General features: G+C 30.7%; 69 protein-coding genes and 17 long non-coding RNA genes across 251 annotated transcripts in view; 46 read left to right on the plus strand and 40 right to left on the minus strand.

Annotated features, from left to right (window-relative positions):
- Positions 1 to 3,453: 3,453 nt before the first annotated feature.
- On the minus strand, positions 3,454 to 42,678 carry LOC143144312 (uncharacterized). 9 transcript variants are annotated; one of them, XM_076306609.1, is made up of 12 exons: positions 42,656 to 42,678; positions 36,467 to 36,569; positions 21,066 to 21,157; positions 12,827 to 12,936; positions 12,630 to 12,752; positions 12,387 to 12,545; positions 12,119 to 12,300; positions 10,424 to 10,720; positions 10,166 to 10,356; positions 9,161 to 9,349; positions 6,906 to 6,962; positions 3,454 to 3,816 (listed from the first exon to the last, which is right to left on the minus strand). In XM_076306609.1, exons 2-12 carry the CDS (start codon positions 36,558 to 36,560, stop codon positions 3,583 to 3,585), a joined length of 1,728 nt encoding a protein of 575 aa, XP_076162724.1. In that variant the 5' UTR covers positions 36,561 to 36,569; positions 42,656 to 42,678; the 3' UTR covers positions 3,454 to 3,582. The 9 variants fall into 9 exon arrangements, with proteins under 9 accessions (XP_076162724.1, XP_076162723.1, XP_076162722.1 ...); XM_076306608.1 differs by lacking the exon at positions 42,656 to 42,678 and adding an exon at positions 42,447 to 42,630; XM_076306607.1 differs by lacking the exon at positions 42,656 to 42,678 and adding an exon at positions 38,128 to 38,371.
- Positions 36,743 to 39,139, plus strand: LOC143144316 (uncharacterized). 2 transcript variants are annotated; one of them, XR_012991393.1, is made up of 2 exons: positions 36,743 to 38,650; positions 38,834 to 39,139. It is a non-coding gene; the product is annotated as an uncharacterized LOC143144316 (long non-coding RNA). The 2 variants fall into 2 exon arrangements; XR_012991392.1 differs by having other exon boundaries at positions 36,743 to 38,447.
- On the plus strand, positions 41,959 to 53,978 carry Npl4 (nuclear protein localization 4). Of its 2 annotated transcripts, XM_076306596.1 has the most exons (13): positions 41,959 to 42,835; positions 43,579 to 43,659; positions 43,748 to 43,952; positions 44,023 to 44,170; positions 44,247 to 44,384; positions 44,444 to 44,747; positions 44,832 to 44,969; positions 45,060 to 45,207; positions 45,307 to 45,467; positions 52,722 to 52,873; positions 52,951 to 53,089; positions 53,165 to 53,481; positions 53,566 to 53,978. In XM_076306596.1, the coding sequence occupies exons 1-13, from the start codon at positions 42,815 to 42,817 to the stop codon at positions 53,570 to 53,572; spliced, it is 1,959 nt and encodes a 652-aa protein (XP_076162711.1). In that variant the 5' UTR covers positions 41,959 to 42,814; the 3' UTR covers positions 53,573 to 53,978. The 2 variants fall into 2 exon arrangements, with proteins under 2 accessions (XP_076162711.1, XP_076162712.1); XM_076306597.1 differs by having other exon boundaries at positions 41,961 to 42,835; positions 53,165 to 53,971.
- LOC143144311 (uncharacterized) lies at positions 45,951 to 52,215 on the minus strand. 3 transcript variants are annotated; one of them, XM_076306600.1, is made up of 5 exons: positions 50,684 to 50,699; positions 50,389 to 50,492; positions 49,844 to 50,161; positions 49,396 to 49,545; positions 45,951 to 49,287 (listed from the first exon to the last, which is right to left on the minus strand). In XM_076306600.1, the coding sequence occupies exons 3-5, from the start codon at positions 50,159 to 50,161 to the stop codon at positions 47,953 to 47,955; spliced, it is 1,803 nt and encodes a 600-aa protein (XP_076162715.1). In that variant the 5' UTR covers positions 50,389 to 50,492; positions 50,684 to 50,699; the 3' UTR covers positions 45,951 to 47,952. The 3 variants fall into 3 exon arrangements, with proteins under 3 accessions (XP_076162715.1, XP_076162714.1, XP_076162713.1); XM_076306599.1 differs by lacking the exons at positions 50,389 to 50,492; positions 50,684 to 50,699 and adding an exon at positions 51,783 to 52,215; XM_076306598.1 differs by lacking the exons at positions 50,389 to 50,492; positions 50,684 to 50,699 and adding an exon at positions 51,403 to 51,775.
- Positions 53,979 to 54,153: 175 nt separating the features above from the next.
- On the minus strand, positions 54,154 to 54,962 carry LOC143144297 (EKC/KEOPS complex subunit TPRKB). The gene has a single exon (XM_076306576.1). It carries the CDS (start codon positions 54,757 to 54,759, stop codon positions 54,217 to 54,219), a length of 543 nt encoding a protein of 180 aa, XP_076162691.1. The 5' UTR covers positions 54,760 to 54,962; the 3' UTR covers positions 54,154 to 54,216.
- A 3,854-nt stretch (positions 54,963 to 58,816) lies between these two features.
- On the plus strand, positions 58,817 to 61,317 carry LOC143144823 (uncharacterized). The gene is made up of 4 exons (XM_076307624.1): positions 58,817 to 58,867; positions 59,707 to 59,891; positions 60,529 to 60,830; positions 61,120 to 61,317. The coding sequence occupies exons 2-4, from the start codon at positions 59,852 to 59,854 to the stop codon at positions 61,315 to 61,317; spliced, it is 540 nt and encodes a 179-aa protein (XP_076163739.1). The 5' UTR covers positions 58,817 to 58,867; positions 59,707 to 59,851.
- Positions 61,318 to 61,810: 493 nt separating this feature from the next.
- Positions 61,811 to 93,611, plus strand: LOC143144863 (antichymotrypsin-2). Of its 7 annotated transcripts, XR_012991546.1 has the most exons (10): positions 63,330 to 63,346; positions 64,194 to 64,333; positions 75,101 to 75,222; positions 75,325 to 75,507; positions 75,618 to 75,828; positions 76,014 to 76,228; positions 76,336 to 76,521; positions 76,619 to 76,754; positions 92,931 to 93,159; positions 93,310 to 93,447. XR_012991546.1 is itself a non-coding variant. In XM_076307717.1 (9 exons), coding segments are annotated over exons 1-9 (1,353 nt in total). In that variant the 5' UTR covers positions 63,330 to 63,344; the 3' UTR covers positions 93,468 to 93,611. The 7 variants fall into 7 exon arrangements, 6 of the variants coding, with proteins under 6 accessions (XP_076163837.1, XP_076163832.1, XP_076163833.1 ...); XM_076307717.1 differs by lacking the exon at positions 92,931 to 93,159 and having other exon boundaries at positions 93,310 to 93,611; XM_076307718.1 differs by lacking the exons at positions 92,931 to 93,159; positions 93,310 to 93,447 and adding an exon at positions 90,248 to 92,231.
- Positions 88,663 to 99,597, minus strand: LOC143144862 (uncharacterized). The gene is made up of 4 exons (XM_076307716.1): positions 99,014 to 99,597; positions 98,732 to 98,866; positions 96,843 to 97,852; positions 88,663 to 96,769 (listed from the first exon to the last, which is right to left on the minus strand). The coding sequence occupies exons 1-4, from the start codon at positions 99,348 to 99,350 to the stop codon at positions 95,051 to 95,053; spliced, it is 3,201 nt and encodes a 1,066-aa protein (XP_076163831.1). The 5' UTR covers positions 99,351 to 99,597; the 3' UTR covers positions 88,663 to 95,050.
- Positions 99,598 to 99,609: 12 nt separating this feature from the next.
- Positions 99,610 to 109,509, plus strand: Smc6 (Structural maintenance of chromosomes 6). Of its 6 annotated transcripts, none has more exons than XM_076307710.1 (21): positions 99,611 to 99,845; positions 99,935 to 100,106; positions 101,131 to 101,243; positions 103,047 to 103,239; positions 103,320 to 103,472; positions 103,563 to 103,807; positions 103,882 to 104,001; positions 104,088 to 104,218; positions 104,512 to 104,712; positions 104,782 to 104,978; positions 105,083 to 105,229; positions 105,299 to 105,483; positions 105,555 to 105,865; positions 105,937 to 106,156; positions 106,230 to 106,400; positions 106,465 to 106,652; positions 106,891 to 107,056; positions 108,410 to 108,523; positions 108,606 to 108,803; positions 108,882 to 109,015; positions 109,125 to 109,509. In XM_076307710.1, the coding sequence occupies exons 3-21, from the start codon at positions 101,136 to 101,138 to the stop codon at positions 109,162 to 109,164; spliced, it is 3,222 nt and encodes a 1,073-aa protein (XP_076163825.1). In that variant the 5' UTR covers positions 99,611 to 99,845; positions 99,935 to 100,106; positions 101,131 to 101,135; the 3' UTR covers positions 109,165 to 109,509. The 6 variants fall into 6 exon arrangements, with proteins under 6 accessions (XP_076163827.1, XP_076163825.1, XP_076163826.1 ...); XM_076307711.1 differs by having other exon boundaries at positions 99,958 to 100,106; XM_076307712.1 differs by lacking the exon at positions 99,935 to 100,106 and having other exon boundaries at positions 99,610 to 99,845.
- Positions 109,510 to 112,369: 2,860 nt separating this feature from the next.
- Cpr1 (cuticular protein 1) lies at positions 112,370 to 113,483 on the minus strand. The gene is made up of 2 exons (XM_076307201.1): positions 113,461 to 113,483; positions 112,370 to 113,026 (listed from the first exon to the last, which is right to left on the minus strand). Exons 1-2 carry the CDS (start codon positions 113,470 to 113,472, stop codon positions 112,370 to 112,372), a joined length of 669 nt encoding a protein of 222 aa, XP_076163316.1. The 5' UTR covers positions 113,473 to 113,483.
- A 5,326-nt stretch (positions 113,484 to 118,809) lies between these two features.
- On the plus strand, positions 118,810 to 119,699 carry Cpr2 (cuticular protein 2). The gene is made up of 2 exons (XM_076307202.1): positions 118,810 to 118,920; positions 118,987 to 119,699. The coding sequence occupies exons 1-2, from the start codon at positions 118,909 to 118,911 to the stop codon at positions 119,635 to 119,637; spliced, it is 663 nt and encodes a 220-aa protein (XP_076163317.1). The 5' UTR covers positions 118,810 to 118,908; the 3' UTR covers positions 119,638 to 119,699.
- Positions 119,700 to 131,384: 11,685 nt separating this feature from the next.
- Positions 131,385 to 133,137, minus strand: Cpr3 (cuticular protein 3). Its single transcript, XM_076307200.1, has 2 exons — positions 133,000 to 133,137; positions 131,385 to 132,325 (listed from the first exon to the last, which is right to left on the minus strand). The coding sequence occupies exons 1-2, from the start codon at positions 133,009 to 133,011 to the stop codon at positions 131,435 to 131,437; spliced, it is 903 nt and encodes a 300-aa protein (XP_076163315.1). The 5' UTR covers positions 133,012 to 133,137; the 3' UTR covers positions 131,385 to 131,434.
- Positions 133,138 to 142,966: 9,829 nt separating this feature from the next.
- On the minus strand, positions 142,967 to 148,182 carry Cpr4 (cuticular protein 4). Of its 2 annotated transcripts, XM_076307204.1 has the most exons (3): positions 147,051 to 148,182; positions 146,202 to 146,512; positions 142,967 to 144,001 (listed from the first exon to the last, which is right to left on the minus strand). In XM_076307204.1, exons 2-3 carry the CDS (start codon positions 146,211 to 146,213, stop codon positions 143,633 to 143,635), a joined length of 381 nt encoding a protein of 126 aa, XP_076163319.1. In that variant the 5' UTR covers positions 146,214 to 146,512; positions 147,051 to 148,182; the 3' UTR covers positions 142,967 to 143,632. The 2 variants fall into 2 exon arrangements, with proteins under 2 accessions (XP_076163319.1, XP_076163320.1); XM_076307205.1 differs by lacking the exon at positions 147,051 to 148,182 and having other exon boundaries at positions 146,202 to 146,931.
- LOC143144613 (uncharacterized) lies at positions 147,440 to 172,550 on the plus strand. Its single transcript, XR_012991468.1, has 4 exons — positions 147,440 to 148,206; positions 163,208 to 163,333; positions 163,416 to 163,740; positions 172,435 to 172,550. It is a non-coding gene; the product is annotated as an uncharacterized LOC143144613 (long non-coding RNA).
- Positions 153,398 to 156,600, minus strand: LOC143144611 (uncharacterized). The gene is made up of 4 exons (XM_076307203.1): positions 156,107 to 156,600; positions 155,622 to 155,800; positions 154,595 to 154,757; positions 153,398 to 153,707 (listed from the first exon to the last, which is right to left on the minus strand). Exons 1-4 carry the CDS (start codon positions 156,182 to 156,184, stop codon positions 153,666 to 153,668), a joined length of 462 nt encoding a protein of 153 aa, XP_076163318.1. The 5' UTR covers positions 156,185 to 156,600; the 3' UTR covers positions 153,398 to 153,665.
- On the minus strand, positions 156,610 to 189,680 carry LOC143144606 (popeye domain-containing protein 3). Of its 14 annotated transcripts, none has more exons than XR_012991463.1 (13): positions 189,050 to 189,334; positions 188,471 to 188,645; positions 188,107 to 188,368; positions 187,555 to 187,922; positions 186,401 to 186,558; positions 183,894 to 183,996; positions 183,431 to 183,571; positions 183,083 to 183,248; positions 174,992 to 175,101; positions 174,327 to 174,863; positions 173,852 to 174,226; positions 173,512 to 173,751; positions 162,516 to 162,650 (listed from the first exon to the last, which is right to left on the minus strand). XR_012991463.1 is itself a non-coding variant. In XM_076307199.1 (9 exons), the coding sequence occupies exons 3-9, from the start codon at positions 188,327 to 188,329 to the stop codon at positions 156,631 to 156,633; spliced, it is 1,203 nt and encodes a 400-aa protein (XP_076163314.1). In that variant the 5' UTR covers positions 188,330 to 188,368; positions 188,471 to 188,645; positions 189,050 to 189,334; the 3' UTR covers positions 156,610 to 156,630. The 14 variants fall into 14 exon arrangements, 7 of the variants coding, with proteins under 7 accessions (XP_076163314.1, XP_076163312.1, XP_076163311.1 ...); XR_012991464.1 differs by having other exon boundaries at positions 173,852 to 174,241; XR_012991465.1 differs by lacking the exon at positions 162,516 to 162,650 and adding an exon at positions 171,168 to 171,956.
- Positions 189,681 to 189,875: 195 nt separating this feature from the next.
- LOC143144353 (centrosomal protein 20) lies at positions 189,876 to 192,165 on the plus strand. 2 transcript variants are annotated; one of them, XM_076306679.1, is made up of 5 exons: positions 189,876 to 190,079; positions 190,164 to 190,299; positions 190,393 to 190,451; positions 191,558 to 191,767; positions 191,852 to 192,165. In XM_076306679.1, the coding sequence occupies exons 3-5, from the start codon at positions 190,424 to 190,426 to the stop codon at positions 191,989 to 191,991; spliced, it is 378 nt and encodes a 125-aa protein (XP_076162794.1). In that variant the 5' UTR covers positions 189,876 to 190,079; positions 190,164 to 190,299; positions 190,393 to 190,423; the 3' UTR covers positions 191,992 to 192,165. The 2 variants fall into 2 exon arrangements, with proteins under 2 accessions (XP_076162794.1, XP_076162795.1); XM_076306680.1 differs by having other exon boundaries at positions 189,897 to 189,915.
- Positions 192,161 to 210,884, minus strand: LOC143144352 (uncharacterized). Of its 6 annotated transcripts, none has more exons than XM_076306677.1 (17): positions 210,831 to 210,884; positions 208,582 to 208,755; positions 207,850 to 208,033; positions 207,508 to 207,742; positions 207,118 to 207,357; positions 206,810 to 206,976; positions 206,352 to 206,720; positions 205,118 to 205,379; positions 204,640 to 204,880; positions 204,119 to 204,428; positions 202,993 to 203,062; positions 202,614 to 202,901; positions 202,223 to 202,537; positions 201,820 to 202,113; positions 197,416 to 197,667; positions 196,687 to 196,923; positions 192,161 to 195,159 (listed from the first exon to the last, which is right to left on the minus strand). In XM_076306677.1, exons 3-17 carry the CDS (start codon positions 208,013 to 208,015, stop codon positions 192,720 to 192,722), a joined length of 5,886 nt encoding a protein of 1,961 aa, XP_076162792.1. In that variant the 5' UTR covers positions 208,016 to 208,033; positions 208,582 to 208,755; positions 210,831 to 210,884; the 3' UTR covers positions 192,161 to 192,719. The 6 variants fall into 6 exon arrangements, with proteins under 6 accessions (XP_076162792.1, XP_076162789.1, XP_076162790.1 ...); XM_076306674.1 differs by lacking the exon at positions 210,831 to 210,884 and adding an exon at positions 210,494 to 210,688; XM_076306675.1 differs by lacking the exons at positions 208,582 to 208,755; positions 210,831 to 210,884 and adding an exon at positions 210,494 to 210,689.
- On the plus strand, positions 205,299 to 207,726 carry LOC143144354 (uncharacterized). The gene is made up of 6 exons (XR_012991404.1): positions 205,299 to 205,563; positions 206,675 to 206,839; positions 206,918 to 206,984; positions 207,128 to 207,245; positions 207,317 to 207,443; positions 207,569 to 207,726. It is a non-coding gene; the product is annotated as an uncharacterized LOC143144354 (long non-coding RNA).
- Positions 210,311 to 211,652, plus strand: LOC143144355 (uncharacterized). The gene is made up of 3 exons (XR_012991405.1): positions 210,311 to 210,526; positions 211,378 to 211,428; positions 211,501 to 211,652. It is a non-coding gene; the product is annotated as an uncharacterized LOC143144355 (long non-coding RNA).
- A 569-nt stretch (positions 211,653 to 212,221) lies between these two features.
- Positions 212,222 to 214,918, plus strand: Sccro3 (defective in cullin neddylation 1 domain containing SCCRO3). Of its 2 annotated transcripts, XM_076306760.1 has the most exons (4): positions 212,222 to 212,629; positions 212,839 to 213,002; positions 213,587 to 213,894; positions 214,111 to 214,916. In XM_076306760.1, exons 2-4 carry the CDS (start codon positions 212,921 to 212,923, stop codon positions 214,708 to 214,710), a joined length of 990 nt encoding a protein of 329 aa, XP_076162875.1. In that variant the 5' UTR covers positions 212,222 to 212,629; positions 212,839 to 212,920; the 3' UTR covers positions 214,711 to 214,916. The 2 variants fall into 2 exon arrangements, with proteins under 2 accessions (XP_076162875.1, XP_076162876.1); XM_076306761.1 differs by lacking the exon at positions 212,222 to 212,629 and having other exon boundaries at positions 212,839 to 212,947; positions 214,111 to 214,918.
- A 5,566-nt stretch (positions 214,919 to 220,484) lies between these two features.
- Positions 220,485 to 230,655, plus strand: Obe (activating signal cointegrator 1 complex subunit obelus). Of its 2 annotated transcripts, none has more exons than XM_076306314.1 (12): positions 220,485 to 220,614; positions 222,335 to 222,497; positions 222,605 to 222,696; positions 222,758 to 222,906; positions 223,152 to 223,403; positions 223,476 to 227,672; positions 227,862 to 228,353; positions 228,521 to 228,711; positions 228,795 to 228,963; positions 229,052 to 229,309; positions 229,532 to 229,880; positions 230,004 to 230,655. In XM_076306314.1, exons 2-12 carry the CDS (start codon positions 222,367 to 222,369, stop codon positions 230,090 to 230,092), a joined length of 6,369 nt encoding a protein of 2,122 aa, XP_076162429.1. In that variant the 5' UTR covers positions 220,485 to 220,614; positions 222,335 to 222,366; the 3' UTR covers positions 230,093 to 230,655. The 2 variants fall into 2 exon arrangements, with proteins under 2 accessions (XP_076162429.1, XP_076162430.1); XM_076306315.1 differs by lacking the exon at positions 220,485 to 220,614 and adding an exon at positions 220,657 to 220,677.
- On the minus strand, positions 230,324 to 245,286 carry LOC143144186 (protein MEMO1-like). 3 transcript variants are annotated; one of them, XM_076306317.1, is made up of 9 exons: positions 244,958 to 245,168; positions 244,497 to 244,789; positions 243,831 to 243,912; positions 243,685 to 243,753; positions 239,194 to 239,306; positions 234,677 to 234,788; positions 234,350 to 234,569; positions 232,834 to 232,938; positions 230,324 to 232,697 (listed from the first exon to the last, which is right to left on the minus strand). In XM_076306317.1, the coding sequence occupies exons 2-9, from the start codon at positions 244,546 to 244,548 to the stop codon at positions 232,560 to 232,562; spliced, it is 891 nt and encodes a 296-aa protein (XP_076162432.1). In that variant the 5' UTR covers positions 244,549 to 244,789; positions 244,958 to 245,168; the 3' UTR covers positions 230,324 to 232,559. The 3 variants fall into 3 exon arrangements, with proteins under 3 accessions (XP_076162432.1, XP_076162433.1, XP_076162431.1); XM_076306318.1 differs by having other exon boundaries at positions 244,493 to 245,286; XM_076306316.1 differs by lacking the exon at positions 244,958 to 245,168 and having other exon boundaries at positions 244,497 to 244,922.
- Positions 245,287 to 249,096: 3,810 nt separating this feature from the next.
- Rga (CCR4-NOT transcription complex subunit regena) lies at positions 249,097 to 253,710 on the plus strand. 6 transcript variants are annotated; one of them, XM_076305951.1, is made up of 10 exons: positions 249,173 to 249,208; positions 249,309 to 249,383; positions 250,212 to 250,274; positions 250,388 to 250,863; positions 251,006 to 251,232; positions 252,327 to 252,569; positions 252,709 to 252,970; positions 253,069 to 253,176; positions 253,254 to 253,479; positions 253,598 to 253,710. In XM_076305951.1, the coding sequence occupies exons 4-9, from the start codon at positions 250,538 to 250,540 to the stop codon at positions 253,471 to 253,473; spliced, it is 1,386 nt and encodes a 461-aa protein (XP_076162066.1). In that variant the 5' UTR covers positions 249,173 to 249,208; positions 249,309 to 249,383; positions 250,212 to 250,274; positions 250,388 to 250,537; the 3' UTR covers positions 253,474 to 253,479; positions 253,598 to 253,710. The 6 variants fall into 6 exon arrangements, with proteins under 6 accessions (XP_076162067.1, XP_076162066.1, XP_076162069.1 ...); XM_076305949.1 differs by lacking the exon at positions 249,173 to 249,208 and adding an exon at positions 249,718 to 249,748 and having other exon boundaries at positions 249,219 to 249,383; XM_076305952.1 differs by lacking the exons at positions 249,173 to 249,208; positions 249,309 to 249,383 and adding an exon at positions 249,097 to 249,149.
- A 210-nt stretch (positions 253,711 to 253,920) lies between these two features.
- On the minus strand, positions 253,921 to 277,303 carry LOC143144015 (malonyl-CoA decarboxylase, mitochondrial). Of its 4 annotated transcripts, none has more exons than XM_076305945.1 (10): positions 257,391 to 257,643; positions 257,093 to 257,233; positions 256,817 to 256,957; positions 256,388 to 256,540; positions 256,148 to 256,301; positions 255,937 to 256,076; positions 255,045 to 255,180; positions 254,767 to 254,979; positions 254,584 to 254,689; positions 253,922 to 254,496 (listed from the first exon to the last, which is right to left on the minus strand). In XM_076305945.1, the coding sequence occupies exons 1-10, from the start codon at positions 257,568 to 257,570 to the stop codon at positions 254,376 to 254,378; spliced, it is 1,485 nt and encodes a 494-aa protein (XP_076162060.1). In that variant the 5' UTR covers positions 257,571 to 257,643; the 3' UTR covers positions 253,922 to 254,375. The 4 variants fall into 4 exon arrangements, with proteins under 4 accessions (XP_076162062.1, XP_076162060.1, XP_076162061.1 ...); XM_076305946.1 differs by lacking the exon at positions 257,391 to 257,643 and adding an exon at positions 276,920 to 277,303 and having other exon boundaries at positions 253,923 to 254,496; XM_076305944.1 differs by having other exon boundaries at positions 253,923 to 254,496; positions 257,370 to 257,643.
- LOC143144014 (uncharacterized) lies at positions 260,073 to 263,214 on the plus strand. 2 transcript variants are annotated; one of them, XM_076305943.1, is made up of 7 exons: positions 260,073 to 260,357; positions 260,462 to 260,625; positions 261,184 to 261,340; positions 261,420 to 261,980; positions 262,056 to 262,346; positions 262,450 to 262,725; positions 263,070 to 263,214. In XM_076305943.1, the coding sequence occupies exons 1-6, from the start codon at positions 260,300 to 260,302 to the stop codon at positions 262,719 to 262,721; spliced, it is 1,503 nt and encodes a 500-aa protein (XP_076162058.1). In that variant the 5' UTR covers positions 260,073 to 260,299; the 3' UTR covers positions 262,722 to 262,725; positions 263,070 to 263,214. The 2 variants fall into 2 exon arrangements, with proteins under 2 accessions (XP_076162058.1, XP_076162057.1); XM_076305942.1 differs by having other exon boundaries at positions 260,074 to 260,357; positions 262,450 to 262,685.
- Raptor (regulatory associated protein of MTOR complex 1) lies at positions 264,112 to 272,239 on the plus strand. Of its 4 annotated transcripts, none has more exons than XM_076305939.1 (23): positions 264,112 to 264,458; positions 264,551 to 264,653; positions 265,041 to 265,282; positions 265,356 to 265,502; positions 265,577 to 265,749; positions 265,828 to 265,887; positions 265,983 to 266,083; positions 266,157 to 266,290; positions 266,418 to 266,801; positions 266,897 to 266,971; positions 267,050 to 267,307; positions 267,388 to 267,531; positions 267,623 to 267,878; positions 267,974 to 268,015; positions 268,198 to 268,343; positions 268,411 to 268,508; positions 268,579 to 268,687; positions 268,772 to 268,935; positions 269,023 to 269,193; positions 269,269 to 269,510; positions 269,587 to 269,745; positions 270,144 to 270,417; positions 271,241 to 272,239. In XM_076305939.1, exons 1-23 carry the CDS (start codon positions 264,300 to 264,302, stop codon positions 271,434 to 271,436), a joined length of 3,837 nt encoding a protein of 1,278 aa, XP_076162054.1. In that variant the 5' UTR covers positions 264,112 to 264,299; the 3' UTR covers positions 271,437 to 272,239. The 4 variants fall into 4 exon arrangements, with proteins under 4 accessions (XP_076162054.1, XP_076162053.1, XP_076162055.1 ...); XM_076305938.1 differs by having other exon boundaries at positions 269,581 to 269,745; positions 271,241 to 272,238; XM_076305940.1 differs by having other exon boundaries at positions 265,041 to 265,270; positions 269,581 to 269,745; positions 271,241 to 272,238.
- Positions 277,304 to 278,584: 1,281 nt separating the features above from the next.
- Positions 278,585 to 280,913, plus strand: LOC143144575 (uncharacterized). Of its 2 annotated transcripts, XR_012991452.1 has the most exons (3): positions 278,585 to 279,398; positions 279,500 to 279,662; positions 279,744 to 280,913. It is a non-coding gene; the product is annotated as an uncharacterized LOC143144575 (long non-coding RNA). The 2 variants fall into 2 exon arrangements; XR_012991451.1 differs by having other exon boundaries at positions 278,588 to 279,662.
- A 1,641-nt stretch (positions 280,914 to 282,554) lies between these two features.
- Positions 282,555 to 378,907, plus strand: LOC143144892 (putative phosphatidate phosphatase). Of its 4 annotated transcripts, XM_076307772.1 has the most exons (9): positions 282,555 to 282,848; positions 313,778 to 313,929; positions 330,156 to 330,257; positions 332,511 to 332,710; positions 352,156 to 352,213; positions 353,542 to 353,718; positions 357,808 to 357,903; positions 368,631 to 368,721; positions 370,381 to 371,963. In XM_076307772.1, the coding sequence occupies exons 1-8, from the start codon at positions 282,785 to 282,787 to the stop codon at positions 368,718 to 368,720; spliced, it is 939 nt and encodes a 312-aa protein (XP_076163887.1). In that variant the 5' UTR covers positions 282,555 to 282,784; the 3' UTR covers position 368,721; positions 370,381 to 371,963. The 4 variants fall into 4 exon arrangements, with proteins under 4 accessions (XP_076163887.1, XP_076163889.1, XP_076163886.1 ...); XM_076307774.1 differs by lacking the exons at positions 368,631 to 368,721; positions 370,381 to 371,963 and adding an exon at positions 378,869 to 378,907; XM_076307771.1 differs by lacking the exons at positions 368,631 to 368,721; positions 370,381 to 371,963 and adding an exon at positions 375,021 to 375,322.
- Positions 350,521 to 352,139, plus strand: LOC143144894 (uncharacterized). The gene is made up of 2 exons (XR_012991553.1): positions 350,521 to 350,598; positions 351,550 to 352,139. It is a non-coding gene; the product is annotated as an uncharacterized LOC143144894 (long non-coding RNA).
- A 455-nt stretch (positions 378,908 to 379,362) lies between the features above and the next one.
- On the plus strand, positions 379,363 to 387,720 carry Magr (Iron-sulfur cluster assembly 1 homolog MagR). The gene is made up of 4 exons (XM_076307776.1): positions 379,363 to 379,502; positions 379,589 to 379,785; positions 381,107 to 381,160; positions 387,324 to 387,720. Exons 2-4 carry the CDS (start codon positions 379,702 to 379,704, stop codon positions 387,576 to 387,578), a joined length of 393 nt encoding a protein of 130 aa, XP_076163891.1. The 5' UTR covers positions 379,363 to 379,502; positions 379,589 to 379,701; the 3' UTR covers positions 387,579 to 387,720.
- Positions 383,003 to 386,772, minus strand: LOC143144895 (uncharacterized). The gene is made up of 2 exons (XR_012991554.1): positions 386,016 to 386,772; positions 383,003 to 384,145 (listed from the first exon to the last, which is right to left on the minus strand). It is a non-coding gene; the product is annotated as an uncharacterized LOC143144895 (long non-coding RNA).
- A 1,244-nt stretch (positions 387,721 to 388,964) lies between the features above and the next one.
- Positions 388,965 to 397,208, plus strand: LOC143144563 (BRCA1-associated RING domain protein 1). 9 transcript variants are annotated; one of them, XM_076307101.1, is made up of 11 exons: positions 388,965 to 391,485; positions 391,842 to 391,945; positions 394,399 to 394,502; positions 394,735 to 394,923; positions 395,211 to 395,379; positions 395,479 to 395,559; positions 395,642 to 395,838; positions 396,059 to 396,316; positions 396,429 to 396,538; positions 396,628 to 396,746; positions 396,819 to 397,208. In XM_076307101.1, the coding sequence occupies exons 3-11, from the start codon at positions 394,432 to 394,434 to the stop codon at positions 397,188 to 397,190; spliced, it is 1,566 nt and encodes a 521-aa protein (XP_076163216.1). In that variant the 5' UTR covers positions 388,965 to 391,485; positions 391,842 to 391,945; positions 394,399 to 394,431; the 3' UTR covers positions 397,191 to 397,208. The 9 variants fall into 9 exon arrangements, with proteins under 9 accessions (XP_076163216.1, XP_076163221.1, XP_076163220.1 ...); XM_076307106.1 differs by lacking the exon at positions 391,842 to 391,945 and having other exon boundaries at positions 388,965 to 391,304; positions 391,447 to 391,485; XM_076307105.1 differs by lacking the exon at positions 391,842 to 391,945 and having other exon boundaries at positions 388,966 to 391,300; positions 391,360 to 391,485.
- Positions 397,209 to 398,246: 1,038 nt separating this feature from the next.
- Mas (trypsin-like serine protease domain-containing protein masquerade) lies at positions 398,247 to 424,628 on the plus strand. Of its 2 annotated transcripts, none has more exons than XM_076307098.1 (11): positions 398,247 to 398,374; positions 415,628 to 415,944; positions 416,887 to 416,917; positions 418,332 to 418,792; positions 419,529 to 419,711; positions 419,832 to 419,991; positions 420,410 to 420,589; positions 422,441 to 422,696; positions 422,903 to 423,180; positions 423,621 to 423,775; positions 424,043 to 424,628. In XM_076307098.1, exons 1-11 carry the CDS (start codon positions 398,272 to 398,274, stop codon positions 424,208 to 424,210), a joined length of 2,292 nt encoding a protein of 763 aa, XP_076163213.1. In that variant the 5' UTR covers positions 398,247 to 398,271; the 3' UTR covers positions 424,211 to 424,628. The 2 variants fall into 2 exon arrangements, with proteins under 2 accessions (XP_076163213.1, XP_076163214.1); XM_076307099.1 differs by having other exon boundaries at positions 419,868 to 419,991.
- Positions 424,629 to 429,846: 5,218 nt separating this feature from the next.
- Positions 429,847 to 434,073, plus strand: LOC143144152 (uncharacterized). Of its 2 annotated transcripts, none has more exons than XM_076306255.1 (5): positions 429,847 to 430,264; positions 430,456 to 431,301; positions 431,382 to 431,528; positions 431,608 to 431,841; positions 433,849 to 434,073. In XM_076306255.1, the coding sequence occupies exons 1-5, from the start codon at positions 430,202 to 430,204 to the stop codon at positions 433,951 to 433,953; spliced, it is 1,395 nt and encodes a 464-aa protein (XP_076162370.1). In that variant the 5' UTR covers positions 429,847 to 430,201; the 3' UTR covers positions 433,954 to 434,073. The 2 variants fall into 2 exon arrangements, with proteins under 2 accessions (XP_076162370.1, XP_076162371.1); XM_076306256.1 differs by lacking the exon at positions 433,849 to 434,073 and adding an exon at positions 431,910 to 432,261 and having other exon boundaries at positions 429,850 to 430,264.
- LOC143144153 (iron-sulfur cluster assembly 2 homolog, mitochondrial) lies at positions 432,209 to 433,535 on the minus strand. Its single transcript, XM_076306257.1, has 3 exons — positions 433,221 to 433,535; positions 432,783 to 433,004; positions 432,209 to 432,697 (listed from the first exon to the last, which is right to left on the minus strand). Exons 1-3 carry the CDS (start codon positions 433,295 to 433,297, stop codon positions 432,523 to 432,525), a joined length of 474 nt encoding a protein of 157 aa, XP_076162372.1. The 5' UTR covers positions 433,298 to 433,535; the 3' UTR covers positions 432,209 to 432,522.
- A 980-nt stretch (positions 434,074 to 435,053) lies between the features above and the next one.
- LOC143144578 (eukaryotic translation initiation factor 3 subunit D) lies at positions 435,054 to 437,766 on the minus strand. Of its 2 annotated transcripts, XM_076307145.1 has the most exons (4): positions 437,455 to 437,766; positions 437,169 to 437,343; positions 437,038 to 437,083; positions 435,054 to 436,799 (listed from the first exon to the last, which is right to left on the minus strand). In XM_076307145.1, the coding sequence occupies exons 1-4, from the start codon at positions 437,490 to 437,492 to the stop codon at positions 435,331 to 435,333; spliced, it is 1,728 nt and encodes a 575-aa protein (XP_076163260.1). In that variant the 5' UTR covers positions 437,493 to 437,766; the 3' UTR covers positions 435,054 to 435,330. The 2 variants fall into 2 exon arrangements, with proteins under 2 accessions (XP_076163260.1, XP_076163261.1); XM_076307146.1 differs by lacking the exon at positions 437,455 to 437,766 and having other exon boundaries at positions 437,174 to 437,287.
- A 3,568-nt stretch (positions 437,767 to 441,334) lies between these two features.
- Positions 441,335 to 446,347, minus strand: LOC143144604 (eukaryotic translation initiation factor 3 subunit D-like). Its single transcript, XM_076307191.1, has 3 exons — positions 446,116 to 446,347; positions 445,984 to 446,029; positions 441,335 to 443,367 (listed from the first exon to the last, which is right to left on the minus strand). The coding sequence occupies exons 1-3, from the start codon at positions 446,287 to 446,289 to the stop codon at positions 441,899 to 441,901; spliced, it is 1,689 nt and encodes a 562-aa protein (XP_076163306.1). The 5' UTR covers positions 446,290 to 446,347; the 3' UTR covers positions 441,335 to 441,898.
- Positions 446,348 to 450,708: 4,361 nt separating this feature from the next.
- Tfiifalpha (transcription factor IIFalpha) lies at positions 450,709 to 470,949 on the plus strand. Of its 2 annotated transcripts, none has more exons than XM_076307271.1 (7): positions 450,709 to 450,858; positions 457,763 to 457,809; positions 457,908 to 458,279; positions 458,347 to 458,663; positions 459,437 to 459,723; positions 459,810 to 460,153; positions 470,608 to 470,949. In XM_076307271.1, exons 1-7 carry the CDS (start codon positions 450,835 to 450,837, stop codon positions 470,819 to 470,821), a joined length of 1,605 nt encoding a protein of 534 aa, XP_076163386.1. In that variant the 5' UTR covers positions 450,709 to 450,834; the 3' UTR covers positions 470,822 to 470,949. The 2 variants fall into 2 exon arrangements, with proteins under 2 accessions (XP_076163386.1, XP_076163387.1); XM_076307272.1 differs by lacking the exon at positions 470,608 to 470,949 and adding an exon at positions 460,357 to 460,619.
- Positions 470,950 to 471,214: 265 nt separating this feature from the next.
- Positions 471,215 to 501,222, plus strand: Lkrsdh (lysine ketoglutarate reductase/saccharopine dehydrogenase). The gene is made up of 10 exons (XM_076307614.1): positions 471,215 to 471,451; positions 474,030 to 474,512; positions 479,716 to 479,941; positions 488,514 to 488,841; positions 491,267 to 491,630; positions 492,405 to 492,727; positions 494,794 to 495,043; positions 497,776 to 498,039; positions 498,790 to 499,171; positions 501,036 to 501,222. Exons 1-10 carry the CDS (start codon positions 471,362 to 471,364, stop codon positions 501,149 to 501,151), a joined length of 2,826 nt encoding a protein of 941 aa, XP_076163729.1. The 5' UTR covers positions 471,215 to 471,361; the 3' UTR covers positions 501,152 to 501,222.
- LOC143144819 (uncharacterized) lies at positions 487,860 to 490,806 on the minus strand. The gene is made up of 2 exons (XR_012991526.1): positions 490,194 to 490,806; positions 487,860 to 490,115 (listed from the first exon to the last, which is right to left on the minus strand). It is a non-coding gene; the product is annotated as an uncharacterized LOC143144819 (long non-coding RNA).
- Positions 501,223 to 502,814: 1,592 nt separating the features above from the next.
- Positions 502,815 to 533,914, minus strand: LOC143144812 (superkiller complex protein 3). Of its 2 annotated transcripts, none has more exons than XM_076307612.1 (13): positions 533,455 to 533,914; positions 533,009 to 533,379; positions 523,409 to 523,824; positions 520,618 to 521,085; positions 520,393 to 520,547; positions 517,568 to 517,703; positions 517,080 to 517,447; positions 512,209 to 512,528; positions 510,749 to 511,045; positions 509,108 to 509,365; positions 507,274 to 507,657; positions 504,678 to 504,933; positions 502,815 to 503,833 (listed from the first exon to the last, which is right to left on the minus strand). In XM_076307612.1, exons 1-13 carry the CDS (start codon positions 533,781 to 533,783, stop codon positions 503,806 to 503,808), a joined length of 3,786 nt encoding a protein of 1,261 aa, XP_076163727.1. In that variant the 5' UTR covers positions 533,784 to 533,914; the 3' UTR covers positions 502,815 to 503,805. The 2 variants fall into 2 exon arrangements, with proteins under 2 accessions (XP_076163727.1, XP_076163728.1); XM_076307613.1 differs by lacking the exon at positions 533,455 to 533,914 and having other exon boundaries at positions 502,828 to 503,833; positions 533,009 to 533,054; positions 533,135 to 533,166.
- On the minus strand, positions 513,107 to 513,689 carry LOC143144818 (uncharacterized). Its single transcript, XR_012991525.1, has 2 exons — positions 513,484 to 513,689; positions 513,107 to 513,374 (listed from the first exon to the last, which is right to left on the minus strand). It is a non-coding gene; the product is annotated as an uncharacterized LOC143144818 (long non-coding RNA).
- Positions 533,915 to 535,730: 1,816 nt separating the features above from the next.
- Positions 535,731 to 537,668, plus strand: Kdelr (ER lumen protein-retaining receptor). Its single transcript, XM_076307617.1, has 3 exons — positions 535,731 to 535,939; positions 536,055 to 536,244; positions 536,375 to 537,668. Exons 1-3 carry the CDS (start codon positions 535,849 to 535,851, stop codon positions 536,730 to 536,732), a joined length of 639 nt encoding a protein of 212 aa, XP_076163732.1. The 5' UTR covers positions 535,731 to 535,848; the 3' UTR covers positions 536,733 to 537,668.
- Positions 536,834 to 538,264, minus strand: Dnapol-gamma35 (DNA polymerase subunit gamma-2, mitochondrial). The gene is made up of 2 exons (XM_076307616.1): positions 537,722 to 538,264; positions 536,834 to 537,639 (listed from the first exon to the last, which is right to left on the minus strand). Exons 1-2 carry the CDS (start codon positions 538,262 to 538,264, stop codon positions 537,211 to 537,213), a joined length of 972 nt encoding a protein of 323 aa, XP_076163731.1. The 3' UTR covers positions 536,834 to 537,210.
- A 16-nt stretch (positions 538,265 to 538,280) lies between these two features.
- On the minus strand, positions 538,281 to 539,981 carry Gatc (glutamyl-tRNA(Gln) amidotransferase subunit C, mitochondrial). The gene has a single exon (XM_076307618.1). It carries the CDS (start codon positions 538,689 to 538,691, stop codon positions 538,281 to 538,283), a length of 411 nt encoding a protein of 136 aa, XP_076163733.1. The 5' UTR covers positions 538,692 to 539,981.
- A 4,287-nt stretch (positions 539,982 to 544,268) lies between these two features.
- Positions 544,269 to 545,877, plus strand: LOC143144695 (MKI67 FHA domain-interacting nucleolar phosphoprotein-like). Its single transcript, XM_076307343.1, has 4 exons — positions 544,269 to 544,582; positions 544,669 to 544,890; positions 544,966 to 545,074; positions 545,558 to 545,877. The coding sequence occupies exons 1-4, from the start codon at positions 544,445 to 544,447 to the stop codon at positions 545,809 to 545,811; spliced, it is 723 nt and encodes a 240-aa protein (XP_076163458.1). The 5' UTR covers positions 544,269 to 544,444; the 3' UTR covers positions 545,812 to 545,877.
- On the minus strand, positions 545,869 to 554,371 carry Btn (buttonless). 2 transcript variants are annotated; one of them, XM_076307342.1, is made up of 4 exons: positions 554,085 to 554,371; positions 551,273 to 551,574; positions 547,725 to 547,885; positions 545,869 to 546,047 (listed from the first exon to the last, which is right to left on the minus strand). In XM_076307342.1, the coding sequence occupies exons 1-4, from the start codon at positions 554,369 to 554,371 to the stop codon at positions 545,958 to 545,960; spliced, it is 840 nt and encodes a 279-aa protein (XP_076163457.1). In that variant the 3' UTR covers positions 545,869 to 545,957. The 2 variants fall into 2 exon arrangements, 1 of the variants encoding a protein (XP_076163457.1); XR_012991492.1 differs by lacking the exons at positions 545,869 to 546,047; positions 551,273 to 551,574; positions 554,085 to 554,371 and adding exons at positions 548,458 to 548,566; positions 548,666 to 549,248 and having other exon boundaries at positions 547,622 to 547,885.
- Positions 554,372 to 565,934: 11,563 nt separating this feature from the next.
- LOC143144091 (uncharacterized) lies at positions 565,935 to 570,660 on the plus strand. Its single transcript, XM_076306127.1, has 5 exons — positions 565,935 to 566,725; positions 567,387 to 567,471; positions 567,571 to 567,690; positions 568,109 to 568,264; positions 568,372 to 570,660. Exons 1-5 carry the CDS (start codon positions 565,935 to 565,937, stop codon positions 568,426 to 568,428), a joined length of 1,209 nt encoding a protein of 402 aa, XP_076162242.1. The 3' UTR covers positions 568,429 to 570,660.
- On the minus strand, positions 569,814 to 581,821 carry LOC143144092 (putative carbonic anhydrase 3). Its single transcript, XM_076306128.1, has 6 exons — positions 581,708 to 581,821; positions 577,082 to 577,132; positions 575,542 to 575,697; positions 572,228 to 572,451; positions 571,227 to 571,460; positions 569,814 to 570,925 (listed from the first exon to the last, which is right to left on the minus strand). Exons 1-6 carry the CDS (start codon positions 581,742 to 581,744, stop codon positions 570,737 to 570,739), a joined length of 891 nt encoding a protein of 296 aa, XP_076162243.1. The 5' UTR covers positions 581,745 to 581,821; the 3' UTR covers positions 569,814 to 570,736.
- A 2,474-nt stretch (positions 581,822 to 584,295) lies between these two features.
- On the plus strand, positions 584,296 to 585,384 carry LOC143144549 (TWiK family of potassium channels protein 18). The gene has a single exon (XM_076307071.1). It carries the CDS (start codon positions 584,339 to 584,341, stop codon positions 585,353 to 585,355), a length of 1,017 nt encoding a protein of 338 aa, XP_076163186.1. The 5' UTR covers positions 584,296 to 584,338; the 3' UTR covers positions 585,356 to 585,384.
- A 3,990-nt stretch (positions 585,385 to 589,374) lies between these two features.
- Smd1 (small ribonucleoprotein particle protein SmD1) lies at positions 589,375 to 590,906 on the minus strand. Its single transcript, XM_076306820.1, has 4 exons — positions 590,698 to 590,906; positions 590,433 to 590,509; positions 590,122 to 590,319; positions 589,375 to 589,688 (listed from the first exon to the last, which is right to left on the minus strand). Exons 1-4 carry the CDS (start codon positions 590,709 to 590,711, stop codon positions 589,606 to 589,608), a joined length of 372 nt encoding a protein of 123 aa, XP_076162935.1. The 5' UTR covers positions 590,712 to 590,906; the 3' UTR covers positions 589,375 to 589,605.
- Positions 590,907 to 590,978: 72 nt separating this feature from the next.
- Fln (flightin) lies at positions 590,979 to 617,520 on the plus strand. 9 transcript variants are annotated; one of them, XM_076306812.1, is made up of 5 exons: positions 601,447 to 601,487; positions 601,582 to 601,723; positions 611,612 to 611,668; positions 614,736 to 614,977; positions 616,762 to 617,520. In XM_076306812.1, exons 4-5 carry the CDS (start codon positions 614,766 to 614,768, stop codon positions 617,003 to 617,005), a joined length of 456 nt encoding a protein of 151 aa, XP_076162927.1. In that variant the 5' UTR covers positions 601,447 to 601,487; positions 601,582 to 601,723; positions 611,612 to 611,668; positions 614,736 to 614,765; the 3' UTR covers positions 617,006 to 617,520. The 9 variants fall into 9 exon arrangements, with proteins under 9 accessions (XP_076162928.1, XP_076162927.1, XP_076162934.1 ...); XM_076306813.1 differs by lacking the exons at positions 601,447 to 601,487; positions 601,582 to 601,723 and adding an exon at positions 590,979 to 591,049; XM_076306815.1 differs by lacking the exon at positions 601,582 to 601,723 and having other exon boundaries at positions 601,471 to 601,487.
- On the minus strand, positions 598,572 to 600,605 carry Fzr (fizzy and cell division cycle 20 related). The gene has a single exon (XM_076306564.1). The coding sequence runs from the start codon at positions 600,370 to 600,372 to the stop codon at positions 598,912 to 598,914; it is 1,461 nt and encodes a 486-aa protein (XP_076162679.1). The 5' UTR covers positions 600,373 to 600,605; the 3' UTR covers positions 598,572 to 598,911.
- On the minus strand, positions 602,364 to 606,009 carry Nop5 (nop5 ribonucleoprotein). Of its 2 annotated transcripts, none has more exons than XM_076306809.1 (4): positions 605,812 to 606,009; positions 605,564 to 605,640; positions 603,965 to 605,454; positions 602,364 to 603,806 (listed from the first exon to the last, which is right to left on the minus strand). In XM_076306809.1, the coding sequence occupies exons 1-4, from the start codon at positions 605,854 to 605,856 to the stop codon at positions 603,673 to 603,675; spliced, it is 1,746 nt and encodes a 581-aa protein (XP_076162924.1). In that variant the 5' UTR covers positions 605,857 to 606,009; the 3' UTR covers positions 602,364 to 603,672. The 2 variants fall into 2 exon arrangements, with proteins under 2 accessions (XP_076162924.1, XP_076162923.1); XM_076306808.1 differs by having other exon boundaries at positions 603,386 to 603,806; positions 603,959 to 605,454.
- A 3,397-nt stretch (positions 617,521 to 620,917) lies between the features above and the next one.
- On the plus strand, positions 620,918 to 622,761 carry Beg (malonyl-CoA-acyl carrier protein transacylase beg). Its single transcript, XM_076306660.1, has 2 exons — positions 620,918 to 621,862; positions 621,952 to 622,761. Exons 1-2 carry the CDS (start codon positions 621,060 to 621,062, stop codon positions 622,391 to 622,393), a joined length of 1,245 nt encoding a protein of 414 aa, XP_076162775.1. The 5' UTR covers positions 620,918 to 621,059; the 3' UTR covers positions 622,394 to 622,761.
- Positions 622,762 to 625,103: 2,342 nt separating this feature from the next.
- On the minus strand, positions 625,104 to 629,659 carry LOC143144414 (uncharacterized). Of its 2 annotated transcripts, none has more exons than XM_076306781.1 (3): positions 628,352 to 629,659; positions 625,830 to 626,014; positions 625,104 to 625,540 (listed from the first exon to the last, which is right to left on the minus strand). In XM_076306781.1, exons 1-3 carry the CDS (start codon positions 628,353 to 628,355, stop codon positions 625,172 to 625,174), a joined length of 558 nt encoding a protein of 185 aa, XP_076162896.1. In that variant the 5' UTR covers positions 628,356 to 629,659; the 3' UTR covers positions 625,104 to 625,171. The 2 variants fall into 2 exon arrangements, with proteins under 2 accessions (XP_076162896.1, XP_076162897.1); XM_076306782.1 differs by lacking the exon at positions 628,352 to 629,659 and adding an exon at positions 626,364 to 626,389.
- A 146-nt stretch (positions 629,660 to 629,805) lies between these two features.
- LOC143144413 (uncharacterized) lies at positions 629,806 to 638,560 on the minus strand. 3 transcript variants are annotated; one of them, XM_076306779.1, is made up of 3 exons: positions 638,429 to 638,560; positions 633,172 to 633,377; positions 629,806 to 631,576 (listed from the first exon to the last, which is right to left on the minus strand). In XM_076306779.1, exons 2-3 carry the CDS (start codon positions 633,350 to 633,352, stop codon positions 630,852 to 630,854), a joined length of 906 nt encoding a protein of 301 aa, XP_076162894.1. In that variant the 5' UTR covers positions 633,353 to 633,377; positions 638,429 to 638,560; the 3' UTR covers positions 629,806 to 630,851. The 3 variants fall into 3 exon arrangements, with proteins under 3 accessions (XP_076162894.1, XP_076162893.1, XP_076162895.1); XM_076306778.1 differs by having other exon boundaries at positions 638,419 to 638,560; XM_076306780.1 differs by lacking the exon at positions 638,429 to 638,560 and adding an exon at positions 635,424 to 635,624.
- An 85,431-nt stretch (positions 638,561 to 723,991) lies between these two features.
- Positions 723,992 to 727,213, plus strand: Betaggt-ii (geranylgeranyl transferase type-2 subunit beta). 3 transcript variants are annotated; one of them, XM_076306283.1, is made up of 8 exons: positions 723,992 to 724,132; positions 724,645 to 724,749; positions 724,980 to 725,013; positions 725,095 to 725,336; positions 725,420 to 725,564; positions 725,627 to 725,802; positions 726,184 to 726,394; positions 726,943 to 727,213. In XM_076306283.1, the coding sequence occupies exons 1-8, from the start codon at positions 724,130 to 724,132 to the stop codon at positions 726,957 to 726,959; spliced, it is 933 nt and encodes a 310-aa protein (XP_076162398.1). In that variant the 5' UTR covers positions 723,992 to 724,129; the 3' UTR covers positions 726,960 to 727,213. The 3 variants fall into 3 exon arrangements, with proteins under 3 accessions (XP_076162398.1, XP_076162396.1, XP_076162397.1); XM_076306281.1 differs by having other exon boundaries at positions 724,980 to 725,336; XM_076306282.1 differs by lacking the exon at positions 726,943 to 727,213 and adding an exon at positions 726,767 to 726,798 and having other exon boundaries at positions 724,980 to 725,336.
- On the minus strand, positions 726,586 to 728,011 carry LOC143144167 (uncharacterized). 2 transcript variants are annotated; one of them, XR_012991352.1, is made up of 3 exons: positions 727,692 to 728,011; positions 727,450 to 727,575; positions 726,586 to 727,380 (listed from the first exon to the last, which is right to left on the minus strand). It is a non-coding gene; the product is annotated as an uncharacterized LOC143144167 (long non-coding RNA). The 2 variants fall into 2 exon arrangements; XR_012991351.1 differs by having other exon boundaries at positions 726,586 to 727,575.
- Positions 728,012 to 729,494: 1,483 nt separating this feature from the next.
- Positions 729,495 to 734,843, plus strand: LOC143144898 (meckelin). Its single transcript, XM_076307780.1, has 13 exons — positions 729,495 to 730,997; positions 731,063 to 731,224; positions 731,339 to 731,643; positions 731,700 to 731,891; positions 731,960 to 732,211; positions 732,354 to 732,508; positions 732,574 to 732,739; positions 732,830 to 733,114; positions 733,199 to 733,666; positions 733,743 to 734,005; positions 734,076 to 734,256; positions 734,336 to 734,546; positions 734,617 to 734,843. Exons 1-13 carry the CDS (start codon positions 730,799 to 730,801, stop codon positions 734,841 to 734,843), a joined length of 3,066 nt encoding a protein of 1,021 aa, XP_076163895.1. The 5' UTR covers positions 729,495 to 730,798.
- Positions 734,844 to 734,964: 121 nt separating this feature from the next.
- Positions 734,965 to 735,616, minus strand: Nd-b12 (NADH dehydrogenase [ubiquinone] 1 beta subcomplex subunit 3). The gene has a single exon (XM_076307581.1). The coding sequence runs from the start codon at positions 735,372 to 735,374 to the stop codon at positions 735,072 to 735,074; it is 303 nt and encodes a 100-aa protein (XP_076163696.1). The 5' UTR covers positions 735,375 to 735,616; the 3' UTR covers positions 734,965 to 735,071.
- On the plus strand, positions 735,325 to 742,090 carry Secp43 (tRNA Selenocysteine associated protein). Of its 5 annotated transcripts, none has more exons than XM_076307571.1 (6): positions 735,327 to 735,595; positions 738,670 to 738,798; positions 738,939 to 739,136; positions 739,279 to 739,601; positions 739,681 to 739,880; positions 740,831 to 742,090. In XM_076307571.1, the coding sequence occupies exons 2-6, from the start codon at positions 738,757 to 738,759 to the stop codon at positions 740,953 to 740,955; spliced, it is 888 nt and encodes a 295-aa protein (XP_076163686.1). In that variant the 5' UTR covers positions 735,327 to 735,595; positions 738,670 to 738,756; the 3' UTR covers positions 740,956 to 742,090. The 5 variants fall into 5 exon arrangements, with proteins under 5 accessions (XP_076163688.1, XP_076163686.1, XP_076163687.1 ...); XM_076307570.1 differs by lacking the exon at positions 735,327 to 735,595 and adding an exon at positions 737,857 to 738,372; XM_076307573.1 differs by lacking the exon at positions 738,670 to 738,798 and having other exon boundaries at positions 735,325 to 735,595.
- LOC143144788 (uncharacterized) lies at positions 737,352 to 738,740 on the minus strand. 3 transcript variants are annotated; one of them, XR_012991519.1, is made up of 4 exons: positions 738,604 to 738,740; positions 738,140 to 738,360; positions 737,911 to 737,996; positions 737,352 to 737,833 (listed from the first exon to the last, which is right to left on the minus strand). It is a non-coding gene; the product is annotated as an uncharacterized LOC143144788 (long non-coding RNA). The 3 variants fall into 3 exon arrangements; XR_012991520.1 differs by having other exon boundaries at positions 738,140 to 738,382; positions 738,604 to 738,696; XR_012991518.1 differs by having other exon boundaries at positions 738,140 to 738,630.
- On the minus strand, positions 740,949 to 753,608 carry Bdp1 (transcription factor TFIIIB component B'' homolog Bdp1). Of its 6 annotated transcripts, none has more exons than XM_076307557.1 (9): positions 753,562 to 753,607; positions 752,889 to 753,023; positions 752,682 to 752,754; positions 751,211 to 751,468; positions 750,656 to 751,019; positions 745,505 to 745,958; positions 744,962 to 745,395; positions 743,509 to 743,616; positions 740,949 to 742,970 (listed from the first exon to the last, which is right to left on the minus strand). In XM_076307557.1, exons 5-9 carry the CDS (start codon positions 750,990 to 750,992, stop codon positions 742,291 to 742,293), a joined length of 2,013 nt encoding a protein of 670 aa, XP_076163672.1. In that variant the 5' UTR covers positions 750,993 to 751,019; positions 751,211 to 751,468; positions 752,682 to 752,754; positions 752,889 to 753,023; positions 753,562 to 753,607; the 3' UTR covers positions 740,949 to 742,290. The 6 variants fall into 6 exon arrangements, with proteins under 6 accessions (XP_076163672.1, XP_076163675.1, XP_076163677.1 ...); XM_076307560.1 differs by having other exon boundaries at positions 752,682 to 752,757; XM_076307562.1 differs by lacking the exon at positions 751,211 to 751,468 and having other exon boundaries at positions 753,562 to 753,608.
- Positions 746,806 to 749,464, plus strand: LOC143144787 (uncharacterized). 3 transcript variants are annotated; one of them, XR_012991517.1, is made up of 3 exons: positions 746,806 to 747,891; positions 747,983 to 748,173; positions 749,338 to 749,464. It is a non-coding gene; the product is annotated as an uncharacterized LOC143144787 (long non-coding RNA). The 3 variants fall into 3 exon arrangements; XR_012991516.1 differs by lacking the exon at positions 749,338 to 749,464 and having other exon boundaries at positions 746,806 to 747,313; positions 747,390 to 747,891; positions 747,983 to 748,212; XR_012991515.1 differs by lacking the exon at positions 749,338 to 749,464 and having other exon boundaries at positions 747,983 to 748,212.
- Positions 752,962 to 758,616, plus strand: Bbs5 (Bardet-Biedl syndrome 5 protein). 4 transcript variants are annotated; one of them, XM_076307566.1, is made up of 8 exons: positions 752,962 to 753,025; positions 754,367 to 754,515; positions 754,770 to 754,819; positions 754,889 to 755,016; positions 757,201 to 757,336; positions 757,413 to 757,514; positions 757,590 to 757,781; positions 757,872 to 758,616. In XM_076307566.1, the coding sequence occupies exons 1-8, from the start codon at positions 753,021 to 753,023 to the stop codon at positions 758,076 to 758,078; spliced, it is 969 nt and encodes a 322-aa protein (XP_076163681.1). In that variant the 5' UTR covers positions 752,962 to 753,020; the 3' UTR covers positions 758,079 to 758,616. The 4 variants fall into 4 exon arrangements, with proteins under 4 accessions (XP_076163681.1, XP_076163682.1, XP_076163680.1 ...); XM_076307567.1 differs by lacking the exon at positions 752,962 to 753,025 and adding an exon at positions 753,269 to 753,563 and having other exon boundaries at positions 757,872 to 758,594; XM_076307565.1 differs by lacking the exon at positions 752,962 to 753,025 and adding an exon at positions 753,903 to 754,038 and having other exon boundaries at positions 757,872 to 758,594.
- On the minus strand, positions 758,258 to 765,179 carry Adp (WD and tetratricopeptide repeats 1). The gene is made up of 14 exons (XM_076307563.1): positions 764,974 to 765,179; positions 764,488 to 764,603; positions 763,757 to 763,887; positions 763,542 to 763,653; positions 762,999 to 763,385; positions 762,767 to 762,887; positions 762,476 to 762,652; positions 762,084 to 762,181; positions 761,732 to 761,859; positions 761,504 to 761,584; positions 761,289 to 761,431; positions 760,820 to 760,958; positions 760,536 to 760,728; positions 758,258 to 760,384 (listed from the first exon to the last, which is right to left on the minus strand). Exons 2-14 carry the CDS (start codon positions 764,548 to 764,550, stop codon positions 760,178 to 760,180), a joined length of 1,980 nt encoding a protein of 659 aa, XP_076163678.1. The 5' UTR covers positions 764,551 to 764,603; positions 764,974 to 765,179; the 3' UTR covers positions 758,258 to 760,177.
- Rab35 (RAS oncogene family member Rab35) lies at positions 765,141 to 788,668 on the plus strand. Of its 7 annotated transcripts, none has more exons than XR_012991514.1 (6): positions 765,141 to 765,663; positions 770,456 to 770,648; positions 770,949 to 771,226; positions 773,999 to 774,423; positions 785,994 to 786,091; positions 786,865 to 787,083. XR_012991514.1 is itself a non-coding variant. In XM_076307579.1 (6 exons), exons 3-6 carry the CDS (start codon positions 771,175 to 771,177, stop codon positions 786,991 to 786,993), a joined length of 510 nt encoding a protein of 169 aa, XP_076163694.1. In that variant the 5' UTR covers positions 765,143 to 765,663; positions 770,456 to 770,648; positions 770,949 to 771,174; the 3' UTR covers positions 786,994 to 788,668. The 7 variants fall into 7 exon arrangements, 6 of the variants coding, with proteins under 6 accessions (XP_076163692.1, XP_076163695.1, XP_076163694.1 ...); XM_076307579.1 differs by lacking the exon at positions 785,994 to 786,091 and having other exon boundaries at positions 765,143 to 765,663; positions 773,999 to 774,106; positions 774,203 to 774,423; positions 786,865 to 788,668; XM_076307577.1 differs by lacking the exons at positions 785,994 to 786,091; positions 786,865 to 787,083 and adding an exon at positions 780,325 to 780,805.
- A 1,891-nt stretch (positions 788,669 to 790,559) lies between these two features.
- On the plus strand, positions 790,560 to 858,724 carry Ppa (F-box and leucine rich repeat protein partner of paired). Of its 9 annotated transcripts, none has more exons than XR_012991302.1 (4): positions 790,560 to 792,887; positions 792,957 to 793,517; positions 848,555 to 848,732; positions 848,879 to 850,362. XR_012991302.1 is itself a non-coding variant. In XM_076305842.1 (2 exons), the coding sequence occupies exons 1-2, from the start codon at positions 792,059 to 792,061 to the stop codon at positions 848,653 to 848,655; spliced, it is 1,560 nt and encodes a 519-aa protein (XP_076161957.1). In that variant the 5' UTR covers positions 790,560 to 792,058; the 3' UTR covers positions 848,656 to 850,362. The 9 variants fall into 9 exon arrangements, 5 of the variants coding, with proteins under 5 accessions (XP_076161957.1, XP_076161958.1, XP_076161960.1 ...); XR_012991301.1 differs by adding exons at positions 846,388 to 846,578; positions 846,647 to 846,807 and having other exon boundaries at positions 790,561 to 793,517; positions 848,555 to 850,363; XR_012991303.1 differs by lacking the exons at positions 848,555 to 848,732; positions 848,879 to 850,362 and adding exons at positions 857,595 to 857,911; positions 857,981 to 858,724 and having other exon boundaries at positions 790,561 to 793,517.
- Positions 794,713 to 798,645, plus strand: LOC143143974 (uncharacterized). The gene is made up of 2 exons (XM_076305875.1): positions 794,713 to 797,029; positions 797,675 to 798,645. The coding sequence occupies exons 1-2, from the start codon at positions 796,861 to 796,863 to the stop codon at positions 797,827 to 797,829; spliced, it is 324 nt and encodes a 107-aa protein (XP_076161990.1). The 5' UTR covers positions 794,713 to 796,860; the 3' UTR covers positions 797,830 to 798,645.
- Positions 851,125 to 853,739, minus strand: LOC143143976 (uncharacterized). The gene is made up of 5 exons (XR_012991309.1): positions 853,597 to 853,739; positions 853,188 to 853,499; positions 852,458 to 852,620; positions 851,802 to 852,341; positions 851,125 to 851,712 (listed from the first exon to the last, which is right to left on the minus strand). It is a non-coding gene; the product is annotated as an uncharacterized LOC143143976 (long non-coding RNA).
- Positions 858,543 to 870,705, minus strand: Lrr47 (Leucine-rich repeat 47). Of its 3 annotated transcripts, XM_076305848.1 has the most exons (6): positions 869,994 to 870,705; positions 869,339 to 869,869; positions 868,966 to 869,255; positions 868,607 to 868,746; positions 861,447 to 861,596; positions 858,543 to 861,137 (listed from the first exon to the last, which is right to left on the minus strand). In XM_076305848.1, the coding sequence occupies exons 1-5, from the start codon at positions 870,159 to 870,161 to the stop codon at positions 861,493 to 861,495; spliced, it is 1,233 nt and encodes a 410-aa protein (XP_076161963.1). In that variant the 5' UTR covers positions 870,162 to 870,705; the 3' UTR covers positions 858,543 to 861,137; positions 861,447 to 861,492. The 3 variants fall into 3 exon arrangements, with proteins under 3 accessions (XP_076161963.1, XP_076161962.1, XP_076161964.1); XM_076305847.1 differs by having other exon boundaries at positions 858,543 to 861,596; XM_076305849.1 differs by lacking the exons at positions 858,543 to 861,137; positions 861,447 to 861,596 and having other exon boundaries at positions 868,475 to 868,746.
- On the plus strand, positions 864,682 to 866,951 carry LOC143143972 (uncharacterized). Its single transcript, XM_076305872.1, has 5 exons — positions 864,682 to 864,970; positions 865,059 to 865,220; positions 865,869 to 865,967; positions 866,038 to 866,382; positions 866,472 to 866,951. Exons 2-5 carry the CDS (start codon positions 865,080 to 865,082, stop codon positions 866,727 to 866,729), a joined length of 843 nt encoding a protein of 280 aa, XP_076161987.1. The 5' UTR covers positions 864,682 to 864,970; positions 865,059 to 865,079; the 3' UTR covers positions 866,730 to 866,951.
- A 1,006-nt stretch (positions 870,706 to 871,711) lies between the features above and the next one.
- Dnmt1a (DNA methyltransferase 1a) lies at positions 871,712 to 882,328 on the plus strand. The gene is made up of 15 exons (XM_076305834.1): positions 871,712 to 872,190; positions 872,292 to 872,655; positions 872,731 to 873,054; positions 873,234 to 873,386; positions 873,479 to 873,941; positions 874,019 to 874,218; positions 877,652 to 878,069; positions 878,149 to 878,469; positions 878,551 to 878,702; positions 878,778 to 879,112; positions 879,185 to 879,296; positions 879,932 to 880,081; positions 880,192 to 880,358; positions 880,436 to 880,676; positions 881,147 to 882,328. Exons 1-15 carry the CDS (start codon positions 871,712 to 871,714, stop codon positions 881,426 to 881,428), a joined length of 4,161 nt encoding a protein of 1,386 aa, XP_076161949.1. The 3' UTR covers positions 881,429 to 882,328.
- Positions 882,329 to 885,440: 3,112 nt separating this feature from the next.
- On the minus strand, positions 885,441 to 886,327 carry LOC143143977 (uncharacterized). The gene is made up of 2 exons (XR_012991310.1): positions 886,245 to 886,327; positions 885,441 to 885,814 (listed from the first exon to the last, which is right to left on the minus strand). It is a non-coding gene; the product is annotated as an uncharacterized LOC143143977 (long non-coding RNA).
- Positions 886,328 to 888,165: 1,838 nt separating this feature from the next.
- LOC143143969 (phospholipid phosphatase 1) lies at positions 888,166 to 944,835 on the plus strand. 7 transcript variants are annotated; one of them, XM_076305857.1, is made up of 7 exons: positions 888,166 to 888,356; positions 914,610 to 914,772; positions 933,743 to 933,897; positions 934,772 to 934,995; positions 937,116 to 937,236; positions 939,414 to 939,806; positions 944,576 to 944,835. In XM_076305857.1, exons 1-6 carry the CDS (start codon positions 888,351 to 888,353, stop codon positions 939,777 to 939,779), a joined length of 1,035 nt encoding a protein of 344 aa, XP_076161972.1. In that variant the 5' UTR covers positions 888,166 to 888,350; the 3' UTR covers positions 939,780 to 939,806; positions 944,576 to 944,835. The 7 variants fall into 7 exon arrangements, with proteins under 7 accessions (XP_076161972.1, XP_076161973.1, XP_076161971.1 ...); XM_076305858.1 differs by lacking the exon at positions 944,576 to 944,835 and adding an exon at positions 939,856 to 940,193 and having other exon boundaries at positions 939,414 to 939,779; XM_076305859.1 differs by lacking the exons at positions 888,166 to 888,356; positions 914,610 to 914,772; positions 944,576 to 944,835 and adding exons at positions 926,668 to 926,964; positions 928,543 to 928,655; positions 929,755 to 930,164 and having other exon boundaries at positions 939,414 to 940,194.
- On the plus strand, positions 939,866 to 946,461 carry LOC143143973 (uncharacterized). Its single transcript, XM_076305873.1, has 4 exons — positions 939,866 to 939,937; positions 945,151 to 945,272; positions 945,431 to 945,526; positions 945,960 to 946,461. The coding sequence occupies exons 1-4, from the start codon at positions 939,902 to 939,904 to the stop codon at positions 946,030 to 946,032; spliced, it is 327 nt and encodes a 108-aa protein (XP_076161988.1). The 5' UTR covers positions 939,866 to 939,901; the 3' UTR covers positions 946,033 to 946,461.
- Positions 946,257 to 948,203, minus strand: LOC143143975 (uncharacterized). 3 transcript variants are annotated; one of them, XR_012991308.1, is made up of 5 exons: positions 948,061 to 948,203; positions 947,877 to 947,985; positions 947,506 to 947,792; positions 947,185 to 947,269; positions 946,257 to 946,861 (listed from the first exon to the last, which is right to left on the minus strand). It is a non-coding gene; the product is annotated as an uncharacterized LOC143143975 (long non-coding RNA). The 3 variants fall into 3 exon arrangements; XR_012991307.1 differs by having other exon boundaries at positions 947,181 to 947,269; XR_012991306.1 differs by having other exon boundaries at positions 946,257 to 947,269.
- Positions 948,204 to 950,311: 2,108 nt separating this feature from the next.
- On the plus strand, positions 950,312 to 992,517 carry LOC143143968 (uncharacterized). 7 transcript variants are annotated; one of them, XR_012991304.1, is made up of 9 exons: positions 950,312 to 950,443; positions 952,103 to 952,126; positions 952,619 to 952,961; positions 953,303 to 953,620; positions 960,177 to 960,396; positions 961,998 to 962,132; positions 972,913 to 972,969; positions 989,147 to 989,345; positions 990,756 to 992,517. XR_012991304.1 is itself a non-coding variant. In XM_076305851.1 (8 exons), the coding sequence occupies exons 2-8, from the start codon at positions 952,106 to 952,108 to the stop codon at positions 984,194 to 984,196; spliced, it is 1,134 nt and encodes a 377-aa protein (XP_076161966.1). In that variant the 5' UTR covers positions 950,312 to 950,443; positions 952,103 to 952,105; the 3' UTR covers positions 984,197 to 984,850. The 7 variants fall into 7 exon arrangements, 5 of the variants coding, with proteins under 5 accessions (XP_076161966.1, XP_076161968.1, XP_076161970.1 ...); XR_012991305.1 differs by lacking the exon at positions 972,913 to 972,969; XM_076305851.1 differs by lacking the exons at positions 989,147 to 989,345; positions 990,756 to 992,517 and adding an exon at positions 984,157 to 984,850.
- Positions 992,518 to 993,681: 1,164 nt separating this feature from the next.
- Positions 993,682 to 1,000,099, minus strand: Nst (phosphoglucomutase 3-like protein nst). Its single transcript, XM_076305841.1, has 8 exons — positions 999,719 to 1,000,099; positions 999,226 to 999,354; positions 997,658 to 997,728; positions 996,968 to 997,545; positions 996,608 to 996,889; positions 996,361 to 996,518; positions 995,907 to 996,215; positions 993,682 to 994,109 (listed from the first exon to the last, which is right to left on the minus strand). The coding sequence occupies exons 2-8, from the start codon at positions 999,318 to 999,320 to the stop codon at positions 993,971 to 993,973; spliced, it is 1,632 nt and encodes a 543-aa protein (XP_076161956.1). The 5' UTR covers positions 999,321 to 999,354; positions 999,719 to 1,000,099; the 3' UTR covers positions 993,682 to 993,970.
- Positions 994,579 to 1,008,330, plus strand: LOC143143971 (phosphatidylglycerophosphatase and protein-tyrosine phosphatase 1-like). 8 transcript variants are annotated; one of them, XM_076305870.1, is made up of 7 exons: positions 994,595 to 994,762; positions 999,862 to 999,977; positions 1,000,121 to 1,000,366; positions 1,006,622 to 1,006,764; positions 1,007,254 to 1,007,334; positions 1,007,490 to 1,007,672; positions 1,007,751 to 1,008,330. In XM_076305870.1, the coding sequence occupies exons 3-7, from the start codon at positions 1,000,141 to 1,000,143 to the stop codon at positions 1,007,880 to 1,007,882; spliced, it is 765 nt and encodes a 254-aa protein (XP_076161985.1). In that variant the 5' UTR covers positions 994,595 to 994,762; positions 999,862 to 999,977; positions 1,000,121 to 1,000,140; the 3' UTR covers positions 1,007,883 to 1,008,330. The 8 variants fall into 8 exon arrangements, with proteins under 8 accessions (XP_076161983.1, XP_076161978.1, XP_076161985.1 ...); XM_076305869.1 differs by having other exon boundaries at positions 994,615 to 994,762; positions 1,007,433 to 1,007,672; positions 1,007,751 to 1,008,321; XM_076305871.1 differs by having other exon boundaries at positions 994,615 to 994,762; positions 1,000,121 to 1,000,186; positions 1,007,433 to 1,007,672; positions 1,007,751 to 1,008,318.
- Alars-m (alanine--tRNA ligase, mitochondrial) lies at positions 1,007,360 to 1,013,736 on the minus strand. 5 transcript variants are annotated; one of them, XM_076305836.1, is made up of 12 exons: positions 1,013,532 to 1,013,736; positions 1,012,804 to 1,013,460; positions 1,012,426 to 1,012,599; positions 1,011,995 to 1,012,335; positions 1,011,617 to 1,011,895; positions 1,011,407 to 1,011,551; positions 1,011,173 to 1,011,345; positions 1,010,699 to 1,011,027; positions 1,010,388 to 1,010,619; positions 1,009,912 to 1,010,310; positions 1,009,459 to 1,009,812; positions 1,008,322 to 1,008,582 (listed from the first exon to the last, which is right to left on the minus strand). In XM_076305836.1, exons 2-12 carry the CDS (start codon positions 1,013,011 to 1,013,013, stop codon positions 1,008,552 to 1,008,554), a joined length of 2,667 nt encoding a protein of 888 aa, XP_076161951.1. In that variant the 5' UTR covers positions 1,013,014 to 1,013,460; positions 1,013,532 to 1,013,736; the 3' UTR covers positions 1,008,322 to 1,008,551. The 5 variants fall into 5 exon arrangements, with proteins under 5 accessions (XP_076161952.1, XP_076161951.1, XP_076161955.1 ...); XM_076305837.1 differs by lacking the exons at positions 1,008,322 to 1,008,582; positions 1,013,532 to 1,013,736 and adding an exon at positions 1,007,360 to 1,008,191 and having other exon boundaries at positions 1,012,804 to 1,013,509; XM_076305840.1 differs by lacking the exon at positions 1,012,804 to 1,013,460.
- Positions 1,013,737 to 1,015,861: 2,125 nt separating this feature from the next.
- The window catches only part of Tomosyn (syntaxin-binding protein tomosyn), a 170,650-nt gene continuing 33,078 nt past the window's right edge, over positions 1,015,862 to 1,153,433 (plus strand). For 3 of the 17 annotated variants that reach the window (XM_076305980.1, XM_076305984.1, XM_076305982.1), the window contains exons 1-15: positions 1,015,862 to 1,016,008; positions 1,016,368 to 1,016,465; positions 1,090,578 to 1,090,675; positions 1,096,274 to 1,096,456; positions 1,096,901 to 1,097,035; positions 1,112,980 to 1,113,043; positions 1,116,508 to 1,116,712; positions 1,119,813 to 1,119,888; positions 1,121,938 to 1,122,092; positions 1,122,639 to 1,122,930; positions 1,123,730 to 1,123,973; positions 1,125,608 to 1,125,861; positions 1,127,864 to 1,128,053; positions 1,135,397 to 1,135,690; positions 1,137,154 to 1,137,622. In XM_076305980.1, the coding sequence (XP_076162095.1) occupies positions 1,015,885 to 1,016,008; positions 1,016,368 to 1,016,465; positions 1,090,578 to 1,090,675; positions 1,096,274 to 1,096,456; positions 1,096,901 to 1,097,035; positions 1,112,980 to 1,113,043; positions 1,116,508 to 1,116,712; positions 1,119,813 to 1,119,888; positions 1,121,938 to 1,122,092; positions 1,122,639 to 1,122,930; positions 1,123,730 to 1,123,973; positions 1,125,608 to 1,125,861; positions 1,127,864 to 1,128,053; positions 1,135,397 to 1,135,690; positions 1,137,154 to 1,137,622 (2,881 nt within the window). In that variant the 5' untranslated portion in view covers positions 1,015,862 to 1,015,884. Of the gene's footprint in view, positions 1,016,466 to 1,090,577; positions 1,090,676 to 1,096,273; positions 1,096,457 to 1,096,900; positions 1,097,036 to 1,112,979; positions 1,113,044 to 1,116,507; positions 1,116,713 to 1,119,812; positions 1,119,889 to 1,121,937; positions 1,122,093 to 1,122,638; positions 1,122,931 to 1,123,729; positions 1,123,974 to 1,125,607; positions 1,125,862 to 1,127,863; positions 1,128,054 to 1,131,900; positions 1,131,931 to 1,135,396; positions 1,135,691 to 1,137,153; positions 1,137,623 to 1,140,907; positions 1,141,041 to 1,153,433 lie in introns of all 17 variants that reach the window. The other 14 variants (XM_076305992.1, XM_076305995.1, XM_076305990.1 and 11 more) reach the window with 14 other exon arrangements.
- LOC143144757 (uncharacterized) lies at positions 1,043,735 to 1,047,634 on the minus strand. The gene is made up of 3 exons (XR_012991508.1): positions 1,047,217 to 1,047,634; positions 1,044,311 to 1,045,012; positions 1,043,735 to 1,044,129 (listed from the first exon to the last, which is right to left on the minus strand). It is a non-coding gene; the product is annotated as an uncharacterized LOC143144757 (long non-coding RNA).
- Positions 1,109,710 to 1,110,314, plus strand: LOC143144866 (uncharacterized). Its single transcript, XR_012991548.1, has 2 exons — positions 1,109,710 to 1,109,907; positions 1,109,979 to 1,110,314. It is a non-coding gene; the product is annotated as an uncharacterized LOC143144866 (long non-coding RNA).

Consider the following 1,153,433-nt stretch of genomic DNA (forward strand, 5'->3'; position numbering starts at 1 on the left):
GAGAATTCGTTGATACAATCCGCTACTGTTCTATATTACAGTGAGCTATATCCTAATCACAGGATTCTCGATCGAAGAACAAAAAAAGAATAGAAAAAAGTTTCTTGGAAAATGATTCTTTTCAACCGCAGCGACGAGATTGTGGAATCTTTTATACTTTCGATTTTTCTTCCTTTTTCACAAAGAATTACCTCCAGTTATTCGGGAACACCCTGTATATTTCATAGCAATGTAAAATTTTTATCGACGACATCGACGTCGAAAGAAGTTTGTTGTCCTCTTTTTCCCAAAAACAGTTCTATGTACGATATCTCGTTTACGCGTTGTTCTCGACACTAGAACCAACGACATGTTTTTCAAAACACATGCTATGGAATTTAAACAAATTTCATTATGAAAGCAGTTGAAATCAGTCATTTTGATTGGTTGGTAAATCTAGTGTTAAATCGAGAACATACACGACAATTATTGAAAATTAAATTTAGAAATCATTTTGTTCCGATGCAATTTTTGGTAAAATCGATAGTGACCAAGATACGAATAAATAAACCGTGCTTGCTTGCATTACCACGTCACAGGAAAATGGACGATTTGCGCTGAAACTTGGAGCTTACCAATAGCCCAAATAAAATTATATAATTCATAAACTTGCGTAACGTTGCAAAATTCGTGCAACTTCTACGTTCTGCAAATATTTTCAATAGAATTGTAACCAAGGTATCATTACAACTTTTTCTGTTTTCAACCTATGCCCTAAATAGGGTTTCGTCGCTCGAATTTAAAAACTTGCACTACCTACTAAATTATACCATATTTGATCTATTCGGAGCTACGTACATAAATAATAAAAGAAAATTAAAAATACATTATACATTGGGAATTCTGAAATAATATAAACATTTCCAAAGAATTTTTTTCTATTTAGAGCAACGTTTGGTAATTCGACTGGTACTCAAATCGAATACATTCAGCTTTGTAACGTGCAACTTGCTACTAGGTTGTTCGATAAGTTTTGTCGTTTCATCCATTGTAAAAGAAAATACTATGACACTTCAACTTTGAGTCGACAGATCTACATAAAACTTCACACGTGTTCATCAAACAGTAGTACCATTTTTAGAAAAATAAAACGACGAACCTCATACCGCCATTTCTTATCGAACGACAAAACTTATGGATCCACCTATTACAATGTTGTAAAAGATAAAACAGGAAACCGACAGAAATCTCTTCACGATATCTCGATTCACGAGAAATACTAATAAAGCTGTAGACATACGACTCGAGATTTATAAACAAACAGTAGCAGTCAAGCAACGACGCAATAAAACATTGGCACTGGATCACTTCGTTACACGATTCTTGGGATTCCTCTCGTTAATCTCCAGCATATTTACGCAAGCAGACGTAAATCATGCTACATACCCGATACGTGTCGACCTAGTAACGTCTGCAGTTAAAGATAGAGAATGAGCTTTATATACGCGAAAGATTGGTCATGACCCAAGCACCTGTCTTGTTTCGTGATCTTTATCAAAGTATCAACAAAGATCGCACGTGGAACGAATGTATCATTCTTGGCAATTTATCGTCGGAAACATCGTATATGAATATCCGAAACGTAAATTCATCATTGAGAAGCACCCATCTTGGAACGATACTATAAGAAATTTATAGATTATCGATCAGAACACAAATACACAATCTTACTAAACATATTCGAGCATTCCACTTTTAGAAATATTGATCGTTAAGGGGATAATTGAATCTTGGAATTGTAAACATTTTTAATCTTACATTTCTAGGAACTTAATAAATGTAATCGTTCGAAATTGATAGAGTCTACATGCTCGTTATGCGGTAAATGATTTGTTAACATTTCATTACAAAATATTAATAATCACGGGAGTTGTATTCGATTACGTATATAAATGTATATTTCTTTTTCTCGGTGAACAAAATTCGACACTTGCGGGAAATCTAAATAAAAATTTTCGCAAGGAATGTATGATTTAAAAAGGTATATCTTTTGTGTGAAGGGAGTAGAATGTGAACAAAAAATCTGCTGTCTTCGTTTTATCAACAAACATCGAAATTGGTTTCCATTTTTTTCTCAACTTCGATATTTTTTTCTTTTCAGGAATTTTTTTCGAAATTTCATTTCTGATACATCTTAAATAATCTTTCTAAATGGACGTACAGAAATTTCTTACACAGTTTCTGAAAATTTAGTTTGCCTTTAAGATAAACATTTTAATTCAATTTCAATTCTGAAGACTGAATAGAGTAAAGTCACAGATAATTTCGATATATTTACCTATGAAATTCTGATAGTAGAAGTCGACCTTCGATGGAGATATATCGAAAAAAAGTACCTACGTGTATTACGTTTAGAGTTGGAGAACCATTTCGTCAATTTTGTTTTTTTTTTCAACAAATCAGAGCTTAGAAACGAACTTACGACTACATGTGATTAAAAGTAGTCCGAATATAGTCAAAAACATTTTTACTTATCAGAGTATTTTTCCCCCTTTGAAACGAACAATCTTTTTTTTTATTTTCTTCTTGTTTTGAAAAGAGACGGAAATATTCTAGATGCTTGTGTTAAAAGAAATGCTTTGAATAATAAAAAATGTACAAATGTTTACTTTGCATGCGTGTTTAACATACTAGTACACATGTGAAATCGCTTTGAAATTATAGTCATCGAGTGTATGTAATGTGAGTCTCGAGTGCTGTTGGTCTATCTTCCTCATTCTCAGTGTAGTTATATCCTGTTTGCTTTGCTTGTTGGATAATATGTAACTAAAACGCTACGAGCCTAATTTTTTTTAATTATCCGCAAAATACTGTACTTTCTACATAAATGGGGATCACTCTTGTTTGATTCATGACCTCGAACATTGCACAAATCTTGATAATAGCAAGAATTTTCAATCATCACCACGAACATTGCACAAATTTTGATAATTGCAAGAATTTTCAATCATGTCTTCTTGCAATTATTAAGGTTTAATTAATTACTTACCATAGTTATGGTGGTTGAACGTTATAGCTCTCTTTTTCGATACGAAAGTAGAATAATTGAGACACCTAATATGAAGAAAATGGGTATCTTAAACAAGAACTACTTTTACAATTTTTAATAGTTGTAATATAATTGCAATAATAATAATAATAATAATAATAATAATAATAATAATAATAATAATAACAATAATAATGATAATAATAATAATAATAATGACACTACTACTAATAATAATAATAGTAATAATAATAATAATAGTAATAGTAATAGTAATAATAATAATAATAATAATAATAATAATAATAATAATAAAAATGATGATGATGATACTAATAATAATAATAATAATGATGATGATACTAATAATAATAATAATAATAATATTAAATGACAACCATAATTAATAATAATTGTAATAATAATACATTATATGCATTTTATTTCAATAAAATCTCTATGTAAAAATTCAGTTATAGCACAATAACAGCGCTTCGGGTCGCACCACACTTGGAATTCAGGATTTTCAATACGTTTCTTTCATAATACATACGTTAACGTAATTTCTTATTGACTTGGTCAATTTGCTCATCGACCCTCTCGGAGATTCCACGGAACTTGTTTGGTTCTGGCCCAATCATTTGTATAAGTTGTGGCACATCCTGGCCGCTGATTTGCGTGAACCGTGCCAATGACTTCATGCAAGCAAACAGCTGTTCCTCGGCCGGATTACCATTGAAATATTGCAAGAGCGCCATTGTCAACTCTACGGCAACATCGTCGAACACCTGCGTGTTTGATAAAACACAAAGTAATTAAAAGAAACTTACAAATATTTAATTACACGGATCACTTAACACCTGTAAAATAATAAATACTAACAAGGGTCATTAATTAAGTATCCAAAATCGAAATTGTTCTCCTCGAAGCATATTGTTAAACAGGTATACTTGGACACTTTGTAATCGAAATAGTTAGTGAATAAGATACAGTACTTATTACAGTAACTATTTGAACGATAATCTATTCTCACTTCACTTCAGCCGTGGAAGTGCTCCTTAAATTAGGAACATTGTTCTTGAAAGATAATTATATTTTCTAGTACTGTCGGGAGAATATAAAATGAAGAAGAAACTTAATGAAAGTTGATACATGCTACACACATACAAACGCGCGCGTGCACACATGCACTTATGCAAAATGAAGTATTAATATCATTACATAAATATAAAAATATATGTTTCTACTAGGTGGGCCGTTTAAACGGGGATATTTAAATATCTCCGTTATTTACAATTTTATGAAAAAATTTTTCAGGAAGAAGTTGCATTATTTGAAAAGACACGTGTAACGATAGCATTATTAGTTTTCCAAAATCATTCTTTTGTAAGAATTTAAGGTTATTTCTTGAATGACATCTTATTTTTCTTCGAATTTAATCTCAAGAAATTTACATTAATATGTCAATGTTATCAAACAGTTCGATGGATTTGTGCCGAAAAGTTTATGTTATATTTCTCCTTATTGAGAGATTTCGTCATGGAAAATATTGTTTCAAATGAATGTGACTTTAAGTATTATGCATTGTCTTACGATCGGCATATAAGTGTACGACTATTGTCAAGAGAAATTCCACCTGTATCATTTAAGTTTACATCGAGATCTATATAGGCAGGTACTACACAGGTACATAGGCATATTTGAAAAAATTGTTTGTTTAATAGTTAAAACGTGAAGAAGAGTGCTTAAAATGTATTATGTTCTCTGTAAAATCGTGCTTTATAGATTGAAAAGTAAAAATTAATAAATGCATTAGTATTAAAAATATTAGTAATCTTTGCGTCTCTCTATATGTAGAGTTATTTGATAATTATAAACGGTAGTATATGTAAATTATGACAACAATTTTAAAATATAACTATACTTATAACGAAAGGTGAAAAGAATCTAACTGTTTATTAGATACAATAGTTTGTAAACTTAAACTGTACGAAAATTACAAAAGTATTCAAGTGATTAAAAATTACTATTTCGAATAGAATATAACCATAACCAGTTGTTCAAATCTCAAAATAATAAAATTAGTTGCAATTAAATGTATTTGATGACATGTAACAACTGTGAATCCAAAAAGATTGGAAACATACAAAATTAAGCAAAAAAAATTAATATTAAAATGCCATAACAAAACAAAATTTTACATTGAGAACGAAAACTATTATATAAAAGCAACGTATTATATTATTATATTAAAAAATCAAGTTTGACGGAACTATCGACGACAAAATAAATAAAATGGGAAATGTAAAAAGTAACTATTCTTTTCTTATTGGTATCTTAGAGAATAAATAAATCTGTTAATGTTTTAGGTAATTTAAGCCCTTTTCTTATTGTTATTGGCTATTAACTCTTTTAACTATTTAATGTGTAATTATTTAAAATTTTTACGAACTACGCAATAGTGGAATAACCCCCCCCCCCCCCTCTCTTTTTCTTATATATACCAGTGCTCTTATTTTTATACATGTATTTCTGTCTGCATTTATATTCTTTCAATTCACTTCCATATTTATTTTACTGGAAGAGAGCCCAAAGAATATGTCTAGCTACAACGTTGTACTTCACAAACTTTCTATAAGTACTGTTAAACTTATGACTGTTTTAAAGTACCAATAATGTTTAGTTTTAGCTTGTAACACAATAAGTGATATTCAAAAAAACGAGCATCCCCATTTAGAGTAATTTCACTTTTCCAATGACAATTATCACATCGACTATAAATAATAGAATTATTTTAAATCGTAGATTTAATCGTAGATTTCGGTGTCCGTTTGTTCAATACGAACAATCCATCGACTTATGTGACCGCAAACGAGAACAATCCTTATCGCTTTATCACACATTGGATCAAACCTCATCCACCAATGAAGACAAAATTCAAAATTTGTACTCTTTTTATTCAATTAGTGGGATTTTCCCGATGAAAATGAAATCTACAACTACAACCTCATACACTCGGATTATGTTTAATTATACGCAATTAAGAGTTTTTCAAAAGTGATTCAAACAGGGTATAATTGATTGTTTGTAAAAAACAATCCGAATGATATCGTGTTTGATTTATTTTCATCGGAGAAACGCCGCCAATCAATTAATAATATCTACCCTCGTAAAATTAGAATGAAAAATATAAAAAATTTCGTTATGCATTAATGATTAACACGTTAATACACATGCGATATCGCTTTGAAGTTTTGGCCATCGATAATACGAGACCTGGACTTTAGATTGCGATAAAAACTAAAAATTAAACACTACATATCATGCTTTCGAGTGAACTTCTATCCTCATTTTATCATTTAAAACCGGAAATTACTATATAGATAAAGGACATTCAAGACGAAGATTGAGGTATCTAAACCTTAGAGATTTATAGTTTAAACATCTTTTTCATAGACCGTCTGTAAGATGCTTGATATTTATTCAGATAAATCTTATCATTCATAGAATAATCATTTTCAATCGCCTTATGTCTTAAATTTTAAGTTTGATACGAATGAAAGACTTCGTAGATATCCTTTAGATTTGTATGGTTAATAACATTATTCAAGGAGAACAAAAGCGTTTGTGAACACTTACCCAATACCCCTTGAAAGAATCTATTATACTCTCGTGGCTCTTTAATCAGCCGATGAATAAGTCCGTCAAATTACCTCCTTTCTCAATTATTTTCTGATGTAAAATTAAATCGTATATTATTCAAATTGTCTTATATTATACTTGTGAAATGCGTACTCGCTTGACTCGTGTTAATCGATTGCAACGATGAACGACTTACCGTAACGCATAGTTATATTATACGTGTTCAGACAAGTACCTTAGAAATACTGCCTTTTGGTAAAAGTCGCCGCAGATTTTTGCTTTTGTGCATTTTCTGAAAAAAACAGTCTCTCGAAAGATATCCATCATTTTGAACTGCAACGCAGTATCGTACACATGTAACATATAGGTACAAACGAGCAACAAGACTGTTTATATATTCCTTGAATTATCGTTGTTGATACAATGAATTTAATGTTTCCAACAAGATTTCGTTGCTCATCCGCGAATCGGTTACAGGACTTGATACAAGGTTAAATACCTCATTTACATTTTGCAAGTACAGCTGATTTAATAATAAAGGCAGCACTTCTGTTCGCGAAATAAATAAAAGCTTGACCTTCGCTGTCGTTTTGCTTAAGTAATAGTATATTAAAAAAAAAAGGGCGAAAAGCGTTTTAAGCGATATTATGGATAATAATTTGCATGTCAAAAATAGGGAGTTTCGTTTATCTGAACTACCCTAATACTTCTGTTGCTTTTTAAAGCACGAAAAAAGACCCTTTTCATGATCAACGATATTTTTTAATTCAAATAACAATAAAGATATCTAATTGCAACTAAAAAATGGTAATGTCCTTGAGAAAAAAAATCAATAGCTATACTACAGTAATGTCCCGCATGATCATCAGATTTGATTCGTTGAATAGTTGTTGGTATCCTTACAATCTGAGGGATCTCCGTTGGAATCAATACAGTGTGAAATACAATACAAACTGACCATTACTTTGTAAGAAACCATCAGCTGGCATTTAAAGATCACAAACTTAGTAAAAGATGAAATTTAAACATTTTTGGTTTTATTTTTATGAAAATAAGATTATTTTAAAATTATAGTAATGTTTCGTTGAATGATTATTACACGGAATCTAAGACTGTCTTACAACATATAAATACACTCCTTGCAATTCGGTCGCCTTTGTGTTTTACTGGCACCAGCATTGGACAATCAGAAAATAGACAGCAAGTGAAAGCAAATAAGAAAGAGTGACCGATGGTCAAAGAAAAAGACAGTGTGTAAGGAAAAGTAAGTGTAAATGAAAAAAAAAGAATACCTCCATGAAAATGAGAATGAATGAGATACAGATAAATAATTTAAAATCAGGGATCGAATGAAATTATTAACATTTTAAACATTCTACGGCAAATTATAGTATTTCTGATTTCATTGAAGCTTCATGAATTAAACGTGCTGTACGAGAGTTACGTATATAATCTCCAAACCGTTTTTGTAATCTGCATCTCATTCACTCTCATTTTCTTAGATATATTCTTTTTTCTTTGTTCTTTCTTTTTTACTCCTACTCTATCCAACACGGTGAAACCTTTCCTTCCATTACCGTTCATTCTTTCTAATTTGTTTTCACTAGCCATTGTTTTTTTCGACTGCCGACTACTATTAACGGCAAAATACAAAAGTGACTGAATCACGCACACTTCACGCGTTGTATGGTTTTCCCGAGTCTCGTATGGCGATTATACAATGGGACATTACTGAATTTATCTTTTTGAAACAAAGATCTTCTTTCCTAATGAATATTTTCGTAATCATAAAAATAACCGGATGTTGAATAGTTAAGATGGATGGAATAGCTTGTACACTAGATGATTTTAGAAACAAGTCGTATCTCTTTCTTGATTAGAGACAATGGAAACAAATGAGAAGAAAAAGTTGACTGGCTTAAAATAGTTTAACTTTCTTTTATGACAATTTTTTCGTAAATGCAACGATGCACCTATAAGATGGAATTACATTCTTTTTTTAAATGAGAATATTAACTTCTTTTATATAAGTTAATTCCTTTTATCATTCTGCGTATAAAAATAAAAAGGTATGGGCATCGAAAATTGAATATTTTAAAAAATATTTGAAAGTAAAATGCATGTTTGAAGTTGCATTTAAAAGACAAAGACATACATCTTATATCCAAATATCCAATAAGGTATTCGATTTTTGATGACTGTACTCTAATAGTTTTATAATTATTTCAGAAAAATAATTTCTGATAAAAAGAAATGTAATTGCATTTTGCAGATAGAGCCCATACAATTATTTCATTTTTCTCTCCATCATTTGTTTTTATCTGTAACCGGACAAGACAAGCGACTTCTCTCAGTTTTACAATTATCCTTCATTTATTCCTATTGAAGTAAAATGCGTACGAGAGTGACTGCAAGTGTGAGTTTAAACGAAAGCGAAAGAAGTGGCTCGTTTGTTAATTGGATAGGAAGGATACAGACCACAGTTTTTACCTCCTTGCAGGCAAGATTGTGAATAATAGCGGCGCCACGAATTTGCATGTCGACCGAGTTCGAAAGTAACGAGTGTACTGCAACTTTGGTTGTCACCCTAATGTTACTGGTATTTTGATTCTGATGTTGCCATTCTGATATGTATAAGAGCCATTCCGAACTACTGAGGTTTTCAAACATATTTGCAATCTGTAATGTACAATAAAAATTAAACAATACTAAATTTTATTAACGCATTAGAACGTAGATAAGAGGAGACTGTCTCGATTTGAAGGAACTCTTTTTGAATCACAATGTTAGCAGCTAGTGGTTTGTAATTTCTGTAAAAAGTAGTTTGAAACAAATGTTTATGTATTCTAGATATGCAATTATCTCCTTAACTTTTCCATTGCTTTGTGGATTGAGACGCGGCAGAATGTAGTCATTTCTTGAGCCTTGGTTACCGTACAAAAATGTACTGCCTAATTTACTCAAAGAATCCAACTAATAGAAAATTTTAATTTAGTATATTTGATCGTATTTCAGGCAGGACGATACGAGCGACTGCTACTCGGTTCTGTGCACCCCGCAACTCAAAATTTACGTTGAAATCCAAACGAAACAGGCTTTAAAACTCAGTCGATCCTTAAACTGCTTCTAAGATTGATCAATTAACTGGCCCGATTATAACTGATAATAACTAACCAGTGAATTCTGATTGTTCATGCAAAGCTTGAATGTTTCTAAACCTAATACTTTTTTTTAACATTTGTCTGATCTAGGACCCCTACAAAAATGAGATTCAAAGCCTTATCACGCATTGTCAATAGTGCCTTGATAAGTAATCAATCGTAAAAATTGAATATATCTTGCTCAATTCGAATCTAACGATTGAAAATCGCTTAAACTCTAACCAAATTAAGAGCATACAAAATAATAAAACTATTTTTTATAATAATAATGGCTCGTCACCAGTCAAAAAACGTTCGTTCAAGTGGTGACCTTCCCTTGTATTATTTTACTTACGAATTGTGTGAGAGGGAATTGTTCTTCCTGTGGATGACGGTCGATGTCAAATGCGTAATTCATAATAATATGTTCTCTCCTATCCTGATGCAGTAGAAGAATTACATCGTCTTTTAATGCGGCAACGGAAAGTATGTTCAACAATTTCACTCTTGTATCGCTCGATAAAGATTTGTCGTACAGAATTCGACCTAAATACGTGAATATTGTTTAGCGAGTATCGTTTAAACAGAAAAAAACAGCAATTTGCCAACTCACCTACGAAATTTAAGAAATTATCCCCAAGTGCCCAAGAGCCTTCATTTTCTATAATATATTGCTCGAGTTCTTGCATGCAGACTGCTTCTTCTTCGTTCAACTTTCCTTCCAATAAGTTGGATAATGCCTGATACTCCGACTTCACGTCCACTAAGTCTTTAAACACTATAGGGGGATCACGATGACGTTTCCTTTCCTCCTGTTCCATCTGCTCCTCTTCTTCCATTTGCATGAATCTATCAGATGGTAACATATCTGTGCTATCTCCAATGGTGGCTTGCATGTCGCTCAGTACAGCTGCGTATCAAACAGAAGATAAGCAGAAGTATAATATTTACTCCTATCGTACGAATAAAGATATATTAAACAACAGACACCAGAAGCGTAAAACAAATTGTAATCCTTGTCTGTGTACGGGTCACACGATCTGTTTAGAATTAATAAATAAACAAAAGAATAAAACATAAACAAGTTTTTTTTAGAACACGCATATTGAAACATAAAAGTTAAAAGTATTATGCGAGAGTACGAATGTTGATAACAATATATTCTTACACTCGAACAATATTTCCAACTTATACATAATATATTGTTATCAATATTCCTATTCTTGTATAAAAAAAAAAAAAACATATTGCTACTAATACTCCTATTTTCGTATAACAAAAAGGTGTTGTATGCAAATATTTCTATTTTCTAATTGTATACACTATACAATAATTATTCTATTTCTTGAAAAGAACCCACAACCAAAATGAAAACGTTGAATCACTACTATGACGTATAGAGGATGTCTTTATATTTTCAAGTGAAACTATGAGAATACGAATTACGTAACAATGAATTTTTATTATAGGATATACAAGACGATCGTGTTTATCTTATTTGTGTATTCGCATGATGTTTGCTGTGTTGAAACGATTTACTGTAACTGACAGTTGATATCAGTAATAGTGATGTCATAATAAACGATTACTTACTCTGCTTAATTTCTCATTTCAAAATATCGTCCTTGCACGTCGACAACAAACTTGACGTCGATACGGTATGGACATTATTGCACTACGAATTTCAATATAGTCACTTCTGTATCGTAAACCTCTTGCTTTGGAGTTCCCCAGATGTAGAATTCAAAATTTATCAAATATTGTAATCTCGGGGATCAAAGGACCGATCCCTGCGACCAGTCCACGTTTGATCGTAATTTTCGACATCGTGCGAATACACAGATAAAATAAACACATTCGATCTCTCATATTCTGCAATGGAAAATCCGTCGTTACTTGTTTCACGATGCGTTCAATATTCGCCCATAACTTTGTAACGAAGAATTGACAGCCTACTGTCGTATAAAATTTTTTTATTTCCACTTGCAGAACACGCGTTTGGAAATTAACAAAAAAAAAAAAAAAAAAAAAACGTAGAACACCCTATTATTTTGTTTAAAACGAAACGGTATACCGCTGTAATTTAATTTAACTTTTAAGTAGGTACTCGAGGGTACAACAGACCCTTGGAAATCGAGAAGAATTAAATATTCGTTCGTGATTTAAGAAATAAAAAAAAAAGTGTTTGAAAAACCTCAATGCGTCTACTTGCATTAAAAATACGACAGCACCTATTTAAGAAGGATCAACATAATACGTATGTACATATGTATGTACAAATGTTTCCTATTAAATAATTTCGTTATACTTTCGCTTTCCGCCATGTATGCACAATTGCTGGGCCCGGTGCTAGTAGTGTCGTTTGCGGTACTGTCTCTACTTCCTTTTTGTTTCTTCTCCTTCTTCTTCTTCTTTTTTTTCTTCCGGTCCTTCTTCGCAAGTTTCTCGTTAAGCTCGTTTCTCCTTTCCTCTAACGCGATCGAATTTAGCCTATCGTGAAGTAAGTATATATTAATAACAATACCGATGATAAAAACGTTGCTGCGCAAAAAATAAAACTAAGATGGTGTTCTTACCTTGCTTCCTCGATAGCCTTATTTAAAAGCTCGTACTCCGGTGAAACTTCTCTAGGTTTTGACGTGTCAAGTAATACTTGACCAACAGTATACAGTACCGCCTCCTTCACGTTGCTACTTAAAGACTCTATCAGGGTCGTCACAAATTTTCCAATTGGACTATATGAAAACGCAAACAGTGATCAAGTATACAAGTACGAAGAAATGCGCAGCATCGCCCTACACACGCTTTGGCGCTCTTACGTTTGAACTATCTCTTCCGGTAAGTCGAGAATGTACTTCGGGATACCCTTGCCAGCCAAGAAATGGCTAACTTCCTCCGTGAAGCAGTTGCAGTTGTGGCTCAAAAGATTGTAGGTGCCCCGGCTGCAACCGAACGTCAGGCATTACGAATTCGGGTAATAATAATTCGACGAAAATAATTATTAAATATAACTCACGCGAATTTGGACGTTCGCAGGCCTTCTATGTATTCCCAGAAAATAGTGTACGGCAGGTAGGTGTCACCGATCTTTTCCACCTTGTTCGGCTTTCCTAACACGGTGCTACCCTGAAATGAAAAATGAATTCCTCGGGAAGAGACTGAGCATTCGGAAGCGCGTCAATGTCAATTTTACGAGAGAATCGTGACTCAGGTTCCTCCACCCCCTCTGTTACCGGCTCTAGAGCGGGTAATTTTAGACCCACGACAAACTTGCGCTTCCCTATAAGAAACGCTCGAAATAACTGCATCGTGGATCAGAGTTGCGCTCTTTCGTCAAAAGTAGAAGAGAAAGGAATAAGAACGATGTAAAAATAATAATAATAATAATAATAAAAAAAAAAATTAAAAAAATGAAAGGAGAGAAACAAAAAGAAGAAGAAGAAAAAAGAAGAAGAAGAGTTCGAATGTATACCCGAAGCGTGGCTCTCGGAACTAAATTTAAACGATCGGCCAGAAGTTCGGTTAAAAATATAAACTGGGTAGGAAACCATGAATAAGAATGTTTCGCGAAATAAACTCTGACAAGGTTTTAAACTAACGAAAAGTTTATTTCGAGAGGAATAACCGTGATTGACGAACCCGGTCGACCGACACTTGACTTTCTTCCACGGCACTTGAAGTATCGTTGCACTTACGTTGGAACGAGCGAACGACTCGCAATTAATCGCTTAACGAACCAAAGACGATGTAAACTCGAATCGATTTATCCGACGAACCGTTTTTCTTACTTGGTTTGCGTTCCGTCAACGAACAACTCGCATACGAACTGACGTCGCGGCGCCTCGAGATTCGACACCACGCACCCGGCAAGCGTAACTCAAGATAAACGATATTCGAGTTCGCATGGCAGCGCGCACGCTCTTCATCGATGCAGCTTTCGCTTTGCTTTTTTCATCGCGTCGCGCTTGTGCACCAAAAACAGCACCTGCCAGCTGATTGTCCATCGTGGTCCTCGATCGCATCGAGGATGTTACTAATCACAACTATAGTCGTGTTACGAACACGCTGAAACTGAAATCATTCAAATCCCGTACAACTATTCCCGGACTTATCTTTTTTGTTCAAAATCATTAATTATCGTATTGATTGTGAGCAGTTTTCAACCAGTGTAAATTTGTACGCTTCCTCAAAATCTTTCAGGTTTCTCGCACTTCTATCCCCAGGAGCACTTTCCGTTTCCTTGATTCTGATTCTAACAGGTTGTTCAATAAGTTTTGTCGTTTATCGTTTGATAAAATTTATCGAACAGTACTGTTCGATGTAGTACTGTTCAATAAGTTTTATCGAACGATAAAATTTATCGAACAATCTAGTATTACTCGCATTTGCACTTCGGCTAATAGATACTCTGTATCTCTCGACTTGTTCAATGTGTCATTCGCGAAATTTCGTTGTCAGTTGAACAATCTTTTGTAATCTTTTCTCTTTAATTTACGCACTATACTTATTTCTCTTTGAAAATCAATGAGTTTATTGCCCGTAAATAAATAAATAAATAAATAAATAAATAAATAAATAACGGCTAGGAAAGCGTTAACCCTTTACCCTACGATTGAAGTTTTAATGGCGCGTGTCATAAGCAAGGTCACAACTCTCACTGAAAAACGCCCTCGTGAAAACCAAGTTTTCTTTTCAAAGACATTACATAAGGGTTTCTTTCTAATATTTTTAAGAAAATATATTTCAACGTACGAAAGTGGACAAGACACATCCGTGGTTCTCACGTTTGACTCGATTCCTTCATCACAAGTTTCGCACGATATTGTAGACGTTAACGATAACAGAAGCCATGCCGAGCAACGCAACGAAACCACCTTCAATGATGGTGGATCGATACGCAATTTACGATCAACGTACTTCAACACGCGCAAATAATACGCGTTTCAATTTCACCGAATCTAAACGTCAACAGAAAGAAATCGACAGGAAGTTACGTTCGAGAATATGGTTGAAAATAATTTTGTCTTCGCGCTTTGCAGTTAGATCGGACAGAGGCAATAGACTCGTGCATTGTTATCTTCACCGAACCTTTAATTAATATCGATACTGAGTTTCGATCTATCTGTTCTTCTTACAGTACACGAAAAGTTTGATTCGATAGTACACTTTGTGATAATGATAATTTCGCACCGATAACGAGCACTCTTTCCCTAATATAATTTTTTCCGATACAATGCATCGAAACTAAACAGAATAAAAGCAACAAAGCTCTACCGTAACTTGATTTCTGTCTTATATTCAACCAAACGACGAGGAAATCATGCTGATACTTAATTCGAATGTGACAGTTGTCCTTTTTACCACGACAAGGAGTTTGGTTTGTAAATATAGTTTGCAGTAGTTTTAATTTTACAATGACAACGGAAATCATCCTCTTAGAATAACTTTGTAAATAGTGGGCATGTAATTAAATTGAAACTTGTACGCAATTTTAACATGACAGTTGGGTTTTTTTTTAAAGTAATAGAGAACTTGATTCAAAGTGTGAAAGTACTTTAATCCCAGGTTGACTTTTGCTGATTTTCACTATGGACCTTGGATAAAGAACCTCCCATTACTTAAATGATTTTGAATTAAAAATAATGCTATTTGTAAAAACTATTGATTATTCTCCGTTCTTACGATAAATGGAAATAAAGAAGCGGTCGTTAAAACTAATGCAAAGAATACAAAACTTGAATTACAATTGATCGAAACATTATAGATGATACTATATGAACAATATAATATCTTTATCCTATTGTTGAGTAAAAGGAACAAGTTGTTTCACCGATGAGAAAGTTTACGAATTTTAAACGCAACGAAACAATTTACAACCTGGCATTAATTAAAAAAAGTAAAATATCGTTTGACTCAAAAATCTTCCCAGAATTAATCAAATATCGCGTAAAGGGAAGAGCAATTAGTTGGTCGGCTATTGTATCGAGAAGTTTCGTTCGAAAGTATACGTTAAAATAATTTTAATTTCATAATAATAACGAAAGCCCTTTTTCTAGTAACATATCTAACATAACGTTCGATAGGAAAATTCGTCTCTCCGTATAGGGTGTTTCAGAAGTATAGGAGATAGATTTATTCGTTTAAATAGAACTCGCAAAAGGAAGGAAAAACGTTCGATTGACCGTAAATTTGTTATTTTACAAACCTATATAGTTCTTTGTATAATACAATCGTACACCTTGTAGAACGAATTATATCTAGTTGTACCGCTTCTTGTATAAGCGCAAAGAGCTATTTTAAATTATTTCGAAACGTAAAAACATCCGAGGAATAGGCCTACTGGCCACGGAAACGGTATTCGGTATTCTAATCGTCTTAATAATACTGGAAATATTTAAAAATCTAATCCGTAACGGGACACGTTCAAGACGGTATGTACGCTCGCTGAGAAGCAATCTACCTTCGACTTACGAATTAAGAAACGATTTGTTCCCGGAGCTGTGTTTATTTTTCTTTTTGCGAGTTTTATTATCGAGTTACGTTTGTACCTATCGTAAGTACCGAGACAGTGTGTACAGTCGTTAGCGAGTATTTTTAATACAAGATGCCCCCCCAAATAATTCCGTGTACCTCGAAACGAACGAATGATCTATGCAGCTTCGTCGGTGATCAACGTTGGGGTGCACGAAGAAACTCACCGGCAGCTTTCGCCTTCGTAGAATCTAGACGACGCGACGAACCATAGGATGAAAAGAGCCATGAGAAAGAGAGAGAGGAGAGAAAGGGATTGAAGTAAGGCGGTGATTATTTTTAGATTCAACCAGACCAAATTTAGTACCCACTCGTGTCTAGCGTATCGTATGGCCGGAATGACTCGCCACTAGCTGAGTGTACGCGTATAGAGCGTCCAATCGGTCACAATTCGGATAGCAGAGATGCACCCTGAGCAGCCTAACATTGCACCGGGTGCAATTTTTTTTCTACTAGTAAATCACGGTTGCCAGAATTTTATTTTCGTCCGAAGTTGGCTCAACGTTACAAGGCTGAACAATAGGAATTCCCGTCCTTCTCTAATGCGATGTTTTAACGCGAATTCGTTTGTATTTGATTACTGGAAGCGTAAAAGTTTATCTATGCCAAAGATCGAACGTCTCAGAGAACTTTTCGATGATAAAATCGAACGCGAACAACTAAATCATTGTAATATCACAATTATTCTTACTCTTCAATTAGAACAACTAAATCATTGTAATACCGCAGTTATTAAAATTAGAAGACAAAGTTATTTAGACGTAGTTGGAAACGAATAGAAATTACTAAATAGAATTATGTACAAAGAAAGTTTCCGAATAATGTACACGAACGTTGCACAATGTTTATTTATGCTCTACACGTAGTCATCTAATATGGTACGAAGAACAAAAGTAAACTGAGAATGTACATTTTTATACATATGATAGTTTTTTTTTTACAACAAAGGGAGAACAAAATATTATAATCATACAACCGTAGGAACAATGTTCATAAACTTCAATATGGCGACCATACTTCTGTGTACATTTTTGTGACATTGAAATTATTATCATGTTCTTTAAGTATTAACATTTCTCCAAAAAATGTTTATCATTACGTAGCAAATAATTTTTAAATGTAGTAGAAAACGACCTGAAGACGAGAATCTCGTTCATTGGAGTTTAATGGAAAGAATAACCACTTAATGAGAATACGTAGCAGTGATTAAATGCAGTGAAACCAGTGTATTATAAGTGAAAATCTTTTTTACTTGGATTAATTACCTCGATAAGTATACGATGTTTCAGCTTCGTTTTCTCACAATTATTATTAAGGTTATACCAATATTCCAAGCAATTATAAATCCACAATTATTTACCACAAATATGATATAAAGGTTAGTTAAAAAGCACTATAAAAAAATTGTGTTTCATTTTCACAAAAAAAAAAACGAAATGATTTTCCGAAAAACCTAATATTTACAAATTACTTGTAAAACAACATATTAAATGAGAGTTCTATACTGAAATAATTCTTAAGCGATAAATGTATTTATAACATCTGATGTACGATTAGTTTATCAGTGTTTACATCACAAGTGCTAATAGATTTTTCTCGACGTGATACCTAGCGTTTATTTCGATCAAATAATTTGTACTTCGTTTTTTGATACTTTCTTTCGTCTTTGGTCGTGGTCAAAGCAATAAGAAGTATAGAGCAAATGATTAATATACTTATTTTCAAAGGTTTAGATAATTAACATAGTGTTGTTAGTAAAAAGCACCGGATACTATATTTTATAATTCTCCTTTTTTAAGTTTTTAAATTTTATTATGTTAAGTTTTACTGACTAAATATCTATGAACAATCCACTTTTTTACGAACGTGATAAATGAATAAAGACAATGTTATAAAAGTTATAAAAAAGTATATTTTCTTTATGTGAAAGTGATAAATGTGAAAGTAAACTTCCATCAACTATTGAAGACATTTTTGACTGCAAAATTGGACTAAACGTTTTAGATTATTTTATATTACAAGAAAGATTACTTTTCGTTTCAAAAGTAAATTGTAATGCAATTACAAACATATTTTCCAGAATAAATGCACAACTACCTGCTATTTTAATTTATCACTTTCTATAGATGTTAATTTATATTTCTGACAGTTTTTTTTTCTATACAATATAAATATCAACTTTTATCTATAGTATAAAGTATGAATTTTTGCAATTCATGAATTTGCTTCGGAGTTACAATCATTTGAAATCAACAGGTTTTTTACGCACTTATCTATAAGTAGATATTTTATCTACTTCTTTAATTTACTCGATGAGTTAACTTATCTAGGTTAAAATTCTGCTTTCTTCGAAAAAATAATATTTGTATACCTCATTAAAGTACATTAAATAAGATATGTGGCTAATGATTATCATTCCGTCTCAATTATTTCTTCATAAAAAAAAAAATTGATAACGTACCCTCAATTCCTTGAGTCAAAATACTAATCTGCCTCCTAATCGAAGATATTTTTATCCAAACTATAAGAAATTACCTCAGAATGTCTTAGAAGCTATTGCAATAACATAGGAAAATCTTAGAATATTCACTTATTGATGAAAGATAAGAAACGAAATAATCGTTTGTGAATTTTTATATACTCTCCATCTTCTGAAATAGATAAATTAGAATTAAAACTAATATGAAGGAATAATATCTCATACATCGATTAAAAATAAGTTCTTTTTTTTTTAATATACTTGTATAACAATTTTAATTATTATTCGGTCGAAGAAATGAAAGAAACCTTTGCGACAAAAATTAAAAACCACATACTTTGCTACAATTATATTATCACTTTTAACGAAAACAACGATCCATACATGTCTATTATTTTTATGAGAATCTGATAAGATGTCTGATGACCCTTTGATGTAACTACTGCATGACATTTGTGAGATATTGAATATGGTATTAAATCCATTAATTGATCGCAAAACTCAATTGGTATTTTTTAGCATATTTTCCTGGGTTTTTGCATTAACTTCGCTTCATTTGTAAAAATATAACTTCCTATTTGACGTTTAACGCAATTCCATAAATTTCGATTAAATATTATCTTCTTGTTGCACTTCATATTACGAACCACACTCGTCGATGTTCGACAGAAGGCTCAATTTACTAGAAAATATTTATTTACATTAAATAGTACATTAATAGTTTCTTAACTTTTGTCACGCAATTTTTACTTTGTTTCTTCAACACAGTATCAATTATAGTCTTTGTATCAATATATTTGACTGTTTATCAATGTGTGAAACGATACTCTACTACTTTTAATTTTAATCGATGATAAAAAATATACAGATAAACATACGATGAAAACTATAAATAGTGGTGTTTTTACCTTATTCTATAACTTTACTAATTTTTCGAAATTGAATCAAATGATTTTAAAACATGTTTCCAACTCATCAAAATTCAAAAACTTGCAAATAAAAAGTAACTATTTTTTTTAAACGTCTACAGTAAAAAAGTTTTTTAATCGAGCCGTGTTTGAATTCAGACAAATTATTTGGATGGTATATTGGTAACTCCATAAATTATAGAATATCATTTAGAAATTCTCAAGCGGATTTTCATTGCCTTAGTTAATAACAAAATTGAACCGTGTATAGACAAGTATAAATTTGTATACGAAAATAGAATATCTAGTCTATCTGGTGATTGGAATAGGTGTAAAATCCGACAAAAAGAAATAATGGTAAAATGCCTGATTCCGTAAACTGCTTGTGATGTCTACAATGTTGGCTTGTATTTATATTTCAGGAAATTCGTTCAAAATTTTATTTGTATTGCTGGACCTTTATATAAATTATTAAACAGACGAACACGCCATAATACTTTCCGACACAGCGCTTTAATATTATTTCAATTAAAAGAAAATAGTTTTTTCAATAATGACGTGAATAAAATTTCATTTAAGTTTTCCTCTATTATAAAAGATAGCATTTTTTTAAATCTTTACGAATAATTCACGTATATTAAAAAAATCAAAAAACTATTAAAAATAATCATAGTTATACAGAGATCAATTTTACGAAAAATAATCTAATCAAATTTTAAAATAACAATACAATGGTTTTATATAAAACTTCATTGAAATCCACTCAATTCCTTAATTGCAATCGTACTAAAAGAGTCTTTTTTTTAATAATCAAAACGAGAATAGGTCTTAAAATATGTTTTTTCATGAACAAAATTTGTTCGAAATTTGACTTTATTACAGTACTCTCTTTTCTTGGAGATTATAAAGTAGTAATGATAAAACAAAAGATTAATTTCCTATGCGTTTTAATTTCCTAACCCTCATCTTTTGGAATATTTCAGCACCCACGGAGCGGACAATGTTGGGTCAATTCAGACCCCTGGCATCTTTACTCGTATTTTCTCAAACTAAGATTATATTATTGGATTGACTAATTTTTAAAAATTGGTATTCTGCATAAAATAACACAACCACGTAGGTATATACATACATATATTGATAAACCAAAATAATATTCTAACATCTAATAAACGTAACAGAATGTTTACTTTTTGCCTAATTTTAATCATGTACTTCGTATTATCTCAAAAGTAAGATTGTTCTAATTTGTGATTAATTTGTTGACATCTAATAATAGTTTCTGAGAAATCTTGTTAGACTAGTTTTGTAGTATTATAGTAGAAGATTATACTTACGGGCTTAGAACTTTGAATACCAATTGGACCAAAGTAGTATTCTCTTCCGTAGACAACAATTGCTGTATGCCATATTCCCTCTATTTGCCGACCTACGCATAAACCAAAATTACTTTGTTTTCAATTACTTTATTTTTTTTTTTGGCAACAAAAAAAAATTTTTGATCAAACTATTGGCAACGATGTAGATTATTTTGATTTTTTATGATAACATCACTGAATTCCTGTGTAAAAATTTTCATTAACTGATAATTCTTTTTAAAGATAATTCTTGTTAATTTTTTAACAAACTGTGAATGTATGATGTAAGACATATTAGTAAAGATCATTGCATAGTTTGCGCAGTTTTACATACGTATATTATCCGTAACAAAACTATTGACATTAAATATATACTTGTAACTTAAAAACAGACCTTAAACACTTATAGAATAACACATAGATTACCGTCAGGTTTTAAAAGATTAAGATCATTCTTACACCTATTCTGGATAAAAGCACAAAATGTTACCTTATAAATCACAATGTCAGAAATTTTCGATCGGTCTGATATTAATTTTTTAGAAATAATGCAGGTACGATTGATCGTTGTGAATTAACCACACCTGTACGCGCACGAGATCTTAATTGCAGCGTATTATTGACCGTAATGGTTCTCATCTATTACCAATCGTGTCACCTGGCAAAGAGGGGGAATGGAACACGTCGAAACAAAGCAATATAGTGCGAAACAAACGCATTATAAAGTTATAAGCCTACACACAAGTTAATGGAGTCAGCGAAATATCCCTCTTGTCTCTGTGCCTCTTTTAATTGTTCCTTCCATATACAGCATACCTACTATGCAGAGATCATATGGTGTCAAAAAATCAAATTAGTCGGCCCACCTCCAATTATACGCATTTTCTCGTTATTTGTCATGCAGTAATGCATAGTTAACTTTCATAAGATTTGGTATCCAACAGTGAAAGTTTCGCGCACAGGATAGTATATTTTTTGTAGAACTGAACTCAAACATTCCATGACAGAAAGAGAATGGTTATAACAGGAAGAAACAAGATGAATACAATTCATCTAGCAGTGACGCCCACGAGACTCCACACTTCAAAAAGATACAGCAATAATTACAAAAATAATCATTAAATATATAAAACTTTATTTCTCATAGTTATCGTGCTCGAATTGTCTTTCTAAAAATGATACCGATGTATTCTTCAGATTATTCTAAGTAAAATGATTCCAAACACGACATAAATCAGACTATTTTTAATTGACTCAATATATGCATTATTACATGATGTTTAACGTGTCTCCCCTTTTCTACTGAGTCAGGTTTCATTGAACCCAAAATGGAATAGGAAGAGGGGAGTGTGAATCGTGGAAAATTAACCGTGCATTAATGTACTTTGATTACAAAGTAATGATTGCAAATGTGTGATCTTACGTAGTGCGTATGTAGTGTTTACTACATACTACTCTTGCATGTATACTGTGTATGTTGAAAAACTACATTTTTGCATGTGTGATGTGTGTTGTATTTGTGTTATTAAATCCCTTTAGTACGATAATAAATGTGTTATATTTGCGTGGTGTGTAACATGTGTGCATACTATTTATGCGATATGTTATGAAATATTTGTATAATATTTATGTGTGTGGTATATGTGGTGTTCATGTGGTATGTATTATATATTCGCGTATTCTGTGAGTCTGTATATAAAATAATTTAAATTATAAATAGTAACATAATGCTTTTCAGATACATATATTGTAATTATATAAATATGATTTACGCAGACCCTTCTAACTATAGTAAACCCTCGATAAAACGCCGCGTTTGTCCCTCTATAAAACGTACCGAATTATCTCCACCACAAACGTACGTTTTTCAGCGCGAGCAATGAACAACTGAGGATTTAAAACTATTGCACTAATGCAAATTAAAAACTTTTATATTTCTCATTGTACCTTCATGAGAGTATTATCAAAAGATTAACGAGATTCACTCGATAAAAATGAAATCAAACACAAACTGTATCCTTTGACTATTTTCAATTATAATATTATTATACCTCCTAAATGATTTATATAACGTATACGTGAAAATAGTCCGAATACGATCAAGATTGGTCTCCTTTTTATCAAGAGAACCTCACCAATGCGTTGATAATATATTAATGAAGATACAATGAGAGATACAAAAAATTTTAGTTTGCATTAATCTCGTCACAGTGATACGCGTGCGGCATCGGTTTGTTCTTATAGTACGAACCACGCTTGCGGTTGAGCTCACTCTTGATGTATCTCGTTCATTCTATTCGTAGGACGGTATGAAAGTGACTGGGTCGCAGCCTGAGATGAGAAAAGTCGACTCCAGGAACAACTTCGCTACCATACCTCCTTAAAACGTTCCGCGCGCAACCGAAACTACATATTTTATTAACGAATTAATGTATTAAATGTTTACTTATACGATTATCTAATTTACTGAATTAGTAAAGAAATTTAATCTTCACTCTTTGTAATTTTGATTACAAATGATTTTTATACATAACTAAGAATTTAAAGATAATTTACCTTACTTCATTTTTTCTTTTCGATACGAATTTTTGTGGCAAATAATTAATAATGTTTTTTTGAAAGTGCATCTCATGTTTTTCACTCGGTCATCATTTTTATATACATTAACGAAAAAAAAAGGAAATAAAAGAAAAAGAATAAATATACATATATAAACATATTACATTGATCGCTACACGTTGAATAATCATTTTCTTTTTGCGAACTAGTTTCTATAATTTCTCTCAGATATCGATTCATAAACATTTTGTCGTTTTCTTTTTTAAAAAAATTCCTTACGCTGCTTATCTTATTGCAATTATATTATATTTGTCGTCAGTTAACCTTAATCTCAGATATTGATTCATTTTAGAAAAGTAAAATGTACTTTATATGTAAATGTATTTGAAAAGTAAATATATTTTATAGAAACCAAAATTAGCCTACCTCCGTACTACCCTTTTTTTCGTTCTTATTAGTATTGACATTATTAGTATTTACATACATTTTAGAAAAATATGTTTCAAGACTTCTTGATCACGATAAATTTATGTTGAATAATAGGTTCCTCGATAAGTTTTGTCGTTCGATAAGAAATGGAGCTATTAGGTTCGTCGTTTTATTTTTCTATACTACTGTTTGTTGAACATGTGTGAAGTTTCATGTAGATCCGTCGACTCGTTCGTATATTTACAGTTGTTCAAAGTTGAAGTGTCATTGCATTTTTTTACAATGAAAAAAAAACGACAAAACTTATTGAACAACCTAGTATATATGTACTTCGCGTTGCTGGAAAGATGATTAGCGAAACAACACAGGGGCAAGAGGATACCTTGTGGATACCTCGCTAATTCTACCTACCCCCTACCCTTAACACTCTCACCCCGTCTCCCCACTATCGCATCGTTTGTTTTGCACTATTTCGTTTTATCTCGATACATCCTATTCCCCCTCTTTGCCAGGCAACGCGATTGGTAATAGATGAGAACCATCACAGCCAATAATACACTGCGATTAAAACCTCGTGTACACTCAAACATGGCTAATCCACTACAATTAATTGTAGGTACTTGCACTTCTTCCGCTCATCATCTCTCCAATAATGCATAGTACATACGATTACGTCTAAACGGCTGAATAGATTTCAATTTTAGATTCTCATATCAAGATCTGATTAGATTTTTCGTACGTATTATAAAATCGATTCATACAGTGGCATATTGTCTCGAATCTAAGATACAAACAAAGCTTGAAGATGTAATCTGACATTTTAAAATATTGAAATTTAAATAAATAGATACAATTTATGAATTTTAATTTAAACTTCTTGGTTTGATAATAAGAATAAAAGTTATAAGTATTTGTTGACTATCAAATAAAAATATATAAAAAGTAATTACTTTCACAATGGTATTTTCCTGCTTCTTGAAGCAGTAATTTTATCAATGGTATTATTATTTCTAATTTTTGAGTAATGTTTGTTTTTATTTCTTAAATAGTCAGCATTTTTAAAAATTTTTAATTGCATTTTCAGTAACTCTTAAAGTAAATTAAATTAGAGATAAAAAGATTCAAATGAACTTTTTCTTTATCTTCTGTAATAAAGAAAAACATAAATGATATCTCATTCGTTGCATACTACGATGTGTTAAACAACTTGGTCATTATTTCTTTTCTGTTTTATTTGCTATGCCATACGTTGTTGTATGGCATAATATTTGTCAAGAATATTATATTTTCTTCGATTTTCTGTAAAAGTTTAGCAATAAAATTAATGAAACATTCCGATGTCATTCTATATATATATATATATTATCTAATTTCTAAATTACATTTTGTAAGTGTTTTGAACAAAAACTTGAACATACCGTCTTCTGCAGTTAATAGATAGGTGTTCAGTCGAATTAATACCTCTGTGTGCTTTTAAACAATATTACAACCCTTATTTCATCTTCCGTAAACCATTGAATATTTAAAGTCATATCACTCAATGAATTTAGTATACAATTTTTAATGCGCGAAAATATCTTTCATAATTATTTTCGACACCTTCAAATGTTCTCAAAAGTTTCTTTGGAAATCGGGAATCAGAAGTTTCTAAATATTTAAAATTTAAAAAGAAATCTCGACAATTCTCACAATGAGAACCTTGAGCACAATCTCTGAAAAAAACTTGAAGATTACAACAGATTCTCTAGTCTAATCACTTTTTCAAATTTTTCAGGCATCTACAATAACATCCATGCATGTACAAGTCCTTGTCGTGTAAATTCGTCCGATTTTTAATCGTTAATGTACATATAATTTCTAGCTTAGTCGCCCGGTCGAGTCTCAAATTTGTAGACGTCGGTTCGAGCCTCTTCCGACCTAGTTTCTCATCGCGGGAATAGCCAAGCATATCCGCGATTTTCTTATTGCAACGCGTTTCTGGGAGGGCCGTCGTGGCGAAATAACCGCGAGAAATAGCTACTACGGCCATCCAACTCGACGATTCACCACTTTCAACACTTGCGCAACATTTCACAAATATTGAGCCGACTCGCGAGCGTTTTAGACTTATGAAAAATTTCCGTAAAATGTCTCCGACAAATAAAGAATAAGCTAATCGATACGAACAATTAAATTGCACATTTCGATTAGACTACTTGGATTCCTTTCAGAAACGTAAGTGTTTTATTATGACAACACCTGCGAATTGGATTAATGGTTGAGAGGAACGCGAGTAATATTTTTTCTCTAAGTTTTGACATTAAGTTGTTTGTTAGCTTACTTTGAAATATGACTTGGACCTTGTGGACACTTTTAACAATCTATTACTTAATAACTACCTTTATTCTAGATCTTTATAAATTGTCAAAATCTTTTTGCCTACATTTTCATTCGAAACCTAGATATTAGAATGATGAACTTTTAAAAAAGATCACGTATGTTGTGATTACTGTACACATAAATGAGACTGGAGAATATTTATATTTCCATAGTGAAAAAAAATATTGATATACCATCCCAACAAGTAGATTTCCAATTGTAAAAAGATCTCAAGTGGTATTCTAAACATATCCTGACTACAATATAATCTTACAATAATAATGTTTTTATAATCCAACAAAAACAAACAATTTTTGTAAGTGGGTAAAAAAAGAGGTACGGCCATAACATAGCCATTAAACCTAACCTCAATTTATATAGTATTTCCACTCTGCAGTTTTCGCATTCTAAGAAAGACATAAACAAACAATATTGGACATTTGTTATTTCAAAGTTCAATCGTTTTATTGGCGTATCAGATTTAAGTGAATAAAAATGGAAAGTATAATAGAGAGGAGCAAACATCATAACAATAGTATTACGGTCTACAAGAATATTTAATATATTTATATTTCAGATAAACGAAACGAAAAGAAAATAAACACTAGTACGATCACGAAAAATGTTTATTTTAATATGTATTTTTCCATTTGATTCGAACACATTTGTAATATTCTGTATTTCCTTCTTAACTATAATATTTTTACTGCTGCCTACTACATATGTACAGTAGTAGACTTTTAAGATTTAAATTTATTTTGCTTTCTTTCATTATTAACTGTATATGTTCTGTCAGTGTGAAAATCATTATATTATGTTAATAATGAGAAAAACGCGAAATATAAATCCTATCGTATACTAAATAAGTTCATTTTTTCAGGTAACAATGTATTGTGGTAACCGTTATTATTGAATGAAACAAATTTTCAAATTAATTTGTATCAGTTTTATCATTTTTTTCAGAAGAACTTTTTATTCTCTGTATGTAGTATTAATTGGGTAAATGTTGATAGTAATCTATAAAATTTTATAACAAAGGGAACAAAATAAGTTATAAATAATCTACAAACGAGTAGGATTAGTGGATTGTATAGACAATTGGCTAAATCAAGTACAAAGAGATTACTGACGTAGCATTAGTCTTCTATAGTAATGCAGTCCAGCGTAGGAGCCCCTTATGCACCTGTTTCCCCTTCCAATCGTTCTTTCCCAACATAACATAACTATACGTTATCAACAAAATCGTGCGACGCTAAACTAACAGCCAAAGAAAACTAGTGTCCACTCTAAGAAACGTCACAGAAAATGCGCACAACGTACATATATGGTTAACGTTATTTAAAGTGCACTTTTTTATAGATGCTACAAATTCATCTATTTCGACCTCATAATATTTACAATCGAGAAAAACATTTCGAACGACCTCAAAAATCTTGACGGAAGTTATTAAAACCATTTAATCTTATGACACCTTTTCCATTTTTTTCTTATGATTTTGGTGATGCACTTTACATCAGCATAAGTACAATACCATCCGTCTAGTTGTAAATTTTGCCCTTCTGACTGTCTTTTAGTCAGCTCCACCATCTAACATATCGTTAGCATACAACTGTGGTTTATTTTCTGTTAAGATATATGTACTAACAATGAAATACGAACGAGTCGAAGATATTGCTCAATTCCTGAAACAGCTGCCTGTCTTTTAAGGGGGAAATTTGGTGATTTTGGACAATACTTATTTCTTTTTTTACATTTCCTTAAAATAAACAAACTTTAGATTATATCTTGTAAATTTCATTATAAAATTCGAAAAATGAACGATTCAAACATGGTTGATTAATGTGCATATACATACGTGGTTGCTTAATAAGGGTACACGAATATTGCACTGCTAATGATGTCAAAACTTTTCGAAATTTCGAACATAATCTTTCTTAATTAACAACGAATAGTATATTCAAAATACATCTCAAAGGATTCTCTCAAAACAACAATAAGAATTTAAATGATCTGACAATTTAGTTCGAAACACATACATACATTGTGGCACTAAATATGGTTGAAATTTCAAATTTTTTTAGCTTCTAATCATCTACAATAAAAATTTTAAGTCAATTTTACAAATAATAATGATCGTGAACTTAACAATTGGTAAAACGTTTAATCAATTACATTCAATATATGCTTGGCATTGCTCGTAAATTAAATCGTAAGTTAATTTTAATAAAATCCAATAAACTCCTTTCTCTTTCTAAATCTATAAAAGCTTTTTTCTCAAACAAAATATTGTGAAATATTTATCGAAAAAGTGTTACCACCGTTCCAAAATATTTAATATTTCCATTTTTTAACTGACTTAAAGAAAAAAGAAGAAACCGAAAAAATAAATATTTCTGAACAAAGTAGTTTCATTTTTCTTAAGAGTTCTCTTAGTTTTTGTTTGTCACATTTCACAGTTTACCTAAATTTATGCACACTATTGAAGTAAATTTTTCTTAACACGTTTTCAACTAAGAAAAATAACCATACACATGATATATATATATATATATATATATCTTATTAAACTACATTGCCCAAGGTATAGCTACTAATTTTCATTTTGATCTAATTATTCTTTCACTGAAAAGAAATGATAAAGAACTCTCAAAATTCGGCTTAAGTAACCTACTTTAGGCAGGTTTAATTCTGTGACACTTAATGAAGCAACACTTAAACAAAGCTGAGACATTTTCTCGAGAAACAAACGATTAAAACTGATAGAAAACGAGTTTTAGAATTGGAATCAACTGATTTCTATAACACGACCAATTATTATAGAGATAAGAAAAAATCACACAAGATTTAAAAATCACACATTTTAAATTTAAATGAACGCTGTCCACTGTAGGAATCCCTCATGCGCTAGCTTGCCTTTCCAACGTTCCTTCCTGACATAGCATACCAAACAAGCTATATAACTCCTCAGCATAAGTCGTAAAGAAACCTCACAGACGCTGCACACAACTATATCATGTTTAAACGGAAGTGAAAGAACCCCAAACGTCTCACGGATCTCGCTTAGACAAGATTGCTTTAGATGATTAATGTTTATAATAGAAAGATTTAAATCATTTTTTGTTGAATAAGAATAATTTATAGATGGTATAATCGATACTAGTATGTTTAATATAACATGTTTACAAACTGTTTCAGATCTTTGTCAGTATATAGCATATCAAATTATAATAAAATTGGTTTACAAAATTTGACTGAGATTTTTTTTACACAAGGTTTAATATATAATACTAATAGTGTTTTTTACACTGAATTCAAATACGCAGTCTGTTTTTCTTTTATCATGTAAGATGTAAAATTTTATTCAAAATGTGTTACATTTGTTCAAAGAACATTTTTTCATACACGAATTGTCGAAAAAATTTCCAAAGCGAAATTATATAAAAATTATACACGATAGGGAAAAACAAGTTCCAAATTCGGATTCAGCGGGAAAAAATACGTAAGAATCAGTGTAAATATTCTCTGGAACAAAAGTTGTATTTATCAATGTAATTAACTTAAAATAAATATTATCTTAAGTTAAATTTAGATTATTATTAGATTATCGAATACACCTTTTATAAACTATTAATATCCTTTTTGTACGCTTAGAAATTTTCCTCGAATATAATGTAGATTAGATTAAAAAATAGCAATTTGTTAAAACCCCCTCGCCCATTCGCCTTATTTTCTCTATCGCTATGCATTATATTCTCATGTAGGTACTTGGTTGTATACTCGTATTTCTTTCTTTCTCGTTGTAGCGAATAATGACGTCGAATAAAAAAATAAATAAAAAACTTATGAGATGGCTCGATATAACTCACGTATTTATTTGTTTGCAAGTAGAATCGCGTGCAGTGTGAAACACCAAGCGCGTGAACAATTACGAGTAGGTAGCGCTTTCGAAAATAGACCTGCAAGCTCGACGACGACTGAGTGGCGAACGAACCTTGGATGAACATGACGTAAACGCCTTGTGAAGACACGAGTGCACACGTGTGTATTGTATCTTACATCGTTTCTGTGGAATTTCGTTCGAATTGGATCCTTTCTTACCGTATTACTTCCGCATTCTACCGCGTACAAACGCGTTCAACTTTTCGTCGAACATTCGCCTCTTTCAGTTTAATTTTATTTTACTTTCAATGCGGCCATTTTATTACTCGTCCAGCTTCACTCTTCTCTTCTCGGGGTTTAATAAATACCAAAATGTTATTGCATCAACGATATTGGTAACAATATATATATTTTCCTTTTCAAAGTTACCTTTTTGTTAAAAAAAAAAAAAGAATCTCACGTAAACCGTCTGCGAAATTACGAGAAATTGGAAACCGAAATTTAAAAAATAATAAAATATTATGCGAATAGTTTTGTATTCCAAATCTGCCGCAAATTCTATTTGTGTATATATTAACGTCTTTATTACATATCTATAGGAAATAATACAAATATAAAATAAATATATGAAAAGCGAAGGACATGTACAGTATTGTAGGCAATGTCCAGCAAATGTTTTGAAACCTAACCTCACTTCTAAGTGCAACTAATCTCTTAATTTCAAGGAGCAATCCTTTTGGAAATATCACATTGTCTTAAAAAAACAATTAGGAGACAATGTTTCTGGATTTTCCGAGAATCAAATATTGAAGATAAACGAAGATCGTATTTAATATAGTAATATATTTCTGATAGATATATGATTCACGTAGTACGTTCAAACTTCTAACGTAGAGAATATACTGCTAAACGACAAAACCACTTGAGCAAGTGAACCTCTAATTAATTTCGAGCAGTATATTTAAATTACTTCGATCTAAAGTCAACATGCAATTTGGCAAATATCACCGAGTATCCTAAACAGGCGTTTTTCTCTCGGGAGAAGCAGACCAATTGCAAATCTCATATGTAACACAAAGGACAAAAGTATCTACTCTTACGCCAAGAGGATCAAAGTAATACGAGTAGAAAAATATTAGAATTCAAATGAGAATATTTAAATTACGATTATTACTGGCAGCTTATTATACATATAAACAAAAGCGTATCTTTATCTGTAAGGTAGATGTCTCAATAACTGTTAATGTTCCTATAACTGCCATTTAAATTATTTTATTTAATAAAAAAATAATGTACGATGAAGCATAAATAAAATAATTTTAATATTAAATTTGGACTTCGTTTTTACAATGCATTACCAATGCATAGACATTGCACAATTGTTTACACTCAATAGTTAAAAACGAATATTAGGGGTGAATACGCCGTTTGAACGGTTTGAGAAAGTATGAAAATTGTCATAATGTAGCAAAGGCAATAATTTAACTATTTATCTTATATTTGTTACTAATATATAAGAATCATTTCCATTCAAGTGACAATGTTTCAAATAACAGTAGTAGAGACATTGTACTTCGTTGTATATTTTTGATTAATTAGTAATTAATTCGTTGTATTCGATGTATAAAAAAATGTTCACAAATAAAAGAGATGCTAAGCAATGTTATGTTCCAATCTGGAACGATTTTTAGGTTAAATAACTTTTAAAATAATCAAATGAGGTTACACAATAAGCTTAAAATGGCAGTAATTGGGACATCTAGCCTAACTGTCAAATTTTTACAATCTAGATCAAATTAAACTTTCTTAAAATTTTTCTTTGTCTGAAAACAGTTGAAAAAATCGAGATGTGATTTTATAACCATATAATAATCTATCCTAAAATAAAAAACATATTTTATAAAAGCCTTCATTATTTTAAGTTTAAAATTGTTACATAACATGGTTAATTTTGTTTCAAAATGGGGGCCTGTAGGAGGGCTTAAAAAATAGCTATGTACGCTAAATCGCTTATCCTTGCTTTTACAACGGAAATGAACCAGTGAAAATTTAATATTCTTCGTCCAGTTGGTAATAAAAAAGCGTATTAAAAAAAACATGAAAATGCATGCACAGCCTGATTCAGCACAAGAAGGAAATGTCACGATATGGAAATGTGAAATGCTAAGTTAATAATGCAAGGTTACAGTTGATAACAGAATATGCAAATCCGGATAAAATAAATATAAACAAAATAAAGATACATGTGTATCTTTAATTACTATCTTTAATTTCTTAAATACAACTTAGAATTTCTGTTATTAAACAAGATAGTTGTCATTAATATTCACAATATAATGAGAAAACTGATAAATACCGAAGACAAAATGTATCGCATATTTATCAAATTCATACAGCCAGTTTCAGAAATATGTGTCCACATTTCTCGGAGTATGGACCAAATCTATCGGAGTATGAATGTACACACTAAGATGAGTAAAAAGATGTTCTATGAACGTCATTTATATCTTAATTTTCGAGTTGTGGATAATTGAAGAAAATGTTGAAAGTGTCAAAAATAAAATCGATTTTTTAAGGCCGAATGACCAAAATATTTTCTTAAAGGAAATGCAATATACCACGTTATAGAAGAATATGGACAACGTCGAATAATTTTTACTTATTGGTAGCAGCAGGCCTTCAAAAACCGATTAAAACATTTAAGCTAATATGATTTTTAATTTCATCCAGAGATCAACTTCTCAGCTCCGCACAGTACATTGTTGGTTTCCGTTGAATACACGATAGATTTTAAACGACCTCGAAATAAAACTATTAAAAGACGAAAGGGACATTTTGAACATTTTCTTCGATCATCCATAACTCGAAAACTAAGGTAGGTATAAAGGACATATGTTTATAGGCATTTTTTAATCGTTCCAGTGTGTAAATTTGCCTCCTGAAGTATGGATATGTATTTTTGAATCACCTAGTATATTTATTCAAAAAAAAAATTTACATCGAAATTATAATAGTAACGAGTATACTAATACTCTATACTAGTATTAGTATTAATCGAATAATTTCTTCGATTGTCTATAACTTCAGCCATTCGGTTTGGATGATTTTTAAAGTTCTTATATTGTGTTTGAGATAAATTGTTCCATTCTACTAGAATGAGTTCTTTCACTTGTTGAATATTGTTGTATTGCCTTCCTTTCTTCTAGACAACACGTGCAAGTTCTTCTCAACAATTTTCGATTACTGTATTCAAGTAATAAAATATGTTTGAACTCGAAAGAAGATCCTCGATTGCCATCTAACTAAATGTACTTTTTCCAATCCGGAAAAACATCGTAGCTTGGAATTCAATTTAGAATTTAAATACATTTTTGTAAGATGTAAACATATGTATGTGAAATATTGAAATAAAAATGTTTCATTTCAGATTACTTTTACGATTTAAAAAATTTTAAAAGGGTTGCAAAGGGTTAAACGTTTTTTCGACGATAAATATAACTCGTTTCCATTTCTTCTTCCAGTGAATTTGATCTTTCGTGAATGTCGATCGTTGTTTTATATGTTATGTTGTTAGTGGAGAATTTTTACTTCAACTTCAACTTCTGCTTCAAATTCTGTTAATGGCCAATTTTTCCTACTGTGATAGAGTTTGTAGACATCCTCAACTTTTTTGTTTCCATAATTTATAGGGTCTTTTAACAAAATATATACTACTTTACGGCTTCGTTTATCAATCTCTGAAATTTTAGAAATACTTAGGTTTTGATTGTTCGGTTAAATAATCCTTGCAATCTCAGTTTCGCTTAATTTATTCTCACAGGCCATATCGATTCTTGCTCGTATAAGAAACGATATTTATTGTTAATAGCCACAACAATCGAATAATATCAATACAAAGCTCAAGTGTGCTATCTTTTCACTCTCAATTTTTACGTGTTACTTCTGCGTACTGTGAATATCAATTAGAACGACCTTGTTTAAAAACAGATTCTTTCTTTCTGAGTCGTGATATTTATCCACTACTTTCTGCATTCAGAAATTCTAAGTTGTTATCGACAAATTAAAGATAGCACATCGTTTCAGCTACCGGAACTGTAGCTGTACTATACCATTTCACCGTAAATGCACATCTATTTCTAGGTACATATCATATTTTATTGAATTCTATTTTTCATATTATACACAATTCTGGTGTTTATATTATATACAAAAGTGTTGCTGTTATTGTTGTTGCTATAATTCTCCATAAAAACATTATATCGCATCAAATTAATGTTAAAACAAATTATAAAGAAAATATGAAACAATATATGTATCAATCGAATTCAGAAACAATTACATGCAATCAAATGCTTCGCAGATTATAAAAATCTCATTAATTAATTCGCCATTAATTGATCAAACAAATTTTTCATCGTGCACAAATTGCGAATATTTATGACAAATATTTTAATATGAGCTATCATAGTCGATAAGCAGATTACGGGTCAAATTTTATTACATCAGAATTCGTTTTTGTTAAGCTTTTTGAATAATGCCATAATACTTACTTAAGTAAAACTACTCGTTTAAGAATTATAATCATCCTTCGATTGTAATTTTTTTACGAATACTTTCAAGTTTATTTTTGTTTGCACTAAAATCGATATACTTTCTGTTCCGCTGTGAAGATTAGAATCAGAAAGTAGAAACATCTATTACTATACTGGATGATTAATGACATGAACGCATAGCATTAACTATACTTCTCTACGTCGTTGCAAAGAGAAAAAAGGCAGGATAAATCAATCGTAGCAATTTAATTGCATCAATACGTGCATTTTTATCACAAAATTTCGTACATTTCTAAGAAGGAAGTGATTCTGCGTAAGAAACTGAACCGAAAAGATAAGATACAATTGATTTCGAAACTGTTCGGGACACGTATGCGTTTTATTAAAATTTCATTTAACGCGACATTGCTTTACGCGTCCATCACGTACGCAGACATGTGTAGAAGTATCAATTTATAATGAAAAATACTATCTTCGTATAATTAACTGCATTTACGAATTTAAAACAAAATCGCCTAATAGTCGAAAAAATCGAAGAATTATTCATCGTTCTAATAAGTAAGAAAATAAAATTTAAACGTTGGATAATAAATTATGATAAAAGCTAAAAAGTTATTAATTACATTTAATCTACTGTTCATACTGTTTACAAGACGATTTATTTCTCTCGATCCACGTGAAAAGCCAAATATATTGACGAAATCATTTATTAGTATTGAAAATTGATGTAATTCGATATAAAAATATCTCAACTTGAAACTTATATAAAAAATTCAATGAATATATTATGTCGATGTAATTAACATATCGCATGAATGTATATGTACATGTTTGATTAGTAATTGGTAAAGTAAAATCTGTTCGAGTTACGTGTCTATCGATGACTCACTTATTGGTAACATTGTGAAACGCAATGAATAGTAACTTTTCATCATTGAACATATTTTTAAGGAATAGAGATAGATACTTTGAATGTGCCGTCTCTGTTATTCATAACTTAAAAATACCTTGTTGTTGCTGTTTACTTCGTACGTGTGTGGCAAAGGAACACGCAGCAACGTGTCTTTAAATAACATACTACGAATTTCAGACAGAAGATCCGAAGCCAATCTATTATGCACACTTTTTAAGTACAAGCACTTTTCACTTTTAGTGACAATTATTAACACACTATTAATTGATAATTACGTTTTAAACGTTAATATAAATCTGTAATTTTATTAAATTAATTAATTGTCACTGTATCTCGTACATAAGACAAAAGTCTTACTCGGGTACTCCTACAGAAATTGGCAACTTATATTTATCCAAAAAAAAAATAAAAATGTGATCTACATGTCATCTAGATGCAAAAAAAAGAACCAAACAGAAAAACATTTCTCTCGGTAAAACTGATACGTTCCGGAACAGAATATTAATCACAAAAACAATTTTTATCCTACTAAATCTTAACAGAATGTAGAGTATACATAATAAATATAGACAAATATAAATAAACCTTTTTATTTCTAATAAGAATTCAAAACTAAAGTATCCATTATTAGTTTACTTTCACACGCGAGCACAAATAGTTCATAGACATACAAAGGTATATTGACTTACCTATAACAAGTTCAGACATCGTAGCAGCCATGCCCTTCGAAAGGTCGTATATGTACAATTCAACGGCAGCCCTGACATCTTCCGCGTTTTCCATTTTGTTTAACTGTAACACGAGGAAACGCACTGTACGTTAAAAACTTATCTTAAATAAAGAAGATAGTTGCAACCATTACAACAATTCTAATAAAGAGTTTCAAATAAAACCGATAAATCGATTATTAAATCGCAAAATGATCGATTCGCGTATACTTCCCGCGTAAACTTTTATGTCGCGCCAAACGAGTGAACGCCGTGAATGTATCGTGCTGATTGGCCAATTCAAACCTACCGACCAATCAACAAAGAATTGATCTTCCGTTTTCCTCACTGCCAAAACAAAACTCGCGACAGCAAGGACATCGAACAACTCGTAAGTATTCCTCCGAATATTACTTGCTTCTATTTTGTGTAACAGCGAAGAGACGTCCAGCTTTATATCGACTCTGATGGATGGAACGAGTCGAAGACGTAAGTACACCGCTTGCCCTGCACAACTATACCCGTTCGCTTTGACTCAAGTCTTCTAAAACCTCGTGCGAACGTAACATCGAAAACAACACGTAAACAACTAATCAGATGCTTACGAAAAAAACACGAGTAAAAATAGAAAATATAGACATGCGGCTGATTATTTCACTGGAATGAACTTAACGAACGTCATGACCGATCACTATCGCGAGCCACCACTTCGAACGTATAGATCCAGATTCGACTGCGTATCTCACGGACGTTGAGGCTGCTGTTGTGGTTGACGTTTTTCTCACCGCACATCAGATGGAGCGCAGTGTGCACGCGAAGTAAATTTGCGTATATGTTACTATTGCGTTCGATACTTTCACGCAAATCAGCAGTGCATACCCGTATTGAATGTAGTATTCACGTAAGAGTTTCAACTTGTCGTTTCGTGATTTTTATAAATGCGTTGTATTCCTCCGATTTTTATATACATACAATAAATAAAGCTGTCCGAGATTTAAATCACGTCGAAGATTCAATGTTATGGAAATCAAAATTCAATTTTATTCGCTTTATTTGCAACTAATTGAACATTCATAATATGCAGATGATTTTAGGACGAATGCAGTTACAATAGTTCAAAATTTTCTTACTGTCACAATGAAATCAAAGATTCATTGTGAGAAATATGAAATTCTAAGCTTGTAAATTGTAATAAATGATAAATTAACCTCGTACTTTCAGTATGATAGTAATAGACTGAATATAAGTTTCTAATACACTTTTTACTCGAAATAACCACCCCAACAATTTATCTTAGTTTTTCACACACGTTCTAAAATATCCTGTACATAACATATCGCATGTACATTCGATAAAAAAACCTTGGCCGTACTACACAAATGCACAATTGCCGCTAGTGGAGAAGGGGTATCTTCCTAAGCGTACGCGATGCGCGAGAAGAGTTGCGCATAATGTGCGGTAACTGTGCCTCTGTAGTAGTACGGCCAGATTTTTTTTACCGAGTGTATACATTTCTTTCGAATACAAAACAAACTTGAACTTACAACTAGAAATTAACGGCGAGGAATGATAACATAAAATAGATCGATTAACTAAAACATATTGAACGAAACACACGAACCACAGAAAATTTCGACACCTACCTTATTGTTATCATTGGCGATAATCCGCTAACAGGTGGATCGATTATTAAAATACAAAGACGCGACTAGTGGAGAAACGAATAAACGAACGGAGAAAGGAACGTTACTGTAGGATAGTTTGACGTTAGTATTTACGTTAAAGCGATTGAACGTTAACCGACACCGAACAAAGGTACCGCGAATATGAGATCTACGCTTCTTGTTTGACGAGCCCTGGCTTAGCAAATGCAACTGATCGCGGCGAAATCTTCGCCGGAGTCGAGGACCAATGTGGAGATACGGCGCGGTAGTCATTCTTGCCAGGAAGAAACGGTAAAGAGGTAAGAGGGTCATCGCGCGCAGCGCATGCCTACCGGCATCACGGTCAATAACACAATACACGAAATGTCACATTTTCAACGATTCATCGTAACGTGCAAAGTGTGATTAAACTATTACGTACGATTGTTAAGGATTTGTAGAACTCATTTAACCCTTCCTGTTAACTGCGATATTCAAATTTATACGAACGAACGAACACCGCGTAAGTTATTCCCGAACGAAGTGCTGATACTTTATAATCAAGACACTGTACATAAAATAAAACAGATTTCTCTGAGAAAATTTTACGAATGAAAATAAATAATTTGATTTCAATTTCCCTCAAAAAAAGAAAATAAAAAAGATTAGAAGATAAAAAATTGCTACCAAACTGTCTTGTTTGCAGTATATTGACGGCTTCGTGTACTAAAAGAATAAAAGAAATTACAAACGAGAATAAAAGTGTTTTTATCGTTGAAGCTGCATCGGATAATCACCATTACGCGTACTACCCTGTTTTGAAGAATATCACACAAAAATGAAATATAAAGGACATTATCTGTAACAGAACCCATCTCTATCTACATCTCAAAATTCTATAAACAATATGGATAACCAATAATGTATAACCATATTTCAAATAAAGTACTTCTTTACTCGCAATAAAATGCATAAACCCAATTTTTGTCAGATCCAAATAATCGAAACTCCACATGATTTTCACCCCTGGAGTTTTTCTTGAGTTATAACTAAATATTATTTTGTATAATTATGCATAAAAATATATTGATTTATATACTTATTTGTGTATTCTTTCATTCTCCATTTTCCTGGCAATTTCATGAATGAAAACATCACAATACCTATTCACCGACGAAAAATTAAAGATTATGTATGGAACAAAAAAAATTTCATTCAATTCTTTCTTTACTATAGAAGATAGAGTAAAATTTAATTTAATTTCTTTAGATATACTATAATATATATATAATATATAAATTATATATATATATATATATATATATATATATATATATATATATATATATATATATAAAACAAAGTGTAATCAGCTTTTGAAATAAGAGTACAAAATTAAAATCTTAGGTTTCATTAAAATCCAAAAAGTTTTTTTTCTACCAGCGAAAACTTGACTAAGAATCTTAAAACATATTATGTTTTTCAATATTTTTCTTGATAACAATATTTTCTTTCCTTATAAGTCAAAAGGTAATAATCATTGAGAAAGATGCTATTTTATTTCGTTTCTTTAAACAATCACTTAAAAAATGACTTAACTTTTAACGAAATAATTATTACTTATGAAAAACAATTGTACTATTTGTAGATGAGAGAATAATGATTAAAAACAGTCAATTTTGAACCTCGCTACCAACGAAAATTTTCTTATAACATGTATTTACAGGTTCGAAGAAATCCGGAATGCATCATTATTTAGTTATCATCTGATGAAAAAGTTATAAAAAATACGCGTTATCTTCAGAATATCATAATCAATACAACCTACCTAATTAACTTATTTCATTCTTATCTTTTTGGAGTAATGATATATGTATATATATGAAATAGTCATTCATTGGAAGAAATATTCCTATTGTTTGGCATTGATCAAAATAGAAAACTATAAAATTGTCACTATGTGTTCACTGACCTTATATTTGCTTACAATAACAGACAATACTTGAGTCAAGTAGTAATTTAAAGGTAAAATTGTATGCGCTACTAGATATTTTCAAATTCTAAAAATAAAATCTCGATTTACGATAGGGACAACAATATTTTGAAAATTTAGTATAGTCAATTTTCTACAGAATATAAATAAACTATATATATAAAAGTTAAGAATTAAAATAAAAATAATATTTTAGACACCATAATTCAATATATGTAAATTCAAAAATTATAAAATGCTAACAGTTGCTAAAACATTTATGGTGATAAAAATATCATCTTAATTATAAAAGACACGAAAGAATAATTTAAATAAATTTTACTTAATTTGAAAGGAAGAAATATAATTCTGACCCTAAACTTTTGTTGTGTGTAATTATCATTTACTGAGATTTCAAAGCCATCTTAATTCTTTTAAACAAACGATATATTCTTATGCCAACCACCTTACTTTGCATTTGATGAAGTAAATTAAATACAGAATATTTTTCATCATTCATTTTTTAGATATTTCCATAAGTATTAAGAACAAATATCCACTTTCATCATTGTTTTAAACTTATGACATAGAACTACACAGTTATACTTATCTGTTTGTTTTCAATAGCTTATTAAATTGATTACAAACAGTAAGTAAAGAAGTTACTTAAAATATACTAAGAAACATAAACTAAACTTTGTGTTCAACAATAATCAACATTTTGTAGATAAATAGTAAGCTTCTTTATATTTTTAATAAAATATTTTCAATTTTTAACAAATTTGTACATATTCCACTTTATAAGAGGACAAAGAACTCAAAAAGAATCATGCTTTACAAACAAATTATTTTATTACAAAAGGTTGATAAAATTCTAATGAATTAAAAGCAATGGGCTTCCTCCACTTTATCTTCTATCACTGTATACACATTATCAGTGGGTGACAGCCAAAACATTAATAATCTTTTGCCACAAAATAATTGGTATATAATATATAGTCTCTCAAACTTTTATTCTATCTAAAATAGAATATATAAAGGAAACAAATATATATGTATAGATTTCAACTTTTTTAGAAGATCAATATGCATTCAATGATAGATTTGTTAATAAGTCTTCAATAATCCAATTGCACAGATTTATCTATGAAAATCGTGATAAATATTTATTTTACACTTCTATCCAAAGTTTATTTGTACCACGTATAGTATTTTGCCTAACTCTCAGGTTATTCCATATTAAATCAAACAGATTCTGCAGTAATATTTTGAATTTTGCTGGAATTTGGCTATCTTGTAGTGTAATTGGAACGTTTTGAACGATTTTGAAACGTATATATTTTCACTGTAAACCCAGAAGCTCACTTCTATTAGATTACCAGTTTAACAGCTAATAGTGAAAAAATTAGAATTATTTTTCAAACAATTACGATATCATCAACTTTGAAAGTTTTAAAAATGTAGTCGAGTCATTGACAATGAATTATGTTTGAAATTAACTTATTATATAGATGCAGCGTAAACATATCATTATTACTAGCACAATAACATGTACTGTAATTTTTCGAAGGTACAAAATTAAGTGAATAATGGAGGAAAAGGATGTCTAAGAACTAAAAATAATATTGCACAGGTATCCTGTACAATGAAAATATTACTTCACTGCCTTGTCTAAAATCAGCTTTGCTAGCGGTAGCATGATCTATTAATTATATTATTTTAATATACATAATCGTTTCAAAATAGCAATACTGTTCGTTTTATTTATAACTGAAGGCGATTATCTGGTAATTGGTAAGCATCGCCACCGTGGCCATGACCGGATACAAATGTACGGACGGTTCAGCAACCCGCATTTCTGTTCTATAATTCCCGACTTATAGTTTAATCATCTAAAATAAAGTGGAACGAACGAAAATTATATCACTTAACGTCAATTACACTGCGTGTCGTTCTCTGACATTCGAAAGGAATCCGCGTGAGCGAGAGTGCTAAAAAATAAACGCAAGAGGGCCAATAGCACAACACGAAACAGTTCGTGTAACAAAAAGAGATTACTCAGCAAATACGGGGTGATTCAAAAGAGTGAAAAGTGCACGCTGGTTTTTACTTCATTGTAAAGCTAGAAACGTACAAAAACAGGACGAAAATAAAGTAGGATTATGGCAAGAGACTGCCGAAATCATTTTTATATGGATTAAAAATAATAACTGACGATCGCACTGTCGCGTTCATTCGTGTGGGGGAAAAAGGGTGCATACGTATTAACATTGAAAACCGAGTGACAACTTCCTTCATACAAACACGTACTTATCTAATTTGTATTCATAATCGTACAAGTACTTACTAATTTGTTGTTTGCTAACAGCGAAATGATGATATACAATCAACCGAGTTCTGTTAAAGTTTGTTGACGAGGGACGACGAAGCACAAAACTGGTTTATTAATATCGAGAGAATAATTTTGCACGTTGTCTTCGATTCAATATCGCAGAATTTTAAAGAAATAAATCACTAATTTAAAAGCGAAAGTGAAAAGGAAACGTCGTACTCAACCTTATCTTTTGGTAGTTGCGAAGTCAGCGAAGAGGTTAGGATACTAGACGTTGACTCAACAATTTTCTTACACTTTCTAGGGACTTTGGTATCAGTGTGTTACGAGCAAGCAAACAGAACAGCAAGTTGAACAGCTGATGCTTCGTCGACACCGGCGAAATGTCAAAGTCCAAGCAAATTGTAAGTTACTTGCTGCTAAATGCTTAATGTTCACTGATTATTTCATATATTCTGTTCGATCAAAAGCGATCTATACTTCATTCAGAAAAAAGTTCGTTCTCTTTATAAATTAACGAAAATTTTGCATTTCACGCGGTGACATTGATGTAACTTACTAAAAGTTCCCAGATATGAGTTCAATTGGGTACTACTCGTTTGTTTTCCTTTTAAAATTTTTCAAAAGCTAATAAAATAATACTTTAAGCAATAGAAAAATTAAACTGAAAGTTTAATCACATAAATGCCTTTATATTAAATATATTTTAAGATATTGTTTTTATATAGTACCTGATTTGTTGTTTGATTTCATATATATAACTTCTTAAACATATAAATACATTCTAAATATATTAAAATAGAATGCATTTATAATTGAAAAAAAGAAAATTTATATTTTTCCACATATATTATTATACACATACATTATAAATTAAACATTTGCATAATTTCATTTTCACAGAGAGAAAAGAAAATACACTACATTGATATAAATTAAGATATATAAATTTTTGTAAATGAAATAGCAATTATTGTGTTTATATATGTAAACTATTAAAGTTCATAATAATTTGAGTATTTCATTGATATAAAATACATTAGTTCCTCTATGATATTATAAAGAGAATTGTCTAATGTTTAAATTTACATTTATAGCCAATTTTAAATAATTTTATTATATATTATTCATGATTTTTCTTTTATAGACTCTAAGCGTGCAATCTTCAGAGGGAACAAAACGCATAAGTGTGAATCTGTCTGATACAATTTCCCAATTATTTGAAAAGGTATATATCATAATTGTTACTACACAGTATTTATACAACTAATATTGAACTTGTCAAACTTATTATTATTATTTTCTTATGATTGTAGGTTTTCGATACTTTCGAATTAAACAGTTTTGGATTTGGATTGTATAGGCAAAGAAATCATAAAGATGAACTTATATCTACTCGAAGTAAAACTGTTGCCGAAATAGGTCTTTCTCATGGAGATATGTTATATTTGGTACCCTTTAATGGTACACAGCTATGGAGTATTCCATCGACTAGTGATGCCTCCGTCAATGTATCTCAAGGTTCTAATCGTGTTTTCTTATTCAATTACATCACTTTTTTATCATAGTGATCTAATATCTTCTTGTTCAGTGATAGAACCTGGACCAACAGACGTAGCAGGAACTGCTAATCGTAACACAAATACTTCCCGATCTGTTCCAAATGTAGTTGAAGACGAAGTCGATGAACAATTATGGAAGCTCGATGGTAAAATACAAAGAAAACGTGATGAAAAATTGTAAGTAAATATAATTGTATGTAAACCCTTAGCATAAAACCGAATTACATTAAATAAATAACAATTTCTCAAATAGATGTAGGCACGGTGGAAAAGGATGTTGTGTTCATTGTTCCCCTTTAGAATCGTTTGATGAAATGTATCTTAAGGAACAAAATATAAAGCACTTGTCTTTCCATTCGTATCTCAGGAAACTCACTGGCGGCGTTGACAGGTATGTTAAGCTTTGTATTGTATTATACTGTTTAAATACAATTTTCGTATCTTTTATAGAGGGAAGTTTATACAGTTAGATGACATAAGCTGTCGTATAAAGACAGGTTGCAAAGATCATCCCTCTTGGCCACGAGGTATCTGTAGTAAATGTCAGCCGTATTCACTCACACTAAATCGTCAAACTTATAGACACGTGGACAATGTAATGTTCGAAAATCCAAGTTTAGTCGAACGCTTTCTCAATTATTGGCGTAACACTGGCCACCAACGTATTGGGTATTTATATGGAAAATATGAAATTCACTCCGATGTACCATTAGGTATTAGAGCCGTTGTTGCGGCTATTTACGAGCCACCCCAAGTAAGCCAACAAAACGAAGAATAGATAATAGGAACACGCGTAGAAATCATTTTATAAACTGCAATGTAATTACGATTATTTTAGGAAAGTGAGAAAGATACTATACGACTTTTGCCAGATGAAAAAGAAACATTAGTCGATGAATTGGCTCATTTACTTAATTTAAGAAAAGTTGGATGGATTTTTACCGATCTTATAGCTGACGATGTCAAGAAAGGAACGGTAATTTCCTTACGATCAATTTATATTGATTTTCTTTCTCAACGATCAAATAGTTTTCTTTTATTAATAGCATTAGTTTATTTTATTTAGGTGAAACATGTTCGCAACGTAGAAAGTCACTTTTTGTCTGCTCAAGAGTGCATTATGGCTGGGTATTTTCAAAATCAGTATCCAAACCCCTGTCGGTTTTCTCCTAATAATTATTTTGGCTCAAAATTTGTTACTGTTTGTGTTACTGGTAAGTTACTTGTATCGCATCGTAGAATGATTGTTTTGGTCTACTCTGTAAGGAAGTAAAAGTAATATTAAAAACGTAAATGTGTGTTGACGGTTACAGGTGACGGTAAAAATCAAGTTCACATGGAAGGTTATCAGGTATCCAATCAATGCATGGCATTGGTACGAGACGGCTGCTTGGTTCCTACGAAAGATGCTCCAGAATTGGGCTATGTAATTGAATCAACTGATAAACAATACGTTCCCGATGTCTTCTACAAGGTGAGTACATTGATTTTTTAATTTCAACATTTTCAATTAACTTCTTGCTTCAAATTAAAATGGCAATGCAGTTTCGAGATTCATTGTAAATACGTATTATGATAAGTGTATACATACGACACTATAGCGTTACACTGTATCGCATCTTGCGTCAATAGTGTAGAGGAAGGTAAAGGTATGCATATAAAATGTACACGAATGAAAGAGAAACAATTTATAACCCAAAATCGATTGATTAAAAGTACATTTAAATTGGGTAACGAACTTCATTTCGTACATGTATAATGAAACAAATCTGTTCAAGCGAATGCACTACGGATGTGCGCTTCCGTAGGCTGCAAACAAAATGATTTAAATTTCTCGTATGTAACGATGATTACGCCTTAACTTACAAGGAGTGTGGGGTGAATGAGGACAAAAAAAAAGAAAAGGAGACGGAGGAGAAAAAAAAAAATAATAAAAGATGGAAAGAAAAAACTTATCGAAACTTGTAGCCGCTCAACCGTTTAATTCGAACGCGAGGGGCAAGGTAAACCGTCGGTTGTTAGAATCGATATTACAAGCTATGCGTTGTTACCTCATCACGTTCATAAAAATATATGTAGTATATACGCGCGCGCGTGGGTATTGTTTGTATACAGGTGGGCCTCTAGCTTCGCTCGCTTCGCTCGGTAAACATGAATTTTATACGTGTTTATATTCGAAAGTTTCCGATTAATGGTTCTCAGTTGTTTTCACACGACCGAAACGAGAGAAATTCGTTCGAGCTCGACCACCCTTCGATCGTCGTACCTATTACGTAATTTTACACTCTAACGGCGATTGTTATGTTTATCCGTGATGCAACTTGGTCGCAAAACGCATTATTAGCTAATTAACAAGTGTTAAAACTTTCAAGTTCAACATCGAATGAGGCTTTCTTCGAAAAAGGCATATCAGCGACGTCGAGGGCGTGCAATTTCCTACGAATACGTGTGAGTGCGCTTCGCATTGTCTCTACGCGCCGGCCGATTTACGGAACGCTCTTCGACTGTTCGCTTCTGTCGCACACGTTTGAGTACATCATGATAATATGATACATAACGATGGGATTTACGAGGATTCAGACGAGTAGTATAACGCATTACATTATATCGTAGTACTTCGATATACAGCATCGAGGAATGATTCGTTTAATATATATTCACTCATTTCGTTCGTTTTCTGATCAGACGACGAGGCTTACAATCTACATAGTAGTAGTTAGGCCTTGCATACATTTTCATGTTGAGATCTAATCTTAAATACAGTTAATTCGCGACGGTCTTCTAGACCAACAAAGAGCAAAAAGGGAAAGAGCGTCCTCGAGTCATTTGACAGGAACAATTCTCGCTATTTTCCGCCGACTCGCGTTCCCTTTTGGCTCCTTTTTCTCTCTGGAACGGAACGATACGCGATCGTTGATCGGACGAAACGGAATTGGCCCTTTACGCACCTACGTATCGTTCGGTGAAACTTCTAAACGACCTGCGTATATGGAATCACGATTTTTGACTTTACGAAGTAGTCGCGCGTTTCGGTTTATAAAACGAAAAAGTTCCCGCCTGTACGTGTTTCTTCTTTTTTTTTCTTTTTTACAAATATATGAATGTATGTGTACACACATACAAGTTTGCCCCAATTTTCCGTACTTATTCCTCATCTACACGTTTCTTTTTTTTTTCTTTTTTTTTTTTTTTCTTTTTCTTTACTACCTACAACCTAAACATTATCAACGCCCGCAGGGCGATGCCGTTCACACGGCACTTCATAAATCTCGTGCGATATCCTCTATCAACTATACGCAGCAATACGCCAATAGCCAAAATAAACGTCGAACTTCTTCTAAAACAAACGTCGTACAGCTAGAAGTCGTATCGATATCACGATCAATCTGAGGTACGTATTTATCGATCATCGTCGTTATTGTAGATACAGAATCTTATTGATTCCCAATCAATAGCAAAATATGGATCTTTATTTCTTCTTTTTTCTCTTATGCGTCCACGTTTAAAAATAGATTCAACATCTTTAGAATTCTATTGTTAATAGTTAATTAAATTGTGTGACTCGTACCGGAGCGTCTCGCGATTCATGGAGTTTTACGTCGCGACGGTCTCTCTCTCTCTCTCTCTCTCTCTCTCTCTCTCTCTCTCTCTCTCTCTCTCTCTCTCTCTCTCTCTCTCTCTCTCTCAAAATTTCTCTCTCGAATTGCATCAATATCATTTCGGATATTATGCAGACACGATTTCTTCCGTCTAAACGCCCCCTTTCACCCATTGAACGCAGTGATCATTGGATGTGTGTGTGTGTGCGTGTGTAGTATAGTGTTTGTTTGTGTATGTTTGTGGGGGAAGGGGGCGATACCGTCGCGACTGGTAAAATTTTAGTTATCTAGAGCGGGCGAACGTAAAGTATACGGGTATTCGACATACCCTTCGGTATACTAACCGCAGTAGCGTCGTCGTTACAATTTACCGCATTTCGTTATTAGAATATTCTTCGTGGGCTTGCCGGTCTGATCGCCGAACGTGGATATTTTCTCGACCAGCTCCAAACCTTCGACCACGTGCCCGAAGATTCCCGTAAAGCCGCGCATGTCTTGCAGTATTATACGAAACTGCGAGCCCACCATGCCAAAATTATCGTGCCGCCTTTGCGTTCGTCGCATTCCAACTGCGCCTCTCGCCGGAGGGAACTTTGTGTCGTCCGGCATAAAGTATCCATCCTCGAATATGCTTCTACCTCCGCGACCGTTGTTCAACTCGAAATCACCCGTGATCACCGACTCGCCCTCCCAGCACTGAAAGATCGTGCAACCTTCATAACCGACACCGACCTCACCGGTCGCGAGGACGCTAAAATTCTTGACCATCTTCGGGGCCGCGTCCGGCCTCACTTCTATCACGATACGACCGTGCGGCGATCCGTTCACTTCGATGTTGAAATAATAGAGAGGGTAAGGGTTCGAGGGTCCTCGAAGCGACGCCGCTATACCGCTGGACGGTGGTTGAGAGGATGAATGGACGGTTACCAAACCGCCGCCACCAGTACCGACTCCTTCCGGTATGAATGTCGATTGTTGCTGCGGATGTAACATCGCGTTCGGAGGCGCGGGCGGAACGGGTTTAACGGACGGCGAACCAGGTGGGATGAGAAGTTGCTGCGGGGTTGTCGGCGGCGGTGGACCTTGATGCACGTGAACAGACCCCGGCGGAGCTGACTGGGTTGGCTGCATCATGCTCGAATGATACTCTATGGAACCGTTTTGCATGTGTTGCTTACTAACTACATGCCTCGAATATAGCTGCGACATGCAATAATTTGCGAGGAACAATATCGGATTTTGCGAAGCCGCCAAGTGATTTGGTAATCTACCGCCATTACTCGTTCCTTGGGAGACTATCGGTTCACCCGTGTGTATTCCAGCCAACGCTTGTTTCAACAACGCAAAATCAAAGACCACTCCCGAGTTCCCTATCAAGTCGTCGAGCTGGCACTGCAACATCATCTCTTGATACTTGGATTGTAATCTCTGTTTCTCTATTATCAGCTGCGAGTGCAAACTGTACACGTCGCCGGGACTGTCGATCATCTGCAGACTAGCTTTCGCTTTCCCGAGCGTTTCCCGCGCGTCGGTTATTTCGGGGAAGTGACTCCAGCCGTTTTGAAGGTCCGTTTCAACGTGCGTTTTCAACGTTACGCAAGCTTCCAACACTTTTATTAAGAACTCTCGTTGCTGCATAGCCAGTCTTTGAATCTCGGTCGATAGCTTTCCCATAGCAACCAACTCCAATTGAACCTGTGAAACAGGCGCGCACCTTCCCAGTCTTGTTCGATAACGAACGACGATCTTACGCGTCAAGTTAGAACGTTACGTTGGAACTAGTGTATCAGCGGTAATACTTACGTCGGATATGAGTTGTTCTTTGGCATCAGTTTGCGATTTGATCTGGTGACCCGGGTGTTCCTGTGGAGTCGCGCATGCTCTACACAGTGCCGTGCAGCATGTCGCGCACCATAATGCCAGAGGCATTCCGTGTGTATGACAATTTTCACTCTGTAAACATAGTTTAACGATTAATGTCCATTTCATTCGATACATTTACGACAGACACGTGTTTCGCAACGCGTCATCAAAAATCGCTTTAGGTATAAAAAAAATTACTCTATAGATCTTGAAAAGAAACTACTGCAGACCTTATGACATAATCCTATTACTATCAGAACCTATCTCGATATGGCTTCATAGCTTGCATGCTTTCTTTACCATTTTCATACAAGCTCGCAATACGAATAACCGGATGTAGTATTCGAAATTTTATTCAAAGACAAATGTTTCGCATTACATCGTATACCTTTCTCTCCTTATCGTTGGTTTTCCCGGATGTGTTGTTCGTCGTAATTTTCAAGTGAGACAAATTGTTGGCTAACGCAAGGAGAGAAGAATGCGTCGGTAAAGCGTCGGGCCCTTGATCACCCAGATCCGTCCTTTTCCAACAGTGCGCACAAAACAACTCGCGTCCCTTTAATAAATTGTTTTCTATGCAACGCAGGCAGAAGTAATGTTTGCAGCTAAGGTATTTCGGGCATTGTTCGGCGTCGTTATACTTCTGCTTGCAATAACTGCAAAGCGTCAGTTCTTCTAAATCCGTTAGTACGCTCGGATCCAGCATCTGAAAACCAACGAAAATATCGTTTCAACAACTGTTTTTCTTTCTAGTTGTATTTCAATTGTTTCAAAATTGCAGAGACTGAACAAAAGACAGCGAACGAAAACTATTTCCATTAAGTTTGTAGTTCGAGATATAGATAAAAAATACTAGACGTTCGAAGAACGCTCGTATCGTTAAATATTATCGCATTATTTAGGCAAATAATGTAAAGGTCGTATTTAATATACCTATTCGCAATAACAAGCGGTTCAACGTATGGACGTTACACTGTTTTCTTTTCGTCTTTTTTCTGCCTTCTTGACTCTCTCCTTTCGCGCGAGTAACACACGTCCTTATAAAATAGAGAAATTTAACTTGAAGGAGTATGTTGATTTTAAGAATATCGATGTATTATACGAATTACGTGTACGAATTAACCGATATAGTTATTTCATTATCGGTAGATACATATTTTCTCACAAGAATTTTAATTACTTATATTTTGAACCAAAATTTCCGATCGTTTATTGCGACACGATTTACCTTATAAAACTACTACAAAACAATTCCTTCGAACGGATCTATTAACGACAAAAAGAACATCGCTTTCTACTGAACAAAATCCTTGTGAACACAAGGGACAAACACAAGGCGGGAAATGAACAAATGACCGAAATCTGTACGACCCTGTTGATATCCATGTTCGTCTATTTGGTATTTTTTTTTCTTGCTGTAAAACTACTTGCATGCAACGCAACACATCCAGGTTAAGTCGCGATATTGTCGTTCGTGCACGAACTCGTTCACAGAGGTTAGCTTCTTTTATCCGGTACATATCTGATACATATAACTGTGACGGCACAGTTAATTATGCAACAATTCGACTAGCACTGATGAAACACAAAAAATGACATTTCATGCGAGAGCGCGCATGCGTGCGAAATCCCGCCAAAACCCAAGGGGGTCGGACAGTCGAAGTTTTGGGATTTACCATTTTATCAGGGAGAAAGTAATCGAAGGAAGAGGCAATGGATAGGGATGGAAGTGTGAAGTGGACACGTTTCTTTAAAAAGCGTTTCAGACACCAATACGTGCAACCGATAAAACTGCTCGGTCGTATGATATATGGATTCTTGCAGCTTATCGCCAAGTCCCTGTGCGATATTACACTGTCACTGCTCGTGACAAGACCGCGTTCGGGTCAAAAACGACTCATGAACTACAAAATTCCGCGGGAATATCGTGGCTCTACTTGCTCCTACCATCTCGATGTTTGTGGACGTACACACTCGCTTTTTCTTTCTCTCCCGTTCTCGCTCTCGTTTGTCAGGTCTCTATTCTTCTTTCATTCTCCCTCTTTCAGTCTTTTCTACGTACGTATACTCATACTGTATATACACTACGTGTATACGCATACTCGTTTCTTCCCGTCTCGCGCGCGCGCGCGCGAACATACATGTACACGATGTACATACAATTTTCCTTATCACGCATACAAGCACGCATCTCGCGCGCGCGCACATTTACACCAACCATACACGTACACAGCCCGACACACATCTGTTTCTCTCTCTCTTTCTTTCTTTCTTCCTCTTTTACTCTTTCTTTCATTTGGATCGTAGAACCGTAAATGCTTCCGTACCGTGTATACGATTCGTGATAGTCTCCTTGCCGCGCGATGGAGGCTGATCGTTGGCACTCGTCACTCCCAACGTGTATCGTGACGACAATTACTCCGTAACGTTTACTCGGATCTACGATTCGACTTTAATTTACATCGGGATTGACGTAGTGATGTGCGGTTTCGTACGCAGGAATCGAGCACTCCAACGTTTTCGTTGCCGCTGTCGCCGTGAAGCTTTTACCAAGCCTTTTTGTACTTTTCACGTTACGTGTTTACGCTTATCGAACGTTGTGAGTTATTATGGATAACATAACGACGGCGCGCCGGTAACGCGGCGTTACTTCAGTCTTAGCTCGTGCGAACGTTTTGCCACATCATGATGTTTGGTTCACTAAACTAACCACTAGCATGGCGGCGACGACCGACCGACCGACCGACACACACCACAGCGCGCGCTAGTCGCTTACGCTGTTGCTCTCCTCTCCTCGTCCCGTATCTTCCCCTTCCAGGGGATCTCCTTCTTTCTCTTTCTCTCTCGTTTGCCCTCCCTCTTTTCTTATACACTTTCAGTTCAACTCGTGGCAAACGGTACCGGTGTCGTCTGCGGCTTCTATCACTGCGCGCGCATTTCTACAACGATTGTGAACACCAGCATTATGGACCTGCCTTCATAATTCTACTTGCAAACTTCGTTATGCCTTCTTGAACCGACCAATGGAATTGTCCAACCGATACTCAAACTTCGGCACTTGTCAGGGCTGCCTAACGTAATTGCTAGAGCGCGTTCTTCGAATTTTTCGAATACAGTTCATATAAACTCTTGAAATTTATTCACGATTAACAAAAAGAAATTTGAGGGAATAAATTTAAAAAATACACTAATACTATGAATAAAATTAAATAAAAGTTTGAGAATATAAATTTACTACCTGGATTTTATGTTTTTGTTGTCATTAGGAAAAAGACTCCTATGGAAACGAAGTGCCAAGGCTAGCAAGACCTTTGCCCGTAGAATATTTATTGGTTGACATACCTGCATCTACACCGCTCACTCCACAATTTACTTTCTATGTTAGCGATAATATTGTTTCATTTCCGATCGAGAATAGGTATGTAAAACAATCTTGATTAAAAATTTTTATTGCTTTTCTAATATGGATTAAGTTGATACAAATTTTTGTTTTAGACTCGTCGATGGACAAGTTCAAGAATTCAGTTCACTTTGTTCCTATATGCAACAATTTAACGAAGATCAATTTTTAGAAGCAACTTCAGATTTTCATTTATTACTTTTTATTGCAACAATGGATACGTTACCAATGAAGGTACAGCATCTTTTTTATTCGAATAACTATTTAATTATAAAAGAATATAAGTTATTAAGTATATTTTTATTTTAGGATCATATGATGCCACTGTTAGAAGCAGTTCGTAATAAAGACAGGCAAAAAGCGATAGAATGGGCACGTTCCAAAAATTGGGCAACAGTAGAACAACTTATATCTGTAACTACGTCATCTACAGTGCGCTCACCTCAAACATCATTCAATAGTAGTACAAGAATGTCATCTTCTTCGATTGTAGGAGGAAGCGGAATAGGAGTTGGTACAGAACCAACTTCGAATCCACCTTCCGATCAAACGCTTTGGACTTGTTCTTATTGTACTTTTCTCAATGCAGCAGATCTTGCAATGTGCGAAATGTGTGGTTTGCCAAGGTAGACATAACAAACTGTCAATATTACATTGCTTCTGTATGCATTTAAGGGCGTTATCCATAAGTTGCTACTTTGCTTCCGCAGGATTTGACATGTACTGTGTCCTTGCGGATGTAACGATTGATTTCTACGCATCTTTGGCCTTATTTATGAGTGGAGAAAGAAAACAAAAAATATTTTTCACTGAAGTATATAATATATTCTCCAATTTTCCTTTGTATTGCAATCTTTTACTATGCATTTATTCGTAACTCGTGTGGAAATGCAAAATGTAACAGCTGGTTCTTTTCATATTACCATTATAATTTAAGTATATACGAATTACTTATAAATATATTGTAAATTATTATGTTTACAGAAATGGTAACATTAATTTCTTATAGTAGACACTCGAAATTCTAAACTAAATATTTTGAACAAAATTAACAATTGTCATAGTTTTTAAGTTACCACAAAGTTTACATTAGTTTGTGAAAACAAATCAAAGTAAAGAAGTATGAATGAATAATGAATATCAAGTTTGATGCAAAAAAATATAATGTAATTATAATGCTACATAATTATAGAAAATGTTTGGCAGAAATTTAAAACATAACATACAGTAGTATCTATTTAAAATAAACTGTACCGAATTTCCAATATGTTTTTATCGTCATTACCGACAAACTTAATTTGATATACACAGTTTGTAAATTATCTTGGAAAACATCAATAATTTCGTTGATAACTTTAATTTTACTTTACCAATATAAAATCTTTACAACTAATTCTAGATACAATAGAATTAGTCAAATTAGAAACAGTTTGTTCTTCTTTGTCAATTTTATAAGTTTTTTTTATCAATTCAAGATCTGAAAATTGAGGTAGTTCTGAAATTGATACTTTTTCTCCTTTTATATTCTTCCTAAGTATTTCTGACATTGGTTCTTTATTATTTATTTTATGTATTTGTACTATCAATATATTCTTATCAGTATCATTAATACCAAACTCCATTAACGAGCGTGATATGTTCTTTGATATTGACAAATTAAATAAAACTTCAGTATGTAAGTTCTTTGTAATAAGCTGATTCATTTTTGCGTTAACTGCTGCTTTGTTTGCAGCTACTAATACATGAAAGGAATCTACTATAAGTGCTGCTTTTATAATAGAACAACAAATTTCACCATTAACAATTTTTTTGTATATTTCATCAGAATTTTGCACATTTGCAAACAAATATAATGTGCAAAACATTTCCGTTTCAGGATCTAGTGGTACTGTGTAGTCGTCCATCTTTTACCACTTAATTTATAATCAAAAGTTATGAATTGGTTTCTTTTACCATATTTATTATTTATAATATTATTAATTTCACGTTCGTTTTTGTGCTAGAAGAGGTTTTCCTTTATTGCTTGAGGAAATTGTAGGAAATCTTCTGATTTTAAACCAACAACATAACCACTCAAAGAACCGAACTTTAATATACGTTACATCACAAACAAAATATAGGATAGATGGAGCATTCATAGGACATTCTGTCCCATTATTATCTAGATTAGAAACAACTTTTTATCTGAATAAATTTTTTTCAAATAAAGCTTTATTCAGATAAAAGTTTATTTGCGACTCGTGGGTAAAGTTAATCTAGATAAAACATTAATTGTTATTTGTAATTAGAATAACATTTAATTGCAATTACGGAATATATTTTGTCATCGTTAATTAGTTCTGATAATTGTAGGATAATAAAAACTATATAATTCTAATTGTGACTAAACAATTACAAATTATTTACATATTTTTACAATTTTCTTATACGTATATTATAAACTTCTAAAATTTATGAATTTACAAATTTGTACAACTTTTTCATACCTTTGTTATAAATTTGTTGTAAATTTATAAATGTTAGAAGTTTATAAAAAACGTATGAAAAAGTTATTAAAATTTATAAATGATTATTTGATATTGCCTAATAACAAATACAATTGAAAAGTATAATCTGTAATTCCAATTAAATTGATCAATTAAGTGATCGATTGCAATTGTATTTGATTACTCAATTTTAACACGCATGCACATGCACACGCACATGCCCGCGCGTGCACACAGAACTAACATTCAGGTATGTACATAGAGATTGTTTTCTCATTTATATAACGAATAAATATTGTTTCGTTCGTCTTTGTTATTCGAAGAAAATGTCATTTGAATAACGAATAATGAATAACGCTTTATTTGGACAAGTTTTTATTTACGAGTAACAAATAAGGATTATCCAGATAAATTATTCAAATAAAAATGTTTTATCTAGATAATTATTTACGATTTATTTGAATAATGTCCTATGACACTGTTGAGGTGTTCTAGAGCCCTACACGAGATATAGTATAAATCATCCATGATCAACTTGTTACTGTATTGCATTTAGCAATACGAAAGACTTTGGTAATCAAATTATTTATGTGACTCACGCCAGAACCAATTCACCAAGCACTGTGCCCTGAGTTAACAAATTATACAAGGTACTATTTATGTATAATAATTGCAGTTCTGTGGTGAAAGAGCCAATACAAAAAGTATATAAAAATATCAAATAAAGTAATACGAATAAAAATATATTTAAAAAACAAAATAATAGTACAAAACAATTTTAAATAATTACACATAACTACACATAATTTATTAATTGTTACAATATAAATATCAGGGAACATGACAGAAAGATAGCAAAATTCTATTAAGGAGGTAACAACGTTGATTTTTCAACCGCTCGGGAAATTTTTTCGTGTTTCAATACGTGTTAAATCTACAATCCATTGCTAGGTAGAGACACAACGGACCAATAAGGTTCTATTGCAAGCCACGCTATTGCAAAACGCTGGTTTGGTTACCAGAGTTTTCGCCTCGCTGATTCAAGTATAGTGATGGTGCTTCAAGAGTATTGTTGAGAATAATATAAATTTGAAAACTGGAGAAATTCAATAATTCTCAGAGTATTTTGAAAGTTTGGAAGTCTTGAACGTCTCAAATGTTTCGAACTTCATCAGGACTCTGAACTGTTCAGAATGATTTGCAAAGTTATACAAATGCAGAAAATCATAAAATATAATGGCCCCGCCATATGAATGTTTCAAGTACGTAAAAATACTTCGATAAATAATTGTCTCAATTGTCCATATAAAATTTTTTCAGTGAAAAAAGTAAATCGATAAGTCAATTCTAAAATTTGGAATTTTTAATAAATTAATAAGATTATAAATTGTAAAATATTTGAAAATTTTAATAAATAGGTAATGTAATAACTTTATGAATTGTAATAAATTGTAATAAATGTTAATAAACTTTACTAAATACTGTCGAATAATTATACATTTTAATAAAGTATGTATTTATTTGGTTATTTATTAAAATTCGTAGATTTGTATGTTGGAGAACTTTTTCTTTAACAATTCAGGAACAAGTGCCGTGTGGTTTCTCATATTCCTCTTACGAGAGGCCATATTACCTTTCCCACTCCTTAGCGAGATCCTTCAGAAACAAAGTCCCTACTTTCTAACAATATGACATTGGGTCGCTTGCCATAATCCAAATCAAATCTGCGTAAACTAAGCTCCGAAGCTTAAAAAGCTTATCCGACTCAACCTCTATCACCTTGATGCATTTAATACGGTTAATATATTAAATTATCTTCTATTTACTCTTCTTCATTTGTTTCTTAGGAGAAGTATAGAAAACGCGAAACGCGACAATATGTTGTGGTGGGGAGTAGCTGAGTGCCATGACGTTAGTCTCTTTCTAAACTATCCCTGTCTCTTACAATTGATGACAGAGTGGTGAGAAACCAAACTGTGCAAGACCTTTTTCGTTAACAGGACTGCTGAAACACACTTTCCTGGTATATATAATTAATCCCACGACACAAAATAGCTGAAAAACCCAATGTGGTCATCAGTCGTCACTAGTCGCTAAGACTGTTTAGTCTCACTCATCCTCTTTCAAGACTAAATACAACCTGAAATTTTATTATAAATTCATCAATGGCAAGCCATCACTTGATCATCCAATTTAAATTCTGCTCAAAAACACGTTGCCACTAACAAGATCAACCTGACCTGCTTTACGCTCTCGGGAAGCATCTATTTACAACACTGCAACTCAAATTAATCAAGTCATCGTACTTTTTATTTTATACACTTTATTCATCCGGTTGCTCATTCTCACAGGATACTCACTGTATCTTCTATACATTGTACTCACTCTAAATTTCCACATATGATATTTACTGTACCTCTCACGAAAGAATTACATATAACGTAATAAGAGTTCCATATCCTAAATTACATTCTGTAAGATATTATAATACAATTTACATAATTTTTTATTATTAACACGGCTCATCTTCATTTTTACTATCGTTGGTATTTAAATCGTTTTCGTCTGACCATTTACTTTTCTAAGATCGTAGACAATCTTTGAGTATAAATTTCACCGTACCACTTACACCTATTATTTCATACTGATATTTTTGATATAGTGAATGGTCGAGTATACTTCGCATCTATTTTCGTATGATCCGTCTACGAAAAGAAGACACAGCGTGATTATATCCTCGTTCCTCTTGTAGTCCATTGCCGCTCCTATGATCACAAGAATTGTTATTGCTCGAAGACAATGACGAAGACCGACGGTGGTGATCCCAAATCCAAGTGAAAATGAATCCGTAGGTAAGGTACATCGGTGTAGGCCTCCCAATAAAGCGTCAAGTATTCATAAACAAAATAATTTGCTTACGATTTAGATATAGCGAAAAGAACTAATTTGTATTTATTGAAAATAATATAAATCCGCTTATACTTATTTATATCGAGATAAACTTTGTATAATTACAATTTACACGAAAGCAAATCATGTTAGTATTAAAACAAATATAACTTTTATAATTTGTAATGTAAAAAAATGTAAAAATTATGAAAAGTGTTGTAATAAAAACAAATGTCAACTAATTTTTGGTTTAAAAATGCATTTTTTAAGACCTTTTATTCACATTTCAACTAACAAAACAAAATTTTGTTTATATTAACACGATTGCATCTAAACAATTGTTTACATTTCCAAAGAATAGGACGAAAGGAAAGGAACTCGTTACATGATATATGAAAAAATATGTTGAGATAATTATTACAACTTTATTTCTATTACGCAACCTCTTAGTACAACTGTTTTCTACTGTGCAATATCTTAAAGAGATTACAAATTCTTATGTACAATTATCTTTAAGTGCTCTCTGTAAATAATATGTCTATAAATAAGTAATACAATAAGCAAGATACATTGAAGAAAGTTTGTGAAACAAATTGAACGGCTATCTATCTACCTACCTTCACACATACATACATACGTAGGTATTACAACATACTAACAATCTCAAAAAAATAAATCGATTGTGACGAATATATTGACATATTTTCAAGATCTAAGAGATTATTCATAAAATATTCCTATACTTGTATCTGTGGTCCATTTAACGATAGCTTTCGCTAAATAAGTATCGGCGGTACCCGGTTATTGATATAAGGGTTAAACGTTAAAATTTTTGAATTTAAACATTTTTAAATATTTTATTTTTTAGAGACTGCTAATATGTAGGTAAGTGTTTTTCAATGTACTTTACTTGCTGTATTGCTCGCTTATATATTATTTATAAGAAGGACCGCGAGATAGTTATATATACATATATATAAATTTGTAATTTCTCTACGATGATGCGCAGTAAAAAAAAGATGTATTATATGCAATTAAGTAAAAGCATTGTAAACAATTATACCATTATTTCACTCCTAAGCTCGTTAGTAGATTAATGTAAATCGATGTAAGTATTTATGAGCTCCTTTCTCTTTAACGAGTTCCTTTATGTATAATATAAACAATTCAATGTACCCTGTATTGCACTGTTACAATAATACGTGCAACAATTTTTTTTCTATTTCATTTAATTTTTTTCGTCCCTAGAGGAGATAGAGAAAAAGTTTATTTAGTGTTTTTATGCAAAATTTAATTCTCTTTAAAACTTCTTTGGAACTCTTTAAATTATTTTTACAAACAACGTGTATACATCGGTGTTACCAAAAACTTACAAGAGGTAATCATAATTATTTATGAATTGACTATGCTCAAAATCTAATCCGATTTTAAGATGAGAATATAAAACTCAAATGTAAAATTTCATTGAATCAATAGGTCAATCAAAGCGTTTGCCATCAAATAGATTCTCAGCAGTTTTGAGAATGAGAGAGGAGTCTCATATTTGCCTTCTTCCTCGATTCCCCGAAGCTATCCGAAGTACCAACCGCATGGACACGTGGCTCTTTAATTAGTGTATAGTATGTGTAGTGGTGGGGGAAACATAATGTGGCTCCGATTAGGTGAGGATGCTATTTTCGTTATCAATACTTCATCGAAACCATTTTTAACGTCACTATTTTTAAGAGGATAAAGAGAAAAAAAGAAAAATACGAATGATGAAACGTAATAATATTAGTGTAAGAAGTATCGCACAAATTAATACTGTTCTGAAATGCATTTTATAATTTTTAACTCTACTATTGTCTTCATATATTAATTATATTATATTAACTACATGTGAACACTATTTATGCTTACATTAAAATGCTTCACACTTCGAAAAAGAATTTGATTTATAGAATTAGATAACTATACAATGTAAAAATGAAAACACGCGTTAATGTAATAACGATTGAAGATCGAATAGATATATATTATAAGTTAACCCTAAATTTGTTTATAATTTCGATTATTAATACTCAAAATAATAAAGTCAACGATATCCATAAAATTCTTGCAATTGTAGATACCAATTTTGTACTATTTTTGAAATATACTAAAAAATTTGAACACTGCATGTAATTATGACTGATAATACTTCATGCAGATCTATGTTGGGTAAACTTTTTGACCGTGGTAAACAACTTTCTTCATCTTATAACGAAGCAAAAATTAATTATTTTTCGAAATTTCTCGGATAATTTATTACTTGCTTAGTGAATTCTGGAATCAATTGGAATACCAGTTTAACTAAACCATCAGCATGCCCTCCAAAGAAGAAAAAAATAGACAAAAGAAAAACCGAAGATGAAAACAAGACCGAAGATGAAAAAAAGACCAAAGATGAAAAAAAGACCAAAGATGAAAACAAGACCGAAGATGAAAAAAAGACCAAAGATGAAAAAAAGACCGAAGATGGAAGTGATGTAGCTGAAAAATCGTTGGATGGAAGTTTAGATGGCACGACTCCTTTTGATAAAAAAAAATCTTTTAAATCCAGTTGCTACATTAAAATGCAGGTAAAATAGTAACTGTAATTGTAAATGTAAAAATATTGCTCTAAAGTCATTGAGACGCTATTCCTATCATATCTTTGACTAATTATAAGTCCTTCCGTCCGTTTACTTGTTTGTTCTCGCAAACATGCAAACGCACGCTCAATACCTCTGGAATAGATAGGCAAACGAGAAGCATAATGTAAAAGTAAAAATTTTTAATTGTGCTAATCACAAATTTTTATTTCTTTATAATATTTATTATTTTTAAATACGTAAACATTAGAGTATCTTTAATCAAAAATATTTGTAGGATCCTTGTGCACCTTGCCACTGCAAGGTAAAACCAGAGCTACCACCTTGTCCACCCAAAGATAGACTTCAAGAACCACGTCAGCCAACATGTGGGTGTGATCTTTGTCAGAAAAATCCTGACAACGAGAAATGTTGTGATAGGAATACAGTTTTTCACGGTATAAACCTTGATCCCAAATATTTCAAGAATGCATAAATATGTCCCAAAGAAATTGCATTGATACAATGTAATTATAATTACAATAAATACAAAATTAACTTCTTAAATGAATAATGTATTACACACTACGTTATTTTCCTTTTTTAATAACATAAATGAAATTTACGAACAAGTAATAGGTAGTAAACATTTTTTGTCAAACTAAACATTTTAACATTTTCGATGTTTAATGGTCCTTTTATTACGGCTATTTCAACATCAACGGCTGTTTTTGGTGAGATAATATATTATTTATACTTTCTAATAAATTATAATAATATCATAAAAGATATGATATTATTAAAAACATCACGAATATGAGATGTGTCATATAAAAATATATACGAATCATGAGATGTGTCTATTAATTAATTACGTGTAGTTTTCTCCACTTGAATCCAACTTCACGCAACTCAACTTCAAGCAATAATCTCAAAGTTATCGATTTGTTGAACATTGCGATATATCGAATCGTGGGCAGTTCCTATTCTTACGCGTACTTACTGAGTAGTCTTCAGCAGGTGTACGAGGGAAAAACGAATACAACTTAAAAAGAGTGTTTAAAATTAAATACAACTAATAGATATTTACAGCGTGAAAATTCGTGATTTGCGCGACGTCCTTAATTCGGTAGGTACTTCCTTATGAATTATATATACTCTGTTTAATATTTTTCGAGTCTATAATTGGACTTTTCTGTAATACGGTATTGTATGAGTCATCTATAAATATTCATGTCACGTATTGACTAAGAGAATATAAACATCATATAATACTGTAGTAAATTAAACCAAAATGAATATTTATTTTATTGTTATTTTCTTTATTTGTTTTTTAATTTGTTTGGTATATTTTGTTTTGATACGTCTTTATCGCAAAATAATATTGCGAAGAACAAAACACTTTTATTATGAAATTACATGCTTTATTCATAATTAAGTATATAATTTATAAAAAAATGCCTAACGAGTCCTTGGTAACGATTGGTAACATTCTGTTATAATGTAACTTTATAGCTAAACAATGTTCTACGTATTAATTATATCAAGTGTTTGAATACTAATGAAAAATTTACATCTAAAATGGTAAATAAATAATGCAAAATGTTTCTTAAGTGTGCATACGAGAGAAAATAATACAAGTACTTAAACTAATTAAAAAATGTTAATAATTATAATAGTTTATTATTTTCGTCATTTTGTTTAGTATGTGCATCTACATAGTATGTATTATAATTTGATCTTTCTCTTCGTTTTTATAATACTGTATAATAAATAATAACAACAAAGTCATTATTCTTGTATAGCTCGATACGTTAACTTCTGCAGTAAATATTATTGAATACTTGCATAATCAAAATTAGACGTGTAAATGTAGAAGTTTTCATCTAAACATTTGTACTTGAAAGTATTAACATTTAAACGTAATAAAATATAAAAATCAGCTTTTTATATCGAACGTGCAGACTTTTTCCAAATGTACAATACAATTCATAAAATATTAACTTACTGAATAAGTTTTTCCTTGGGGCCCTACTCTTTCGAGGATTTCTATGTTGATAAATATAGATCACTCACATTATAGTCATACTCACACACATTCATCACATGCGGAATATGAAAAAAAATGGAATATTCTAAGAATGTAGAATACAGTATATTTCGCATTGAATCACTCAATAAGTTTTTAAATCGTAAGACGATTTATTTATTTTACATTTTCCACGATATCAATTTATCTTGTTTTCCTAGAGTACATTTTGAATTTCGTAAGAAGGCACTTACCTCACTATTTGTCTTAGCTCTCACGGCGCATGTTCTAATCGATAACACTAATCGTTCCGAGTAGATCGCGAACCTGCGTTTGGTCAGTTGTCGTTGATCATATGACGTGGAAACTCAAAGCTTCTGAAACGTTTGATCTAAGACCCGATTAACCTATATGTGATAAGTCATAAAAATTGTTATGAAATAACAGTGCTGTGTCAATAGTTCTTAAATATTTAAAGTTAAAATAAATTGTGAATGTAAGGATTACAGTATTATTTATTGAATGTGTACCATTGCGCCATCTAGTGTTATAGTTAACAGTTAGAAGTTTGCTGTGACAGTGCAACAGCTGCATTTGGTGTGCCATATTTCCATCAGATGATAAAAATCAGTTTAATCAGATGTATACACAGTTTAAGTAGCGAATAAACAAAATAGTAGCTAAAATAACTGACAACGTTTATGACGAAGAAAGTGTATATTCAAAATATTTTGATACACCTCTTGTGCCTTTATTTTTCAAGTCATTTCGAAGTTTTGGACATACATATTTTTATTAATTTGCCATTATATCAACATCTCTGTTTTTTTTTTTTTTTTTACTTCAGTAATAATGTAATATTAAATTTGGGAATAAATTTAAAAGAAAAATGTTATATCAGAGTGACGTATAGAAAGTCAAATTTGAAATTTATTAGTCATGTGATAACGGCATAAGATATGAATGTAAAATTCCAGAAAAAAGATTAATTACAAAGAACATATAATCTTTCGACATTTTTCCAAAGATAATATTTTAAAATTAAAAAGATAACATGTATCACAAATTTTTACTTATGTTCTGTATAATCAACATCAACGCCTCTGGCGATTAATAAATATATTTCTTCCCCGAAGAAAAGGAAAAAATAAAATGTTCGTCGGTAATACCGGTATCATTGATATTCTTTTGTTTGTATTGAATTTCGGTCCAATGATCAGCAATTTTCATTAATCGAAGACCAATCGGATTTGAAATTCGCGTTATTTCGTTTTGTACGACCATACAGTCAATAGAATGTGCGCTTCGTGATTGGTTGCTCTCTCATCACCGATTCTTGGTAGGTCTGTTCTTTCTACTATTGGGATTTCCCTGGTGCTCTTTGTCATGCTTTTATATCGGTTCGGTAGCTTCTTCTTGCAGTCTACGTTTAACTTTCGAAGAGGATTAACCGGTAGAAGGACAGGACCTAACATGTGCATACGTGAGTAACTCGTGTGTATATACCACAATGACAGGTTATCATGATAGGCTTTGCTTTAAATTAAACTTAACGGGTTACTCGTTTTAACGGGTTATAAAACTTGTCAGACTTCTTCTTCTGAAATTTCTTGTAACAATTGTTAATTGAAATTTGAAGTCTTTCGCAAATAGTATATGCATGTTGAACACTTTGCTCATATCGCGATGACTAAATTAATTTAATGTATAAATTAAGAATTCAATTAATATATTATTTTCCTATTATCTCTGATGTTTTGGTATGACTCAAATTCTCCTTTTCTGATGTGTCCTTAAGTGATAGTGGCTTTCTCTGATGTTGAAGTTTCAACGACACGACACTATATGTAAATAATGAAATTCTATGTATTTGTGACTTTGTAAATAAATTATATTACTTCCTAATGAAATGAAATTACAACGAAAATATTTAGTTGCAAATATGGATCTATATAATTTGTAGTATTAAATTCTTCTTGATCAGAAGGAAATGTTTCAAAAATATTCATTTTGTCAATAGTCAGTTTGAACGTATCTTGTACACTGGTTTATTTTTATAATCGATCAAGAATTTCGTCCCCGTTCAATTATATTCGTTTTCTCTTATTTACTCTGAATAAATATTTGTAACTATATTCAGGACCGTGACAATACGTGTTCTTGGGCGTCATGTTATGGGTAAAAAAAGTTAAATTAATTATTCTATCAAATTTCCGAACACATAGTTCACAAAAACAATTTTTATTTATTTCGTTTTTTTCTTCAAAAATTCGAGATTAAAATTGATTTACAATGCAATGTGAAGTATATGTATGTATATCTCTACTACAAAACAAAAGTACTTAACATGGACTTAATTACATCATTGACCTACTGGTAATATCGAAATTATAAATATCGAAGATTGGAAGACACATCTTAATACTTTTTTGGTACAGTAAATTCACTACTGTTAACGTAGTTACACATTATTTTTTATAACTTTATGAAAGATCTTGTATTGTTAAAAATTGAATTTTGATTATAAAAATAAATCGCGAAACATATTGCGTCTTCATACATGTATAATACAAATGATATTGAAATAAGTATATAAGAAATTTGTCTCGTAGATATAGTCAATGTACTACAATATACATAGAACCTTTTTGGGACTTAAGTGACAGTCAGTACAAACATTGATAAATATAATTAATAAAATGTCAATAATGGCATTCATATAGTGTAATAAAATTTGTACTTTAACATTTCAATTCTACAATTTCGACTTTTTACTTTTTTCTTTTTTGATCACCACCGATTTAATTTTACCAAAAAGGGCTCTAAAGAGATGAAACATTTAAAATAGAAATTTTTAGACGTTTCTTTTTGACTATTTTTGGCACCTCTCTCGTTTCTTATAATACAAATCGGAATACATAATAAACTCTTAATGTTATTGTACTAAAGTGAATGTATTCAGAGATAGTTTAAAAATGTAACTACATTGAAAAAGTAACTAAACAATTCATTACGTAGAGTATACATATAAAATAAAAATATTCCTATTTGATCACGTCATAACACGCAACAAAACTAACAAGAGACAAATTACGTTTCACTATTTCCACAATAAATCTTTTTACAGTAAATGCTGCTATATTACTGTCCATTATTCCAGTATTTAAGAATACATATTTGTCCAAGATAACATTGTTTCAGATGTTAAAAAATGTTACATCTCTACAAGTACTAGGCCATTTATTTAACGAATATTCCTGATTACATGTATCATCAAACGCATTGAAAACAACAAGACTATTATACCACTTGTTCGCGCTTTAATGGGTTTTCCCCAATGAGACAGAGAACGTGTGAATTATATACATATATGTTGTATGTATGTACTTTCTGAGAAGTCCTCGGCTTCTCTCATCGCGTTACTTACATATTTCGAAGTTCTTATACATACAGTACCGAACAAAAGTATTGGTACAGCATTGGTAAATCAGAAAGGAAGGACAATATTCTGTTAAATTTCGTTTTAAAATACTTTCTTGAGCCTCTAAATTGCTTCAAAATATTTAAACATACGCGTTTATCCATTGTATTGTCATTAAATGCCTATCCAAGTTCAAAGGAACTCATGCATCCCCATACTAATATATCATCACTCCCTTGTTTAACAGTTGGCATTGTTAACTCGATTTTGAATTCAAAAATTAAGGATTCAAAAATATTATATTTAGTTTCATTCAAGAAAAGTATTTTATCCCAAATAAGTACGTTTCCGCAAACTTTAATGTTTTTTGTTTTATTAATTTTATTAATCAATGATTTCTTTCTACCTTGTCTTAAATTGTATCCAGCATTTTTAAGAATCCTCCGGATAACTGTAGGGTATGTCTCTACATTATTTTCATTTTTTGTTTGTGCCGCTATTTCTGTAGAGATAACTGTAAGATTTCTTTTTACTATCTTGTTAATCTTCCTTTCATCACTTTTCATTTGTTAACTTTTATCTGTTAACTGTTTCACGGAAAATTTGTTACATTTTCTTTGTCAGTAAAGTGTTTAATTATACTTTATACCGTAAATCGATTTCTGTTTACTATTTTGGTTATTGTAGAATACGAATTTCCTTCTTTTGATAATGTCAGTACAAGTTTCCTTTCTGAAATTATCGTTTTTCGTATTTTTCGACTCATTATTATTATTTACATTTTATTAAAAGCGAATTTTGTAACAATCTATGACAAATGGATATTCAATTAAATCTCGGGACCTGCCTGATTATAACAGTCATGCCAACATTGTAAGTATTTACACGAATGATTTATAGAAATATTAAATTTGTAAGTGTGCAAATACTTTTGTTTCGATAAAAATGGCTTACTGTGTACATTTTCTATTATTATTAATTACGTAATTGTTTGATTTTTCTGACTTTTTGTACACATAATTTAAAGACTTAAGGCAGAACTTTGATTTTATTATAAAATACAACCAGTGCCAATACTTTTATTCGACACTGTACATCTTTTCCTTACTGGAAATTCTGACAGGAAATCATTTTTTCTTGTGTTATTTTTTTATGAAAAAAAAAAACAATTAATACATAGTACAATGAAATCATAATTGTAATATTTAGCTATAATACGTGTAGAAATTGTTAGCGACAGAAAAACATTAGCACGATTATTATTGATTTACCATTTGTTATTGTTGATGAGACAATCACAAAAAATGTTGTACATACAGAGACCTTTTTGGACCAAATGAAGATTAAAACGTGGACTAAATGCCATAGTTACGCTTCACTTTTGTTATTGAGAACCACTTATCCCAGCTTTTAAAACCAACATAAATAATGATTATTTCGGTAACGAAGCAAAATAAACTTACAGTGTACGAATGTATATGAGTTTAATACAACGCAGGATAAACCGAGATAAACAGTATTTGTGTTGGTTTCAAGAACAAGGACAAGTGGTTCCCAATGACAAAGGTAAACCTTGTGCATGACATTCAGTCCACGTTTCGGTGGACTCATTTGGTACGAAATAAATCTATAGAGTATATGACATTTTGTGTTTAGAATGATTTGCCGAACTTGTGGGCGAAGTTTGTCGAAACTCATCGGAAAATTGATGTGTAAATTATTTTATATCTAATTACTAGTCTTCATACTCTTTTAATATATATTGTATGATAAATAATAGATAATCTATTTATATTTCATACTTGAAATTGAATAAATGTATCGTTTACAAAATTATAAATAAGAATTTCATTTGTAAATGACCAAATATTTTAATGTATATATATAAATAATTTATGTAATTTAATTTATAAATACGTTATCTATAATTTTTTATTTACTATATAATCAAAGGATACGAAAACTAGTAGTTAAGTATAGTTTAATATTTTATTAATACAATAATAGATTGTTTAATTATTAATCATTACAACAGAAACTTATTTTATTTACATTGTTTCATTTAAGGTGGTATTATATTACAAATATTCTTGCCCATCTTTGAAGAAGTTCAATGAAAAATTATTTTCCATTTGATATTATTTCAATTGTAAATTAATATATTTATTTGCTATTTTATCAGGGTGCGCTTATCGGTTAATTTAGTTTCTATTATCACTCTTCGTCACAAATCGAACTATCTTTTACGCAATACATATTATGAAAGCGATTTATTCAAAATCGTAACATCTGCCATATTTATCAAGTAGTTATACTAAATATAATTAAATTTTTATATTTAATATTATTATTCAGAATAATACAAACAGGATGTTGTAAATATTAATACCTGTTAGTTAAATTGTTTACATCGCTATTTGAATACTTTCACTTATCTACAGTAATTATGTTATTTTAAGTAGTATATATATATATATATATATATATATATATATATATATACTTTAAGTGAAGCATTGTTTCTTCAAATATCTTAAAGAACAGAGTTTCAAATAAAAGTTATACATATTTTTACGTAAAATTAAGCAAATGGATAATATATGCATTTAAATGAAAATAAATTTATCAAGATTTACAATTTATCCTTATTTTTACCTGATTTTTCCATATTGGTTTTTATTAATAATTTCCCGCATTCATTCGTCTGTATCTTAACCTTTTACTAACAACAATCCTCAGATCTACAATTTTAAAACTATGGAGTTTTACACAATAAATTTATAACATGTCAATACATTGTTTTTACATAATTTTGATGCACGTTTATTATGTTATATGCATTTATTATGCGTTTATCGTAATTAATGATTCGAATAGTATTCTATTTGTGCAAAAGTATTGTGTGAGTGAAGATATATTGACATTGTAACAAAAGTGAGACGTGAAAACAGTAGCGTACCTACTTAAGTACCCGCTGTCAAGAATCAAAAAATAAATTCGGTATGTTGTTTGGATACTAGACACCAATTTCCGTGACACATCGTAAATAAATGAAAAATTTAAAAATATATTACACATGTTTGACTGTTTGTGTAGATAACTAACTGTTGTTTATGAAATATTTGATAACGAAGGTAGAGTTCACCGGCTGATGTGATATGCACGTATACAAGATGTCACGTTTAAGTTGTCATAACAAAATATCTCATAGATAACTAATTAGAAAAAGAGAGTTGGAACAGATCTTTTATGATTTTGAGAGGAGATTTAAATGGCATTATTAGTTTCTTATTGCATAGACGTTTTCAAAATAATTTTGAGGTCAACTTTTTTGTATCATAAACCATTATTTTTTATTTTAGAATCCTATTTTACGTAAAAATATGCATAACTTTTGTTTGAAATATTTTTGCGTAAAACCTTTAGTTTTTAAGATATTCAGAGAAACGTTTACAAATTTGTTACAGTAGTATATTAATTTTTCACATTTATTACATTAATATATTATTACATTATTAAGAATGCAGTGTGCTTGTTTGACACAAGAACGTCGTATTAAATGTTCAAATGATTACTGCACAAATAATGAAATTTCTTTCTTGATACTTTAACAGGCAAGTGTGATTCTTTCATTTATATTTTCTGAAATGGTAAATGGATCTTAATGTCCCTTTTCTATAAGGTAATTTCATGAGAAATAATTTGGCACAGTTAGATCAGGTAACTTCGACGGTCAGGGAACTGGAGAAAAAAGTTCTTATTGATTTATATTTAATCTCTAACTTACTTGGATTTTTTTCTTTTTGGTGAAAACACTTTGTATGGGTGAAAGTCATGACGCTTTAAAAATCGCTGAACACTCGTTCGAGAAATTTTATAACTGTGAGAAATTGAACGGATACTGACATTTGGGTTGTGAGCAAAAGCAGGTAAACACACGAACTTCATTATTTCCACCCGAAGCTGTTTTTTGTCGTGCGACACCTTTCAGGATAACGTAAAGCGTACAAATAATAGCCTCATCGATATTTCGTTTCGATTCATCATAAATAAAAATCATTTCAATTTTGTCTACAACCGATAAACATGTTTAACTCACAATAAAGTAATAACTGCGTAAATGTAGCTATCGATGCAACATTTCCTAAACTTCATTTTTGATCCATAGCTCTTCGATCAGATACGCGCTATCAATATCTATGTTTACATACAAGTGAATAGGTTTCTGCAAAATCAAAACAAACACTAGATACAGACATTGCATTATTTAGGAAAATAGTTATAATAAAAAAAAGAAAAGTTGATGTCGAAATGATCTTGAAAACCATCACTCATTGAAAAATTAATAGCATCTTTTGAATTCTGTCTCAAAATTATAAAAGGCATATTTCACTTTTTTTCTTTTAATTAGCATGTATGAAATATTTTGTTGTGCCAACTTAAGTGGACCCTTTCCCCCAGCCCCACACATACACATTTTCGAAACATGTTAAACGATACCATTGCTGGTTACAAGCTATCAAATATGTTATTCCCTACTAACAACCTGTCGTGTTTTTAGTTTTGCCTTTCATGCTTTCAAAGAAAGATTCTTCTTTAAAAAATTATATGCCAAATAGCTTGCTTCTCGCAATGCTTGTTCACCTTGAATCGCCCAGGCCTCAAGGCTTTGCCACACGATCATCAATTTTGTTACCGACACAAAATGGTTCAAAACAAAAAATCTTAATCAAAATTCCTGCGAATACAATATGTCACTGAAATCAATCTGACAGTACTAAAAGATATTAAAAACAAAATTTCCAAAAATTCAATTTATTTTGTTGTTTCAAGAATTTATTCCCCGCGTATATCGATAAATAATTCAATAAAGTGGAGAAAAAACTCGATTTTTACTTTTATATTCATTTTAATAATATCCAGAATAAAATATATTGAACACATCAAGAGTTACGTTAGAATTATCTTTTCCATTTTCATCATCGATAACATCGATTTTTCGTTTCTTTAAAAGTTATTGTATTGTCAATAAATGTAAATAAGGACTCGAATTTCTAATACATCTAACGAAAAAAACATGATTTTGATCGAGATAGTCATCTTACATATTTTTTCAACCATCTACTAGAAATATATTATTAATGAATTTAAGTATATGTAATACAGTATCATTATACATATTAATTACAGAGCCATTGTACAGTGTGAACAGCGCGAGATGTGTGTATCCGAATACACGTAATTTTACTCAAATCCCTATCATGAGCGAATCTTTGGAGCAAAATTGATATAAATTCATAAAAAATAATAGCAACTAATTTTTTTATAGCATGTAAAAACATCCGGAGCTAACAATTTCCACTAAAATGAAAACCGGACTTGATCGGATGCACAAGTAATTTCTGTGCAAACGTTTACATTACGTAATACCGTAGATAAAATAATAAACGTATGCGGAATTTTGAAGGAACAATGTTGTATAGGATGTATGGATATAATTACGTTTATACTAGTGCTCATTATTTCCCAACTATTGGAGTTCAGTATAGAATGAGCGAGCATTCTTTAAAAGAAAGAAGTGGCTAATGTTAATTATATGTATTTCCCAGCTTTCAAACAAAATGATCGGGGTCTTCGTCTATAGTTGCTTTGTAACGTCGCATCAATAATAACATTGACATTGAAATTCGTGTAAAAAGGCCTTTAAAATTTTAGAACTCAAAAATCATCACTCCAGTCGATCATATCCTATTGACATCCTACACTCAAGGACATTATCATCTTGGCTTCCTACAATTTGCACGATATAATTATATTTGTTTCATCCACTATACTCAGTGAAAAAATATAATGTAATAGTGTGCACGGAACAAATATAGCGATATACTTGAAGGACATTCTAATACTTTTCTCACAAAAAAGTTGTTTCCTACCATAAAAGTTTGCTTAATGGATATATATATATACATACTTCTAATTTCTTTTTGTTATGGAATTTTGTATTTTGAATGATACGACGGCAATACTATATACGCTCAGACTATTAAAGATTTAGCTTTCGAAAAGGATTTCTCCAAATCGACCCTGAACTGTTGACAACCTACATATGTACATTCAAGGGCAGTATCGTCGACGCTCCTTATAATTTGTACGAGATTGCTATACATATTTGTTCCATACACTATACTTGAAGCACGCTTCAGTGATATGTAAAACGCTAACCCTGAAAGGGTGCAGAAGACGGATTGTATTTTGCGTCATACAGAGCTGCGCATATATTTCTAGGTTCTTATTTCCAGAAAATATGCAAAACATGTCTAGAATCTTGACTCTCGACCCTCGTTCTTTATCGTCTTCAACCCCTACAGTAAAAGATCTAATGTATAATTATGAAAGAATAGTTTCTAGAAAAATGTCGTTAAAGTATAAATTTGAAAACTTTTACAATGGTGCTCAGGGAAAGTTTTACGAAATTGGCAACGTGTTGGCATACTTACTAATCGTAAACTCTAAATTTGAATTCGGTTTGGAATAGTTTTGTTTTCATTATACCCTACTTAAATTTATAATAAAATTATTGTAAAAGATAAGGATCACCAGTTATCGTAAACCCAGGTTTGGTAGAAAATTTGTTTTCTGAACTGGTTGATTAAAATTTTATTAACAAAACTGATGTAAATAAAAAAGTTTTATCGATGTATTAATATTATGTATTTAATTCGAGTTCGGATCGTGTTATATTGTTTGGCTGCCGATCTCTTTTGACGCATTAAGGGGAATCCCTCTCATTGGTTGGACAATAGGCAGTCACACCACAGATTATGTCTTGCAATTATTCAATTTTTACTGCATGTGTTTTAGTGCGGACTATAGAAGCATGAAACGTACTCTAGCATGCTACTGAAATGCCCGTGAAGGCCTGACCTTAGGAAAAATGAACCGGCGTAACCGAAGTGTGACGTTCGGTTAATTCCTAAGCGAATGATAAATATTTCGATTAAAAGAAAAATTATATTTCATGAAAGTCACGGTAGCACTATTAGTGTTAGCATTAGTTAGTAATACTTTAAATTAAGTGTTAAATTAGTAGTGTACAATAGTTATTAGTAATAACCAAACAATTAATAATAACTGGCCGCAAAAAGTGCAACATTGTTAGTAAATATTTTGTAATATTCAGGAATAGTCCTAATATACATTCTGCAATTGGAAGCTGTTCTACCACAATAACGTTATATATGTATATACATACATAAATACTAAATTCTGACATTATTGATATGATATTAATTATACGTTTAAATTGTAAGAAAATTATAGACAATAGATAAGGTTTAAAATTGATAAATGAATTAATAAATAATCAGGTATCACTGATTTATTATTAATACGTAATCGATATATTATATACAATAACCGTTATGGAATCGTATTATATAGATTCCAGATTATATATATATTATATAGACCTATTATATTATATAGATCTATTATATAGACCTATATAATAACACTTTTAATCGCAATTGTTTCAAAATTATTTCTGATCTTATAACTTTTAAGATCCGGTTCTGATATCATAAATGTTTTCAATCCCTAGTTTTAAGACGACCTAACCTCTAAGAATTTTATTAATTGTAATCTATTTGAATCATTCCTAAAGAACTTTCTATCATGTATAACCGATTATCAATAGAAAAATAGAGAAGCTTTAGTTTGTTTAGTATCTGCCACATCAATACGTGTACAGTACCACTTTGAATTTAAATCAATCGGTTTTTAAATCAATCTACTAGTTGTTCAAGTCGATGGTCATTCGGGTTAAAGAAACATAGACAGTAATTGGGGTGATTCCACATTTTAAGTCCTAACGTAGATTTAATCTGAAAGCAAGATTTGACTCGTATGATTACCAGATTAGATTTGTTGTATTATCGTCGTTATTTTCATTACTTGGGGAGTGCCCCAATGGAACTAGTAAACCGTGAAATACGTCACGAGTCAGTTGTTATTTTGTAAAAGTATTTAAAGTGGTTTAATAAAAACTGAAATTCTTTAATTTTTAGTTGTATACTTATGAAAATATTTGTAACAAATTAATGAAAATTTTTTGATGATCATAAGACGAAACATGATGTGATTTAGATAATTTTAATATGATCAGTTGACTGTATGTACCACTCACACCTGAAATCTTATTCGTTTACCTAAAATTTTTACTTTGCATGTGCACATACTGATTGATTTGTTATGAAACGATTAAAAAATTGACAGTTTTAATTAATTTCTGATTAAAAATGGGCACAACAGACAAAAAATGTATGCGTATATCATTTATTCGTATTTTCTCGGATTTATTCTTACATGCTATTCTTTTTGCCAACTACTAGCAAGAATCAAAGATGACCGACTCATGCATACTGTATATATTTATACGTTGTAAGATTGTCATGTATTTCTAGTGACAATCATACAACATTATTGTATTACTGTATTATTTGAGTTTATTATATCTCTTCTACCTACAATTCTTTACGTTAAATAACTATCACAAAATGTTAAAAATAGTATTATTTAATGTCGTTAAATTGTTTTAACGACACAATATAATCTTGTGCATAAGAAATCCAAGATTATTTAGTATATCAATATATACATTTATAGAAATGATATAATATTGAAATTTATAATTTTTATTAAATTTTGTTATCTTGATTTTTATAAAATACATAAATACCTTTTCAATTTGAATATATTTAATGCTAATATTTTTTTTTACAGAAAATTAAACATTTTATACAATCATATTTCATAAATAAACATTTTCAGTTACAGGATATTTTCTGGTAGCGTGCCTTATACCGATAACAATGGCAACACAGATAGACAAGGATCAAGCACTCCAGGCCGTTTCACAAGGCACAAATCAATTTTCATCGTCATTACTTCAGGTAAGGGAAAGTAATAACAATATAGGAAGGTTTTAAGTAAGATAATTATGAATTTGAATCACTGAAAATGAACAAGTTATGCAAAAGAAATTTTTTTTTTAGGCTGTGGTAGAAGACTATCCAAGGTATCTTGTAATGTCTCCTATTAGTGCAGCTATTGTGCTTGCTATGGCTGCCTATGGTTCACGTGGAGAAACAGAAAACCAATTTAAACAAGTTCTTCATCTGCCATCTTCAGAAAGTCTTGGTACATCAGGTTATCAAGCACTTATCGATACTCTCAATGTAAATATTAATTTTTACTCTGTTTGCTTCAAACTTCTACTACATTTCCTTTTTCTGCAAATAAATTTAATTTCTCGTTACATTATATTGGTTTACATGTTTTATTATAGAATATCAAGGAAAATAAACTTAAACTTGCAAACAAAGTCTTTATGGCTGAACAATTTTCTATAAAACCAACTTATCAGCAACTGACAGAAAATTACTTTCATTCTGTTACTCAATCAGTAAACTTTGCCAAATCTGTTGAAGCTGCAAACACCATCAACACATGGGTTAAACAAAATACAAATAATCTCATTGATAACATTGTTACTTCTGGTTAGTAAATTTACATACTAATTTTTCGAGATTTAAAAATAATTATATTACATTTTCTATCTACAATTATATTGTAGAGAGTAGAAAATACTTCGAAATAATGAATTATAATATGCAATAAATAAATATATTACAGAAATAGCTTAAGCAACTATAAATTCATTAATTATATTTTTCTTAAACAGGTGATTTAAATGGCGACACAGCATTAGTACTTGTTAATGCAATTTATTTTAAGGGTCAGTGGAAAAATAAATTCAACCCTGAATTGACTAAGAATATGCCGTTCCATATTAATGAAAATACAGTAAATAATGTTCCTACTATGTACAGACAAGGTTCCTACAAGTATGGTGAACTTCCACACTTGAATGCAAAATTTATTGAAATACCATATCAGGTAATTTTTTAAATAAATCAATATTGTTTAAAAAGAACTTTTTAATTAAAGGTATAATATACAGAAGAAATTTACAAGTTGTAAAGATAAGTAAACCAATTTTACAGGGAAATGAATTGAGTATGATCATAATTCTTCCAAATGAAATTAATGGTTTGTCAGAAGTTGAAAAAAAATTACAAGATACAAGTATGACCGACATCCTAAATCAGGGATTTGAACGCGAAGTGGAATTATATTTACCAAAATTCAAGATTGAAAATAAAATAGATCTCAACAGTTATCTACAAAAGGTATAGATTTTAATAATAAGTATAGATTAAGATTTTAAAATATAATTAAATAAAAATAGATATTTCTTGTCATATTTCTAATTTTTATCTTATTTAGTTGGGTTTAACTGACATGTTTACCAGCCGTGCTAATTTTTCTGGTATTGCTGATGCCAACTTGGTTATTAGCAAAGTTGTGCAAAAGGCATTTATTGAAGTGAATGAAGAAGGTAGTGAGGCTGCTGCTGCCACTGGTAAGTCATTGAACTTTTCTTTTGCAAAATTTATGTTGGAAATTAAGCAAAGTATTAATAACACAGAAGTATAAAATTCAGATTTTATAGATTTTGTTAGAGAATAAACATGTATAACAATCTAGAATCTGCAACATTTAAAAGTGGTCATATATTTATCACTAGTGCTATTACTGACAAAATTTTTCTAGTGATTATTCCATTTGATTTACTTTAAATTTATTTTTTTTAATCATATAAGAAGATTATGAAATTTCAAGTACATGTACAATGAAGCTTCTGTCAAATTTGTTTCACTGTGAAGTTCTTTACATCTGTGTTGATCATTTATTTCTGCCTACTGTTCACTTTCAATTAAAGTGCTTCACTGGTAATAATTTAGTAGACATGTCAATTAATAACTGAATTAATATTTTGCTTGATTTCATTTTTTCCTTTATTTATATCTTCTTTTGCTTTTAAGAAGTGCAGAGAAATTGATCAAACATTTAATATTTGACTGCATAACCTTCATAATTCTTATAATTTTCATTTTCTCTGAACATCTATATGTGTGTGCAAATTCAATAAATTATGAAATGTCTTCACATTTAGTTAATAATGTGCAAATGCTTCCTTGTGTCTAGTTTGCTGCATTATGTAATATTCTGTATCTTTGCATGTCTTTTTTATATTAGTCCATGTTGCATAGTGTACTAATTGTTCACTTTAGTGAAATGTAACACATGCATGTTACGAATAAAGTAACTAAATGGGTATAATTTATTATATATAATGAATAAAAAATCATTAGAACAAATTATCATGTAGATTTGTTTTTGTATGCAATAGGCCAAATTTATTACATAGTAGTAGTATATAGAAGAAGGCAATATGGTCTGTATAGTTTAATTATTATTAGGTATTTATAGTAATTTAACTACCTTATACATTTAATGTGTACAATTAACCAGAAATCTTAGAAATTGTCATAATTTTTAACAAAACTGATAAAAGAAGGAAATGGAAAAAGAGAGAGGAAACCGAAATAGAATAGAAAAAGAATCAGTTCATTTTTTAAGTACATTTTACACTTTTACAAGATATGACAACATAATTCTCTTCAATGGCCGAATCATTAATCCAGAGATAATCGCATAATTTTTTCAATTGTATTACGCATTTTGTTTCTAATAATTGATTATTATATTATTATTTTAGGAATCATACATAAAATTAACTTTTTCACTCTTTTTCCTTCTCTTACTTTTATATTGTAATTTTTTATATGGTTATATTTCCTGCATTAAGTATTATTTGTTCTGCAATATAATTAGTTAGGTCTGTTAATTAGTATATTTATAGGTCTAATTGTTTTCTTATGATTTTTGCCCTCGTAACTCAGGCGAGTAATTCACTGTTAATTGCTTGTGGCAGGTCTCAGTGTAAGGCCTCTTTCCGGCTTTTGGTCACCGGCGAAGCCCATTGAGTTCCGCATCAATCGACCATTCCTGTTGGTCGTAAAACACGGTCATATAATCGTGTTCTTAGCAAATGTTATATAGTAGCGTCCCGTTTCTCCATTTTATATGAAAAGAATATAATCAATTTCGATTTTGTACAATACGATTTTTTACCGTACTACGATTAAATTGAGAGAGATTTGGAATTTTAAAAACCATTTCCCTCGCTCTCTACTTCTAGAATTGTAGAAATGATATTAGAGGTGATAATATACATACCTCACGTGCACTAACTTGCCAATTACTGTCAATTTTAATATAAGTTGTTTGACTGATTCGACTGATTTGAATAAATATATTTTTCCATATTGAAAAGTTGTCATCACTCATGTTGCATTTCATTAAGCGTTTAAAACATTCCATCACTATTAAATTGATCAATTACATTTATGTATGAGTATTTCATAAGAAGATAGATGAAGGGAGGAAAATGAAAGATATAGATACTGTGAACAAAAAAATGTTAGTTTGGATAATTTTATTGACTTTCCCTGCGATTTAATTTTTATTGATATTAAGCATCATAATTTTTATCTTTGTCTCTTTCCTTTAAAGATTTTCACCTTTTATTTTAACAAACGCATTTGACACGACGAAGTCTTGAACTTCTGCATTTAAATTCAATCTACATGCTTGAATAATTAATTTTTTTTTTATATTAGGGTAATTTCAATAGTTGCAAATTCGAAATTATAAAAATAGAAATCAAACTCTGTATATTTGGCGCAGTATTCATATTATGAATAAATATTTCAACAGGGTTCGACCTATTTTTATAGCATAAAATTATAGTGTGCCATGTTACTTTCTTGTAGAATTGAGGGGATCGTTTCATCATATGTAATTAGTTGTGAGATTTTGTAGTTTCATGATAAGTAGGCGTTTTTTTTTTTGTACATTTTATAATCAAACAACAAGATAAAATTCTTTTGAGTTCATATACAGGTAGGTCTCGATTAATGCGAGTAATAGATTCCAAAAGTTGATTGTATTATTCGAAATCGCACTATTTAAATTCTTGAAATACAGCAAAAGTTTTTAATTTAAAGAAAATACATACACGATACAAAATTTTAAACGTACCTTTCTGTATGTATTTTATTAAATTATTATGACACGAACATGTTTATTGTTTTTTAAAGTATTTTAACTGTGTCGATTGTACTTTCTTTTCTTTTTTCATATCTTCGCATACTCTGTTCTATTCTCTATTAACTTGCACACTGCGATGCACAATGTGAATTTCTTTTCTTGTTCTTCGAATTATCGCCGTTACACTCTTCGCATTCATATTGTTTATCAAGATGTAAGAAATCATCATTGGACAATCCTTTCTCGTGTGAATTGAGTTCCCCGATATCGTTATTTTCTAAGTTCTCGAATTCTAGTTCTCTTCCCATACCTGTTTCTTTTACTAAAATATTTTCTTCAAGTTTACTATTGTTAGTACAAGTCAAAATATTATTTTATACACCACGTATATCATTTGCACTTCATCGTCCCGCAACAAAATGGAAGAACTGTTTCTACAGTTAAATCGAAAAAAAGAAGTCTTACGAATTTCTTATTAACTGAATTTTTGTTCGCATTAAACGTGACCTAGTATCGTTTCATAATTCGCACTAAATTGAATATCGCACTCATTGAAGTATTATTAATCAAGTACTGTACTTCTATTAAATTTATAATTTTAATGAGATAACTAAAATATGTATAGAATATGTGATATTTGATAAATAATATAGTATTTTACGACACTTTCTTTGTCTTCTTTTTTGTTGGCAAATGATTTTCATATAATTTTTAATAAATATCCAATATATATTATTCATGTAAGATTCAGTAAGTAAAATATTATGACAAACTTCTTACAACTGATAAATTTATAAATCATAATAATAAATATATTTACAAATCGTGTTTGCAAATTCTATGCAAATGTAAAACGTACTGAATGGAAAATTAAATATAAATAGAATAATCTGTAAGTATTTATACCGTACAGACAGTCTAATATTTTTTTTTTTTTCGTATCAAAGCTTCAGAATATATTCTATGATTAAAAATAAAGAAAAAATGTTATGTAAAAATGATTAAAAAATTACCAAGTTTAAGTTTATCTACAATCATTACTATTTATATTTCAGTATACTTCTGAGAGAATTCTAATTTAACACTCATTAACAATTTAAATGGTTTCCTTACTCTGAATAGTTCATTAATTTTGGGATTTTATATATATCTAATAAGAATGTTAAGTGTATACCTTCCGACTCACACCTCTTGTCGTTGTTACCACTCTTTGCTTTTGTTAATTTCTATTAATATGCTCCGACATATTTTCTCACAATTTGTTTAAGACAAATCGTTTGAATTTGTTTTCTATTTCGTTTAAAATGCCATAATTATATCAAGTACAACTGATCGCTGAAGGCCATTGAAAAATAGGCTATCCTTGCTACACCATTTGGTTCTTCCTCCTGGTTTCGTTTCTTCGAACAAACATGCAATTATTGTGAGAAGAAAGAAAAATTAGACTCGAATTAAAAGAAACATGGCACCATAAGTAAGGCAAATTTTGAGTGTTGAGTAATTTTCACTTGTTAGTCGTAGGCTTTACGAAGGTTGGTTAAAACGTTTCATTCAATACAACTCGTAATTCCTTCTAAAACTAATTTTTGTTTTCCTCACGTACATTGACTTTCGATTAGTAGAATGTGCATCATGAATCTTGTTCTGCCATTTAAGAGTTGGTAGGTGGTCGTAAATTCTATTCTAATGTTTGGACCATTTCTACGATTATTAATATTTTCCAAAAATCTTACGCTACATTTTAGATAATAGTTTCTAGTTTATGAATCAACAACATTTTTTATTTCAAACGTCCCAGTTCTTGTCAACTGTGGCGGGCAACGAACAATGTTTCAATAGGAGGGTTCTGGGAATAGCGAATAATTTCGCCATTTTGTACGATTTTTACTTTCGCAAAATTGTAAAATGAAGCTGACAGTTATATTTATATTCTCTGAAAAAGACTATATTTTTCATGTAATAACTATTTAGAGAAAAAATTCGCAAAATTTACCCATTTCTTGGGTAAGTCATTGGTAAGTTTTGGTCACGTCTCAAAATGGTATCCTCCCTTAAGGTGGCAGGTTTTAGAATGTTATATTTTATCCAAAAAATTTGTCCAAAAAATATGAAAAATTAAAGTTTCGCGTCAGAAAAGTAGAAATGAACCTAACTCGGATCCAAGAAGCACAGCCTTGTAGCTAGAAGACGCTACACTGCTGGAAAAAATCCTATTTAGCGACTCGTGCTCAATAAGGATATATTGAACAATTTGAACCAGATGAGCAATACGCTCTCTGTCTCTCAAATATGGAGATGGAGATATAGAGCGATAGGTACTGTGGAAAAGAAAACATACTTACAAATTGAGCGACAGCTCACATAAGATTCTTACAGTGGAAGAACATTGGTCTAGTCTTCTCTTCTATCAGATGTCCTTATAATAGGTTGCAGAATAAATTTTGTCGTTCGATAAAAAATGGAACTATTAGATTCGTCGTTTTGTTTTTCTAAAGATGATACTACTGTCTGATGAACATGTGTGAAGTTTTATGTAGATCTGTCGACTCGTTCGTATATTTACAGTTGTTCAAAGTTGAAGTGTCATAGTATTTTTTTTTTAACGGAAAAAACGACAAAACTTATTGAACAATCAAGTAAATTCGGTATTCCCTTTCGTCATGTACATAAATTAATTCGTTATATTATATAACTCTATAGAAACGACGGTTCCTAGATCACCTTATATCCCGTTTATTAAGAAAGAAAATTAAAAAAGAATTACTTAATCGTAACATTGCGATATAATATACATTGAAATGTTTAAATATATAAATTTCGATTAATGTAATGACGAGCTATAGGAATTAAATGATGGTACAATTGTTTACATTTTCAAACGGTTCTTTTTTTCCTAACTCCAAGTTATTTTACAATTGTCCAATAAGGACATTCGGTAAATTATTTTGACGTTTTTTGATTAATAACACGTAGATGCTTCCTTAATAGTGGACATTTATATAACGATCCATTTTAAATGATTGTAATAAATTACAACTTAATCTTTTAATATTTAACTACGTTTAATACATTCTAAATTTACTTGCTTACTGTAAATATTATTTCTAAAGGGAAGTTTGAGACAATTATGCAAATAAATTTATAATTCATCCGTGATATTGCACAGTAAAAAATAACTGCATCAAATGCGGTTAAGTAATAAAAGATTGTATTTATTTTAAAAATAACCATTACTATGTAATAATTATGTAGTTTCGTTGCTTGTGTTGTAATCTTTGAAAATGTAAAAAATTTGTTACTGTTTCTTTTTTATAGCTCGTTGCTATATCAGTCAAAATTGGTGTACATATGTAATTACGATGCAAGTATTTAAATGAAAAATAAGTAATTACGTTATGTTCACGTAAATATCGAAATGAGATGCCTGTCGAAATTTAATACACGATAATAATTTTTTGTGTTTTATTACCTTTAGTTTTGACTGCATATAGTGTAAACTTCAAGATAAAAAATCAAGGTTATCGATCTTCAAAACAATATGTTGCGTGTATCGAAGTGACAACCACTAATTTGATATAAAATGTGGTATATTTTTCGTGACATCTTTACGAATATATGTCAGTATATCGGCGAAATTTTTCCGATGAAAATTTGTGCAAACATGATTTTATTCAATAGCGAGTGTAAATATGAAAGTTATTTGAAATTTGTACGGCCTCCCTCATAATTCGATTATGATAATCGAGTTTTGATGGGCGCAGAACGTGGTGTTACATTGGTGTTTGGTGAATAGATTAATCTTCCATGTAGTTTGTCGAAAAAGTTCATTTAAAAAAGATATCCCACTGTCCGCTGCAAAGTCGATAACGTAAAGCATCGTGCAATTGCTTTCTCTGTATATCATTAATTAATTTCATAGTTGTTAAAATACTATTTAATTAATTTAGATACTTTCTAAAAGAATTTATTTATTCTGTAGACATATATATTTAATATGTGTTTATTTGTAGACCAATTTGCAGTTATGGCTATACCAGGTCTTCCGCCAGATCTACCTTTAGTCTTCAAAGTTGACAAACCTTTTCACTTTGTAATTCAGTATAATACGCTTCAGCTCTTTACTGGAGTAATATCAAATCTTTAATTCAAATTAAACGCCATTAATAAAATTCTAGTTACGCTCAACTTGAATGAAATGTTTGAAACAAGAAGTTGTTCTCAAGTTTTATATTTGTACGTATATTTTAAGATTATCAAATAAATATATCTTTCGACATGAAATTGTTACTCGTGTACGTGTACCCTTTTATTTTTATGTGACCACTGAATTTTACGATTTACGACTGACTTTTCCATTCTTCGATATGAAAATGCGAGATGGCGCACGCAATTGTTTCAGGTTGTAATTCGGTTATCGGAACAATTAGAGAAGATTGTCGAAACAAGAAAATGAGTGATTCAAAGTATTTGATCTATGGGGAAAAAGGAATTCACTGTTCCACTTATAATAAAAAGACAGTTCTAAAACGGTAGTACTCTTTGAATCACTCACTTGAAAATTGTTTACACCCAATATACACGGTGATTCATACTGTATATTGAATGCAAACAATTTTCACGTCAAAATTGATTTAAAAAACCTATTACAAAATTCATCCTAACAAAATTGTGGGATTGTCCTGAACACAGTTAATACATTGTGCGTCCCACATTATGAATCATATATGTACCGCAAGGAGGGCAATGCTTTTAATGTATTCCTCATTGCCATTAATTCGTATTTAAAGGGTGGTCGGGCCTCGAAATCTTAAAAAAGAAAACATTATTGAAACTTTGACATATTCCAATATCTACAAGCTTTTCGCGTATTCTGAATTCCAATTGATTGAAATCAATTATCCCCTACATATTTCTGTTACCCTGCCACCTACATGCCTCCGAGATTCGTTATTATTTTTGATATAGGTCCATCGTGACAAGAAGGCGAACGAGTGTTTTCATCCTTACTCTAATTTTCAGCCTACTACGTCCCCTACTATCGCGCGCATTGTCGCTATTGGCCGAGACCAGTGAAGAAGATGGACAGTGGCCAACAGCGACAATACACACGATGGTAGGGGAAGTAGTAGACCGTAAACTAGAGTGGGAATAGAAACACTTGTTTGCCTTCTTATCGTGAACGGACAGTGTATATATATAGTGGCCCGAAATAGTATTCGAATAATATATTATATATTATAAGGAAATTCTGCTAACCTACAAGTCTGATTTTAATGAGAGTTTGTGTGCGTGTAAAGTACACTGGGCTGCACATGACAATTTTTTGTCGACACAAAATGTTCTCGAGAGTATGAAATCAAGACCTGAAAATTGAACAGTTCTTTATCTTTTTAATACAATTTTTTGGGGGATTTTTTTCACAGTTGAACGATAGAGCACTAAAAATTGAACATTTTTTATTGAAAATTCTTGACTCTGAACATCTTTCAAAGAAAATTTTTATTGTATCTCGCACGATTATGAAGTTATAACGAAAATGAAAGTCGTTGCAAGCTCTCCAATCATCTGAAATCGGCTGAAATCAGTTTTTATAGTGATATTTTCTCTTCAATTTTTCAAATACAATTTTGTAGTAGTACGAAATAGAACAAAATTTTTCATATGAAAAATGTTCACCTCTTAGTGCTTTATCATTCTTTTGCAAAAAAAAAGGTCCAAAAAAAGTTGCATTAAAATAATTAAACCAAAAATTAAAACCGAATCAGTTCGAATCAATTTTTTCGGGCCACTATTTGTTTTTGAAAATTGCTGGAACGTTTGATCAGTCTTGAAATTCGTTTACCGTCGTTTTAAGGTCCAAAAAATATTATCAATCGTTCCATGATGATGAATATGATTCGTGATTTAAAAACAAACCATTTCGGGTATACCATCTTTTGGGTAGAAATTTTGCAATGTGACATTCCTTCCTTTTGTAAAGAGTCCCTCAGCAGCCACTGTTAGTCGTGATATACTTACATATGTATTGGTCTTTGCTTATTGTAATGCATCTAACACTTGTCTATACAGTCATATTGCTTGATCAAAACTGACGAAAATTATATGTGTTACGAAATTCTTGAAACAAGTTGTTAATAGCACGTTGTTTGTAAGTATTTGAAATCAAAGCTTTTTTGCTCTTTTGTAGAATATAAAAGAATTTTTTCCAAAATATATTTCTTATAACATTACTAATAGTTTACTGCAATACAGAATATTTGTAAATTGAAGTTTGGTTTGTCCATAAGTACACGATCATACAAGATCTTTGGTTTCGGAGAAACTGATTATTTTGTTTATTTAATAACTTATAAAGCTGGAATATAATTTTACTGAATTTTAAATTTGTTTCTATTGGATTTGTTTTTTTTTCCTTCAAAATGTTTATACCAATGTAGTGTAATTCGTGAGTGTCAACATGCAAACTTTACAATCAAATTTTTAATTTATTACAATTTTTTTTTAAATTTCTTATACTTCCTTTTCATTGATGTTAGATCTTCTCCCCTTCCCTCCCAATTTCTTTACCGATCATTGCAACTTTTCGAATTCAGTATATCCATAACACTCGTGTCGAATATGTATTTTTCTTTACATCCTATTCAACATTCTTGTCTTTTTTCAATGTATACAAATATATTTTAAAGTTTATTTATATATTCCTAGTTTTACGTAGATTATGTTTGAGTATCGATATATATTAACATTACTCTCGTGTGTTGTTTCGCGTAATATATAAATGACGAATTAACTAGAGACAGTGTTGTCAGAAGTCCAATTAGAATTAGAACGGTCATCCTGCAATTTGTTCCAGGATTACTAATCGAAGCACGCTGTATGGTGTTCAGGATGGCGGTGATGATTGATCGTCCCTTTTTATATAGTATCAATCTAGTTGTGAATCGAAACACTGAAGATGTTGTACCATTATTTATTGGACATGTTACAGAACCGAAGTCTACATAAATTTATAATCATTATTTTTGTTCTCCTAATACCTAGAATAGTATTGATATCACATCTAGTCCACATTGGCCAAAGATTCAAATAATAACATTAAAAGAAAACATTCTTGTGGAAGGAGTCAAATATTTTAGTGCCATATATCTGAGCATATATATGTATATTATAGAACATATCACTATATAATGTGTAATGCATATAAAATGTAAAAATAAATAATTGCAACATATTGAAACCTATATTTATGAAAACTAATTTATTTTAAACGACTTGTTTTTCATTTTATATCTTATACACGTGTATACTATTTTGGAATTTATACTATTATTTATTCAAATTAATCATGTTTACATTACATACATAAATTATGCCTCAAAATATTACATTTGTAATAATTTTATAGTATAATAAGTAATATTTAAAACAGTGTACCAAAGTATAAATCATTGATGTCCAGCACAGAGGCTCTCAAGTGCCTGCTTGCCTTCCTAATCTTTCTTTCAAGTGTGTTTTTATTATCAAGAATACCGTGTAACGATAAGAAGAGACCATGATAAATTCTAACGTACACATAAGTGATACCTACGTATACGAGGGACGAATGTGACCAACAGTAATCCAATAACTATCATTTCCCAGGAATATTTTCTTATTCGCATTTTATTTATTTGTGAATCGGCTAACAGAAGTAACAATTTACTATCATTCATTTCATACACACTCAACTACGTCTCTGTACTATTTTTTTTTTTTTTTTTGACATGGGGAATATCTGAATATCTGATAGTTACTGTCAGTCATGTACATATTGGAAAAACAAAAAAAGACGAACCAGGATACTTACAATAGTTTGAAACTCAAGTATCCTGTGGTACAAACCACTCTGGATCAACTGGTAAAATGGAAATAAATTCCATGATAGAAATGTTTTCCAGATCTGAGAAAGAGTTTAGTGTAAAATACACGAATTATATCGATGATAACGATTCCAAAACATTCGAAGCCATTGATTTACAACCATACAGCGAAAATCAAACAGTAAGAAAGATTGAATGTGTGGCTCATGTAGAAAAAAGGATGGGTACACGACTTAAGAATATTAAGGAAAAGGAAAAACTTGAAGGACACGGTCAATTAACAGATAGACTGATTCAAAAATTGACGAAATTCTACGGATTTGCAATTAGAAGACATCCGGATTCTGTGAATGAGATAAAAAAAACTGTTAAGTACTTACTATCACATATGTTCAATAAAAATCTACAACACCAGTATTGTTCATCAAGAGCTGTAAAGCCGGTGCAAGTGACAAGTTGCAGAAGCGACAAGAAAACTTCATGAATTTGAGTACCAACATGCCTTTTCAAAATATATTCGAGATCATTCCTTGCCAATTTCTGAAGATTTATCTAGGGATAATCTATTAGAAAGATATTTCGGTGAATTTACACAAAATTGAAACGAAAGCTTTAATGCAACTATCTCGTGGCTGACGCCTAAACATCTCCACTGTAGTTCAAAAACGGTTGAAATTGCATTCCATTTGAAATTGCAGTATTTAATGAGGAATTTTATGCAGACCTTAAAGTAATTGGACATTGTGATTGGGAAAAATTGCAAAACATTTGCCTATTCTCACAACGAGATACAACTTAAGAAAGCAGAGATATAATTTAAAGAGGACGAAAGAAGCTCGCACGGCACGAAGAGAAGAAAAAACAAAGCAGCAGGACTATTACGAAGGAAAGAAAGATTTGCTGTATGATACAGGTATAGCAGACTAAAATTTAAACCGCCTTTATTTACTTACGGCACTTAAAAACAATTGTAAGTATTTTGAAACAACATTAATACCTTCGAACGTGTTTCTCTCAAAACCATGTTAACTTAACCACGATAACTTAAGAACTAATCGACTAATCAATTTCGGACAAAGCTCATTCAATTCAGTACACATTTCTCTAAAAATTATACCTCAAATCTGTTTTTTGTTTGTATTTATAATACTTTTTTATCAATCTAAACTTCATTTATTTACCGAAAAATGTTAATTTATTCTTCATTATCACACAACTTGTCCAATTCTCAATACTTTTTTTTTAAATAGGTATAATCCCAGCGTAAACTATTTAACTTTAAGAAAATTTTACATTTTTTAGATTCCGATCATTTTTACACATACTGCACGACACTTCAGCAATGATTACATCATCTGAAAGGATTACAAAAATTGCATTAAATTCAGTCTCATAATAAAAAGAACTAAAAACAGAAACTTTTTTTGTGCTTTATGAATATCTTTTTACACCATAAAAAGTCTAAGTCAATATTATTAATAGTTTTCTACAAAAAAATTACATAAAAATCATCTGTATACACTGCTGTTACACGAAAATTTTCTATACTTGGCCTGCTACATTTTTCTATACTTGGTAACGATGCACACACATCCGTGCACACCTTTATATTATACTTGGTAACAATGCACACACATCCGTGCATATCTCTATACTTGATAATAATGCACACACATTCGTGCACATCTTTATACTTAGTAACAATATACACACATTCGTACACATCTTTATACTTGGTAACGGTGCACACACATTCGTGCACATCTTTATACTTAGTAACAATGTACACACATTCGTATACATCATTATACTTGGTAACGATGGACGATGGTGGAGCGACATTTGACTGTGCTGCGTTACATAAACTGCCTCGATACCTAAAACAGCTTGCTTTCAACATATAAACAATACCTATGTTTCTGTTTGTCTATTTACACTTATCACGTTTATTGTGCATTGTTGGAAAGTTGATGAGAAGCAGAAAGGACACGGGTACGAGGGATTGAGAATCGACGTTCTTGTTTACGTTTACATTTATCGTTAGCTAGAAACAAATTCCACAGTCTGAAATAATCTCACTACATAACATGCACACGAGAGCGGTTCAGATTGCGTATTATACCGTTTCTTTTTCCGTAGTATTTTAATGATCGTGCAAAAAACAAACATATCGCACCCTTACCATAAAAGTGACACGACTCAAAAGAGAGTATCTTGTGAATCGCAATTATAAAGTAATCTACGTTATGTAAACGAAGATTATCCAAATTATGACGTGGTTGTTGTAGATTCGTAAAATTTATTTTAAATTGATCAATATGGTAAGTTTATAACAAATTTGCGAGTAGTTATTTTTAATTCCTTGAACACATTTACAATTACAATTACAATTATAATTGTAGTCAGGAAGAATTAATGATTACAAAATGCAACCTGTGGATAATTACAATTGAAACATTGATTATTCCCAATTCTAACACTAGATTGTTATTTATATAACAAGTACACATTTATTTATGCATCTTTGTTACTTGACGCATTATTAACTTATAAAAACAGTACTAGATTGAAAAAAAAATCTATGTACACAATCTTGTATATATTTGGTAAAAAAATTCTGTGTTTCCATCCGATCGAATAAAGGTTAACTATGTATCTATAAAAAAAAGAAAAAAACGAATATCATTATTGTAGCATTATTGTATAATATTCAAAAGCAATTGAAAACAACTCTATAGTACAATCAATGGATCTTAATCTGATAAAACATCTTTTAAAACATATGAAAATATCTGTATAAAATATAATGTTACAAGAAATCCAATAAGAATGAAACAATATGAGCGGAGAAATAGTTACCGAACTTATAAAAACAGGGTTTCATAGATTGTAAACAATGCAATAGTAAACACTTGATTGTAATGATGCACTCGCACATGTACAATTTATATTTCTCACGGAATACTTAAACAATTTCATTTTCTAATTATATTGTAAAAAGCGAAAAGCAGGTGACCTCTGTAAATGTAATTTGTTCCAGGTATCATCTTTATGACAACCTCATTAGTGTTTCCTGAGGTGTTTGCTGTTACACGTCCATTCTTGTATTATATAGTAACCACAGGAAACGAAGAAGACAAAAATCATTCCACCTTATTATTTACCGGTTCTGTTATTCAGCCTAAAGTCTGAAAATAGTAATGTTATTTTTATAAGTGACAATATTCCAACATATGTATTATTTGTAAATGTTTTAATTATGTACGAAATCATTTATTATAAGATTATATGCTTCTACTAATTAAAAAAATTCTTAACATTTACTTAAACAGACCTATAGTCAAACTGAAGGAAAAATAAATTACATTGACCAAATTTGCGAGTAAACCTCGACTATGTTCAATCAAAAACTTTAAAAATATATTTTCGTTCCACGTTTACTCTTGGATCGAGCTGCCCATTTATTTTCTTAAGGTGGTATTCCCATTTCGAAAATTTGATTTTAAGCGACTTTTAACTTAAATAATTATTATATAACTACAGGCTGAGAGCTTTGGTACTTTCCAAAACTTTTTTGGTACTTTGGTATTTTATCACTTTAGGCATATTTCATGATAACACAGTATAAATTTCAAAGGATTTTCTTTATTATAACCAAAGTTACATAATATAATTCCTATAACAAGTAATTTGTAATGACTGCCACGATCTAAGCCATTGTATTAGTCTGAAATTGGTAAATAAAAAAAATGTTAACAACTGCATCTGTAGTTATTCTCCTAAATCGATTTTGTTTTTTATAGTAGGAATATTCCCTTAAGGAAAAAGAATACAAATTAGCAGGCACCCCCTTTTTTTTAGAAAATGGTGGGTAGTTTGACATCAACACCATTATGTCACAGAACAAGATATCGAGTATGCATGAATTCGTCTTTCTCTTTCTACTGTCTTCCATTCTATCCAACTAACTCTTCCAAATAAGTATCGAAGAGAGTGCTCCCATTCTCTTGGTTCTGCATAGTAAGTACAGACAGTTCTAGTTTTTACTATCTACCTAGATACCTACTTATAAGCGAAATAAGAAAGTAGGAGAAGTCACAGTTCTCGTTGGCGGAAAAATATGCTTAACCAGACAATTTACTTAATCATGATTCTACTTGAATATTAAAATTTAAATAATTAAAACTATTTAAGAGTCATAATTCGTTTTTCATCATGTTGCTGGAACATTTAACAGACGATACTTTGACCTGGTACTCTGTTCTTCCGTATTTTGCACCGTACTTCGCCCGCTTTCAGTTTCTCTGACACACTCTCGTTTTCATCTCGCTCTTGCATTCGGCAAGGAAGAAGTAAGAAACGATTACCCGGAAAACATGTCTTCTCTACGTTAAAGAATCTCCAAACCAACGCAAAATACTCGCAGAAATAGCGGCAAAAGGAAAAAAGTAACATTAGCAATTACATTATTGGAATGCGAGATGCAGAAAAGAACGAATTGGAAGAAATGAAAAAAGAAACAAAAAATGGGAGAGACGGTAGAAAAGAAAACCAAAGAAAAGGGAAAAAGAAGCAAAAAAGCCGTAAGGTTGAAAAAAGAAGATCTTGCACGGAAAAGATATCACGAATTAAAAAGAAGAAAATAGAGTTTACAAAAAAAGAATGGGAGAAAAAATAAAATTATCCAAGAAATATCTGAAAAGCACAATGGACCTTTGAATCGTAATGGAGATCCTTCACAAGACATGACAAAAACGAATCGTTATAAGTAATGAAACTTGCCAAAAAAAAGTGAAATTAGTCTTCTAGCTGCGATACTAAAATTATTTAAGAGTACATTATTGTTAATCACAAATTTTGTTACTGTTTGATATCCAGGTTCTATTCAGTACATATAGTACTTCTATTTTCACATATTATGTATACTTTTGATAAAGGTAACAAAAATTAAAAAACGTTTGTTGTATTTTTTTGTATAATTTTTTGTTCAGGCATAAATAAACAATGTTGTATGTTTAAAATGATTATTGAGTTTTTTTATATTTGTTTTATATCCGTCCCAAAAAAAGGGTCGATCACTGGACATAATCTGCTAATTACTGCAAATCCGATTAATCACTTACAGGTGATTAATGAATTTTTTTAACACTTTTTTTATGTTCAATGCTTAATGTGAGTCGTTTTATCATTTATTAAGTTCTTTTAATGTTATAATAACATTTTTTGACTCTAACAATAAATATTTCTTTTTATAAACTTGGTAACACTCATGCTAAAACTGTCAATCGCTGTATACGTTACCCTAGCACTATTACAGGATCACGGTACAATCCAATCAAAGCAATTGAACTCCAAAGACTACTAAGAATTTATTTTCGCAATAATATTTGACTACTTTAACCGCAATATTGCTTGTCCTTTCATATAAATTTAAGTATTATCAAATAATATTTGTTTAACCATTACTTCATGAATACAAAAGGCAACTTAATTTTAGGAGCATAAATACAAGTACATAATAAATTATAATCTAAGTATGGATATGCTTAATATGCCTGTAATTTGACGTATATATTATACTTATAATGTCGTTCACATATTTTCTTCATACCTTAGTTATACAAACATTCGAGTCATTTTCAGAACATTAAATTGATCGAAGTGTAACACATTACAAAATGGTTCATATTGCTTAATCCAAAAATATATTGAATATGTTTCAGGCATAAAAGTGATGCTTATGGGTGCCTTGATCAAATTGCAAAACATCATAAGGATTGATCGACCGTTTTTCTATAGTTGTGTCTATAAAATTCAAAATAAGGAAACGCTAGACGTCACTGTGTTGTTTAACGGACACGTTATTGCTCCTTAAATTTAATCTATTCTTATATGTATTCATATACACTTTTGATAGATAATACTAAACAAATAAGCTTTTAAATACACATTGTACGTATATATGTAATGTATTACACAATTTTTTGTGCTAATCCTTTCTAGTTTTGTGTTTAGTAGTATGTGCATTATATTTATAAATGTATTAAATCGCTATCTTCTTTACAAAATAAGTTTTTATATTACCCAATAATTTTGTTACAGGATTGATAATACAGGCATTCGCCCTAATAGTTCCAGTGAAAATTGAAGTAAATAAGCCGTTTTTCTACAGTATTGTTAAACCGCTTTACAATAATGCAACCGGCACTCCTGATATAATATCAATATTTACTGGAGTCGTTAATGAACTACAGTCTTAAAATGTTCGATATAATGTTTTTAATGAAACAATTTATTACTATTAATTCTAATATTGAACGAACGTGAGATATTTTACATTGTAATACCAAAAATATTAATTACAATGGAATGTATTAAAATTCAAAATAAATACATGTAAGTGATTTCAATTGTAAATTTATTTATATATTTTATAACATAGTTCGTGCTGGTGTTATCTTAATGACCTTATTAATACTGTTTTTTCGTGGGTCTATAATGTATTATGTAGTTGTACATTTTATAATTTGTTGCAGGACTAGTAGCAGTATTCATTTTTCCAATCAAAATTCAGAATTGACAGTCCATTTATTTATGCCATTATTCAAATACTTTGTAATGATAAACCAAATATTTCTAATAATGTATTAATATTTATGGAACACATTAATGAACTATAGATTTAAAGTAAAAACAAAGTCAAAAGATTTAATAATGTTATGCACATCAACTGTATAAACTTTCATAATTCGTACATAAACTATATATATAATGCATATGCAATGTAATAAAAGTTAATATAACCTAACAATTTACTTAATAATATGCAATAGCAATGATTATTATAAAAGGTATAATTTTTATCAAATAGTACATGTGAAACAAAGAAATACCATTAAACTTTCACATATATGTTGTATATAATGCAATAACACGTATATCGTTGCTGTCAATTAAAGAAAATTAATTCACTGTAATAAAAAAAAGTTAATCAATAACGTAATTGTCATCTTATAGATTTTTAAAATAATTTTTATTACACACAAATTATTGCACAAATATACGTGTAATGTAAAGCTTTCAAATGTATTGATAATTTATATATCAAAAAATATGATGTATAAATTAGTGCAATAATTACACGTTATAGAGAAAATTAAAATTTAAGTAACTTGAATGTTTGAAAGTACAGTATTGTCTCGTTATAGGTCGTCCACTTGGGAGACAGGCACAACTTATAACGAAACAGTCATCTATTTTGCAATCTTCTGTTCTTTGTCCCAATAAATGCGATAAACTGAAAGTGAGAGAGACAGTGCATGACGGCGGCAAACCATAAATGGTCGTTCGAGTCTTCAACGGTTTCGATTGTATAACTATACAGGAAAATAAACACTGTATTTTTTTTTTAAGGAAAGGTTATTTAAATATAAAAAAAATTTTAATAAATTATACTTAACCGACTTATACGAATTAATAAAAAAAAAACATGCACAATAAATTTATGCTACCTGTGGTTCAAGCTGTTATACAGAGAGTGAGAAAGAACACACCAAATTCTCAAAAATAGGTAAAGTATAATTAAATTGGAACGAGTTCCATCCTTTTAAACCATTAGAAAGGGTTAGAAAAAATATTGTCTTCTTTTCTAAAATAAAATATTAAAACTGCCAAAGACCCGAGCAAACTTTATGGTTTGCCGCCGGCTTGTATCCTCTCGCTCATTCACAGTCTGTCGCACTCGCCGCGACAACTACAAAAGCAGTGGAAGGAACAGAAAGACTACTTGTAACGAGACAATACTATACTTGTTTTACGTATTATATCTATTATGCCTTTATAATTAACTGATTGTGCAATTATCTGGTTTTGAAAATTTCATAGAATGTGCTGTTCCTGTTGATGCAGTACCAGTCGATGTAAGGGATCCTCGACGTGGTACAATTGTCGGCATAGTAGCAGTAGTATCCAAAAATTCATCATTTTCAGAATCAGTATCTTTGTCTTTATTGTCTCTGAAGTGTTTTTGTGGCATTAGTTCGTGGATATATTTTTCAATCATTTGTCGGTTTTGGATCGAAATATTGTTACCATTACCTGTTACGTATGGTAAACTATCATTCTTTTCTTGTTGTTCTTTAGAAATTCTTTCCATATACATACGATGTAATTCAGCCAGTGCTTCATCCATGAAACGAACATTTTGTTGTTTACGATCAGGTAAAACATTGCTATTGTAACTAATGGTTTTACAAACTTCTCCATTGGAATCTTTCCCTTTTGAATGTTCAGTGTCTAATACTGTACTTGCGAAACCTATAGGGAATTTAGATTTTTTATTTACTGTATTATATGATGATCCATACACTGTTTTCTGTTCATTTGCTGCTACTCCATATTTATCAAACATCCAATCTTGAACATAACTCTTGTCATTCTTTATTTGATTTTCTCTTGACATAGTACCGGGCTTTGTTGTAGCAAATTCTTCATTATAACCAACTGGACAGACATTTTGATGCTTTTGTACATTTGCACGGATGGACTGTACAGGGTATTTTTGTTCACTTTGTGCTGCAAGATCTTTCCACCTTCCTGTATTCATTACAAGCTGAGCTAATTGTTGAATTGTTTGTTTTGGTACTGTTACAGAAGTTTTTTCTCTGTTGTTAGAAATGGTTTCTAATTTTGCTGGCGTAGAAGTATTACAAGGTTCACAAGATGTATAAGTAGATTGAATATTTAATTGTCGTAAATGTTCATAACTTTCTCCTTGACCAGATAATAAATCATCTTCAATATTTCTTAGATTTTCTTTGTTTACATTAACATCATAATGATTCATAACTTGTTCAGAAGTACGACATTCATTTTCTAAAAATGCTGCAGTTAATATCATAGCCACATTAGGTTCTCTTTGTGTAAATAATTTTCTGCGTGCATGTAAAGTCTGACTTATTGTCATTTCAAGACGAGCATTCTCTATTTTCTCTTCTAGCTGTTTCTCCATTTCTAAGAATTTCGTAGTTTCAAATTTCAAAGCTTGTACACTTACAGTGATGTTTTCCATTTCTCTAACTATACGCCTTTCAGCAGAGGATTGAGTACGAGTTTCTGTAGTCGAAGTAGCTTGCAAACCCAATCGTTGCTGAGCTTTCACAAAAGGCGATTGTGATACTGGTCCTAATTTTGACCATATAGTGCCAGGTTTTTTTATTGGACTAGTTATAGGTGAAACAACACCTGGTCTTGTTGCTATAGGATGTTGATTGATTAATTCAATATTAGAATTTGGTACAGTACAAGGAACTCGACAAGGTTTTGGAGGAACTAGGTCCAGCTTTGGAGGAGGAGCTCCAGGCCTTGGAGGGGGTACTAAAGATGTTATTATAGGTTCTACCGGTGATAGAGGTATTTCAACATCTGTTTCCAAATTTTGTTTTGCAAGTGCTGAAGTATGCACAACTTTTAATAAATCATCCAATCGACTTTCAAGCCTATTTTGACGATCTCTGTCTATATCTATGAATTTTGTTAATATATCATTTTGTGCAGCAAGAATCTAAAATATGGTATTAATATGTAAATTATTTACCTAAAGGAAATTAACAGTAAACAATTATTTATTATCTTACCTTATTAACAACTTCATTTTGAGAATTAATTGCACTTAGAAAGAGCTGCTCTAGTTTTTGTGCTTTCTTTTTTCTTACTGGCACATGTGGAATATTATTTGTATTTATTGCAATGTCTTTTGATTTGTTATCACTTTCTGATGGAGTTAATGAATCCATTATATATTCCAATAAAAGGCTGTCATCATTACATGTTGCATTATTTGTTATTACAGAATGATCAGGGTTAGTTCCTACTAATGGATTCATTACTTGTGTAGATTGGTTACAACTTTCATTTAAATTATGTGTTTTTTCATCATCATCTTTTGACTGGCAAAACGCATCATTTAAATTTTGAGATATATCTGGAGAATAATCTGGAGATAAACATCCAGTTACTTTTGTATCCATTACAGGAGGCATATGAGCTAATACATTGCTATATTGTTGTTTATATACAGTTGCTACATCCTGTCCAAGAACAAGTTTTCGAGGTTCTTGAGGCATTGCATGACTATTTGCATGCATCATGTGTTGTAAATGGTTTTGTTGCTGAATAACATGTTCCAGATTACAATTTTGTACTGCCGTTGAACTAATTTTCATTGGAACATTTACAGATTGAGTTGTTAAATTTTGATTTAAATTGTGCATATTCTGTTGAAAACCTAGATTATTTACTAACATATTTTGTTGACTGTATATACGATTTGGTTGACTGCATAAACGATTTTGTTGTAAATTTTGATGTTGCTGCATATTTTCTTGAATTATTTGATTTTGTACATTTTGCACTGTATTTTGAAAGGGTATTTCTTCATAGGGATAACTAGGTAATAAATTTTGTTTGTAACTCGCACATAGTGGTTCTTCCATAGGAAGAGAATTGCACTGTCTTGCCTTGCCAGGTAGTTGACCTAACTGTTCACCAGTATTAATGGCTACATCTCTTGTTGGAGAAAGGACTGTGTAAGGCCGAGCTATTACAGTTTCATTTGACTCTGGAGAATCAGGATATTCATTTTCACCTACAAAATAATATTTGTATGTGTATATATGTATATGACGTATAATACAAACATCTTGTTTCTTATAAACTTTATCTTTTTCTGTTTATTATATGTCAATAAAGACATATCATAAGATGAAGTAAACATGTATATCTATATGCATTATAAGTCACATTATAAACTTAAAATGTTTGACCAAATTTTACTATTGTATTCTAATAATCTTACTGCTAAAAACATCCTATACAAATATGGTTCACAAATGTTTTATTTTCAAGTTATGTATCACAAAGTGTTCATACTAAATTATTTAAACAATAGACTTGCAAATTCGTATTGTAGAATACATTGATAAAATTTGACCCAGGGTAAAAGCATGAATTTAGACAATATGTACACTTCCTTGTAAACTTGTACAAATATTAATATCATTAACAAAGCATAAATACACAATCAATTAATAATAATAATTTAATTTGAAGTATAAATTAAAAATTAAAAGTTTTATATATAAATAATAATTCGATAATTGATTTAAAAGTAAAAGAGTTTTGGTCACTAATTAAATTTATTATGTGTACTTGAAACAAATTTAAAGGAAAAAATACTTTTATGAAAGTTACACATAATTCTTTTGAAATTGCATATTCATTAGTATTATGGTTTACTAAAGTATGCTAATAAATGTTGATATCTATTAGTGAGTATACAGATCTGTTAGGAATAATTGATATTAATGCATCGTTTTAGTGGATACTACACAAACCTTAAATATTTGGGTAAATTTACTGATAATAAATGTAACTGGTGTTCAAATTTTTACAATAAATTATATACCTTATACTATAATAATACAGTTACTGGCAAATTATTAAATAATTGAAATATAATTCTTACGTCCTAATGTCCACGTAGGAGATAATGCTTCTGTACGATGAAGCGACTGTACAGGCTCTTGAAATCTGTGTCTCATTTGTAAGTTTTTATTCGTTTTAACAACTTTTGGTGGAGATTTAATATTTAGCACTGCATCTGTTAAAACAACACAAAGCATATATTGATTGTTTTGATTTTAGAAAAGTGTATTTATAAAATTTCACTTAAATTTGAAACATTGAATTATTGAATTTAATAGTTGAAATACAAATGCAAATATTTACTAATTTTCAATAGTCTTACCGACAGTATCTATGCCGTAAATGTTATTTTCTTCCAAACGCTTGTTCTTAAGAACTCGATCTATCGATTCATAATATTGCTCTACACCTGCTCGAGTACCAGCTCTTTTAGCTTCACGGTAACACACTAAAACCTGTTTCATTCGAGAACGACATTGTTTAGCAGAAGCATTGTATCCTTTTTTCTTCAAATATCGTGCGACGCTTTCCCAAATAAGTTGCGGTTTTGAAGTATATTCAAGTTGCTTTTGTACTTGTCTATCTGACCATACCGATACCAATAACGCAGTGCTTTCGGGTGTCCACTTATATTTAACATTGTCTCCAGAATCACTCATCTTTCAACATTAATTTTGATGTCTCCTTAAGTAATTAAACATTAATATAGTAACTGCAATATAGTACACACACAAAATGATGTTGATAATTCTGTTAACACGTATTAACAAGTTGTTATAAAAATAGACTCGAGATCATCACGTAATAGGCTGACGCCTGCTGTGGGTAAGCAGCGTATGCACTTGGATTAACCGACACTATTCAAATTTCATAGTGCAACAGGTGGTGGGGAAAAATGTTTGCGTAGGAGGCGCTGAATGACTCTTGTCTTACTTATGGTAGGGATAACTTAAGTTCAACTTTACATTGTGGATATAGTCCGTTCCATAAAGTACGTGTTCACTTGAGAGTAAAGCTGTCGACAATATTTCTCGTCAGTAGAAACTGTGTTTGAGAGTGATAGATTCTTAAATGTAAATTTCATTGATGAAGACACTCTTAAGAGCAACTGCGACCGTTTTATTCTCAAGTGGTCACGTTCCTAGGTTATGACGGTAGGTGGCTATTCCCCAAAACATACAGATACAATAGAATTTATATAAGTGCTATTTATATATGTAAATAATGTTAATTGTTTACGAAGGTTTCAACTTTTGTCGCCTTTAGTACACCTGCGAAAATTAATTCGTTCCCTTGTAAGGGGAAACGCATTAGGAATGTTCGATTCTGGTATAAATCAATTTTGTTACATACGAAATGATCTTTGATTCATCGAATATCTCAGAAGTGCAAATCGGTTTCAACTATAATTTCAGGTGTGTCTCATTTATTTTCATTTTTTAATAAAAGCACAAAAGTTTTTTTTATTGAATACTCAGAATTAATATTGTGATAAGTTACTCTTTTCCTACCTAATACTTTCTTGTTATAATACTATAAATGTCAAAGTTATTCAATTGCTTAGTTATCAGTTTTCCATTGATATACTATCTTAAATGTGATATTTATCTATCATATTTTTAAAAAATATAATAAAAATGTGTTTAATACACAATAGTTTAACCTTTGTGGTAATAATCTATTTTATATTTTACATATCATGACGTATTCCTATATCATTGTTATTTTATAGTGATTTTTGTAACATACCACAAGTTAAGTAAATATTTTGAAAGGTTAAAGTTTCGTTATAATTTAATCGGCAGTATAATGTTTCTGCGCACTACGTCACGCAGTGTGCGCGAGAACGAGTTGCAAAAAAGAAAGGGTAGTCGAAGTATAGTGACTTTTCCCTTAAATTGCTAAAACCCTATATTTTAAATATTTCAGTTAAATGGCATACTTAAATATGTTACATATATTTAATATTTAATACATTGCAAGCAATGTGCAAATTACACTAGAATAAGTAGCGTATAATACAATATTTTGAAATATGTATAAAGAAACACAGTCACATTTACACTGGGTAATACAATATTATCAGAACTAGTAGTAAGATAGGCGCGAAGGTTTCCGATTGGTAGATGTGTCACCAATGTCATGTGTACAGGGGTACAGAATGTGAGAAAAACGTTTTCTCTGGCGGGAAGGATTTGCACGCATTTCTAATTGCTACATTGTATAACGTTCTTAGAAACTGTTATTTTATTGATGAAGAAAAATATTTCTGAAATTTTAATCTGTAAATAAATATAATACTTGTCAAATGATTGAAGGTAATTCGTAATAAAATCGATAAAATATCTACGGGAAAAAATGGTGTTTGCAGCAGTTAATATTGCGCGGTTATTTGAATGAGTATACAATTTGTATGTAAGTAAATTATAAACGTTTTAGAAATTATGGAAAGTGATACAAAAGGTAGAAGGAAAAGGTTATCTAGAGATCCAGATGAACATCGATCAAAACGGTCAAAAGGAAAAGAAAATTCTTTTGATTTTTCACAGGAGGTAAGCGGTTAGATTTAGCTATTTAAACCTAGAACGATACCCTTCTATTTTTCGGCATAAGTATTTTTAAAAATGTCTTTTTTATGCCTCCTTGGATATACTAAGAAAATATAATCAAACAGTCTAATTTACGTTTACAGAAAAAAAGCCAAATTTTTGAGGTACTTCAAAGTATATGCTAAATAAATCTTTGTTCTACATGCTTTCTTTATGATACTTTTATTGCTATTTAGAGAACTATCTATAAGTAATGGTCAGAAAGTATAATTTATATTTTATTTTAGTAGCTCAGAAACAATTTTCGTAATTGGTAATGATTTTTTATTCTAATTCTTTACAGTTAAAACAGATTGCAGGTCGGTGCTGTACACAAACACTGTCCAAATATAATAGGCATAATGTTTGTTCTTTTCTTTCTTTTGTCATAGAACAAAATACATATCTGCTTGGTCTTTTTATTCTTTGAATTTATCTGGTTTAAATTCAAGTATTTCAGTTGTTAGTGTTTCAGATGTTCTGTAATAAAGAATATGATAAGCTTTTTATGCAATTCTGATATTTTATTGATGAGTCTATATTTAATTTATAAATTACAAATGAATTCATAGCAGCAACATCTAAAATTTCATAAAATATTCTTAGTAGTCATTGTTTTATTTTTTTCGTTACTATGTTTGAATGTCAGAGTTGATCTAAAGTATTTAGACCTTCTATAGTTTCATTATAAAATTAGATAATTTTTGGTTTTCTTGAAATTGAATCAATGGTTAGTTGGAAATGCATTAATAAAAGAAAAAAGACAGTTTTATTTTATTTTTGATACAAATGAAACAAATGTCAATAATTTATTGAACTGCTAGTATTTGTTTCTTAAAATTTTGTTGGAATGTCTAATTCATTCATTTATGGGATTTCTACAAGTGTTAAATCTTTTTTATATAATATTAACCAATTCCTATGATGTAAACCAGTTATTTATTATAATGTGCTTGTTAATGTTATAAATAGTTTTCAATAATTGAAGTGTATGTTTGCGTTTAAATTGATAAGTTTGTAAGATATGAAATCATATCACATATAGAATGTTTTGGAGTTGCATATTACAATCATTTTCAACCCACATTTATCTGGCCTATTGGGTAGATACATTTGAAAGAACATCTGTCGCTAAATTCAAGCATTATCAATTATTAAATATTGAAATGCAGTATAATTGGTTTTACATGAAGAAATCAAAATATTCCATATTCGTTATTTGATTAAAAATGGAAATCTATTTTTAAACATACCTCATAATGGTGCAGGACCTAGTTTCTCTGATTACATTTCTTCTGTAGTCAAGTATGAATCTTTTAGAATAATATTCAAATTGTAAAATGCCAAGAAGTACTTTCAGTCCATGTTTTGTTATTGGATTTGTATAAATTTGTATTTGATAAAGTTTAATTTTCTAAATATCAATTTTTGCATTAATATATAAACAAATTATATGTAATATATTCTCAGTAAAAAACAAATTGAAAAGGTTTTTTTCTTTATTCACATTGCATGCTTCTTTTATGAAGCAAGGAGAAACTAAATTTTTCTTTCCAGTTTTAGTATATTTTATCATCTTAATTTACTAAAAAAAATTTAAAAAAAAAGAACATTTATATATTTTAAAATTGTAATATTTTATTTTTTTAAAAATAATTCATAATTTCTGTTGAGCTCCATAAGTAGACAAGTTTACAAACTTATTTAGTATATATTTACATCTGATACATGTTTTCATTTAATATGTTTACATATTTTATCTTTCAGTCTAAGGCTGGTAAAATAAAAAAAATTTTAATGCGGAATTTTATGTGTCACGATGCTATGGAAGTAATATTAAATCCAAATGTAAATTTTATTGTTGGTCGTAATGGAAGTGGTAAAAGTGCAATATTGGCAGCTTTAACAGTTGGTCTTGGTGCTAGGGCAAATATCACTAGTCGTGGAGCATCTATAAAAAGTATAAATATATTTTACAATATAAACTTACCAACAATTTTTTATTCTTCTTCTAATATAATTCTTATTTATAAAAATAAGGTTTTATAAAAAAAGGAAAACATTCAGCAATGATTGAAGTAACATTACTTAATAAAGGACCCATGGCATACAAACCAGATGTTTATGGTGACTCAATAATAGTCCTTCGCAATATTGGAAGTTCATCGACTTATAAAATAAAAAATTGCAAAGGTTTTTATATTTTATTACTGTTTATTAATTTAAGTAGTGCTCATATTTTAATGTATTTGAGATAAATATACATTAGATCATATTTAATAGGAGAAGTGATTTCAACAAAACGAAATGAGCTCGATAATATACTAAGAGCAATGAATATTCAAATAGACAATCCAATTTCTATTCTAAATCAGGACATATCAAGAACATTTCTAGTATCATCTAGCCAAGAAGAAAAATATGAGTTGTTTATGAAAGCAACACTTTTGGATGTAATCGGTCATAATTATAAAGAAGCTGAATTAATATGTCAACAAGAATATGAAAAATTAAAACAATACAATGAAGTATGTTTGTATTATAGTTTTTTTTTTTTTCTAATGATTGCTTTGTTTCATACATACAACAAAAATTTGTACAGATTTTATGTGAGACAAGAAAAGAAGTTGAGCAGTTTAAAACAAATATAAAGAGAGTAGAAGAAATCGATAAATGGAGACATGAAGTAACTGTTCTTGAAATGGAATTAATTTGGGCAGTTGTGAGTGATAAATTTAATACATGTCAATTTTATAAAACAATTCATCATTTTAGTTAATAATTAAAAATTTACATTCTGTCATGCAGGCTATAACAGAAGAAACAAAATTTCACAAAATCGAGAGTGTTTTTAAAAAATGTGAAGACAATGTTAAACAACTTGAGCACACAGGATTGTCTACAGAATCGAAAAATGAAGAAATAAATACACAAATTTTGTATGAATTACTGATTATTATTTTTATTAACTATTATATACATAGTATGAATTACCTATATCTTTTGGCATTGTAAAAATGATCAAGGAAGGAAATATTTTATTTAAAAAATTATGTAGTATTCAAATAATCAATATTGTTGTATGGTTTTTGTTAAATATTTAAAAGTAAATGATAGTTAAATTTGTGTTAGAAAAAGTGTTGAAAATGTTAAATGATTCACCTTTGTATTTTTTTGTCACTTTCCTGTATGAATATGTAATATACATTCAATTTGTTATTTTTCTTTTTAGAAAATTAGAAGAAGAAATTAAACATGTAGAACAGGAAGTTACTGATAGTTCTGAAATATATAATAAAATAAAGCAAGAATATAGTGAAAATAAAGATACACATTCCACTAAAGCACGAGAATGGCGTTCTGCTCAAAGTAAGATTAAGAGAATGGAGGATGATATAAGTATGATAAAAAAAGAACTACATCGATTAGAAAGGTTCACTATACATCTTTTGTATAATTTGTACATAAGTAAACAAGTAATATGACTATAAATTTGTTTTAGTGGTGATAATGCAGAACAAAGTGAAAGAAATGAAATAAAGCAGCAGTTGACAGTTGTCGAGCAAAAGTTGAATGAAATTGAAGCATTATTACAGACTAAAAAGACTCATCAAACACACTTAGAAGCTGATAAAATGCGGCTTTTAAAAGAAATTGAAGTTTCAAAAATTGAAATAAACAATTGTGAAAATCGTATACGTGAGTATTAAATTATATGTATGTTATTGAAAAATTTTATAATATATTTACATTTAATGAAATTTAATTGTGCAAAGTTAAACAATTTAATATAACTGTTTAAGGGAAAATCAAACAAGAAGTAAATGTACGGAAACAAAACTCTGATAATGCATTAACTATATTTGGACGAAATATACCACGACTTCTGAGAAGAATCGAAGAAGAATATAATAATAGACATTTTAAGAAAAAGCCATGTGGTCCACTTGGTATGAACAAAGTCAATTATTTATTTTATTTCATATTGATAATTTCATAAAATCCTTATTCGTATTTAGGAGCATATATAAAAATGAAGGATTCAGCATGGTCTGCTGCTGTTGAAAATTTTTTAGGGTTTAATACTTTTAGTACATTTTGTGTAGATAACAGTAACGATGCCAAAGTATTAAATGCAATCATGAAAGAAATTTTCTTGAATGAAAGAACTCCACAGATAATATGTAGTAAATTTTATGACCAAGTAAGAAAATTGTTTCATAAAATTTTTATTATATTATACTACATTATATAAAGATATATTCGTATTTCTAGGTACACGATGTTAGAGCTCATTGCACTTGTTCACCAAATTATTCAAATCTCTTAGATGCTATGGATATATCAGATCCTGTTGTTGCCAATTGTCTGATCGATCAGCGTGAAGTTGAATGTGTTTTGTTAATTCCAACTAGTAAAGAAGCATCTGAAATTATGTCTGACTCTTCAAAAGTTCCACAGAATTGTAAAACAGCTTTCACTCAACAAGGTGATACATTTTACCCAGATCCGCATTATAGGAGTTATGGTGGACCACGTGGCTTAAAAGCTAGATTCCTTCAAGTCTCTGTTACAGATGCAATTAAGTATGATCTTTTTGTTTTTATAAAATGTTTCCAATATCATTATAAAATTCTTATTGTATTTGCTTGATTAGCTCATTAGAAGATGAGCTTCGTACTATAGATAATGAAAAAAGTGCTGTCATGCAATCATATAAAACTGCCTTTGAAAAACAGAAACGTATAAACTCAGAATCAGAATCTGTCAATAAAACAGTTATAAAACTTCATGCTGCTCAAAGTCAATATAAAGTGCAAATTGATGATCTGAAGGATAAAATCGAAGCTAGTGAGGCTATATCTGTTACTGTATTTGTAAGTGCTCTATTAAAAAATAAATTATTCATATTATGTTCAAAAAATAATATATAAATATTATTTTAAACAGAAAAATGAATTAAACGAGTTAGAAGAGAAGTTGCGCCAAGAAAAATGCGAGGAAACTGGTTTGAGTGAAAGGGTACTTGAACTTCAAAAAAAGATTGAATGTTTAGAGGCGCAAATTAAACATCATAGAGAATTAAGGCAGAGTTTAAATTCAAAAATGAACTCACTTAAGGTATTTTTCACGTTATAATATATTTAGATATTTTGTGCTTATATATTTGTGTTATTTTATGTAGGGAAGTATAAAACAATTACAAAATGAAAAGGGAACGATACGTGCAGAGAGTCGGCACGCTGTAAAAGCATTACAAACAGTTCGTCAGACTTTGCAAACTGCAACAGCAGAATTTGAAATGCAGCAACGAGTTACTGAAAAGGCAATGTCTGATGCTACAAATCGATGCTGTAGAATAGAAACAAAAAGGTTATTAACTTACAGTGTAACTTACAAACGAAAAAATTAATTATATAAAAAACAATTAATCGTGGATTTACATTTATTAGAAATGTTGTATTCCTTTTTACAAATTCTATTAATCAATTAAATTTGTAACTATTGTTACGAAACATATTTTATAACAAAATCAATTTCTTTAAAGTGCATTGTATTATTTATTTGAATATGTATTACATAAAAAGAAAAACTCGAACTATTTTTTCAGATCGGTCAAAGAACTTGAAAGATTATCCAGAGACTTGAAAGCGAAAATTAACGAAATAGAGCGATTATTTGGTACTGTAGACAAATTACGGCGAAACTTAAAAGAGAAAGAAGCAAAATATGGCAAAGATGTGCTGTTATCTTCTAAAATTGAAAAGAGCTATCAAGTAAGTCGTAAAATTTTATATTCTATATGTAGGATAGTACATTTGTCTTGATTGCTTCAAATTTTTCCCTTGTTTCTGACAAACATGTATTTACATGTAGTCTTGAAATATTTATACAGTAGTATCTGTTTTCAAAACCGATTTTTTTCCCCGGATTCAAGATGCAGAGTTATCTTCACCATTGTCAATGTTTATTCAGTGCAAGAAATTCATCGCCTTGAGCAACTGGTTGTTCTGTTGGCAAAAGTCGACTGGCTGTTGAGATTAATTTTTTTTCGCTCCGTATAGAATTTTATTCACTAATTCAGGTTGGAGCCCTTTAAGCGTTTTGTTCTCCTTCCACGCGTCACTGTCGAATTATTGAAATTAACGAAGTTGCACGTTCTCGTTTCTCCTGGACATGTTGCTCATAGAAGAAAAGACAATACACAAATTTGCACAAGAGACGTTTGTATTAAATAGGCAAATAGGCATGCATCGGTTATTGTTGTAGTACCATGATAGCAGGACAAGGGGAGGGGGGAGATGCTTAATCTCCAGACCTTAACTTAGACATGCCTGCTTTAATGAAACCTAACATTTTTCTATTTTTCATTATACATTCATAACAGTGATACCAATGGATTGGTGAGGTTTTCTCAATGAATACAGTCCAAACATTATCCTATTTGGATTATTTTTAATTACGTGTAAAACGAAACACTTTTAGATTCCATAAATACGCATGCCTGCGAACAAGATGATGTTTAGACTCTTTGCGTCAGGAAAACGTTGCCAATCCATTGATAATATTTTTATAAAGATATATTGACAACTGCGAAATAATGTTATGTTACGTTAGGGTTTACATATCGATACCGTATGTTGTAAGTAAAGAAAAGAAGAAAGAATAAGTAGAATTGAAAATCAACGATTAAACACAATGGAATAATGGAATGAAGAAGAATAAGTAATGAATAATCGATTCGATTAAGCTAAATGCAACTGTTTTAGAATATTTAATACATGAACGTTTGATTGTTGCAATATTTCGATACTTCTAAATAGTTTCTTTCCGTTTTACCACGTGTGATATCGCTTTCGACCACTCGCTTACTTTTACTGTCTCACTAACACTAGGTGTGTTACACGAACTTTTCTCATTAGATAGTGTAGTTGGGTTTTGGTTCGAAGTAGAATTCGTCACCAACTTCGAATTTAAGGCAGCTGGTAAACTCAATTTTTTGTTTCGAAAACGGAAGTTGTTGTATTTAGATATTTGGAGCAATTACAATAAGCAAATTGTCCAGTACCTCGCTATTTTAAATAATTGTTTAATTGTTTTTTTTTTTTATTCATATACGTATGTTGCAGTTGCATCTCAAGCGATTATCAGATCGACAAAAATTATTTTCTGAAATGAAACAAATATACGAAGTAAACATAAAAAATTCGTTTTCAAACGTACTTGCTTTACGAAATAAAACAGTATGTATCCGTAATTAATTTTTTACGTAAACGTGATAAATATTTGTTTTCGTCACCACTTTACATTGAATATTTTGATCAGGGTAGTATACGTATCGATCATGCGCGAAAAATACTTGAACTTGAAGTGAACGCGCAGGATGACAATAAAAAGCGAACCAATGATGCAAGATCATTATCAGGCGGTGAAAGGTCTTATTCGACCGTTGCTTTCATTTTATCACTTTGGGATTGTACCGGTTTGCCTTTTTATTTCCTCGATGAATTTGACGTTTTTATGGTATGTATTATTTACGAAAAGTAAGATTTTTTTACGCGTATAAAAAGTGTTGTATTTACTAATAACTATTTTAATTAGGATAAGGTGAATCGGCGAGTTATAATGGATATTCTTTTGGATCATACCAAAACACATCCGCAAAGTCAGTTTACATTTTTGACTCCTTTAGATACATCAAATGTTCTTGCAGATGACTATGTAACAATTCATCAGTAAGTACAGATATAATACAAGTGAAATTATAATTTTAGAATTTAAGCGATAAAACAGTAATTCGTAATGAATACTTTTTATATAACATTATACGTAATAAATTTTCAGACTTGTACCACCAGAAAGAGCGAGTTATGAACGAGTATAATTTAGGTCAATAATTTTGGAAGTGTCTTCATTATATTTCTCAGGATACATTTAAAGTATAATAATGTAGCTCTCTTTATTAAAAGTAAAAGAGCTTACTAGTACTGTTTGATAAGAATAATATATTTATTATTATGTATATTAGTAAGTGTTATTTATGAGTCTAACTTCATAAATAATAAATATCAGTAATACTTTGATAGACAAAAATTCTAATATATGTTACTGTTAGTCGAGCCGTAGAAAATTTTTACGTATAGCTCTAGATACGTGTATAAGTATATGAAAAACATATTTTCCTAAGTACAAATAATATATTTATAATGGTATAGTACCGTTAAGCAAAGTTTATTTCTGATCTATTTTTTCTAATAAAAAATACTGAATACAAGTTATTTTTCTGTAATTTCCAATAACAAAAATTTATGCAAAACATATAAAACAAAACGTAAGCGAATAAAAAATTGTTATTCTCTAAATGCACGTGATTATTATTTTGTTTGGTAACTTATCAAAAGTTACAAAAGTTTTTAAGTTTTGAAATGTTGAGCGTCGATTACATTCTTTTTGGGCGTGTATCAACCACGGCTTTACGATCAATTATGAATTTTACGAACAGTAAAGATATAACAGCGCTTACGAAGAAGGGTATACTGGATCGTAAGTGGATCAAGGTTTGTACCATTGCACGAATCTGGTTTGCCTGGAGTTTCCGATTAACGCAACGACTCGCATTACGTGCATTACGCGTGATGCTTGATGCGTACGAGGCGTGGTTGCTATTGTGTAATCAGCAACATCGAAGCTAGCGGAGAAAGTGTTGGAGAACGTGACGCCTGTCGGTGAATTGTTAATAAAAAGTAGTCTCTTTAACGAGCCATGCGAGAACCATCGAAATACGAATAAAAAAAAGTTATGTCGATGATTACGTACTTTTTCAACGTTACTTACTTTTAAGCCAGTTTTTGGACAATGTGGATTTCTTAGATATTTTGCAGCCCATTCATGTTTTTTGAGCATCGAAAGGTAATCAAATCATGGAGCATAGTCTGGACACCATGGTTACACTTTATGGTCGTTTTGAAAGCAACTCGAAATATTGGGAGTAAAATAGTTTTATATTACAAATAAGTCTATTTTCGATTTAAACAAGAAAGTCAGTTCTATAAGTAGAGCTGAGAAAAAAAATGTAACATAAACACATTCATTAAAAAGTTATAAACAGAAAGAATAATTTCACGTACAATCGATAGGACGAAAAGTTGCACTTGGGAGACTATCGATCATTCACATCGAAAGCGACAATTTCAAATCTTCTAATTATTCTTCCACTCAATTAATTAATATTTATAGAAAAACTCATTAACTATTCTCAAAGCTTGTTTTCCGACGGTGATTTCTACTTTTACGGTAGCTTGTTTCTGTAAGATTATGCGGAGAGGTAGGTTGGGGTTGACTCTTAAATGACCTTGAGCGATCTTGAGCCTTGTGGTGAGCTTACAAAGGATTACAAAATGTATGCACGCATTATACACTTTAAAGTTAAGACAAAAGTGTAAATGGATAGAGTATTTCTTTGTTAAGAGCTTACGACTTCGGACCGATACGAGCTTTTTAACGTAGAGACACAATTATTTTTTGTTTCTTTTTTGCCCAATGGGAGATGATACAAGAGGGAATCAGATGAAGCATCGATCGAGATAAAATGTTGATGTTCATCTATTTCGAATCCTTTCTTTGCTTGCTTTCAGTCTCTCTGATTCGATCTCGTTTTTGCAGAGTAAAAGTGAATCAGAAATGATGGGAAGAACACCGAGCTCTCAACGTGCAGGTCAAATAGATCTCTTAACGAATAAAAACATTATATACGAACAGCTAAAGGGAATGTCAAGTAATGGAGTAACAACGTAAGCCTTAAAGTTACGTTTGCGAAAGTAGGGGGGCATTTTACAATTCGATTTGGGTACAAAAGAAAATTTTTAAGGTAGGAAAATATTAGTAATCTGTGAACACCTCTTTCTTTTCAGACATCGATTATCGAAGTTTAATAATTGTAGGAATATATTTAGTTTTCTCCCTGATTCGTAGTTTTTAGATCAAGTACATTATACAAATATATTATATAATACTTGGATTTACTCACTATATTATTTGCATATAATAATATCATTTTTCTTTAGTACCAAAGTTGCAAGTATTTAATTTGGTCAGAGGTTTCTTTTGAATCATTTTTCCTCTTTATTCCAACGAATAAAAAGTACAATCAAGCGTAATGAACGTAATTTAATTTTTAATTAATTAAAATAAGTATACTAACATTTTTTTTTTCCAAAAATCGCGACCTTTTTACTCATGGCTCTCTTTTCTTAGAAGGTAGATGGGGGTGTTTTGATTTACAAAAAGTTTCGAAACCATTGTCTTAAAGTGACTGTATTTCAGAAACAAAAGTCTCCTCATTAGACATTCGGTGTAAATAAAAGTACTCGATTGCAACAGGACTGGATTTGTACAAGTTACTCTTCGTATAGTAATAAGAGACTTTGTTTCAAAGATTCCAACATTTCTAACAATTTTTTTATAGAAGTTTAACTGCCGATTGTTTAACCATTTGTCGAGTACACTTCCAACAAGATTAAGCGATGTATTGAAACGATCTGATCGGTACTACCAATGTACACCCAAACGAAATATTAATCTTTTTACTGTCTCAAAGTGAATCAAAACTACCTTCAAATGAACTTTTCTCAGCCTTATTTTTCAATATTCTGACACTAAGTAGATCAATCGGCTGCCATTAAACAGGTTAACCATCTCACTGCTGATCTATCTTAGAAGTTTTTTTGTCGAGTAAATTTCACAATTTATTTTTTAAATTGTCACGATTTTTTGGTAGATAGACGAAAAATCAGAAAAATTTGAATACACTTGCAAAACTTTCCAGTTTATATTCCGCGGAAATATTCCCTGGACTCAATATCTTCGTAATTATACCGTGAAAAGTTGAATAAAGAAGTAAAGAATCTTGGACAATTATCCCTCAGAAGTCAAAAAGTGCGCGAATCTGGTGTTCTCTTTAACTCGAGCATCTAGAACAATATTGTTCGAACACGAAATTTAAAGGTGAAGGGTAATGAGAAGTCGTTTCGTGTACTTGCTAAAAAATGACTTTATTCGACGAGCATTATTCCTAAGGGCGGCGGATCGGTTCAGTGGATGAGAGTTGGGGCACCAGCTGGGGCGGCGTAGGCAAAGGGCGCAGCGGCTATTTTAGCGATGGGGGCAGCGTAGGAGAGAGCGGGGGCGGCGGCGTACTTGGCGATCGGAGTTGCGTAGGCAACGGGAGCGGCAACTGGAGCGGCGGCGATTTTGGCAACCGGTGCAGCGTAGGCGATTGGAGCAGCGGCGTACTTGGCAATTGGAGCTGCGTAAGCAACCGGGGCGGCGAGTTTCGCTACCGGCGCAGCGGCGACCAGAGGAGCGGCGGCTGCTTCTTTACGAACGACGGCGTTGAAACCGTTGATCGGGTCGGCGACGTAATCGACGATACGTCTGGTTCCGTCGGCCTCGATGAGAGAGTAACTGCCCTGGACGATGTCACCGTCGCGGCTCTCCTGTTGGCTCTTGGCGTCACCGGTCAGACTGTCGTGCACATCGTAGGCGTAGCTGTACTGAGGGTGGGGGTCGTAGTCGGCGTCCACCGTCTTAGCAACCGGGGCAACAGCGAGCGTCTTGGCTACTGGCGCCACCGCCAATGGGGCTGCTGCGGCGTAAGCGAGTTGAGCGGCTGGTGCGTAAGCCAGTGGAGCTGCCGCGGGCAAAACTCCAGCGTTGGCGACTGCTACCAGAGCGGCGAGGGCGAATAACTGTGGAAAGAAATGTGTATTATATACTTCGTTACCACTGTCGAAATTGTACAACGAAACGTCGAGAATGATCTACCGGTGTGCTGTTTATCCTCGATCGAAGTATTTTCGATCGCAAATTTCCTCGTGTATATTCAGGGGATCGAAACTTACGCGTTCACAAAGCGTCGACGAAAGTCACGTTACCGAAATCGTATGCGTGGGATTATCGAAATTAGAACGTGCGTTCCACTTTCGATCGCGTGTCTAGAGCGAAGAAGAAGAAGAAGAAAAAAAAAAAGAAAAGAACTCCGATCGTAACGCAGGACAGTGTTCGTTATATTTTCGAAGACGAATGTTCGAACAGCGAATAATTGCGATCGAGTCGAGTTTCTCGATGGTTATACGTGTCCTCGAAGTAAGTTACGGAAACGAGTTTACTCGTTGATTTATACCTTGAAGGCCATTGTAGCTTGCTCGATTGGTAGATCTCTCGATCTGTCTGTCTGTGATGCGAATGATACCATGGTCGGGTGGTTTTCGGCTTTTATACCGCGCGAGCAGGACCCACGGGCACGCTGACGTAACTGGGTGACGGTACCTTCGACGGTCACCCGATTCGCGGCCCCAGAGTGGCACAAAATTGAGCAAGAAATCGGACCACGCCCAACACGAACAATTCGAACAGCGACGATGGTCGTTGGACCATCGTGGACACTGCCACGGTGGACTAGGCCACGTCCTTGCTACGAGTTACTTAATCCATCCTCGGACTTCACTTTTAGAGGAAAACGCGCTATCGCTTCACTCCCCTGTAGATAAACCGATCAGATTTTCTCAAAAAAAAATCACCACATTTTTTTACCGTTTCGTACATCGATGAAATAAAATCACAAATTGCTCGACATTCCACTTTCGAGTAAAATGAAAATTCTTTAAATTTCAGTTTTGCTCGTTTTCTTCGCGTTTTTATTCTTTTCTCGTCCATCTGGCAGAAGGTTGCATTTTTACCATGGCTAGGTAAAGTAATACAAATTGTAAATACTGCTTAATTAATATTTCGAGAAACTTGTTCCAAGTAATATTTCGTTGTTTCAATTTTTTTTTTTTAATTTCAAGTCTACTTCGACGTCCACGAAAATCAGATGCGTTTTCCTTTTTCTATCCTGTGAATATCCAATTAGAGTTTGTACATAAATATCTATTTAAATATGCGATTTGTATATTTTCTATGGTGTACAAATATTTATTTCCTTTTCATTTTGTTTTTCAGTTATTCTTATTTAATAGTGTTCTAGATGTATTTTTATAATAAATAATTTTTAACCATTAGATATTTCATGATACTTACACCGACGGAATTTTGTTTTGCATTAATTATATTTACATCTTATTTAATTTCAATAAAAATACAGATAACTTATTTTAGTTATCCGCATAAAAGCAAAACTAATATAATAATATTATATTAGTTATAATATAGTAGTTTCTATTGGAGCGATATTAATATCATAGTAAATCGTTACAATTGATTAACAAATTTATTATAATAGAAGTCTGAATTCCTTTTTAATTGACTTTTGTTTCGAATTCATCTAAATTGCCAAATATGCAATTTTTAATGAGGATTTCATGAACATTACCAACGTACGCAATTGTGAATCTACTGCGTTATCGTGAAATAAGTAGTAAAATCCGAGCAACGTCGATTCTTCGTAAAAACGGAAATCGAGAATATAGAATTAACGTTTTTGTCGTGAATTTTTGTTTTCGATTTAAATAACGAATGGTGAACACGCGCACTTAACACAGTTTAATGGCTCTCATTAAACACGGTCGAACTTGGTTATAACAAGCATGAATATTGCGAGATCACAGTTGCAACGAGCAAAAAGTTATAATGGTTTTAATTTACACGTATTCTCATATAATTTTTCATTCCTATAACGAGCCAAATTAATAAGGTACAAATTTTGGGAAATTTGAAAAGTACCACGATTTTTAAAGGAAACGTTAATATTAAGATTCGTAAAGAAAAAAGAAAAGATCAATTGAAATTATATTTATCAACGATTAATATTGTTTTTAATTACAAGTAAATAAATCGCGCTTAGTATTAAGTGTACGGTTTCTAAATTTACGAACCGATAAATTGTGTTTAAAGTTAAGCGTATCGCAGTTAACCCAAATAAACAATATAGAAATATATTATTATTTACTCTTTAAGATGGATTAAAAATTCATCACCGATGTAGCAAGTACCGATTGTAACGAGGACAATTAATCGATTTGCTAGTTCTCGTTACAAACGAGGCAACTTCAAAGTAAACGAACTTCGTATGTTGAAATTATATATAATGTACATATATGTGTATAAAAAGAGCGTGAAACAGGACTATAGTTTTTTCCTTATTTTTTTATTCGAACATAATAAACTATTTTTAAAATTCGGATCGAACGATACTTTTCGATCGAATTTAAATCGTTACCGGAGTATAAAATACATTCGACGCGTTCTAGATGCAGCGTATTTAATTTTACGTAAAAACTATACTTGTCTTTAATTTTGATTTCTCTTTGATCCAACTTCACAGAGATTCGTGGTTTCGACTTTCCCATTAAAAAATTCTATAAGAAATTCCGCATGTCGGTTTACCGTTTAAAACGGTCGTTTCGAATTAATCCATCAAAGAGACTACTTTCGCTAGAATAGAACGCAAGGTGGACAAATTATTCACGGTGCGATGTATTACGTTTCGGTGGTGTAAAAAATTCATGCAGCGACCTTGAGTTCTTCCATAATTGGGTGGAATCGACTGGTTTTTTCGCGGTACGAAGAAATAAGAAGAGGATGAGATTACGTACTCGTGATGTAAGAAGTGGGTGGCGTAAGAACGATCGGATTTTCGTACCACTAATGTACAATAGAAAAAAAAATATCGTAAGTTCGTAACCAAGTAGTGGCTTTACGCGGCTATGAGACATTTTCTTCTAATCGAAAAACGGAAGTACGCGAAAGATTTCAACGATAATTTATTCTACAATGAATGATATAAAATCTCTTTTAATAGCATACGATGTATATGGTATAACTCTTACAACTCACATTCTTTAATTTTACACATCGACACAAACGTTCATTTATTATATATCATATTTGAGCAATGTATATAATAAATACATAAATATATATTCATATAAACATAAATATAATAATTTATATAAAGTTGTATATAATTTTTTTCTATGCATACATATAAAGGCTCCTTTTGCCTGTACGTTGATAAACATAAGTATATATATATATATATATATATATATATATATATATAAACGCTTATTTTCAATTTTATCTATACATACATCCCTTATATTATAAAGGCTTCCTTTGCCTGTACGTTGATGAGCATTAAATATAACGATTCGATCGCAGTAACTAGAAATAAGAAATCGAGCAACGTGACTTTTTCTTCGATGGGAAGAATACGTAGAAATAGGACACGTTGATCGATTCACTGTGGCGATTGGTCGATATCGGTACCGGGTACGCGACAAGTGCGGAAGACCTAAATACACATTGTGACATTGATTTCACGCAGGCTGGCGCGCAGAAGGATAGAACTTGACACGAGCACATTTGGAGGTCTTGATTCTGGATCAGGATCAAGTAGGGTATAGTTCCCTGATAGCCCGGGGGCTATTGATCGATCGATCGAGGCAGGCCTCGGCTCGAGCCGGCTATTTTTTCTTTATGAAAGTGCTCCACTTCTGTTTGCCGAGTAACGTTAGATGTGTCGCAACGAGCGAGGTAGATCCGAATACGTACGGCTCGAAAGTTTCGCGACGAATTGCCGTCGTACGAATTCTCTTTTTACCAGACGCCCGTCCCGGAATTTGGAGAAATTTCGAAAATCGATCGACACCGACGAAACCCGCGCGGATTGGCTCGTTTCTTTTATCGCTTACACGTACAATTTTACGTTTCGATCGAGTCGTAGGTCCTTTTGTACTCTACTTTTATCTTTGTTCTAATTCGTCAGATGTACAATAAAACGAACTCCTTAGAATACGTATGTATTTAAGTACGTTTCCTATCGAGAACAATCGAGCTGGAAAATTCACGGCAGTTTTTAAAATCAACGAAAAAAGAATCGACGTTGTTGAAAAGAAAACAAGTGGCGATAGACACCAGTGCCATTTATTTATCGAATCGTTCAATTTCATTGGTAGATCGTACATGTTTTAATTACATTATAATTCAATTCTCCGGGTAACGGTGTTTTTACAAAAGACCCGTTTATTCGAGGCTAACGGATACTGAAACAGTTAATCGTTTCTGCTGTGTTTTTCTAATCTCGAGGGCAATGTATGTACAGCAAATCGAACACTTTCAAAATTTTTATTACTCGGTCGATAAGTTTATTACCGAATGTAATTTTACGCGATATTTCATTGTCGAAAAATCAATCGTAACGAGCGTTTGATCTATTTTGAGTTTTATCTTATTACTGTTTGGATTATGTTCAAGTAGTAACAACTTATAAGTTATATACAACTTATCCGAATTCTTGTCAAATTTATATATGTTATTAATTATTAACTTATATGTAACTTATCAAGTTAATAACTTATATACAACTTATTGACTTGTACATAACTTAGTGAGTTATTAACTAATTTAGTTATTAAGTTATTAAGTTATATATAGGTATGCAGAATGTTGTATCTCGTAAAATCGTTTAAAGACGAACGCAATCGATCCGGTAATCAAGCCTGTCATGTAATATACGAAATTAATTCAAGCGAAAGATGCCAAAAATCGTATATCGAAAATTTTGAGTATAAATACACGAAAGGAATAATTTTAAACCCTATAACCAACAAACACGCACCTTCGACCGACCGTTCAATTAACAAACGAATCTATAAATGAATCGTTTTTTCGATATTAGTAACGCCCCAGTAACATTACACTTGATCGATATCGGTTAAAGAGGCTTTCAATGCAGAAAATTGTACAGCATTTTGGTAGGAAAAAAATAATATCGTTAACGACGAAAGAGATCGTAACATCGTCGATACGATTTATAATTCAAAATCGTCTGTATGATCTCTGTGAAATTGAAATATCGCACATCTTTAACGCGTCCTAAACAATAGAAGGAACGATATGACTAAAAAGTCGACGAGTATTATTAATTATCGATCCATCGAAAACCGTTTCCCAAAGACTAAACTATCCTACATACTCGTACAGAGTAACTATTCAAGAGCATCCCGTAGTTTCAAGACGAGGACCGATTTGTACTCGTCGATCTAGAAAAGAAATTCTGCACCGATAAATTTGAACGAATTTAAATTAAAATTCGAGCTACGGTATCGTTAAAAGTAACGAACAAAACTGATTGTTTGGATCTCGTATATTTATTCATCTGTAAAATTTTTAAGTACACGAGATCGTTTCTAGAAAACGAGATAAAACATTGACGATCGAACGTTTTAACGATCCGTGGCAACATTCGCAAATATCTGAAATAGCGTTCACAGTGCTTTGAACTCGACTAGTCGCGATTAAAAGATCCATGCGATGAAAAACCGAGGCAAGAAACACGTTCGTTCGTTCGATCACTCGAGAAGACTATGGTTCGCCTATTCCAGTCTGCCTATCCCGAGATCGAAGAAATTCGAACGAAGGTGAACGTATGACTGCAGTACCGGCCAAGTTCAAGTGCGGCCGGTCGATACGATCTACTGCCAAACTTTCAAAGTCCGGCAAAACCTGGACAATTTGGTGGAGGGGATGATGGTAGTGGCCCGATCGCACGGTATATAAAGCAGACCGAATAAACGTTTAGCATCATCAGTCGCACCGGTCGATCCAAAGCAACCAAATCCTCTCAACAATGGTGTTCAAGGTTGGTAAAGGGTCCTCTCGAGGACGACGGGTAAAAGACCTAACGCGATCACTGTTCATTTTCCAGTTCGTCGCTTTCTTGGCCTTCGTGGCTGCCGCCAACGCCGGGATTCTGCCCGCCGCTGCTCCACTGTCCTACGCTCCGGCCGCGCACTTCACCTACGCCGCTGCAGCGCCCCTGGCTGTGGCCCCCGTAGCCAAGGCCGTGGCTGTAGCTCCCGTAGCCAAGGCGGTGGTAGCCAAGACTGTGGACGCCGACTACGACCCTCATCCTCAGTACAGCTACGCCTATGACGTTCACGACACCCTGACCGGTGACGCCAAGAGCCAACAGGAGAGCCGCGACGGTGACATCGTTCAGGGTAGTTACTCCCTCATCGAAGCCGACGGAACCAAACGCACCGTCGACTACACCGCCGACCCTATCAACGGATTCAACGCAGTCGTTCGCAAGGAACCAGCCGCCGTTGCTGTCAAAGCTGTGGCCGCTGCTCCTCTCGCGTACGCCGCCTCCGCTCCGATTATCGCCGCCCCGGTTGCCAAGTACGCCACCCCTCTGGCTCACGCTCCCGCTTACTACGCCGCCCCCGCAGCTAAACTCGCCGTTGCACCAGCCGCATCTATCGCCTACTCTGCGCATCCTGCACCCCTCGCACCATTCGCCAAGATAGCAGCTGCTCCAGCTCTGACCTACGCCGCTCCAGCGCACTACCTCTGAACGCGTTAGCGTCCTGCTACCGATCCGGTATCGACTCAGGCTGAACTTTATTTATTTTTTTAGCAGACTTGTTTGTGACTAATTAAACTCGTTACAAATGTATCACAATGTTCTCCTTCTTGCACGACTACCCCGATTCTCAGCAACCGGTAAAGCTTTCGAGGAACGGTGTTTCCATTTCGTCGTTCTCGATCCTTGACAATCGTCCTCGATGCACTTTCCACTCACTGCTTTCGTATCGTTTTTTACATTCGTTTGCAATCCGGACCAAGTTGTTCCATTTTCACGCAGTTCGGAAAATACAGAGATTATTCGTTCGTTGGTAACGATACGCGATAGGTACTCGTTCGGAATATTTCTAGCTGTTCGTGAAACTATCGCGCTGATCGCGAATCAAAAATTGACGCCGGTCTCGGCATCGGGTTGCAAAATATGTTGCGAAGAGGTTCAACAAAAAGAGAAAAACAGACGACCCCGGTTACCAGGGGAGAAAGGCGTCCGAATTCCAGGCCCCGATTTAAACGATTGCATAATAAAAGTGAACCAGAACGATTAAGTTTTTTTTTTTTTTCTTCTTCTCGAGCGACGCGAAGAAAATTACGACATCGTGAGATGGCAAAGAACCATCGAAACGGTTGGAGGGGGACGATAAGTACGGTACGCGATCTTTGATACAATTTCTTGCGATACGATGATCGATGTTAAACGGAATGACGAATGATAAGAAACGAACAAACGGTGACATACGTGTACAGGTATTATTTACTCGATTGAATATTGCACGGGGCAAGAGATACTAAACGAGATGACAATGTGTAAAAAGTGGATACCTAAATAATTGGTGGATGGTAATGAAACGAAAAGAACTTTCATCTCGAGAAATATTTTCATTGTTAAGAAAGTGTATACGCCCGCTGCATTGTTTTCGAATCGTATTAACATTTTGGAGATCGAACGTTTGCGCAAGGTGATCGTTTATTCGCGCAGTTGCCCGAATAACAATTGCTCGCAATGTCCAAATCTTTCTACGGATAAATGTATTATTATTCGTCGTACTCGAAATACGTGTTTTTGTAATAGGTGTATCCGTTTTACATTGTCGCGCGCGTAGAAATGCCGCGTAACCTTTTAATCCTTAGAAGAAAGGCATACCTCGGTCACTATAGCACCTGCAGTCGTCTCTACCAATTACGTGACTCGATTAGCGAGCAGCGATCGATTGCTGGCAACAAGGTATCGGGACCGCGTGATTTCACATTCGTTTTACAATACGAATTGGCGTTCGAATAAATCTGTTCGAATTTTACGAGTACATCGAATAACGATGATTCGTTAAGGAACAGTCTGGCTCAAGAGGATTCGAAAAATTCCTTTTCTCGAATACTGTTGTATTGTTCGAAAATTTAAGCAGTACGTCGAAATGTGTAAAATCTACAGATAGCTATAAATAATGTCAACGTTCTTAACTTTTATCCGTTCTCTCGTAACGGAGAAATGCGTCTTTTTTCGAAACAATATTTTTCAAATTGGCGACACAGACGCGACGCGCGCTTTTGCATACATACGAAGTAACTGTGTTTCGTTATCGACCGAACCAGGATTACGTCAATATCCGTAACCCTTTCTTTTTATGGGCGGAGAAAGTTGCAAAATTGACGTTAACAAATGAATTTTCGATTTAAAGAATGGACTCGTATCGATCGATTTGAATAATGTTGCAATAACCTAATGAATGTTACCGGTTAGGTAGAAATTGTTTAATACTGATGTACATTGAATTTTTAAGGTAACTACTTGAAATTTTACCTGCAAAACCTCGAGATTTTTCATTCGGTAGTTCTTAATTCGTAAATTAATCTTTTTTTTATTTGTTAGATAATTGGCAATTTATTAGAAAAGTAATAATAAACAAATTTTATTGTAAACGATTAGTTGTATATATTGGTAGATAATATATCCAATGATACACATTTTTCGCTATTAATAGATTATATTTACTATCTGGTAAGAGAAATTAATAATAACGAAAAAATGAGGAGGAATAGTTTTTTATTCTAGTTCGTTTTTTTTTTTTACATACTGCCTGTTTTCATATATTTTTGTAGCATTAGTAAACTGATCAGATTTACCAAAGACAAAATCGGTACTTGAGGATAAAATCATTATTTTCTAACGAGGAAAGTAAATATTGTAATCAAGACAAATATTGAACAAATTTTACTTACGGAAATACGTTTAAAGGCCCCCTAATCACGCCTTCGCTACTAAAAACAAACAATTTTTGTTGAATACACGTATCTACATACGCGGGTATATCCGTTAACACGATCGCGAATAAACGATTAAACTAATTTTAACGAAACTTTATATTTATGTTTTGGATTCTTGTCCCAAGACCCGATTCAATTTTAAGTAAAATTTAAAATAAAAAGATATACCTAAGTATATTCGTAAATATAAACCTTTTCTCTGTCCTCTTTGGTAAAGAAAAATTTAAACGAAATCTTATCGATCGCATTATGGAATAAAATTTTATAAAATTTGTCACTTTTAATTCGATAGAATAACATTATTTCATGTAATGTAACTATGTTTCGATAAAATGATTTCACATATTACAGTGTTACAAATAATATTGATATTCTTAAATTATTATAAAAGCAAATATAATCTACACCGATAGTAGGTATCGATCTATTCGAAAAAGTGAGTATCGATTGAACGGAAACGTTTAAAAGCACACCAACATCCGTCTTTAGCATCCGCGTAAGCTGTCGAATTTGTTAATTGCTTTAAAAAATTCGCCGGTCGACCAATATTGTAAAAACAATTCCTTATCTTCTTAGTCGGACTCTCTTTTTACCGGACGTTCGCTTCGGAATTTGGAGAGATTTCGAAAATCGTTCGATGGTACGGTTCGCAATTGGTAAAACTTACGCGGATTGATTCGTTTATTCTACAGCGCTTTATATCGTCGTACGCGTACAATTTACGTATAACCTAATTTTAAAGACACCTACGTTCGTAGCTCGAGTCGATTGTAATTTACGTTTATCTTCTTTTATTCACGATGTATACGAGAAAGAAAGAAATATAAATTTATCTCTTCGAGGAAAACTCGACCGTTGTTTCGAATTGAAAATTCACATCGATGGTAATCTATCGAGAAAAAAAAAGTAGAGAGATAGGGAATACGGAACCAGGTCCGTTTATATAACGTCGAATTTGTAATTTTTACGTGTTTAAATTTTGTATTCGAGAGACACTCTCGAACGTTAAGACACGCGATTCGCAAGAAGCTAGTAGCTTGCGCGGACGTTGTATCGTTGCAGTTCAAAAGCTTTGAAACGCAACATCCTTGATTGATGAAAACGAGGGAAGAGAGAGCTTCGATCGAAGCAAGGTGTTGGTCGTTTTCTAATCGAAATTGATAAAGAAACGATCGACGGTTTCTGCTAAAGCGATTCATCGTCCGCGCGGTAAGATTCTTCCGTAACCGGTCTACTAAAAGTGAACCGGTTTCTTGTGTAGCGAGCCACGTAATACGGGGCGCGATTACGAGGGGACTGGGTCCCGGCTCCGGCCCCGACTCCGGCCCCGACTCTGGCCGCGTCGTGACATTGGGCGCGGTACTTTGACGGCCGCGGCTGCAGCCCTGGCTCGTTCGGTGAAAGTTAGCCTTTATGGACGGCTACCTAGGTATGCGTAACCGAATACGCAAAGCTAATTGTAAGACTTTAAGGGCCCTTATACGGAAAACACTTTTACACTTTCCGACCTACAACGAACGAATTGCAAGTCCTTTTTTCACGGGAAAATTCTGTAATTGATTGTTTAATAAGTTTCGTCGTTCGATAAAACTTATTGAACAACCTAGTATAAACGGTATTTTCCCGCGAAAAAAGTTAACGATTTAGTACACTTTACCGAAGCTTTACCGAGTACATAAATAAATGGAGATGGATAGCTGTTAGCTGCCGGGAGTCGGGAGTTGGTTTTTGAGAGATGTTGTGTTTCTTTTTGCTAATTTATATATTCGATAATCTCTCGAGGAAAAAAAGTAATTACTTGATTGCATTTAAACGACTTAATGGATTTCGATGAAATTTTATATTCGTTTAGGAGCAAGAAAAAAGAGAAATTAAACGAAATATTATTTAATCCTATATTTGAATCGTATTTTCTAATATGTTAAAAAATCATTCGTTCGGATTAATTTTTTAATAAGTTTGTAGAAAGAAACGACGCGCAAAAATAAACACGTCGAGTATCGTGATATTCGTACGAGTGATGATCTTGTATTTCATCAGATTTTATGATATGATACGTTATTGGCTATAGGAAAATGTTTCAAAGTTTTTGTTTCAAGAACTTGAAACGTTTTCTGCTCTAAAATGTGCTTCACACGAGACAAATGCAGCACGAAGAATGTAACGTTGATTTATGTATAGAATACTATTGTTTTCATTAAAATTTTCCAAGTGGAACATTTTTTTAAATGTTTAGTATTGGAAACAATATTAAGTACACAGTTCGTTGATAATACTCATCAATTCCCTTAAAGTTACAAGTACAATATATCCGTTTCTTTGTCAGTTTTATAATTTATATTTTTGCATTTTCTCAACTTTACGAACCGATAATTGTAAACAATAATTTTCAGTTAAGGTCAATAGCAAAATTTGGAAAAATACGGTTTAAAAATTTGATTCTCGATGACTCGAGTAAGTAGTTTTTTAAACACATTTCTTTGGTGTGTAAATATTCAGAATGGATCGTTTAAACGAGAACATTTGAATGTCTTTATTGTTTATATACATTTACGCAAAAACTGATATAGTTGATACTAAAACGTTCGATGTACCAAACGTAATAATAATTGAAAAACGATTTTCTCTTGGAACATTTCATTTTCGACAATTCAAGATTATCGAAATTTTTTTCAGTGGATTCCTCACGTCATTACGCGTATAAAAAATAGTATAAAAGTGTTGGGAGTCAGGGGAGGGTAAGAAACGTATTTAACGAATGCATACATTACGAGGTGGTGCAAACCTCTTAATAAGGTTCATACTATATTCAAACAGAAGGTCGAACGTTCCACCTTCGCATAACCGGTATATTTTCCGTACCATCTCTTTACGTCGTTCGTATGAAATATCTTACGAGCTATCCATTTTTCAAACACCCTCCCGTCGTTTCATTTAAAAAAATTTACGATTACATTTAAAAATACACCGATGCCCTTGAAATCTCGATATGGTTATGCTCTGTACCTCGAATTGTTTTACATTTTTCGGAATAGTTGTTTTTTATGCAGATAAGTAACGGAGATACTTAGGTGTTTGAATTTAAATAGTTCATTTTCTATAAAGAATTACTTCAAATTTATAACAATAGCGGATACTATTTGAGATGGAAAAAAATAGTCGAGTAACAAGTACTAACTTTTCAGGACTTTTTTTATTTGAATTGAACCAGATATTTTTTTAAACATATACCTATCGATTCCTCTTCGGATTACGTGTAAAAGTTTACATATTCAAAGATACAATACATGTATAAGTATATAAAGGATGTCCCGTGTTTGTTTAAAAGAACTACCAGAACTTGATTCACAGCAACTAAATTTTTTCTCTTTTAAATATCATATATTTGCAAAATTTTGATAATAGATTAAAGCTATTATAACTCGTATAATTTTATAAAAGGTTTTATTATTTTATTTTTTAATATCTTATTTTATTTCATAATATATTCTTACATCATTTTGTTTATCCTGCTTTGTATTTTGTTATATTAGTTGTATACAAAGCGGAATAAAACCCATTAATAAACTAACTATAGACAAAAGTAAAAAAAAATGTTGTATAATATAAAGTTTGGCAATAAACACTTTGTTACAGAGTTATAAATAAATATTGTACACTTGAAATATTTCGATTTTTATTTATATGCTTATAAAAAAAGGTATATCGCGCAGAAGTAATTTCATACGAAGTTAACGTAATATAACTACCATTGTTCATTATGTCAAGCTTGTATCCGAGCGTAAGGGTAACATTTCCAAACGAGGAATTAAAAATAGTAAGTAATCATTTTTTATTATACTAATTACTAACAAGAGGAAATTGTTACCAAATTATAAAAAACATGTAATTACATATTTCGTGGCTACTATATATGTGTATAACTCTGTAACAAAGCGTTTAGCGACTAATTTTATATAATATTATTTTCTTAATTTTATCTACAAATACTCCTTGCACTCTGTACATATGTATATATGCATTTACATACACTGTCGTTCAAAAGTCTGGTATCACTTGCTGATTTCTACCAAAATTATTCGTTCTGGTAAATTTTGTGCTCGTCCATTGTTTATGTGCCGTATGTTAACAAGTAGAATTATATTTTTAGAAATTTTAGCGTTTATTTATATCCATAATACTCCAATATAAGTCGTATATTCAATCGAAAGTAACGCTCTGTCTACATTTTTCAACTGTTTGGAAGACATTTTATTTTAGTCAATGAATATTCAGTGCTATGATATTGGATTCTAATTGGTTGTCATTCAGACTGAAAAGAAATATATAAATCGAAAAATGGTCATACATTGTTTTCATTCTCGTGAACGGATACATCGAAATCAGATTGATAGCTTTTTAATATTTTCAAACAGCAAAGAAATACTTTGTAAATGAAAATAACATAAACTATAAAATATGTTTCTTATTAATTTTCTAATAAATAAACTATTTCAGTCACCTTGAAGGTATTTTATTTTTTTAAGGACCCTGTTTCTCCTAATTCGCATAGTGATTCTAAATTTTTGGACGGTAGTGTATATGTCGTTTGTGTTTTACACTTTCGATCGCGTTTTTATATATGTACGTGTTAATCCCCTTTTGCGATGTATCGTTTCGTGAATAAATAAATAAATTTATTTCCAGGATGTACACGTCGATTCGGTTTACGTTACATTTGATAAAATTCCGTAAAATCTTTCGTTTCGTCGACGTGTACGAAAAAGAAAAAATATAAAACCTTCTCGCGCGAAAGAATTGAAAGTGCGACGACGGGTCTCACGATAAATGTGATTACGTACTTGCTTATAAAAACGCCTTCTCTCTTTCTCGATCATCACGTGTTCGTGCTTCCTTCTCGTTTCATACGTCTTTTTACATTTTTATTCAGACCGGTCGAATTTATCGCTGTTTTACGTCAGAAGACAATTGCGACTTGTCCTAGGAAAGTCGAATAATTTCGAAGTGAAAACGAGTTATACGGATATTGCGTAATATTATGTAACTTTTGTCTTTTTCGATATAATATTTTTTTGCAGAGGTCCACATGGATACGGTACATCCTCCATTGATACAGGAGAAGCTCGATAATTATAAAATAAGATAGTAAATTTCTTTGACTATCGAGATGTAATTAATTAATTAAAAAAAAAAAACTTCACACAATACATCCATCACCGATATCTATGGTTACCGCCACCTGTTCCGCCCACTTGCAATTTCACTCGAACGATATTCTTGTGCATCGTAATTCCTTTTTTTCGATATTCTGTACTGTATTTATTCGAATTCTCAGTTTTCGAAAAATACACAGGAACTTTAATTCTTGCAGTTTGAAGGAAATCCGGTACGTCAAACACACTTCTTTCTTTTCGACGATCTTCTAACGATTAGAGGATAGTGCAATTTGAACTCTAAACAAACAGACTATTAAACCGATAAATGTATCATTATTTATTAAATACGTGCAATTGTATTATAATATATACTCGTGTGCACGTAGTTTAAGTAAAATATATAAAATATCGATACGAGAGATTGTTGTCACTTGAGAAAAATTACACGGAAAAAAGGCTGAGTTGTTAAATTTATCTCAATTTTAGAAACACAAAGCGTGTTTCTTTCTTCGTGGCAGAATAGAAAATATATAAAGCTAACTTTTTTCGAGTAATACTTGGATTCTTTCACCGGGTTTCTTCTATTTTTTAATTAAATGGCAGAAATAAAATTTTCGTTTCTATATATATAAACCACGAAACAATGAATTTTCGCGCGCGCACGTGTCTGTAAGTCTGTGTGTGTGTGTGTTATATTGTATATATGTATGCGTATATATATATATATATATGTGTGTGTGTATATATATATCCTAATAAAAAATGTTGTAGTCTTGCAAAAGTGTATTTAATATAGGCCTTAACAAATAGATTATCGATACTTAATACCAATATTTCACCAATAGCAGTATGATTAACGCAACTGGACGACTATTAACTAAACCATTTCTTAAAGTTATTAATAATAAGCATTCTTGCGTATAAAGAGGAATTTTTACAAACACCTATTTTAGAGCAAACTTTCCGAATATCTCACTTGTAAATCCACCAATAATTTAGATTGAAATGCTAATTTTTGAAAAACAAATGATTCTAACACAGGAAACTTAAATTATTAATTTCATTTTACGAGTTGATTATCGATCGTTTCAATTAAAGCGATTAAATATACCTATTTTAAAATTGAAAAGTTTCAAGTACGGGACACAATGTTTCGCAAGACAGTAAACAATGCTGTTGCGTGACTCGAAATAGAAAAGCGCGGTTGTTGTTGTACCATTGAAAACCTTATTCTTTAAGATCTCCGATCGTTTTTAAAATTGCTCGAGCGAGTTCGGAGTATTCGAATTACAGTAGTGATGAGGCTAATACTGTATCGATCAATACCGTATCGAAATCATTTTTATACCGATACAAAATTATTGATAAATATCAATTATAACAGCACGTACATGTGTATGTACTTGGTGTATCAATTTTTACCGATCGATGTCAGTACCGTGTTATTCGTGTAAACTTCGATACTGTTATAAATACTTAGAAAATTAAAAATAAAATTTAATGGCTAGAAAATAAACATCTGTAAACGGATACAATTTTGAACAATTATTTCTATCGATAGTTTTTACAATTACTCAAAGTTTTACTTGTGTTTGCTTGACTGCTTCTTTGTTTATTTTACTTACATATACCGTCATTTTGTTCCTTATTTTTTAGTATAAATATCTACTAGATATTGATCGAGTATTCATTACCAGAGTATCGTTATTCAAAATTGATGCCAAGAATCGTGAATTAAATGCTCAATTTTGAATATTATTATTCGTATTAATATTAACTAACATTGGTTGCACGCGCGAAAGTTGCACATTCCCTCAATTTGAAAATGACTATAAATAAAAGTTATCACATAGAAGTAAATATCGAGTGCAAAATGGTTGGTCCATCTCATTGATTTCTCTCGATTTTATTCTTATTTAACATTTAATACCTTAAAAATCGTTTCAACTAGAAAGACAACATTTTATAGGAATTAATTCCTTCGTATTAAATCAATGCACAAATATAATATTTACCGGTTGGAAAAGATCTTTGACCGTAACATCTACAATTTGACGTGGAATGACCCAGCTACCGTCTGGCAAGATGATTCATATCATACAGTAGTAACGCTCGCTAATATGTCAGACTCCCAGCGTCGATAAGAATCACACGTTACAATATAAATTACAACCCATTCGCTTACAAAATGAGATAAATATGTTTTTGAACTCGACCATTTATGATTAGCTTTACCGTTAACGATATATAATCGATAATACATTTTTCTTTACAAAACTTGAGCGCAATATTTAATATTGCAAATAATATACGATTTAAATCTAGATAATTTCGATTCGTGAAAATAAACTACATTGCCGTAAAACATTGATATTGTTGTTCTACCGTGTGAAAATGATTAAATTTGAACCTAACTTTCTTATAAAAATAGATTGTCACTCGTTTAATTCAAAACCATTTTCGTTTAAAACGATTGTATAAAAATAATTAAGGAACTTTCATCTTTTTTAAAAAGTGTAATTACCCAGAAGTTCGATTTTCAGTTTCAGTTCAACAATAATAATTTATTAAGATTAGTTGATACAATTTTGCAAACTGTAAAACCAACAATTTTCAAAATTTTGTAAAAATCTTTCGAGATGCATTAAAATGTATATTTAGACTTCAACCTATCATATATTATGTAAGTACAAGTTTCAGCAAAATTCAAAATGTTACTGCAAAACGAGTTTAATGTTAAAAAGGGAATAAAATAAATAGAAAGACGAATAAACGAATGAAAAAGAAAATTCATTAGAAAGTTCAATGTTCTACGGTACATAAACGATCTACAAGAAAGGTTTTTCGTTTGTCATTGTCGGTGGTGAGGTTTAACGTTTAGTGTACGCCGTGTACGGAAATATTGTAGTTACATTTGTTGATGGTAATGAATTTTTATTTTCTCGAAAAGGAATCTTCGTAAAAAGAATCGTTGTTCCACGCTTTCGATTTATTTGTTTGTAAGGAATCGCGTCCTTGGTGGTTGCACCGCGAACTATGTACATTGCGCCCTGCGTAATAGTCGGCACGTAGTGCGTAGTTGAAGGCGGTCGGGTCGAGTCGTGTCACACGCGTGCGCACAATCGTACATGCGCACTGTGTTTCTTGCGCAAACTCGAACTGGAGGACGGTGGCGTCGTAACGGCAGCTTGCGTAACTGTGAACGACGATGAATTGAAGCTCACGGATGAACGTGATGTGTGATCGATCTGTTCGTCTGTGACATTGATCGACGTTATTCGCGACGCTTTTACTTATTACGCCTACGCACGGTCAGGTAGGTCATACGACGTAATCGATTGTGTCGCCGGTATAGAGATTACGAGGACACTGGCCCCGCCGTGAACTTCTACGTAATCTAGAAAGAAACGACAGCCGCACGAATCCTCTTGAATAATAAATCTTTGTCTTCTTTTTTTACCATGTAATGTTCGTAGCGTTCCGCAATAAGACGAACGAAATAAAAATACTTTGACAGCGCTAAGCAGGATACAGTAATAACGATGCAATATTGCGAATGTAGATCCGATTTAGTATTGACGAAACAACACGCGTCGATATCGCAAATGTGTACATACGTATTTTGCAATGTTTGTCGAATATTGTGCATCGATCGTTCCAATTTTTCGCGTCCTACGGATGAAAAATTGTAGATAAACATTCCGCTATTAAAGATTTATTTTGGCGTTGTTCACGTTGTAACTTTGTGACTCGCAAAGGCGAAAATGAAATTGCGGGTTTTTGAAATCATAAATCTACCAAATGGAGCTCGTTTTCGCGTAATCTTGAATAATTTATGAAAGTTCCCCCAGATGTAACGCAAAGTTAGATACTTGATCATTTATCGCAAAAAATAATTATTACGAAATATTATGTCCGATGACTTTTTCTTTGACATTAGCATCGAATATTGAATTATTTATTTGATAATTTGAACCGTTCTCGATGCTAGAAATTCATATTCGTTTTGTAATTTTCAATTTCTCCTTTTCGTAATCGCAATAGATCGAACAGGTCGATCGAAAAGTGAACATTTTTACTTGATTTTCATATTCGATTATTTCCGACGAGAAGAGCGCATAAACTTGTAACCTTTGCTCGCAGCTGTAATATTTGCTTTAATATTGTCTTTGGATCACGAACGCGAGACTACCGTTCCACAAAATCTTAGGTTATGCATTCACAGTCGATGTACACGAAACTCGGGAACTCGAGTACACGTAATAAATCAATTTTTCCATGATTCTTTGTAAACATAAATTTATTGGAATTTTATTGGGAAACATCGATATGGATTAGGCGGGTATTCGAAAATGCGAGCTGAAAGATATTTCAAAGGATCGGTGCAGTCGGTGCGTAAGAAACGGGGGCTGCGTAAGCTAAAGGCGAGGAATAGGCGGCCGTGTAGGCATACGCGACTGGGTAGTTGGTGTAACTCGTGATAGCATTGGATCCGGGCAGTTGAATCAATTGCTGAGCTTTCGGCACGATTCGCAGCGGTGCAGCGACAGCTTTCACCGGTACGTCTTGCGGTTGTTGCTGCACTCGTTGGAGTCGTTGCAACCGCTGAGGTTGTTCCTGCTCCTGTCTCTTCTCCTGTCCCCGTTCTAACCTCTCCTGTTGGCGCGACTGAATCTGTTGCTGCAATTGTAGCCTTGATTGTTGCTGTATCTGTTGCTGCTGTTGTTCCCGTTGTTGCCTCTCGATATCCTGCAGCTGTTGGAGTTGTTGCTCCTGTTGTTGTCGTAGTTGCTGTTCGCGAGTCGTCGGCGCAGCCGCGACCAAGGGACCGGATCTTGCTTCGACGACCTCGACGTCGGAGTCCGGGCCGCTGGCGGGAATCGGGGGCGCGGGTGCACCTGCTGCGGGTAGAACGGGTGTACCTGCGGCAGAGGCGACGATGCCAGGCGCGTAAGGCACCAATGGCGCTGCGATCGCGGCTACCGCGGTAGCTGGTTCGCGACTGACCACCGCGTTGAAACCATTTATCGGATCCGCCGTGTACTCGACAATGCGACGAGTACCGTCTGCCTCGATCAAGCTGTAGCTACCCTGCACGACGTCACCGTTTCTCGTCTCGTATTGAGCTTTCGAGTCACCCGTCACCGCATCCTGTACGTCGTACGCGAAACTGTACCGAGGGACCGAATCCAATTCTTCGAGCTTCGCCGCCGGTATCAACGCCGCCTTCGAAATAGCCGCCAAGCTTAGAAGTACGATGAGCTGAAATTCAAAATAACTAGTTGCACGTTCACGTTTCTACGCAAATTTGGAAAGTTCGCTCGCACGAAGCATTCCGATTTCGCGCATAGTTGCTTGCTTCGCTACCGAATCTAAAATTTAAAGGTTGACGAATGCGAACGAATCGTAGATTATCAGTCGCCAATTGCCGATTATTTTTGCAAGAAACACTTTCAAATGTTTCTGCCTCTCATTACTCTTCGTTTACGTTAGCTTCGTTAGAACACGAGCGGTTTTTGAATCGCTACGTACATTGTATACTGCTCGAAGAATGGAACAAATAAATGTACATTTAACCCTACATAGTGCTATGTCATCAAATGTGAAAAATAACTTTGTTCAAATACTTTTCTTGTTTTTCCGGCATCATTCTCCCAAAATTGGAGTAAAATATGAAACATTTCGCGTTATATGATTACTACAATAATATTTTCACTAAATGTCTGAAAGTATCGTCTTATTTCGCGTATAGATACAGTTTCTGATCGTTTCGTTATGTTGAAAGTCGAAAGAACAAAACCATTGAGCTTCCATCCAAGGAGCGCGCATCCAGGTCGTCACTTCCTTTTGTCTCGCAGAGATTCGCGTCGATCGAAGTTAAGTTCAACGAGTGCAACCCTCGATCGGTGTTGCACTTCGAGGAGCGTTTGCCTTACCTTTCCAGCCATGTTGGTTTGCGAGAGGATCGCCAGAGGACTGATGCCTCGGGGTATGATTCCTCGTACTTTTATACACGTGATGACCGGTGGCGTTTTCGTGTCATCCGTCAGCAATAACCGAGCTATTCCTTGCACCCAAACTTACGTCCGGACACCCGTGCTACACACGCATACACCCCGCCCCCACTTAATCCCTACCCCTTCTTCCATTCGGTCCGCCGATTCCTCTTTCTTTAGCCATCGGATGACCTCCTCATAAATGTTGCGACGTTACACACGACAAAGGCCGATGAGTATGCACGCTTATGTTTCTTCATATCGTCGCGCGTATACACGCGACTTGTATGCCAATACGTCGAAGATACATAGGAGTTGCTCGAGGTCGTACGACGAAACCGCGAACACTGCTACACACCTACCAACTTGAGCTAATCCTCCACCTTGGTTCACAGTCCCCGTTGCCAAAAGTTCACGTTGTTGCGCGATCGTTATCGATTAACATTTACGTCAGGCTACGACACTTTTTAATCTACATCGAGTGTTTCTTAATCCGTGCTATGCACGTTTTGGGAATATTTCCTCATGCCACTTGTACAGGGTGTCGTGCAATAAGTGACACACGTACGCGAACGGTGGGCGATTCTACGTGGAAAGATAAATTAAGAACAGACAGGGGAAGAAAATTATCTTGTATTTCGTATAAGAAAAGTGACTTTATTGAAATTCGGTCCCATGGATGTTTTTATGAATCGATACTATTATCTCAAAGTTATTGCACGAAAGGAAAATATACACACCTATTTATACGAAGCACAACCGAGGGGAACTAAGTCCGATTTGAAACAGTTGAAGACAGAAAAAATGTAAAAGAAGAATCAAATGTTTATAAATATTGCAAATTTCTGTGTTATTTCGACGAGCACTTCTAATGAAATATGACTTAACCGAGTTAAGATTTAGGAAAATAAAGACGAATAAAGTTATTTATTCATTTATTGATTTTATGTTACATCGATAAAACTATCGAAGTTTTTTAATTTTATCGAGTAATTTTTTCACTTGGCAATAAACAACGACTAAGATGCTATTATTTTAAATGATCATATTCGTTGAAAAACAGAATATAATTGAGCATAGTAAAATTATTTTTGCAATTATCGGCTATTTTCGTTGAGAAATAAGAAAGTTTAAAACCATTATGTTTAGTTTCTTTTATGAAAAATTTGTATTAGGTTGTCCAGAAAGTTCGTGCCGATTTTCGGTAAGTGGCATTAGCATAGATCTGAATATATATCAAAATGATTGAAAACAATTGACATGCGTATATATTTTAAAAGGTGATGTTTCAGACATTTTTAGGGAAAAAGTTTGGTTAGGATACATTCATTTTTGCAAGTTTTACACGCTTTTGAATATAGAAGGAAATAAAGTACATTATAGACATTTGATGCTTTTCTTTTATCGAAAAAGCAAAAATGCCACACAAGTAGCAAAAAAAATATATGCTATTTGTGGTGAAGATGCTACAGTTAAAATAACTGTGTTGAAGTAGTTTGCTAGGTTTCAAGCTGGTGATTTCAACCTTGATGAAGAAGAACGCTCGGTTAGACCCTCCAACATTGATGAAGATCAGATCGAATCACTGATCGAGAATAATCCACGCTATACGATATGTGAATTAGCATAAACGTTAAAAATATCAAAAACCACCATCCACGAGCATTTTGTGTAGTTTGGATACGTAAACCGTTTTGATGTATAGGTTCTCTACAATTTAACAACAAAAATTTGATGAACCGTATTTCCATTTGTTACTCGTTCTATAAACGCAACAAGGAGACATAATTTTTGAAACAAGTAGTGACGGTAGATGAAACATGAAGTATTTATAATAATGTTGAACGGAGAAGATCCTGGAGAAAGCGAAATGAACCACCTCTAGCAACCCTAAAAGCCGGTTTCCATCCGAAGAAAGTCATGCTTTGTGTCTGGTAGGATTAGATAGGAATCCTATATTATAAGCTTCTATCGAACAACTAGACGATATATTCAGAATAATATTGCTCGCAAGACAGCAATTGAAGAAAAATTCATGTGTCTTTGACTAATCAACAAAAGTTGTTAGAGCTTGATTAGGATACCTTACTCCACCCATCGGATTCATTAGACGTTGTACCCTCAGATTTTTACTTATTTGGTTCTTTGTAAAATTGCCTTAATGGAAAAAATATTAACTCTTTGGTCGATATAAAAAATCACATAAAAATTTTTTCGCCGAAAAACCTGAGAACTTCTGGAAGAATAGAATCTTGAAGTTACGTGAAAAATGAAGAAAGGTTGTGGAACAAAATGGCAACTATATAATTCAATAAATCTATATCGAAATTGAAATGAGTTGCCTTTGAATTTTCCTTAAAAATCGGCACGAACTTTCCGGATAACCCAATATTTCCTAAGATTGAAAAATGTTATTGTACTTAACAAATATATGCGTACATTTGAAGAAAAGTGGTAATGTAGAATTCTTTATGCAGAGTTTTAGAAAGTAAAGAAGACTGCTATTGTATCGAATTACCCATTACAAGCTAAAACTATATTCTTTTGTAAACACTTCAATTTCACAAATTTTTAAATCGTAAATTTAATGTTTTTGAGCTTTAAAATTTTATGAAATAAATCTTTTAGCGTAGTATTCTAACCTTTCGATAAGTAACTGCATAATTCTACATGAAATGGTTTAGGATTTTTTCATGCATTTTTCATATATAATATTTATATTTAAATTACACCTTTTACTTAAAAGGGGTTTGGATAATTCTACATTTTACAATTAAATTGTAATTTTAGCGGTAGCGCGAGGCAAGCGTTAAAAATTGACGACGATGTTCTTCTAGAACTCCATATATTTACATATAAGAGATCGAAAAATACAATTATAAGGAAATCTACACAGACAACTTAACTAAAGTTGAGTTGTTTTTGTACTCAATGTCTCAATTATACGTTTCTTTTTAATAAACTTATACACTTTTGAAATGATACTATAACATTAATGTTTGAAAATGGTTAATGAAGAAATTATTTCAATTATAGGTCTGCTTGATTACTTCTTATACATACATATTATTATATCGATATTAACGTACATATTGTTGGATATAGCTACTACCTCGCATTTAATACTCTAGCTTTATCGTATTAGTAAATAGGAATCAGTTTCTAATGCATCGTTGTCTACCTTCAACCATTTTAAAGATACAATTCGTCCCAATGTGGAACAAGTATAGAATAAATTTTGTAATTGAAATTAATTATACAAATCAAAGCACTTGATATTGGTATCACTAATATAGATGGTGTTTCGGAATTATAGATGCAAACTTAAGTGATTAATAGGTCTCCTTTAAGCAAAAATGGTGTCATAAGAAATACAGGTTCCAAATTAATCTTTTTTAAGGTACCCAGTCTTCTTAACCTGTTCAAAAATACTTCATACATGTACGTCTAGCTTTTAAGGTATTTAATATACGTATCGCAACACAATGTGACAAGATTTTTAAACGTCATAGATCGATGTTTGTTCAAATCTTTGTTTATTTTGAAGAAAACAATTCGACTACGAATAATTTTCTTACTTTTCCATTTTCTTTACGTTTCCAGATGGATAAGTACGTTGCGAATTCGTACTTTCCTAACTTGGAATAATTAGCCTTTTTTTATTCGTTCTGCATTGAATTAAAATACTTCCTTATGCTCAAATGTAGAAACGATGGATATTTCTTTGATGTTTAGATATGCAAACGATAACGTAAGAGTGTGTAAAAGTACAAAGAACTGCTGTTAGCAAGAGAGGTAAGTGTTCCAAGAGTTCTGTAATATTACGTATAAGATGCGATTGAAGTGCGAGAAACAGCAACAACTAACGAGGCAGAAATCGTGATAGTAATCGAGGCAATGCTGTATTTAGTTGCAGGCACATTCTTTTTCATAAACACTCTTAATACTACGGTACAATAGATCGATACGATTCAACAAAAGTCATTTACATATACAGTGTGGTTCGAAGGAAACACTCGAATAACTTTCACTGTTCCGAAAATACTCAATTTGGATTAAAATTGCTCAAGTTTAAAGGGCGAAGAACTTTTTTTCTCAAGGTTGATACAGTCAAAATTTTGTACAACTTGTTTTTATTGCACTAAACGAAATTTTCATGATGATCTTCTTGTAGTAAACATTAAAACGAATTCATCGGCTGACGTAATTTGGCGTTGACCAAATTTGATTTTTGCAAGTTGAATGAAGATTTTTGATTGTTACATCTAAGTGGCAATTTAAAAATAAATAAAAGATCGATAAGGAACGATAGTTATTGGCTTGCATCTTTAGAATCATGCGGTTTTGATAAAGTTACATTGCACAAGTAAAATTGGAAGCAGTGTTGGTGTAGGGCAGTGTAACCTTGAAACAACCTTGGATTTAAAAAATTAAACAAAACGGAATATTAAATGACATTATTTAATCTTGTAAATATTCACAATGAGGGCCATTGATATCGAAACATTCTTACAAACATAATAAATTCTAATAATTAGTCGATCACTCCCAATGTAAACGCAATCCAAAAATTTTTTTTAATGGAAAAACCTCTGAAAAGACGTTTACCTCGAAAAGGCTGGAATCTACCCCGGAAAACTAGAAATAACGAATAAATAGAACTTATGCATTTACACTGAAAATTATCGAGAGAACATTATAAGCTGTTGTACGATTGAGAGAATATATCGCTGTTAAAGGATACTATTTTGAACATTTAGAAACCTAAACGGAGGAAAGTTTTTGATCCAATAAATTCGTTTTAGTGTCACCTACAAAATGTAAAATACGAAAATATGACGCTCAAGCTTAAGAAAAATTTTATTTGCATTTTACTTGCCCCTCACAATCGTACAAATTATATCATTAATACTTTTTTATAACTTTGAAGCTAAGAAAGTTACTTAGGCGTTCTGTTTTAGATTAGCCCGTGCATTAGGCATTATTTTATTTATTTATAATAAATAAATCATTATAAAACAGAGTACAAGTAAGAAGCACGTACTAAGTATGTAAAAGATGAGAGGCACCCAAAATACTATTATTAAAATTTAACCTTTAAGTATTAATATTTCATACAAAAGACATACCTATGAATGAAAGTGATTCTTTCCCGAAACACTCTTTTACTTCGTTATTTTGTATTTTATAAATAAAAGGAAATATTTATTATCAAGTTAAAATCTTATTCGAATAAAATTAACTTTTCCATTCTGTTATTTCTTGTACTGACAACGAAAATGTTATTCACATATTTGTTCGATTGAAAGTATTTTGCCAGGGATGGTATACGGTTAGTTGAAACGTTCCAAATAAGTGTTAAGTAATACTTACTTAAATACATATGGAAGCAGTAATATAAATACATAACATTGCGATAGTATCGATTCTACAAAATGCTTTTTGCAATTTACACGTATCGATATTTTCGTATAAATGTCGCGTAATTAAATGATTTAAAATAAAAATGTACGTACTTTATCTTTTGGTATCAACATTATCGAGTCGACTGTTTACAGCGTCAGTCTTGAAATTCATGATGTGTCCGATGGTGTGAAAACATCCATGGTTGGGAAAGGAAAGAAAGGACACAATGAGTGTATACATAGAATTCACTCCCTTTCGTAATTTCGGCGAACAACCTCGGATGACGCTGTTTGACGTATCGGCATACAAATTATGCGACCACTTACGATTCTATTCCATTTAAATTTCACGCGTAACGTTCAAAGTAAACCAAATTTACACAAATGTTACGTAATTGTATATATTATGACTAACAATTAATGAAATATTTTAGAAAAAAATTTTAAATTGTCCGGTTCTCATAACCGTTATCAATGGCTGAATGTGACCACAACAAATATTAGTAATAATACATACCCTACTGCTCAACAAAAATGTAAGTTTATTTCATTTTGATCTTTTTATTGTTCGTAGTTAAAAGCTACTGATCTTTTTCTTTTTCAATATTATGTAAGAGTACACGAAAAATAATGCTACAAAATTCAACTTTGCACTATTAACGCAAGTAATCAATTATTGTGCATTTTAGAGAAATCTTTAGTTGTTAGTTGAACAGAAGTAGATATAAGAAGTTCATTTATGAAAAAGAATGTATTTAGTAACCAATTGTGGTAGAGACAACTTTTAGTATCGAATTACTCTTCCTCTTGTACTATTAATAAGTTGTTTCTTCTGTTTTATCAAACAAATCGAACATTTCTTCAATCTCCGAGAGGGCTGTTTGAGATCTGAACTAATGAACTTATTTTATTAAATAAAAAAGAGAAACGGAACATACAATTGTCTTATGTTCCGAAATTGTCAGGTTATGAGAAAGAAAGTTATAATTCTATTATAACTGTTGTTAACTGTTAGTTATTAGTGGCTGAATTAAGATTTCTTGAGTTTTAGATAAATTCTATGCTTGTGCTATTGAATTCATATGTTTCGAAGGTAATTTGCATAGTACACTAATTTTAAAACTTCTAATTGTCACAATATAACCAAGTTCGAAAAAGGCTAAGAAGTTTCTTGGGTATCTGCAATGAACGAAAAATCACGAGAGACCTGAATCGGTTTCCATGCGTTAATTAACACTTACATTAATAATATAAAATAATACTGTACCGAAAAAATTAATGGTCATCCATCAAAATTGAGTCCACAAACAGTACATCAAAGTGTGAACACAGCAGCGACGATGCTAATAGCATAGGATATTTTCGGTGCACAGGAAAAGGTAATTTTTTTTTCAATTAGATTCGCTTTGTCGAAAATGGATTGTTATTAGTATTATAGATAACATTACCATAGAAACTTGCTTCCTTCTATACAAGATCATGACACAATGACATTCAAATTTCAAAATAATGACTTCAACCACCATAGTGGAAGTACACAAACATGTCTTAAGGACTACAATATCCAGACTTTATGATGATCTAGTGCAAATATATTAATAGAACAGATTCGTTCGTTTAATAATTAAAAACGACAATTTTAAATGCATGAGATGAAATTGATCGAGTAAAATCACTTATTAGGAATATAAGAACCAGAATTTTCTAACCAATACATAAAAAATAAAATAAATTGATTTGCATAAATTGACAAACAACGTTTTCCCTTAAATGTACAATAATTAATAATTTACGAAAACAATGCAAAGTTGAATTTTATAGCATTATTTTTTATATTTTCTTAACATGTTGTAAATACAAAACAATATTAATACAAATATACAAAAAATCTATTTCAAACTTTGTAGTATTTTAATCGCCAATTTTCTTTTTCGATCTTTTTACTACTAATGAGTGGAAAACTTTTTAACAAGTATTTTGAATAAAAAAAAAATACAACGAAAAACCAATTTTTTTATTCTAATAATATATAATATGCATCTCTTTGCAAAACATGCATTTACAATTCGAAAACAGATATTTGATAGAAGAATTGTATTAAGATTTATGGGTAAAAGTTAAGGAAAGCATTTTTAATAATAGCTTACGATAACAAATTTCTAATGTTTGCAGGTAACATATTGTAAATAATATGTCGTTAGAAAATATGGGAACCTTGACATTTTTACGAGTGATGAGGAGATATAGTTATGCCTTATCGAATCCTCAGTAAATACTACAGTAAATACACAGAATGTTCCCGATTGTGAGAATTTAAGTATATAAGTTCATACAGATACAGTGGTGTACTTACAAAGCTAATACTTTGTAAATTAAACAATAAGAGTGGATTATTGTGTTGCTTCATAGTTAACCATCCTGAGAGATGAAAGAATAGAAATACATTACGATTGTATTCGTGGACTACGTACGAAAAACGTAGGCAACTAATACGAGATATCGCGAGCATATTCAAACAGGGATTATAAATGATGTGTCAGGGTAGTTATAAAGTGATATATTACTAATAATTGCAAGAGTGTTATTTTTTGATAGATCTATACAAAATTCCAAGATGAAAAAAAGGTTCCTTAACCTGAAATGAGTCGCACAGTATTTTATAAGTATACATGTTTTAATGATTGAGATTTTATTAGAGCAAGAATCGAATCGAATATTAAAGAAAGGTATTTCACAAAGAAGTGACTTAGTGTCAATTATATGTACATTAGAACCTCGATTATCCGTATTAGTAAGTAAACAAGATTGTTCGGATAGGGGAATTTTTGGATAACTATTCTGAAATTGATAATATCATATTTTTTATAGAATACCATAAACCCATGTAGTATATAAACAAAATTCAATGGTTTCATTTATATCGTCGATTTATTAGAAATTCGTTGCGGTGGTATTGGGTAAACGTTATAGTTAGTCTTCATAAAACAAAATGAACTCTGCTCACATTCTACTTATGTACCTATAGTGCTATACGCTATTTAAAAGTGTAATCCAACCTTAGAGTGTTTAAAATCGATCTTTTCTTAACGTTACGTTTCTAGATAATTAATAACTATGATTATTTGAAATTGACACACTCTATTATACAAAATATTAAACTAACTATTGCACACGTATGTGATGTTTAGAAAAATGTGACCAATTTTGTATTTATAATCGTAACGATCTATCAACTTTGCTAATATTTCTATAATATTCTAAGTATTATCTGGTGTAATGTTATAAACATAATAATAACAAAATAAAATAATATTTATACATTTGAAATGAAAAGTATAACAACAATAAATTACTCGAACGTTTACGACATGCGTGGCATGTTGTTTCCAAATTTAGTACGTAGAAGTTATCACACCTATATCACGTATCAGTATAAAAAAACGCGCCAACCATAAAACAAATGGGTTTGACTTATTTTACATACTCGTACTTACCTCAGCAACTATAGAGCAACGGATAAATCAATAAGAGCCGCAAACTTGTTAACATTGTACAATAAAAGTGATGATTAATTCTCTTCGATTAAAATAAGCGTTTGCTATACCGACACCTAAAGGCCGCAGGTGCCCCATCTCTGGTTTAGATCCGTAACTAATAAAACTATCGAACGAAATAGCAAGTACACGTTTTAAAATATTACGAAAAAACAAAATATAATCGACACACACAGTGAATTTTATGAAAAATATTTCAAGTACTGTATTTATGTCTTCTTGGGTCTTTGTCATTTGTTTCATCCAATTTCATGATTAGTATCAAAACGAAGGTTAAATTTCAATAACGTGTCGAAGATGATGATGGTCACTTCGAGCAACCATTATTGCAACACAAAATAAACTGTATAAACTTTGTTTGTATAAACTTTTTTCTTATTTTTATATTCAGAATTCATACCTACGGTACTTTTCACGTACCAACAGATACCCTGAACAGTAATCGTAATCAGTATTTCTAAGGTTGCAGTAATAAAAAAATATTTTTTAAACGCGCATGCCAAATTTTAAATCGTAGTGATTACGCCCCTATTTATTTTCTGAAACTTGCAAATTAACAGATGTAGTTTTTTAAGGAAGTAAAAATACAATATCCACACGACATTATTATCTAAGCGCCTAATTTCTATTGTGCAATACTTTTGTAAGTTATTCAGCAATCATAAGATCCGGATTCAAATCCCGGTTGAGTAATCCGATTGATCGATTCTTTTTCTCTTATATGCCCTATATAATAAATAAGTTCCTAATCAAATTTTACAATACAAATGTCATTCGTCGATTAGTAGCGAATGTTATAAAATCTTATGAACTAACACTTTCGATGTTTAAACTTAAATATACAGTATAGAAAGGAGGATGAAGATAAGAAATAGAAACATCTATTATACAAAAGATTTTAATTACAAAATCATTACAATATATACATTACGAGATGACTAGTCGAGCTACAAAAAAGCAAACCCATCTTCTTTCCAATTATAGTTGAATAATATCAACATTCCATTAAATTTATATTGTAAAACTATTCAATTTACTAGTAATTTAAAAGTCGTACAAATCAATAACCGTGGTAATTATAAGAATTGCACCTGTCGTTATCTTTCACGAAACGTTAAATGTAACGTGCACCAAATTCAGGCGCAATTCAGATTCGCGTTAAGATTAATTCAGTACCCATTTGATTGTCGTTAGCGATAAAATGTCGTACATGATGTAATGAATGAAAATCAACGATACAACTTTGTCGAAGAAAATGAAAAAATTAAACGAAACACCGAGAGTGTAACGTTCTTATTTTGCTAATAGTAAGCAACGTAATGTCGCATACATAAATAAACGACCAGTACAAACACGAGCGACAATCACTATAAGTCAGATCGAACTTGATTGGACACTCAGGACCGCTTCTCTAATTTGAAATATGCTCTAATTAGGAACGACTCCCACTTTTACGCAATGCAATCTTACCTCCCTGTTCAGGATAAAGCTTGCGTTTGCGCGGTTGAGAGACGAAAAATAGAATGGTGAGGGAAGCCACCAAATAGCATGGAGGGGATAACTATGAGCGGTAGCTATGAGCGGCCAATTGATTATGATCTGATCTAAACCTCTTTAAGGATGAAAAAGTACAGGAGCAACCTTAACGGCAGGTTTGATAATCGCTACTGGTTCCCTGTGAACAACTGCATTGAATCCATTCACAGGATCTGCTGTGTACTCGACAATCCTTCTCGTACCGTCAGCTTCGATAAAACTATAGCTACCGCTAACAACGTCGCCGTTTCTGCTTTCGTGTTGGCTTTTCGAATCCCCGGTCAGACTATCCTGTACATCGTAGGCGTAAGTGTATTGCGGATGAGGATCGTAATTATTTAGCCCTTGGTCCACGTGCGCGAGTTTAGCCACTGGCAAAGCTGGCACGGCTATCGCAGCACCTCTACATGTCGCGAATACTCCAATCGCCATTACGATGAGTACTTTCTGTAACATTATAAAGTTATACGTTTTATTATTTTATTAATTGCTATTTTACATAAGTAAAAGAGTATCTTGGTCTAAAAGATCTTTCGATCGGTATATTTTCTCAGTCACTCGTATCAACGCGAAATTCGTAAGACTGAAAATTCGAAAAGGTTTATCGATTATAAAGTTCAGAGAAGCTTACTCTTAATTCTTTTTTCTGTTTCCTCCCTTCGGGAGGCAAAACTGATTCAACGGCTAGAAACAATGAAGAAAGTTCATACAAAGATATATTCTATTTCACCTTGTCGACGAGATACAGTGAGTTTTACGTTGTTAGTAATAATAATCCGTTCAACTGTTTATAAACAATGTCTAATTTCTCACAATTCATATCCTCTCGTAATAAATCGGTTTAATTCGTCCGTTTGATCGAAGTAAAACTTATCTGTGAAAATACTCTGTTGAGACTTATTCAAACGTTCTTATTTTGCTAACAGTAAGCAACGTAATGTCGCATACATAAATTGCATTGAATGCAAAAATAGAGTTATTCTAATTTCAAAAAACAAATAACGCTGTATTTTGTACACAAGACGAAATGGAATATTACTCATGTGGAACTCATATGTTTATATGAACTTTTTTCATGTTTTCAGGTGCTGAATAAGCTCCTGAAGTATTGCCCACTGATTAGATTTACCCTGTATGGTAACCAGTTGTGACAGTTTCCGCTAGAAGGCGCAACCAATCAATGCTATTATCGCAAGTTGTCACTCCACCCCCAATTCCCGTATATGAAAGAAAAAAATTAATTTTTTTTATTTCATTTTCTGAAACTATATGTATTCGAAAATATTTCTACCTGTAAACGTTTAAAGAGAACGTTGTTTTTTTCGAAAACAGAGCCACGGGTGAGAAAGAGACCAATTGTATTTCTCATTTTCTCCTGTAAAGTCACGTCCTATCCGAGTGTACAGTAAAGTCTCTCCATATGTGAAAAAGATTCTACTCCTCGAGTAAAATTTGTATCCCCACTACTAGAAGGATGTGCTCATGGAGCTCAGTCGTATAGTTTAATTTCATTTGCTATTAAATATCCGTGTGAGGGAACTAAGTATGTTTAATGTTACTTAAACAGAAAAGAAGTTATGTTTAGTGTTACTTGAACAGGAGAGAAATAAGGAGTTTTGTCCTCTAAGCTAGAGCAGAAATCAGAAACGGTTTCGACTCTACTTTTTATGGAAATGTAAACAAACCTCAATCAGATACTGGAGAAGAATGAAGTCGGTATAGGTACATATTGATGAAATAATGCATATGTAGGTACTAATACGATAGTAAAATTTTCTTACTAATAATAAATTATTTTTCAATGAAAATTTCACCCTCATATTTGTGACACTTTTCTAATTAAAATAAAACTAAACACAATAATATTATTAAGATTATATTTAATAATCTAATAGTTATTTTTACCAATTCAACATGTATAATAAATATAGTTAAAACTATATGATATTTTAAAAAATAATTAATAATAATAAAATTGTATAATTGAATTAGTATGAGCCTCGCCGATACGTCTTTGATATCTGTCGACTAGTCCTTTCTATTTTTTTTCGCTCATTGTCCTTTTCTATGTTCGATGCTATCAGGGATGAAAAAAAGTGATCTTTTGGAGAGACTTTACTGTACTACGATTTTCGCCCCACTTACGAACATACAGTAATTACATTTTCATCATCCCTATTATCGTTGTATCGACAATATTTAAAATTTAGTTCCTTTCATTTCTTACATGCTTGAGGTATATACTACTACTCTCTTTTGTATCACTCGTATAATATTGATATAATAAACGGTAGAAAACATTTTATCTTAACTGTATGATATTATTACAGACACGTATTTAAGAACACTATTAAAGTTCACGCGTATGGGATTTCTTTTGAATTTGTAAACCTTGCAGTCAGTTACTGTTGATTTGTTCATATGTCTAGATCGTGTATATGCCAAAATTAAAAACGAATAATTAAAGATGAATGTCGAATAAATTTCTATGCTTATTAATTGTTCTTTCGAACGTTGGAAACTTTCTCACCATGTAAAACTTGAAATATTAAAAAATTCGTTACTTTTACTAACGAATATCTAACGGGTAGTTGTTAGAAATGGTGTAAAAGTCAATGCAAGGAGCTCTACCGAATGTCATTCTCACCTGGATAACCATGCTGATTGAGTTTAAGGTAACCTTATGGTCGAACGAAAGTGAAGAAAGGAACTGACTGTTTGGGTTCCAGTGACAAAGGTATTTATAGGAACCACGGGGTGGTCGTTAGTCGTGCGTGAATCAATGCTCATCGCAACCCTCGATGCATCGCAAACAGCTTCGAAGTCGTCTAAGTACGTGACTCGCTTCCATCGCCGAAGCAAAAGTTTCGCTCTCGTTCTGGACTTTCCACACGCGTGCATTGAAGAGAACAGCTTTCAAAATCTCGAAAGCACTGTATTTCGTCAACATCGGCTGCACTTTAATTCGAAATTTTTAAACATCAAACCCGATCAGACCGTGTACGTTTAAAACCATTCGAAAGAGATATTTATCGTCTTCTAATCTCTCAAAATCAGTATACTTCAAGCATCGTAAAAAAATAGTAGCGTAGCAAGACATGGAAAAGTCCATTAATAAATAACGTCATGGTGTGTGTGTGTGTGTGTGTGTGTGTATATATGCAGCTAAGATCGCAAAAATCCTCGTATTGTTCTTTCGAGGGATAATAAACCTATTTGTGTATAAAAATAAAATACATCTCGAAGTGGATAAAACGGAAAACAATGAGAATCGTAAAACCACGACTTCGAGGATATAGTGGAGTGTTAACCGTTTAATCGTACGTGTTTGTAATTCGGAAATGTATATTTTCGACATAAATCTCAAACGTCTCGATTTATCGAGGCGTGCCGAGAATATGTCCAAAAGCTACAACGAAACGGTATATAAAGTACCCGTTACACGGTTGAATAATAAAACAATCGGACAATCGTCTACACAAAGTTAATAAATTACCCAAATGCTTCAATCTTCTCCAAAGCAAGATTCGAACGTTCAACACGTGTCGTGTGCGGAACCCTTATTGCTGCGTTTATTAAATGTATTCGTCGAACGTTTTTCGCACTTGGTGTTCTACGTGACCACGTGCTCATAAGCGCCTGCAATGTTAAAAGGATCAACAGTTTCAGCCATCTATTATGTAAATGAGATATTCGGTGAATATTCGACTGCGTTAAACTGAAGAAATTCTCGTGTCCCCGACATTTGAATTGCCACCCTCAATTTCCACGAATGCGATCCCCTAATTGTTTCGAGAAGTATACTTGCCACTTAGGAATATCGCAGAAAAAAAGAATGGACATCGTGAAATACGAAACATTAAGGAAAACAAGATAAAATCGGTCGATAATTCTTCCAGCTCACTACTGCTGTGCTTTCACTGTTGCGTAATTCGGTGTGGTTACAGGCCCAGTTGTAAGTGTAACATTTCCGTCATGCGAGCACGAAACGCAGAGAATACTAATCGCAAGCAACAGAGACCACCTGCTCAGGAATGCTCGCATTTCGCTTTCAAATTTGAAATTATATTCTTTGATTTTCCGCTTGTTCGTCGATTGATTTTTTTTTTTTTTTTTTTTTGTCACGTGACATAAGACACTGTTGGTTTTGTTTAATTACCAATAACTTTTAATCGATATCCGGTATTAGCCACCTATTCTTGGCTGAAAGAAGGGATGCCGAGTTTGCGGGAGTATAATTTGAAGTAACTACTTTCTGTGCATACGCGTCGTTAAACATAAAGGTAAACAGTGAATAGTATCTTGAAAAATAAAGTAAAGAATGTAACTAAAGATAAGATAATACAGGGTCTCTCAACAGAAACAAAATACTTAATCAAACCTTCAGTTGCGACATTATGAAATGTCTCAAACGTAATTCAAGTAGTATCGAAGGACGAGTACGATATAGGGAAACAGTTCTTTTTTCTAAATTAGATTTTTTTAAATTATCAAAGTTATCGGTGTTTAATTGAATGGAAGTACCTCCGCATATAATTTTTTTTCTCCTACCTGTTTCAACTGACGTTGTCCTGCATTTATACATGGAGAATAATACGATCTTTGGATAACCTTAAACGGCTACTTAAACAATTATTACACTCTTGCTACAGGTATTATTATTATTATTATTATTATTAAGTCTTTATTTAATTATAAAATACTACACATATTTCAACAAAGGAGAATGACATTTGTGCAAAAATAAAGTATCGGTAATTTTTAGAATAAAGATTAAAAAAATTATATTTCCATATAACTTTTTTACATTAAATGTAATATAACATAATAAAACAAAAGTTTTAGGAAAAATAATTGAATAAAAATATTCATATTATTTCTTAATTAGTATATAAATAAAATTTCGAACTAAAAATTTTATTTTCGTTGAAGTTATTTAAAAAAAAGCAAATTCTTGTTTTACCAAGATAATAAAATTTATGTTTAACATAAAGTATTCACAATTTATGACCAAAACTAGTTTTAGAGTAGAAACGAAAAGACTTACTTTAATTATTTTAATTATAAAGGAATTTAATTAATTTTTTTAAAAACTTCCTGCGCTGGACCTTCTTGATGCAAAGCCTGTTTATTGTATAAATATAAAGCTCATATTATTTTTGTAACATACTCTGGTATTACTGATTCTTTTTCTCCAGATCTGAACAATTAATTTTTATTCTGCTTTATTATATTCATCAACAGCTTTTGCAATCACAGCTTCAATAATACCTGTTGGACACTTGCACCAAATCATAAGACAGTAGTATCATATCAAAGAATTCTTCTTCTTGGTTTTATATTGCATTACCTGACGGTCATTAACAATAAACATTGAGATTGTGCCAACTAAATTTTGCAGAATAGATCAATGTCCTTGATGAATTTTATGATGTGCTTCATACGATGTTAGTGTAGTATCTAAATGAATGCCATTTTTTTACCTTTCTCGTTCAAAATTGCTGCATTTGTACAGTATGTGATTTGTAGTCAATGATTGGTTTGCACAATGGGTGCCCTAAAGTGGTTTTCTTTTGCTAAAAACATAATCGTGTATCAGTCTAAAGTGTCCACTCCTTAATCTGGGCATTATGTATTTTTCTTTTCCATTCATGTTACAGTTCTGTAGAAAATGGCTGGATAAAATGGAGTAGTTTGATAAAAGAGGTTACTCAATGATATGCACAATGTTATATTTCCATTGCTGGCTGTCTCGATGTGTTTATAGAAACTGTAGACAATCGGCGATCCAATGTTTACGCAAAGGCTGTCGTAGACGTGTGACTATAGGTGACAATCATTCAACAGTAGCAATAATTTCTTGCAAAAATCTTGGAAACTACGGCCGAGCGGCAATTATATGTACAAGAAAAAATTATTCAAAATGTTGATTTCTACAACATATTTAAAAATCAATGAAATCAGTGAGACCCCCCCCCCCCCCCCCTTCTAAATAATTACCATATTTTCTACAAGCATGAGCTTTTATTACTTCTTCAAAGACATTTTGAGACATACATACTAAGAAAAACTGACTGCTGTAGCATTCCCCTCTCTCTATAGTATGTTTCTCTCGCAGCACCGCTCTGCTAGCCTCACAGTTCTGCTCTCCACTTACCTCTCTACTCACCTATCTCTTCACTGTTCCACTACATTGTGTACTAAGTCAGGCATATGTAAATGTTACCGCGCAACAAGAAATACGATGAAACAAAATGAGATAAAATAAAACACACCAATAGAGTGTCATTGGCGTAAATGTTAACTCAAAATATTAACTAGCAATAGAAGAAATATATTCCTCACAGATTCCACAGTATGTTTCTAATAAATTCTTCGTAATAACAATTGTTAAGGACAAGTATTAAAATTACATATAATGTTTCATATTTTCTTACCCTACAAATCTTCTGAAGAGCTACTGTCATTTTGATCTTCTTCTGTATCTGTATCATGTATGTTTAAACTTAAATCATCTATGGCAGTTTCTAATAAATTATCCTTGTCCCTGTATTTTTTTTCTATTTCCTCTGTATGTGTGCAAAAGTTTTCCCATTCAGTTGGTGTTATACTATCTATTGCTTCTTGTGTAGTCGATTCCAATTCAGCAAATGTTAACATTAATGTATTTTTTTCACTGATATTTCTTTTTAATTGGGCCCAAACTAATTCAAATGGGTTCAGCTCATGCATATATGGAGGTAATCGTAAAGCAATACATCCATGCATTTTTAATACTTCGTCTATTACATATGTTTTCTCAAACATTTTATATCGAGCTATTAATTCTACGAGTTCATATTTATTCATAGTTGCTGCATGTGGTATGTTGTTTTCCATAAGCCAGTTTATCATGTCTGCCTTGCTGGCATACTTACCCGGTGGTTTATTTAACACCACGCAATGGTAAGGTGCATTATCCATTACCACTACAGTATTTGAAGAAATATTTGGCAACAGTTTTTCAAGAATCCACTTTCGAAACTTAGTTGCATTCATTTGTCCATAGTAATCACCACTTGTGCTATTGGCTTTAAAAATGAGTCCTGCATTAGGTACAAATCCATTTTTACCACCCGCATGTACAATTATTAGGCGATCAGATAAACTGGTATTTTTTAATGTCCCTAATTCTTCTTCGTTTTGCCAACATTTACCAAATGACAGATTGATGTCCACCCATGTCTCATTGATGAAAATTATATCTTTGTTTTCCATCCTGTAATAGTGTAATCTTTTCAAATATTTTCCTCTCCAAGTCACTAAGTCCTGTCTTTCAAGTAATATTCTTCTGATGCTGTTGCATTTTTTCCATTTATATCCCATAGCCTTTAATAATTTATAAAGTGTACTTATTTCCCATGGGAAATTGATTTCTTCGCGGATGGCAGCTAATAATTTTGAACCACTTGGCATTATTTTCTTCTCTACATAAAAACTGTATATAATATTTCTGATTATTGTTTTGTCTTCTTCTGAACAATGAAATTTGTATTCTAAACACTTTGGTCGTCTTCTTCCCGGTGTTGGCAGAACTTCTTCTCCAGAATTTGAACATTCATGTTTGATTCTACTTACTGAAGTTATTGATAAACCAGTATATTCTGCAGTGCGGAGATTTGGTTTGTGCAATGGAAAAAGCAGTTTACATTGCAATGCTTCCTCCTCACATTTCTTTGCAATTCTTTTTACCATTGTCCGTGCTTCACTACGGACAGTTTGTCCCTTCTTATGTGTAGACATTATATACATACGTAATTTAATGTAATAAAATTATTATATTTTAGCAGTACATTAATGCTACACTAACGTTACACTTTAGATTTAACACTTAATATTATAACTTATATTAATCAATCCTTAGTTATAATATTATAATAAAAAACGCATACACAAGAACTATATTACAAAAATCTAACACTAGGAATATGGAATTAAATTAACTATACTTGACAATGTTTGTAGAATGATAACTCTACATAACAAAAAATTTTTGAAATGTCGTTTATCTAACGGCAAAACGTCCACTCTAGCAAAACATTGTGTACCGCTGATGCGCGAGAAGTTGACCGATGTCCTCAAAGCTCACATCAGTTATGATGCGACTGCTGCACCCTTATGCAAATATATTATCACTATTGACCAAAGTAGGCAAGTATAAAATTCCACCACGTGACGAGAATGTGAACTAAATAAAACACTACAAAGATGCATGATGAGTTTGCGAACACATTTCGGATACGTTTTGTATCTCACTTTGTCGCGTTTTGTTTCGTTTGAGGTCCTCGTCATGCGGTAGATTTTACACGTGCCTGTGCAGGAGCGTAGGTATCAGGCCACAAATAGTGCAAGTGGACGATTTCCCTTTTCCCTGTACTGCCTGAGCTTGTTGGTGCAGTACCCATATCTTCTTCTCGTGCGACTACAGTACGAAAGATACTAGACTCCAGCCACCAGAAGTTGTAAGAATGTTTAATCTTGGGTCATTTTTACTGCTGGAGTTTATCACAATTCCACCAAGAATACGATCCGGAAACTTTGGATCAGTCCCGTTTTCCCTTACTAAAACCGATTGAAGAGAAAAATGATCGACATCGCCGAAATAGATGCTCCATTTCTTCCGACATTCTGCTGCGAGCCTGCAAACGTGAATTCAACTTAGGATACCTAATAACAGAGAGGGCTCTCCTGAGTCAACAATTTCAATCAATCAAATACTAAAGGACAACAACCAACATTCGAATATGTTTTATTAAGGAGACAGAACTGTTTAAAATTTTGAAAAATCGATTTTTTTAATCTCAATTTTTAAAAGAATTTATTTTTGGAGATATGAAGAGAGTAACAGATTCGTATATATGCGTGCCACAACGTCTTGAGTCACGCATAACAGACCATTTATAACCAACTAAATAGAACTAGGAATCACAGAAAAAACTATTTAATGCAAAACAAATTCCATTGGATCATAAAAATATATATAATGTACAAAATAATTTAATTTTTCGAAGAGTATCTTACGTTAAACTTTCATTCATTATGTATGCATGTACATTAATAATAGTGTACATGATATGTATAATAGAAACATATAACAGGATCATTTTGAATTCATATATGTTGCTAAAAGCGTTGTATTGTTGGAGTATATACAAAGTATACTTAAAATTATAAAATGGTTAATTGGTTTTTGATCTTATTTGACACAATAAATTTGCATAAATTGATTTGTCCCATTATTTTGAGACACCTTGTGTATAATAATTTCATTAATTTAATCAACCAAAATTTATTGCAAAAGTGATATATAGGAACTATAAAACAAAGTAGTACCAATGTTTCAATAAAATTCCGATTCTCGACAAAAATTTCATTCGGTAAAAAATTTGCGACACAAAAATATCTTTTTCTTGAAAAATAATATATAATTTTGTTTGTGATATTTTATTTTCATATGGTTTTAAAAAATTTCAGTTGCAACAACTGAATAACACAATTTTTTATTTACAACTTATAAAAAATGAAAATAATTAATTTTATGTACAGTAATACTACAGATTTAAATTAATATATTTTTAGTTTCATTTTTTATTCAGTTCAGAAGTCATTATAAACAAAATACAAAATTCACTCAAACATTTATTTCTTTTTTACATGCTACAATAATAATAAAACTAAACCTAGAAAAATACATAATATATTTCTTCCAAATAATATATCTTTGAATAATCAACAGTAAGTAACTTAAATGTTGTCCAAGCATATAAAGTTATTTCTACAAATATGAATGTAACAATACACTTGTTGATACTGATAAATCAGCCTTTTAATGTCGATTGTTAGCTGATAAAATGAATTTCACTTAACAAAAATTGTTACTCAGTAACAATTTTAATATTTATATCATTTATTTCATATATAATTATGAACATATTTTAATATTATGTAGAAAAAGTTTGTGAAGATTTATATCCTGCATTATTACAATTGATAAGATAAACAAGCATAACAGATTAAAGAAAATAATTTTTAAATACCATAAACATTCAGTAAATTAATTATAATAATACTATTATGGCCATGTGATCTTCTGTCTTTTCCTTAATGGAGTTTCCTGAAAAGCATAATATTTTTTACATTAATTTTATTTAAATTAATTCATAAAATAAATTTTGTTGAAGAACAATCACAAATATTATTAATATTTTAATAAATGGATTAGCTTGCAATATAATCTGTATTAACCCTTTTTTCAGTTTAATGCATACAACGTACTAAGCAAGGCAAAAAGTACAGAATTGTTTAATCTCTTGCTTTGCTAAACAAATATAAATTATTTATATACATAGATGATATAAGAAAAATGTTTTTCCATTTTATAAGTCAAACTGTTTGGTATTTATGTATCTTGTAAAAGAAAAATATAAAGGATCAAAAATTTATTTAAATTAACTTATTTAATTCAATTATAATTTATAATGATTCATCAGGCATAAGTAAAAAAGGAAAACTATCTGAAACTCCAGCATCATTACATTTGACAGAAAAACATTTCATAAATATTATACCATTAACAGTGGAGAAAAGAAATTCATAGAGACAGTATATTCTACGTCCATCACGTGTTGATGGAAAATGAATAAGAAAGGCACAATGTATTATTGTGAAGAATGTAAAGTTATGCTGTGTATTCCAAACTTTAGAATCTAACATACAAGAAACTTATTAATTAAACAAGGATAATTATAACAAGTATAACCAACAAAATATACATAAAAAATGTTTTTTTGGATTATTTATAATAAATACATCTAATTTTAATTTTAAAAAGTTAAACTATAAAATAAAAACTCTCTAACCATATACATAACTAACAGAAGGGTTAATACTTCATCATTCTCGATAATGATATTGTTCATTTATTTATAATTGTTGAAAGAAGTTGTTGTAATCCATTCATAATTATGTAAGTTTGAATACTATATACTTAAAAATACATACGTCATGCTTCTCTTCGTTGTTACGTTTCTCAAGACTATGTTTTATGTTATTTGAATTATATAAATGTACTTTCTTAGATGTATATTTGAGTTCATTCTCAGAAGACTTTGACTTTGTTGCACAAGGAGGCTCAGATGTATCTTTACTTGTGTTATTGGTACTCCTGTAAAAAATTTTTGTATTTTCTTATTATATGTATATATTTTCATAAATTCTTAGTTATGATTGAATAAATTATGATCAATTATGTGAGCAATATAAATGGATTCATTGTTTTGTTGAAATGTAAAGTCCTCAGTTTCAGATATTTCAGAAAATTGTAATTTCACTTCATTAAGCACTTTTTTCTATACTATAGCGTTTATTGTATCGTTTAGAAAGATAATTAAAATTTTTTCTCATAGTAGATCGCCATCCACACCATGATGAACCTACTAACAATTTATCTTTCTAATAAAATTATTTTTTCCTTTCTTAAATCATAGTAGTAGTATGAAAAGCTACATGAGCTGTTATGGTGTGGATGGCGATCTACTATGAGAAAAAAATAAGGAAATTAAACAGACCAACTTGGTCAACATGAATAGAATTGAAAATTTGTATGGACTTCTCACAAGAAGCATTTATAAAAATAACAGGCAACTTTCATTGATAAATGAATTAAAAATAAGAAATTAAAGAATGTTGGAAAAACATTAAGCAAAATATTATTAAAAAATTGTGTATTAGCATATCAAATTGAATTATTTAGTTAATTAGAGTGCACTTTAAATGTACTTTAATATCAATATTTTATTTATTATTTCAAATGAATTAATTTTTTTGTCACATTTAATAAAACTCATATTTATAAACACTCTTTATAATTCATAAACTCTAAGGATACATTATTTGTGTTAAATAATATCCTGACTATAATCATAAGTACTAACTACAAAAATTAAAAAACTTTATATTGGTTAAATAGTATGGAATAAATAATAATTAGTGGACTTATCTTCTTGTGGCTGATCAAATTTATACTTACAAAGAAACTGAATTTGTTTGACACTTGTTAACTGAACACCTTTCTTCACTATTCCTATTTGTATCTGAATTTTCTGTATTCCCATATTGTCTTCGAGGTAATGGCATTGCTACTCGTTTATATAGTTCTATTAATTCAGATTGTGATAAATGTTTATAATTACTGAAGTCAATGCAACTCTATGAACAGATTAATAAAATTAGATATAAATGGTTAGAACAAATGTCTTGATAAAAAATTGATATGTTTAATGGATAAATCAAAAAAAGATAAGTTAAAATAGATATAGAATAACGTATAGCAAACAAATTTTTTGAAAATACCGATTTATCTAAAGGAGATGCAATATTTACATCTAAAAAAAAACTTTATACTTCATCAAGCATATTTGGCATTAAATAAATAATAATTTAGATCATAAAAAAATAGATGCTTCAAGAGTTCATAGAAAAAAGTTATCACTAAACATAACCTTGCTCACTCACATTTTCTAATATTTCTCGAAGCTCAGCTTCTGACAGTACTTCAGGATGAGTTAATTGAAACATTCCTAGTGTCAACATTTTGATACTTATTACACTAATTAATGAAAAATACTATATAACACCAAACGATCATCTGACAGATCGCACGTAAACACTCGTTATCGCATGTATTATTCGTTATATTATCTTTTATACGCCCAAGTAAAATCTAATATATCTTATCTATTTGCAAATATTTATGCTTGTAGATTCAATTGTAAAATTCACTTAAGTTAAATCTTATAACTTCCAAGTAAAACATAAGTTACATTCAGGTATTAAACATTTTAAACACTGAATTACAGATACCAAAATAGTGTATCTGAATCTGCGCATAAACTGTTCAAATATGTTAAAGTAAAATACGCTAAACACTTAATGTATACATTTACTGTTTACATTCAATAGGAACGCGATGGGTAACACGATTTTTGCCATCTAAGGGGAATATGATACACGCTTACTTCACACTTCCCTTTCTCCTTCTAAACACGTTTTTCGTTCTCATGCTGGTCGTGGTTGATAGCATCTGGAATTGTGTAAATAAATGTACAGTATTACTGTTTAATATTAATAAGTAATGTAATTAGTTTCTTTGCCAGAGTTCTATCCTTTGGAAAAATAAACAATTGTATACTTTATTTCAAAATTATTAGAGAAGATAGAAAAAAGTTTGTTTTTATGCAAAATTTAATTCTTTTTAAGATTTATTTGAAACTTTTTATATAATTTTTACAAATAAAAATATATCGGTATGACTAAAAAACTACAAGAAGTAATCATCATTATTCATAGACCAATTATGCTCTAAATCTAATCAGATCTTGAGAAGAGAATATCAAACTCGAGTGTAAAATTTCACCGAAATCCATTCGCCGTTTAAACGCGATCGTGTTAACAATATTTACACATTTTTTTATTGATAATCAAACATGATCAGAGAAACTTGATAAGTACTTGTAGAATGTATGTATATTATTTCAAAACGTAAATGACGGTTAATTGATCAAGTTGTTACTCAGCAATTTGGACTTTAGAAGTTTTGAGATCAAAAGAAAATGCCTCACATTCAGCTTTCTTCTTCAATCCATGAAATTGACGAAGTTACAGACACATGATTCGTACATTAAATATGTATTAGTAAGGGAAATTCAATATGACGCTGAGTAAGTCCGGATGTTTGTTCCAATAACATTGAATCGTGATACTTTCGCTGGCATTTATACTTCGGATAGCTCTGGGGAGTTGAAAAAGAAGACGAATATGAGCCTTCTCGTTCTTGAAACATCTGAAGTCCGAATTACCAGTAAGCAAAATACGATCGTAACGTTGACGTCACTCGTATACGTTTGTAAATTGTAGATTCAAATACTATTGAGAGAATATTATTTCAAATAACTAGTTAGTTTAATTTACGGTTATTTCATTTTTTAAATAAATACTATTTCGCTAGCTTATTCGATAAAATAATTTTGCAAATATTGATTGCAAATAAATTTTAATAAATGAACAAATTAATTACTTTATGAATTTACAAATGTTAATAAACAGAGGAGTGTATGAATGTTTAAATTCATTATCTACTAAAGAATAATTATTTAAGTAAATATTTATTTTAAATTCTGTTAATGATAGTAATAAAAGTATAACAGAAGAATAATGCGCAAAAAGATTTCTGACTCTTGTTGAAAAGAAATACATTTATATAAAATAATTTCATTATTTGAAAAAAGTTGTTGAAATAAAAAATTGAAATGTTATTTTAAATAACGATTTCTTATTTTCATGTAAAATAAAATTGCTGTGCATTCATCTGTGTTTGTAGAAGTGATTGTGTTTTTCTAGGATATCCCTGTTGTAGATCATTATTTTAGATGGAATTTCCCATATACGATTGGTTATTATTTTTCTGGAGTACAAATCTATATCAAATAAAATACAAGAGATTATTAGTTTTGAATAGGATTTTTAAAGAAATATTACATATAAAAGTTATGTAACTTGCTTGGATAAGTACAAATTAAGAAATAAATCAATTTAAAAATGTTCGTTATTATGACATTTTAATGGTAAGCAGAAAATATTATTTATATTTGAAAAATTTTTTGCCGTAATTTATGATTAATAATAATTAAAATATTTTAGTACCACTTATACACTCCGAAACAGAATTAAAGGAATACCTTAAATCGCTCGTAATTTTCTATAAAATTATTTTTTTATTTTTATTGAGCGAGTTTCCTGGCGATGCTTTTCCAAGTTGGACTTTACATATGTATAGAAAAATGGTGGTACCTATTGGACGGTACTATCGATTTTAATTATGCGTAAATATTTAGATACTTATCCATGGCATTAACGCGAGTAACGTCTATAGAATCCAATGCTATTTAACAAATTCATTCTAGACAAAAAATTTTTTATAAAAGGGGAGAAATAAAGCGTAAAAAATTCGCGTATTGCCTCTTCCTTACAATTTAACGACAATTTATATTCATTCAAAGTTAACTATAATATTTAAAGTGTTCCTGGAATTCAATGACATTTTTGCCAAGTGATCAAATATTTTTATTGTACTTTATTTTAATGTCAGACTTCAAATTTCATTTCCCTAACATATTTTTATTAATTTTGATAAATTGTATACACGAATTAGAGGCTATTTATTGATATTTTAAAAGTTTTCCATTTCCTTGAAGGGGCCAGATAAGAATCTTCAAAAAATTTCAAAATTCATAATTATATTGTTAAGTAATAATCATTCACGTATCTTTTGTGAACTAAATTTTTAAAAAATTTTAGGTCCCTAGTTATTTTACGTATGATAGGTAACAGAATAAATATAAAAACAAATAAATATTATAACTGATTATTGCATTTACATTCTTATATTTTTATATATGCTTTACAAAAAAATGTTTAACAGTTTCTCGACGTGTATACATGAATTATAATAAACCATTTATATCTATAAATATAAACATACAAAATTAAATTAAAAAAATTAATTTAAAATTAATTGCATGCTTTACTTGTAAAAAGCAGCTATAATTCTATTTGTTCCATATTTTTTCAATTTTTCGCACAAGGAATTTATTTTCATCTAAATAACTTGTACATAAAAGTTTGTATAAATTAACAATTGTTATACTTATATATTACGTAGCAATACACATTCATCAATATCAGATTAAAAAACAAAGTTTTCATACTGTAAAGATATCCATAGTATGGTAAAATAAAATAAAATCAAGTAATTAGGCTAAACTTGTATAGGTAACAAGGAAAAGGATATATAGATATAAGGAATAATTTGTATATATTTTTTCTAAAACTAACTTTCTTTATTCCTTTCATCATTAAATTTTTCGTTATTGTATTCAATGTGATTTAAATTTTTTTCCACTTCATTCATATCTCTTTGTATTACCTAACTATATACTAAAAAGACACCACATATAATCATAACAATGACAAACAATAAACAACAAAGATGAGTAACGAATAATTTACATTCATTAAACAAACCATTTACACTTCTCATACATGCGTGAATAGTAAAATAAATAACAGTAAAATAAAATCACATGGTTATTATCTTTCTCGATTTAGCACTGTACAGAAAAATAGTCCGATTGTAGAAAATAAATCAACATGTTTTGTAATTAAACAAAATAGTTTGTCAGAATGTACTTTACAAACATGGTAGAATAATTATTATCCAACTTTTAAATTATATATAATATTTGGAATAGAATATGCTCAGAACTATAATTTTACATATAAAAAGTTTTCTTAATAGTATGTATTACAACCTTAACTGGGCATGAATTTGATAATTAGCAACATTTAAAGTTTTTTAATGCATTTTAATAAAGACTAGACAAAAAACTGTTTTCAAAGAGTTTCTTTATTCCTTTATTTTATTTTCCTAAAACTGTATCCAATCATCAAAACCTGAGATTTTTGTTTTAAATTTCAGCACGTAATACTTTCACTATTTTGATTCAAAATAATTTTAAAATTGTTTTTTTTTTCTCTAAAGTAAATGAAAAATTGTCTTACAAATATTGCACACAAGTAATGAAACATTCATCTCTCTGTGCGCATTGATTTCTTTTTGCTTGTATCACTTAATATTATAATAATTAATTCTAATCATAATTACCATTGGTAAGTAAATTATAATCAATACTAATATTGTTTTCCAAATAAAGGAATGACGAACGTGATTATATTATTGTAACGAGTTCCAATAATTTTATCGTTAAAAGTTATATGCATTTTTATTTCTCTATCGGCAATGTATATCAATATAAATATTCCATCAATGTAGCTTACGTTACAATTTTATTATCATCCAGCGCTTTTTGGCGTAACTTCCTGTTTCATTCTCTATTCTGAACGCCATTGTGTAACGGTATTATGAAATATCATTGTGATCCGCGCGATAATCCTTAAAAATAGTTTTGATGGCGGAAACAACAAGTTGCCGGCGGAAACTACAAGTGAGATGGAGATATTGTGCGTCAACCCAGAGTTTTTCACTAATAAAAAACGGGAGTAAAATGATTCGAATACGATGAAATTCAATGACCATAATGAGAATTATACAAAAATCAAAATACAAATCAATGAACAAGGATAACAGAAGTAATGCATAAAGTGAGAAAGACAAGATAAATTAAATCTTTCGTAGGGAAAGCTACTCTTTAAGGACCATAACGTTAAATAGGCAGAAACAATCTGATGCACATACATGATTGAAATGGTGCACATAAAACTGTGATCACATTTATTATTATAGTTTCGATTTTTTAATAAAAATTTTTTAAACGAAACTACGTATCACCGAAACTTTCATCCGAGAATAAAGCACGCCATGCCGTTTTATACATCTCAGTATACAATTGTAATTTGCCTAAATATATAAGCTATTAAATTTTAATAAAAAACGAAGATTCAATGATAAACATAATACGATGAAAAATACAAGGAAAGGATTGTGCTATCTAAGCTAAAGAAGGTAAAAGAAGTCATCATTTGGCTGATTAAAACATACGAGTTTCCGGCGGCAATTTTCTTAAAAGATATTGAATGAATATGTAAATTAGTGTACAATAATATTGTATATACCTTTTCTTAAAAAATGAATAAATGAAATGCAAGTAAAAAGGCACTATATCTGGGTTTAGGAAACAATCAGGTATTTAGGCCTCTAATTTTTTTTCTTTACCATACACTTCCAGTAAATCACAGATCTTTTTCGGTAAAGAAGTTACGCCGCTGCGATTGAACAACTTCCATTCTATTACACATGTAAAGTCTTGTTCGTTTGGTACTAAACATATGCACGTTAAGAGGGAAATCATTGTAAATTAGAAACAGCCACTCTCTTAAATCAGTTTCGGTGGTATTCAACAGTACATTGGAAGCATAAAGTAATATTTTAGTCATATGTCATTTTAAAACTAGGATGAAACCATTATGCTATAAACGATGAAATGTTTTTTTTCCATTATTAATAATACTTGACTAGTTGTGGGGAAAATTATTAATTGGCAAGAGAATGTTTAATTGTTCCACGCATAGCACATACCATGCCATGTTTTCAATGATGTTGAATACATTTCATCGTTATTTCACTTTATGTAAAAAGACCGATGTTACTTTATATTGACTGCCGAGGATGACATTCATCTAACAATCATTTCATTAAACAGGTGTTTCGTGATCAGTCTCTTCAATTCTTCCCAATCTCCATGCATTTGGATCTCCTGCTGCTGTAACGTAACAATGTAAAAAATTTTTCATTTATTTTATTTAATGTATACAAAAATACTTGAAATAATGATAGATCTGTAATGTGTAAACTGTGTTTATATACAACTGTAACAATGTACTTTTTCGCAATATAAATGTATAAAATATGTAAGTTAAAGAAAACTCAAAATTTTGATCAAAATCAACAATAACAAATGGAAGAAAATAATATAAATATGCATAAAAACAATGAATTACTATCAGAAATTGTACTTAATAAATATTTCAGCTTACATTGTTTATGATACTATAATTTTTGTGAATCCAGCATGAATTAATATATTTCAAGCATAATATTAAACGAACTGTTCCACTTTATAGAGTCTGATAGTAACAGTTTAATAGAATCACTGATATTGCTAACACAAATAAATTATAAAACAAAAGTACATAGGCACAAAGGCAACTCACCTGAATACAATAACCAGAAGAAAATAACAAATGAAGTTACCGATGATATTTGTATAACATATGGATATCCATTGTAGAAATATAATACATACATATCACGTACAAATTTGTGCTAAGGTAATTGCACAGCCTGTGACACAGGGATATTATAAGGAAGACTGAACATTGTTGTGTTGCACAGGATCTAAGGGAAGTGTACGTAGGTGATTGATATGATGCAAAGTGTTGTTCAGCACTTCTTGACTCGTGTACAGCAGCGGCATTCTTTCTTCTATTTAAAGCAAAATCAAAATTGATGCACAATTAAAAAGAGTATATGTTGTAACAAATTTATAAACTTATATAATTAGTATCATTACTAACTTGCAGGCACATGCAATAATCGTCGTGCAAATAGCAATTCTAAAATACAATTTTTATATACTTTCCAAATAATTGCATTCTGTTACTTAATTATTTATATTTTATATAAATGTCAATTGATCTTATAATTATTATTTTTCTGTATTTTAGTTATAGTAGTTTAAAATATAATAATTGTTTACACATTAATCATGTAATATAACAATCTCAACTGTTAACACTGAATCCAAAACTAACTGTACACTAATTGTAAGCTCTGTGTGAAATCAATAGTTATGTGAAACTAATATTATATTTCTTTCATACAGTTCTACTTTTAATTAATCGATTTTAGCATAAATAAAATTTAATTATGATTAATGAAGTTTATGCATAACAGAGAATTTGATTTAAAATTACGTAGACTATAGTATGTTGTTACAAGTATAATATTGTTAATTAATAAGTATTGTTTTTTGTTAACAGTATGTATGTTTTTTCAAATGTAATTGCTACATTATCACCAGACAATTGTTTAATATCTTTTGCAATGAATTTGAATTAAATAAAAACTCAAAAACAGCTTACTTTTCATGCAAAACAAGTAATTACGTAAGTAACACAGTTATATGGATATAATACAACGTATTAAAATAATCTATCAAACATACAGAATATCCCTTTGTAATTACAGGAATAACGTTGAAATTATTAACAATGCTAGAAAATATTTCGGATAAAAACTGAAGGATATTGAGGAAGACATTATATGTAATGTCAAATGGTTGTAACTTCTTTATAAATGAAGATGTTTGGAGCATTTATAGGTGAAGGACACCAAAGATTATGCTGTTGGTAGTTGCCGATTTCTACCCCCCCCCCTCTAAAAAAAATTGTGCAAATATGACCACCGTGGGGGTTTTAATAGGTCAGTTCCGCACTCCACATCTCCGAGTGCGGGAAATTCACTTCAAGGAATCAAGGTAGTCTTTGGAAGATTTCCCCCACTTAAAAGAAAGGTGGGCATTTATAGGTTGTTGTCATTTTTTTAAACGAATTTATGTATTTTTTTTATGTATTATTATAACTTTAGGAAAAACAAAAATAATGTCTTACATTAGTTAAGCTCATTTTGTAAAATAATACAGCACATTCCAAATAAGTAAAAAAATAGTAACAAAGTGGCTATTCGTAACACTTCGGGTTTTACATTATGATAAGGTGGTAACTCTGAGTGTAATACAGGGTTTGGTAAGATAACCATGTCGAGTATACTCATTGCGAACGAAAACGTTCGTATAAACTGGTTCTGATTCTCATAACAGTTACAAAGAACAAAAATAATACTTTAACTGTTACGAGTGAAAGAAAAAGTCAGTTGTATGTCGGCTTTTTTTGCTTCTAAAATGGTTTTACATTGGTTCTGAAGCAGTTCTATATATTGGTTTAATACTGTTTCGTTGCACATTGAACCGATTTGAGAACAGCAATAAATTTTTACAGGATAAATATGCTAGTAGTTGGCCATTTGAGCCATCATGAAAATTCAACCTATATGTGATTATTGTTAATAAATCACCTTCTAAACATTTTATATACGGCTGTATTCTTTAAAGTACGCATTTCAAAAATATCTTGTAGTTTATATTTAATAATATATTAATTTATAGTCGCAATGTACAAAAATATGCAGAAATATCATTTTCGCCAGTAGTCAGCCTATCAAATTCTAAATTCAGTCTTACCCGTGTCAGTAGCCATCTGTTATAAGTAGCATAAGTATTTAGGTAATTAAAACAACTAAATTAGTAAATAAATGAACAGAACTGTTTATTTATATTTATTGCATAATGCACTAATGCATTAATTTATAAAAACAAAACAATTTTCTTTCTATGCATGTAATAGAAAATAAGACTAAAAAACTTACTTTAATAACACTTATAGTACTTTAACAAATGAACACAATAAACAAATTAATGGTTTATTTTGGAAGAGGCTGATTACTGGCTAAGGGCTGACTCAGGGTGGTATATTTATCTTAGTTTGGTTCTATTTCTCACTATTCTCACTCTTATACTTCGTGTAATAGCTGCTCCCATATAATCGAAAACATTTTTCCACTTGTAACAGTTAAACATTTTGGTTTAACTATTTCAGTCAGAACCTCTATACAATAGTTATTAACAATTATATATGGAAACTTTTCATCCCCTGGAAATAACTTCTGTTGACTTTCGACTGCCATTGAAGTCTATTTGTCTGTCTCTTTCACTTCTTAATTTGCTTTTTTATTTTCAAATGGTCTAGATGACCTTTCCACGCTTTTCAACGAAGTAAGTTCAAATTTCGTAAAATTCAATCTCAATTATTTGCAATTAAAAATAAAAAATAAATTTTCCGATACTTTACACCGACTTTAGTATGGGTCAATATTTTTGTATTATTTTTAAGTCTAAATAGTAAATTGAAATTCTTATTTTTTATTTATTTTGTTTATTTCCGCTTTCGCTATTTTTCCAAGAATTTAATAATTTCAATATTAATTATTCATTTAGATGCATTGAACTTCGATATAGAAGTGATTCTTTCGTGTTTGAAACCATAATCACATCAACTTTCCTTCATATTTAAGACAGAGACGAGTCTACCGACTTGTATTCTTTGTCTAAACCAAACATCCGGGTAGAGCAAATGTGGATGCAAATAAGACAGTAGAAAATTTACTTCTCAACGGTCCTGGTAGATTAGTTTACGTGACAATTAATACAGTATTGTCTCATTATAGGTCGTCATTCGTGTTTCGATGTAAATAAATAGTTTTATTTACAATAGATAATATTATACATTTATCGCTTCCACTACTTTTATAGTTGCCATGACAAGTGCAACAAACTGCGAGTGAGCGAGGGTACATGATGGTGGCAAACTATAAACTTCGTTCGAGTTTTTGGTGGCTTTGATAACTAATTTTATATTGGGACGATTTTTAAATTTCGTTAATCAGCTCCTACTGGTATCGAATGAAAACGATATTCCAATTTCATTTTCTATTTCCAATGCTTTTTCTTGTAATAATAAATCTGTGAGTGGATTTCTCATTGTTCGCTGTTCTAAAAACCACGACTGAAGACGGGTTTCCAAATTCTTAAAACTGCATATCCTTCTGTTTTTTAATTTTAATTCACGAATTTCTTTAGCTGTATAATTTCTTAATTTATATTCCTCACGTTCAATGTGCCAAACATAATATTTTTACAATTTAAATAACCTTTCCTTAAAAAAAAAAAAAACCGATATTTATTTATCGAACTGAACAGAACTGCAAAATAGAGGTTTGATTCGCTGTAAGTTGTACCTGTTACCCAAATAGACGACTTATAAAGAGACAGTACTACATATTGCTTCACGAACATGAGTGTTTGTGACGAGCTTTATGTAGGCCCATTTCGCTGTGTTTTGCCGTCTCATCAAAGGATTTTGCATGTCAAAATTACGTGAAATCCAAAATCGAACTTCACATTTGTGTACAATGTTGTCGGTTATAGTTTAGGCATTGCAATCGTAATCCAGAACAAATTCAGTTCCTAAGGGGCTATTCTCGTTTGATAAAATGTTTATATTATTATATTAATTAATATATTGACTAGAATAAATTGAAGATGCCGTTCTAATGGCTTATAATACACCAAATTTTTAGTTATTTTCTGACTGCAGTATTTATTCGTTGAGAGCTCGGTTTGACTTAACACCTAGTCTAAAAAAGCAAGAGTGTGTTAGAGGGGCTGACAGTGAATGAAGAAGAATACGAACTATGAGAAGCATTGATATTATCTCAAGCTTCGTTTTACCAGAAATCCGATACAGCATTTACGCGATAAATGTGAAAGCTTGGGATTAAAATTCAATTCATAAAGGATCGTTTATGAAACTCTACACCTCTGTCAGCATTTCGTCGACAGCGACGACCATAGAAAAGGACAGGAAGTAAAAGAAAAAGAGGAACGAGCATCGAGACAGTCATCGAAGTTTAAACGCTACGTGGTCGCTTACAACATTAAAACAATCACATTTTTTAAATTATTGTTGTTTTCTTCACGAAACCTTTATCAACATATTTTTAAGATCTTCCTAATTAAAATGAGACTAAACGACATTTACTCACTTAGCAAGTGATATTAACTCAATATTTTTTCACTTACTAAATAAGTCTCTCTTCTATTTATACTCATTGAAGTCATGTAACGCGATCAAATATGGCTGGAAATCTGTAAAACCTGGTTTCTTTCGCATTTGCTGTTTAATAAATAAATATTCATGATCTAAACTATATTGTACTTGGTCTCATTTTAATCAAGAAAATTCAACAATTATGTCAATAACATGCAATTTTCATTAACAAGAAAATCACTAAGTTATTCACAACAAAAAATCAATAATAAAAAAAGTTCATCATTGCATTAGTATTATTTCACCAACACAATCATTTATCTTATTGGCCAGTATTATATTATAGTCAACTGACAACGTCCTGAAGTGTCACATTAATGATTTAACTGATTCTAAAGGAGACCCGCCCTAGTAGAGGGAGTAAACCTTCCACACTTATCGTGGATCTCAGTTTCACACTTATCGCGACAACACTGTACTCTGTTTTCAGTATGCAAGTTTATCTTGTATCGTTCTTCGCTCACTTTCAATCCTCCTGACCTTATCATTTTATCTCACTTTTACCTTCTTCAAGAAAAAAGCGAGAAACGATTGCTCTATAAGGGTAAAGAACGAATGTGGCAATCGCTTTTGAAACGATACTACGTAAAAATTGTAGTAGTCATGTAGAGTTATAAAAGCCTCATAAGTTTCTTCAGAATGAACCTTTGTTTTTGAGATACTCTGTAGTGGAAATGGATATGAATAAAATTTAGACAAAGTTGTTCTATTATTTATTTATATTTTATACATTATATATCTTTATGGTACATAGATTATTTAGCGAATAATTAAAATTAATATTTACATTTTCAATGAAATAAGATATACTTAAAGAAAAAGTTAGCTAATTTTCAAGGGACAAAAATAGACGGACAGGTAATAAAATATATTGTAATAATTATCAAATTAATATTTAGTACGTCCACCCTTTGCTTTGTTTTAATAATGAACGATAATAATTTGTAAACGTGTGGGATACTATTTATCCGATTTTCAATGTAATTTTTATCGATATTTTTAAATGCTAATTGCAAATTTTTTAAACAGTCGTTCTTGCTTTTTCTGTTTTTCCAATAGCACTTTCGAGTTTAATGTGCTCCATAAGTTTTTTATTGGATTCAAGACCGGATTTTGTGCGAGCCACTCCAACAATTTAATATTTGAATCCTCAAAAAGTTTCTTTGTCTTTTTAGTAGTGTGATTTGGGTCGTTCTTCTGCTTCAAAATAAATTATTCTTCGAGAACCATTTTTAAAACTGCCGCTTCTAAATTTTTGTTTATTTTTTCAATATACTTGTCAGCATTCATTATTCATTATCCAAATTTGGCAATTGATGTAATAAACGGTTTTTAAACGTTTCATTTTCTTTTTTTCATACATAATGCTTTTTTTCAATTGTTGCAATTTAACATTTTGCTTTCGCCACTCCATATTATTTTTCTTCAGAATGATATTGGCATATGTACATATTTTTTAGCAAAAGCTAAATGTTTCTTTATATTAGTTTGATTAATGTGTAGCTTACATTTGGCTTTACGATATCTTAATCCTGTTTTCTGCAATTTACGTTGTACTATTTGACACATTTAATTCTAACAGTTTTGCAATATATCGCAATGCGATTCTTGGATTTTGTCGACATTTACGAATAATTCGACCATCTTTCCTCGCAATAGTACAATGTTTACGCTCACGGTCTCTTAAATTTTCAACGACTTCGTGTTCTAATTATTTTTTATATAGTTTTTCTACCGTACTTTTGCAAACACCGAACTTTTTAGCTATTGCACGGTAACTTAATTAATTGCGGCAGTCCGATATAATCAAGTAACTCAAGAATTTGAGTTGAAATTTCTGTTTTTAGTGACATTCTGATATTTCCTAACAAATAATGCGTCCTATACAAAGTCTAAACAACTAAATACTTAATTTGACACCACAGCGTAAACGTGGGAACAACGTTTCGCATTTGTTTACATTGTTCGTCTTGGAGTAACGACTTAAACGAGTGTCCACTTATTTTTGTCCCATGAAAATCAGCTAGCTTTTTCTTTAAGTATATTTTATTTCAACACATGTAAATATTAAGTTCAATCATTTGCTAAATAATCTATGTACCATAAAGATATATAATATATAAAATTTAAATACATAATAATAGAACTACTTTAAGTAAATTTAATTTATATCCATTTTCACTATCCGACCACTCAATATTGTCCGTAATTGTACCTATTAATTCAGTTACATAAGACATGCAATCAAAAAGATGCCATGGTTATAATGTTCGAATACCTGCTTATAACACTGTCAGTCCTGGATTTCGAATCCTGTAGGCGTATGAAATTTGTTCTTTTTCTTTCTTTCGTAGTGTTACTCTTTTTCTAATCTTCTCTCTCTTTTTTTTTTATCAATCTTTATCGTGGAAATATGCTAAATGTATATTATGTTTTGTATATTATCTTACACAAATTTTAAGGTTGAAAATACATTTATAACATAACATATTATTCTAATAGTCTCTTTCACGTGTGGTTTTATATTTATGTACTGGAAAAATATTTTTCTGTGCGAATACTTCATACCGAATGTGTCAACGCCGGCGATTATCAAGCGGAGTTAAAGCAATAATTATAGTAATAATCACATTTTACCGTAAGTATAGTCTTATACACGTTTGTCGTAAGTTTTTATAGCCATTTTGGTGCCTGTTTTATATTTTTGTATGTTCTATGTATTCTATACAATACTTGAAATGATATACATTAAGTAACTGTCGCTTAAAATCGTACACCTAGCGATTCAGCCGACTTTTGTTTGTAAATCTTGAAATTTGCGGTAAATGACTAAAACACACACACACACACACACACACAGAGTTTAATTCTTCTTTATTTATGTATTACAAAAGTAGAATCAAATTTTCAGTAATTGCTAATATAACAAATGAAAATTATCGTTACGTATGGAACTGAACAGTCAGTAAATATCGTACACTGTTGTTAACACTGTAAAATTGATGAATCCCCGATCTTCTTTTGTTTAACAATGCATGAAAACTATGAGAATATAACTTTGTTTGTTGTTCTCAGTGTGTTTTAAGCCTTGTGTGATCTATTTTACGATAATTAAACAAAAATGCAACAAACAACATTAGTCGAACGTAAATTGATAATTCATCATTATAATAATGGAAAAAGTTATAATGAAATTAGTGAAATAAATAATAGGAGTAGAAGTACAGTTCAATCCATTATAAAACGTTATAAGAAACAGAACCGTATAGTGAATAAAGTCAGACATAGATCGGATAAAAAGCTTAATGCTACAAGTGAGCGATGGATTATCTGTAAAATTAAAAAATATTCGACGATCAGTGCTCCCAAATTGACATCAAAAGCTAAACAATATTTGAATATTACAGTGAGCGAACCCACAATCCGAAGAGTTCTAAGACAAAACAATTATTACAACAGAGTTGCCTGAAAAAAACTATTAATAATGTTGGTGAATAAAAAGAAGAGATGCGAGTTTGCAAGGAAGTACTTAAAAGAGGATTTTAATTTTTGGAAGGTCGTAATTTTTATGGATAAGTCAAAATTTAATATTTTTGGATCGGAGAAAAATTGTGTGGCAAAAATCGAATACATAGATAAATATTAAACATCTTTAGCCAACGGTCGAATTTGGCGGTGGATCACAAATGGTATGGAGCTGTATGTTCGGATCCAGTGTTAAAAATTTAGTATTTATAGACAGTATAATAGACAAATGGATCTATTTAAACATATTAAAAAATAATATAAAACAAAATGCTGAAGATATGGAAATTTTAAATAATTTAAAATTGTATGTCAACAATGATCCAAAGCACAACTCTTACGTAGCTAGGAGTTGGTTATTGTACAATTGCCCAAAAGTTCTAGGAACTCCTCCTTAATCACTCGATATTACTGTTATTGAACATTTTTGGGACGAATTTAAAAGAAAAATAAGGTTGCATAATATTACAAGTAAAGAAACACTTAGCACAGAATTACAAAAATGGTAAAAAGTAACGCTAGAATTTTGCGAAAATTTGGTTAAATCTATGCCTCGACGTGTTGAATGAGTTAAAAATGCACGAAGATACCTTACAAAATATTAACGTAAGCTATAATATATTAATTATAACAAAAATATGTACTGTACGATTTTTACTGACAGGGTAGTTTCACACGTAACGACAAATTTCGTTTGTTAGATTAACAATTACTGAAGATTTTGTTTAATTTTTCTTATGTACTAAATAAAGAAGCATTAAATTATTTGTTTATGCGTATGTTTTAATCATTTACTGCAAATTTTATGATTTACAAATAAAACTCGCCTGAATTGCTACGTGTACGATTTTAAGTCACAGTATCTCGTAAAAGCATATGAAACATAAAGTGTTCGTGCATCACGTGTATTTTAAGAATGCCATAGTTTTGTATTTGCAATTTGATAGATTCTATGGAAGACATATTTGATTTACATAGTTAAATATGAGTATATCGTTATTTGTCGTTAATCCCACATCATAACACGCACACAATAGCTAAAACGAAATATTGGTGCTCATATGTATTTGATTATGAAGCAAAGAATGGATGCGTAATGCAACTTGTCTCTGCCTAAGTTTCTGGTTATTTTCTAATAAGTATGTATATAATATTGTAATTTCTTAATAAATATTTTGATGTACCGATTGAAATACATATCGCAAAGTTGTACTAACGGTGTATACTTCAATGTTATTTCATTAAGGGAGTATAATACTTGTTTAGAATGCAATTTTTTCGTCCTTTTTCGGAATTTAAAAACAAAAAATGTATAAACCTTTCTGTGGATGGATTTTGGCACACGTATTTACTAACATTTAAATTATACAAAATTATTTTTTTAAACCAAAAATAATAAAAATTACATGAACTATGTTTGGCTAAAAAAGTGTATTGTAAAGAAAAATATCTTACTGGTGTGCAAGACCATTCCTTCAATCTGAAACAAACAAACAAAATGGCATCTTGTTCTGTATAAATATAACTATGGTATGAATCATCAGAAATGAAATGTCTTGATAATTAAAGAAATGGCGACACTTTAAAGTTTAAATATCGATTTTTTTTTGTTTTTTGAGACTATAACGTGTTAAAAAAATATAAAAGAATAAACATTTGTTAAAAACCATAGTTCATCCGATAACGGCACGTTTGTTCAAGTTTCTGTGCAAATTTGAAGTTAATCGATGAAGTATACCTGTTCAAGAAATGAGATTTGAGGAAAACGCGTTTTTACTTATCAGTCTGTTACAACTGTCAGTTGTGCTCTTTAAACGTCTGCGACTTTGTAAATATTACGAATTGAATTTGAAAATATTGCCATTTTTTAATTATCAATTTTCTTCTGCTCTTCTAGTATCTGCTGTGGACAAATCTATCTTAATTAAGAATCTTTTTTGTTTTTTTTTTTGTTTTAGACAAACAGGACGTCTGACTTCATGGAAACCATAAGAACATTTTTTCGGTATGTGATTGCGTACGAAGCTCTGTACTACCATTAATTTTGGCTATTCCTCGATGCAGAAATTTGTAAATATTATCGAAAGAATAACAAATATATATGAAAAATGCCGATGCAGAAAGTTGCATAGTTCATTTATAGAAAAATATCAAAAAAAAATCAGGAAAACGCGTTTTATAGTAGAAGACCCCCTTAAGGAACTTATGCCTTAAAACTACTAGATTAGAAATTATTGAAATTTAAAGTTTCCTTAGTCAATTTATTCATCGAAATTAATTTATATGTAATAGCTGTGATTGAAGACTAGCGCTATAATAAATGTTCAAATAATCCACCATTGTATTCTAAATACTTTCTCTATATCTGTTTTAGATAATTCAAGACACAAATTAAATGTCCTTCGATCATTTTTAACATTTCTTCTAAACTATGTTATTTAATGTAGGAAATTTTAAATTGCAATAACTTATATACTAGTAGTTTTAAAGAGTAAGAGCCCTAATACTTTCTTGTAGAAAAGAAAAAAGTGTACCGATTAGTGCATTTAAAAGTATGAGGTACAATACAAAAAAAAAAAGGTTGAATATTTTAGACGCATTAATGCATAAAAATGCATAAAAATTAATATCAGAACCTACAAGCGCTTTAAAGATATAGCTTGTCTCTGCTGCGTAGAATACCCTGTGTGGTTGTGACAAATATTTAATTTGTTTTTATATTTTTTAACCAAATTTATCTTCTGTTTCTTGCAAGCATATATAAACATGCGGTAAAACATTGCCGAAATCTATAACTGTGTATTACGATATGTACGAATATGTTAATTTATACAAACTATGTGGTTTTTACCATCACTGACTTACTACCTTTAATGTTCTATTTATTGAGGATTGGTGTTGATAATCCGTTTAGTCTGTACTTATAATAATTTGTTCAGTGTAACTTCACTATCTTGTGTTCTAATTTTTATTTGAAAATTGTTTGCTGCTTCAAGAATATCTTGAGCAGATGCTGTTCCTCTTTGCTAACGTACCTAGTGATTTTCTTCGGCTGACGTATTCCATATTTCTGTTTAAATTTATTTATCCAGTGTGCACTCGTTACAAACTATTCACAATTTAATTCAGGGGCATAAGTCAGAATCCAGTGTTGAAGTGCGGTAGTAGTGACCTGCTCCGAATAGTCCTTTGCTTCTTCAAATCAGTTGAACGTCATGTCGATGGCTTCATATTTATTAAACATTGCTGCCTCTACACTAATTTCTGCTTCTCAACTGAAAAATAAAACAAAAAATAAACAACATGTGTATTTTCATTACATTTTCGTAATACGTAATATACATGTGTGTCTAATATAAACAATGTTAATCTTACATTTTTAAATGTGCTTTCTTCTTCAATAGCAATGCCTCTCATTTTTGCAATGTCTCGAGTGACCACTTCGAATGAGTTCTGACCATCTCAACAACTTTTTTTTTATATTCAAGAAATAAGAAGTTCTGTTGTCCACTGATAGTAAATTCATCTTCCCATTCACTTTTATGTTCTTCGTCAAGATTACACGTTTGCATATTAAAATCATTCGCAATTTGCATAATTTTCGGTATAATTTTGGAGATGGTAATTACATCGTGTAATTATTCCTCTTACGTGTCTTCGCAGACTGTCCATACGCGCCATATATTTATTTTGGACTCTTCATTATGGATGGCTTCTACTTCGCGTGAACAACTTGCACTCACAGAATCACTATCCATTTTTAAACTTTAAAATATCTTTTCTGATGTTATTTTCACGATGAACCCAATCAATCTAACAACGAAACCCAAAAATGGCTATAAAAACTTACCCACAGGAAGCAGGTATTCGATCATTCTCTCGTATAGAAATGATTATCCTTATGATCACATGTGACCATTACCTCAACTATTGCTTCAATTCCGCTCAACTTGACAATCGCAGGCGTTGTCACATTCGGTATGAAGAATTCATACAGAAAAATATTTTCCCAATAATAAATATAAAACCACTCGTGGAAGAGGCGATTAGAATAATATGTTATGTTATAAATGTATTTTCAACCTTAAAATTTGTGAAAGGTAACATACAATACGTAGTATACATTAAGTATATTTCCACGGTAAAAATTCTGAAGAAATCCATGAGGCTGTTATAACTCTACATGTATAGAGAGATCGTAAGTTGCCAACGAATCAGAATGGTCAATCCACCTCAAATTTCAGACATTTTTGTTATTGGCTAAGGCGATCATATATACAAGTCTATTGCGTGACAAATATCGCGAAGAAGATGCATCGAAACAGAGTGAGATGAAGCGATAACGAGCGATGACTGGATCAGCGTAAACATAGACCCAGAATATTAACTATCAACAGAACGAAAAAAGATTCCCATATCTTTTGTTATATAATATAATCCTGATAATTTCTACGTAATAACAATTATTATCAAAAACAACTATTACAATTAAGTAAAATTTTCTTGTTTGCTCACCCTACACATCTGATGAGCTGTTTTCGTGTGCTTATCGTTTCATCTGCTTTTTTAATAACTTTCCCATCATATTTGCGGTAAATAATTGTGGGTTTACAATTCCTTGGAACCTGCGGAACGATGCCTTATTAATATTTCAGGTGCCGGAGCTACCCAAATTTTAATTACTTTTTAATATCCTTTAAAGTGTGCTATATTTTTGTTCAGATCTATACTAAAGATACCCTTAATTTGATAAATGTACACGAGGAATTTTTTTATGCAAATAAGGTCTCCGTATCCGCGGTTTATATACTTTCCGAGGATACGGAAATTCTACTACTATGCAATATGATCGCTTAGCTTTTAAATGTGGCGACATTGTGAGGATTGGATAGAGCAAGGGCCTACTTCTCTTGCCCCTCTATTGTTCAGTTTTTTGGGACTTGGCAACTTACGATCTCTACATAGTACTACAATTTCCACGTAGTGTCATTCCAAAAGCAATTACCACACTTGTTCTTTCTCCTCTGTCAGAAAACGTGCCTCGTCTGTATCAAGGAGCCTCCAACTAAACAACGTGAAGTATTCGCAGAGGTAACGAAATTCGAGTGCATATTTACACCGAAATGCGACTTTTTCGCTATCACTGCGAATATTGCATGTCGATTCGTGGGATCTAGTTTCTTGTACAAGTGTAGTAAACGATGTACTCATCATCGAATGAAGAAAAGACACTTTTATTACTTATTTTAGAAGATACTAGTTCACGTTTGTTCGAGAGCTCCTTAACGCGAAACACGATAAATGTTCGGTTCAGTTCGACAGAAATTATTTGTAATTTAGTCATTTTATTCCCGATACTATTCGCGATGCGGTAACCATATGCTCGTGTAGACCCAGCATAGGATGTCAATATTTTAGAGTCAGCTCTAGAGTGATTCCTTTTGTGCATTTGGACTTTAAGGGTCTACGTGCCTTAAAGCGGGCATGCATTGCAGACAGTAAGCGATATTGCCATACAGTATTATCATAAAATATTTGAAGGAAATATTTTTTCATAGAAGTATGAAATAAACAAAGTTTCAGGAGAAAAAAAAATAAAAAAGAATCCAACCCAAATTCAATAAGCACGGACCTGTAGAGAACAGACAGCTTTTCTTCGGTAGCAAAAAAGCCGCATTTGTCAACAAAAATATTACTAACAGACCACTCGAGTGTGTCTCGTATATCGCTATGCAGAACATTTTTATTTAAAGATCGAAAATCGAGACCAACAGTTATCCTTAGTCAACGGTTGGTTGATTATGAGGAATTTTATGCCGTTCCTAAAGAGGAATTTTATACCGTAATTGATAAAATTCAATCATACTGCTCAGAGAGGACAGCGAATAAGTTATAACATCGAAAATGAGCAAGATAGAACAATAGCGAGCGAATGGTCAAAACTTCAAAACTTCAACAATTCTGAACGCATGTTGGTATGTCAACGCTAAAAAGCCAAGCGAATTGACCAATCAAGAGCATTTCCTCACTGGCGAAAACCTCAAATTTTTCGCCAGTTTATAAAAACGTGGTACAATCTCCGACGACTTCCGTCTAACAATGAAATTTATTTGCCTGTCTCTTTCACTTTTACATTTATTTTCTCATTCTCACTTGACTCAAGAGGCCCTCTATTCATGTATGTCCGACAATCGAGAATATAAGTAGACAATAATCGTACTGCCGAAAAAAAAAACAAACGAATATTGATTTTTTACTAAAGCGAAAAATACAAAAGCAATGATTTATAATTCTTGTAGCTTGTACAAGTACGCGGCGAGTATGAGACGAACAAAATAATGAAGTTAAAATTATTAATTGTTCTATGTAAATATATTATATTATACGCTCAATTTTGTGACAATAAAGTGTATTGCGTTTCTCCATTTCTGCTAATAAAATAAGATAAATGGCTTGCTTGTGTGTGTTTTTTTAATGGTTAATTATTAATTAAAACCGTATATTGTGTATACAAAAAACTTGATCGATGAAAAAATTGTTTACATTATGTTTCTAATTATGTTTACATAATTTCTATACCGCACGTACGTTCAATATTGTGAATAAATTTATAAAGGATGGACCATTTAAATGGGAACATTTAATTATCTCCGTTATTTATGATTCTATGAGAAAACTCTTTGGAATAAAGTCAGCACGTGTAACGGTAGCATTATTATTTTTGCAAGATCACTTTTTTACGATAATTTTATGTCAACAGTATTTTTTTAAACGGCACCCTACACTACTTTCAATATCTTTGAACAGTATAGAAAAGCAAATTCAACGACTTTATAAATAATATAAATCATACTGTTGTGATGTACATGTGCATATGTGTATCAACCTTTGAAACTGTAAATAGAATTAACTTTCCTCTATATCTGAGACAAAAATGGTATATCCTATGTCTATCGGTTTGCGTTCTTTGATGAAAATAAGAAATTGCAGAATGTGAAAACGAAAGAGTCAGTGATGTAAGTGGAGGTTTATCCTTTGTTGACCATGACGAACTAATTTGATTGGCACTTATTATAATGCAAATTAAATTTTTTTTATAGTTGCTATTATACGTTTATAAGAGTAATATTAATTATATCGATTCGCGATCCAATGAAAATAAATCCAAAACGAATCTAATTTGGACAATTTTTTAACTTAAATCATTTCTAAAAAAAACTTTGAATTAAATATAATTAAAAGTAGTCCGAATAAGATCGGATTCGGACTTATTTTCTGAGAACCTCACTAACCCATTGATAATATTCTGATGAAGTTACAATAAGAAATAGCAGTGTTTTTAATTTACATTAGTAGCTGTTACATCGAAACACGCGCGGTACTGCTTTGAAGTTCGACCACCCGATTTTTAAAGCCACAGTTGCCAGCCGCTCGAGTTGAAATAATATAAAATGGTTGGAATGATTCCTGATCTTGAGTCCCTAACACAGATTTGATCTAAAAGTGGTATTGCTGTACTTCTTCTATACGTAATATATATATTGAGGTGTTATTTTGTTATTTTGTGAAATGTCAATGATCAGCTACAAAAACTATCCATACATGTATATAAATATATAAATAAAAATAATACTATATTAATATATAACTTTCAATATAGAGTGAATTCTTTCACAGTGTTACGATTTTTTCCTCTCGAAGTGTCACAAAATTATCCACACAGTTGCTTACAACTGTTGTCATGGTGCGAATTTTACATTACCATACACAATGAATTATAGCAGCAGAAACATTTTCATATTTTTTACTTTATCATTATAGATCGAAATACTTTAATTGGATCGATCAGTTTCTTACAATAGAAATGATACTAAACACAATTTCATGTAAACAATTTTGAGTTAGATGAACAGTATAGATAAAACACACCTGACCCTCAAGTATGAACTGACTTGCTTTCACTATATCTCATGGCAGTGATACAATATATATGGAGCAACCTTTAAAATAACTCTCAATAAATTTTTACAGTGTATCAAAATCAGAAAGCAAATAATCCATACAGGCTATTATTAAATACTTAAATATAGTATAATTGACAAAATTTAATTTATAGAGTGAAATTTGTTATTTTTGACAACAAATTTTTTAAAATTCCTTTCCTTCTTTTTACTCACACGCACATTTACTCCTAAAATAATTTGCTTAGGTATTGAAGAAACTTATACCAGTAAGTTTATTTGAAAATAATGCATTATATTACTTCTTTTGATTTTCTGCCGCTTGTTTTTGCTGCATCACCATGAACGAGTAATTTTTAAGTAACCACTTATTCTATACTTCATACTGGCAAGAAGAGTGCAAGGCCTTGGGGTCAAGGATTTAGTTTAAATCTTGCAGGATGGTAGATTTTGCTCTTCTGTTGCTGAAAGTATATGATTATATGGGTCACTACCCAATAATTTTTAAGATATTTGCAATCAAAGGTTCATCATTGCGTAAATTTAATTCTGTTCAGAATGATTAACATGTAATGGTTTAGCGTAGTGACAATGAAATATTGTTGATACACATTGGAACTCGGTTTCAACTCCGGAGAGGCCTTGCACTCTCTTTGTGAATCAATATTATTGACAATAAATTGTGTCTTTGATGTAGATAAGTAATTGGGAGGGCCACAAGTTGCTCGTGATCACTATCTCGGGCGCTTTTATTGTTCTTACTCTGATTCTCAAAGTATACAAAAGCGAGCAGGTCTCTTATTAAGGAAAGATAAGAATAATTAAATTTTGCATACCTTCTTTTCATTGTGTTATAGTATCACAATTAACTAGAACCAACGACACTTTGAAAGAATTCACTATACACATTCCACTCCAAATAGGTGATCTGATTATCCTCTTTAACTGGGACAATACAAAAAAAAAGTTTCATACGCAATTTGAATAGTTATAATGAATGAATATATTACAAGAAAAAGGAGCTTTTTAAAAAAGTATGAAAACCTCCCACCTATGAATTTAACTTACACTTTGCACATTTATGAATTTATATGGTCGTCATTAATTTCCATTGTAAATTTTCCTTTAAATATATAGGAAGTGAGAATTATTAACTTTTAAATGATGGAAAATATCTTAATGATAAGTGAAAGCATCCCCCTAAAACAAATAAAAGAAAAAATACTGCTTTCAAATGCATACTAGTATGCATACTAGTATTATCCATTATAGAAAAATATACACTCTCGAAAATTTGACGAAAAAACTGTCTACAAAAGATTCAGATGCAGAGCATAGCAAATATTTTATGAATTATCATTACTTTACACAAATTATATCCATTTCTTTGATCTATTTGACTAGAAAAAATATATATTATTGATTTTAAAAATATACTGTACTACTTTCCAAATTTTAATGAAAAACTATTTCTATTACAATTTGCTTAATGTTTGTTTAGATACCGTCGAATAGAAATAACGTTAGAATTAATCTTAATATGTTTTGTATAGTACTTGCGAGGTTTGTTAACCAAAAAATAGTATAAATCATGCATTGAAAAGATCTGAAAAAATTATCTTCAGAGTTTTGCTTCACTAGATAACATTATTTACATGTACCTACCTCTCCTCGTTATGCTCATAGCATTGTTATGACTGGCATTTGAATCTTTTGTAGACGGTTTTTTCGTCAAATTTTTGAAAATATATATTTTTCTACAACGAATAATATGCATTTTTATTCTGGTCGGATAAATTGAAGAAATTTGTAAGAACTTTTAATATGCAGGTAGTCATTTCTTTTCTATTTTTTAATAAAAGTTTCATTAAAATATCTGCAATCACTCAAAAGTGATTAATTTATTTCCATTTTAGCCGAGAAACAATTTTACTCTCATTTTCTCTCCGACCTATAGACTTAAGGAAAAATATACAATGAAGATTGGTGACGGTCACATGTATCTACTAATGTGCAAATCGGAATTTTGTAATTTTTTAATAAGTCCCTCTGTCGCATGTTATTTTTTCAGTATTTTCAATATTATAAATTTTCTTTTATATGTAAGTACATACGTTTTTCGTGTATGTTATATTTGAAATTACATGTGTTCAGTCATCATAATATGTTCTTAAAACAGGGATGATTCGCGGATATAAGTGTTCATTAGGAGCTCGGCAAGCAAAAGTACAGCAAAGTGTCAGGTAGAGACAGCAACTGTAGGAATGGAATGTACCATCTTGTGGTGAATTCAAAACTTAGCAAATCATATCAAATCGCTTTGAAGATTAATAGTTACCAAAAGGTACTGAAAGTATTGATTGGTCTTGAAGTCTTAAATGGTCCTGAAATTTCTATGAATCTTGAACTTTTTATAAGGCTTGAACGCTTCAAAGCTTAAATGCTGTTGTATAAGCGGTATACATTTTATGAACAAATAATTAAGTTTGTCAATTACAGCAAAATTTGTTTAAATGTTGTATTACCAGATTTGCTGAAGAGCTTTTTAAAAAGGCATGGTAGAAAATTTGTTTCTGAAATCAATTTTTCATCTTTGACTAATAAGAAGAGTGCAGGGCCTTTGGATCATCAATTTCAGTTTATCAACACTAATGCAAATTAAACTTTTCATTATGAGTATATAAGAGTAATATTAATTGATTTGTGAATTCTTTCCTATGAAAATGAGTCTAAACAGGATCTCTTTTGGACTATTTCTACATACAATTTATTTGAATTACTTCTGAAAAACTGTCAACTACATATAATTAAAAATAGTTTGAATAAAATCATGAAGATACAATAAGAAATAGAAAGTTTTTAATTTTAATGAGTAACCACCACTTGTGCCTAAATATTATTGCATCTGAGGTAACAATGGAATACAGTGCTCTTCACCCATTCGTTTTACATTGTTGTTGCAAAAAAGTTTACATTGTTATTTTATTTTAAAGCATAACAAAGTATTTTGGGACATACGTCCCTTTTGCTCTGCTTTGTCACAATACTGACTGCTACATTGATATGTGTGCAGAACCACTTTGAAATTTGGTTAGCCAGTTTTTAAATTCACAGTTGCCAGCTAGTTGAATCGACAGTCATTCAAGCTGAAGAAACATAATCAGTGATTGGGTTGAGTCTCTAATGCAGTCCTGATCTACAAATGAGGCATTAACGTATAAAGGAATGCTCAAGATAACTATGAGAAATGGTTTTAAGTGCATTGCCATCTAGTGGTGTTAGTTAGAAACAAACTTTAACAATTTAAAAATAATTTATCCATTACTTACAAATCTGTAAAGTAGTTACAAATGTTTAAAGGATTGACAAGTTAATTATTCGTTTATAAAAATGATACTGATTTATGCTAAAACATGAAAGGTTTAAAACATTCAAGACTCTTTAAAATATTCAAGTTTGATCAAAACTCTAAGATCAAACGAAACCCAAACTTTTAAGGCCTTCTAGAATTGGATAATGTTTGAAATGATTGGAATCTTCACTGTTTAGAAAGTTTCAAATCTCTTGAAAGATAAATTCGAACGTCTATCACTAAATAATGAAGCGGTGCAACATACTTGTGTAGAAATTACTGTACAGCAAGAATTTTAAGATTTAATCTGACACTAGCTTCATCATATTGCGTCAATTAATCATTGAACCAAAGGCAGTTAAGTGAGTGTGATTAGTGCCTTTGGGATTTTTGTGCAAAATTAAAAATTTTAAAGAACAATATATTTGTGTGAAATTTTGTTTCAAATTGGGAACAAATTTGCAAAGCTATTGTTGTTGTGACTGATTTACGAGGAAAATTTATATTTAAGTCATATACAATGTCACAAATCATACTAATATTTTAAATTGGGCAGATTGTCCATAGAAAATTATCCCAAACCTTGATGATTTTCCATATCAGCGGCGATGATCGAATTGAGAAAGTATGTGTTTCCAAGATAAAGTTTCTGAAGAAGTAAACATTTGTAAATATTCATGGTACATGATTTTGACGCATTACTATAAAATTTGGACTGCATTTGCTGACAGATGGATAAAGAAAAAGTTATGAAATATTTGACAAATCTCTGTGAACTTTTTTTCAATCTGAAATAAAATTTCACTCAAAAACATTGCTCTTCAAGATCCTTTACTTTTCAACTTGCACAATATTGCAAAGGACTCCGAACACATGCTCGCCCAAACAAGTGTAACTCGATGATTAATGGATGTGACGTAACATGATATATCTACATAGTATTAGATTAATCCTTAAAGTTTTCGCTTCGCAGCACCGTCTATATCGGCGCGCTAAGTGTTTACTGGTACGCTATTTAAAAACTTTGGTTTCTTTTTGGACAAAATATATATATATGAAACATTTTCTTGTATTGTCATAACTCAAAATGTTCATTATATTGCCTATTTCAACTGGTATTACCTGTACAACAATGTGTTTAAAAGATGTAGTATTATAAAGAGGAATATTTAACTAGATATTTACATATATTTTAACAAAAATTTCTTTAAGATAAAAATATTAATAACAATTATATAACCCTAAACTTTTCATTCGTTATTACAAAAAAATTATTAACTAAAATGTACCTACCTTGAAGTTGACGACTGATTAGAGCAGTAATACCTTGACTGTCGCCAGTCTTTTTCACAACGAAAAGTTTGGTGTCAGGATCATTTTCTAAGGCTCCAATACCGCCCAAACCAACTACTTGTCCATTTTGTTGTTGATGACTACTAGCAGCCATTGTTTCACTGACCTAAGATAACATCATTTCCATATAAATTTATATGAATTAGTATTTTAATTTACCTTTTACAAATATCATGCAAAGTGAACAGTGAACTTTCACTCAAATTAAACTGATACCAAATTATTTGACAAAAAAAGAAAAAATTCATTGTGATAATAAATAATGCTATAATTTAAATTTAAACATACCTGCATTAATTTTTTGACTACATCTCTTCCCAAAATATGATCAAACACTGCCTGCAGAAATTGATCACTAATTATGCTTAACTTTAACTTGTCTCTATGCCATAATAATATTCTTGATTCCTCCATAGCTGTTATTGACACCTACACAAATATATTGCTTTTTCAATTCACAAAAATGATATTTTACACAGTTATGTTTGTAAAAACACTAATACACAATATTATTATTATTATTCAAATAATTATCATAATTTGTGCTTTGTAGTAAATAACATAATTATTAAAATTTGTAATCCATCTTTCTTACTACTTTTTTGAATAAAATTCTATTGAAACTAATATGTTATATTAAATTATGAATTTATTAACAAAACATAATATTGATAATTTTTATTATCGTTATTATTACAATAATAAATAGGCATTTAACAAATATATAAAATTATGAAAAATTTATACAAACCTGAAAGTATTCGTCCGTGGAGACACCAAACCATTCTGGAGAATCCAGGAACTGATGTGGGAAGACAATGTGCAATGCTCTTCCATTTTGTGATACTACTAATCTGAAAAATTTGTACAAAATATTTAAATAACTTGAAGCAACAAATAAAATGTTTATTATACAGTATTTGCATAAAATATCTGACTGAGTTTGACTATATAGTGTACTCTATACAATCTACTGATGGTAAAATGACATACAAATATACAGTGATGAATAAAAATATTGGTATAGCCAAGAGTTTGTCATAAAATTACATGCAGATTGAAAAAAAATAGAATTATTTTTTTATTTATTTTAGAAAATATATTTTATAGTCTAGAATTTAAATATATTATAAGCTATATATGTTAAATGACTATATAATTGAAAAAAATAGTCAAATATTCATAAATAATTATTTTTGTCTGAACAAAAGTATTGTCACACTTACAATTTTAGAACATAAATCTTAACAATTAATTTGTGTAATATTTTATGCATGGTCCTTTTCTTCTTGTAACATTTTCCAATTGTTCGAGTATTGAATCAACAAATTTTCTTATTGATTTCAAATTGCTTTGTGCCATTCTTTCAAAAGTATGCTTTTCAATTGTTGTCTCCTTATTATATGGTGGTTTATAATTTTTCTTTCTAATTCAAATTAAGCATGTTCTATAGAGGTTTAAATTAAAAGACTCTGATGAAGTTGGTAATGTACATGGCTGGTAAAAGAAAGACATTGACAAACAATATAAGTGTGCTTTGAATCCTTATCCTGTTAAAAGTTAAAATTTGGTCTAAGGTTTAACTTTTCTACACTTCCACTTTTTTCTATCAAACATAACAAATGAATAATAATAATTATAAAAAATGAATATCACAATAAATACTAGACAGTCTTTGAATATAAGATATATAGGAACATTCTAAAAATTTAGTGTAGAATTTTCTAAGAATGGAAATTTCTTGTTTGTACTATTCCTTTTGTTCCCACAAAACCAGCTCCAAATATACATTTTACTAATCCTGTTTTTTATACAGTCGCTTAACGTTTATTACTTATAGTATATTTAAATTGTAGATTCTAACTATATTACTAACTAGATTTTTTAAAAGGAACTAAACAAATCATTTTTTTTTCTATCTACATGTCATTTTAAGATAAAGTCTTGGCTATGTCAATACTTTTGTTCATCATTATAAATTTACAAATGCTTCCATGCAGAGTTGTAAAGCTGCACATCAGAGGAAATATCTCCTGATGTCATGCCAAGTGCTTATTTGGTTATTTTGATTGTTTAGATAACATAACTTGACACCTGATAATAGTAGAATATAGGTATATTCTTCAATATATCTATGGAATGTAGCATATGTAATTTTGAATGTTTGTCATGTGGAAATATTTGCTGATAAAGACATTAAATTGATTCCTAGTAACTTTTCTATAGATAAAATCCATATCTGCCAGTTAGTGCTTGATTAACATTTTAATGCTTCATGATATGAAGACTTAATGATAACTAAGAGACAAAAATACTGCTACTATTATTTTTACTTGTTAACTACAAGTACTATGTTATGTTATCATCACACACAGTGGTGAATTTATTTGTAGGGTCCAAAGCATAAACAAAGTTTGGGAGCTCCACCCAACATTTTAAATTATTGAAATTGAAATGGCTAAATACAAAACACAAATCTTTATTAAAATTTCTTTTCCTGTAACAAAAAAAGATAGAACCAAGTATTGAGCAATAATACAAAATATACAAAAACTATGCGCAATTCTAATACAGTAATCAAAGTGTTATTTTCAATTTTTATATAAATAGAACTTTTTTGAAAATTAATACTTTAAAATGAAATAATAACTTTTTTTTTGGGAGCTTTGGACATGTAAGGCCTGAGATGTACACCTCCACTACCTGTGCAATAATCTACCACTGACTACTATGATTTTTCTTATTATTTGATATATAATTTCGTCTTCAGTTTAATATTATATTTAAGAAATGTCTAGCAATATTTACAAGTTTATTTAAATACACAATTTATTCAAATGTATAACTTCTAATGTCTGCAAATTGAAAGAAATGCATTTGTGAACCTATGTTTTGTATGGCAGTTTTTTTTATCGGTACAATTAGTAGAATATATTGGTAATATTTAAATAACAATTTGGAAACACACTGACAATAATAATTAGCAGACTTGTTTCTCAACCTACAACATACATTTAACTCTTCTGTGCATATTTTTACTTTTCCATACTTTTCACTGAATTAGGATTCATCATAGAAATATATTCTATAGAAATATAAATTATATTTCTTCATATTAAAAAAAATACCTTTTTTTAATTAAAAGTATAAAAACATAAATTAAATTTTATTATTTTTTAAATGATCGAAATTTGATCATATCATTGCATATGTAAGTACAAAATGTTATACTAGTTATTATTTATATGGCAAACTTACTTTCCAGAAAGTACTAAAGACAAAGAATCAACTTTGGTCACTTTCTCTTGGGCATAAACTTCTTGATACTTCAACTGTCGTATAACCTTCATACAATTTAATACTTTTTTGAACTGATGACGCGATACTCTTAATGGCTGGAACACTGCTATATATACCTATAGAAAAAAAATAAAAATAAGACATATTTATATAAATTTATTAACCATAAAGTGTATAATGTACAAGAAAAGAAACATTACAAACAAAAATTTTGTCTTGGAATTTTTGCAAAAATTGTCATTTTTAATTTGGATTAGAATAACTTAAGTTGAAATAAAATCATCGTTAACTCTTCAATAATTGAATACAAAATTAAATGTAATTCTCTTACTAATTACAAAACTGATAAAATTTTAAACTTTTGCTAATAAAAAAGCGTCATATAAATTTTATATTCTAAAGAAATTGCTCAAATGGCATACATAAAGATGCAAATGAAAGGATACTATATAAAGAGTTCCAGCATAATGCAGATGCAATAGCCAAACGTACAAGCAATTTACAGTAGTTACTAAATTTCTAATATATCTATCTATAAAATCTAAGACAGCAATATTATACTACTTGAAGTACACTATACCATACTACAAATAATATTTAGAAAAGTGAAAATATAGTACAATTTTTAAAAAATAAACAAACATCTCAATACCTAAAGTTACATATTTCTATCTTTCAACATCATTCATTATATTAACTAGCACCTTGCCTATTTAGTACATTTCTAGTCTTTGTGATATTTTTATGACATTTATTTGTAAACATAATATAAGAACTTGTTTTGATTATATATTTTGTAAAAAAAAAATGGATATATATACAACTGAAAATGTCTTATAATTGTGTTATGCAAAGTATTAAATTGGATATAAAGATAATTTAAAAATTGTTTAAAGTATAAAAAGTGTATATTAAGATTAATTTAAAACATAGTAGTCCTTGTTTATAAATTGTTACAAAAGTACCTTTATTTTCAGATCAATATTGCTTAACCACATATATATACATATATGAACAAGGTTCTGTGACATGTTGTTCATATATATGTATAGGAACAAATTCTGTGACATCAAGTCAGAGAATCATTCTTCTTCATTCTTCTCTTAGCTTACCTCTTCAACTTCCCTTGTAAACTTGATAGGCCTGAGCTTGTAAAGAAGCGTGCATACATGGACGAAGTTGATGGCAACAAACAGAGCATTCCAGAGAGCAGCGTCCAGCCAGCAAGCTATTGTCCAGCCCCACAAAGCAAGAAAGGCACAGCCCACGAGTAGAGTGCACCTTAAATAGAGTACACCGTGTATGCCACTTGGTGCAAGGTGTGACAATAGAAAGAAGGCATTTGCTAGTTGAAAGTAGATGTGATTCACAGAAATTCCTTGATAGGGTTGGCAGGTAAGAAGTCCATACAGAAAAGTTGGAGGCACTATCGGCGAATGAGGAGAACCAGATCCATGACCGACCACTGATAAACCAGTAGCTGCAAAATATGTTTATAAATATTAAGGAGTACATAGCTTAATATTGTAATAATAATCAAATTTTAAATAATAAAACTAAAATGTGATTCTTTAACAGAAAGTATGTAGTCATAATATATTTTGGATGTATTCGAAATATAATAAATAATAAATATTTTGTAGTTATTATACAATTAAACATACCCGCTCTATTATCAGTAGTCACATTCCTACATTCGTCGTCTTCATGATGTGTTGAAATTGGTAGTGTCACTTCTGATGTAACAGTATTATGAGGAACATTAGATGCAGCTGCATTCGTTAAGCTGGCATCAATACCAAAAGATGTCCAATAAAAGAATACAAAGAATAAAATAAAAGCACGCCAGCCTTCTCGGCTTCCTATAGGATCAAAACAGATCCACATCCCCGCATCACCACCAAGCTAAATCAATTTCGTCTTACTCTGTAATATTAAAATAAATGTTTTCCAACAACAAAAACTATGAAATTAGATTGACACAGAATATTAACAAAATCAAAATTAGTAACTGTTTTTGCTTCGTACTTATTCATAGAAGATATTAAATTGAATGCTATATGCCGCTTACAAATATCCTGTCATTGTTCACATTTCTACTCTCAGCTAAAATTAGAGCTCGAAGACAAATACCATCTTGTAAACTTCAAATTAAAGAAGGGTATTTGCATTACCAACAGCTGCAGGAAGACTATAGAAACATCTGTAATATAAATATACATATATGAACCATGGTCCTTTATATATTTTGTTCTATAAATTTTTCATACTCCTTTATTTATCAAAAATATTTGAGTATATCTCCAACAATACAGATTTTAATATAAAATTAATGGTTATTTAATATTTTACATTGAAATGACATGATAGAATTAGCGACTAAGTATGTAAAAATCCAATAAAACAAAAAAATAAAAATTTCACTGTTGTTTGTAATAATTTAAATTTAAAGAATTTGTCATATCCACTAATTAACATTATTTAATAAATCTGTAAAAGAGAATTAAATTTTGAATAAATTTATTTTATGCTGATTTTTGCATATTAGCGATCGAGGCTATTAACACACGTTATAAAGTATCGTATCGAAATCAATAAATAACTTACTCATGGAAAATTTGAAAAGATGAGAGCGTACGCAAGGCATACAGATGAAAAAATAAACGGTGACGTCGAGTAATTTGATAGGCGAAATAAACTGAACCGTACACGAAACAAACTTGCTTATCTAATGAACGTCAACTAGCAGAAAGACGTTACTCTAGCAAGGACAAGTACAGGCAACGGTAGAGAACTGGGAAGCAGAAAGGGGATAAAATAGGCCACGCGGCCCCTAATTTTAAGTTCGTTCAAAAATTTACTAGCAAAAATTAACATCGTACGCAAACAAATGCAAACTACATTGCTATACAACGCAAAAATTATCTACAGAATGAAATGTATAGGGTGACAAATAAAATATAATAGAAAACCCCTTATGTCAAAATCGAAATTTTAAGTTTTTATGAATACGAACAACCTGTGTTTTCATTAACGAGTAACTTTTCATTATTTGTCAGTGATATTAAACTTATAATCTACAAATTTAAAATAAAAAATTTGATTTAATTTGCATTAATTGTTCGTGTTTCATTACTTCTTTCCTTAGTAATATACATATATTTTAATTACACTTACTTATTTACCAGTTTACAAAGCATTAAATTGTTTTTAATCATGTGATTTCGATTTCATTTTGTAAAATTCAAAAAAGTGATACTTCAAACATTTTAATCCGTAATTTTACTAAAAATAAAAATTGTATTTTAGGATCCTTTGCATGGCTATATATGATATCGTATATTTGCAAATAGGTTTGAGTTTGAGCTGATTTGAATGCATGTACGTATGTATGCGATAGTGTATCACAAAGCTGTATTAATTCTACGTTTGAGGGGAATACGACGCATCAAACACATTCCCTTGTTTTCCTCGTAAGATTCTAGTGTTGTTCGCTAGATGGTGTTATTTAAAAGTTTATTTAAAGTTTATAATATATTATCAACTGAATAAACAAATTATTATTTAATAGTATTGCATTTAAATAAAAATGTAAAATATTGGTTAGATGTATCAGAATTTATTCTTAAAGGACATGGTATCTATTTCATACAAATTTGTTCATTGGATTGTTTATTGAATTGTTATAAAGTTCTTATTTTGAAGCATTCATTGTGTTCAGATCAGACGTACCGAAATTAATTCTCAAAGGATACGACATTTACCGTTTCGGAATTCGCCTATAAGCTGTCCCGATAAATAGGGGGGATATCGCTTGACGTTTCTTTTCCCCTCAAAAATTAATGCTACCAGTGCATGTATGTACGGCATACACAATGTCATTATAAACAAAACTTAAAACACTATTTACTAATATTTATTTGATTCCTGTATAACTTCTTTTTTTTTAGTTTGTTTTGATCTGTAAGATTGGAGATAAAAATGACAACGGAAAAGGATTTAATCAATGGTACATTTTATCAATTTATTCCTAAAAATTTCTATTACTTATTGATGCCTAAAAGACATTTCTGTCTTTGTTGTTTAAATATGAAAATTTTATTCAATATTACATATCTATATGATTACATAGTTTATAATGAATTATCAATATTTATTTTTGTCATAAGCAATTTAAAAATCAATGAATTCTAGTTACTATAGTTTACTTCAAAACATATTTAAGTAACATTTAGTTTGTAGTATTGACGTTCCAAAGTTATGATTCTCTAAAGCTCTTACAAGACATGAACTCTAATAATGAACCCAAAACTTGTAAATTTTTAAATAGCAGTGCTATCGTTAGTAATAATATAAAAAGACAAGTACATTGACAAATTATCAAATATTCCAACTTTTTACACTATAAACAAATTTCGGGGACATCCTTAAGTATAGAAAACTGATATAGTATTTAATGTGTTAACAGAAGTCAGGTTGCATGAAATATATTAATTTACATTATTTAAAATAAATTTTGATCACTTACATTTCTGTATATTTATGACAATTTAATTATAATGATAAATAGGAGATAACTATTAAACATACAAAGTTATAAATTTTATGTACTAATGATACTTACACTTTCAGTATAATTTTATAAAAGAAAAAGGATTAGAGATTATGGAAAATTTGTACCTATTTTTTTTCTGTCCTTTTGCTTGTTATAACGAAATTATTTGTGGAGCAAAAAAAAATTATTGCATGGATATCTTCTGTTAAGAATGCTTCTTATGCAATTGCAATGTTTGCAAGAGAATTATTAGCAATTGAGCCAATTTTGACAAATTTGTAAATATGATTAATGATGAATCTGTAAAGTGGAATGCAGTTAATATGTTTTGCATGTTTCTTACAAATCATTGTGAGCGATTGGAAGATCTCCATTCATATAGTGACTTCTCTTCTTTGTTCCAAAGATAATCTTGTTACTATATCAATCATTGGCAACCCTATATAATGTAGTATGTGTAAATATATGTAAAAACCATTTTACTCTAAAATAAGTTTTAAAAAACTCATTATTTGTCTCAATTTCTTTTAAAAATTAAAATTAATACATTTTTTATGCAGCTGTAAGGGATTCACTTAAAGTTGATGGAGAATTAGGCCGTATAAAAGCCGCAATGTGTTCGAAAGTCATAAAATTATTGGACAGCTCAAACAAAGATAGTAAAGTCAAATTTCCAAAGCCATCACAAGATATAATACTTATAAATGAACTTATTCGAGAATATTTAGATTGGATGGGATACAAATACAGCTCCACTGTATTTGCGGCAGGTATTAAAAATATGTACTTAATATATAATATTGTAATGTATAGATCGCAAGAAAATATGTTTGGAAAAATTGTTTGCATTTTAGAGTGCAACTTATCAAAACCACCTCCAAGCAAATTTTTGCTTGCCCAGAGTCTAAGAGTGAAAGAAAACGATGGTACCAAAAATTTAGCTCTACTCTGTAGTATTGTGGAAACGGTGAAGAACTTAAAAAATGAAAATTAAAGTTTAAGAAGCTTTAGGCTCTAAAAATTGAATATCAAGAGTAAACAGGATTAAAGTTTCTATTTCCAAATAGTTATTTTATAGTCAATTATGATATTTAAAACACATATAAATTTTCATTCTTTACACTTATACAATATTTTATACAACAAAAATAAAGATAAGTTAAAAGAATTTCATCTTTTTATTTCATGACATCTTTTACATATTGACATTACATTACGAAAGTACAATATAATGCTGAGATATTGGAGATCTTAAATATAACTGCTGTTGCTTCCTAAAAGTATTGTACCAGATTTCTTAATGATATCATTATCTACTGAATGCTATAATATACATCACTTACTGTAATAAATTTACTTACAGCATTTAATTGTTGAAATTGAAATGTGGACAATTATATATAAAGGCCTTAATAACAGTTCAAAATTAAATATAACAAATTCAACGTCGTACTTTGTTTTTTAATTCAGTTTTTCGTTAAATGTTTTGATTCCAAAAGTATTGATTATTAATAAGTAATAAATCAATAAAATGTCTGTTTCAAATTAACTTCGAACACTGTTACAATATTATAAATACAGAATAAGATCTACTTTGTTTCATATTGTTTTGGTGCATATAATTTTAAATAATTCTGGTAGGGAATCTTACATTAAAAAGCGTTCACAAAGAAAACTTCTTTTCAGAATTCAATTTTAAAATAATACGGACATTTAGTGATATCATTTGTGCTTTGACTTCTTTTTCTTCTTCGCCTGTTTATTTCTACTCTTTGATTTTTTTGATTTCTTTTTATGTTTTTCCTCGTCACTACTTGTATCTGACGAATCTGAATAAGAATCTGAGTCCGAGCTACTATCTCTTTTAACAGATTTCTTTTTCTTATGCTTCTTGTGTTTCTTCTTCTTTTTTTTGTGTGACTCATCTGAACTATCGGATTCAGTACTTGAGGTATCCGAACTGCTAGATGAGTCTTCGCTGCTCGTAGATTTTGAGCGTTTCTTGAGAGATTTCATTTCCACTTCCTTTTCTATTTCTGGTTCGTCAAGTTTGAGTTTCTTAGCGGGTAATGGTACTATTTTACCATCTTCACCGTCCGATTCTGAATCTGAAGCACTATAATCAGGCTCAAAACTTGCTTCATCGAGCATACTACGCTTACGATCAGAAACAAGTCTTGGATTCTTCCTTTGCTTTTTTACAGATTCTGTAACTGGAGGTTCAGGATTTTCATAATTTATTTTAGTTTCATTAGTTTCAGGTTTTTCTTTCAAAGCAAGGTTTTCTTTATGTTTCTGCTTCTTTTCTAAGTTTTTCTCCTTATCTTTTTTATGCTTCTTGTCTTTGCGTTTCTTATGTTCTTTAGATTTACTTCTACTTCGGTGCTCCTTTTTTCTCTTTTTATCTTCTTTTGTCTTTTTGTCTCTTCTTCTGTCATCTTCATCATCCTTACCTTTTAAAAGACCTACCTTTGGAATTTCGCTTCTTTTAAATGTGCAGGTTGGCGTTCTTCCTCTTCTTTCTCTATCTCTTTCTTTTTCCCTATCTTTGTCCATTCTGTCTCCTTTAGAATCATTTCGACTTGACCTAAAGTCGCCTCTAGAATCAATTCTTGGATCGCGTTCTGATCTCATGTCATGTCGTTCACTTCTAAAATCATTTCTATCTTTCGAACGATCGCTGCGGTCTTTATTATCTCGTTTTCTATCATCGAGAAATACCTTACGTTCATTTCCTGACAACGGTAATGATGAATCTACACGTCTATCTAAAAGTGGAGATATTCTTTTATCTCTACTACTTCTAGGAGAACGACTTCTAGATTGAGTTTCACTCTTTGTCTCGCGTCTATCTAAGAAACTTTTAATAGGGCTGATTTTCCTTTCTTTGTTTTCTTCCACTTTTTCACCCAGTCTTTCTTTAGCAGAAAGCCTTGTAGGTGAGTAAGTTTCCGGAACTGGCTTAAACTTCGTTCTGTCTAGTTTAGCTTTCTTCACTGGTTCTGTAATTTCAACATTTCTTTCATTCCGTCCAACATTTATGGTAACGTTCACGCTTTTTCTTGGTTCTCTGTTAGGTTCAGTTTCAAGTACTTTGGGTTCTGGATTTTGATACAATACTTTTCTACTTTCACTAATTTTTTTAATCTCAATAGGTCTAATGGCATTAATAGCTTTCTGAAAAATTGCATTTTCAGCTCGTTTTAATACCTCTGAAGTAACTACTTTCGTCGATTTGGGTTCATCCATTTGTATTTTTTCTACTGGTGATTCGCATACTTCTGATTTTTCTATAGTATCATCTCTTTCCCATTTAGACAATTCTGGCATAGGAGCTAAAAATTCATCTTTTTTCGGCGATTTTTCTTCTATTACAGTACCTTTATCTTCTGTTTCATTTTCTGAAAGTAAAGAATACTTTTCCGTAATCACAGTATTTATTTCTGCATCATCGAGTCCACTATAAAGACTATCAATAGGTTTGATTTCTGATTTTAACTCTGGAATTGGTTTAAAATTAGGATTCGGAGGATTCGTTCCAAATTCTGTATGATCAATTCTTTCTGGACTGGCTTCATTAAATTCTGGAGGCTCTGGATTCATGGCTAGAGATTTATCTTCAAATTCTTCTTTAATTGATTCTTCTATGATAGTATCTGTAGGAAGACAGTCTATCCTGTTATCAATATTTTCATCCTCGCTGCTGGGTTTTATGACATCAGTTTTTATAGGTGACATAGCTTCCTGTTTATTTTCTACTATTAAGTCTTCGTGTTCAACAGATTTAATAGGCTCGTCTTTTGCGATTTCTTTTTGACCTGATTTTTTGTCTTTCTTTTTCTTTTTCTTTTTTTCTTTTTCGTCATCCTTCTTCTTTTTCTTGTCTTTAAGTTTCTTCTCTTTTTTCTTTTCCTCATTCTTTTCTTCATGATCCTTTTCCTTTTTCTTTATACGTTCTGGCGATGTATCTTTTGTATCTGCCCTACATTTTTGCGAATAAGGTGTTGGACTCTTCCTATTCTTTTTTCTTTCTACAGAACGTCTTTCATAACGTTCGTGTCGGTCTCTATCTTTTTCAGCTTCATAATCTCGTTCACGTCTGTCTTTCTCACGAGTACGATTTTTATCATCTTGTCTGTGACGATCTCTTTCATCCCTGTAACTGAAATAACAGTAATTTTTTACATTTTTAACAACAAACTTCAATCAGAGAGAAGGTATTTGAAAATCGTGTAGTTAAAATCAATAATTCTTTTAAATATAATCAGTTAAAATTTTGTTTTTTCACATGTGGGTGACCATAGTGAGCTATTTTGTTTAAGTTGTTAACGATTCTTATTATTAAGAGAAACATTATTATGAAAGACTTTATAAAATGATTAATTGATATATTATTAATTTGTTCAGACTAATTATCATATCGTAGGTTGAATATATTCTATACAGTGTTGCAATTTCTTTCTACTCACTATGGTAACATCTATTTCATTGTCTGTGTTCCATATTTTGTATGAAAATAATATCTATCATAATTACACATTCAAAAATGTTAAGGAAAAAAGAAAACAAAAAAAATCTTAAAAAAATTTGAAACCTAAAGCGTCTATACTGAAGAAACATCGAGAAATATTTTGACGAGGTTCTATGTTTCTTAAAAAAATCGTCGCTTGTTACCGAATATTGCTCCAGGTTCCATCGTGTTTTGTCATGGTATAGTTAGACAGTTTATTGTCCGGTTCAGAAATGCATCGTTATCGACGATATCAACGTGTGTTTATTTGTACCTAAATAAAATTATATACAAAAATATCGGAAATAGAGAGGGATAGAAGACTAGTGGATTACAAAATTTTGAAAACGTCGTCCATCCATCAATAAATTATCGTGCTTTAATGCATTCATAATTTATATGCTTTTGAAATTTTCACAGTCTAGACTTAGTCGAACCAATACATTTTGTTTCTTCTTTTTGCTACTGATTCCAATAAATACTGCAGTTGCAAGGGGCAAATTTTTTTTGTTCCTTTTCGTTTAGAACAAACTGACTCGAGTGCAGACGACTTGTTACTAATAACAAATGTAACCGTTTTAGTGTGAATAGAATGTTTCTATAAATCGCATATATATTAAAAATATTTTGGAATATGCAACAACAAGAGGCGATAAAAAGTTGCTCGATATTGCTTCAGTGTAGACGCAGTTTAAGAAGTAAGAGACTGTACTAGTAACACTTTGTGACGATTGTTTGTGGTCGAATTTTATACATCATATCAATTATAAATTGTTCGAATAGAAGTATTCACTTTCTTTTACAGTGAATTTTATTTTATTACTTTCAAAGTCATTTTATCTTAATAATAATATTTGCAAGACTTTAATATAAGATTATAAGAGATAAATTATAAACGTTTCCGATGTGAATGAAAAGACATACACAATTGACGTGGCACGGAACAAATTAATTTCTTATGTATTGAAAATGATTATTTAGATTGCAAATGGTAAAATGATTGACGTGGCACGGAACAAATTAATTTCTTATGTATTGAAAATGATTATTTAGATTGCAAATGGTGAAATGATTGATCTTTTCATTTTGTTGTAACGACTTCCATATTTCGGTTTATTACAGGATCAAATAGTATGGATAAAATCTATATATAAAACATTGTTCAAGTAAGGTACACACCGATCTTTCTCATAATCTTTTTTCTCAAGGTGCCTATCGTCATCTCGTCGATCACGAGTATTATGTCTGTCATCTCGCTCTTTCTCCTTCTCTCTTCTGTCACGATCATCTTTTTCTCGTGGTCTGTCGTCATGATCTCTGGATAATGCTTGTCTTTCACGATCTTCGCGATCTCTATTTAAAACTCTCCTATCTCGTTCGTCTCTTTCGCGTAAACGATCGTCTCGTTCGCGTCCTCTGCAAAAAAATAATTACGTTCTTATTACATTTTTGTCGAATTTACAAAATTTGTTTTCAACGGCGACATAAATATTTTATATTTAATTGTTAATACAGTTTACAGGGTATTCGCATTATTGTAGATTAATGTTTTTTCTGGTAATTGAATGATCTCACTCGCTGCCAACATAATATTTTTATAGAATATCTATTTGTAATCTCTAAGAAATTGAAAAATTATAATTATTTTTTAATATAATTAATTATTATCGTTGTACAGATATTTATCACAAAATTATAGGACTTCAGAATTTGTTATTTTTTAAACGATTTAAAATGCTCCTTTAATTTTATAATGATTTATACTTTTATTGATTATTATATTATTCATGATTTCCTTATCTTAATTTGCCGGGTATTATTCAAAACTAGCAGTGTTTTGTTAATTTATTAATATTTTTGTAGAAGTTAGATTTGAAAATTATTTTAGTGGATAAATGTTTAAATTACCTGTCTTCCCTTGAAGATAGTCTATCTCGTTCTTCAACATCATGATCCTTCAGAGAATGTTCACGATCTTCCTGATCTCTCAATAAACGCCGATCACGATCATCGCGTAAAGATCTATCAGAATGCTCAACGCCTGGTGGTGAGAGATCGTAGTAACCCTCTGTTCCAGGAGGAGCAACGTCGTCAAATCTTTTTTTGTGAGGCACATCTCGTAAAGGACTGCCAAAACGTTGTGTAGATGGTCCAGGATACCTGTTGACAAAAAATTCATAAAAAGACGTTTATATTTTTGTTAAGTCACTGTAAAAAGCATTATTTAAGTTTTACGCTATTAAAATGAATGTCATGTAAGTTTGTCAATTTACAGATTATTTAAACTTTAAATAAAACTAAAAGCTGTTACACATTTAATTTGTACCCTATAAATCTACATTCAATTCATTAGTATCTGTAGATTTATGTACTTTTAAATAAAAATACTCATTAAAATATATTATTCATATTTAATTACATGTAACTGTGTTTGATTCCAGATTAAAGTATTACAATTATTTTTAAATTAAACATCGTTGTCAAACAAAATTTAATTTAACTATTCTTTTTTTCTTACTACAGAACTGCCATGGAAAATTGAGACCTTTGTGTGAAAATTACATTAAAGCTGAAAAGATGAATAAATAAAATTACCTAGTACCAACAGATTAAAGTTACTGTCTATTATATCATAAAAACGAAAAATAAATAAATCAACATTTATAACTTCAATTACATTCTGAATACAATGAAAATATAATTGTACCAATTGTATTCACCAAACATTAATATTACATAAATTTACTCACCAAAAATGCTACCAAACCATATAAATACTAGCAAATTAGTAAATATAGTATACAATATATTTCTAAATTTTAATCTGTATCGATTTGTTCATTTTTTTGGGCAGGAAACGTACTCTGTAACACTTTTTACTTCAAGCACTGAAAATAGACAAAAGGAAATGTATTTTTTTATGTTACAAATGTTGATTTGGCCCTGAATTCACCTGATTCAGAAACCATGCAGATCTGTCAATCAGCTGGGTAGCTTCCACAATCTCCAAGTAGGTCCTTGCTGTATACACTTTTCCTTGCTTCTCTCTTCTTCTTTCACTTTTTGGTTATTTGTATATTTCATAACGTAATATCATCATGTACATACAAATAATATCTTATATGCATGCAAATGGTAAAATTATTCATTCAACAACATAGAAATGAAACGAATTAAAAAAAAAAAGAATGTGAACAAAGGTATTCGTGTTATTTTCATAAAAGTATTTCCTTATGTCGCGTATACAAAATTACATTCTTTGCAAGTAATACAATATACCACTATAATGATATTAAAAGAAAACGTAACATTTAGAAATACAGTATTAAAAATACTTATCCTGTTACAAACAAGTATAAAACTCAGTGTTTACATAGGTATCAAAGTATAAACATAATTTAATTTTTGATATTATGAGCCTATTTTGGTAAAATCAACATTTACCATGAAACACAATAGTTCGAGTTTATAGTTTTAAACAATCTGTTTAACACATATGATGACTAGTTTTATGTAAAATATATATAATTCTTTTGATGAAAATCTAAATGTTAATATAACAGAAAATTTTTTATACGTATTCACACAAATTGTTAAATATACTAATAAATTTTTCTAATTTGATAAAATTTTGTAAATATATCACAGCTTCCTAGGCAATGCGAAACATAAATGTCTATTCGCGTTTATCCCATTGCTGTTAACACAATGTAACTTCATCATTTTTTTAACTATTCTTTAAAGAATTGTATTAAAGTTTTTAAATTCAATATTATACTTACATAAGCTGATTATATTTACTATAACATCATTTGCACATAATTTTTAATATCAATGCCTTCAGTGATACTACTACATGAATTAATATCAATGAATTATAAACAATTAATGAGGTTTCTAATTATTTGAATTAACTGTTCAGTTATGTAAGTAAGGATTGATAAATTATCACAGACAATACAATGTTTAATTTAATTCTAAGTTGTATCAGTTTTCTAAATTATGATGATGCAAACTAATACATTTAACATAGGATAATTTAACAACAATTGCAAAATTTACATTGAAAAACATGAAATTAGAAAGAATCGTTCAAAATAAGTAAATTTCAATCCAATTTGTTCCTATTATATTATAATGTACCGAGTTACTTAAAAATATGTATACATTATGTACTTATATAACAAAAGAAAGGTAAGTATCTTACTTAGATTACATAAATGTTAGATCCTTTCAATTATATGTTTTTCAATTTACATGTAAAACCTGGATTTTTATGTTATTAAAAAAAGCATATATTATTTTTAATATATATCACTAGCCTTTTTATTGTTAATTATAGTTGTTCTGATATGCTAACTCCTTAATTCTTTTTTGTAATTGTTTATATAGCTGTAATTAATAAATATCATATGTATGAAATAAAGTTTCTTTTAGAAATGCTTATAGTATTGACACAATAGTATCTAATGAAAATATTTTAAACAATTCCATTGACGCGGAATAACGGGCGATATAGACATCTAAAATATCAAGTACATTAATGTAAATGTGTAAAAAAATCCAACAATTCATAAAAAAACTGGACCTAATAATAAAAAATAAATGCACTTCTATTTATAATTTACATCTATTAAAATCCAAGTCATTTGAATCTTAATTATTCAAGATTTTATCTGATTAGTAATACTATTCTCTACATTTTATAAAAAGACATTGTTATACAGTTTCTCAAATAAACGTATTTCATAGATAGAATAACTTCATAATATATACAATTTTCACTGAATTTGTTGTGCTGAATTTTGTGTAAATTATGAATAGAGTCGTAAATTTCCGAGAATCATCCAGACAAATTAAATATCATCTTCAAAAATGATCTAAGTACTTTTATGAAATTTGTTCGTAATATACACAGTATTTTTTAATAAAAATACAGTAAAAGAATACAACAGAAAATACACATACTATATGTATAAAAAGACACACGCACCCGTTCACACAGTCTTGTATTAACTTGCATTGAGTATGTATGTCAAATCCATAAACAATTAAAAAAGTATTAACGTGCGCTTTTTATTGTCATATTTTAGTGAGATCTTCGTTTAAGTTTAATAAGTATGTATTTATGCACGTTTAATAGGTACACTTACAAAGAAATAATTCAGGAATGATATCATAACTTCATAAACTATATTGTGAACAAAATAATGACTGTTTCCAAATTAATAAAGTATCCACAAAACAGTCGTTACATTATTTACAATTCAATAACTGATTTCGATATTAATGATTTATATCCTAATTATTTTATCACAGTTATAATTAGTTTGTTATAACAACTCCTTGTACCAAGAATACATAGCAATAAAACATAATAATTTTATGTTTATTTTAATTATCATTATTATTAAACAATCAAATAATTTATCGAAATGCAGATTCATGAAATTAAATCGTTCCTAGTCATGTACGAAAAGTTAAAATACCTTTATATTCTAATATTATCTTTATATCAATCCATAATAGAAAATCTCACAGCACACTTTTATTAACATATCATTTTACGACGACAAAAGATTTGGCTTTCTTTGAATAGTTGCATAAATCTGTTATTCTTCTTTTATAATTTCTGGAAAATATCTTTAATAAATCAATTTAATACATCTTCTTTTAACGGCGACCTAACATTTTTTTCGTAATTAACACATTGACTGTCACGTCTGTTTTCCATGTCTAGGGATGTCCATGACATTTGTTCAAATTATAATGTGAAAAATCAACAGCAACGTTATTTAAAAGTTTACAAATATTAAAATTCATTCACTGTAAACATTTTAAAGATACGTTAGAAGTTTAAACCGCTAATCACCAGTGATCATCACCAGTAACCATTGTGGCAGTCAACATGTTAATAATTTGTTCCATATTATACATTACATTTTATTGTAATTATATAATCTATTAAAATTGAAAAAACAGATGACTCATATTTTTATTTAAAACTGCATGTACTAACTTACCAATTTATACAACTATCTCTGTACGTGCATGTGTATGTGTTGAGTAGTTTATAACCATATATGTATACGTATGTTTATACATATATATACATATATACATATATGTATATGTTATCTAAGAAACGTATTTGCATACACATTTTCTTTAAACACCATAAAATGTATCATTTTCGCTTTTATTACATTCATCATGACTCCGGAGCGGTCTTAACCGGAACAGCGGCATAAGGTACGGTAGACTGTCTGCTTAGCGTGTACATGAATTAAAGTACTATTGAGGCGGAAATACCTGTTGTAGGATTCATAATAGTCTTTCCTGTCCGTAGGCGGAGGTCCCAATGACATAAGCGGCGGTGGGTGACCTCCAGTGACTAGATGTGGCAGCAAAGGTGGTATATTATGTTGAGTTGGTTGGTTCCTTATTGGATACCTCGGTATTGGCCTCTCTCTAGGAGGTAAATCACGCTCTCGATCTCTGAATTGATAATCATGTACTGGTGAATCATTGTAATAACTATTAAATCCTTCCCTAGGTTCGCGTGATCTTGGACGTTCTCTATCGCGATCCCTCTCTCTTTGAAATCTAAAAGCATTGTATATAATTATAATTTATAATTGCATGAAAAATGATTCAGAATTTTGTTAACTATGATTTAAGTAAATATTCTGACAAAAATTATTCTGATACATACCTTAGAGGTGATCTAGCTGGCGATCGATATCTAGAAAGTATTTCTCGATCACGATCTCGATCACGATCGCGATCGCGGTCGCGGTCGCGATCGCGGTCACGGTCACGGTCACGATCGCGATCACGATCACGGTCTCGATCTCGATCTCGATCACGGTCTCGATCCCGTTCTCGTTCCCGTTCACGCTCCCGCTCCCGCTCCCGTTCCCGATCTCTGTCTCTGTCTCTATCTCTGTCTCTATCTCTATCTCTATCTCTGTCTCTATCTCGTGACAACGATAATCTAGGAGATTGACTACGCGAATACGATCTAGATCTGTAACAAATATTACATATTTTATACAACTAACATGAAACATAAAATTAATGTTAAATACTGTGCTTTAATTTACCTGCTAATTGAGAAACTTCCACTTCTCGATCTACGTTTTGGTGTGCGACTTCGCACTCTAAGAGGTAGAGGTGATCTTGAGGATCTTCTTTTTGAAGGAGGACTTCTAGATCGACTTAAACGTGTCGGAAATGGTGATCTACGGCCAAATGAACGTGATCTAGACCTACTGTAACTACGAGATCTTGATCGTGTTCTACTTCTTCTTCTATGTTTTCCAAGTCTCCTGTCGCGTTCATCTTTTTCTCTAAGCATTCGTTCAAAAGCTTCTAGTGGATCATCAATTATACTAAAAAATAATATTATTAATGATGCAAGGCATTATTTACACCGTCGATTTAATACCATATAATTATTTTTACTACAACATATTAACTTACCCAGGTGGATTGCCATTATGAATATTTCTACTTAATCCAGGTGGTGGCGGTTGTAATCCTCGATAACCAACTGAAAAAATACATTATATAAAGTAACTAATACATTTTAGTTTATTATATTATAATGTGTAATAAAATGATAACTGGCACATTTACTAATCAGTTCTTTGGCACATTTTTATATTGAATAATTTAAAATCAAACATGTTATGTATTGTAAGAATCTTCTTAAACATTTTGAAATAAGACATATTGAAAATTATATTCCACAAATAGAGACCATAAATTTACAGGCCATATGCTCTCTTTGAGATGAATCTAGAGATTGAATCATGACATTCTATGCAATATTTTTTTCCAGTAAGTATTTTTTACAAACAATTTAGATTTAAAGTATAAGAATCATTAACTTTAACAAGGAAGTGTATTGGATGAGTAACATATGGCATCTGCTTCCTAAGTAAATCATAGTTCAATTCCCTATGTCCCTGTATTCATTTTTCAACTTTTATTTTGTATAATTAAATTTGATATGACCTTACTAATCAAATATTGTAATCCATTTATATAAATCTTTGTTAAAAAATAATAGACATTTAAATTGGTGATCTTAACTATACATACTTATTTTATTATCTAAGTAAAATAAATATAATTCCAGCGTAAATACACATACACACGCGCGTGTATAGATCACAAAACCTGACAAATAGAATTATATGAAATTTAATAATTCAAAATAACAGATAAAAATACTATCTGCAATCACAAACATTCAAACTTGAAACCTGATGAATTATTCTGTACAAGGCACATCATTTGGTTTGTAAAATCATGCTTCCAAATATTATCAAAATATCCGGGATCACAGCTATAACGTATTTTACAATTCATATTGTCATATTTTTCAGTTTAACATACTTTCAAAGATGGTGTCAAAGATGGCTTCATAAATCCATTTATAGATTAAAATGAATCACCTTTTACCATTAACAAATTAATATTGACATAACTCTGATAATTAAGGAAAACTTTTTTTATTAAAAATTATGTGACTAATGTTTCAAACATTTGAAAGGTTTTAGGAAGTTTATGCTCCAAGCATGTTTCTTAAAATATTACTTACGATGATGCAATCCCCTAATTGGCCGTGGTGGTCCATTATAATTTCGAGGTGGTTGTGATGGTCTATATCCTTGCTGTTGATAAGGAGGTCTTTCATATCGTGGAGGTCCATAGTGAGATCCTTGTTGATGAGGATATATAGGTATTCGATGACTCATATATGGATCTGGCAATAAAGGTGGATTATGTGGTGGTACATTAGGTGGAGGCTGATTGTAACTTGGTTGTGGGATACGATCTTCTCCTGGTGGAAAAGGTAAAAGAGGTGGCTGGTTGCCAGAAGAAGGCACATGTAAATGTGGTTCATCAACCTAAAAATGATTATATTTGGTAGTTATGAAATAAATCTTACATTTCATAAAATTCAAATCATTTTAAATCATTAAAACTAACTTTATAAACATTTCCTATAGAAACTCTACCATTTTCGTATTTAGAGTAACATATTTTTATTTAATATATAGAAATAAATACAGTGGAAATTTTTAATCTATATATTATTATAACATATTTTGCACTCACTGTTGGAGTGCCTGGGCGATCTTCAGTTGACCTACGTATGGCACTATCATAATGCATACTAGGTGGATAATGTCCATCATCAGGCGGTCCTTGATAATTTTTTGTTGGAGGTGGGTTCATTAAATGTGGTAATGGTGTTCCTTGAGAACTGTAATCACTGTGTTGAGAATGTCGAGGGGACAAGGATCGTCTTCGACTTACTGGTCGTAAATTTTCCATTCTACGGCCACGCTCTCCACTTCTAAAGAATGATACAAAAATTATACAATAAAAATAAAATAATCTAATATAGATTGGTATTATAATCACAATCACAATCAAAAATTTTAATTGTTTTCATTTCTTAATTTACCAAATATTTATAGGTTTTAATTAATATGAATGTTATAAGCTATAGAATATTATAGTATGCTATAAAATTAATAATTTACTAAAACAAATAGATTTCACTTTAATGTTTTTAGTAAAAAATGATTACCTGTCACGATGACCATCTCTGCTAAAACTTCGCCTACGTTCTCTTGGTTGCCTCTCTCCCAAATATTCATTCTCACGATCTTTCTTTTCACGACTTGGAGGATCACTTCTTTCTCTGTCCCTTTCTGGTGAGCTGCCAATAGCAGGTATTGGAAGTAATGGCTCTGTCCCTGGAGGTGGTGGTACCTCTGTTTCCTCGTCTGTAGTCAATTTTGTTACAGAATCACTTTGCAAATCAGACTCTGATGTTGATTCAGGAAGAGCTATTAAAAATAAATAATACTTTTTATAATGATTTGAATATTTTGTTTTATAATATTAAATGTTGAAACATTTTTAATATTTTACATCCATCGTTGCAGTGCACTATCTTTAATTTGAGGTTAAGTGTAGACAATATCAGTTAGTTTGATAAACTTGAACGTAGCTTATACACTATATTATATCGTAAGTTTATGCAATAATTGAACTCATCCAAATTTTGCAAAATAATCGTGGTGTATGTTGTTAAGACAGGGAAAACATTGAAACCGAATTTGTCGTATATGTTCTTTAATGGCGTCACTACCCGGCGACTTGGAAAAAAAAATAATTTTCTGAGAAAAATTCACATTACGAAAATAATTCTTTCTTTCTTTTCGTATTTTTTTACGAGAAAATTATTAATATTAGACCACCTTACATATATTACATAATTAAGTATAATAATTGCTTTTTTTAATATTTTTACATTTGTTAAATATATTTTAAACATAATTTTATTGTTTCCATATCTTAAATATAAATTTGTATTTTTAATTACATTCAGTTTAAATAAAATTTGTATATTATCTCAAAATTGCATAAATAGTAATCTTTCTTAAGTTATTCCTATTGACACAATTGAATTCACGTTCAAACATCCTTGCATTATTGCACTATATTTCTCATTTTTTCATTTCCTAATATGCAAAGTTTTAGTAAATATTTTAGTTTAAAATACTGTATTAATAACAAGCAAGAAAAATTTAAAAAATTATTAGTTACGAAGTACCAATAAATTAAAAAAATTTATTTTATGATAAATAACATATAATAGTTTAATGATACAAATATTATACAAAAATTTTGTACGATTTAAATTCTATACTACAAATCATCCCAATTGTATTTAAAATAAAATTTGTATAGAAAGATATGGAAACACAAGAAAGGTACAAATGAAAAATACTATAAAAATGAAAGTATATACTTACTTGTTGTTTGTGGTTGCACATTACTAGCTGGAAATTGTTGTGGAGCCGATTCAATGTTTGTTGATTGTGATTCTGTATATTCTTGAGAAGGTGTATTTGTAGCACTTGGAATTTGGGCAGATTTAATTTGACCTGATGTTTGATTTGGGACTTGTTCAGCTTTCTGTTGTTCCATTTGCATCACAGGTTGCCTATTTGTTTGTGTAGGTTGTCTATATGTCTGTCTTTTAGCATATCCAGTCTCATTCTTAAAATTCATTACAGCATTTCGTAAGAAACGATTTGGTATGAGAGTTTCTGGTGAAACATCTTTTTCATTACAGTCTGGACATTCATGTTCTTCGGATTCTAATAAGAATGTACGGATACCTATTGCACAATATGTAAAAATAATAAAAATGTATTGAAAAAGTACATTAAATTATAATAATTGAAAATGTACAAATCAAAAAAATTACATTCATCACAAAATGAATTCCCACAACAAGGTATCATTACTGCATCAGTTAAAAGATCTTTGCAAATGTTACATAATAAGTCCTCCGGAATTTCTGGTTTTTCCACAGCAGGTTCTGGATCTTGTGAAAATGGTGGTCGTTCTTTTTTCCCCTCTTTGTAAGCTTGACTAAAAATGTAAGAAATATTTACAATATTAATATTAAACTCAAATAAATTTTGTTAGAACTGGGAATATCATATGGAATATTAACAATTTAAAATTGATTTGACTTGTGGATCTTACATTATTTTTGATACTGAAACTTACTGATCAATAGCTGGAACTGCATACTGGCCTGTAGGTGTCATCATAGCACCAGGAACTCGTGGCCCTTCTACTGGAACCATAAAACTCCTAGGAATACCTGTGCTTTTCTTAATTTCTATGGGCTCTTGGTTTGTTCCAAGTGGACAATTCTTTATCCAATGACCAGGTTGATGACATTTGTAACAACGGTAATTTGCAGGTACATCACCAGTTTGATTGGCTCCACGTATTTTCATATAACTATTGAAGATATTTATTATGTATTAAACTTCAGTATAAAGATAACATTCTTTCAAAGAAAGAATTGTTAATAAGGAAATAAATATGTAAGTAAATTTACATATTCATTATATAGAGTATGAAACAAGTTCTGCTTCTAAATTTGCATACTTTGATGGATCATAGTCTTGTGTAGACTGAGTCATCATTGCTCGAATTTTATCTTCTTCAGAGCCATCGAGCCTTGTAAGATCTACAGCTCGACCAAGATTGGCTTCATCTTTTAAATTACTAAATGAAGGAGTTTCATTTCTATCCCAGGATCGCTTTTGTTGTACTGTTAATGGAACTCTAGCAACAATAAGGCTAGTATTCTTTGCAATTAATGCATTATCATCTGTATAATCTGAAAAATTAATTTTAATATTACACATTAATTTATAGACACATACCATAAAAATTATATTTCAATTATTATAATAGGAGAGAATGATAAGAATGATTTATATTTGCCTTCTTTAGTTTGGGCATTTGTTATTTGCAAATCAAAATCTGTATTCTTTCCTATACGCTTTTGATGAAAAATAGCTTTTTTTAAATCTGCTACAGAAATATGCAGTCCATCAAAAGACACAGTGTCATAATCCAAAGTGGATTTGAATTTATAATGTACCGACATCTTTGTTATTTATATATCCTGTAAACAGACAATAAAAAACAAAATTATATATACATGTATAATTATTTAGAAAGATTAAAAGATTAAACAAACCACTATAAATTGTTAATAATTAAAGGTATTTCAAAATTGTTTTTTAGTAATAATAATAAGTCACATAAAGGAATTCAATATCAATACATCTAAAGATCATAATATGAACAAATATCAGTCTCACTGAACCACCAATTTTAACAGAATATTTTTCACTTCTACCTTTCTTATGTTTTAAATAGTACTTTTAGATCCTAAAGAAACACTATTGATTTATAATTAGAATGTATATTATGTTTCTGAAAAGAATGTCTCTATATCCATTAATTTTTTCTATGCGAGCAAAAGAGCCTTCTCCTTCATACAAGTATCTTGATTGTTACTAAAATTAGTAACTTTCTGCTCACATAGAAAAAATTAATGGACAATGGCTGCATGCTTTTCAAATGGTACATTTGTGCAATACTTTGAACTTGCAACAAAGAATGTAATACAAAGAGAAAAAATTTCTACAAAATTACCTGAATACTTACCTCATTATATTCTATGGGTGCATCTATAAGTTAAGTTAACACATTCACTGTCCACTGACCCACATGTGGATCAAGATGGTTTTAACTCAAAGGTATGCTGACCCACATATGGGTTAAACTAAACTTCATGTGACAGGTTTATCGCTTCTCTGGACCTGTGAGTGATGCCCATTCCTGCTGATCAGGACAGTGAATGTGTTAATTCTTTTCAAACACCCAGTACATGTACATGAATAGTCAATAAATGCAATTAAAATGTTGTAGTTATTAGAGTAGTTCCAAAAAGGCTAACCAATTTATATTATTGTATAAGCTTTGATGATTTTAAATTCCTTTAAACTGATTTGTTAAATTTACTTTTATTCTATTTTCATGATGTTACAACAAAATTGTACAGAATCTTAAATAATGTAAATAAATGATCTAAATTATACAATTTAAGAAAATAATGAAGAATACATTATTCAATAATAATAATTAAACTAGATTTCCTTACATTTTCAATACTTTAACAACTTTTTTTAAAAGATCCATTATGTGTAAGTCAATAAAATGTTATGAAATATTCTTTCTTATTGAAAAACATCAGAAATATTAAATGGCACATTTAAAAGTTATTTTAACATAATTCAAGGTATATTAAATATAAGTGCACATATATATCAGATTCAAAAATAAAACATTTCTGTATTACCTTACTTGTACTATTTGAAATTACATAAAGCACAGTACATAAAAGTGAATAATTGTTTACCAAAATCCATTCATACAATTTGTTTTATATAACAATTATTATAAATACTTTTATGCTGAAAAAGTTGAAAAATATATTTATATAACACATAATTTTAGATTTGACATATTGATATTCATTTAATAATATCAACTATTTATTAATTTCTAATAATAAACACTTTCATTTTCTTCTTCATAACAAAAAGTTTAAATAAAAAAACTAAGTTTACATTTTGATGACTTACATGTACATCTACATGTTTAGATGTGCAAGCTTCTATATATTCTTAAATTTATTCGTACCTTGTACGAATGTATACTATATGTATTAATACAAAAATACAATATATATAATTAATAACAAAAATTAATATTTTTCAATTATTAATGTTTTAAAACATTAAAACAGATTTTATTAAATAATACTATACATATAAAATTTAAACATCTATATTATTAATATAATTTTACTACTGCATTAATAAACAACAATTTTATAAATATAAAATATTATATAGTAAAACAATTAAAAATTTGATACAAATGAAAGTAGTTGCGATTAATGCAAATAATATGAAAGTCCAAAGATATAATGAGAAGGGAAACTAAAAACTTCTAATATATTTACAATATATAATATTTCAATAAATCTTTTGTACTTTCAATTAAAAGAAAGTAAATTATATCCTGTCTTAAAGTAAAAAATATTATATTATATTTAATATATATGTATGTACACATATGCACACATATATACATATATATGTATGCATATAGGAATATATATAGATATATATATTTCTTCATTTTTCATTTAGAATAATTTTTAAAAGACTTTAAATTTATGCAGGCAAATAGGCTAATATTTTATAGAAGATACGGTATATAAATTATGCTTAGTATACATACAAAGGTACACAAATTAAGAATATAGAAACGTAGAAAAGTAGACCTCTTTTGTCATCATAGGTTAGTAAAAGTTCACGTACAAGAAGACGCTCAACATCAGCTAATTAAGAATACGTTAGAAATATTCACGAGTTTAAGAATTTATGTTGAAGAATAAATGCAAATCATAATAAAAATGGAGTTATTACCTATTAACTACAAGTACTCACTGTAAAATGAGTAAATTCAAATAATGCAAGCAATAAACGTATTTTCATGGAGAACATACAAACATGATTCCCGACTTCTGACATGTTGCAAGGTATGATAAATCTTATGTGATATCTTTCATAAATCTCGAAATCATCAGATATCTAACCTGTACACATATGCATGTACTGACTCTGATAAAAGTGAGACATTATGAACAAAACACTGCAATCGTAAAACTGAAAAACACCAAGTGACTATATAATTCAGTTGGGTATAGTAGAGATGAAACAGATTGAGTTTATAGATGGCACAATCAATAGCACAACATGTCATTTCTTACGTTCAAAATAATTCAGAATTATCCAAATTACTGTACATTCTTCATTACAAAAAGGTCTAATTTTGTTACATACTTAATTTTAATGTATCATTCATGATAAATAAAACGGATAAATTGCTACTTCGAATATATTTCACTATTACTTTTTACACTATAGAGTCATTCTCTAACGCATAAATAGAAACGTAATGGTACACTAGTTCAAATGGATTCTGGTCAATTCAGGGGAAAGTCACTATGCTTCAGTTTACCCCTTCCCCTTTGCACGTAGCTCTTGCGCGCGCTGCGTGAGATAGATGCGCAAAAACATTATACTGCCGGTCGCATTACGAAGTTACTTTATTTTGAAATGTCTAACTTAATAGTGTGTTATTTAAATCACTATGAAATAACAATGTTTTGGCAATAGGTTATAGTATGTAAACTATTCTTTATTAAGTACATATCTATTATGTTTTTAGAAATAACTCTAATACATGTAACGTATACAACGTTGCATGGCAGTTGCATGAGTCACTATAAAATAATGATTCTATCAACATTTTTCTAATAGATAAAAATATATAATTAATTTAAGGATTCGATTATTATATAATAAATATATTTTGTTATATTTTTAGGTTTAACTTTGGTTCATGTCATTAAGTGTCATTTTATTGAATCATTGTGAGGTAAGAATAAATAATTTTATTATGAAATATATAAATAGTTACATATGGATAAAAACGAGTAATTTTATATAGGTAATCTACTACCATCTTTTTATTTCATATGCACTTCTGAAAATTCATAAGTACCACAAGATGACTTCATAGATGATTAAAAATAAGAGTTTTGCACATACATACATCATGTATTTTAATTTATGCCATATGTTCTTTGTATTATAATGTATTGTGATGTATGTTGTACTTCATCTATATATTATAAACAATTTTTTATACTTCAAAGTGTTCTATTGCATGTAGCATATTCTAATGTATTTTCCACATTCAGATGTATTAGATATTAAGTCTATATAATATATTTATGTATATTATTTAACTAAAAATTTTAAATATTAGTTACATATGTTAAAATTAATTCTGAAAATATAATTGAGATGTATTTAATAAATAATAGTTTAGTCTGTGAAGTAATAACCTATTTTATATTTTATATAACATGACTTGTTACTAGAGCATTTCTATTTTGTAGCAATTTAAATAATATATTGCTCATAGGTTAAATATTTTAAAATGTGAAGTAACTCCATGATGCTATCAACGGTATAATGATTTTACGCATCTCTCTCACGCAGCGCGCCTGAAAACTATGTGTAAAGAAGAAGGGGTAACTTGAAGTATAGTAACTTTCCCCTGAATTGGTCAGAATTTATTTCAACCGGTGTACATATTGGCCACTAGTAATTATTGTTTTTTTAGTGTATCAATACTGAATTTACGAATAAGGTATCGTTATTGCTTCTCCGCAAAGGGATTTTTTTTGTTATGTATTAAAATACGAAGAATATATATCTTTATTAGTATTTTTAAATGCCGAAGTTTCGTTGATAGATCTCCAAATAAATTGAAAGGAATGAATGCTTTGTTCATGGAATGATAGTATCGTTTTATCATTTGGTGAGGTTACGTAGCTACAAATGACAGTAGCATTTAGTCAAATACAAATGGAACCTGGAAGTCATGTAAAAGAAATATTCAAAAGGTTTGGGATCGAAGCGTCTTCTTAATTTTAACCACGACAAATTAAAGTCTAAATTTTTCTAATATTAGAGAATTTATGAATGTGGGCACAGCGAGATATCTTGCGGGGGGTCTCTACTGGGGTTATCGTGACCCAGGTAGACCGAAAATCCGCCTTAACAATAAGGTAAAAAATTCTTTTATAAATATTTTCCTGTATCACATATCCGGATATTGAAATCAAACAACTTAAAAAATATATCATAATACGTTTAATCACTAAAGCTTCTAAATATTGAATGTTATAACTATTTGATACATGTGTATACCAAAATTCTATTCTATATATTTTCATAAAATTATAACTAATTATATTATTGAATTATTATTGTTTAGATTTTGATCAAGACTGCGAATGTAAGACTGAACTACTGATGCATGGGATAATTCTCTTTACTGTTAAGTACGGACAGCATCAATGGGAAACTGTTTCTCGTGCTTTAAGGTGCCTCTTCCACCAGCCACCAATAATCAATCCTTATCATTGGAACATAAAGACGGTAACCATTGTAGTTATCGTTTACATAATTTATTAATAAGTCATATTTATTTTTTGTTTTTTTTATCTTTTCTTTGTTATATTTATTTCATGAAACGAGAAAAGCATTGTATGGTATATTTGTTCAATTGTCTAAAAGTGGATTAAATAGGCTTAACAATCATAGCTGGACACAAGTCCAAATCATTGTTTTACTATTACTGTAATAATAACGCTACAAAATTTTGATTTCATATTATACAAGAAAGTTACTGATAGAGGAAAGCAAATATCTTTTTTTGTTTAATAAATACCATATTTTATTTATAATTTCTTAATGTTATACTATTCCTTATAGTTTTCCTTTTGTAATATTTTGGATTAATTAAAAATTCTATTTAGGAAAATTTATTTTTCACAGTGATTTTGGATAATTGGGGCTATACTATATTTTACAATAATGAGAAAACAAATTTTTTTTTTATTTTTCACTGTTCAATAACATTTTTATTTGTATTACATAATATTTCATCAAAATTAGTATATAATTATATATTTTATATAATATTGATAACATTGTATATAATTATATTATAATGGCTATAGAAAGAATGGAACTTAGGGGTTTGTTCCCAAATTCTTGCCAACAAACTGGGCCTTTAGCACCTGAACCACATATAAATGGAAACAGAAAATCAATCGCCACATTATCAACATTCAACAATGTAGGATCTGATAATTGTGGATCTGTGCCTAGTGTACAAAATAATTTACGTTTATCAAGAGGATTTTATGCACGTTTACCACCATTGAGTAGATCTGGACCATCGTCTGGTCTTAATGTAACTATTGAATCAAAACAACAAAGAGAACCATCAGAGAGCAAGCTAAATGCTTTATTTGACCAATATAAGGTAAATATGAACTTTAATTTTTCATTATGTTTTATTCAAAAGTTTGCTTTGATTTCTATTTTTTAAATAACTTTTACATTATTTATTAGTTCAATAATAAATATGTGAAATTAAAATATAATTAAAATTAAATATCTAGTACTAAATTTATAACTTTAGTTTAATTTAAAATACATATTTGGAACATAATCTATATTTCACATATTTTATTTATAGGATCCACATGAAGATGTAATTTTAGCTGATGGTATAGAAAGACTTTGCAATAATTTACAACTATCGCCAGACGAATTTCAAGTACTTGTTCTTGCTTGGAAATTAAATGCTGAACAGATGTGCCAATTTACACGTCAAGAATTTGTGACAGGTTTGAAAGCAATGAAAGTAGACAGTATACGTGCTATACAAGCAAGATTACCAGAAATTGTTCAAGAGTTAACCATAAATAGTGATTTATTCAAGGATCTCTACCGATTTACGTTTCGATTTGGCTTGGATGTTAATTCTGGTCAAAGAATATTACCAGCTGACATGGCAATTGTTCTATGGAAGCTTGTTTTTACATTGCGTGAACCACCTCTTTTATCTAGATGGCTTAAATTTCTTGAGTACCATCACGTTCGAGGTATACCCAGAGATACATGGAATATGTTTTTGAATTTTGCTGAAAGTATTGGTGATGATCTTGGTACCTATGATGATGCAGAAGCATGGCCAAGTTTATTTGATGATTTTGTTGAATATGAAAATGATCAAATGAACCAAAACATCAGTAAAGATGATATCATAAAGGATGTTTCTATTGATAAACCTTAATATTGGTATTTTAAACAAATTTTCATCGTAATAAGGTATTATTACCGTACATTTTATTCCAGAAATCATTAAAAGATTTTTAACAATGAAATCAGAAAAATAATTTTTTTGCAAACTTTCTATATTATTTATTTCTCAATTATTAGATTATGCAATATCAAATGAAATAGGATAATTAAAGATTTCAGAAAAATTCTTTTCAAAGCATTTTATTCAAAGGGATATATATTTCAAATTTTGCACACTTAATGAACATAGCAGAATTTCTGTAATCTAAATTTGTGATACAGCATATATGAATGTGTACAATTTCCAATACATTAATATTTCTTACACTTTTTAAAGATACTGTTAGACAAAAGGAACAAATAAAAAAGAACAAAATAAAATATCTCATATTATACAAAGAACCTTCAAGAATTTATCTGATAATCTGCATCTTATTAGATTAGAATATCTGGTGCAACTTTCTTTAAAACAGATGTAAACACATTATTGTAAAACAAATTTGATCATTAATGATCACAGTCCATGATATTATTTTAAATCGATGTATGATTTATTTAAATTATGTTTGTATTTATTTTTTTTTTTTTTAATGTCAGTAATTGAAGCATTAATATTGTTTAGACACTCAAATGAGTATTATTAAAAATTTCTGACAAACATATTTCAAATGTAATAACATTATTTAGACACGTGTATATAGTGCCATGTCTTTCGAAAATATTAAAAAATTATTCGCTAAAATTAATGATAACAATATGTCATTGAAAAATACGTGACCTGCTAATTTTTCTTACAAAAGAATACTAAATATTTACATTACAATTTTGATTATTGCAAACAATTATTGACTTTACATAGGCTTGCTTTAGGAATTAATCACTGATATTTTAAAAATATTATGAATTTTCTTAAATATATTCAGTGTCCTTTTGCCTGCAATACTTGTCAGAAATAAAATATTAAAAAAAGAGAGTTGATCATTTAAAAATGTGTTAATTGTTACTTACACAGAGGGACTTACAAATTTGAGTTTGGATATAATTCCAAATATTTTCTTATGTTTATCTCATAGTCACTACATTTGCTACTTTATATTCAAAACTTGAATTAAAGTAAATAAAATTACTGTAATATTGGTGTTTCGATTAAATAAAACGAAACCAGAACACAGTAACTTTTTTTTTTTAGCAATAAGTAAAGGAATTGTAATGTATCCTATAGAATATGTTATAAATACATTAAAACACAAAATATAACAGAAATTACAAATTACTATTTCACCAACAAGAAATATAAAAATATTTATTATTTTTACAAAATTTTATTGTATTTAAAAAGTAAATAATGTTCAGAATTCAATTTATTGTCTGATTGCTACATCAAAATTTATTGTCTGATTTGCTATTATCAAAAAAAATATTTTAACAAATTTATAAAGCAAATATAATTAAGGGAACTTAGTTTCTTTTCTAAACTTGTGTACAAGACTGTTATGTGTTCGGTATTTTGTACTTTATTTATCTATTAGTCTTATTTATGTTGTAATTGAAAAAGTTCCTCTGTGTTAGGTAAAATACTATACAATCTGTATAAAATTACCAAAATTATACAAGTATATATAACATAAAGTCAGCAGACGCACATATAATAATTTATTTGAGTAACTTAATGAGGGCTTGAATCTGTGTTAAAAACCCAGGCTTACCTAAATGTTAGCTTTATGTATAATATTGTATACCGGAAACATGTTTCGTTACAAACTTTCACTTAACTAGCATTTGAAAAACAGTCTTAAGAAGTATATAGGATTGTTTTTATTGTGATAACTTCTAATCAGATCAAATATTGTAAGAGCATTGTTATCAAGGTGTAGACATGGTGACAATGCAAAGAATCAAGTGATAAATATAAGTAGAATTTGAGTGCTAACATAATAGATATTTATAATAAAGATTGTACATTTCTCATGACTCATAATAAATTGGTTTTCATTCTGTAACAAGAATATAAACCGTAGAGAAAGGATAATGCATTTAAGGAGTTTGATAATGTTAATAAGTATAATTTTTTCATACTTTTTACAGCAGTTAAATGTCCATGGTCTGATATGTATTAAGAATAAGTTTTCATCATTAAGTATAATTGACCCGTTCATAAGATGTTAACAATGTTATTGTAAACTATGTGTACAGATTATGTTAATAATACACAAGAATTGAGCATAGTTTTAATAACACATACACATCACAATGTGAAATGTCATTACATGTTATTACGACAAAATTAAAAATTGAAAACTACAGTAATAGTTTTATAAATATTTTAATAATGAAAAATATAAGAAACCACTTTCTTGCATTAAAAGTTTTTCTAATCAATTAAAAGACAGTAAACTTGATTTTTTTATAATACAGTCTGTCTAAGTAATTATTCACATTAATGATCTCAAAATAACCCAATTACACAATTTATATTTAATTACAAGAAACAATTGAAATATAATTAAAGAAAAACATGAATAGAAAAAAACTTTTAAATCAACTGTTTCATATCATTTATAATTACTAATATAAATAACCATTGATATTAAGTTAGTATGTTTATAATACAATTTGCAGTATTAAAAATATTTTTTCGGAAATGTACATTAATTTCATTACTGACGAAATATAAAGTTTATAAATTTAATACATTGCATTTCAAGCTATCTTTCATAAATCAGTATTGATAATTTTAAAAAAGAAAAATAGGCATATTTGAATGATCACCAAATTTTTAAATAATTATTATTTTATAACCAAATATATAAAAATTAACAGTGAATTTTATTCCAAATAATTTCATGTATTAAATTATCAATTTTGTAAATTTATAAACTTATTTGCAATTGTATTCATTTTGTATTAATTACTTGAATAGTTTTAATACTTATAGAAATTCTTGTATTTCATTAATTCATTTCTAAAATTTCGATAAATCATAGTGTTTACAGAATTAATTTGAAAATAAAATTTGTTATAGTCTTAAGAAGTTTAATTTATATAATATTATATAAAAGCGATTTATATATTATATACGCAATTGTGCTATACAAAATAAATGCACGCATGCACATATGTATGTATACAGATTATTGTATATAGATACGTTGTATATTTTTATTGCTTATAGCAAATGTTTATAAATATCATATAAAACACAATTTTAAATATTACATAAAATTAATCCTATTTACAATAATGTATGAAATATCCATTCCATTTTTCAAAATACACATTTTAGATACTTTATTGCCCGTTCTAGGTAAGGAGGAGTAACGTAAACAGATTATTATGTAACCAAACTCTTATCGGTTTGTTGTAACTATGTGTCCCGGTTAGAGTTGCTGTAAAAAATTCTACAAAGTAAATAATGGAAGAAATTTGGTGTTGGGGGGAGAAATAACAGATGTCCTATATGAAATTGTATTGTTTGAGCAGGACCTAGGGTTAAGTTAGTTAAGACAGCGAGTGACGCTTATCTTGCCTTTTTTAACATTCAAATTTCGAAATCGCTCACAACGAAACGATAAGCTTTAACTATTTCTGCAGGAGTTTAAATTTTAAGAAAAGTAACTAGATCTCAAGAGCTACAAAACTGGACAAATAAAAAAAATTGTGTGAAGACTACTTATTAAGTCTTTGGAACATTGAATGAATATACATTTATTTCATTTGCGTATATAAAATAAAAATAAATTATTAAAAGAAAGATAAATACACGATAATAGATATACATACATAAAATTTAAATACATCTATTGACAATACGAATTTTTTTAAATGTATTCTTGATTAATATATTTTTTAAAAATTCTTCATAATTACTAGAAAAATTAATTTTAATAGCTCAAATTATTATATCATTTCAATACTCAGTTGGATTTTCTTCATAATTTACTTATTCATAATAGAAAATATCCTTTTAGTAACAACATTGTTGTAGGAAAGAATAGATCAAATTTAACTATTTTTTTAATGTGTTCTAAAAGATCTTTTTGTAAGGACAAGGGATTCAAATGTTGAATGTATGGTTACTTTATTTTAAGAAAACAGCTTAACTGCATCCGTAGCGTCGATAGCGTGAAGTTTTTGTTTATTTTTTCTGCCTCGTCTCGTACAGACTACCATGAGTATTCAAACTCTCACGACGGGGGTTCCTCTTAAAGAAGGCTAACCCAGACTCATTTTGATCTGTTTTTCTTGCCCGTACATACGTATTCAATCCTCAAAGAAAGTTTTAGATACGCTGACAGATCAGTGTGAGCCGAAGTTAGATCCCTTTAAGAGGACTCCCCCTGATGGGGAGTCCAACAACTTATTCATGTTCACTCATTGAACACGTGGTTACCATCCGGCATACCATGGTTATAGAAACAGATAGCAGTGGCTGTGTTTGATGCAACTCTATCATAGATATGTACCTACGTATAGGCAGAATTCAATGGATTTGTATCAAATTTTGTTAATATCTCGGAAACAGACCGAGCGGTAAATATAAACATATTTGAAGAGTTGTTTAGAATGTTGAGTTTTAAAGCATATTTCAATTTCATTAAAATCGATTATGAGATTCTTAATGTAAATAATTACTAAATTTTTAAAAGGAATCGAAGTATCTTCGATATTTACTGATTGAAATAAAATAAATAGAAACAATTTGTACAAATGATTTATGTACAGACAATCATAATAATATTGGGACACTTTATTCTTAAGGAATTTCCTATAATAATATTTGTATTTATATGATTGGAATGGTGTATTTCTAAACATAACACTAAATTATGTATGTAATACATATAGAATATAATATAATATGAATCGCAAAGCTAGAAATACATTATATAATATACGGCAATTAGTAGTTTATCATTTCGAAAAGCAAAAATCAGTGCAGAAAATAGCAAATTTCTTAAAGATAATAAAAAGTACCGTCTGGAACATCATTAGAAGGTATTGAGAGGAAGATAGAATTAATCGAGTGGCCATCTAAAAGTTCTTGGCGTACGTGATAAACGTTTTGTTATAAAAGAAATTAAAAAAGATCACAAATAAAAAGCTTTAAAGTTAACTACCAAGCTCAGTAAAGAACTTGGCATTACAATATTTACGGAGAAATATTACATAAGTACTTATTGTTAAATCTGAAGGTTATCATGGTTGAATAGTCAGAAAAAAATCTTATATCATTACAATAAATAGAAAGAAGAAATTACAGTTCACAAGAGACTATGAATCAACAGAAAATGAGTAGTGGGATAAAGGAGTTTTCGTAGATGAAAGTAAATTTGACATTTGTAGTAATAATGGAAAAGTGAGAGTGTGGCGAAAAAAAGAACTTTATTCAAAAAATTTGCAATAATCAAGCATATCTGCGATTGGTAATACACAGAGATGTACAATTGGTCAGAAAAATATTGAAACACCGATATAGTTTTGACTGTTATGTTTCGTACTTCAAGTACAATAAAAAGAACAAAAAGAATGTATTATGTTATGCCAAAGAATAGTTTCTAGATAACAAAAGTACAAAAATCTTTTATTATATCAGATACAGATGAAATACTATCTGGGCATCAAACATACTCCTAATCAGAATCACTGCGAACCAATAAAAAGCTCTCGCAATCAGATTTTTTGTTTTACACCTTCTATACTGCGTTTGATGAAGTTAGATTGCCATTACGGAGATTAAGTGGTCTTTAATTGGTAGAATGCGAGTCACCAATGAGTTAATGTATTTTGGTTATTTAAAGGGAAAATCACCATACTACACTTTTTCATTCATATTCGCACGAGCTGCGCGGCATAGATGCGCAAAAATATTACACTGCTATGAACCTTCCCTAGCTTGGTAAGTAAATAAAATTTTGTAAAACTAAATAAGTGATAACCTTAAATATAAATATCTTTTCAAGTTTAGTGTTAATTACTATCGTTATTTAATTTTTTAATGTTAGAGAGAAATATAATACAATTTTTTTCAAATTGTTAACATTCTTTTTTAATTAGCAAAATGAAGTTTAAGAATCAAATGTTACATAAATATTTTGAAATTAACATATTTGTTCATGCGTACAATTTTTTAGAAATACATTTTGCCATTTCTGTGACTACGTTAATATTTTTATGTATTTGTTTTTCTAATAAAATATATGTGTATATATAGATAAATAACTGAAAAATGCATATTTTGTCCATTGTGATTGCACTGTAGAATAAGTTAATGCTTTTAAATTATTATCTAACTAATACTGTGTGTGACATCTTTTTGCTTCTATAATAGTTTTAAGGGGACTTGATATATTGTGGATTAATTTTCTAACATTATCTATGCTTATATTATTCTATTTAGATTTTAATGTCTCAATAAAAATATGTTTGTGTTTTCTTTCACTTCTTGGGACATTTCTTTAAACATAATCCTATATATGCGCTATTGAATTTAGGTCTAAACTCTATAGAAGTTTCTTCAATATATTTCATTCCAATTTTAGCTTTATGCTTTGGTTTATTTTTGGTTAAAATAGGAAATTATTTTTGAATTTCATTGTTACAGTGGAATTGAATAAATTTTCTTTTAATATCTTAATGTATTTAATTATAGTTAATTTGTTATAAGTTATTGTTAAATTGTCTAACTCATAAGCACTAAAGCATTCCTAGGTCACAATTAAGCCAATGCCATGTTTTAGTCATTTTAACATTGCTTTATTTAAATGATTTTTCTGGTTTTCACCAAACATAATGTCATCTGTTATTATTAAGAATTTCAAACTTTAACTCATCATTCCAAATAATATTTTACCTAAAATCCATCAATTTATTTCCATGCTCACATATGAATTGTATACATTTTATGGTGTTAACTTTTGATATTAATGGGTTTTTGCTACATATACGACTATGATATCTTATTTCTGAAAATTCTTTGTCTTGTGTCAATTGTATAGATAAATCTAAAGATTCTTTTATTTCTTTTGCTATCACTAACAGATTTCTTTTATTTCCATAATTATTAAATTATTCTGTTGTCTTGTTTGCTATTTTTGTTCAATTCTGGGTTTGGTTTTAGCCTATCTTGTTTCTTCAATTTTGTTATAAATTTTTTCAACACTTTTAATAATTTATATTGCTTTGTAATCTGATAAATAATAACTAGTTTTCTTCAGTTCAAATATTCTTAGTCTCTCCACTATAGATCTCTTATTTCTTTTTGTCATTTTCTATGGAAATATCATTTGCATATGACTACCAAAGAATAAATTTTATAGTTGGAGAAAAGTTCTCACAATTAAGAAGATAATTCACTTGAATATAATTATAGATAGAAAAATATAATTTGTAGTACTGTTAACTTACTATTCATTTTTGATAGATGCCTTGAAAAGATTAAAATAAATAATATTTTGCCAAAGATGCTGCTGAAATAAATGTTAACTACGCATATAGCAAATAATAAATTTTTATTATTGTATGATGAAAAATTGGAAAAGAAATTATCATTAAACAAATATTGAATAATAATTATGAAAGAATGTTTAAATAAGTACATATAATTGTATATATTACAGGTAACATGTGGTGATATATTTATTAATAAAAGATGTCAGAATTGCCACGCATTACAAGATCATTGCGGATGTTCACAAATCTTGGGCGTATTAAAAGTATAACTGAATTAGAACCAAATGATTTATATAAAAAATACAAAGAACAAACTAGCAGGTTAAAAAGGTATTTCTTCATTTAAAGTTTTGTAAATAATATAATTGATTTTGGTAGTAAGTTATGTGGCTTATTATAAATGTTATACAAGATTTATGTTTTTATGTGAAATATAGTAAACTCAGTTGGAACGATTTAGATAAATTTCTATCTAAAGAAGTTATGATGTCTCTTAATAAATTACGTCAAATTGCTGCACAAGCACTTGGTATGTAATGATTTATGAAATTAAGTACTAAAAAAATATAACATACTTTTTATTATTTTAGATGAATGTTCTCCGGAACTTGTAAATGATTTCACAATATTTATTTTAAATGTACTAATGGATGAAAAATTAATGTCTGAGAAAATTTTTAAGATTTTGAAAGAAAGAGCTGGAAATTTAACATATAAGTGTGCTGAACAAATGATGAATGTAAGTATATACATATAATCTTGTGATGATTTTTCTAAGTAATATTGATCATTGTAATTCAGTTTATAGCATAGTCAAAAACTATATATATTTACAAAAATTATGCTATTTCTGATGATAATATTACAAAAAATTAATCACTTACCAATTTTTGTAATATGTACTCTGTGTGCAATTTTTATATTCCTAAGTAATTAAAATTGATAATTATTTCATACTGTAAAGTTTTTTTTTATTTCCTACAGATAATCTTATTAATTCGGGAAATAATAAATGAAGATATGTTATCACTCTTAAGGAAAGGAAAAGAAAATATTAATAATACTGAAATATTAGAAACTGACTTATTCGGCAAAAAATTTGTATATAAACCTGCAAAAGTGTTAGAACCAAGTACTGTAATGCTTCGTAGTATGTCTTTGGAAAATAGTAATCAAACCACTAACAATTTTACAATGAAATATAAAAACGAAATTACAAAACCATGTAAAACTGAAGTTTGTATTGATTTTATTATTTTAATATTTGCTTTTAAAAATATTTTATGTAATACTATATTTTTATTTCAGTTTGATAAAACAATATACGAACAAGGTTTAAAGTTATGCCACAGAAAGTACTTTGCAGATATGACTTTAAAGGATTTTGCAAATATCATAAACACTAAATTAAGAAATGTTGAAAGCCAAAATGAATTATTAGATTTTTTAGGTTACGAACATATAGAATTTATAGAGTATATTATACAACATCAAAAAAGTATTATAACTTGGGGTTTTGGTTCAAAAATGCAGAAACAGTCTAATGTACAAAGACATGTTATTAGTAGTCAAGTAACTGTACAATCTGAGAAAGAAAAACATTTAATGAAACAAATACAGAAAAAGGAAAAGAAATTAAATAAAATATCAAGTAAACGAGAAGGAAAAGATTCAGAAAGAAATAACTTTGAACAATATGATTTGTATTGTAAGAAGAAGGAAGCATTAATAGAAATGTGTACACCTATATTCAAAAAAGACATTGTTTCAGATAGAAATGGACGAGAAAAGTTTCCATTTGTATTTGACTCCAATGTAACCAGTAGATGTACAAATGGTTTTATATCAGGACAAAAAATTATGCTACCACAAAATGTTGTAAGAAATGATTCATCAATGTATGAAGAAGTTCACATACCAATTCCAGAATCACAACCAATTGATGTTAGTTATAAGTCTGTTATTATATCCTCATTAGATGATATTGGACAAATGGCTTTTAATGGCATTACATGTTTAAATCAAATACAAAGTATAGTATTTGATGTAGCATACCATACTAATGAAAATTTATTAATTTGTGCACCAACAGGAGCTGGAAAAACAAATGTTGCTATGTTAACTGTTGTACATCAAATAAAACAACATATTGAACATGGTCAGTTAATGAAAAATAAATTTAAAATAATATATGTGACACCTATGAAAGCTTTAGCAGCAGAAATGACAACAAATTTTAGTAAGAGACTTGAAAGACTTGGTATATCAGTTCGAGAATTAACAGGAGATATGCAATTAACCAAATCAGAAATTCAACAAACACAAATGATTGTTACAACACCAGAAAAATGGGATATTCTTACTAGAAAAGGTACTGGGGATATTACTCTTACTAGTATTGTGAAATTACTGATTATCGATGAAGTACATTTGTTACATGGTGACAGAGGACCTGTGATTGAAGCATTAGTTGCTCGAACTTTAAGACAAGTCGAATCTTCACAAAATATGATTAGGATTATTGGGCTTTCAGCAACTCTACCAAATTATGTAGATGTTGCAAGATTTTTAAGAGTGAATCCGTATGTAGGACTCTTTTATTTCGACTATCGATTTCGTCCAGTACCACTTAGTCAGACATTTATTGGTGTAAAAGCAACAGCACCTTTACAACAATTATATAACATGGATCTTGTATGCTACAATAAGGTTGTAGATATGGTACGTAAAGGACATCAAGTTATGGTATTTGTGCATGGACGTAATGCTACTGTAAGAGTGGCAAATGCACTAAAAGAGTTTGCAATGCAAAATGATACGTTAAACTTATTTATGCCTGATAGCCATGCAAAATTTACACACAAAGGTTTTGTTAAATCACGTAATAAACATCTAATCGAATTATTTAACAGTGGATTATCAGTGCATCATGCTGGTTTATTACGTTCAGAGAGAAATTTAGTTGAAAAATATTTTGCTGAAGGATTAATTAAAGTATTAGTTTGCACATCAACACTAGCTTGGGGTGTGAATTTACCTGCACATGGAGTAATTATAAGGGGAACAGAAATATATGATTCAAAACGTGGTTCATTTATTGATTTGGATATACTAGATGTTTTACAAATTTTTGGACGAGCTGGTAGACCACAGTTTGATGTATCAGGTGATGCTATTATTATTACTTCTCATAACAAGTTATACCACTATTTATCATTATTAACAAATCAAATACCTATTGAGAGTAATTTCATTAAATATTTAGCTGATAATTTGAATGCTGAAATTGCATTAGGCACAATATCAAATGTAGAAGAAGCTATAAAATGGTTAAGTTATACTTACTTGTTTATTCGAATGAGATTAAATTATCATGTATATGGAATTCCTTATCAAGAAATTTTTGAAGATCAAAATTTAGAACGAAAAAGGAAGGAACTAATTGATATAGCAGCTAAAGAATTAGATAAAGCTAAAATGATTCGATATAATATAAATACTGGGGATCTTATTACAACAGATCTAGGTCGTATTGCAAGTTACTTTTATCTTAAGTACGATACTGTTCAAACTTTCAATGAAATGATGAAACCAACTATGGATGATGCAGAAATACTTGCAATGATATCTCATTCTCAAGAATTTGAACAGTTAAAAGTTCGAGATGATGAAGTTACGGAATTACATGATTTAACAAAAGAATATTGTCAACTTACACCACAAGGCGGTGCTGAAAATATATATGGTAAAGTGAACATTTTACTGCAAACATATTTATCACGTGGTCGAGTTAATTCATTTTCATTAATATCGGATCAAGCATATATTACACAAAATGCAATACGTATATGTCGAGCATTATTTAAAATTGTGTTAAGAAGAAATAATGCAATAATGTCTGGACGCTTATTAGAAATGTCAAAAATGCTGGAGTTGCAACAATGGAATGATATAAATCCCCTGTGTCAATTTTCTTGTTTACCTCCAGAAATTATTGATAAAATAACACAATTTGATCCAACATTAGATAAATTGTATGACATGAATGTTAAAGAAATTGGAGATCTCTTACGTAATCAGAAAATAGCAGCATTAATAAAAAAATGTTGCAAAGAATTACCCATGTTAGAAATGGAGTCCAATTTACAACCTATTACTAGAAGAGTTTTAAGAATACGTTTGAAAATATATCCTCAATTTCAATGGAATGATAGAGTTCATGGTAAAACTTCAGAACCTTTTTGGATATGGATAGAAGATCCAGATAGTAATTTTCTTTATCACCATGAATATTTTGTTGTAACAAAAAAAATGGTTTGCAATAAGCTTGAACAAGAACTTGTAATGACAATACCTTTGAATGAACCATTACCTGCACAATATATAGTAAAAGTAACAAGTGATCGTTGGTTGGGTTGTGAAAATATGTTACCCCTAAAAATTCATGACTTAATTTTACCTGAAATTCATCCTCCATACACTGATTTATTAAAATTACAACCATTATCAATAAAAGTATTAAAAGAACCAGCATTTGAAAAGCTTTATAAATTTTCTCATTTCAATCCAATACAAACACAAATCTTTCATTGTTTGTACCATACAGATAACAATGTCCTTTTAGGAGCGCCAACTGGTTCAGGAAAAACTATTGTAGCAGAAATAGCTATGTTTAGAGTATTCAAAAAGTATCCCACACAGAAAGTTGTGTACATTGCGCCTTTAAAAGCTTTAGTTAGAGAACGAATAAAGGATTGGAAAATTAGATTTGAAGAACAATTGGGGAAAAAAGTCATAGAATTAACTGGAGATGTATCACCAGATATCAAAGTTATAGCTAAAGCAAACATTATTGTAACTACACCAGAAAAGTGGGATGGTATAAGTAGAAGTTGGCAAACAAGAACTTATGTGAAAAATGTTGCACTTATAATTATAGATGAGATCCATCTCTTAGGAGAAGATCGTGGTCCTGTATTGGAAGTTATTGTTTCAAGAACTAATTTTATTTCATCCCACACTCTGAGGAAACTAAGAGTTATTGGACTTTCTACAGCATTGGCTAATGCAGTGGATCTAGCTAATTGGCTTGGTATTCGAGAAATGGGTCTATACAACTTTCGTCCATCTGTACGAACTGTACCGTTAGAAATTCACATAAATGGATTTCCTGGAAAGCATTATTGTCCGCGAATGGCAACAATGAATAGACCAACTTTTCAAGCAATTAGACAACATTCACCATCTAGTCCATCTCTCGTGTTTGTTTCATCACGTAGGCAAACACGTTTAACTGCATTAGATTTAATTGCTTATCTTGCAGCAGAAGATAATCCAAAACAGTGGTTACACATGCTTGATGAAGAGATGAATAATATTTTAGATCATGTACGAGACTCAAATTTGAAACTTACACTTGCTTTTGGAATTGGTATTCACCATGCTGGTCTTCATGATAAAGATAGAAAAGTTGTTGAAGAATTATTTGTCAATAATAAAATTCAGGTGTGTATTTAAAGTACTTAATACATCTATTACTAATTCTGTTCATTATTTCATTTTATAGTTAGTCAATTATTTCTTTATTATCTTTTTTTTTTATTTACATCTTTTATTAAAGATTGGTTTCATCTCTATTTTTTATTATAATTGAAAATATTTACATATTAAATGTTTTATAAAAATGTTATTTAGGTGTTGATTACTACAGCTACTTTAGCTTGGGGTGTAAATTTTCCTGCTCATTTGGTAGTAATAAAAGGAACAGAATATTATGATGGTAAAACAAAACGTTACGTGGATATGCCAATTACAGATGTGCTTCAGATGATGGGTCGTGCAGGTAGACCTCAGTTTGATGATTCTGGAGTGGCAGTCGTTTTAGTACACGATTTAAAAAAAAACTTTTATAAAAACTTTCTACATGAGCCATTCCCAGTGGAATCAAGTTTACTGGGAGTGTTACCAGATCACATAAATGCAGAAATAGTTGCTGGTACAATTAAAAATAAACAAGAACTTTTAGATTATTTAACATGGACCTATTTCTACAGAAGATTAATTAAAAACCCTATATATTATAATTTAAATGCATTGGAACCTCATACAGTTAATCAGTATTTATCATCTTTGTTGGATAACACAATAAAAGTGTTAATGGATTCACACTGTATTGACTTTGACGAGGTATACAAAATTAAATTTATATTATTGATTTGATATTATAAAATATAGTTACATCAAAGCTATAATATTAATAATTATAATTGTTAACTTTCTTCTATTTTTTATACTATTTTAATAATATTTGTGTATATTATTAATATTTATATCATCAATACTGTTAATTTTAGAGTGAACAAATTTTGTTTCCACTTTCAATGGGTAAAATAGCATCATTTTATTATTTATCACATCATACCATGTTGATGTTCGAACAATCATTACAAGAATCTCTTACACTAGATAAATGTCTACATATCTTATGCGATTCTTATGAATATACTGAATTACCAGTAAGACATAACGAGGAATTATTAAACGAGTAAGTTAATAATTTTATTAATTAGAAAAGAACAGAAGTTTTTGAAATCTGAATTTGTTGTAATATGTCTGCTTATTTAACAGAGAATTAAGCAAAATGTGCCGTTTCTCCGTGGATAACTATACGTATGATTCTCCACATACCAAAGCATTTCTATTACTCCAAGCACATTTTTCTAGACTTCCGCTACCATGTGTAGATTACATCACTGATTTAAAATCAGTTCTTGATCAAGCAATTAGAATTATTCAAGTATGTGTAATTATATTATATATATTATATATTTGTAATTGTTGCGACACAATAATAAGTCAATATTATAATCCACAACTACTTTCAGGCAATGATAGATAGTACTGCAGAGCATGGATGGTTAGCAAGTACACTTCTGATAATTCAGTTACTTCAAATGATTATTCAAGCTCGATGGATTGATGAATATGCAATTACTACATTACCTCATGTACATTCAAAACATTTACAGTTATTTTCAGTAATATCACTTGTACTTCCAGTGTTATGCACAAATGTGTATAATAAATATCATTTACTTGTAGAAATACTTGATAAAGAGTTCTCAGAAAATCAAATAGAACAGGTAAATATAGTAAATTTTCATACTATATATTACTTATTTTGTTATAGACATTGTGTAATAAATTTATTAAACACGTATTAATATAAGTATAGTATAAATATAGCAATAAGATATTAAATTTTATTCAATAATTATTAATGATATAAAAATTCAGAATTGGTATTCTGAATAAGAATACCAGAACCTGGTGGTCTTATAATAACTTTATTAAAAATTTAACAGATACTTCAAGTAATATTAGAAATGCCAGTAATTTGCATTGATTTAAGTTTGGAAGGTTATGGGTCCGATGAAATTAAACTAAAGTCTATATCATTGCAATTCAACAGTTCTACTTATGTAGATGTACATACAGATCAAGATTACATATTAAATATTGGCATGAGAAGAAAAAATAAATCTAATAATTTGAAAGCACATTGTCCCTTGTTCCAAAAAGGAAAGGACGAAGGATGGTTTTTAATTTTAGGTAGTAGTTTTGAAAAAGAATTATGGGCTTTAAAGCGAGTGAATGGAATAAATGACCAACGGAAATGCCATCAATTACAATTTACAGCACCATCGACATTAGGTAACTTTATTTTTATTTATATTTCTGTATAGAACATTTTTCATTCTTCTATTGTAAAAAGAAATTATAAAATACAAATTCTTTTTCGATAATAATAACTACATATTTTTTCTCTCTTTAAAGGGCAAACAACACTAACATTTTATTTAATGTCTGATTGTTACATGGGGCTGGATCAGCAGTATGATGTTCACATAAATGTAATACCTTAACTAACTACAAGTAAATGAATGTTCAAAAGACTGAACATTAGAAAGTGATTGTATGTATGTATGTATGTATGTATGTATGTATATTTGAGTTTGTTGTATTAATTTACTTTTAGTCAACTAAATAGTTATAAACAAAATATTTTAATACAAACTATAGTTATGTCAATTAATATTTATGAAAGTATTTTAGTGTCAGGAGATACTGTTATTAAAACTGTAAAACTTTAAATATATTTTCCAAGCGTTTATTTTCCCGAAGATGCATACAAATTTACATATATCTTTCTTACATAGTACACGACTATGAGACAATATCATTATATGGATTATTCTATATTTTCCATATGAATGTAAACCTTACCAGCTTAGTATACAAAGATAGAAAAAGCAACATTTGAAGGATCAGTTTTATAATTCCATATAATTTATGAATAAAGCGGCATATTAAAAATGTTAGTTCACTTTATTACAAAACAAATCTCAAAGAGAACACAAAATTTATTATAAAAATGCTTTATTGTAACATAAACATTATTAACTAGTGAAGAATAAAAGCATATTAGTAATAACTTAAAATATTTATACACGCATTTTTCTTTACTGATCCTCCTTTACATTTACATCATTGGGATAATACAATATTAATTTGTACAATACAATATCAATTTGTATCGTTCGGTTTAATTTCTTACGCTAACGAGAAATAACAAGAGATTAGAGGATGGGAAGGATTTGAGATCATTTCATTGCTTTGTTTTAAAGGAAAAAAGAATAATTAAGTTGTATCCTATTGTTTCTGTAATGATGTTCCGTTTAGTATTCATTAATGCAGACCATTCACACTAACGATATAGAAGAGACATGTTTCAAATTTAGTGTTTTTGCCTTAAGGAGCAAACACCACCTTGACAGTTTAAAAAAGACGACTTTTTTACATTTTCTTAAAACTTAACATTTTAAAAGCATATGCCTACAATATTGAGACAAAATTCGAAATAATAATGAAAATATAACATTTTTCGTGAATCGTATTCCGGTGGGTTTCGGCACCTTTACATTCTTTGATCTCAAATTTTCTGTGTTTATTAGTTTTGTTTATTATATATTCTAATTTACCATGATTTTGGCAAAGGAAGATCACTGGAACGTTCTTTAGAGGGTTTTAAGCAAAATAACAAAGAAAGTTTCAACATTGTTGTACGAATTTAAAAAACAACGTTGAGCAGTGCGCTCCTCACAGAAATTAATTAGATTATAAGATTTTCCTCGCTACTTAGATATTTAATGATAAATGAAGATCTGTACTACTCATATGCAAACTTTGATTATTCAAATTAAATAAATTGCTGCAAAATACTGTGAGAAACTGCACCTGCTACACAAAATTTGGTAATGATTCTGAAGCACGTTTTCTGTATATGTTAATATTTTTTCATGAAAATTGTCACAAATATTGCTTAAAAAAAAAAAAATATATATATATATATATTATGAAACTTTTTTATTAGGCATCCCCTATTGTTGAAACAAGTTTTCAGATATTAGCTTTTTTTGGTCTTTAAGGTAGTACTTTCTCTTAAGTGTACGGAAGTCTTACAGATAAATTATGCAAAAATAAATTCTATTTTCTATTCATTAATCTTTTAAATATTTGTTCCATTAATTGAAAGTAAATTTTAAATGATATTAAAATAATAATTTTTAAACAGTTTTATGCAATAAATAATTTTATACTAGCTGTATGTATTTAAATCACAATTAACAAATCTGTACAATGGACACTATCATATCTATATTAAACTAGAATTCATAATATAATCATCACATAAAAATATCTTTGTGACCTAAAATTTTATGAAAAAATATTTTTCTTGTTATTTTCTCAATTCACTGCATTGAAAAGTTTAAAACTGTTAACATTAATAATATCGATACTTTTTTCATTTTCAGTAACTGTTTATAACGATGTAATCAAGTTGTAAAAGTATCAATTTATTGATAATCTCTTCTTCATCGGTAGACTGAACTTTCTGTTTTCTTGGTATGTATGAATAGCATAAACTCACTTTATGCTATTATTATTTGTGTAAGTGTAATACTAATCAAAGCAAAGAAATACTTAAGCTCCTTCCACAATTAAAATCTGGAAGTACTGATTATTTCTTGTAAGTAATAAACCAAAATCTTTAAACAAAACAATTTGATGATGATATATATTTCTATCTATAATGTTTATTGCAAGAATTAATGTATTTTTTTTCAAATAACTAAAGAGATTTCACATAAAATAATAAATTGTTATTCGATTTCTGTATTATTATTTTTTGCAGACATAAAAAAGACACTTGGGAGAATCTTGATTCATGTGTTTGATGATTAATAGATCATTACTGTCGTTCTTTTAGCACTTTTTCTTCTTGTGTAAATTTTTTAACTGACAATAATGATATTGAAAATGTATACTTTATCACTCGAGAACCAAGGAAGCACTAGCATAACTAACAGAACTATCATTCATGTTATTGCATTGATTACTTTGAGCATACTTAAGAAACTTCAGGTTCATTCTTTGGCCATTAGTATTCCCTTTTAAACTATGAATTGCCTGTTAACATACCGATCATAATTTTAAGATTATATTAAATTGAGTCATAAAACTTTTTATTTTGATTAAAAAATTTAATTTATCACAATCAAATAATTAATTCGGAAAATTGATCCAAATGAATGTAAATTATTACCTGTAATAGAACACTGATAGGATGTCGACCACATATAGTATTACCATATTTTTTAAGGTAATCAGTAAACACTGTGGGATTTAAAGTTTCTATGATGTCCATGCCCTACACAAATTTAGAAAAATATAATGCAGAACTATAAAACTTAATGATAATAAACAATATATGTAAAGGTATAAACCCAAATTCTTAAATAGTAATTTGAATCATATAAAAAGTACATTGTTTATTTAAAATTCTAATGGAATATTTATTACATATGATATTAACATAAATAATTTTCATTTAAACAACTTAGATATACAAAGACTTATAAATAAATTTAATTTTATATTTATATGTTATAGAAAGTGTCCCATTTTAATCTATATATGCAATTATTTTTCCAAGTATTTATTGTTTGAAAAAATGTTTTAAATGGAACTAACTTTTTATTGAGGGAGACCTTTGCTTTTTTTTAATGGAACTAGATATACGTGTATATTTTCGTTTAGTTAGTTGTGTAACAAGTTCTGAGACGAATTCATTCATCTATTATATGTTTATTTTTCAAGATCATTTACAATTATTGAAAGTGTTCTTGTACTGAAAGTCTACAAACTATTTTTATCTTTTGTATTCAGAACGATTTTGGACATGGGTTTTACTTCCTTAAAAGTTATCTAGGTAATTTGTTGGCAATGTTTTGTATAATCATGACAGGGGTGGTTTTAAACTTTATCTTTCACAATGTCTTGTAAGAAAAGTTTAACAACGACTAGGAAACATGTTTAGCGTTTTTCGGATTCTGCGGTGATAATGAACAGTAACACCTTTATTTACAAGATATTAAAGTTTATCTCGTAAAAAGCCCATTGTAAAAATATTGTACATTGTAAGTAATCAGCCTCAATGCAATAACAAACATTTAACGATTACCGACATCAATGTTCAACTGCTCTGTATCATTGTGAATTCTCATCCGATAATAGTAGCTATTATGTCGATTCACTGTTTGTCGAAAAATATGTAGCACACGAAGAGTCGTGCAACATATTTTGCCGAGATCATTGACAAAACATCAATTAATGCTCGACGCAAAGAAGTGCAATACACATAAAAGCTACATACGTCGTCTTATTATTCTAAATACAATGGTTTTTTATCAGTTGATTGTTGATGCGAGGATTTGTAGTATCCTTGAATCTTCTAAATATAAGCGGTAACAATCGTACAAGTAAATATTTTATATTTGTAAACACGAAGTACAGATATATGATTTTGAACGACATTGAAACACCAATATATCAGAGATGAATGAATTTATCTTGAAATGAACTATACGCCTAATTAAACAAAAATATAGTTCGATTATTAAAAAAAATAAGAAAAAAAAACTTTATGCTAATCATAAAATTAGCTCTATTTGAAACATGTTTTCGAAAAACAAATATTTTAAGACATAATTAAGTATTTAAATTAAATTGAGACACCCTGTATAATGTAAATATAAACTATATGTTTATATTTCACATACCATTTTGTCAAGGTTCTGAATAGACCTATGAATAGGACCACATGATCTATCGTAATAAGTATAACGGAAACGTTGTCCCCAGTGACAAAAATCCGAGGAAATGACAAATAATGTTTGTGGATCAGCCATGTATGGTGCTAATAATCTTCCATAAACTGCCTCTCTTTCTGGACTTAATGATCCAACCAGTATAGGAATAATAGTAAAAGAATCTTTGAACCTGTATTGGTATAGGATAGAAATTTATGATAGATAAACTATTTCAGAAAACCTTGCGAGGACAATGCATATTACATAATTCCAACATAACGAACACAATTAGCATACCCTTCCATAACTTTTGCTATAAATGGCAATTGCATTTCAATGCTGTGTTCTTCTTCATCTGTGTTTAAATCCATCCATTCAAAATGCCTAGTCTCTTCAAGTTCTCTGCATACTATCACATGAACAGAAACCTATATTTGAACTAATCTTTGATAGTAATTCATATTTATATTTTGATTAACATGTTGACTGCCAAGTACGAATTAACTCGTAGCTGACGTTCTGTCACTGGATACCACCTATGAGTAAATAATTGATAATGGGCATTTTAAAGAAGAATAACAATTAATATGTGTTAGAGAATTAAATATTTATTGATAAGAATATAAAACAAGTAACAAGTTATCTCTTAGCTGGTGCCTATGCGCAGAATGGCATCGGAAATCATTTTGTCCAACGGGCACTGGCAGTCAACGTGTTAATAAGGGAAGGATCCAAGATGTCTAACTCCAATGTTGAAATGCTTCTGCAGAATGGTAACATACAGGTCCCTGTTGCTACGTGTAAAATGTTAGGTGTAGACATTCAATAATTTTAAAAGAATAAATAATTTAAAAAACGTACCTTGGGATGTATGTTATGAATATAGATCCCTGTCATTGAAGTCACCATGATGCAGTCAATACAAGCAGATGGTTGATATACAAGAAGTTCAGAACTTGAATTCCATTTACCAAATACATATTTTTTTTTAAATTGGTTTAGTTTATGAATACACAATGAATATTTGCTTTTAGGAAAACAATTTGATTCATGTTACAAAATATTTCCTGGGACAGAATCTATTTCGAAGTATACCATCTATATTTTGATGCATAAAAATTTGGATTAATTAAAAAAAATTATATATATTTCGTAAACGGAATTCGAACTGTCAACCACGAGTTTGTATATCAATCACTCGCTTATATCAATTGCACTACCCAATGTATAATATTACCTGTTAAGTTGCAGCACGATTGGAACCCGAAGCCTGCAACTTAAAAGGTAAGAACACGGAACGAGAGTAGTAAAAAATAGTTAAATTGTACCTGGTTCAGGTACCTAAAACTTTAGTAAGGCATCATTTTACAGGTCTCAAGAAATTTTTTTTCCATACTTCCTCATTATATGTTTTGTAAATAATTATATATATATTTTTATAATTCCTCTAACTAAAGTATATACAATTATTTACAGAACATATGATGGGAAAGTGTAGAAACAATACAAAGAAAGACGTGGAAGATGTGACAAATGAAGAATTGGAAATCATTGACTGAACAATCATAATTTTGAAACTATTTTTTAGGTACAAGCCGATATTTGTATTGCGTGTAAAAATATTAATTAGTAACCATAGAAAGCAATAAATTAAGATAGTAGATAACAATGCATACATTCAAGAAAATATGTTTGTAATTATACATTTTTTTACATATAAAATGAAAAGTAGTGAACAAAAAAAATAATTATTATACTTCATTGCTGTTTTCTTTAGATGATAATTTATTGGTAAAATAATTATTGAGAAAGGCCTTAGGTAGATTTAAGGAAGTTTAATATTAAGCAAACCCAAAAAATTACAATATTGTTGCACCATTTGAACAACAGCCTACATTAACTAATTCTGTAACTGCAAATATGTCCAACAATATTAAAGTTCATTTTACCTTTATCCAAAGATCATGAACAAAATACAATTATTGTGTTTTAAGTAAATCACTATTGTCAAGATCCAAATCGGTATGATACTTACAATAATTAATGTGCTTGTTTTATCCAATAAGATCCAGATGAATATAAACACACATCGCTAATGAAAATCATTAATTAAGGAAAAAATCTAATGACGCAATTTCCGTACATTGAAATTGTGTTCAGCATGCATTCAAGTTTTCATTTCGAATTGATATTGTCAAATAGTTATCTTCTATTGAATATTCCAGTATTTTGTGCATAATAATATTATCAAGTTATGATGTATGTAAATATCTAATGGTTGAAATGTAACATTTTATAAAGTACAAGCGAATTGAAAATTTATAATGTAGTGTGTTTCATGATGTTCTGAATAATTTTATCAAAGTATTTATATCACAGTTTTATTCTTATCTCACTCATTAACTTTTTAAATATACCAAGTATATTGACATTAACAATTATTTTACCAAGGAACTATCACTTGAAGAAGAAGTGAACAAAATATAAAAATTCTTCTTTGTATTCAATACATTACTTTTTATTTTATAAAAAAGTTATAATATAATTCTTTTTCTCTCATTGCTGTTAGAGACTACAGTAAAACTGATTCGATTGCTACCTTTAATTATTTAGCTGTGATTGACTGAGATAGTATACTATCCAGTCCACCAGTTAAAGTGTCGGCTAACTTCTTTTATTTCTACCTAAACCATTGAACAAATTTGTTTATTCCTACCAAGATCATACAGAAGTCCTTTTACCCTCATTGGTATACTAAACAAATAATTTCTTTAATCAAGGTTAAAAAAGTGACTCATCAGCGTTTCAAGATTTTTAATAGATTTTTAGATTACTTGAACTTTTGTGAACTAAGATCCGATTGTTAAACTCTATCACATGCTTGCTGGACTAATTTTGTTAACAATATTGAATGGAATATTCTTCTCAACATTAAATCTTTCTAGTCTTTTATACTCTCCCTACATAAATCCAGCAGGCATGCCCTTTTCTAATGCCTTTGGAGTGAGTTCTGGCATTCTCCAGGGATAGCACCTGAGTCCTCTGCTATTTTTTTTTTATTAATGACATTTCCAAATGTTTCACATATTATCATCTTTTCTATTGTTCATAGTGACCTCAAGATCTTTCATACTGTATTCCTCTTGTAGTACATCTCTTATACAATCTGATCTTAATAATTTGGAGAATTGATGTTCATGCAATAGATTGTGTTTTAACATTTCTAAATGTTCAGATACAGCGTTAATAACTGCTTGAACATTATTCTAAAATATGTTAATAAGTACTGTAAATGTATTGATTTTTTCCCACTCCTGCTAAATTTAGGTTTCAATTGTTTCGTGTCATACATTCTTGCAACTAATCCTTCTTTCTTTTTTCTTTGTATTCTAAAGGGTTTACACTGTAAATAAATGAATAAAAATAAAATATAAAACCGTATTTCTTTGAATATGTGTTTCATTAACTATTATTTTGATTGTCACTTTGTGTACTTGACAATTAATATTTTCAGCAATGGTTTTTACATACAATACAAATATAAATTTTTATCTACAAAATAGTGAATTTGAATTTTTACATTTTATGCGTTTGTTTCAAAGTTATGGTCATTTGAAATCAACAATTTCCAATTTTGTACTTTACGTTCCTTCCACTTTATCTGTTTTTTCTATATTCACTTATCACATTTTCTACAAATAATTGTATTTTTATAATTTCCATAATTTCTAACAAACAATGTCTTATTCAAAGTTTAGATGTTGGAACTACTCAGAATTTGACCATTTTTTACTACTCTTCTTTGATTGCTCTTATCTTGTTTCAAAGTGAGATTGATTCGGCTATGTTTACATTGAAGAAGAGAGTGTGAAATGCTAAAAAGTTTATTCTCATCTGATTGCTGATTCAACAGTTATAATATATTTAGAACACAAACTAATACTGTTCTTCAAATATCAACATGTTTCATCTTCAATTTTCAACATGTTTGAAAATCTTTTGAAACATGTTTATATATCACTAAAAATTACATCATATTTAAATTTTAGTCAAATCAAATATGTTACTAAAAAGAATATCCGATTTGATATGAATCGAGTTGATTAATAGATAATTATTTTAAATATTATAACGCATTTTCTCTGTTTTGTTCTTAAATTTTTATACGCGAGAAAAATGTTTTTGTAGTGGTACATTAACTTAAACAAATTGGTTAATTCTACAAGAACCAGCACAGAACAGAAACTTAAAGAAACATGCATGTATTAATATATATCATACACTTTCCTTGCTCTTTATAAGTTGTATATTCTTCATTTAGCTTAAAATTATTCAACTATGATCGTGTTTGGTATCATTTTCATATTCAAACTCATAAATTTAATTAAAGCAGTGTTATAATAATAGAGTAAAAAATATAGAAAGTTTACTTTTCTGCTTCGGTAACTCATTAGTAACCTGAGGTTGTATATCGAAGACAACACTGAGGCTGACTCTGAGCCAGCAGTTTCAGGAACTGATGAGGATAATCTTTCTGCAACTCTACAGGAAAAAATCGCTGCAACTTAACAAGCAGCACAGTATTTTGAAAATTATATCATATGTAACTTTAATTGGTTGTATCTCTAAAGTTATTGAATACTTAAACCTAATATTATACGCATAATAACCAGGATCTATATGTTAAAATTCTGCATAAGCATGTTAATATCGGAGTTGGACATCTTTGATTCTTCCCTTGTAAATTATATTTAAAATTTAAACAAGTTTTTATTAAGATTCTGGTTTAATAATCTGTATTGTACAATTTGTACCTTGCTGATCAATATGTAGATCATATAGTGGCGTTTGATAAATTGCAGCGGAAGAAAGAGCACAGCCTGCTAATCTCACATGATGCGAAGGACCCAGAATAAATATCCTGCGACTATATAATAATATATTACTACTTTAATATTTTTCTTTGAACAAATATAATGTATATAAAAATTAAAATTGAAATTGAAATAAATACATTGATATATTACTATTTTATTTTGTACTCATTAACACCCTGAATCATAAAGTTTATAAAAATTAATCAATAATTACATAATAGGTATACGATATTCACATGAAAACTACAAGATTACTGTGGCACACTAATTTTGCAGATCTGGAATGTAAACAAATTAAAAATCTCTATTTAAAAATTTGTTAATTATAATAAATATTGACCTATGTTCCTAAATAAAGTAAGATATAATACCTACTAGTACAAAATTATAATTTGTCTCTTAAATTTAAAGTAATAAATTTAATACACCTAATATTTTTGGTCCATTCTAATAGTATAAAAATGTCCAATTCCAAACCTGCAAGGAAATTAATCTATAAATTGTTAATTACTATGAATTTTATATCAATTAAGTATCTTACTATTCAGTCAAAAGTATTATTTTACTACAAAATTCAGATTCAAAGTGTTAGACAGAAATAGAAATTGAATAAATGAATGCAATACTAACAATATATTTAATATATATAGTACTGAACAAAGCAATGAAAATTTTTTAATTGGCTTATAATTTTTTTTAATCATAATATATTTTAATTTCATTTAATGTATATTATCATATAGTAAGTTATATGAACAAAAGTAATACTTGCATGATACAAATAATGAAATTTATAATTTATTTTATTTAATGAAAAAAATAAAAAAAAAAAACAAATGTATGGCATAATAACAATAAGAAATCTTAATATTGTATTATAAAATCCTTTTCTTTGATGATCTTTGCACAAAAATTACATATTGAATTAAGTACGCGACCAGTAGTGAATTCAATAATATTGTAATATCGCTGTAATATCGTAAGGTTTTTATCTGCTTTTTCTGCCTTTTATCCTAATACTCTCCTTCTAAGTTCATTCTACAAATGCTACATAAACTTTTAAGTATCACAACATAACACACACTTTATTTTTCTTAATCAAATTGCTAATATAAGTAGATTTATACTTTAGATCCTTGTTTTAATGGAATAAAATAGTGGCATACATTGTTTCGTTTAACTATTTATACAAGCCATTAGATCAATCTAATTAATGCTAAAATAATCTTATATTATCACTGAATTACTGTTGTAATTGACTACTTTAGATCAATGAACCAACATTTTTAGAGCAATGAACCAAGTGATCAATCAACTGGGTGTTATCCGAAAAAAAGAAGACTTGATTTCATTGTTTCATAATACTTTCTTATTAATTCACATCTGACAACTGGCTCATGTTTTAGAGCTAGATTTAACTTTTGCTCAGTCAACAAAACAGTACCAATATTGGGTTCATTTTGGTCCATACCAGGTTTTCTACTATACATATTTTCTAAATACTGTATATTTCTACTTCAATTTGTAGATATTAATTATCATTTCCAAAATGCTTACAATTTAGAAAAGAAGAGAATGAGTTAAAAAAATGTAAATACTTGTTAAATATATTACTTATTGTATTTATGTACATTGTGTTAATATAATAACACTTTTTTTCATATGGTGTTTGCATATATGTCTTAGGCAGTTTATACATTTCATATTGTATTTATTTTCATTTTCTATGCAGATATAGTATCTTGCATGTTTTCAAAGTTTACTTGATGAGGAATAGTTCTGGCAACTAAATTTTCTCATAGCTTTAATAACAATAATGATGTACACATACAAAAATATACTTCCACATTCTTTATGTTACTGTGATGAGACTAAGAGAATATATTTATTGACAAAAGTTAAGAAACAACATAATTGTTTGGCAATTTCTGTGTATTTTCTATCTTCTTAAATACATAGGTCGAAACTAAAAATCAATAAACAATGAGTTTTTTTCGAACATACTTGTACAAAGATCACAATTAAATTGAATTGAAGAAATAAGATAAAAACTACATGACATAAGTTAAGAAACATACATTGCTTAAGTTATATAACCACTTTTAATAAAAACAGCAATGTGTAGATGTCTGTAATTTTCATAACAGCCTAATAAGATATTGAAGAATCCTTGATTTTGAGGATTGTATGGCATCTGTATGGCATTGATTCAATTAATCAAACACAAAACTCAGCTGGTATTTCTGACCATATTTTCATGACTTTTTCCATTAATTTCGTTTTATTGGTAAAAGAATGACTTCCCAATTGACATCCAACATAATCCTGTAGATATTCAATTAGGTTTAAGTCTGGAAATTGATTTGGTCACTTGATTACATTAACATTTTGTTCTGCAAGAAACATCTTAACTAACTTAGAAGAATGTTTGGAGTTGTTATCATGTTGAAATGATCATCCTGATAACATTTTTTCATTGGCAAATGACAGCATATGATTTTGTAAGATGTCACAATACATAAATTTATCCATTGTTTCTTTTATTTGTATTAATAGACCAAGGCCATGAAATGAGAAACAAGCCCACACCATTACATTACTGCTACCAAATTTTACTGTTGTGTTTAGGTATTTACCATTAAATTGTTGTCCAGTAGGGCATTGTAGATAATTTTTAGAGTTATTTCCAAACAGGTTGAACTTACTTTCATCACTCCATAGAATTTTTTACCATTCAGTAGCAATCCAATTAATGCATTCTTTAACAAACTCCAACCAAGCTGCTCTATTTTTCTTTGACACAAGTGGTTTCTTGCATGCTTTGCGTGAAAAAAAGATTATTTTTATCTAAACGGCAGCTAAGTGTCCTGCTACTAATATTTCCTAGACCCAGTTGATTTCTAATTTTAGAAGCAATGTAAAATGGATTCGACTTAGAGACTCTTGTAATTCGACGATCTAGCTTTTCAGTTGGTTTTAACAGTTTGCCAGTTCGAGGTTCCATTTTAACAGTTCCATATTTATCAAATCATTTTATAATTTTGGTGATAATGCAATGATTCATACTAAACCCTTTTGCTATGTCAATTTTTTTCTTGCCTTCCAAACATTTCAACTACTTTAAGCTTTTTAGCTTCTGTTATCTATTGTCTTCTTATCATATTTAATGATAAAATATTATAGATCAAACTATAATATGGACTAGACTCAATAATGTCAGAAAGGAAACTAAATGTCTTAAAATATGTTTGTTTACATTGTGGACTCAACTTATTACGAGAAGTTTATATGTTTCTTGACTTTTGTCACACAGCTTTTATCTTGTTTCTTCAATTCAATCTAATTATGATCATTGTATAAGTATATTTGAAAAACTCATTGTTTATTGATGTATAGAATGTTATCTTATTATGCTATTTTTAGTTTTAATCTATGTATCTTAGGAGATAGAGAATATACAGAAATTATGAAACAGTTACATTGTTTCTTAACTTTTGTCAATAAGTGTATGTTGTTAGTTCTCCAATACATTTAAGATGCCAATAAAGTTGGTGCCATCAAAGTGACTCAGCTTTGGCTGAATAAGAATTAAATCATCTACTGCACACTTTCTTGAAATTAGTGGTTTTCTCACAATCTGTTTTTAATTATACAATAATGAAATGTTTATACATTGTATTTTGTTTCCATATTTTGTAAATTTTAGCAAGAATGAAAAAGATTGTTGAATTAGTTGGTTCATACATGAAACCCTAACTCCATGGTCTATCTAATTTCTGTGGCAAATTAACATGTTTTAATCTCTAGTGGTTGACAATAATTCTCAATACATTGTTTTTTGCTAATCCAAATGAAGCAGTTATTTTAATTTCTTTCCTACCAGAATTAAACCACAGTTACAACTATTTCTTTTAATTTGTTACTGTAGTAGTAGAACTTGGCTGGAAGATTGCTAATTGTAACAATTTTGGAATAAAAACAATCTGCTTCATACCAAAAATAATCACTATTATAACCTTTTCTTTTTATTCATTACTGTGGTACTAAAATCTGGCTTAAGATTTATAAGTTGTGGTTATTTTAGGACAAGATAGTAGAAAAAGATAATAGAGATTGTCTTCTAAGATGATTCAGCAAAATGTATCATTATTTATGTCAAATAAAAATTACATAACTAAAATGCTTTAAACAAGATACATTAAATGGATTTAAATATTATGTTTAAATAAAGTTAAAAGCAGAAAAGTTCTATTATATTTGTCCAATATGATATGATATAATATGATATAATGCGTGTGCGCATGTAATTATTTACATATATATATATATAATTACATAAACTTCAAAAAACGAACATTGTTTTATGTCATGAAATACATTTCAGTAAAATAATAAAATAACTGATAAATGTTTCAGTTGCAAACTTACACAACAACTGGGCTAATTTGACGGTATGCAAAACCAGCACATGCTCCACAATAGCTGTAACCTGCATGTCTGTGAAATTTTGTTTGTATTTCAGTAAATATTTGCTAACCAAATCAAAAATTATTTAATTTACTATAATTACTGACGGGGCAATAATTGCCCTGGCAGGTCCATGCGATAAGTCTGCCGCACCCAACCAACCTTCTAATTGCTTATTCAGCTCCGAACCTATGCAAAATATTAAACGTATTTATTTTCAGACACACAATTATGTCAATAATTGAGGCTGTTAATAAATCATTAACAAATAGATCAATAAAGTTATTTACAAAACCCTAAATTATCTAAATAATTAAAAAAATAATATATAGTAATTAAAATTACATCTGCATAAATATATACACATGTATTTTATAACAGACATTTTTTTTTTTAATTATTTATATATTATTTAATCATATAAATTTTCATGTATAAATTTGAAACGTTTGACACAAACAAATTAAATGATTGTATAAAAAAACAAACTATAAAATAAAGTAGATAATATGGCTTTTTACGATATAATTGAACTATATAAAACCTTATAAAACAACTCAAATATAATATTAAAAGCCAGTAAAATAGACTTAGGATTTATTCGTCTCTTATATTAAATTGTTATTATACGATAATATACGTGAACTCTAGTAAGCGTAAGTTAGTAACTTTATAAGAAGCAAAGGAAAAGTCAAAAATAACTATGATTATATTATAAATAAATAACATCAAAATATTAAATAAAATAAAAATATGTTTTAAATATTACTTGCCAGAGCCTGCGTACCAACTACCAGCATGGGTTGCTCTTCTAATTAATGCCATTTTTCACTTTGTTACACTAATTTTTATTTCTTCCACTCACTTCTTGTAGTAAACCAGTTCTTGGCTTATCGATAATTTTATAAATGACTTACATGGAGCGTTGTTATTAAATGTTGTTAAATACAAAATGTTTATAAAATTCTATCACAAAACTTTATATTTAACCACGAACCATGTACTTCTAATAACGTCAAATGATATGTCTACGCGTATATTAAATCTCCAAGTATAATATTTATGTCTGAATAAAATAAAAATAAGAATACAATATTTAATAAAACTGTCTTTTAATTTCTAACCCTACGAAAGAATGTGGATAATAACTTATCAATTAATTCAGTCTATCAACGTCTTTACACATAGGAAATTACACCGATCATTTTACACTTTTAGTGAAAAATTGAGATACCTTTTAGCATAATTTTAGATTCTATATAAATGAATCATAATACAAGCTGTGATAACACTTTTTCCTATAATTGTGTTAATATAATAAAGAAATATTTAAAAGCGTATTTATAATTACTGCTAACAAAAACAATATATATAACAGGTTAAATGCATTCTGACCATTTAAGGGGAAAGTCACTATGCTTCATCATTCTTTTTCCTTCACAACTTGCTCTCACGCGCGCTGCGTGAGATAAATGCGCAGAAACATTATACCGTTGATCGTATACCTAGAGACTTTAATTTTTCGAAATAACTAACTACTGATTGATATAGGACATGATCACTATGAAGTGACTACATTCTGACAGTAGGTCATGATATGTGAAGCATAAAATAGTTTGTTACTTCAAGGATTGAACTATTATTTTATATCTTATTATGATTTCAAAATTAATACTAAGTATATGAATAATATTTTGAATATTTTAATTAAATAATATATGTAATACATTAGAATATGATAAATACACTAAAATATCTAAAATTCAGGAGAATATTTCGAAATATAAACAACATACAGCCTACAATATATTAAAATATAAAAGATATACAACAAGCATTGTATCACATACATTGAAACATAAAAGCCATAAATATATAAGGCATTAATTGCAAAAACAACTTGACTCAAGTCAAGATTTGTTATCATAAAAATGAATGAAGTAATTCATCGAATTTTTTATATTTATAAAATGAATGGAGTTCTCTCATCCAATCAAGTAATACTATCACTTAACAATAAACAATGACAAATATAATTATTTTAAATAATCACATTTGTTAAATAACAGAACATAATTAAGCATAGTAAAGTTGTCATAGAAATTTTGTTTAGTATCTTTTATAAACAATCTTTATTTCTCAAGATTGGAAAAGGTTATTTTTTCTATTTCCTGTAGTAACCAATTGCAGTATATTTTCAAACCATTTGCTATTTTCACTGCTTATAAACTACAAAAGAGATTTTATGTCTTTTTTCTAATATTCCTGGTTATATAACTGGGACAAATATTAATGTAGAATCTTTTATGCTGAGATCCAGAAAATGGAAATGACTACTACTGCATCTACTACAAGAGTTTGAATTATAAATTTAGTACTTTTAAGCTTTGGAGTTTTATGAAATCAACTTGAAGGTAGTATTCCAATACTGTAATAAGTAACTGCACAATTCTGTATCGAATGGTTTGGGTTATTTTTTTTTTATTATATACATATATCTAAAATATCTAATATATCTTTTTCGTCTTTCCATGACTTAGTGACAATTATATAAGAGCCACTACCTCGTTATGTAGGCTTTGTATTTAGGATCATTATCCTGATAAAAGATAAAATTATTTCCAAGTTCAAGAAGGTCTGTGGAGGTATGTAAATTTTCTTTCAAAATGTTGATATATTTGTTTTTATCCATATTTCCATCAATTATTACTAAATTTCCCATTCCATTTATGGTAAAACAGCCTCTTACCATAACTTGCCCGCTGCCGTATTTAACTGTGGGCTACAGATTAATTTTATTTAGGCTTTTATTTGGCTTATGCCAAATAATTTGTCTGCGATCCGATTGGAAAACATTATACTTACTTTCATTGATAAATATCATCCGTTTCCAGTTGTCATATATCCACTTGGCATACTTATTTGCAATTATTTTTAGCGGTTAATTCGCTTATATAGAACTTTTTTCTAGCAACCCTTCGGTTGTAACCATACGTCCTTAGGACGCAACACACAGTTTTGTTACTAACTTTTTTTCCCATTGCAATTTCAACCTTAGAAACAATTTTAGGGGCACTAATCTTTGAATTTGTCCTTACCTCTTTTAAAATTCGTCTTTCTTCATAGTCAGTTAGTAACTTTCTGTTAAGGTTTCGTACTATATTTTCAATTCTGCTTTCTGTGTTGAAACGCTTTATAATATATTGTATATAGACCTGCTTCTATTCACAATTTCACTTATTTCACGTAGATTTTTTCCATTTTTATGGTGATTAATAATCAATTTTCGTAATTCAATAGACGTTTTCGTAATTCAATAACCTCTCTTTTGTTTCTGTTTAATATCCCGGGGAATTCCCGATATAGAAAAAAGTCCCCAGGATGGGTATTATACTGGAAAAAATTACTGTACAAATACGAGTAAGAGGTCGCTTTTACGACTAGTAACATTCTTTAATTTTGTTGTTTACTTTTTGTAAATAAAGAACAAAACTGCTTTGTAAACAAAAGTAACATAATGTATAAACAACATTTGGTAAAAATAAATAAAAAGAATTCATGAGGAACAGTGAATCACCACATAGTGTACGAATACGAGTGGGAATAATAGTATATCAAAATTAATTTTAAAAATATAATGAAATATATTTCAAAATAATAATTCAATTCTTAAATTAATTACGTATTTTATACTTTACCAATCTTAAAATTATTATTAGACTGCATTGTTATTTCGTAGCGACTCATGCAATCTGGTACCCATAGGTTACATTAATTTTGAAAACATTGCGAAAGTGTATTTAATAAATAATTTTTTAATCCTTGAAGTAATAACTTATTTTATATCTTATATATGATTGCCCATTGTCAAAATGTTTTATTTCATGATTCAAGTGACACATTACTTATAGGTTAAATATTTCGGAACGTAAAATGATTTTGTAACATAAGAATAATATAATACAATATAATGCTTCTATTTCTCTACTGCACACAACGTGCGCAAGATTAGACCGTGAACAAGAGAATAGTCAGAACATGGTGACTTTCTCTTTCAGCTTGATACACCCAAGCAGTAAGCGTCATTTTGATTGAAAAAAAGAAGAATTATGTGATTGATTTATTCATGTTTGTGTGATTGCAATAATTGTCGAACTACAAAGATATTGTTAAATTCTTGTTTTTGGCTTATCTATGGTTTAGTGTTGAATAAAAACTGACCGCTTGGAAATTGTATTCCTTATATGTTATATAGCATGCGCTGATTTTGAGCTCTGTTTTCAATAAAAGAAATTTTGTATACGAATCAGTTAAAAAAGGAAAACATTAGTTGCATCTTTTTAATTGTTCTAAGCCACTAAATAGAATATTTGTTTCATTATCCTTTAATTTAAGTGAAGACGACACAAAGTTTTTCAATTATTTTCAAATAAATGCAACTTCCTTTGTTAAATTAAGTTCTGTCACGTTAAATTGCATGTATACATTGCTGGATAAGATACCAAATGACGCTAAAAATTGTATCATGTGTGAACTATTGCATATAAATATCTACATATCTACATATCTACATATCTACATATCTACATATCTACATATCTACAAACCTATTTTACATATCTATTACCTAAATGCGACATCAAAGTGATGTCTTTTGTATGTAATGAGACTTAAAGGGACAAAATCAGTTTGATCTGTCGCACTTGCGAATATTAATTCATTCCTGTTTCAAGGAGAAAGTAACCGGCTCTGCACCAACCAATACCTGCTTTTCTTCTCAGCAGGCATTTTAATTAGTGTAGATCCTGATGATTTTCCTTTCTAACAATACGAATGATTGTTCCCAGGTGTACGTAAATATCTTATATAGCTATTTATTCGATTATAAACTTATTTAAACATACCGTATAGTATATGATATTGTATAGAATATGATAGACCAATAATCCCTATGGTTTTATACATAGGATTGGATCGTATAACATTTCAAGACTTTCATAAACTGATCTATTTATTTAATTCTAACCAATACTTATAAAGTAAAAACATTTTAGATTTAAACATGAATTATCAAGTTCAAATATATCGATATCATTATGTTAAACATGGCAGTTATTCTTGATTTATAATATTCGATGTAGAGAAAACGATTAACAAATTCAATAGTCATATTCAAGGTTAAAATTTGTTTATTTATTAAAACACGTTACAAAATATCAGAGAAATTCGTGCAGCATAATTATGTAATTAATATTTTTAGCCACTACTGTTATTAATTTTAATTTGTTCTCTCTATGACAATAAACGCAAATGCAAGTTTATTGCATTATAGTATCTAATTTGAATACATCGTAGAAATGGTTAAAATGGAAGAATTCGTGTCTCTAGTGTTGTTTAAGTTTGTCAAACTGAATGACAAAACAGAAGTATATTTGTTAAAAGTATTGTAATGTGCATGAAAGTTTAATATTTCGGGACGTTTTATGTAAAAATCTTTTCTATACGAAATACTAATTACCTAAAACAACTTTTTCTTATCATATTCCATTCCGAGTCAACATCGACGTTTTTGTGTTTTTTTTTAGGCTCATTTACTTTGTTTATTATGAATTTAATGGATTCTTTTGTGCAGTAACTTAACGACGGATTCAATAACATAGGTAATCAAAGTTGGTCCATTTTTCCTTCAATATTTTGATTACGTACATATTATAACCTTTGATTTCTTTGTGCTTGTTACTGATTTCTATCTTACAATGTCAAAATCACCAATTCTTGGTTTGAAGCTTTTCAAAAAATTATGTGCTCTTTTTTTATAATATAAGAATAATCGCAATGTTAAAACATTAATAAAAATAACAAAGAACAGTTTTTGATTAACCATTTTCGTTATATTAATATATTATCACTTTAATAAGTGATTATAGTAACAATCTGTTGCTGTTAAAACTAGTCTGATATCATATTGATTTTCATGATTATGGGTTTATGTAGAAATATGAAAACTTTCCAGAATAATACTCAGGTTAGTTTCTAAGTATATATAAAATATGTATATGTTAGCAACTATAAGTTCGAAAACATAAGACTTTAACAAACATTATTGTGATATAAATATTGTGTTATTTAAAGTCATTATAAGTATGTATGTTTTCTCAGTGTTTAATAAATAGATAGAATTTTACAAACAATTTTTTATAAAATTGTATTTTACGAATTAAACAGTTCATTCACAAAGCTTAGACAGTTATTTAACTTGAAAGCAAGTATTGAAGTTGTTTCAGTTTGTTGTACATTATCATATAATATAATATAATTTATACACTTATTTATATAAGTAAATTGAGAAATAAATAAATAGATGTCTTTTATATTACAATACATTATATATAAATACATATATTTATATATACACACATTATATATATTGTTTTAAACTATTACTGAAATAAAATCTTCATGAAAATGAATTCTTCGCTTGTCGATAGGTTCATTCTCATTTCCTGTCTTCAATTTTGATATGACTATTGCTGTAGTGCTACTATAAAAAGGTAAATATTAAACCACCATAATTGAAATTTAAAATAATAAAGCAAATTTTAAGTAAAACTTAATAACATATAATTCATGTTACAAAGTTTTTGTTTTTACTTCATTATTACAGGTTGCTACTAGGAGTTGTCATGGATTTTCTTCGCTTCCATAAAATTGAACAACGTACAAGTGACACAATAGAAAACAAGTGATTGTGGTAATTGACATAAAAGTGTATTGGTGTGCCCCAGCAGGTACTTTGTAGTGGAGCCACCAGGCTATGGCCAACCTGAACTTTGAGCAGCCGCCACGCAGTATTGCGAACGCAAGCCTTACATCGCGCGCGGGTGGTGGGGGGGGCTTAAATTCATCGACCCTGACGGGTCATGTCACACCTACCTCGGGCATGTTCTCAGGCTCATCTACAAGCACATCAAGTTCAGTCAATTCTGCGGTAGTAGTTACTAACGTTTATCCTGGAGTGACAGGAGCAGGAGGTGGGCAGACTAATCATCAACCTCAGCAGCAACAGCTCTCTCCTATGGGCAGCAGAGGACTGTTTGGGCAGAGAGCTTTTCCAGATAGACGTACAATGCCTGCTCTTGGGTTAGTGTCTTTATTCTGGGTAGTTACAATTTTCTCTATATTTGTTATAATATTACTTGTGATAATACAATATATTTTGTTACATGCCTGTTGTATGGTGATATTTCATATGAAAAAATGAAAAGTTCATACAAATTTATAGAACCTCGAATCCAATGGGTAGCATGGGCACTTTTGGAATACCACAAAGTCGTAATTACGGATCTCAAGGGCAAATTAATAATTTTCACTCTGTTTTTGGCAGTGGAGGAGGTGGAGATACAAGTACTCCTCCATTGTTGGATCTGTCTGAATTTCCTTCATTAACAAACAGAGGACAGGGTGATTCTATGCCACAACCTAGTCCTATGCCAGGAAAGCAGCCTTATGGTTTGTATTAACAATAATTTTGATATTAAAGAAAATATATGGTTATAGTCTTCGTATTTGTGTCATAAACAGTGATGCGAACCTAAAATGGAAATGAAAACGCATAACCAATTGAGTTTTTGTCATTCTGACATGTTCAAAATTCTTATTGAAATATTCTAAAGAAATGTTTGTCAACTGAAATGTGTAATCATTTGTATGTTGCTCTCAGATTTGTAACCATAATTTAGAAATAACCTAAATGCTGACCTTAATTCTGAGATAACCAAAATATTGACCATAATATAAGAAGATTTTGGTGTTTAGTCATGATTTTAAGATAATCAAAATTCTAATTATAATGTTCTAAACAGTTTTTAATTTAGCCAAAAATTGTAGATCAATTTTGAATGTAACTATAGCTGTAACTGAAAATCTTGCATGATTTCTTTTGTCATTTGATAGATTGTAATCGTAATTATTCCAGTTTCGACTCTTTGGTCATAAGTAAAAATTGTTAAATATAAGGAGAACAGAGAGAAATGAAACAATTCTTCTATGAGAGCTAAATTTGGTCTACATGATAAATGCTGGATGTTCTCTTCATTATTCATGACTTACTTCTGCTTTATGAAGACAAAAGCGAGTCAGAGGGACTGAAAGTGAACAAGAAATGATATAAGAGAGATAAAATATTGATACTTTACCTCGTTCCATCTTTTGCATGTCTAATACCCTGTTTTATGTGTCCACTTACAATACAAGGCATGAATTACTTATTCAAGAAAGATAGAATTAAACAAATATCAATGCTTCGTTTCTCTCATATTTCTCAGTCTCTCTAATTCGCTCTTATTCTATTTCACTTTTTCCTTCAGAAAGGAAAAGACGGAAAACGACCATTTTATGTTATTTATGTTATATGCTAATCTTAAGTTGTCTGATCTCATTAAGGAAATATTGTATATATTTTGTTTCTTTACATTTAGTTTTTAATTTTTAAAAGTACATATTTGTAATTACGTATTTTTTAAGAAATAAAGTACATACAATTTTAACAACGTTTAAAAATCTAATGAATATAATCATTACATATATTATATTATGAATTATAGTTGGAATGGTAAAACAACCAACGTCTGAATCAAGTGAGTTTACTATGAGTTCTGAAGATTTCCCAGCATTACCAGGAACACAAAATAGAGAAGGACCATCACCAGGTGGAAGTGTGTCTGGAGATAAAAGTATACCTGTTGGACTAGGTCCTGAAATTGGACAAGATGTACTACAGGCAAATAGAGCACCTGGATCTGAGAAGTCTCAATCGTCTAAAAGAGGCATACAAACATCTCCTGATGGTAATAAAACTCTTTCAGTATCCAGTTAAATAAATATAGAATGTATATTTTGTAGTATCATAAATAATATATTATAAATTTAAAAAATTTTATGTAATTACTCTCTATTTAACATAAATAATATTATTACATTTTATAGGTAAAGTAACCAATATACCAGCAAGTATGGTTAAAGATCAGTTTGGAATGGTTGGACTGTTAACATTTATTAGGGCAGCTGAAACAGATCCAAATCTAGTATCTTTGGCATTAGGCCAAGATTTAACTGCATTAGGATTAAATCTTAATTCACCAGAAAATCTTTACCAAAATTTTGGGGGACCTTGGGCAGAAACACCATGTCGACCTCAGGATATTGATTTCCACGTGCCGCCGGAATATCTTATTAATGTCAATATCAGGTACTCTTTTTTATACTATAAATAGCTTTAATGATAATACAATAAGTATCACTATAACAATTAAACTTTATTTGTGTTATATATTATTTTTGTTTTAGAGATAAACTAGCACCAGTTAAGCTAAATCGGTACAAGGATGATCTACTATTTTATATATTTTATACAAATGTTGGGGATGTGTTGCAATTAGCAGCGGCAGCGGAGTTGTAAGTATCGGTTAAACTTACACATTTTAATATTTGTTAATAGAATTAATCTTGTACGTATTTGTCTAATTATAAAGGTACAGTAGAGAGTGGCGATATCATATGGAAGAGAAGGTTTGGATAACGCAAGCACCAGGATTGGGACTTGTAGAAAAAACCTCAACATATGAACGTGGTACTTATTATTATTTTGATGCGCAAAGTTGGAGAAAAGTAGCAAAGGAATTTCATTTGGATTATACAAAACTAGAAAGTAGACCTCATCTTCCCACAAACTTTCACCAAATCCAGCCTTGACTACAGGTATTTATAAAAATATAATTATCACACTATTGTTATTATAATAGGGGTTAACGGGAAAAGAATATTATTACATAAGTAATACTTGGTAATAATAATGCAAAATCTATATTTATTCCAGATCTGCTTGCAGACTATTGTGCTGTCTTTAAGCTGGACAGGAAACAGCTATTGTATAAATGAACAAATTTAATAATCTTTAATAAAAATATAAAATTTGAAGAGTAACAGAAATGAAGTTCTTTAATTAACTGCTCATAGCTAGAATTGGGAATGAGCCTGATGTATGTACATGATGTTAATGTACAACAGAATTTGTGTAAATGATTTTGATATACAATAACAAAGATTTGAAATGTCTAGATACTTATATATAAAAAGAAATACTTTCTGATGATATTATCATTTATGAAAGTGTTTAGAATCGTTGTAATGTACATAATAAATATAGTAGAAGTTGTAAAGGTAAACAAAATTTTAACAATTAAGTAACTCAAAATTTAGTAGTTCTGTAAATTCTGTATCTATATGATAGTTTCTTGCTTAGCAATTTATAGTAAACTTTTTTTTAAACAACTAACTTTATCTTTTTGTAAAATGGCATTAACTTAATTTCATTTTATTGATAGAAACAGTATAGACAATACATCAACATAGATAACGTGTCTGTTCTTTTTAACCTGTCAGTTTTTGATATTTTAATCGTGCTCCATTTTATATCCCTTATTTTACAAATTGCAAATATTTATTATACTGAATTTCTTAAAATTTACAAATAGTGTGTGGTTTTATTCCATTTCAAATTTGTAATAATAGAGTTGCTTAAAATTACTTTCCCTATGTTACATAATCTTATAGTACACATTATATTCTTCACAAAAAATGATTTTCTTTTCATTTTAAATTTTATTCCACAATTTTTCGTGATGCATAGCAAGATTAATTATATCTTCAGATGCATTTATGAAATAATTCTCAATATAATTTTGACTGTTTTTCTCGCTTTCATTTAAGTAGTATCTAGTAACAAAAGAATAAATTATTAGATACGCAATCATGGAGTGCACTAAATTACTTCATATTTAATTAAAGTAATAATTACATTACCTATAGTTTATCATAATACCACAACTATTTGTGACACCACGTGGTGAAGGATCAGCCAACCAATTTATTCTCCACATAACGGCTCCATTACGAAGATGAAAATTCGCTATTGGAAAAAAGATATTATTTTGACATATGTGTTTAAATAAGACAATTCAAATCAACTTTATATATTCAACACACCAACGTTATTTAAGGTATAATTTCGTCTTTTTTCTCTATATAAATACCATGCACATGCTCGAATTAATGGCTCTTTTAAGATTTTACATAATTCTTTATCATTAGTCCACAATGAATTATTAAATATCTTTTTTAAACTCAGTAAAATATTTTCTTCTTTCAAAATATTTTTTATAAGTCTGCATTCTTCGATTGTAAAGATACAATGTATATCTAGAAAAAAGCATTTAAAATAAAAGTATATTTTTGCTTAGATTATAAAAATAAATTAGAATTACCTTGATTTAATTTTTCAAGGAGCCAGGTTCTAAAATTAGGTATTGGTGACAAAGTAGATAATTCCTGAATCATAGGAAATTCAGATATTACTTCATTTGCTACTTCTTTTATTAGATAATTACCAAGTTCAATACCCTGTAAAAGGAAAAGAGGTATTTTCTTTCTCATCATAGACAACTTACACAAGTTTTCTTATTCTAATTCTTAGACACAGTAATGCTAGGTTTTAAAGCGGAATTTTGTCGAATTCATGGCGGGAAGTCATCTCTTATTGTTTACGTATCTTCAGCACCACTGGCAAATGTATGAATAAAAGCTGATTGGCTACCAAAAGCGTTCTTTCTTGTTCGTCGTATTGAATTTCATTTTCTAATAAAACTTAAAATTTATATATTTTTTATTATATATTCATGACAAGAGTATCACTAGATTGATGAGATTTTTCAATGAAATGAATCCAGACATGACCCTATTTGGATTATTTTTAGTTATATATAAAATAAAACACTTTTAATTCTACAAAATAAAAGAGCACATCTATCTTAGATTAAAGTCATGTTTGGATGAATTTCATTGGAAAAATTTTATCAATTCATTGATATTATCTCATAAAGATATAATAAAAAACTATACAATATTTTATATTGTATCAATGGTTGTCACATTGATATGTATGTGATATTGTTTTAATATTTCAGCTACTTGCTCGTTATTGCCTTATTTCAATCACTTTTGATGTTGTTTCCCATTCATTATTCTCTTTGAACAACCCATTTGAGTTCGACCAATTCTGAGAATAAATTCTCAATTAATTTTAAATTTAAGACAGCTAGTGGACTCAATCTTTTGCCTCGAAGCTCAGAATTATTTGTAATCATACGGTTTATTTACTTTTAATCCTTTTTGTGTAGAAGTTATTGAATAAAATATTGCTGCTTTTATTTTAGATTTGTCTTCTTCCAAGAATGTTACTTCTTTTTTTATACCACCAAGGATTCTGGTCTTCGCTTCTCCAATACCTTTTACACTGTCTTTAAATTGTTTATATGTCGATATAATTTATATTATACATAAAATGTTAATTTTCTATATGATTTTATACCTGGTATTATATCGCATAATGCTGTATGTAACACAACAAGCGGCTCTCTTGGCATAGATGGATGAGTAAAAACATAACATCTCCTATATGGTCCAACTCTTTGTTTTAAATCTAACCAATTTTTGATAGGATGTATTGCTTCATATTCTGAAATCTTAACATTCTTAAGTAGCTATCTAACATGATATATTAATATAAATTAACATTGTTATCTGTCAATTAATTCCAAAAAATGTATACCTTTTCCAATATATCGCACGCACTTTGCCAAGTTATTCTCTCTAAATGCAAAAACCCTACTGAAAACCATAGTAATAATAAATTTTGCAATGTAATATTTAACTGTTGTATTATAACATTGTCATCTGTTTCTTTGGTTTCCAACATTAACTCCTAACAGAAACATTTATATAAAAATAAATAATATAAATCAATTCTTGTTATCAAAAATATGAAAGAAACTCAATTTATACATTTTTATATTAGTTAAAAAATCGCGTATAGAAAATATTATTAACAGACATATTTTAAATGTTTCCATATAAAATATATATATAATTAAATGCAAGGAATGTAATAAATTTTGTTAAACTTAATCAAGTAAAATGTATTTTTAAATTGAATTAGTTATATTAGTAAACAAGATTTTTATTCTTTTAAATTACTTACTAAAATATCTGTTCTTAAATCAACAAGAAATTTTACACCACTTTCAATTCTTCCAATGATGAGAAATAGCCATTGATAATCTGGTATGAGAATATTCTTTAAATTTTGCTCATAAGAAAGCATTCGTCTTTCATTGCTAGGCTAAAATAAAAATTAGTATAATTAAAAAATATTTTTCATTCTTAAAATTAATAAAAACTTAATTGAAAAATAAAGACAGAAATTTTATTCTCATATTCTATAAAAATAAGGTATAGTAATAAATAACATACAAACCTCGGTACAGACTAACTTCTTTGCTATGTTACATATGATATCATGTTGAACGGCATACTTAGTTGCTAATAAATGCAAAATTTGTTGTCTATCCTCTTTTTTACTTTTGCTATATACAATGCATAAAGTACGAGCTTTATTCTGAAAAAATGTAATGTTATTGTATTATGCAAGTCAGACTTTCATATCTGAAAAACTTCAAGAAATAAAAATTAAAACATAATAAGTTGTTCAAATCGGATTATTTTTAAAACTAAATTTGAAATATAATGCTAACCTCAATAATCCAATTACTAACTTTTGTATTTTTATATTTGAAAACTTCTTTCAATTGCCTCTCGAGGAATGTCACGTTTTCACCAACAGTTAATACCTTTTGATCACACCAAAATTTTGTATCTTTTATATTGTACTTTAAAATAAATTTGTTATTATAAGCTGCACCTAAAACCCTCAAATTAATTTTCAAAGATATCATGTTTATTGTAATAAATACGTTAAATAATTAATTTTTTAAAATGATTTTGATAGTCAATTTATAACTTTTTAATTAGTCTTATTCTTTGCCACATCTAAACATGTACTTTTTTTTATAATATAAAAACTAATAAAAAATTATGATAAATAATAACAATTATTGTTCATTTATGTATTGGAGTTTCAAATTAATTGAGCAACTAATAATAAATAGTAATTTGAATTAACTAATTAAGAGTTTAAATCTTTGAACGGATGAATTGTATGCTTATTTTCCTAGTGACTCTTTAATTTTTTGTCATGAATGATGGTGCGAAAATCAAAAGTCAAAAAACTATATTTAGAACAAAAAATAGTTTTAATTCTTGTTTTATATTTTCAGGTATCTTTTGTAATTCATATAATAAATTATTAAAAATGTATGTAATGCGGTGCAAAAAAACTTGTCCATATTACTATACTACACTGGAGTTATTGTAAATTACTTTACATATCTAAACGCATTCTATCAAACGGAAGTTAAAACGCATCTATGTATTAGTGTTGCATGAATAATTTTTTTTATTAACAATAAGTGTAAGAATTATCAAATTTGTAAATAGCAAACTAGATAGAACAAAAGAATTCTATTCATGAAAAGGGCCTCACGATTTAGTATGCCGTTTAGCCCCTATTATCAGTTGTAAGAGACAAGGAGAAGTTTAGTTTATAAAGAGAGAAACAAATGAAAAAGAGGGGGCGTTAACCGTATTGGATGCGTGTCAGCAGTTGACGGCTTTATATTAAAGGGATAAAGGTGGAATGGAAAAAGCTCCCTAAGCTTTGAACCTTATGGTAAATTTTCACGTGGCAGTAACTGTCGTGATAGTGTAGTGGTTGTTTGACTATTTCTATGTAATTGCATATTATACGACATTCGTTACTTTTAGAATGCTTTATAATAAATGAATTTTAATATCTGTTCTTACCAGTTTTGAAATAATAAAGTTTGTTGCTAGAAAATTGAAATTTTTAGATTATTGCTATGACAGTGGTAAAAGTTACAACAGTCCTGATATGTAAATAAGACTGTCACATTGTCACGACATGGGATTTGTTATCGCAACACCGACTGCTATATTTTTATACTTAAAAACTTTTTAGTGCTTAAAAACATTACACCCTTAGGCCTATCGCGGAGTAACTTTCACATTCAGAAGTTTTTAACTTATGAATACGACAGTAGATTATGATACGTAAAATGTGAAATAGTTAATTTCTTCAAAGATTAAGCCGTTATGTTTTCAGAATTAATATTGATATATGTAACTAATATTTCCAATATTTTAATTAATTAACAAACAAATATATTAGATATATTTAATATTCAATGCATGTAAATGTAAAAAGTACATTAGAGTGTACGACATGGCGTAAAATACTTCGAAATGTAAAAAAAATAACACACATTACATTATACTAAGTATGCTGCATACGTGTGCACACACACATGTATGTTTTTAGAAGAACCCATGTAATAGGCTACATAGTGATTGTAGATTATTAATATAAAATTACTTGTCACTGTCCATACATAACAGTTCATACATTTCATAATAAAAATAATTATTCTTATCTCAGTGATGTTTAGTAAAATGACTCGTAATGATATCTATCAACATTAATTCTGAAAAAATAATGCGGTATAGTTCAAAATAATAATTTAACCTTTAAATTAATTACGTATTTTATATATCTTAAAACTACTAATAGTATCGTCATTTCATAGCGATTAAGATAATTTGTTACGTATAAAATTTCTCCGTGAGACAATTAGTGATATGTATATATAACGTTGCGCATCTCATATATTTACATACATAAGTAGATAGTAGATATTGCGCATTATTCGTATAACAAAGGGAAGTTTTATAATAAAGAAAAATTTCAAAATTTTTGGACAGAATAATACTTTAGAACCCTCTGGTCACATTCTAGCTATTCAAAAACATTTATTGTTAATGCTGTTAACACTATTGCATCTAAATGACTAAAAAGATTTCAATGAAACTTTATGTTTAAGTTTTATATTCTCATCTTCATATTTGATTAGATTTTAGGCACCATCAGTCCGCAGATAGTAATGATTATTTGTAATGTATTTGAAGTACACAATGAATAAGATGTCATTTAATTTCTTGCAAAATTTAATTCTTCCTAAGATTTATTTAGAACAACTAAAAAACTACAAAAAACAATTATTACTATTTATGGATTGAATATGCCTAAAATCTAATAAGATGTGGAGATGAGAATATGAAACTTAAGTATAAAGTTTCATTGCAATCCATTCAACCATCCACATACATATGTACATGTTTTTAAACATAAATGACGATTAAATTTCGCTTTAGTAATTTCGAGAATGAGAGAGAAAGCCTTATTTATATTCGTCTTCTTTCTCGCCTTCTCGGAGCTGTCCGAAGTGCCGAGCTCACGAACATGCGTTCAGATAGTGCATAGTGGTAGGGAAATTCAATATGGCGCCGGATAGGTCGGGATGCTTTTCAGCATCAGTGATTGGCCCCCCATGTAGCATGAATCAGTGTGAATTCATGTGAACAGTGTCGAGCCGAGTTCCGCGGGTATATATGTATACGACATACGTATTTAATTGTAGATCGATTGAAAACAAATTCGCAGGGTGTAGATATCTTTAAAAATAAATGTGATTCCTTATCAGTGCACAAAATGCAAATAGTGCATTTTTTTTTGGGTCTTATTTGGTATCTTGTATCTATTTTTCAAGGTATTTTGATTAACTTTTATTCTAATGTTCCTTCAATTTTGTAATTGATATGAACTTAATTTATACTTATTTTCAAAGATTTTATCAATTTCAATGTGTTACAGTTAATGCTGCTGATTATAATATTACATTGTCTCATGATGGCCCTGTAGTATTAGGTGGAACTATTACATTTAAAGTTGATATTTACAAAGAGAATGGTGAAAGACCATCTGGAACTTTTAAGTATACATGGAGAGATAATGCATTACCTCCACATGAATATAATGTTAGTTTCATTATTCTACGTATTATCAAAAGTAGCTAATGTTACTAAATTAAAATGTCGTAAATATAAAAATATAAAAAGTCAATTTTCTCCTGATGGAATAGTTTAATAGTTTAAGAATATTTTTATATATTTTTAATAACAAAAAGCTATATTTGTTAAAATTTGTGATATTTTGTTCAAATCATTATGTAAAATTAGAAACATTTAGTACATTACCATTATTATGGTTTACTTTTAATAAGCACTTTAAGAATGCATTTTAAGTTCAAAGTTTCAATCATCAATAATTAATATTGTCTAGATAGAAATTTTAATGTAAATCACCAATGACACTTGTAGTACTCAATGTATTAATATAAAAAGCATTTGATTAATATTAGATAATTATATTACTGATATATGTTATATGATTCATCATTTATTTTCTATTAAACATAATGTTTCTTGAATAATAATTTTTTATATTTATACATTTGTATATAAATCGTTTTTAAAGTTTCATACATTTTAAAGTCTTTTCATTTTTTATGGTATACATGTCTTGCTCTTTTACAGTCAGAAGAAACATCAAATACGACAACATATTGGAGTGTAAATTATCCACGTAAAAATTATAGTGTTGGTATGTACGAAGTTGAAGTATTTGTTAGTAAATGGTTTTCATTGTGGTGGGTAGTAGTTACAAGTGATCGCTCTAGATTTTATGTTACTGGTAAGTTAAAAGATTAATAAACTGTTTTATATTCATTTTTATATATATTATATATTATTTTAATGGTATATTTCTGCAGAATTTCTTCATGGTGATATTGAAATTATACAATCTAATAAAACATTAGAAAGTACATATGTTTCTTCTGCATCTGAAGCAAATGTGACAATACATATACGTGAAGGAGACATGGATTTTTTGACAAAAGCTACTACAACATCCACTTATTGGTTTATAGATTGCAAATATTATGGTCAAATGGATAATTTGAACTTTCTTTACAATTTCACAAACTCTGACACATCACATATTGTGGAAGCTTTAGTAATTGCATCGTGGGATCCCCCAACAACTATTTCTCCTCTTATAACAACTGTTCCACTTGTTACAACTGTACCAAATACTACAATATCAAATAATATTACAGAAGGGGTGATAACTACTATAATGCCTAATAGTAATGTGTCTCTAAAACCAATATTAACGAGTGTACCGACACCTATAACCCTTAATACTGCACCAAATACTACTATGGCCAACATAAATATTCCTTTACCCTATGTCTGTTCAAATACCTCAATAATTCCTCTAGATCCTAATAAAACTTATGGACACTTTACCAAAAAAATTGATGTTCGTGGTGAGTAATGCATTATATGACTTCACAATGTATATTTGACAGAAATTATAATATTTTATATTTTACAAATTGTAGCACCTATAATGAATATAACGGTCGAGGGTACGAATTGGATTCAACCTTGGGATATGTTATCACTTAATGTAACTTGTAAAGGTTCAGGACCTTTTCATAAGTGCCTTTATTACCATCGAGGAAAATATAACATTACTGGAAATGAAACATGTGAAAGTGGAATTCACCTTCAATCTTGTAATTTTTCTATCATTCATTATTTCCTGGAGCCCAGTGTATACACAATATTAGTTATATTGAAAAATGATGTCAGCAAACAAGTCTATCCTTTAACAATAAATATTTATAAAGGTATATGTTAATACAAATATCAATAATAGTATTAATTTTTATTTTATTATGAAATTTAAATGATTGTTTTTTGTAACAACTTTATGTTTATTACATTTTACAGTGCTGATAAAACCACAATTGTCGGTAATAGTTGTACCCGTTTCTTGTTCACTTGCTGCTATAGTACTTATTGTTTTTGGGATTGCATATTATGTACAAAGCAAAGCAAGATTTACGGTAGAAGTTGCAGACTTTGACTTTGGTCAGAATAATCCAGAGATGGAGTATAAAACATTTACAGAACGCTTGCGAGGTTCATTCAATAATGCTATAAGACCAGGAAACAATCGGATAAGTGTACGCCTGCCCTATTATGGCAGCATGAATCACTAACAAAGTACAGATTGTGCAAACTACATAGTGTTTGATTGCTATTTGCAATTTTCATTGCATGTTGCAAGGCATTATATTATTCATTCTTACTTCTTTAACATATTTATTAATGTATACTGACTCTCTTCATTTTATTTTCATGCATTGATTTCTTAATTGCTTTTTCAATTTCATACTAGGTTGAACAATTTCGTTCATTTTATTTCATTTATATGTTGTTTATTTGCATTTTATCTATAGAAATATTTGTAAATAGTATGCTTCTTGTTTTTTGCATTAAGGTACATTATTGTTATAATAGTAATTTTATGAAAGTAATTAACTTAGATTTTATCAATTTCTTTTCAGGGTTATAAACATCTTAGTAATCCTGAAACTCTTCAGTAATTTTCAAAGAAAAAGAGGAAATTAAATTATTGAATAAACATTTTAAGAATTATAGCAAATGCAGAAAAATTAAAACAAGAAATAAATAAAATAAGTTACAAGATGGTTTAATGAATTATATTCTACAGTATTTTTAGGTACCAAATAATTTAATTTGAAAATTAATTTAATTATATAACTCATTGTATGATTATTTCAAATAATTTAGGAACGAAATCATGATTGTACATAGAACACGTAAAAATAATATATATACATATTTCATTCATTTATATATAGGCTGTGAATATTGCACGCAGCGGAACATTAATGTTGCCCTTGAAATTTTGAGAATGTGAAATCTAGATGTTTTTTTTTCAGGATTCTATCTTTGTAAAATTTTAAAAAGTGCGCACTTTGTATTCATAATGCGTTAAATTTTTTATAATTGTGTTTACAAATTATTTAATTCTTATATTGCTAAATAAGTATCTGTATATAATCATATAAATATATAAATTATTCATTTCAAAAATTTGATAAATTAGAAAAGTACGTAAATGCTTATGAGTGGTAGGATTGTGTAATTTTACTGTATGTATGCACACAACGTGTGCACGCCTACATAAATACGTATATAGTATTAAATGTGAATAGAAGATTCTTTAGAAATCTTTGATATAAGTTATTTAGATAAAACATATTACAAAGATCAAAGAATATATGATTTTTATATTTATGATTTCAAAGATTTAGTTATAAAGTAGTTTGTTAAACAGCATTTAACGAATAAAATCATTTAACAAATAAATATGTTCTTGTAAAAGGTGATCTTGTTATTTTTTATTATTTATTTATACTGTTTACTTATTTATAATTGTAACAAAATCCAGAAGAAAATTTAAAAATTGAAATATAATACAGACAGTATGTGGCCCCATCTGGATACTATTGTTACGACCAAATGATCTTTATCCACGCGTTGTTGAGAGTTTATTGGTAACGTCGTCAGAGATGTAAGATGGCGGCCGATGAAGTAAACTTACAAAACTGTACTCTGTTAAAATACGTTTGTGCATTTCTTGGGTATTGAATATTGTCAGTTGATAGTTCGAATTAATGTTTATATAATATTGGTGTGGGATTTTTCGGAGCTGAAGCGTGTCTTTCATAAGATCACAGCAGAAACTTTTCCCGAGTCACGGGCGTACAATGTCAGTAACTGCTTCAAAGCCATGCCACGAGGAAGAGAATTCGAGATTGACAGAGGAGGACGATTGGGAAATGCAACTTGCATTTTGTAAGCCACGGCACACGGCAACAATTGAGGGTGTGAACTGTATTACACAAACGTGGAGAATGAAAGAACGGGTTTGTTTTTTCTTTTTCTCCTTGGTGGTTGCAATTTGAAAAATTACGTATTTGAGTCTATACGATGGGTTTCTAAATTAATATTTTTTTAGATGAAAACTGTGAGTGTGGCGTTAGTTTTGTGTTTAAACGTTGGCGTTGATCCACCGGACATTGTCAAGACACAACCTTGCGCTCGTCTCGAATGTTGGATCGGTATTTATTCTGCTTTATTTACATCCTCACAATTCCCGCTGCCATTATCATTATGTAATGCAATTTTGAGGTTATACATGTGTATGACAACAGTTTCCAAATGAATGCCATCTCAGCAGATAACTGCTAGATGGCGCTCGATTTATGATTTGTTTAAATAGTATGCATTTTACTTTTATTTTTTTTTTTATTTCATATTACTAATAGTACATACTGTTTTCTGTAACTGTACAATCTTGCAATTTTACAAAACATAAATAAAATTAGTTACATTCAAAATTTTGTTACATCAGTAAATATTTTTGCCATTATTTTAAAAAATCTGTTTTATAGTTTTTACATAAGTGAGATAGAATTGAGAAAACTGTATCTTTTTTAATCTTACAGATCCTTTATCAGTGAGCCCACAAAAAGCTTTGGAAACTATAGGTTCTAATTTACAGAAACAATATGAACGATGGCAACCTAGAGCTCGTTATAAACAGAGTTTAGATCCTACAGTTGAAGAAGTTAAGAAGTTATGTACTTCTTTAAGGCGAAATGCAAAAGAAGAAAGAGTTTTGTTTCATTATAATGGGCATGGTGTTCCTAAACCCACTAGTAATGGTGAAATATGGGTATTTAATAGTGTTAGTTAAACTATCGACTTTCTTTAATCAATAGTTTGATGGGGATATTCTTAACATTAAGTTACTATTACAGACATATACGCAATACATTCCTTTGTCCGTATACGATTTACAGACATGGATGGGTGCCCCTAGCATCTATGTATATGATTGTTCCAATGCAGGTATTATTGTAGAGTCTTTTCAACAATTTGCAGATCAACATGAGAAAGAATATGAGGTACAAAAATTCTACTAGTACTTTGACTAAAAGTAAAGTTTATGAGTAAATATATTGTAAATGTTATTTTACAGATAGGAAAGCAAGATCGTGCAAGTGGAGTTGCAGGTACCACAGTGCCATCTTACAAAAATTGTATTCAGCTGGCAGCATGTGCAGCTAATCAGATTTTACCTATGAATCCAGACTTACCTGCAGACATATTCACATCATGCCTTACAACTCCAATAAAAATTGCATTGCGATGGTGAGATAAAAGAGTAAGACATATTGAGAGAAATTTATTCTTTCAAATGAAATTAATTTTATTTTTATTTATGTACAGGTTTGTAATGCAAAATACATCGAAATTAGTACCAAAAATATCATTAGACTTAATTGACAAGTAAGAGTGTTTTATGTATTTGTAGTAACTGTACATTTAATAATTTTTTTTCACAAAATGAATCAATTACATAAGTTATGGTACATAAATTTCAGAATTCCAGGACAATTGGCTGACAGAAGAACAATGCTAGGAGAACTTAATTGGATATTTACAGCAATTACTGACACAATAGCATGGAATACCTTGCCAAGAGGTAAGCTGATATTATATAATTATTTGTAGCATATAATAAAAAATGATGTATAATAAATATAATTATTTTGTAGATTTATTCCAGAGATTATTTAGACAAGATTTATTAGTTGCTAGTTTGTTCAGAAATTTTTTACTTGCTGAGAGAATACTTCGATCATATGATTGTACTCCAGTTTCTTGTCCAAAACTACCACCTACTTATCAGGTAAATATTGCTGAGTGATATTTTTTAACACTGAAATTTACAATTAGGAATTTATGGATATATGTTTTATCTTATATGTACCATTATTATTCATCATTAATGTATTTATATTTTTCTGTGAATTTAGCATCCTATGTGGCAAGCATGGGACTTGGCACTTGATCTTTGTTTAGCACAATTACCATCTATTCTTGAAAATAAAGATCAATTTGTTCACTCCCCTTTTTTTGAGGAGCAACTGACAGCCTTCCAAGTATGGCTTATACTAGGTTCTAAAGATCGTAACCCTCCAGAACAACTGCCAATAGTACTTCAAGTCTTATTAAGTCAAGTTCACAGACTAAGAGCATTGGAATTATTAGGACGCTTTCTTGACCTTGGTCCATGGGCTGTGAACTTGGCTCTTAGTGTAGGCATTTTTCCATATGTTTTGAAGTTACTTCAAAGTAATGCTAGGGAACTACGTCCATTACTCGTTTTTATTTGGGCAAAAATTCTTGCAGTTGACAGTGTAAGTTTCAATATTAGACATTTGGACATTTTTAAGATCTTGTTTTGTAACATTTTCAATTATCTATGCTAATCGTTTACACATTTCAATTACAGACTTGTCAAGCAGATCTGGTACGAGATGGAGGGCATAAGTATTTTTTATCTGTCCTTCAGGATACTTCTGTGCCGGTATTGTCATATTTTATTCTACTAGTCCAGTTTTTGAAAATCTAAATTTTTGTGTCATTTTTTTTTATTCTGTATTAGAGTGAACACAGAACATTAGCAGCATTTGTTTTGGCCAGTATTGTAAATGACTATCGACAAGGTCAAGTAGCTGCTAATCATGGTAGCCTCGTTTCAATTTGTCTGGAGCAACTTGGGGATTCAAATGCTTTATTACGTCAGTGGCTTTGTTTATGTCTTGCAAGGCTTTGGCATAATTATGACAAAGCAAGGTGGTGCGGAGTTCGAGATATTGCTCATGAGAAGCTGTTTACCTTATTACAGGATTCAGTTCCCGAGGTAGAAAATATGTGTAATTTATTTATTTAATTTACTGGTATTTATATCAAATGGTAATAATATATTATATAATTGGATAGGTTCGAGCAGCTAGCGTTTATGCTTTAGGCACATTTATAAATAGTGTAACAACACGAAGCGAACATGCAAATAATATTGATCAAATTATTGCTATAACACTCATTAATACCGTTTCTCATGATATGTGCCCTTTAGTTAGAAAAGTATGTAAGTCTATTATATAATATAATGCTATATCACCTTTATTATAGATTCAATTATTTTAATACACAGTAAATATGAATTATTTTACAGGAATTAGTAGTAGCACTTCAATGGATGGTTTTACACTTTGAAAATTCCTTTGTAACTTTAGCTTTGGCTGAAGAAAACAGTCGAAAAGACCTTGTTGTGGAAACATTATCACCATTTAGTGGAATGAGGCGCATTAGTTCTAGGGATAGATTAAAAATGCTTTCTCCTAACAATACATTCAGTGTAGACAGTACAGATGGATTTGGCCAGGATCGTATTAAAAGAGTGTCGTCGTCGTCATCTATTAGTAGTTTAGGTAAGTAATAAAATATGTTACGCCTAGCTAGAGTTACAAGCTTTACTGTCAGATTTTGGATAACAATTCCTTATATTGTTTCATTCATGTGCCAGGAAATAATTGGGAGTTCGTGAGGAAACCTTGCGAGTCACTTGGTAATAATGATTGGAAATTCCATTGCATGTTCGTACATAGTTCATCCTTCATTTTTAGATTTTGTAATCTTTTATTTTTAGCTAATTTCACTCTTTTATTATCTAGAAGCACATTATCGTAAAGTTCAAACATTTTAAATATTTGATAAAAAATGTAATGAATTATGATTTATTGATTATAGGACACAGTTCTCTTGGAAATTTGCCAAGTCTTTCCTATGGTAGTGTATATATGAAATTGTGGCATGGATTATGTAGTCTTGATAATGATCCTCATCCTGCAGTTGCTTCAATGTCCCAGAAAGTCACCAATCATATTCGAAATCAGGTAAATGTGTTGTGTTGTTTTATGTTAAAAGTTTTTTTTATAAAAATATTACATGTTTTCATTATAGGTTAAAGAATCTTCTACACCTAAAGAAGGGATTGAAACAAAAATATCTTCATCATTATCTCTTCCACCATCTCCCTCGAATCGTACAACTTATTTAAGGTCAGTTAATCTTTTAATAATTTTATACAATTCACAAGATTTGTACTTGATTTATTTGTTTGTACTAAAGCAATAACAAAGGAGAATCACCACCTACAATAAGTTCTGGAACAGATTTACTACGTTCTTCAAGAGTACCATCACATAGTAATCGTTCAAGGAAACCAATTCCTAATACAGTAAGAATGATCATTTAAAAGTAATAAAACCTTTTTTTTATGATACTTATTAGAATTTTGATATTATTTTATTATCAAAATAAGATATCAGAGGAAGCAGATGAAGTTGCAGGAATTAAAACACCATTAACAACTTCACAATTTGTTGAATGGAGTTGTGCGCAATTTGCTCAGCCTGTTAGTCTAGAAAGTGAAGCCGAATCAACAAATGATATGGAAAGCAGAGCTCATTACGAAAGAGAGTGGCGGTAAGCACTAACAGTGTAACAAAATCTTGCATAGAAATTTTATATTATTGCTTAAAGAAAAAAAATGTTACAATTTTAAATGTTTAGTTACTTAAGAAATAGAAGACAAAGACGTGAGGCAAAGGAAGAACAACTACGAGCAGTACAAAGTAAAGTAGAATCGCAAGTATTTCATGCAAGATGTCCACATTCCCCCGAAGTTTTAACATTTCATCCTTTTGAACCTCATTTGGCTGTAGCATTAAAAGATTTCTTTGGGTATATGTTTTGATATTTTAAAGTACTAATTCTGTTGTATATGAGGCTGTATTTAACATTATTGTTTGTCTGCAGAGTATGGGATTGTCAAACTGGTGCAAAGTTAACTTACTGTGCAAGTCGAGGAAGTAAAATGTCACGTATTACAGCTCTTGAGTTTATCAATGCTCATGATGTAACTTTATTAATGACTGGATCTGATGATGGTTCAGTTAGAGTATGGAAAAATTACAGTAGTACATTGAGCCGTGATCCAATTTTACTTACTGCTTGGCAGGCATTAGCTGATATACAACCAGTGACAAAAACTACAACTGGTGTGTATATATTTTCTCAACCAAAAAACTGTAATTCATAATTATTTACGTTAATTAAAATTGTTTGTAGCAACAGCTGGATTAGTTACAAAATGGGAGCAAAAATCCCTTACTTTAGCTGTCACAGGTGATGTGCGTATAGTCAGACTTTGGGATGCAGAGACAGAGTTAAAAAAACAAGATATACCGACAGGTGCTGATTGTTGTGCTACATGCATTGACGTTGATGGCGTAGGTTAGTTATTTATATTTCACAATTGTAAGTTAAATATAAAATTATTATATTTGTTTTATTAATACTGAAGTACTTATACCTGAGTACATTTTGCAAAGAAATATATCTTGAAGGAAAGTGTGTAATTATATGTTGACTAAGTACAAAGTTTTTTGTATTCGATTATTTATATTGTACTGAAATTAAACATGTTAATGTTAATGTTATATAATAGTGAGAGATATTAATGATTAATACCCACATATGACTGTACAATTTTCTATAATTGTTTACATACTGATTATAATTTATGAAGTGTTGATACAAAAAAATGTGTAACTTTATAAAATCTGGAGAAATAAGGTATAATAGGAATAAATATTTTTTTTTTTTCTTTTTTTTTTTGAAAATATGTACAGGTGCAATGATGACAGTGGGTTGTGGTGACGGTTCCGTTCGCTTATTTGATAGAAGATTACCTCCATTAGAATCAAAAGTTATGATTTGGAGGGAACATACAGCATGGGTATTAGGCACATCTTTTCGAAAATCTACACCACAGTTATTTACTGGATCATCATCAGGAGATATTAGAATATTTGACCTTAGAAAAAATTCTTCTGTAAACACAGTACAAATAACACAAGGTATTACAGCATTGGCAGCACATGAAGTGGCTGATATCTTTGCTTGGTAAGTTTTGTATGTATTGTTATAATTCATTTGATTATCATGTTCTACTTCTCTAAATTCTATAAATAACTTGGAAACTTTAAAAAATTTTGTTATGTTATTAATATTTTTTTGCAATATCGATTGTCTATTAGATAAAATGAAACAATATGATAAAAAGGAAATGTCACATTTTGGGTACATAAGAACATGATTGTTTAAAAACAAGTACTGTTTATGAATTTATGACATATTCATATAAAATATGAGTTGTTGTGAACATTGACCTCTTTAGTTTTCAAATTATACAAATTTTTAATTATGACATAAGTTTTTATATGTATATTGGAAAATAAATTTAGTACTTTATCTTTTTTTTTTAACTAAAATACTAACGTTCTTATTTCTTTTTATATCTTTGATACATTTATGATACATTTTTCTCACATATTTTATAACTTAATAATCTTCTGACATAAAATGCGATGACATAAAAAATGTATATGCATTAGCCTATCTTATTGGAATATGTTTGATGTTGTGTTGTTAAGTAATCTTAATTTTATATTCATTAAAATTATTAAAGGATTTGATAATAAATCAAGTAATGAATATATTCATGGATAAAATACTTTTAATTCCAATTTTTGTTTGAAGCAGTACATTTATTTATGTTATATATAATTAAAAATAAAAAGAAGTCGTCAATGAAGGGGGTAGTATTGCTAATGGTGACATTTACTTTATATAATTTTATGGCATATTTTTTTGCATGTCAAAAGAACATTTTTTATGTAGTAATGTGTCTGTTTAATATTATTTATTGTTTATATTCATATTTCAGTGGATCGACGAATCATTGTATAAGTCTTTATAACACAGAGGGTAAACATTTAAATACAATAAAATTTCACGAAGGATTTATGGCTACTCGTATTAGTCCTGTAAGTTGTTTAAGTTTTCATCCTTATCGTGTAATTTTAGCAGCTGGATGCGTAGACAACACTATTACAGCATATGCATCTGAATCACGTAGATGACTAATAGAGATGGAATTATTGTAAAATTATTTTCCTAAATACTTATACATCCATCGTACTTGATATCTTGGGCATATTAGTCAGTAAGAAAAATGTCAAGAACAAGACGTTGGAGTTATTTCAAAATCAGAATGTGAATTCTTATTTTTCAATAATGTATGTTTTCTACTGCGTTTTACTTCTTTATATAAAGATTATTTTCCAACGATTAGTTTGGGTAAAGGAATTAATTATAGCTTTTGTGATCAAGAAATCTGTGAATAGAGTAACCAAAGTCTCTCGAGACGACCAAAGAAAAGCTTGATACCCCTGTATATGCAGGGATAATATAATTTTTTTAAACACAGTTGAGATTTGGTATTCTTAAAAATAATGATGCATAATGTATGCAGATGTGATGCAACGAAAAAAATATGAATGTTCGTACGAATGTGTTTAATATTTAATAAAGTTTGTAATATATGCAAGGAAGTAACCTTGATGACTGTGCCATGCAAAATTGGCATCAACTGGACTAGAGGACGGTTTTTTTCTTTGTTCTAGTGGTAAAGAATTCTATTATTTTTATCTATTAATCAATGTTTTCTTTAACTGGTATTTTTATTTTTTAATGCCCTTAAATTCTAATAAAGAGTTACAAAATTTCTATATATCATGACAAGTACAATATAATAAAACTGAGAAAACAAGATATAAGAACAATATATTTAAATAATTTAACTATATTATTTTAGTTATCACTTAGTGCAATAAATCATGACAAATAAATGGCAGTAAAAAATTTAAATTAATAACTCAATAAGGCAACTACAATAAATACATTATTTCTGTATTAACTTCTATATTATTTTTAATTTCGTCATCATTAAATTTTTCATTGCAATTTTAGAATGTTTTTTGTAAATGTTAAATATCATTTATTTTTACCCGTGGCGGTATTTTTTGTTAAATGGTATTAATGTTATTTTTAAGTGATATTTTGTACATTGTTTTCCACGAATTGTGAAAATTTGTATCATATTAAAACCCGAGAGTTGATAGAAAATGCCTTCTCAATGACAAATGATTGAAATGAATGATTAAATACAGTATGTAATTCATATTCAACCATTGATTCAGTATCTTATTCAGAAGGTATTTTACGAAATAATATTTGTACGTTGTATGTGTGTATATTGTTACTGCGAATTATTTATCGCTATTACACTTGTTTTACAACATTATCGCTACTACACTTCTTATATAAACTGATAATACGGACATAAACTAAATTGCATAAATAATTAATTAATAAGAAAATTAGGTAACTGATCGAAAAACAAATATGTAAATATATATGCGTATAGAATATCGAATGGAACGTTAGAGAAACCACTATGTGCAGATAAATTTATCTCCTCATATTATACAATAGTTTTGTTATTGACGCTAACGTTGGGAGATACGATGAAAGATGTAGATTACTATAACACTCAGAATGGATGAAACAACGTTTTCTTGATGCGGATGTGTGCATAAGATGTTCCAAAAGTTAAATTTAATAATATTGAGCTATAAATACAGAATTCTGTAAAACAAAATTAGAATTGCATTATAAATACAATGTTTATTTGAATGTTGATAGAAAAAATTTTTACTCATGTATGTAGAAGCTTACATGTAAGTTTAGCAATTCCCTTTTAAAATGAAATTTACGAAGTCCCGTATTTTTGTTTTTCGAATATAAGGCTTTTGGGACATCTTATATTTACGATTTGATGCTAATTTCAGTAGATGCGTCGATTGTACTTAAATGTTCAAATCAACATTAATTGTAAAAAATATGAATGCTTATAACTATTTCTGTATATACTATTTACAGCAACATCGTCGTTGCTGTTGTTAATAATAATTATTGGAAATGCCGAGTGTTAAGAAAGCAATTTGAAAGGGGCAAATTTGATGTATTATTTTGCACTGTACCCTTCATTGTATATGATCGTCTAATAATAAATATGACAACCATGTTATGCAAGTGTAGATTCATAAGTGGTGGCCTTTATTATTTTAAATTGATCAAACAAAAATTAACTTTTATAATTCTTTTTATAAATGCCTTTATATTCTGTTGACTGTTTCTCTGTCAGATGAGCATTAAATAAATAATAGAAGTAATTAATTCTATAAATGTTAAGAATGATAATTATCTTGTATCAAATAGAAAATTAGTCAATACATTCACTATCTCTATAAGCAGAAATGAGCAATACTTGAACCTTCAGAGAATTTATGAGCCTCTTGAGTTAAAGCCGTCCGATTTCACATGTGGATCAGGGATTCCCCAATGAAAATTATTCTGACTCACATGTGGGTTAGTAAGTTGGTAAATGTGTAAAATATAATACAAATTGCCTTTTCGTTGTTTTGGAAAATGTATTAAGATTTGTATGAAATCAAGTTTAATATAAAGAGCAAAATCATGTTGCATAACGTAATAGTATCATAAAATTTACTTCTATTTTATCATTCGGGATATTTTATTTTTATATCAGTCATTTATAATGATATATAAAGGTAAATATATTTATTAAATTTTAATGCTCTTTTTAAGTAAGCATTTTCTTGTTTCTTTCTGATGCAAAAAGTAATTATTGTTTACATTTAGTTTTTAAAATATAATTTTATTATAAGAAACATTGAATTGTGTGCTTTAATGAGCACGAAGTTATGACTTACGTGAACATTAGGTTGCTCTTATTACGGACATTTTAATAAGAACTAAAGCACAAAGAGAATATCTACCCATTGAGAGCTCGCGAGTTCAGATTGGCGCAAGCTTTGTAACGTAGAGGAGACACGATTATCGAGCGGTAGTTTTTTGCCTTTTTCTTGCCAAAGACAAGAACAAAATGGAATGATAGCAAGTTTAAAAGATTGAAAGCGAGCGAGGCACGGTATAAAGTATTAATGTTTGGTCCGTCTTGTACCGTTTCTTGCTCGCTTTCAGTTTAGTCCTGATTAGTTTTCATTCTACCTCGCTCTCAACTTTGTATAGACCAAATCGAGCCCTTAACCACTTAAATTGGAATAATGTGTCTCGCATGTGACTGCTACTTCGGATTTAAAATGAATTGCACGTGTCCTACACATGGTCAGACCTAGTTAAATAGATGCTTATGGTTCACGTAGTCCTCGATTAAATTAAACTCCAATTTAAGTGCTTATAACAAATAGATACTCTAATAGGTATATGATTATCACTTATTCTGAATTAAAAATTATAATTATAGTATTTATTTATTAAAAGCTGATTTGCTCAATACGCTGAGAGTTCGATGCTCTCGCATTGCATACGAAAGATGGAGTATTGGAGTGAGACAAAATACTTTAATCTTCGGTTTCAAGGCGGAATTTTATCTTCGGATTCATTTTATTCGCGAAGTCATTCCCACTATTGTTTATGTGCTTAACGGAAAAGATCCGTCGATTCAAGGGTTCGTGATAAATATATACATATAATATCTACATATATGCCGATAAAAGCCAGTTGACCATCGAAAGTGTCCTTTCGTACAGTTTTTAATGAAACTTAAAAATTTATATTTTTTATTATATAGCGTGTTTGGTGGTACAACTGGAAAGGGAATCTGAGTTAGGTTAAGTTGCTATTATCATTACTACATGAAAAAAATAAGTCGAAAATATAGACTAGTATGAACTTAACTGTATCTCGATATAACGGATTGCGCTGTAAATTACTGTCTCGGCTCAAATTTGTGTTTATAAACAATCTAAATGACATAAATTGCTAGTACCATTTTACTTTTCTTGACACAAATAAGTCGAAAATATATCTATCAGTTTTTTAATACGTCTATGAATAGCAATCTATCAGAACTAATTATTACAGGGATCGAAATTTCAATCATCGACATTCAGACAGGCGAGTCATTCAAAGAGTAGAACAAAAATGCTCGCCGAATATAGTTCGTTTGAACTATTATGTCAACATGTTGGTCGTCGACGACAAGTTAACATAAATGTTGAGAAATAAATATTACAGTACGCACCGGAAGATCTTGGAATAAACAGAAGAAATCATTTTTTACAGTACAATTAAGATTGCATTGGTACCACATTACTAGGGTACAAAGATTTTTAACTCGTGATTACACTTTGCGAAAGATATTTTGTCATTTGTTGCTTCAACAATATGCCAACGGTGCAGAATTTTTAATGAAAAATTTATGAACATAATTAAAAGGGATATGTTCAATGACCATAATATGTATGCAATGTTCGTAACATTGTTGGCAATTTGAAAACCCAATTTTTTTTCTTCAAATGCATTTTCAAGTAAGATGGAATATGAAAATTTTGACTGGCATAACTAGACGTTGAATTACTAGTTTCTACTTTTTTACTGGAAATTTAACATGAGCAATATATTTGAATTTGTTACAAAACAAATTGCCTAAATTATTAGGTGTATTTCTGAAAATAAAAAAAAGTTTAATTAATCTAAGACAAAAACATATAAGCTTTTAGGTGCTTAACTTATATCTTATTATGTGATTTACATTACATTATGTAATGTTGCAAAATAATTTCAATGGAGATTAAAACTGTATTAATGAAAAAAGAAAAAAAATCCTGTTTCATAGTATATTTTTGATTATTCCATACAATAAACATACACCTGAGCTGAGGCAATAATTTGCAGCAAGATTCGTCAAATTGAGATATGCACGCTTACCAAGTGAATATTTAAGATTAATTTTCTCAAAATCAAGTATATGAAAAAATGTTATTCTATATTTTCGACTTATTTTTCATGTAGAATAATTTCCTTATTGATTGTACCACCAGTTACCGAACATTCTATATATTTATGACACAGGTATCAATGAACTGGTGAAATTTTCCCAATGAAAATAAATTCGAATGTGATACATTTTGGATTATTTTTAATCCTTAACTATGGATGCTAAGTCTAACAGACTCCACATGAAAATTTCTTAATATTTAAAGAAAAACATAGTTTTCTTTTCATAATTTTTTATTTCTCACGTACGTAACTGTGAAATATTTTCTAATAAAGGTTTGTAATACATGTAATGTCTCATTCCTATATAATAATTATTATCATATTAATTTTATAAATATTTAATAACAATGTTTTTATCAGAGTCTGACAGATTCCATGTCCGTGTTTATAGTTAAGGATTAATTATGTATAAAATAATATACTTGAATTCTGAAAGTATGCATGCCTTCGATTAAGTTCATGTTTCAATTTATGTAATTCCACAAAAAAACCCACTGATGATATTCTTTTATATAAAGATATAAAATTTTATGTAGTATTGATGGTTGTGTGTGCAACATTGTTTTAAAGTTTCAACCACTTGTTCATTGTTACTCTATCTTGCTCGCTCTCGGCATTGTGTTTCATTTACTGTCCTCCTCGAGTAGACAATTCTGAAAACAAATTGTTGACTAACCTTGAATTCGAAGTAATCGATGGATTTAATTTCTTGTTCTGAAAATTTCGTTCCTTTGAATCGGAAATAATGAAGAAGGTGGCGAAGTTTTAGCATCTAGGTTAAATTGTACTCTTTACAATTCTAAGTTCAAAATAAATTGTAAATACTTATTATTTTTCTCTTCCTGTTTTGTTTATAATCGAGGTGCCCGTATCAATAGGCAACCCGATGTTTGCACAAGTGACAACCTCACGTTTGTAAGGTGTAATAAAACTCAACGTTTGTAATAAATATATCTTAAAAATTAAGAGAGAGCGATAATTGTTTTTTACACAAAGAACATACTCTGTTCAACATATTTTAAGGCTGATGAAATCGGTGAAATAGGCTATTGTAAATAATTGCAAGAATAGTAAAGGATACCCATCGAAGATTAGTCTGGTTTTAGTTGAATTTTATAAATATGTATCACGCAATGGATTTTGAACAAAAAAAGACTAATTTGCGTAAATTGTTTCATAATTTATCAGTTATATTCTTGTTCGATGTTTCTTGTATAAAATTCGAGTTACGATTAAAGTTACTGAACGAAACTGTTTCAATCAATGATTACCTGTACTCACCAATAGATCGCAGCACAATCCATTTTGACCTAATATTTTTTCGAACCACAACCAATTTTCGTGTAAAGGGTGAACTGTTTAAATAGGTATATCTATTGTTCATTCGTTGATCACGGATATATGAGAACGTTGTTCAGAACAAAGTGACATCTGTTCGAGGATATTTATAGCGATAGAAAAACATTTACCTCGATATCATTTTTTGTAAATATTTCAAGATAATCGATGTTTCTTATTTTATATATGTTTTAATAATTTGTTGATGCCAGGATGGAAGAATATTGCTGGTGACCGTGGTATCCATTCTTACTTGAATCTTTTCTCATGTTTTAATTTCATCTAATTTTGATTTTTATTACGACTCACCAATGATGGTCGTTTATTCGTCTAATAACCATACCGTAGTAGTCTGGTTTTATTTAAAAAATTCAAAATCAATCGCATCTCTTATTTTCCACAAAACGTACGATCTGGTTTTGTCTAATCTACGGGTTGTTCGTCTTGTACGTTTTGGACAATCGTTTCGTTCGCAAACAAGTAAGCGTAAACGTTAATTCCCTAAGGCGTTTGTCCAATTTAGAGTTTCAAGAGTTAAGTGACATTCGAGTTTTTTTTTTTTAATTTTTGGACCTATTAATTTCAAACAATTGATTTTTTTATAGAAAATATGTTATAACTGTTGTCGTATGCACGAATTGTTGAAAATACCGATTTGTTTAAGAACGGTAGTCTTGTTTGTTTAGAGCAATAAAAACTCTATAAACGCAACGATAGAGGAGGTTATTATGAATATAGAATTTAAATTTCAAATAAATCGGAGAAATAGTTTCTGAGAAAAGTTGCTCTAGAACAATGGTTGCAACTAGAAAAATGGTTCACTAGTTTGAAAATATTGGTTTCGGGAGAGAAACGCGTTCAATGTTACAATATTGGTTATTCGACGACTAATGATCAAATTCGCCAACTTTCCACATTTCATCTGCTTCGAAGCAAAGAAATAGTGAGGTCTGCTAGACCTCAAAAGAGCACCGATGTAACTTTCTTTGATCAAGGTAATTATAATTGTTGATACTTATACATGTATAAATATCGGTAAAGAAGGTTGTTTCACTTTGCTACCCTAGTATGATTATAATTTCGCAATGAGGAAAAAATTCAAGCAAATATGCACAGGTGCAAAGTGAAGATAAAAAAGAAGTATAATAATAAATACTTGTAGTGCAATTTCTCTGTTTGTGATGTACTTATGAGGTCTGATATGACAGTTAGAAAATTTCAACATATACGAAGAAAAAAAACACAAATACATCGTTTGTATGTACAAAAATTATTTTTGGAATCAGACGGAGTTTCGATAGTTGCCAACGGTTTGTAAATATCGATGCACAGTTCTGTTGAAAAGTTAGAAGTTAGTCTCTCGTTTGTTTCTTCTATTGTTAAGTTCGGTTCTTCATCGAGTAAATAAATCTTCCGAGCTTCGTTATCGAAACTTCTCGGATGAGATCGGGTTTACATTCATTGGAAAGATCGAAATCGCTATTTCGAATGATTGAAAAACACCTTTGATACATTCTCTATGTCGAAAATAGGAATTAGTTGTGTTATAACTTTCTTAATGGTGAAAGTATAGAGTTATAGGAATACCATAACCATTTTTGCTTTAAGCTTGTTTTATATTGAATTAATAAGGAAACCCGAGGACCGCACCTAAATACTTCGTTATTAGTATCGAATCATCGATGTTCTTAGATTCCCGGGTTCGCCTTGCGTGTGAATCACAGCGTAAGATTGAATTGGTGAATCAGAAGCATCCGATTTCAAGTAAACATAAAACACAGACGACTTATTATGTTGATAATTAATTCGTCGCGATGGTAGGGAATTGTAATTTAAATACCGATATTTAAATGCGAAACAAGCGGTACAATATTTTGCATTCGAATGAAAAATACATGGATCTTTTGTAAAAAAAAAGAGGCATACAGATACGAATCGGAATGAATGTGGTCTACGTCTAAATGTATGCTGTTAATTCACGTTGTACACTATTCTGTTGGAGATTGGTGGTACACCATGCAAACGTCTAAGAGATCCATTCAGGTATCTACGGTTTGCTTCACAGCGGGACGAAAAGGAAGGTAATGGCGTGTGCGTCCTTCGAACAATATTTACCCTTACTTCCATATTTTTCCGTAATCTTATCTTTTTTCACTTTACAGAATAGCTCGACTATTTCCACGACCTGTTATGCGTATTAGCAACCAGTGTTGCCAGATAAGAATAGCTTGGGGTAATGACCTTATTTCGAGACATTCGTCATTCAGTGCCATCCTACAATTTTTATGCTAACTCAGCTATTTCGAGTGTATACGAAGCTTTCACTGTCGAATTCCTAAATCTACAACGTGTCACAAACATTGAATTTCTTATATAAATTTTATTTTCTGCTATGATCAATTCTATAGTTTTATGGACACGCGTTACACTTGTCACGTTAAATAAAATAATAAACATTTGTTGTAGAAAAAATGTATTTGTTAATTAAATTAGGAACATTGGATAATATAATATCACGTTCAAACGTTTCTGGCGTTTAGACAATGATCAATTATCGTAATTGTTGATTTATATTAGTTAGAATTAGATAACATATGGAAATGTAAATATACTGTGTGTACACTCTAAAATACTTGATTTGAAAACTGACCACAAAAGAAAACTAAACGATGATGATTTCATCTACATTTTGACGATATTGTTGCTCAGAAAGGAAAAGTATTAGGTTTTAAAGTGTGCAGGAAATATTTATGCACAACCCGGTTGGTGGGGCTGTATAAATTTAAAATAATTTATTTAAAAAACTTATATAACTGCGGAAAAAACACAAAGGCCGTTCACAATAATTAAATAACTGTGAGAAACGATGAATTTTAAGAAATGTAATAAGCAATGAAGAAACGTAAATTAAATGCAAACGATTAGAAATGGAAAAAGCAAAGAGAAAATCAACATCGATCAAAGAACACGAGGAATTTCGTTTTCAGGATCCACGCGAGTATATTCATTGGTAGAAGAAATGGAGAAATGTTATTTTCACCGATGAGAAATAGTTTCATTTGGACTAATTTAGGTAAGGTAGATCAAGTTTTTAAGTGGAAAATTAAACAGTTAAAAGTATATGAACATTTAGAGGAGGAAATTCGTGAACATTTTTTATTTTCTAACAAGATAATGTATCGGTGCATATTGCAAAGTACGTTAAAGAGTATTTCTGACAAAAGAGGTGCATATACAAGGGAAAACAAATAAACATTGTTCACAATTTAAAGATCAGTATTTAGTAAATGTGAAATAATCTTTTAGAAAAAAAGGTTAAACGACTATACAAACCTTTTTTAAACAAAACGATTAAAATTATGAATAAAAGACAACAGACAAATGATTAAAAAGATAAGAATAAGTGCATAAAAATTTGTTTTTTGTAAATGCATTAATTCGTAAAAGTTATCAACATTTTCTACTTTTATTAACAATAAAATTACACATTTTAATTAAGATTAAAACATTAAATATATTATACTCTGTAATCGATTATTTAACGTTTCAAATAATCACCGTTCAAAACTACACACATACATATATATGTATGTATTAGGCAATCACGTTATTGGAAAATTCAGGGAATGGACCACATACGAGAGATAAAAGAAATGTATGTTCGGTATAGCATAGCTTTTTATCGAATGCATGAATTATTTTAAGTATTGGATACCTTGTCAAAGGAAAAACTTATTTGAGTAGATAACTCTTTGATTATTTATTTTAAACTATCACTAAAATGTAAGATTATGTTCAATATGATTAAATTATCAATAAAGCTAAGGGTAAGATAAACTGCATAATTGTTTCAAGGTTATCGAATAAATTGTTACATTTAAATATTATGCTTTTGTTTCTCTATAAATATTGAAGTTAAATCGAAACTTCTGAAATTATTGATTTTTCTTCAAAGTAAATAATCTTTGACTTCTATACTTGTAGTTTTTAATTTCTGTAATTTTATTAAAATACTCCCGGTGATCTTCCATCCTCATCGTTTGTATCCTAATGATTTAATTTGAAACAGTTCTTAACAGGTTCCAATTGACAGCAATGTATTCGCGACGTTTATTTGATTGAATAGTTATTCGGAAGAGTTTTTATTCGTTCAACATGAGATATAATTTCGTTCATTATTCAAATTTTAATTGCTATTTAATAAGCAAAGGATAAAAAATTGGTCACTTTATATCGTCAGTCGACCTTTTTATCTCAACCAGTATTTTTACCACATATATGGACAAAAATTATCCGAAATACTGAATAGAAAATAATGTATTAAATAATTCAGTGTTATTCTAATTACATTATAATTTTATGTTAAAAATAATGTAGAAAAATATAGTTTCATATTACATTAAAGCCACAAGAATTTCTTCCATTCTATGAATTGTATTAAGTTCTTAAACTCATACTTACAGTTCTGAAACACGCTGCACAATCTCATTTACGGTGGAAAAGTAAAGTTTGCAGGTGTACGAGTATATCTTCTGAAAAATGTGTAACCGTAAGATTTCGCTAAATCCCCATAATTCTTCCCCCGTTTCAAATTTTGTCTGCATTCTTTCAAAGAAGGGATATATTCATATGTATGTGCATACAAATTAGCCCAGTTTCTGGAATCAGCTTGCGCTTGTTTGATAAATATTAGTGCAAAACAATGTCCATTAGTATCGGTAACGTTTACAAACATAACAACATTTCGTTTCAGCGAATAGAAATTGTCTGTTAGAATGAGTACTGTATATAGCAATTGAAAACATGAAATTCATTTATGCCTTATGGAGAATAGACATTTCATCTTTATTTCATATTAGAATGAGCACCCATTATTAAAGTACGAAGCAGGCCGAGTGGGCACGTGCGTAGTATACGCAGCGAAAGAACCAGACGAGGCGCAGCCGCAGTCGCAGTCTTCGTTCGGATCTCGATCGGGTCGGTCGTTTGTTCCGTTTGTAGGTAGATTCGCGAGGAGTGGGCAAGCGTCTTTCAGTCCATTCCGAACCGTAGGTCGAGATGGTATTTTTCTTAGTTTTTTTACTAAACAACAACGCGTAAGCATTCTCGGTGTGCGTGGTCCCTGACTTAGAATCGTGCGTGAACCGTTCGTCGATCATTCCCTTTTTAAGAAAGCTTCAGACTTGCTGCGATCAAAATCATCATGGATCGATCGTCGAAGCTAATTGTACGAAAGATCATCATAGACTTCGCGTGTCTGTTCATCGGTAAGTGATCGTTCTCAGACCTACGTACGTGTTACACATAGATGCGCAACTGGCTAATATTTCCGCGATTCGCAACGGGCGACGAACGACTGCTCGAGAGATTCCTTTGTATCCGCGGTAGAAGGGTACGATGAACGATGATTACGTTATATCGGGCGGCTGTCAGATTGACAGTCGAGGCGCCGCACGCGGCTCGTTTGATGTTTAAGTGAACTAACCTTTAAATTGGCAGGTGCTTCGTACATTCGGCACGAGATTAGGTTTCGTCTCTGTAGTGTCATTACGCGCGTAAAGTTTTATCTTCTGTAATTAGTTCGATCAGACAATTTGTTCAACAGTACGAGAAAGTGTTATTATTTTAGTAAAAAGTCTCAGTGCACCAAGCCAATATTTGTAAACGTGTTTCGAAAGATACCTCTCCGAATCATGAATTATGAATCGAGTTATTAATCGTATTTTTTAGTACGAATTATGTTGTCTATTAACGTATATTTTTTGTTGTTGTCAGATAGAGACGAATCGTAATTACGCAAAGTACGTCGAATAAAGTTTTTATTTTTTAACGTCTGTCAAGAAGATTATATCTTAAATTTTATAATTATATCCTATTACATTGTTTTCGCGTATACATTTGTAACTCAAATTCTTCGAGCGATTTACTTCTTTTTAGTAAATAAATGTACCAATTTTTAGATATTCGATGGTGTCTCGATTGAACAAATTTGTTTTAAAATTTGTTGATAAACAAGTAAAGATAGTAACACCCTTTAGCTCGATCGATTTAATCTGAGAAGTGGTGACACGGTTTCGTTAACAGACTATCTAGTTCGCTGCAGTCGTTTAATGGTTTCTACTTCATCGAACTCTAATGTTAAAGGCGAAACAAGCAAATGTTTTTTCATAACATTAAACGATGATTTACAATAAAAATCAATTTATTCGCGTATTTCGTATGTATTTGATTTGTCTTATATGTATAAATGTAAACCACTGATATACATAGATAAATACATGTCAATACAATTTCAACATTTCTATACATACAATTTCCTATTAATTATGTTACTAAATTGTTAATGTTTGATACTTATTAAAGTAACGAAAGATTGATACTTGAACAAAAAAAAAATATTAAAAAATGCAAATCTATATCTAAAGAAACAAATCTTACCGTATTTAATATTTACTTTAATGCAGATTGTCAATATTTTCTTGCATTACCACTTTACATGTTACATTGAAAATAATCAAAAGATTATAACAATTATGTTATTGACATATGATCATTTATCGCAGTTACCAAATAATTACATGATTGTTTAATACATAATAATATATAATTAAATAAAGTAACGTTTTGTAAAATAATTATACGCCTATCAATGTTTATCTAAATACTTGGACGAATATGATAAAATTCTTTCTATAATATCAAGGTGTTTAATCCTATGGGTCTTAGGATTCGAATGTTTACGAAACATGTGCGGAAAACCCATAAGCACTCTCGTTGAGCATGTTAGTTGAACGTTCATAGGCGTTCACCGCACAAGATACAATGATCGACCGAATACATACAGTCTGCGAAAAAATGCTAGCACATTTTAAAATTCTTACATATTCTTTATTTTATTATTCAATAAATTTAATATATTTATAACTATTGATCACCCTAGATATAATAAATAAAATTACAAATATTCTTTGTATATACAACATAACATGTTTTATAACAAAATTAGATGAAATTGGTGGACCAAAATGGTAGCCTATTTCTATGAATTAGTACATTCAAACTAAAAATGAATATATATATATTAATATATTCGAACAAAAAACGAATATCTGTACACTTATTGTTATTTTTGTTATAATTTGTTTGGTTACCTTTATTTTCTATAATTTTGAAGATTGTTCCATGTTTGTTGAACATTAATCGTCAAATATGAACATTTTTTAGGTTTTTTCGCTTGGTATATATAGTTCTTGTAAGTTCATTTTAACAGTTTTCTACGACGTTCAAATTCGGGGACAACGATATCCACTGTTAGAATGTTATATGTTCTTGTTATAGATAATGTTTAATGTACTTTGTTGTATGTATTGATGCACTATCTTTCTGGTAATTGTGAATGAATTGAATTTTATTTTATAAGTAAAACTTAAATCTAAAAATGTATATATTCATATTACTTTACGAAATTAATCGAGTGAGAACTGATTATAATTTTTTCATAATCTGTAGCTTAAATCCTTGTTCGATGATATATATGTATATGAACATTAGTTGGGGGATTTTGCCACTTAAAAATATAAATTATTCCATTGCAGTAATTACAGAAAAGATAGATTCAGCGATATTAGTATTGAATAATTTATATGTGTACTTTCTTACATATTATCTCTGTAATTTATCCATTTTAATGAAATATTTTTTTGTATTTTGTTTATTGCCTACCTATTTCTAGCCCGCATAGAAAATAGAAAGTTTCTGAATTTTTTAATTTTTTTATTTATCCACCGTAAATCTCCCTTCCCTTTTCTACCACTCATAACAATGTAATTCTTTTAAATAATTTTTTACACTTGTTCACATATTACCAGTACATTTATAAAGTTTCAAAATTTTAGTCTTTTTTTTAATAGTTTCCTCACTGTAACAGATAAAAGATTTCGATTCATACCATGATGAAAATACTATTGTCGATAACTTAATGTCTTTTCTTTTATGCGTAAATTATGAAAGAGTAACTTAGATCCTCTGGTTAATTTAAATTAGACTGTTACTCATCGATGAAGATAAAGTTTTTCCACTTTTTCTACTAATGAATATGCTCGTGTGCATTCTGGAAACAAAATTCTTTGTGTTCTTTAATTAATATTGGTTTTCTCTTTACTTTTTTCTTTCTAATTGTTTGTAATATTTTAACAAACATACATTTTTAATGTTAGTTTTCACATCACTTTCTTCCATAATTTGTGTTGCTAAATTGCTTATTGTCTTTTTTAAAATTTTCTTTCCTTATAAATAATAATAACATCGCCTAACTGTAGATGAAATCATCGTCGTTTAAACTATTTTAGAAATACAGTGTATAGACAATATATTTACTTTTTTATATATTATTTAACTGTAACTAATATAAATCTAACACCTGCAGTAACGATAGTCGATTATATATAAGAAACGTTTCAATGTGCTATAATTTAATCCTACCAATTTTATCTATCTTTTTCTAAATTAGTTAATACATAATTACATTTTATTTTACAAAGAATGTTTACCATTCTATTTCATATAACGTGTGTGATGTATGTTTATGAAACCATTGAACTTATCGTATTAGAAACTAAAGATTGTGTAAGAATTTCAAGATATGCACCCTTTTTTGCGGGATTGTATAAACGTTTGCAACACTTGAATGATTAAACGAACGTAACAACTTTTTTGTCTCACACATGATTTATAGAAAGTGAAAATTGCCATAAGATTCTTAAAATGTGTAATTATTCGAAAGCGTGTCACGTTTCTACTTCGTTGGAAACCTAATGTACCGTTCAGAGTTGAGAAACTGTACGAAAAAGTATGTAAATTGTTTCGATTGGTTGCTGTTCATATATATATATATATATATATTTTTTTTTAAATTTATTATTAGAAAGCGACCACTTGTTGTTGCATTTGAATTAACGATAAGTACTTCTTTACCTCGGCGTCCTTACTCTGTTCACGGTGCCTGTACATTTGTACATTTTCATTTCGCAAGAATAATTTTATGGCGCAGCGAAATACGTGGCTGTTTATTATCCAGATTAACACGTTAATTACCATGGTGGTCATGCATGATCGGTGTTAGACTTTTCAATAGCGTCCTGTGGTGGTCATTGGTGATCGGCGCTATCAAAGTTATTTAAAACGTTTGTAACAAATAAACGAGTTTTCAAAATCACGCGAATAGTTAGATGAAAATGTAACGTAAAAAGTGACAAAATACTATACAATAATTAATCATTTTTATTTGTAACAATATATATTTTATATAATTTAAATGTTACGATGTATTTTATTAAAACACTGAACAAAAACGTGTCTAATTATTGCAGTCCTTACAGAATGTTGTCACTTTCTTAGTGCAATTTTTAGTACTTTCCCTGCTGAACATTTTCATATATCTTTGATAGCAACTGTTACAAAATTGTTGCACATTGCACGCCTGCAATATCAACTGGATGCAGTAGTACACGATGGGTGGTCATGGGGACCTCTTGTAAGATAAACACACTACTCGTTACGATATAGACAAATTTGGTTATTTCATACATATTTTATCATCATAAACTTTTGATAATGTAAATATTAACGTAGCATGTACCGTGAGACATATAAAATTCATCGAGCAGCCAATAAGTTAACCTTTTCATAGCTGAATTAATCAGTGATAAAAAGAAGTTTGTGCAAAATTATTTTTACAATTTATTTTTTAATAATTGTACTTAGAATGTAAAAATTATACGAAGAAGTGAACAGAGAAACTCATGGAATTGTTCACAAAAGCTAACAAGTGCCTTTTTTATTTTTAGTATTTGGAATAGTTTTATTGTAATACTTTAGAAAATGCAAAAGATCGATAGTTGTGCAACATTAAATTGTATATTAATTGTAATGAGAAATATTTTAGAAAACTTAAATTGGGTAGATTTGTTTACAAATAAAAAAATAAAAATGAAAAGCATCACAGATATGCGATACATATAATTTTCTATAAAAATTATCCCTGCTGTAATATCTGCATGACAAATCTTGTGCTGTAACGTACATCTCCAACTTATTTTTGTTTTGCAGTTACTTGATTTTAAGAAATACGTTATCGTAAAGAAAGTAACCATGTGTATTAAAACAAAGTCATGAGCAAGTAAAAAACTACGCTTGAAATTCAAAATTGGTTTAAGTTTAGAGTATACAAAACTATTTGTTAAAACTCACGTAACAAGTTGCAAAATAAAAAAGTTTTGTACAGTTCCAACGATATTTATTAAACGAACAGCATTTACATATATACATATTTAAAATAATATGCTTGCCATAGTTTGCTCGAACTGTAAAACCATATTTTCATCTCAGATGATTTTTTCCGAATTCTCTGTTGATTCTACCTATATATGTATATTTATCTCCATTTTGGTATTATTTGAACAAAAATTAAAATAATCTATACAACATGGAATAGATTTTATCCAATAAAAAAAAAGGTATTAAAGAACAAGTCGAACGAAATACATTAAAAAGTAGGTAAAATTTGTAATTGAAAATAATAATCGTACTGTCCTTCGGTCGATAAAGAAATCACGAGTAAAAGTGAAAAGATAAAGAGAACCGTTCGCAAAAGAGAAACGCGTTCACGGGGACTCAGAGTCTGTGAACATAGATGGAAACCGATAACGTAAAATTGAGCATTATTCGTGCAGAAAAGTAGGTCGAGGACATTTCTGCGTTGAAAGTCACTCACAGGTAGGTATCTATTTATCGTCCATGCTTTGTTTATGTTCAAGTTCAACATATACGGATGTGGAATCACGTAACGTCGTTGATAACATTAATATTATCAACAAATTCTTTTTATGCACTTTTATGCATATTGAATTGTATACTTTAACGGTGGTTCAATGATAAAAAGGGATGCCTAATTTGTGACAATAATTTTTAATTTTCAATCTATAAGGAAAAATACGTTTTAGGACCTTCTGATCATATTTTAACGGTTAAAAGAGAAATTTTGTTAAACGTCCATGTGCACATATCTACGTGTGTACCATTGCTTAAAAAAACATTCGCATTTATTATAAATTTGATACTAATACTAGTGTTAATTTGATGCGCAAATCACGATTTTGCTGTTTTTACTGTTTAGCAGGAAAAAGTGGGGCTTGAGGTTAGGCTAAAGCTGTCTCTCGCCATTTCATATCGTATTTCAATCATTAGCAAGTCAGACATCGTTGCCACTTTTTAAAATCTCCGATACACGATTGTGTCAGGTTACAGATGAGTTATTGAAACAAAAAATATGATGTTTTTGTATTGATTATTTTCTAATTATAAGATTGTTTAAATTGGAATATTGAGAAGACAGGATTATATTTCAATGATTTTGAATTAGACAAGCGGTACACATCTCATTGGCGTAGAACTGAAGGGGTCAACCACGCAAAATCGGACATTATATAATCTTACGCATGTTACTGAAACTTAGATATGTTGTACTCCTTAACGATATTTAAAGTTATAATTTTATAAATTTATTTAATTGGACCTAAAAATGATGTTTTTCTTTTGTTTTAAATTAAGTTATTTTTTCAGTATTGAATTAAACAAAATTTTATATAGAAAGTCCTATCTGGAAGAATTTATCAAAATTCTGAAAACTTTTATTACGTTGTTTTAAAACATCAGAATAGCATCAAATTTTTGTATATTTTTTTTATGCACACTATATTTTGTTCAATATGTGTGGAGGGGCTGCTCAACATTGATCCGACTTTAATTGCAATTTTCTACTAAGCGGTACAAGTAATAAAATTGCTATTTGTGCTACAAATTAATAAAGTTATTGCACAAAATTTGCAATAAGTGCAAATATTTTTTGTAACGGTGGTGTTGACGGCGAAGAGAGAGAGGTGTGTGTATTTGTCCGTATCTGTTAATAGGATCATATCTAGTTAGTTAATTGAATTTCAATGAAACTTTTCATTTAAATTGTATATTCTAAACTTAAGACTTGGTTCAATTTTTAGTAAAATCGATTTGTGTAAAATAATTATAAAATATTTTTAAAATTAAAATGAAATGTCACAAATAAATTTTAAAGGGAATTCAATTTTACATAAAAAGGTTACATAAACTACATTTTTTTCTGAAAGAAGTAAAAGCGGCAGCCAATAAAACGATTAAAAGCAAAAAACTTTTTAAAATACATAATTTGTTATTTCAATCCTAACTTTCTGCACTTTTATATTTGGACTAATTTAATTTTTTAAATTGTCAAACCGTAAATATTTAAATTAATATATTTATGAAAATATTGTTTCGTTCAAATTATTGTTGCTTCGATTCAAATTGTATCAAATTGACGTGTTGGGAAATATTGCGACGTATTCATCCTTTGTTAATTTTTTATTGTTCTTTAATGACTTTCTTGAAATAAACACATTGATGTCTATTATTTTTATGAAAAAATTCATGTATTTCAAAAGATTCTGCTTAGTGGCCTTTCAATCATTTGTTCACAATGTGCTAAATTTAGCAGAACTCAGCTGCCAAGCGGGACAACGCAGTAATTTGAATCCGACTTTAACAAATTTGAAATAATTCAACGTGCTTGTGTACCAAAAATCAAATTTTTTTCTAAAAAAAAAAAAAAAAAAAAATGTGAATTATTATGAGCGAAAGGCTTAAAGAATGCGTAATGAAAACATCCGAAGCTGAGAAGAAAAGCGAATTCTCCGCGCTGAAATTACACCATAAATCTTAACTGCGGTTTCGCAGAAGGACGTGACAAGGGATGGGCAAATATTTAGAAGCACAAGGCACACATTTGAACGTTTTTTCCAATAAAAACAAGTACATATACATATAAACCTGTCATCACAGTTAAAACACCGTTTGATGCGTTAAAAATGTAATTATTAAGGTTAAGTATATCCCAAGGTCTCGCGCAAAGTACATATTTTCATACATTTTGACATTTAGTATAGAATTTCGCAAAAATAAACATAAATTATTTAATTATAAAAGCTCATGTTACTTGAGACAAAATTATTTATACGATATAAATAATGCATCTTCTTTTGCCATTGAACTAAATATCATTTACGTGGCTCATTTTGTCTATTTTCAATAATTGTTTATTTACTTTGTTTATTATTACAACTAATTAATCTTCGTTCTACCGCTTTCAATATTTCTTATTTCAATCGAAAACATGTATAGAATCGATCAAACTCGAGTTCTGCGTACTTCGTTACGAATATTTTATCTTTTGATTAACTCAAAGGAAATTCAGCTGAGACAATCACGATTAAATGTTATCAAACTTGCGTAAAGTTCGATAGTTAAACAGTGTAGTAGATAATAACGAGGAGCGCTGATTAAGTAGAATTATTACATACAATATTATTATATTGTACATACATAGACATCAGCAATCGAGACGTGAAAACGTGTGTAGCATTGTTCTAAATTTTCAGCTATCGAGCATGCGAAACTAGATCGCTTGTTCTATCTCACTTACTCTTAACGTGTTTCATTCACTTTCTTCGCTCAATCGAGTGGTAGACGCGAGACTGGGTCTCAACTAGAGATCAAAATCTCCCAACTTTCCCGCTTTCAACTAAACGAGTGATCTTGAATTTGTTATTTGAAAGCAGGACTCTGTCGTTTGATAAAACTTATTGAACAACCTTTACTATAAATGAAAATTATATTTACAAATATGAATAGTTTGTATTATATTTTACCCTGATAATTATTATATATAATATACATTTATTTTAATGTATATATTTTTATACTACAATTCGGTTCTCCAGGGTGAAAAAAACCCTTAAAGGTAGACAGCGTTTCGTTGTGTATTTTTAAAATTACCATTTCTCTTTCTTGGGGTGTTCAAAGTTCACTTTGAAGAATATTCTTCTCTTCGTCATTTGTTAATGTTTATATGGATCTTTAAATTGTAACGTAGAGTTAGCTTCAATAAGAACATCTTCGTACTTCTAGTAATTATATATATCTTGTAACGAATATATTAATAATATTAGTTAGGTTTACTTGCACCATTTTTCTAGTAGGTTTTTACTCTCTACGATGAACTATGCAACGACACTCCCGCAACGGAATAATTATCAACCGTGGGTAAGAACAGTTATATACGGTACAAAATTCCGTAACATTAGTGTATTTGTGTATAGGTATATATTGTCCGCTATATAAAAGCAAGGAATGGCATGAACAAAAATGCCACTGATAAGATGATTTGTGTACACTCGATTGTCATGTGACATTTTTCTTTGTTCGATAAAAATTGCACCTACAACTTGGTAAGAAATAATGACTCTGATAACGATGCAAATACCGCATTATCCGATAAATTTAACAGGTTCTTATAACAAGGTTACGTACATATTTTCTATTCGACGCAATAGAAAGTTCAAAAATGTTTTAAAATAACGATGGTGAGGTTTTTTTCTTCTTTAATTTAAACGAAAATTTTGTTATCAATTTGATTGTATAGTTTTAGAAAGCATCAAAATCCGTTACAAAATTTGTATTCTAACCATTTTTATTATACCCACTACAGTTTCAAAGTTACATAGAAGTAGATACGGAAACACTTGTCTACCTTTGAGAGCTATTTTCATACTGAAAACCCGCATTGTAACCGATAAAATGAATTGCTCGATACTTCTTTTTAGGTTCCAAGTAATCTTGCAAAGTATAAAAAAAATCGGAATTTTCGGGTTATCGAAGTTCCCTCGAAAGATTTGTACGCTTAGCACGCGCCCGCGCCCGCGTGGTGTGCGGAAATGCCGTAGTTGCATTCATTAGGCATGTAGAATATCTATTCTTCGAACTGTCGTTGGCGTGCACCGCATCCAGTGCTCCGATCGACTGAGCATTAATCAGACCTACGTATTTTTAATGTAACATTATCTGAAGTTCATGGCTGTTTCGTTTTTTAAATACAATTACGTTACCTTAGTTCGTGAAATAACTTTAAAAATAATATTTCTGTACTTCAAATAATAAACTATTCTTAGAAATAATCAACGTGCTCCGAAACCATTCAATAGATGAAAATACAAATCTCTCTGCATCGTTAAAACGATAATATAATAATTCAATGAAAAGAAAGAAATTAGTGTAATAAATACACTTTGTTGATATTTTGTATATTCATCACTTATCGTACGTATAAATACGTACGATGGACGATGGGCAAGATGAACAATACCATTTATAAGTTCAAATACACGATGCAATAATGATGTATATGTATATACATATTTTCATACTGCACTTTTGCATATTATATGATTAAAAATAAGACGAAATTGTTACGTGCTTCGTTAAAACATTATTAATTTTTTATTTACAAATGACGAATAAATATTTGAATAGATAAATAAACATTCGATATTTCAAATAACTATGTTGTATTTTCATTTCGAATAAAATTTGTCCAGGTGTTTATGGGCGTTATTCCATTAACACGGAATCAATATTTTCAAACTCTATGATCAAAACATAGCATAAAACGTGATTAGCAGTTTAATTTTAATAAATATAAAATAATAGGCATAGAAACGAATTTTCGAAAAAGATTTTCTTAAATAATTTCGTATAATCCAAGATTTGCACAAATGACGATGCTTGATCTTAGTATGTTAGATTCCATCCTCCAAAGTTTATGCAATACTTAAAACTATTATATTATATACATAAATATATTGCGATAAGGACTGAAATGTAGCCGAAATATAAATGAAATGAAAGAATTGGAATAATATTCGATGAATTTGAACTGTTGAAATATAATTTTGTGAGTTACTTTCATTGTAAAAACAGGCCAACAATCGACTTCATTGATTTATAATAATTGATGATAAATATAGAAAATGGATGTAAAAGTTCAAACCGTTAAACGTATGACAAATTTTCCCGTAAAAGGCATGGAGGGGGGGGGGGGTATATTTTGTTGTATTAATAGATTGTGCCCCTTAGCATATTCTTCTTACCATTGGTTGAACATTATTCGAACATTTTTAAGGTAACTGATGTCACTGCTGAGCGGGTCCTTTAACGATTCTGTCTAATAACTAGTCCCTTTCAAACTTCGTTAAGCGGCACAAACAGGTCCGACTCTTCGAAGGGTATTAGAGGCAATTTCGTCGGAACCTGTGACACTATACATCTCACTCCGTAACAAACGGTATATCGAACCCATTCCGGAGGTGACGAGTGCAGATTAGCTGTTCAAAGCGGCTTCGGTTCAACGAGTGAATGGAAGTCCGTTACGAGTGTTAGCGATCTTAATACATATAATTCTGTCACTTCGTGCTTGTTTGCGCTATGAATTTCTCACGAATTTTCATACAGATGCTGTGGCGTTCCGTTGCTAAATTCCACTAATTTCCTTTCGATGTACAGGATGTCTCTAAAAGCATTTATTTTTATTACTTTAATTTGTTCAATTCGTAGTTTAACAAAATTGTACTAATTGCTTTTCCAAGCAATACTGTAAGCAACGCGGCTTACAGTATTAATACAATAAATTAAGTTTCTCTAATTTCCTTTAGATGCACAGGATGCCCCTAAAAGCATTTATTTTTATAACTTTAATTTTTTCAATTCGTAGTTTAATAAAATTGTACTAGTTGCTTTTCCAAGCAATACTATAAGCAACACAGCATCGCCTCGTGAATAGTAAAACAAGATCGCAAAGCCTTTCAATATTTTTCATTTCTCGATGACAATCTATTGAGTACGTGTACTCAGATTTGCTCAAAACCGATGAGTGGTCATCTGATTTTGTTGCAATTGATACTATACGAAGGCAATTCCTTTCGAAAAAACTAAGGGTAATTTTTATTATTTAACACACGTGGAAAACAGTGAGGCTCAATTATATTGGTAATCTTATCATTATCTATTAGACTACTTAAGTACGATCGTCTACGTCATGCTATCATGTTGAAGTGGGTTCATATTATGTTCACACGAAATGTATTCACGTGATATGTAACTATAACAAATTTTAATTCGAAAAAGAAAAATTTACGGATCTGACGTTTTTCATCAGTAGGTACATTAGGTATAATAAATCTCTAAATTATGATTCTTTGTTTTTGGAGTAAAGTACGTATCTCGAATCACAGTAAAGTATGATTTTAATAGTGCATTGAAGTTATTCGCAAGAAAAAGGTATTTCTTTCGACATTAATTTGGCAACTATAACATTTAGTGAACGATCAATGTGACCTATTTCCAACTGAAAATCATTGGAAATCACTACTCTCGATTACGCATTGGTCGGTATAAAACACATATGTTTATAATAAACATACAAAGATTCTGTATTTATTAATCCTAAATTAGTTTACCAAAAAAAAATTGTAACGTGTTTGGTCTGATGAAGTTTCGGGATTCAAAAAGTGTATGATAAAATATGGTATCTTCCTATTGACAATTACATCTGTGTATATTTATCTGGGTTATCAATTCTTTTTTATAAGGATGAAGTAGATGAAACGAACTTTTGGTTGTCAAAGCAAAAATACAGCAATTTACTGGATATAGGGCAGAGTTGCATAAAGTAAAGTAGGGATGTAGTGGTCCAACAAACGTGACATATATGCTTTATTTTTATATTCAAGCATATTTTGTAGAATATTTGTAAATGTCATGACAATATCGTATTATTTATTATAACTGTAAACATGAAACAATATTTTATAATAAACTTTCAATTTAACAATTGAACTCACACACACACTGAAATTCATTTTAATGATATATTATATAATACATATAATTACATATTATATAATATATATATATATATATGTAATGTATTGTGTTATATATATTATAAAAAAATACGATAAAAATATGAAATCAGTGTATTGGAGATTTAGTAACTTTAAATATATTTTTACTTTCCGATATAAACAATACATGTACAAGTTGTGTCAGAATATTGGCAATACATTAACATTGGCATAATGTTATTGTTAATAGATGTCATCATATCCCACCAGACTACTTTAGGCTTAATGGACTATGTAATCCAAAAATGAAACATTTTATGGAATAATAACCAGAACATTGTATTAAAAATCAAAAAGTTTTTAATTGGGCACTATATGACCCCGTAGATGTTATTGCCATGCATAAATGTCGAATCGAGATCGAAAGCTGAGTATATTCGCGTGCAAGTGAATAGAAAATATTGGGAATAGCATGTCTGTGAACCATGAAATATTGCAGCGAGAAGGACATGAACGCGATGGGAAGCAACGCGACACCATGTACTATAAGTACACCCATGTAAACCCCATAGCCTCGGAACCGTTACAACGCGCATAAGAATGCTTCGTTTGAAAGGTCGCTCGTTTAGACCTCGACCAATGGAAACAACATTCTTCTTCTTCCGAGCAAGTTTCACATAACAAATCAATTGTTACAAAGATTTTTCCTAAATATCGGACCATTTTATTAAAGTGGTATTTAGTTTTCTTTAATACTAGAACTACCAACAGATTTCAGAATATTAAGGTATATTTCATACGTGTCTAAAAAAAAAACCAATCGATGAGGAGAAAAAGAAATTTATAAAATTGTTCACATGTGTAGAATAGAAAAAGCCATAACGTCTTCAGAAAACATGCTATGGAATTTAAAGTAAATTTCATTATAAAAGCAGTTGGAACCAGCCATTTTGACTGGTTGGTAAATTTACTGTTTAATCAATGTTACATTAATTCAATGGTCATCATCTTACACATCAACTTTAATAAAGAGCGTGCAAAACAGTTTATGAAAATAGTAAGAATCTGTCTCATTATTCTGCAGGATAGTGGTTTCAAATGTTACGCGGTAAATACTAAACAATGGTCCATAGATCATGGATTTGTCATTCTCGATTGATCTCCGTAATCCCGTCTTAAATTTGATCGATCGTCTATGGGAGTTGCTTAATCCATTCATTTTCATTGTGCTCATGTGGCTACGTATTTAGAATTATGAAATGAAATATTACTGTCACTTGTACTTTCAGGTGTACAGGATGTTCTAAAAGATGTAGACATAACTTCAGACACAAATTTAGCATATCAAAATAAAAAAAAATTCATACGATCATACGTAAGTTCTTGATTTTATCGTGTGCGCACGCGCGTTTATGTGTGTGTGTATACATGCTGTCCAACTTAGACAAAGACGATCGTTTTTGTCAATGCGATAAACTAAATTTTGTCTTACATTACATAACGTAGAGATTACGTGTGATTTGGCGAAAATTCATGCTTCTTCTACAAAAACTGATATGTACTGCCAACTAACAAACAACCACTAAACTATGTTTATAACATACCTGACATTGCCACACTTGCAATCTCCCATATACTAGTCTGAAAAAAGTAACAAATAACTATTGTATGAGATGCGTTTTTTACAAGATTAACAAATTAAATTGTGTTATTTACATATATGTATTTACATACGTACGCACATATGTCATAATGTTCCTGCACTCCCTGAGTGCTGCCAAAATGGCTAGCAATCAATTTGTGGCGAGCACGTAAGTTCATTTATAATGTGTACGAATTGTTCTTTATTGTAAATAAATGAACAGTTTTAATTGACAACTTTATGTTCTATATAAATTACTTGTAAATTATTCCCATATATACTTCTGTTTATAATTTACTTAATTACAGCTGCTTATAATTTACCTAATTACAGCTTTCTTTATATGGATACCAGAATGTCTGTACCAGTTTTCGAACAAGCGTTTAAATATACATATTTGAAGCCCTCATATTTAAAAGTTTCTTTATAAATTTATATTCTGAAAAAATACATCACGTAGAATCGTCCAAGGAATGGTTACATAATGGTTAAATAACACGTAAATTATATATACATACATACATACATAGTATAATAAAAAATCTAGGGCTGAAAATTATGGTTATGATAATCACTATGTTTTTTATTTTGTGTGTGTGTGTGTGTGTGTGTGTGCGCGCGCGCGCGCGTGTGTGTGTGTCTAATTAATTATTTGAATACAAAGTATATACACAAGTTTTAAATTTGAATAAAATGAAGTAAACGTATTTTTCTTTTACTATATACCAGTTTTTTAATATTATATAATTTTAATCTATCAAGATGTCACAATTATGTTATTATTAAAATTGGAATAAAAGAAAAATATGTTTATGTCGTTTTATATATATTTCTTATCCAAATATAAAAACCATTTTACACTAACATAATGTTAGTAAATCATACAGTGAGATTGTAGAGATAACAATTAAAAGTTATCTTTTTGTTATAAAATGGTTTATAAATTATTTGTTAAGAATCTCCAAAATGGTTGTATTTACAAATTATCATTTAGAGAACACAAGAAAGTCATAAACATGCCAAAAACAAGCTCAAAGTTAAATTCATAGGAAATTGCAGTTATGGTAAAAAAATGTATGTTATAAAATAATCAGTTGAAGAATTACATAAAGAATGTTTGTATGACTGCTCTTGTGTTTGAAGAACTGATTGATCAACAAATATATTTGAGTCTATTAAACATTAATTTAAAAATGTCTAGAGAAACTAAATATTTCAATAGATTTTTCTTTTAAACAGGGTAATGACCTTAAACATACAGCATATATTATTTGTTAATGGATTTCATAATATAATATTGTCCACACATTGGAAACCCCACTACAAAAGCTTGGATACAAATTTGATAAAGTATATATGGAATAATTTGGAAAAACGAATTAGAAAGTATAGAGTATCGAGCAAATCTGAAACGAAGTATATATTCTTACAAAAATGGACAAGTATCACACTTCAATTAACTTAATGTTTATTACAAGAAGTTTCTATAATCTTTGGATTTCTCGAATCCTAACTCATTAATTGCAGACCCTATAAATACATCAATGTTACATCTTAGGATGAAGTTTATGAATTTATTAACTTTAATTTGTAGTAGGTAACTTACGTGTATATCACCCAGCTAGGGAAGTAGCTCTTAATAACAAAATATTACAAATTTATATTTAATTATATAATGACATTGTATATTAGTTGAGCGTAGCATTACTTTTGTACAACTAAATAATCCTTACAAAATTTATTTTCATTATTTTTATATATTGTTTTATTCATATTACTGATTTTTCTTATACATATTACAGTCGGGTATATAAAATAATAGTTTATGGAAAAATGAATTCCATAGTTCAATTCTTTTTATAATTATAGGTTATATTGCATAACGTCACACTCTACAAATTATATATTGTATAAATGAGGTTAGGTTTAAAAAAACTAGTTGCAGATTGTCTACATTTTACAATTTATCTTTTTGTATTTTATTTTCCGTGGCAAACGAGTGGTTATCTTATATTTAAACCCCCAGAAACTTTATGCAACACATATATATGCACTACCTTAATCATTCTGAATAAAATACACATGCCATCTACTATCTAAACACTACATACGTATATACATATGTATATACACAAAAAATAGTTTCATCATTTATGTGTAACGAGAGCATTACGGTACTAAAAACAAAAATATACGATGGGCTCATATATTTTCGACATAAAATGTTGCTGTTCATATATGTACATATATATGTATGTATTGTACATATGAATGTACTACTCTGAATACCACTGCTTGTATCCTTCGAAATAAGATTTTTTTTTTACAGAAAGTGGATTTTTATAGTTTCTTATGGTTAAAGTAATAGCAAAGACGTGAATGATTAGCTATTACTACTAGTGTCAAAAAGACTATTCAGTGGTTTCATCATTTTAGAAATATCATAGTTGTGTGATCAGATTATTCAAATCAGATTGTTTTCTTAACTCTTTAACTTCAATGCGCTTGAGACTAAGAATATACATGATGCTCAGAACGAGTCAGTTAGTATTTTATGTTGGGTTATAGTACGTTCGTACCATTTGTGGTACACAATGTATTTACTACACAAATCACCTTGTTTTATGTCATTTTATCATAAATTTGATTGCAATAATTTATTACGAAAGTAAATGCAATAAATAGGATATAACTGATTAGTGTATTTAAATAAATTTAATTATACGCATACTTACCGAGTTAATTATTTACCGAGTACATGACTGTCCACTTTCAAAGTGTGGGATTTATATAAAATGACTGAGTTATTTCTGAATCTTGCAAAGAACAAAAGAATTACTTAGAAGATAGCGTTTCGTTCAAAAGACACCTTGTGGTGGAGAATGTAGACACTGTTGGTTCGTAGATGGAGGTGCTAAGGACACCTGAAGGTTAACTTCATTTTTTTAAACCTTGCGATTCTCCTCGTGTCTATACGATTAAAAATGAAATTTACACTTTGGTAGGTGTTGTGTTTCTTGATGTTAATCTTTCATAATTCAAGACTTTATACACATAGTGATGTTACCTTTTACATACTTTGCATTCTCTAAAACATATTAATATTCGTGGACAAAAATAATTTGATATTTTTAAAATTAATTACTATGATATATTTTTAATAAAAAAAATAAGTATGTATTTTGATATTTCAGCTAAATATGCTTCTTATGTTATAAAATGTTATGTAGTTTTTGTTACAAAATGTTATATATAATGCTTATATTAAAACGCCATTACTATTTGTATATTACCAAATAAAAACGAATAAAAAAAGTTCTTAAACTTTTTCAAAATGTTAAAATATTTTTAGGAAACGATAATTTGTCCTCTAGTATTTATGTATAAAAGAACATAATCTTTTAAATAATTGATCAAGACATTTTTGAAGTCCTTGTATCGTTTCGTGTTTAAGTAAATATTATTAATATTATTTAGATATACGTTTGTTACCAAGGCGAGAGTATTCGAACCTTTATTTTAGGTTTGCATCTAAATGATTTATTTCGAATATTGTAAATGTCGACTTTGTTTCAACCTCAATTTTTTAATTTCTCAGCTATAAGAATTAATCTCTAATTGTTCGCAAACGAAAAGTTTCCCCAAGAACGGACTCTAGCTGTTTGGTAAAGCACGAAACGAAATACAATAGTGCTTGTTTGAGTTTAAATAATTGAAGATTGGCGTTAAAATTATTGCGGAGCAGGTAGCGATTTTATTCTAGGAATTGTTTCGAGATTCTTGATAAAAAAATAGAATAAAAACAGTGATAGTAAGCGAGTATGAAATTGTGTGCGAAGTAGGGATGATTGAGCATTTTAAAGAAACGTTGCATGCATCATGATGAATCATTCAATTGTTAAAATGAAAATTTTTCATTTTTGCACTTTAACTTTACAATAAGAGTAACAATGAATCAATGAGGTAAATTTATCTGTAATGAATTTAAATATCCCATATATCGAAGATAATAGAGAGTAGTAAAATTTTTTAATTTATATTGTGTTTGGACTCATCTTATTTGGGAGAACCTTACCAATTCGTTGACACGGTTTAAATTTTTGTAATTGGATGATTCATCGTAATGTGTGCGGCGTATCTTTGAAGTGCTCGAGCTTAATCATCGTTATTTGGCACGCTATTTTTTTTTCGTTTACTCTTGTTATATCTATTCACTGTCTTTGTTCGTAAGATCAAATTATGCTCAGTTCAAGATACTGAGTAGTAGGAGAATGGTGGGGATGGTTTATGAAAATTTAGGCGAAACGACTTTATTGAAATTTAATACTTATGTATAAATGAGGTAATTTTTTTTCAAAATCCGTTCATATTGTTGTATTTCTCGAAACAGCGATCATTGATAATTGGAATAATTTGGTTGAACATTAAAAGGTATTTGGTTTGATGGGGTCAACCCGATCCCAAATGTAATTTTTTGAATCTAAAGGCTAAATTATATTTATATATATTATTAAACCTTTCCACATATTGCATGGCATTTTATTTTCGAATATAACAACAAAAAGAAAAATCTTAAACATAGATTGAGAAAAAAAGGGATAAAAAATATGTATATACATATTCCGAACGAATAAAATCATTATTTTTCAACAGATTAGAAAGTTACACGATTTGATTTTACAAATCAAATTCTCTCATTATTGCATATTGTACTACCACAGTTTAAGTAATACTTTAGTTTTTCATGTATTTAGATTTGTTTCTCTTAATATCAATAATTATTCAATATCGATACATCTGGTTACTCGCGTATGGCATACAAGGCTCCATTGACCCATAATACGCCAAAGAAAATATACTTCAGTTATCTTTGATAGTTTCTGCGAAAATGGATGCTGACGCTTTATGTATCTCACTTTGTATAAATAGGAAGCTCTAATGTTCTAGTATCTACCTTTTGGTTTTGACATTTCGATAAGATCCGCGGAGATCGATGTATTTTAACATCTGCAAAAGTAGAAGAAAATTGTTGCTTGGGTAACCCCTTTTGGAAAGATTAAATAGAGTATTTGGTATATAGAAGCTAAAATAATAAATTGATGTACAATGTGCGTGCTCGGGAACTATGAAAGGCAATCGGAAAACCGAGCAGCGTGATAACGTAAGAGTGTGTAGATTTCCTACACGTCTATTCAATACTGATAATGAATAATAATCACGTCGTAAATTAATCCGCTTCCATTTTCGCTATTGCTATTTGCGCTATTAGTCCCGTATAATACATTTAAAAGTATTCTGTGTACAGAATGTAATGAGCCTTTTTTTCTTTAATTAATATGCTTATTGACAGAGTGAAATATATATTTTCGCGGCCGTATATGCAGGTACAATGAGACAACGAACGTTTATAGATGCACTTATCAGATATGTCGAATAAATTTTTATTGGAATTAAGTACTCTCAAACGGTATACAATGCAATCAAAAAGCGATGTACTTACATAGAAGTAGTACATACAAATTTTCTTTTAAGAGCGATAAAAAAAGTCGATAGTTTCTATTCTTATTCTATTTTGATTACACTGTTTGCAATCAATGCAATGTTATATGTAGTTTTTGTTTTTTTTTTGTAAAAATAATATGCGTTGAAAATTTCTGACAACAGACACGGTTGAACACGAAGAACGTTTATACTTTTTTATTTAACGCTTTCAATATACAAAATTTGTAAAGGAACGCATCAAGGAATATACATACATATGTATAAATGCACAAAGAGCGTGATGCGTTTAAGATGTTGTTATTAAAATTAATTTCAAAGTTATGGTCCACGTTTAACGAACCATGCGGATGTATGACTTTATTTGATGGATAATCGAATTTTAAATAAGAAAAAAAACAGACTGAAAGGAATAAATCTAGTCGCAGCGATTAATATTATTAAAAAATTGGGTTAAGACCTAAGAAGAAGGTTATAGGAACAGGATGTGATACTACTTGAAAGTGTTCAGCTTTTTAACTCGCAAAAATAACTTTTGAAAAGAAAAAGTTACGAACATGCACGACGACGATGTATGTCGAATGGTGCCAGTAACTTTCAGTAACAGTACTGTTAAATAGTTTCTTTGCTTAGTCATCGAGTCTTCAGAAATTCGCGGCGATGACGAGAGCGGAGAACACCTATGCATTTAAATGGATGTCAAGGCGGATCTAAATCCGTTTTGCTTAGACTGTACACGATCTCTCGTCGCGTTAGTAATCACGAAGAGTATAACACGTATTGCGTTCATTATCAGCCCTTGCATAAGACGCGCGCAGTAAATGCATCCGAACGCGGTGATTACACGAGGAACTTCACCGACAAGGATACTGTTACAGTAAATTGTTTTCTTACACGTATCGCTTACATTTATTGAGCGCGAGAAACACGAGGTACATGTTGACGCTGCTCGTTCTTCTCGTATAACATCATTTATCGAAACAAGAGAATTCGATTCCAACATTATACAGTTTCCCAGTAAATATATACATAAATAACACATTTTAATTACTTTACTTCCGCTTATTGAAAGTAATAATTACTTTCTATTATTAAAAATGTTTGCTTTTTTATCGAAACAATTTAGGTACATATGTATCTATACTTTCAAGCATAGTTTTCGTGGTTCGTTTTGTTCATTTTTAGAATGTCTTGTAAAAAAAAATCCAAATTTTTCTACTGATGCGTCATTCTTGAAAATGAAACTATAATTTTATAATTAAAATTATAATACATCCAGTGCATGTAGAGTCTAGATCACTGGGACTTTGGATAATTTTTTTCAAGAAATAGTGCACCTTTTCGCGCAGTTTGATTCAACAATGATGTCAACATCAAAATAAATGTGCATTCGAAGAACCAGTATTTCATTGTAGAGGAATGCACTTGTTTTCAGAACGGTGCCAGAAGATCATGTATCATTCTGTTTAAAATTATTTATTTTTTGTAGATATCGCTCAGAAAATTAAGGTTCTAAAATGTGTAATACATATTCTCTAGGATTCTATAGTATCTATAACCAGCGATGGGCGTTGTCTGTCTCGAATAGAATCGGAGTAATTCAATAATATGAAGATTCGAATTGCTTCGAAAATTATTCGAAATTGGAAGTTGTTGCAAACATTTGGAAAATGTTAAAAGTCTTGACTAATTTCGAAAGTCCTGAAGTCTTGAAGCCTTGAATGCATCGGTATTGTTTACAAAAAATATTTATGAACAAACCAGTCTGTAATAAGTTTCAATTTTGTATCATAGTTTGGGGAAAATGAAAAGCTAAAAATTGAAAATAGTATTTTTGCCCAATTTATCCTATTCAATAGCGTTTACAAAGCCACATATTAGGGAACCTTTTTTTAGATTTTTTAATTGAAAATTTAAGTTCTAAAGAAAACTCAAAAACCGCTGAAAAATTTCGGTTTTATATACTTTTACAGCAAATATGTATAACACAATTGTTGTTCCAATTATCCTCAACTTTTTTTAGATTCTTTTTTTGGACTTTCGTACAATATCATACGAGGATTTTATGCTCTCTTCGATATATTTACATATATTCAGTGAAACAGCATAGAAATTAAAAAAACTAAATAAATCCAACCAATGAGAACTATGTTGTATTTTTCAATTTTCAATCATATAACAATGATCAACGTGTATTTACGAATATTCTGATAATAACAGAATATTTTAGAAATATTTTTATATGAAATAACATAAAAATAGTTGTGAAGTGCTTTTCGATTTACCGTTTTTCAGGTTTCATATTAGATATTCTGTCGATTATGATATTATGTAACTTTTTGTCCACTAAATTAAAATACAGAGTTAATTATTACATTTTTTATTATAAATAATTATGAATGAATTGCCGATAAAAATGATCTGTGATGTCCTTCATCTGTATCGTAATTTTCGTTGATGATCGATTTCACGTTTCCAAATTTGAATATTTATCAAGTATTTCTGCAGGTCTCACCATTTTTTAAAGAAATCGCATATACTGTAAATGATAAGTTATTATTGTCACGCGTGAACACCTGACGGTAGGTAAGGTCACTTACCTTAAGGAATAGTCTATTGCATAATTAATGAAACATTTATAGATTTCGCTGTTAATATGACGCTATTTTATTTCAAATTTAATAATGCTATTGATCTCTGTAAAACAACGAAGATTAATGTTGTCGTCTTCATAAATTAGTTGAGTTAAATACGAAATTGCTTAAGATAATTAATAGCGATTAGAATTTCGAGGTTTCTCTCTGTCATTTCCAGAAAATTAACAAGTTCGGAAGCTAATAGTTGTTTAAATGAAATACGTTTACTCCATTGTTGATTTTCAACTTGCACCGATAACGAAATTTAATGCGTTTTATAATAGACTGACTTTTAGGAATAACTTATTGTCCATTTGGTGATGATGAAATTGCTACTTTTGTTCTGTGATGTCACGAATTACGACTGTTCAGAGTATTTTTGTCACATTACTTGATACCGCAATAGTCAGCCTATTACGCTTCACTTTTAACGTAGGCATGAGCGTTCTTCAAAATTAGACATTATATCGTTAAAATATTCCTAAATCTCAAAAAGATTTACAAATTATTTTTTCTTGCATAACAATTTTCGTAATTTCTATACTATTCTGGTTTGTATGAAAAGGGCAAAACGTTTCAATAACACAAGCGTTTGTTGTGGAAATTGTGAAAGGTTAATACAACTAGCTTTTCTTGACCCAAATATCGTTTTCACTGGTATTCGTACTTAACACATTGTTAAAGAAACATTCTTAAAGAATTTTTCTTATGCCGAAAAGATGTTGCATAGAAAATCAATGCTAACCGACCTGCTTTGAATTATTTATTTTTATATCTACTATTGTCATCTATTTATAATTGTTAAAAGTATGGAATTTGAGAATCAATTTTATACGTTAATTTGGTTTGGAAATGTAAAACAATACCCTAATCGATAGGATACTTGATACGACATCTGAGAAGCGTTGGAACGAAAAGTGGTCTACAATTACTTTTATGTAAATTTCAGTTAAAAATATACAAACACTTTCTTTGCATTATTAAAAACAGTGAAAACATTTAAGATCGTCAAGATAGATGATACATTCTACTTATTCATGGAAATGAAAATATGAATGTTAGTAATATTTTATTTTATAATTCTGAATTGTACTATATGGTAACAGAGTGAAAAGATCAAAGATTTAAATATACTCTGATACCCTATTCTAAGTGTCGATAGTGTGGTACAATAATTCTGGCTATCAAGGGACAATTTTTACATTGCACTTCAGTCATGGACCAGTTGATTCCCGAGGTCGATGGTTTCTGGTAAAAGCGATAAGATATGTAAGGGGGTCCAATTTCATGCTTCAATAAACATTCAAATTTGTACGTTTGTAACTACATCTTCATGAAAGTATTATCAATAGTTTGGCGAGATTTATCCGATGAGAATATTAAGTTCAAATATGATCTTATTCAGGCTATTTTACAAGACAATTCGAATAACATATCATTACGAATAGTCCAAATGAGGGTGTCTTCAAACTAATTTTTGACGAAAAAATCTCGTCGATTTATTAATAATATTCTCGTAATTATACGAGTAATGAAAAATATAAAGATATTTATTTCGTTTTTGTCGTTGATACGCATATGTGGATCTAATGACTGCGTGTAATGCAACACTCGTTTTCTATCTACTCTGTTTCCAAATGATCCAGTGCTGTAGGTAATATTAAAACTAATTCAAGCATGTTAAATAACACGATTGTCAAACGACCTTTACGTATAATAAATGTATTATATTTACTTACTTTATACGATTTATTATACCTTGAAATAAAACTATATCGTTAGAGGTTGCAGTTAGTCAACCTTAGTCAACCGTAATTACTTTTGTACTCAATGTTAAGAAATATGTTGCGGAGCATATGAAAATAGAGAAGAAGGGGGAGCGTAAAATCATCATTTTGTTATTTTTAAAATTGTTTTAAAAAAACGGACCATCGGATCGTCGATTTCGGTGAAAACTATCTTCGTGAGAGAATTTTTATCTCCGCAATTGTTAACCCACATTCAGCGGACGCAGAGTCATTTTGACCCACTTGTAACAATTGCTGCATTCTTTGTTCAAAAATGGGTAAGAGCTTTACTCGAAAGGGTCAGAGTGTGCAATTAAGTATACATGTACTTACACACGTATAAATGTAATGTATGACGTTGAAAGTGTGTATGAAATATTATATACAATATAATATTATATACAATGGGTAAGACCTTTACTCGAAAATGTCAGAGTGTGCAATTAAGTATACATAGAATTATACATGTATAAATGTAATGTATAAACTGAAAGTGTATATAAAATATTGCTTTTAATTTGGTATTATTTTACTGCTATTGCTTGTATTGAATTTTTCATTTCTTTCGACAAAATACGATTCTGCTTTGGATTTTGTGAAAACATTACTCCGTACTTGCTTTACAAGTGTTTCGTTTGTTTAATCATATACAGCAACATTTTGTTGATACCTACCTTATCGAGTCTGCTCGAAATACTTTAAGGCTCGATGCAGACGAATAACTTTTCACTGCACGATCGTATTCCCGTCTTTGTTACTTTCAATTGGAAGAATAAGGAAAAACATACTACGATCGCGCAGCGAAAAGTCGCTTATCTTCATCGAGGCTAAGAAGGGATGGTAAGCGAATTTGTTCTTGGTATCGAATTTTTGTATCTCGAGCTGAGACACAGCCACGTGTGAATTATCCGATAAGAGGATCGCACAAAATACGCCAAGAGTGATTGCAATTTCTAGCGTATCTTGTATTACAAGCACGCAATCTAAAAATTTCTATATTTTTCGCAATAGTACTGGAGCGATATCAATGGACCGTCGAGTTCCTTTCTGTGAAAATAAGACCACATATGACTGTATTCAGACTATTTTTTTTTTGTACGTTGTATAAATTATTTCTTAGGAACTTTTAATTGCATATAATTTAAAATAGTCCAAATTAGATCGTGTTTGGATTTATTTGCATCTGGAAATTCTTATCCAAGAAGTCAAATCGCCAAAATCGTCTCCTAAATCGGACCTCACTGATTTCTTTGCTATCGATAAATGTAAATAGCATCGAACGTTATGAACATAAAATATATGAGTATCGAGAAGTAAAAACAAAATATTTCTCGTCGAAGTTTTGTTGAACACAAGCTACAGATGTTTAAAAAAATTGGAGAGATCTGACATAACTTTTGACTAATTTACTTTAATCGATTGCAATCTAACACTATAGTTTCAATTCACATTTTAAAATTTGTCTAAAACTAGAATTATTACAGAGTATTTAACATCCACTTTATTGGTGTGTGTGTGCGTGTGTATGTCACATTGGTTAAAAAGCTTAAATCGACATTTATTAATAAATTAGGCACATTTCTAAACTCACATAAGGTTTTCTAAATTGTATCGGTACGATTTCAGATTCGTTGAGAACCGTTGAAAACTCATGTATAATACGTTCATATGTTCGTTAAGCTCTGTCACTCGAGTTGACAGTTCTCCGAACAGAAGAACATAAACAATGGTGGGGATGATTCGTAATACGAAGGCGTTATCGTTATACAAAGTAGGTACTTACATATCACATTCAGTGGTTAATCTTTTAATACTTCGTGATTTGGGCGCACATGTTAAAGTCCAAAATTGTTCACTCACATTACTTCGTATTTTAAATTTGTGTTTCATTACAAGATGTCCTAAAAGTCACCGCGTATTTTAGCGATACAAAGAGAATTTCAAGCATATTTTTTAATAACATTTTTATATTTGTATTTGTATACAAAATATAATTTTCTATCATTTTTTTAAATTTCTTATCAGGCCCATAATTTATTAGGGATTAGCAGGAACTTGTCGCATCGAATAGGAAAACGTTTATTGCATATAGAGAGATATTTTCAAAAAAATGTTATAATTCGTTGGTTCTATGGAAAATACAATTCCTGCATCAATGGTTATACAGTGAGTCTGTGCGTAACGTAAATAAGAAGCCATATGTAATCGATATGAATTAAAGTCGTCCAAACAAAATGGTACCAACAGTTTTATGTAATTGTAAAATTCAATTACTCGAAGTTTAATCTGCTTACATCTGTTTATTTCATATTGTTTAGTCCGTTTTAGATTGTATCGGCAAACTAATACTAGTAGTAGTTTGTCGATACAATACTTTAGTATTTGTACAGTCTTGAAAACCTGAGTTTAATGAATACGATATTCGATTTAACGAAAATTATAAAATAATACCAGGTCGTGTCTAATGCTAATAAAAATTCAGTCGATTCTACGTTTGTGAGATTTCTTTTCTTCCAACTATGAAAGCAATTAGTTTCTTGTTTTAACGATGTCTAAATTTCTTCTGTTTCGTTGCGGGATTATGAAATGCAAATAATATACGACTATAATACAACCGAAGAAAACGAAAAGAAATTCACCCTCGAAGAATTCGAAGACTTACGTACATATGTATTTCAAGCTGTGTACTTTGAAAAACATAAAATTACGGATGCTGATCCGAATATGGATCAATGTATGCAAGTTAACAGAAAACAGATACTTGGACATAGTACTACGGATTTATCACTACGTATACGAAGATATCAAAAAGGAGGAGAAAGTACTAGGTTGTTCAATAAGTTTCGTCGTTCGATTAAACTTATTGAACAGTATAGTACTAGGTTGCGATAAAACTTATCGAACAACCTATGTCATAACAACACGTTTATGTTATAACAATTTAATAAAATACGTAGGGAAAGGTACGTTTAACATTTTATATTGCATATGTATTTTCTGTAAATTAGAAACAATTTCTCTATTTCAAGTATTCGAGTAGTGCGAATTCTATAATAATAAGGCGATCAACTTTTGCGATCCTTTATTTGCATTAACCAAGATTTACCTACATTTGAACATTTTATAGAATTTTAAACGAATCAACTTCCGAACATTCGACCGATTTTACCGAAATTGTAAACACATTTTTCTAAAAATCGTTAAAATTGTTCAAAATTGCAAGACATTCGGTAAAGTAAAACTATGTGTATTTATATAAGTATATTAGTATCGTGCATTGAGTTTAAGTTACCTTTTTACAATTTAATAGATACTTGTAACGTGCATAAAAATGTATAAATTTTATAATTGCTTGGAATTTCACTCTATTTAATCGAAAGATAGCAAACGAGTGTACTGTATATCGACGTTTCTAAAACAAAACTGAACCAATCACATATTCTGTTAGTTGAATCTATATACGTATGTATATAAATGAAACAAATGAAACTCACGTGCTGCTGTATCGCAATAAAATGGAGAACATATTCATAAAGCAACAAAATTTAACACTAGACTACCAAAGGGATCAATTTGACTTGTTTGAAACTTCTTTTTAAAATTACTCAATTATTAACGGTGCCTTTGCCTACAATATTCGTGGACAATTATAAAAATAGACAACTAATGGTACTCGTAAATTAATTTCCTCTTTCCCCATATAACTTTGAAGATACATAGATGTATGTGGTCTGATAGAAATAGTAATACGTTCACCGTCAGTTCTAGTGTTAAAACATTTACATAACATTTAGTTACATAACATTTCAAAATTCCTGCCACGAAGAAGATCTTCGATAGTTCCTAGAAAAGGCCTCAGTACCATACGTGGCTTACTGTTGTTATTATAGAAAATCTACGCATGACAAAAGTTGCTGGAAATTAAATATGAAAACTTGCTTCGTTTTATACAAAATTTCGATACAATTTATAGTAACCGATCTCAGGATCTTTCTTACTATTGATTCCTCTCGTAGTACATCTCTTTTACTAGGTTCAATGTAGTACTTCGATAAAACTTATTGAACAATCTATTAGTAATTTGAACACTACTCCTAAAATATGTTAATAAACACTACAATATATTGCTTTCTTTTTCTCTCCTGCTACATTTAAGTATTCATTTGTTCCGTGTTATACGTTCTTGCGACTAAGAACTTTCGTTTTAATAAAACGTACATACATATGTATCTCGAAGAAAGTATCTACGTATAGTGCTATCGACCGTAGAAGCGAAAACTGTGAAATCGTTCGAGAAAAGAAACCACCAGCACGTTTAAGTGAAAAGTATCTGTCTATTTCTGTGGATAGCTTGCAAATAAACAAGATTGCATCAAGGTAACAGAAAACCGGTAGAACCTTGTAAAGATTTTCTTGCTCGGTATACTTAGCCCGATATTAGTTAAAATTCTAAATACATTGACTTTATCTGGAACGGATGTTACGACATTACATAGCCGTTAGATAAACATGCAACTCAATTACGCAAATGACAGCAAACACCCGATAACACGAACTGATTATCATTAACGCTCGTTGCTTCGATATACATGTATATCGTCAGCCTGGTGCCAATTAATTGCAATGTAATTCGATACCTTCGCGCGGTCGAAGCATCGAGGTCTTTCCGCGGGAAACATAAACAATGTTTTTTTTTTTTCCATTCGTTCGACGAAACGTCGAACGTTATCTCGGAAAACAGCGAATACGTATGAGAATAGTCCTTGAAGACAACGTTTCACATATTTCTAACCATTACCGGTTCACGCTACAGCCAGCTATAAATTCAAGGCACAATTACCTCGTGACTTATCATGGAACTTGAACCAGTCCGTAAAATATATATATATATATGCGAGCCGAGGTCGAGCGCGGTTGGTTGCATAAATAACGAGCATGTGCGATCTCACAAATTGTTACAAGCTGCTCACCGTATTGGCTCGTTTCACTCAAAGCGGAGTTACAATTATCTTAATAGCTGACTCGCTCGAGCGATTTCCAGGTAGCCGGTGCACGGCTCGCGAGGATTTTCATAAGCAAACGCGAAGCACACGTAAGCGTTTCATGACCACGCCATCATTTTCTCGCGTTGTTAACGATTTTTCACCGTAACTCTCCAGTGGATAACCGTGGCTGAATAACGCACGGAGATCCATTGGTGGTGGTTAGTCGTTATCGGAAATTATGGAAATTTGTTACGATAAAGACTACGTCACTGATAATACACTGGCGGTCAATTTTCAAATTATCGTGTGCCCGTGAGCCCCCGGCGGGATTGTTACAGCAAAAAGTGAAACGCAACGACAACCGATAATCGCATGTTGGCGAGTTGAAATTCGTGCACCAGATGATCACTGGCAATTAACGAATTATTATAATAATAAGTGTTTGGGTTGTCTGTATCCGTTTGCCAAAGCGTAGTGGCTTTTGGTTCTGCGATTTCTTGATCTTTTTTACTTTCTTATCGAAAGTGTTGGAAAAGTGCACAGGCTGCCACGTAACTCGTAATACAAGTTAACAAGGTGTAGCGATTTTCGATGAAAAAATAAATCGAAATTGCGGAATAAAATCGTTATCCATTGAGTCTTTATTTTCAAAATAATTAATTTTCTTATAGTTTCTTTCGTATTTTCGGTACACTTTTTCAAGAAAATAACGAAAGAAATATAGGTAATAGATAATGAACGATGATACATTGGTATACAAGGCATAACGTTTCGAAAAACTATTAAATAGTATTAAATAGCAGTCTTGCCTCGATAACTGTCGTGGTTTCTGCCTCGTTAGCTGTCCTTTAAGTGTCCCTATCATTTAACGCGGCTCGGTCGCGAGGCTGCGTCAATCAACGAACCAATCGTAATTAACTATCTTCAAAGAAAAGATTCAATTAGATAATGAGATTATTAGATATTTCTGAGCAAGTACTATAAAAAGCTTAACGAAACGATTATTAAGTACTTTTAGATAAAAATACATGTAATGATCTAGTAACATATTGTACTGCACGATATTATATTGTGTTTGATACAAGTTATTAATATAGGTTTATAATAGGTTTCGAACGAAAATGGAATTTGTCTTCTTTTATAATATATAATGTATACCTAATGGTTTCTACGAAATAGTTACCTCTTTTATACGTTCCATTCGAACAGTTGAAATTAATGTTTTTTAAAAAAAGTTCTCTCGTTATAAGTTTTATAAAAACTTAGTTTTAACTTACTCGTTAAAAGAATTTATAAAAAAAGAACAAAATAAATATTCTTGTCCAACAACAACAGACAGATATTTGATTTCTCGATACTGAAACGTTCATACATTGTAATATTGTATACCATTCATTGACTTAATACGTCAGTGAATAGAAACATAATATTTAAAATATAATTATATATGTACCTCTGTGTGTGGGTTCGTGTAGGTATGTAGGTGGATAGGTAGGTATAAAAAAAGTTTCACGACCGTTTTGGTTCTTGGTGCATGGAATAATTTATGGAGACCAATATGTAAACGAGAGTGATGAGAGTCGTTGATTGAATGCGCAAACCATGAATTTGTCTAACGTTAAAGGTTGTCATCTCGTGGCGCGATGTTCTATTCGCTGTGTTCTTGGGAATATATCACGCTGCAGCGACATCCATAAATCTCTGCCCGTATTCCCTCCTACCCTACACCTACATCTGCATCCACACCTACATCCACACCTACACCTATACCTACGTGGACATGCAAGTTCAATTAATCGAGCAACCACGCCAATTAAAATTCAATTTTCTTTTATCGTTTCAGTGGGCATGACAGTGTTGATGTTCTTCCTCTTTGGCAAGCCGTATAAACGTGGATTCTTCTGCAATGACGAGTCACTAAATCATCCGTTCCACACGTCGACGGTAACCAGTACGATGCTCTACGTCATCGGTCTGTTCCTTCCTATATGCGGGGTGAGTCACCTGCCGCGATTTGTAATTTTCCGCTACGCGGAAGAAGAAAAATGCAAAACCAGTAATTTATCAACAACGAATTTTGTTGATCGTTTTTCATATTCTCGGGGATAATTTGCTTCGTATTTCGCAGTTAATTACACGCTGAATTTTAATACCTACTGATAAGACAGTGATAATCGCTCTCTTCGTGAAGTTTTTTTTTCTAACGTTCTTCTTTTTTCTTCGATGTTTCTTTTTCTTATTTTTGGGGGGGAATCGCAACTTATCGACGCGAGAGTATTCAATTATGAAAGATGTAATTTGTCAGAAAGTCGAGCAATAAATTAGATAATCGCGCCGATGTTTTCCCGATGCTTTCTCTCGTAGTTCGAAGAATTTTGCTTTAATCGAAATTATCGCAGAGATACTAGACTGTTCAAAGTACATAATTATAGGATCGTTACTTTTAATAAAATTACTACCTTTATAACTTACAAGTTAAACTACACCTGTACTTAGCTCAATGTTGAAAGATGTTTGGAAAATGGGTTTTTTTAGTAGTTAATAATAGTGGTTTACCTGTACCTTGACTTTTACAAAACTATGTAGGATAAAGCTACCTAATTTGGTATAATAATATTTTCTTAAGTTGTAATATTTCTAACAAATAAATTGAAAATATATTTACTGTTTATTCATTTCCTATTTATTTTAAAATTGAGCGAAAGAAGAGGATTTTCTTTGAACAAATTTTAACGCCACTTTATTTAATAGAATAGAAAATAAGTCATTCGGTCTATATTGAAAGGCCAATTTCACTTATAACACATGTTTGCAGCAAATTAAAATTGCTAAGAAAAGTCGAAAATAAAATTAATGACTAAATCAAACAAATTTAATTTAAATAATTAAATTTGGCTCCATTTAAGACAGTATTTAAGTGTCTTTATGAGTTAACAAGAAATTGATTTTGATTTCATTTGCGTATTTAATTATATATGGCACGAAGAAGATCTGTAGAAGTTTCATGAGAAAATTTTGAAAATTGACAAAGTTACAGTTAATTGTAAGAACTTGCATGGCAAAAAATTGGTAATAATTTAGGCCTGCATATTTCTCGATTATTTGCTCATTTGAGATCCTTTTATTATAATGAAAATCTCTTTTTATCTAACTCTTAAACGATATAATTCTTAAAAACGATATAAAAAGTATCTCGTTAAAAGAATCGTATTTGTTTACGCCAAATTTGAAACGCATTTTTCTCAGAACACTTGGAGACTGCGCGATAATATCAATTATCAGATTATTTTACGAAATAGAGTGTACGTATATTTTATAAGATTATCTTGGATCTGTCAAATCATTCTTTTGAGTCATCAATTTTTTAGGTTGTAATTCAATAATAAAGGAGAACATTTTTACGCAAAATGTCATTTTTTTTAAATTTTAAAATCGGCCTCTAGGAAATGAGAACCGATACAATAAAATTGAATAAAATTGCACCCATTTTCACATTCGAATTGCACTTATATGAAACACGACAATTTTTTGAAATAATCTATCGTACAACGTATCTCTTTCGAATGAAACAAATGAAATCAAATGAGCCACAGAAATTGACGGTAGATATTCAATTATAACGTTATTCTTGACGCTGACCAATGATGTTACAATTGTCTTCAACCATACTTTTGAACTTAAATTACAAATTTTCATTAATATGTCTCAAAGTTCTAATTAACGATCGATATTTCTCTCAAAATGGTAAGATAGAAGATTGAAAGAAAGAAACATTTATTTGCATAGAGAATATTTACATGTATTACAATTTTAAAGCATTAAAAGAATAATTTCGAAAAGTCATTTTGTGCGTTTATTTGTTTATTCAGTACTTACGCTGTTAGGACACGGATGTATGTATCTACTTCAATTGTAATTTTGCATTGTATATCTAAAGTTGCAATAATCACTATGATAGATTTAAAATTATTTAACATATTACATTCGCCCGGTGTTTTTATTGGCGTCGGTATTTTCTAAATGCAATGTGGTCCAAAAATAAACGGTCAAACTTGGAGTACATTCTACTCGTTGCAACGATATCAAAATTTTATACAAATATATATATCGATACGTTTTTGTTTAAAGAAATTGTTTCTTCTTGAACAAGATTATTTTAAATATAACCAATACTATCGTTCTTGAGATTACTCGTTGTCCAACTATGACTGTATGGATTACACAATCCTATCTAAGAATAGACAATGATAAATAATGTTTTCAAGACTCTGATATAATTATAATGGGCTCTCCTCGAGACAATGTAGTCGAGTTTACAAAGTATACACAAAGTACGATTAAAAATTATAAAATAAAATATTTGGTTGTCTATTCCAATTTACGTTTAGCCGATATAAACGACGTTGACAATTTGCGTATTAAACGTATAACGTTGAGACTTTATAAAAAGATAAGAATCTACTGGTGTCAACATTTTATAAAACCAAAATGTTGTACAATCTAAATTTTAATTCATTGTGTTTAATTGAGGTGCTTTTATTTCTTCCAGAATTAATTTATACTTTTAGTTAAGTTTGAATGAAAGAAAGATATAGAATGTTTATATAATCAATCGATGGGACTCAGGTCAAAATGATTTGCAATGCTTAAATTGTAATTTTTTAAATTTGAAAATTAATTGTTTCATTTGAACATTTTAAGAGATTGATGTGCCAAATTCAATCATCAATTTTCCAAGCATAGTATCGAGATAAACAAAATTGTCATTGATAAGATTAATACTCGTTGACCTTGAAGTATCGATATCATTTAAATCATATCGCTGTACATAGTTGTGTACTATCAGAGATGTTATTTCGAATAACTTCGAATAAATCTTTCTTTATGTTTATGTTTATATATCTTTAGTTATTTTTTACGAAATATGTTCACGTAATTGTTTATGTTCGTAGATCGATCACCTAATATTCTTTGTCTGAATTAAAGCTGGTATTGTTATTTATGAACATTTTATTACGGAGTTGTATTGGTGATAAACCAGTGGGAAAAATTATTTTGTCGAATAATTATTATAAAGTTAATCAAGTGTCGTAATAACGAATTAGCAAAGTATCGAATTATTTTTGTTCAGTAATTATTATTTCGAGAAAATTATTATCGTTATCGTTGCATTCGTTTCTTCTCTTTAAATTTTCCAAATTCAGCACGAATCGTGTGACGTTCATATGATTAATCTTACGAAGTTATATTTGAGGTTTAGAGTCTGAACTTCAGATTGATCGTCTAGTGTTACCGGTTACTATCGTTTCTTTTATTTTTGACTGGTAATTATTCGTACGTCGTACAGGAATTATAATTTAATTACAGACTAAAAATGATTAAATTGGATCACTTCCGACATTTCCTTAATTTGTAATATATATGTCTGTCGTTATTGTACTAATTTTAACTATTTATCAACCAAGTCCAATTTTCCGGGGTTTTTGGAATGATTTTAATCAATATTTGGAAAGTAACAAAAATTGCTTTGTAAATAATTAAAAAATTTCGCGATTCTCGTTGAATCGTTCTCAATTGATACCGTTACAAATACCAACTGTTATCTCTGTCATTGTTTTTATTATTATTATAGATGACCTGTGAACGTAATTAAACGGATATTGATCTTGATTTAATTGATAGGTACCGATAGAATCGTGGATACGTGTACATTTTCCTTTTAGAATGGTTTGATCGATAGTATTGAGACACGTCTCATTTGTAATCTTATCTTTCGATCAATAGACATCTCGTTCTACTGCATTTTTATTGATTTTTGATCTGAAAAGCACTGTTTGTGTAAAAGCACTACGAGAATCAATTGCTTACAGCAATTGCGGCTGCAATTGACCATTAATTTCTTTAATTGGGAGAATCAATTACTCGCAGCAACTACAATTGATCAATTGTCTATTGCAGCAGCATATCTTTTGAAAATACGTTTAATCAAAGGATTAAAACTCTCCGTAAATTGAACGTATGCATCAAATTTCGATTATAAAATTGTTTACAAATTTGTCACTAACTTCCAAATTATACATAAACTTACACATAGTTAAAAAAGACAATAAACTTACAAATTGTACGTAAATTTTGTATCAATCGTAATTTAACGAACCGATCACCATACCGTATACCAATAACATATGTATGCAGATGCATAAATGCATACACACATATACCGTTAAAGAATCAATACGAGAATTTATAACTGTAACCGGAATCGATATATATATATATATATACGTACATATATACATTGGGTAACCGAATAGAATCCAGATCTAAGAAAGAATTAATTTCTTCGCGTAATCGAAAATGAAAAATTAATTTTTAGACTGCAATTTAATCGCGATTGAAGTTAAATTCAAGCTCGAGTTAATTGCGATTGAATTCTTCCAGCTCAGAGTTAATTGCCATCGATTGAAAATGTTCTGGTTAATCGACACCCTGATATAAATTGCGTCTTATTGAGCATCTATCGATCTCCAAGCCCGATAAAGGCCGAGTTGCCTGTAACGAATGTCAAAGTCTTGTTGGGTGACACATAGATCCATACTTTTTGTTTGTAACTCAACCGGTGGTAAATGACAGTCTCACGAGGAAATAAAAAAAAAAAAGTGCTTCTTATCTTTTTATCTAATTTCCTGACGACACCGCGCGCAGCTGTTCCTTATCTGCTTTTTGCTTGTCCAAGCAGATAAAATCCCAGCGACGATCTAATATATTGCTAGATATTTTTAAGCCGCGTTCGCCCCTGTCGTGAAACACTGGGAGAAGGTGATTCGAGGGAACGTGTCTAGGTGTATGTATAAGAATGCGTCCGGCCATATGGGATGCAACAACGAATGAAGAGCGTTGGTTAAGTTTCGGTGGTCGTGGGAATCGATTTACGGTATCTGGAAGTGGTGCACGTGCACGCCGATGTATTTTTGCCGGCCGCGAGGGCAGAAGAGACTGCATCCTCTATTTGCATCCTTGGAAACTGCACTCTCCGCCAACGGTCGATCCAAAGGGTCGTCAGCCACTAAAGGAAACCGAACACATGCAGCGTCGTGGTTATTCTCCTCGGTTCGTGAAATATTTCCATATTTCCTCCCCGCTCGTGTCCTATACATAGGTCTTGTGGGAAATCGTTTGAATTCCGTAGATAGCTCCATGGTATTTATAGGTATCTTGCACGATATGTCTTACGACATTTTTAGTCGGCTATCTCGAGGTATCTGCATCGCGCGAGACATCCGTAAACGAAGCGACTGAAGCCATCGAAGTAATCTTTGGAAATCTTTCTGCAACCGATTCAGGATTATCCGTTACGCGAAATAATGCTCGAACGGTCGATGAAATAAAATTCTTCCGATCGTTTTACCTCGCATCTTTTCTCGATGTAATCGTTAAGAAATTATTTTATTTTTAACAACGAGCTTAAGGGGCAACACCACTCTGAGACATCGAAAAATGGGCAAAGTTTGCGAATTATTTTTCCCAAGTAGTTACTGAATGAAAAATGTAGTCTTTCTCAGGGAATATAAATATAACTTTCAACTTCGTTTTACAATTTTTCGAAAGTAAAAATCGCACAAAATGGCGAAGTTATTCAGTATTCCCAGAACCCCTTCTGGTGAAACATTGTTTGTTGGCTGCCATATTTGACGAGAACTGGAAGGTCTGAAATAAAAAAATGTTGATTCATAAACTAGAGACCGTTAATGAAGAGTATTAGAAAATTTTAATAATTGATAATAGAATATAAACTATAACAAATTAATAGTATAGACAGATAAAAATTAGTATAAACTATAACTAATACGTACGTACATGCTACATTTCAATTTGCAACTTATATATATTTTCCTAGAAAGTGCATTTTTGTGTTTTACAAGCAATTATATTTTTATTCACTCATGGAATTATTCGCAAATTTGTAAATATTTTATATCGAGCACTAGATTTTCAGACAAACAATTACCTATGTATATGTGAAAAACTTATTTTTACGATTAATATTCATTTACAATTGCAACATATTTGTATCTTGCTAGCTAAATCTTTACGTATTAATTACTTAATTCGATACGTCTGTCCATCACAGATAATGACTTACATATAATTCTATTTTTGTTCGGTTTTCACTGTTTTAGAAATTTTTTTACATCGATTCGCAACATTGTCACGCGACGTTGTTATCGAATAATTTCTTGTCCTCGATACATCGTGATAAAACCATTTATCAAAGCAACCAGGAATGAATAACATTTGTTTCTCACAATAGATAACGATTAGATTCAACTGCAATTTAAAATGTAATTTTAATTCAACGAGTAACGAATAAACGTTGTTTATCTTTTATACGATTTACGTAGAAAGATTTAGACAGAATTAACTGCGTAAGTCGAGAACCTACTCGACTATTTGTATTTGTATATTTTATAAGGATTGAAACATTTATTTAAAATGTACTCTGCTTGTTTGGAGCTATATTTATTATAATATTTGTTTCGAGTATGACAAATACGCATAGAACTCATAAATTTCTATATGGTTTCAAAAATAGATGCCAGGTGAAATTTTTAACAATAAAAATAAAACTACGACCTCGTAGGGAGCTTTGCGGATATTGATTGGTCTGACAGTCAACTTGTCAAGAAGATCTCTTAATCACGTTGTTTCATCATTAAGTCACGTCTCTAATTTTTATCGTCATCGTTTCTGAATTGTAGTAAATTTTAGATACAAGTATTTCGAATCATCGTAACTCGTCTCTACTTCATGTTTTATATGAAATATTGATTTCATCGAATAATTATTATAATTAATACTTGCATTATGTAACTGCATTTTTGTTCTTTCTCCATTTAGTTCAATTATACGTGGCCAATATTTTTAAAATAATTTCTTTTCCGATAAAAAGTTTCACATTGAATGGAGTAAGAAAGGCATGCAGAATTTTGGAAGAACAATGTTGTTTAGAAAACATTTTTTTGAAAACAAAAGTAGGACAGAAGAGAAATACATAAAGACGTAGTCTGAATCGATGCAGTGAGCAGAAAAATAGACACAATCGTGCTTATATAGAGTTTTCCAATAAGAGTGATAGAACTTCGAATCCTCACAGTCGTCATGTTTCTCTTTAAATTGTCTCACGTGACATTTGTATTCAATAGTGCTTTGTAAATCATCGAGGATCGATACACAGTTGTGAAAATTTATTATCGAAATTCTTATTCGTTCGAACGCAGTTTCGTGCACGTAATCGACCAATAGAACTTGCAATTCATCGTTTAATGGAAAAATTTGAAACCACTGGTTCGGTTGTCGATCAACTCGCTCCAATATGTGTTAACTAGGTCAACGTGGTGCAAGAAGCGGAAAGAATATTCTACTGTATGAAAAAATGTTGCTCAGAATCAAAATTTATCGATTTTACAACGTTCTCAAGAATTGGACATTCCTTGGCCTTTTTTGTCGGATTCGCTCCACTAATTGCAATAATGGTGGTCGTTTAAAAGATATTGCATTTCAGTTATGATATAAACGAATATATATACTATAAAATAAAACAACGGGTACCGGATTATCTTTCGTAGTTTTTATTTTATTTTATTTTAGTTCTATCGTCCTTTTTGGAAAATCCTTTATCAGTGCTTATTGTATTTCATTTATGGGAGTTCGATGTAGGACGAGAAATTTGATTGTACAATGGTGTAAAAGTTTCGGTAATAAATGTACGTCCCCAGAATAGGATGAAGGTAATGAGATGATGCTAAATCGGTAATGAGTGTAAGAGACATCTGTGAATGAGACAGAGAGAGAAGAGAGAGAGAGAGAGAGAGAGAGAGAGAGAGAGAGAGAGAGAGAGAGAGAGAGAGAGAGAGAATGAGTGTTTATAATTCGAGCGTGAGATGAAAGAGGAAGTGGAAGTGAGCGTAGAAAGCGAGAGATAAACGAAACTTTTTTTTTATTCGAGCTTCTAAAAATCCATTTGGGTTTAATTAGCTATACTATGTACATAAAGCGGAATGTAAGTATGTCACGCATTATTATATTTATAACTTATAATACTAAAAAAAAGAAAGAACGTGAAAGCACGCGTTGATATAGGGTTTCGATATAATTAAATCGATGTTTGACTGTAATCCTAGGTATTGCATTTTAATGGCTTTGTTCTTTGTGCGTTGTGCAGTTATAATAGGTTGTTCGATAAGTTTGGTCGTTCGATAAAGGTATTTCGTACTCGAGGATCGTGACCACTTTTTTCGTATACCAAAGAAAATATGGTGCATTGGCCCTAAGAAGCGAGGATTAATTAATATTCGCGATCGTACGAGGTGTCTAAAGATTACATTGTGCATGTAAGTATTATGTTACTCGTCGTTAACTCTCGCAACTTGCAGGTCGTATGGTGTCCGATTCCTTCTCAAGCTGATACGACTCGTGTTTCTTTTATTCGATTTATCAACGTTCGATCGAACAACACGATGGAAGGAAAACGAACAAGCAACGTATCGATGTGGAAAATGAAAGCAACCTAGAGCGTAGTAAACGATGTTTATCGGTCGAGGGTTAAACTATTAAGGAGCCATTATCGTTGTCCATATGACAGTACCTTAATAGATGCTCGTTAATCAAACTAAAAATAGTACTCGAACCAACGGATGGTTCGCTAAACGCAGAATCCAATTACGTGGACAGAATTTATCGTCCGATCTTAAAGACATTCCGCGAATTCTGAAATTCGTTAGTTAATTATCCAATTATCCACGTTTAGGAGAATCCGGTGTTAACGCGAAGTACAAAATATCGGTCCGAAAATACACCACCGGGTCGTATACGTATCTGTGTAGTCGCACACCACGGGATCGTTGTGTTTGTTTTTCCTCGTTTGTTGGGAACACGTTTACAAGACAAGTTGAAGAGGCTGAAACACGACACCCTTTAATCTTTCTCATTACGTTTTAATAGAATCCCTTTGTGGCGTGATTATCTCTCGGATAGACTGACTCGTGTCGCGGTACGGTTGAACGCATGGCCACGCAATTTCGTTTGCGAAGAATTCTGCATCTCCGCCTTCGACTATTCGCTCTTCCTGCCTGCGGTGACAGCGTTAATTCGAACATCGTGCTGCACGATTCGTCCATCCAAGGGACCGAAGTGAGAGAAAGAAAGAAAGAGAGAGATAGATAGATAGATAGATAGATAGAGAGAGAGAGAGAGAGAGAGAGAGAGAAAGCAAAATAGGGTCTGACGTTTGAGGAGTTGCCCACAGGGTCTGATTTCAAAACGGAAATTTGCAGAGACGCGACCGCGTGCGAGAATTACGAGAAGTCACGTTCCCACGTGTACGATGGGTGTGGCAATGTTCCTTGTTTTATTCGTAATGTTTAAAATCGTTTATGACGATGACGCGACATCGAGTAGTTCCTTTCGGAGGTCCCCTCGGGAACGAATCATCCTTTTTGAATGGAATCACGAGCTTTGTATTTCTCGAGTTCAAGAAATTGATTTATCGCTGCAAGTATCGAGCCGTTTGAAAATCTCCTTCGAAAAGAAACGAACGTTGGAAAAATGATCGGTGTTTTGAAATCTTGACGATTTTTACTTCACTTACGATTATTATTTACGATTTATTACGATTGTTTGCTTCGTTACTGATACTTGTACTGCGTATAGGTCTTTGATAATATTCCTCGAAAACGAAGTAAAATGTTTAATAATAGGTTGTTTCTTACACGAAGCCTCGATAAATTTTGTTGTTGATCGATCAATTTTTTTAAGTCAACTTTGTTTAAATTCTTGTCTTGGAGCAACAGACTACGGTTAGATAACTGTTGATATAACGCGTTGATATAACATTTTGCTGGTTGATTATTTTCAAATCGTCTATCTATCGATGCACTGTTATATGTTGCATTTTTATTCGTTTCTACGTTTATTTTTCGAACAAGTTGTATACAGAAATATGGCTTCTTTTCGGTGGTTCTTGTTCGAGAGGATATTGTAATTCACTAATTAAAAGTATAATCGATTCATTATTTTACGGTTTTGTTAGTCAGGGTATTTCGCACAATTACCTTAACGGTCCGAGAGGAATCGTTTCTTGTCTTCGGACGGAATTGAATGTCACTCGGCCTGTCCGCGAAAGTGTATGGTGGCACTTGAAATAATAAGCGGACCCTTGTTAGCAACGAGATCCCTGTTCTCGACTCATCCGTTCACGAGAATTTTATCCGAAGCCGCGATGTTTGCCCTCTTCTTCGGCGTCGGACCGTTTCACCGGCACACAAATTTTCTACCTGTACCATCTCAGGAATCTGAGAAGGGTTCTCGGCACCCCTTGAGGCTCGTTGTAGTTTCGGAATCGAGCACTGCTTTCGGTTACGACTAGTTTATTTTTATCCGATACAAGAATACCCGATTCGAATTTATTAAAATAAATTCGATAAAATTTTGTTCAAAGTTGCTCGATCGTTTCTCTTGCGAATATTGCAGGAATGGAAACAATTATCGAACTTTTTCAATAGGTTTCGTTGAAGCAGTTACAATGGAACTCACAGTTGTAATAAAAATTGTAATAAAAAATGAAGTATTTGGAATAGATGAACAAATGTTCCAGTTTGAATAAAATTTATAAGAAATTAAAATAAAAATTCTCACGCAATAGAGGCGCATATTTTCTTCATTAAATTTCGATCGTTCGAAAAGTTATTCAAGTGCACGTTTCTGTTACATATTTATTACGAGACTATTGGTTTCTCATTGTTTCGTATTCTGTATTCGAAATAATATGTTATCATATTGTGTGTAATATAATATTATATATTGTCAAAGAAATCTATTACCTACAATGAATTATAAATTTGGAGCTTGATTTATATTATGAAACTCTTTCTAACGAAAGTTCCAAAATTACTATTTCCACGGAATGGAATGGAATTGTAACTTTTACTTTTTAACATAATTCATTCAATCCAATTATTTGCAAATTCCTTATGTTTATTTCAACGAGCATAAGAGCTATGTTTAGTTCTTTCAAAAACAAGATACTATACATTTTTTGCGATAATATCTATAGTATAATGTTATATTGTGGAATAAAGCTAATACCCATGTACTGTAAATATTATTACGTTACGGTACGTTTGCTTATTTTATGAAGCATTTGGTAAACGAAATTCTGTTTCCATGAATCTCTTATAATAAATGTTCCAAAATGTCTTTTCCACGAGAGTAGTTTTTAAAAAGTAAACAATGTAGGTACACACCTATGCATGTACATGCATGTACCAGGTTGTTCAGTACAACCTTGTTCAAAACAATCTGTTTCCATGAAATTGTTATAGTAGATGTTCCAGAATATCTTTTCAACGAGAGTAGTTTTTCAAAAGTAAACAATGGTAAAAACAATACTACACGAACAGTACCGTTCAATAAGCTTGCTGTCGGCTGGCAGCAATCCAGCAAGGAAGGAATCGAAGAGAGAAAAGAGAAGCGTGGTATTTTCAAAGAGTTAATCCTTTTAGCGACCTCGAGGTATTGTAATCGTTAAGTGGAAAATCTGATTCCGTGGGTTCTCGTGAGATGCTTTCTCGTCGTGGATCGATCAAAGACGAGATACCGAGGACGTCGGTCACTTCATCGCTATAATCTATGATTAAAACCAAGAAGAAAAGCGACGACTTCGAAATTCTCGAGAGGCTCGAAGCCTCTGTAATCTCTTCCCCCCTCCCCCCTCCCCCCTCCCCCCTCCCCCTGCGGTTCTACAGATCTGTCACGGTCTCACACAAAAGTAAGTAGGTTAACCGGTCAGATTCCAGATAAAGGTCGCCAGGTGATACAACTGACAAGTACGAATGAATGAAATACAACGGCAGGTTCGGTCGTTTTTACCTGTTTCGATGCTTCTTTCTTCTCCCCGAGGAAAACGAATTCGTTTATTTATGCCTCGGTTACTTTAGCGACGGTGCTGTAGGTGAAGAAATTTTATTACTTTCATAGCTTTGCAATTGATTCTGCGGTTAAAAAGTCTATGTGAAATATCATTAGATGTACCAAGTCGAATTTGAAGAAATCGAGCGGGTAACATTTTTCGAAAGCTTTTTCTCGAAGCACATCTCGTTCGTTGTATTAATTATATTAATCTTTCAAGCTGGTTCGAGGTACGGCGTATGTTTTCAAGTTCTTTCTGTTATGTTTGTTCTTATTCGTATTTTATTGTATACATTGTGTTTCCCGCGTTCAGTGAATTTTATTTCATAAGAATATTTTATATTTTTTATATTTATGTGGCAAAAATACTTTGCGTGTACATATACTGTACTTTCTAATCAAATGGAACTACAAAATCAGATAAAATGTGCACTGATGTTTCACAGTGGAGATTTGTCAATTTTGCATAAAAAATAAAAAAAAAGAAGACTCACTCCATCGATAAGATTTCGTTTGGAACAATGCTTCGAAGTCTTACGTACGATTCGAAATTTTTAATATTAGTTATACTATTCTTCGAGAAAATTACTATTTTTAAATTATTATATGGCATTTCGTTAACATACCCTTAAAATTTGAAATTAATCGGACAAGTAAATTTTAGTTTATGTAAATTTAAAGAAATTTATCAAATATTTCAAAATTTACTATCATCTAAGATGTCAGCTATCGAAAATAAAAATTCCACCTTGATGAGTTAACAACGAAAATTCATAGAAGGGCATCGCAAGATTTGTGGTTCGTATAGGAATCTTTTAATTATTTGTTTCATTTCATAAACGTTGCGTGTATTACCCTTAGAAACTCTATACATTCGCGGGTTCTTTCTTCGAAACTTCGTTGTATCTTGTCAAATACATGCGCATCTACTTACTATTTCAGTGCCACTGACGTCTCGTTGACGCATAATTTCGAGAGTAGTAGGTTGCCCTTTTCAAAGTACAGTCCGCCACAAAAAGTTGTTCACGTGTTTTTATTTGCCTCGCTACAATATAAAGACAATGTAATGATCTTCGGCTGTGCATTTGCAGCTAATTTGAAGGACATAGTCAGGATATTATTTAACAAGAACAATTTACTTCAAAAAGATAAGTTCATTTGAAATAGCTAATTAATCGAGAAATTTTTATGAAATTTAAATTCTTTATTTCAATACATTGTACATTTACTCTCAAGTCGTATAAGTTTTTAATAATATTCCTCTTAAACAAAGTAAAATTTTTAATAAAAGCCATTTCTTGCAAGAAGCCATGATAAATTTTCTTGTTAATTCGTCGAATTTTTTAGCTTGACTTTCTTTAAATTATTGTTTAACTTGTATATAAACGGTATGATAACATGCGTTATTTTGTTGAAATATAAATGATTCAGACTTGAATTAGCTACTGTTATTAATGTTTTAACTCACACGTTTGAAATCGTTTTCAGACTAAATATATTTATATAATCTGCAAAATATAAAATAAAATTTATAAATATTTAAAAGAAACTTTAGGAACAAAAATAATATTATTATAAGAACAAAAATTAAACGATATAATAATGGTGAGGGTAGGTAAGGTGTGAACTGATACGTACAGTTACTGACAAAATCGAATGGATGGTTAGTGGAAATAGGTATGAATTAAATTTAATTAAAATAGTTCTATTATTATGTACTTAAATTTTATATATTATATATCTTTATGGAACGTAGATTATTTAGCAAATGATTGAAGTTAATATTCATATGTGTTGAAATAAAACATACTTAAAGAGAAAGCTAGTTTATTTTCGAGGGATAAAAAAGAAGTGGACACTCGTTTGAGTCGTTACTGTAAGGCAAACAATGTAAACAAATGCGTAGCGTTGTTTCCATGTTTACACTGTGGTGTTAAATTAAGTATTTAATTGTTGTCTGGACTTTGTATAGGACACATTATTTGTAAGGAAATATCAGAATATTACTAAGAAAAGAAATTTCAATTCAAATTCTTGAGTTACTTGATTATATCGGACTGCCACAATCAAGTTACCGTGTAATAGCCAAAAAGTTCGTTGTTTCCAAAAGTGCGGTAGGAAAAGTATGTAAAAAATAATTAAAACACAAAATCGTTGAAAATTTAAGAGGCAAAACAATATAGTGATGTAAAAAAAATTGTAAAAATTAATAGGATGCTAGAACAATATTTTATTCATATATGACGAAGGGAATGTTACGAAAAACAAAAACTAATACCTCGAACTGAAATTACATATTTCTCAAATATCTGGAATCGAAACATTAGTAATAAACTATACGTTTATCTTAAATAAGCTATTTTTAAGAATAAAAATTCATAAAATTTATAATTCAACATATTTTTTATCTACATATTTAGATAGTTATGGTTTTGTATTAAATTTATTTATCATTTTTTACCATTTTATCGATATAAAATTGATGTAAAATCACAAGTTCCTTAAATGAAGCATTTGTGCTTCAGCAAAATAAGCACATAGCCTACATAGTTAGGCAGTTTATAAGAGAGTTAAGTAAAAAGCTTGAAGTGGTTATCATGATCACCTGGTATCACCATAATCGAATATTTATGGAGCTTCTTGTAAGAAGTGTTTACAAAAGCAGTAAACAATTTTTGAAGAATCCTGGAGAGAATATCATTAGAATCATATACGATTGCATAACAAATCAAATTTTGTAATCGATCAGACTCGAGAATAACTGAATAAAGTATTGAAATAAAGAAATTAAACTTCATAAAAATGTTTCAATTAAGTATTTCAAGCAAATCTATATTTTTTCTTGCATCAAAGAGAATTCACATTTGTGTATTGTTACTTTGATTTTATATGTGTGTGTATATACATGAATATTTGTATAATGAGTTATTCTATGTGAATTTGTTCATTTTTTGAAGTAACATTTTGCATTTAGCTGAAATTTTAATATGTTATACTTTTTAGTAACATTTAAACGTATCTTTTAGAATCGTATATAAAAATTTTGAAAATTGTTAATTTTACACCTGATGGAAACATAGTGAATGACAATGAACTTTTGGATGTTTACATTGAAGACAAAAGACTACCAAATAAAAATTACCTCTGTTCAAAAAGAAACGTTATCGAATAATTTGGTTTGGGGAGATTATTAATATTACTTACTAATTAAAAGACACGAACTTATCAAAACAATTTGTGGAACGCAAAATTTTCATTCATTTATAATAATAGATATAAAGTTTGATTATTTTATTTGTACGACTAAATATTGTAAAAAATATAAATTAATTTTTACATAATCGGTTATTTAGTTATTAGTTATGGATATAGTAGAGTAGTCTATAAACACGATCCTTTTTCGTGGATTCCCAAACAATGGCAACTTGAATACTATCAACAGCAAGTGCAATTGATAAAGAGTGAGTTTCTCAATACTTGTCGTCTGTATTATAAAGAATATTTATAACAAAGGATTACCGTTAATTTTTTTCGGAAGCTTCCAGCAGTTGCATACCCTGTATAACAATGGCAGGTATAGCCACCTGGCCTCTGAAGCGTTTACTATAGTAGCGCAGAATCAGGCGATGCTTCGACGCAGAGTTAACTTCAATTAATTTTCGTATAGTTCAATAAAAAGTTAACTTTAAAACTATAGCAACATAAAAATATAGCAGATTTTTTTAAAAAGACTTCCTTGTTAACGTGGATTATTTATTTCATGGTTTTGATTTCTCGACAAATTATACTTATTTCTTCACTCAATTTATCATTTTAATAATAATAACTGTTTATGTTAAGGAAAGTAGAAAACTCTAAAAGGACAGTTATGAAATAATGATATAATCTTGAATAGTATGCTGAACATTCACACGGTCGTTATATTAATCACATATTAATATTAAGAGAGTGTATTATTTTATAATATTTTATCTTCCACGTATAATAACATGAAAATATAAAAATGTGCGAAAGAAATATTGTGCTTCTGGTTAATTGAAATAAATTAGACATTTTGGTGCTTATATAAACATTTTCACGGAATAATAATTTTCATGATGCAAACGAATCATATCATTTCTCATTATTAAAGAAAATCAATACTTTCAAGTTTTCGTTTCGTGCTATAACTTGTTTTGAAAAATCTTGAATTCTTCGTATCTGATATTATATATATATATATATATATATATATATGTATAAAAATTTTGTTACAGATGATAGTGGGTGAATATTTCTACGCAAGATGTAAAGCGGACTCTTCGAAGATATTGTGTGGTTACAATATACCCCCTTGGTTGTGGAGTGCATACGAGAAGGTATAGTTCGAAAACTACTATAGTGAGGTCGATGAAAGAAACAGCCGAGAGTCCTCTACTCTTTGTTTTACTCTTTCTACCCTGATTTTTAATTATCTGACGTTTAATAAATTCTAATTTCAAATTTACATATCATCAAATTCAAGGTTTTAAGATTAGAATTTGTTTTTTATTCATGAACTATCTAAAAGAGAGCTATTTGATCAGGTTTCGATACCAATTGTGACATATTTGATCCTTACACTAAATCGACTAAAGTGCGGGAAGAATTCTCTATAAGACAAACAGTGGAATTCTCTCAGGTAGATACTTTTTTCTTAACCTGACTATAGTCCAAGAGCAAATAGACTTATATACACATGTATTTAATTCAGATCTAATCTTTTACACCTTTTCTGTTTCCTTTGCCGCTTAAACGATAATCCTAGAGAAACATCGTAGAGCAGAACAAATTTGTAACTACATAAAACGAAATGTTTTTTTGCTTAGCCTTCAACGCTTTTCTTGTTTCTGTACACAGAACATCCCCTAAGGAATGGTATAATCGAGAAGAAGGTGATTCTATATGAGAAACTAAATTAAAAACGTAAATAAAAATGTTTTTTTGCAAGACTTTGGATTTAATTCTAGACTAGTCTTGCTAAAAGTTTCAACGTACGTGGGGTCTGCTTGGACTTCTAAAATAATTTTTGTAAATACAAGTACATTCTTTTCTTTATGTGCTGGAATTTTCCGATTGCTGTGTAACTCCCACAAGTAGACAGCAAACAAAAAAATTGCATTATACATATTTATTAGCTTTTTTATACGTCATTTCATGATATAACGCGATATCTGCTTATGGACATAGCAGCTGTGCATATTACCTTGAATTATCAATTGGTTATCCAGGTTACGAAATCATAATTATACTACGGTAAGGTAGAGGTGACAAGTTTTTGATTGACACATAACAGATTTCAACAAGATATAGAGAAATGCAAAATAAATAAGGCAAAAAACGTCAACATAAAATTATATAAAATAATGGGGACATGTGTAGTAGTTTAACAAACGTAACGTATATATTTTTATATTACATCATTATAATTGTTTCCGATAAGTTTTTTATCGTATGTATTATACTTACCTATAATAAAGAATGTACGATAATATTTAGTGGACTAATCATTACAATAATTCATTAAAATAATACACTATTTACTATTACTGTAAATATGAAAAATATTTCATAATAAATAAAAAGTTGAATATACAGATGTATATTATAATATTAATTATTGTACTGTAATGTGCGCGCGCGTGCATAATATAATTGTATTATATAGAACATTGTATAATTTTTGCATAATGACTCAGGTAGACAGTAAATTTAGAGTATTTGGCGCTATATTTTTATTAATTATAGATCAATGTTCATTAGACCGACCAAATTATTTTAGAGTTAAGAAAATCGATTTTGAAAATACGTACGTACGTGGACTACATGCACGTTTCACTTCTTTGTTCCAAATTTTCTCTGGGTATTGAGTTTATCTACAAAATGTACAAAGTTGGTATAAGAAAACTATACTTATGATTATGAGTTATTATTTCTATATACAAACAATAAACCAAATTCCTACAATAGCCAAAATTTAATTAAACGTGAGCGTACCATAATGGTTATACAGAATCGACTTTCTTGAAAGTAAAGTTCCATACAAACAAATTTTGTTCGACATTATTTATTTATTTTTGTATATATATAATCGTCTCCTTCTCGACTTTATCACAAATTGCGAGATCGTCTGTGTGCCTCTAAAACGCACGTAAATACAATATATTCTGAATTACTAGAATAATTGTCGATGAATTTTACGAATATTTTTCAATACAACTCAAAAAATAAATACTTGCTAAGTTACTAGCAGAAGTGAAAAAGTAAAAATATCAAATCGTTTAATGTTGGAACAAAATTAAGTGGTTACTGAAAGTTAACGAAGTGTAGAAATTTCACATTTTACCGTTACTATATCTCCCGTTTCTCGTACAAATTTTTAGGCATACAATCTCTATCTCTGAAATAGAGGGCAAGTTGACATGACATAGAAGTAAGAGCTGTCTAAAGTCATTAGAGTCGGGGAAGCTGCCTTCGGTGGTTTAATTAATTTTGTCCCAACTATAATTTTAATTATAAAGTATTAACGTTTTAATATTAAAACTATATGCTTTTCAAGTTTTGCTTTTCAAATTACGTTCTTGATGTTTCAGATTGGCATATTCGGTTTTGGAGCCGCTACAACCGTTTTAATTACGGATATAGCAAAGTATACGATTGGCCGTCTGAGACCTCACTTTATGGCGCTCTGCATGCCTAACGTTAACTGTAGCGTAATCGAAAATCAGCATAAATACATCGAAAATTACACCTGTACTACGAATATCTCATCTAGACTCCTGAAGGACATCAGGTAAAAATTTTATTTATACACAAGAAATATTTAACCGTTAAAGTATAACAAATATCGAGCATTAACATGAATATCATACTACAATATAAGATTAATTAAAAGCTTCTACAATATATAACCAAATAAGATAATGGTAAATAGAATTTGTTTCAAAATAAATATTTATTTTATTATGTATTGTTGATTCAAATAGCTGGAAAGAAATAACATAAATTCGATCAAACATTTGTTCGTTAATTTTTGAAAATTTGAGAAATTAATGTAATAATATAGTCACATAGGTATACATAACGAGTAATATAGATACATGTGTGTGGGTATGTATATTCTAGAAACCGCATAATTTTTACAATATTTTATGTAGGATTTTATACATGAATGACTTTTACTGTGAATATACCGAAAGAATAATTTCGCCGTAATTATTGTATTTTAACAATATGGATATTTTGATATTTTAACGATTTAAATACAGGTATACGGTATCACGATCTGTAAAATATTGTATTTCTTGTAAGACAACGTAACGTTATTAATTACAAGAAAAGTTTACTAATTTTAAAGGGTCACATCAAATACAGAACTTGCAGTTATTAAGAACGGCTATATTGATTTCGTGCTAGTAGAGGGACTCTTTGTCATTATACATTTATATGATATATTAATCTTTGAATATTGAAACAAGTAACAAAATAAGTAAAATATTCTAATATTGATCCTGCAAGTATCATACACACACGCGCGCGCGCGTATAATACATTTTATGAAGATACACATGAAGAAAAATATGGCGGACGATTTTGAGTTTAAAACGTTGGAACGAAATTCAAACGCTATTGTATTTCTTGTATCTATACTATCTGTAAAATCTACAAAACAAGCAAGAACAGGTTTCGGTAAAAGTGTACCTGGTATTCATTTTTGCATGGAATGATAAATCTGTATTGCTTATGCTACATGGTTGGAAGCGTCTGCAGATTGAATTCTTTATTGTATCTCGGAGACATTACTCTCTTCCATACCTATCTCGGATCGCAAACCGTTGAATCGTGTAACAATAACATTTCTAAGCACAATTGTGGAACGAGAAATGTAAAATTAAAATTAACGGAAAGGGACGATTGCTTTCCTTATTTCTTGTCCGTTAATGGTTTCAATGTATAAACAAATAGTGAAAGTTGGCAATTATAAATATAGACTTTCCACTCGTGTTTCATTGACTAATTTTGTTTCTAAATATTATCAATTAAACATCTCTAAGTCTGCGGTTATATATTCTCTATATTACCATTCGTGGTTGGCTCTTTCATGAGATTACTTTTTTTTTGTCGATCCTACAAGTGGGATCAAATTTAACTGGCTACTCAAGGTCAGTCCTTCTGCTACCTCTTCCAGTGATTATCATTTTCACAAGCATTTGAATAATTGTTTTCGCGTGAACCGATTGAAAAAAGTGCTATTAAAAGTACACTCAAGGAATTTGTCGTTCCCCAAAAAATAGAATCCAACAATGTTTTATATCAATTGGAAACAGCGTATTGTACGTGATGAGCTGTGATTTGGAACACGTCGTTTGAACTTGAATTTTCACTTTTACAAACGACCTAGTTTTGTTTATTTTAATTATTTCTGTTACTTCTATTGTTGCGAAAAATGTATCAGGAAAAAACTGTATATTTTGGAAAGATCGGTATCACAATGAACTACTTTTTTCACGAGGAACATTTATTTTAAGTTTCTAATTCGAGCTCCACTGTTTTTCAAACAGTAATAATGAATTTTTATTGAAATATGCAACTGCGTTTGATACCAAGACCTTCAAATGACCTCGAACGAAGAAAAATCGTGATACGTTGAAGAAAATGGAAAACTCGAAAATTGTTGTATTCCCTGTGCAAAATATTTCGTTTTAAAAGATGCTCGAAATGATCTTTATTAACTTCAAGGTTATACATTGTTAAATTTGATTTTTTGCCAATTGTAATAACACGGTAATAAAAATATATTAGTAGCCTAGAAAAATTCGGTTGATAACTTTGGAAGCTTGAAAAAACACGACCTTGGGAATAGAAGCTGTTAACACTTTATGCTATTTTAGGGATCTGTTTGTAACAACTGCAATATTTAAATATATTGCCCGGTCAACTTTCCCGCCGGTGCTTGACAACAGATTTTACCTTCTCTATAGCTTTCTATGGTTACACGGGTGGGCGTGTTTGGACGTATAAAAGTGCAGTCCAACCTTCGTCAATCTTCTCACTGCCAAAGAAACCCATTTGTCTTTCTCTTTTGTGCACGTAACTTGTTGCTTTCGTATGTCGGACGCTGAAAGCGGTTAAACCAAGGTTCCGTCTCTGTTGCTCTGTCTCGCTCACTTTCGGTCTATTCAATTTCCTGTCCTCGTTGAAGAATCATGCCGGATAGTTATTCCGTTTCATCTGGTAGAGTCAGGTCAGTTATTCCTCCATTTTTCAAACAAAAGTGACACGCTAGCCTGCTTGTGTTCTCTGTCTTTAAAACAATCAATCAATCGCTCAGCAACCAAAGATCGAAGTACTACGCGGTGCTGGAAAGTTGACAAGCAAAAGGAATACGATTACGATTAGCCGTAGTGGACTAGTCGCGCCCCTACATTTCGTAATAGCGGTGTATTATTGGCTGAAATGGTTTCATCTACTACTAATCGCGTCGTTCGACGAAAAGAGTGAAAAAAGATGCCGCAACGAGACGAAGTAAAATAACGCAAAGCAAGCGGTCCAATAGTGGGAGCTTTGAGAAAGTTAAAGGTAGGTTAGGTAGAATCAGCGTGGTATTCCTCTTGCCTCTGTGCCGCCCTGCAAGTCATCTTTCCAACCACGCATAGTAGGTGTACCCCTTAAAGGGGTATTGCTGTCCAGACTGTCATATTTTCGGTTCCTTTTATGATTTTTTTTCTTAATGGTAGGTAAGCTATTGTGTAATGAGATTTTCCAGATATATTTATCCATCTTATAAGTATATACGGTATTTTTTTCATCCAGAAATATTAAAAATGATTAAAGTTGTAGCTTCTTGTTTAATAGCTCTTCTAAAAAAGATGCTCCATTGGCTTCCATGATTTCAGCCAATTCAGTAATCAGAAACACAGAGTGAAAAAGTATCTTCATTAAGAAGGATATAGTTATAGCAGGAAGCAGGAAGAAATCAAAATCTTGATAAATAAAAGAATGGCGGAACTGTAAATTTTGAATTTATTTTTTAGCTTTATTTTGTGTTTAGCACGTTAAAAAAAATAGTAAAACTCAATATTTTTAAGAGTCTCTACTTCCGGTGATAAAGACGTATCTACTGAAGATTATCTCCAAATATAAAGTCAATCGGTCGATAAATCTTAAGATATCATGGAAGTCAGTTTAAAAAATAATGTTACGAGAAGAAAGCATTTAAAGCTTCTCTTATCAATTTTCACGAATTGAAGCAGATGGTTTAGCACACATATTTTCAAAGTCGTACCCTTTAAGAAAATGAAATTTAAAAATCGAGTTTTTTGAAATTTTAGATCGCTTTTAGAACCTTAACACATTCCGTGCCGGACCTATTTTTAGTTACTTTCATCCAGGCAATTATAGATGAGAAAGATGGCATGACCACCACCACCGAATAATTACGTATATATATATATATATTTTTTTTTATTATAAATGCTTTAAAATATTTCTAAGACGTTGCTACGAATTAAGTACACTTTCAATTCTATTCGTGTAACGTGAATGCTCGATGGTGCACGTATAAATCAATATTTATTTGAAATAGAAATGATTTTTTCTCACTATTTTTCTCAAATCTCTGGCATCATTTTCCTTTCGACAATCAGCATTGCAGTGAACATTAGAAAGAGTCAACGATCAAGTATTCGTTACACATTCTACACATATTTCTCCAAGTACGACGAAACGAAATGTTTCTTTTTTACTTTTCACGTATTCCAGAAGAGGGATCTCGATAAACGTTAAAATAAATACACCCGTGGCGATCGCGCAAAAATTGGATTATCGTCTCCTATTATTTGTCCTCGGGGTCCGAGTGGTGTCCCAATCGTGACTTTGATCCTCGTACATTCGATCGAGCGGATGTTACTGGTTTTGCGTGCGCGCTTTATTCGCGACGGAATTTCGTTGATTTTTTGCCGTGGCAGTACCTACCTCGAGCCGGTTTTAACGGATACGAGCAAAAAGGGCCGCCTGTAGCAGCAAATGACAATGAGGATAGGATTCGTGCAGTGGCGATTCGCATGAACGGGATCCGATCCGAATCAAGGAGCTCCCTCAGCAACGGAAACACTATTACACGGCCGAATTACCGTGAACACACCCCTGCCATTGTCACTGTTGCTACAATGCCGCTGCATTAACCATTCACATTTTTCACCCCAGGTTCCATTCAATGGGTCCTTGCACGCATACTTCTTCAAACGATAGAGACTTTCTTCTTAATGTTCGTGCGCGAATCACCCGTAGGAAACAGGATTTATCGATCAGCACTTCTTTGGCAGATTTGAATCAATTCAGCGAGATTACATTGCATTTGCGAAAACGTGTCGTGCTTGTTGAAATCAAGAAACGATGTCAATTCGTTGTCACAGTGTTGTCTTGTTTCGATGATTGCCGCGTAATGGTTCAAAGGTACGAAATCGTGGTAGAAATTTCTCGAGATTTAAAATATCATTGGATTCGGAGCCCGAAAATACTGAAAAATGTTAAACAACAAGGAACTTTTCAACAATTCAATGTATTGTGTACACGTTTTTGTTCGTTTTTGCGAAGTATTTCGTTCTCGGTGTATTTTGGTAGAATTGATTTAATAACACGAGGAAATACAGAAAACGCTTGATATTCATTTTTATAATTGTTTATTATATAAGTTCCTTTTCCGTTTTCATAATCAACGGCATCGATTTATTTTCAACGGCTCTCGTAAGTATTCTCGTATTGTCACTCGCGTATTGTTACTCAGGGAAATATTTTAACATTTAATACACTTGTAATATAATATGTCTACTTCTCCAATTATTATATCAAGGGTACTCGAGAAATCTTATTTTAAGTGTTTCTATGATGCGTTACAGGGAACGTTACGCGTTTACTTTCTACGTACTATTTCATTTTTACAATTATTTACACTTCTGTACGGAATGCACATAAATACAATTGGTCGACGTATTTTTTTTTTTTTTTTTTTTTTTTTTTTTTAGATTTCATTCTTCCTGGATTTAGTCTGTTATCTTTTCATTACTTGTAAATACATAACAGTGTATGTGTTGCGTAAATTATAGATGGTCGCATTCTCGAGATAAAGAGATACAGTCCCTGTTACAATATCGTTGTTTATATCGGCACAGGAACAAAGCAAGCAGCCAGTTGCATGGACCGTATCTCTTATTGACGCCGGCGACATGTGAAAGACCCAGGATCCGTACGGGGTACGGAGCCCGGCGTCAAAGGGTTAATAAAGAGGTCACGTGTATATGTGACAAAAACTTGGCGACGGTTGAGTTGCTTGAATTGGACAGCACTTGGTTGCTCAAATTGTCCGCTTTAATTGAACGATTCCTTTTTATTTTGATTCGGATCTAATCGATTACCATCGATTGAACGATGATCTTTAAATATTTCAGCAGGTTTGGGCATCTTTGAGTAACTGCATTACGTTGTTCGTGTTTGAGATAATGATAAAATACAACGAGGAAAGTAATTGGAGTAAACAAATTGGAACGTAGAAACAAAACTGATCTAACAGGTTGCTCAATAAGTTTTGTCGTTCGATAAGAAATGGAGCTATTAGGTTCGTCGTTTTATTTTTCGAAAGATAGTACTACTGTTCGATGAACATGTATGACGTTTCATGTAGATCTGTCGACTTGTTCGTATATTTACAGTTGTTCAAAGTTGAAGTGTTGTAGTATTCTTTTACAATGGAAAAAACGACAAAACTTATTGAATAACCTAGTATATAATAAAAATACGTAACTTGGTCGTAATAGTTAAATTTTTTAGCGATTTCGTTTTAGACAAAATTTTGTTGTTCCATTTTCGTGTATAATATTACTGTTTAAATTAGGCAATTAATCTTTTAATTTTAGTTCGATCGGTGTATTTTTTATTTCGAGAAATAAATTCTCATACCGTATCAGTGAAACGGTTTCATAAACTGTGTCACCACCGATTTTGTTAATCTTCGAATCTATTGCAACACTTCTTTTATAACACTCTTGTGCGTTCTCAGTTGGAGTACGCAAGCGTGATATGGTCTGTGCACCAGGTGAAATACATATGGTATCTTATTTGAAAGATGCAACACCATGCGTACAACAGAGCACAATTATAATCACATCCTCTGTGGAGACTCAACTTGCTAACACTTGGAGCTCGTAGTAAATTGTTCGATGCTATCTTCTTGTTTAAAATTCTTAATGGCCAAATAAATTGTCCTGCTATTCTCGAGTTCACAAAACTCGATACTTATTACTCAAGGCCTCTTATTTAATACGATGTTTTTTCGGACTTACCTAAATAATAAGCATCCCACCGCAAGAATACCTTAAACGAAAACTCTGATATTTTCTCGTCTCTTTTTTGTTCTTTTAAAATATAGTCTTTACATTTCCATTTAGTACTATGTATGAAAATAATATGTAAATTCCAAGACGTTGTTTTTCGGTTCTTCTAATTTCTTTGGTTTTTTTTGTACTATATTAGATTTTAAATTACTGCATTGTATTTTGTGTTTAGTGAATTTTATTTGGTAAGGATATTTTATATTTTTTTCTATATTCTTATTGTAAAAATATAAAACGAATAATGCATTGTAATTCCTAAACAAATAAAACTACGAAATCGACTAAAATGTTTACTAAGGTCTCATAATGGAAATGTGCAATAAAAAAGTGCCTCAAATTATTGGTGTTCAGATAGCAGTGCAGAATTTTGTTCTGAACAGTACGATTCAAAGTCTTTCGCGCGATTGCAAATTTTTCATATCATTTATATTATTCTTAATATCTTTCTTCGATAAAGTCAGTACCTTTTTTTTAATTATTGTATAGTATTTTATTAACACATTTTTAAAATTTTAAATTAATCGAACAAATAAATTTTAGTTCGTGTAAAATTAAAGAAACTTACCAAATATTTCTAAATTTATTACCATCTGAGGCGTCGACAAATCCATGGAAAACTACCGATTTGAGGGGTTAAGAATCTCGGTTAGATTAGTTTGGGATTACTTTCTCGGTAATTCTTTCGTACATTCCAATGGATCGAGAGAAAACGTGTTGAGCTTCAAATTTCTAGCGAATAACTATTACAGCTACTTCTGACGATAAAATTTTGAATTAGGAATCAGTAAATCTAGTCAATCTGTATATTTACTTTTAGTGCCAAGTTTTGGATTCGTGTCCTTCATTTTCCTTAAATTCAGGGGAATGTGTGTATACACATGTACAGAAATTTGGAAAATCGTATCATTTTCTTGTTTCAAATGTAACCTTGCATGTTTCATACAGGTTGGTTCCTCTTATTATCTTTTTAGAGTATATAGATTAAGAGTTATCGAAAAATTAATATTTCACGAGATATTTCATATTTTATTTCAGGAAGGTATTTTGTTAGAATGAGCTATAATTCGCCTTGTTTTCCAGAATCACCCTGTATATTTGCTCGTATATACATCGCTTCCTCTTTTTACTTTGGGGAGTAAGTAACGTGTAGCGTGTTGTAAAGTATCGTAAAATAACTTACATAGAACCTTGGCAGCGCTTGTTCTGCTCATGAAGGTCTGTATCGTAATAATAGAGAAAGAGAACTGCCAACGCTTAGAATACAGTCTCTGGTGGGTCCTTACTTGTTCAAGGTGTTCAGATACGCCTTACCATTTCAACGCCAGCATAAGTGGTTTGGGAAAGAGTAACGATAGCGATAGACTGGTTTTACCGTGCTTACTTAACAAAACGAAATACATATATCACGAAATAACGATATGATATGCAATAAACAAAAATATAAAATAATATGTAACGAAGATGATAAGTTAATATAATATAATGGGAATTAATATAGTTGAGAATTAGTCTAAATTGAGAACCTTTGAAAATGTAATATTTTATTATTATATTACTATTAATCTTGAACCAATGTAATAACTGGTATTATTCGAATATTTTACAGGGATTTGAATCTTACGAATGAATTATGGATATTAGAGTATCGCAATGTCATTATTTGAACATTATTATTCAAATAAGGAAGTATTTATACTGTATTAAGACTGGGACCATTTGTTCAATCGAATAAACATCGCGAATAAATTCACTATGTGGTGTTTTTATTTGTCATCTATTATTTTAATAATAGTTCATCCATCTTTGGCGAAAGGGTTAATGTATTGTCTGTATTACAGGACTAATCGTAACTAACCGATAAATATATGATGTATCGATAAGGGCAAAAAGTTAAAATTGTTAATTTCTTCTTGAAAAATGAAGTTGCACGAAATGACGAAATATTACAAATATTACAAAGAATACAAAATAAGGCGGTGTCGAAAGATTTCTATTACGATTTGCATTGAAATGGTATTTTTCGGTGGTTACGTAATTGTCAAAATATACGTAATATTATATATTTATGCATTATAGGTACATATTATGCAATGAACGCATAAATACATATAGTATTACACAATACCCTACATCAACACCACACTCAATGAAGTAAATATTTTTCAAGGATAAGTAATATACGTCTAATGAGAATTCTCAAATGGAGAAGATATTTTTTATCAGGATTTATAAGGTGTTCAAAAAATCTTGGTAGGACAAATGTCTTTTGTTTTAAGATACGTACGCTCATAAAAACACACACACATAGAAATGGTTTCATCGCGTTATATGAGCATAACGTTTCCATAAACACAGAATTGGGGTAACTGTACTTTTAATTGAAAATACCTTTAGTTCAAAAATACCGATACAGTTCTTTTTAAAACGAGGTTGTTAAAAAGAGCATATTTTATAAAAATCATTACATAAATGATGTATTGAGGTTAATATCTTACAATTCGAAAATTTGATCGTATCCCGCGCATTTTTCAAAATTCACCATCTCGGAAACTCGAAGAGCTCTACGAAAAAATTTTGATCTATTTTTTTTACTGTACCGTGTATTTTGGGAGACTCTGTATATGGTTACAGTGAACTGTATCGGAACGATTCATTGTTTGATAATCGTATTCGAACCACCGAGTTCGATTCAACGGTTATTCTACTTCGGTGCGTTCACCATTATGGGACGAAGATTATGCGCGGTAGCGGGCGCACGATTATTCTTTTCTTCACTGTGTTTCGTGAAAAAAGATGCGGAGCGTTATCGTGCAAGTAGCAAAAGGAAGGATCATTTCCTCACCGGTAGCTCATTTGATATATGTATACGCACTCGAGCGTATCGCGGGTCATCCGGCCTTCGTGTTAGCAGGGACAGTTTTATGTATAGGAAGATTTGAGGAATCGACGATAAAAGCTCACAGAGACAGTCATTCATACGGCCCACCCTCTGGTTTCTGGTTCGTCAAAGAGGGGACTCGTAAAGCAGCGTTTCCCAATCTTCCGGGCTTCTCTGTCTACTAAAACTGTAGACTCTTCCAATTACGCTTTCCGCGAACCGTTTCAATTGGTATTAGTTAAGATTATGATTTTCAGAAAGCATTGCTGCATTCGAACCTTCCTTCCACGATTGGTATCGCACAACGATCGAGGTAATAGGTTGCTTGATAAGTTTTGTCGTTTGATAAGAAACGGAGCTATTAGGTCGTTTTATTTTTCTAAAGACGGTAATACTGTTTGATGAACATCTGTGAAGTTTCATGTAGATCTGTCGACACATTCGTATGTTTACAGTTGTTCGAAGTTGAAATGTCGTAGTATTTTTTTACAATGTAATTTGAGGTACAATGTAATTTTTTACAATGTAATACAAAAAAAACGACAAAACTTATCGAACAACCTGGTAGTAATCAGAAATCAAATAATTGACTCTTGAAATTTTTTCATTAGCAATCAACGGAGTAAACCTAAATTCGATTCTCGTTCAATGTGTAAGCAAATTTTACAGGTTCGTCAGTACGGAATGAACGTACAAATACACGGTGTGAGAACAAATTTCAATTTCTCCAAAGAAATATTCTTTCTACGGATAAATTTGAGTAATTATAGTAAAAAATTAAAATTCAAGTTTAAATATTTTATTTTCTTAATTTCAACATTTTTTCCTATCCAGAGAATTTCATCTAGCGATATATTTACGGAACATTTACTTTTTTTTGAGGTTATTAGTTTATAGTACAATTAGTACAATTTAAATATTCAAATTTTATTGTAAGTTTCAGTCTAAATAAATTTATGTGTCATTTATTAATTATATTGAACAAATTCTAAATTCTCATCGGATAATTTTATCTCTAAACTCTGAAAAAAATCTTAAGCGTTAGCTAAAATGTTGACAAAATTTTATTTGACATTATTGCCTACTTACCTACTCTTTGTAAAATCGAGATGTAAATTCTTTTAATTTATTTCAAGGTTTTTTAATTTTCAAAAATATATCTACTTATTTTCATACGTTCGATCAATCTGTGTATGTGTTCTTGTATTGTACAAATAGTATTAATATTGAAGATTCTATTTTTAATTTCTTAATCACATCCGTGTCGTTCCGAATCACATGGATAATCACCAATTTGTATTTAACTTATAAATCGTTACGATGTCAAAGAGAATTATATTTAAACAGATACTTGCTTGTATGTCAATGTCAAGCACGTGAACAAAACGCATAAAATAAATCGGTGTACTTTGTCCATAAATTAAAATAATCAGCCGGTAACTTCTACAAGATTCTAACTTGGCATTTGCAGTTAAAATAATTTCCCTCTGGAAATAATGGGAAAAGATACCTCAAGAAGGCTAATAAATAACCGAAACGTTGGAATAAATAAATATAACGATTACACTTTGAAAAGTATGATTTTAGAACGAAAGAATTTACACCTTGATTCTATATCGTTTATAAACACTAGGAACAAAGAGGTGTACGAATTGGCATTATTGTTCTTTCTATTATACCAAAAGAATGTCCATGCAAATAAATAAAATACTTGTTAACCGAAGAGTAAAGAAAGTATGTCATTTCAATCAAAGCACATTCTATTGCATTCAATGCACGGGCATATATCAAAAAGAGTTAAAAGTTTCTAAATTTCGTTTGCTTTAAGTTCATAACAGTTTTGTATCAATGAATGTCAAACGTTCGATGAATTAAACGAGAAGGGATCGGATCGAGTATGCGCGATTGTTAGCGATGGGAATGATACCAAATCAATACCATCGATATCAGACCATAAATTACAATCTAATATCGGTATGCAGTTGATTCTCCCCGAAAGCATCGATATTCCTTCGATGTTTCCCTCAAAAGTATCGATGTTTCTCTCGAAAGTAATTAATCTTTTAATTGCTACGCTCGAGTTCGAGGAACAATATTATTCCAGGTGTTCGAGTTAAAGAAAATATCCGCTACATAAATTATTTGACTTTTGTGGACAATTCTGTAAAATTTTTCACTTCCTTATTTAATTTTTACGTATACTTATAAGTATAATTATTAAAAAGGAAGATGTGAAACTAATTTAATACAGAGGAATTTCCTGTCCTGATTAAAAAGATTAAGTATATCTATGCACCAAACGGTAGACAACATTGTGTTACAATTGTTTAGTTCTGAGACCTACATAATTTTATATAATTTCAGGCAGAATGGTTTCTCTAGTCTCTGTAGTTGTTTCGTATCAATTAGATTTCTTTTTTTTTATTTCTGTACATTTACAACAATATCGATATGTACTGGATGCTAGGTTGTTCGATAAGTTTTATCAAACTTGTCTACCTTTAAGGGTTTCTTTTCACCCTGGAGAACCGGATTGTACTATAAAAATATACACATTAAAATAAATTAATTATCAGAGTAAAATATAATACAAACTATACATATTTGTAAATATAATTTTCATTTATAATAGTGGGTTGTTCGATAAGTTTTATCGAACGACAAAGTACTAAAACTTTTTGAGCAATCTGGTACTATACTACTCAATAAATTTTATCGAACAACCTAGTAGACCGAGTATTTGTTACAAAAGTATCGACATCGTAAATTAGTAACAAGAACCCGAGATTTCGCTAACTTTTATTACTTGCTATTAAGTATTCGAACTGTTTGAATATCATCGATATCCAATTGTAGCAATCTCATCTCTGATGTGATGATACTTTGGAACTCAATCGATTTATTTTCTGCACGATCATTTGCGCAATATGCTATCAAAGATCGTTATGAACCAATATTGACGCGACGTGTTTATTAATATAACTACCTCCGAAACTGTTGATTATTCCAACAAACATTTCAAATGGAGGTTGTTCTGTTTCAAGGGGGAACAAATCGTAGTCAGCGCGATTTTACTCCAGGTTCGGAGGTACTTATCGAGATTTCAAGGTCACTTTTGTTTTCTTATTGTTGTCGTAGGAAATACTCGTACTGTATTTTTTAGTTAGATGCGTGGAGCTTATACATCAGTAAATCCAACGAGCTGTAATATGTGGGTCGTCTAAGGTCATTCAGGGGCAACACCGTACAATGACCGTAGGGTTCGAGCGAAGTTGAATGCTATGTCTCTTGAGTGCTAGTTAGGGAGAAGAAGCAGTATATACACAGTTTTTACCAAGATCATCGAATCCGACGATTCTTAATTTCTCTTTATAAAGTCACCTAATACTCGAATTATGGATGCGTGTAAACGTTCAATAGAGTGGAACAATCGCACGGAGAGAGCATTACCACTAGAACTACCAACAAATTTCAATGTATTAAGGTGTTCTTCGTATGTCTTCCAGGAAAATTGATGATCGAGGGAAAGGAGGAACTTATGAAATCGATTATATGTGTAGAATAGAGAAAATTGTAACGTTTTTTGAAAATATGCTATTGAATCTAAAGTAAATTTCTTTGCAAGAGCAGTTGCGACCAGTCATTTTGACTGGTTGGTGAATCTAGTGTTAATAAATGTATCGATGCTCGTGATCGTGTCATGGAATTGCTACGTTAAAAATCTGCCATACACGAATAAGGTTTACAATACTCGTAGATCTGACTGACTGTCTTTCTCGTGAAAAAAACTCGCGAGGAAGACGGTCGACCTAACCAGCTGGCAAACCAACCGTAAACCTCTGCGTGCATGGGCCGTTAATGAAAGTCTCGCGAACCTTCTGGTTAGCGATGGAACTGATACAATCGTGTATGGATGGTACGTGAGCAATTTGATGTGAAAGTAGCTAATAGAAATTATTGAAAGATATCGAAACCTTGGATACTTGATATTAATTTTCGATACCAGTAGCTTTTTTTTAACTTTTCTAAGTTAAAATAGGCTAATAATTATGACATGGTTCCTTCAGCAGGGGTCCGACTGACCTTGAACGTGACTTAAATAAATATAAACGATCTGCCTTCTTTTTTCGATCTCTTGTAATTTTTTTGATTGCTATATATAGCTCTTGAGTGTATACATTATTAATGGAAAAATGTACTTCGTATATTTACAATTTTTTTTTCTAAACTGTTTTCATCCATTACTGTATCATTACTCTTCTGTCTTTTTAATGTATGCAATCTCGGTATAATAAAAAAAGCGTTATTGTTGTTATTATTATTATTTTGTCATAGAATGTTGTGTCTGATCTATTAACATTGCACCCGGGCACATTTCTTTGAATTACTGATAGGTGTTTTGAGGTATATTAACCGATCTACAATTCATGTTGCCTATTTTGCAAAACTGTCTTTTTTCATTACGGTGACATGTACAAAGTAAATAATATTTTTATATTTATCGCATGTATAAAGTGAAAAGTAAATCTCGTTTTGGTAATAACAGGCCACCTTGTTATGACGTTTATAATTACAAAGGTTACTTTGTTTTTTAGCTGTATTACTATTTATATTTTTAGCGTATTTTTTAACTGAAAACTAATCATTTAAAAAATTTTTAGAAACTACGACTCGCAACTAGTAATGCATATAATTCTATCTTGTCTGACTTGCGTGACAACTGATATTCTTAATACCTTCGTCATATTAACGTCATAGTTATCGTTATCGTTATCGGTATTTTCCTTGGCACACTTCACGCGAATAATTTACATATTTTTATACTGTATCCATCGCAGATACATAGCCATTTTTAATGTACAGCAACGCAACTTTATTTTGCTATTTTCTTCGCGATTGCATATTTGATAATTTAATGTCAAAACTTGGTTTGTTATTGATATGGATACTAAACGAAATATTTGTACCGTGACACGCTCAAATAAATGTGACTTGATTAAGTCCAAACAAACAAAATAATTGGCACATGACTGACCAACAGTAAAGATGCCTATCTTCGTCATAGTATGAAAGGAAATAATCTTTACAATCGTCCGATTCGTTCTCTCGAAAAGTTCATTCACCCTTGTATTATATATATTGCCACAATATAAACAATCTGTAAATACACATAGAATTTCAACAATAACGTTGAATCTGTATATGCATGTACGTATATAAATGTTCACATCTACACTTTGATTGACATAAATCACTGGTGCTTTACTGAGATATCATGGGCTCACTTGTCTTAACCTATATTATTTTACAATGTGTACAGTGAGTCACTTAGGTAGTTTTATGCGAAATCAAACACTTCCTCGAGTAAAATTTCTGGTCTTTCTGAAATTAGATTGAATATATTGTAATTTTTGGCGATATTTATCGAGGAATAAATCTTCGATAAAGCTTCGATAACTATTTTTCCAGGTAGGTAATTAACTAAAGCACACATACACAATTTCAAACGATAAAGATAAAACGATTTTGGTGCTACAGACGCGTTTGCACGTCTTTTTATTTGTGCAATGCCAACACTAATACTAAGATCATTTGTTTCTTTTTACACGTTCGACGTTTGACGTTTGATTTCTGGACGATGCACGTGCACTGTTTTTCAACCGAAAAGAAAACAGTTGACCATGCCCCTTCATGCGTAAATTATGGAGCGAGATTTGAAACAAGTTACGAAACAAGTAAAAAACGTGAACAGAACGTGCAGCTAGCAGAAAGGTAGCTCGAGTTTAGAAACAGTTATGTCAGAGAGATTTTTCACTTTAAAGCGAATTTTAATTAATATTGAGTGTAAATACATAATACCGAAGAAAAGGTAGTACAATAAACAACAGATATTTATTATTTTGTATGTTACGCAAAATCTTAGAATGGTTACATATTAGAAATAATAATAATAAGTAACATTTGTTGTAACTGAAAAATAAAATTCAACAATTATCAGAATTCCAAGCGTGGTTTAACTTATTTACTGTTAAAGTTTCAATTTTTCATTTGGGTCTGCCTCTTCGTTAATATATTCTGTTAATTTAATCTAAAATAATGAAACAAGCTGTATATATAATAATAGGAAGCAAGGAGACCTGATTCATAAATACAAAATTTTTTCGTTATAACACTTGTTTAATTATTTAGGTTCAAGTAACACAATATGTTACCAAGGAGGATCGAATTGAAAAGTCGGAACGTTTAACAATGAATAAGGTAAACTATACTTGGTGTACGCAAGAAATGTTACACAAAATTGCGAAAATCGGTTGAAAATACGTGGTCGAAATGGTAACGTGACTCAATGTATAATACAATGTATCGGTTGAAATTCGCAGTACAGTGATAAAGTTATCTTCAAATGGAATTTTTTTTCTAGATATTCCTGTCATGTTATCTACAGTATATAATATAATTACGAAATAGATTTAATTCCTCGATAAACGGTGACTCCCCCCTCCCCCCAAGTATCGAATCATCCCCTGCTACTGTTTACAAGTAGACTACTCAACTGACTAGTAGCCACATTTGGCTATTGTAGTTATTCCACTTCTTTTGTTCCTAGCTCATAGTAGGCTTGGTGTCAATGGTGGGGATATTACTTTGACTACTATGGCTAATCTGAGTTACACAACTCTGTTATAAATCATACTGTTATAACTATTCAATCTCGAGAAATTTGCAATTTAAAATGTTTTAATGGTATTAAACAGTTATGGTACATTTTCATGTGGCAGTAACTGTTATGACATTATAACGATTTTCAATTATTTTCATACAGTCGTATATGACATTCGTTGCTTTTTATAATGTCTTATGATAAATTATATTTATAATAAATTAATTTTAACATCTGTTCGTATCAGTCTTGAAACAATGGAAGTTTGTTGTCAGGAAATTGAAATTTTGTGACAGTGATAAAAATGATGAAAGCCTTGACGTAAAAGCAAGATTGTCGCATTATCATGAGTCATGACATTGGATTTCCTGTTGCAACATCGACTAATACACTGTAGTACAGTATCATGAATTAATGTCACATGAAAACGTACCTTTACTTTTTAATAGATTTGCCCGAAATATTTGTTTGTGTTACGATATTGGTTTACATTCTACTTTGGATTTAAAAATCGGCCGACCAAACTATAAATATAATAAAAAAATTCGTATTATTTCTCATTCTATTTTCACGAGAGTTTTATTAATGGATCGATGAGATTTTCTCGATAAAGTATTTTTAATTATACGTAATTGAATTCCTAAGAAATAATTCGTACGTGTGACTAGGTTTGTTTTATTTTTATCGGCAGAAACTCTCTGGGTTAGGTCTAAGTTAGGTCAGCAATCATTAATAATTGTAATGAGAAATATAAAAATTGTTAGTTTGCGTTTGTAGCGTTGTTATACTGATACGTGTGTGATATCGCATTGAAGTTTTACAATCTTGGTGTGTCGTGTTCAGTTTCCTCGTTCGCAAATACAAAGTTCGATTCCAGGAACGATTTCGCCACCGTCCCTCCTTAAAAAATTCTTACTCTATTGTGTAAAATATAGCATAAAAGATCGTTCATGGCCTGAACGGTTAATGGAAAAACGACGTAAAGAATTGATCGTTTCGTTAAGCGTAAATCGAATTCAGACACGAAAAAAACCCTTACGGATATTGTAAATAAGCAAAAGCAACGATATCTCATCAATCTTAATCGCTGTACAATGTGAAAACAATTACTTGCGTAATGTTGGACTTTATAGTTAAGTATAAGAAATACGAGTCCATTGAATTTTGCTGAAAAAACACTGACATTGGAAGACTGTAAAGATTAGAAAAATGTCGTTTCTACCGACGAATCGAAGTTTAATTTATTCAAAAGCGATGATAAACGGCGTGTTCAACGTGAGTTCGTCATCAAAAATTACGTCAAGTATCAAACTCCAAGTATGAAGGATGAAGCAAAAAATGTTGGAATAGATACACAGTGATTTGGAAAACGTTACTTCTTTACGAAAACCCATACTTTCAACTTTAATACAATCAAACTTTATTTTCATTCGCGATATTATACGACATTTGTACAATTAGCATTTTCGATATTAAATTCTTGAGGATATAGTGGGTAGACGATGACAAATCGTCGCACACGATCTCTTGCTTCACCCTACAATAATATCAGACATCTTACGGAAAGAAATTGTTGTATTGGTACACGTTTACATACAAATGCGTTTGTATATGTTATATCTCTTATAAGAACGATCGATTTCACTCACCGCAATGGTCCATCCGTAAGCATAACCCGATAATCACTTGCTGCCAAGATGTAGTATTTGTTTAGATACGTCACCGGTGTCTGCATCGTTCAAATAATGCAAATTGTAAGAATAATTTTTTTTTCGAATAATATTGTTTACATAATAATGCTCAAATATTCGAATATTAGGGAGTAATCGCGCATCGATTCTTCGAAAAAACAGTTTTTGAGAGTTTTACATATTCCAATGGTTACAAGTTTCAGCGTAGGTGTTATAACTTGTTATCCCTACCAGAGACCGCCTCCTTCTAACGGAAATTTTATAGATAATTTCATCGAAATATTCCGTGACCTCGCTGAATTAAGTCGTCAAACATGATTTCCTAACACTACATTTTCAAGAACTGTGAACATAAAATATCAGGAACGATTTCAATGATTTTTTTCTAAATTTTTGTATATACGCTCAGAAAGATTATCAAAAGTGTTTTGAAAGCTAAATTTTGAAAAGAATTCGTAAAAAAAATATGAAAAGTATCGAAGTTGAAAACGGAAAATTTTGATTTTTTTCTTATTCTACTTGCCATCGACAGAAGATATACTTATATATGTAAATTATAAATTTGACAACAAATTTTCTGTCACGTTTAAAAACTAAGGATTCACGTAACTGAACGTACCTCGAATCATTATTAATATGTTGTAATGAAATTTTAACAAAGCATTCACGAAATAATGAACTGTAGATTGGTTCAATTTTAAACAGTTGTAGTCTTTATTTTACTAGAAACTGAAGGTTAAAAAACATGGAATTTTAACGTTCGAGGTTTGCGAAAAAATTTTTCACATTTTTGAATAAAGTTTCAATATTTTCGAGAAAATTTCAATATATTCGAGAAAAGTTTAATATATTCGAGAAAATGTTCAATATTTTGAGGTTTAACATTCCGTGGCTTCTCTTCAACTTGTCATTTGGAAGAAAATTTTCAATATTTCCGAGAAAATTTTCAACAATTTGAGGTTTCGCTTCGAACCTCGATTTTGGAAGATTCGTACAGTAAAATTTATCCGGCAGGTGATAGATCAACATCACTGTGATATCACTCGTACCTATTATAGGTACGAGTGTTCAACGGCGAGGCAGATCACAGGTAGCCAAGCATTCTGCGCACGCATGGCGCATTCGTCAAAAGTATTCAGCACCGAAGGGTTAAATAACGCGGCTTGGCAAATATTGCTACGGAGAAGGCAGACGAGAAGAAAAAGAGAAGAAAAGGATAACGGATAAACACATGGAGAGGGCAGATAACGTCCGATTATAGCTGCAGTTTCTTTGATGCCCAATTACTCTCGTAGATAGAAGTCCTTAGTCCACTCCGCCTCTTGGTTTTTTCTCGGTTTTCGTTGTTCCTTTTTTTCGCGGTACGATCGGAGGATCCTCCGCCGAATCTTTACGATCCATGCCGTAGGGTATACGTCCAGCGATTGTAATCGCCACGGAACACGCCCTGGAATTAATCGTGATAAAATTAATAGGGTCCCATTACGGGACGCGTGTATACGGATGACGATAGTGAGTTAAGCCGATGGAGAGAATGAAAAAGAAATGAACATTTTGTATGAACGATCGGCGAATGAGATTTATTTGACACGAGACAATTTATAACGTTGATCGTTTCAGATTATCCTTTCCCTCCGGACACTCGTCTTTCTCTGCCTACACCATGATCTATCTTGCGGTAAGTTCCACTTTTCATTGTATAAATTTCACGGACGGTTACAGAACGGAAGAAAATGATAGCGCGTCTCAAATGATTATTCGCTTAAACATTAATAGGGAGAGCGTGCTAGTATTTTCTCCCGATTATATCTTATTGGCGTAATAATTGGCAAAAAAACAGTTATTTGCATATTAGCGGTTAGAAAGCACTTTTGCTGTTGATAATACGGTGAAGCAATTAGAATGGAAGAGTCAAAGAAGAACTATGTTTATCGAAACAGAGTATTATGCTAACTAAACTATCACGCCGTTTACTAAATTAAAGATTTAAACGAGATAGATTCTGTAAATATTAAATTTCCAAAACTTTGGGCTTTCATCGCCATCTAGTGAAGTTTACCGAAGACTTATGGTCACGAATGCTTTAGGACAAACGTTTTTGTAAATAAACGAACATATTTATAATTTCGTTGGAATAAAATAATATTGGTACGATGTTACAGTAAATTTGAGATTATTTGAAAAATTTGAAATAGTATTTAGTTCACGATGAGTACTCTAAGTATGCATTTGTTTCATAAAAACATCAAATGGATTTAAAATATAGTGTCGTATACGTGGTCAATAATTTAAAAAAATGACTTACTATTATCTGTTTTTTTTTAAATAAAATTGGATAGACTGTTAGAAAGGATTCAATGTTGATGTAATATTTGTCGACCCTGACGAAACTTTTAATTTACATAAATTCGATTTGTTATCAGCGTTTCGTGACTGTTCCTATCTTTTTATAGTAACAATAACAATAATAAAGTTACTTCCTTTTACATAAAGCATTTCTAAGAACGAATAACATAAATAATACCTCGATAAATACAAACTTTATTTGTTGCTTCTCTTATCGGGTATTCGTTTTAATAACGTTTTTGTTGGTTCGTATTGTGACAATACTACTAATAACATTTTTTCATAGAATTGAAGAACATTGTATATTTCGAGTAGATTTAAAGACACGTTTCTTACGTGTCTTTCTTAAATATTAAAAAATTATTAATTAATAATACAACAAAGATTAAATTTTTTGAATGCACAAGGTTATAATCGATTATTGTAATGAATAATAATATGAATTATACGAACAAAACATTACGCATTTTAAAATATAGTGCATCACATATTAGTTTCTGGTTAAAATATTATATAATGCATTACTAGTTTCGTTTCTCGAAGTAACATAGAAAATAAATCATTAAACTTTTTTAAATTTATTACGAAGCATTTTGTACAACATCGCTATATCGTATTTAATTTTTTTTACATTATACGTAATTGGTTGTGTTCTTTTAGTTGTACTTACAGCTAAGGATTACATGGAAGGGTAGCAAATTACTAAAACATTTGCTTCAACTCGCCTGCCTGCTTATGGCCTGGTTCACGGCATTGTCACGAGTTTCTGATTATAAACATCATTGGAGCGATGTTCTGGCCGGCACGACCCTTGGTACCATCGTGGCACTAGTCGTGGTAAGCATTATTCCCTTAACTGTTCTATTGTTTGACCATAAACTGCGTACGGTTAGAAATATGAAATATGCGATGTATTGCGTTGGAATTTTCCCGATCCCTATTGACGTTATTAACCCTAGAGCAGTCTCGTTAAAAATTCCAACATACTTGATCCGGTGAAGTCTGCTTCGCCATAAAAGTAATTTGTCTAATGCAACTGTCGTACGTTCTTTTCTTTACGCATTAAAATTTTCTCGCAACTCTATGAACAGCTTCCACAAATGCATTACAAGCGGAACAAATGTTACAAAGTATTGATTTTTTGTTTCGCAACAGTCGCGAAACTATTATATAATTATACTTTTCTAGTAAGTATATAGAGTTGGACTATTTAAACGGGATCACGTGTAAGGTAACATTATTCCTATTTCAAAATAATTTTTTTTAGAAAATTGAAGATCGTTGATCTTTTTTTAAATGGCGTGCATCGATTTTTGATGTAAGCTTGATTGAAAAGAATAGAATTTCTCTCGATGGAGTACTCCCAAAATACTTATTAATACCACTTTTTCGATCGAGTCGTCGCGTACTTATATGCAAATCGCAAGATTTTACAGTTAAAATACTAACTGCGTTTGCTTCGTGCAACAGCGTATTCGTTTGAAACGATAATTTCAATGAACGCCCGCAATGACGAGAATCACAAAATGAACTTTCAGGACAAATCCATCAAGTAGTAATTGTTTGATAACGATAAAACATGTTAAATTGTACACTTCTCAAGATTGAATGATAGACAGCATAATTTATAGTTTATAACAGCTCTGTAACTCAAGGGTACCCATAGTAGCCAAAGTAACATTCCAACTATTGACTTTGGGGCTACCACAAGTTACGAACGAAGGAAGTGAAATAAACATAATAGCTAAGCGTGGCTACCGAGCCACCCGTTGTGCAGTCTTGATTTATAAGGTCGTTAGATTTGTTTTTTTTTTTTTTTTACAATGTACAAGGATATCGAAACAAATTTAGGGTATCGTTAAAAGAGATATCGATGATCATAAATTCTCGAAAAAAAAGAGATCACCTTGGGAAAAAATAATGTTACCGCAACACGCGACCCTTCAAGAAGTGCAAGTTTGTTCCGAAGAGTTTTTTTTAGAGAATCATAAATAGCGGAGATATTTAAATGTTCCAATTTAAATGGTCCACTTTGCATATTATTTTCTCAGATTTTTCATTTTAGTACGTCGTATCAGAATTAAAATAATTTGCTTTTGCATGTTAGCGTAACTTATACGTCGAACTTTTGTACAATTTATTAAAAGGGCGTTTTACGCGATTTTCAATATATTTACAGTCAGAAAAACAGCACAATAATTAACGGAACTAAATAAATCCAATGAATGAAAATTATACTGTACGTGTTACATTTGAAAGTATCTATAATATTTTCGACAACGATGATAACTTTTTTAACGCAAATCGAAACGGCCTCTGGTTCATTTCTTTCGTTACATTAATTGTATATTTTTTCGATTCCTATCTATACGACAATGATCGATATTAATTGAAGAATATTTGAGGAATATTTTAAAAATATATCAATCCAAAATATGTACAAAAATAATTTTGGAACGCTTTTGTACTTTCATAAATAATGTATGTATACAAATCAACAGTCTTTTATTTTGATTAAGAGTCGTTTAAAAATAAAATATCGAATCATTTTTGGGACACCTTGTGCCTGTGGCTCCACTTGAAGGATAAAACTATCCCTTGGGGGTATATATATTTTCCTATATTTATATGTGTGTGTGTATACATATATACTATACTTATCTTGATAAAAGGAAAGGCACGTTCTGTTGGAGTTTAGTATATTCCACTGTCTCTTTACTTTTCGATACAGACAGCGTATCAACATGTTAATGACAGAAAATACATTGATACCTGCACAATGAGTCAGTTATACAGTAGACAAAAGCTAATGCATTAGATGTTAGATTTTTATTAGTTATAGATCAATGTCGACTGGGGTGTGTCAGAACCCACCAGACTACTCTAGGGTTAAATACATACTAGTAGATTGCAAATGGGGTCACCAGTGTTATCGAACTCATTCAAAGCGCACGCAAAAAATGAACATTATAACGCGACTGTGAAATAGTATATTATCGAACAGTTAAATATTTTTCTATTTGACAATACATGTTTTAGTTAGCGAATATAGTATATTCTTCTTTTGATTTTATACTCTCTGTTATAAGGATAGTTTAGATAAACAGACTGAAGGCAATGAAAATGGCATTTGAAAATCCAAGAAAGTAAAATGATAATAACGATATATGGTATTATTTGATAGAAGGAGTGACAATAACTGAAAATTTGACTCTGTAGGTGCACACACAGGTAAACAGAACTGTGTAATTATCGATTGAACAAATCCTTGCATCGCAGTGGTAACCGATGACATTCAACGAGATTAGTTACATCATGCATGAGATTAACGTTTAATTCAATCGTATTATGTAACATTCTATTATCGTATATGCTTGTAATAGTGAAAGGGCGCTGTAACGTAGACGATATTGCTTCATAATTTTATTTGTGCACAATGAATCAGAAAAATCCCGTACCGATTGAAAACATTTCCGTTGGTTATGACAGATCAAATATTGCATGCATAAAGACGATGAAACTGTCCATGTATAGATCTAATACAGTTTCAACTTAACTTTCTTTCCAAGACAACAGTATATTTTTAATACATATTTTCGGTTAACGATACAAATTTATTGTTTTATTTTGTCCATGAGTAAAGCATAAAAATCGAAAAAGACGATAAGACACTCTTTATGATTAATAACAAAAGGTTTATATAAATATTTGTCCTATATAATTTTGTTTTTAACAAGAAAGTTGATACGAAGTACAAAAGAAATATTTATAAATAATTAACAAGAGACCATCGCGAACTGTGAGATGTCGATTTTAATAAAACTTTGTACCAATGTTTATTGATTCGATCTAACAACTACAGCGTATTTCGTTGCCACTACATTTCGAATTTAAAGGTATTAATTATATATGCGTGTACAATATATATATATATATATATATATATATATATATATATATTCTTAATTTAAAAAAGATATTGACAAATTAAGTAAAAAAAAGTCAGAAAATTACTTGTACACATTAATGTCCACGTTGTGTACCTAAGTAAGACTAACTATTGCCTATTGTCGAAAGGAAATTTCTACAATTACTCATGTTATGTGTTTAATTGTCAATATGTATGTGTATACTGTCGTTTGAACGTAAAGATACTTGTCATAGCTTGCTACATTGTTTTTTCAACAATTTTAAGAACATTGGTAGTAAAAATGATTTTGGTCTTGTTTTATTAATCTTTTTCTTCGTCAAAAACCATAAAGAATACGTTTAAAAAAAGCTTCCGCGTATCTCAAAAATTTTGGAAGATAACGCGATGAGACTGAAACCTTCAAGGTTAATTAAATCTCTTAAATTTGAGTTACAGCCTTTAAAGAATCTAGAAAGCCAGAATTTAAAGTCTTATTCTCAGAGATAACACCACTGTTTGATATATTTATAAAAACAGTGACAGAAATAATCGCCAAATATTATTTCTAATCATAAATTTTAAGCGTTGTTTCTGCCTTTTTAATTATTCGAAGAATGTCATTCGTCTTTGTACAATCTCTTAAATAAAAATCTACTTTTTAACTCGTGTGCGAGACAAGTTGTCACCCGTTATTAACAAATAAACTTGGTGGTCGAACCGGGTCAAAATTAAAATTAACAAGAAGGTATGCAAATAAAGAACTACTTGGTAGCTAAGAGAATCCGAAATAATATTATCCAAAAGAAAAGAAAATTAACCGAGAACCGAGATAAATCCTTTGATCAAAACCAGAGGATAGGGGGACCGTTTCGCAACATGTTCCTTGTAGCCACGCTATCGAATGCACATTTATCATTTCAGTAGAAAGACGAAACTACATTAATATGTATACATATATCTTGAAATGTGTCGTTACAATGCCCGCGGTGACTGAAACGTTTCGAAATTGTCCGTAGGCGAACTGCGTGGCGAACCTGTTCAAGGAACGGAGACATTGCTTAACGGAAGAGAAGCACCACGCGGCCGATTATGAAACAGGAGGCGGTACACAGGTGAATAATGGCACTAGTAATCGCAACTGTTGACCTAACGAGCTCGCTCTTCGCTTGCTGACCACAACAAGGCCGTGACTGTCTTCTAGTTGTCTCTGGGAAGCTAGTCCGATCTCAGGGACCAAAACGCTGGGCGTCTGGAACCGAGTATATAACGGCATCCCAGCTCTTTGAAAATTTTTCAATTCGACAAGCAAACTGCCTTAGGCTGGGACCGGCTTGTCACCTGCCGATCATCATCATCATCATCGTCATCATCACGATCATCGTCGTCATCGTCATCGTCGTCATCATCATCATCATCATCATCATCATCATCATCATCATCATCATCATCATCATCATCATTATCATTATCATCATTATCATCATGATCATCATCATCATGACCGTCGTCGTCGTCGTCGTCGTCATCATGACTGTCGTCGTCGTCGTCGTCATCGTCGACGTCATCGGGAATATTCCTAGCATCAGTCTCTGTAGAAGCTCCATAAAAAATCGTGCGAATTTGTTCGCACAGTCCCGCGATTGTTTGTCTCAAGGCTTTGTCTGTTATGTTTCGGGTTAAGCTTTAGTGGTCAGTTTAACGTTTGTCATTGTTGGTGAAAGGAATCCGTGTAGCGAGGAGCGACAATTTATTTGTGCTGGCATTGCCTCGGCTTTAGACATCAACATCGTCTATTTTTGTTTCGTCCAAATTTGTCTCATCGGCAAATTTTGATTTGCAACTGATTTTATTTTTACACGTTACTCGGGAAAGTAATTCTTTATCGAATCGTATGTATACGCGGATGCAACACAGTTGCATTCTATCGTACGTATGAAAAGCGACGATCGTTTTTAGCGGAAGAACGTGAAAGCGATACCGTTGTATAGGCAGCGCTGTATTTATAGTTTCGGCGAAGATGTATTTATTTCTTGTTGAGCATTATTTATTTTTACAATAAACTGTAAGCAGCGAAGAAATAATTTGTTAGCCCCTGGCGGTGGGTGCAGCTCGTTGCGTGAAAAAAGCTGTACCTTCTAATTGAAAAACTGAACGTAGTACGCTCGATTTATTCTTGTACTATATTTTAACGAATATTCTTGTTGACCTTTGGTGCTCTCGATCGCTCGATCCTATTACGCTAAAGTTGTTCACCTCGAAACGTGTACATTTAATAAGAAATCAGACGCGATATCTTTTGCCCGATTGATTTCGCTTTAAGAACATGCCTACTATTATTTGCATTATTCGAGGCTGCTGAAGTAGCAAAATTTCTAGTATTCCTCGTTCGTACGACACTTTATCAACATATACATTATATATGTCTGTACTATTTGTTTATAAAATGCGTACGGAGCGAATGCTATTCGTTGCTTGCTGGCCAAATATCTATATGTATTCATAGGTATACAAATTTATTACAGATTTTTTGGGTGTAATATTTTGCTCATTGCGATTTATGGGTATGTTTGCACAATGTTATCGAAATGTTCGTAAAGGGAGATCTCTCGTGATATCGAGATTTATATTTATTTTAATCTCGTGTCATGTATCGAGCAATGTAACTGTTAATAGCAAATCTTTTAACGCAATAATAAGTTGGTGGTTCGAAACGAACGTATAATATAAAGTATTACATCGTTATTTAAGCAATTAGTACACTCTCAGAAAACATATAATCCTATTGAATTTATAACTAGATTGTAATACCATTACAAAAGTATAGATTCTTATATTATAATACATTTATTGGGCGCTGAATCGTCCTTCTCAATTGATTTTCTATTAAACTTTTTACATAATTAATATAGCAGACGTACTAGGTACGCGCGATATAATACTATACAATATTTGATAGCGTAGATGTTACTTATAGTGACGAGCAAAAGTATAAACGCGTAGGTAATGTTATTATCGGAATAAATGATTTCGCAAATGTTTCAGCTCGGTGATAAGAAACAGATACTTACATTTGTGAGTAAGTGAGTATTTCCTAGAAAATGTCACATTTTATTTACATTTTTGATAACGATATAAATGTACTCGGAACGTACGTAGACATTAATGTTTAACGTCTTGCACTCTGATGTAGTCATTTACATCAACATCTTGATGCGTTTAATCTCCTTGAAAGACTTGTAAAATTATCGATGATTTCTAACTCAAGATTGCAAAATACCCCTCTTGCTGAGTTGCTTAATTCAACGTTTAGAAATTCCTGATTGCTTAATCGATGCGAATAGATTTAAGCAAAAATAGTCATCCAACAGTGTCATCTAGAAGGTTCAGTTTAAAAGCCAAAGGAAAACACAACCGTTTGAAGTTAAACCGATGTATAACATACAGCCAGCAGTATTAGTAATTAACTGAACAAAATTCATTTCGGTCTAGTTTGATGGTAGACTCTTCGGTAAGACTGGTCGAGCAACTCTTGCGTTAGACACGATTTGCGTGACAAAATTCATATCTCGTCTTCTTTGTAAATCTTTAACCTTATTTATATTGGAACTTTGAACCGTACGACCTATTACCGGAAACCCCTGGGTTCTCCACCAGTTTCTCATCAATTTAAAAGTCCATTGCGGAGATCTCAATTCCATTAGTTTGCAATTCCTTGTACGTTATAAAATCCAGTTTTGCTCAGGCAAGTAGTGCTTTGAGGTGGCTGAATATTGCTCATTTTGCACTTTTTCAATTCAAACGAAAGAGCCAACTTCCTCGTGCTTACGAATAAGTAATCCCAATAGACGCACCATGAAGCTTTATAGTTTGGATTAGATTATTAAGATGGCCAAACATTATTCCATTCGCGTAACTTCTTTCGTTGAAATTAACTTAAAACACACGATAAAATCATCAAATTCTACGGTCTGAATTTAGGTGTAGGTTAGCTTACTAAAATGGTCAAATACTGCTCCTTTTGCATAACTTCTTTAATTTACTCCTTGAAATAGAAACTTCGTTGCTTGGTATACACTATGCAACATCCTTAAAAATTTCATTTCATTTCTATCAGAATAATTTTCCAAATAAACTGTCTGTTTTTAATCAATGGCGTATGTTCGTAAGATTTGTTGTTTCCCAACTGTGGACTTCGATGTCACTAAATTTGTGAAAGAATTCTTCTATTTCACTAATTCTACATTCCAACAAAATTATCGAATTGCTTCTTGAATTCATAACTAAGTCCGACAAAAATCTCACATCGAAGCTATTCTTGTTATTATACATAAAACTCGATTATAAACAGGAATTGATATACGTATTGTTGTATAATGTTTATACAAATATATCTTCGATCGAATCACATAGAAAATCTGCGTTACGTTATCGGTGTTTATGTAGGCGCAGGGACAACAGAAGCAGTTAATTGTATAGGTTACAATAACTGTAGTTAATTGTATATCTTTTATTGATGCGGGCTACATGTGAAAATCTTGGGATCCATACTAGATACGAATGTGGTCGTTAAGGGATTAAAGAGCCAACTATGTTTAATTCAGATCTAACCCCAACATATGATAGAACCGCTTAATTTTATGGTCTTAGTTTTACATTAAGTTGTTAAGATGATACTGTTCCTCTCGTGAAACTGCTTTAATTGGAAGTAAAGAGCCAATTTTCATACCTGTATTAGGTTATTAAGATGATCGAATACTGCTTCTTTCGCAAAACTTCTTTAATTGGAAATAAAAAGCCAACTTGCTCTGACTCGGACCTAACTTTTTATTGGCATTAATAATATCAGATTAATTGACGATATATAAATATCAAATACTTTCGCGAAAAATGTATCAGAATGAAGCAATATAATCGAACAAGACAATCTGCGTTAAACAATGATAGATGTAACTTTACTTAGACTACAAAATGCGAGAATTTCTGCCATAATCTTGGGAGATAAACAAATGTAAAAGTAGATATGCGATTATGCGCTTATACTTTTGTTCGTCATTGTACATGATATACATACATACAGGCACACGTATATGGTGTGTATGGTGCTAGAAGTGTTTTACAAACATACGGCAATGCTGTATCATCGATTGGAAGTATTGTGTACCTGTACACCGTTGATAGATGGAATTGTGTACATTTATACGTTAAGATAGAGATGTTTATTTATTTTGTAAAAGATACGTCGTATATTCGATTCGTTCGCGATTGGTGTCTAAAAGAGACCAGTAACTTATTTTGATTTATACTCTGAACTCCGAAAATAATAAAAATGAAAATAATTCTTAAAAATAAAAAAACAAATTCTCCTTTACTTTTATTCGAGGAGTAAATCTGATGTCGATATATACGGTATTCATCAGTGTATTACGAATTACTTACGTCGACTTCAGATTTCTTTATTGTTGCAAAAAATCTCTTACGAAATGTAATTTTGTAAAAGGAAATTTATTAACAACAAATGCTCTAACGTAAGCAATATTGTGATCATCGTTCCTAATCCCTCTTTGTCAATAGCCACTCTAACTACTAACGATGTTATTACTTCATATTCCCACTCAATTTATTTCAAACATTGTATTAATAAGTACCTCGTCGATACAACAATGCTTACATAATAATTTTTGTACGGATATTGCTCGAGGAATAATAACTGGCAGGTATTTTTAAGATAGTTAATTTAGTTTGGATTTGATTCGGTAGTAATGAGCCGCTCAAACAAGGTATATATATCAGAGAAAGTTGACCGTTCAAGGCCACTTCGCCGAATGCGAATCACGTTATATTCGCTTTCAACTTTTACACGATGTCAGCTTGACCCACTGTTTGGAAAACAAAGAGTTTGAGACTGCAGATTTGCGCAATGAGAAGTGGAATAATGGGAATAACCACTCGGTAGCGTTGAACGGCAATGTTGATTTTGATCCGACTATACATAGCTGGGATTAGCTACTTTTAACAATATTGTTATTTATTGTTGCAAGATATTCATATTACTATATACTTGTTACCGAATGGAAACGCCACCTATATTTTTCATAGAGTTAACCTCGACAATTTCTTGGAATTGAATGCTTTGTGATTCTTTTTTTATTACACCAGTATAGAGTCTACTATTATGCAGTGTTATATATATACACATAGATACTTATTGATAGTAGAGCAATTTCTTTGACATCTCTATGAAGTGTCAGTTACATGTATATGTTTTATATTAATCAAAGGTATTACGGTGTATGTTAACAATATCATATTAACTGTTATCTTCGTCTTCGTGCTTGTATTTCGCGATTGACAAGCGCAACAAATATCGGCCAATTTATCATTTTTCATATGGATGTAGATTCATTTAATTTTTCTTTCGGTTGCACACACACACAGACACACACACACACACACACACACACATATATTATGCATTTGTAGAATATTTCTTAACACAAAGAAGAAAGTATTGCAAACATAAATGACGTTTAGGGCACAAAAGAAACAAAGACAATTATTGATATACTGCTCAAAACAATTAAGGGATCACGTTTCCGGATAATTCGGGAGGCTGAACCAAATGTCAGTACTAAAGGAACACTATGTGTTCGATATAGTAATATTTTCGCTAGATGTCCATCTAATATAGCATATGAAGTACCTTCTAAATGACAAGTTCACTTGAGCAGATGATCTTCTAATCATATTGAGCAGTGTATAAACATGTTCTATGTGACATTGTTTCCGAACGACAGTCTTTCTCATATTCTGATAATATTGGCATTCCATTGCTCATTAAAGATATTAGCAGTAACTTGATATCAACATATAGGTATAAATAAATGGTTATTAAAAATATAGCACGGCCTTTCACCTTGCTTACATGACCAACAGAAGCAGTTTATTGCACTTCACTACGAAATCACCTGTCAGAGTTTCTGGATGAAGTTCTTCTATATATTTGACATTATTATAGTCGGATCGATCTCAATTTTCTAATCAAGGCCACTTCAACATCTATAAATCAGGCCAGACACAACTCCAACATTTATACTTAATGGAAGATATATTGTAGCGCGATTGTAAGAACACTAAGAGCTCATAATAACAACACACTTGAAAGTCGAGTATCGAGATCCCAGGAACAAATTCTGTATAACATATGTACTTACATGTGATGGAGGTTGACATCTTAGGGATGTCTGTTTCGTGGCATATAAGAGTAGTCAAGCCTCAGAATTTTTAAAGTCGACCTTCGTTTAACCTTTCATTCTTAGAAAATGAATAATTGTTATTGCGTGCAATTTACACATGTTGACACTTGATGAGAAGTTTATTAAGGAAAATCGATATTTTTCTTCTTTTTTAATTTCAATATTTTTAATACCTTTTTACGAATTTTTTGCGAAATTCTGCTTCCGGTATAGATCTTAGATAACCTTTTTAAGGGTAGATACAAAAATTTAGAAAAAAATCATTGATATTGTTGTCGTTTTTGATATTTTATGTTCACCGTTCCTGAAAATGTAATTTTCATTTTTGCGTTTAATGTTAAACATATTTCGTTTATAAATCTTGTGATTACATTTAGAATTGGACAACTTCATTCAACGAAATCACAGAATATTTCGATACTATTATTATAAAATTTCCATTAGAAGGAATCAATTTTTGGTAAGAATAACAATTTATTGAAAAAATGACCGCATCTATGTACATGAATATTGTTTTGTCAGTTTTTAGAATTTTTCAATATATCAATGCTCAGAATGTACAGAAAATTGGTAACAATTGAAGTATGTAAAACTTTTAAAAATGATTTCATTTAAGATTTGAGACTTGACTACATTCTTAAGGGGCTTGGTCATAGAGGGAGAGGGGAGTTGCAAAATTTTGTTAGAATAAACGGATGGTCCGAACTTAGGGTTTATTGTGAGGGTTGCTAGGACGTTACTTAAACCAGAGGTCGCTAACCAGTCACCTAGGTCGATAAATTTTGTTACTCCTTTTAACTCAAAGTTGTAAAAAGAAAAGTTGACTTCTTTGTCCAATTTACTCCATTACCTTTCGTGGACTTTAATATTGAAAATAAACCCAGCTGAGTTGAACAACACTTTCAAGAAGATGGACCATCCTTAGAAATGGAGCTGATAATTCTTAAAAGTGACCTTACGTTAAAAGGAACTATATCTTTCGAAAATAACCTTTGACCTCCTGTTCTTAAGTATATATATCCAACCCTAGTTCATATTGCATTATGTGGAAAGGCACTCTTCTGCTCTACTTATCTATGTGAGTCGCCATTTTTAACTATGAAGATAGTAGAAAATAAATTTAGAAACAGGCTTACAGATCATCATCACAAAAATTGCATAGAGATAGAAATTATAATCTGTGTATTCATCAAATTTCAGTATGACTGTAAACAAAAGAAAATGTTCTCATTGAATAAATTTATTAAATACATATATTATAAAACTACAATTTTATCATTGAAAAGAGTTCCCTCTTTTTTGCGATTATGTCATATGCTTACTATCTGTAATTTACATTTACGCACATATATGTAGATACCAATTATACCATTTCAACAAGTAGCTCACTGAAAGTTATGAAATTCATGCAGTAGCTTCTATATTTAACATGTTGATTGCCACGTCATGCATATGGTATTGGTAGTAATAGTTCCGTTATCGATGACTCATGTTTTAAGACATAACATTTAAATATGCAAATTTCTATATGCTTGGAAAAAGTAGTCTCTCCAAGTATTGATTTAAATGTATAAATAATGAGAAAACTTAGAACCCGGAGCGATTTTTATCAAACAGCATTCTGCATGTTAAATATTAAGGTTGGCGGTCGCTGACTTACTGAAGTATCACAGTGTGGTGCTGCAATACTCGATGGTACGTAGAGTATCATGAATATATTTAATTGGCTATTAGTTTATACATATTAATAGAGATCTATAATTATATCTATAAGTCATAGAGCCAGTTGGTAACCAATGTCAATAATAATACAAATGACTATTTGGTACACTGATTCTTCCTCGTTTGTAATTTCAATTGAAATAACATGGTAACATTTGAAATCGTTAGTGCGATTCGGAATAGTTCAAATATTATCGGTGAGCATTTTTTCAAATATATTATTTCAAAGTAGATAAATATTCCCAGTAAACTTATATCCGTTACGTTCGTAGAAAATAATGTTTTTAATGTTACTTTATTTAAACAAAGCTATTTAAATGACTATTACCAATGGTTTTTATTTATCGCGTGCCCAACACTGTTTAGTGTGTATTCCTTCCAGTAAATATGTCGTGTCAGACAAAAGTATGAAGAGGGTAATTCTTCAGTGGCCTTGAACGGTAAGTTGATTTGGGTCCGACTATAATGAAAGTGAGCTCCTTCCAAGGATACTGATATTTATAAGGCAAGAGCAGTGATTATCAAAATAAATGTATATATAGTTTGCGAGATTTTCGATTATTACATTTTTAGAAGCCTTTTTAGATGCATACTAACATTTGTTATCAAATCGGAACGAAACCTATATTTCTCACATGAAACTGAACTTGAAAATTTTTTTAAATCGAACGTTTTGTGCTTTTGGTTATTTTACTAATTTAAGATCTGCTATTATGTAGCGCAAAGTTTATTTACAATTAGCAGAACAATTTCCTTGGTTTCTATATGAAATATTGTACATATATATATTGTGTTTGAAAGATGTATTATGGTATATGTAAATAATGTCTTATTAACCATCATTCCAATTTCTATAATTGTATTTTACAAGTATTTAAATAGTTGCAAAATTTGAATCATAGGAAAATCCAATCATATTCTTCATGTTTTAAGCATTTCCAGTAACTCAATTAGTAATTAGGAACTGCAAGTATAAAAATAACTAGAGCTTGCAAACTAGATCAAATAAGTCACATGTTTGCATGAAATTTCTTCATCGTTTTTGTTCTGGAAGCCCCCTATCCACGACTAAAATGAGTTCGACATTTTACGATACACTTTGCACACTGTATATTAAACTAAAAGTAATTTTCAATAATAGAATGGAGTTAGAAAAGTAAACATAATTGATACAACGTAAATCTAGCGAAACCTCATTACCTGTACATACATAAAGAAAGGTGATGTAGTATTTTATTAATATACCGCTCTGTCCTGTCTATACTTTGTTACTACTAACTGTTACTAAAAATAGTTGAAAAAAATTTTCCTGTATTCTAGCATTAGTAATACTTCGATAAGATATACCTTTCTACATGTTTGTATATATATTGTCGGTCAGTAAAATATTAACTCTACATAATTAGTGAGATTATAAATTGAGGTCATAGATAGGTGGTACCTTCTAAAAATTGAAAAAGAAGACAGAAAAAACATCCGTAGATCTTCAAAATTATTTTACGGTTATATTATTATATATTACGAATTTTCGTATATATTCTGAAATGAATGAATTAATCTCCAATAAAATGTACAATTTCTAAAAATTGAGGTATACTTTGATGTAGAAAACAATGGGGTACGAGTAAAACAGTACGTTTAATTTGGGACTGTGATAACAAAAAATCAGAAGGTATAGAACTTCGCTAGATGTATTTAAAAAATATACGGTTAGAATAAAAATTATGTTTGAACCAAAAATTATGGTTCAACATAGAAGTACAGAAATCTTTATTTTTAATCACTAAAAAGTACTAATTTGTAACAAAAATCAAACAATCACGTTATTTATTATAATTTATTGCAATTAATTCATCTATTTATTAAAAATAAAAGGATAAGATTCTTATTTAAAAATACATTATAATTTTCCGTATAAAATTAATTTTCTTGGAAATTACAATAGTAATTAAAATTTTATTTTACAAACGAATAAATACATATTAAAAGACATTTTCATTCTTCTCTATCTACATAAATATCCTGTCTCACTCCACGCTAAAATATTCCATTTTGCCCCAGATGATGTAATTTAAAGAACATTTAATAATTACACTTTAACGTAAAATATAATATCGAGTCAAACTTATGAATAATTTAAATAAAGATTTAAAAAGTGACACTAAAGTTAACGTAAAATCGAAACTCAGACACCAGAAGTTTTCCGACCCTTTTGTTTGACTAATAGTATCTGCTCAGCTCTATGGTCGATCATAAAATGATGTGAGGACTGTTTAGAATCATCTCATACGATCTCGAATCATTCGCAGCTCTTATCTATCAGAAACATTGATGCACCGTTTTACCAAACCTTCCCTTAAATGGTTCAATCTAGCATTGTATAGTAAAACTTCGATTATTGCAGGAAAACAAGGAAACTTCTTAAAACTGTACGTATGTAGTATGTTTCCATTATTTGTGACTACTAATACACGTTACTTCTATCTTCAACTTCGCTCATTGCTAAGTAACTATTCCTTCAAATCGTTAACACAATATAATAAATAAGGTTTTCGTGCAAGCATCAAAATTACATTCATCGAGGTTTTACTGTACTTAAAATTGTTGGATAAAATTAAGAGTTGCATGGGTATTTTTTTTCATCGCTCTATGTATAATATTTCGTGTTATTTAAATATCAAGGAAAATGGAAAACCGAGATTCATTACAATTGAATAATACAACGTTTAATTTTAGTTTACTAACAATAAATTGTATTCATTAATATTTATCAGTTTTACTGGAAGGGTCGTGTCTCACCATTTTCGTTTCTAGAGGGTTAAGTACTCACTAACTGTTGTTAAAAGACTTAATTTTTCTTCTAGGATAAATCTTCTGGTATCTCTTCAAACAGAGGCGTAAACAGGGGGGTTGCAAAATCCAACCTGATAACGTTAATTAAAAAACAATTATGACGTACGTATTTGGTAACTGTTATATTTTCTATATCGTGTAAGAAGCATGTATTATACTAGGATTAACTATTTATGAAGAAACATAAAAGTTACAAAAAATCGAGTTACGAATCGAAAAATGATTAGCATTTTCATGTATGACTAAATGATACGATCAAAACAATTTAATAAGCGAATGCTGTAAAAATAACCGTAGGTTTTGTAGTATGATCAAGGCAATCATGACACTCTCGAACTCGACTGGAAATTTTAAATTGAATATTTTTTCTGTAAACTTTAATTATGCAAAAATTCATCTACGACTTACGAAAGACTTAGATTGCGGTAAAAGAATTGTGTAAATTCGATTTTCACGATAAAATGATTGTCGTCTGCAATAGAGACTGATGTAACTTGACCAAGTGAGTGGGAAACATCTATAGGTGGAGTAGGTGGGGACAGAAACTTTTGCTAACTAGATTAGGACAACTGATGTCGTCACGAGACAAACAGCTCTTCAGGTCACGGGTAAACATCAGGTCACAGCCATGGACCAATTAACATTACAGTGCGAAGTGACGGTTGAAAAAGAACTGCAGAACTGGTGGTACATTCCAAGCCACAGAATGAGAAATGGAGGGAGATGAGACTCCATGTTGATGACACTCGCTGGTTTATACATGCGCATTTAGAACCTCACTCTCGTTTGGCCGAGCAATACACGCGAGTCTCGTAGTTGCTTTGCAAATTGGTGTTTTTCAAATTTTTCCCACCGGCCTGTAAAACGAGTTAAACAAAATTTCATATAAAAATACAGCTAAAGCAAAATTTAGATGCACTAAATTCTTATGCTACCACCATGTATATAAATGTATGTAAACTACAGTTGCAGCTTCTTTTTGAATGACATCTCATACTTTTTAACGCATTATTCGATGAGGGATATTTTAACTTGAATTTGACAATAGTAAAAATTTCTCTTAATAGGAATTTTTAAAGGATGAAGTGCATTCAATTCCAATCCGCGACACTCAGAATATATAACGAAATATTCCATTGGAATCATGAAATATTAAAAAAGGACAAATTCATGGTACGATGAGAAGCATAAATACCAGAATGCAGAAATATTTCAATCACGATAGTGACCCAATCGAACATCTTATGTTAAGAAAAGAAACCTGACCATACTTCACAGATGCACTTTTGCCACTAGTGGAGAAGGGGGTTTTTCCTGACATACGCGATGCGTGAAGAGAATGCGTACAATGTATGGTTCTCGTGCATCTGCAGTAGTACAATCAGCTTTCCTTATCAAGTCTAAAAGCAATTAAATAAAACCGTAAGGTGATACGTGCATCGAAAGATATGAAGCACGAGCTACATACAGAAAGTTAAAATATTTCTTGCACTAACAAGTCAAGCAAAAAGCAACATCGAATAGTGCATTAAAACAGCGATGAGCAATCTGCGGCCTGTCAAAATGTTTCATTTCATTTAATTGAAGTGTAAACATTTTAGTAAAAGGTACAATTTATTGTCAATATGAACCAAGCAATAAATGGTTACCTGAAAAATACTTACTCGTGACTGTATAACGAAAACAAAAGAAAACGAGTCGCAAGTCAAGAAATAATTGATGTGTTATTAATTTCTACGATTGTGTTATTCCTTTTTTCAGTTTCGTACGAGTAATTGCACTTTACATGAAAGAAGTTGCATTATTCCCGAATGAACTTATCGATACAAGTTCCTTCAAAGCCTAAGCAAATTATTGTAGTGGCAAAACGTAAGTATGCATATACGTGAGAGGAAAGAAGAAAAAGAATGATACAAATTTCATTGTCAAAAATAACAAATTTCATCCTTTGAATTGAATTTTATAATTAATATATTTAAGTATTTAATAATGTGCTTATTGAGGCCTGCAACCTAGAATATTAGGTTTTCACTTGTGATACACTGTAAAACAAAGATTGCTCGTCACTGCGTTAAAAGATATAACGTTTTGTTACGAAGAAATAGTGCACCTGCCCTGTATAGCTGCAGGCAAACATCTGAATCAGCCCAAATTATACACAAATACAATACCGATAACACACGCACGGTATCCTTACAATACAAACTAATCTCGCTATTGACCAATTCTATGTACAGTAAATGTTGGATAATTGCAAAAAACGATCTATGACATAACTGTTGTTCATCCCACCACTAAGAGGCATTTCTCTTGACACGTTACGAAGCTCGACCGCCAAACAATGTAATAGTTGTCCAATAAGTTTTGTCATTCGATAAAACTTATCGAACAGTACTAGGTTTTATCGAAGGACAAAACTTATTGAACAGTACTTACTGGGTCAGTCAATAAGTTTTGTCGATCGATAAACTTATTGAACAGTCCTGTACTATATAGTACTGTACTATACTATATAGATTGAAGTATACTATATAGCACTGTTCAATAAGTTTTATAGAACGACAAAACTTATTGAACAAACTTGTAACTCGATGCAAATTCGTATATCGGTGAAACACATAACACTAATACGTTGATGAAACATTTTTAGTTACGTCTTCTTTTTTATGAAACTTTAATCAACATCTTTGTAAGTTTCTTCCGAGTAAAATGAAATTAAACATGATGGAATTTCATGAATTTTTATATATAATATAAACGATATTTAATGAATTCTTAAATAAATAAATATAATCCAAATTATAATGCGCTTGCTTTACATGTCTTTTTTTATATTTGGTAGAAACAAAGGCGAACTTTTTTATACTTCGAGCCGTATTGGGTCTAAAAATCAATACCTTCGTTGAATAAATGCTTGATTTAAGTCCTGATTTTCATACAATTATTCAACTTTACTGTACTTCGACGTGTTCAACGCCGAGTATCCTACGTCCAATCGTCAATCAGACGTGTTGATCCTCTCATACTATCTTACACACGTCGTAACCGGACATCCGACGCAGAGTAGGACGAAATGATCAGACAGCAATAAAAAATCTGTAACTTTGTTCCCACTTTATACATTCAAGAAAAAGTTTAGGAAATTGTTCATTATACTACGGTTGGTGCGTTTTATTAATTTAAATAGTATTAAAGAACGGGGTATCCAAATATTTACTTATAAAATATATGGTATTTAATATATTTCCTACATTTGATTTTTCTCATTTTTTAAATCACAATTAAACTTAAGAAATTACCCATATTACAGCAGAGAGAAAATAAATATATATAAAAATAGTAAGAATTGTTTGTGGAAATTTTAAATAGAAAATACAGTAAAAGCACAATTTATGTATAAGGATTACGGGTTTCGTTAAACAATAAATAATTCTCTTTTGTACTAGTGTGTCTTTATTATTGGGAAGGTATATTTTTTTTAAAGTATATAGCTATGACTCTATGATGTTTTATGTTTACAAAACCTAAATTTATATATCTATTCAAGGTACTTAAAAATTAGTTAAAAATGACATTGCTTATATTGATTTCTACTTTGTTATTATAGTATTGATATCAACATTTTCGTATAGTATCGATAGCATATCGAAAAGAAGTATTAAATTGGGATTGATATTTTTGTAAAAGTATTCCGTAAGATCGATGCTGATCTATTTAAATCTATTTTCATTCGTTAAATTTATCTCGTTTGCTAAATAAAATTAAAACATGCTCAAAAGTTTATTTGAAAAAAGAGGAGATAGTTGTAATTGTAATTTAACTTGCTTCGTTAACAAGTTTAAGCAAATGGTATAACAACAACATTTAACAAAAATAAAAAATCCAATTGTATACTTCTTTCCCAAGTCCATCCAAAACACTTATATTTGCAAACAAAGTTTCTCAATTATGAACACGAATGAAAACAAAACTAGAAACCGATTGAAAGATGAAAATCTAAATAGTATGTATTATATTATGCAACTTGTTACAACTTTAGCGAAGCCAAATATAAAAATACAAAAACAGTCTTCGCTTATTTCAACCTGAATAAAGTGATACAAGTCAAGATACCTGATCTTTGAATAAATATAGTTTTTAAATGAATTCAATGTTAAATTGAAACATTTATTTTTCTACCCTCGTTGCAAGCATCACTTCTGATATAATTTAATTTATAGTCGCTTTGATTCATGCTAATTTTTGTACTGTTTTTAAATATTTTTTACGCTACGAACATTTCTCAAGAAGTAATCATCAAACTCGTTTATTCGAACATTTCATATGTATAACAAAAGTAATGCGAACGAATTTTGAAAATTTTATACATTACACAAGACCTGTAGTTTATTGCAGTGCTTCTCAACCCAAGGTTGAGCTAAGGCTTACAAAACACTATACGTTTAACAATAAAACACCACAACAAATTTTACCAAAATACATGTTCTATTCGTCAAAGATCTGACTCAAACTGATTTAATTTAATTCTCTAGTTCGTTTCACGGATACATATATTTGTTTATATAATCAAGATAATGTTACTATACTAAACACAATCATCTTCATAGAGAGTCAAAAACAGCACATATACATTCGAATGACACCGACAATTGATTTTAACATTGATTCAACGTAGATATATTGTAATTTTGAATAATCATTTCCCAAAAATCGTTTAAAACAGTACTTGATATGTTACAAGAAGGTACAATTAAAAGTTTCAAAAATTTATAAAAGTAAAATTATCTCTACATTGGGTTAAGTTGTTGCATGTCTAATTTTCGATAAACATTAGCAGAATTTTGTTAAATTTGTATTTTTCCCGATAAAAATGTGATTAAATACGATGTGGTTCGGACAATGTTAAATTACACATACATAGATGCATATATCTTAATTTTCAATTATTTATAAGTAAGTGAACATAATACATTGTATGTGCGATTTAAAGCTGTTCAAACGATGTTCTATTTAGTCTTATTTTCACCAGAAAAGTCTTACCAATTCATTAATGCCACTCTCACAAATGTACAATGTAAAATAAGATAATTTCTATTTGCATTGATATCGATACACCGATACTTGCATGGCATTGAACACGAAACAATTTGTCTGTGCTTGCGCATGAACTATGTACGAAGTACATTCGGTACAATAAAATCTAATGTTTGCAGTAAAACTGACTCGGATTATCGTAGATAAAACTAGAGCAATAAATAAGTGCTTGACAATTATAATAATAGTAATAGCAATAATAAAAATGATCTTTTTTTCAATAAAAATAATTATTACCGATCAATTTATCCGACTGGTAAAATTCGAGACATAACATGAGATATAACTTGTTCAAAAGCCATGTTGCTGCTTCTGATCATCTCCTTAAACGAATAGAGACAGAAAAGAATAGTAATCTGACACAATTGAACGCGTTAACAAATTAATATTTTTTAGTTACCAAGAAGAGTACAGAACTTTTAAACTTTTACGCAAACGTTGATTTTATTTAATTTCGTCTTAAAAAATATATAATGTCCAATGTCAAACAATATGACGCTCCATTATCCGAAAATTCGTTTCTATGAACACATGTCTCTCTATTAATTCGAATAATGTAAACTTTACTGTATTTTTAAAAGTTTACCCACTACAAGAATTGTGGAACAATGGTACACTGGAGGGTCCTTCGTTGGTGACCTCCATTATGTTTTACGAGAAGAGTTTTAGGTACAATTTAATTTTTCATTCTTACTTATGTTGATAAATTTCTGATTTTTAATGGAAATTGGTTGCCAGATATAAACAAATATGCCGATGATAACATCTTTTACTACGAACATTGCACCATGCGAAGATTAATCTTAATATCTAAGTAAATAACTGGAACTGGTGCATAATAACATAAAGCTTGGAATATTAGTACGCGTTTATGTTTCGAACATGTTACCATAATAGATATCAACAAACACAATAACTTCATTTTGAAAATGTAAAGAAACTGAAATTAATTATTTAATAATTGTATGTTGCTAGTAAATACTGTCCACATTTTGTTATCTAAAATTTGAGTACTAACAAAATCGTACAAATTGTTCTTGTCATTGCCCATAATATCAACAATATGTATACGTATGTAACGTTGGCTTGCATTATATATTTATACACTTTACAAGTTTGCTCGCTTTTATTGCTGACATTGAAACTTACACATTTTCTACAATTCCTTCGAAACCCTAAATTTTCTCTTGGAGCCGAAATAAAAACTAAAAAACTACAAATAGGATACTTATATGTCGTAACATAGTATCTTAAATAGTTTACTGTTTTAAAAATTAGGTTTGAAACTGATATAATATTCATTTAAGTTTCAGAACGAATTAACATCACTACGGACAGGAATGATATCTTACTCTGCAATTGAAAGAAACGCGGAGAATATTCCAAATACCACCACAGTATGAGTACATACTATTGAACAGGAATAATATAAGTAGTTACTTTTTATATTCGTACGAAATTAAATTTTAACTTGAAATTATAGAATGAGATTAACATTCAATGTATAGAATATTTTTTTCACAAACAATTATTTCACAAACGAAAGAGATTAATTCTTCAACAACTTTACTTTGTTCTGACATTCAATAATAATTTTTTATTTTGTTCATTGTTTTAAATACCTATCCTCATATGTATATGTATTCATAATTTAAATTTTAGTGAAATTTAATTTCGTGTGTGTGTATTATCTTACTGCCATTATTTTATTATTTAGCTTGAGAAATACCGACATACAAAATTTTACATTGTTTATACACTTTTAAATATAATAGCAATAAATATATACTTCAAAGTGAATTACGGGTTACGGGTACTTTTTAGAATGCAAACATATAGCAGCTGTTAACGATTGCCCTCTATTAGTGGAATAAGGAAGCTACTTTTTGTTCTATGTTCGTTAGAGAGCTTCGAATCAGTATGTCTGTAGCGCTGATGCGCGTGTATTTCATATTTAAACGCTTTAATTCGATTCACTCTATAAGTAATACGTCGAATAAAATATTATATTTCACTATTTATGATTATATTTTACAATCCCAATTATTCACTCAGTTACTGCATTTATTAAAAATTTCAAAACTCTAAATCAGTATTTATTATAAAAAAACAAATATTGTTAAAATTGGAAGAAAATAAAATTATATACATAGTGTAAGTATAAATTAGAAATGTTTAAATTAAATTGAAAGAACTTTGAGGATAACAAAATGAACAACTTTATTTCTATTTAATTTCGTAGATGTCCCACCGTTAATAAAAAGGAATGAGTACTACTTGGAAAATTTACATAATGTGAAGAATTTTGTTAACTCAAACTCTTGAATATAGAAATTCTGAAGCTTTTTATATTAAAAACAAATTACATGGTAATTAATAAAAATTTACATAGTACGTGAAAAAAAAACAAATAATATTGACGTTTACTAGCCCTGCGTATATTGCGGACATTCTTCAAATATATTATGGATAAATAAAATATACAAATTTACATAAAAGAAACAAAGTTTGAGAGGGTAGTTGCTTATTTTGCAAAAAAAGAAACGATGCTCTTTACATTTTCCATAAGTATACAGCGTGTAGAATATGCTTGTAAAATATTATAAAGAAATTCAAAATGTAAATAAAATTACAAAAGTTTAAAGTAGGCTATGCGAAGATTGAAAATCAGCTGCCTTTAAACCACATACTATATGTATGAGTAGAATTTCTCTAACCATTCCTTACGATCAATCTTTTATCATACATGTAATCTTACGAATGAAATAATAATAACAAAAATGTTTCTTTTCTCCTCTATGGTCGAGAAACCGATTGTCGGTAACTTAACCATGATTAACTCAGAAGTCGATAACTCGACCGACGATGACTCGAATAGATGATGTTTATGCACCGATAACTCAGGTGGATATCCCGACCACCAACGTTAGGTTTCATAGACCCCACTATTGCTACAAGAACAATAATTGAATAATACAGAAAAATATATGCGACATATACGATTATTTTACTACTGTATTTACTTCTATTTTTTATATAAAAACTGTAAGGGTTTTTGTCTTAATATTAATGTCATATAGGATTGACATTAAACACAAAAATAAATCAAACATATTTTTACATTTTAAAATTGTAGTAAAAAAAAAAATTGTAACAATTGGCAGGGGATTCGATCCACTACCAACAGCTTCGTAGTAGTCACTCGCTCTACCGACTCAAAACTTCAAGTAGATTTAAGTAATTCACTCATTATAGGCGTATCAAATTTTAAATAAAAATATCTCGAAGGCCTACTGTAAAGAAATTTATTAGGATTTTTTAATACTAGGTATGTACTATAACTTGCATCTATTACTGTTTCAAAAGCGATTTCCACTACTGAAAAGTCCCCTTGTAAGACATACAGTAGTATATTTGAGGCACGAGATGAACACTTTGATAATTTTCTTTAATCGTCTATAATTTGTAATCTAAGGTATATAAAACATATGTTCATAACATTTTTTACATATCTTAATGCGTAAGATGACTTTATAATGGGCTGACTGTGTGTAAATTTTCGGTATGAAATCTACTAGAATTTTTAATTAAATGTATTATAAGCATTCGTCTCGCTTGACTATATAAAGTGAACATTCTGTAATTTCAGTTTTTTTTCTTTTTACGTTAAATCTCATAACATCGACATTCTTCTATTCTCAGCAAGAGATCCGCAATGGTATACAACTACTACTTTGTAATTTAAATATATTATTTGCAATCTCAACAAATTTTATACGTGGAAACAATAATAATTAATGTTTCACGCATAAGTATATAAAAAAATAACACTATCCAAAACGAAATTTGTTTCGCTGTATCCACTAGGTACATCTAGCAAAGTTCCTCGTCCCAAACACGAATATGGAAGTAGAATTGCTCTATTACCCTTGGTTTTTGAAAAATGCATTCTTGTAAAAACGATCGATTTTGGGAAAGTTTACACGCATCACGAACTGATATTCTTTCAACCCATTTGAATCGAAAGATTGTTTCTTCTTCAGAAATGTCCACAGAATCCGACACTGTGAAAACTTTTACAACAATTTGAAACCATCAAACATTCAAACTATAATCTCGCTTTTTTTCGAAAAATTCTCCATCTTGTAAGACTAAACAAAATTTCTTAGCATTTATACCTTTTAAGTAATAATCTACTGATTCTCACAATCGGCCGTTTTTACAAAAACCAGTGTTTTTCAAAAATTAAAGGTGATAGAGCAATTATGCTTCCGAATTTCTGTTTGTGACAAGGAAGTTTACTAAGTTCACCTAATGGATATTGGGGATTAGAAAAAAACTTTTATTATTAAATAGTGTAATTTAGGGGTTGCAAACAGTTTTTTGCAAAGCCCATACACCATTGTGAATGGTACACCTGTGCCATGCTTTCTTCATCTACGATAATCTCCATGTCTCCAGGAATTCTATAGCGATTTATCACAACTTTTTCATCTAATGTTGAATTACACTAAATATAAAAACGATACAATTTCGTGGATAATGTTTTCGACCACTCTGATGTATTTTATCAAAATATATTTTTCTTTGACGTGCAAGAAGCTCTCACATGAAAGCATCGAAATCAGAAAAACTATTATCTCCAGCTTTTTGCAATGTTATATTGCAAACGTCATTAATGAGCTTTTAAGTTATTAATTGTATATATGAACTTTTAAGTTAATTATAATATATTCATTGTATTAATTTATGTTATATTAATTTATATAAGCAAATTAATTCATTACGTGTATTATTATAAATTTAATATGCAAATTGTTTGTGTTTAAAATAAAACTATTCAAAATTAAAACACTGAGATTTAAAAACTAATAAATTATTAACATATAATTAATATATTTGTATAAGTAATTGAATATCGAAATTTGTAATAATTGATGAAAGATAAAAAAGAACTAAAATCTGAGTTCATCCTATGGACATCAGAAAACCTGCAGTTTTCGGAAAGAAATTCGCTTTAAATTAATTACAAATCCTAGAAAGTCCAAAATACCTACTTATATATTTACCCGATATGTATACGTGACTAAGAAGCATATAATAAATTATACTCAGACTTAAGTTACGTACTTTTAATAATTTTAATATTTTACAGATTCCATTGGTGTCAATTGTTTAAAGCAGTAAGGAATCTGGAGAACAAAAACAATAGACCCAAAATATAAAATTAATTATTTATAATGTATAGTTATTATTATTACAAAGATACAAACCTAAAGTAATTCAACAAAAATAAAAAATTTGTTATATAAATGTACTATATGTTTTTATTCCAAATTGTATGTTTATTTTTAATTATTATTATGTTTTTCAGAAAGCAAACTAGTGAAAATGGGGACACAGTTTATAAGATATTCGTCATTCCAGAAAAATATATATGTATATATTTATATGAGGACATTTACGCATTTAAATAGATGTTTTAATTTATCCGATACTGGTAGATGGCGCTACAAGCCTACCTTCAACCACAGACTTAAAGAACAGTGCAGAGAACAGCTAGAATACTAAGTAATAAAAAAAAAGGAACAGTTTAAGAACCGTTCAACAACCATTTAACAACCACTAACAAAACAATTTTGACTAAGTATTCTCTGATTTTCAATACATTGATTGATCTTTATAATTTAAAAATAGTAAATTCTTATGTGTTTACTGACTATAAGTTGTATTAAATATTAAAATAGTAAACATTAATTTATTAAATGTCCCGTGATTAAACATAAAATGTTAGTCATTACTATTGTTCAAAAATAATATTGTGCAATACTGTGAAACTAATTAATACATTGAGCACGTTCCTAACTTCTCGTAGCGTACACAGCGCCAGAGTGAATGATATAGCAATATTTATAAGTAAATGAACACCTAAGGAGAATATACTCTTAAGTATATCTGTTAGTTTATGGTGTTATTATTAAAAGCAAAATGGCTTCTTCTGTGGTGGCTGGAGCAACAATTCGAGCTGTCAAAGGCAGAAAAATACTTTCTACAAAAGCAGCGCTTACTTTAGTAAGTAATAATTAATTAATATACATCTAAAAATTGACAATTATTATGTGTGTATGTATGAATATATATATTTATAGTATTCATTAATATTATTACGAAAGTGAATAAAATTTGTGGTCTTCATAAATTAAGGTTAGAATTTTAATTTAACTAATATTACTTCATTAATAAGGTTCAAATAATTAGTCTTGAAAATGATACTTAAAAACGCTAAAAATAACCATATTTTATTTTATTAACAATTCTTCCTGGATATGAAACGTATTTTGTACAACAAAAGATTTTAACAATAGATCAAAAAATTAAAGATTCAAGGATTAGTCAATATCATGGTCAAGATCATGGTCAATTAAAATATTGTTATATTCAACATGTAATACACTACAAATTACAGCAGGTACTTATTATAAATATTTACAATAAATAAATATAACTATAAGAATGACAAAATGCATTAATAATTATTATTTTAATACGTTAATATTTAAATTAAGGTAGTCAATCTTTTCACATACATAATTAGTTAGGTTATGTGAAAAGTTCATTGTATTTTTCAGCAGATGAGAACATTATCAAAATTAGAAGTTTAAATATATGTATGTTATAACGTCTATTTATGTTCTTTCGAAATAGTTTTCTGAGCTGTAATCAGTAAACGATTTGTAGTTTAAGTGGCACATATAAGCTATCATAGTAACTTATAATCCTCAAAAAAATTTTTTCTCAGTTATAATTATACATTTCTAGTTATAATATAAATTTAATAGCTTGATAAGGCACTCATTGTTGCTAACATTAAGCAATGGCCGTAATCCACCCACATAAGATTGTTGAAAAATTTTTGAAGTTGATCCCCCTTCTGTTTGTTGACATCCAGTGTCATTGTGCACTAATCTTCAAATTTATGGTAAAACTCATAACCTACAATACAACTACAATCCACAGATATTCAAAACTAAGTATTGTTCTGTTGACTTTTAGGTCTTATAAGAAGGCTCATATTCATAAGTGTTAGATTAATTTATTATAAATTGCATAATAAAGCTATAATAGTATTATTAGATATCATTTTTAAGAAAAAATGTATTTACTCTTTACCATTTGCAAAAAAGATCTTGTAATGAACTTGTAGTTTTAAAGATTTGTAAATCACTTTCTAAATGAAAATCAATTTTTTTAAACAGAAGTTACACAGTATACAAAATAATACAATCTTTGTACTGAAAATATTGTAGTAAACTTGCTTCTGTTCTTTTTCTTACCTTTGATATTTGTAATGCATATATTTATATCTCGCATTTTGTAATTGTTTTTATTGTAGACACCAACTGCAGTGAAAAAGATTAAGGAATTATTACAAGACAAAACTGAATATGTAAGTAAATATAATGTATAACTAAAACAAATATTCTATGTTTATAGAATATGTCCACTATGAAAATTGCACATGTAGTACACATTTTAAGGAGGCATATACACCTGGAGGAGTGAATATTTATAATTTTTTTATGATTAAACAACTAAATTTATGAAATCAGAATTTTTGTCACTTAGAGATACTTCGTTTAGGAGTAATTTGATGACATATTTATTAAGAAATATTTATAAATAATTATGTAGCCATCAGTGGCATGACATGTTTTTGATATAATGGTTTATGGTGTATAATCAAAATATTTTGGGTTCTCTCATATGACACAGTTTATCTAAACTACTTGAATATGTTTCAATTATTTTGAGTAGCTGCAAAATTTGATCACTTCAATACTTTGGGGACCATTGGTAAAAAACTACCTTATAGAAATAAAATCCTCCTGAGTATCTATATGCGCTCCCTTAATAGGATACAAAAATAATTTATTGTAGTTAGTAAAATAACGAAAGTTATTGTACTTGGATTAAGCAAATAATTTACTTATAAATTATAAACAAATATACTATATAACATTTTAAATATAAAATTTGCACATGCTGTCACTATTTATTTTTCACACTACATTTTTTTAGAAACTACTACATAATTTTTATATTTTTAATAATACTTTTATAAAAGTATGTATTACTAATAGATTAACGAGACTTTTACGAAGATAATGAATAATTAGAATCATTTTTGAAAATCTTTTATGATAATTATGTATAATCGAAAATTGTCCGAATAAGATCGTTTTTGAAGTACTTTCATGGGAGAAATTAAAATAAAAAGTATAGAAATCTAAATTTCCATTAATGATTGTTCATTCCGCGCGCGTGTCTTAGCGGGGGAGGGGCTATTGCTCTATCTCGCTCATTTTCGGAATATTTCGGCTTTACTCGAAATAAGAAAAGTCGATGCGTATAAAAAAAAATAGTACCTTCTCTGAATATACATATGTAGGTACAGGCAGGGTCACTGCGGTAGTATCAACTATTTCTGCAAATATTTCGAAAACTAAGGCCGAACGGCAATTATTGTTCAGATAAAAGTTGTTCAGAATCTCGTCCTCTATAACCTACTCAAAAATCATCGGAATTGGTAGACGCATTCTGTAATTTTTATAATTTTTATTTTTATGTTAAAATAATAGCAAAAGCACATTACTTTTTCAAACTCCTCTTATCTATATTTCTTTTTAATGTTAAAATATAATCTTTCTAAAAAAAATTGGAAAAAATGAGCTCATTTATGGCAAAATTACTAAACTGCAAAATTACTCATTTCTGTGATATATATTACATTGAAAATATATTTTTTGAGAAATATGCCGAGATTTTAATTTTGATTTTGCAATATGTATGTATCTTCCCTATCTAAGATATCTTCATCCCTTTTCCAGCCGTATATAGACATATTAAGGAAAACTGATAATTCAAAATTAATGACGACCGCATAAATCTACGGATGTGCAGAGGCAAATCCATAAAAGAGAAGACGTAGGGGGATTTCGTGATTTAGTATTAGATTGTCTAATGAGTCCGCGACACGCATTTCGAGAAATGTTATTTGAATATGTTGTTTATACTAGTTGCAATGAATAAACATATTTAGGATCAGCCGATCCAAAAGTGTAGAATCCGTCTGTAGCGGTTTTTACATATAATTTCTTAGCACCCTGTACGTAGCTGGATAAATTTTCATCAGACTTAATTCCATCTGATTTTTACTTATTTTATATATTATACATTTTTTTTTTTTTAACGAAAAGTCAGTAAAAAGGTATCCAAAAAAGTAAACATACACGTATCTAAATTATTTAATTAAAAAAACAATAATTTTAAACCAAAAGAGTATTTAAGTTATTCAGAAGATGACAGAAAATCGTAGCACTTGTACTATTGATTACGTAATTTCTATATAAAATTGGCAGTATTTAATATTCTTATAAAGAAACACAAAAGAACTTACTACACGACCTAATATAGAATCCTTTTTACAGAATATAATGTTTTGTAATTGTTTCTTTACATCGAAACTGGTTTTTCTCTGCTTGTTCTAAATACTTTTTTTCTCTACGGTTTTTTATTATAAACATTCTAGCGGTACCTCATGTATTCGCTGACAGACCATCTGCTATGCAGAGATCATAAGTTGTCAAGTTCCTACCAACTGAACGATAGAGGAGGAAGGAAACTATGCCCTTGCTCCACCCAATCTCCACATTTAGATATTAAACGATCACATTGCATAGGAGTAAAATCTTCATATTCGGAGGAAATATACAAAATCGTGGATACGGTTTAAGAAAATAAGAAAATTTTACTTATTGCAATTCTTGTTTTTGATAATAATTATTATGTAGAATTTATCGAGATTATATTACAAAAAGTACGTGAATTTTTTGTTCCGTTGATAGTTGCAATAATATTCTGGGCCTATGTCTACGCCAATGCGTTCTAGTCGTCGCTCGTTATCGTTTCATCTCATTCTGTTTCGATATCTTTCCTTCACGACAAACTTCACGCGATAGACTCGTATATGCGCCAATAACGAAAATGCGTGTAATTCGATGTGGGACATCTAATTTGATTCGTTGGCAACTTAGAATCTTTGCATAGTAAATACTTGATTCCTCTTTTTTCGCAAACACTGCTAACAATTTCATATATTTAAACGTCCCGTACACGATCGAAGTTTACAGGGGGTTTACGAGCAGGATTGTCTCTCTCGTAAAAACGACCAGCGAGAAAGACTATCGACCAAACCCACGGGTAAACCAATCGTAAACCTCTGTGTGTATTGACTCTTTTAAAGATTTGTAATAGGCGGAATCGCGATCTCGGGAATAACATCGCCTTCTCCATGCTGAGCGGGACTAAACTTCTCCCGTCGGATTTGACCAATTCTGGGTTGCTCGGTTATCCTCCTACCATAAGTGTATACCTAAAGCAGGAGAAGAGTCCTGTACTAGATCATTTGACATTCTAATATTCGCAATTTTATTAACGAATATTTCATATACACACACACATAAAATGTTGCATTTTAACGAATGACTTTATATATACTTTGAGATACGAGTTGAATTGAAAAATATGGAACACAACCAGTTTAACGAGAAAACGAAAGTATCAGTAGAACGATAGAAAATCTTTATGAAGATATATTGAAATCTTTATGGATATTTGAAAGTTAATTACGTTTGTTTAGTTTCTCTCTTTTGAATAAAAGCTGTATTTCTAAATCATAACAAACCGAACTTTTCTCTCTTTCATAAACATGACTACTATACTGTTATACATAAACATAGACAATAAATGTTGACAACATAATATATTCATATACACATTAACTTGTATCCCGAGGTGTATTAAATTATACATTAAAATACAATACTTTGTACACGTTCAGATTAGAATATCGAATGGATCTAAATTTGTATTCAAAAATATTGGCTGGTCAGGGTTATTCTGTCGTTTCCGCGTTTCTTTCTCGCTCTTCGGTTACTGACCGATAAACATGACACCTCTGATTTAAAGATGAATGAAACACTAGCCCAGCTTTACCAGTCAATAGAGAATGACTGTTCAGTCGACACGAATACTTCAACGAAGACAGAGAATAGAATACACCGAAACTGAGCGAGACACAGCAATAGACACTGAATCTCGGCTTACCTATTTTTGGTGGTTGACGAGCAACAATATAAGCAGGCGGGTCGAATTTCATACTCTTATCAAATAAAGTCCCTCGAATATATTTGAGTGAATAGTCACTCGAGTCGAGTGAGAATGAGAAACAAGTGTAAGAGTGATAGAAAGACAAATAAGTTTCATTGGCAGTGAAAAAGCTTACGAAGGTGTGGAGGAAGTAAGATATATCATCGAGCACCAGTAAGGAAGTGACCCTGACTGGGCAGTATATGTGAATCTTAGTATAGTTCGGGAACACCTCTGCTTCGAGTACAAACTCATAACACTGATATGGCCGAAACCGGCGGGAAAACTTCCATCCCGCCCAGGCACGATGGAAAAGGTGACATCACTTCGAATGCCTCGGAGTTTAAGGAAGGATCTGATAAAATCGTAGTCAAATAGACTGGTTAAGGACTTTCAAAGGTAAACCTTCTTTGCCTCTACCACATTTCTTTATTTCTCCATTCAATCCTAAATCGTTTCATCCATCTTTTTCCGTAAGGGGGGACACCACTCTGAGACGTTCAAGAATGGGTAAATTTTACGAATTTTTTTTCTAAGTAATTACTAAATGAAAGATGTAGTCTTTCTCAGAGAATACAAATATACCTTTCAGCTTCATTTTACAATTTTACGAAAGTAAAAATCGTATAAAATGGCGAAGTTATTCGCTATTCTCAGAACCCCTTCTGGTGAAACATTGCTTGTTGGCCGTCACAGTTGACAAGAACTGGGAGATTTGAAATAAAAAAATGTTGATTCATAAACTAGAAACTATTATCTAAAATGTAGCGTACAATTTTTCGAAAATTTTAATGATTGTAAAAATGGTCGAAGTTAGAAGAAAAAACAACTTTAAACGTTTATAAAAAATTAAATAATTAACATATTAAAAAAATCGTACGCTACATTGTAGAATATTCTATATCTCTATATAATACTTGAATTAAATCGGATGTGTAGTTCTGGAGATTTCGTGTCGGCCAGGTTGAAAAATATAGTTTTGAGAAAAACGTAAAACAAGTTTATTTATCGCTGCAACTTCGCTAAATGTTTGATTTTCGAAATATCTTTTTGACATAACATTCTACAGACTTAGAGAAGGAAGAGTTGTCTACCGCATTCCTTTATTTCTTCATCCTCCATTCAATCCTAAATCGTTCCATCCATCTTTTTCCTTAAGAGAGAGAGCACGTCCCAATAGACCCCCTGGTAAGAGAAAGAAGAGTTAGAAAGAGCTTTTCGTCCGTGGAAAAATGTCCTTGACCAAACAGTCTATTTGGCTACAACTTTAGGAAAACCCAAAGACCCAGGGACTTAGGTAAGTCTTAACGATAAATCTTCTAGCAAATCCCATCCGAAACGAAACATTCGATGGTTGACCGAGGAATTCACAGAATGTTCTATAACAGGTGTTCAAAACTTTAAGGAATGCTTCGTGTTAAAATAATTTAAATATTGAAAATGTCGAAATTGTATTTGACACTTTGTGTCCGACTTATTAATTATTGAAAATACGCGTAAAACGTATCATAAGTGATTGACTTGTACTGTCCTTGGTTAAAAATGATAATGCATAATTCAGTGAAGTATATAAAGTATAGACGTTTGATAAACTACAATTAGTAATGTGAGAAGCGGTAGATAAAATAACACTAATAGAATGAGAAAATTTCTGTAAAAATAGAGAGATAATTGAAAGAAAACACTGGGATACAAATAATTTGTTAGAAATTGCCATAGATAACTTGAAACTAGATATAGAAAGTACTAATTCGGAACAAGATCAAGATGACAGCAACTCTTTAAAAGGTTTGTAGGGCAAGAAAATATGAAAATATTTATATTTAAATACTTATCTTTGACAATTGTTATTACGCAGAATTTATCAGGAGCATATTGGGAAATGTACCAAGAATTTTTCGAGATGACTACTTACGCCACTGTCGGTCGTCGTCCGTACCTTAAAACAGCTGGCGTTTGCGCGCCAGTAGTAATGCAAGTTCATCGTTTCTGACACATTGTATGTGTATTTTGAACAATTCGTAACTCAAACACAAAGTCTTAAATGCAAGTTCGTCGTTCTTAATTTTCGTTTTATTTTGATCATCACCTCTTACAATTTTGGGCATCTGCTATCGAATCCTATACGTACAGTGAGTCACAGCCAAAATCGTATATCACATAAAAAAATGTTTCATGTAAAATCTATACTTATTGCATAGTAATATCAAAAGGAATGAACCTTTCTAAGTACGACAAAAATAAAGTTATTACAATATAATCTAGAAAACAGACTTCTTATATGTGGTGGATAATCGGGAACTTGCAAGAAAGGAGGGATTAGATAGAGATGGTTCTCTGGTGGCAAGTATGGGATGTGTTATTATACATTAGGGACTAAATTTTATATTGTATATTTTCAGATTGGTCTACGAGTCGGTGTGAAACAACGAGGTTGCAATGGTTTAAGTTATACTTTAGATTATACTAAAGAAAAATCGAAGCTCGATGAAGAAGTTATCCAAGACGGTGTTCGCATAATGATCGATAAAAAGGCACAGTTGTCTCTTTTAGGCACTGAAATGGATTACATAGAATCCAAATTGAGTTCAGAATTTATTTTTAATAATCCAAACATTAAAGGAACTTGTGGATGCGGAGAAAGCTTCTCCGTTTAAATAATCTGGGTAATAATAAAAATTGTAGTCAATATAAATAACTTTGTTATGATGAATATGAATTGAATTTAATTTAATTCAAGGATCATGTTTCTCTTATCATAGTACTCGAATAAAAATCTATTAATGTTGAAAAATTTCATTTGAAAGTAATGATAATTAATTGAAATATATAATGTAATTGATTTTTTAAATATGTATCATAATATGTATTTAATTTCATATATTGTACGTAAAGTTTAACATAATTAATCATTGATGTATGATGTAATACTTAGCAGGACATTAATTTATTTAATGTATATAAACATATATGTTTACTTTTCATATAAAGTAAATTATTCTCTTTAATCTTTGTGTATACTTATGATTCTGATAGATCTGCTAATGAGTGCAGACCTTATATCCAGTTTTGATTTACCTATCTATTATCCATACCCTACAATTAATGGTTTTGTCTTCCATTAAAAGTTTATGTCTCCTCTGTCCAACCACACACAGGATATAGTTTTATTTCGGTTACAATTTCACTGTTAATGTTGATATTCCTGGTTTTCAGTATACAATAATTTGAACCACTCTTTAAAAATTAAAATGAAATGCTTATTTACTAATTCTGTGAAGAAAACTTGAGTCTTATCGTATTGAAAGTAAAATATCTTATGCCAAATTTTAAAAGAGATAAGCGGGTGGTCAAAATTTTCCCGATGAAAAATATCGTAAACAAAAAAGTAGGGTAATTACGACTTGCTGCTGGGATATTCCAACTATCTAGTATATTGTCAATTACCAACTAATATTTTATCGAAAAACACAATTTCCAACACGTATTTTGGTTGAAATGATATCATAATGATCTAAGGTGTTTAGTATTTACAATTAACTTGGCAAATAAAAGTAAAGATATACAATATTAATAAAAAGTTCTTTTATTACTAATCATTAAAAAATGATAATTTACATTAGTAAATTAGATTACAGTTCATGGCAAAAGTATAACACACACTGTATATTTTACAATATTTGTTTAAAAATACAAAAATATGTCATTTTCTATTTGTATATTTTAATTGTATGTAAATGTATACCGTGGAAAATCAACTCGATAAAATAATAGCGTAATGGTGAATAATCATTTGTAATATTTAAACGCTATATTTTGACATTAAAAAAGTATGTAGATCGGGAAAGCTTGTCAGAATAATATGCTTTTGTTAATTTTTAACAAAAAACAATTTATGGAAATTGTAGAATCTATGAGGCAATCCAATTCGTGCTTAGTTTCTGAGATATTTGTTAAAACCTACCGCTACTAACACACTGATCTAACATATGTATAATACATGTATTCCGTGTACAGTGATGTGAGAACGTTTCATTGTTGCTCGTTTACTGTTTCTGAGTTCCAACAACCATACTATGTAAATAACGGGTAAAAGTTTAATTAAATTTAATCCATTCCAATAATGTTTGAATTGCAGATTTTATGGCCGGCCGGAATGTTACCGCTGCTTGATCCAAATTTAATCTAATCTACTAATTAAGTAAGATTAACGACGTTAACAATTAAGTTGAGTATAAATCCAATCGCGCAATCAGATTTCATAGCGAATAGCCAAAATGCAGAATTTGTTTTAAATCATAATTCTGCGAAAGAAAATCGTAGCCTCATTATACAAGTCATCAATAAAGATTAGACTCTACAGTTTAATCTTCGCATCATACAACGTCATACTTTCTACTAACGTTTAGTAGAGTTTCATTTTCCTTTGCGAGTCATCCCCGAATCTCTTTTTCCCTATCTTCCATACTTCCCTTGTCAGTACCATCGCTTTTCCCATCATTTCTCTCGCATGTCCATCTTTACCATTCCTCATCAACGTGTACCTTCTTCACCTCTCATCCTGTAAATCTTATAAGCTTCGATTTATTCACATTCAACTGCACACTCTTCTCCTCTAATTGTAAGTATTTTTTTAACATCCATGCCATCTTCTTCATATTCGTTTCATACTTCGTAATCATAACTATACGACCGTAATGATGCATATGCCATTTTATATATCTTTTCTCCCCCCTCTCTTTCTCCCTGACTCTCATTAATAAAAAACAAAACAAACTATAATATAGACTGTAATGTTTAATGTTCCGTTAATCAAAGTTGAACAAGAATTTGTTGAATTTCGTGCATGATCTCAAAGTTGAGAAATTTTAAGTATAATATGATATGGTTTGTAAGTGATACGAAAGCATCGTCGAAAAGATCGCTCAATAGGATTTGAGAGTAAAGGCTTCAAAATATTTTCTTTACATCAATATATGGTTATTTTTCACAACAATTAAAAACTTCGAAGTTCGTTATTTTTTAGAAAATTGTAAAGCGATCACTTCCATTATTAATTCTAAACATGTACCGGGCAGAAACGTTATGACTTAACGTGAATTAAGCACCACTAGAATTTGAACTAAATACCATTCTTAAATTTTAACTTTAATATGATCTTTATGTTATGTACTGCTTGTTATAAAAAAATCTGAAGTTTCATTATCAAAATATAAACAGTTAAAATTTACTGATGTGATTCTCGGTAATCGCTATTTACAGTCTTCTCTTTTGTTATGTCACTGACTCCGTATCGATGGGAGGAAAGTGCGAATCAGTAAGAGTGACTGTGAAACAGTCAGGGCGAGTGAGAAACGGTGAAAACGAATCAGATATAGTTAAAACTTTAGAGGGAACGAGTCAGATATAGTTAATAGTTTAGAGAAAACAAGCCAGATATAGTTAATACTTTAGAAAAAATAAAGATATTAGATGTACCGAATACTATAATTAATATTTAATCATCACGTAGATGTTTCATGTACTTATGTACGACAATCAGGGTCGAATTGAAGTTTTTAAAGGTCTTAAATACTTAAAAGATTTTGAAACCTGCGTTTCATATCATTCTCATTGCAAGGATCGCACCAGTACGATTAAATTTAATCGTAAATAACAAATTAAATACGATTAGTTTTATAATGATAAAACAAAGAATGTAAAACTTCTACTTTTCTGCTTCTGTAACATTAATAACCTAGGACCCTTGTGTCATTAAGGCTAACTTGAGTTAGCAGTTCCAGAAAGTGGGGAAGATATCTTTATAACACAATGAAACAAATTATGTACTTCATATCCCAGTCAGCTGATCGTGTGTATAACTTTCACACCTGCAAAAACCTTACTTGCTTATATCTCAATAACAAAGACACCAATTGAAAAGTGGAGAAGAACTCAATTTATATTGATACAAGAAGGTACACGAAGGTACGTATACAGTGTAAATAGGATGACCTGTAGTGATTATAATAAGATTCAAATACAGAGTGATTCTCTCGCTACTCAAAGGCAGTGTTACCGCCTAAATACTCCAACGATAATCCCTGTCTAATCGACCGTTGAAAAGAGGTGAGCTGAAGTTCAGTTTCTGTTGCTCTATCTTGTTCACTCGCGATGTATCCTATTTCATGTCCTCGTTGAAGAATTGTGTCGATTAGACAGTTATTTCGTGGCGCTTGGTAAAGTCAGGTCAGTTATTCCTCAATCTTTGGGACGAAGATAGCATGCTTGCCGATTTGCGGTCTCCGTTTTTGAAGCAACCAATCAGACGAACCGATCGTCCGGTAACCAAAGAGCGAGAAGGAAGCCCGGAGACGACAGAAACAGAAGCAGCAGTAGAGTGGGTATGCCCCACAATAACCCTGATCGGCCAATATTTTTGAATCCGACTTTAAATAGATACGGTAGAAGTCGGACGTTGCGCGAAACCGACCTTTGCACTAGAAAGTGCACTTCGCCGAGTAACATGTTTTCGAGTTGTTGCAGAAATTCCGACTCCTCGACGGAAGGGCACACTGACACAGGGTGAGTAATAGCAAATTGGAGGCTGGACATCCAACAATAGATCCCATAATATTGTTCAGTCCTTACATCGTTTCAATTTTCTATTACACAAACTGGATACACTTATTTCATGTTTTTTTTTCATTTATTAAATTCATCGTTTCCACGTATAAATGTTCCATATTTCTAAATTAAAAAATTGAATCATTCGATCGGATTTAGATAATTTACAGCGATAAGATGGCAAAGTACAGTTTTCTAACGACTACGTGCAATTTTATGGACGATTTAAGCATTACATCTTTAAACTCATTACTTGCGTTTACGAGCAACTTAAACTTTAATAAATTTTCGACAAATTGAATATTTGTTGACAGCAACCAACTTTTAATGGCAACTCTTTAGCAGTTGGAATTTTATACGTTTTTCTGGAACGATATAACGCATTGTCCATGAAAATCAGAGTATTAAAAGATGTTGTGTGAGTATTTGTTCAATAGGATTCTTTTTTTAAAGTTGATTTTGTTAGTTGATTAATGGTCTTTTGTAGTGACATTTTCCATAGGTTTGGGTGTCCGGAATAGTTTGGTAACTAGTAATTTGTGCTACTTGAGTATTATTATGCCTTCATTAGTTTGTGAAACTGTAATTGATAGTAAATGCAATATGTAAAATAGATGATAAAATATAGAAGGAATTAGTAATAATGTAACAAAAACGTAAATGAGAATTTTTAGGAGTATCATTTTTAATTAGTTCCTAAACAGCATAAAGACATCTTATATATGTAATATAAATCGAAAGAACCTCCACTTCGATCACCGGTATTTTTTTAAACGATACTTTATACTTATTTTTCTGCTTTGGGAGCATAAAAAATAAATTTAACAATCATGATAACCACACTGTTCCTAGTATTTCTTCTCGAGGTATTTACATCGAAAAATATTTAAACTTTTAACATTCGTAATCATATGTAAATATTGGCTATTACTGAAACTAATAACCGAAGATATTTAGTTTTACGCTCCGTTTGCAATTCTTAAAACTACAAGTACTCAAAATGGTGGCCGTTGACTTCAATGCATACTTGAAATCTTTTAATTAATTCTTTGTGCACATTATCCAATTTCTGCGATGTTACTATCGAACACGCAGTTGCAATTCTTTTCTTCGTAATGCCCGATATTGTGGATTTTTTATGGTAAACGATATTTTTTATTTTACATTACGAATAAAAATCTCCGCCAATTCAATGGCTACTAAACATTCTATTTCATTGTGATTATGCACATGTGTCCCTATAATTTAATACATGGTATTTTATCTGCATTATATTTAATGCATGGTTTTTATTATTAACCTTCCTAAACCATTGTGAATTTTCTACAGACCAATAATGCAGGTTATGCAACTTTATTGGTCCGTAATTTGTGAAGAATGTTTCGTCTGTGATTAAGACTTCCAAAAAAAACCTCTATTGTTGTTTTAAGTATACGGAAAATATTACTTGACTAATACCAATTTTTTGTTTTAATTGTCGACAATTCAGAAATTCATTTCTTCACTTCTGAAGGACTAAGTGATCATTTGTTAATTTATCGATTTTAAGAACAGTCAGTATTTTACGTATGATACGAATATGTAATTCGATATGTCGCGTAAACAACGACAAGAAAAGTTCAATATCTTTCGATGAAAATATTTCAAGAATAAAGGCTAAAAACAATACAGTTATTATGGTTAAGGATAAGAAAAAACTATAATGTATAGTTTAAAAAAATTTCGATGGAAATCTCGTAAAAAAAATTAAGACTGAGAAAGATTTACATCTAAGATTACATGTAGATCTAAAAACATTGCAATTTCATCCTAGAAAGTTTTTTTATGCAGCAAAAAATAATGCAGATATTTAGCTAATCGCATTTAGCTGAGACATCCTGTATACCAATTTAAAAAATTGCCAATTATGATTTTTTTCCTTTTTTTACCATAAATTCAAAACAATTAAATTATTACATATTTAACTATTTACATGTGAATATCAATCAATTTCTTTCTGTTTTAACATTGATTTAATTTAGAAAAAAATTGTTCTAGTTTTAGTAAACTTTCAGGATTGCATATTCCAAACTATATTCATTTATCCTATATATATTTTAAAAATAAATAGATTTTTCCGAAAGAAAGTATATTAATGTATTATGCATGTGCAGGATATTCTTGAACAAATGGGAAATATTTTACTTAATGATTTTACTTAAAGTCAATGAAAAAAGTTTATATAAACATATGTCCTATTTTATTTTATTTACGAGATAAAGCGAGTTTTGTATTGTAAATGATAATACTCCAGGAGGCAAAGCTGATATGTAGTACTTATTCTGTTCCACTGCTTCATCTACGAATTACATAGTTTTGTCTAGAAAAATTACATTTTTAATGTATAACACAAATGAATCATTCATAAATGCGACAAATATTGAATTACTTTCCAAAACTTCAACATTTACAACAATTTTTTAATAGAAATTCTGTTATCGGTTTTTTATTCTTTTGTCAAATATTTTCGTGTTCCGTTCCATTATGTATCAAACGTGTGACTAGTTTTAACCTGAGAGTGCGGACGAATAAGGTTCTTTCTCAGTCACGTGGTATTATTTACACAGTGTTTTGTGAGTTGAACGAATTATAGAACATCTACTTTCGCAAGTTTAATTAGTTATTATAATTTTAATTTCTTCTTTTATATAAAAAATAAAGAACGGAAAAATAAACGTAAATTTTATTATCACTCGAGAAATGTGTACCCATACTTATGTTTAACGAATTTTGAAAATTAAGTTCATATATGTTGATAATGACAAATTCTTTTAACTTGGTTTTCAAAAGATATTTGTAAGTGAAATAATAGTGAAACAAAACATTTTTCAGATATAGGATATTGTAATACAATAATATTTGAAAATGGATACTTCGTGGGAAAATACTCGAAAAGCTATCAAAAATTTCGCAAATGTGCTAGTATGCAATAAGTGGTAATATTTCATGAAAAATATAAAAGTTTATATTATATATTTTTAATGTCTTTAATTTACGTACTCTATTTATTGAAATATAATTCATAATAGTTTCTTTTGTTTGTCGTTTCTGATATTAGTAAAATTTTTATTAATATTGTAATTGAATAGAGTATTATTTGTTTAAATTATATTTTTTTATATGGATATTTATTTGTACAAGGATAGTGTATCTCTTTCTTTATTGTAGTGGATGTGAACCAATAAATGCAACAAGATATACCAATTGTGGGCACTTCTTTTGTAAGAAATGTATTGGAAATGATTCAGTATGTATAAAATGTAACATGCCTGTACAACCGATAGAAATACAGAATGATCACATGATTCAGAATCTTACATCTTATTGCAATAGTATTGCAGAAATAATAAAAGAACAGTATGTAAAATGAAAAGAATACATTAAACACCTTATACTTCTTAGTATTTGAATAAGTTCTGTTTAATTACAAACTATTTATTACATATTTTAACAATTTTGAGTACATAAATAAATACATAGAATATAACAGATTTCCTCATAGTTTATTTATGATAAAATAATAGTTTAAGTTTAAATTTTATAATTGACATATTAAAGAAAAAATGTTATCTCATAATAGTTATTAAGTTAAGAATGTGTTATAAGCTTTTATATTTGATGCAAGATCGATACAAATTTTCCAGGGATCTATGGAGTAAAACTACAAATGTTCTTAGTACCTCACAAATTCCTTTGGTAACATTACAATCAAAATCTCAGGTTATTAATAAAAAATTAAATATTATACCAAAGAAAAACATAAATAAACTAAATGTCAGGGGAGAAAGTATATTACATGTTGCATGTTTAAAGGTATATTTTTTACATATATACATTTTATACGTAATTAAAACACGTAAAAGGTCCATAAACTTTAATAAAATTTAATTACATGAGAAAATAATTTTTTAGAACGACGAAGATTATGTAAAAAACTTGTTAGTTGCTGGTGCAAATCCAAATACAAAAGATAATGCTGGATGGACTCCTTTAGTAAGTTCTCTATTTAAATCTGAAATATAATTGCTTTCAACTACAATATATGTTGCTTCTGTCATGCATTTTTTCTTTATAGCAAGAAGTTGTAAATTATGGATATACAAATATATGTCAGTTGCTTTTAGAATGTGGTGCATCACCTAATATTCCAGGTGAAGAAAATAGAACAGCACTACATGAAGCTGCCATACACAATAGATTAGAAGAAGCAAAGTTGCTCTTACAGTATTCTGCTAATAGGGATGCATATGATAATTACGGAAAAAAACCTATGTATGTGCAATTTGAATGTAGTTTTATTAGAGAGCAATTAATATGTAAATAATTGCCAGTAGCTTATAATGTTACAATATTGAGTATTAGTTTTGCATGTGAAAATTATAGTTAATAAATAAGTAAAATAATTAATGATTTGTTAAACATAATAGTCGTGTTTAGATTGTTGATCACGATACAGTACTATTAGATTGTACCCTATATTTCTGTACTATAGTGACTACTGTAAATCGTTCAAAGAAGTATGGAACCTTTTGATAGCAGGATACAAATGTAATGACAAGTCTGAGAAAATTGTGAATTGTACTTTGAGTAGTACTTTAAATAGTACTTTAAATAGTACTTTAAACCAATCTTTTTGGGATACACAATCATGTAAATTTGTTATATATGCACCAAATTTAAAGGAAGATAATAACAAATGTCTATATCAGATGGCTTCTAAACATAAAATTAAAATTTCACCTATAATTTGGTATGTTATTGGTCGTAGTACACTATTACAATCTAGTAATAATTTACGATGTAGTATATATGATTTATAGTATATATTACAAGTTTAATATGATTATAGAATCATATTTTAGGGCATCTGTTACTCATGTCATAGTGGAAGCAAATGATCAAAATATTATACCATTATCGTACGATATAATGGTAGCACTTCTTCGTGGAAAATGGATACTCAATAGTGAATGTAAGGTTATTCAAAAAATAATTTACACAAGTTAGTACATATCACATTTATAAAAAATTTAATTCTGACACATTTTTTTGATATATAAGGGATTCATTTAGTTATGGATGTAGATGATATATTAGCAGTGGATTTAGAATTGTTTGAAATTAGTGGTGCACCAATTGAAGGCATTCCAAAAAAAGCTAGAGAAAATGCAGAGAAGCAGGTAAAGATAATCGTAAAATTAACATGTAAGTAATTTGAACAATGTGTTAAATAATAACAATTGTGGTTTCAGAATCCAGGTCTGTTTAACCAATGTTATTTTTATTTTGCTTTGCATCCAAAGAAAACTTACACTATATGTAACATACAATTGACAAAAGATACTTTAAAAAAACTTGTTTGCCAAGGTAATGGGTCTATTCTGTCAAGAGAACCACGTCCAAACGATATAAAAGACACAGAACCAATTATCCCTTTTCACATTGCCAATGAACCTTCTAATCCTTTATATAAGTGCACTTATTATATTATATATGTACCAGGAAATGACGAACCACGTATAAAATACAATATGCAACGTATAAAAACATTGCCACTTATGTGGCTAATTGAATGTATAGAAAAATTTACATTGATCGATCCATCGTATTTAGGTTTAATGTAAATTCTTGCAAATTGCTTACTCTATTGTCTCCTGTGAAAGTTATGAATTAATATTTTTATTACTGCGACTACTCCGTGTAAAATAATATTGTTGACAAACACGATATGACTTTTTAATTCCATAGAATAGTCATAATTTTTTCATTATTTGTCATTAACCGTATTAGTAAAAAGAACATGTTTTTATTATTATATTTTCTTAACGGCACTTGAAATATTACAAGTATATAATAAAATTTTACACAAATATTTAATTTTCCGTTTGATTTTGTAAAATAGGAAATATTTTAATTATGTACTATGATTACGGGGGATCAACCGTTGCGCAAAGAACGATAAATTCCAAAGGGAAATATCGTACGGTATCTCGTACATTTACGGGTAAAGTACCGCTAGTCGTGCACATATACATCTACATGTACGCGGTGAGAAAGAGAGAATGAAAGAAAAAAGGCTGGAGGCGAGTGAGAGAGAGGTAAAGAGGAAGAACAGTACGAAGATGGTAGAATATAGAGAAAAACAAGAGATTCTAATATAGTCAAAAACAAACAGTAAGAAAAATCTAATATAACCGAAGACGGTAAATAGTACATAAACTAAAGAAAATAAATCGGTAATTAATCGTAATGAAAGAAAAGGACTGCACTAGTCGTTTCAGGAATAGGTTACTCATATTTTAATGCGTCATACTAATAAAATTATTTTACTTATATTAGTAAAATTTAAAACGGTTTAAAATGATTCTCGGTGAGGTCGGTCGTCGTTGATCGTTCTCTCTGCTTCTCCGGCTTCGTTCTTTTCTCTCCTTTTTCTGACCAGTGTAAAAGAGGGGACCCGCACCCTGACCCACAAGTGGGCCCCGGTACCTCCCCAGTTAGTCAGTCAGTCAGTCAAACAAGCCAAGCAGGCAATGCGGGCTCGCATAATACCGTGGCTGCCGAACTCGCGGTAAAGTAGTTTGACACGCACGTGTTCGAACCGGATAACGACAGAGTGTCACCCTTCAGCTGTTTTTGCGGCTGTCTCTTGAAATTGAAGAAAAGGAAGAGAGACAGAGAGTAAAAGAACGAGGGAGGCTGAAGATGATACTGAGAACAGCCCCTCGGGGCATTGTCCTTTTTCTCTTACTTACGGGATCGATCACTGCTCAGGACGACGATTCTTTGGCTGGTAGCTTCTTGTCAGGTAAATCAGCGATTTATCGATATCTGTGATTTTAACTTTTCTTTAAATTTCCATTTTAAACGTAAACTTTCTGCCGATACTTTAGCAGAGATTTCTGTTTCGAGAGCTACAGTTAATGAATTGGTACGAGAACGGACAAGTTATTTGAATTGTCCCTGTTCCTTACGTTATTAATTAAATGTATGCGAATAGAACGACGAGTGAAATGTTCTACTGTGCAAGTCCACGAATTAAGATATATGCACTGTTTATAATAATGGTAATTTAATCAATAAACTACGACACTCTTTCTTTTGCTTCGGCGCGATGATTTTTATATAGATTATGATTTGAAATAAAGTATGCGTTTACGTGAAAACAAACCGCAGCAAACTGACCCGGTTTGCTGTGTAATTTTCGTTTACAAAAATGTAATCACATAACTGTATAAGTACAGATATAACTGTAATCTCCTGTTAACAAGTAATAGCGAAAAATAGTCTTCTAGAAAATTTTACTCGTACAGTTTTATGTTGTTTAATTAAAAGTTAAACTTACTCTTTAATGATTGAAAGCTGCTTCTTTTCAAGCTTCTAAAAAGTCTAAAAAGTGTCGTTAAAATTTTTCCCCTCTCCTTAGGAATGAATTTAAAAAACTTTTTATATGGAATCGGTTTGCTTTCTTTGGTTCCATTCTATATAGAAACATGTTAAAGAAAATATTCTGTAAATAGTTCAATTTGAAAACAGATGAAAAAGTATTATACAATTCTGTTAAACGTAAAACATAAATTCTCTGTGAATTCCGACCTCGTTATGTGTACAGTTACTTCTCGGTTCGAAATTCTATAGTTTGTGTAAAGATTTTTCTTTGATTGTGATCGCGAAAGTGCACAAATTGGTGGATTTTGTGTATAAAATCTACGTAAATAATTCATAAAAAATTACTAGAATAATTGTAAACAATCCATCGGCTAAAGTTATAGACAGTTCGTTAAAGTTCACAGAATGTGGCTGTAAATAAAATCAGTTCGTAGTAGCGGAGGTTTCGAGAAATAGAAATTCGTGTTTGCAAACGTACGCTGCGTATAGGTAGTATCTGGAAGGATGCGACTGTCCCACTTAGGAGTCGCACAACGCAATACGGATAACGTTCAATCCACTGTTGGTGAGAAGGCAAACTTGAGAAGCGTGCAATGATACACATACGCGTAATTATGTAGTAATAGTAGCTCATACGTATGATCAGAGAAATAAGAAATAGCGCACGTTGTGTTGTATGTACAAGCTAAGAAGCTCGTGTGCATCAAATTTCAGTATAATGCTTTAAATACAGGTGGTTTTGGTAAACGATTTCTTTAAAGATATCAACATTTTATTCAGCACTTATGAGTCAGAGTAGCAACATAACAAATTTTAAAGCCAGTAATTTCAAAAGTATACATCTAAAGCAATTGTTGAATCTGTAATTATAAAAGTATATTTAAAATAATTCTGGAATATAATCAAATCAACTATATATTTAAAATAGTATAGTTACAACTGTATAATTTCTGTTTCCGTTTTTTTTTTTAATATATACTACGTGTATATATATAAATGGATTCTTTTCAATGATATCAAAAGTAGTGAACATCTTACGTCGTACGAGATATTTGAGAATAGGACATTGTTCAAAGTTGAATCATTTTTCTAGTTTTAAAAAGGCCATTCACTTTTACATAACTTATTTTATTTTCTTACTAATCTGATTTAAATATTTTACTTCAAGAACCACTAAGAATTGCTTCTAAGGTTATCTAGACATAGAACGGTAAATTTTGAAAGGAAACACGCAATGGACGGAATGGAGATCTTTTATAGAAGTTGTGTACCTCTTCAGGGTGAATTATTTTATTTGAAATAAACAAAAATTTAAACTGATATTAATCCGTAACGTCCATCGACCTTATGACCCTATTATTAGGAAATTTAATTATGTACATTTATTCATAATTTTAGTGGTTAATAAATTTTGTATTTCTAATTTAATTTATTTGTTGATGTTAGACAAAATAATATAACAAATATTTATAAATATGTTTGTTTACATGGCCTCTTTAAAACGATTCGATTTTTTCCAAGTTTTAGGATTATACTGTAATTAATTAAACCTAATACAATTCGTATTGCATTAATTTCTACACCTTAAACGTGATATCGAAAATTTAGAATAAAAGTTGTATAATTTAATTTTTGTTCTAACGTTAGTATGTATATGTTAACTTATTTAAATTTACATGTTGTTATAAAAATTTATTTGTGTTGTTTTGCAACAAATGGATTATTGCATTAATTTATATCTTTTAAAATTCAGTTTCTTCTTTCAATTTTAAATAATACTTAAATGCCGATTAACATTAATTGGAATTAAATTAACACTATGTACATTAGCTTTTTCGAACTTAACGAAGAGTTTAATCATCGTAATATTTAAATTTGAGTATCAATTTTAAATTGCAATATTATGTAAATAGTATACTACGTATGAACTGTAAAACTGTTACTCATAAACCATTAACGTGCACACCACTTCCCCCAGAAATTTGCCATGCTGAAACGAAAGCGTGGAAGTAATTCATTAAAACGAAAGATCGCCTCTAGGCGTTAATACTACATTTTCACCAAAAGTCATTTTTCAAGTACTAGTGATTTTCAAAAACTGTGATCGCTAGAACAATTCTACTTCCAGATTTGTGTTTAAGACGAGAAACTCTACAAAATTCCTCTAGTGGATATTGCAAAGGAAAATTCGTGTTGGTTAATGAATATTATTTGAAATTAGAAAAGAGATTTTTTCAAAATTTTTGAGAATTTTTGAAAATTTTGATTCTAAACACGTATGAATATATAGATAGATGTGTGTGGGGGGTTATTACGAAGAAAAATTAATGTCCTAGATAAAACATTCAAGCCTTCGATATTTTCAAGATTTTTTAAGACTTTTAAAAATTTCTGATTTCATATAATATTTAAAACAATTCAAATGAGATATCGATAAGGAGTGAGAGCAAATGAGATACAGTTAAACTATGGGCATGACTATGCAACACCTAACGAGGCAGAAACCGTGACAGTTAGACAGGCATTACTGTATCGTGTAAGGTGTTTATCCTTCGATGAGGTTATCTTAATGCTTTTATCTGCAGAATAAGAAGACTCGATTTATGTAAAAAAAAAGAAACTTGATTTAAGATAAAGAAATTATATGGTTGTGTTAAACAAAGAAATTACATTTTCACTTTATAGGTACTTGATATAAATTGCAGTTTCACTTTATAGGCACTTTGTAGGTTATTTCTGTATTTACACATAAAACATGATTAGAAAAAGGTGAATATTATTAACCGATGAAACATTTCGATTTATTATTTCTTTTCATTTAACTGTACAGTGGATTTAATAGTACAGTGGTTTAATAATAAATTTTAATTCTTTGATTGACTTAATTATATTTTATTATTTTTTCGAACGATAAATATATTTCGTGTTTAAAAGTTTTTTATTTAGAAGCTTCATTCGCTTTTCGTTGCATTATACTTTTTCTATCGGAATCAAAAATGAAATATTTACTTTCATCAACAAAAATAATATTCTTCCACCAATTTTAAGATTTTTCAACGAACTCTTTGGAAAAATCAATATTCTTTTCCCATTTATCTCATATATACGATTTTCTTTTTGTTAAATTACAAATTATCTTTTATCAAAACTAGTACTCTTTCCTTTTCGTGGGATGTTAAACTTCAGATAGTAACACTATGAAATACAACTGTATACTGAGATAAGATGATATTTCAGCAGCTTGTGTATAAAACAAATCAATTTTGCAGTTCAAACGGTTTTTAAGAATTGCCAGATCACACAACACATACAAGTGTCCGCATATTAATGTGACATGAAAATGTCTCATCTTTTTGTTCAAATTTTATTTTACAATTGAATATAATTATTAGGTAGGTATTGTTTATGCATTTTCAATTTGTAGTAAGTGATTTATCTTTTTGTAGAATAAGCGATCTGGTATGTAAATCGTCCTCTCTTATACAAAGCAGCAAATACAAAAGTAGTACTATGTCTGAATATTAATGCGAGTAACTGTATAGAAATAGTAACTTTGATTTTCTTTATACTTCAAGCACATAATAACCAGTTTCAAGCAAAGCCAGTCATTTATACTCTTTCGTGAGGAAAAGACACGTGTTACATATCACACGATGGTGTAAGGTTGGTTTCGCCATTTTGGTTAGGTTAAGGGCTTCTTATGTTTAGATATGTAAAATTCTTTAGGAATTGAAGAAAGTGACTAAAACTAGTGACTGAAACGTATATTGAATAAATAATCAATTTTTAATCCAGTACTGTTCATTATTTCCAAAAAATTATACACGATCAAAAAATAAATTATTAGATTATAATTGCTTTTACATTTAAAATTATTATGGAGCTAAAGAATAGAAATATTTATAATTCTATTCTACAACACCACGATGTATTTAGTTAAATTGAATCTAATGTAATTCCAGTTTATAATATCTGATAATAATGACCATTAATGAAATATGTAATGTTCATATAGGAATAAAGACACACCAGATTTTTTCATAAAAGTAAAATGTTAATTAATTGAATTTATGTGATTGTGATCAATGTTTAGTAAGAAAGAAAAATATAATATAAAAGTTTTAATTGTTTCCATGTGTGAGAATAAAAAAAACGCATTATTAAGTAATTTAATTGAGATAAATTGATGAAAGATGAATGCCAGATTACTTTTTATCTTATCTCTGACCATCTGAAGGATGGTCTTCAAGATAGTCTTTGAGCTCTCAACCTAACGTTGATATATAAATAATAGGAGTTGTTGCATGACAAAAATAGGATTTCGTGTCAGAATTGATTCACCTTCCAAACATCGATGTAACTAGAGCATAAATCTGATGTATTGGATAAAGACCAATAGACTGATTCGAATTTAATAAAATTACAACATGTTAAAGTATTTCTGTTTCTCTAATTATAAGACAATAATTTTCAAATGATTTGTCTTCGAAATGCATCCGATTCTATTGATTTGTATTTATGTATCATTTTCTATCTAATTTCTATCTAATATGTGATATATAACTTTTTTATCATTCATTGGAGATCGTACAATAAAACCTTGATGAATGTAAGTTCGGTGGCTGCACAATTATTTCGATAATTGAAGTGCAAACCTTGTTCATCGCATTGCATTGATAAATGGTAGTAATGGTTACTTAACAGATGGTGAAATTAGATTTCTAAGGAATAGTATATAAAAAATGCTCAAAAAGCGGTAAAGATGATCAACGCATTTATAAATAATGTTTACAACATGAGATTTGTAGAATCATACAAATTAGAATGACTAAATAGTAGAATTACACAAAAGCAACAAACAATTCAAGGTGAATAAGAACATGTACCTAGAACTGCAAAAAATTGCTACGTTGTAAACGTATAAAATAGTTCATAAATTTATAGAAAATTGAGAAATAAACATAGTGAGGAGCACTTAATGAAATCCATATACTCCACTCAAATAAATTGAAGATATAATAACATATCCCGTTAATAATAATAATTAACACTTTACTACAAATACGAACCACAAGTACGGGAAAAGATAACATAAAATATAACTGTCAAAATAACATTGATAAAAAGATATTTGCAAACAGAACAAAAACAATCATTTTTGGCACGAAAAGGAAATCATCCGAAATGGCATATGTAACAAAAATCAATAAATATTTAAAATAAGCAAATAAAATCAAGAACATATGGAAACTGCAGATGTTTATTAGTTGAATTGTTATCTCTGAAACTAATTATATTTATTTCTATAATAATGCATGTTCTTAAAATTATTTAATATTCACGCATAAAATTAAAAAAAAAAACCAAAATCTAAATAATTTTGTAACGTATTTAGATTAATTTTGGATTGTTCAATAATTTTAATAGATCTGGAATAATGTTTCTGAGTTAATTAATAATCTATTTATTAAATCTATACTTGTATCGATTCTTCATATTTTCCTCATAAATAGTTCTACATACCTTTTCTCATCTTTAATTTCCAGAAAAAATGTCCAAGAGCTGATTATTAATGAAAAATGATAGATACAATCATTTGTCGGAAATTATTTTTAACGCTTTGCATAGTTCCAACTTTAAATGAAAAAAAGTATTAACATTGTACAAAATTTATCAAAACTCTACATAATAGTGGACTGCACGTTAGCCAAGATGCTTTTTAAACTTTCTTTAATAATGTATCGTGACATTAACTTTAAATCCTCCAACTTAAAAAAAGGTTTATCTTAAAAGTTCAAAGAACATAATCATATTATTTTTAACTAAAGAACACTCAATATACAAGAAGAAACTTGTAAGATAAAAATTAGTTTACAATGTTTACATTTATTTTTAAATAAAGAAAAATATTATTAAAATACGTTATACTGTCTCAATTGAAGTAAAGAAAGAAAAAGAAGTTTATTCTAACAATAACAAATTTAAATCTCAGATATTAATCATTTGTCAAAAATAACTTTTTGCACATTTCATAGCCTATAATTCCAACTTTAGATGAAAAAAATTAACATTGTATAGTATATGGTATAATGTGTTACAAGTTTAACTATACAGAAACAGAGATTAGGTTATACGTTAATTGTTATAAAGGTTTAAAAGGTTGATACAATATATTTTGATAAAAAAAACACTTGCAAACATATCTTGAAATATAGGAGATAATAATACATACGCAAAAGTATCACTAGAGTGTATTAATACAATTCACTAAAATATACGTTCATATGACAAATGTAGTAAATTACAACTTTCGGATTTTATTAACACATTACTATTCGAATATATTGTATATAATTTGAAGATAAAGAAGCCCGGGGTTTAAAGGCTCGAGAGTAAACCGTGTTCCAATAGAGCAGTTATTTACATTGTATTTAGTAGTGGTGTACGTTTCACATTTGTTCTACATTTTATTCTGTAGATTCTGGTAAGTAAATTTTGTATTTAGATTTATAATAATTATTTAATTTTTAAAACTAGCAAGTTCCTATTGCTAAAAATCATATCATAAAACATAGGCTTTTTATTTATTCGAGAAAAACAAATTTGAGATTAATCTTAAAGGTAATAGAAATATTAATCGATGTATGTAAAAACATTCGTAAAAATCATGTATTTATGATATATCCGGTATTTCATCGCCTTATAACTAAAAACATGCTCTTGTTATTTGAACATAAAAATATAAAGTAATTAGTTATAAACTAACAAATTTAACAAGATGCATGTTTTTTATGAATACCGTAAAAGCAAATGGTAATTTGGAAAATAAAGAAGATTTTCCAAAAAGCAAACAACGAAAAGTGTGTTCGACACGTTAACTGCAAATTATGGGCTCATAAATTGTTCACCTCTGGTACACTATGATATATTTAACAAATTGCAATGAATATAATCACTAAATATTATTTCCAATTATTATTTTAAGCATTTTTATATATTTTTATTTATTTTAAAAATGCATTTTTTAGTTTGCGACATTTTACCATATTTAGGCGACAAGTTAATTTATATAGAGGCAAGCTGTTGCATATATTGTCGCTAAACGTTCATAAATAAATTTGATCTTTAAACTGCGTTAAAATTAGAATTATTATGGGAACATTCGACAGAATATTATCTAATAAAAAGAAAGTTAACTGAAAATTGAGACAATAAGCTCCGATCTACCTTATGCATTTTTTATTCCATTAACAACCCCCCACTTTCAAGAAGTGTATCGGATCAATGGCGAATAAATGACGAAAAGATTGTTTATTGTGTACATTGAGTGCGATTAAAAATTGGTTATTTTAAATAAATGTATCGCAAAAAACATTCGAGCCAGATACAATCACAGTATATATGTATATTATTTAAAAATAGAAAACAACGTAAGCGAGTACGGTCAATTTGCATAAATTAAAATAGGTGTACAGAACCAGTAGTGCAGAATGAAAACACTAATGGATTTACAAGTATTAATACATACCATGTATTAATTTGATAACTTTAAATCTAAGTATCTCGAAAATAACACATTTTCAGAAAATTTGTTAAATATAAAACCGTTTCTTGGTTTCAAGAGGGAAATGTAACAATTTTATTTATTTTTTAATAAGTACAAGATTGTCGTATTCGGTATAATATTGCAGATCAATGTGTACAGTTTTCCGACTGACTCTAGATTTGCATTTGTCGTTGGCTTAAAGCGATTATGTTAGAAGAGTCACACGTAATACCACAAGCAGCTATGCGATGGAGTCGACTCGTTTAATTAACTACCGTTATGTTTGTTTGGGCCGTTATGCCTGCCAAAATGAAGCCAGCTAGGAGTCTACACTATCGTACGTGTGAAATTTCTGCAGTACGTTTGTTTAAACGTCACAAAAAGCCGAGTTGAATTCATTATTTTTACTGCACTTTTCTCAGATTTCAATTTTAACGTCTCACTTTTTCGCTCAAAATATATTGTTGTAAACAGTGATGGGAATAATTTTATTCGAATAAAAGCAACAAGTACAGCGATTTATTCGCGACGTTTATTCAACCGGACAGTCAAATTCTTATTTATTCATTATGAAATGTTTCATTCGATAACTCAAATTTTAATTTTTATTTAACAACGAACGGGTTTTAAACAGTTACGGTGTTTATCTATTATTCATTATTTGAATTTTTTATCTAGATACAAAGTTTCTCCATTTTCGGTTGCAGTAAGTACTGCACCAAAACGTGTGTTGTACAGTATTCGATCAACAAATAGAATTTTTTGAACGAAAACGAAGATGAGGTCATTAATCGTTTTTTAAATAATCGTCGGTGACTACCGTTTTAATTTATCGACATTTTAATTAATCTTGAGTAGAAATATCTCTGTCAAAAATATTTTGTGGAATGGCAAATGTAATTTTTACACATCGAATGTTATTGAATAATAAAAATTATCATTAAATAGTAAATTAAATAAAATGTCATTAAATAATAAATAACTATGCTTTAAATCTTACAGAATATAAACTGGAGTGTATTTAAAATATTGAGATGTTGTGTAAGATTGTTTGTTGTGTATTAAGTAAATAATATCCTTATGTTTCCGCTATTGTAAGATATACTAAAAAAATGATGATTAGAAAAGTTACCTGTTGTTGCACAATACGTTCGAAATAATTTCTATATAGGTGGAGGCGTAAAAGAAATTTTTCAGCATTTCTTTAAATCGTTGAGTGCCGTGACGGATACCGGTGACCGACCGAGAATATCTAGAATAAGTTACAATAATTAACGTTAATTGTTTAACAAAGCTTTTTATATTTAACGTTTGTCACAAACAGAAATCACGGTTAAATTAATTATCATATGCTGTATGAATAATATTATGTTTACTTTTGTAACAAATTCTACAACGAAGTAGCTACTAAATAATTAATATCAACTATTATTAACGTAAATATTATATTGTTTTATCAGTTTATATAGATATTGTATCGTTGAAAAAGAAATTGAATAAATAAAAGGCACTTTGAATAAAGAATAATATTGAAACAATGAGAGTAAATTTATAAACAACACGAATTATTTAAATGTTTTAAAAGTTTATGAAGACAGAAAGTTTAATTTAAAAAAAAAATGATTAATCTTAGACCGTTATTCTAAAAAACTGTTTATTTCTTTTACTACACGCGTTTATTTGCACGAAGAATCAACTCAATTCGATGATGTTTAAATTTGAATATTTTAAGCCATTTTTGTCAACATGGTTAGTCGTATTTGGTTAATATTCAACACATTACTTATGCCTGACAACTCTCGCATTTGAGTTCAGTTTCGATCGAAAAGTAGTCGTCCGTATCATAAAATTTTCTTGACAGTGGAATAGCTGATATTTGGATAATTTCAATAAGATATGGTAAAAGAAAAGTTATTTAAGATTGTAATACATAGAAAGGTAATAATTATTACTATAAAAATAAGAGTGATAGAATAGATAACGAATAAAACCAACGTATAGCAATTTGTCCGCAATGTTTATTTAATTGAATATTTAATTTTTTATTTGTTCCTTGTGAAATGTTTAGTTCTACCGTTAAAATTTTTATTTTTATTCAACAAGTAATGAATAAAGAGTTGTTTATTTTTTATTGTTAGGAAATATAAGAATTTAAATCTCCCCTCATTAATAATAACGAAGCTCTCGGTAGATGATTAATTAGTTTGTTAATTAGTTTTCAGTTGAAGTTCGAGCAGAAATAGACTTTATTTACAGAGAAATTGAGCAAAATTCAATAGTGACATAAACATTGTAGGCTAGACAATATTCACACTATTCAAATTTGTTGAGGTGGAATGTTGCAGAGACTGTGCCAAAAAGTAAGAGAAACCGGAAGTATAGCTGATTGAAAACATGAATGGCGGAAGAGAGTGAATCATCTAGGAAACGAAATCGGCAATCCTTACGATGACGAATCTGAAATTAATTTTTTGAAATGTAACACATCAATAATAACCCACATAACGAATTTAACCTTTCGGTGCTTCGAATTTAACGCTCAGCACATATCATAATCAGACTGTTTATATATGATTGTCTGTATATGTCTGTAGTAGAATGTCAATTATCCGAAATAATCGAAAGACAAATACGATTGGATAAGCACTTTTTCGAATAATGAATCTGAAGGAATCAAATTTACGACTATCATGAAACGAAATTGAAAATAAAACAATTTTCAAATACTGATATTATTGTACAAAAGGGTATATACCTAATAAAAGAAATATATTATAAAAAAATAATTAATTGTTTTCACATACTGCCAAATTTCGAACACCCTTTAAAATAAGAGGTTAACTATTAAAAAAGTAATTAAGTTTCTTATTGTTATTGCTTTTTTCATTGTAATATAATATTCAATGTTGTTTTTCAACTTTATGATTTTCAACTTCAACTTATTCCTGCGACAAAAGTCATAATCAATTCGTTAATTTTTAAATTATTTATTATTATATATCATTATTGTATTATCATTTTCTATAGGCAGTATAAATAAATTTGTTAAATGTTCCTGTGACATGATGGACCGTAAATAGTTTTTAATTATATACTTCGAGTTTTGAGAAAACTTTTTGAATTAAAAAATCTGAATTTTAAAAATTAAATTTTAAAATTCAACTAATTAAAGATGATTAGTTGAATCAGCCACCCTTGTGTGATGAGTAACTTGTACATTTGTATTATACATAACTTTCTGTGACTTTCAACGATCATTTATTATAGTTCTGAGCTACATTTAAAATTAATGTTGTTTTTCGATTAATTTCATTTGAAATAAATAAATATGAATACTATCATGTTCGTTACAGTCTGAAATAATGACAAAGTTATCATTCGGTGATAAGTAATGAAAGTATGCATTGTAACCTGTTTATTAGATCAATGGTAATTTTGAATTTCATCTTGAATAATAAAAAAGTAATTATCTGCAAAATCTGCGACAACAACAAACTTATCGGGTTCTAAATTGTCTTTTGTGTATTGAAAATTGTTATTTTAATGTTTCAAATCAATGAAAAAAATGTACGATAACGTGGAACGCAGACAATGACAGTTAACGATCCATCGTTAACTCGAATCAATTTTTACATAGCTAATTAACAAATTTTTTTAAATCGAAATCATTTTTATTTGACATTTCTATGTCTTCACTGTGCATACTCAGAGGCTTATTTTCATCCATCCCCTAGTTTAACAATTACAATTTGTCAATTTTCAAAATATTGAAAAATTCTTTGACATGTGATACACGCAGTCACTGATGAAAAATTATATCTACATATTACGGCTGAAGGCATAAAAACTTAAACTAGTTATGTTTCGATGACAAAGCCTCAGATTGTAAAACAAAACCGAACATTTTGATTCGTATTAATATGAGAAACTAATTTTTGTATAAATTATACAAGTCAGTGATTCCTAGAACTGAATATATGTATGCTTTAATCTGGACTTCGTCGTTGTAAAAATTTTTCTCAACAATAACCAAGAATTGATATTTCGTATCTCGGGCCAAGATTCAACTATATGCAAACTATTCGATAAAGTAAGCAAGCGAGATGCTGCAAAACTGAAAGCAATAGTTGAATTTCAAAGCGATAGCGCACACGTTTCGCTGTGACAGTCGGTAATGCAAACTAAACACTTCTATTTCTCCCTGTAGCTTCATATGAGTGTTACGAATGAATTGTCGAAATTTTTTTCATAAAAGTAAGATCAAACATAACCTTACTCGGACTATTTTAAATTACACGTAGTTAAAAGTTTTTCAAAAGTGATTCGTATAGTGTATAAGTAAAAATGGTCCAAGGACAGTCGTGTTTGGTCTCATTTTAATCAAGAGAACTTCATCAACTCATTGATAACATTCTTATGAAGATATAGAGGGAAACATAAAAGTTTTTAGTTTGCATTAGTGACTGTCATACCGTGTTCAGCCAATTGGGTTAAAACAATGTTAAAGTAATGTTAGCCAAAGTTAAAATACAATAGATCGTTTCACTATTAAGAGAATATTCAAAGGCGTGATTAATAATTTCCAGTGAACGATTATAGATTTTTTATATATTGTAACAATTTTATACTAAAAGTAACATTATTTAAATCTACAGATTCAAAAATCACTAGTTATAATTTGAAAGTCAGCATTTAAGGATCTCCATTAAGAAAGTAAATAAGGCACTTTGTATTTTATATAATTATAAATAAATCTCGATAATTTTAGGAAAAAAGGGCGGAAAATTCTTGTATGTACAATGGGCAATACAAAACTTGTCTTAACGTTATCGAAAACTCAGTGCCATCACTTGAGCATAAGCGTCGCGTGGTGCGCAAACTAGATGCGCGGGAAACTGACTATACGCTGTCAATTAACACATGGTACAGTTCTGCGCATCTAGTTTGCGCACCACGCGGCGCATACGCTCAAGTAGGAGCATTGTTTTGCGCTACCCGGTGTACATATTAGGATCCGTGGAATGATCGAAGTAACCAATCCAATAAGAAGGAACCCCACTTACACAGTATATCTCCACTACTTATGGCTACTACTACCTGTTACTACTACACATGTAGTTTTACTCGTTAAGTGACTATCCGTTCCACTTGTTAGTAGAGTAATTCTCGTTTCCAAGTAACAAAGTCGGGACTGTTAGTTTACTTTGAGAGCGGGGTAACTAACGATTTTATGCAAAATAAAAATTTGTATATTTTTCACTACATTTCTTATGAGAGTATTAATAAATTGACAAGGTTTTTCTGATGAAAATTAGTACAACCATACTCGAAGGTACACGTATTTGCGAGATTCAGAAACGATTCGTTTTACGCATAATTAAAAATAATTCACATAAGATCAAATTTGGACTTATTTTCATCGGAGAAACCTCACCGATTCATTGAGAGTATTGTTACAAAGATGTAATGAGAAGTATCAAAATTGTAATTTTCAGTAGTAGATGAAATTCAATCCGACGGACAAGTCAATGAGTCGTTCACGCAATATAAACAAACTTGTAGGTGGGAGCGTGATTCCGTTACACGAGTCCGATGTAAAAAGTGTCACTTGAAAGCGGGAACTACTCTACAATGTAACGAACATGGTTTGCATGCAAGTATCGAGGTTATACCAGTTTGCATTTACATATAAGTGATACGAATTTCAATTTGAGTTATTTTATGAAAAAATAACAATGTTTAAAATGTAATTTTATAGAAGATTCTAACCGGGGGGAGTGCGTGAAAAAATACAACACTTCGTGCACATCTTAAAGGATACGTCACGTATGCGTGCATACTGAAATAAAAGAGAAACAACTCTCGGAAACACACATTTGAAATAACTATAAAATTAAATTAATTTTTCCTCTTTATTAATATAAAAAACAATGTCTATAGAACCTTTAAGTTGCTGAAATTGACAACATTTAACAAATGCGATTAACAAGCCACGTTGTCGTTGTAATGACATTTTATTTGTTTGAAATAACAAATTGAAATATATAGAAATAAAAAAGAACTATTCTCAAAGAGGAAGGACTTAACGGATCATTAACGTCGATCCAAGATCAACCAACTGTCAAGATCAAGTTTAATCATCCTCGACCATTTTATTTTATAAGTGGAGCGTATGATTACGTATGGAGGAATTTCTCTCGACTCACGGTACCCTCGCACCTGCACTCGATATACAGTTAATGTTGAAAACTTATGATAGACGTTTTATTCATCACAAATAAACTATATCTTCGCGAAATAAAAAAGCTTCACAATACAAACAATTTGGACATTCATTGCAATTATTTTGATCTCAGTAATTTAAGGTGTTCAATTTTAAGTTATAATTACAAGTTATATTTAACCCTTTGACTGTAGATGACTTCGATGAAAGGAATTTAATTACAAAAATACAACAATTGTTGCATTCGTGTATGGAACTATTTTCAGTATATGTTTAATATTATTTTCCATTTTAAACGATATATCCGGTATTCGAATTGACAACTGATAATCGATAAATGGATAAGTAAATTAGCAAAGACAGGAAAACTAAATTCTTACATGTATATTGTTTTTAACACTCATTTTGTAAATACATAAAACTTAAAAACAAATCGATCAAATAAAGAAGGTAGAAATATATAAGGCAGATGTATTTCAATCTAAATAATATAAACAACAGTGCTAATACATGCTTGGTAATAAAGTAGAATTTAAATTTAGAATTACATTTAATAAACATATTACTCAGAATTGTTTGTGTATTACCTACACGTAATTTTAATTTTTATAATTCGATAGCATATAACATTATACTTTCTTTTTATTAAATTTACATTTAAGGCCATTCCACGCGAAATCGGACACTTTCGAGCGTAACATTTCGAATTTTTCTGAAACTTGAGTATTTTAGTCTTCGGCGATATTTAAACGCATCTCTAAAGATTTTTGAAAATATAAAAAATTGTTGATTTTACAACTGTTTAATATATATTATTAATTTTTTTTTTTTTAATAAAATATAACTATCGAAATAGCAAACAAATGAGAAGGAGTTTCTGAATGTTTAAAGTAAAGGCATGGAAATATTAAATAACAATTGTCAGTTTAAAAAACATTTTTTTTAATCATTTTTTTTACAGTTGTTATTATTATAGCTGGGGTGAATTGAGAAATTTGTGAGAAATAAAACCATAATTCTGGTTAATCTCTATACGAACAAATGTTAAAAAATACAGACATTTTAGTATTGACCATATGAAAATTGATGAAAGCTACATCGAATGCAATTAACGCTGCATCGAAACGCACCGATCCGGTTGTGCGATACTATTTAGCGACCAGGTGACTATACCTGCCATTGTTATACAGAGTATGTGACCATTTCAAGGTCTCAAGTAAGAATCAACGCTTGCCCTCTGCAATAAGAATTCTTTATAATACGGTCAGTAGATATTGAGAACTAACTCTGTATTAATGGTATTAATTGTTGGAAGCGTTTCTCGGTCACTACATATCTTTCAAGTCACCATGGACTTCTTTTATTGGTACGTAGACGTATTTAGTCTTACCAAGCTGTGAGAATTTCTTGGTCTCTTAGTTTCTGTTTGTTAATATTATTATTACAGTCGAAATTTTGCACGCGTTTGGTCCTGTTGTGGGAATTTAAAATGATGCGTACTTGGCGCTGTAATTTTTTTTGCAAAATCAAAACACAACAAATATTACAAATATGTTAAACGTGTTATGGAAACATTGCTAAAGAAGTGTCCAAACTTTAAGGTGGGTGAGTACATTTCTAGTAGTAACTAATTAAAGTGTAATCGTTTAATTAATACTTCAGACATTTTTAACACTTTTGTGTAAGAGTGAACTGAAGCATGTAACGGTAGCTTTACGCCATTGGAAGTTTTAGATAATGATGTTGATTCTAATCAAAATATAATTGAAAATGTGAAAAAATATTGTCATACATCCATGATTATTAAGTTACTGAACTAGACTTAATAGTAGAAGAATATAATTGTGAACATTCACAACTATTGCTAGAGAGATGCAAACTTTGCACTTTCATTCATTTTCGCCAACAAATATAGTGATTCGTCGGTTAAAACATATTTTTACAGGTAAAAAAAAAAAACAAATGTAAAAATTATGATAAATGTCATTAACAAAGAGCAAGTTTCCAGTATCTTTTAACCGTGTTAGACTTTAACAATGACAGTTGTAGGCGCCTGGTTGTTAATACCGCATAACCGAATCAGTGTGTTTCGATGCAACGTTAACTTCAATATGAACAAAAATTTGAAAATTTTTCCGTAAAGAGATTAAATACAACTATGTTGTCATTTTTTTCAAATTATCCAATTCACTTTCCAGCTATTATTAATCGCATTTGTTCGAAACAATTGCAAAAAAACTGGTTAAAAAATGTTTGTTCCAATACTTCTATATCTGTACTATAAACACCCTGAAGTTCATTTTCATCTATTTGCTAGTTCGATAGTTACAATTTACACAAAAAAGTTGATACCGTACTTTGAACAGTTGTAAAATCGACAATTTTAAAAATTTTCAGCCAGAGTCAAGATGTTACTCCAAAATTATTTTAATAGCTTTAATTTGATTCCATCGAGATAGTTAAGTCGGCTCATTACAAACACAATGTAAATGTATTTAACTATATTTTTGGAAACAAATACTGTATCATGTAAAGCCATTGAATATTTTGTCCAGATTGACTTTTCTCCATAATAAACAACTTGTATTTCTAAATATCAGACAAAGAAAAAAGTTTATATTAGGTAAAAATATTTATTAAATGAATATAAGTGTAAATGTTCTTAACTATACTACTCGTATTTTTCTGAATAAAATGTTGAACGAAGTTTATTATTTAATTCGCCAATACAGTCTACGATAAACGACGCGCACGTTTATACTTCACATTATTAGTCATAGAATTCGAAAAATAATAACAAAAATACTTTTGTTATTTGGGGTTGTATATTAACTGCTTTTGCTATTAGTGGTTGTTATATTAAGAATACTGCATTCAAATGAATTTATTTTTTATTTTTACAGGTTTACTAGACTCCATAACAAGTACAGCCAACAGTGCAGACTGTCCAGGGGTATGTGTGCATGCATTTGCAACATTAATATGTTACGAAGTTCTCGAGCATGTACAATGCCCTACCAGCATGCGATGTTGTATCGAGGCACCTATAAATGGTACTACGTCTTCTTCTGAAAACAGTCTTGACGACACTAGTCTAGCTTCAACTGCAATCACCACCGTTAAGACAGCAACAATGACAACTGCAAATACAACCACACCCCCGACGACTACAGCAGCTACGACCACATCCTCAATGGCCACACCAAAAACTACCTCTCAAGTACGTTTACAAGATTACCGATTTTAATTTAAGATAAACTCGCCCATAACAGATAGAAAAATTTCTGGTATTTATTGGTACATTTGAAACTACTTGACTTTTTTTCTAACGCGATTCAGTATGAAAAAAAATGAGCATTTTGTTTCTCGATATTCTTATTACTTTTGATAAAAATACGTCACAACAATTAAGAAAATCAGTTTAAATTTGCATCTATAAGGAAAGTTAGGAACTTGGAAGTTCAAAACATTTGGAAATATTTGGAGTACTAGTAAACTAAATCATCCATAATACGAAATCATTTTTCGATGTTTCTATAATATGATTCGAGGAGATAAAGTAATCTTTTTAAAAGTATGCAGATTTTTCTCTTTCACGGGATAGTTGGGCAAGAAAAAGAATTTAAACAAAATTTGCATTTCTTTTTTATTTCTATGAAACTATACGTAGAATTAATTAAAGAGAAAATCAAAGTTTTTCATGTTACTTCCACCACTAACCATTACAGTCGAATAAAAAAAAAATTGATCACTTAAATCTATGTATGGAAACCGGTTATGGAGAAATATTTTTGCATAAACTCACAAAATATAAAGACCTAACCGTAAGGGTAGATGGGAGTAACTTGAAGAGTATGAATTTTTTTTAACATATTGTATCCGGTTTTGTAGATATAAAAAAAGATGCAATTTTAATTTAAACTTTTTTTTATGTATTCCACTAATCTGCAGCTATTTTGCGAAAAACAAAAACTTGTATTTTTCTCAAAAGGATGACCTTATTTCCTTCAACTCTATTATGGCACCAAAGAAAAATAGTTTTCTGTTACTCTCAAAATTATTAATGAAACATATTTGCGCTATGTACGAATTATCTATGTGACAAATTCATGTGACAAAATGATAGAAGTGCAAGACTTGAGTATATTTTATTGTTTTTCAGGATAATCAGGTGGAAACAGTTAACAAAACGAGTATGTACCTTTTATTTCCAACGACATATTAATTTCATCCTAATAGCATTTATTATTTTTATAACGAAATGGAATAAAATACAAATTGTAAGGTAGTTTTCAAGGAAAATTGTATCAATCAAAGAACTATTATAAATATTCTAAATATTTATATAAATTGTAAATATATCGTGCACTATATCTCATTTGAAAATCTAAAATATCTATGTTGTTAACATTACAATAAAAACATTTCAGACAGAAATTATTTGTTTCTAGAATAGAAATAATATGATCGAGATCATTTTTTCAAAGGTTATATTTTTTTGAAATTTCAAAGATCCAAAGTTTTAGAACCGACGAGAAAAATTCATCCATATGTAACACGTTGACTTTTAGATGACTCTGATCAAAAAACTACAACATAAATCGCGTTGAATGTTTGCATAGAATCATCGCTGCTCCTAATGATTCTCTGCAAATCATTACGAGAATAATTTTGAATAAATCTTTACCTGGATAATTCGAATTAAATTATTTTATTCAAATAATTTATGAAATTGTATAATTTGTAATTTGTGTAATAATTTAATAGATTGACGAGAGCTGGTCGTTTTTATTACAATTCTTCTTGAATATCTAGATAATAATGTGTTCAACAATGCTTAAGACAATATTAACGATAAAATCATCTTTAAAATCAATGTTTTTTCGAACACAGTTTCTGTGCGTATACCAAATATTTCATCGGTCTTCAGTGGATCAAAATTATTTTGTCTACTTCCGTGCACATCAAAAATGTTGCTAATTTGCTACAATTATAGTTTTGACAAGTTAGTATTTAAATAGAACCGATAGAATTTAATAATGATGTGTACGTTTTCAATCATTAGGAGTAGTTTCGTATTAGCATTTGCTTGTCTAAAATTACCCAAAGGGTAACGTATCATAGATAGACGAATTTAATTCAATAAGAATATGACGATGACAGATAGTTTCATTAAAATAAGTCGATATTCTTGAAATTTCAAACAAAATAGTCACGAAGAAATGTGATTCTGATCGTAACATTTACCCACTCGGAAGAAATGATTTTTGGCTCGATAATTTTTTGTTTTTTTGTTAATAACAGTACAGACGTTTCGGATGTACAAGTGGAACGGAACCTATTATATAATGAAACATCGTAGAATAATAACTACATAGTTCTAAAATAAAATGTAAAAACTATAACTTATATATAGCAAAGGAAATGCTATTTCCTGAATGCATTCTTTAAGTAGAAATGAAAGTAGAATTACCTTGGGATTACCTTGCCTCAAGTAGAATTTTTAATAGTGGAAAAACTGTTCAGATTCATTCAATTATAAACGAAGACACGAAAGAGTTCATATTTGATAAACGTATTCATTTAACGAGAAATTATTTTCTACAGCAAAAGCGTGTACAGGAATTTGCATGGCGGAAAGAATTGCCGATTACTGCGACGCTGTTCTAGTAATAGACACATTATGTAAGCCAGGGTACAAGTGTTGTGTATCAAGGGACGCTTTTGGAGATTCTCCTCCGCCCGAATTACTAGTAATCGATAGAACGAATTCGAGTCGTTTCGATGAGAAGACTGGTATCAGTACATCGTATAAAAGCCCCCCATCTTCCACAACTGTGAGACCAAACACGTCTACCCTTACAAGCGTGGCTACAAGCACAGCGGTCACAATCGGCACAATGACAAATCAGCCAATAACCACGATGAGGCCAAAGATTACAGTCAAGAAACCGTGCAAGGGCGAATGTGTTAGCGGATTCTTCGCGCTTCTTTGCGATAAAGTAGATGGGGAAGCTGAATGTCCTGACGATGGATCCTGTTGTATTATCGATGCATTCCTGAAAACGGTAAAAAATTGAAATATTAAGAGTAACACACACGGTTTATTGAGATTGAATACAATGACCTTAACTTAACTTAATTACCTTTCAAGGAGGTAGTCAAGTTTAAGGAGATAGTCAATTATAGAAATTAGTCATTCTTTAATTCTACAATCATAAGAAAATAACGAATGTAATCGTTTGAAATTAACCCCAGTCTGTAGTTTATTCTTCGGTGAATGCTTTGTTAAAATTTCATTACAAAATACAAATACTCGTAGAAATTACATTCAATGTTGCAAATGCGTGGTCTTTTTAACGGTGAACATAGTTCCAGACAGATTAATTACTTAAATTTATGGCTTCTTTTTTATATCTTCCATGCTATATATACGGTGCGTTTTATAGAGGGACAAACGCGATGTTTCATCGAAGAGATAATGCAATATGATCGTCGAATGTCTTTTAAACAAATTTAACCAATGAAAGCATTGAAGCTTAACTGATGCATTTAAAATCATTATTAAGGTACTTTGTACAATAATGAAAAAAATAATGCAAAATACATATACTAACCACAAGTCTTCTTGCTTGCAAATAAAAGTTATTGAAATTGTAACAATTTATATTGTATAGCTCCTATTGCAGTTTGCAATATTTATCCAAACCAATTTTCAATAAAATCAATATTCACAATAACACTTTACAAAAGTTAAATTGTTTGTGGACGTCGAGATATTGATTGTTAAAATTGAACAATTAGGAAACAACGACAACAATCCGACCCACCACGAAGTCACCACAACCAAAATTACAACCGTGTCCCGGTTTTTGTTTATTGACCATTATGGCAGCCTTTTGTGAACGGCCAAGTCTTATAATAGCGAAGACATCGACTTGTCAATCTGGGTCCATCTGTTGTGACAACACGAAAAGTTCGCCGCAGGTGATTCTATTTCTTATTATCAGTAGAGCCCTTACAAGGGAACGAATAAATTACGGCAAGTAAGATAATGACTAAACTGTGTAAAAAAAAGAAAAACTGAAATTAAACGTTGGCACGTAGAGAGTAAGCGTAGTGACACCATCTTCTTCGTATCAGACTCCAAAGCCGAGGCCAAAACCCACATCGAGACCACCGATTACTACCGTTTCTTTGCCACCAGATCCTCGCCCAGAGTGTCCTGGATCGTGTATCGTTTCTTATTTATCTTTCACCTGTTTCAGTAAGTATTCGTTTATTTCATTTTTACATTTGCTATTTCAATTTAATAGAGAAACCAATTTTATTGTAATATACGATTCTAGCAAACCATAAATTTAAAGGAAAGTACATTGATAGTTTACACCACTTGACATAACGTAGAACAACAATAAAGCATTAATACATATGGATTCCAAAGATTCTCATTTTCATTTCTTTTTATATTTTTGCTGAAATAATTCTATACATTAAAACATATTAATGTTTTATAAAATAACAAGTTTAATGAAACAACAACCAATAAAGTGAAACGGTTATCAACGTTAGACAAAACTAGTTCATTATTCATATTTAAGAATTGTGTTTTCTATCTGCATAGAATTTTCTTTGTTTTCATTTTCTAATTGGGGAAGTTTGAAAATAATTATTTATATTTGTAGGAAACGCTGAACTGACGAATCTGTTCAAATGCAAGAAACAAGGACATCAATGTTGCGCACCAAAATCTTTAATACGGGAATTCAGCGGTGGAAATTCAAGCGAACCAATTTTGAGTAACAGAAACGATACCATGTACGTTACATCGAGACCATACACAACACCACTCACAACGACAATATGTAAGATATAACATTTTTAAGTATTGTTAAAAGTATTGATATAGTGAACTTTTTACTTTATACTGAACTTTATACCGATATAGTGAACTTTATACAAAATAAGGTAAACTAGGTAATACAACTGGACAGACGATGATTCTGAGAGTAAGATTAACGTCGAGAAAATAGAACGATACTTGTTCGATGTTATGTTTTTAAACATTGTACAGTACCGCGGACAGTTGAATAACTTTTCATTCCACTGAATATGTTTAGATATTGAAATATCTATTTCAAGAAATATTTCTAAAATAATACAGCGATCTGTCTATAAAAGGTTCAATTTCGGGTACGGTTCCATAGCCTCTTAATAGGCTAACATCGGTTCTTCTCGGTCTATATCGCATTTATGGGACTCATTCCCACCGCATTCCAATACAAAGTATTATAGTCTTGTACCTAAATACTTAGGATCCTGAATGCGAGTCAAATATAAATTCGTGAATATATATTCGGATAGTATGAACAGTTATACATTACGAATAATATATATTAATTGTTCATCGACAAAGTTTTATAATTTGTCATGGTCATCCCTTATCTTTATAATGTTATTATACTTTAATAGAATAATTAGAGCATTGTCTATTATTTCGCACAATGTGACGATAAAATAAATTACAACGTAACAAATTATTATATATTTCTACGCTTACTTGTATGGGAGGAACAACTAAAACCATCTTCCCTAAATTTTTTAATTCACGTGATTTATCGTTATTATCGTTTCATTAAGACCAAATATCGGTAGAAGAATTCATTCTTAATCCCTTTAATGAATCATCTGTTTTACGTTATATTGAATTCTTTTTCTACCGAATCGATGTATAAAATCATTTCAGAACCGATAAAAAACCGTTTTCGAACCGAAAAAATCCAGTAAGTATGTTAACGCATACTATCAAACTATGAAACCATAACCGAAATTGATATCGGCCGGAACCTTTTTCTACTTGTAACGGTTGAAGCATGATTTCGGTTCTTCGTAACTGTTTTGAGAACCGAAACCGATATCATAACCGTTTTTAATCCTTGTTCAAAACATTGTGCAACAACACATATTTCAAACGCACTACGATAACATGTATGCAATATTGAAAAAATATATTAATCGAGTCTAAGAATAATGAACGAACAATACTAGTCAGCAATTTATTATAGTACAACAGTTTCGTTCTATCCTTTCCTTATTAAATATTTTGTTTTCGAATTTTATATCACTTATGTATTTATAAAACGATACATTGTATCTTGATCCGACGAATTTTTGAATTCAATTTTCTCAAAAAACGAAGCTTGGTATAAACAAATTTTGTTCCACTTCGTTGAATTATTCTTACACAAAAAATATCCGCTGTCCAGCTTGCAACTCCCGTTCCATTTAAACCTATATTTTATAAACGATTGATATTTTATAACAAAATATAACTGTTTAATTATATTTTGTATTACTTCGTAACGTGTTAGTAACCGTTCAAAAAGTACAGATTGGTAAAATTCCTATCTGATTGAAAATCTCGAATAACAAATAAGAGATAAACAACTTTTTGTTCACTACTGATTGAATACGAATTATAATTCAAATTATAGAATGACTCTAGATTTCATGTCGAACAAGCAAAAATTTATCCAAGTTCATTTAAACGTCGGTATAAGTTATTTATATTCACTTTTAATTGAATACAATTTTACCCATCCTTATCGAAAAGGATATCTTTGTAAAAATTGTATTTAAAATCGTACAAAGGAAACAATACGTTAGTATACATATTTTTTCACATAAAATTAGAAAAAATATTGTTGTCTTTGTAGATGAAACGACTATAATGACGACAACAATGAGAAGTCCTGTGTACAGTAAGTATGTATGTGGTGTAAAAGGAACTTCTCGCGGACCAATTCAAGCTCGTAGCATGGAAAGAGGAGCACGTGTTGTTGGAGGAGAAGATGCTGATGCAAATGAATGGTGTTGGCAAGTTGCTTTAATTAATTCCCTTAACCAATATCTCTGTGGAGGTGCGCTCATCGGAACACAATGGGTCCTCACAGCAGCACACTGTGTTACAAAGTAAGTGTGAATTGTGCAACGTTTGTTCAAGATATTTTTCTTGCACTCCCATAGTTTTGGAGTATTAATACTACGTGGTAATTGTAATTGGATCGACATGTAAATAGAACGACTCTATACTCGCACACATTTAAAGCAAATATAATAAAATTAGAAATTATTTGAAAAAGTAATCACATTTAACATTACTCTATTTTTGTTTTTAGTATCGTGAGATCTGGAGATGCAATTTATGTAAGGGTCGGAGATCATGACTTAACTCGAAAGTATGGAAGTCCTGGTGCTCAGACTTTACGAGTGGCAACGACTTATATCCATCATAATCATAACAGCCAAACTTTAGATAACGATATCGCACTATTAAAGCTTCACGGACAAGCCGAGCTTAAAGATGGTGTTTGTCTTGTATGTTTACCTGCACGAGGAGTTAGTCATACAGCTGGTAAACGATGCACTGTTACCGGTTATGGATACATGGGAGAAGGTAAACTTTTGTGTAACACTGAGCTCTTCTTTTCTTTTGATATCTCCTATAATGAAATTTACGCCAAAATAATATGTTTAACGTCATTTTCGATAAACAATAATAGTTTTACGAGGGTTGCAACAACATATTCTATTTGTTTTAAATACATCAATGCTCCTGCAAGATGCGATTACACTTTTTCTACTTACATGTTTCTTATAAAGTATAATCCCTTAGCTACGCACAATGCAGTGTATACAAAATTAATATTGTATTATTCAAAATGATGTGTAAAAATGAATGTACTAAAAATGACAAAAAGAAATGGAAAAGATATCTTATTCGGTCAAGTTTAATTTAAAAATTGGTAAAGTTAGTATAAAGCCAATTTATTTTATACATTAATAAGTTATTTAAGATGTTTATATATTTTGATATATATATATACGTGTGTATAGCCGGTCCCATCCCTCTCAGAGTGCGCGAAGCAGAAATACCAATCGTGAGTGATGCTGAGTGTATAAGGAAAGTGAACGCTGTGACTGAAAAAATCTTCATTTTACCAGCAAGCAGTTTTTGTGCTGGCGGTGAACAAGGCAACGATGCATGTCAGGTAATAATACTATTCATATTATATAAATTGTTAGTACTTAAATTGAAGTGAAACAAAGAAATGTTTCTAGGATAATTGGACTTTAGCGTTATTATTAACTATCTGCGGCTTAGTCAAATGTGTAGTGTACAAACAAATATATTACTTTTATCTTCACATTTTTCAATTTTAAAATACGTTAAAAATTAATTTTTTTTTTTTATACTTTGAAAAACGATTCCAAAAAGAAATTACACATAACATAATTGCAATATTTTAATATTTTAGGGGGACGGAGGGGGTCCTCTAGTATGTCAAGATGATGGGTTCTACGAATTGGCTGGACTTGTTTCATGGGGTTTCGGTTGTGGAAGACTGGATGTTCCTGGCGTTTACGTAAAAGTTTCGGCGTTCATTGGTTGGATCAATCAAATCATTTCCGTTAATAATCTTTAGTTTTTTTTGTGTTCTATTTATAAAACTTAAAATATTTATTTATTAAGAAAACGTGTAGTACCTTAACGCGCTTGATGACGTAACATTTTATGTTACATATCTAACAAAGATTGAAAAAGAAAGTTTCGTTTCATATAAATTGGACTGTACGAAACTTGTTCCGACATTTTTGAAAAATTAGTATCGCCACCATGAGGTCCTTATGCTCATTTTCCAAAAATGTTGAGACAAGTTTCGTACTACCCAGTATACGATAAATAAGAGCTAAATTCGCACAAAATTCAAATTTCGATAATGTTGCGATATTTGTGACATATTTAACATAAATCTTTAGTTTTTACAAGGTAAACGAAATTTTGTTATATTAACATAATTTTATATAGTAACACAGTAAACTTCCGTTTATCCAATTTTTTGAATCCGCAATCGTAAATTTAATCATTCAAGGTTTACTTTCGCCAAAGGTAAAGAAATATTTACAGTTGAAAAAGATGTTAATATATTAATTCTTGGTGAAACATAAGTGGTACGTTCGTAAATTACGAGAAATATGCTAAAACAGAAAAGTTTTTTTTTTTTTAATTTGTAAATACCATGATGAAAAGAAAAATGAATTGAATATTTTTATACACGTTTTATAAGCTTAAAAAATTTGTCTCTTTTGTTGTTTGAAACATAATTTGCATTTATGATACAGTAGAAACGAAAGTGTATTGTAGTTTAAAGAATCTTATAAAATTTTGTAGGAATTAAACATTATTGGTGAGATACATTAAGATTAATTTATGATTTTTCTTCGAGTTATTGTGCCATCAAGTGCGTCAATACTAGGTGACAAAGATATTTTTTTGCGCAACATACGGTTTTGATTAAGTAGCCAACTATTATTAATTAATAGTAGGAACAGATATGCATTTTATTTATTTATATCAAATCGTTTAATGCAAGTAAGAGTCAATTTCATAAGAAACGAAGTGATTTCAAAGAGTGTCGTGTAGCAATGATATTGAATTGTAACGTTCAAAAGCCTGCTACTTACACTATGTAGTCAACGCTTGAACAGTGGCGCCCGAGTTTGTACGAACTCATATTTTATGAATTTCAAAATAAGCTTCTTAGGTATTTTTCTTTTTCTAGATCTTTTTCTAATGACACTAAAGCGTAAGAAAATACGAAAATTCTACTAACATGAATATAATTTATGTACGATATACAGGGTGATCTGTTTATCCCTATCGCATTCAGATCACAAAAATTAAAAACGATAGGCAAAATCGATTTACACAGGGTTCCTGTTGTTTTACTTGAGCTAAATGCGAAGAGGAATACACAATTTTTTAACCGTTTTATAATAACGATAAAAAATAACATGTGTTTTTTTTCAAACAGAACACACTATTTTTTTTTTTTTTTTTGTTTAACGAATTATAAATCTACGGTTCATCTTGAGAACAAGAAATACAAAAACTATGCTTCTATATTAATTTTCACTATTTTAATTTTAATTTCACAATTGTATATTCAAATATTGACACGTGGATCATCCTGTTGTTACCAATTTCGACATATACAAGGTGACAATGAATATGTGGGATCACTTAGTAGGATTAATTTCCGTATAAAGAGAAATCGAAAAGTCATTTATCATTTTACAATCAAAAATTTCGTTATCGAAATATGAATAGTCAAAGTTTATTGATTCGATACACACGTATCGCTGTGACAATTACTAATGCAAAGTAAAAACTTTTATATTTCTCACAAAATTATATTTCCCTCTTCATAAGAGTATCATCAATGTATTTCAGACTATTTTTAATTACACGTAGTTGAAAATTATACAGAAATGAATCATAACACATAAGTGAAAATACTATCTGATTTGGTCTAATTTTTATCAGAACATTATGCGTTTTATTGCAACATTACTATCGTACTATCTACATATATGTCAATCAGTTGATTGTGCATCCGATAACGAAATCTCAGATTGCAAAATGATAAAATACTTTTTAATTTATATTGGCACGATGAATTGATCTTGTAAAAAGGTTCCGCATTTTCGTTAACTTTGTATACTGGGTGTATGCATTAAATGTTTGCAATCTGTGGTCGTTTTACAGTTTTCTACATATTTCATTTTTGTATTTCAATGAGAGCGAATGCGTTTATCTTTCCTGATGTCACATTGGCCATAAGTACTGGTAAAAGATTCGTTTCCTTAATCTTTATTGTTTTAACGCAAACGTTGGCTTAAGTATTATGTGTCAAGTAATCGTCAAGTTCTCACAAGCTTGGTCCAAAAAGACCAAGGCATCTTCGCGCGAACATTAGTAATAGGTTACGTAGGACTTCGTTATTAGTATTATACATATGTATACTATCTTTGTGGCCTTTATGAAATTGGCTCTTCATTTCGTATCTATATTGTCCAATTGTGTCAATCCAATAACTTTGAAGACAACGCCACGCTGCTTTGTACATTATTGCATCATTCATAATGTATTCTTCAAATTGTAATTTTAAGAATGTCTTATCAATTTGAAAATATGAAAAATATTAAATGTGAATATAAAAGTTAGTCGTTAAGCCTTTTATAAATCTATGAAGCATTATTGTAAAAATTTGGTATAATATAACCTGAATATTTTGTATCGTTAAAGCCAACAATACGATGCAGAATGATATTATAATAGATTTTATATTGTTTATATACAAAAGTTTTATTAAAAAGATAAATGTTCTATTGTATGAGATAATGTAAGAAATATGATTGAAATCATCGAAGTTTTGTCTAAGGAATATCGTATACTATACAATTCGCCTGAGCAAATACACGCTGTCTTACAAGCTACCCTTGTGTCCGTCGTCAGATCGAACAAGTCAAGAGTGTGCATCATTATCCATTTATATGAGAATCAATCCCCACCTTCCCTGATCTATGATACTAAATGCAAGTTTAAACGACCGCCTACAGTCATTTAGCAAACTTACAACTCTGGAACACTCGCTTCTTGTTTCTCAACTAAACTAATCCTCGGTTTCAAGGTGGGATTTTACTCTCGGATTTATAGCGTAAAATCCTCCTCACTATTGTTTCTGTTTTTGCAGCGTGTGACAATATTATTGATAAATTGATATAGTTTTCCCAATGAAAATTAATTCAGAGCTTCACCCTATTTGAATTATTTTTGATTGTGTGTAAAATGAGACACTTCCAAACTCCACAATTACGCACGATTTCGAGCAAGGTCATGTTTATATTGAGTTTCAACACAATTGTGATATAACGGAAAATATAACAAATTTTATAATATTATAGATTGTGTTGGCATATGTCATCGGTACGCGTTCAATACCAATTAAAGCTAACAAAAATATTCGAACGCTTAGATCTACAATTTTTAACACGTCAAACATGGATGTTAAACTGAAGTGCTTAAAACAATATGATATCTATGGTAAGAGGAAAGTCTCGAAATGGTATTAGTAAAATTAAAAAATAATTCAACGAAGTATGAATTATATACAGTTGTTAGAGAGCGGAGAAGAAATTAATAGACCGTTCGAGTATTAATAATATAATATATTTCAATGGTAGTTTTTAAATATTATCCGGTGTGCAACAAAAGCGCTAAGACTAACAATCTGAATATCGTAGTTTTTGGATTGTATACATAAATTAGATGATGGGTGAAGGATGAATATGTCGAAATTTCGACTGTTTAATGGAAAAATTTAATGAATCAGAGGGAGTAATAGTAAACAAAAGGCTGATGATGCAATATAGTATCTACAATAGACAATGTGATTTAGAAATAGTAGTTTATTCAATAAGTTTTGTCGTTTTTTCCATTGTAAAAAAAGATACTATGACACTTCAACTTTGAACAACTGTAAATATACGAATGAGTCGACAGATCTACATGAAACTTTACACATGTTCATCAAACAGTAGTATCATCTTTAAAAAAATAAAACGACGAACCTGATAACTCTATTTCTTATCGAACGACAAAACTTATTCAGCAACCTATTACATGTTCATTTTTCAGGAAGTAAATCTACACACTGAGACGAATAAAAAGTGTCCTATGAACGTATATATTACGTCCTATATATACTTTGGTTTTCGAGTTACGGATAATTGAAGAAAATATTCAAAGTGTACCTTTTACCTACCAACATTTCTATTTCGGGACCGTTTAAAATCTATCGTGTATTCAACGAAAGCAAACAATGTACTGTACGGAACTGAAAAGTTGATCTCTGGAAAAAATTGAGAATCGCATCGGGTCAAAGGTTTTTATCGACCTTCGAAAGTCCGTAGCTAACAATAAGCAAAAATTGCTTAACTCTATCGACATTCCTCTATAATATGGTACTGCATCCCCCTTAAAGAGGTATTCTGGTAATCCGGTTTAAAAAAATTAATTTTCTTTTTACACTTTGAACAATTTCTTCGATCATTCATAATTCGACAACTAAGGTATGTAAGACATACGTTCGTAGGACGTATTTTGCTCAACTGTTAGTATGTAATTTCACCCCCAAAAGTATGGATATGTATTGATACTATAATGTAATACTAATACTAATATATAATAATACTATAAGAGAGGAAATACTTACGGAAGTTAATTCAAATGGATATATAATAATAATAATAAGTATGTAATAATAAGTAATAATAATCTGACAAGAGGCTGTTTTATTGATAATTATAATATTAATCCGCTATTCCCATATTTGAAACCTGGATAAATAATTTGTAACCATTCAGACTAGCCAAATCTCATTTCCATCAATAAGCGTTACTTCTAAAACTTCTCCTGTGAGACTAATGGGTTTGATAGAAGACAATGTACAATAACTTTTCTATGTTTACTATCTTTATCAATTATAATAGTTTAGTTAAATATAGTTCTCAAAGTCTGTTTCTAAACGAAGAAGTCGCTTAAAAACCATTGACATTTTACAGGTCGGTATTTCAGATCGTGTGACCCCAAATCGGTAAGGTGAAACATCTATCTCTTATCTTGTCTGTGACATCATTATCATGAGATGAAATGTCTATATTTTGCTGTGTTGATGACATCTTTATATCGAGAGATAAAGAAAATCGTATTTATGTTCTTGAAATCGACCTTTTTTATTTCGAATTAAGATTATTTTTAAACTTGTTGTATGCAACAGAGAAAACATATGAGTACGAGTAAGAAAAACTGACAGGAAGTAAATAAAAGGAGAATGAGCAATATAAGCTCATATATAAGCATAGTTAAGAATTTTAAACTTCGATAGTTCTCTATAATTTAATTAACAATTATGAGTAGCAAATTTAAACATTCAACATTAATTGTATTTACTTTGACTATAGTATTTCCTAGGAAGAATCTTCTTCTTTCTTTTTCCATTACTGCCAAATTTGGTGTTATAATAAGGGACTGCAAATTTTATAATATCACTACTATTATAATTACTAAATTAGTGTGGAAACTTTTACGAACACAAAAAGATTTTCTCAAACTTTTGTCATTTACAAACCTTATTTTTAATAATTTAAAAATTTTTATTAGCAGTTGATAAAATATCGACAAAATTATATATTCGATTTGTAAATCGACTAACACCTAACTTCTCTTCAGTGAGATTTCTTGACAATTGATAAGTAGTTGACACAGAATATAGAATTTTACATTAAAGTATATCGTGTTAGGGGCGTTTTATTCATATACATATGTTTTTCATTTACGAGATTCCGTTTGGAATTTAGTGCATAAGTATATGGCTTGTTCCTTAATATAATTTACTATAAGCTCTTGTCAATTTCTCGTTGACATTTGACATTTGTATTCAAAGTGCTATATAGTATGTATTTCCTATCAAAATACACTGTGCTATGGCAGATACTATAAAAATGAGCAATTATTAATAATTAGTACACAAAATCGCAATAATACGTTAAAAAAGGAAAGATTTGTGAACATAATGGAGGGTGTCAACGGACAACTACAGACCAAGTATCAAAAAATTGCCACAGAATATTCGAAAGTAAGGAAATAAATGGTTGACATACCACTTAACAATCTAAACAGTTTCAAGAAATCTATACAATAATGTATTGCTGTTTTTTGTTTTAGTATTGTTTACTTCCATTTGTTATACAAAATATTTGTTTTTATTATAACGTAATATTTATTAATATCTGTTTTGTAATTATTAACAAAAATTGTGTTCTATAGATTCGTGCTCAAGCAAATGTTCTAAAAAAAGCTGTAATCGATGAACAAACACGTAATGCAGATATTCGAGAACAATTGAAAGAGAAGGAAGTAGAACTTCGAAAAGCAGAACAAGAATTAGATAGTTTATCCTTTCGAAATCAACAATTGACCAAACGAATAACTGTATTACAAGATGAACTTGATAAAATGCAAATTAAATCTAAGAAAGGAAAGAATAAATCGGAAAGTAATAGCCAAATACCAGCACAACCAAATCATATCTTAGATGAAGAATTTCAAAAGAAAATAGTTGAGAATGCTCAATTATTATCCCAAATTAATGATAAAGATAGTGAAATTGAAAGTTTAAATGATAGGATACAACAACTGCAGTATAAATTAGATCATTGTGAAAAATCTAAAGTAGAATTAGAATGTCAATATCAAAGTACAGTAGACAAAATAGAAAGAGAAAGAAATGATTTACAAAGAAAATTAAATGAAAAACAAAGGCAAGAAGAAACTGTATCATGGTCTAGTAATGAAGGTAAACGAGATGGATATGATTTTGATGCTAGACTAGGACTTTCTAATCATCGTCAAACAGAATTATCTCCATTTTCATCACCATTGGCATCACGTAGATCATCAAAATCTATTGGCGAAGGAAAACCTCATAAAACACAAGAAGAAAATAATGAGTTTGACTTTCCAAAATCATGTGATGTAGAAAAAGAAATGAATTATTGGAAAGCGCAATATCACATACTTAAAATAAAATACGATGAAGTAGAGCAAAAAGAATGTTTAAGTAACACGCAAATTGAGAATGAGCCATTGCAACCAATAAAAATAAATCATATGGTAATATTTAATTTAATATTTCTTAAAACTTTTATAAGTTTTTGTTCAAAGTAATCTAATAATATAAATATGGGTAACAGATTGGAAGATTAACAGTACCTTTTGCAATACCAGAAGAAATTGAAGCTCGAGAAGCAAAAATCAGAGATTATTTTCTACAAGAGATTGATAAGTTAATAATAGATAAACATATTTATCATGTTAAAAATTTAGCTATGGCTGCTAATGTAATTATTTTCACTATTTCTCTTTAGAAGGACTATATTATTCTCCAATAAAATATATAATTTAAACCAACTTTTTCAGAGTGAAGTTATGCAAGTTCATGTAGACACAAGTGAATTAAAGAGGAAAAAATGTGAATCAGCACTCACAGAAGCATTTTCGAATTGTAGTATTTTACAAAAAGACAAAGAGATACAGGAAGGAAATTATAAAACACAACTTAGTACTATGAGCGAGCATCTTGCAAACATGAATGAGAAACTTATTTCTCAAACAGAGGAAATACAACAACTGAAGTTTGAACTTGCAAACAAGGTAAATGTTTATTAAAAAATGTAAACGTAATATTTTAAGTACTCTGTCCATGATTTAATAATTTTCAGAACAATAAAAAGGGAAAACAGAAGTGATATAGGTTAAATTTCAAGTTAGCAATTATTGACATTCCATCAGCAACACTAATTAATCAGAACTATTGGTAACTTTAATTTCATGTACATATGATTATACTTGACAAACAATAATTATAGTTGTTGATCATATCCTTACTGATGTATTGAAGGATTTCTGAAATTAGTATTAATTATTTATGAAATTAAAATAAGAGTTATTATTAACGTTCATTTCCTGAACGTTTATATAATACATAAAATTACATTTTAAATAGAATCATAAAATATACGGTATTAACATTTACACATATTCACAGTCAGTTTATTACAATGTCAATTGAACAATTTGTTCCTCAATATTTTAAATTAAAGTTTTTGTTTGTTTTACTTGTTATAAAATAAATTAAAATGTATAAGTATATAAATAATAAATGTTCGTAAGTATTTAATGTATACCAATTGTGATCGAATGAAACAAAAACTATGCTTCCTCAGCAAAAATATTAAAATATTAACAACTGTTATTTCCTCAAAAGAATAATAAACACAATATAGATCAAATTTCTCCACTGTAAATTTAGATGTACTATATGTGAAGAAACTGTTACATTTTAATTGAAAAGCTGGCTCCACAACTACAACCTTGCTCGGCCAAAGGATTATTTGTTATCCTAAATGCGGAACGTATTAATTCTGTGTGATATTCTATCGATGCTCCTTTAATATATTCTAAAGACGTTGAATCTATAACCACTTTGGCACCATCTTTTTGAAATACTCTGTAACAATATTACATTTGATTAACTTTCATAACAAGAAAAAAATTGTATAAATATTTTGGTTAATTTCACCATATAATCTTACTTATCGTCTTCACTTATGTTTGTGTCCAAGTCAAACTTGTATTGAAAACCAGAACAACCTCCACCTTCTACTGTCACTCTTAAATAAGCATTATCATCTGTAATTTCTTTTAAACGTTTAACACAGCTGTCAGTAATGATAATGCCATTTTCGGGCTTGACTGCAACTTCTGTTGACATTTCACTTAATGACGAAACCGTAGATACATTGTACCATGGAGAACTATAAACCAAAATTATTTTTCATAAATTGATTGCAAACGTTTTCGTATATTGATAATGTACGATTTAAATGATTTAAAAACAAAATATATTAAACACTGAACGCATATATTGTGACAAATAATTTTTTAAAGCTATATTTCAAACATTACTAATAGATTTTCGTAAGTGTATGTAAAACAAACCGAATGAAGTATTAAATCTAAAATTCACTTACATCAATAAACGTGAAAAATATCGGTTTGCGACAAAATTAGACGAGAGACCCCAAATCGTGTGTTGCAATTTCGCCATATTTCTAACAAATGTATGAAATCTACAATCTCACAACACATAGACGTGAATGAAGAACATTACTTTATCACACAGGATTTACCACCAAATTCATAGAATAATTATTGGAAACATTACATTAGAATTCTTAGTAATAAACCCTAGTTATATTATATTAATTACTGAAGAAAATCGCAATATTTTATCTTCATTGGAAGAGAAAACTGAGTGAGCACTATTGCATTCCTTCGTACAAAAATTCATTTTCATGTTTAGTGACTCAGTATGTAACAGTGTCAAAAAATATTAAAAGGAATAAATTTCATGAAAATACGTTGTATATCTGGAACTCGCCTTAAAGAATTGTAGAGGGCACTATACTAGGAAATTTTCCCTATCGCCCAATAACATAGAATACTTCTAGCAACAACATTGAAAGCAAAATAAAACCATATGATTTCGGAGAGGATCAAAACTGAATGAAATTATGCCTTGAAAAGAAGATAGATATAAATATAATAGAGTTTGTACAAGTTATGATTTATGTGTATAACATCAATGTATCATTTTAGGACCGAAACAGTAAAAAAGGGGTGAATATTAAAAATGCCTACAGTTCCTCAAACGGTATTTCGACCTACTGTATGTTAGACATATTTCAAATCTACTCCTGGTAATCATCGCGGAACAATGAAAATTTGCTGCAGTTTCGTAGTTTTATTTTGCATCTTGAACACATTTATGTACTGAAAAAATAAAAAGAAACAACTTTTTAATACCTCAATCCAGTTAAAAAAAAGTGCAAATAATTTATTTTTTTTCACAAATGCTCAAATTGCCTTTCATGGACCTTTAAACACTTTTAAATTTACCTCGGAAATAAAGATAAAGTATTCAGAAATTCTTGAATTTCCTGGCATGGTTCTTTTACTCTTTCCTTCCTAATATTTTAGATTGTTGGTTTTATAATGGAGATTAATATCTTATATATTTTTCTGAATATCTTTATGAGAGTGATACTAAACGATTTACAACTTCTTACCGATAAAAATGAGTCTAAACAGGACCTTTTGTTTCAACTATTTTTAATTGTAACTTATTCGAATTATTTCTGAAAACCTTTCAGTTGCGTATATTTAAAAACAATCCGAAAAAGTCATGTTTGGACTTATTTTCATTGAATAAATGTTACCAACTTATTGATAATACGTATTTTTTCGCCGAGAGCAGAGTTTACCCTATAAAAAGCTGGCTGTTGTCCCCATCATTTTTTATTTATTTTATCTGAGCCACTCAATGAATGTATACTGTATTTTCAGGAACCGCTTCGAAGTTCAGTTAGTTGATTTTTAAATCTACAATTGTTGGTCATTTGAATTTAAAAAATATAAACAATCTTAGCACAAATTGTTTACACCGACAACAGCGATCCCAAATTCGAACGAGAACGAATTCGTAGTAAGGTATATCGTTGTAGACTCTCAATAAAGCATCAAGTATTCATAAACAATAATTTGTTTGCAATTTAGATATTACCGCTGCTTTGATACATTGCTCGTAATGAAAAAATAAATACAATTTAATATGCGTAATGATCATTAATATTTTGGTAATTATTCATAGCGAAAAAATTAAATTGTATTCATTAAAAATAATATAAATCTGAGCAATAACGGTCTCAGGCTGGAGCATCGATCTAAACAACTTGTGCTAACATTTGGCGCTACACCTATTAAAAAGTTGGATCAGAGGAACAAAAAAAAAACAATTATTTAAAATGAAATACTTTATAATTTAATATATAAAGGCTAATTTTATAAGATTTTATTTATATTAGGTAAAATTGTTAACAATTTTTTAAACTAAATGTTCAAATAAGTTCATTAGGAGATTCTTGCAACTTATGCAAGAATATTATTAATATCATAAAAAGAATGGTAACTGTTGATGACATGTTGGGCAATATTTGACAATTCTTAGGAATTTATCCCAATTGCAGAATTATCGCCGATTGGACAATGATCCAGAGGACGTTAGAAAGCTTAAAAACTGTTTTAAGTTTGAAAAGCAATGTTAACAGGTTCATCGTCATCTTCGTCTTCATCTCCCTCGCTTTCAAATGTATTGTCCGGAATGTCATATAGTCTTATCATTGGTTTATTTGGGTCTTTCATAATGAGATATTTGCCATCCTTTTGTTTCATACAAATGTCAACAATGCATCGCAAAATACCCCAAGCATTGTCCATATTAAGATTGATTTGTGTTGCAAATTCATTTGGCTTGTATTGCTGTGTACCAAGAATAACATGTTTGCTGGAGTCTCTAACCATCGCCCTTGATACATATCCAAACTTTAGTTGATCTGAACCTGCTAATAATGCTTGAACAGTCCATTTAGCTAATTTGCAAGCATTATTTCGCAATTCGTTTGCCAATACAGCACCACGTTGAGTATCTAACTTCTGTCTCCATTCAACACCATTGGCTAACTTTGAATCCCATTCATTCAATGCTTTGATTGTTAAAAATTGCATTTCATTATTAGGACCTTGCATTACAGCATCATGTTCACATCTTGCAATAAGAACAATACCATTGTTTAAATCCCATTTTCTGTAACGGTATGCAACACTGGCAACATCACCTTCTTCTTCTTCTGAGATAAATGGATTTCCTTCCTCAAATTTATATCGAGGTTCATTGGACTTTAGTACTTGTTGAGAAAAGTTATGATTGATGAACGTAGCTTCTAAAGCTAGGTTTCTGGGGGAATTTAAAGAATTTCCATCATCTTGAGGAGGCTCAACACTGGTTTCATTCACAGTTAACAAATCAAATTCGGTACTGTCCCGTTTGTCAAAGAATAGTTTATCTCCAATTTTTTCAATTACGATATCCCACGAATAGTTGCTACGAGTACAGCACATAATTGTTGCTAAAATTGCATCTGTAGCATAAACATTTCCCTCTGTCTTTGAAAGTTTGCGTATTATTGGATCATCAGTGGTAGTAACTGTATGGAAAATTCTGTCAATCCTCTGTAGTGGCTTTTCATTTTTCACATTTACCCTATCATATGTTTTATCATAATATTCAAGAGAGCCGCAACATAAAATATCTTCTCCATCTTTCACATTAGGTAAAGACAGTTTTGCTAATCGTGGGAAATCCATTTCTTCAATAGTTACCCAGTCAGGTCTCACAGTAACAGATGCATCACGGATTTTAATTGGTGGTTGATTCTTATAATTACGTAACCCTTGCTGTCTACCCCAGCGTTTTGTTTGCCCTTTGCGTTCCCTTTCACGAAGTTTCAATTTACCCAGTTGTTGCATCTGACTCAACGCACCTCGCTGACCTCCACGTCCACGTATATTCCTCTGATTATGTCGGAAACGGCCACCGTGTTGGTAAGGTGGTTTCTGTATCCGAGTTGTGTCAACAAGGTGGAAAGTTGTTTCATCTTCATCATGATAGTATGCATATTGACTGCCGGAACCAAACTGTGATGTATACTTGTCTAAAATATTAAATAATTGAATAGTTTAAGAGTTATATTCTTTATATTTTATTATATAATATTTTTATTTTAAAATTTAATATTATTTAACAAATTCTAAACTAACAAAATGAATATTATAATATTTACACCAAGTAACTCAGAAAATAACAACTAATAAAACTGAAAATAAAAGTGAAATATTTCTACAGAAAAATATAAAATTATAGGTTATATAAACGTAAAAAGTTTGACTCACTGGGGAATTTTTTATCTTGGAAAGCCGGTGTGGTCCAGTCAGATATCTGCAATAGAAGGTAATCGAAAAGAATACATAACAAATGTTTGCGAAAAATAGTAAAAAGTTTTATAGAAATATTAATTATAAACCTTGCCCAATCTGTCGCCTTTTGAAAATGGTTGATAAGGTATATCCTTAAATTGATCAGGTAATTCACAAGGACCCCATCCGTCAGGATTATGTTGAATTGTAGGTGCTCGAAAATGTACTACCTCTTCTTCCTTTTGAACCTTATTGTCCGGAACCACCACATCATCCGTCATTCTGTACTTTTCAAAGGCGAAAGAGACAAATTCGAAGGTATTGTTCGTTTGCCGGAAGAACCAGCAACGCCATTATAAAGTAAACACTTAAAGGTTTATTCCTATCACTCACCCGATTTTTAATGTATCTAATCTAATTCGTAATTTCATCCAATTCTTAATGATCTTAGGTTGTCGTTTTAAACAGCTTTGATCCGTTAATGAGAGCTGATTTAATTTATAACTTACAATATCTTAAACAATTATTATTTATCAAATAGAGGTAAGGCTCAATGTATATTACATTAGGAATTACTATACTTCAGCCAGTGAGGGTTTAGAAGGTACTAAACAAAACCGTGCGATTGCGGTAGACTTGTGTGTCATACGAATCATTTCTGAAGAATTTTGAATTTTGTATAATTAAAAATAATCTGATTATAAAATATTCCGTCTCATTTTCATTATAAGAATCTTGCTAATACATTGATAATATTCCCATAAAGATACAATAAGAAATATAAAAGTTTTAGATTGATTAGTGCCTCTCGCCTTGAAGTTTGGCAAGCTGGGTTTTAAATTCACAGCTGTCAGCCGCTTTAGCCGAAGAACCTCTAAATAGTGATGGAGATAGTTTAAGGGTAGTTATACTTATTGCAAAAATAGATCCTCGTAAGATGTATCATAAGTAATCAAACTATTTATAAAATAAGACAATTCTAGATAAAAAATAGTGTTCGATGAAGAGCCCAAGTTTTGTAATTTGACGATTAAGAAATTGTGATGAATATAAATCGTGTCAAATGCATCGGAGAAGTCTAAAGAAATAGAATTTCAAAAATGTGAAGCAAAGCAGGTGTGTGCTGTGACACAATATTACTGGAACCAATACACTTTATAGTTGCAAAAGACACAGCGTTTGATTTCAGAGCGACGGAAGTCTTACAAAGAGAGGTTGCAACTGTGGCCTCGTTAACTTTTTTCAAACTTTTGTTACCGATTATAGAGCAAAAATAAGTAAACACATATTTGAGCTTTCTTACCATTACTCATTATTTATAAAGATATTTAACATTTAATTTTTTTAATTTCGTCTTGTACAGTTTCTTAAAAACATTATTAGTATGTAGATTTGTACCCTAAGTTTCTAAAGAGAATCTTATAAGAGATAACATTTTTTCCCGTTTATTTTTATTAATTTTTTCTTCATTTTCATATATTCTTCTATTTTTATATTATATTTCTATTCTGCTTTTTAATTATTTTGTATAATTTCTCGAACTGAATACAACGTAAAAACATGAAAAACAGGTGCATTAGCATTTATCAAATGTTCACATTACTGAAAATGTATATGTTTTTCGTGTTGTTACGTTCCGTTCCGTTCCATTCGAGACATAGTAAGAAATAAATTAAAAAACAGCAGAATAAAGATATACCAAAAATAAAAGAATATATGAAAATAAAGAAAAAATTAATAAAAACAATTTTTTCTCTTACGAGATATCCGAACTTCAGAACCTTGGGTATGAATTTACGTACTATTCACCTTCGCCAATGCAGCTATTACAATGCTTTTAATAAACTACATATGAGACGGAATTAAAAAAATTAAATGTAAAAATATCTTTATAAATAATGAATAATGAAAAAAAAGCTCATATATGTGTCTACTTATATTTTTTCTAGAATCAGCAGAGTTTATAAAAATTGACGACCCCATAGGTGCGGCCTCTTCTTGTCAGTTGTTATTTATAGCTCCTTAACCCATTTGCATCAAAGCGCGGAATAATCCACGAGTCGCGACTATACACTCCCATTTTACCAGTTGCAACTGGTACGTTTAACCATTTCTGAGAACTTTTTGGTTTCATTAGTTTAATATACATCAGTGTATTCTAAATAAGTTTTACTCTTTTGTGAAAATCTTTCAAACTGCCACTATGAGTGTTGCGGCACGCAAAAAAGCCTAAAAAAAATATTTTGCTATATAATATTGTGTATTAATCGTTTTAAACAGTATATTGTTAATAAACTCCATAAATAATTTTGATGCTCGTTACTGCACATACGATCAACCGCTCGCGGTGACACAGGTCAGTCGTCGGTTGAACGTTGCTGATGTTTGAACGCGGCAGCCTAAACAAACTGATGATGCAAATGGGTTAAGAACGATTCCGTGCTTTTATCAATTTCATGTAATAGGATCGCATTACTAGAAGTATTTTTTTTTACAAATTCTTATCTGTTTACCAAACATTTTTAGTTTTAAACAGTGCCGCGTAGTTCACAATTGAGTGACATAGAAAAACAACGAATACTCGATTTCAAGAACTGCGGGAAAAGTCAATAGGAACCTGCAACGATAATTAATATATTACAGATTGTACTAAGGAATTTTAAAAAAATTGGAACTGTGAGTTACGAGAGAAAAAGCAATCTATTTTAAATTGTGAACCGATTTAATTTAAAATATAACATAAGTCTTGTGTGAAGTATAGAAGAAACCGAGCAATGCAAAAACGTCATATCGATGTGAAATTAAAATCGACTAAATACAGCATTTAGAAAACAAGCATGTGGAAATATATCATTTTTAGCGATGAGAAAAAAAATAATTTGAAGAGGCTGATGGTTACAATGACACTTGGCATGATATAAGAAAAGAAAGAAAAAATAATTTATAACATTTATTACCAAAGCCAGCATTAAGTCCGATCTAAACTCCATGAAGAACCTATGTGGTATTTTGACAAGATAAGTTTATATTCAAAAGAAACCATAAATTAACAATGTCACTCCGTTTGAACAAAGATTTCAAATGATCGATTGTTAAAAGTAATAAAAGTAAAGGAAAATTCACTAAATACTAAATAAAAGGATATTCAAATTAATATTGAGTTCATATTTTTTCTCAGTCTAAAATGTAATTCTAAGACAACATTTTTTTTTAAGATTACCAAATAAGAAAGTTTTGTTCTTGTTTATCTATATTTGTCATATATTACATTAAGAAACGGTCTTTTTAATTTTTGTTTGAATATTATGAAACATGTAGAATTTTATCGAGTTTATAATTATTCACAGCACTGTGTAAATAAGGAAGAAAAACATTCTGATTTCACGATACCATCGATTTACAATTTAAAGTGAATTGCTTTTTCTCAAAAATTTTGAAACAATTTTCTTTAAATGAAAAACACTTCTTAAGACTGCCTGATCATGTTTTGATTATTATGAAAAATGGCAAATTATTTTTTTGACCAGGTGTATTTACTATTAATTACAAAAGTATTGTGAGACTATTGTAAATTTGACTGTTATTCTCTGTATCGTAAGTACATGTACAAAGAACGAATAAAAATATATTATGTTATGCCAGAATATACTTTCTAGATAACAAAATTGCAATAATTTTTTATATTAATTATACACGATTGTTTAAACAATGTAAGAAAAACAAAAGAACCATTTTTATCGCAAAAATATTGAGATATTATGCAAAATTAAACGTCTAAAACTAAAATACCAATTTTTAAATAAAAATTAATATTTCGTAAGATATCTTTTTTATTATACAACATGCCATAAACATGTTGGTATATTGGAAATAAGTTAAGAAAAATAATATCGATATTCTGAACTACTCTCCTCTAAACCGTTTCTAACCCCTTTTTTTTTAATTTTAAGTATTTCGAATGTTTTGATCTAGTTAATCCTGTAATTCACATGCTTTATTTTTAAGACTGTGTAGAATATACACTGTTCAATAATCGTCTCTAAGTACTTAATATGCAGAATTGTGTAAAATATTGATTGAGGTACAAGAAACATCATTCTAGTTAAAAGGAAGTATAATTGTATATTGCAAATGCACTGTTGCATCTGCAAGAAAAGTAAGATCATAGATAGTGAAGTATTATTGATTAATAATAACTAAACTATTTCATTTAGTAATTAAATTAGTAATTTTCCAGGTTTAAGGTACACCATCTATACAGGAATTTAGTATCTAGATACCAAAGTATGTAGAATAGTTTATTTAGATATGTATTACATTTTGTAATAACCACACATATTTAATAAAGTATTATATCTACTAAACAAAACATTCTATATTTTAGAAATAATAAGAAGAAAAACAATGTCATGCGTTTTAATGCAACTTTAAACGTTGATGAGGTGCCAAAATTTGGATGCAAGAGAAGATACAAGGAGAAAAAAGTTTTAAATTACCAGTAGAAAGTATAAGCCAGAAGATCAGCCATTGATTCTAAAATCTGGTGAAAAAATTGGAAAAAAATTTAAGGGTATAGGAGAAGGTGGTGTAAGTGAAATTGCTGCTTATTATGTTTTTACCCATGCTGCTGATGGAGCCATAGAAGCTTTTCCATTGCATGAATGGTAAGATAATTTAACTTTCTGAAGATTATTGATTCAGAATTTCACTGACTATTCAAATAAGTTCATTGCATTTCTTTTATTTTTTCCACTATTTTCTTTTTATAGGGTAAGTTCATGGTATAATATAATGATTTTAAGGATCTAGAGAACGTTAAGAAAGCTTAAAAACTGTTTTAAGTTTGAAAAGCATCGTTAACAGGTTCATCGTCATCTTCGTCTTCTTCTCCCTCGCTTTCAAATGTATTGTCCGGAATGTCATATAGTCTTATCATTGGTTTATTTGGGTCTTTCATAATGAGATATTTGCCATCCTTTTGTTTCATACAAATGTCAACAATGCATCGCAAAATACCCCAAGCATTGTCCATATTAAGATTGATTTGTGTTGCAAATTCATTTGGCTTGTATTGCTGTGTACCAAGAATAACATGTTTGCTGGAGTCTCTAACCATCGCCCTTGATACATATCCAAACTTTAATTGATCTGAACCTGCTAATAATGCTTGAACAGTCCATTTAGCTAATTTGCAAGCATTATTTCGCAATTCGTTTGCTAATACAGCACCACGTTGAGTATCTAACTTCTGTCTCCATTCAACACCATTGGCTAACTTTGAATCCCATTCATTCAATGCTTTGATTGTTAAAAATTGCATTTCATTATTAGGACCTTGCATTACAGCATCATGTTCACATCTTGCAATAAGAACAATACCATTGTTTAAATCCCATTTTCTGTAACGGTATGCAACACTGGCAACATCACCTTCTTCTTCTTCTGAGATAAATGGATTTCCTTCCTCAAATTTATATCGAGGTTCATTGGACTTTAGTACTTGTTGAGAAAAGTTATGATTGATGAACGTAGCTTCTAAAGCTAGGTTTCTGGGGGAATTTAAAGAATTTCCATCATCTTGAGGAGGCTCAACACTGGTTTCATTCACAGTTAACAAATCAAATTCGGTACTGTCCCGTTTGTCAAAGAATAGTTTATCTCCAATTTTTTCAATTACGATATCCCACGAATAGTTGCTACGAGTACAGCACATGATTGTTGCTAAAATTGCATCTGTAGCATAAACATTTCCCTCTGTCTTTGAAAGTTTGCGTATTATTGGATCATCAGTGGTAGTAACTGTATGGAAAATTCTGTCAATCCTCTGTAGTGGCTTTTCACTTTTCACATTTACCCTATCATATGTTTTATCATAATATTCAAGAGAGCCGCAACATAAAATATCTTCTCCATCTTTCACATTAGGTAAAGAGAGTTTTGCTAATCGTGGGAAATCCATTTCTTCAATAGTTACCCAGTCAGGTCTTACAGTAACAGATGCATCGCGGATTTTAATTGGTGGTTGATTCTTATGATTACGTAACCCTTGCTGTCTACCCCAGCGTTTTGTTTGCCCTTTGCGTTCCCTTTCACGAAGTTTCAATTTACCCAGTTGCTGCATCTGACTCAACGCACCTCGCTGACCTCCACGTCCACGTATATTCCTCTGATTATGTCGGAAACGGCCACCGCGTTGGTAAGGTGGTTTCTGTACACGGGTTGTATCAACAAGGTGGAAAGTTGTTTCGTCTTCATCATGATAGTATGCATACTGACTGCCGGAACCAAACTGTGATGTATACTTGTCTAAAATATTCAAATATTTAATTGTTTAAGAGTTACACTCCTTATATTTTATCATACAATACTTTTTATTTTAAAACTAATATTATTTAACACATTTAGAACATAAACCATCGATGAACTCTGTGTCTGCATGGGATATGTTTTAATTTTTTGCATCTCAGAAAATATTTCAGGATAATAAAGAATGTAAATTATATCCTTTGATTAAATATAAAGTGCCACATTAATACATAATCAATGAAAGTAAGAGAAAATTACAAAACTGTTCAATATTTATTATGTATTCATAAATTTCATAATTAATGCTTTGTTAAATATTTGAATTGTGTTATTTGTAATGATTGAATTTAAAAATTTTTCACACATTAAAACTAATTATGTGTCAATTTATAAAATTTATTAATACCTCCTTTAATAATGTAAACTTAATAATTAAAATAATTATCGACTTCATTAATTAATAATAAAAAATCTGAAAATGTTTATATTAGTATTAATATAATATAAATACAATTGTTTAAATTGTATCAAATTGAAGAGTTGAGTCAGAAATTAAAGAATGAATAGTGTAAGAAGTTATGAATTTGTTGTTATATCATTTCAACTGATTTCTAATAATTTAATAAAAAAATGTTTCAACCAAAAGTTCATTAGTGTCAAATGGAGAATTTTCATAAAAAAAAAGGGAATTAATTTGAATTTTTTGAGAAGTATTATATATTGTTTTTCTCATATTTTGGAACTATATAAATCAATTCAGTAACAATATCATGTAAGATTTTAATTATCTATTCCTAAAATAATTTATATCTGACAGAATTTATGAGTTCGCTAATACATAACATTGACATATTGTTTATAGATACAAATTTATATGAAAACATGCACCAAGTAATACAAATAAATAAACAGTATATGTTACACAAGACATAAATATAATTAGAGTAAATGTTCAGACATAAATGAAAGTGTTGTAGAATTAAATAATAAAATTTTGCAGTTTAAGGATATGAAAAGAAAATTAATGTATGGTGCTCTTTAAAGAAGACAAGGTAATCTACAAGACAAGATCTACTTTTTTATGAAAATAAATGTTTCACTTAATATCAATAAGTTTTTATCTACTTTGTCTCTTTATTGGGACATGAAAGTCAGTCTGAATATTTTAACAGTTATGTATAAAATTTGACTTAATTATTGTAAAGAGTATAACAATTAAGTAAAATACTATAAGAGTATATGGCTTAAAAATTAATATTTACCAAAATATTCATTAAATAATGCTTATTGTAAGATACTCAAAATGTTACCTATTATAATCAGTGTAAACAATAATCTTACAAGGTCAATAACACTGTTCAGGAACAGCAACATAATATTGTATTAATTTTACATTTACGAAAGTTTAACATTCATTGAAGCATATCTCAGTAAGTATTAGTTTTCTACACTGTCTTTTACACTTTTTTCAATGGCAAAGACAATTTTTTTACATTATAATTGAAAGATTTAAGATGACTTTTATATCTTAATGAAAAAGAAAAGTGAAAAGAAACTAATTGTAGCAATGTGTGCTCTAGTTTTATACTCTAGAATTTCTATTTGAAAAGTTTCCACATAACAATTTTCAGGTATTATCAATTTAACGGACAGATCTTGAAGGACCACCCTGTATAGTAACTTTCATTATGAAAAGTACGATTGTACAACAATTTACAATATTGAAATATTTTAAATAATAAACATTAATTTTTAAATTAAAAATTATGTCAAAGGAATTAGAATTACTAAAGGAATCATTTCAATACGTTCATGATAGATTGTATGTGTTAATATACAGTTACTTACAAAAGTATCTACCTACTTTATACGTACTTATAAATTTAGTCAAATTTAATGTTCGTATTATCAATACTAATTCACTAGTTTCTAATTGTATATTTGTATATTTGTATATTTTATTACTTCTATACTTCAATATATTTTTTATTGTATTACTAGAATTGTAATAATAATTGTTATGTGTTATTGAGATTTTTGATTTTTAAGTAAACTATTAGTTTCTTTGCTATTAAAGTTTCTCTTATTTTTAGTATTTTTTATACTTGCTATTTCAATAGCATTAGACAAATTTTTCACAACTGAAGCAATATGAAAAACATAAGATACACAAACAAAAATTAAAAATAAGTAAATAAATCTTATATTATGATTTTCTGATATCATTCTTTGGTAGAGAGGTGGATCATAAAATATGTTAATTAGCATTTATAATAATGTGAATTTACAGTTAATAGTTAACTTTTAAACTGATCTAATATGTAAAATATATTTTGTGTATAAGGTGACTGATATTTTTGAGTAACACATTTAACTTAAACAGTTATATCTGGACAATAAAACCTTAAATAGTTATTGAAAGTAAATAATTGTTATATTATACAGAATTTATAATGAATTTAATTAAATAGAAATAAAACTAACAAAATGAATATTATAATATTTACACCAAGTAAATCAGAAAATAACAACTAATAAAACTGAAAATAAGAGTGAAACATTTCTACAGACAAATATAAAATTATAGGTTATATAAATGTAAAAAGTTTGACTCACTGGGGAATTTTTTATCTTGGAAAGCCGGTGTGGTCCAGTCAGATATCTGCGATAGAAGGTAATTGAAAAGAATACATAACAAATGTTTGCGAAAAATTTATAAAAAGTTTTAAAAAGATGTTAATTACAAACCTTGCCCAATCTGTCGCCTTTTGAGAATGGTTGATAAGGTATATCCTTAAATTGATCAGGTAATTCACAAGGACCCCATCCGTCAGGATTATGTTGAATTCCAGGTGCTTGAAAATGCGCTACCTCTTCTTCCTTCTGCACCTTATTGTCCGAAACCACCACGTCGTCCGTCATTCTGTACTTTTCTAAGACGACAAAGACAAGACACGAAGGTATTGTTCGTTTACCGGAAGAACCGGCAACGCCATTATAAAGTAAACACTTAAAGCTCTATTCATAAGTTGTTATTGATCTTAGGTTTTGTTTGACCCCTTAATGAGAGCTGATTTAATTTATAACTTACAATGTCTTAATCAATTATTATTTATCAGATAGTAGTAAGGCTTGATATATATTACATTAGGAACTATTATACTTCGATCAGTGAGGGTCTAGAAGGTACTAAACAAAATCATATGATTTCGGCAGGCTTGTGTGTCATACGAATTATTTCTGAAGAGCTTTCAATTTTGTATAATTAAAAGTAGTCCAATTATAAAATAGTCCGTCTTATTTTCATCATAAGAATCTTGCTAATACATTGATAATTTAAGTTTCTAGTTTCAAATGTGGTTTAGCAGCACATATGTCGCCATCTAGCGCTTCTCTAACGAACTATTTCTCGACAAACTTGGACGTTTTGCCGTAGATGGTGCCACTTGTGCTTTTCGGAATATTTAAATTTTGATCTATGTATTAAGTACTTTTTGGATTTGTGCTTCTGCACAAAGTTAAGAATAAAAAATTACTATATTATGCATAAATCATATCTGTACAAACATCATTTTCCTTTCTTACTTAAACAAAATTTAGAATTCTTGACTCTATCATTTTAGCAAGCTTTCTAAATACAACTATTAAAGCTGGAATGTAGCTTTCATAAAAAATAGGAATAAATAACGCGTTTAGAGATGTACACAGGAGGTCTGTTCGAATGTAAGTGCAAAACATAATTTATAGGGAGTAAAGTATTATGTGTAGATTTACTTGTAACGTGTATTACAATGTAAGGGTCAAATGAAACTTACACGTAAAGTCTTTTATATACGATTTTATGTATAATTTTTATTTGACCTTTAGACATATAACGCGAATCCTATGTATACGCCTAAACGCGTTATTTATCTCTATGTTTTACGAAAAGTTTATATTTTGTCAGCTAGATTCTATTACACGGGTTAACAGCACGTATGTCATTTTAATTATAAATTCAATCAACGCGAGTGAAACAATTAAATCATTATCGTGCTCTTCCCCCCAATTTAAAGTTCAACAGTAATGGCTTACGGAGGTAGGTCGTCCTTCAGTCCGTGATAGTCAACAGGACAAGATACAAGATACCGGCGATACAATTAGTAATTATATACTAAATAATTCGTATTAGATTATGTATGTCACAATAATATTCTAAAATTATGAATAATAATAGTTTAAAAATTTTACCATGGAATTATAGAATTAATCAAAATAAGTTGGATTTACAGTTATGTGGCAGTGGCCAATGGACCACCAATAGGTCAAAACTGGCCACCTGTTTTTTGTTTCTTTCTTCTTTTCTTTGTTCATATACATTTGTATTTACTTACAGGTTTTAATTTGTACACGTTTTTCCTTGTTTATTCTTTGCATGAATGTATTAAATCATTAACCAATTTTATATCTGCTGTGAATGTTTCTCTTATTCTTTAGTTAAGTGAATGAGGAATATCAAGGGAGCGAGAAACATTGAGGAACGAAGAACGAAAAACGAAGAACGAAGAACGAAGAATGAAGAGGACTCCGACATCGTAGCCGCCGTTTTAAGATTAGACTAAGTTAGTTTTAAGGCCATCATGTACGAATGTCTGTACTCTGCCAAGCGATTATCGAATCTTTAGCTTATTTTTGCCCGCTTTCTCGTTTCCCAAACCGGTCACCTCTGCTCGTTGCATAAGCAAGTGACAGAGGGAGATTCTTGATCTCTGTTTCTGTGGAAGCCGCCGATCGCAGGAGAGGACCCTCTCTTTCGTAATCCTTTGTAAGTCATGACCACGCTTGCGTGGCTCGTGGCGCGGAGTTGTGGGGAAATGGGGCACTCCTTTCGTCGACATTGGCCACTTCCTCCCGAATCGGACCCACTAAGGGGAAACGGGGTCGACTTGGTAGGACCGACTCCAAGGTTCGCGTTGGATCCTCCACAACTTTGCCTCATTTTATTCGACGATGTAATTGCTTGACAGATCTAAACGAGGAGATTGAAGGAACTTTAGTTCCTTCTATGTCCTCGATCTGGTATCTTCGTTTGTATTGCGCATCGAGGGAGATCGATGGAACTATGCTTCCATCTACCTTCCTCCGGGTCTCCGCTTACAACAACCTCCAAGTGGTAAGACCTGGTAATCGGTATTACTCGCTACAAACGATAATTCGTCGACTAACACCGAGCTAATTGGCTGCGAATTTAGAATAATTTTTACCGTTTCAATTATGAATACTTAGCCTAGTTACTTATGGAGTAAGAGACATTGTACTAGGTGTACAAGTATGGAATGCGGATTTTTTTTCCAAAATAACACGTTATTTTCGGAAGAATGGTAAAAATAGCTTTATTCAAAGTATGCTCCATTGCTAGGCATTGTTAGGCATTTTTCCCATCTTTCGGGCAATTTGTGGATACCACGCCAAAAAAAAATCTTCACCTTTTGCCGTGAACCATTCATCGAGCCATTTTTTCACATCTTCGTATGAATCAAAGCGCTGCTCAGCAAGTGCGTGGCCCATCGATGCAAACAAGTGGTAATCGGAAGTAGCCAAGTCTGGTGAGTAAGCCTCATGGATTAGAACTTCCCAGCTGAGTGCTTCCAATGTGTCGCGAACCGGTTTTGCCGTATGTGACGGAGCATTGTCATGAAGAAAAATTACCTTGTGTTGCCTCTTTTGGTATTCTGGTCTTCTTTCAAGCAGCGAATGGTTCAAATTGATCAATTGTTGCTTGTAGCGTTCAGTATTAACCGTTTCACCAGGTTTTAACAGCTCGTAATAAACCACACCCTTCTGGTCCCACCAAACACAGAGCATCGTCTTTCTGCCAAAGCAATTCGGTCTTACGGTCGATGTGGATGGTGAATTTACTCATGATTTTTTGCGTTTGGGATTCTTGAAATAAATCCACTTTTCATTCCCAGTAACAATACGGTGCAAAAATGACTCCCTTTTGTATCGTGCGAGCAAAATTTCACATGTGCTTTTGCGTCTCTCCATCTGCCTGTCGTTCAACTCATGTGGCACCCACCTGCCGGTCTTCTGAATTTTTAGATTAGAAACAGTTTGTTGACTAACGTTCAATTGCTCTACAAATTGTTTTTTTGTTTGTGAATCATCTTCGTCCAACAGAGCTTGCAATTCCATATCTTCGTATCTTTTTGGCGGTTTTCCATGTTCCTTGTCTGTAACATCGAAGTCACCACTTTTGAAATGCCGAAACCATCGTTCACACGTATCTTGCTTGGTGTATTTGCTTGCTTGCTCTTTACTTGGTATATGTTACATTGTAACGTAGAAAACTTTTGTGGCGCATAACAATGTACGATACTTAAAATATGACAATGAAAAATAGGAATATGATTGTAACTGAAAGAAATATGTATATTATATAAAATAAAACGAACATATGCAGTATATCTCGAGCTTTTTAATTACATCCTTCCTCTCCCTCTCTGGCATTCCTATAAATTACTTCAACAATAATTGACTGATGTAATTTTCAACAATTCATGAAGAAGGAATACCTCCTCGACTATCATGTTCTGCTGATACCAATGTCCCGAAATCGACGAAAAATTTTAGCCGGAATTCAGAAATTCATTTAAAACTCCCGCAAAATGTCAATTCGCGGAAATTCTTGGAATTTGACGTCATTTCGAAAAATCAACGGAATAAGAATACCTCCTCGCGTATCATGTGCTCCTAATACCAAAGTTCTGAGATTATAATAGTATAAGTCGCTTTCCTATAGATCGCTTCAGTTTTTCGTTTGAAAGTATCAAAAATGAGACAAGTTTGGTCCGATCGCTTTAAATTCACAAAACGCATAAACGGATTTATGAATCCAGACATTTCCTATTGCATTTGAAAGTAGAAACTCGCACGATTACAGTGATATAAGCTTCTTTCCCATAGGCCGCCTCAATTTTTCATTTAAGAGTATCTATTATATCTTAGAGAGAGCCTAAACATTAAACATTTTCAGAGTTGCCGACTGCTTTAGCTGAAGAACCTCTAAATAGTGGTGGTGATTGTTACACAGAGGAAAATGTGGTTATTATTAAGACGTTACTGTATTAAGACCATGCATCATATATACCAATGATGATTGTACTTAAATATTATTCAAATATAAAATTCACGGATTATCTTAAAGCGAATTAAATTAATCGTTTAGTCATTGGAAAAATAAACTTGGTTGTTAAAACATTTAACCATTGTAAAAATGAATTTGGTTGTAAAAATATTTTTTGGGACGTTACTCACGGCGCTGTAAAGTGTTCCATTAAATCCAAGGAGATACCTATCTATGATAGTTATTGTTTAGTTATGGCCTGACCTTTGTAAATGATTGTTAGTGCAAAAACTACTTATTTGGTATTTTGAATTTGATCGTGTTATTCATATTCGATTGACTAAATCTTTTTATTTGTCAAGATGACGACTTCTGCAATTCCAAAGGTATTTAAAGTAAAATATTCATAATTTTAAAATAGAATAGTATTTCAATATAGGTTATGTATTTGTACTGCTTATTAAGTTTTTTTTTGTGAAATAACAAGTTATAATTATTATGTCCTAGTAATCTTAATTATAGAATGCTTGAAATTAAAAATGTAAAATTTCTATAATTAAATACAATTCTGAACATACCTAGAGATAAAAACTATTGGAACCATTTTTTTTCTAATAATTTTCCTCCCATTTAAAGGTTCTACATCTATATTAAATTTATATTCTCCTGTTTTGTTAAATAAATTGTAATGTTTTCTGTATAGATATTAAAAAAGAATTTTATTTTAATTTTTCAAGAAATGTTTGCAAAGGTTCAACCTCTTGGCCTATAACCACGAGTGAAACTCCTGATAAGAAATTTGTGTCATAATAAAAACCCAGAAGTCTGACTTGTTGTGAGGAATTTATGCATAAGATGCCACGTATTATTATTTGAACTAACGATTGGAGTTATTTTACATTAAGTATCTTTCCTTGGAATGTAACATCAGTGTTTTGTTTTTATCATTTGTTTCTGACAAAGTTGGATAAACTTTATTTCAACGTAAGGTTTCGTTATATTTACACGTTTCAAATATAACTCTAGAAAGAAAAAAAAATTCTTATATCCATCATATCAGCAAAAAGAAAATCTAGTGTCAATGATAGTGGAGAGAAGTATAATACTATTGTCGATTGTGATTCAGTAGAATATGATAGTGAGGACAGTGATATTATGTTTTCTGTAAGAATACATCCACAAAAATTAATAATTGAAGATGACTTTGATGATGAAGACAGCATTTATCAGCAATTATCAGAGCAATGGTTTTGGGAAGAAAGAAATAACAAGCTAAGAATTTGGAAGTATATACAAACTTCTGGCATAAGAGCAGCAATTTTAGACCAGTTAGGTGGAAGTAAAAGAGAGTTAGACTTTTTTAATATAATGTTCGACAATGTGTGTTGGGATAATATTGTCCAGGAAACGAATCAGTACACAGAAAAAATAATAAGCTATAAACATACAAGAAAGATAATTGATGAAAGGTGGATCCCAATAGATTGCAATGAAATTAAAATATACTTTCCATTATGCATAATAATGCAAGAGCCATTACAGAAACACCCATATTTAAAAAAAAGTATGCCACTGAGAAGATTTTTACAAATCAGTGGGTTTCTCCACTTTGCAAATAACAATGTGCCTGACAACAGGGATAAGTTACGTAAAGTGAGACCTGTGATAAACTATTTTAATGAAAAATTTAAAGACGATCAAGTGAGAATATACCAATGAGATGTAGATCTCATATAGATCCTGTGCCATTGAAAAAAAATCCAACAAGAGCTTGCAAAGTATGTATGAAAAATAAGAAAAGGAGTGAAACTATGTGGGAATATAAAAACTGTTGAGTTTCGTTACATGTACCTCATTGTTTTGAAAGATACCATACAGTTGAAGACTACTAATTTTCATTAAATTAACTAAGTATTAATTTATAAATTGCTATTAATTCATTATCCACTTTGAAATAATAAATTGTTTTTGTTAACTGATCAATTTCGCCATAAATGTCTTAAAAATTACTATTTGTCCCCAAACGTTGTTTATTATTTCACAATTCCTTTTGTTTCCCCGAAATATGCGTGTCATAAGAAATATACATTTTGTGCCAGTTCAGGCACACGGCTGAACAATTAAATGGCACAGGGACCAACCGACCTTGTTTACTATGGCTCGCGCGATCGCCAGTTAGCGGGTAGGCCAAGGGGTTAATGTCAATTTTAATAAAACAATTTCTTATTTAAAAAGTACATACTGGAATTTCTGATAAATTTCCATTGTATAACGAGAAAAGGCGTAATCATGTTTTATTAAGTCAAAGGTAAGTTGCTATGCATGCTCACATTTCTAGTTTTTTGCTATCTATAAATTATTTTATTATTTGCCCTAAGAATATCTAATTTGAATGTCCACGATTGCAAAGTATTATAAAAACTTATAATGTGATCAAATTATTTGACCAGTCAACAGAGTAAGTAGATATACTGTAAGTTGTTTACTAAAGTAGTAAATTCATAAAAATGAATGTGTTTCACTGTTACTACTTCCATTATATACTTAATGAAATGAATAACTTAGGTCTGGGTTAAATCTGGTGTTAAAAGTGGGAAACGTGTAAATTATATGCGACTATATTGTTAAAACACTTAATTTTTTTTATGCAAGAATGATGCAGAAATTATGAAAATTGTTGTGCAAGACCTAAATGATTTGCATACCATTCTGACGGATGAATATTTGTATTGTCGATTAAGACTTTCACAATGTAAAGCCTTATTTGGAAGAATGTGGTTACTGAAGTAGTCAGTCTTATTTTAAAGAATGTGTCGATGTCTGCATTAAAAGCCAATCATAATTAGGTAACTACTGCAGAGTAAAATGCATCTAGAAATGTTACAATAGTGCGCTGTCGATAAATATACTTTAATCAAATGTTTAAATTTGTATGTAGAGCATTGTGGCAAGATAATAGGAAGAATGTCATCTCAAAAATGCGTTAAGAACTCATTACCAGTGCAAATTGAAAATCAACATTAGATAGATAAACGGTTTCAGTTAAACAACAATCAGCTGCCGAGCTTCTTGATTTTTTGAAAATGATAGAGAAAGATTGTTTTATCGACCGACAAAACTTATTGAACAATCTGTTATGTGGATTGTTTTGAACTTTTGCACGTTCGTATACCTTTGTGGCCCTCATCAATGCCTATTATCAATTTTATCTCAATTTAGGCGCTTCAAATCTATAGCAGGGTAAGGAGGGATAAAAGTTCGTCGAAAATAGAAACAAATATATGAAGTTTGAATGATTAAAATTCGTTTAATACGACTTGCATTAAAAAATAATAAAATATTGTAATATTATAAATTATGGGACAAATGGGTGTCTTGAGTATCAGGTATATGAGAAAGAGAAAGCGCGAAAACTAGTATAGATACGTGCGATCCTACGCGGGGGATTGTAACCGACGAAAGAGGACTGGTCGCTTGGACAGTGGAGTTTTCGGGCGATGACGATATGAAACGAACCCACCGTTTCTTTATCGCCCCAGCGACTACCCTAGAAGACAAGTGCACCTGGCCTACGCCTCTCGCACCTCCCGAAATGGCCATGGTCTCCTGACCTAGATCACGTAGGAATATAAAGGGGACCGTAGCGTTGAATGGGGGATTGTATAGCGTGTCGTTGGAAGAAAGCAGTACATCCCTGATCGAGAGTTATTGTTGATAGTTGTTGATAAGTGTTTTTAATCAGTGTCAAATTTAGTCACGATAGTTTTACACATATACTCTCATAATCATAACCATTATAATTTTTGCACAATATTACTGTTTCCAGATGATTTATCCAATTACAAAACATTCATATCAATTGTTATAGCAAAAATATATATTAAACAATTTTGATGAAAAACTTTCTCAATCAATTTGAAAGTCTCCATATTTATTAAGATTTATCTATAAAGAACATAAGCAGGACTGTATTATAATTTTTCTATTCGTCTCTGTTGTTAAAAAATCACATTTGCTTGAAATAATTGCACAAAAAATGGTTAAAAAAATGTTCTTTAGATTGAAACAATTTTTACATGATATTCTTATGTTTTCATTGTCAGTACTCAGAAGATTATTCTGGTCTATTTATTAGTTCAGTCAATCTAACAGCTGTTAAAGAGAGTTTTATTAATTTCATGCTGTTAAATTTTTAATTCAATAAAGTGTATTTATATATAAATAACATAGTATGATAAGATGTACAGAGACTGTATACAGGTTTTTTCAGATTTGTAATGTCCATTGCGCATTGTACAGATTCATTGACAATCGACGTTCATTTTACTTTTAATGTATAATACTCGTTGCGTGCTGCTAAGTCCCGCCGATGTTTAATGTTTCGTGTTTCCGGTAACCAGATTTTGCGCACACTGCCCTCCTGAAAGGAGGTCATTCACCTTCCAAAGTCGTTACAAGAAGAAGCCTGCGGCTTAAGTTCGCATTACATGGAACGTGTTTTAATGCGTGGTTTCTAATAGGCTACCTAATAGGGCGTTTTTAGCGAGATCCATTTATAGAAGTTGTGCTTCATTGCCACCATGTACGCTAAAAGTCACCCACGTCACGTGATTATTTCAAATATTTGTATTGGCCTAAGATTACAATATGCTAATAAATATTGAGGAAATACTGCGTAGGATTATGCACGAGAGCAAGTAACTTTTTCTTTCGTGGGAGAAATCTTCTTAAGACTTTCTCGACACCTTGTGATGGAATCAAAGGAGTGTGAAATTCCCTGTTCCAAGCTCTTGATGCGGAGGCTATCTATTAAAACCTCCATAGTGTCCATAGTGGTTTCCGGTACAACCACCGGAAACTGCCAATGGCATAACGTCCATTATCTTTCGCCGTGCATTGCATCCGTATTTTTGAGGCGAAGGGGGAGGGATTACGTTCAACCCTCCCGTTTCTCCTTTTACGCTATCGATGGTGGGACAGGATCACGTTGCTCCTCTGTTACTCTTCTAGGGGGGCTGCACGATGGGCGGGCGTGAGGGCCAAACTCACGACCGCCTACGGTCTCCGCCACCGTACACCGGCGGGAGAGGGGCGAAAAAGTGAGCGTCCCTCTCCTCTGCCGTCGACGATGCAACCATACATACTCATCCGTTCACAGAAAACATGTAGCCTGGTACATATTTAACATATACATTTTTTAACTTCGAGGTCGCAATGAAGAATTTCCTTTTAATCAAAGTTGTATCCTAGATGTGTAATAATAAGTTTCTAAACGTAAATTTATAGTAATTTAACTTCCACTATTATCAGTACATTGATCATAATTCAATGTAAACGGTGAACAAAAATTACTCTATTTACGAATTTGTGACCTCTTCACGATATGGTTATCGATGGGACAAGGCAGGATTAATGATTTTTTCATTGCAAAAACAGATCTTTGTACGATGTATCGTAAGTAACCAAACTATTTATAAAATAAGACAATTCTAGATAAAAAATAGTGTTCGATGAAGAGCCCAAGTTTTGTAATTTGACGATTAAGAAATTGTGATGAATATAAATCGTGTCAAATGCATCGGAGAAGTTTAAAGAAATAGAATTTCAAAAATGTGAAGCAAAGCAGGTGTGTGCTGTGACACAATATTACTGGAACCAATACACTTTATAGTTGCAAAAGACACAGCGTTTGATTTCAGAGCGACGGAAGTCTTACAAAGAGAGGTTGCAACTGTGGCCTCGTTAACTTTTTTCAAACTTTTGTTACCAATTATAGAGCAAAAATAAGTAAACACATATTTGAGCTTTCTTACCATTACTCATTATTTATAAAGATATTTAACATTTAATTTTTTTAATTTCGTCTTGTACAGTTTCTTAAAAACATTATTAGTATGTAGATTTGTACCCTAAGTTTCTAAAGAGAATCTCATAAGAGATAACATTTTTTCCCGTTTATTTTTATTAATTTTTTCTTCATTTTCATATATTCTTTTATTTTTATATTATATTTTTATTTTGCTTTTTAATTATTTTGTATAATTCCTCGAACTGAATACAACGTAAAAACATGAAAAACAGGTGCATTAGCATTTATCAAATGTTCACGTTACTAAAAATGTATGTTTTTCGTGTTGTCACGTTGCGTTCCATTCGAGGCATAGTAAGAAATAAATAAAAAAACAGCAGAATAAAGATATACCAAAAATAAAAGAATATATGAAAATAAAGAAAAAATTAATAAAAACAATTTTTTCTCTTACGAGATATCCAAACTTCAGAACCTTGGGTATGAATTTACGTACCTTCGCCAATGCAGCTATTACAATGCTTTTAAAAAACTACATATGAGACGGAATTAAAAAAATTAAATGTAAAAATATCTTTATAAATAATGAATAATGGAAAAAAGCTCATATATGTGTCTACTTATATTTTTTCTAGAATCAGCAGAAAAAGTTTGTAAAATATTGATGACCCCATAGGTGCGATCTCTCTTTGTCAGTTGCTTTTTATAGCTCCTTAAGAACGATTCCGCGCGTCTATCAATTTCATGTAATAGGATCGCATTACTAAAAGTATTTTTTTTACGAATTCTTAACTGTTTACCAAACATTTCTTGTTTTAAACAGTGCCGCGTAGTTCACAATTGAGTGACATAAAAAAACAACGAACGGTTTTTATCACATAAATATTGAGATATTATGTAAAATTAAACATCTAAAATTAAAATAACAATTTTTAATTAAAAATTAATATTTTGTAAGATATCTTTTTTGTTATACAACATGTCATAAACGTGTTGGCATATTGGAAATAATTTAAGAAAAATAATATCGATATTCTGAACTACTTTTCTATAAACCGTTTTTAATTCTCTTTTTTAAATTTATGATAGTATTTCGAATTTTTTGATCTAGTTAATCCTATACTATACATGTTTTATTTTTAAGAATGTGTAGAATATGTGCTGTTCGATAATCGTATCTAAGTACTTAATGTGCAGAATTGTGTAAAATGTTGATTGAGACACAAGAAACATGATTTTAATTAAAAGAAAGTATATTTGTATGTTGCAGATGCACTGTTGCATCTGCAAGAAAAGTAAGATTATAGATAATGGGGTATTTTTGTTAAATAAATTTTTGTTAAAAATTTACATAATTAAACTATTTCATTTCTTCTTCTACCACTTGCAAAATGTATTTTTAAATTCAACATATTGTTAGACATAATTTATTGAAATACAGAAAACAAGAAGACAAAGTTATTAAATTAGTAATTTTCCAGGTTTCAGGTACACCATCTATACAGGAATTTAGCATCCGGGTACCAAAGTATGTAGAATAGTTTATTTACACGTGTATTATATTTGAAATAACCACACATATTTAATAAAGTATTATATCTACTAAAAACACATTCTATGTTTTAGAAATAATAAGAAGAAACACAATGTCATGCGTTTTAATGCAACATTAAATGTTGATTTTTCAAAATGGTCACAAGTAAAGATGGAACGTGAAAATAACATGAAAGAATATAAAGGAATAGAAGAAGAGATGCCAAAATTTGGAGCTGGGTCTGAATTTGGAAGGGATGCAAGAGAAGAAGCAAGAAGAAAAAAGTTTGGAATTACCAGTAGAAAGTATAAGCCAGAAGACCAGCCCTGGATTCTAAAATCTGGTGGAAAAACTGGAAAAAAATTTAAGGGTATAAGAGAAGGTGGTGTAAGTGAAAATGCTGCTTATTATGTTTTCACCCATGCTGCTGATGGAGCCATAGAAGCTTTTCCATTGCATGAATGGTAAGACAATTTAACTTTCTGAAGATTATTGTTTCAGAATTTCAAAATATAAAATTTTTATATTCAGGTATAATTTTCAACCCATTCAAAGATATAAAGCATTGAGTGCAGAAGAAGCAGAGCAAGAATTTAGTCGTAGGAATAAAGTAATGAATTATTTTTCATTAATGTTGCGAAAAAGACTGAGAAACGATGAGGAAGGTGCAGATGATGAAGATATAATGGAAGGTGGAAAGGGTAAAAGACCAAGTAAAAAAGAGAAAGATTTAAAAATATCTGAAATGGATGATTGGATGGATAGTGATGATGATAATTCACTTAGTGAAGCTGATGAAAACAAGAAAAATTCTGATGAAGAAGACAAATCTAAGAAAAAACAAAAAGGTAAATATTATGTGCTATTTTTAACAAATACATATTATCCGTCCACAAGAAGAAGACAGTGTGTTTACATCTTCGCTCTGCCCGTAATCTGTTGTTGCTCGTATGATGTGCAAACAAAAATTGTCATTGGCCGAAGACGGCGACTGTAGCGAGATCAAATGAAAGAATACTGCGTCGTTGGCGTAACCTTCTAATCAAATGTTAGCTATTAAGAAACAGAATGATTTCGTTTGTATTTAAACTATCACTAATTTGATAAGTTGCACGTAATGAAAAAATGAATACAATTTAATGTGCGAAATAATCATTTAATTTTTATTTATTAAAAATAATATAAATTCGCTTATACTTATTTCTATCTAGATAAATTCTATATAATTACAATTTACACAAAAACAAGTTATATTAAAATTAAAATTAAAGTGATTTATTATCACTCGGACCTGGCATTACTGCCGTCGGTCTTCGCTACCACCTTCGGTCAACGGCGATTCTTGTTTGCGATTGCAGGAGCGGCAACGAACTACAAGCGGAGCGAGGATGTAAACACGTTGTGCCTTCTTCTCATGAACAGATAATAGATGTGATAACTATCATCGGTAACTGTTTTGTTACATTGATCTTTTATTGTGTTTTATTTATTTTTGGACTTATACTATAATACCTATAATTATTATATATACTATAATACAATAATTATAGTTGGTATAGGTGAATTATTTACTTTTTATATTTAAATGTGTCATATAATACAATTTAAATATTTTTATTAGGTGATTTAAAAAAAAAGAAACGAAAACAAAAAGCATCCGATGATGAAGCATTTGAAGAAAGTGATGATGGAGATGAAGAAGGCAGAGAATGTGATTATATTTCTGATTCTTCAGATTCAGAATCAGAATTGGAACAACAAAAAGAAATTAAGTCTGTTGCAGAGGAAGATGCATTAAGAAAATTACTTGCATCTGATGAAGATGAAGATGATGAAGAACAGGCAGACAAAAAGGAGGGCGATGAAGATAAAGATGAAGAGGATGAAAATAAGGAAAAAGAAGACAAGGTAACAAAATACATGTAAAATTTGTAGAGTATTAATTATGATTCAATCTATAAATGAATTGATTCATTCCGTTTGATTTTTTTCAGGATAAGGATAAAACTAGTAAAGATTTAGAAAAGAAACGAGATAAAAAGAAAAAGAAAAAGCTATGTAAAAAGAAAGATGTAAAAAAGCTTGCATTAGGAAAAGATTCTTCCAGCGATTTCTCCAGTGATTCAGGCTCAGAATCAGATACAGTAAAAGAAAAGGATAATAAGAAATCAAATAGTGCACATAGTTCAAGGTCTGCAACACCTACACCTCTTGTTGCTGGAATGTCAGATTCTTTGAAAAGAAAACAATCTGGTTCTCCAGATTTGTCTCAAGCAAAAAAATTGAAATTGGATAATTTCAATTTAGTACCAGCAACTTCTTATATTCCAGGAGCTAGGTATGTTTTTTTGTTTTCTATTATAAAGGATAACATACGAAAATAGAATCGTTTGTATAAATATATAAGTTAAGTTGGCTTTTGATAATCCAAGTTCGGATAGTCCGGGTCTCGCTTAATGCAATGTTGGTTAATCCAAACTCGCATTCTGACAAAGATCCTAATCTTTACTATGCATAGATTACTTTTACCTTTTGTCTTAGTGAGTGAAGTCGTGATTGCCTGTGGTCACGGGTACCAGATTTTTTAAATTGCAATGCGAGACATGGCCATCAAGGAAAAAGGGGGTATGCCATCCATAAAAGAGAGATATAAGAAATTTTGTAAATATTAGTGAAATTCACATTGTATTTTATCATTATGTTACTGATTAGGTACATGGTTACATTTACAAATTATAGATTAATATAAATATTTTGCAAAACAAACTAAATTAATAAAGAATAAATTAATATTTAATATTGGATTTAATCTTCTCCAAAATATTCAAGCCTTTTACCTTTTAGAAGTGTTTCAAAATTCGTTGCGTACCTTCTTAAAATTTGCCTTGATCCTTAAATGAGCTTTCAAATTTTCAATTAGCAACCTGCTCTTTTCTGTATGGTAGAAAAATATCATTCAACTAAATATTCTTTCCGATAGCGGTTTTGATTGGGGAGTTCAAAATATTTGTTAATTAATTTTGTATAAAATTATGAATTTTATGTCTTAAAAAATGTTACTCACATTTGTAATTTTACAAACCATAAATTTCGTTTTCGGAACATATAACTCATGATGCGAGATGCCAGACAATCCTGCGACTTACGGGATGTCTTGTGACTCTGACTGTGGTATTCATATTAAGCTTTTGTATATAGTCCAATTATTAGAATAAATAATATAAGAAAACAGAATAGTATCTATAAAGCAAAAGTAGAAAACACTAAAAAAAATGCATTTTTTTAATAAAAAAAGGAACGTTTGAAGCATTAACGAAGTATTTTTGTAAATTGAACAACAATCCGAAGTACCTCATAAAGGGCCACACGTATTATTTACAAGAGAATCACATGAAATGTAACGTGCAGATTGCTACGTGTAATTATAACCATTAAACTCCCCTAGGATAATGTGTGATCAGGATAATTGATCAAAACGTTTAATTTTTGAATGGAAGTATGTTTAAAATTTGAAATATAAATTAATAATACTACACACGGTTATTTTATGTGGTATTTTTAGTGGAGATCGCTATTGCTTTTAAAGTAATATACATAGATATCTGTTCGGTGTTTATTCCATCTCTAACAGTTGCAACAACTACATCATTAGTGTAGTTAGAATTTCGGTTTTTGTCGAAAATATTGAATTCTTTTAATTTTACAAAGTGTTAGTTTTTAAAATTGGTTTTTAATAGGTATATAATTTTTAGTCATTTTTCTATAATGAGAATATCGAGATTTTGTTCATAGATATACATTGAATATATTCCCAAATAACGCGCCTTCTATAGAAATGTAGATATTGTTAATATAAACATGTCTACTTTTTGTAACCGCTCAATATCGACTGAGCAATTAAGATTTTAATCATTCATTAGAGAATTAATAATTTTTGTTAAGCTTTGTAAAGCTTTGTAAGGGTCAGTTTTCATTAGAGTCAAACTGTGAGCTCAACATCCAAACTAACTACCTAACATTTAGCTGCTACTTTCGAAATATGCAATTTGAAGTATAGACTTTCTCCATAAGAAATTAGTTTCGAATCATGGTACAGCTGAAAACCAGATACACTCAGCTATTTAGAGCTGTATTCATCTTCAAAAATTTTGGCCAGTCAAGGATATTAAAGGGTAAGTAAACCCACTATGCCTTTTTCACTGGCCTCTTGTCGCTTCGTGTTTGCTCTTAGGCATTCGTTCCGATTGTTGTATATTTTAAAGACTCTCAAAGAAACAATGATGTATCGATGGCAATCAATGCAGATAAATTTTATTGATTACATTTTTATTCGCTCAACGCGTTTACCCATGTTACAGAAGAACGTCGAGGTTCACTATTATAACATAAGGAGAATGTAAAATAAGACGGTCTTAGCTGGTAGAAAGTATCCCTAACTGACCAAAATGATTAAAAACGAGAATAGTCGAGCCAAAGTTTCGTCTCTGATCCAATAACAAAAGTTATTTAGTCCATTAAAAGGACTAAAAGCAGTAAAAATGTAAGAATGATGGTATGTTTCGGTGCTTGTCTTGGATCAAACCAAAGTTGGTTTATGTCAACCATATAAAAAGAATAATACATCACTATTTATTTCCGTTCTTTTGTCATAAGATTTTGAAGATGTTGAAACAAGAAACTCCGGCAGCTTTAAATTCCTGTAATAAAAACTTTGACCGATTATGTAAGCACGATTGAAACTGATTCATTGTTTATCATAAGCAGAACTTAAAGCTTCTTGAAAAAATTTTACTTGCTGAAGTAAAATAAAGTCTGACGCTAGTCACCATGTTGTCGATCCGACATTAAACTCGGAAAGAAAAAAGAAAAGGATCGTTTACTCTTTAACTTAGTATTGTTCAGTGTTTCCTCCTGTGTCCGCTTTATTGTCTAACAGTTCCTTCCCCACACATCATTACATTGTCAGAGAAACCATTAAATACTACAGAAATAACCGTGACAGAATAGCATCTCTATGCTAAGGAAATCCATAGACGCTATGCATGACGCATGGTTAGTGTCTCGTTTAAACGAGAATAGGAGAATTTGTGAGACCCGGCTTAAACCAAAGATGTCAGATTTTAAATCACGAGTCATAAGGAACCATATTCAATTTTCTCCATCACCACATATCCTAATATACGAGTCATTTGTCCGTGCGGTCAGCACCACGAGTAGCTCGGGGAATTAAAAAGGAAGATGAATCTGAGCCTTTCTTTCTTGCTCTTGAAAGAGTTGAAATTCAACTTATCGTTAACCGGAATACACCGGCTCCGGTTATTCTTATTCTTTTACACATTGTTCCTACGCGTGTTGCACGAGATAGATTCGCAACAGTATTATACTGATGATAAATCATGGAGCAATTTTAACCTGTCGAATATTTAAACTATAAGCTCTGATAGTAGATCATCATATGTCAAATATAAAATAGGTTATTACTTCAAGAATTAAACCATTACACTGATCAACAAATTTTCAACAATAATTTGTATTCTGTACAATTAAGCTTTTTTCTCGTTTATGTTTGTATATCGAGATAGGAAATAACAGAGGAAAAAATTATTTTGCTCTAGTTTTAATAGTATAAGACATTATTTATTCAATTCAAATATAGTGGATTAAAGGTTATGTAAATTAAAATGAAATACATTTTTTTTTATTTTTTGAATTGAAAATACTATATTTCTCTATATTTCAGTTTGCTTAATATCGTTTACATTTAGCCTATCGTTTGTAATGAACCTTTGAGGCATCTCTTGTAATGTTCCACCAGTAGTCTGCTAAAATTATGGAATTCAACTTTCTGTGATATCTCGTTTTCATGGGGGCAGTTTCGGGATGAAAACATTCACCATGTCCGTCACTCACTGTTCCACAATTTTTAGGAATGTAATGCAAAGAAAATGTAAAAAATTAATTTTTAATGGTATTTTCTATTCCAAGTTTTGATATCGCGAGAGTAAATTAGCTACTAATTGTTTATAGCTCTCTGCTCTTGTGTTGCTCAGAAAATGTCTACATGTTGTTCCAAAAATTTCTTACGTCGCTTTCTCTTTGCTTTACACAATATCTTCAAATTCTTTGTCCTTGAAGAGTCTTCGAATTTGTGGACCGATCTTTAATTTTACTGTCACTAAAATGAAAAAATTTTCGTTGTAAATAATTGAAAGTTTCTTCATCGCGATACATGGTGTTCGCAAAATTCTTTATTAGCCCTAATTTTACGCCTAAAAATGGCAGTAAAATATTTTTTGGATTTAATAGTAGAACGTTTTGCACGCTTTTAATTTTTAAATTCAGAGATTTTTCGATAGACTAATCTTTTTTGATCTAATGCAAACCACATAATGCCCTTTTCCCGACGAAAAAATGAGATGTGCATGGTCACTGCACCACACCGGGCAGGGCACCGGATGTGATGTCGATCGTAATTCCCAGTGGCCTTCAAAATCGTGCGTGGATGGTCACTGTGATGGTTTTACTGGATAAGCTCCACACTTTGTATTTCCGGTTGCGGGGAATATCATACTATCCTCAAATCTGCCCCAAAGAGTCGGGGAAGTCTAGAAGATTTCCTCGTGTAAAAAAAAGATGTTGATGGCATAATGGCCATATATTTAATGGCCACAAACCTGAAGAGTGGAGGTTATTCATAAATTACTCAAAGATTAGACTAAAAGCCTCGGTCAATTCTTGGTGAATGAAACATGATCCTTATCGATGTTATGATTATATCTGAGCTTGGATGTTTGAGAAAAAGGAAGCGTTGTAAAACATTTGATATTGACGTTTAAATGTATTGTTAAAACAAAGTATCGCAGGAAGAAGTCTTCTTTGATTTGAAAATCTTCTCAGTTTCCAAAGAATTGCTTCGCGAGTCACATTAGTAAGCGGTTACTTTTGTTGTAATTATAACAATAATTTGGAACTTGATAACCGATAAATAACGTTTTACTTATGTAAAGTGTGTCTAAACGAATCGTAAACCTTTACTTTTGCTGAAAATAGTTGCTTGTTCCGGAATTATATTACTACGTCAGACACTGAAGAAATCTTTGATTCGTCTAACGATTTGAATTTTTGTCTAAACGGTGACGATAATAGTTATACTAGCAATATGGATTCTGAATCAGATTATGGCGACTTGAATAAAGATCAAGAATTTATTAAAATTAATTCAAATTCTAAAATCTTGCACCATGTAGTAGATCCCTCTTTACTGAAATGCTGGCTGTAAAATTTTTGTATTTTTAAAGAACAAACACGGATCTTCTTTAGATTGTTGTAACTCATTCTTAAGTAGTACTTTTTTTAAGGAACTCGTTTCAATATCTCCCCATCTACTTCAGTCCATAGACTATTTTTTAATTTGCACATTTTTCTCACTGTCGAATCCCCTTGAAAATTTAGCGACTAATCTTTCTTCTGAAGAAGTGAAAGAATAAATATTGCAATGTGAAGCAGACGAATAAATTCCGGAAGAGGAAATCACGGAAAAAATTAATCATTCGACAAACGATCCGTGTCCCTCATTGGAAGATGAAGAGGTAGATAATTCTTTTTGGAAAATAAGGGAATGGGTTGAATAATAAACTACCATTTATGCAATTACAAGTCTAAATTTGTTATATTGTATATCGTTATTATTAGATTAATGATTATTTTGACTTATTTTCATTATAATATTATCATCTTCGTTCATTTTTTTATTTGTATACTGTCATTTTTCAAAATAATAATACACACAAGTATAGCATATTTTTTAAAACTTTTGATTTTCATTACACATTATTCGTGTAATTGAAAATCATTAAAATATAGCCACATTTGTTATCATTTTCATCGGGAAAAACTAAATCGTTTGAATTTAATAATTCCATAATTATGGAATGAAAACATAGCAATTGTATTATTTGTATTTTGATGATAAACGAGTACTGAGTGATCTCCGATCACGTGCCTCAGATAACACGAACACTCGCTCCGTAGAAACACTTCCAAGAAGTGGTGGGGATAAATTTGCGTCAATTAAGCGTGTAAAAATGCTTCATGTATTGTGTATGGAGAATATTTAAGGATAAAACATATAAATTTGATTGAAATCATATAACATATATACGAGTTAAAAAGAGTTTATTAGATCGTAGGTCATAAAAGTATTCGAACTGTTCGTGGAATCTTCGTATCAACTACTTACATTCACAAGAACAGTAGAATGCAAACAAAGATTCATATGGAACTAATCTGAAGGAAATACTGTTCGAAATTTGCGTTACAGTTTATCCGAGATTAATTTCTTATAAAATGAATCGGCAATAGTAAGTCAGAGAGAGAATCGATAGTAAAGTGGCGCAAAGGAAAATTCGTTAGTGAAATTGCAAAATTTATAGAAGGGAGCAAGTCTGCAATTCATTATATCCTTTAAAAGTCAAAAATGAACAAATATTATGAATAAACCCCTTTGTTATTGACCAGAAAAGGTAACGGAAAGAAACGAAAGAACAGTAATTCGGGACATTAAGAAAGATCGCTTTTTTGTGGACCAAGATTGATGTCAATAATGGCAACGCAATTTTAAAAAAAAGTGCATACGAAATTGTGAAAGAAAGATTTTAGTGCACGAGTTTTAATGCGAAAAGAAAACTTGTGTTCTTATAATAGCAAGAAAAATAAAATATTACGTCTAAAGTATGCTAGGTAAGGTTTAATGGCACATTAATAAAGATAATTTTTATTGGAATACAGTATTGTTTTCTGATGAAAGCAAGTTTAACAACATTTTCGGCAATGTACAATAAAAGACTGCAGCCAACAATGAAACATATAAACTGTGGAGCTGTAGAATAGCAAATGGAGTCGGAAATATTATATTCATCGATGGAATCTTAGATAAAATGATATATTTGAAAATTCTGCGAGAAAATTTAGAAGATAGCGCAAATAAAACAGGTGTATCAGAAAATTGTTTCTTCCAGCAGGGCAACGACATGAAAACTTGTCAAATTTCCAATAAATTTTTAATTTCAATTCCATTGAACATTTCTGGAATGAAGTGGAAAGAAAATTAAGAAACACAATGATTATTCGTAAATAAATAGGATATATTTTACGTACTGATTTAGCATCTAAATACAACGAGAAAAGTTTATATAAATATACGTCCTATTTCACCTTATTTACAATTTGATGTTTGTGTCATTTTGTACGTAATTACCTTCACAGAAAATACTTGAAATGATTACCATGCATTTTAATACATACATAAAAACGTCTTGTCATCAATCTACTCTTTTAACACTTCCTAGTGTTTCTCGAATTTATTAAAACGTTTGTTCAATTTTGTACTAAAACGTTTCAACACTTCCAATGAACGTTGCGCACACTATGGATTTCAGGTATCTCTTTCAATTTTGCACATTTTGAGCTTATCGAAAAGACAAGCTAAACTATGTAATTTATAGAGCACTACGAGAGGATATGAATCATGTAAAAGATATAGGCATTGTTTGTAAACAGTAGAACAAAATAAATATACTTGATCCAATGAGACAAGTCAGCAAAGAGGAGAAACAAACGGTTGTGTGGAATTCATACGATAAAAGAAGACAGATTGTGAGTTTGACCTTGTTTTGCTCATGTGTCGATCATATGCATTTGTTTATATCTATTGACTTATCTCGTTAAATCGAGTATAGTACCAGCTTTATTTAATTTTGTATTATTTACAATACAAAATTCGTTACATCTCCTAAACAGTGTAAAATAGTACATATGTTTACGAAAAAAACTTTTTTCATTATCTTCAGTTACTGAATCAGTATGTAAAATATTTTCCATTTATTTAGGAGCACACTGTATACATATGTGTTTACAATAAATAACAGAAATATTTTGCCAGTAGGGTACGTGTGAGTTTGATGCTGTATATCTTAGTTACCGTGATTCGTCAATCCAAAACAGAAATAATAAATTTAGTTTCACCATGACTCTTTTTTAGAAATTATATCTTTTGCAAACACTAAGAAATAATTAAAAACTTTTTCCTATTTTCTTTGCTGATATATGGTTTCTTAATAGCAAGTGGACCATGGTAATAACTTTGTTTAAGGACATGCCGAATTAGTTGTAAGCTACACCTTTTTCTCGAAATTGAGCAACTAATGTCGTAGTACTTGATCAAGTATTTTTTTTTTATTTCGCGTACAATTTTCCCTTTCCTTTTGTCATTAAGTATACTGGACTCTCTATATTGCAGGAGTGCTTCGATACTGTTTTTTTTTTTTTTTTAATTTAAATGACACAATGACAAATTGGCGTAAATTAAATGAAACGTCCATAGTTTTGCGACACATTTTTACAAACGATAATATAACTACCAGATAGTGCGATGTAAGCGATTTCTTAGACTACACTTGATTGACCGTATTTGTAAACATACTTGACGTTCTGACCCAAGAATTTTTGAGAAAACAATATTCTATGAATTTCTCTTCAACTAATATTTCTAAAGCAAATTCAGATACGGAGTAAATGTCCGAATACTTTCGTAATGCGAAAATTTAGTACAATCTCGTTTAATTCTTAATATTTATATTAAATCGATTTAACAAGTTACAGGTATTTGTATATTATAATAAACAATGCGTCTTAAGGAACAATTTCTACACCATTTCCTCCATAATTAACCAAGATATAGATCATCAAAGTCAAACGTGGTCTATTGTCCAAATATTTCTGTTACTCATTGTATATTGGTTGCCCATTTTATGCATTTAGAAACGTTATTTAAAGTGGTATATAGAGTAAGTGATCTAAAAAAATTTGCTTTTATAAACAAAGTTAAGGTTATCAGTTTACTCGATTTCAATTCCTTCTCAATCATACATAATTTTCCAAGTAATCGCAGATATTCTGTATTCTTTTATTTCTCCCTTATTTGTCGTTAATATTTTCAAATATTCACTTAGAAGGCATTTTGATTTCTCTCTTAAAGAAAATCTATTCTTCCTTTTTGCAATTTTATAAATTTCTTTTGAAAATATGATATTAAATCCGTTTCTAAAAATATTACAAAATAAAGGAGATGCAGACCTTTTACGCGAGTGATACGTGCTACAAATTAGGCACGTTGTAATTTTAAGAAATATGTTGCACAAACAGTGTATTGTTACTTTCTTAAACAAAACTATATCTGCTAGTGTGGCATATAAGCGAAGGAACACACTAGTAGAAATAGGAAAAGTAAACTGTAATTATCTTTACACAGTTACAATATTGCAACTAATAAAATTCGGTGAGACGATCTAATCAATTAAAAAAATTTAATTTGAACCAATATTTTACATTAGTACCTCAATTTTTTTTTTGTACAAATCAATTTTTCAATGCATATCGATTTTTTTCAATAAGAATCGGCATCCTTAGGTGCAACTACTACAAATGTGTTTCTCCGAAACTTTATTTCTTTGCAGCATTGACAGTATATTTCGAGAAGAATATTCCAACAGATTTGCAATTTTACAGATTTATATAACATGTATTTATTTATTACTAAAGTTTCTGAAATGTTGACTACGATTAATATATTTTTTTAAATCGAAGAAAAACGTATCAGACGTGTCGATGAAAAGAGAATATTTATTTCGAAACATTTCCATTTCAATAATTTTCGGTATTTTCTTTATGTTCGAGGTTTCAATAATAAAGCAACCCTTACAATTTTATAATTATTTTTTCTTTTTTATTTTTAACAACTACAGTCAATGGAATCATATCAATGCGACAAGGTAGTATTTCTTGGGATGTTTTGCGCCTCTTTATTTACCTGTAACAAAATTATATGTATGGATGCAACAACATTCATATTGCTATTTGAATTATACGTAAATATGCCTGCAAAATTTTATATTAGTTTCCTTCATCTATTTTCTTAAATAATTCATAAAAATTTCACAATTTTTAACATTCCAAAGCAGAATAGCCAAATAGTTATTTGTATATATATAACCACACAAATTGTGTGTTAAGAATACAAAATTGTCGTAAATTCAGGGCGGTTCGTGTTGTTCGTGGTACAAGCAAAAAGGGAGTGATTCTTTGTATGAAAAATAATTTGAAAGTAGACCATAAGTTTTCGTAAATGAACCTCCTTTTCAGTTAAAAATAATTCCCGTCTTGTCCACATACGTACACTTGACGTAAAATTAGTATACTAAATCTCATTTGTCTTGTCGCTTATCTTAAATCACTTTTGTCAATTTTCACTTGACGAGTGAAGTGCGGGCGATATTGAAAATGAACCTAGGAATGTGATTGTCTTAGTTGATAAAATGTATAGTATTTGGTCGTGAAACACTCACAAGATTTCAACTTTTGGAAAATTTTTAGGTGATTATATATGTATATGATGAACATTTAAACATTTTAAACAATTTATCACCTTCTGCTTCAAACGTTGTTGACAGTTGCATATCTTTCAGAGAAATAGAATAAATAGCTCCATAAAATGTGTATTATTTTGAATTTTTACAAATTAAAAATGTAAATATTTATGTATCATTTATTCCAATCTCATAAACAAAAGGAAGCAATTGAAAGGCATTTAATATCATTAACGTATTAATAGAAAACAATTTTAAACTATTTGTATGGGTTACTGTATACTTTATGATTTTAAATTTTGTGGCTTACTTATTTTTAAATGTAATGTGTTTCATACGTTGATCTGAAATGTTTTTTGGCATGTTACAGTGAATCTGGTATCACAGAAGATGCAGTTAGACGTTATCTTATGCGTAAACCAATGACAACAACAGAACTTTTACAGAAGTTTAAATCGAAAAAAACTGGCCTCACTTCTGAACAGTTAGTTAATGTAATGACTCAAATATTGAAGAAGATTAATCCAACCAAACAGACTATAAAAAACAAAATGTATTTATCTATTAAAACGCAATCTAATTGATATTTAGCAATATTTTTTGCGAAATAGTACAATTATGTCAATACCTCATTTCAATATTTATTTTGTGTAATATTCTATAAAAATCGTCATTTGTATACTATTAAAATAAATTGATTAAGAAAGTTTCATTTATTCTATGTTACACTACTTTATTCATTTTCTATGGTTATGCTAGTAGAATCAATGATTAATAATTAATACTTAATTTTATATTGTTAACTTTAATGTGCTTATGTCAGAGGAAATTAAGATTACAACTACATGCAATTTTTTTACTAACTATTTATAGTCACAGAAAACAACATATGGTGAAAGAAAATCGAAGAAGCATTCTGATAGGAATGTGGCTTCGAGTTTATCAGTGATGGAGTAATATATTCTGACTTTTGCATTGACCTGCATGACCCGGCGTAGTATCAAGACGGTATTACAGTAGCTTTAATTCAATGTGGAACTTAACGCATTGTATTGCCGTTCATGATCGGTTCTTGCTGATTTACTGTTGTGAATTTAACTAAACTAGTGAATACTGAACATACTATGTGGGTTTTGCGATTGCTCAAGTGTGAATTTAATACACCCACTTTATCAACAATACGTATAATTACGTCTACGATTCGTTACATCAGTGTAAGATCTATATATACACACACATATGTACACACACATACGTATATAAATATAAACTAAAATAAATACCTATATAAATCTGAACGTAAAATATATAGAGCTATAAAATATGTAGCCAGATTTAATCAGTAAATTTATATATTTTTGAAGCTATAGCGAACTGGTATATATTATATTTTTAAAATTAAAGACTTTAAGAGGGATATTTGAATGTATAAAGTGAAAGGTGTTTAAATGTAGACATTAATACATTTAAAGAAAACACACACTAATGGTTAAAAGTATGAGATCAAGCTCTATTGAAGACATCTTTTTTATGCTTTTACATTGTCTTTGTACCTTTTTGACAAAGAACTCATACATCGAAAAATGAATTATTCAAGTATTCTTGAAAAAAGTTATTTAAAATATTTTGGTTTCCCATGTGGTGTTTTAAATTCTTATTTATATAAAAAATATTATATATGTATAATATAATAGTAGACAAACCTTTAATATTTCAAATAGTAACGTAAGTGTAAACATAAAATATTTGCGTCTCAGAAATTATTTTCCGTGTATAATAAACACCAGACTAACTGTCAGGCAATTAAAGAGACGTTTATTTACTTATTATTAAAAGCGGTTACACCTTTTATATACGTGAAACATGAATGTATTGAGAAATTGACAAAGCACGATCAAATGACGATTAAATAAGTTTGTGAATTTAATTATGGTATGCATAAAAGTGTAAACTAATTTCGAAAGGAAGTCAAGACTGTGATAGATGTTATCAACATCATTGCATATTCTTGTTATAGATTTACTATTCTCATATTTAGTTTAGTGAATCGGTACAGCGGAAAGTTGAATTTTAGATTTAATACAAGTGCGTAATTTGTTTGTCTAATAATAATTTCAAATAGGAAAGTGAGATCTATAATTATTATACGCGGCTGGCAGATTAGGTATGCTTAATGCTTGTGAAATATAGAAATAATCATGAAACAGTGGTGATATTCTAAATCCAATTCGGTGGGAAGGATATCTTAGAAATTTATGTTGGCTTTTTTCGAATCGCCCTTGATATTTAATAGTATTTATAGACCAGCTATGACAACGTATTCAAGGTGTGACTATACAAAAGTATTATATAAGATTTTCGGACCACGGAAGTAACTAGGTGAATGAATAGAAAAACCAAGCGATTTGAAAGTAATTTTACATTTGTATATTCAATATAAATATATCTCGAAGGTTACTAGTGGTATTAGTTACTTTAAGTATAGTGGTCTATAAACTATATTGTGTAGTTATTGGAGACAATGTCTTTCTTGGCCGTTTATGGTTTTCTCAAGTGTGCTTTGGGGGGGGGGGGGGAGGCAGTAAGCTTATTCTCTTTTCTACTATTGGCGCAGCCATAAATGCACATGTGCGAGCCAAGGTAGAGAGAGGTGGTCTCTCCTACCCCGCTCCTTGGTTTCTGGGACTCATGTGGGCGGGACGTAAGCACCTTAGATGCTTACTCGTCAACCCAGAGGGGGAGTGAGGAGTAACTAGGGGGGCCTTCTGTGACATAATTTGTTCACAGAAGGAAGCTACGGTCTTTCAATTCCTCTTGGTGTCAAACATGACGCTCAGCATGCCTGGTAGCGGTCGCAATCAAAAGAGAAAAGAATACAAAGTATTAAAATATTTTTCCAAATTGTTTAACAATTTCCTTGGGGGTTGAATGTGCAAAATAAAAATATTTCAAAAATTTTTATATTACAAAAATGACCTTACGAATGAAACAAATAATTAAATAGTTAATAACTATAGTAAAATAGAGAAAACAATTTTTCTCTGAAATCAGTTTTTGTCAAAATCGTTGAAAATTGCTAACTTCGAGGGTCTGTATTTTTTAAACAATTTTGTATACATGAAATAATAACTTAACTGCCACTCGCGCCCTCTCCCCGTTCCCCTATTTTTACACAAACTGCAATATATTTCAATTTGAACAAAACCTTTGTTATTGAATCCGAAAGTGAATGATTTGGCGTGGAATAACTAAAACGTAAAGTGTGTTTAAAGATTAGTTTCAAATGATCCAATTATTTTCACCTATGTTACAATACATAATTTAGTTTGAATTACATTTAGTTTATGTGTCTATGTTTACTTTAATATTATATAACCATGTATGTCTCTCTTACACAACATAATTTATTGCAAAATCAATTTTTCGCAAATTACAATGTATGTATGTTTCAATTAATGATCAAGTATATATTTGCATTTATTATTGTAAGAAATTTTTAACTTTGCACTCTCGAATATTGAAATTGATTGTTGAATACACGAAGATAGAGTCGCTTGGGCCAAGTAAAAACGAGAAAGGAAATATAAAAGAGAAAGATACAGGCACATATTGTAATATAGATTTCATTGACAGTGAGAAGTCTGATGGAAGTTGTATCACACCCCTATTGTACCAGTTTGCTTGGCGATTACTTTAATATTTAGTGTTTAATTAATTATGGATAAAAACAAGCATTAATATTATACGATATAAAAATGAAATGTTTTGATTAATCAAGAGAATATTTTACAGACTCTGAAGGGTAAAATAATTGCAATTAGGAGGGAAGATCAATCAGTATGGGAAAGAAGAGCTTCTCTAGCACCTGCAAACGTTCGTCGATTAATTAGAGCAGGCGTGAAGGTGATTGTGCAACCCAGTAATAGAAGAGCTTATCCTGCACAATCTTACCAAGCTGCAGGCGCTGTATTACAAGAAGATATAAGTTCTGCATCTGTTATTTTTGGGGTGAAGCAAGTTCCTGTGGATCAACTCATATCTAATAAAACTTATTGCTTCTTTTCGCATACTATCAAAGCACAGGAGAGTAATATGCCTCTTCTGGATGCAATTCTTGAAAAGAATATACGTTTGTTAGATTATGAAAAATTAACAGATGTTAATGGACAAAGGGTTGTTGCTTTTGGAAAATATGCTGGTGTTGCTGGCATGGTGAACATATTGCACGGACTTGGATTAAGATTATTGGCTTTGGGACATCACACGCCATTTATGGTAAGATAAATATACTTAAGAATATTAAATTTGAAGTACGCGATCTAAGAAACAACGTTTTTAAGGTAATTTCTTCTTCTGAATTTACTATTAATTTATCGATTCACTCACTATTTATTCAGTTTATTTATATTAATGAAAAAGTCTGCTTTTAATTTAAACTACACAGAAAGTCTCAAAGTGATGTTTGGGCGTTTGCGTACACCTGGTGTCACGGATTCGAATCAGCTGAAAGGAATATGGCTTGTTTGACGCCATTCTTTTCAGCATGCATCTCAGTGGTCGTGCATTATGGCTGTAGCTCCGCTTCAAGCGATTTCGTGCAAAAATATGAGAGGTTTTTTGCAGTAATCTAGGAGTGACTTAGGACAACGTAAGAACAATACAGTATGCATATGTTTACTACGATGTCAATAGCGATTGCCAGTTTACTTGAAATCGCCTGCAGTGGAACCGCAGCCTGAAAGTTAGGCACCAAGCCACTTGTATTTCTTCTCATGGTCACTTATTATTTTTCGGTTATAATCTATTAAAGGACATTCTACGAATCTTACTTTTCATAAAACCACCATTTGAATGATAAAAATCTGTGTAATTTGGAAAATTCTTTTGGCTTAAATTCAATTTTATGCTAATATAATTTGTTCATGTTTGCAACTGGATGATAAAATAAAATTTATATCATTTTTTTCAACGCTTCGTTTTTATAAATATATTCTAAAAGCACGATATTATGCAGTTTCATAAATTTTGTTAAATATTGTTAATTACATTGTTTACATCTTATAATCTGCAAATTTCTTAAGATACCACCTTCAATTTTATGAGTAGTTGTATGTGTATAAATATCAATTGCAAGCCATACATTATTTGATGATAGTGTATATTATCCAGACGTAGCCATTAACAACTTCAGACATTGTTCAGATATTGTAGCCGACAAAATATTGTCGATGAGATTGATATTTAAACAAAAAATTCAGGCCGCTCGAAATAATTGAAGCTTTTTTCAACGAAATAGCTAAATTTCGAGACAATTTATATATTGATACCGACGTGGGCCCTAGCACGTCATCGTAATGAGAAAATACACAAAACACACACTGATTATTTATGAATATATGTAAAGAACAAGATTTGCAATAACTTTTTTTCTACATGTACATAATTCTAGGTTGTTCAATAAATTTTGTCGTTCGATAAGAAATGGAGCTATTAGGTTCGTCGTTTTATTTCTCTAAATATGGTACTACTGTTTGATGAACATGTGTAAAATTTCATGTAGATCTGTCGACTCATTCGTATATTTACAGTTGTTCAAAGTTGAAACGTCATAGCATTTTCTTACAATGAAAAAACCGACAAAACTTATTGAACAACCTAGTACACAGTAAAAGTTGGATAACTGCATAAAAATTGGGGCCTAAGCTCAAAATTACGTATCCCCGCTTTAATGTACAGTCTACCAGTTTCCCTACCATCGCACGAATTGTTGCTATTAACCATTGTCGATCTCTTCACCGTTCTCGGCTAATAGCAAAAATGGGTGCGAAATGATAGGGGAACTGATGAACTGTAAACTAGAGTGGGAATGTAAACATTCCTACATTAAAATTTGTTTATAAAAATCAGCAGAAATATTGTTCAACATATATACTTTTCTTAAAATTTATATCAGATATTCCATATAGTCAGAAAGAAATTTCCAAACATCAGTATTTTTTGGGCTTGAAAGATAGTGTTCTCCTCTTGAAGAACTTATCATCTTTCTTATATTCGAACTACGCTCAAAATTCCAATCTTAATTTAGTTGAAAATTTCACTGCGGCAAAAACCTTTTTTAAAACTATAAGTCATACCATTAATCTTAGTATTAATTTACTTCAAGTTTATGACCAAAGCAACGAGTATTTTTTGGACGCATAATGAAGGTAAATTTTGAACGGCACTAAATAATCTTCAAAGATCAATATATTATAGGTCAATAAATTTATTTCGAAACGTTCTACACGCCTATCTAAACAAAAGAGAGGATCTTGAAGTCTTGAGAGCATGTTTGTCTAGAGAAGATTTTTGACCACTATAAAATGCCCCCCCCCCCCCCCCAAACAGAATAAATCTTGTTTGAAATATTTTTTGAAACAAACTATAATTTGAAAGGTAATTGCGTTCGAAACTTCAAACGGTAAACCTTGTATAATAGTCTTAAAAAACAGCGGGTTTCATAACATGTGGTAATTACTTCAGTGGTGGACAAGAAATATAAAAACGATAAAAAAAGTTCGTACGAAAAAGTATTTAATTTTCTTTTCGAGTTATATCTTAGTAGTGCCATGCTATGGCATAGCAAATTATATACATTTTTATATTCTTAAACATTTATCAGAAAACTATTATAACAATCTGTATAGATTTTATAATACGCTCCTACATATATTGTGTTTCGTAGAAGTTGATGTACATTCTATGACACTAATTCTGTATGTGTATTAGGATAATCGTAAGGAATGACGCCATCTATAAATTCATATATTCTTTGTCGTATTTTTCTATCTTAAATATATTACTATAATAATTTCAATTCTAAAATTATTTAACTTTCATAGGTCTTTAATCTTTTTCTGTTATACTTAATATTAAAGAGGTTGCGAGGAGAGCAGTACAATATTCTTCTAAGAAAATCTATCATAGATACGAGTATATGTGACACTTCACTTTCTATGTCATCTTCTTGCTATATTGAAGATTTGTCATAACTTTAATTCATACGTCACTTACAATGTGACTACGGTCAACAAATGTACGTCGTGTAACATACATTCATATTATAGTAGTTTAGGAGTATTGGTCCATTTGACGCTACTTTTTCTTCTTCTTGGACTGCATTATGATCTCATACCAGTATATGGTGCGTGATAGTTGTGCGATACAGGACACTTTGACCACTAGGTTCGTTTCTATAACCTTCCGTGTTTAAATGTTTCTCATATTTTAGTCTATGAAACAATAGTGGAGTCATGAATTTTCTAAGTCGTCAATGTTAACTCACCTCACCTTAATTATTTATTCTAAATTTCATGTTTTTGATCTTAAGTAGCCAAAATTGATGCAATTATTAATTTATAACCGCTAACATTTGAACGTATAATTTCAATTGTATTTAAGTATATTTTTTTGACACTTTATTGTTAGTAATGTTACTTTAAGTTCTCCTTGATAATGTTCTCTGTAAGTTCTGGATATTTATTATTAAATTATTAAAGTGAAAATTACGAAAGCTTCCCTTTTAGGGAATATGTAGAATAAAATGTGCGTAATATATTTAAATACACAAAGTATGAAGTATATGAAAAATACTGTGTATTCAAATGCATCCTATATATTATGCATATTCCAATGTCATTTAATTAATTATTTATGTGACACTTGAGTATAGTACATTAGTACCATCTACGTCAAATATTATGGAATATTAGAACTGTTCCATTGCTCAGTCAACAGTATAATGGTTCTGCGCATCTGTATTGCGCAGCTACCAAGTGCTTTAGCATGCGAAACTGAGATGCGAGCTGAACAAAACGTCAAACGAGCTACTATATAATAGGTTGCTCAATAAGTTTTGTCGTTCGATAAGAAATGCAGCTATTAGGTTCGTCGTTTTATTTCTCTACTGTTTGATGAACATGTGTAAAGTTTCATTTAGATCTGTCGACTCATTCGTATATTTACAATTGTTTAAAGTTGAAATATCATAGTATATTTTTACAATGAGAAAAACAACAAAACTTATTGAACAACCTAGTATATCCCTAAGTTGTCACGAACCTCTGTCACCGGGTGTACATTGATCAAATATACAGTGTTGTGGTATCTACTTCAGTAGTGGACGCAGTGGACATAGAAGCACGAAAGAGTTCGTATAAACATGTATCCTACTAGATCTTCTTTTCGAGTTATAGACATTTTTGTACTTTGGTAATAATCATAAACTGGCTAGTATAATTCTACCAAACTAGTTTGTACATAATGTAAAATACAGTTGTATTCAGTAATCTAATTTCATTTCGAATCCTGCCTATAAAGATAAGCAGCATCCATTATTGAAATACAAAGTGGTTATAACTTGGAAATAAGAACAAATATTGCATACGTTTATATGAAATTGTTTTTCTACTTTTTATGCACCATTGCTGAAGTAAATACCACATATTATGAAACTTCTATAAAAGACTGCCTATTGATTGAGCGGTCATCTTCATTTTCTAGTTTTCAGTGCATATTCCGTGATCATTGACCGTGACCCTGACCATTCCGATTATTTATATTAACCTTTAATTACTGATGCGAAGTCTGGCAGAGTCTTATTAAGTAACGCATTTTTTATTATTTCCCCTACTACGAATTATTTTGGAAATAACTTCCTTTTTAATACTTCGCATTATGTTACATTCATAACAGTGTTGAATTTTCATAGCTCGATTTATACATCCATGTATGCTCCATGTACAAATTTTGTTATTTTTAAAAAAGATATTTCAGTTTTTATCAAAATATTATAGTATTTTACTTGTCTATATTGAAAACCAAACCAAAAATATGCTTTTGTAATGTTTTTATGTTCACTTTATGCAACTATGAAATATTTTCTATCACAAATTTGTAATATAATTATGTCTCATTTCTATATAACAATTAGTGTCATATCATTTTTATAAATATTTAATATCACTATGGTTTAATTGGAGCCTAACAGGCTCTGTAACCGTATCAGTGTCCAAAAATTAGGTGTCAATAGTTAAGGGTTAATTGTAGTTAAGTTTAATATTGTTATAATGATGTTAAGTATATGAATAAAGTAATTGTCTTTTAAAAACAAGTTTCTGTTCATCAGCCCTGTGACCTTTATCAATTGATACCATCAAAAGGTAAGAAGAATTGATGCTGTAATCTCTACCAAAGAAGACATTAGAGAACTAGTTTATAACTAGAAAACTGTTGAATTCTAGATGCATGTTTATTAACACTACTTTGTTTATTTTTATGCGTGCTAAACGTATCTAAAGTTGCGACCATGAATTATAGAACACCTTGTATTGGGCAATTATACTCTTTATTTCCCTATACTTCGTAATTTATATACACCATTTCAAAAATTAAAATTATAATTGGTCATGGAAGAGTTATACATATCAATGTTTGATAGCACATTGGACCAGCGCATAATTATAGGGACTCCGCAATGGCACGACAAGCAATTCGAGATGCGGGATATGAAATAGCATTGGGAGCCATGCCGAAGTCCATTGGACCGTTAACCTTTATTTTCACTGGTAGTGGCAATGTCAGTCAGGGTGGTCAAGAAGTCTTTCAAGAACTTCCGCATGAGTATGTACCACCAGAAATGCTAAAAAAAGTGGCTGAACATGGCGGTAAGTTTCAGTTAATTTAATAAAAACAAATACATATTTCATAACTTTATTTCTTGACGAGAAGGAGTTTAGATGTATTAATATAAACAAATTGTAAAACGTTACAGTTATTATAGAATGAAACTGAAAGGAGGTCGTTTAGTTCTCAAATTAAAGGTTACAAAAATTATAAGAAAATCCTTATGAATTATTATTCTATAATACAATCAGATTTTAATTTGTTAGATAACTCGTGGTAGCATGGAGATAGTCACATTAATTTATTAAAATAAAATAAATAACAAAAAGGCAATATTTTAATTTATATATTATAAATAACCGTCATACGCTGAAACACTTATCTTTTCATACAATTCTATTTGCACTCACAGTTGCAAAAAGAAAAAATATAATAGCATATAAGAATGTGTATGTTTCTTATATTGTGGGGCAATATGGACACTCATGTGAGAATAGGCACCAAGTGGTGCGCAAGCTGAATGTGTGGAAAACTACTCACTGCTGTACGATATCACATCATTTTTGCAGCCCCATCAATTGAGCTTGCTTATTACGTGACGCCTGTTCTTACCCGATTATAACACAGTTGTTAACTGTCTCTAGTTTTAAGACGTTGAATTAAGTTTTGTGCTGCCCTATTTATACAATATTGCAAACTTCGATATAGACTGATATTTTTTTCTTGACCGGACCTTTAAATAACACAGTTAGAAGGTGATTCTCCGATTCTTCTTTTTGGTCATTCGCAGAATCTTCCCCTCTTTGAAATATAAATTGCGTACATAATTTGTGACTATATTGTATAACCAACCGTTCTTTTTATTACTTGGTGGATGATACATACATGTTCTTTTTTTTTCGCGTACTAGAACTCAGGATGGAAAACCTACTCATTAAAATCTTACGGTGATCATCCTCGCACAACTACAAAGGGACACCGGGAACTTCTAGCTGCATAACGTCCGGTGTCCGTGGTTGTTGACAGAGGAGAGGTCACGTCCTCTCCTTCTGTCACCTTCTTTTTTTCTTTAGAATGGGGTTGGGGTAGTGTAAGATTCTCCGCATCTGGCACCACCGGATGCTGAACCTATCCACTAAACTCCCCATAGGGACCATACTCGCATGATTTTAGGGGGACATCGAAAACTGCATACAACATAATATCCGACGTTGTTCGCGTCCTGTTCGTGTTTTCATTGGCGAACGCCAGCGTTGCAAGAGGGGCGGGGTATAATACCAACGTTGCGAGATGGGTGGGGCATAATACCAGCGTTGCGAGAGGGGCGGGGCCACGCTGTTCCGTCGCCTCTCTTTCCGGAGGGCTATACAAAGGGCGATCATAAGCTCCAATCTTACGATCGCCCGCGATCCCCATAGCCGCTCCCGATGGTATGAAGACAGGAGCATGATCCTTCGTCCGCTGGCGCAGCATTTACCCTTTGCCAGTCCTATCCATGACAGTCACGGGCGAGACTGATGCTCTCGGATTGACGAGCTCGTGACAGTTATGAGCGAGGCCAAGGCTCGCACATTAACTAGCCTATGACAATCACGGGCTTACCCGAAAACATATAATTTTTACCATACTTATTTTGTAATATGGTAAGAGCATTTAGATGGTCTCTTTGATGTAGTCTTATGAGAAAGAGAATTATGAGATCTTTATGAGTTTTTTCATTTTTTCATTTTTTACAACAAAAAAACACTTATTTACCATTTGAAATTACCTTTTTTTTATACCAGAATAACATAACCAATCAATTAAAAAAAAAATAGGCATTTTATGAATCGATTTCGTCAAAATTGCGAGACTGGCAAAGGATTTATCTTGTATTATATTCTCGAGAGAAGGAGCCAGCTTTTCCCCCAAAATTAACTGCGTGTGTTATAGAGAGGCGATTGGCTAGGGAGATCTCTCGCAGCTTCTGCTGACGATCGTCAGATCGATGCAAGACCTTGCACCGTCACCCTGCGATTTTCTTCTTACTTATACGTGTTTTTTTGTCGCCTGTTGCGACGACATCGAAATGCGCAGTAAGGTCATGATGACCTCATCGTCTAACGATCGGTGATCGTGAGTCCCAATTATGATAGTCAGATTTGATTCTTCAAATCGCTAACTGAGAGGAGTAGGAGACGGTAGAAAGATGTGGCAGTTGGATGTATTGGCATCGTAATGCTATTTGCGATCTTCTCCCACTTCAATGCTTTCCAAATATCATCAAGTCAGTCACGCACGATATACACTCATTCGTCCATACATACTAGGTTGCTCAATAAATTTCTTCGATAAAACTCATTGAGCAACCTATTACATGTTGAAGTAAACTTCCAGTAAATTCGACATCACTTTTATTTTGCATATCATCCCGCAATTTGTGTTGTTGCCTTAAAGTTGTTTTCGACAATGGAGTGCTAGAAATGATCCGGGTCAAGTAAAGCAGTCTTGAACTCTTGATTTTCAATGGTACTAATACCAAGTTTCTCGTCAAACGGGCATAAACTACTATATATTTCTATCCTTTTGATTATAGTAGAGGTTCTATCACACCTAACAAGATCTTGTCATTTAGATTACTTACATATTATTAACTAATTTGGATATACTCTATCGAATGTCAATTGCTTAAACTTTCGGTATCGATCGGTCTTTTACCATTCAATAGTAATCTTTCATTCAGTTCATCAGTCGTTCGTTTTTTCAAGGAGTTTCGTTTAATAATATTAAACGAGGTAAAAAAAACCGTTTGATTCCCCTTCTATTTTTTAATCAATAGTATTCTTTTACTTTCCGAAAGATTTTAGAATTTGGTTTCACGCCTTTCTTGTATATGATGCGTCCCAAAATATGAGTTGCAGTTTCAAAAATTTGCATTCATCTGACTGTTCACAACGAGAAAGAAACTTTTGGAAACGATTTTCTTTTTCAACATACCCCATATATGTTTTTTTATTTTAGACTTCTTGGTTTCACTCTATATCCAAGTTGAAAATGTGACATTTTTAGCCATATTGAAACTGCTTCTGGATGAAACTAGGCTTGAAAGCCTTCAATATTTGAAAAGTCTGCAAAATTTTGGAAGCCTTAGCAAACTGAAAAACATCGAAAATTTGCGCAACCTTCATGCAGCTTGTTAGTATTTTTATGATACTAAAGAATTTCTTTTTCCTATCATATTTAATCAGATAAAAAGCAGACTTTTCCTATCCTGGTGCTCGCAGCTAATTGTACTCACATTAAAAAAATTACTTTATTTCCAAATTTAAAAATTACGATCCTTTTTTCAATGTAAATTCAACGTATGCGCAAATTTAAATATAAAATTGGAAAATAAAACTATTTCTTTCTTTTAAAACAATAAGGAAAGAAGTAAATGTCGTTTTCTTGATTAGTTTAACAAAGGTCAATGCTATTATTATAGATAAGTAAATAAGAAGTAATTAATTAATCACTGATTAACTAATATTTATTTGTAATTAAGAGTTAGAGAATTTTGTTATTGCAAAATTTATAAATTTATGGCAAAACCTTTCTTTATGAGATTATGAGAACATTCTCTTATGGTTGTCAAGGTTTTGACATGTTGAAACATCTGAAAGAAATAATTTTTCTGCTCTAATAATCTATAGTAGAGTCGTTATCGTTCGATTGTAGCTTTTTGTAAAATGGTAATACACAAAAAGATATCTGCTACTTAAAATAAAGAATTTTTTGTGGAACCAAAAATTTCGATAAGCCACAATTGATCGATAAACAATATATTTGAGAACATACAATTAAAATTTGAAGTCAATTTGCTTACACATAAATCGTGACAACCATATATATGTAAAAATAAAACTTTAGAAATATGTTTTTAAATATTGGATTATAACACAAATTCGTTCGGTCGCTACAAGTATCACGTTTCTTTTCTAAGAATCGATTGTTTATCTTATACTTGAAGAATTAAACTCTGATAATGAAGTCTCGAGCATTTAGTTCAAACCTATCACTGCTACTCATTACAACTTCTTCCAAAGCAAGAGTACGTATGTGTTAAGTTTAACCATAGGAATTTATGTCATAACCCAATAATTAAATTCTTTAACTATTTATTATTTGTTTTGATTCTACATCATGGTTATCTCTCTTAAATATTGTGTTATAATTGTGGTAATTGTAGGCAAATATTGTAAGTTAAATACTTTGTTGTAATTTTTAAAGTTTTTAGTTAATACTATTATTTAAATATTATTATATTATAATTATCAATATTGTAGGTTAATATTATAAATTAAATATTGTGTTAAAATTATTAATATTGTAAGTCAAATATTATAAGTGTAAATTGATATTATAGATTAATACAAGTATTAATTTATTATGTGGTTTTTTCTACGGAATATTTCAGCACTTCCATCTGGCTCATGAAGCTACTCCAAAAGAAAAGTACCGTGCGTCAAAACTGACACACGGAGCATGTCGCAGTGAGTACCCGTGCGTCGGGCTTGACGCACGAAACAGGGAATGGGTTAAGTAGGGATTTGTTGTGGCACGCGAGATTCAAATTCAAAGGTTAGATTTCCTCTTACAAGGAATTTATTCAGTATTTATTTACATGAATATGTGTACTTATATACATATATATATTTTTTTTATTAGAATATCAAACAATAAATTTAAGGTTTGCAAATTAATTAGTAAGTGTATCTATATACTAATATAATTTAAATTTACATACAAAGATATTTTATTTGTATCAAAAATATAAGTGTGTTACAATTGCAATCGCGTTTTCTTCGTTGCAATTGAGGAGTTGGTTAAAGACCAATACCCGAAGCGCAGTCACTACTAAAGGAGTTGTTCAACTCTTTAACTATAGGCTGTACTACATTCACACGCATTTTTGACGCTGTCGCTGGCAGTCTGACGGATCGCTAATCTAGCTAGACAAAATTCGAAATAAAGGATTATGTTACATTTATATATATATACGCAGCATATCAACATGCCATCTCTGTACTGTTCTGGGTTTCGACTAACCAGCGTTATAAAGTATGTCCATGCGAAATAGCCGGTAAAGCTTCTAGCGAAGTGGTCAGACGCCATTTTAAGAAAAGAAAAATTTTGAACAGTGCAATCTGACGGTAGCTAAAGTTTATTAAGATTTGTAGCTAATGAACTATCCACTACATTGCAACAAGAATAAATACTAACACACATTAACAACATTTTGCAGATCTGTACAAAGTTGAGAGATTTTCACACAATTAGCAAATAATTAAATGTTTCCTTGTTTCATCTTAAGCTAAAGACGTTACAAAAATGCATGTAGTGGAAGAGACTGAGGTATTTTATAAATAAACCTTGAAACATGATCTACTTTAAGATGTACGAATTAGAGTTGCGTTAGCTCGCAAAATGGTCAACTCTGACATCTACTATGATCGTTGGGCTTTATAAAATTGATTTATGAAAATGTTTTGTATTATTTTAAATCTTTTACAATAGCTCATAATAAAAATTAAAGCATTTTGTGATAGTTATGAAAAAGATTTTTGTCTAGCTATGTAGATTAATGATACATCAAACTATGCGCCGAGTCAAAAGTGTCCCACATTACAATTACTTTTGCACACATTTCGGAAAGTAGCTTTAGGTTGTTTTTATAATATATTTATATTAAAACATTTCTAAAAACTATTTTTTCTACAAAACAATATGTTTAAATATTCATTTTTAATAAATTATTTTTTCTGAAAATTGTGTTTCAAAAACTTGTAATAGTGAATGATGATTGAATTGAAAAAAATATATTTCTGAAATATAAATAGACAGTATTTATTTTTTTATACAATTAACATTTTTTCTGAATTTTTTTTAATGTGTTTTACAAACACATTGGAAACATCCATCGTATCTGATGCCAATTTTGATGTCGTGTTTTAGATATAGTTGACGTCTAGCTCGATTTCGTCATACTATATTCTTCGTACAATATCGTAGAAATCGTCTCTTTTGATCGCTATTAGAACCTGCTATAGAATACGGCTTTTCTGAAACAGAAACAAACTCCTATTTTTCTAAAGTCACGCTTATAAGGGAAAGGGGAATGCTGTGGTATAAGAGAACTGGTTAAATTTCCAAACTTAATGCGGTTCCGGACGCTTCTCAGTGTTTAGATATTTGTGACCTGCTTCTATACTTGATTTTGAGGCTGCATGGCTGCGGTGTAGGTTTTTGGAGTAAATACATTTATTTTAGATGGATATGTGCGCGCGTGTGTGTATGATATTTAAAATATAAAAGGTGAATGCGCGTGCAGACGTTAAAATATTCTCGAAAAAATCTTATTTTCACATTCCCTGTAAATCTTTCCTTAATTTTTTTATTGTTTTATTAGGGGCTTTAATAATTCAAGACGTTCAAGATATTTAAGCTATTCAAGACACTTCACATATTCAAGATCGTTACAAATTTTTAAAACTTTCAAGTCTTTCAAGGCTTTCAAGGCTTCGAGGACTATCAAGACTATCAAGACTATCAAGACTATCAAGACTATCAAGACTATCAAGACTATCAAGACTATCAAGACTATCAAGACTATCAAGACTATCAAGACTATCAAGACTATCAAGACTATCAAGACTATCAAGACTATCAAGACTATCAAGACTATCAAGACTATCAAGACTATCAAGACTATCAAGACTATCAAGACTATCAAGACTATCAAGACTATCAAGACTATCAAGACTATCAAGACTATCAAGACTATCAAGACTATCAAAACTATCAAAACTATCAAAACTATCAAAACTATCAAGACTAACAAGACTAACAAGACTAACAAGACTAACAAGACTAACAAGACTATCAAGACTATCAAGACTATCAAGATTATTGAGATTATGGAGATTATCGAGATTATTAAAACTACCAAGAATATTAAGACTACCAAAACTATCAAAAATTTGCAAGTTGCAAACGTTTTAAAATTTGTTGAGTTTTGCTCCTTGTCTCAAGATTTTTTCAAACAGTTTAAATTCCATCATTATGTAAAGTAGTTGTTATATTTTATCATTAAGTATTAAAGTTCTTTTTCCAATATATAAAATAATTATTGAATATGTGTGCATAAAATTTAAAATTCTTCCATTACATTTTTATCCGAAATAACATATAGTCCAATAAATTTTACTTTCAATCTAAATTCTCAAATTTCAAATGTGTTAAAATAGACACATATTAAGTTGTTTAATGGTCAGTATTTTTGGATTATGTGATGTATCGAAGTTTACTTTACAAAGCTTGAGTTCCTATATAACATTATATAAAATGAATTCAGAAGGGTCTTTAAGCTGGTAACAGTATATTTTTAGTAAATTTATTTTTTCGAAATTTTAGAAGTCAATTTTGTGTTTTAAATTGAGGCCAAAAATCTATTATACTTACCTCCCATTTTATATTTTATTGGATGAAGGGATGAATTTGTTCATTACTTGAGCTGAGGGTAGGATGCAACAATAAATAGACAATTCTTTTCTCTTTCACAAGCTTTATTCGATGCAGTGTTATACCTATTCTCGTATAGAGTTTTTCTTTAAACATATTTCCATATTTAATGGCTTTACCTAATTAACACTTAGTAACCAACTGTATATATAGCTTTACGTAATATAAGCCTTCTCTAATGAATCTAAATATTTCTATTTATAATTTGATAGAATTTTAAGGGATAAATCTAGAAGTCGAATGATGAGATTTTTTTAATTATTTCGTTCCACTACAAATTTTTTTTTTTAAACAATTGAAATTATAAATATAAGATTTCTTTAACATTTTCTCAAGAAATTGTGTTGAGTGAATACATAAAGCACTTGATTTATAAATGGGGAGGTTTTGATTTAGAAACCACATAACTTCAAATTTCTATTCAACTTTTATTTTGAATAATTACATTTCATACGACTTTCTTTGTGAAATATTATAAGTCATTTACACAAGCCTTTGTTTAAAACTATACAAATAATATATTTGTTAATGAATACTTTGGAACTATGTGTAAAGCAGTATATATGTATATAATAATAATATTTACTGTACATATTTATTACCTATGAAAGCTTGATTAATATGACTGGAGGTGTATTAGTGTGTGTTCATCATTGTTGTGAATTGCTTTTGGCTTCATGAAATTTGTTTTGCTATCGCTATGTTTGCTTCTTTAAAATTATTATGAACAGTTTTTTCATATATCTATAAGCAATACAGATACTTAGATGTTCTTATGCAAGTACTCTACCTTTATATTTATACATAATAATCAATAATTCAATTTCTTTTAAACATATTTACATGTAACGTAGGAATAATGTCTTTTGTTGATCACGCTTTAGACCTCAAACTAGCGGCTTACGAAACACAATTTTCATTGTTAGGAAAATAGTCCAGTATGAATCTAATATGCTTCGAACATTTAGTACATAACATTTCGTGTGACTCCCGCTTGAGATATTCTGTGAATAACTTTTATTTATGTTTTATAATTCTTTCATGTATAATGTCGAAAAACAACATATCTTTTAGATACAACGAAGATATATGGGTGTGAGGTAAGACGAAGACATCATCTAGAAAGAAAAGATGGCGGTGGTTTTGATCCGGAGGAATATGACAAGCATCCTGAGAGATATATTTCCACTTTTAGCAAAAAGATTGCATCATATGCATCGGTGATAATTAACGGTATATATTGGGCAGTTGGTTCGCCAAAATTATTGACTCTACCAGATGCAAAATACTTACTAAGGCCGGCTCATACTCCCTGGTTACCTATAAGTGTTGGAGCACCTGCTTTACCTCACAGAATGTTAGCCATTTGTGACATATCTGCTGATCCTGGTGGCAGTATCGAGTAAGATTAATATCTTCTAATATTATTGTTATTAAACTATTTATGTAATAATACATTGAAATATCATTTTAATGATATTAGAGTGATATTATACAGTGTACTAAATTCAAACTGTTGCCAAAAAAAATAGAAAATTCTTTATTATTTTGTTAATGTAAGAATAGCTAATCGAAATATATATACAGTACAATCTCTCTAACTCGACGTACATGTGATCGAAGCACTGTCTTTTAAATATCTTTCGCCGTAACAATTAATTAAATCGTTAAGTTTCTCTCCTTTATCCAACCGCTTGATCATCACTTGATTTTCAATTTGCAGTTAATGTACAATCAAAATACAGTTTGATTTCGCTTTTCACATATTGACATTCTGTTGAATAATCAAATGAAACAATCAAAATACTACTTGGCAGTATTACTACTTGGTAGACTGAATATTAGGACAACAAAAATAAGCGATTTGAATTATTATATTCTCAGAAGTTGAAACATGAAAACAACCGTTGAGTGCCAGATTACTGGACACATAGGAATGGCAAACGATCGGATTGTAGGGGTTGTACTGAAATATAAATTTAGTTCCCGAATTTTTTAATGTTAAGTTCCCCAAATAGCAAATGATTGCATATGTGTCTATCTATATATGAACAGTGTAGCTACTATATACAAAAAGAGCCGCAAGATATGTTCGTAACTATTTCGACTTTTCCAAAATCTAATTATATAAAGATATAAATATAATTAAAAATAAAAATTCTAACAAATGCTAACTTGTTAGCCAGAGAAGTATGGTCCTTTTTTTTTAACGGGGAGGAAATCTTCGAAAGACTGCCCTGACCCTTTGGGCAGGGGGCGAGTGGATTGTGGGATTCTCCTCACTCAGAAACCCCGGATGCGGGACCTACTCACCACGGTCACTGTCCTCGTACGTTCTTGAGGGGGAGGAGCGACGAGACACTCTCCTCCCACTTTCCCCAGCGCCTGACGCCCGGCAGCGGGGTAGGGTCACACCGCCCCGCCCCCACTTTCAGTACGGAATCGCACGAAGGGTGGCAACGAGCCTCAATCTCGCAATCGCCCGCGGCCTCCACAGCCCTGCCCAATGTCACGAAGATTCAAAACGCCCGCGTACTGTCGGCGCGGCATTCATCTTATGTTCGCTCTTGGGGGGAGAGGCCAGCGCTCCCTCCCTCTCATGTTGGGTTCACCCACCTCCCGGGTGAGGCAAAAGCGAAGATACGGGTCGCAAGGCCAACGTGCCACCGTCCAACACTGTTAGTTGATGTTTTGATTAATAAGAATATAGACCAAGCTTTATCGGTCTTCTCACTACCAATGAAATATATTTACATCAACAGTCGTTAGGACATTGTTGTTTTCTAAAGAGGCTAGTTGCCTAATAGATAGAAATGGCATGCTGTCTGCTTACGCTTTTTTCTTTAAAACAATCAACGGGTAGATCAAGTGTTGAGCGGTGACCATGAAGCAAAGAATGATGAAAAGTCGAAAAATCAAAGGCAGAAGCATAGCGGGTTTACTTTTCAATAGTTCCGTTCAGCCTATATTCTTGAAAATGAGAAGAGCTTTGGTTTATATCTGCTGCAGCATGTTATTAGAGACAATGATTTTCTCTTTTAATTTCATCTGTATAGAAGAGTGATGCAAAGATTAGAACCAGCACTTGTTGAAGCTGTCATACATGAAATTAATAATAAATCTAGATTACATTCATATGAACTTGGTTTTTAGTATATGTATGCAAAATCTATCCACCATATACTGTATGACAATGATATAGTATGTTCATATCATGTCACTCGAATTCAATAACTTTCACAATATGATTTCATATTGCGGTCGACACATCATTTTTTTCTGATTTGGTCAAGATGAAATGATAATTTTTACTTATGGAGTCATGTTTAAGTTATCTTTTATAAAATAATATAAATCAAAAAGCTACAAATTCAAATCTTAAAAAAAAATTATTGAAGCCTTTCAAGAATTGGTGAACATTAGTTAGAGTATATACATCTAAAATTCAAAAGGTACAACTTTGTTTATAGTAACAGAAACACGTCAATTTCTCAGTAAATAAAATAAATAAAATTGAACTTTTTATCGCGTATTATACATATATTTTATTATATTTTTAATAAAACTTAATTATTCTTCATTAGCCCTATTTTCATAAAGTGCACGCTCACCTGGCAGATTTTCTAAGCGAATTTCTACTAAAACAAAGTTTCAGACAAAAAAAATTGATTGTACATTATTCATTTATTTTTACACAGGCAGTAACACTTTGCTCAATTTTCATTTTATTTCCACCTTACATTATATACTTTCTGCATATTACAGATTAAAATAAAAGAAACGTTATTTACATAAATATTCTTACACAGTTTTTGAAATGTTGATAGATTCATGAACGAGTGTACAACGATTGATACACCGTTTTGTTTATATGATGCCGATCGCAACAAGGATACAAAGTCCTTCAAAGGACCTGGAGTATTAGTGTGTTCAATTGACAATATGCCAACTCAGCTTCCAAAAGAATCTACAGATTTCTTTGGAAACCTTTTGTATCCGTATGTACTGGATATTATACAATCGGATGCAAAGATCCCATTAGAAGAACACAACTTTAGTCCAGCAGTGCACGGTGCCATCATTGCATCTAATGGGAAATTAACTGCTAATTTTGAATATATTCAAGATCTAAGATTATTAAACCAACGTAGTAAGCATAAGGCAGATAACAAAGAAACGCAGAACAAAACGGTATGGAAATACTATGTACTTGTGTACTTAAAATTGATTTGTTGAATCAGATTTCAATTATTGAATATTAATAATTTACTTGAAGTTCAGGATGTTCATTGTATGACATTTATTATTATCAAAAGTATATCTTTTGTTTTCCTTAATCAAGTCAAATTATTGGAATTGTTTCGTCAAACGATAATAATTAATAAAACTTATTTTTCTAAATTATTATTTTCTAAACTTTAATGTTATTTTCTTTTTTTTTTGTATTAAATGATATTTATTTTGATTCATACTGTATTATAGTTTATATTTTATCAGCTGTTTTTATAAGCTGGGGGATTTCCCTACTTTTGTTTTCTTTTTACGAAGTGAATTATCTTACTAGTAAATTCAATGATAAGCAGAATTTTCTTTCTTTTGTGAAAAGATTTTCATTTTCTTCTTTCTTTCTTTCTATTCACTCAATTTAGGAAAATGTAGCCTGATCATCAATGATATATTTTCCAATAGTGTTCTTCGCTGTTCTCATGTGATCCAAAATTTAAAACGATTCTGATTACATGCCTCAATGCAAATTGTTAGCGTAATTCTGAGTTTTAATAGGAATATCAGTTTTTGCTTTCATGTTGTTATAGTCACTGCAACTATAATTAGTCCATATTGTATATATAATAATTATAATTTTAAATATTTTTATTACAAAATGACATTTACCAACTTTAAAATATTAATTATTCGTACATTCTTACCAAATTCTATATTAATTGTATTGCTTTGTGCGAACAGGTTATTGTACTGGGTGCAGGGTACGTTTCTGCTCCGTTAGTCGAATATTTACATAGAGCTAGTAATATTCGCTTAATTGTTGCATCTCAGTTAAAAGAAGAGGCCGATATATTAGCAACTAAATTTCCTGGAGTGGAAGCAATTTTTCTGAATGTATTAGAACGACCTGATACTTTAAAGGATATTGTCAGATCTGCAGATGTAGTAGTTTCATTGCTACCTTACACACTACATCACGTTGTAGCAAAAACATGCATAAGCGCTAAGACTCATTTGGTAACAGCAAGTTATTTGAACGAAGATGTCAAGGCATTACACGAAGAGTGAGTATTCATTTTTATTGGACAATTCCATAAACAATATGACTTTTCCGATTGGCATTATCAATATGCCAATGAACCCTACATTCTAATAATAGTTAGTCGAATATGTACAATATCTCCTGGTATCTGTTTTCAGTCTTTCCATCTCGTTTTTATGAAATTCCTTCTGTTTAATTTTCAAAAGTTTTAATTTTTAAGATCATAGTCTGCTCTACGACTGCTTCCCACACAGATACGAAGGTAGTTTTAGAAGTACCCGACCTGACATATAGTATAGAGGGCGGTAGTTATTCAAAAAGAATAACTAAGGGAGAAAGTATCGACCTTATAAAGCTTAAGTTTAAAGGTTGAAGACAGTATGTTGTTTAGTATTTGTTTGACAGTTATCAATAGTGAACGCACTCGTTAAATTTGTAAACATGGAAAAAAATTGGTTATCGTTATGCGATAAAATATTTTCATTTGAAAGGCTTTATTCCAACCGATATTAAAGCGGAGCTAAATCCTACTCTAGGGGAGTCTGCTCCTTCATTTACAACAGTAAAATATTGGGTGGCTGAGTTTAAACGAGGCCGTACGAATTTTCAAGACGAACATCGTAGTGGTCGACCAAATGAGGTGACTACGTCTGAAATGATGACAAAAATTCACAAAATGGTATTGAAGGACCGTCAACTGAAAGTGCGCGAGCTAGCAGACTTGGTAGGCACATCAAAAAGTGCTGTACATCTCATATTGACTGAAAATTTGGACATAAGAAAGCTATGCGCAAGATGGGTGCCGCGATTGCTCACAATGGAACAAAAACAGTGTCGTGAGGATGTTTCGATCGAGTGTTTGGCAAGGTTTCACATCAATAAAGCCAACTTTTTGCGTTCATTCATAACCATGGATGAAACATGCATCCATCGCTTCACACCTGAGACGAAAAAACATTCGGAACAATGCATTGAAAGGGGAGAAACAGCTCCAAAGAAGGCGAAGATAGTTCCGTTTGCAGGAAAGGTCATGGCGTCAGTTTTTTGGGATGTACATAGGATAATTTTCATTGATTATTTTCGGAAAGGAAAAGCAATCAACGGCGAGTATTATTCGAACTTATTGCAGCGTTTGAGTGATGAAATTAAGAAAAAACGGTGGCATTTGGCGAAAGAGAAGGTTTTGCTTTATCGAGACCAGTTCACACATTCATTATTGCGGTAGCCAAAATCAATGAGTTAAAGTTAAAATTACTTCCTTGCGCACCCTATTCCCCAGGTTTAGCTCTCTCGGATTATTTTCTGTTTCCAAACTTGAAAAAATGGTTCGATGGTAAAAGATTTGCCAACAATGAAGAGGTGGAGTCTGCAGTTGATGGCTATTTTGAAGAGCTCGATGGTTCTCATTATAAATAGGGTATCGATTTGAACATCATTGGGAAAAGTGTATCGATCTAAAATGGAGACTATGTAGAGAAATAAAGATATTTTTTCCCAAATTTTTTGTGTTTTCTTTGTTAGGTCAGGTACTTCTTGAATTACCCCCGTATGTTTTAAAATTTCGAAAATTATTTTCTTTAATTTTGTTGCGACAGTGGGGTACCTAATACTAGATGGTATTTGTTATATGTGCATTCAATAAGCAAGAAGGTGCAGTACACGAACACACTATAAAGACCTGTTTGTTACACTTATACTTCTTCACATCGTCTGGAAATGCAACTAAACTTATATTACAAAATATTTCACGGAATGAAATTAGTTTCAGGCATTCCATACATACTTCAGTATGCTTGCGTAGATTAGCACTTATAGACGATGGTGTATAAGTGTATGAAATTAAATGCATTCAAATTGCCTTTGTGTTTTGAATATACGTACAAATGTCAGCATCGTGTTACTGCTGTTGCAATAAAATTAAATGCAATTAAAAAAAAAAATAAGTAAAAAATAAATAAGAATGGTTCTAACAGCCATGTTAATAACAATAATAATAAAGATGTTTGCTGATAAATATAATGTTGATAATAGAGATAGTGATAATAATAATAATAAGTACACTTATTATATAATGCATTTTTATAATAGGGCTGTAGCAGCGGAAGTAACTATACTTAACGAGGTGGGATTAGATCCTGGAATCGATCATTTATTGGCTTTAGAATGTTTTGACAACGTAAAACAAGCTGGTGGAAAAATAGAGTCGTTTATATCTTGGTGTGGTGGATTACCTGCTCCTGAATGTTCTTGCAATCCATTGCGGTACAAATTTAATTGGTCACCACGAGGAGTATTGTTAAATACTTTGGCACCAGCAAAATATTGCTACGAGAAACAAGTGAGTAAAAATATTTTTTAATGCTTCTTTGATTGTAATTAATGCTTGAATAGTATTCAAATTTTGTTAAAAAATAATGGAACTTTGAGAAGCCTACCAAAACGAAAATATTCATGGAGTAAACTGATTTTTTATGGATAAGAAATCCCCCTTTGGAAAAACTTCAATCATATTGTCATACTTACCAAATGAAAGTAAAATGAAGTGTTACAAAGACGAAAAATAAAATTTGAACTTAATTGAATAACAAATAAGTAAGTACATGTATGTACGTATTTATTATTTAATTAAGCTTAGTGAGTATGACAATATGATCGAAATTTTTTCAAAGCGAGATCTTATATAGATATAATAAATGAAACTAAAGAGGAACTAAAACTTTAAAAGAACCAAAAAATCAAAACTATAAGAAAAATACGTAAGTCACAACTAAAATGTGTCTAAATGTGTCTTTATGTAAAATTGAATGTGAGTGATTCTGTATTGACAAAAGCAGAGAATATAAGCCTTTGAATACTTATCTACCCCATAGATAAACTTTTTAATCCAAACAATTCTTTTGAAATACGTCCTAGGATATATTTGAATTGAGAGTCAGCTATCGCGAGTGGCTATCGTTCTTAAGAGCTAAATTTAATAATGTATATAACATCGAAAAATACATGCATATAAGAATATCATTGACAAATTTCACTCTCAAAAATGTCTTGTAATATTTTTATTCTCAAGTAGACGTGTACCCTTTCTTCCTTATAAACATACGATGATAAATACATCCGCACATACGTAAAACAACGTGACGTTAAAAACTTTAAACCACAATAAGTAGAAAAATGTTCTAAAGGGGGAATCATTCTTCTATAATCATTTAGAGAAAGGCATACTCAAAATATTCTATGTTGTTAGAATGCGGAATTTAAGAGATATATCTTGTCAAATGTAAACAAAATTTTGCAAATATTTTTTATTTCATTTATCATTACATTTTAAACGCATTGTGTATAATAAATATTAATCATAGACATAATTTCTTTTCTCGAAAGAGTGCTCTTCACTTTATAAAAACAGCGGAACGAAAATATTAAACGAAATCATCAGAACACATGCAAAATACACTATCTTCAAAATATTCAATTATGAGCACTTACAATCTGTCTAACAAGAGTGTAACCGGCAAAATTTTTATCTGGTAACTGTAGTTGGGGAAATTCCCATACAATCAAATATCTTAATTCTTCCCCTAATACGCATTCTAGCTCGACCTATGCGAAAGAACGTCTTTATTAAACATGAGTATTGTGTACAAGAAAAGTGGTCTTTCTATTCACACATCCAAAAGGTCTAAGTATGTTACATGAAGCAGCTGCAAGATACATAAAAAAGTTGAAAGCATTCGTAAGTGGATAAGACGATTTGAAGAAACAAATACTGTTGATAAATTACCAGAACATGGTTTCAAAGGAAAAACAACACATAGGGAAGATAAACGGGTTGTGCAGATGTTTTCCATAAACCCTTATCTATCTCTGCGTTAAAGACAAGCAAAATTAAAAAAGAAAAATTGAATTATATCTCATGAGATCATTCAAAGCTGTTTACGTACTCAGAATGTAAAATATTGAGGCACAATTAAGAAATCTCCTTCCTTAGAGCATATTGAATAAAGGATCACCTGGACATACATAAGTGTTGATCGGAATTGGGACAACGTACCTTTTTGGACGAAGCTTATTTTTAGGCACGAAGTACTACTCGTTGATCTTGGTCAATCCACCTCGAACAGAGGACTGTTTCAAAGGACTGTTAAACATTCTAAAACAGCAAAACCGTATCAATGTTTTGGATTGACTGTCACAGTCATTTGACGCGAATTTGATCGAGAATGTTTAGGGATACATGAAGCTCAAGCTTTAAGGAAAAAAAGTGCAATTTGGGAAAATAACGGCAATTGGATAACGTGTTAGCATCAAAGCATATTAGTATTACGTGAGTAGAGTATGTTCAATTAATTTCATTATAATATAATAAGTAGTTTTAAAAATATATTGGACACGCTCTTATTAGACAGACTGTAATTCCATTACCGACCAATTGTATTTTTTTTCTTTTATATTTTCACTTCTTAACCCACGCATTTCACTCTTTTACGACATTGTCGCAAATATTGTTTAAAAAAGAAGCACATTATTAGATTCTTGCGTTAAGATATAAACATGTAACGTTAATCGAACACTTAATGTCCGAGAAGGGTGATTTTGTAGACTGTTAACCGCTCCCTATTTATTTATTATATTTAAGACACTCCTCTGCAGAAGGTATGAAACTCTTCTATTTTTACTCCCGTTCCAACCCCATTGTACTTCAATTTATACACACGTTATCTTCAACTCATACAGATTTTCGAGAGCATTTCGAATTTTCACCGAGACATTTGCCATCTTTTTCTTCAAAAACATTCCTCTCTCCGTTTAAATTATACAAAGCAGCACCTACAATACTTTTAAATCTATTAGTACTTGTTTTATCTCTAGTAGATATATTTCCATGGTTTCAAAGAAACTTCGTTTGTACCATTTTTTATACCATTTTGTTGTAATAACAACAGAATAACTTTATAGAATACTATAAAGTAAATATTACCTTTGGCAAGAATTTGTCCTACCTGTGCCAACATTACATGCTAACATAATTTGATTATTTAGATGTAACCATATTCTGTTTTCATTTCGAAGGTAGTTGAAATACCGGCGGGAGGAAATCTTATGACTGGTGTTCAAGACTTGAATTTTTTACCAGGATTTGCTTTGGAAGGATATCCTAATCGAGATAGTACAATTTATAAAGATCTATATGGAATCAATACTGCCAACACAATAATACGTGGCACTTTGAGGTTTAAGGGGTTTTGCAACACTATAAGGTCTTTACAATATCTTGGACTCATCGATCCCAATCCACATCCATGTTTACATCCAAATGGACCCGATATTACATGGGTACGTACATATCTAATAATATCATAAGAGAATATATTTATTAATTTCATATACATTATACTTCATAGTAGTAACATAAAATTTAAATTCTGTAAGTTAATTTTGAAAATTATTTTCGAAAATGTCTTGTATATTAAATATTGATTTACTATAAATTCAATGGTTATATCTTCTGAAGTGATATAGGAAGGAACAATGGAAACGTATACATTATTCATATATCATAAAGATAAAACACTGAAGTATCTTAACAACTACATGTTCCAAATTATAAGACAAACTAATATACAAACGTCAAAATGATGAAAAAAGTCGAAACATTGAATTTCTCATTCTAAGACTAATCAAAAAGTACTTTCTAACTTTGTAACCAGAGATATCAGTTTCCCCAAAAAAATCAGTTGATTGTACGCGAATAAGCACGTGACAAGTATTCTTAGATCGATTTAAATCGTATTGTATACTATCGGTAATACGAATCATTAACTCTTCAAAGAAGACAGTCATTAAGAAGTTTAAACCTTTTGAGTACTTCTACTTTATCGTGTACTACTACTAGCTCTAAAATAGTAATATTTTTCTTGTTAGGATAGCAAAATTCTTTTGCTTTCTTTACTATTTTATAAGATGGATAAATATCACTGTTGCGTGCTTTGGTCCCAGATTTCATCATGTTATATGTATATTTTATTATTTTTAAAAATTTGTTTAAATAAAGTAATACGAATCATTTGTTTCTTTTTCTTTCAGAGAGTGCTAATATGTAATTTACTCGGTCTAGCAAATGATAATATCTTTTACGAAAATCTGAAGAGAAAATTAGCAGAAATGTTGAATTCTGATGAAGGTGTACAAGCAATTGAGGATTTAGGACTTCTTAAAGAAGATTTGGTCTTGAAGTTAAATACTCCCCTGGATACACTTACCTATTATTTGTCGAAAAAACTGTGCTACGAACCGACTGAACGAGATCTTGTAATTCTAAGACACGATATTGTTATTCTCTGGCCTGATAATAGACGAGAAAGTAGAGGAATTAATTTGGTATTGTATGGAGACGCAAAAGGACATTCTGCTATGGCACGCACAGTTGGATATCCCACGGCTATTGCTGTTAAAATGATTCTTGACGGTACAATTTACTTTACTTTTTAATAAATATGTATTATAAATTTATTTGTATGCAAGGTAAATTACGATAAACAAGATCCCGAAATATCTCGTTACTTATCGTTACATAAAAAAAACTTCTCAATATAAAGTTTCACTATTAAGTAAAAGGAAAACAGTGATAAAAAAAAAATTTGTACAAGGTCATTTTTTAAAGTACGTTGCCAATATTGATACAAATTCATCGACTTAGTATATTTCATATTTTTTGAGAAGTGTATCCATTTCTTTATTTATGAACTTTCCTTTGTTGTCCGTCCTCGACGACTCGATGGTTCTATTTTTGTCGTTTTGCAACACAAACCTTGAACTCATTGAAGGCTTGTGTCACTTTGCTTTTATTCTTCAAAAAGTAAAAACATGTCGTACGCCAATGATCATCAACGAGGATATATACATTTGCATGTAACTTTTGTTAATTAAATCCAACTTCTCAAATCAAGTTTACTTCAAAGTTATAGAATTGTTAGATCGATGAATTCGTATTAACGTCGACTACAACATGTTTTATAAAAAATACATGATTCCATTAAAAAAAAATACCAATAACCTTGAAATCAAATAAAAAACAAAAATGACTTTGAAAACATTTTTTCTATCGCTGTATGCATCTTTTCAAATAGTGAAACTTTGTCTTAAGAAGGTTCTTGATACAATGATAATACAATGATATATACAATTCGAAAATGAATTGAAAGCAAAAATTTTCTAAACTGGCTTTTTTATATTAATTTAAAATAAAGATTTAAATATCATTAAATCATACAAAATTTTCCTGGGCAAATTTTTGGTATCTGCACAAAATAGGTGCCAGCCTTGTTACTGGAATTATCCTGTATATATAATACTTCCATGAAAAATTTTAATATAAATTGTGGTATCGGATTTTCCGTGTTCACTTGGGCCTGCTTCGAGCGCAGGCCTAAACGAGATAGCGCTTGCGGACAGACCTGGGTTAGGATAAACACTTGGCGCCGATCTGTTCGTTAGGTTTCGTGAAAGGCACAAGTATCCCTTTACAAGGACTCTTGCGAGACGATCGAGCGTGAGAATGGATGAGAACGAAAGGAAATACATGTGGTTCGGAGAAAGTGAAGAGTGTTTGGAAAAGACGAACGATTAGGATGGCCAAACGTGACCGAATGTCTGAAGTAAGAGAGACTGAGGATTAGAATGAAAGAGAATGATTGTGCGTGCCTATATAGAGTGCGAGAGGAACGTTTGGAACAGTACAATACGTCCAGAGTACGTCCACAGTACGTCCAGAGTATGCCACAGTATAAGACGGTATGACGGTATGAGACAGTATGTCGTAGTATGACGTGGAGAGTATGTCCGGAGAGTATGAGTAAAAAGACGTAATAAGACGATAGATTTAGAAAGACGCACTAAGACGATAGATTTAGAAAGACGCACTAAGACGATAGATTTCGAAAGACGCACTAACTAAGACGATAGATTTAGAAAGACGCACTAAGGCGAAAGACCAGTAAAAGACATAAGCGACAAAGACGATAAAGACGCGTACCGAGGGCATCAAGACGATAAGCTTAGTCTTATACGCGGTCGATCTACCTTTAGTGAAAAGCAAAACTAATCACCAACACCACGTCTAATACTAATAATACTGTAACTTATAATATTTTTGAATATACATCAATACACCGCACGAGTACAACAATTATTTGGGGGCTCGTCCGGAATCAATAACTGAGCACACTCGTCCAGTGATCCAAAGAAGGGGAAAAAAACAACAAAATGAATATGCTATAGAAATTATAATAAAATTAATGTTATAGTTTTAAATTAAATTACTTTTGTTTCAGGCGAAATTCAACAAAGGGGCGTAGTTCTCCCATTTACAGCTGATATTTATCGACCTATACTTAATCGCCTAAAAGCCGAAGGAATAGAATTTTTTGAAACATCTAAATGGTTGTAACTTATTTTATCTAAAGATTCATGCTATAATGTACAAATAAAATTTGAAAATAAATTAGATTCAGTAATCAATTTATTTACTTATTTATAATACCCACTAATGTAAGTTAAAGAATTTTTATATAAGGAAAAGTTCAAAAATGTGTAAAGGAAGCATTTAATCCATTCGGTTCTGAACGATCAAATATTATATAATGGCTATGACGTCGAAGGAACAGATTTTCAGTATAATTTTTTGAGACGCCATGTCATACGCTTGTCCCATTATCCGAAAGGCTCTATAATGAGCGTAAGAAATGCAGCAAAATATCTGCATAAATCTCCTCAATTCGCTGACTAGTAGATGCAACGTTACAAAGACAAAATGTGTGGATAATCTTCTTAAATGAGGTTTAAAAGGCATGCGATGAACAATGAAGATAGAATAATTATGCGACTTTATTAAAAAAATCCAAACCTCTCCGTGCATAAAGGGCAAGCTCTCTTGGTAAAAAGGGAAATACACGTTAGTATTTTAACACTGAAATATCATATGAAGGAGAATAACGTTGCATAGTGTAACAGAGTGTCAAAACTGTTACTTTTAATAAAGGACGCCAAAAATCGACTTGCATGTATGCAAGAAAATATTGATCGTGATTGGAGTGACTTTCTATTTACTGACAAATTATCTTTTTGGGTTTAGAGTCTTATAAGACGAAAATGGTCTGCTTACGAAAAACCAATAACCCAAACAATAGTTAAATATCCAATAAAAATGCATGTTTACCACACGGCGCACCGGGTTCTGGAGGTCGCCATCAAACGGACCAAAGCCCAAAGCTGGAAAGAGCTCCTAGAGACCTCCGAGCAAAATCCATAGGGGCGTCTATATAAATAGGTGGTGAACAAACACCGCCCATGGGTGCTCCCGATTACCGAAAGTCTCGACTACTAACCATTGGGGGACACGGTGAACTCGTTCTTCCCCATAATAGGTGAGGGAGAGCCACTTCCCCTGACGAACCTGACCACTTGGTTCGCCGAACTGGATGTCACCGCTGAAGAACTGGCCGTGGCCATTCGAAGGTTCGGAGCGAAAAACAGTAAATAAGGCCGCTCTGGGCCCTAACGGTGTGCCCAGCCGAGTCTGGATCTTGGCTAAAGACATCCTTGGAGACGGCCCCCAGTAGCTGTTCGACCGATGTCTGGAGACCGGGCAATTCCCTTCCACCTGAAAGGTAGTCCGAATTGTTCTCCTCCGGAAGGAAGGCAAGCCCGCGGATTCTCTGTCCACGTACCAGCCCATTTGTCTTCTCAACGATGCGGGCAAATTTAACCGAGTACCAGTTCAGGTTCCGGAAGGGACGATCGACTATCGACGCATTTCATTGTGTCCGGTCCCTCTCGGCCTCGTCCGCATCCTTGGATGGGGTGGCCTATTCTAGGGTACAATTAAGCGGGGGCTCGAGGAACATCGAGTGATAGATGGATCGAGTATCCGGGCCGGTATGGTATCGAGGGAGGTTTAGAGCCGAGTTCCCACTCCAAGGAGTAGAAAAAGTCTTAGAAAGAGTTTTCTTATGAAAAAAAAAGTATTGTTATAGATGTTAATAATTTATACATATTACGTTAATATTAATACATTAATATATTATATTATTATAATAATTTATGAATATTACGTTCTATTAATATTCTACTGAGTTTGTTAATAAATGGAGATGGGCAACTGTTACTTGTTGACAAGACAACTAAGGAACTTTTTGATGTCATTCTCGAAACTTCAAAGAGATACAATATTTTATTTCTTGTCTACTGATTGATATATCCAATAAATGTCACATCATAGCTGAAGTAACGCACGTCGAGCGATTACAGTATTTTTATTTTGGAAAGTTTTCATTAGTCTGCCACGAGTTCAATAATATACTTTTACGACTAACGTAACACTCTTCCAGCAGTGATATCGAGCGTTTCAAATGCATGATAATTCGATGCGTATCGTGGAGAAGGATTAGAATGACCTGATCCTTCATACGGCATAAATCATTATCATCAGATTTTCCGACCGCTACAGGTTTAGAGGCCTAAGATTATGACATATTTCGTCAAACATAATCTTTCTTTACGTAATCATATTGTTCTTCCACGCGTTCAGTTTTTAACTGTGAATATCTTTGAAAATAATATTAGCATGTAAGCACAAATAATGACTCATATTCTTGCATTTTCGGTTTAGGTTGACCATAGAAAAGCTTGGATAAAATCAGCAACCTTTATATTGTATTCTCTTCGTTAAAAACTTATGTTACTGACATTCAATTCAATCAAAGGCTTCAATCAATTAAAGAGGGAAAACACTGCAAAACGTCGAAAAAATCTATGAGTATCAAAGAACCACTATAAATAAATTACAATTAACCATTTTTAATTCATAATGAAGACAGTATACACCGCAAGTTGAGTATGAGGAAATTGTAAGTTAGAAAACCGACATAAAACTGACATAATATCGGTTCCATAAAACCGTAACCAAAACCGAAATGAGCTAGAACCGATATATCTATGACAATTTTTTCGATTCTTCTAACTGTTTCAAGAATCGAAACCGATATTATAACTGTTTTTAATCTCTGGTCAGAAGTTGACCAAAATTCCCTTGGTATAAACCCATTAATTCCTTACGAATTTCTCTTTTGATCTGTAACAAAAATGTTATATTATACATTAACATTTTGTAATTAAAATGCTTCGATACATACAGATTATTCTAAAAAATTGTTATAAACAGTACGAATTATAGAAATATCTTGCAAGATCATTTTTAAAACACGAACAATTAAACTTTCCCCGATTTAACTATTAGACAACACGTTAGCGGTATATATAATACAATAAAATTATACACATACTCATATGTTGAGAAACATACGAGTAACAATCAATAGAATGAACGCTTAGCGACATTTTCAAGGTTTACACGGTTCGGTTTAAGCAAAAGTTACAATATCGATATTATAACTGCTGACGATAGAAACGATAATAAAAACATTATAAAGCTTATTAATGCTATGTAAACGCTATTTTACACGGAGTTATGACAAGAAATAATAATTCAAAGTCGTTTCATGAAAAGGCTCAAAATTTCTGTAGTTTTTATTTGAGAACAAATTACTCAAATATGCATTCATATAAATATATTCCATTTAAGAAAATAGAACTCTTCTCTCTGAAAAATCTAACATTAATAGAATATTCGTCATAGATAAGACCTTAATGATTTCGTGATATTAAAAAACTTTATCGCTATCCTTAATAGATTTTGAAAAAACAATTTGGTACACTTTATGTGGCCCATTCTACACATGTGACACAGCTCTGTGTAAGGGACAGAGCTAATAAGAAAGTCACAAAATAGAGTAAATATAATGTGAAAATTAGAGTAAATTTGTAATAAGTATTAAATGTAAAGTATAATCTATACGCAAGGAACGCACATTTATTTAAATAAATTTCATATCTGGAAAAAATGCTTCTTCACAAACCTTGTTAGAAATTTTGTGCTCGAGGCCCAATTTTCAATATTGCTAGGGTAAGCAAATAAGAATTTTTGTATAGATTTCATATTATCTGGTGCTGAAGTTTGTAGAAAGTATTTGAAGGATGATGTGTAAATTTGTTGTATATCTGTACTAGTGGCATTCCTGCTGAGAACGAATGCTTTCTGTGCACATTTATTAAATGTCACTAAATCAATATGTAATAAAAATCTGAGTAGTTGTGTCCAATATCTCACATCACCTATAACAAATAGTAAGTTATTCTGTGAAATAATATACAGAATAATAAGTAAAAAATAATCTATTTAACTTTTACACATTTAAAATTGAAGAGTTAGATAAATATTTGAAATATAAATTATTGAATATTAAAGACGACATTTTATGAAACAAGGGAATTTTATGATTCGAATGAGCGCTCCTTGTATGGGAACGTGTGCAAAATACAGAGGATAGAAATATATTGGTAATTAGCTATACGTAGACGACTGTAAAAACAAGCAAGGTCCTTAAATTCACCACCAAAATTTTAAGTGTTAGCACCCTCTACGAAAAGACTGAAGTATGTTTTGCCGTGACTTTGTTATAAAGTTTTCAAATAATAATACGCGGACTACAGAGACTGAGTCTCGTGGAAGTACATTTCTCTACCCTCAAAATCTTCCACCCACTATACAATTCCTAACCAATTGTTCAGACTTATCTAATGATAACCACCATTTCTGTTATTTTGCACAAAACCACCAAGTCGTGACCTGCGACTCATTACAATGACTTCTTCGCTGCTTGATATAGTCCAACTACAATCTTCGCAAAGAATATTAGATGTAAGTATTGCATATATGTAGATACATAGATTTAAATGTACGTAGTGCATTATACAGCGAAGAGTTCATGTTCATATGTATATAATTTTGAAGATGTCGTTCGCATAACAAGAGTACGCCAATGCTTAATTATTTAAATGAGTTTATTTTATTATAACTAGAATGAAGACACAATATCTTAAAAATATGTCAAGATTTATTCGAAATATACTTCGATAAAGATATAATGAAGGCATTATTTCAATAATTAATTAGACAAAGAAGACAACTTTATTGAATTTACTGCCCGAAAATAAATATTTCAAAGTTATTTGGCCAAGGACAAGATCAATTCGTTAGGGACACCTATTTAAACTCTTAATTAACTTAGTTCAATTCAATTTTTGCACTTCTTAAATCTAAAAATAAAGTGAACACTCGACTTTAATTCTCTTATAATGAATATAAACTCTTTATATTCATCGAATAAATGTATTTGAAATATATCTAAAATAATGCTTCGCTTAAAGATCGGGAATTAGAACGAGTAGATATCTTTAGTCAAGTGTCAGTCGAGAATTTGTTCTCGAAATCAGTCGAACTTAAACGCACGACCGTATTGATTTTTTATTTGTTTAACTACGTTGCTCCATTTCGAAAAATCTGACAAAATTATACATTAATATCCATCATAAAGCATTTTGGTGGCAGAAATATAAAAGTGATAAATTGTTAATTTGAATAAAAAAATCGACATTTTTCAACTTTTTGAATTTTTTAAAAATTGGTTTTGCAATCAAAAATTTCAAATAGACACGTATCCAGTGGGATAAAAGATCCTTGATTTGTAAATACATTTCCATTCAGTAAAACAAAATATACAGAGCTTAAAATGTAAATTATGCATCTTTCTTTTTCGAAATTTGACAGATAATGTTTACTTTAAGAGGTCTGTCTATTGATATACATGTAATGTTCAGTCTTACTATTCTCTTTAATGTTAAAACTACTAGAAAAAAAAACCGATCATAATCGGAAGAAAATAATTAAAATAAAATTAACGTAAAATGCATAAAAATACATGAAAATGTATTTAGATTCGCATGGAAACAGTATATATAAACCTAGATAAGGTAAATTCGCATTGAAAAAAGAGATATATACTGGCTTCCCACAAATATTATGCATAATAACGAAGTATGTTAAGGTCTTGGGATTAAATCCATGATAGAAAAAATTAAACGCCTATGTCGCGATAGAGAACAAGATAAGAAAATTTCTTAAACAACCTAGCCAGAATGCTGTAGAGTAAATTTATTTTTTATTATACTTAGAATCCTACGCAGGAAACATCCTAAGGACTTTCTTTCTAGCATCATACATTATAATTAGTATACAAATGTTTCCCAATAAGGAAGCGTATATGTACATGTTAGAGACAAGATGGCTACCAAGCGTTATTCAGTCCAAGCAAGCATTTCAATGGACGGAAAATACAGGTGTACTTTTCATGACTTTATAACATAGCGTTTTTAAAATGATTTATTTGTATACAAATTCATATTCGTTAATGAAAAATATTACTAACTTAGACTAAACACAAGCTAGTAAACAAAAATACATCTGGTTTGTATTCCAATGAGAACACACGCGTCAAACGTGTTAATAAGCACTCGACCGTTGATGGATATTTAGATAATTGTCAACGGGTATATTACGTTAGTATAGCTACAGCTTGTCTTATCGTAAAATTGATTAAAAAACAGGCTACTTACCAGGATGCCTAAAAATCGCTTTAGAAAGAGTAGCAGTAGCCTTCTTAATATCATTTTCGATTAAGTCAAAATATGACAACAAGTTTACAACATGGGGACCATATCTAAGGTCATTTTTATATGGATTTAATTCATTTAATACCAACATAGCTAAATTTAAATCTCCATGTAATATTCCTAGTGATGCAGCTGCTAAAAAGCCAGTTATAGCCGGTGGTTGTATCTGAATGCATTGAAATAGCAAAGTTTTTGCGTCATCTACTCCTTGAAAAGTATATGCTATTGCGGCCATTGCACATAAGATATACGCTTTTTCTATGTCAGTATTCGAACATAAATGAAGTGCTGCTTCATATGCAGCATATGATTCTTCATATTTTGCAGCTAAAAATAAATAATTTGATACAAAATAAAATACTTTTATACACTGAGAATTATATAGACATATTGAATAAGCTAAAATGTTGCACGGTTTAATAAAATTTGTTCCTCTAAGTATATTTTCCTGTAAATGTAAGATGTAATGGATTTATGTGCACAATGTGTATTTACAATGTTATTTAAATGACACCATACAAGTTTTTCATTGTTAAATCAATTCTCATTATTAATCTGTGTTTAAAGATACTAATATAAGAACGTAAAAAAGTGAATTCATTACGAGTTATTTGATATTTTATGTTAGACTATTATTATACTCTACCAAACATTCAAATATTGAATAGAAATTGTTGTTGTCGAATTTACTATAGTATATTTACGATGCGTAAGAACATTCATATATATTACTTATATATTGTGTTAATAAAACAGACATACTAAGTTTACTTGCAATTAACAATTCAAATGGATTTAATTTCACAAAAAATTTCAGATTATCATAAATAAAATACTTGTTACGATCTCGCGAACAATTGACGTTACGAAACTAGTATAAAAGTATATTATTTTTGAAAACAAAATATCTTTTAATTATCCATTTTGTATGACGTCAAATTAATACTTATGGACACACACAAAGTGTGGTTTTCAACATTTAGTAACTTCTTACAAACGTCGCTTTGATATTTGAGACAGTATCAATTCACTTCGAACTCAATTGAGATAACAAACACACGGTAGCGAGTTTAACAATGTATATGTATTGGTGTGTTATCGAAATAGGAATTTCCATAACAAATTTTGTGTTAAACTTAAAGACAATGCAACAAAGATTTTTGAGTACACTTCAGAAATAAAACGGCAAAGCAAAGACTTTGCATACAAGCAAGCGTGGATCTCCTTAAATCGTGCACTATTTTTTCCTATCAAATTTGTTATTTAACCCTTCACAGATGTACTGTAATTTGCTACATTATGTAGTCACGCTAAGCCTTTTAGAATCAGATGAACTTTGAAATTGATCCAAAACTATTATAAAAAAATACGTAAAGTATTTGTTTATTTAGACAAAAATGCGTAAAGTATTTTATACGTAAAATACGTAAAGTAAATGTATTTTAGATGTTACAAATTTAATTCTTTTCACACAAAGTTTTGGGTTCCTTCTTTGTCAAGTAAATAAATTTTAGGCAAAACATTATATTACTTAAAAATAGTTATCTATTATATATGTGAATGGAAAAATAACTGTTATAATTCTTTTTAGTTGGACTTGGTCTAATGTACCAAACACATTTCATAGACTTATTTCTCTGTTGTACAAGAACTGCAAATTAAAGTTCAACTGTTCGTATACGAATTAAAAGACCCAGTTTTTCTGTGGCAGGTTAAAAAAAGAAATAGCTCGTTTCAGTATTTAGATTCATTGTGTGTTAACCATTAAAATCATTACCTTTAAATAACGATAATGCTAAGTGACATTGAGAATTGTAATTTGTTTTTCTAACAGCTTGACATAATTTGATAGCTTCTGTGGGCTTGTTCAGTTGCATTAAAACACGTGCTAGATTTATACACACCAAATCCTTTTCCTCGTTATCACTTGTCGATATAGCCGCAGCAAATTGTTCTGCAGCTGGTCTTAGGAGTTTCTGTCTCTCTAATAATAATCCATACGCATTTCGTGCGTAAAAATCATTTGGATGATATACTGTAAATTTATGATGAATAGTGTGACATAAAAATATGCTTAAATAATTCTAAAATTACAATTTTGTCAAATTTCAAGAAATACTATACAAAACTTAATATATTCAACATGTATCGTTTTATTAGTTACGTAAAAAGTATTTCCTTTGAGTTTTTAGTATTATTAAAATACTATAAATTGTCCCAAAATTCCTGATACCAATGCCGAATTTGAATTTAAGACATGCATCAGGAGTTAAATAATTTTGTTTATCTTTTAATATCTACGTTTAGTATTTTTTATAAATACAATAACTAGACCAGCCATTCACTATACTGTAAGTAGGTTGTTTCAATATAACAATCATCCACAATGTTCATTTCACGGTGGTAAAGAGAATATAGATACTTGAAGAAAACTAAAGATTAGAAACTAAGGTATAGTGACACTTGATATATATACCAAGTATTAGCATTAACGAGATTTGGAATCTCTATGTAGACGTAATAAGAAATACGTAATTAAGATTGAAAATAATTAACCATTACTTTTCCACCAAAGATACTTATGTTCGATAGAAAGTAAGTATTCGTAATTTATGATAAAAGACACTTTTAGGGTGCAAATAAAAATTTCTGTACAATATAATTAAGTTTTTGAAAATCTTTTTACCCTGTACACTGTCTTTTTGACATAAAGCTTGTATACTCTTTGTAAATACACACTGTTGTTATTCTAGAATTTATTATTGTTTTTATATATATTACATTGTATTCATTGCTAGCTTCTGCAATTACAGTTTTAATTATAGGTTTCAATGGGAAAATATATTTGAACTCTCATTCATTCCTGATATCAATTTAACACATTTTGTTCACAAAAAGTCGTGTTATTTTGTCATAATATTAAAATTTGATCAAAACTTCGCAATTCTACATATCCTTTGAATTCATTTTTTGATACTACCTCGAGTAATATTTTTTCAACATTCATTTAGCAGCATTTTTCTTCAACATTGATTTTTTTTCAATTCTCGAGTATACGCTCTAGGAGAATTAAATGCTTACACTAACATTTATAAAAAAAACAAGAGTACACGAACAAGGAACGCTAATAAAGCTAATTCATACTGCTCATTTCTAGACGTAAATTAAAATAACACAACGGTGAGAGTTATCTTCCAATAATTGTGCCATAAAATATAAAAAATTGTAAGGTGATCCCGAATTTTCTACCGGCAATGTATGCAAGACAAAATTATTCAGGAGATTTACTTTGCCAACAAATTTCAAAGTTATTAAAATCAGTGGGGCAATCTGTATTCTAAATAATTACCAATAATTGTAATCATTTACATATTTATGTCAACAGAGAAAATAAATTAAAACCTATGTAAAAATTTACCTATGTACCAATTCATGACATCGGACGCAACAACTTCAGCATGCATGTTTTCTATTATATATGTTTGTAAAGAGTCCTTCTTAGTATTAGAATCTAGAAGTGCAGTAAGTACCCAATGGGTATACCCTACTGCTGCTTGATCATGATACCCTAGTTGTGTAGCATGCCTAAATAAATCCATTGCTTCTTTGATAGACATCACTTCAGCAATTAAAGCCTGTCCTATCCAGCTATTCATATATGCCGGATCTGCACGCTGAGCTTGAGCATAAGCCTCGTTTGCTTTATAGAATTGTCCTGTCATAAAAAAATTCAAATCAGTATATAACAAGTATTCTTTATCGCTGACTTGAAGATCTGTGGCAGGAATACGAGAAAAGTGGAAGAGGTACACCTATTCTCACGCTATTCAAATATTCAATTCTAGTTTGCTTCCTTAGAAGAAAGCGAGATAGAGAGAGATAATGAGAAACACGCGGCAGATAAAACCCCATTGGCGTAGATATAACATATCGCTACTATACTGTGGTATCGGATTTTCGGTTTGGTAACTTATAATATTCTTAAATATACATCAATACACCGCACGAGTACAACAATTATTTGGGGGCTCGTACGGGGATCAATAACTAAGCACACTTGTCTAGTGATCCGAAGAAGAAAGAACAATAATACAATAGTTATATCTAATATAGGACAACAATTTTGGCTAGTTTTTTACAATATGCTAGGAAAGCATTGATTATATAATTACCAGTAGAAGTAAGGAAAATTCTTTCCAGGAACAAAAATAATTTAATAAAAATTTAATTAAAAAATAAATAAAAATAAATTTTCATTCATTTCAAAAGAAATTATATAGAGTGTGTGGCACATAACTGTCGCCACGAGTTTTCAGGCACTTCCAATAATCTGATGAAAAAATGTTTCAGATAAAAGTTAATCAGTTTCTAGTCAGCTACAAATTTAGATATAAACAAATTTTTTTTGGTAAATATTATAATAGCTTTCATGTGTTGATATATGGATAAAATGTATTCTTAAAAAGATGTATACTTTTCTTTAAGAAAAAACTTAATTTTCTGATTTTTATTGTGCTGTTCCCCCTATATTTCTTATATTCGGTAGTAGAAATGTTGAATTTTAGTACCTTTCAAATATTGTTCTCTTAAGAGACATGGCTTAATACTTTTTTGTGGAAAGTAACCAGAGTTAAGTCGGATTCCCTCCGTTCAAATGCCAAAAATATTAAATTTGGAAAAACGTAGCAAGAATAAAACGTTGCTGCAATAATATATCACTCGTATTTTAATTTTAAATTTAATTTTTTTAATTAAAAGTAAAAGAATATTATAAACAGGTTATAAATACGGTCATTACTGTTAGACATGATAACATACTCTTGATCGAATATGATTCTATTCATACGTATTAGTAAATATTTACAAATTTCAATCTACCTATGTTGAGGTACAATGTTCCCAAATTAGACCAAATCATTGGATTATTTAATTCTTTATCGATTGCCATGACAAAAGCATGTTGTGCTAAAGCATAGTTCTTCGTATGCGGAGACATACAAATAACACCCAGTAAATTCCAATGCAGCCATGATGAAGGACAAAGTTTAACAGCATGTTTTCCAGCTGCAAGACATTTAGAAGCAAGAGTTTCATGGTCAACCAGTGGATCAAACTTTAATTGCATCAGGTAACAAGATGCCAAATCATGCCATAATAAGGCTGACTGTGGGGAAAGAGATAGTGCACAACAGTAATATCTGTAATTAATATGTTTATTAAATTACTTAGAAAACACCTGTAATAATATTTAATATTTAACTTTTTGCAATCCAAGGATATTTAGAAAACATGTCAATGCCAAATGTTATAATTAAAGTGTAACTAAAATATCATTTCATATCTAAAATGAATCATTAATCATCAAAGTAGATATTTTATGCGCGTATGATGTCGATCGTAGACAAGTTAAACATATTTTGCGAAAAGTATTATTATTCAATAATTTTTAATATATTCTACCTTTTACGAAATTTTTATATAAAGAAGTTTTTATAAAAATATTGAACGCGTATTTTTTATCAGCATAGTTTATTTTACTATCCTAATTTATTTTACTATTCTCTTAAATTCCTTCATTGTAATAGTGTACAACAAAATTTGGTTTCTATCATTCTGTCGAGAAAATTTGACTATCACTTTCAAACAAAATTTAAAAGAAACAACTCAAACATGTAACTTTCTCACTATTAATAAAACTCATTATGATATGTTTCAATATTACACAATTAATAAGCAAAATCTAGAAAGTAGAAGACCCCAAAATGCATATATAAAATATGAAATATCTTGTGAATTGTATATTTAATTATGTATTTCACAAATACTTCGTGTATAAAATTAAAAGAAATTGGGAAAGGTTGGACACTCCTATTATACTAATCATCGCAAGAAAGAGTCTATGAAAACTATTGAGGGTAAATCTACTCTACTTGTACTGCTTTTATTTCCGCGTTCTGTTGTCGCTCATCGTTCGCTTGGTGTTTAATCAACCCGACAACTTGATTTAGGCAAAAAACGCCAACCAACAACCACGCCGTCTTTATCTGAAATACGGAGAAAAGCTAATCTGTTTATAATTTTAAAGGCGGTACGGGAACAGTTTTCAAAACAATCTGTGTGACGAGCGCTGCATTCATATTATATTATAAATACTTGTATTATCCGTCCACGAGAAGCAAAACTTGTTTACATCCTCGTTTTGCTCATAATCGTTGGCTGAAGACAGTGACGAAGATCGACAGCAGTGATCCCAAGTCCGAGTGAGAACAAATTCGTAGTAAGGTGCATCGGCGTAGGCTCCCATTAAAGCGTCAAGTACTTATAAACAGAATAATTTGCTTACAGTTTAGATATTACCGCTGATTCGATAAGTTGCTCAATAATAAAAAAAATGAATAGAATTTAATGTACGTAATAATCATTAATATTTTGAAAATTATTTATAGTGAAAAGAACTAATTTGTATTTATTAAAAATAATATAAATCCGCTTATACTTATTTCTATCAAGATAAACTCTATATAATTACAATTTATACAAAAACAAGTAATGTTAGCATTAAAACCAGTATAACATTTATGATTTGTAATGTAAGAAAATGTAAAGGTTATGCTTGTTTTAATTTTAGTATGACTTGCTTTTGTGTAAATTGTAATTATATAGAATTTATCTAAATAGAAACAAGTATAAACAGATTTATATTATTTTTAATAAATGCAAATTATTTCTTTTCGCTATAAATAATTTTTAAAATATTAGTGATTATGAAGCATATTAAATTCTATTCATTTTCCTATTCATTTGTCACTAATTCGCAACTTATCGAATTAGTGATAGTATTTAAATAGTGACGAAATTATTCTGTTTCTTAATAGCTAACATTTGCTTAGAAGGTTACGCCAATGACGCAGTATTGTCTATCACTCAGTCTCGTTACGGTCGTCGTTGATCTTCGTCGCCATTTTCGGCCAATGATGATTCTTACTTGCGATCGTACGAGCGACACGTATTATGAACGGAGCAAGGGTGTAAATAAGTTGTGCCTTCTTCTCGTAGACGGATAATATATATATATATACGTAAGATGTATTTACTTCTACATGTCTCGTGGGCTGTGTAACAACTGTTTTAAAATTATCAAAATACTTTCATATATCTTACAGAATGTAATTTATATTGAATTATATTTATAAGAAAAAGATCAGTATTGTCCGCCTTCCAGTTTAATCTACTTTTGCAGAATAATACATAGGTTAGTCGTCTCAGTTGCTACGTGCAAAAATATTTGGTACAATAACTCTATAATTGTAGAGATATAGATATTAATGTTATATACCTAGCACGATGAATATCAATCTTTGTTGTCTTACTCCTGCCCTGCAAATGCAGACGGTAGTTGTAAGAGTTCGGATAAACCAGGTTACGGATTTAAATCAAATCTCGTTCATGAAATAGTTTTATTTTTTTAATTTGTTTTAATAATGTAATAACACTGTGAATTAAATACTTGAATAGAACCAGCTCACTCTATGAAGTAAATGCAGGAATGTCCCGGAATAGTGTTCTGAGACCTACATTGTATTTGATTTACACCACTGACACTCCCACTTCCCCTAATACGAGTTCCCCGAAAATCGACGCCGATCGTCGAAAGCAGATGGATAGAGATCTAAGCCGAGTAAAAATGAAAAACTAAATATAAAAGTACAAGAGATAGATAAATAGTTTTGCCAATCAGAAATTTGGTGGAGGTTGTACTCAGCGGTAGGAATTCCTGACCGGCCAAAAACCTTGGACACTAGAATAATTCTCACAAGAATACTATTTATAGTTAAAACAATAACAATATGTAATATGAGAACTGTTATATACAATATTTTCTCGACCATAACAGGCAATCTAAGTCCTACGCTGTTACGTAGCATAAAAGAGATACAATTCCCGAATAATCGTTTCTCGCTTCTTTCTTGCGGAAGACGAGAGTAAAATGGAATGAGAGCAAGTTAGAGAGATTGAAAGTGAACATAGTACGATTTGAAACAAACGAAACATTGATACTTTGTCTCATTCCGTCTTTCGAATGCTTTATACTACCTTCTTTGGGCACGCGATCAGCGCAGAGTGCGCTTACATATAATACAAATTGTACAGTAATTAAAAAAGAATCTGTATTCGTTTCGATATCCAGTCAGGACTTTACACCGTAGGTCACTCGAACCACTCACGGTGTATCAATTGTCCAAAAGTCGGAGTAAAAGATGTCTTTCATAAAAAGATAAAGTACCAATGTTTAATTCTTATTCCATGTCGCTCTTACTTTCACAGGGCAGGAGTGAAACAAAAATGGTGGGAAGAGCGTCCAGTGCTCAACGTAGAAGTTAAATCCAACAATAATCGAAAAAATACTATATTACAAAATTATAAATCATTCAAAGCAATTAAAATAATGATGTGAAATATATGAATAGTAATAAAATATTTCTTACTATTAGTTTTATGCCATTTATATTCGTACACGTAGTATTCTTCCAAATTAACTTAGACACTGAAAATCTATTAAATGGACCGCAAAAAGTTAAATCTATTGTTACAATGAATAATTAGATAAATAAACTATGCAACATGTATCGTGCGTGACAGACAAGATGATACGTGGGACGGCACAGAGGCAAGAAGGGTTCCTCGATTGCTCCATCTATTCTCCATCTAGTCACTGCGTTTTGGCTTCTGACGATCACTATTGACATAGCAGTAGGACCCTGTATTTATAGGGGTTTCGTTCGATTACTTATTACCGATACACGAAACGGCGAATGCGAAAGAAATTTTATAATGCGTTAATAATAGTATTCGACTTAGATCTGAATCTACACCAATGTTTTAAGAACCACTGTTCGCTTTGCACCGTCTCACTTGCTTCAACACATCTCATTTCTTTTCTTTGTCAGCACTCTTATTAGCATGTGTGAATACTGCCGCCAATCGTAACGCTACGTTGAAAAGTGCATGTGAGTCGAGGCGTACACTTTCCCACTCTGCACAAATTCCTTCCAAATATCATCAAGTCTATTACGCACGATACATATAAAGGTTTTTGACAAAGGGTATTTAAAACTTTAGAAGGTGATTCTACATTCTAAAATTCTAAAACCAAGAATGATAAAATTCCAATCTATCAGTAAGATATTGTAATCAAAAATTTTGTAATTCAGAAAAATTCTACAAAATTTATTTACAAAAGCAAAAACTTTGTAATCCCCTGATCAATGCATATCATTATATTAAATCATCTTATAAACAATATTGTTTTTTGATATATTAATCACTGCTTCCTATAAAAAAACTTTTATAAATTTCAACTGAAAGACTCATTTATTGCTGATTTTATACATTCGTTATTATTAAATGTTTCACCAATTAATAAATACTTTCAATGATCGAAATAAGTGATAACTGCTTGATACTCCTTAAAGTTCAAGGAATATGATGTGTGTGGAACAAGTTTCTAATTTTAAGTTTTTCGAAGGTTGTCTTTGTCGCATGTGGTCTGGCATTATAAAGCTTAATTTTATCGTATATTTTTAGCAATTAATAAATGTGGGTACAAAACTTCAAAGGCAATTTCGTCATTCATGATTTTCACCTTTGACATAAATAATCGCCTCTTAAGGTTTCGACTACCAATTGCCGAATACCGTGTACACTGTTCATCTACGTACGCTTACATACTTACATAGATACATATATACCTTATAGACAGTAGGATTATATCTCTCCGTTTCATCGGTGTGGTACCTGAGGTATCGTTACATTTCACTAATACAGATGGTACTTCTAAATGACTATATTTTTCTGGCATTAGTGCAACTCTATAACATACATCACCAAGTAACTTCCAAACACAAGATACATCTTTACATTCCATAATAACGAAAGATAAATAGTTCATTGCTTGTTGAAAATTTTCATTAGCACGACCTAAAAATTGTTTGGCAATATTTTCTTTTGCCAAAGCCACACAAGTTTCAGCTAATCCTTTTATGGCAGGAACATAGCATGGCTTACTGATTAATATTTGTTCAAAATCTTTCTTTGCTTCATTATAGTTTTCGAGAATCTATGCAATAATACATAATTTTTAAACAAATTTAATATTTATATACATGATTAAAGTTTAAGTTATAAAACTTATTTAAGATTTACTAATAATTTATCAACAATAGTAAACAATACTAACCAATTTTATGTTTGCCACTTGTATCATTGAATAGAATGAATCAGGACATAATTCTAATGCTCGCTGATAAGATCTCAATGCAGATATGTGAGCACCTCGTATAAAGTATGCATCTGCTAAATATTCCCAATTATGGCTACGAAAAAGATAATCTCATAAAACATTCTAACTTTTTGCTTTTGATACTTTCATTTAAATTAAATTTGATTATGGATATGTTAAATTTCTAATATTTTCTACCATATATCAACTCTAAAATAGTTAAAGTGTGATTTTCTCATATTTTTCATGTCTTTCGATTGTAAATATCTAAACGAGATGAAAATGTTGCAAAGGAAATAAATGATGTTAAATTACTGCATAGAAAGTATAAGCCTTTCTTTATATTATCTAGGACTGATTTAGATTTAATTATGATACAACTCTGCCATTCTTAAAATTTAATTATACTGTTCTTAATTAAATATTTCTTTAATCAAGATTTTTTTAAGTAATTACTTCCATGATATTTATACTTGATAAATTAATCTCAATAATATTTGGAATAACACAAACCTAAATATGTATGTGGAAAATAAACATTTTGAACATTGAAACTCGCAACTCATGTGGACGACCTAATTAAATTAAATCTAAAGCCAATTATTTACATTCGTATAAAATTTAAGTAAACAGCATATAAAATACAAGTTCCTTCTCTCGCCAGTGGACTCAAAAACTGTCGCCGCCGCCTAAACAACCTAGCAATAATCCTGTGTTTGTATACAGAGTGTCTCAGCTAAAGAAGGCCACCTATATATATCCTTTATTTTTAATGCCACAACAAATATTTATGGCACAATTTAAATGGTATCAAATGAGGAATATCACAGTTATTTTTTCATAGTTTTTTCAAAGGCATCGTTATTTTTCACCAGAAAAATTTAAAGTTCTTTTTATTCCATCTTGAATTGACTGAAACAATGCATTTGAATATACTTAAATTATGACCTGTTCAAATTTTTTAATTATTTTAGAATACGATGAACAATTACGATTAGGGAATCGTTCTGTGTAGAACCATACAGCTTTTCTCACACACCGTTTAACTTTTGGCGGCTCTTGGTTTGAAGATGTGTGAGGAAGGAATAACGTAAATAGGAGTGGGGGGGAGAAGCGTTTCATCCCGGGCCTGCTAGTGGACTCGCCAGTAAGGCATCCTAGCAGGCCCTGCCTTATACGCCGGGACATTGGAAGATCGGTAAGAGATCGTATATATACCGATCGGAGCAGGTACGGGAACTTGCGGGAAACGGTTGGTGGTGAGTTTCCCTCTGGTGGCAAGCGTGGGTAGCGCCGCCACAAACTTCACCATAAATGTATTTAGGTCAAATCAATCTTCTCTTACTTCAAATAATAATACGCCATTGTAATGCGTTTGCGTATTACTAACAAGCTTTTCGGAATCAACTAGGAAACAGATTTTGTTCATAACAGTTGATAAACATATTATTCGTTACTGTCACTTGTATCCCTGCCAATGGATATAACTTCGAACACTATATAACATAAACAACAAGTTCAAATGTAATCTTAATATTATCCTACAATTTGATTACAGTTTTAGTACTCAAGATCACCTGAAGATCACGACTTAACTATTTTCAAATGTATTTTTCCAGCCACTACAAGATGGAATAAAAAGAAATCTAAGTTTTTCTAATGAAAAATAATAATAACTTTAAAAAACAATGAAAAAATAACCGGACAAAAAAAATTCTTCTTCTATGGTATTTCTCCTTCAATATAATTTAAATTATGCCATAAATATTTTTAGTTAAAGTACCCGGTATAGTGACGCAGTAGCCGATATTTCTGTTGCGTCATTGGTTGATCGATGACGATGACTACTGCAGCGGAGACTGCTGTAACACTGGTGTGTTTAGACAGCGGCACTGTCTTTAACCCTTAACGGTTGTAAGTCCCCTCTGAAGTGACAACAGTACTTTGTCGCTGTGATCATATGGCACGTATGAGATGACAAGATGAATCACATATAAATTCACTGTCTGTGAAATGTGTGGACAATTGCCTTATCAATTGAACATTACTAACGGATCGATTAACATGTCCAGTGATGATTAACATGTAGCAGTGCCTTTTTTAATCAAATTTTAATATTTTGGCCCCACAAAATAAACAAAGAAACTTTTATGAATTTGTATAATGATAGTGGCAGTGAATTCTTTGAAAACAATTCTGAAAGTATTTTTGATTTTAGTGATCAGGCTAGCAGTAACTTCTAATTACATTCTAACAAATGTTATGCACATTGAAAAGAAAGAATTATCCGCCAGATCGAACTTATCCGCCTGATGCCAAAGGAAAACATAATATTGGAGATATTTTTAAAAAATATCATACATTTCAAATTTATAAATAATTATTTTAAACTTATACATTTGTAATACTCCTTCAAATAATAAATAATTTCTAACCAAAATGTTCTTACAATATTGAGAATATTTCGCATATTTATTAAAAACATCTACAACCTAGTGAGAAGCATATATAATAGGTTGTTCAATAAGAGTTGTTGTTCGATAAAACTTATTGAGCAACCTAGTAATATACTGTTCAATAAGTTTTATTGAACAACAAAACTTATTGAACAACCTAATACAAATCTAGCGTCCGATAAGAGTTAAGACCACTAGTGGGAGAATCGTCATAGAAAAATTAAAAGAATCTTATTTAATCACGATAAAAATAGTTGATATTCTGTGTTTCAAATTGTTCTATATTCGCACATTCTTAACTAACAATCATTATATAGATTATTATACTTGTTATTTGGATCAACTCTAATAACACGCTGAAAAGCCTTGATAGCCTGTAATGCATCTCCTTGATCAAGATACTGCAAACCGAGTTGCATCCACGCCCATTTTGGACCACTATCTTTTACAGTTAATTTTTGCAAGAATTGTATATTAGCATCCTATAAATGATATTTTGTTTAAGTTTTTTATTATTATGAAAAATACGATTGTACAATTGTACGAACTTACTTGATTCTTAAGAAATCTGTATGCCGTACTTAATCCAATGCCAGCTTCTTCAGCATTTGGATTAATTTGCAATGCAGTTTGGTAGCACCTTCTCGAACGTTCCATATCATTACCATGTTTACAATAATAGTGTCCCAAATAAACTAGACACATCCAATTATAATGATCAATTTTTATCCCATTTAAAAATGCCATTAGGCTGTAATTATATTCTGCCATTTCCCAATATATTGTGCCAAGTAATAGCCATGCTTCAGATGTTTCTAAAGCTGAATCAAGACTATTTACCGCTTCTTCAAATTGTTTACGTTGCTTTAAGTACAATGCTTTAAGGATATTAGCTTGAACTTTAGTTTCACATTGAGATTCCAACTGATTTATTTTAATACATACATCGGGATCATCTAACAATACACGAATGCGTGTATGGATCAATTCCAATTGGGTTGAATGATGTTTTCTAAAATGCTGATTAGGAAAGAGCAAATACATATATACAGAGTGTAAAGAAAAATATGGGACTTCTTTTCAGAATCAATTCCTCGTATGAAGACAAATCGATATGTACTTTACCATTTTGCAATTTGAAAATTAGTTATCGAGATATAAACAGTTAAAATTTAATGATGTGTTTCTCGATAGAAGCTAATTATATCCCACTCATGTACAAAAAAACGCATGTCCGTAAAGTTCAAATACGCAAAAACTTTATTTGAAAAACCAAATCTGAAATTACAAAATGATAAGGAACTTTTCGATTTACTAGAGATTGCTCAATAAGTTTTATCGAACGGCAAAACTTATTGTACGACCTATTATATTGGCACGAGGAATTAACTTTGAAAGAAGGTTTCACATTTTTCTTAATACTCTATATATAGAAATGAGTGTATAAAGATTTACATGTATAAATTACGGCGTCATTTTATATATGCTATTCTAAAATTGTATGCTAACTCGAGGTATACGAATTTCTTGTTACAGGGAAAATTAGAATAGTACCATAATATTTAGTAATATTTAGTACCATAATATTTTGCAATCCAAAACTTCGTTTTCGAGGTATAAGAATTTATCAAGGAGAAGAAATTACAACTTTCGGTTCACGTTATATAAATAACCGTGTACCGCACATTTACCACAATGTGTCAACAAGCAACAGTAGTACACTATAATTTTTGGCATACTTCTTTTAGCATTTTAAAAAATATTGTTATAGGATAAATTCAATTTTTCTTCCATCGTTTGTTTCAATTTCAGCTAGCCTCATAGAAGATTCAAAATGTTTCAAGCAGTCTTAAATAACTGAAACCTTTCTTTCATATTATTAAGTGTTAGTTTATTTTCTGACAATGTTTGTTTTACTCAGTAATTTTGTGTTCTTTTCTTAATTATTTGTAATAGTCATTCTACCAATGCGCGCGACCACACACACTACTTTAAATTACACGTGTCCAAATTCTCTTCGGAATCCTGACTCTTACGACATCCATTAATTTATCCCTTATATCTCATAAATGGTTTTATCGTATATATTCAATTTTTAAAGAAAATTGCATCACTCACTTTATAGCAGCCATATTAACTTACTTGATGTTTTAATTATTTTGGGGGGGGGGGACGATCACGTTTCATACTGTCTATGTTTACAGCTACTAAGGTACGTAAAAGAAGTATTGGTCAGCTAAACCCAGATTTTGCTACTTACAAGGGGACCTTACGATAGTGGGAATCACACCATAGTATATTTAACTACTTACAACTATTAACAAAAATTAATACTTTGTGGCGTATCCTTTCGCTTTAATAATCGCTTATAGATAACGTGGCCCAGAATGAATCAATGTTTCTATAAAAAAAGATAAAATATTCTCTAATCCTTCCCTTAATTTTACCTTAAAATCTTCAATACTACAGTTTCCATTTTATTTAAAAAGTTTTTTACGAATTATGTTCTAAGATGTACAAGTAAAATACATATTACATTTTTCAATTTATTCGGAAATGGGCCAACTTATTATTTTTTAAAAATTATTTTTTAATATTGTATCATGTTATATGTAATTACAATTTTAATTTGTTCTATTATATTGTATTATTTATATATTTATTTATTTATATATCATATAAAATATTTTACATATTTATGTTTTATTATTGCTTTTAAACTCAAAATGTTTATTCAAGATAATTTGTTCCTCATTTCTTTTCTTTGTCAGCACTCTTATTAGCATGTGTGAGTACTTCCACCAATCGTAACGCTACGTCAAAAAATACGTGTGAGACAAGGCGTGCACTTCCCACTCTAACCGAATTCGTTCCAAATATCATTAAGTCAGTCACGCATAGCATGTGGTCTTTGGAATCTACGTAGCCTTATTTTTTAAACAAAATCTGTCGCAGATGGTGCCAAGGGCGATAAGGACTGCAACGGATCTTAGATTCAAGAGAAGCAGTCTTGGCTAATGTAAAATTGTCGGGCAAATCATGTATTTCGGGAAATCGTGTACACGAATACTCGCCTAAGTTTGCCTGAGCTCATAATATCAGGTATTCGAACACCCCTAGCGAAGAATTGTAGTCGAAATGACGCAGTAAACCCTTCGTATGTGTAAAAGATTATATACAATTTCGTTAAAATAAACAAGTGAAGATAAATTCGAACAAATAAAAAGAGTTTTGTGCTACCTATATATTACAAAATAAGAAGTAACATTTTACAAACTAGGTAGTATACTTTAAAATATAAGTGGTATTAGAAGTATAAAGTATAGCAATGAAATAACCTTACCTTTTCACACATTTGCAATGCAGTTTCCCATTTCTGTTTACTACAACTTTTGCTCATTGATTCAATTAATATTAATTCCAATTTATATGACAACTTATCGTTTTCTTCATGTTTCAACAATGTCAATGCTTGTCTTACAGCATTTTCTGCATCTTCCCAGCAATAAAGACGGACACTTATTTCACTTAATATTATCCAACCGTATAATAAATTCGGTTTTACCATAAGTATGCCTTTCAATATTTCTCGTGTTGCAATTAAATTGTCTGTTTCTTTTAAATGCGTTGTTGGAACAATTCCCGTAATATTAGAGTCCAAATTTAACTGCATGAGAGATTCATAAAATTCTGCTATGCTGACATCCGTATGATTTTCATCAAAAATATTTAGTTCATAGTAAGCACGGCATATATATTCTGTAAACACAAACAAATAATTAGGAAACGAGAATGCATTATTGTCACTACTATTAGGCTCCTTAAATTATTAACACTTTAAACAACATCATAATTAATAATCTATTACCAAATATTAAATTGGGATATAACATTTCTTTACATTTAATGAAATATAAACAAAATTATACACATCATGTATAATAATATACGAGCATAACTTCAGGGATGAATTTAACACAAAAAATGAAAACTGTTCATATAAAAGCTTCTTCTATTTGTATTCAAATAACGGCATTTTTGTATTTCAATAAAACTCGTCACAGACCAAGATGGCGTAACAAATTCCACTAACAAGAAAAGACCTCGAACGGTCCGACTTCGATTTAAATGAAATTTTGCAGGCTTGAAAAATAATAAAAAATCAACATATTAGAATAAAATGCTAAAGTTAACAAAACATGTTTAACAATGTTTAAAAAAAAAAATGACTATATTTATTTAAAAACGTACAGTAATTGTTCATATAACAAGAAAAATTGAATTTTTTTTCCAAACCTAACAATATATATACATATATATGTAGTTGTTTCGACAAATAATACAAAAATTCCATTTCCTGTACCGGTCGCTTAGATAATAGGTTGCTCAATAAGTTTTGTCGTTCGATAAGAAATGAAGCTATTAGGTTCGTCGTTTTATTTTTCTAAAGATGATACTACTGTTTGATGAACATGTGTGAAGTTTCATGTAGATCTGTCGACTCGTTCATATATTTACAGTTGTTCAAAGTTAAAGTGCCATAGTATTTTTTTACAATGGAAAAAACGACAAAACTTATTGAACAACCTAATATATATATATGCTGCATTAAAGTCGACGTTCATATAGTGCTGCAGGAATATGAAGAAGTAAAATCTTCTGAGGTCTTGGACTTTATGCACATTATTATTATCTTTAAAGTTGAAGATTACAAATTATTGGGTCGGAAGATGTTTATGCCTCGTCGACGACGTTTGGATTGATCGAGACACTAAGTTGTAGTTACTGATTTATGAGCTAAAGTAAATTAATATTTATATATAAAATAATGAATATAAGAAAGCGAAGGTTTAGTTTAGATGCACTAATAGATGGCTAATAGAAAAATCGGCTGAGTCGGTAGTTCGTCCGTGTTCTGCTCAGTCGACCATACCGCTTGGCGCCGAATCTGAAGACTGTGTTCTATGACTGGTCGCAACTTCGAGGTAAAGGCTTCGTCCTTGCTTTTCGTACATTCCTGACGTACTTGCAAACCCCAGCGACAACAAACCCGCGTGGCTTGCAGCTGTGTTGCGTTGTCTACGTGCGACCAACCGATGTCCTAGCCGAAGTCCTGGCTGATCATCTGCACTGCAGTTGATCGCTACGTCCCATTGTTTGGCCTGCGATGGCTTGGCAAGGGATTCTGACAGTCGTTTCTTTTGGTCATAAATTCACCCTGTACTTTTTGAAATTGGAAAGTCCTTCGCAATACAATTTTCTAGTGGATTGAGAGCCTTTGAGTGAATTTTGAAAGCAGCTCCACAGTCCTTAATGGTTGCAACTTCCGCTTTCCTCATTCACTCAAAAAAATACGCAAGAGTCCCAACAGAAAATACTAATAGAAAAAGATCTACAAACAAAATGAAAAACATCATTTGTTCTACGAGATGATTTTGCAAATGTTTATTTCGTAATAACTTGAAATAATTTCAATTATAGTACTAAATCTTCGTATAACGTTAATATAAATACCAATAATGTCTGCAAGGAGCTCATCATTTACAAAAAACCTTCTCACAATATTGCCATCAGCAGGCAATATTGCCGGCAGCGACGAGGCATAAACATCTTCCGACCCAATAATTTCTAATCTTCAACTTTAAAAATAATTATAATGTGCATAAATTCCAAGACCTCAGAAGATTTTACTTCTTCATATTTCTGCAACACTGTATAAGCGTCGACTTTAACACAGCATACATATATTAGGTTGTTCAATAAGTTTCGTCGTTTTTTCCCTTGTAAAGAATACTATGACACTTTAACTTTGAACAACTGTAAATATACGAACGAGTCGACAGATCTACATGAAACTTCATACATGTTCATCAAACAGTAGTACCACCAACGTTCCACCAAAACCAAGTTTAGATTTATCAACTATTAAACCTAACTCGGTTTTAAATCTTTTTTTGCATATTTATCTTGATTGCAGATACAGTATTTTTATGCTCCTCACCTCGTGCTTGCTGCTTCTTCAAAGAAGTCTCACGAGCAGAAGGAAGTTCTGGTGGAATGCAATGTTAAAGCCCTCAAAGCCTTAGACCCTAGCCCCGGCAATTTATAACAACAACAGCTCGTCTAGCTAATCGTTAGCCAGCAGACTGTCCAGCCATTCCTACTGGAGTGGCTGGGCAAAGGTTTCGGTAGTCTCGCCTGCAGAACGTTGCAAGTGCTATCCGAACATGGTTGCTTTATAGAGCATCTGCACCATATAGAAAAGGAAGCGACGACGCGTTACTGACACTATCCCAGCATCCAGGACATGACGCACAATAATCGATTATTCTAGAAGTAATTTAACGTCATCGTTCAATATATCAACTTTTTTTATTGGAAATTCCATGAAGCCAGTTATTACAAGGTTTAATGTTACACAGAGTATATGAAATAAGTTTTTCATAGTTTTTCTCTTTGAAGATTTCCTCGTATTATTCTCTCGAAACCTTGTAATGTTTATGCCTTGCCTAAACCGTTAGAGTCCCAAGGGGTATTGAAAAAACACTGTCGAAAAATTCCGAACAGCGCAACCGCGTTTTCTCTAAATGAGTACGAAAGAACCCAAGTGGCGCGATAGCGCTTTTTTTTAATTTTATGTCGATAAATCCCAAGCGGCGCGATAATGCTTCTTTTATTTTATGTCGATGAATTCCAATCAGCGCGATAACGTTGTTTGGGACTCAAACGGTTAAGAGCTTCTTTGGACAATTGTCCGGATTTTCATTCACGCCAATTATTTTTGCTGCTAATTATAGACGAGAACAAAATTTTCTGGCAATATTGCCGTCATGAAATGTTCCATATCCGGATTTCAAAATGTCAACTAGAAGGTCCATTTGTTTTCTCCTGTACATACCTTTTTTCTTTTATTTACATCTGCATCTCCTTTACATATACGCCAAGCTTTCACCACTGTTTTGTTTTCTATGTGTAATATATACTCGAAACATTTCATCCAAACATATAAACTTGAAATTCCATATTATTTTGTATTTGTTGTTTTATTTGACGATTCTCCAAATTATTCATTTCTGGTAGCTTTAAATTACAAATCTAATAATTCAATGATGCAGTTTCTGTTATGTAACCACAAACTTAACTGTCTATAGTAAATTTAAAATCACCATGAACTTTTAATGATTTATTATTGTATGTAATTATGGTTGGTATCAAAGTTTTTACTTGGTCTTTAACTTTAGTTACCTCTGCTACAAACAAATTCTGTAATTCTTATTTAAAAATTAATTTTATCAATCGACAGTATCTTGTGGATAATAGTATTGGATTTATTCATACTATATTCCTTTTATCGAAAGTTGATATTTGCAGTAGAACTAACAAAATGGCAAATAAAAAAGAGTCTTCATTATCCTGATCTTTAAATATGTGTTAGTAATTATTTTGTCCGGCTAATTCATCACAACTTTATTTGAATGTAATTAAAAAGTCTGATTCATCCTCAATACTTTCAAAATCATCTAATGAAGAACAATGAACAAGTGTGAAACTGTATGTTCAACAAGGCATTTTAAAATTACTTCTGTGTAAATGTCGATAATAGTAATTTCATTAAAACAGCAAGGTTTTTTTACACTAATAATAAAATAGTAGCATGAGTAAACATTGACATTATGATACTTTGTTACTTTATGAATTACTATATATTAATGTTTAGTTAATTATTTGAAAATATAAAGCTAAAGCTTCATCTACTGAAAGTTTTATAATTTGTTTCAAGTTCGTTTTTTACTAGCAGTTTGGCAATCTGCTGCTGGCTTATCTTTTTTTTTTTACTTTTACAACTGCTTGTACTTGGTCAATTAGTATTATCATTTATAATATAATTAAAATTGATAGATCCTTTAAGATGTTCGATATTTTTCATCTAATTTCGACTTGAATTTTGTGACTTCATTACTATCATAGGAACACATTTCTCTATTTGTTTTATATTAAGTTGTTAAGCTTCTTTTCTATAAAGTCAAAAATAACAATGATTCTTTTATTGTCTTTGGTTGTTCTTCACAGAGCAAATAACTCTTTTCTGTTAATGACATCCATTTTAAAAGCCATGTATCGACACTTACACCACACTTACACAATTGATCACAGAGGTTGAATTGAAACAATTACTTATTGTTACAGTTTAAAACTCACGTTTGTACTAAAGACATTTAGCATCAGTTTAGTGTATGTGCTATACATGTATGAATTGAAACTTGTATCATGACAAAATTACATGCAGTTTTTCTTAGCAGTGTAGATGATGAACCAAAAAAACAGCAAAAGCCGAATGAAAGGAAAGAAAGTAAACTCTGGAGTGTTGAATCTGTAAACCAGATGTTTTATGGTTGACAAACCTAAACTAAAATTGCTTAACCATTGTTTGCTAAAAGGTTTTCCCTAGCATAAAGAAGAAATACTGAAAGAAACAACAATTATGTCAAATTGTTGGAAAGCTTATAATTGTCTCTCTCAAGAAAATCTCCAAAATCTTACAAGATCCTAAAAGGAGACTATATGAAGAGATACTAGATCAAATATTCTAAAGTATGAGAGATCCAAGATCATATGAACAGCTATAAAGTTGAATTTTTTTCAAAAAAAAATTTGCAAATCATTCAACTAAAATACATCCTTTAAAGAAACAATTAGCTCTTTTAAGTGCTAACAATTTTTCAAATTGTGGAACACTCTTTTATAAACCTTTATTTGCACAGAGTTTTTTTACTGTCAGATAAGGGTCTCACAAACCCCAGCCTATTTTTTATTGTTATTTTTCAAAAAACTCGAAGAAAATTCTAAGATACTTATTAAGATCTCTGCTTTCATGTACAAGCATTATTAAAAGGGTATATTAAAATTTTTTGTCGCTTAAATTATACATTTAGACACAACTCCGAAAAATGTACAAATTCGTTTAAAGGTGCACAAATTTGGGATGTTCTTCCAAAAAACCCCCAGTGATCAACAACAAATTTTTGAGAGGAAGGGAGGCAAGAGGGAGTAAATCCAAAATATAAAATCTTAACTTCTGATAGTTAATAGTCTCCAAAATATTAATAAAGAAATTTTGTACAGTGCATTGTATTGTGCATAAAAATATGTTACAGCTTTGACAACACATGCTGCAACATTGATTGGTATCAATTCTTTGAAATTCTATTTATCATATTACTTGTTATAACTTGATGATTATTATACCTAAAAAGAAGTGAAAACCTTTTTTTGCTTGTGTCTAGCAAAACAAAAAAGCATTTTACAAATATAGCAAGTAAGAAAAATATATATATTTATATACACCATTTAAACACAAAATGATACTGCAATAAATATTTTGATAAACTGTAATTACTGCTTTTAATATTTGTAAGTATTTATACCAGTTTTAATAAATTGTTATTTTAAAATAAGAAAATTTATTTTTGCTTATCATAAATAAAAGATGTCAATATTATTTATAATATAGCACTACTTTTTTTCTCTCCACTTTGTTTATAGATGATATAAATTCTTGTAATTTATACTTAATAAAATTTTATTTTGTATGAGGTATCAAATAACCTCAAAAATCAAACACAATGAAAACCATCTTAAGGTAATGAAAAGGAAGAAATGGAAATTATAAGTAAATATATCTTTGTAGTATATAATAAATCAATATATGATCTAAGTAATAATATATAATACTCATCAATCAAATAAGTAGTATATTAAGTACATTTGTACAAATAATGTGCAGAAATAAAAATTACATGTACACCATTTAAACAAACAATATTTATTTACTTGATATAAGTACCAATGACTTATATAAAAATATTTAAATTTTGTGACGCTACAGGTTGTCTTTGTTGTGATGCTACAGGTTGTCTTGTTGTGAAGTTACTACTTGTACTAATTATGGCAGTCTTGCAATAAATTTCTTAAATGTTTCTATCTAAATGTTTTTCCAACTTGCTTTTTAATTGTGTCCATATTTGTTTTTCACTTTCTAGACACTTGTTATTTACCTTCTTATCCAATTTATTTCATAATTTCTCAATTGAAGTAATATCCGACAACTGTCAGAACCACTACATGTCTCCAATTATTTCAAATATGTTGTACATACATTTGCAGAATGTTTCAGATCATTATCACACATAAAAACAAAATTTCCAATACATCTTTTCCCAATGAAATTGTATTTTCTTACAAAATATACAAATAATGTTGTTTGCATTATTCCTTCCACTTTCACGAAATTTCCCATGTTATTAACCCCAAAATAATGTAAAATCATCATTGATAGTTCCTTTTCTAAATTTACAACTCTAACCATTAACACTACTAAATGGACTGATTATCTAAGATAATCTTGATAAGATAGACTTGATACTCTACAAAATGTAAACAGATATTGAACTCTGACTGAAAATAGACAGTAAATAAATTGCATTGTAACGATAAATCGAATGAAAGATAAAATTACCTAAAACTTGATTCCTTTATAATACTTCCATGTACACATTTTTGCTTACCTATCATTATAGTAATGTTATTTATATTATTTATCAATAAATATTGTATAAGAATAATCAAATTCAATCAATAATCAATAGTCCAAATCCATAAAAAAAACTATATTTATAAGATAATTAAACAATATCTACAAATATATGTGTCCAGATACATGTGGACAAGGGTGTGTATAACTTACATACATGTCTACATTTGATGTAAGAAAACAGAACCTTGTTCAGGAAATAAGATTCAATAAAATAAAAAATAACACATACACACCGTAGAATAAAAATACAGTTTAGAGCTTCATCATTAATCTAGGGTTAAATATTTATACATCATAGTAATTTAACTGTTTTATTTTATATTTTATGTAAATATGAAAACAATTGAAAAAATTCTTTGCATTGTGTTAGTCAATCTTGAGTAAAAAAAATGTAAAATTTATCTTACATAATTCTTTAAACAGTAAACTATAATTACAGGAATGCTTATTTTTTGCTTTCCATGTTACAAAATTATTCAAATACTTTACAACATTGAATGTTTAACACATATTTATTATGAGTAAATATCACATATGTTATTCAATAATTAACTTGTTTAATAACATATCTCAAACATTTAGACATATTAGCCAGATGATTTTATTTAGACATTTAGTACTAATATAATTTCATTCTTTTTCCAAATGCATTTCAAGTTCAGTTTTTAAATGTACAAATTAAATAAATATATATTCTATAAATTTTTAATGAGGTCTAATTTGTTAATAAACTTTGATCAATCTATTTATGGTCCCAATTCAATATAATCTTCTTACTTATATCTTTTATTAATATTTCACACTGTTCTTTAAATTATATAATACTTCAATCTCACTGTAAGACTTGTCTTTCCCATAATTAAAAGTGACAAATTAATACATTTTAAATTAAGTATTTTTGTTTTTACATTCCATTTTAGGAAATGCTAAAGCAATCTATTAGCTGACCAGTAATGGACATAACACGCTTATCCTGTACATAATTTAAATTTTTTATTTGTAATATTGTTAGCTTGAGTTTCCTAAAATGAGAAACTTACCAAACACCTCAAACATTCAAATATTTTTTTAATGCAGAAAATTCCTTTATTTACAGTTTATTATTTCAAAAACTATGTAAGGTAAATAAATCAATTTTATATTTTCCTTAACTAAAGATGATTACCTAACATAACATAAAGAATGTTTTCAATTATTTTCAATTCGTATAACATATAAAGCAAAACAGTGTCTGAATATTTTTATGATAAACTATTGGGTTGTTCGGAAAGTCATTTCGTTTTCCAAAATGGAGAATATATAATTTAATAAAATGTTTATACACTCTAAAAAATTGTGATTCATTTTCACCAAAAAAAAAGAAATGACTTTCCGAATAAACCAATATATCTTCATTCCAAATTAAACACAAACAACTCCTATAAAAATAACATTCAAAATCTAAATTATTACCAATTTATTAATATTGTATCAATATTAATAATATAATTCAATCATTGAATCAGTGTCATTACACTCAAGTTATTATACATCACAAAACTAAAACCATCTTCTCTAAGGGTATTCCCACTCAGTTAATATTTGTAGGATTCTTGGTCATTAGAAATATATAAATATTCAGAAGCAGGTGTCCAAAATTCTAACGAATAATTCTACATGCCAAAATTAGATCAAAATTAACAATAACAACATTGTGTTTCAAGCTTTATGGCTGAGTTATTAATTGTTAAAAATGCACATGAAAGATGTCAGATGTATTATTGTCAATACACAGATATAAACCACCCCACTGCAAAGCCAGAAACTGGTAGTGCCATAGCCATCTACAAGGACCCACTTATCTCATACTTGACATAATAATTTACTCATTATTCTTCTTTCCAAAATTTTATAAAAGAGCACCTCCTACCTAATTAGCAGCAGTTATTATAACAGTATCACATGATATAAATTATTATGTCAATTACAAGGTAAGTGGGTTTCTTTAGATGGCTAAACCAATCCCCTTACTGTGAGACAGCTGATGTCCATATGGTGACACTAACATAAGTCCATAATAATTAATAACTTGAACACAATACAATTCATCATTCTTAATTTGTATCTTATTTCAATATATTATAACCACAATTCACAGTTTTGTTATTAGACACCTTGTATGTATATATAATTTATATTTATTGATATATTGCATATATATTTCATAACACAAAAAAAGATTTAAAAATAGTAAAAAAACAAATTACACTAGTGTAACAAATTAATATAAAAATATAACTTTCATTTACTTGAAATAAAATACTAATCATTTATATTAAATATTATTAGACTATCATTCTTAAGACTTACCCAATGGCAGAATATCTTGTGGAAACTGTTGATACATGTTTATCGCCTGTTTTATTAAAGTAGTTAATTTACCATTGTCATATAATAATTCTAAGTATTTTTTTGTATAGTATTCTTGCTCACTACCTATTTCAAAATTATTTATTACAGATGTAAAAACACTTTCTAATAAATTCTGATGTAAATTCTGATTTGAATAATAATTATCAATCAATATCTGTACAAGTGTTTTATTGACTAATTGCAATCTTTTACTGTCTAGTGTGTTCCGTAATTCATTTAGATTTTCTATAATTTCATCAAGCACCTTTCTATCTTTAAGTCGTAAAGAAAGATCTGAGATTTTATTCAAAATGTATAAAAACTCATTACTGAAAAGAAATGATCTATTAGTTGACTTTTAAGTTTGAAGAAGAAATGAGATTTACTAAATATACATTTTATACCTATCTAATTGTAATAGTTTACAATAAGCAAACATTAATTTGTTGCAATAATCATCATTATCATCTGAATTTTGTTCATAGTAAACTACTAAATCTTTCCAAGCTAACAGGTTATCTGGTTGAATTTTTGTAGCCTTTTCAAGTATTAAAGGTGTTTGTGATTTGAATTCTTCAATTTCTTTCATTGCAGCAGCTAATAAAATAAGTGCTCTATAATGATTTTTATCATTTTTTAATATTTTTTTACATTTCCTAATAGTATTTGCATAATTATTTTGCTCAAATGCCTCATGAGCGTCTTTTAAATATATGCTTATTTTGTCTGACATTTTTACACTATAAAAATGTGTCGAAAAGTTCAAAACTTCAATTGTAAAGGTTAATGATACAAATTTATAACTGAACACATACAGGAAAGGATAACTATCGAAATTTTTCAGATTTTAATAGTATAGTACCGCTACTTGCCAAGAGAGACGTTCAGGGGCACTCGATTTTAAAGTCCCTAGACATATTTGCTAACTGAAACAGACGACAGATTCCATAGTTCATTCAATAAGACCAGATACCTAATGCAACGAGTGTACGTGATGAGCGCGAGATCAGATCAGAGCCGCTTCACACTACTTGGAGCCAATAATTACGTAGAACATTTTTCTTAAACTTCATTTTTATTTTTTTGTAATTTAAATTATTTGATTTGCAATTAAATTACTCGTATAATCAACGGCACATATAATAAAGAAACTATTTTTGTCGAACAATTATTTCTTAAAAAAATATAATAAATATAGGATAATAAGTTAGAAAGAGTAATTTGTTTTTATTAAAAATTCATTTTAAATCGCTGTTTGAACTACTATCACTACTACTACTACGATCACCACCACCATCAACCCAATAATGTTGGGTTCCTTTCAAAAAAATCAAATCGTTGGAATAAATCGAGTAACTTGAGAGAAATCAAACGATTCGAATTGAGTCAAATGATTCGAAAGAAGATGTGCAGTGTAAATTCCGAACATTCTTTCAAACCGTTCAAAAAGCCTCTGGAGTTGAAGAAAATAAACCAATAACTAAAAATCATTTAACTGATTGCAGACATTAATGTAAACATTTGTATCTCATCTCTTTGGATGGACTATAGTAATCAACCACATACCTTACAACAAAATCAAAATAGGTGGGTGCTGTACCTTAATGTATACAGTACATAGATTAAAATGAAGACGGCCCATACTGGCTTCAAAAAGAGTGAAAATAATCATAGTTTTATATCTGATAATGTCCAATGGTTCTATTGATTAAAAATTGTAAAATGTATGTATACATGAATGCGCAGCAGTATTAACTCTCTTCGTTTAAAAGGAAAGTTATTCAATGTTTGCACCAATCAAGATCCTTCCTTTTCCTTAGTAGGCGTTTTGATTGCTTAGACGTTAATGAATTTTTCTTCTTACGCTATGAATAATTGCTCTGAGCATAGCATGCTTGACTACAGAATTTCAACAATTTAGAATCAACTTGAAGAATCTCTTTTTTCTCCTTTTTAGCGATTTTGCGAATGTAGACTGGCACGAATGAATTCTACTCAATTCAGAAGAAAATTATAATGTTTCGGGTTATCCTTTCCCTTTATACGTAATTTTCGTATGCGCTGTTCGCGATATATGCGCAGCATTATAACATTAATTGCTATGAAATAATAATACAGTACTCATTACAATACATTACTAGAAGTCTTAGAATTGTATTTTTTCTATAGTATTTTTCTTTATATTTATAATACCAACATTTCAATAAAATTTTATAAAAATATTAGGCAGATAAATGCTAAAATTTTCCTCACCAGTGAGACATTTGATTGATTTGAACTTCCCTTTATTTTAGCACATATTACTAAACATGTTAGGCAATCACAAAACATAGTAACAAAACCGGATAATCTAGTTTGAAATAAAAATATTTGTAGAATTATATTTTTAAAGTAACTAGGGCGATGGTAATTACTTAAAGATTGATTTTCAATAATAAAATACATAAATAATACGTTAATTTATAGAAAATTAACAGTAAGACTATACCAGAAATTATATCGAATAATTTAATGGGTACTTAATCCATTTTATTATGTATACTGTAATTATCAAAAATATTTGTAAATTATAAAAATTATATTAATTTAGAAGCAGAAGGTGAAAATATTCATGTAAATTATATTTTATGTAGCTACATACATCTGTTGATAACATGAAAAATGTAACTTAAATGAGGTTGATTGGTCGGCCATCTGCTGATGTTGCAGCCAAAGCCACGTCATATTTTGTATGCTTTGTGAGTTAAGTCTGTGAAGTCCTACTTTGTTATAAAAATTACCTTTCAGTAACTGAAAATATGAATATATTTCGTCTCTCAGCTGACATGTCGCATTTGCTTGCGATTATAATTCTTCTTCTTAAAATATGGAAAACACGAAGTTGTGCCGGTATATACCACTTACATTATTTATATATTTGTTATATATAAAATTTACCATACTTTTATAAATATTTATTCTTATAAGAACTAATCTTCCTTCGTATTTGAATTATATTTTACAGGTATTAGTGGCAAATCACAAATTTTGTTTGCAATTGTATATACAATGCGTTATCTAGATTTGGTGACAACATATATTTCAGCATACAACACACTTATGAAAATCTTTTTTATTGCAACCTCTTATGCTATAGTCTTTTTAATGTATGTAAAATTTAAAGCAACATATGATCATAATCACGATACATTTAGGTATGTTTTTTATTCATGGAATAAATTATTTCTTACACAGTAATAAGTTATACATGCTTTAATTTTTAAAGTGGCACTGCTATTAATATATTTACATTTAGTGTAATAATTTTTTCCTTATTATTTTCAGAATCGAGTTTTTAATTCTGCCAACATTAATGTTGGCATTACTAATAAATCACGAATTCGCAATTGTGGAAATTTTATGGACATTTAGTATTTATCTGGAATCGATAGCAATATTGCCACAGTTATTTTTGGTGTCAAAAACAGGAGAAGCAGAAAGTATTACAAGTCATTATCTTTTTGCTTTGGGATCTTATAGAGGACTCTATTTGTTAAATTGGGTCTATCGTTACTATGCACAAGATCATTATGATTTAATTGTTATAGTTTCTGGTTTAGTACAAACAGTTCTTTACTGTGACTTTTTCTACCTCTATATTACCAAAGTACTGAAAGGCAAGAAGTTACAACTACCTGCTTAGCTGTTTAAAAGTATTATTATTTGAAGAACTGTAAGTGCTCATTTGAGCAGCATAATATTGAGTTTATATAAATTTTGGCAATATTCAAAAAAGTCAAGGAATGCTGGTGTATAAAGTGTACATTTTATTAAGTACAAAGCATTCCAATTTCTTGTACTGTCACCATCACTAAACATCCATGCGCAACTTTGTATCTTACATCCATGTGGTTACATTTATTTTTTTAGACTGTTATCCTCATTGATTTCTTAACGTATTACATTTTTTAAAAGTACTATTATAAAATAAAGTAGCTGCATACTTCATAAATTAGTGAATAATATATCAAATACAAAACAGAAATGAAAGTCATTACTGTTTTTAAAATCTCGTTGTATTCCTTATTAATTAAGAAAAAAAAATAATTGCACTGATAATATATCTTAAAAGCTTAATACATAAATTTTATTGAAATGAAATTGTAAACCATATCAGTTGGTTAACAATGCATAATTATATACTTTACTAAATCAGTTACGTGAATTGCTTCACTAAGAGTTGTTGATCTATTTAACACACGTATAATGCCATTTTCAAGACTAGTCCTGTCAACTAAAACTACAAAAGGAACCAAACACATATCTGTAACTTGTTGCGAGTTGGTTAATATAGTATCCAGGCCTTTTGTTCTCAGTATGTTATTTAAGTAAAGTACAAAGCGATTTAATTCATCATTTTCAATGTTCATTTCATTTTTCCACTTTTCTACATGAATTGCGACTTTATGTGGTGCTAGCTTAAAATGTATATGCATTTTAGCTGATTTATTTGTATCATAGGCATCAAAAAGTAGTGCTAAGCAACCCCAATCTAAAGATACTGTATGTTCAACCATTTGTATGTTGGTAAAATTTTTTTTATTATCAATCTGAAAATAAAATACTCCATATAAATGATTTTTATTTTTAAACTTTTATAAATTAGAAGTTAAAGAAGATGAAACAAGGCACCTGAGAAAATAATTTTCGAACATCAGTGTGGTAAGTTATTCTTTCCACAACAATAGAACCAAAAGAAAATTGTGCTTCTATCTCTACCACATTAAAATTTCTTATTTTTTTCGATTCTGTAATTTTAAATCTAGAAGGGGATTGAGCTACCTTACACCACCAAATTTGACGTTCTTTTTGTAGTTTATGATATAAATCTTTAATTTCTATATTATTATCAAAAATAGATACTTCAGCAGTTCTGTGAAGTTTAAATCCACAATTACTTGGTATAATACTCTGATTCCAATCATTTTTTGATTTACCTATTGTAGCTAGACCAAATGGTATGTCTCCCATTTCAGTTTTAGTAATAAAATTTATAGTATTAATAATTTTGTCTGATAAAAATACATTATATCGCGACATTGTAACACAATGTAAAAACCAATGATGTTCGAGATTTCTTGATAACATTTTACCTTGAGGTCCATATTGAAGCCCATGTTTTGTAAGGCTAATGAAATTTGTGCTTAGTTCTTTTAAGATATTCTTTATATTCATATTTCTATAATGTTACTCAAGGTGCTACAAAATATTCTTCTTCTAGAACAGTAGCGTTTGATAGAATCTTTTCTTTAAGCTGACTACTTTCCACATTATCATCTCTTAAAGGGATTAAAGTTTTTTCAAATGGCCTGTACATAGGTTCAATTGCATTATTAATTTTTGCAACCCGTAAACATTCTGTAAAATTAATTGCTGTTTTCAACACAGAAATACTATAATCCCCTTCAAAATTAATCAAAGATAATTTTTCTATTTTATCAATGATTTCTCTCCTTATACTTGTCATTGGTGTATGAGTATATACTTGTCTTCTTATATTAGAATCCAATCCATAATAATGACAAATAATTGTACTTGACAACCTTGTTGAAGAAAATGAACTTCTCAATCGTGAATTATATAGAAAAATTTTCATTTGCATTTAAACTATTTATAATTTACAATATTATTATTCATCAAGTCATTCAAACCTTCACATACTAATTACTTTATAATGTAACTTATTTCATTATTACATTTACAGTTTCATAGCTTTCACTTAATGAAGTATAAAATGCTCACGTGTAACGTTATAAATATTTACGGTTAGGTAAGATGCAGACTCGATTATTGGTTGGCTGTATATCACTCCATGCAAAATTTGTCTATAGCCATAAATGTAACGAAGAGTTAATGCGTTCTAATATTATGTGACTGTTCAACAAACTTGGTAAATAGCCTTATCTATGCATTTGGAGGGAAATTCAAATCGATCAATTATATTACCTGTAGACTAAGACTGTGGTTACATTGGAAGTAATTTCATGTGACACGATTGTCGCTAGTACCATCACGCGATCACTTATGGTTTTTCAAACGAAATATTTCATGTAAAATTGTTTCCAATGTAACCATAGTCATAGAATAATATATAGAGGTGACACTTCACTATTTTTACAGAACCAAATTTCAATGCGCATGTGCATAAATTAACCAATAGAAGTCTTACGTGATGACGTACTCTGAAATAATTTATAACGTTGTCTACCAACAGTTTTAGATATTACAATATATAAATGGCATACGGGCGTAAAGTATTCTATACTCGATCGAATGATAATAGTTTAAACCTCCGGTACCGATCAAAAATGAGATATTTATAGCGAAAGCTGAATTTTTTTTAATGGACATGGTATTTGTTTTATTGTATATTCGGATTTACGCAAAAGAAATGAAAATGTTGTCTCAAGTTTTCCCAAAAATGCCTATATCGATCGTAAAATAATTATTAATTTTTATTATAATTTTTTAACGAAGGATTTATTTGACTATATTTATAAGACGTTCTTTTCTTATTTCAACTCGTAGAACATATTGACATTGGTTGTCCGTTATATCCCGAAACACCTTGTATACAGGGTGGACTATATTAATGGAAACACTTAAATATCTCCGTTAATTACTATTCTATGGAAAAACTCTTCAGGGCAAAGTTCCACTGTTCGAAAAAAACACATATTATGGTAACATTATTGTTTTTAGTTATTTTTTTCTTTTTTCTTTTTTTTTAAATTTAATCTATATTTTTTTCAGTATCCTTCGGTCACTTCGAGATTGAGTGAGATAGATTAATACGCAGCAGCATTAGTGTAGCTTTTGAATGAAAGTGTCGAAATAGAATAATTTTCCTATTATTTATGGATGTACACATATATTACCGCTGTGTTGAAAAAATGAGTTTAATTTAATTCCTTTAATAATTATTAATATCTTCAAATTCATTTACAGCTAAAACAATTAATTTGTATTCATTAAAAATAATATAAATCTGTTTAAACTTATTTCTGTCTATGTAGATTAACTTTGCATAATTAGAATTTACAAAAACCATAACTTTTAAGTTTTCTTACATTACAAATTCTTCGAGCTGTTATTATCTGAAACTTGTAATCACGATGCGAATACTCAATTGGTTTCTATCTTATTGTCTTACATTTTTTATAAAAAAAACATTCGTAATTTGGTGCAAATACAGATGTCAATACGTAGTCTACTAAACGGACTTCGAATAATATTTAATAGAACATTTCGAAATTTAGAAACAAAAACTATGATCTGTCGTCTTACTTAGGAGAATCCTTATTTAAACAAAAAATTTAGGCCGTTCCAAATAATTGAAGCTTTTTTCAACGAAATAGCTAAATTTCGATACAATTTATATACTGATACCGACGTGGGCCTTAGCACGTCATCGTAATGAGAAAATACACAAAACATATACTGATTATTTATAAATATATGTAAAGAACATAATATATGTACATAATACTAGATTGTTCAATATGTTTTGTCGTTCGATAAGAAATGGCACTATTACGTTCGTCGTTTTATTTTTCTAAAGATGGTACTACTGTTTGATGAACACGTGTGAAGTTTTATGTAGATCTGTCGACTAATTTGTATATTTACAGGTGTTCAAAGTTGAAGTGTCATAGCATTTTCTTACAATGGAAAAAATTAAATATCGAGCAGTGATAAAATTTTTATTTTTAGAAGGTGTAGCACCAAAACAAATTCATGAACGATTGTTAAAAGTGTATAAGGACTCTTCACTTTCAATTAGAACAGTAGAAAGATGGGTTGCTGAATTCAAACGTGGTCGTACAAGTCTTCAAGACGATCCACGTGAAGGACGTCCAAAAAGTGCATCAACACCAGAAATCATAGCAAAAATACAGGATATGGTTTCGGAAGATCGTCGATTAACTGAGAGAGATTTAGTAGAAGCCCTAGGGATTTCAATAGGTAGCGTGAGCAATATTTTGGTTGAAGTTTTGGGTTTCAGAAAGCTGTGTGGACAATGGGTGCCGCATTCGCTAACAATGGAACAAAAACACATTCGATTGCGACTTTCTCAGCAACATTTGGAACGTTTTAGAAAGGATAAAAAGGATTTTATGCGTTGTTTCATCATTATGGATGAGAATTGGATCTACCACCATGATCCTGAAATAAAACAAGAGGCTAAGGAGTGGTGGGAACCCGGCACTTTGCCTCCAAAGCCAGTTAGGGTCCAAAAATCGTCCAAAAAAGTGTTAGCATCAGTTTTTTGGGATGCAAAAGGAATTTTGTTCGTGGATTACCTCCAGACTGATAAAACAATGAACTCAGATTATTATTGTAACCTTTTGGATCAACTGAATGTAAAAATTCGTGAGAAAAGACCTGGTTTACAAAAGAAAAAAATCATTTTTCATCAAGACAACGCACCCTCTCGCACAGCTAAAAAGACCATTGCAAAAATCAGTGAATTAAAGTACGAATTGTTGCAACGTCCACCCTATGCGCCAGATTTAATTCCCTCTGATTTCTGGCTGTTCTCACATCTCAGAAAATTCATGTGTGGAAAACGATTTTTATCAAACGAAGAGGCAATAGCAGCTGTGGATGCATATTTCGACAGTCTTCCAGATTCTCACTTCAGAGATGGAATCCATAAATTAGAACATCACTGGAACAAATGTATTGAAGTTCAAGGAGAGTATATTGAATAATAAAATGTATTTCAAACCATGAAATCGTGTTTTTCTTATCAAACAGCAAAACTTATTGAATAACCTAGTATATGAGCTATCTTAGTTTCTGAGATATTTGTAAAATACTTTTACTAGCTATACTGAATTTGGCTTATACGTACACGGTGGATGCTGGGTTTGTGAGAGTGTCTAGTAGCAGCCACTTACCTATTGTTCTTATGAGCACATGGCGTTGCCACAAGTGGCAACAGTTGTAACCAATTTTGTATGATGAGTGAATATGAGGTCAGTCCTGACCTTTTCGAATACCCTGTATATTGAGCACTTTTGTCGATAGAATTGTATGTTCATATTATTTATTGAATAGTGAGCATATTATGATTTTTATAAATATTAGGAAACTCGTAAAAGTCAAAGTTCATTAGTTACTTGTGCCATTGTATCTAAATCGTGCATTAACATAAGTATGACTGTACAGTTTCTACGTGTATTAAAATTTGCATCGAAAACTTATATATAAATGCAATTACAATGACTTTGTAAAAATAAATTTTTGAAAAATCAATTCTATTGCGTATAAATGATATTAAGAAATATTTAACCGTGACTGTAATACAGTAATATATAACTCGTTATACTAGTTTTATTGCAAAATATTTATTTTAAATTATTAGGATCAAAATAAAGTTATAATTAACCTTATCTTATTTGATTTTCACACTGACTGATTGTGAAGTCATATATGCTCATAATAGGTGATAATTACATAAAAAATAGTAAAAATATAATACCCATATAGTTCGTATCATGAATATATAATGATGAAAATAAATAAATGTCACCTGTTAGTCTTTGTACTTAGAAAATTTTTCGTGATAATCCGTGAAATTTCATTTGACGATGGTAAAGTGTCATGAAGCAACATTAACTCGAATTTCAATTGGTCACTTGTAACAGAAGAAACAATGAATTTAAAGCACATATATTTAAATAAATACAGCCGTATTATAATTAAGCAATGAGTGAACTCAAAATATCTTTCATAAAATTGTAATTTAATCCACAGATACAGATCGATACGTATCGATTGGTACTGGATAAAAAATTAAAAAATAGCGCGAAATCGACTCATTTTTTTTCTCAAAATTTATTATTAAAAGTATATCAATACTAAATAAAATACTGATTCAAAAGTAAACGAAAGTAGTAATAACGATTAAACGATTAATGTCAACAGGTAAAGTACACGCACCTCGATGTTTGCAGATTTTTCAATACGTGTCATTCCTTTGACTTCCATGGAATGAATAAAGATCCGACACCGTAAGTCATCGAATGTGTAATTAGTCAGTGAATAGATTAAATCTCTCATTGAAATTAATATTTTTAAAGCAGATTGAAAGATTGAAGTCGGTAACTCCTTTTATCGACTTCAGTTAAATATAGTTACCAGAATCACCGTTCTTAAGCAAAGAGGTCGCTCCAGAACTACCGATATTTTACAAGATCGGTATTTCAGATCAAGTTACGCTAACTCCCGTAAAATAAGACATTATTTTATATCTCATCTGTGCTTTCAAAAATTCGACAAAGTATTATTGCGCCTAGAGATAAACTGATATCATTAAGGTATCGATACTTTTATTTAACTTTTATAAAAAAAAATATCGATATCTGAGTAGATATCAAATCAAAAGTATCAATATGTACATGTGTCGCATGAAAATAAATACAACAATGACATATTTTATTAACTAACATTCTTATGGAATATAAATCAATTAAAAAATATATCTTTTAAGATATTTTCTAGAAATAATAATTTTTATTAGTATTTTGTAAAAACTCGATTTATATTCTTGATAATTGTAACTCCAGCCTTTGAAAATAGTCTTTCACAAAGAACTGAGGAAACAACAACCAGTATCTGTATAGAAATGGAAATAATTCTTTCATTTCTGTTTATTGCTTTACTAAAGAAGAATTTAATTGACCAATGAAGAAGATTTTAAATACCGACAATTGGTTATTTTTAATATTTATTTTCTTCTGCTAGACTATTACTAATCTTTTGTGGTGATACCAAAAATCATAATTTATACTAAACCTGAAAATATTGAGGCTTTTTTCAACATAATAGGTAAATATTAATACGATTTACATATATACTGATATTGACTTGGTCCCAAGCATGTGATCGTAATGACAAAACAAATATATATACGGTATACATTGTTTAACGACACAGGACACATTTTTTGACACAATCCTTGTATTAACTATAATGGACCATACCACCTGAACTTTTATAGCTTTTATATTAACATTCATTCGATTCGATACAAGTATTTTCGATATTGAGTATATATATATATATATATATATATATATATATATATATATATATATATATATATATATATATGTATATTGTATATTGTATATATGTATATATATGTATATTGTAACTGAAAGTATCGAGCATTTGCTTTTATTTATATTGTTCGATTCGTCTCTATCTGTATCGGTATTTTTTCTGTGTTCTGAATTCATTACCATCGATTGCTATCTACTGGCAATTTACTTGTACTGTTTCATTTTAGTAGACATATTTGTATTTTCTTCGTTTTTAAGTGCGTTGTAGGACATTTTATCCAAGATGAAAATAAAAAAGAAATCGAATGCAGTGAGAATTCCTCCGCTTAAAAGAGTTATAAAAATTAAGCGTAAATCGTTAGATGTAGAAGAAAAATCAACTGTGTCTAAAGCATTGGAAAATGTTAAAAAGGTTTTAGAGGTTAATATCATATGCGAATATAACCTTTCGTTATGATGTTTCATTATATAGCATGATGCAAGTGAAAAATATTTTTGTTCTTACAGAAGAAAACTTCAGACTTAATAGAATCGTCTTTACCTTCCAAATCATCTAGACCACAAAAAGTTAATAGAAGAAAGAATAATAAAATAAAAACCCGAAGGAGAAATCCAAGAGGTATAGTGTACTTAGGTCATATACCTCATGGTTTTTATGAGGAACAAATGAAAGATTATTTCCAACAGTTTGGAATAGTAACAAGAGTTCGAGTTGTTCGATCAAAGAATGTAAGTATAATTCTTAAATATGAAATAAATAAATGTGCATTTTAATAAATGTATGAATAAATATATATTTTTTAGACTGGTAGCAACCGTGGTTATGGATATATTGAATTTTTGCATCCTGAAGTAGCAAAAGTAGCTGCTGAAACAATGAATAATTATCTCATGTGTGGTAGATTATTAAAAGGTGATTTATAAAATTTTATACAATATAGTATTAACCCTTTGCAAATTAATTGTAAAAATTTATGACATATGTTTGAAAAAGAATGGAATATTTTTATTGTTTGATCTATTTGAAATTTGTAATATTGTCTGGAGGACTATTTTAATTATGATTATTGCTATGTGCAGTATTAACTTTTAACATTGTAAAAAGGTTGAAAGAAAAATTACTATAATTCTATTTAATAAAGAATTTTTTTCCATTACAAAAATGGAATGTGAAAATCATGGTATTATAAAAAACACTCTAATAATTCAACAAAAAATTATTATAAAATAAACTTTATAGGTTTCATAATGTCATTTTTAATTATGTTATTTGTTCACTATATGTTCTCAAAATTTTTTGTTTGTGTATATACTCATGTACTGGATGGTTCTGTCTGCAAAGGGTTAATCAAATCATTTAATTAATGTGTACTTTAAATACAATATTTTTATCTAGCTACATATATTCCACCTGAGAGACAACATCCACGCTTTTTTGTTGGAAAATCTTGGACAAAAGAAATTTATCCTAAAGTAATAAATAGAGATAACGTAAATAAAGTAAGGAATGCAGAGCTTAAGAAAGGGAAACATGCAAGTTTTATACAAAGTGCAAGGAGCAAATTGTCTGCTTTAGAAAAAATATTAAAAGAGAAAGGTCATGATATAAAATTTGTACCAATAGATGATGTTAAGCTAAAACAAGTATAAATACATCTTTAGTTTTGTATCCTTTCTAAGTAAAAAAGTATAAAAAATATATAGAATTAAATATTACAGCAACTTTTTATTTATATAAAATAGTATTTACAATTATAAGATCCTATAAAAATGTTTTATATTAGTAAAATAATTTGTCATGGAACATTGAACTTTTCTTGTCCATTTTCTAAGCCACCTTTTGTTCTTTTCCACTTCATTCGTCTGTTTTGAAACCACACTTTTACCTAAAATATGAATTCAATGCTTTAATAAAACGAAAAATATTAATTTATTATATATACTTTGTTAAAGTAAAAAATATAATATCAAATATATGACAATTTTTTCTGTACACCGGATGGAATGGATTTTGTTCAATTGAAGGCAATAGATCCATTTATATATATGTTGCTCTGACACGTGCTGCATAAGATAGTTGGAGAGAAGTATACATACTACTGATCAAATTGTGAAGTGACTGTGATCTTCTGAAATATCTAATTTATAAGCAATGTGTTACTTGAATTGCTATGAAATAACAATGCTCTAGTAATAGGTTAAAATATGTAAAGTATAAAATAGTAAGTATGTTCTTAGAATTAATTTCAATATATGTAATCTGTACATGACAAGTTATTATTAAATAACGATGTCAATAGTTTTGTTACAGGTAAAATTTAAAATATGTAATTAATTCTAGGATTGAATAGTTATTTATTGTGTAGTATAGAAATAGTTGTGTGCGAAGAGTAATGAGTAATTTTCGGTATATTATTTGCAACAATCATTTTACATTGCTTGCACATTTGGGAATCCATAAATGAAAATGAAAAGAGATTGTGTAACAGTGGGTATATGTGCAAATGTAAGTAGTACTCATAAACTACTGTCGAAAAGAATTATATAAGATAAATCAATAAATTTTACATTTTTTTCAGCTTAAAATAATTAACATGATACAAAGTACTTTTTTCACCATCTTTATATTAATATAAAATATAAAGTAAAACAGTTGAAAGTGTTATGGTATCTGAATATTTCTCTGACAAACTGTATGTAATTATTTATATATGTTATATTTATATATATTTATGTATGTAAGAGCATTGTTATTTGAAAGCGATTTAAGTGGTACTCAGTCACTGATGTGACTATGTATACATACATAGATCAGATATTTCGGAGAATTAGATACTAATGCGATCAGTGGTATAAGGCAGACGAGTTATTTTTGTTGTTGCGATTTTATAGCGATCACGTTCCTGCAATGAGCAGGTCTCCTCAAGCCGTAAGATTTGAAAGAAATATATTCAGAGGTAGAAATGGACCTACATATGCAGGGTGTTTCCGGGATAAATAACAACTTGAAATATAAATTTCGGACTTCAAGAGAAAGAAAATTTTCCCGTGGAAGTATGTTCGCAAATGCTTTGCTCAAGAGATATTGATTTCTAAAATTATAAGATTATAGGAGTAATTAACATCGAAACAATGTAGGTTTTGCCCTTTTATTGCTTTACAAGAATGAAAATGTAATTATTAAATATTTTGTTAAAAATGATGACCATTGATATTATGCATCTGTCATTTCTTTGCACAAAATTTATATAAATATACCATGTCAGTATATTTACTAACACAATACATGAGAGGCTTCGTTATAACTATTTTATTTTACAAAAGCGTTCAACGAACTAACTATTATTTGGTACGAATAGAAGCAAAATAATAAACTCTACGTGTTTATAGTTTAAACAAAGATATATCTTATAATTTTGAATCTGTAGTCTTATAACTTTAGAAGTTAATATTTCTTGAACCTAGTGTTTACAAACATATGTACTTTCAGTGGAAAATTTTATTTGTATCGAGAGAGCACTTTCTATAAATTTCTCTATACTAATGACATAATACTAATTTACCTGGCGTTCTGTTAAATCTAATGCAACAGCTATTTCATAACGACGCAATCGTGTGAGGTAATTACTATGAGAGAATTCATACTCAAGGTGTCGAATTTGTTGCTTTGTAAAAGCTGTTCTTTCCTTGCGAGGTTTATCGCTCGATAATCTTTTTTTTGTCTCTGAAATTTGAAAATTTCTAGTTTTACTACATCATATTTAATATGTTATTTACTAAAAAATAACACGAATGATTTAAAAGGTAAAAATAAAGCACTATCATATTATAAAATATTATACAAAATTATTCTAATAAATTTGATAAATTTTTAAAGCATAATTGTGTTATACAGTATGTTCAGTTTAATGGATGCACTCAATTATTTTTTCGACAATTGAAAATACAAAATACATACATAATCTTTCATGCATTCTTTGTAAATGCATATACGCACTTGTACTTTCTTCACAAAACTTTTAAAGCATAGTAACATTTTTAGAAAAATTTGTTTTTAAATACCGAATATTTCGCCACTATTTTTTTCAGCAGCAAATGTTAAAAACATCTTTTACTATATTTAAAATTAATTATGATATAGAATGAAACTACAAATTATGTTTTTTTATTTTTGTATATACACGAATATAACTATTTATAGAATCTGAAAATATATAATTGTAGTAACGTTTACGCATGAGAAAAATAATAATGCTATTTGAATCCCCGCTTAAAATCATCAAAGACGTGTTTCACCTTTTCTTTTTTAAATTAGTTGTCTGCGAGATATTTTGTTGTGTCAATTAAAATGGGACATCCTGTGTACAATTTCAGAATTTTTTTTAATTTACTATGCAACTCCTTTCTAGCAAAACAAAAATCACATCAATTAAATAAGTAGTACTCTTTGAATAAATTCTTGAAAAAAGTCCTTCCATTCACGATGACAAATGTATCTATGTACCTCCTTAAGAAGCTACAGACGATAATTCAGTGCCATCCTTGAAAACAGTGAGATCCATTAAAGTAATAGGTTGTTCAATAAGTTTTGTCGTTCGATAAAACTTATTGAACGACAAAATTTATTGAACAACCTAATAGATTACAATTGGGTCAGTCCTGAATAATTTTTTGTCCGTGGGGAATATGTATAAGATAGTTATTATCTGCCCCGATTTCGCCGACCATTTCTTGAGCGATAGCACTTTGAGGAATAGCGAGACCGCGGTAACGTTTTAACAGACGTTGACTTTTTGCGGTAGAGTGGCGGTTAGATGAAAATGGCTTCACATTCGATGCGTCATTTCCAAGTTGCACCCGTGTTGGCTAACAAACGCACCGCTCACATAATGTAAGTTGCTAGCATCATAGGATCATTTACGATGATATATCAAACGTGGTCGGATTGGTGGTAGGGCTTTTCGTTTTACTTCCGTGTCGCTATCTCATTTATAATTGCTAGCTGACGTCAATCGAATAAACCTTCGTTACGCGATTTCAATGTCTGATAACTGTTGAGATTTTTACGAAAAAGATGTTTCATCGAATATTTGGAATGTACTTTTACTATAATATTGTTGTATGTGATGTAACTTGTACTATAATATTCTGCGTAAAAAATAAAAAAATAAAGTATCCTATTTAAAAAAAGTAACTCGACCTTGAAATTCCCTCCATTTTTTCACCGATAGAAAAATATATTTATATTACATTATGCCCCCCTCCATACCAAACAATTTTTAGTAAAACATTTTTTGTTATATTTTTAGTTGTTTTTGAAATATTTCGCATTTTCAGATAAAACTTTTATCTTTATATTCAACAACTTTTTTGGTTAACGACGGTGACATGTGACCGAGGAGAAACACATGTTTTCTGTTAGTTATTTGCTCTCTGAGTCATTAGTAGCACTTGTATATATCATGAATAAAATACGAGTTCTATGTAGTGTAGGCCGAAGTACGCGGTACATTCAAGAAGAATTACCAATTAACTAATAAGATAAAATAAAAAAAGAAGTTTACTTTCTTTAGATGCGTTGTTAACGCAAGGAGCATCTTTGAATACTTTTTATTAAAATGTTGTATGATACTGCTTCTTTCCTAGAAATGGATTGTTAATATCGATAACACATATTATATCGTTAGTTGAGTCTAATGTATACACCAACAATATCTGCATATACGACGTTGCATTTGATTTATAATCTAATTATGCTGATAAATTTTTGAATACGTCGATTATTATTTATTACTATTATGCAATATGTATTTATTTTATGGAATTTATTTGGTAAATATTTCCCAATGCAATGATGTAACTTTAACACAAATTTGAAATTAAATTATTGCAGTATATTTTAGAGCTTATATAGCGTTATTCTAAAAATTAGTATTTATAATAGAAATTATTATTTTCAAGTTTTTTGTTCTATGAACATATGATTGTAAAATATTTTATAACGTTTTCACATAACTTACTTATCATTTATTGCACATGAGAGTATAAAGTAAGAAGAATGCAGTTTTACACTAGATAAATATTTAGACTACATTGGCTTTATTACAGCCACATTGGCGACAGCAAAGGCATAAACGAGGCTAGTGTAAGTTAATTACCAACATATCACCTCGTGATATGCTCTTTCACAATGTAGCTTTTTATAGAATAATAATCTTTGCGTCAAATATTTGAAGAAATTTAAGAATAAAAGGGTACAAAAATACGTCCTTCATTTAGAGTTTATAAGGCTTATTTTAAGACACGATGAGGGGACGATTCATTTTTATTAATTTTATAACAAAAGTGAGGTCATCTGTATAAATGATTTTAGGATATTTATTGTTATCTAAAATATACATATAAAGAAACTTTTCTAAAAATTGTTCAGCAGTTGCAGTAAATAAGAAGTTCGTTGATGCGTAGAAGTATTGTGCTACTATTAATATATTTTTGGGATTTTGTTTTGACTTTTTAAAATTTACAGTGTTACAATACTTTTTCGAGAAGTACTATTGTGCCGAATATGCGTATCGTATAATTAGGTAATTTCTTATATTTGGGCATTATTCCTTTTAGAAAACTATAAAAACAATTTATTAGTGTCATTATAGACATTCTGAGGAATAATGTTCGTTATATTGTACGTGTAAGTTTTTCAAAAACCTAAAATAGTTTTTAACTAAAAATTTTAATATTATCAAGAAAAACGAAAAGAATTGCAAACCAACTCATTGTCAGAATACAATGAATTGTTTTTCCATTTGGAACAAAAACACAATTGCAAATATACACATATTTTTGTTTAAACAAAAATAATTGTTACCTAAGTAATTTTTTATTTTTTATGACGCAAATGATAAATACTAAAAATGTGTATAAATAAGAGTAAGAAATCATTTCTTAAGCATTTTTCCCCACCTAATACATGTGTTCCCACCCAATACAAGTTTAAAAAAGATGCTCTATGGGGCTAAAGAGAAGCAGACAAAGGTATACAAATCTTGTTGCACACATCAATCGTCAATTATTTCAAATATTCATGTTTTTTATATTTTCAGTTTTATCTTACCAAATTGTTCTGGTACAGAACGAGTTCCTTTCTCGTACAACGGGTTAGTGATGTTCGCTGTACTGTGTAAATTTTGCCACGAATGATATTTTATTTCATTTTCAGTGTTCTGTACTGTATTCTGACAAAATGGAACTTCCCAGGTATGAAATATTGTTGCTGTGGTGATTTGACGATCTTGAGTCTTTTCAGAAATAAAGTCCTGAGTTTCGTCCCCGAAATTCAAATACTCTTTCTCAGTTGATCGTTTAATTGCGTCGAATTCATTAATGTTGACATTTTCGTGCGTATAATGCTCCCATCTTATTATGAGAAAAAAAAATACATACGATACAATTATAATATTACTATTTGACAAGAAAATTCTACATATCATTGTTATTGTATATATTATCTAATCAGTGATGTAATTAATAATAATTTGTGTATGTGTTACTGCAGTGACTTACAAAAATTACAATAATGTCGTTATTTAGTATTCATTTAACATTTCAAAATTATGCAGTTGTAAATTTTGACAGGAGAATTTTACCTCTTTATTTTAATTTTTTAATTTAATTTTTTTGCATTAAAATGCATTGAAATGCATTGCAAACAATAATTTAATTTTAAAATGTTACGTATTTGTAAATAGATGCAATGAATATTTACGTTAAAATTTTCAATATAAAATTAAAGATTATTTAATTTTTTCTGTTTTTATGTAAGTAATCAAAAACTGTATCTATTAAGTACATTTTGAGAATAACATGTACGGTAGTCCTAGAAAAGTATTTCGAGAGATGGAATTGTTTAGATGTTTATAAAGTTTCATAATTGTATAAATTCATACAGCCATCCTTGATACGGACACTTAAATGTTCTCGGTTATTGAAAGTAGCCTGTGAGAATGTTTGGCAACAGGAAACCCATTATTGAAACCGTAGAATAAAAGAACTGACTTGAAAGGTCAAAAATACATTCAAATTGACAATATCAGATTCAAAGATGGTCCTTTGTGCAAGTAAATTTAAATTTGAAATATTGGGATGCGTACGTTGTATTTTCGTTCGTCGGAAATGAAATGAAATATTATTTCCGGACTATATTGCACCCGTGGTTAAATATGGGACTGGTTCAGTGATTATGTAGGGTTGTTTCAGGATACCCGGTGTCGTGGATTTGATAAATGTAAAAAGCAGACTAAAAAACAACAGTATTTGATCGTTTTAAAAGAACTGTAACATTGAGAGAAAGATTAATTGTCAATAATTTTGTATTTATAGAAGAAAATGGTTCAAAATATTATGTAATGCGTGTAAAATTTATTTAAAAGATTTTCGAGGCAATTACAAACTAAAAATAATGTAATGACTCCCGCAATTATTTGATCTCTATTCTATTGAAAAATTATAAGGAAAATTAAATAGGAAAGTCGTGTCTTAGTGTCCAAAATCTAAAACAGACATGTAGGCAAAATTATAAACAACATGGGAAAAAAATAATAAAGATATATAAATGAAAAGAATATTTAATTATTTATATCATATCATTGTATGATTTTTAATATATAAAGTAAATTATTTTGTAAACAATACAAGGATGTATTATGATTTCAGTTGATACTATTTTCACAGCAAAATGTTTCCGTTGGAGTAACATTAATACGCTATTTAACGGAACTAGCCAAGTATACGGATACTTACAGATGATAGTTTATCAAGGTTTGGAATTCATATTTTTACTTATGATAAATAAATTTGTGCAGAGAACAAATTGTAGAATTATTTTGCTCAATTGGTAAGCATCAAAGGACCAGCTGAGATAAACTTTTAAAAGTACGATTAACGCATATTTATTATTTCTGTTTTACATATTCTCATGTGCAATCAAAATAATGATTTGCAAATGAGATAATTATTATTTATCTTCCCTCAAATCTTAACTATTTACAAAATGGGACATGTAACATACATGTTATTTTTTTTTAATAAAAATGCATCGTGTTTATAAAATAGAAGGAACTCTAGTTTAAAATCTGAATCTTCTATTTCATCAGAGAAAAAATAAGAGTTGTTAATGTATTGAGTCATCTTATAAATAATGCGGTTGTTTCTTGCATAAATTCGAAGCGGATATAAATAACGTTTTGTTAATCATTAATAACATATGTAATTTCCATTGCTTTTTACAATCGTTTCGTTTTATTCTTAGCAATCTTATAGTGTGTAACGCATTTTGTTGATGGCGACTATAATAAAATTCCACAACTCTGGAAAAGGATTATAAAGTGGAAACGTTCACATAAGATAAAGTGAAAGATTTGATATATTGGTTAAAAACTGATTAAAAATAGGGAACAATTAAAATAATATAAAATAATTATTTTTTACTAATTTTTGTTTCTAATCTTTAGTTAAAGTACAAATTTCATGGTACGAACAATATAGTTAAATTCATTAAACCATGATTCTTTGTTGGTTGACTAGATTGGTAAAAATTGTTTTTCTCAATAAAGTTGTTTTACAACATCTTTTATTTTTTCCCCTTACCCTTTATTTTGTATTTACAAATTTTCAATTACGTTTTCGTATCGCCTTTGAAAGAGGTGAAAATATAGAAGGGCTAATATCTGATCTGCATAATCGGTAGATGTATTTACGTAGGTACACGTGTACTATATGTATTGTACATCCCACAGATCTGTAGTACTTTATTACTCGGTTCTCAAAAAAATAACATTATTTAAGAGATGACTCATTGAAAAAGTTTCATTTACACAGAGTTTTCACTCATCTAAATTCACGATTCAAATTAAGGAATATTTATGTACCTGTACATTCGGTTGTTTTCGTTCGTGTCGGAATGTTGAAGGTTTACGATGTAAGGTGGAGTCAGATTAATTTCACTTGAAGAGTTAACTGATGTTGCTTTGTTGCAAAGATTTGATAAGTTATTCCAAAGCCACCTGTGGTTCCAGGAGGACTCTAAATTTCCAGAAAAACAAGAACTCTGAAAATTCATCTGAAGATAAGGTAATGTTGACGATGTTGATGGTAATTCAAAAGCGTTGTCACAAGATTGCTGACTCGTTGAAGTTACATCTTCAAGCCAACTCATTTTATCTAGAACAAAAGAAATTTTGTTACTTTAGTTCATTGTAAATGCATTGCGAAAAAAGCGATACACAAATGCATGTTAATATACGAACTGTCATGTTAATAACATTAAAACTTTGTATTAAATTATTATACAAAAAAATACAACATACTCTTATACTCTATAACTTGTTACATTATTTCTATCTAAATTACAAGTATACAAAAAAACCAAACAGGAAAAAGTTTTTAATTTCCATAATTTCGCTTACTATCTTTGCTCAAAGTCTATTGAAAATTTGAAAGTTTAATGCGAGTTACTGTAATGTTTACAAAGGTAATGAAACTTTTCCCATTCCTATGTTTTGTATACACCAGTCATTCACAAGAAAATAACGCGAACACTTTCTGCATAATATATAGCAGCATTCTAGATCATTGTAACGATGTATGATAAGAACATCACAAAACAGCAATTATCATAGGTAAAGTTTTAAAGTAATTAATTATCGTGCATTGAACATAAATTTTATATAAAAGATTATGGCAACGTTGCTATAAATATATTATCTTTACCTCGCTTAAAACCATTAGTACATACAGTTGTCAAAAATGTGAAAAACTTTAAAAGCAAATAGGTACGTAATCTCATAAGATTTAAAATACCTCTAAAGGAATTATATAAAAATCTAAAACAACACGATTAAATATCAAAGAGACTGAACGTTTAATTCACTTTTCTTTTTCTTACAACCGAATTATCAAATTAAAAGAAAGACTACCGTAGAATTACTCTAAGATCACGTACTACTTGTGAATCGTCTGAGCACTAACTCTGAAATGTCAAACGGCCACTCATAAAAGCACTGGGATAGACTGGTGGAAGTTAGGGTAGATGTGACTGGAGAACGTGCGAGTGTGGGAGTAGGGCTGAAACACAAATTTTTGTGTAATTTAACTCATCCAAGCATATCTTATAGTATGAGTTTTATTTTTGTGTACCTCTAATTTAATAAAGTATATCAATAAATTTCGATGAAAAAAGAATATATATATTGAAAATGTAAATGTGATCGTAAAAAATGATAGAAACTGATTCAATTAACTACATTAATACTTTTAAAAGAATTTAATTACTCTTCTTTGGACATGTATAATTTCGAAAAATTCTAAGCTAAGTTTTTGTCCGAATATTCTATAATTTGAAAATAATCAATATGGGAAATGACGTGTAATGTTTTAAAATATTTTTCTTCAAAATTTACAGCGAGATGGCAATTAGGAAAATGAAAGCGAGCAATTTATTTAATTCTTTTTTTTGTAATTTTAGTCCGTAGTTTATATAGTATTTTATTTATAGGAAGATCATATATCCCAGTTGCATTCGAATAAATTGAAATATGTTTGATAGATCAGTTTGTACTTTCAATTCCTGCCATGATCTTGTCTGATAATATGTCTAATGCATGTATCAATGATCGTAATAATCGTCTCTTTTGATATTGAAATTTTATAATTTTGCTTCCATATATTTTGATTATACATTTGTAACAAAATTGAAAAAAACATTTGTAGAGAGAATATTTTCTCATTCAACATTTTAGACGAAAGAAAGGCAACCTTTTAATTTTTTAAAGCTTTAATTTTTTTTAAACACCAATGACGCGATATTAGAGACAAATACGGTTAAATAAATTATTAAAATAAATACATACAAAATATGTACATATCAAGAACAATTATTCTATTCATGTTATTTTTTACTGTTTAGAAAATTACTAATTAACAATGTTTTCATTTTGTTTTATACATGAGTGCAATTTATTTGTGCATTTTTAAAAAGTACTTTATTGTTAGAAATAGTTTTTGAATGGAATTAATATTATAAATACTAATTATTCCATTCAACGCCATCACTATGATAAAAATGTTGTACAATGGATATTTGATTACTGTTATATTTTATGCCCCCTTTCATTATTAAAAGTATCTCGCTTTAGACGATAAAATTATACAATTAACCTATTAATTCACTAGGTATCAAAAATAAACGTAAATTCATTCATAATCTTTTCATTAAAATTTCGTTGTACATCACAGTCGTTACTACGTCATGAGTGCATAAATCAATCTAGAACCTACCTAAGAAAACATCAAACGACAAATGGTGACCATGAAATTAGTTGGTGACTGCCATTCCTCATGTTTTTAAGAACGTAGTCCCTTTTCAGGAATCGTGTATCCCTGTTAGTCATGGGTATTGTTTAGTTTCCTTTTTCATGTTATTCGTATCGAATCACGCTTGTGAGAAAAAAGTTCTCCGTTTGTACATCTCGAATGTCCATTTGACAGGAAACGGAGTTCCGTGAAATATGAGAGACTGCTAGGTGCCAGGCAGTCTACGAAGACATGGCTGGCCTAAAAATAGTTTTTCTTAGTTTCTAATGTTCTAAAGCTTGTTCGTATCAATATTATTGTTTCTTATTCTTCTTGATATGATCAGACAACGTTTTATTTTGGTATCAATTTTTTATGAAATTGTAAATGAGTATACTTCACTGAGAAATTATTTTACTACAATAAATCCATTTGAAAAATTATTTCCTATTTTTGTAATAGTATAACTTATTATGTTAAAACATGCATTTTTAGACAGTTTTAAGACATTTGTACAATTATATAACAAAAATTCTTGTACAATCCAAGCTCCAAGTTTTAGTTCATTTTTCTAATAAAATTTGAATTGCGATTCGCATTCCATATTAAAAATACTTTTAAAAAAATTATATTTCAAAATGTCTAAACATTTGTTTTTGTCGAAAATGTCATTGGTAAATGTTAGTTCTTCCGCTCCATAAATAGAAATATATCACCACACCATTCAAGATTCGTCACTGTGTTTTACAGCTGTTTGTAAATGTTTCATATTTAGTTTTCCACTCCACCTTCGCCATATTCTCACTCTTTCATCACTATTATACGTACTAAACTAATTCCATCGGCTGAAATAACATTACTCCACCATTTGTTTTTTTTTTTTCAAATTGAAATCTTTTCGTTTGTACAATTCTTTCTTTTAGTTGCATTAACGTATGATTTTACTCTGCGTTCTTTATTTAGCATTGATACTACTTTTGGAGCACGAATCTATGGTTCTTTCTTATTTTTCTAATAATACTACATTTATCACGAATACACTTACTAGGTATTATTATACATATTTACATTATACATACATTATTATACATTATACATACTAGGTATTAATATTACAAAATAGGTATTAATATTACGAATAGCGCAAAATAATATTTGAATTACACAATGAACGAGAAATTAGAATATACATCGGTAATACTAACAAAGTGAAGAGATAATTAATAAACGAATGATTTCATTAGACTTTATACGATAAAATAATTAGTTAACCAAAATGTATTTTAATTTTAATTTTAAACTTCAATGTTTTGACCCATGGTATTGGATCCCCCTCAGGGAACTATCTAAATAGAATAAATAAATTTAGAAAAATTCTTCTATTAAAATATTTAATGGGATTCATATAATATGTCTTAGGGTAAACATATTAACGCGAGATTATATACACTCTAACTAGTTGATTTGTATAAGTATGATAAGGAAATAGTCAATTACAACAATCTAAATGATAGTTCAGTTATTGAAATTTATTTATACCATTGCATTTTAATTTTTTAAGAAAAAAAAATAGAAATTTCTTAATATCTTTTAGTAACACGAAATCATCTGCGTTTTATCTATACATAATTTTCTTTAAAAAAAGTAATAATTGTAATATTGGAAACATGAAAACAATACTGTTAAAGAAAATAATCTTTAAATAATCTTTTAAATTACATTTCTCCTGAATATAGCATACAAATGCAAATACAACTTAGATAAAAAGATATTCAAATGCACTCTTCTAAATATGCTACTCTTTGTAAGTCTCTTAAGAAAATAATTTTTGCAAGGAACAAACTACCTTTATATTCAAATTCTAATTATTTATTTGCTCTAAAAAATTATGGTATTTCAGAGCGAATTTAAACGAATTGAACTATCTTTTAATGTAGGTATAATTATAATTCTAATATATAAAAACTGATGTGATTTTAATGAAATTACGAGGTCACTTGTGGTGGATTAAAAATGAAATCGAAGACATTTTTAAAGTATGGCCAATTGCTACCTTAAAATATTCACACGATAGTATATGTGACTCTATACTTGTGGGATGAAGTTCCCACAAAGAGTTCAGCTATAACGTGTTTCACTTCTGTTTGATATAAATACGTATGTAGGTGTGTCTGGATTTCTCATCAACGCTGAAGAATTCTCATGTGATGTCACTAGCTTAACAGCTAGATATCGTCTACCGTATAGATACTTAAAAACCGTTATAAAATATTAAACATGCACTAGATGTCCACATATAGTATAATGCAGCAGTTACGGAATGTTGTCATTTATATTCGCTGTTACATTGGAAATAAGTTATTTAAATGCAGTAAACAGATAAACGATATTAATGTTTAATATACATCTGTACCATAATTAATTTATAAAGTTATTAAATAAGTGTATAATAATTGTATATTATTTAATTTGCAGATAATGTAGTTTCTTCATCTATCGAGCTATATGATAAAAATTTATTTCTGTTGTTTTATATTTAAAATTAAAATTAACAATTTTCACAGGATAATGCACCGAATAACATAATTTTCACTCGAATAACTTTGTATTGCATAACTTTGTAACCTTGTATCGCATTGTGCAACATAGTGAAACAAAAACGAAATCGCATTCATTTATAATCGTCACAGAAAAACTAATCGAATTACGTTATAAATTATTACTTGGTTCACTCTGTTCTTCAGATTTGCCACTCTGCAATTTCTTTTTGTTCTCAAACCTAAATAAATAGCTTAGCGAAAAGAGGTTCATGTCAAACAGAGGTCTATTTTGCAGAGTTCGACAAAACCTACTTTTTAGATAGCTTAAAAAAGTTGACATTTCACTGAACTAAGTGTATCAAGATAAAAGGAGACTATGTTGAAAAATAAATTTAAAAAAAAAATTGCGTTTCTTTCACCTAAAATGGGTATTTATCGTACCGCATGATACTATCCAATTACTATCCACTTATCATACATTTCATGATACTATCCAATCCGATATCTGGTCGTTGTCTTTGTTCACAGTTGTTGTTTCTTTGTATAAACTCTGCGACGATAGTATGTGCAAAGAAACACCAATAACCAACTATTATTTTTTTTTTGTATAGTAATATTTCATTTGACTTCAAAGTAATCAGGTATAAGGGATCGAAAAATTGAGGCCACTAATCGAATCACTTTGGTTCGTTCCTCGTCAGTCTTTGAAACTCGTTGAAAGTTGAGGACTCTTTACCGAACACGATCGTTGGGTAATATTAATTACTATTCGACAGTAAGACTGTTCAGACTGTATCTGTTACCTGTACCACAAGATATCTCACTAACTTCTGTCGTACTTGATGGATGTATTCAGTTAGTTCTGATGAAGAAACGCTTTAGGCGATTACACAATTAATACCTTTTCTTTGACTTCCCACTAGTATGGAAAGCTCCTCTTGAAATCAAGTAAGATTTATCTATATCTTTTTATCGTTAAAAGTAAATAAATTATGTGGATGGCTAATTTTAAATGTTTTGCCCTGTGTACCTATACATATGATACAATGATCTATAAGAGGCGTTATTAGTGTATTGTTATATAATGTTAATGATTTACCATGTTCTACTAATGTACCACTGAGAATGCCAATACATAGAGATGAGCAGCTGTTACTAGATAGCAATCACGAAAGACAATAATGAAGTAAAACAGAATTAATCGTGAGAAAGAGAACGTCTTTTAATTCCACCCAATTTATATTTGTAAACAAATAGATTTGAACTACTTTTATTATAGAATCGTCTTTTCCTTTTACATGTTCTATCTCAAAAGTGAAGGATATAATGCTACATATTAAATGCACGATTATTATTTATAAGTGCATGATTAAAACTTACTTTTGAAAATGCTCCGAGGTAAATGAAAATTGAATAATTGATCGACTGAGAACACTTTGTAGAATGTTATAAGCATGTCTAAGGTTAACTCTCAACTACAATTGAAAGTGATACACAATTTTCCATCTCTCAGATATGCACTAAATAATGCTCTATAGCTCTAGAAATAATACATTACCCTTTGAATTGATAATACAGTAATCACAAGGAAAGTTTAAGCTCCGTTTTCCTACTTCAAACGGAATACAAAATAATTTCTTCTTTTCATAATTCAGAGTTTATCGCTATATCACCTTCTTAGAAATGTATGTACTTTGTCAGAATATACTAGTATTTACACGTATCTTCAAAGACTCAATGATAATTTATTATTATATGTGAGTCCCTCTTGTTTCGCGACCATAATTAAAGAGAAATATACGAGAGAGTAATTGTACGACAGAAATCGATAATTGAATCGTAAATGGTTTTAATTGTCATGTCGAGTACCGTCGATCTGATAGAGAATGGCATTATTGAAGGAAATGGTGAATTGTCGTAGAAAAGCGGATGAAGAATAGAACGATCTCTAGCAGTTATTGAACATATAGAAAGAACAGTGCGACATTCACATATCTTAGAAAATATATCCACGCAACGAATTGGAACATATAAGTGAAAGGATTGGCCATAATGAAATATAAAATATTACGAGGATAAATATACCTGTCAACATTATTTTCTAAATATACATTTTTATTTAACTTCTGGATCAATGTAAATGAAGTGTTAGAAATATAAAAGATTGTTTCCGTACATAGAGTGTTACTTATGTATTGGTATAATTAATATTAATATTTTCTCTATATTTGTTGAAATCTTTTAATAATAATTAGCAAATGATCAAAAAATAAGCTCAAATTAGATTCAGAAAGTGATTTAACGAAACTTAAAATTACGTATACTTAAAAATTTTAAGTACCATAGGTACATAAAAAATTGAATAAATATATATACGTATATCTTGCTTCAGATGATGTTCTCTCTTCTATTAAATACATTTCTTTGGTCCACATTGAATCGTTAAGAAACTGATTGATTTTCGAACCTCTAAAAATATTTAAGATTCAATAATTGAATCGATGAATTGAAGAACAGTACACGTTCGAAATTAATTATTTTTAAATAATCTCAAAATTATATAATACATATACTCCTGTATATGTAAAATGCATCGAACTACACGTTGGGATCAAGAACAATGAAAAAGAAGTACTCCATATTCGTGTTTCAAGTAATCCCTTGAATTGAATAAGTGGAAAAAGTTTTTTCAAATTATTCATAATGTGGTTTTCGGACTTGTACTGTTCTTCAACTTACCGATTCAATATTAAATAACATTAAATAACATAATTTTATTTTTTAAACCACAACTAATTTTGTCTAATTTTGTAGAATTAAAATTAGAGGTCGCAAATATGATAATAAAATACTTTATGAATAAATAAGCCTTAATTAGAAATTTACAAAACTAAATTATCATTAGAGGACATACAAGACCACCTTAAAGAAATGTCACGAAAAAGTCCACGTGAACTTACAATTAGAGGAGGTATAAATTCTCATTTTACTGATTTTCAATTTGTTTAAAATATTGAACGTTGTATTTTTCTATTTTTATATGGAGTAAAATTAGAATTATTTCTATTTTTACATGGAGAACCGTATAAATGAAATTTTATCAGCGAAATTATTAATCGTATAGAGATTAATTTCTTATTTGTTTTAATCAAGACTGGCCAATTTTTCTGTGCAAATAGTTTTGTGCCGAAAGTTGTTTTCACAACATGAAAATTATGGATACAGTATTCTTTCGATGGGAGCAGACAACCTGCAATTAACACCGCTTTACTATATAGCGTAGAAGAGATACAATTCCCAAATGGCCACCTTTTGGTTCTTCGTTGGTGAAAGCACGAGTAAGATAGAACGAGGCTCTATAGTAGACTCTATAGTAAAATAGAGTCAGAAGTACTGAAAGTGGACGAGGAACGAGGGGGACAACTCACATTGCACGTAAAAGACAAAATATCAGGCATCTGGAAGAAGAAAAAACGAAATAAAGTATTAATGCTTCATTTGTTTCGTACTACTTTTCATTCGTTTTCAGTATCTCTGATCCATTCTCGTTCCATTTCACTCTCGACTTCACAAAGCAAGAGTGAAATAGAAATGGTGGAAAATGCGTCTAATACTCATCATATTAGATTGTTCAATAAGTTTTGTCGTTCGATAAAACTTATTGAACAACCTATTATAGGCCAAATCTAGCTCTCATCCAGAGAATACTGTAAGTTGTACTTTTCAAAATTTACAAAGCATATTAACAGTTTATTTAAAAACTTTTCTTCCAAATAAGCGTCTCCTAATCTCTGTACTTAAAAATTATTATTACAATGAATTGTTAGAGAATTAAACCAAGTCGTAAGATTACGAGTAATTAAACCAAAGCTGTTGAAAGTTTATTTTAATTACCACGATAATTATAATGCTACGATTACTTTAAAATTGGTAGGTATATGTGAAATGACAACTTTGATCTGTTATTTTTTGGGGACAATTTACAAGTAAATAAAAAATAGATAAGGAAATATTCACATAAGTGTTTCTACATACTAACATAAGATGAAAATCAAGAATTATAAAATTGAATTTCAGGCTTTGTGTCCAAAACCAGCTGTAAATATTATTAATTTGTTTGAATACAAGACGATTATTGAAAGTATACATAAAAAGTGCAGAAGTAGAGGATTTATAGTACTGTCAGTGACAGTCAGTATCTTAGGGATCTGAAATGTTCCATTTACCTTTATAGTTGTGACGAGACGCACTCTACTGTGTCACTTGTTAGCGAAAGATTCGAACCGTACTCGAATCTTGACATGTCAAAGTTAACGATAGTGATGGATTGGTGAGAGTCGCGACGATCACATAATCCAAGCTACAAACTTTTACTTTATAAAATATTTAAAGTCGTAAACTACGATAGAAGTTAGACTGACTGTTTTGAAGTTAGACTGCAAAATACAAACTGCTTTATTCAATTGTTTGGCTAGTCTATTTACAGGCTGTTATCTTATGGGAATATTCTGGGGATGCTGTGAGAGATTCAGGTCAAAGAGTTTTACATGATTGCTTTCTGAGTGGAATTCTTAGGATTCTCAGGAGTATTGGCAACATTCCGGGTAGTCCTTGGCAGTAAAGTTTTCTGGGAATCCGTATCGGGAGTCGTCACATTGTCAATGTATTAAGGGGGGACACTTCTCTGAGACGTCAAAAAATGGGTAAAGTTTGCGAATTCTTTTTCTAAGTATTTACTAAATGAAAAATATAATCTTTTTCACAGGATACAGATATAACTTTCAGCTTCGTTTTACAATTTTGCGAGTAAAATAAAAGTCATACAAAATGGCGAAGTTATTCGCTATTCTCAGAACACCTTCTGGTGAAACATTGTCTGTTGGCTGCCACAGTTGACAAGAACTGGAAGGTTTGAAATAAAAAAATGTTGTTCATTCATAAACTATTTTTCAAAAATTTTAATAGTTGTAGAAACGGTCGAAGTTTGAAGAAAACAACATCATTTTTATCCAAAAGATGACTTTAAACGTTTATAAAAAATTAAATAATTAACATATTAAAAAAATCTTAGGCTACATTGTAAAGTACTCTATGAAAAATATCTTTATAAAATTTGAAGTGAATCGGATGTGTAGTTCCGGAGATTTTGTGTCGGCCAAGTTGAAAAATGTAATTTTGAGAAAAACGTAAAACAAGTTTCAAGACATCTTTTTTCTCTGATACAGAAAAACTATTTAAATTTTACTTTCAGTCAGCTATTCCAAGCCCATATAGGATTCCTTCTGGCTTAAAAAAACTGTCAGCTTTCTCTTTTTGGATTTTTCTAAGGAATTGTCAAGCCTTTTTGCTATTTTCTTCAATCTTTGTTACAACTTTACTTAGTCGTCGCTCGTTCGTTTAACAATAATCATAACTGATAGAACCTACTGTTAAACTCATTGATTGCATCATTAGCAAGATGTTGTTGTAGTCGTCGTTAAAAATGTTAGCAATTGTAAATGCTGCAATGTCAACTCTATTTCTCCTACTAAACATTGTTTTAGGAGCTATTGTCCAAATAATCAAGTTCAAACTATCATTGTTGTTTTGTGTAAAACTACCTTCGCATCTTTATAATAGCTCGTCTGTGCTGAGTTCCTCATAAATTGGACGAATCGTATGCTGGACAATTTGTGCCAGAAGATTTTTGTGTACATAATTTTCTAAACCATTCATTGCTTTTGCCACCTGTCAAGAGGATTTTTGTCTGACGAAATTTGATGAAAAACGTACTCCATATTACTTTCTTCATTGTCTCCTTGCAATGGGAATTTCATCGAATAGCAAGACCATAATATATTGTTAATTTATTTATTAACTTCTCAGTCAAGATTCCAATCTCTTCTAGACGGTTCCAAATACTTGTCATTCTCACTCCATTCGCAGATTACTCACCCGACTACAATTTTCGACCACCTTCAGAGTTTATTGCACTCTACATACGATATAAGAAACTTGAATTACATTTAATAGAACTCTTTCTATGAGTAATAAAGAATTGCCTTGAAACAATGTTTTCGTTTCATCTGGTCAGTGGTACGCATGGTCCACGAGAGCTTTTCGCGTGACACGCGATAATTATTTATCGCTGCAACTTCGCTGAATGTTCAAATCTCGAAATATCTTTTTGACGTAAGATTCTACATATTTTAAACTTTAAGAAAATAAGAAAAAAAGAATTCAATTTTTTTGACTCGTCAGGGTGGTGTAACCCCTTAACTTACAACATCACGCGATACCGCTATAAATCAGATCCTATTTAAATCTTTTATACAATTTTGGAAAAAGTTATAGTAGTATAGAATGATATTGTAAGTACACAACGACATGGGTACGAGGTAAGTTGATCCTTCTAAATGATTATGACACTGCCGGATACCGATGTCCATGCGCCAATAGTAGTATAAATTTCTTCCTTCCGACATTTTTCACGCTCATTTTCATCAATTAATAACTCGGATACAAAACCTGAAACTCAATTTTGTCTCAATATTGATTTTCGTCTTATTTTGACACGTAGAATCGTTTCTTAAAGTTTCGTACACTTGTCACCGAACGATTCGAAATTTCCGAAATGAGAATTTGTGCCAACATTTGCCACTGTTCGCTTATTAGAACTGTTTGTCAATACATTGTTTCAGGTGATCTGTGCTAGCAATTGATATTGCATTTACAGAATGTAGATAAGAACACGCAAAAATATTATGTCTACGTTGAATACAGTTAAACAAGCTACCTTCAATTATAAACTCATCGTTCCTTCGTACTTTCTAACATATTCTCTTACACGATACTGTCGGTTTACAAATTTCGTACTCGAAATTCATGGAAATGGAGCCGGAAGCGAAAATGGACTTTCAAAACTCAAATCGTTTCAATGTTTTAACAAATATGCTCTCGACAAATATGTTACCATTAACGCACGAGAAAACAAGCATGTCTATCTTTCTAAAAGTCTATATGATTATGGTTTGGACCATAGAATTGATATATTTAGCTGTCTGCATTCGTGGTTTTTGGTACGTACCTAAAGAGAGAGCATTGCAAGATAGTACAGTGAATATAGTGGTCTCTATAGAAAGCATTCTGATGATTATTTACTTAAGTAACCGCAAAAATATGCTACGACGATTGATTGGAAAAGTGAATAATATTCTTACCACAGACAATGAGACATTCAAAAATACCATAACTCAGACACTGAAACTGTTGGAGAAGCCGCTAAAAATTTATACAATCGTTAGTATCAGTACAGTTATTATTTGGATAATGCTGCCGTGCATTCAAATATTTAAAAAAGACGAGTTCTATTATGTGGACTATCGCATTCCAGCTGTTTTAGCAAAAGAACCATTTTCGGTCAGTATTTTCATCGTTGGTATGATTCTTGAAACTTTTGGCAGCGCATACGTGATTTTTCGAAAAGTCAGTTTGGATATATACACCATACACTTGATTCTTTTAATGACGGCACAGTACAGATATTTGAGAATTAAATTTCAGACAATATTTCGAACTGAACTTGTAACTTTAGAAGGTGCGAATAAAAATGATACTTGGGAGAATATCTGTCGCAGAAATAAGAAAACGATCAAACAGGAACTGCGGCTGCTGACTCGTCACCATGCATTAGTGGTCGAGTAAGTATGAAAATACCAGGTTGTTCAATAAGTTTTGTCGTTTTTTTGCATTGTAAAAAACATACTATGCCACTTCAACTTTGAACAACTGTAAATATACGAATGAGTCGACAGATCTACATGAAACTTCACACGTGTTCATCAAAGAGTAGTATCATCTTTAGAAAAATAAACCAACGAATCTAATGCCTCCATTTCTTATCGAACGAGAAAACTTATTGAGCAACCTATTATATATAATGAATAATGTTTAATCTATATAACCTTAAAACATTTAATCTGCATTATTCTTTTTAAAGCAAACTTTTCCTAAAAATATTGAATGTGAAATTTTTTATTCAGTAAATTAAGAAATTCGAGACAGATCTGTACACACATGACAAAATTAAACATATACATTGCATATGCAGTGACTCTGAGTGATTCTTATAAAGGAATATTTTGAAATATAAATCGCCGGTTGTTATGAAACTTCTATAGTTCTTACAAAAATAGGCAATATTTATAAAAAAATAGGATATTTGATATTGAAGAATCGTTTTAACATTTCTAATTAATCAACAATAATAAATATCTATTATAAAACTTTCATATTTAATTGTTATTTTAATAATAACATTATGAGGAGGACTTAGAAGTAACATTTATGTATTTATTGTAGGACGGCTGTTATATTGAAGACATTATTTTCTCCGAATATTGGAATCTTTTACATAAATAATATTTTTCGCTTCTGCTTTTTAAGTGTGATGCTTGTAAGTGGAACATTTGTATAACACGTGTTGTAACTTCACAATTCAAAACTTTGTCTCGAAGTGTTCTGTTTTTGTTTATTCATAAAAAAGTATCTATTTTTTCAGATATCTACAGAACATTTTGAAAAACTTTTAATTCTATTGTACACAGTTGGTGCACTGATGCAACTTTATATAATGTGCTTTTGTGTTCAACAATTATTTGAAGCGGTAAGGTTTCTTACACAATATTGTCGATATAAAAATATTATTGAAACGTTACTTTAAAAATAAGCAATAGATTGTAAGTAGTTATTAATAAGAATATCCTTCCTTTGTATAAAGGATTTTTCCTTTCAAAATTTACTTCTTAAGAAATATATTTCTTCAAAAAATGGCATATAATATATATATATAAATTTATGTATGATAACTCTTGCACATAGTTAGAACATATATAAAATAATATTTAGTGATTGTATTTTTACCTAATCTTTAGATTTTTAAATGTCATGATACTTAAAATTCATTTCAGCTTTTCCCTTCTAAAATATAAATCTAAAGAGAAATTTTGCTCACTACCCTATATTTAGAAGTTTGATGAATTCTAATAGTGGTGCATATTATAATTCGTTTTTATTTAAATTAGAGTACGAACATCATGAATGATGCATTTTACGAGGAATGGTATGTTTATGGTCCGTTCTTTCAACACGTGGTTGCAATCATGACAATGGCTAATAAACTAGAATGCAGATTATCAATGATTCGAAGTATTGATTTAACATTACCATCGTTTATGACGGTAAGGCTGTATACAATTAAAGTTTATATTGAAAGGTTATGTGTGTTAATAACAAATTACAAATTATTTACTATTACCATATTATGTTCATTTATATAATGTTTTAGATTTTAAATCAAGCATATTCTGTATGTTTACTATTTTTAAAAGCAAAACAAGAGTAGAAGATATTGCTATATCGGTAATATAATGTAATATATAATAATTTAATGTAATTAAATGTAACACATTAATGTTCTATTTTAACTGTAATATAGTGTTATATTGCTATAATGTTTCAATACAATATGTCAATATAATATGTTTTAATTACAAAAACTTGTACAAGCAGCAGGTTGATTGTTTTCATTTTTGTAATGGAGTAGTATATGTAATATCTTAAGTTCTACATAGTTTTATTAATCATGGTATAATGGTAAATTGTGACTTGCACCGAAGCGTTTATTGGTGCAAATATTTCAAATTATATCGAAGAGTAGTATTGGAGATACATATCTGTAAAGTCAGGTAGATATTCCTAGTAGATATTCCCAAAGTGGTTTTTTTGATTCTCAATATAATTATTATAACGAATTTGATTATTGTACCACATATTCATATTGTTATTTAAATATTTCTAACTAGCACTATTTACTGTACTATTTACTATTGTAGTTAACATTTTAGATGAAATTTGTAACACTGTAAAGTTATTTGGAAGACGATGTTTGGTATTAAAGAAGAACTCTCACATACCAATAAATGATATTGGAGCAAACAAAAATATTATTATACCTAATCCAAACTTGCAGATGTCGAAATTGCTACTTTTCACTAAAATACTGATTAGTGCCAGATTTTTATTTGATTATACACATTACATAAATTTCTTCCTTTGAAAGAAGACATCTGTTAAAACAATTTATGATCTATTCTGTACATCTATTCTATTTAAGTTTGCATACTGTGGCTAAACTATCTTATCATAAGACTTATAATAATCCACTGACAACGTACATCTTGGTAGGTGACACTATCACTATAAATCTTTGCGAAGTACGAATTTGTCGTTCGATAAAACTTATTGAATAGTACTACATTGAATAAAACTTATTGAACAGTACTACATTGATGATACTTACCTAGTGAGAAGCATATATAATAAGTGTTGTCGTTCGATAAAACTTATTGAACAATCTATTAGATTCTAGACATAAAAATAAAAAAAAAGTTCATATAAGCAAATACCCGATATGAACTCATAAATCATCGTCTTAGACATATTGGCAAAGGAACTTGATGGAATTATTAAATATTAGCATTATACATTGTGTAAAATAATGCTAATTTATGGAAATTATATATTGTGTAAAAGTAGTAATTTTGGATTATTAGTCTCCTTAAAACACCGTTAATTCTTAGAAAGTTATTAATCTATTTTGATTTTTTCAGACACCACTTTCACTCTTCTTTGCTATGGGGATCTCTTCTTATAGGTGTAGGGGAGAATCGTTAACAGGAATTAATGATAATCACATAGATCTACGAATGTGTAAAATTCTTTAATTATACATATAAAATGTTCTTGTAGGAGTTTTAGATTGAAAACAATTTTGGCAAGGAAGAATATAATTTCCAAAGCGAAACAGCAAAACTAAATCAGCAGCTAGAGAGCAAATATATTGTATACAATAAACTAGAAGCTTTAACTGTGGTCTAAGTGAAAAATTCGCCCCTATACATACAAAGTCAATTTCTTATATCTATAATATTCGGGTACAATGGATAGAACAAATATAGTACTATGTTATTTACAGTATTAATAGTATAATATCTATCATATAATATATATTTTATTTATGGAACTATGCTGTATTTATTAGAAAGTTATCCTGAGGACTAACAATAGTAATCGAAATGTGTCATAATTTGGTTATAGTTGGAAATAGATGCAGAAGAGATTATGTAATAATTGGATTCTTGCCCTTGTTCAAATTCGTTATAGTTCCATGTTTTACTCAAAAGTCTCTTTAAACAGTTGGTGGGATAAAAAATCTGTATAGTATTATATAGTAATCATGCTGTGAAGATAAAAAGCTGGGAATTCAACACTTGTCCCATCAATGGAAAGAATCCTTGTCATTATATTCTAAATTTAGTTAATGAAATTGTTACTAAGTATTTCTTGTCTCAGAAATAAAATTTACATTTAATACTGTAAAACTTTTCTTTGATTAATTTTGTTGCATATAATACGCATTTACTATAACATAACAAGTTATATACTTTAAATAAGCACACTTAGATTGTAAATACAATAGTATTCTTATAAAAGAAATGTAATGATAAATATGTAATGAGTCTTTTTATGAGAGTACAAATAATATGCCTTCATATTACATGCAACTCGATTAAAACCCAAACATGACACAGATTAGATCACATTTAATCAGAAATTTCTATTGCTTGTAAAATTCATTACTTTCACAAGCTTCAATATAATATTTTCGATGTAATTAATAAAAAACTGAAGAATGCATATAAAAAATTAAATTTAATAAACGTCGCGGTCGAATATCCAGCCAGATGATGATAGACTTTTCTGTCTCCAAGGGATTGAATTGGTCTGTAATTGAAGTCCAAGGTGCCATTGCTTGTTCCAATACTTTTGAAAATATTTATCTGGAAGTGAAAAGAGACAAGTAAAAGCTTTCATTACGATAATCGTTTATTGTGATAATTGTATGTTTTGGTTGTGTTTAAGTTGATTTATTAAATAATATATCCGAATTAGTTAATAAAATGTTTTAAGTTTCCTAAAAAAGCGATTCTTCTTAAATATATTCAGTATAATGTAACTTAATGAAATTCATAATTGCTATATACAAGTAAAATCATCAAATTTTTCTCTAAAAGTAAAGAACAAACTCTACATGAATAAAAAATATCAACTTTTAAACAATGAAATGATTATTAAATGTACCTGTTCTTCGGATATCGTAAGTTTTTCGGTAAGAATTAACCATATTACTGATTCTTGACATTCTGGAGTAGTTAATGACCCATCATAACGGTAATAGGTTGTGTGATCCTTTGGTAAAAGGAGGTAGGGAATCACTTTGTATTTCATCGTTGCTGTGCTTCCTCCAACCCATTTCGAGACTAAATCCATTGATTTCACAACGGGCATTATATATAAGTTATCTTCATGATTCAACTGGAATAAAATGTTTTATACACGTTACCAATATAATTCCCGCTTCTCGGGATCGGTGTGCATTATATGTATATCAATTTCCGAATGGTCATTTCTTCTTTCTTTTTTACCGAAGATGAGAACGAGTTACTAAGTTGTTCAATAAGTTTTGTCGTTCGATAATACTTATTGAACAACCTATTACAGGCCAAATCTAGCTCTCATTCAGAGAATATTGCAAGTTGCACTGTTAAAAATTTACAATAAATAGATTACATGCATTTGTACATCTGAAGGAATCGAGAAGTAATAGTTATTTAATGAGATGACTAAGTGCGATAATCACGAATAAAATTCGAAATGTTACAACGAGTACAACTGATGCAATTAATATGTTTCAATCTCGCCTTTTTTATATAACGGTTTGTTTCTGCAATAATTATTAAAAAATACATTAGATAAGTCCTTGAAAAGTCAAGCAAAACAAAAAAATGATAAAACTGTTGCTATTGTAACAGATATGTGTATAAATTAGTAAAATTTTAATTATTCATCTATGACTATGCGTATTATGAACTAGTTTTGTTTTATATTAACAAAACTATGTAAAAAAATGTATAGAAAAAATATATAAAAATATAAAAATGTTCGCATTAATAAAATTTAAATTATTCAAAAATATGTTTAATCTGCTAATAATTTGAAACAGTTTTAAAGCACAATGTATGTGTAAATCAATTACATCTTTCCGGAAAGATATGAAATAACAGTGACAGTAATTAATGTACCTCAAATAACGTCACGACGACAGCAATACCATTTTCATACTGTGATGCCACAGACGTATTGTCGTACTGGTTGTCATAGTGCACAAAGTGTAATTCTAACGCATCCTGAATGCCATCCATGGTGTGCTCAGCAGGCCAGTGAAAATGTATTTGTTCCAAAACATACGTAGAAGGAAGATTTCCACCTTCAAGATGAATAGGTACGCCATCTAATTGAATTTGTACTACGAAACAAGTTAAATCGAAATTGAGATTAGTACGTTGGAAATTTTCTGGTATCTTATTTAAAACAAATAACTTAATTATACCTATTAAGAATATAGTTACTGTATAGATATACCGGTTGTTAAACCGAGAGTTATATTGAGAGCATGTACTAAACTGAATAAGAAATACATAGGTCAAAAAATAAATGTTGTCACAGTTAGAAGTTGTTCAGTTTTGATCGTCATAAACAACTGTTAAACCAGGCATCTGCGATCGAATTCCTCGTAGATAAGGGTAAATGACATTTTGTATGGGACTTTGGTGTTGTAGCAAGAACTGACGGTCAAGGATCAACTGCAGTAATCGGATGTTATACTCTTCATACTTCGACGATCGTAACACGTATTTTTGATCCTTATCATTTTATAAAACCTATCATTTCTTGCTTCGCCGTGAAATGATCACAGGCGGTGGCATTTATCTTTACCCGCGAGGAAGTCGATTGCTCATACCTATTTTAAACAAATTATTTACCGTAATCATTTTTCAATGTATATTCTTTCAAATATTCTTGATATTGTTCAAGTCACTTGATACGCATGTTTCTCCTGTGAAAAGAAGAAAGTTTCTTCTTATAATATTGTAAAATTATGATACAGTAATCATTTTTCAATGTATATTCTTTCAAATATTCTTGATATTGTTCAAGTCACTTGATACGCATGTTTCTCCTGTGAAAAGAAGAAAGTTTCTTCTTATAATATTGTAAAATCATGATACAGTAATAATTATTAAGATTAATATTAATAAATACGTCGTTAAGTTATACTTTTTTCTTTTATATATTATAACGTTATTCTTCTTGCTAAAGAATCAAATAAGTCACTGACGTTAACGAAATGGAAAATCCTCTGATGACTTGATTAGCATTTATAGATTAATCTACGTCAATAGTGTCAAACACGCGGCTCGTAAATCCTAAAATCCGGCCCGTGGCTCGAAATCCGAACGTTAATTTGATTAAAACAGTTATTAACAAAGATTACAAAGAATTATATAATAATCGTAATTTTAAGAAGTGTACTTTAATCCTTCCCTATCATATAACGGTTATTACTCGGGTTTTGGAGCTACACTACCGTCATGTTATTTTTGCGCTATTTATGATATCTTTTTTAAGATTAATTTTTATCCACGTATAACGAACAGTTTATTTTATTTGGTTTGAAGCCAAAAAATGGGAGTATTTTTTTGAACACATTCAAGTACCCTTAAAAAAACCGTCCTTTAAGATGTAACGTATGTTATAAACACGGACTTCACAGCGAAATAACGTGACAATGAAAAAAATGCAAAGTGGTACTGCAATTGTCAAAATGTTTTGAAACATAATATACTCTGCAAATTAATAATTACCTTTTATATTTTTATTTTTTTGTAAGTATGAACATATTTTTCTGTATTTTAATCATTCTATACAAGCAAATTCAATTTTTAACAATAAAATTTAATTAATTTATTTATTTATTTTTTCATATATGGAATTTTAACTAAAATTCAGCCGACTGGATGGGCACCGCAATTGTAAATTTCGAAAGGCTGCGAAGGGATTAAATATCTTACAATTATTATTTGGATTTGAAACTTGATTTGAAGTATTCAAAGCATATGAATTTAACTTTTCATTATTTAATACTCTGCTTTTTTTTAACGTTGTAGAAGACAAAAGCAATATTTGAACGAAGTTAGTGTTTCAGATTTTCATTTGTATATATTTGTCAGAACATTTTACACGACTGGAACATATCAGTGTTTGGTGGTACATATGTAACTATGTGAACAATTATTTTTCCTTTTAAATACCGATAAATCTTTACACAAGGCGAGATTAACAAATAAACATTTAACATCTGTAAATATTAAAAACATCTACAAAAATTTCACCCGATATTGACAAAATAATTTTTAATGAAAGATATCCAGTTTCTAGTCAAAAATATTAATTCTCTTATTTTTAATGCATTAGTTTTTCATTTTTGTGAGTGTAATTTAATTGCTAATATTATTTTAAGACACAAAACTGAATTTTTTTCAGATACAATTAAAAGAAGGGTATTGAGAGAGTTATTATTGCACACAGTGTGTACCGAAACTCGTAGTACAACCTGGCAGGAGGTGATTTTGCATATAAAAATGAGTTAAAAAAAAGGATAACATCTTTTTGCTCGAGGCTTCAATTTCGAGAAAATCGATCATGAAGTTATTTGAATCAATTTTCTTTAAGTATATGCGTAAATTAAATATTTTCATTTTTTTATTTGATTAAATCTTTTGCTAGTTTATTTACGTTACAGATATCAAATAATTGATGATAAAAAAATATTAGTCATTAACAAAGTTCTTCAATTTTCAATTTTATGTAAACACATAGTTATAGAAGACATTTTTTATAACCATTAATTAGACCGGTCTAGATCAGAATGATAAAAAAAAGTTGATTTAACATAATTTTGTGACAATTACAACTACATAAACAGATTCTCTATTAATTTTGTACTTATCTTATATTCGTTGATATAGTTTAGGAAATATCCTGCTTTCGAATAATAAACATTTTAACATATTCTACTATAGAGCCTTAACATTTTAGTTTCGCCAATGCAACAGCGATAAAAAAAACTTGGTTGTCATTACTCTATCGAATGTATTGTCAATTTCAAACATTCGTTGTATTAAACGTTTAAGTAAAAATCATTAAAATATGTTCGAGGTTACTATTTTTATCATAAGAAACTTATCGATTCGATTAAAGTAGTATTATAATAATAGAGTAAAAAATATAAAACATTTACTTTTCCGCTTCAATAATTGATTAGTAATCTAAGACACCCTTAATAGCGGATTAGAGATTATACCAAAGCTTGCTCCCAGTCAACAATTTCAGGAAATGGTGGAAATAACTTTGTGGCACAATAAGAGAGAATTTTTGAATACAATGATAACAACTAATGTATCATTATTTAACAATTATTATGACTTATGTGTAAACAATTTTATTACATCAAATACAACAAATTTCAGTTTATTCTCTTTACTATTATACATACCAGAATGACCATTGTTGATTATTGTTCCAGAGAATGCGAAATCATATCTTATGAACTTAAGTGCACCAAGATCAGTTTTTATGGTGTCTTCAGTTACAATATTTATCGGTGACTGTTTATTCCCTGTTATGCATAATCCTGGCCAATGTTTCGGACCTAAACAGAACACGTAACAATCTATTGTTTTAACACATTTAACAACTCGTGAATTATTACCTGATGAATTCTAGTCACTAACAAAGTTTCCATGTTTCTATTAATGATGCTCAGATAATCGAAATGTTCAACGTCGATTAGTTTTGTCGGTATCGACTCTGAATCCTGAAAAATCATGCTATATAGAATTGCTTACTTCGGATGAATTTCATCGAATCGAATATTTACGTATTAAAACGTTTCAACGTTTACATACTATTTAAAAATGAAGTTAAAAAATCAAAATAACATACGATACTTAATTTTAAATCTAAATGTGAACAAAAACAATTAGGTACTCCACATTTACAATACTTGTAGAAGAAAATGTAAAAAATAATCGTCCACTATATAGCAAAAATGTAGTGGGAATAATAAAACGAATTTAGTCAATATAGGGAATTACGCGTACTTGAATCTTAAATGTTTTTATTCTCTTCGTTATAGTAATTCGTGAAATCCCGTAATTTTGTAATAGAGGGCAGTAATTAAAAATTTTGAAAATAAATAATAATAGAATTTTATTTTTCTTCTTTATGGAGGAATTCTCAAAAATATGGAAACTTTAAAATTGACTATATAAAAATTGATTCAAGTAAACGCTACATCGTTTCAAGTTCTAATACGGTTCATTGATTGAAAATTCATTCAACGGCTAATTAAACGTGTAATTGATTATAAAATTACTTAATTTATAAATTTTACCATTTTTTACTTTTGACTGTAAGAATAAACTTTATCCAAATAAATCGGACACTTTGTCTGTTGATATATATATATATATATATATATCAAAATATATTTCTCAAATAGTTCTGAATGTTTATTATATTTTTGTACTAAGTGGAAATAAAATTAATTTTTTCAATATCAGCGATCGCTTTTAATAAACTTTGCACAGTGCCTCGAGATGCAAGCTTTGTCTTGGGGAGCTCTCCCCCTTCAAGTTTAAATATTATATTATAAATTTGTATCATGTTTTGTAACATATTCACCCTTCACCTTTACCACGAATTAAATGTAAATATTTCATGCATTATGCGTATTAATAAAGTTATGACATTCCTTTATAAAAGGAATATTCTACGTATACAGAATCTTTACAAATGTTTATATTATATTTTGACGTATAAATATCCATGTGAATAACAAATAATATTGACTAATCACATTACTTCTATATCACCATATCCCTCTCCCTCTCGTTCAAAGTAGAGCTTTAAAGTCAACTACTCGTTGACAAAAACAAATTTCTAATCATAATCAATTCTTTGAAATATCACGTCGCTATTAATATTATGATTGTTATTTAATTAAATCGAAGTAATATGGAAAAATTAATTACCATGTATACCCCAATAGGCCCAATCATCTGAGGCTGTAGCTACGTATAAACCTGAAACAGAATATATTTTTCATGTAAAAACTTTGATACAACTGCTATGATTCCCGGTCAATTGATCATAACGTAATTTTATTGCAAAATAATCGATGCGCATGTGTGTAATCTCTAGTGGATGCTCGCAACATATGGTGGCAATATTACTGGCATTCACTTTCACTATTCTTGAAAATTCGGTCCAACGAGTTTTGATACACAGTAAGAAGTAAAATTAAACACACATAATAGATTGCTCAATAAGTTTTGTCGTTCGATAAGAAATGGACCTATCGGGTTTGTCGTTTTATTTTTTTAAAAATGATAGTACTGTTTGATGAACACGTGTGAAGTTTCATGTAGATCTGTCGACTCATTCGTATATTTACAGTTGTTCAAAGTTGAAGTGTCATAGTATTTTTTTGTACAATGGAAAAAACGACAAAACTTATTGAACAACCTAGTACGACATTTTAACAAAAATAATTTTTTATTCAATATTTGCGTATAGAATACAAAAGAAGCAAAATACTTAATATTATCTACAATCTTCTGGCTTTTCAAAACCAATTTAACATTTGTGACATCGTTATTATTTCGCTTCATATAATTTTTTTTCGTGTAGTCGATTTTGCATTGAAACTAATTTTGAGTAAACATTTTAGATTTTGATACTCTTAATATTTTATCTATAAACCTTTAATCTTGATAATTGCTTGAATACGTTTAGGCATACTTAATACTACATTTTCGCTATAATCTGGTGTAATAGAATACCACTGTTCCTACACTCTTTGCTACAAATTAGTTATCGTTGTTGGGGGAGCACTATATTTATTTCCTAACTTTATTTTTAAGTATACCCAGACATTTTTAATTAGGTTTATGTCTGAGCTTTGAGCGAGCCATTCCATGGTTTGAAATGGTTGAGTTTGCAGCCAACTCTTCACGCTCTTCGTACAATGCCCAGAAGCGTTGTCACGTTGGAATACGATATACCCTCTCAAGGATATTTTAATATTGTATAATTATAAGTCAATGACCAGAAACTTTTGTTTTGTGGTGTGCTAAAATTGAAAACCTAAAATTTCATAATACTGCGGGCGGCAACGACAGCAATATTAAACACTTAAATATATTAATTTAAAAAAATTTAATTTACAAAAGAAATTACAAAGAAATTTAATTTACATTAGAAATTGTATTTTCGACAACAATTCCTTTTTTTCAATCCAGCAACTATATGTAATACATTGTTTTTGCTTGTTTTTTTTTTTTTTTTTTTTTTTGTTTTTATTGCATCGTCACGAGCAAGTATTTTTCGAGTAACCACTTACTGCGTGCTTTATATTGATAATGGATTATGTCTTTTACTAAAATCTGTACACTTCAGCTAAATGAAGTGCAACGTTTCGGCGGTCCACAGATAAATAAATAATTGGAGGACCGCGGATTATTCATCAATTGTAAGACATTGAATTCATCTTTGAATAAGCTGCAAGACTAGGTGAATATATATCATGTTCCATTTAAAATAGTCAAAGTGACCTTAAAATCTATGTTTAAAATCGATTTATGAACAAATTTCTTTCAAACATTTTGGCAATCCCTAGAAATCTTAGAAATTGTACTGTATATGTAATATTTATTTTTGCGTAGTAATACAAATTTAACATTATATCTTAAATGGTTATGATATACAGAGCATCCTATATAATAATAATAATAACGAATTTACATCGTCGTTATTAACAAATAATGAATACCTCGAAGGAGGTAAAAGAGATGATACATAATAGTTTATTACAATGACTATTTACGTAAAAACTTTACTTTTACATATTGATTTAATGTTGCATGTGAGTTCAGTATATACATATTAAAATGTATTAACAAAGTTACCGCGTAAAGTTCGTTTCTACAAACTAATATTTATAAAAACAGACATTGATTGCGATGTGTTCGATTCCATCGCTACTTTCATTGAATGTACGTCAACAGATTGACGGGATTTGATTCTTTTATTTGCACTGCACTTTTGTACTCTCATAGATATGTATTATATTATATATACTAGGTCGTTCAATAAATTTTATGAATTTCCACGTGCATTTTTAGAATCCAATTACTCTTTCGATCCTCTGTCTCAATGAAAAGTTTATTCATTTTTATCGCATTCGATAAAAATTTTCTCAATTTTACAATAATATATACTCGAAATTTATAGATTTTCTAATTTCATTTTGTGTTCATTTATTTATTTAATTTATAGACTGGTCTTCAGACCAGTCATAGATTTGGTACAATTAGAACTCGAGATTCTCTGCAGTATTGTCCCAAAGAACTCGTTATTCACCCTTGTATCCATCAAAGTTGCACACAAAACATATTATAGATTAAAATTGATTTAATTTTTAACATAATTTAATAAGTAGATTGTGTATAATTAAGAATGTAATTCAATACAATTTAATTTATTAGATATAATTTATCAAATACTGCATTAATGTTTCCCAAAGAGGTTGCAATAAAGAGTAACAAAGTTTTTGTTAAAAATTATTTGTAGAAACGGACAATTTCTAACATTTCCCTTTCGTGTGTATATACAGTGAATCAAAAAGGTCTCCTTATGTTTTATTCGAATTTCTTCAGTGCTACGTAATTTTAATTCATGAATCTTTAGTTTCTCGATCCAAGATGAAACGTAAAATGACTTAAGAAACATATTGTTTCCACTTTTTGAAAAAGAATTATAATTATATGTTTATGCTTCCACTCTCCATAGAAAAGTTTGCAGATATAATTATGCTTTCAAAACTCGCTGAAGAAGTTTGAAAGCATTTTCATGTTTCTAATGATTTCCAATAAACGCACTAAAACGTTGCAATTCTGTTTCCCAAGTTTAAGAATAAAATATATGGACATATTTTCAGACAGGTTTATTGCGTATAGTTTATCGACTACACTGTGGTATATGAGGGGTATTTGAGAAATTGGTGACCTCTTGGACAAATGGTGTTTGAGCGTCATTATAAATATTCAACCGTTTTATTAAATGAAGATAATTTATAAAGTAATCCGCTAGCTGGCCTTTGTTTGACATCCAGTCGATATAAAGTTCCGATTAACAGGGAAGAAAATTGTTTCATCGTGATAATGCACACGCCAAACTTCTTTTAAACTGTAAAAATTCTTAGCTAGGTGTAGATTTTTATTGAATGAAGAAACAATAGAAGTAACGGAAAATTATTTTGCAGGTCTCGGCGAATCAAAGTGTAAAAACGGCATAACGACGTTGCAGTATTGTTGAACCAAATATGCAATATATGTTAAAAAATGTTTCTATAATATGCAACCAGCTAAATATAAGATTTCTTAAATCATATATAAATGCACTTTTTTAAACAAAACAAAATCATTTAATAACATTTATTATTTGCCCGAAGGAAATCAATTATGTTAATTCAGTACCTGTTCCTACGTCTGTGGTGCGTTCGTCCAATAAACTCGACAAGTAATTGAATGCATGCGACAGGAAAGCAAAATTAACTTTGTTCACCGTTGATCCGGCTGAATTTATTTAAACAAGTACACTTCAATCGTCCATCCACCATTCAATCATCATCTGTGATACGCGTACGATAATGTTTTGTAACTCAGTTTATTTTTAAAATTTGAACTTAAAATTTGTAAACTGTGTTCAAAATATTTGAAGTAATTACAAGTAATTAGAAAATATAGAAGAAAAAAAATGGAATTTTTGGGCCCGGAAAACAAAAGAGACCCCCCTTTAATTAACGGCATCTGGAGTCGAAACGTTGCATACAAATTCTGAGAAAGTTTCCGTGATACCTTCGAAGATTCTAAATTAGTATACAATCGGACATCAAAGAAACGTCCTAAATTGATGCTTTATACACGACCGGTAAGCAATTCGAACGACCGGCAGATTTTAACGAACATAATACATGCTTCCGCTTGCTAAACAGGAATTACGTTCAACTGTATGTGATTGCATTGAAATCTTCTTATGGGATTCAGGTATATTGTTCAAAAGTAGGTTAATAAGGTAATTAAAAGTGAATGAAATAAGAAATTGTTTACTTTTCAAAATAAATAACATTTTTTCTTCAGGAGGATAGATTTCACAGTTTTAGTCTCATTGAAATAAAATATTGCTCCTTAGAATGTTTCAATGTGAACCCGTCTTAGCTTTTTATGTGCAATCGTCTAGTTATATTAAGTTGCATCCTGTATTATTTATAGTACCAAATACGATATGAAAAATAATGAAAATTTGCTAACCCTTTAAGCGACCACATGTTATTAATTTTTGTAACGTGTATTTAAAAATACATGTTCAATAATATTTCCATTAAGTATTATTCTTTATTTATTTAGATATTAATTACGATCTTCTGTAACTTATTTATATCTTTTTCTTATTTCTACTCAATTTAGTTACAATACATTTTGTTTCATTTTTCCCTAGACATAAATGTACATTTTAAAAGGAACAATGTTTTGATTGAAACATGACCAAATATTAACACAATAACGTACAAAAATTTTTAAAGAATTTTCCAATCTTACCTATGACAGTAGTAAGAATTATATACGAACTTCTCATTGCAAAAACACTACCTGGAACTGTCAGAGCTTACGATCATTCGATGACGCGTACGTTATGACGAGAAACATATAACTGATGTACCCGACGTGCATCTAACTGGATAATCCCGAGATTACACGAGACCCTATTACACGAGATTTAGTTTATACATCGTGCATACCAGTTGTCCATCTCCCCCTATTTAGTTAACAAATAAATACATGCCTGTAGAGTATCGAGCGATAAGTCTCATACGTTTTGTTCGCTCGAGTAAATCTTAGGTATGATATATAAGCTTAGACTATATTGCATTTTCTCAGTTTTTATAATAATTTATTATGTACCTAAATAATTGTACCTATATATGCACAAATTGATAAAAAGTTACAAAATTTATGCGAAAATTAGAATAATATTGTTTAAAAAATTAAATGTTTTTGCAAATAAATTAAAAAAAAAATGCTTGTAATAATTTGAAATGTTTATATAACGCAGACTTATAAATCTAGTATTAATGTTGAAGGAATATTCGAACAATTATTCGATTGTTCGGAAAGTCATTTCGTTTTCCAAAATGGAGAATATATATAATTTAATAAAATGTTTATACACTCTAAAAAAATCGTGTTTCATTTTCACCAAAAAAAACGAAATGACTTTCCGAACAACCTAATAAAATAACATATGACATTCTTGTTTTATTAAAAGCAAGAGATTTTAGAGATATTTTTAACAATAAATAAATACAAGGTAGGAAAGAATTAATTTTACATATCATTATAAAAGTTAATTTTTTATGCAATAAAAAGAAGTATTACTATGTAATAAGTGAACATTGAATAATTTGATAGTTAAGTGAAAGATATAGAGTCCAAATTTAATTGAATCATTATGCAGAATTATATAAAAAAAAAACAATATTTATAATGTGAATTATCAATTAAAACAATATAATTATTACATGTGTGTATACGTGTTCCAAACTATCTGTCAGAATAAGTTCGTTGTAAATTTACATACTATGCGTGCTTTGTATTCTAGTGGATAATAATAGTATCTAGAAATATGGACCAATAATAATAGTATGTAAAACACTATCCTAGACGTTAATACTAAAACGTATTTTGTCGAAGTTGTAAGTTTTCTGTAGCCTATGTAGGTTCATTATCCTATTCCACTGTTTATAAATGCAAATACATTGCAAATGTAAATGTAATTGAAATTTGAGATTATTTTCTACTTGGCGTAAAAATAATTAACAGATTTCCACGGATCGAATTTCATCTCTTGTATGTAAAGTAGGTCTAGTGGAAATACGATGTGCATAAAACTTTGACGAATTTAAAATATATAATTTTATAAAATGTATAAATAATCATCGAAATTCTGATAGGATAAACTTGTTTTATTAAGAAATCTAAGATATTTTTAGACAAGGAAAAGAAAACACGAGGAAAAATATTTGCCTTTATTTCTGTGATGAATCAAATACGACGTAAACAACAAATATGGAAATTATTACACTACTTTAACGTATTTCAAATTGTATAACACATACTTCGAAAGATCTAGAAATTAGAAACATTTTCAAAAAGATTAGCGGTGAATAAACAAGTGTTTTTCAAATTTTATTTAAAACCACATTATGTATCATACTTATATAATATTTTATTTAGAATTAACAAAAATAAATCTTTGAACAAGTACTATATTAAGATTCAATTTTTTAAAGAATATGTCTGTTTTTGACATAAAACTTAAATGCAAAAATGAAAAATGTAATTAACGGTTTTAAAAGAAATATTTATAAACTTTAGTTTTCTTGTTTATTCGTGTGAAATTATAAAAAGAAGCACGTGTAGTACGATTGTGAGAAATATAGCACATATAATATATGGTATTGAAATTTAATTACATCATATTTCGTATAATTTTGTTTTAAGAGATGTAGATAAAGTAGAGAAATCCTAATCTTTAAATAAAAGATATCACGAACTTACATTATATTAAAATTCATTATTAAGCATACAAATTGTATGTTCTGAAAATGTTCTGAAAACTTCTTTACGTTTCGTCGTATGAAATGCACAACGATAAAACTTAATCCACGATTATTTTCAGAAAAAATTAATCGTTTATACATTATTACATAGACATAACATATAATTTCTAACATGTTTATATCACTCTTATTGTTTTGATCAATTACCAATGAAATACTCTCAAACTGAATTAAGTGCGTAAAATTATTAAGCTTAAATGCTTCGTGATTTTGTCACTTACGCTCCACACTCGTTTAAACAATAACAACTTTTAATATAATATACAGTTTCATATTACGATTATCGATATAAATCCAAAGTATCTTCAACTGTGTGTGCACTGTTGTAAGTAGAAACAACAAGACATGCCGAGAAGTGAGTGGAACGGTGAAAGAAAGAGAGAAAGACGTAGGGAAGGAGAAAAGGATAGAGAGTAACATGGAGTGGTGTCTTCCGACAGAAATAGAAAAGCGGCACGAAAGTCGTTTAGTATCACCCAACGTGAAGTTGTATGTAGTTCCCTTGGCTCCAAGTATCATTGCTAGATTTTAATCGTGTGTACGAATAATAATGCGTGTCCCAATAAGATCCTCTCTAAGGAGTCGAGATTCCTCCTCAACATCGACTGATCTAGATCCCAGAGAGCGCATAAAAGACTGTTGCCGAAAATTAGTTGCTTTTATGTGCACCCAGGTCGGCGTTGGTGGACTTGTGGTCAGTTATGCTATAATAGGTGCTTTCGGTTTCATGATGATCGAGACTCAAGTCCCGATCTCATCCACAGTTTGTATCCGAGAATTAATAAGAAAACAATACGCCGATGAACTGTGGTTCAGCACAGCCAGCAATCAGACTGTAAATGTGTTTAACAAAACTACGTTCTATGCGTTGTCCAACCAAATCCTTCAACGCTACCAAGACAACTTCATCAGTAATTACAAGAAGGAAAATTGCAGTGGCTTAACATCGGCCGATCTTTGGTCCTTTCCAGCAGCAATGATGTTCTGTCTCTCTGTGTTCACAATGATCGGATACGGAACTTTGGTGCCCCAAACTGCCTGGGGCAAGGGAGTCACGGTTATGTACGCAGTTTTGGGAATTCCGTTGTACGTGTTGTACTTTCTGAACATGGGAAAAGTACTAGCGCAGACATTTCGTTGGTTGTACACGTGGTTACACGAATGCACTGGAAAAAAAAAACTTGGCCAAAGAATTACAGTGCCATCAACAGCTTGCCTTTGGGTAATTTTTGGATACGTCATAGGTGGTTCTATAATGTTTGCCGAGTGGGAAGGATGGGATTACTTAGATAGTGCTTATTTTTGTGTGACATCGCTATGCAAGATCGGAATGGGAGATCTAGTCCCTGGTTGGACGCATGGCGACCTAACTACCGACAGTCAGACAAAATTGATAATAAATTTTGTATATTTACTACTTGGTATGGGACTTATTGCTATGTGCTACGATTTAATGAAGGAGGATGTGTACGTGAAAGCTAGGGAACTGAAGGAGCAATTCGTTCAAATTCTCGATGTTATTCATTATCAGATAGAAACGTGTTGCGGATCAAAAATGCCAGAATAAAATGATTAATTGACATTCGTGTAAAATATTAGCTGTACAAATTAATTCTCGGCCCCTATATATATATATATATATATATATATATATATATATATAACTAACTTTAAAACGGTAAAACCTGACTCTACAATCGACATAACCTTAAAAAAACAGTAGTAAGCACCATGGTCTCTGAGAAACAGTACATTCGAATCTGTATACTTTTCACGCTTCGACTAAAAGAAAAAATGCTACTAAGATTAAAATTCGTTGAGGTGAAAAGTTTTGAGGTGAAGTTATTCATCAGAGCTGGCCCTTTTGAATTACCATTTGTTTCAATTATTTCAACATCACTTAACTGTTAAGTCTTAGCAGATGCACGCTTCAAAAAGATAGAAGAGGTTAATACAAAGCATTGACGATTTCATTGTCTCGAAACCGCCATACTTTTTCCGAGAGAAAATTTACCGCCTGAGAAATGGTAAAAATCTATAAGTGGAAGCTGACGAAGATTCTTTTGAAGATTGGAGTATAATTAAAATTTACCTTTAAAAGGCAGAAAATTAATTTGTACACCTAATATAATCAGAAATCTGTTAAAAATGAAATAGTTAGAATTTTCTAAGACGACAGAATTGTATCAAAAGAGTTAGGATCAAAGTAGAAAACACTGATAAAAATTATCAGCTCCTTGAAATCACAACGAATCGTATGTATAATACTAAAACTACATTTGAATAATTTGAAAATTATGTACCAAACACGGCTATAAAATTGTATTAAATTATTAGTATTTTATTAAATTATTGTTCGATAATACAGTGCTATATGTTGTTTGCTTTCGAAAATATAATATGCGGCATGAAAATTTGTCGCAAAATTAATTGAATTTGAAACCTGTTGGTAATACTAGTTAAATCTAATTGTAAGCAATGTTGGATATCTGGATAAAAATGTACGGAAATTGGATCGATAATACGTTATTTAAAATTATAAACATTCGACGAAAAGAACAGAGTTGTTTGGCTTCTAAAGTCGATCAAAAGACGTATTTATATTTCTATCGAGCTACCGAAAGCAGCTGTTAGTATGTTATCATATATGTATCGGGTATGCTCTCAGGTTTTGATTAAAATTGAAAACCTTGATAACCGAAATATATAAAGAGCTAGTACTTCAGAATGACCTTCTTTCCTTTAATCTGAAAATGATCATTTTCGGACATTTCTTAATAATCTTGTCCATTCTACTCTAACATTAATAACAGAAAGATTATTAACTTTCAATAGTATTGCAAGCACATCATAAATGATTAAATTTGGTATTAAAATTAACAAGCATTATGTATACACATACTTAATTATAATTTATAACTTTGTTTATATTAAATTATAATTACGCTAATAAAAATATTGTAGTTATAACGCTAATTGTGTAACGTAAAACATTAAAAGGGAGTGCTGCTTTTACGCATTCTTGTGAAAATATTATTTTTACTTCGAAAATTAATAAAATGTCCTTCAGATTGTTGCTCGATCACGACCAAATTGTAATTGCCTAAAGAACAGGTAGATGAAATGTAATTGCTCTTATTTCTCCTGCTCGTTCAACTTTATACAAATAGGAAGCAAGTAAGAAATGGTAAGAGTAAGTGAGATAAAATTAACATTTGATCCACGAACGTGTTTCATGTATAATAACAATCTAACGAAGGTCGCTGTCAATAATTGTAATATACTCTTGCAAAATGTAATACGTGCACCTCTTTAGTTTTCATCATATTTTATATTTTCTTATTTGTACTTAAGTATTTACAAGAAAAGAATTAATTTACAGAAAACACAAATCTCTCTCTCGATCCCCTAAACACCTATTAGAACTGAGTATATAAAATATGTATTATGTGACTCGTAGATAAGGTGTTAAATGCTCTTTATATAATTATATTTACAAAGTTAGTCGTAGGAAAGGAATCACCATAAAAGACAATCTTCCAAATTAAAATCTATTTTTACAATCTGAAGAGTATTTTCAGAAAATCTTTAAAATTGCTGCGCAAATTCCTCTAATCGGAATACAAACAATTATCCCTTAACAATAATTATAATAATTTTAAAAATTGAAACGCTTAGTTGACGAAAAATAAAAAATTCAGTTCGGAGATGGATTTAAAAACTTCGGCAAGCTTTGTATAAAAAATGAAAACTTAGAAGGTTAAAAAAACTCTAACAAATTTTCGACTCTAACGAAAAAACAGAATGTTTTAAAAAGTTTGTCAAAAGTATAAATTTTTAGTTATCTAATTCAGACCTAACTTAAACTTTTTATGAAACAAACGTAACATTTCTAAAGACTAAGTTAAAATAAATCCTCGGCAATATACTGCAAATTTCCAGACAGAACACAAAAGAGAAAATGTTTTAAACAAACTAAGCCCTTCGTGAACTCAACCAGACGAGACTCTAAACGCCAGATTAGTATAAACATTACAACGTGGAATTCCTTCTAGTTCCTTAAAATAGAAATATTCGATGGATTGCTAAATTTATCGAGTCATATAGGTAGAGTTTTGTTTTACACGCATTATTACTATATCAATTTTTAGTATTCTATTAAAATGATGGTAATTATTGTTCCAAATGTAATAAATGTTAACTACAATATTTCACGTGACAATTATACTTGGTAAAAAAGTAAATCTTTTATATTTATGCGAAGAATCGAAAAAGTAGATCGTTTCCGTAAGATACTAAAAACAAGTTCAATATATATGCAAAGTATTCAGATCGATATTTATTTGATGCTTCAATGAAAGTATCGATACCTCTTTGATACCTTACAAAAGTATCAATACCTCTTTCATACCTTAAAAAAGTATCGATACTTCTTTGATGTCTTCTAAAAGTATCGATACCCGTTTGATGCTTTACAAAAGTATCGATATCTGTTTAATACTTTAAAAAAGTATCAATATTCATTTGAGACTTCTATGAAAATTTCAATACCCGTTTCATATCTTTTGAGATGTTCAATATCTATTTGACATTTCATTAAAACATTTATTTTTATTTGATATTAAAAGTTATTAAAATAATAACAGCACGCATATTAAACTAATGTAATCGTTTTTATATTTCATGTTTGTTAGTTATGTTTGTAGTATTGTCACTGATGACTGCAACGATCTCGCATTCTATCCTTGCTTTTACAGAAGTTTTTTATTTACTCCATGTAAATAATTAAATATTGTCATAGCCATGACATATTCGCCGCGAATGTCGTGGACCTGATTGCCGCCATGCAGGGTCCGCTCAGGTTCTTGGAAGTGATCATCCACCTCCAAACCATCGTAAAGCCAACTCATCTTGAGAGACGGTAAAAGCCTCTTCTTATCGAAAGAATTCTTTGTCTTTTTTTATCGAAAGAATGCATATTCTCTATAAGAGTGCTCTAGTTTACCGATGGAACTCTCTTCTTTATCCCCAACTCTCGCCACTATTTCAAAAGACGTAGACTAGTACAAAACCAATTTTGTTTTCGACATTACCGTCAAAGTGCAGAATGTCTTATTTTGCTAACGAAGTAATCTACCTTATCGACAGAGTGCATCCTTGTATTGCTCCCTTCCCTCACATCTTATCATGAACTATAACTCGAATATCATTACTACTTGAATTTTTTTAATTATTGTAATACATAACCTATAGCAGATGTAACTCAGTATGGAATTCCATTAATCTAACACTAGCCTTTAGGATAATGACTTTCAATGTTTATTCGTTTTCAAAAGTCGCATATAAATTAAAAATAGACGTTTTCCTGAAGTGACATTATTTCAATTTTTTAAAGAGTATAGTTATCATATTTTAAATAAATGTATATTTTGTTCTCTTTATATTTCTGCACTAAATTGTATTAATTCAATTTTCCTTGTACCTTACATTACTGAAAAATTGTAGTACTTGATGCAAATAACTCTTATGTGGACCTCATATTTGACATGCTATTTTATAGGAATGGTCAGACAATACTCAAGCGAATTGTAAAGGTATCGCTATATATATGAAAAGTACAATACAGATTTCTGAATATCCCTATAAATATTAAAGTTATTACGGCAAATACAATACAAAATTCTGATACTAAATTAGAAAATCAGTACAATTTATTGGATTATGTCAATGTGATATTAGTATTACGCAAATATAAATGCTTTTCCTTTAATGTGAAAAAGTGGAATTAAATTTTCTTAAGTACAACACTATGTGTAACTAACGTCTTCCTCTGCCTCTACCTCGTCCACCACGACCACCTCTGGTACCACGTCCACCTCGTCCTCGACCGCGTGCTGCTCCTAAAAACAATTACCTTCAATATATAAAATACATATTACGTATTTGTCTAGAATTTACAAAATTGAACACATACTATATGTATGCAGACAAAATACAAAATGTTTTCTAAACACTAGTATAGCTTATAATAAAAATAATATTAACCATTTTACAGCAAAAGTTCAGTACTTTTTACCAAAAATTTATAATGTGATACCTTACCACTTGAAAAATAATACTTCATTGAACATTTATACTTAAACAATAAAGAGATAATTATATTATAGGAGTATTCTTATGTTGTGAAGAAAGACAGATAAAAATGAAAGAAAAAGTATTTTATGAGCTTCTCATAATAAGTAACCTTGACCAAAGTATAGAACTTATTTAAAATATTTATGCATAAAGCATAGTAACTTCAGTTTGTACATATAAAGTTATAAATCTACAAACCTCTTGCAGCTTCCTTTTTCTTAGCTTTTGCTTTTGGTGTGTCATCTATAAGTAACGTTTCAAGTGGTAATGAATCTGGCAATATATAATATCTTATATTATTTCCTCGTAAACTTAAAGTATCTAATTGAACAGGGTCCCTGTTCTTTATAGTCATTTTCACTGTTTTTAGATGTGTATTCATCGCTACATCAACCCCTGAAAACAAAAATTATATTCGGTGTTTCAATATAAGTTTGAAACAAAAACTGAAAATACTTTTCATTCATCTAATAACATGTAACTATAAAATATAGGTTATGTTGTCATACCAGTAATAGTACCATGTACTTGAGTACCGTTTTTCAATTCTATTGTTACAGTCTCATGACTGAGTTTCATCAAGAATCTAAAATCATTACAATATTATGTAGCAAATAAAATTATTTTAAGTTCAAATATTAAAAACAAGTTTGAATTAGGGGTTATATCTACGACTGGTAGTTTTTTCAAAATCGATGTAGTGCTTGCATATATCATTTTACCGGTACACTTCAATTATTATAAATTCATAACATTTTACATTAAATTGTATACCTTACAAGCTTCATATTATTATACTTTCTATGTCACGTTAAAATTACAATTTCAGTTATTATCATGACCCTCTTCCTTGTGTTTGATCGTATATAACGCTATGAATATATATGCAATTGGGTTCCAAAACCTTTCCATTTGTGTACATATATAGAGAGCATCAAGCAGAGGAGCGTGAATTGTCTGTTTTATAAGTTTTTTTGACCGCGCAAATATGGCGGCTCGCAACGCTTGTCATTTACTAGTATAGCGAAGAAGTTGTGTTTCATTCTAAATTTGCTAGATGTCGCCGAATCAACGTTGCACACGCTACTGAGCTTTAAATTTGACATACTGTAACAATAATGTGTATGTAAGTACTTAATTCACATTCAATTTGAAACTCTTGATAAATTAACGAATCTACTTTGAAAGAACTTAAATTTAAACTCAATACACTTTATATTTTAAATTGTAAATAAATGCAACCCTTAAAATAAATACAAATATTTATTATATATCACAAAAATTATATTATATGTTAACTATTTCAATATATTTTTTGACTCGTTCATATAAAACATGAATTTCCTATTGTAATAATTAATTTCAATTGCAACGGCAATTCTTTGGAAATTACAATTAATAATTAAAAAATTAAAATTCTCCGCAAACTGAATACATACCTTTTACAGATCTAATACTGTTTACGGTATCAGTTCTTCACAATATACGTTATTATTGCGACATTTGCTTACCATATTGTATAAATTTTATACCCATTTGCAAATCGTTTGTGAACTTTCGAGTTTTGTAAACAGTTTATAAATTTAAAAACTATTTATATATTTATTATAAACTTAAACATTAGTTATAAATTTATCATTTTTATTTTGATCACATACAATTTGTTAATATTTTATTATTATTAATTTATTATATAGTTTAATATAAAATATGAAATTTTGTCATTCATACTAACACCACCCCTAATTCTGATATTTGTGATAATCTTGTTATACATGTTAATAATTTATTATGTTCTATTAACATTCCACCGAGTTTATTAATAAATAGAGATGGGCGAGCTGTTTGAGAATTGCTCTTGAGATTTTAAAGGGATACAACGTTTTATTTCTTGTTCACTAATTTATAGTTGCTCGTACTGAAAATTGTCCAGCACTGTTTTTTTTTCTAGTTTTGTTTATAAATATGTAACTATTTTTTAAAAACTTGTAACTATACTTGCGTGTTTTCAAGAAATATTGTATAAACAAAACTAGAAAAAAGACAGTGCAAGATGATTTTCAGCGTGAGTCACTGTATATTCGATAATGTGGCGTGCTCGAAGTAACGCACATCATGCCGTTACAGTATGAACAAACTTTTCAGCGCCGAATACAAACGGATTCATAGAGTCGAGTATTCATGGTGTTTTGTGTGTATAATAACACAACAGAAGACAAATAGTACTCTATTACATGCCAAATTAATTTTGTGTGACGAATTCAATAAAAGATAAACGTTAAGCAAAGTCTCGATTATACTTGTACCATAAAAAGTATTATTAGTGGCACTATTAGAATAAAAGTATTAGTAGTGATTCGAGCACCCGTAATGTTATTTAAAAGAAATACTTTATTTATAATAGTAAAATGAATATTACGAATAAGCATAAATAACTATTAACGTGCGAATTGGATTGTTTGATTTCTTGTTTCTTGAAGATTTTCTTTGCAACTAACTTGAATTTTGGATAAGCTTGTACGTAATGTAAACATCGTCACATACTAATTTACCGTAGTGTACCGATATTGATCGCAAAATGACAACAGTCACTATCCTTCGTTAGTTATTGAAATATATAGTTTCATGTAATGATTATTAATTTATTCATATGTTATTATTTCAATATTGAATGAACGTCTTGCCTGTCCGAATAAAAAACTATTCTAACACTTTTTCTAGGTAATTTTTTCTTTATAAATATTTCTAGAATCCGATACTTTGTAAATTCTTACTATATAAAGAATTTTTTGGAAAAATTCAAAATGATACATAATAAGTAAGCGCATCGACTCTTTTTTGAAAATAGAAAGTGATATACTCAAGATACTTTTCCCACACTTTAACTAAATCAAACTTTCAAAATCAGATATTTCATTGAAATTAACCGAAATTGTATTTTTCAAAAACCAAAATTGATAGAATAATTCTACTTCTGAATTTGTGTCTAAAGCGAGATAATCTACTTACAAGAGACGGTCATCCATTTAATATTGTAAATAAAATTTTGCATTAAATAGTGTCACTTAGCAAAATAACAATGGATAAACATCTCAATTAACAACGCATTTCTTTTTAAATACACAAAAAAAAATCATAGAGTCCATTTTTAAAAAAAGTACAGTTGCATTTTAAAACTGTACCAGTTCACTTATCAAAAGAAGTGTATAGAGTACAATAGAGTAGATTAAACAGTATAAAATGTTCCTTTACGGTGCATTCCAGTTATTAGATACACTTTGCATATTAAAATTTAAAACTGTCCAAATATGTAGATGTTCATTTATATATTGATTTATAAAATTAGTCTGATGATATCTGATTATAATTTTTTCATTAATTATCGCTATTTAATCTTTATTTAAAAATACATAAAAAAATCAGATACTAAATTTTGCTTTTTAAAAAGACATTGTAAATTATTTGTGCAATCAATAAAACAAACTTAAGAGACTCTATTGATGACAATGTATTAAGCTTATTATTAATATCCTTAGATTCTTTAATAAGTTCATTAAGAATATTGCCATGAAAATTAAAACAAAGCTATTCTTCGAATGTTTTAAAATATTTTATGCCAATTGACACAAAAGAGGTAGATTTAGTCTTCTTTACCCTATCAAAAGATAAAAATGGAAATGAAATTTAGAGCAATGTTAGTGTTAAATAACTTATATAGTTTTTTTTACATAATATTTATTGTAAAGAAAATTTTCCAAAAATCTAAAATTTTTGTTTTTTTAATCCTTGTAACTTGTTTCTTTTAATGATTTAATATTTAGAGTTTACTTATTACAAATTCGCATAAGATTTTTATTTATTTATTTTTGTTTTATCCTTGTAACTTATTATTATTAATAATTTAATTTTTATTTAATGTTTCGTCTTTGTATCATTCCTGTCTACGTATTACTATTTCATTTACAAAGTTTCAGAATTTTGATCATTCTTTTATAATTTTATTCCACTGTGCTCTGTTGTAAATGCTTGTATCTAAAATAACATTATATTTTATATTACATGCAAATGTTGTGTCCTTTGATTACTAATGAGAATTACACATGATGAATACTGTATGTTCTGCATGTTGTTTCACACATATTATGTCATATATCTTAATGTATTTTCTACATTTTGATTTATTAAATATGTGTCATTTATTAATGTATTTAATGAGTATAAAAAAAATTTGAGCAAATAAAAATTTCAAATAAAACTCTATATAATACTTATTTATTGTTAAATTTACATAAAATAAATAATTCATATATATATTATTTCATATATATGTAATAAATCATATATATAAACAAAAATATACTTGCAATGTTTATGAAGATATTAATAAAAATTTTAAATGTGACAGAAAAGAACACACAAGTGATTTGACATTTGCAGTAAAACAAATATAACAAAGTATATCATTACAACAATAGTTTATAACTTATTTTAATAATTGGGCCATTTTTTTTTAATTTTATAATTGCATTAAACATCTATAGAATTGATTTTACCTTATTGGACATTATAGTATGTAAAATATTATTTCACTCTTCCAACAATACCATTTTTAGACTTTTTTCAATGAAATATGATGTGCTTGAAAATTTTGTACAAGGTGGTTCTACAAATGCTCTGTAACATTAATGTATAGTAACTGTAGAGGTGTTTTTACATATTTTAATATTGTACTGCATTAAAACAAAACAATTTCTAAGTTTCAGTTTTTCCATGCTAGATTAAAAAAGGGTTTTTAAAATGTTAATTTATATATGGTGATCGATAATCTCATCACAAGTTAGAAGATCTAACACTATTAACACTCATATATATCTGCACTAACACAAAACCACCAAAGGGGAGGGACTAACACTATTAAAATTTATACATCTCTACACTAGTACGAAACCATCAATATATTAAATAATTACATAAATTTTCTTCCTTCATCACACTGTGCAGCATTTATTAGGTCCAAAAATATTTTTACTATTATCTGCAAAAAGTACTCAGTTTTAATAGTCTATTGATAAATTATCAAGTTCTTTGACAAATTTTAGATACTTTTTTCTGTTGCTTTTGCTTAGATAATATTTTCTGCAAACTACTCTCCTATGCTATGCTTTGCATCTTATAAAATTATAGAGTTCATTTTTATGTTATTCATTTCACTTTATGTTATATATGACATATTAACAATTTCAGAAATTTTATTGAATGTTCTACACTTATAAGATAAAGTTATATTTCTTCTTCTTTTTTTTAATATAAAAACTATAATTTTTGTGTCTGTACACTACAACATTGATGATTACATTAAGCTATGCTTAATGTCCTTCTTAATGTTCTTTTCTAATCATTATGCTTCTACTTTCTCAGTTTGATAGAATACTTTTTAAGCAACTATTCATACATCACTTTACACATTTTTGTTGATATTTTTACAAACATTGCAAAAATACAATATATATATATATATATATATATATATATATATATATATATATATATATATATATAATTTATTATAAAGATATCAAAGCACATATACAACTTGTGTTTTAAATATATAAGTTATATAAATTTAATGATAAACTTTGTCTTAATACGTTTTCACTCATTACATGCCATTGAATTAAAATATGCAAAATACTTGTTATGTGTATTGAAACTGATTCTCAAAACAACAATAAAATATATTTAATAAATAATAATTTCATGTTGTAATTAATGACTCATTTTTAACATAATATATTGTGAAAGTATAACGAAATAGATTTAATAAATAACAATTTCACCCTCGAATTTGTAACCTAAAAAACCGTTATAAATGTTAAAGCTTTCAAAAGAATTTCCTATTACGTATAAATAATATTTTGTATAAATTTTATTGTATCTATAATTCTGTATCTATCCTAAAACTGACCTACTACTTGGCCCTGCATAGTCATATGGTTTTATTTACATTTAAAGTCCGGCTTCACGTGACATAAAGTCCCGTCTTTTAATGTTGTGACGTAGAATGTCACATTTGTCATTCTAAAAAATTTAAATGTCGCGTTATTGTGAGATTGTTATCACAAGTATCGATTAAAAATCGTGAATTTATATCACGTATAATTAGACTTTAATTGAACGCAGTATATACTAAGTTTGAGGACCTCTCTGAATCAAATTATACGAAATAAAAAATATTTGCATTATTTCATTATCATTGGAAATAATCAAGGTGATTATAATATGACAATCACCCCGCATACAAGAAAATTACCTATGAAACGTCATTGCAAATTTAATTTCATATTGTAAATATGATATATAAAACAAACAAACAAATATATATATATATATATATATATATATATATGTGTGTAATTGTATAATGCAATTAGGAACATTTAAAGAAGGGACAATAAAAAAAAATATGAACAAGTGAAGTATAAAGACAAATAATGATCTATACAATTACATATAATACATGAATGCAAAAGTGAATAAAAATATGTTACAGTAAGAAACTAAATATAATGTAAGAATAGATTCTTAATCATAAAATTATTAATTTATTTCCAGTTTTTGAATAAAAATTTGTTGGGAAGGTTTTACTCATGTATAATTACCTTGTGTAATGAAATATTTATTTGTATACACTGATTATATGAATACGTGTTGAGCCATTTTCATTCAGAAATAAAATTTCGCATAAAAGCTAACTGAAACGAAAGTGATAAAAATTTTTATATTATATTTAATTAGAGAAAATCAAGATCATTAATTAACATTAAAATTTTGTTCCATATAGTATTTGAAGCAAAATGATATTAGTAAATTATTTATACACTTTATGATCTATATATGAACCAGTTTTCTTAAGAGCAGTATCAGTTTATTTGCATTTAGATAATGCTTATAAATATGGTCACATAAATGAAGTGTATTTATTGTATTTATCAATATTTTGAAACAATAAAATGTTAGGTTTTAAATATTATAAAATAAGAAAATTTAATCAGTACTTTACAATACTTTAAAAAAAAATGGCTCATATCTTTTATAATTCAGAATTAGTGATATGCATCAATATAACAAAGCACTTTTATTGAGAATGTGTATTTTTTAAATATTCAATATAAGAACTATTGTATGTACTCTTCAAAACTTCAGAGATATCCTTTAACACATTGCATTTTATAAAAATGATTAATATACAATTTTAATTATTTCACAATTATGAACATAAACCAAACATTATATTGTTAAAACATACTTAAAAGTATGAAAGATGTAACATAGAAAAGTGTGATGATGTATTTTAATGTATATATTTAATTTAGTTCTATAAACTAAATGCAATTATTCCAAACATATTATAGCCTTTAGGTAAACTTTCTATTTCTAAATTGATTTTCTATAGAATATTAGTCATAACTATTTGTATCTTCTATTTAAATATTATTATGACATAAAATGTAAAACTGTCACAGTAACATTTAAAAAAGAAGTATTAATAGTATTTAGAGTTACTAATATTATATGCATTCATTTTTTGTGTATTATTATATGAAATATAATACATAATTATATTATGTAACTTATAACTTGCTTATAAAAAATCACATCATCTAATTTCAGAATATATTTATTTTTCTCTACATATGTTTCAAACTATCTCTTAAAGTTTTGGAAAATAGATTATACATATCTTTAAGAATTATACAATATAAATTTTAGACTCTAGTTCATTAGAACTTCCATAATATTTTCATTAATTGTTTTTAAATTTCTTTTAGAACATATAGGTAAATATTTCAATATATTATTTTTGTTTCTATATAAATAAGTGAATTTATTTTATGTCATATTTCAAGTTGTTTGTACACTTTGCTTACTGCAAAATATAAAGTAATACAAATCATTAATAGAAAGGTATTTCAATTCGTAAGCAACCTTTTTCGCGCGCGTGATGTGTGTATGTGTGTGTGTGTGTATGCGCGCGTGTGTGAAGATTGAATAAGATTGCAAGACAAAGAAATAGTCTTTGAGGATTTGTATAATCATTTCAAAATTTAGTGAACCTATAAATAGCTAAGGACTAAATGTTTTGAAGTCTTACAGAAATATAGTAATACGCCCTTGAAAGGAATTGCATTCTGTCTACAAGTAAATACCCTTACATGGGATGCATTGTATTGTTTTTATGTGACACTCACATACATAAACAGCATCAACTACAGTCATGTATACAATAATTGGACAGAATGGAGAAAATTGCAAAGCAGTCTATACATAGCATTGACTTATATGTATTGCAAATAAAAATTAACATTAATATATAATGTTACATACTTGTGTTTCAAATTTTACAGAAGTTTAGTTTTTCTTTTAATCAAAATTTTTCAATAAAGAATATGTAACAGAAATAAATCATTATATATTTGATACATTTTAACTTTTATTTTAATAAAAAAAAATATAAATATGCAATGGATAATTTTTTTTAATTACCATAGTATAATAAAATAAAATATAAAAAAAATAAATATTTCATCAAGAAATAGATACTGCATTGATCAGATACTCTATTAAGTTTCATAATTATTTAAGAAAATTTAATGCATTGTATATATATATAAAAATATTTGTATAAAAATATATAAAAATGATATTGCGTTTAGTTTTCCTTATAAGGGCATATTTGATTTCTACAAGAAGTAACTTATTGCACATAATATTCCATTAATTGTAAGCTGTGCGTGTATAAACTTAATCTACAAGTGTCAACAATCTATTTTTATTTGTAAATTATTATAGCTATGTTGTACACATTATAATTTTTTAGAATACTATATTCGTACAGTTTTGTGTGTATTTCTGTGTTCGCACATGCGCGCGCGCATGTGAAGGAGTGATGTATATTATACACAAAACTATTCATCCTTTTACATCAATTTATCGAATACTAGTAAAAAGGTTCAGTACAGACTTATTTTCTTTTTGACTGCGTGCTTTACTGAACACATTCCAAAAACGCAAAGTTTCATCACCAGCACCAGTTACAATAGCTTCACCATCTGGTGACATAGCTAAATATAAAACCCTATAAGAATGTCCTGTTAATTTTGCAACTTGTGTTAAACTTGGATATTTCCAAACCAAAATTTGATTTTGAGAATAGCCATGTGTACTGACTAGTTCTGAACTATGCTTACTCCAAGCTAAATTACAAACTTGGGAACCAGTGTCAATACATTGCATTGGTTGACCAGTTAATGTGTTCCAAAATCTGATACATCTATCTGCTGTGCCACCACCAGAAGCCAATAGGCCATGATGATGTGGAGACCATGCAATAGCTTTAACAGCTGCTAAATGTTCCGTATAAGTTTGTATTGGTGAAAGGGAATGTAAGTTCCACACATAAAGACGATTGTCATTACCACCAGAGGCTAAATATTGATTGTCTGGAGACCATTTAAGTCCACAGACTTCTTGTCTGTGAGCTCCTAAACGTCTTTCACTGACGACACAAGGAGTTCTAACATCTCTTTGTAATATTAACCTATCTCTACTACCAGATGATAAAACTTCGCCATTCCAAGCTAGTGCCCCAACTCTTGCACTATGTCCTTGTAGCTTGCTTACTTGTTTACTCACAGCTACATCCCAGACTTGGATATAGCCTAGATGTGTACCAACTGCAACTAGGTTTCCTCTTTCATTCCAAGCAACTGATGTTACACTGTTGCCATCACTGGATAAATCACATAGTCTGGTCACCTGGCTGGTACAAGCAGACCATAAATAGACACAGCTACCTAGGCCAACACTAAGAACATTCTGAGAAGACCAATCAACAAGATTTAAATAAAAGTCATCCTGTAATTCTGGAGCATCGAGTACTTTGAAAGGTATTCTTGAAATCTTTCTTGTTGCTTTCCTCGGTGACCTTAAAAGTTTTTGGCTTTTAGCACTCAATGGGGACAAAGAATACGGTGAACTTTGATCAAGTAGTGTATGATCTTTTGTAGGTGGAGTGTACTTGAAGAAATTTTTGGTAACTAATGGTGATAATACTCTTCGCTCTTCACACTGTCCTTTCACATCTTCTATACTTGCTCCAAGGAGTTCATTCTTCAGAAGGCACGAATAAGCAATCCCGTCCCGACTACCTTCTCCATTTTCGCGAGCTTTTTTTGTAACTATGCCGTTTCGATTGTTTTCTGATATCATTGAGAAAGTTGTTTGCCAATTATTGCCGGATCTTGTTGGTATAAATCGATCGAAACCATTATTCACCATTTTAGTTGGTGAGAAATATATTGATGAATGGAGTCCAGGACCTGCCAGGTTATTTATATGACTCTCGCTGCTCGACTTCAACAGCCGTTTCTCATATTCGTGGTGAAACATTTTTTTATGCTACAATCTTTCACATTCAGTCACATAATTATGCACCACATACGATTATTTTTTCTTTAAATTACGTAGATCGCACATCCATTGTCATTTTTCTTACCAAACATTACATTAGTAAGTTAAAACAAATTATTTTGTTAAGTCGCCATTCAACGTCAACTTGGAAAATTTTCGACACGGAAATAGTAAGAAAGGATGAACGTGATTCTCCAATCGAAATGCTTAGTTTGAAGGGTTGATTTTAAAAACAGATGGTCAAACATCTACATAAGGAAGTATACTTGAATGAACACCCACCTAGCGATGGAATTATGAAGCTATAAGAAAATTTTATTCTAAAATGTAATTTTTTTTAAATATAAGTAATAGCCGAAGAACTTCATTTTTAAATATGTTTACAATACAAACTATTTTATATTTAAAAAATTATAATACATTTTCAACATTGCATTAATTACAAATTTTATCTTCTATGAAATATTTACCAGTAAAAATTTTTATAAAATATATAAAACATTTGCCATTCCAAGCTTTTATTACTTAGAAATATTACACATTTTTCACCATGAAATTATTTCGAAAAGAGGGACACATGGATATTTTTATGGTAGTAAAAATTGAAACAAAATTTGATACTGTTAACATTTAATAATAATAAACAAATTCATTTATAATTTGTAAATAAATCTGTACACAAAAATGTGTGTATTATGTTTACGTACGCATTTCTCAATTTGATTTTCTTAAATTTGTAGTATATCTATTGAAATCTAGATGCACTAGTTTAAAAAATTTGTCCATATTAGACAAATGTCTAGGTACACTACGATTTCTAATTAAAAAATGTCATTAGTTCAATTGCAAAATTTGTCTCCGCTCAAAAAGAAAGTTATCAACTTTGCACCAATCAAAATGTTTGCCGAGAAGAAAAACAGATTTTTGTTGGTGCGAAGTCAGTGACTTTCTCTTGAAACGGGCGAATTGTTCATAGGTAGAAAGCCTCATTTGAGTTCCTCTATATTAGCGTTATCTGACCTAGGACTTAAACTCTCCGCAGTTTTTCCACTTCCGTTTGACTGCATACTAAATATATTTCATATACAGCATTTGTAAGTTTCCTTATGATAAAGACACTAGCTTGCTTTGGTTGTCTCTATAGCACCGCACAGTTTTTTTAACAATGTAGTAATTTGTGTGAGAAAGGAACGTTTGAAAGGGAAGGTGGGCAAGTGAAGGTCTCTACACTGTACAGCTCTGCTCTATATACACCTGGAGACAATAATTCGTATCGCGAGAACAGGAAGTTATCAGTATTGCTTAAATCAAGATGCCTGCTGTGAAGAAGGCAAGCCTTGATTGGTGTAGTCGCTAGAAACTTTTCCCTGTTCTACACATGTCAATAGTTTTTCCTGCATATTTTAATATAAGTTGTATAGCCTTATGTATTAATTAAGAATATATTTATTTCTATATTATTTAATTATTATATGCAAAATATTATTTATGTACAGGATGTCTTATTTAAGTTTGCACAACAAAATATTTTATAGACAACCAAAAAAATGTCTTCTCTGAATATGTCTTTTATGAGTTTGAAAGAGAATTTAAATAGCATTATTAGTTAATTTTTTGGTATAAGAACATCATAATGAATGCTTAAAATGATGACCTTCAGTTTCTAAATATTTATGAATGCTTTTAATAAATGATTGATGCACAGATAATAAAATTTCTCTTCTGATACTTTAACAGACAGTTATAATTTTTGCTTTAATATTTTCTGAAGTAGCAGGTAAATTACGATATAGCTTTTCTTTGAAAACATCCCATAAAAAATAATCTGACGATGTTAAACCAGGTAACTTTGCCAGTCAGAGAACTAAAGAAAAAAATCCTCATCAATTTATATTTGATCTTGGACTGATTTACAAATTATTATTCAACTTTGAAAATTATTTTGATAAAATTTTTAATGTAAGAATATTTTATATAAATGGAACTTACGACACTTTAAAACTTGCTGAACACTCATTCGAGATATTTTATAGCTATGACGTTTACAGATACGAACATCATTATTTCTGTCCATAATTGTTTTTCATTGCATCTTTTTGTTTGTACATTATCATCTTGAGAAAACTGTTTAATGACAAGATAAAATGAAGAATGCAACAGATATCTTTTTTCAAAACACCATAAAGCATACAAATTAACAATTTTATCTCTATTTTGTCTTGATTCAACACAAATAAAAGTCATTTTCTGTTTAATTCATAATAAAGTAATAACTGTATAAATGTGACTAACAATAGAATATCTTCTAGCCTACGTCCGTTTTGATCTGTAGCTCTTTGATCATATACAAACTATTAATAAATATGTTTACATACAAGCAAACAGATTGCAAAATCAAAACTTTTTAAATTGTAAAAGATTTTGTAAATATCTTGAAATACAGAGGTTTTACAAAAAAATATTTTAAACATAAGTGATCTATGTTCTTACATAAAATAGAATTTCGAAATAAAAAATGTAAGTTTGGTACTCCATGTATATTCAAACTGATTTTCCATGTACAATAAAGTATATAATGAATAAAAGTTTAATTTTGTTAATTGATTAGTTATTTTAATGAGCTATTGACAGAGAAATGGTATTACAGAACAATTAGGATTAGAATTATTTGCATACTACAAACTTCAAATATTATTCAAATATGAAGATATTTATATATTTGTGCTATTCAAATAATACGGACATCGATCTTGTATTCAAATATTACATGTTAAAGCTTGTCGTCAGCTGATTCAAGTCACGTATGCAAATGAACCTTTGTAGCAAATGAAATTAATGATTTGTAAAAATCAATAATGTATATGTATATAAACATATACAAGTACAATAGTCGTTTGTGCCTTATAAGATTGCTATGTAACTCATTATATTTTCATTCATAATATTTCCTATTAATTTCCTAATATTTCCAGAAATAAAAATGATCATTTCTATATATAAAATTTGTATTTTAATAATACATTTAATAAAACATGCAAATTTCTAATTATTTTTATAGAAATATACCTTCGTTTTACGACAATTAACTATACAAATATAGATAATAATACATAATGTAAAAATATTAAATAGCTAGAGAAGAAGATAATCAATAAATCTTTTAATAATTAAATTTTGATAAAAATATGTTCAAATAAATCAGAATTTGTAATCCACCAATGAACCACAGTTTCAAAAACAGACTTTTTTATAAGCATATCAATTATATGTTGTAAAATATTATTCATCATGAGATTTCTTTTTCTTCTTTCTTTTTTCAATACTTTCATCAGTTGGAAGTACAGTTTCTTGAAGGTCTTCTGAAACTTTTGATTCTAGTTTAATTTTCTTCTTTTTCTTCTTCTTTGTTTGTTCTGTAATAAAACAATTTAGACAATTTTTATGTTTATAAAAATTACATTTTGTGAATACTGTTTTGTATACCTACAATACGTATTATATATTTTTATTTAAAGAAAATACTGAAAAAATAATAAAAAAAAAACTTAAAAAATTTGAAACTAACCCAGACCTGCTTCCAAATCTTCATTAAATGGTTTAGAAACTTCTGGATTTTCGTCTTTTGCAATAGTTGTAGTAGACGTCTCTTCCACTATTTCTATTTTAGCTTTCTTTTTCTTCTTCTTTAATGATGGTGTAATTTCTTCCTCTACTTTAATTTGAATGTCTTCTTGCTGAATTGTTGATTCTTCGGTACTTTCAGGGTTTTGTTTTTTTTTCTTTTTCTTAGGTATTTCATCGTCTGGTTTTTCAATCATTTCTTCAATTAATGGTTTTTTATCCTCAATTTCTGAATGCCATCTTTTTCCTCTTGGCAGTGTTGTATCGGCAGCTGCAGGATACTGTATATATTCACTTTTAACTTGATATTTTTCAAATTTTGCTTTTGCTTTACACGTTCCACTTATTCGATGAAGGTTTCCCTCTTCTAGTACTCTCATACGTGCTTCTAATTTAGCTTTATGTTCAGCACCAAGATCAAAATTTCCATCTTCTCCCAATGCATCTACTCTAGTTGCTAATGATGCTTTAGCTGCCAACATTCTGGACATCTTTCCTTTATTTTTAATCGAGGATTGTCCAACAAGTTGTGCATGGTAAATTAAACCATATTTTGGAGTATCCTTTTTTGTTTTCAATGCTCGAAACAGAGCTTTTTCTGCGCCGAGTATTTGTACAGTAGAAGCTGGATGTTTAGCAAGGTTAATTAAAGAACCAGCATGTGATATTAAACGGGCTCCTACTAATTCTCCAACAAGTACAGTTAAATTTGGTGCCATTGCCATCATTCTTGCTTTGAGATAATCATATAATTGTGCTCTGTATTGGGAGATTTCAATAACTTGATCACATAAATGTTGAATATTTAAAATATCATCTTCAGATATTTCAGTTCCCATAGATATTTGAGCAGCTTCTTTCACTTTTTCTTCTATATCTTCTGACAATATATCAGATAAATCTGAGTTTATAGTATTTTCTCTAGTTCCAATAATTTTTACAGTTTTTACAAATACTATACTGTCCGTGATAATTTTTCCAAGCTCTGGAAAGTGCCAACCATACCATTCACGGCAACGCATAACATAGTTATTTAATTCTTTGTCTAAATCGTCTAATAGACAAACTGCTTGAATTATCATAGTATCAATTTTATCGGGTGAAAATTTAAGTTTGTATCTGGATAGACTGTGTGCTAAACCCAATGCCATTGCTGTCATTTCTTTCTTCGGAAGTCCAACCAGCAAACTATCTATTTGACTTCGTATACATCTCATTAATTCTTGTATAGTAGTATTAGTCACACAAGATAGACTAAGTTTATCTTTTATGGCATTTCCCAATTTAGCATCAGCAACGGCTAATTGTTCTTGAAGCTCTGCACAATATTTTTTTAGAATCTTCTTTAGTGATTTAGAAAGTTTACCTTCTACCGCAGCTGTGGTAGCTGCTAGAGCTTCAGTAGTATCAGCAAACTTTTCAAAATGTTTTAATTTTACTCTGCAAAATAAAAGGTAAGTTATTATGTAATAAACATTTTTGAAAGATTTAGTTTCTTTACAAATATTTTACTTTATTTTGGAAGAAAAATTTTAGAAAGTTAACTTACATTTTACTAGCTGCTTCGGGCGATTCAAAATTATGGAAGAGGTTATCTACTTCTGCTAATTTATTTTCGTCGAGTAACTAGAAATAAAAATCATGTTTATATTGTATTTTTATTATCAAAATATTCGCATTTTTAATTATTCTTGAAATGTATATACTGTTCGTATAAAACTAAAAATTATTTTAAATGCAAACACGTGCAATATTCTTAAGGTTATGTATAGATTAACATCTTCGGAAATAATTTACCTTAAAAATAGCATATCCAGCTGGTGTTTCAAATAATACCAGCATCTTGATTTACTTTTTGTCAAAAGTATTGTATTAATAAATTTTAAATGGTTTTTGCATTTGTAATGCAAAAAATTCACACAATACTACACAATACTACACATGAACGCTTTTTCAGCTATCCCCTTTTCACCAATACTTCTGATTGTATATTACGTTTTATCCCTGCCACATTGGTAAGTGAGCTACTGAGTTTCACGCATGCGCAGTCTTTGGGCAGCGAAAGAAGCACTGTAAATAACTAATCTAATAAGTATCTAGGACAATACTTCATGCTATGAAATGGAAAAGTTACTAGAGTCTGCAAGTATTTTAATTGGTGCAGACACTTGCGTCTTTTTCCTCTCACGGTACGAATTATTGTTTTTGGGTGTATGTCAAAAGTTAAGCGGGCACTGATAAATGGATGCACCGAACCAATGGATTTTGGCCAATTCAAAAAGAAAGGACTTACTATGCTTCGAATTACTCTTTTGCACGCGCTGCCCGAAATAGATGCGTAGTATTACACTACTGATCATATCACGGAGCAACTTTAATTTTTCGGAATATTTAACCTTTACATGTCATTCGAATTGTTATGAAATAGCAATGTTTTGACAATAAATCATGATATTAAAAAATAATAAAATATATTATTATTTCAAGAATTAAATTATTATTTACTAAACACATCTTCATTATGTTTTTAGAATTAATTCCGACACATAAATCTTATACATGACAAATTATATGAGTTATAAAATAACGATACTCTCAATAATTTTGTGACGAGTATAATATAAAATACGTAATTTATTTTGATACATGTTATTAAGAATCATGTTATTAGATCATACTGAGATGAGAGTAATTTATGATAAAATACATGAATAATTATATGGAGTGTTCTGAAAAATGTAATACTATAAAGTTTGGGAGAATCTGTGTAGAAAAGTAAATTGAAAATGGATTTTGAAAATGTACCAAATATGTATGCACAAACTAAATTATCTGTAACAGGTAATGACTTGGACCTTAATATCTCTAGAATTTAATTTCTTCTCTCTTTAATTTCTGTAGAATCTATTGTTTTATTTGTTTTATTAGTTTTATTAGCTTGGACTCTTCATATTAGATTATTACAAATTCTTTTTAATGTGCTTATATCTCTATTTATAATTTAAAATGCAATTACAATCTTTTTTTATAAATGTTTAATGCCTATTTTGTCTTTGAAATGGACATCTGATTTGATGTGACTCTATAAATAAAAGTCAAGTGGTATCAAGTTTGGTGATCATGATGGTCAGGGTAATTTACTTTATAGTCTAACTCACAATGTGTTTATTCGTTCAAAAAATTTCGTCAATGTTGAAATATACTGGTGGTCCCTTACATTTGTAAACACAAGCATGAAGGGTAGTAAAGATGTATATTTAAGTCACCCAAGTTATTATTCAGTAATTAAATGCATATATATTTAGTACATTTTCAAAGTATTATTTCAAAAAAACTTATTTTTTATGTTCTGTTTATTTTTTTAAAATAAAAATTCCTCCCTTGATAGTACTACACTTTAAGGAATATCCTATATATGAACAATAACAGGTAATGTTGTAGAAATAACTTGCTACCATCATTCCATCTTATTTAGATTTTTAGGAATCCATAAGTATTGTAAAGATCAATACAATTAAGCTACTTCAAAAAATATTAAAAATATGAAATTTATATTTATAATCCATAGTTTTGCATATAAATCATGTATTTCAATGTATGTTGTATATTCTTTGTATTATAATGTATGTTGGATTCTGCAAATATTTCAATGTATTATTTTAAATGTTATATATTCTGTAAATATTTTAATGCATTGTAATGTATGCTGTACGTTATATACATTTTATAGATAGTTCTTTATACTTTTAAGTAATTTATTGTATACTGCATATTCTAATAAATTTTCTGAATTCAGATTTATTAGATATTAAATATTTGTAATATATGCATTTATGTTATATAACTAAAGTGTTCAAGATAATAGTTACATATATTGAAATTAATTGTTGGAGTTAATTTTGAAAATTTAATGAAGATGTATTTTATGAATAATAATTTAATACTTGAAGTAATAATATATTTTATACTTTACATATCTATTACTAGAGCATTATGTCACAGTAATTCCAGTGATATATCACTTACAGGTTAGATATTGAGGAAAGTTAAAGTTGCTCGGTGAAACGATCTGTCGCATAATACTTCTGCACATCTACATATGCATATCGCACAGCACACGCTAAAGCGAGCTGTGAAGAAAGGGTAGCACGAGCGTCGTGATTTCCCCTTAAATGACCAGAATCTATTTAAAACATTGTTAATGTTAGATGCCCAAATTCGCCCAATTTTTTGCGATCCTAACTCGATATCTGCAGATTCCTAATATCTGAACGTCTATGGAGAGGTTTGGCCAAATTCACTACGTTTATTCTGATAAACAGTTAAGAATACAATTAAAAATGAATTTAGAGTTCGAAATTTTGATCCCTATCGATGAAGGTACTTTATCGGTTAATAACTCGCAACGCTTATTCCATATTTGTGCCTAGGCTCATAATGTACTGATTTGTTTTACTAGATTCGAATATCCTAACATTCACAATATCTTTGTTGGAAAATACCGAAATTATGAAGTTTATGTCCATTTTTAAGGATGGATTACTTGATCGTCAAATTAAAAATGGTACATTAAATTCTTGTAAGATATAATAATGTCCTCTGTTATACGTAAATTGATTTGGGGCAATAAGAAAAGCTCTTAGCTTTCAGATATTAATAAAAGCACCTAATGTAGATAATTATACAATTTTCAAATGTTAGATAACATGTTTAAAAATGTAATCATAGAATATAAAAAAAGGGTTTGATTAAGAAATTAAGTCAAAGATTTAACGAAAGACCTTGATAATTATTATATAACGTATTAGCTTACGTTTGTTTATAAAATAATTACCATCTGTTGTTAATTTTTTATGTTTCATATTAAATCATCCTAGAAAGAAATTTTATTCTTATTCTTAATTTTAAGAGTAATATGTGTTTTAACGTAGCTTGTGATTTATAGTAACTAAACCAGGGTACGATGTCAATGATTCTATTTCGAAATAAAGTTGCATCGATCGATACGTATACTTTAAGATTTTGCAGTGTGTAGTCTATAAATAAACACGTAATAACATTAATCATAGTATATAGTTCACACGAATATAATAATTGATAAACAATTAGTCTGGAAAGATCTGCAACCGGTAAATGCGATAAGCACGTAGAAAAGGTAAGTTAATCAATGAAAATGATTCCAGACATTGATTTTTTGAGAGACATTAAACAATGAAGATATTTTCACTTTGGGTAAAAGAATGAAAGTATTATAGAGGCATTAAAGGCATTGTCGATTTTAAAATGGAGTGTCATACATCCTATCACTAGTATCTGACAACGCCGATTAAAATGAGTGCAGTGACCTGTTATTTAAGATTATTCATGTGTATACAAAGTGCTCTATTTTAATCTCTCCACTCAATTACATCCTAATCTATTGGATATGCAAACATATGTTTTAGATGATAACTCCCTCTGTTTAGAGGGAGATAGTTTGCAGTTCGCATGCTTTGTTCTAGGTCGAGGCGCTTCTGAGATTTCAAGGTTACCTCCGTTTTTTAAATAGAATCGTATAGTGCGTTTTAGCTAGATGTGTAGAGTATAATACAGCAAATTTATTGACCTGTAATATATAGGTCATTCAAGGTCATTCAGAGTCATTCAAGGTCATTCAAGGTCATTCAGGATCATTCAGGATCATTCAAAATCATTCACTATCAACTTTCTTTAAATGACTAAACAATTTACGAGACCTTTTTCGTTGTAGAAATTCAAAGTCATGGCCTTAAGCATCAATATTAAGCATTAATTAATTCTGTCCCTAAGTCTGATTCTTTATGCCATTAAATATTTTGTAAGAAATTAGTTTACATGCATTTGTAATCTAGACTTTCATAATACTCAGCCTAGTGGGCTGTTCTCTGTGAATTTCGTGTTTCAAGCGATTTCATAAAATGAAATCAGGAGTTGTCAAATTTGGCGTTTGTTGGGAATGATAATATTGTTTCCTCTTTGCAATCAGCATTCAGAAAATAGAATTTAACGTAGTTTGGACTCGACGATCGTTGTACGGTATTGCCCCTGAAATGACCTTTGTCTTTGTCAAAGTAACCGTGCAGCACTGAACAGGCAGCCAAGGCAAGCTAGCATCTTCGTCGTAAGAAACATTACAGACACTGCGCATACTGTATGCCACGCAGCGTGAAGTATTGTCTTAGATAATGCATATATTAGAGGTCACTGGATTTGTCGTTACATAAGACACGCGTATAACTAAAAAATAGTATTTGATTCTGAAATCTCAAATGTGTCTCTGTCCGGAATGAAATCGTGCCGACCATAGAATGTGCCCCTTGGAATAGAGTTAGTTTCTTTGTCTAAACATCTAAAATGTTTCTTTGAATAAACATTAGTTTCGTGGATAAATGGATGAAAAAATTTAAACGAGATACCCTGTAATATCCTATTTTACCACCTTGTAGTTGTCGCGATTTAAAAATGTTTTGAATAGAAGTCACATGCTTTTTAAGGGATCATATAATAGAGTAATTAGTTTTTTGTTGCTTTGCGTTTTTATTGAAATGTAAAGTTCATTTTGAGTTTTTTTAAATAGAATTTTCAACATTTCATTCTGGAATGTGAAAAAAGTATCGTACACTATGTAAAAAAGTATTAGATTATATGGGATAAAAGGTCAATAATTACAAAGATATTCGTTAAAATTACTTAGTACAAACTATTTATGCTAATGTAAATAATATTCGAAGTGTTGTTCATTACACTTAACGCAACTATATAATCGGTTACTAAGTGAAAATGGTGCATGTTGAAGTGTTCCTGCAGTTATATTATACAATAAATAAATTACATACTGCAGTAGTACGTTTTCGCAAATCTTTATGAACGATAGATTGGACATGGTGAAAAAATGTGGTCCACTCGTATTTCGTATTTAACGTCACTTGATTCGTGACTTTGGAGAAATGTAAAAAATAAAGATCATTACCATTATCAATTGTTCAAGTAAAATTAGCTAATATTAAAATATTTAGTAAAATTAGTTTGGTATGTCTTAAGAATACTCTGATTTTGTATTTAATCGTTACGATTATCTTTCTTTTATTGTCGTAGGAATGCCAAATTGATTTCACAGACACAAGAATACACCCTTCGCATGTATTATTTACTATAAGATGTCAATCGGAAAATATGTGTATTCTTGAATTGTATTTCAGCTTTCCTTTTTATTTACTAATATCCAAATAATGATGTAAAATGGTACGGGAGTTACCAGCTATCACTGGAAAAATCACTGTCGATCATTTGCTTGAACACACAAACAGGTCTAAATTTCTTTTAGTACAGAATGTTACATCCTTGATTTTTCATATTATGAATTGTGTATGTAATATTCACAAATTATAATATATTTTCAACACAATAAATATTACATAAAGTGTAGTTAAATCTATTACATTATATTATTGTCCGTCGTAATGGTGCGAGAATTGTTGATTGCTGCGTTGATTTCTTGACTCTTATATGGTAGTTATGATTTGGATGACATTTGCATAATTTTAATTCTGCAAAATTTGTGTATCACAATTTTCCACAGATACATTCACTGACAGAAGATTCTTGTGACGAGGATGTCTGGAAGATATAAATACATGTAAGTAACATTATTCAGTAAAGTAAAAACCTGAAGATAATTGTGTTTTAAATGTTTTTAACGTATGATTTATGCTATTTTTTATTAACAATCTTCACTTTTATTTTACGAAGTATGTTAAAATTCATTATAATATTATTTGCATTTTGCAGCATACATTCATGTAAATTTTGTTATCTCGAACGTAAAATACGATTTGAATTCAACGATTTAATTGAACATTTAAAACGTAAACCAAACATTTTCTTCACACTTGTCTTACATATTGTATCTAAAAATGTATTAAACAAAGTGTAATTAAGATAATTACTTATCAAAGTTTGGAAAGCGTATATTTTGCTATAAAGAGTAATATGAATTTTATCTGTTCGTATAAATTGAGAAAATGGATATAAATCATGTAAAATAATGGTTACCCTTGTAACTATATTTCATCTGATAGCAGTAATGTTTCGCTAATTTATCTTTTTAAGATACGTATCTTTTACTTTTAGGTAATTTAAAATAAAAAGTAATAAACATTTGTAATGTTTGTTATACTTCAAAACTGAATTTTTTTGTTTGCAATACTTCGTTCTTATTGTGAAATTAGTACATTTTTAGAATTAATATTAAGAATTTAATAAAGAACTCTGAACAAATTTTCGATAAAAATGATCGAATTTAGTTTCGGCATGTTTATAACATTTTCTTCAGACTACAGTAAAATGTAAATATTATTAAAGTATAATGTATTCCATTACCTTACAGTATATTGCAAATTATAACATCTACATTTTTATATAAATCTGATAAATGCAATTTTATTATATTTCCTTTCTAATGGAATAATATGAAAATTTGTGGTACTTATATCTGGGCTATTAAAAAGACATCGATAATAGTAAAGAAGTAATTATGTATGTTTTGAAGTTATCAGTATATAGCATCATTATAAAATTTTACATAATGATAAAATTGTATATTTGTTTATAAATAATATATCCATACAAATTTTTATTCTAATGTAATAAAATATTTTACGTTTAAAAACTGAAATTTCTGAATATTTATACATTGAAAGATCATATGCTGTTTTAATATAACTTCAATTTCTGTTGACATCTAATTTGTAAGATATCATATTTTTTATTTACTTGTATATTTTAAAAATAAATTAAGCATAATAAACGACAAGAGCGTAATTATTATTGTTATAATAAAATTTAATACGTAGCTTACCGTATTCGTAGGTTTCTCATTCTTATTAACGATCACCATTGATTTCATCAGTTTAGTTTTGGATAAATTAATTAGCACGAGGACAAACAGTGTTCCACACGAAGTTGTAACATTGGCTAATGAATTCTCATGTGTACTAAGTTACTGATTGCCCTGTGTGGTAACAATGATTACAATCGTTGAGTGCCAAAAATCCCCCCTCCCCCAACTATTTCTTTCCTATCGTGCACGCGGAGAGGGGCACTCTTTTACTTAAGGGGAAGACCGGAGGGAAGCCAAATAAAATCTTATAAGCTAAAATAAAAGCGAAACAAGGTAAGGTTCGCGAGAGTTTTTTTTCAGTCTGCAGAAGTACTTAGAGGAGTGGTCATCGTATTACAGGTATCTTTGCGTTCTTCAAAACGTTAACAAATGTTCTCATCTGACAAGTAATTTAAATAGTGAGGTTCAAAATAATGTAGTGTGGTTTAGTTGTAAGAAGTTTTAAGTTTCAAGTGACAGTGATTATATTGTGATTATTTAAGAGTGAGGAAACAATTTTTTGTTCAACATTTGATCAAACGAATAATAAATAAACTATTATCGGTGTTATCGTACAAGAACGGCAAAATCCTGTATAAGTCTATTATATGTTAGATAGTTGAATATTGAAAATGATAGGCAGACAAAACATACCCGATGAACGTGTTTTCGTATAATCAATAAATAGAGATAAAAACAAAAAGGTATAACATTTTAAGAGCAAGTACAATTTGTGTTGCCGTAGACAGTACAATATCGCACTGATACACAAAGATACTACATATGTTTAAAGAAACCTAATTTTTGTCGAGCTTAAACATTTTAAGAGTATCTCAGAAGGATTTATCTCGTCTTACTGTATTTCCATAAGTAAATTTCACGATATGTTTACTTTCTTATGTCTTTCAATTATCAGTGAAGAAATAGACAGCGTACGGTTACTGGAAAGATAATTTCATTGGCCACTTCGGGAGAGCTCACATTTTCATATTTCAAAGATCGAATCAATAAAGGTATAATTTAAATAATGTGCTTCTTTGAGTTTTGTGTCTTAGAGCACTCTATAAAGTTTCTGAATTTTGCATTACAGTTCAACATCAATCGATCTATATAATAGCAATAAAGTGAAATTTCATTGATTAATTGTATAATTTATATCTAAATTAGTCATGTCAACTACGCTATTTAACGCATACGACACAACCTCGGTGACATTGTACGAACATTGTTATCACACTCATTTTATTTAAATCGTTACATGTCTACAGAAAGCATTCTACTGTTGCATACTAATTGATGTCACAATCAAACAGTTTGTTGTGCCTTAACGTGACCTGTTTCTTCTCGTTAAATATATCTCATTAGCTAAATATATCAATTGGGAGTATGTACTGGCTAAAAGATTTACTTGACGAATCGTATTGAACATTGATAATTATATAGAATATATAAATAAACCTTAAAAATCTAGGAATAACGAATAGAAGAATATTGTTTTGCGATTAAAGGAAAAAGAAACTCGGACAATGTATGCCGTTGGTGATTTAAAAATTCAAATTAAATAGTTAAAAGCACTTGCTTTGTCATCATGATTCCGTTATCTCTTTAGAAATTTCACCTGTAATTCGTACGCATAAACAATATTCTTAGTGTTAATATAATTTTAAGTTATAAAAGGAATTAAATTTGAATAGGTAGATAATTATTGAAATGATGAAAACCTTGAAATGATAAAACCTTGTTCAGAGTAAAAACAATATTTGAATTAAAGATATTAAAAATTACCGAGAAATATTAGTTCACATGTAACTTGTATTCATTACAGGCCCAGTACTTACTTCTGGATTTGTAAAAAATGTGGGCGGACGATGAACCAGCGCCATGGGATATAGAAGAAACTCCAGAAGAGAAACCCGCTGAGGAGGCGGCTGCAGAAGGAGCTCCGGCAAGCGATGCACCACCTGGAGAAAAGCCAAAAATAAAATTAGAAAAAATTGAACCTCCACATTACAATCATCATTGGGTTCGTCCTCTCTTTCTTAATTACGCATATCTTTACGATTACAGGTAAGTTTTTAAGTGAAGATGCAATTAAATCTAGTAACAGTTCGTTAGATAGTCAAAAGTCGGTATTCACGTTCGATTAAAAACATCAGCAAAAGTGGAAATATCTAGTCTACAATAAAAATGAAGTAATCACATTTCAAGATTTTGTAACATAATACAAGAAGTTTCTGAGAAAATGCGAAGAAAAATAGGAAATTTTATTTTACGAATTACGTAAAATGTTGAAAATTAAAATTCCAAAATTATACTAACATATAGATATTACTATCACAATTATAGAAAGATTTACTGCACAACTTATTCACAATCACGATAATAATACAATTTACATTTACAAAGACACTTTTCATGTTTTCTTTCAGTCTAAGTTTGATAAATCCGTTAATGATTATATTAAAGCGTTCACTGCGTATTATTATTGTTGTTAAATATAAAGGAATAAAATTGAAATAAGAAATTTAATAGTAACAATTTTTTGCATCGTGAAATATAGTTTCTATGACTATGATCAATTTAAATACATCAGAATATTTATCATTTTATGGAAAACCCAGCAAAAATATGTTTTCTAGACGATTGTTATCTATTTAATTCAATATATTAACAACATAAAATAGAAAATCTACGTAATTGCAAATAATACTTGAAATCAATCAAATTTTGATTATTATCGACTACAGTACTGTTTTCAAAATTGTCGCATAGACCCTGTGAATTCATTATTATTTCTCACGTCCTGGACGTATATTCCGTTCAAACGATAGTATCCATGCTATCACAGGTACACGGAAAAAACGAGGCTTTTGATTGATAAAATAAGACAGAATCGTCTGAATAAAGTGTATTCGTATTAAAGATAACCATGCCGAAGTAGAATAACAGCGTTCAATTCCTGGAATTCTTCGAATTTGAGGAGCAATATGGTATTTTGTTTATGACTATTTTTAATCTTTTAGTATAATAATGCTCCGCCTAAAAATCAAATTTATGTTAGGGATTCGAGATCAGATATCGTCTCATCATTGTTTATGTGTCTTCAGCTCGAATGACCGGCAGTTGTGGATTTAAAAATCGGTTGGCTGATTTTCAAAACTCAAATTAAAAGCTTTTCTATTTATCATTGTATCTTCATGGGAGGAAAATAAATCTGAACATGATTTTATTCGGATTATTTCTGATGATATATAATTTCTTCAGAAATAATTCGAATAAAGTATTCTGATTAAAAATTTTCCGGAAGAGATTCTGTTTAAAAGCATTTTCATAGAGAAAACCTCGTCATGGGAAAACCAGTGTTTTTTGTTTTTAATATATTTCACAATCTTGATCACTTTTGATAGTAGAATCAATGCAATAATTGTGTATTATCAGTTTTACGAAATACAATACGTTGTTTGTAAAACTGTGCAATGAAAATATTTTATACGGAGTATGTTTACTTAAAAAATATATACATCATGAATGTAATATTGTATGTAAATCTTTCTAGAATGTGTAAGAGGATAATAACATTTATGGTATTGGGTAAAACATTTATTAATTTCGTTAATTTAATTGGAAAAATATAGTCTATAAATATATAATAGAATATTTCAATTATTATACAAATCTCATTACAATTTTTTAATAATTGATTTTAATTAATAAATAATTTTGCCGATTACTTGTTTGCATGTTTAGAAATATCTTTAAATATCTACGAAATGCATTTGTCTTGGTTAATTTTATATAATTCACTTTTTATACGTGTCATGATCGTGACAATTTTTATCTTTTTCCTTTAGGCAAAATTATTACAATGATGTCATTGATTATCTTAACCAAAGAGAAAGAGGGATATATCGTGAACCCCCTAGGGCTCAAGAATGGGCTGAACGAGCAATGAGAACCTACGATGAGAAGAATATCGATAGGAGCTACAAGCGATCTGCAGACATGAAGCATATAATTAATATGAGACACGAACCTAGATATTACAGTTATCACACTAGGGCCTATTACAGTTTGAAATACCAAAAAATACTTTGAATTTATCTTTTTTTTTGATAACAAAAATGTATAATCCGATATTAAAAGAATTGTCATACGCGACATAGATATAGATTTTGTTGCAGTATATATGTGGCTTATAACACTTTTACTAGTATTGATGACTACTTATTTAAACACATTCATCTTTTACGAAGTTTATTCATTATTAATTTTCAGTTCAACGGTTCACATTGCAAACACAAAGCAGCAGAATTTTTGACATATAGATATAAATGGCCACTTACATTTAATTTTTCAGAGGTATAAAATTTGTTGTAATCTAAGATGTAAACGTTTTATAAGAATTGTTATTGTTTTAAACAGTATTTTATTCCATGTAATCATGTGATTTCTTAGAAATTGACAATTACTTGTACACGCAGCAAACTTTGACGTATATTGTATGTATACTGTCGCTGAAGCACTCTGAAATATACTTGTACTCTCAAACATCACATTGAAAGTTTTTTCTTTGAATGTCACAATGTTAATAATTATGTGTATAAATATTTACAATGTAAATATTTCAAAATTTATGTAATTATTAAACCATCTTTTGGAGATACTGACTCATATTATTGTAAATATTCAATATATGTAAAAATCAAAAAGTATCATCAACTATAAATGAACATCGCATAAATTTTCTTTTCATTCAGATAATGCCTTATGAAAAAATGTATAAATTCACTAAATAAGAACATTTGTTATAATCTTGTCATAAAATAATAATGTAATTTTATTCTTGCATACCGATAAGTATCGGGAATAATTATTTGTGAATAGTCAGAGATACGTTTCATACTTTAGTTTATCGATATACCATTTCTTTTAAAATTGTTTCATCTATTCGTTAAAACCAAATACCTTTGTTTCGGATTTAAAGCTGATAGTACATTCTCAGAAGCAAGTATTTACTTGGTTACAATAATGTCTCACTGTATGTTCGCTAAATTTGCGAGTCGTGAGATATAGTATAAACTGGCCGCCGTTTCTTTGTAAGAAATCGCCGGTTAGCATTTAAAGGTCACAGATTGAACAAAAAATGAAATTTAAACATTTTCAATTTTATTTTTATGTAGATATTTGTAATATATTAATGAGATCTTTTTGATAAAAATAAAATCAAATACGATGATTTGGATAATTTTCCGTTACGGTAAGCAAACCTCGTGATCTACTCGTCCCCGAAATTTTAGTCATGAATAGACGAGGCGCACCGTTGTCTTTAACAGTTCATTATGTGTGCAAAAAGTGATTGATTTACCGTGAAATGATTTAAAAGTTAACAATTTTATTCGATTCCAGAATTTAAATTGACAGAATACATGAAAAAATCTATCTACAACTTATTCAGTTTCATTTCTTCGTATGTGCGTTTTTCTTTTTTCCAATTGTTTCCACTCTTTCTTGCACATTGTTCTTTTTTCTGACTGTTAGTCATTGCAGTTGACAAAATGCGAAAGCAACAAATTGCGTGCACTGTGCACATTGTAAGGCTGCCAAAAGTTCCGAGTGACAATCATACAACGAGGCAATAGTATAAACAGTATTTCTACGTTAAGAGCAGAGATGATCACCGTTTACGTTTGAAAACAGAATATTTCTCATATTTCATGTCTTGATATCATGTTTTGAGTCTGTCCTGTTCGCAGTGAGTTAATTAAAAGGTAAATATCTTGAAACAGAAATTTAATATAGTGACTTATTAAAAAAGGATGACGCCCCCCCCCCCCCCCCCCGCCCTTCCTTTAGATTTCCTTCAAATATTGTACATTCGCAGATCTATGTGGTCATCACACATATAATAGATAAAAAAAAAAAAATGAGTACTTTTAGACGGTACATTCATATGTATATAGTTTTCACAGGTTACCATTATTTTACACCAACTATATTCATTTTATTTTACTTATTTGAATATAAAAATAAATATTAATTGCTATAACAAAGTATGTAATGTTTTTTCAGACGACAAATTCGGACTAAATAGGAATGCTTATATTAAGAGTTATAGTGCTTAAGGGGGTATTCCGGTTTAAAATTTTGAAAAAAAATCAATTTTCTTTTTATTTTCTTGAAGTATATGCCTTTAAAAATGTCCATTTTATAGCACTTCCTCAAGTTCGTAAAATTAATGACGTCTTTTTAGAATCCTCATGTTTTGTACTTACAGATGTGATATCTCAAGATCCAGTAGGTCAATTGATTTCAAATTTGGAGAAAATTTATTATCTATCTTTTATTAAGATTTTGATTTATCCTTCATTCATGCCACAACATATTCATTTTCTAATAAAGATACCCTTTCTCTTTTTTTTCAAATTACCAAAACGTGATTTTAATTTTAAAACAATTTATTAAGTATTCAAAATGTTTTGTAAAAAATAGTTGAAAAACATAGTTTAATTAGAAGAATAAAGAATTTTAAAATAGTATATAAAAATCATTATTAGATGTTCATATATTTGATAGTTATGAAAATAAAAATTCTTTTGTGAAAACAAGTTTCGTGAAAACTGGTGAAAACTGCCAATGTTCAAGTTTTGTATTGTTTAAACAATTTTGAACAAGTAAATTGATGACTTAAACATTTTTATTTTCACATGATCTTCAATATATGTATTTCAATTTGAACAAAATGCCTAGAATGGAATACTCAAGTGATTAATTTGTGTAGTATAGTCCATAAAAGAATTTATATTTAAAAATACAAAATAATAAAGAAAAAGTATAACAATTTAATAGCTATTAAACAAAACATTTTATTGAAAAAGTGACTTTTGCTTTTTGATATATCGATTAATCGTTTACCAATATATAAGTAACATATTTTTATACATATATTTACTAATTATAAATTTTATTAAATATATTGTATGATTAAATATAAACTAATGATTCCTATGGTTGTCTAAAAGTAATATCTGTTGTACAACGCTGTGAAAATAATTAAAACTTGAGAACGCTTCTAACTATATACAACTCCAATAACGCTTGACGATAAAAATTCATTGATGATAAATGACTGGAAAATTTGTAAAGATTAATCCCTCTTTTGTTTGTCGATGCACCTTCATTGTATTATGTATTCTCCTTCATATCCGTGGTTATTGTTATATAACAGTAAATATTTTAAGTTATAAATATTACGCCATGAACTATAGAGGGTGCTGTAAATAAGCGTTAAAGCCGACATCAACGTCATTCGTGACTGAACAACCGAAACTAGATGTGATCATACTTTCTAGCAAGCCGAAACTCTGGCAGTCTATTCTTTATTTAGCGAGATAAAATAATTCTAGGAACCATACTACATGATTTTGAACTAATCTTATCGGTCTGCTGATTCTCTGTCCAAAAGTATATTGTAGGTTCGATGCGAGTTGTCAAAAAACAAAAAGATTCATTGACCGCGGTTCACAAAAATACAAAAATGTTGTTTTTTATATTGTTAATACGATTGCGAAACAAACAACTAAATGGATTTTAACTCCATTTTATATTTGAGTTGTATCTTAAGATTATAAAATTTTGAACATACTCAATCCATGAATAATAATGAACGTAATACAGTGAGTTTCGTTAAATACAAGAAATTTCCTATGAAGTCGATATATAATTATTGACTCACCCGGTATACACCCATATATATATAGATTATTCAGAGTATAGTCTCCCGCCATTTCATTTTTCTTCCTATCGAAAGACATGAGTTTATTACTAGACTTTCGTTTCACAAAGTACAAGTTTTTACAGTATAAATATTGTATCTTTATTATGGTATAATAATGAACAAATCGTGAATATTAAATTGTGAAATTAGAAATTTTTTAAATATTTGTATATTTTAAATTCAATATTCTCGTAACATACTTTAATATAAAGTTCTTATATGTAAATAGTGAATTTAAGCAATGAATCAAACACGTAATTAGTGTTATTTTATAAATAGGTTAATCTTGAGTAGGCATTTTTATTTTTTAAATAATTTACTCTATTTTGTAATATTTCGCAACTCTTTAAATTCAATTCAAATTACATATTTAAAATGCTTCAGCGAATGTCATGTAACAAAATATTTACTTCTTTACCAAGTAGTTTTTGGTTAGGACATGTGAATAAATTTTCAAATGACACAACTAAAGATGTGAATAATATATCTAAATTAGTGAGTGCAGAAGAATCTTTAAAAGACAATCCTGAATCTCTACATAATGTAGAAGAAGTTTCTCGTCTTCTTGAACAAGCCACAACATATAAAGATGCCAATGATAAAAGTTGGGCAACAACGCCATATCCTAAGGATGTGCCAATAAAAAACACAGAGAGAAAAAGGCCATATAGAAATCCAAACGAGACCTATGTATTATTGTTTCCTGGACAAGGTACTATTAAAGTTGGCATGGTTCAACAATATATGCACTTTCCTGTTGCTAAAGAACTTTTTGAAAATGCCAATGCAATACTTAATTACGATTTATTAAAAATTTGTTTGCATGGTCCACAAGAGAAATTGAACAGGACTGAGTTTAATCAAGCTGCGACAGTAGTTTCATCATTAGTTGCATTAGAAAAACTTCGTGAAGAAAAACCTGTGGTATTTGATGATTGTATTGCTGCAGCTGGTTATAGTGTAGGGGAAATAAGTGCCTTAATTGTCTCTGGTGTTTTAACATTTGAAGATGGAATTAGATTAGTTTGCATTAGAGGAAAAGCTATGCAATTTGCTGCAGACAAAGTACCACAAGGGATGTTATCTGTAAGATGCACACCACAAGCACATGTTTCTGAAGCTTGTGCAAAAGCAGAAAAGTGGGCAATGGACATGGGTGTTGAGGAACCAATATGCAGGTAACATATTTTTGAAATATTTTGATGACTAATGATAAAAAATTATATAATTTTGTTACAAAATTAATTGATCGATTTCTTTATTTCAGAGTTGCTAGTTTTCTATGCACGCAAAGGAAGATATTAGCAGGGAATATAGAAGCATTAGAATATATTGAAAAGAATAAGACAATGTTTGGTTTAACTAATCTATCTAGATTACCTGTATCAGGAGCATTTCATACACCACTAATGGCACCTAGTGTAAATGCAATATCTAAAATATTAAGGTCAATAGAACTAAATGAGCCTAGATGTTTAGTATATTCTAATTATAAAGCTGCACCATATAGCAACCTACGATTGGCAAAGAAATATATAGTAAAACAAGTTGTTTCACCAATCAAGTGGGAACAGTGTATACAACAGATATATAGTAGACCTCCAGGCACACCATATCCAAATACAATTGATGTAGGATCAAGAGGACGAATGAAAACTATTTTAAAATTAATCAATCTAAAAGCATGGAATTCGTGTTCTGTAATTTAATTGTGTATTATCAAGAAGTGAATATATGCTGAATTTTATACAATGTTTGTGATAGTTTTTGTGAATATTTCAAAAAATAACATAGACTGGCAGGCACATGTATAGGGAGAAGTTATTGCAAATTATATCCTTGATAACATATTTCAATGTCATTAAAATTGAAACTGTGAACTGTGTTCCTAATAATTACCATATTTTTTTCTTAAACATTTTAATGTATTAATTAAATATAAATATGAAATATTTATGTATATTATCTTTTAATACAACAAAAGACGTTTATTTTGAACATTGTTTATTATAATATTATATTTGTAATTACAGTGAGAGAATAAAAATTGTACTATCCATTTAAATAAACAGTGTGAAACAAATACTTATTTAATTTGTTACCTTTTATTAGAATAGAAATTTACTATCTTTGATTACAGTAAATTACAGTTAACATTTTTATTATTTTTATTACGATCGTTACTGTTGAAAACTATGAAAATAAAACAGTTGTGTCAGTCCTCTCTTTCTCATTCTCTTATCGTGGCATGAGAAAACGGTTAGCGTTTATGATGAAACTGTAAGTATATCAAAAAATGGGTCGATGAAACTACAATTGCACATAATGTCTGTATCTGAATTGGACTAGCAAATTATTAACTAGATCGAGTAATTGGTAAGGGATACATAAATATATAATTACAACTAAAAGTAGCATCACCTAAGATGGATAATATAACACTTAAAAATATTAAATATCTGCAGCAGAAGGTAAATGCATGATAGAAAACAACTAGGAGATAATGATATTTTTTTGATGTATTAAATACTAAGTACAAAGCAAACAGGGCTTAAAGAATATATGTACAGTTGTTCACAAAATTCAGCATACACCTATGCTGGTGACAAAAATTGACAGAAAAATCAATTAAATCATTCATATTTAAGAGTGAGAATGCAGTATGCATGTATTAGTACCGTTTAATCGGCAATTAACAAAATAAAAACGAACTAATATTAAATATTTAATTAAATTTAACTGAAGATGTAAAATTATTAGAATCTTCTCGAGAAGTAGCAAGAGGAAAATAACTAGAAACAAATCTTACTCGTACATTTCAAAACGAAATAGAGAAAAGCGTTTGCAATTCGCTAAAAGTTTCGTTTATTGTAACGAAAATTTTTGAAAAAATGTTTATATTTTCGAATAAAATAAAGATAAACTTATTTGGACGTGATAGAAGAAAGCAAATCGCATGGAGGAAACCTAATACGAAACATCATGTTCACAATACCTATTCCGACAATGAAATACGGAAGAGACTCGGTGATGTGGGGCTGTATAGCTAAAAATGATACTGAGAATATAGAATTCAGTAACGGTACGATGAACAAAATGAAGTATTTAAATATTTTTAAAACAAAATTTAAATCATCGGTAGAAAAATTGAACGTGTCATCTGTATACTATTTCCAGCAGGACAACTATTCCTAACATGCATCATATAGTATGTGGTGCAAGAATGGTTATTATATAATATATCGAAGTTATTAAAAACTTTGCTGTAAATACCCGATCTTAATCCGATTCATCATGTTTGGGTAGAATTAAAAATAAAATTATCAAATCTTAATTTTATAAATTTAGGAGATTTAAAATTACAACTACGTGAAGAGTGGAATAAAATAGAATGTGGTAAAACCTTATCGACATTCAATTTAACTCTTTTTGCAGCAGTATTAGTTGAAAATGAGTTCATTAGTGTTGGAGTTTTTAGAGTTGCCAACTACAAAAAAGTGGTTTCGAGAAAAACAGCTTTAAAAATGGACACTGTGGCACACGACATTTGCGTCCATGCAAGTGTATATATACCAATGCTCTTCAGTATAGGGGTTACGCATATTCCTGTTTTCCTCTCTAACTATTCATTTTCCAGATAGTTTATCAATATAATTATTGTAATTACATGACGTTAAAGAAGCAACCATGGCATGTTAACGTCTTTATTGTAAGGAAACTCACAGATGTTACACACAACATATGTTTAGTGTTTAGGTGGGAGTTGGAGAATCTCAGAGTCTCATGAGACTTGGCTTGGACAGCATTGATGTATATTGTAACAAAGTTTGCTAGTAATATTCAGTGATTAGTCAGATCGTGTATTTCATCAGGTGCAAATAAGAGTAACAAAACTGTTTTATATTGAACCATTAAGCAAGAGATCTGAATTCACCAAACACTCCTACTTTGTCTACGAATGATTATCTTTCAATCACTATAATTTCGCCAATTTTTCGTATACAATCTATAATAATAATTTTCAAACATATTTTTAATATCTAAAACTTTAAGGAAATATAAAGAAATAAGAAATTCTTTTCTTCAACCATTAGGGTAGAAGTCCTGTTTAACGCGATAGGAGCAGGTCCAGGAATTGATGGGGATAACTTTGTGACAACTTCTTAGGCAAAAGTCGTAATAATTTTTTAAGAAACACTGTATATTCTCGTGTCGTGCTTAGCGACACGAAAATCCGAATAAAGACGTTATCAAATTTGCATTATGTCGTGTGGTATTATATTATTATGTAATAAAATTGTACATAATCTGTGTAACAGACCAAACAGATAGTTATAACTTCCCAGTAAATCTGCAGTCTCTATTTTCAATTATTAAATCTTCGATGAAATCGTCACGCGTTAAATTAATATGACAACATTAAACAATACAGATAAACTTTAATGTTATAATATTTTAATTTACATTATTTGACGCCACGGAAATAATTAAAAAGAGACGCTTTTCTTCCTTTTTAAGAATTTTCTCTTCAATGGTAGTAAAGCAAGCGTATTTAACGGATCTTCAATTGCAGCGGCTTCTACTAATGAGTTAGTTCTGTCTTGCCTTGGATTTGAGGGCTGCGGCATACGTAAATCTATATCCGCATTTGGAATCTTAATCCATTTCATAGTTTTGGGCATTGGTTTTTCTGATATGATTTCCATATTAGTTCCCTTTTTTAATGTCACGTCTTCGTTATTATCTGTATTGTCGAATTTTGTTGCATGTCGTTGAAAAGCATTATCTGCCGCTTCCAAAGTGTTTTTAGCTTTCTCAATTTCAGCGTTCAAGTCAATCACATCGAAGATACGATCCTGGAAGAAAGTTTTGAATGGATAGGTAATGCAGAGTACAATAAAAATTTTAAATCTGAATATGTTTTCGAGTTATTTGAAATTCAAATTTAACTTTTGATCAAGTATATACGAATTACACAATTATTTAGAATTTTCTGTGATAGACTCTATCCTATTTGAAATGTGTCAAATAAGAGACAATTATATAAATTCATATTGCTGTATTTAAAGATGAAAGCTTTATTAGTTTCATCTCATTGTGTACAGTTTATTAATTCGATGCGCATGCTTTGAATTTATTTGCAACCTGCATGTCCCTTCTTTTGCGTCTCAATTCGGCCAAATCTTCGGCGAAAGCAGCGGCAGAACGTTCTTTATAACGACGGTGGGTAAGAACAAAATCGTCTTCAAAATTATCTTCAATTCCTCGATCGTACATATAGTCCAAACCATCGTAGAAATCGTTACGATTTCCTAATATATCACGAGAACCTAAAAAGATTAGAGAATAGTGTCAGTAGCGAACGTAAAGTATTATTTATCTTAATCAATTCATATTATAATTTAGTTAATTAGAAGCTCTAAAAACTATATAATTATATAGTGATCTTGTTACTTTTATATATAAATAGTTCACCCAACAGAATACTTTGGATAGTGACATTAAATAATACTTCAAACGAATATTAGTAACATATTCTTTTGGTAAAAAGATATTTGTACTGTTACATATAATATATTAACATAAAATAATATTTGTTGATAATATGAAATTATCGATTTAAATGATAAAACATTTATACAAATGTACTTTAATATTTTTTTCTTTAAAATTACTAACGGAAATAATTAACTGTTTTCAATAATGTTTCTGCCTATCCCTCTCGCACGCGCAGCCACGCGTAAGCGTGCATGCAATAATTTTCGTGTAGTTATTTTTGTCCTTAACAGACAGGAAAACGTAAAACAAGAAACTGATACACTATAGACATATGTATATAGTATAAAACACTTAAGGTGACTACTACAAGCAACTTTCAATTTCTGTGTTACATAACAAATCGTTGTATATATAACTTACATGCTTCCAGAGGTGTTATAAGTTATTTAAGTAATATTTTGGGTGTTTCACTTTTTTACTACGATTTGAAAGTCGTTTAAAATTTTTTAAACGAAATAATCATTTCTTATGTTAAAATTCAAAAGAAAGACAAATTCCGGGTAAGAAAATATTATATTTTATATGCCCTAAACCTAATTCAAAATTAGATTGTAAAATTACGAATTAGAGTTTGCTTTGCAATGATAACTTTTTAATTATTAGACTGATCGTAGTGCAGATTTTGTAATCACCCAGTTCAACAGATTTAATGTCATTGGACTATTCTAGAGTCCATTAAAAAGTAAAGTGTATTATAAACCATCGATAATGATAGAAAGTATAGAGATTCGATTGCGCGTATATCGTTTTGTTCATGTTAATGGATAGTATTCTGAGTAATATTACGATTAGATCGAATAATTGATTAAAATTCCAAACATTTTTGTAAATATCTTGTTAATTACTAGATTTACAGCAAATAAATTGCCAATATTTTTTTATTCTATACTTTTTACTGTCTTTCAGATTTTGGTATAAAATGTTGAGTATTCCACTAAAAAAATTACGCCGTGCATAATATATAGTACCTTAAAAGTTATTTGAGATGGTTATCTTAAGTGCTTCAAACTGTACATATTGTGTAAACGTACAATCAGTCCAATATGTATTGGTATCTTTGCTATTTTTAGAGAAAACGTACTTCAATAAAGTGACATATTCAAGATTTTACAATCTCTTAATAAAATTATATACATAAAATTTATTCACATCGAATGTTTACAAAATTGACTAATTAATAATAGAAATATACTAATTTTAAGTTAAGTACAGATCAAGAATTTAAAAAAGCATTTGTACTCTTGTATAGTTTGTTCATGAATCATGTTGTAATAGGTTTCTAATATTTTGTTGGTCCAACCGTATGTTTTATTATTTCATTTAAACGATTTTGCATGTTTTCAACCAGTTTACACTTAATATTTAGTTCTATACAATTCCAAACTTCAATAATCGTAGATTTGATGTATTTCTTGGAAAATTCATATTCTCATAATTTTTTATTTATTTCTATCTATAAATTCTCAATCGAGTTAATATTTGGTTGTTATGGAAATATAACTGATACATAGGACACATTATGTAGTATCTATTCTACTTTAATTATAAGAAGAGTATGTTCATTGTTTTATTTGAAGTAGCGATTATCGCGAAGATCCCATTTAATCACACTTGTTCACAGGTTTGCTTATAAAATTGCCCTTTACTAGGTAATGGGGACGTTATTGTAAGGTTTAGGACTCTAGCAAGCTGTTTGCATTGCATTTCACTACGGTGGGTTTCGACAGCATTTCTTTAAAAACATTGCTAAAATGCACAGTAGTGCATCGTTTCTGTACTTGGGACCTTAACTCTATTATATTGTTACACACATTAATGATTTATTATATTCTACTAATATTTCACTGAGTGAGTTGACAATAAATGAAGATGGACAGATATTAATAATCGGCAAGAGCAATTTTAATATCTCATTAGCTTGCTTTGCCGATAACTAATAGCTGCCCATCTCCGTTTGTTAACACATTCAGTGAAACATTAGCAAAACATAATAAACCGTTAATATGTATAACATTAGTGTCGTATAATATAATGTACATGTATCAGCCACTGCCGTGTATAATGGTCGATCGTAATTTTAAAAATCTAGTAAATTTAAAAAATCTAACTCATTATTCAGTTTGCTTCAAATTGTTCCTCTTCCAATGCACCCGAAAATATTGAATTTCCATTTATCTAAAAGTACAATTTTTTGTCAGAACATATTTTTATTTATGTACTTCCTTATAAATCTTAAAAATTGTTGATTCTCGGTACTTTCCCGCATGTATTAGAGAAAATTTCTTTAATAAACCTATTATTATACATTGTGGTTATCTTAGGAGCACTAATATAGGGTTTCATTTGCACTTTGCACAACGTTTGGTTTTATAACGTGTTATTTACTTATTTTTGTATATTTTTATAACATTTTCCTTCAGTTTGCAATTTCAAAACTATTTTATGTTCCTTTGGTGTGATTTCCGTAGATTTCATCTACGAGGAAAACTAATAGTGTGCAAAACTAAAACAAATCTACAAAAAGTATTTTCTGCGTAATTGAAAAAATCAGGTTTGCAATGTTTTCGTTTTAAGAATCGATCTTTTTTATTTCAGGTTGTGATCAAGTCATATAAGAGACTGAATGGAGTATACAGAGTGTGAGTGTGATAGAGCAATAGTAAGCAATTTTCACATTATACATAATACATATATGTACGTACGCTTGTTCGCTGAAATTTGAAAGCGATGCTGCCTGCCTATCGATGTGCCAATCACTAGTTTAAATTTGCTAAATAATGTTTATTTTTTTCTTATATTTTTATAAAAGTATTAAATAAATGGATTAGCGAAATTTTCCTGCGGTAAATGACTCTAAAGATGATCTCGTTCAAACTAGTTTCAATTATACTTTATTTATTTAAAATAATTCGACTTATTTTAATCGTGGAAATTTCACTGATCTATAGATAACGCTTCCATAAATATATAATAAGAAATATAAACATTTTTAATTTCATTAGTGGATATATTCAATTTCATATGCGTATCTTATCATTCTCGGTTGGAACCGTTGCTCGTGCTACATGAACATGAACAGTGGTGGAGTTAATTTCGTTTCAGCTACCCGAGAAAAATTGTTTCAGTTATCCGGAGAATACACATAGATTAAATGAACCTTATTGAACGTAAAATGAATACTTTTGTGTATTAATTTTACACGCAAAATAACTTGAAATTAATATGTCAGCGTTATTAATTGCTCGATTCTGTTAAAATTTGACATAAACATGTAACTAGTTAAATATGTAACTAATTACATATTAACGTTTATTGTAAAATCATACATCCATTATTTGATTTTAGTATATATTTTTTTAATCTCGAAGGTACGAATACATACGGGACTGATTGTATATATATATATATATATATTTATAACACACATGCTTGATAAAGGTTTTTATGCATACATGCGAGGGAGAAAAAATTAAAAATATTTATCTTCTAAGCAAGGGATTAGGTTTTTAACACAGCAGGGGGAGTTTCAAATATATGATTAATTGTATAAGCATATTGTATATCTATGACACATTCGAAGCAAAATTTATTCGTAAATAAGAGAGAACAAAAGTACATACATACAACTATGGGAATATATTTCTTTTCGGCACATTTTTCCCTTAAAATGTTAAATAACATTTTGTTGTAGCTTTGATCTTGACGATAAAGGGCACGACGGAAACACAGTAATTTTCCATGTAATTTAACATCGATAATACATATATTTACATTACATCTCATTAATGAAAATAATATATTGGAAATTTAACGACGATTAAATATAACTTACGTTCGGTCTTTTAATAAGTTAGGAACTATGTATCATATTATCAAAAATTTGCAAATACATATATGTAAATTTTAACATTCTTTTCCTCTGTTTTAAGTATTAGTTTTACTACTTAAAGAGAAGCAATGGTAATATGTATATTTATGTACGAGTGATAAAAAGTACTGAATTTTAAAAAATGCATCAAGAAGTAACATTTTCTTCTAGTTACTTTCAACAAAATAAAATGATTTAATAAAGTCTAATTAAAAACAGATTTTAGTATTTACTTAATAGATAAATGTTAACTGTCTTTATCATTGTCTTTTCTTTGGTAATACCTTATACTTATATATTCTTTTATCCTTCCATAGTACGATATATAAGAAAAATATGACAGTGTCTATATATATTTTCAATTAATTTTGGGTATAAAATGAGTGATAATTCAAATCAAATTATACTTTTATGATACTGTTAATGTATTTCTGTCACATAAAACAATTTTATATAAATATCTGTATCGTCCATGTAATATAAATATGTTTCTTGATAGTACATCTATCAACAATGATAAAAGAATAGATGCGACATTGAAATGGTATACGGATAGATACGATATCACCAGAAACAAATGACATCCAATTTATCCAAGCCGAACAAACGAGTCAATTAAATAATACAAATATTCAAATAACATGATCTTCTTGAAGAATAGAGTTCAGTTAAAAAAATTAAGCCTTCGTTATACCTCTTAGACCATCAATTTTTCACCTAGACATAAACAACATGAATATTTAAAAGGCAACGTGTTTCTCAGTGCGCTCACGAATAGAGACCTTCTTGCTAACGATAGATTGATCTTGAACATTTTCAGTATTGGCAATGTTTTCATTAATTAATGCTCTAAGTGCAGCTGCTCTACGTTCTCGTTTTGCTTGTCTTTCAGAAAGTTCCTCCATTTCAGACTCCAGATCGTTTAAACGAGCTTTAGTTTGTTTGGCTCTAGTAGCAGCAGCACTACTTGCCGATAGCAAATTCTCATCTTCGTTCATTATTTTTGACCATTTCGTAAGCATCGGTTTAGTCTCCAATGCAGAATCGATTTCGTCGAAAAGCTTCGAGCGTCTTTTGAAAGTACTTTCGGTCGCGTCCTCGATCGTTGATTTTATATCTTGCAAATCTCTTCTTGCATTTAAAGAATTTTCTAGTAAATCATGCTCTTGCCGTAGGCGTCGTGATTTTCCCAATGCGGCGTCAACTTCGTCATCTAGTCCAATCGTAGCTAGTTTCGTTTTGAGCTGTTGTGTCGTTGCGGCGACATCGTTAGCAAAATTTTCAGCAAATCGACGTCGACTGCGTTGACCACGGCTGTCGTAGACGATTGCCTCGTTTTCGGGAAACAAGGTGTCGGTGGCCAGGGTAGACATTGGTAATTGAGGGGCACGGATTAGGGGATCTATTTCAAGGTCAAGGTCACGTCCAAGAGAACTGTTGCGAGGACCGGGGAGGTCACACGAGCCTGTAAAAACGGATACCTCAAGATACGTTCACTGTTTGATGATCTCTAAATGATTTAAAAACTCTTCTTTCAGAATGGTACATACTGTTAATATAATGTAAGCGTTTAAAGTGAATTAAATAACGTTGAAACAAATTTATATACGTGTAAATAGTTTATCATCCAGTTTCAATTATTAGAAACGAATATGCAAGCATGCATAACATTTTGTTTTTCATAGCATAGTGTTATATAACAATATTTGGGTAAAACGTTTTAATACAGTTGTCACACGTGTGTGTATCAACGCGTGTACTTTTTGATATTCGAATTATTTACGAAAATGTTGTACATTCATTAATATTTCAGAAAAAAAATGTTGTTTCGCAATTGCTTTCAATGTCTGAATACAAATTTGTTCCAACTATGGGAAGCACTTCTTGTTAGAAATTACTAAATATTTAAGTTCTCCCAAAAGAGTATTGGTTTTTTAAGAGTATGTACATATAATAATTGTAAAAGAATAATGCGTTTGGAGAGTGTATTAATAATATATGAATTTCTCTACGTATTTCATAATTAAAACCACATTTACATAAGTTATATTTCACTTATAATTTATATCTTTAAGCATATTTTCATTTCCAATAAGAGTTGTACAATTACATTTATATCTATATCTTGAATAGAAAGTAATTATATTTTATAATATCTATGATTTTCTAGTTATTTGTGCGCTATAGTATTTATAATTGTAATTCGCCACGTTTTCGATATTTTGTTAATATTCTTATATGATCTTATACTCAAATTATTGTAGCAAATTATGTTACCTAGCTTGGAAAGGATAAAATTTTCAAATATTTGTTTCGTGTAATGCAATTCCATATGTCAAGTCCCATCATTAAGCAACAATAAATGTAATTAGTATATATGAATGTATCGAAAATATTTACTGGCTCTAAGATTAATTCATTTGGTGCTCAGTAAACGCTCAATAATTCCAATAGGTTACACAACATATGTATAAGCAATTTAAAATTTAGATCATTGGAAGGAACACATGGCCAAATGCTTTATTTAACAGGTACAATGATACAAATATTACGGCCAATAAATGTAAAGATATGAACAACCACGTTATAGATGTATTATACACAAAGTAAAGAAGTAGAACTCTAAAAATTTCTTTAAAGTAAAAACATTTCCTTCGTGAGGTAACGAATTCTATCGATGAAGTGTATTAGAAAATAATGTTCATATACCATAAAGACGTTATTATTCGTGTCTCGGGATACAATAAATCATTAGACGGTGCTGCTTCGTGTTAAGATTTTATTTTATTTTGTTATGAATGCAGAGGTCCTTTTACGATGATTCTTTATGAAGATAAAATTTATTGTGTTTGTAATACTAGATTCAAGAAACAGTACATTCAGTTCCTTTCACATCAGGATTTGGATTGAACATGCCACTCACGAGATTTCAAGGAGTCAAAAATAGTTCAGCATCTTCTTATTGAAAAGCTACTGATTACGTTCATAACGGTTAAGGAAAGAAGGAGTAGGATACGTTCACCCCTTAAAACCATTTTGGAAAACGACTGAAGATGTTACCGATGTCGCTTCGACGGGCCGCGATCTCATCGGCTAACGAAGTTCTCGGTTCGGAGAAGAGCGGTCGGGAGCTGTACTTCCGATCTAAGTGATCGACCATCGGTTTATAATACGATTCTCCTTTATCATAGTTGCATCCGTAGACACGCGTACGCGGCCTGCTAAGAATTGGTCTTGACATCTTGACGGGATTGTTTTTTCGTTATCTGAAATTTAAAGAATTTATTAGTCATTTACTACCATTGATGCTATGATGTGGATGCTGTAGACAATATTTCTAGCGAATAAGTTTTATGATTACACTATGTCTGGCCTTTTTGTTATCATTAACATATTTATTTTACGTTTTATCACAAATTATTGCACACAATTTACAAAAATCGTTACAAATAGAGACCAAAAGGTTATCACAATATAAAGCTCTTCGCGGTATGAAGAGCATCGCAAATTATACAAAATAAGTGTTTTCACTTGAAATTCTGGACTCAGCTTTTTTATTGAATTTGAACTTCTTTTAAAATATCTATTGAATGAAGTCTACAGAATGGGAAAAACTATACTGAAAATTTACAACTAGTACTTATATGTACGTTACATGTGTACATATAAAGTGTAACAACAAAGTTTTCCGTTGTTTAGAAAAGATATGATATAAATATTTTATATCTGTTAAAAGTTACAACCGATTAAATCTTTCCTCCTTAACATATTGACTGCCAAGCTAGTTTATATAGTATAAAAAATAAGAGATGTCCTTGACATTTATACAAATTATAGTATAAAAAATAAGAGATGTCCTTGACATTTATATAAATTATAGTATGAAAAATAGAAATATTCAATAGTTTAACGGTGTAATTATCATTTTGTAGTGTTCGCAACGGCGCTAACTGTATTTCAAAGAAATGTAAATTCGAAATCCCTGCCACCAGTAACCACAATGGCATTCAACATGTTAACGAAAGTTTTTAAAATGATACGGAATTCATGATGGCTATAAATTTTACAAAATCTAGAAAGAAATTCAATATTCAAAGTGACAATGAATTTACATAGAAGACATTTTCAAAAAATATATTTTGCAAATCAGATTGGTACACATAAAGTCAAATAAAAGTTAGTATAACGGATTATACTACAGACTACTGGAACAGTTTTCTGTTCATATTAATACTGTTTTTCTTTTTAATATATAAAACGTTACAAAAGTAGAAAAATTTAAGGAATAAACCTCTTAAACTATACAAATTTTGTAATCACAAACGTAACAGTGAAGCTATTACAAGCATTTACTAATTTTTTCAAGCATAAATTAATTATATCTATATCTGTATTGCTATCAATTATACAGTTTAAAGTAGTGGATTCCAAACCTTTTAAAAAGGTAGCTTTCTTAAAAACAGAATAAAATTCTGTGTCCGAGATAAGTGGTAGGTTCTAAACGATATTAGAAATAGTTGATCAATATATTGATAAAAAAAGGTATTCAAGTTATCTACATTTTTCTGGATTAAAAATTCCCCCCCCCCCCCCCCCCCCATTGTACAGTAAGACTCCACCCTTCCACTCTTAGGATCACGTCACCCACTTTGGAAAGCACTGCTTTAAAGAATTTTGTTTAACTTTTCCACTACTGTGAAATCTTATGGATTAAAAAGAAAGACAATCTGTATGAATGTAAAGGTAACTTGTAACAGTCAAGAATACATAACTAAATTAAGGTAAAATATGAAATAGGTAGCCAAATTATATTAACTTTACCTGTAACTACAACTTGGTACTACTTCCTATAAAGGAAGCAGTTCACTACTTGTATCAACTGAATGCAAATAGCACTAATTTTATCTTTAACCGACTGACGTTATTCGATGAAATTTACTTAGATGATGAATCATATAACTATATCGGTTAAAGTAAGCAACAACACATTTAGCCGTCTTACAGTTAAATAGCACAAACTTGTTGGATAAATTTACCGATTTTATTACTATTTCGTTCAAATTATTCGCTATACAGGTTTTATTTTCAATATAATTTTACGAAAAAAATGTGTAAAGAAACTCATAATAGAAGATAGAAGTAGAATTTAGTGTAATATTACTCTTGTAGTACTGGCTAAATATGAATAAATGAAGTAGCGTTGGTTAATGAAATTGTGTGAGAATTTGTCAAACATGATGTATTAATCTACTATTACATTGTTATAATCCTTTAACTGGGCATGAATGAAATTAATACAGAGCTCCAAATACCTCCATCTAGGTTTGTTCAAGGGTCTCTACTATGAGTAACCAGTAAACTGGAACGAGCAACTACATGTTGCTTAAAAATAGACCATGTCTAATTTGGTGTCCGTGAACTGAACTGGCACACAGCACACTCGAGTCCCGGACAACCGCCTCCGATTACGAAGTCATGTACATATGTCTCGGCCTACCATTCTTTTCCTAGAACTACCTCTTGTCAGTTTTCTTTCTTTTCTTCCTTCTCCGATTTCTTAATTATTTGAAGTATTTATTTCACTTCTCTCTAATTTAATGTAAAATATCAATTTAATTACAAAGAATTTAAGTTTCATTTATTTTCAATTGTAAACAACAATTAAAATTGACTATATCTCCTATAATTTAACATTAAAACACTGGCATTTAAGGATGATATTAAATTATTGTATTAAAGAGACATTTCGATTATTCGTCACTTAATAGCTATAGATACGTACAGTAAGAAGCAAAAGTAAATTCATGATAGGATTAACAGATTACTTCGTTACTTAAAGTAGATATCAGTTATATTAAGTTTGTATCCTATTAAACATTCTATACAATGTTCGGGATAGCAAGATATTACGAATAATTAAACATTAGTAATTGTAATGTGATTATCATCTCTACAGTCATCACCTTTTGTATTTTTATAAGTATGTTATAGTAAATTAAATCTGTATAGGTAGTCTATTGTACGTAAGTGTCTTGTGTAGATAGAACATGTACAATAGACAGTATCTAGCACTTGTAGCAATGTTGTTATAATTATTTGAATATAATGTTTTATAATATGTTTTAGTATTTAAGTAATATGTAATGAAGTATGGAAATAGATGTTAAAATACAAATTTTATGAAAATTTGTTTTGAATATTCAAATACTAAATATCTCAAAGTAACATTATAATCAATGAAACATGTTGAAGATTAATTTCATTATGTATTGCAATAATATAATTTTGCGTGTAGACAATTTCTTTGTATATTTATTATATACAAGAAATATTCACTGATTCAATATTAAAATAACTAAAGAAATAAAACATTTACTATATGTGTAATATTTGTAAATTAAACACAATATTAAAATTTGAATATTATGTATTATATCATATAAACTACAAAAACCTTCTTTATTTAAATTAAAAAGCGGTAACTTTAATAATGTATTAAATTAGGCTTAATAAGTATAATGTACAGCACTATATTTTAGAAGAAAAACGCTAGTTTTATTTTATTTACTTCGAAAAACTTGGAATGCAAAAAATTATTATGTGAAATAATATGATGTAAATATTTGTACTATTATGTTTACAAAAATTATGGTACAAAAATTATTGACAATACAGTAATGTAAACATTCGAATCACACCTTCGTTAACATTATTTCATTAATAATCAATTTTTGTCACTATTGAGAATGTGCATGTATTATCAATGTATTGAAAATGTGAATTTGTGTATTTATATAATTGGATATTTCGAGATTTAAATTATAGGTACAATTTAAAATATGATACACGGTTAATTATTTTATATCTTTTTGGTGAAAATTTAAACAGTAAAAGATTTATAATAAGAAAATGGCGAACAATGCTAGTAGAGTTGACACTTTAGAACTTTTGAACTTTATAATATGTTACAGAAAATTAATTATTAAAATAAGAAATGTGTATGAATAACCAGAAAATATATCTTTTAATTAAGCTAGTAAAAGAAATCTAAAAATTGTAAAGAAAAAAGCTATTTTAATACTTCAACTGTAGTGATATATTCCAATATTTTCTTCACAAAAAAGTCACGATTGTCTATTAAATGACGTTTATTTTCATTAAGTATATAATTATTACTTTCGATTATAATGGTTCACTTATTTGTTTATAAAAATATACTATTTTATTATAATTTACGTAGGTACGTAAGTATGAGTTCTGTATAGTATTAACTCTTGTTCCGATTAAATGTTTAATGTTCTTAAAATAAATTGACTTAACCAATAGTGTTGTAATAAAATGTATATCAAAGTATTTTAAAAATAAGCAGAATACTGATAATATTTTAAGTAGAACAGTTTGAAGATATTAATTGTAGTATGTAGCTGGTGTAACCGACTGCAAATTTATTACTAATTATAGATAATTATTAAACATTAATATCAAACTGACTGTAAATACGCTTACAGTGTCAAAGACCGTTTATTAACTAATTGTGTAGCATTTACGAAATTAACTGGTAGATACAATTCTAAACTGCTAATTATTAAAGCTAAACTAGTTTCTGGTATCGATAAAAATTATAATTTTTAATTTTTTTTCAATATTTAATATTAAATATTGAATCCTCTTATCGACATTTTCAAATTTGTCAAATACTTAATATTTAAAGCATAGACTATCAATTCTAGTTTTGTACGGAAATAAAAACTTTAATAATGAAGCAAATTGAAATCGTAATAGTAAAATCATTTACTGATAAAAAAGTCTGATTCTGTAATTGACTCCTAGTATTATAAATCCGTTAATATGTACTACAAAAACAAGAAATAATTTTTGAAATAGACACGAATGAAAGCTTTCTTGATTCATAACCGAATTTATCTCACAGAAAGAACATATAATATGATTACAATTTCATTAATCTGTAATACTATTAATTCTTAATTCAGCAATATAAGTCAAAGATCGTTAATAAAATATAATCTTGAATTACAGTGATGGTATTTGTTATAATATTTCACATCGAAATTCTTTTTAATGTTGTATTTCTTTAAGAACTTCTAACACAGTAAGCACTTCAATATTGTATTCAATAATATTCAACCTCCAATTACGTTATAATAGTAACGATAATATTATTATAGTATATGTAATATTTCAACGTTACCGAAACAAACCGATTCGATATGTATTGTTCTCCATTACGCGCACAAACACACATAAATAATCTATGTAATTAGCGTTGAAAAATTGTAATGTCTATACCTGAACTTACAAGGTATCCTTTCAGATGCTATTTCTTCGGAAGTTGTGGCACGACTCCCCCAGACGTTGCAACGCCCGTTATTTCCCACTCCTTTAGGAGTCCACCCCTTCCCCTTTGTTATTCCTCATTCGTAAGATGTACTTCCTACTGATCTGTTCATACCCGATGAATATATACTAACTTCCCAATCTAAATTAAATGGTTACTTTTAAAATTATCATTGCTGTTATATGCTTTTGTAAATATGATTTAGTATTCATAACAATTCTTTAACAGTATATATTATTTTTATACATAATTTACATCTTATATTTATTAACAACGAAATATCATATTAAAGTAGCTTTTGTAATTGATGCGAGATAACATTAATGCTTTATATGGGAAAATTTGTTTACCGTTGTTACAACATTTTGTAAAATTTAGTTATATATATCTATTTATTTATGAATCTCGTTGTTAAATTAATATTAAATATTTACAGTGACCTGATTTGTTTCATATATATTTGAAAATTAAACGAAAGAATATAATGTTTGTGCCAATTAAATGAGGTAAATCATTAATTTTGCTTTATTTTGGCATATTCTTGGTATTTTTAAAGCTGTGAAAAGCTAGTTTGGCACGTGGTATTCAAGAGATATTGTAGTAGATAAATCACGTGTAGTTGATAGAAAAAATACAGTGTCAAACTTCAGTGGTCTCTCAAGCGATACTCGTTTTGGATATAAGCCAACAAATATCTTTCCCTGCGCGAAAGCGATTTGTTGGTTATAAAACCGTCTTTAATTGACGTGGGTTGGATTCACTTTGACTTTCCGAAATAGAAATTTATTTTATCATACTCTAAAAAGTTATCTTCAATAAATTACATAATAGGAGAATTGATACTAATACAAGCATGGTTAAGTTTATTTCATAAAATAAAAAAAGTACCATGAATAAAACAGATTTCTTTGGATATTAAAAACTATTGTATGCTGAAATTTTATTTACGTACCTCTCATACAATTTTCTCGGAACTCAGAGCCGCGGAGAAATATGATAGTGTGTAAGAATGCTCATATGTTCCTCGCACTGAGATAATATGGACCTTTATATGGTGAATATAAGTAGTATAGATTTAATTATATTTTGTTTAAAATATAAGATAAAATAAACATTACTATCATTATTTGTACACTATCTATTTATTTATGTCTATATATATATCAATATTGTATTCAATATAATTATTACGTATATATATATATATATATATATATATATATATATATATATATATATATTTATTTTTATTTTACTGTTAAATTTGAAACAGATGAATAGAGAATCATCATATTCGATATAGTCTTCGTGGTACTGAACATTGCATTCCGTAGATCTAAACTATTTATCATAATATTCTATAAAAGTACTATACGTGTACACTCCTAAATAAAATGATAATACACTTAATATTTTCGCTATATTTTGTAAAAATAGCGAAAAAATCTGTATATTTTATACATCCTATATATTATTATAATAATATAATAATTTATTTATTTAGTTTATTCATAGATAATTTAATAACTATATAATAATAATAAACCCATTACTTTTTAAACATACGCAGTATTTATTCGTTGAAAATTGGATTTGACTTACACGTGGAGAGCTGGCCGTTCTTCCTACTATTGCTGATTCATTCTACCCTACGAAAGCGAAAGCGAAATTGAATGAGATCAAGTCAGACTAACTGAAAGTGAATAAGGAACGGTACAAGACAAACGAGCGTAGTTTGTCTCAACCTGTCTTTCAAACGCCTAATACTAGGTTGTTCAATAAGTTTTGTCATTCGATAAAACTTATTGAACAACCTATTACTCCATCCTTTGGATGGAATGATGCTTCATCTATCTCGTGCTATTCTTTATTCGTTTTTAGTCCTTTCAGGCAACGAAGAAATGAAAAACGACCACTCAAGAATCCTATTTTCTTTACGTTGGAATGAATACTGTAATTTCTTAAAAAAAAGTATAATAAAACCATTGTTATTTTTAGTAAATAAATAATATTGTTTTACATTTTTATGTCTGTCTTGATGAAATACAACTGAAGTTCCGTGTCTACTTCTGCATTAAATTTATTGCGATATTTTGTTTCAAACGAAGAGTATGGGTTATTCCGTGTCAAGTACAACACTTGTTAAAGTAACATTTTAGATTTGGTTAAAAGGATATCTTGTAGGTTTTAATTTTAAAAGTCTTCTAAAAATAGTGCCAACTTTTATCAAATAAGTTGTAACCATTAAATTGGTAATTGAATGAGAATAAACATTCGTATACGTATATCGAGAATGAAGAACTACTAAATAAAAAGTATTTTAGTTTTAAATAAAAATTTACTTAATAATCTTTCTTGCAATTATTTCAAAGTAAATACCCTTTTCTAATAGCTAGAGAAAATTAAAAATCTAAAAAATATTGAGAATATAGTCCTATTTACTCTCTTTAGGGACCACTTTTTCAAAAAATATGATATTTTAAAATATGCTATATAAAAATGAATTTAAATTTTCGCTGCCTCAAATTAATGTTCACATGCTTAATTTTAAAGTGTTATGTAATTACTTCGAAACTACTTGTTCGGTTCCGACCAAACTTTCCAAAACAAGATGAACGAGGCAAAAATGCTTACCTTCGAGATTAATTTTTTTAAGACTCAATAACAAAGACGTATCGTAAACCCCGAATAACTAACATCAAGCACCAAGAGTCAATTTGTGCTGCCTCAAGCGGATATCTGCTATCACGTATAAAAAAATAAGATGATTTGTGTTTGGATCGTGATAGGAACATCATCGTCTTTCTCAGAAACTCCGAGGGAGGGTTTAGTCAGAAATCAGTCAAACATCAAACAGATCAGATAAATCAAACGGTTACCAGATATTCCAATAAATAGTAATAGTGTAAATAGTTTGATTATTTATTTAAATATGATTTATCATTATTATACTAAAGTAACTATTTCGTTTTCCGAATCAGTCTGGGTAATTAGGTTGACGTAGATAACTAAAGTATGTAAATGAGAGTTAATGATTTCTGGAAATTTTTCTAACGCCAAATTAATGATTTGGGAATTTCCCGGACAGATCGAAGAGATGAAACTCTGAGCGACTGAACTACGAGCACCGATCTCCGTTTAATAGATCGGGATTCGGAGCTAAAGTGCGTACAGTACGGGGTCGAGTCCATAGTAGATCTGACTTTCGGTTCCTCCGAGATCATACGCATGGTGTAGAGCTGCCACATGGTGGTAGAGGCGAAGACGCTGCCAAACCACCGGTACATCCGGCTAGTCTTCTCCATCTTGCCCGTGCCATATCACTACCATGCCGAGGTACTACTACCCTAAAGCATACACTCGCCTCTTGCGTACCGGTTTATCTCTGTCTCCTCAATTATGTGGACAAAATATTAAAAAGAATATTGACGGTTTACATCATCGAGCATCCGATGCGGAATAACCCCGAAATATTCAAATATCAATATGGATTCCGAAAGAGATAATCGACGATCGACGACAGTTTGACACATTCGATTCCTCTCGAAAGTGGCACGTTGATGTTTGGATCGTGATAGGGGTAGGTAACATCATCATCTTTCTTAGAAACTCCGAGGGAGGTTTTAGGCAGAAATCATTCGGACATCATACAGACCTGATAAATCAAACGGAGTAGTGTGGCGTTGGAGACCTCGCTTGATATCTCCAATTCTTTTAACATCCCACTCTGAGAGGCAATTAAACTCGAACAATATCGAGTACCCGAATCGAAACGAAATGGAACAGAGAAAGATGACATACTCTTCTTATTGAACGTCGAGTATGATACCACCCTGCAGAATGAAGACTTTCCAATGGAGTCAGCCGAACATGTTACATGACCACCGGATCAGGGGGATCGATTTGAAGATGGCACTCCCCTGATCCAAGTAGCTGATTCCAGGTCGAGATAAAGTCCCAAATGAAATATTTGAGACTGATACTCGGCAGCCACTGGCGCTTTGAGGGGCCATTGCCTCTTTGAAAGGCGTGACACGTACCTCGGTGCGAACTGCTACCCTCTCTGATCCGGGTAGTGAGGTCAGTGTCGAGATGAAGTCCCAGATGAAATATCTGGGACTGATCTTTGACAACCACTGGCATTTTGAGAGACACTTGACCGTTTGGTCACCCAGTTGAAGAAAACAGTTGGTACGTTGAACCAGTTCTTTCCCAACCAGAAAGAGCCGTTATTAGTGGAATAGGAAAAATAAAAGATTTTGTAATAAGTGTTAAGCAAATCTATGGTTTACTCACTTTAGCATTCAACTTAATTAAATACAGAATAATTGATTTAAAATTGAGTTTATTATTGATGAGTTCTCACTGTTACCTTACAACAATTCTTTGCAAATGATATATCTTCTCCTGAAGATTTTTTGTAGGCGATGACGATGAGAATGATACGTCCAAAGTGATGATGTATACTTGAATGATCCTCTTTGTTCGCAAATACACTTAACGCAGAAATTTGTTGATTGCAAATTTCGTTGGCTCCTTTTGCCGGAAAAACTCGAATTTTTTGGCTGCTTCTCGTTTCTTAGACGTTCTAAGAAACACGGATCATTACCAGAAACCATGTTCGTGCAAATGCAACGAAGATCGTCGTTATTTTTAGACGAGAAAAACTAATGATTCATGGTTATTTTTAGATTTGGAAAATCCCCACAATGGCTACTTTTAGTTTCAATAAATTTTGGTTATTCGTAGATTTCGAATTTTGTAATGTTAGTACACTCAAATCGTAGATATTATATAAGCAGATATTCCTAAACAACATTTTATTAATAAATATAAAATTTATAAGAAATTAGTCATGCGGTGAAGTTTCAGCAGTAGTTTTTATGGTTGTTATTTATGATTTCGATTTTGTATAAGAGTTTCTTAATAATAATGTAATGCTATGTTTCTTTTACACTTTTAAAATGATTCTTAATATAGTAGTTCTTTTTTTTAATCAGTTTTAATAGATTTTGGCTTGCCCAATCATGATCTTTCTTCGAAAATATTTTCTAAAATACAGTTTTGGTCATTCTTTTAGAACTTTTTATGAAATTTGAAAATATTTTTTATAACATTTAATTTGAAAATTTTTTGTATGTTTTCAAAATATTATTTAGAACTTTTTCTAACTATTTTAGAATTTCCTTTAGGAATCATTTTATGGAATCTTTTTTCTAAGTATTAAAGACGTATGTTATTTATTTCTTCTTTTTTTATCAGGTATTTAACTTAATATTTTTGTACAAAATTCATTTATGTCTGAGTAATGGTTTTATTTTTAAATATTTAAAAGATTCCAAAGCGAAAACCAAATCATACAAAAAATTTATATACATCGAAAACGTAAGTTAACCAATGCAGTTTCGTAACTTTTTCTTGCACTATAGTGAAGTTGGATGTAGTCGTCTGTATTTTCCAAAAGGTCTTTAACAATATCCTAAATAAAGTATCCTAGTATAATACAATAAACTGAAAATCCTTCTCGTTCAGAAAAAATTCTGTTATTTCCAAAATGCATTTCGTGCTCTGATATAGGTAAATGATTCCATTGTAATGCAACATTGCTGCAATAGCTTTGAATCCACTGGATTAAGCAATTAAATAGTGTAAAGGATCAAGAATCGAATGAAATCGGCACTAGAATGACGTAGCTGCGTGCATATCGACTATATGAAAGAAACGGAGAATCGGAGAAATAAATGGAGAAATGAAGAAATAAACGGAGAAACGAAGAAAGAAACGGAGAAACGAAGAAAGAAACGGGGAAACGAAGAAAGAAACGGAGAAACGATGAAAGAAACGGAGAAACGAAGAAAGAAACGGAGAAATAAATGGAGAAACGAAGAAATAAACGGAGAAACGAAGAAAGAAACGGAGAAACGAAGAAAGAAACGGAGAAACAATGAAAGAAACGGAGAAACGAAGAAAGAAACGAAGAAAGAAACGAAGAAACGAAGAAAGAAACGGAGAAACGAAGAAAGAAACGGAGAATCGGAGAAATAAATGGAGAAACGAAGAAATAAACCGAGAAACGGAGAAAGAAACGGAGAAACGAACAAAGAAACGGAGAAACGAAGAAAGAAACGAAGAAACGAAGAAAGAAACGGAGAAACGAACAAAGAAACGGAGCAACGGAGAAACGGAGAAACCGAGAAACGGAGAAACGGAGAAACGGAGAAACCGAGAAACGGAGAAACGGTAAAATGGAAAAACTGAGAAACGGAGAAACGGAGAAACGGAGAAACGGAGAAACGGAGAAACGGAGAAACGGAGAAACGGAGAAACGGAGAAACGGAGAAACGGAGAAACGGAGAAACGGAGAAACGGAGAAACGGAGAAACGGAGAAACGGAGAAACGGAGAAACGGAGAAACGGAGAAACGGAGAAACGGAGAAACGGAGAAACGGAGAAACGGAGAAACGGAGAAACGGAGAAACGGAGAAACGGAGAAACGGAGAAACGGAGAAACGGAGAAACGGAGAAACGGAGAAACGGAGAAACGGAGAAACGGAGAAACGGAGAAACGGAGAAACGGAGAAACGGAGAAACGGAGAAACGGAGAAACGGAGAAACGGAGAAACGGAGAAACGGAGAAACGGAGAAACGGAGAAACGGAGAAACGGAGAAACGGAGAAACGGAGAAACGGAGAAACGGAGAAACGGAGAAACGGAGAAACGGAGAAACGGAGAAACGGAGAAACGGAGAAACGGAGAAACGGAGAAACGGAGAAACGGAGAAACGGAGAAACGGAGAAACGGAGAAACGGAGAAACGGAGAAACGGAGAAACGGAGAAACGGAGAAACGGAGAAACGGAGAAACGGAGAAACGGAGAAACGGAGAAACGGAGAAACGGAGAAACGGAGAAACGGAGAAACGGAGAAACGGAGAAACGGAGAAACGGAGAAACGGAGAAACGGAGAAACGGAGAAACCGAGAAACGGAGAAACGGAGAAACCTAGAATCGGAGAAACCGAGAAACGGAGAAACGGAGAAACGGAGAAACGGAGAAACGGAGAAACGGAGAAACGGAGAAACGGAGAAACGGAGAAACGGAGAAACGGAGAAACGGAGAAACCGAGAAACCGAGAAACGGAGAAACGGAGAAACCGAGAAACGGAGAAACGGAGAAACCTAGAATCGGAGAAACCGAGAAACGGAGAAACGGAGAAACCGAGAAACGGAGAAACCGAGAGACGGAGAAACGGAGAAACGGAGAAACGGAGAAACCGAGAAACGGAGAAACGGAGAAACGGAGAAACCGAGAAACGGAGAAACGGAGAAACCGAGAAACGGAGAAACGGAGAAACCTAGAATCGGAGAAACCGAGAAACGGAGAAACGGAGAAACGGAGAAACGGAGAAACGGAGAAACGGAGAAACGGAGAAACGGAGAAACGGAGAAACGGAGAAACGGAGAAACGGAGAAACCGAGAAACCGAGAAACGGAGAAACGGAGAAACCGAGAAACGGAGAAACGGAGAAACCTAGAATCGGAGAAACCGAGAAACGGAGAAACGGAGAAACCGAGAAACGGAGAAACCGAGAGACGGAGAAACGGAGAAACGGAGAAACGGAGAAACCGAGAAACGGAGAAACCGAGAGACGGAGAAACGGAGAATCCGAGAAACGGAGAAACGGAGAAACCTAGAAACGGAGAAACGGGGAAACAGAGAAACGGAGAAACGGAGAAACGGAGAAACGGAGAAACCGAGAAACGGAGAAACGGAGAAACGGAGAAACGGAGAAACGGAGAAACGGAGAAACGGAGAAACGGAGAAACGGAGAAACGGAGAAACGGAGAAACGGAGAAACGGAGAAACGGAGAAACGGAGAAACCGAGAAACGGAGAAACGGATAAACCGTGAAACGGAGAAACCGAGAAGCGGAGAAACGGAGGAACGGAAAAACCGAGAAACGGAGAAACGGAGGAACCGAGAAACGGAGAAACGGAGAAACCGAGAAACGGAGAAACCGAGAAACGGAGAAACGGAGAAACCGAGAATCGGAGAAACCGAGAAACGGAGAAACGGAGAAACCGAGAAACGGGGAAACCGAGAATCGGAGAAACGGAGAAACCGAGAAACGGAGAAACCGAGAATCGGAGAAACGGAGAAACCGAGAATCGGAGAAACCGAGAAACGGAGAAACGGAGAAACCGAGATACGGGGAAACCGAGAAACGGAGAAACGGAGAAACCGAGAAACGGCGAAACCGAGAAACCGAGAAACGGAGAAACGGGGTAACCGAGAAACGGAGAAACGGAGAAACGGAGAAACGGAGAAACCGAGAAACCGAGAAACGGAGAAACGGAGAAACCGAGAAACGGAGAAACGGAGAAACCTAGAATCGGAGAAACCGAGAAACGGAGAAACGGAGAAACGGAGAAACGGAGAAACGGAGAAACGGAGAAACGGAGAAACGGAGAAACGGAGAAACGGAGAAACGGAGAAACGGAGAAACGGAGAAACGGAGAAACGGAGAAACCGAGAAACCGAGAAACGGAGAAACGGAGAAACCGAGAAACGGAGAAACGGAGAAACCTAGAATCGGAGAAACCGAGAAACGGAGAAACGGAGAAACCGAGAAACGAAGAAACCGAGAGACGGAGAAACGGAGAAACGGAGAAACCGAGAAACGGAGAAACCGAGAGACGGGGAAACCGAGAAACGGAGAAACGGAGAAACGGAGAAACCGAGAAACGGAGAAACCGAGAAACCGAGAAACGGAGAAACGTTTCTTTGTTCGTTTCTCCGATTCTTTGTTCGTTTCTCCGTTTCTTTGCTCTTTTCTCCGTTTCTTTGTTCGTTTCTCCGTTTCTTTGTTCGTTTCTCGGTTTATTTCTTCGTTTCTCCGTTTCTTTCTTCGTTTCTCCGTTTCTTTCTTCGTTTCTCCGTTTCTTTCTTCGTTTCTCCGTTTCGTTGTTCGTTTCTCCGTTTATTTCTTCGTTTCTCCATTTATTTCTCCGTTTCTCAGTTTCCTTCCTCGTTTCTCCGTTTCTTTGTTCGTTTCTCCGTTTCTTTGTTCGTTTCTCCGTTTCTTTGTTCGTTTCTCCGTTTCTTTGTTCGTTTCTCCGTTTCTTTGTTCGTTTCTCGGTTTATTTCTTCGTTTCTCCGTTTCTTTCTTCGTATCTTCGTTTCTTTCTTCGTTTCTCCGTTTCTTTCTTCGTTTCTCCGTTTCTTTCTTCGTTTCTCCGTTTCTTTGTTCGATTCTCCGTTTCTTTCTTCGTTTCTCCGTTTCTTTCTTCGTTTCTCTATTTATTTCTCCGTTTCTCCGTTTCCTTCTTCGTTTCTCCGTTTCTTTGTTCGATTCTCCGTTTCTTTCTTCGTTTCTCCGTTTCTTTCTTCGTTTCTCTATTTATTTCTCCGTTTCTCCGTTTCTTTCTTCGTTTCTCCGTTTCTTTGTTCGTTTCTCCGTTTCTTTCTTCGTTTCTCCGTTTCTTCCTTCGTTTCATCGTTTCTCCGTTTCTCCGTTTCTCCGTTTCGATTAAATGATTATAATATTTATAATTTCTATTATAAATCATTTGATCTATAGTTAAATTAGACACTAATACTCTAAATACATATTTAATATATTTTTTTATCTCTTTAGCCGCCAGAAGAATTTTATTTATACTATTTACTATATATAATAATTTACACAGAATCGGAAATAAATCTAATTATTTATTTATAATAATTATTTTTTTTTCACTTATCATAGAAATTGTGATGTACTCTTTAAATGTTCGATTCATTTCTTTAATTTATTCATTAAATTGAATTAATCTATTCTTTATAATAACTTTAATAAAATTAATCCCTATAATTATTATAGAACTCGAATTAAAATTTAATAATGGAATTTGTTATATTTGCCTAATTAATGTAATTATTGCCCCTATCATTTGCTTAAACAAAAAAATCAATCATAATAATTATAGGATATTCATCTGTTATACAAACATCTATTATAGTTATTTTATTAATAGTTAACAAGAATACATTTTTAACACATTTCATTTTATATTCAATAATTTCTTTAATTTTAATTTTTATATTTAAAATAATAAAGATTAACTCTTCTTCCTTGTTTAATATATTAACCTCTTATAAAAGAAAAATTATTTTATACTCAATAATTATTATGTACACAAATTTCCCACCTATAGCACTCTTTATACTGAAATAAATCGTCCTAGAAACGTTAATAAATTCAAGAATAAAATCTGCCGTGGAAGGTTTAATTTTACATTGATTCGAAAGATGAAACATACAAAAGTTTGTACAAAAGTATTTATTTATTTTATCGCACGGTAGGGAATATCATACAAATGGAAATACTCATCTCTAATGTCGGTAAATTGTACTTATCGCGCCATCTATTTGTGGAAATTAGAACAATTCCTCGACAAACTTGAGCGTTTCTCCGCCAGGTGTTTTCACCCCTTAAGTGTAGTTTAACCCTTTCTCTGATAGATGGCAACCCATGTAATTACCACGTTACAGGGATTTGTAATTGCGGGTTCAGAATATATTTGCATAGATACAAACTATAATTCCGATATGTAGAGAAATATTCATTTATTTTATCCCACGGCTTCTTCGATCGTATTTGTTCGATCTAACCAAGTATTTCAAGAAATTGATGGCTTTTTATACCGAAACATTGTCAAAAATTGTTTAATCTACGGTCCAACGACGGTTCTTAATAATTATGATAAATAAATGTCAAGATATTGCGAAGTCTGCGAAGGCGAACCGTTTCAGTGAATGTTTGTTCATTTCAGCGATTGTTATTAACATTTACGCATGTTCCCTATATTGATCGAACAATGTGCATCTTATTTATGTATTGCAATTAATTAAGAAACTTATCGAAATTGATTTGGATCGAGACTCCACGTTAAAACGTGTTTCGTAAAATTTTAAAGCACGGAAAGTAACAATTGTTCATTAGATACATTAATTTAACATTTGTTTAATTCTTATAATTTACACAATACGCGTAGAAGTGGTATTTTTTACGCAAAGGTGCCAAAATTCAATTAATCGCTTTTTTAGATAGAAAATTCACAGCGATAAATACTTGTGAATCGATAATCGATACGTGTAACCTTGAGAATGTCAGTTGGATCTCAAGGAAAAATTCCTTCGCGAACAAGGAATATTTCAACGAAATCATATTTTAAGCCATTATTTATACTAGGACATTGTTAATAATTGTCTAATGTATGATGCTACGACGGTTGTTAATAATTATGATAAACAAACATCAAGATATTGCGAAATCTTCGAGGGCGAATGGTTTCGGTGAATGTTTGTCCATTTCAGCGATTGTTATTAACATTTACGCATGTTCCCTATATTGATCGAACAATGTGCATCTTATTTATGCATTAAAAATGATTGATTCGCCTCTAGCAATTGATTTTGATCCAACTTCAAAGTAAAGAGATGTTTCTTAAAGTTTTAAAACATGGAAAGTAATAATTGTCTATGAGATATATCAATTTAACATTTGATTAATACATGAAGAATCGAAATTTTTGGTATTTTCCTGATACCAAAGGTTGAAATTCAGTCATAAATTTTAGAAAATGTTTGATTTTGGGACTCTTGGTGTCAGTATACGATATGCGAGGAAGTGGCACGATTTCGCGGATTCTTCGAATTGACGTCATATTCCAAGAATTTCCGCGAATCGGAAATTTGTAGGACTTTTGAACGAATTTCTGAATCATGGATCCCGATTTTCTTTGTATCAGGAGAACATGATAGTCGAGGACATATAGTTTTAAGTTGTTTTACCAGTTTTATAGGATCGGGTTAAAGAAATGGAAACAAATAATGGACAAAAATAAAGTTTCTGTTGTCAGTGAAATTGATTTTATTTCAATACATCAATTCATCGGAAATACAATCGCTTTTCTTCGATCCATTAACATATTCGCACTTTCATACTCATTACAAAAATGTTGTTCTTTAAAGTACTCTACTTGTAGAAAGTACTGTACCGTAAAGTACTCTACTGTACCGTAAAAATTACTATTCTAAATTCGCAGCCGATTAGCTCGGTACTACTCACGACGAATAATTATTGTTCGTCGCGAGTAATACCGATTACCAGGTCTCACCACGTGGAGGTTGCTGCGAGCGGAGACGCGGAGAGAGATAGATGGAATCAAAGTTCCATCGATCTCCCTCGACACGCGATACAAACGAAGATACTAAACCAAAGAGATGGAAGGAATCAATGTTCCTTCGATCTCCTCGTTTAGTTCTGCCAAGCAATTACATTATGGAAAAATTAGGCAAAATTGGGAAAGACGCGACACGAACCGTGCAGTTGGTCCTACTAGGTCTATCCCGTTTCCCCTCCGTGGTTCCGATTCCAGAGAAAACGAACGACGCCTACCACTCCCCTAGAGGAGTGCCCCGTTTCTCCATCTTACGACGAGAGGGTCTTATTTTGGAGGCTTTCGCAGGGACCGGCAAAAATGCCTGCTCCTGTGCTCGCAACATGCCCCCTCTGGAAGCGGATACACCGGAAGAGACGGCGATAGACCGTTCGGACTACTTACACGGCCGGCCACTTGCTTGTACAAGAAGCAGTGGTGACCGGACCGAGGAACGAGGAAGCGAGCAAAATTAAGCTAAAGATTGGATAATTGCTTGGCAGATCACAGCCTTAAAACTAACTTATTCTAACTGCAGACATAGAAGGAATCAATGTTCCTTCGATCTCCTCGTTTAATTCTGCCGAGCAATTACATTATGGAAAAATTAGGCAAAATTGGGAAAGACGCGACATGAACCGTGCAGTTGGTCCTACTAGGTCGGTCCCGTTTCCCCTCAGTGGGCCCGATTAAAGAGGAAATGCACGACGCCGTCCACTCATATAGAGTGCCCCGTTTCTCCCAACTCCGCGTCAGGAACCACGCAAAGCGTGGACCTGACTTACGGAGGATGACGAAGAGAGGGTCTTGTGGCACAAGGGCTTCCGCAGGGACCGGTGCGAACACCTGCCCCTGTGTTCGCAGCATATTCTCTCTCAAAGCGGACGCACCAGAAGAGACGGCGATCGAGCGTTCGGTCCACCTCCACGACCGGTCAAGCAGAGGTGGCCGGACTGAGATACGAGCAAGCGAGCAAAATGAAGCTAAAGATTGGATAATTGCTCGGCAGATGACAGATATTCGTACATGGTGACCTTAAAACTAACTTAGTCTATACTTGGAATTAACAGTCCCGCGGAGGATGCAATACATCAGTCCTCTTCGTTCTACGTTCTTCGTTTTCCGATACATCTAAGAGAATGTATCTAAGAGAAACCTAAGAGAAACCTAAGAGAAACCTAAAGTCAAGGCATAATAGAAAATAGAAATGAATTTGGTTAGTGGAAAAGAATAAACATGTAAAAACAAGTAGAAATTAAAATCAGAGAACAAATGAAATGAATTAGACAAAGAAACAATTAAAAAAAAAAAGAAAGGATTGAGAGAGTGGTCGCCAGTACTGACCACCGCCTACCGGCGGCCAGTACCGGTTACCAAGGTGGGGGGTCCCCCTTCCATGAACCTAAAACGAAGAGATCCGTCAATCTCGGAGCCTCCAGGAAGAATGAAATTTTAAACAATCGGCGGCTCCTTATATACCCACCGCAAGGTCACTTACCAGTGACTTACCGTTACTTCCATTGTCTTTGTTCGATCTAATCGAATATTTCAACAAATTGATGGCTTTTTAGCCATTATTTATACTAGAACATTGTTAATAATTGTTTAATCTACGGTCCAACGACGGTTGTTAATAATTATGATAAATAAATGTCAAGATATTGCGAAATCTGCGAAGGCGAACGGTTTCGGTGAATGTTTGTTCATTTCCGCCATTGTTACTAACATTTATGTATGTTCCCAATATTAATCGAACAATGTGCATCCTATTTATGCATTGAAAATGATTAAGTACCTCATAGAAATTAATTTGGATCGAGATTCAAAGTAAAACGTGTTTCGTAAAGTTTTATAGCAGGGAAAGTAACAATTGTTTATTAAATACATTAATTTAACATTTGCTTAATTCTTATAATTTACACAATACGCGTAGTAGTTGCATTTTTTATTTAAAAGCGCTGAAATTCAATTAATCGCTTTTCTAGATACAACAATCATAGCGATGAACGCTTGTGAATCGGTCATCGATACGTGTAGCCTTGAGAATGTCAGTTTGATCTCAACGAAAAATTCCATCGCGAGCAATGAATATTTCGATGAAATGATATTTTAAGCCTTTATTTATACTAGGGCATTGTTAATAATTATTTAAACTATGGTACTACGACAATTGTTAATAATTATGATAAACAAACGTCAAGATATTGCAAAATCTGCGAAGGCGAATAGTTTCGGTGAATGTTTATTCATTTCCGCGAGTTTTACTAACATTCATGCATGTTCCCAATATTAATCGAACAATGTTCATCTTATTGATGCATTACAAATGATTAAGAACTTATAGAAATTAATTTTGATCGAGCTTCGAAGTAAAGAGATGATTCTTAAAGTTTTAAAATAAAAAGTGAAGTAATTTATTACTATAATTTGATTTAAAAAATCAATTCTTTTGTCAGACATCTAATGATTTAATTTAATTAAATATTATGTGAGTAGGTTAACATTTAATTTTGGTTGTTAATTCAATTAATAAAGTTTGAATAATTAGTTCTTTCCACAACAATTGGCATAAATCTGTGATTAGCTCCGCAGATTTCAGAACATTGTCCGAAAAATACTCCAGGTCGATTAGTAATTAAATTTATTTGGTTAATTCGCCCTGGTACTGAGTCTATTTTTAAGCCTAAACACGGAACAGTTCAAGAGTGAATTACGTCGTTTGATGTTGTTAATATTCGAATTAGTGTATTAGATGGAATAATTATTCGATTATCTACGTCTAGGAGACGAAAAATGTAAATATTATTTAAATCTTTATCTATATAGGAGTCAAAATTTAAATTATTAAATTCTGGGTATTCATAGGATCAATATCATTGGTGCCCAATTGATTTCATTGTTAAGTATACGGGTATTCATAGTTCATCAATAAAATATAGGGTTTTTAAAGAAGGAAGTGCAATTACTCCTAAAATTATTATTGGGAGTAAAGTTCATACAATTTCAATATGATGATTTTTAAGTAAAAATCGATTGATAAATTTATTAGTAAAAATATCTAATATAATTATTAGAGATAATGAAGAGATTATAATTATTATAATTATTGTGAAGTTGTGAAAAAGATTTAAATTATCGGCATATGACGAATTGGGGTCTTGGAAATTAATTATTTTTCAATGGGACATTTTTAATAAAAATATTAAATTTTATAAATGAATCTTAAATTCATGCACTAATCTGCCATATTAAGATTTGTTTTTAATAATTAGAGGACTAGAGAGGCATGAGTGGTCTTTTGGAGAAAAGTTTTGGGGTCATTCTAGTGATGATTGATTAAATTTAAATATAGCTAGACGTTTAGTTATAAATCTCTCCAATATAATAAACAAGAGTAAAATTATTCTTTTGAATGGAATTATTGAGCCAATAGGTGATAATAAATTTTCACAGTAGTAGGAATCCGGGTAATCTGAATAACGTCGAGGTATTCCTATCATTCCTAAAAAATGCTGAAGGAAAAAAGTTATATTTACCCCAATAAATATTATATAAAATTGAGTTTTAAGATAAAATTGATTTAGGGTAAATCCTGTGAATAAAGGGAATCAATGAATTAATGAAGCAATAATAGAAAATACTGCTCCTATTGACAGTACGTAGTGGAAATGAGAGACAATATAGTATGTACCATGTAGTATAGTATCAATAGATGAGTTTGATAATATAATTCCTGTTAATCCTCCTATAGTAAATAAAAAAATAAAGCCAAATTATCAAATAATAGAAGGATTAATAATAAGTTTTGACCCGTAGTACGTGGCCAGTCATCTAAATACTTTGATTCCTGTGGGAACTGAAATGATTATAGTTGCCGAATTGAAATAAGCTCGTGTGTCTACATCTAAGCCTACTGTGAATATGTGATGTGCTCACACAATAAATCCTAGAAATCCAATTCCGAGTATTGCATAAACTTTCCCTAGGATCCCAAAAGTTTCCTTTTTCCCTCTTTCATTGAAAATGATATGGGAGATTAATCCAAACCCGGGTAAAATTAAAATATAGACTTCAGGATACTCAAAAAATCAAAATAAATGTTGAAATAAAATTGGGTCCCCTCCCCCAGTAGGATCAAAGAAGGAAGTATTTAAATTTCGGTCTGTTAATAACATAGTAATAGCTCCGGCTAATACAGGTAGTGAGAGAAAAAGCAAAATTGTAGTAATTAATACTGACCAAGCAAATAAGGATATTTGATCGAATTTTAAAGCATTATTTTTTATTTTAAGAATTGTAACAATAAAATTAATAGATCCTATAATTGAAGAGATACCTAAAATATGCAAAGAAAAAATTGTTAAGTCTGTAGATAAAGATGGGTGATAAAGATTTGGTGACAAAGGAGGGTAGATTGTTCATCCAGTTCCCGAGCCTGGGAATAATAGCGTTGTAAGAATTAAAAGTAATAATGAAGGGGGGATTAGTCACAATCTTATATTATTTATTCGGGGAAATGCTGTATCAGGGGATCCAATTATTAAGGGAATTATTCAAATTCCGAATCCTCCGATTATAAATGGTAAAACTATAAAAAAAATTATTACAAAAGCATGTGATGTTACAATTGAGTTATAAATTTGGTCGTTATTAATTCAAGTTCCTGGCCTATTTAAATCTATTCGAATTAGTATCCTTAAAGAAGAACCAATTATACCAGATCATATAGCTGATACGAAATATAATATCCCAATATTTTTGTGATTTGTTGAATACATATATTAATTATGTTAAAAATTAGTACAATCAGTATATTATAAATAGATAATAGTTTAGAAAATTAAGTTTAATTTTGTTATATATTTTTTATTTAATTGAAGGGAAAAAATATAAGAAGGATATATTTAAATAATTTCATGATGTAATTAATCTTATAAAACGATATACAATTATTAAAAGTATAAATTTTACTCTTGAATTTATTAATGTTTCAAGGACGATTTATTTCAGTATAAAGAGTGCTATAGGTGGGAAATTTGTGTACATAATAATTACTGAGCATAAAATAATTTTTCTTTTATTAGAGGTTAATATATTAAACAAGGAAGAAGAGTTAAAATTTATTATTTTAAATATAAAAATTAAAATTAAAGAAATTATTGAATATAAAATGAAATATGTTAAAAATGCATTTTTGTAAATTATTAATAAAATAACTATAATAGATGTTTGTATAACAGATGAATATCCTATAATTATTATGATTGATTTTTTTGTTTAAGCAAATGATAGGGGCAATAATTACATTAATTAGGCAAATAAAATAAATCTCATTATTAAATTTTAATATGAGTTCTATAATAATTATAGGGATTAATTTTATTAAAGTTATTATAAAGAATAGATTAATTCAATTTAATGAATAAATTAAAGAAATGAATCGAACATTTAAAGAGTACATCCCAATTTTTAAGATAAGTGAAAGAAAAAAATTATTATAAATAAATAATTAGATTTATTTCCGATTCTGTGTAAATTATTATATATAGTAAATAGTATAAATAAAATTCTTCTGGAGGCTAAAGAGATTAAAAAATATATTAAATATGTATTTAGAGTATTAGTGTCTAATTTAACTATAGATCAAATGATTTATAATAGAAATTATAAATATTATAATCATTTAATCGAAACGCAGAAACGGAGAAACGGAGAAATAAAAGGAGAAACGAAGAAATGAACGGAGAAACGAAGGAAGAAACGGAGAAACGAAGAAATAAACGGAGAAACGAAGAAAGAAACGGAGAAACGAAGAAAGAAACAGAGAAACGAACAAAGAAACGCAGAAACGAAGAATGAAACGGAGAAACGAACAAAGAAACGGAGAAACGAAGAAAGAAACGGAGAAACGGAGAAATAAATGGAGAAACGAAGAAAGAAACGGAGAAACGAAGAAAGAAACGAAGCAACGAAGAAAGAAACGGAGAAACGAAGAAAGAAACGGAGAAACGAAGAAAGAAATGGAGAAACGATGAAAGAAACGGAGAAACGAACAAAGAAACGAAGAAACGAACACAGAAACGGAGAAACGAACACAGAAACGGAGAAACGAAGAAAGAAACGGAGAAACGAAGAAAGAAACGGAGCAACGGAGAAACGAAGAAAGAAATGGAGAAACGGAGAAATAAATGCAGAAACGAAGAAATAAACGGAGAAACGAAGGAAGAAACGGAGAAACGAAGAAAGAAACGGAGAAACGAAGAAAGAAACGGAGAAACGCACAAAGAAACGGAGAAACGAACAAAGAAACGGTGAAACGAACAAAGAAACGGAGAAACGAAGAAAGAAACAGAGAAATGAATGGAGACACAAAGAAAGAAGCGGAGAAACGAAGAAAGAACGGAGAAACGGAGAAACGAAGAAAGAAATGGAGAAACGGAGAAATAAATGGAGACACAAAGAAAGAAGCGGAGAAACGAAGAAAGAACGGAGAAACGGAGAAACGAAGAAAGAAACGGAGAAATGAAGAAAGAAACGAAGAAACGAAGAAAGAAACGGAGAATCGGAGAAATAAATGGAGAAACGAAGAAGTAAATCGAGACACGGAGAAAGAAACGGAGAAACGAAAAAAGAAACGGAGAAACGAAGAAAGAAACGGAGAAACGGACAAAGAAACGGAGAAATGAAGAAAGAAACGGAGAAACGAAGAAAGAAACGGAGAAACGGAGAAACGGAGAAATAAATGGAGAAACGAAGAAATAAACGAACAAAGAAACGGAGAAACGAAGAAGGAAACGGAGAAACGAACAAAGAAACGGAGAAACGAAGAAAGATACGGAGATACGAAGAAAGAAACGGAGAAACGAAGAAAGAAACCGAGAAACGAAGAAAGAAACAGAGAAACGAACAAAGAAACGCAGAAACGAAGAATGAAACGCAGAAACGAACAAAGAAACGGAGAAACGAAGAAAGAAACGGAGAAACGGAGAAATAAATGGAGAAACGAAGAAAGAAACGGAGAAACGAAGAAAGAAACGAAGAAAGAAACGGCGAAACGAAGAAAGAAACGGAGAAACGAAGAAAGAAACGGAGAAACGAAGAAAGGAACGGAGAAACGATGAAAGAAACGGAGAAACGAACAAAGAAACGAAGAAGCGAGCACAGAAACGGAGAAACGAAGAAAGAAACGGAGAAACGAAGAAAGAAACGGAGAAACGAAGAAAGAAACGGAGAAACGGAGAAACGAAGAAAGAAATGGAGAAACGGAGAAATAAATGGAGAAACGAAGAAATAATCGGAGAAACGAAGGAAGAAACGCAGAAACGGACAAAGAAACGGAGAAACGAAGAAAGAAACGGAGAAACGAAGAAAGAAACGGAGAAACGGACAAAGAAACGGAGAAATGAAGAAAGAAACGGTGAAACGAAGAAAGAAACGGAGAAACGAAGAAAGAAACGGAGTAACGAAGAAAGAAACGGAGTAACGAAGAAAGAAACGAAGAATCGAAGAAAGAAACGGAGAATCGGAGAGATAAATGGAGAAACGAAGAAATAAACCGAGAAACGGAGAAAGAAACGGAGAAACGGAGAAACGGAGAAACGGAGAAACGGAGAAACCGTGAAACGGAGAAACCGAGAAACGTTTCTCCGTTTCTTTGTTCGTTTCTCCGTTTCTTTCTTCGTTACTCCGTTTCTTTCTTCGTTTCTCCGTTTCTTTCTTCGTTTCTCCGTTTCTTTCTTCGCTTCCCGTTTATTTCTTCGTTTCTCCATTTATTTCCCCGATTCACCGTTTCTTTCTTCGTTTCTCCGTTTCTTTGTTCGTTTCTCCGTTTCTTTCTCAGTTACTCGGTTTATTTCTTCGTTTCTCCATTTATTTCTCCGATTCTCCGTTTCTTTCTTCGTTTTTTCGTTTCTTTCTTCGTTACTCCGTTTCTTTCTTCGTTTCTCCGTTTCTTCCGTCGTTTCTCCGTTTCTTCGTTTCTCCGTTTATTTCTTCGTTTCTCCATTTATTTCTCCGATTCTCCGTTTCTTTCTTCGTTTCTCAGTTTCTTTCTTCGTTTCTCCGTTTCTCTCATCGTTTCTCCGTTTCTTTCTTCGTTTCTCCGTTTCTTTGTTCGTTTCTCCGTTTCATTGTTCGTTTCTCCGTTTCATTGTTCGTTTCTCCGTTTCTTTCTTCGTTCCTCCGTTTGTTTCTTCGTTTCTCCGTTTCTTTCTTCGTTTCTCCGTTTCTCCGTTTCTTTCTTCGTTTCTCCGTTTATTTCTTCGTTTCTCCATTTATTTCTCCGTTTCTCCGTTTCTTTCATCGTTTCTACGTTTCTCCGTTTCTTTCTCCGATTCTCCGTCTCTTTCTTCGTTTCTTTCTTCGTTACACCGTTTCTTTCTTCGTTTCTCCGTTTCTTTCTTCGTTTCTCCGTTTCTTTCTTCGCTCCCCGTTTATTTCTTCGTTTCTCCATTTATTTCCCCGATTCTCCGTTTCTTTCTTCGTTTCTCAGTTTCTTTCTTCGTTTCTCCGTTTCTCTCTTCGTTTCTCTGTTTCTTTCTTCGTTTCTCCGTTTCTTTCTTCGTTTCTCCGTTTATTTCTTCGTTTCTCCATTTATTTCTCCGTTTCTCCGTTTCTTTGTTCGTTTCTCCGTTTCTTTCTTCGTTTCTCCGTCTCTTTCTTCGTTTCTCCGTTTCTTTGTTCGTTTGTCCGTTTCTTTGTTCGTTTCTCCGTTTCTTTCTTCGTTTCTTTCTTCGTTCCTCCGTTTCTTTCTTCGTTTCTCCGTTTCTTTGTTCGTTTCTCCGTTTCTTTGTTCGTTTCTCCGTTTCTTTGTTCGTTTCTCCGTTTCTTTGTTCGTTTCTCCGTTTCTTTGTTCGTTTCTCTGTTTCTTTCTTCGTTTCTCCGTTTCTTTGTTCGTTTGTCCGTTTCTTTGCTCGTTTCTCCGTTTCTTTCTTCGTTTCTTTCTTCGTTCCTCCGTTTCTTTCTTCGTTTCTCCGTTTCTCTCTTCGTTTCTCTGTTTCTTTCTTCGTTTCTCCGTTTCTTTGTTCGTTTCTCCGTTTCTTTGTTCATTTCTCCGTTTCTTTCTTCGTTTCGCCGTTTCTTTCTTCGTTTCTTTCTTCGTTTCTCCGTTTCTTTCTTCGTTTCTCCATTTATTTCTCCGTTTCTCCGTTTCTTTCTTCGTTTCTCCGTTTCTTTGTTCGTTTGTCCGTTTCTTTGTTCGTTTCTCCGTTTCTTTCTTCGTTTCTTTCTTCGTTCCTCCGTTTCTTTCTTCGTTTCTCCGTTTCTTTGTTCGTTTCTCCGTTTCTTTGTTCGTTTCTCCGTTTCTTTGTTCGTTTCTCAGTTTCTTTCTTCGTTTCTCCGTTTCTCTCTTCGTTTCTCTGTTTCTTTCTTCGTTTCTCCGTTTCTTTCTTCGTTTCTCCGTTTATTTCTTCGTTTCTCCATTTATTTCTCCGTTTCTCCGTTTCTTTGTTCGTTTCTCCGTTTCTTTCTTCGTTTCTCCGTCTCTTTCTTCGTTTCTCCGTTTCTTTGTTCGTTTGTCCGTTTCTTTGTTCGTTTCTCCGTTTCTTTCTTCGTTTCTTTCTTCGTTCCTCCGTTTCTTTCTTCGTTTCTCCGTTTCTTTGTTCGTTTCTCCGTTTCTTTGTTCGTTTCTCCGTTTCTTTGTTCGTTTCTCCGTTTCTTTGTTCGTTTCTCCGTTTCTTTGTTCGTTTCTCTGTTTCTTTCTTCGTTTCTCCGTTTCTTTGTTCGTTTGTCCGTTTCTTTGCTCGTTTCTCCGTTTCTTTCTTCGTTTCTTTCTTCGTTCCTCCGTTTCTTTCTTCGTTTCTCCGTTTCTCTCTTCGTTTCTCTGTTTCTTTCTTCGTTTCTCCGTTTCTTTGTTCGTTTCTCCGTTTCTTTGTTCATTTCTCCGTTTCTTTGTTCGTTTCTCCGTTTCTTTGTTCGATTCTCCGTTTCTTTCTCCGTTTCTCGGTTTATTTCTTCATTTCTCCATTTATTTCTCCGTTTCTCCGTTTCTTTCTTCGTTTCTCCGTTTCTTTGTTCGTTTCTCCGTTTCTTTGTTCGTTTCTCTGTTTCTTTCTTCGTTTCTCCGTTTCTTTGTTCGTTTGTCCGTTTCTTTGCTCGTTTCTCCGTTTCTTTCTTCGTTTCTTTCTTCGTTCCTCCGTTTCTTTCTTCGTTTCTCCGTTTCTCTCTTCGTTTCTCTGTTTCTTTCTTCGTTTCTCCGTTTCTTTGTTCGTTTCTCCGTTTCTTTGTTCATTTCTCCGTTTCTTTGTTCGTTTCTCCGTTTCTTTGTTCGTTTCTCCGTTTCTTTGTTCGTTTCTCCGTTTCTTGGTTCGTTTCTCCGTTTCTTTGTTCGTTTCTCCGTTTCTTTGTTCGTTTCTCCGTTTCTTTGTTCGTTTCTCCGTTTCTTTGTTCGTTTCTCCGTTCCTTTGTTCGTTTCTCCGTTTCTTTCTTCGTTTCTCCGTTTCTTTCTTTGCTTCTTCGTTTCTTTCTTCGTTTCTCCGTTTCTTTCATCGTTTCTCCGTTTCTTTGTTCGTTTCTCCGTTTGTTTGTTCGTTTCTCCGTTTCTTTGTTCGTTTCTCCGTTTCTTTCTTCGTTTCTCCATATATTTCTTCGTTTCTCCGTTTCTTTCTTCGTTTCTCCGTTTCTCTCTTCGTTTCTCTGTTTCTTTCTTCGTTTCTCCGTTTCTTTGTTCGTTTCTCCGTTTCTTTGTTCATTTCTCCGTTTCTTTGTTCGTTTCTCCGTTTCTTTGTTCGTTTCTCCGTTTCTTTGTTCGTTTCTCCGTTTCTTTGTTCGTTTCTCCGTTTCTTTGTTCGTTTCTCCGTTTCTTTGTTCGTTTCTCCGTTTCTTTGTTCGTTTCTCCGTTTCTTTGTTCGTTTCTCCGTTTCTTTGTTCGTTTCTCCGTTTCTTTCTTCGTTTCTCCGTTTCTTTCTTCGTTTCTCCGTTTCTTTGTTCGTTTGTCCGTTTCTTTGTTCGTTTCTCCGTTTCTTTCTTCGTTTCTTTCTTCGTTCCTCCGTTTCTTTCTTCGTTTCTCCGTTTCTTTCTTCGTTTCCCCGTTTCTTTCTTCGTTTCTCCGTTTCTTTCTTCGTTTCTCCGTTTATTTCTTCGTTTCTCCATTTATTTCTCCGTTTCTCCGTTTCTTTGTTCGTTTCTCCGTTTCTTTGTTCGTTTCTCCGTTTCTTTGTTCGTTTCTCCGTTTCTTTGTTGGTTTCTCCGTTTCTTTGTTCGTTTCTCCGTTTCTTTGTTCGTTTCTCCGTTTCTTTCTCCGTTTCTCGGTTTATTTCTTCGTTTCTCCATTTATTTCTCCGTTTCTCCGTTTCTTTCTTCGTTTCTCCGTTTCTTTGTTCGTTTCTCCATTTCTTTCTTCGTTTCTCCGTTTCTTTGTTCGTTTCTCCGTTTCTTTGTTCGTTTCTCCGTTTCTTTGTTCGTTTCTCCGTTTCTTTGTTCGTTTCTCCGTTTCTTTCTCCGTTTCTCGGTTTATTTCTTCGTTTCTCCATTTATTTCTCCGATTCTCCGTTTCTTTCTTCGTTGCTTCGTTTCTTTCTTCGTTACTCCGTTTCTTTCTTCGTTTCCCGTTTATTTCTTCGTTTCTCCATTTATTTCTCCGATTCTCCGTTTCTTTCTTCGTTTCTCAGTTTCTTTCTTCGTTTCTCCGTTTCTCTCTTCGTTTCTCTGTTTCTTTCTTCGTTTCTCCGTTTCTTTCTTCGTTTCTCCGTTTCTTTGTTCATTTCTCCGTTTCTTTGTTCGTTTCTCCTGTTCTTTGTTCGTTTCTCCGTTTCTTTGTTCGTTTCTCCGTTTCTTTGTTCGTTTCTCCGTTTCTTTGTTCGTTTCTCCGTTTCTTTGTTCGTTTCTCCGTTTCTTTGTTCGTTTCGGCGAAACGAAGAAATGAATGGGGAAAGGAACAAAGGAATGGAGAAACGATCAAAGAAACGGAGAAACGAAGAAAGAAACGGAGAAACGAAGATATAAATGGAGAAACGAAGAAACAAACGGAGAAACGAAGAAAGAAACGGAGAAACGAAGAAAGAAACGAAGAAACGAAGAAATGTATGGAGAAACGAAGAAAGAAACGGAGAAACGAGGAAAGAATCGGAGAAACGAAGAAATATATGGAGAAACGAAGAAAGAAACGGAGGAACGAACAACGAAACGGAGAAACGAACAAGAAACGGAGAAACGATCAAAGAAACGGAGAAACGAAGAAAGAAACGGAGAAACGACGAAAGAAATGGAGAATCGGAGAAATAAACGGAGAAACGAAGAAAGGAACGGAGAAACGAGCAAAGAAACGGAGAAACGATGAAAGAAACGGAGAAACGAAGAAAGAAACGAAGAAACGAAGAAAGAAACGGAGAAACGAAGAAAGAAACGGAGAATCGGAGAAGTAAATGGAGAAACGAAGAAACAAACGGAGAAACGAAAAAGAAACGGAGAAACGAAGAAAGAAACGGAGAAACGAAGAAATATATGGAGAAACGAAGAAATAAACGGAGAAACGAAGAAAGAAGCGGAGAAACGAAGAATGAAACGGAGAAACGGAGAAATAAATGGAGAAACGAAGACACAAACGGAGAAACGAAGAAAGAAACGGAGAAACGAAGAAAGAAACGAAGAAAGAAACGGAGAAACGAAGAAAGAAACGGAGAAACGAACAAAGAAACGGAGAAACGAACAAGAAACGGAGAAACGATGAAAGAAACGGAGAAACGAACAAAGAAACGGAGAAACGAACAAGAAACGGAGAAACGATGAAAGAAACGGAGGAACGAACAAAGAAACGGAGAAACGAACAAAGAAAGGGCGAAACGGAGTAATAAATGGGGAAAGGGACAAAGACATGGAGAAACGGAGAAATAAATGGAGAAACGAAGGAACAAACAGGGAAACGAATGAAGAAACGGACAAACGAAGAAAGAAACGGAGAAACGGAGAAACGAAGAAAGAAACGGAGAAACGAAGAAAGAAACGGAGAAACGGAGAAATAAATGTAGAAACGAAGAAATAAACGGAGAAACGAAGAAAGGAACGGAGAAACGAACAAAGAAACGGAGAAACGATGAAAGAAACGGAGAAACGAAGAACGAAACGAAGAAACGAAGAAAGAAACGGAGAAACGAAGAAAGAAACGGAGAATCGGAGAAATAAATGGAGAAGCGAAGAAACAAACGGAGAAACGAACAAAGAAAAGGAGAAACGAACAAGGAAACGGAGAAACGAGCAAAGAAACGGAGAAACGGGGAAATAAATGGAGAAACGAGAAACAAACGGAGAAACGAAGAAAGAAACGGAAAAACGAAGAAAGAAACGGAGAAACGAAGAAATATATGGAGAAACGAAGAAAGAAACGGAGAAACGAGGAAAGAATCGGAGAAACGAAGAAATATATGGAGAAACGAAGAAAGAAACGGAGAAACGAACAAAGAAACGGAGAAACGAACAAGAAACGGAGAAACGATGAAAGAAACGGAGAAACGAACAAAGAAACGGAGAAACGAACAAAGAAACGGAGAAACGAACAAAGAAACGGAGAAACGATGAAAGAAACGGAGAAACGAAGAAAGAAACGAAGAAGCGAAGAAAGAAACGGAGAAACGAAGAAAGAAACGGAGAATCGGAGAAATAAATGGAGAAACGAAGAAACAAACGGAGAAACGAACAAAGAAAAGGAGAAACGAACAAGGAAACGGAGAAACGAGCAAAGAAACGGAGAAACGGAGAAATAAATGGAGAAACGAAGAAACAAACGGGGAAACGAAGAAAGAAACGGAAAAACGAAGAAAGAAACGGAGAAACGAAGGAATATATGGAGAAACGAAGAAAGAAACGGAGAAACGAGGAAAGAATCGGAGAAACGAAGAAATATATGGAGAAACGAAGAAAGAAACGGAGAAACGAACAAAGAAACGGAGAAACGAACAAGAAACGGAGAAACGATGAAAGAAACGGAGAAACGAACAAAGAAACGGAGAAACGAACAAAGAAACTGAGAAACGGACAAAGAAACGGCGAAAAGAAGAAATGAATGGCGAAGGAACAAAGAAATGGAGAAACGATCAAAGAAACGGAGAAACGAAGAAAGAAACGGAGAAACGAAGATATAAATGGAGAAACGAAGAAACAAACGGAGAAACGAAGACAGAAACGGAGGAACGAAGAAACAAACGGAGAAACGAAGAAATATATGGAGAAACAAAGAATGAAACGGAGAAACGAGGAAAGAATCGGAGAAACGAAGAAAGAAGCGGAGAAACGAAGAAAGAAACGGAGAAACGAACAAAGAAACGGAGAAACGGAGAAACGAACAAAGAAACGGAGAAACGATGAAGGAAACGGAGAAACGGAGAAATAAACGGAGAAACGAAGAAATAAACGGAGAAACGAAGAAAGGAACGGAGAAACGAGCAAAGAAACGGAGAAACGATGAAAGAAACGGAGAAACGAAGAAAGAAACGAAGAAACGAAGAAAGAAACGGAGAAACGAAGAAAGAAACGGAGAATCGGAGAAATAAATGGAGAAACGAACAACAAACGGTGAAACGGAGAAACGGAGATACGGAAAAACCGAGAAACGGAGAAACGGAGAAAACGAGAAACGGAGAAACCGAGAGACGGAGAAACGGAGAATCCGAGAAACGGAGAAACGGTGATACGGAGTAACGGAGAAACGGAGAAACGGAGAAACGGAGAAACCGAGAAACGGAGAAACGGAGAAACGGAGAAACGGAGAAACGGAGAAACAGAGAAACCTCGAAACCTCGAAACAGAGAAACGGAGAAACGGAGAAACGGAGAAACGGAGAAACGGAGAAACTGAGAAACGGAGAAACCGAGAAACGGAGTAACCGTGAAACGGAGAAACCGAGAAGCGGAGAAACGGAGAAACGGAGAAACCGAGAAACGGGGAAACGGAGAAACCGAGAAACGGAGAAACGGAGAAACCGAGAAACGGGGAAACCGAGAAACGGAGAAACGTTTCTCAGTTTCTTTGTTCGTTTCTCCGTTTCTTTGTTCGTTTCTCCGTTTCTTTCTTTGTTTCCCCGTTTCTTTCTTCGTTTCTCCGTTTATTTCTTCGTTTCTCCATTTATTTCTCCGTTTCTCCGTTTCTTTCTTCGTTTCTCCGTTCCTTTGTTCGTTTCTCCGTTTCTTTCTTCGTATCTCCGTTTCTTTCTTCGTTTCTCCGTTTCTTTCTTCGTTTCTCCGTTTCTTTCTTCGTTTTTCCATTTCATTGTTCATTTCTCCGTTTATTTCTTCGTTTCTCCATTTATTTCTCCGTTTCTCCGTTTCTCCGTTTCTCCGTTACTTTGTTCCTTTCTCCGTTCCTTTGTTCGTTTCTCCGTTCCTTTCTTCGATTCCCCGTTTCTTTCTTCGTTTCTCCATTTCTTTCTTCGTTTCTTCGTTTCTTTCTTCGTTTCTTCGTTTCTTTCTTCGTTACTCGGTTTCTTTCTCCGTTTCTCCGTTTCTTTCTTCGGTTCTCCGTCTCTTTCTTCGTTTCTCCGTTTATTTCTTCGTTTCTCCATTTATTTCTTCGTTTCTCCATTTATTTCTTCGTTTCTCCGTTCGTTTCTTCGTTTCTCCATTTATTTCTCCGATTCTCCGTTTCTTTCTTCGTTCCTCCGTTTCTTTCTTCGTTTCTTCGTTTCTTCGTTTCTCCGTTTCTTTCTTCGTTTCTCCGTTTCTTTCATCGTTTCTCCGTTTATTTTTTCGTTTCACCATTTATTTCTCCGTTTCTCCGTTTCTTTCTTCGTTTTTCCGTTTCTTTCATTGCTTCTTCGTTTTTCCGTTTCTTTCTTCGTTTCTCCGTTTATATCTTCGTTTCTCCATTTATTTCTCCGTTTCTTTCTTCGTTTCTCCGTTTCATTCTTGGTTTCTCCGTTTCTTTCTCCGTTTCTCCGTTTCTTTGTTCGTTTCTCCGTTTCTTTCTTCGTTTCTCCGTTTCTTTCTTCGTATCGCCGTTTCTTTCTTCGTTTCTCCGTTTCTTTCTTCGTTTCTCCGTTTCTTTCTTCGTTTCTCCGTTTATTTCTTCGTTTCTCCATTTATTTCTCCGTTTCTCCGTTTCTTTCTTCGTTACTCCGTTTCTTTGCTCGTTTCTCAGTTTCTTTGTTCGTTTCTCCGTTTCTTTCTTCGTTTCTCCGTTTATTTCTTCGTTTCTCCATTTATTTCTCCGTTTCTCCGTTTCTTTCTTCGTTTCTCCGTTTCTTTCTTCGTTTCTCCGTTTCTTTGTTCGTTTCTCCGTTTCTTTTTTCGTTTCACCGTTTCTTTGTTCGTTTCTCCGTTTCTTTCTCCGCTTCTCGGTTTATTTCTTCGTTTCTCCATTTATTTCTCCGATTCTCCGTTTCTTTCTTCGTTTCTTCGTTTCTTTCTTGGTTACTCCGTTTCTTTCTTCGTTTCTCCGTTTCTTTCTTCGTTTCTCCGTTTCTTTCATCGTTTCTCCGTTTATTTTTTCGTTTCACCATTTATTTCTCCGTTTCTCCGTTTCTTTCTTCGTTTTTCCGTTTCTTTCATTGCTTCTTCGTTTTTCCGTTTCTTTCTTCGTTTCTCCGTTTATATCTTCGTTTCTCCATTTATTTCTCCGTTTCTTTCTACGTTTCTCCGTTTCATTCTTGGTTTCTCCGTTTCTTTCTCCGTTTCTCCGTTTCTTTGTTCGTTTCTCCGTTTCTTTCTTTGTTTCTGCGTTTCTTTCTTCATTTCTCCGTTTATTTCTTCGTTTCTCCGTTTCATTCTTCGTTTCTGCGTTTCTTTGTTCGTTTCTCCGTTTCTTTCTTTGTTTCTCCGTTTCTTTCTTCATTTCTCCGTTTATTTCTTCGTTTCTCCGTTTCATTCTTCGTTTCTGCGTTTCTTTGTTCGTTTCTCTGTTTCTTTCTTCGTTTCTCCGTTTCTCGGTTTTTTCTTCGTTTCTCCGTTTCTTTCTTCGTTTCTTCGTTTCTTTCTTCATTTCTCCGTTTCTTTCTTCGTTTCTCCGTTTCTTCCTTCGTTTCATCGTTTCTCCGTTTCTCCGTTTCTCCGTTTCGATTAAATGATTATAATATTTATAATTTCTATTATAAATCATTTGATCTATAGTTAAATTAGACACTAATACTCTAAATACATATTTAATACATTTTTTAATCTTTTTAGCCTCCAGAAGTATTTTATTTATACTATTTACTATATATAATAATTTACACAGAATCGGAAATAAATCTAATTATTTATTTCTAATAATTATTTTTTTTTCACTTATCTTAAAAATTGGGATGTACTCTTTGAATGTTCTATTCATTTCTTTAATTTATTCATTAAATTGAATTAATCTATTCTTTATAATAACTTTAATAATATTAATCCCTATAATTATTATAGAACTCATATTAAAATTTAATAATGAAATTTATTTTATTTGCCTAATTAATGTAATTATTGCCCCTATCATTTGCTTAAACAAAAAAATCAATCATAATAATTATAGGATATTCATCTGTTATACAAACATCTATTATAGTTATTTTATTACTAATTTACAAAAATACATTTTTAACATATTTCATTTTATGTACAATAATTTCTTTAATTTTAATTTTCATATTTAAAATAATAAAGGTTAACTCTTCTTCCTTATTTAATATATTAACCTCTTATAAAAGAAAAATTATTTTATACTCAATAATTATTATGTACACAAATTTCCCAACTATAGCACTCTGTATACGGAAATAAATCGTCCTAGAAACATTAATAAATTCAAGAACAAAATTTACCGTGGAAGGTTTAATTTTACATTTATTCGAAAGATGAAACATACAAAAGTTTGTACAAAAGTATTTATTTATTTTATCGCACGGTAGGGAATATGATACAAATGGAAATACTTATCTCAAATGTCGGTAAATTGTACCAGTGGCGCCATCTTTTTGTGGAAATTAGAACAATTCCTCGACAAACTTGAGCGTTTCTCCGCCAGGTGATTTCACCACTTAAGTGTAATTTAACCCTTTCTACAATAGATGGCAACCCATGTAAGTACCAAGTTACAGGGATTTGTAATTACGTGTCAGAATATATTTGCATACATACAAACTATAATTCCGATATGTAGAGAAATATTCATTTATTTTATCCCACGGCTTCTTCGATCGTATTTGTTCGATCTAACCAAATATTTCAAGAAATTGATGGCGTTTTATACCTAAACACTGTCAAAAATTGTTTAATCTACGGTCCAACGACGGTTGTTAATAATTATGATAAATAAATGTCAAGATATTGCGAAGTCTGCGAAGACGAACGTTTTCGGTGAATGTTTGTTCATTTCCGCGATTGTTACTAACATTTATGCATGTTCCCAATATTGATCGAACAATGTGCATCTTATTTATGCATTAAATATGATTGATTCGCCTATAGCAATTAATTTTGACCGTGATTCGAGGTATAAACTTGTTTCTTAATGTTTCAAAGCATGGAAAGTAACAATTGTTTATTAGATACATTAATTTAACATTTGTTTCGTTCTTATGATTTTCGGATTACGCGTGGAAGCTGTATTTTTTACTTAAAAGCGTCACAATTCAATTAATCGCTGCTCTAGATAGAAAAATCATCGTGATGGACGTTTGTGAATGGATAAACATTTCGAGCCTTGACAATGTCGGTTTGATCTCAATAACAACAATTCCATCGCGAACAAAGAATATTTCAACGAAATGATATTTTAAGCCATTATTTATAATAGGACATTGTTAATAATTGACTAAAGTATGGTCCTACGACGGTTGTTAATAAATATGATAAATAAACTTCGAGATTTTGCGAAATCTGCGAGGACGCATGGTTTCGGTGAATGTTTGTTCATTTCCTCGATTGTTACTAACATTTATACATGTTCCAAACATTTATCTTACAATATGCATCTTATTTATGGATTAAATATAATTCATTCGCCTACAGCAATTAATTTTGACCGAGATTCGAGGTATAAACGTGTTTCTTAATGTTTCAAAGCATGGAAAGTAACAATTGTTTATTAGATACATTAATTTAACATTTGTTTAATTCTTATAATTTACACAATACGCGTAGAAGTTGTATTTTTTACTTAAAAGCGTCACAATTCAATTAATCGCTGCTCTAGATAGAAAAATCATCGTGATGAACACCTGTGAGTCGATAATCGATATGTGTAACTTATGACCGTTTAATCTACGGTAATACGACGATTGTTAATAATTATGATAAATAAACATCAAGAAATCGTGCACGTTTCGAACATTTATGTCACAGTATGTATTTTATTTATGTATTGTAAATGATTGGTTTGCCTATAAAAATTAAATTTTATCGAAAAATTAAAGTAAAAGTTTGGCATTCATATATTTCTCGATTTTTTTCTAAAATTAACATTCGTAAACTAATTAATGATTTACACTGTAAAAGTAGCGAATATTAATGTTACAAAATGCATATTATTTATCCATTTTAAATGATTGATTTGTCTATAGAAATTAATTTTGATCGCAAATCGAGAAACATATCAATGCTAATATTTTGCTTTCATTTTCGATCAAAATCAATTTCTATAAGCAACTTAATCATTTGTAATGCAGAAATAGGATACACATTCTTCGATTAATATTGGGAACATGCGTAAATGTTATTAACAATCGCGGAAATGTACAACAATTCACCGAAACCGTTCGCCTTTGCAGATTTCGTAATTTCTTGATGTTCATTTATCATATTTATTAACAATCGTCGTGGGACCGTAGATTAAACAATTGTTAACAATGTTCTAGTATAAATAATGACTTTAAAGCCATGACTTTCTGGAAATATTTGTTAGGTCGAACAAAAACAATCGAAGTAACCGTGCGATAAAATAAATGAATATTTCTCTACATATCGAAAAAATAGTTTGTATATCTGCATATATATTCCGAACGCTCAGTGACACACATATGTCACACGGCAATGAAGTGAGTTGCCATCTACTGGAGAATAGGTAAACTACACTAAGGTGTGAAAACACCTGGCGGAGAAACGCTCAAGTTTGTCGAAGAATTGTTCCAATTTCCACAAATAGATAGCGCCACGAGCATAAATTTACCGACATTAAAGATAAGTAATTCCATTTGTATGATATTCCCTACCGTGCGATAAAATAAATCAATATTTCTCTACATATCGGAATTATTGTTTGTATGCATGCAAATATATTCGGAACGCGCAATTCCAAACATTTGTAACGTGGTAATTATATAGGTTGTCGTCTCTTGGAGAACATATTTGTTGATTTTCGCGATTGTTACTAACATTTATGCATGTTCCCAATATTAATCGAACAATGTGCATCTTATTTATGCATTATAAATGATGAAGTAACTTATAGAAATCGATTTAGATCGAGATTCAAAGTAAAACGTGTTTCCTAAAGTTTTAAAGCATGGAAAGTAACAATTGTTTATTAGATACATTCATTTAACATTTGTTTAATACTTATAATTTACACAATACGCGTAGAAGTTGTATTTTTTACTCAAACGTGCTGAATTTCGTTTAATCGCTTTTCTATATAGAAAAATCATCGTGATAAACACTTGTGAGTCGATAATCGATATGTGTAGCCATGATTACGAGGTATCAAAGATTTTTTTAAACGTATAAAGGAAGGCTAGAATGCAGAGAAATTTCATTACGCTGATTTTGTTTAACTTTACATTTATTCGCAAGATGATACACACGAAACTTTGTACAGAAATATTTATTTATTTTATTGGACGGTAGGGTATACCATACAAATGGAATTACTTATCTGTAATGTCGGTAAATAATGCTCGTGGCGCTATCTATTCGTGGAAATAAGAACAATTCCTCAACAAACTTGAGCGTTTCTCCGCTAGGTGTTTTCACACCTCAAGTATAGTTTACCTATTCTCCAGTAGATGGCAACTCACTTCATCGCCGTGTGACATATGTGTGTCACTGAGCGTTCGGAATATATATGCAGATATACAAACTATTTTTTCGATATGTAGAGAAATATTCATTTATTTTATCGCACGGTTACTTCGATTGTCTTTGTTCGATCTAACAAATATTTCCAGAAAGTGATGACTTTCAAGCCATTATTTATACTAGAACATTGTTAATAATTGTTTAATCTACGGTTCCACGACGATTGTTAATAAATATGATAAATGAACATCAAGAAATTACGAAATCTGCAAAGGCGAACGGTTTCGGTGAATGTTTGTTCATTTCCGCGATTGTTACTAATATTTACGCATGTTTCCGGTATTAATCGAACAATGTGCATCGTATTTATGCATTAAAAATGATTGATTCGCCTATAGCTATTGATTTTGATCGAACTTCAAAGTAAAGAGATGTTTCTTACACTTTTAAAACATGGAAAGTAATAATTGTCTATGAGATATATCAATTTAACATTTAATTAATACTTGAAAAATCGAAATTTTATGTATAATATTTTCCTGATACCAAAGGTTGAAATTCAGGCATAAATTTTAGAAAATGTTTGATTTTGGGACTCTTGGTGTCAGTATACGGTATTCGAGGAAGTGCCACGATTTCCCGGATTCTTAGAATTGACGTCAAATTCCAAGAATTTCTGCAAATCGGAATTTTGTTGGACTTTCGAACGAATTTCTGAATCATGGATCCCGATTTCCTTTGTATCAGGAGAACATGATAGTCGAGGACATATAGTTTTAAGTAGTTTTAGCAGTTTGATAGGATCGGGTTAAAGAAATGGAAACAAATAATAGACAAAAATAAAGTTTCTGTTGTCAGTGAAATTGATTTTATTTCAATACATCAATTCATCGGAAATACAATCGCTTTTCTTCGATCCATTAACATATTCGCACTTTCATACTCATTACAAAAATGTTGTTCTTTAAAGTACTCTACTTGTGGAAAGTAGTGTACCGTAAAGTACTCTACTGTATCGTAAAAATTACTATTCTAAACTCGCAGCCGATTAGCTCGGTACTACCCACGACGAATAATTATTGTTCGTCGCGAGTAATACCGATTACCAGGTCTCACCACGTGGAGGTTGCTGCGAGCGGAGACCCGGAGAGAGATAGATGGAATCAAAGTTCCATCGATCTCCCTCGACACGCGATACAAACGAAGATACTAAACCAAAGAGATGGAAGGAATCAATGTTCCTTTGATCTCCTCGTTTAGTTCTGTCAAGCAATTACATTATGGAAAAATTAGGCAAAATTGGAAAAGACGCGTCACGAACCGTGCAGTTGGTCCTACTAGGTCGGTCCCGTTTCCCCTCAGTGGGCCCGATTAAAGAGGAAATGCACGACGCCGTCCACTCATATAGAGTGCCCCGTTTCTCCCAACTTCGCGTCAGGAACCACGCAAAGCGTGGACCTAACTTACGAAGGATGACGAAGAGAGGGTCGTATGGCACAGGGCTTCCACAGGGACCGATGCGAACACCTGCCCCAGTGTTCGCAGCATGTTCTCTCTGGAAGCGGACGCACCAGAAGAGACGGCGATCGACCGTTCGGACCAACTACACGGCCGGTCACTTGCTTATGCAACAAGCAGTGGTGACCGGGCTGAGAAACGAGGAAGCGAGCAAAAATAAGCTAAAGATTGGATAATTGCTTGACAGATAACAGATATTTGTACACGGTGGCCTTAAAATTAACTTATTCCAAGCTTAACTAAAGATCCCACGGCGGTTGCGACGATAGTGTCCTCTTCGTTCTTCGTTCTTCGTTCTTCGTTCTCCGGTGTGCCTACCTAAGAGAAACCTAAAGTCAAGGCATGATGGGAAAATGATAGAAAATAGAAATGAAGTTGGTTAGTGATTAAATACAGTCATGCAGTAACAAAGGAAATAAAGGCAAGAATGACAAAAAAATAAACATGTCAAAACAAGTAGAAATTAAAATCAGAGTACAAATGAAATGAATTACACAAAGAAACAATTTAAAAAAAAAAGAAAGGATTGAGAGAGTGGTCGCCAGTACTGACCACCGCCTGCCGGCGACCAGTACCGGTTACCAGGGTGGGGGGTCCCCCTTCAATAAACCTAAAACGAAGAGATCCGTCCACCTCGGAGCCTCCAGGAACAATGAAATTTTTAACAACCGGGGGCTCCTTATATACCCTCCCCAAGGTGACTTACCGTTTCTTCCATTGTCTTTGTTCGATCTAATCGAAATTTTCGAAGGCGAACGGCTTCGGTGAATGTTTGTTCATTTCAGCGATTCTTACTAACATTTATGCATGTTCCCAATATTGATCGAACAATGTGCAACTTATTTATGTATTGCAATTAATTAAAAATCTTATAGAAATTGATTTTGATCGATACTCGATGTTAAAACGTCTTTCGTAAAGTTTTTAAGCATGGAATGTAACAATTGTTCATTAAATACATTAATTTAACATTTGTTTGTTAAAACGTTGCAATTTAACTTTGTACAGAAATATTTATTTATTTTATTGCACGGTAGGGTATACCATACAAATGGAATTACTTATCTGTAATGTCGGTAAATAATGCTCGTGGCGCTATCTATTCGTGGAAATGAGAACAATTCCTCGACAAACTTGAGCGTTTCTCCGCCAGGTGTTTTCACCCCTTAAGTGTAGTTTAACCCTTTCTTCAATAGATGGCAACCCATGTAATTACTACGTTACAGGGATTTGTAATTGCGGGTACAGAATATATTTGCATACATACAAACTATAATTCCGATATGTAGAGAAATATTCATTTATTTTATCCCACGGCTTCTTCGATCGTATTTGTTCGATCTAACCAAATATTTCAAGAAATTGATTGCTTTTTATACCGAAACATTGTCAAAAATTGTTTAATCTACGGTCCAACGACGGTTGTTAATAATTATGATAAATAAATGTCAAGATATTGCGAAGTCTGCGAAGGCGAACGGTTTCAGTGAATGTTTGTTCATTTCAGCGATTGTTATTAACATTTACGCATGTTCCCTATATCGATCGAACAATGTGCATCTTATTTATGTATTGCAACTAATTAAGAAACTTATCGAAATTGATTTTGATCGAGACTCCACGTTAAAACGTGTTTCGTAAAGTTTTAAAGCACGGCAAGTGACAATTGTTCATTAGATACATTAATTTAACATTTGTTTAATTCTTATAATTTACACAATACGCGTAGAAGTGGTATTTTTTACACAAAAGTGCCAAAATTCAATTAATCGCTTTTTTAGATAGAAAAATCACCGCGATAAATACTTGTGAATCGATAATCGATACGTGTAGCCTTGAGAATGTCAGTTGGATCTCAAGGAAAAATTCCTTCGCGAACAAGGAATATTTCAACGAAATGATATTTTAAGCCATTATTTATACTAGGACATTGTTAATAATTGTCTAATCTATGATCCTACGACGGTTGTTAATAATTATGATAAACAAACATCAAGATATTGCGAAATCTTCGAGGGCGAATGGTTTCGGTGAATGTTTGTTCATTTCAGCGATTGTTATTAACATTTACGCATGTTCCCTATATTGATCGAACAATGTGCATCTTATTTATGCATTAAAAATGATTGATTCGCCTCTAGCAATTGATTTTGATCGAACTTCAAAGTAAAGAGATGTTTCTTAAAGTTTTAAAACATGGAAAGTAATAATTGTCTATGAGATATATCAATTTAACATTTGATTAATACATGAAGAATCGAAATGTTTGCTAAAGTAAGTGAATAAAATATAATTATTAGAAATAAATAATTAGATTTATTTCCGATACTGTGTGAATTATTATATACAGTAAATAGTATAAATAAAATTCTTCTGGAGGCTAAAGAGATTAAAAAATACATTAAATATGTATTTAGAGTATTAGTGTATAATTTAACTAAAGTTCAAATGATTTATAACAGAAATTATAACTATTATAATCATTTAATCGAAACGAAGAAACGGAGAAACGAGCAAAGAAACGGAGAAACGAACAACGAAACGGAGAAACGGAGAAATAAATGGAGAAAGCAACAAATAAACGGAGAATCGACGAAAGAATCGGAGAATCGGAGAAATAAATGGAGAAATGAAGAAATAAACGGTGAAACGAACAAAGAAACGGAGAAACAAAGAAAGAAACGGAGAAACGAACAAAGAAACGGAGAAACGAACAAAGAAACGGGAAACGAAGAAAGAAACGGAGAAACGAACAAAGAAACGGAGAAACGAAGAAAGAAACGGAGAATCGGAGAAATAAATGGAGAAACGAACAAAAAACGGTGAAACGGCGAAACGGAGAAACGGAGAAACGGAGAAACGGAGAAACGGAGAAACGGAGAAACGGAGAAACGGAGAAACGGAGAAACGGAGAAACGCAGGAACGGAGAAACGGAGAAACGGAGAAACGGAGAAACGGAGAAACGGAGAAACGGAGAAACGGAGAAACGGAGAAACGGAGAAACGGAGAAACGGAGAAACGGAGAAACGGAGAAACGGAGAAACGGAGAAACGGAGAAACGGAGAAACGGAGAAACGGAGAAACGGAGAAACGGAGAAACGGAGAAACGGAGAAACGGAGAAACGGAGAAACGGAGAAACGGAGAAACGGAGAAACGGAGAAACGGAGAAACGGAGAAACGGAGAAACGGAGAAACGGAGAAACGGAGAAACGGAGAAACGGAGAAACGGAGAAACGGAGAAACGGAGAAACGGAGAAACGGAGAAACGGAGAAACGGAGAAACGGAGAAACGGAGAAACGGAGAAACGGAGAAACGGAGAAACGGAGAAACGGAGAAACGGAGAAACGGAGAAACGGAGAAACGGAGAAACGGAGAAACGGAGAAACGGAGAAACGGAGAAACGGAGAAACGGAGAAACGGAGAAACGGAGAAACGGAGAAACGGAGAAACGGAGAAACGGAGAAACGGAGAAACGGAGAAACGGAGAAACGGAGAAACGGAGAAACGGAGAAACGGAGAAACGGAGAAACGGAGAAACGGAGAAACGGAGAAACGGAGAAACGGAGAAACGGAGAAACGGAGAAACGGAGAAACGGAGAAACGGAGAAACGGAGAAACGGAGAAACGGAGAAACGGAGAAACGGAGAAACGGAGAAACGGAGAAACGGAGAAACGGAGAAACGGAGAAACGGAGAAACGGAGAAACGGAGAAACGGAGAAACGGAGAAACGGAGAAACGGAGAAACGGAGAAACGGAGAAACGGAGAAACGGAGAAACGGAGAAACGGAGAAACGGAGAAACGGAGAAACGGAGAAACGGAGAAACGGAGAAACGGAGAAACGGAGAAACGGAGAAACGGAGAAACGGAGAAACGGAGAAACGGAGAAACGGAGAAACGGAGAAACGGAGAAACGGAGAAACGTTTCTTTGTTCGTTTCTCCGTTTCTTTGTTCGTTTCTCCGTTTCTTTGTTCGTTTCTCCGTTTCTTTCTTCGTTTCACCGTTTATTTCCTCGTTTCTCCATTAGTTTCTCCGTTTCTCCGTTTCTTCGTTCGTTTCTCCGTTTCTTTGTTCGTTTCTCCGTTTCTTTCTTCGTTTCTCCGTTTCTTTCTTCGTTTCTCCGTTTCTTTCTTCGTTTCTCCGTTTATTTCTTCGTTTCTCCATTTATTTCTCCGTTTCTCCGTTTCTTTCTTCGTTTCTCCGTTTCTTTGTTCGTTTCTCCGTTTATTTCTTCGTTACTCCATTTATTTCTCCGTTTCTCCGCGTCTTTCTTCGTTTCTCGGTTTATTTCTTCGTTTCTCCGTTTCTTCCTTCGTTTCATCGTTTCTCCGCTTCTCCGTTTCTCCGTTTCTCCGTTTCGATTAAATGATTGTAATATTTATAATTTCTATTATAAATCATTCGATCTATAGTTAAATTAGACACTAATACTCTAAATACATGCTTAATATATTTTTTAATCTCCTTAGCCTCCAGAAGAATTTTATTTATACTATTTACTATATATAATAATTTACACAGAATCGGAAATAAATCTAATTATTTATTTATAATATTCATTTTTTTTTTCACTTATCCTAAGAATTGGGATGTAGTCTTTAAATGTTCGATTCATTTCTTTAATTTATTCTATAAATTGAATTAATCTATTCTTTATAATAACTATAATAAAATTAATCCCTATAATTATTATAGAACTCGTATTAAAATTTAATAGTGAAATTTATTTTATTTGCCTAATTAATGTAATTATTGCCCCTATCATTTGCTTAAACAAAAAAATCAATCATAATAATTATAGGATGTTCATCTGTTATACAAACATCTATTATAGTTATTTTATTAATAATTAACAAAAATACATTTTTAACATATTTCATTTTATATTCAATAATTTCTTTAATTTTAATTTTTGTATTTAAAATAATAAAGATTAACTCTTCTTCCTTATTTAATATATTAACCTCCAATAAAAGAAAAATTATTTTATACTCAATAATTATTATGTACACAAATTTCCCACCTATAGCAACTCTTTATACTGAAATAAATCGTCCTAGAAACATTAATAAATTCAAGAATAAAATTTACCGTGCAAGGTTTAATTTTACATTTATTCGAAAGATGAAACATACAAAAGTTTGTACAAAAGTATTTATTTATTTTATCGCACGGTAGGAAATATCATACAAATGGAAATACTTATCTCTAATGTCGGTAAATTGTACTTGTCGGGCCATCTATTTGTGGAAATTAGAACAATTCCTCGACAAACTTGAGTGTTTCTCCGCCAGGTGTTTTCACCCCTTAAATGTAGGTTAACCCTTTCTCTAATAGATGGCAACCCATGTAATTACCACGTTACAGGGATTTGTAATTGCGGGTTCAGAATATATTTGCATACATACAAACTATAATTCCGATATGTAGAGAAATATTCATTTATTTTATCCCACGGCTTCTTCGATCGTATTTGTTCGATCTAACCAAGTATTTCAAGAAATTGATGGCTTTTTATACCGAAACATTGTCAAAAATTGTTTAATCTACGGTCCAACGACGGTTGTTAATAATTATGATAAATAAATGTCAAGATGTTGCGAAGTCTGCGAAGGCGAACGGTTTCAGTGAATGTTTGTTCATTTCAGCGATTGTTATTAACATTTACGCATGTTCCTTATATTGATCGAACAATGTGCATCTTATTTATGTATTGCAATTAATTAAGAAACTTATCGAAATTGATTTTGATCGAGACTCCACGTTAAAACGTGTTTCGTAAAGTTTTAAAGCACGGAAAGTAACAATTTTTCATTAGATACATTAATTTAACATTTGTTTAATTCTTATAATTTACATAATACGCGTAGAAGTGGTATTTTTTACACAAAAGTGCCAAAATTCAATTAATCGCTTTTTTAGATAGAAAAATCACCGCGATAAATACTTGTGAATCGATAATCGATACGTGTAGGCTTGAGAATGTCAGTTGGATCTCAAGGAAAAATTCCTTCGCGACGAAGGAATATTTCATCGAAATGATATTTTAAGCCATTATTTCTACTAGCACATTGTTAATAATTGTCTAATGTATGATCCTAGGACGGTTGTTAATAATTATGATAAACAAACATCAAGATATTGCGAAATCTTCGAGGGCGAATGGTTTCGGTGAATGTTTGTTCATTTCAGCGATTGTTATTAACATTTACGCATGTTCCCTATATTGATCGAACAATGTGCATCTTATTTATGCATTAAAAATGATTGATTCGCCTCTAGCATTTGATTTTGATCGACCTTCAAAGTAAAGAGATGTTTCTTAAAGTTTTAGAACATGGAAAGTAATAATTGTCTATGAGATATATCAATTTAACATTTGATTAATACATGAAGAATCGAAATTTTTGGTAAAATAAGTGAATAAAAAATAATTATCATAAATAAATAATTAGATTTATTTCCGATTCTGTGTAAATTATTATATACAGTCAATAGTATAAATAAAATTCTTCTGGAGGCTAAAGAGATTAAAAAGTATATTAAATATTGTTGTTTCGTTCTCTCCTCCTATCACTTGGATCTCTGGAGGAGAGATCCTTTTGAATGATTTATCCCCGTACGAGCCCCCAAATAACTGTTGCTCTGATGTGGTATATTAAAGTATATTTAATAATATTATATATTACAATGATGGTAGTGTTAGATGTAGTGTCAGTGGTTAGTTTCGCTGGATACGTCGTTTAGTTGTCTCGTCTTATCGTCTTTTTAGTCATACCGTCCGCGACACACTCTTCGGACATACTCTCGTCGTCATACTTTGTCATACTATATCATACTGTATCATACTGTGTCATACTGTGTCCCTACGTTCTTCTCGCGCTCTATATAGTCATTCCCATTCATTCTCTTTCATTCCAATCCTCAGTCTCTCTCACTTCAGACATTCGGCCACGCTCGGCCATCCCAATCACCCGTCTTTTCTAAACACTCTTCACTTTCTCCGAACCACATGTATTTCCTTTCATCCCCATGCATTCTCACGCTCGGTCGTCGCACAAGACCCTTTGTAAAGGATACTCGTGCCTTCCAGGAAAGCTAGCGAGCCGATCGGCGCTAAATGTTTACTTCAACTCGAGTCCAACCGCGCACGTTATCTTGTTTAGGCCTACGCTCGAAGCAAGCCTAAGCGGACGCCGAAAATCCGATACTACACTCGGCCATCCTGCTTTGACATCTGCCCTCAGATGTCTTACGCTTTCGCAGTTACTCACACTTGAGTCACTATTACTGAGGTCATTGATCCCTGGTTCGAACTGTGTCCTGCGGATAGCTACGAGGTCGTCTTCCTCGTAACGTTTCGCCCTCTTCGTCTTTGCGTCGTAATTCCGTCTGGACGTCTGCTGCACCTTCTGCATGTTTTCTTTTGTTCGTCGTCTGAATTTGTCTCGATCTTTTTTAACTACGGCTATCCATTCGTTCTTAATTGTTTCCCTGGTCGTCGGGTCGCTTTTGAACTTCACGTGCGTTCCGAGCAGCAATTGAATCGGCAGCCTACCTGAGTTCCTACACGGCGTAGCGTTAAAACATCGCTGGGCCCACTCCAGGTACCTGCACCATTCGCGCGGTTTTGGCGCAAACAAATTCGTCAACCGAGGTATAAAGTTAATCCGCGATACCTGCCCTTTAGCTTTCACAATACCATAATCCGTAATGATCCTCCTCGGGTTTCCAAATGCAATCGATCTTTTTCTCAGCCTACTGAGAATTTTGGCGGCGTTCGTCGTCTTCGTGGCATAAGGCCACGTGCACTTCACGAAGGCGTCCTGTTTCATCAACCTATGCTCACTGGTCACTTCAAACAATAAATCATCCTTCACATAACAATCATTCGTTTTGCCTTGGCACACCAATTCGGCAATGTTCTTTAGTCCAATGTCTTTTTGCTGCACTGCGCGCAGTCGTGTGGTCACACTCCGCTCACCCTTGTTCACACACATGCACGCATCTCTATTCGATTTCGTATCGGCGTATACATTACAAATCTCCGGCACAGGCCCATTTGACGATACCATTCTCAAATGCACCGGCGCTTGTTCCCCTTTAAAACCAAATTCTAATTTAACGTTCGTCTGTAATAAATTCTTTAACGGTCTTGGAATAATCGCGTACTGGTTTACAAACATTCTAAAACAACTAATCGAACCCAGAATATTTTTAACGGCTTCAACACTCTCTGATTTCGAGAATCTCACAACGACATCAGTTTTCTGTTCCGACGGACGCACACTATCATTCTTAACCATGCGCCCTACGTACTCGATCTTTGATTGCACAAACTGACCTTTGTCCCAGTCAATGGATAACTCAAACTTATTCGCGGCATTCAATACGCTCTCAGGATTTTCTACAGTACTTCTACTCGAAAAATCTTTGGTATACGGCACATCTATTTTGTAAACTTCGCGAACCGCGCCTATTTTCACACATTCATTCGTCCGCATCAAAGACAAATCGCTATTTGTATCGATCAATGTTACTAAGTTATGCTTCGTTGTCTTTACCTTTTCGTGTAGTTCTCCTCGAGGAAGCTGTGCGACACTACAAACTTCCTTTTCCACATTCAACTTTTGCGGGCACTTCGATGCAACGTGCCCGTGTTCGTTGCACTTGAAACATTTTACCCCTTTGTCCTTCATTGGACAATTTGCACTCACATGATTTGGCAATCCACAACTAAAACATCGCTTCGTCTTCGCATTTACAACACGCACTGGTCTCTGCACTTCATCATCCATGCGCTCCGTCTCCGCATTTACAGCACGCACTGGTTTCTGCACTTTATCTTCCACGCGCTTCGTCTTCGTCCTAATGCTGTTCTTCATTTCCTCGTAGATTATGAATTTCTTCTTCAGCTCTCCAATGCTCCTGGCTCCGTACAACACGACTTTGTTATACTCTTCGTCTTGAATTCCGTCGATTATGTATCGTATCACAGCATCAGTCTCCATGTCTGCTTGAGAGGCTATGTCAAGCATCTGATAGATGTATTCTTGATACGATTCGTCATTACGCTTCCTTCTTTGCGTCAGCTCTTGTTGTATTTGGTAGCTACTGCCTTTATAACCAAATTCCAATTTCAAAGCAGTCTTCAAACATTTCCAGCTTCGGCCACATTTCTCGTAATTAACAAACAGCTTTGCCGGACCTCGTAAAAGTCTTTTGGCGTATATTATCATTTGAATGTCAGTCCATTCGCACATATCGGCAGTTTCCTCAAAATCGCTGATCCAAAGTTTAATGCTTCGCTTGTCGTCCCCGCTGAACGTTGTCAGCGACTCTTCAACATCTTTAAAACTAGGTACATATTTTACCTGTCTCCTCCTTCCGCGTGTATTACGTCCTGATCTTCCATTATCACCGTCGTCAACGTCTTCTTCAACTCTGACCACATCATCTTCTTCGTCGTCGTCTTCGTCACCATCACTCGTATCTTCGTCTTCACTTTCTTCTTCTAGCGTCAAGGCAGCTTGCAAGCGTCGTCGTAATTCGTCTTTATTTCCAGTGATTCTTAATTTTCGTCTTTTCAATTCTGCTCGAAGTTCTACCAACTTCATTTTAGCAACTTCAGAATTGTCACACATATTTTCACCACTGGCACTTTTTCGTCGTGTCTTGCCGCTCATCCTTGTAACTCTCGTCGTTTCACCTTCACACTGAACTACGTCTAAACTATCCTGCATAACGGCACCTGTCTGATTCATCCCGGACGAGCCCACAAAATTGTTGTTTCGTTCTCTCCTCCTATCACTTGGATCTCTGGAGGAGAGATCCTTTTGAATGATTTATCCCCGTACGAGCCCCCAAATAACTGTTGCTCTGATGTGGTATATTAAAGTATATTTAATAATATTATATATTACAATGATGGTAGTGTTAGATGTAGTGTCAGTGGTTAGTTTCGCTGGATACGTCGTTTAGTTGTCTCGTCTTATCGTCTTTTTAGTCATACCGTCCGCGACACACTCTTCGGACATACTCTCGTCGTCATACTTTGTCATACTATATCATACTGTATCATACTGTGTCATAATGTGTCCCTACGTTCTTCTCGCGCTCTATATAGTCATTCCCATTCATTCTCTTTCATTCCAATCCTCAGTCTCTCTCACTTCAGACATTCGGCCACGCTCGGCCATCCCAATCACCCGTCTTTTCTAAACACTCTTCACTTTCTCCGAACCACATGTATTTCCTTTCATCCCCATGCATTCTCACGCTCGGTCGTCGCACAAGACCCTTTGTAAAGGATACTCGTGCCTTCCAGGAAAGCTAGCGAGCCGATCGGCGCTAAATGTTTACTTCAACTCGAGTCCAACCGCGCACGTTATCTTGTTTAGGCCTACGCTCGAAGCAAGCCTAAGCGGACGCCGAAAATCCGATACTACAATATGTATTTAGAGTATTAGTGTATAATATTTAACTATAGCTCAAATGATTTATAATAGAAATTATAACTATTATAATCATTTAATCGAAACGGAGAAACGGAGAAAAGGAGAAACGGAGAAACGATGAAAGAAACGGAGAAACGAAGCAAGAAACGAAGAAACGGAGAAGTAAATGGAGAAACGAAGAAACGAAGAAAGGAACGGAGAAACGAACAAAGAAACGGAGAAACGGAGAAACGGACAAAGAAACGGAGAAACGAACAAAGAAACAGAGAAACGAACAAAGAAACGGAGAAACGAAGAAAGAAAAGGAGAAACGGAGAAATAAATGGAGAAACGAAGAAATAAACGCAGAAACGAACAAAGAAACGGAGAAACGAAGAAAGAAACGGAGAAACGGAGAAATAAATGGAGAAACGAAGAAATAAACGGAGAAACGAAGAAAGAAACGGAGAAACGAACAAAGAAACGGAGAAACGAACAAAGAAACAGCGAAACGGAGAAGTAAATGGGGAAGCGAACAAAGAAACGGCGAAACGAACAAAGAAACGGAGAAACGAAGAAAGAAACGGAGAAACGGTGAAATAAATGGAAAAACGAAGAAATAAACGGAGAAACAAAGAAAGGAACGGAGAAACGAAAAAAGAAACGGAGAAACGATGAAAGAAACGGAGAAACGAAGCAAGAAACGAAGAAACGGAGAAGTAAATGGAGAAACGGAGAAACGAAGAAAGGAACGGAGAAACGAACAAAGAAACGGAGAAACGGAAAAAGAAACGGAGAAACGAACAAAGAAACAGAGAAACGAACAAAGAAACGGAGAAACGGAGAAATAAATGGAGAAACGAAGAAATAAACGGAGAAACGAAGAAAGAAACGGAGAAACGAACAAAGAAACGGAGAAACGAACAAAGAAACAGCGAAACGGAGAAGTAAATGGGGAAGCGAACAAAGAAACGGCGAAACGAACAAAGAAACGGAGAAACGAAGAAAGAAACGGAGAAACGGTGAAATAAATGGAGAAACGAAGAAATAAACGGAGAAACAAAGAAAGGAACGGAGAAACGAACAAAGAAACGGAGAAACGATGAAAGAAACGGAGAAACGAAGAAAGAAACGGAGAAACGAAGAAAGAAACGGAGAAACCAAGAATGAAACGAAGAAACGAAGAAAGAAACGAAGTAACGAACACAGAAACGGAGAAACGAAGAAAGAAACGGAGAAACGAAGAAAGAAACGGAGAAACGAAGAAAGAAACGGAGAAACGAAGAAAGAAACGAAGAAACAAGGAAAGAAACGAAGTAACGAACACAGAAACGGAGAAACAAAGAAAGGAACGGAGAAACGAACAAAGAAACGGAGAAACGATGAAAGTAACGGAGAAACGAAGCAAGAAACGAAGAAACGAAGAAAGAAACGGGGAAACGAACAAAGAAACGAAGAAACGAACAAACAAACGGAGAAACGAACAAAGAAATAGAGAAACGAACAAAGAAACGGAGAATCGAACAAAGAAACGGAGAAGCGAACAAAGAAACGGAGAAACGACCAAAAAACGGAGAAACGAACAAATAAACGGAGAAACGAAGAAAGAAACGGAGAAACGAAGAAAGAAACGGAGAAAAGAAGAAAGAGACGGAGAAACGAAGAAAGAAACTGAGAAACGGAGAAAGAAACGGAGAATCGGAGAAGTAAATGGAGAAACGAAGAAAGAAACTGAGAAACGAAGAAGGAAACGGAGAATCGGAGAAATAAATGGGGAAACGAAGAAATAAACGGAGAAACGAACAAAGAAACGGAGAAACGAAGAAAGAAACGGAGAAACGGAGAAATAAATGGAGAAACGGAGAAATAAACGGAGAAACGAAGAAAGAAACGGAGAAACGAACAAAGAAACGGAGAAACGAACAAAGAAACGGAGAAACGAACAAAGAAACGGCGAAACGGAGAAGTAAATGGGGAAACGAACAAAGAAACGGCGAAACGAACAAAGAAACGGAGAAACGAACAAAGAAACGGCGAAACGGTGAAATAAATGGAGAAACGAAGAAATGAACGGAGAAACAAAGAAAGGAACGGAGAAACGAACAAAGAAACGGAGAAACGATGAAAGAAACCGAGAAACGAAGAAAGAAACGAAGAAACGAAGAAAGAAACGGAGAAACGAAGAAAGAAACGGAGAATCGGAGAAATAAATGCAGAAACGAAGAAATAAACCGAGAAACGGGGAAAGAAACGGAGAAACGAACAAAGAAACGGAGAAACGAACAAAGAAACAGCGAAACGGAGAAGTAAATGGGGAAGCGAACAAAGAAACGGCGAAACGAACAAAGAAACGGAGAAACGAAGAAAGAAACGGAGAAACGGTGAAATAAATGGAGAAACGAAGAAATAAACGGAGAAACAAAGAAAGGAACGGAGAAACGAACAAAGAAACGGAGAAACGATGAAAGAAACGGAGAAACGAAGAAAGAAACGGAGAAACGAAGAAAGAAACGGAGAAACCAAGAATGAAACGAAGAAACGAAGAAAGAAACGAAGTAACGAACACAGAAACGGAGAAACGAAGAAAGAAACGGAGAAACGAAGAAAGAAACGGAGAAACGAAGAAAGAAACGGAGAAACGAAGAAAGAAACGAAGAAACAAGGAAAGAAACGAAGTAACGAACACAGAAACGGAGAAACAAAGAAAGGAACGGAGAAACGAACAAAGAAACGGAGAAACGATGAAAGTAACGGAGAAACGAAGCAAGAAACGAAGAAACGAAGAAAGAAACGGGGAAACGAACAAAGAAACGAAGAAACGAACAAACAAACGGAGAAACGAACAAAGAAATAGAGAAACGAACAAAGAAACGGAGAATCGAACAAAGAAACGGAGAAGCGAACAAAGAAACGGAGAAACGACCAAAAAACGGAGAAACGAACAAATAAACGGAGAAACGAAGAAAGAAACGGAGAAACGAAGAAAGAAACGGAGAAAAGAAGAAAGAGACGGAGAAACGAAGAAAGAAACTGAGAAACGGAGAAAGAAACGGAGAATCGGAGAAGTAAATGGAGAAACGAAGAAAGAAACTGAGAAACGAAGAAGGAAACGGAGAATCGGAGAAATAAATGGGGAAACGAAGAAATAAACGGAGAAACGAACAAAGAAACGGAGAAACGAAGAAAGAAACGGAGAAACGGAGAAATAAATGGAGAAACGGAGAAATAAACGGAGAAACGAAGAAAGAAACGGAGAAACGAACAAAGAAACGGAGAAACGAACAAAGAAACGGAGAAACGAACAAAGAAACGGCGAAACGGAGAAGTAAATGGGGAAACGAACAAAGAAACGGCGAAACGAACAAAGAAACGGAGAAACGAACAAAGAAACGGCGAAACGGTGAAATAAATGGAGAAACGAAGAAATGAACGGAGAAACAAAGAAAGGAACGGAGAAACGAACAAAGAAACGGAGAAACGATGAAAGAAACCGAGAAACGAAGAAAGAAACGAAGAAACGAAGAAAGAAACGGAGAAACGAAGAAAGAAACGGAGAATCGGAGAAATAAATGCAGAAACGAAGAAATAAACCGAGAAACGGGGAAAGAAACGGAGAAACGAACAAAGAAACGGAGAAACGAACAAAGAAACGGGAAACGAACAAAGAAACGGAGAAACGAACAAAGAAACGAAGAAACGATCAAAGAAACGGAGAAACGAACAAAGAAATAGAGAAACGAACAAAGAAACGGAGAATCGAACAAAGAAACGGAGAAGCGAACAAAGAAAGGGAGAAACGACCAAAAAACGGAGAAACGAACAAAGAAACGGAAAACGAAGCAAGAAACGGAGAAACGGAGAAGTAAATGGAGAAACGGAGAAACGAAGAAAGAAACGGAGAAACGGAGAAATAAATGGAGAAACGAAGAAACAAACGGAGAAACGAAGAAAGAAACGGAGAAACGAAGAAAGAAACGAAGAAACGAAGAAAGAAACGGAGAAACGAAGAAAGAAACGGAGAATCGGAGAAAAAAATGTAGAAATGAAGAAATAAGCGAAGAAACGGAGAAACGAACAAAGAAACGGAGAAACGAACAAAGAAACGGAGAAACGAACAAAGAAACGGAGAAACGATGAAAGAAACGGAGAAACGAAGAAAGAAACGAAGAAACGAAGAAAGAATCGGAGAAACGAACAAAGAAACGGAGAAACGAATAAAGAAACGAAGACACGGAGAAATAAATGGAGAAACGAACAAAGAAACGGAGAAACGAACAAAGAAACGGAGAAACGAACAAAGAAACGGAGAAACGAACAAAGAAACGGAGAAACGATGAAAGAAACGGAGAAACGAAAAAAGAAACGAAGAAACGAAGAAAGAAACGGAGAAACGAAGAAAGAAACGGAGAAACGAAGAAATAAATGGAGAAACGAACAAAGAAATAGAGAAACGCACAAGGAAACGGAGAATCGAACAAAGAAACGGAGAAACGAAGAAAGGAACGGAGAAACGAACAAAGAAACGGAGAAACGGAGAAACGGACAAAGAAACGGAGAAACGGAGAAATAAATGGAGAAAAGAACAAATAAACGGAGAAACGAAGAAAGAAACGGAGAATAGGAGAAATAAATGGAGAAATGAAGAAATAACCGGAGAAACGAACAAAGAAACGGAGAAACAAAGAAAGAAACGGAGAAACGAACAAAGAAACGGAGAAACGAACAAAGAAACGAAGAAACGGAGAAATAAATGGAGAAACGAACAAAGAAACGGAGACACGGAGAAATAAATGGAGAAACGAACAAAAAACGGTGAAACGGAGAAACGGAGAAACGGAAAAACCGAGAAACGGAGAAACGGAGAAACCGAGAAACGGAGAAACCGAGAAACGGAGAAACGGAGAAAGCGAGAATCGGAGAAACCGAGAAACGGAGAAACGGAAAAACGGAGAAAGAGAGAAACGGAGAAACGGAGAAACGGAGAAACGGAGAAACGGAGAAACGGAGCAACGGAGAAACGGAGAAACCGAGAAACGGAGAAACGGAGAAACCGTGAAACGGAGAAACCGAGAAACGGAGAAACGGAGAAACGGAGAAACGGAGAAACCGAGAAACGGAGAAACGGAGAAACCGAGAAACGGAGAAACCGAGAAACGGAGAAACGGAGAAACGTTTCTCCGTTTCTTTGTTTGTTTCTCCGTTTCTTTGTTCGTTTCTCCGTTTCTTTCTTTGTTTCTCCGTGTCTTTCTTCGTTTCTCCGTTTATTTCTTCGTTGCTCCATTTAATTCTCCGTTTCTCCGTTTCTTTCTTCGTGTCTCCGTTTCTTTGTTCGTTTCTCCGTTTCTTTCTTCGTATGTCCGTTTCTTTCTTCGTTTCTCCGTTTCTTTCTTCGTTTCTCCGTTTCTTACTTCGTTTCTCCGTTTCTTTGTTCGTTTCTCCGTTTCTTTCTCCGTTTCTCGGTTTATTTCTTCGTTTCTCCATTTATTTCTCCGATTCTCCGTTTCTTTCTCCGTTTCTTCGTTTCTTTCTTCATTACTCCGTTTCTTCGTTTCTTTCTGCATTACTCCGTTTCTTTCTTCGTTTCTCCGTTTCTTTCTTCGTTTCTCCGTTTCTTTCTTCGTTTCTCCGTTTCTTTCTTCGATTCTCCGTTGCTTTGTTCGTTTCTCCGTTTCCTTCTTCGTTTCTTCGTTTCTTTCTTCGTTACTCCGTTTCTTTCTTCGTTTCTCCGTTTCTCCGTTTCTCCGTTTCTCCGTTTCTCCGTTTCTCCGTTTCGATTAAATGATTATAATATTTATAATTTCCATTATAAATCATTTGAGCTATAGTTAAATTATACACTAATACTCTAAATACATATTTAATATATTTTTTAATCTCTTTAGCCTCCAGAAGAATTTTATTTATACTATTTACTATATATAATAATTTACACAGAATCGGAAATAAATCTAATTATTTATTTATAATAATTATTTTTTTTTCACTTATCTTAAGAATTGGGATGTAGTCTTTAAATGTTCGATTCATTTCTTTAATTTATTCATTAAATTGAATTAATCTATTCTTTATAATAACTTTAATAAAATTAATCCCTATAATTATTATAGAACTCATATTAAAATGTAATAATGAAATTTATTTTATTTGCCTCATTATTGTAATTATTGCCCCTCTCATTTGCTTAAACAAAAAAATCAATCATAATAATTATAGGATATTCATCTGTTATACAAACATCTATTATAGTTATTTTATTAATAATTGACAAAAATACATTTTTAACACATTTCTTTTTATATTCAATAATTTCTTTAATTTTAGTTTTTATATTTAAAATAATAAAGATTAACTCTTCTTCCTTATTTAATATATTAACCTCTTGTAAAAGAAAAATTATTTTATACTCAATAATTATTATGTACACAAATTTCCCACCTATAGCACTCTTTATACTGAAATAAATCGTCCTTGAAACATTAATAAATTCAAGAATAAAATTTACCGTGGAAGGTTTAATTTTACTTTCATTCGAAAGATGAAACATACAAAAGTTTGTACAAAAGTATTTATTTATTTTATCGCACGGTAGGGAATATCATACAAATGGAAATACTTATCTCTAATGTCGGTAAATTGTACTTGTCGCGCCATCTATGTGTGGAAATTAGAACAATTCCTCGACAAACTTGAGCGTTTCTCCGCCAGGTGTTTTCACCCCTTAAGTGTAGTTTAACCCTTTGTCCAATAGATGGGAACCCATGTAATTACCACGTTACAGGGATTTGTAATTGCGGGTTCAGAATATATTTGCATACATTCAAGCTATAATTCCGATATGTAGAGAAATATTCATTTATTTTATCCCACGGCTTCTTCGATTGTATTTGTTCGATCTAACCAAATACTTCAAGAAATTGATGGCTTTATAACCATTATTTATACCGGAACATTGTGAAAAATTGTTTAATCTACGGTCCAACGACGGTTGTTAATAATTATGATAAATAAACGTCAAGATATTGCGAAATCTGCGAAGGCGAACGGTTTCGGTGAATGTTTGTTCATTTCCGCCATTGTTACTAACATTTATGTATGTTCCCAATATTAATCGAACAATGTGCATCCTATTTATGCATTGAAAATGATTAAGTACCTCATAGAAATTAATTTGGATCGAGATTCAAAGTAAAACGTGTTTCGTAAAGTTTTATAGCAGGGAAAGTAACAATTGTTTATTAAATACATTAATTTAACATTTGCTTAATTCTTATAATTTACACAATACGCGTAGTAGTTGCATTTTTTATTTAAAAGCGCTGAAATTCAATTAATCGCTTTTCTAGATACAACAATCATAGCGATGAACGCTTGTGAATCGATCATCGATACGTGTAGCCTTGAGAATGTCAGTTTGATCTCAACGAAAAATTCCATCGCGAGCAATGAATATTTCGATGAAATGATATTTTAAGCCTTTATTTATACTAGGGCATTGTTAATAATTATTTAAACTATGATACTACGACAATCGTTAATAATTATGATAAATAAACGTCAAAATATTGCAAAATCTGCGAAGGCGAATAGTTTCGGTGAATGTTTATTCATTTCCGCGAGTTTTACTAACATTCATGCATGTTCCCAATATTAATCGAACAATGTTCATCTTATTGATGCATTACAAATGATTAAGAACTTATAGAAATTAATTTTGATCGAGCTTCGAAGTAAAGAGATGATTCTTAAAGTTTTAAAATAAAAAGTGAAGTAATTTATTACTATAATTTGATTTAAAAAATGAATTCTTTTGTCAGACATCTAATGATTTGATTTAATTAAATATTATATGAGTAGGTTAAAATTTAATTTTGGTTGTTAATTCAATTAATAAAGTTTGAATAATTAGTTCTTTCCACAACAATTGGCATAAATCTGTGATTAGCTCCGCAGATTTCAGAACATTGTCCGAAAAATACTCCAGGTCGATTAGTAATTAAATTTATTTGGTTAATTCGCCCTGGTACTGAGTCTATTTTTAAGCCTAAACACGGAACAGTTCAAGAGTGAATTACGTCGTTTGATGTTGTTAATATTCGAATTAGTGTATTAGATGGAATAATTATTCGATTATCTACGTCTAGGAGACGAAAAATGTAAATATTATTTAAATCTTTGTCTATATAGGAGTCAAAATTTAAATTATTAAATTCTGGGTATTCATAGGATCAATATCATTGGTGCCCAATTGATTTGATTGTTAAGTATACGGGTATTCATAGTTCATCAATAAAATATAGGGTTTTTAAAGAAAGAAGTGCAATTACTCCTAAAATTATTATTAGGAGTAAAGTTCATACAATTTCAATATGATGATTTTTAAGTAAAAATCGATTGATAAATTTATTAGTAAAAATACCTAATATAATTATTAGAGTTAATGAAGAGATTATAATTATTATAATTATTGTGAAGTTGTGAAAAAGATTAAAATTATCGGCATATGGCGAATTGGGGTCTTGAAAATTAATTATTTTTCAATGGGACATTTTTAATAAAAATATTAAATTTTATAAATGAATCTTAAATTCATGCACTAATCTGCCATATTAAGATTTGTTTTTAATAATTAGAGGAATAGAGAGGCATGAGTGGTTTTTTGGGGAAAAGTTTTGGGGTCATTCTAGTGATGATTGATTAAATTTAAATATAGCTAGACGTTTAGTTATAAATCTCTCCAATATAATAAACAAGAGTAAAATTATTCTTTTGAATGAAATTATTGAGCCAATAGGTGATAATAAATTTTCACAGTAGTAGGAATCCGGGTAATCTGAATAACGTCGAGGTATTCCTATCATTCCTAAAAAATGCTGAAGGAAAAAAGTTATATTTACCCCAATAAATATTATATAAAATTGAGTTTTAAGATAAAATTGATTTAGGGTAAATCCTGTGAATAAAGGGAATCAATGAATTAATGAAGCAATAATAGAAAATACTGCTCCTATTGACAGTACATAGTGGAAATGAGAGACAACATAGTATGTACCATGTAGTATAGTATCAATAGATGAGTTTGATAATATAATTCCTGTTAATCCTCCTATAGTAAATAAAAAAATAAAGCCAAATTATCAAATAATAGAAGGATTAATAATAAGTTATGACCCGTCGTACGTGGCCAGTCATCTAAATACTTTGATTCCTGTGGGAATTGAAATGATTATAGTTGCCGAAGTGAAATAAGCTCGTGTGTCTACATCTAAGCCTACTGTGAATATGTGATGTGCTCACACAATAAATCCTAGAAATCCAATTCCGAGTATTGCATAAACTATCCCTAGGTTCCCAAAAGTTTCCTTTTTCCCTCTTTCATTGAAAATGATATGGGAGATTAATCCAAACCCGGGTAAAATTAAAATATAGACTTCAGGATGCTCAAAAAATCAAAATAAATGTTGAAATAAAATTGGGTCCCCTCCCCCAGTAGGATCAAAGAAGGAAGTATTTAAATTTCGGTCTGTTAATAACATAGTAATAGCTCCGGCTAATACAGGTAGTGAGAGAAAAAGCAAAATTGTAGTAATTAATACTGACCAAGCAAATAAGGATATTTGATCGAATTTTAAAGCATTATTTTTTATTTTAAGAATTGTAACAATAAAATTAATAGATCCTATAATTGAAGAGATACCTGCAATATGCAAAGAAAAAATTGTTAAGTCTATAGATGAAGATGGGTGATAAAGATTTGGTGACAAAGGAGGGTAGATTGATCATCCAGTTCCCGAGCCTGGGAATAATAGTGTTGTAAGAATTAAAAGTAATAATGAAGGGGGGATTAGTCACAATCTTATATTATTTATTCGGGGAAATGCTGTATCAGGGGATCCAATTATTAAGGGAATTATTCAGTTTCCGAATCCTCCGATTATAAATGGTAAAACTATAAAAAAAATTATTACAAAAGCATGTGATGTTACAATTGAGTTATAAATTTGGTCGTTATTAATTCAAGTTCCTGGCCTATTTAAATCTATTCGAATTAGTATCCTTAAAGAAGAACCAATTATACCAGATCATATAGCTGATACGAAATATAATATCCCAATATTTTTGTGATTTGTTGAATACATATATTAATTATGTTAAAAAATAGTACAATCAGTATATTATAAATATAAATATAAATATTAAAAAAATTATAAATAGATAATAGTTTAGAAAATTAAGGTTAATTTTGTTATATATTTTTTATTTAATTGAAGGGAAAAAATATAAGAAGGATATATTTAAATAATTTCATGATGTAATTAATCTTATAAAACGATATGCAATTATTAAAAGTATAAATTTTACTCTTGAATTTATTAATGTTTCATGGACGATTTCTTTCAGTATAAAGAGTGCTATAGGTGGGAAATTTGTGTACATAATAATTAATGAGTATAAAATAATTTTTCTTTTATTAGAGGTTAATATATTAAACAAGGAAGAAGAGTTAATTTTTATTATTTTAAATATAAAAATTAAAATTAAAGAAATTATTGAATATAAAATGAAATATGTTAAAAATGCATTTTTGTTAATTATTAATAAAATAACTATAATAGATGTTTGTATAACAGATGAATATCCTATAATTATTATGATTGATTTTTTTGTTTAAGCAAATGATAAGGGCAATAATTACATTAATTAGGCAAATAAAATAAATTTCATTATTAAATTTTAATATGAGTACTATAATAATTATAGGGATTAATTTTATTAAAGTTATTATAAAGAATAGATTAATTCAATTTAATGAATAAATTAAAGAAATGAATCGAACATTTAAAGAGTACATCCCAATTTTTAAGATAAGTGAAAGGAAAAAATTATTATAAATAAATAATTAGATTTATTTCCGATTCTGTGTAAATTATTATATATAGTAAATAGTATAAATAAAATTCTTCTGGAGGCTAAAGAGATTAAAAAATATATTAAATATGTATTTAGAGTATTAGTGTCTAATTTAACTATAGATCAAATGATTTATAATAGAAATTATAAATATTATAATCATATAATCGAAACGGAGAAACGGAAAAACGGAGAAATAAAAGGAGAAACGAAGAAATAAACGGAGAAACGAAGGAAGAAACGGAGAAACGAAGAAAGAAACGGAGAAACGAAGAAAGAAACGGAGAAACGAAGAAAGAAACGGAGAAACGAAGAAAGAAACAGAGAAACGAACAAAGAAACGGAGAAACGAAGAATGAAACGGAGAAACGAACAAAGAAACGGAGAAACGGAGAAAGAAACGGAGAAACGAAGAAAGAAACGGAGAAACGAAGAAAGAAACGGAGAAACGAAGAAAGAAACGGAGAAACGATGAAAGAAACGGAGAAACGAACAAAGAAACGAAGAAACGAACACAGAAACGGAGAAACGAACAAAGAAACGGAGAAACGAAGAAAGAAACGGAGAAACGAAGAAAGAAACGGAGAAACGAAGAAAGAAACGGAGAAACGATGAAAGAAACGGAGAAACGAACAAAGAAACGAAGAAACGAACACAGAAACGGAGAAACGAAGAAAGAAAAGGAGAAACGAAGAAAGAAACGGAGAAACGGAGAAAGAAACGAAGAAACGAAGAAAGAAACGGAGAATCGGAGAAATAAATGGAGAAACGAAGAAATAACCCGAGACACGGAGAAAGAAACGGAGAAACGAACAAAGAAACGGAGAAATAAATGGAGACACAAAGAAAGAAGCAGAGAAACGAAGAAAGAACGGAGAAACGAACAAAGAAACGGTGAAACGAAGAAAGAAACGGAGAAACGAAGAAAGAAACGGAGTAACGAAGAAAGAAACGAAGAAACGAAGAAAGAAACGGAGAATCGGAGAGATAAATGGAGAATCGGAGAGATAAATGGAGAAACGAAGAAATAAACCGAGAAACGGAGAAAGAAACGGAGAAACGAACAAAGAAACGGTGAAACGAAGAAAGAAACGGAGAAACGAACAAAGAAACGGTGAAACGAACAAAGAAACAGAGAAACGAAGAAAGAAACGGAGAAATAAATGGAGACACAAAGAAAGAAACGGAGAAACGAAGAAAGAACGGAGAAACGAACAAAGAAACGGAGAAACGAAGAAAGAAACGGAGAAACGGAGAAACGGAGAAATAAATGGAGAAACGAAGAAATAAACGGAGAAACGAACAAAGAAACGGAGAAACGAAGAAAGAAACGGAGAAACGAACAAAGAAACGGAGAAACGAAGAAAGAAACGGAGATACGAAGAAAGAAACGGAGAAACGAAGAAAGAAACGGAGATACGAAGAAAGAAACAGAGAAACGAACAAAGAAACGCAGAAACGAAGAATGAAACGGAGAAACGAACAAAGAAACGGAGAAACGAAGAAAGAAACGGAGAAACGAAGAAATAAATGGAGAAACGAAGAAAGAAACGGAGAAACGAAGAAAGAAACGGAGAAACGAAGAAAGAAACGGAGTAACGAAGAAAGAAACAAAGAAACGAAGAAAGAAACGGAGAATCGGAGAGATAAATGGAGAAACGAAGAAATAAACCGAGAAACGGAGAAAGAAACGGAGAAACGAACAAAGAAACGGAGAAACGAAGAAAGAAACGGAGAAACGGACAAAGAAACGGAGAAACGAACAAAGAAACGGTGAAACGAACAAAGAAACGGAGAAACGGAGAAACGGAGAAATAAATGGAGAAACGAAGAAATAAACGGAGAAACGAACAAAGAAACGGAGAAACGAAGAAGGAAACGGAGAAACGAAGAAAGAAACGGAGAAACGAAGAAAGAAACGGAGATACGAAGAAAGAAACGGAGAAACGAAGAAAGAAACGGAGAAACGAAGAAAGAAACGAAGAAACGAAGAAAGAAACGGAGAAACGGAGAAATAAATGGAGAAACGAAGAAATAAACGGAGAAACGAAGAAAGAAAAGGAGAAATGAAGAAAGAGACGGAGAAACGAAGAAAGAAACGAAGAAACGAAGAAAGAAACGGAGAATCGGAGAAATAAATGGAGAAACGAAGAAAGAAACGGAGAAACGGAGAAATAAATGGAGAAACGAAGAAAGAAACGGAGAAACGAAGAAAGAAACGAAGAAACGAAGAAAGAAACGGAGAAACGAAGAAAGAAACGGAGAAACGAAGAAAGAAACGGAGAAACGAAGAAAGAAACGGAGAAACGATGAAAGAAACGGAGAAACGAACAAAGAAACGAAGAAAGGAACACAGAAACGGAGAAACGAACAAAGAAACGGAGAAACGAAGAAAGAAACGGAGAAACGAAGAAAGAAACGGAGATACGAAGAAAGAAACAGAGAAACGAACAAAGAAACGCAGAAACGAAGAATGAAACGGAGAAACGAACAAAGAAACGGAGAAACGAAGAAAGAAACGGAGAAACGAAGAAATAAATGGAGAAACGAAGAAAGAAACGGAGAAACGAAGAAAGAAACGGAGAAACGAACAAAGAAACGGAGAAACGAACAAAGAAACGGTGAAACGAACAAAGAAACGGAGAAACGGAGAAACGGAGAAATAAATGGAGAAACGAAGAAATAAACGGAGAAACGAACAAAGAAACGGAGAAACGAAGAAGGAAACGGAGAAACGAAGAAAGAAACGGAGAAACGAAGAAAGAAACGGAGATACGAAGAAAGAAACGGAGAAACGAAGAAAGAAACGGAGAAACGAAGAAAGAAACGAAGAAACGAAGAAAGAAACGGAGAAACGGAGAAACGGAGAAATAAATGGAGAAACGAAGAAATAAACGGAGAAACGAAGAAAGAAAAGGAGAAATGAAGAAAGAGACGGAGAAACGAAGAAAGAAACGAAGAAACGAAGAAAGAAACGGGGAATCGGAGAAATAAATGGAGAAACGAAGAAAGAAACGGAGAAACGGAGAAATAAATGGAGAAACGAAGAAAGAAACGGAGAAACGAAGAAAGAAACGAAGAAACGAAGAAACGAAGAAAGAAACGGAGAAACGAAGAAAGAAACGGAGAAACGAAGAAAGAAACGGAGAAACGAAGAAAGAAACGGAGAAACGATGAAAGAAACGGAGAAACGAACAAAGAAACGAAGAAAGGAACACAGAAACGGAGAAACGAACAAAGAAACGGAGAAACGAAGAAAGAAACGGAGAAACGAAGAAAGAAACGGAGAAACGAAGAAAGAAACGGAGAAACGGAGAAACGAAGAAAGAAATGGAGAAACGGAGAAATAAATGGAGAAACGAAGAAATAAACGGAGAAACGAAGGAAGAAACGGAGAAACAAAGAAAGAAAAGGAGAAACGAAGAAAGAAACGAAGAAACGAAGAAAGAAACGAAGAAACGAAAAAAGAAACGGAGAAACGGAGAAATAAATGGAGAAACGAAGAAATAAACGGAGAAACGAACAAAGTAACGGAGAAACGAAGAAAGAAACGGAGAAACGAACAAAGAAACGGAGAAACGAAGAAGGAAACGGAGAAACGAAGAAAGAAACGGAGAAACGAAGAAAGAAACGGAGATACGAAGAAAGAAACGGAGAAACGAAGAAAGAAACGGAGAAACGAAGAGAGAAACGGAGAAACGATGAAAGAAACGGAGAAACGAACAAAGAAACGAAGAAACGAACACAGAAACGGAGAAACGAACAAAGAAACGGAGAAACGAAGAAAGAAACGGAGAAACGAAGAAAGAAACGGAGAAACGGAGAAACGAAGAAAGAAATGGAGAAACGGAGAAATAAATGGAGAAACGAAGAAATAAACGGAGAAACGAACAAAGAAACGGAGAAACGAAGAAGGAAACGGAGAAACGAAGAAAGAAACGGAGAAACGAAGAAAGAAACGGAGAAACGAAGAAAGAAACGGAGAAACGAAGAAAGAAACGGAGATACGAAGAAAGAAACAGAGAAACGAACAAAGAAACGCAGAAACGAAGAATGAAACGGAGAAACGAACAAAGAAACGGAGAAACGAAGAAAGAAACGGAGAAACGAAGAAATAAATGGAGAAACGAAGAAAGAAACGGAGAAACGAAGAAAGAAACGGAGAAACGAAGAAAGAAACGGAGAAACGAAGAAAGAAACGAAGAAACGAAGAAAGAAACGGAGAATCGGAGAAATAAATGGAGAAACGAAGAAATAAACCGAGACACGGAGAAAGAAACGGAGAAACGAACAAAGAAACGGAGAAACGAAGAAAGAAACGGAGAAACGGACAAAGAAACGGTGAAACGAAGAAAGAAACAGAGAAACGAAGAAAGAAACGGAGAAATAAATGGAGACACAAAGAAAGAAGCGGAGAAACGAAGAAAGAACGGAGAAACGAACAAAGAAACGGAGAAACGAAGAAAGAAACGGAGAAACGGAGAAACGGAGAAATAAATGGAGAAACGAAGAAATAAACCGAGACACGGAGAAAGAAACGGAGAAACGAACAAAGAAACGGAGAAACGAAGAAAGAAACGGAGAAACGAACAAAGAAACGGAGAAACGAAGAAAGAAACGGAGAAACGGACAAAGAAACGGAGAAACGAAGAAAGAAACGGTGAAACGAAGAAAGAAACGGAGAAACGAAGAAAGAAACGGAGTAACGAAGAAAGAAACGAAGAAACGAAGAAAGAAACGGAGAATCGGGGAGATAAATGGAGAAACGAAGAAATAAACCGAGAAACGGAGAAAGAAACGGAGAAACGAACAAAGAAACGGAGAAACGAAGAAAGAAACGGAGAAACGAACAAAGAAACGGAGAAACGAACAAAGAAACGGTGAAACGAACAAAGAAACAGAGAAACGAAGAAAGAAACGGAGAAATAAATGGAGACACAAAGAAAGAAGCGGAGAAACGAAGAAAGAACGGAGAAACGAACAAAGAAACGGAGAAACGAAGAAAGAAACGGAGAAACGGAGAAACGGAGAAATAAATGGAGAAACGAAGAAATAAACGGAGAAACGAACAAAGAAACGGAGAAACGAAGAAAGAAACGGAGAAACGAACAAAGAAACGGAGAAACGAAGAAAGAAACGGAGATACGAAGAAAGAAACGGAGAAACGAAGAAAGAAACGGAGATACGAAGAAAGAAACAGAGAAACGAACAAAGAAACGCAGAAACGAAGAATGAAACGGAGAAACGAACAAAGAAACGGAGAAACGAACAAAGAAACGGAGAAACGGAGAAATAAACGGAGAAACGAAGAAAGAAACGGAGTAACGAAGAAAGAAACAAAGAAACGAAGAAAGAAACGGAGAATCGGAGAGATAAATGGAGAAACGAAGAAATAAACCGAGAAACGGAGAAAGAAACGGAGAAACGAACAAAGAAACGGAGAAACGAAGAAAGAAACGGAGAAACGAACAAAGAAACGGAGAAACGAACAAAGAAACGGTGAAACGAACAAAGAAACGGAGAAACGGAGAAACGGAGAAATAAATGGAGAAACGAAGAAATAAACGGAGAAACGAACAAAGAAACGGAGAAACGAAGAAGGAAACGGAGAAACGAAGAAAGAAACGGAGAAACGAAGAAAGAAACGGAGATACGAAGAAAGAAACGGAGAAACGAAGAAAGAAACGGAGAAACGAAGAAAGAAACGAAGAAACGAAGAAAGAAACGGAGAAACGGAGAAACGGAGAAATAAATGGAGAAACGAAGAAATAAACGGAGAAACGAAGAAAGAAAAGGAGAAATGAAGAAAGAGACGGAGAAACGAAGAAAGAAACGAAGAAACGAAGAAAGAAACGGGGAATCGGAGAAATAAATGGAGAAACGAAGAAAGAAACGGAGAAACGGAGAAATAAATGGAGAAACGAAGAAAGAAACGGAGAAACGAAGAAAGAAACGAAGAAACGAAGAAAGAAACGGAGAAACGAAGAAAGAAACGGAGAAACGAAGAAAGAAACGGAGAAACGAAGAAAGAAACGGAGAAACGATGAAAGAAACGGAGAAACGAACAAAGAAACGAAGAAAGGAACACAGAAACGGAGAAACGAACAAAGAAACGGAGAAACGAAGAAAGAAACGGAGAAACGAAGAAAGAAACGGAGAAACGAAGAAAGAAACGGAGAAACGGAGAAACGAAGAAAGAAATGGAGAAACGGAGAAATAAATGGAGAAACGAAGAAATAAACGGAGAAACGAAGGAAGAAACGGAGAAACAAAGAAAGAAAAGGAGAAACGAAGAAAGAAACGAAGAAACGAAGAAAGAAACGAAGAAACGAAAAAAGAAACGGAGAAACGGAGAAATAAATGGAGAAACGAAGAAATAAACGGAGAAACGAACAAAGTAACGGAGAAACGAAGAAAGAAACGGAGAAACGAACAAAGAAACGGAGAAACGAAGAAGGAAACGGAGAAACGAAGAAAGAAACGGAGAAACGAAGAAAGAAACGGAGATACGAAGAAAGAAACGGAGAAACGAAGAAAGAAACGGAGAAACGAAGAGAGAAACGGAGAAACGATGAAAGAAACGGAGAAACGAACAAAGAAACGAAGAAACGAACACAGAAACGGAGAAACGAACAAAGAAACGGAGAAACGAAGAAAGAAACGGTGAAACGAAGAAAGAAACGGAGAAACGGAGAAACGAAGAAAGAAATGGAGAAACGGAGAAATAAATGGAGAAACGAAGAAATAAACGGAGAAACGAACAAAGAAACGGAGAAACGAAGAAGGAAACGGAGAAACGAAGAAAGAAACGGAGAAACGAAGAAAGAAACGGAGATACGAAGAAAGAAACGGAGAAACGAAGAAAGAAACGGAGATACGAAGAAAGAAACAGAGAAACGAACAAAGAAACGCAGAAACGAAGAATGAAACGGAGAAACGAACAAAGAAACGGAGAAACGAAGAAAGAAACGGAGAAACGAAGAAATAAATGGAGAAACGAAGAAAGAAACGGAGAAACGAAGAAAGAAACGGAGAAACGAAGAAAGAAACGGAGAAACGAAGAAAGAAACGAAGAAACGAAGAAAGAAACGGAGAATCGGAGAAATAAATGGAGAAACGAAGAAATAAACCGAGACACGGAGAAAGAAACGGAGAAACGAACAAAGAAACGGAGAAACGAAGAAAGAAACGGAGAAACGGACAAAGAAACGGAGAAACGAAGAAAGAAACGGTGAAACGAAGAAAGAAACGGAGAAACGAAGAAAGAAACGGAGTAACGAAGAAAGAAACGAAGAAACGAAGAAAGAAACGGAGAATCGGGGAGATAAATGGAGAAACGAAGAAATAAACCGAGAAACGGAGAAAGAAACGGAGAAACGAACAAAGAAACGGAGAAACGAAGAAAGAAACGGAGAAACGAACAAAGAAACGGAGAAACGAACAAAGAAACGGTGAAACGAAGAAAGAAACAGAGAAACGAAGAAAGAAACGGAGAAATAAATGGAGACACAAAGAAAGAAGCGGAGAAACGAAGAAAGAACGGAGAAACGAACAAAGAAACGGAGAAACGAAGAAAGAAACGGAGAAACGGAGAAACGGAGAAATAAATGGAGAAACGAAGAAATAAACCGAGACACGGAGAAAGAAACGGAGAAACGAACAAAGAAACGGAGAAACGAAGAAAGAAACGGAGAAACGAACAAAGAAACGGAGAAACGAAGAAAGAAACGGAGAAACGGACAAAGAAACGGAGAAACGAAGAAAGAAACGGTGAAACGAAGAAAGAAACGGAGAAACGAAGAAAGAAACGGAGTAACGAAGAAAGAAACGAAGAAACGAAGAAAGAAACGGAGAATCGGGGAGATAAATGGAGAAACGAAGAAATAAACCGAGAAACGGAGAAAGAAACGGAGAAACGAACAAAGAAACGGAGAAACGAAGAAAGAAACGGAGAAACGAACAAAGAAACGGAGAAACGAACAAAGAAACGGTGAAACGAACAAAGAAACAGAGAAACGAAGAAAGAAACGGAGAAATAAATGGAGACACAAAGAAAGAAGCGGAGAAACGAAGAAAGAACGGAGAAACGAACAAAGAAACGGAGAAACGAAGAAAGAAACGGAGAAACGGAGAAACGGAGAAATAAATGGAGAAACGAAGAAATAAACGGAGAAACGAACAAAGAAACGGAGAAACGAAGAAAGAAACGGAGAAACGAACAAAGAAACGGAGAAACGAAGAAAGAAACGGAGATACGAAGAAAGAAACGGAGAAACGAAGAAAGAAACGGAGATACGAAGAAAGAAACAGAGAAACGAACAAAGAAACGCAGAAACGAAGAATGAAACGGAGAAACGAACAAAGAAACGGAGAAACGAACAAAGAAACGGAGAAACGGAGAAATAAATGGAGAAACGAAGAAAGAAACGGAGAAACGAAGAAAGAAACGAAGAAACGAAGAAAGAAACGGAGAAACGAAGAAAGAAACGGAGTAACAAAGAAAGAAACAAAGAAACGAAGAAAGAAACGGAGAATCGGAGAGATAAATGGAGAAACGAAGAAATAAACCGAGAAACGGTTCTTTGTTTCTTTCTTTGTTTCTCCGTTTCTTTCTTCGTTTCTCCGTTTCTTTGTTCGTTTCTCCGTTTCTTTCTTCGTTTCTCCGTTTCCTTGTTCGTTTCTCCGTTTCTTTCTCCGTTTCTCGGTTTATTTCTTCGTTTCTCCGTTTCTTTCTCCGTTTCTCCGTTTATTTCTTCGTTTCTCTATTTATTTCTCCGTTTCTCCGTTTCTTTGTTCGTTTCTCCGTTTCTTTCTCCGTTTCGCCGTTTATATCATCGTTTCTCCATTTATTTCTCCGATTCTCCGTTTCTTTCTTCGTTTCTCCGTTTCTTTCTTCATTTCTCCGTTTCTTTCTCCGTTTCGCGGTTTATTTCTTCGTTTCTCCATTTATTTCTCCGATTCTCCGCTTCTTTCTTCGTTTCTTCGTTTCTTTCTTCGTTACTCCGTTTCTTTCTTCGTTTCTCCGTTTCTTTCTTCGTTTCTCCTTTCTTTCTTCGTTTCTCCGTTTATTTCTTCGTTTCTCCGTTTCTTCCTTCGTTTCTCCGTTTCTTAATTCGTTTCTCCATTTCTTTCTTCGTTTTTCCGTTTCTTTCTTCGTTTCTCCGTTTCTTTCTTCGTTTCTCCGTTTCTTTCTTCGTTTCTCCGTTTCATTCTTCGTTACTCCGTTTCTTTCTTCGTTTCTCCGTTTCTATCTCCGTTTCTCCGTTTCTTTCTTCGTTTCTCCGTTTATTTCTTCCTTTCTCCATTTATTTCTTCGTTTCTCCGTTTCTTTCTTCGTTTCTCCGTTTCATTCTTCGTTACTCCGTTTCTTTCTTCGTTTCTCCGTTTCTATCTCCGTTTCTCCGTTTCTTTCTTCGTTTCTCCGTTTATTTCTTCGTTTCTCCATTTATTTCTCCGTTTCTCCGTTTCTTTCTTCGTTTCTCCGTTTCTTTCTTCGTTTCTCCGTTTCTTTCTTCGTTTCTCCGTTTCATTCTTCGTTTCTACGTTTCTTTGTTCGTTTCTCCGTTTCTTTCTCCGTTTCTCGGTTTATTTCTACGGTTCTCCATTTATTTCTCCGATTCTCCGTTTCTTTCTTCGTTTCTTCGTTTCTTTCTTCTTCACTCCGTTTCTTTCTTCGTTTCTCCGTTTCTTTCTTCGTTTCTCCGTTTCTTTCTTCGTTTCTCCGTTTCTTTCTTCGTTTCTCCGTTTCTTTGTTCGTTTCTCCGTTTCTTTCTTCGTTTCTCCGTTTCTTTCTTCGTTTCTCCGTTTCTTTCTCCGTTTCTCGGTTTATTTCTTCGTTTCTCCATTTATTTCTCCGTTTCTCCGTTTCTTTCTTCGTTTCTCCATTTATTTCTCCGTGTCTTCGTTTCTTTGTTCGTTTCTCCGTTTCTTTGTTCGTTTCTCCGTTTCTTTGTTCGTTTCTCCATTTCTTTCTTCGTTTCGCCGTTTATTTCTTCGTTTCTCCATTTATTTCTCCGATTCTCCGTTTCTTTCTTCGTTTCTCAGTTTCTTTCTTCGTTTCTCGGCTTATTTCTTCGTTTCTCCATTTATTTCTCCGTTTCTGCGTTTCTTTCTTCGTTTCTCCGTTTATTTCTTCGTTTCACCATTTATTTCTCCGTTTCTCCGTTTCTTTCTTCGTTTTTCCGTTTATTTCTTCGTTTCTCCGTTTCTTTCTTCGTTTCTCCGTTTCTTTCTCCGTTTCTCCGTTTCTTTGTTCGTTACTCCGTTTCTTTCATCGTTTCTCCGTTTCTTTCTTCGTTTCTCCGTTTCTTTCTTCGTTTCTCCGTTTCTTTCTTCGTTTCTCCGTTTCTTTCTTCGTTTCTCCGTTTATTTCTTCGTTTCTCTATTTATTTCTCCGTTTCTCCGTTTCTTTGTTCGTTTCTCCGTTTCTTTCTTCGTTTCGCCGTTTATTTCTTCGTTTCTCCATTTATTTCTCCGATTCTCCGTTTCTTTCTTCGTTTCTCAGTTTCTTTCTTCGTTTCTCGGTTTATTTCTTCGTTTCTCCATTTATTTCTCCGTTTCTCCGTTTCTTTGTTCGTTTCTCCGTTTCCTTCATCGTTTCTCAGTTTCTTTCTTCGTTTCTCCATTTATTTCTCCGATTCTCCGTTTCTTTCTTCGTCTCTCCGTTTCTTTCTTCGTTTCTCCGTTTCTTTCTTCGTTTCTCCGTTTCATTCTTCGTTTCTCCGTTTCTTTGTTCGTTTCTCCGTTTCTTTCTCCGTTTCTCGGTTTATTTCTACGTTTCTCCATTTATTTCTCCGATTCTCCGTTTCTTTCTTCGTTTCTTCGTTTCTTTCTTCTTTACTCCGTTTCTTTCTTCGTTTCTCCGTTTCTTTCTTCGTTTCTCCGTTTCTTTCTTCGCTTCTCCGTTTGTTTCTTCGTTTCTCCGTTTCTTTCTTCTTTTCTCCATTTATTTCCCCGTTTCTCCGTTTCTTTCTTCGTTTCTCCGTTTCATTCTTCGTTTCTCCGTTTCTTTCTTCGTTTCTCCGTTTCTTTGTTCGTTTCTCAGTTTCTTTCTTCGTTTCTCGGTTTATTTCTTCGTTTCTCCATTTATTTCTCCGTTTCTCCGTTTCTTTGTTCGTTTCTCCATTTCTTTCTTCGTTTCGCCGTTTATTTCTTCGTTTCTCCATTTATTTCTCCGATTCTCCGTTTCTTTCTTCGTTTCTCAGTTTCTTTCTTCGTTTCTCGGTTTATTTCTTCGTTTCTCCATTTATTTCTCCGTTTCTCCGTTTCTTTCTTCGTTTCTCCGTTTCTTTCTCCGTTTCTCCGTTTCTTTGTTCGTTACTCCGTTTCTTTCATCGTTTCTCCGTTTCTTTCTTCGTCTCTCCGTTTCTTTCTTCGTTTCTCCGTTTCTTTCTTCGTTTCTCCGTTTCATTCTTCGTTTCTCCGTTTCTTTGTTCGTTTCTCCGTTTCTTTCTCCGTTTCTCGGTTTATTTCTTCTTTTCTCCATTTATTTCCCCGTTTCTCCGTTTCTTTCTTCGTTTCTCCGTTTCATTCTTCGTTTCTCCGTTTCTTTCTTCGTTTCTCCGTTTCTTTGTTCGTTTCTCAGTTTCTTTCTTCGTTTCTCGGTTTATTTCTTCGTTTCTCCATTTATTTCTCCGTTTCTCCGTTTCTTTGTTCGTTTCTCCATTTCTTTCTTCGTTTCGCCGTTTATTTCTTCGTTTCTCCATTTATTTCTCCGATTCTCCGTTTCTTTCTTCGTTTCTCAGTTTCTTTCTTCGTTTCTCGGTTTATTTCTTCGTTTCTCCATTTATTTCTCCGTTTCTCCGTTTCTTTCTTCGTTTCTCCGTTTCTTTCTCCGTTTCTCCGTTTCTTTGTTCGTTACTCCGTTTCTTTCATCGTTTCTCCGTTTCTTTCTTCGTCTCTCCGTTTCTTTCTTCGTTTCTCCGTTTCTTTCTTCGTTTCTCCGTTTCATTCTTCGTTTCTCCGTTTCTTTGTTCGTTTCTCCGTTTCTTTCTCCGTTTCTCGGTTTATTTCTACGTTTCTCCATTTATTTCTCCGATTCTCCGTTTCTTTCTTCGTTTCTTCGTTTCTTTCTTCTTTACTCCGTTTCTTTCTTCGTTTCTCCGTTTCTTTCTTCGTTTCTCCGTTTCTTTCTTCGCTTCTCCGTTTGTTTCTTCGTTTCTCCGTTTCTTTCTTCTTTTCTCCATTTATTTCCCCGTTTCTCCGTTTCTTTCTTCGTTTCTCCGTTTCTTTGTTCGTTTCGCCGTTTCTTTCTTTTGTTTCTCCGTTTCTTTCTCCATTTCTCCGTTTATTTCTTCGTTTCTCCGTTTCATTCTTCGTTTCTGCGTTTCTTTGTTCGTTTCTCTGTTTCTTTCTTCCTTTCTCCGTTTCCTTCTCCGTTTCTCGGTTTATTTCTTCGTTTCTCCGTTTCTTTCTTCGTTTCTTCGTTTCTTTCTTCATTTCTCCGTTTCTTTCTTCGTTTCTCCGTTTCATTCTTCGTTTCTCCGTTTCTTTCTTCGTTTCTCCGTTTCTTTCTTCGTTTCTCCGTTTCTTTCTTTGTTTCTCCGTTTCTTTCTTCATTTCTCCGTTTATTTCTTCGTTTCTCCGTTTCATTCTTCGTTTCTGCGTTTCTTTGTTCGTTTCTCTGTTTCTTTCTTCGTTTCTCCGTTTCTCGGTTTATTTCTCCGATTCTCCGTTTCCTTCTTCGTTTCTGCGTTTCTTTGTTCGTTTCTCCGTTTCATTCTTCGTTTCTGCGTTTCTTTGTTCTTTTCTCTGTTTCTTTCTCCGTTTCTCGGTTTCTTTCTTCGTTTCTCAGTTTCTTTCTTCGTTTCTCCGTTTCTTTCTTCGTTTCTCCGTTTCTTTCTTCGTTTCTCCGTTTTATTCTTCGTTTCTCCGTTTCTTTCTACGTTTCTCCGTTTATTTCTTCGTTTCTCCATTTATTTCCCCGTTTCTCCGTTTCTTTCTTCATTTCTCCGTTTCTTTCTTCGTTTCTCCGTTTCTTTGTTCGTTTCGCCGTTTCTTTCTTTGTTTCTCCGTTTCTTTCTCCATTTCTCCGTTTATTTCTTCGTTTCTCCGTTTCATTCTTCGTTTCTCCGTTTCTTCCTTCGTTTCTCTGTTTCTTTCTTCCTTTCTCCGTTTCCTTCTCCGTTTCTCGGTTTATTTCTTCGTTTCTCCGTTTCTTTCTTCGTTTCTTCGTTTCTTTCTTCATTTCTCCGTTTCTTTCTTCATTTCTCCGTTTATTTCTTCGGTTCTCCGTTTCTTTCTTCGTTACTCCGTTTCTTTCTTCGTTTCTCCGTTTCTTTCTTCGTTTCTCCGTTTCTTTCTACGTTTCTCCGTTTATTTCTTCGTTTCTCCATTTATTTCCCCGTTTCTCCGTTTCTTTCTTCGTTTCTCCGTTTCTTTGTTCGTTTCTCCGTTTCTTTGTTCGTTTCTCCATTACTTTCTTCGTTTCTCCGTTTCTTTGTGCGTTTCTCCGTTTCTTTCTTTGTTTCTCCGTTTCTTTCTTTGTTTCTCCGTTTCTTTCTTCATTTCTCCGTTTATTTCTTCGTTTCTCCGTTTCATTCTTTGTTTCTGCGTTTCTCTGTTTCTTTCTTCCTTTCTCCGTTTCCTTCTCCGTTTCTCGGTTTATTTCTTCGTTTCTCCGTTTCTTTCTTCGTTTCTTCGTTTCTTTCTTCATTTCTCCGTTTCTTTCTTCGTTTCTCCGTTTCTTCCTTCGTTTCGTGGTTTCTCCGTTTCTCCGTTTCTTCGTTTTGATTAAATGATTATAATATTTATAATTTCTATTATAAATCATTTCATGTATAGTTAAATTAGACACTAATACTCTAAATACATATTTAATATATTTTTTAATCTCTTTAGCCTCCAGAAGAACTTTATTTATACTATTTACTATATATAATAATTTACACAGAATCGGAAATAAATCTAATTATTTATTTATAATAATTATTTTTTTTTCACTTATCTTAAAAATTGGGATGTACTCTTTAAATGTTCGATTCATTTCTTTAATTTATTCATTAAATTGAATTAATCTATTCTTTATAATAACTTTAATAAAATTAATCCCTATAATTATTATAGAACTCGTATTAAAATTTAATAACGAAATTTATTTTATTTGCCCAATTAATGTAATTATTGCACCTATCATTTGCTTAAACAAAAAAATCAATCATAATAATTATAGGATATTCATCTGTTATACAAACATCTATTATAGTTATTTTATTAATAATTAACAAAAATACATTTTTAACATATTTCATTTTATATTCAATAATTTTTTTAATATTAATTTTTATATTTAAAATAATAAAGATTAACTCTTCTTCCTTATTTAATATATTAACCTCTAATAAAAGAAAAATTATTTTATACTCAATAATTATTATGTACACAAATTTCCCACCTATAGCACTCTTTATACTGAAATAAATCGTCCTAGAAACATTAATAAATTGAAGAATAAAATTTACCGTGGAAGGTTTAATTTTACATTTATTCGAAAGATGAAACATACAAAAGTTTAGTACAAAAGTACTTATTTATTTTATCGCACGGTAGGGAATATCATACAAATGGAAATATTAGGTGGACCGGAAAGTAATGTCGTTTCTGCGCATGTCACTATTTGATTGTCATTTGTCAGCTCATTGTGTACATTAAAGTCGTAGCAAAGACATTCTGAGGTTATAGTGACTTGTTTAGTTGTAAATAATTAAATTAAAAATTTTTCTTTACAATTTTGGGTGAAATGGCCAGCCAAATACCAGAAGAGGTACATATCCGGCATTGCATGCTTTTTGAGTTTCGCAAGGGTAGTAACGCAACAGTTGCTACCAAAAACATTTGCGATGTTTATCCAAATGCATTAGACGTTCGTAAATGCCAAAGGTGGTTTTCCAAGTTCAAATCCGGTAATTTTGATCTTTCCGACTCGTATCGATCAGGAAGACCAACAACGTTAGACAATGACGTGTTAAGTGCAGAAGTGGAAGCAAATCCGTGTCAGACAATCGAGGAATTGTCAAACAGTCTTAACCAACCTTGGTCGACCATCCAAGAACATTTGCAGCAGATTGGGAAAGTAAGCAGAGCAGGTGTTTGGGTCCCGCATAATCTGTCCGAAGAGAACAAGGCTAACCGATCCACCACATGCAACTTATTGCTTCAACGGCACAATACAGAAGCGTTTTTTGATCGCTTGATCACCGGAGATGAAAAGTGGGTTCTTTATGATAATCCAAAACGCAAAAGGCAGTGGCTCTCTCCAAATGAATCGCCACAAAGTACTGCTAAGCCAGGTTTACACCCCAAAAAGGCCCTTTTGTGTGTTTGGTGGAGTATTCGCGGCGTTGTTCATTTTGAAGTGCTGAAACCTGGACAGACTGTGAATGCAGACCTTTACTGTGAACAATTAGATCGTGTAAATAAATCTTTAATTGAAAAGTGGCCAGCGATTGTCAACAGAAAAGGCGTTATTCTGCAATACGATAATGCAAGACCGCACTGCGCAAGACGAACCTTGGCAAAAATTAATGAATTGGGGTGGGAGGTACTGCCTCACCCACCATACTCGCCCGATGTTGCACCATCGGATTTCCATTTATTCCGATCGCTTCAACACTTTCTAAGTGGCAAAAGATTTGCAAATTTGGATGATATTCAAAATGCCATCTCTGTATATTTTGCTCAAAAACCAATTGATTTTTATCGATCCGGCATTGAAAATTTGCACACTAGATGGCAAAAGGTTGTTGATAATGAGGGTGATTATATCATTGATTAAAAATAAAAACTCGTTAAAAATTTATGTATTTGAATTTAATGTCGGGAAACGACATTACTTTCCGGTCCCCCTAATACTTATCTCTAATGTCGGTAAATTGTACTTGTCGCGCCATCTATTTGTGGAAATTAGAACAGTTCCTCGACAAACTTGAGCGTTTCTCCGCCAGGTGCTTTCACTCCTTAACTGTAGTTTAACCCTTTCTCCAATAGATGGCAAACCATGTAATTACCACGTTACAGGGATTTGTAATTGCGGCTTCAGAATATATTTGCATACATACAAACTATAATTCCGATACGTAGAGAAATATTCATTTATTTTATCCCACGTCTTCTTCGATCGTATTTGTTCGAACTAACCTAATATTTCAAGAAATTGATGGCTTTTTATACCGAAACATTGTCAAAAATTGTTTAATCTACGGTCCAACGACGGTTGTTAATAATTATGATAAATAAATGTCAAGATATTACGAAGTCTGCGAAGGCGAACGGTTTCAGTGCATGTTTGTTCATTTCATCGATTGTTATTAACATTTACGCATGTTCCCTATATTGATCGAACAATGTGCATCTTATTTATGTATTGCAATTAATTAAGAAACTTATCGAAATTGATTTTGATCGAGACTCCACGTTAAAACGTGTTTCGTAAAGTTTTAAAGCACGGAAAGTAACAATTGTTCATTAGATACATTAATTTAACATTTGTTTAATTCTTATAATTTACACAATACGCGTACACAAAAGTGCCAAAATTCAATTAATCGCTTTTTTAGATAGAAAAATCACCGCGATAAATACTTGTGAATCGATAATCGATACGTGTAGCCTTGAGAATGTCAGTTGGATCTCAAGGAAAAATTCCTTCGCGAACAAGGAATATTTCAGCGAAATGATATTTTAAGCCATTATTTATACTAGGACATTGTTAATAATTGTCTAATGTACGATCCTACGACGGTTGGTAGTAATTATGATAAACAAACATCAAGATATTGCGAAATCTTCGAGGGCGAATGGTTTCGGTGAATGTTTGTTCATTTCAGCGATTGTTATTAACATTTACGCATGTTCCCTATATTGATCGAACAATGTGCATCTTATCTATGCATTAAAAATGATTGATTCGCCTCTAGCAATTGATATTGATCGAACTTCAAAGTAAAGAGATGTTTCTTAAAGTTTTAAGACATGGAAAGTAATAATTGTCTATGAGATATATCAATTTAACATTTGATTAATACATGAAGAATCGAAATTTTTGGTAAAATAAGTGAATAAAAAATAATTATTATAAATAAATAATTAGATTTATTTCCGATTCTGTGTAAATTATTATATACAGTAAATAGTATAAATAAAATTCCTCTGGAGGCTAAAGAGATTAAAAAATATATTAAATATGTATTTAGAGTATTAGTGTATAATTTAACTATAGCTCAAATGATTTATAATAGAAATTATAACTATTATAATCATTTAATCGAAACGGAGAAACGGAGAAACGGAGAAACGAAGAAACGGAGAAACGGAGAAACGGAGAATCGGAGAAACGAAGAAACGAAGGAAGAAACGGAGAAACGAAGAAAGAAACGGAGAAACGAAGAAAGAAACGGAGAAACGAAGAAAGAAACAGAGAAACGAAAAAATAAATGGAGAAACGAAGAAATAAACGGAGAAACGAAGAAAGAAACGTAGAAACGAAGAAAGAAACGGACAAACGGAGAAATAAATGGAGAAACGAAGAAATAAATGGAGAAACGAAGAAATAAACGGACAACGAAGAAAGATACGGAGAAACGAAGAAAGAAACGGAGAAACGGAGAAATAAATGGAGAAACGATGAAACAAACGGAGAAACGAAGAAAGAAACGGAGAAACGAAGAAAGAAACGAAGAAACGAAGAAAGAAACGGAGAAACGAGGAAAGAAACGTAGAAACGAAGAAAGAAACGGAGAAACGGAGAAATAAATGGAGAAACGAAGAAATAAATGGAGAAACGAAGAAATAAACGGACAACGAAGAAAGAAACGGAGAAACGAAGAAAGAAACGGAGAAATTGAGAAATAAATGGAGAAACGATGAAACAAACGGAGAAACGAAGAAAGAAACGGAGAAACGAAGAAAGAAACGAAGAAAGAAACGGAGAAACGAGGAAAGAAACGGAGAAACGAACAAAGAAACGGAGAAACGAAGAAAGAAATGGAGAAACGACGAAAGAAACGGAGAAACGAACAAAGAATCGAAGAAACGAACAAAGAAACGGAGAAACGTACAAAGAAACGGAGAAAGGAACAAAGAAACGGAGAAACGAAGAAAGAAACGGCGAAACGGAGAAATAAATGGGGAAACGAACAAAGAAATGGAGAAACGAACAAAGAAACGGAGAAACGAAGAAAGAAACGGAGAAACGGAGAAATAAATGGAAAAACGAAGAAATAAATGGAGAAACGAAGAAATAAACGGAGAAACGAAGAAAGAAACGGAGAAACGAAGAAAGAAACGGAGAAACGGAGAAATAAATGGAGAAACGATGAAACAAACGGAGAAACAAAGAAAGAAACGGAGAAACGAAGAAGGAAACGAAGAAACGAACAAAGAAACGAAGAAACGAACAAAGAAACGGAGAAAGGAACAAAGAAACGGAGCAACGAAGAAAGAAACGACGAAACGGAGAAATAAATGGGGAAACGAACAAAGAAACGGAGAAACGAAGAAAGAAACGGCGAAACGGAGAAAGAAACGGAGAAACGAAGAAAGAAACGGAGAATCGGAGAAATAAATGGAGAAACGATGAAATAAACCGAGAAACGGAGAAAGAAACGGAGAAACGGAGAAATAAATGGAGAAACGAAGAAATAAACGGCAAAACGGAGAAATAAATGGGGAAACGAACAAAGAAATGGAGAAACGAAGAAAGAAACGGAGAAAAGAAGAAAGAAACGGAGAAACGGAGAAATAAATGGAAAAACGAAGAAATAAACGGAGAGACCAACAAAGAAACGGAGAATCGAAGAAAGAAACGAAGAAACGAAGAAACGAAGAAAGAAACGGAGAAACGAAGAAAGAAACGGAGAAACGAACAAAGAAACGGAGAAACGAAGAAAGAAATGGAGAAACGACGAAAGAAACGGAGAAACGAACAAAGAAACGAATAAACGAACAAAGAAACGGAGAAACGAGTAAAGAAACGGAGAAAGGAACAAAGAAACGGAGAAACGAAGAAAGAAACGGAGAAACGGAGAAATAAATGGAGAAACGAAGAAATAAATGGAGAAACGAAGAAATAAACGGACAACGAAGAAAGAAACGGAGAAACGAAGGAAGAAACGGAGAAACGGAGAAATAAATGGAGAAACGATGAAACAAACGGAGAAACGAAGAAAGAAACGGAGAAACGAAGAAAGAAACGAAGAAAGAAACGGAGAAACGAGGAAAGAAACGGAGAAACGAACAAAGAAACGGAGAAACGAAGAAAGAAATGGAGAAACGACGAAAGAAACGGAGAAACGAACAAAGAAACGAAGAAACGAACAAAGAAAGGGAGAAACGAACAAAGAAACGGAGAAAGGAACAAAGAAACGGAGAAACGAAGAAAGAAACGGCGAAACGGAGAAATAAATGGGGAAACGAACAAAGAAATTGAGAAACGAAGAAAGAAACGGAGAAACGAAGAAAGAAACGGAGAAACGGAGAAATAAATGGAAAAACGAAGAAATAAAGGGAGAGACGAAGAAAGGAGCGGAGAAACGAACAAAGAAACGGAGAAACGGAGAAATAAATGGAGAACGAAGAAACAAACAGAGAAACGAACAAAGAAACGGACAAACGAAGAAAGAAACGGAGAAACGGAGAAAGAAACGGAGAAACCAACAAAGAAACGGAGAAACGAAGAAAGAAACGGTGAAACGAAGAAAGAAACGGAGAAACGGAGAAATAAATGGAGAAACGAAGAAAGAAACGGAGAAACGAAGGAAGAAACGGAGAAACGAACAAAGAAACGGAGAAACGAACAAAGAAACGGAGAAACGAACAAAGAAACGGAGAAACGAACAAAGAAACGGCGAAACGGAGAAAGAAACGGAGAAACGTAGAAAGAAACGGAGAATCGGAGAGATAAATGGAGAAACGAAGAAATAAACCGAGAAACGGAGAAAGAAACGGAGAAACGAACAAAGAAACGGAGAAACGAACAAAGAAACGAAGACACGGAGAAATAAACGGAGAAACGAACAAAGAAACGGAGAAACGAACAAAGAAACGAAGACACGGAGAAATAAATGGAGAAACGAACGAAGAAACGGAGAAACGAAGAAAGGAACGGAGAAACGAACAAAGAAACGGAGGAACGAACAAAGAAACGGAGAAACGGAGAAATAAATGGAGAAACGAAGAAATAAACGGAGAATCGAAGAAAGAAACGGAGGAACGAAGAAAGAAACGGAGAAACGAAGAAAGAAATGGAGAAACGACGAAAGAAACGGAGAAACGAACAAAGAAACGAAGAAACGAACAAAGAAACGGAGAAACGAACAAAGAAACGGAGAAACGAGGAAAGAAACGGAGAAACGAAGAAAGAAACGGAGAAACGAACAAAGAAACGAAGAAACGAACAAAGAAACGGAGAAACGAACAAAGAAACGGAGAAACGAACAAAGAAACGAAGACACGGTGAAATAAATGGACAAACGAACAAAGAAACGGAGAAGCGAACAAAGAAACGGAGAAACGGAGAAATAAATGGAGAAACGAAGAAATAAACGGAGAATCGAAGAAAGAAACGGAGGAACGAAGAAAGAAACGGAGAAACGATGAAAGAAACGGAGAAACGAAGAAAGAAACGAAGAAACGAAGAAAGAAACGGAGAAACGAACAAAGAAACGGAGAAACGAATAAATAAACCGAGAAACGGAGAATGAAACGGAGAAACGAAGGAGGAAACGGAGAAACGAACAAAGAAACGGAGAAACGAACAAAGAAACGGAGAAACGAACAAAGAAACGGAGAAACGAACAAAGAAACGGAGAAACGAACAAAGAAACGGAGAAACGGAAAAATAAATGGAGAAGCGAAGAAATAAACGGAGAAACGAAGAAAGAAACGAAGAAACGAAGAAAGAAACGGAGAAACGAAGAAAGAAACGGAGAAACGAACTAATAAACGGAGAAACGAACAAAGAAACGAAGAAAGAAACGGAGAAACGAAGAAATAAACGGAGAAACGGAGAATGAAACGGAGAAACGAAGGAGGAAACGGAGAAACGAACAAAGAAACGGAGAAACGAACAAAGAAACGGAGAAACGAACAAAGAAACGGAGAAACGAAGAAAGAAACGGAGAAACGAACAAAGAAACGGAGAAACGCACAAAGAAACGGAGAAACGAAGAAAGAAACGGAGAAACGAAGAAAGAAACGGAGAAACGAAGAAAGGATCGGAGAAACGAACAAAGAAACGGAGAAACGAACAAAGAAACGGAGAAACGAAGAAAGAAACGGAGAAACGGAGAAATAAATGGAAAAACGAAGAAATAAATGGAGAAACGAAGAAATAAACGGAGAAACGAAGAAAGAAACGGAGAAACGAAGAAAGAAACGGAGAAACGGAGAAATAAATGGAGAAACGATGAAACAAACGGAGAAACAAAGAAAGAAACGGAGAAACGAAGAAGGAAACGAAGAAACGAACAAAGAAACGAAGAAACGAACAAAGAAACGGAGAAAGGAACAAAGAAACGGAGCAACGAAGAAAGAAACGACGAAACGGAGAAATAAATGGGGAAACGAACAAAGAAACGGAGAAACGAAGAAAGAAACGGCGAAACGGAGAAAGAAACGGAGAAACGAAGAAAGAAACGGAGAATCGGAGAAATAAATGGAGAAACGAAGAAATAAACGGACAACGAAGAAAGAAACGGAGAAACGAAGGAAGAAACGGAGAAACGGAGAAATAAATGGAGAAACGATGAAACAAACGGAGAAACGAAGAAACGAACAAAGAAACGGAGAAACGAAGAAAGAAACGGCGAAACGGAGAAATAAATGGGGAAACGAACAAAGAAATTGAGAAACGAAGAAAGAAACGGAGAAACGAAGAAAGAAACGGAGAAACGGAGAAATAAATGGAAAAACGAAGAAATAAAGGGAGAGACGAAGAAAGGAGCGGAGAAACGAACAAAGAAACGGAGAAACGGAGAAATAAATGGAGAACGAAGAAACAAACAGAGAAACGAACAAAGAAACGGACAAACGAAGAAAGAAACGGAGAAACGGAGAAAGAAACGGAGAAACGAACAAAGAAACGGAGAAACGAAGAAATAAATGGAGAAACGAAGAAATAAACGGAGAATCGAAGAAAGAAACGGAGGAACGAAGAAAGAAACGGAGAAACGAAGAAAGAAATGGAGAAACGACGAAAGAAACGGAGAAACGAACAAAGAAACGGAGAAACGAACAAAGAAACGGCGAAACGGAGAAAGAAACGGAGAAACGTAGAAAGAAACGGAGAATCGGAGAGATAAATGGAGAAACGAAGAAATAAACCGAGAAACGGAGAAAGAAACGGAGAAACGAACAAAGAAACGGAGAAACGAATAAATAAACCGAGAAACGGAGAAAGAAACGGAGAAACGAAGGAGGAAACGGAGAAACGAACAAAGAAACGGAGAAACGATCAAAGAAACGGAGAAACGAACAAAGAAACGGAGAAACGAACAAAGAAACGGAGAAACGGAAAAATAAATGGAGAAGCGAAGAAATAAACGGAGAAACGAAGAAAGAAACGAAGAAAGAAACGGAGAAACGAAGAAAGAAACGGAGAAACGAACTAATAAACGGAGAAACGAACAAAGAAACGAAGAAAGAAACGGAGAAACGAAGAAATAAACGGAGAAACGGAGAAAGAAACGGAGAAACGAAGGAGGAAACGGAGAAACGAACAAAGAAACGGAGAAACGAACAAAGAAACGGAGAAACGAACAAAGAAACGGAGAAACGAACAAAGAAACGGAGAAACGGAAAAATAAATGGAGAAGCGAAGAAATAAACGGAGAAACGAAGAAAGAAACGAAGAAACGAAGAAAGAAACGGAGAAACGAAGAAAGAAACGGAGAAACGAACTAATAAACGGAGAAACGAACAAAGAAACGAAGAAAGAAACGGAGAAACGAAGAAATAAACGGAGAAACGAACAAAGAAACGGAGAAACGAAGAAAGAAACGGAGAAACGAAGAAAAAAGCAGAGAAACGAACAAAGAAACGGAGAAACGCCCAAAGAAACGGAGAAACGAAGAAAGAAACGGAGAAACGAACAAAGAAACGGAGAAACGCACAAAGAAACGGAGAAACGAAGAAAGAAACGGAGAAACGAAGAAAGAAACGGAGAAACGAAGAAAGGATCGGAGAAACGAACAAAGAAACGGAGAAACGGAGAAACGAACAAAGAAACGGAGAAACGGAAAAATAAATGGAGAAGCGAAGAAATAAACGGAGAAACGAAGAAAGAAACGGAGAAACGAAGAAAGAAACGGAGAAACGGAGAAACGAACAAAGAAACGGAGAAACGCACATAGAAACGGAGAAACGAAGAAAGAAACGGAGAAACGAAGAAAGAAACGGAGAAACGAAGAAAGGAACGGAGAAACGAACAAAGAAACGGAGAAACGAACCAAGAAACGGAGAAACGAACAAAGAATCGGAGAAACGGAAAAATAAATGGAGAAGCTAAGAAATAAACGGAGAAACGAAGAAAGAAACGGAGAAACGAAGAAAGAAACGGAGAAACGAAGAAAGAAACGGAGTAACGAAGAAAGAAACGGAGAAACGAAGAAAGAAACGGAGAAACGAAGAAGGAAACGTAGAAAGAAACGGAGAAGCGAAGAAAGAAACGGAGAAACGATGAAAGAAACGGAGAAACGAAGAAAGAAACGAAGAAACGAACAAAGAAACGGAGAAACGAATAAATAAACCGAGAAACGGAGAAAGAAACGGAGAAACGAAGGAGGAAACGGAGAAACGAACAAAGAAACGGAGAAACGAACAAGAAACGGAGAAACGAACAAAGAAACGGAGAAACGAACAAAGAAACGGAGAAACGGAAAAATAAATGGAGAAGCGAAGAAATAAACGGAGAAACGAAGAAAGAAACGAAGAAACGAAGAAAGAAACGGAGAAACGAAGAAAGAAACGGAGAAACGAACTAATAAACGGAGAAACGAACAAAGAAACGAAGAAAGAAACGGAGAAACGAAGAAATAAACGGAGAAACGGAGAAAGAAACGGAGAAACGAAGGAGGAAACGGAGAAACGAACAAAGAAACGGAGAAACGAACAAAGAAACGGAGAAACGAACAAAGAAACGGAGAAACGAACAAAGAAACGGAGAAACGGAAAAATAAATGGAGAAGCGAAGAAATAAACGGAGAAACGAAGAAAGAAACGAAGAAACGAAGAAAGAAACGGAGAAACGAAGAAAGAAACGGAGAAACGAACTAATAAACGGAGAAACGAACAAAGAAACGAAGAAAGAAACGGAGAAACGAAGAAATAAACGGAGAAACGAACAAAGAAACGGAGAAACGAAGAAAGAAACGGAGAAACGAAGAAAAAAGCAGAGAAACGAACAAAGAAACGGAGAAACGCCCAAAGAAACGGAGAAACGAAGAAAGAAACGGAGAAACGAACAAAGAAACGGAGAAACGCACAAAGAAACGGAGAAACGAAGAAAGAAACGGAGAAACGAAGAAAGAAACGGAGAAACGAAGAAAGGATCGGAGAAACGAACAAAGAAACGGAGAAACGGAGAAACGAACAAAGAAACGGAGAAACGGAAAAATAAATGGAGAAGCGAAGAAAGAAACGGAGAAACGAAGAAAGAAACGGAGAAACGGAGAAATAAATGGAGAAACGATGAAACAAACGGAGAAACAAAGAAAGAAACGGAGAAACGAAGAAGGAAACGAAGAAACGAACAAAGAAACGAAGAAACGAACAAAGAAACGGAGAAAGGAACAAAGAAACGGAGCAACGAAGAAAGAAACGACGAAACGGAGAAATAAATGGGGAAACGAACAAAGAAACGGAGAAACGAAGAAAGAAACGGCGAAACGGAGAAAGAAACGGAGAAACGAAGAAAGAAACGGAGAATCGGAGAAATAAATGGAGAAACGATGAAATAAACCGAGAAACGGAGAAAGAAACGGAGAAACGGAGAAATAAATGGAGAAACGAAGAAATAAACGGCAAAACGGAGAAATAAATTGGGAAACGAACAAAGAAATGGAGAGACGAAGAAAGAAACGGAGAAAAGAAGAAAGAAACGGAGAAACGGAGAAATAAATGGAAAAACGAAGAAATAAACGGAGAGACCAACAAAGAAACGGAGAATCGAAGAAAGAAACGAAGAAACGAAGAAACGAAGAAAGAAACGGAGAAACGAAGAAAGAAACGGAGAAACGAACAAAGAAACGGAGAAACGAAGAAAGAAATGGAGAAACGACGAAAGAAACGGAGAAACGAACAAAGAAACGAATAAACGAACAAAGAAACGGAGAAACGAACAAAGAAACGGAGAAAGGAACAAAGAAACGGAGAAACGAAGAAAGAAACGGAGAAACGGAGAAATAAATGGAGAAACGAAGAAATAAATGGAGAAACGAAGAAATAAACGGACAACGAAGAAAGAAACGGAGAAACGAAGGAAGAAACGGAGAAACGGAGAAATAAATGGAGAAACGATGAAACAAACGGAGAAACGAAGAAAGAAACGGAGAAACGAAGAAAGAAACGAAGAAAGAAACGGAGAAACGAGGAAAGAAACGGAGAAACGAACAAAGAAACGGAGAAACGAAGAAAGAAATGGAGAAACGACGAAAGAAACGGAGAAACGAACAAAGAAACGAAGAAACGAACAAAGAAAGGGAGAAACGAACAAAGAAACGGAGAAAGGAACAAAGAAACGGAGAAACGAAGAAAGAAACGGCGAAACGGAGAAATAAATGGGGAAACGAACAAAGAAATTGAGAAACGAAGAAAGAAACGGAGAAACGAAGAAAGAAACGGAGAAACGGAGAAATAAATGGAAAAACGAAGAAATAAAGGGAGAGACGAAGAAAGGAGCGGAGAAACGAACAAAGAAACGGAGAAACGGAGAAATAAATGGAGAACGAAGAAACAAACAGAGAAACGAACAAAGAAACGGACAAACGAAGAAAGAAACGGAGAAACGGAGAAAGAAACGGAGAAACGAACAAAGAAACGGAGAAACGAAGAAATAAATGGAGAAACGAAGAAATAAACGGAGAATCGAAGAAAGAAACGGAGGAACGAAGAAAGAAACGGAGAAACGAAGAAAGAAATGGAGAAACGACGAAAGAAACGGAGAAACGAACAAAGAAACGGAGAAACGAACAAAGAAACGGAGAAACGAACAAAGAAACGGCGAAACGGAGAAAGAAACGGAGAAACGTAGAAAGAAACGGAGAATCGGAGAGATAAATGGAGAAACGAAGAAATAAATCGAGAAACGGAGAAAGAAACGGAGAAACGAACAAAGAAACGGAGAAACGAATAAATAAACCGAGAAACGGAGAAAGAAACGGAGAAACGAAGGAGGAAACGGAGAAACGAACAAAGAAACGGAGAAACGAACAAAGAAACGGAGAAACGAACAAAGAAACGGAGAAACGAACAAAGAAACGGAGAAACGGAAAAATAAATGGAGAAGCGAAGAAATAAACGGAGAAACGAAGAAAGAAACGAAGAAACGAAGAAAGAAACGGAGAAACGAAGAAAGAAACGGAGAAACGAACTAATAAACGGAGAAACGAACAAAGAAACGAAGAAAGAAACGGAGAAACGAAGAAATAAACGGAGAAACGGAGAAAGAAACGGAGAAACGAAGGAGGAAACGGAGAAACGAACAAAGAAACGGAGAAACGAACAAAGAAACGGAGAAACGAACAAAGAAACGGAGAAACGGAAAAATAAATGGAGAAGCGAAGAAATAAACGGAGAAACGAAGAAAGAAACGAAGAAACGAAGAAAGAAACGGAGAAACGAAGAAAGAAACGGAGAAACGAACTAATAAACGGAGAAACGAACAAAGAAACGAAGAAAGAAACGGAGAAACGAAGAAATAAACGGAGAAACGAACAAAGAAACGGAGAAACGAAGAAAGAAACGGAGAAACGAAGAAAAAAGCAGAGAAACGAACAAGGAAACGGAGAAACGCCCAAAGAAACGGAGAAACGAAGAAAGAAACGGAGAAACGAACAAAGAAACGGAGAAACGCACAAAGAAACGGAGAAACGAAGAAAGAAACGGAGAAACGAAGAAAGAAACGGAGAAACGAAGAAAGGATCGGAGAAACGAACAAAGAAACGGAGAAACGGAGAAACGAACAAAGAAACGGAGAAACGGAAAAATAAATGGAGAAGCGAAGAAATAAACGGAGAAACGAAGAAAGAAACGGAGAAACGAAGAAAGAAACGGAGAAACGAAGAAAGAAACGGAGAAACGAACAAAGAAACGGAGAAACGCACATAGAAACGGAGAAACGAAGAAAGAAACGGAGAAACGAAGAAAGAAACGGAGAAACGAAGAAAGGAACGGAGAAACGAACAAAGAAACGGAGAAACGAACCAAGAAACGGAGAAACGAACAAAGAATCGGAGAAACGGAAAAATAAATGGAGAAGCTAAGAAATAAACGGAGAAACGAAGAAAGAAACGGAGAAACGAAGAAAGAAACGGAGAAACGAAGAAAGAAACGGAGTAACGAAGAAAGAAACGGAGAAACGAAGAAAGAAACGGAGAAACGAAGAAGGAAACGTAGAAAGAAACGGAGAAGCGAAGAAAGAAACGGAGAAACGATGAAAGAAACGGAGAAACGAAGAAAGAAACGAAGAAACGAACAAAGAAACGGAGAAACGAACAAAGAAATGGAGAAACGAACAAAGAAACGGAGAAACGAACAAAGAAACGGTGACACGGAGAAGTAAATGGAGAAACGAAGAAATAAACGGAGAAACGAAGTCGACACTGAGATTCATAGGCCCTCTTATGAAAGCTGACTAAAGTCAGTGTTGGGAACGAAAGGGTTAAAGGCATTCCATACATTTGTGTTACTTGAGTTTAATAAAATATATCTACAATAATCTACATTTATAATGACAAGTGAAAATTTTTCGTAGAATATTCTTCACAGCATAATATTAGAAGCATCTTCTGTGATGCACACACTGCTTCTACAATACTTCGAGCTTTCAAGCATTTCTCTTCTTTTGCTGATTGAATGCAAAATGAAACTTATAAATACAACTGTACCTATCAAATTTATAGTTATTCTATTTATTTACTTTATTATTTTATTCGAAGCAATATTTTTTTTAATAATCCTTAATAGAACAAACTTCTTTCTGTAGCGGCTTCTGCAATTTTTGGCATAAGACACTGTCATATTAATATATTGTTGCAAGCACTGTGTATATAACTGCAGCCTCAACTTTGCCGGCGAATAGAAAGAAATTGATCGATTCTTGTCAACTAACGACAATCGATTCCGCGGTAGCAAATTTAAATCGGAATGTAGATGGAAAGAATTAGAAACCAATGAAATCCTATAAACAGTTTCCTGTTTCGTATTATGTCTATCATTTCGTTACAAGTTTTCCACGTGAAGCACATTAGTGACATTGAATAAATAGAACGAACGCAATAATATATTACTTTTGAAAAATAACAGTGAAGAATAGAAATGATAAGAAAAGATATAATCTGGAAAAAACAGAATTGCTGAAATTATTATATTTACAAAATGAACAATATCATAGAAAATATAATTATCAAATTTCGATAAGTTTAATAAAGAAATTCGGATGAGATAATCCTGACAAAACCTAAACATTGTAAGTACCCAAAAGGTTTCAACAGAAATGATTTTCCCTAATTTCTATTTCCTTTTCTATTATTTCAATAGAAAAAGGCATTCATCATTTAGGGATTCATTATTAATATAAATATATATTTAGTTAAATCGTTTTGATTACATTATTTTAAATTCTTGAATAAGTAATTAAGAACTTAATTTTGAATTTAATACATTTTTACTTCAAATTGTAAATAAATTGTTACATACATTCAAACTCATTGAGGACATCTTATTAATGGTACCCTAAATTATAACTAAAATACAAAATTTCAAAGCAATAACCATTACTAATTTAAATTAGATCGCAATATTAGTTACCACAAAATAGTACTTAACTTACCACTCTTGTACTATAAAATATTTTGATACATATTAAATAACTAAAATTTAATTTTTTTATTCCAGTAAATATTTAAATTTTTGCATATATTAAATGTGAAAGAGAAAGAAAAAACAATGTTAAATAAGTAATGCTCCTCTACATAAATTATTCGGTTTTATTATCATTACATGTATCTCATTTGTTTAAATTTAGAACCATGTTTATGTTTCTAATTTCATTTTTAATAATTGTAACTTATACAATAAATAAAATTCTTATGAGAAACATTTAACATTTAATATTCAAAATAAACACTAGAATATCTTTTAAAATAAAATAATTTCATTAGAAATTTAGTTCGGAGATCTAATATTTGCAAATATTTAAAAACTTGTTCCAATTTGAAGGTTATTCTATTTTATAAAAAAGATTATAAAATTTGTAGAAATTTTGTCATTTTTGAACATCCGCGCTTTTAGTACCTGTCACAGGAGGAGTTAGTCCCGTAAATTATTAAAGTTTTGAGGTTAGGTAAGTGTATTAGAAATTATATGTTGCTCGAAAACTTATATTAAAAAATAGTAACTGTAAACTATTTTATTAAATTTTTTAAATGAATGAGACTTGGTAAAACGTGGTGATCGTTCTGGTGCTTCTAAACAAAGCATTATAATATGGTAAGCGAAATAAGCTTTAATACAAATTATTTAGAATAGGTTAAATGTTTCTTTTTACATATTAATGTAAGAAATATTTTTCTAAAACCTAGAAATTTTTCTTAAAATATATATTTTTAATATTATTTAAAAATTTTAGATTTAAAATGCAATTAGAATTGTATTTTACTTAAAAATATTAATTGAAAGTAGTTCCTTTTAAAGAGTGTATTTATGTTGCACTTTTACTTTTTATTATTTCGAAGATTTATTTGTAAGAAGTAAATATGAACTAAAGCTGTTGTAAAGAATCCGTATAAAACACTTTCTTATTATATCCTCTGAACGATAATTAACAACAAAAATATATAGATTAATAATATTAATCTATATAATATAAATATGAATTATATATACGAAATGTTGTATTTTATTACATGTACTCTAATTTTTGTATTGCTTAAACCAAAATAAAAAAGAATCTAAAAGTTAACAGGTTTAAAATATTGAATCATACATAATTTACTTTTCAGCCAATGATAAAACATGACATCGAACTTCCAGTTTCAGTTAGTGACTTACTATTGGAAAAGCATGCAAAGTTTTTACTTTCTTATGCCACTGATAAGGATGAGTATGTAAGTACGATAGTTTTTGTTTTGTTTACATTGTTTCTTTTTGTAACTATGTATATGATAAAAGATAGATGCAGGCAATATAATTATTGAAGTTTTATAAATAGAAGAGGCAATAATAAAAATTAATTGTGAAATTACTATTGTAATTTACTAAAGTATTTACTTAAAAAATGGTGTACATATATATAAATACAACAAAAATAAGTAACAAAGGTATAAAAATATTCCAGATATATTGTATAACGGAACACATGAGAATGTCTGGTATGTACTGGGGTCTAACAGCATTAGATCTAGTGGGCAAACTTGAACAAACCAACCGGAATGAGGTCCTTGAATTTATAGCCCAATGTCAAACTGAAAGTGGTGGTATAGCAGCCAGTTTGCAACACGATCCACATCTTCTTCACACCTTGAGTGCGGTACAAATTCTTTGCACCTATGATGCTCTTGATGTTATCGATGTGGAAAAAGTTGTAAAATATGTAAAGGAAAGACAACAACCAGATGGAAGCTTTACCGGTGACATCTGGGGTGAAATAGATACAAGATTTTCTTTTTGTGCTGTGGCAACTTTATCGCTTTTGGTTAGTATAGATGTAATATAAAAATTTAGGTAAATTTCATTCTATTAACAGGCTTGAAACAAAGTGGAAAAATACTGTTTTAGAACCGATTGGATGCGATAGATGTTGATAAAGCTGTTGAATTTGTGATGAAATGTATGAATTTTGATGGTGGCTTTGGATCAAAGCCAGGGGGTGAAAGTCATGCTGGTATGATCTACTGCTGTGTAGGACTTCTGTCAATAACTGGTAATTCCTTTTTTTTTATTAATGATAATTTTAAATTTGTTACAAGAAAATAATGTTTCTAGGTTGCCTTAACTTGGTAGATGCAGATCAACTATGTTGGTGGCTTTGCGAAAGGCAGTTACCGTCTGGAGGTTTAAATGGTAGACCAGAAAAATTACCTGACGTTTGTTATTCTTGGTGGGTTCTTTCTGCACTTACTATTCTTGGACGACTTCATTGGGTTAATAAGGAACAGTTGGTATGTATTCTCTAAAAAGATATAACTTCTTTTTTAAAGTTAAAATAAATTTTATATATTTTGTGTTTATTTTGTTAAAAATCTTACAGTTTTATAGTATTTACACATAGATGTGTCTTTTATTTCATTTTCAGTGATGTACAGTCAATCTTTAAATTCATAATTTATTGTATGTAAAAAAGGGGGTCATATCGACCTCTAAAATTTATATATATTATTTATTTACACTTTATATGGAATTTTATAAAATCACACTTCTATACATTTCAATTTATTTGATAGAATTTGTTATATAAATACAAACATTAATTAATTATTCATAAATAAAATTAATGAAAATTGGGAAAATGATCATATTATTGTTTTAATATTGATTTACAGGTAAAGTTTGTACTAGCATGTCAAGATACGGAATCAGGAGGATTTAGTGATCGCCCAGGAAATATCGCCGACCCTTTCCACACTCTCTTTGGATTAACTGCACTTTCCCTTTTAAATACAGATTATCCTCTCAAGAGAATCAATCCAACGTATTGCATGCCAGAATATGTTATCCAAAGGCTACAGCTTAAACCTTCAAGATTAGACCAGAGTAATTGACATTTGATTCAAAAAGTTTAATTTTAATTAAAATTAAATTTTTATGAAATTATGCAAGAAGAAAAAATACAATATAAATCTTTTGCACCTATTGCTTTATTTATTTCTTTATCTTCAAAGTTTTAATATTTTAGTTTATTAATACGTTAATAGCATATATTGTAATATACTGCTGAAAAAATATATGCTCAATGCAACTAAATGCAAATAAGATATATTGTTAAACATTGATAAGATAATGTTGTATTACTATGAGAAGCATAAAGACCTAACGAAACTTTTAATCTTTTTTAACTCGTCATTGAAGAATATATTATGGAATTAAAGTAACCTTTATTACAGCACAGTTTTAATCAATTTACAGCATGTGACAAACCATGACAAATTAGTACAATAGTTTGTTGTGACTAAATAATGTGTCACAATCTATCCAACGCCATATTGAATTTCTTTCACCACTACATTAATGCAGAAGCTGCGTGTCCGTAACTCGGCACTTCACAAATTCAAAGGCTTTCTTTGAATTTTCTTTCTTTGCAGGCAAATGGCTTGACTAACAAACTATCGTTTACGTTTGCAAACAAAATACAATAATATCTTGTATGGTTGCCACTCAAGATCTGGAACAGTCTTACACATGTACAATGCCTACAATTCGGTCATCTTTATATTTTGCCTAAAACAGCAGTCGACAGTCGGAAGAAAGAAGAGACAGTGAAAACAAATCCAGGAAAAGGAAGATAAATGAGATTTTTCGTCTGTATGTCTATTTAAAATCAGGGGTTGAATAAAACTGTTAACTTTAAAATTATTCCGTGACAAATCGATTACCTTTTGCACACGCAATGAACTGTTAAAGACAGCGGTGCGTTCCGTTCCAAGTAAACAAGTGAGATTTAGGGTGTGAACGATATATACTTACGATCAATCGACCAACCGATCATGGTAACAGATTCAGCTTTCATACCATACTATTAGCTAAAACAAGAATAGTAGAGAATCAAGTCGAATGAAACAGGTTGCTAGGGGCAAAAACAAAGAAGTTACAGTGTTTTCGCTTTGATTCTTAACCAAGGGCGATTTTGGAGTCAACTTGCTGGAGCAACTGCTAAACCGTTTTCTGGAGACTAGGCGAATTCTCGCCACATAGAAGGTAATCAGGAAGATCTTACTCTGGAAGGACAACAAACCCGCGGATTCTCCTTTTGCGTACGGATATATATGTATATCTCGTTAACAATGTGAATAAAATATTCAAAACGGTATTGACCGTCCACATCGTCTAGTACCTGATTTGTGATGGTCCTGATTTGATCGAATCAATTCGGGTTCCGGAAGGGATAATCGACAATCGACACAATTTAACTCGTTCAATCCCTCTCGGACTCACTCGTCTTCCGGGGTGGGGTGGCGCTGGCGATACTATCAAATATTGCCAACGCTTTCCAGAATCTACCATAGAGAGCAGTTGGGCGGTGGCTGAAACAACATCGAGTCCCCATATTAGGACTTCTGCCATGGAATCTCGAGTACAAAATCCTGTGTGCCAAGAATCTTCCCAACAACGTCAGTCTAACGTATTTCGCTGATGACACGTTGGTACTATCCGACGAGCCAAGGAGGCTACCAGGAATGAGTGTTTACGCTCCTACCCCTGCTGAAACTCTTTCCAACACACGCCACTAATTTCAAGGGGGGGGGGGGGGGGACCCTATGGTGGCCGTGAACAGTCATGAGGTTGGGATTCATGGTTGCCCTTAGGGCCCCCCAAAATGAAAGGCGGTGGAACAATGTGGCCCTGCCCCGCCGCCGATGATATTGAAAAGAGGCAGTGAACGGCCCCCTGCCAACGAATACATGAACAGGACGCGGACACCGCATCACACAAGAGAAGGGGGCACTGAATGTTATGCTGTATGCAATTCTCAATATCTCCTTGAAATTGTGCGAGTTTGGTCACCGTGAGGGTTTTAGTGAATAGTTTCCGCATCCGGTAGTACGGAATCCCACTCCATCCTAAAGAGTTGAAAAAATCTTTGGAAGATTTCCCCCACGTAAAAAAATGTGCTGTCTGAGCATAGTTGCTTTGAATAGTATCTGCATCGTATTGAAAAGAAAGCGATGACATGTTACTGGCATTGTCCTGATAACCTAGTGGAAGTAATTGAGTGAGGACTTCTAACTGTCAGGCGTGGTTTAAATTCTTTACCGCTGATTTGAAGTCCCGTGGCAGGAATGCGAGAAAAATGGAAAGGGTACACATATTTTCACGCAACATTCAATTCTAGTTGGCTATTCGTCGCAACAGTTACAGATGCACGAGGACTGACGAAGAAGGTAGTGAAATAGAAAGAGATAATGAGAAACACGCCAGGCAAAGCTCCATTGGCGTAGATGCAACATATTACTATTATACAATAGTTATATCTAATACAGGACAACAATTTTTGCTAGTTTTTTACAATATGCTAGGAAAGTATTGGTTATCTGATGAAAAAATGTTCCAGACAAAAGTTAGTTAGTGTCTGGCCAGCTACAAATTTAGATATAAAAAACTTTCTTAATAAATATTATAATAGTTTTTATGTGTGATGGACGAACAAAATGTATCCATTGTTTTCTTAAAAAGATGTATACTTTTCTTTAAAAAAAAACTTAATTTTCTGATTTTTATTATTCTGTTCGCCCTGTATCTTTTATATGCGGTAATAGCAATATTAAATTTGAATACCCTTGGAACATTGTTCTCTTGGGAAACATGGCTTAATACTTTTTTGTGGAAAATGATTAGAGTTAAGTCGGATTGTGTCATACAAAATATTTCATTTCATTAAGGAAAATTAATTATATTTCAAAATCTTCTTTATTACTCCACCTATAGAAAAACTGTTAATATTACATAATATTCTTTTATAATTAAATAATTCTTATGAGATAAAACAGATGTTTTATGCACTAAATATAAGCATAATCGAAACCTTAGTAATTTGTAGTCTCCAAATTTTATATTTATATACATATTGAGATAGGGACGCAATTGAAATCTATTCCTACTGTGGCGGCACTACCCACGCTTGCCACCAGAGGGAAACTCACCACCAACCGTTTCCCGCAAGTTCCCGTACCTGCTCCGATCGCTATATATACGACCTCTTACCGATCTTCCAATGTCCCGGCGTATAAGGCAGGGCCTGCTAGGATGCCTTACTGACGAGACCACTAGCAGGCCCGGGATGAAACGCAAACGCTTATCCCCACTTCCTTATATTTCCGTTTTCCCTTCCTCACATACTTCTTCATAGCGCCGCCAAACTACTATCATGGCAGTGTGTGACTAAGGTTCAAAACGTGCAGCTCAGGTGGGGATGGGCTCTTTGCCTTGCCCCTGTGCTATCCCATAACATGTTCAAGTCAACGGAAGGAGATACTACGAAGTGGAGAAGACCGTGGCTTCCTTTTGTGAACGAGTTATGTTCTAGAAGGAGGCCGCAAGTAGATAGCATGAACACAGGGGCAAAGGTCATGGCATGATCGCGTTCCCCGTTGTCACCTACGTCATGCCCCCTCTGAGTCGCCGAGGAAGAGCCAAGCGCAAAGATCCCGCCTAGATGGGTTTCGGAAACTTCACCGCCTTTCAGTATTTTTAGACCGATTCCAATAACATGTTAAATCCACAGAAATTTTAAACAAAATTTTTGACTTTTGAATTAGTGTCCACTTTCTATTGTGGCTTTAAGGCTGGATCCCTCTTGCGGTTGCTTCCTACCTGTCATCTCTCACTGTAACGTTATTTGACCCTTAGGTGTAAGTCATACTATACACTCACAACACTACCAACTGTAATCTATCTATTGCCCGTGAATCTTACTTGATCCAGATGTGTATGTATACAGCGATATTGAGAATAAATCGTATTTTGAAAATATACCCCGAAACTTATGTGTTAACTTATAAATCTTTAGCTCTTTTTACGTAAAAGCAAGAAGCACAATTGTATTATATATTAAATACGTATTAATTAAACATATAGATAAATCAACTACATTCTATTGTTTCTTCGAACCTCTGCCGTATACGCTCACATAAGAATATATCTGGAATATAATGCACGAAGTAAATATAATAATATAGATATATGTGTAATTGAGTATGTAGTTCAAATATTTTTTGATTTTATCCTACAAACTTCTTGAGTGTGTATTGTAATTGAGTAGCACTGTAATGAGATGTAAACTCCGTATCAAGCGTAAAAATAAGTGTATCACTAATTATATGTAGTGTTGGGTGGATTTCGTGAGAGTTCATTCTAGAAGAAAGCATACAAATAGTATGTGCATATTTATATCGTTATCGATTGCTATAGTAACGAAAAACGTAAACAAAGCGCTCAGTGAATATGCGTTGTTTCACAAGCAAGTATATTTTTTTCAGCTTTTTAATTTTTTGCTTAAACTTTCTTCAAGTACTTGTCGCAAATAAAGAAATTCTTGAAATTTCTCAGTTATCAAAGTGTAAAAATAATGAATACTTTGATAATGTATCGCTCTCCTGTATACAATGTGATGCCAAGAAAAATTTAAAACCATCTGTCGATCGTAAGTTTAAAATAATTTTTTATAAATAGTCAGATAATTTTGGGCTTAAATTATTTTTTTTATAGGATTACAATGTATATGTAATAGATTTAGTAAACAAACTGGTTTAAAAAATGGTTATCCGTTATGCGTCTTTTGTGGCTCTAACACGACGGTAACCATTGATGGAAGAGATTGTGTTCCATGTAGCAATGCAACGTGTGAATGTAACATTAATGAAATACAAAGTACTAATTGAAGTATTAAAACAATACATTACCCATTAAAATTATTTACTTTTGAACATATACTAGTACATTAATAATTAAATGATTGATTATTACTTTACTATAATTTTTCAGTAGATAGAAACTTGAATGGGACATTATTAAATGTTATGTACTGTCTACCTTGTCCCAATAATACTTACCCATCAATGGATGGATCTAAATGTTTGCCATGCAATGATTTTGAATATAATTCTTATATAAAGTACACATATTCGTCAAAATATTATGCAAGAACACAAAATCACTGTTTATACAAGAATGCTTTTCCTATTGAGTTAGATAATCCAAATATAACATTTTTTATAAAATATAAAAACCAAAATATAGACAGTTACTATTTTAGAAATGAATTACAATCTGCAAAATATTTTTGCAAGGTAAGTAAAAGAATATATCTATACAGAAAAAATAATAATACAACAAATTTTTTTAGAAAGGGTATAGATTAGCATGTGAACATTTATCAAATATGTGTGCTTTAAGTCTTTATAGTAATAAAGTTGCTTGCATGTTATTTATGCAAATGCAAACACCTATATGGTTATTTTATAATAAAAATGAAACTACAGCAGTACTAAATAGCAAACAAATAACACAGAAGTACAGTTTATTGAAGTATAGTAATGTATGTAGCATATTTTTTAAAAATATAATAAATAATTATAATATATTTGTATAAGTTATATCTTTTAGGATAGCACATTGAATTTTACATTTGCTACATTTTCTTTACATGGTAATTTTAAATCAATTGGCACACCTAACATACCATGTAATTTCTTAAAATATGTTAGATTTGGTGTAAACTTCAAGAAGAAATGTAAACTTAAGATCAAAGATTTATTGACTGCAAGAGTAGAATTTATATCCCCTTATTTAAAATTTATGGGAAATAAACAAATTTTAATGCATGCATTGCCTATACTCATCAAAAATATTAATCAAGTAAGTAAGTAACTAGAGAAGTAACATTTAAATAATGGTTAAGTATACAAAAGATATTTGCCATTTTCATTAATTCATGATTGTAAGGGGCAATATCATATGTTTAGAATATAATTATATACAGTTTTTAATTATTTTCCAGAATAACAATGAAATATCACATTGGCAATTTGTAAGAAAATTTTTTCTTGTTGATAATATTAGTGGTTATAAAACGATATTAAATTTCACAGATAGTGAAGCCAAAAATGACAGTGTATTATCCACTTTGCGTTATATGAAATCTTTAAATGTTATGTAAGTTTTATTACATTCTTCTCATAAGTGTTTTGTATGTTTTTTAAATAAAATATCATTTACAGAATCAATGTTCAAAGTGCAAAGGATAGAAACAAGATATTTCCACCTTTATTAATTATTGAATATACTGAATTAACACATGAACAGATTAGCAAAACAATAGAAGTTACATTAAATTACAAGATTAAGTTTATTTTAAACAACCGCAATATTGACTTTAATTTTAAGGTAAAACTTATAATAATAAACATAATTGTGAACAATGTGTTTAAACATTACACTACATAGATATTATAAAATATGGAGAAACTCTTCTAGATAATCATTGGAATCTTCTCAGGATTAGCTTTAAGTGCTTCTGGCATAAAAACATGGAGTTACAGTAAACAGCATTATACTTCTTTTCCATATATAACTTTACTATTTTGGTTTGTTATATATACTGTGGGTGCTGTAGGAACTGTGATTATTTTGAGTTTGATCAGTTTATGTATATATTTATTTATATTTTATAAAGGACAAACAATACCATATATTTTCTTTTCTAATGATATTAACGAGAAGACTATTAAAATGTTTACAATAATAGCATTTGCTTTTAAAGTAAGTATTTATTTATAAAATAAAATAAAAATATAACTACTACAATTTATTTGCATATATGAAAATTAATGACTTCTTACTTAGTTCATAGAAATGCTTGGATTTATTTGTCAGTATTGGAATACCAATGTATTTTTTATTGATTGGGAACGACCTAAACCAGCACATGATCAATTTAAATATGACTCTTCATATGTTTCTTTATGCAAATTTCATACTAGGAAACTTTCAGAAGACAAATACAAGTCCTTACAGATGATATCAAAAACCAGAACAACTAACCGAAAGAAAATGGCACATAAAACGCACAAACATAATAATTATAATTGTTCTTCTGAACCTTTTGCAGCTGACAAACACAAAGCTAATTGTTCGGCTACATATTTGATATCAAAAAGTTCTGTGAAAGAAACAAATACACATAATAATTTTCATAATTTACCTGTCAGTATTTGGAGAACATATTTCATTGCTAATCAGTGGCTAGAGCTGCAAACAAAGCGAAAAATAAATATAATGGTACAATTGGTTGCTGTTTTATGTACTTATCAGGTAAATTAAAACAGTATTAAAACGATAATTAAAAAACTTAAATTAGAATAAATATTAATCTTCACATTTTAAGTAGATTATACAGTTGTGTCCTTGGATTATTACAATACCAGAATTAACATCGAAATTTCCTGAAGATAATTACAATTTTACTCTGTACTATACAGTGTGTACTTTAATATATGTTTTAATATACTGCATTCAGTGGTTATTGTCTGCAGTATTTTACGAACGATGTATTATAAATAGAATGCAAAAATTTATAAATCTGTGTTCAATTGCAAATATTAGTGTATTTATTTTACCATTTAATTATTATGGTTTTTATATTCATGGAAGGTAATACATAAGATAATTGTGTATAAAAGTGTAAGAACTTTAATTAACTATTATCATTCTTTTATGGCAGATCAGTACATGGATTTGCAGATACAGATTTGCCTACATTAATGAATGATTTAGAGAAAGAAAAAAATAATTTATGTGCACATAGAGGTCTTGTGCCTGGAACATCTCAACAAACATTTATATTATCTTTAACAAAAACATTCAGAATTGTTTTCACTACACTTTCAAAACAAACAAAAATTGTACGTATTACATGATTTTTATTTAACTTTTACTTAAACCTTTAAAAATATATTATACACTATGTTTATTTTTCTTTAGAGCTCTAATAATTTTTTAAAAACATATTTCTTTTCTACCATAAATTGGGAACAAATTTTTAATACACAGTTTAAATTAAAAGAGTTCCTATGTAAATTTGTGGATCATTATTTCAAAGATGTGGACTATATTGTCAAAGAACAACATTTCTTTGAAAAATTATGTAATATTCTATTTTTACATAGTGAAGAGAAGTCAATTTTTTATATTGGTAATGTTACTTAATTTAAAGGTCAATATAGTAGTATTTTCAAAATGTTTCATTTTTATCTCATTTACAGATAACAATCATTCTTTTGATCAAGTATTATTTTATGGTAATGAATGGTTATTGGCAACATTTGAAATATCAATATTTACTTTTATAGTAATATTATATGAAGATTGTATATTAGCCATTATAATTACAGCTGCAATGTCAATGTTATTAATTATAATCGCTGATCATAGAGGAAAAAAGAATTTAAGTAATAATGCATTATTAGACAAAACATTTCTTACTCAATAATATCAAAATCTAAACAATCTGCTTATATTTGTATGTATTGCATTTAAACCCTGTATAATACTTAAAATATATATTTATTGAATTAAAATGAATATAAGAGCTAATTATTACAAAAACATAATTGTGTTTCATTTTATAATTTATTTTATAAGATACAATATTTACGATAATAACAATATTCATTACAATTAGTCTTGCTATGTATACAGTTCATTTTTCTAAGCAACATTAATGGTGATCACCATGGCCATGATCATCACCATTTAGGTATTTTTCTATACCTATTGTTACTAAAAATGCTGGAATCCCAATTAAGGCGCCTCTAAGTAATGTAGGCACCAAAATTTTAAGATAGGCTTGTTTATTAGGATACTGAAAACGCCAAACTTCATTTCTCAACCAAGGATCTTTCAGTCCCCTTGCAGCTAATGCTTCTTGCAGACGTACAAGTTCTGGCACATTTTCCACCTTGTATATATCAGGACTAGGTATTTTTATTGGTTTAGCATGGCCGTCTCCGTGACCACCCATTTTCTTCAAACAATGTAAATTTTAAGAGTTAAGCAAGAACGTACAAGTCAGTGCTGTCCAATATAACCTCTGGAGCAGTGTTGTTAATAGACGGTTTATGCGCTTGCGTCGCAAAAGTATCAGTAGAGTGCTTTGATTGAGTGAAAAGGGTGTCAAATGATCTCTTTCGTTCTTTCTGAAAATTATGTGAAAATTTTTAGAAAATCTGTAAAGAGCACAAGGTAAAATGAGGTGATTATATATGTATATGTGTGTATATGGGTATATATATATATATGTATATATAATATGCACACATATGTACATACATATACGCGTGCGTGCACACACACTATACATACACGGATGCATATGTATATATATAATTTTTTAATCTAATGATTGCATTTTCCGTAACAAAACAAAGTTTACAACAAAATATAATCAATATACATATGTATATTACACATACGTACAAATACAATTATGTTGTATAATTTAACATAAGAAAATGTTACATAATTTACATAAAATATTAATATAAAGGATGAACTACAGGAGGGAAGGATATTGAAATAACTGTTAAAATAGAACGCCAGATTTAAGTAATTTAAAACAAACATTTTATTTGGTAAAAATTTAATATAATACTACAGTCGAAGTACAGAGTAGACCGATATATTTTTCTGTACACCTTTTGAAGTCCTAGGATCCCATTACCATTTTAGTCTCACGTGCAATGTGACCGACAAAGTCTCAAAATAAATCGTAACGTTGTACGCGGTAGAAATTAGAATTTAGGACAGTTTGTTACTTAAACCTCGTTATTTAAGTGTTCATAATATAGTAATTACTTGAAGATCGTTTTATGAAAATGTTATTTTCAATTAAATAGAAAGAACAATTACAAAACAACAAGAACATATTACCCTTTAATTTTGCTGTTCAATTCGACTCTAACGTAGAAGAAACTTTATTTGAACGTAAATATGTAATTCATGGAAGAAATGCTATAAAGTTTCTTAAGAGCATCTGTTACTGAATTTTGTTAATTTATCATATATGCATGTACATATACTTATATGGTGATATTTTAATAGTTCCGGTAATTCTCTCGCAAAGATTCTTATCGTGCATACTTGCACCAAAATACCACTTTGCATTCATACAAAAATTGCTATTATAATGCACAAAATTAATACAATTTTTTAAAAAATGTCTCAGAATTTAAATAAATATAAGCAAGATCGAGGCAAGTATATTAGATTTACTTAAATAACAATCTTGACTGGGATTTTCTAAACAATGTGCCTATTTGAATCGTCGAAAACCACGACTTGTGCTAAACTGCTCTAATCATAACTTTAGTATCCTCGAATTAAAAATGCTAAATCAAAAGTTGAAAAATTCTTTTTTCAACAAAATTTTCATCTCGGCGGTTAAATCATATTAAAAATATATATATCGTTTATATTATTCGTCCACGAAAAAAAGGCACAGCGTATTGACATCTTCACTCTAGGAGAATAATACGAATGAGTAGCGACACGATTAGTATTAAATAGGTGACAAGTTTCCTCTCGTGGGATAGTTTCCCAAAAACGCCAATTCCCACCAACTTTGTTCCATGTAAGGGTAGTCGAACTGTAAGGTGAAGCGGTGTTGGGATTTAAATCCAAAGTCAAGAGTTGCTACCAAAATCCCCCGAAATGAATAGTGAAGGAACTTGGTATAGTTAATGCCGCGGCTCATATTGTAGCGAAATAGTGATGGAGAATAAAATAACTGGTGTCCTATAAATTCTATTTCATCACATTGTTGTAGAGTTCGTTTAGTTAGGTTTTTGAAGTAGAAAATTTTAAATGGCATTTTTTTTTAATAACGTGATTTTGAATCTGTAATATTGGTTAGACGTAGAAATTTGAAAAATTATTTATCCACATTATTGTTGTAATGTAAATTTATTGAAGTATTTATACAAATTATATGAGGTTAAAATAAAAATATACATAAAATACGTGTGTATACAAAAACATATTTAGAAATCTATATTAAACATATACAAAACATACAAAAGAATATGTACAAAAATCTAGATACAATATACATAAAAATGTATACAAAATTATATATATAATATGTAAGTAATAATTATTACTATTGTTTTTGTTTATCATCCGATACTATTATATTAAATAATACATTTCGCATAATTTGCTTTTTATACATGGCATTATTAAATGAATTCAAGAAATCGTTAGTTATTGGGTTAGACTGATATGTAGCAGAAAGATTATGTCTCTATAGATCACTCTTACCTACTTTGAATCTCTTTCTTGCATGTTAAACATTTGGCTGTGAAAGGATTTCCTTCATGTTGAATTGTCTATGTTGAGAAGGAGGGATCCTTCAATCAAGATTAATGAATTTTACTTTATTCACCTTTTTCCCAGATGATGAACTCTTACTACCTTCGATATCTGTTAATAAAGTATTGATTACTTTACTCATTCTTCAACTTTTAAATTTATGCACAAATATCAAACATATATTTTACCTTAGACACTAACTCCAGTTCAATATCCATAATGCTGCTCACAATAATATTGCTTGGATCTGGTTCTCCTTCAGCCATGTTATTATCTATTTATAATATAATGCATATCCAAAAATTTTAAAAAGAAGCCATTAAAAGAATGAACTTCGTAAGTAAAGAAACACTTATTATTCAAAAAATCCTTTCTTAAAACTTAAATTCATACATGAATATTCCAAATATATCTTACCTGATTTTATCCAAATCGTCAACAATAATAATTTACAATAATTCACAAGTGTTTCATACTACACATCTCACTGTAACCGAATTTGAATTTCGAACGTTAAAGAATCAACCCAAGCGAGTCCGAAAAATACAATACAATGGGACACCCGTTATTTCTCCCCCCATCAGCAAATTTCCTTTATTCAATTCTCCTGTTTGCCTCGTGGGATTTTTCCTGGTAACCTTAATTGCAATGTAAATATTACTGTAGAAAAATAAAAAATTTAATAAAAAAAAGTAGCAAGTTCGTAACATTTCCTTATATAAATTATTAGTAGTTTTCGTATATTTCTAATCGTGAAAGAAACAATATATTTATGTAATTAAAAATTTGTACAATGCAGATTAAGATTTTGTGTTGACAGCGTGTACTAAATGCAATTCTAACCTATTTCAATTTAAAACAACATTTTTAACATGCGCTACCTTTTACATACGAGTCATATGACTATAACGCTGTATCAAATGTGTATGGGCACTGATTTTATTTAGATAACAGACAAGTAAATTGAAGAATCACCATTTAAGTAATTATAATTATAAGTGTCTTCTGAATTTCAAATAATCACAAACAAGAAAATGTCAGGACCAATGGTATTATGCCAATTATGGATGGGAGGGGTAAGAATTATCTATTTTAAAAAAATATACATAAAAAGTTTGTTATTATAAAAATAGTTTTATAGATTTCTTTGCTGTAGTTTATTTTTTATATATTTTATACTTATTAGTTTTGCTAAATTGTCCACAATTTATTTCAGCTAGAACCATATATGACAGAAAGTTTCATAATGAATGCTTTTCATAAAATGGGAGAGCAACCACAAACTGTCAAAGTAATGAGGAATCGTTATACTGGTGAACCAGCAGGTTATTGTTTTGTACATTTTCCAACTGATGAAATGGCATTGGACGCAATGCATAAACTAAATGGCAAAGTGATTCCTGGTTCTAATCCAGTAAGAACTTGACAAATTTTAGTAAAATATTTTATTTGAAAAGTTATACCATTATTGTACCTTTATTTATAATTATAGAATTAAATAGTGAGTGTTAATTTATTAGATTATTTTTTACATTCCTCTTGGTTTTGTATTTTAGGCTGTAAGATTTCGATTAAATCATGCTAGTACAACAGGAAAACCAGCAGCAGAACGAGAATTTAGTATTTGGGTTGGAGATTTATCAACAGATGTGGATGACTATTCTTTATATAGAGCATTCGCTGCAAAATATAATTCAATTAGAACTGCAAAAGTAATTTTAGATAGTTCTGGGTTCAGTAAAGGATATGGTTTTGTTAGATTTGCCAATGAGGAGGAACAGAAAAATAGTCTAGTTACTATGAATGGATACAGAGGGTTAGGAACAAAATCATTAAAAATTTGCAATGCTGTTCCTAGACCCTGGAATAAAATATCAGGGTATGTAAAGTGTCTAAATTTTTACTTCATAAAATACAAATTAATTGACTTTGGTAATTAATTTCTTTTGTTTTTACAGATCTACTCCGCCACAATCATCATCTGAATATACAGCATCAAATATGAATTCAGATTCTTATAACTACTATGATACGTCATCATATTGGAATAGTTATAGTGCATGGCAACAAGGTTATTATGAAAGTGAACCTACATCAGATGGGTATAATAGTTATGTATCAGACCAAAAACCAGAAGAGGATGAATTGGAATTGATTGGTACGAAAATGTCTCTTTATACATATATTAACATATATAACTCATTTTATACAACATTGTTTCTAAAATTATTCAAGATAAGTTAATAAAAATTGCCATCTGAAATAACTTGCCACTTATTGATTTTATAAAAAGCTATTTCATATGAAATATGTAGTATTTGATGAGGACTTACTACAAAGTAATTTTGAAATAACCAATAACCTTAAAACACATATTATTCTCTTTAATTTGTGTATTTGTAGAACTACTTATTACAATCTGGAGTACTAGTAATGGCTCCTAGTGTTTATCGTATATTGTGATTTATTAAAGTCATTTCAACTTTATTTTATTACAGGTTATTGAATTTGACCTTTTATCGCAAAAGAGTAATACTAAAAATATGTAGCATTATTTTAAAAACTTAGGATCATCTTGTTAACTTAAAAAATACAAGTCATGAAAAAAGTGATTTGTTTCTTTGTGATAAGTTTCACCAAATACAATATATTTCATTTGATGTTTTTTCTAAAACCAATAAATAATATGTTACAAAAGTTTATTTAATACATACAAATATTTTTTTCCTTATATTTATGAATCCTTAAACATTATTACAATAAATTAGTAATTTCTTGTTATTTATTATTAAATACTGTGTTGTAGCATATTTAATGTTTTAATATGTGATATTTAGTAAGATATTGTTCTTTATATAATATTATTCTGTATAATTTGTGAGCTTATTCTTTCTTCCCTTATTTGCATGAATATAAAATTCTTTGAACAAAATAACCAGACTTAATTGCCTTAAATGAAACAGACACTTGAAAAATAATTATATAGAGCAGTAAAATCCTGATACCCCGTAATTCATATACAGTGTTATATGTGTTTTGTTTGTTTTTTTTATGAAACAAACAAAATTTTACATAATTATAATTTTATTTTTTTTTCTGTTTTTGTAGAGCATTCAGTTCCTACAGACATCGATAAACTTAATAGAGAAATAATAGAGCAAGATTATAATTTGTGGGATGCATTGGAAAGTTCAAAATGGATTCCATGTGACACACTAGAATTATGTTATTAAAGATCTTTTCATATATTATTTTTATTTCTCATTCCTGTTCATCATTTTATTAATCATTTAAATAGATTGTTAATCCATATACAAATAACACATTGGAGAACGTCTTCAATCAATAAATTACAATAAAATATTTAAACAAGATATTATACTTTATGTATCTTGTATTATAAGCAAAAATTATAAACAATTTCATAACGAGAAACAACATTTTTTACATATTTTAATAAGCGACTTTAATAGGAATAATGTAGTATGTATAGGGTGTTGAGTAAAATATCGGCATAACTTCAAGAGTAACTTTAGCATATAAATGTAATCGAAAAAAGTTCATGCAAACATTTGTCCTATTTGACTTTGTTTCTCTATGATTACCGCTTTTATATTGTATCAATTGGTCACATGTTTCTGCAGAAGTTGCTTTAATACGAAACATCATGTACATGTTTACACATGTTATGAAAGAATCATAAACGAGATACAAAATACCAATTATAACTAATTGCACAGAGTGAAATTTAAACTAAAAATAAGAATAATTCAAATATTAAAAACGGCTATAATTTGGAAACAAAATCGAAAAATTTTTGTACAAACTCTTTATAATTTTTGTGTGCTGTAACACCCTACATATACACCAATTTATTGCTTTTGCAAGAACCTAACATTATAATTATTACAAAATTATGTGTACATGATAGAATAGATATTTAATTTAAAATATTTTATACAAAATTTATTTATTACACTCCTTTTTTGTATTTAATTCTTTGTGAACGGATCGCCTAATTAATGCTAACAGTACATAAGTGTTTCGCAATGAAAACATTTTAATCTTTTTGAGAAAAATGTCACATACACACTTAAAGTAAGTGCGAAGCGAACAGTTATATACTGACGTGCATTTCAGACACTTAAACAAAATTCGGGCGACTATATACCTACTGAAACAAATGCGTCCAGAATGCTACAAATACTTTGGCGGCTATTTGTCGACACCTGTTCACAAAGAATTAAAGAAATACGAATTACCTATTATTATTAATTCTGAAGTAAGTTATCGTACTACATGGTGTTAATTATATATACTGATAAGGATGTAATAATTATGTTTATTAAACTGTCATGTGATAATGTATTAATTATAAAAAAAAAAGTGACGTCTAGCTATGAACATTAAATAAGTCTTTCAGCAGCCTAACTAATCAATTTCATGAAATAAAAAAATATAAAAAATTGATGTTACACATTTTTTTAAATTTCATTAAAAATCAGAAATTTACAAAAAGTGGAATTGATCAGTTGAGTTTCTAAGAGACTCAAGTATTGTACAATAAATTATTCATATTCTTGTTTTACTGTAATTGATTCAACGTCTGATAATTTAGTGGTTACAGTCGCCAAGAGTTCTGGTGGTAAATTTACAGATGTAATATTAGATTCTTTGAGAGTTTGAGAAGCGTTAATATTAGAACTAACCATATAAACTTGTAAAACACTTTTTCCAGGTTCTTCTGGCGATTCCTTTGATAAAATAACTAAAGATCCTGGCTCTACATGATCAATATTTGGTATGACTGTTTTAACAGAATTTTCATATTGAGTTTCTTGATTAATGTCAGTATTATTAAAGATTAAATTATCTTTTGGTGAGGTTACAGTTTCATGATCAATAGAATCATAATTTAGTATTTCATTGTCCAATGTATTTATATCTGGTCCCTGTAATTTTTTTACTTTTGGTAATCTTCCAGATCTAGTCGGTCTGACATGGTAAACCTCTGTATCACTATCAACTCCATTGTATAAACTTAATGATTCAACATCATCTGTTTCAATTAATGCCTTCTCCGATATTTTTTTCTCTTCTCTTGATCCTTTACGTCTTCTTTTGTTTGTTTTATTTAATAATTCTTGATATTCACTTGTTTCTGTATTTTCATTTTGTTCTATCAACTCTATACAATTATCTTCTTCATCTGATGCATCCATTTCTGCAATACTAGATGCTACAATCCCTAAAAATTTTGTTTGTAAATAATTTATTTTATTCACATGTTAAATAAACATTTTATACATGTAACTTCATTCTTGTAATGTAATATTAAATGATAGCAGTTAGTTTATCAGTTGAAAATGTATGAAAATTATTAAAAATATTAATAAATATTCAATTTCATACACTCTGGCCCACCTAAACTGTTATCAGCTGTTTCTTCCAAACTTTTAGAGAACAGTAAAATCTTTTTTATAGTTTTATGGATAGAGCCTGAAACATTAACTCTATGGTGAAAGAACTAGACTTCTTCCATATAATATTTTTACTTGTAACATTTTTGCAGTATAAATTAAAAAGTGCACAAATTTATTTATCATTCCGTTAAAAAAGATGAAATGGAACTACTTCCTTCCCCTCTTTATTATCGGTGCACGATTTGTTACATAAATAGCACCATTGAATCGTAACAGCCATAAGAAAAAATTATTATCTCTAAGTTATGTAAAAAAGGCTTATAAAACTATAGGTGGAATACTTTTGTATATATTTTAACTTACTACATTTTCGCTTTCTTTCTGCTTTTATTTTCCTTTTTTCTTTTGATCCCTGCAGTTTTCGTTTTTCTTGTGTACTGGAATGTTCTTTCTCTGAATTTTCGAACGTAGCTATTAATAAACAAAATTCAGAAATTCAGTAATCAGCATAGTTCACTTTCTTTATACAGAATGTCTTGAGATAAAGTCCATGTGAATATTTGGTCAATGGTAAGAGATAAAAAAACAACATAACTCTACTTCCAGAGCACCTTTAAATACTTCACTTTCAATGATTCAAATAATTTTTATTTTTCTGCATCATTTGTAGATAGTTGAATATGAATTTACTGTATTTGTTTTACCTTTATTTATGAATAGAATTTATAAACAGTTAGTCTCAAACAGAAATATAGCAACTCACTTGTAAATTATTAAGTAACATTGAAGTATTTATCAAAAAGTAGAAACAAAATTCTTCATTAGTATCAGAATAGGGAGATCTTTTTTGTGTTCCGCCGCATTTTTAATAAAGGAATCATGATTGGCGACGCTTGAATCGTCACATTCTCGTTTTCTTTTTATGGGATGTAGTCAAAGATGCGGTTTATTTTGCATAAGTCAAATTCACGGGGGATCTATCTGCTTGCATTGTTGTTTCAAACGTTTCTTATGAACATGTGAAATTGACGAAAGAAAATTATTGCCATTATTAACATGTCCAGTGTTATATTACATATTTAAGTTCAAATATGCTGTTGGTATAAAATTAATCTACACAATGTCGAGAAAATGTAGTGATATTTATTCAACACTTAAGGGAATCTGCATTGATACAAAAAGTTATTCAGAAGATAGTGATAATGACAGTGATAGTATTGACTGATAATAATCTTAGTCAATGCAAATTAGAGAGACATGAGTTTTGTTTCAAAATTTCATATTAATAATTCCTCTATTGTAGAAGTTACAGAAATTCAAGTTAAGGCATGTTATTAAGTGTAATTTATAAAAAATATGCGACACACAGCTTCTAGTTAAGCATAATTTGGGCAGTTGGTAAAATCTTAAAATACAAAATTGTGAATAAAATTCTGTTATACGTACACTTTTATAAACAACTATTAGAGGCAACACTTATCTCAGAATATTCTGCATAAAGTAACTAAAATTGATACTTCATTTTCGCGTAAAAAATTAGTTGCATATACATCTATATGCACAAAATCAAAACTTTTAAAGCATATGTACAGGGTAATTTAGAAACACATGTCCATACTTCACAAGGTAAATCTATACACTAAGATAAGTAAATAATGTCTTATGAACATACATTCTATTTACCTTAGTTTTCGAATTATAAATGATTGAAGAAAATGTTAAAAGTGTCTCTTTCATTCTTTAAGTCTGAACTATTGATATGTATTTCTGAATCACTTTGTATATATTAAAAAATAAATTTATTATTTAAACTTACCTAATGATTTTTCTAATATTTCAGTATCAAATTCTTGATGGTATGCAAGTGCTTTTTCAACCAAGTTTCTATTTACTTTTTCTTCTTTTTTAAATTTTAATTTAATTTCTTGCCGCGTTCTATTTGGAAAAAGACTTTGCATCAGCAGGAAATCCGTACCTACTGTATTTAATGCTTTATAAAATTTTAAAGTTTCCCATTTGGGCCACTCTTTACTTTTTTGACGCTTTTTATAAAATCCACTTCCATTGTTATCATCATCAATAATAGCATCCTTCGCTAATACTTCTCTGCCTTTCTTTGCATTAGTTTGTTCTATAACAAGACTTTGTTCATCTATTATTAACTGACCATCTGGTCCAACTTTTACTTGAGGAACAGGCATTGCACATGATGGATCATCCACATTTTCTTCTTCTTGAAATTCTTCAGACCTGTAATATTGTATTGTATTGTTTTATATAAAATCAAATTTAAATCATATTAAAAAATGTATATTAATTTGGAAAGTATTTCACTTTATTTAGTTAATGAGATGCTCACTGGCATTCTGAAATTTTTCTTGCCACCATTCCAGATTCTTTAGACCTCTTCATAGGATTAGTAACAGGATTATAATATATAAGATCATACATTGTAAGCTTACTTCTATCTGGCGTTTTATTTTCATGTTTTAAATGAAATTCTCTTCTAGCCTCTGCTAATTTTCTTGCAGATTCTGAAACTAAAATACGTCTCTTCTGACCTACTTTTGATTTTATTAAGTTGTTCTTAGTATTATTAGCAACAGTGTCCTTAGCACTTTCTGCTGAATGAACCAAATCATTTCTTATATGATTGGTTGCGGTACAAGTTACTCTCCTACTATCATCTTCTGATTCACTTGCACTCGCTCCACTTCCTTGTATACTATTCCTTCTTACTCTACCACCACTATCTAATTTAGGTGTTGGTCTAATGTAACTTAGCCGGCATTGTGCTGATTTTATAGGAGAAACTAGAAATTACAAATTATTAATAATTATTAATTTTTCAATATTTAAGCTTTTTTAATGAAAAAATTTGAGATCTTGTTTAATTATTCTATAGAAAACGTAACATAATGCATCATCCACATTTACAATAAATAAAATAACTATAATTTATTTTTTAAATTATATAAACACTATATACGCTATTTAACAATTGTTTGACTTGATCTAAGTACAATAATTCCCGCTTTCAAGTAATAAGTTTTACACTGGATTTATGTAAAGAGATCATCCTCGTCACTGTGTTTTTTTAGCGCGAATAATCTTTTTGAACGATCGATTATTCTAGGCGAGATATGCACGCAGAATCGCCTACTACTAAAATTTTTAATTTGTATATTTTTCATTATATATTTGGAAAGCACGATCTTATTTGAAAGCACGTACATATAATTAAAAATAATTCGTTGAGATCGTGTTACGCGATCTTAAGTATTACGCGAAAACTTACAACGTTAGATTCTTATCAGTCTTAATAGATAGAGAAAAGATTCCTGAATGCATAAGTGTTTACATTTATAATATTTTGGAGTTTTGGATGATTGTAAACAACCGTTAAAGTTTTAAAAAGTGTCGATCTACATAGTTTCCTCGTATTATTTTTGCATTTCTAAAAGATGTTATTTGTATAACACAAATTTGCTATACAATTTCGCATTTTATAAACATTTTTAAAAAAGAAACCATCGAGAGGTATCAAAACAGATTTCAGTTCACATAAATCTAGAAAATATCCGTCGGGAATGCGTGCAAAATGTTTTGCCGCCATGCGGCCATCACTCACTTATCTCAGTTCAACATATGATAGTTACGCGTAATCGACAGGGTTAGTGTCATTCAGTATCCAGTCACGCAAAACAGTATAATATAATACATTGATATTATTCTTATATGACTACAGCAAAGGAAAGAATTGTATGCGTATTTGTATTATCTAAAAATGAGAATACAAAATAAAAATGATAAAGAAAGGAGAAAAGTACCACAAATGAATTGCAGCGATGTTTATATAGAGGCATATTAAACCTTCGTGAAGATGAGCGACTTTTTGACACGCAACCACCTTTTGTACGTGTCTCCCTTTGCTTTCCAATTAATAAAATAAAGAAAAGCATACAATCCTGCGTCAACGATATGTCAAAATCTTTATTAAAATAGACTAAGCAGTTTTAGAGTGGAAAAACAATATCAAGGAAAGAATATATGTGCCATATCTAGTGAACTATTACTGAACATTGACAAACGTTAAGAAAGACGTAACATATAAACATCAAGTAAAATGCAATTATTTTTAAGTTTGTTTGTATGACTGATGTTACAGGTAATTTTTTATTTTATATACTTCTTCTGTTAAAATCAAAAGCAATTAATACATTTCTTAATAATTTTATGATTAGTATGGAAGATTACATGAAAAAATTTATCTTTACTAAATGCAGTAAGTACATATTGGATGACACTAGTCATGTTGATTACGCATAGCTAAAGCACTGCTGAGCCGAGAGATGGTGGCAAAATGCTGTTCACGCATTGCCAAACGATATTTTTTCGATTTGTGTGAATTGAAAAGCACTTTTACTTTTCTCCTAGATGATTTTTTCTTCAAAAATATTTACAGAATTCAATACTGTGTAGTGAATTGGAGCTACACAAATAACATTTTGAAGAAATGCAAAAATAATATGTAGAAACTACGTAGATTGGCACTTTTTAAAACTTCAATGACTACAATCATTTAGAACTAAAAAATACAACTTGAACACTGCTACATTCAAGAATCTCTCTTTTATCTTTTAAGGCCAATTAGAACTTGCTAACGCTTTTAGGTTTTATATAATACTTCCTTTTTGCTAAAAATCAGACGTTTTTACAAAACTTCAAATTTTTTGAAATCTGAAGGTGAGCAACTCTATTTATGTAGTATATTTAAGAAATTGTTATTATTTAAAAAAAAAATCATTTTTTGATAGTATTATGAATTTATGTTTAGATTGAGAAACTCTACAAGGTTTACCTACTGAATACTGCAAAAACGCATTTGTGTTAGACAGTGTAATTGCTACCTACCCTTTTTGCAAATCAAGTATGGTCCCTATATTTTACACTTGAAGGCAGAGATTACTATATGTTGGCAACTGTTGCAGATAGTAAATAATGAGCAACATATATTTTTTTATAACAGTATGTAAAAATATTAAAGTTCAAAATGGTTGTTGCAAATATGTATTTTATTATTGATAAACATACAAAAACCTGTTTGATTTAATGAATCATAAATTAAGATATTAAAATTCTTTAAAATGGTCAAATGTTATTTTTCAATTTAAAATAAATTTTCTATACATTTATACTCTACAGAAAAGAGAATTATTTTTCAACCAAATAACGTAGTAGGTAAAATAGGTTTAGTTGTGTTCTTGAATTAACTTTTTTTTGTGATTGAGAATTAAGGGCAGATTCCAGTCTAAAACTTTTAAAAGATAATTTTTTTTTTTGGTATTTGTAACTTGTTCGATGTTCAAAGAATATGTAGTTAAAAGGAAATTTTAAAATTCTAAAAATGGTTAAAGTTATAGGCTTTTAAGTGTTAAGTACTGCATGGGTTTAATATTGGACTCTATCGTAGCGGCTCACATTTGAACTTGACTCGCTATTTGCGATTAGAAGTATGTCATCCTAGTAGATTCTGATCATGTATATGTAATTATACATTTATCAACTGTTTTTAATGTTATCAGCAATAAATTACAACGTAAAATTTATTATGATAATGTTAAATGTTTACGTACTTTTCTAAGTTTCAAATCGAATCTGATGTGTATATGAAATATTGATACTGTTGTAGAATTTATTTATGAAAAAATCGTATAAAATAAACTGTTGTATGTTTTTGTAAAATGATTATTAGAAGTGGGTCTACAAGTTATAAATGTATTTTATTTCTCTATGAATATTTCCTATGAATTAATAAATACCCTGTATAATGTAATTCTAGAAAGTTTTTATTATAGTGTAAAATCTGTGTTCAAAATAATATGAGATTTTGCTTGCAAATAACAAAAATATAAAAGCATGAAGTTATGCTTCGTTACCTGGAATGAGATGGATATTTAGTACACATAACAATTACAAACATATTAGAAATTGTTATTATTTAAAAAAAAAATCATTTTTTGATAGTATGAATAAGAAGTGAATTATCACCGCTGGATGAACCTCTTGTACCTTGAGTTTTTTTAAATTTATTAATTTTGAAGGATATTCGAATTATGAAAAAATGATAAAAAAAAATTATGTTTAATTTTGAAGTGTTAAAAAAAAATTATTTTTTGTTCACTTTTGTAGGTTCATTGTTTTGGAAATTTCATACAGTTTCAGAATATATCCGATTTTTTTGTTTTGGATTTACAATCAAAAAGTGAGAACTTTCCCCATTCAAGAAGAAATTTTTCATGGATTACTTTGGAACGCACCATGAATGTTTTTAAAATTTGAATAAAATAAAAAGTTATGCACTCTTTTATATGTTCGCAAGATGTATAATACAATATTAAAAGTCACAGATTGTCATCTTCTTTATTTATCATTACTATTTAATTATTTTATATTTGTTTTGTATTAAAAACAAATTCTAAAAATGACTTTCTAGATCAGAACCTTCCCTTAGATTCTTACTAGAAATAAAAAAAAAGTTAAAGATCAATATATCTATGATATATGAATACAATTACAGTTACATCCTTATCATTTATTAAGATCACACAATGTTTTCAAAAATGTATTATTAGACTAATTTTAGCAAAACTATTTTCTTATCCATATATAGTTCATGCATAACATGCTCTGATTTAAAAAATGTTAACTATACAGTACTTATTTAAACTTATTATTGCCATTGACTTTTTTATTAACTTTGAAGACTTTCTCTGTTGTAAATGATTCATAATTGGTTTATTTGAATTTTATTTCCACATAAACTGTTTGAAAACATGTTTCATTTTTGTATCTAACACACGTCTCATTGTATTACAAGAATTATCATCTACAAACTGTATTAGCTTCACAATATTACATATTAAGAATTTATAAATTTTATATTTTGTGGTAAAATTTATTGCTCTTTTATAGAGTTTTCTTCTTTTTATAATACTAATTGTAGTTTTAATTTGTGATTAACTACATTTCATTTCAATATATTCTTGAAACAAATACCCAAATAACATTTAATATAGATAGACAACTGTTTCCATTATATAAATACAATTCAACAAAATTGTTTAGAAACTTATTTTAATTACTCAAGTTTGAATAATTATATAATAAAGGGTTCAAATAACTGGGTTTCTATTGTATTGGTTAATAAATTTTGTTAACAAACAATTATTTTGCATTCTAACCATTTTGACCTTTCATAATTTCCTTTATTTTTATATTACTTTAGAGTCAAACAATAGTATTTTCATAACCTTTCCAATAAGAACATTGTTGCACAAATTTGGATACCTGCAACAATGAACTTAAATGTATTATTATCTAACAAATAACTGTATGTCGTACAAAGAAAAATATAAATGTCTAAAAGCAATTAATTTTTGTAATGTTTTCACTTCTACCAAAATTAAATTTATAAAATGCCAAATAATGTATAGGTCATAATACTTACCAATTTGTAATGTATTTGAGTTTTCTGATGATTGCATAGTTTCTTTTTTCGACTCGGCCAAACGCTCTTTGAATTCATCTTTACACTGAATATTTTCATTGCTATGACACAGTTGTTCATTCTGCACTTGTTCTGTTGTTACCAAGTTTTCCTGTATTTGCTTTTGTTGAAAATTATTTTCTGAAGTTTCTTGTAATGCCAAACATATATCATCAGATTTACTCTTGTCTTTTTCATCACATTCAGTTACATCAACAGTTTCAGTAACTGATGAATCTTGTGTTGCTTTTCGTCGTAATGGAACAGTAACCATAGCTTTAATACGTGCTCGCTTCATTTTGTTGATATAAAAGTGAAATGAGATCTGTAAATATGATATGACATTACAATTTATGTAATATATATACTTTCTACTTATACTAGGTATGTCATAGGTTTCCATACATATTTAACTAGTGTGCTTTACAACTAAAAAGAAATGAAAATTTTAAATAAACACAGGTGCATAAATGCTTTATTAAAAAATTGTTTCAAAAATATGAAATATGTACTTACGCACAATAATTTTTACTGTGTGATATGGTACTATTTTATTAAGAGATCTTAGCTAATATTCTCTAATAACAGCTCAAATACATTAACATTATTTAGTTATTCTTGCCCTGTATCACATTGAAAGTAAGACTATTACTGTCCCCTTGACATTTCATATCTTATTATGTTTTTCATAAAACATTTTATTGATTTATGTTTGTATGACATTTTTGTCTTACTTTTAGCTACTGATCATACTGGCAAAGTTTGTATAGAAACCTGTGAAACATTGTATAAAATGACTATATAAATAGTGTCTTTAGATAAGTGATCTGTATGAAATTGCTGCTAAATGGGAAAAAACATTTTTTCTTAATTATTGCTTAACACTTTCATGGTGAGCATCATATATGCATGACTTTGTTTATATAGTACCATTTTCGACAACTGTTTATAGATAATTTAACATTTTTGTTTATTTAAAGTAGAAAGATAGATAAACCCATCACTAGTGGTAAATATAATTCTTCTCACTTGAAAAGGACATTGTATTCAGTTCAAATCAAATCATGTAGCAAATATCACTCTGTATTTTTCAAACATATTACAGATTATTATCTTCTGTATTATTTACTTTTATGCAAAACGAACAAATAAATAAATAAAAAAATTAATGTAATACCTGATAAACTTAAATGTTACACTCATTACTTAAAATATATAAAATTTATTAAAAAAGGATACAAAGTAACATAGTTTTTATTAAGAGCAATTTGCAAATTGCTGAACTCTACTACAAATAGACATTGGAATAAGTCAAATATATTTTATAGTATATCGATTTTTTAACAGGTACTTCATATACTAAAAGAGTTATAAAATATGATCTAGCAGATAAGCACTGCTGACATTAAAAAATACACAATGCATAAAGTAATTGGACAAATTACCATACAGAATCCTAGAAGAGTCTGTAAAGTATGCAGTGCAACACCAAAAAAAGAATTTCCACAAAAAATTGACTCACATTCTAATTTATTAAAATTTATTAATATATAATGTAATTATAACATATTTGTTTCTTCACGTTTATGTCTTGGATTGACAATCATCAAAACAAAATTATTTATAATGAGAATTAATAAATTTTATTCAAATAAAATTAAAAAAATTAGATTAAAACATTTGTCCAGTGGTTTTCATTTCATTAAATAATATAAAATGAATAGTTATTATTCTGTACATCTTTTCCATTTTATCAAATAAGAAACATTATATCCTTAGCAATTATTTAAATTTTTAAGAAAAGTAATCATTTGATAAAAGACTTGTTAAATTAATCATTTATTAGTCAAAAGAACTAAATCTTGAACATAATGAAAATCGGAAATATGGTGACGAATAAATGTAAAATTATTAAATATTAATAAAAAGGCATTAATACTTCTTAACCTAACGATACTTTAAGATTTCAGGTTATCTATTCACTTACCAACAGTTCTCAGACATATTAAAAAGTATACCATTTAGACTGCAACATTTTTAATCGCAGTTAACTTTTTTCACTGCTTAAAACAAAAAAAATTTTTTGGTTATTTTACCATCATTGACAGTTTAATGTTTTCATGTACTTCTTCTCTATTTCTTCATATTCCTTCAATTAAACTATTAGGATACTATGTGATTATACAACACATACCGGCTCAAATGAATTCTGGCCAGTTTAGGGGAAAGTCACTATGCTTCGGTTTATTTCTTTCCTTTTCACGTAGCTCTGATGTGTGCTACTCGAGATACGAAGCATATCACGAAATAACTTGGGATTTTCGAAATGCTGTAATTATGGGTCATAGTATATAAAATATAAAATAAATTATTATTTCCGGGATTAAACTATTTTTGAAATTCATTTCCATGATACTTTCAAGACATGTAATCGATATGTAATATGTTGCAGGAGTTGCTATAAAATAACGATTCTGTTGTAAATTCGTAATTGATTAAAGGATTGAATTAATATTAATTAAATATATTTTATTATATTTTTAAAATAAATTTTGATACATATCATTAAGAGTGTGATTTTATTTCATTAACAACACAAAAAAACTATTAATTTAACAAAATTGTTTTTTTCAACCATAAAAACATGAGAGCAATGAATGTTTAATAGAAACACAAACATAACAAGTTGGAAATATTAAAAAGTAATAGTTTTGCCAGCAGTATTATTGTAACCACCTAAACAGAACAAAACAGTAACTGTAATAGCAAATATGTTAATTCTGAAAACATAAAACAATATATTTAATAAATATTAATTTAGACAGAGAATTGTTATTTGATAGCAACTAACGCGATCTGTCACGTACAGGTTAGATATAACAATATTAATTATCACGCAAGTGTCAAACGTTTTAGCGCGCAAGATATAATTTATACTGTAAAAAAGAAGGATAAACTACGGTAGTAATATTCCCCAGATGGTGAAAATTTATTAAGTATTTTAATAATTACAGGATTTCAACTCAATGAAGATTAAAAACAAAAAATTTGCGCTTATAGTATTGTATATTAAATAATCCTTTCAATATTAATGTTCAGTAATTTTTATACAGTGTGCTAACATTCTCCGATGTTCTATTGTTGGTATTAGTTTTAAAACTTTGGATTCATGCAGATAAGTTTATACTTTTATACATTTGTGTAAATACGTACAATGTAACTTAAGTTACATTTACTATAACTGAAACTGTATTTAATTTGGAATAATGGATAATTCAAAATAAAATATTATATGAAGTTGTTCTAAGCATAAGAAATATTACATTGATGTTGTACTTTTGTAGGTATGGCAACGATATTGATTTTTATATTGTATGAATCTCACAAGATTACTGATATTGTTAATATATTTTTATTAAAAATGTGGCAAGATAGTGAAGTTCGATTTGACATTTCTCACACGTAATACTTTATTTATTTTATTGATGTAATGTTGATATATTTTAATACTGTGGAAACTATATTAAAATTAAAAAATAAGACAGGAACATGTAAACAAAATCTGATACAGTTATTTTTTTGTATCAAATAATGTGAAAAAAATTCTTTTCACCTTGCATAAAAAATTCATAGAAAAATTTTGATACATGTAGGATTTCAAATTTTGTTTAGTCACATGCAACTACGATTAGGAGAATTTGCTGTTGATAAACTTGATTTGATAGAAGATACAAAAGGAAATGCAGGTGATAATGGAAGACTCATAGTAACAAATCTCAGAATTATATGGCATTCTTTACTTCTTCCTCGAATAAATCTAAGTATGAACAACCACTCTAAGTATAAATAAAATAAGTTTATTTTATTCTCTTAGAAAAAATTTTTGCTCTTTGTTCTATTTTTATGGAAAAATGTAATTAATTCTAAATGACAAAAGATTGTATTTATAATACTTGAAATAATTTTATTTGCTTATGAATATTCTTTAGAAGAAAAGCAAACATTTTATAAGTTGCATATTATTAACTATTGTATTAATAATTTTGAAATTTTATGTAAGTATTCTTCTCTACAGGTATTGGCTATAACACCTTCATTGCAGTGAATTCTAAAACTATACACACTGTTAGTATATTTTAATAAGCTAAATGTTTTTTATATATAGAAATGATAAAGCAAAAATAACTTTTATAGTTACAAGGAAGACACACGCAAGCACTATATATTTTAGCTTCTTTTCAAAATTGCAGATATGAATTTATATTTACAAATCAAGATTCAAAAAGTACAAGACATTATACATCTGTTATTGGTATATACAGGTATATTTTGATTTTAACTTAAATATCTATTATTTCTTACATAGGATGTTATCAAAAGATAAAACGTAAACCTAGATTTACATAACAACAAATGCATTTCTTAGTATGAAAGTTCCAGTAAAGTTATGATTAGAAATATTTTCTTAAAAAATTATTACTTAAAAACTGTATGTATCATTGTTTTAAATGTTATACTACATTTATTTTCAATGCCTTGTAAGCAACTATCACTTTCATAATTGCATTCAATGCATCAAAGTTAAAAAGTGGCTTATTAAATGTAAAGTTGTATTTATATTCATTGTATAATTTACTTGTTCTGTTCAAAAATGAAAACAAGGGTAAATATAATAAATCAAACATTATTATTTTTTAAATATAACATCTCTTAATTGGAATATTTTCTATCTTGTATTTTTTTTTTTTATATATGATGTATCTTTATTGTTATTAGCAATATTTTGTTAAGTAAAAAGTTACAAAAATATCTTTGCTAAAATTTTTGTACTGCAAAATGTGTTTATTATACAATTTTAAGCTATTAAGTTGTAACATATATAATGAAGATTTTTATTTTAATATGTAGATAAAGTTATAGAGTTATACCTCGCAGTCAGATACTTTTTGGAATACCATCTTGGATTTTGCTAAAATTAGGATATATTCAAGTCTTCAGTGATATTTCATTGTATCCTAAAGAATTTTTAAAAATTTTTTGCAATGAGAATAAGATTTATATGGTCTTCTTGAAAGATAGTCAGTGGTGTGAAATCTTCCACAATCACTAGAGACATTCAATCCGTTAAGCTACTTGACCCTCGATTGATTTAATAAAAAAAAGGCATCAAAATATCTGATCATAACACGATATTATATCATTACATAAGAAATGTTGTCTCTTGTCTTATTATTCCATATCGCATTTTGGTCATATGTTTATACAAACTACTTTCTAGATGTCTTAATTATTTCTACTTTAAGCTTATCACGTTACTTCGTTTAATTATCTTAAAAGTTATTTAACCTAAAACTCATTTCATATTGGAACATAACATTGCTTGATAACTCATTTATTTGTGAACGTTTTTGTATACAGTCACGAATATAAGTATTGGCATACTTGGTATACTTGGCTTTTGAAATTTATTTCTTTGACTTTGTTTTTTGTTATAAAAGCTTACAAATCGAAAAAAGACAAAATATCCAATTAATGTTTATTAATAACTACCGAGTCTTTAATCTTACAATATTAGATAAAATAAATAAAATACGTATAAAGGCAGTTTTTAGCAAAACAAAAGTATTAGCACAATTATACTTTTATATAATATAAAAGTTTGTTTAATATTTTTTGTGTAAGCCATTATTTTGTATTACAACTTGTAAAAGTTTTGGCATAGAATGGACCAACTTTTTATCCGTCTTCTTCCATTTTGGAATCATTATTATCGTATCCCAAACCAGGACTCCATTCTCAAAAGATTTTATTGAAAGTGTGTGATGAAATATCAGAGATGTCACTCACTTTGAACTTTTAAATCAAGATCATATTATAACAGCATATATCTACAGTTAATAACTTAAAAAACATGGGGGAATGGTCGGTAAAGGATTGAATATTTAAGAAAATTAGAGTTTGTGGGAAGGAGTAATAAGAGAAACGTAAGAGGGGCCTAAAGAAAGGTCAGGGAGAGGGAAGTGCAAGTGAGAAGATCGAGGAACAAGATAAAATATTGAAAAGAAAATAGACAATATTTCAGAATGGTCAAATGACACCTCCTACTTTATGACCGTCACTCCTTTCAGAAGTATGAACTAATCTATAACTACAAAAGCAGTGGAAGGGATAGAGAAACTACTTATAACAAGACGCAAATAAAAACTTATAACAAGACGATACTGTAATAGATCTGCTTTTCTCCATATTTGAGATAAAGACGGCGTCTACTATTTTGCACTCTTTGTCTAAAAAATGGATATAAGTGGATTTAAATATTGGACAAACGATGAGAGATAAAATCAGCGATGTGGGCAGAATATATAGGTTTACCTCTGAATGGTCTTAATAGGCCTATTTACTTGACGATTACTGTAGTAGACATTACAGGAGTTTGAGATATACTTCAAAATCTTCGATATTTTCCATGGGCGCACATTATAGATTGGATTACTGCAATGTTACAGAGCTTATATTTCATCCAAGGTTTATCGTGAAATTAAATTAAGAAGTGGAATAATTAACGATCAATTGTTGACTCTACTTCCACAAGAAACAGTATGCTCAACTTCACAAGATACTTGGAATTTATCATTAGAACAGGTTGAAAATCAAGTTACTGTTTATAGTAATTATTTTTATTTTAGAAAAATTGAATATTATATTATTGTTTTATTAGGGAAATATGGGAACTTTTATTGTAACAAATGTACGTTTAGTATGGTTTGCTGATATGAATTATCAGTTTAATATATCCATTCCATATCTTATAATAGCAAATGTAAGTAGAAATATGGAAATATATTAGAAATATATCCAAAATTAAAAATGAAATATAAAATTATTTTTTTGATAGATTACTATTAAAAGTTCAAAATTTGGTCCAACTTTGGTCATCGTCAGTACAGAATCTAGCGGAGGTTACATATTAGGTTTTCGAGTTCGACCTCTTCAGAGGCTTCATACTCTTTATAAGGAAATTTTAATGCTATTTAAAACATTTGAAAAATTTCCAATTTTTGGTATAGATTATATACTTGAACACCAAGTAATGTACAGAACTATAATTTTTACAAACGATTTATTGAATAAGTAAATATATTACATCATCACTTAATTATACATTTAATTATTACAGGCACCAGTGCAACAGGAGCTAAGTATAGAACAATATTCTGAAATACAAGATAATCAAGTCGAAATTTTAAATGTGTTTGGTTATTATTTTTCTGAAGGATTAAATCAGAGGAAACCTAGTTTTTCAAATTACTTAGGTCTTGCTGCAGAAAATCCTGAAGAAACTAGTACACTGCAGAACATATGGGAACTCGTGCCTCAAAATTAATTTACAAAGCATTTATAAACTTCAACATTATAGACATATTATTTTTTATGTAAAGTTATCAAAACTATTAATTTATAGTCTGTATTACTGTTTTAAATGAAAATAATATATACAGAATATTCAATTGAAACTAATGCTAAAGAAAGATTTTAACAATGCAATGAACATAGTCACAGCAATAAAATATATCCATAAACATTTATTAAGATTCGTAATCCTTGATTTATTTTCTATTTAGTAGATAACTATATATGTAAAAGAGGTACAAATACAATAAACTAATAGTATCAATTTTTTAATACAGTATCATCTCATCAAGTATTCTTTATCATTTTGTCCATAAAAACAGTCAATAAACGATTAATATGCAACTATTTTCTTTTATTTACGCAAAAGTGATCAACTACACAGAATTGATAAAAAAATAGATAATTGGAATTAAGACGTTAATATTCTACGATACAACACTGTAAGTCTTCGGTGATTTAACCTATTTGTATTAAGAAGCGGAATATATATTCTGCATGTAACGTCTGGTTCATATCACTAGGCGTAGAATAATCCTCAAGTCTTGAAATATTCGCACTTTTACAATAAAATATTTGTATCATTATAAGTGATATAATCCGCAAGTAATGTAACTATTTGAGGATAGTGAAATTGTCGGTGATACGAGCAAATTGTAAATTGACAAGCGGTATTCCCATAAGGTAAGTCACCATTTTAATTTAAATTTTGTATCCAGTTTGTGAATTAATAAATAATAACATAGTAAATGCATAGATGCATTACTTAATATTTTTTAAGAAAATTATGTTTAAAGTTATTTTTTAGTATATACAGAAAACAATTATGTAAGAAGTTGGCATAACGTTAACGTTTCTGACTGCGAACTTTGATGATGCGAGTTGGAATTTCCACAGATTAACAATTTTATTTATCTGTAAACACAGAGTGTTTAAAAAATACACATTAAGATAAGTAAAAAAGGTTTTCATGTATGAACATGTCTTCTATACTTCAATTTTCAAATTGTGCATGATTGAAGAAAACGTTTAAAGTGTCTACCTCATGCATCAACACATGCTATTACATGCTTTAGCATTAAGTTTTACATTTGCTCGAAAATATTAGGTCTGAGTTAGGTGCTCCACGAATAGTTTCAAATCTATTTTGTATTCTTTCTTATAAATCGTATATAACTGGGAACTAGAAAGATGATTCCTCAATTAAAGGGAATGTAGTACCATGTTGTAGAGGAATGTAAATAGCAAATAGCAAATAGCAAATAGCAAATAGCAAATAGCAAATAGCAAATAGCAAATAGCAATTTAGCAATTAGCAATTTTTATTAACAATTAGTTGCAGGCCTTCAATAGCCGACTAAAACATTTGACCCAATACACAATAGACTTTAAATAATCCCCCCTAAAAATCTGACCATTTTCTTCAATCATCCATAACTCGAAAACTAAGGTATATAAAACATACATTCATATAACATTTTTTACTTATCTTAATACATAAATTTATCCCTTATAGTATGGACATGTGTTTCTGAAGCGTAAACGACTAGATTTCAAGATCAATACACCTCAGATCTCTTGATTTTTATTTGTTGAGTTATATCAAAGATAATTTCAATAATTCTATAATTGATATAATAAAGTAGTTAACAAAATATCTTTTTTGTTTTTTCTTAAATTTAGTAACTCGTAAACCTCGTATAGGTATTGTTTACAAAAAAAATAGGCGTTATACGTCGTCCGACAAATCATATCTTAATTGAAATTGCATAGACGCAGTGAATTTTCAAATTTGACTTTCTCAAAAATTAAGCCCTGGACGAAAAAGTGTATTGTACATTTTTTCTTATTCTTTCATAAAGAATTACTTCACACCCACTTGTATATATTACTCAGCTGTATCTTGCATAATTTGAGGCATATTTAGGATGATCATTGATACAAATCAATTAAATACATCGATGCTTGTGAATTATTCCACATTCATTGATATGTATAACTCAACGCATTGTACTTCTTAATGCAAATAGGTTAATTGCAATTTCATACCACTTTTCATACTGTTTTCACAATTTAACTTGGTCTACAATTCGAAGGGTGCAGAATTGACTGGTCGAAAGCTTCATCGACATCTACAGTAACTTCTTCATTCTGTTGAACAGGAAAATGATATCCCATATTCGTGAGCATTACTTCAAATGGGTCAGTGTTCATTCGTGTTTGATTTGCGGTTGCGGCACCTTCTAAATTTTGAATTTCTCGTTCGTTCACACTGCCATCCTATATTGGATCAAAAATATCATATCTTAATGCAAATTAAATTATTTCGACATATTAAAACAAAATATATATTTGACAATTGTATATACAACATTTGTCTATATATTTTATTTTAATAAAATAATTATTGATAACTAGTCACAACATATACCTCAGGTAAAGGACTCCATAATCTAATTACTGATTCGATACCACTAGTAGCTAACAAACATGTGGATGGATGAGGTTGAAGGCAGTTTACAATGAAATTATCTCCCCTTAATACGCGGATAATATTTGTGGTATTACGATCCCAAATAAAAAAGGAACCATCATCTGATCCTGCCATAATATATTGCCCATTGCTTAAAGAAAAAAAGTTCATAATTATCAATATATTGGAGTATGATATATATTTTACATGATTATTAAATAATTTTCAAAGTATATACTTACCTTCCAAAGAAGTTAGCTTCTTTTATATCGGTAGTAGTATTACAGTGCCCACAGAATCTCATTTTATAGTCAATTGTATTATGTCGCCATGCTTGTTCATATTTCGATATTTGTAATATTGTTTTAGTATCATCTTTCTCTAATAATAAAATAATATTATATTACACATTTGTTAAAGAAACATTTTTAACGAACTTGTATAATGGATGAATTTTCTTAATATACTAATACGAATATAAATACGTTAATTTAATCCTTTCAATACGGGACGGTCGAGTTGTGTGGCGATCACAATGGCCGAGACGTAAATCGATCAATGTGTTCGTTACAACTTTTGACGTCAATTGACCGCTATGAATAATTTTTGAGGGGTGACTATAGTATCCTCTGTACCGAAAAGGTCGAAGTTCCAGTTCATTAAAAAATGTAATAAAAATTTACAATTTGAATAACGTAAAATAAATCGTACCAGATACTATAGCTCCTTCTATTTGCATTATTAATGCTTTACAGGCAGAATTAGATGCATATTCAGGAAACTTTATCTTAAACTCCACAATTACTTTATAAGCTTCAACAGATCGATGAACTTCAAATAAGCATCGCGCCAATCTACAAATACATATGTAATACACTTACATTATTCAGTAAATACAATATTATAATATTCATAATTATTGATACCTAAAATATGATTTTACATGTCCTGGATCAAGAAGTAATGTTGTTTGACAGTCCTTAACAGCAGCATATGTATCACCATCCCTACAAATTATATCGAAAATATGAAAAAATATTACACATGTACTTCCATAAATTGTTAATATAGGAATTATTTATCTTTCAAAGGTAATTATTTTTTCCTTTTCTTATGAATTGTAAGTTTTAAGTACAGTATTTGAAAGTTCATACCAAGTTCGTTTCATATATGCTGCAGCTCTGTTAGCAAAAAGCACAGCTGCATTAGGACAGTAACTAATTGCCTTGTTGTATAAAGTAATTGCTGAAGTATATTTTTTTTGTTCAAAGTTTCTATTAGCCTAAAAAGTTAAGAAAAAAGCCGATTAACTAGTTTAATTGTTTTTTTTTTTTTAATCTATTGCAATGAACAAACTTCTTATTTTGAACTAAACAGTTCATTTAATACTCAGTACTTACAAAAATTACTTTTTTTAGTGTCTTAGCTGTTACATAATTAATTGGTAATTTGAACGTGTTTTTATGAAAGAAAATGTACAAGAAACTCTTCTTGTTATAAACTTACTTGACATTTTAATTCTTCAATATGTTGTGGTAGGATTTTAATATTCTTCCTACTAATATCCCTATTGTCCGCCTGATTCTTTTCCATGTACGATTTTCCTATACCCATGTACTTTTTAATAATGTGAAAATGTTTGAATTTGTATTTTATATATAGATTTAAAAATATTGCTTAATGTGTTGAAACTTATAGTAAAACAATATATCAAATAATGTAAATTGGTGTGTGTCGTTTATTCCAAACTAGTATTTTATTATTTTGTAATAATTATCATTTTTATATGTTACCTGTTGTAACAGAGTAAGTTTCATAAATGTTGAAAGCCTTGAAATGTATGTTATGTTTTTAATCAGAAATTAAAACACAAAAACTGCAATAATTTTGATAGTTACCTGAACATGCATTTGAAGAGTAACCAAAGTATGTCTTCATGGTTTTTGGATCATTGATGTCAAATAAATAAATTTGTTCACCACCCATATTGACAAGGAGCTCATTCCCATCAGCATTGAAGGTTAAATTTGTAGTAGTAAGAGTCCTACTATCACGTACTCGAGACTGCAAATGACCTGCCCAATATCAAACATTAACAGTGTCTGTTAAAGCAATCGTATAATATGTAGCAACAGAGGAATATAAGGGTAAAGGAGTCGCGTACGCTATCTTTGATCGTACGAACGAACCCGCGATAAAGTACTGTGCGCAACCCAATGGTATATTATCATCTGGATCCCCTTCACCACCAACAGGTAATCCTAAATCTCTGCTAGCCCGGTGAACCAATGGATTAGAAGTAAAAGGCACCTATTATACAGAAAATATAAGAACATTACAGGTTTATATTAGTAATCACTTTAAATATGATGTAATGCATACCTTTTGTAATAATTTGATTCATTTTATTTTAATACTTACCTGAGAAAGTTTAATCATTCTGCGATCGTACATTCGTATGTAGGCATCGCTAGCTCCAATGGCTATTAATTCAGATTTTTTTGGATTGACAGAAATACATTTGCCTTGTGCAAATTGACCCAAATGATTAGAAAGGTTTATTAATACAATACTACATTCACTGCTTTTGCAGGTGTGTGGAGTGCGAATATCATGTTGTAAAATAAGACCATCTTCTCCAGCACTCCAAAATAGGAAAGGTTCAGTAGACGCAGTAGCAATACGTTTGACACGACTCATATGGCAATCACATATAAATATGGGTTCAAAAAGTGTAAGATCACGAACTCGTACTTTGCCATCCCCAGCACCTGACACCAGTATACTATCATTTGACTTTGGCATAAACTAAAACGATATGTACAATAAAAAAATTCAATGCTTCTTTTACTGTTGATGAAAAGTCAGTATTAAGAATTTTGAGAATTTATAAATTTACAACTTCTCAAACTACAATAAATCTAAATACTCAACAACATATTCAGAATTAACATATAAAATTACCTTAACAGAAAATATATTTCCAATATGATCAGTTTCAAGTACTAACTTTTTTTCATATCGAAATGGATCCCATAAAATAATATCCATATCATCAGATGCTGAAGCAAGAATCCTGAAAGAACATATTAATTTACATGTACTAATTTTTTTTTCTTATGCTTTTTAAATTATGTTTTATTTACTACAATATTTTTTATTTAATTTATAGTACTTACTGCCCATTTTCATTCCATTCTAAGCAATTAACACATCCTGCATGTCCAACCAATTCTTTTTCTAATCCTAATCGAGATATTAAACTTTCTGTAACTTGTAATCTCCGAGAAACTGCACTTGTTATAGAATCCTAAATAAAATATCTCTTGTGAAATTCAGAAACACAGCATTCCACTAATATTAAAAATTAATATAATTCAATTTACAAACTTATTATAACAATAACACATAACAATATATTGACATAAAGGATATGTCTGGATTAGAAGATCTAACTTTAGAACATTGTTTTCCAACTTATGTTCTATGTAATATTAATTTCCAAAATCTTCCACAAAAAATTATAATCACTAATTAAAATATGAAATAAAATAAATGTTTTGCATATTATTAGTTTTCTTTAGGCTTAGTGTTTGTAATAATGACATCTACAAAGAAAGTAGCAATATACTAATAGCATTTGTGAAAAACTGTCAGTGTAGAGTAATTTATTACTTTTCCTTTTAAAATCATAATTTGTCTTCTAACTTTGAAGTAAACGAATAGTTTATATACATGAATTTTTATTTTCCATAAACGTATTGTGGAATAGACAGTGTTTCACAACCAAAAATATTTGGGAAATGTTATTGTAAGACTACATTTTACTCATTCTAATGATAAAAAAAAATTACATTACATTACTAGAAACATTTTCTTTACAAAATATAAACATTTTACACTAACATACCTGTATCTCACGTTGCCGTACCAAATCTAAAACTCTATAATCTTTATCGTGTATGTTAAGCATTTCTATATTTATTTCATAAATCACTTTATTGTACTGAAAAAATTAAATGCTCTCTGAAAATCATTAAAAAAACCACAATTATTTGCATTGTATTATAAAAATGAAAAAAAAATGCAAATGTGACAATGATACATAAAATAACCTATTACTAAATACACAGACAATGATAATCTAAGAAAACAAAATTTTTAATAAAAACTAATACGAATACTTTATTTAAAATCGATACATAATTTAATATGAAAAGATGAATAAACAGTTCCTTGTCAATATATCATTGAAACATTATAGAAACATACTCGCTTATGTGCTCTTCTTTTCTAAATCTCATAAATGTAACATAATTTGAGTAGTTTGTTATATTCTAACGATTAGTAAAAAAACATTAATGTACTTTTATTTTGATCAACATATGACACAAACCTTATCATTATTTTCTATTTTCCGATGGAACTTATACCAACTATAGTTCTGCAACGGGCGGGTATCATAGTGGCCAGATGAAGCATTTCAGGCTACATAGCGCTATATTGAATTTCCCCCACCACTACACACCAATAAAAAGTTGTGTGTCCGTGAGCTCGACTTCGGCAGCTTCGCAGAGTCGAAAAAGAAGGCGAATGTGACTCATATTATGTGAGGCTTTCTCTGTTATTCTCGAAAGATCTGAAATCCGATTTGCGAGCAGACGGCTTGACTGACAACTCTTTTTTGATTACTTAACTGCATTTTTAATGTATTGCTTTTTTACTGCGCAACATCGCAGAGATATTACAAATGTAATTGTACGATTATCTCGAAATTTTCTCTATAAATAATATGTAAGCAACCAATACAATAAGTAAAAGCATTAAAAGGCAAGTTTGTGGAACAAATCGAACGAATAAATACAGTTATTTAAAAACTTAAGCATACACTTCCATATGTGGTAATGAAAATTGGTGGGAGAATGAATAATTTGAAGGGCTCGGTGCAAGAAGTGGTCAGTTTCATTATTGGAAACTTTATTTAAATTATGTGAAATTCTTTATAAAAAATGTTTAAATGTGTAAGGATTGTGTTAATAATACGTTTTTCACAAGAAATAATTTAATGTGTGGTAATGGTTTGATGGTAGTGAAAGTTTTAATCAAATTTCTTTTTTCTTCTATATAGCTGTCCGTTTCTTTCACCAAAATTGAAATTAAGCAAATAGAAATCTCCAAAAGTAGTTTTATTTATCAATAAGCATACAAATAACAAAGATTGTAAATTCTATATATGTAATATTCAATTACTATCATCTTCATCACTTTCTAAATCTAAATTTAGATTCATATCATTAGTTACAATGTGTAGTATGCAAAATCATTTTTCAATATATATTATGCTGCTAACGAAGAAACATCTTTTAATTTTTTCATTTAATTGGTAACGAATATTGTGTATAGATATATTTCCATTGACAATGAAAAGATAAGTGAACTTTTTTTGAGACAAAAATTCAAAAAACTTAAATTAACAGTGATGCTACATTTTAGAATGCTGAATTTATCGCATTTGAAAATACAGTATTTAGAAATTTGAAATTTTTCTTTTTATACGTTTATGGTATTTTCTAAAAAATACTTTTCAAATAACTTGAAAAATAAAAAATCATATTCTGAAACATGAAATCATTTTTGAAACATCTCAAACCTCTCAAGACCAGTAGTGTAAGCAATGCCAGGAGAGATCACACCAGGATCCAAACAGGCACGTAATTCGACCTTGCTTACACAAATATTTTGAATAAACAAATTCTATTTTATTGTACCTTTGTTAATTTCTAAGAAAAGTTGTTCTAACAGTATAATTGAGCAATGCAAAAGTTTCTCCGAGTCAAAACAGACCCAGGCGAGATATGGCAAGAGTTAATCAAGTCTATCCAACATTTGAGGGTATAAATTATTTCTTTTTTCTTTTTTTATCAAGTTAAATATTCAATCATGGTAAAAAACTATGTCCAAACTCCAGAAACTGATGAATAATAAAGTTAATATTTGTATGTGTTACATTCATTTGCACAGTCACTCGAAGTGAAAATCGTACAGGTTGTATCGTGACTTCATTTAACCATAAAATGTTTGAGTACTAACTGGATACTTGTTCTTTATGTTTCACATAAAATATAAATATAGTTTAATATCAATAAACAATATTCATTTATTTTATATTTTCAGACATATTTTGCAAGAATTATTAATTATATATTATTATATATTAAATATTTCATTTTAAATGTCATAAAAAGAAATGATAAAGAAAAATAAATAAAAACTTTGCTTGAAGCTCAATTTACATCAAGAAAAATGAGAGAACTGCAAAAAGAGCAAAAATTAGCTAAGATAAAACTTATTGAACAACCTATTTTATATATATTGTGTTATAATAATTTATTATAGATATTGTTAGACAGATTACAGTAAACAAATATTGGTCTATAACTAGTAAAAATATAATATTGAATATCTCAGTTTTTGTCTGTCTTAATTCATTATGCAGATGACAATGCATTACCAGTGTTCTACAAGCTGATATATTATTTGTATTGAAAAGTAAAGAAGCTATGGAATCCACTAAATTAATGGAGTACTGATGTAATTTTTTTTATTATAATAGGTATACTTATTGAAATTCATACATGGATATATTTAATTTTTCCTTCATTATACAATGATTTGATATGTTTACAATTACAATTGAACAGTATATTACTTTCTTGATATTTGATTCTACAAAGTAGTATTGTACATTTTTTAGATAAATGTATTTGATTGGGAACCTATTGAAACTGGTCATGGTAATATAATATAAAAATATATATGTTATGCTTATTAGACCAATACATATCATTACTTTATGAAACTCTACTCCATAATTAGTAAATGTTTACATCTTTTATCTTATTTACTTTGTACTCCTTTATATGAAATAGTGAGCTATTACATAATAATTTTGTAATAAGGAAAAGCCATCATACAAAACATCCAAACAAGTATGCACAGGTGTTAGTGTCAATAGGCAAATATCATAAAATGATTTATAAAATATGTGTAATGCATTTTTCCACTTCTAATATATTCGTAAAACTTATACAGTGACCAAAAAATTTCAACATACAGAAAAAAAGAAGATATATCACTTTTATTTATAAAAATTACTTTTGGAATCAGACAGGCCCTGCTAAACCAAGTTGATTACAATTTCTAGCCAAATTAATCCAGAGTTAAATACATTATTGATTACAGAAACAGTTTTGATAAATAAGGAATAAAAAATTACATGTACTAAAACTGAAGGCAGTAGGAGCTTTACAACATTAATAAAAAAGACAAAAAAAGATAGAAGGTAAAGTTTTGTAGATATTGAAGTGGGTTAAACATTAAAAGAAGACAAAATCGATGACAGTGTCAGAACATCAGTTTCTACTTTCAAATGCAATAGGAATTATCCGGATTCATAAATCCGTTTGCGCGTTTTTCGAATTTGTAGCAACAATGGGAAAGAAGCTTATATCATTATAATCACGAGAGAAACACCAGAGTAGAAACCTTCCAATAGGCCGCCTCAGTTTTTCGTTTAAGAGCATCAAAGTTGGGTCAAGTTTTGGGCGTCCTAAATGACACCGGTCGCTTCAAATTCGACAAATGCGCAAACTGATTTACAAATCCCCACAATTGCTATTGCATTTGAAAGTAGAAACTCGCACGATTACAGTGGTATAGGCTTCTTTCCCATAGGCCGCCTCAATTTTTCGTTTGAGAGTATTTATTATATCTTAGAGAGAGCTGAAACATTAAACATTTTTTTAAAATTTGATGTTTATAATACAAATATTTGGTGAAAATATAATTGTAGATTTCCTAAAGATGTTTGTTTTCACTCTTCCATATATGTTATCAAAAATAACATTGTTTTGCCACTTAGTTTCTCTCAATATGTATTTTTCTACAAGTATTAGTTCTTTTTTACTATTTATTACATTAATACATGATTTTCTACCGTTTACTCAATTATTATAGTCTATTGTAAGAGTGTATTTTTACTCACAAAATGATTGAATCGGTATCTTTTTATGGCATTCATTGTCAAATTTCATATTTAGCCATTTTAAAGGACAATTTAGCAAAAACTACTGTCAACATAAAAATTGGATACAAATTTTAAGTTTTATCAAATTAACAATCCAAAACCTAAAGCACTAAAAGGGAATTTTACAGAAGAATGGCACATATATGTGAAATTAGTATTAATTATTTAATCAACATTATTTTTCACATGTCAACATACAACATGATACGTAATAAAATAAAAATCTCACAAATTGCTAATTCTAAATTAAAAATTGCTATCTTAATTTTATAGGTGTAATTGGTACAATATATTAATATTCTTCAAACTTTTTTCCTCTTCTTCTCTGCTTTTCTTGTATTATTTAAATAACCATATATAATAAATGAAAAAAGATTTTTGCAAGTTTATTAAATAGAAACTATACATAGCAAAATACATATCTTTTGTTCATTGTATATCTACTTAAAATACAGAGCACAATTATCAATGGTATATTGTTAATAGTAAGTTCTACCAATTGTACCATATAAGTATTATGATCAATATAATATGATTATCATAATTATTATTTTTTTTAACCACTTTCTTATAGATAGTGGTTTTATGAAGTTTGTGTAAGGATAGTTTGTACCCCCATTACGACAATGCCATTATTTGTTAATAATTGTGAGATACTTATTTATTACACTAGACTAGAACAAATACATTTTAAAAGGATTTTTCTATTTGTATGTTTCAGTTAATCTATTTTGATATGTTTAAAATTATAAGAAATATACAATGCTTAAATTGTTAAATATTTTTCCTGGAAGTAAATAAAATATAATCAATATTCATGGAAGACTAATGTTATTCAAAGTCTCTTGAATTTAGTATGTTTACTAGCTATGATACGTTAAATTACTATTTATTTGATAAAACATATATTATGTGAAAATTTAATACAATGATTATATTTATTATATCCCTTTGTATAAAATATGAAAACTTATATTTAAGTAAAGTACACGTAATCAATTTCATTGATTGTATATAAACAAAATTAATAGTATATTAAGATAATTTGTTTATTCAGTACAAATTTTTATTAAAATTTGAGAATCTATTTTATTAATTTTCAAAATGAAAATGTTATTAAGCAATCATAAGTACAGGAATGTTTCCTTTTAAGTTAAAATCATTTGCATTTTTTAACAAATTTGACAAGACTATATGGCTGATTTAATGTTATAGGGACATATTACCAACTCTGGATATAAAGATTCATTTTAAAAAGTACCGGAAAATCATTGTTTATGAAATTTCTAATGCTAATGTCCAAATTCTTTAAGTTTATATTGTCCTTTCGTGTAAAAAATAGTTATAAAATAATTACTCTTATTAAAAAACAAAATATATCAAATTATGCTATTGTGAACTTGTTATGTATTATTCAAAAATGTATTTAATTTCAATTGACTAAAAGAGATAAATAAAACATGTTTATGGTTTGGCAACTGTTTTGTAACTATCTTATATGTAAAATCTTTGCATTTATGTATGTATATCACTTTGATGTCAATTTTTTTAAATTCTTATAAGAATGTAGTTATATTTTTTATTTCACATGAAATTGAGTAATTTTCTAATTATAAAATTGTAATATAAATATAAATTCAATGATTGTATTTTTCGCATATAGTTATAAAATATGTAGTTTTTATCTTTTTATTTCCATGATTATTAATTATAAGTTGAATACAAAAACGTAATTTAAATGTATTGAAAAACAAATAATTGGTCATTTTCAAATTCTGCATTTAATTGTCAGAACCTTCAGAAAGATCTTTGTAAATCATTGCAATTTACTTGAACATACAAAGTTGAAGACAGCCACTGTCCAATCAAGTCATGTGAAACATGTCTATCAGCACTACAATGGAGAATAACGATAGAACATGGAATGGTCTTATAAGTCTACTGGTGGGAAGGACGTTAACAACTGATATATTCATGAGTATACGGTATTTTATCTCCTAATAATTGTTAATAAAAATCTCATAGCATACGTAATACAATTCAGCAGTACTTCAAAGGCTTGATTTTTTAATTTATTATACAAAATAATGGAATAATTTGAAACTGTTTAATGTAAATTACTTTTTTAAAAGTGCCATTCTTTCGACCAATAATATTTATTAACAGATGCATGCAAATCGTTATTATTATGTAAAAGTACAGCCTTTAAAATAAATTGAATGTGCTGAGTGTTATAAGTTGATATAGGATAGGCGTTGTCTTTAACGAATATATTTTTTTCTCAGTAGTGATAATGAATTGTGATATCGCGGCAAATAAACATGGCGCTGATTTGATACTGGAGTCCTTTACTTCGGACAAGCCGCAAGTCTTGTCGCAATTTGCACAAATTCAGATATTTCGTTTTTCACATCTGCTCATAGACAATTCAAATAATTTGCGATACAGTGATTGTATCGTCCATATTTCGAGAGGAAACGTTTGATAAACTTGCACGTCATACATGTCAAAATGGCACGGGAATATGATCATTTATTTAAGCTTCTAATAATAGGTGATAGTGGTAAGTGTACAAATACTGATTTGTGTCAAATATATTTAGTAGTGAAAATACTCTCATATACAATAGTTCATTACAAAACGTTATAATTGAATAATATGTCATTTATATTTTGAATGGAAAATAGACAACATAAATTTATCGTAATTTAAATTCATAGAAAATTATATTTTATATAATATTAATGAGTATATGTTTTTTAAAGATTCATTTTATATATTAAAGTGCTGAAAAAGTTCATCAAAATGTTATGTTTGCAAGAACTTTCCTTTTTAATGTATGCCGAGAAAGTACATAAAAATGTCAGCAAATATATAATTAACATTACATTTATATGACAACATTATAATTCTGTTACTTTCATTAAGAATTTATATTCTACTAGATAGTTATTCTCAAAGAAATACATAGTATTAATAAATATAATGTACATTAATTCCAAAAAGTCCATACTACTACAAATATATAGACATGCTTTAAATTCCAATTGATAGAATACAATTGAATTTACAACTTGGTTAGTGATGCATTTGTGGTAGTATAAACAAGATTTTTTTACACCATTGTACAGGATAGACAAGTTAAATGTAAATGCTTAAGTATTTTAATTTATGTATGTAAGGAGAGACAGTTTAAGACAAAGTTAAATTGTCAAAGGGGCAAACATAGTTACAGAAATAAAATTTTTCTCAAGTTTAATTTTTTCAAGATTTCAAAACCACTGATGTATTTTTAAATAAAATTATACATTTTAATACGTAAAATTATGTATTTAAGAGCATAATAAAGCACATTCAAAAACCGTAACAATGTATCATTCAGATCATATAATCTCAAATCTCAAGATGTTTATATTAATATTTCCTGATGTTAACAGAGACAAATGACTATTGACTATGAACGTTTGGTATGGAATTGTGTCATGAAGGATCGTATGACCTTACTTTATTCAAAAAACCCTCACAGGACAAAAATATGTTATGTTTTTCTACCAAATTCTACTGGAATCTACTGAACTATTAGAGAATGTATGTGGTTTCAACATGATGGATGTCCAGCACTTTACTTTAGAATTGCAAGAGCAATATTGGATATCAATTTTACCTGATGTTGAATCAGATGACAGGGAAGTGTGGAGTGACCAGCTAGTTCTCTAAATTATACTTCATTAGATTTGTATATATAAGGTAAATTAAAAAATACCTTTTAATACAAAAAACGCACAACACCAGAAGATATGAAGTAAAGAATTACTGTGATATATGCATCATTTTCACAGCAGGAAGTAGAGAATCTGTATAGGTCATTGACTAGGAAGCTTCAGTTTTGTATTGATGCTAGTGATCATCATGTTAAGCATTTATTATAGCTTGAGGATATATTAATAAAATGTAAATACCTTGAGATTAGATGATTGAAACAGTACATTGTTACAGGTTGTTGAATTTACCTTCTCTAAGGGTATAAAGAAAACTATATATTTTCATTTAAAAAAACATTGATGACCTTACTATTTAAAAAAAAATTGGCTTAGGGAAAATCTTTCCTATCATTATGCGTATATTTGCCTCTTCAAACAGTTTAGCTTTGTCCTCAACTGTTTTTTACATATCCACAAACAATGGAGATATTTCTTTATGTTCTTATATAAATAATCCACTGTATACAAACAAATTGATTTATAATATATGATTGGTGTATACATTGAATATTCATAGATTATGCCTTTTAATGAATTATACGAATTATACATTTTCATTCTTCATTCACACACTTATAAAACATTTTGATATTAAATATTAGATACAAATATAAGAAGTTTATTGCTAATATAATAAAAAAATTAAAATTTATGTATATATTGATTGAAATAAGTAAACAAAATTTGTATTAATTTAAAATGTTTCAGTATTTTGTAATACAAACTATATTTTAACATTAATATTTTTAATTATTAAATACAATATTTAATGTTTATATGATAAATTTTATATTCTGTAAAGTGCAATAATTCATTTCTGGAATTTAATATTAAACTAATAAAGTTTTACTATTGGCACATTTTCTTAACAATCAACTTCTTTTCCATTGTATTCATTGCTAAACAAAAAATTAATCGTTTTATATCTTTTAGATGAAATCAAAATAATTGTAAATCTTCTAAAATCTATGGATGTCATCAGTAAGGGTTAGAAAGTAGAGCTTATCTTAAATTTTTTAAATGATTGAAAGGAAATTTATAAATACCATATACTAATGTACATAGTTATGTTGTATTATCTTTTTGTAATTCATAATTATAGGTAGTAATTATAAACAATTGCTTATTTATTTTTGTTTATGATACATATTTTTATAAATTTTATGAGTTCTGATGTGGATTACTTTTTTAAACTGTAGTATTTGTTTTCATATTATACAAGTGATATAATACATAATGGTTGAAATAAAATAAATTATATTTGCATTTTATTAACATGCAAATGCCAGTGTATATTATTTTATAATTAGTAATAACTACATGTCCACATTTTTAAGAAATATAATATATTTTTTTAATTATATGGTTAATGAATTTCAAATGTTAGCATTATGGATACTTACAATTTGATAAACAAAACATTAGATGGATTGTATAATTGTATTTTAAAATATATTTGCAAACATTTTGTTTTTGATTTATAATTATCTTTTTAATTTTCTCCTATACATGAATAAAGTTTGGGAAGTTACACTTGTTTAATTATACTTTCTTCTTCCTTTTTTGTGTTTAAGGTGTAGGCAAAAGTTCATTGCTCTTACGATTTGCTGACAATACTTTTAATGGCAGTTACATAACTACAATAGGAGTGGATTTTAAAATACAAACTGTGGAAATAGATGGTGAGAGGGTAAAACTCCAAATTTGGGATACAGCTGGGCAAGAACGTTTTCGGACAATAACTTCAACTTACTACAGGGGCACACATGGTGTTATAGTTGTATATGATGTGACTAGTGGTGATTCCTTTGCTAATGTTAAAAGATGGTTGCATGAAATCGAACAAAATTGTGATGTGGTCAACAGGGTACTTGTAGGAAATAAGAATGATGCACCCAATGAGAAGGTGGTGTTAACAGAAGATGCACAAAGATTTGCTAATCAAATGGGAATTCAATTGTTTGAAACTTCTGCTAAAGACAATATTAATGTTCAAGAAGTAAGTAAAATTTTTATTCAACATAATTCCATAAATAGGCTAATATTTTCCAATACATATTTTACTATCCAATGCTTGTCATTGAATTTCTTGATGTTATTCATACTAATAATTGTTCAAATATCAATATTAGACAATTTGTTATTTATTTTTATATTGGTACAAGTTATAAAGAAGTTTAATGTAAGAACTAAGTTTGAAAAGTTTTTAAAGTTTAAATTCAATCTATTAAAATCTATATTATCAAACAGATATTTCTTATCTTGTTATAGATAAATTAAAAATTTAATATGAATTAATATTGAAAAATAAAGGAAAATTATTAGATTATCAAAAATATGTTATATGAGAATGAGTAACGCATTTGATCAGGTTATAATTTTTATATAGTTAAGAATAAAAAGTAGTGGACGAAGAAGTTGAATTAATAATGTTTAATTTTTTATGTCATTTTTTTTTTGTAAATTCAATGATGAAACTGCAGTATTTTTTTTTTAATGGAATCATGTATTTTCTTTTATATAAATTAGTTCTCCACATTATTCTGCATATAAAAAATATAGGATGGATAAGCCATTTAAAAAATTGAATATTTAAATATTTGGTATTTCAAATTTTCTAATTGACTATATTATATAGTGATTGTCAAGTGTTTACAAACGTAATGGTGGAGTATATGAGCATTTTTTTGAATGAAACATGTATTTAATAAAAAATTTAAAGTACTTATAAAGTATTCATTTTTTTAATGCCTTACTTTTAATACACAAAATAATACGAGAAATTGATTTATATAAAAGAAAATACATGATTCTATTCTAAAAAATAATTCATGTGCATTGTTGGACTTGCAGAAAAGTAATACTATAGAACATAGTATTATCAACCATAAATGAGATATGAATCAATCAAATTGTGTTACTAATCCTGTCTAATAGATATTTATTTATTGTCACTTTTTATGACTTCAGGTTTTCATAATATTAGTTTTATTAAATATTATCTTATATTGAAAGTGTCAATTACAACATAAATATTATACATATTATACATTATATGTATGTTTTTCATTTTGAGTAATCTATTCGAATCTTATTGAAATTATTAGTAATATAAAAAAAATATTTCAGATGTAGGTTAGAGAGTTTCAAGATAAACATGAAATAATGAATTTGGTAGTATTCCTTTATAGATAAAGGGGTTTCAGAAATTTCAAATTTCAAATTTAATATTGTTTTAAACAGTATTATGTACTTTTTTGATAGAGTTTTGTATCTTTAGAAAAGACAAAAATATTTGCATTAGTTAAAATCATTCAAGCTCATTTTGTCAATCAATGCCATATAGCAGAATCTCGATAGTTCCATGGAAATGGGTTTGGAAATTCCTGTAAGTGTAGAGAGTTGTACTATCATCAAGGTAATTAATGAAATAAAAAGCCCTACTTGCACCATATATTTTTATTTCCTGTAATAGGGTAATAAAGGGTTATAATTTTATTAATATATATATATATATATATTTATATATATTTATATATATATATATATATATATATATATATATATATATATGTATAGTAAAAAAAATTATATATATATATATATTACATTATCGTCCATATTTAACCTTTCATATAACTATTTGTTGAGATTACCTAATGAATAAGGTTCACATATTAATACTAAGATTGCATTTATTGTGGTTTTACTGTAAATATTAGGTTGTTCAATAAGGTTGTTCAATGAAGGTTTGTTTGATAAAAAATGGCGCTATTAGGTTCGCCGTTTTATTTTTCTAAAGATGGTACTACTGTTTGATAAACATGTGTGAAGTTTTATGTAGATCTGTCAACTGATTCGTATATTTACAGTTGTTTAGTTGAAGTGTTATAGTATTTTTTTTCAAATGAAAAGAATTTAATATCGAGCAGTGATAAAATTTTTATTTTTGGAAGGTGTAGTATTAAAACAAATTCATGAACGATTGTTAAAAGTGTATAAGGACTCTTCACTTTCAATTAGAACAGTAGAAAGATGGGTTGCAGAATTTAATCGTGATTGTACAAGTCTTCAAGACGATTCACGTGAAGGACGTCTAAAAAGTGCATCAACACCAGAAATCATAGCAAAAATACAGGATATGGTTTTGGAAGATCGTCGATTAATCAAGAGAGATTTAGTAGAAGCCCTAGGGATCCCAATAGGCAGCGTGAGCAATATTTTGGCTGAAGTTTTGGATTTCAGAGAGCTGTGTGCACAATGGGTGTTGCATTCTTTAACAATGGAACAAAAACACATTTGAATGCAACTTTCTCAGCAACATTTGGAGCATTTTAGAAAGGCTAAAAAGGATTTTATGCATTGTTTCATCACTATGGATAAGACTTGGGTCTACTACCATGATCATGAATTAAAAGAAGAAGCTAAGGAGTGGTGTAAATTTGGTACATCGGCTTCAAAGCAAGTTAGGGTCCAGAAATTGGCCAAGAAAGTGTTAGCATCAGTTTTTTGGGATGCAAAAGGAATTTTGTTCATGGATTGTCTCCAAACTGGTAAAACAATAAACTTAGATTATTATTGTAATCTTTTGGATCAGCTAGATGTAAAAATTCATGAGGAAAGGCCTGGTTTACAGAAGAAAGAAATCATCTTTCATCAAGATAACACACCCTTACACAGCTCAAAAAACCATTGCAAAAATCAGTGAATTAAAATAGGAATTGTTGCAACATCCACCCTGTTCACCAAATTTAACTCCCTCTGACTTCTGGTTGTTCTCACATCTCAGAAAATTCATCTGTGGAAAATGATTTTCATCGAACGAAGAGATAATAGCAGCCGTGGATGCGTATTTTGACAGTCTTCTGGATTCTCACTTCAGGGATGGAATCCATAAATTAGAACATCACTGAAACAAATGTATTGAAGTTCAGGGAGAGTATATTAAATAATAAAATGTATTTCAAACCATGAAATCGTGTTTTTCTTATCAAATGTCAAAACTTATTGAACAACCTAGTACAAGATAGGTTGTTCTTACACTTAATATGTAAAGAGATGTCCTTCAGTTTGGATTTTAAAATTTAATCTATCTCTAAATAATCTGACAACCATGTAGAATGTTTTATTAAACATATGTTAACATATGTATAGTAAGTTTTCCAAAGTAATAGAACCCTAAAATGAAGTCTGAGAATGTCAGATAGGATAATCTATGTGGCAATGAATAAAGGAGGGTGTTAAAAAATGCCCATTTTTGGTATCGCCTGAAAATGAATAACTCATACAGGATCTTTTAAGAGTGTCTTCCAAAAAATAAAATATGTTCTTATCATTTTTCCAAGAAACGATGGGAAAGTTGTTAAAAATGTCTTCAAAGTTTGAATATGATGATAATCAACTTTACATATATTTTACATTTTATTGTTTTCTTCTTTGCATATTGAACCGTTCAAAATATTTAATCGCTTTTTATGCATCGTTTGATTATTTCAACAATATATTAATATTTTGTAATGAATTTCGATTAATTGTTCAATTAGTTATGGTTTCCAAGTTTTCACCACAGAGTATCGAAAGTCATGATCTGCAAGGAAAATATCACCCGATTCAAACTATCTTAATCAACAGTATCAAAGTGTCTTTGAAATAATTAATAAGAATCATTAATTATAACTAATAAATCTTATTGACTAATAAATCAGTGGACAAATGAATTAAAGAGAGTTATTGAATAAACTGGAAGTATTTAATCAATCCTACATAAGAATAAATGGAAATTGTGAAGAATCAAAGGAAGGAGATATTCTAACTAAAATAATTAGATCTGTTTCCTTTTTTGACTCTGAGATCTAACTCTTGTTTATATTTCAACCTCTCATCGTCGCGACATATTGTGAATGTGTTTATTGTGAGGATCGTGATATGCTGCAGTTTATACATTGTTAAAATGTCATCTTTTGCAGATGCATCTCGGAAACTATTAATAGTTGAACAAGTTAATCAATCGCAGCTTATTAAGAAAAATCATTACATTATAGAAGTAATTAATTAAGTATTTTAATGAAAGCATCCAAAACACTACGTTTTCTACTTTATTCCACAACTTCAAAATAGTGCTATTTTAAATGCAACATGTACATGACCATCTACATCTGCCCTTGATTATCTAATTTCAAATAGAATTTTGCAATATCCGAACAGAATTAATCGTTTATCATAACTGATTCAATCAGAAAGTATGAATATAAAGCAAGCACAGTTCCAATGTGTATAAATTACAGAATTAGAATTTTTACCAAAATTAAGTTACAAAGATCTATGCTTATACACATGTGGAACACATCAAATGAAGCAAAGATCTGGTTATTACACTGACCATGTAAATAACAACAGAGATTTTGAATTCCAAATTGCAATACCATCACATAATATTGATTTTCAAAAATACGTAATTGATAGAACCAAAGAGAACACATTGTTGAGTGCTGTTCCCATGTAGCAATGATTATGTAGTACCTTGGATTTGCTCGATTATTTTGAAGATGGTTCGACCTTTAATGAAGAAGACAACGAAATGTAAAATATATATAAATTCAATTATCATCATATTCATACTTTGAATGCATTTTTGACAACTTTTCTATTGTTTCTCGGAAAAGTGATAGACATTTTTTGTTCTTTGGGGGACACTCTAGAACATTCTGCATGAACTTTTTATTTCCACATGATGCTAAAAATTGCCATTTTTTAATACCCTCCTTTAATGCATTTTGAATTTTATGACGATAATGTTGCAATTTTTCTTTGCCAACTTTCATCTGCTAAACTTTGTAATATCATTTGCAGTTTTAACAACATTAATGTGGATCGATTAAAAATCCGTTTTCCAATATATATTTAAAAAGTATATTGAGTATGTTTTTATATAACATATCATATTTTTTTTTATATAACTTACAGCATATTACATTTAAGAACAATGTTAGTTCAATAGTAATTTTAATCTAATATATTCAAGTTTTATATACTCTTTAGAACATTATTTAACTAAATTATTATTTTTGTTTACAAATTGAAAAGAAAGTAAACACAAAATTTTGAAATTTAAATTGAGTTACCACTTTCATTCAAATTTAACACAGTGTACATAGTACATAATAATATACTAGATAAATGAATAAAGCACATTACTTACAATTTTGTAAAACAATTATAACTAAATTTCATACTTCACAATTATTTGTAAAGTTAAATCACCTATTTCAGAAACACCTTATATACTTATATATATGTATACAGTATCATTATACATTGAGAGCATATTTAAATTCTGATCAATATACCTTGAATTTAATTTACCAATGTACACATTTTTCTTCTATGGATATATGAATGTTTCACTTCAGGAGTTATAACCTTTTTTCTCTGATACTGTAATGCTACTGATTAAATGTTCTTTAATATATATTATGACTTATCTTTTGTACAAGAAAAAATATTTTATTTTATTTTATTTAATGAAAGAATTAATGCGTAAAATAATTTTTGTAAAGGAAACTTAGAAGTGATGATGAAAGATATTAAAATTCAATGTTTTGTAGGATGTAAATCAATTTATTAATGTTTTAAAATGTTGTCCATTTTTATACAAACATTTATGAATTTTTGTTTAAATATTATTTCAATCAACAATGTTTGTATGATTAAAGAAAACAAATTAGAAAATGTAGGATCAGACAATGGAATAGATCATGTAGTAGACCTATCATATCTTATCCAGTTATCACTGGAAGTATATTATTGTACACAGAATTAAAAGTCTGTCTTGTATAGATGAACCTTTTGGGTTGGGTATTATTCATTAAAATTGTAATGTCGCTTTTATGTCTGTAATTAGGAAGGATACCAGCTGATTAGTTACCGATTTTGACAGACTTTCATATGGTGAATCTACATCAGGATTGGGTAATCTACGGCCAATTGTGCATTATTGTCTGCTGTGAAATGGTTTTTAAGTTCTTTATTTTGTGATAGAAACATAAAAATGCTGTTCAATATCTATAAAGTTTTTATAGTTGTAACGGTTATGTTGTGTGAACATATAATTGCACTAGCAAACAAACACTATCAAGTTAACAATGTGACAATGATGTGAGTTAAGTCAAAGAAGAATTACAGTATACACTGATGGTCAAAATTATAAATTCACTTTATTGTTCGCTTATCTATTATTATATTGCTTTTTTATTTTCAGAATTACATAAAAATTTACAAACAATAAAGCTATGAAAAAAAGTATTGCAATATTTACATAAATTATGAATTATCACTTTTTTTTAAAGAAAACTGCTGTTTTGAAGGTAGATAAAAGTACAAGTTCAGTAATGAAAAACCATTTATTAAGAAACTAGTTACAACAAAATTATTTTGAATAATCAGTAGTTGATCAATGTTGGTGAATTAGTTAAAAAATTCTTGTTTTCATACTATTTACAGGTCTCTCTATCAAGTTTTGATCATTTTCTTGTTATGAGGTAACAATTCCTGTTTTTAATTCCTGGATTGTAGATTTTTATTATTTTGATAAAATCATGTATTGAGTATTTTCTACACATTTTTTGTGAGATTTGTATTTGAGAAATACGTCGGTCATATTAAATTTGAAATATTCTGGTTTATTTTTAAGTTATGCTTGAGTGAGTATTCGTACTGCTATGGATAGAGGCATTGCCTTATCGCAAATGTATAGGAGCAAATGTGTTTCTAAGACTCTTTGATTTTCTTTACTATTTATTCTTATAATGATATATACATAAACTTCAGCACGTAGAATTTGTTCCTGGAAACATGATCATGAATTGGAATACAGTTAACTTTCAAGTTACTTATAATTTGTTTACTATTTTCTCTTTAAGCTTTAACTAGCATTTACAGTGTTTTAAATCATCTGGAGTAAAAAAAGAAATTCAATTTGTTGAAAACAGTTGGACCAGTTGACTTTCATTCATATTGGTATGATATTCAAAAAGAAAAAGATTTTTTTTTATATGTGATTTTGTCAGAGGTAGTGTAGTGGTGCAGGAAGTTTTTAGTGAATCAGGGAAATTTCCCATTGCTTTTATTATTGTTAGAATGAATAGTGAACAATAAGAATTAAAGAATCTTAGTAATACATTTGCTCTCATACTTTAAAGAACATAATGCAATAACATTTATATTTCAACAAGACAATATACATCTACTCTATCCATTACAGTATGAGTATTTGAGTATGGCTTAGAGACTACAATATTCCAAGTTTAATATGGTTGGTGTGTTTCTCGGATATAAATCCCATGGAAAATTTATGTTGAATACTTATTAAATGAATTTCTTAAAATAATAAAAAATATGTAGTCCAGAAATTAAAAATAGCAATTGTTACCGCGTGGTAAAAAATTGATTAAGGCTTAGTAGAAAGGTTTGTATTGAAACGAGAATTTTTCAACTAATTTACAGCTACTAATTATTAAAAATAACTGTTATTGTAATTAGTTTAGAAATAAATGGTTTTTTATAACTGAACTTATATTTTTGTCCATCTTGCAAATAATAGTTTTCGTTTAAAAAGTAATAATATATTACTTAATATATAAGTAATAATATATTATTTACATAAATATTAGAACATTTTTTTCATAGCTTTATTCTTCATATATTTTTACCCAATTTGTGTATATTTACATAATATGTAATTCTGGAAAAAAAGAGTAATAGCCCTAACTATAACAATAAATGAGTAAAAAATAAAGTGAACTTATCATTTTTACCAGCAGTGTATGTGACAGTTCCTGATTGCCACACATTTCTTAGTTACATATATCACTACTTATTTGTGTCAAAAAAAGTTTTAATGTATAAAATACATTAAATTATGTTATAGATTAGATTAATCCAATGAGCATTTGTAATCGGTTTTGCAAATGTTCATAAATGATATTATATTCTATACTTTACTAATAAAAATATTGTGTAAATTTTGTCTTATATATAAATATATACTATCCTCAATTTTACCCTTTTGTCCGCAAAGCCTAAAATGTTTACTATACAGCAGTTAGAAAAAGTTTGTCAACTATTAATCTATGTTAATAATAAGTCAACACTGTTATACAAACGTTTATATTATTTAACAATTTTTGAAATAAAAAACAAGAATTTGTAATATAGTTAGAGAGAATAGAGAATATCTTATATCTTTGCGGAATATAAAACTAAAAATAGGAAACAAGCTCTCACAAAAACAATGAAGTTCTATGACATATTTAATTCCATAAAAATGAAAAATGCTAGAAAAATATTTTAGAAAACTGGTAAGATAATGATTAAACCCAAATGCATAATTTAGTATATTAGGTTTATGATATAATATTTTGAGAAAACTTACAAATTGGTTTGAAATATATACTATACATAGTACATGCCAGATTTAATAGGAGATGCATAATATAAAAAAACTTTTTGTATGAAATTATCATGGAATATACACTTAGATTGACTTTTGCAATAATAGAGGTATTACTCCATAATGATCCTTCTATTAGAGCCATTAAAATAATTAGTAGAAGAGTTTTCATTGAGAGATTCATGGGAGCTGGGACCAGCACAAACTGATAAAAATCATAGTAATAAAGAAAAGAAAGAACCTCAAAAAAACAATACAGAACATGTGCTACTCAAAAGCAGAGAAGTAAAATATGCTTTATTTACAGATCTTGCTAGATTTCTTTATATAGAGTTGTTTTGCAAGACACTATACTCTTTTAAACTGTTAACTACTAGTAAGTAGTAGTTGTTTAAATATACATTATGATTAACATAGTTTTGTATACATTTGAATCCATAGCAACTTTACAGAAAGCATAATGAAGTACATTCAACAGACGAAATGCAATCTACATCAAGATGATGATCTCAAATTTGTTTCAATTACTTATGACAAATTAAGAGAAGGTGAACATAAAAAGGAATTCAGAGGAGAACATATTTTCTTATAGTTTTGAGACCAGGAGTTAAATTAATCATGAAACCTTTTTAATAGTTTCTATTTAAATAACTTGAATGAAAGAATAAAAGGAACTTGAATGAATGAATTGAAACTTTTACATAAGGTCTCACATTATAAGTTCTGATAGGAATACATAAATAAAACTTCTCGCAAGTAACAATTTTAGTTTCAATAGAATTTATAAAAAATAAAAGTATATTTACTTTATGAAGAATTGCAACTACATTTTGATTGCCATATTTCTGTAAAAAAAACAAATATGGTATACATTTGCAAATACAGGTCTTCCTAGAATTAATTTTGCTACAAACCATGCGCATTTTGTTTTTACACAAAATGTGCAGAAGAGGATACTATGAAAAGCAGGATTAAAACCTTTAACCATTGAAATACAAGTCAGCTATTTTGAAAACTGCGCTAAGACATGTTCTTGCGGATAGGTTTTTATTCAAGACTGGTAGGCTATGGAATATTAAAATTTCAAACGTTACAATTTCAAATTTTAAGGACTATAAAATAAAACATTTCGGTTTATTTTCTATACAGATTCATCATGTGAAAGCCTGTAAAAATCAATTATACGTAAATTGTAACTCATAAATTAGTCAGTTATACTTTGTTTTTGTAAGCAAGAACTATAAATAATGTTATTTACTTTAATTTGTTCTTGAAACATAATATAAGTTAGACACATCACTGGGCTGTGGACTATTGTTGAAACATACTCGAGAAGCATTCCTCTTATGTCGGAGTACCACTGGAGACAAAACATTCATTTTTGATACTGTATCGAGTCTTAAAGTACTTTGCTATACACGACTACTTAGGTAGAGATATTTTCGAGATCAGAGCCCATTTGATCTGACGCCTTGCGATATGACCGAAACTTGAGATTTCGAATTTTCGTACACATTCGTACTTAGTATTAAATTTATTACTAAAATGTAAATGTATATTTTAGACAAAATATGTCGAGGCACAATGACATGTTGAGATTACATTGTTATTTTTTTATAAAGAGGTACATTTTTTAATAGTATTGATAAAAAGTTTATTAAAAATTTACAATACACTTTAACTGACACAGGACTTGTTTAATGATTATTAATATACACTGTAGTTCATATTCAATTAAGATTTTCATTTTCAATAATATAAATTATTTTTATCATTTTGACTAGTTTGTTAAAGAAATTTCCAATCTACAAAATATTGAACTTAATAACTTTAATGATGGCATTTAAGTTTTCCTTGAAAAAAAAAGACTACATATTAATTATGATTACTTAACTGTGTTTAAAATACGTGTATGTAAAATACGAATTTATGAAAGACCTAATTAGTAGTGATTGGATTAAGAGATTTAAATTCTCTAAATATTCGTAACAGATAAACCCAAACATTTAAGGCTTTCAAAACAGTCAAGACTGATCAAGATTTTCAAGATCCATTCAAACTTTTAGGATTTTCAAGATCCATTCAAATTATCAAGATTGATCAAAATTTTAAATATTTCTAATTTCAAATAACATTTAAAGTAATTAAAGACTTCATATTCTTGAACGTTTATCATTATCAATGAGTGGTAATATTTAGGAAAGATATTTTGTTTTTAATCATTTCTGACAAAGCAGCTTGTAATACCATAGATAGCATTATATAGAGAAAAAGACTTTTTATGGGCAAGTGGACCCAAAACGCAGAGTCAAAATATTTGCTACTGTTTTTGTTAGATGTGCGAGTAAGTGATAAACATAAACAATATAATTTATTGGACAATGATTACCTTATCTCATAGCAAGCACTTATACTTTGAATTGTTCTTGAAACATAACTGCTAACTCAAATACCTCATAGACATACTCATATAAAAAAATCATAGGATATTTACTCATTTCAACAAATTTTGATTATATAATGTAAATTATTGAAATGTTAAAATATAAGAAAAGATTGTTTTCTATTGTGAATGTTTTAACAATTTCCATTATTTTTTTAGGTCTTTATGACATTTTAGTATGTGTTCTATGACTTTTAAGCGAGGATGTACGTTACTGGGACGGACGGTCGTTAAGACATAGGCGGAGTCGAAAAGCGTTTCCCTTTCTAAATCTTTACATATCCTATCATAATATCTTATAATATATCTTATAATATATCTTACAATATTATATATAAATTTGGTGATGTGATGGTCCCCCCTAATCTATATAAATTTTATTTAACTTTTAATTATTTTTACTATTAATTAAATTATTGTTGATTGTTTATATCTTAATGAAACATTAATTAGATCTGTAAATGTATAATTTTCAAAAGCCAAAACATGTCTTTAAATCACTTGGTTACATGTAAGTTACAAATACTCACGTATATTGGTATTTGTTAATGTACTGACAGTATGTAAATAAGTTTATATAACGTACTGTATATCATAAAAATGTATAGAGGGTGTGATATACTTCGTGATACACTAATTGTTCACATAAAATTAGTAAATCCTCATGGAAAACTTACAGAAATTGCGAGTTCTTCTATGATGGGACTGAGTTGACAAGGGAACCGCTTTCTGACCCCACCTGTAATTTGGCAATGCCTCAAGCCCAGTGACATATTTGTATGTATCTAATTTAGTAACTATATTTTAACAATGGATCATCATAGGTGCTTGTCTCTGAGATAAGACAGTCATTAACCATTATCACATGGTTGCAGGTATTTTTTTCTTTGTATAATACTCAACAGATTTTTTTGTTAAGTTATACATTTCATACGAAAAATATTTATTTTTACATTTTTATTTCATTTTTACACAAAAAATTGACTCCTATTTGAGTATACCACATATTTTGTTATATCCTGTATGTACACTTAAATTTCTTATTTTTTTATTGAATGTTGCATTATTACTTTTATAATTCTAATGCATTCTAATATAAACAGTTAATTGGGATTTAAATCATTAATAGTAAAATAATTATAAGTTAAACAAAACATATGAACAAATTGAACTTGCAATATTTTGAATAGTATTTACTTTTAATCATTACTTGAAACTGGAAATTTTTGAGGTAGCAATGTATTTCCCATTAAAAACAAACTTGTTTCTTTTTTTTTTTATCAAATTTTCTATGATTAATACATTGTATATGGAAAATACATGGAGAATATACAACTTTAACCATCTTTTAAAGAAAATCTTGAATAATGTGTCATTTGCATTTAGTACTGTATTAGACATAATGTGTACTGAGTGTAAAATTAGAGAAAAATCAATGGCCTTGCATTATTTTTGTTAATAAAGATATTGATGTTACGTATCAGTAATAATGAGTATGAATGAAACTAATCATACATTAATTCTAGCTTGTACTAATTTGTTGTATTTAGATGTTTATGGCAATAACACGGCAAGTGTTAAGGACCAAAAAGGAAAGGAAGGAGCGACAAGCTATACAGACTAGTGAAACAGTGAATCTGAGGAAAAGCACAAAACAGCATAAAAAGAAATGTTGTTAACAACATTGTATTATAATTATATGATCTATTATCAATACTACTTTGATGTAATGACAGAAGTAAATTAAAACAAGCAGAGAATATGCAATAGGAGAAACATGTACACATAATGTAACACTAACGTTTTTTAAAACTATTAAGTTTTATATTTAAATTGCAACATCGAATAGTCTATTCTCATAGAAGTATACTTTGACACTAGTAACATACAATATACATAGGATGCAAATATTATGAGTGTTTAGTGTTCATTTAGTATAAATAACTTTGTAAGCAATGTACTTTTGAACGCGCCACATATTTTCATTTAGCATTAAAAATGTAAAGGCCTATTTGTATTGTATAACTTACAAAGGAATCAGCACAAGAAAGAAAAAAAGAAATTTGTATATGTAATTGTCTCTTATTCAAGCTCTGCATAATATGACATAATTTATCAAAACTATGGTATAAAATATAAAGAAAAGTAATATACATTGTGAACAGCTTTATCAAAATTTTTTGAGCAGAATAAAAATACTATATATTTAAGATTTGTATGATTATGAAAAAATTCTTTTTAATGAGTTACCAAAAGAGCCGAATATTGTTAATACATAATATTTAATGTCCAATAACAAAACAAATGATCAATATTATTAGGAAGTTCAGATAATTTTTGACATATTTCATTGCCTAAGGTTCCTGTTTAATGACAACTTTTTTGCGCTTTAAATACATTAAATTAAAATAAACAGTAAAAATTGTTTACGGTATGGCAGAGGCAAGCTTTTTAATTGGCACAGAAAGGATTACATCTTATTAATTAAAAGTTAAAAGTTTTACTTAAGTGCATCAAACCAAGTTTTCTTGTATGTCGTGAATTCACAAATTGGGTAAAATTGTAATTTTTCAATATATTACTAATCAAATATTTTTTCACAATAATAATATTTTTAAGTATAATAATGTTGTAAAAATTTCAGTGCTAATGCAATAATATAAAAATGTGTGGTATTGTATCTATAAGCATGTATGAAAATTTCAGTTTTTATAAATATGATGTGAGCAATCTGTATTTGTAATAATATTATAGCTTAAATTGTAATTTGTCAGCATATCTAACAAAGAAAAGCAATCATTTAGCAGAATCTTTTACGTTTGCAAACATTTTGTTTATTAAATCTTCTAAAACCAGATTTAATGAGCATGATATTTTCATAACTGTAATAATCTAATAAAACTTACTAGTAAAATTGTTTTTGTTAAATAAGGAGTTAGAAATTTCATTATAGCAGGAAAGACGAACATGTAAATGTGCAATAGTTTATCATGTTTGGTGATAAATATGAAACAATTGATATGCTATATACGCTATAATAATATGATAAATGTCTTCTTTCCATCTGTGATAATAGTTAGGATATCTACCCAGCTGCCGCTGTAATACCGTCTAAATAAGTCCTTATGAATTAACACAATTGATGTTGCAATTTTTTGATCTGTACAACATAGCTCTTAAATGAGACAATGATGCGGCATCCTATAATGTGTAAATATTCTACTTGCCAGTTTTAGTGGCATATCACAAGTATTCTTATCAATTATATTCAATATTGTTTACTGTTATACAGTTATAACATTGTAATACGAATTATTATATACTTTAAAATATAAATAAATAGGACTATACGTATATACGTAGATATTTTTTACCTTTTTTTTTTTCTAAATTATTTATTCCCTTATTATTGTTGATGTTACTTTTGAATTTTAATTGGCACATTATTCTTTCCATGTACTTAAGTATCAGAGGTGACATTTAAATTGCTACTGTATATACATAATACATTTATATTTGATTTTAATAGTACATTAAAAAGAGTACTTACAATTATAAATAATTTTTTAAGTAACAATACACATATATACGTTGCAAATATTTAATAGTAAATTTTTAATTTTCAGTGGTTGATGTAAATTTACAGTACTGCAATAAAGTATTATTTAAAGCCGGAATATTTTATTTATTAATGACTTTCAGCTTACAAAGAAAGTATTCTTTCATCAATAATTGTCCTTCTGCAAATCCTACTTTTATTTTAAGATTGAAACTGATACAAAAATTTGTCTTACCTTTTGGTTTACATTTATGTGTTAAATAGAGTTATTAGAATTAATAGAAGATTAGAGCCACCTTTTCATATTATAATATCTGATATAGATAAACATCATATTATAGGACGTTTATATTCACCATGATGTATATAAGTGTGAAAAGTTGTTAAAATTTGTAAACAGGATACCTTGTACATAAAGACTGTATAAATGTGAAAAGTAGTGATTCTAAACAAAGAACCCACATAAATTTAGCAATAAATAATAATTCATTCGTAAATCTTCAGTCAAAACTTTGAAAAATGGCATCATTTAATATTCAAATTGAAATAGAAAAAGGATAATGAATGCATACTTAACACTTTGTTTTTGTAATCAATTAGAGGAATAAAAAGAGTAATCTATGATGTAATATTATAAATAATATACATTTTGATAAATGTATTACTATCATAAGGTAAATATTTGCAAATAATAACACAACGTATTTTTAATAGCATTGGTTTGGATATTTAACATTCCATTGTATCAAACGGTATCAAGTATTAGTAAAATTTGATTCGACTTATATATGTACAGAAAATAGTTTCGAGTATATGCGTGAAGTCAAGTTCAAAAAAAAATACCTCGAATGTCTTGATTGAGTTTTTCAAGGATTGTTTTATAATAATCGGTAAAATCTATCTTCATTGTACATTTTGTGGATGCTTTTATTTACTTTGATATGTAGAGATATAAATATAAAATTTTCGTCTGAAGGAGGTGCCATCGTACAGGAAAAAAACATTGAAGATATTTCAAGTATAATCTATTTTACGAACTTATATATTTCAAATTTATAATTTAATTTTTTGTTTCACTTTGTTGAATTATCAAATCAGACAAATATACGATTTTATATTTTTAAGTTTTATCTAGATACATTACAAAATATTTTAGTTTCTTATTTAGAGGTTAGTTAATGCATGTTAATTTTTTCATTTCTTATTTACTAAAATAAAGCATTGACGTGTATTTTAATATGCGTGTGTGTGCGCGCGCGCGCGCGCGCGCGCGTGTGTGTGTGTGTATATTTTGCTTCTCTTTTTTTTCTTCTAATAACCAGTCATATGTGTTCTAATAACATAACACATAACGCGTAGCTAAGTGCAGCTTTGTGTAACAGTACTTTTAAAAGTGCTTCACACTTTGTGATCATCATAACAAATATTTTACATTTTATACATATAACAATTTATATGAAAATATGTAGTACTGTGATCATAATTAATGATTTATTATTAGCTAATGTAACACGTAACATAAAGTGACGCTTGAAATGTATAATATAGGTTGCTAAGGAATAAAACGAATGATTTTCTAATACATTTTTTTTTAATCGACACAGTTATAACGAGGTCCAACAAGGAAAAAATTGGAAAAATGATAAAAAAATAAGAAAATTGAGGAAAAATAAATAGTTAAAGGGTCATTATGAAAGAGAGATCGAGTATATTATAAAATTCGAGAAATAGTAGTCGCAACGTGGTCCGGAGTACTCGATGCCATTCCCCCACTTTTCGATGAAAACTTAAAAATGCCGCCGCAGCGCAACCCGAATCGATATTCGCCGGTATAGTCACGTGATACAGAGTCGAGCATTGTCAACCAATCGGTGATCCCCTAAAGCGAAATTTGCTCCGCCTGTATCACAAGACGACAACACGACATCTGACTTTAGGCAACTGGAACAACAGTTCGCGACTGGCAGCGCATCGGTTCATGTTTTGGTGATATGTTGGTTTGAAGCCAGTTGCGCGAGTGCTTCTACGACACGTTTGATCGTTAAAGGGACGAAAATGGCAACGTTGATATCACGATATCAGTGCATGGAAAAGAATCGACATTGTCTTTGACACTATTTGTTCGTGTTTTGTCTTCGTTCCAGGCGAACGTAACGGCGGTGTGCATGCGAGTATTGTATATATTCATATGGCGTCTAAAAAGAAGTGATCAGTGCAGTAAAGAGCAAGATAGTAGAGAAGGAACTGACCGTAGTGAACGAGAGAAAGATCAGAATAGTGAGTCGAAGAAGAGGGGTTATAACAAGCAGAGAAAGAGAAAGAAAGAAGTACCCACACACGCGCGCGCCTGTGTGCGCGCTGTAGATGAATATATATACATGCCTATACGTATATAGAAAGAGACGACGGAGAGAAGGGAGTGCGAGGGAGGTTGAATGAGGCCTGGCGGGGAGGAAGTGAGCAAGTGAGTGAGTGAGTGAGTGAGTAAGGAAACATAGGGAAAGACGAAGATGAAAGAAGAGGGAGTAAAACGTGTAGAAGAAAGAAACACGAATTAAAAAATATGGTAGTGTTCCATGTGCGCCTCGATGTTTCACAATTAATAAGACTCGTATGGAACTGAAAGTTGAAAAAAGTAAAACAATTGTTAATCTTTCTCCCTTTTGTCACAATGTACGCAAATATGTTTGCGTACGAAAGAAATCGTTGATCGCCGATAATTCTTTAACATCGATGCATCGATACGATCAAAGCAGGAACAAGTTGATTAAGGTGTATATTGAGTTCAAATTAATACCAAACAGGAAGTTTCGATCTGTTGGAACATGCGTGACGTACGGTTCGAAAATATCGAATAGTAAAAAACGCGGAAAAAAAGATAGAGGTGAAAGAGAACGGGCAATACGAGGGCAGAAGAAACGAAGGGATTCTAAGCGATTAAAAGAAAAAGAAAAAGGAGATTATAAAGAGATAGAGAGATATATACATACATATATATATATATATATAGATAGATAGATAGATAGATAGATAGATAGATAGATAGATAGAAAGATACACATCGAGAAAGAGTGAGAAAGGGGGAGGAAGAAAGGAAGAAATAAGAAGTAGTTGCAAAAGTGAGAAGGTGTAAGGACCTGTATACATGTTTGTGTGTGTGTATATGTACATATATATCGGGCAATATGGAGGAAAGTCATCTGTTGATGACGGAACTTCCGGCGTTAACGCCAAGCCGCGGTACAACGTTACTTCATCGTTCAGGACATTATTACCAATTGCATCAACCACACCTGGCGATACCGACATCGCAAAATCAAGCGATTCTTTACAATTCAAGTAGCACACCTCATTATACTAGCGGTGCAACGAGTTTGCCGGTATATGCGCAAAGTATTTTGTCGAGGCAACAATCACAAGTCGCTCGGGATACTGTTCCGACGAGTACGCACATTTCCTGCCTCTATCCTGAAATACTGGCGTTGATTTTTAGTTACCTGGAAGTTCGGGACAAAGGATGTGCCGCTCAAGTGTGTATCGCATGGAGGGACGCGGCGTATCACCGGTCTGTCTGGCGAGGGGTCGAGGCGAAGTTACATCTAAGGAAGCAGGCACCGGCGTTATTTGCTAGTCTCGTAAAGAGGGGGGTAAAAAGGGTCCAGGTGTTGTCTCTACGGAGAGGCCTCGGTGACGTTTTGAAAGGCATACCAAACTTGGAGTCGTTGAATCTTTCGGGTTGCTATAATATCAACGACTTAGCCTTGACGAAAGCTTTTTCTCAAGAATATGCGACGCTCACAGAATTGAATCTTTCTTTGTGTAAACAAGTGTCGGACATTTCCCTTAGTTGGATAGCAAAGAATTTACAGAATCTCGAGCACCTAGAACTCGGTGGTTGCCGTAACATTACGAACGATGGACTGCTGTGTATATCGTGGAATCTAAAGAAGTTGAAGAGACTCGATTTACGAAGTTGTTGGCAAGTGTGTAACGACGGTATCGCCTATTTGGCAGGTATTTATCCACAGACACCCGGCGCAAGCTTTTTGATGGAACAGTTAGCCGGTATTATTGATTTCGCAGCGGCTGGTGGAAATTTCGCGCTGGAACATTTGAGCCTTCAAGATTGTCAACGAGTGACCGACGAGGCCCTTCGGCACATATCCACCGGCTTGATCACCTTGAAGTCTATTAATCTATCGTTTTGCGTTTGCATCGGCGATACAGGGGTGAAACACTTAGCAAAGATGTCTAGCCTACGCGAACTGAATCTTCGGTCCTGCGACAATATCTCTGACGTCGGTATGGGTTATCTCGTGGAAGGTGGCAGCAGAATTTCCTCATTGGACGTATCGTTCTGCGACAAGATTAGTGATCAAGCTCTCGTTCACATTTCCCAGGGACTCTTCAACTTAAAGTCCCTTTCGTTGTCTGCCTGTCAGATCAGCGACGAGGGTATCTGCAAGATCGCACAAACGTTGCACGATTTGGAAACACTGAACATTGGTCAGTGTAGTAGATTGACAGATAAAGGTCTCTACACGATCGCCGAGAGCATGAAGCACTTGAAATGTATCGATCTTTACGGATGCACCAGGATAAGTACCAACGGACTTGAAAGGATTATGAAGTTGCCGCAGCTGAGTACGTTAAATCTTGGTCTTTGGCACGTGCGGTGATGGCTTTTTCTAAACAGTATTCGGGATTTGCGTCCCATCCTCGCACGAACGACAAAGGTGTTTCTTCGGTGTTTGTAGTAGAGATTCGCCGAATGGCATACCGATCGTTTTCAATAATGGTTTTGTCATTTTTGACGTTTTTACAAAATTATTCCTAGACGTGAAACACCTTCTTCGTTCGGATTTTCTCCGCAATGCAATAATGTAACATCTCTATTTCGCATACTTGTAATTGCCATCGTCGTGTGTCAAGGACGATCCCTAGATCCAGTAGATACCGTAATTCCGACTCCGTCGTTTTGTTGCTCGATTGTTAGATAAATTAACGATTTGTTGCTCGTGCAATCGACAAAATTGAGCACAGCATACTTTCTTTCGACCTCAAGTTTCTTAGGAAAATGTCATTCTTCATGAATCTGTTTTTAAACTGTTCACCGCTCCGCTCATCGTATACACTTGTTAGAGAGTAATCTAGAGCAATAATGAATGAAAAAATGGTACGTATTAACTGTGCCATTATTTGAAATGTTTCTTTTGTATAGATCGTAACTATTAGAATTTCAGTCACAGACTGAACGAAACTCGCTGTTCAGTTTTTATGCTTTCCGAAGTAAATAATGGAAACTGTGGGACGAGCTGTTCCTTTACGCGCTCTAAGAATCGTGCTGTGTATATATGATCCTGTTGTAAATCTTTGTCTCTGATGAATGAAGTGAAGTATCGTGACAATTTAACCAAAGCATTGCTTCATTATTTCGATTCGTATGCGCACAAGTTTTTTCATGATATATATTTTTAACCAATGTGTGCGTGTGACCTAGCGCGTGCGCGTCTGCTGCTGCTGTATCCATGCATGACGTACGTGTGTGTGCGTGCGTGCGTGCGTGTGCGCGCGTGTGTGTTTGTTTTTTGTGTACATATACGTATATATGAGTACGTGCTGATATTATATCGCGTACGCGTTCGTGCGCGCGCGCCTACACACACACACACACACACACACACACACACACACACAGAGAGAGAGAGAGAGAGAGAGAGAGAGAGAGAGAGAGAGAGAGAGAGAGAGAGAGAGAGAGAGAGAGAGAGAGAGAGAGAGAGAGAGAGAGAGAGAGAGAGAGAGAGAGAGAGAGAGAGAGAGAGAGAGAGAGAGAGAGAGAGAGAGGCGTGAAACCAACGGATGTGAAAGGATTTCAACACTGATCGGTTTCCTAAGTAGCGCGTTATTTCCGGGAAATTCACTGTTAAATTTTTTTATACAAGACATCTTTTAGTTTTCTTCTTTGTAATAACTTCGTAAAGACATTTTTATTCGAATATTTGCGAGCTGCTCTCTCGTATTATTCTATTCGCGAGCCGTTTGTAACGATATCCTTGACTTTGTTATTCGATCGAAAAATTGTTCTCATTGATTTTATAATTGTTTGTGCGTTTCATCAAAGAATGCAAACGAGAGAAAAAAGAAAAACAATGCGATTATCCGATCCGTCTATTTTTCGACGCGATTCTATTCTTACTTTAATATGGTGTAATACACACCAATAGACATTATTGGTCCGAATAATGAAAATCGTTATTTTTTCTTGATAAAATGTAAATTCCGATATAGTATTGTAACCGGAAAGATGTTATTGATTTTGTGATCTTGTATCTATTGTGTCACCCGATACAATCAATTTCACTGTACCTTTTTTGAAAAATAGAACAAAGGGAACGTATAGAACGAAGACGTTTTATTTTATGCAAATTATACCGGGACACTTATTTTTGTCGAAAACATGTAAGAATAAACAAAAAAAGTGAAAATAAACACATAACACAAGGAAAGAAACGAGCACGAGGAACGACAAAGACTAATTAAAATAAGTTAACCACGTTGGATATACTGAATTCAAGGTTATCGTAGACGAAACGGTGAATTAAACCAGATTTGCGTACACGAGGATAAAGAAAACAGGATAGGATGTAGCATACAGGTATAAAATAGCATACGATAGATCTAAACATAATCAAATTCCATGGCAATTTATTTGTATCGGTTTAAATTGTTCCATCAAGGTGCAAAACAGGGTAAAGTGGAATTAACGATCTGCGTTCTTTCTGCAGTACGACTGTGTAAGATTAATTTGATTTTTAATAGAGATTCCAACGTTTGGAATAGAACAGAAAAATTGATTGTTTGACAGCGAAACGATGATAATATTTTTAAACGATATTATATTCTAAATAATTTTATTGTACAAGTTAATTTTTTGCGAACTGTAGTTTATGTTGTTTTTTTTTTTTTCGAAATGCGGATCAAAAGCAAAACAATTTCTTACTACGAAATGCTTTGACTAAAAAATGTATTCGATTCTTCGTTCTTTATTTTAGTTATACTCGTGTTGTTTGCAGCTGGATAAAATTATTTGTTACTCGAATGTACATGAATGAAAGAAGTTGTCATGTAGTCCACTGTCATTTCTTAATGTATTTTTTTATTATGTTCGTAAACATTTTTCTGCATGGAATTGTAATCTATACATAGGATTTTAATACTTAACGTATTATTTTTAGTTGGTAGTATTAATAGAAGGAAAACAGTACTGTACATACGTTCAGGATAAACACATGGTTCTATTTAGAATAATTACGTATTTCGGTAATACCTGATTTAACTTTAATTTTATTTTTAACGTCTTGGATGATTATTATTTTAAGAAACAACATTTTCTTTGCTTTGAAATCTATCGGATTTTATCGTATAAACGCTCAATGGTATCTGTCAGGACTTTTTAAAGAATTACGTTAAAAAATCCGTGTTGCAGCAGGATGTTCTCAGTCATTGTCTTGTCGAGAGGCAATTTTATCCAAGATTTAATTTGTTTACATTTTAATTTTGTTTTAACGCGTTAACGTACATTCTCACACCAAAGCATTTTATCTTGAAAGTGTACATTTTCTCGAATCGATCGTAATTCTCGTCAACGCATTTAGTCTTCTCGCTGAATCTTACTTAAACTGCATTACTCGAAATCGATAAATCTATATGCTGGTGTTTTCGTAAATTTTAAAGCTAAAGTTGTTTTTCTTCCCGATGTCTTTCTCGCAGTTTCAAGTAGAGTTTTTATACGGCAAACATTATTAGTTTGAATTATAAGTTTTAATACACCGATACTTGATCGATCGTAACGTCATCGTATATTTGTATTATTTTCTACTAAAACGATTTAAAATTAATTTAAAGTTTAGTTATGAAATCGAAAACCGTTAGTTTTGTACGAAACATACCAAATACATTATAGTGCGTGTAGACTGTCCTTAATTGTATGAATGGTACAAAGCTGCTTTCTTTGTACAGTAGGAACTCGTTAATTGCGTGTCGAACGGACTCAGTTGCCCGTGAATTACCCCCACCACTTCTTGGAACTGATTTGACTGCGCGACCCTCCAGGCCACCTGCACATTACGTTTGGAGCCTGCAGACTTCACTTCGATGTATGAAACATTAAACTTTTATAATTATTCGTTTATTTTAATGAGAGGGTCTTCAATGGCCTATTTTTCTCAGTCGGACTATTTTCAATCAGATAATAATGTACTCTATTAAATTACCAATATTTTCGTACAATATTTGCAAATTTTACAATGTTTCTAAAGAAATATTGGATTTAGGTGGAAAATGTCACCACTCTTATTGGGGAAGATTTTTTTTGAAAATCGGGATTATTATTTCTATCGCAGTGTATAATACCGTATTATTGTGTTCCCTGAAAATGAAGTTCGCTTTACATTGTGTCTATTAACCTATTTGTACGAATTTGACAAGTAGGGGAAACAATTGTATTGGAAAATAGGAAAACGAAGATAAATACGCTCGTTGTAGAAATAATAATTAAAAATTCCCTTTCGAAAGAGTGGTGATACGTATAAAATCAACGAGATTCCTACGTGAACCGCTATTTCTTTAAAAATCCTCTTTCGATTTGCAAACGTTGTACAAGAGCATTGCAATAGGAGAGCACGTTATCAGTCTCGCGAGCCCGTTAAAGATCCTCTTATTGGGATAAAATAAAAATTATAAAAAATTACGTTTTTCATACACCAGAGTGATGACTGATCGTCTGTCGGCCACGTACACAGGTAGCCGGGAGGTCCGCCCTTTCGATCGCTCTCGTCCGTTGGCGTTGGGGTCCGTTCTAGCGCGAACCGAACTCGAGAAATTCCTGGAGGAGAAACTCGATAGAGACACGGATTCGATAGTTGCGTGTTGTCGGACCGGAACCGCACGTAAGTAACGAGTTCCTCGGTATTACACTATTACTACCTGAAAATAACATATCAATCTGTTTATTGTTAATTGTTACTGTAACAGATTGCATTTCACGTCAGAAACATGTTTTTATAAACTTATTACGGCGTAATAATAAGTACATTAAGAAATTGTTATCGCGTGTATACACATTCGTTTGAGTCAGTATGTCGAATATTTTTGGTTCAAACCTAAAGTGCAATAGATATAAAATTCTCAGTCTAGAGACGTTTATTGTATATAATTTCATTCGATGTTTAACGACAGCAAATGTACCTCGTTTTATCATAAAATTAATTTGTGTTACTTGCGTTATTCTCATTGCATATTTTTTACTTGATGAGAAAGGCAAACGTGAAAGTACAACATAGTTTTGTTCCTGAATATTATCTTATGGTAGGAGCATGTTGACGCGTTTGTTTGAAATCTAAATAATGCATTTCCAGTTATATTATCTCGCGCGTCTTGTTTCTTTAAGCCAACTTTGTGCACCGAGTGATCGCAAAAACACATCGATATTATTCAACTGTAATCATTCCGAATTTCAAAATTACGAGAAACGCATTATTTTAATGTTTTGGTACGTACGTTACAACATTTGCAAGACTTTGCGTGCAGAAACTTGACAAACGTGCTTCATAATTTTTATCGACTCACTGTTCTCGTTGGACGCTGATACAGCGAAAAATGATTGCGTTTGTTAACCCTTTGTAATATACTTCTTTACTGTTAATACAATTCGTTTATACTTGTACGAATATATTCTTTTGAATATCTTAATTATATATTTTTTTACGAGACATTTATGTAATTGTTTGGTATTTTCTAACACATTGACCTTTTTTTATAAACTGCGAATTGATTTCATCGCATTAAAGTTAATAAAACAAACGTCATTAACGGCGAATTTGTGTTTTACAAATGCTTCTACGTTAAAATTGCCGTTTCTTATATACCTTCAGTTTTTTCGAAATTCGAATCCCAGAAGAAAATCCATGTTTCGTAGATGGCAATTCCATTTACAATTCTACAAATTGAAACGATTCTTTTGCGTAGTAGCGTAAGAATAAGTAATGGAATACAGTGTTTCTTCCTCTAAAATGAACACGGATAAATATTTTCAATATATGTAAATGCACATCCGTTGAAAAACATTTCAGATCAAAAGGAGTTTATTATGTGTTCATTGTAGCAATTGTCCAGTATTTTGCTACTTATTGTATAAGTTGCGTAAACAAGAAACGCAGTCTACGTCCTATACAATTACAGAACAAAATTTGACATTTTTATACAAATGTTTTTACAGTAAATTAGGAATAAGAAAGACAGTTTCAATCAGTATTTTTCCCGGAATCCTTAAATATTTTAACCTCTTCAGGAATACTTGCACATATTTATGTCTTTGGTTAGTTTTTAACTTTAAACGTTACGACGTAGAAGTAACCACTAAACTTGTAAATAATAATTCGCAAATAAATTTCTCAATGCGAATATATAATGCGACACTATCGTCGCGAGATTAATGAATGTCACACGGCTTAATATCAGTTTCGTGTATTTTAAAAAGAATAATTTATCTTTGAAGAGGTTAATACTGTAGAACACTCGTCCTTTTGGTACAAAATTTCATAAAATTATGAATTTGCTCTGATCGACGATTACAAAGACACGAAGAGAATCTCAAATAATGTGCCGATGTTTAACGGATTCGACTGGTATGAAAGTTCAGAAAACGGCAAATTAATTTTAATCAATATTTTTATGTAAATATAACACTATAGACTTTTAAGATAATTTATATAGAAGAAAATTTTGCCAAATCTTGTTCGATTTAAACCAGGTGTTGGTAAGAAACAAGTTTCCCGAATAAACAACGTGGGCTGGTTAACCGAATGTCTTCATAATAGTTTTACTGAGATCAAAAAGTCGATATAATTTTAAACCAGACCCACCATTATTTTTACACAATCAGGCAAAATCTGAGGGTCTCCCGACATTTTGATATTGAGTTACGCTATCAACCAGGTAAAAAGACATGGTACATGAGAAGAATGCGATTGAAGTTTAAATTTCAATGATTTCTGAAAAGATACTTCATTTTTCAATATACCATTAGTCGGTTGTTCTTGCGCCATACATGGAGTTGTAATATAATTTGTAAAGTGCTAAGTTTCAAGGGGGCATCATTTTACTAATTTTTTCAAATAATTATTTAATCGATTAACCTATGCGAGTAACAATTTAGTCGTCAGAATTAATTTGCGATTAACGTCAATCGATGGTTAAAATCAATTGCTCATCGTTGCTTGATGATCAGTGAATAAAGGTTTATCTAGATAAATTGTAATCTGCATAAATCGTTATTCGTTATTCTCATTTATTACTCGTTATCCAGTCATGCACGACTCTGCTGGATTGTGTTTTCGAATTATCCGACATGCTTTGGAAAATATACCACAATCTTCAATCGTTAAATTTGTTAAATATCTAAAAAAAAAATTTTCGATTTTTCGACTCATCGCTACTGGAAATTAACCATATTAATCGGTAATTGTCATAAGCAATTAATGATTATTCTTTTTTAAATTGGCATCGTTGATCGTTATCTGGAATAAAATTGTATAGCAGAATAGAGGAAGAAAAAGTACCTCTAAATTAAATTTAATGTGCGATGGGTTATTGAATAATTTATTAAAAACAGAAAAAATGAGTGCCAAGTTTTAATTCCTTGTCTCACGTTGGAGGGTATCATAGGGAGAAAATTAAAATCACTTTTTGTTCAGTTTCTCTTATTTTATCGCTTGCAAAAAATTTGGTAAAGAATCTAGTATTTCAGTTACAGAAGTAGATATTACGGTACTTTATTAGATTTTTTAAATCGGAATCTGAGTTATGAAAAAAAAGAAAAAAAAATGCTGAAAAATGCCAATTTCGTATCGAAGCGGCCGTGGAACTATGATTATACTTTTACAGTAAGTATATTTTGTTGTTACATTTATCCTCAATTTTTGTTCGATCTTTTGGTTTGGTGCACCGTAGTTAAAAAAAAATTAAAAACTGATTTTTGTTCGTCACTCTACGCGTTGGAGTAACTTATACATTCAAATTTCGTAATAGGTTGCTGAATAAATTTTGTCGTACGATAAAAAATGAAGCTATTAGGTTCGTCGTTTTATTTTTCTAAACATGGTACTTCTGTTTGATGAACATGTGTGAAGTTTCATGTAAATCTCTCGACTTATTCGTATATTTACAGTTGTTCAAAGTTGAAGTGTTATAGTATTTTTTTACAATGGAAAAAAACGACAAAACTTATTGAACAACCCAGTATATTCTTTATCGAATGAGTATTTTGTGCCATCTTTGATCTGTTTTGCAACAAAAATCGTATGTAATGTTTTTAATTTTTATCGCAATCTTCGTTGATTATGAAAATTTTGATAAATGTTTTTGTAGTTTTTACAATTTTTAAAAGATTTGATAAGTAATTAATTATTGCTGCTGCGTATGAACAACACGACGAGACGATTACTATTCGCATATTAGCAACAATAATGTTTAATTCTGGAATAATCTATCAATATACTGGGTGGGCCAATAATTTTGATCTCATTGCATATTTCGGCTATTTTCAAGTATATGGAAAAACTTTATTCACGAAAGTTATCTGGTACGAAGGGGGTCACAACATGTTAGTAATAACTTTTTGTAGATATTTTCTAAGAGTTTTCCGAGATTTCAAGGTCACCTCTATTCCTTTAAGTGGCATGCTGTAATTTTTCATTTTCCGTAGAATAGTAGATGTTTAGACAATTTTAATGATCTCTGACAGGTTTTTCGATATTAAATAAAGAAACAAAACAACGATTCTTACATTGTAATAGATGCTCAAACTGTTGTTCGTTCGTATCAACAGTAACATTGCAAATCATCGAATTACTCAAGTCCGTACACTTGTTATCATTTTTGAATTGATTGTAGCATATGCTATCACGAGCCTTTGTTTCATATCTTGTGACGTTATTCCTGCATTAAACGTTGTACGTAGTTACTTGGAATCCTAAGTAACATGGGAGTAGTAAAAAATGTAAACAGTAAATACAACAGTAAATTCAATTGTAAATTGTAAATTCATCCATTACTAAGAGACTTTATGAATAAAGTGCAACATTCAGTACAGGAATCTTTAGGTTTTGTTATTGATACGGTGCTATTTTACTTCGAATTTAGTAATACAACGAATATTAATGTCGTTGTTTTCATAGATTAGTTCCTCTAAATATGATATTGCTTCGGATAATTAATAGAAACAGGTAAATAGAACAAATCAAAAAGTTCGGAAGCTGATAGTCATTTAAGAGATAGAATTTTCATTTATTTCTATATCGATTTTCAACTTGTACCAATAATAAATTTTCAATGCTTTTTTTATGACGACACTTCTCATCATGTCGTCACAAAGTTCTATGTCTGAATTTAAACGTTTCTTGAATGTATTATTTAGAACCTGACTTTTGGGAGTAATTTATTGTCTATTTAGTGGTAAAGAAGTTGATACTTTTGTTCTATGTTGCCCTGTATAGCCTCCACTATTTAGTATACTTTTGTAGCATGGCAAGATGCATTTGATTCTGCAGTGATCAGTTTATTGAACTTGCTTTTTAACTACCTTAACCCGCATGCATGATCACTCTGTAACAGTCTTTTGCCAAATAAGACTTTACCTTGTAAAAGCCTTGATCGACGATATAAGTATCTGTAGGTTTTCAAAGGGTCTGCGATCCATTTGGGTCTTGTATGACAATTTTCACGATATTTGCGTCATTGTGATTAGCCTAAAAAGGACCAAGCATCTCAACAACGTCACCGTTTGTTGTGCAAATTGTAAAAGGTTTACATAACAGTACCTTCTTTTGACCCAAATATGATTTTCACTGATTGAAATAAAAATTGGAGTGTTTAATAGCATCTATCATAATAGTTTTAATTATAAAAAAATAATATATTATAAAGACGCGATGGATCGAAAGAGACGCGAGGAACGCAGTAGGGTTACTATACTATAGTGTTCTTAATTAAAATATATTTAAAAAATGAAGGATAATTGTAACGATAATATATACTTACTGTTTTAATAAAAAACCGGCATTTTGCAGCATATCTTTGCGTTTTTTATTTTTCACAATTTGGATTTTCAATTAAAAAATCTGAAAAACTTTCGTAATATGTCTCACGGTAATCGAAATAATTTTATTTTCTTAAAAAATTTGTATGAAACGTGATTTTCAAATTTTTGCCCTACCTCCCAAGTTGAGATGCAGAAACTTGTTAAAAATTGTTTTTTTTTTTTATAAAGTATCGAATATTCATAGTAAGTCGAATTTGACTCAAGAACACGTTTGATTCTTCTATTCGACTTTATCCTTTATCAACCACTGGTGTGAAGTGGTTGTTTCTGTCCAGTATTTACACACTTGGGTTCTTGCTTTTCCTAGTACTGGTAAATCAGTAGTCGCCATGATACAGTAGAGACCCCTGTATCTAACCTAGTACTAACTGAGAGGCGAAAGTGGCCAAATAGTGGAATTTTTGAATAAGAGAACTATCATTTTTTTTGCATTGAACTTCATTCATTTACGTAGAAAATAACAGAATTGACAGTTTCTTTCAACATCTAAGGGTCCCATATCTTTTTAACCGTTAAGTTTCATAAATTTAAAAATTTTATTCTCACAAAGAAGTGCAGTAATGGGTTCTTTACTAATTTTACGGCCTGGAGACGATCTTTCACGACGAGAAACTAACGTTTTTTGTGCTAGTGCCTTCCAAATTAAACCTGTTTCATTATCATTGTATATATTTGTCAATGCATATTCTTTGTTGTTTAAACATTTATTAAAGTCTGCTCTAAAAGTTCTTGCAGCGATATTATCCGCTGAGAGTTTTTCTCCGCAGGTATCCAACTGTCGAATATCATGACGTGCTTTGAATTTTACTAACCAATCATTACTTGCTTTAAATACATGTTATATCTTTTCTATTTAATCTATCATTGAACTTTGGAGCTTTTTCACGTAACAGGGGTCTAAATATCGGTATACCTTTGTCTTTTTATTGATAAAACCATTGGAAGATAGTATCATCTACATTTTTCGGATTCGTTGAGCTTTTCCTATTGGTACGAGCACACGTATAATATCCATGATTGTAGACTTCCTAACACCATGTATTATTGCTAATTTCGTTGCACTCTCATCATTTTCAAGATCTTTAATTATTTTATATTTCTCTCCAACAGTTAAAACTACACGTTTTTGTTTACTTGCCATTCTGACCGTTCATACCGTTCTCTATCGGCTTCAGACTGAATTGATACTATTACATTTAACTGACCGAACACAGGAAAATATCTATGTATATCTAAATACATTGTATCATGTATGTAAACATTGCTACGAAACGTTATGCGGATAATACGTCCGAATGATAGAACGTCGATATATTAGGTTATTCAAATAACTGTATTTAGTTAAGTAATATTATTAATTCTAAAAATTCATGTGACAATATTTGTAGTCATTTTTACGATTTTTATGCCACGTGGCATGTGGATTGTAATTTTCATTATTATTCTGATTCCAATCACTCGAGCAATTCTTTTCTGAAAAGAATTTTGTAAACTGACTTCATTGCTGCAAATCTTTGAATAAAGATTATTTCCTGTCTATTCATCTAATTTTGCAAGGCCATTCGTACGTGCATTTTATCAAGTGCACCGTAAAATGGAAATTTTTTTTTGGAATAAATATTTCCAACCTGTCAGTGTGTTAGTTAATAATTGAGAAGATATTTAATATTTAAATTTCCGAAGACAAATAATATTGATGCGGTATATAGTCACTATGGAAGTCTTATTTGGTGCACCTGTTTGAATCCTCTTGGAGATTCTCCTCTCGGAGAAACTTCAAGTTCTGCACTTCTGTTTTACAAATGGTCGAAATTTTTGATACATTTGTGTTATTTATATATTTTCTTCTATCATTCACGTGCGTAAATCGCAAACACATACACACACTCATACACTAGACGGTTATTTCAATAAAATTAATGGAATTACATTTTAATATACATGTATGTGAACATTTTCTAAATTCCATAAACCAGTTTTTGAAACATTTTCAGGAAACTGTTTTAAACAGTTATACAGTTGTGTCCTATTTAAGTTGATACAAGCAAATATCTCGTAGATAACTAACTAAACAAAAAAGATGGAATGTGTCTGTAATAATTTTGAAAGGAAATTACAAATAACATTAGTTATTTTTGTGCGGGCCCGTTTTCAAGATCATTTCCAGGTCAACTGTTTTTTTTTTATTATAAATCTTTGTTATTTCGGAATCCTATTCTAGTTAAAAAAAAAGTTAAAAAAAAAATAAATTGACTTCGAAATGATCTTAAAAATGTTCACGCATTAAAAAATTAGTAATGTCATTTGAATCCCATCTCAAAATCATGAAAGATATGTTCTACCTTTTTTTAATTAGTTGTCTATAATATATTTTGTTGTGTTAATTTAAATGGGTCACCCTGAATAAAGGTTCTTGGCGCAACAATTATACAAAGAAAAAGCGAAGATATCATACATTTATCGATTTTATAATGGTTTTATAATTGTTGTTTTTTCGGTTCTTGTATCATTTCTGACATCAATTCATTAGAGAATAAAACTCGTCTAAAATTGGACTTGAAAGTTCGTTTAATACGTGAACAGTATATTATTAACCAAAAATAATTTTGGGTACATAATTTAGTATAAAATGTACAAAATACAAAATAGGATGATTAGAAATTATGTTTGAAATAATTCAATCTATGTGTACATAATAAAATAAGTATGTTTACTTAAATAAAATTAATTAATCTGATAATACATCACTTTTCACACACTTCTTAACACACATACTTGTGTGTATTTACCAATTATGTTTTCACATAGCACATTTTGAACTAGATTCTTTATTTTTATTTTTTGAATTGTAACTGTAATTTAGTGCTGTTTTAGGCTTACTTGACCCTTGTAATGGTGTTTTTTCAGTCAAGGAGAGTTTCGAATAGTTTTTGATTTATAAACTGAGCAAATGAAGTAATCCTATGGTTATATGTTTTGACACATGTGATCTGATTAGTTGAATTGCTAAATTCTTTGTACACAGCATTTATTCACCGAAATCATAGTTTCTACAAACAATTCGCTAAATCTAGAAATATTAGCCTAATCTTTAATTTACGAGGTTGTGCGAGTATTAGTGTGTCAAGCACTCGTGCAAAATATTAATTTTCTTATTTTTATTATATCTTCGTGAGCGTAGCATTAATGAATTGACGAGACTTTCCTATTGCAAATGTGCTGCGACTTAATTAATTGGATCGTAAGGGGAAGATGAAATTACTGAAGCACTGTGAAAAACATGTGTTTTTGGAAAATACTTGAAACGGAAGAGAATAAAGTTTAATAGAAAATTCGTTGGCTGCGTCACTCTTACCCTGATACATAAATATCAATATGGCCGCCGGGTATAGGTGGGAGATTACAAAGCTCAATACCCTCTTCTAATCTGACGCCCCTATATATTTTACAGTTCAAATGTATCTACAATGTTTTACATATTACCCAGTCCAATATTATACTTTATCCTATTCAATTCCTATATTTGTGTTACAAGATTTATGTTTCGATTTACTTATATAAAGCTTTGGTCCATGATAATGCTTCGTCAGTTTTTCAAATAATTCGTTTAAGTATGTTACCTCTCTTGGCATATAAGTTTTCCAAATAATTTTCTAAATTATTTGGATATTTAAATATTTTTTTGTCTCTTCGGCTAGCGTCATATGCTCTGCTTCTGTACTTAAGAGAACAACAGATCATTGTTTCCATAACTCCCAACTGACTGCTGCCCTCTCCAGTAGGAAAATGAACTCGGTATATGAGTGTCGGTCATTCCAATCGGTTGCATGATCTGCAGCTGCAAAATCTGCAAATTTAAACATTCTCTTTTTATAAACCAGCAAAAAATGAGTTGTCCACCTTAAGTATCGAAGAATCCTCTTTGCTTGTATCCAATGTTAGTGGCTGTAATATGAGCTGAATTGACCAAGTACGCTCGCTGCATGTGCAATGTCCGGTCAGGTGCATACAGCTAGATACATAATGTATCTCACCAGCTGTTGATACGGCAGGTTGGATGAGATAACATCCTCATTACCCTTTGGCCTCTTTAGTTTCACATTGAGATCCAATGGGTTGTTTACTGGTCTGCACTTTGCCATTCCAAATTTTTCTAAGATGTTTTTCATGTAGTGCTTTTTTAGCTTATCAGCATTTTTTGCTTATCTCGAGTTACTCGCATTCCAAGAAATTCTCTTAACTTACCAAGATCTCTCATATTGAATTTTTTAAACAAAATCTTCCTTATTTTTTTTTTATCTGCCTCGTTGTTGAAGAAAATTATGCAATTATCTACGTAAAGTACACAGGTTACAATAGCTTTATCAGTCACCTTGTAATACACGCAAGGTTTAATCTTGCCTCTCGCGAATTCAATGTTGATCATTGTTGAGTTAATTTCATTATTATATATTCAAGATGCACATTTTAAGCCATAAATTGCTTTTTTTAAACGACAAATTAAATTTTCCTGTCCTGTTTGAAAGAAGCTTTCAGGCTGTTTTGTGATGACTTCTTCCTTGAGATTCCCTTTGAAAAAGGCCGTCTTTACATTTTAATGATGGACGCACAAATTCATTTCGGTCGCCCATATAAGCAACATTCTCATCGTTGAGTTTCCCGCCACTATAGTGGTTTCACCATCAGCGTTGTAACTAAAATTAAAAACATCCTTATTTTGATTTTTTTCAACATAAATTTATTTTGTGTCATATAATATGACTATTTATAATAAATTGGTGAAGGAAAGTGATAACTGTTATAAAACAAAAAAAAAAGAAATTTTAGGATTAAAATTCAAAACACTTTTATGTTCATTTTTTCTAAATAATAATTAATTTTTTATGATAAAATTCAATGTCATATTTTTGGGAAAGACAGACTAGGTAAAGAAAAAACTATTGTATAATACATAAAATGTCGATTACAAAATGTGACTGAAAAATATAAAAGAAATATAAATACACGATTAATATAAGTTATCCGAATTGAATTCTAAATTATTTAGATACTTAAATATTTTTTTTTACTCTATTTTATACTATTTACAATCTGTTGGCATGACAATAAGAAATATGTGTAGTTAAATTTACAATAGTATACGGCTCATTACACCAGTGTGTAAGGAGCATTAATTGAAAATTAGTGAATATTTGTAGTTGCGATTGGTACGTTATATAGCGAGACCTGTGATGTAATTTCTTTTCAGTCTTCTGAAAATTGGTTTATAGCATATCGATGTTGTTCGATTGATGTGTGCATTTATTTGTTCCTTCTGTTTTTTAACAACTCGAGTAATTTCCTTCTGAAGTAAAGGTATTCGCTTATTTCTTTATTCCGCATATACCATAGAGTATTTACAATTTGTCTCAAACAAATTGACTGTGTACGTTTCATTTTACGTTACATTTGACATTGTAGCCATGCTTCATAGCTGTATTCCGTATGTCCAAATTATATCGTATATACCAGGAATTTCTTGTGTGGTAAAGTTTGGAGTCTCCGTTGACTAGTCACTGTAATCTTTAATTACCAATACTTTGAGAAATATGATTAAAAGTTGCCGATAGACATTCTGTTTCACTCCTTCGTACTTTGTCGTCCTCGTACAATGCATTAGCATGTATAAAATGTTCATGTTGTCGAAAATGTGTATGTTTTTTATGTGTTTACGTTGCATTCTATCCGAGATATTCTAAGAAAAAAAATAAAAAAAAAGCAAAATAAAAATATAATATAAAAATAAAAAAATATTTATAAAAATAAAATAGAATTTAAGTCCGGACTGTGAGGTGGTTAAGGGAGTTTGAAAACACTATTTTTTTCGAAAAACTTGTAACTATTCTTGCTGTGTGCTTCGGGTCGTCATCATGTTAAAACATGTAGATCCTGTCGATTTAAAATTTTTCAATTGATTGAGATAAATTGTCATTTAATAATTCAATATACTTAATAGCAGTCTTCTATCGGTAATAGTTAAATTGTCTACTTATATGTCATTAAAATAACCTCATATCATTATATTTCAAACACCGTATTTGACAATGGTTGCTTTTACATCTGTTTGAAAGAGTCGCCCTTTTTCAAAAATGAAATCGATTTATTGTAATGTTTTTTAGCCTTTTCCCAGTTATTTGTCCATAAGCATTGCTCTCATAAATGTGAAATTTAATTTGTGTTATCGATATTGGTAGACAAAGTCGTTTTTTTTATTTGTTTTGCAATAACGAACATATTTTTTTACTTCTTTAGCGAATAACCGATCTTCGCGAACACTTGTTTTCCGTTTTCTACCCGATCTCACCAAGTTTTCAGATTTATCTTTTTTTTTTTTGTAATTTGTAGCATATCTTCTTAACTACTTCTTTAAATATACTAAACTTATGTGTGATTTGTTGCAAACTTTTTCCTTTTATTCTTCTTTTCAAAACGTGTATTTCCTCGAATGCTTGGAGGAGCATAGTTTTCGGCACGTTACAAATAACAAGAACTTGTCGCCACGAAAAAAAAATTGTTAAAATATTCTACAAATAATGTCTTCCAATATAATTAAAAAACATTTAAAGGATGTTGTATTATTCATAAGAAACAATTTTTATTGAGCCAACTTAATTTCTGTCCTATCAGTATTTGACAAAAATTCTTTAAATGTACGGTAATTTTGTCCTTTACAATGTTTTCGCTGTTGTTCTCCGCAGACAATTAAGGCATTATTTTTGGTGTAAACAGAAAATAAGAGGTTCTTAAGTCATGCAAGAACAGCAACATAGCAGAAAAGTACAAGGCATTCTTGAAGTTTGCAGCTGTCAGCGTAAATACCGACGCGACTGTATACGCTTCAAAGGCAGGCCATTTTCTACCTGCGCACAGTCTGCTTCAAACCTCGGTAACTTCGTTCGTGTTTCGAATTCCGTTATAATATTTCATACGTATATTCCAGATACTATATACTTACAGAAAATATAAACTAAAAATCGATATTTTTGATCCAAAAGAAAAAGACGAGTATCTTCTGAACAAAGGAGATACGATTACGTCAATTCTCGTTTGGTTTCTTTTTTTTTACCGAAAACAAAATTGAAATGGAACGAGTGCAAGTCAGAGGGGCTGAAAGCTAGGGAGCAACGATACGTGACAGACAAAACAATACATGCGAAGGACGGAGTATTAGGTGTTCGAAAGACAGAGCGAGACAAAGTATCGATGCTTCATTTGTTTCGTACCATCCCTCATTCGCTTTTAGTCCAGCTCGTTCTTGCTTTTGCAAGGCAGGAGTGTATCAGAAATAGGGAAGAGCTTCGATCTCTCCACGTGGAGGTCAAACTGAGCGCTTAACGAATAAATATTCTTACTACGAGTATATAATACTACATACACAGGTAATGGTTTATGTGACCTGTGTACACAATTTATGTAAAATTCTGTCTAGTTTTGCTCGAACAGATAATTTTGTAATATTTATTATATAATCGTTAAATTAAATGAATAATATTAATTATTGATCATTCTTTGTGAACGATGAATTCATCTTTAGCTCATGTTCTCATGATAAGTAAAAATTATTAGCGATTATAATGGATATATGTTGTAAATTAATATGGAGTTTACATGGCAACTACTATAGTATATATTACTCAGAAAGTTATTTCTTTCGTAACATAGCGGTATGTAGCGCGCGAGAAATTACTATTTTGGCTAGTGTGATCATGAAACGAGACTTAAACCCGTTTGCTAAGGTTAATTAACTAGTTAGCTATGTATGTATTTGCGTTTACGTTATAGGTTTAATAGTTGATTTTTTTTAGAAGAAATAAGCCTTTAAAATGCTTTTGTCGAATAACAGGTAAGAGTATTTCAAGGACACATGTAAAGAAATGGTTACTGTTTTTATTGGACTAGGAAGGAAACCTTCGCGTTTAATCCGCTGTAAAACTATGTCACAGTATTGTCTCGTTATAAGTCGTCTATTTGAGAGAGATCATAAATTTCGTTCGAGACTTCGGTGGCTTCAAGTGTAGCATCATATTTCGGTAAAGGAGAAAACCTTTCAAACTCTAACGCTTTAAATGAACAACACTTGTTTCGATTAAAATTCTGTATCATTGATTCTTTAACTCTGCACATATAACGGCAGACATAAAAATTAGTTTGCGCTATTACGTTAATACCGATACTTTGAATTCTATTACTAATTATTATTCCATTGTTTTATAAATAATGTAGACGATGCTTAATTTTAATAATAAGCTGAAAACATTACTAATTAAGCGTATTTACGAATACGTAATGTTGTTATAGCCGTCCAAGTTCGATATCATAAAATTGGAAAGGGAATAATACAATGCGTCATCCGAAAAGGTACTTGGTCATTCAAGATTTTGATTATTCAAGAATTCACAGCTAGTTCATTTTATTGATATTTTCGTATAATACAACATTGGTTTTACCACCTGTACTTGGTTAAGGAACCACAAGAAACTGACGTGGAGAATGTTCGTAGCAAACCCCGTGTATCTTTCCGTATCTGTTTCATTTGGTTTTAGGGCCTCTCTTTTTATTACACTTTTAAGGCTGGGAAGTTATATTATACATGTTTCGTGTCAAATCCGAGTTTATTTGACCATTTGTATTACATGATTAGGTAGATCCGGCTCGATTGGATCAAATGTGTTCTGACCAACGTAATAATTGACACGTATCACGCGTCAAATTAATCTTATGCGACCGATGAATAGGGAGGTATGAAATTGTACAAAATGTACACAATAACACCGTTTATCGAAACTTAACACAATACAAGTAAAACTTACAAAGAGTAAATCAAAGTCGGGGGTCTGCGAAAGTAAATGATTAACGAGGAACTATCGACGAAAAACTCTGGAAATAATTTCGTTAGATTTGATGTATTCGCTTATTAAAGTAACGATAAACTTTGGTTACTTCCAATTGATGGAGTCAGAAACACTAAGAATAAAATTTTTGAAGTGTTCTGTGGACGATTAGATGTTTAGGAAAATATATTGCGGGAAGGAATTGTGGGAGAAATGGGGTACACTTCAAATGTATTAATACATTTAAAGAAAGGTCGGGGAAAGGGAAATACAAGTGAGAAGATCGAAGAGAAACACACAAAATATTGGGAGAAAATCAGACAAGATTACAGGGGTCAGCCAGGCTGTGTTCCATTGATCGAATCAAGTGATAGTCGGAGGGAGCAACGTCTGGAGAATATGGCGGGTGGGATAGGACTTCCCATTTCAACGTTTTAAATTATGTCTTTACCCCTTTCGCAACATGGGTCGAGCATCGCCATACTGCAAAATCACTTTATCGTGTTTCTCGTTTTATTGCGGCCGTTTGTCTTTCAATGCTCGGCTCAAACGCATTAATAGTGTTCGATATCAATCGCCTGTGATTGTTTCAGTTGGTTTTAACAGCCCCTAATACGCTACGCTGAGCTAGTCCCGCTAAATACAGAGCATGACTTTGGAACCGTGAATATTCCGTTTGATCATTGATCATCGAGCCAAAAAGTCCCCATGATTTTCTGCACTTAGGGTTATCGTAATGAATCCAGTTTTCGTCCCCAGTCACAATACGATGCAGAAATCCCTTCCATTTTTGCCTTTCAAACAACTGCTCACAAGCCAACAAACACCGTTCAACATCTTTCACCTCCAACTCGTACGGTACCCAATTTCCTTGCTTCTGAATCATTCCCATGGCTTTGAAGTGTTTTGAAATGGCTTGTTGAGTCACTCTCAATGATCGTGTCAATTCATCTTGAGTTTGACTGGAGTCTTGATCAAGTAATGCCTCCAATTCCGCATGTTTGAAAACCTTTTCTCTTCTAACGTTTTGCTGATCCCCAATGTCAAAGTCAACGTTCTCGAAACGTCGAAACTACTCACGACACGTTCTTTCACTGATAGAGGGCTCACCTTAAGTATTTGAGAATATTCGATGACCTTCAGCCGCAGATTTCTTTATATTGAAGCAGAAAATTAACATTTTCAATCGAGAATAACTTTACGACGCAGACACAAATCGATTAATGTTTCTATGGAGTTATGTTGATAGATGCTCAAATTTATTGTATGACATCTATGATCTATTTGTTTCCACCATCACTTACCGCTAAAGCCATCTATCGGAAAACGGTGGAAGTAAAGTTGTACACATGAGGCAGTAGCCTGAGTAAGGAATGGAGTTAAAACTATCACTTAGGTCTATATCTTAGCTATCAGGTGTCATTTGATAGTGTTTGAAAGAAGTAAGATTATGGAAAACTGACAAGATATCGACGACAAGCTGGTCGAACAGATCTAATCCCAGATCTCCAAGAATCTTATTTAATATTTAATTTTTATTTTTAGAAATACGTACTTATATATAAAATATTTACAAAGCTACAGTACAGAAACATATGCAGGAATATATACAAAAATATACATACAATATGCATAAAAATATACATAACATTTTCATTTAATTAATATTTAGTTATTTCCTATATTTTTGTGGGAATTAAATATTCGTATAATCGATGTATTGTCTGTAATAAATAAATGTTATACGCAATTACGTACACACCAAGTGTAATGAATATGTTAATGTAATATTTAAAAAGATTTTTCTATTTCACATTGCAAAAAGGAGATGGAGATGTATTAAAATTGTCCGCTTGATGAATGTTAAATTTTATAGAGGCCTAAAATACGTCTCCGGATTTGTTTGATATTTTATGATCGGTGTCAGGCAATATATCATAAAAGTAAGAGAACCATACTGATCTTAATATGCAAAGTAACCCTCAGCGGGATGACGGTAAACAGACTAATTGTTAACTCCGATTGTTAACGTTAATCCACCGAAAATATAATTATGAAAAACACTTGCGAGGAATCGTCGTCTTCGATCCGATGTTTGTTTTCTTCTCAATTTTTTCGTACCTATTTTGACCTGACAAAAACTTCTTCCTTCGCTATCAAGGTTTAATTAATGACCTCTTTTCACAGGTTAAACGTCAATCATAGCTTTTTCTTTAGTTCAATGTAAAACGTAAACAAAGGAAAATAGGAAGGAAAATATGAACACCGAATACAATCAGATATTTTTGAATCATCGAGCAGAACAATACCAGCTATTGAATATTGCAAGTTGTTGATTGGGATTTTACGAACTATCATATCCTTTAATCATATACTCGTATAATTAGACACCAACTTTCGGACGTTCTTTTAAAAACACTATTCGTATTTCACGTTTTGTATTTCTAAGTGTGACCAGTTTTATGAATAAGTGGAATTAAGTGATTGTGCAAGAGCGATCTGTGACTTAGTCTAATTCAGAATATAAAACAGGTATCAATATATCAGACAGGCAAGTGAATATTGATATTAAACATACTAAATGTATTAAATGTAAAACTTCGCTTTGGAAATCATCCAGTCGGTGGAAGAAAATTAGTATACCACAGGAAGCTAAGAAGTAGTCAGAAGTTTTGGACAAAGTGATTATTGTTGGTGATGTTTTGTGTAATACATGCTGTTTGAGAATTTATAAAAGGCACAACATCATGCAAGAACAGGAAAAGACAATACCAAGTACATCGCGTTATCAATTGTCTATCGAACAACCACTTGTTTAAGGACCGCAAACTCAAGAATCGTCATTTGTTACAACTTGGATTAAAATATCTTTTCCTGAATCTGATCTATCAGACTCTTCAAGAGAAGATCCATCATATCATTTGAATGTAAGTGACTATTTGGAAAGAGATATTGAATATGTTAAGATTCCATTTTTTAAAATTATTTCAACTTAAAAATACTGTTTTATCTATGGCTCGAAGAAAAATATTATTAATGTATCTCCTGCAATGCGGAAATAGTGTTTATTTCAAGATGCATATACAGTCGCCTCGGAAAATAAGTTGACACATCCTTGTTTATCTATTATTTTTCATCCAGTATGTCATTCAGCAAATTTAAAGCTCTTTTAAGGGAATTATTGCTAATAAGGGGATTTTACGATAGAGGAAATCGCTTTTAAAACGATAGTAGATGCAAGTTATAGTACATACTTAGTATCAAAATACCCTAATAGGTTTCTTTAAAATGGGCATTCGTTTTTGAGATATTTTAATTTAAAGTTTGATACGTACATAGTAAGTGAATTAACTTAAATCTTTTTAACGGGGAAAGTTTCGGGAATCCCGATTTCTCGTTACTATTTTTTTTTTTAATACAACTTTGAAATGCAAAAATATGTTTGATTTATTTTTGTCTTTAATGTCAATTCTATACGACATCAATATAAAAAATTGAAGTAAATAAATAGTAAAAGTAAGTAGTAAAATAGCAGTATATGTTGCATATATTTTTCTGTATTACATATTCGTATTAGTCATTACCAGGTAAATTCTATATTGGTTATTCGTATTGCCACTACCGATGCTAATTGTTTTCGAACATACTCTAAACAATTGTCAAAGTGACGGTAATATTGACATTAAATACAAAAATAAATCAAATATATGTTTGCATTTTAAAGTTGTACTAAAAAAAAAAAGAAAAAATATAGCAACGAGAGATCGGGATTCGATTCCGCCTCAAAAGCTTCATAGTCACTCGTTCTATCGATTTACCCAAAACTTGCTTTGATAAAATATTTTTTTTTTTTTTTTTTTTATTTACTATGCACGTATCAAATTTTAAATCAAAATATCTCGGAAACGAAGGCCTATTTTGAAGAAACCTATTAGAGTTTTTTGATACTAATTATATACTATAATTTGCACCTACTACCATTTTAAAAGCGATTTTCACTACCGTGAGGTCCCCTTGTAAGTTTTGCTAGCCCCCTTTTCATGTATATTATGTACTCTGGAGTACTTATAAATCTATTCTGCAGTTTGTCTAGCAGCTCGGTATAATTAAAGCTCCGTGCACTCAAACCATACAACACTGGATCTCGAAATTGCATTAAACAGTCTGATTCTGAACTCCCAGTTGTCCAATTTCGTTGCTACCATGGGTCTTTAAATGAAACCTAACGCAGTTGTTCTCTTTGTATACATGTGAGATGCCCTACGTTGAATGATTCTGTTGATGAAAAAGATACTCCTAAGTAGATATATTCTTTCGTAACTTCCAATTTTGTATTCTTATATTTCAGAGACTTTAGCTTTCCAGCTCTTTCTTTGTCGGGTAAATATTATTATCTTAGACTTATCAGTGTTAACTTTTAATTGGTTTTTATTGTAGAATTCTTCAAGGGTAAGCAGTTTATTTTGCATTTCGTTTATATTTTCTGCTGTTAACACAAAGTCGTCTGTGAAGTGTAAAATTTTCATATGTTTTATTATTTTCTGCTGGTCTTTATCAAAAAAATAATTCTTCTGTGTTAGAGATAAACAACGAAAATAGGGTTAGATCCCTTTATAAAACTTTTTGTGTCTTTTATTTCATTTTATTATTGTCAACCCTGACTTATATTAGGGCTCTGCTATAGAGGGTTCGTAGGATTCTAATTATTTTTTAACCGAGACTGGGTGTGTATAGCTTTTGCCATAGAATGTCGTGGCTGGCAGAATCGAATACCTGTGGAAGTTAATAAAAGCGGTAAATAATGTCCCTTTGGTTTGTGCCAGAGCAAGAATTCTTTTGTAATAAAATCTAATTTTAGTACAAAGGAGTTGTCTTCTGTCAAGCAATATTTCCAAAATTCATTTTGACTCTCCATGTGTATATTTTGTTTTCCACATCATTGGTTAACTATTTCTGCTAGTACTGAAGTAGAAATCTTTGTTATAGTATTAATCAGTGCAATCTTTCTATAGTTCTTCGGATACGTAGAGTCTTCTTTTTTATGTATCATAGAAAATATCGTTTTTATGATAACCAATTTACTTCTGTTATCGTTCCTTTTTCGACTATTTTATTAAAAACTTTAGCGATGTATTCTAGCCATTCAATGGGGAACATTTTGTACAATGAATTTTGAATGTCATTAATTCCAGGGATCTTATTTAGTGTGATGTGTTTCAAAATTCTCAGTACTTCCTGTAACGTGATTTCTGTATCCAAAGTGGGATGTCTGCAGTCGAGGAAACATGCACTATATCGACTGTATCGACTGTAAACGTGGTAGGTAAACCTTCTCCAGAAACTTCTACTTCTACTTCAGTACTTGTACTTCCAAATTTCTACCGTTATCGGAGATAGTATCAGTTTAGGTCTCGCGAATTTTCTGTACATCTTCCAGAAAGCTGCAGGATTCCGTGTCTATGATAAGTCTGCTTTTAATTGGGCTACGTACTCACACCTATTGCTCTTGACCTTGTTTACATACTCCCTCCATTATAAATTCTTCTCTGGTATTCTAGGATTACGGATTTGATCCAATTTCTTTTTTTTTCATCTGTTTTTCCAAGTAACTCGCAATCATTGTTATACATAATATTGGGTCTTAAATTTGTTCTTACCTTTTTTATCATTCCTGTGTTTATCGTGATTTGTTTGGTAGAGCTTGTTAGATAAGCATTTATTTCATTTACGGTATCCGGTAGAGTGGTTAGGATCTCCACATATACTGATAGTACTCAGCGACGACGTCCTCAGTCCATATAAGTTTAGTCACAGAAGAGTACACAGAGAGTTTCATAGGAAGGGACATATGATCAACAGAGGTATGATCACCCTGATCGGTAGGTGGTCCGAAAGATCCACACTTTCTACACAGAAGTCCCTTGTCCAAGAAAATGCAGCGTGATTTACCTATATTAAATCCATTATATTCTAGCTGCTACATCTAGTATAGATAAAATTACGTTTTTAAGCTGAGGGAGGTCACATTTTATGGATTTTTGTCACCATTTCAGGCGTAATTACCTCATTTGGTCACTGCGATGTTCGTCTTGAAAGCTCGTACGGCCTCGTTTAAACTCTGCCACCCAATATTTTATTGTTGTAAACGAAGGAGCAGAATCTAGCTCCGTTTTGATATCGGTTGGAGTGAGGAAACGAAAGTATTGTATCGCATAACGATAATCAATTTTTTCCATGTTTACAAATTCACTGAGAGAACTACCGTCATCTATATGTCAGGTCGGGTACTTTTGGGACTATCCTCGTAGTCCTGGTAATATGTGAGGTAATTTTGTTGCTTTGAAAGTCGGAATTAGTTCTCTGTCCCAAATTTGATCTAACTATTTGCAATATATTCTTTTCTCTGAGTTAATAATCCACGTTTGCAAGCTTGAAAAAAGGTTTCATGTAATGCCAAAATACTTATGGTCGTGATCTGAAAAGTCTGATTTTTGTTAACTAAGGATTATTGTCGAGGGTTATTGTTAAACAACTTAAAGTAGCTAGCATATCTTGATAATTTTTATTTTTACGTGGCTATTATAAGTACATACAAATGGTATTCACCTCGATAGACAAAAGGAAAAGCATATTAGCCTTAAACGTAAATAGTTTAGTTTCTTAATAAGTAAAATGTATTGGCTGTTAGCAAAAAGATCTAAAATAACAACAGAAAATGAGTTGTTAATTTATAAAGCAATAATAAAGCTAGTATGCACCTATAGAATGAAGCTTTGGGGAACTGTTTGCAATTCAAATGTAGAAATATTACATGGACAAATAATAAATGATAAATCATGAGATTTAGCACAAACTACACGAGTAGACTAGAAATTACGTACTAAATTTGCCCCATCGTTTTTTAAAAATTCAAATCTATAATATATAGAATAATTATCTTTTGTATAGATGGGGTGTTTTTCTCATCAAAAGCCTATACTTACCTCAAATTTACTTATAATCTGCTGGAAGAGATAGATTGATTGCAGATATACTTGGTTTCCATAACAAAAAAATATTATATAGGGTAAACGTTTGCAATATAGTATGGAACAGCACATAATATGGAATACCACAAAATTTCGGCAATTAGCTAAAGAAATCTATCGACAATCGTGTGAAGTCTTTCCCTTTAAACAATAGACTATAATATTGACAAATGAACGTGAACAACCTTTAACGAGAACGAAATGTATTTCTTTTTGTAGCGTGTACAAATTTTTCAAAGCCTAGTAGAATAGTTAAATATTTTAATCAAGGTAAGTTGAAAATTATTTCTGTTGCATGATTTATTATTATATATGTTTGTTCTTAACTGTTAAAAAATAATATACTTTTAAAGTTATTTTTTTTTCTGAATACATTTATTGTTTTCTTGTCAGACCACTATTACACGCAATACTATATGGAACACATGTTATATATACATATTAAACATGTTCTATATTGCGTGCATTTTCCGTAATAAGTTTATATAGTATTAAATTACATTTTTACTAAAAAAAAGTACCTAATTATCTTTTGTATAGATGGAAATCATCATTGAAGGAAAATATCGTGCAATAAGAAAAATATGATTTTGGCAGTTCGAGAAAAAAAGAAGAGATGTCAAGCTGTATCTAAAAAGTAATACCTAAAATTACTTTACATAAATATGTTTTAAATGATACTGTGTATTTTAATAAATGTTTCATTAGGTAGAAAACCTATATTGTTTGAATATTCAGAATTAAAGCTTGTTAAGAGTTTTATAGCAATGAACAAAAAAATTTTTGACCTGAAAGAAAAAATTTAATTATTGAGAATTACATATGAAGCATTAGAACCATGCGATATATTCAGTGCAAGAGCAAAAGAATCCCCCCCCCCCCCCTGGAGATTTACGTCTTTTTTAATCAATTTGAAAAAATGGAAAGGATACCTCATAAAATTTATAATGTAAATCAGACTGGAATTTAGTAACATAAGAGCTAAGAAAAATATCGCAACACTTACTTCGGCTAAAAGAGGAAAACTAATTACTATTGTGATTTGTATGGACGCAGTAAGTTTTTTTATTCTGTCACTAATAATTTGGTCAAGAAAAAATATGAAACAAGAATTAATGAATCGAGCACCAGTTGGTTCGATTGCGCCTAGTCACCCATCAGTTGGATACAAATTCATATTTTTACAATGTGGTTCGATCACTTTATTAAATACATTGATCCTACTGTAGTACTACCTTCTGTTAGTACTTGATAGATACAGTACCCATATCAGAAATATTGAGATTAATGGAAAATAATGTTTCTACATTTTGTCTACCTCTTTATTCTTTGCATAAATTGTAGCTGCTTGACGTGTCTCTTATAAAGCCTTTCAAAACATATTATAGTTCTGAAATTGAAGCATTCCTAAGAAATGTGCCTCATGAAGATAGAGATCAGAATAAAGTAACACTATTTAGAATTAAACTGTTGCTAAAATATTTAATACTATTTATTTCAAGGCTGCTACAATGAAAATTTCAGTGAATGATTTTAAAAAGACAGGCCTGTAATCCCCTCAATCATGAAATTTTCTACAGTTACGATTTTCCTATTGTCGCTAACAATGTAAATGGAGAACGTGCCCAATCTGCTATACCTGCATTTTAGCAACTTCAAATTTAAATAACGAGCCAATTTCTGAACCTAGTCGAATCGTCGAACCTGTTGATATCGTGCCCTTATCTGAATTCAATCTCTCAATTTCACAAGTAGTTCTAGTCGTAAATCAAGTTCTGCTTGTGTTTTAAGTTCCCTATTGTAAAAGAAAATAATTGGAAAAAGTTTGGATATCTTTAATAAAAGAAAAAGAAACTTCAATAGCAAAAACAATAATCTAAAAGAAAATTGGGTACAGAAGACAAGTTAAAAAGAAAGAGATCAATTTTTTCGTTGTAGAATTATCAGACGATGCGATTGTTAACGATAACGACGATGATATAAAATGTTTATTTTGCGGTGGAAACTATAAAAATTACAGTAATGGAAAAATATTGACACAATGTGTTAAAAAATGTTAAAAAATGCAAAATATTTGCTTATTTGTATTATCTGATTAAATAAAAGTTCGTTTTTTATAACAAATATAAAGTTTTTTTTAGTTTTCCTTATACATTTCTTAGATACTCCATACTGCAATATGTATCATTCTTCCCAACTGCCGATTTTCACTTCCTCCACTTTTTTTTACTATGATATAAAACCATTTGAATTTTTTCATCCTTAATTATTTATGTACGAAATTATTCGTCTTAACAATAAGCTTACAATGTATTCTTTATCATTATTACGAATTAATTTACATTCTAAAGTACTTTACTTCGTAGATACAGCATTACTTCAAAATAAGTTGGACCTGCTGACAGTCTGTTGCGTACAAGTGGATCGCAAATGGTTAATAATTAGGATCAAAATAAGATTCTTTTTTCGATTTAACTGTAACACAATAGGAATACTATTAATATTAATATATAGACTAAAATTAAGATTATAATAAACATTTTCCATTAAATCCGAACTATAATATTGTTCGAACTGCATATGGCGCTGTTGCGTTGTTCCGTGATGATCTTAATTTATCAAGATAAGGAAAAATAAGAATGATGTAACGATATACACAAATGTGATGTAAACAGAAAATATTCAAGAATTTCTCAAATAATGGGATAACGTGAATAAAGGGGGACCAGTAGCTTGTCAGAGGAAGTGTAAGAAAATGAGAAGAGTACAACTATACGTGTCATGAATTCCTTCTTTTACAGGTGACAGAGAAATGGGAAGCAAAGGTACCGATATCAGCGCAGATCCTTTTACTTAACAGGATTTGGAAAGAGAGATTAGGGAAATAAAATTACTGGTATCCATAAATGCATATATTCCGTTACTTTACAAGAACGCAGGAATAGTTTAGCATGCACAGGCAAAGACTTCTTTGTTTAAAGGTTGCGGAAATGGTCAATCCAATTCCTTACCTGGTTTGAGCGCTCTATCGTTTCGCTGCTACTTTTTTCAACCATGTATTGCAGCCACGTAGATAGGGATCTTTTCTTAACGGCTTTTACTAAATGATTACCAGAATATCATCGACACTTAGACCCAAGACGATCTACATATATTTGAGTCGTAGAGCTTTTTGACTTTGCGCATTATTCGACAATTTAAATGAAATTCCTAGGTTAGAAAACGCTGATCCGGCCCCCTTTTCCTACTAGGTGTTTGCATGAACTCAGTTTGTCGACGATTTTTGTTATTTCTCTGTAGTCCTATTTTCTTTAAAGAAGTAACAATACCGTCCGTATGATATTATTTTTGGGTCTACGGTGCACTTAATTTTCGTTGCATCTCTTCCGTAAAATGTTTATATCTCCCATTACTTCATGATACTTTTACAAATGTTTCCAAGAACATATTTTTATAATTACCAATATTACGAAAATACAAAAAGAAAAAGATTGATTTTTTTTAGACGCCAGATCAGAATGCACTCGAACATTACTAAAATTATTTTCGTAAAATTATTGAACCGTCTTTAAAGTAATTAGCAAGAAACTCAGCGGGCAGATGAATTGCAATTTGAAATCAAGCAAATCCAAAATACCATATAATCATTGCTACAATATATGGGAATAGCAATCAACAACGCACTCTTCCACTTCGCATCCATATGAGTGTGCAAGTATGGCTTCCAATACGGTTTTACTTTTGTCAATTAATACATATACAAAACATTTTAAACTGTTTAAATGTCGTAAATGGAGTTTCGTTTTCATTAAAATGACATTAATTGGTTCCATCGATCAGGTATTTTTAAAAATCAATATTATATGATGGTATTACAACTTCAAATTCAAAATCTTCGCTGTGATTTACGTGGTCGGTATAATAATCATGTGTTTTACGCTTCATTTGATGTGTTCCACGTGTGTATAAGCATAGATCTTTGTATCTTAATCTTGGTAAAAATTCTAATTCGGTAACTTCTGTATGTTGAAATTGTGTTCGCTTCATATTCATGTTTTCCGATTGAATCAGTTGTAAAAAATGATTAATTTTGTTCGAAGATTGCAAAATTCTATTTGTAATTGAATGACCAAAGACAGATGTGATGTAAATTTTGTAGATTTACACCTGCTTCGAAGACTTAATTGGAGACGGTTCGATTGGTACAGGTGAAATGGGACCATTCCCCATTACCTGGAGCTTAAGGAACAGTGACCAGGGAATGAAACCACAAGAACTACCCCTTGGCCCGTTTAACTACCACTGACCACCGTAGTACCGTTTAAGCCACGATGAGGCTGTCACTCGAGCCAGTACTTTCAGTTGTTATCTTGCAATTCATGAGTCAGTGTTGGGATACTACCGAATAGACGATGACGTCCAGAGGAGCCAAGCAGATAAGCTAAATCCCAAGCTGAAGGAGTGGGGGAAAGCAAAACTACAATACAATAGAAACACCCGTTACGTTCCCACATTCCACCTCATGGTGTGAGGCAGTGAAGGTCGACCCGCCTAGCTGCCTTCCTCCACTCCTTCGGCTTGGGATTTAGCTTATCTGCCTGGCTACCCTGGTGATGTCACCGGCGTTCGGGTTACCTCGGGTTTCGAAATGGTAGGGGCTCTTTAGCAACCGACACAAACACATCGTACAAGTAACATAACCATATTTTTCTTGACGTTTTAGAACTGTAGTAAAGAAATATAGTAACTGTTACTTCAAATCATACATCTAACGATTTAGACGATTTTTATTTGTAAATCGTAAAACTTGGAGTGAATGAGTAAAACACACATTTAGGCATATAATTTAATGCTTCTTTATTTAGTACATAACAAAAATTAAACAAAACCTTCAGTAATTATCAATGTAACAAACAAAATTTGTCGTTACGTGTGAAACTGTCCTGTTAGTAAAAATCTTACAGAACATATTTTTGTTATAATTAATGTATTTATAGCTTACGTTAATATTTTGAAGCTTACCTTCGTGCATTTACAACACACTGTAATCGCCGAGGCATAGATTTAACCAAATTTTAATAATTATTTAAAATTCTCACATCTTCAGCATTCTGTTTTATATTATTTTTTAATATGTTTAGATAGCTCCATTTGTAAATTATGTTGTCAATAAGTACTAAATTTTCAACACCGGATGCCAACATACAGACCCACATCATTTGTAATCCGCCGCCAAATTTAACCGTTGGCCAAAGATGTTTAACATCCGTTTCTATATTCAGTTTTCGCCACACAATTTTTCTCCCATTTGTACCAAAAATATTGAATTTTGACACATCCGTAAAGATTATGGCCTTCCAGAAATTAAAATACGCTATATAGTTCGCTATTCGTCGCGACAGTTACAGACACATGTGGACTGACTGACGAAGAAGGTAGCGAGGTAGAGAGAGATAGTGAGAAACACGCGGGAGGCAGAGCCGCATTGGCGTAAATGCAATATTACTATTATACAATTGTTATATCTAATACAGGACAATTTTTGCTAGTTTTTACAATAGGCTAGGAAAGCATTGGTTATATAATTACCAGTAGAAGTAAGGAAAATTCTTTTCAGACAAACGTTAATCAGTTTCTGGTCCGTTTTTAATTTAATTTAATTTAATTTAAATATTATAATAGCTTTCATGTGTTGATGTACGGATAAAATGTATCCATTGCTTTCTTAAAAAGATGTATACTTTTCTTTAAGAAAAAACTTAATTTTCTCATTTTTATTATTCTGTTCGCCCTGTATTTTTTATATGCGATAATAGCAATGTTCAATTTTAATACCTTTGGAAATACCATTGTTCTCTTGGGACACATGGCTTAATACTCTTTTGTGGAAAATTACTAGAGTTAAGTTGGATAGTGTTGTAAAAAATATTTGCTTTTATTAAGGAAAATTAATTATGATTTAAAATCATCTTTATTACTCCAGCTATAGAAAAACTGTTAATATTACATAATATTCTTTTTTATATTACATGACTCTTATAGGATTAAACAAACGTTTTATGTATTAAATATAAGCATAAACGAAACCTCAGTAGTTTAGAGTCCCCAAGCTTTATATTTATATACATATTGAGATAGGAACGCAATTGAAATCTATTCCTACTACTATGATAGAGTGCGTGGCTAAGGTTCAGAACGTGCGGCTCAGGTGGGAATGGACGGTCGAAACCCTCTTTACCCCTGTGTCGTCCCGCGAGACTTCAAGTTAGCGGAAGGCTATACTTCTCTGCAAACTCGGGTCTCTTCTTTTTGTTCACCAACGTTATCAGTGGTTTTTTCGGACAACTCTACCGTGGTAATTGTTTCGTTTTAGAACTTTTCAAATTGTAGATTCGCTCACCGTAATATTCAAATATTACAACAAACAAAGTTATATTCTCATAGTTTCCATGCATTGTTAAAAAAAAAAGAAGATCGGGGATTCATTAATTTTACAATGTTACCAACAGTGTATGATTTTTACTAACTTGACTGGTCAATTTCATACGTAACAACAATTTTCGTTTGTTATAGTAACGATTACTGAAAATTTTATTCTACTTTTGTAATACATATGTAAATAAAGAAGCATTAAACTATGTGCCTATATATGTATTTTGGTCATTTGTTACCAAAATTTCAAGACAAAATTATTCACTCATTTTATATTAACTAATTATTATTCTAAGGAAATTAATAATTAGTGGATTAATCCTTCTGTTTTATAACTCTTACAATTTATTTTGGCATAGATCCCACTATTAGTTTTAAATAATTGTCTAGGAACATATGTATAATTTTGAGTTAGACGGCTATTATAACGAGTACTTGAAAGATTAGCAATATTTCAAGCGATTTAGCGAAAACATTTACATTCAATTACTCTGTCAGATTCAGTACTTTGTAACAATTTTTCTGAACAATGGTTTTTAACTGTTTCAAGAACTGGAATCGATATTATAATTCTTTTCAGTTACTACATAATTGCATGCAAAATGAATTGTATGTGTACATTATTAACTTAAGATTATAGGGGGTTTCTACTTTGCCGTTTAAAAAAATGGGGTAATTTTTAAATAGTGAAATAAATAAAAACTACTTGATACAAATATTTGAAACGTCAACTACTAATTTGTTTAAATTTCAATAATACAAATTAATTTTCACTACATTTTGAAATAAATATTATATTAATTATTACTTGTTAAAGAAGTGAAAACAAATTTTGAAACAAAAAGTAGGAACAGATTCTTATATAAAATAAATGTAGTAATAATTGGTACTAGAATCAAACAAAATTTTTATAATTGGCAGTGTTTTGAAATAAAATATTCAATTCACCTTATAAAAATGGAGTGCAAAAATTAATTAGAAAAAACTTCTGGCGATATCAAATTGATTTTAGAGCAGGCGATAAAGAGACATATATGCAGTTAAAATTTCATAATGTTTTAATAGTTTTCGGTATATTGATAATGTTATCTCAAAAGTTTCCAGTAAAGTGTTTTCTCAGTCTATTTATATCTTTATTTGATATATTTTATGTAATTAAAAAAATATAGGTTCAGGTATACTTTGAATATGAACAAACTAATAGAAAACAATATATGGAATTTTAAAAAGGTATTCTCAGTAATTCTTCTATGCGGGTTATCAAACTGACATGTGATTAGTCGGTAAAGTATTATCAAATATGCAGTATGTTGATTAATATGAGAGATTAAATTCAAATAATTAGAAAAGAATTATAGAATATATATTCGAACATAGTCATATTTTTTAAAATATTCCAATATTGAAATTTCGCACTGACTAAATGTTTCTCAACTTAATGTGCCTTGAACAATAAGGTATACTGAAAAGATTTAAAGCAATAAGCTGATATGCAAATATGCGTCTAAATTAATAGGAGACAAGGGTTTATACCAGTTCTCCGTCTCGCCTCGTACTTCGTCAATTTTATGAATTTTTTAAAAAAATTAGAATGTACATATTCTTAAATGTACGTATTGTCAAAAATGTCAATTTTACGAATTTTCAAATGAAATGTAAACTGTATATTCCTAAATGTACCTACATACTGTTAGAAAATGCAAAAAAAAATTATTTTTCTCACCTAACAAAGTAGAAAACCCCTTTATTAGTACAATATATGATAATCGATTTGTCAACGTACTTACATAGATTTTATTTAGAAATCCTTTCTTCAAATTACACGTCTTCTTGCCAGCTCTGTGATATATATACATATGTACACATGTACATGTATCGTGAAGTGAAAAATGATATTAGGAAGCTATCATGTTATTAAATTTTGGGAAAAAATTCGTTCATTCACAAGAGGAAGTGATGTGATAAAATTTAGTTGCTTATTCACAATCAGCTACAGAATACAATTCATAGTGACGTAATAAAATAATATTTTTGAGTTATATTTTAAAAATGATAATCAATTTCTAAAAGCACATTAACATACCTACCAATTTTATTAAAAATATATACGACATGCTACACAATTATTCATCCTTTTTAAATATAAATCAAGTAGCGTATACACAAGAATTGCAAATAAAAAAATATTATGAACGTGTGTTATTATTTTGTTTAAAATATTTATGTGTTATTTACTATCCGAGCACATGTACGATTTATAACACACGTTAATAATGTAAAAAATACATAGGAAACATAATTGTAAATCAAACTTTGGCCATATGTAAGTAGAACTGCAGAGTTTACAGGTTTATTTTAAGAAACGTCGTGTATAACTCATTCAACGAGATTTGAATCTGCGCGCAAAATAGACGTCTATAAGAACCGTATATAATACTTACTTTATTGATTATGGTACGCCGTTACAAGCACAAAGCGCAAGGGTTACGTATGGTACAGTAGAAAAAATTCCTTTGAAATTTCAACATGAACCAATTTAAAAAGTACAGCAAGGAATATTCAGCAGAAAAAGTGAAACCGGAAGCGAATTCAATATGGATATAGATTGATTTTTGTTAAATTTTTGTTTAATTGTAAAATCAACTGTGGTACAAATTCTTTTACAAATTAATGTTTATTAAAAAATTTCTTCAGAAATAATTAATAGTACAACATTAAGTGGAATTATAAAATGAAGTATTTCGGTGTATTTAATTATCAATATGAGCAAGAAAAACAAGAGTTTATCTAATAAAATTAGTCATAAAACTGAACATTATTTTGTATCGATTCTTTTGAATAATTAATTTAACATAAATAATTACAAATATTTTCCAAGTTGTTAGTAAGTTTTGCACATGAAATAATCTCAAATAAAAATTTTTTTCAATAATGTTTTGTATCAATTTGTTAATACATATAAGACTCCAAACTTAAGAATCCCCAGCTTAGGTCCCTTAGGCGACCATGATAGGTACAGATAGCTTACTTACTCATCTATCTTTTATTTATTTGTAAATTGCTCTTCATAAGAAATGGTTCAAAATCTTCATTTCATACGTATGTACATACAGGTTTAAATTATAGGAGTTATCGTATTAAAGTAAACGCCACGCGGTTGGCTCATCAAGGTCATTATGCCCTCCGGCGAAAACTTTAAATTTTACTTCCTCCACTTCGGAGGAAACCTTCGCAGATTTTTGATTGCTAATAACACTTTTTTGTTTGTCTTTTTACTTTCATATTTACTTTCTTATTAACTGATCAAAATTATTTCTGTCACATATATTAATTGTTTCAATACGTAATCACTTATTAATCTGTGGTAGGATTTAAACAATTTAAAGACAAAAATTCACAAATTATGTACGGCGCTCGATTTAAATATCAATTATAATTTTTCTAAAGAAATGAGTTCCAATTTCTTCAAATTTTATCTTAATTATTCACAACGAAAAGTAAAAAATAAATTTTGCGCAACTTTATATTGATCATAGTATATGCCAACGTTTATTTTTTTATTTTTAAATATTTTCACTGTTCGAATGCGAATACAGTTCTTATTTTTTATTTATTTTCTTTATTCCCGTTCTTACTATCTTAATTATTAAAAAAATTTAATAATTTCAATATTAATTATTCATTTAGTTGCATCGAACTTCCATACAAAAGTAATTCTTTCTACCGGTCTCACTTTTAAAACTATAAATATTTTAAATAGATCAGCTTTCTCTCAGATTTGAAATAAAGGCGGCGTGTCTATTAAGCAGCACTCTTTGTCTAAACCAAGCATTCGGGTGGAGTAAACATCGAGCGAATTATGAGTGAATGATGAGCGGATGCGGAACGCGGAAACGAAATATGTACATAGATAGCGGTATAAGCAGAGATGGTTTATCCCTGAATGGCTTAAACAGGCTAGTCGCGTGGCGATTACTATAGATTCTGTACCAAACTGCGTCTCTGTATCCTAGTTACGACGAACGATGGTGGGGATAACGTTTGACTGTCATTGTCAGAAGTGGATGTTGGAGAATGATGTTCTAAATGATTTTGTTTATGATCCCAAAACTTCATCAATTAGTTACAATTTCAGTCTAAAACTAAAAATAAGTATTCTTATTTTTATTTCTATTTCTCAAATACTATTCAAATCATCGTGAGAAAGTGTCAAAATAAATTTTGGCTTATTACAAACTTTTTTATTACTTTCGCATCTTGAAAGGTCCTCATTTGTAAAAGTTAAAGTTCATATTTTCAAGATTTGCTTTATCGCCTATTAATGCTGACGAACAAATCATACACTGTAATTTTTTAAGTAAGACAACCGCAACGAAATCACATACATATTAGAAATAGCAGTTTCGAACGTTTATTAAAATACACGTGTACTGTCTATTAAGGAATTAAATAACTGTGTTTTTAATAGACATGTCCACGGATTGTAAATGTACATGTACGCGGATATTTAAGTGTGCATACGCGTGTGTACGCACATATTTTAGTATATTTATGTCCTGATTAATTAACATAAACGTGCTAATTATAAATATGTAAATATGTTATGTGTAATACAAAATATACGTGTAATATAAAATACACACATAATACAAAATACACGTGTAATATAGAAATAGCTGGGTACCTTGTGTATTAAGAATTACACGAGGTAAATTCGGAGTCGATAATTACACGTATACACGTGTATTTAAATACGCGTGAAATAGGGATCTCCAATACATATATGTGTGTAACGACTTAAATTGAAGATTGTAAAAGCTGAGATTGCATTACGTAATCATATTCTTGTAATTTATTATTATCAAATAAATAATTATAATTGTCTTCGTCGTTAATTAAATTTACATTTTCATAAGTATTTTATCTTTGAAAACAACTGGTTTTTGAGAGTTAAAAACATATTTTAGAATATTAATTTCACTTAACTTTTGGATAGCGAATCATTTTAACCTGCGACTGAAATGTAATTAAATACAAAATTTAATTAGGAATGCACTATGGAATACGAGACTTCAATGTTTATAAGAAATTTGTGGAGTTTATGAATTTATAATAAATATTTAAAATGTATAACAGAATTATAAAAAGTTTATTAAAGAATTCTAAATTTACGATGAATTTTTAATTATTTTAACCCTTTTGCTACTACCGATGACTTTAGTGGTCCATCTTAAAATACGGTAAAACGCACACTGTCGGAACTGCACGGAACTTTTTAAAGAGCGAGGGTAGCAAATTTGTTCCTGGTATCGATCTTTCGTATCTGAGGTTCAGACCCAGCCACGTGTGTACCGTCCAATGAGGAGAGGGAATGAGATACACCAAGAGTGAGTGCGACTCGTGTTACAGTACTCGATCACTGAACTTCAAAGCGATGCCGCACGTGTATCGATATGATAACACTTATGCAAATTAGTAATACTAATACGCATTAACAACATTTATATTTCTCATTATATTTTTGTGAAAGTATTATCGATTAATTATTGGTGCGATTTTTTCGATAAAATTGAGCCAAACTAGGTTGTATTTGAGCGCAAAAGTAAAAAAGAAAAAAAAGAGAAGAAATAAGGTGACAAAAAAGGAAAAAGAAACTTTCGTTTAATCCTTGGGCACTGTTCGAGTCAATTTAACCTGAAATCAAACTTTGGCGTTAACTAATTTCTTAACCACATATTCGATTTACGTGCAATTTACTTATTACTTGAATCAGCACTACTTGAAGAATATCTCAAACAAAACAAAATCGATTAAATATTGTTTTGTACGAGATAGCTATGTTTGTTACACAGGTAATATTCGGATCAAATTAGAGTCGAATCAGAATGTTTTATCTGTTTTTTGAAACAATAAAAATTTATTTTTAATTAGATATATTGCTTATTTCATTTCTTAAGAAATTTATACCAGCTAGTTACAATTCAAGCACAAAACGTTCGGAGACAGATCAAAGCTATAGCAGCAGTGTTGTCGAGATTTTAAGATTATCGATATTTTTTTAAACGATATCCTATAATTATTTTTCCTTATCCTTATAGAATACAAAGAAAAAAGCGATTGTACGACTGTAATAACCATACCGTTTCTAGTATTCTTTCTTGAGGTATTTCAACACTAAACATTCACGTGGCAGAATTAAATAGAATGTTTAGTGGCTCTTGGATTGGTCGACGGTGGACTGTGGACCATCTCGTTTTCCTGACATTACTCTAAGAGATTTTTATTTTTAAATTAAAAAATATTGTTCACCACGAAAAATTCACAATCCGAACGATATAAAAGAAATAATTGTAGCTGTAGAAATAATTCCCGTATAAATTTATATCTGTGTTTATAACGTCAATTTTCATGATTGTCGCACAAGTATTTACAAGACCGAATGCTCTAAAGCAAACCTGCACAACTTAACCGCTAAAGCTTAGAGAGCTTCTCTCACTTCGTCTCCATCATTTTGATACGAAGTCGTTATCTGTTGACACGAGTGCATTATAATTAATATCCATTCTTTTTTATTTGTTTTTCAGGAGATGCGTAGGAAACGCGAACGTGGTAGTATATAATGGTGGGAAATGGGTTGAGCGACGTAGCGTTGATCTCTGTCTAAACTGTAGGAAACAAAACGATGTATTTACAAGATTCCTTTTGGGAATAGGATTGCTCTAAAATAGATTATTTCTACGTAAAAAGAACACACGTACAATATTAATTGTATTTATTTTTTAAATATACATTTGTTACTCTGGTTGTGTAATCAAAGGATTGTACATAATCATCAGCAAATGTAAATAGTCGTCAAATTAGTTGGTGTATTTATAAAATATTGATTATTTCCGAAACCTTTTTTCCTTTTGATCAACGATGGTATAAAATTTTCAATTATATCTAGCAAAGGTACAATATTTTTCTTAAGAGCGAGCTTTGGAACAAAAATTTCGACTAAAATGGAATCCCCTGTACTGCTCGATAAGAGATGCCTGTATTCTGTTCAGCGTCACTGTGCGCTCAGATCTATAGTTCTACTTTGTATCAATTAATACAATAGTAATTGTCATTTGAACTGGCCCGTCAGGGGAAGAGTAAATTTTCTCTATCTAGACTCATCGATCGATCGACGTTTCATTTCCCTAATTCCTTATTTTAGACAAAGAACGCAAGTCGGTAGACTCACCTTTGTTTGAAATGTGAAGGAAAGGTGATCCATTAATACTTTTAATCCCTCGTTTACAAGCTGTATACCTCGTACGGGCTACAATTTTTTCACATGTGGCCGAGATCCATACTGTTCATTACTGGAAAGTTGATGAACGGAAGGTTTACGGGCCTATTGGTCACATTTGAATGACCCACTTCTTTACACACACATTTTTGGCTATTGGAAATTATTGACTAAAGCACCTATTATATAACACTGGACAGTTGACACCCAAGACGGTACAAGAACAGGAGAAGTAAACCGATCGCTTCGTTTATTCCCACTTTTGACGATCCCAAAACGTGTAGTTACGCAGACCCCAACTAGTAGATGTGAACAATTCGACCAATGCGTGTGACTCTACTTTATATATCCGTGCGTGTAGGCTGATTTACTTCACGTCTTATCAAGAGCCTAAAGTACGGGGCTATAGGAACCTCAATGGTGGGATTAGGTGAGATAAATCCTCTCGTTCCTGTGCTATCACGCTAATCGTTTTTCCAGCAACGCATAGTAGGTACATCGTATAGGCTCTTGTTTCTTCACAAACGGTCGGGCTCTATACGTCGTATGGACACATAATGTACTAAATTATGTGTATAAAATATAAAATTTACCTGCTTCGGAAGAATATCTGTCAGAAGGCACGCAAGTGAAAATGCCAGAATGCTTAGAAACTAATTTCAGTGAGGAATATTCGGAAGATCTTCTAAGGAAAATTAATGATAAATTTTCTTGTGTAAAGGCCACAATGAAACGTAGGTGGGCAAGAAACAATGTATTTTCATTATAAAGAGTCACGAGTGACTTGAAAGCATATTAAAACTGTCTAGAACAACGGGTTGGAGCAGCCATCGAAGACATTTGGAGGATCGAGCAAGCGAAGCAAAATGCAGAGAATAGAAGAATTACGAAGCACTATAGGAAGGGACGAACTAATTTTTGCTACTTGAAGTTACAAGTCAGTGGAACGAGGAAGGCTTCTAAAATACTTAAGTAAATTACCAGTTCCCCACAGCGAGTACTGTTTCTAGAAAACAGTACGGAATTATCAAACAAATTAATAAGAAAATATACCCGTGTTATTTAATATTATAAAAGGTGAAAATGAATTATTCTGATAAGAATTCATGTAGAGTGATTGTTGTTTGTGCAGAAATAAATGTGCAGAAATTAATGAATTACATTAACATAATTATTATTAACGTGTTTAAAAGAAGTAATAAAAATCATAGGTGAAGAAGGTACAAGTACCTTAATATTAATTTGCAAGTGGGATTGTGACGGATCACAGCTGTCACAATACAAGCAAAAATTTGAAAACAATTCAGATTCGGGCACGAACATCTTTCAAAGTTTGTTTGCAATACTGTGATTAATTTGCTCTTGAAGCTTGGCAACTGAACGTCTGCAATAATAAAGATGTTCGTTGTTGTACTCACTCTTGGTGTATCTTGTTCTATCTTCTTGTCTCAGTTTAAGAAGGAAAGGACGATTCTAGGAATAAATTTATTAATATGCCTCCTTAAAATATTTCGCGCAGACCTATCAGTGGTAACAAGAGGTTACTGCACTTGAAACTACATTCGTGATGTTAAGAGAGTCAAAATCAAAATTGTATTATTTATTGAAGAGCTACGATGTGGTTATTGTGGTAGGTCAAGAAAATTTAATGCACTTTATAAGTATCGTGACGTATGCTGTTATGGTTGAACTACGTCGAACGACATGCAACGCATATAATATTTATAAACAATCTGTATAAAGCATCCAAAAATTATTAGATCACTGGTATTCAACGTTTTGTATTTAAGGAAAAGCACAAAGAAAATTTATGGTGAACAAAATTATTGTTCTCGTTATCGAATATATAATTGTGCCCGTCTGATTATCGATACCTGAACCCTTGGCAACGTATTTTTGTTTTATAATTGCTTAAAAATTATAAGCAAAAATGATTAAATGTAGATATCACATTGTTCGTTGAATTTTCAGTGATGTCTACTACAAAAATATTAAATAATGATTTCCATTACTGAAGAATTCGTATAACATACTTGGATAGTGTTAGCCATCTTGTTCTGGATGGTTGAACCGTACTTTATTTTGCCACGTGCATAGTATTGCGCATCTATTCTAGTATTTCTAGTTTCTTTCAATTTCTGGAAAAGTATGTGTAAATTGTGTGCAGTAAATTATCGATGTGCGGTAGAAGAGTTTCGAATGCACAGCATTCAGCTCCTGATTATCTTGCAATAAGCGGGAAGCAAACTTTTTTTGTAACATTACACTAATGTTATCAGTAGAAATGTCAATAACGTCTACAATTGCCAAATTATATTTCTGCATGGCATACACAAAACAATTTTTCGGCTCTACCGACCCCCACTCAAAGATAGTCTAATAAATAGACTTGCACTGTACCATTATGAATAAATTGTGCTAAATTACACACATTTTTGGCTTTATGGAACTGTGCTTTTGTCCACTAAACTTGTCTTATAATGATATTCTTTTGACAATAGATTTATTGATTACGTTTTTTATTATCACCGTGATTTTCGTCCTCTTCAGAGTCATCTTCTTCATATTAATGTAATCAGAATGAGAATTCTGTAACATGCGGACATAGTGTTTGTAAGAGTGAAAATTTCTGTTGCGATCAATCACGTCTAATACATGTCAAATTTGGCTGCATAATGTATATTGCGTTTCGATACATGGGGTATTGATATTGACTCTCCACTTTCATTATTTCTTACTCCCTTTTCAGTCATTTAGTTTTAATGTGTAGCAGAAACAGCGTCCCTCCGCAGGAATAATTTGTAAGATATATAATTTATAGGTTCTTGAATACTTCAAATCGATTTATTTTAAGTACATCTTTTAGAAACAGAATAGAATAACAACAACGAAAAAAAAGCAAACTTCCATCTGAAGTATTATAATATCTTTATTATCTTTATTACGTTCCCCATCATTTTCTCAACCGCAACCGCAACCATCGTCATCCAATTCTTCAGTAGTTAACAGTGTTAGTGGTATCGAGAATTCCGATGATGAAAATGAGGAAATATATATTTGAGTATTTGGAAAATATGGAATTAAATTCAGAGAAATTATAGATAATAATTTCTAATTTTCAGCTATATTTTTGCATATTTTGTGTCTTAGTTACTAATAAAAATATTACTATAAGTACCGTGTGATGCATCTAAAACAGGCCACCTGAATAGCTCGTTTACTTTTAACAATAGAAAAAAAAACGTATCGCAAAAAACTTGCTTGATTTCAAGGAACACAAACTATGATGTCAAAAGTCAAATTTATTTGTTTTAATAGAATGATATCGTTTTTTATTCACATTACGATAAAACCTTTTAAGATGAATACAATGACCTGTAAATGAAAGTCATTTAAAGTTACGCTAGTCAATTGTAAAATGTCTTCTCTGCTTATTAATATCTCATTTATACTGCTCTTGTAAACTCACTAAATGAAATAAACATTATACATATCATTATCTGTCCTTTCTAATTAATTTTAATTTATCAAGTAGATATGGTTTTCATCTATGATGAATGCCTTCGATTCTATCTGATACTTAATTTTTTTATCGTTAAAGGAGAGCGAGTTATTCAGGTAGCTTGTTTTAAATGTTCCATGCAGTATATTTAATTGAAATTTGTTCTAGAAATATAGTTTATGTTAAAAAAAAATCATAAAAACCTTTGACCATAAAGAAGAAGAAGATATAAATCGTTCTACAGGCCACTATACACTGCGTGTTGATATCGCCATTTTGAATTTGAAATTTTGAATTATATCAACAATCTCAAAAATCCTAAATTACCAAGTTTTAGAAGGATCGGATAAAATCTTGAATTTTGGCCATGTTTTCAACTCACTGCGCGCAGGTAGAATAGTGAACTGTATTATCGATGCTTCTTGGATTTCTAAACAAGCGTGACAAGTGCTTAGAGTCGAATGTAATCTCATCTCTGCAGGGGATGTACACTATACAAGTTGCCTCAAATGGAGTCCAGCAAGCGGAGGTTGCGAACCTCCACTTGATGTTCCGTGAGCGCAGAGAACCACGGCTACACTAGTCAATCCAACGTAACCGGAGACCATTGTTTACATTATGTATGCGTGATCTATCGCATGATCAATGTTGCGACTATAGCTATTAGGTCCAGTGACGGTTTATTTAACCATTGTCGAGAAAAACGGGTTTTCCCACTGTCGCGGTTGTCATTAGCAGTCAGTATATAAAAGTATTTCTAAGACATTCACTCTATAAGTCGGATAGTTCGCAAGTCTTAACACCATGGAGGCATGAGGCTGGCGAAAGTGTCCGGGCGGTGCTAAGCCCAGTTCGCCTTCCGTCTGGACAAAAGCTCCGATGGTACTGATGTTCTACCAAGCGTTGCACACGCCTTTGGGCATGTGCCTTGTGCGGGGAATTTCGGTTAAGTTGGAGTTCTGAGTCGGTCAATTCCACTCACACCACCTCCTCGTGGTGCCTCTGGGGTTTCTCCGCGGGACATCCTTCGGGACAACCTGCGGAGAAGCGCGAACGGGTGAGTGGTACTCAAGGGGCTGACCTCTTGCTGATGGGTGTGATAAGGGCTATGCTTGACAGTGGAAGGAAGTGGAGGACCGTGGCTTCCATTTGTGAACTAGTCGCTTTGGAACGATGAGGAGAGGCCTAAGTGCTTGAGCTTGAGAGGCCCAAGGTGCTTCGATCCCTACCAAATTGATCTCGACAACCGAGAAGCTGGTTGTTTCCTATCGTTCCGATGCGCGTGCGTTCGTGTATGTATGTATTATATGTATGTGTGTCTGCGAGGAAAGGAAGAACCGCTCATTCTTCCGTCTCTCCCTCACCGGAGCGTAATCGAGAAGATTGTAACGACCGTGAGTTTGGGACTCACGCCTGTCGATAACGCGGCCCTATAGACGAATGGAGGCGTGTCAGAGTGATCCCGCCCCATACAGACCATTTCGGCGTCGTGGTGGGGATGACAGAGCTGAGGAGGACTTGTAAGGACCCGAAAATTATTGAGCCACTCCTGTCCTGTTCGCGCACTGATCAACGTACATTTACCTTATCTGATCTTCGGTCTCGTTAGACGGTGTAGCCTCTCACGAAATAGACTTGTTACATCGTGCAGAGAAAAGAGATTGAAAGCCCCCCTACTTTATAATACCGCGTTTTGGTGATAGAGGTGGAGTGAGAAAAACTTTCCAAGCTCTGGAACTTAACTTATGCAGATTTAGTTTAGATAAGGAGTGCAAGCCAGTAGACACGCCGCCGCCTTTTTTAAGTATGGAAGAAAACTAATTCTATTAAAAGTGAGACCAGTAGAAAAGATCACCTTAATGCAACTGTAGCAGCTTTTGGAGGGTGATGGCGGAAGAGTGAGTACGTGAAAACAGAAAAAGGAAGGGACTCATCGGTAAGGCAACCTAGCAGATCTTACCTTATACGCCAGGACATTAAGAGCTGATCGGGGCTGGCACGGGAGAATTTGCGGGAAACGGTCAGCAGTCGGTTTCCCTCTGGTGGCGAATATGGAAAGTACACAACTAAATGAATAATTAATATGGAAGTTATTACATTTTTGATTAAATAGCAAGAGCGAGAATAAATAAAATAAATGGAAAACAAGAATTTCAATTTACACACTTCATCTGCATTCGAACAATGTAAATGAATTTTGTAGAACGTAATTATTTGAACTTAAAAATAAAAAATAAATATTGACATATGTAATAATCAATACATGGTGTCCCGTTTAAGTTGACAACAAAATATCTAATAAACAACTAATTAAAAAAAAAAGGTGGAACATGTCTTTTATTTTTTTAATGTGTGAGCGTTATCAAGATCATTTCGAAGTCGTTTTTTTTTTTTTATCATAAACTTGTATTTTTTATTTCGAAATCCTATTCTACGTAAAAATATGCGTAACATTTGTCGCGTACGTGCTTCGAAAGCACTTTAATTTCGTTTATATTTCAAATTTCTTTACAATATTCGACACGTATATTCAATATTCTATATACTTGGAATAGAAAATATAAACAAATCAATTCTTTTCATGCGAAAGAAACAAATACCCCCTGTATTTTCTAGAACATCTTGTATATTCAACGAATATAGTAAACTCAGGTTATTGAATGAAATATGAACCGCAACGTCGAATAAAAATTTCAACTGTAACTGTAACTTTATTTGACGGCTTTGAATAACTTCCCAACATTAATTGATACTTGTAGAGTCGAGGTTGGGTTTGTCGAGTTTCAAACTGATGAAAAGCTTTGTCACGTCTAACCACTTTGATGCACCGCCACAAGAAGTTAGTCATAAGTTACGATATTGTAAAAATAAACACTTTTTTATTTTATACTATTTGTTTGAAAAAATTTTACTATCTAATTCTTGAGATTTTCTCGATAAAAATGTGACCACAAATGTAACCATCGTTTGGATCACTTTTAATTACTACGTAACTGAATGTTGGGAACGAGGGAACCTAAGTAGTTATAGCTCCAAGCCCGTGTATTGATTATAACAGAAATATTAATGGGACAGACAATTTTGTAATGAAATTGGAGAACCCAGCACCAATCCTTGTAACTCTCGAAACCTCGAATCAATAAATGCAACTAAAGTTATAGTCACAGTTACAGTTGCATTTACAGTTAAAACCTTTATTCAATATCGCATTAACTGTACAGTGATTTGTTCCATTTTGTTACTGGCTCGGAACTGAACTGTGACATAATGGAAGAGAGGTATACGAAATTTGATCACTCCTATCTTCCTTCGAAGTAAGGCTCGCTCGACCTATGTTTATATTGGAGAAGGGAGTAGGAAACCGTAAGAGGAATTGAAAAACAATCGTGAGGACGAGTTTATACAATTACGTTTACGATTGTTGAGCGTCTTCTTCACTTTTTGCTAATTATATATTCTTCGTCTAACTAAAAGTCTTTCAAATATGTACACGTTGGGTATTATTTTCGTCCATGACAGTACTTGGTTGGTGTAACTTATTGTTAGTACCGATTGTCTGATTATTGAACTATAAATTATCATAACTGTTATTAAAGCGTTTACTAGGTTGTTCAATAAGTTTTGTCGTTTTTTCCATTGTAAAAAATACTATGACACTTTAACTTTGAACAACTGTATATATACGAATGAGTCGACAAATCTACATGAAACTTTACACATGTTCATCAAACAGTGATACCATCTTTAGAGAAATAAAACGACGAACCTAGTAGCTCCATTTCTTCTCGAACGACAAAAATTATTGAACAACCTAGTATGTAATTTCTTTGGTGTATAATTTGATAGAGTTGAACTCTCATTACAGTTTACTTAGGGTCAGGAGTTAATAAGCTGTAAATTGTAAGATGATATTTTTTACTTGAAATGTAAACGTATTTGGGAGTTAATTTTTTCGGGAGAAAACCTGGATAAAGTCAATTTTATGTAAAATTTGTGCGAAACAAATCGTATATGTGAATTTTAAGACAAATCAATGTGTGTATTTATATATTTATATATTAGATTGCGAATTTGAGGCATGTATAACGTATCAGAGAATAAGAAAACATATACCAAACGTATTTAGAAGACAACGCACTTGTACTAAAAAGTATATTTATTTTAAAAAAGATGTTCAAGATTTATTATTCGCTACTTAAGTAATTGAAAATTTGTTCTATAATCGATGATTCGAGTCATTCTGACCTCCGATGGGCCAAATATATTCTACATACATTTTGCATATGTTTTTCAATATTAACATATATAAAATCCGCAATATACTGCGAATAATAATACATGTTTATTAGACACACTGCTCGCCAGTCACAAAAGAAAATACAATAAAAATGAAAGAAAAAATAACAAATAATAAAGAGAGAGAAAGAGACAACGATAACAATGTCATCTGTAATCTTAAGAGCAAGATTCAGCAATAAACAGCACAGGAATTATTTTCAATCATTTTCACACTAATAAAAAAATTTTTAAACAAAAAATACTCTGACAGAGACAACTACGGCAAAAGAATATACAACTAAATCGTTTACAAAGTTGAACAAACTTTAAAGTCAATTTTGCTAAAAACGAAGCCTTGGATAAAAAAATGTTATACCAAATTTTGATATTATTTTTCCACGTAGAATCACTCCCTACTCGATTGTAATACGAATTCCGGCCTACCCTATATAATATAACAATAAAAATGTAGTAATATTAAAAATGATATGTCACAAGATAAGGTAAAATGTCAATGTCTATGAGATAAGATAAAATGCATTTTATGTATATATATATATGTTATATATATATGTACAATACATATTTGTATAATTTTTCGAACTACGATCAATCACGAATAGTTAAAACTTTGAGACTACGTGTACAGAGTCTTACTGTATACAGTTTCTCGCGAATAGTATCACTTTCATAAAACGAAGATCATTTGATGAGATGGTCTTTTGAAATTCAGAATTTTGAAATTCATTATCGCAAATGTCAGTAAGTTTTCGAACAAAAATATATATATTAACATTTCACGACAATTATAGAAAGGGAAACGAATCGTAGCATTTAACAAGTAAACGATCACTAATATCACCGTCCTCTATAGCGTTTTAGAACGTACAGGTTAGATTGTTACTTAGCATGATTGAGTCTATTAGTGATGTACATGTAGAAGTAATTTAAGAAGGTGAATCGGTGATTTATTTGTTTGAAAGAAAAACGTCATGTTACTGGTACTGGTCCTAGCTCCTTATTATTTTGACGGTTGATGCTAAAATCATCAGCACATGTTAGAAACGAAGTATTTGAGAGCTGAATTTGGCCTATTCCGTGAATGTTGGACGCTCTCTCCACCATTTCTATTTCACTCCTGTTCTGCGAAAGCGAGAGCGGGTCAGAGAAACTGAAAGCGAATAAGGAATGGTACTGTATTTTGGAAGCCTATTTTGGAACATACTTCGTCTATTGTGTACAATGTGATTCGTCTGTCCCGTTCCTCATTCGTTTTCAGTCCCACTGACTGAGAAACGACTGTTTGGAAATCGTATTCCTTCTCTGTTATGTAGCGGAACTGGTTCCGGGCTACCTGCTCTCATCGAGAAAATATCGTACTGATACTACACTCACGTGCAAAATTAAAGAATCAGTAAATTTCGGCTGCAAAATTGTCAATTGTTGAACAGTTGTAACTTTGTTAAAAGTTATTTTAGAATCGTGATATTTTTGACATTAAAGGTTGAAGTCTCTGCTTTATGACGCTTTGTTTTAATTTTGAATATCGTGCACTCGACTACTTTAGCATTTAAAACACAAGAACATGTTCGCGATAACGAAAAATTGCAAACTTTAACATCCTCTATGGAGTTGCAAATATTTTGTTGGTACATACCATTTACGCCATCGAAAACGAAAAATGTGCCACCAACATTAGAATAATCTAAAGTATACCACGAGAACTTGTCACGGTCAGACTTGTACCTCATGTGTGTGTGTGTGTGTTTTGATACTACAGTGACGTTTCTTAGAAATATTGGTACTGAAATCATCGTCGATAATATTTATTTACATAAGAAATCACATGTAGTAGACAGAAAGAGAATGGTCTCGTGCATTATTCACAAATAAATCTACGGCAATGATTGTTGTCAAGGAACTGGCCATCATTGTAAAACTACAGGGGTTACTTTAAAGTGGTGTAATTTTGCGAGAAATTAAAGGAGAAGGTTCAAACTTTTCAACAGTGCAAACAGTATGTGTAAAAGAATGTTTGCAACTCCATAGAGGGCGTTAAATTTTACAATTTTTCGGTATCACAAACATGCCTTTACATTTAAATACTACAGTAGTGGATATGGATGATCCTACAATAACTTTCACAAAGTTATAGTTGTTAGAAAGTTGACAATTTTTCGGCTGAAATTTACTGATCCTTTAATTTTGTACGCAAATGTAGTAGTGTTGGATTCGAGAATATTTAACGAGAAGAGTAAACATAGAGGTGAACGATAAATCAAGAAAAGAAAGAGTGATGTGTGAACGAAACGTGTAATGGTTCCAATTACAGCGTATGTTATGTTCCACGCATGCTACTCAATAATTCGAAAGACATCGCGAACACAGATTGTAACATCACTGCCACACAACGTTTGCAAACATTTGTAGTTATTACGAAAGAGTTTATAATTCGGATAAATAGAGATAAAAGAACTTTAGATCAAAAACAATTTCACTACATGTAAGTACATCTGTATTATATGACTTAAGTACAAAAACTCCTTAATAAAACACACGCTATCGAGCTATGTGTTAGGTTGTTCAATAAGTTTTGTCATTTTTTTTATTGTAAAAAAATACCATGACACTTCAACTTTGAACAACTGTAAATATACGAATGATTCGACAGATCTACATGAAACTTCGCTAATATTCATCAAATAGTAGTAAAAGTCTTTAGAAAAATAAAACGACGAACCTAATAGCTCCATTTCTTATCGAACGACAAAACTTATTGAGCAACCTATTACAAAGGTGTTCATCTATTACATAAGTAGTAGAGATTTAGGAGGTCTTTCTACATGCCAAAATAAAACAAAAACCAAGAATAATGGAATTGCGATATAGGCTTTGTTTTAAAATTATAAGTAATCAAAAATGCATATAAGATATGTCTGATGCTTGGCGATCTACAAACCATCGATGCGCATGAGGCAGGTTAATCAGGGCGAGACCAAGGGCGGCGGACGTACGATAAATTTAGAACGAATACTTACCCATGCAGCTGAAAGCAGTACATTCTTGCCACAATTGATGAAAAAGAACACACGTCACGTTGTACGTCAATAAACTTGCCCATTCGTGAAAATACAAAACAACATATCAAAATTTTCCGACTAGATTTTCAAGTAGATAAGAACAGAACGAATGTCACTTTCTATACATAATGTTGTTGACACCCGTGCATACATCCACCGCGATTGTTTCATCTACGAGTATCCACTTAAACACAAATATGCATTATGATTTATTAACTTCCAAATATTACTGTATACTGTATACCTCGTGCACTAAAAAATCCTCACAGACATGCACCGAACTTGTTCAATGAAACATATATATGCATACATACATCTCGATTGTTTTATGTACGAGTGAAATGGATGAATTAAAAAGCAGACCTGGAAAACTTAAATTAAAATTATAACTAAAACTAAAATATAAGTATAACTGAAACTAAATTAGAATGTAAATTAAATTGAAAAAGCAGACTGTTTATAAAACGTATAACGTTTCTTGCCGATTAAATGAGAAGAATTACAAATAACGTAAATAGAAACAAGCGACAAACTGGTGACAATCGTTTACGAAAGTTATACAAAAAATTCGTGGAATGAAGTACAGATGCTCGTATTTCTATAGAAAAGTTTAGTGCAGTGGAATATTTCATCTCTCGGATAAACTCAAATAAAATTTAACTTCGTTCAAGCAATTACTTGTTTTTTAATATTTTCGTAAAGGAAACACGTTGTGTATCTTTTATCGGACAGAAAATGACGTAAATTACGTATAATTATTAAATAGTTTGTTAAAAAAGGTTTATCGAATAATACTTCAAGAAATTCTGCTCCTTCACTTCCAACAGTTTTGAAGTGGACTTATTGAATTTTATATATTGTAAAACTTTGGAGGATAATACTCACAATGAACGTTCAAACAGTGTATCAATATCAGATATCATTAACAAAATTTATGATATAAACAGCGTTGTCTTTAAGTTTGCTACTAACAGAATTACCCTGTAGAAATGTCACGTTGAGGTGAAAGTGGGAGAACCCCAAAAGTTTTCTATTCAATTCAAGCATGTCATGCACCACATATTGTGCATCCCTGTCTCAAAGAAGTAATAAATTGTAATTAATGTATTTATTTACCCAAAACACTTTAGTCGAGAATGTAGAGTCTGCTACCAGTTTTGTGTCATCATTCGACGTCAACGGTCTCACATGTGTCAGTTTCATTCTTCCACAGAGTCTAGTTTACTCTTTTTAATTTATCTAGACTTAAACATTCAATAATAGTCCTATTAGTATTTAACTCACAAAATGTAAACTTAGTACGGGGAATATCTGTGAAGATCTCTTAGTAGACACTAGCGGACAGGACAATTCTGTTGCATGTACGTGTGCACGTAGATAGTTTATAAGTATAATCTTCTGTGTTATGAAAACAGTGATATTTTCAAACGGAAAAACGTTTAATCTCGATGGCCCTTTTTTTATGGAGAAAATCTTCCTAAGAACCCCTATTCCTTCAGGTGGGGTTGAAGGGAGTGTAGAATTTCTCGCTCTGGAACTCCGGGTGCGAGGCCTACTCACTTAAACCCCTAGGGTGATCATCGTCGCACTACCATAGAGGGATACCGGGAACCCACAGTGGAAATATTTCCAGTGCCTCTCCCTGTATTGTGCGACGACCATGCCCACGCCTGTGTATGTTGAGGAGAGGCTTTACGTTTAAACTCCCCTCAGTCCTGTCTCTTGTCATGACGTTGAAAGCGCCCAGCGACGGGCAAAATCACGCTTCCACATCGGCACTTGCCCAGGGGACTGCATTATGGTTCAATAGCGGGGGTGAGGCCCAAACTCAAGGCCGCCCGCAGATTGTGCCCCGGTGAAGGGAAGACGGACGAAGGAGCAGCTCATCTATCTTCTATCGTCAGTGCAGCTATGCGAACACAGACATTCAAGCTCAAGCATTTTAGGGCATCATTTGTGATAAAATAAAACCGCTTATTAATGTGTAGGTTAATTCCGCATTTCATGTAATATGTTAAGACGAGAGGTGCACGATGCGGTGGTTCGAGAAGAACAGCAAAATGAAATGAAACTGCGTAATCGTTTAATATAAATAGTGTATGATATCATTACATTTTACATTGCAAGCGTTTACAGGGACTGTGCGGTACTTAGAGTAGCAGCGAACTCTTTTTGTGTCAAAACAAGATCCATATCAAGGGATAACAGTATCAAACCCATGAACCGCAATTTTTAATACTTTTCGTTGGTGATTGGGAGAACTAACCTTGTTGCTCTCACTTAATCGCAATCCAAATAGTCTTTTGCAACATAAATACTTGGATCCTGACAAACTATCATATCCTCGGTTGAAATATACTGGGTCTGTACCTTGTTACTGTCAGCGGTGCTATAGTCCACTGCTTCTTGAGTTTCCAGCTATTGGCTCATCTACGAACATAAATACATACCAGGCATATGGACGCCTTTAAATGACACACTTTCTCCAGTTAGCATCCATACATCCAATTACACTTCCATCGCCGTCCTCGTCTATGGTGATCAAATTTAAAGTCCCCTTTATGCATTACAATACTCATTTTATGGCAATAAAATGTACTTTTCTTCAACATCCTTTGAACTGACGTAATACATTCACTACATGAGTTATATTCAGTCGCATTGCTACAGCAAAATACATGAGCGAGCTAATAAATTCTCTCTATGGGGGTTTACAGTGCTCGTGTAAATAGTGTCACCCCCACTAAACATTTCACATTTTAAAACGTTTAAGATCGCTTTCCATGTACTTCTTCTGTAAAGTACTTATTTTAGATGTTCTCTGCGAGAATTTTACACGCAGGCAATATCTCGCATGGCTCAAATTTTTAACACCAAAATCCTTCACCAGTTTGTGGCAGTCAACTCAGACGAATGAAATCAAGATTACTTCCTCTCTTGTCGTGAAGTAGATGCAGGGATCTCTACTAGAAGAATGCATCCTTAACTTTCTTAATTTCTGATGCAGCGCTTGATACTACTGTCGATCTGCTCGGTGAAACCTATACTCTATCCCAATCTACACCGCAAACTGTAATTAAGGTGCGTATCGGAACCCCAAGTCGTTGCGTAAACACTTTTGCAACTAATCGCACCTTTCTCCATTCCAGGGTTTCATCGGACTTGTACTTATTTCTGAGGACAATACGACTTCGAATTATATTGTAATTACGGGATGATTCAACAACTCCCATGTATTATGACGGATCAGCTTCTCCGTCTCTCCAAGGATGGATTCTCTCCATTGCTGCGCGAATGGCCCGAATAACTGGTATTTCACACTTGCGTACTCATCGATCGTCTGTACTTCTTTCAGGGATTCGGTATCAATCGTGTTGTAGACTTTCTTCAGTCTTCCACTAGAATGCGGACATAATAAATGATATTTTCAAGATTTTCTCTTCGACTCACCTAGGTTTTGATCCATTTTCTCGACCTCTTCATTGCCTTCCAAGGTAACCTCGTCCTCTTGTCCCTATTCAAAGGATCTCGAGTCTTCGCTTCGTAAAAAAAGTGAAAGTTCTTTAAAGTTTGTTAAAGAAATTTTTATGCGGCTTCGATCTTTCAAATCCTAACAAAAGACAAATGTTCATCGTCATTGCGATATTTCTGGTCGTTGGTAGTCATACATAAATTTTACTTTTCATTTTACTTCAAAAAGCTAGCAAACTGGGCATTGTAGAACTTCTTTCGATTATTGGACTGTAAACTTTTTACCGTTTCTCTAATTTATGTTTGAATCAGATTCTTGTACTCTTGAAAGATCATAAAAGCATTACTTTTCTGCCGCAAGAAATAAAGTATTTGGACCAATCATTGGATTAAATTCTCATTGATCCACAGAGACCCTCGGTAGGGTTACCCATGCATTTCCAGCAATTCGATCCTTTTCCTAGATGATTTTAAAAGAGAGTCTTAGCAAACTTCCAAAAAAATACATGTTTCATAAACGATGATACTCTTTGTAGTCCTAAGTTCCATTATTTTTACCAGACTCTTCGCACTATACCCGCTTCAAATCTTTTCCATTGAAGTATCCAAATTGTTAGTGCCACGTTTTTAATTTAACGATGTATGTTCAGTTGTATTTCTACAGCCCGCTGATGTACCTTTTCGAACATAATATAAATCGTTAAAATGATCAATTTTTTCTTAAAATTTTTCCTTATTTAGTTACCGATATTAAATTTGTTTCCAAGTTGCATACGTACAAGGCCTTTCTTTTACTTTTATAACCATTTGAACATCACCTTTGGTAATAATTTCTATGGACACGTTACTGACTAAATAACGTATTATACTTTTGTTCAGTGAGACCTTGGTACGCTTTCTTCTTCTTGCACATATTTGACGTGTAACCGCTACTCAAATACTATTTCATTGTCTTCAGTTCATTCTATCATTCTTATAATAGATTATCGCCTTATAGCTCATCTTCTAACATCGGTGATATATGTACTTGAATCCCGAATGAGTTCCACTGTCAAGATCATTTTTCTGCTGCTTTGATCTCGTACTTCTTAGGTTTTCCACCGCTATGACATTTGGCATACCTGCTTGAGGTTATGGAAATTTGTTCCGCGTTTTCATGGCGCACCTGGATGTTTCAAATATTTCTGGCAGAGTACAAAGCAGTAATGTCGACATTAAACGTGTGTGAGTTCCATGCACAAGAGTTTCGTTTGCACCTATAACTTTTTTGATTCAAAGAATACGAACTATAAAATGAAACCTCCACCCTAGCTCATTACTACCAGGGGTATATTGGGACAGGTACGGAAGACTCTAATCTCCAGTAGTTGTAAGGATATTTTTTCTTAGGTCAGCTTTGCTGCTGGAGTTTGATTGAATGTATGTATGTGCCCCTGTTGTGTGATTTACCTACTATATTAGAAAACCTTTTTAAATAATTATGAACGTCTTCGTCTACTTACATACTTTGAACAATTAATTATTTCTATAAGGACACTTTTCTCACTAGCTCCTGCGATTAATAAACACCTTCGGGTTTGTTCCAGACTTTCGTCGACATCTTACGACATTTGCGATCGTGCTTATTTCTGACGTATCTATCAACGTAATAGTCCCGGGCATGGCTTTGTCGTCGTATTCCTCCTAAGCTTGGATTTCTCTCATGCTTCCAATGTTGACTGGTGTTTCACCACTCAAGTATTTTCACAGATTTTGTATTTTCAGGTACGCCTTTATATTAATCGTCTTATAATGCTTAAGATTCACGGAGTTCACTTTTAGTCTATTCATATTCATCTTGAATATCGTTCGTCCACGTTCGTTTAATTTCACTATGAGAATCGCGCGTCTGTTTTATTTTCATTTTACAGACACGCAACTTGGATCCATAACCTGTTGAGACGAGAGTTGCAGAAAGCAGAGGTTCGAAATAAGCAACAAAATGAAATTAAACTGTGTGTTACAATATAAACAACGTACAATGAAATCGTAATATGTTACTCAGTATACGTCTATCAGGACAACGTGATATATAAGATAGCCATCAAGTTGGTAATCGAAGTTATAATATGCTTTGTGCGTAGCTCGTCACAACCAATCAGGTGTCTAATACCTGATATCTCTGTGCTGCAAGACATCCTGGTTGTTGTTATACACGACAATGTCACTGACTTCAGCCATGCTCCTACATATTGAGAAACGTACAGGTTTCGTGACAGCATCGGTTAATGTCGTGTACTCAATTTTCGTGAACAACATTGTTACAATTCGTTATAGATTCTTAACTAATTAGCCCGCCTGAAAGTACGAACAGACATTCAATATATGAACATTTATCAACTTTTCATTTTCCTCAGTCAGCGTTTAAATATCTCACAAAATAGGGATCCTTTCATCGTTCTTGTATGTGATCGTTGAAGTAAATTAGAGAGGATTCAAGATTCATATAATTAAAGGCTTACGCTACTTTTGAAATAAACTGGTAGTTTGAATGCTTAAAAATGATATATAACAAGTTCTATTTAAAAAATCGTAGTAATAGCAATAATATGGCACCTAAAGTGATAGTCTGTAAGTGTTAATACACCTGTACTAGAGTTTTTGATAGACGTTCTTGGTAAGATCTTCGTCTGTTTTGTAGTTATATAGTATCTAAAGGAAAGGGAATTAATTGAAGGCTGAATGCTTTAATATCTTGCATAGAAACTGTTTTACGACATCTGAAGTTTCCTCTTCGTATAACATTCACATTTCAGTGAATACTAATCAATATAGATAACGCATTCATGCAAGATATAACTAATTACTTTAAAATGGAAAAAGATATTCCAAATCCAAACGTATTCGCAAGGAAACAACGGGATAATTCATCCAATGTAATCATTCATTCTGCAGATGGTTATAAAATATTGAACTTTTTAATATATTAGTTTCTAGAGTTTCTAGTAATTATGTAATATGTAAAACGTGTGACGCAAACAATAAATTTTAAAGGGCGATTAAAAAAGTGATTTATCAATGTAAACATTGGCTCTACATGTCAAGTAATATATTGTAACAAGAGATGCTTGATACGGTGGCTTGAAAAGAACAACAAAGTGGAATTAAACTGTGTGTTTATGTAATATGAACAATATATGGTGTGATTGCATGTTACTTTGTGTACGTTCACAAGAATAACGTGATATACGTTAGATGACCACCAAGATGATTTAGGAATCTACAAAGCAGAATGTAATTAAACTAAGAAAAGATTATATTATAAACTAGGAGTAGTTGATTGAAAGTAAGCCAAAGAGTTTCAAAACTAGTTTAAATAAATGAATATATAGAACTTCAAACGTGTTTTTCTTAATATCATGTTCTTTGACGTAAACGACAACTTGAATACCGTTAAACAGATTTTGATATATTTAGACCCTAATATTCTTAAACACGTTGCCCATTATGTAACGAACGATTTTTTTTATTTACAATTATTTACCGAAAGATAACAAACACAAGTTAAATGCCATAATTTCCCCAATTTTTTAAATATTAAAAGTTTCGAGTTTGGATTTTGAAACATCGTTGGTCCTGAAATCACTGACGTCGTGGTACCGCGTTCACAACGAATAATCCTGAATATTTTATTCACTAACTGTGTAAAAAATTTAAATTAAATTGGTAACCCAGATGAGTCTTTGTAAGTAATACTAAAACCTGTAAAAAAAGGGAGGGTAAAATGTATTGGCTTTGGCCAATAAAGTATATTACACCTGAAATTCTCAACACTAAATATATATAGTAGGCAGGGCTGGAATATTATCGGATAGACCGTGACGTCACCGGCGTTCAGATCGCGTGACAAGATAGAGTAGTAAAAGTGAAAGGGTGGGGAGAGCCTTAGCAACAGCGTCTTGGCGTCCCGTTCAACGCAACGCAACATCATTTTTCATACAAAATTCAAATATATATGTATATGGTAATGGAAATGAAGAAATTAAAAAATTATTATATATAAATCAATATCACGTGTATATCAATTCATTTTTACTTTCCTTACATCACCTTACTAGATTTCTAAAACGTCAAGAAAAATATAATTATGCTACGTGTACAATATGTTTGTGTCGATTGCTAAAGAGGCTACCATATAAAAACTCGAACTCGTAGTAACCCAAACGTTGGTGACATAACGTCCTATAGGGCAGTCTCTCAACACTGGTAGTATGTATTCTGTATAGAGAAGGAAAGGGAAGCAGCCACGCGAGGGGTCCCCATGGCAGACAAGGTCTTTTTCTTCCTTTTCGGATTCCCCGTGGGGGGAATCTTCCGAAAACTTCAACTCCTTGAGATGAAGTCGGAGGGAATGTGGAATTCCCCGCCCCAACACGCCGAGTATGAAACCTACCCCATTAAAATCCCCATGGTGATCATCCTCGCACAACCACAGAGAGGTATCGGGAACCATCAGCGGTATAACATCCGGTACTCCTCTTCGTTTGGCGCGGCAACCACTCCCATAAACGTAGGGCGAAATGGAAGGGGAGGAGGTGGGGTTCCATCCAAATCCGCTTTCACTCCGTTGCCCCCGTCACAACATCGAAAACGTGCGGAAGCGAGCAAAATTAGGCTGTCACATCGCTACTCATTTAGGGGACCGTACTGTGGACAGGTGTGGGGCCCAAACTCACGGCCGCCCGCGATTTCGGTGGGCAAAGGACTAAAGGAGAGATAGAGGAGTGAGCTCCCCTCCCTCAATGCCAGCACAGCTTTGTATACACACCTACCCACCTATGCGCGCATACGCACCATGGTGTCAGGAACAACAAATCCTCCGGGTGCTGAGACAGTGTGAGAGGGATTGAAACACCTTAGGCCCCTCTCCGTAGACCGAAAGTGGGCATCTTGCAGCGACTAAAGGAAGAGGTGGCCTCCTGCAGTGACTTCCACTCACGTTCCCTTTCCACCGTTTTCTTCTGCAATATGATTCGCTGACAGGAGGAGACCATGGCCTTCCACTTCCTCTCACCGCCAAGCATGACGCACACCACACCCAGGAGCGAAAAGTCCCTCCCAATCTCCCCCACTAGGACGCGATGCTCATCTTCCTATGCATTCACTAAAATCTTTGTTAATAGATACGAAAATTTTTAGAAAAATGTTATATTTTCCAATGAAACTAAAATAAATTTATTTGGATGCGATAAAAAAAAAAACAAATTGTATAGAGGAAGCCCAACACTGAACGTCATAATCGCAATACTTGTCCGATTGGATTACTCCAGTCATACTATCTTCAGATCAGGTTTGTCTTTGGTTACTTTTTTCATAATTTTTAGGCATCTTTATCTATGAATCGAAGAGGAAACGTAAAGTAAAATAACATTAAATATCTATAAGTATCAAGAAGAAAGAAATTAAATATTTTCATTTGGTAAAAAGAATAAAAATTAAAGGACATTTACCAATATATAGTAAGTATTAGAACAAAACCAAGTGTCCAGTTTGATCTCAAATAAGGTATCGCCTTCTGCTGACTTGAAGTTTCGAGGTATGGCACAGAGGCAAAAAGGGGTCGGACCGCCCTTCTCCACCTGAGCTGCACGTTCTGAACCTTAGCCACACACTCTGCCATAGTAGTAGGAACAGATTTCAATTGCATCCCTATCTCAATATGTATACAAATATAAAGCTTGGAAAGTATAAACTACTGAGATTTCACTTATGCTTATATTTAATGCATAAAACGTCTGTTTTATCTTATAAGAGTCTTGTAATATAAAAAAGAATATTATATAATATTAACAGTTTTTCTACAGCTGGAGTAATAAAGATGATTTTAAATCATAATTAATTTTCCTTAATGGAAGCAAATATTTTTTACGACACTATCCAACTTAACTCTAGTAATTTTCCACAAAAGAGTATTAAGTCATGTTTCCCAAGAGAACAATGGTATTTCCAAAGATATTAAAATTTAACATTGCTATTATCGCATATAAAAAATACAGGGCGAACAGAATAATAAAAATCAGAAAATTAAGTTCTTTCTTAAAGAAAAGTATACATCTTTTTAAGAACATCAAGATCAACACATGAAAGCTATTATAATATTTACCAAGAAAAATTTTTTATATCTAAATTTTTAGCGGACCAGAAACTGATTAACTTTTGTCTGAAAAGAATTTTCCTTACTTCTATTGGTAATTATATAACCAATGCTTTCCTAGCATATTGTAAAAAATTAGCAAAATCTATCCTGTATTAGATATAACCATTGTATAATAGTAACGTTGCATTTACGCCAATGGGGCTCTGCCTCCCGCGTGTTTCTCACTATCTCTCTCTACCTCGCTACCTCCTTCGTCAGTCAGTCGACATGTGTTTGTAACTGTCGCGACGAATAGCGAACTAAAATTAAATGTGTGCGTGAGAATAGGTGTACCCCTTCTACTTTTCTCGCATTCCGGCCACGGGACTTCAAATCAATGGTAAAGAATACATTGCCTAACATTAAATATTTATATCTTAACAAGCGATTAAAAAATTGAAATTAACATTAAAAATGTTGACTAAAAATTGTAAAATATGATGTAATGCTTACTGAAATAGATTCTTTACGTCCAAATGTTATAAGAAGTTAGTTCACAAGTGTGTACACTACTGAAATTTTCCACCTTTAAATTTTCTAACTACCATGAGTGGAAAAATACGATGTATTCTGATCTATAGTTGATCTTATTGGTGGCGAGGTTCGTTCGAATCTAATACTATGCGTAGACTGCATGTCATAGCTCTTATCTTAGAAAAACAATGATATGCGATATGACCCACGTATCCGATTTTGCCCCACATTCTCATATAGTAATAATCTCGATATACATATGTACGTGTTAGAAGTAACGGTTCTTTTCAAGAATTCTTTCTCGAGAATTTCTCGAGAAATTTTATAATTATAAACATTATTACAGACTTACAAAGTATCTATACTATTAGTGAACCATATTTAAAACTTTAGGAACATGTAACTCCGATGATGTCAAAAATATACCAGACTCCTTTTTAATAACAGTAAAAGACACAATATATCAAATATTTGATCATGATTGATAAATTAAACCGTTTCCTGTACAAACAAAAGGTACACATAGCCAAACAATGTCCACATAATATGGAAACAAATCAAAATACTGGAATAACTAATAGAAACTCAATCCTCCATTCAAATATCAAAATCGTGGAACCGTCGATAAAGAAGAACTCCCAAAACTAAAACGGCAGAGATACCAGCAGAGCCATCAATAAAGTCACCTGCTGAGTTACCGATAATCCAAACCAATATTAAAAGATCACTGTCACAAACATCAGCTGATACCAAACTGGATCATGTAAGCCTAAACGATATCAATTGGATTTCACTACCATGGACCAAAATTTCAAAAAAAATTGTCCCACCAAAAAAAAAATGTTAAGATTAGACGAAAACTAGACGAAATATGAACACTCGTTAAACAGGAAATTGAATTTTTTAGCACAAAATTCAGGGTAAGCCATTTAAATTGTATAGTTTTGAAAAAAGAAGGAAGAGTAATTTAGTGTAATAAGAATTATTTTTTTGAAAAATGTGTACTTCAGTCAAAAGTTTGTTTTCTTTTTAAATAAAATAAAATTTGTTTGATCCACCAACGATTCAGCCTGTCATTTCCTATGAAAAAAGTATTAAGTTATTTGTGCCAAAAAATTTTTTGTCGATGAGATGTTCAAATTTTTACATTGTAAAATGATATTCTATTTTGGAAGCAAATGCACTTAACAACTCACATGCTTCATCTTATCTTCTAATACGTATGACATCTGTCATCTCATTGCATATCAGTTTCACAACGCATTTCTTTAAACTTTTTCTCGTAAGGTTATTTAAAATATACAGTTTATCAAGAAGAATGTACATTTGTAGATAATACGTCTCCATTTTCTAAAAGCTCAAGTGATCGATCGGCGTCGAATTCTGGGAAAAAGGAGGATAAGAGGAGTAGGTTTTATATATCAAATTTTAACTTCAAATATTTAATGGTGTCTGAAATAATAATAAAAAAAAAATCTTTCCGTACAATACATTGACTTCTGTCTATACAAATATTATTATCCCACCACCTCCGTTGTAAAAGTTGTCGTCGTTGTTTATGCTGAGAATCGAATAGCAGATACCGTAGAGCAATATTGAATCTTAATTCCTATAAAGTATCCTACATAAAATACACGCATTACATCATTGTAATTTTCGGTCTTTGAAACATTTTGTAATTAGTATCAATTGTTATGAAATGTGTTAGACTGATTTTCTCTCGTATACGAGACACGTCAGCTTGGTTAACCCGTAAAAAAATTACGCCATCACGCTGAAATTTGAAACAGATGAGTTTCTTAGCAAGTGTCATAATTTATGGGGGTGTGACAAAAAAAACCTCGACAAAAAATGTTCACCCGTATAGCTAAAGACCACCTACACGCAAAGAAATCAAGGATTGCTGCTACCAGAGATTATACTGATTCAGAAGGTTTATTAGACGACCCTCGGAGTGGATACATTTGGTAAATTAAAATATATTGTTCGATTTTTTCAGAATAACTAATAAGAAAACTTTAAATGCGTTCCTCTGTGCATGTTTCTGAAATCGACTCGATAAATATTTACAGAATTATATACCCGATCGACAACAAATTTGAATAAATTGTTCATAAAATAAGTGTGTAATTTTGCACGTAAGGATTCTTTGTAGATTTTTGTTAAATTGTTTCAGAGATAAGTTCAGGTGATAATTTAAAGAGATAATTTTTTACGCATTTTTCTCAATTTTTGACTTTTGAACGACTGTTATTTTTCAACAACCTAGTAGTTTTTCAAATCCGTGCATGCAATCGACGTTTTATATATAAAACCTACACTCATACAATTCATAAAAATGCTATAATTTTTTATTTCAGACTAACCCATGCAAAGAAAACCCTAACCATAGGGCTATATAAGAGCGAACAGCGGATGACGCCTAGCTAGACTTATTATATTTTTGTTTTTTGTATCTAAAAAAAAAAACATTTCAAAATGTTTTACGAACGCGTAGAAATAAGACCATACTAGACATTTAAACAAAAATTGATTTGTTCCCTAAAAAAAAATTCGTTAAGATACTTGCCTTTTTAATCCATTACCATAGTGTTCCCGCTTAAGATCGCACAAAACAATTTTAAATTATAAAGCTACAAACTTTCAAATATAAATAAATTCATATTAATAAAACCTATTGCTAATTAATTAAAAAATTTCAAATGTTTAACAAATATGCAAAACATGGATATTTAAACTTTTTCATTTACCGTACCAGCTGTCTCCTTTTTTTAATTATACAATTTTGCTTTTCTCTACGCTTATCACTAATTTCATTCTGTCTACGGTACGTCCTCAGCCCCTTCATTATTTTTACCATTTTTTCCTTCTCTTTCACCAGTAGATTCAGATTATCCACATAACCCAATGACAATATCTCCTTCTTCCTAACCACCATCATTCAATCTTGTCCCTTTTTTAATAATTTATCTATGTCTGACGTATAAATATTGAATATATATGAGCTTATCGGGAACTCCTCTCTCGCTTCTCTTATTGTTCGAAATATTTTGCTTTTTTTTTTCTTCTACCTTGCTCTTGCACTTCATCTTCTCGTGCAGTACTTCTATTCTCTCTCATAGCCTGCCACTGGCTCCTCTTTTTTTACACGGCCACCCATGTGCTTCTCCTGCTAAAAGAGGATAATTAGTTTTCCATTCTTTTTACTTATTTTCCCTTCATACATGTTGTTCATTGTAACCTTTATTTTATATTACAAGGACGAAAAGTTACTTTACGCACTAGAGTATTTATTCGTTGAGAGCAAAATTCTGTTCTGGGAGAGTGAGAACGAATCAGAAGGATTGAAAACGCGCGAGGAACGGTACGAAACAAAACATTTGTATTTTCTCTCGCTCAGACTTTCGTTTACTTAATACCTCATCCTTTGTCTATACGCCCAGCGTTTTCTTACGACACAAGGCATGAAGCGCTTACTCTAAAAAGCATCCACACATTTCGATATCCACTCGAGACTTCGCGCTGCAGGTCTCTCGCGCAAAGAATGGAGACGCGAGTATCAGACGTTCTCATTCGTTTTCAGTGCCTCTAATTCGCTCTTATCCCATCTCGCTCTTGACTGTGCAGACATTTTTTTCTATTCGGATACATATAAAACGAACATTTTTTTTTTTTCCCAAAAATACATTTAGCCCCAATAACGTCTTGACAGTATTTAAAACGGTGGATTCAAGCGCATCGCAATAATTCTTTGTTTTTATATGTATTTATTTTTACGAAACGAACCTTATACATTAAATTGATTAAATGTTTCAATACTTACTGAATCGAATCCCAACACGAAATAAAAATATAAGTGGGAAGTTTTTATGTACACAATCACTGAAATAAAATTTTATGTACAATTTTGTTATTTATTATATTTGTTAATACTATTCATTGATTAAAATAATAATGTAAATTTATTATACATACAGGTTGACAGAGAATATGTAAGAAGAGAAAAAGATTGTGGAACGAAAGACAGAGTAAAGATAGGGAGATATCTGGATGGAGTGAAATAATTGGAAGAGAATAAAGGAAGAAGATCAAAATATTATAGATGAAAATGTGACCCGGTGATAAAATTAAAGAAAGGAAAGAGAACAAGAGAAAAAATAATAACGACGATGAGAGAGGAAATGGAGGAAGTAAGTGGGATAAGGAGGTGGAGGAAGCAAGCACAAAAATGATAACGATAAGGAAAAGGAAATGTATATATAATAGTAATGATGGCATATGCTCCGAAACACAGGTACTGCGAGGCTCGTAATACATTATTTTCCAAAGCGGAAAATAATTAAAATAAAATTTATTTTTACAGGGTCTAATTTTTAACAACCATTAAAATTGAAACATTTACTTTACATTATTTTATCCATCTCTTTCCAGTCGCATTAAATGTCATTGAACACAAGTAAATCAGTAATTCTATTTCTAATTCATTGTTTACTGCAAGAGTGTAAATATTAGAAGCTCGTAATGTTTCATGCTTGTGTTTGCATGATTAAATTGCTCAACTGTGTTCCTGGAGGGAAGAATTTCAGGAAAAATATCTTCATTGTTCACAGTTCGAAATTCAAACAGAAAATCTAATAATGCACAAAGAATAATTTGGTTCAGTATGTTATTTCACAAATGAAATAACTTTTCACTTAATCTCTGGAGGCTTTCTAGTTGATGGACGAACCTTGACTGTAGCCCCTAAAGCCCATGTCTTAATCTGGCTTTGAATGTATATGAACAGAGATATCAAGGAAAAGGTGGATAAACTCAAGGAATAGATGAAAGACGGAGCAATAGGCAAATGCATGTTGACAGGAGATGACATCAATCCAGGAACGGAGAAAACAAAAAAAAATTGTCTCGGAAAACAAGAGTTTAGAAAGGGAATAAATATTTTATTATCATTTACAACGGAATAAATACTTTATTAACATTTTATGCGACTTTTGCAATGCTCCGTAACATTCGGATTAGTATGCTGTGGTTCGTACTTTGATCATTTTTAATATTTACGTATGTTTTTACATAGTTTTTTATAGTTTTCTCTTTGAGAAAAGGCAGAGAATTGGATCATATTGTAACCAGATAAGAGGTACCGTATCTAACACTTGTCTTGACAGATGAAAGTCGGAGATACGATCGATTTTCTGGCTATTATGTTATAAAATCAATAATCTCACGCGAAGTGTTTTTGTCAATCTGAGAATCGATGTACGATTTCTAGAAAATTTTCCTTGGTATCGAAAATAGTGGATAGCGAAGAGATTGTCAAACTTAATTTCACAAACAGTTATAAAAGCTGAATTTCCTGTCGTTTAGGTCTCATCACACATTGAGGAACTCAGGTCCGTGCTGTCATAAGGAGTGGTTCACCAATTGCCAAATTGGTCCTATTAGGATGAATCTTCTTTTATCAGGATGTGAGTTCGTTCACGGGTACATCCGTATTATTTATTTTACTAATCGTAAAATTCAAACGGTTCCTGGAGTATAGTACGTTTGGTGTCTTTGAAATAAAACCAATTCTTATTAGACAGCTTTCAAGGTTTTGATGTACCTCTTTACAAAATTCTGCAATGAAGCGAAAATTAGAGATTCTAACGTATCACTAATAGTAGTTTCTCAGTTGGTACAAGTTTTACTGTCGCAGGATCGTTATAAAAATGAGCAAATTTTTCCAGTTATGGAAAATTTCCATCTTTAGCATTTGTTTTGAGGTAATGCAAACATTCAATATCTAAGAGAGTGGAATTTTGGATTACGATGAGCCGGAAGAGGTCTCTAAAATTAGATATCAATTTTAATGACTTCCATCAAAGGTAGGTAATTCAATTGATGGTAACTCGAGGTGTTGAACATAATAAACTAGAAGGATTAAACTTGTCTAGGTAATCTGGAAAGACTCTTTTGGTTTAAATGTATCTCTTCCGTTTTTACGGCATAATATTCAACAAAGAGAATGCTTCCTTATCATTTTCATCGCATAAGTTGTTGAAGAAAAAGACTTTTACTTATTCTTTTTCTTATTTTAAAAATCCTTAATTTCTTCATGTTGTCAACGATGCTGAAAATTACATGCGCAAACGTGATTTTTCTTTCAATGTATTGTATTTATTCATTCTGAAAGAAGTTTTTTATTCGTGCCAATAAGGTCAGAAAGATCACCTTATTAGGATATACAAGCGGATAAAATGATAGAATATTATTATTAACTCATCAAATCCGATTCGAAGAATAAAATTTGTTCGTCGTTTACCATTATTCAAAGAGTGTTGATTTTTTAACTTGTTTCATTACTTTTTGTTATTCGACGATTATATACAATTCTCTAGCTACTTCTCCCATCAACGTGTACAGAATATATAATGAAATGATATATCTAACACATTTATTAAAATTTACTTTCAAAATATAAAACAGTGAGAAAAATAACGTAGTTATGAGTTTAAGATTTTTAGAAAATAATAATCACGAGTGTATCGATGCAAGAGAATATCGTCTAATCCGATTTTTATACGTTCCTAACATTATAGCATTGTATTATAAAATAGGCATATTCTTATTATTCGTATGCACGCCACTGTACTTTTTGTTTTAAAAATTCTTCTCCGCCAATATTGACACCTCCTTTTTTCCAAATATTATTTATTTTTATTAGAAAATATTCAGCCGATGCAAGCAGCAAAATCTTGTCCAGATATGTTTGAAATTTTAATATACGCTCTGGGGTATGTACAACAGCTAAGTTAACGCCGAAATGTCCCAAGGTGATCAGCGAACAAAGCTATAACTGTTCGCAAGCATCAGTGTGTATGTGGTGTCGTTTCTGTTTACGAACAGATCGCCAACAGTTCAAAAATATTTCTCTCCGGTATGAATCCAGCGCAAGAGTATAATTTTTCCGAGCTTGCAGACTTCTACTTCACGTTGGTAGGTTAGATACCCCTTTTTTGCTTCATTGTACGTTCATCAGTACATTTTTGTACGCATCTTTTTCTTTCCCCAGTTCCTCCCTTGAGCCGCCCGCTTTTCCACTCACCCTCCGCTCGAGCGTTTGTATTTTCCTATTTTTAACATTTTCTTTTCTTCAATGCCTTAAAATGCAAAAATAAACGAGACCTCACAGACAGATATAAAATTGACCATCGGGAAACATTTCGGCATTTTTTTAGAATTGTGCTCGATATTTGAAAAAAAGAAACTTTTCTCTAAAAATATTAGCCACGACGGAAACTATCGAATCAGAGAAAAAAGATTTTTCCCCGAAATGTTTATAAATTTCAAGTGTTATTCGCTTAAAGGGATGCGTGGACAGTACTAAAGCTGTTCTAGGTTAGAGCCATCGTCTCTACCTATTCGCCTATCTTCCTCGTCGTCTTCAATTCTTCATCGTTCTCCTCCCTTCCTTCTGTCGTTCATACTTTTCTTTCTACTTCATTGTTCGCAGCTTTCGTTTGTGCCGCATTTCTCTCCATCTTTCGAATAAACGAATCGCTAAATTATTGATTGATTCTCTGACGAAAAAACTCGCAATTTTCAAGCCTACAAGAACGGACCAAGTCTTTCAGACTTTAAGTTTTAATCTACTCGATAAATATTTCCCAAGATAATTTCTTACACGAGTGACGAATTTTTTAAATTTATCGTAAAGTCTGTCTATAACGGACTTTTCGTTGAAATTTTGTTGAGTATTCGCCGTCATATTAAAAAATAAACCACTCCCGCCGTTCCTTACGTCACTATTATCATCACTAGTACCGTCTTTCTTTTTCCTTATTTCTAACCTTTTTTTACTATGTCTTTCCCATCCATTCGCCTCTTGAACACACACTATACCGAAACTCCCCTACTCACCCCAACTCCATTACATTCTCCCTCTCTCTGGCTCGCTCGCTTCCTTTTTCTCACTCTTGGTCGTTTTATTCGTCCTGAAACTTTTTATGTCGTATATATTAAAGGAAATGTATCAATTATCTTTCTATTAAAGCAGATATCATCATATTGGAAGAATCGACGCCACTCGACATTACGTTAACGATTCACATTGTTGAACAAGTGAAACAAAAATTAGTCCTTTAAGATCAAGCAGATGAAAGTGTTACGGTGAATTTATAAACCTTCTCTTTATCCCTCTGGCCTTCTCGCTCATTCGTGATCAATAAGAAACATTGTATATGTAGATACATATACTCATGTACGAAAGTATTCGAAGGGCTACATTTGCAATATTTACCAAGTGAAAACAATATGATGTGTATACAGTAAGGGGTAAGAGTCAAGATTACATCAATAAAATTAAAAAATAACAACACTTAACATATATAGTATTTATAGCATATTTATTACAAACAGCCACCATCGATGGGTCACAAAAATATTCAAATTCCCTGGCAGAATCTTCGTAACAATTATTTTAAAGGACATCCAGTCTGAAGTGAGCATTATTTAAAATTTTCGTTGTAATTTTCTTTCCTAATAACATAGTAAAATGAATCTGAAGTTACACGAAACAAGTCAATTAGAAAAAGAATTAATAGAAAAGTGATTCAAGGAAGGAAAATTGTACAGTTTATAAACAGAAGTATACTTATTACTTTACATTCGTTGCATTATGAAAGAATGTAATACTGAATTAATATGAATTGAATTAACGTGATTAAGAATTAATGTGAGAAAAGAAAAATTGATCACTTAAAAATAAAATCCCTTCGTTTCTAGAGCAAAATTATCATTAGTATTGTCTATGTAATAAAAAAAAAGTTCATCCCGATTTGTATCAAAAATTACCAAAAAATAATGGTTTTAATGCAAAAGCACCAAAGAAAAATCTGTACATTAGTTAAAAAAATAAAATATTACGATTAAATTTTGCTAAATTATATGTCAATAAAGACAATTCTTTTTTGGAATATAACACCGTTTTCCGATGAAAGTATTATAAATACAATACGTTTTGTAATGATGGGTATAAAACTGTATAGAGAAAATAAAGTATACGATGGGATCTTAAATAAAATAAAGTTTTCAGAAATTCTACAAGAAAATTTTAAAGACAATGTATTAAAATTGGATTTACCAAATAATTATTGCTTCCAATCGAACGATCCGAGCATATTACAAAAATGGTCAAAGAAAGAGTATTATACAATATTTAAATTTAGAGTGTTATTGTATGTATCAATTTTTAACATCTGGAATACATATCAATATTGATTACTGATAAAAATTCGTCCGATATATGTCGTGTTTGGACTCATTGTTATCAGGAGAATCTTACCAATCTATTGGTATTTTTTTTTATAAAAATAAAATAAAAATTGTGGAAATTTAAATTTTTGAAATTGAATGTTGAATCACATTATATGCGGCATCTTTTTGAAGCACATTTTTTTTTATTCAAATTCAATTATTTCTTAATACTTTCGAATGGCATATTATTTACATTAAAATGATTAAATATTTCTATTCACCTTGCATCGACTACCATTTTTAGTTCATTCCAAACATTTATTTTCATATTATCAATATCAATTTTTACATACAATATCTCATTAAAAGAATCTCTTCCTTATCAGCAACAGGAGGTTCATTACATTTTTTATCATTGAATTTTGAAATGATTCAAAATTTGTTTGTACCTTTTGTAAATTAATAGTTTTTAAAAATTGAGCCTTGATTGAATTGTATTGGTTTGTCTGGAAAATTCATGCCGATTCTTGGTAAGAGATATTAAAAGAAGTATTAGGAATTGGAAGAGTGTTGTGTTTTATCAGGACAATGCGTAGAGTTTGGTTAGGATATCCTACCCCACCCGTCGTATTTACCAGACATTGCATCCTCAGATTTTCACTTAAGTTTTTATAAAATTTCTTTAATGACAAAAGCTTTAACTCTTAAACGGTTTTTCCTTGTGCCGTTTTATTATATATTGTATAGTAAAAGTTCTTCTATTTAACATTTTAACAATATTTCTATATGGTTTATTATTACTAAAATTATGAATTATAAGTTCACGTTCTTCTAGTCTTGTTTATCTCATATTTACATTATTACTTAATCAGAAGACCGTCTTCAATTGATACATGACATTCGACTAACTCCTTAAAATAAAAAAACTAACGAAGAGCGAAACATTCTGTAACATTTGTTTAAAAAAACGCGATGTTACTATGATGCACGATTTTGAATGTGAGAACGATTTAGTGTATGATATGATTATCCTTATTTTTCTTAATAAATTAAAATTTAGCGTATAATGTGGTTGTCATTCTTTTTCTTAATAAAGAAAATTATTTATTTTTTGTGTGAATAATTACTAAGTATTAGTCTATAAAATATTATTTTCCAACCAAATTCCTTATCCTGTTATTATAACAAGGCAGCACTTCTCACGGTACAACCTGTACGATTTTCACTGTGAGTGACTGTACATACAGTTTGTTTCATAAATATTGCAGAAATGCTCAAAACTTTTTTCATTTCACACTACAAAACGCTTTCCTTGTTCTGTTATTCCTTGATTGTAATTTTTCTTTATTAATTTTCGCGTATCATATACCAGGCGTTATTGCCAACATACTTTTATACATTCTTACCAACTTAACCAATTATCAACATGTCGAATCTGGAACAAATAACTCAAATCCGGAACAATTTTTAATGCAGGATAAATAGCTCAAATACAAAACCGTTTCGCACAATTCGAGACATCTGGTTACTTTAGCCAAAGTTAGATATACAGTTTTTTTGTATCTTAGTACAATATTGACAGAAATTTCGTCGACAAGTACCATAATTAGATCACAGTAATCCAGTATAACTATTTACAAAGATAGAAAATTACTATCTTAATATATCACACACGAAAAAAATACAAAAAGCCATTTGTTTTTGTTTATGTTCTCAAAATATATTATTGTTATCAAAACAAATTTTTTTAACCTGCCAGTAACCGAACATTTCTACCTTATTCGGTTAAAATTTCGTACTAATATTTGCTACGACTCAAAAACTATATAAAAATATTATTGAATTTATCAATTTGATTCATGCACTGCTTCAGCCGTCTATATCTTTTTCATTTAGTCTTGCTATATCTGTTCACTGCTTTATCATAGGCTCAGGTTACGCTGAGCTCAAGATTTTGAGTGGTGGGTTAGTGATGGGACTGAGTGTGGGAATTACGCGCTACAATTGTTAGAAACTGTGGAGTACTATATTTCTTTGTTTTCTGTCAACAAGATTCAAAAGTACTTTTCTGTTATTCGTAAGAAAGTTACATATACATCGGAATAAAAGAATATTACTGGTAAAAAAATATTTCATATACACCTGATAAATCAAATTTACAATTCTATGTTTTTATTAAAATTTTAGTATATGATTTATTTTTGCAGTTTGTTTAGAATAACTTTATAATGAGTATATACAATGACATTAAGAAAGTTACACAAATACCTTACACAGAAGAAAATACATTGTTTATACGTCAAAAAGATTTTAATAAACATAAAAGAAGTGAAAAGTTAATTATGCCTAAACCTCCACGAAATGCAAATGTTAGTAATTACATCTGATCTTTATATTTAAAATTTATAAATCTGAAAACCATCATATTACTCAAATCCTTTGTAGTCACAATATCCTGAGCAATAGAAACTCTAGTGGTTCAAATTTTTATATATATATATGACAAAGAATACAGTGACACATTGTTAAAGATTGTTCTCTAAAATACATATACATTTTTTAAAATTCATCTATATATTAGTTTTTGTAAGTTTTATTATAGTGTTCTTAAAATGCTTTTAACAGTATAATTTTTATCCTCTTCAGTAATATATAACATAAGTTATAAGCAGTATTTTTTTTCGCATTTAAAAATGTTTTAATAAAACATTAATTAGTATAAATTAATATAATAACAAATTTTAATTTTTGTTAAGTAAGCAATTATTACAATTTTTATAAATATTTTTGTCTTTAATGAATTTTTGTTTTCTTTTAAACAAAGATATACATTAAATATGTTTAGATTCTTGATAATTTAATATTGTTAATTTATAATTTGTTATTTGAGATATTTGTAATAAAAAGTCATTTGTTTTATATGTATTCATTACAACATATATTAGTAATAATAATACTAATATCATAAATTTATTAATAATCAGTTTAATGAATAATTTATAAATCGTATTTTACAGTTATACAATTTTGATAATGTACCTGATATAGATAATCAATCGTACAACAACGAACTATCAGAAGTACACGAAAGTGAGATTGCATCTTCTATTAAACAAGTAAGTATGATATATAAATCTTATGAGGCACTACTAAAAGCACTTGGTAAAATGTTACTTTAATTTACAGTTCAGTGGCATTAATTACACAAATGAAATGATTGAAAAAACTTTGAAGGCAAAACAAGCAGCTACTTTAAAATCTAGTTGTCTAGAAAATAATTTGTCATTGACTAAAACTAATTGTAATTGTAATAATTCGAATGTAGAAGCTAATAATAAGATATCTATATCAGTGATTAAATTTGATGAAAAAAAAGACATTGAAGATGAAGAGAATATTTTAAAAAGGTGCAAACTTAATAAAAATGCTGCAATTATAGGACTCTTAAAAAGTCATAAAATATCATTAAGTGATTTACAAATACCAAGTGATTCTATACGTGTAAAAGACAAAGGTGATATAAACATACAGGTGTGTATAAATTGTTACGTTAAGATATATGGATATTATACATATACAATAAATCAAATGAGCTACAATAAAAAACATTTGTACAATAGAATGAAAATATTGCTCCATCATGTGATTTAACTAAAGAAACGTACAAAATGGAACTAGTTCAGTGCCCAGAAGATACAGAAGTTTTTGTTCAACCTTTGCAAGCATATGGAAACATAGATGAAAACAAATATAAAAATATTGACTTTACTGTTCCACATTTGGGCAAAAAAAAGATAGTAACACCAGGACAATTTTATATTCATATGGACAACTCTGATTTTGACTTCATTAAAAAAGATATAAACAAAAAAATGTAACTAGTTTAAATAAATATGGGATTATAATATTATTTGCTTTTAATCATAATTTTGTAGTAAAAAGAAGTATTTCAATTAGTAATTCATTTTGTTACATAAATTTCTTTAAGATACTAGATGTTAAAGAAAATTGTGTAAGATAATACATGAAGTTTGTTTCTAACGCTATTATTTTTATGATAAGAGGAACTTTTTAAAATGTAAATTTTCAATAACTTGATTTTATTTCATATGTATATAGTAAAGGTGTAAAAATATTTATGTATAAGTACATTAGAATTATAACTGTTTGTAATTATCTTTATCTAAGTTTACTATAAAATAATATATTTTTCTAATTTTTCACTATTAAAATATAATAATGTTCAACTCTAGAAGTATTGGGTCACCCTTAAATATCTAAGTTTAGAAATACCAAATTCATTTAGGAATTGATTTTATTTAATATTAGTTTTTTCTAGAACACCAAAGTATTTAATACAGATTACATTTAAAGATTAATCATTTTTATATACGTTTATTAACACATTGAATGCTCTGACACATTCTCAAATTGTAATGTAAAAATAAAAATATCTCAGTCAATTCGTGCACTTTATGTTTTGCAATACTCCTAATGATAGTGCATTATTTAATAGTTTATAAATAGGATTTAATCAATGTAAGCATTTTAGAGAAACATACATCTGGAGCATTTATCACTGATAATTATCATGGCAATCAATGTGTTGATTAAGAAAATATACGAATTTATAAAATAAATACAACATTTAAAGATTATGAACAAGAAATTGACAAACTGACAAATAATTTAAATGCAATTGTTTTTTTTTACTTATTTCTTCATGTAAAGTTAACATTGTTTATACTAAAAAATATGTTTTACAACAGTTTAACATTTTGAATTATGTTCTATATATTTAAGAAAATAAAATATTATATAATGACTTTGTACAAAAAAAAAATTGTAATAAATGTTCCATTTTATTGACAGAAGATAACTGTGTATTTTTAATCTTCTAATATTTTAATATTAACTAAGTATGAACAAGAAGAGTAATGACTATGAGATCAATAAGTTCAATTAATTTCGTTTGTTATATCTATGAAAGGAAAAATAAAATTATACGGGTAAATGATTAGTTTTACAAAGATTTTCAATATTAAACATTTGCAATGATTACAATCAACAACTCATAATGTATTTTTAATTGATAAAATGGCTAGCACAATGACTTCCTAATTCAAGAATAATGCATATTTATAAAGTATAATTAGTATAATAATTATTTTAGTTTTAAATGAGCCAAAAAAAAATCTGACTATTATTAGTAGTAAAAATATTACAATCTTCAATTTACTAACATGCTAACAAATGTTAATGTAAATTAAATTTGTTTCCCAAATTTTATAACAGGATGGAATGTTTCCTACCATCGTACAATCACGTTAAAAAGTTGTTTTTCTTATGTTTTGAACAATTTTAAGTCATAGTCAAATGTAAAATGTATTTTATGAAACGTTATAATATAATAATTACATTGTGTTTCATTATGTTATTATAATATACAATAACATAATTAATAAATTATGTATAGAATTATTCAAAGATTAATTTTTGTATTCATATTTGACCTTATAAATTATCCACAAATTCAATAAAATTTAAAGAAATCAAATTTTTTACAGTTTAAAAAGTATGAATACAAACAATAATTATGAATTAGGAAAAAAAGTGAACACTCTTATATATTTTATATGCCTTTTTATACAAAATTAATTGTTTTAGTAAAATAATTTTGAACGAAAAATTAAACAACTAATTGAGCAAAAATAACAATCAAATGACATAGTAATATTTTGTGACGATTTTACACTGTTGGCTAGTACACTTGAGTGACATTCCTCAAATTTTCTTATGTAACACTGAAAACATGGTGTACCACAGGCACAATACTTTGCTTCATCTAAATATTTTACTAATGTAACTGGGATTAGACTTCCATCATAAGGACACCTGTTAAAACAAAAATACAATTCTAAATTTTAATTCACTTATGAGTATATATAAACTACATAATGTAAATATATACATAATTATATATACATACATAATTCACATTATGTTCTTATTTTTCTTTACATAATATTTATAATCCACCCAATCTGTTCTGGTAATCTTGTTAACATTTATGTTTTATTAAAAATAATAAATTGTATTACACATATTACAAACCTTGTTTTAAGAAATGATCTGGCTGCACATTCAACTAAACTGGGTACATCCACTTTATTTATAAAATGTGAATCTACGTCTTGAAATTCATTTTCAGAGATATCTAACAAAATAAGTCCTAGATTTCTTATACTTCCAGGCATATATTTTAAATTATTTTTAGATACATCCAAATATTTCAAATTAGATAACTTTCCAATACTTTGTGGTAAACATGACAACATATTTTTGGAAGCCTTTAAATTAACCAGAGCATTGAGTTTTCCAATCTGTTCTGGTAATCTTGTTAACTGAATAAAAAATATAAAATTGTTGGTATATTAAAATTTACTTAATAGTAAAATTTTGTTTGTGAAATATAAAATTAACACACCAAATTATTGCTTATATCTAATAATTTTAAATTACACTGTATGGTAATTTGATCTAACCATATCCAATTTACAGCTATGTTAAGTAGATTTTGTGATAAATTAAGTTCTTGTAGGTGTTGAAAAGAACCTAATTCTTTTGGTAAGGATGAAATTTGATTATTGGATAAGTTTAATATTCTTAAGCTTTGGAGTTTTAAAATTTGTTTGTCAAATGATATTCGATTTAATCCTGCTAAATGCAATTCTTTAGTTGTTCTCGGAAAACCTTCCAAGGTTGGATATTCAGAAGATTTGTTAACCACAACTTTAGTCTTTGGAATAGAACCCAAACTTTTTGGAGTTAAATTTGAAATAGGCAAAATTGATGGATCTACTTTCTTTGATATCCCAAGCTTTAATGTATGAATGAAACTTTTTAATTGAAGTGTATCAGATTGAATAATTAAATCATGAGGTGGGTCTATCAAACGAATTGTAGCTTTTCCTTCATTAATGAATTTTGTAAATATTTTATCTATGTTACAGTTAATCTGAAACAAATTACATATAAATTATTTAGAAAGTAAATTTTTACTAACAAACAATATATTTAAAAAGCATCTATATACTTTATTAAATTCTTGTTACTACAATTTTTAAAAATGTTTAGCTTACCTTGTACTTAGTACCTTGTTTATTTTGTAATGTTTGCCAAAGTACAAATAAATCATTACTTTTCACTGTTTGTTTTCCAATTACTAAAATGGAACGTTGAGATTTTCTTCCTGATACATTTGTTGAAGATACTCTATTATTTACCTCCACTTTACAATACAGTTTCATTTTAAAGAATTTTTTTCCAAATATACAACAGGTGGTAAAATAACATTACTCTAATGAATCGTCATTATTATTAGTAAGATTAATTTTTAATAAGATAATGATAATACTTTACGATGTAAAATTGATTTGATATATATATGATCACATATTTCTTTACAATCAAATCTTAATACTTTTCTTCCTTACTTAACTATTTGTTGTATACCAAGCAACGCGATCGCGCTTTTTCTGTTTTCTCTCCAAATGTAAAGTCAACAGTAACAGCACGCTCGGTGTTTATTGATGCGTGTTTTTACAATTACCCTTTAATCTTCGGTAAATTAAGACAACACAAAACTTTTTTATAATTATAAACAACCATTACCATTGTTTGGCATTCTTTAGCGCTATCGTATCGCTTGACAATTTTTGATTGCGAAATAATAAAGACTTGTTGCACTCAAACGGTTAATACATTACTAAAGAATGTAAACAAGTTCTTTTTTCGCGCGCATCTACAAAAATCCTTCAACGAACGAAAACGTTTCATAGGAAACAACATATTGTTAAGTATAGTTCACTCTTACCAACTTAATCTACAAATGTCTATATTTATACATTCAACAAAGTAAAAGCTTTATAAAACAAATCCCATGATTTGCAGCAAAATGTCATTGGTTCACTGTGTTTCTAACCAGAAATGTATCGAAGATCATGCAGTGCTTTAAAACACGAAAAAACTCTACAAAAAATTGAAAACCCGCTAGTTATTTTTGAATGTAATTTTATTATCTATATATCGCGTTCCCTAACATTTTTATTATAACAATTATTAAATTATGTGTAATAATTATTTAAGTTTCTTTTCTAGGAACATTTTTTTAAATATATTGTTACTTTGTATTTTTTAAGTGTTTTTATTTATATTATTTTATTTGATACGTTTATATATTTTCTCTTATTTTATTCGTTTCAACCAAAACTGTAATTATTATGTATAAATAGTACAATATAACAAATAATATAAATGAACTTTAAATAATTCCCATTAAACTGTTTTTATTTGTGAAAACCTCAATTTGGTAACAGTGTTGAAAGGCGGGAACTGTAGGCGCACGAGGCGCACGAAGCGCCCAAAAATGATAAAACATTCTTTGAAAAACTAACAAATGTAAATACAAATCTGTTTACAATATTTAAAAATTATAAATTAGCAAATCTTTATATACTACAAACTAAATACTTTCATTTATTAATGTACTTGTATAATTGTTTGAAATTACGACAGAATATTTATGATACTTATTTATGTAAGTTTTTGATTTTTTATAATTAATGATAAATTTATGTTTAAGTAGATAATATATTTAACGACTATGTTTTATAAAATTTATTAAATTAATATTTAAGAAATATTTATATTAGTTATTAATTGTTATAATGAATTTCTATAAATTTATTTTATTCTAGTATTAAAGAGAATTGGAGTTTTACTATTTATAATATTATAAAAACAAATATCAAATAGTAATAAAGGTCTTATTAACAAGAATTTATTGGTTTATATCAAAATGAAACCTGGTACCTCAAAATCTAACAAACACGGACAATCTATAATTGACATGTTTTCTAAACAAGTTGCTAAAAGAAAACGAACAGATTTTGAAACTATTGATGAACAACAATCACAAAAGTTACAGATTGATCAATCAAATGATAATGCTTTGGTAATAAGTAAACACAATAAAAAAAATAATGATCCACAAATAAAGGAAGAATATTTTGATGAACATCTTGAAAAAAAAGTAAAAAATGAAAATGATGTAGTTATATCAAAATTTCAACCTATAAAAACAAGTGCTTTATCTGGAAAATGTGAATATTGTCGCCAGAAATTGAATAATGAAATAAAATTATATCCGGGTCACCCAAATGGTGCTGTAGATGAAGAGATTGCTTTAACTGATTCAAAATTATGCTTATTTAATGGAAGTGAATCATTTATACATGAAAGTGATCAACTTCCACAAAATAAATTAACTCATTTTAGGTAAATCTTTTCTTATTTTAATAAATTCTCCTAAATGTTTCCTGAGAAACTTATAGAATTTGTACTTCAAATACATTTGTTTTTTTTTTTATACATTTTAGTGTTTATGATAAAAATGGTCATTTGTGCCCTTTTGATACCGGACTCATAGAAAAAAATGTAATGTTATATTTTTCTGGATATATGAAGGCTATTTATGAAGAAGATACATCACCTGAAGGTGGAATACCAACAAAAGATATAGGTCCATTAAATGAGTGGTATGTGTCTGGCTTTGATGGTGGTGAATTGGCTCTTATAGGTTTTAGTACAGCATTTGCTGAATACATTTTAATGGAACCATCGGAAGCGTATTCTCCTTTCATAGATGTGGTTAGAGAAAAAATATACATGAGTAAATTGGTTATTGAATTTCTCTTGGATGAAATTAATCCCACTTATGAGGATTTGCTGAATAAGCTTCAAGTAATTAAAATGTGTTTTTAAAGATGTTTTTATGAACATATTTTGTTTTATATTAAAAAGATGTAACTTTTACAGACAATAGTTCCACTTAGAGGAATGACAAAATTTACTGAAGATTCTCTATTACGACATGCACAGTTTATATGTGATCAAGTATTATCACTTGATAATTCTGCTGACTTTGATGATACACCTCTTATTACAAGCCCTTGCATGAGAGCATTGGCAAAGCTTGCTGGTGTCACGTTAGGGAAAAGAGCAGCATTTCGTAAAACACGTCAGGAACAAAAAGTTAAAAAACCTAGTTGGACAAAAGCAACTACTACAAGATTAGTTAATGACATGTTTGAAAATATGTTTGCTGACCAATTGATTAAACATGATGATAAAATAACAATGGTATATATTGATATTTGTAATTTCTTTATTTATGAGAGTAAGTTATATATGTAAATAACTAATACATTTTTTTATTAATACAACATTTTTATAAAGAAATTATATCTCAACTAATATGCACAAGATATTTTAGTATTTTTTATATTATATGCTTATTCTTTACACTTATTACATTAAAGGGACCTAAAAGACAGAGGTGTGGAATATGTGAATATTGTCAACAACCAGATTGTGGTCTTTGTAACGCTTGTAAAGATATGGTCAAATTTGGAGGGTCTGGAAGAGCTAAGCAGGCCTGCATTAGGAGAAAGTGTCCAAATATGTCTATTCAAGTAAAAATTAATTTCTTAAGAATACTAATTATTATGTGATTGATTGGAATTATTAAAATTATTTATAATAACTGTTTTATGTTCTTATTTAGGAAGCAGATGATTCTGATCCTGAAAATGAAGAACAATATGATACTATTATTGGAAATAAGAAATATGAAAAAGAAGAAAGTGGAAAAAAAGTTTTTAAAGAACTTAAGAAAGACATTGTATGGGTAGGGAATAAAATTGCTGATGATAACCAAAAAATTTTTTACAAATCTGTTATAGTAGGCGATGAAGAAGTGCAAATAAATGATTATGTACTTGTTGAGCCAAGAAATTCAGCAATTCCATTACACATTGCCAAAGTTATTTATATGTGGGAAAATAAAAGTGGTATGAAGCAATTTCATGTAAATTGGTTTCATAGAGGCAATGATACTATCCTTGGGGAAACGTCAGATCCTATAGAATTGTTCTTGAGTGATGAATGTGACGATATATCTATCAAATCTGTTAGATCAAAATGTACTGTTATTCTTAAAAATATACCACAGAATTGGGCTGATTTAGGTAATTGCTCAATGATATAGGGTTTAATATGATCATAAAAAAATGATATTATGCGATTCATATACTATTTGTTATAGGTAATATGAATTTGAGCCTCGAAGATGAGATAAAAGATGTAGATCACAAAACATTTTTTTATCAGAAGCGTTACATACCTGAAACAGCTAGATTTGAAGACCCTCCATTTGATCCAAAATGTATTCGTAAAGAAAATTATTACCGATTTTGTCCTGCTTGTGCTCGATTAAGAGCATTGGACCAGTTTAACACACCAAAGGTTTGTAAAGTTTACAAATATTCATTATTTTAATGTGTTTATAATGTTTATATGTGTATATATAATCGTTTATATTTACACGGTTAGATGTATCATTAAAATTATAAGAAAATTGTATTAGATGCCCTATTATCTGAATTGAATAATTATATTATTTAATTTATTTTAAAAAAAATATAACATTCCTTGAATATATATACCGAGTGATGCACTAAAAATTGTATGGTACACATTGGGCACCAGAAGTTCTTTTAATTGCTAGATATATAATCTTAATAGTTTATATAGTTCCAAATATTAATAATTTCCAAAAGAGTCTTTAAATCATTTTTAATGTAAGTACACATGCATAGTCGATCAGTAAGTGTAAATGACATATGTTCAAGTGTTTCTTGACTTATAACATTATATGCTGTAATGATAATATTTTTTATATATTCAGGTTTTGTTAGTGTCTTGCAATAGACTTACTTTTTTATGCCTACCTTCATACTGTAAAACTTTTGTTTGAAACATTTTTTCATATAACAAACAGTTCACAAGTAATTATTCATAAACAGATTATTTTAACCAATATTCTATCACATGTAACCTATATATTGTAAATAATGTTCCAGAGCAACATATTTACCATTTTTATCTTTTAGTTATTCATTATAAAAACTAAGATCAAATCAAGGAAAAAATTTAATTTAGTAGAGGTTTGTAAGGCATTAACCTCCAGTTTAAAGTCATTTCAAGTCACCAAAAAACAGTTATGAAGTAATATTGTTTAGCCATAAACAATAAATATTGTTTTAATAGATAAATGTAACTGTTTAAAAATTTGCATCTTTTTAAACCAACTTTCAAGTTGAAAGTTGGTGACCTTTTTCAAATTGTTCTTTCAAGTTCAAATTGGTGACCTTCAATAGCGATACAATAAAAGTTGAATAACTGCATGAAAATTGGAACACAAATCAGGCACTTATCCAATAGAAATATAGATTTTTTAGACCTGATACGACTGAATCATCTTCAAGGTTCGCCTTTGTGTCGAACATAGAAAAGAAAAAGTGAAAGAGAAAAAGGCCCAAGAGTCGAGGCAAGAAAAAAAAAATATATCGATGAGACAAATTAATGCAATGATGAAACTTTTTTATTTTGAGTTTTTTTTTAATGAAATTTCTACCATTCTATTTTATAGAGTTTTCTTTTTAAAATCCCCTCTACGAAATCATCAAAGAGTCTGGTTTCCCGGCTAAGAGCAAGTACATATCAATAACATGCATGCTATCATTTTGATAACAATTTAGAATCGATTATTTTATAATATTTTTCTCCTTGTTTACCAGACATGCGTCTCATGGTGCACCTTTCAGTTCAAAATTTCCCTTTCAAAATTGATTAAACTACTTTTTGCACGTACGAGCTGATAAAACACCTTCCCCATAGATGACACAAATGTTATTTGCTGTACTTGTTTCCGTTTTCGGAATTCATACATGAGATTACGAAAATGAACACGCTTTTTACTTATTATTTTATCGGGTATTAAATATAACAGTTTTATAACTTTACGATCTGTGGCTTTCGAATGCCTTCTACAGACTAAACTGAAGTGTAAAAGTTTAGTCACCTAAGTCCTTCGATCTCTGTGTCTTTATAAAATGTACCGCGCCACGAACTTATGAGACGACCTAATAATTTGAGGAAACTTTCCTTTAATATTGTGTTATAAACAAGTACAAGGCTTGCCCACTCCATCCTAACTAACAATGATAGAAATTGATAAATTTTGGTCTTGATTGGCAATGAAAGTTTTCTATAGGAGATGTTTCTACAAAGAACACGAAATATATAATATAATTATTTACTCTGGAAATGATAAAAAAGTTATACAAAATAAGCGTCAACTTTAGAATTTCATCATTTTCAATTCATTCAAATTTCTTCTTTAGATGACGATGTACCTTATCGTAATGCTTAAATTATATTTAAAAAACCTTCAGTGATATTCTCATCATCATAGTGATGAAGTGATTAATATCGCTGTTGCGTTATCGGCTCAACGATGACAACAATTTTTGCAGCAAAGACTGTTTGACTCTGTAACGTTTATGAACTAAAAACGAGTCTCACAATGGAAATTATCATAGGGTGTTCAGGTGACTGCATTGTCTTTTATCATTGAGTTCACTGGCGAAAGGATCACTCTGTAGGTCTCGTACGTCGGCTTAGTGCTCTAGAATGTAATGTTTGTTATTTTAAGGTAGCAGTCACTTCATTTATTTTCCTTGCTGTGGAGTATTTGTTTATGAGAGAGCTAAATATGACACGTTTCGATAAACGCAATGATAAATAAAGATCGTTCTTGATCGTCTAAATTCGAAACGAAGAATCAGTTCTCAAGGAGGCAGAACGCATTGAAATTTTGAAAAAATCGGTTTCTTTTTTGTCTTAGATAGTAGTTTGAAGTCTTGAAGAATAAAATCTGGAAAGTCTTTAAAAGAATCTATTTTTGGAAGTAGGAAGAGTGAAAAGATTCGTATAACTGCATGTCGCAAAGTCTACAAGTTCACCCATAACAGGTCATTTGCAAAATATGTATCTCGAGATATAGTTAACCGATTACTTTGAAATTTTGCAGATATCTTTACTATAACACTTATTAGGGAATGATGTAGTAATTTTTAAAAAAATTTAATTAAATACTTCGGAAAGTATAAACAAGAAATGTACAAATTTTTGTTGATTCTACGTTAAATCAATTTCTCTAAAAAGATATGTGAAATTAATTTGAAGCAAGAGATATTTTTTTTTTTTTTTGATAATATTACGCCAATCACATAAACGAAGGTGATTTTAACTTTCAAATAGCGCAATATTTCGCAACAGTCTTCTAAAGCTGCATTCATCAAGATACATTTATGCAATGTCGAACATTAAAATATATTATGTATGTGTTATTGAACTAGACGCAATTATTGTCGGTTATTGTTTTCACGTAACAACAATTTTATGGTTTTTCGGCTGAACTCGACACCGATGTACAATCGATTTACCAGCTGAGTTTTTGAACCAATACTTTCGTGATGAATTATCATCCGAAAAAGATAACTACGATTAATTTATGAGTCCCGAAAAACAATATTTTGAAGTTTACGCTTATTTTTTATAACTTTTTTATTATGTTTAGGGTAAAAATAATTATGCATTTCGGATTCCTTAGGACACATAAAAAACTTTCCCATACAAAATTCTATTAAAAGAATCCTCAGTTTTGCAACCATTGAGCTCTGGTTTGTAAAAATTAATATTATTCTTTCATAGCTTTGTTGTTTTCATCAATAACTCTCGTAAATTACATAATAATTTACCAGAGAATGTATTATTCAATAAATGAATTGAAAAAGTGCTTGTTAGTAATAATATATATTTTTCCTACTTCAAGGTATATGATCGAATAGAAGAAAAGAGTAGCAAAGAAGTTATTTATCGAGTAGTAAAATACAAGGGTAAAGAGTATACAGTTGGTACAGCTGTATTTCTACAACCAGAAACTTTTAAATTCAAATATAATATTAGATATCAAGATGTAGCAAATTTAAAAAAGAAAAATGTGGATGAGAATACGTATCCCGAGTTCTATAGAAAATCTTCCGATCATATAAAGGGTTCAAATTTTGATACCCCTGATCCTTTCTGCATAGGCTGTATAAATACAATATATGCTAATACAAATGATATACTAGTTTCATCTTCTGATATTAATATAAAAGTAAATAAATTATATAGACCAGAAAATACGCACCGAGATCCGACATTAATGGAACAAGCCGATTTAAATATGCTTTATTGGAGCGATGAAGGCATGTTACGAATTTATCGTAATAAATTATAATTATAATGCTTTAAAAATATTTGATATTATTATATATATTTTTGTAGTATGCGATGTAAAATTTTCCAAGGTAGTTGATAAATGCTATCTTGCTTACTCGGAGAATTTACATCAATCTATCGATGAATGGACTGCTGCTGGACCAAATCGATTTTATTTCAACGAAGCTTACGATGTAGAAAAAAAAATATTTGATGACCCGCCCTATAAAGCTATTAGCATTAGTGAAGGTGGAAAAAGTAATTGTAATTCGAAGCTTAAAAGCAAAAAGGCAGAAGATCAAAGAAAAACGTTTGTTAATAAACCTACTGAGTATAAAATGATTTCACGAAAATTGAAAACATTGGATGTGTTTGCTGGTTGTGGTGGTAAATACCTATTAAATGTTTGAGAATTACACATCATTGTAGCTACTTAAAAATTGAATATTTGTTACGTTTATGTTATAGGTTTGTCCGAAGGTTTACATCAAGCTGGTATTTCCGAAAATTTGTGGGCCATTGAAAAAGAAGAACCAGCTGCTTATGCATATCGGTTGAATAACTCTAATGCAACAGTATTTATAGAAGATTGTAATATATTGTTACAGAAAGTTATGGATGTTCGTATAATTTATACATCATTTCGCAATACCATTTTTATTACTACTATGTAATAAATTCAATGCGTATTTTAGGGTGAAGTAACAGATGAGATTGGTCAAAAGCTTCCTCAAAAAGGACAGGTAGAATTAATGTGTGGTGGTCCACCATGCCAAGGATTTAGTGGCATGAATCGTTTCAATTCGCGACAATATTCTTTATTCAAAAGTTCCCTTATTGTGTCTTATTTATCGTATTGTGATTATTATAGGCCAAAGTTTTTTATTATGGAAAATGTTAGAAACTTTGTATCATTTAAAAAAAGTATGGTTTTGAAATTAACATTGAGATGCTTAATTCGCATGGGCTATCAATGTACATTCGGTATTCTTCAAGCTGGAAATTATGGAGTACCTCAAACAAGACGAAGGTTTGTTTTATTTTGTGTTTATTATAGATCTATTTTATCATTCTGGAAGTCTTATTTTGCTATATCATGTAGAATGATAATTTTGGCTGCTGCACCTGGACAAACACTTCCAAATTATCCAGAACCGACACATGTATTTAGTAAACGTGTGTGTCAATTAAATGTACTAGTCGATAATAAAAAGGTAAATACACATTATTATGTCTCAATATACGGAGTGGACATTATATCGGACGCTACGATATTTGAATTATTTCATATGATTTGACAAAATAAAGTCTTTCTAATACAAGTGCATTAGTTTACAACGGAAAGTGAATTGACTTAGTAAAAATTTTAATTGATGAGAATAACTCCATGGGCAGAAAATAAGATAGTAACCAATTATTATTGTATTCAGTATTATTTAAAAAACACAAAATGATTTCAATATGTTGTAGTGAAAGGACTGATTTCTAAATTTTTACTACGAAAATTCAATTTTCGGTAAAAAATAACGAATTTTTGTTTGAAACATTTGTTTCTTTAAGCCAATTGTTCTACTATTTACATTTCGGAGCTTATGACCCTTCCCCACTCTATCTTCTTACCATGGTACCACTTGGTGACTGATGCCATGTTATACAATGCACGTCCAATACGAACACTTTTCGCGAAAATTTGTTTATTATCTTCTTTAGAAGTGGTAACGGCTCGATTTTTATTCAACTATCGAAAACAATTTGAATATCGTGACAAATAATATGATAACCACATTGTTTACGTAATAATATTTGTTTATAGCTTTAAAATATATTTAATTATTAAATATTATTTCAGTATAGTTCAAATTGCACTTGGATAGAATCAGCACCATTTCGAACAATTAATGTAAAGGACTCCATGTCTGATCTACCGGAAATTAAAAATGGATGGAGTAAGGAAGAAATGCCTTATAATAGTGAACCAATATCGCACTTTCAAAGAAAAGTAAGAATGTGTGATCAAAATATTTCAATACAATTTAAAGAAATAATTATTTGTCAAAATAAAAAATACTTGTATTTCTTTTATATTTTAAGTTTTAACTTTATTTTTAGGTGAGAGGAAAGCAGTATCAACCATTATTGCGAGATCATATATGTAAGGAAATGGCACCTCTTGTAGAAGCTAGAATGGCTCACATACCAATTGCACGTGGTTCAGATTGGCGTGATTTACCAAATATTTCTGTGAGATTGAGTGATGGTACTTATTGTAAACAGCTGTATGTAAAAACAAAATTCTTCAAATTTAAAAAAAATGACAGAGACTGTTATTGCACATATTTTATTCTTTTTTAAGGGAATATATTTATGATGATAAGAAAGTTGGAAAAAGTTCTACGGGAACATATCGTGGAGTTTGTAGTTGTTGCACAGGAAAATCATGTGATTCTACAGACAGACAATTTAATACCCTAATTCCATGGTGTCTGCCACATACAGGAAATCGTCATAATCATTGGGCTGGTTTATATGGTAGATTAGAATGGGATGGATTTTTTGGCACAACTATTACAAATCCAGAACCTATGGGAAAACAGGTACAAACGTTTTATTACCTAATATGAGAGTAATGTTCACAATAACGTTGGCCTTGTCGATTTTAATCACCTTGAAATATGTTGGATAGTTATGTTTTTGAGAATTCTGGTGCAAAAAATAATTGTCGCTCACTCTTAGTTTTTAAGACATAATTATTGGAAACATTGAGTTACAACACACAATTTTCACATATAAACTTCTTTTCTACATTTCATGGTTTCTAATGTATTTGATCAAATAAGAATTTTACCTTAAATCTTATGCTGATACTAAAATTAAACACCTGCCCTAATAATTTTGTAAAAATTACTTTTCTACAAAAAATTTGATCACTACTTTTAAGTTTCCTAAAATATATTTAAAGATTTTTTATATCATAATGTAACTGAATTCGTAATAGATATAATTTATGATTCGGATTGAAATTGACTTTGATTTATCATATAAAATTTGACGCATTGGTTTTTAGGGTCGTGTATTACATCCAGTACAAACAAGAGTAGTGAGCGTACGTGAATGTGCGAGATCTCAAGGATTTCCAGATTCTTTTCGTTTTTACGGCTCCCTACTTGATAAACACCGGCAAGTAGGAAATGCAGTTCCACCTCCACTCGGAGCAGCTATTGGACATGAACTACGGAAATGCATACAAAATGAAAACATAGCGTTCGAGGCTCATATAGACACGAAATTAATCGACGATTGTGCAAAATCTAATGTACATGATACAAATGTCGGAGAAAATGTTTAAATGATATGCCGATTTGGGTTTAAGTATTAGAAAAAAATGAATTTATCCGTGATTTAGTTTAAATATTCATACATTAATTATGCAGCTATAAATGTTTTTTAATTTTCGATTATATTTATTTATCGTGTATTTATAAACTTATAAAACTTTCTCCCATTTTTCTTCACGTTATTTAATAACTTTATAATTGACATTAAAATGTTAATCTTAAACCTTTCCAAGAAATAATTTATTATTATTAGAGAGAATAGTCTTGTAAATCTAGATTTTGAATGAGTGAGAGTATATGGGAGATAAAAAAGAAGGAAAAGTCTGATCGATTTGTATGGAATGAATGAAAAGTATTTTATAAAAATAAAACTAGAACAATAGTTCACACTTTCGATGAACAATTTTTGTATTACATTATGTGATATTATTTGAATTATTCTTCAAGGCAGTATTAAAGAGTAATCCTTATTAAGTTCAATCCGAGATAAAAATTACTAAGTACTTCGCTTTTAAATAAATTGGCAGTCTCGATTTGTCATCTGAAAGCGGAAATTACTGTACAAATTAAAATCTGGTTATATTTAAATTATGGAATTTTATTATGTAAACACACTTATATACTGTATACAGCAACAAGTGTCTAAAACGTTAACAAACGATTTCTTATGCTAAAATTGTAATTGTCCATAGTATTTATGGGGCATATATGCAGTCTATGCTATGTGCTATGTGTTATGTGTTATGTGTTATGTATTGTGTTATCGATAAAACTGAATATTTTTGCACTTAATTATTCTTTTTTCAATTTTAAAGCCTAATCGTATTCCTCATACCGGTAATGTACCGGTAATTATAGTAATTGCCAAACGAATTGATCTGTCAAAACCGTTGGGAAATAAATTTACTCTGCCTATATCACTGTTTTTTTCATTTCCGCATTCTACTCCCATTCATCAGTAGTTTGGCGTTTAATCAGCCTGTTTGCTTATTTTAGACAAGGAACGTAAGCCGATAGATACATTGCGTATCAAATATGGAAGAAAGCTGATATTCATTACTTTAACAGATGGCACAGAAACAATGTCGTTCAGTCTACGCAGCAAGTATTGAACACGCGTAATACAGTGACTCTTAATATTCGGACTTCATGCTATTCAAAAAGTTGTTGATTTCGATTGTTTATAATAGTAAATTTGGATTAATTTTTGTATAATGTACTAGAACATTCGTTACAGTTTATAGTAACATAAATTTTATTCATTTATTGCACATAGTTTTCTTAATATTAAACAACAAACTGAATTATGTCGAAATGTAACGTGGCGAAAATATTCGAATATGTAACTTATTTACATATTTCTTACGGATAACGATACATCTAAGCCATTTGTTTACAAACATAACGTTAAGCAGTATGAAGTACACACTTCAAAATCTGGGTTGCTGTTAGAAAGTCGTTACGATCAGTCAAAAATTTTGAATACGGGACGAAAAAGTAAAAATATTTCATTTGATGTACGACAATTAATCATTCTTTACTAAAAGAAAGGAAAAACATATCTTTTAAAGTAAAGATATTACGTAAGTGTATCATGGCTGATGTCCTATGAAGATACATTGACGAGGACCGAATTGAATCAATTCTTCAAAAAGATTGGCCAGAAAAATTTAATAATCGAAATAAACATATTATTCTGAGAAAGCTACCCAAAAAAATATTAATTGTTGTTTGTGTTAATAATTTTCAGGTTCAAATATTATAGTTTATCAAATGTCCAAATATTTTTGCCACGTTACATTTCAATATAATTCAGTTTATTGTTTGATATTAAGGAAAGCGTGTACAATAAATAAATAAAATTTATGTTACTAAAAACTGTAATGAATGTTCTAGTATATTATACAAAGATTATTATCATAAACAATCGAAATCAACAACAATTTTTTGAATAGCATGATGTCTGAATATTAATAAGAGTCACTGTATGTTTATGTATATATACTATACTTTTCTTTGTACACGTAAGATGTATTTATTTCTACATGTCCCGCGAGTTGTGTTAAGATTATTTTCAATAAAATTTATTTTAAATTACTTTTACTATATGAATTTATATTTATTTCAATATTATTTTATCTACATTGGACAACATAATTTATTGTAAAATTAATTTATCGAGTATTACACTTTATTGTATACTTCAATTGGAAAAGGACAGACAAATAGATTTCTTTGACATTGAGAAGCCTAACGGAAATTCTACCACAATCTTATAAGTGGAAACGCGTTCCCTTATATGATCAAAAGTAATTTTAACTCACAGCAATTCTATAATTGGTAGTTACTTCAGTTGCTTGTGTCTTTCTTGGAAGAATTTTCTCGTATAAAAAGACGTAGATGTATTTGGCTCATCATGCTAAGATTATTTCACTTTGGTCAAGATAACTTGTAGAAATTTGAACAGAAAAAGAATGATAACGGATATTTGCGTCATAATTCTTTCTCCTTTATCTTTGCTAGGTAAACTATTGTTTTAAATTTTCTTATTATATTTTCAATATTGAATAATTTGTTAGTTTCTAGTTTTTGTTATGTATTACTTTGTTATAGCGGGAAACAATAATTTAATACTAATCTAACATCAATACAAATAATACTGGTCTACAAAATTTGTACTTGTATTTTATATTGGTAGTATTTTTTCGTTGAATTTAAATGTTCAATTCGCCTTTTTCTATTACATAAGATTTTTGAGTTGTACACAGTTTAATATTTAATAACTCGTACAATCCCATATATTTATGACGTATAAAATGTTACCTAAAATGTGCTACTTGTTGATTTTCTGGAATACTTATCTCCAGAAACATCCCGTTTAAGTTCTCAACAGTATACACACCATTTGCCCTAGTGTCGCTTTTCCGTGAGCGAAATGTCGCAATATTTCCAAAGCGAAATTACATATAAACTACATACTAGTGTAAGAACCTATAACCATCGATCGAGACCGTATTTGGTCAAATATCCGGAGAAGTGTATTCCAAGAATTGGAATAGTGTAATACGATAGGAGATCGAATATCCGTGAAACACAAACTAATGTCGCCAAAGAGTTTTATGCAAAATACGACTTTAAAGACTGTATTAATTTCATTGCAAAATCGTAGAATGACATAACATTTGAAAACGTTAGAAATGCGTAGAAGAAGCTTTTAAAACGTCAAAATTTATCCGAAAATTCTGATATGAATCTACAAAATTGTGAATTCAAAGTCAGATTAAGAAAATCTAAATCAAGGTAAAGTATCAGGATGGATTCAAGAATGTGAAAGAGAAGAAGAGTCTATTTTACATAACACTGTAGAATCAGCAGAAGAAACGCAAACGACATAGAATCTGAAAATAATTGCCCAAAGAAAGAAAAAATAGACAATATATTTTATAATTTGGAGAACTGGACTAATAATGTACTCAAATATATTAAATTTCATATGAAAATTCTAATAGACTATTATAATGAAAAATAATTACGTTATTTCAATTATAGAACTTACCATTTAAAATAGAATTTTATTTTTATTTTTATTTTAAAATTTGCTCTCACACTTCTCTCTCGCTTTTTATACAATATCACATATCAAGCCTTTCACACTAATTAGATTAATTATTATAATAAAATATTATTAAAGTATTACTGTTCTTGCAATATGTGTTCTTATTTATTAAGTCTAATTTAAGATATATAAGTACTATTTGTTTAATTAAGATTAATTCCAAGGTATGCTTAAGGAAAATTAATACAAAGTTAATGTAAATATACTTGTATTTTTATCATTTTAGTACGAATTTCAATAATCCAATTAAAGTCATCTTGTAAATAATATAATAAAAAATAATGAAAAAAAATGTCTTATTTTGGTAACTCAATACCAATTGAGTCGTATACACTAAGATCACAGATAACGCATAAGTTTGTTTCGAGTCAGCAGTTCCAGGAATAGGCGAGTATACACAATAGAAAAAAAAATAGATTTTGTATTAGTATTCAATGAAAAAAAATACATTAATACAATAACACAACAATACAACAATACAGTAATACAACAATCTTATTTACCAGTATTATTAACAAAATAACTATAAAATCTATTAATATTGGTTCTATATTTAAATTATAGTAAATTTATATCATAAGTTAATTTTTATATTTTCTCTTTGCTTTATTTTGGATTTGAATATATATCACTCCACTCCAAGGGGTTGGGAGACTCTAGAAAACTTCCTCCACATATAAAAAAAAAGAAACGTGAGAAAGAGGGAGAAGCAAATTCCATTGAATTCTTGTGAAAGCTGTATAGTATCTGTATCAGGCACTCATTCAAGTTCCACCAGTGTCTAGGAGAAAAATTATGTGTGTAAGTCGATCGGATTAATCGACAGGGATTTGAACCCAGATTTTCTGCTTCCATATTACATGATTTTAAAAGAATAAGAGACTGACAAACATAATGGTATCTAAAATTGTATACATATTGCCATTAAACCCACAAATATTCTTTGTAACTGTTCCATACATTTATTAAATTTAGTAATAAATAACTAGTAATTATAAACTCTTGCATTAAGATTAATATTCTTTTATATCACACAGTATCGTTATAACTTTTTTGTATCAACACTGCAAAGACAGGATAGTTTTAAGCAACATATAAAGAGTTACACATGCATATATATGAACTAAATATCTAATAAATATTTATGTACTATTACATTTAAATTCAGAATCTTAATTAGTTATAGAATCTAGAAATTAATCACTACTTACATTTATGCATGCATAAAAGAAAAGATGTGTGTTACCAAATAGCATAAAACACAAGTTTCTATCAACCTACTGACAAATCCAAAATCTCTACCAGAAATTAGAAGAAAATATTTGCACATGTTAAGGAACGTAGTAATCTAACACAAATTGATGTATGTATGTATATTATCATAAATCTATAAAAATATGTAATATAAATTATACTAAATTAACTTAAATTTTTGAAATAAATATGTCAAAAAATATTGTAAAAGTACAGTAGGATTACTTTAGATTAATTCTGAAAGTAATATTAATATTTTGCGGTTGAGATATATTTGATTTCATTGAGAGAAATTGTGGTTATGATGGAAAACTAAATGACTTGAACTTTCGATTCGACCAATCACAGTCAAAAGTTATCTTCACAACTCTCTGACTAGCATCGGATTATTCAATATAGGATAAAATTAAATATAATATTTAAAATAAAAAGACAATATCAATAACATAACATTCATTAATTTATATGATACATTTACAATTTATTTTAATTAATATGAATATTGTATTGATTATTATATTATGTTATAGATTTTTATAGCATTGTTAAATTAAATATAGAAAAAATAATGGAAAATCAACAATTTTTTGTAATGTCTCAATTAATTTTTTATATCTCTTAAATTTGACATTGAGTGATTCACAAAAGACAAATTATACTTTAAACTATAATGTATATATATTGTAATATTTGAAACATACAAATTTATATCATAACTAAATACTGCATACAGACATTTTTTAAATGAAAAAAGGAATTTATTAACAATCGAAGTTAAAATAAAGATTAATATAAATTATAAAAGGGTGTATTTTAATGTCAATTGACCATTTAAGAAGTTATATTAATATAACAGTTCAATAACGTAGGATTCCTATGGAATTTTATTTTGAAGAAATTTTACCTGAAATGAATTTTTGCTTTCACATTTGGAAAATATGAAGTTTTTTTTTAGCCATTAAAAATAAATACATAAAAAAGTCTTAATTTAAACTCCAAATAAGCAGAAATAAAATCTTGTGCGTAGAAATATTACGAGTATTATATTGACACAAATTTATAATACTGGATGATCTAAAATAAAAAATTTATATAGTTTACAAAAATATCAGTTTGCCATTTTAGTTGGACAAGGTGAAATTTGAAAAAACTGAAAATTGTATAATTAGATTCTCATTATTACGAAAGATTTAACTATTCTTCTGATGTGGAAAAAAAAAGTTTTGAATTCATGATAAAAGTACTGGGATAATTATTTAGCAAACTATATTCTCAACACGATTGAATAACATGCCCTTTTTCGAAGTAATTGTCTTTTGTCGTATTAATTACGTTCATAATATTTAATAACGACATATTTTTATTGTTGTAATATCAATTGCATTATCAATAACTTCTATACTAGCTAAAATTGTTTACGATGTATGGAATGACGTTTTATACGTGTATTTGTTTAATTTTTCAAGTGCATGTTGCTAAATGCACTTTATTTCAAAGTGTACTTGAAGCTAACATACTTCATTTTATTTATTTTAAAAATGTTCGCTATAAATCTCTCAGGAAAAACTTGTTTTTTGTCAATTAGCAAGGTATGACGTAAGGCGCGTGATTATTGGTTTCGTATACCTTTTGAAAAAAATTCATAACTTTTATAATTTTTTGAGTTTCGATTATTTTTAGAGAGCAAAATATTCATAAAAAGCAATGTTTTGATAAAAAAAAAATGTTAAAAATCAATTTTTGTACTTTTTACACTGATCTAACTTTTTAACTCAAAAATAGAGTGCGAGTAAATAGAAATTACTGAAATAATATGTACATCCCCTCTTCTAATCCCCACTCTCTGGTTGAATGTTGAATCATACACAATAACACAGTTTGAAGCTATGTGAAGTGACAATCGAACGTGCCTCTACGTAGAGTTTTCATTTATGTTCATTTCTTCAGTGTTATACACAATTTAAAAATATTTGATAAATGTGCACTTTGTTTGCAATACGTTGTGAATGACATTTTTCTAAACTATTCGTCACACGTAGAATACGTGTTACTACACGTGGACAATGCAGGTTAGAGTTTAATAATAAATAACAAAATTTCATTTAAGTTAATTCTTTTGTTATTTATAAAACATTTATGCATTAAATGTTCTTAAGTATAATTTTGCAGATTTTAACACTGATTAAAATATGACTAATTTTTAAATGTTTTCCTTTGATCTGTCAAATTGACATTTCATGTTATTGTCAATTTTATACTTGAGCAATCTATTTAATATGAATTTATGTAACATACATTTTTATTATGTTTGTAATGTAATTGTAACATATTGAAAATCATTTTTCTTTTATTTTCTTTGTAAAATCGAATTTATTTTATTTTTTTGGGCATTTGATAATAATTACTTAAAAATTGCTTATCACATACATATATGTGTATAGCTTGTGAAGCTTAGTAGGAATAATAAATTTGATTTGTGTAATAGAAATTTGTTCTTTTTTAATAATTTTCATTATATTTATATTAGAAAACAAAAAAAGATTAAAACTGTACTTATTTACAGTATAAAGTAAACTGAACAGTACCAAAATTAACAAAATCTTTTAATTGAATAAATATTTCTTACAATAAAAAATAATATTTTGTATTTCATATGTTCATATATAGAAATGATAAAAGCAATTTAATAAACATTGTTTATTTATCTATGTGTATAGAATACACATTCATTATATCCATAATGAGTCGCATATTTATAGATATTAAAACTTCAAACTTTTATTACGTTTATTCACTTTCAAGATTTAAAAATTAATTTGGAAAAAAATATTATTTATTAAAGTATGTATAAGTTTATTTATTGGTACAGTAATAATTTCTAATTTTTAGAAATTTTTTTTAATGCAAAATGAAGTAACTAAAGTATTATTTACAAGGAATAACTGTTTTTAGAACATACAGCAAGTTTTGTTATTTTCATGATATGAATTTGTTTCAAATTGTGATATGTAATGTGGCATTCTCTTTATATGTACATTTCCATTTAACTCTTTTGTGAATAGGAGGATTCAAAATATATAGTTTGGATATTCTTTGATTTTTTTTCTTCTTTGGTGATATGAAAACAGATTAAAAACAAAAATTTGAATTCAAATTGCATACGTTTTTGTCAATAAAATCTACACAGAATATTGAGATGAACTAAATTATTTAATTTCTTAATATAGAAGGTCTTTAATAATACATTTTCATGTTTACATTTAGCTGGAAGATGATCACTTTGAATCCTTAATATGATATTAAAGTGATAGAAGTTGTTCAAACACAAAAATGCCAGTAATTAGAAAATAAAGATAAATAGCTTATATATTTATATAAATCATTTTAGTATGAAATTCATCCTTCTAATAGAAGTTAGAAAGATAGACTATACACATATGTAAAGTGCATAAAACATATTTATACATTGATTAATTTCAACAAAAACTTTTTGTAATTTAGTTCATTAGTAAATTTTTACACCAAACAATTTGTACATATTTTTAAAAGTGTTTCAAATAAATTTTGTACAAACAAAATTAAAGTGTTTGTATACTTTATGAAAATAAAAACAACAAACATGAAATTGGCAGGAATAGATATGTAATAAATATATATACAGTTTTTAATTCATAAAATATTTTGTAATGAAAATACAAGAAGTGATGATGTATATTATGCAAGCATCACGATAATAAATAAACGCTAAGTCATATTTATCTATAGTTAAGAAATGAAGGTACCAATAATAAGTCTCTGCTCTTACAACTACTTAACATACCCATTTGATTAAAATATAAAAATCTTATACAAATTTATCTTAAACCAATTATAAAACTAACAAAAGCTGAAATATTTAATTTATAAACATATGTCTACATATCTATATTTATGTGGCACAGTCAAAGCATGAACTTATAAGAAAACCCTGGAATGTGTTATGCATTGATTTTAAAAAGACTCTGGGTAGACAGAGGAGCCCAGAATATTTGACGCTTTTTTAGCCATTTGTCCTGATACTACACAATTTAACAAATATTAAGCAAAAATGATCATAATAAAGCTTCCTATGCATACAATCAGTTTGAATCTTATCGTAGTAAAATGTGCTTTTTTAATCATGGTCATTTCTTTGGCATTTAGAATAAAATTTAACAAATACAATAAAATTCATAAGAAATCCTAATTGTTTTTGCTTTATTATTATAAAAATAAATTTTCTTTTTGTAGTCATTTGTGAGAAAAATGCAAAAATATTCAAAGGTTGTTCTTTATGTAAATCTGGGTTAGTTTAGTTCAATAGCAATATAATATTTTGTACAAAATATATCAGTTGCTTATGATCAATGGAATGTTTCTGGTTTAATAGTGAATAATCATATAAAGTAATATATTATGATGATAAGTAGTAGAAATATAATAGTTTTAAGAAGCATGATTAATGTAACAGTTATTAATAATAAATTATAATAAGTAGTAAATATCTAATAGTTTTAAGAAGGATAGTTAATGTAACAGTTATTAGTTAAAATGCAAAAGAATGATTTCTTAATAGATAATTTTTTATTCAAATTAAAATAAAATAGGTAAGAAACAGAAAAGTTTACCATAATAAGATTTGGGTGAATGCTTCGCGTGTGGTTAAGAAGCTTCGATCGAAACTGTTGTACTATTTTTTTATTTGCAAAAATTGTAATGTCATAATTACTTGACAATCCAGGTAGCGAATCATGATTATTATTGCTTAATAGAAGCAATAGAGCTCAAATATTTTTTTTATTCTTTAACTATTTACGAAACCTCATTAAAATCGGTGTGTAACATGCCTGAGGTCCTCTTCTTAGTAATGTACGCATTTACTAGTGAGTTTGGTGCAGGTTAAGTTAAGTTCTTAGTTAATTGTCACTAAAATCCCTAGTAAAATGTGTTAAGATTGTATGAATTTATCAAAATTATATTTGCGTTTATAATTCCTCACACTTGCCGCAAGATTTTAAATAAATGGTGTTATTGTACTGTTTAATCCTAAATTTTAAAAAATAAATAACCTAAAAACATTATTTTTGCATTTTGAAACAAAAATATTCTCTTTCTGCTGGTTCGGAACAAACTTGTCTCTTGCAATTTTTTTGCTTGTGTGGTTTTATTATTAAATTAAACATCTGATTAGAAATTGAAATCTATTTTTGGACATAGCTGCTCAAAATAGTGCAGAACTCAAATATAAAATGTTAATAAGTGCTTTCAATCCAATTGTGTTCTAATTGGTTTTGTATAAATTTGTATTTGCCAGAGTTTTAGTTTTCTGAATATCAATTTCTCCATTAGTATATAAACAAATTATATCTATCTTTACTAAGAAATCAATTGAAAGTGCTTTCTTCGGTATTCACATTACGTGTTTTTTCTATGAAGTCAGGAAACCAAGAAACTAAATTTTTCTTTCTTGTTCTGGTATATTTCGGGTAAAATAGAGCATTATACTTTTTTCTCTGTTTCTGACAAATTATTAAATTCAGAGTCCTCTTTATCCTCCACAATAAAATCATCATCTTCGTTTTTCTTATCTTCCGTTATATTGTCAATATTTTTGTCTTTATCACAGTCATCATTATTCAACTCTTGTCTGACTACACGTGACGAGTGATCTAGTGTTTCTTGACTCGTACATGTTATTTTATTATTACAAAACAACACAATGTAAAAATCAATTAATTATTTAATTGTTTAATTATTATATAATTATATAATATAATATATATAAAACCGATATTATTAATATATAATATATATAAAGCCGATTTCACGTAAACGTAATGCAAAATCACACAGAGCAACAACGTATAATATGAAGGACACATTCACCTGAACGATTTTCCAAAAACTGAATAGATTCTTCGATGGATTTTCCATCATCTAAAAACGGATTGGCTGTGATACATGAGGAGGGTCAAAAAGACCCCGCATCGCAGCTCTAACCCATTGCATTGTTAAGGATTTTTTTCTTTGAGCTGTTGCCTTGGAGAGACTTAGATTCCACTCCGTCCCATTTGATCTCCAACTCATTAAAGCCATATTGCCCCGTTCGTCAACTGGTAGCCGTTTAGTGTAGGTCAAACAAGACAACTTTTAGCACCTGAGCCACTGAGTAGATCGTTTCCGTGTAAACATGATGGACTCGGTAGTCTCTCCCGAATTGGGGAGAAACCGGCCTAGTGCGCCGACTATTTTCTTCTATAATCGGGGAACTAGGCGACCAAAGTGCCCCTCAAAACGCCAGTGTCTATCGAGGATCAGTCCCAAATATTTCATCTGGGACTTCACCTCAACACTGTTGTCACCCATCTGGATTAGAAGGGTGATGGCTCTAGCCAAGGTGCGAGAGAACCCAGCACCTCGATCTTATCCAAGCCGATATCTTTACCCCTTTGGGACATGATCGAGGATTTATGCAGGAATTACTCCCAATTGCATCCAGATACAATTTGGTTTCTCGAGTCATGTTTTTCCATGGATTCTAATACTTTGTCAGAATCGACATTGGAATCACTGTTTGATATAGTTCTCCATCCGATGAGTTTTCATAATTGCGGCAATTTTTCGCAGAAGGAAAAGGAGATTGCTCGTTGATCGGTTATACGGGAATATCAATTGAATAAAAAAATAACAAAAACAATGAAAACAATAAAAATAACAAAACAAGTAAGTAATAAAATAAAAAATGAATAATAATGGTCATAAAGATAAGAAAGAAGAGTAAAGATAAAAGCAAAATTCTCTGTGGCAGAAGTGATAAAAGTGGTGGTAGAGAGACTTGATCATTATGTGAAAAATTAATTTCTATGTTGTTTATTACATTTGGTTTTATGAAAGATGTAGTTTTTCCAAATGATTTTTTTTTTACATAAAGCATTTAAAAAATAATTATTTGTTTCGCAATATGCACCTAAATCTTGTTTAGTTATATTTGAGATGCTTTCTGTGTTCATCAACGGTGTTGAATACTTCAGCTTCGTTGTTTTTCTCATTTTCTTTTGTTCCGGTTGCTCTGTAAACTGTCTTGATGTTAAGTTTTCTAGTGTTTTGTGATTTTATTGCGTTGATGCACACACGTTTACGAAATATCTATATTGTTCGAGTAGGGTGAATACAATTTTTGAAATCAACGTCTTCATCCATTGATTTGTTTAAATCTTTTATTTTGAGTGATGTGTTTTCCAGTCCTTTTTGTACTCATAATTGAAAATCTGGTACATCAACGAGCATTTTCTTTGTCCTATTTCGTTTACGTACACTTTTCAACTTTTCGTATATATTTCCTTACTAGTTGTGCAATTCGAAATGTGTTAGGCTTGGCTTTGAAATCGTAGATATTATTACACGCTGAACCTTTGCGTATTTTCTGTTCCAGTCTGCCGTTGCTGTCTCATTCATGCTTGCCGTTAACAGTTCTTGTCCATTTACGATTTCGAAGAGTCACCTCATAATCATGTAGAGCTGTAACGTGGCTCTACTGTATCCAGGTTCGTGGCCTATACCAACGTTACTTTCTCACAAGTCGTTGAATATCAAGATTAGAATATCCCCAATCGTCTCATCTATATTTGTAATATGAACTTCCAGAACGATATTAGGTTGCAAGCTCCATGTATCCATACTGGTTGATACGAAGCCTCACTATACCTCTACTGTTTCTACATAATCAGTGCCCATGGTGATTAACTGCAGCTCGTATAACAAGTCGAAGATGTATTCCGCAATTTGGGACAATCGCTACTATTATGATCCAACCTTCTGCTAACCCCTATGATACCATTTGGTGAGGTCGACATGGCACCACCATCACTTTCAGTCGAGTTATTTTGCACTTCGTATTGTTAGTGCTGGTTAACTAATGCTTCACATACGTGGGGTCGGTGCTCTCTAACAGCTACCGAGTTTAAAAACGGCTGTACTGTAGACCTATATGTTGTGCGTTTATCCTACAAATACTCGATTTTCTAGGCAAAGCTAGAATAAACAAGATCGTGAGAAGACCATTCTGAGTTAAAATAATTATAACCATGAAAAGAGAGAGCTCGTAAACATAACCACACATAAATATGAACAATCACGAAATTGTGTATACAGATCAATCCAGTGCAGTGTATTGAATGATTAAATAAACGCGAATTTTGTTAGTATTAGAGCAAGATAGAAACAATATTGTTGCGAGCATCGTGTTTATGATCATGGCAGTAAATTCAAATCGGAATTCGGACGAAAAATGATAAAGTCCAACGAAATCTGCCCTGATCGTTCATTCGTGTACATTGCTATTGTGCCATCGTTAACTCTTAACAGTTCACAGTTATTTTTTCATATTCATTTGTATTAGCGTAGATAAAAAAATAATACTATTTTGTGATATAATATTTAATTGAGTAAAGAAAAACTTAATACTAAGTCTATAATGTATTTAATTATTATATTGTTCTTTGGACTACATTTTTGCACCATACTATCGCGTGCACTTCCATCTGTCCTTCTTTAAACCTTACTCACATCTCACTTATTCCGTGTTTACACTAATCTAATGTCTTATCCACATAATGTCCCGTACTAACACAATTCAATGACATTGGATATTGATGGCTGCAGTTATACCGCAGAATTTAAAGCAGCAACATTTCCATAATAGTGTGACCTAATTCGTATATTGACTGCTATAGTTGTAGAATTAAAAAATTAGCGATAGATTTATATAAATTTAAATCGGAACGAGTTTCATCTATTTAAAGCCTTAGAGTGAGAAAAACCAACGCCTCTGTCTTCTTTTCTGAAATATGAGACTACAATCGAAATTACCGAAGTCTCGAGCGAAATTTATTTCTTTTTCTCGCGAGGGAAATCTTCCTGAGACTTCTCTGACTTTTTGGAATGGGGTCGGGGAAAGCGAGATTCCCTACCCCTAAACTCTAGGTGCAGAGCCTATCCACTAAAATCTTCACGTTGAACAACCTAGAGGGACGTGCAGGACCTCGATATCTCATCTAGCCACTCTTCTAGGGGAATCGTCAGTTGGCGAACGCGAGGCTCAAATTAACGTCTGTGTACAGCCTCCCTGACTGTACCTCGGCGAGGGAGAGACGAAAGAGTGAGCGTCTCTCTCCTCAACCACTGAAGGCGCAGACACACACACTTCAGGACTGAAGGGACTAGCTGTGATACTAGGTTGTTCAATAAGTTTTATCGAACGCCAAAACTTATTGAACAATATAGTACCAGGTTGTTCAATAAGTTTTATCGAACGATAAAACTTATTGAATAACCTACTTAAATCCTTCCTCGTCGTCTCATAGAGAGCGTTCATCTATCGCAATCCTTGCTCCCGCATTTAGACTTCCTTCCTGCGTTCACCACGACCAGCAGGGAGATTATGCCCACCAGAATACGATGTTCACCTGCAAGTAGAGCACATCTTCAGATTGTGTTGCGCCGTATCCTGGTGGTTAGGTCAATTCTAGCAACGCGTTAATACTTCCTTTTCTATATGGTACAAGTACTGCGTAAAACAACCATGCCTGGACAGCACCTGTACCGTTCGATAATTGCGATGCATGTCATTAAACTTAAGTATGATAAGTGTACAACTAATTTCATCGAACATGCGAAGGTGTATAACGTCTTAAGAGGCAGTGAAGAATATTTTTAAACAAGACTCGTATCCTTACGATAGTTTGGGAATCTTCTACAACTTTAATGATTAAATTCCAATTGAATTACGTATAGAACAATTTTTTTGTTAGGATTTTTGACGGGCAGTGGAATACACTTTATCCCTTTTTCATTTATAAAGAAGTATAATATAATATAAAGAAGAATTCTATATAATGTTCTATACTATTACACTGGTGCATACTGAACGAAAAAATGTACAGGATGCGTATGCTAAATGAGCACATTTTAATTGCGACTCGTACGGTTAATAATTGATCGGTTCTGCATTCTAATTATCTCCCCTAGATGGCGATATTGCCAGAAGTTATAACAGAAGTTATGGTTACTATAGCAATACCACTTCAATCCCTTCTGTTACCGACCGGACACCGACGGACGTCTTCAACACTTTTTGTACATTACTCTGTTCATTAATGTTAATAAAACTTTTGCTATATGAAAATATAATAAAAACGTGTCGTTAGTTACTCAAATTAACGTGTAATTATAGTAGAGACTCTACAATTCCTATTTCTTGCATTTATAATTCCTTCAATTACAAGGAAAGGCTTTCGAAGTCTTTTTGTGTTATTGTGAATAAAATACAATCTTTATGTAATCTTTTCGTATTATTATGTAAACTGTAGATGATTAGATTATTGAGTTAATGAAATTCACAACTCCTTGTTGCAATATCGATGTTTCTATGGACGAAGAGTAAAAGCAAGCAATCAGTTGCATTTGTTTTATTGACGTCAATGACATCTGAAGAACAGAGTTATTTTTTTCTATTTCTATTGAGTGATATAGGTGATCAATGTCGTATACTTCAAAATATGTACCACAATCTAAAGTATTGTACCGTTTATGTGTTTGGTGTTGCGTGTTCAATCAAATTTTCTTGGTCGATGTGTTTAGTACTGTAACAACAATCAGCACCATGGCCATGTGACAATGCAGCCAGGAAAATAAGCTAAATTCCATGTGCAAGAAATGGAGGAAGTAATGACTGCCCTATTGTATTGATATACCAGGTATAAAGTATAACGGTATACCCAACTATAATACAATAAGAACACCCGTTACTTCTCACACTACTCTCATGCTGCTATCCCCCCACTTCTTAGATATGGGATTCAGCTTATTTTTCTGGTTATGCTGCATCTGACATTTACATTGAACATGGTCCATATGTAAAGGACAGTCGTGAGAAGGTGTGCTCTGAAAGGTATGCGGGTCTCATTGGTCGGAATGAGTCACATCGTCTTAGTGTACAGTTAAACGAGATTTTTTGAAAACGTCGTTTATTGATTGGCACGCCATTTTGTCTCACAGACACGCAACTAATTTATCTTTACCCGTTCTTGTCGCAGTCTCGTGCCTATGTGCAATAAAAAAGTGACTCGGGCTATGGTAAATTAATTAATTAATACCTTCTATATTTGGAATGTTTATTAAATCGAAATGCAAGTTCATCTTTTCTTTTATTTAAATCGAAAAGAATTAAATAGTAGTTTTTGCTGTGCGGTAATTACGAAAGAATCTGAGTTTCGCAAATTTTGGAACGGAGGGACATTTTTAAAAATGTGTAAAAAATTTACTCGGTTTTTTTGAAGCTTTTTTTTTCACGATAAAAGATTATTTCTGATCTGTGCATTTAAAAATTGTCATGATGAACAGTGGTTAAAGATCGCGTTACATATCTTTTGTCGGTATATTATTGAATAAGATTTACAAATGTAATTAGCAGGTCTTACAACTGTTTTGATAATGTCAAAAACCTCTACAATAGTTTTACTGACCAACTCTTGGCCAGTGACACATTTCTTCATAATAATTAACAGACTCAAGCGTTACCAAATCATACCTATATTATTTGATTAATTTTATAAATAATTTTCTCTTATTTAATACTTATATAAATATACTTTTCAAATAATTATGTATTATTTAGTTACTTGCTAATTGTCAAATAATTTTTTATCTTTCTTTTCTTTATAAACTAAATGCAAAATAACATACAACCAAAAGGCAAAAATATAACTTTAAGAATGATTGTCATAACGACTAACAATTATTGGAATATGTAATAATTGTTAAAAGTAACCAATTGATATCCTAATTGACTTAATAATTTAATTTGCCCCGGTGCCAAATACTTCATTTATGTTCCTGTTCGATCTTATTGCACAACTACCAAACTAGTACACACGGACGTGCAAGGGTCACAGTTTGTGGTCAGCACCAATAAGCAGTTCCCTTTGCTCCTATGGCCCCTCGGGACTAATCTTCTCGTACGTGCACAATACTATCACTTTTGTCTTGCAAATAAAAAAATACCTTTGACGGCAGTTTTTCTGATGTCATTATCGAATATTGAGTAAGAATGTGTTATTTTTTATTTACAACCTAGATTTCCATCGATTTTTCGCCCTAATATAAAAAGTTCAACGAATAATTAGTCGGTACTCGTAGCCAGTCCGGTAGGTGTTAATATAAAAGTCTGGGACCAAATTTTGTACAAATTTTATTGTTTGTTTCCGAAATAATTCCTAATTGTATCTTCAAATGTTTTCTTATTTCTGCTGTCGATGTGAGTACGTACATATGTTGGTACAATTCATTAACATATTTTATATTGATTTTTAAATTTCTGTAATAAAATACATAAATTGCACAGTTGTTCCATGTTATTATTGATATAGTTTTAGAAAACAATACATAATTAGACATTCTAGATCAATTCACACATATATTTTTCATTTTTTAATACGTAGGTACAGAAAGTGAGGACAGAATGTGACAAAACGCGAAACATGTATAACAAAACGTTAGTTTTGATTTAAAGTATGTAAAAATTGGTACTGATTTAAAGTAGGTACTGGTAGTAGGTACCAGTAATAACAAAATATAATTTGAAACGAGCAATTAAATCCTTATAGATATTATTTTTCAGTTTTCGCATATTTGTTTTGTAAGTTTATAGTAACGTTATGAAATTCGCTTTTATGAACAGCATTTCTGAAACTAATATTTTTTAATAACTAATTTGTTTATACAAAATTGTCACACTTATTCACTTAAAATGTGAATAACTAATAAACATTATATCGACGACACAAGTTTTGAAATATATTATATTTTTATGGTCTTCTGTAATGTGCGTTTTCAATTTACCTTTTGTTTTATACTAACTAGAAATTTTCATAGCTAATGAAACATATCTTTCTCCAGTTCTGGTACTAAAATTCAATCTTATATATTTTAAGGGATGTCATTTGTAACATATTCAACTTACAATGTTTATTCTAGTGTCAGCACTTAACACATTCTTATCTAATAAGAATTTATTTGAAAATATTGCTTCCGAGATTTTTAACCCACCATCGGTCGATTTCTTTTCACAGTCCGTGCTTCAGCGAGTCTTGCAAATAGACTGTATTCATATTTTTAGCATTAAAAAATGTTAAAGTGTACTAAATACATGACCCCTTAGAAGCACATGTTAAAATGCTTCGAGAAAAACGATTTATTAGTTTTTAAAATTGTCGTTGCGTTACATGCTATGCTCGAATTCATAGTACCTACACATTTTATAAAACCGGAAATCATTAACAGTTTCATCTTATGGAAGAGATCGCGAATAAAAAAAAATTTAAGAAGCATTGATTTACAACGTTATATTAAAATCTCGTATTGCTGGAGTTTATGTTTTTCTCACAAAAAATTTTCAAAGAACATTTTATCCGCTTCCAACACACTTAATATTGTTTACGGATATTTGTGTTTTAACTAAATAGTGCTCTGTATTTCGTGTGACACCGATGCACGTATACTTAGTTATCGACTCAGCAACATTTGGCATTCGCCGAGTGCCAAGTATTTGCTGTTGTCGAATTGCTCGCCACACATGTATACACTCACACACGAGAAATACATGCCACGCGTTACAACTACTGGCTCAGGGTAAGCTTCAGCATTGTTCGTACGCGATTACGGTGTCTCTGATAAGAGTAAAATGAAATTTGTACATTTTTAATTCAATCATTATAAAACTACTTTAACCGTAATTTTGATGCTCTAATGATGATAATGATATTAAACACGACTATGTTTGCTTTTTACCGAGAAAAGTATTTTCGAACGATAAATTCAACTACGTAAGCACCTTTCAAAATAATTAGTTTTTTAAAAATAATACATTAAAAATATATAATAATATGTTTATCCTACTGTGAATAAACATTTTCAATCAAAGAGCAGGAGAATAACACGTGTTATAAATTAATTTATTCAAGATATAAATTCTATTTTAATTTAATAAACTGTAACACATGTATGTATTAAGGGATTCAATGCTCATTGATTTTCTGTCGACGAGTTTGTAGAGAACTGCTCCAGTAGTAAGATTATTTTTTTTACAGTATTCTAGTTCCATATTATTGTTTAAACAAACGGATTTTTCGAAACTTAATTGCGTAACAAGTTCATTTTTTACTCGAATTTTATAAGTCGATTGTGAGGTAGGAATAATTGACCAATTAGGGGTAGTCTCCCCCCTGCAATAGTGGTAGAAAGTTATAAAGTTAGTAATTTGTCATTATCAAATAATTTATACCTAAGGTTTCTTATGAAACTTAAAAAATTTTCTCACAAATTTCAAGTCTTTTAAATATGCACTTATATGATTGGAGGAAGTTTATTCCTCGATAAAAGTAACCGATGACATCATCTATATAGCTAGTTGTGACGCAAATTAAATTTATACCAAGTTTTATAATAATCTTTAAGTCATCGATGTAATTTTTCGCATTTCATCTTGCGAAGGCTGATGTCACCCTCTAAATATGAAAACAGGGCAAAATAAAAACACGCGTATTTTTTATTTTTCTATCCTTTGTAACATATACGAAAATTAAAGCAATCGGAGACGAACACTTTAGAATCTCGCTCAGTCAGAAAGAGGTTCACAAATATCTTAGATAAATCATAATAAAAAATTGTCTAAATAAAATTCTGTGTAAAGTTCTTTTCATTGAAAAATTTTCAATAATCGATTAATATTACTCTCATAAAGATATGAAGAATATGAAATATTTTAATTTTCATTAATTTGTTTAATTTTTTTCTTTTCATTTTTAATCTTTGATCTTCGAAAGAAGAATTATTGTAAACCTTAACTGTTTACTTCTTTTCAATCTCTCTTAGCACGAGGAATGTGCATACTTCGACTTGTCTCGGGCTATTCAAACACCTTATGTAGTGACCCCTCGTTAAAACTTCTATTGTTTAAGAAGGGATGATAGCGAATTTGTTCCAGGAATCGACCTTTTGTATCTCGGGTTGAGATCTAGCCATGTGCGAACCGTTCGACGAGGAGGGTAAATACACCAAGAATGAAGCGCAATAGCGAGCGTGTCTCGTATTATAAGTGCTCGATGCTCGATTAACTAGTTTAAAAAACGGTATCACATACGTAGCAGTATGATGGTCACAAATGTAATCTAAAACCATTTATACTTTCCATCGTATTTTCATGAGGGTATTATGAATGAATTGACGAAATTCTTGCAATGAAAATGAGATCACACACGACTGTATTCGGATTATTTATTCTTGTACGTTTTACAAATCATTTCGGAAAAAAATGTTTAATTGGATACGATTAAAAATAGCCCAAACAAAGTCGTGTTTGAACTTATTTTTGACGCGATAACCTCAACAACAATCCATTAATATCTCATGGAGATGTAATGAATATTGATATAAAAATATTTAGTTTTGTATTAGAACTGTCTCGATACACGCGTGTCATCTTTTTGAAGTTCGACCAGCATGTTCTTAAATCTTTAGTTTCCAACTGCTCGAGCCGAAAAATATAAACAGTGGTGGGGATGAGTCGGTACGTTTTATAGAGGAATAAACGCAATATTTCAACGAGGAGTTATTGCATTTATTTGTAGAATTGTTGTGTAATATTTCTCGAGGAAAGCCTATGTCAAGGCCGAAACGTTATAATATTCAGTAAAAACATTTCTTGCCATTGCATTTGTTATTGCTCTTGATACCAGTTATACATGTGGATAATTATTTGAAAATATTGTACACCTCTCTTCATATAAAGACTATAATAATTTTTAAAATAAGCGCGATAAAGCTATTATTTACTAGATGTATATTACGTAAATTATTTTTCGAAAGTGAGTTTAATACATTACTAATAGTGCTCGAGGTAAGATTGGAAGGCTAATGTTGTAAAGAATAATATTAAACTATTAAGGTAAGCTATTCATTTGTATTTTTCTGTATTTTTCCTTCATAAATATGTAAAATTTCATTAAAGTCAATGTCTGATACTTAGCGGATATTCCTTGTCAGTGATATTACTTAAACGCATTGTGACCTTGGAATAAATGATTATTCTTACAAACTTTTAATGGCAGTATATATTTTTATTCACTTCGTTTCTAACATACATTTATTCATTAAACATCTACAGTTTTATTAGTTCGTATAATGCAGTTTTATCAACGACACGGTACTTGTATATAAAAAGAATAAAACAATAAAATAATGAAAGTAACAAATTGTGATTTATACTATAAGTGTTGAATGCATTATACGTAATGCATTTTACACGAAAAATATTCTTTTTCGTAGTTACTTTCTTATTTTAAATTGGCATTTTCTGATATTATAGTGATAGTGATGAAAGTTTATTCTTTTGTCATAATCAAAAAAACGTAAATAAATAAGAATGAAATATGTATTTTCCAGAAGTTATATATTAAACAATAAAGTATAAATTGAATTTTTTACCGAATCGTTTTTATTTACATCGAATTAATAAATAAATAGATTGTTATAAGTTTATATATTGTATAACAACTTATTTACAAACGTAGATGTAGAAGTAAGTTGAAGTGATAAATAATCTTTTACTGTGTACTACTTTCATTGATACGTCGTTATATGCGACATTGGTGTAAAGAATTTATTACTCATCGGTACAGAAGTGTAATGAAAATTAATTTCTTTGATGGTAACAGAAAAACTAATAAAATTTACAACGATGTCGTGATAAAGTAAAATAAATATGCTCGTTAATTTAATTATAGAAGTACAATACTATATTATCATAAATGTAAAATAATTGTTCTTGTTACAGTTGCAAGTTTATTATTTCCTAGACTGTGTGCTTTAAACATTTTCAATAATGTTTCTATGCACAAAATTGTAACGTCGTTTAGTTTCAAAGCTCTTACCGTTCATCTTGGTGGTGGTATTAGAACGTTTATGCGTAAATTGTACCACACGTGTCGAATCCTTTCGTTGGTGGGTCTAGGGAGGGGGTAAGAGGGTGGGTAGAACATTTAATTCGAGCTTGCGAGGGAAGTCGTTGATTGAAGACGAGGTATGCCAGTTGTGGTTCAACGTTGGTACGCGTTGCATTGTTTGGTGGTTTTTGAGATACGTGTCGTAAGTTTTGATACTCGAAAGAGTATCGAAACGTCGTAATATTAAGAAATTTTCCATTAGAATATTATTATCGTTATGTTTTATTTTCGGTGATTTAAAATTTGTTTAACCAGAGTCTGCTTTGTGGTGTTCAAAAATATAGTAAATAACTCCACGATAAAAATTAAATGGATGTTTTTAAATCGAACAATGACAAATCGTTCTCGTTTCCTTTTTCCTCAAGTTTCGAGGTCAAAATTTCATATTTTAATTTTTGAAATCGTGATTTAACTAAGATGTGTAACTTTTAAAAATGTGTAGTGCCGTTGTTGGTATGTGAAAATTAATCATCACGGAGTGCCAATTATTACATTTGAATCCACTCGCAAGTTTTGTCCTCGTAAGTTTAACATAATTTCGTGTAACTATTATTTAAGTACTTTAAACGCTCTGCTTTATTTGTATGTTACATATTTGTTTATCTGTTGATTTGGTATATGTTGCAGTTGGAATGTTACTAGTTGTGAATATATCTGGTAGTAAATTATTTTATTATAGATAGAAAAAATGTTTTATCAAATATTTTGGATTTTATCGATATTTTTGTTAGGTGTTCAAATATTATATTTTACCAAATATCTTTATAAATTTTGTCGAATATATCCTTTGCTTGTAAAATGGTCTTCATTTTTTGTGCTATTACATATAACTTTGTTTACTGATAACACGAATGATACGATTTCTTTATCATTTATCTTCTTATCAAATCTATCGAAGTCTAATAAATGAATACCTTCCTGCACATGTAACATGAATTCCCTGTGCTTAAAGAATATTTTCACGAAAATAATAATTCGTGTATTAGAATTTATGATAGTTTTTATAATATTATAAATAAAAGATGGATAGGTGTTTAATTAATCAAATTTCATTAGTACAAATTCGTTTAAATAATTTGCACAATTTTGTTACGAACATTGTGTCTTCTAATACACAGAGTGTCTCAGAATGAGTGTGAAAATACTTCAATTATTTTTTTGGAGGTCATTTTCAAGTAAAAATGTCATACGAATATATGCACTATTCTAATTGCAAAGTTAATTATAGCAGATCAAAGTTTTATAAAATATCGAACTTATACTTTATTGTAGTTGATTATGCTTTGTAAGCTTATGATTTGTTACTTTTGTAATATACGTTTAAAATATGTTTTTCGAGAATTAAATGCAAGCATTATGTAGACGAGTAGAGACACGTGTCACATAAGTACGAGATACTCTCCGGTTTTTATTACTACTAGCTCTATTGCCATAAATTAGAATAATTTATCGTTAGTATAATCTTTAGTGCATTTTATGCACATTGAATGAAAGTGTGAAAAGTATTATTTTACACATACAAAATCATGATAAAAATGAATAATAATAATAGATATATACAAAATATTGAGAATACTATTCAAACTAACTTCGGCACTTTCAACAACACATTTGTACGTAGTGTCAGCTTCGTTCGTTTTCCCTTAATTATTTCATAATAGTAGCTGCGTTAAAATATAGTTACCTTCCCCTCTGGAAATGCGGATGTGCTATCATGTTTTTCAATCAAGTATCATTAATCGAGGTTTTTGAAGCCTCGACCTAATTAACGGTAACACTTTTTATTAGCTCATGCTTCAATCTCATATTCTGGGTGATATTAGTTTAAACTACCCTACGTAACTGTTAAAATAATGAAACTCTATAAATAGGAAAACCGAATGTTTTCATACATAACTGATGTTCATACTTTGAAATAATTGTAAACGATTCATTTCAGAAATTAAATTGTCTTTGTTTACTAAATTTATTTCAATCACAATAATGGACTTTTAGTTTTGCCTGCTCTCAACTCTTTCGCTGTGAACATCGTATACAGGGTGTTAGACTTTTCAGATGCCAAACTTTTTCAGTATATTTTATGGGTCTGAATAAGAAAACAATGTTATACAAACATAGGTCGCCTAAAGCTTTATTCAAAACTTATGACGAAAGTATGAAATTCAAAGGAAACAGTGATAAATTTGTTATTGCGATAAAATAGTAAAATAGATCAACAAATTTTTATTTAGTTTGTTTACGCGAACCGTATTTACTGTCTAAGATCATCGAAGTTATCGATATTAATTTTTACCAAAATGATTAGTATTTGGACTTTTGTATGCAAGAATACAAATATGCACTTCGTCTATAGTTTTCACTCATAGTGCTGTGAGGGTGTACCAATGCAGATTCCCTGACGGAAGAGTACCGTGTCGCAAGGTATTTACAAGATGTCATGCATAATTACGATTAACGGGATCATTTAAATTACATTCTAAAGAAAATCAATTTAATAAAGCTACGCAGCAACAAAATTGTTTCTCAAAACTATTAAATTTTACTAACACTATTCTTACGGCAAGCATTCGTGAAACTTCGTATCGCTTACAGAAAGTGTGCTAATTTCATTAGAATTAATAATTAATATTAAATGAACAGTAGTGGTAAGTAGTATTAAGCAAAAATGAATGATAATTTAATAAAATTGCAGATGGTAGACCCAGCTTGCAAAAAACTATATGTAAATATGACTTTAATTAACTATTCTCTTTGTGTTTCTAGTATTTTTTTTTTTTATAACTTTTTAATAAAGCGTTAAATGGCCTGTGTTTAACATTGTATCAAAAACCTGAAACCCCGTGTATACGTATACGACAATGAAAAAAAGGTTTCTGTGTGCTAATATCATATACAGAGTGATTTACTTAAATTGGACGTCTAAGTTATTTCAGTTATTACAAAAAATAAGAAAAAATGATGCAGTGATATTTAAATGGATTCGAAACGTGCATCTGATGGTCTCAAAAAATCGTTCTATCGAGGTCATTTTAATGATTTTTTCCAGGTCATCGATATTTTTGTGCGCATTAACATTTATTTTTTATAGTGTGATGTTCTTGTTCGCATCAAGACGATCGGTCAATGATCATGACTATAATATCGTAACATTAATATGACTTTGGCAATTAAAAAATGAGTTGAAATTCAAAGCATATAGAAACGGTGTAATTCACCTTATTTTATTGCAAGTGCTCAAAGTGTCAATCGTCTACAGGGTACGACACCACCTTAAAATTCTATCTTGACATGGAACATCTTTCAATAATTCTAACAATTTATCAGTTAAAAACTTTTTATTTTTCCCCTTTTGCTGAACCTATACATTTCTAATTAAATTTCTGACTAATCTATCGGAAGTAATGTTGTTAGAATGTTGAGAACAAACTACAATATTATACTGATTGACTTGAATTGAACTAGAACTCTTGGTAGAATTTAGTAAACGAAGCGTGTTTCTAAGGTCAACTTTATGACAGGTACACAGTACCAGAAATAAATACACATGGTTTGGACATTATCGAAATACCACAAAGAATGCATATAAAAATACATATAAAATACGTATAAAAATGTATCGATGTGTTTAAATGGCCAATACCGTGATTTGAGAATTTGCAATAAAATAAGACAAGTTACACTATTTGTGTATTTTTTAAATTTTAACTCATGTTTTAATTCTCAAAGTTATCTCAAGGTTGTGATGTTGTCATGTAAATTTGTCTTGATGTAAATAACAACATCGTATTATAAAAATGATAACGAAAACAATTTAGATGTTCAATTTAAGTGAATCACAAGTATATTCTGATTCAAATTGTCGACTACCATTTGTGAAACCTGTATACAAACGGCTATAGTCGAGGTGCTTTTATATCTTCGAATTAATAATTTTACTCCTGGTTTTACGATACATTGGTATTTCTTATCGCAATGACTGGCATCGTAGCCAATCGTAGTTAAAGTGTACCGGAGCTAAAGTGTTAACAATACTGAAAGCATAAAGGAAATTATCTAAGTACAGTAATTCCAAGAGACTCATCGATTACAACGTTTAATGAAAATTAAAATTGTTATACTTGTTATTATATCTTTATAAGCGTATTAAAAATGGATTGATTAAGGTTTCCCGGTGAAAATGAGTCCAAACATGATGGCTGAAACTATCTCGAAGCTGTTCTGAATATTTTTAACTTTAGTGAATTCCTTGGGTTTTCCTCAACTCGTTCTTATAATATATTTTTTTTATATAATTAAAGCTATTATAATAGATGCGACTGGCTGCTCCTATATTTCCCTAATTCTCTCATTGTATTGTAAAGTTGAAAACACGAGTTGAACGCACACAAAGACCTTGAGTGTATAATCAAACGGAAGAATGCATTAAGGTTAATTATACGTAAGTGAAAGTTTTTCAAAAATTATTTAAAGTAACATATAATTAAAAATAGATCGAATAAGATCGTGTTTGGACTTATTTTTATCGGGAAATCTTTGTCAATCTACAGATAATACTTTTATACAGAGACAGTGTATATGTGTTAATAGCTTTTTTAATTCATTTTTCTTGAAGGAAAAATTAAAATGGAATGAGAACAAATCAAATCGATTGAAAGCGAAAGTTTTTCTTCATTTGTTTATGAAGAAAGATTGAAAAGAAATGGGAAAGGAAAGGGAATTATACGATCTCGGAATATCGAATTTCGCGTGTTTTTTAATTGGACTCGATAATTGCAAAAGCAGATAGTCATCAGTTTTCATAGCATAATGATGAAGATAGACGTAAAAATTTGTTTGTATCGAACCATTATATAATGTTTGCTTTTCATATTTAGACTTAAATGGAATATACGTATGCATACACTTATAAGTAGCTCAAGTTTTGCAAATATGTATTTTTAAAAAATATATTTGTATTGAAAATTTCAAATTGGAATTTATATTTTAAAAAACTTCCTACTCTATAGAATAAATCACGTAACCTGATCACGTTATCTCCGATGTTAGTACTGATTCAAATTTTATCTAGCTGTGTGGGACTTATAAACTGATTATAGTAAATTCTTTAAAGATCTTTCTTTTTGAAGTTTGCAGTGCCATCCTCAATTTTTTTAAATAGAATTATATAATTTGTTTCCATCATTTTTTAGTAGATATACAAAAATAAATTCTGAAAGTAGCATTACATTAGAGAGCTCTAATGTGCCACTTACAGAAAGTAGCTCTCCCATTAGAACTTTAGATACAATGACAGAAATATTTAAGAGAATAAATTGAAATGTTATAGCAATCGAACGAATAAGATATTTGATTATTCATTGCCTATAGAAGAACACTTGAAACACTTTGTAGAGTATGTAAAGTACCTGGTTGTAAATTTTCTCCGTTTTTGTCCTAACAATAGTTCGTTAAAAGATAATCAGCATGCAGGATTATTATAAATAATTATCGATTAACAAATTCATTTTTTATTTTTAACAAAACTATAGAAAAGAATTAGTTTAAAGTAGATACTATCGATGTTCTTGACATTCTTCACAAAATTGTGACCAAAAAAAATATATTTTACTTTATAACATATGCTTCTCTGCTCCATTTCATTTTATCTCAGTCAAAATTCGTGTACATAGTTGTGAAAGTGAGCAAATGTAAAAATAACATTTTCATGCAGCCTGAAAACACTGTATAAGGAAAATTTTGTTAATTTGGGTATACTCTAACGAAATGAGGTAGAGAAAAAGATTACAACAGATTTTTAGATGTTTTATATAATATATTATCTAAATTTAATTTTATTTATATTTTTAAATCAATAGGGATGTATTGTAAGATTTCTATTCAGAGACAAAGGTCTCTGCTTTTGGAAGGTAGCGAGTATGTCAAGGGCAGGCAGACGATATTAAGAGGTTAGTTCCGGTTGATGCTCGCGTTGTATCATTCATGCCAATTCAATACTCCAAGTTTCGACTCTACTAATTGGTTGCGTATTCCTTGTATTGTTCATGCACACATAAGACATTTAACTACGCAGTAAAACATGCAAAAGATGCAAATAGTATGTACGATGTATATCTGCCAGATAGAATATTATCCAAAATATTGAAACGTCTTATTAAAGTTTTAATCGATGTACTTGAATGCAGCTTTGTATTAACATCTAATATTTTTACAAAATTGTATGTATTTCGATATAAATCTTCATTTTTAATTTTGTTAATTTATTGATTTTTGTAAAAATGTCGATCTACACGACCTCTAACAACCTATTGATAAAGTAATTATTCTTGAATAAAAATATCTAAATATTAGTTGCTTCGTATAAGACGCCAGAATGCATCATTTACATTTCAATTAATTATTATCATAATGAAAATTTTTACTTTAACAATTGTAACTAAAGTATTTGTATGAAATACGTCTGCATCAAATAATAATTGTAACTTAAATGTATGCGCTTGAATATGAATACATTTAAAAATGGTAATCGCCATATCTTTACCAAATTGTTATTAAAAGTGTATTCAAATATATTATTTTCAATGACGCTAACATTGCGTATTAAACTGATAATCTGACTCTTAATTTAATGAGTTATGTAGAAAATATTTTACTTCTAAGGTGGAAAAGTAAGATCACAGGTTTCTTATTTTTAACTTGAAATAAAGTCAATGTCTTGTTATCAAGATCAGTAATTACTCCTGTAAAGGATGTAAATTTAAAGGGATAAAATGATAGCACACTTTATAGTAATTACAATTTATTGTATCGGTATAATTAAAAAATCATTGTAATAATATCTTGTAATATCTATTTCTATAAATTTATATCGATTTTTCAGAATTTGACTCGTTAATATTTTTATGATATGAAATTGTCTTTTTCCTGTTTAAACGTTTCTAGCTAGATTTTGTACCGTTGTAATACGCGATGTAGGTACGTTCTTTATGTTTATTTACGTTACTCTCATTTTGGAATTATAATAGGTTTATACAAGCTCTCGACATCAATTAATTAATTTCGGAATCTTCGTAGCAGAGTAGGTCTCCGATCATAATAACAAAATTCCGTTAATTCCAGTCTTATCCAGCGACATTTTTCGATCCATTTTTCTAATTTTATTGGCAAACAAATGCTTCGGTATTTTCGAAAGATCAATACTCCCTGCTTCTGGTTCCGCAAATAGTTCGATAACGACTATGTAGTAAGAAATCTAAGAAGCACAAATATCTTAAGTACGCTATTATTTTCTCTCATTAAATTCAGTATCCACTCACATTCTTTTCCCATAACTTCCACGATATATTAATAATTAAAATTATCGCTTAATGTAAAATAAAAATCATAATGTTTATTTTACGTTTGTTAATATTTAAGACATTCTCCATAAGCCAATTTTTATTGTACAATATAATGGAAAAACGTTTATGGAAAAGACCTTAAACCTAACAGATTGAAAATATAAAATACAGACACGTATGAATACGTTTTCCTGATTTTTATTTTTCGAAGTATATAGTATTCCGCAAAAGTACTTTTCCTGTGTGTTTATACTCAGTGGAATGAACAATATGTAGGATGTATAAAATGTTTGTGTATACATGTTGCTATATATGAATATATTGTTATTTATTTCTTCGTCGTTTTCTGTATCTTAAGAAATAAACAATAATATTAAATGCAATATCATTTGATTTGTAAATTTTGTAGTGCAATTATATAAATTTTGAAATATTATGTACCAACTTCTATCAACAATGTATCATTTAACATATTTTTAAATCGTATCTCTTCAAGTAGTTTTCAATTTTTATTTTCCACTTTATTGCATTATTACAGAATTTCTAAAACACCTTAAATTATCGAGGTCGTTACAGAATGTCGTTGTTGCTCCAAAAAATATAACATAATATGTATTTAGTATTATGCGTACATGTAAGTAATCCACTATTTTTTATAAACTCAATGTTTAGTATCTATACATAGAGACACAATTCTTCGTTATAAGTAATTCCTGCCATTTGTTAGCAACTTTTATTAACTTTCAGACAAGATACAAATCACAGCCTGATAAAGAAATTGGTTTTTACTTACAGTATAGTCAATTTCTTATTTCACCAACAATAGTACTATAGTAGTCAAGTAGTATAATAGTTAGTATTTATAATCAATTCCTTATTTCATCAAGAAAGTTTGCCAGACAAGACATTTTACAATTGATCGGAACGACTGTAAATCCGTAACAAATGAACAACTTTATATCTGTTGAATAAAACTGAATATGGAATTAAGTATATCCTAATGAACAGACAAAAATTAAACTATCCACTCGAATAAATGCTACAAATAAATCGTTGTACATTGGTTTTATTCGTCATTTTTTATTCGAATAAGGTTTCACTTGTTTCTTGTGTTGAATGCTTAGGATAAGTGATGAATAATCTGATAGTATGCAGATAGTTTGTAATAACTAAATATTCACCTTCATTGTGAATGTATTACACCGTTTAATTATACATATTTTATTTACAGTGAGTGTTTTATGTTTTCGTTATTTATATACTGATTGTTTGACGAATAATCAAACATGAGACGAAACTAAAATACTATCTACTTAGAAATTACCCAAAAATTAAAGAACTGTATTGTAGTCTACTGACAGACTAACAGAAACAGGACGATAAAAAGAGATAACTTGCATTCTTTTATATTTAGATGTTGAAACATGGAAACAACCGTTGAGTACTGGATTACTATACGTGTTGAAATAGCGAACGGCCAAAATATAGAAATTGTATCTATTCTGTTTCATATTCGATCATACTATCAAGTAATAAGTTGCTCAATAAGTTTTATTGTTCGATAAGAAATGGAGCTATTAGGTTCGTCGTTTTATTTTTCTAAAGATAGTACTACTATTTGACGAACATGTATGAAGTTTCATGTAGATCTGTCGACTCATTCGTATATTTACAGTTGTTCAAAGTTGAAGTGTCATAGTATTTTTTCACAATGGAAAAAACAACAAAACTTATTGCACAACCTGGTATCAAACAATTCGGTAACTCACATTCGACGCATCGTTAAATACCACATACACTATTTTGTAGATATTCAATATCTGGTAAATGAACAATGCTCATATTTGATATTTCACTGTCAAATCAAAAATACATTATTCATTAATCAAATCTTAATGTAATATTTCACGTTTTCGCACTCGATTTAATCAGTGGCAGAAGAAACCTCTGTGCAAGATTAAATGTACAATTTATTTTTTTACAATTATACTTATAATGTATTCAAAAATTGAATAAAGTAATAAAAAAAAAAGGTTTTGTTTGATGGATAAATATGTAAGGAATACTTGGTTCACGCGAAAGTAATAAAACCTATGAATGAACGTTTTTCGTTATTCGTTAATTAAATGAAAATATCTCGATTATTGCAATCGAATCAAGTATTTTTTACTTACTTTGTTACTAATAAAATGTAAATTCATTCCAATGTATTCTGTATTCGATGATAAAGCCAAATGATTTCGACTATAAACAAAATACACATTAGTAAGGTATTCATCGATCGAATACATCCTGAAATACATATTGCCCTCACTCTTGGTCTGTTCGATAAATACACCGGGTGTCTTCGGTCAACTTTACCACGCGAGGTCCGGTATCGTTGTGCAACCATTTGACTCGACAACTGCTAATTTGTGTGAGAACCGTTTTTTCTCTTTTTGAATTTTATCGATTTCGTGTAACCGATTGAAGATTTTTTGTCAGCTTATTTCCAACTGTGATACAAGTTCTTTTTAGATTTATTTATAACCCATATAGAGGTTGTTGAAGCGTTGCGTTTCCACACTTTTGAGAACAGTTGTTAAGATTAAAATCACCCTTTTTAAATTGCCTATACGAAACATACGTATGTTATATGGTGCGATATTGTCGTTGAGAAAGAAGCAAACCGTTTCGCACGCTTTTATAGTAACTCTCTCTTGCTATAATTCGTACAAAACGCAACGACGAATTTGCTCTTTACTTGTAGCCATTTTTGTCCAAATTATTTTGAGTCTATGTTCTTTTTATCGACTTGTTCTGTAATGTTTTTAGTAAAGCTCTGTTAATGCTATCACGATACAAAGTCGCAAGGAAATTCGTCGAATAGAAATTGTTTTTTCACACGCAATACGAAATGGTAGATTATTTATCTGTACACTTAATAAAATCAAAATTAATCGATTTTTAAGTCCTCGGGTTTATTCATCGTGTACGAATGATAAAATCTTCTGCTCCGGCTTATCTCGAAAACAATCGGTATAATGTGTTGGTAAAATTTCACTTGTAAGAAATCATATCAATTGTTAAAGCTATGTTAATTTCGCGATGTTTGATGACCGTGATTTCTAAATATCCAATTAGAGTAGCATAATTTTTGGGTATTTACTATGTAACTTATCTATGTCTGAAATGAACTTGTCTTAACTTTGACTATACATATAATTTACAGTGTTACCTTCTTATACAGCGTGTTGTTAAACGTTTTTCTTAGATAGATTTTACAATTGCGTATTGCAGTTAATGCTTAAAATAAATAATATATGTAAAATTTAATACTTTAAAAATATGCTTCAGAATGGGCTTAGTTTACATATACACATCTTATTTTCTTTTGATTTTTACAGTCCTTCTTAGGTTTTTAACTTATTGAACCAACTACAAATTTTCCTCCATTTTTGCTTCTCTTTTCTTATTTGTCATTTCTAGCCATTTAATTATCGATAATCACAATTATTTCCTTTTAAAATTTTCTCTACAGCACAGTCTGATCTTTCAATCTTTAATTAAATACTTTAGCGTTTCATAATTTCTCTCGCATAACTTATATTTCCTTCTATCCCTTTCAGCTTAATACCAATTATTTTTTTTCCATATTTCCAAATAAAACTCAGGCTATTCATTTTTGATTAATTTCCTTCCCCCATTTATCAAGATTGTCTGAATTCAAACTGCGGCTAATGTATCTGTACTTAACATTATATTTCAATCTTTGTATTTCGTTGTATTGCATAAAATTCAAACTGCGTCCAATATATCTTTACTTAATATTGTATTTCAACCTTTGTATTTTGTGCTATTGTATTTGCGTTTGTACCTCCTTATCCTTAAATATTAAAATAAGTTATATATGTATACATGTTTGTTGTAGAGATCAACGGAACAACTGACTCATTGTAGTACGACCACATTAGAAGAAATCCTGGATAATACAGACGGAATAACAACGCGTACGGTTTCCGAAAAGATCATGAGTATCTGTAAAAGTACTATACGTTGGGTGCTGCTTTTGGATATTTTACTCGCCCTATCAGGTTTGAGTTTTCCTTTTGTTTCTTTCTTTTTCACCCTTTTTTTTTTCATGGTTTTGCTTATTTTACGATTTATTTTCATTTTGAGTTTATTAATAAATGTTTTCGAGTATATTTAAATTATGTTGTATGATGTATAATTATACAGTATAATATACTATAATTTAACAGTATGCACTAGAAAATTGTTTTCTTTTTTTATCACCTTGTAACATTATATTTACGCTTATAGAGGAACTTGGGATAACATAGGCGCAATTTAATTAACTTTCCAAAATAACATGAGCAGTATAGATGTAATTTCCCTATATTGAAAACATAAGAAACTTTTCTATTATTATTTACTATATACGGATTTATATATGTATGTATATAATTCCATATATTTATGTACAATACATAGTAAGTAGGAAAACTTGGTACAAAAACATTATTGTTGTTTAAATGCTTATACTGCGCTGTAAAACATGTATATTTTAATACTGTTTAATATAACGAAGGTCAATGAACTAATTATTAACGAGGAGAAGACCATAATTAGAAATGCGTCTTTTTAATGAGTCATACTTTAAATTGTAGGTCTCAACTAGCTGTTTAACACGTTCCTTTCGAGGTTGTATGTTCATTTCTTTTTTTATATAAATTTGTGTACATTTTTTAGTTAAATGTCAGACGATATTTAATCCTTGGAAGTGGATAATCCTTAATTTGTAAATAAGAAGATATCCGAGTCGAATTTCACTAAGCAAGATTATATGTTTTCTAAAAGTTTTCCAAAACTGCTTCTACATAAATAAAAGAAGATGGAAAAATTATTACAGTAATAAATAAGAGACAGGGAAAGACCGTGATGCACAACATAAAATATATTCAACGTAATGTAAAAGTAACAGGCATATTAAATATATTAAATATTGGAAAACAAAAATATTTTTCCATGCTAAGAAATCTATGGTGTAATTTGATTTAAAAACTGGCACTCCATATCCTGTTTCTTAAACAGTTTACTACAATTTATGGTATGACACATACAATCCGTAGTTGATATTGTTGGATCATTGATGACCTCCAACTGTTTCAGTTGTTGTTTTTCCGTTTGTTAGACAATGTCATGGTCTTTGCTTTTCTATATGGCCTTAGTATAAGATATAATTTTTAATGCTACCTTAAAATATTATTTTCGTTATTCTGAACGTCTATTACATTGTTATTGCATTTGGATCATATTTTAAACGACCATTCTAGTTGCGTGTGTTATCAAAAAACTAAGTGATATTCAAAATATGGAAAAGTTTCATTGAAGCAAAGTTAACGGAAATTGTCAACTTATTGAATGTGAGTGATACTGAGATGCTGATTGAAAATGAATGTAACGGTGACATCAGTGCCGCAGACAAACAGAGTGAACATTCTGATTATGATACTGATCTAGAAATCGGAGATGACGATGAAGAAATTACTATTAAGGAAAACGTTAGAAGATATTTTTATGCCCGTAATGGCCATTCTACATTTTGCGTAAAATGTAAGAAGAAAAATAATTTTTAAAGAATATTCGATACCAAAGAAGTATTATTTTGTTTATAATCATGACTTAGAAATCTTACAAAGTTTCACGTTTGTTTTCTGTATTCGGTAACATCACCGTGACAGATTTTTTGTATTATTCAAAAATGGTTAAAACAGTTAATTAAGTTTAATTTATATCTCAGTTATTTATTTATTTGCTATATCATTTCAATTATTAGTTTCATTGTACCTGTACTATTTTCTGTATTAACATATTACGTTAAACTTTCAATTCGTTTCATATTCTGTTGTATAATTACCAACACAAATAGTGATTTTTAAAAAGTCTATTGTTTCTTTTTTATACGTATCCCACGTAACGATTAATACCATTTAAAGCAACAATTCTCATTACTATCTACGCAAAACGGTAATGGGTCATAAATGACCCACGATACCAGATACTTGGTCAAAATGTCACCGAAGCAACTAAGGATGAAACGTTGCAGTTTCACTTCTGGTCCTCTTCAACTAAGTAAATTTAATGTAACCAGCTATTAATTTTTATTAATAATTTTTGAATCGGTACTTGTTAAAATGTATCGAAACAAAAGTGTTGCTGATCATTGTCTATTATCAAAAACGTAACGATTGTTGTTTAATGATTTTTACTTTATATTTACATCGATTGAAGTGGCGCATGTCTCTAATGGCTGCCAGGAAGTGTCAGCTCGTTAATTGAAGCGACGGTTATTGCATTAGCAGATAAATAGTCGGAAGCGCATATCGTTTACTATTTCCAGACAATGTCTATGATCTCAAAAATGATGTAATTTTTGTGTCGAACAAAAACACGAAAGTGTTTCCTTTAATTGGCTGGTAAACATTTTGGCTAGTATAAAGATATCATAAAACCGACTAAACCAATGTAAATAATCTCGTATTACCTTATATTATATTTTGTTTCATTTTTCTTTATAATGAAAAAAGCAAATAAAATAAGTTACCATTTATTTCCGCGATCCATTATTATGAAAGTCAAACTTATTTCTTATAAAAGAAAACATGAAAAATCTTATGTGCGAATGATCAAATAGTTGTAATTTTATTCAGTTTGTATAAATACTATTGTAATACTTGTTTACCAAGTAATCTGAATCATGCATACAAGGTAAAAAATGTAATGTCACATACATAGACGTACTTTAACGTACTTATTTGTATTTGTTCGTGCACGTTTGTTCGACAACTATACCTGGACAGATATACGCTAGAAATGAAACCATGCATGCAATGGGAGTTGACTGCAAAACCGCGAACTGTGTAACATAATACCATATGAGACCACAGTCTGCTTACAATTTTTCTCGGGCGTGTCGCATTGAATAACTAGATACACACGCACGCGGTGAAACGTCAATGAACTGTGTTGCAATGAAACAAATTAAAAGATTAGAGAATTATAATGAGTCGATCGTTAAGTTCATGGCTGTGCGAAACGATGTATATTGAAACGACAAGAAGGTGAGGATTTAACCTTTTAATGAATTTTGTTACATCCTCCCTCTCTTCCACATCTTCGCCTCACTACTTGCTCCGACGTATATGGTTCATGGATACACCTGTCTCTAATTATTTAATTCTAAACACTTAATGTAAAAAACGGACATACAACATACAAATGCAAAATTTAAATTAAATATACAATTTAACATTTGGATCAATTTCATCCAACTGGTTTGTTGGATATTTCTAATTACACAATGATAAGTTTTAAAATGTTTTCTTTTATATTAAGTTGAAAGAATCTTGGAAATACTGTTGTAACTCTTCTACGATAACAGTTTACATTCGAATTGTTCGGGTGAAATTGATCCGCATCGGAAAAGTATTGGAATATTTAAATAAATTTGATCTCCATTTATGATAAGTGAATGGAGTGTTAGAAATATCGAATAAGGATTTATATATTATTTACATACTATGCTTACATAAAGTACAAATAATTCTTTTATTAATACAAAAGCTTATAAGTAATTTTGGGTGCTTTCTGAGTAACTTAAACTAAATCAAAGTAGTAATTTAGAACTAGATTGTAATAAATACAAACTAAGATTTATTTATACATCTTTTACGAACTATTACTAAATGTTCTTTGTATATATGATTTTTATATGCTATACACATACAGAACAGCCATGTCGTTTACTACTTATTTTTAATCTTGCAACTACAGGTGATGTAGTTTTGAACTATTTTTAACGAAAATTAATTTTTGGTAGCACGGTCTTTCTACGAACGATCAAATCTTGATCCAATTCGTTTAGAAATAATCAAGATTTGTATAATTTTGCAATTATTCCAATACGGATTGATTTCTGTTTATACAATATATGCGTGAAAAGTTGATACATCGAGCATGTAATAAAACTAGGCCATTGTCCAACGGTTTATGCGACGACGACAGGTGTGCATACAGCTGGAACCAATAATTTTGACCACCTTGAATATCTTTGTTACCTTTAAAGATACAGAAAAACTTTATTAACGAAAGTTACATAGTTTGAAACAAACCATAATGTAACGATAATCATTTTTTTTTACAGATGAAGGGATTTTAGAAATTTTATGGTCACCTTGATTTTTTCAAATGACGTACGATACTTTCCCATTCTTAATAAAATAATCATTCTTTAGACAATTCCGTTGACTTATGATTCAAAGTCATTCGATAACAAATAATAGGATCAAATAATAAGATTTACGTCGTAAAAGGTGTTCGAAGTGATGGTTGGTTGCATCGATGCAATATTGGAATCATCGAACTACTGAAACATTTACACTTCTTATCACTTTTGAACTGATTGCAAAACATAACGTAATTATTGTATTATACATTTTGATCTTGTTAGCTTCTGTTTCTACATATTTTTCAACCCCCCCCCCCCCCAAAAAAAAAAATATATCAAGAGGTATCATGTCAATTCAAAAACATCCTATCGAGTGCAGCTTTTACTATATATTTTACTTTACTATTATCGTGTTGATATTACATTAATTGACGAATATTCATTTTTACATCTTTTAATAAAGTTCCGTGTAAATGCTTCATATTTTGTACCCGTAAATATGCCGTTCATGAAATATTGTCCGATTATTCCATCGTTCCTGATACCACACTTTTTCTTTCGACAATTGTTTTAACGTTTCGTCAGTGTTACGACTAACTTAATTAAGAATTACAACCGAATACTTTACAAATCGTCAAACAGTAACTGTAAGTATTGGAACCTCCAAAGCTTCCAAAATGTTATTGTTTTAATTGTACAATGTACGAGAAATTATAAATTTTATACTAAAATAATTATTAATAATAATAGGACTTGAAACCAGGTTCTGCTGTTGCAAACTAAAAACTTTTATATTTTTCATTGAGTTTCGCGATAAATATCAGTGGTTTAGCGAGATCTTGATGAAAATGGGACCAAACACGACCGTATTTTGACTATTTTTATATAAATATATTCAATTGGAAATTTTTCAATTTTTCAGTCCAAAAGTGATAAGAAGATGATTCGCATAACGTACAAGGAAAAATAGTCCGAATACGGTTGTGTTTAGTCTCATTTTCATCAGGAAAATATCGTCAGTCCATTGATAACATTCTTACGAAGATATAATGATAAATATAAATTGATACTTAGTTCGCATTATTGGTTGTCTCGCCGATACGTATGCAACATCGCTTTGAAGTTGACCAGCTGGTTTGTAAATCCACAGCTGCCGGCCGCTCGAGTCGACAATCGTTTGAGTTGAAAAACACGAACAGTGGTAGGAATGATTCCATTACTTGAATTCAGTATATAAATTATCATTTCAAAGCAGAAATTACTGTCGAACATTAATTTATACACAAGTACTCGTGTCAGAAGAGACATTCCGCTCGCACTATACTCATGTTAGTTGACCGCAAGCGATCTTTTAGATGGTAAAGATAAATCCCACGAAGGCGTGCGTTTATCAGGTGATGATCACGCCATGCTAACGCGTACACTATAGCACGTTCAGCTCTTTAGCGAAAAGTTACTCGCAATTCGATTAGAACTTTCATTCATTTAGTTGATAATGTTTTATTCGTAACAATAGCTACATGAAAAAATATTCTAATTATTCTAATCTGAAGACCGGTTTTAAAACTTCGATTAAAATTATCTATATACTACGTAATTGCATCGCCTTTAAACTTCACGACTTTTTCTAAAATATACTCGCCATACATTTTTCAGTATTCGCTTCTCTTTTTATCGTTTGTTTTCTGAGACAAATTTTGTAGACTGTTTCACCTACTACGATCGATCATTTGAAATCGTAATGATGCATGATCTAAAGGAGCTGAGACAATGGTAACGTTGATTTACGTCTGGAAGAGAAATGACTACTTATGTTCATTTCCCTGTCTTGATTTTTGTCACCATTGTAGGATAAAAAACTTGTAGGGAAGTTTGGTGCAATTTTGTTGAGAACGATCAAAATTGTTATAAACCAGAACCACATATTTATAAGTTTTGTCGTTCGATAAAACTTATTGATTGGTACTACATTGAATAGTACTGTCGTTCGATAAAACTTATTGAATAGTACTACATTGAACAGTACTGTCTTTTGATAAAACTTATTGAATAGTACTACATTGAACAGTACTGTCTTTTGATCAAACTTATTGAATAGTACTACATTGAACAGTTGTTCGATAAAATTTGTTGAATAACCAATGAACAATTGTTTCCAATAAAAGCAACGTGTATATTCACTCAGTACATGCCCAATAAATAGAACAAATTTGATATCAAATTCTGCTTAGCGTCCAATGCAATTAGCAAATATATAATAAACAGCTTTCTATATTTGGGAAAAGATAAAAGGAGAGAACTTTCAGTTCCGTTTAAGAAGTTTGTCCCTCTGAAATTAGTAGAACCGTATACGAGATGTGGATGAAATATAATCATGAACAATTTTTTTTTACAAGCGTGTCGATAGCGATTAAACTTTTAGCAAAGAAAATTACAGTCATTGGAACGATTCGCGCAAATACTAGGAAGCTACTAAAATTGGCGAGATAGAAAATGGACAATTTGATACGTTTCTCAACAAAATTATATCGTTCAAATAATTGTACTTTGATAATTTACACAGTTGAACCAAATAAAAAAGTACTGATTCTTAGTTCAATGTGTAACTTCACAGGGACAATTAGATTATATAATAACACCAAATTCGGCGTAGATGTGACCAAATGGCCAAATGGTCAGAAAATACACGGTAAAATGTTTGGGTTTTGGGTTTTATATAAAGAAATCATGGGAGAAGGAATTTCGAGGCAAGAATTTTCATTTCAATTGGCAGAAGAACTTGCTGCCAAATATCAAAAGGAGCAACAGCTAAGCAAAGAAAATCAAGCAATACCAGTCGCAAATATAAAAATAGGTTCACGTGAACGGAAAACATGTCAGATAAGATATTGAAAAGACAAGGAGCCTAACAAAATTTGTCTAAAATGTAAAAAATACGTATGTGGAAAATGTGCAATCTAATATTTACTTCTAAATAATAGAAACTATATCTTTCACTGTCAAATTGACTATCATCTTTATTCTATATTAAGAAATATAAATTGTTTTAAAGACCAATCATTTAACCGGTCACGGTAATAATAGGTAAACTGAAATGTCGGTAGGTTTAATGTTAAGATTTAACAATAATAGTATTAATTGCTAAATGAAGATAAAGATAGACAAAATAAGAGGCGAAAATGCATGTATTCTGCTTTACGAAGAATTGGAAACGACTATAACAATATAATTGAGGACGAAACAAAATTGTACCGATGTTGGAATCCGGGTAACAATAAATTACAATTACATACTGCACATAACGACGATTTGTAGTGGTTAATATATAACCAATCGTTTAAATAGTTGCACGTAGTAGGTAATTACTATTAAAATAATATCCTTTGGTTGCTGCAAATTCGCTTGTCTGTTGTATACGTATATTATTTACAGAGGAAACTTTGAGATAATTATGCAAATAAATTTGAAATTTTTCTGCAGTATTGCGCAATAGAAGACAGTTATGTATGTACATTAAATGTGCATACATTAATATGTTCGTTACTAGACAAAAATTTATAGCATTCTATCACGTGTAATGTAATGAATATTTTTTCCCTTGCTTGCGTCACATTCTTTAGAAATGTAAACAATTGTACTAGTATATCATTTTTATAGCTCGTAATTTACCAGTACATCGATCAAAATCGATTGAAGTATTTACGAATAAATTTGTTAAAATCGATTTTTTCTATGATTCGAAATTTTCTTTATATATAATTTAAACAATTTTATATGCTCTGTAACGCAATGTTATGCTGATTAGTCGAACCGTCTGCCTGCAAATTGAACTTTGTCTTTCGAGAACGACAGAGAAAGCCTTACATTCGCCTTCTTTCTCGATTTTCCGAAGTTGTCCGATGTAGAGCTCACGAGCACGTGGCTACTGGATTAGTTACGCAGTAGTGGGGGAATTTCAATATGGCGTTGGATAGGCTGCAGACTGCAGGCTGCAATAGCTCATTTGACCATTATGCTTATGCAACCTCGCTTGGACAGTGCTGCCTTCGTGTCTAGGTACGGTAAAAGATGAAATTTGTACGAGACCAAATTTTACACAAGAAAGTACAGTGCGGTAACTAACAAATTTTAAAGTTGTGGGGATTTCGACTCTTCGAGTGGGAACAAAGGACTCACCCCTAACTCGGATTGAGTAACAACAAACTCGGGATTGGTTATTCAACATCAGTATTTTTCGATATATAAAGAAAAATTTTAACTTTTGTTATCAAAATATGAAAACGATTTAAAGAATGAAATACAAAATGTTGTAAAGCTATTACACGGCATTAAAAATAATAAATAATACACTTTTTGTATTACTGTATTATCGTCTATTTTACAGAAAATACTCAGGAAGTAGGAGAGAAGCGGTGGTAACATTGCAAATATCTCGAAACATATAATAAATATTAATACAAATTTTCAGGTGCATAGTGTAAAATGACATTTGGAACACGCTTATCTATCATATTTATGTAGATGCAAAATAGACATCTGTATAATGAAGAAAATAGCTTTGCGGTACTCAAAGATTAACTTTACTTGCTATTTTAAAATTGTTATATAAACGCTCTTTTAGCAAATATATTTTTGTCTTTTGCTTTAAAACATCAATTTGATCTTCCTTAAAGAAATGCTGATCGTCACTTAGCATTCATAAACATATTTATAACATTCATCAAATTTACAAGTGTCATCGGGGGCGATTGTAACACTAGCAGTCCGGGTCGGTTGTAACACTGGATGGGGACGATAGTAACACAAGTTTAATCTTAGAAAATCAATATACCATATTTATTTAACTAAATTTTAACTGGTTAGAAGCGAAAGATATTTCTTTCTATTTCTAATTGAACCTGTCATGACCAACCTTTACGAAATGGTTGCACAAATTCACGGTTGAATTCTGTACATGGATTTGTTTCTTCATCTTTTGTCAATAAAGTTTATAGTAAAATTTAGCAAAGATATTACAACGTCTTCCAACTTTAAAGCTAGCAGAGATTGGTTGCAAAAATTTAAAGATTGGCACACCATTCGTCTCTGAAACATTTATGGGGAAGCAGGAAGTGCTTAATTTTTGAAGGGACGAAACATTTTGCATCAAAAATAAATGAAAAGAATATCAGTTTAAAAACTATTTACATCACAGACAAGGCCGATCTTATATGGAAGACAGTGCCTGCAAAAACATTTGTGCGTAAGAAATAAAAAATTAAAAGAAATAATGCAAAAAGACAAGATAACCGTAGGCACATTGAAATGAAGTCATGCGGGTATTCGTAGCGTCGGACGTAATTTTTTACACTAATATATCTAAAACAAATACCGTGTGATTGTATCTAGCGGCAATAATTACGATAGTTGATTTGAAAGTGTAGTCACTAATTAGAGTGGAATATTCATGCGGATTTGTGTAGAGTGTCAATCTAATAGAAGAATAGAAGCACGATATATATGTGTGGGTCAGGCTTTTTATGAGTAAGAAAACAAACTTTTCTATTCAGAATTTTCACGTAAACTGTCGATATTCTATGTTCTGGTAACAAGAAGAGAAGTGTCTCCAATATTCTTAATAAGAACTGTAGGAAACATCTATTTCCTGATTTAAATCGTTTTAAGTACGCTGATGTCGGGAATATTAAATATATTCATTGGTTTACGCATACAAAACAATAAACCCTCGAATGTACACAATTCAAAGACAAGTAAAGATTATTTGTAATATTTTACTCACTATGGATAGATCCGAAGAACAAGAACAAGATTGAAGACAAGACCATGCGTTCAAATTCCCTTCATATTCATTAAGTAATATGTTTCTACCCTACAGGGTGGGTTTATCGATAATTCTCAAGGTTTATGGCACCCTTGTTCTAAAGAGGAAAAATGGGGGAGTGTAGCAACGGCTATATATTAATATCCTTAAACGGAATTTGACCAACACTCGAATTTTGTGGGCGTTTATTTTTAACGTATAATGTTGTATCCGAATAAAATATTATTTGTGTCTTCTGAATAATAACTTGTTTAAATAAAGCGTTACTAATTATTCGTTATCCGAATTTTTTGTACAATCAAGATGAACAACCGAAATATTTATTCATTATATACAAAGTGTTTCCGAAACCGTGGTAAAACCAGAAAATGGCTGATTTTTCATATACAAGTAAATAAAAAATGTGAATTTGAATATTTATACGTAATTGATTGTTAAATCATTTACATAATGAATCAATATTCGTTCCTTGTTAACGTTATTTGAAGAGAAGGTTATTCGTATAAGAAATAAGGAATAAAGAATAACACTTTATCTAGGTAAATTTGTATTTGCAAGTTACAAATAAACTTTTATTCAAATAGGAGTTTTATTTCAATAAAACAGTATTCGTCACCGACGAAGAATGCGAATAACGAACGACTATCCGGATAAATTATTCGAATAAGAATGTTTTATTTAAATAATTATCTAGACCATTATTTTAAAGGATTCAAGTAAGGATTTATTAAAAAATGTGCAAGTGGTACCGAATTCTTTGATTCGAAATTTTAGCGTATGAAGTTTGTCTTCAAACCATCTTCATTAAGTAATATGAACCATCTTCAGTGGATAACTTATCAATGACTCCAGACCGTCGGTAATTTGCATTGAGGATTGATCAATGATCGATTCTCGATTATTATGATATTACATTTCAAAAAGCCATTAAAATTTATATAAAATTTATACAAAAATTTAATTTCTATCAAATTTACATTACTTTAATTCATACTATATTATATTTATTTATTCATTTATTACAAATTTATAAAGTAACGACAAATTTAACGACGATACATCATACTAGTAACAAATACGAGCGGTACACTTTTGACAATTTAATTCACAAATATAATATATCACTGTTAGAAAAGTTACAGTATCGATATATAACAGTCAGAATACCGTTACGAAACTGTTAAAGAACTGAAATAGAACCAATATACAAACCGTAGTAGGAATTAGTAGTTCAGCATTTTGGTTCGCTATGATGAGTTTTTATAATTGTTTCAAGAAGCAAAATTGATATTTTAATAGTTTAAAGCATAAAAAAATGTGAACTCACGATAAGTACGCAGGTGCAACAATCGTGCAGTAAAAAATTGTTAGTAATACTTGGATCGATGTAAACAATTAATAAATATATACGTTTACTTAAATACAGTACTTAATAAAGAAATAAATATATACATTAATTTAAATATGAAACTTAATATTTTATTTATGATATTACGTTTCAAATTAGAATATCGATAATCCAAATTAAGTCACCAATTTCTCAATTTGACCCGAATGATTTTGTTCTTATTTTTTTAAGGAAAATTTGTACAAAGAAAAGTATATTTTTTATTTTGTTGTCTAATAAATATAGAATTACAATTATTAAAAATATTTCCGATTTGTTTGTTAGAAATATTACAATTTAATGATACAAAATTCAGTTTATTACTTTCTTTAAAATTTGCTTTATTTAATAAATTATTATTAGTACAGTGGACGATAATTTATTTCTTTGTGTACACTTATCGTACTTTTGTAATCTGATCTTGATTTTACAGGGAAAGGATTTAGTTTTTATCTTTGATTTATATCATTGGACAATCGTACGATATCGTGTACCATTTGCGCATGCGCTGAGCAAAAAGTCCAAATACCATTGCTTCATCTAAGAAAAGCGCAGTAGTGTCCGTGATTTTGCCTTGAATAGGCATTTAAACGGAAATTACTCATATTTTCCTAATTCACCTCTCCTCCTTTCCATCACTCTGTCGTTTTTCCTAAATTCACTTATTTTCTCTTCACTGTCATTCTTAGTTACATAGTCGTTCTATTTCTTCTGGTGTCACTCGCCTGTGAGTAAACACGTGCGACAATTGAATAACATGGGTGAGAGTGTTAGCGCGAGTCGCAGAAAAGTTGTGTCGAAATGGAGAACTTCAAAAGTGATAAATCAACGTAACGTTTATAGTTTCTGTAAGTACTAAACAGAGAACAAGCTGAACTCATCATTTATAAATATGTGCGTGATGAAATGTTTCCACCGAAAGTTTCCTATCTAAATTTCGAGATGTATTCTTATTTACTAATTTAATAATATACAAATTGTCCAATAAATCGTGGCACAACAGACGAAATGGACGATTCCTTATAAAAAATAAATAAAAAATGGAGAATACATTTTTTTAATCGGTTGCGTAATTTTCGAGAAAAATTACTTTGATTATAAAACTATGATATGTTATATTAGAATGAGGTTTCTCAAAAGGTGTTCCGTATGAACTATTCGAGGGCTCGACAAAGTCAAAACTATTTTCATAATACAGGAAAATCTCGATTATTTATGCCCAACGTGTTTGTTCCTATTATCCGTGTTAATATTTACATTGGTGAGACGAGAAAAGAGGAACGTGAGCAACGCGCTAAGGTTGTGTTAGGTTCCTAGTCATTAAATATACTTCAATTTATGTATGTATAATTTTAGTAATATTTTAAAAAATGTCTTTCGATTAAATATTATAGAATATTTTCTATCGTTTTTACATTTTCTTTTTCGCGAACATTTTATAATATCGTAGTTTTATAAAATTGAAATACGATGAAAATATTGCTAAACTACGAAAGTAGACGAAACAATAGCAAAAGAATGAATGCAAATATGAGAATTTAGCTGTGTTCCTTTAAAATAACGTGTTAAAGCACTATTATTTATCTTACTAAAAATAACAATATTTTTATTTTGAAAAAAAAATATAATGAATTTTCTTTAAAAGAATGTATATTTAACAAGTAATAAATTTATTTTTATCATATATTTACGAAGTTATAAATAAATTTAAGTACATTAAGAAATGTATATATTTAATTACAAAATTTCTCAAAGTTTAAAGTTTCACAGTTGTAAACATCGATAGATGGAATCCACATAAATAAAAAATCTTTGGATCTCCGTATCAATTTTTTGAAATATAAAGATAGATTTAAAAGTTTAAAAATCGCTAAACTAGAGGATGAGAAACACATTTTCCATCCGAACAAATTATTTGTATAGACATTAAATCCAGTGTTTACGCTGAAGAAATAAAGGGTGTTTTAGTAAGACTTATATATTTCTAAGCGGCTTTCGTTTGTGAACTCTCAGACACACGCTCTTTAAAATTTTGTAGATGTCATCGATAAACTTTGGCAAGTCATCGTGGAATGTTTTTTCTATTTTCCACGATAGTTTCTGCACCCTTCCAATTCATATTACAAGAACAACGATAAATTTGATAACGTAAATAGTAATGATTAAATTTGAACGCTACCGATCTTGACCATGTTATAATATTTATTAATCATCTATTTTAGTCAGTTCGTAAATTTTTGTTGATATTTCCGTAAATATCACGAATACCTCCGTTTCGTTTATTTAAAATCTATTCCAGGGATTTCGAAGAATATATACAAATGATAATTGTTAAATGAAAATTTATTAATGAATATAATTGTGTAAAGTTGTATTTCAAGTTGCTATGATTTCTTTCATAGTGTCACTATTTTTCTCTTTCAAAGTGTCACAAAGTTATCCCCACCACTTCTTGGAACTGTTCACACCGAGTGATCTGCTATTCCTGACACATGGATGCCGTTATATCAGTTTATTAATAAGTTACTGAAGTAAAAAGGTAACTTTTTTTATACCTTCTTCTCTATGAACGTAACATTATTTTAATCACATCGAATCAATCACTCTTTGTAATCGAGATCAAGAACTTTGATAATATATTACGGTTCATATCAAATTAAAAGAAGTGTAAGTCATAATTTTGCTAGATTCGAATTTATTCAAAAAGTATAAAGCATCGAAGTTTGCAAGTTTTACCCATTTTCGCGAAACTGGCGTGTACGCGTGAAATTCTATCTCTGAAATTATTAACCGTATTGGGTATTTTCTTTTTTGTTTTCCTGGAGACGAGATACTTCTTTTTAGGTTGAGTAAACATTTTTTGTAACGTTGAAATGATAAACAAATTTTTAATTTGTAAATTTTAGGTCCAAGTGCATTTGTTGAAAATTGCACGAAAAAAAGGATGAATTTCAAAATTAATATTTTAACGAACTGTTAAAGATCGTAGGGTAACACATTTCGGGCAACTATCTACGAATCACGACTATATTTAGGAGTTGAAGTTTATATCACTTCGTATTCGATTTACAATCATTGTGTTTATCTTGTTTTACGTGAAACTTATCCTTTAATTGCTCGTTTATTTTATGAGTATTTTACACGGTAATAAATCTTTGTACATTTCCTAAACTTCTTTTTAGAATATTATGATAATAGTTTTTTTTTTAGAAAACAATTGTTTGTTTCTTAGATCTTTTTTAGATCTTTTTTAGAAAACAATTGTTTATTTTTTAGATCTTAAAGTTTTGAACGTTATTTTCCTGCAGGTAACAATAATCTATAATTTACCACTTCTACTCGATCATTCACTTCTTGCAGAACTATCGCTAATATTCTTCAACGATAATTGACGGAAAGATCTTGGTTTGGGTATTACACTGTGATTCTGCTCCATATTTTTTTAAAGCGAATATTATATAGGAGTAATTTCCTGTAATAATCATCATAAATGCACATGTATTCCGTAAGAATCGGAAATGATTACCTCATTTACAATGTGCATCTTTCGAAGAGCTTTCTTATACCGATAGTGACTTTCTCTCTATTACAGTGATTGCTATGCTTGTAATTCACCCTCTTGGAAAATACATTCACAGATTTACAAGAAGGAGAGACGTTGTTGTTCTGGACAACTGCTATGGTTTATCTTAGTAGACTGAGAATACGTCTCGTTGTCTCTTCTGGGAGAATCGATGCTTCACAGATCTTTTCTAATTTGGTGGTTCCAACGAGGGAAAATCATTAAGAGAAAATCTTCTTGCATGATTTTGCTGCAGCAGTAACAGCAAGCCGCTTGAAGAAGATGGCGACGCTACCTGCCACTGTTAAAATCTGCAAATCGTCATGTCTACCACAAAACCACCACTGTTCTGGCGTCTGGCCTGCGAGATGTTTGTAGCCGTTAACAAAAATCCTCTAACATTCGGCTATCCTGACTATGTGACTGACCTCGAACACACGTTAAATAAGAAACAAATAAGGGTGAATCATTTAACGTCACATAACGGTTAAGTACATTTTCACTTGATCACTAAAAGACACTTCGCGTTATTCATGTGATACACATTCGACCTTATATCGATTTACAAGTATACTTATCTAGCTTCTATCGGACAAATTAGTATACTGCTTACAATAAACGTCATCGAATTGCAAGTACACTTATCTAGCTTCTATTGGAGAAATTAATATACTGCTTGCAATAAACGTCATCTATCTACGACACTTCCCATCGCTCAGTTCTTGTAAATCTGCATGCCGATAATATGTAGCTGTGAATGTATCTTCCATAAACCAACAATGTGGCATGATACCTCATAAGTACCTGTATACTTGAATAGGTCGCTTGTCATGAACTGCCCTGGTTAGTCTAGACCACTCAACGATTAACTGGTTCAACAGTGCGCCTCGTGTCTTTCCTCGGCTCATCTAGTAACTGTTTGGCACAATACCAATACCTTTTGTCATCCATAGCTAGTCGCACAACCTCTTACCACATTGCCCTTGTGTTTGCATCGACCGACCGCAATTAACTATCTTGATAATATTAATAAGTATCATATGACCTAGAGGCAGATCTGCAAGGGATTAACTCGTGCCGTTGATGTTCTAATAGGACCTGTTATCCAGCAACAATAACATCGCCCTCAAAGTGTTCTAGTTGCATCACTGCTTCGACTCGACGCTGTTACGCCACTTAAAATCTCATCGTTCACTAGCCTAAGTTCTTTGCTTCTTGTGATCTTCAGGTGTTTGTCACATCGATAAACTACTCCTATTGCCAATGTCACCAAACTAACTTCCTTCCATTTGACTTACCTAATCCATGTGGGTCCTAATTATGTCCAAATTCTGTATAAAATAAACACTGAAATGACAACTGGCATTACAACTTAACATCAGTGTGATAAAATATTATAAATATATTAAATATTCAAGATGGATACTTATATTTTTTCCGACTTGTTATTCAGTCCATTTCTCGTTTGAAAAAAAAACTCGTTATGTTTCCCTCGTATCTCCCTTTTTATGATCCATTAAAAAGATCAAACCACCGTAGTTGAACCTGAACAGGTTCGCCTGTTATAGCCATCATAAATACTATCCTTCGGATAGTATCCGACACTTATCCCTGTAGACCACCCTTGTGTTGTTTCCCAATTTTGCTCGACCGTCGAAAATCTTCAATGGAGATAAATGTGAATAACCGAAACATCTCATTTTATTAATACATACAATATGTAATAAATGTCCACATTCCCAAATTCTAGTTCAAGAATATGGTACAAGTATATCACTACGATTTTCGTGACTTTTTTTTTTTGTAATACATACAAAATTCTTTTTGTAATATATTCTACATTTTTTCTATAAATATTCTTTTATAATCAATAAATACAGAATGCAATTAAAGAAAATCGAAAATTAATTTTAAATTAATTGAGATAAAAATATAATATAAATGTTTACTTCCTAATGTATAAGAACTAAAAGTATTATAATTAAGAAAATTGTTCACATTTTGATAATTAAACAAAACATTTTATCGTGAATACACCTGTGTATGTTTATTAATACGATTGTGTCTACAGCTGAATGAATTATAATAAAACAATATATTTAAGTTTTATATTCTTACCTCGAAATCTGCTTAAATTTTTAGCATAATTAGTCAGTGTATAATGATAATTACTTTTTGTTAGTTTTTGATTACTGTAACATTGTTTGTATATGCGTTATTTGTAAAAATTGTCAAAACTGTTTTAAATAAATCTTAGTGAACTAAATTTTACATAAAAACATCAGAGCATCTTTCATCACTACCTGTGCGTATTGTAGCAGCTTTCAACAGGAAATCCGATTCTACGAACACATTTTATCGCTTTTGCTGAGATCTGTTAAAAACTTCTACGTCAAAAGCAATTTTAATATGAATGAATTTTTAGTTGACGTCAGTTATTATGCGTCCGTGTATTACGTATTCTTTCAAGCAAGATATTTAAAATTATAGAAAGTACAGCAGGACAAATTATTAAAAAAAATAACAAACACATTTAGTTTGTATTGGTGTGTATGTGTGTGTATAAGCACGATTGAGAATAATTCTCAAGACCTCTGAACTAGTAAAAGACATCATTTCGACTCCGTTCGTATCTCAATGGCAGCTCTTGCAATAACGTATCTGACTTATTAATATACTATATCTTCGTTGGAGCTAAATTTTGTCTGGGCGTTGAATATTGGATGCTCTTTCCACCATTTGATTCATTCCTGGCTTGTGGATGTAAGAGCGAAATAGATTTGGAGTAAGTTAAAGGGATTTTAAAAGCACTGATATTTTATCTTGATGTATCTTTCTAAATTCTCACACTCAATTTTCTGTTCAATGGACTCAAAGACAGGGCCTTTGCCTAAACACTCCAGTGATTATCCAGTGTGTGTATCATTTTAGTTCATACACGTTACAAATACAGCTGTTTCTACTGCAGTAGTCATCGTCGTTAACCAATCGATAATATAACAGAGGCTACCTCATCACTATATATCCAAACACAGGATAATCGCTAGTGTGTTTAGACGACGACACTTTCTTCCTTTAAGTTCATTGACAAGAGAATCACCCTGTATCATAAGTGCATCACGCCTTATAATAGTTTGTTCAATCGAACGACAAAACTTATTGAACAACCTAGTATCATAAATGCACATCGGTCGCATATACAAAATATGTAGTATATATACATTTCTACATTATTTATCATAAATGCACATCGGTCGCATATATAAAATACATAGTCTCCGATGACCAAAAAACAAAATGAGACAAAGTATTGATACTTCGTCTGTCTCGTATCATTCTTCGCTCCTTTTTAACTCCTCTGATTCGCTTTTATTCCATTTTGCTTTTGCATTCAGCAGTAATTGTGTCTCTTCTACGTTATATCTACTATATATCGGTTTCCAATCGCCTGTTCTGGACGAAGAGATACTGTAGCTGTGTTTTAGAAACGAGTTGTAGTAGGCGAGACAAAACAATCATCGGCCAATAAAAAATATTGTTTATAATTAAAATATAATTTGTTCTTTCCTTCTAGAATACTAATTTATAGAAATCTGTTATCATTTTGTTGCGTCAATTTTATCTACTTTTCTTATAAATATTTGTAATTTTATCGAACGTATTAGGTAAAATTGGTATTTATAAAAACGTTATATGTATTGTATTACAAAATAAATCAATCATCAAGCTTTACCTTTCTATAAAAGTTTTCGATCATACGCCTTTGGTCGTCTTGATAATGTAAAATGTAAAAATAATCAATACATCAAAATTTATAAGGGTTTTATTCATAATACAATGACATAGAATTTACAAAGAAACTGATTTTTTGATACGTTTGAAACATTTTTGAAATATTTTTCAAAATATATTGTTACAATTCTTTATATTAATAAAAATTACATACGTTTTCATACTCGTTAAATATACATTTTCACTTTCTGTTATCTAAACGAAAAACTAATATTTCTTAGTATTACCTCACAGTTGAATAATTACGTATGTTATAAAATTGTCTGTTTCAGTCATTGTACTTTTAACAGTATTGGAATTTGGGACCATTCCGCAACAGCGCATTGGCTTTTACTGCAATGACCCAAAAATTTCTTTCAAGTTTTTGGGAGATACAATTTCTATTACATTATTGATTACCGGTTGTCTGCTAACGCCAATTATTGTGGTACGTGAAGTAAAAGTAACTTTTTACAGACATTATTTATTTCGTACATTTTATATTTAAAGCTTTCCAATTTAGCAAAAGAGAAAATATTTTTGCAAACGATGAAATAAACTGTTTACATTTTAATAGAATTTTCTGAAATGAGTTTAAAATACATGTAAAGTATTGTGTTTTAAATTGTTGTATTGTAATAAAAATAATCTTCAAGATGCTTATAATAAGAATAAATTCTACTCCTGTAAAACATTATGATAAATTATATCTTATAATAATAAGTCGTTTAAGGAATATCGATTTTATTCAAAATTTTATTATAGTAGATGCTACAACAATACAGTATAACTGATCACATTTAACTTCATATTTCGTTTTTAACATGATCTTTGTACGTTTGTAAGAAGTATAAAATCATAATTTCTTACAAAAAACCTCCATTTTAACTGTTTCTTTTTTTATTATTACTATTTATTACAAGAATACAGAAATCACCTATTTGTAAAAATAATGACGCTATATTTTCTTATAAAATTGTTAAGATAGATTGGAAAAAACAGTTCATACAGTTTTAAATTCTTTAACATTATTGCCCAAAGAATGAAACTATATTAATTATATTAATAAGAATTAGTGTTTTTCCTTTTTTTAACATTTAATAAAGTTCAAGAAAGATGTCTAAATTTACAAAAAAAATATAAAGAAAAATGTGTTCATGAAAATATTTATATCCATAACTTTGCAAATAGATAATTTGTATAGAGTATCAAAATTATCTTACGTATTTAACTTTTTAAATATGATTGTTCAAATTTCTTTGTTTTTACGGTTTTTCGAAGAAACAACTTTAAAACTAATTTTATACTTCATCCATTTTTAGATGTGGATAACGGAATACATGTGCCATCCTGCAGATAGTTATGACACAGCATCAGGAAGCGCTGGTTCGAGAATAAAACAAGTATGGCTGTGGTATGGACACTATTTAATCGGAATATTTACTTTGACATTCATATGCAATGTCATGAAAACTTTGATCGGAGAACCGAGACCGCATTTTTTGGATACGTGTAGGCCACGCGAAGCTCACAATTGTACTAATGAGTAAGCCAATTGCTATTTCTTTATACTTAAATAACAGAAAACTCGTTTTATTATTGTATAATACGTACAGCTGTACATAGTCGACAATTTAAATTTTAAATGAGTCTCTACAACAGTTTATTATCTATGACAGTGCTATCCAAACCAGATTTTACGAGACCTCTGAGATTCTCCCACTCCCATCCGCGTTTTCATGGGCACCGCGCGACGCAAAGAAGTCGACTACGTCAAATCAGCTACAGAGACGCTGAAGTCGTAGTCAACTACATAGGCTGATCGGTCAAGGATATTTCTCCGCTAGCGAAATCTGTCCTTTGTTACTTCCTCTTTTTCATTTTCGTGGCATGTTTCGACCATCTTCTGTAGCATGAGAAAACACGTTCAGACTTATGATAATAAGTCACCAAGTCTTTTCACTGCTAGTGAAACAACACATTTGCCTTTTTCTATCATTCTCATACTTGCTTTCTCATATTCGCTCATTCAAGTGTCTCTTTACCTCTATATGTATGTACGTGTCCTTCACAGTCAAGAGCGATGAATTGTGACCATTAGTTTCAATTTCATCCATTAAAAAAATGAAAATTTTGATATTTTTCATTGTATCTGTATAACTTTATTATTAACAGACTCGCGAGATTTTTACAATAATCTTACGTATGTATGCATGAGTATATAGGATAGAGCTCCGAATATACTTACCTTAGATAACTTAAATTAGCTGTTACATTCAAAATTTGTTCGATCAACTTTATCCTTTTACTTGGAATATCATATTTTTATGTTAATATTCGAGCAGGAAATGAATCAAAGACGTACAGGCGGAGTTTACGAGATTACTATATTTGTTCGATCAAGTATATTTGATTGAGCTTGTCTGAATAAATATAATCGGTGATAACAATTATTTAATTTCAATCACCTGAAAATCGTATGTGCATTGTTTGCAAAATAGTGTATTTCTTCAATCTTTTTTTCAGTGGATGATTTCAATCGAAGAGAAATCCCTTGTGTAAATTATTTTATTTAATATGACTATTTTTTTTATAAAATGCGTCATTTTTTTTTTAAATATAAATAATACTAATTGCTTCTACAATTTTTCTAACAGACTTATTATAACTAAAAATAGCTCATAAAGCGCACAGCTTCTATTTTTTGTGGACACTTGAACTTTCTAAATTCCTTTTTTCCCAATATATTTGTAAAATTTTTAGACGATTTTAGATGAACAGCATTTATTCGTTGAGAGTTTATGGCTTGGGACTGGCACATACTATTTAACATAGAGGAGACACGTTTACTGAACGATCGTTTCTCTCTTCTTTCCTGTAGAAAGCAAGAGCAAAAATGAGAATGAATTAGGCCAGAGAAGAAAGGGGACAGGAACGAGACAGACGAAGAATTATTATACGCAAAAAATGCAATATTAGGCATCCGAAGGACGAAGCGAGAGAAAGTCTCAATGCTTCATCTATCTCGTACTTTTCCTTGCTTACTCTCGCCTTCCTAGGGCAGAATAAAACAAAAATGGTGGGGAGAACGTCCAGCACTCAGTGCATAGACAAAACTCAACTCTCAACGAATACATACTGTATACGCAATTTTTCGTATACTAATTTGTAATTATAGGATTCCATCTATTTCACTTTGATTTAGATATTTTCTCGGACTCATTTTGAACTTTTGTTTAAATAAATGCAATTATTGAGTTCAGTCATAAGTAATTGCTGTTCTTTGTACCACCTTTATTTCTGTTTTAAAAAGTTACAAAACAACTTAGTCTAAACTGTATTTTCTATTATTAAATATAACTTTTCCCCATTCATTTGGTAATTGGTCAATCGCTAATACAAAAAATGACCTTTTTTTATGAAAAAAACGTTTGAATGAACTCCTGTACATGATTGTTGTTATTGAACTTTTGATTATTTCAAAAATTTTAAAGAAAGATTGATTCTCAAACGCATCTTTTTTTAAACAAAGTCTTCAATGCAATTTTATTCTATATTTTTGATGACCCTATTTGTACCACGAATTTTAGCCCTTCATATATAATATTCGAGTATACCATTTTTGTTCAAACAGATTTAAGCTAATAATTTTATATTTTATTTCAGATACGTGGAAACATATACGTGTACAAATACAGATGATTCAGATTGGTTCATCTCAGACTCTAGTAAATCATTTCCGTCTGGTCATTCTGCCCTTTCCGTGTATACAACTATTTTTATAGTGGTAGGGTTATATTGTATATATATATATATACATATGTATGCAAATATACAGAGTGGTTCACACAACCGTTTTAAGTTATAACTCTGTTATTAGTGCAGTTAAAGAAAAATATCAAAAAATGAAAATGAGTGGCTCAAAAAGTATTACATTTGCAGTACATTCAATAATTGCATTATTTCATAAAATGAGAATGGATCTTTTTTTTTATATCATATTCTTTTGTCATTCTGTGTAAAAAAGCATTGTGGAAAAGTAAAGTATAATGTATATAGGTATAGTGTTATAGGTAAAGTAATAAAAAAGTGAATAGTTTATGAGATATCCTAAATAAATATCTTTATTGAAGAAGATGTTCAACGCAATTTTATTATATTGGGTTATCCAGAAAATCCATACTGATTTTCACTAGGTGACATTAGAATAGATTTGAATACATCAAAACGATTAACAACAATTGACATACACACATACTCTAAAAGGTGATATTTCAGGCTTCTTTAAGAAAAAACTTTGGTTAGATTACACTAATTTTTGTAAGTTTTATACACTTTTGAATATGGAAGGAAACAAGGTGCATTATAGGCATTTGATGCTTTTCTTTTACAAAAATACCAAACAGCAAAGACATGTACTATTCACGATAAAGATGCCATATCTGAAAGAACTGTGCAGAAGTAGTTTGCTAGGTTTGAAGCTGGTAATTTCAATGATGATCAAGAACGTTCAAAGAGATTCTCCACCAATGATGAAGATCAGATTAAATCACTAATTGAGAATAATCTACACTATACAATACATGAATTAGTAGAAATGTTAAAAATATCAAAAATTACCATTCATAAGCATTTTGTAAACCGTTTTGATGTATGAGTTCAAATACAATTTAGAGAAAAAATGTAATGGACCACATTTCCATTTGTGATTCGTTCTATAAACGAGTTGGGAGGTCCTACCTCATCTGCCATATTCCCCAGACCAGATTTTCACTTATTTTGGTCTTTAGAAAATTTGTTTAATGGTAAAAACTTTTACTTTTGGTTCAATATAAAAAATCACATTAAAAAGTTTTTCCCTGAAAAACCTGAGAACTTCTGGAAGAATGAAATCTTCATATTGCATAAAAGTTAGAGGAAGTTGTGGAATAAAATGGCAATTATATAATTCAATAAATGTATACTGAAGTTTAAATGTGTTGCTTTTGAATTTTCTTTACAAAGTAGTATTAACTTGTCCGATAACTCAATAATATTTCTGCCCATTTAAAGCACCATTATTGAAAAAATATTGACTAATAATACTTAATTTAGATATGAAAACACTTAACAAGCATTGCATGAAATATGTAGAGTAATAGAAAAGCACTTATTTAAAACAATTATTTAAAATATCTCATGAAGTAATCATTTTTTTTGCTACTTTATCTTAATATTTTATGTAACCTAAAATGACAAGAGGATTTAATTTATACTAAAAGAAATATGCATTTCCATTAAAAAAATGATGCATTTGTTGATAGCATATGTACCATCGAGCTTATAAAAAATAATATTGTCCTACAAAATGTAGTATAATTTAAACCATTCATCTTCTTCCTTTGTCGTGTTTCTCTAACTATACTGGTATTGAAGTTATAACCTAAAACAGTTGCATGGATCACATTGTATAGTTAAAATAATAATAAACGTTAAACTCTTAAATACAAATTCTATTTATAAACAACTAAAATGTTGGATTCCAAAATATGAAATTATTCATAAAGAACTGATAAAATAAAAGTACAAAGATTAAAATAAATCTATAATTATATACTATATACAGAATGTTCCAAAATACGTGATACAATTAAAAAATTAATCTTATTGCCAAAACAAAAATAATCGTAAATCTGCAGATATAATAATTTGCGACCAAAAATATTATTTTCTTATAATATGCTATACCCACTTTGCATATATAGATGACAAAGACCGTTAGAGAGATTTGCCACACTGAGATTTAGGTGAACGCATTTAAAGCATAGATATTTTCAAAATTGATAAAATTGTTTTCTAAGTTTTCGATTTACTTTTTTTAACAGAAGTTACCTCCTTTCTGGTTGTACCATGTATTTTAGGCAACCCTGTAGATTGTAATAATGTATTTAATAGCACTAAATAATGCTCTTTTTTTTGTTATAGTGGTACTTACAAAATCGTTTGCCAAATCGGACGTTTCTTTTAAAACCGTGGTTACAATGCCTGATGTGCTTGTGGGCTGTGATATGTTCACTGACCAGAATTGGTGATAACAGGCATCATTGGTGGGATGTACTTGCGGGCATTATTTTAGGATTTGTCTTTAGTGTGCTAACCGTTACAGTGTCATGTTGTACGTTTCGTTTAAATCGAATTGTTTCACACATATATAGTGAGCCTATAGAGAACGGACAAATTAATTTCAACAGTAAGAGACATCACAACGTTAAAAAACTCTTACATGAAACTACTGTCGATCTTCCAGAAGGTCGTGAATTGAAGAATACTCCATCAAATTGGAAAGAATGAGTATGAACACTTCGAAATCCGTGATAGGTAAAAGCTCAAAAAAAATCATGCAAACTTCTTCAAACATTTATTTTAGGAATTTCTACATATTAATAATGAAATTTAGTACATGATGTGAAGAAATGAATTGTATTGAACGTTACACTTCCGTTAAACCAGTAAGTTTTATTTATTTACGTTAGCAGTCCAACCGGAAATATTCAGTAGAAAAGAATAACTTAGATTCAAAATTTTATGAATAATTAATATAAAATTTTACCTTGAAGTATATGTTAAAATTCTTTTACAATTATAAGTATTTAAAAAGTAACTATTATTGCTATTATTTAGCATTGATATTATTCATAATACGTAGCAAAATTTATCTTGAAATCTTAGATTATATAAGATTAGTTGCTCATTAAGTATTAATGTATAAATTTCATTGACTATCCTTAAGTTATTAATCTAATAATCCTTTTAACTCTTTGTTTACGGTACTATGAAAATATGGACGTCATACTTATATAAAACAATAAGGAATCAAAAATTTTTAAAAATTATCATTATCTGAATAAGAAAATACTTTTCATTGATACAAAACAAAAACCAAATAAGTGTACCAAGTAGTTCAAATAATTTCTGAAAGAAAGCAGTATTCCCCTATTCTTCTTTAATATCTCTTTTAAATAGTGAGAATTATTGAGCAGTATTGAAAATAAATGAAACATATTTGCAAATCTCTTAGGAATAATATTAAAGAGAATATGAACGAGAATAGATTGAAACAAATATATGTTGAAAATCATAGTTTAATTAAAATCACAATATCAGAACAATTTTGTTTTTCAAAATTTTGAATTGCAATTGGAACACTTTTAGTGAAAGGATTATGGATTATTAGTACTTGTTATAAAGTAAAATATATTGGATAGTGTTAAAAATCATTTTTAATTTAAAGTAAACATTCTTGAAATCTTGAAAGAATTCTTTCAGATTGTGTCACTAAAAGTTTATATACATTTTAAGTAAAATATTTCAACTCATATCAACTTATAGTCTTACATAAGAAGAAGATAAAGATTTTGTAATAAGGTTAGTTAAAGAAATTGTTACAAGGAGAGGTCAGAGCTGTATGGTCGCTGAATTTAACCTTTTCTTCCTAATGGATATAGAACAAAACTCAATAGTGATATTTTGCAGCATTAGTTTCGATTAGTATATATTCTTTATTGTAGAGAGAAGAAATGATTAATCCTGGAAGGACTTGCAAGTCATATTGCGTTAGATGTTTTAGTCAAATTTTGTAAAACCTGCGACTAAGCAAACATTCCTCTTACTTATGATAACACATTCCCCTTAACCAAGGACTAAACTCTTTCTTTCTCTCTACAATATAATCCACGACAAAATGATAGAACAGCATTTATCAAAATTAATGTAATATATAAATAATTTGTATATCTCTATAAAAGCTGTTCCTTCCTTAATAATATGGAGGGTTTTCCACTATTTATATTCTTTCCCCGAACATAATGTATTTATGTGAACACTAAGTACAACAAAGTAGTAGAACAACAGTCTACTTAAGTCAGCTTAATAAACAATAAACAACAAAACAAATTCCAACAGTGCATAGAATGTTAGTTTTGTTCCAATAACTCTGAATAATACTTACAAGTATGCACCGATTTTAATGGTGCTTAGTATAGTGTTTATTATATAAAGGCACAACTTTGTTTTGTAATAACTTTTAAATAAAACTGTTGAAAATTTTTGTTACATATCGTTTATTATATTAACTAATAACATTATTTGTGGAATATTATATTGGCTCTATGACTGCCTGTGGCATCATTACAAATACAAGCTCTTTCTATTACATTTTACACTACACCTAAGCACATTCCAAAGATAATTAGTTCAATTTTGTCGCGGTTAGTTTGCTGAAGTTGTTTTTGTAGCACCAAAGAAAAATATCTGGTGCATTTAAATTAGGCAACTGAGTTAGCCAATTGACATAATCAAATTTTTACTTTAGATGGTTTAGAAATGCAATCTTCGAAATTGGCATGGTTACATAAGCTGTATAGCTTATTACACCATCCTGTGCATTGGATGATTTTTATTATCATCTTCAAAAAAAATGATCCAATAATGCTTCCAATAATGATTCATAAATCAATCATGGGTTTTCTGGTCTGTAAAACGACTGTTTCATTTGTTTGCATATCCACTCATATCAAGATAAGCCTTGTTGCTCATGATTAAATTTAAAATAAATTCAGAATTGTCATTTTTGAACTGTAGCATCTTTGCACAACATTCCATAAATGACAAAACAAAATAGTGTCCTTACATATTAAACATCTTAAAAGTACATTAAGAACCAAAAAATATTTAATCCTTATTTGGTTGTTTGCTTCAACGCTCAGTAGTTTACAAGAAATCAAGCAATTAGTATTATTGATTCGTCCACTGATTCTACAAGTACTTTTAAATACTTTAAACATTATTATTTATTTAAGAGGTATGGTGATTCACAATGGTCTTGCTACAGGTTGTAGTGCATACACTTCTTTTCCTTCCATTTTATTTAAAAGTATACAGAAAATAATATTATGTAATCATTTCTTTGGTATTTAATCTAATTTCTTTTTTTAATTACTTAAAAGGAAAATGCAAAAATATTCAAAGATTATTCTTGATACAGATAGAGAATAATTTTAAAACTAATTTTTAATTATAATTATATCAATAAATAATTGTAATTATATTTAAAAATATGTCTCGTTCTTGACCAACAACATTTTCTCTTTAATACTCAAATTTATAAAATCTGCTCTCTGCTTGTTTCATTACTTTCTAAGTAAAAGTGTTATTGCTTAATGGAAGCAATTAGGACAGAAGAAAGACAATATAGAGAGAATAGGATGGACAGCAACAGTTTGTTTTGGATGGTTTGATTGAATAAGCTTATGAGTTGCAGGTAAGTATACAAATATGCTGTTGGATTGTTCTGAAAATGGTGCCATTACTTTTTTAGTACATACGTATCCCATACGAGTATGCATTATAATTCATTATTCTCTATGATTCTTCGAAAACATATTTAAAGCAAAGACATTCTATGCATTATGAGCATATAACAAATGCTACTTAATTAACATTTCATAATAAAATGCTATTTCATTAACATTAGAGGTTTTTTTAGATTTAAAATGAGTTTGTAAGCACACCACTTATATAATAATCTTTTTTTAAATAGTATCGCGGATAAGTAACTGTAAATTAAAATATGTAATTTTATACATCCTCTTATACTTGTTTAGGTTACGGAATTTTTCGATTTATAGTAATCCGTTGATAAAATGTAGACAGATACATACAAGCACACATACATTTTTGGTAATAAATTACTTTAACAGTAATTATATATTATACAAGCTTGAATTGGATATTCGTTTCCGTTAATAAAGTATCTGTAGTATATAGATTTAGACTGTGGTAGAGGTTGGGACAAGGTGATGGCATCATTTATAAATCTAATGTTAAAATTTTAAATTCAAGTTGAATTTCATTATATTATTATTTATTATTGTAATCGATACCTTTCGGAATATAAACTTTATTATATGTTCTTAACCACTAACTATAATCTACTTAATAACTACTTACATCGGATATACATGTATAGCAACCAACTTTTCAACAGCTGTAGTAACAAATCAATTATCAATTTTATTGCACTTTTTTTGATACACAAGTATTTATCTACGTTTCTACTTTAATCTATCTATATAAATAGTCTTTGGTTGTTTTGGCACTTTTTTTATCATTTGGTTTTACACTGATTCTTTTTACTTCTCTTCTTGACCCTCCAGACCATATTTTGCCAAAGACCGCGTCTTTCTTCTTCCTTCTCTTTATTATCCTTTTGATTTCCGTTTATTCTTCTCCCGATTCCTTCAGCAGATTCTTTTTATTCTTCCTTCCCCCCATCGCATCCTTTCCTCAAGTATTCCAGTGTTGTTCGCCTATGCACTCGTTTACGCATCTAAATCATTTGATTTTATCAAAAGATATGAGTTTGCACACCTGGCATTTGTCAGATGCTTATGACCGATAGAATGTTTCGGTTTTAATAATGAAGAATCTTAGAAAATAATAGTTTATGATGCATGTATTATTGTGCGCACGATATCGTATATAGTATACAATGAATAGTAGATAAGTAATAATTTTAAAGAATATAGTTAAATTCACTAATCATTAGTCATAATTGACAATTCATTAAAAAAGAAGATTAGTTTAAATGCCAAAGAAATGATTGCATAATATTATTTTTTGCATAAATTAAAAAAGAAACATAAAGAAAGAGATATCTACCGGGGCAGGATTATAATTATGATCTTTACTATTTAATATTTTGTAAAGTATTTTATATTGAAGTAAACAGTCGAAAGGAGTCAAATATTTGTTTGCTCTCTCTACCTACGAAGCTTTGTTAAAATCGATGCTTAATATAATATATGATCCCCTTTTTAGCGTAATTGGTAGATTAGTATTTTTAATAAATAGTTCGTTAATTTTTAAATTGAACATGACAAGTTCATAACAAGAACATGACAAGTTAAATGGAGGAGGACTTCTAGAGTCACTACTGATTTCATTAATTTGTAGTTTATTTAAAATATATTCTGCTTTCTTTAATTATTAATATTTGCTTAATATAATTACAATTATCTTATCAGCACTAAATTTTTGTTATGTTAAAAATACGGAAAAAAAGAATTATAAATAATCAATATTTACAGGTAATAATCTATTGCGGTTAATGCTATTCTGTAATGACCTCCACGAAAACAAGTATGAAATGTATTTTATTGTTTTTGGCATGTCTTCCAGAAAAACTTTCCATTTTCTTTATAAAGCATCAGTTAGGTAAACTAGTCGATTATTTTTATTATGTAATTATTCGTGTGTTTTCGATTTTTTTATGTATACTTTTATTTATCATAACTGGAAATATACCAATATTTTTTAGAAAAAGCATTTTTTTTCATCTATAAATATAATACCCATTAAAAATTTAAGGTATTTTGTTTTAATATTGATGTTATATAGGATTGATATTAAATACAAAAATAAATCAAATATATTTTTGCATTTCAAAGTTGTATTAAAAAAAAAATAATAGTAATGGGAGACTGGGATTCCGACCCCACTATCAACAACTTTGTTGTCACTAGCTCTACTGAACATCCAAAACTTGATGTATTAAAATGATTTAAGTAATTCATTTACTATGTGCGTATCAAACTTTAAATCAAAATATCTCGAAAACGAAAGTCCATTGTGAAGAAATCTATTAGGTTTTTTTTTATACCAGGTATACATTATAATTTGCATCTACTATCGTTTCAAAAGCGATTTTCACTACCGTAAGGTTCTCTTGTCAGTGATTTCCAACTTGACAGACCAGGTGTTCGGATCCGCTGGAAGCAACGTAACGTATGTACCTACAAACCATTATCTTGAAATATAAAAATGACCGTTTTCTTTAAAATTGCGTGAATAACGTTTATGGTGGAGGTAATTGGCATAAGAATGAAGAAATGAAAAAAATTGTTTTCTTTCAAGAAAGTTACACGTTCGAATTTATTTCGTAGGTGGAACCAAATCCCGATGTCAACGCGGTTAAACCACGTGGATTTAAAATGCAAAGTTAAATCGTTGAAAACTTGTTCAACACTCTTAATGCACAGGTATATAACGAATAGAGTCAAATATTTTAGTATGCGGTTCGGAGGATCAGAAAATGTTCTTTTCTTTAAAATTGCGACCGTTTAACATTATTTCTGCCGTTTAAATTAGTAATTATGATGCTCAAATAAGAGTGTTTCTTAGTGAAGCATTCCTTTGTGTGAGTAATATTTAAATTATCTTGCAATTCAGCATAAATGATCTTTGATCATTGAAACAGAAACCTCGATTATTAGCCAAATATAAACATTAGATTGTGTAAATGAGAATTTAGTATAAGAAAAAAAGGAGTTTCTTAAAATTATAATATTAGAAACTGTTCTAATTAATAATTGACTTTATTCTCCCATTTATGGCCTTGAAAAACGTTTCGGGATCTTTCTTTACTCTTTTGATTTTACTTTTCATTGTTCAATATTCTTTCTCTCTCTCTAGAGAAGGGGAGCTCCAAAAGAAAGAAAGGAGAGCACGCATCGCAGTGCTGCGTCATGAATACATCGCGATCTAGTTAACCGACGAATGGTACAGCAAAACAAAACAAAAAACAAAGAAACATTACTCTATAAGACAATGCGAAAGAGAACACCGTTCACTTCAGCATCGTTTCGATCAATATGTCGTCTCGTAAGGAATAAGGAGAGAAGATGAAAGCGAAGAAGATCGCATGATGGTACTTCGTTGTTATTTACCAAAACCATTTCGTCTGGTAGCAGCTTAGCAGTCGCGCGCATTTGTATTGTTCGTGTTGCTCGGAAATATTATTTCTATTAAAATTGTGTATTTTTAATAAAATTATATTTATTCAAATGTATATATTCATACGTATAATTATATTAATATAAATAAAGGTTTTTATATGTTATATTAGAAATGTTTACCAATAATTTTGTGTAATATGTTACTTTTCAAAATACAGCGAAAGATGTAAAACTACAAGACATTTTTTATATTCTCATACGATCTCACTATGCTTGTGTTTTGTACGTACTTTGCACAGTGTGGGCAAGTGTTATTGATACGTGCTCGCTCTTTGCCGAGAAAACGGACTCCTTAACAATTTCGTAGAGGAGGCCGTTGAGGAATTAGGATCACGAGCCGATGCGGATGTTTGTACGTCAGGTTCGTGTATCGAGATAAGAATTGGACCAGGGAGGCTTACCCGGACACGAGAGCGAAGCCACGAGATCATTCAGAAAAATATCCTCGAAGTGTTGACTTGATCGTTACTAGCTTATAGCCGACATAAGTATTTAATAGCGGAAATATATAGCGTTTTTTAATTTACTACACTAGTCTTCAAGGTTTTCGTTTTTCTTGTATAGGAGAAATATGTATACCTAGGGAAGTAAAATGTACTCATCGCTTAGTTTGTAATCGTAAGTAGTAATGGATCATCTGCGTATGTATGCTCTTTCCCGTGCTCTATTCTCACAATTGGTAATATATAATCACAGTATGTAGAAAAGTATTGCTTTGTGTAAAATTCGAAAATCGAGATCAGCAGATATCTTTAGTCGAAACTTGATCCAGAATTTGTTCTCGGAACTGGTTGAACTCAAATGGATGGACCGAAGAGGATAGAGAATGGGATACAACACCGAAAATAAGCAAGATACAGAAACAGCAAACGAGTCCGACACGTAAGTATTTACATACATACATGCGCCGTGACGCGTCAGTAGCTGGAAATTTGATCTCGCACGACCCAGACTTCAAAGCGGTGCCGAATACGTATCTGTATGTCACTAAAGCGAATTAAAATTTTTTACATTTTCCTTTATATCATTATGATATTAATATTAATCAATTTGCGAATTTTTTTCGATAAAAATTACAGACAAAAAAATGCCAAATTTTTAAATTACTTCGAAGTGCATACTAAATAGATTGTTCTATTTGCTTTCTTTATGATGCTTTTGTGACTATTTAGATCACTATATGTACATACTTTATTATAATCAAAAAATATATAATATCTTACCTAAGTAGCTCAGGAAAAATGTTTGCAATTGGTGATGATTTTCTACTCTAATTTTGTACAATCAGAACAGATTGCAAGTCGGTGGGCGGCTCAAAGGCTTTTTAAACATAAAACACATAATGCTTGTCCTTTTCGGACTTTTGTCCTAGAACAAAATGCATATTTGCCTGGTCTTTACGTAGTTGATTCTTAACATTTTTTTGGTTTAAATCCAAGTATTCCGATTATTAGTATTTGTATATGTCTGGGCATTGTAGTGATTGATACGCGAACTGTCAGATGATTTTCTAGTAAAGCGTAAAAATAAGTGTTTTATCCATATTTCCTTGTTTCGTAGATATTACATCGTCAGAGTGTTACAGAATACCTACTGCTTTGCTTGACGGGAATTTGCTCTTCTGAATTCTCTTTCGAGCCCAATGTAAGCATAAACAGTGTCGGTAGTGTGTACGTTATCGTCGACTGCTAAGTCAACTGGGTCTAAAATGGCCCAGTCATCGATTCGCAAGAATTAGTGAAATAGTTGTTTGTCGATTGAGAACAAACGATTCTTACCTTTTCTCAAGAAACTTTGAAATATGCTAAATAAGTTCCTGTTGCATATATCTGTAACGAATTGTGATTTTATGAGTTATCGCCATTTTCTTACTGGCCGCATCATTCGTGGAATCACGTCTATAGTTTATAGCATAGCATTAGGAATACCGTATTTTAATTCTCTTTTGTATTCTGAATTTTGTAACAACTGTAACAACTTTTATCATTTATTTTTGCATATATAAAATCGATATATAATAATTGCTCAAAAACCGACAAATTAACATTCGTCTTTATGATACCGTTATTTTTGAGAATTCAAAGTACGATTTGGAACATCTTCACTACATGTATATACATATTCCATTTGTTGAATGTTTACTGCATTTAGCGTATAAATTAATCATCCGCCAGTGACAAGCTCGTGAAATGAAAATAAGGAAAAGATTCCGAAGATAAGAATATCTTTCAAAACTGAGATGAGCTTGATTCTAAGCGAATCGAAGCTGATATTCGGTATTAATAACGATGGTAACACTACTCGCTAATTTTTCTACAGTTCTATTATTTCAGCACACATTCAATACAGATATAGACGAGGAAATAATAATACGTTTTTACATCACTTTAATAATTATTTTAAGTATGTATTCAATAAAAGTAAAACTCTTTAAGAATTATTGTTTCAAATCCATAAAGAGATTTATCCAACTATATCCATAGTGCAATATGTCTAGACAGTACACAAAATTTGTTTCATTCTGCAAATACAATAAGGCACGCAATTCTACCAATAGGACAGCTGGGAGAAGAAGCTCAAAAGTCTTGTAATACAAATATCAAAAGGTTTAGAGAAAACTATTCAAGAAACTTTTCTAGGACAAAAATCATGAAAGCAATTTTTCACAATCTACTTGTATCTTTAGATTTATACATAAGCAGCATAAAAAAATATATTAAAAGAAAGGAAAAAAATGTCCCTAGAATGTTATTCAGTTTTAATAGGTATGTATTAGTGAATTTGAAGAAGCAGGGTAGAAAACTATATGGAGTAAGTTATATACAATATAAATGTATGCATATATACTATAATAGTTACTATTTACATGATAATATAAATTTTAAGAAATTATTAAACATATAATAAAATATTTTTACATTTTTACACTTATATATTTGTAAATAAAACTATGAATTCAATAATTAATACTACACAAGTACATTATTACCTTTTTAGAAACATATTATTGCAATTTATTCAAACAATTTATCTTAGACTGTAAAATATTGATTTTGTCCACAATTTTGAACAAATTTTATATTTATTCTCAGAAATACATCAAAATATATATTCTAAAATTAAATATAACAAATATTGTTGAAAATATTTCTCATACAATAATATAAAAATGAAATAAAAAATTATATAATAATATATAATATATAATAATGGAATATAACAATCCATAGTTAATATATGTTACTGTTGAAATTTTTGGCTATTTCAAGCGAAATCAAAATACTTAAATTAAACTAGTGTATTCAAGTGAAAAATACATGTGTAGAGGACACCAAAGTGGAGTAAAGAAAGCCATTACGTTTAAATTATGACCTCACACCAATCACAGTCGAAAACAAGATTCTGGCGGTTCTGCGCCTTTGACTAGACGCCCTCTATAAATACTTTAATCAGTGAAACGAAGCTCTGGTAACCAACCACGTGACTTACATACCGAAGGCTAGAGCTCTATACTAACTCGTACGTATATATACATACATGTGTGTATATTACAAATTCAATAAAAATTATACAAAATTAATTCAACAGTGAAAAAGTCAATAAGAGAAAATATATGAAGATATAAAATAAAGTAATACAAATAAGAATATATTTAACGGACCCAAAATAATAATATATTAAAATGTACTTAAAAAAGGAATTTAAATAATAATTATATATAATTTATTAATCGTTGCAATGAAAATGTTAGGAAACGTGACAGAAGGATAATAAAATTATAATAAAAAGGTAACAACATCAGTTTTTCAATTGTTTGTGAAATCTTTTCGTATTTAATACACGATACGTTGCGCCTATAATAGTCTTCTAGAGAGAAATACAACAGACCAATGGGACTCTGTCACAAGTTACACGGGTTGGATACCAGAGCCTTTCATCTTACTGAATGTGAATGAAAACATGCCTGATGTACAATTATCTAGTGACTTTTTCGTTGAATGCGTTAAGTGTGGCAATACATAACACATACTTATCGCTTTCCGTCAAAAGTGTTCAAGGTGGAATTCGTTGACGCCATTTCGTACCTCGTTTCGCTGTAGCGTCACGAAAGTTTCTTCCCTTTTCCTTTAATTTCATTTCGCCAAAACGTCGCAACAACATGTAAGTAGTAATGTAATTTCATAATAAAATATTTGACATAGAAAAAAATTGTAGACAAATTTCCAGTTTAAAACTCGAAGAGACTCGCATATCGTCAGTTATTAGGGTACGCCAAGGGCCGGTTGTTTTTAGATATTTCTTGTACGTTATATACTTGCATTATAATACTATTTTTTTACAATTTTATTTGCATCGTGTTATTTTATAGTTTTTAATAACAATAATTAGATTTCGGCAGACAAAAAAAATTGTTTTTTTTTCAATTCATAAAAAATTGATAATTTCCATGGCCTTCAAAAGTATATACGCGTCTTTTACATTTACAAGATTGGACATCGATAACGTCTTAAAAAGCTTTTTTTTAAGTTACTTGCTTTTAATAATTTGTAATATTTTTAAAATTCGTGAAATAATAGTATTACTTCACAATTTTTTGAAAAATACATTGTTTTGTTCATAGTATAAAACACCTGTTTTTATGTAATAATAAATAACAAAATGTTATGTACTGATTAATATTCTTGAAATGCTATAGCTTCTCCATTTCAGGAAGTTTCAAGGAAATGTACATATCTAATACTTACATGTAACCATTTCTACCAAAGGTACTAATTTTTAATGCATATACAAGGATCTCAAATGTTTACGATTTATTCCCTTTCTAACATAGACTACTAGAATTATTTTATATATTATTGTATATTTATAATTAAAAATGAACATAGTGTGCAACTTCATTAAAATTAGTTGCAATAAGAGAAAATATCCTGTTTTAAAACTGAAATTAATAAATGTACCTTCAAATTGGGTACTATTCATATTATTGATAATTTTTCAATACTGTTTAAAAGCACAAACATGTATGTGCAGAGGTAGTATTTAATACCTTTTTAACAGTTTATTTGTTAATCTATTATTTTTATTTATTTTTTCTTTTACTGTTAATTATGTACTTCCTGCACATATCATTTCAAAATAAAAATTTCAATCTTGATATATGAAAAGATAATTATATAAACACTAACACATAATATAAATTAAAATAATAACTTTCATTGAACATAGGTTGTAATCTAATAGAGTTTTGAAAAGTGCAAATAACATCTATAATTATTTAATTATATATGGAATATTTTTGTACGTATGGATATAATTGAAGTATTCATTTCAATAGTTAATAAATTACTCTTTTATTAACTATTTCTATAAAAATTATGATTTTTTAAAAAATTGTTATCAAATTTTATGCGAGAACATTAAAAACGTATGATGGAATATAAAATGTGTAATTGTCATATTACACTGTAAACAATTTGAGTTCTACATTTTGCAAACAATTCAAATTTTTGTAAAAATTGTATAAATATTAGAAACAATTGTATTTTCAAAAGCTTGATGCACAAGCTACTTATATATAGTTAGCAAAACAAAAACTTAACCCAAATGTATAGCCATACTATGACTTCTAATTGCAATTGAATATGTAAATTGATTAGATAAATTAAATAAATATTTCTTGGAGGTAAATAATTTTAGAATATGATTTTAGCAATTTGTACAAGAATTATAAATAATAATATTAAATTAATATTATTTAAAACTAAAATCATAGTAAATACAAAATAATAATTAATAATATTGGTTATTTTTTATTTTCAGAAAATGGTTTCATCTAATCAACCGGTAAGAACAATGCTAATAGTAACTTGTATTTATTATTTTATGTTATTTATAAATTTGATTATTTATTTATCATATATATTTTTCTATTTGATACAAAGTATTAACACAAGTTAAGCTACATAATTTTTCTGTAGGTATGTAATGTATTGTTCTTCTGAATTTTGACTTTATATACTTTCATAGAATCTACAAGTAATGTATAAATTTGATTACCGATACATATTAACATTAAGTGATTATTATCAATCAGCTCAATAACATTACATAATCATTATTATATGATTTTTGTAAAATAGAAACAATTTTGAGCAAGATGAAATCTCAAACAGACATCATACTTTTGACAAACAAGAGTATGATCGATTTTAGAGATACAAAGTAAATGTAAAATTTTGTGCAATTTGTCTAACTTCATTTATAATCACCTGTTATATGATTATATAGACAAATGTAATCAAGAAGTATTACTAATTACACATTTCAATTTTACAGAGGAAAACAAAAATATTTGTGGGTCGGTTACCAGAAAATTGTCGCAGCGATGAGTTGCGACAATTATTTTTACGTTTTGGTGAAGTAACGGAATGCGATGTCATGAATCGGTATGGGTTTGTCCACATGGCACGCGAGGAGGATGCAGCTGCAGCAATCAAAGCCCTCCACAATTCCAACTTCAAAGGGGCAACAATCAATGTGGAACAGTCTACTGGCAAATCACGTAGTGCAGGAGGGGGACGCAGGGATGGAGACAGAAGAACTGGACCAATGAGAGGTGGTAGAGGAGGACGAGACGGTGGTAGAGACGCTCGTCCTGGACCTTACAATGATAGAAGAGGTCAGTAGTTGTATTTTTATATAATATTTTATCTAAATAAAACTGTTTTCTCATTGTTAATAATCATTTCACGTAACCTTTATTATTATTGGATACATCCTATTTTAGTATAATTGTTATCTGATACAATTTTCATACAAAGTAATATATTTGCTGCTATGCTTAATATTACAATTGGTGAAGCTAATGTTACTATTAATGAAAATTTGCATACTAACTCAATACAATATACTATAAAATAATCAATTGCAATGAGAAAGTAGTAAATTAAATAATAGTAATAATACATGTTTATAATGCAGACTAAAAGACCAGCTGGTTATTTTTGGCATGCTTTACAGTTCTTCCGATCCAACTCGTTGGTTACGATGGATCTGCTGCAGGTGGCGTCGCAACGGGGTACACCGATTACAATCGTGGGGCTGGAGACTTTAGTGGACGTGGAGCAGACTTCGGTACTGGATACACTGACCGTGGAGCGTATGGCCAGAATGTGGGAAATGCGGCAATGGGTTACACTTCTACTGCGCCTGGAATGGGAGGAGGATACGGACCAGCAACTGGAGCTGTTGGAGGATATGGACCAACTGGAACAGCCGATTATGGTCGAACTGCAGATTATAGCCGCGCTGCAGAATTTGGAGCTAGAACAGATTATGGTAATTACTCTAGTACATATTTCTCTAGTTAGTATTACATAATACTCGTAATTAACCTTCTGCATTCAAATGCATTATTTTATTTATTTATAAATAAACAAAATTATTTCTAAACTCAAATATAGTATTGCCTTAATATTTGAAACAGAATCTTTTCTACTGTTTTATCCATTAATAAAAATACAAATGTTTACCAAGGTATAATAAAATATATTAAAATTTAAATTTCAATTAATGGACAATTTATCTCATACGCGATAAGGAACAAGGAACCTTGGCTATTGATAAGTTGAGGTTCAATCTTTATTATTTTATTTCATTCACTTTCCTTACCAAATGTTATATAATAGACTTGACTTTGGCTGAAAGTGAAAATGTTTGATCCCTACCTGGCTTAGTGAAAAGAAATACTAATACTATGTTAAGTTTGAGAGAAGCTGTATTGATATTAATATTGTTTAATTCTCTCTCCTTAACATGTATTATAAATTATATTGAACACTTTATGATTGGGGAATACTTAGGCATGTATGTTCTATTGGTCGTAACAATTTTGGAGCAAGAAATGTGGTTCATAAATCTAGTCAAATATTAAACAAAAGTATAGTTCATCTTGTTTTTCTAAATTGAATTATCAGATAATATATGGACAAGAATGAATATATTTATTGAACATAAGAGAAGCAATTATTCAGAATTATGCTTTCTTAGGCTGCTTACATTTTAACCACATGGAGTATGGCCACTTTCCAAACAATAATAAATATTAAACTTATAATAATACAAGTGCGTTTGTGTAGAAATATACATAACATAATGAAAGAACAGAACATGGTATTAAATGGAACATAATATATATCATTAAATGTAGATTTCCATTATGTGGAATGAAGAAGAAATGGATAAAAATGTTTTATATCAAAAATAAATTCACATTATAAGGGCACTCCTATTTAATTATACTATTCATTCAAATGATTTTTATGATTCATAAGAAGCAAATCGATTAAAATAATGAGTACAAACACGAATAGCGATCCGAAGGTGTGTGCGCAAACACATTTATTTTTGTTCTATTAATCGATCCTGATTCGATCGATCAGATCAAGCCGGTCATATGAAACTCGTCACCTCCCAACGGAAAGTTTATAAACTTTATAAACGTTTATATTTTTTCAAAATTACGATTTCAGAAATGGTAAATATGAAATATAAAAAACTACTTTAATGATTTATTTCAAAAATTTTATAAGTACACTTAGAAAAATGATTTATGTGTTGGAATTTATTTTTAAACAAAATTTGTGATAAAAGAAAACAAATACTGAACTTAAACAATTTTTCAATTTCGATTTTTTTTAATAAAGACAATTTTGTTCAGATTCTACTTTTGTTACATAGAAGATAATACTTTTCTAGATTATAAATTCATCAACAAATTCGTTTTTAAATTACCCACCAGTTTGAAAGTATATGGGTCCTGATATGTTTACCGTTGAAAAACATTACGTTTACGTAATTGAACGTAATTCTCGTGATTATTAATATTTTTTAATATGTTAACAAAGCATTCACTGAATAAAGAACAATAGACTGTGGTAATTTCAAATGATTGCAGTTATTAGTTTCCTAGCAATGTAAGGTTACAGAAAGGTTGATTTTAAAAATTTTGAGGCTTAACTACTCCTTTAACAAACCACATTTCTCTACTATTGCTCTTATGTTCTTGTAAATATATTAATCAAAGATTGTTCTGTAAAATCAGTAAATTTTATTTCGCTTTAATGAATTATATCATTACTTCTGACAAAAAACATTCTTTATTAATTTGATTGCAAAATGATTCTGCATTTTATAATTTGAGCACACAAGACAGGTTTCCTCTACTATTTCAATGAAGTGTGTCATGAGGTATTAATTTCTATTGTTTAAAGCTCGAGAGTTAACGCTCGATGACGTTAGTGTAACGGCTTGATGTACATAGGTATGCGCTCAGAATTATCATATTGATGATTAGTGAAAGTGACTATAAAATATTCTAACCTAAGAGTAAGTACGATAAGCCGCATGAACCGCGATAAAATAACATTGCGTTATCAGTGGTCCCGCGATGTATAAAGTGTTAACTGGTTATTTATTCAAGGATTAATCTATAATTTATTAAATATATACACTCTATTGCAAGGCAATACCTTTCTTCTCATTAAGAGTATTTAATTATACGCGAAAATGTTGAAGGAATAGATTGTTTGGTTTGAAAGGTCATATACTCTGATAATAATTATTTTTTTTCAAGATCAACGATATTTTTTGCGTGAAATTACATATTTTTATCATTATAACACAATAATCGAGTTTCCTAACAATTACAAAAAATTTAGAAATTGTTGTGAATGAATGTGAATAATTAAATAACAGAAATAGTTAAGGAAAGTTTATTGTAATAAGTGTTTAAAATTGTTTCCATCGATTTCTAAACATTTGTTAATTCGATTTTGACATGAGACTTGCACATTTATGAGCATTTGGGATGTTGTGTTTGATGGATATCAAATTTAAACATGTTTAGTGAACTATGTTCATTTCATTAGTTGCCACTTTTTTTTTATACAGTGTAAATACAAATTTCTTGATTAATACACTTATGCCATTATTAAACAATATTCTTCTATGCTTACAACTGATTATGTAGCTTTAACATAATTAATCAGTGTACTGCTGATTCTTTTCAATGAGGTTTTATCAGCAAGAAAATTTGTATAATCAAATTAACAAATGTTTCCAAAGTCAGTAGAAATAATTTTGAATATTTATTACAATAAATTTTTCTTTACTACACTTTTTCATGTACTTATTTCAGTATTTACATTCATTTTGATCTTTTTGTAGTCAAGGTCATGTGAAGGTCATAATGAATAGGTAAAGTGCTAACATCTCATCTCTTTACAGTATGTATCCTTAACCTCCTTGTTATGCACACTCTACAGGCGTTCTTAGAAGTAACAAAATGAAAATAATTTTGTTAATATTATTCCATCCACAAAATTGCATAAAAGCTTTTTTATGGCACAAATGCAATACACCCACATATATATGTGTATCTACAGAAAAGTAATTGGGTGGACTGCATTCCATTTTTCCCTGAGTATCAAAATACCTAGTCATAGCCTTGGTAAGATGTTTTGGGAAATTACTTTATTATGCAATCGGCAGTATATCGTATCGCTTCATTAATGTCATTGAACGTTTTAACTATGCGACAAATAAATTGATATAGAAACTTGAAGTGATAAAGAAGGATACTGTAAACTAAACCGTATTTCCTCCACCCACCATGAACTCCGTCATGATACCGGGTGTACATTTACTACCCCGTTTATGTCTTCTCTTCTTCTGACCGTAACCCTGATTCTCATCCCGATCCCGATCCCGATCCCGATTCCGATCCCGATTCCGATTCCGATCCCGATCCTGATCCCGATCCCGATCCCGATCCCGATCCCGATCCCGATCCCGATCCCGATCCCGATCCCGATCCCGATCCCGATCCCGATTCCGATCCCGATTCCGATCCCGATCCCGATCCCTCATCTTTATTTCTTTGCTCTTGTCTATCAGCTTTTCTGCCTGTGACGTGTACTTTCTTTCTATATAAAATTTTCGATTTTTTCTCCATTTTGCACACTTCTACTTTATTGTTCTTTTAACATTTTTATCTTGTCTTTTATCTTATTGTCCCCTCTTTCCCTACCAGATATCTTATCATCCAGTCAGAGCCTAATATCTCAGAAATCTTTTCTACATCTCTTCCATCTCTTTTCTTTCTCATCACTATCATGTATGTATTCGCCCTGTATACAAGTACATTCTCTACTTAATAGTGGGAAAACTACATAGTGTTGAATAGCTGCAATCTTTTCATGTAATCTTTTTTTAACTTTCTCTTCCCAATTTTTTTATACCTGCATCCTCAATAATGTTACTTTCTTCACTTTCTATTTTATTATCCGTTTTTCCATATAACATATTCTAAATTTTTTTTCTCTCTTTTGAATGTTATCTCATCTTTTTCGATCTTTCATCTGTTTTTCTAAATTTTAACACCTTTTCACGTTTATCTGATTATTCCCATCACTTGCTCCTCTATCTCTACAATTCTCATCATGTCGTCTGCATATGCTAGTAAGTAAATTCTTTTACCTATTCTTGTATTGTTCATGCCTTTATCAGGACTTCTTCTAAATCTGTCACCAACTAGGAATTCTCCCCTCCCTTATTTGTTCTTCTCTCTCCATTTTCCAGTTTACCACATATCTGTTGAATCTTATCTAATGACTTCATCACCCACTAAAATATTGTTTGATTACTTGATATCATTCTTGTATCTTCCATTTCCTTTTTGAACTTATTTGCTAATGCCATTACATATACTTGGTACTCTGTCGACCATTTGGCACTCTTTTTTATCTTTCTCAATTTTTTTTTCATTACCCTTTTTTCACTGTGGCATAATTAATCTCTCAATTATAGAAATTCTCCAACTCCCTAAAATTCCTCAAGTTATAATTGAGTAAAAAGAAATTCATTTTTTAAATAACTGTACTGTACTGAAAATCAACAGTTTTCAAAATTTTGAAAAACTTGTTGAGATACGTTTAAATATCACTAACAACTATAATATTAGGTGGACCGGAAAGTAATGTCGTTTCTGCGCATGTCACTATTTGATTGTCATTTGTCAGCTCATTGTGTACATTAAAGTCGTAGCAAAGACATTCTGAGGTTATAGTGACTTGTTTAGTTGTAAATAATTAAATTTAAAATTTTTCTTTACAATTTTGGGTGAAATGGCCAGCCAAATACCAGAAGAGGTACATATCCGGCATTGCATGCTTTTTGAGTTTCGCAAGGGTAGTAACGCAACAGTTGCTACCAAAAACATTTGCGATGTTTATCCAAATGCATTAGACGTTCGTAAATGCCAAAGGTGGTTTTCCAAGTTCAAATCCGGTAATTTTGATCTTTCCGACTCGTATCGATCAGGAAGACCAACAACGTTAGACAATGACGTGTTAAGTGCGGAAGTGGAAGCAAATCCGTGTCAAACAATCGAGGAATTGTCAAACAGTCTTAACCCACCTTGGTCGACCATCCAAGAACATTTGCAGCAGATTGGGAAAGTAAGCAGAGCAGGTGTTTGGGTCCCGCATAATCTGTCCGAAGAGAACAAGGCTAACCGATCCACCACATGCAACTTATTGCTTCAACGGCACAATACAGAAGCGTTTTTTGATCGCTTGATCACCGGAGATGAAAAGTGGGTTCTTTATGATAATCCAAAACGCAAAAGGCAGTGGCTCTCTCCAAATGAATCGCCACAAAGTACTGCTAAGCCAGGTTTACACCCCAAAAAGGCCCTTTTGTGTGTTTGGTGGAGTATTCGCGGCGTTGTTCATTTTGAAGTGCTGAAACCTGGACAGACTGTGAATGCAGACCTTTACTGTGAACAATTAGATCGTGTAAATAAATCTTTAATTGAAAAGTGACCAGCGATTGTCAACAGAAAAGGCGTTATTCTGCAACACGATAATGCAAGACCGCACTGCGCAAGACGAACCTTGGCAAAAATTAATGAATTGGGGTGGGAGGTACTGCCTCACCCACCATACTCGCCCGATGTTGCACCATCGGATTTCCATTTATTCCGATCGCTTCAACACTTTCTAAGTTGCAAAAGATTTGCAAATTTGGATGATATTCAAAATGCCATCTCTGTATATTTTGCTCAAAAACCAATTGATTTTTATCGATCCGGCATTGAAAATTTGCACACTAGATGGCAAAAGGTTGTTGATAATGAGGGTGATTATATCATTGATTAAAAATAAAAACTCGTTAAAAATTTATGTGTTTGAATTTAATGTAAGGAAACGACATTACTTTCCGGTCCCCCTAATATATTTAAGTTTTAGCAAAATCCGAGATGTTACTCCAAAGAATACTCGATTTCTTGTAGAATGACTCATTTATGTCTTACAGCTAATATTTCTATTGACAAACTCTGATCCTCATTTACATTTCTTGAAATCTATAGCTGGCTGTTTGAACTTTTTTTGTAGCATAAGACATTTTGTTTATATTTGTTTATGCTTAATACCAGTTTAAGGCTATATTATATTGGGTTGTTTAATTCCTAATGATAAGTATCATATAAGGATTTAAACTAAAAAAGATATGGTTTTGACCATTCTCAATGAGTTTTAGAATATTTTATGTCTAAAAACAGAGAAATATATGTCTGGTATTTTATAATTTGATTTATTTTAATAACTTTTGACATTCTTTCCACAATTCATATTGTGTTTATTAATTACAAAGTAAGGCGAGTATTAGAAATTTTGAATGCAAAGGGTTGTAATAAATGTTGCATAATTAGGTTTGTTGTTTTGAATATTGAACTTGGCCTTTAAATTTGATTTACTCACAAGTAAAATAAGTTTAGTTCAGACAACAATGAAAAATATTATTCTAATATGAAAATGTATGTAATTTGCAGTAGTGGGTGGTGGGATGACGGGTGATTTTAATCGTGGTGCACCAGGTCCAATGGATTATGGACGCACTGATAATTTTGGTGCAAATCGTACAGTTGATTATACAGCTAGAAATGAATATGATCGAAGTGCAACTGGACCTATGAGAAATGGTGGTGGTGCTGTTGCCACTACTGGGTATGGAACAGGGTACACTGATGTAGGATATGATGAAAGTCACTGGTAAAGTATTCTATCTTATTTGATTTCCAGCTTTAGATTTAATTTTGTAATTTGGCATTAGCACTTAGTATTTACGTATAACTAATTATACTTTCACTAATATATCTTACTAGAATGTACAGTAAATCTCGTGTATATGTCACCTGTTTAAAAGTAACAGATTAAGATACATTCGCAAGATCGGATTTTATCCATTACTCTAAATTAAAATTTGCATGTTTGTCATTATATTTTCATGAGAATATTACTAATAAATTGGCAACGTTTACTTAATGGAAATGAGTTCATGCATAACCTTATTTAGACTATACTTATTTGTATGTTAATTAAATCATTGCTGAATTCTTTACATCAGAGTTTCATACAGTAACAAATTGTGTTTCATACAGCATAATAATTATGCTGCTTGCCTTTGTATTAAAATCATCACAAAGTAGAATAATTTGTCTGTACGAAGCAAAATCACTTAATCATGTGAGTATTTAAATGGAGGAATTAAATTGTAATAGAATGCATATTTCAATTCACAAACAGATATTCGTACAATGATTTCATTTGAAAAGTGTATGTACTGATTAAAATCTCAATAGCTAGCAAATCAATTTGATCTGTATTATTCTTGCAAACACATTATTAATTTTAAATATTCACTACTATAGTAGACGATTTAATTTTAGCAAGTATTGTATTTAAACTAGCAATTAATATGTACTCAAATAATTGACTAAAAGTATTTTTCAAAATTATAAAGATTTTATTACATATACTTGAACTTGCAACAATGATTGATTGTTTTTTTTTATTATTATTATTTTTACAAAGTTATTTTTGGTTGATAGAGAAAATAGTTTTTTATCAGAATAAGTTCATCTTTAAACCCATTTTTACCCGAAAAACGCAATCAATTCACTGGTAATACTCTCATTAAAATATTGTAATGAAAAATTTGAACTTATATTAATAGACGAATTATCTAGACATGTGTGAACCTCAGTCTCAGTGCAGAATAAAATAATTCTATCTTTCTTGAATATATGTAAATGAATGAACTGTCGTTTGGCGACATATATGCGAGGGTGGCTGTGTTTAGTAATATTATTTAAAATATTAATTTAAATGTTCAAAGTATAAATGAATATTTATCAATAAAGTTTAAAAATATGATATTTCTTTTTGATAAGTACAATAATTGTACATTGCATACATGAATTTTAGAATCGAGAAATTGCTAAGAAATATAATATTGCATAAATATTAAAGAACTTATGTATTGTAAAAAAATAAGTATTTTATAACTGTACAAAATTCAAACATAACAATTATGAATTGAAACTTCATTTTTATTCTAACCTGCGATGTTTATACTATTTTAATGTATGCAAGTTCATTGTACTTTAAATTAATTATGCTTGAGCAACATTTTAATGCGTTATCCAGGATAGAGTAAAAATAAGTTAATATATTCCAATTGTGTATGACAGGGGTTATCCGGGCGGGCCTGGGGATATGATGGGTGGGCCTGGGGGGGTAAGTCAGGGAGTTTCGATGGCCTATGACAGGAGGGATGGTCCCCCTGTTAATGATATACATCCATTTAACAGGCCAATGAGTACTGGACCCAGCTACAGCACTGGGGCGCCTAGTTACAGCACTGGTCCTGGACCACAAGCAGACATGTTTAGTAGAAGACCTGGCAGTGCCGTCCCCAGTGGTGGATATCCACCTGTCGGTGGAGGGTAAGTAAAACTATATATTTAATTTAAAAATGTACACTGATTTTAATTTATGATGTGATAGATACATGCTTTTTACGTCTTATTGTTTTTTGTATGGAAAAAAGTTGAAGCTAAAAATGAGAATTATTTGAAAATTATTTTGCATATTTCTTTTCTTGTAAATTATATTTGCTTCATGATAATTTTTTCAATATGCATATGTAATTTAAATATACTTTATGTATACAGAATAAACGTAAATTTTTTCTTTCGCTCAAAACAGTAGTTATTTCTATTATCATAAATGTTGCACAAAATATTAGAATATTAATTGGTTGTAAATAAAGATCCTTCCATGTAAAGTTTATTTTTGTTTTTGAGTATAAGGCTGTGAACATCCAGAATAAATATTCTTTGCAGATCTAACTAATATTAAGCTCCTTGTGTCACTTCTGAAATGATGAACTTTATTTATATATTTTTGTTTGCTTCTTTTAATAAAAGATCTTTATGTATCAATGCTTTAGGACTAATCATTTTTACAGTGTACTAGAAAATTAATTCTGTTTTAAAAAATATCTATGGGTGGTGTAGATAAGACTAGCATTGAGAGTTTAAATGGATTCCTATATCTACAAAATAAATCTAGAAACTGGGTCAACCTGAAGCTTTTTTCTGCATGGAGATACAAAGAATTGATATAGAAAAGGGTTATTAAATGCTATAATTAATTTGTGATATAATTTTTGTTCTAAGTACTATGGATAAATAACTGCATTTTACATTTGTTCCTCTGATTTAAATGATGCTACTAATATCTTTTACATAAATAAATTCTTATAATCATTTTTGCACATAATAGAAAATAGAATATTTATAGAAAATAGAATACCTTGTGAGTCTTCATCTTATTATTTTAAGTTAAGAAGTTATTTTTCCTGCATGTATTAAAATATTTCATCATTACAGTCTAAATATTTTTTATTCGTTCTGTGCCTCTTATATCATCAATTTAAACAAAAGGTTGCGATTACACTTTGTCTTTTTATAAAACCTCCCAACGAGATGGAGCACTAGTTCATAACATTCAAGTTATAATACAATACATAATACATCACAATGACTGTTTTGTTACTTTACACATTAACTTAAAAAGATAATGAAAAATTTAAATGAGCAAATAAGAAAACGTTTGGACTGTGATAGTAGAACGTTTGAATACACTGAAACAAAGTAATTAATTCTTGGTGTGCTAAAGTCAACTCTGACACGGTATATTTTCTTAATTGGGAAAATATTTATTATGGAAATTAACACAATGTATGAAATGTTTTATAATGTATTTTGTTCTCAGAGATCGTACTGTAATATTTTTATATGCAGAATGATGAGAAGTTAATTTTTATCAACTGTAAGTGGTTTTATATAAATAAAAAAAATGCAAATGCAATATACATTTGTATTGTTACATTTAAAAACACTATATCCTGAATAGATAAATTTTATTATGGTGTTTAACATATTTCTATATCAATTTTTGTTTGCTTTATGTAGAAATTAATTATAGTTGATTCCAGTTTCTAGAATCATCTTTTGTACATTGAATCCATTTCATCGTACACATACAGTGTCCCCAACTGGGAGGCAGGTCTGCTATTCCAATGATATTGAAATATATATAAAAAATAGCAAAAGGATTAACTAAAACTTACAAAGGGAAGACACATCTGACCTAGTTACAGATTTTGACGAACTCTCACATGATAAATCTTTATCGATAATAAAATGACACGTGTCCCTTTTTTTAGATCTTAATTCTAGAAAGACCAAGCCAGGAGCCGTCACATTAATGATTAGAAAAGGCTTTTTTGAGCCAACTTACATTATCCATAACTATCTTTGAAAATCACCTTTAAAAACAAGTTTTATAAATAATAGGAATTTCATACACGAGAAAAGAAATATTATGAATGGAAAAAAACATATATTGCTGAAAATTTTACTGTATTAGGAACTTGTATCTAATAAGAACTTGATATACCTGACATGATGCCATGCATTTATTGCATATATTGCACTATTCAAGTGCTTCTTACATATGTGCTTTTTGTTGTCAGCAATTGATAACAAAATTGCTTTGCATTCAATAAATTATATTTTATTCTTTTATTTTCTATTACACACTTGTACTGCTTTTCTTTTCCATTTCGTTTTTTGTTTTTTATTAAATTTGTTTATAGCGTCATTCCTCATACATTTTTTTTAAAGTATTTGTAACATTATTTTATAATTCGGTCAAATTCAAGATTCTATCACACATTTATTTTTTAATTCATTCATTGACTAATTTTTGTAAAAAGATTCTTTGCCTGTTTATATTTTGTAAGTATTCTAATCTGGATGAATTATTATAAGCAAAGAATATGCATTTACAGCCAAAGTCTTTACTAATGCAAAAAACATTAATAAAGATCACATTTGACTTTCACTATTACATAAATAGGCTTCTCTTCGTCATTCTCTTTTTGTTTTTTATTAGTATTTTCACTAAATCAAAACCAATTTTTAAGAATCAATCTTAAAAATATAAGCGGTAATGAGTAATATTAGGGAAACATTTTACGCGAGGAAAATAGAGATGTTTATAAGATATATTCTAACGAGCTCGACGAGATCTCCTCAACCTCTAGTCTTGCTAGAGTTAATATTTGAGATTTTAGCCTTTGGAATTTAAAGTATTCGTGCATCATACAAGTATTGAGTTGAAATCTACTTGCAAGAAATTTTGTTACGATACAAATTTAGTTTTCACATTGTCCGATACGTGTTTTTAATTATTTTAACACGCGGATAAATACTTTTTCCTTATCTAGAGGCAGTGATCATTTGGGGATTATTAATCAATGTATGATTATAAGTAATCAGGAAATGATAGACAATAATTTCTACATTACTTTCTTTATTAAAAATTTAACTGTTTTACCCCTTTGGGGAACTGTGGATACATATATTGTTTGAGGTGCGTTAATGAATACATATACATATGCGTTTGGTTATTTGCCAAATATGTTTTCAGCTTATACTTCTAACACAAGTAAAAATTATCTGTGCTCAAGATGAACATAGATACTTATGTTTCTATATTTACCTTAGTAACGACAATAATCAAGATTTCATTTATTTCGGGTAATTATTTTATTTTAAATAAAATAATTACTTACATGAAAATATATTCCGTCTACAGCGATCGCTATTGCGAGCCACATGCTGTCGACAAAGAGCATTTAAATTTGAAAAACTCTGCATTCAAGTGGTTAATATGCATCAGAAAATATGTTCTCTTTATATTAATTTTGAAATAATGGTTTTTTAAGAGATTCCATCCCTACACCTGAGATCGGGTAAATGATAGTATCGACTTGTGAAATTTCTCATCAGTTGCTCTGTAAAGGGGGACTTGTATTTAATAAGAATTATTAGATCTTGATTTCTTACTGACTCATCCTATAGTTTGAATATCCTAAATTTTGTAGCATTCAAGGAACGTATAGTATTTCTTTGTTCACAGTAAAAAGCTCGAGACAGACGCGTGCTATATATAGTAACGTAGAAGAGATACAATTCCTAAGTGATCGTTTCTCTTGCTGAAGACAACTTGTTCTCTCTCCCTCTCTCTCTCTCTCTCTCTCTCTCTCTCTCTCTCTCTCTCTCTCTCTCTCTCTCTCTCTCGGGAGCGGGACAGGGGTGAATTTGAAATTGTGGGGTTAGAGCTCAGTTTTTCAAAGGGTAGTCAAAACCTTGCTTTCAACGAAAAAATACCCTACTAAGAAGATTAAGCGTTGCATCGCAATAAATATTAATTTTGATGAAATAACTACGATAATAGCTTACAAAAACAATAATGGCGACAAAATTAAAGTAATAGTATGCTAATATACAGAGTGTTTTAAAAGTTGTGACAAATCAAAATATGTCAATTTCTCGCGTGAAAAGATATCGGAAAGCCCAGTACTATTTTGCAAATTGAAGCTTCGTTTTCGAGATATGTAGGATAAGGTGCTTACGGTATTTAAATAATTCACTTGCTTTTAACAATAGAAAGAAAAGTGTCAAACAAAAGTTGTATGGTTTTGGGAGGCACATAATATAATATCAGTCACTTTTTTTTTTATTGATGATGCTGTAGAGGAGATGTAAAGACCAAATTTGTTTTTTAAATGAAATAATGTTTTCTTTTTAATAACATGCTAATAAAGTGTCTCAAGACGAATACAATGACCCACGATTGAAAGTCATTCAAAATTGTACAAAATTAGCAGCCACAATAATATAACTTATACAATAATATAATTTATACAAAAGCGAAAAAGTCTATATAATTTTCACAGATTGTTAGTGAATTGTTAAACGGTAAATTTAGAGATTGTTGGATTAATCGGTTAGAAAATAATAGATGGTCTGTACGTTCGCCAGATTTATCACCTATTTTATTTGTGGGTACAGTTAAAATAACAAGTGTTACAGCGAAATGTCATTAACCAAAGAAAAAACGAAGAAGTGTATAAAAAGAGCCTGCGTTGTGATCGATTCGAATGAAATTCATCGTGTAGTGTTCTCTGTATCGACACGCTTTAGAAAATGCATCGATGATCAGAATCATAATTTTGAATACTTCTAGCAATAAATACGCAAATAAGTAAATTGGTGAATTACTTACAAAGTACCGTGAAACAATTTATTTTCTATTACAGTTGACATTGTGTAACGTTGAGTGACTTTCAATTATAGGTCATTATATTTGTCTTGAAACGCTCTGGCAAAATTAAAATAAAAAAACCTAATTCCATTTAAAAAAAAACAGGTTTGACTTTTATATTTCGTCTGTGTCTTCATCTATAAAAAAATGATTGGAACCAAACAATTATTGTTTAACACTTTATTATTAATTATTAAAAGCAAGCGAGTTATTTATATAACTTGTTCTAGATGTTTCACTCTGCATAAATAGTTAAAATTTTTACGTCTGTGAACGTTATTAACACGTATTTGTTGCATGCGAGTGCGTACATATGCAAGAGTGCGATTAGCTGATTGGTATATAAGTAATGCTTACCAAAAATTACGTCAATAAATTTCGAGTGCTTATATCTCGAAAAGAAATTCTCAAATTACAATACAGTAAAAGTTTTCAATTTCTCTTCGCATAAGGAATTTACTTATTTCGATAAGTTTCATCTTTTTGAAATACACCCTATATATTATTATATATTTCCTATGCAGACACATAAGTAAGTAAATAATGTATAAAATACGTAAAATATTATTAACGATACGTCACAAAAAATAAATCATAAGAAAGACGAAATTCTTGTTAGTTAAAGAAAGGGAATCAAGTCAAGTCGATTCTTTCATTTGTCCAACGTTAATTTGCTTTACTATTGCAATTTATTGCACCTTTTACTTGTTACACCTTTACAATTAAGGTATAAACGTGACCGAAGCATCTGTTGTTAAACTAACGAAGAGACGTTGTTATCGTGACGTCTTGGGTTTGGATGAATTGGATCAACGAAAGTACCGTAGCAGAGACCAACCCTATGGGATTTCTCTTTCATAGATCTTAGTTCCTGAGAAAAGCAATAATAAAGATTTTTGAACGCGACATATTCAGTAGAGTTAAGTTCTAAGATTGCAGCGTGATAAAGGCAATGAGTTCGTACTGCAGAAGCCAGTTGTTCGAATCACCGATATGCTTATATAATGTGTTCCATTTAAGTCGACACAACATAATATCTCGTAGTCAATTAATTAAGAAAAAAAAGGTGAAACACCTTCTATGATTTTTCGAGAGAATTCAAATTTATTAGTTTTTTTTAATGTATGGGCGTTTTTAAGATCATTTCGAGATTAACCTTTGTTTTTATATAAACCTGCATTTTTAATTTCAAAATATTACTTTTTGTAAAACTGTGCATAACTTTTGTTTGAAATATTTTTTGTAAAACCTCTATTTTTTAATATATTTAGGGAAACGTTCAGCTAATTGATTATCTATTAGATTCTAAAAAGTATCGATATTTCTCTCCATTTAATGTTTGTATTTTACATTTGCTTCGATTTTGTGAAAGCCCTTCACTGAACACACTTATTGATAGTTCGTATCTGATCAAAGAGCTACAGGTCAAAATCGAAGTAGTCTAGGAAATATATTATCATTAGTTATAATTATTTCTTTATTGTGAGTTTAAAATCGAATACTTAATAGTTGCAGAAAAGATTAAAGTGATTTTTATCTACGGTGAATTCAAACGAAATATTGATAAAGTTGTAAATTTGTAGACTTCGTAGTACCCTGGAGGATGTCTATCACGTCGTTTATTTTATTGGAAACAAAGCGAAAAAAAAAGAGGTTTAAGTCAAAAAACGAAAAAGGATACAAATAAATTCCAATAAAATCATGTTGTCGTTCTAATTAGAATTTAACAGTATTAAATATATACTGCGTTCGAAAATCTTATTGTTTTTCTCAGAAACGAGAGTCTATGGGAGAGAGGCTAGTCTAGGGCTAATCTCTATGTACCCTGTACTTGCATTGGTAAAAATCTTATCCAAAACCATGATGTCACTTTGACATTTCCTTATAAGAGCCAACTCACCTGTCCGGTCAAGGACTTTGATAGGTAAAACCATGATATTTCTGCCCCCCCCCCCCCCCCCCCAAGTACGCCCCCAACTAATATCACCTTACATTTGTTAAAACCAACAAGGAACCTGTCTCTTTCTCAAATACAGACAATCCTGAAAGAGAGGGGACAAAAAGAGGATTTTAGCTGGTGGAAAAGTATCCTTATCTGGATAGTTGAGTTAACTTTTAGTTTAGCCGAATTTTCATAACGATACGTTATGTTTTCCCTTGCACCGAATCACCGAATCTTTCCAACTTTTGTGAATTATGTATACATAACTAAAAATAGTGCAAAAAGCATTATACTTGGTTCTATTTGGAGCTACCAACTTGCTTGTTTCGACATCTTCCAAATGGTATGGTATGGGGATGAGAACGGATGGTGGTAAGAGTGACAGGTGTACCACTGCATTTGCTCACGCTATATAAGTGTGCCATTTCTTTGATATGGCGGGCAAAAACCGATTTGTGACCGATCCCAGCACGAACGCCGCAACAAATCATCATTCTGACATTTTTACTGCTTCAAGTCCCTTTAACGATGTCAGACTAGAGCCGAAACTTCGGCCCGAATAGCGCTAAACAGTGAAGTGCAACCGATTTTTCAGCTGTGATTTCCGATTTTCTGCTTTTTTGTGACTCCCTGTTATTTTGTGTAATTATCCTTAATTGAATTTCGTAACATTGAATTTCATCATCATCGTCCAAAAAATAACTGTACCTTTGAATGTGTTGAGTGAAATATTTGGAAGTTGAAACTTCTTTGAAACATTTATATTTATTTGTTATTGCGTATACAGTGAGTCCTCGAGTTATGCGAATTCGTAGATACGCTGATGTACCCCTGTTTATATTGTACATATTTTTTAAGCGTATATGTACCTCGATTTCTCTTTCCATACAGGTATACGTATAGATCTCTTTAGCTTTAATTAACATTTGTAACGAAAATTATATTGTATCAAATGTATTGCAGGGAGAAAGAAACATCAGATCTGGCAGAAATTACTGATTGCATTATATCAAACGTTTCAGTTATCTTCTAAAAGGTCTGTGACTAAGCTACTTACTCTGTACTACATCATTCTTGATCCGGTTCTGATCATTTTTCCTCCCTGCAATAAATACAACTCGCTTATGCAATTCGACTTACGCGGAAAGTTTCAGAATGAATTAACCGCGTAAGTCGAGGACTTACTGTAATTATGATTTATAATATTTATATTACGTATTAAGGAATTATAGTTATAAATATTTTTACGATTTCATATAAGTAATCAATTTATCCGTGTCGTATAGGTAAGTATCCATTCAAGTTCTTTTTCTAGCAGGAAATCTCGACAATTGTTTCTACGGGAATTTACCTTTCATGTGTGGTATATGTATTTTCTTTTTCCTCTCTTTTTAACGCTTTATTTATCATAATGAGAACAATTACCAGTTGAAGTACATGAAAACATAATGTATAGTAGAGCAAATAAGGCGAAATGTAACACAACACGAGGTAACGGTTTTTCGAAACTGTGGATTCCTTGAATGTTGTATTGGCCGTAGCGAAGTAAAAGCTTGGTCACTTCGATCATCGAACTTACCCCCACCTCCCTAGATCTTTATTTTGGGCTTCAATTAAATTAATAGTTTATGGTGGATATTGTAGAAGTGTTCAAGATTTAATATTTTGAGATCGCGCTATTTTTGAATACTAAACCGCTTATGACAATACAAGTAGCTATTAAGCGCACGTCGTCGCATAATTCATCAAAGTCGTTATGAAAGACATAAATAAAATCCAGTTCAAAACAAAAGTGATGAAAAGAATTTTGAAACGCGTTCATAAATAAATAACTGTGCTTGTGTTTCAGCTTTTTCTTTAAATTAACGGGAATATGGTAACCGTTGCAAAGATTATGAATAGAGGAGTTTAACAAGAATATTCACCACTACTGCAAAAGTTTCATTTAGATAATATAATATAATGTAAAATTTGCAGATTCAGCACTGGCCAAGTGTGTCATACTAGTATGTGCTAAGGCAATCAAAGGATGGGAAACGTAAACTAATTTTTATTTTTTTATTTTTATCAAGATCACTGAGGTACCATGAATTTGTTTAATTTCTTTTTTGTTGCTTATACGCCTTAACAAAGTGTTTATTCAAGTTCACTCTTACATTTTCCGAATGGGACATTTTTAGTAGTTGCGACCATCTTTATTTGACTCTCCTACTCTTAATTTTTGCAACTATGTGTCATACTTCTCAATGACTGTTAGCCTAAATACTGTAGTTTCATCACTATACTTTTATGACTGGTTTTTTAAACACGAACAATAACATTTGAACCTGACATTTTTCTTATGAAATGAAATACAAGTTTTACGATGGAGTAACATAGAGTGTCATAACCTTAGTACTTGTTTCTAGAATAAGTGTTAAGTTCGTAGGAAAAACTGCTGTCAAGTATGCAGTTTGATTGGATTTGCGTCAACTGCAAAGTGTTAAAAATGAAGATTGTTGTACCATTCGAAAACCTTGGAACAAGAAGTACACTACAGATAGTGCATGGTAATTTAGTTTCTGCAGCACAGTTCCGTATGCAGCAGTTTTAAACAACGTTTACAATAATATATGCTCATAAAAACTATGTATTTTAGCTTCGTACACAAACCAATCTTAGATGTGTTCATAGTAGTCTAATATTTATTACGTTAGTAAACACAAACAAGTCGGATATAGTCTATAATGAAATCAGCTACATTAAGTCTCAATCAAGTGCACAATTACCCGTCAAATTTTCAATCATTTGTGTCGAAAACAAAGGCCTATTTAAAAAAAAAAAAGTCATTCTATATTTTTAACTTATTTTTTTCTTCAAGAATTATCCTCTTTTCGGTTTTACTAACAATAACGAATCCTTCTAACAGGATGGTTCATTAGAAACAGGATATCTTAAATCTTCGTTATTTTAAATAATACGAAGTCTTGCTAACAAAAGTTGTATGTTTACGAAGGAGACATAATGTAATGTCAGTTATTTCTTTTTCGGTGGCAACATTGAGGAGACTTAAAAGTCAACTTCGTTTTTTTTTTAATGAAATATCCTTGACATTGTGTGTAAAAATTTGAACTATATCTATTGTGAAAAATATTGAAATTGTTATATTTGGACTACTATGTTGCATGCACGTTTCATTGTCTAGAATGATAAGAAAATATTGACAGTGTGTTAACGCTGCTGTAAAAGATGTATATCTTAGAAAATGTTCTGTTCGAAGTAGGATGATGTACCTTAATGCAGTAACTCCTTGATAAAACATTGTGATTTTAAGAATTGGTTGACAAAATTTCTCAGCGATGCTGCATGCGTAACGACAGCCACTAATGTAAACTAAAAATTTGTATATTTCTCATTGTATCTTCGTAAGAGTATTATTCGTACAACGTATAAAGAAAAGTAGTCCGAATACAGTTGTATTTGGTCTAATTTTCATTGAAAGAATCTCGTCGATTTATTGATAATACTTTCGTGAAGATACAATGAGAAATAGAGACCCAAACGCCTGTAATATTAATCATGCTCGTTATTGCGCACATGATTGGGTCTCAGTTCGAGATATGAAAGATTAATTTTAGGAACAAATTTGCTACCATCCCTCCTTCATATGTCCCTCGCATATACGAAAGTGTTACGTTTTATCAAGGGACTACTATACTTTTCTTTTTTAAATTTATTATTCTATGGGATCCTGTCATAAAAAATTGATCGTTCCATGTAGAAAAACGAAGTTGACCTTTAAATGTTCTCTGCATCGGCAACACCGACACAAAGAAATTATATCCACCATATTATGTTCTCTACAAAGCTATATCATTTTTATTAGTAACACTTCCTTTTATTATTTAAAATGTTTTTGTTTTTAGTGGACCACCTTGTATAACGCAGCAGTCAACGTCGTATCAATACAGTAATCAAGATTATAACAACATACTTCATAATGCTTGAGTAGTTTAATCAAATGTATTCATATATTTATTGTATTATTATACACACAAGAAGAGATATCTGTAAATAAAATTTGATTAGAATAAAATAAAAAGACGGCTTATTTTTTGTTATAGTTATACTGAAGGATACGACAGACCAGATGCTTATGGTCCTCCGCGTGGTGGTGGACGGTAAGTCTTATTCTTTCTCTTGTTTTTAATATATAACACTTCTTACACCACTGCGTTTTCCAAAGTGACATCACAGCGTTGAAGAGCGATGTTTACTTCTGCGAGAGTGATCGTTCGTTAATCATGCGACCGCGCTTTTTTTGCGCAATGTGTACTTCATTCGGTTTAACACTGATCTCAGTGTGCTCACGTTTTTGTGCGAATCGAAATAGGTTAAACATTTTCTGTAAAAGTATAAGGTGTGACACTTAGCGCGACGGTGGGTATGTTTCTTCAACATAGAAAGCGTATATCTGTATGTGCAACAACACACAAATAATTGCTATCGTCGAGAAAATAAGAGAAAACCATTCTGCGACTTTTCTAATGTTGAGTGTAAAAAAGAACAGAGGTAGTTTGTTATTCTGGTTGAATTTTATCGTACTTGGTGAATTGTTTGTTCGTGTTGATATTCAGCATTCATTGTTTATACATTTTCTAGCATTTTTCATTGTAGTTGAGAATACTATGATGATCGAATACTTTATTTATGTATCTATATGAAATAAGTCACGTGAGAATGATATTGCGAATATGTATATTATCTTTGGTGGTACAAAAACGGAAGAAGAAAAATGTTTGGTTCAGATTGCCCCAGTTTTTTACGAGGTCAGTTTTCAAGATTTCAAAATCGCTAGAGTTTTCATGAGTGAACGGACGTATTTATTTTAACATAAGCAAAAGGGTCGTAATAATATGAATATAACGATGCTATATTGCATGATTTTGTTGAACGAATGTGGAAATAAACATGTTTAAAATTGAAGGAGAATTTCCTGTACAAAAATTTCAATGCTCTTAAGATAATGCTCTTAAGACATTATACCTATCAACCTAATCAGAATAAATCTCAACAACTGTCCACAAAAGAGCAAAAACTTTCTAGAAAAATAATAACAGCAATGTTTACGTTGGTATTCGAAAGGAGCAACATTTCTCAAGAGATCCCAAGGACAACTAATAAAGAACTTGATACTTAGGCAGTCTTTGTAAATACTGGGTACTATAGTCATCTGGCTGATGGTTTGTAATTTTGGGTGAGTTGCACACCATTGGCATACATTCTAATCTTATGAATATTTTGTACCAACTGATTTTATGGTTTATAATTTATTCCATCTCACAACTGTTAGAAATAATAATAATAATAGAATTATTTTTCCTTATGTCTGTGTTCACTGCAATACTTCAGCATGTGTCACCAGTATGTCGGTCAACAGCGATTGACACTTAAATAAATATATAAAATATCATAATTCATGTCACTCTAATCTATTTACTTGTATGATGAGTATAGTCGGACAAGGAAGAGAGATTGACACGTAAAGTAGCTAGGCGATGGGGTTTAGGTCTGTCAAAACTTGAAACGATCGCTAGCCAAGCTACTAAAAGCTATGTTTTGTTTTCAAAACAAGCTTATTTTAAACATGCATTTTTATCGTTACGAACGATTTATTAATCAGGTTTTGAGTGAAAATTAGTCTACTGAGCTAGTGGAATCAAAACACTATTGCAATGAGAGACCGTTAAAGGGACTTGCGGTAAAAGAAATGACAAATTTATGGTACATCGTGTCACAAAAATGTATAAAAAGAATAACACTTCGTATAGTGTGAGGAAGTGCAATGATGCACCTCTGTCACTCATGCCCCTCCCCCTCCCCCCATACCATAACAATTAAAATGCGTCGTAACAGGCAAGTTGGTAACTCCGGACAAAATCAAATGGAATACTCCTTGGAATATTTCTAGTTATACGTAATTTAAATGACAAAATAACGTATAATTAAGGATAATCTGAGTGAGATCGTGTTTGGACTTATTTTCATTGAGAACATTTCATCGATTAATTGAGAATACTCTCAAGAAAATACCGAACATACAAAAATCTTAATTTTTAAAAATATATCTTTCTAGCAAATACATAAAATCTCGAATGATGATTTTTCTGAATTTCAAACTAGAACAGTTTTTATGTATCGTATTTACAGATAAGTGAACAGTATATACAATCCAATTGTATTAAGTTATCTGGACAAAGTAGCAATTTTTTTCCAGGCATCAACCTCTTTTTATCGCAGACTGACGATAGTGAATGGCTTTCGGGGTATCCACGATCCTGATGAACACTTTGTAAATGAGACGGAGCTGAAATCGTAGAGGCCGATGTGTACAAGAAACGGTAGAACATTAGCCGTATTATCTGGCTTACTATTTTTATACTGAATTCAAATTGCGTAATGGTTTTTTAAGTTTTTTTTTTCTTTTTTTTAATATCCTCTCTTTGACATATGGTCTTTCACTTTCCCAACGATATGACGTACAAATATTAACATTAGAAATATTTAATTTTAATTATTTCAGAGAACCTACGATATTTCTTACAGACAAAACACGATTGAAGAAGTAACCATATAACGTGAACAATATGAATGACAATGTCATATGAACAACACGACTTTGTCTTATTTCCATTTGTAACAAATATTAATTAAGAATATTATATTTTTCTATAACAAGCATGGGCAATAATTTTGCTTTATAAAAGAAATTCCAGGCTGCCCAAAGCACACAGCTCTTATTGTTCCCTATCCTCAACAGTGCATAGCGGTTGCATCAGGTATGCACTGCTGGCCAAAATTATTAGTTCACTTCACTTTCATTCACTCTTCGACATATTTTCAATTGGATTTATATCCGGAGAACATGCCGATCATAAACATTTAAGTTTAACTCTCGTGTTATGTCGTTGCTAGATTTTTTCGATCTGGTGTTTGTGGAGTCAACATTGATGGAATTGCAATGTGCAATTTCCTTCATAGAACTTATCAAGTGCTTTTCCAACACTGTCAATTTTTTCTCTTTAGGAATATTAAAATTATTTCAATACCGATGCAAATTATTCGAGTCTTGTAACAACAAATCACAGATTCTAAAGTTGCCGAAACTAACAATGGCTTCCAGGTGTAATGGTAGAAATTATTAAATAAGATAAAAATAATTTTTCAACAAATTAGTCATAGTTAAGCAGTAATTGACTATTGGAAACAATTTTCATTCAAATTAATTCATAAATAAATGTTTTTTTTGTAACTGACTCTTTTGTCCAACCTACAAACAACACCTTTCTTAAAAAGATTAATAATTTATTGTTTATCCGAGTAGTGTAAAATTTTTCTTAACGACATTATTTTTTGCATATTTTTACGTAATTCTGCCCAAGGAGAAAACGATATTCTTAAGTGAATAATAAACAAGTCGATAGTGAAATGAACTTACAATTTTGGTCAGAAGTGTATATTCTTAAGGCATACGGCGTTGCTTCTCTACTACCACATGCATCCCAATCCATCGTTTCCTACTGTGACGTCACCAGCTCCTCATGAAGACTACTTTTGCCCTCGAAACAGCAAGGTTGCCTATGCCTGTTCTGTAGTTCGTACAAATATATTATATCGTTGAGAAAAAAAAAGTTAAATCAAAAAACCTTTCGAAAAACAATATTAAACAAATATTCGGAACACTATTTTGGGATTTCAATCCAAAACCTTATAAGCTAGTATGAGTTCATGACGCTTTAGTACACTACCCGCGGCAGCTATTGCAAACAATATAAGTTTTTTGGTCTCGTAAAAGTACGTGAAAGTTTTTGAAGAAAACGCCTTGTCCCATGAGGACTTTTCTTTGTTTTACAATAAATTTTCATTTCTGCTAAGAATCACGACGTTATTGAGATTTTAATATTCAGAACCAATTTTTATCAAAGTGGTTTGATTATATATGGCTAATGTTCTACAATTTTTTTATGCTCATCAATCCCTACGATATTTGAACTTGATTTGACTCGAAAAATGCTCGTAGATTTGCTTTATAAAATGTCACTCTATAATGATAATATAAATTTTTATTTTCGGTAGTAAAGTAAGGATACCTAACAAGGACAACAAAAATTGAATCTTTCAATTAAAAGATAATTGATATTTTTACATGTAATTGGTGTCAAATGTTTCTTATAATGTTCAGATTTATATACTAGATAAATAAAGTCCACTTCTTGAGCTTTTGATGAGAGCAAAAATCAATTTTATGCTCTCATCTGTAGCAAATCCCACATTAAAACCACTGATCTCCGCTTCTGTTGTTTTTTAAGCGATTGTTCCAGTACAAACATTCTACTCCATCATCTTCACCGTCAGTACCATTGTCTTCGTAGATTTTTCTATACTGCTATCCATTGTTTTTTGTTTCTACTCTTTTCTTTTTTAGTATATAATTTCTTTGCTACAGTCCCTTTGACAATTTTCTTCTACTTCCATTGTTGTGATCTTTTGATAGTTTCTTTTAAGGTTTTCCTATAAGATAATGCCGTTAATAAATATCCAGACCCTCGATATCTAAAAACTTTATATTTGATAGATAGTAAAGGGTTAATTTGGACTGGTGAAATCACATTGTTTGGTTCAGGTAATTGCATTTGATCTAATTGCATTGATGAAACATTGTCGATATGAAAAACGTTACTTATAGTAGTCAGAACCTGCAGAATTTTTATTATCATTATTTTCACATGTAGGAAAGTACAGTAAAAGTTGGATAACTGTATGAAAATTGAAACCTAAGCCAAGCACTTATCTAATGAAGGTGTTAATTTTTAGACCCGATACCGCTTGAACTGTCCTTCGAAGTTCACCTTTATTTGTGCCGTACGTAGAAAAGGATAACAAGTGAAAGAGAAAGAGGTCTGAGAGTCGAGGCGAGAAAAAAGAACATACCGGTGAGACAATTCTAATGCAATAATGAAACTTCTATCACTGTGTTTGTGAGGGTTTTCTGATTAAAATTAAACCAAACAAAATTATCATACTGATTATATTTGCTTGTTTAATAATTCATTAATTATCGTGTATGATTATGTATTAAAATTTTAATTTCATCAAATTCTATCGATCATCAAGCTCGTGATGTGTCAAGGAGAATCGTCCTCAGTTGTGGGGATGAACAGATAGCTACGATGTAGATCACTTCTCGCAGTTATCCAACTTTAACTATAGTAATCACAGAAAAACATTTCAATTTAACGGATAAAAACCTCTTCCTGAAGAAGACTGTAAGCTGCATTAAATAGTCTAGCTACTCTGAGTTGAGCCACTAATGTTCGATTCTATCTCAGTGTATTTAAGTAATATTTGATTGGTCTTACAAATCCTAAGAGTTAAACGAAGAATGCTCACGTGATATTCTTTTGCTTTTATTAAAATATCAATATCTTTATTTATAATGGTACGTGGAATGTAAAAAGAATTGAGTTTTCTGCACTTGAGCTGATGTGTTTTATAAAATGTATCTACTTTGACTTATGACATATCCTTTATGGCCCTGTAGGAGCTTCATCCATTAATTCTCTTCTTTTTTTTTTTTGTCTTTCTGAGCCATAACAAAAATGAAGGGTTGTATATCCTCTTTGTATCATGTACAATTGTAATTAATTTTCCTGTTTCAGTTAATAATTCTACGAACTCTTCTTTTTTCTTTTAGTGTAATTATTTTAGACACTCTATGCTGAGCAACAGAAATGTCTGTTTCATCAACATTAAATATGTGACGAGGGCGTCTCTTTACTTTATCAAGTTCTGTTTCATATGAATTAAAAAAGTGGTTTACATTTTCTACTGAAAATTCTAAAACTCTTACACGAGATGTAGTACACGATGTTCTTAACTCTCGGAGGACGGACCTCGTGGAGATCGAAATTTAATCATTTCTGACTCATGCCAAATACATGCATAAACAGATTTCAAAGTGTAATTTTTCTTGCATTTTATGAATAAGTTTATTATAGAGAAAAAATATAGGTTTATTATACACAATTTATAAATTATTATACAAAAATATTCTATAAAAATAGGTTTATTATAGAAAAAAGAAAAACCAGCATATTTAAAAAATAAATAATATTTATTAATTTTCTATACAATTTCCACACAAAATTGTATTTTCCCGAATACAATGGTTATTACAAATGTGTCGTTGACACTCTTTACACGCAAAAGTATATTTGTTATCGTTTTTTATACAAATATAATAACATCTTCCACATTTAACTCTTGAAATAATTTTATCCTTCGATAAAACTTATTCAACAACCAGTTACTTCGACTGCTCTTTTGAATGTCTGAAAAACGACTAACATAAGGACCCGAATGACCTATGTTCGTCCTGCGAGGGTTAGTGCAAGCTATGAAATTCTTGTCGTGATGACTTTGAACCATTTTCTTTCTGCTTATTCAATTTGAAGTGGATGAGACCAATTGTGGTTTTAATAGCCAATTAAAAGACCATTCTTTTACACCAGTTTTCTTTAAATCAAAGAATTTGCTGTCTGTGTCAAAGCAATATTGTACTAACAATTTTTCTATAATTTTTTTTTAAATTAGCCTTCTGTCTATTAGTGTGATACTAATTTTTCAGACGATAAGTCAGATTTTCAATAATTGCGTAGAGTTCTTCTTGGAATTCCAAATTTATTTACAACAGCTAATGTTTCAAATTTTCCTGCTTTTACGAAATTAATTATCTCTATCGTCTTTTCTTTATCCCAAATTTTTTGTCTGTATTAATTATAAATGGACAATGAATGAACTAAGAAAAGGAAATAAAACTGGTGATGCTTACATTATGTGGTAAATTAACCATGTAAATATATCAAAGTGTTTCAATGAACGTATTGTTTTATCGCTTTTTGATCACGCACTAGTAGCACAATTGTTTTGTCGAAACTGCTTTGCGATATTTAATCTCTTACAGTTAGATCATATTTAGAACACTAGGGACAGGCTATATTAGAAACACAAGTATTGAGAAAAGAAACCCATTTTTATTAAGAAAAATGTTTGAATTAATAAAACTATTCAAGTACATTATTAATCAAATATTTCAAGTAGATATACATGCATTTATAGAATGTTTAAACTTACTTTCTTCGAATGTGATGTAAAATTGTGGCTATCCAATGAATCTTAAGGTCTCACCAATCCTCGATTAAACAACGTTGATTATGCATAATTAATTATCATGTCACACGTGATATCTTAAATTATTACGACGATTACGAGGTAAGTGGGACCTTCTAAATGATTTTTACACGGGCTATTAACAATTAATATCTCGGATATAAATCTTCAAAAGAGATTTCGTCTTATTTTAGCATATAATAAAATCATGGATTGTAGATTCAGGCAACCGTATAAAACACAAAATATAAACAGGTTAATGCCTACAAGAAAAAAATAATTAGACATGTGTTATTTAAGTTTAAATATAAATTCAATGTGTAGAGGTTCGTCAAAATCGGCAACGAAGTCAGTTGTGTCTCCCATTATGAAATTGGATCAGTTACCTGAGTTATACTGTATATTATAAGTTTTTAATATGGCAAAATTTAATGTGACAAAACTAAAAACTATACTCAGTTTTTTTATTCAGCGACCATGATACTTCTTAACTCTTTTAATAGAAATTGATATCTGTCTTCCATTTAATTGTCGATTATAACTTTGAATGATTTTTGGGAGATTATTTTACAATTTAAGAAACTTCTATCATTAAACGTGACGATTTGAAAAATGTATATCTATCGCTCTACTTCATAAAGTTAGAGAACCCAGACATTTTGAAACATTGTGTTCATATAGACTAATTTACTCATAATATAAAACCATTTTTCGTTAATACCATAATAGAACTTGAGAGGTAAAATTACCTTTTGAAATAATAATAAATTGAAATAATACAGAATTTTTTATTTCACGGACTAATTACATGAATGGTGAGAGATATTGAAACTAAACTTAAACAAATACTACATCTTTTTCATTATATCCACAAAATTACGTAAAATGATCAAATGATCCATGTTTTTTAAGATATAATCTGCAACCGACAACTTCAAATAACTCATAAATTATTTGTTGTGCGAGAAAATGTTTCGAATAAAAGTTGCATGGTTTCCAGAGGAACACAGTACTCTAATCGGTTTCGTCTTATTTCGTTTTTTTTTATCAAGATATGGAGGTCACTTTTAGTTTTTTATATGGAATAACTAATATTTTTCCCGAATTCGGTTAAAGCATCAAATTCTACAAAAAAGAAAGTATCATATCAAATATGATCTAAAATGAATAGTTACTGAAATGTTCTCATATAAATTATTTTCTATTAGAAAATATCAATCAACACGACTGTTGGCATAATTTATAAGATTGCTTTATTTACGACAATAGATCATATTTCGCGTCATCGAACAACTAAATTTAGCAAACGTAGAAGTCGTATATGAGAAACGTCTTACCATTTAACAAATGCGAATCTCGCTTAAAATGAAATTTGTTTTGCAAGTATTTCAGTGATTATTAATTTTAAATCTGATTTGGTGTAATATTTTTTTGTGCAGAATTTTCTACTTTTCCCAAATTCGAGAACAAATATTACTCGTTCCGTTTAAAAAAAACTAAGAGTGGTCATATCTCAATAAAAATGCAACATAACATTACAAACAAAACCGATTATAATACCATATGTTCCTCTGGAAGCTATGCAATAAATAAATAATTCATAAGTTATTTGAAGTCATGACGTTGCAAGAGACTCACCTTGTCAATCGATAAATCAATTAGTGCGACCACATTGTAATTGAAATGTTGTTTGAAAATTAAATTCTAAACTCCAACACAGAATCCAGGCCTTCGCGCATGTGGTAAATTTATAGATCCACAAAATATTGAAGTCGGGTAAAAATTTGTTTACGATCATTCAAGGTCTCCAAATGAAATATTTTCTATTGGCAGAGTTATGTTGTTCGTGCACTGAATATAAAAAAAACTGAATAAAAAAGAATGATCGATCTTGTTCCCAATCTACACCAGGAATTTCCATTAATGGAACAAAACCGTGTCTTCATTTATGTCAATTTGTTGAATAACTATCTTCACACGATAAGAAAGAAATATACAAACATATGTTTTACAATTCGTTTTCAAAATTTCACATTGTTCGAATTATTCGTGATACATGTACATTAATGTGATATATACTTTTACAATACGTATACAATTATAACAGACCCTTTTGAAACAAACAAATGTTCAATTTCAAGAGAATGCTAAACAATGTTTTAAACTATTGATCTGTTCGACTCGTTGATCATACGGTAAAGTAAATTGCGAAAGAATATTTATTAGTTCCTTACACAAACATATACATCAATAGATCTGTTTATTAAGAGAAGCAAATTGAAGAAAAAGTATTTGAATGATCGAGCAGCGGAAAAGTGACCTTAAAAGACAACCTAAAAGTTCCTTACTTGAGACAAACTCTTATTAGATACTACCTCTCTTCTGTTATGTACTCTGTGGTAAAAGTCCGCGAATTTAGCGTCTACGTAATTCAAGATTGTTGCGATTAATCAGACGATAGTTTGGTAGATAATGTCAAATGAACCGTAATGCGTTACGACACACTGCGCCACTGAGCAGCATGTATTCTAAAGATGCGTGTCATCGGTCTCCGTGCCAATCATCCGTACGTATTTTATTCTTCTTGAAACAAAATCGCGCTGGAAAAAATGTGTATTGTGTTTCAAGACGTATAGAAAAGGAAGCTCGGGTTTCTCACAAGAATTGCGTTGCGATATTCCTCTTGCGTTTGTTGCAAAGAACATTAAGTGATCGAACAGGTAGCAGAAAATTTTCAACAATTACAAATAAATTTTATTTTCGAACGATTAAGTACACGAAGTATTAACGACCGCTTAAATCGTTTTTAATACGCTTTTGCGACAATAGCGACAGGTGCCTGGATGCGGCGATAAAATAACTTTAAACATGTGACAACTTATCAGACCTGGGCGTGATCGATGCTTCAATTTCTACCAGAAATACGATTTACCTTAACGTGCATACTGTATCTTCAGCTTGAAAAAATGAAGCGTAATTTAGTAAATGTAAAGCACGAAAAACGTTAGAAAATTGTCCGATTAATGAAAGAAACGGAATCATTGTACAAGTTACATTAAAATAAAACACGATTCGTTTTATGATTTTACTTGAAACGACTGTTGCTTAAAAAAATTTTTTAATTTCTTTCTTTAACCAAGTAATAAGATACGTCGTGTGCAGTTAAGCACAATTTTAGTTGAAAGTACAAAATCTCAAAGTGATATATTTTTTAGTGTTTTTGGTGTTCTGGGTAGCTGCAATCGTTCGATGATCTTAATTAACGTATGTTGTGCGAACACGTATATAGCTACTTGTGAATATGAAAAACTTGCAATGCTGGTTTTTACTTTAAACGGTGCGAGTACATTTGCGATAATAGGTGTCGAAAAATTGAACGTGTTTTCAATTGTTTCTCAATATTTCATTTTTCACTAGATTCGTAATCCTTTCGGCGTATAGACACATGCATGAAAATCGCTACAGGATGCGGTTTTTCCCAAGTGTATTTTAATTTCCCGATAATTAAAGTGTCGAGACAAAATCAGTATTCTGATTCAAAGATCCAATACGCCAGAATATTATCCACTGTCTGGTCGTTAAAATATACCTAAAAGGAAACCTTCCTGTTCAGCGTGTTTTATGCATTCCGTTAATGGTATCTGAACGAAACAATCCGTTTCAGTGTTCGTATTCAAAAGGGGGGAGGAGACAATATCTTGTGGACAATTAATGTAAATCGCGAGATGCATAGTGAAAATCAAAAAAAAAAAAAAAAAAAAAAAGAAAAATCTTAGCTGAAAGACACACGTACACTATAGACGCTCTATACGAGGTGAGCGTACGTATGCTACAAAATATAATAAATAAAAAGAAAATTCCAATCGCGGGAAGACACAGTTTACGAGTGCTTTAACCCAGGTCTGAAAGTTGTGTCATTCGGCAAATGTGTGTTACATGCGTTGCGACAGTAAATACCGAGAAATCAGGTTTCCGCCGTGCATTCAGTATTTGAGCGACAGAATTAAACCGTCGACGAAAGAAAGAATTTTCGGTTGAATGAATTCGCGCATATCAGTGTTACATCTTATACTTTCCAGCTTCTTGCGCCGCAAGACGATGAAATTAATTCTGCGATTTTTCATTTTCTGACCTTTTAGCTTCCCAGGTCCGGCAGACGCGATGCCACCGAGGTACTAAAAGCGTACTAAAGCAAATACTAAGCGCATGCGAAAGGCACCCTTAAATAATGCCTCTTTAGTGGTGGTCGTTCGCTTACGGAATCGAATACCTAGGAACTGCCCTGCGTCCGACAAATACAGAGTCCATACCATTACATACGATACTATGTATAATGATAGATAGATCTAATGTTTAACACTAACTTAAGGTACGGTAAGAATAAGAAGTATCAATGAATAACATAATCAGTAATGAAACGCAACTAAGATTCTTTAAAGAAGAAGAAGAAGAAGAAGAAGAAGATCGAATCCCCAATGAAAATTGTAATGTGGAATCAAGGAATTTTATATGTTATTCATTTTTTCCAGCAAATAGTGGGTATTCTTTTTGTGCGATTTGTGTTCGTAGTTTTTTTTTTCCTGATATTTCCTATGTTTTTCTCTCGTAGTGGTACAGCCCAACTTTAAATGGTGTGGGTTGAATTATCTTTTATCTATCTTAAGTCATATGATAATTACACCCTAGGATAGATGATTTCGTTATAAGTTTATAATATTTAGATCAACAAGATGGTGGCATAGGCTATTAAACAAAAAGTGCTGTATAATCTTTTTTTACACGTAAGAACTTGGATAATATTTTAAATGTTCATTAATAAAGCAAAAAAACGAGTTTGCAGAAGTTATCAATGTACCTTGACGGAATGAAAAATAAAATTTAAACGAATACATCTTTAAATCTTTTAGCTAAATATTTTAAAGTATATTCACCTACTTACAATTTTACTTGTAAACCGCTTACAATTCACAGAACTTCAATCCAAAGCATACACACGTAATTATTAAAGGTCTTTTTATTTTTGACATTAAGTATTGATCATACTTTTATTTGTGCTTTCCACGCAAGAAACTGCTACTAAATCTTCTCCTCATTAAAATATACGACGCTGATTAGTCACTACACAGAAGGGGATCATCGAAGACATTTAAATGCAAGATCAGGTGAAATGTGATTTACTCAGTCGAGCTATCCTTTGCCGTTCTCCAGCGAATCAACTAGGAATAATCAGCGCGCGTTCAAATGTGGTACACATAATAATTATTTGAATGACGTTTTGCATTACAAAATTGCTTTACCGTATTTGTTTCTTCCTGTATTATCTAATGGGATGCATTAGAACCGATAAGATCAATATTAATCGTTTTATAATATTCGTACACTACGTCTAACGTTCACTTTCTTTTCAATTATTCGTTATCAATTTAAATCGGCGCATAAGTATCGCCAGACCTTTCGTATCGCACAAGTGTGCGATTAAAAATTTTACGAACATTGCCAACATTGCCAACATTGCACATTTTTAAACACAGTACTTGTATTCGAGAAAAATAGTAGTCAACAATCGTGGAAATACATAGGAAATATAAAAACGTATAAAAATTTCACAACCAAAAATAACGGTTTACTGTTTTGCTATCGATACGTATAGTAATTTCTTTTACAAAGTAACTATTGTTAGTGTAATACCGTTGAAACTATGGAAATCAAAGAAACATTTGTTTAACGAGAGTTACGTGTACACAAAAGGTGTAAAAGTAATGATGTGTTTGTTTTGTTTCTCTCTTCGTCGAACCAGTGTAAAAACCTGTTCGTATAACAAATTCCATACATTTATACTTTTACATTTTTCTCCACGTCTGTTGCTTACAAATCGATATATTGGTACGCTAATTGTTACACGTCCACTTGAGCAATGAAAAGAAAGTAAAAATTTTCGCATTTTGAGAACATTTTCATCCATAAGAAATTCCCTACCGCCATACAATGTGTGCTTCCTCTTTGTACCGAGCAACTTTTTTTAAACAAACTTATCTTCGATTCTTATACTTACGAAAATATTGCGTTAGAAATAACGAATCACTTTATGTAACAAACTTTACCGTTATCCACTGTTGGTTACCGTTGATCCGATATTCTCACACGTGCAATGAATAATTAAAGCAATCACCGTATGTTACGTACGAATATTACAAGTCCTTTAGCTTTGATCTTACATTGTCAGTTTATTGTCTTCGTGGATAATTAGGAGAACAGAATTATATACATTCTGTTTGTCTAGCAGTAGTTTCATGGTTGTAATAATATTCACATACTTTAATAAGACATGGCGAATGATATACATTCGAAGAAGCAAAATGAAATGCAGAACGTCATTTGGAGTTTGATGGAATCTACATGTCTTGTACTCAGACAGCGTAATCTTGAATTGTGCGACGAACCGCGTAAGCGCACCGCACTCTAATCCTGGTGGCATATCAACGTCCGATAATTGAAGAAACGATATCAAGTCGCTTACCTATGCGTGTGGCCTGTAGATGCGACACTCTGGTGAATAGTGCAAGCTTCGATATGCGGATAACGTGCTACAAATTGCGTTTGCGCTCAAAGCTGGCGGTGCTTTGAATTTAAACAGAAGGTATGTTCAACGCGTGCGCCCTTTACTCTTTGCTCGTTAAAGGAAAAAAAGAAGTAAAAAGCAGGATGCGTTCATGCGCATTGTGTCTATATTAATTATTGCGAACACTGAAAAATTGACGGTACAAAACTGCAGAAAAACGTTATAATCGTCGATTGTGAAAATACCGTTGCGAAGATGCTGCGATAGCGATTGCTTTTAGCATTTAATACGCGTCAATTCTAATTCCATCTCTAAATAAATTAGTCTACGATTCATTTTATTTTCACGGATGGTTCGTTCGAAAGTGTCACAAGTCAAACGTACTTTCTTTTCTTTTTTTTTTTTTTATAATAGCGTCTGTTTGGAATTTCATTTCTCGTCTCACAATATCTTGACAAATTTTCTAGTTTGCAAGATTTCCTTGCGACCGTATATCACGCAATCATTAGTGGTCTCCAATGCTTGCTAATAAAAATACTTTCTTTATTGTCTCGTGTTTTTGTATACGTTACAAATGAGAAAATAGAATCCTGCATATTCTCGTCTGCAGAGTCCAAACGTTTAGGACAAGCCGGAACATGCGAATTTCTCATTGCCGAGAGACGTCAAAATGTCCTTTACTATTTTCCAACTTATGGTTCTGTTTTTTTGAGATACGAGGCACTAATATTTGGATATCCGACTTCTGGTAACAAAGATGTGTAGATGTAGATTCGTTCACGCTGTGCTGCTGACAGTACTGCTACGACTGCACCTCTGTGGTCATTAATGCATTTCTCCACAGTTGTAATAATACTTGACACGTCGAAAGCACGCGTTACATTTACTTCGATGACTTTAAACATATTTTCTCCCATGATCGCATAACACGTTCCCATTTTTAACCTTCGAAAGAAAATTTCTTATTTTCTGAAGATTTACACCAAAAAAGGACATTAACATTCGTATATCGTTAAATTGTAATATTGACACGTAAATACATATACGGATATTATTTCTGCATGTATCGTACAGTGAAAACGTGGCACGACAATAGTTTATCAAAGAACTTTAATAAAAACGAATTTTGTTTTAATAATACTTCACGCAGGGTTCGACCTTGGCTTCTATGTAGCCTAACGAGTTACAAGACACATTCTCGAAGATAGATCTTGTTTCACCAGTTAAGATAATAATGATTGTCTAGATTACACTTGAATAATTACATTCGTCGAATATTTAACAATTTAGAGTAAACGGTTAAAAAACACGGTAGAGTTTATCAAATGATCAGGTAAATTGAAAAATTTTGATCAACCCCAAAGAAGTATCATAGTTTTTGATGTTATCATGAGCCTTGTACACTATGTATTCTGAACTTCGAGACAAACGTTAATATCCCTTTAAAATTGAGTGCGAATTCAATCAGTATCGTCTCGATACTGTAAATCAGATCTCCCTAAAAGTTTTCTATGACTTGTTAATGGTATAAAATTTGTTTCCATTAAAGTTCTTTAATTTGTTAGCGAAAATCCGAAAAGTAGCTAATAAACGAATCAAATAAATTATTATCGTACTACTCTCTCACTGTAGCCTTTATTCCAAACAAATGAGAAAAGTTTCCGAATCATATGTACTTCGTACCAAATTACAAATTAATCAGTGTGTAAGCAAGAGTTTCGTGATATTTCATAAAGTAACAAATTTTCTTGCTATGATGAAAACAAGGACGTTCTATGTGACCGCAAACTAAATCTTTTAAAGCATAAAAGTAAATGTAATGTACAAAGAATAATTAAAACTGGTGCAAAAATTTATTAAAGTCCACAGAGATTTATTCAAAACAATACTGGCAACAGTACAGTATAATGTATATCTACATGTGTTTCTCACATTGAGAAATGGCCATAGAAGTCGAATCTATATTTTTATTGTTTATATGCCTTGAGAATAAAGCCTCACATTGCAAAATGGTAATGGACTTTTTAAAAACTGTTGACGAGAAGCATGATATATTTCGGCTTTATCCATAATTTTGAAACACTCTGCATATTGTAGATATACAGTATTGTACATTGCTACATTAGTATTATATATTGATATATAGCTTTATTTATCAATGTACATAGTACTATTAGTGTGGTATCAGTTACTATATATTTTTAATTGAAATAACTCAACAGTGAGTTTTTACAACTGTTCAATAAAAATTGCTACCTAATTGTCAATTTAATGAATAAAAATGGAAAAACATATTCCAAACGGCTTACTGGCGCTAACGATAATCGTATTAGTAGACATTAAATGAGACCAACTAACAGTTGTATTTTTGACACCGCTGTAGTATTTAACATGTAACAGGATGGAATTAGAACTAAATACATTTGTGCGAATACATTCTTTTACATGAATTAATGATATATTAAAGTACAAAATTTCACTTAGTTTAAGATTTTATAACTATATGTATGCTCATACCTACCACAGGCTTTGAAAACATTATGCACAAAATAATACAATTTTTTTAATAGATTACAAGTGGGATGAGGACACACTGGACAATGAGATGAACTCAGATTGCAAGTATGAGTCCTAACAATACCAAGAAGTCCTTCCTGTACGCAGGTCGGTGGATTTAATCTATCAAGGAAGACATTTGCTGCAACATTAAAGGAAGAAGAAACGAAGGAAGGAAAATCGATTGTAATTGTAGCCAGATGCGCTAACAATGTAAGAATTGACAATGGTTATTCTCATTAAGCATTCGCTTAATATTTTCACAATAACATTTCAATTTAATGATTTGCTATTCGTTATTAACAATATTTATTATTTAAATGTAAGATATATATCAATCATTGTATATTATTAAACATTATACAATGAAAGTGTTACTAAATATTTTTCTTTTTAAATTCTTGAAAAAAAAACGAATTAACTTCTAGACAAATGTAAGAATTTATACGTAATAAGAAAGAAAAGGATCGATCTATGAAAATTTACAGTTTAAAATCAACTTTTCAAAAAACGAAATTTCAATACCATATGTTTATTTCTGAGACGATTTGTATTTCAATTTCAATTAGCGTGATGGTTCTTCAAGAATTATTATAACATCCTTATATTAGAGATTCATTGTATTGAATACTTTATTTTTTTATAAACTACTCGAATAAAATTGATAATGAATAAAACTTGTATAATTAAATGTTTTTTCTTCCATTTATTTACACATGTCGTAAATGAAGATTTTGTATTTAATGTGTTGCAGAAAGCATGTAACTCGATGATTCCAGTAACATAATATTGCTGCCCTTGGTGATATTATATTTTCAAACGTGTTTAAACTGTAATTGAAATTGTTCTCGGGGGGAAACCATTTTTTTGACATAAGTATGCAGGGTGATTCATATTTTGGAATTCGATATTATCCTCTGATTCGTTAGTATTGTAACATTACGTCGCGGAGTTACTCTATTAATAGTAATTATAACAAGTGCCAAGAAACAATCGAGAAATGTTCTATAAATAAAGAAAAAGAATATTCAACATGTTACGAAAATAATCGGTTTTACGCTTATGTTTAAATAAAGAGTTCTATAGTAAACTAACAGCAAGAAGATTAACTTTTTTCTAGCTATAATAAAATTTAGTTATTTTAAAAATTTGAGTGATACAAACAAACTATTCTAACATGTTCTATTTAAAGGAGCGAGCCTCTTGTTGTGGACACGAGTAGTTTATAAGCAAAAGGGCTGAAAACAATACAAGTCACCCTCATTTTTTTTAACGTAATGTACTATTTTTCGATAAAGTAATACAAAATTCAATAGAGTAACAAATGTTAAGAATAAAAATATTAAGATACATCTTCCGTAAAATTGATAGTTTTCTAGATAAAATTTCTGAAGCAAAGTTAAATAAACCACTGTATCATTTTAATTACTTTATTTCATTATCTCCCAAATTACGAAATTCTTCAAGAATTTTTTGAAATTACTGTTTACCTAAAAGTTTTGGATGACGTGTACTCTGTTTTAAAAGCGACATCTCAGTGCTGTTTTGTACCATATCGAGGCATTTTCGAGATAATCACAATCGTCTCCGCTTTTTTAAATGAGCCCACATTCTACTTTTCAGATAGACGCATTGCTTATACAATGGCACAATCAACGGAGTTCATCTAAGACTATACAGGGACAACACCGACTGTAGAGTTTTCGTTGAATGCTATGTTCCCTGGACGTTGGATAAAGACAGGAAGGAATGCACAGTTTTTATCAAAATCACCAAATTTAAAAGTTCTCTATATCTTCCTATAGAATTACTGAAAGAACAAAAAATGTATATCCGAATTGAGGGATCAGAAGTGCTAAATTTAATTTGCAATGGGTTCTTCAATAGTTTACAAAAAACTAATAATTTATGTCAAGTTGTAAAACAATATGTAATTTCAATTGGAAGGGGGAATTAAAGAGCAAAAATTTGTAATCCAATTTTGCTTACGCTATTGCATGAAAAATATTGGAAAAGAATCAGAGACATTTTAGTTATCAAGACGCGTTACGAAATTTTTTCAAAATTTTAGGATGCAAATCCAAGTTGCAAACGATAAAAACGCAACAAAAAGCTGTTTTTTCTTATTGAAGCTGTCGCGGAACCGGATATCTATTTTCTTAATGTACTATTGTTATTATTATCCTCAATTGTTTTAGATGTATTTGTTGGTACATCGAAGTTAAAAAAATGTAAAAACCGATATTTTCATAGTAGAGTAACTTATACGTCAAACTTTCGTACATTATTTATTAATTGAGTGTTTCTCAATAATAAGGAAGGAGTAATAAGGAAGTAATAGGAATTAAAGAAACTAGATAACGCGCACTGTAATTTTTGCAATTTTGTTTTACGTAACAAAATAGGGGAAATTGGTCAGAAATTTGATATTGAGTTTTTGTACTTTAGTATCAACTAAATTGAGATACAAAGTTGTCACAATTGAAACTTATTACCCCCTTTTTTTAGTACCATAGAATGACCCATTACAAATAAAATGTGATTTAGATGCGCTTTTAACTTCTCTATTCAGTTATACCTATGAAGATCGTATTTCGAGTATATTTTTCTGTTTTTCTTACACGCTCCTTGGATATGAAACTTCGAATTAAGTTTAACAATACATCCCGGATTTCGTTTAAAAAAAAAATATTTCAATGTATTATTCGAGGTATTTTTCAATGTTTTTGTCGCTGTATTTTCCGTTAGAGCATAATATGCATTTCAATTTTCTAATGTAATAGAATAAAGTACATTTAGACGCTATTGAGAACTTGATCTATACACGCCATAGTAACCAATTGTGTAAATTTATTGTACGGAAAAATATACCAAAGAAAATACTCAAAAATTCCCCTGATAATACAACCAACTATATGTACATTAAATTACGGAAATATTCATACGTCTAATTCAGGGTTTACATCCAATTACGGTGTCCATCCAACTACAGTGAGCGTCAATATAAAGTTAACACTTAAAATTTTCAAATTCTCCTTGAAATAACTTATAAAGCATGAAAGAAAACAGGAAAAGGGTGTATGATATTGAAAGCTCAATTTGTCTTCTATAAAAAACATTTTTATTAGTAATAAATTAATAGTAAACAAAATTATAACGCAGAAGTTCAAGGAAACAACAGAATGCAGTCGTTTAAACTATACATCAATGCATTATCAATGTATAAACTAGTGCAACGTCTTCCTGCTGTGCACCTACAAGATGGCGACCAATGTTCTTCTACTTAACCAACGCACACGCAACGTTATACAAATTGTTTAACACTTTGACGCTAGGTTCTGTATCCTGTACAGAATGCAATAAAGAAATGAATTCACGTAATTGTCTGTTTGCACTACCCTTGTACTGATATAAACAGTGATAATGTGACAAAGACTGCCTATTCATCAACAATTTACATACATAATGATACGCATTAAATTTTTTTGAATAGTACACTAGAAAAACCTGTATTGAAAATGCTGACAGCAATATAAGCAACAATTTTTACAGTTGCAAGGCTGTTAAACAAATTTTTTGGAACTAAACACCATACCAATTGTTCAAACTCTCGTTTTAGTTTCGAGTGAATACACTCACACAGCATTCTCATAAGCGATCATTGTTCAGATCCTCATAAATAGAGGTAGTTGTCTTCAGCACACCACTTTATGGATTCTACCATCATATCACCACTCAGTTTTTTCAGTTGTGAAGTTGCTTCGCTTTCAACTTCATAGGGATTCTGTGAACGTTTTCTTTTACGTGGCCTGCTTACACGAACAATTAATGCTTCTTTTTTATTTATCGCTTTTGCCGTATTCATAACGAATACTTTGCACGAAACGCAAATCTCTCTATCGAAACGATATTCACTGCTACGCTGGCAAAACCAGCTGACTACAAGAATTTCAAATTTCTACTACTGAACCGTTGAAATTAAATTTGCAGAAAGGGGAAGAGGGGATACAATAGATAACCTTTATACCATACCCTTTAAGATACATATACACTCTATAGCAATCACAAGAGATTGCGTAATTGATTATCATCCACAGACTTTATGTCACATACCTCAAAAACCAATATTCATCGGCAGAAAGTGTTATTGCATGTATCGTGGATTATTGCCAGAATGGTTCGTTACAAATTGCTACTTTCTAGACAAATTATTGCTATAGATCCGTCTATTGTACTCAACTATAATGCAAAGCTATTCTCTTGTTACAGAACAATGCAAGACCTTAAGAAACTGAAATGGGAACTTTTCATACACTCACTTTACTCCCCGCATATTAATTCCTCGGATAATCACATGTTTTTGAGTTTGAACAATTATTTAAAAAGTGCGTAGTTCAGAAACAAAGAGGTTGTGGAAACGGGAAAAATTGATCACTTCCAAAAATCATAATTTGTATAAAAGTGATACTTATAATCTTGTTTTTTGTCGGGAAGGGTCATTGAATATGGGTTGTCATTTAAAATTATAATACTCGTAAAATATTTTATTCAGTAATCAATTTTTATTAATGTATAGAAAATATAAATTTAAAAATATTAAAGTACTTCAAAAATACTTTTGTTACATGATAAAATTTGAAAATAAAATACACAAAAAAATAGTATAAAATAGTAAATAATTTTCCAGTCACAAATTTCTATCCCAATCTGTGTCTAACAAATATAAAAATAATATTTATTATAACACAGTCTGTATAGTATAAATTATATTCAATAGATTTTATACTTAAAATATATGTAGTAAAAAGAAGATGGAGATGTTGATGTAATGTTTGTTATTATGCAAGTTGAGGTTCCGGTCCCACACCACCCGCATATCTGTAGACTAGTAATGCTACATCTATAATTAATTTGTTAAGATCACTTTGACTTTCGCATTCTGCATATACTCGTACCACATCTTCAGTTCCAGATGGTCTGAAAATACAATTTGCATTTAAATTTTAAGTAATCTTAAATTTTTTAATAACCAAAAATTTAATCCTATAAGTAAAAAATAAGTATGCACATATGGTAAATAAATATTATTATCAAAAGATTAGACATTTTTCTAGTTAGCAAAGAAAACCATATTATACAATTACTGCAAAAGTTTGATCTATTAATAAGTATAAAAAAAGAATTCAATTTTTACAAATATTTTACATGTAATCAATTTGTGTATTTCTGGTGACTCTGTGCTAAGAAAGCCCACAACCACTACACACGACGCGACGTATTATGCGTTGCTGGAAAGATTAACGTGACGGCACAGAGACAAGAGGGATACCTTGCTAATTCCACCTAATCCCTATCTTTAACTCTTCTGTAACCTCCAGTATAGCATCGCTTCACACTATTTGACTTTTTCAGACAAAGCGATTGGTAATAATAACCATTTCGGCCAATAATAAACTGCTACTAAGGCCGCGTGTGTAGAGGTATGGCTAATCCACTACGACCAATCGTGCCCGCATTCCCCTCCGCTTGTAATCTTTTCAGCAACGCATATTCTTAGTGTCAGGTCCAAGCAGGAGTGGAAGAACACCTAAGGTCTTACGAGATCTAGCTCGGACATTTTTTAAAGACAGGTATGTATATATCAGAAGTAATATAAGTATGTACAAAGCAGGAAATTTGGCATCCTTGATACAGAGTCCAGTACAGAGCTTGTCAGAACTAGACATACGTCACAGATGCGAGTTTTCCGATTGATATAATGTGAGTCATTGTAGGCATTAAAATCACGATGTGATTCGCTACCTTTTCCCACTCCAATGCCTTAACACACGATGCGTGAAAGAGTGGGGTAGCCCCGCCCCCACCGTACTACCTTTTCCCACTCTTTCAGTTAGCAATTTAGGAAATAAAATGTGGCTACAGTGGTCATTAATGTCATTCTACCAATTGAAAGCCTTTGTTCTTCTGTAACGCATATTTAATTTCGACAAGCTTTTTACCGGCCAGTGTATAACCGACAACATAAATTTGTTTTATTTAAGGGAAGTCGACAGCGTCTGCATTAATCATAATCCATCCTTCCCGGCAGGTGTTAGTACTTTATAACTTAGGCATATGACAGGGATCATTAATTGACAGGGACCCTTAGTTGACAAGTGAATATAAGTTTCTTTTCTTAATATTATAAACATTAGATTTCTGTGTATCTTACAAAAATGAAGAACAAAATGAACAGAATGAATAGAATAAACAAAATGTATTACAAGAAAATAAAGTGAAAGAATATTAATTAATAGATATAATTTAATATAAAGAATACATTTTTTCCTTGATTTATCGAAGCTGTATAAAAAGTTGGTCGAAGTCCTAAAAGTTAAAACGGCACAGAGAAAAAGGAATCATCCACTCGCATCTTTTATATAAAAGTGTAGAATTCCACCGCTTGAAGAAGAACGTGAACGAAACAATACAACAGAGTGAGATGTAAAACAGATGCATTCGCATGCTCTATCATTGCTTCTTATTTTGTCGTGTTTTGTTTCCTTCGCGTTTCTCGACACACGGTGGACTTCTATACTTGTCTAATTTAGTCAATAGTGACAATGTGTCTGCATAGAGGCGTACACCACAAGTGATGCGAGTGAGATTTTCCATTTCCGTGTGCCATTTTAGTTTACCAGACCTCGGTCAACTTCTTGTAACGGCTACGTACACAGGACATAAGTGTTTTCTTGCACTTACAGTTTGAATTATAACTATAAAATTATACTGTACCTGACAAAAGATCGACCTTTCCTATACTGTGACACAGCTTTATCAATTTCAGTTTGTAATCCTTCGGGTGTCACACATCGTCTTTCAGCATCAGTCGTCGTTATAATATTTTTATTGCTAACCTTTACTAATAACTGTTTGTTTGGTAAATCTTCATATTTTCTTTCCCAATCTATTATATTCCAACCTTTTGCGTATAAAATTGTTTCTACTAGTAATATGTCACTAAGAGCATCGCCAACTGTTTGATTTATTACATCAATTATATTCGCTAACCTAGAAGCAGATGCTCTTTCAGTTGTAGACAATCTGAAAAATTATAATGCATTTTTATGATAAATATGTATTTTTATAGTAAATGTAATATATTGCACATTACAATATTTTTTCTTATAATAAATATTGATAAATAATGAATATTGTTACTAATATAGTATACTTAAAGAAAACATACTCTAAGTTTTCAGCAGCATTTTTAAGTGTTTGAATAACAGTATTTTTGAAGAGTACTGTTCCATGTCCATTTGCTTCAAAATATATCCCTATATCAAATTCTAATGCTTTATTATGCAGATGTTTAACACCAGTTGATACACATACAACTGGAACTTGCTAAAAGAATAATTATAAAAGTTACATAGATCAAATGTAAGTTTTTATTTATGTACTCATTATTTGAATAAATAATCATGTTGACACACCAGCACATTTGAAATGTAATTGGTGGAACCACCATTAGCATATGCTGTTTGTACTACACCAAGTTGAAATGATAAATGAATGTCTTCTAAAAGTTCTTTAAAATATTCAGCAATAAGTGTTGCTATTCGATCACCATCCAAAAGATGAAATTTAATATTTTCATCTAGGTAAAAGTAAATTACTCTGTCCGCATCACCATCTATAGATACACACCTAACATTTGCTTTTAGAGCAAAATTTATAGGTGGTACTTGCTCTACTTTAACATAGTCAGCTCCACACTACAAAAATTTGTTTTTAAATTATTAAAATATATGTTAATTAACTTAGATTATTAATACAAAAAACTGTAAATATACCATATGGTTTAATTTTCCATTTTTATCATTATAGATACGGATTATAATTGTTGTTTCTAAATATTTTTGAAACTCTTTTGCAGCAATAGCACCAACACCATTAGCTGCATCTAATGACAATTCTGCTACATACCGTTCATTATTAGCATTATTTTGTTTTATACGTTTAAATGCTTTGGATAATTTTGTGTAATAACCATGTAAAGTAGGATCACCATATTTGCCATTAGTGTTTGTACATACAACAAGATAATGCAATTGGGGAGTCGTAACTATACCAAAATCTTTTACAATTCCATTTAAGACCTGAATTCCAGCAATAGCAGCATTTAATAATGTAGGACTACTTTCTCTGGTGTCCCTACCAATTATTACAGTTGCATTTATGGACATATCAATGTTTTGTTCTTTTATAATTTGTTCTATTTTAGAAATTAAATTTGAATCTTCTACATTAGCTAAACTGGTAGCAATAGATTCCCAAGAGGTTTCTAACATTTCACCAACTGGATCTACAAGTTTCACACCATTATCGGTTTCAACATTGTGACTTGCTGTAATCATTAATCCAATTGCAGCTATAACAAAATTGAACTCTTTTAATTAAATAACAAAAATGAAACACTTTACAAAATTGTGTATGTATGTATAAATATGTATATCTTATACCATATTTGTAGTTAAACATACCCTTGTTTACTTTAGATCTTAATACTGCTAAAAGTCCCATTCTATAGAGGACATGTTCAAGAATATCTGCCCTAAAATATAATTGAAAAATGTATAAAAAAAATTATTTTACGTAACATTTAATTAATTTATTTTGTCAAGTAATTAATATGAAGAATATCATAATTTTGGTTTAGACTTAAGTATTATTAATATAGTTAAGAAATCTTAAATATGAATTAGTACAGTGGAAAATTATGAAAATGTAGAATGAATAGAATCCATCTATCCTGTACATTTACCAAAATAAACCTATGCTATGAAATGGAATTACATGGGAGAAGGTAATGAAACATGACTTACATTGCAAAAGTACAAGTGAACAATAATAACATTATAGAATATCCATAAATGAAATTATATAATTATCAAATTCTAATAAGTAACAGAAACAGTTTAATACATCACAGCATGTTGAATAAAATAAATATGTATTATCTATAAAAACTTAAAGTTGTCAATATATTACATAAAAAACTACTTCTGACACACAATTTCATTAAAGACAAAATGTATCATATTATCTATTTAATAATTTCAAAACAATCTGCAAAATATACTACAATAGATGTATATTAACTGCCTTAGAAGCTTTAAAATTTGCAATGTCAAAGTCCTGAACATTTACTATATACTAAGGTAATTCAGCTAAACCTAAAAGCAATTTTAGTCTACACATATGCACTTAGATTGCTTGATGTCAACTAATATCATATAATATGTCACATAGGATGAAAATAAGTGATAGCAGTAGTGTTTGTTAATAATTATTATTACTAATAGTTGCAGATAATTTTATACTATTAGTATATTTACATCTGCAAAAATGCAGATAACTCTGCATAAACTGTAATACATGGATCAATTACTTTTTGCATTAGACTTTCATATCTGACAATACAAAGCAATTAGATCCATGAAGTTTTCAGTTGTATTTTATAAATTTAGATGAAAATGATGACAAACTTATTGAAAAACCATTTTAATATAAAAAGAAGGTTAAAGAGAATGTGGATAAAATAAATGTTCAATATAGAACATACATAATCCATACCAGAACAAATGTGTTGAAGTAATTAAGAAGTAGAAAAAGTAAATAAAAAGTTGGAAAAAAACTAAATTGGACTTTTTTTATTATTAAGAATGACTTTATACAAGACTTTTATATTTGAAAAATTGAAGGAGTAAGAGTAACAAATAAATTAAATTAATGTTAATAATTTTACAATGAGGATGACATTGAAACCATGTTTTATAATATAATTTTATACTATTCTATATTATAATTTTAATAATAAACAAGATACAAAAAATGCAAAGACATGTTTGAAATTATTTATAACAGCAATGATTAAAATTAAAAAAACAAATGAAAAATGGTATAATAAAATAAGCCTGAAAAACAATAATTATTAAATAAACTAATTAGAATTAATATATTTTATTTTTTACAATTACAAAATTCAAATGATGGCATCCACAAATATTCACGTTATATTGTTATTAAAATATAAGGATCAAAAACTTACCTTGTTCTAAAACCGGCAGTCCCGTATTGAATATGACCATCATATTTCTTGTTATATTTTGTATTAAAAATATTTTCCAATTGTAAAAATTCCATTGTTTATTTTGTGTTGTATTAAAACGTATAAGATCTACACATATGTAATAACACCTGTTACATTCACCGCTTGAACCAAATGCCACGAAGTGAAAGTTAGACTAATTCAAATCATAAACCAAAATTTGTGAAAATCAAATTACTTTTTACAAATATGAATAAAACTCGCACAAAATTTGAAATTAAACTTAAAATATATATTATAATGTAACTGTTTCTTTTTTAATGAAAAGAAAAGGAACTTTATCAGACTTTATCAACTATCCATTTATCATTGCGATAACTGAATAAAATACTTTGCATTTCAAAAAATCTAATATCTTCATATCCTCAGTTTCAATTAATTAAATAGGAACATTATTCTTATTAAATTAAAAAATTGATCTATCTGGCTTTACCAGAGTAAGTAAAGTTGTTTCCTATAATAGCTTTTCGGCATATTAATATTCTCCATTAAATGGCAGTCAAATTTTGTTATAGTCCACTTGTACTATCGAATTAAAGAACCTCAAGTCAGAGAGACGCCTTATTTTTGTTACAGGTTTTGGTTGATGCGAAGTCAGTGACTTTCTTTTGGAACGAGAATGAATAATCCGCAAGTTGTATACAAAGCATAAGGTTAATTAAAAAGGAACCTTTAATATCATTTTTAAAAAGGTATGGTTGGTAATTAATATAATGAACTAGTAGCTTCAAAATTAATTACTTTTCATAGCACACTACACATTATTACAAAAATTATAATGTAATACGTATTCACTGATTAATTCCAAAAATTTGTATGAAAAATATTATTACAGAAAGTATCACAAAAAGTACGATGTCAATAAAGGTTATAAAACGCTTCAAAATGACGAACCCAGGAGGTAATGTTATATCTAAATTTCGTGATACCTTTCAAATAGTGAATAAAGATTTATTAAAATGGTTTCCCGGACATATGAACAAGGGTTTAAAACAAATGCAACAACAATTGAAAGGTGTAGATTGTGTAATTGAAGTTCATGATGCAAGACTTCCAATTTCTGGACACTATGCTGATTTTAGTAATACTTTAACCATACTTAAACCTCATATTTTTATATTAAACAAAGTGGATTTACTTGATTTGAGATTTAAAGAACTTATAATAGCAAAGTTAAAAGAAACAGGATTGTCTAATATATTATTTACTAATTTTAAAGATAATTGTTGTAAAGGTGTTAACAAAATATTGCCTTTAGCAAAACAATTAATTAAACAATCAGATCGTTACAATAGAGAACAAGAGAGTTCATTTGGAATAATGATTATTGGTGTTCCAAATGTAGGAAAATCTTCACTTATTAATCGTTTACGAAGTAATAACCTTCGTAAAAGTAAAGCAGTGCAAATAGGTGCAGTTGCTGGTATTACACGATCTGTATTAACACGTGTAAAGGTTTTAGAAAATCCAGACATCTATGTATTAGACACACCTGGAATTTTAAGTCCTCAAGTAACTGATGTGCAAACTGGTCTAAAATTGGCATTAGTTGGTTGTATGCAAGATCATTTAGTAGGACCTGAAATGCTTGCAGATTATTTATTGTTTTGGTTGAATAAAAATGAACGATTTGAATATGTGAATATGTTAGGCTTAACAGAACCACATGACGATATATTATACGTTCTTACGTATATTGCTGCAACTTTCAAAAAAACTGTAAAAATAAAGAATTTTGATGGAAGTATTATTATAAGACCAAATTTTAAATATGCAGCAGAATATTTTATTAACTTGTTCAGGAAGGGAGAGTTAGGTTATTATTGTTTAGATAAAGATTTATTAGAACCATCTATCAAATAAAGTAAAAAAAAAAATTTTACATAAATATAAAACCTCTCACATTAGTATTTTAAATTTAAGTATACACTTATGTATATGTTAACTATAATTACAAATATAAAAGTATAATACTTTATTAAAAATGTTTGTATCATTATAATATAATTAAGTGTAATTTAGAGGAATATACATAGTATTGTTTATTTATATTTATAGAAGCTCAGTGTATATGTATTTGTACACTCACATTGGTATTTACGTTGATATGTTTTTTTCTTAAAACTATACAACAATATTTCCTTGAATATTTCAATATTTTGAATATTTTGATAGTATTTTTATTACTTGTAATCATTGATTCAGTTCTTTACAAAGTGTTGAGGTAGAAGCATTGTATAAACATAAGTAATAGTGAAATTCAAAAATTGCTGTGAAATTTTCATCAATTAGAGAGTAAATTAATACAAAGTAAATTCTGTTTTATAGGTAGAAATTTCTGTAATATTTGTGTGAATTACTTGCAGTATGTCTAAAGCAAGGAAATTATATGAGTCAGAGCTACTACAAGTATATAAAAGAAGGACATAATTTTCAATATTTAAAGGTGTGTAAAAAATATATGTAAAGAATATAGTAAAAATGAATAAGGAGAGAAAAATAATTCCTTGTCAAAACCATGAAATTATAAAATTAATTAAAAAGATCTGCTTATTAACAAGAAAAAATTTAAGGAACAACTTTTATTATCAGTATTCATAATTTAAATCAAACGTTGAGTAAATGAAAGCGATCTTCATGGTTGTAAATCGCAGAACAAACTATGCATTTAAAAAATCAATGGTCAAAACTGCTTGAAATTTGTATAATAAACCTATTTTGTAACACAATTATTTGGGATGATGAAGCAAATTTGAACTGTGATTCAACAGAAGGAAAAAACAAAAAATTTGCATGGACAAGGAAAAATAAAACATTTAAACAACAATTAATAACACCCACTGACAATTATGGTGATGACTATATTATGATATTGGGTCGTTTTAATGACATCGATGTAAAAAAATAAAATAATTATTGAAATAGAATTGATTGCAGTAAAATATAATATATAGAGTTGTTGAAAGAGAATGTGTTTTCTTCTATAGAAAAATTCGGAAATAATAGAGCATTCTATCAGAACAACTACTCAAAACATTCGCGAAAATTGTTAAAAAACTTTTGCAAAATAATAACATATCAGTACTGTTTAGACTATCTAAAAGTTCCTATTTGAATCAAATACAGCACTTGTAAAATGAATTGGGAAGAAACGTAATACAAAAAGATCAATACACAAAATTACAGTTTGTAAAAGCATTAAAGCAGATGAATGGAAATTACTCTAGATATTTTAGAAAAACTAATAAATAGTATATTGAAACGACTACTAAAAGTAATAAAAGTATTATGTAAACATAAGTAACAGTGAAGTTAAAAAAATAAAGGTTATTACACTTGCTAAATATGTTCATATTTTATACTGTACTATAGTTTATAATAATATTATTTAATGATAACATAACATCAACTTAATTTCCGACATCAATAAATTAGAAAACTTTTATTAATTTTATTATTGTTTCGTTATAAAACAAAATTATTCATGATGTAGGTACAATAAGGATTTAATAAACATATTTCTGTTATTACATTGCATTGTATTTATTTTTATTACGAATTTTACTCATTAACATGTTATAAACATAAATGTCAACTTAAATGCCAACGCGAGTGTAAATACAGAATTATATTAAATTTAGAAAAAAATGTTAATTATTATTAATTACATTTATTTAAAGAAGAATTATAATAACAATATTCATTCTCGCTATAAGCACTAAAGGATATCACATCTTTCAAAAAACTATAAAACTTGGTATAGATCTTTAATAGACTTCTGTCATATATATATTTTTTTATTATTTATTCCTCATCCATATACAATAAACTTAATATCATTAACACCAAGTTCAAACAGAAAAGAGTTAATAAGATCTAAAGGGTGATTCTCTCATCAATGAACCCGAAAGAATGTTAACCGCGTAAAAATCCGAGCGACAATTTTGTGTTTGTACATAGTGATGAAGATTTCAATGCCTGTATGCGTCATTGGCTGCGACGCCTACTGCAGTGGAAATTGCTATATTTGTAACGTCTGTGAACTAAAAATGAGATTTACACAGAATTATTGCTAGAATGTTTAAAAGGCGACACTAGATACCTGAATGAAAAACCGTTCTAATTTACCAATGAGTTAATCAACAATAAAAGTGTTAAAAATTTGTTAATATAGACTGGTAAATACATATACAAATCACTATAAAAAGAATATTATATCAAATAAAAAAACATTTTAAGATTCAGTAATAAAAAACAATGTATGATAACAATAAAGTATAGTACATAAGTTGAGTCACTTAACTTGATAATTTTAATTCGTATTGTTCAAATATATATTTGCTTGATATCAAGGAAAGTATATTTTAATTTTTCGAATGGAACCAATATTTTGAGTGAATCCAATATTTCATTCGATCATAAATATATGTATTAGGTGGATATATACATACATACATGAAGAATGATCCATCTAATTTTATTATTTGGAATATCTCGTTCCTTTTTAATAATGTGAAAAAGTGTTTCAGATAAAAGTTAAATGGCTTGAAGGGAAATGTAACGTGATGTAATTATTTTCCTTGGCATAAAAGGTATATGAAAATCAAATTATATTTTTTTAAATGGAATTATATGTATACTTTATTTGTTTACAAATGATAGCCATTTTAACGACGAATATAACTTATTACATACAGATTTTCAAGATCACTAGTGGTCATATAAACAAAATTTGGAGGATTGCAACTCTTGATAACACTTCACTTGTTTACATTTCTTTGTCTCCTCTTGTCACTTATTATGAGCTAAGTTCCGGAAAAATTCAAAGGAAGTATTTGCGATTAACTTCCATGAATCTTAAAAATCGTTGTCATCGAATAGCTAACACTTTATATTATTTTAGAAAATAATTATACAAACTTCGACAATTCCGTTTTTTGTCTTACTGTGTTTTAGGTGATTTTTAATATATTGTATCTTTTATCATATACCATAGAAAATAATCCAGAGGTATTAAGCAATCCAACGATTTATAAACATTATATTTAATGTATTTCAAGCTATTCGAGTGTAACGTATAGGATATTCATCCTGTTAAAACCATATCAACATCCTTATTTTTAATAACAACTCTTCTCGAATAGCAGAAAGGGTATCGGATACAAATTTTGCATATGTCAATCCGTTTAAAGTATCTTTTATAAAATAAGCTTCAATAATGACATCATTAATAATATCACATCATACCACACCATGAAGTATGTCTTCTTTTAACACTAAACCTACCGACATTTCATATATACCTAATCCTACCATGAGCGGTCATATGACTCAATGTATATTTCGTGAATTAACTGCATCATCACGAGTAGAAGTAGTTTCGTCAATAAATAAGGAGGAACGAAAAAACGAGTTATCTTTTTGGAATCGATTTTATTTCCATGTAATACATGATAACGCGATAAATGGTACAGTAAAAATTTGCATACTATGCCGATGTAATATTCGCGGTATACTTGTCTAGGTATCACAGATATATGTGAAAGTTGTCGTAAACTTACTTTAGGATTTTGTGCAACTGACATTAAAATAGTAATTTTGTTTATATCACTAGTTACCGAATTATTCCAAACACATTTTGTTTGTTTGCATTTTTCTATCTCTTTAAGTTTCTTGCTAAGATTTCGAATTTTGTATAGCATTCAGCATAAATAGAGATAATATCAAACGTTTTCTTCATCACTATGTTTAAGAAATATGAAGAAACGAAGTGTTGTCAAATATCAAATGAAAATGGAACGAAATCTTTTACTTCGACACACGAAATTTTGTTTATACGACATTTCATGACTGAAAATCTGCATGTAGTAAGGCATTGTATTCTCCGTTAAAATGGCTATCGTTTGCAGACAAATGAAATATACAATACCATTTAAAAGAAATAATTTAATTTGAATGTTCTTTATGCGTCTTACTATGAAAATAATAAGTATATGAAATTATGTCCCTCTTCAAGTCATTGAACTTTTCCCCGAAACACTTTGTAATATTGTCAAAAAGAAACGAGATATTCCAAGTGATAAAGTTAGATGGACTACCTACACCTCCTATATATATTTTTTTTTATTATATACTTACGCGTGAGAATTCATGTGTATTTCTATTTATGAAAAATCAAATTTAAACCAGTTTAAATAAAACATATTTCTTCTGAAAACATGAATTTATAACGATGGAAAATGAATATATGTATATTAAAAATAATATATTCGTTTATTTGAAATTAATCATTTTTTTTAAATTTATAATATAATTTTAAATATTAATTTTCTATATTTCATGGAAGGTAACATCTCATATGAATGTGATTTATTGTATTCAAAATTGTTAAAGAAATATTCTAAAATAGATACCTTAATCGAAGCACAATAAAATCTGATAAAGTTTTTATGAAATTTTTGAGCTGGTTTAAATTATATATTTGTATTTTTACAATTATATAAAGTGCTCGAACCTGCACATGTATTGTCATACGATCTTAAATAAATATTAAAATATCAATTGATGAATAAAACATCAAAATTTACATGTTAAAGTAGATCGTAAATTTCCGTTGCGGTCCCCTGTATATAGTGTGGTTTAGAATTGATGGTCCGTTAAGTATACATAAAATTTCATTAAAATAAGTAGAAGGTACTAGTACATATGAGTTTAAAAATCCATGGTTTTCGAGATATATATCAAAAGTTTATTTCGTCATGGCCGGTGTCCAAACTATCTTCCATTAACTCCAATGTATGTCTCAACATATTATGATTCTTGAAATTTATACTACACTTAAGAATATGTTGTATAAAGAAAATAAACGATTTTCAATATAACAATAAAAAGACTTACTGACTTGTAAAAACATTATGGTTATTGTATTCACACAGGGAACTAATAAACTCTTAGTATATTTATCAATTGCAGTTATGCAAAAATAATAATGCGGTAATCGGTAAAAGCGTCCATTTAAGATAACTGCGACACATTTTGAATGCTACTTTTACTTATTTTATTGAGTCTTATACATACCCAAAGACCATACATTTTAGAGTACACTGGGTATCATGAGTACCGTTACTTGGCATAACTACCTTTCATAGAAGATTGTGACAGTATTCTTTCTCGAATACTTCGACAGATTAAATTGGAAATCTTTTTTTTTAAGACATAAATAAAATAGTTACAAAATAAAATTAATTTTATTCAAATTGAAATTGTCAGAATACAATTCGTAATTTTTTAAACTGTAAAAAGGTTGATAAAATATATATATAAATTGTAATTATAGAAAAGATGTTCGCAAGATTGACATTTTATCCATCGTTGCTTTATAATGTATTAATGGAAAAAGTTTCGTCGAGGAATTGGTATAATAGAATTGACGAGGTTGTTGTTTTAGGTGCTTTACCATTTCGAAGTATGACCAAACAGGTATGTAATTGTGCGTTGTAAATTCATTTCTGTATACGAATTATTTAAATTAATAATAACGAATAAGTAAGGAAATAGTCAGTACAAACACATTATTTTCTATTTATAATAAATGTTTATGTGTTTATGTATCTAAATATTAAATTATCCTCGGGCAAAAAATATAATAATATAAAATATGATTTACATTAGTACCATTGAATCAAAGAATTAAATATTACAAATACAAAAGTTTAAAATAATTCTTTATTGTATTAAAGATAATGTTTATTAAAAACAAGTAATATTGCTTGTACTGATTATTTTCATACTTAATTTAGTCTTTCAACTAACAAGCATCAACTTTAGTTTTATTTTTAATAATAATAATTTATAAGTACATTATTGTATTGCATGTACTTTATGATTTACATTTGACAAAGAATAATAAAGATATACAAAGTGAAATATACATTAATTAACAAGGAAATAAATTGTTTAAAATTTCAGCTAATAGTTGAAGAAAATATTAAGGCTGTTATTTCAATGAATGAAGATTATGAATTACAATTATTCTCAAATACTGAAAAGGTATAAAATAATGAAATTATTAAGTACATAATTTTCAGTGAAATATATTTTTACTTTCTAAAAAACAATACAAATAACTGACTTAATACATTTTTTAGGAATGGCAGATGAATAATGTACAATTTTTGCAATTATCTACAACAGATATTTTTCAGGCACCTTCACAAGAAAAATTACAATGTGGTGTAAATTTTATTAATAAGTTTTGTAATACACCAACTACATTAAATAATTCTGATATTCCTGATAAAAATGACTTGTATGGTGGAAGTGTGTATGTCCACTGCAAAGCAGGAAGAACTCGTAGTGCAACATTAGTTGGGTGTTATTTAATGATGGTTAGATAATGGAGTTTATAATCTATATAGATTATATTTCTTAAGAATAACATTTCTTAAAAATAATATATTTTATAGAAAAACCAATGGGTTCCTGAGGAGGCAGTAGCATATATGAAAAAGAAGAGACCTCATATATTATTACACACATCACAGTGGGATGCACTAAGACTTTTTTACAAGAATAATGTGGAAAATAAAAAATTATAGAATTATTTAAATATGTATTTAACTACTATAATTACATCGTAATTATATCATTATTTTGTAACACTACCTAATAACTTACATTTCAAAAAATTATTACTTATAAATTGTATTCAGTATGTATTGAAAAATGAAACTATGAAGTAAGAAACTTAATTAAAAGATACTGTTGCAAAATTTATTTTTAAATTTACAAATATTTACCACTTAATGCAATATAGAATTTAGAAGTTCCTTATATCCAAAGATGCAAAAGCTTTAGCTGTGTTCATTACCTTGTGTGTTAAACATTCAAAGGAGGCGTACTAGCAACTAGAAATGAATCAGAATCATTAATTGGACCATATTCTGGACAAAAAGCATCAAGAACTACTTTCATCCACACTTGTGCATTAAATGTATCAGACGCAATTTTCTATAATAAACAATGACTTGAAAAATATAAAATTTCAGTGCTTTTATTTTAATTACTTTTTACAGAAATTAAAAAAAATTATTTGAAAATCTATTTTTTCTACACCTGAAGTACAGAACATAGTGCTTCCACTATTCTGTTGTAATGTAAAATAGTTAATATTGGTACATCCAGGTATAGAAATACTACTACTTGAGGTGATGAATACTTGGGACATTGATATCCACAATGAATAATGAAGTCTTTTGTTGATGTAGTCAATCTTTTACGTCCTGTTTAAATGAGACCCTTAAAAATTACATGTATGTGTACATAAATATATGAATCAATTTTTATATTATTAATTACATTATAAACTACTAATTATTTAGATATATTGAAAAAACCTATCTATTTTTATTTAAAAAAAGCGATTTTAATTATAATATTAAGGCATGATTTTCCTACAATATGGTACAATATTTATAAACAAAGCCACAATAAATATTAAACTTAATTTGATTTATTGTATTGTATAACTTATTAAACATTCTTAAAATTTGCTGGACAAAAATTGACATATACTTTTTTGTATTTATATGTAAAAGTACACATATATAGACTAGAAAAAGTATGTGAAATAAAAATATAAGTGTACAAAATATTTTTTATGCTTTCTATCACTATGAAGTATTTTTTGAGAAACTATTAGATATAATGACAACATTTTTGTTTAGTATTTTAAGATTTTATGCAAGATATTTTTAATATTAATATATTAAAAATTGATTCAATAAAAATATATATGGTTTGAAAAAAGAAATTTGTAAAACAAATGAAAGTTTGTCTTTATAAACTCGTCACGAAATATTAAGGAAACGATTTAGTTTTCAAATAGCTCAATTTTGTTCTCCTCAAAGCATCATAAAAAGATAAAAATATCTTAATTAACTATTTGTAAGATATAATAATTTAATTTTTATACTTGCTATGTAATAATCTAATTTTCTAAACATATTTATTACTTTTATCTGATACTAGTAACAATTATAAAACATAAATTTCTTTTTTACAACTGATTAAATTGATTCCGTTTTAAGTTTACATATCAATTTAGAATCAGCAACATACAAAAAAGAATTTGTAAATTATAATTTCTAATATTTGTATAATCATAATACTTACTTAATTTTTCGTTTTCGAACTGCTGCATATTTCTTTAAAACTGTTAATTTCGTTAAACACTTTTTTTTAATAATATACGGTATTAACATTTCCGTATCATCATTTGTTATTTTATCCTCAATATCTTTACTGAGTGATGTGAACGTTTTATATGAAACTTCGTTAGTTTTTAATTTGTGTTCCAGATTCAGTATTTCATTTTCTACATTTTCACCTTTCAATTTAGCAAATCTAGCACGTGGTCCTACGGTGGCTTTAATAGTCAATTTTCCTGTCTTTGTTGAAGAGTAAAATAGAAAACAAAAGTCTTCCAATATTCCTGTTTTAGGTACATGTGTACCACAACATGCTTCTCTAAACAAAATTTATAATATCATCAGTTGTCAAAAACAGAAATACATACAAAGAAAAAAAATCTTTATTGTGAAAAATTATTTCTTCAAAACCACCTACTTTGATTTTAATATACGAGTATCAATCGTCACAAGGTGAATTCCTGTGTAAGGGAAAACTTCTTTTGGTATTGATGTTATAAAACAATCCTCTTCTAATAATTCTGATGAATTTATAGTTCTTATTTTAACAGGAACATCAGCATTTATAAGACTATTTAAGCAATTTTCAATCCTTTCTAGCTGTTCAAAAGTGAGTTCATTTCCAAAACAGTTGAACTGAAGTCTTAAAATATCTGAATAAATTAAAGTAGAACGTAGATGAGCTATTTGCATTGCTTGCTGTATAGATGCATTTAACAAATGTGCTGCAGTATGATGTCGCATTACTCCTGTTCGAAATTCAGGATTAATAGAAACAACACAACTATCTCCAACTTTCAATGTTTCACCTAAAAATCTAAATGATAAATATATACATTTTTGTTTATCATTAAATTTGTTATAATTATTTTAAAACTTAAAATGAATATATACTTTGAATTGTTCTGTGCAAATTTTCCAAAGTGAATAACATAATCATTAATTTTGTTTACATTATTTATATTAAAAATGAGATCTGTTGTACAAATAACTCCAGTATCTGGTGATTGGCCACTCTTCCATGAATGACATAATGTTTTATCTAATATAATTCCAATTTCAACTTCTTCATCTGAATTTCTATTAGAATTAACTATTTCATTCTCTCTGTTTAATATTAAATTACCTAAAATAAAATAGGAATATATTTTTCATCAATCAACATTTAATTAGTAAATATATACATATTACATGTAATGTATTACCATTTATAATTAAACCTATAATTTTACTTTCAATTTTAGGAAACTGGAAATTATTTCCATCGAAAGTATATTTATATTTAAAAATGTCGTCAGTTTTGGGTATACGATTTTTTTCAAGTATTTCTACTACTTTTTTTATAACTATTTCACTATCTTTCATTAGACCAATTCTTGATCGATATTTAATGTTCTCTAATTTATCTTGAAAAGCTTTTTCATCAAAATATAAAGATTCAATTTCTGCAAGTTTAATTATTGTTTCCACAGTTAAACCATATGTATCATATAACTTAAAAGCAACATACCCAGATAGTATTTTAGTTTCTTTCCTGTAATATTAACAACAAATTTTCCTGTAATATCAACAAAATTCTCCAAAGATATGTATTTTCTAATTACACATAAAAACATACACATACATATATATATAATATATATATGTATACATATACAATATTTGTTGCTCATACTTACGAATCTTTAAGATTAGATTGTAAGTAGTTATAGCCCTCAAATAAATTAGGAGTCATCCAATTAGTAATTGTTACCAATTCAGGACGTATTTTAAGTATTTGTTTCCACTTTTTGTCAGAAGCAATTCGTAAGCTCTTAAATAAATCTTCTTCAAATTCTATAATTTTTTGCACCTAATTACAATTGTATTATGAAATTAATTATAAAATCTCTTATGTGCACATTTTATATTACCTTTTTGAGATTATTCTGTAATTCTGGATAAACATCACCCAAATTGTCTGCTACAGCATTTGAAAGTTCCAAAAGCATTCCTTCCTTTTTAAATGTTTTTTCACTTACAGCAATTGCCTTTCTTATTATTCTTCTAAGCTTATTACTGAAAATGTTGTTTATTGTAATAATTTATGAGAGTAGGTATATTGAATAAGTAAAACAACCTACTGGTCCTCTGGCATCATTCCATCAGCTAGTGCTACAGTGATCATTCTACTATGATCTGCTAATATTCTATATCCACTATCAAGACTACTCTCATCATTATAAAATTGCCCTTTATATTCTGGTGTATTTGCAAATTTCTGAATAGCTTTAAAAAGTGGCTGAAAAATATCTGTATCATAATTTGATTTTTTTTCTTGTAACAGTGCAACTAATCTTTCAAATCCCATGCCAGTATCTACATAATGTTTTGATAATGGTACTATGGTACCATCTGATAACCTAATATAAAATATATGGTAATTAATATTTAAAATTACAAAATTAAAGTTTTTCTACATGATAAAAATATTTGTATGTTATTTATTATTTACTGCATACCGTTCATACTGAATAAAAACTATGTTCCATAACTCTGTAAGATCTGCATAACCCTTGTTAATTCGTGTGGATTGATTTATTATTTGTTTTGTATGATCTACATGTATCTCTGTACAAGGACCACATGGTCCTGAAATACCCATTTCCCAAAAATTATCTTCCAACCCAAATGGTACAATTTTATCTTTTGAAATACCAATGCTTAACCAAATATCTTTGCATTCTAAATCTGGTTCTAATCCTAATTGTTCATTTCCAGCGAAGTATGTTACATATAAAAAATCTTCCTTAATACCATAATGTTTAGTTAATAAATTCCAAGCATAACGACAAGCTTCTTCCTAAAATATTTATTGCCTTATATTTATAAAGATTACATTTGAAAGTAAAATGAATAAAAATAGTTACAATGTTTTAAAAAACTTAAATACCTTAAAATAATCTCCAAAAGACCAATTTCCCAACATTTCAAAGAATGTATGATGATACACATCATTTCCAACTATATTTAGATCATTATGTTTTCCACTAATTCTGATACATTTTTGTGAATTCACAGCTTTTGTTACAGGTGGATCATAATAATCTAAGAATATTCCTTTAAACTAAAAAAATTAATATTTGTATATATATATATTTTTTAATATGATTGAAGCATAGAATAAGTACAATAAATAGTGTATAAAGTAAAATTGAATTAACAATGTCATGTGAGATTTATTAATTTAGTTTTTTTATAAAAATAAATAATGAAAAATAAAACTTTGTTCGTTACAGATATTTCATAAAATTATAAAATCCAAGCATACTTGGTTCATGCCGGCATTAACAAATGCGACTGTTGGATCGTGAAGGGGCCTAACAGGACTTGATCGTATAAAAGTATGACCCAAATCTTTTTCGAAATAATCCAAAAATTCATTTCTAATTAATTTTGCACTTTTTTTTACCGCATTAGAGGTACTATATCGTCGTATTAAAAACCAAAAATTCATTGCTTTAATCGAATAGAAATACATCAATATTTATTTATAAATATTCATACTTTAAAAAAAAGTAAATTTCTCAATGCGTTGTTCCATACTTTTATTGATATTAAATAAAACAGTTTTAAGTTTACTAAATACTCGTTTGATACAATAATTTAAACTAATTTTTTAAGTCATTTATAGGTTAAATTTTAACCAATCTAATATCTCTTGCACAAAAAAGCATAAAAGTTTTTAAAGATTTTCATGTACTGTATGATTTCTGTATAATGGTATTTTAATAAATATATATTAAGCACTTAATATATAGAATGCTATTAATCGGGCACACGAGCATTGAAACGATGTGTGTGCGACTTGTGATGACCATCACAATTTTCGTTGTAGAAATACATTGTCATACAATAGAATCCACACATTTCAAACGTGCGTCGCTTTCAATGTACGACCATGGTGTGTTCATTTTTCATTGATGTTCTGTACAAGAACACACGTTACGATATGTCGACATACGCTTTACATTGTATACCACTAAATAGGGTAGTTACCTGAGCCTGCCGTCAGTCATTCGTTGCGTGATAATTGTGCTGCGTATATAATAGATATTTGCTATAAATGCTTTTATATTTTTGTTATTTGCTCGTTATTAGCAAAATAATGTCAAATAACACTAATACAGAATTTTTAATTAGCGAAATACGTTTCTAATATGTGTACATATGTAAATACATGTATGAGAACGTTATCGTAACACACCCATCATATTTTCTACGTTTCCTTTCAACATTTGTATGCCCCTTGCCTAGGATTACCGGAAAAAATCCCGGGACCAATATAGTTCATTTACTAAGACAAAAGACTCCTGTAATTAAACCACATAATTGGCGACAGGATCGAAACTGTGAGATGCAATAGCCAAATAGATTAGAGCAAGAAGAAAAGAGGTTTTATGAGTGGTAATACTCGATTATTCTGTTAATTATAAATTGTAAAATTTGTAGAAAAGATTGAAAAGAAGAGAAAGTGTTCATTTTTGTTTTTCAAAAAGTATAGTTTTAATATTTAACCCAAATTAATTATTCAAAAATGCGAAAAATGTTGTTAGTAAATCTTTGTAATGATTTTAACATTTGTAATTATTTTTTAATGCCTCTGTGATCGGGTTTTTAACCGTCCGTGGAATATTTTCATGTTTTTCATACACTATGAGTCGTACCTATGATACACATATAAGGAGAATTCATTAAGTACAGATATGGATATAGAGGCGGGAAAACTCCCGATTGGTAAAATATAATCACCAATATCATTCTACCAATCGGTAGTCTTCCTGCTTTTGTGTCACATGTCTAGTAACAAATTTGTGTCACCAGTGACACTCGCCCTTGCAAAGAATATTCGACACTCAATGATTAAAAAAAATTTTAAACTTTGCACAAATATAGTTTAAGTGATATTAATGAATCCATTTTGATATTGTCAAGGGGAAGAAAATACCATCTTAAAGAAAATATAAGTTTATATATTATTGTAAATATCTTAATAATATGTAAACTTATATGTTCTTTAAGAGAGTGTTTTCATCTCTAGAATAACTTCCTTGATAAAAAAAAAAAATGGAGAAGAAAGAATTTCTTTCTTGGCAAATGATTCTGGTCATTTAAGGGGAAAGTTATCATGCTTCGTTTATCCTTTCGTCTTCATAATTCGCTCTCACGTGCGTTGTACGACATCAATGCACAGAAGCATTATACGTTGAGCGTACCACGGAGTGACCAACTTGCCAAAATATATAAATTATAGAAGTGAGGTGTCATGAATTGCTTTGAGATAACATGTTCTGACAATAGATCATAATATATAAAGTACAAAGTAGGTTATTACTTTACAGATTAAACTATTATTAAATATATTCTATTGTTTTCAGAAGTAATTTTGATACATGTAACTTACAGATGACTGCTGGCATAAGTCGCAATGAAATAATTTTATGTTATGGAACAGGTAATTTCGTGTGGGTATTCTACTACCATCGTTAATTTCGTTTACATTACTGGGAATTCATAAGTATCAGAAAAGTTAACGCAATTGAAGAACTTTATAAAATATTAAAAATGCACAATTTATATTGTCGTTTTGCATATACTACATATATTTTATTGTCTGTTATATTTTAATTTATACTACGTGGTCTTAAATTTCAAAGTATTTTATTGTATGCTGCATATTCTAGTGTATTTTCCATATTCAGATATATTAAATATTAAACATATGTAACATTTTTGTATATGTTATTTAATTAAAATATTAAAATAGTTACATATATCGAAATTGATTCTAAAAATATAATAAGTTACATTTAATAAATAATAGTTTATTAAATAATATTTTACGCATAATGATCTATTGTTAGAACATTGTTATTTCATAGTGATTCGTGTGATATATCGCTTATAGGTTAAATATTTCGAAAGGTTTAAGTCGTTCCATGACGCAATGAACGGTATAATGTTTCTGCGCATTTAGTTGCGCAGCGCGCGCGAGAAAAGCTTATGACGAAAAAGGGTAACCCGAACATAGTGACTTTTTCCTCAATTGGTCAGGACTTATTTGATCTCATGTATCTATTCTCTTTTTTATACTATCTTTAAGATCCATTTTTACGTGACACAAAGTCACGACTTTTAATTTTGTGATATTCTTTTTCACGATATTTCTCGTCGTAAAAATGTAAATATCGCGTTGTTGTAACGTTTTGATCACAGATGTCACGTTAAAAGTTGCGACTTCGTGTCATATGAAAACGAACCTTTGTGGTCATAAGAACTAGGCATAAAAATCTGCCATAATGTTTTGTCACGATTGCGCACAGAGTACGTTCGCGGCCGTGCGGGAGTCCACATGAGCCTGTTGCCAGTTATTGATCCTGACACGGTTAAACAACACTGCATTGCCGTTAACTACGAAAATAATTCTAGTCACGAAGCGTTTGCAAAAACGCGCCGACAAACTATCACGGTAACGTGTGCGTTTTTACTTCTACAAAGTACTGCAATATCAGAATGTGCTGTGTCTCTTCGACGTCATCTTAATTCTGTCAAAATGTAGAAGAGGTCCTGTAAGACTGAAATATCGATAAGTGACATTTGTCATTGATACGCAAAGATGTCATCGGTAGTTTTCCGCGAAAAAAGGAACACGTAATTAGACCGTGGCATAATTTTTTGCTATTACAAAATTTATATGTACCTTTGTCAATTGAGTTCTTTAAAAACTTAGTATCTTGACTCCGAACTTTAGGAAGACTTGAATTTGTGTCGCTGCTGCACATGTGATCCTTTAGGTGTTATCTTCGGTCCGTAATGAAGAAGTTTACAATTAAAGGTGTGCTCGACGGGTTCCGATCATCGGTACCTCAGCCCGTCAAACCTGATCAGGAAATCGTCGAAAATTTACGGCCGGAACACTTTCAAGTAAAGAAGGTCAGTGATAATAAGTTCCTATCCACTCGTTTTAAATTACATGTGCCAATTTGTAACAATATAAAAAACGTATGTACACAGCAGAATTCTTTTCTAAGTTTATAGTTTCAACTTATAAGTGGAACGACTTAATTAAACTGCATTAGTACTATATTGTGAACTGCTTTATGATTAGACTTTTATAATTATCTTTTTATGAAAATAATATGTAAGTAGAGTTGCTAATGTTGTCATTAATTCATGATACTATAATGTTAGTATTGCCTTTAGAAACATGTACACATAATCAATATGTTATAGCAAACTACCATTAAAATTGTTATTTTTCATTTTAAAGTTGCTAGATGAACAGTAAATTTAACTTATCAGTAAATAATATTTGACATTATGTCTTATTACTGGATATAATTTCTATTTGTAGTTTCTATATTTGCATCTTTATTTTATTAGATTGAAAGTACAATAAACAGTAATAAGTTTAAAAATATGTTAATAGGCATAAAATCTTAATAAGCATAATATTCATTTAACTAATTTTCAAATTAAAAAATAATTTTTTTGCAAATTGTAAATTGAAAAAAAAATGATTTGGCATAATGTAATATTGTTAAAATATAAATTATATATTTACTTTATATAAAAGCTTTCTTATTTATAATTTTTACAATACAAATAACAGAAAAAAATTTATAATAAAGTTATATTATAATGGCAAATTATGTACAACTGGTTTCTAGCGTAGAAAAGAAATATATCTCATATTTTATCAATTTAATTTTTCATATGTTAAACTCATGATATGTGTGAATATTGTGTAATATGATACTAACATAACTTTATTCTTAATTTATAAATTATAAATATTTTTAATAATATGTTATATCATATAATTGTAGTAGGAGACAATTACGCGAGACTAAGAGGTTATTTAGCAGTGTAAAGTATCTTCGTTGACATTGTTGCTACTATTATAATCTCATGAATCCAAGAATATAAAAAATATAAATCAATTCATAAATATAAGCTAAGGAAGGAATTATTATTTTTGATTAAAGAATTTTAAGAAAATAATTGTGAAATATGGGACATTTATTTTTAGTTATTGTTAAGTGGTTCAATATTTTTAAAATAGTTTACATACAAGCTATATAATTTATTCTAAAATCTGGTTCAGTCAATAAAGTATTGTCAAAAAAAGACTTTATTTAACAATATTTAGGCAAGTTCAAATATTTTATTGAATTTTTAAAGATAATAACTGTAAAACAGTTGAGTAAGTATGTGATGAAACTGAAGTTAAAATTAGTATTAAAATAAGTGTCCAAGTAGTATGAATAAGATAAAACAAACTTAATTTGATAGGCTACTGAGCTTGAAAAAGTTACTTATTGCTAAACATAATAAAAACATTTATTTGAAATTTGTTAAAGCTAAGTAAGTTATCGGACCTTGGTAGGCTGGTCAAAAGTCATTTTTACAGATGAGTTTGAGTTTAATAAATGAAGTTTCACTGGAAAAACTTATACTCGATAGTATCTTAAAAAATAACTTTCTTCAAAATATGTAAATTCAATTATGAAAAGTTGAAATGGATCTACAAATGTTTGTTTGTAATGATACTATAAAGTGTTGATCCTATTGATGGAATTATGGATTAATATTTATATGTATGTAAAATGAAATTTGGCTTCATTTATAAGTAATAAAATACCAGAGATTTGATATTTTATCCAAATTTGCAATGATATTCAACGTGTTTGGTTTACAAGATAAAATAATTTTTAAGCAAGCAAGGTATAAGGATTCCCAAAATGGTTTCTATTCAGACAAATTAATATGGAGAAATTTTTTAAGTGTAGTAAATTCAAATTTTAACAAATAACGAAAGATAGGCTAATATTCTGGTCAAGTGCTATTATTGTTTAATTGATTCTGCGTCAATTGTCCGTGTCCTAGATCTTTGTATAGGAGTTGGTTGTTAGAAATAGTTTTTTCTATCTTTGGTTATATTATTTATTTTAAATGTAATCTGAATTAATAATATTAATTTAATTTGATTTTCACCCTTGGATTGCAAACTGCGTACGGGATACTTGCATGTACGACGGCACAAATTTTATCTAGAATAAAATTACTTGTTAGAAATTGCTAAAATATATTTAATAATTGTTTGCCGCTACAATCGTTCGCTGTTTGAAACGCTCGCTATTTTTCGTTTGACTCTCTAATCTTCGTAGGTCGTTTCACTCTTTTCCAATGGCTTGGTCCATCTAAACAATTCCTTCCAGATGACTCTCTTTAAGTGTTGTCACACTATAACTTTCCTTCATCCAAAAGGAGGTCTGCCACGAAGATATGCCATTCCTGTAGTACTGTGCCCCAGAGCAAGGGATTACCCAAATCTATTTACATCTGTTTGCATTTCAAAAAAAAGTAAATACATCACATTTGTATTAAACAATAACTTAAAAGCTCACTTACGATCGAAGATTACGGGTTTATCCACTGGTTTAATCGATTATCTTTTTTATGAAAAAGATTCGCAAGAAAGACAGTTGACCAAAATCGCTGGTAAACTAGCACTAAACTTCTATTCATCAAGTTTAAGGTTTTAAAATTATTAAGTAGAACGGTATTCTTTTATATCTTTGTTTAATTTTTAGAATTTCTTTCATTTTAAGGGTTTTTTCGTAATATACGATATGAGGATGTGTTGGTATGTATGTTAAGGCTGTAATTTAGTATAGACACGGAAAGTGTAGGTCATGTTTAAAATTTTATGGAATAAAAACTATTTATGATAAAAATTTTAAGTATTTCTAATGTATGAATTTTTCAATCGAGTGATTGGAGGTGCAAATGATGAATGCTTGGGATAGTGCCATATAGGATCGAGAGGGTATTTATGTATGGTTATCAGTTGCGAGAGAAGTGGGAAAGAGGCAATGAGTTCTAAGGCCTCTTTCGGACGAGCTCGTATAAGCGAGCCGAGGTAACTAAAGTACGAGTCAAATCTATTGTCTGTTCAGGGACTTTGAGGGGTAAATCCATCGTACCTCAGTTGCACACCCCTTGTCTCTTTGCCTCGCGTTCTCTACTAGATCATTATGTTCATTTGTTTCTTTTAAAGAGCATCTTTGATTATAGAACGTATCTTTTAAACTTTTATTATAATTTCTTTTTAAGTAAAATCTATATAACATTTTCACCGCCGATATTTTGCACACACATCTATTCGTTTCAATAACATTCACAAATTTAATGAAAAGAAAATCAAAATTGATGGCAGCGTGATTCCTCGAACGCAAGTCGCTGAAATAAAGAACTAAAGAAATTGTTAAGTAGTACTATATAAGTTTAGGTATCGCAGCTAGCGAAATGAAAGACTAAAAATCAATAATTGAAAAAATGAGGATACTTCAAAGTTTGACTACTGACATTTTTAATGTCTTTTCGTACCACGTTCGCAGACTAAAAGAATTAGGATTCCATTTCTTACTCAAGAAAGTTTTGTTTTTTGCTGTATGAGCAATCCTGGCTTTCTTGAACGGTTGATACGATTTTTGTTTTTAAATATTTTTGAACAATAATTATACCTATTTTTCGAACAATAATTATACCTGTTTTTTTGAATATTGCCCAATAATTATACCTATCTCGGACAATTAAGGCAATGAGAAGACAGTTGAAGACAGTTCGGGGGCATATTCTGATAAGTCTAAACGTGGTCGTCTTTGTCACAGAAGATAGTCGAGACCTGCTGTGCCGCGGCACCTCAAAAGAGGATGGTCTTAGTTGGCGGAGAAGTGTTGCTGAGCGGACAATAGATTTGACTTTTACTTTAATAAGGAAGATTTGATGTTGAACCGAGTCTGCTTTTCAGACAAGCGTGAGAGTCTGCTTTTCAGCTCTATGCGAACAATGCATGCTCTATCGGAGAAGGCTCGCGCGGTTCCGTCTGTAAAATCATCTTCATACACACGATATTCGTCCAATTCCAAATAACGAATGTGTAGCTCTGGGTTAGGTGTACGATGTATGTACGAATGCATAAAGTATAACATGATCGACAATCGAAAGTTAGTTGCGGTGAATCAAGTTGAGAAACGAATCGAGGGTCAGTCTGTTTTGGTGAGAATCAGTGTGTTGACCTGTGAGTTAAAGTTATACTTAGCGGGAAATTGACTTGCAAGGTCGTGTGTTATTTTATCGTGTAGTCCCTACTATGTTTTCATCGTTTACCCTCTGCATCCTTATTGTCGTTATACATATCTTAACAAAAATGTATTTACGTACATTTTTCTAGATTAAAATGTGTAACAATTTTAAGGATATAATTTGTTGCTCGCGCATACTTTCCCAGAAAGGAGTACCCGTTTCACTGATATGATTTCGAATATTCTCAATGGCTTGAAACGAAAAAAATACTACAGAATTATTAATTTGTATAGACGCATTAATATGACTGTGGTCTGAACTGGAAAAAAGAAAAAATATAAAAAATATGCTAAATAGCGGTGTCTTAAAGATGTATTAATGTCTTTGTGAAAATGTTCCACTTTGATGTTAAAAAAAATCAATTAATTTAAAAACATCGCGTTATTTGCAATTTGCGCGAAAAAGAGACATACGTTACACTTTACATGTGCACAAAATTTCGCGTCGTTCATCTTCTAGTTAAATCATATCAATTGACAAAAAAAAATTTTCGAGCAAGACGTTCAACTCTTTAAAAGAATTTCTATAATGCTTATTTTGAAGTCCTGCGTATTTTGTCTGTTGATTTTGTATGTCTACGCGCATGAAACTCTTAACCCCTTTAAGAGATACACAGGTTGAGTTCTTACTGAATTGATAAGTTTTTAATCTTGTTTATTACAGTGCTCATAACCGCCATAAAATGTTGTAACGAGGTACAGTAAAAGTTTTGTAATTGCAAGAAATGATTTACGCCATAAGTGTTTTGTTATTCATTTCCACCACTAAGGATTCCTTTTGATGCATGCCGAAGTTCGGTCGCCAGGCAATGGTAACCTGACCCGAGTTCGAATATTGTTGATACAATACTAATGCAACAATGAAGCATCTTTACTTTTCTTTCCTTTGAAATGAAGTTTTTTATTAACGTATCTGTGAGGTTTTTTAAAATAAAAATTATATCAAACACGATATTATTTAGATTAAATTAATTTATTTCTATTAATCCTTTGACCATGACGCGACGCGGCAACGGATGATCATAGTCCCTGGTCGATCAGTCGATCGTGTGCGGTAAACGATATTTAATGAATTATTAAGCAAGTAAATATAATCTAAATTTTAACGTGTTTGGTTTCATTTTAATCAGAAAATCCTTACAAACACGGCGGTAGAAATATCATTCAAGAGAAACCAAAGATGATAAAATTTCATCGTATTGGTATTGTCTCACGGATACGTTTCTTTTTTCACTTCGAATCTCGGACCTCTTTCTCTTTTGCTTGTCCTTTTTTACGTTCGGCACAAAGGCGAACTTCGAAGGACAGTTTGAACCCTATTTGGTCTAAAAATCAACACTTTCGTTGGGTAAGTGCCCGGCTTTGGTTCCGATTTTCATGCAGTTATCCAACTTTTACTGTATTTCCATCATTAACCCTTTCGCTAGAACGCTCCCGCTGAACGAGGCATCGCGCCAAAAGTGGGCAAATCGCGCGCGAACAGTCCTCAACGTTTAAGTTTACGTTTTATGCTTAAAAAAGTTTTCCACAATGATTTTTGAAAAAAAAAAAAAAAAGAACTTTCCTTTAAACAATATATTTATAATTTTCTAAACTTATTTTAATTAAACATTGAACAACTGCAAGTTCAAAGGATTAAAAGTAAACGTGGCAATATCTACAGCTATTTAATAATATTACTTGAAAGCGTTTTCAATACTATTTTCTACAGAAGTGAGTTACAACTTTTATTATTGTTTAAATCATAAGCACCGATGCATCGCTCAAGTATATAGTTCTTTTCTCGAAAAATCTTGAAAAATAGGTTTGCATATATATGCTAAAATTATACTTTATTTTTTTTTTAGTATAAACTTGCTACTTTGATCATTAGTAAGATCATAATATGAATTCAAGTAGTCAATAAAGTTATTTGTAAATTTAAACCACCATCTCTACATAGGAAACTAAAAAGCAGGGTTCATTGTCGTTTAACCTACTATAATATATTGTAACCATGTTTGTCATACTTTGTACAATACACATATGTATATAGTCCAATTTTAAAATTAAAATTCTCTGGGGATAAGATCTTTCACGGTCAGATATATTTTCCGAAAATGAGTTTCCGGATGCAAATACTTTTGAAAATTTCTACTTAAAGAAAGGAATTTAAAAAAAAAAACGACAATTTTTTTAGCCAAATGTAGTGGTAACTCTTTAAGGGGATATAGAGTAACCTCTCTTTAAGTGTCGCTGACTCGGGATCGTGCCGTGGCCCTTAGAGTGGGCCCTCAGAGAAGGTACGTGAACTTTGATCGCTCTTATCTCCTCTTGAAGTAAAGCTCGCTCGACTGTATTTACATTAGAGAAGAGATTCTGAAGTATTGTAGTAAGAGCAACTGAGAAACGATCAGAACAAGTAGGAAATTGACAACAAGTGAGAAATGTATAAATGAATAGGCAACGGTCATAGCGAGTGAGAAATTGCCAAAGTGAGTAGGAAATAATATGTTGTTCAATAAATTTTATCGAACAACAAAACTTATTGAACAATCTAGTAGTAAAAGTCATTTGATCGTCAGGTATCTTCCTTGTTTTTTGTCAGTTATGTATTACTTGTCTAATTTAAAATCATGTTGATTTTAAGAGTTTCACGGGTCCGTTCAAAGCAGTTTTATAAGGATAATCTAAAAAATATAAAACTTTCACCTTATCGGTAACTCATTAGTAACGTGAGACATCGTCGGTCGCGTGTTAGAGATGACGCAGAGGCATGATTCGAGGCAGTAGTTTCGAGAAGTGTCTGGGATAACTGCGCCAACCTTTCAGAGGAAATTATCGCGACTCTTACAGAGGATTTACTGCACTGCAGTTAAGGGAGGGCATTCACGAAAATTAACATTTTTGGCGTGAAATTGAACGGTGCAAAAAGAAATTTTTTTAATCATGAATACTGACAGCACAGTATCGTCATGATAGATGTGAAACCGTGGTCCACGATAAATGTGAAAAGTTTATTTCCAGTATGGGGGAGTTCTCCCTTGGAACAAGTCAAACGATTAATGTGACGCTTCACATTAATCATTCTTTCTCTTTCGTTTCTGTTTCCTGTCCTTTTTCGTGGCCGTCGCTGCCGACGAAATGTCGACAGAGATGTAGTTTCATGGATGGTTCTTTATAAATGTGAATTTTGATTCTAAGGCTTTCGGATTTATCGAGAAAATAGTGTACTGTCCAGGATGTGTGTACAGTGTATGTAGGATAAATTTGATCAATACGCACTTGTATAGAAACCAGAAAATTCGTACACTTGTGTTTGAACAATGTAATTAACTTTATATGTTCATAAAAACAATACGTATATAGATACGCGCGCGCTTGGCGCGTGCCATTTGAATTTGTCACAAGATCGTCCGAAATAAAGAAATGAAAGGAATTATTAAAACTTATCTCAATGGCTATGGCCTTATTTATTGTTCTTGCTGAAAAATGATTTGGCGACTATTGATACATATTTAAACAAGATATCGAGAAACGTATTTTCTATGAAAAAAAAAACAGTATTTCAAAATTAATCTTTGTAGATAGGACCGAAATGTGTTTCATTATGAATTAAATTTTGCAAAAAATGTTGCAAAACATGCTGGTTACGAAAAAATAACATTTAAAGAATTGCAGGTTGTTTCATTTAAGTTCAGTTTTATTTCTAAATAAACCGTTTTTCCTAAAATTTTGATTAATAAAAGAATACATATTCTAATTTCTAGCTTCATTTGTAAAAAGTACATATTAAGATTGTAACATTGAAATATCAGTTGGTATTAAAACAATGTCAAGGTTAGAGCAGTTTCATGAGCTGCAAAACCTATTCTTGAATATGATTGGATAGTAAATGAGAAACTTTGGTTGTTAGTTTGGGAGTACATAATTTTCAAATGATTTTCTCCACTGTTCGAATAAACTTGTGCAATTATTTACTTGGAAATAGTTTTGAATTATTTCCATATGTTGATCTTCGGTAAATGTATTATTTATAATTCTCATTTTCTTAGCTCTCTAGTTTGAAACTCAATAATTTTGTTTATGGAACATTAATTTAACAATGAAATACAGTAAATTGTACAGATTTTAAATAATATAACGTTTTATTAAGATTTAAGCATCTTATTGCAAATTCTATAATAAAATTCTTATCGAATACAGAAATCGCCGAGAAGAAAAAGGGTTCTTATACACAATAGCTGCCATCTATCGATAAATCAAATTTAAAATAATAGAACGATGTGTAAGTGCTTTTGTTTCTAAATTTAGATCACATTTCGTTTCGTTTTATTCTCTCCGTGGTAGTAAAATAGTGTGCATTGTTAAAATGTCTATTAAAAAGCAAAGAAATGATGTTAGAAGGAAGGAATATTATAATTAGTTTTTATGAAAATGAAAATTTTTTTAGAAAAATTGCTGAACTGGTAGCGAAAAGTCATGCTACCATCTAATATATTGTAAATAAACACAAGAAACAGGGTACGGTAGAAAATAATCGTCGTTCTTGAAGGCTGGCGAAACTAAATGAAAAAGACGACAGGTTTATTGTACAAAAAGTAAAGGTAGATCCGTTCAAAAGTGCTCTTATAATTGCAACAGAATTAGAACTAGCTAATGAAAAATATCTTTATTTAAAAACAATACCTATTCAACTCAAAGAAGCTAGATAACTTTCACGGATTGCAAGGAAAAAGTTATTAATAAGGTAGGCGGACAAAGAAGGCTTGAATTCGCAAAAAGAAAAAATAAACGAGCCATTAGATTTTTGGAAAATTGTCAGTTTTTCGGACGTAAGCGAGTTCAGCCTTTAGTGATCAGAACGTTTAGTATGGTGAGCAAATGGGAAAGTTTTGATTTCGAAAAATACAAGGGTCATTGCGTGTGTTGTTTGGACAATTTGCAGTTTATTGATAAAGTAATGGACAGATATGTATATTTAAATATTTTAAAATTGAATTTAAAACTAAGTGTTAAAGAATTTGGGACATCAGATTGTTACTATTTTCAACGAAATAATCTTACATATAAATCTCATTTAATTAGAGAGTGGCTATTATGTAACACATCGCATGCCCTGGAAATACCTCCGCAGTCTCCAGATATCAACATAATGGAGTATATTTGGGGAGAATTAAAATTTCGTGCACGAAAATACATAGTTTCTAACGTAAATTACTTAAAAAATGTGTTACGAGAGGAATGAATGAAAATCGATGGCAACGTAATAAATACTTTAATTGTACAAAAGAGATTATTCTACAAAATTCTAATTCATTTGTTAATTTGTTATTTTGTTCATTTATTAACAAAAGAATCTATTGTATAGGTAGATTTTTTGAAATAAATTTACCTTTAAGAATCCTTAGCAAATACTATCGCACTTTCGTTTTTAAATAACTTTTTAGAGGCTCCCTCTTTAGCTTCGCTATAATTATGTTAGTCCAATGGTAACAAGTAATAGTTAATTCTTGGTAATAGCAAATGGGTAAATCGAAAACATGTAAGCGTGAATGAATTTACTTTTAGAACTCCTATTTAAAAAAATACTTAATAAATGAATTTGTAGGTATTGTTAAAATTATTGCACTTTTTATTAATCTTTTCTTTTTAACAAGCTCTTTTAACTTTACTCTTTCCTTAATCTCCTTATTATTATTAGCTGATACTAACAAAATCAAGGAGGTGGCAAGTCTGATGATTATACGAGAGTATATATATGTACTTTGCTTCTAATGTCTATATTTTCGACATTTTTGAAAAAATTTTTGCTCCAAATTTTATGAAAACGTTTTTAATATATCAAATTTTAAAGATATGTAAAAAAAGGAAAATCGATTATTTTTGGTACATCTACGTGTACAGGAATGTGAACGCACCTATGATATTTTAATAAAAATAATTTTTTATTCGATATTTGCATCTAAAATATAAGAAAAACAAAATACTTAGTATTATCTATAATCTTCTGGTTTTTCAAAACAAATTTATCATTTGTGATATTATTATTATTTTGCTTCATACAATTTTTTTTCGCGTAGTCGGTTTTGCACTGCATTAAGATTTTCGAGATTAGGAACTGTGAACACAGATTTTATAAACAACTTGGTAGTTCATTACGGTCAATGCCATGACCAGGAGTACAATGGGTGTTAATTTATCGTTGTTCGTGCAATAAGACGCGTCAATATAACGTCATGAAGCCATTATCTAAAGTTATAAAGGATAATATAATTTTTCAACTAAAATCGGCTTTATCAACGCGAGTAATTGCTAGAAAATTTGCCGTTAGTCAAGGAGTTGTATATAAAATATGGAAAAGGTACTGTAATGAAGTCCCTGTGTCTTTTGAAGGCCGTTCAAAATTATTATCTTGTCAGGAAAAGAGAAGATTGACAAGATACATTACTTCAGAAATTGCAACGTTGGTCTCAATAGCTACAAAGCTATTAGAAAGTGATGTTGAAAAGAAAATTAGTGAATGGACGGCTCGAAGAACTCTTAAAAGAAGCCAATTTTACAGCAATTGAGAAGGAAAAATACTGCTCTATCAAAAAAGAATGTCAAGGCCTGTTCGAGTTTTGCAAAAAAATATTTAAGCTGGAATATCGAGCGATGGAAAAAAGTAATTTTTTTCGACGAATCTAAAATCAATGGAATTTCAACGAGTGGATGTTTTTGGTGTTGGAAGAAACAAGATGAATTTATTTTATCACGTCGTGTGAAGCAAACAATTAAATTTGCTGGTGGTTCACTTATGGTGTGGGGGTACATTGCAGGGTACGGTGTAGGTTCGCTATATCGAATAGAAGATACGGTGTATCAGTATACGTATAAGGATGTTTAAACAAAAAATTTACCGGAAACAATTAAAAATTGTTGTATACACACACATTGCGTGTTGTATTCCAACGTGACAACGCTCTTGGGCATTGTGCAAAGAGCGTAAAGAGTTGGCTGCAAACTCAACCATTTCAAACCATAGAATGGCTTGCTCAAAGCTCAGACGTAAACCTAATTAAAAATGCTGGGTATACTTAAAAATGAAGTTAGGAAATAAATATAGTGCTCCCCCAACAACGACAAATGATTTGTGGCAAAGAGTGTAGGCACATTCTATTACACCAGAGTATCGCGAAAATGTAGTATTAAGTATGCTTAAACGTATTCAAACAATTATCGAGATTAAAGGTTTATGGATGAAATATTAACCCTTTGCACTCGAGGGCTCCGGAGCGGAGCCATTTAAAATTTGTCTTCAAACTCGAGGGCTCCGCTACGGAGACAATGGAAATAATTTTCAGTTTTTAACATGAGAACAAAAACAAATCGTAAAAATTAGTTATAGGATATTTCGCTGTTGGTGACAAATGACGGTCGCGGCTCGCAGATTGTTATGCTCTCGATAACAGCACACAATCGCGGTTTGAGCAACATTCCGCATTCCGCACTTGGATGCAAGTGAGTTAAGTCGTGTTATTCAGCAGTAGAGTGTATATCAGATTCTAGTTTATCTGTTGTTTTTATATTTTGAATTCATATTTATATCCCCGATATGGCAAATAAAAGAAAAATTTGTGAAAATTATAGTGATATTGAAAGTAGTAGCGACGAATTAGAATTTGAAGTTCATGGTGAACATTACAGAAATAACATAGACGCTCTTGGCCGTGATGAAGCAGACAATATTGAACTAAGCCATGAATCCGATTCTAATGATAGTGATATATTTCCTGCAGTACGACGACACATACCGAGAATTGAAAGTGATATTGAGGGATTTGAAAGTGATACAGAAGGAAATGTAGAAGACACAACAGATTCAACTGGAAATGACGAATGGATGGATGTTTCGGAAGTGGATAATATTCCATCTCCTATGGATTTCGATATTTCACCTCGAATTGCCGGACCACAAATTTCCAACGATATAAAAGAACCGTTCGATTTTTTTCAATTATATTTTACGGATACATTGATTGATTCCATAATAAAAGAGACAAATGATTACGCAAATTCAAGACTGCGTGGAAGGCAATTGTCAAGGAGATCAATATGGAATACATGGAGTGATGTTAATCGGAAAGAATTTCTGGCCTTCATCGGAGTGATCTTGAATATGGGAACCATGCCGGTTGCAAATCTCCAGGAATATTGGTGTACCAAGTTCACCAGTAAAATTCCATTCTTTTCAGACGTATTTACCCGAGATAGATTCCAGCAAATATTTTGGATGCTTCATTTACACAAAAATGCACCAGTAGGCAGAAATACGTGCTTAAGGACTCGCATTCAAAAAGCTAATAACTTTTTACAATACATCAACTCAAAATTTTCCGAACATTTTATACCGTATCAGTCGATTTGCGTTGATGAATCCGTTATAAAATTTAAGGGGAAAATATGTTTTATGACATATAATCCAGCTAAACCCACTAAATGGGGAATTAGAATTTACGTTCTGGCCGACTCAACTACCGGTTATGTTTATTCGGTTTTGCCTTATTACGGCAGTATTACTTCTGAAAATCTCATAAGACCTGATCTGCCTGTCAGTTCCAGAATTCCTTTAGACCTGTACAGAAAACTATTGGACAATGTTCCTAATGCTAAAGGTTATCGTATGTATACCGACAGGTATTATACAAGCATACCCCTTGCTGAAGAACTGCTAAAAATGAATTGTTTCCTCACCGGCACAATCAAAACAAATAGGAAATATTTACCAACGACAATAAAAAAACCGCAATTTGTAAGAGACAGGAAAACAGTGGCTTACAGAAAAGGCAAAACCCTAGTTCTCGCATGGAAGGACAAAAGGATTGTCACTTTGTTAAGTACTCGTAATGAAGCGGGTTTGACATCGGTTGATAGAAGAGTACGTGGTGGTGAATTGGTCAGAATACAAAAACCTAAAATTGTTATCGATTACACAAAAAATATGCGTGGAGTAGATCGGGCCGACCAATATGCTGCAACATATTGTTTTCTGAGAAAATCCCTGAAATGGTGGAGAAAACTATTTTTTTGGGGGATGGAAATGTGTACAGTAAATGCATATATATTGTACACTTCTGTTAAAAAAATAAATAATGAAAAACCAATGACACACTTGAAGTTTGTAAAATTGTTGGTGGACCAATTGATTGGGAATTTCCGACAAAACAGCACATCTCGAGAATACAGTTACACACCAAATACGGAGGCCAGACTCAACAACCACCTACATATTATACGTTCTGGAACCAAGAAAGATTGTGTAGTGTGTTCGAATAGAAAAATTCCAGGCGAAAGACGGCAGACCCATTATTTTTGTGATACCTGTCTAGAGAAGCCAAGATTACATATTGGCAATTGCTTCGAGAGGTATCACACTTTGGAAGATTACAAAATGTAATAATTTTATAATTTTTTTTATATATCCTAACATTTGTATCCATAAACAATTAAAAAAATAATAACATACAACGATGACTTTTCTTTCAATGCGTATATCATGAACTTACATGTGAATATGATCTTTTCACTCAAATGGCTTCGAGTTGCTGGTAATATGACTCAAAAAAAACTTCGAGTGCAAAGGGTTAAGAGTACCAAAATTTGAAATGTTTACTCAAAATTAGCTGCAGTGCAAAACCGACTACACGATAAAAAATTATACGAAGCGAAATAATAATATCATAAATGTTAAATTTGTTTTGATAAGCCAGAAGATTCTAGATAGTACTGAGTATTTTGTTTCTTTTGTATTCTATATGTAAATATTGAATACAAAATTAGTTTTATTAAAATGTCGTATGTGTATTCAGTTATCCGTTCTCAAAGTTTATTTTTTTGAGTTAATTTAGAATTTAAGAATAAATATTGAAACTACTTATCATTGGTTAAATATTCCTGCACCATATAATAATCCTTCTTCAGTTCAAAAGCAACTTCTATTTTGTTTCTTTCTTTTTTGCGAGCAGTATTGGCCTTCTTCGAATAACTCGTGTTTCTCTTTAATTTTGAGCGTGGAGACCAATACCAACACCCATTACTTCCGTAACAACTAGAAAAGGATGGCACTTTTTGTGTAATACAATTATTGATATCTAGGCTGAAATCTTCAGTACATTCCTTTAATAAAACGTGTGTTTTGGTACCAGCTGCTATATACATTTATTAAAACTTTTATCATTGTACTGGGTATTCTTATCTAAACAACGTGATAAAAGTTCATTGGTAGTCAAATTTTCATACGTTGGTTTTATAATTTCGTGTATTTTTTTCGTTGGTCGCTTCGATTTGTAAATGTTTACATCAACTTACATCGCAATAATGATGTTGCAACCCAAAAGTAGCATGCCCAAATTTCATTTATAGGGTGAAAATGTCCCTGGGTAAATAAATTATAATACGTGGCAATATCGCGCATTAGTTTGTTTTGTCTTTATATGTTCCTCTTTTTCCAATTGTTTCTTTACTTTTCCCAACTACGTTACAGTTTTTTTTTTTTTTTTGCTTCTTTCAATTTTTTGTACAAGAGAGAAACAAATATTTTGTTACGAGTAGCACAGATGAATTCTGAACTTTCGGATCAGTGAAAATCCGTTGAAAAAGTTTCCGCAACAATGACCTTGACCGACTTTTTCAAGGTCTTTTTTTCTTTTAATCGCAACGTATTCTATTTGTCACAAAGATTAAACTTGTCAAAGAAGTCATATGTCCCACATCAATCATTTCGTTAGAAATTAACGTCGAAGTATCATTGTTGAAGTATTATAGACGTTGAATTTAAAACCAAAGTACTGCATACGTAAATGTATTGTTGAATGTAATCATAGTCGTACCGTAACCAGAAATCGGACGATCTCCATTATCATGATTCTACTTGCCATACAATTCGTGTTTAGTGTTTGGTTTCACTATGTTTTAAGTGCGATTGCAATGGTGCGAAAATATATAGTTAAAGGGTTTGAGTTATCGTAAAAATCAAAAAGAAAGCCCGAAGAATGCTCAACAGCATCAAACTCGACGATGAGGTTTGTTATGGTTAGATTAGACTGGAAACTAAAAGCAAACGGAATAGTATCGATTAATATTGATCTATCTGTTTATTGTATTAATCGAGGGATAGAATTAATCATCGTTGCAGTTTAGACAAATTATTCGTACGGGACGCGAAACTAGATCGTAAAATATGAAAAGTATCTCGAAGCATTATTCAACCGGAACGATATTGGAGAGGCAAAATGCTAAGGGGGTCATTATGCTACAGGAATGTAATGTCACATTCCGAAAGGAATGTCGGAGTCAAAGTTACAGAATTGCAACAAGCCAACGAACGGGGAACATGGGAAGTTCTCATATTGTGTGTCACAATTGCATGAAATACATCGACATTATTTCGTGACACGTAATGTTGGAATACGTACCGACGAAGCACACGCTGACAAAGCCTTTAGCGGCCCCTAAATATCGTAAATACCAGGAACTGCTCGGAACTTTGGGTCAACGATGACCAAACGCTAGGAGTGTGCGATTGCTCGAAATTGGAGTACTCGAGATCCGAATTGTCGATTCGAGTCGGAAAAATTCGGACGATCTCGGGCGATTACACGAGATATTTGAACTTTTGAGTACGTTTAGACCGATTCGAAAGAGGAAGTAGAAGAGATATTACGATCTTAAGATTTCAATAAAATTATTTCATAGCTATTTAATAATTCATTACGTACTTATACAATCAACATTTACGTAAAGTCCAATTCAGGATATAAATATTTAGTAATATAAATACGAAATAGAAAATACTTTCTAAATACAAATCGAGAAAGACACAAATTTAGGTACGGTAGTATGGTTTGTTCCAGTCGTAAGTTTTCATATTGTACAAAATTATCACTCGTATATTGATACTAGTTTATTTTGAAATTATCTTAAAAATTTTAATCCCCTTGCAAAACCACGAAAGACACGTTCCATATTTTCTTTTAAATTAGTTGTTTTACTTTTTTAAAGAATTCATGTTTTCAAAGAAATTATTTTCTGTCAAATAATTATTTTTTCAAAAAAAAAAAAAAAAAAAAAAAAAAAAAAAAATAAAAAAATAAATAAAATAGTGTTCTGAAAATTATATTTAAAAAACTTGTAATAGCAAATAATAATTGAAGGTAAAGAAAATTGATTTGTGAAATATAGATGGACAATATTTATTCTGTCGTAGTACTATATACGTACATAATTGATATTTTTTCGAGTTTTTTAAATGTGTTTTATAAACACATCGAAAACATGCATCGCATCTGATGCTAAACTTGTCGTTTGAGTAGTATGAAATTTTCATTTTCGAATCGAGTAGCATGTTGTTCTATATTCCGAACATATAATTTAATACTCAATGTCTCAAAAAAGGTTTTTCTTTTTTTTTTCGTAGCTAAATGGCTTTTCCAGATAAGATCTGCTCTGAGTCATATAACGAGCGCATTATAAACTGCAATGTCTAAATAATTTAGAAACAGAGACAATGGCTAAAGCCTTGTATATCTTTGGCTTTCTCATAATAATTTGTCAAGTATGTATATCTACACTGCTTTTACAGAATTATAGTATGAGATTATTTCGAGTTTATAATTATTCTCTAATTTTGAAATATCATGTTTGTAATGCGAAGTTGGTAGTGTAATCCATTTTCGGAGTTTACGAATGCACGATACGAGTGAAGTTGGAAGTTTGCATTGAGGATTTATATTTTTTGCAGAAAATCGCTGTCGGTAATTGCTATACTGTGCGTCAGTCCCCAAACAAAAGCAAAATCCTATCTCCCTGAAATTTGGAGTATGTTGTGGAAAGGGGGAAAAGAAGAGGGGAGGGGGAACATTGCTGTGGCATCAGGTTCTACCACAATGTATTACACATAAATGCATGATCTGGCTCGCACAGTTAAGGATGTTCTATTACCGTCAAGATATCGATATTTTTACTCATTACTTATATCGAAAGAAAGTATCGATATCTATTCAATATCGAAATAAAAGTAATAGGTACCTACTCGTATCGAATTAAAATTAACATACAGTACTGTTCGATTAAAATATTTTATTAATATAAATTTATATTAATCAGAGAATGATTCTTCCGAAATATTTCTCGGTAGCAATAATTTTTCTAAATGTTTCCCTGTACGTCGATTTTTTGTCTCGGTGATTGTTGCCACCGCTTTTGAAAATAATCTTTCATAAGAGATTGACGAAACAACAACCACCAAGAATATTCGTGAGAACACACTCAAAATTGAGTGTACGCACGGTGTAGAAATCTTATTTGTTCGATAAACATAAGACAAACAATTTTTTCACGAATCAATTTTTGTTATATGCAAAATACATTTTATAAAAATTATTTACCCTTTTGCCGATAATCAATCATTTTGAATCTTTCTTAACGAACGTATCGATGCAACTGATATCTTGAGCAGATTCTTTTTCAATTCTCGAACGATTGAGAAACTTTCTATATAGTTTGCTATATGGTCAGCAGCACCTGCGTCGATGTACCATTTTGTACTGGTTGAATTGCTGCGCATCATAGATCACAATACTGATGCCTGAAACGCTATGTATTGTCCTCTTTCCGAGTGGTCCAGATTAATTTGATTTATCTGTGTGATGGCTGCATTGATTTCTACTGTCCTGGTTTTCCACAGTTATGACATTTGAACTGCGTCGTCTCTAGAGAAACTCGCTTCCTGGTTATACCCATTTCTCTGCATGAACATGGTTTCTGATACCTACGTGGAATAGTTTTAATATTTCTTGAGAACGCTACAGATGAATTACCAATTTTTACTATTTCTTCATTTCTTGGTCCAAAAGTTTGTCCTTTACAAATTCAAGGGTTAACTTTTCAGACTTTAGCGTTTTATCGCTGTTACCGTAGAAGCTTCGTAGAAACTTGAAAGATTAATGTAAGGGGGCAGATGATATTCACCTCTTCAAGCTTTGAGCCTGCTGATTTTAATTCGTGTACAATTTCTTCGAACATTGTATGTTCCAGGAATTCCTCGTTTAAGCGTCGCGTTTGTCCCCCGATAAAACGTACCGAATTATTGAACCACTACTATTTACGTTCAACCTCGAGTTGTGAATTTAAAAAACCGCCTGATCGAACTTCAAAGCGGTGTGTATTGGTATGGCAATTATTAATGCTAATTAAATATTTCTTTAAAGATACTTTGGTAATCATAAATAAATTCTATGGTAAATTTTAACGTACGGATTAATACGCAAATCGACATCACTGTTATTTATTTCTTTATACATATGTTTTGCTATTTTTATCATTGATATAGTTCGTATATTTTACTAAATAAAGCTTTTTAGATCGCTGAAACATTTCACAAATTTCATCAACTTTCATTTTACCTAAGGAGTTCTCAAAATTTTTAGAACACTCACTTTGTGCGTCGCAAAGTCGTTAAAAATATTCTGTACTTCCAACTTTAGAGGGAAAAAAAAAACCGCATACTTTTTACCACAAAAGACGATTTTATGGTCACTTCGAGCATTTTATTACTATCCAATAACGTTTGATGTATCAAAAGGTGAACTAAAACCTCTTTCCTTCCGAAACTGTCGTCTGCAGAAATTGTCAGTTCAGCAGGTTCGTCAATATTTTCGGTCTTCGAAGTTTTTTTTGCTTTTCCTTTTGAGCGGTTCTTTTGAGGGACATACTATCGATGAATTTTACAGCATCATAAGTGAGTTTCACTATGCTATTATGAAATGGTTAAAATATAGACGGTGATAAGTTCATAAAGACACAAAACCTTTCGCATCCTTGAAGAACAATTTTCAACAATCGCATTGCAAAAATGAATCCTCCGTTTATTTCATACGAATTAGAAATTAAAGGGCGGGAATCAATATGTTTTTCTTGGTACTTTGCACATTTTAGAAACTGGATTTCAATAACGCATTCTTTACACTCGATGTATTCGCTTATAGTTGAGAAAACATTGAAAAATTTTAATATTTTGTAAACTGATTGTCAAATCAGTCAATGACGTCCGTATGAGAAGTTCTTAATTTTTATTGATATGTATGTACATGTATTGTTGTCATGTGTTTTTCTTTTTTATTTCAAACCGATTTATCCATCTTTTGATTGTTCGAGGTCGAATTTTTTCTCGCCTTTGTGATATATTTTTAACTGTGATAACTTATCAAAATGTTCGATATTCTCTAACAAGACACTCATTGAACTCTAACCGTTACTGACACACATTGTCTTTCTTTCTGTTTGTATTGTGTTTCTTATTCAATTTCATTCTTAAAATGTACATTTTGAAAACATCCAACATATCGTTAACATAGGGCAACTAATTTTCCATAATTATAAACAATAGTAGCAGCAACAGTTACAACAGTTAATGGTATAATAAATATTTTAGCAATATATAACCTACTAAAATTTAAAGTAATAAAACAATGATACATTGACTTTGTTTATTATTTTGGCAGCTAATTACAATGCTCGCACTGGTTTTATTTAATTTTAATTAACTATTTAATTTTTTCATCAACAAAGAGATTAATGAAACATATTTAAAAGCTGAGTCGTACGTATAATAAATTATACACAAAAATTGATAGAAGTTCAAAAACTATGTAACGACGGAATGAATCGAGACATTGACAAACAATTAATTTTCTCACCGTTGCCAAACTTTGTGACATTTCATAATCACTTTTTGCGATAAAATTGCAAATAGGATGGAAACTGATTATTGCACTGATTGAAATATTGTTTTTTATCGTCTTTTTTTTTTTTTTTTAAAGAATTCCCCACTTTTGACTTTTTGGAATTTATCTTATAAAACTCCTAATGTAATTTAAAAGAGATGAACGTAAACTATATGAATATAATAAAATATGCGATATTCGATTTATTTATTCATTTTTTAGATTTATTAAATTTTAAACCTGACAACTTTTATGTAATTATTCATACGAGGCTAAAGGTTGTCGCTCACTTAATAACACAACATCAGACCAACGACGTTCAGTTGTGCACGAGTTGACAGTTTACTGCACACTTAACGTATCGGTATCGATACCACGTCAGGATATACGTGCAAACCATGTTCCGCTCCAATTGGTGACACTTTTCATATTCTTCGAGAAAAGCATTTCACAATTGTTTTCCTATAACGTATTAAAAAAAATAATTAACCGGTTACCGAATAGTAATAACCGATTATTGAATAATAATAAATCTAGTTACATAACTAGTTAACCGGTTTCGGATATAACCTGGGCGTTATTTTCAACAACCGATCGAGGTGTGTTTTAGATTGTGTTACTAAGTTACTAATAAGTTGATAAAGCAGAAATGTAAAAGTTTTATATTTTTATTTCATTATTGTGTAACTATTTTAATTGAATCGATGAGATTTTTTTAACGAAAATGATATACACGAACATACGAGGTCTGTCTAAAATGTAATGAAACTGGTTTCATAAAATTGTTTACATCTTATTTAATGAAAAGTTTCATTAAGTAAAATATTATCTTAAAAATCTTTAAAATAGTTTTCTTGGAAAATTATACACCAGAGAGGATGTTGTTTCCACTCCTGGTAAAAGTTTTTCAACGCATCTACCGAAACTGTTAGTTGGTTACAATTTTCTGAATAGTATTCACGGTTATGAAACAATGATCATTGAGTTAGGTTTTGATTTTCATGAAAAAGAAAAAGTAACATGGTATCAACTCGGAGAAGTGTGGAGGTTGCGGAACCATAGAAATATGCTTTTGGTTGAAAATTCATTTATAGGTAGTACAGTATGACAAGGTGCATTGTTGTGATGCAGCCCTGAAGAATAGGTAATCTCAGCCTGCATACGAGCGACTCTTTTTCTCAATTTTTCAAAGACCTTGATAAGTTTGGTTTATCGCGGGTCCGTATAGTACAAATTCCTTATAAACGTTGTTTTTATTATCATTACAACATTGATTTAATTTTCGATTTGCTCATTTTTACTTTTTCTATTTTTGATCGTGATACCTTGGTCATATACCACATTTCATTTTGTTGTTCGTTTTTGGATCGTAATTAAAAATCTATGTTACGTTACCTTTAAGTTCTTATACAAAATTTAATCGTATAACGCTGTTCGATATGTTTCTGTTCCATTTCCGTAACGCGTCATTACGCATACTCTTGTAAAACTTGCTGCCAAATCGCTACTGTTATCTCAATCGAGTTGAAACTGATACTAGAGGTAAAGTAGAGATATACATCTTAAATAGCAAAGCGGCATTTATACAATGTTGCCAGATGCCGAAAATCGAGATCAGGCTCGTTACTTTTTGGACACACTATGAATGATTTTGTGTTAAATGACTAATATAGCGAATGCATCGAATCAACGATACATTCCACAGAACAATAAAATCTAAATTTCTTTGCTCGTTGTTACCATGGAGGGACTCAACGAAATAAATTTAAAAGTAGAATGTCAGAATAAATTATGTCGATAAGAAAAAAGAAAAAAAAAAAATGCGCGTTGAATATTCTTATAACTTCTTTATATAAAGTGGTAAAGTATAAGTTTTCCAAGAAGTAAAATATGGTGAAAAGCATCGAGTTGTTTACCCTTTGTAGAAATGTGTTAAAACTTTCCTCGATTGTCGTCGTATATGCACGAAACGCACACTCGATGATCAAGTGTTAATTATATCGGGACTCGTTTTCACCGTTTCTAACTCGCTTTAACCATATCCTACTCGCTCTGGCTGTTTCGCACTCTCTTCCTCAATGTAAACATAGATCGAGCGAACCTCACTGCGAGGGGAGATAAGAGCGATGAAATTTCATATCCTTCCCTTTCATTGTGTCATGGATCGGTCCCAAGCCAGTGACACAATAAAAGAGTAGACTGTATTTCTTTCATTTTACCATTATTGAATTTAACGTGTCTGTCGTCTTAGGGATTGACTCGTAGCTGACGATCTATCACCGGACACCGCTTGCAAGTAAATAACGGATAATGTTTGAAAGAATAATAATGATCGGTACGCGTTAGAGAACTGAATATTCGTTCGTGAAAAAATGGAACTAAAATAAGCGTAAAAAATTCCATCGGGACCCATTTTATCCAAAAACACTGTGGCAGTCAACGTGTTAAATTAACATACGTGCTTCTCGGAAGGCAATTACGAACATCTGTTTGTTATTTGCTCGCAATATATATTTTATCTGTTTGTCCCTTGCAAACTTTACCTTCGGTCGCAGTTGAGTTCCTCTATCAAAACGGTTACGCGATATTAATTTGCTCCAAGACATTCAATTGTAAATTGTTTTCGGTTCGTTGAGAAAAATGATTTGATCTAGCGAGGATGTTAATTCATAAACGAAGCACAACATAATTATTACGTTATTAGAAACATTTTGATTTACCGAATTTAGGAGTGATACATTGTTCGAGAAATATTAATTTCGTTCAGTTGCGTGCTTATTTCAACCATATCTCTTATTTGAAACGGTTTCCTTTGATTTTTTCTTAGTTCTTACCTCTGTCCTTTGTTTTTATCCGGACAAGAGGAGACAGGACGGTTATTACTTTACTCAAATGTCGTCCAATGGATAACATGGGTTTGGAAAAGGAACTCTTTAAAACGATTCGCTTATACGCGTGAAGGATTATCGGAGCTTTATGGACGGATTCGAGCGTCTTTTTATGGAAAGGCAGTAAATTAAATCTGCGGGCAAACTTCCTGTAAGGCAACCTCGATCATGTATCGGTCGTGTGAGAGGGCATTCTGGTTCGGAAGGTTAAAAATTTCAGAAATTTCAAGAATTTTTCGTTTTTAAAGGAAAAATATGAATATATACAAGTGAAAAATTTGCAATCATATTTGTATACGAATAAGTTATTACGTGACATTTAAACACACACACACACACACACACACACCTCGTCGCGTTGACACGGTTTCATTGTGTGTGAACTGCCGTAAATATAAAAGAAAATAAAGTTACTGAATTATAGGAGTTACTTTATTACTGGAGCCTTAAATGTAAAGAAAATATTGAAAACGATTGAAATAGTAATTCTTTAAACAAAATTTTATTCTGCATCTACAAATTAAACTTGTTTTCTTTTTTCAATATCGGAAAATGTTACGGTGTTAACTAACATTTCCAAGGTTCCAGTAATTAAGAAACTTTTGCTAAATGGGCATGTTAAATTTCAAATTTATTAAAATAGTGGTTTGTGAGATATTTCTTTCAATGCAGTGAGAAAATAATTTTGAGAAGAACGCGTTTGAAGTTTTCAGCTCGCAATGTTGCTACTATGCAATAATCACGTGTGTTTCTTCGATTGCCTATCATAATGTCAGATTTAGTTTTGTTTAAGGAAATAATAATAATGTATTTCTATTATTTTGCGATATTTCTACAAACAGTGTTAGAAGCGTATTTTCAAAACTACCAACTTCACGAAAGTGCAAACAAACTTTTTTTAGGCGATTTATTTTAAGCGGTTAATACTTTCTTAAGTGTGTAGTTCTTTATTCTATAGTAGCGATTTATGCTCTTTTAGAAATATTTGTTTCAAACTGTTATATAAAGCTTGTTGGTGAAATAGTTCTAAACAGCAGAATTAATCTTATAATTGTTAGGTGTAGAAAAGGTTCTGAAATATATCAGTTCCGGTTTCGGTTTCGGTTCTAGACTGATTTTTGCATCTGTTCCACTATTAATTTTTTAGATTGAAATTGTTAAATATGTTTGATATGTTTACACTATTTACGTGTATTCGATGAATGTGAGTTTCATGTTGTATGTTTTATGTGTGTTATATGACAATACTTTGATACGAATTGTACGAAAGATGTTCAAGGAAATGATGTGATTACGATTCGATAACTATGGCGACATTGACAAGGAAAGAACTAGAATTATCAACTTTTGATGTTAATCTACTTTTGAAGGAGGATAGATAACCTCGATAATTGAAAAAATATAAGTAATAATTAAAGTCATGTACGATAAATAGCAATCTTTGACAATTTCAATTTCAATCTTTGGCAATTTCTTTCATCGAAATAGCCGTGACGTAAATGATAGAAGCGACATTTCATACGTACGGGGTTGTGGATACAAATCTCATTTACAACTTCAATAACGATGTGTCAGAAGCCAAATCATAGTCAAATATACGATATCTCTTTTGCAAACAGAATACTGACTAAGAATGTGTTATTTTATATTTGTAACCTGGATTTCCGTGGACTTTTTATCCCTATGTGACAAAGTCAGTGAAGAATTAGTCGATAGATATAGTTGCATTCGATTACACATTCTAATTCATGAACACCTGCAAGCCCCTGTTTGTATAAATAAGCTTAAATGTGTTTGATACGTTGCAAAATTGATGTCAACCTGGGAAATATTTTGTAACGTCGAACAAATTGTTTTCCGAAAAATATTCAGTTGTGTAACAAATTCGTTTGCATCGAGAAGTGTTATCCGATCAATATGGACGAAACGGTAAACTTAATCAAACAGGTCTATACAAAATACATAACAAGAAACATTGTCAACATGTTACAAGTTTTACACAAATCAGTTACATTACATTAAAAAGAAAACTTGTAAATGCATAAGACCATTGTGCAACACACATGCCTAAAAAAATTAAAATAAATGATTATTATAAAAGTAGATACACTTTCGATTACTGTTAAATGTTTTCGAAGGAAAAAAAAAGAAAACCTTTGTAGTAAACGCATCACACATGTCGTACGTAATCTACATAAGACACATGTATCGTATATGTAGGTATGCCCTCTCCACACACACACTTTGACGCTTGAGGCAAAAATGAAATACGACGCTTTTCGTCCATTTGCATACATATGAATATTTTACACGAACAATATGAACGGTAAAGGGTAAAAGTGGTTAATTTAATATTGATACTTTTAAGGGCACCTGCATATCCATAATGAAGTGCCGAGAAGCACGTGCTCCTTCTATTCCCTTGATACACCACATAAGTGTCACATACTCGCCAAATATATACAACTGTTTTATTCGATAATGAACAGGAGTAACCGATACAGAATCGGTACTAGAACCGATGTAATATAATGTGCTATACAAAGATCGTACGTAGCAAAGTCCTTATCAATTGAACGACAGAGAGTTGCATTAACGACAATGTTTACGTTAATGTCAGTTAAATGGTCTGCAGTTATTGGTCTATTTTCTTCAGCTCCAGGCACGAGTCTTACTCAGTTGTAGAGGGCTCTTTGAACGCTTTGAAAGAACGTTCGGAATTTATACTGCGTGTCTTCTTTCGAGTCACTTGGTTCTATTCGAATCGTTTCATTTACCTTAAGTTGCTCGATTTATTCAAACGATTCGATCTTTTTTTTAAAGGAAACCAATATTATTCGTTTAGTGGTGGTGGTGGTCATAGTAGTTGTAGTAGTAGTTTGAACAGTGATACAAAATAAACTTTTAAGAAAAAAAAAAATTATTTCGTTTAACTTATTTCATTTATTCCGTGATTGTCCTACATTTATTTTATATTTCTTTAAAAAGTGATTGTTCGAAAACATATTAATTTTTTGTATTATGTGTGCCTTTGATTGTACAAGTCGTTTGATTGTAAATCAAATAATTTAAGTTACGAAAAAATAAAAATGTCTTACTTAATCATTGGGTTCCGAGTATGTAAAGTCGGCCCTGATTTGATCACGTGCTGATCGTATTCGATATTTCGTCTCCTTGCTTCACCCAATCTCCATCAAACATCCTCACATTTACTTAGGTGCTCAGTAATTACATTGCACAGGGGTAGGATCTCTGTATTTGCAAAAAATATACAAAATCGCGAATACGAGGATTTTATTGCATAATAAAATTCTTCGTGATCTGAAGAAAAATATAACACACTTTAAAGAAGGATGTTAAAAAGTGATCAAAATTTGGATAATTTTAGTATATATTTAAAATATTAAGCCATTATTCCACAGGTTCCAAAGAATTGTACCGATTATTACTGCAATACGATAGGAAAGTAGTACTTGTTTTTGGCAATAAATCTTATTATGTTTATCGGGATTATACATATTACGAACTAATATTCTTGGTCTACTATATGTCCACGTCAATGCGTTCCCAATCGTTACTCGTTATCGTTTCATCTCACGCTGTTTCGATGCTTTTCCTTTACGATATTTGTCACGCGATATACTTATGTATGTGATCACCTTAACCAATAACGAAAATGCGTTTAATTCGAAGTGGAACGACTAATCTGACTCGTTTGCAACTTACGATCTCTGCATAGTACAATAAATACTTTTACTTTCTTCATATCCGCAAACAGTGTGTTATGTAAATTCTGCAACAGCCATACTCATAAACATTGTATCATCCGTGCCCTATGAACTTTAGCGTCATCTTAAACTTCGTGCACCGTTGAAATAATTGCTACACTGGAACAATTTAGGTCAAATCGATTCGCATCGGGAAAATATGATGATATTTAAATAAATTTCATTTCCATTCATAATAAGTAATTTAATACAAATATAGAACAAGTAATTATATAACATTTACATATTATGGCTTGTGTAAGGAACAAATAATTCTTTTATATTACGGTTTTACTTACTTTGATTCATGCTGGAAATTATGTACATTATTAGTTTATAGTCAATTTAAACTCCGTCAAGGCTTTAATCAAAAACTAAATTATAATATAAATTAATATTTATTTACATATCTTTTACAAACAATAATAGTTTAAAATTACATTGTTCACAGTTAAGAACGTGTTTTTCTAGTCATTTAGATCTCGAATAAAAAAGTTCGTACGCGTAGTTTAACTCGTAATGTATACAAAAAACTGAATTGTTTGCGGTAATACAACATAATACAGTAAAAGAACTGGTCTATAGAACTCTGGTTCACAGAACTGGTATAAAAAGGCTATAAAATTATACTATTTCGATCTTGTAGAAGAAGAAATAAGGGAAATGGAGACAACAAATATATATGAATAATAATTATCATTGATGAAAAAGGAATTAAAAAATATAAATCTCCCTGGAGAGAATTGATCACTTCTTTTTGTAACGACCGTCTATTGCGCCAGAATAAGTACAATACGAATACACGGGGAGTACAGTAAATAATGAATAATAATAATCACTCCCTGTCTGGGAATCGAATCTCGGTCTTTCGTATGACAGGTTGAGATATTGATTACATCCTTTTTTTGTAACGAACGTTTATCGCATCTTAAGTTTATTTTCCATAGTAGATCGTTTAGTTTTAAATTCGTTAACACGTTAGAAGTTTAAGCTCTCGATATTGTTGTTTTTCAGCTTGGCTAATGCATCTTCAACGTCAAAGTCGTCATCTAAGTAATTTTTTAATAGAATGTTACAGTTCACATATTTTTTGGAGTATATGTAAAATATTTATTATATCATATTTTCTCTTAGTGTTCTACATACTATTTTAAAATCTTGTATGTTTTCGCATTGTAATAGGTATTTAGTATTGTTAATTTCTTTTTACGTAGACATTTGTACTATTACCTGATTTTTTCATTAATTCTACTGTTTCTTTTTGGAGGAGATTTATAATGTTGATCGGCGGCGGACTAATTGCTGTTTTTCGTTTACGGTTTAGTCCGCTACTAGTAGAAATTGTTTTTAATTCTTTCTTCTTTATGGCCTGGTCCTATGTCGAATTCGCTATCATTACTGCTGCTATTACGATGATTTCATCCTTCCTGGCTTGGCCATTAGTTTGCATTCGATTTTCTTGTACAATTCGGTTTTCATGACTGTTTTTCGCAATTTGATTAATTCTATCATTTTTATTTTTACGTTGCGTTCTTGTTCCATTTAATTCTTTCATTGTTATAAGTAGATCATTCTATGAGAGCATTTGCATTTCAAGGATTGGCTCGTTAAAATTTGTTTACTTCCACAGCATTTTTTTGTTTATCGATTTTCACCATTTACACAGAATTTTTTGACTCAGTCATAATGATTTTCGAAGTTAAATTTGGCCAATTCACTGCTTTAGTTTCCATTAATTGATTTGCTCATTTCGACGACTTGGGTGGCATTTCTACTGATGGCTTTAATGGATTCTAAATGTCTTTTTAGTGTGACATTGAATTGATCGTTTATCGAGGAAAGAGGTGCTGCACGAATTTTCTCTGATTTCTCATTAATTAATTTTTCTGCATTATCCATGTATATCTCAGAAGTTAGAGCTTCTATCGAAACCTGCCGATGTACAATACAATGAAACTATAGAATCAAATATTCAATGTGTTCGATAAATAGCTTGATAACACCATTTTGTTCTCTAGTTCTACTGCAAGCACCGTGAGTAGTTAGTGACACAATTTTGGAAAGATCTATTTCTCTCTCAGTACGTGCATTTACAATTGCATTGCAAACATCTATTCCTTTTATTGTTGTTACTAATGATGTTAAACTGATTAATTCTTTCATATTATTCTCAACGCAATAACGAGTAAAAATTTCCAAACGAGCTAAACCAGTTATGTTAATATTCTCGTCGAGACAAAGAGAAATTAAGTCAGAAAAGTTTTTTCCGTTGTTTTAAATATCTAGTCATTTCGAAGTTTCTGTCTTTTATTGTATTTCTAACTAAAGACATATCTTCTATTCTTTGCATAATATTTTTTTTTGTTTTTAAAATCTTCAGACAATTGGACCGAATTTTAATAATTTTTCTTTTATATATTCCACATCACTGAACGGTTTTCCATGTTTGGCAATAACATTTAAAGCAAAGATGTTGGATTGTAAAATTCCAACTAGCTATTAGAGATGTTGGATATTTTTATTTTGCTCGAGCAATAAGCAATAGAAGGTGATTTCTACTTTGAAGTATGAACATAGAAGAATATATTATACAATACACTAACAGAAATGAGTGGTACAATTTTTGATGCCGAAATACGACTTCAAATGTTGAGAAACAATATAATGCATTGCTTGTGAAGTAACAAACGCTATAGAAGATTTTGAAAAATTTTTCTTGTTAGCTCACTAGCGACGTTTCTATTATATATTTCACTGCCATTAATAGGCTGCAGTACTTAACAATTAAGTTTGATCAAAGAACGAAAGTAGTCACGAAGGCAAAATTTAAGTTCTTTACCTTAACGTTTGTGAAATTATGAAAATTAATTCTGTTATCTGCTAAGTATAATACTATCTAAGCATTGCTTCTTGAATATGATAGTGTAGCTTTCTTGTATAATTTTGTTGTGTAAGTAATTTGGTTTAGTGTGTACTACGAAGAAAGGAGGGAATCTCTTTTATTGTTAAGATTTTTCCAATACTTGTATTTTGCGGAATATTCATTGTTTGCTAATAGTTATTTGTGCTGTTTAAATTTAGATTGAGCTCCTATGCGATCTCTTTTTAACAGTTGCTCGTTGCATAAATCGCTATGAAAAAAAACCTTTTGTTGTTTGGTACTTTAATTTCAATTATCGTTAATTTGAACATCGAGTTTTAGCTTCTTTGTATCGATTTGCCTTATTTTGTACTTAATATCGTTTTTTATTACAATAGCGGTTCTTCCAATCTGTTTCGAATTACTTATCTAGATAAACGCAAGAGTCTGAAATTTTTGAAAAAAGTTACTTTTAACATCATTCGGCATCATTTCATGAATGCTCCTAGGTTGTTATATTTTGTACAGAGAAAACTTATATAACAAAAAATTAACCAAATATGAATTTACTATAAAGACAATTGAGAAGTTCGGTTAAAATTGGATCAACGTGAAAAATTTCAAACCTTCAACTATTAAATCAAGTTCCACAACAAGACGTATTTTTAAATTACCTGACAGAAAAGAGAGGAACTGTGTGTTGTGTAGCATGAAAGTAAGAAGATCTAAATCAAGAACTTTATGTTCCAAATTTAATAGAGAAGTACATGGAGAACATTTACATCGTTATTTATGTAAATGAAAACGTATGATAAGCTTTCCATTTATATTATTCTTATACAAAAATATGTATTCTTTTGTATTCTATAAAATACGATGGGTTCCACTTCTTCAAAAATATGAACAACGTTTTGTACAAAGATAACAATGTTTCCCCAGAAAGAAAAGATTTCTTTTCGCTGTTGATTATAACTTTAATTTACGAGAAATAAATTTTTTCTTCCTCTCATGTGAAATTACGTATATTTCACTTTAGGCCTCCAATATTTTTATTTTTCAATTCGCCTAAAACTTCTCCAGTATCGAAGTCGTTATCTAAGTTATTTAATAAAAATGTTAAAGTTTTTTAGATTATATGTAAAATATTGGATTTTCTTTTCTTTCAGGATCCTGCATGTAGTATGCTTTTGTACCGCAATACGTGTTTGTCATTATTAATTATTCTTACGAAGAAATTTATACTATTATCGAATGTTTTTATTAATCTTATTCTTACTTTTTGCGGGCGGTTTATCATATTAATCGGCGACAGTCTCATCAATTTCTCGTTCACGATGTGCTCTATTGTTGATGGGGATGTTTTGAATTTGTTCTTCTGCGTTAATTTTTTCCCTTTTTGCTTTGTAATTGTTTCAAGTTTGGTTCATCTTATTTATTCCATTTTCAATGTCCATTTCACACAATTTGATTTGTTTCTAAATGAAAAGAGGAGTGGGTGGATTCTTCTTTAAGATTTCAAATATATTTCAAGTTGGTATCATGATTAAGTATTCCTCGGCAATTTTGATCTTTGAATTTTGTTCTTGTTCTTGAAAATCTTCCTGTGAAAGTGTTCCCACTTCAGGGATCAGTTTGTTAAAATCCATTTGTATTTTGATAGCATTTTCTCTTTTCGCCATTTCTATTGAATTTTACGTCAGTCTTTTGCTTGTTTTGTAGAAGAGGTCTTTCTATCTGTAATTTAATAGTTTAGAAATTTCATTTCGAGGGTTCTACCTTTGATACTTTTGAAGAATCAATTATTCATGATTTTCGGCAATTTTATCACGAATTTCTTTTAATTCAGAGCAGGTTTTGTTAAAAGCCGAATAATCAAACTTTGCGGTGAACACAGAAAAGCTCTTCGATGCTTTCGTGTCTATTGGTGCGCTGCAATAAAGGAAATTTACATTCCCCTTTGCCGAAGGCATAATTATTCATCGTTATTATTCGTCCGGAATTTTCTCGAATAAAGAATTGTTTTACCAACCATTGATCTTGCTATTTTTCGATTAGTATTTCCAATTTTGCCCATAAAATATTTTAAAAAATATGCCTGGCATGTTGACACGATTGTTCTACGAATCTAAAATAGACAAATCAAAAAGCATTCTGTTTAGTAAGGATGCAGTGATTGCGAGAATTGAAAAAAAAATAAATAAAATCTCTTCAAATTAAAAACAAAGTGAACACTTTAATTGAACAATCGATTTTATACAAAAGGAGGACAAATCGATATTTTTCAATTTTAATTGTTGCTATTTTTTTAAATCGGCAATAATTTGACTATAATGTATTTGGAGCGCACCGAAGAATAAAACATCTAACGGTTAGAGGCAATGTATCCGTTATGGTAGGAAAGTCAGCATATTAATGCTATTCTCGTGACAACAATTAATCGCTTTTAACGATACGAAATGATGAAAGACGCGAAACATGTTGGTTCAATAACAATAGGATTAGATCACTCAAAGATGGTTTGACGTGTTGTGCAAAATGTTTCTACTATTGTATAATACTTGGAGGACATCCATACAGAAGCTTTTGTTTCGTACCAAACGTAAGCGATTTCATTATTCGCAGAGGACTTGAGCATGATAGATACCGCGAACAAGTTGCTCGAAATAAACCACATATCAATCGTCAAAACAAGAAGAAGCAAGCAACGAAGAGACTTTGCCAAAGAAAATTTCGATTTCTAGAAATATGCCACGTTTAATAACGAGTCAAAATTTAATATATTTACATCCGACGGAAAGTCGTTTTCTGATATAGAAATAACCCAATGAGGAAACGAACATTCAACATTTTGCACATCGGTTGCAGATGTTTGAAATTTAGTCTTTTATTTTCTAATTACGAATAAAGTTTTTAATTTGAACTGAATATAAATTGAATAAAGATATTGTGGGAAAGATGATTATTAATGATATTTATTATTGGAGTCAATGTGTAAGGCTATCGTGACTAAATTTAACACTAATCTACAACCCTTATCGACAACTATCAACGACGACACTCAATTAAAGACACGCTACTTCTTTCAAAAGACACCCTGTACAACAATCTTCCGTTCAACCCTACAGTCCCCTTTATATTCTCGATTCTGGGCCTATGTGACCTAGGTCAGGAGACCATGTCTGTTTAAGGAAGTGTGAGAGGTTTAGGATGGGTGCACTTGACTTTTAGGGTGGTCACTGGAATCATAAACAGACGATGGGTCTATTTCGTATCGTCATCATCCAAAAATTCCACTGTCCCAGTGATCAGTTCCCTTTCGTTGGTTAGGACTCTCCGCGTATGGTTGCACGTTCCTGTACTTCTCTCTCTCTCTCTCTCCACACCCACACGCACACACACACACACACACACACACAAACTCGAGTCGTTAGGTCTGGGTTAGGCCTGGATTAGGTCTGGGTTAGTTCTGGGTTAGGTCTGGGTTAGGTCTGGGTTAGGTCTGGGTTAGGTCTGGGTTAGGTCTGGGTTAGGCCTGGATTAGGTCTGGGTTAGGTCTGGGTTAGCCCAAGTCGTCCCTCCGTCCCAGAATTTATTCTAGTACAATATATATTGTATTTATTTATGAATTATCTTTATCACCATATTAGTAATAATGTTTTGCAAGAAAATATATGGTAAGTATTGCGGTGTGTTGTACGATTTTAAGTGACACTCATTTTATATCAAAAACGATACGATAGGTACGAAGGTGTTAAACAGTTAATAGTTTCGCGTATCTCTTGTGTTCTCGGCATCAATAACATTGGCCGAGTCAGGCTATTGAAAAGTACAGTACCGTTCAAAAGTATTTAATCACTTATTGTATGTAGATTTATATTATGGAACAAAAAGTACAGTAGAACACAGTATGTTATAATTAATTGTTTCTTGCCCATATTCGTTTTTTATTATACACGCAGTTTTTGCCATTTTAATTCACCCGTATGTGTATTACTGTTGATTTTCGTGTAATTATGGCGTTGAGATACGAACGAATTTCATTTTGTTCATTATACTATTGGTAATGTTACATTGTATGCTTGTTTGCATCGTTGACAATTGTTTTATCACTATGAAAGCGTCGAATAAGTATTAGTACTGTTGAAAGATAGAGGCTACAGTTATCGGGTATTAATTATTCAATAATTGATCAAAATGTGGTGAAAAGAGACGAATTCTGAACAGAAATTAGAAGTGCTCTCGTAATTTTCCAATGAGAAAATATCATTTTTTGGTCCACCTATTGCGAGCAAACGGAAATTACCTGTTTCGTGTTTAATCTAGCTCGATTGGATCAGATGAAGGCATGAAATTACAGGCAATGTACAATAACACAGTTCGTTAAAACTTAACTCAATACAAAGTAAGTAAAACTTGTAAAGGGAATAACAGAGGTAGGTAACCGTCGAATAAATGAATTAGACCTGAAGGTCTGTAAAGGTAGATAGTTAACGAGAAATTATCAAATCTGTAAAGAACTTTTAAGGAAAAGAAATGAATATTTCGATGAGAAAAGCTTGAGCTAATTTAAACGTATTATTAGTTTAATAAAAATAATATATGTTAACATTCAATGTAAGTTAATATTCAAAATAAGGGTACATGTAAGTTCGAAATTACAAGTTTAATAAAAATAATATATAATGTTTCTCTGTAAGTTAATATTCAAAATAAGGGTAGATGTAAGTTCGAAATTACAAGTTTAATAAAAATAATATATAATGTTTCTCTGTAAGTTAATATTCAAAATAAGGGTACATGTAAGTTCGAAATTACAAGTTTAATAAAAATAATATACAATGTTTCTCTGTAAGTTAATATTCAAAATAAGGGTATATGTAGGTTTGAAATCATGACTACGTATTTTTCGTAAATAAAAACAGAAACTTGTTCCTCTTAACATGTAATTGAATACTTTTGAGCAGTAGTGTAAACCCACAATGCTGCCTCTGTCTCCGGTTTGCAGACTCTTCGACCCGTGTTCGGTTCACCTGATTCTTCAAAAGTGAGAAACCGTAAGTAGGCAAGTAGGCTGTCTCTGTTTAGTAGGAAGTCAGCATCTCAAGGAAACACAAAGTATCGACTGTCAATGCAACGTCAGGATGCTGGAGAATACAAAGTATCGATGAAAATACATTGAATCTCATCCAGTAATGAAAGCCATAGCGGTAAATTGGATTGGGGATGTTTTGCCGTTATAATTCAGATCAAACACGATTTCACTTAGATTGTTTTTAATTGAAAGTCTGTCAGAATTGATTTTAATACCTCATAATGAAATTCTATAGTATTTCGCATAATTTTCGAAGAGTGGGACCGCCAATAATCAATATGTGAAGCACGAGCAGACAATTCTTTGCGTTTTTGTTTCATCTTCACAGTTATCGTTCACTCGAATAGAAAGACCATAAGTAGTGAAAAAGACTTCTGATTTCAAATTCGAGTAACATATTTGATCAATATTCGAAACACTAATGCAATCCGAATAAAGTCGTTTTTCAACTCATTTTCAAGCAAAAAGTCTCATTAATTCATTGGTAATAACTTAAAGCTTCTTTCTTATGGAATCAGAGGAGTGACTATAACTTGCTTGGAAAATGATTATGTTATAATTTGGGACTGCTTTCACACCTGCAAAGTGTCTCTTCCAATTCTGACGAAACTTAAAGTTTTTAACGACGATAACTCAAGTTTAAAGGGTGAAACTAACCTCCAATGTTTCAATATTTTATTGCTATTTTTTAAATTATTGGATACACACGGAAGTCTTTTAAATAAATTTTACATGGTTTTCGATGGAAAATAGCATACCGGATATCTTTATAAAAAATTAATAGAAACGACATAAAATCACTTGTAAACACTTCTGTCCATGTTATGTATCTAAGATTCACTAAAATTTATTGTTTAAAGAAAATTTCTCCCCTTAGTCGTTTCATGTTTTCAACGATCAATACGTACATAATATCGGTACTAAAGAGATAATTGGGACTAATTGTGAATTAAAAATAAAAATAGTTTGTCCTTTCAGAAACGATGAGTATAAAGGTGGTGAAAATGATCGACAAAACGTTCGACTTGAATACTATAAAAAAACTTATTACCACTAGGAAAAAATTCATACGACCGACTTCACCGATACTTAATTCTAAAGAACTAGATAAATCGAATAGAAAATAGAACAAGAGAGTATAAAGTACATACTCAACTACGAACAATTGAAAAGCTTCTTTGGCAAATCATTTGGAGCCACTCACCCAACTGAAATATCTAGAGACCACAGAGAACACGTCTACACTTATGCGTATGATGAAAGAAATCTATTCTCTTGTATAAGATCGAAGTATTAAAAATAGAATTCACAGACTCTGTAAAAAACTTGCCTACAAAGAATCGAACGATGACCGTACAAGCGTCTGACTGCTTGCTATCGACACTTATCTATCGTTGCATTTTTAAGGTGCGTGAAGAACACATTAAACGTGGTACGAATCATTTCTGAAGAACTTTCCATTACGTATAATTGAAAATAGCCCGAACACGGTCGTATTTGGTCTCAATTTCATCGCGAGAATCTCACCGATCCATCGAAGATCTCTCACTCTCGCGAAGAAAGAATGTGAAATCTGAGTATTTAGTTTGCATCGGTGGCTGCTTCATCGATATAAGTGCAGCATCGCTGTGAAATTCGACTTCAGTTGGTTTCTAAATCCATTTCTAAATTCCTGGCTGCTCAAGTATGAATATCGTGCCAATACGAAAAGCAGGAACAGTCGTAAGGATGATTCGATACATTTCATAATGGGAACACCGGATCTTAATAACAAGTTGTACTGTACCTACGTTTTGCAGTTTTAGTGAAATTGTACGAACGATAATTGTCGAGTCAAAACTACCCTGACCCCAGAATAATGGATCTTAAACGTGTCGAAGAACGCGATACGTTATCCAAATTCACGAACTTGTAGATCCAAGGTGGTATTTGTTGGATCGTTTGCTTCGACGCGCAGTCGTTTACCAACAATCGTTGGAAAATATTTGGTGTTTGAGAATTTCCTGCCTACGCACATTTGGTATTTCCTAAGTGGCGAGCAATGGTTGGACAGTGTTTGGCAAATGTCTCTGTGTAGTGCTGGCATAACCGATCGTTTGATAGGTTTCTAATTAAAGTCACGGACTTCGAGGGGTAAACCTTCTTCCCTTTTGTTCATCGTTCGTTCCTAGATCACTTCAGTCTGTTTTCTTAAGAGGAGAAAGCATAAATTAGTAGACACACTGTTTCTTTTTTCTAACAAAATGGTGAATAGACGCTGTGGAGGCTGATGGTTACCGGTATACCTTTTATCGCTGATATCATCACATTACAGAAAATACCTGGTGTCCTTTGCGACATCGAAACAAAGGAGGTAAAAGGGGACAGTCTGCCAGTGTAAAGAAGTTCTTGATCGGAAATTTTACTCGATTACGACTGTAGTGGTATAGTTACTCTAATCGTTAACGTAAATAATGTAAATATGCGACGTTCGAAAGCGATGGCAGACAAGAATCTTGGGCGTGGGATCGTAAATGATACGTCCAAAAACACCAATATTATCGTTCTTGAGACGCTGTCTTTTAGTTTTCTTTTTTTTTTTACGTTTATCTTCCATCTTTAACAGCTTCTTTAAAAACTGTTCCTGTGCGACGGATATTTCAGAGTTTTTATGATAAAAGTTCTTTGGAAACAGTTATTTCAGAACTTTTATTAAAAAGAATCTTATAAAATAAATGAAACTATAAATTTGTAGTAGGTACATTGTAAATAATAGTTTTCTTTGTCAAATATTATATATATTGTGCACAATGTAGTAACATATTATTGTGTTTATTTCGAATAAAAAATACTATGTAACGGTAATAGTTTATAAGAGGTATTGGAAAGTGAACTTGTAAAGAATAACACCTAAATAGCTTTTTACAATAGTTGTTGCACAAGAATCTTTTATATTTATTTCACGCAAATTTTATTCAAACTAGAATTTTCATTTCTTTACTCTCCTTGAAACTTATAATGCGAGAACTTTTGTTAATTTCTCATTAACTGTTTCAATGGAACCTATTGTAAAATTTGAATAACTGTTACGATTTCTGAATTATTGTAATTTTTGTTGTTCTTAATTTGTTTGTGATATCTATGCGTCAAAATGTATCTCTAAAATATGTTTCATTTTAGTAAGAATGTTAAAGTCACCGTTGTTTAATACTGACCAAAATCTCTTTCCCATGTCTTTATTTCGTTCTATACCAATTTACAGCATATTTTCAAATTACTGAAACAAATTAACTGGTTATCCCTTTCGTTATTTATTAAAATAACAAAGTGTGGTAAGAAAAACTGTTCCACTTTTTTATCGATTTTTTTTATCTTGATTTAGTCACGTTCCTAATAACAGGAAAGGAAAGATATAATTTACACGAATTACACGTTAATATATGAACTCGTTATATGGTCAGTTTTGGTACCTATCGACTATTTCTTCATAAATGGTTAAAGTTTGTACGGTATAGAGGAGTTTGGCCCTGAGGATAGTTCTGGAATACCGGAGGGTATTTAAATTTTAGATTGGCTACACAAAAATCAGCCCCCGGGCGCTGAGACAGAAAACTGATGAAGCTCCCCGCATGCGAGGGGTTAAAAGAACATACCACACGCTGCCTCTGTGGATTTGCTTTATGTCAGTTGGTGGTATTACCTCTGAGAAATGTCTTTCTGTCAAACGGCTAGATTTGAAGTTATCGAAGGTCTGCCGATATTACTCGTTCCGATTCGTCGAGTGGAATAGTACTTTGAAATCGGTACATCTTTGATTTTCAGGCGAAATTGAAATTGTGTTTTCGATTCGTTTTATTTCTTATTAGAATAAACAAGTTCCACGCTGTTCGATACAAGAAGTGAAGAAATATCTTTTTGTAACATTTGAATGTTATTCTTTCGATAAGGATCTCCAAATTCGGCGAATTTGTTGTAGTAATTGTTTTATCGCGAATACTTGTCTTTTATAAAGTTTCTGTTTCGTACATAGTCAAACATTTTCTTGAACGACTAAGAGAATTTCAGGCATTTGCGACGTCCACTTCAATCGATTGTCAGATTTTTTTCCCATTCAATACTAAGTCTGCTTCGATGTTTCGGATCATTGTCCTCTTATTCAATTTTCATTTTTCTTAATAAATTCACGTCTAGTGGATAATAATAGGGCCTTTTTGTATATTCACAACAATTTGTCGATATTAAAAATGTGTGTAAATAAATATTGTAGGAATTTTATTTAAGTAACTAGCGGTGGTTATAAAATAAGGGTGAATAAAGTTCTAGAATATACGTGTATTGAATGAAGTAGGCACAAAATATTAACGAAATACACAATTAATAACTACCCTAACTACCCCAACTACGCTGACTACGCTGACTACGCCAAGTTCTTGATTGCCAATAACTGTCAATGATTGTTCTGAACGCTTTTCTTTCGCACCTTATATTCTCACACGCATTCATGCCCTTTCATTCTAATTATTAGTTTCTCTCACTTCTATGATAAATTTCTTAGTACGGCGTTATCTCAATCGCTCTTCTTTCACTCTTTACTCGCTCGTCTATTCCAAACACTTCGGATTCTCTCCGCACAACATGCAATCCCTTTCATTCTCTCGCATTACCACAATATAATGCGTTGAATCATCTCCGCATGTGCATCTTTACTGCATGTTATCAGTCCGCTGGACAATTTGATTGGTACTGATAAATCAGTTATGTTCTAATATAATATATGCTCAAAAAGAAATCATCAATGAATATAATAATACTCCAATCTCGATCAATGTTTTCATTTGTACAAGCGAGTCGTGTTTGCACGTGTTTTCAGACAAGTTTCTTTACTGTGCTCCGTTATTTTACATCGTGCACACGAAGGTGACATTGAGTAATATTTAAACCTTTCTCCTTCAATTTAACCCGTTCTTTACGTAAAGTCAGCTAAGGATTCTTCAACAACAGGTTCATTATCCATTTATTGTATCCTTCTGTAAATTTTCATTTTGTGCCATGATTCGGTAAATCGTCAACAATCGAATACTGTCCAGAGAAATATTTAAACCTTCCTCCTTCAATTTAACCCGTTCTTTACGTAAAGTCAGCTAAGGATTCTTCAACAACAGGTTCATTATCCATTTATTGTATCCTTCTGTAAATTTTCATTTTGTGCCATGATTCGGTAAATCGTCAACAATCGAATACTGTCCAGAGAAATATTTAAACCTTCCTCCTTCAATTTAACCCGTTCTTTACGTAAAGTCAGCTAAGGATTCTTCAACAACAGGTTCATTATCCATTTATTGTATCCTTCTGTAAATTTTCATTTTGTGCCATGATTCGATAAATCGTCAACAGTTTTAGTTTTTACATATTGCTCTATTTATTTTTTTAACGATGTTTTGATTTTCTAATGTAGTCACCTAGCAGTGGCTGCTTGGGACATTTTCGGTCCCTTGGGGTGTTTACAAAGAAACACAGCTTTAAAGCGCGATGCATACGCGACACTCACGATTCGTTCTTAGATGACGCTTCCAGGCAATGACGTAATTCGACAAAAACTGCGTATTTCTCGATGATGCATTGTAGACACAGCTGTTATCTATCAACTGGCACAGGAATTAAGAGTGTAGCTCTTACCGATTGAGTGTTAAGTCGAGCACGCTATTATCGGACAAATTGTAAGTTTGGGGGATTTATGCTTTATTCATTGTTTATTATATGAATACAATTTTTCCAACTCTGATGTTCACTAATTCAGGTTTGCTTAGATGTAAAATTACCTCGTTGAACGAAGTATACATGTTTAATGACAAATGCACAGCTAAATTTTGAGTAATTCTAATAGGTTGCTCGATAAATTTTATCGTTCGACAAAATACAACCATAACGCTCAACGTAACGCTCAACACGATAAAAGTCATAGATATACGATGGAAGTCATTTATCAGATTGTATAATAAGTCAGTTCTTCTCATTAATTTTTTTTGATTAAGTCATCACCAAGAAATCGCAGCAACAAGGAAAACATTTTTAACAATACTTACAATAGTATACTGTATTGTAGTATTGTCATAGAGAGTAGTAATAAGGAATAAAATGTTAATTATCAATAGAAATACTTTATACTGCTTTAATCACATAGTGAACAATGTTTGTAAATACTATCTCGGACGGAGACAATATCTGTAGAAGAATAGACAATAACTAAATTGTTCGTAAAGATAAACAAAGTTTGTAATCGATTTTCTTGAAAATGGAGCTTCGAATAAAAAAGTATTATATCAAATTTTTTCTTATTTTTTTTTTTGGTTGTACCACGAATTCCGGCTCACCCTGTATAATGTTTATACTTGCATGATAATTATCTACGTGTGGCAGAAGAATTGGATGTCTTTGTTCGTAAAAGTCTGAATTTTCTGGCCTACCTTCGATGCGAAGAAGTCCCTTGCAGTCGATAAACGGATGTAATACGAGAAGTTTGCTTTTCGAGTGCTTCTCGGATACGGATTGTGGATTCTTAATGTTTTATGCAAATACGAATGGTTGCGCAAGCTGAAGAATGTGTTCGTTAGCCTGTTGGATTTCTTGGAAGCGAAACAGTCTCATAGAACGATAATTTTTTTCATGAAAAAAAAAAGAGCAATATTGGTCAATTTTTTTGGATGGGAAGACGTGTGAGGAAATTAAAGCGAAGTTACATGCTGTTTGCAAGGACCATGCATCTTCGATAATCAGCATCAGATATTGGTTCAATGGATTCAAACATGGTCAAACATCCATCTTTGATGAAGAGCATCCAGATCGTTCGATTGAGGTGACTATAGAGGATATTGTGAACAAAATCCATGATATTCTGTTAGCAGATCACAGGATCTGAAGACTACAGCGATTGTTGACATTGTAAACGTATCAATTAAACGTGTACAAAATATCCTATATGAAAAAATTGGACATGAGAAAACTATTGGCGAAATGAGTGCCACGTTTGCTATTTTGCAGAGTTCGTCAAAATCTACATTTTAGATGGCTTAAAAAAGTTAGAATTTCGCTGTACCAAGTGTATCGAGTTAAAAGGAGATTATGTTGAAAAATAAATAAAAACAAAGTGATTCCTTCCCCTAACACGGATATTTAGTATACTGCCCTCGTCAGTAGCGCGATGTGGGGTTTAATGCACAGACAGTGACTTTTTATGACTCTTCTATCTTTCACGTCAATCCCAATATTAATAATTCTTCCATACTACCAACATACCTTTGTCTCAGCTCATTCTATACGTAGATATTGTATTCACCAATTGCCTTGCTTATGTATTCGAGATCGTACATATTATTATATAATTTCAAAAGCTTCGTGGTGTTTGGAGTCTCTGTTGCTCTGGCTTTTATCTCTTTTATGGTCACATTTTCGCATAATGGTTGCTTCCGACTTTCTACGATATTGTTATAGAGATTTATGCTTCTAAGTATGACACTTATCTTTAGTGTCCGAACATAACAATTTTATCGTTTAAGAGTTCTGTTGTAGTCATTGGAATTCCCATTCCTTTATTCATCTTTAACTAATAGATTGTTCAATAAGTTTTATCGAACGATGAAACTTATCGAGCAACCTTGTACTACAACCTAGTATTTTTTATCCACTTGAACAGTTGTTGCAACATGCACATCTTGGCTGTACCGTGTTTTTTCTTTCATAATAAATGATTGTAATTCTCACGATCCTTTCAACCGTACTATGCTACCAATATTGTTGGTGAGACTAAATAAATTCCACACATATTTGTACCAAGTGAGCATTTTGGTTTGTCGCTTAAAAGAGATCGATATTTTTCTTTCAGCATTTTTATAGAGTCGGGAATCTTGAAAACGTGCTGTTAAAACTTCAAACGGAAATATTAGTCATGATTATTCTATTATGTTATATTGAGAGAAAAAATTGAGACAAGTTTTTAGGCAAAAAATAAAATTTTTATTGTAAAATATTACCATTCAGAACAGACATTTACATTGTATCGAGTAGTGACGTACGTTTTAAATTTGTATGATATTTTACAGTGTAGATTATAGCTAAGTAAATTTTATATTTTTTCAATTCATTCTAACTATTTAATTTTGTATTTATTTGAGAAAAACAGATTTGAAGTTAGGGAGATAGTAAGTGTTACATGTAAGAATATCGGTCGGAGCAATTTGTTACAAGTGGTCATGAAGTAAGTTATATCCTGTTGTTAGTGAATAAATTTTGTCATTTAATTAAATTAAAATTAAAATTACATACGAGAATATGTAGACGATCTACTGATTCGACTATATTAGTTAAAAGAGAAACACTTAGAAATAATAAAATGTTATTAGTTGATACACTTTTACACAAAACGTACAGGGGAATACAAAATTCAGATGTTAAAAATTCTTAAAGAATGATGTAGAGAATAGTGGCAGTTAAGTTTTTTTAGTGTTTATTAAAAATAAAAATAGACAACGGAGAAGAAATTTCGTATTTCGACGAGTTGAAGAGTTTTGGATCAACATTCAATGCTTCTTCAGCGTTTTACATTAAACCTCTGACGTTATTGTAGACAGAATGAATTTTGTTAAGAAAATTCCCTGGTGGTTACAATACTGTATCTGGCGGATTTATAATGACAGGTTTCGTGTTTATTGGGTCGTTACCAGTGCCCCAACAAAATGGGCTATGGGTTGGCGTTTATCGAGATAATACTTTACAGATTGCTACAACCATATACAGTGTCGTTATAGTAACCGATTTATTTTTATCAGCTAATCGAAGGTTGATTTTGGCACAGCTCTCTTATATTCAATCAATTATAACACTTAGCGATTCTCGCAGAAGTTCTCTTTTTAAAATTTCTTTTTTACGTAAAAAGTTGATGCGTGAATAGCAATATTGGTTTCCTTTGCAATTTCTTAGAAAGGAAGCCTTTTTTTTCAAAAGTTTTTTTTTTTTAAGTTTACTTTAACACGTTGAATGGTGGTCATTGGCAATCGGCGTTCTAAATTTACATTTCTTTAAAAGTCTCACAAGGAGTGAACCCTAATACTTGTAAACTTTAAAATAACTGATAAATGATCGAATTTTTCTACTTTTTACGCTACGGTTTGAACAAATGTCGAGGATGTACTTAAATATGGAAAATTGGAGTGATTGCAGTCAACGTGTTAATCTTTTATTTCTTATTTTCTGAAAGTTTAAAGTGTATAAAATGTTACGTCAAAAAGATATTTCGAAATTCAAACATTTAGCGAAGTTGCAGCAATAAATAAACTTGTTTTACGTTTTCTCAAAACTATATTTTTCATTCTGGCCAACACGAAATCTCTGGAACTACGTATCCGGTTTATTTCAAATTTTATAGAGATATCTTGCATAGAATATTCTACAATGTAGCGCAAGATTTTTTTAATATGTCAGTTATTCGATTTTTTATAAACGTTTAAAGTCATTTTTTTTTGGATAAAAATAATTGTATTTTCTTTAAATTTCGACCATTTCTGCAATCATTAAAATTTTCTAAAAATCATACGCTACATTTTAGAGAATAGTCTTTAGTTTACGAATCAATAACATTTTTTTACTTCAAACGAAGAGGTTCTGGTAATAGCGAATAACTTCGCCATTTTGCAGTATTTTTACTTTCGCAAAATTGTAAAATGAAGCTGAAAGTTATATTTATATTCTCTGAAAAAGATTACATTTTTCATTTAGTAACTACTTGGGAGAAAAATTCGCAAAATTTATTCATCTCAGAGTGGTGTCTTCTCTTAAAGTATGAAAAATACTAGAGAAGAACACTGCACCGAAATTTAGTGCTATAACAATACCATTTCATTGAAACCATTATCTAAAAAAAAAACGAATAGCGTTTTTTATTGTTATTAGTTACTATTCCTCTTTTCTTTTCTGTATATTAATTATTCGTATTATTTCCAGATATAAATTTGTAAATATAACAATATTTGAGGGGTTTCCCCTCGTGAGCTACACTTGGGTTAGTACTTTGATGTATAAGCAAAATGTAAATATACAAACTATATCGCTTTCCTTTGGGCCATCAATAAGAGTTTCTCTTTCAAGCCGAGAGGCTTTGGTTTTCAAGTGCACCTTGACCAAGTTGCGGGAATTTCAAATTTTTCCTAAAATAGGGCGATAAAAGACTACGGACAATTGACACTCAACGACTCGATGGTCGTTGCACACGAGTCGCGATCAATATTCGATAAAGTTATTACCTAATAATAAAGAGTTCTAAATACTGAAATTAACCGTTGCAGTACCAAGAGCGGAGGGGGATACTTTTGAACAATTTTGAGAATACTTGTTAAGAAATCTGAAAGATTCCTAAGAACTCTGAAAAAAAGCAGATATGGTGCAATTGCGTGAACGTGGTGCATGGAAAACGTAAAGTTTTCCATTTTTAGAATTAGAGTGTATTATTCCAATTATAGTATTATTCTAAAAATTACTATTTTTAGAATAAATCGATATTCGATTTATCAATCAGGAATACATGTACATATCTCTGATATGGCAAACGTTCCTGTAATCGAACAGTTGAGTAAAAATTAACTAGGTACGTATTAATAAAAAAAAACATTCAAATTTAGCCAAATATTATTTAATTATACATTTTCTAATATAGGACCCGTTTCCCCGTTATCGTAATAGAATCGACCAAATAAAATGATTATATTTTTGAATTAATAATTTCTTTATAATATCCAAACAATACCAGTAATTGAACAGATAAGAGATGAATTGCATCAGTGTTCGAACCTGTGTATGTGATTCTGTTGTCAAACAGTATACAAATGCAAACGAACTTTGAGAAAACATTTTATTTTACATATTTACATACACTTATTTACTTATAATATATTACAACGCATATGTTTATATACGTTATACGTAGAATAATATATGAACACTGCTCCCTAGAAACACGTACAAATAATGCGAAACTGTGTCTTACACTGAGTAAATTGCATCTTTTCATCAATTTGATGTTTCTCTTCGCACAATTCACAGAACAAGCTTTTCTCCTTTGTTGAATCATTGACCTCCTTTTCAATCGATTGAAGGTCTTTCTTATTTTTTAATTGAGGAGCATTTTAATCTTTTCGTAACTGTTTCTTCTTTTTCCTCTCCTTTTCCCTTCTCACTCGTCTGTCTCGTTTCTTTTCTTATCTTTTGTTCTTTGTTTTTGGTGGTAGAATCGTCTTCATCTTTTAGATGTCGCAACAACTGGAACTCTTTTTCTTTTCTTTTCTTTTATTTCAAACCTTTTTTTCAAACCTTCTGAAGACCAAAACAGGATACTCGCGAAAGCAAACATATCAAGAATATTATTCCAGATATGAGAAGTCAAATTATTCTTCTTCTCTCTTGGTTTGTTTATCAATGACGATCTTTCAGGGATAGGTGGTGTTATATCGGTAATAATAACAGCAGCGTTTATGAACGTGAAATCTATGCGTGATATCTTATTTAATTCTATGTTGTTTGAGGTGGAAGGTAAATATAATTGAAATGGAAACTGTATCTGTATTATTTTTTTTTGGGGCCATCAATAAGAGTTTCTCTTTCAAGTCGAGAGGCTTTGGTTTTTAAGTACACCTTGACCAAGTTGCGGGAATTTCAAATTTTTCCTGAAATAGGACGACAAAAGACGATGGACAATTGATTCGATGGTTGTCGCACACAAGTCGCGATCAATGTTCCATAAAGTTTTTACCTAATAATAAACAGTTCCAAATACTGAGATCAACTGTTGCAATGCCAAGAGTGAAGAGAAGCACTTTTAAACAATTATGAGAATTCTCACTATCTTAAGAATTTTGTAAAAAAGTACGCACTGTGCAATGCGAGAACGTAAATACCGTTTCATAGAAATGTGAAGAAAGATGAAACAAAATAATAACAATTTATTCAGAAGTGGGTTAATTCTGTTGCATGTCAAGGGTTGCTATTCGCTTGTTTCTTGCCTCTATCGTTGTTAAAGTATTTCAATTTAAATAATAAATTTGTTTTGCTTCAGTTTGAAGATTTCTCGAGATTCTTTTCTTATTTTATTTAAAACATCAACTTGTGTTTCGTCTAAGATAATAATAGTTTGTTTATTCCTAATCGAAAGTAATATCAAGTAGTTGTCAGTCTTGCCTACATTATGAACGTGGATGATTATATGGAAGTACTTACCGTTGCATTTAACAGATTTACAGTCGCAGACTAACCGCGCGGATTTATCGAACCAATCCTCCTGAAATTGTAAAGCCTAGAATTACCAATCTAGATGCGTTTAATCGGACCTACCACCCGCTCAATTTAATCTTGAGTGACTAGTTTAAAATACGGGCAGTGTTGGTGCGATAATGTGTGTTTGAATTTAAAATACGTCTCGAATCGTTTGACTGTGTTCCAATAAGAAATGTTATATTATCTATTTATAAAGATGTAACAAGGAGAGTTTACGACCTTCGTGTCACCGATTTAATTAAGGTTTCGAGCATCAGTAACCACATATATTGTTAGTTCATTTAAAAATATGCACCATTATAGGTCCAGATACTGAATATTTTTCGAGATTTTTACGATCAATGTACGATACTTTTCGAAGTAACAATTGAATTGACACTAGCGAATAAATGTTACCATGGCTCAAGAGTTACGTATGAGACTGTGACGTGATGGTTTAGGGTTCTATATTTCTTGTGTATACAATTTTTTTTAATTCTTTTTCTCGTTTTCATCGTTTACAGGTTACATAATAGGTTGCGCAATAAGTTTTGTCGTTCGATAATAAACAGAGCTATTAGGTTCGTCGTTTTATTTTTCTAAAGATGGTACTACTGTTTGATGAATATGTGTGAAGTTTCTTGTGACTTATTCGTATATTTACAGTTGTTCAAAGTTGAAATGTCGTAGTATTTTTTTTTACAATAATAAAAAAAGACAAAACTTATCGAACAACCTAGTATAATACACGAATACTGTTAGCTGTAACTATCTGATAGAAGCAAAAAGAGAAATATCGTTGAGAGAGTTTTTAAGCCAATGCTAGACTATATACGGTTTGCTTCGGGGCTTTCTACAGAAAGAGAAATCTTTCAAAACGTAAATAAAGTCTGTTCTTCCGTCGAAATATTAAAAAACGAACATTTGTCAATGGATCTACCTTTATACGTTGTGCCAAATATTTTTCTGGGCTATGCTTTGTTTGTTTTTACGACAAATAAATACTAATCCTAAGCATACAGACGAGCATCACATTGTTATGTAGATGAACAATAAATAAAGACACTTTTTGTATGTTATTATTTGTATAGTAAATAAAATTTGAAACTAACAGTAAATAAAGATATATTCATGAAAATGTATTTTTTCACAAAATCTTTGTTTAATCTAAAATTAAAGCAATTTATGAATGCAAACGAAGAAAAGATCAGTGCTCGAAGTTTCAGTTAAATTGGAAAATCGAAGATTATAAACGTTTTTTGTAAGTGAAGAAGAATTACTCATGAAATGTATCAGTGGATTTGCGCAGAATGCAAACGAGATTTGGAAAATGACTCCAAAGAGTACTTTTAGCGATACAAAAATCACCAACAGAGTTATCTATCTCTGAACTTGAACGTTTAACGATGACTGTGAAACAATATCAAAATTTTGGGAAAAATTGAATAGAAAAATTGGTGAGTGCACTGAGGGTGGGTTACTTTAAAGAATTGGTTAAAAGGAAAATCGAATCGAAAAACAATCACAAAACAGGAGCAAGATGTTGCTAATGGAGGTCTAGACTTATCTAAACATTAAACGACTTATAGTGAGAGTGAATGTAGAGTTAATACCTCTGTTTTTTATACGAATAATTATATTTTTGGTTAGTGTTGGCATCACTGTTTAGTAATATGCTCCTGGGAAATCTGCGTTATATTTCCATATCAGTTTGTAGAAGTTTGAACAAAATATTTTCGACTATTTCATTGTTTAAAGAGTTACCAATCTTGTGATGAACTTATATGTAGCTAACATGGAGTCGTTTTTAAAACACTATCCACGTATGTATTTTACTTATACTGTTGTTAAATTATTAATTATCACAGTTGATCTAGCCTCAACATTAGTAGAAATAAACAATCGTATTGAACTGTAGAAGAAAATAATTGAATTGAGCTACGTCGATACTATTTTATTTATCATTCTTACAGATCAATCATTGAAACAGTATCATCAGAGTGTCTTATTATGATTTAGTAATAGCAATCAAAATATAGAGCTTCATCGAAGTAAGTTTTTCTTCATATTTAGTAACAAAGTGATTTAGTATTAAAAGCAAAGTAGAATTTGTATTATATCAAGGTGGTGGATACTTATTTTATCGTGAAGTTCGTATAACAATTTCACGAACGTTGGCTCTGATCGACCGAAATCAACCGCCATGACAGTAAGGCATTGTAATTTGATTTACTGTACTGTTACTCTTACTAATTTTCATATTAGTGTATTAAACAAATTTCTTGAACGTTTTCTGAGCACTGGAAATGTGGAACAATAAAAGAAATGATCTTGTGTTTAGTTCAAGGCCGATTTTGAAGACTCTAAAGTCGTAGTTAAGTAGACTGTCCGGTCAAGGACAGTCTTTCTGTTAAATTACCTCTCTTAAATTGTCTTGTCTAGGTATGCAGTTGAAAAAGAATAAAGACAGGTAGATGTTTCGGTTGATTTTTTAAATTCTACGACGTATTCACGGTGCACTGCGTGTAACTTGAGGGGACGTTGCATTGTGCACTTTGCACTGATAGTTCTGCAGAAATCAATTCATAAATTCTGTCCCTTCGTCTTGTGGTTACGATAAAATCAATTATGCATTAAAAAATAGCACGGCTGTATTGTTTTTCCCAAAAGATAGTTAACTGATACTTTCCAGCTATTCTCAAGGTTTTAGAGAACATGCACAAATCGAGGTGCGAATGACGATATAAAAAATTATATTATCCCTTATCGACCGTACCGTAAACTATGTCAAGTGTCATTAAATACACTGTAAGAGAAGAATATTCAAAATCGGAGAAGTCGATCACGCTCCTCGTGGATCTGTCTCAAGTTTTGCATATTCATAGATTTATGCAGTCGTCATCAATCTTTGTTGTCAATGTCCTCCTAAGTCTATGGTGGATAGAGCAAAAGAATATTTTAATGAGATACGCGTTAAAAATAGTAACAAATCATTGCTTTCAAACGATACATTATTTCTATCGGTTACTATTATTTTACCATACTATTGAAATGCCGGATAACTACGTAAAACCGATTATTTATTTACCAATGCAAAATTTCTTTGTTTACATTGTTACTGTTATCATATCCTGATAAATTCTATACTTTAAAAAGTAAGCAATTCTAAATATGAGTCAATGAAAGAAAATTACTTCTAAGCAAAGAAATCGGATAAAATTATTGAGAAATAAGGGATACTGATTTTTGATAATTTTTAAATGACTAAATATTTTCGAAACAGTTGACACATATGAAAGCTAAGCGTTATAAAACAGTTGAACAAGTTCGCAACGAAGTTGAGATTAAAATTAATAATGTATTTAATATTTGAGCATTAAAGAGGAGATTGACCAAATTTAATTTAATGGGTTTAGTTTGTAAAAAGTCGCTTATAATTAAACTGAACAGAAAATTACGTTTGAAATTCGTCAAAAAATGTGGTGGCTTTTGGTAGACTAGCCGAATGTCATTTCTATAGATAATTTTAAATCTAATAGATTGAATTCGTGTAGAAAAATTTATATCTGACATGTTAATGAAGAATGTTGTCTAAAATATTTAAAATCAACCGCAAAAGGTTCATAAAGATCTGTAATCGTTCACAGGATCATATAAGTGATAAAAGTCTAGATGACCGAATTTTACCAGCTGACAATGATCTTAATCATACGGTTCGCAAAGTGAAACAATATTTAAATGAGTAAGGTATAAGGCTTTTTTTATAACGACCTTTTCAACCTTATATTGACTTTATGAATCAATATTAAACGTACGATACCTAAAAGTTTCAATGAATTATTTAAAAAGATATGTTACTAGTATATTATATAATATTTAATAAACATTATTTATATTTCTACCATGATAAGAATTAAATTTATTACTTTTCTTTTCATATTTTTAAAGTACATGTAAAAATCGAATGTGTAACTTGATAGCATATATCATTTTAAATATCCAATCTTAAAATAATATAATTTGTGTCTGAAATATAATTCACAAGTTGTAACAAAATTAATCAAAAACTAAATGTTAAGTAGAGTGTGCACGTAATCAGAGATGTTCAAATATGAATTAATGGGGTCTTCTACTGTAACCTGTAAAAAAATTCGTTTTTTTTTTTGCATTTTCTTAAAGGATATAGTCTTGTAAATATCTGTACAAAAGCATATCGCAAAAACTGGTAAAATGAACAAAGTTGTACGTATTACTCAATCGAAGTAAGATCGAAAAGTGCAGGAAAAACGTAATAATCGATGGTATAGTGAAATCTAACTTGTATGAAACATGTAACATGTGGAAGAAAAAGAAAGAGGAAGCAGTTGACGAGTACGATAGCTGGTATGAAAACCACAAGGATATCTGCACTATACCGGTAGTGTAAGCAAAATGGAGATTAATGCTACGACGGAAATGTTCATCAGATCAAAGGAACTGTATGGTGTCAAGTACAATACATAATAGGTTGTTCAATAAGTTCTGTCGTTCGATAAAACTTCTCGAGCAAACTAGTACTATACTGTTTAATAAGTTTTATCGAACGACAAAACTTATTGTGCAACCTAGTACTGTTTAATAAGTTTTATCGTTCAATAAAACTTATTGAACAATAAATTTTATTGAATGACAAAACTTATTGAACAATAAATTTTATTGAATGACAAAACTTATTGAACAATCAATTTTATTGAATGACAAAACTTATTGGACAATCAATTTTATTGAATGACAAAACTTATTGAACAATCAATTTTATTGAATGACAAAACTTATTGAAGAATAAATTTTATTGAATGACAAAACTTATTGAACAATCAATTTTATTGAATGACAAAACTTATTGAAGAATAAATTTTATTGAATGACAAAACTTATTGAACAATCAATTTTATTGAATGACAAAACTTATTGAACAATCAATATTATTGAATGACAAAACTTATTGAACAATAAATTTTATTGAATGACAAAACTTATTGAACAATCAATTTTATTGAATGACAAAACTTATTGAATAATCAATTTTATTGAATGACAAAACTTATTGAACAATAAATTTTATTGAATGACAAAACTTATTGAACAACCTAGTATATTGGAGACGGGGATAGTAAAACATACGAAGGCAGTTCGAATATTAATCCATATGGTGAAGAAATTACTATTTAAAAAAATGAGTGCACAGGTCATGTGGAAAAATGAATAGGTATCAGATTGCGGAATATAAAGAAAGCAAATAAGGGCATCAGCTACATTTAGACACGATCCGCTTCTTAGTGATAAAATCATAAATTTATGAAAACAATTCACGAGGATATATCATCGAAAGATTTATTAGAAAGGTGTCTGGGAGCGGAGACCCATTGATTTAGACGTTTGCTTCAAAGAAGATTGTAGACTCTCGACAAATGAAATAGCAACATTTTTGATTGTTAATATTTTTAACGAATGCTTTACAAGTATTTTGAAAGTTATGTGTGAAATTCACATAACTGTTGGGCAACAGTTAAATTATATGCAAATGTCCGTGTCGAACATCGAATCGATCGATCGGAGTAATGAGTGACAGATGCTGCAAAGAAAGCCTGAATTGTACAAAAAGTTGAAAAATTATAAAAACGGGACTTCTTTGAACAAGAGGAAGGCCCCCTCTACGGTTCTGGGCTGGTAAATTAGCTGTAAGTATGATTTTGGTTGAGATAATACAAAGAGAAACTTTAAATGCATTTTTCTCAAAACTATCTTTTCTAAATTGGTTGCCATAATATCTCAAAATCTACCTGACAGATTTCGTTCAAATTTGTCGCGTACCTTCAATACATGTGTTGCTACAGTGCGTACCTCAATTAAGTCAAAATCATTATTTTTTCTATTTCTTTTTAGCCTATAAAAATTAAAAATAACCAAGAAAATCGATATTTCAACTTCAAAATGCTGCCATTTTTTAATTATCAATTTTTTCCTGTCTTTCTGGTACCTGCTATAGGCAAATTCATAATGCATTCTGATTATGCATCTTTTTTGTCTTTTTGCTTTAAACAAATAGAACGGCTGAAAATCGTAGCAACCATGAGAATACTTTTTCGGTACGCGATTGCGTACGAGGCTCTGTACTATCATTAATTTTGATTATTTTTCGTTCGAAAAATTTGTAAATATTATTAAAAGAGTAACAAATGTATACGAAAAACGCCGATTCAAAAAGTTGTATAGTTTCTCTATAAAAAAAAGGTACAAAAAGGAAGCATAAAAAGAAACACGCTTTACAGTTAAGACTTCATTAAATTATTTTAATAAGATAAAATAAAGATAATTAAAACATTCGCGTTTCTTCGGTCTCAATTGTTATCTAAATCTTTCGAATAACTAATAAACAATAAACAACTTTTGTTGCGTTTTGTTGTGTTCGATAAAAATTACAATCAAATTATGTCTCACGTTAAACAGATGAAAGCTTGTCTGAATAGGTTCAAGTCGAATGAATGTTGGAAGTAAACAGTTGTACAGTTTTTATTCGTCATCTAGTGTTCGAATAAAATTCTGCCCATTTCTGCCTGAACCACATGTGGGTCAGGGCAGTTTTGACTCAACAAATATTGCCCGTACGTACGATTAAACTGGAAGCTTTCCTAAAACTGTAAAACAGATATGTATATGTATATACACCACACGGATAATAATGCGTATCGTTCAGAAGAGAAAGTAGAATACTTATTGCGATGAAAATCGATAAAACTTTCCGCATATTCGAGTAATATTCACGTGCACACGTGCGGATTATGAACGCGTTAAAATGATATATTGTGTTCTGTTACCGAATTGGTATTTCTACGTATTAGTTTAAGAACATTGAAAAAGAAATGTATGATGTTATTTAAAAAACTCAAGACGACGCCAGTTTCTTCATGAAATGAGTATACTTTTAAAGATTTTTCTTTACAACAATAAATTCTTCATTCGATATCAATGAGCTTTTGTTTTAAATAATTTTTGTTTAACTATGAGGTTCAGCTTAAATATCATGTTTATCGGGAACCGATTCACAACTCGCTCTATATATCTTTTGGGTTGTAAATCTACTAGTTGCGTGTTTTCAATTACATCATACTAGGTATAATTATATTTTATTGCATAACACATCAATCGTTGCACTGCCGAACATGAAAATTAATCACGCGCCATAATATCATAGCAACGTTGAAAACACATGCGATAAATGACGTTATTATACTAATGTCGACCATTTATCAACATGATCCTATTTAGGCGGTAGTCCAAATTAGGCAACCTTATCCGACGTAACCTACTTCATATAAATATATAATATATATACATATCCATACACATAAATATCCACTACGGTGGACATTATTTTTTTTTATCGAAAAATAGTTTTCGAACAGTTATATAACTGTTCTTGGTTGAAATAAATATGAAATACCAATATTCGGAATGACTATTGTAGAGAACTGAAAAAACAGAACATATCGATTCCAGTTGCGGTTCTTCATATTATTGGTTCTCGTATCGGTTTTATATCGCTTCAACTGTTATTTTTCAGATTTTATACCGATTCTGTATCGTTATATAACAGGTCTCGCATCGATTCTTCTCTGAACGAAACTGTCAAAAGTATGTCATGTGTATATGTAACTGGTGCAGTATTTGATCAATACATTTTTCAATATTTAAGATTAAAATATTAACGATTTGTCAACGATTTATAAACTCTACAAATTCTTTATATATATTTGTTGTAAAGTTGTCAATTTCTTTTATATTTCCAAATGAGATTATTTATTTACTTATGCATACAGAATTATAAATATATACGTTTCTAGAGTTATTAAACCTTAAAGAGCTATTTGAATGCAAATACATTTTCGTAAATGAAAGTTGATGAAAAGTCCTGTAAACTTTTAAAGAACAATAGACGTACAAAACATTTACGAAGGAAAAACTCACGTGATCTTTAATTTGATAAAGAAGAGTTACACAATATTTATTAAACGTGTGTAAATTTATCAAACATTTTTAACGAATTTGTGGTTCGTAAATTCTTACAAAATTTATACAAGGCGTAATGGAAATATTGGATATACAAATTTTATAAAACAATTTCAATTGGATTTCCAGGTCTCCTCAGTATTACTAGATAAACATAAAATAAAATAATCAAGATAAACGCCCTTTATTCCGACAGTGCCTTAATCATCGTCACACCTTACTTTAACCCTTTGCACTCCGCTGTCCCCTCTCAGGGGACATCGTAATTCTAGCATATCACTCGGATGTCCCCTCTCAGTGGACATTCAAGTTTATTAGCGATTACGGGGAATTGAGTTATTTCAGCGCAACTTTTTCAGACATGCATGTTTCCCTGAAGTTTTCTCTTTAAACGGCACAAGAAATCAAATCGAAATATCGTAAAATTACTAAGATATATACAAGAAATGTCAGCGTGTTCACGACGGTCCTGAGAGGTGTGTTCACGACGGTCCGAGCACTTCTCGGCGCCACTCAAGAACAGGATATTTATTCACAATACTTCCATACTATGGCAGCATAACTTCTGATAATACTACCTTGATCAAAAAGTTCTAGGACTGTCCCCCCGTGTGTCGCTGTCAATCACCCGATTGTTTCTTTTTTTTTTTTGTTAGGTTACCATATCTGTCATTAACACTTCCTTCCAATTTCAGCATCATAGCTTGATATTTGTAAAAGTTACGTTGTACTGAGCACATCTCCTTTGTTCGTGTCTTCGATTTTGAAAATGGCATCATTTGAGCATCAACGAGTTTGCATTAAATTTTGTGTAAAAAACGGATTTAACGGTCCGCAGACCTTGGATATGTTGGAGAAGTGTTTCGGCAACGATACTCTTTCGAGATCAAATGTTTTTCGATGGCACGAACGCTTCAGAAGTGGTCGTGAGTCGGTCGAGGATGACAAACGCAGTGGCAGGCCGACAACGTCGAAAACCGATGAAAACATCGATAAAATTCAAGAAATGTTGTCCGAAAACCGCAAATTGACCATCAGAGAGCTGGCAGAGGACTTGAACATTGCTTATGGATCCGTTCAAGACGTTTTGGTTAGTGAATTCGTCAAAAAAGGCCAGATTTGTGGGCAAACAACTCGTGGATTTTGCACCACGATAACGCACCGGCGCACAATGCGATCCTTATCCGCGAGTTTTTGACGAAAAACAACACGAACACTATCCAGCAGCCTTCAAATTCACCAGATCTGGCTCCCTGCGACTTTTTTCTGTTCAACCGAATTAAAAAACCGCTTCGCGGAACGCGTTACAGTACCCGAGAGGAGGTCATGACAAAATCGAAGACGGCTCTGATGGACATACCGAAAATTGAGTACCAGCGGTGTTTCGAGGATTGGATCAAGCGCTGGCGCAAGTGCATTGCAGTCAATGGGGACTACTTTGAAGGGGACCATATCGATTTGGACGAATAAATTTGTATTTTTGATTTTATGAATAAAGTCCTAAAACTTTTTGATCAAGGTAGTATGCGTACAGAGTCTTTTAGATTTAAATCGGCAAACTTTATCATACCATGGGTTGATTCGTCTTCGTTTTTGAGATATAAATATAGCTATCGAGTTAGGATATTATTCCCATATTCATTGAAATAAACTTGATCACTTGACACTCCTCCCCACCCTCTCCCCCACAACACCCACACATACAACTTCTTTTATTCGTTGAATAATATAGGATGTCGACATATTCTATCCAACCTAGTTTACCTTCGTAAAGCATTAGACTTTCATCGATTGTAAAATCTATTTCGGGAGTATACAAGCTAGCACATTTTCTATTGACACAATCGTAAATCCTAATCTTTTTTACTTTAAGATTTGCGTGGCTATACACATCATAATTTTTATATTACCAATTATTAAAAAAAATGTTTTTCGTAGTTGTAATCTGTGTATGGTACAATAGTAATGCAAAATTAGTAGTTTAAAAAAAAATCGATGTTCGAAAAATTTCAGACTTTGTCCGAATACATTTTGCTACCAATTTCTTTATTATACTTTGAAGTATATTCATTCCTAGAAAAGTATACCTTTTTTGTTGTAGTCACTAAAGTAGCATTAGACAGCACTCAACCATTGTCAACAATCGACAATCAGATCAAATTTTAAGCATAGAAATGACAGATTTAATACTTCAACTGTATTTAATAGATAAATTATCATGCAGATAACATCATTATATATTTCATGTTGTTAATATAAATATATTTTATTATACTTTTAACAATGGTCGATGCTACTATAAATTTATTATGATCGATAGCACAGCTACTTTATTTCAGAATATATTAAAATATACTATATTTGTTATATATTTCATGTTGTTAATATAAATATAAATATTTATATAAAATATATAACAAATATAGTATATTTTGATATATTCTGAAATAAAGTAGCTGTGCTATCGATCATAATAAATTTATAGTAGCATCGACTATTGTTAAAAGTATAATAAAATTACTTGGCAATAATTACTGGTACGTAGTCGATGGATCGTGCGTGGCTGTCCTCTTCCTTGAAGATGCACCTGATTGTTGAGCATATTAATTTGTTTAAGTAACTGTAAAATCCATTAGTTGTAGAAGAACAATTGAAAATATAAAAAATGTCAAATTCATTTGGTAGGGTAAATATACAACCAAGTATTGTAATAAAATGTAAATTTCCATGGCACAAGATTTGGATGATTCTCATCTTGAAATTCATCACAACCTCCGCTACAATCATAACTACTTTCTAAACAATTTGTATACTCAAAGTCTATATCATCGCTATCAGACATTTTTAATTTCTTTATCATATTTCGCGATATAAATAATTTATGTTTAGTTAGCTTGTTCTAAAAAATCCTCAAAATATTCTTTTTCTAATAAAGTGTGTATTATATGTTTACAAATGATGGAGTGTTTTATTTTTCATACATTATTATTACGGATTGTATAATATCTTTAAAAAAATCGTCCGAAAAATGACTTTTATTTCATTATTTATTATTTACCATCTAATGTAATAAATCTGGCTAACAATGCAGGTACTGTAGTGATACCTGTTAGATGTAGGTACAAGTGAAGTCATGTATAAGTGCACGTGTACCTGATGAATCTTCAAGATAGAACATTTTCAACTTATTTTTTCACATAGATTCGTCGCTTTTCGGGCTGTGTTACCAGCTTACAAACACCTTACGGAATAGCTGGAAATGAAACATAGAAACCAACGTCTAAAATAAACAAACCGCTGGAGGCGAACGTATCTGGCCGCCATGTCACAAATGTAATGCCCCTGTCGGCGAGGATTAGTGGTTGCAATGCCTGCGGGCACAGCGACTTTCTTTTAGATGGTTTTTGTGGGTGTTTGTGTGGTGTGCGGTTAAGAAATGAATTTCGAGGCTTAAAATTTCCTCTTAGGTTGGTTTATGAATAAATATGTGCCTGTATTTATAATTCTTAGTGGATATAAATGTAATATCGCATATAAAGGTCTTAAAACTATTTTATGCACGATATATATATATATATATATATATATATATATATATATATATATATATAAACATGGACTTCTTGATTCTTTTTTTAAAGAAACAGGAAGACTTTTCGGTATAGAATTTTCACACATACATTGTCCGATGGAAAGTATCCGATCATCTTCCTTTTTTGATTAATGCACTTTAACACAGCTGAAAGTTATAATAATTTTACTTAGAAAATTTCCCCTTGTTTCGTTATCCGTTTGTACCATTTGGAAATCCCGCAAACCTTAATTAGGATTATCTAAGGAAGAAATACTAGGTTGTTCGATAAGTTATGTCTTTTTTTTCCATTGTAAAAAAATAGTATGACACTTCAACTTTGAACAACTGTAAATGGACGAATGAATCGATAGATCTACACGAAACTTCACACACGTGAATCAAACAGTAGTATCATCTTTAGAAAAATAAAACAACGGACCTAATGCTCCATTTCTTATCGAACGACAATACTTATTGAACAACCTATTACACTTCAGGTATACGAGTGAGGATAAAATAGTAAACTTTATTAAATGCCAGTACCTAAATTTCGGTAACTTCTAGAGTAAGCAATTAAGAGTGATTATAACCCGAGTAGTGTGGACCACATTTTATTCAAAAAGTTAGTATAAATATCGAGTAATCAGTGTCGAAGCTCAGTGCAGCGGAGAAATTTCTCAGAGAACTATTCCTGCATAGAAAACGTGAAGGAGTAGGAAAATCTAAAGGATTGAATGTTGCAATAGAAAATGCTATATGCATTTTGCACTCCAAAAGAAAATCAGAGTGAAACGATCCAAGAAACGATCTGGTAGATCAAGGATCACCACGAAAGTATTGTAGATGATAAGCATATCGTGCTATTAAGCAAGAGAAATCGTAAGAAAGCTGGGCCAGGAATTTGTGCAGAATTAAATAGCACTCGAGCTAATGCGATGTCATTGATTATGATGAAAACACGTTCGAGAGATACAGTTACTTAAACCGATTAATGAAAAGAAACGACGTCAATGGATCCCTACTTATGAATTATGTACATCAGAAGACTGGAGTGAAGTTCTCTGGACCGACGAATCAAAGTTTGAAATATTTGGTTCAAGACGACGTGTTTGCGTTTGCTGTATTGCTATAGAAAAACTGTTGTCACCATATTTAGAATCTATAATAAAGCACGGTAGTAGCTCGATTCAAGATTGGAGATGTTTCTTGGTTAAAGGAACAAGTGACCTTGTTCTTATAGACGGTACGTTGAAGAAGGAACGTTATACAGAAATATTAAAACGTCACGCAATTCCGTCTGGACTGCGTCTAATTGGGCAAGGATTTGTGCTACAGCGGGATAATGATCGAAAATACACGTCCAAACATTGTTCAAGGATTTGTTCGAGAAAAAGAAGAGGAAGGGATATTATAAAATACGGAATGGTTAGCTCAATTACCGAATCTAAACTCTATTTGAGTTGTTTTAGGATCACCTGGACAGAAGGATTAGACAACAGTGCCTAAGATTCAAATAAGAATTTCGAGAAATATTACCAAGTGCTTGGAAAGATGTTCCTCAATAACGAAATTAGTCGATAGAATTCCTAGATTAATTGGAACTTATAGTGCTTGAATGGCTAAATAATTTCTTCATAGTATCACTAAACCAAGAAAAGTACCTGTATTTAAATAACTTTGTATTTAATAAATATTCATTATTGGGCAGAATTGAAATCATCATAATTACTTAACAAAAGCTTTTAATATTTGTAGGTATTTTCCTTGTAAATTTATCTACGTCTAAAATTATGTATTACTAACTTCTGTATTTCAAATACTGTCACACAATAGAAATTCATTAACACATTGATTGTCGTGTCACTCATATCTGCGTGACACGTAAATTTCCGCATAGATCTCGCCAGCTTCTCGAAGTATTTAATACCGAGTTTGATGAAGCCCTGAAGAAGAGGTTAAGAGGGTCAGTTGGCTGCGCTACCACTCATAAACAGTGCGTATTGGTCGCTTCATGCCGATGCTTCATGTGGGCGACGGTTCGACTTATTCTATTAGCAGTGATTTTACTAAACATTTAAAGGAGTATCCAATAAAAATAATAGACCAGATTTATGATCTAGGTATATTAAGAACTAAATTATTCGATTTAAAATTGTAATACATGATTTTCTCGAAAATAGGTTAAACAAAGACACGGTTACGTAGATTACGTAGGGCAACAGGTTGTAGACTTTTTAATACCTTTTTTGCTTGATTTTTTGTTATAACAAAAGGTGTACGTTTACTTGAAATTTTATGAAGAACGTAATCGACAGTTTCTTAAAGCCAATAGTTTAAAGTCTTTCTTCTAAACGTCGCAAAGGAAACATTCTCGAAAAAATTATCTATTGACAGTCAGCTACACGTCTTACCTTTATGTTGTACACAAATTTTGCCTACCAACGCGACTAAAATGCAATGTGTATATATATTCAATGTAAAGATCTGACGTGCATTAAGTGATCATTTTGTCGATTGCGTCGCTTAAATGAAAAACGACCTAAGTCAACACTGTCTAGTGTAGAGGCCCTTCGTGGCCCTCTTCCCCTTCCAATCGCAGTTTCTCCCTATTGAAGAAGCTTACAAAGAAAGTGAAGTAGATGCATAAGGGACACTTATGTTGAGCACTCTTGCCCCTTACTTTCAATAATCATTTCCGTGTCATGAACACACCTCACGGCATTTGTTTTTTTTTGCGCGGGGCAAAAACTTTCTTGGGAAGCGTTGCCTTAACCTTACTTTCGATAGTCATTTTCGTGTCATTACGCACCACGCGGTATCGTTCTTTGCGCGAGGAAGGACTTCAAAAGACTCTTTTCAGTCTCTTCGGGGGGACCAAATCTCACCAGGTTCCCTAGCCTACACGCTAAAACCCTCACGGTGGTCTATCTCAGACACGATTAGGAGGGACACTAGGAACGACAAAGGGACAACATACAGTGCCATTCCTCCTTTATATCCGTGCAGAAATGCCCATCCACCCGCTTCTTTTAGAACCACATTGTTCACGCTCGGAACAGCACATAATGGCAGTCACGATCTCCAACTCGCGATCCCACACAACCCGCCAAAGCTGCGACTGTTAGTGGAGGAAGGTAGGCGGAAAACAGCTTCTTGCATCTCATTCCACTTTCACGATATTGGGGGCATGAGTCGGATCGGAGTACCATTGACCTCGTGATTCCTCTCTGCAACCCCGTTCCGCAGCACGACCTGCTCGCAGAAGGGCACTGGCTTCCAGTTCATCTATGGCGTCGATCAAGACACAGCGCTCCTCTATCTATGCGGAGTATACCTCAAAAGTCTGTTGCGCCGTGTCCTGGTCGACTTTACAGTGATGGTACCACGTCACCAGTTTCTTCACAATCGGGTACAGCTACTCCCCAAAGCATCCATACCCTGTGAGTACCGGAGTGCTGGAGGTGACAGGTAAGTCCACTATGACCTCTACCTTCTCCAAGAGGAGCGGTTGGATAGCCCCGACAGTCTGATAATTCATCTACGGCTGCGCTAAACTCAGCTGCCATTGCAGTATCATTGATTTCCGGGCCTGACGCTGCAGGGCATCTCCTTTGCCAGGACTGTAAATGTTCAGTAGCCCCAACAGGGTGCAACCTTCACGGGTCCAGCTTTTCAACCTAATAGTAGTCCGAGTTGATAGTGTCAGTTAGATATTAGTAGTTGACGTAAGAATACAGTAACATCACAAGTTACGGACAGGGAACGATTGACAGATATTATTCGGCGTTGAATAACCCGTTACCTTATTTCTAGTTTAGTACAATATTTTACGATTTAAGAGTCTTTAGAGCCAGCACGAATACAACACTCTTGCACTTAAGCACAATTTTTCTACAAAGTACACGCAAGCAAATGTTTATCTTGCATGGTGATTGAAAACTGAATAGGTGGCTACAATGTGTTAAGATGCTTAGTCTCTAAGTGGTGTTTGAGTTTAACTTTTGTACATAATACACTTTTTGGATACTCTCCATGATTAATATTTTTCGAAATAAAACCAGTTTAGATAACGACCGTCATGATTTCAGTATTTCTATTTTTTTACAACTCTGCCACTGATCTATAATTTTTCTTTCTCACTTAGACACTTCTTATTAATGTTGAAGAATTTGTCCATTTTTATTCACAAGAGAAACAATCAACAAAATAATTCATTGAACTTATTTCAATTGCTGACAGATCTAAGGAATCCACAAGTATTTATATACCGAATCTTGTTCAATGAAAAATTTAAATAATGTTAATATTCCAATAGTTACTAGTATAAGCAAAAATGCAAATAAGGAAAAACATATTTGAAACATTCGAAAACATCATTGAAAGGAATATTGTATGATTTACTATTGAAACTATAAACTATATTGATCCAATAAAGTGTAATGGATAAATAACCATACAAAATTATCAAGGGTATAGGTCTTTTGGGCAAGTGTATAAATATGTAAAAGAAGATATAATCGAAAAAGTGATATTCTATTAAGAGATCTTAATACCTAGTAGGAATTTATTGTTCTGTATAAGTTAGAAAATAGGGTTCGTTATACTATCAATGAATTTTGATAAATTCTTCATGAATTTTATTACCTACAGCAATGATGGTATCTTTTAATTTTGTTTAAAAATTGGCGACTTTCTGTATGCCTAACAATAATTTCTCAGATATTTCTTACGACATTTTGATCAAGAGAACTTATTGGCCATTTCGTGAAATTAATGCGGTTTGTTTGAAACCAATCTATTGCTTTTCAATTGGTGTATATGACGGTATTGTCTTGTTAAAAAGTACACTCGGTTTTTTATGTTTTTAAAGACACACGAACAACTTGCTGCGTAGTATTGTAGTGTATCTTGCACTATTTTTTTTCAAGTGAAAATGCCAAATGTAAAATATTATTGATACAGAAAGTCTCTTAAACGATCAGAATTTCTCTGCTCTGAGACGAGGTCAATCTAAAATAAAACCATCAGACTCATCGAAACTGAATTTCTCATCTGAATATATAATCCGAATAACGAAAAAGGATCTTATTATCTTAAGTTAAAAATTCATTTCAATGTGTACAGTTCACTAACACTGTTCTAATCACGATATGTGTTTGTGTACGTTTACTCAAGTTTGACAATTTTATTTCGTGCTAGAAGTTTAGATGCTGAAAACTGCTTTTATGTCACGATATTAGGATTATGTTTAAAAACACAAACGATCTTAAAACCGATGGTCTAGGTCAAACCACTCTAGTAAAACTAGCGTAATGGAATTAGTGCTATCATTTTTCAACTATTAAAAATCACTCTTTTGATTATATTTCTTTATATACACGGGCAACTACAAAATAATTTTTTTCTGAAATACATTGTTTATTACATACGACGTTACTTTCTTACTACTGTAGCAATCCCCACGGGTCACTTTTTATTGTGACGTCACTTGTCCAACGCTGAGCCTCGAGCCTTGCCCGGAAACCCCAGAGAGTGCTTATGCTTGCGAAACGTCAGTTGACTATTCTTGTTCTGCATATTTATGATGCAAGATACTTTGAAAATTCCAATCTCATCGTGAACAAAAATTGTTGACCCGATCAGTAATTTTCGGGTTCTCGCATATCACTATTGAACATCATATCTGAGTTATTTCAATCCGAATAAATATATTTTTAAGAAGAGGTCACTATCTTTGAATTTTTATTCTTAACCGTATCCATGCCAACTTTACCAGAAGTATCTGTAAAAGTTACTATTCTTGCGAACTCCAAAGATATTCTTTAAACTTACGTTGCATAATCCTGACATTTGTACATTATTGCCGTGATAAGAATATTTAAAAAATTCCAATGTAACTTCAATATTTTAAACGTTACACGTTTGGTCACTATCACTTAAACTTGTCTAGAAGATGTTGAGTATAGTATCTTCACCAAGAAAGACTCTCAAATCTATCGCTGCTACATTCGTGCAAACGTAATAAAAAATAAGAAAATTAATGTAACATGGCAATTATAAATAATACGAAACTCGGTCAAGAATGTTTTATTTTTTTTTCTTTCTTTTTGTTCTGATAGCTGTCATCTGCTCGAATCGAAGAAACGCGAACAATATTGGGGTTGGTTTCTGATCGTTAATCCGACAAAAAAATTTCATCAATACTTAAGATATTGTACTTTGCATAATGAGCTCAGCCTCGCTTTGAAGTGCGAGTCACTGGATGAAGGCATGTCGGTGGTTCTAGGCTTCGTGAATTGCAGAACGTTTGTAGGAACGTTTGTACGATTTCCGTGTCAACCAGGCTTTAGCCGCTTTGTTGTATGTTGTGTCGCATACGTCTGGGTGCGGTCTAATGCGTATATAATTTTAAGCCTAGACGCAAATTGAGCGTATTTTGACGTAGCGCAGCACAGGATCTTTTTAAATAATGTAAAACAATTTACGCACAGGCGTATTGGTGCATGATTAACAAATTTTTATTTTTCATGATTTACGTTTATTCACCAAACTGTAGATATATCAAAATCAGCGACAAAATTTTATTCGAGTAAAAAGTAACGAATAAAAGTAACTTGTAACGATTCATTCATACCGCTTGTTTAATTAGACGGTTAAATATTGGTTTGTCAATTGTGAAATATTTCATTCTATGTTTCATTTTTATTCAATGAGAAATGAACGAAAAGATGTTTATCTTTTATTCACACATTTTTATCTAGATGAAAATTTTCTTCAAGCTTCAGCGAAAAGTCTTTTGTTTTATGAGCGCATCTTTCTTTTTAAATAGCGATACGTGGAAGAGAAACGAGTCGCGTAAGTAGCTCCATCCGTGATATGCTTGATTTACCACGTCACATGAATCACGTGTCAATGTGCAAAGAACAATTATTTCGTATCATTTATACAATACTATGTATATCTTCGAAAAATGTACACAGTACATTTAAATGTAGTTTTTGTTTCATTGATTAATTCTCAGTATCGTTATTATATTCAATTATCATTATAGAATAATGTATTATAATAAATATTTCGTCTCACGTAAATGGCAGTATACTTTGATTAAAATTAGTTTCGGAATAAAAAGTCATATAATCGAAGCTGTTGCAAGTTAAATTTGGAAATTTTTCCTGCTTTTAATATGGTTTTAAAGGGAGTTGAAATTTATCGCCTAGTTTCGGTAACTAATGTAACATGAAAAATTACATATAATAGGTTGCTCAATAAGTTTTATCGTCCGACAAAAAATGGAGCTATTAGGTTCGTAGTTTTATTTTTTTTTAAAGATGATACTACTGTTTGATGTACATGTGTGAAGTTTCATGTAGATCTCTCGACTCGTTCGTATATTTACAGTTGTTCAAAGTTGAAGTGTTATAGTATTTTTTTACAATGGAGAAAACGACAAAACTTATTGAACAACCTAGTATATTCTATAGAGTTGAATTTAGAAAATAAAACCAAAAAAAGTAGGGAAAAGGTTGAAATTCCGTTACCTGAACCAGGGCTATCTCACCTTAAGAAAATTGTCATTAAGGGTTGTAAAAGATTATTAACATATTCGAACAATATTCTATATCCCGGACGTCGAATAATCTTGCTGGTTGTTATACATCTACGAATTTTGAATGTAGAACTCCTATTTTATTTGCTCAGCCACTTTTTTGATGACGAGATGTCCACTTTTGTGAACTCGTTCAATGATGTATGTTTGTATACTGTTTGGGAATACTAATGTAACATTTTTTCCAGCGACGCATTTCATTGAGACATTATTCATTGTAATGTAATCTTTGTAAGGCTCTGCTTGTAGCAATTGCCTTACGACACGTAATCTTTTCACTTCTTGTTTTTTCCTCTCTACAGAATGGATTAGCGTGTCCTCTACACACCATTATTGGGAATCTACGAAGAGCGTTTGCATGTTTTAACTTTTCAGCAGATCTGTGTTCAACTTTGTAATCGAACTTTTCTAGCGATAAAGTCACTTTTCATGGCTAATACTTCTTTCTGAATGTCTTCTAGAGAACCTGACAATCTGTTACTAATTTCAATTTAATTCCCAATAAGTAAACACGGAACTTCTTAATCGCTTTAATCACTGGTAGAATTTGTCATTTATACGAGTGATATCGTGTTTTGGAAAACGTCGTTTTATTACTCGCGTATTATACCGGGTGAAAGTTCTTTGATTTTATTTTTCTAACAAGACTATTCTGACTACTTCTTTACTCGTGTTTGAGTATACCTCTGTTGTTACTTCAGGATTATGAATACAGAGTATTGGTCCCTTTAAGAAAATAATGTTGTTCAACGTTAAAAATGATTTCTTTCTCTTGCGACAAATTTAAGTTATTTATCCTTTTTTAGTAAGTCCGATAACGGACGTGTTACTTTGGCATCATTTTTTACGAATTTCCAAAAGTAATTGGTAAGATCTAAGACACTTCGGATAGGAATCTTCGTTCTTGGGTTCGTGGAACCGTTAAACCACTTTTGTCTTTATTGCTGAAGGAAATATTTGACGCTCTTCCGAAAAAATCTATATTTCGTTTAGTTAATATCCAACCAGATTGTTGCTGCCATTTTCAGAGTTTTCTATATCGTTTGCTATACGTTTTTGATGTCTGTACTAGGCATTGTTAAGTCAGCCAAATAAGTCCTACTCGTTGTCCAAGTTTCTAAATATTTCGTTAATAAATACGAGGAAACTTGTCGGACTATTGCCCGAGTCAAAAAGTGTTTGTAAAGATTCAAATTGTCCTTCAGGAGTCACAAATGAAGAATTTTTAGGTATTTTCTAATACTGGCGTATAAAAGGGTTCCCTCAGATCCAATACGGAAAATACTTTGCTTTTGCAAACGTATCGTCTTCGATCAATAGTACAGGGAACCGATCTTTTTACATCTTTGCAATCGACGATAGCCTACGCAAACTTTGTAAGATAGAAAAATTAATTTTTTGTTCTAATATTTTCAGACTGTGTCTGTATATACATTGACTGCCACAGTCTTGTTGAATAGAATGATTTTCGATGTCATATTCGTACAAGGGCTGATTACTAGATCACTAAAATAACTCGTTATTTTACCTTTTTTTATGAGTAAAAATACAGTTCTTTAATACCTCTTGATTTTTATTCTTCATTCAAACGTTCGCTAACTATTATTTTACGGGACAAGTCGTAGGTGGTGTTCATAGTCTTCAGCTATGAGCTAACTGGTACTTGGCAGTCAACGTGTTAATACCCTTGAGTGGGGCACACCATAATGTCTCTCTACATTGCGGTCAATAAGCTGCGAATTTATGGTGACAGCTTTCTCAATTACAAATTTAGATCCTTTACACACACGTCCGTAAGTTATCGACGAAACCCAGTTTCCCATAATTTTGATTTAATTTTTGCGTAGATCTGTGTGGTTCTTATTCATTCCCATTGTTTATTCTTCCCAATATCTGGGGGGGGATAAGAAGAGGGGTGGTAAAAGTGCCACTCGGCAAAAATCAAAATAAATTAATAACTTCTAGACAAATTGAAGACATTATTATTAATGAAAAATTAACATATGAAACAAGTAGGGTAATACATACTTCAAATCAGGTAACTACTAGCATAATTTGATAGTTAAATAAATTGCGGAATAGTTTTAAACACATTTTAACAACCTTTGTATCAATTTTATGCATTATAATGACATCTACGAAGAAGTATCATCGTTTTGATACAATTTCCTAATAACTAACAATACAGTGTAATTTATTCTTCCCTTTGAAAATTGTAATTTGTATAATCTTGAAAATAGATTATTTTTTATACTTTTTAACGAAAGTTAGACGAGCTTTAATTTTTTTTTTTTTTTGCCAGTATCGATTTTTTCTTCTCGCAATCATTAAAACTGAGTCTCTTTTAGCATTAACTTACTAACTGTGATCCCTGTGTCTCTTGATAACACTGTGTCCCAACTTGTAATTTAACGAATAATATTTATTCATTTTGATCAATTATGGTTCTTGGCCATCCTCCCATTGAAGTTGATACATTTTTTCTAAATCGAGTCTGATAATACAAAAGGACTCTCATTGTAAACAAAAAGTTATGGTATTCAAACATTTTGTAAATGTATGCATCATTATTGTAATTTTCTTTATACCTTATTCTTCGTGGCGTGAAACAGATTCTATGCGATTTTTATCATAGCAGTCCAAAAACAACATAGTTTAAATATTAAAAAATAACATAAGCTTTCCGAGACAATAACAAAATAATTATCAAAGATATTTTGTTACTCTTCATTTAACGAAAAAAAATATTTTTTACGATAATTTTTGCGATTGGTTCAATGTTGTATCTTATTGTATGTACTTATATGTGCTTTGTGCTTTAATTTAATCTTAATTTAAAAAATAGCATGCATTTGTGCATTAGTTATACGTTATTCGGTATAAAACTATTTGGAAATAGTTGCAAAAATATTGAAGCGTTTTGTAAATATATTGTGAGATAAAAAATGTCTCGTCGCTGAAAAAAGTTTTAGAAACGATGATTCAGACTATACTTTGTACGCTTTACCGTTCGATTGTCTTTACGCGCTTCGTTCAACAACGAACGTCCCACATGTTGCTCTTGAAGAAAAGGTATAAATTACGTTGTGCTAGGAAAAGGTTGGGGAGAATCGTCGTTGGTTGTCTTTCAAATTTGAACTTAATGCACCGCGCGTGCGTCTCGTACGCTGCACGAAACTATAATAGATACTGGAAGTACAGTGTTCTCCGGGAAACTGAATACACTTATCCAGAGAAGGTCAAGTTTTCGTTGCAAAAATCGACCTTTTTTTTTTTATCTCGCATCTAGGCCGAACTGACACGTGCAATCCGACGAGGCAAGTAACTGGAATACATCGAAAGTGAGTGAAAGCAACAGCGAACGAGTGTCGCATTATATGTGCTCGGTGGGTGAAACTTCAAAGCGATACCGAACGCTTATCGGTGTGACACCCACTAATGCAAACTAAAAACTTGGATATTTCTTACTGTATCTTCGTGAGAGTATTCCCAATGAATTGGTGAGGTTCTTTCATTGAGAACGAAATCAAACAAGGCCTTGTTCGAATTATTTTCACTTATACCTAATATGAATCGTTTCTGAAAAATATTCAAGTACGTACGATTAAAAAGAGCCCGAACAATATTGTGTTTGAACTTATTTTCATTGAGAAAACTTCACCAAACAACGGATAATACTCTTGTAAAGATTCAATGAAAAATTTAAAAGTTTTTGGTTTGCACTAATGCCTCTGACACCGATTTGCCTACGCCATTGCTTTGAAGCTCGACAATCGAGCGCCTGCAATACGAGACTCACTGGCTGTTGCACTCACTCTTGATATATCTCGACACTTACCTTGTTGGACGGTTCACACGAAGCTGAGTCTCAGACAGAGATAAAGAAGGTCGATTCTTTGAATGAAAATGCGAACAATCCCGACTTTAACTGAAACGTGTGGTCTCAATTTCGATACAGTTATACGCGGACAATACTGTAACTTTTGAACATTTCCAAACATTTTAGTTCCGTTATTTGTAGCGTGATACATGTAAATAAATTTTAATCCAATTTTCATCGGTCACCATCAACAATTTACAAATCCTACATTAATTGTCTCTTTATCGGAACTTTGCATAGATAACAATATTCTTTTTCTAGATCGAATAGAATCCCTAGTGTCACTATTAAGAGAATTGGTAGACTTAAAGACACCTTCTAGGTTTTCAAAATCATCGTAAACTTCATTATCGTTATCACCATTACACTTAACATCGGTATAATTTTCTTGATTCGTTTTTAAGAATAAAATACTAATACGAACACAAAATAGAAACCAAAATATTACTAGACGTGGTGCCTGCCAGCGCGAAACTGCTCAAGCGTGAAAACGAATACTCATGCTTGCAATCAGAAGATTTCAACTTGTACATTCTTATCACGTTCCACGTAACGTATGACTCATATAAAATTGCAATGTCACGTTGGAGGTGATACATGATCGATAAGGGATAAAAGTAGTCCAAATGAGGTATTACAATTTATTTTCATCGAGAAAATTTGACCGATCCATTTATAATACTTTTATAGTATTCACTTATATATATTCACTTGCGTTGTATACACATGGTGGTGTGGCTAATTTCGTTTCGAATGTCTGGGGAAAACTAGTTTCCGTTATCCAATGAATATTGTACCGTTTGACCAACATACCGGTTTATTTTAACGCAACTAGTAGTATCACTTCATTAAAAAGTCAAAAATGTAGTCTACCTAAGTTATAATGCAAACGAGCTGTTACAGCGTAGTTGGCGAAGCCTTTGCCTACGAAAGCGATGCTTCTTTAGCCTAGATAGGAACTCCCTTGGGGAATTTTCTCAAAATGTAATTTTTCCTTTGGATACGAACAAATACACACACACACACACAATAATGCATTAGAAGAGTAGGTCGATGACTCTATTGACTCAAAAGATGAAGCCTTCTTTTAATGTGGGATCCATTTGTTGTCTGAAAAATAGTAAAAGCTAATGGACAGTAAGAGATAATACTTTGACCGAAATGAATTCTATCAATTTTTATTCTTATTGCATAACAAATTACGTATGTGCTTTTTTAATATTTTAATGAGAATTATTTTCGATTTTTTCACGTATCGTGTGAAAATTTAACCCTTAGATTTTACAAACTTTGGAAGCTGTATCAGTGTTCCAGGATAAATATCGAATTTTTGAAAATGACAAAAATCTGTCTCGTTCTTGAAAACAATACTGCAGAAGGTAGCTAATAATCGTAGATTTAACTATGTTTATCGAGATAAAATGAATATAAAATAATTAAATTATTTTTATATTTGGCGAATGTTTTCGTTATGGACGACAGAGGAAAATATGAATTTTTTTCACTCACTGATGTTTAATTATTCCATTACTGTATAATGTAGTAAGTCCTCGATAAAGCGTACACTTTCAAGTCCAGACGGAGTGTTTTAAGGAGGGATCGTAACGAATTTGTTCTCGGAATCGATCCAGAGAGTGACGCAATATATATTACAGGTGCTCGATCGCCAAGCTTCAAAGCCGTGCACGTGCAATACTAATATAAACTGACAACATTTACATTTCTCGTTGTACCTTCACGAGAGTATTATAAACGGAGATTTCCTCGATAAAAATAAGCCAACTCTTGACCGCGTTCGGATTATTTTTAATTATACCTAGTTGAAACTTTTTTAGAAACGATCCATATGATGTGTAAATGAAAATATAAATTTCATTTTGCTTCTTGAACTGTAATACACGTTTTTGAAGATAATATTTTTTATATAAATTATTGTTGATACGAAGAAGGGAAATGTGTAGAAATCATAAGTGAGGAAGTACCATAAATTGCTTCTTACGAGTCACGTTTTATTGACCAGTGTTGCCATATACTAAATTGGCTGCACATGTTATGGTTTAGCGCATGATAAATCGTACTCATTACGAAAGGAGTGATTTTAATACTTTCTTTTGGCCGTAGAATCTGTGAAACATTTTTATGTCGGAGATTTAATTTGAATTATAACTTTTACCAAAATCGTTATACCAGCGTTGCATGTTACTCACAATTATCCCTGCAGATAATATTAAATAATTACAGTAAGTGTGTGGATTTTTACAATAATGATCCTCATCCTCATAGGGATTCTTAAAATGTAAAAAATTTAAGTGAAATATTCGGGATTAAAAACTCCAGCCTGCTGTTATGCAATGTACCATTAATAACGTACCAGTAACATTGTATTCAATACATAATTTGTTAAAGAGGGTTAAAAAAATTATTGACCTGTAAAAATAATCGATCATTAAATTGTGTTAGATAAATCGTGTAATTATCGTTATTTAACCCAATCGTTTCAAACATATTACGACAGTATGAGACATTATTGTATTATAAACATTAAATATTTCCTCTATAAATCAAAATTTGTATCGGCCCTATTAGAAACAGATGATGATATTTTAACTTCATACATTAGATTTTAAATTAAAATAAGCATTACAGTATGAGACGTTGTTGCATTATAAACGTCGAGGAATTTCCTCTTTTTGCGTTATTTCTAACATTTTCAGGACTATACGAAGTTGCCATATTAGCATAATAAGATTTCATGGTAACTCGGTCCGTTTATGTACATATCTCGCACGTTGACAAAGATTCTGTCTACCTGACATCTTAAAATTTCCTAATATGGTTGAAAAATTTTGTTAAGATACATTAAAGTGTTGGAAAAATCAACTATTACTATATTGAAGTTATTAATCATGGAATTATTTGCAATAGATTGGAGGAGGATAAGATAATTCATATAATTACCTGACAATGATATGCAATTCGATAATTGACGTTGCAACTGCAGAAGTCGATTGAATCGCGTTCATATAAGTATTAAAAACATGATCATTACATATTGTCGAGAATTGAACATTTCTATAATTTTAAGCGAGCCTGTGGTTTCTACTTTTCAAAAACTTCCTTTAGTTAGAATTTGGAAATTTTTAAAAATAAGAGAACAATTTCTATAACCCTCAATTACAAACAAATGTTGATTGGTCACTTCTTATTCACTTACTATAATAATAGTAGAATCAATTTTTGACAAACTAATCGAAAAATCGATAATTGTGCTGTTTTTTTTCTCTATTGCTATATGGAAGACAAAGATATTTTCTGTCCCCAATTTTTCACTCAGTTAACTAAAATTTATCTGAGTTGAATATTTTCATTCAATATTTTTAAATTTCGGAATATGTCGTGAGTGGAATATACCTTTAGTGTTGGACCAGGCAAAGGGTTAGGTTATTACAGAAGACGGTCATGTGATATATGTTGACGAAGCTGTTCTGATTCATATATAGACCAATAAAATTTTTTGTAATTTTTTCTTTATAAAATTAGCCGCAAACTATAGCTGATTAATGTTGAAATAAACAATGAACGATCACCTTATACCAATACAATGCAGTTTCATTTAAAATTGTAATAAAAGAAGAAATGGAAAATATTTGTAATAGAAAACTATCGAGAATGGAAAATACATGGACATGTCAGTTCTAGTTAATTCTTTCTGTAGAGTGTTTTCAGTGTCTTCAGTAATGGGAGTAAAAAAAGTAAAACTGATATTGTAGAAGTAATACTTCTATATATTTAGCATGTAATTCTATAGTTACAACTAATACATATCTGACGAAACAGATCAAATGTTGGTATCAGTAGAAAAAGAAATTGGTACAATATAATGAATATCCAAACACAAAATGGTCCATACATTAAAAGACATAATAGCTATTTTTATTCCATTCAACCACTGTACAGCTATAATAAAACAAGGGAAAAGTATAATTAGAAACATTGAAATAGTCATATAGACTGAGCTAAATATAACTTTACTATTCAAAGCTGGAGGAACAAGGCTACCTGTCACTTCGTTTTGTTTGTTCTGTAGTCCTTGTGGAGTTGAATAGACTTTCAAATGACTAAAGCGGGAAAGACGAAATGAAACAAATGCCTTTATGTTTCAGACGTTCAGACATGGCTTTCCACATCAGCCGACAGCAGTGGCATTCGATCCAGTTCAAAGGCTCCTTGCTATTGGTACTAAATCAGGATCCCTTAGAATGTATCCTTTGATAATGTGGTTAATGTCTTAATACGATAACGGTCTAAGACAAGTGCAACATATTAATTTTAAAATTTATCATAATTTTTTTGCTTAATGTTTTTTTTCATCGTTTCTCTTTATTTCATATTTAGTGTTATTAATGTCACAACATAATGCGAAACTGGTTAACTAAATACAGTATTTTAATTTTAAAGTAAAATCTAACATTATTTATCACATTTTGAAGAAATTTCTTTAGAGAATGTTAATATATAATTGAATATATATTTCGTTTATATACGTTATATATTCCATAGATACATATTTATATACACGGTTGAAATATGTACATATTTTTTTCTTTTTTTTTTCAATAAAAGAATTTTATCATTTTTGTGTATTTACTACTATATAGTACATTCCCCATGATAATAAATTATTTAGCAGGAAATTTCTTTTCGTATTATTTTGTCTTGAAGAAATACGTGTATTAGTTTTTTCTTTACAAAAGAAAAATGTAGGGAGATTATGTATTACCAATTTGCGCAATAATAACCGCCAACCTGCACAAATTTTTATAGTGAAAGATGACTTTAATCATTAACACTTCATGGTTGTTAATTTGTTGCTCCTTTTTTCATTGCATACCAAAAGAAAGAAATAGAAAACTTTTATGTGGGTTTAATTAAATAAAAATTAATGGTGCAAACGTAAACTTGAACTTTATTATTTTTATCTTCGTTGAAGTTTCGGTGCTTAAAGAGTATTGTTCCATAATGCAGATATCTCTCAAAAAAATATATCATATTTGTCTCATTTTATTTGATACAACGAAATATATTGTAGATAGTTAATTAAAAAGAAGCTAAAACATATCTTTCATGATTTCGAAAGAAGATTGAAATAGCGTTATTAGTTATTTAATGCGTGGATGTTTCAAGGTCATTTTGAGGTCAATTTGTTTTTTCTTTTATATTTTTTATTTTTATAACCATAAAGGTTTACTATATTTTTTATTTTAGAATCCTATGCTACATAAAAAAATGCATAACTTTTATTCGAGACATTTCTTTGTAAAGCTTTTGTTTAAGATATTTGCAGAATTCAAGAAGGTTTGATACTTTTTTTGATCTAATGTTCGTATTTTATGTATGTTCTGATTTGGCGGAAGCCTATTCACTTACATAAACACAGTTAGTCATAGTTTATATCTGATCGAAGAGCTATAGGTCTAAACGGAAGTACTCTGGAAGATATATCGTTAGCTACATTTGCGTAGTTATTATTTTATTGTGAGTTAAATATGGAATACTTAACAGTTGCAGAAAAAATTGTAATGATTTCTATTTATATTCTAGCATTTATAGTGTAATTATTACTGTAGCAACATTACATGTCAAGATATTTTAAGAAAGAGTTTGTACAAAAAAATGATTTCTTGAAATCGAAAATGGGTCGTGTTTCCCTTTAATAAATCATGTTATCCAGGTTTGCTTACATTTTAGAATGTATCTGTACAGTGAATATTCTTTATGTTACAAACGTATACGATGCAACGTGCTAAGTGGTATTTTTGGCAAAGTAAACTTCGACGGTTGATTAATTTAATTCAGTTATCATTACGTACGAATGTTGTCTGTACACGATTCACTCAAGTCTTTATACAGAAATGTATGTGGCATGTAAGTGAAATTGTTAAATTTGATTGTATTCATTACACAGCGTAGTTGTTTCATGGTTCGTCAACCATGTGTTCTTTCACGTGGGTGCTTCTATTGGCCTACTCTGACTAAAGAGTTACCAGAGGGTGGATGCTCATCACAGCTCGATAAGCTTCCTGGTTGGTATCGAGATAGGCAGGCAGTTGCTACAAAGTAACTACTTTCAACTGAACGGTGCGCTTTATTGCTCACTACAATATCTGAACGCTCTGTACAAGGGAATCGATCTTGTATGTATCAAGAATACAGAAAATCAATGATTACACGAACAGGTTGAAGCAAAATAAAAATAAAAAATATAAAAAAAACTCAATTCCCATTACTGCTCTATTGTAGTTTTATTCTTTCGTTTATATCAGGTTATATGTATATATATACACACACATACATATAAAATATACTTTACGACTTTGTTTCTGTGAATTCGAATTAACGTAATGTTTCCACGATATGTATTCATTAATGAAAAACGACATAAATTTTTTACCTGAACGACACACTTATATGCTTTCGGTGCTATGGAACTCATGTTTGCATTTTCGTAAAAAGTGATGTTTTTTAAATGTACGAAATCTGATAAAATATATTTTTATATAATCAAAAAGGATGCGATATATCTGAAATAAAATGCATCAAAACTGTAGTTGAATATTATTTTCAAATGAATTTCTAAAATGTTTATTCCGTTTAAATATTTTGCTTCATGCACCGTTACTATCAAGCTTCATTTTGCTTTTGATAGTAACGGTGATTATAATCACCCAGTACTATACATTCGCTATCTATACTTATCCATCGTCACACGCTTGGTATATCTTATGGATGATTACAGTTACTCGTTCAAATTTCACATTGATTCGCAACTAGAAGCATACTTTCTCATCTTAAGGGGAGACACCACTCTGAAACGTCAAACAATGGGTAAATTTTGCGAATTTTTTGTCTAAGTAGTTATTAAATGAAAAATGTAGTCTTTTTCAGAAAATATAAATATAACTTTCAGCTCCGTTTTACAATTTTGCGAAAGTAAACATCGTACAAAATGGCGAAGTTACTCGCTATTCTTAGAACCTCTTCTGGTGAAACATGGTTTATTGGCCGTCACAGTTGACAAGAACTGGGAGGTTTGAAATAAAAGAAATCTAAAGGGGACAAAATTTGTATCGAGATAACAGATAAGAAATAAATAAATTTTTATTCGTTACTCGTTCGATAAAAATTAGAATTCAAATTATAAAGTACAATATTTTAGAATAAAGATACGAAAATTTAATTGTCAAATAAAAAAAAAAACACCATGAATTAATCACTATATGTGGATTTTATTCATCATCTTCTATTCGAATAAAATATTGTCTGTCTTTGAATAAAACGAAATACCTCGAATTCCTCGAATACAATTTAAATGAAATTTATTGCAAAGCTGATTGTCTGTATGCGAAAAAGCAGATTTCATTTAGCTAGACTTGCTTTGACAATGTTCCCAAGAATTTTCGTTCAAAGTAAGAAATTACGTAACTTTTCCAAATTAGCGTGGAAGAAATGAAAGAGTCACAGCAAAGGAGTTGAAGACACGATCGTGTAAACACGGTATTTCGAAGTGAAAGAAATAAAATAAGTCGATATGAAATTAGATATCGGGAAATTGATGTAAACACGATACAGTAGTTTAGCTTTAAAATGAGAAAATTAGAATCGTCAGTCCGTACGAATGTGGGGAAGTTAGCGATTTTTATCTCGTATCTAGGCCAAACTCGTGGATGCAATCCGACCAAGGAAGTGATTGGGATACATCGAAAATGAGCGAAATAGAACAGGGAGTAAGTCTTGTATTACATGCGCCCGCTGGCCGTAACTTTAAAGAGATGCTGCACACGTATCAGAGCATCGGCCACAGACACAACTACTGTACAGTTTTATATGTTGTACCAATCACTCCCCAATTCTGTAAATCAACATATTACGCGGTAAAGAGATCTGTTTGATGCGATGTAATAATTAGTAATAAAATGCTTCTGTAATAATAACTTCAATAACGATAAAATACAATCGATAGATCCTCGGAAGCAATTATTGAAGGGATACGTTTCGTTTTCATTGCATAAGTGATAGTCAGCAGTATCGGTTATATGATAAAGAATACGAAGAGAATATAAATAAAAGTTTAATTAGTTTCTAGAATAGAATAATTATATTATTTTTGTGCATAGTTGTCTCTTGTAATGTCTAGCATCTGAAACTTCATAAAATTAGTTGCGTTGTGCAATCGCGAAATTAGATATTTAAATATTCTCTTTATTTTCTCTTTTCTGAAGCGAGGTTTCGCCCGAGGCACGGTTCCGTTTAAAAGATTCCGGTAAAAATGTATTTTTTTACCATGTAAATGTAGCGCGTTCACACAGTGTTCTAAAATGTAGAAAACAAAAAAAACCGAACGCGTAAACGTTAAATGTACATTGTAATAAATTACATTAACTTGCTTGTTTTAATGCAGTCCAGACAGGACGTAGAAATTCTAAACGTAAACGTTTTTGTGTGTTTTTAAACCTTTACACTCGGATTTTTGACGGATCCTTTAACTACAAACGTTTAATAAATTATGTAATAAATTATACATATAATAACTGATATAACTGTTTTACTGTAATGTGAAATGTATCTTTACATATATCAAATATAATACTTGTTAGTTCAAGAATCTATAATTTTCTTTCGTGTGGTATTTTATAAAACATTCTCTAAGTTTTATTTTTGGTTTATCGGCACATGTGTTACAAAACTATATAATTTTACGTTCTTTTTCTTGCTTAGTTTTGTCGGAATCAACTTTGAAATATTTCTTCAGTATTCTAAAGATTACACGAAACTTTCCCATTCAATGGAATATCGTTGTAGTGGGGATTTTAGAAATTCATTTGAAAATAATTTAGTCACGAACGTGTCGAAAATCATTCTGTAATCGGTCAATCAGTGATTTCTGAAATTTTATATAAGAAAAATACATTTTTGCACTTACAATAAAATTACTTACGCCACCATTTGAGAGAAATAGTACGTCTCTGTATACTGACCTACTCGATGTACTCGCTGCCCGTAAATTTTCTGTAATTTAGCACATTAGGTTTTTTGACAATAATTTTGACACCTCTTGTAAACTTCTTCACAGACATCGCACCAACATTGTTTCGATTTGTCAGTAGAGTTATAGGCTGCTTATTTCGGTAAATTAGAATCGTAATATTACGTTTTCGATATGCTAATGTCGATGTCTTTTGAATTTTTGATTTTTTTATTCGAATTAGCAATCTTCGTCTATTCGTTTGTATAAATCCAGCTGAATGACATTTCACTTTGTCATAGAGAAAAACCTTGTTGGAAAGAAACTGCATAACGTAGAAAAGTGATTAAAAGAGCAGTGATTGGGAGGTGTGTTAAAATTGTTTATAATTTCGTCTTATTTTCGTTTTTGTAACTGACTAAAAGATAGTTTCTTTCGCTAAATCTAACACAGCACGAAAGACAAGATGAAGTAAAAAGAAGTTCAAGGGAAATTTTTGTGCAAAAATAACTGCATATTATTAAAAAAATGGTAAAAGGATACAATTTTACGACGTAACGATTTAAATAATTATACGAGATTCAACTATGTCAAAACAAAAGGGAGAAATTTTCCTCATCGATGACATACTTAATTTGTCAAAAATGTAAAGTACATATAACCATTTCTAGTTTAACAATACTTACTTGACATTTTTAGGGATATATATATTACTCATTTATCATTTATTCAATTTGACATAAGAGAACAATAAACGATAAAATGATGCATTTCTTATACGTTTCAAATATATATATATATATATATTTTTCTTAATTAAGACGTTAATAAAAATAGTCTCGGTCGGCCAGGTGTAGATGCACATGTAAAACACGAGGGATGCACAGCTGTGATACAATTACAATTTTTGATCAACGAAGGAGCTTTGGTTTCCGCTACTGCGGATGATACTTTGCACCTATGGAATTTCCGACAGAAAATACCACAGGTTGTGCAGAGTCTCAAGTTTCAAAGAGAAAGGTTAGTTCTCAAAGTTACTATAATTCCTTTAACAGTTACTTTAAGAAGAAATCGTAATAATATATTTAATCATGAATCTTACTAATATTTTTACAGAACTCTAGAATAAAATGTGAATAGCGTAAAGGAATAGTAATCATGAATCTTACTAATATTTTTACAGAAATCTAGAATAAAATATGAATAATGCAAAGAAATAGTAATGAATCTTTACATTTAAATAATTACCAATTAATAACTCTTAGATACAAATAAATTGTTCGTGCCAATTGTTGATCCATGTATAACATTTTTTCTTTTCTAATTATTATAAATATTTTACCGCGATTGATACTTTTCGTCATTTTTGAATATCTTTTATCACCACAAACATACCGTACATTGTTTTCACGCTGACAATGAGATGTTGAACATTATTGAACTATATTATTTTCTTTTAAACAGAATAACGTGCATCCACCTGCCGCTCCAAAGTAAATGGCTGTATGTTGGTACCGAACGAGGAAACATTCATGTACTACATATCGAAACGTTTGTCCTGTCTGGATATGTAATTAATTGGAATAAGGCTATCGAAATGTAAGTACGCAAATACCTGTATTAATTGAATAAGTTATAGATACGATGCATAATGGCGAGCAGAGTCGTAGATACATACGAAGAGCAAACTGTGTAAGCGACATACGTAAACAAACTGGAATTATGTCTTTAAGAGAATAAGGACTATTTTCATCTCTAATTGTACACTCGAGGGCAAAAATTCTTACCGTACCACTACATACGCGCACCTTCACTCGCGCATCACCTATGATATCGCAATTCAGCACAAAGTCTCCTCGCGTGCCTGTTTCTCCTTCCTTGCACTCACGTAGTATACATCCATTGACAATTGTCAGTGAAATCGTGCGACGCTAAATAGACAGCCATGACATGCCTAGTTAGTAACTCTGTTGCAACGAAGCTCACAGCCACTATGCACAATGCATCTGGAAGTGTCGCGTCAAGGTAGGAGTAGGAGACCTTTGAAAGTTTCACGAAACCTCGTTTGGGAACCACTGATCTCGTAAGTCGTAAGTAAGCTCACAGACGCTGTGGACTTAGCGTTGGACGTGCGGTTAGTGTTGCGTTCAGGTGGGAGCGGGAGAACCCCAAAAGTCCCACGAGGCCTTGTTTGAACAGTGCTAATGTACTCTTAAGAAGGAACTTCGCACTAGCTTGCAACCATGCATGTGTATAGTGCGCAAACAAGTTTTCTTGCCTCGAGTGTACGTGTCTAATTTCGACAATTATTCCATACTTTTTGAGAAAATAATATGAAAGTATCATTACTGGGTCGGTCTTTAAAAACTTGTCACTTTTCAAGCATTTAATATTAGATTTTGCAAAGTCTGTTAGTTACTTTTGAACGTAAGTACAATTGCGAGTAGTTACCTTAAACGAAACTGTATTTCGTTAGAATCGTACCTACTCTAATGATCCATTGAACCGAAATACGTATCCCCTACCTGCCAGGTTGCTTTTATAGTATGTTCAAGGTTTTGATTACGTTACATCGGTTTTCCTCATCGAACCTTCTTACTTATGATTCGTTCGTCATCGTTCTTGCCCGAGATTGCTCGGTTCTAGCCAGAGCTGAAAAGATATATCGAATTGTCAAGCACAAGTATTTATATTTCAGAATTGTAGATGCTGTATTTTGTTGCACTTATATACGTTTTCAATCTCGTACTGGTGAATTTGTATCTACTCTGAATTTTATAATTTCCATGTTTCGATTCTTCTAGAGAAGCAATTTTTTGTTCAGACTATATTTATTGGTCCTACCGCGTCAGTAACATATGACAGAAACAATTAAAAAATTAAATCATTTTAATAAATAATGTAGTTTTTTTCTAGATGCGAATGAATTATTTTACATTAATGATTAATGTAACATACCTACAGGCCGTGCTAAAATATATAATCGACATTTTGGATAATGTGTACAGATATCACTAAAGATTAGAATGTATTTCAATAATTCGGTTGGAAAATGGTTTGTTTTTCAATCTCGAAAGAAATGTTTAGCATACATTCATTCTTTAGCGAGGATTTATTATCGATAGTTCGTTCAATATCCATTGTTTATATTTGCAAGTGTTCTAATTTTGTGAATCTTGAAATGATGAATCGTAGAACGAGTTAAGTTTACTTTCTGATCCAGTTTTCTAATGATAAAAATTGAGTTTTATTCGACACTAATACGGAAGGTTAACGCTGATAAGGTGGTCAATTTACATTGAAAATAAATCGGTGTACTTTCTTGGTATTTGTACCAATGGGCCTTAGCACTCAAGATTTGAGCGTTTGTAATGATGAGAATTATGTTGCGGGACGTGAATATAATTCGTACCTGGATATCTCTCCGCAAAAGTGTGCTGTTACGTGGTTGTTAAGAAAATCTCTAAAAACATTGTCTTTGACAAGTTAGTTTACTTTATAACGACTTTAGGTACGTAAAGTATCTAAATTAATAGCAGCCATTAAGTAGCAGTAATTTTACGCTGAAACGAGTACAATTCAAATATTATAATTTTAAGACTGAATTATTTTATTATTAAATGTAAAAATTCACAACATTTTGTAAAACAATGCACACAATACATGTATATATAAATAATTTTAAAGAATAAATACAAATCAGTGAATTTGAATACAGGATAGCAATTATTTTATTCACTTTTATTCTACGCGATGTGCCTATATTTTCAATTATTTTAACAGAAGAACGTGAAATGCACTTATTGCGATTTGTATAGTGTAATTTTTCAAAACTGTTGCGATATAATTCTCAGTTACATGTGTTTTGACGATAAACGAATCTGTTTGGAATTCGCTAAAAAATATTAAAACTGGACAATTGCTGAAGGGGAATAGGTCATCTGGTCAGACGAGGCCATAATTAACACAATTTGTTCAAATGGCACGTCTTGGTGTTGGATTCGTGAAAATGAAACCTTTAAATCGCGACATGTAAAGCAAACGGCAAGACATAGAAGTGGAATTATATTTTGGAGGAATAACATTTAGTGGTGTTAGTTCATTACACTGAATTAATGGTATCATGGATCCATACATGTACAAGAATATTTGGCAGGATCATCTTCTAGATGTTGCTGAAAATATACCTTTTGAAGAAGAAAAGGTAATTTTCGTACACGATTAAGATCCCAAGAGCACTGTTAAAAGTGTGAAAAATTGTCTCATTGTTAAAAAAATTGCTGTTTTGGATTTGTCTGTACAAAGCCCCGACCTCAACTCCATAGAGAATCTATACTGAGGTTTAGTAAAAAAATGAATCCGAGATTCATATGATTCCCAACCAACATCGATCACACATTTGTTTAATAGAATTCAAGAAGATTGAAAACAAATATCTCCGAATTGCTGCACAAAAATTAATAGAAAGTTTGCTGAAGCGAATTAGTGCATTTTTGCAAGTAAAAGTGTTGTGGACAAAATATTAAAAATAAATAATACATTAAATATTATAAAGTAGTGGACGTGGTGCAAAACCGAGTCGATCTATCGAATGCTATATTTTTTTTGTATATATAACATGGTGGTATATGACAAAACGAATCCAATGAGTAACTAACAATATTATTTCATTCAATGAAACGTTGTAAAATTCTCGAAGAGTTAGGTCAACACGTGCTGCACACTTTCGAGCAGTTAAATTCTACTTGACCGTGCTGCTGTTACAAACCAGAGGCGAGATTCTGAGCCGCTATAAATTCATTATGTTTACTTGCACGAGCCTCTGTGTTTAATTTGGAATTAACCATTATTTTCTTTTAGATTTTCCTTCAACGTGTTCTTTATCGTTGGAGATACAATTTCACAGTCGTGTTGGAAATTCTCTTCCCACGTTTTGTAGCATTTCCTTAGTTATTTGTGTACATGCATTTGTAATTCGTTTTCTTAGTTCAATAGTATCTTTAACAGATGTTCGAAATATAATGATTTTTGGATAGTCTCAGAAAAAGAAATCGCATTCTAATAAATTACGTAATTATGAAACATGTTCGTGATGTTCTACTTGTCGTTAAATTGTTGATTTGAAGCAACGTAATGAGAAGAACACCATCGTGTTAAAATCATAAATTACTTTACGATTGTAGTGAATAAAGTTTAAGTACTGAATAAATATGTCTATAGAAATTGTAGATAAATTTTTCCGTTAAAAGTTTAAGTAGGGTACAATTATTTGTTGGTCATGTATATCACACTATGCCATTGACGTATTGTTTATTATTTTCGCGAATTCGTTCAGCATTTTTCGTAGGCCATATTATAAAATTTTAATGGTAAATCAAATCATTTGTTTGGAAAATATATTCATCGATAATTAATCATTTTCAAACGAAACTTGAATTATTGATCATTTTCACCAACATCCACGAAGTAAATTTGATACTAGGTCAAAAATTTCGCAGAAAGAGATTGTGTACAGTAATTAGTTTAAAGGATTTAAATTCATTTTTGTTTAGTAACCACTTAGAAATATCGCAATTAGCTGACAATGTTTGAACGAATATCTTTCGCTTGTTGGTAACTGCTATCAATACATTCACTTCATGAATATCTGATATAATAGAAGATCGTTGTTTTTCTTTCATGGTATTTCCAGTAGTTCTGATCAATATCAAATTCATCACTAATTTCAAAGTACAATAAATATCCATTCTCGTGTAAAAGAACTACTTTCACTTTTTTTTAAGTAGTTTAAAACATAATTGAAGTTTTACAACAAAATATTGATACAATAAAACCATTTTGTTACACCAAATAGATCTACTCTAAGTTCTCCAAAACTCGTTTTTGATTCTCTGAAAGCTTACACAATACTGAGAAATTCGTAAATTGTCTTGTGTAGGACTGAGTGGTTTTCAAATGTTAATGGAAACATTCTTCAGAACAGTACGGTCTGACAAAATTTAACCGGCCGAACGTGTGTGGCATAATTTGACTCGACTGTCTGACAATTCTGCAACTTTTATTGAACGAAATGACCTCATTACGTTGGATTTTTCTTAATATATACTATCGTATGTATTGCGGCTTCTAAAGGGTGTTGACAAAGGAAAAGAAGCAAGTGAAATAAGGGAGAAAGGAAAGGAAGGGAAGAGCATTTCATCCCGAACCTGTTAGTGGACTTATCAATAAGAAGGTATACCAGCAGGCCTTGCCTTATACATCGAAATATTGGGAGATCGGTAAAGATCGTATACTAGGTTGTTCAATAAGTTTTGTCGTTCGATAAAACTTATTGAACAGTGCTAGGTTGTTTAATAAGTTTTGTCGTTCAATAAAACTTATTGAACAGTATAATACTAGGTTGCTCAATAAGTTTTGTCGTTCGATAAAACTTATTGAACAGTGCTAGGTTGTTCAATAAGTATTGTCGTTCAATAAAACTTATTGAACAGTATAATACTAGGTTGTTCAATAAGTTTTATCGAACGACAAAACTACTATATATCAATCGGAGCTGGTACGGAAACTTGCGGAAAACGGTCAGCAGTTGGTTTCCCTCTGGTGGTGAGTGTGAGAAGTGTCGCTATAGTAGAAAAAAGTATGTCATTGCATTTAAAAGAATTGACTTGACTTAACTTGATTTCGAACGCTCAAATTTTGAATACTGTGGTCCACTGGCACAAATGCTTGGACACGTGTCGAATTATTTTCAACGTCAATTCACTATATGAACATTTTTTCAAATTGCTCGTCGAGAAAGTGGTTATCAGCTTTATCCTTTCGTTATAACTAGCGCGTAAACTTTTTTTATCTGGCTCGATATATTTTCCCATAGGACGCTTGTCTTCAAGATTATAATTTCTTAATCAAAATTTTTTCACCAGCTTTAGCACTTTTTTATACTTCTTCCACACTTATAGTATATCACTTCGTCAACTCGTACTTGCCGAATATATTCTTCCATCACTTTTATTTTAAACTCTTGATATTGACAAAAAATTTCCTGCACTTGTCAGATTCTAGAATAATATTAAAGGAAAATTTCTACTTACGCTAGTACGTAAACTAAATGGGTAGGTGCGTACAACGCATGCAGTTTTATTGTTATTTATTGCACGGTTCTAGAAAAAACTGAATTACTTATAATATGATTCAATATTTTGAGGATACGTTAAAAATAATTTAAATAATTTGCGCAAATTCGTATAAAAAATTTACTTTCTCATTTTTAATATATTTGTACGAAATCTTATAAGAAACGTTGATAACAGGTTTAAATTTATAACTATGTAAACAGTGCTTACGTTTCATCTGTATATTTAGTTACTATTTTCTAGTTTATATAATAATCCCTCGTTAAAACTTCGCGTTTGTCCCTCGATAAAACGTTCTGCATCATTTCTCTTACTGTGTCTATTCTTCAGCGAAAGTCGAATGTTGATTATTATTAATGAAATATCCTATTATTGATAAATGGAATATATATGTAACGAGATAGTAGAAATTTAAAAATACTACAGTCACGTCGTTTGAAATTATATCGTTTAATTTATTTACGTAAAAAGTATTTTAGGTCATGGTACAAAGTTTCAAGAAATTTATATATATAAATATATATATATTAATATATCTCTGAGAAACATGAATATATCCATAGTATACAGCAGTGAATAAGAAAGTATATTATAATAATGCAGCTATGGCTGCCTGAAATACCATTGAAAAGAATGTACAAAAAGACGAGTGGATTTGAATTAAAGAATGAAATGTAAAGTCATAAGCACGCCATACTAGAATGTGTGGACCTTTTTAAAGATACGAATTATTGCAATTTTATTTTAGAATGAGCTTACCATTTTGTAGCAAATTTCAGTGAACCATAGATAGAAAACCTTTAACAGGATAAGTATAAGAAAAAACTCAGCGATGTAAGACCCTAAATACGTTTAATCCTCGCTTGGTAGTATCTAGGTATTTTTTTTTTCACTTTTCATTTTATATAAAGAGTCTGTTTAAATACTTGGCATGATATTTGTCCTCTGCGTGTGCGACAAGAAAACAATCGTATATTACTATAAGAACACTCTTTCCAGTAGTATTTAGTATGATGCGAGGAAGATGGAAGCGCAATTACTTTTTCTAAAGTTCTTTTATGAAATAAGATAACTTATTGGTTTTTGAGTTTAAATGCGGAGTTTGGAGACCATTTCAAAAGAAACTCTTAAACGGAATGCTATATTTTTTAATCACATCGCGATAGTGTTTGTTGAAACAAGTTCAACAAGATATAATATTACGTCATTGCATTTCGTGAAAGGTTATAAATTAGCGAGACCCCAATAACATGTGTCAATGTTAAACGTGGTTTTCGACTCGTTGAACCCTGCTTGGTCGTACTACTAAATCTGGCTACTCAATTTTAAAATAAATATTGTACGTGTGCAGAAAATACCATGAATACTCGGAAATTTAGTTGCAATAACGACACTTGAACAGTCTTGCATTTAATGTAAGGATTCAAAGCATCGATCTCCTGTTTAGCTAGCGGAAACCAACAAAATAAATATTTTAGAAACATTTTCCAATACTTCCAGGTCATCTATCTATTTAATGACAGCTAAATCTTTTTTATACCTTCTTGCACAATAACTTCTTTATCTTCGTCCTCACTTTCCATCTTGTGGATCTCTGAGACTTTTTCCAGCTGGGAGTTTCTAAACTGTCAAATAATTCAACAGAAATTCCTATTAAATAATTCAGTCGAAATTTCTGAGGATGTTTGTATGTGACATTCTTGGTGTATTCAGTGGGTCGTTTTCCAAACAAATGTTTAAGGGAAGAAAGAAATCTCACCAAGGTTGCAAATTCATGAACTGGGTACGATTCTTTCGTTTCAGTGATTTTGTTACATTGTCGATTTCTCTGATTCAGTTAATGGAGTAACCTTTGTAACAGGTTGTTGGTACCGTTTAATCACACAATTTTACGTCTTGAGCAATTCGTTTTTTCTTCGTCGCTAATTTTATGCGGTTATCGGGATGGTTTTCTTTTTGACGGTTTTCCAGGGTCTGTGAATATAAAGTTTGTTCGTAAGGCAATAATTTTCCTGTATACTTGTCTAATTTTTTTTCGATGACGAGACAAGTTTCAGAGGAAATTCTTAATAACATTTTCACGTTTGTATTAGATTTACTTAGTATAACTAAGTACCAATAGCAAATTTCATACTCACAATCCGATAATTTAAGTTTCCAGTCTGAAATTCATGATAGTTCTCAATTGAACTTAACCAGACCAGTGACTGATGATCGAGTTGAAGGGTTTATCGAAATATGAATATTGTAGAATTGTATTCACTGATAACTGTTTTCTTGAATATTTAGAAGGAAGTTTCTTAAGCTTCTTTTGAAATGTATGTGGTTTTAGCAGGTTCGTCAAAGATATTGCTGATTAAAAAAAGTTTGGTATAAATTATCTCCAGTAGCCTTCGGTATTATTTTATATTTCCTGCATTTTTGGGTCTCGAGAAGTTTTGCACCGTATCTATTTCTTTAAGGTCTGGTTTCACTCTACTTTCATCGATTATGTGGCATAATGTCACCACTTAGTGCCAGAAAAATTCGAAAATGTCGATGGATTGTTTTCATTATCGGACTGTAGTTTTAACACTAGATTTATCAACCAGTCAAAATGGCTAATTCCAATTGTTTTCACAATGAAATTTACTTTAAATTCTATAGTATGTTTTCTGAAGACGTTACGATTATTACTTTTCTATTCTACATATGTGATCAATTTTATAAATTCCTCTTTTTCTTCGTCAATGGTTTCTTTTTCTTGGATGCATACGAGATATATCTTAATATTCCAAAATCTGTTAGTAGTTGTAATGTTAATTAAATTTCACCGTGTATTCTTCTGACTATCTCGTATATTGTTTAGATATACGAATAGTTTTGCACCTTGGAGACCAGATGAAACACTATTCATTAGTCGTTTAAATGTGGCCAGGGCATAGTGAAGACTGAAAGACATTTTTTGAATCTATAATGACCATAGGTTGTAGAGAACACTGTTTTCAATGCATCTGATACTATTTGGATTTGATGCAATTATGACGCCAAATCAAACGGAGAGTTGCACACGTCGTCTAACTGGCAAAGTTAGTTCTGAATATCAGTATCGTTTCGAATTTTCTAACGTGTATTTCGGTCGTACTTCGCAAAATAAATCGCAATAAACTCAAATGATTGTAACAAGTGTGGCATTTCTTTAAGTAAAAAATCAAAAAAAAAAAAAAGAAAAGAAAAGAAAATGAAAGATAATATAATCATGTGTCGCAGGTGTGTTTCATCGATATTTTATTTGAAAATCCCGTTCCAGAGAGCAACAATACCAATGTGATAGACAGTGACAGTGACAATGCAGGACCATCAATGTTTATACGTCTTTCAATAAGAAGTACAGCTAAAACATATTCTACTTGTACTTTTGGTTGTAAAAGTGTTGATGAACGAGATCTGTGTTGTATTAAAAAAGATATAAGAACTGAAATTTTAATCCATTATCGTGTTATTATTCACAATGACTTTAGATGATATAAACGACACATCAAAGACGGTAAAATCAAGTCGAAAAACATTTTCGTCTTTCGAGGAAGCTTCCAACATGAAGTGACAAACTGGTCGACGAATTAATATCCTCATTTTTTTGAGCATAAATATACTAATATATTTATTATATTAATATATTATTATAAAACCTTACAAAGATGTTGAAGAAATCTACTCCGTTCAAAACCCGAATAGCTTGAAGCAAGAATTGAAGCAAGAATAAAACATTACTTTACCAGGAGTTTATAAAAAATTTAACCATAAAAACAGTGAAATAATGTCAGATCAAGAACTATTCAGCAAAAGAAGGCACAGTCTGGAAAACTCTTATTGCATTTTGATCATCGCCCGATTGTAAAGGAATAAATCTTTAAAAATGTATCTATATTTATTAATCTCAAAAATAATGGGTAATACACATCCGTGTCATAAATTCGGCTTCATTGAAGGTTATAGTAGTCTGTAATAGACTATAGATGTACACGGTGCTCGTGTATCGCCTATTAAGATATTAAATATCTGTATTTTTAATACTCGTGTACACGGATTATAAATGCACATATACGTCGATATTTAAGTGTGTATACGGGTGTGTACACACACATTTTAGTATATTTATGTTCCGATTAATCAATTGGCATAAGCGCGCCAAGTGTAAGTATGTAAATATGTTATGCGTAATACAAGATACACGTGTAATATAGAAATACACGAGTGCTCATGTATTAAAAATTACACGGTTTAAAGTTCGGAGTTGATAATTAGACGCGTACACGTGTATTTAAGTATACGTTAAATAAGGATCTCTAGTAGGAAGGTTGAACGTATAATGCCTGGTTGGGAAAACAAATTGTTGTTAAGTAGTTATTAAGGATTTTAAAATGAAAGAGAAGAGATGTACGAGTCTATTATCGATAAAATAAAGAAGAGTTTACTGTGAAAGTAAATAGATCGTGTTCAAGTTTTATTATCATATTTTCCTTATCATTCCCATTGATTTATAACACGTGCATTGGTTGATTCTTGTTGATATGTCGCGCGTGCGGATCACATGTCGCTAGAAAGAAGCATAGGGTATAATTGAATAATGTCATAAGTGCTGATCGTCGTAAAGCGAAGCACGCCTCTATAGTATTTCGTTCAACAAATTAAGTTGACCTGATATCTGATTTGACTAAATTGACTTTATGTCTCTTTTACACCTTCAGCTACAAAAAATGATCTTATAGAAACAAGATTTTTGTATTTCAAACTGCATACACTATAGATATACTGTATACAATAATTGAATAGTGGTGTTCGAAAATTTAGTTTTAATAATTATAACTTCGCTACCCATTCGGATTTGGGAGATCTCTTGATTCTAAAGTATAGAATACATCTATAACTTTTGACGTTACTATTCAATCTCCTAATACGTAATACGTTTCGATGCACGAAATGAATTATTTTTATGTTAGAAAATTAATAAACACCATTATCATATTTACAAATGGTAAGCTTTCTAAAGAAAGAAATTTGCAGACATAACGTTTTCGTCAGACGATGAAATTCAACTCGCAGGTGAACTTTGTTACTTTCGGGTATTTGTCGCTGAAAGTAGGTAAATGAAGGTTTAAGTCTCTGGAGATCTCTCTGCCAGGCTTCGTTGAAAGTTTCTTGCGAACTGAACAATCACCATGTGTTAATTGGTAAAGTTAGGTCATTTATTCATCCATCTTTATGGATGGAAGCGACATGTATACCGGTTTACGCTCTTTATCGTTATAGTGTTCGAACGAAGAGTGAGAGAAAGAGGCGCGGAGACGACGGAGACAGTGACAAAAGCTGCGTAGGTTTGCCCATTAATGACTTTGAAGGTCAATATTTTTTCATCTTATTGTATTGATGTACTTCGGACAAGTTTCCAGTTGTACTGCTGAAACTGCTGTGCGAGGAATTGACGTGGGCGACTCTTTTAGCAGAAATGACATGCAGCTTATCTGCAGTATTTCGAACGGTCTTTATGATCAAGTCCGCCAATCATTATCATGTAATCCGTGGTTTTTCATTTGTTATGCAAAACGGAATTGTCATTTATAGTTATGCGGTATGTCATTTATTAACCATGTTTCTCCATTTGCCTCCGTGCTGTCTATAGGACCTCGCGATATTGGTAACCCCGACTAAGTAAATTCGCTCGAAAAAATGTTATTCGCAAGTGAACATCAACTGAAGTAAACCCGACGACACTACGAAATGCTTTCCAACGAATCGAACGAATGCTCTGATGACGATGATCTGGACACTTTCATTGACATTGGGGAGGAGAGTGCAACTGCCATTAATCTAAAAGTCTCAATGAGTCTTTGGTTCATTGTGTGAGGATGTCAACTGCTGCTCGCACCGAGGTCGGGAAACGACATCCTTAGTGATGACAGTGGACGACGACCAATCAACCAACCATCAACACATGATGGACTCTAGAATCGATTTCTGCTATCTAATAGACACGGATGTTAAAATCTCCGTTTTGCTTAGATCGTTTTGATACACTGTAAACCTCTCCGAAGGATCACGTAATCCTTATACGTTACCAACGACACATCCACTAAGACATAGAGCGTATTACCCATACTGTCAATCTAAAGCTTGGACGCGAATGTTGTTGAGAGTTCTGTTTGGTCAGTTTACAACGCCCCACGATGAGCATAGACTTCCTCAAACACAGGAAACTGGTTGTAAAACCAAGGAATCTCTGCAGCAGGATCCTTGGTAAGAAAACTAGATTTCACTGCATCGAGTGTTTGATATGTCACACGAGGTAACGTCTATCGTGACATATTTGTGGAGTTTCCAAAAATGACATCGTCCAGATTCAACACCATGCACATAAAATGTAACATCTAGTACCATATGTTACCAGAGGACTCACGCTGGTGGTTGTCCTCAAAAGATGGCTGGACCAAAGAACCTAGCAGCCGTTGAAAAGCCACTTTACGTCTAAAAATAAGTTGTTAGCGAATAACCAACATCCTCAACGGCAAACGCTACAATGACGGATAGGTTTCCGCTACCGCAATCACGATATCATCAATAAACTAAATAGCATTAACATTTTCTCTGTAATGGATTTTGTATGTGCATGCTACCAGAGTGCAGAATGAAACATTCTGAACACAATGACAATCGCATCGTTTGGTTCGGTTGAGAACCAACCATTATTGAGATGCTTACAATAATGACCGAGTTGGGAAAGACTATGTTATGCTAAATGAGCTAATTCTCGTGAAATGTCATATCGATGACTCCACACATAGGTGGAGTAGGTGCACCCATAAACAAACGACATCATCGAAGAGTGGCTTTGCACCTTCAAAGCAGCATTGACCGTGCTAAAAAAATAGGCAGTTTTCTCACATTTGTGAAAAAGAAATGCTGGAAGGATTGAAAAATTCAGTTTCAATTTTTTGATCAATTAATTTGCACGAATTTTATATTAAAACATAAAAACCCTGGATACGGTGTTGCTGTGTTTGAGAATCGCAATATATAATAGATAGAGTAGTATTTATCTACATTGACCTTGGCGTGCTCGAGCCTCTATCATTTCCGTAAGTAAACGCAACAACTTTGCCCGACGGTGCACCATAGAACACATTATTCAAGTTTAAAAACTCGTGTTCACACGTGTGATTAGAATATGATGCAAGAAGGAAATTACTCGGAACGTCCTGCAAGAACTCATTCAAATTTATTGTTTGACGATGGAACAAGATGTTTACGATTCAAATCGACCAGTTGAAACCCGCGTCCTTCAAGGACTGAAAACATGATCAAGTAAATTGCAAGAACACCTTCGGGTTGGCAAAGATTCTACTCGTTTATCTATTTTACATCCTCTCTTTCAGCGTTGCGGTAGGTTTCCGTTATCTTTCGTGGTATGGTGGTGTCGATGTCATAATAACGTATCAGCAATTGCCAATACTTTCCACGCCGGTGAAACAGTCCATCCACCATTTTGTAAAAATAAACAAGGGACCTGCTGGTTCGTGCTATTTTTCCCTAAGGAAACATACGGTCAGAGAAATTGAGAAACAAAGACGGAACAAGGAAGGAGGACAGGAAGTACATCGCAGAAGTAGAGATGCCTCTCTGGGGCCTAATGTGTCCCTTTAATTATTACAAAAAGATGAATATATATTTTATAACTGTACAGTACATAAAATACGAAAATATAATCCTTTAGGAACTACGTATATTAATCTTAGTCGTATTCTCAATCCTGTTGCGTCTATGTCGCGTTGTTGTAGTAATGCTATCCAGCGTTTCAACTGCGTGACAACTGTAGTACTTGCACGAGATGATTACATTTGGTGTTATGCAGGGCCTTCTGACACGGTTAGAGTGTATGTAAATTTGTTCCGAATGCGCTTGAAGAATTGTCCTCTAAACGAACAGAACTCCTCATAACTCCAGACGCAATTTCTTCGCGCGCGTACTACAGAAATTTCTGCAAAACAGAAGAGTATGCATTTGGAATGTCGTATCCCCCTCAATTGCAGAGTGTGGAGCTCAGATATTTAGTTTTAAAAATATTGCTGGCCCTGTTCGTTAAAACTTTTAACGAGGACTACCTTCGTATCACTCGAGGCTAATCAAGATCTAAATAAAGTGTCATCTATTAGTCACTCTACCGTCTTGTCTCACAAACGTGCTACTAATACATCTTTAGTCATCCCTGCAGCAGCTTTGACCTACTAGACCAGACGTGCACTGACGTCACCAGAAGCCGAACTACTAGCTTGGCTGTGTTTACACTGTCGTGACGTAATCCACAGGCAGTCTCGAGAAGCAGTTCTTTTTCTTTATGGTATCCCTCAGAACTATATATCTGAGTTCCACTCTCAGAGATACAGTTGAATTGGCAGAGATGGTTACGCGACAATACGAAAGACATAAGTTGCGATTACGCGAGGACAGTGCCGTATCTGAAAAGAGATTGCCTGTAGCATGTGTGGGTGCAGAGCCTAGAATATAGTCTCCCGCTTGTAGCATGTTCCCTGCAGTGCAGGGATGTTAAATTAAATAATAGCTGCTGAAAACTTTCGTATAGGTTCTTGATGATCCAAGAAGGATGGTAAATAATGTCCTTCCTATGAAAGCAACTCCTATATATAACGTCAAAGAAATATCGAAAAATTTTAATCCTACACGATTAAAATAATGTGTGAATCTAAAGCAAATATGCCTGAAAGTTTGTGTCCATGCCTGGTATTTGAAAACATATTGAACTTTAAAAATTTAGTAAACTAATAGTGCGTCTTAATTATTAGAAATAAGAATTAGTATTGCAATTTAGTATTTTGCGGATTTAGTCTTGTACTAGTTTCGCATAACTAGTTTTGCAGGTACGATTCTTTTACTCGGCACACTTCTTTTTATTAGAATGTTCTCATATTTTAATTATAGATTCTATAATAATTAATGTTATTCGTCGTGTTACAGGGTTCTTTTTAAAGATATTATGTATTATTTACCTATAAAGATATTACTAAAATGTTCTATAACAGACAATAAGACATAACATACAACAAACGCATGGTTTATATACTAGTACATTATTAAAGAATGATTTCTTGTTGAAATTGTTAGAAGAGATTTGGTAATAAAAATAATGATACTTATAATGGAACTGTTGTAGTAAACAATAGGTATAAGAGTGTTTTCCAAAAGATTGGTTCCAAATTTCGTATTGTATGAAAGGATTTATTAAAATTTATAAACTCATTTTTTCCGATAAGCAAATAATGTAATTTACATTTCAGAATATTTTAAGGAATAAATTCATTAATACTAAATCTTACAACTAATATATTTTATAATTCTCTTACAGTAAGTAATATATTTAGTATACTTTAATATGTCAATATGTCTGAATCTTACTCATTTATTCTGCTCATGATTTTACTTCTGAATTAAATGAATATGGCCTTGATGGGTATGAATACAATGCTGTTGAAAGTCCGGGATCCTCTGGTTCGTTTGTTTCCTTTTCCACAATGTTAAATTCACAATTTTTTTAGGGTGACACTTACACTACGTCTAATAATGCGTGACGCACAAGCACAGCTTTCATTGTATTTAGTGCTTTTGTTTTAATTTCTTGTTGAAGTATACATTTAGCATTGATACTGTTTCCATGTACTAGCTGCGCCACAATGAGTGTTACAATTGAAAATAGGGTGATTCTATATGTTAAAATAAATATTTAAAGCGTAGGATAAATTTTGTTTTCTATCAGAACTTGTTTTTATAAAGTTACAAATCTAACTGTAAATAAACTGTTTGTGTTTGTATATAAGAACATCGACAAAGTCTTGACCAGATTTATAAATGTTCACGTATACAAACATAGATAGATTTGTTTACTGATAGATATGTAAAATCGAAACTTAATATAGACGAAATTTAGTGTATTCGACGAATTTTTAAAATCAGTTATTTCGAGAACGAAACCTTGTTCAAAAAATTATATTGTACGTTTTCGATTTAATTTTGGATATAGAATCACTTCTTCTTTCTTCTCTCACTCATTGTAGGACACTACACATACGAAAACGTAATGATGGCTAAATAAAATAGAGAATTGCTAAACGTGAACGGTTTCAGAAAGAATATGCGAATATCGCATGACAAAGATAATTCATAATAGAACTCTGTTGTTTGGATAAAAATTGATTAACGTAAAGTGAAGAGTATAAAATAATATTATCTTAAAACATAAACGCAAATATTTTTATATGTATATCTATATAGATATACGTACACAAACACAATAATCATAGTCACTCATCACACCAAGGACATACACACACACACAGATATTATATATGTATATATATTTTTCAGATCTAGAAAGACCCATCCTGGTGCTGTAGTACACTTGAGTGATAACCCTTTAGATTTGAGCAAGGTACGCGTGTTTTTGAGTACATTTTATTTTGCATTATTCTCCATCCTTTCCATGACGTCATATCTTTAATTCTTGAAAATTCTGTCGACATAATGAAATAAAATCATGATATGTTAGGATATTTTCAACGTTCATTTTAAGATGTTTTATTAATATTTCTTAACGTATTTATATTGTAACAAGAATCAGAAGTGTGTGCTTGCATGTTGTGTGTGTGCATGTGTGCATGTTATTATAGTCGTACAAAAGAATTTCATGGAGTTATTTCTTTATAACAAAATCGCATCATTTGGTTTATTACTATACATAAACACATTTTTTACGCGGTTAAAAAATAATAGAATTATTTAATTTAAAAACTATGTATGCCATCTAAAAAAGGTATTTACTATTCGATTAATAATGTACAAATTTTACATTATTTTGGTAAAATTAATTTCTAAAATTAATTAATTAATTTTACTAATTTTTAATTTAATTTGATAATAGAAAAATATTAATTTGTTACGTACAGGATTATTTATCACGGTATCGGTCTTGTAGTCTAACATAAAAGATAACTCGTAAATACTTCTGACAATTGGTGAATGAACAAAAGCTTCTTTTTCTTGTTTTTTCTTTTTAATGCGTGGGTGGCTTTATTGGGTGTTATAATTGTATTCGTAAATTTACAAATAACGTTATGTCTTGTATATTTAGTGCATCTTCTGTTTCGTTCTCTTTCTTTGTTTTTCTAAGTCATATTACATTTATATCGATTTAATAAATAGCGATGTTGTATTAGTCTCGATATTTATTAGAAAATTCATGAAAATATATCTTGCAATCATAATCACTCATCTTTTAATACATTTCACACAAATATATCATTAATATAATTGTATTGGTGTACGGTATACGCATTTATACATATATACATATACCGAATGTTGTATCAGAATTGAGGGTGCAAATGCAATAAAAATCAGTCGACCTTAGGTCTCTGATACAGTTAATGCATTTTGTTTATTTACTGTTAGATTGGAAATTGCAGTTTCTTCAGTATATTGCAATGAATAATGTTTCATTGTACACGCACACATATTAAATATTACTATATTAAGGAACATAAATATGAAACAATATTGTAAGAAAAGTCGAAGGTATTTATTTTTTTTTGTGAATTGAACAGATCGAGGATTTCTGTAAAATTTGAATCGGTTACTTTTAGGAAGAATTGAATTATTAAAATCATATTCTGAGGAAAATATCATTTATACAAGTAAAAATTTTGACATATGAAGTAACCGTAAATGTGTTTAATTATTATTACCGATGTTTAAAATTTAGCATTCTTTGTTGTTTAACAAATATTTACATACAATGGTGTAATAAATTATTTTAATTTTAAGTTAGCATAAAAAGTATGTTATATATATAAAAGCATGTTATATATATATATATATATATATATATATATATATATATATATATATAAAGTATGTTATATATAACATGCTTTTATATATATAACATACTTTTTATGCTTACACATACACTTATTTATATATATTCTTTACAATAACAATAAAATATAATATAATAAAGTGAAGATAAATTTTCTAGCACATTTAATTTTAATATTACTAAACATAATTAATTTTTTATAAATACTTATTTGTATATAAATCCCATAATGTATCGATCATAAATGTGTGATTGATACACGATAGTTGAAAATCAAAGTTTGTTTGTAATTATAAAATGAATACTTCTATTTGTTATCAGAGAAAAAATTCATATGTCAAATTTATTATAGTATACACAAACAACGATTTTAAAATAAAAGGTTTAATACTTCATTATATCTCGATCTCTCGAATTATTTATAGAGACTGTTTTCTAAGAGGTAAAAATTAAATTGTCAAAGAGTGTGTGATTAAGAAAACAGGCATTATTCTTTACCATATCTGTATCCAATTTGCTGATAGAATCAAAATAAAAGCTTTATTTAGACTGATATGAAAGTATCGTATAAAAATGGGCCGGTGCCATTTATATAGCGTGTTTCAGAATGAAATGTAAATTTTGAAAGGATATAATTTTGTTCGTGTTAATGTTTTAAATATTTATTTCTAATACACAGAGTACAGTAAATATTGATTCATGGGAAATTATTTCTGAAAGATTATATCATCAAGATGGCATTCCTCACTGATATTTTTCCAAGCTATCTCTGACGTTGTAAAAAACTAACCATCGACTGTTTCGATTCCATTTTAAAAATTATCCTTCGACTGACAAAATGTAGTAGTTTCAAATTCTCTTATTCACTGTTTAATTATATTCACACTTGAGGATTGATTAGTTTTAAGAATCTTGTAAACTTGATAAACAGCAGACACGCAAAGAACATACTGTTCTTGAATAAATATCTATATTATTACCTAATTAAAATTTCAGTAATCACTCGATTGAATGCTGGAGCCTCCGCTTTTCCTGGAACAATAGTTTCCGTATTATTTAGCAAAATAAAAAAGACATTCTATTCTAAAACACCCTATATTTTCAATTTCTTGTCATACATCTTGCATATGTGTTTACCGGGATGCACCCGCATATAATGTAGTATTGGCACGTCCTGTCATTTATGTTGATACTCGCATATAGTGTGTCTGAGTATTGTATACTTCAATGTTGGAAATAATGCATCATTTTACTTTTCTTAGCTGAAATTTGGTGTTTAATTTCGGTAAACTTCTTGGAAATTGGAAAATACTTGAGATTAATTTTTGTATTCAGCAATCTGCACAATTTGATACTGATATATTTATTATTATTAACTAATATTGGATTCTTTACAAGCAGAAATTAGTATTGTACGATGCATTATACGGTGAAATACAATTGTCCCTTCAATCTTCTGTTATTGTATAGAAATTTATACATTCATAACGGTTACTATGCACATAACGTAAAAGTTGATAAAGTATCGATTACACTTTTTTCAAAAATGAAATCAGATCATGCATAAAAGATCATCTACATATTCAGTATTTCTTGTAAAACTTGTCACTACAATTTTTTCGATATTTCATTTCTTCAAGTCATTGTTATGCATGTTAATAACAAACATACACGTTCTAGTAAGTTCCCTGGAAGTCCTCAGTTTATTGGAAATTCATTTATCTTTCATATTACGATTCATAATTACATAAGTGTTTCAAATAAATGATCGATCAGTATCACTTAAAATAGACCTTTAAAAATTGTAAGAACCACTCTGCACCACATTTTCATACTTGTTATTGTTGTGTGTACGTAACTTGTATTATAATTTTACAATAAAATATAGAAATGTATTGCGAGGTAACATTTTATTACAGACATTCATGTGTAATTTTTTCCTTAGTATAGATATTTAGGAAACAAATACCGTACCGATTAAGATATTTGACCTTCATATTTTTGAATTCTGTTTTCAGATGCTGATAGGATACGAATCGGGTCAAATAGTTTTTTGGGATTTAAAAACGAAAAACGCAGATTACAGATGCCAAAGTGACGTACCATTAAAATCGATAACGTGGCATCATGAGGGTAAACAATTTATGTGTAGTCACACTGATGGTTCTCTGTCAACATGGACGGTGCGTCAATTGAAAGCAACAAATATTACGCACCCCCACGGTAAAAAAATCATTTTTTAATACGTATTTACAACAGTGTTTGGTAATGTCACATTTTTCACTTCGTCTACAAAGTTTTCAATAAATGTCATAACAATAGTTGAAACAACAGTTTGCGGAAATTAATAATTAAACATTATTGATAATTTCGTTCACGGTATGTTTACGATTTACTCAATTAGTATACTAATATAGAGCTTTGCATTACAGTTCAATCTCAATCATTTGCAGTTCATATTTGGAATATACAATGTTTAAATGATTACATTTTTGTGCGAAGGAAAATAATTTATTATAGAACATTCTATGATAAGAAACGAAGCAGAGAAGACTTTAAAAGAAAATGAATAATTAATTAATTAATAATTAACGAAGAATAGAAACATGAACATATGAATCGATAATTATATACAATGTTTGCTCCTCTAGATGACACTGTTTGGATAATCAAAGATTGAATTACGTAAATGCGAATAAATGGCATTTTTATTATCCGAATAACCAAACACTCAGTAAAACAATGTTCAGATAATTGAAATTTTATTATAGAATTTTTCTTAAGTTAACCCTTTGGGCTGGATTATGAAAATAATACATAGTATACTATTTGAAGTAAGAACATAGCAAAGACTAAACCAATGTCCACCATTGTACAGTGTACGAAAAAAACATTGATTCAACTCCATATAAAACATCGACAATATGTATACAGAATACTATTAGATACTAACGTAGCTTTTATATGATATACGTGGTGTTAACGAAAATGCAAAATCTTTTTTTAGGAACATTCCTCAAGCAAATAGGGAGTGTTAAAAAAGGGGCTTTGCGATTTTCAGGGTAGATAGTATTTTTCTAATGAAGGAAAAATGTAATAAATATGAGTTGGAAAATTAATATTCTCGGAATTATAAACAATTTCCTGTTTCGTTTGAAGTAAACGACTTATTCGCTTCTGCTAGTCAATCGTAATATAAAAACACCAAATCACCTTATTATTTCTTCTATTGATGTATACAGAAGATTTTCCACTATTTTTATATACTCTTTGTACCTTCGTATAAAAGAATTTCAAACTTTTTAAAAAAACCTCTGACTCGTTTCCATTATTTGACAGACATTTTCTAATCGCTCGTGTAGTTCACTTATATTATTTATCGGTGAAGAGTATCTACATTGTACTTCTAAGAAATCTTCATAGATGAAAACTAAGAAAAGTTAAATTAGGTAATCACGATGGCCATAGGAATGATTCACAACGTCCAATTCATCTTTCATATAAATTTCGATTCAAATATTGTCGAACGCTGACAAGTAACACTATTTAACTGATGATAACATCGCACAGATTTTGTTATAGACATCGAAAATATGTAACACAAAGATCACGAATTTGCAAATTAAAATACTACCAAAAGCTGGCTCGAGAGATTCACGAAGGTGGAAGGAAAGAAAGAAGAAATGTGATGAAAAGAGAATAACAAACTGTCTGTTAAAAATTAATTACCTTTATTATATAAAAATGAATTATTATAAACGAATGATAATAAATTAATGGTAGGTAATAATTAGAACAAATTAATAATAATAAATGATAATACCAATTAAATCATAATAGTAAGTAATTATTGATTACGTTTATGATAATTCTGTGGATCAGGAGGTTTAAGAAAGTAATCAAAGCAATAATAATTAGTACAATGATTGCAACGAACGAATACTGTTTTCTTCGTATCTTAACCAGTAAGACAGTCTAAACGTTTATAAACTGACCACAATTTTTAAACAGAGCGCGGTTAATGTTTCGAAGATAACATTGTCTCTTTTTACTGCACAGTTACCTTTAAATAAAGTACACTTGATTATATTCTTGTATCGTCCAGCTAGAAATTGATAGTGAATAACAAATTTTAGTGTTACTATTCTCTCGTTAGAATGTAATATATATTGGCACATTTATAGACTAGTTCGATCGAAGAGCTTTAATTTTCATTTTTACATTTTTGTTTTCATTTCAATCAAAAACGTTATTAAATTGTTGCTTGTTTTACCCTCTTCCAAGATGGTGAGATTATTGAAAAAAAAAAAAAAAAAAAAAAAAACCTTTTTATACATCTCGAGCAGCTACTTCTTGTAGAATTGGCTATTGAATCAAAGAAACATCTCAAATTTGAGAATCGCTTTTTAACAATATTTCCATTAATGACGAGGTTGTTATCGACCACTTCAGAAAGAAAATTTATGATCCAATAGAATTTGATAACGAAGATGGGAGTTCTTCGTCTCAACAATCTGAAGAGTTAACATATATGCCAAGCCCATTCGAAGTGTCATAGTAACATAATCCTTTGTTGCGAAACTTGTGCGGAAGTAGATAACGTTTAGTGTAGAAAGTGTTTACCTCTGTAAATGTCAACGGAAGAAGCAGTAAAGTAATCCGATGTTTTTATATCACGATTAACTATCGGAAACGAGTATGTTTCACGTTTCATTCAAAATAGAAGATTGTTTATAATTCTCAGATTATTAATTTTTCCTCTTGGCAAGAACTACTTGTTCTAACGGTTCTGAACTCTTTTTTTTTAACACATGAATTAAAAAGTTCGTTTCTATTTTGCAATCTGAACTTTTTTCCTGTCAATTCCTGAATTTGTTTAAGAATTCTATCTTATAATCGTAACAAGTTATTTAATTTTTAATAATGTGTATATCAATTGAAAACTATGTTAAATCATCAAATTTGTGTATACTTGGTTATAATTATAAAGTATCGCATAGTATATGAATACTTTTTCTCAAGACACGAAATGAAAGAATTAGTACTATATTCTTAATCAGTAGTATACCTTTTTACCAATATTTATAGTTCTCTATTTTGATAAAATAAGATTATATGCAGGACCATTATATTTTAAAAACAAAATTGAAAAGTTACGAATTTTTATCTTTATAAACGTACATGAGTTTGAAATCTCTTTAATATTTAAATAAACAATTGTTTAATACACACTCGTTTTATCAAAATTGTAAATTAAATAGCATAAGATAACTCACTTGAATATGGCATGGTATGCATTATTATATTTAGATATTTTTTGCAGCAAAAACTACTAAAGATGGTGAACCAGAACCGTGCAAACCAATTCAAAAAGTCGAGTGGAAGCTTTCCAGATCGGGGTAAGATATAATTAATTTTCTTACTCCATTTTTACTTTGATCGATTAGTTAATTGGGAAATATTGAATTTGACTTTTCCTAAAAGATTTTATGCATAATGAAATTTGTAAATTTATAAGAGTTAAAATGAAATTAACTACATTCTTATTGTTTGAAATGTGTTACTTTTTTAAGGAGAAACGTTAGTCATGATATTCTTACAATTGATATTATCAACAAGGAAAAATTCTTGTATAGTTTTTCAAACATTTAATTTGTCTCGTGAATAAACGATACCTTGAAGAAACATTTATCTCTGTAATTTATTCGTTACTCATTTATCTAATTAAATGAAATTTTAGTTTACACTCTGAGGTACATAGCTATATGCAAATTATTTCCATATTTAATTTTTTTTTTTAATAACACTGATTAGATACTTTCATTTCAAAATACATTTGTTTATGTGTTACGTTTAACTCTGACGACCGAGAGGTGTTTCAATTACCTTTGAACAATTGTATAGTAATCATTTCTTAACAATTGCCTATTTATATTTAGGATCATTGTCTTGATAGAAATGGAATGTATTTAAGGTTACCAATTATTTCGCACTTTCCTTTGAATTCTTTTTTAAAATGTCTAAATGCATTAATTTTTTCATAGTCCCCTCAATAAAGTATAATTTACGGCACCGCTTGCTGCAATGTAGGCCTAAAAAATAACATAATTATCACTTTTTTTAACGGTACGAGCAAGTGTGATATTTTTCACATTTAATTCTGTGTTCGACTTTCTCGAAACTATAATTTTCTCCAGAGCAAATTCGATACTTTTGCTTTTGTTGTTTGCACTAATCAACGGCTTTCTTCGTGTCACTTATTTTTTTGTCTGTTATTTTCTTCGTAATATTCTACGAATATTTCCTGGGTAGATCTTATTTAAGTATTTTACAATATCTGTAGCTATTTCTGGAGTACTTTTTCTGAGATTTGTCTCAATTTATCACAACACACATCATCCATCGTGACCGTTTAAAATCTTCTCACTTTCTTTTATTTTATTTGGTATACGATTTTCATTTCTGTAATATTTTCGTAAGAATAAGATAAAGAATATTAAAATTTCATTGTTTATTAAGTCTGTAATTTTTAAAAAGGAATTGGTGGGAATAGCAACGATCATATACCGAGTCATTATTGTACATATATCGTCGTTAGGTTCAAAAAGAAAGAGAAATACCATAATTATACAAAGGTTTATCTATTATACTGTACAAAATTCCGACTATGTTCGACGTTTTGCATTTCGTAGCATAATAAGCAGTTCCGCTAATGCTAGGCATTTCGCATTTCCTATAGTCTTGGATTTCACGTAATAGAGGTTTTAATTTACGCGATAAAACGCAACGCACCACGATTAGGCCACCACACAGTATAACTAACAATCTATTGCTAATCTAGCTGGACAAAATTCGAAATGAACTATTGTAGATATATGTATGTTATTTATTCTGGAAAATATATTCATTGTTTATAAAAATGTAAGTACTATTCACATTTGATAGATATTATACGTTTATTGTACATCTTGTATCCATTTATATACTGTTAATTTATTGAATAATATCCTCCTTACTATTTAACTTACTATACAGACTAAATATTGGACATGATCATTCATCGTATGCCTATACTACTTACCAGTTGCTGTGTTGTGTTTATATAAACATACCGTCACAGGCGTGCAAATATGAGCAAAATTCAATGTACAATACTGCAGATTTTTTTATTATTAATATCTCGGAAACTAATTAATATTCAAAGTTCAAATTTTACACTTACGATCCATTTCTCTTCCCCATGGCATTCTCCAAATATCATCTCGATCGGTGGCCAAGGACATTCGAAATTACAGCCTTGAATTATACCAGGAAGTGTTGAAAAATATCTTCAATTTGAAAGCAAACGTTACCCATGATAATTATATATACATACATATATTGCTAGCTTATTTGCAACTGGAAATATGTAAAATTCGAATAACATTGTATTATTCTTGTTATTTTAGGGAAGCGTACGTTATATTTTCTGGTGGTTTAGCTTACGATACAACTGGACGAACTCCGAGTATAACGGTCATACATGGTAAAACCACCACTGTACTAGAAATGGAGCACAATGTGATAGACTTCATAACACTATGTGAAAGTCCTTGGACCAGCGGTATATAAAACTTATTAAATTTCTTTTTTATGTTACATATAGTATGTAAACGTGCGTGGGTGCGTGCGTAAGTGAATGTGCATGGACAGATATTTATTATAGCATAATAATATAATAGTAGTATCATGATTTGCGCCAAAAAACTTTTTCTTTTTCATATTTAACATACTTAACTTAAAAAGTGTTTTTTTTTTTTTTTTTACGTAATAAAGTTTCAATTTAATTCTTTAATATGTATAATATAATATTCATTATGAACGTTTATAATATATATTATACCATAGTATGTCGTTAAATTCGTTTTTTCATACGCAACAATTCTGCGGAGTCAAAAATATAAAGTGCCATTTAAAAAAATCTCGGAATTTTCTATATTGTATTTTGTAGCCAACTAGAAACTGATTAATTTTTGTTTAAAACCTTTTTTGTCACACATTCGGAAGTGCAACATCCTCTCTCTCTCTCTGTATGTGTGTGTGTGTAATACTGATTTTAGTAATATATTGCAAGCAATTATAATGAATAATTCTGTTTTCATGTGTACAGATTATCAGGATCCATATGCTGTTGTCGTTCTACTACAAAATGATTTGGTTGTGATAGATTTGTTAACTCCTGGATTTCCATGTTTCGAAAATCCTTATCCAATGGACATACATGAGTCACCCGTGACGTGTTGTGTGTACTTTGCAGACTGTCCTTCGGATTTAGTACCTGCTTTTTATTCAGTTGGATCGAAATCTCAAAAAAAAACAGGGTTCAGTGAAAAAGATTGGCCGATATCTGGCGGTGAATGGAGTTCAAGCTCAAGTAGTTATAACGAAATTATTGTAACTGGGTAAGTATTTACGATTGGAACGTTAAATATACAACTAAATATAGACATGTTCGTTTTTAGTATTTATATACTTTATTTATAGAGTCCTTGGTCGCGTACAGACATATGCAACATTATGTGCAATAAAGCGGTTAAAGTTTGTTTGATAATGATTTACTGAAATAATAGTTTCTACAAACGTTCCGATATTCGTAAAGCCTAAGAACCACCGATGTGTCTTTGCTACGTGGCCCAAAGTTTTATTTTTTATTATACCTTTATAAATATAACAACAATGGATCGATGAGACTTTCCTGATGAAAATGTGATTAATTAGTCATTTGAACAATTTGTATCCGTTGATTGTTCAATCTCATGAAGATATGATAAAAGATAAAGAATTTAATGTTTTCTATCATAGTACAAGGAAATTAATTTGTTAAAAGAATAATATTCATTATGTACTGTAGTATCCGTATATAATGTATTCTAATAATAAACATAACTGTCCTCTTATAAGTGTTTTTTGTCGTTATTGATCTTCAATAACCATGTGTTACATTGTGTTCTTTGACCACTATTTTTACACGTATAATTTGTACTTTTTTTTCTAGATTCTTCACTTCGTATATGGATCTAATTATTAGATCTATATTAATGAAAATTTGTATTACAATATTAATACTCACGTAATTTTTTGAAAAAGAATTAGAAAAGTTTTTTAAACCGCTATTGTTTCTACGATTAAGATGATAGAAATACAATACATACTTTTATAAGATACCAGTGAAATTCAATAATAGAAATGTTTTGATTGCAGACATGCTGACGGTAGTATAAAATTTTGGGACGCGTCTGCAGGCACTTTACAAGTTCTTTATAAATTGAAGACTGCAAAACTTTTTGAAAAAGGTAGAACGCGTAGTATAGACTCGGAAGAAGATCCGTTGGCGATACAACTCATCTTCCTTTGTCCTGAAAGTCGAAAATTAGCGATTGCGGGAAGTGGAAGACACGTTGTTTTGTTTAAATTCAAAAAATTAGAGAGTATGTCTGAAGTAGTGGTAAGTAATTTACTTTTTAAGAAATACTTTGTCATTGGGCTGGCCTCCAGAAACTTATTTTATTTTTACATTTAATACAGGATTTATACACGTAATAATAATTAATAACTATAGTGTTTAGATGTGACTAATCAGAATGGTCACGCAAGCGAAACTTATTACTGAAACTGCCTTCAGAATTTTCATTTAATCACATTTATATCCTGAATCCTTTCAATTCTATCCAGACTAGTTAATAGTTATTAAAGTCGTAATAGTGTGTTCTAGATTAGTGCTTCTTAAATGTTTTTATCCGTGAACTCTTCTCGTAAGAGATAGAATTATTAAGTTTTATAAATTATGTAGTTGTCGTATGCAGCTAAAAGACAATTTTAGAAACTAATTACAGTAACCCCTCGAATGATTCGAACATTGTTCAAATCGTTCCCATCACTATTTTCGTTCTACGGTTTAAACGATCGTTGACTCGAGCAACCAGCAGCTATGGATTCAAAAACTGATTGGTCTAATTTCAAAATTGTGTTTCATGTGTCTCAGCGGGACAATTACTGATGTAAATTCCAAACTTTCATATTTCTGAAAATGAAAAACATTTTAATAAACATTGGTTTATAAACTAATAGTTTTCGAAACATTCAACTTTTTATTTAGGTAAGGCAAGTTCTTTGTGTAATTGTACATATCGTAGAATAACAAATTAAAGATGGTTTCATAATGAATATGTTTAAAATTTAAAGACTGTTTAATGACCATATGATTCTAACAAATATTTGTATTGAAATGTTTACCGAGTGTCTGCACCGGATATGCACTAAGAGTTAGCGAGGCAATATCATAATTGTCGCGTTTCCTTTGATCACGTATTATTAACAGGAATGAAGATACAAACGAAGGAGTAAAAGAATATTTTGTCACATAGAAATAAGCTATATAAAAACAAATTTCATTTATTAATCAAAATAAAATTTGTATAATTTTTATTATATCTTTGTGACAACATTACTAATACGTTGGTGAGATTTACCCAATAAAAATGAATTCAAAATATGATTTGATTCGGATTACTTGTAATTATGCGTATAGTAAAGCACTTTTGAATTCGGTAAATACGTCGATCAATTCAATTGACGTTTCCCTTTCTTTTTATATATTCAAACATATGCATATGTTTATAAACAATAATATATATATATATATGTGTTTATATATATGTATATATTATATGTATATGTATATATATATATATATATATATATATATATATATACATACATATAATAATAATTATTATTATTAGAAAAAATTATTTCGTAATACAAATAGTCTAATCAAAGTGAGTTACTGTAGAGAAATGATTATGTTTGTCTAAAAATATGACAACTACTTCAAGTGAAAAATATAAATAGAACCAATATAATACTTGTTGAAGTTATTGTTAAATAATTAACCCCGAATTATTAAGATACCAGTGATTTTGCGGTACGTGTAACTGTACAAAGAACTTATCTAATAAGAGAAGCTCCCTGTGTATTTAAATTCATTGTAGAAATAATATTAGATCATATCATAACACTCAATTTATTTAATACGACACTTCTGGAAGTATAATAAAAATTTATGTTTATCCAATGTAGACTTTGGAGGTATCATTGACAGCAGATCCAGGGAAAGAGGTAGAAAGCTCGTCCGATCATGATTCTCCGGCCGGTAATACTTCAGGAAGCAGCGAGACCAAAAATACTGAAGCGAATCAGCCGCTTAAAGTTAAGGGTGGTTTGCAGAAGAGAGCTGCAGGCTTTCAGGCAACGCTAATCTGTTTAACGGTTGCTGCCAGTGGGGAACAACCTGAAAATATAACAGCTCTTAGTTTGAACTCTTCCTATGGTTTGTAAGTATGCAAATTATACTTAACTCTCTTCATAAATTCAAGAATAATAAAGAAACTTTAAACAATGAAAATAATTATATCTCAAAAAGAAGTCGGAATGGGGATTGAAACTTGTGCCAAAAAGGCATCTATTTGTAAAACTACCGCCTTACCAATGACTTTCTTTTGTTTCAATTGCCTATTGCAAAACTAGAGCCTTTTTAAAATTAATGAAGATTCCTTTAAAGCATTTGTCTATATTACCAACAACATATGAGCACTTATGTTTTAAGTGTCTCATCTTGGGTGTAGGTTTAATATTTAAACTTAATGGCTTGGAATCAGCTTTCTTTAAATTAAAACTATACCTAGATTGCTTCTATATGATTGCTGGGATTTATATCTTAATTTAAATGAGAAATTTAAGTATTTGTTTTACTTGACAATCTTGTAAAAAAAAAACAAGAAAAATATACTTAAAGGTAATGGGGTAATAATTTGATATAATCGCAGTTTAGCAAATAAAAGTTCATGATAAAATTTTAGACAAAATTTTAATATTAAATATTTCGTAAACTATGTGTTTACGATAACATCGTGTTTGTACTTCATTACAACCTACCGAATCATCCTCACCACTGTTTATATTCTTCTACTTCTTATAGATTTAACTCTTTGAATATCGAGCTTTTTAGATTTGCTCTTTATTTACGCTAAATTAAATTAAACCTTTGTAATTTTTCTCAAATCTGTTAGTACTATGGATACATATAAGTATAGTTTACGTCAATAACTTTTTCCGGATACATAGTATATCCGTCCATAGCACTAAAGGGTTGAAAATCGGCTGGACAAAGTTAAAAACAATATTCCATGCATACCATTGGTATTAGTAGCTATTAATGTTAATTAAAAGTTATTACATTGCTCTCTTCATGAGAATATCATCAATGGATTGGAGAGATTGTCTGGTCAAAAATAAGTCTAAATAAAAAATTTATATGCAATTAAAAGTTTCTCATAAAACGTATAAATGAAAATAGTTCGACTATGGCCTAGTTTGATTTCATTTTTATCAAAAGATCCTTGTTAATCTATTGATAATATTTTCATAAAGATCCAATGAGATATATAAAAGTTTTTTTTGCATAATTCACTGTCACACTGATACGCGTGTAAAATCGCTTTGAAACTCGACGATCAAGTATCAACAATACATGACACGCTTTACAATTGCACTCACTCTCGGTATATCTCTTTCACTTTCCTTGTCAAATAGTTCAAATGTGGATTTCAGCCCATGATAGGAAAAATCGATTTCGAAAACAAATCCGTTACCATTCCTTTTTAAAACATGTCGAACGGAGCCAAATCCATCGGTATGTTTCACCAATGGGTGTACATCACTGTGAAAATTAATTTTGTAAAGTCAGTATAATACTTATGAACATCTGATTGTTGGAATATTACAAATATCAATATTTCTTAAACTTTATTGAAACATACGGTACGACATACAGAAAAACAAATATTTTCTGGTTATGAGAACATATGCACTTGTATATGAGTACTTCGTTTAAAACTTTCATAAAATTCGTGTATATACTATAATACATTTTCAACTTTCTGGTAAGAGTGACAAGTAATGACATAAATGATTGAAATATACAATTTATGATAAAAAGAAACTCGAAAATGATTAGTATAATTGTACAACTTGAATTTCGTGTTTATTCAAACAAGTTAAAGAAAATTATTTATTCTTATATTAATTAGCTCTGTTGGTATAACATGAATGTCTAATTTCTGTAATGCTTTTGTGTTACATTTTATAAAGACAATCAAATGAACGGGGTATGATAATTATACATTTGACGTGATTAAATTGAATATTACTGTAGTTTCTTCGTGTTTTCATAGTTTCCATGATTTAAGTATATAATTACACGTTCTTTTTACTGTCTATAAGATAATTAAAACGAGGAACAAAAATCGCTCCAAAATGGTAACTATTTAATTTTAGAATGGCTTACGGGAACGAATCCGGTTTGGTGATAATAGACATCGTGCAGAAAATTTCTTTGGTTGTGTTGAATACAGCGGATATCGGTGGTAGTACGGATCCATGTCAACGCGCGCTACGCAGCCCTAAACGTCAAGACGATTTAAAACGAGAAAACGAAGATAAAGCAAGGAGTCCTAGCACAGATCAGGTAAAATGTATTTCTTTTTTAATCATAAACATTTTTAATATTATAATTGTTACCCTTTCCATTCTTCTCGACTTTGTCTGAAGAAACGTTGTGAAAGTTTGATATTTTTATATATATATATTATATATATATTATATATATATATATATATATATATATATATATATATATATATATATATATGCATTTCGCTTTTTCTAGACACTAAAATTAACTATCTTCATTATTGCATGACTGTAAAAAAACTACAGGACTTGAGTGTTCAGTTTGTTACCAAATTCGTAATTATAAGTCTTTTTTCTTTTGTAAATATTAAAAACTTCAGTTCTTAATAATGTCGCCGTGATATAACAGCTTTTATACCAATGCCAATAGTAGACATCATTAAATAGTCATAGATCACTCTATCATATCTGTGAAAATAGTCTTCCACGAATGTTACGAGCAACGATTTCATTTGACATTCCGTAGGATTTTTAATTATAGCATACAAATAAAAACCTGTTAGATCAATAAACTATTTAATTTTTCAGAAAAGTAACTGGTGCATTACATTATTTAACAAAAATAATTATTTTTATTTTTTGCCCTGTAATTTTTTTTATATTATTTTACACCAAAATAGAAATAATAAATTTTAAACAGTTCTTAGGGAAAACAATAATTAACTTTACTTAAACATCTGACATCTAATCAGACGACTGTTTAATCGAATAAAAATAACGTAGAAGATATTGAAAAATATTTCATTACAATAACGATTTAAAATCTAAAAACTGTAATTTGGATAAAACTAAATATCGAATACGAAACACTTCATTAAAGCTTAATTTCTATCATTTACTCTGTTTTATTGAATTCATAATTGTCTCGCGTTATTTTAATTCATAAGACGCTTTTAACTAACACATTGTTTATATAAAAGATTTAATACTTAAGTAATTATGTGACAGTAGTTTCACCAATTCCAAGCAGAAAATTTGCGAACATAGAAGCGATATATTTATACTAGAGACATAATTTATCGATCACATATTTATTAAGAAACTAATAATATTTAAAAGTACTTGTCAATACTATATTGATAAGTAAGAACTTTTACATATATTTACTTGTCTCCATAAATTTTTCAATAAAGTTTCAATTTTTACATACGTAAAGCGCTCAAATGAATTCTTAGAAAAATATTAGGTAATGATAACAAATGTCATGAGGCAAAGTTGAATTCTCTTTGGATTACATTTCTGAGGTATAAAGTTATATTTAATTAAATTATTTAATTTATAAAATACAATCGAACATAATTAGTTTAAGCATTTACTAATTAATTTATTAATCTTTTTAAAATTTTCAAATTGGAAATCAACATCAACACTTTGAACAACATCCTAGGTGATAATAAATAAAGGACCTTAGAATGTTACAGAAAATTCACATCATCGAATTATTCGGAATATGGACTGTAATAAGGCATATTCTAAAACAATATGTTATCATTTAAAGAACAAACATACTGAATTCGCTTAAGAAGTGTGCTACTTAGAAACTCTTCAAATTTGCCTAATAATATTTTGATATCTTGAATGTACTTAAAGATATTTATTTGTCACGCTTTACGCGACTCGCCCTGTATAAGTTGCTTTCCACGCTTATTGAGTGTTAACACTGCCTATCTGCAAATTTTTTTCATCAAGTGACCCTTATTACGGTAGTAATAGTTTTTTTGTAAATGAAAACGTACAGAAGATTTTAAAGAATTTATATCTTCAAAGAGGAGTCATTTTACGCCAAGTCGATCACTATTGCAATTTTGGTCATAGATTTTAATAAAATTGAAATGATTTGGTCTCCGTGAAATTATGGAGGTTTAAGTCATCATTTTTCTGATTTAAAATTTGTTTAAGAAATAAAGAATACCGAGGTTTGCGATTTTTGCTCATTTTCATGAAATCGGGCTGTATAAATAAATTTTTTATATTCGAAACTATCAACTACCTCGTGGTTTGGCTTTGTTTTTATTTTCATCGAGAAGAATCGACCTTAAAAAATGAGCGTTCTCTTAATTCAAACAATAATTTTTATAACATAAAAATTCTAAACAAATTATTATTTTGTAAATTTTGAATCATAACGAACTGCTAGCAAAGAATACAGTACATATTGTTTCAAGTATTCAATCTACACGATCAGCCAACTGTACCATTTGCACGCTATATTATTTTAAGTCTACAAACGAAACCGACAGTCTCATAGTCATTTCGGTGATACCTTTTATATCTGTGTAACAATTTTACTGATCTCCCTGTATTAATTTAAGAATGGACTGTATCTATTTTATTCTTTTAGTTAGACGAAAATCTTTGAAATAGAATTCAAACTCTTAAATCTCGAGATTTATTTAAACGAACGTATATATCTATTATTAATATTATGTTTAATTACGTTAATCGCAAAAAACATGTATAACACACTGTTATAGATTTACGCCAATATCACAAAAAAGTCTTTTGTAAAACTTCATTCATTTAATATAAAGATAACACTGTTTTCAGCATAATGCAGTAGTTTTGATCTCGTTACAATAATTAAAATCGATAATCAAAATATTTCATGCTACCAAATCGAAATATCTGGAAAATAGTCAGAAATATTGCATTTTGAGTTATTTTCATGGCACATAGCACTATATGCTCCGCTATATTCAACGCATTGGCATTAAGAAATAAAATTATTTATTCTGAAAGTTCGTTCCTTTTTAACAAATACGAGAAAAAAAAATGAATAACCATATGGTTAATAGTTTTGCAGCTAAAAATTGATTTATATGACCCGTTTTCGTGGAAACGAGCAAAAATTTGAAACTTTGACGTTTTATATTTGTTCAATTTTATCAAAATACTTGACATCGAGTTGCAAAAAGTAATGCATTTGGCGTACAATGACTCAGAGACGATTTAAGTATATTTTTTGTTGCGCGATGTGAGAACGTCAGCGGAATCATTGTTTTATTGCTATTTGTATGGTATTCTATTACAGAAAATTATGGTAACCTTGAAATTGTCTGTATACCATCACCCACGGAAAAAATACCGTAATAAGTCTCATTAGATATTATATAAATTTTGGACACAACATTTCTTATTGTAATAAGAAGAAAGATAAGATATTACAGATCCACTACACTTCGAGCTTAAAGCAGCTTCATTGTTTTTTGAAGACATAAAACAAATATTAGTTCATGCATTTTATGTTGAAAAAACGGATACGATGTTTTTATCGTAGTCTGATAAAAGTGTTTAAGAAAATTAAAACATCAGCAACGTACATTTTTCTTCGTCAGATTTTTCAATGAGAATCTTATAGTTCTATAGTTATCATTAACAGAATCTCTGTGCCTTTTAAACATTCCATAGTTACGATTTCATTTTCAATTCCTCGTGCAATCATACATACAAATGAAAAACACACATGATATTTTCTGCTTGGAACATTAGAAGTTAGAAATTTAAGAGAAAGAAAGTAGTATTATGGGAATGAATTAAGTAATTTTAAATAACAAACGAGAATGTTATCGGCAACTAGTGGTCAAACTTGTCATTTTCCATATGCCGAAAATTAAAGTTTAGTTATAATAGATTTATGTAACACGTCTTATGAACAAGTATTTCATATTTAATTATTACAACTTCCAATAACTAAGACATTGAATAAATGTTAGTTATACCTATAGTAAATAATGTTCGTTGTATTTTTGGAAAAAATCGACACTATCGTTCTTAGTCTTTTTAAAAAGAAATAATGTGTATTCTGATCAGCTACTTATATTTATTATGCATTTAATGTTTAGCTAACTATGTGTCTACCCACATTGAAACAAGTAAGACCAATATTTTTTTCATTAAAGAAACATTTAGAGTTTTTGTTTTCGTTCTATGATATACAATATTCCTTTAATAATGAATAAATAAACTCGATGAAAGTAGGTAGTAAGTAGTAGATCATATTTCAGTTTTATTATTAACTTTGGTTTATATTTAGACTGTCAATCAATGTTGAACATGTAGAAACAAACAACGAACAAATGACACGATCAAAATGTAGTTCAAGAGTGTTAGAAAATGACTGTCGTTACGGTTGCGTACGACCTACTGACCTAAGAATATTTACATGTGCGCCGATTTTCACATAAACTTTTGATGAAATTTGTACATATACACAATTTAATAAACTTAACAATACGATAGTACAAAGTATACAACACGGTAAAACTGAAAATAAATATATAGTTACTACAATATCGCAATGTTTTTGTATGAAAGTAATAAATGTATAGAGGGCTCATTAACAACACGGATATCGTTAACATAATTGTCAAATGAAAATTGTTTTCTGTAAAGTACATTAAACCGAATAAAACCAACAGTTTATATGTTTACTACGTAAATGCTATACAATTTGAATTTTAAGTAAATACCTTGTATTCGTACGTTTGCAAATATACACTATCTTATATTTAACAAATTTTATGCTACAGCATGCTTATACACATATATGACATACATTTATATTGCGATACTTATTAATAAGCAGCGATTATTGATGCGAAACAGATTACATTTTGAGGAGAAGGTTTGAACACAATCCCATTTAAAAATGTTAAATTATCTATGCATAATTATTACTTTACAAATATTTCTCCTAGTAACTGTTTATTTTCCTTTTTCTTTTGAGAGAGTTCAGCAGGATTATTTTAAATATTTTAAAGATATTCATAATATCAATTCATATTATCGTATTCTTATTATTTAAATATTTATTTTTCATTTGCGAATACAAATATTTAATAGGGCGCAATATTAATACAAATTTAATATCGTAATAGAAATACACATATAAAGTATTATTATCGAGAATAGAATATATTTATAACTATTTAACATTACTTATGTAATGAGTACATCTAAAGTATTTATTTTCCTTTTTTTTTTTTGTGATAACGAAACACATCTCAATAATGTAAATAATGTAAAGCACGTCCAAAGTATCTCTAGCTAAAGTCAAAGCAAAGAAAAAGAATATTTCAGAAAGAATTTAGTTTTTCGAAATTTTGAAATATGTAAATGTGAGTATGAATATATGAAAGTTTTCTTGATTTGATCAAATAATTGTGTATAATTATGTACACATTAATTGTCTTTTTCTACAATGTCGGAATGTAGTATTTATACTACTGACTTATAAGTAATTTCTTATTATGCATAATAAACATATACATATGCAGATATATGAAATACAATATACCTTTTTTCTTTGGTTGTGATAAAGATATGAAAAGTTGGAACCATATTTAGAAACTATCGGTAACGTAAGTTCAGTATATATATATATATATATATTATATTACATTATCAACCAATCGTTACGCTAGTATTTTATTTTATAATTACAAAATGAAACAGTAATAATATTATATAATTACACAACATTGCTGTAACAAGCGTACCCCATGACTGATCAATTTTACCCCTACAGATAAATATACACTTGTAACAACGACTTGTGAAATGTTTCAGCTACGTATGTTTATTACCTCAGTAAATGACAACATTAATCAGGTCATGACGGTCGTTGCAGGTGATTTTAAATATATATAAATCTAATGAGCATAGTAATTAGGCTATTCATTCTATAGAATTCTGAAGTTATATTTCTTTTTTTTTTTAAATGTCAAATGATATTTTAAATATATTTAACATATTAACTAAGAATTCTTTGGAATGTTCCAGTATGCTCGCTTGTAACTATGCTATTTATAACACGTATTTTTCATGTTGAATATATTTAAATACGTTACTGTTTTCATGTTAGATATATTTTGTCACAGAAAGTAATATATTATTCTTGAAATGGTATACGCTAGTAACAGCTTTAAAGACTCTACCAGCTCTGCCATTCTACCGAAATAATTTTGGACATTCGAAGAAAACCTTTTACAGAGAAAGATACATACTTTTGTTTAAGTTACAAACAAGTTAATATACAGGGTTCCTGTTGACATTCTTCTCATGTATGTACACTTGACCAGAAAGGCAATCCACATAGATTGTATATCAAACATTTTTTTAAATATATATTTAAATTTATTTAAATATATAACTGCATGCTTAAAATTTAGTCAATTCTGGTATAAATAAGTAAACTGTTGATAAAATTTATTAATTCATCTATTTTGATGCTTCTAGCTAGAAGTACTAAGCATTTTTGAGTATGATATACATAAACGTAAAAGTATGTGCATAAATGATGAATCACATTATAGAATACAACTTACATCAGTAATATTAACTTTTTTATAATATTAATAAGTCGCCGAATGAGCATATTTTAAGTATTGTGTTACCATCAAGAAATCTGTAGACACCCTCTACAGTATGTATTGTTACATTGAGCGCTTATTCAGAAGTCAAGTTTAAAATGCTGAAGTTCACAACTGAAATCTTTCGAGAATCCAAATACTTTTACTTTGTCTTGCTAGTATTTTTTAATTTAAAACGTATCCGTATCATACAAGTAAATAAATCAAACAGATCTAATCATATTGTCACGCAAGTGATATTGCACTGAATCTATATTTGGGTTGTTTTTAAGAAGTAATGAAAATTTTAAGTTTATAAAAAAAAATAAAACTGTCCTTTAAAGACTGTTCTGCATTAACTTGAGTTTCTGAAGAAGCAGTAAATTTTAAATATGTGCTTACGTTTCTAAAAGTTTTACTTCACGTATAAAGGGGTTGTTAAATATATCAGGATATTGTTTCTATGAGCATCTTAGGTACGCCTTGCCTTACGATTAAGACATACAATTGATCTGAGTTTTGTAAAATGTTCAAAGACACCCTCCCTTGTCTTCACTCTTTGGTTCAACATTTCTAATTATGTAAATTTATTTGGGAAGTGACAAGTGACCATACGTTTGCGATATCTATCCGTTTGAAGGTTGATCACAACATTATTTTTATAAATAAATTTTCGTATTTGTAATCAGATATACATATATTTATATATTTTTTAAATATATATATATGCTAACACCTTATATTTAATATAACATAGTATACATTTAGATTTATAAGATTATATTATATTACATTTTACGAACATCATAATATTTGCGGGGTATACTAACAGTAAGCGTTACTAACGGTATTAAAATACATGCAATAATGCTGTATATTGTATGCATATAACATGTGAAATTATTTGCTTTTAGAATTAGAATTAAATCTTTTGCTATTTTGTATGCATTGATTTATTGTACAAAATCCAACATGTTAAATTCATCAGACTCATCGAGACTCTACTGTGGCATCCGAAGCCTTATTAGCAATGGTAACCGACAATGCTCAACATTCTCAACAATGTCCACTTCGCGATGAATTCCAAACTGGAAGCAATAACGAGAAAGGAACCACGGAGGAATCCGTGAACGAAATCTCTAAGCTTGGAAATACAATGAACGAAGAAGATTGTACAAAAAACCATGGCTGGAAAGGATTTAGTCTCAAGAGGCAACTCAGCAAGGTTGATCTGAAAATAAAAAGTACTTTCACGCCAACTTTGGTGACGTCTCAAAATGGGGTACTTGTATGCTTTTTATCTTATTTTTAGAAATACTTACCTTATTTATGTCAAGAAAGTTAGATGTTCCGTATATACTATAGTGTGTGGTTTCGGCGGACCTAAATAAACATATCATTACTTACTCTAAACGTTGCTCGTTTCCAGTATAAATAATTAAAATTGAAGTGTAAATAATAATTCAAAGGAACATGTTGTAACATCGTATTATTTGTATCTTTCAATATATATTACATAGCATATTTCGTGGTGTACTAAGTCTTAGAAAAGGTTAAAAAGAATTTCAAAGATTTCTATCCTATAGTTGAGTTACTATGTACAATAACACGAACGAGATATTATTGAACGAGGAAGTAACATATCTCAGAGTTTCATATTTTCCAATTATCATTATCATTATCATTATCATCATCATCATCATTAGCAGCAGCAGCAGCATTACCACCATTATCATCATTATTGTTATCGTCGTTGAGGCAGAAATGTAAATTATCATTTACAAATATTAAGGAGATTTCCGCACTCCTTGTACACTCATTTGGGACAATGAATTTATTTTACTAAATATACGAGGTGTGTACTAAACATTTTACTTTACCGATATAAATAAGAGCTACATTTTAGACCAAAAAGTAACATCTCGCCACTTGTACAATAGCCATTGTCATCAGATTCCTTTTTTTTCTTGTTTATTTTTTTTTTGCAAAATTATGTTTCTAGAGTTCTACTTTTACAAAGTATAATAATTATATATTACAAGAAGTTCGCATAAATATTTCTTCGAAATTATATTAATTCAGTGTTACAGCTGGTTAGATTTTAACATTGATTTTCTTACTACAAAAACAGCTCAAAATAATTAACGTCGTGCGCAAACATAAGAAGTAAAATATGTTGGAACACTTTTTGTTTTATATGCTGAAAGAGTACAAATGCTTTAATTCGTATGCAACTGAATTGAGATTTTTTAAAACTCAAAGACGAATGCAATTAAAAAAATATGCAATTTCGGACATACATTTATACAAACTTTCTTTATTATTTTCACATTCTCCAGTTGAATAAGTTTGTACCTTTTTTTTTAGAAAAAAAATTATTGGTTTGCGACAAACTGTTTTTTAAATATACAAATGATTGCAATGTAATTTGGTGAAAGATTAATCGCAAATATTCTATTAGTTTGAGATGCTGTTAAGTTCTTCGTCTTCTATGTATGTATATTGTAATTAAATTTTGTTCTAACATTATGTTAAGCAAAGTGTGAATTTGTCTCTCTTACCATTTGCTTTGTGCTTTGTTTGTTTCATTTATCTATTACGGCAAGTGGGATTAATTAAAGGAATTATATTTACATGTGACTAACAGTTTTGTCTTTAATTGTTTGAGCTTTCTATATTACAAAAGTGACTATAAAATGAACCTTTAAAATGAAAAAGTCTGTACAAGTACCCCATTGTTAACAGGTAGGCACTGATAGTAGCGGTCAGAAATCTTCCGTTTTTTACTGTAACATCAACGAATCCGCGAATTCGTTATCTCCAGTCGAAAGTGTCGAAGATGAATCTTCGCTGTCATCGGAAGGTTCAGTATCAGGCCGCGAAAGTCCATTAAACGATGGTAAGAAAAGGAATAGTCAGGAAGTGAAGAGCCCAATGACCGAAGGAGACAATAATAAACAATTACGATCTCAAAATGACAACGTTGTCGCAAAGTCCGATGCTGTACGGCCAGTTAATTTAACTTTACCTGAGAATGAATTGAAACCGCCACGGCTGAAGAAAATCGTGAAGATGAAACAAGTGAAAAGAGAAGGTCGTTTACTGTCCGTGCCGAATTTAAAGTTTGCAAAAAACGATGCAACGGTTTGTGACCTAAGGTGCGAAGAAAACACGGCTCCTGAATCCTTCACCGGCAATCTAATAAGAAGATTCAGTAAGTGTTCAAAATTAGAGTAGAGGAGAGTCTGTGTTGTCCGTGTGCATTTAGAAACGTGATACGTGTTAGAGTTTAATGTAACATGCGAATATGAGTATATGCGTGTGAGTGTGAGTGAGCATTCGTTTACAAACCAATTTTCTTCAAATCGCAACGTCATCGCGTGGCGATTCAATCATTGCGCGAAAAATGATGCCTCTGTGTCAATGAGAACGTATACTTGTTTTACGAAAACTAGATTAATTATAGAAAAAGCTCGGCTACATTTCAACTGTGCTTCTATTTTTCTCCTTGATTTAACAAGAAAAAAAAAAAAAATTGCCTAGGATGCTCGTAGATTCATGTATATTAACTTCTAGAGATAATATCAAATGATAGTGTCTATATAAACTAAGCTTTCACAATAAGATATCATCAGTATCAAAGGTTTATGTGAAACATAATTGATTTTGCTTTTTAAGGTATATTGTATAACGATTTATCGCGTTCAACTAACTTGGTCCGCGTATCATATTTGTTTTCCAGGTTCTTTTCCATATAATATTGGATCATTTCCATGCTAAGTCAAACATTTTTTGAAGTACCATTGTAGCTTTGGCTGGATTAGGATATGTTGCGTACTCCTTTTCAATACATAAACTTATCATAAAGAACTTCTCGAAATTTTGAAAGTTGATTTTACAACTTTAATCAATTATAATACCTATTGAACTGGCTATCAGATAAGTTTTTGGAAAGGTTCCGATTTATACGAAAGGTAATAACTAAAATAGCAGGGGAAATTTAAAAATCTGAACCCAATTGAGAACATAGTATATTTGCTCTCTGTATTGAGTAATTTTCAAGAAAGGGCAATCATTCGATGTAAAAAAGAATTGTAAGTACTGCATTGGTTACTTTTAAAATAACGTTATTTAAAATATTCCTCGATCATATTATTTTATTCGACAATTACTTCGTTTTTGAAATACAATTACGTTTTTGCTTCATAATAAAGTATTCTTGGAAATAATTGATATCTTGCAAGAAATGTAATAATCAGCAATTTTCTGCAATCAAAAACTTCTGAGTGTGCCATATAAAGTAACAGAAGGAAAGGTTTATTTTTAATATTAAAAAATATTGTCTGTATTGTGTTCATTTTTAAAAACTTACATAATTTTTAATAAATTTTGAAAAATCCTTTGAGATAAGTTTAAATATCGTCAAAGACTACACATATCCAACTTCTAGCCAAATCTATTTATTATTCTATAAAGTGTCCAATCTGGCATAGGACGATCCTATTATATATATATCTACTTCATTTTACCAATGCTTGCTATAACACAACTTCATATATTTCGTAAATGTGAAGAAAAATAAATTAATAATAAATGAAGATTGTATGCGATCAAAAGTTAGAAGATTTGTTACTGAGTATTACTAACGACGATATTATTAACTCACATAAATCTGAAAATAGACACGAAATACAGGAGCTTGCAAGAGTATAGCCAACCGCAGTACTAAACCCCAAGCTTTTTGTTTGTATTGGCTACAATAATTTAGAATTTCTGCATGACTGATATAACTACTTTACCACGTAGAAATATCGTTACCTCGATTATTCGTTCGTGCCACTGCACACGTTCTAAAGAAACTAGAGCCCTGCCCTGTTTCCACAGAGCATGTACCATCTATTTTTTAAAATGAGTGACAAAGTATGACTACTAAGTATAGACTTAGTCAAATGAATTTTTATTTAGATTTAATAACCAGTCTTCAAAACTAATCATATTTTTTTTTCGCTTTCGTTTTTTTCATTCTCATCTTTCCCCCAAATAACAATAACACAGGTTTCTAAACTTCTGTGTACAACATTAATGATTAAAAGTGTAATAATAGTAACAATTAAACCTACTTTCATCTCAAAATAAGACCAATTAAGCAGATTCTTCTACACAACATAAAACAAATCGGAATAATATTTTAAAGTTATTAGCGATATAAATCTTCAAAATCATATGGCAATTTTAACTAGCCGGTGTATAATAATAAACAAGTAATTGTTGACCACACTATCGTTTTGGACGCGTTAAGGCAAAATGCACGGTAAAGTCTTTATTAAAGATATTAAATGCATCTTTTTACAATAGTTAACAAAACTTCATATTCAGTATATTTAATACGATATATTTATTCATCGGTCATTAATTCAATGAGTTAAACAAACGTGCGTGTTGTTAAATCAAAATGTTAAAACTTTTCAGAAATGTGCAATACAACAACCGTTTAGTAATGAACACGGACCAATGAAAAGAAAAAGAATATACTATTCATAATAAAATTCAACGATTTTACAATATGAACGCAGAAAGTTATGTGGAATAAATTACTCAATTTTTCTTATTGATGGTAAATGTAGAGTCTAATATAAGAGTCAGTCAATCAGTTTGATCGATATCGTACAATTCTGTGTCAGCATGTAATTACGTTCTAAGGGGTTGAAATATGTGGGAGATTAGGAAATTTCCAAAAAAATTTTCAGAAGAATGCGGACTCGCTATATTTAAGTAAGCAATTGAAATAGACTTCCATGTTGTACTCAGAGGGTGCCTACATTTTCTATGACGTTAAAATTCAATATCCGAAGACTGGAGTTTCTTAAAGTCTGAAAATATTAGATTTGAGAAATATTAGTATAAGGTGCTGAACTAAAACATTTATGTCTACATATATATTACCTATAATCATTTTTAAGGTTCAATCTTAATGTTATATATTGCGTCTACAAGATTTAACAGCAAGTTGACAAGTAGTGTGATATATACTTTCGATACGAAGTGAAAAAATATTATTAAAAATGTATTTCTTGTACTGTATCATACAACGATATCCCTTTGTATTGTGATATTTCATCGGTGCATATACAGCTTGTATCCTACATGCCTTGTTCGTTACTAGAAGATACTTGTATGTATAATAGCATCTGTATATTCATATTAGGTACACCTACGAATATTTGGAATGCGTAGTCAACGTACATTGAAATTTATATATTCGCACCTGTTCTTGACACCCATATGTGTGGATTTCATTTGAACTTTTTAGATTCCTCCCATTCTTTGTAATTTGCTCCCCTTGTTTGCAAAATGCCGGAGTATTCCTTCGAATGTACCACAAGAGATTACAAATTCGATACATTCTTCAATTTCGAAAAGTACAAATTGATAAGTTATTCTTGAGCATAATCAATCTATTAATTGAATATGAAGAGATTCTACTTTAACGCTTTTTCAGGTTCAAATCAGTTTTGCGGTCTTCCCCGACAGCAAGGTTGATTCAGGTAAAGACAAGGTTTTTCATATTTTGACAGTTGTTTTATCACCGAGAGAAAAGTATATTTGTTGCGAGACTTTACATAGTGCTCTAGGTAATGTTAAGTATTCGTATCTGTTCTTTTAATTATGTTATAAGCGACTTATTAATCACAATAGATCCAATGCAGATAATATTAACAGTGTTAAACGTCTATGATCGCTCCGCACGCACACACATGCACAGGTACATACAGGGTGTATCACTTAGCCTGTCTGCGTTCAGATACGAAAGACTAAACGTGATGGACAAAATCAATTTTCACAGAGTTATTTTCTTTTGGGTTCATTAACTACTCATCTTGAGACTTCGTACGTATCAAAGCTTGACATACCTTATAATTGTAACAGTTCGGTTAAAAGCATAATTCTTCATTTATTGTATTTGAAATACATTATAGATTTATAATTCATTGAAAGAAATATAGTGAGCTGTGTTCAAAAGAATACATATTGTTTCTGTATTATTGTTGCAAATTAGTTAAAAGAGTCACATATGCATCGAATTTAAGCAATACAAAATAACTCTGTGAAAATTGATTTTTCCTAGCGCTTTTAGCAGAGCTGTGTAACTCAGGCTGTTTGCAATAGCCAAAGTAACATCTTCACCGTTAATGCTGCGCCTACTATAGGCTACAAATGAAGCAAGTGGAATAAATGCAATAATCGAGCATAGCTACTGGGCCACCAGATATACAGCCTTGCTTTTAGAATTCGAAAACTGAAGGCAAACAGGATAAGTGGATCACTTTGTGTACTGGGAGTTCTAAAATTGATGGTCCAAATTCAGGGTGAGTAGAAAAGTATTTGTAAACATAGGTCTAGAAATCAACATTTTCCAAGTTACAAGTCAAATTTTATTTTATCATAACAGACGTTCGAAGTGTTTTCCACTCATTTTGATGCATGCTACGACTTGTTTCCCATTGAAGTTCCCATACGCTCAACAACTATTAGTCTTTCGTTTATTTCGCGACAACAATTGTGAATTTGCTGTTTTGTAGGAATAAGTCTTATAAGTAAACTATTTTCAAAATAATACAGAAATATTCACTGTCTTACAAAAATACTTGTCAATTAATTTTCATATAAACTGATAAACTCTCGAAACCTTTATCACCACTGTTGATAAATAATAATAATTGATATAACTATTGCAGAGAACACTTGAGATAATTGCCTTATAACTTGAAAACTGTTGACTTTTAGATCCATGTTTATTAACACTTTCTTACATATTTCGATGAGTACTACAGGTATACAAACTTTGGGTCATCAGTTTAGAATGTTCTGTATATATGTGTGTATACCTACGGGGAGAATTACATAATGTGATCATTCTTAATTATTTTTTATCTGACTAGACCGATTCAAATTTGTCGAGTCTTTAATAATTTGGTTTGGACGTGTTCATAAGCTGATTTTACTACATTTTTTATAAGTTCTATTCTTTTTATTTTTCAAAGTTACCTTTAGCTCTGTAAATGCAACCCTGTACATTTTATTTGTTCGCTTTTTAATAGATACAAAGACAAGTTTAGCAAGCACCAAAAAATAATTTTTCATCATAGAAACTAATAATACACTGGATGAAAGTATTCGAGAGTAATACTACACCGTTGTACACTTTTCATAAACTTATTGTACTATTGAAGCTAGTTAATACTTATATGTAGTAAGAAGCATAATTGAACCAATAACTACAAATTTTGTATTAATCATTATTTATTGTTACAAACATTAGGGACTATGAAAAAATAAACATAATGCGTATATTTATTACAGTTAGAAATAACATAAGAAATCATTTTAATAATTAGTTTACTTTTATTTGTCTGTGCAAAAAAATATTGTTTTACTCGATTTTACACCACGCTTCGCAATATTTAATATACGAACAATTTTTGATACTTCGTCCATAGCTCTTTCACTTTTAAAATAGTTCTAATTCGCTTTGGTGTACTTTCTATTCAATTTCTACAATAAAATTCTTGGAGCTTATTTTGTAATTCTGTGATCAATGGTGGTTAAGAATCATGCAAATCGTAGTATCGATAGATAATATCTTTCTAATAAATCCCATAGATTTTGTATGGGATTAGGATCAGCATTTTATGCAGACTGAACATTAATAGTTGATTTTTAAGTTTTTTAGCACATTCTGCACACCTTTAGCTTTATGCTTCAGACTCTGAGCATGTTGAAAGATTACATTTTCACAACAGCTCCATAAAAAATTTACATCCATTATAGATTTACCTCCATGTTTTATGGTCTGCGTTACATGTCGTGGTGTAAGAGATTTGCCTTTGATCCTATTCATACTATTCATTTTTCTCTTGGTAGAGAAAATAATCCATCATCATTCAACAATTGTTCAATTTAGATATTTTTGCGAAATTCTAAATGAAGTTTAATATTCTCCTTTGACAACATTATTTCTTTTCTCTTAATAGCTCTATCTTAAGAGTCCTTCAAGCCGTTCATTTGCTTATCTGTATACTTATGTCTTGTCTTAATAGTTCTGCAGCCATTTTGACATTTGAAGTTTCACCAGATGTAACGAAACACAATTTTTTGCCTATCTTACGATGAAAATATTTTCGGTATTCCTCTTACGTTTGATGACATATCTTTACAATATTTTTTTCTTATTTTCTGGACTGTTGACTGACTAATACATCTTTCTGCAATTTTTTTTTTAAATACATTTCAAAGAAATTGCTCCATATTTATGTTTGTTATACTCGTATACCATTTTATTTTATTGAATGCGAGGAGCTAAGTGTTATAATGTAGTTCTCTATGTAAACATATGGAACTGCTTAATGTAAACATTCCTTTTCTGAAGTGGTGCAAAACTGAGTCAATTATTTTATGATTTATATTTAAAGAAAAAGCTCTTTCAAACCTGGAAAAATATCTTATGTAAGCTGAAATTACTATAAATATATAAATTAAACTTATTTGTTGTATTACATATTATTTGCAGCAATAAATAATGATTTACATGAAAATTCTTAACATTGGTTCAGTTATGCTCCTTACTGTATATTCGACATATGGCATGAACTTAAAACATATTTAAACGAAATTGAGAAAGTGCCATTTTTCATTCGCTTTATTCGCACAAAGTAATATGGATTCTTAACTCAATGATTGGAATTTCGATACCGTTAAATCATGTAAATGTAATGAATTAAACTGTATTATAAAAACTATTCTTATACAATTGGAAATAGTTATACGTCATTATAATCTCATAATTATATATCATTGGTGCGCAGCTACTAGTGGAGTCCTCTTTTATGCGTCTTACTATGTTTGCGTGGGATGTGCGCAATCTGATTGATTAAAATTTAAAAATCTTTCATAAAAAAAACCAATGATTGCAACATAAAATTCCGTTTTGATCTTTAATCGATTTGTCGAAAAGAATATCTAAGAATAATAAAATCATTTGGTCATAATTTTTACAATGAAATAAATTTTGTCATGAAAGTCGTAAAAAAGGATTTAAAATCGGAAAATCACCTAATCAATTTATGGTACTATACAGTCGTCAATCCATTGTTCAGAAAATATTCAAGCAGGATTATGGCCTGAAACATACAATGGTAAATAATTGTTATATACTATGGCAAAATAAAAGCATGTAACTCGACGAAAATTTCAGCAAGAATTAAAGTACGCATTCGGATTCGAAGTATGTATTTCACAAAAAATTTGAGTTCTTTATGAAAACAAAAAAAACTACTAATGACTTACCTATTCCGAATAGGTACTTAACAATAGTTATGGTTTCAGTTTACAAAAAAAAGTGTTTACAAGGATCACAGATCATATGACAATAGCGACTAATATTAATTAAATCGTCCATCGATACTATAAAGTTTATATTATCACGTCATTGAAGTATTTCTCTTCAATATTTCTTTATATTGTGTCCTTAGTTCCAATGGAGGAAAAAATATTGTTTGGTGCTTACTGAATTCGTATCTTTATCTACTAAAGGATAACAGAAAACAAATTATAAGGTTCCATTTAAAAAACTGAAAATGATACTGAATATTTTTAAGTATCACAACTTATAAAAAATATTGTATCCTATGGACGTTTCTGAGTGAAATTATTGAAAATGAAAAAATTTGAATCGGTGCATTCATATTAAAAATATTCGAGGTAATCAAGTTATTTGGTTCATCCTGCATACAGGATGGATTTCCAATTTAAGTGGAAATACCTAAATACTTAGGTTGCTTATGAATACACGAATAAAGTTAAATTGTTCAAAGGGATAGATACTATATTAATAGGAAATAACATTTTCTCAAGGTGAATTTTTGTAGATTTCAGGATTATTGTTATTTTTTAAATCGAGTTTCATATTTTTTATTGATGTATCCCGAACGTGTAAAAGATACATAAGATAATAATCATTAGTACAGAATTGTAACCTTGTAATCAATAATTTGTACACAACACCAAAAATTCGTACATTTTTTCTGGTGTTATAATTTGTCCATGATAAACAGCACTCTTTAGATTACATCATAGATACATATCTAATAAAGTGAGGTCCATGTATCAGTATTTCCATTGTACAATTGACTAAACTTGTAAAAATTCAATTTTTTTTTAAATATTGTTCTTGCAATTCTAGAGTGTAAATTAGTTCTAATATTCAATTGAATTTTTTATAAAAGTTTTGATAGAATTTAACGGGCGAAATACGATATATTTTTGTCCTGTGAGTATTCTTTGAATATAATATGCATCCCCACTAACTTCAAGGCACGTTAATGTAAATATCGTGATTAGGTTATCAGAATGGTTCGTTGTTATCATTTACACTTTGTATCGTAGAACAAATAATATACGATTCCACGTAAAAAGACATTGATGATCTTAAAATCTAAAGAAAAATTACTTTGACGATACATTTTTTCCAGTTATGTATGTCAGTCCTTTCAAACAATTGAACTCTGTCCTGAACAGGTTTTTTATATTCCGTTAAGCAACAAAAATATTTAGGTATTTTTATTTAAATATTTTACCCTGTATATGTATACATGTATGTACAATATATGTATGCGTGTGTGTGTGTGTGCGTGTGCGTGTGTATGTTTGTATGTATGTATATGTATATGTATATATAATAATTTTAATATTGGTATGTGTTTAAAATGCAATATTGTATCATAGGATTCGTTATCCTGACACCTTTCTCTCGGTACAACATCGCTTTCAAAGCTTGTGGACATTTTTTTAATGATTTGCACGCAATAGCAATAGTAATAATAATAACACGGATGGTCATGGCATCATCAATGACAACAGGACGTGAAGTTACACTTATAAATTCTTTTCTTTTTTTCAATGTGACAACCACCTATGATATTTATATATATATACTATAGTCTCGAAATTGTTGTAATTAAATGATTACGTATTTTTAATGGCTGACAGAGCGCTTTATCACTTACGTTCCTCAAATTTTTTTGCCGACATTGACTGACTGCTATAAAAGACTCTGCATAATATGCGCTAATATTCCACATAGCAACAACATTTTATAAGTAGGCATTTTGCGACAAACAATAATTTTGGCCATTGACGAGCTCATCTTCCTTTCTGTAACACAAGACACTTCTTAATTCAATTTTGATGCAGACAGCAACGACTACACATTTAATCATTTACCTAATCAATGAGTTATTTCTATTACAGTTTTACAATAATTATAATGTATTCATGCTAGGGTATTTAACTTTATTTAAAAGAAAATTTCCTGGACAGGCCACTCCAGATATCAGATGTCGTCCCATTGTATCTGCTAATATATTCCGAGCAGACTGGGTAAAGTTGAATACTACTCAAGATATATTATATCATTTTCATATCTTACGATCATCAAAAATTAATTACTTTCGTTTAAATATCCTAATTTTCTCGAACAGTATCAATAAATCAATGGATTAATAATATTTGAGATACATTGTACAATAATTGTAATTAATTATAAATGTATATAGTTGTATATAAACGATCTTTTTTAGTAGTATATTAAGTTTATCTTGAATTAACTTATGTGTAGCATAACAAGGTAGATATATCTATAGATATACATTGTATAAGTGTCGAATTAAATAAGGTACCAGAGAATTTCAAAGGTAATTTTGAAGAATAGTAAATAGTTAATAACAAAAAGGCAAATATATTATACAGAGTATTCTAAAAAATGTGGACATAATTTCAGAGGTGAATTCAGCATACTAATATAATATAAGAAAAAAGTTCGTATAAACATATGTCCGATATAAGATTGTTTCCAAATTACAGCTGCTTCTGTATTATATCGGTTCAATCATCTTTACAGAAATTGTTCGTAGATAGTATCTTAAAATGCAGGTTTCTAAAAGTTTTATCATAGACCTTTACATCCGTTCAAAAGTGTCAGGTATTGTTCGAATTCCCTGAAAAGCCTCGAACAGCAAATTCGTTCACGAGACGAGAATTGTTAATTATAAACAGTTGGAGGAAGAGCTCAATTTATTATAAGAATTACAGGAAGGTAAAAATAAGGTCATATCGAACATACGTTTATACGAACTTTTTTTTATTATTTTAGTTTAGTGAATTCGTCTCTTAAGTTATATCTACATGTTTTGAAACATCCGGTATAATCAAACTCCTATCGAGATTCTGTTTCTGTCAAAACTGATTCGGTCTCCTTGTCTGTTTTGTTTCACGAGAATTTATTTACACACTAGATATATTCGTACATGCGTCTTTGAACATTATTTTACACATCTTCTCACACATGTAATTAATTAATTTACTTTGTACCTTCGATTCAGAGGTTGAAAATTCTTATAATATCTATTTCAAAGAATCGTTATTTTCTGTAACAGTTACAAACAATCGAAATTAACGAAGATGTTTCGGTTACAGTTCTTATATCGGATCTAACTCTGTTCTTTACCGGTTACGGTTACGATTAAAATAATATTCATTTTATATCGGAGTCAGATTTTGATTTTATGTAAGTTTTATATTTCTTTCGTAAATATGTGTGTAACAAAATTATGAAAAACAAGAGGAATAAGAACTAATATTAATAATTACACGTTATTACTAATAGATATATCATTAAGTTTCCAGCCATTCTGGAACCTTGTGCAGATAATATAAATTTTAAAGTGGAAAGTTAAATACTACCGATATATATATAGTATTATTGATACAAGTAAAATAATTATTAATATAATTAATTAAAATATTAAACTGAAATAAAAATTATTAATTTGATAAAAGTTATTAAATAAATAAAGTTATCAATAAAATCAGATTAAATAAAATAAATAAACTAAATTAAATTATTCGTTTAATTATTATTACACAATTTATAATCGCAGTTAACTCTATTAAATGCAGTGTACGAATGAAACGTTTGTATCCTGATACAGTTAGATGAAAAATGATTTTTCAATCGCAGTGTTCCAACTCTTGGATGACGGGTCTGTTTATATTGTGTCAAGATCTTTTCGAATTTCTTAAATCACAATGCTTTATTTAGGCCAAATGTCATTTGGTTAGAGCTGACAAGGTCATTGATGTGGTTCGAAATACTCTCTTTGGTCACTATTACATCATAAAGGACAGATACATACATTCTTTCACAACGGAAATATGGGTTTCGTTTTATCTTTGATTCCAAATCAAAGAAAATTAATACCAGCGCTCCATAAAGAATGACTTTCCGTTTCTTTATATTTAAAACATAAATGTGGATTCTATAAAATATGAAATGTCTAATTATTCGTTCCTATTTCTTGTTTTTTAACGATTTCGTACAAATATTCTTATACATACACATTATTCGTAGAGATCAATTGAACATTTTGCATACTGATGACGCTATGCGGTAACACGAATGGAGCGGTTGCACGAAAAGTAATAAATATAATATTATTACATTTGTAACCGTAATTGACATAGAACCGATATAGGTACATACTTACATACAGGAACTGTTTTCGTCATAAGAGTTAGAAGATATTTTTAGTTTTCATAACTGTTTCAGTTAAAACCTATATGTAACAGTTTGAAACAATCATTTTCGGAATCTTTTCAACACTAGCTTCGATTGCAATATTTGGTGACGCATTTTGCTAGCACTAAAGAAATTGTAAAAAATATAAAAACTGACAGTAAACTGTAGGTTCTAACACGATTTTACAACTCGTTCTATGTAGGGCTTAACGAGTAACGGTTAATTTGTTATTATATAAAAAACCTTGGTCATTTAGGTTAATATACACGATTAGGAACCGAATCTTATTTAGAATATGGTTACAATTCTTAATTTATACTTTAAACACTCATTTTCATTACTTTCTAATAATCCGTCCTTGTTTGTTTTTGCCTTACCAATCGTTTAAAGTAATTAACTGTTTAAAAGCAGTAAGTCTCATAAAAATACAAATCTGTTCATTTATTGATAGTGTTGTATGAAAATAAAAATATTTAAACGAAAATAATTAATTACTTGTAAGCATTGAACATTATGTATACGACAAATGTCGCAATTACTCGATCTATACGAATTATAGTAAATATAACAGGACGACACTGGGATCTAGTGTAATCGGTGTTTTCGAATAGCGTAGCTGGAAAAGAACTTTATTCAAAATTTATAAAAATCCTCCCTCCCATGGATTTACTACTGTAACTATAGCACATTCTGCTGCCAATTTTCCTCCAAGTTTATAGGGGACGTACTCGTAATAGGTGGTGGATCGTTTAGCGAAAATCAAAATAAATACGTTTGATCGATTAAAGATAATTTAATGTTACTTGTGTTAAAAATATTTGAAAGCCACTTGTTTTCGAAAGATGTGCAATTTTTATATTCATTCTTTCGATTTATCCAACCGAACAAAATACACAAGTGTTATAACAAAACACAGTATCACTTGATTTAAAGAAAATATTTCAATGATATTTAAGAAAAGATGTTGAAAATTTGTTCTTTCGTGCAATTTTCAACAACGAATTAAATCGTGTTGGAATAAATTTAAACCAAAATGTTTCCACTATTGAAATGGAAGACTATTCGTTTTAAATGTGATTATTAAGAAAAATGTGTATTAAATTTTTTTAATGCTTCTGTTTAGTACAAAGTACCTACGCGTAATTTGTGAGAAGAAATAGTTTTGAAATAAAAATACTTTTTTTATTATTTTTTATTTTTTTATTTTTAACATTAGAATTTGTTTTACAAAATAAAATATTTTACTATTCTTAAATAAACATCCTGAATAAATAATTGTACACGTCGGTTTTAATCATCGGCTTTTGTTACAATTAACTTTTGCCCACTTTTGATCTCTAGTAGCGTGATTAGGATTTTTTAAATTACATGTACATGTTTCGATTATTATATAGATTAAATCGATACTTTTCGAAAAGTTATTATGAATTCTAAATAGTACCACTACAAGGTTTCACAAGTTGTACTAAGATTACATAAATTGAAAACGTAATCCAATATATAAAATGTGCATCAGAGGTTCATGAAAGTTGTGGACGACTATGAAAAAGACACTGTGGCAAAAAATTAATATAAATGTGTTATTTAATAATTATTACATTAGGGGTGACCTCACTGATTATAATTACCTTGGAATATATTTTTCAGGTCAACATTTTGAATAACTTTTCCCTGTATATGCAAACATCACTTGGTCTTAATTTTTGAGATATTTGTAAAAATATTTATAATACTGGGCATGTATCGTATTTCCAAAGTTTCAGGTATACTAAAAATGGCTCAGAATGAGTTTAAGCTAAATGAGTTGTTGATTTCTTCAAAAAATGATCAAAATGTCTAACCCAAACTGGCTTTGATCCGTTTTTTTTTATCCATATACAATTGGTCGACGTAAGAGTTTAGGAAATAAACAGTGGCATCTACATCGCATACAGTTGAATAACATCTACATGAAAGTTCACACATGTTCATCAAACAGTAGTACCATCTTTAGAAGAATAAAACGACGAACCTAATAGATCCATTTCTTATCGAACGACAAAACTTATCGAGCAACCTATTATTATGTAAAGCAGTACACTACTGTATCATACTTGTTGTTTTTCTCTCTTCCTATCACTTGAGAAGAGATCTTTGAGTGATTGTTCCCCGTACTATCCCCCAAATAATTGTTGTTCTCGTGCGGTATATTAAAGTATATTTAACGATATTATATATTACAATGATACAAGTATTAAACGTAGTGTTGGTGATTGGTTTCGCTTTCTACTAAGGTAGAACGACCGCGTATTAAACTAAGCTAACCGTCTTTGTGCCTTTGGCGCGCGTCTTGATCGTCTTTGTTGCTTAAGTCTTACACCAGCCTTTCGTCTTAGTACGTCTTTTAATCGTTTCGTCTTATCGTCTTCGTTGTACTGTCCGTGACACACTCCTCGGACATACTCTCGTCGTCGTACTCTTGCACTCAGGACACAAACTGTGACATACTGTCCTCAAACATTCCTTTCGTACTTTATATAGTCATACCCATTCATTCTCTTTCATTCTATTCCTCAGTCTCTCTCACTTCAGACATTCGGTCACGTTTGGCCATCCTAATCGCTCGTCTTTTCCAAGCATATCTCACTTTCTCCGAGCTACAGGTACTCTCTTTCATCCCCATGCATCCTTACACCTGGTTGTCGTGCAGGACCCCTTGTAAAGGGATTCTCGGGCCTATCGTAAAAGCTGGCGAACAGATTGGCACCAAATGTTTTACCTCGACCTGGGTCTGTCTGCACATGCTGCCTCGTTTAGGCCCGTGGTCGAAACAGGCCCAAGTGGTCTCGGAAAATCCGATACTTCATACTGTTTTTGATCTAAAAAATGGTCCTGCTTCAATAAGTGATAATATGTTTCTTTGACTCGCTACATTTTTCTGATACAGTATCAGGTGCAATCATTTAGTAATTAAAATAGTGATTTTAAAAGTGATAATATTTTTATACTAGATGGGAGCTTGTTTAAAGAAACAGTTTAAAATGTTAATGCTATCATTTTTATGAAAAGGAGTTGAATAATTAAACACTAAACCAGCAGACCGAAAATATACAAAATATTTACCATTTAATGAGGGGTTGTAAAAAGGCTGAACAGTTGACCCAAGCGAGTCAAATATCTGTAAAGAAATATTGTATTGATAAAAGTACTAAAATTATTCAGAGACTAGAGAATTACCGATGTAGTAAACAATGCATATTTTGGGCATTAATCTAGCGATAATGATACATTTTTAAGCGGCACGTTTAATTCTAAAATACTTAAATTTTCTAAATGTAATCATTATTTTTATTTTATGGCAGGCATTCGAATAAACCTTGTTACGGAGATCATAAAATACAGTACGAATTAAACGTTAAAATTCGTACATAAAAAATTATCCCAAAGACCATTGAACAAAGTATTATTAAAATAGTTTTATTCTCAGAATCGATTTATATTTCTTTCTCTATAACAATTATTATAAAAGAATATATAATTATATAATTAATATAAAAGAATGAATAGAAATTATGTAAAATAATGGTAAATCGTGAAAACTATATATCACTTGAAAGCAATGATAACTTGATGATAAATGATGACTATTTTTTAATGCAAGATATATTAAATTATCTTTAATCATTCAATAATCATGTAGTTACTTTGATTTTCGCTAAATGATATTATACTTCCAAGCATTATTCACTTGTCTTTGATAGATTTAGGTGTAAATGAAGAATAAAAAATAATGACGGATACATAGATGTATAAATGTGCAATTGTTGAAGCAAATTTGTTGGAGGAGGGAAAATTTATGTCGATTATGAGTGAGGTCTTTTTCACTAACATGATTTCTTTTAGGTATCTGAGTATTCAGGTATTTTCTCTAATTCGTACACTTAGGTAGAATAATAATAGCAATTAAAATAATTCTAATTTGTTAATTCTGATTTCGACGAAACTTTACAATTTACTGAAAAGACCAAAAATAAGGGGCACGTATTTTGTTTTACCTTAAAATTTTAGCCTTTCGATGCTGTGTTGAAAGTTATTAAAGTTACAAGGAAATTTTTAAATTAAATTCTTTATACTTTTTGACGGAAAACAACACCAACGCAAAAGAACTACTAAAAAGAAATTTAATTTTACAAATAACCGCAAGTGTTTATATTTTATCCCGATATTATATATATATATATATATATATATATATATATATATATATATATATATATTGACAATTAAAAACGTGAACTGAATAGTTGTAGAAACTTGATGAGTGTTTATACTCTTAAATTATTGTTTATTTTTGTTAGATTGGTTATTTTTGTTACCTGCCATCAAAAATTACACAGAATTTGTTTAAAAGACT

Source organism: Ptiloglossa arizonensis, chromosome 3 (genome assembly GCF_051014685.1).
Source record: "Ptiloglossa arizonensis isolate GNS036 chromosome 3, iyPtiAriz1_principal, whole genome shotgun sequence".
NCBI lineage: Eukaryota > Metazoa > Arthropoda > Insecta > Hymenoptera > Colletidae > Ptiloglossa > Ptiloglossa arizonensis.

Bases quoted from the DNA above. Each gene is read 5' to 3' on its own strand.
- Kdelr (XM_076307617.1), top strand. From the start codon at position 535,849: ATGAATATATTTCGTCTCTCAGCTGACATGTCGCATTTGCTTGCGATT. The intron at 535,940-536,054 runs GTATATACCACT...TATATTTTACAG, and splicing joins GAAAACACGAAGTTGTGCCG to GTATTAGTGGCAAATCACAA. The intron at 536,245-536,374 runs GTATGTTTTTTA...TATTATTTTCAG, and splicing joins CATAATCACGATACATTTAG to AATCGAGTTTTTAATTCTGC.
- LOC143144014 (XM_076305942.1), top strand. From the start codon at position 260,300: ATGCAAATAGTGCATTTTTTTTTGGGTCTTATTTGGTATCTTGTATCT. The intron at 260,626-261,183 runs GTTAGTTTCATT...GCTCTTTTACAG, and splicing joins TACCTCCACATGAATATAAT to TCAGAAGAAACATCAAATAC. The intron at 262,347-262,449 runs GTATATGTTAAT...TACATTTTACAG, and splicing joins AACAATAAATATTTATAAAG to TGCTGATAAAACCACAATTG.
- LOC143144311 (XM_076306598.1), bottom strand. The intron at 49,546-49,843 runs GTATACGATGTA...CTATGTTTACAG, and splicing joins CCAACGATAAGGAGAGAAAG to AGTGAAAATTGTCATACACA. The intron at 49,288-49,395 runs GTAAGTATTACC...CCTGTTTCACAG, and splicing joins AAGAACAACTCATATCCGAC to GTTCAATTGGAGTTGGTTGC.
- LOC143144823 (XM_076307624.1), top strand. From the start codon at position 59,852: ATGTGTAGTGGTGGGGGAAACATAATGTGGCTCCGATTAG. The intron at 59,892-60,528 runs GTGAGGATGCTA...TTACTTGCTTAG, and splicing joins CATAATGTGGCTCCGATTAG to TGAATTCTGGAATCAATTGG. The intron at 60,831-61,119 runs GTAAAATAGTAA...AAATATTTGTAG, and splicing joins GTTGCTACATTAAAATGCAG to GATCCTTGTGCACCTTGCCA.
- LOC143143972 (XM_076305872.1), top strand. From the start codon at position 865,080: ATGAGTATATACAATGACATTAAGAAAGTTACACAAATACCTTACACA. The intron at 865,968-866,037 runs GTAAGTATGATA...TTTAATTTACAG, and splicing joins TTGCATCTTCTATTAAACAA to TTCAGTGGCATTAATTACAC. The intron at 866,383-866,471 runs GTGTGTATAAAT...TTTGTACAATAG, and splicing joins AAGGTGATATAAACATACAG to AATGAAAATATTGCTCCATC.
- LOC143144604 (XM_076307191.1), bottom strand. From the start codon at position 446,289: ATGACGGACGACGTGGTGGTTTCGGACAATAAGGTGCAGAAGGAAGAA. The intron at 446,030-446,115 runs GTTTGTAATTAA...CTTCTATCGCAG, and splicing joins AAGGCGACAGATTGGGCAAG to ATATCTGACTGGACCACACC. The intron at 443,368-445,983 runs GTGAGTCAAACT...TGAATATTTTAG, and splicing joins CCAAGATAAAAAATTCCCCA to ACAAGTATACATCACAGTTT.
- LOC143144898 (XM_076307780.1), top strand. From the start codon at position 730,799: ATGCGTTGTTTCACAAGCAAGTATATTTTTTTCAGCTTTTTAATTTTT. The intron at 734,006-734,075 runs GTAATACATAAG...CTTTTATGGCAG, and splicing joins GGTTTTTATATTCATGGAAG to ATCAGTACATGGATTTGCAG. The intron at 734,257-734,335 runs GTACGTATTACA...ATTTTTCTTTAG, and splicing joins TTTCAAAACAAACAAAAATT to AGCTCTAATAATTTTTTAAA.
- Raptor (XM_076305938.1), top strand. From the start codon at position 264,300: ATGTCAGTAACTGCTTCAAAGCCATGCCACGAGGAAGAGAATTCGAGA. The intron at 267,532-267,622 runs GTATGTAAGTCT...ATTATTTTACAG, and splicing joins TGTGCCCTTTAGTTAGAAAA to GAATTAGTAGTAGCACTTCA. The intron at 270,418-271,240 runs GTAAGTTTTGTA...TTCATATTTCAG, and splicing joins GTGGCTGATATCTTTGCTTG to TGGATCGACGAATCATTGTA.
- Bdp1 (XM_076307562.1), bottom strand. From the start codon at position 750,992: ATGAAGCGAGCACGTATTAAAGCTATGGTTACTGTTCCATTACGACGA. The intron at 745,959-750,655 runs GTAAGTATTATG...TGTAATTTCTAG, and splicing joins CTCAAATACATTACAAATTG to TTTCTCCTATAAAATCAGCA. The intron at 742,971-743,508 runs GTAAGTTAAAAT...CAAAATTTTTAG, and splicing joins AGAAAGAAAGCGAAAATGTA to GGATTGTAGCATCTAGTATT.
- Sccro3 (XM_076306760.1), top strand. From the start codon at position 212,921: ATGGGAAACTGTTTCTCGTGCTTTAAGGTGCCTCTTCCACCAGCCACC. The intron at 213,003-213,586 runs GTAACCATTGTA...TAATGGCTATAG, and splicing joins ATCATTGGAACATAAAGACG to AAAGAATGGAACTTAGGGGT. The intron at 213,895-214,110 runs GTAAATATGAAC...TTTTATTTATAG, and splicing joins CTTTATTTGACCAATATAAG to GATCCACATGAAGATGTAAT.
- Lrr47 (XM_076305848.1), bottom strand. From the start codon at position 870,161: ATGAAACTGTATTGTAAAGTGGAGGTAAATAATAGAGTATCTTCAACA. The intron at 869,256-869,338 runs GTGTGTTAATTT...TTTTTTATTCAG, and splicing joins TAGATATAAGCAATAATTTG to TTAACAAGATTACCAGAACA. The intron at 868,747-868,965 runs GTTTGTAATATG...TTGTTTTAACAG, and splicing joins AGATCATTTCTTAAAACAAG to GTGTCCTTATGATGGAAGTC.
- Fzr (XM_076306564.1), bottom strand. From the start codon at position 600,372: ATGTTTCACCACGAATATGAGAAACGGCTGTTGAAGTCGAGCAGCGAG.
- LOC143144812 (XM_076307612.1), bottom strand. From the start codon at position 533,783: ATGTCAGACAAAATAAGCATATATTTAAAAGACGCTCATGAGGCATTT. The intron at 517,448-517,567 runs GTTAGTATTGTT...ATTATTGCATAG, and splicing joins AAGTGGCAAACATAAAATTG to ATTCTCGAAAACTATAATGA. The intron at 507,658-509,107 runs GTAATGATTTTA...ATTTATTTTTAG, and splicing joins AGCATTATCGTTATTTAAAG to CTGCAAAATATGAAGAATCA.
- Nd-b12 (XM_076307581.1), bottom strand. From the start codon at position 735,374: ATGGGTGGTCACGGAGACGGCCATGCTAAACCAATAAAAATACCTAGT.
- Npl4 (XM_076306596.1), top strand. From the start codon at position 42,815: ATGTCAAAGTCCAAGCAAATT. The intron at 42,836-43,578 runs GTAAGTTACTTG...TTTCTTTTATAG, and splicing joins TGTCAAAGTCCAAGCAAATT to ACTCTAAGCGTGCAATCTTC. The intron at 44,970-45,059 runs GTAATTTCCTTA...TATTTTATTTAG, and splicing joins ACGATGTCAAGAAAGGAACG to GTGAAACATGTTCGCAACGT.
- Obe (XM_076306314.1), top strand. From the start codon at position 222,367: ATGTCAGAATTGCCACGCATTACAAGATCATTGCGGATGTTCACAAAT. The intron at 222,907-223,151 runs GTAAGTATATAC...TATTTCCTACAG, and splicing joins GTGCTGAACAAATGATGAAT to ATAATCTTATTAATTCGGGA. The intron at 228,354-228,520 runs GTATACAAAATT...TGTTAATTTTAG, and splicing joins ACTGTATTGACTTTGACGAG to AGTGAACAAATTTTGTTTCC.
- LOC143144152 (XM_076306255.1), top strand. From the start codon at position 430,202: ATGGAGGGTGTCAACGGACAACTACAGACCAAGTATCAAAAAATTGCC. The intron at 430,265-430,455 runs GTAAGGAAATAA...TGTGTTCTATAG, and splicing joins TTGCCACAGAATATTCGAAA to ATTCGTGCTCAAGCAAATGT. The intron at 431,842-433,848 runs GTAAATGTTTAT...GTATCATTTTAG, and splicing joins AGTTTGAACTTGCAAACAAG to GACCGAAACAGTAAAAAAGG.
- Betaggt-ii (XM_076306281.1), top strand. The intron at 725,565-725,626 runs GTAATTCCTTTT...TAATGTTTCTAG, and splicing joins AGGACTTCTGTCAATAACTG to GTTGCCTTAACTTGGTAGAT. The intron at 725,803-726,183 runs GTATGTATTCTC...ATTGATTTACAG, and splicing joins GGGTTAATAAGGAACAGTTG to GTAAAGTTTGTACTAGCATG.
- LOC143144091 (XM_076306127.1), top strand. From the start codon at position 565,935: ATGGACTTTCAAAACTCAAATCGTTTCAATGTTTTAACAAATATGCTC. The intron at 566,726-567,386 runs GTAAGTATGAAA...TATTTATTGTAG, and splicing joins CACCATGCATTAGTGGTCGA to GACGGCTGTTATATTGAAGA. The intron at 568,265-568,371 runs GTAAGGCTGTAT...ATAATGTTTTAG, and splicing joins CATTACCATCGTTTATGACG to ATTTTAAATCAAGCATATTC.
- Btn (XM_076307342.1), bottom strand. From the start codon at position 554,371: ATGAGTTGGCTTGAAGATGTAACTTCAACGAGTCAGCAATCTTGTGAC. The intron at 547,886-551,272 runs GTAAGATAAAAC...TTCAAATTTCAG, and splicing joins TTCTGTACCAGAACAATTTG to AGACAAAAAAAAGATTATCG. The intron at 546,048-547,724 runs GTAAATTAGTAT...TTCATATTTTAG, and splicing joins TAGATTTAACAGAACGCCAG to GTAAAAGTGTGGTTTCAAAA.
- Adp (XM_076307563.1), bottom strand. From the start codon at position 764,550: ATGCTTAACATACACGATAAAGATTATAGAGTTTTAGATTTGGTACGG. The intron at 762,888-762,998 runs GTAAGTATTAAA...TCTGTATAATAG, and splicing joins GAATGATTAAACTTTCTCAG to GTGCCTTTTACTTCTAATCC. The intron at 761,860-762,083 runs GTAAGTTTATAA...TTAACTTTTTAG, and splicing joins TTGAAGAATTAAAATGTCAA to GCTAATAGAAACTTTGAACA.
- LOC143144862 (XM_076307716.1), bottom strand. From the start codon at position 99,350: ATGAGTGATTCTGGAGACAATGTTAAATATAAGTGGACACCCGAAAGC. The intron at 98,867-99,013 runs GTAAGACTATTG...TTGTTTTAACAG, and splicing joins TTACGGCATAGATACTGTCG to ATGCAGTGCTAAATATTAAA. The intron at 97,853-98,731 runs GTAAGAATTATA...ATTATTTTGTAG, and splicing joins TCCTACGTGGACATTAGGAC to GTGAAAATGAATATCCTGAT.
- Smd1 (XM_076306820.1), bottom strand. The intron at 590,320-590,432 runs GTATGACAACAT...TTTTGTTTTCAG, and splicing joins AGTACATGGTACTATTACTG to GGGTTGATGTAGCGATGAAT. The intron at 589,689-590,121 runs GTTTGTAGATTT...AATTGTTTTTAG, and splicing joins GAAAAAGGAAGCTGCAAGAG to GAGCAGCACGCGGTCGAGGA.
- Bbs5 (XM_076307564.1), top strand. From the start codon at position 754,116: ATGTGGCAAGATAGTGAAGTTCGATTTGACATTTCTCACAC. The intron at 757,515-757,589 runs GTAAGTAGAAAT...TTTTTTTGATAG, and splicing joins CATATCTTATAATAGCAAAT to ATTACTATTAAAAGTTCAAA. The intron at 757,782-757,871 runs GTAATGTACAGA...TAATTATTACAG, and splicing joins ATTATATACTTGAACACCAA to GCACCAGTGCAACAGGAGCT.
- LOC143144892 (XM_076307771.1), top strand. From the start codon at position 282,785: ATGGATCGATCGTCGAAGCTAATTGTACGAAAGATCATCATAGACTTC. The intron at 330,258-332,510 runs GTATAGTTCGAA...TTGATGTTTCAG, and splicing joins TGTGGAGTGCATACGAGAAG to ATTGGCATATTCGGTTTTGG. The intron at 353,719-357,807 runs GTAAGCATTATT...AATTGTCCGTAG, and splicing joins CCATCGTGGCACTAGTCGTG to GCGAACTGCGTGGCGAACCT.
- Fln (XM_076306813.1), top strand. From the start codon at position 614,766: ATGTGGGCGGACGATGAACCAGCGCCATGGGATATAGAAGAAACTCCA. The intron at 614,978-616,761 runs GTAAGTTTTTAA...TTTTTCCTTTAG, and splicing joins GCATATCTTTACGATTACAG to GCAAAATTATTACAATGATG.
- Dnapol-gamma35 (XM_076307616.1), bottom strand. From the start codon at position 538,264: ATGAATATAAAGAATATCTTAAAAGAACTAAGCACAAATTTCATTAGC. The intron at 537,640-537,721 runs GTGCCTTGTTTC...TTTTATTTTCAG, and splicing joins TTCGAAAATTATTTTCTCAG to ATTGATAATAAAAAAAATTT.
- LOC143144413 (XM_076306779.1), bottom strand. From the start codon at position 633,352: ATGTCAAGACCAATTCTTAGCAGGCCGCGTACGCGTGTCTACGGATGC. The intron at 631,577-633,171 runs GTAACATCTTCA...CCGTTTTTACAG, and splicing joins GGCCCGTCGAAGCGACATCG to GCTCGTGTGACCTCCCCGGT.
- LOC143143969 (XM_076305857.1), top strand. The intron at 914,773-933,742 runs GTTTGAGTTTTC...TGTCTGTTTCAG, and splicing joins TATTTTACTCGCCCTATCAG to TCATTGTACTTTTAACAGTA. The intron at 937,237-939,413 runs GTAGGGTTATAT...TTTTTGTTATAG, and splicing joins ATACAACTATTTTTATAGTG to TGGTACTTACAAAATCGTTT.
- LOC143144092 (XM_076306128.1), bottom strand. From the start codon at position 581,744: ATGAGAAGTTCGTATATAATTCTTACTACTGTCATAG. The intron at 577,133-581,707 runs GTAAGATTGGAA...ATTCTGTTTCAG, and splicing joins AATTCTTACTACTGTCATAG to GTTTATACGTAGCTACAGCC. The intron at 575,698-577,081 runs GTAATTAATTTT...TGTTCTGTTTAG, and splicing joins GGCCTATTGGGGTATACATG to GTCCGAAACATTGGCCAGGA.
- Magr (XM_076307776.1), top strand. From the start codon at position 379,702: ATGGCTTCTTCTGTGGTGGCTGGAGCAACAATTCGAGCTGTCAAAGGC. The intron at 379,786-381,106 runs GTAAGTAATAAT...TTTTTATTGTAG, and splicing joins CAAAAGCAGCGCTTACTTTA to ACACCAACTGCAGTGAAAAA. The intron at 381,161-387,323 runs GTAAGTAAATAT...GTATATTTTCAG, and splicing joins TACAAGACAAAACTGAATAT to ATTGGTCTACGAGTCGGTGT.
- LOC143144695 (XM_076307343.1), top strand. From the start codon at position 544,445: ATGAAAATAAAAAAGAAATCGAATGCAGTGAGAATTCCTCCGCTTAAA. The intron at 544,583-544,668 runs GTTAATATCATA...TTGTTCTTACAG, and splicing joins ATGTTAAAAAGGTTTTAGAG to AAGAAAACTTCAGACTTAAT. The intron at 544,891-544,965 runs GTAAGTATAATT...TATATTTTTTAG, and splicing joins GAGTTGTTCGATCAAAGAAT to ACTGGTAGCAACCGTGGTTA.
- Nop5 (XM_076306808.1), bottom strand. From the start codon at position 605,856: ATGCTGGTATTATTTGAAACACCAGCTGGATATGCTATTTTTAAG. The intron at 605,641-605,811 runs GTAAATTATTTC...TTTTATTTCTAG, and splicing joins CTGGATATGCTATTTTTAAG to TTACTCGACGAAAATAAATT. The intron at 605,455-605,563 runs GTAAGTTAACTT...TTTATTTTGCAG, and splicing joins CCCGAAGCAGCTAGTAAAAT to AGTAAAATTAAAACATTTTG.
- LOC143144414 (XM_076306781.1), bottom strand. The intron at 625,541-625,829 runs GTTGCAAATAAA...ACTTTCTTCCAG, and splicing joins GCAAAAGAAGGGACATGCAG to GATCGTATCTTCGATGTGAT.
- Alars-m (XM_076305836.1), bottom strand. From the start codon at position 1,013,013: ATGTATTTCTATTCGATTAAAGCAATGAATTTTTGGTTTTTAATACGA. The intron at 1,011,552-1,011,616 runs GTAGGTTGTTTT...CAACATTTTCAG, and splicing joins GGAATGATGCCAGAGGACCA to TAATAAGCTTAGAAGAATAA. The intron at 1,010,311-1,010,387 runs GTATATATTCAT...TTTATCATTTAG, and splicing joins TTTGCACAGAACAATTCAAA to ATTTTTAGGTGAAACATTGA.
- Rab35 (XM_076307574.1), top strand. From the start codon at position 771,175: ATGGCACGGGAATATGATCATTTATTTAAGCTTCTAATAATAGGTGAT. The intron at 771,227-773,998 runs GTAAGTGTACAA...TTTGTGTTTAAG, and splicing joins TCTAATAATAGGTGATAGTG to GTGTAGGCAAAAGTTCATTG. The intron at 774,424-786,864 runs GTAAGTAAAATT...TGTTGTATTTAG, and splicing joins ACAATATTAATGTTCAAGAA to ATGTTTATGGCAATAACACG.
- LOC143144606 (XM_076307193.1), bottom strand. From the start codon at position 188,329: ATGTGGATCTGTTTTGATCCTATAGGAAGCCGAGAAGGCTGGCGTGCT. The intron at 187,923-188,106 runs GTATGTTTAATT...CATATTTTGCAG, and splicing joins GACTACTGATAATAGAGCGG to CTACTGGTTTATCAGTGGTC. The intron at 162,651-183,082 runs GTAGGTACATTT...TGCTTTAAATAG, and splicing joins AATCAGTCGTCAACTTCAAG to AAGAAAGAATGCCGCTGCTG.
- Tfiifalpha (XM_076307271.1), top strand. From the start codon at position 450,835: ATGACGACTTCTGCAATTCCAAAG. The intron at 458,280-458,346 runs GTAAGACAATTT...TTTTATATTCAG, and splicing joins GCTTTTCCATTGCATGAATG to GTATAATTTTCAACCCATTC. The intron at 458,664-459,436 runs GTAAATATTATG...TATTTTTATTAG, and splicing joins ATCTAAGAAAAAACAAAAAG to GTGATTTAAAAAAAAAGAAA.
- LOC143144297 (XM_076306576.1), bottom strand. From the start codon at position 54,759: ATGGACGACTACACAGTACCACTAGATCCTGAAACGGAAATGTTTTGC.
- Mas (XM_076307098.1), top strand. From the start codon at position 398,272: ATGATACTGAGAACAGCCCCTCGGGGCATTGTCCTTTTTCTCTTACTT. The intron at 420,590-422,440 runs GTAAGATATAAC...TTGTCTTTGTAG, and splicing joins ACCACTCACAACGACAATAT to ATGAAACGACTATAATGACG. The intron at 423,776-424,042 runs GTAATAATACTA...TTAATATTTTAG, and splicing joins AAGGCAACGATGCATGTCAG to GGGGACGGAGGGGGTCCTCT.
- LOC143143974 (XM_076305875.1), top strand. From the start codon at position 796,861: ATGAATGGTACAAAGCTGCTTTCTTTGTACAGTAGGAACTCGTTAATT. The intron at 797,030-797,674 runs GTATGAAACATT...CCACGTACACAG, and splicing joins CCTGCAGACTTCACTTCGAT to GTAGCCGGGAGGTCCGCCCT.
- LOC143144015 (XM_076305944.1), bottom strand. From the start codon at position 257,570: ATGATATCTTTGAAAATTAATTTGAGGGTTTTAGGTGCAGCTTATAAT. The intron at 256,958-257,092 runs GTTTGTATGTTA...TTTTTATTTTAG, and splicing joins AGAAGTTAGTCTGTACCGAG to CCTAGCAATGAAAGACGAAT. The intron at 256,302-256,387 runs GTATACATTTTT...AAGAATGTTAAG, and splicing joins CGTGCGATATATTGGAAAAG to ATTTCAGAATATGAAGCAAT.
- Gatc (XM_076307618.1), bottom strand. From the start codon at position 538,691: ATGCAAATGAAAATTTTTCTATATAATTCACGATTGAGAAGTTCATTT.
- LOC143144578 (XM_076307145.1), bottom strand. From the start codon at position 437,492: ATGAAATTACGAATTAGATTAGATACATTAAAAATCGG. The intron at 437,344-437,454 runs GTGAGTGATAGG...TGAAAAGTACAG, and splicing joins TTAGATACATTAAAAATCGG to AATGACGGATGATGTGGTGG. The intron at 436,800-437,037 runs GTGAGTCAAACT...TTAATATTTTAG, and splicing joins CCAAGATAAAAAATTCCCCA to ACAAGTATACATCACAGTTT.
- Ppa (XM_076305842.1), top strand. From the start codon at position 792,059: ATGGAGGAAAGTCATCTGTTGATGACGGAACTTCCGGCGTTAACGCCA. The intron at 793,518-848,554 runs GTACGTTAAATC...GGTTTGTTCCAG, and splicing joins TATGAAGTTGCCGCAGCTGA to ACTTTCGTCGACATCTTACG.
- Rga (XM_076305952.1), top strand. From the start codon at position 250,538: ATGGCCAACCTGAACTTTGAGCAGCCGCCACGCAGTATTGCGAACGCA. The intron at 252,570-252,708 runs GTAATAAAACTC...TACATTTTATAG, and splicing joins CATACAAACATCTCCTGATG to GTAAAGTAACCAATATACCA. The intron at 253,177-253,253 runs GTAAGTATCGGT...CTAATTATAAAG, and splicing joins TTAGCAGCGGCAGCGGAGTT to GTACAGTAGAGAGTGGCGAT.
- Lkrsdh (XM_076307614.1), top strand. From the start codon at position 471,362: ATGTGGGTTTTGCGATTGCTCAAGTGTGAATTTAATACACCCACTTTA. The intron at 492,728-494,793 runs GTGAGTATTCAT...TTTTTATAATAG, and splicing joins GTCAAGGCATTACACGAAGA to GGCTGTAGCAGCGGAAGTAA. The intron at 499,172-501,035 runs GTACAATTTACT...CTTTTGTTTCAG, and splicing joins TGTTAAAATGATTCTTGACG to GCGAAATTCAACAAAGGGGC.
- LOC143144186 (XM_076306317.1), bottom strand. From the start codon at position 244,548: ATGGCATTAATTAGAAGAGCAACCCATGCTGGTAGTTGGTACGCAGGC. The intron at 232,939-234,349 runs GTATGTGAAATA...AAATTTGTGTAG, and splicing joins TTCAGAACCTTGACAAAATG to GGCATGGACATCATAGAAAC. The intron at 232,698-232,833 runs GTAATAATTTAC...GTATGTTAACAG, and splicing joins CTATCAGTGTTCTATTACAG to GCAATTCATAGTTTAAAAGG.
- LOC143143971 (XM_076305868.1), top strand. From the start codon at position 1,000,141: ATGTCAATAAAGGTTATAAAACGCTTCAAAATGACGAACCCAGGAGGT.
- LOC143144352 (XM_076306677.1), bottom strand. From the start codon at position 208,015: ATGTCGGTACATTATAAATTCAAATCCACTTTGGATTATGACACTGTG. The intron at 196,924-197,415 runs GTAATTTAAACA...ATTTTTTTGCAG, and splicing joins CTATCTTCAAGGGAAGACAG to AGGACGCGAACGAGACGATC. The intron at 195,160-196,686 runs GTGTGTACCTTA...CTGTTATTTCAG, and splicing joins AAAGATTATGAGAAAGATCG to TTACAGGGATGAAAGAGATC.
- LOC143144563 (XM_076307101.1), top strand. From the start codon at position 394,432: ATGGATACTTCGTGGGAAAATACTCGAAAAGCTATCAAAAATTTCGCA. The intron at 395,839-396,058 runs GTATGTGCAATT...TCTGTACTATAG, and splicing joins AATTACGGAAAAAAACCTAT to TGACTACTGTAAATCGTTCA. The intron at 396,317-396,428 runs GTATGTTATTGG...ATCATATTTTAG, and splicing joins AAAATTTCACCTATAATTTG to GGCATCTGTTACTCATGTCA.
- LOC143144153 (XM_076306257.1), bottom strand. From the start codon at position 433,297: ATGGCGAAATTGCAACACACGATTTGGGGTCTCTCGTCTAATTTTGTC. The intron at 433,005-433,220 runs GTAAGTGAATTT...TTTGGTTTATAG, and splicing joins TATTTTTCACGTTTATTGAT to TTCTCCATGGTACAATGTAT. The intron at 432,698-432,782 runs GTAAGATTATAT...ATATTGTTACAG, and splicing joins AACATAAGTGAAGACGATAA to AGTATTTCAAAAAGATGGTG.
- LOC143144312 (XM_076306601.1), bottom strand. From the start codon at position 37,125: ATGTCTATATTTTCTATTTTTACTCGTGTTTTTTTC. The intron at 12,937-21,065 runs GTAAGTATAATC...TTTTCATTTCAG, and splicing joins GTATTCAAAGTTCTAAGCCC to GGTAGCACCGTGTTAGGAAA. The intron at 10,721-12,118 runs GTATAACGAAAT...TTTGATACGCAG, and splicing joins ATACATGGCGGAAAGCGAAA to CTGTACTGAGCGACATGCAA.
- LOC143144611 (XM_076307203.1), bottom strand. From the start codon at position 156,184: ATGTTGACACTAGGAATGTTTCAATTAACTCATCCTGAAGTACTGTCA. The intron at 155,801-156,106 runs GTGAGTGAGCAA...ATCTGTTCATAG, and splicing joins TTCGAGAAATATTAGAAAAT to AGTTGCATTGACTTCAGTAA. The intron at 153,708-154,594 runs GTATGTATTTTT...TATGCTTTTCAG, and splicing joins ACAACGAAGAGAAGCATGAC to GAAACTCCATTAAGGAAAAG.
- Secp43 (XM_076307571.1), top strand. From the start codon at position 738,757: ATGTCAGGACCAATGGTATTATGCCAATTATGGATGGGAGGG. The intron at 739,602-739,680 runs GTATGTAAAGTG...TTGTTTTTACAG, and splicing joins CCCTGGAATAAAATATCAGG to ATCTACTCCGCCACAATCAT. The intron at 739,881-740,830 runs GTACGAAAATGT...CTGTTTTTGTAG, and splicing joins GGATGAATTGGAATTGATTG to AGCATTCAGTTCCTACAGAC.
- LOC143144549 (XM_076307071.1), top strand. From the start codon at position 584,339: ATGCGTGTCCCAATAAGATCCTCTCTAAGGAGTCGAGATTCCTCCTCA.
- Smc6 (XM_076307709.1), top strand. The intron at 101,244-103,046 runs GTAAGCGGTTAG...TTTATCTTTCAG, and splicing joins CTTTTGATTTTTCACAGGAG to TCTAAGGCTGGTAAAATAAA. The intron at 108,804-108,881 runs GTATGTATTATT...TATTTTAATTAG, and splicing joins ATGAATTTGACGTTTTTATG to GATAAGGTGAATCGGCGAGT.
- LOC143144353 (XM_076306679.1), top strand. From the start codon at position 190,424: ATGACAACGGAAAAGGATTTAATCAATG. The intron at 190,452-191,557 runs GTACATTTTATC...TTTTTTATGCAG, and splicing joins GGAAAAGGATTTAATCAATG to CTGTAAGGGATTCACTTAAA. The intron at 191,768-191,851 runs GTATTAAAAATA...TTTGCATTTTAG, and splicing joins CTCCACTGTATTTGCGGCAG to AGTGCAACTTATCAAAACCA.
- LOC143144863 (XM_076307717.1), top strand. The intron at 75,508-75,617 runs GTAAATATTAAT...GTTTTATTATAG, and splicing joins CACTTATCGATACTCTCAAT to AATATCAAGGAAAATAAACT. The intron at 76,755-93,309 runs GTAAGTCATTGA...ATTTTGTTACAG, and splicing joins TGAGGCTGCTGCTGCCACTG to GATTGATAATACAGGCATTC.
- Dnmt1a (XM_076305834.1), top strand. From the start codon at position 871,712: ATGAAACCTGGTACCTCAAAATCTAACAAACACGGACAATCTATAATT. The intron at 878,070-878,148 runs GCATGTTACGAA...ATATTTTTGTAG, and splicing joins GCTTTATTGGAGCGATGAAG to TATGCGATGTAAAATTTTCC. The intron at 879,113-879,184 runs GTTTGTTTTATT...TATATCATGTAG, and splicing joins GTACCTCAAACAAGACGAAG to AATGATAATTTTGGCTGCTG.
- LOC143143973 (XM_076305873.1), top strand. From the start codon at position 939,902: ATGAATTGTATTGAACGTTACACTTCCGTTAAACCA. The intron at 939,938-945,150 runs GTAAGTTTTATT...TTTTTATACCAG, and splicing joins GTTACACTTCCGTTAAACCA to GTATACATTATAATTTGCAT. The intron at 945,527-945,959 runs GTATATAACGAA...CTCTCTCTCTAG, and splicing joins TCAACACTCTTAATGCACAG to AGAAGGGGAGCTCCAAAAGA.
- LOC143143968 (XM_076305851.1), top strand. From the start codon at position 952,106: ATGGTTTCATCTAATCAACCG. The intron at 952,962-953,302 runs GTCAGTAGTTGT...CATGCTTTACAG, and splicing joins ACCTTACAATGATAGAAGAG to TTCTTCCGATCCAACTCGTT. The intron at 972,970-984,156 runs GTAAGTCTTATT...CTGACCTTTTAG, and splicing joins CCTCCGCGTGGTGGTGGACG to CTTCCCAGGTCCGGCAGACG.
- Nst (XM_076305841.1), bottom strand. From the start codon at position 999,320: ATGGAATTTTTACAATTGGAAAATATTTTTAATACAAAATATAACAAG. The intron at 997,729-999,225 runs GTAAGTTTTTGA...ATTATATTTTAG, and splicing joins ACTGCCGGTTTTAGAACAAG to GGCAGATATTCTTGAACATG. The intron at 996,216-996,360 runs GTATGTTTTCTT...ATAATTTTTCAG, and splicing joins AATGCTGCTGAAAACTTAGA to ATTGTCTACAACTGAAAGAG.
- Beg (XM_076306660.1), top strand. From the start codon at position 621,060: ATGCTTCAGCGAATGTCATGTAACAAAATATTTACTTCTTTACCAAGT. The intron at 621,863-621,951 runs GTAACATATTTT...TCTTTATTTCAG, and splicing joins GTTGAGGAACCAATATGCAG to AGTTGCTAGTTTTCTATGCA.